The following is a 1,153,433-nucleotide window of genomic DNA, read 5'->3' on the forward strand; positions in this document are numbered from 1 at the left end:
CAGCTTTTTATGCCCAGGTCAGCTGTGGGGCAAGGAGGATAATAGGAAAGTAGAACCTCCCAGAAGGTGAAGCCTGGGATCAAGAAGGACCACGGACTGAAGGTTACTGTTAGAATCAGAACTGGTGCCTCATCAAGCAACATTTCCCACCCCAGAGTAGAGGACTGTGATATTTGCCTTGCAGAATTTCAGAATGGCTGTGGATAGTGACACAGTAAGTCTCCTTTTCAAATGGAGGTGGCCATTGTGCTTCCCTGGACTCTTTTCCATCATTTTATATTGGATGTGTTTGCTACACATAACTTGTATTTTTAATTCACAGGTCTCTGGATCAAGAGAGTCAGCGACTAGTTCTAATGAAGAGGCTGTCATGTAGTTTTGACCTCTGAGTACCGTGCTGTGATTGGGTGGGACTCTGGGGTTTTATCCCTTGAGTAGCATTGGTAGGGGCCACTGAATGTGAGTGGAATTGATACAGGCAACTTCCAAACAGAGGCTTTTAAGAATCATTGCATGGCCCTGCTGTTTTTCTCTTTTCTATTTACCATGAAAGCTGGCGGTGTCCCAGGATGAACAGGGGTGAGCTCTTAATGTAGGTCCTGGAATGAAGAAAATATAAAGCAGAGCTAAAGCTATCTCACAGTGGACATGTAAAATGAGCAAGAAACAATATAACTTCGGAGACTTCTCCCTCTCCTTCCTCCCTCCTCCTCCTCCTCCTCCTCCTCCTCCTCCTCCATTCTGCCCCAGCATCCTAAGCTAAATTGATAGAAATAATGATCACTTTAAACAAATAAAATAATTAAATACCACCACATCTGTAATTGAAAAGTTTAAAAGAATTGCTGAGTATTAGAAGATCTTTTCCTTTATAAAGGTCAGTTTTTAATAAGAGCTGATGAAATTGACCTCAGGCACATCTCCTGGCAAAGAATGTTTAATAGGAGAGACAGTCTCTGGGTTGTCTAGAATATAGGTTGGAAGAGATAAAATACTGTCTCAATAGGTCAGGAAGATGAAATTATCAAGAGAACCAGGCAGCAGTAGCTAGGGAGTGGAGTGCTTGAGTTTTATTACTGCAGAGCACTCTTCATAGATTCAAGTTTGACAGATTGCTGACCAACTAACCACACTTACCCATGGAGGATGGAATATTCCCAAAGTTGCAGTTCTATTATTAATGTTTAAATGGAATAATATAAAGATCTGAGGAAACTGCTATGAACCCAAAGAAGTGTCATTTTTTTCAAAGGAAAATAAAAAAAATAAAAACTATTAGTTTTTTCCTATAAAAGGATGCTGTCATGTCAGTGCAGTGAATGTGATTTTGCATGAAATAGGGTAAGCTAACGTCAGCACATAAAATAGCACAGCATTGGTGGATTGATGTCCATACTACCTACTAGGTTTGTGTAGGTTGGTTCTCAGAGTTAGACAAAATGCAAAGTTTAGGGACAGAGTCTACAAACCTTCTCTCACTTCTTATAAGCTGTAAGTTTAGAGGGTTTCCAAAACTGCTATTAGGTTAGACAATTTTTTAGAAGAAATCACAGAACTCATTGAAATTTATTGGACTTATGATTGAAAGTTTATTTAAAGGAAAGGACATCGATAATAATCAGCCAGAGGAAGAGATCCATAGGGCAGGTTCTGGGAGTTTCCAAATATGAAACTTTCACTGTACTCTCCTGTGGTGTTAGGAAGTGTTACTTTCTTGTCCTAGAAGTGACTATGCATTAAGTATTGATAGCAAGAAAAACTTTCTTGAGCTTTGCTCCAGAGTTTTTATTTGGATGTCATTATGCAGGCATGATTAATTGATTGATTGATTGCCCACATGTTTGAACTCAGTTTCCAGATCAGTTGATACTGCATGACCAGAGGCCATTCTTTACATGTTGGTGTTTCTGGCATGGCCAGTTCTTACCCTAAGACTATTAGGTGATCCTGGCCCCATCCTGAGATCCCATATGGCCAGCCCCTACCTCAACAAATACATTCCAGTCAGGTAAGACATAAATTATCTCCGAGAAGCCAAGGGCAAACACCAGTCCTCTCTTTGGGCACAGAAATATTTTTTTTCTACACACTTTCTCATTAGAAAAGACAGCATGTGCTGGGGAGAGAGAAAACAACATAAGTACCCGAGAGAAGGCAAGTTATGCACAGGAAGAACTTGCTTTAGTTCAGATCCATGACTTCAAGTCAGTAAACAGGAGACTGCTGTGTGTCTAGCTTACAACAGGGAGATACCTTGTAATCCTTTGCCTCACAGACACCATTTCTCAAACACCAGAACTCAATGTCTGGCCTAAGGCCTCATATTTCCTGTTTATGATACAAATGGATCCAAGAGTCTCTTTTTGTACTTGTTATTTGTTATCCAATACAGTACAGCTGTTATTCATTCAAGCTCCTTGTCTTACATTTATGAGGGTGCTTTCTAGTTTGTGTATAGATTCAACTTTGGAGAGAACAAGCCGAGAACATATTTGTGATACTGCATTAAAATTTATTTACATGCAAAGTTTGAGGATATGTGTTCATCCACTTTTTATTCCACCTTCTTTAAAATTATGACAGAATAAGAGTGAGATTAAGAAAAGTATTTGTTTGCAGGGACCATCAGGTCTGCTTCCATCCTATTACCCAATATTTATAGCCATGAGCATATGACCCTGAAATTTTTCATAATTCTTCTCTTGATGTAAAGAGGCTGGGACTGTGTTTTATGTTCCCTTAAGATTTTGGTAACAGCCAAAGGCATAAACAAAATACCTATATAATTTTACCCTGGCCCCATTTATTTTTGCATTAGTGAAATCATAAAATGGCTTTAAATAAATGTATCAAACTCACTTGGTTCTCAAAAGACTGCCTTAATTTGCACTATTTTAAAAAACTAGATATTCCTTAGAGATTTCCAAAGTTGAAAGATAACTGATGCATTTTAGTTTTTCTAATTTGCTATCAGAATAATAAAGAATGTTGACAAAAGGAAATTCCCAGTACAATCAAAGCAAAAGTCCCTTTAGAATTTTTAAAATATACCAAGGTTCATTATTATCTTTGTCCTAGAAAAGAACAACTGGTATTAATCACAAGGCCACATTAATACATGTATTAAGCTAGGTTATTTAGCTAGCGGTGTCTTGCCTATTTTTTTTTTTATCTGAGAACATTCAGAAGGCTTCTGTTACAGAAAAGCTTGTGAGGCCGTGGTAGTAATCACACTAATCACATTAGCAAACACTAGTGAGCATGATAAAATTCAGTGTTGCTAGGACTTTAGGCAGCACATTAAATACTGGTGGCACTGTTAGAGGACTTAGTCTTTCTATTGGTCAATCAGATATTCTCCAAAAGCATTAGAGATGGTCTTTGTCACTTGACCAAGAATTTACTCCAAAGGAAAAAGAAATCCAATATTAAATAATTCACGGAATCACAGGGTTTAAAAATAATAACACAAATCAAAAATAACCCAAATCTTACAGAGAACAGTTAAAATGTAACACATAAAAATCATGGGATTTTAAATGTTCGGAAAGTTGTTTTAGGGTAGCGTGTATTGCTTCCCAATCTGACTTCATCTCATGGTCACCATGAGAAATTTCTATTTCTTTGTCCAGTGCATTTTCTCCACCCAATGTGTGTTTATTGGAATTCATGACGTAGAGGTGGCAAATGGATGAGGAGTATGAGTGGAGCTGTTGATAATGTTTGCCCTTATGGTTTTGTGGGAAACTGGACCTAAGTGGTAATCATTGGTTTATGAACCTGCCCACTACACTCGAGAACACAATTACTCTCGAATAAATGCATGTCCCACTATGCTCTTTCAGAATGAGAACCTTTTCATTAAATTTTGTGGTTTGGTGGTGAGAGGGAAGTGGGTGCCTCCACAGAGCCAGAGTAGCGCACATCATGGCTATTCACAATAGATAGCTTTTTGTCCCCACTGCCCAGCTAGCTGGGTTAAGGTCACTTAGCCCAGAAGGTGAAAACATCATGTTCTTTTTCTTTATCTTCAAACGAGATAAAATAACAAAGGAAGAGGCACTAAGGGGCGCGTAGTTGAGTGCCTTGCAGAACAGGGACCACAGTGCTAGACAATTTTATTTCAGAGTCTCTTTAAGGAGCCATAACTACATGACAGAACTGTAGACATGGGCCCCCTTGATGTCTGTGGCTGATGGTAGCAATGCCGTCGATGATATCCTTTAGCTAGTACTATTTGGTCTTTGATTAATAGACTGCCTAGTTATAAGAAAGAGTTTGATTAGTTCTTTGCTGTCTGAACCTGTTTTCATATATCCATCCGTCTGTGCAAAATAAAGAACTAGAAAGTATCCCACTCGGGTAAATATGCCTGGGAGAATTCCTGGGCAGTAGTTTTATGGAAGGATTCTTATCACTTTCCTTGGACTACATTTGGTCACTTGCCACCAGAGGGCACTATTAGAATAGCTGTGGGAAGAGGCGGACTTGAGTAAAACCCCTGGCTATCAATGGTAACTGGGCAAAGGCCAGGGCAGAGGTGGGGAGTAAGTTTGGGTGGGATTGGGTGTGGGGAAAGGAGTTTGGCACTGAAAGGAGTTTGGCTCTGTGGTTAAGGAGCTCTGCAAGAGAAGAGGTGACACCATCTGTGTTGACTTCAGAAAAGCTGCAGTGTATACGGTTGCAGCACCCGTGTAAACTGGAGTTCTTGGAATCCAAAGCTTCCAGAGAAAAACAGCTGAAATTTACCTCTCAGGTGATGCATGAGGCTCCGGTGATGAGTGAACAGATGTCTGGACTAATCTGAGGTTTCACGATATGGGTCTTTTTAAGGGAGCAGGCAGGGAGGTCCTCAACAACTGGCCCGCTGTGAAAGCCAGGTAGGGCAGGCCTCCTTAGGGTGCAAAGGCAGTTCCCACCAATTTGTGAAGCACAAGAACTTGAATCAAAGTAAAGGGTCTACAAATATATGGTGAGACAAAAGGCTGTGGCAAGAGACTGAAGATAATCATCCTTCAGGCAAGAGTTTGAATGAAGAACTGGGGTTTTTATTTGCTTTTTTTTTTTTTTTTTTTGGCAGTACTGCAATGGTATCAGGTATCTTCTACCACTGAGCTACATCCACAGCCCTTCTTATTTTTTATTTAGAAACATGCTTTCACTACGTTTTCCAGGCTGCCCTCAAACTTGTACTCTTCCTATTTTAGCCTTCTGAACTGTTGAGATTATAGGCATGTGCCTTGGGCCTGGAAGAAGCTATTTTATTGCAGTGACTTCTAATTAAGACAATTTATACTCTTGGGGGAAAGAGGTCGAATAAAAGAGTTTTTCTTATTAGTACATTATAGTTTACATGCAATAGTGGGGTTTATTTTGTTATATTTATACGTGCATATAATATAATTTGCTCCATTTCAATCCCCAGTATTTCCTCTTTCCTTCCTTTCCTCCCTCTCTTCCCTGCCCACATCCCCTTCCATTCCCCTACTATCTATTAATTTATTGTTTTTTAATTGGTGCATTGTAGATAGACATACAAGTGGAATGCATTGTGATATATTCCTACATGCACATAGCATAGTTTGGTCAATTTCATTCTGCAATTCCTCCCCTTTCCCATCCATCCTCCTCCCCTTGATCTCCTTCCTCTACTCTACTATTCTCCCTTCTCTTTTCATGGGATCCCCCCACGAATCCTTCACCTATTTTTACAATTCCTATTTCTATCTAACTTCCACCTATGAGAGGAAACATTCAACCCTTGCCTTTCTGAGTCTGGCTTATTTCAGTTAGCATGATGTTCTCCAGTTCCATCTGCTCATCAGAAAATGCCATTACTTTATTCTTCTTTATGATTCAGTAAAACTCCATTGCATATATCCACCACATTTTCTTTATTCTTTCATCTGTTGACAGACATCTGGACTGACTCTATAACTTGGTTATTGTGAATTGTGCTGCTATAAAGATCGATGTGCATGTGTGACTATAGCATGCTGATTTTAGTTCTTTTGTATAAATACCAAGGAGTGGGATAGCTGAGTCATATGGTTGTTCCATTCCTGTTTTTTTGAGAAAGCTACACACTGCTTTCCAAAAGGGTTGTCCTAATTTGCTGTCCCACCAACAATGTACGAGTGTATCTTCTTCCCCACATCCTAGCCTGCATTTACTACTATTTGTATTTTTGATGATTGTGATTCTAATTGAAGTAAGTTGATATCTCAAAAAAGCTTTGGTTTGCATTTATTTCCCTGACTGCTAGGGATGTTGAACATTTTTTTTTTCATGTATTTTTTGGCATTTGTACTTCTTCTTTTAAATAATGTCTGTATAGTTCTTTTGCACATTTATCTATTGGGTTTTTTGTTTCATTTTCTTTTATTTTGTTTGAGTTCTTTATATGTTCTAGATATTAGTCCCCTGTTGGAAAAGTAGTTGGCAAAGATTTTTCTTCCATTCTGTAGGCTGTCTCTTCAAGTTCTTAGTTGTTTCCTTTGCAGTGCAGAGCTTTTTAATTTGAAGTTATCCTACTTATTGATTCTTGGTTTTATTTCTTGAACTTTGAGAACCTTATTAAGAAAGTTAGTGCCTGACATGCTAGGGTGCAAAGGCAGTTCACACCAATTTGTGAAGCACAAGAACTTGAATCTCACACTTTTAACAGAGTCTTGCCAACCCACTTGCAAAATGCCTAACAACATGTAAAGGTAAAACCCATCCTTTCAATACTTTGTGTTTTCTTACAACAGTTACAGTGTTTATGATCTAATTCCTAGATCTTTGATCACTTTGAGTTGACTTTTATTCAGGTTGAGAGATAGGGACAGGTTTCATTCTTTTACATATGGATCCCCAAGGCATATTTTCCCCCTATCTATCTATTTATTCATTTTTTAAAATTTTAATTTGTTATATATGATAGCATTGCAATTCATATTACACATATATAGCACAATTTTTCATTTCTCTGGTTGTATACAAAGTGGAATCACACCATTCATGCCTTCATACATGGATTAGAACATGATATTTTTTGTTTGCTAGAAAGAAAGGCATTTTTCAAGTTTATAATATTTCCATTTTTGCTAATGGTAAAGACTTAAATTTACCTCTGGTGCAGATTGTGCCTTTGTTTTGACAAAGTAGAAGTAAATTTTTGTTATGCAAAAGTAAGATGGAGACATACGGCAGTCCTGAAGACCTCTGAGGCATTGGGATTTGGTCTATGTGATTAACGTTATTAAATAGCTGTGGTGGCTGAAACCCGAGATAATTATGTGTTTTATAAATATGAATCTTGAATGAACTATGTATGAAACCTACTAAAGGAAGCATGAGTAGCAAGCTTGATGTGTACCTTGAGTAAGAGAAAAGAACAAGCCTGGGATTGTTATGTTAACATCTTGAAGAGCATGTGATTGAATTCAGCCTTTATTGATGTTGGATTGTTGGGTTCTAGTGAAGTTCAGGGTCACAGGGCTGAACCCTTTCCATGTGAGTCAGAATACCTTTGTGGTTACATTTTCTTTTGAATGGAATTCATTTGTACTGTCAAGCATTCTTGGAAGAGGTTGGCCCATGGGATAGGAAATGAGAAGAACCCAGTAAGGGTGGGATAGAATAAAGGTAATTTGCCCTCTTTGTATTGTGGAGATTATCAGATGGTCTTCGACAGAAGTTCTTGAGCATGAAACTGTCCAAACCTAAGGGTGGGAGTACTCTAAGAAGATATTTATCTAATCATGGTTTAAAATTACGCTGTATTGTATTACTTTTTCATTTCCTTCAAACTTACAGTAAAGTTTTATTCAAATTGCAGCAGTGCTGTTCATACTTGGGGAAAAGCAGTACAAGGGAGAGCTGTGCACACTAAGGGGAAATGTTAATCTCTGGTCTCAGGCAACAATCTGCACCCAGACATCACTTAGACATAGGTGAAGAAGAAAGGGCATATGTGAGGAATGTTTAATTGCCTTTGGTAATGATTGGGGAGGGCAACATATTAGGAGGAGACATCCTGCAGTTAAGATAGATGAGTGTTCTAAGTAATTACAATTGAAATAATTAAGCCCTTAATGGCCTCAAAATGGAGAGTTAAAATAATATTCCAAACATAGAAGATGTCTACAAGTCCCTCCCCACCTTCAGCCCAGGTAATTCCTTGTTTATAAGGTTCCCATTGCTCTGACTTCTCTCTGTTTCCTAATCAAGCCCATCTCTCTCTAGCTTTGGGGACTGAACCATGCTGTCACCTCTATATAAAAGACTCTTTCAGCAGCTCTAGTTCGTAAAACCTGGTTTCTTTTTCTCACATTTAAAATATCAGCTTAATTGTCAACTCCTTAAAGCAGTCTTTCTGCCACAGTATTTAAGTGCATTCTCTCTTCTTCCCTTCTTGCTTTTTTCTCTCACAGTACCCTGTTCATTTAATTCACAGCTCTTCACAATCACAATTATATATGTATTTTTTCATTTATTATCTGTATTCCCCTCCAGACTACAAAATCCACAAAGACAGGGGCTGTGACAATTTAAGCACTGCATAATGAGTTCCAAAAAGTAGATCTTCAATTGTAGTAGGTTTGTAATACAAAATCTTGATTCAATGAATATTGTGCTTATTAAGAAAACGCAACCTTATTTTAGTTGTCATATAGACATGGCCCAGGGACATAAAGTGACATAAAGGTCATCTCCCCAGGATTTTCTAAACCTCATAGTCACATACATTTCTCATGTCTGCAGAGATCTCACACTTTTAACAGAGTCTTGCCAACCCATTTGCAAAATGCCTAACAACATGTAAAGGTAAAACCCATCCTTTCAGTACTTTAAAAACAATTGACTGGGGGATCTTCTTCCTCTCTGTTTTCCTCTCCGTTCTTGTTTTGTTTCTTCCTGCTTGTAGTCTTGGGCTACATAGACTTTGAATCCACCTGTGACCCCAAGCTTTAGTGTTTGCTTTTGGTTTTCTCTTCTTCAACTTTGAGTGTCCTCTAAGGACTTTGGTTGTGGGCAACCTCAGCCTGTTTCTATTTCTGGCTCTCTCCGGTTTATTTATTACTCTGGCTTAGCTGTGGCTTGGGACCTGAGGTGCAGAGCATCTGATCCCTGTTTGATCCTTCACCATATTGATGGCCCAAGTGAGAAAGGCCAGACATGTTTCTCCTCAAGATCGGGAGGTCATCAGCGAGTAGACATCTATCATGATTGTGTCCTAGGGGTCTGTATGATGCCAGTGTCCCTGCGTTCCTCCTTGCCTTTTTATTCCCTTCTCTTTGGAGCCATGCTCCAGTCACACTACATAGTCTGTGCATCTTTGGACCTGGATAAAGCACCACACTGTGGGCAGAAGTTCTGGCTTCCTGAAACGTCTCAGGGGACTGAATGATGGAACCTGAGAATGCAATGGAGTTAGTTAGCTCTCCAAGGCAAGACCACTGTGAAAGGTCAGGCAGGAAGGAGCTAAGCCAAGTTCTCCTCCTTTCTTCATATCATGGGCTGTTCTAAGGCTCACTTCCTCCTTGCAGTCCTCTGGAGAAGTCCTGCCATTGAATGGACACATCCGAGTGATCTGCTTGGCCTTGTGCAGGTTATGGTGAAGCGAATGAGAGTGTGACAACATGTGCCATACCATCCGCCCTGGCCTTCCTTTGATCTCTTACCCAGGTCACCCTGTTCTTCCACCTTCCACAAAAGTATTAGCAACTTCATATTTTTCTCCACCAAGTTTAAATTGCATTGTATGTTCGGAATGGGTCAGTAGAGCAGAAATTCCTGCGAAAAATAACTACAAACATTATGTGAGGCTAAATGGAGGAGTACAAGACCTTGACGTATGATTTCAAGGTGAACAGTCTAGGTGAATTTCAAGTGGAAACTGTGTACACTTCCATCCATGCCAGTAGGAATTCCAGCAAAAGTATGTGACTCAGTGATTGACTTACAAAATAAGGAATATTTTAAATAAAAGAAAAGCATGTAAACAATATTCTAGGTAATAAAGAAAATTGTCCTATAACTTGTGTTAGCCAACAATTGATCTCTTCTTTTTGTTATACAGGATTTCCTTTAAATAAATCTGTCATGCAAATGGTAGTTGTTAATTGTCTATGTTTGGAGGCAGTGCATTGTTGTTGTTATGTTATTATTATTATTTGCAGGGTGAGTATTTAATTCTTAGGGCATGTAATTTAAGCTGCACAACTGCAACTTACTAATGGAAATATTTAGGTGTTTCTATTTTGTTTTTCATTATGTTGGAAAAGAATGATAAAAAATAATTTTGTGAAGGCCAAGTTGTATCTTTCAAATAGATGTCCCCTGAATATTAGTAGGTATAAGTCTACTTTTGGTTCAAGCAAAGATTGATTTCCATTATTCTACTTGGTGTGTCTAAAACACTTTATCTATAGAAGCATAATCAAAATAATTGCCCATGAATCTAGAGTCCTGTGAAAATTAGATAATGTCAGCAAAAGTGTTTTAGCTCCTATAGTGGTTTTATGACCTTTATTCTCCACTTAGAATTAGTCTGAAAATAGTTCCATGATAACCCCTTATTAAAGCTTTTGAGTCTGTTTCAAGTCAATGAATGGAAAGAGAAGAGTCATAGACCTATTAAATAACTAATAGGTAGAGTTTAGGGACAGGACAAGAAAAAGAGAACTGTGGAAGAAGCTTATTAAGCTTTTGACACAAAAGTAGGTTATGATAAAAGTGATCCTTCAAGTACTTAGAGTCTTTCTCCTCCCTTCTCCCTCCTTGCCCTCCCCAGGGAAGTTTGAGAGTTTTAGAAACAAGGAAGTACCTGAGACAAGTGAAGAAACTGCTAAGAAGAAACTTAAAATACAAAACAAAAAGATTATTCACATGTATCTATTTTAATGGGTACAAAAATTGAGGAAATAATTTGAACTATTTTGAAATTATTTTTGCATCTGAAAAACTATGATTTTTGAGCAATTGTGCTTTGTTCAAATTTTTTTTTCCTTTATGAAGCTAATGCTCTTACAATGAGTTAGGTTAGATGCCAGAGAAAGTAAAAATAGGAATAAGAAAGAGGAGCAGGCACATAATAATGAGGAGCATAAATTGTTAACGTTGCTAAATAGAGATAGTACAGGTTCCTTTGGTGGCAGTGAGGAAGAAGTTGTCATTTCTATAGGGAAGGGGACATTAAGAGACCATCACAGTCTAGTTTTAAAAGTAAAACACACAAAGCCCTTTTATCCTAAATGTCAAGGCAACACACACACACGCACACACACCACACACAGAGTCACACAAACAATTTAACAATCTTGATTATTGGGATTATTTTGTTCCACTTGCTACTTTAGGGATTCAGAAAGTACATATGAGGTTGATGTGTTTAAAGAAAGCGTTTTCTTTTAGAAAGCTTAGTTTTTCCAGTAGCTCACAGCATTACTATAGTATGAAAAGGTTTTAAAAATGAATCACCTGATCCTGACCACAGTCATTTCCTGTTGTAACACAGGGGAGGTGATCTGGGTAGATTTTATAGATTTTTCAGGTCCCTCAGTGGAGGTTGACTCAGAGGAGTCTGGGAATTCAGGTGTCCTTGTCAGGAGTATTGTAGAGGGTATACAATATCAGAGAGCATGTGGCATTCAGCAAGCACTTAGGTAAATTTCTATATCTTAATATTTATATTTTTGCACATATTTTTACATTCACTTAAAATTATATTTTCTTAAAAGTGATTTTTTTTCCTGGTTAAAAATGTACTTGCCACACAGTTTTTGGACAATGAAGCATAATTTTAAAAAGTCAATTATAATTCCTATACTAAGCCATCCCTCACTTTCTCCCTTCCTTTCCTTGTTCCCATATAAAAGTAGCTTAATTAGTATTAACAGCTGAAAGAATGCTAGGGTTCACAGTCTCCTTCATCCTCTTAGTACCACATGACTTAAGGCACATTAATTTAATGCCTCTCTGTTCCATTTTGCCCATTTCTGAAATACAGGTAACAATATCTGCCTTCTAGGTTTTCTTTACAGGGTTTGCTATGAGGTTTGCTTTACACATATTAATGAGTCAATATGTGTAAAGCATTTAGAATTATAACTGATCTCTTTTCCTGCTGTGGAAGTATTGGCTGATTCTTATTGGTTAAGAGCCCAGTGGCCTGAGTGTACGGCCCTGCCCCGTTGTATAATAGCAATGTGACTTCAATTTTTCAATGACATAGTTTCATCATATTTAAATTGGAAGTTGAACAGGACACAACTCCTGGGTTGTTGTGAAAATTAAATTAGTTAATGTAAGCAGGTCACTTTAAACAAAAACCTTTATGGTATTTATTTACATGTATTTTGAGTACTTACAAAGTACCAGAAGCTATGCTACATAAAAGATAGCTGCTCTTCTCATAATACATATCAAGCAATAAAAGTCAAACTTAAAACAAATAAACAATGTAATGAGAAATGTGAATGAGAAGAATGGAGAGTTATGTGATTATACATCAGAGGGACTTGGTGTAGTTGTCAGGGAGTATGTTTTTGAACATGTGATGATTTAACTCCAACTCCAAGTACAAGCAGCAATTGACAAACTGGGAGGCAGTATGTGTGTATATGTGTGTGTGGCTAGTGGAGAGGGCTGGGTTGGGGGATTATTCTGGGCAACGTGAGTGGCAAGTCATGGTGCATTTGGAGCACCATAGGGCATTAAAAACATTTCCATTGCTTAAATAATACACAGGATGATGTGAGATAGGACTGCTGATCTAAGCAGAGGGCTTATCAGACTTTTCCTAAGTGAAACAAGAAGTTTCTGAAGGGCTTATAAGGTTATATGATGGTACAGTGAAGTGACCAATGATTACATTTTAATGTTGATTATTCTAGTGTTAATTTTTATGGATATATAAAGCATAGTCACCCAACTATTTTGAATAAAACAAATTCACCATGCAAATAATGCCTTTAAATCATATTTTAATGACAAATATAACATCAGTTAAAATATTGTTAATGTAGGTTCACCAACTGTAACATACCAGTCTGGTGGGGCATTTTGATAATGGGAAAGGCTAGGTAAGAGTGGAGGCAGGGAGTATATAGGGAATCTCTACCTTCTTGATTTTGCTAAAAACTTAGAACTTCCCTAAAAAAATTAAAGTAGTTAAACATGTGCATGTAATTAGCATTTTTCCATTTTGCTAATAATTATTTTAGAATTATCTTTAATGACTGCATTGAATTACATTGTATAGAGGAACCATGATTATTTATTTTAAAAATATTCTGCTGGTAGACATTAGGCTGATTCTACTTTTGATATGAAGAATTTTTAAAAAAGGAAATAATTAATTCATAACCCCCATGCCAAGAGATGGCTCCCTTTCTCCATTCCTTTCTTTGTTTCCCTATAAAAGTAGCATAGCGTAGTATTAGTAACAAAGAATGCCAGGGCTCACAATTTGCTTCAGCTCCTTAATACCACATTAGTTAGGGCAAGTTACTTTAATTCCTCCCTGGTAGATTTTGCTCATCTGTAAAATGTATTTCTGCCAACTAGGGTGCTTCTCTATCTAGTTCTCATGCTTCACGCTAAACAGAGTATATAGAATCTTCTAGATTTTCCTTACCGAGCAACTCTTCGCTGTTAGAATTTTCCCTTCAAATTAATTGTAATTTGAAGAGCCTAATGCATGTAAGTGTACAGTATAGTTTTACTTTTTACTATGTGAGAACTTTCAGGAGACCTTTCCATTGGTCAGGCTCCAGACCAAGGTCAATCTGCTGTGTAGCCTCTTATTTTGAACAATCATCGCCTCAAGACAGACTATTGCTTTTCTCTTTGGGATAACTGCTACATAAAATATGGAACCTCCGATCACTCTTACTTTAAAATGCTATTTGCCACAGAAATTAAAAAAAAAAATAGTGTCCAAAAGCAATTGACCACTCTCTGTAATACAACATTGGCTTTATATGCAGGATATCAGGCAGCGCTTCTTCAAAGTTGGTGTCATTTAGATGGTACCCTTCTGCAATTCCAGTGCTTAACTATGGGTTTTCCTGTTCCATTTCATACTCATTTCAATGAAGATCTGAGAGAAAAGGTACACATAACCATCTGCCCTCCTGACTCTACCATGTTTCGATGTTGCTTATAGAGATTTTAGTGGCAACTATTAAAAAGTAAAGTCCTGCTGGCCACAGTGATGCACACCTGTAACCCCAGCAGCTAGGGAAGCTAAGGCAGGAGGATTGCAGGTTTGAAGCCAGCCTCAGAAACTTAGCAAGACCCTGACTCAAAATACAAAAATAAAAAGTGCTGGGTATGTAGCTCAGTGATTAAGCATCCTTGGGTTCAATCCCAGGCACCCAAATAAGTAAATAAGTAAAGTCCTTAGTTTTGACTTAAAGCCCTTAATTACTGTGATTGTTAGTCAACCATTTATAGGCTTATTGCTAAATGTAAAGTGCTGCATAACCTTGGGCAAATCTTGTTATTTTCTTTTTTTTTACAATTCAGATCTCTTATCAATTAAAGGATGGTAAGATCACTGAGGTCTAAGATAATCTAGAAAATGTACTCATTTCTTTTGCAAACATAACAGGTGAAAATCGCAGCAGCTCCTGGGTAGAGAGAATAATTGATTGCCCTTGAGGAGCTCTCAGAATGAAGGAAGAGGCATCCAGGTAATAAGACCCATTATAATTCAGCATGGAAAAATGTCATAACAAGGGAAACCAAATTGTAAAGGGACATTGTATTTTCTTGTCACTCAAAGATGAACAGTACAGATGAGATAATTGCACCTTGAAGTTCTCAGCTAAAAGACTGTATTTAAATAGACTTTGGAGGCAGACAGAAATGCATTTGAATCACTGGTCCATCATTAAACTGGTAAAATCAGTTTTACCAAGCCTCAGTTTCCTAATTTGGAAAATTTGAGGCACTTAACACTTAGCAGGGCTCTTGGGAGGATAATGTATCAGTGGGAATTGCTTAGCAGAGAGCTGGTAGATGGCCAAATAGAGAGATCTGATCCCTGTTTATCTTCTTACTCAACAGTTTGTTTTTTTGGTTGAGCATTGGTTGTTGCAAAAGGGAGAACAAGACACACAATATTCTTACTACAGAGCTTATGTTCTAACCTGAGAGTCAGATAATTCACAAATAAGCAAGTAAATAATACAAACAATTGCAAGCCGTGATAAGAGTCATGAAGTTAATAAAGAAGTTTACATGAGAGAAAGTATGGGTGGGCAGGGGCCAGCTGGCTCAAGGTGGCTTGGTCAGGAAAGGCTTCTCAGAGGGTGTGTGGAAGTTGAGCTAATCCCTGAAATGAGAAGAAGCAGTGCATAATAGGAATACACAGAAGGACATTCTGGGCACCAAATGGAAAGTTGCATTCCTACATTCTCTGCTTCCTCTCTTTCTTTTGTTCTTCTTTTCCATCTTCTGTAAAGAAGCAATTGCTGTTACTATTTGATGACTTCTCATTCTTGGATTGTTTTGCTATTTATATGTATAACATATTGTGCATTGTTATATATATATATATATGACTCATATGTTTTCAGTTTTTAAAACCAAAATGAATTGAGTATACAGGGTATTCTTCACCAGTCTATCATTGAGATCAATTTTTAAAAATTGTTTTATAGGGCTGTGGTTATGGCTCAGCGGTAGACTGCTCACTTAGCACATGTGAGACCCTGGGTTCGATCCTCAGCACCATATAAAAAAATAAGTAAATAAACAAAATATAGATATTAAAAAATAAAATGAAATAAAAATTGTTTTATAGATTATTATTATATTATTGTTATTCTGAGTAAAGTTGAAGTAAAAATAGAGTTTTCCAATCCTTTCTCTTCTTTACTTGTGCTTTATGAGACATTATGTATCCCAAAATTGTTTATTAAGCAATAATAGTGTTGTTTTCCTTTTTATTATCAGTAAAACCACCAATGCAATCATGGTTTCTGGCTTGATCTTAATTTTCCTCATTGAGGAAATTCAAATTGAAGAAAGGACTTCATTTTTTCTCTGTTTTATGGAGGATAACCACTTAGTTTCATATGATGTTTTGTTTCATAAAAAAAAATAGCTCAAGGACATTATCAGTATACCACACTAGCTCTACTACTTTTGAAGAAGTATAATTAGGATGTAGAATTAGATTAATCTAATTTTGCCTTTTAATCTTTTCTCATATGATTTTGGATGATTCTTTGAAAGCATTCTGCATGTTAATTATCTATACTAGCCATTCTAGTTGGGGTAAAGGGGGGTAGTTTGACCTTCGTTCTTTGGTTGGATCCTATATCCCACCATTTTACCTACTCATTTGAATTGCCTTCTCCCATCACTAGATTGTCAATCCTTGAGGGAACAGATTGTATCTATTTTCCTTATCACTACGTCCCAAACACACATAATAGGTAGTTCACATTTTTTGTGTTTCAAAATTTTGTTTTCCCCCTCCAGCCTTGATCCTTGGTGGGAGACTTGAGTTCATGCCAAGGTCTGTCTGGGACTCATCTTTTTAAAGTTTTCTTTCCAAAAGATTCTTTCAAGCAACTGGATGCAAAACAGGTCAAATTGCTTGCACTCTCTGACTCCATTTATCTTGATGTTCTTTATCGCTTTTAGTTCAGACGTCTAGCTTTCCTGACCTTCAGTGAAACATTTATTATGTGAGCATTTAAATATTTAATATTTAATATTTTAGCTTTTTAGTTTTTTATCCATTTGCTTTACATTTTATTGGAGTTTTACAGGGAAATGAAAAGGTCAAAACAAAGGAAGAGCCTGGTGGATAGCTAGTGCCCTAAATAAGAGGCTCTTTCTCCTTATCTGCTCCTTAGAAATCCTCTTAAGTTCTTAGCAGTAGACATCCTTCTCAAGTCACAGAGACCTACTTGATCAAATATGCTGCAATGTGGGAAAGGCAGGCAGATATCCTGGCTTTTAAGGCTTCTTAACTGACCACCACTAAGCCAAATTGCTAGGTTAACCCATCTTATCCATCCCATCTAAAGGTTGCCTTCATGGATCCCTTAGTAGTGGGCTAGTATATCCACTGCTCCTGTTCACACCAGTTGAGTTTGTTGCTGACGATTCAGTTGTGTTTGTTCATAAACCTGTATTTTCTAGTTATGTTTGTTATCGAAATTTTATAAGAACACTAATATGATATAAACTGGTGATATACAAATGCAAAAGGAATATTGTGGATTCTATTAAGTTCAAATTAAAAGGTTTGGAAATCTCTAAAAATTAAATGTGGGGAAAGTCATATAAAGATATAAAATTTTCACTTGGATTGTTTCAAAAATATCTTGAAATACTTCATTCACTTTCAAGAATGTAGAAATAGTCAATAATGCTGCTGCTTCTGCTTCTTCTTCTTCTTCTTCTTCTTCTTCTCCTTCTCCTTCTCCTTCTCCTTCTTTGGTGCAATTTAGGCAAAAAGCAATGGAAATTCATCATGGGACCAAACAGAAAAAACGAAAACAACTTTGGTTATATATAAAATATTATTCAGGATATATGAATATATGTAAAGTTTATGTTACGTTAAAAGTTTACAGAGCATTTTAAGATTATTTTAATTGACCATTGAATTAACAAAACCTGTCTGGATGGGATAAGAGTTCTGTACCCATTTTGTGGAATCCAGACAGCCTCGGATTTAAAAGACAATAATACCTTTAACTGGAGCTGGAGCTACAAAGACATCATCATTTCCTCATTTAGATTTAGCTAATTGTTTATAAAAATAGGACTCCTCTGCTGGATGCAGAGGCTCAGGCAAGTAATCCCAGCGACTCAGGAGGCTGAGGCAGAAAGATTGCAAGTCTCAGGCCAGCCTCAGCAACTTAGCGAGGCCCTAAGCAGTTTAGAGAGGATTTATCTCAAAATTTAAAAAAAAAAAAAGTACCCCTGGATTCAATCCCAGGTTAAAAAAAACAAAGACTTAGTTTATAGTATAGTGACTAAAGTACAATAATTATGGTCAGAAAATTTGCATGGAAATAAGGGTTTCTGACATGTACAATGACATGGTCTTGGCCCAGTTTCTTAACTGAAAAAAAAAACCTTCTTGTTCTTTTCAGCTACAAAAAGTAAATGATCATTAAACATCTCCCAGGACTATGGAGAAGATTAAACAAGATGACATATATGGAAGATGTTTCTGAAAGTGTGATCTATAATAAAAATTTATTAAAAATACACTTTCTATTTGGAAATAATATTGTTGAGTGCTTAGTTCTTAAAGTAGCTTAGATATAACTTATCTTCTCTTGGCTGTAAGAAAGAAATGAGAAGTTAGCTAAAGCAGGGAGGCTCACACCATGAAATCTTGCCATAAATTGAGCTCACAGATGGAGTAACTGAGGCCAACCTCATGATCCTGAATATATTTAAATAGCAATTCTCCCTTCCTTTACAACAGAAGCAAAACCAGAAGCCATCCTTTCCAGGGTAGTTCTGAATTGCATCTCCATCGTGGTGGATGGAATCATGCCCTCGCTAGGTCATTAATTGACTGCATTAGTTCATCAGAAAAAAACCCACACCTCCCAACCTATCTCTGACTAATTCTGTAGGGAACCACCTCAAAGTCAGAGTTTGGTGCCATGCTCAGGGCTCTGATGAGAACAACAGCAGCCTTTTAGTAAATTCCTTCTTAACTACCAAGAAACTATTGAAGACAATCACTTGAATCCTTTTTTCTTTCTCTAGAAAAAAATGGAAGTCTATTTGATATTTGAAGATTCTGTATCTAAGAAGCAATTTGTCTTATTCAAGTGATTTCTACATATTTATTCTTGGAATGTCAGATTTAAAGAAGAAAATGTGAAGTTTGTTTTCACTGTAATTTTAGGCATATGAGTTTTAGTAGAAGTGGCATGTGGTTTTGGTGCTCAGTTAATAAAATATGTGAGTATGTAGGATGCCCTTCAAATAAGAACCTTTTAAAATTCAGTGGTAGTTTGCCTCACCAGTCTGCATGTCAGGTACAAAAGCCTTTGGTCCCAGATAATAAAAGCACAATATTGTTGTAATCAAATCAGTAATCCTTTCAAGATTAAAATAGGCCTTCTGGCTGGATGAATATGAAAGGTAAATTCCCTTTCCCATTTATTGGAATTTTGAAAGCATTGCCAAGGAAATGTAATTGACACTACACGTCTGCTTGCTTCACAGGTGCCATCACTTTATTGTCGTAGAAGTGTGTTCCTACCCTGGCCATGCCACAGTAGTTTGTCTTCTACCTGGAGTCAGGCTAGGGGTGCATGTAGCATGGTTCTGGCCCTGGCCAATGGATAGCATTGATAATTCACATCAGGAAGCAAATTGTATTGTGATTAGTTTTTCAGCCTCAAATCAGTCTTGGGGTACGACAAGGGTGGAGTCATGGCACTCTATTAAGACTGAGATCCAGGTAAAAGTTCACTCTCTAAGCCTCCATGGAGGGAATGTGCCTGTGGATCTAGAGACATAGTCATTCTAAGAAGGGACTCAAGTCCCTCGCAAGCATGTGTCACATAGCCTAGAGCACACAGGTCCCTGTTCACCCTGCTTCTAACCTGTACATGAGTGGTGGGGGCCCCTTTGGTCCCCTGAAACCCAGGTGCAGCTTAGATGAGGAGCCCTACACCAGAATCTAGATTCTCTCAGTCACAAGACCCAAAATGAGGAATTTGCATCTTACAACGACTGAAATCCTTATTTTTTGATCTTAGGTCTTTGTTTCCTGGGGTGGTATTGGCAATATTTATTACCTCAAGAAAAACTCTTCCCCAGATGATAAGGAATAATCAGGACTTATGAACACTCCAAAGAACTTTCATAAAAGAAAACAGTGGTAACTATTAAAATATTTCCTAAGCTGGGCTCGGTCCCAGTGACTTGGGAGACTGAGGCAGAGTTCAAACCCAGCTCAGCAATTTAGTGAGGCCCTGAGCAACTCAGTAACACCCTGATTCTAATAAAATATAAAAAAGGATGGAGATGTGGCTCAATGGTTAAGTGCCCCTGAGTTCAATCCCTGCTATAAAAAAAGAAAGAAAGAATATTTCCCCAATTTTGAGTTATTTTAGATTACAACAGATCAGACTTTTTATTTTATTTTTTATGGTTCTTTCTTAAAGAAAGGAGAGAGGCAGAATCTAACAGTTTTTCCTGCAGAAATTTCAGGTCACTAATCCAGAATATCAGTGATTTAGCTAGCTTTTTGTCTTCTCTGACTAAAAGATCTGATAGAGCAATTTTAGGGGAAGAAAAGTTTATTTGGGGAGTTCAGAGTTTCAGAGGTCTCAATCCATAGACAGCAGCTCCTATACCATGGGGCTTGAGGTGATGCTGAATATTATGGCAGAAGAGTGTTGCAGAGGGAAGTGGCTCACATGATGATCAGAAGGTAGAGAGAAAGACTCTACTCTCCAAATACAAAATATACCCCAAAGAAACACCCACTTCCTTGCTACACCCTAACTGCCTTCAGCCAAATCCCATCACGTGATGAATTCACTGTGTTATGACTCTCATAACCCAAACATTTCTCCTCTAAACCATTTTGCACTGTCTCACACATGAGCTTTTGGGGTATACCTCACATTCAAATCATAACAGTGAGGAATTCACATTTCCACAACTACATTCAACTCTCTTCAGGCATGGCTCTAAATAGACACGACTATTTCTCTAAAGAGAGATCAATACAACTTGTGCCAAAGCCCAGGTGCTTGGAGAACCAGGCTGGCTTCAGAAGCCACAGAAAAGTTTACTAAAACTGATCCCTAGGTCTCATAGACAGGGAGTCTGTTTTAGGAGGCATTTAGCAGGGCTCAGGGGACTCACACACACACACACACACACACACACACACACACACACACACACGTAATACAGGTTGTTTTAAAGCCAGCCAACTTTGGGGAAAAATTAAGTTGATGACCTTTTACATTGTCATACAGAGTCAATTTCTCAAATACATCATTTCCAAAGACCTTCCTTGGGATTATCTTATTATAAATGATCAGGCTGCAACCAAATTAAATTCAAAGTTCCTTCTTCTGCAAAACAGAATATTTCTTAGTTTGAACTTAGAATTGATTTTGAGGATGGGTGACTTTACATTCCTTATCGAGTTTTAAAATTTTCTGAGACCTTGGCTCTACATTTCCTGTGCTTTTTATCTTCCCACTTTCAAGAAAGAAGTCTTCCTATCCCAAGGACTAAGAAAAGTAGCTCATTTCTGAGATGAAAGTAGTTCTTTCCACATCTTGAATCATGTTATTACATATATATTGTTATAAAAAATACCTGACTTAAGCATCAATGTAATGCCTATTTTATTTCTCCTATTGGTACCTTAAAATTCTATCAAACTTCAAGATTTTATGCAGGTTTTAACAAGCTACAATTAATGGAATTTGAAAGATAGAAACTACACATTTAACATCAAATACATGGAAAATAAATCCTTATTAAAATTAAATTAGGTAAATTCTATGCATTGTTAATAAGTTGAGAAATAGACTACTTCATTTTTAAGGCTATTTTTAGCTTTAAACAATATTATTATAATAATATATATAATATTATTATAAGACCTTTTGGCAAATAGTTAAATATGCAAGTATCTTCTTTATATCACCTCAATAAATAAATATAATCTACTTGTTCTCATAAATGATTTGGATTTTGGAATAAGAAATTGTATCTTCCTATCTTTGTTCTATCAAGGACATGTGTGATTTTCCTTAATTTTCTAAACAAACTTTTTTAATGATTACTGTGCATGGCAGGCCCTGTTCTGGACACATGAGACTTTTTTTTTTTCCATGTCTAAAATGTGGGGACATAATCAGCTGTATTCAAAGTCTCCTTCAGCTTTAAAACAATGAACCTAGGATAAAATTCACCCTTTCTTTTCATAAGGACTACAGAGGCAGCTTGGATTTTCTCTGGAGAGCTGAATTGCAATCAGATATTTGAGAAAAGATGTGGAAGAAAGTAATAACTCCCTTAGAATTGCTAAAGGTCCTCTGATGATTGTGATGGAAAATGAGTCAAATGGCATTTGGGAGAGGTTTAGAGAGGAAGGTGCACCCCAGGGCTCACTCCCACACAGAACAACAGCAAATTGCTAAGAGTTGTCACAGCAACAAGAATCCACAGGACCTGGAGAAGTGAGGCAGAATGAGGGAAACACACACACACACACACACACACACACACACACACACACACGAGTTCTGCAAACTGGGCAGGTCAGCCCAGCACCATCCTTCTCTTTGGATGAAGGGGATTCCTCCCCAAGTAGGGGTGTCCTCTTTGTCAGCAGCCATCACTCCCCCAGCTATTCTTTTCAGGACGTGATTGTCCCTTCAGTGTAGTCTGCCTTTTAGAACTATATATATGTGGCCCAAGAACATCTGAGGGTGTGCCCAAGGCCCTACTACTGTCAAGAAAAACCCTGTCCTTCTACTTGGAGCTGTGACATTCCAGAAGGCACAGAGTCTGCATTTTTTATTAGCACCTTGTCACATAATAATCAATTTGACCAAGGTTAATCCTTTGTTCTTTCTTGTCCCTAAGCAACAACTCTGGTGGCGGCTGCTGGACCAGTATTTGCAAAGATGCGGAGAAATCGTACCAAAATGGAAAGATTTAATGGTTGATCTTGGTCAGTGCAACAGATGTGCAGCTTATAAAGTGTGTATATTTAACCCCTGGGAGAGAGACCCACTTTAAACTAGCATTAGAATTCTAGTAAAAGGGACCTTACACATAAGATATTTAAAAAGGTGTAATTGTTATCATTTAAGCAGAGTCCAGAAAGATTCAAGGGCAATTAGTACAACATTTGAAGGAAGATTTTTCCAGGCATAGGGAGTGGTGAATGCAAAGGCCCTGAGACAGGAGGAAACTTGGATCATCAAGGATGAGAAGACAGCTAGTGTTGGATTATTAGTGACTGAGGAACAGCATGGAGCAGTGGGTATAGAGGTTGAATGGGTCTGTTAGCAATGGGGATAATAAATATAGAAAATATCAGTGGATTTATAAAAGTTGGTGAGGGAAAGAGAAAAGCAGGCTAGTACCTAACCTATTGGCTTGATCAACTATGAAGACAGTAGTAATATTTAATGGAATGAGGAAAAATTTTAAGAGAAAAACAGGTTAAGAAGACACACATTTAAAATGTAGAGAATACTTACAATTTAGTAATAAGGAGAAAAACTACTTGACTATTTAAAAAAAAAACGGGAACATTTAGAGACTCTTCACTTAAAATGACAAATAAAAGCAAAGGGGCTGGGAATCAAGGTTTTGTTTTAGAAAATTATTGCAAAATTATCAAATAAATCTGTAGAAGACACATAGTTATAATTATGAATGGGAAATTTAAAAATAATGAGTATGCAAATACAAAAATGTAGAAAGAGAATGACTTTGATGATAGAAAATAATGACATGATTGATTTTATCCTCAAGGGAGAAAAATAAGACAAAATCCTGTTATCAAGTTAACAGTTAATTATAGATGAAGTAACAAGGTAATAAATAGTGCTGGGACAACTAGCTACAGGTGTAGGAAAAGAAAACTTCCACCTTTACCACATTTCACATATCACAATTAACTGAAAACAGAGACTTAAATGTAAGACATAAACTATTCAATGTTTAGAAGAAAATGTAAGATAAAATCTTTGTGATGTGGGATTAGCAAAAGATTTCTGAAACATGACATAAAATCTCCCAATTTAAAAATGATAAAGTGTCTTCATCAAAATTAAAATCTTTGGCCGTTTGAAAGATACAGTTCAGTTCAGATAATGAAATAACCAGCCATGGATGATTGCAAGAAAATAACTGCAAGTCAGGTTTCTGTCAGAAGACACACATTTAAAATGTAGAGAATACTTACAATTTAGTAATAAGGAGAAAAACAACGACTTTTTTTTTGTTTTAAACAAGGGAACATTTAGAGACTCTTCACTTTAAATGACAAATAAAAAAGCAAAAGAAGAGATGCCTAACATCATGCCTAGTCATCATGTCAATTTAAATTGAAACCATAATGAAAGACAACTCCACACCACTTTTTAATTTTAAAATTAAAAAGCCTAGTGATACCAACTGCCCTGGACAATGTGGAACAATTGGAAATTCTGTTCCTTTGTGTTGGGAATGCAAAGTGGCACAGGCACTTTGAACGATAGTAATGCAATATGTTGTGAAGTTAAACATACACTATATACGATCTTCTAGACATTTACTCAAGAGATAAAAACACTACGTGCCATACAAATGTTCACAGAAGCAATTAAAATATTCATTACTGGTAGATGAATAATCAAGTTGCCGGTTATCTACACTATGGAATACTACTCAATAATAAAAGTGGATTGAATATTAATATGTGTGAACATATATATATATATATATATATATATATATATATATATATGTATGTGTGTATATTTCTCAAACACACAAATGAAAGAAGATAAATACAAAAGAACATATATACCCTGCAACTCCATTAGTATAAAATTTCAGGAAAGGCAAAACTATCATGACAGAAGAGAGACCAGTAGTTTCTAGTATCAAAGGTCAGGAGAGGTTGTCAATTGTGAAGTGATAGAAGAAGCCTTTTTGGAATGATTGATTGGCTTGATATCTTGGGTTTTGTGGGAGTCATATGACTGTACCAAATTCATCAAACTGAATTTAAATGAGTGAATTGTGTTAAATGTAAAAGTTACCCCAATAAAACAACAACAATAATGATAATAATAATAATAAACAATAAAATTATCAGTAGAAAATTTAGGAGAATGTATAATTTGAGAATGGGGGATGGATTCCAAAATAAATCAACAAAAGACAATGATATTTGACTACATAAAAGTTTTAAAACTATATCACAGTGTAAGTTTGATAAGCAATGGTAAACTATGGAGCAACATTTGAAATGTATTTGATTGTCAAAGGATAAATATATCTGGTGAGTAGTAAGGTCAGATAAATTATTGCACATGAAGAAGCGTATGGGCAAAACATAGCCAGATTGATTATACAAAGGCTGGAGAGAGAAGATAATGCCCAAAGGGCCAATAAATGTGTGGAAGAATTTCCAACCTTACTAGTAGTGAGGGAAATGAACATTAAAGAACAATGGGACCATTTCTGTCCATTAGACTAGCAAAAATTAAAAAGAGCAATTACAGTAGCACTGCTGCAAATGTGGGGAAATGGGCCATTTCATATCGCTGATAGTGGCAGTGTGAATCCTTGAAGCCTCTGGGGAAGTTCACCTGGAAATATTTGGTCAGGATTAAAATACACATATATTTCAGTCCCGCAATCTCACTTTTGGAACTCTAGCTTATAGAAATAAAGGCACCAACACATGAAGCTATGTGTACAGTGAAACATATTGAAGAATTGCTGGAAGGTGTAAAAAGAAAAAAAAAACAGAAAGTGAGGAAATAGTTGAATAAATTCTGGTATATTTATATGGTGGTTTACCACCAAAGTATGTAAAAATAAGCTGCAGATAATAAATCTAAAAAACCAAATAGGATAACATGATTGTATTTTTTAAAAATTTCTACAACCAAAAAAATCACCTAGGCCTATGCTCCTTGTTTGTAAAAGGATAGGAGCAGATTGTTAGAGTTGGTGACCTCAGGAGGTGGGCTTGAGGCTGGGAAGAGATTATGAACTTTCTCCTTATATGTCTTTGCATGTCTTGATCTTTGTAGTTACGTCACTGAATTCAATGAGGAAGTATGGCTTTTGTAAAAATCACAATTTTAAAATTAATAAAATGCTTTTACAAACGCTTTTATATTATTCAATTTTAAGATGATATACATTGTGAGATGACTATGGATTTGGATCAACTGTTGCAGAAGACTAGAGCACCACCACAGTACATATATGTCGATTATAAGGTGTATTCCTATTTAATGAACATTACAAATGCGAAAACTAAGTTTAGCTCAGTGTTCGGGGAACATTCTCTCTCTCTCTCTCTCTCTCTCTCTCTCTCTCTCTCTCTCTCTCACTCACTCACACACACACACGCAAATACGAATATTGGTTTTATTCTCTTTGCCCTACTTCACCTTATCTTTTATGAGAATGGATCTGTTCACCACCTTGTATTTCCTAAGCGCACACACACACACACACACACACACAACTGGTCCTCCGCTTATTGGTCTTTTGTATACTTGGAAACAATGTTCAATGTAGGTGTGGTGGTGCAAATTTGGAGAATCAAACACGAACATATTTCTCTAGATAATAAAGGGAAAGTAATAGAGGAGAAAGAATCATCAGGAAGGTGGGAACAGGAGCTGGAAAGGAGGAGGCTTGAGAGATAAAAGGAGATTTGGAAGCCAGAGATGTGTGTGTGTGTGTGTGTGTGTGTGTGTGTGTGTGTAATAGTCTCTATAAGAGATAGCCAGCAATGTTATTTACATTGAAGTAAAAATGCTATATTTTGACTCATGCATATCCCCACTCCCTTCTTCTATTTATTCTCTATTAAATCCTATTTAGTTTGCTAATTTGGGGAAGCAATTTGCTTTTCAGAAGTGAGCCTTGCTGTAGGATGAAACCAGAGACTGGCCATCGGGGTACAAGCACATTGAGGGTATAAGAGAATTCAAGGAATACAACCTTACTTTACTACATTATTTTTTCTTTTTGAGGTAAAGGACACTTACAGAGAAATCCTAGATCCTGAGTCTATAAATTTATACAAATTTAATGCACAAGTAATTATCATCTAAAGAATTATATGCAAACTTAAATTGTGGACTAAGGCAGCAGGTAGGAAGAATAAATGACAAACTTTAGAATATGGTAATCAATCTTGTCTTCCAAATTGAATTTCAAAGGATAAAAATGTCTGAGTAATTGGAGACATATCTATTCCCACTGATATTGCTTATTTTATGAGGCAAAAATCAGTTACTAAACAAATCCAATCTAATGCCAGTTAGACCATATTTCTCGTGACTCTGGCAATGAATGGTTAAAATAATGGCATTTGATTATTTTTGTTCATATTTTCAGTGACTTAAATTGATGATTAAACTATAGCTTTCAGTCTTACTTTTCAAATAATATTTTTTCTCTAATCATAAAAGCAGTGTACATCTATTGTACAAAATGGGAAAAAAAAATTTAATTCCATGTTACAAAAAGAAAATATCTTTGGTCTATTTTATTCTTATCTTTATTCTATGTATAATAATACAATCCATTTTCATTTAAAATTATTATAGTGAAAAATCCTGAGTATAGATTTTTATCAAATAAAATCATATTCATGGTACAAATATTAAGTGCTTACTACAGTACCAGAAAAATGGTGAAAATAATAGATAACTATTCAGATAAGGAGAATTATAGAAAAAAATTATCAATGTAGATTCCTTGTGTGAAAGGACAGTTATTCATACTTATCAATTACCCATGCATCTAGGAAGTATCAAAAACATTATTTCCATGTATATTTGATATTTCCTAGTATAGAAGTAAAAGTGCAAATGGAATATATTATAAAATGCTTAATGTTTAGATGCTGTTACTTTCAATTGATTTTATTTTGTGTATTTAATCCTCTACTTTTAAGTTGAGTGTTGAATCATTCAGCAAAAACAAAACAAACAAGGAAAATCTTGACATCTTTTTATCACATTTTATTATTTATTTATTTATTTATTTTTTGCCAATTGCCAAACAACTCAATTAACAACTTTATTTTTTTTTTTTACACATAAAGGCTGATAAAAAACCATTACAGGTCCTATTAAAGAAAATCCAACATTGCAATTGAGAAGAATAAGAACTATTTTTTATTCATTAAATACTATTTAAGTTTTCTAACACACAATTTGAAAACATCTAGCAGGCTTCTTTAATTTCAATACAATGGATTCAAGACCAAGTTTACATACAGTTACATGCATCAAAGCCAGATTACAAATTATCATAGTCATCATCATCATCATCTCATCATCGTCACGTTTTCTTTTCTATGCATTTGATGATTCATTGGCAGTATTTTGTGATGATATCATATTAGTGGTAATAAGAATGTTTTTGGACCCAATTAATGATGGATTAATTAGAACATTCTGAACTGCTGATGTTGCAGGAATTGAGGCTTTTACAGCAGGGGACTATGAAGTAGGCATCTGTACTGTATACCTTTGCCCTGTTAGAGACATTGGAGTCCCTACCTTAGTTGAAACAGACATGGTTTGTGGGGTTGGTGTGCCTAGTTAGGGAGTACTTGGTCTGCTAGTAACTGAACCAACACTTAACCGTTGTACTGTTATTCTTCCTGCAGAAGTAGATGCTTTCTTTTGTAAAGACTTGAGCCTATAGTTTGGTGCTGTTAGGCAATATCTAGCAGGGGGCAATCTAGGACCCAAATATGGCTTGATCAATGGCAAAGGGGTTTGATTTCTTTGCCTTGCAATATCTAATAAAAAAAATCTCTTGGGGGAGGAGAGGTAAAAGACTAGTCAGCTCCACATTGGATTGCCAATCGCACGTCATCTGCATCAAGAATAGCTTTCTTAGCATGGCTGGAATAAATTTTAGCATCATCTAGAATTGTGGTCACATATTGGAAGGCAAATTCCAACATCTGATTTATAACTCTTGGCTCATATTCTGTAATGCCCATATCCTTCAGGATCTGTGCCATCATCTGTGCATCTTTCAGCATGCTCTTGGGAGAAGCCATCTTGCCAGACTCCATGATATCCAGTGATCAAACTTCTTGAGCTAAATCACCCACACTAATGTATTTCAGTCCTGATCTTGACGCAAGTTCTTTGCCTAGTGTAGTTTTTCCAACCTCTGGAGTACCGGTGAGCGGAATGTTTGGTAACAACATAGTCCTCCACAGCGACCATACAAGCACTGAGGCTCAAGCACTCAGTGCACTAGGGAGAGCACATTTTATTTTTAAAGCCAGCAATATTTGTATGTTTAATTGTGCAAATGTATTTACAGATTGAGAAATAATTACGAAGCAAACACATATGTAATCAACTCTCAGATCAAGAAATATAATAACTGCCCCCCTCTTCCCATAGTCTCCATCTCCCACCTCTATGTGTACTCACTATACTGAGTTTAAAGTCATCTTTTATTTTGTTTGTTTTTCTTTTTCAGGTAGACATACCACCTGTTTAGCTGCTCTTAAATAAGAGAGCTAGTTTAGAACTTTACATTAATAGAAGAATATAGCAGTTATTTTGTTTCCTGTACATAGCCTAATACTGTATTCCTCAAGATTTGCTGAGAGCCATAGCTGAGTTGGAATGACGCCTGGCATTTTTGCCAGAAGGGAGTGGTTGAGAGGTGACACCAGCGAGCCATTGAGATGATGATGATTATGTTAAGCTGTGTATTCAATTGTATATTAGACCCCTGCTGTCTGCCTGTGTGGGGAGGAGCCTGCTACTTTGGAGTTCTGGGGGGGGGGGATGCCTGGGGAGTTCGCATTGGTTGGGGAAGTTCTGGAGGAGGGATTTCCGGTTGGTGGTTTTCCTGAAAGGGCCGCATGGGTGGCGTTTGAGGGAGTTCGGGCAATAAAGGAGTTCCTGTTTGAACCTACAACTGCCAGTTCGGTGGCTGCGGCATTTGGGTGGAACGGAAGAAAAACTGCTCACATCTAAGGAGAAACTATTTGTGTCTGAGGAACAGATAGGGAGAAAGGATGGATGGACATTTCAGGAGGATAGAAAGGCTGATATAATGAATTTTTGTTCCATTTTTGTTTCATTTTGTCTCGGTTTTGTTTTGCATTATCTTAGTGAGGGGTATCTTTGTCACGGAAATATGGAATTAAAAATTAATAAGAACCAAACTGAAAGGGCGTTAAGTAAAGTGCTAGAGGAAGGAGGAAGGAGGCATCTCAGTAAAATCAAGAACATTTAGGGCATACGTTAAGACGATACAAAGGTGTAGCCCATGGTTCATTAAAGAGGGGTTGTTAAATACATCACAATGGAACCATCATGGTGAAGATTTTAAAAAGATACAAAAGGAAAGCCCAGGAACTCTGCCAGTTGGCACATTACCATTATGGACATTGGTACAATCTTGTTTGCTTAGTCGAGGAGAAGACATTTTAAATGAAGTAAAAGAGGAAGTCTCTCGAGTTAGTCAGACAGGGAAAAAAAGTTTAGAGAAGGAGGGGCTATCCGGAGAGAAGTTACAACGGGAGGTTGCTACTAACACCTTTCTATCACCAGAGGGCATAAGTGTCCAACCAACAGCTCCACCTATGGAGACAACATATGCTGAGTGGCCCTCAACTCCCGTTTTTGATAGATGGGATCCTGAGACAGGACCTCAAAGATTAGCATGCCCTGTATTTGAGGCAGACAACAGGGGTCTAATATACAGTTGAATACACAGTTTAACATAACCATCATCATCTCAATGGCTCGCCTCTCAACCGCTCCCTTCTGGCAAAAATGCCATGTGTCATTCAGACTTGGCTGTGGCTCTCAGCAAAGATTTACCCAGGTAAGCAGCATGTGGAGATGTAGCATACTTATCTTTGCTATATAGAATTTCATTATATGGATACACAGTTTATTTATCCATTCTTTTTTAAATGGTCATAAGTTGTTTCCAGTTTCTAATAAAAAAAAAAGTATGAGAATTCTTGAGAGCACACCTGACTTTGTTTGTAAAAACATGTCTCTAATGTTAAGTATTGGAATTTCTAAGTTATGCTTATTGTCAATTTTGTTGGAAAATGCCACCATGCCACCCTGTTTTACAAAGTAAATACACTCATTTATGCTTCAACAGTACCATTGCACCACAAGAAATAAATTATGGTATGTACACTGATTTCCCTCTGTTCCATTTCCTTTACCTTGTATTCTTATTTCTGAAACAATAAAGCACAGCTACCCTTTAATACCAATTTATATACCAATATACTAAATATACTGTGTAATGAATAATATATCTAGAAACCCTGAAATCAGATTTCTGATTGTTCTAATCTTAACAACATTTAGTTTTATCAGATATTCTAATTCTTAGCCTTTCTGTGTAATACAGTCTAATTGTGATTTTAATATTCATTTCCCTGATTGACAGTGAGGCTGATTACTTTTAAAGATTTGGTTTTCATTTGGGTTTCCTTTTTGTTCCATGCTTAAATCTTTGATTCATTTTCTTATTGAATTGTCTGTGCTTTTCTTAATGATTTTTGTAATTAATCTTTTTAATTTTGAGATTATCACATATTCATATACATTTATAAGAAATATTATACAGACAACTCCCATTTGCCCTTTAATCAATATCCTCCATTGGCAAAATCTTGTGTTACTATTATATAATATCCCAGTCAATAAATTATCATTGACAAAATCTAATGATATTTGCCGCAGTCTGGCTGGGCACAAATCACGAGCCACTGAAGCAGGAACAAACTTTATTTTTGAACTCCACCAACAACTCCTCCCGAACGCCAAGCGGCTTGCCCAGGAACAAGTCACCGGAAATATCTCCCCCGGAAATCCCTCCTCCTGCACTTCCCCAACCAATGGGAACTCTAGGGGAATCCCTGGGAATCCCCAGGAGAACTCAAAAGTAGTGGCCGAGGCGGATAATAATGCCTCGCCTGTCAGCCAATACTGTTGGCAAAATGCCAGGGGCCATACTGACTCGGCTGTGGCTCTCAGCAGATATTATTCTAATTTCCCATCTTGTATATATTTCTGTTTATGTATATGTGTACATGTGTATGCTTAGTTCTGCATGGTTTTGCCACGTGTGAAACTTTGTGTGTCCATCAACATTTTCAAGATATTGACCAGTTCCATCACGACAAGGATCCTCCTCCCTTCTATAGCTGTACCAACCTTCCCATTCATTCTTCTCCCCAGAAAACCTCTGATCTGTTCTGTCTCTATAATTTTGTCATTTCGAGAATGTTAATAAATAAAACAAGACAGAAACTTTTTGGGGTTAACTTTTTTCTGCTTGACCTACTTCCCTGGAGTTTCATCAAGTGGTTACCTGATCATGTTTTTAAAAATGCAAATGTAAGGCTGAGATTGTGGCTCAGTTGTAGAGCACCCTGGGTTCTATCCTCAGCACCACGTAAAAATAAATAAGTGGTATAAAGGTGTATTAAGAATTATAATGCAATAATAATAATAATAGAAAAAATAAATAAATGAAATAGAGATATTGTGCCCAACTACAACTAAAAAATAAATATTAAAAAAAATACAAATGTAAAACTGAGGAGTGTGGAATTCTCTCTCAGTTTTCTCCATTGTGATTCACCGTTTTACCTTTCCCAGGACTATCATTAGGAATTCTTACCTGTTTATGCACACTTTCCCCCTTCCCCTGGGGACACTGTGAGTATGTATACCATTTTTGCCAGAGCCTCAACACTTGAGACTTTGCCACTTGTATGTATATCCCTTTCTCTGAGTCTTCTAGAAGATTTAAGATTCTCATGAAATATAGAAATATACTTTATATAATTTAAGGCATAGTCATTTCAGTGTTCTTTTGTAATTAAAATTTAGGGAAAAAATTGTGAAACCACTCACAGTTGGATAAAGTTACCTGAGTAAATAACCATTCTAAAATGTTTGTTTAAAACCTCTTGCTTCCTCAAATATACGATTCTTTAACTGAAGTTTAATTCATTGCCTTGTTTAAACATAGATTCCATGATTTTCATTTTCATTTCCTTCCTAAATTGCTATCTTGTTTCTTTAGAATATATATGGGTAAAATAGTGCTAAAAACAAACCAATAATAATGTAAACTTCTCTAATACTTAAGGTCTGCATGAAAGTCGGAAGTATTAAGTTTGTATTAACTTTACTCTGTAGCTCATTAAGACATCTCTAAATCATTTCCCAGGTTCTAAGATAAGCAGAAAGCTTGACATTCTATTAAAATTTGTTGATAGAGTGAATGAAATCTCTAGATTATTATTTTCTGTGTGTGTGTGTGTGTGTGTTGCTTAACTAGAAGCTAGAGTTGCAGAAACAAAAGGTGTATTGATTAATACAAATGCTAGTTGTTGTTATTTACATACTTTTCCATATTGCTAAAACCAAAGATTAGAAATTGAAATAGAACAAAAAGAGTCAACAGAAAATTCCCTACAGCAAACAAAGACACCTGCTTTTAAAAGTTCAAAAGAATGAAGGTACAAACCTCTGTATTAGCTTCCTAGTTTAAAAGTTCCCTTTTATTATATCCACACATTTACCCATAAGCACACAATTTGTCACAGGGCACTAGAAGGTATTTTGGAAGCTGGGTAAGGAATTGGGGACAGAATTCCTTTAGTGCTTTCTAATGAGCCAACAGCTGTGACACATAGATCATTGACTGCAGGAGATTGAAGGCACCTTGGGATCATCTTCTCAACTCCTTTAACTATAAAGTTAAGGAAAAATAAGGTGGAGGAAAGGTTGTTGATTTATCCAAAGATACCCTGCTGGTAGAGGCAGAGTCAAGATCAGATTTCAGATGGTTGAAGCCATGTCAGTGTTCCTACTTGACAAATCCAAGGAATATCACCTAGAAAATGCTTTGCTTAGTCATTCAGCAAGTTCATATTGGCCACCCATTGTATTAGGTAATGCACAGAACATTGTGCAGAGGTGGCGAAGGTAAGTCTTACTTGCCGTGAAACTTGCCAGTTTCTGGAGAGTTAGACAAGTAACAAGATGTATTACTGTAGACTACGTTAAGTGCCACTGCACAGATATGGACAAAGTGCTGAGAAATCACTGAGAGACTCAGCGAACAGTTTATTGCAGTTCATTTGTCATGTCTCCCCAAAACACTGAACATTACTTTCAAGGCAGCTGTGGTGAGAGGGGATATGTCACAAAACCTTCTTGACCAAAATGACCTTATCGTCCAGGGCATTTCTGATTCCATTGCAATATATAGACCTGTGGGGTGATGATTACTCTGGGTTTTATGGTTTAAGAAGCACTGAAATAATAATCCTCTAAAAATAAGCCGTGATGTATATCCACAGATGTAGAACTAATTTACATATTCAATATGTTTTACTTAGATCCTCAAAAAACAAAATCATTACAGAACAAAAATATTTTGTCTTCAGAGAATGGCAAGAAGAAGATGCCCATCTACATTTTGGAGTAATGTTTTGATCTGTTTCTCCAATAGGTATTGTCTCATATTTTTAACTTGTCCATGAAGCCTTTTTTTAAAAAATTATTTTTATTTATTTTTTAGTTGTTGATGGACCATTATTTTATTTATTTTATTTTATATGCAGTGCTGAGAATTGAACCCAGTGCCTCACACATGGTAGTCACAATCTCAGACCTGTCCATGAAGCTTATGCTAAAGCTTAGATCATATACAAGAAGTAAATCCTATGAGTAGCTTTTCCCTTGCCTCCTCTTCCTCTCCCCTAATAGAAGCAAATAGATAAAACCAGGCATGCGTCTCTTCAGTTTTCCTTTATCTGTCCTGAGATCACATTGCAAACATTCACTCCTGCATCCCATTGCCCTCTTATAATTTTCCACTGTGAACTTCTTTGGAGCCCCCTGTCAGATTGATTCAGCCCATCTCTGATTTCAGCCATACCTGTGATGGTCAGTTCAGTTCCCAAGTATCTTGATGGCATCCTGCCTCTAACTTCTGCTGTTTTTCTCTTCAAAGCCTGAAAGTTTTCATAGCTCATACGCGATCAGCTAAGTAAATGTTTCCAAGGATACCCTCCATCAGTGGAGGAGTTTGCTGTATCAGCTTCCTCCTTTTTGGTGAGAATATTGACTGAACACCAGGTCCCCCAAGCAATATTAGGAAGTACAATAACAGCCATGTTCTTGCTTTGTCTTTTTTCCACCTCTGATTCTCTCCCTAACTATGGGTGATCTCTGTCATCAACTCCCAAATAAAATACCTATACCCAAATCTCAGCTTTGCTGTGGGGGATCCAAGCTTAAGATGCTTCAAAATTCTGAACTTATTTTCTAAGCTTCAACTATACCCTTGACTAACACATGGTCATTATTGCTTCCAGAACAACCTCTGTTCTAGTACTAAGTCATTGGCATGTACTCTCTATAAAACCTTTTAAAATAGTTTCATGTCCCAAATTGGCTAATTTGAACATTGAAAATAATGGCACTACATCTGTTCGATGATGTACTAAATGCAAAAACCTAGCAGGACAAGTAGACCAAGAAGGGTATATAAGTTGAGCTGAAACTCTGTTCTCTGCACTAAATTTTGCTTCTCCAGAGGGCTATATTGCAGAGAGTAGGAGTGAGGCATGTTTGCATTAGGTCTGCTTGGATTACTGCTCAAACAGTTTATTGCTTCCAACTGTTTGTTTAGAAACTGTCTGTTTCAGCTGAAGAGTTTATTTTCTTTTGCTTTTTCACTTCTAGTTTTAAGAGTAATAAATGTTCATTATGGAAAATTAATAATTCTTAGAAAACCACAGAAGAAAGCAATAATCATGTTAAATTCCATATCCCAAAGTTAACTCCTATCAATGCTTTGCTAAATATTTTTCAAGTTTTGAGAAAACCTATAGAAGGAAATAATGAAAGTCAAGAAGGAGAAAGAGGGAACACTCTATATTTCCATTTTATTGTCTCCTTTTTTCTCATGTAACAGCATTTTATAATGCTATTAAGAAAACATTTTTATTGATATGCTTTTAAAAGCCCACAATTTATGCATAATATTAAATTTTCCAATATTCCTTATCACAACAACACTGGTACAAATATATTTTGTATGCTAATATGCACAGCTCTGATATTTCTTATATGGAGAGTCCTGGAAATAGGATAAATGGGTAAAAGAGTATGTGCATATATGGTCCTGCAGGTTCTTGACAGATTGCTCCATATCTTCAACAATTTACACTTCTCTGCAGGCCTGGCTTTGTGGTAATGTGACCTGTACTGTATATTTGCATAGGAACCCATGCTTAGCAAGGACCCTATTCTTGGTTTAATGCTCTTTAATGTTACCATCTTGAAATGCTTATTGATTTTTGAAAAGAAGGAACCTCATTTTCATTTTGCTATGGATCTCACAGATTATACACTGGGTCCTGTTTCCATATGAAAATCAGAAGAAGAAAATAATATCGTGTTTACAGTATTCGATTTCTCATTGAGTATTGTCTATGCAAATCTAATCATTTCTTTGGTCTCATATCTCATGGAGAAAATCAAACAGTTTTAGCTATGCAGTTTTACTCATGTGCTGCAGGCATTATAACTCTGACCAGATAAAATTCAGCCATTTCTTGCCTTGGCTGTTTTTGCACTTGGGTGGAGACCATGAGTAGCATAGGTTGTTTAAAATTTAGAAATTTTAAAATTTAACAGTTAGTTAACCTATATCCACAAATACCACTATATTTTTAAAAGTGATGTGGATAATGGCAAATTTAGGACTAAAAATGGGGAGGGCATTAATGAACAACATGATCAAAAAAACAAGCCCTTAAGAACAAATTGAGAAATATCTATATCTCTGCATTAATCTATAGACCCTTATATTTTTTCTAGCCACTTTTTTTAACAGATAAATAATTTAAAAATTGTTTTCATACATTTTATTGATCTTTACTTGTATTTTTTTGTCAGAAACACTGTATTTTCCTATTTTTTTTTTCTGGTTTGACTTTAGGCAGTTATCCCTGTGGATTATTGACAATGTTTTTGAATTGTAACAATTTATGTGAGGTCCAGATGAAATAGATTCTTACCAAACATTTTACTTTAATTGATTATTGGTTTTATTCAAATATTTCATATTCTTTTACCATCCCCTGCCGTTCATAATGGTGGTTACCTGGTTCCTTTTTTGATTGACATTTTATAATTTTTTTCTTTTATTTATCATTTTGCATTTGTATTTGTCAGACTTTCTATTGCAAGTTCTAAAACTCAAAAATTATAAGCCCAAACTAAAAGAGGGTAATGTACTGACTGATGAAAAGATTTATGCTTGGCTCTGGGGTCATATCTGCCAAATCTTGTGAGACTTATGATGTGTTTACGCATGGGTGACCCCACCAAGAAGGGGATGATAAAACAACCTGCCCACTCCACTGTGCAATCTAAGACCAGAATTATTTTCTTCCATGAATCTGCATTGAAGTTTTCTGTGTTTTTGACTGTGGACCCACAGCTTATCACATGAAAATATCAAATAGTGGTGCTATCCAATCTTGTAGTGGCAACAATTGTTTCATCTAAAAGGGTTTTAAATGTGAAGGTTATATAGAAAGTTTTTTAAAAAAATCACTTACAAAGGTGGTGCAATAGATGAAGTTAGCCTTGCTGTTTGAAAAAGAATGTGAAATTCATAACATTAAAATAACTTAGAAAATGACCTACATTTACCAACTGTTCAAAATCACCTTGGAACACATAAAATATTAACACTATTGACTGTGGCTGGTGTGTAACTCAATGGGAAAGGACTTGCCTAACATTTGTGAGGCTCTGTGTCCAATCCCTAGTATGGAAAAAGAATATTTAAAAAAATGCTTTGCTGCTGAGAAAACATCAACCACATTGTTTTAGGATAATTGACATATAAAATGTATATATATATATATATATATATATATATGTAAAAACTGCTAATCAAACAAAGAAAGTATAATTGGTTAAATATATTCTAATAATTTAGAAATTTTAAAAGAGATTGAACTGCTTCAAATTCTAAAAAAATTGGAGAAATGTTTAAAATTATGCAAGTCAGTGCATAATTGTCTCATGTTACTTTGAAAGTATAATTCTATAAAAACTAGTGATGGGGAAAATTTATTTTTAACCAACTCAACATTTTGACCAATTTTGTTTTAAACACTCCATTTGCAGTCATTGAACAGGAGCACAAGGCTTAAAATTAGAGAATGGTAGTGATAATGTACACTAAAAGTTTCCAGAGTATTAAAAAACTTAGCATTTGTCTACTTTAATGTGCTTCTATTGCTCTTTGCTGCAATAACACAATATCTCTCTATGACAAACTTTCCTTTAGCAACCCTATTTATACTTGATGTCATTGTGGTTGATTTGCTTCTCCCTTTCCTTTTTCTTTATTCTTGCAATTTTTATAGAAAGTTTACCTAGTGTATTATTTGGGTCACATTATTTGAGGTGGAACTAAAGTGCAAATGCAACCTTTTCATGGGTAGAAATATTCAACATGCTCCTTATCATTCTACCTTGATGTTTTCCACTATACCTTCTAGTTTTAGTATAGTCTTCAGAAAAATTTTAAAATACTGCATCAACATAAAGTTACCTTTATTTTGAAAGAATTACACATGTTTCAAATTTCTTATGCTTTTATTATTTTGGAAATACCTTCAAAATTCAGATTTGTGCTCTGGATAGATGTTATAGATGTTCTTTATTCTACTAAGTGTGACCAAAAAGTCTGGAGTGTATGTTTGTGTGTGTGTGTGTGTGTGTGTGTGTGTGTGTATTTCAAATAGGGAGTGAAGAAGATAAACTGGCTAGTAACATTGAGATCCAAAGAACAAAACAGTGGATAAGTTTTCTGGGCTTTCTTCCTCTACCCATGCTTATATATACCAGGTATCCCAAAGTGTATAGATGAAAGGCAAAAGCTCTAATAAAAGCCTGCTGTCTCTAATCAGATAATCAATTACTGCCTATCAAGACAGAAATCTTTTAGACAGTAGCCATTGTGCTCAATCTAAGATAAAAGCAAATTAACCAAAAAAAAAAGTTCAGAAAATATGTGGACTTTATCTCTAGAGCCTAGACTTATACGTTTGTGAAGCTATAATGAGGTACCCTAACATCTCTTGATAGAGTGGTGTCAGAGAAGACCAAAGAGGGAGTTGGGCTTTTATCCTGTCTAGCTGGAAAGAAGTCACCTCTCCCCTGTCATGTCAGTGTAGAAGTGTTGTTGTGATATCAGAGGAAGCCTTGTGGTTTGTCACAACTTTCAGATTTCCCAGCAGTAGTAAAGCCACCCTCATGGTAGTGCTATTAGAGATCACATGGGGGAGCTAGAACTCCTACCAGTGCCCAGCTACAATGAGAAGTGTCTACAGAAGCTGGGTAGGGAATTAGATTTCCACCTCCACTCAGCAGTAATAGGTCAGAGACCATTTCCTCTTCCAGTGCTTGATTGAGGTCTAAGAAAATCAACTAGAACAGAAGTTTCAATAAATACAGAGTCTCATGAATTTAAATGAAAATGTTCAGGATACAATCAAAAGTACTTATCCTACAAAGTACCAGAAGGATCTCAAAAAGAAAGGAATTAATAGATGCCAATGCTAGATTTTTATAGATGTTAGAATTATCTGCAAAGATTTTAAAGGATACAAATACTTCAATGAGCCATTATAAACATACTTGAAACAAATAAACAAAAATAAAAGACTTAGCAAAGAAATTTAACTTTTTAGAAGAACCAAATGGAAATTTTAGAACTGAAAAATACAAATATCAAAATAGAAAATTCAGTGGATGAGCTCAACAGAAAAACAGGAGAATGAAGAAATAACCAGTAAGATGGGGAATAAGACAAAAGAAGCTATTCATCCGAACAACAGAGAAAAAATCAACTGAAAAAGTTAACAGCAACTTTGATCTGTGGAACTAAACAAAAGTTATAATATTCATGTCATCAGAGCTCCTGCAGGAAAGGAGAAAGAAGGAGACTAGGTCTGAAAGATATGAATGAAAATTCCCCAAATTTGACAAAAGACATAAATCTACAGTATCCAGAAACTGAGCAATGATAGATAGGGTTAATCTGAAGAAAGCCATGCTAAGACACAGAATAAACTTCTGAAAACTAACAACAACAATGACAACAACAAAAACCCCCAAATTGTTTTCTTTATCCATTCATCTATTGAGGGACACCTAGGTTGGTTTCATAGTCTAGCTATAGTGAATTGAGCTATAAACATTGATGTGACTGGGACACTATAGTATGCTGATTTTAAGTTCTTTGGGTATAAACCAAGGAGTGGGATAGCTGGATCAAATAGTGGCTCAATTCCCAGTTTTCTGAGAAATCTCCATACTGTTTTCCATAGTGGTTGCATGAATTTGCAGTCCCACCAGCAATGTATGAGTGTACTTTTTTCACTACATCCTTGCCAACATTTATTGTTGCTTGTATTCTTTTTTCCTATTGATTTTTTTAAAAAATAATGACAGTGGGATGCATTACAAATCTTATTACACATATGGAGCACAACTTTTCATATCTCTGGTTGCATATAAAGTATATTCACACCAATTCATGTCTTCATACATGTACTTTGGATAATGATGTCCATCATATTTCACCATATGATGAAATACTCCCTCTCTTCCCCTCCTACCCTTCTGCCCTATTTCTCTCATGCTCACTTTCCTACCCCACTGTGAATCAGTCTCCTTATATCAGAGAAAAATTCAGCATTTGTTTTTTGGGGATTGGCTAACTTCACTTAGCATTATCTTCTCCAACTCCATCCATTTGCCTACAAATGCCATAATTTTATTTTCTTTTATTGCTTAATAATATTCCATTGTATATATATGTCACATTTTTTATCCATTCATCTACTGAAGGGCATCTAATTTGGTTCCACAATTTAGTTATTGTGAATTGTGCTGCTATAAACATTGATGTGGCTGTGTCCCTTTTTGATGATTGCTATTCTGACAGGAGATAAAATCTTAGTGTAGTTTTGACTTGCATTTCTCTAATTGCTAGAGATATTGAACACTTATTCATATATTTGTTGATCAATTGCATTTCTTCTTCTGTGAAGTGTCTGTTCAGTTCCTTAGCCTATTTATTGATTGGGTTTTTTTTTTTTTTTTGGTGTTAAGCTTTTTGAGTTCTTTATATGTCCTAGCAATTAATGCTTTAACAGAGGTGCATGTGGTAAAGATTTCCCCCCAATCTGTAGGCTCTCTCCTCCTGTCATTGTTTCCTTTGCAGGGAAAAGAAGAAGCTTTTAATTTGAATCCACCCCATTTATTGATTCTTGAATTTACTTCTTGCGCTTTAGGAGTCTTGTGAAGGAAGTCAGATCCTAGGCCAAAATGGTGAAGATCTGAGCCTTTTTTTTTTCTATTAGACACAGGGTCTCTGTTCTAGTATTTAAGTCTTTGATCCACTTTGAGTTGATTTTTGTGCAGGGTGAGAGATAGAAGTTTAATTTCATTTTGCTACATATGGATTTCCAGTTTTGCCAGCACCATTTATTTTCTCCAGTGAATGTTTTTGGCACCCTTGTCTAGTATGAGATAACTATGTTTATGTGGGTTTGTCTCTGTGTCCTCTATTCTGTACCATTTGTCTACAGGGATATTTTGGTGATAATACAATGCCTTTTTTGTTACTAAAGCTCTATAATATAGTCTAAGTTCTGGTATTATGATGGCTTCTGCTTCACTTTTCTTGCTAATGATTGCTTTAGCTATTTTGGGTCTCTTATTTTTCCAAATAAATTTCATGATTGCTTTTTCTATTTTTATGAAGAATGTCATTGGTATTTCAATAGGAGTTGCATTAAATCTGTATAATACTTTTTTTAGTATGGCCATTTTGACAATATTAATTCTGCCTATCCAGGAGCCTGGGATATCTTTCCATCTTCTGAGATTTTCTTCAATTTTTTTTCTTTAGTGTTCTGTAGTTTTCATTGTAGAGGTCTTTCATCTCTTCTGTAAGATTAATTCCCAGGTATTTTATTTTATTTTTTTTTGAGACTTTTGTAAATGGAGTAAGTTTTCCTTATTTCTCTTTCAGTGGATTCTCATCGCTGATATATAGGAATATTCAATGGAATATTACTCAGCTTTAAGAAAGATTGAAACTATGGCATTTCCCATAGATGGTTGGAGTTGGAGAATATCATGCTAAGTGAAATAAGCCAATCCCAAAAAATGAATATGCAGATGCTATTTGGTTTTTTGTGGGGTCACTAGGGAAGAATAGCCTTACCTTAGATTAGATTAGGTAGAGGAAAGTGATGGGAGGAGAGGGGAGAGGATGTGGAGATAGGAAAGATAGTAGAATGAAACAGACATTACTACTGTATGTATATATGTGACTACAAGACCAATATGATTCTACAACATGTACATTCAGAAAAATGAGAAGTTATAGCCCATGTATGTATAACTAATTTAAAAAAATTTTAAAAATTTAAAAAGTCAAGAAAATGCACACAAAATGAAAAGTTTAAAAGAGAGAAAGAAACTATAGAAAATGTCAATATTATGTTTAAGATGTGAGGTGTCCCTCAAAAGCTCATGTGTGAGATGATGCAAGAAGGTTTAGAGGTGAAATGATTGGATTATGAAAGCCTTAACCCAATTGGTGAATTAATCCCCTGATAGGTATTAACTGAGTGGTTACTGCAGGCTAGTAGGGTGTGGCTGGAAGAGGTGGGTTTCTGGGGGCATGCTTTTGGGGAATATATTTTGTTGTTGATGAGCAGAGTTCTCTCTGCTTTCTGGTGAGCTGCTTTCCTTCACCATAATGTCCTGCCTCACCTGAGTTCTGAGGAATGAAACCAGCCATCTATGGACTGAGACCTCTGAAACCAGGAACCCCAAATAAAATTTTCCTCCTCTGAAAAAAAAAAAGAAAGAGAGAAAGAAAGAAAAAGAAAACAAATTACTGGTTTTCAGGTATTTATATCTCTATGAAGACAAAAATTTGAAGGTTTGCTTCACAATCTTAGACAAAACTTTAAATAAAAAGATGTAGGATTTAAGAAACCATAATGCATAGAGTAATTAAATTGGATGAACCAAATATTATTTCTGATATTTTTATGAGTTTTAGTCATGTGGATCCCTTGCCTTCAGAGAACTACTGAAAGCACAGAGCAAGGCTAAAGGTAGCTGAACTTTTGCTTCAACATTTTGATTATGTCTTCATTAGGCAGTTTTTTCTGAGGTGACTATTTATTTTACCTATAAAGAATGACATGCTGTTCTTAGAAATATTCTTTGAGATGATGGACAATAGTATGATATGCTCACATTTATTTTTTCTTAGAGTAGCATTGACATTCCATTTTCTCATCTCTACTGATTTATTTGATAGTAACACTTTCACTAGACTATGAGTACCACAAAGACAGTAGCTTGCCCTTTGATTCCTAATGTGGAAGAGAATGTATGGATCTTAGTCATACTCAATTTATTTATATTATATTCGTGGAAGGTATATTTTATATATGAGTAAATACTGAAACAAGTGAAGGGGCTGCTCGTGTAAATAAATATATATTTTTTCCATGTGTTAGCTTTCTACTACTGTAACAAATTACTAGAGATAAGGTTTATTTTGATTCACAGTTTTAGAGGTTTCAGTTCATGATTGGTCATGTCTATTGCTTTTGGTTTCCTCATGGTTGAGGAAACTGCTCACCTCCTGAAAGTCAGTAAACAGAGAGATGGTAGCCCCACAATCCTCTGTGAGGGTGTACTCCAGAGACCTAAGACCTCCCACAAGGCCCCACCTCTTTCAGATTCTATCCCTTTCCAATATTGCTGAGTACCAAACCCTTAACATTTGAGCCTTTAGAGGACATTACATGTCCAAATTATAGCAGCTAGTCTGCAAAACAAACAAACAAACAAAAAACCTCATAAAATACAGTGTATTTTTTGTACTTAAAATTGAGAAATGGTATACATATTTCTACTGTTTTGCTTTTCTGCATAATTTTGCTTTTCTAGACAATTTGTGGCATTCTTCATAATTAATGACTAAACCTTCATTTAAGTAGGCTTGATAAGCTATGGAAGCATGTGAAAGTAAAAAGAATTTTATAATTTATCAAGCAGTGAGTATCAGCAACTTTATTTTAAGTTCTTAGATTGAAACTTTACTAGCATGTAACCACATGGACACTAGTTTAATGATGATATCTAGCCATCTAAAGTATGTAGCCTAATTAACCTTAACCAAACTATCTGTTAATTTTACCAATTATTTCATATAATTTTTTTTCCAGAATTGCTAAGGATCAACCCCAGGGCCTCATGCATGCCAGGCAAGTACTCTACACCAAGCCACACTCCCAAGACCTTATTTCCCCTTATTTTAGTATATGAATTATGGATTTTAGTACTTTTCATATGATAAACACATAGGTCCATTGATTTCAAAAGAGTTTTAATTCTTTAATTCTTTCAAAGTCTAGAATAAACAACTTGGATTAATGAATTTTGAAACTTTTTCTTAATGCATTGAAGTGTGTGTTGTGTGTCTGTCTCTGTGTGTTTTGGTACAGTAGCTTCACAGACATACAATTCACATATATAATTCATCCATTTGAGGTACATAATTCAATGATCTTTTGTGACTATTTTCTTTAAAATAGCATATTTTCAACACTCAATTGTGTTGTAGCCTGTAATCTCTATTTTTGAACTAAGCACCAAGAAACAATTATTTTAGCCCAACTAATTCAGTTACAAGATAAACCTTTCAAAGAAATATTCCCCTCAGCTGGATTCAGCATACCTCTGTGATTTGTGCATAAAACTTTGACCCATAGTCATTAGTCTACTTGCCAAATCAGTTTATCACCTCTATTATATTGCCTTCAATATTATGTCAAATTTCTACTTAAGTCTGTATCACTATCTCTATGACTATGTTATCTACACTACACTTGAGAGATAAGGTTGTCTCTTAAATGCTGAATGAATGAGTTTGGATGTGAAAAAGAAGTCAACTTTCTAAAGTTTCCCAGACTCAGTTGTTACTGGACTTCAAACTAGACAGAGATAGAAACCAATGATTTTTGTTGTTCTTGTTGGAATATGCTTTCAGTGGCAGAGTATACTAATGAGTCAAAAATACCATCTGGCTCAGCAGTAAAGTTCTCGCCTAGCACATGTGAGGCCCTGGGTTCGATCCTCAGCACCACATAAAATAAAATAAAGATATTGTGTCCATCTACAGCTAAGAAATAAATATAAAAAACACTATCAGCAAAATTAGGCAACTGAAGTTTTAACAAAATTAATTTATAGATTAGTAGTGGCTAAGGAATTATCCATATATTTTATTTCTATAATCATTCATGGCCAATGAATAGAACTGACAAAATTTGCCAAAGAAGCGTCCAAACAGATGAGAATATGGAAAATGACCAAAACATACTTGCAAATGTACTAATGTCTACTTTCAAGAATGACCTGCCAGAAAACCAATTTGTCTTGATGAATACTATGAGAAGAACCGAAATTTTCACAGTGAGGTTCCTGTACCTGGATGGCCATTACATTTTTCCATTTCACACTCTAAGGGAACATAGAGGGCAGAGCCAGCTGTGTGAAATCGTGGACCCACTGGGAGGTCAGTAAAATGCAATTCAGACAAAACGAACAACTTTCCAAATAGTGCCAAGGATCTTCTTAGGCTGATGTCTAATATAACGATAATGCTTTCAAGAGAGAATAAAGGCTGATGTATGTTTTTAAGGAACCAGAAGTCACTATAAAATGAAAGCCTAGAAGGAAACCCTGCTAGTTCCAACTATTCTGTGATTTTACCCAGATGTATTATTTGTATTCTTGATTTTCTGAGCAATGCTTACTGAAACGTCAGATGGGCTGGGTGTATTTCATGATAGCTTTGTGGATGATTTGACTTGCATTAGTTATTTGCTTGGGGAGCACCAGCAGAGTAGCAGTTAAGCTCAAAGGCAACACTAATTTGCATGTATAGTTGGTGATCTTTGTCCAAAGTGCTCTTCAAATCAAATTTACAAACTAAAAGTAGTAAAAAGAAGAGGAAGAGTGTGATATCACATAAATAGTATTTCCTTGGTAGAATGATAACTAGCTGGGAACTATTAATTGTCCTTCTTTTAAATAACCTAGATTTGAATAAGTCTATTTTGAGATTAGTTGCTTTAGAATTATCTAAAGTTTAGAGAACGTAAATCAAAAGGCTTCACATTATGAGTTTTTTCAAAATAGTAAATGCAAATCAACTCAAAATGTTAGAATCCTTATTGAAGTATTTAGGTTATAAATGGCTAGTTTTAAGCATAAGAATCTAATTGGAAAGTAAAAGTTGCAACTGGAAAAAGAGATCCTATAAATCTTTCTAAAACCATAAGATATTATCACACTTATTGTAAAAGAGTAAAAAGTGTGAATAAATTTCTCTCTTGATTCCATCATACCTCATATATTCCATCATAATATCACATAATTATTTTATAGTTCAAAGTATCTCATAATCATATCTCATAATCTCTTTCTATCTCATTATATCTATGAATATGAATAGTCATTTGAATGTCTCATAATTCCACGGAGGAATTATGTCATTTTAACGAATCCTAAATAGGATGTTAATTTTGTAGTTTATGTGTAATTCAATAGCATAAAATTATTGTTACCTTTCATATACTAGGCACTCTGCTAAATATGGTCATTTGCAAAATGACTAAGAGCCACTCTGTACTTGAAACATGCCTAGTCTAGCAAGGATGATAGACACTTTCATAAATGATTGTACTGTATGATAATTACAATGTAAATATATACAAGTAGCAGATATGTCCCAGAGAAAATGAGGCAATTAGCAATGCAAGTATGTAAGCCATGGGAATTTTTCTGGAGGAACTTAAATCTGAACTAAGGCTTAAAATGGTGACAACTAATTTGACAGACAGGTAAGGAGGGAAAGATAGAAGATATTCTAGGCAGTGGCCCTTTCGTATGCAAAAGCAAGAAACATGAAATACTGTGATATGTTCTGGGATCCAGGGAATTGCAGTCATTCCTTTCTGAGCTGCACCTTTTTTAAATAAAAACAAGAAAAGCTTCAAATACCACAGCCATTAGTTTGACACCTTTCAAAACAGTGCAGACTACCCTATTTTTACACATGCCACTAGGGTTATATCTTGCAAAACAACAACAACAACATAAACAAACAAAACAAAAAAAAACATAGATTTTTCCTCAAATGGATTTTTTTACTATGAACCAACATCTTTTTAATGAGATTTTAAACAATGCTATAATAGTGTATCTGATCTTATTTGTAAACTTACAGTTTAGAATGCAAGAAATGTTATGCTTTTCAAATCATAGTTTTATTCTTCAACAGCTGTGTGACCATGGGCAAGGCACCTACTTCTAAGCATCTGTGAACTAAAAATGTCAATCACAGGCTTGTTCTGACTGTACCCCATCTAATGGAAACTAGCCAGCCCAGGGTCCCTGTCATCTCGGCTGCCATCTTTTGGGTGGTACTATCTGATATTTCAACTTCATTCATTTACCACTTACCTTCTAATTAAATATCCCAAATATTCATGTGAAACATGGATGGTGAAGACAGTGTGTACCTACATGATGAACCTCATACAAAAATAGTAAAGAAGTAATTATACTATGTTTTCTTCATTTTGCAAGTAGGATCAAAACATTTTTGTTCTTCATTATAGAAAGTCTAGGCACTAGTTCTTAGAAGAATTGACTAATTGAACTCTATGGACACTGGGGCTTGAGAGATAAAAATTATACTATCTCCGTATTATTATCTACCTCTGTAATCTGGATGACTTCATTGCTGAGCCTCACTTTTTGAATCTGTGAAAGGAATGACAGTGCTGACCTGTTATGTTGGTCTCATTTGTAGAGCATTTTCCATGTTCAAGGCACTCTGATTGTTTATCATTATTTTCTTCGGTCATTTTTTGCTTTTTTATGTAAGGGATCTATGAGTGAATATGTATTCATGAGTAATGTATTTTACTACAAAAAAAATCATACAACAGCAAAAGGATTTTAATGGACCATGAAACTCATTTATATGATATTTTAAAAGTATGATTTCCCTTTTGGTCTCCAAAAATTGAGTTTAAATAAAGTCTTTAAAGATTTCAAAAATTAATTTTCTTTATGCCAAGTTTCTGATAAGCTGCTAGACTGATTTTCTAGAACATATTGGTGACTTCTCCATTATTCTCCCAGAGTACTTGACTGCTGCTCAGAGACACCCACAGACACAGGGAAGGCTAAGTCTCGTGGCTGCCAGATTCTCTGGGGGAGAAAAAAAGGTTTTCTACGTGAGATGCATTTAATATAAAATAGCTGTGAAAGAACAAGAAAAGAATGTGCTGCTTCACTGACAGTTTGACTTTTTAGACCCTAAGTTTCTGTAGTAACTAAAAAGTAATGAAATGTTAAAGCCTAGATACCTATGTGAATCAGCCATCTTTGTATTCCTTTTAAATATAAACAGAGCTATGTTCATGTAACAAAACAGCTTAGCCCTTTTTACCCTGTGAAGGACTGCTGTATTTCTCATTTGACTCAGATGTGCAGCCACACATTAAATAAAAGTCCCCATTTTTTTTTTTTTTTGGTTGCTTGTGGGAACAGGGTGTAATGTGACTTATAATAGAGAATGACTTTTCTTTGTTCTTCCATGGTCCATCAACTCCACGGTTTAGCTGTAACGAAGACAAAGGTTTGGACATAAAAATATATTTAAATATGCCATCAAAGCAGTTTTTCTCAAATAACAGGTTAGAAATCTCAGTTGCACAAGAATTATAAGGTGACTTTGGGTAATGTTTTTATGTAACTTTGACTATGTCTGGTAGCTAAATGAAATTAATTGGCTAAGCCAGTTTTATACTTTTTTATCTACCCCTCTGCAAAATCCTTTTCCAATAAGAGCAGATACTGTGAGATACTATATAATGAGATAAATTGAAGCTGTAGAAACTTATATTTTTGTTCCATGCAAACATTACCTATACTTACATTAAAAGTAAAATTTTCCTGCTTAACATCACTATAAGAAATAGAAAGAAAAACTTTATGGAAGACTTACGGTGTGTAGTGTGAAAGTTAAAGTCTGTCTTGTCTAAAGAAAACCTATCAACCCAGTTTTCTCCAAGAGGACTTCCTATATGTCCAGTGGTCTCCAGGGATGTACTAATATTTGCTTTCAACTCCAAGTATTTGTAGCACTGCCAGGACTGACCTGGGCATACACAGAGAGTCTTACCTATCTAGCAGTCATTTCAATAGTTAAAAAAGTCTTCTAATGACTCGGACTAAAAGCAAAAGTGCTGAGTTCGAAAAAAATTGCTTTATTTCTTAGAAACAAGTCACTAAATTAAAAGTGACAAGACCCTATGAGATCAAAGATTTTTTTTTCAGAACATTTCCCCTCTCATCATCATTTGTGCAAGATCTGAACATAAAGTTCTTCAATGAAAGAAAACATATTGGACATCCACCAGAAATCATGCTAGATTCTTTTCTAGTACAAAAGTTGGGTATGCTAAAGTTTGGATAAAGTTGTGGAAGTTTAAGGATTAGGTTTGGTATTTTCTTAGGAATGAAAAAGGAGCATAATAGCAACATCCATTTAGTTTTTACTGTGTGCCAGGCACTGGGCTAAGCCTAGAATTTGAATTGTTTCTCAGTGAGCAACACTATTGTAAAAGGTAGCATAAAATAGAGTTTCCTTACAGTATCTCATTTCATGTTTCCTCCAAACACATAGAGGTATGTATTTCAACTTAACCATGAAAGAATGAGCTTAAGAATTTAAAACTTGAACTCATGATTACACAATTAATTATGGTAGAGACAAGTTGTCAATTCTAGGGCCATTTTCTAAACAATTCTGCTATACCCTGATTAGGCATACCCTCAGAATACAGTGAGAATAGCTGTAGGTATAATTTTCTCAGAATGGATTCTTGGGTTTTCGCATAGTTCCTCTGATGGCATAGAGAATTACTGTCTTCTGCACACGAGTGTTGTCCCTTTTCCTCCATTCTTATCCAAGAGAGAGACATCTGTTAATATGTCTTGTGAAAGCCTGTCATTGATGAGAACAGGTTAGGTTATTGTAACCCTAGGAGCATAGAGCCCAGAGCATCACTCTTCATTTAAAACTTCAAAGCCAAGACAGTCAGTTTCCTGTCATTCTTACCCGAATTTCTTGTAAAAGAATTTATAAACCATCAGGAATACTGTTAAGGCCTATTTCCTTGCTTGTTCTCTGTAGGTGTTGAAAGGTAAGGATAGAAAGATCAAGAAGTCCTGATGAGATCCTGAGATCATGGCTTATGTTCTCAACTGACTTTTAGTGAATTTGTAATGTGAAAATCCTTGAACAGATGTTAGTTATTAATAAGTAGTAGTGAGCCAGGCACAGTGGCACATGCCTATAACCATAGTGGCTCCAGAGGCTGAGAGGAGGTGCTAAGCAATTCAGTGAGACCGTGTCTCTAAATAAAATACAAATTAGGGCTGGGGATGTGGCTCAGTGTTCTGAGCCCCCTGCCCCAGCGCTGGCCCTTGGCTCTCCATTCCCTGGCCTGGCTCCTCTCTTGAGCCTCTGGGGGCCCTTCTTGCTCCGTGCTTTCCTGGGCTTGGACTGTGGGCCCCTTGCTTGGGCCCCTTCCTTGTTCCCCTTGGCTTCCCTGCATCACAGAACCCTAGTGCCACCCACCTGCCTGGCCCCACCCTTTCCTGCTCTCCTCTGGCCTGGGCCCTCCTTTAGGTCCCTAGCCTGGGCTCCTTGCTGGGGTCCCTGTCCGCACCCCACCAACACCCTTCTTCTGGGTTCAAACCCTGGTACCAAAAAAAAAAAAAAAAAGTAGTAGTGTGATTCAAGTTCTCTTTGCTTTCCTGTGGAAAGGTCCCTTGGAACAGAGGTAGGAATGGCTTGGGTTGGCATCGAATTGGGATATCTCTGGATTCATGGCAATGATACTTTCAAAATGGTATACAGATTTCATGAAAAATGGCATTGACAAGTTGATTTCCTGGTATTTGGTGAAACATATTCCCCAAATTTGAAATTTGTCTTTTAAACTTTAAACTTTCATTTTTTTTCTGCCACAGAGAAATTTTACTGGGGATGATAGTGAAATTTGTGTCTTTTCCTGTTATTTCTGACTATGGTGTCATGTTAGGATAGGACTTTCTGATTGTAAAATTTAAAAATGTCCTTTTTATTTATTTATTTTAAAAAACATGACTGGTTGCTCTATATAGAATTCATTTTTGTATAGCATATGGTAGGGGTCTAATTTAATTGTTATCTTCCTCTCCACTCAATGTTTAGGCATTTATGTCAACATAACTAATTAATTTTACTGGTTTTGAAATTCCAAATTTAATGTCTATTATCTATCAATTTCTTATCTGCAACCTAATATAAGCAATATATATATTTTTTTTGCTTTAAAAATCATGTTTGTAGAAAAATGGCCAAAATATTCCTATACTCTTTTGTAAATACTAATGTCTGATGAATAATTGAGCATATTTATTCCTTCCCTACTGATTCTCAAGCTATGCATGCTTTCCATGGTCACACTGACTGCTCAAGCCTTTCTTAATTAGAAACATTTTAAGGAAAGGAATAAAGGAGCTTGCCTGTGAACTCAAGGAAGTGACACCCAATCTTGCCCTCAGAGGGCACAGATCAGCTCCCGTCTTAGGTTTTTTTTTTTTTTTTTTTTTTTTTTTTTTTGCAAAATGGTGACCTCTGTCCTACTGAATTTTAATAAGAGAAAAATGTCATTGATTCAGTGTGCCAGTGCTGGTTGGAACAATGGTAATAGTTCAAAATCACTCCTGTGTTTGATATATAAGCTAACCGTGGTCTGGTGAGGCAAAGATGCAGAGCCTAAAACACAGAAGAGCCATAATGATAAACAAAATAATGGCATCAACATTGATTTTAATGTCCTATAACATAGGCTCTATGTGAATCATCACTTAAATTCTTAAAATAACCACAATATTGTTTTTATTTTTTTTAGTGAGAAACCTGAGGTCCAGAGAACTCAAGTAACTTGCGTTGATGCAATCAGTCAGTCAGCATTGCTGGGAGCTGGATCAACAACCACATTGGTCCAATTAAAAATTGAGGCTAATGTCTCAGTTTGCCAATTTCCCCCTCTTTGCTTTTTCATCAATATTCAATAACAATGGGTAGCAAGCTGACTGTGGGCAATTGAAGAAATATCTTCTACCGAGAATATCTATATTCGGTAACTGCTAATTCTATCAATTAAGCTGTTTTCCAGCTACACTGCAGGAAAATCATCAAGAAAGGCTATTTACTAAGTAACTATTTCCGTTTAACAATGATGGATTTATGGATGAAAGATTTTTGCAACCCCTGTGAAGGCATTTTTATTCAAATATTTATACTTACCTGTAATTAGGGTTGCTTTGTTGATTTTACTAGATATTTTCAGTTTCTAAACTCTCCGTCAGAATAAGTTCATCTTCTACAAGGTGAACACTATATAATTTAATAAAGTGTAGAAAGATTTTACAGTAAGAACTTTATTTAAAGGAACAGTTTGAAATGGGCTGTGTATGGCTTGTGGGCTCACTTGATTTATGAGGTGACTATTTCAATTTTCTCTAGCTTGTGCCTTCATGGCATAACTAAATTAAATAAACTGCAACAATCGAGAAGAAGAAAGGGGGCTTAATTAGTGGACCAAAGAGGGAAAAAGCAGAATTAGCCAATTGCTCTTATTCTAATTTCCCCACGCAGGTTCCAAAGGTAAAGGCTACAGCTAGGGATGAAGATGAAGGTGATGTCACTGTTTCTTTTATACCTATGCTATTTTGGACTCTCCAACTTCGGTTTCTTGGTTTGATTTTATTGAGGAAGTTGAGAAGTATTGAGTTGGGTCTTGGTCATCATCTACCTAGGAAAGTCATTCTCTGAGACTACTTATTTCTCTGATCATGTTTCTCCTCCCAACTGCTGTCCATCAAAGTAGGTTTTGATCCTAACTGTGTTCTTCCTCAGACTGTCCCATTTGAAATGCCCAGGGGTGGAGTGGCTAGACGTTTGGTCTTACCAATGGATTTAATATTTGAAAATTTTACAAATTAAAATATGGCTTTGATGAGATATCAATGACTGGGAGAAAATTACATCTGATTAATTCATCAGTTTGGATTTAAATATGATTATTACTTAAGCTCTGAACAAAACCTTAGCTTACATTTCTATTTTTAAAAGAGGATAAATACCATTATTTAAATGTTATCAAAATAACAGAATATTGAAAATGTCTAGGACTTTGCTCTGCATTCTAATTTAGACTAAGCATTCACAGACACTGCTTTAAGAAACAATATCTAAAAAGTGAAAGGCATAGGTCTGTGTAGGGGAAAGTAATATCTTTTATTGGGAGGGATGAGCCTTTGGAAAACCAAGACAACCCAGTGAACTCCTCAGATAGTCATCAAGAAGGTGAAGTGACAGTACTTTTCTCTAGTAGTAGAAAAATTGAGATGAGAAATGTAAGTATCATTTGTTGCAAACTGTTCTCAATATTTGGCTTTTCAGATAAAGGAAAAATGCAGCCCAGAGCCAACACATTTCATCATTTGAGTTTCATTATAAAAATGACAAAAACTTACTGGCTTGGAAATATTAAAGGCAACATGATGGGATATAGGATTCTGTTAATAGTTGTCACATCTAGAGAAATTTCAAGCAAGGGAAGAGGGGAGTGTCAAATGGAAAATTTCTGAGCTTCTTAAAAATACAGCCCTCATAAAACTTTTTCCCATGTGGTTCTCTCAGGTTAAAACCTATTCTACATTTGGAAATTTTATCATTCACCTTGTGAGGTCCAGCAATTATTATACCATAAAACAGCCTTGCTGCACTAACAATGGCTGCTAGACAGACTCCAATTGCTAAAGAAAGGTTAGGACCCCCAATGACAATACTTATAAATCTACAGTTTGTTTCAAGAAAGGGATATACAATAGAAACATCATTAAAAAATATGTACATGACAGCCAAAGCCTGTCTCCCAGCAAATGGCCCAGAGAGGCCAGATGCAACCTCCAATTGTTTTCCTTCTGTAAGGACCATATTGGGAACACTTTTTCTCTCACACAGAAAATACTGTCAGGGGAACAGTACACCTTGGAATCAGAGAACCCAAAATGGACACCAGCCAGAGTTTCTTAAAGCCCATTGGTTGGGTGAAGATATCTATATCTATCTATCTATATATATCCATCTCTTATAATAAAAGACCACTGCACACCTGGTCAGGTGTAAATCACCAACTTCACTGTTATCAATAAAGAATGCTGACAAGATGATAGGAATGACCTAGAGATGCCTATGATTTATGTTGGAGAAAAAGAAAAACACAGTTAATTGGTTTGTTCACACTTTGGCCAAGATCAGTAACTCACAAGGACTTCAGTGGAAATAATCAGGTGAATTGCAGACCTGATGGAGTTAATTCTCACTGAACATTTAACTGTAGACTCACTGGCCCAAAGAAACTATTCAGAAAATGTTGATTTTTTTGCCAGATAATTGGGAACATTATTAGTGAAGTACATACATGCAGTAATAAAGCTTTAGCATTTCCAATATGCTCATTATATAAAATTATGTCTGTTTTAAGAATTGTGGTGTGAAAGAAACATCATTTTTGTCTTCTGCTTTAACCTAAATGTGAGCTAAATGCTATGGTTCTTCTAGAAAAATAACATCATTTTTATGGTGTGAAATGTATACATTACTATTCTCCTGGAGGCTCTTATTCTTATTCAGTGTGTGGTTGAATCTTGACATCTTAGGTGATGGTGAATGGATCACTAGTTTGTTCATTTGGGTATTGGTGTTTGAGATTGTACCAGTTATAAGTTTATTGCCTCTTGGTTCCAAATTTACCCTTCATTGCCCTGTTTACGATCCTGGAACTTTTATCATCTGCCACCTGGCACAATGCTAACCTAACGATGCCACAGGGACACTGAAGGGGAAGGAGGAAGGGTCTTCCCTGCCTAGGTTGGGTATGGATTGCCTCTTCCTGCTATAATGGGTCTAGGCTGGCATGTAGGACTCACAGTGGTGCCCGCTTCTGGTGGGTTAAGCATGAGGCTTTGTGAGTTTCAGTGGGTTACACCATACATGGCTTCCTAGAAGTGAGTTCAGGGCACCTTGGTTTCTGGTTGAAGTCTGTGGGCACCACAGATCTCTTCTACAATATGAACTCCAAGGGCACCCCGGCTCACTTCCTGGAGCTTTTCCACTGATGGCTTTTTGGTGAGTTTCCTGTCAGGGTTTTCCAGGTTAGGCCAGATGATGCCCCTTTTAGCTTCCCTCCAAACTTCAGCATTCTTAGCATACTACTTTCTGGAAAATTTTGTGGGCTCCCAGATGATGGTTCTGTGCTTTTACACTTGGCCTATTGACTTTGAACAAAGTCTGGTGCAGAATAACCCAGATATTTTCTTTATTATTCAATAAACTGCTACTTCACCCTTTTCAGTGAGATCTGAATCTCCACCCTAGGAAGGAACCACTCCATTTCCAAACTTGTCCTTTCTTAAGTATATATCCCCAGTTCTAGAATATTTGGGGGCTTCTTTTATTTCTTCTTAGGTAATTCATTTTTTCTTTTCTTTCTTTTTTTATGGTACTAGGTAATAAATCCAGGGGTGCTGTACCACTGAGCTACATCTCCAGTGCTTTTTTTAAAATTATTTTTTATTTTGAGTTAGGGTATCACTAATTTGCTGAGCTGGCCTTGAATTTTCAATCCTCTTGCCTCTGTCTCCCAAGTCACTGGGATTACAGGTGTATGCCACTGCACCTGGCTCTTCTTAAATTAATTCTTTATAAAATGTTAATAATTCTTTACATGAAACCTTTTCTGTTCAAATAATCAGGTGATTTATGGCACATGTATCCAATATAGTTGAGAAATACAAAAAAAAGACTAATATGATTGGTATGGAAGATTTTATTGTTCTATTGAGGTGACAAAGTACCATTCAAAATAGCAATGAGATACATATGTGGAGTCATCTTAAAGAGTTACATCTTGACCCCCAAATTATAAAATTAACAAGAAAAATCAACTCTTTAAAATGTTTCAAAGTCTTCCAATTTCATCCCTCCCCTTATAACGTAAAATATCAGATTGATAGGCTGTGGAGGCAGAATATCAACCAGAGGAATCTGATTCTCTCTCTCTCTCTCTCTCTCTCTCTGTGTGTGTGTGTGTAAAGTTGCACACACCTCAAACACACTTAAAAATTATTCCCTACATTATTCTCTTTGTGAAGGCTTAACAACATTTTAAACCTAAAGTCTCTCACATTTTTTCTCAGCATTTGACACCAAAGGAATATGTAGACTGAATTACCTTTTACTTTCAGAATCACTAGATCACACAAATACAAAAATCATAAAGATCTTTAACATAATCAAGAGGAAAGAATGAAAAAAAAACCCACAACTTTATGAGACAATAAACCAGATTATCACTCTTTGAAAAGTAAAGAGAGTTAGCTTGCTATAACATTGCTTATTATAAAATAGTAGAGATTGAAAACTTCCTTGAATAGCAATAGGAGATCAAATAAGATCAGTTCGACAGTTTTGATCCAATTGATTCACCACCTTTCAAAGAGACTGTACCATAATGAAAAGTAATAATGAGGAGGGAAGAACTTGAACACATAAATACTTGATCATTGTTCCAGACGGCCAGAAGAGAACAATGTCCTGAAACTCTAAGACTGGCTGATACTAATGGTTTCTCTGGTGAGAAGTGTCTGTCATTTCTGTATCAAAGTGATGTTCATTCTGTGGCAAGACACTTATTCTTCACTTAGAATTTCTCTGCTGTGTATACTACAGATCAGAACTGCTTTTCAGACTGCTGCCTCTGATACCAGAAAGGCAGGGTTCTCAGGCCAAAAACTATGCAGAAATAATTACTCCTAATTATTGGAACATTAAAGTGTACTTCTGATGCACCATTAGGGTTTTCCCAAGAGCCTAATTTCACTCACTTTTTTTTTTCCTCTAGAGAAAGAGCAATCAGGGAGTCAACCATTAGCAAACCATTAAGTACACATAGTCCCCAAAGAAATGTTAATCAGACTGGAGCAGAGGAAAAAAAAATCTTATTCTGTACTCCTCACAAAAGGAGACATCCATTGCCAGGGTATTTGGCTTCCCTTTTGCCATCCTATTTATTCTTTCCTTCTTGTCACCGACTGAGATATAGGTCCTCCTTGACTCAAACTCTGGGGGCCAGCAACTTGGATTTGATCATTGCCCGGTTCTGTAGATATTTATCTGGTGGCCCGGTTATCTATACTGCCTTCATTATTTTCATATTGACTAGTCTTTTATTTGTGTATTTGTCCTTGCATGGCCCCATTTTGTAGAAAAGAGTTTCTTCCACCTTTTATTTTCCATTGGCAGAACTTTCTAATGCTGAAGGCGCTCCATCAACTCTTTTCCTGTTCTCACTCTCAATTTTCTCCCTTCCTCAACCATTATCATATTGAAACTTCCCCTTTAGGATTCCTAAGGATATATTTATTACCAATTCTATGCCCACTGATTTATGATTACTTTTATTGGTGATTATAGTTATACATACTGGTGGGATTCCCTACACCACACTGGTACACGCATATAACATAATTTGCTTCTCTTTTTTTTTTTTTTTTTAAAGAGAGAGTGAGAGGGGGACAGAGGGAGAGAGAGAGAATATTAACATTTATTTATTTTTTCTTAGTTCTCGGCAGACACAACATCTTCGCTTGTATGTGGTGCTGAGGATCGAACCCGGGCCGCACGCATGCCAGGCGAGCGCTACCGCTTGAGCCACATCCCCAGCCCCTAATTTGCTTCTCTTTTGCCTTCTTATTTTACTCTCTTCTTCTTGCTCAATCTCCTTCTCCAGCATCTTCCCTTTCCCTGTCCTGATGCATTTACTTTACTCTATAGATCTCCTTTCTTTTATTATTATCTTAATTAATGAATTATAATGTTATATATAAGTGATATTTACTGTGGCATAGTCGTACATGGACATAGCATAATTTGGTAGATTTTTTTCCCAGTCCTTAAGCATGCCTCCCTTCTCTCTCCCACTCAGTCTTCCTCTACTCTATTTCATGCCATTTATTTATTTCCCACTTTCTTTGGACTTACCATCTGATCCAAGACAAAAAGGCAAAAATACCCCAAGTTATAAAGGAAACAAATGAAAACAATTGGATTCAAGAATAACAAGGTTCTAGAAACTGTGCTTCATATACAGTCATATGAACTAGCCTCTCTGTGTCCTTCCCTCTTTTCTCCTCTCCCCAGTATTTAATAAGCATTATTAGACTCAACTTCTATGTGATAAACTTTTAAAAATTCTGTTTGAGTGAGATCATACGGTATTTGTCTTTCTGTGTCTAGCTTATTTTCCTTAACATAATGACCTTTAGATGAGTTCAGGATTTTTTATGGTCAAACAGTGTTCCATTGTGTGAATATACCACTTTTTCTTCATCTATTTGTTTGTTGTTGGACATTTAGGCTGATTATAACTCTTGGACATTGTGAATAGGACTTCAGTAAATATGAGTATGAAGATATACTGATTTTGTTTCCTTTAGATACACGTCCAGAAGTGGGATTGCTGGATTCCATGGTTCTGTTCTTAGCTTTACCGGAAGATTCATACTGGTTTCCAAAATGTCTATACTAACCATGACCCTCAAACCAAAATATGTTCACTGTCAACTATAGTGAACAGAGTTATACGCTTTACCTCTACTATTTCATTAAATTTCCTCAACAATCTAATAGAACATATAGTATTTTGCCAGCTGTTACATATGAGCAAGTTGAGTCTCATAGAAGGTAAATGAATAAATCAAATCTTACTTCAAAGTCCTTTTGTTAATTTTTTATTTGTTGGTTTTTAGTCATTTATTTATTTGGAGTTGTAGTTGGACACAATACCATTATCTTATTTATTTATTTTTATGTGGTGCTGAGGATCAAAGCCAGTGCCTTGCACAAGCTAAGTGAGTGCTCTACAATAATTATAGAAAAGTTTGTGGTGTTTGTAATTTGACATTTCTAAACTTTTGAGGTAGTTACTATGTTTTCTTTCCATATCATTCTCTATGCAAGCGGATATATACATGCATATTCCCATATATTTAGGATATTAATGCTGAACTTGATAAAAATTTTGCTTGATAGTATTAGACAAATTACTCTGAATCTCACCTACCCAATTTAAAGGATATATCATGCATATCAATCCTAGTCAGTTATTTTAAGTCTTCTTCTATTTTTCAATAGTTGTACATTAGTCCCACAATGTGACCATGTCAAAATTCAACTCTATTGGATGAATTGTTTATGCTATTTAGATAAATCTCATCTAATTGTTAATTTATTTCTAGGTTTCTACCATAAGCTGCCTCGAATAGACATCTTTCTCAGTGTAGGTTTAGTATTATACTACTAAATTATGAACTCCTAAAATAAGGACAAAGAGGTGCCTTGCTACATTTCTTTAAAAAATAATATGTGACTATATATAATTTTGTTAGAAAAGTATTAGAATGTTCATTTCCCTGTGCTCTTGGTTACACTGGATGTTATCACTCTTTTGATTTTTGCCTAGCCAATGGGTAAAATTGGTATATCATATTGCTCTAATTTTCTTTTGGCTACATTTATGACATTGATGATTTTTATGTTTCTCTATTTGTCAGTATTGTTGGAGATTTATCAAATTTATTTATTTTTTAAGAACCAGTATTTATTTTTATTACTTGTCTCTGTTGTTTTCCTATTTTTAATTAATTTCTACTCTGATTTTTTTATTGGTTTTATTTTTTAAATACATGACAGTGGAATGCATCACAATTCTTATTAAACATATAGAACAATTTTTCATACCTCTGTATATAAAGTATGTTCACACCAATTCATATTTTTATACATGTAATTTGGATAATGATGTCTATCACATTCCACCATCCTTGCTAATCCCCTGCCCCCTCCCTTACCCTCCCACGTCTCTGCCCTATCTAGAATTCATCTATTCCTCCCGTGTTCCCCCTCCCTACCCCACTATGAGTCAGCCTCCTTATATCAGAGAAAACATTTGTCATTTGTTTTTTGGATTGGCTAACTTCACTTAGCATTATCTTCTCCAACGCCATCCATTTACCTGAAAATGCCATGATTTTATTCTTTTTTATTGCTGAGTAAAATTTCATTGTGTATATATGCCACATTTTTTTTTTTATTCATTCATCCACTGAAGGGCATCTAGATTGGCTCCACAGTTTAGCTGTCGTGAATTTTGCTGCTATAAACATTGATGTGGCTGTGTCCCTATAGTATGCTGTTTTTAAGTCCTTTGGTTATAAACCTGAGGAGAGAGGTAGCTGGGTCAAATGGTGGTTCCATTCCCAGATTTCTAAGGAGTCTCCATACTGCTTTCCATATTGGCTGTACCAATTTTCAGTCCCACCAGCAATGTATGAGTGTGCCTTTTTTTTTCCCACATCCCCACCAATACTTATTGTTATTTGTCTTCATAATAGCTGCCTGAAGTGAGATGCTATCTTAGCGTGGTTTTGATTTGCATTTCTCTAATTGCTAGAGATGTTGAACATTTTTTCATATATTTGTTGATTGATTGAATATCCTCTTCTGAGAAATGTCTGTTCATGTCCTAAGCCCATTTATTAATTGGGTTATTTGGGTTTTTTTTGGTGTTTAGTTTTTTGAGTTCTTTATATACCCTAGAGATTAGTGCTCTATCTGATGTGTGAGGGGTAAAAATCTGCTCCCAAGATGTAGGCTCCCTATTCACCTCACAGATTGTTTCTTTTGCTGAGAAGAAACTTTTTAGTTTGAGTCCATCCAATTTATTGATTCTTGATTTTAATTCTTGCGCTATAGGAGTCTTAATAAGGAAGTTGGGGACTAATCCCACATGATGGAGATTAGGGCCTACTTTTTCTTTTATTAGATGCAGGGTCTCTGGTTGTATTCCTAAGTCCTTGATCCATTTTGAGTTGAGTTTTGTCTATGGTGAGAGATAGGGATTTAATTTAATTTTGTTGCACATGGATTTCTAGTTTTCTCTGCACCATTTGTTGAAGAGTCTATGTTTTCTCCAATGCATGTTTTTGGCACCTTTGTCTAATACAAGATAATTGTAATTTTGTGGGTTAGTCTCTGTGTCCTCTATTCTGTACCATTGGTCTACCAGTCTGTTTTGGTGCCGATACCATGCTGTTATTGTTACTATTGCTCTGTAGTATAGTTTAAGGTCTGGTACAGCGATGCCACCTGCTTCTCTCTTCCTGATAAGGATTGCTTTAGATATTATGGGTCTCTTATTTTTCCAGATGAATTTCATGATTGCTTTTTCTATTTATATGAGGAATGCCATTGGGATTTTGATTGAAATTGCATTATATGGATTTCATATATGGAAGTATGGTCATTTTGATAATATTAATTCTGCCTGTCCAAGAGCAAAGTAGATCTTTCAATCTTCTAAGGTCTTCTTTGTTTTCTTTCTTTAGGGTTCTGTAGTTTTCATTGTATATATCTTTCACCTCTTTTATTAAGTTGATTCCCAAGGTTTTTTTTTTTTGAGGCTATTGTAAATGGGGTAGTTTTCCTCATTTCTGTCTCAGAGGATTTGTCACTGATATATAGAAATGCCTTTGATTTATGGGTGTTGATTTTATAACATGCTACTTTGCTGAATTCATTTACTAGTTCTAAAAGTTTTCTGGTGGAGCTTTTTGAGTCTTCTAGGTATAGAATCATATTGTCAGCAAGTAGTGCTAATTTAAGTTCTTCTTTTCCTATATGTATCCCTTTAATTTCTTTTGTCTATCGAATTGCTCTGGCCAGTGTTTCAAGGACTATGTTAAATAGAAGTGGTGAAAGAGGGCATCCCTGACTTGTTCCAGTTTTTAGAGGGAATGCCTTCAATTTTTCTCTATTTAGAATGATGTTGGCCTAGGGCTTAGCATAGATAGCCTTTACAGTGTTGAGATATGTTCCTGTTATCCCTAGTTTTTCTAGGGTTTTGAACATGAAGCGGTGCTGTGTTTTGTCAAATGCTTTTTCTATATCTATTGAGATGATCATATGATTCTTATTTTTGATTCTATTGATGTGATGAATTACATTTATTGATTTCCTTATGTTGAACCAACCTTGCATACCTGGGATAAATCCCACTTGATCATGGTACATGATCTTTTTGATATGTTTTTGTATTCGATTTGCCAGAATTTTATTGAGAAATTTTGCATCTATGGTCATTAGAGCTATTGGTCTAAAGTTTTCTTTCTTTGATGTGTCTTTGCCTGGTTTTAGAATCAGGTTGATATTCATCTCATAGAATGAGTTTGGAAGTGCTGCCTCTTTTTGTATTTCCTGAAATAAATTAAAGAGTATTGGTATTAGTTTTCTTTAAAGGTCTTGTAGAACACGGCTGTGTAACTGTCCTTTCCTTGGTTTTTCTTGGTTGGTAGGCTTTTGATGGTGTCTTCTATTTCATCACTTGATATTGTTCTGTTTAAATTGTGTATATCTTCCTGATTCAGTCTGGGCAAGTTGTATAACTTAAGAAATTTGTCCATGCCTTCACTATTCTTCTATTTTATTGGAGTATAAGTTTTCAAAATAATTTCTAATTATGCTCTGAATTTCTGTAGTGTCTGTTGTGATATTACCTTTTCCATCAAGTATGCTGGTAATTTGAGTTCTCTCTCTCCTTCTCTTCTTTAGCATGGCTAAGGGTCTGTCAATTTTACTTATTTTTTCAAAGAACCAACTTTTTGTTTTGTCAATTTTTCAAATTGTCTCTTTTGGTTCAATTTCACTGATTTCAGCTCTAATTTTAATTATTTCTTCCTTCTACTGTTTTTGCTGTTGATTTGTTCTTCTTTTTCTAGGGCTTTAAGATGTAAAGTGAGGTCATTTATTTGTTGGCTTTTTCTTCTTTTAAGGAATGAACTTCATGCAATTAATTTTCCTCTTAGAATTGTTTTCATAGTGTCCCAGAGATTTCAATATGTTGTATCTATGTTGTCATTTACCTCTAATAACTTTTTAATCTCCTTCTTGATGTCTTCTGCAACCTATTGTTCATTCAGTAGCATATTATTTATTCTTCAGGTGTTGGAGTGATCTTTAGTTTTTATTTTGTCATTGATTTCCAGTTTCATTCCATTATGATCTAATAAAATACATGGTAGTATCTCTACTTTTCTGTATTTGCTAAGAGTTGCTTTGTGGTATAGTATATGGGCTATTTTAGAGAAGGATCCATATGCTGCTGAGAAGAAAGTGTATCTGCTTGATGCAGGTTGAAATATTTTATATATGCCAGTTAAGTTAAAGTTATTGAATGTATTATTGAATTATATAGATTCTTTATTCAACTTTTGTTTCAAAGATTTATTTAGTGGTGAGAAAGGTGTGTTAAAATCACCCAAGCTTATTGTGTTGTGATCAATTTGACTCTTGAACTTGAGAAGAATTTGTTTTATGAACATAGCTGAATCATTGTTTGGGGCATATATATTTATAATTGTTATGTCTTGTTGGTGTATGGTTCCCTTGGGCAGTATGTAATGTCCATCTGTATCTCTTTTGATGAACTTTGGCTTGAAGGCTACTTTATTTGATACCTGGATGAAAACCCCTGCTTGCTTCCGCAGTTCATATGAGTAGTATGATTTGTCCCAATCTTTCATCATCAGTCTGTGTATGTCTTTACCTATCAGATGGGTCTCCTGGAGGCAGCATATTTTTGGGTCTTTTTTAAAATCCAATCTTCTAGTCTATGTCTTTTGATTGGTGAGTTTAAACCATTAACATTCAGGGTTACTATTGAGACATAGTTTGTATTCCCAGCCATATTTGTTTATTTTTGTTATTTAACTTGACTTGATTTTCTTCTTTGATTCGTTTTTCCTTTAGTGTACTACCTCCCTCTGCTGATTTTCATTGTTATTTTTTTGTTTCCTCTTTATGGAATATTTTTCCAGGGATGTTATGTAGTGTTGGTTTTCTAGTTATAAATTCTTTTAACTTTTGTTTATCATGGAACGTTTTTATTTTCTCTTCAAATCTAAAGCTTAATTTTGCTGGATACAAGATTCTTGGTTTGCACCCATTTTTTTTTCAGAGCTTGATATATGTTGTTCCAGGATCTATTCTAGCTTCCAGGATCTGTGTTGAACAATCTGCCATTATGCTAATAGGTTTACCCTTATACATATAATCTGATTCCTTTCTCTTGTGGCTTTTAAAATTCTCTCCTTATTCTGTATGTTGGGCATTTTCATTACAATATGCCTTGGTGTGGATCTGTTGTGATATTTTACACTCGGCGTTCTGTAGGCTTCTTGAATTTGGATTTTCAATTCATTCTTCATGTTTGAAAAGTTTTCTGGTATTATTTTATTGAATAGATTGTTCATTCCTTTGGTTTGAATCTCTATGCCTTTCTCTATCCCAATAACTTTTAAATTTGGTCTTTTTATGCTATCCCATATTTTTTGAATGTTCTGATCATGGTTTCTTACCATTATCACTGTGTGGTCTATATTCTTTTCAAGATTATATATATATTGTCTTCATTGTCTGATGTTCTGTCTTCCATGTGGTCTACTCTGTGATACTTTCATTTGAGCTTTTAATTTGGTTTATTATTTCTTTCATTTCAATGATTTCTATTTGTTTTTTTTTTTTTAGCACCTCTATCTCCCTGTTGAGGTGATCTTCTGCTTCTGGTATTTGTTTATGTAGCTCCTTGTTGAAGTGATCTTTCACTGCCTATATTTGCTTCTTTGAGTTCACAGAACATTTTAACCGTGTATATCCTAAACTCCTTCTCTGTCATTCCTCTTGCTGTGGCTGCCAATGATTCTAATGATGTGGTGTCTTCATTTGTTTGGGGTACTGTGTTCCATTGTCTTTTCATATTGCTTGTGTGTCTTCCTTTCCAGCTCTGTGGGTATAGATTGTTATTGTTTTTACCCTATAGGTTTGTAGTGCTCTTGTAGGGTTCCAAGACCTGTCCTTTGTGGGGAAGGACAATGTTAACAGATCCCAATATCAACAATAGACCACTAATGAACAATTTGTTGTGATGAAAGCGTTTACAGTTTAGTCTCGATGTACAGAAATGTTGGGTTCAATTATTTTCTAAAATATAATCAGTAGTTTTGTAAAAAAGTTTACAGTTTCTGACATGGACAATAAACTGGGGTGGAGCTTAGGACGATATGTTGAGGAGGTAGGATGTGAATATATAGAGTTAATATATCTTAGGAAGTATCAAGGATAAATCTGGTGAAGAGGGTTAGTAGCAAGAGAATAGACAGGAAGTAATTTAGGGTAGGCAATTATGTAGGATGGCAGTAGAGTACATAAAACAAACCCACATATGTATTTAGAAAAATACAGATGTTAAAAAAGTAAAATTTGGAGGGAGAAAGAAAAATGAAAGAATAAAAAGAAAATGGAAAAAAAAAAGGGCATATACAACACCTCTCTGTTATATTATTCAGATAATTCAGTCCTTAAAGCTCTATTTCATGCAAAGTTCTTGGTTTCACATATATTGGGGATGTGAAGGCTGGAGGATGGAGGGGTGTAAGAGAAAAAAAAAAACAACCAACCAACCAACAAACAAACAAAAAGAAGCCAGAGTTGTAGCAAGCTTTAGAGATCCTTATTTTTCCTGCTTCTCTTCTCATCCAGTAGGTGGTGTCGTCTGTTATAAGCTGGTGTCTCTGCCCTCCTAATGGTGGAGGTAACCACTGTGGGAAGACTGGTCCTGATGCAGGGTGCCTAGCTGACTCTTTGTTGTTCACTTCAGGTTTTATTCCATGATGAGCAGAAAACATACTCTGTGATTTCAAGTCTTTTAAATTTACTGAGATTTGTATGGCATAAGACATGATCATCTCCATCAATGCTCCATGAGTACTTGGATAAAAATGTTTTTGCTTTATTTTGCTCTTCTTTTTTAGTTTTTTCTTTTTTTAAAATAATGATGTATTTTATTTATTACAATTAGTTATACATGACAGCAGAATTCTCAATATGCCATTTTTCCTACCCCCTTACCCCCTCCCCTCCCCTCACTCACTGCTCTTGCTGGTCAGAGTGTTACCACCTTGTTTCAATCATCAAATAGGATTCAAAAGCTCCTGACATTCGAGATGTCAACCCCCTCCTCTAATCTGGTTTATTCTGTGCCTCCTTTATGGCGCTTGACTACTTGATGGGCCTTGTTTAATCTGAGAACATGGGATGGTGAAGCATAGTGGTGAGTAGCGTCATATCATAGTACCTCCTTACACTTTGTTTCTTCCTGGAGGTTGGTTGCACAGGAGGCTGCTGGACCCTGCTAACTTGGCAGGAAAATCAATTCACTGCCAACTTTAGATGAATGGAAAATGGATGATCTTATCCCTGTTCCAGCCACCAGTACTTCCCAGGCAGAGGAATCAGAGAGTTGTCTGCTTCCACCAAGAAGGGAATGGAAGATCAGCCCCCAGTTTGGTTTGTAGATACCACCCAGCTGGAGAATGGAAATATTGTCTGGTTCTTCCAGGTGAGGGAAGGAAAATTAACTCCCTGCTAAGAACTGGACTGGGGAATCAAACAGTCTGCATGCTTCTGTGGGGCAGGGAACAGAGTGGAAGACCAGTTTCCTGGTCACACCCCTGAAACTTATGGGAGCAGCAACTGAATTATTGGATCTTAAGTTTTCCTGTGACAGAGGCAAAGCCTCTCCTGGGAACTAGCAGTGCTAAGGCATCAATTTGAGACTGCTCAGTTACTATGGTGACACCCTGTTCAATAGGAAGTTCTCTGCCAGCCATGAACTATTGAGTTCTTGATCTTGAGATGCTTGCTGCTGGGGTTAGAAAGTTATGGGCACAAGCTGATAATCATAATCGAGCTACTCATACTCATGACCTTGGTTCTGCTTACTTTGAAGAAATTTCTCACAATAAATCCTTTGATGTTTATACCTATATAATAAATGTGCTGAGCTTGTTGTGTGTCCCTACTTCCCTAACAGGGTTGTTAATGATCCACCGTGCCCTGTCGTTTTCTCTATTTGTATGTCTGTTTGTCTTTTCTCCATTCCCTTACCACTGGGCCCAGGGACCTGAATTAAGGGCCTTGCAGGATGCAGTAGGAACAATGTTATTTTTTTTTTCCACTGGCATTTGACAGGTATTGGGCAAGTTGCCAAAAAAAAAAATGTTTTCTGTCACTAGGTCATCCTTTTCCAGGTCCTTTGGCTAAGAGGGCAGGCTTTTCTTAAAGCTTTATTATTATTGTTGTTGTTGTACTTATGGACAGTTCCATATTTGAGGCTTCCAAGGTGCTCTATGAAGGAGAAATGAAAAATACCAGGGAGACTCAGGGGCTTGGTGCCATTTGATTTTCTCAAGTCCTGAGATTCCCTAGGCAGTCTGTGGTCTTCTTCTACCTTTCAGAGACTTCCTATGTGTTTTGTTGTTGTTATGCCCAGGGGTTTTTAGTTGTAAGGAGGAAGAACTATGAGAAATGGACCTATTCCTATTCGTACTTTTTGGTGGTACTAGGGTGCTCTACTTCTGAGCTACATCTCTAATCCCTTTTTATTATATTTTGACCATCTCACCAGACTCATCTTGAACTTGCAATCCTCCTGCCTTAGCCTCCCAAGTTGCTGGGATTACAGGTGTGCACCACAACACCTGGCAGGACTACTCTATTTTTGCTAGAACCAGATGTGTCCCATCCACTTCATTTCTACAGAAGTTAGGATTTGTACATGTTCAGTTTTCCAGGGACACTCTAATTTTCTTCTATTTTCCTGACATAGATATTGAGTGCCTTCCTTTACTCTCAAAATATCCCCATTTGAAAACAAATTATACAGTCTCCCTAATGTACTGTTTTTCTCTATTTCTCCACTTTATGTGGGGGATCTGAACCTATTCTTTGCTTCAAAAATCTTCCCAGCAATAGGTCTTAAAATGACTTCTAAAAAAACCCTGCTGCTAAATTTTACCTTCCATATAAATGTTTCTAATCAGACGTTTCATTGTCCTGTAATACTTCAAATTTTTCCATTATGTGTTTTCTTTTTGACCTCCATTTTTCTATGAATCACTGTCTTATTCTTTTAGGATGACTGAAAATCATTTTAAAATCACTTTAATGATTCTCAATTGAAACTTGGGAGTAAATTTTGACTACTGTCTCCTCCAGCCCCCTTTCCAATCAGTCCACAAGTACTGTTGATTCATCCGGGGGAAACAGCTTACACATCATTGTGCTGATTTTCTCCTCTTAAGTCATTTTTACATACCATTATCAAATTATGTTATTAAACGATACTCATGTTTTGTTAAATTTTCAGATGATCCAAACTCTTCAGGACAATTTCTTCATACTTCTGTTTGCTGCCTGTCTTTCCAAGTTTCATTCCCTTTGTTCTCTAACACAAATCTTGTCTTCCAACCAGATCTATTATCTTCTGCTCCCTAGACTAACTTAATAGTAAGTTAATGAGAAAATTTCAGTAGCAAAACTCAGAATTCCAATGTAAAAATTTACTTTTTTTGGAAAATAGAAAATTTAATTGATCATCTAATGAAAAAAATCAACAGGATAGTTTTTCAAGCAGAGATGAATCCAGGCTTCAGGTTATGTCAAAAATAGATTCTCTAATCTTTTGGCTCTACTTTCTTCAATGCAGGCTTTATTTATAAGCCACTTGCCTCCTCCTGGAGGAAAATTGGCTGCCGAGCATTTACCTCTTCCAAGTGTAGCAGTTTCTACAGAGTGTTCTTTTAATAGTTTCAGCCACAGTCCCATGATTCCCTTATTGTGGAATGTCTCAGTCATGGTTATCTAAGGGGTTGGGGGTTAAAGGGGATCTATGTGGCCTGAATCACCTGATCTGCAGGCAACAGAGAGTAGACCCCTGAAAAAATCCTAGGTTCTGTTATGACAAAAGGCAGAAGGTGAAAAAGCAGATTTCCAACACATTGTGAATTCCTGGAGAGCATGGATATTGCCTTAAGGATTATTTCCCCTCTTCCCCTATCCCCATATAAAAGCTTTGCCTATTATTATACTTACTTCTTAGGACACCTCTTCTATGTCCTAACTCTGTTTTAGATCCACATTTGAGTCTTGCCTTCCTTGTATTACATTTTCTAACCACTTCAGCTATCACCAAATTTAACTCATTTTCTTTATTAATAGTCTTGTAATTTCATACCACATTTTGTCTTTATGTATTTGTCTCACATTAGTTTTTGCATGTATATGTCTATTCATGGTAATTAAATTTAAAGACTGTAAAGACAGAAAATTGACTTTATGCTTGAATGGTATTTTTTATGGCAATTAGTGTTTTATTCTTCAGTTTGAATGCAAATATGTGTTTGCCAACATGTAATCATGATTAGATGAAGTCATCAGAATGAAATTTATTGTACAGTGATAAAAGACTAAGAACTATTAAACTTCTACTAAATGACATAAATATTATAGTATCAAAATCACAAAGAAAATACATTTAAAATATAAAGAGAAGCAGAGAAATACAAAATTGCTATTAGGAGTTTGAACATTATCATTAAAGTTCCAAGTAAATTTGGGTATTGTAATAAGATTGATTAGTTGATACATTTCTAGTATTTCCTCTGCCTAGAATATATTATCTTTTCAATTCTTGTCAAATAGTGATTGCATATTTGACTCTAATGTATTTATCTGACATCTTCTGTAGAAACACATCTCTATGTCAGACCACCATGCTCTGCTTTCTATATGTTACTATTTTTGCCATAAATTTAAACAATTTTATTCTTAATGCAAAATAGATACACATTTTTATACCCTGAATACTACTATGTCCTCGGTAATTTAAAAAGTAGGTTCATTTTTTTCTTATTTACCCACCTCCCTCTCATTATGAATGTTAATGGAAACACATAAGCTGTATAGATACTATTCCTTCCACTGAATAAAGTAATGCTAAACCCATAATAAGACATTTAGTACAATATGCTTTTAAAATAGAAATTCTTAAACTATAATTTTGACTATATACATAAAAGTAGCATGATATAAAAAAATTAAGATTATTCAGTTTTTCCCCTCAAATCTTGGAGTTGCTTTCTTGGTTTATGAAGTTGTCATTATAAAAAATGCATACTAAATATTTAAATATGTATATATGAAAGTTGTATTCATATATTATTTCTATAGTCTACCTTAGTGCTTCATGCAGGGCAATCATGAATACAGATTGGGCTAGATAATTCAAACAAGTAGCATTTTCAACTGATAGCTAATGACTGAGAAAAAGGCATAGGTAAAATGAGTCATAAGGGGACTTTTAGGAGCTACTGTTCCTCCTTGTATATTGGGTATTTGCCTCTTACATACAATTGTTTGTTAGTTTGTGAGAAGTACAATGATTTTAATGAACCAAGTGTTTGAATATTCTTTTGCGATCTCATTAATCTTTAGAAACTTCAATCTGGGTGCTATAAAGAGTGCTGAATTGGGCTTATTTTTTTATGATGATGCTCACTTACCTTTTAATTAGCTGTGCTTCAAACCATGGCATGTTTTTATGTCCATGGGGAATCGACAAAATCCAGAATAATACTTTGTTCTTTCACTTTTCAAATTTTAATTAGAATGCTTCCATTGTTCACTTTTCTGAGGGAATATAGCATATAAAGTTGAAGTTGCAGACTATTAATAACCCATGTTTAGCTGTTATTCTCATACCACATATGCATACATTGGGAGAAAATGAGCTTTTTGGGCTTGAATATTTCCTTCTTAGTTTTCTCTTCATTGTATTGGTCTGTTTTAAAACTGCAAGTTGTCTCAACTTTTGCTCCATTGCTCAAACTCTGTCTTCAGTTCTTTAAGTTTATAGAGCCTCCTTGGCCTTGCAACTTTGAGCTGAGATGGTTCTATCACTAAGAGAGCTATCTTAATGCCTGCACTAACATTCTGTCTTGGTTCTGATATATTTTCTCCAGAGACCACTTTAAAAGTACTTTCTTAAAGTGAGATCTCAGAGGCTAACCCAAAGCACCCCTTGGGCAATGTAAAAAAAAAAAAAAGAAAAGAAAAAGAAGTGTCTAGAGAACAGATCATGAAATATTCAATTTTTATCACTGTTGTGGTTTAAACTGCTGCAATTAGATATCCACTTTCCATAGCTTCACTCAAAACAAACAGCCAACAGCTCTACTTTTAGGCTTTTAAATCTTAATAAGAAAATCAGAGCAAGATAATAATGTGTGGAATTGAAATCTTATCAAGGTTATTCATACATTTCCCAACATGCAAGCGAGCAGTTTTATTTTGGGATTTGCAGTGACAAATCTTATTATGTGTCTCATACATAAGACTGTGCTTAAGTTCCATCAGTAAGTTTTTTAATTGATGCATACTAAAGATAGAAAAAGCACCTTGCACAAATTGAGAAAGCACCATGAAGATTATATTATAATGAGAGATCTTTGATTTCCTTAGAACATTCTGTATTGGCTTACTTTGTGGGATAGTTTTCATTCTGCAAAAATATTGATTCATTGATTTCTAAGTGTTAAGTATCTATTATAGCAAGGAATAACATGAATGCCAGTACACACTACGGTTCTCATTTTCAATTACAGTAAATAATGTTTAATGATGGCAGGCTAAGAACTAATTTGGAGGATCAGTAGTTTGCCAGGATTCATTCAGGGAAATTTACTAGCAAAATGCTTGTTATTCATTGAACAATTAAGAAAGTAAAAACAATACAGTATGTTTAAAATAAAGTTTGTTGATTCAATTTGAGGAACCATCATTTATTATGAGATTATTTTTTACTTTTTGCATATCCTTTATTTCTTTTTTAAAAATTTTTTAAAATATTATTTATTATAATTTGTTATATATGACAGCAGAATGTAATTCAATTCATATTATACAAATAGAGTACAATTTTTCGTATCTCTGGTTATACACAAATTAGAGTCACACCATTTGTGTTTTCATACGTGTACTTAGAGTAATGATGTCCATCTCTTCCATCATCTTTTCAACCCCCATGCCTCTTCCTTAACCTCCCTCCCCTTTTTCCTATCTAAAATTTGCCTATTCCTCCCATGCTTGCCCCTCAATCCCCATTACAAATCAGCATCCTTATATCAGAGAAAACATTTGCCATCTGGTTTCTGGGATTGGCATACATCATTTAGCATTATGTTCTCCAACTCCATCCATTTACCTTCAAATGCCATGATTTTATTGTCTTTTAATGCTGAGTAATATTCCATTGTGTGTGTATGTGTATGTATGTGTATATTATATATTTATATCACATTATATATCACATTTTCTTTATCTATTCATCTACTGAAGGGTATCTAGGTTGGTTCCACAGTTTAGCTATTGTGAATTGTGCTGCTATAAACATTGATGTGGTTGTGTCCCTGTAGTATGCTATTTTTAAGTCCTTTAGGTATAGACCAAAGAGTGGGATAAGTGGGTCAAATGCTGGTTCCATTCTCAGTTTTCCAAGGAATCTCCATACTGCTTTCCATATTGGCTGCACCAATTTGCAATTCCACCAGAAATGAATGAGTGTGCCTTTTCCCCCATATCCTCACCAACACTCATTGTTGTTTGTATTTTTAATAACCACCATCCTTATTGGAGTAAGATGAAATCTCAGAGTAGTTTTGATTTGCATTTCTCTAATTGCTAGAGTTAATGAACATTTTTTTATTATGTTTGTTGACTGATTGTATATCATCTCCTGAGAAGTGTCTGTTCAGTTCTTTGGCCCATTTACTGAGGATTTTTTTTTTTTTGGTGTTAAGATTTTTTTATTTTTTAATATATCCTAGAGATTAGTGCTCTATCTGATGTGTATGTGCTAAAAATTTGCTTCATTTCTGTAGGCTCTCTATTCATTTCACTGATTGTTTCTTTTGTTGAGAAGAAGCTTTTTAGTTTGAATACATCCCATCTATTGATTCTTGATTTTATTTCTTGTGCTATAGGTGCCTTATTAAGGAACTTGGGGCCTAATCCAACATGATGAAGATTTGGGTCTATTTTTCATCTACTAGATACAGGTTTTTTTGGTTTAATTCTTAGGTCCTTGATCCACTTTGAGTTGAGTTTTGTGCATTGTGAGAGATAGGGGTTTAGATTCATTTTTGTTGCATATGGATTTCCATTTTTCCCAGCACCATTTGTTGAAGAGGCTATCTTTTCTCCAATATTGTTTTTGTCTAATAAAAGATGACTGTCTAATATAAGATGACTGTATTTATGTGGGTTTGTTTCTGTGTCCTCTATTCTGTACCAGTGGTTTACAAGTCCATTTTGTTTCCAATTGCATGCCATTTTTTTTTTTTACTATAGCTCTGTAATATAGTTTAAGGTCTGGTATAGTGATGCCATCTACTTCACTCTTCTTGCTAAGGATTGCTTTAGCAATCATTTTTCCAGATTATTTTCATAACTGCTTTTTCTATTTCTGTGAGGAATGTCATTGGGATTTTGATTGGAATTGCATTCAATCTGTACAGTGCTTTTGGTAGTATTTTCATTTTGACAATATTAATTCTGCCTATCCAAGAACAAGGGAGATTTTTCCATCTTCTAAGGTCTTCTTTAATTTCTTTCTATAGCTTTCTGTAGTTTTCATTGTACAGGTCTTTCACCTCTTTTGTTAAGTTGATTCCTAAGTATTTTATTTTTTTGAGGCTATTGTAAATGGGGATAGTTTTCCTTTCAGAGGATTTGTCACTGATATACAGAAATGCTTTTGATTTATGGATGTTGGTTTTATATTTTGATACTTTGCTGAATTCATTTATTAGTTCTAGTAGTTTTCTGGTGGAATTTTTTGGGTCTTCTATATGTAGAATCATATTGTCTGTGATACTGCTAATTTGAGTTCTTCTTTTCCTATCCATATCCCTTTAATTTTTTGCCCTCTGTCTAATTGCTCAGACTAGTGTTTGAAGAACTATGCTAAATAGAAGTGGTAAAATACAGCATCCCTGGCTTCTTCTAGTTTTTAGAGGGAATGCTTTTAGTTTATCTCCATTTGAAATGATATTGGCCTTGGGTTTAGCATAGATAGCTTTTTACAATATTGAGGTAAGTACCTGTTATCCTTAGTTTTCCTTGTGTTTTAAACATTAAGAGGTGCTGTATTTTGTCAAATTCTTTTTCTGAATCTATTGAGATGATCATATGATTCTTATCTTTAAGTGTATTGATGTGATGAATTACATTAATTGATTTCCGTATGTTGAACCAAGGTTGCATCCGTGGGATGAACCCCACTTGATGGGTGCACTGTCTTTTTGATATGTTTTGTATTCATTTTGCCAGAATTTTATTGAGAATTTTTTCATCTATGTTCATTAGACATATTGCTCTGAAGTTTTTTTTCTTTGATGTGTCTTTGCTTGGTTTTGGAATTAGGGTAATATTGGCCTCATAGAATGAGTTTGAAGTGTTCTTTTTTTTTCTTTTTCCTGAAATAAATTAAAGAGTATTGGTATTCTTCTTCAAAGGTCTTGTAGAACTCAGCTGTGTATCCATCAAGTCCTGAGCTTTTCTTGGTTGGTCGGCTTCTGATGGCATCTTCTATTTCACTGCTTGAATATGATCTGTTCAAATCATGTACATTATTCTGGTTGAGTTTGGGAAAATCATGTGACTCTAGAAATTTGTTGATGTCTTTGGTATTCCCTATTTTATTGGAGGATAAGTTTTCAAAATAATTTCTAATTATCTTCTATATTTGTGTAGTATCTGTTGTGATATTTTCTTTTTCATCCCAGATGTTAGAGTGTTCTCTCTCCTTTTTGTTAGCATGGCTATTTTATTTATTTTTTTAATGAACCAACTTTTCGTTTTGTCAATTTTTTTCAATTGTCTTTTCTTTTGTTTCAATTTCATTGATTTCAGCTCTAATTTTAATTATTTCCTCTCTTCTACTGATTTTGGTGTTGATTTGTTTTTCTTTTTCTAGGGCTTTGTGATATAATATTAGGTCCTTTATTTGTTGACATTTTCTTGTTTTAAGGAATGAATTCCATGCAATAAACTGTCCTGCCAAAGGGGCAGCTGAAATAGAAACATGCCAGGCATTCAGGGACCCTGTTGTGAAAGCAGTGTCATCTTACATAACTGAAGCCACTTAATTTTTTCAACATTTTGCTTGAAATTATCAGCTCTGAGATCCCTTTGAATAATGAACTTTGATGGTAAAGTAGGGCTCATACCCAGAGATTTTGATGTTTTATCAGTGTTTTCATTTACCTCTAAGAAGTTTTTAATCTCTTTTTTGATATTTTGTGACCCATTGTCCATTCAATAGCATGCTATTTAGTCTCCAGATGTTGGAATATCTTTTATTTTTTATTTTATCATTGATTTATAATTTTATTCCATCATGATCTGATAGAATGCAGGGTAGTGGCTCTATTTTTTTTTGTATTTGTTAAGAGTTGCTTTGTGGTATAGTATATGGTCTGTTTTAGAGAAAGATTCCTGTGCTTCTGAGAAAAAAGTATAGTAGCTTGTTCATGGATGAAATATTCTATATATGTCTGTTAAGTCCAAGTTATTGATTGTTGTATTGAGTTCTATAGTTTCTTTTTTCAGCTTTTGTTTGGAAGATCTATTCAGTGGTGAAAGAGGTGTGTTAAAACCACCCAAAATTATTGTGTTGTGGTCTATTTGACTCTTGAATTTGACAAGAGTTCGTTTGATGAACATAGATGCTCCATTGCTTATATGTTTATAATTGCTATGTATTATTCATGTATGGTTCCCTTGAGTAGTATGAAATGTCTTTCTTTATCCCTTTTGATTAACTTTGGTTTGAAATCTACTTTAATTGAAATGAGGATGGAAACCCCTGCTTTTTTCCACAGTCCATGAGAGTGTATGTTTTTTCCAAGCCTTTCACCTTCAGTCTGTGGATATCTTTTCCTATGAGATGAGTCTCTTGGACGCAGCATATTGTTGGTCTTTTTTTTTTTTAAATACAATCTGCCAATCTATGTATTTTGATTGGTGAGTCTAGGCCATTAACACTCAGGGTTATTATTGAGACATGATTTGTATTTCCCGCCATTCTTTTTTATTTTTGGTATTTACTGACTTGGTTTTTCCTTTCGTATAATACCTCCATCTGATGATTTTCATTGTTGTTTTTAGTTTCCTCCTCATGTAGTATTTTGCTGAGGATGTTCTGTAGTGTAGGTTTACTAGATGCAAATTCTTGTAACTTTTGTTTGTCATGGAAAGTTTTTATTTCATCATCAAATCTAAAACTTAATTTTGCTGGGTTTAAGATTCTTGGTTGACATCTATTTTCTTTCAGAGCTTGGTATTTGTTATTCCAGGATCTTCTAGCTTCTAGAGTCTGGGTTGAAAATTCTGCAGATATCCTAATTGTTTTCCTTCTATATGTAATCTTATTCCTTTCTCTTGTGGCTTTTAAGATTCTTTCCTTATTCTGTATGCTAGGCATTTTCATTATAATTTGCCTAGGTGTGGACCTGTTGTGATTTTGTACATTTGGCATACTGTAAGCCTCTTGTATTTGGTTTTCCAATTCATTCTTCATGTTTGGAAAATTTCTGATATTATTTCATTGAATAGATTGCTCATTTCTTCTGTTTGGAAGTCCATGCCTTCCTCTATCCCAATCCCAATAACTTTTATATTTGGTCTTTTTATGTTATCTCATATTTCTTGAATGTTTTTCTCATGATTGCTTACCATCTTCACTGTATGATCTACATTTTTTTTGAGTTACATATTTTGTCTTCATTGTCTGAGATCCTGTTTTCCAAGTGGTCTAATCTGTTGGTGATCCTTTCTATTGAGCTTTTAATTTGTTTTATTATTTCTTTCATTTCAAGGATTTCTGTTTTTTTTTTTCCCAGAACCTCATTTTCCTTATTAGAGTGATGTTTTGCTTCTTATATTTGCTTATGTAGCTCTTTATCAAAATGATCTTTTGCTGCGTGTATTTGGTCTCTTTTGTTCTCTTATATCATCCTTTTATTCACAGAACATTTTATTATGTACATTCTAAACTTCTTCTATGTCATTTCTTCTGTTGTGCTAGTCATGGATTCTAATAATGTAGTATCTTGATTTGTTTGGGGCACTTTTTCCCCTTGTTTTATCATGTTATTTGTGTGTTTTTCCTTGTAGCATTGTGGATCTGTGGTGTTACTGTTTTTTATGCTTTAGGCTTATATGCCACTACCAAGTTCTAATACCTCTCCTTTGTGTGGAAGAACAATGTTAACAGATCCCAATACAACCAATATACAGCCTTAAACCAAATAGTTGCTATTAAGTTGTTTATAATTTTGTCACAATACACAGAAATGGTGAGTTCAATTATTTTCTACAATATAAAGAGTAGGTTTGTAAAAGGATTTAGAGTTTCTGATGGTGGACAAAGAACTGGGGGTGAGGTATAAGATGAGATGCCGAGGAGATAGGAAGTGAGGATATAGAATTATTAGATCTTAGGAAGTGTAAAAAAAGAACTTAAAGAAGATTGTAGAAGCAGGGGAAGAGAGGGAGTGATTTGGGGGAGACAAGTAAGTGGAAAGACAATAGAGTATATGAAACAAACACACATAAATACTAAGAAAAATTAAAAATGTAAAAAATAGAAGATAAAATAATATACAACACAACTGTAATATACTATTCAGGCATCCCAGTCCTCAGTATCCTAATTCATGCAAAGAACTTGGTTTCACAAATGTTGGGGATGTGAGGGTGGGAGAATAGAGAAGGAGGAAAAATAAGTCTTGAAGCAAGAAACAAGGGTTGTTTTGGTTGGAGTTCAGTATCTTTCCTGCTTCCCTTCTCATCCAATAGGTGGTGTTTTCTGTTATTTCCTGACACCCTCTGGATGTTGAAGTTTAATAGGGTGGGAGGGTTGGTCTTGGGTGCAGGCACCTGGAAATGAAGTATGAGATCAACAAGTGGCTGATAAAATACTGCACCCCAAGGATCTACTTTGGGATATGCTCCTGTGATGTGGGTGCCTGGTCTTATCTCCTTATATTGCCTATAGACCTCACAGTTCCTGGCCTCTAATTTAGTCTCTAAATGGTATCTTGCTCACTCTCTCCCTCTCTACTTCCTAATGGGGACCTTCCTCTTTGGACGTCTTATGGGTTGTGCTCTAGGGGCTGCAAACCTGTCTTGGAGAGCTGTTTTGTATTGGGCAATCACTGTGAGGGGCTAGCAGCTGCCAGGGAGAGGAGGGAGTTGGGGACTATGGACACCTGCCCAACTGGTGTTCCAAGCTGGGAGTTGCCACAACTAAAGATGGCCATGAAGGTGTCCCAAGGTGGGGGGCAGCTTTCAGCAATGGAATATTGGGGAGTGGAATATTGGGGATGGCATTGGGCCATGTGTTCAAAGATGCATCTTGGACCTAGTGTGGGCTCTGCAGGTGTTGGCAGGACTGTCCTGGGCCTGCCTGTCTATCCTTTATTTATAAAATAATAATGATGGCATAAAATTGTTTTGTATTCATGCTTTTATTTGTAAAATAAAATATTGTCAAACTTAAGCTATTGTACTGGTTTATTTTAATATATTTATTGAGGTATAAATTTATCTAGCCATGGTGTGTGTGTGTGTGTGTGTGTGTGATAGTAGACCCTTTTTGACCCCAGCATCACAAAGATTCTTCTCCTATATTTTCTTCTACAGATTTTGTAGTTTGGGATTTTTTATGTAGGACTATGTTCTACTTCGTGTTCACTTTTGTATGATCTGAACTAAAGATTGAAGTTCATGTATTTCTATAAGAATCTTCAGCTGTACCAGCAAAATTTGTTGAAGAAGAAGAAGAAGAAGAAGAAGAAGAAGAAGAAGAAGAAGAAGAAGAAGAAGAAGAAGAAGGAAAGAAGAAGAAAAGAAGAAGAAGAATACTTTCTCTCTGAATTGCCTTTGACCCTTGCTGAAAATCAGGGTCTATATATGTTTGGGCATATTTCTGGACTCCATGTTCTCTTTCGTTGACCAGTGTATTTCTGTCGTGCTTTTATAATCAGACTTGAAGTCATGTGGTGTTAGTTCTCTAGCTTTGTTCTTTTCAAAATTATTTAATGTCCTCTAGGTCTTTGAATGATTATATGAATTTTAGCATAAGCTGGTAATTAAAAAATTCTCAGATTTTGATTTGGAATCTGTATATAGATTGGTGATTCTGTAGATAAATTTGGGATGAACTAATAGCTTAAATTTAAACATTCTGAGCCATGATACACAGTATATATGTCCATTTATTTAAGTCTTCAATTTTTCTCAACATTGTTTTGTGTTTTTTTAAGTATATAGGTATTTCACATATTTTGTCAGATTGATTCTAAATGATTTTATATTTTTAGTGAATAGAAATGCTTAGAAGTATCATTCCTGCTTCTTCCTAAAATTGGAGGGAAACACTTTTTCACAATTTGTTACCATGTTAGCTGTAAAAGTTTTTTTTTTTTTTTTTTTTTTTTTTTTTTTTTTTTTTATAGATGCCATTAATTAGGCTGAAAGCTGTCACTTCTATGCCTAGTTTTCTGAAAGTTTTTTTTTTTTTTTTGTAAAACAGGAACAGGTACTGGATGTTGTCAAGTGCTCTTTTTGCAACTATTGAAATGTTCACATTTTAACCCCTCTCCATTTAGACTGTTAATATAATGAATGTCATGGATTAATTTTGAATTATTAAGCCAACTTTACATTTCTGTTATGAAATTTACTTGTTATATTTAAAAAATATATTAGTTGGGTCAGTTGCTAAAATATGTTTAGGTTTAGCCTTTATGTTCATGAACAATATTGTTCTGAAGTTTTCTTTCTTTTGGGGGGGAATAGGGTACCAGGGATTGAACTCAGGGGCACTCAACCACTGAGTCACATCCCCAGCCCTACTTTGTATTTTATTTAGAGACAGGGTCTCACTGAGTTGCTTAGGGCCTCACTTTTGCTTAGGCTAGCTTTGAACTCCCCATCTTCCTTCCTCAGTCTCTTGAGCTGCTGGGATTTCAGGTGTGCACCACTGCCCTGATCTGAAGTTGTCTTTTAATTTCTTTCAGGTGTTAGTATCAGGTTCATACTGGCTTCATAGAATGTGTTGAGAAATATTCTCTCCATTTTTACTTTTTTGTAGGTTGTGTAGAATTGGTATTATTTCTTTCTTAAATGTTTTGTAGAACTTTTTAACAAAAGCTCTCTGGACCTGGAGGAGGAGATTTTTAAAAATAAATGAGATGTCTTTAATAAATGTAGGGCTATTTGGGTTTTATTCTTCTTGCATGAGTTTTGATAATTTTTTTTTCAACAAATTTGCCTTTTCATATAAGTTGTTGAGTTTATTGTCATAAAGTACTTCATAATATTTATTTATTTTTATTTCTGAATAATTTTTCTTATTCAGTTTTTTTTATTTGCATGCTTTCAGGTTATCAATTTATTGATTTTCTAAAAGAGCTATCATTTTAGCTCCCAATTTCTTCTCTCTTATTCTTCTATTTCCTATTTCATTTAAATTCAATCTGAACTTTATCATTTTCTTTTTTGCTTCTTTGAGTTTTGATTTGCTATTCATTAGCTTGAAGCTTAAGGTGGAAGCTGAGTTCATTGACTTGGAACCTTTCAATATTTTCTAACAGGAATGCAAGGGCTATGCTTTCCCTCTAGGTATTAGGTTCTCCTTGGATCTCTAGTTTGTTTGCATGACTTAGTTTTCAAATGTCTGGGGATTTCCTGAGATCTTTTCATCATAGATGTTTTATGTAACTCTGTTGTATTCAGAGGAAATAACTTCCATCACTTGAACAATCTTAACTTTATTGAGAGTTGTTTTATGGCTCTAAATATGTTCCATCTTGGTAAATGTCTCCAGTAAATTTGAAAAGATATATATCCTACTATTGTCGAATCATAGGCTTTGTAAATGTCAATTAGACCAATTTGTCTGATAGTTTTGTTCAAGGTCTTTATTCTTACTGATATTTGTGTATTTTTGAAATTATTGAGTAAGCTGTATTATGACATCATAATTATAGATATATCTGTTTTTCCTTCAGTTTTTATTTGTTGCTTCATGTATTTTGAATTTATGGTATACACAAATGTTTAAGATTGATGTTTCCTCTGATAAACTGACCTTTTTTTATGATAAAATAATTATTCTGAAACCTACTTTTTTCCCCCCTGCCACTTATGTAGCCTTTCCACCTTTCTTCTGATATTTGTTAACTGGTTTTATCTTTTTCTATCCTTTTAATTCTAAATCTTTTTAGTATTTAAAGTGTATTTCTTATGAGCATTATATTAGTTTTCTATTTTGGCATAAGAAATTACCACAGTCATTTAAGATAGAATGTACATGTTATCTCACAGTTCTGGTCTGTAAGGCAAAAAAGTCTAAGCCGGCTGAGCTGGATTCTTTGGGTAGAGTTTCCCAGTGTTGAGTTCAAGATTTTGACCAGGCTAGTTTCTACCTGCTGTTTTTAAGGAAGAAATTTTTTCACTAGTGTTGGAAGAATTTCATTCTTTGTGGCTGTAGTTATGAGATTCTGTTTCCTTATTGACGATCCGACCTGGGAGGTCTTTTTTTTCTTGCTGCCTATGATCTTTTTCATGTAGCTGTGTAGACCTTCAAACCAAAAACAACATGGCAGATGTTTTTCACAGTCTGAATCACTGTGAATTCTTCTTTTGCCTTCCTCTTCTGCCACACCTGAAAAAAAGATCACTAATTTTAAGCATTCATGTGATTAGATTGGGACCACCTAAATATTCTCTTTTTTCATTGTATACTGTGTCATATAACAACATTATCATGGGAATGGTATCTCATCATCTTCACAGGTTGTGGGAATTACAGGGTGATCACTTTGGAGACATTATTTTAAAAATTCGGCAGGTAGCACCTAGTTGAGTCTTTGTTTTTTCTTTTAATCAAACTTAATAATCTCTGCCTTCTATTTAGGTGATTAGACTTATTACATTTAATGTAATTATTGAGATGGTAAAGTTTAGACCAACTATCTTGTTTTGCTCAGGTGTTCTTTGTCTCTTCCTCCTCCTCCTGCTCCTCCTCCTCCTTCTTCTTCACTTTCTTTTGTATAATTCAATTTTATTTTCTATACTTGATGTTTAACTTATAACCTTTTTTTTACTATTTCAGTGACTGTTTCAGGTACTACCTTTAAGCCATATCATACAACTTCATTTTATAACAGCAGCATCTTGTAATAGTTTATTTACCTTTCTCCTCTTCTGAAATTTACAGCCTTTTTGTCATTCATACATTTCACTTTCACACATATTTCAAACTCCACTGTATGTTATTACTTCATTGATAAATAATATTTAGATAACTATTTAGATAAAGTCATTTATATAAAAATTAGAGATATTCAGCTAAAAATCACTTTTTTAACCTTATTACTGAAGCCAGAATTAGGCAGATAAGCAAGGGTGGATCCAGAGAATGGAGGAATTGAAATGCTAATTCCTTCAGAGCCCCTCCTCCACTCTTATCAAGATGACTTGCTTCTGCTCCAACCAGTTGTTAAGGTAACCTGTGCCAGGGATTTGCCCTCCTTCAGGGAGTTGTTAATCACTACTCTCTGGCCCCTCCAGCATTTCTTTTTCCCACCTTTTGGCCATTCCACAGAGCATTTCTTGGGCCTAATCACCTAGGAAGGAGAGAGATAAGGGGGAAGGGAGTAGGAGAACAAAGGAAGCCTAGGACATATAAAAAGAGCAAAACACCCTCACTACTTGGGATACCAGGAAAACAGCTATGGCCCTGGGAGAAGTTTGTTACCCCCTTTTAAATAAATAATGAACCCTGCTTTATATGCTTGTCTTGGGGTGCTTCTGTAATGTTATACTTCAATATGTGAGGGAGCAGAACTCCTTACTGGTAACAGGCAGTATCATTACCATCATATTGTTCTATGTATATTGATTCTTATTCATATTTCTATGATCCTTTTCTTTTTGTAGTGTTAACTCCTCTAAGATGGATTCTATCAGCATTTTTACATCTGAAAAAATCTTTTCATTTAAAAAAAAATATCTGCTGAGTAATCTTAAATTTCCTGTTTTGTTCTTTTTTCCCCCTAATACATTTTGTTGCTTTGTTATCTTCTACTTTGCACTGTTTTGTGATGATAAATCTGTTCTCTGCCTTATTCTTGTAATTTAAACATTTCTTGGAGGTTTTGAAGATTTTCTCTTTTTTTAAGCTATTTTGAACAAATTAATTACAGTGTTTCTGCAACTTCTTTAGTGTGTATTGAACTATGTATTAATGGAGATTTGAGGGTTCATGGATTTTTAGTTTTTATCAGATTTTGAAAAATTTCACCCATTATTTATGCAAATATTTTTCTGTTACCTCTTTACCTTCTTTGAGAGTTTCAATTACACATAAATTAAGCCTCTTAAGTTGTCCTGAAATATCCTGATTTTCTTTTAGTTTTAAAAATTCATTTTGTTCCTTTTGTCTCATTTAAGTTTTTTTCTATTTCTATGCATTCAAATTAATGAATCTTTTCTTTTGAAATGTCTGTTATCATTAGTGCCATTGAAGCCAGATTTAAAGTTAGGTAGTCAGTGTAGTTAGGTAAATCAGGTCTAACATGGAGAGAAATCTAAAATGGAGGCCATGCTGGAAATGACTCAGGGAAAACAGGACAATTCATGGAATGTTAATGAAGTTCCGAAAAGGCCCTAAGCCAAAGTCCACCTGGAAGAAGTATTAACCAACAGCCCCAACAGATTTGGAGATAGCCCATCCCAGAGAAGTGATAATCCCATCCCAAAAGGTGATAATTATGTCCACCTGTGTCCCACCCCTCGGCCCCTTCAACCTACATTCCATCACCAAACCTATAAAAGGGGAACACATTTGCCCGCTAACTGGATTCCACCTTCTGGGTCCCCTTCTTCCTCCGGGAGAAGTCTTTTCTGCTGTCCTTTAATAAACTTCTAATTTCTACTCTGACCTTGCCTCGGCGTGCTTCTTTGGTGTTATTCTTCAACATTGGGGAAGCAAGGACTCTCACCGGTCAACAGCAGTAACACCATGATATAATATATAATATATATGTAATCTCAAACACCTGTTTTTTGCATACCTGGTAATCTTTGTTTGGATGTTGGGCATTGTGACTTTTGCCAAGCTGCATGCTATTATTGTATTCCTATAAATATCCTTTAGTGTTTTCTTTTGGGGGGACAGCCAAGTTTTCAGACATAACTTTTTCTTTTGAAGGTTAGCTTTAAAATTTATCGAGGAGGAATAAAGATATATTTTGTATAGGCCTATTGAGGCCCTTTTCAATTTACTACAGGAATTAAGAGGTTATGCAATTTATTTGCTGAAAATAGGCACTATTCACACTGCTCTGTGGGTTTAGGGTATGATTCCTCTAATTTTTTGAGGGTTCTATCCTGATTTCTGATAATTTCTTTGAAGCAGGAGTTAATAAGTCTGCAGAATATTCAAGGTGACACCTCTGAAGATCTGAAATCTGTGTGTAATTCTCCTTTCCAGTTCTTTGTTATGTGTACTCTGTCTTGTTTTCCTGATTTCTCTCTTATCTCTGCAATTTGGGTAGACTACTAAGCTCTTCCTGGGTTCTGTTTTTGCACCATGACATGGAAAATACAGGAAGGCAGTAAGCAGAGACAATCCTAGGACTCATTCATTTTCTGTGTCCCTGGCTTTACTGTTGATTGTAGAATGAATGTGCTCCCCAAACTCAATGAGTTGGAAACTTGATCCTTAATGCCTCAGTGTTGGGAGATAAGGCCTAGTGAAAGACATCTGGGTTGGTTAGCATGACCTTTACAAATAGATTAATGCTGTAATCAAGGGAGTGGGTTTGTTATTGTGGGAACTGTTTCCTTTCCAAAGAATGAGTTTAATGTCCTCTGTATTCTCTCTCACTTGCCTTACTTTATCCTTCTGTCTTCTGATGTAACATGATGAGCAAGAAAGTCTTCACCAAATGGAAGCCTCTAGAACTATGAGAAATAAATTTCTATTGTATATAAATTGCCTAGTCTCTGGTATTCTGTTATAGCAGCACAGAAAGCACTTTCCTTTGTTGACTAACAGCCAATGTTCTGAAATTTGTTGTTTCATGTGTTGATTTGTTGTTGATGTTGTTGTTGTGTTTTTTGCACACTGAAGAATAAATGCAGTCACTGTTACCCCAGTGCTCTAGGGTGTTAAATGTGAGTCATTGTAAATTTGATTAGAAGTAAATACCAGTAGGTTGGGTATTAGCTTCCTGTCGTATTTAAATATCTTTTCTTTCCAACCCCTTACCTTCTCTAAGTCCTATAGCTTTTGAGTTTGGGCAGATATTGAAACTTCCATTTGCATAACTGTAAGTAATATCTTTTAAATAACCAATTTTGCTTTCCTTCCTTTCTGGTAAATACTTAATTGATATTTCACTCAACTGCTTTCTGGAAATATTTCTTTCATTTATCATAAAAATTATTTTCTGTTCATTTATTTGTCACATATTTATTGGGCAACAACTATATACCTGACATTGTGCTGATGTTATACTCATAGGGAAAAATAAATAAATAAAACCCTGATGTATCCAATAATTTAATAACAGAAAAAAAATGAAGTATTTACTATTATATGATAAAGGACAGTAATTATGTCATACTTAAATATATAGACATAGATATACTTGTCTGAAACTCAGAAAAAAAGTGAAAGTATTTTATTACTTCTTCTCTTTACCACTATTAATACATTTGAAAAAAATCTCTAATTGAATATGCATCTTTGTACTTAGTTTCTTCAGATACATACTCCCTTCCTGTCTTCAGGAAGACAATTTTTAAAAAGTAAGTAATGTTCCAGGAGCTCAGGTGGGAAGGATGAACACAAAAATGAATGTATATTTTCAGATTTTTGTCATAGAATTCAAGGTGTGTAGCAAAAGTATATGTAATCCAGGGCAAAGTGATATATACCAAATATGCTGTCAGGAGAGAGAGAGGAAGGAAGATTGGAGTTTTCATGAAGAAGATGGTAAATGTTCCTGTCTTAGGCAACAACAGGACATTAATAAATGGTTTTAAGGCAGAAAGTTGCTTGAAGCATGGGTGAAATAAACACAGCATTACAATAAAAATATTTATGGTCTTATTCTATTAATTAATAACTGTTTGATATTGTTCTTTACCTCTCTGAGTCATATTGTTCATATCTTTAAAAATTGGGAACATAATATTCATCTATCAGAATTGTTATGAAAAGTAATAATGAATGGTACTTGGCATATATATGTGTGTGTAACATATATATTTATATTTATATACATATTCCATAAAGATGAGCAATTTTACATGTGTGATGTCATAATTGTGCTCTAGTCAGCTTAATCTCTATGCAATAGAAAAGATTGCTTGGTAGTGGAAAGGCAGAAGAGGAGAGAGAGTATTACAAAGCCTGGAGGAAAAGATAATATGACAGAAATGTGTAACAAACCAAAAAGCAGTGGATATAGAGAGTTCCTACAGGCAGTGACAGCTTGCTAGGGTCCCACTGAGTTCCAGACAATCTTTGTACAGCAGTCTGGATCCAGTCAGAAGATGGAAGCCACATAGTACTTGAAACAGGGAAATTTTATATAAAAAATATTTACTATGATCAAAGAGCAATGTGGGATATATGAAAACTGGGCATGGTTCACCAAAGCTGAGGAAAAGTACTTAAGGAAGTAAAAACCTGGCAGATGTTCAGACTCGATGGGGAAGGTGTGATTCAGTCCATATTTGCCAAGAAGCTGGTTTTTCCAGGCTGGCTGGAGTTGCAGGGCAAGCAGTAGGCAACATGTGGGTGGTGGTGCAAATGGTCAGAAAGGTGTGATTTGTGTGTGGAAATCTGGGCACTAGCAGAGCCAAGAGGCCTTCATCACACAACCATGTAGAGGTGAGTGAGTGGGGTCAGGAGGCCCTGAGATTGCTTGGGAGCTCTGCTTTCTTGTGTCATTGCAAGGCAGAAGCTGGAAGGTTACAGAAGGACTGGGTTTGGGTCTATGGCTGCTGGCAGTGCTCTACTGATAACTTCACATCCACACTGCTGAACCCCAGTCCACCCTGGAATATGAAGGAGAACCTCTTCCTTGGGTTATGTTCCTCAAACACGCCGTATGTGATCTCAATGACATATTCACTTTAAAGAGATGATGCTTAAAGAAACTCCAAAGCTTACCACAGAGTATATATTGAAGAGTGCAATTGGAGCAGAGAGACAATAAACTGATAACTGCCACACTGCCTCATGGTTTTGTAATGTTGAATAAGAAAGGATTTTGCATTAGATTTTATGGTTGAGGAAAGTCCTAAGAAGGCTTTTGAGTAACCTGCCATCCATATGAGTTGTTGCATTTCGTAATGCTGTGAGGAAAAGACAAAGCAAATAATACCAATTTGGGGAGAAATTTCTTAGAAGGACATTTCTTAATTCTAGAAAAATCAGAAAGTTCTTGATGCTAAGATGTTTTTAAAAATACCTTTTTTTGCGGGGAGGGGGTGGTCCTCTTTAGATAATTTTCTAAATCATGATAAATTAACATTTTTTTATGCTGGGAGAAATAAATTAGTTCTTCCCACACTAAATTTCTATGTTACCAAAGGACATAATCCTGATTAGATTTTAATCAGGATAGGCCTATTTTCTCTCTGGGTAAATTTTGTACTTTACCCCACCCCCACATCATAAATCTAAGACTATATTTTAATCTTTAGGTTTTATGCTATTTCAAAATGTGCAAGTAAAAATAGTACTTTAAATCTGTGAAGAGACTTGCTTGTTTAGAGGAGTCTTTGTGCACAGGGCAATGGGCTTTAAGTATTTCTGAGAAAAAGCAGTTCAAGATTTATTAAACAAGTCATCCGCAGGCAGAATCAGACTTCAAGTCTGAACAGAGGCTTCCCTGTTTTTAGGGTCCTTCACTCCTTTTAAGAGGCAAGAATGGAAGCTGAGCAAAACATCATAGGAGGATCCCCAGCCACTCCACACAAAGGTGAGCCCCCCAAAGGCTAAATGGGCTCTCCCAATTTTGTTGCAAAAGTAAGGATATATTTTAGAGCATGTTAGGGGAACATCTGAGGTATAGATCTTAAACCTTGAGGGATGTGTTCTTTTCTCTGGCATATGTTATGAAGGATTTACAAATGTTAGGCATGGCATAACGGTGCCAACAGAGCAACTTTTAGGCTGTGGTTCATGTTTCTGCGTTCTCAGGATATTGTTCCCACAAAGAGATAAAGAGTATTATCTACTCCTGCCCCAAATAGTGCAGCTGATCAAGACAGCTGCAGGCCCACGCTCTAGCAAATTCCCAGAACTCATATTAGATTCAGTCTTGTTGATATAATATACTTGCCACTAAAATTGATATAGGAACAGTCATGACATATGGAACAGAAAGAGTCTGACCTTTCCAGTTCAAGTAGAAAGAAACATGGACCAGGGTTGTTTTTTTTTTTATTACTCATTTATGTTTGTATCCCAATCATTGTCTTGTGAATCCAAGAGAGTAGGAACAGAAAACCTGTACAGAACCTCAAGTGCACTTGCTCTTGCTATTTTCATTCTGAAGTGCAAGGTTGTAAACCTTCATTTTCTCATAAATTCAAATTGAAGTATTGTGAGGAAAGGACTCATGATGAAATGTTCTTTTAGCCCTGATCTTGTACTTCTTGACCTACTGACGTTCTGCTGATGATCAATTTATTCTAGTGGTTATACTATAGTTGTCTAAAATTCTTCCAGCTGGTCATAACCCCGCTTTCGGAGTCCATAGTTCAGTATCTTCTTTTATCAGCTTTCTTGATGCTGAGACTAAAGACCTGACCAGCATAGAGAATCTGGAAAGGTTTATTTGAGGGCTCAGAATTTCAGAGGTCTTAGTCCACAAAAGGCCAACTCCATTCCTTGGAACTTGAGGTGAGGCTGAACATTAGGGCAGAAGCATGTGGCAGAGGGAAACACCTCACAGGATGATTAGGAAGCAGAGAGAGAGACACACATATATACCCAAAAGCCATACCCCAATTCCCATCTCCTTCTCCACTCAGTTACCACTCAGTTAATTCCTATTAGGGGATTAGATCACTGATTGGGTTAAGGCTCTTACAACCCAATCATTTCTCCTCTGAACCTTCTAGCTTGCTGTCTCACATGCAAGCTTTTGGGGCCACCTCACATCCAAACCATAAGACTTCTATATTCCCAATTATCATCTGCAACTCTATTTTGGTCCTAGATTCAAGAGAAGAAATGGGAATACATATTTTTTTTTCTCACTGGCCCATTATCAAGGCATAAACTGCTGTTGCCCATTATTCAAACCTCAAGAGAAAAAAACAAAACAAAACTATCCTTTTCAAAAGAAAAAGAAAAAGGTAGATAATAGAGAGTACAGATAAAAGTAAATTCCTAACCTCAGGCTTCTGAGATTTGACCTCCTCTTCAACTGTTGCTTCAATAGCTAGCTACACAGTTAGAGCCATCTCTCCTAGAATATGAATCCTCTATTCAAGGACATGCTGTTCTTCTGTATCTAGCAAAGCACCAAGGACAGAATAGGCACTAGAGAAGGAAGGTGGCTATTTTCCTACATTCTGTTTGTCATTGTCTTGCTTTTTCACTTTATACATGCATGCATATATACACTCATACATATATATTATGTACTCACATGTATATGTATGATATATTTAGTTTTATATCTTATCTTCACAGAAAGACTATACTATGTATGGTCATCACTCTTTAGTCATGGGAAATTGGTTCTAGAAACCCCTACGGCTGCAAAAATCTCCAGGTGCTCAAATCCCTTATAAAAGATGGTGTAGTATTTGTATATGACCATTCATGTCATTCATACCTAAACCTTAACTATATTTCTTAAGATTAATACACTGAAAATATTTTGCAAATCATTGTTTTATGGTATTATTTAGAGACTAATGCCAAGAAAAAGTGTACAGTTTTCAATTTTTGCCTGTGGAGTTTGCTTAATATTTTGTTCAGCCACAATGTTTTTTTTTCCCCCAAATAAATTTGGTTCATTTTTAGTTAAATCCACAGATGTGGAACCCACAGATACAGAGTGGCGGCTGCACCCATCTTCTGAGATTTGCTTATATGCCGGAGATTCATCTAGGATATTGTGTGCAGTTACAGTTACTTTTGTTGCTGAGATCAAAATAGCTGACAGGAACAACTTAGAGGAGGAAAAATGTATTTTGCCCCATGGTTTTAGAGGTCTCAGTTCATGATCAGCATATCCATTGCTCTGGGCCTGAGATGAGTCACAGTATCATGGCAGAAGGGTGTGGTAGAAGAACATTGCAGTTCATGGCAGCCAGGAAGGAGAGAGAGAGAGAAAGACAGAGAGAGAGAGAGAGAGAGAGAGAGAGAGAGAGAGAGAGAGAGAGAGAGAGAGAGAGAGGAATGAGGGACAAGATATAGTCCCCAAGGGTATACCTTTACTAACCTACTTCCTCTAGGCATGCCTCACTAGCCTACAGTTACTTACCACTCAGTATTCTATTCCATTATCATTGGATTAATTCATCAAAAATATTCATTAAGTAATGAGGTCAGAGCCCTAATCATGACACCTCAATTCCCACCTCTGAATCTTGTTACATTATGGATTGTGTCTTCTACACACAAGCTTTCTTGGGGCCATTCAAGATCCAAACCACAAGAATCACTATATTCTGTCAATAACATTTGAGTTTCTTATTTTTTCCCCAATGATTACTATATACATTCTAATGTAGAATTTTTCTATGACATATTCCTATGAATGAAATTGCTAGGTTTTTATTAACTCTTCAGCCTACAACTATGCCTCCATCAAAACTGTTCATGTTAAGTTTGCCAAGAAGTTTCTAATTACTATATATAATAACACTTTTTTTGTATCTCATATTATTTACACTATTGACCATTTTTCTCCCTGATACTTTCTCCTTTCTTGGCATTGATATAATTTATTTTGGATTTTCTCTGGTGTTTCTCGCCTTATTTCAGATATCATAGGCTCTAAATTTACATGCTATTGAATTGGGTTGGCATCTATTCAGGTTATTTTCATATAAAAAAACAACTTCAAAAGCTTAAAAAATATGTACAGATACAGTTTTATGGGTAAAAAATTTTCAAGCAGTTCTTGGCTGGGCAATTTTTCTGCTATACATTGAGTAGAATTACTTGGTGGGATTCAGCTGTTGCCTTCTTGGGTAAGGACTGTCCAAGGATCCTTCACTTAAATGCCCTACATCTTGGTGGGAATAATGGAGGGCTGCTGGTTCCACTGTGATCTTCTCCTATGTGGCAGAGGGGAGGACTCTCTTGATGTCTCAGGGTTCTGAAAACTAAGGTTTAAGACTTTTAAGCCTAAGCTATAAGCTGCTATTCTCGTAAAGAACAGGCCAGAAGCTCAGTATTGCTTCTGCTGTACCCTATTGGTCTAAAATATCTAATGGCTAAAACATGTTTTGCCATTGTTTTAACTTGTATGTCATTCATTGACTATTATTGTGGTTGAATTTCCTTTAATATGCTTATTTTCCAATTACTTCTTCAGAGATTGCCTATTTGAACACTTTGTTCATTTTTTGATTGGGTGTTCCTTTATTAAAAAAAAAAACAACAATTTGTCAGAATCCATTAACCCTTTACCTATTACATAGTTTTACAAGTATTGTCTTCCTGTATATAATAATTTTAATTTGACTTATGATGTACTTTGTTATATGGAATATAAACATAGGTTATTCTAGTCCAACTGGTTTATTTTCCCTCTTTTATAGCTTTTAAGTTTCCTATCTTGCTTGGAAAGAATTATCTAAAGATTTGTAGCAATACAGCTTGCTAATAGCATTACAAAATAAACACACCTTCCATAATGTTCTTTAAAGTAAATAAAAGAATCATAAATGTGTCACCATATTGAATTCAGTTTGGAACAGCTCTATTATAATGATATATGGACACTAACTTGGAGGATTGATTAGTATTACAAGAAGCAGAAGCCTTTACATGAATGGAGCTTTGAAAGAGATGTTGTCATCCCTTGGGACCTTATTTAAACCAGACAATTCTTGGTTTAATTGGCAGCCCTGTGTCTTTTCCCCTGTGTTTAGGTGATATGCATCCAAAGGGGGAAACACCCTTCCCTCCATTCTCAGCTTATTTCATGTCAGCAGATCTCTGTCTCCAGTGCTTTGGGAGCTGCATAATCTGTGAAGGCGTGGGTTTCCCTCCATCTCTATCCTAATTTCACACTAGCTTTGGATATTGTTGATTTCACCTTTACTGCCATCTGTCCCTCTCATCTTGTTCTTTTTCAGGTCAGGAGCAGCAACCTTCTGTTCATCCCACTGCTGAGTTTGTGCCCTAGGCTGGAGTCTGTCCCTTTGCTTCTAGGCTGCAGTCTCTGTTGTTGGTTGCTGCTGGCAGCTCAAGGCTTTGATTTCTTTCAAGTACATACTGATACAGGGCCCTTTATCCAGGGGAGAATAAAAAATGAATAATAAAGACTAGTTTTGGATTATTGGCAAACTCAATTACCTACCCAAATGCAATTAATACTTTCTGTTAAGAAGCTAGGCTTGTTCTCAGGAGGCCAAAATGGAGACATTCACTGGGAAGTGACACTGGGTGGTTTTATTTCCCAAAACTCTACCTGGCCATGATGATCATCCATTTCCTGTAACTCCTCTCCCTGTCCTGTATGTATATTATGTATATTATTTTTCACTTTCACAAGGTTCCAATAAGGCCAGCGATAAAAAGCCATAATTATATGGTGGCTGGAATCAAGTGAACCAAGGACCCAGTCTCAGGCTTGCTTCTTATAAAGTTAGGTCACTTGGCCTATTTTATTGCCTGGGAAATATTAATGTAAATCTTATCTTGTAGGATTGTCATCAGGATTACTGACAATGCATGAAAATCATTCAGAATAATATTTGACCTATTGTCAAGTGTTCATCAGAATAGTAAATTTAATGTATTATATTTATTCAGGGTGTTTTAATCCATACATGGGGACTTGGCTATAAGAGACCTCTAGGATTTATCTGCCATTCCTGTATTCCTAGTGAAGAAATATGCAGAATAAGGTTCAAAGTGTATTCCAGGGCTAATTTAAATTTTATATTCTGTATCTCATCTTTTTTGGCTACATTACCAAAATAAATGCTTTAAATTGATGAAAAATTTTTTTCATATTCTACCATAGAACCTAAAAGTCTGCCTTAATCTAGAAATAAGGAAACAGAGTATCTTAGATTTTTGTTATCTTAGATTTCTTATTATTTTCAGCCTATATTTAGAATTAGGATTTTAGGAAGAAAAGAAGTAATACTTATATTTTAAGTTTAGGTCCTTAGTTTTCAATTCTAAAATTTAGTGGAAATTATCAAATTTTAATGTGTTTTCTTTGTCCAAACTAGTATTAGGCCAAATGTGTCCCTTTGTCCTAAAATTTGCTCTCATAAAAAGCTCAGAAACTATTTACACATATTCTTTCCCCCTCTTCTCTAAGCCCTTAACAGAAACATGCCTCTAGATCCTCTCTCTATTCTTCCCAGGAAATACCTTCTGAGTGTTCCATCCATGATACTCTGTCAGTTTTCTGTTATCCTTACACTTTGGCTTCTACATTTTTTTTTCATTGCTTGATCCTTAACTGTAATTAGTACTACCAGCTATGCCCTCTCCTGGGCTTTCTTGACACAGCCAAACCTGTACAAATACTAGAGATACTAGGAGTGATCATATTCTCTCATTCATATATATATATATATATATATATATATATATATATATATATATATTGCCCCTGCAATGATCAGTTGTTGCATATAAATATCCCGTTACACAGAAGGGGTAGGGAGAAGGAATACTTGAATATGGCTTGCTCTACTCTCTGTTGTTTCAGAATGCACATTTCTGGATTAAATGATCTGAAAAGTCTAATAGGCTCAATAAAGAATATGACCTGGGACTGATCTGTCTTGTTTTACATTTCCTACCATTTATGCATATTTGGTGTCATTATTTTCTCTTAATGTTGCATGAATGTTATATGTCCTCCCCAGTTCTTAAATTGCTTGAAGATGACTACATATATATATGCACTCGTACATATATGTGTATATATATATATATATATATATATATATATATACATAAACACACAAACACACACACATATACATATATGATAAGGGACCCAGTTTTCAGGTGATTTAATGGTTTACTACTGAAGGTATTCAAATAGGTTAACATGGATTTACAAAAATATTCTCTCATGTTTCTAAATTGTTTTGTGTTATTGCTCTTGGCATTCTCATTTCTAAGTTTATATTTTGTTTTTCCTTACTTCGATTTCCAAAGGTCTCTCTTGTCCTAATTATAACTTTTAACTAATCAGTTAAATATCAGTTCATTCTTTCTTGGCTTATAAGTAAGGTGTTGAAGGCAAGTTTCTCCTCTGAATATATGTATAAAAAAGTTTTGAGTTCTTGTTCATTCCCTTTGTTATTAGGATATATAATGCCTATTTTTGCTCATTTGGAACTTACTGAGGTTTTCCTTGTGGATTAACATATCATCATTTTAATAAAGGTCCAATTTACAATTGAAAAAAAGATACATTCTCTTCCTGAAGTTTGCATGTTTATTTTAAATTAATTATCTTCATCTCAATTATTTCTCCATTTAACTTATAAAGTATTAACATCCTAAGATAGTTATGTCTCTCTTCTAGTATAGCTAATTTTGCTTTATAACTTTGAAAATGATCCTTTTTCTGTGTACATCAGTGTGTATTTCCTAAGAACAAGAACATATTATTATATAATTTCAGCATACTCTTATAATCTGAAGACCACGGTTAAATTATGTCTGTGATCTCAGCAATGTCCTTCATAGCTACTTTTTCCTGATCAAGGATGCAGTCCAGGCTCACCCCTTGCATTTAGTTGTCATATCTCATTAGTCTTCTTTAGCCTGAAACAGTCTTTGACTTCCTGTCTTTGGTGACTGCCACATTTTGGGAGAATACAGGCTACTGAACTTGTGTATGTTTCCTCATGATTAAAATCAAGTTATATATTTTGAGTGGAGATATTAGAAATGATATTATATCCTTCTCAAGAAGTCATATCCAAGAGCCACATGATATTGAGTTGTTCTAACATTGATGATGTCAATTTTGTTCACTTGGTTAAGATGGTAACTGTCAGATTTTTCCATAGTTAAATTTTACTACACTACACTTTTTAGCTTATTAATAATTTATGGAGAGATTGAGGCTATGAAAATTACTGTTTCTCACTGACTTTTTGTACTACGTTTTCTAAATACAAAAAATTTTCTTCCATTGTTTTTTGATGTTCGTTATCTGGTTCTAATGTAAGAAATAACTTTTTCTTTCTTCATTAATTTATGCTCGGGCTGGGGATGTGGCTCAAGCGGTAGAGCGCTCGCCTGGCATGCGTGCGGCCCGGGTTCGATCCTCAGCACCACATACAAACAAAGATGTTGTGTCAGCCGATAACTGAAAAATAAATATTGAAAAAAAGTAATAATTTATGCTCTTTGTTTGATGCTTGATAATATTTGGTTGGTAGGAGCCACTAAGAGATAAAGGTGGCTCTTGTATGTTTTTGTTATATCCCCATCAATATTGAGCACTTTCTGCTTATCAAGATGTGACACTGTTCTAGTTTTTGATTCATAAATGTTCAAGAAAATGCCTCTTTCAGTATATAAAATATCCATTTTAATTTTAAAGCAGCTATATAATTTTAAAGCAGTACTAAGCTGGTGTAATAGGAGAGAACAAAAAGTTTTGGTAAAACAAGTTATTTTTGTTGTCAGTAATAGTACTAACCTTCCTGAAGTTGTGGTTTCTTTTGTTTCTAGAGTAATGTTATAAAGGCAAGCAGACTACCAGGAAATATTAACACTTTGTGTCACTATGGGAACTGGTTCTATTCAGTAGAGGAGATAGCTCAGTGAAGGAGATTTTCATAGGTATTTTAAAACTACAATCTTAGACATCATAAATCTGAAAAAAATCACCTAACAAGGGCAAAATAATCAATCATATTAATTGATTCAGCTGGTAATATAGTTTATTCAGAAAGACCATTTGTAAAGTAATAAGAGAATATAGATGTTAAAATAAAACAGATGTTGATTTGAGACTCAGTTCTGCCATTTACTAGCTAATAACTTTGAAGATACTGCTTAAAGTCTCTAAGCTTCAGCTTCCTCGTATGCATAAGGAGTACAACAATAGTACCAAACTCTTATGTTTGTTGTGATGATTAAATAAAATTATGTAAGTGCCTAAACCAACCCCTAACACATGTGGATATTCAATAAATATTAACTTCTATAGTCACTTCTGTTATTGATAATAAATTAAAAAGTGAAAAACAATCATTTTGTTTGCTTAGCATTGCTCTCATTCATCCATTTAGTAATCAAATTAAAAGTTGGTGAGTTTCTTTGTTCCAGCTGTGTGCTTAGTACTAGTGTAATAGGAGAGAACAAATGGACATAATTCCCATTCTCACAGAGTTCACATTGCAATATTGAGGACAAATAATTGTTTGACTTGTTTTTTCTTTGTTGAGTTTAACATTTTTTTAAATGAAATTAAAATAACATTCTTAGAATTACATAAGACATAATTATTATAACAATCCTCATGTAACTAGCTTCACAGTCAAGAAATAGCATATTTGCTGTGCTCATGATTCCTCCTCATTTTCCTCTCTAGTGGGCATGATGACCATCCTGAATTTTATGATTAAAATATATTTATTCTTTTTTTGTGTAATCACTTAACTATGCTTCCTTGAATAATAATGTCTATTTTGCTTGTGTTTGAATTTCACCTGAATGGAATCATAATGTTTGTGTTCTTTTCGTCTTGCTTTATGTATACATATTTAAATCTTCCCCTCCTTAAACATTATTTTGGGAAGAGTCATCCATATTGTTCCTTCTTGCTTGATTGCTGTAGTTGGTGGGTATTTACATTGTTGTGGGCTACTATAAACTATGCCTAAACATTCTGGTACGTATCTGGCACACTTATGCTTGTGTTCCTTTGGGAACACCTAGAAGTGGAATTGTTGGACTATAAGATAAACACATCTTCATATTTAGTAGATAGTGGCAAATATTTTTTAAACTAGTTGTAGCAAAATATATTCATGTCTTTGATTTGTAAAGGTTTATGGAAAATTTTAAAACCTGAAATGTACCAAATGAATCATTCAGGGAAACAAGTTGGACTTATTGTGGTTTATATTCATGCTTACTCTCTGCTTCTTTCCTCTTTCATGTGACCTAGAGATTTAATCTTCTTTTGTCCAGATTTAACATCCACACAAGCATATCAATATTGTGTATATTTCCTGAGGCTCTTTTCTTTTCTAGATTGGTGATGGCACAGGAAACCAGCTACAGAGTGCCCTGGTTTCCTGCTGTTCTGCTTGTTCAACTACTTCCATTCTTTGAAGAAAGTACAGAGAAGGGGAAAAAAAAAAAAGAGATGTTAAAAAGGAAGAAATTGGGGGGTGCTAGGAGGATAGACCAAGGACAGGATTTTTTTTTTTGTATTAAAGATTTTTATGCTGATCGTCACAGGTAGTAAGATGTAAGGGCTTGCAAAGTTTTAGATTTGATAGTCATCGTAATAAGACTGTGGAGTTTTCTCTTTCCACTACAGTCATTTGGAGCCCCACATGATTTTGATTTCTCCATATTATTCCTGAGAGTAATGCCAACTGCTGTAACACAACAACTACTACATTTTATTTGCCTCACTTAGGTGACTTTCATTTCTGAGGATCTGGAACAGGGTGACACTCATGGCACTATATTTTCACCCACTTGAGAATGGTTCTCCATGTCAATTTCTCATAGCTTTCTCTACTATTTAGGATTTTCCTTACATGTACACCCACGTTTGGAAAATTTTGAACTTCTAAACTGGAGGGCATATAGATTCTGTTGATTGTACTGTGCTCTATGCATACTGACTTCCTCCTATACTAATCAAAATATGATCGTGTAGCTCTTTTATATGTCTAACACCAAGTTTTAGTCATTTAGTGTACCGGCAGCAAATTGTTATAAGAGAGTCAATATCCTCTAATGGCTAGAAACTCCCACCCCAAACTATAGAAATTGAATTTTTTGTTTTAGAGAAATTATACAAACATTCAGGCAATAAAAGGTTAATCAAAGAAAAATGGAGAATCAAATTATTATATATATAACCGTAGTGTCATCATATTGCTAAAGCGACAGTGAAAGTAAACATACATAAATGTCAAAACCAGGATTGATTTTACCATTATAATTTAATTTATTTATCAGAGGCTGAACTTTGTTTTTCAATAAACTCAATATGTCCTTTACCCTTTAAGTCAGCAGATTCATAGTTTTGATTTAGGACACAGAATTTATGGAAGTAAAATGTGTGTTGTGTGTTGTGTGTGTGTGTGTGTGTGTGTGTGTGTGTATGTTGAGGGACAATGTGTGGATGTGCTTAAGCATGTGGATACCATGTGCATATGAATAGGCATATGCAGAGATTTTATTTCAAAGATTCTTTTAGATGTTGGCTCAAGCAAGGAGAATACAAAGGATCATGAAAAAACTTTTTATTACAATAGGACTGTGTCATAATTTAATGTTGTATCTCAGAACTAATTCTTTTCCTGGTAGAATAATTAACATTCAGCAATTATAAGACAAGGGAAATGAATTTTAAGAGTCTCAAAAAGTTTCACAAAAGTTATTATTTTCCATGAAAGGGTAAGAGGGGAAATTTTCACTTTTATAATTAAAGACTGTATGATAGCTATCTGGCACCAACTATGCTTTGTGCTTGTAGTTTTCATTGGCTACCAGTAGATGGCAGATTTATTTCCTTTATCATCAGGACAGCTGCATCCTAGTTGTATTCCAAGGAACAGAGAATATTACACGGTTTGATTCAAGTGGATTATGAACTCCCGCTTTTACCCCATATACAGATTGCAAACTGTGTAATATGATATATTAAGAACCATATAGTGTTATGAACGACCAATAAAAAAAAAAAAAGGAACAGAGAATAAAACAAAACTCTATCATGTTTAATGCTTTGTTGGAAAATTATAGCCTTATTTAGTTTATAAAGTTTACTTGTAGTGATTACCATAAATAGATACTTAGAATATGGTGCTTTGGCTCTGCTTGGGAAGTTGAACTAGATCATGTGGGCCTATATATTACCTGTAAGGGTATCACTGGTAGGGGTATTCTTGGAAGGTAGGTCAAGCTAGAAGGGAATGTTTTTTAACCAGGAATTAATTTGTATACATTTCTGGGCAAGAAAAGAAATGAAACTGAAATCAATCCAACAGTGAAAGACAAAGGCTGAGAAACACTGAATGAAGTGTCCAGAAGGAAGTCAGGCAATCAAGCTGTAAAGAGTTAAACAGATTATCCAAAGTCCAGAACATTATGACTGATACCCACTGAGGTCAAATATGGAGTCAAAATATTTAGACCTAAGTCCATGCACACTGTATTAGTGTCCTGTTGCTGCTGTAACAAATTACCACAAGTGTAGTCGCTTGAAACAATACACATTTATTATCTTGTAGTTTTGAAAAACAGAAGTCCAAAATGGGTCTCACTGAACTAAATCAACATGTCAGCAGGACTGAGTTTGTTTCTGGTGGCTCTAGGGGAGAACCCATTTATTTGTCTCTTTCCAGTTTTTAGAGGATGCCCTCTTACTTGGGATCATGACCCCCTTCCATCTTTAAAGTCAGCAATAATCTGTTGCATCTTTGTCAACTACATCATTCTGAGTCTTGGTTCCTGGTGTCCTTTCACCTGTAAGGACTTTGTGATTACCTTGAACACTCTTAGGTAACCCAGAATATTTCTCCCATCTCAGGCCAGCTGATTAGGAACCTTAATTACCTTAATTCCAACAGCAACCTTATTCCTTTTTGGCATGCAACAAAACATGTCCACAGGTTTCAGGGCTCAGGACATGGTCATCTGTGGGCTATTGTTCTGCATACTGTGGACACTGAGCATGTTTCTCACTCACATACTGGGCTGAGATAGAGAATATTTTCTTTAAAATAACAAAAGCAAACCAATACCAAATTAATCCACAAGTCTATGGCTACATCTTTTTATATAATCTGCTGACTGATTCCCCACAAAGTGAAAATAATTAGATGAAGAAGGACTGGTTTGGGCTACTACTTTGCAAGTTATTCAAGGAAAGTCATGAGGTTTGTGTAATTATCCTTCATTCTTTCAAGCACAAAGCATTTTTTTCATAGTTCTGATAATATTTCTTATTCCTGTGCTGTATCTGTTTCGCTTGAAAGTAGGCTGATTAAAAAATCACAGCCTTGCTCATAGTTTACTTAATATTATTTACTTATTACTTTGCTTACTTAATTTACTATTTTATATAATTATTAGTTTAGTTATTAATGGATTTGCTTACTATTGCATTTTAAATTTATGTTAGATAAGTAAAAGATCATTTGGTTGTTGACACAGTCTCAACTTGGATTTTGCTAATATATTCTATCAGATTTCTGTGACATCTATAAAGTTTCACTAGTTAAGGAATATTATCAAGTAATATTCCTGTAAATTACTCAACAGTCAAGTGAGAGTTAAGTGGTTGATGAGCATCTTCTAATTCACTGGTTCCCAGATCTACCGCTATGGTAGAATTATCTGGGGGAATTTTAAGAAATACTATACTTGGAGTCTACCACAAATCAATAAGTTAAAATTCCCTGGGGTGGGGGCTGAGCTTGAATATTATTTGAAAGCTCCCTGGATGTTTTGAATGTTTAGTCCCAGTTAAGAAGCATGATTTGCAGATTTTTTTCCCCTTATTTTTTATTCTTGTCTTGTCTGCCTTTCTTTCTACTCTGGGCTTGGCTGAAAGATTACATTTTCTGAGTAAGACAGAGTTAATTGGAAGCTTCTGTTTTTATTGAAGCTGCCGTGGTGTGTTTCCTGTGGAAAACCAAACTGTCTTGTATCTGACAGCAACTGCTTTACCTGTTTCTCCGAATCCACAGATAAATAAAGGTACAGACATATTCAAGCAGGTAACAATAGTGCCTTCTCTACAGGCACACGGTGATCTTCAGTTACTTAAGTGTTTTATATTTACTGATGATAATGTTTTTAACAGAGAGGTGCTGAGTTATGATTTCCATAAACCACCAACAAGTTTGCCATTTCCAGTTAAAAGTATGTGTGCAAAGTGAATCATTTGCATTTATCTCTTTATCACTAGGAACCATCCAGATTTAAGCTACTTAGAACTGACTTCATAATAGATTACTATTATGTACAAGGTTTGGACATGAATAATAAGGCACCATGAAGTGTCACAAAAATTAAGAGCTTCTTGTGTTATGGCGTCTCTGAATGCTATTTTATTTGCAGAGCTTTATGTTTCACAAATATCTGGTGGATACTGTGCAGAGGTGATATAATATTTTTTATAGACAATTCTGAATGAGCATAACATCATATCACAGATTTGGAGGAGAAGGAAGTTAATTTATTTTACATGTTGGAAACCAACAATATAATTTTGCCTTTTCATGCCAGTAGATTTTTGTGTGTCCCTCTTGGTATACTAAGGTATTTGGTGGTGAATATTTTTAAAAATATATTTTGAATATATAATTATATAAAATTAAAAATTATAAGTTTTCCTGCATTAAGGCTTACTGAATCTCCTGCTAACTGAGAGTTTCTCTCTACTTCTATGATAATGTTCCCAGAGTAGAAGCTTAAGGTGAATACATTTGATAAATTTGTTCATGTCTAGGTTTGTCATGATGCGCATTGTGCCAACTGAGAACAGACTTGAATATCAAACTACAAAGTTTTATTAAAAAGACACCTGAATGGAGTCCGAAAAGCCTGTGGCGTTCTAAGGCTAGCACATCAAAGTGACAGGGGGAGAACTGTCTCCTATTTGATGAAATACCCTCAAAGCAGAGGGGATGCATCCTGAGGAAAGGGAGTCTTAAAAAACTGTGTGTGTGCTCCTAGATGGAAGCACCATGTCAGATACATCCTGTAGCTAAGACAATGACACTGTCTTCCAGTCCCTATTTATTGAGGCAAATTTAAATAAGTAAGGAAGACTTTGTTCAAGACTGTTGTAATAGAGGATAGAGACTGAACTCATCTTCCCTGAAACAAAATGTGGGAGAGCCTTTAAGCACTGGAGTGAACTAGTGAAAAAGTACTGGTGAGCATGAGGCGACTGGTCGGTCAATGAGATGTTTTAAGTCCATTGAGTAATTCCTGAGTTTGCAAATACGCTCCTCTGTGAATAGGGCATTTGCATTTACTAGTTGGTACCCATCTAAGTAGGGTTCCCACTCTTTGGGAGAAACTGGGAAATAGGGATGCTTTTTCCATTACTATTTTCCTTTTAAAGTGATGATTCCCAGAATTTTGAGAAAAACATTTCCTTTATTGTAAAACTGGCAAGTAGCTGGGGAAAGATTTACACACATTCTGAGGGGAAAGAAAGAATTTACAATTGCAAGGTTTTTGTTGTTGTTGTTTTTTAAGAAAATGCTCTATGACAGAGGAGGTTGGGAGCCAATAGTCAGAGAGAATCCTGTCTATAATTTTGCAGAGCCAAGGGGAACTTTTAGGCTGCCTTCCGACTGGACTAGTGCTAAAGTCTCAAGGAGAGATAGCCTCAATAAAGAGTAATCCAGACAAAAAGCAATGCCATGAAATTTTCTGTAATAAAGCAGAGATCCAGGGAAGTACTGAGAGAGGAAGGGCATTTCTTGATACTAAGTCTACATAGTAATTGAAGCAGAAAGGAGCAAAGTCTCTGTCAGGACTGATGAAGAGCAAGGTCTGTGAAAGATCAGTAGGAAGTAATGGCAGAACTGAAAACAGGAAACATTCCTACACTAACACCTACCAGGAAGTTCAGTTGTCCATTTAGGCAATATGGCGACTGTAATGCCAAGCATGGGAAAATCACTAGGGACAATGGAAGATAGCAACTGCCCATGTGCACATCCATGGGCCACTGAAATCAAAGGGAGGTATTTGGGGAGTTGTTTTTGGTTTTAATGATGCTTTTAGGAGAGAAGTGGTCCTAAGAAGTTACCCCATATTTCTTCTGATTTTGTAGAACCACTCAGATTAATGTAATTTTATAAGCAGTCTATTTTACTGAAAAATAATGCAATATCTATATCTATTATTCAAATAGAAATACTAATTTTTGTTTGGTCACTTACTCACCTATGTGGTTTTGGGTAAAGTTACTTAAATTCCTAGTGTAGAATTATATTTTTTCTTCTGAAAAAAATATCTTACATGATTGGTATAAAAAGTAGAAATTCTACTGCCTGGGGCATGACAAGCCCCCTACAAATGTAAATTTCTTTCCTTCATTACATTGTTGTGAATGCACAGATAGGATAAAGTCTCAAAAATATCAAATTATACCAGTTTCCAAGATTAACTGATGCTGAACACTTGAATAACTTATTTACTTAGGTGGTCTCTATACACAGAAAATTTAGAAACTTGGAAATTCTTCAAATTATAAAGATGAATGAAATACCTTGGTATGAATTGTTTGAATAATTCAGCTTAAAATATGTCATATTTTCTTAGTGTAATTGTCTCAATTCTCTCATCCATTTTACATGTTTAGTCATACCTACTGAGCAAGGATTGTAGGAATGGCGGAAAAAGTTCCATAAACTCAACAAGCCAAAACAACTGTTTACCTGTCCAAGATTTTAAGAGAGAGAGCACAGACAGGGTGTTGATATTTATGGGCTCAATGCAGGATGAGGAGGAGCAAGGTGAGTGGGCTGTTACTTCTTCATTGGCCTAGAGTTCGAGCCCCTTCAGGGATTGGAGGTGCGCCATTCAAAGTTCACGCCATTCACAGGGATTGGAGGTGATGGGTCATGCACCATTCAGTGCGTCATGGACCTGAGCTCCTGGAAGAGAAGCGCTCCAGGTACATCTTTACTAACAAGGATAACTAGAAAAAAATGATTTTGGTTTGCAATTAGAATATTACTAATGTAGGTCCAGTAACACTTTTTGAAAAAGTAAGCTTTTACCATGTAATAAAATATTAAAGTATCTGTAAGAAATCTTTGGAACTTTTCTTTTACTTTATTAAATGTATAAGAATACTATGGCTTATACATTGAATACTACCTTTAATTTTATTTGTAGAAAGTAAGGGGCACTTGAAAATATATAATATAAATACATGATTTACAAAGATTTTATACATTAAATGTAATATTAATAATAAATTTTATGGAAGGCAAGGGGGCAAATTTTGTGTCTCTCTGTGAGTGTGTGTAGGTGAGGCTCTTGGATATACATTAAGTCAATTTTATTACCTTCTTGAATCCCCAGAGTTGGCATTTGAATGTTTTTCCTTCTCTTCCTAGCTTTGTATAGTACCTGTTTCAATGCAACTAATTTTGTGCATTTCTCCAGTAATTAGTTTCACATGATTATGCTTTCTCTGACATTTCTAGAAACATTTTAAATACTAATATCTCATATTTTATCACACAGATACGGGAAGATTGATGTTAAATTTTGTGTAGTTTCCTACTGTGCTGTGAGCATTCCTTCTTTCTTACACCTTATCTCTGAAAGATCAATTGCTTCATCTGTACTTATTGATACTCTATATGCTTGTATTGTAGGCAGAATATGGCTCCTAAGGATGTCCACTTCCTAATTCTTGGAAACTGTGGTCATGCTACCTTATGTGGCAAAAGGAACTTTGCAGATTTGATCAAGACTTTGGATTATCCTTGATTATCTAGATGGATTCCATCCAATCACATGCATCTTTAGCAGTGAAGAACTTTTCAGGCTGAGCTCAGAGAGAGGTGACCACTGAAGGAGAGTCAGGGAGATTTTAACATTGCTGGCTTACAAGACAGAGGAAGGAGATGTGGGAGATAGTCAAGGAATGGTGGCAGCTCTAGAAGTTACAAAACATAAGTTATAAATGTTTCTTTTCATCCTACAGAAAGAAATCTACAGACCTGCTGACATCTTGATGTCAGCCTAGTGAAACCAGGTTGTACTTCTGCCTTTGAGAATGACAAAATAAATTTGAATTGGTTTCAGCTATAGAAACAAGTGCACCTTGTATCTGCATATGTAAGCCTCGTGTAAACCAAATGATGGGAATGGGTTTGCTAATTTTCCCAGATCAGCCCACAAAACCTTCCATCATATAATAACTCCCACAAAGATGGGGAATAGTGTGTCTCTTTTTACTAGTTTTCTATATAAGCATGTATTTCTTATTTTCTTTCAGCCTATTTTTCTGTCTGTGATATGGATTTCTTTGTACTTCTACCCTCTCTCTTAGTTTACTTTTCCCAGTTTCTTTTTTCTTTCTTTTTTTTAAAATTTTTTTGCGGGGTTGGGGGAGGTACTGGGGATTGAGCTCAGAGACACTTGACCACTGAGCCACATCCCAGCCCTACTTAGAGACAGTGTTAACTGATTTGCTTAGGACCTCACTTTTGCTGAGGCTGGCTTTGAACTTGTGATCCCCCTGCCTCAGCCTCCTGAGATGCTGGGATTACAGGCATGCACCACCATGCCCAACTGACTTTCCCAGGTTCTATCACAAGAATATTTGGTTAAATGTTCACAATATAGAACTAAAGATGAATTCATGTTCATGTATATTTGGGCTTGTACACATCTGTGCCTATGTGTTCACTTAATATTAAGCTAGATAGAATTTACTACTGAAGCTCATACACATAAACACATATGCTAACACGAAAAGAAAGTACTTAAAATAAAATAATTAATCTTTGCTTTGAAGAAAATTATTTTTAATATTTATTTATTTAGTCTGGTACTAGAAATTAAACCCAGGAACACTTTACCACTGAGCTACATTCCCAGCCCTTTTAATTTTTCCATTTTGCAACAGCATCTCACTAAGTTGCCAAGGCTGGTCTCAAACTTGGGATCCTCCTGCTTCAACATCCTGACTAGCTGTGCTGGGCTATGCTTTTGATTAATCTTTTTCTGTGGCCTGCAGGTCTTAGTGGTAAATGAGTCTGTGAACTGCTATCATTCCGAAGGTCTTTTGTAACTGTGGTAGATGTCACCCCTTGCTCGTATTAGGTTTACATTGAGAATGATGACAAAAATCCTTTATATGATTGAAGGTTACTCTATCTCTGCCCATTAAATAACACACTGAACAAATATGTATGACCTGCAAATTAAATGTCACACATCATTTAAAGAGAATGTAGACACACATTTATTATCCTACTCAAAAATAGGTTAAAAATAGCATGATATAAAATTGAATCAATGTTATGCTTATAGTCAGGCTGATTTATCAAATCTCTTTGTTATTTAAAAAGAACCAGGCCTCCCTATTTTTTATCATGTCTCATTCATGTCTTAGCTCACCAGTATTCCTCCTTTACTACTTTGCTTACCCATATCCCAAAATAAAATATCCCCTATAGAAAAACTCAAAGATTATGTTTAGAACAAAGCCTAAATATCCTGGTAGCCATGGCAAGGCATGTACCCTATAGCATCTGTCCCCCACTTGGGAACTGGAAGATGACTTATAGTGTGCCTGAAGTAGGCTCATGCTTATAGATTATAGAAGTCACTCTGGGGATAAAACATGGACTATAATGAGAAATCTGGAGCAAGTAAAAAGAAATTAGAAGAAGCTATTGAACAGTGCAGATGGTGGTCCATGGGGTTTTGTGACTTTTACCATAAATAGTTCTGTGAGGCAAGCATCCAAGCCAACCAAGCTCAATTTCCTTTGAATTGCCCTCCAGGAACAGAAAAATATAGGAGTGATAATAATGTGTATTAGCTAGACACAATTCAGAAACAGCCATTCTCTCCCATTTTTTGTTGGTTAGAATATGAACACATAATAGGAGAAAACCATTAAAATCTCTTCATTATGGTACTTAGGTTTGTCTTTTTGTGTATTGTATTCTCATGGCACCAGATGTATTAAACTGCTTGCTATATAATCCAGCTAAATAAATTGAGTTTTCTTGAGTGGTAACTACTCATGGACATGTTCTGATGACTCTGGGGTGAATTTACCCACTTCAGTAAACACAGTAATAAGCTAGACACTCCATACTATCTTATATTGGAGCTAAGATACCAAGAGCAGGGCATTCCAAATCTTTGGAATTATCAAAATGCAATAACAAAATGCTATACTGTAGTTGAAATATAACCCCAAAATGAAAATTTATTTGGGTATCATTTCACACTCTCTCCCGCACACACACACAACCATTTTATATGTGTATGTAGACATATGTGTATATACAGTTATATATGTGCACACACCTGTTAAATATTTATCCACATATATTTGTATAAAACATTTATACACATGTTTTCATACATACATACAACTCACATATATACCTGTATATATATTCATACACACATACATGTGTATGTAAAGGTATACCATTTATCTTTTTAAAATGCCATATTTGCATACACACAAACCAAAATATTCATGTAGTTATGTGGCACTTATTCTATTTCTCTCTCTCTCTCCTACAATTTTTTCTATAAACTTTTTTATATTCTTTTACTGAGTTTTGAAAAATATTTTCTCAGGGAAGGAATAAAACTTCAGAAAGCAGAGGAAAATTAGATGCAAAAATCTTGGTCTCAGGGACTTGGATGTACTCAGGGCATAAGCCATGCATTTGGGAGACAATCTGAGAAATAAGTGAAAGGTTTCCAGTTTATCCCCTCACCATACATGAGACTAAAAAGTAGTTCTAGAGGATGAAGGAATACAGGGGAGAAAGGTGTAGGTATCTGGACCCTGTGAGCCCATATTTGAATTCTGTGGTCAGCCTAAGGGTACAGGGAGAAGAGAAACCTAGGTGGGTTGGGACTTTCTAATGCAGAGGCAATGTGTGCCCCTTACTCTGAAAAAGCACAAGAAATTAGCAAGACCTAGAATAAAACTAACTGTATGGTATCTCTAAGCAAATGGTCTAGATCAGTTACACTTTGCTCTCCTGAGTCTCAGCACTGAAGTGTATAATGAATTCCATGTTCTCAAGAGTGGAACAAATAGCTAAGTATGAGTTTTTTTTCCCCTAGTCAACTTTGGTCCAAAAATTAAAAAATGATCCTGTGTGCATAAAAGAATGTCTTCGTGCAAATGGTGACTGAAACCAAGACATAGAAGGTTATCTTAGGAGATTGAGTCAAGGGTCAATGATGACCTAGTGCAGATGACTCCCTCATCTTGTCTTTGTATATTACCAAGCCCCAGAATTTTGATGCAACCAGGAAAGTGGAGAAAACCTCAAATTGACTTATAGTTCAGCCTACACTGAATAAGTAAAGATCTCTATGGAAAGTGATTTATAACCAAAAACATATATTTCTTAGACATCAGAGTTTATAGAATTAAATTTATATCCTAAATGTATAGATTTCATGTTAAAATGCATAATTTATGTGGCAATGATAATGAGGGATTTCATTTGGATTAGGGTTGCCAGATAAAATCAGATGCCCAGTTATACTTTATTTTCAGATAAAAATGTTTTTAGTGTTTGTGTGACAAATGTTACATGTGACATAATTATACTAAAACCATTGTTTAACTTAAAGTTAAACTTAACCATAATCTTCTTTTTTATTTGGTAACCCAATTTTATTTTTGTTTGGGTAAGCTAACTTGGGTAAGTTGTCGAGACAGTGTGAACCCAAACTTTAATGGGCCCAAGATCTTCAAAAATAAATTAGAGCTTCTTGAGGCAAGTTTTTATGAAAAGTTTTATATACTTTTTTAAATTTGTAAAACATACTGCAAATAAACCCAGTTTGAATTTTTAGAGTCATAATTATGAAATTAGGATTGTATTATTCTTCAGTTCAGAAGGAGACATTTGTAGCTATGGAATTCTGAGTCACTATGCTCTTGCCTCTAGTTGTTATGCTATTTTTTTGTGTGTGTGTGTTTCAATTTATATTCCTTATAATTTATAAGGATCAATTATGTGTAAGAACTATATTGATTTATGTACAGTGCATGGCCCCTATTCTACAGGAAGTTATTCTTACACGTTTTCATCATTTCTAATTCCTTCAGTGTAAGGTCACTTCCAATGTCCGGTTCTCTAAAGGAAGAACCAAAAGTTCACTCATACCATCATCCTTTCATTTACTAAGTACATATTTACTGAGTAAATTATATGGTTGGCGTTGTGTTTGGCAATATGGATATTGGGACACAAAAAGTCTATGGCTCTTGAAAAATATAAAATCCATAAGCTAATAGAGAACAAGACAAAAATCACTTAAAATTATGTATATTTATTAAAATGTTAAAATATTCAGGGGGATTGTAGGTAAGCAAACAAGGCCACCTAACTCATCCTAAGAGACATTTTCCTTGAGAGTTAGAAAAAGTATTGTGAATCAAATTTTAAAGATGCCCAATTTGATAGCCAGGTAAAAGATTGAATGTGTCAGTCTTATTAGAGGGTAGAATATAAATATCATTAAAGTCATAGCACTGGGTAAATATCAAGACATTAAAGACCAACTGAACTTAATTCAGAATTGTTGCATGGTAAGATGTTAGGCAAAGGCTGGTGGGAGGTAAAGTTGGAGGAAAGGCCATAATATAGAGATTCCTAAACTCAATGATAAGGAAGTTAGATTTAATAAAAAGCCACTAAATAATTTTAAGCAGGAAAGTAACACCATTTTTAAAAAAGCATTATAGAAAATTGATGTTAGGGTAATAGGAATGAAAGTAAGATCAGATACCAGGCTGTTGATCTAACACATTAAGGAAACAAATAGGCACCTTAAACTAAGGAGAGACTATGAGGAATGAAGAAGAAAATTGCTCTTCCTCCCCATTCCTGATATACCCTCTGAAGTTCAGGCAAAAATAATAGTAGAAATAAAATTGGCAGGATATAGTTTCTAGTTAAATTTGAGAAATAAAAAAATAAAGTAAAAGATGACTCATAAGCTTTTATGTAATGTTATGTGATACAATAATGACTCAAAATAAGCTAAATTTGGGGGGAAGAGTAGCTCTGTGGGTAAGGTAATGCATTTATTTTTAGACATTTTGAGTTTGAAATGCCTGTAGCACATTAGAGAGAGGTATCAAGACTACAGTCCTATGGGAATTCTGAATTCAGGAAAACTCTAGCTAGCTAGTTAGCTAAATATATAGACATTTATTAGTCCTCAATGTTTATGTGGCAGTTCAAATTACAGTTTCATAGTACTGTGGTTTGGATAGGATGTGTCCCCAAAAGCTCATGTGTGAGACAATGAAAGAGTGTTTAGAGGTGAAATGATTCGATTATGGGGGGTGCAAACTAATCAGTAGATTAATCCTCCAATCTGCGCTAACTGGGTGGTAACTGTAGGCAGGTAGGGTCTGGCTGGAGGAAGTAGGTCACTGAGGGTGTGACTTTGGGATTTATATTTTGTCTCTGGTGAGTAAAACTCTCTGCTTCTTAGCTGCTGTGTCCTGAGCTGCTTCCCTCTACTATCCCTTCTGCCATGATGTTCTGCTTTACCTCATGTTATTGATGAGGAAGATGTTGATGAGCAAGTAAAAAATAAGTGATAATAGTCACCTCTGAGCACTAAGCTAGAAGTTGGGAACAATGGGTTTGTAATGTCACAAGTCTTTTATACCAGTGTATTTTTTCAGCTTTACTAATTATTACAGCTGAGGAATAAAGTCTTTAGAATTATTTCATTATTGATATTTTGCTAAGTGATGCATAAAAATAATGGGATATTCAGGGCTTCTAAAATATTTTTTAAATGGTTAAGCATCAAGTCTAGATTGACTTTAAAAGGTTACCCAGCCAGGCTCAGTGGTGCATGCCTGTAATGTCAGCAGCTCAGGAGGCTGAAGCAGGAATATTGCATGTTCAAAGACAGCATCAGCAACTTAGCAATGCCCTAAGCAACTTAGTGAGATCATATCTCAAAATTTAAAAAAAAAATATATGAGCTGGGGATGTGGCTCAGTGGCTAAGTGCCCCTGGGTTCAATTCCTGGTACAAAATGAAAACAAAAACAAAGAAACAAAAAACCCAAAATGGACATGACAGAGTAGTAGACAATTAGAAGAAAAAATGATTTAGAAATCTCAATTAGGTCAAAGTAAGATTAGTACTAAAAATACTAATAATATGGTAATTATTAGTAATATGGTAGATAAAGCACCAACATAGCAACAGGATAGCAATCATTATTGAAGTTCAATATTTCAAAGATGGAACTGTTTTAAATGATGACAGAGATGGATGACAAACTGAAGAACTCTATCTGAGGTCATTAGAGTTGAGGGCAAATAGTTTTAGAGATTTTGAAATCATTCAGATGGTGACAGAAGTAGAATAGATACATGGATTGAATCATAGTATATAAGCTTTTCAAAGTACATAAAGAAATGTTCAGGAGCTTTGTAAGTTTCAGAGGCAAGGACACACTGGTATCACATGACAAAATTCCAAAGAGTTGAAATTTGAATGAGGAGTAAAATCCTAAACATAGAAAACAGGTTTTGGAAAAGAGGAAATCCTATTTTACTTTTTAGTTTGTGGGTCAATGGAGAGTAAAAGAATTTTATTGGAGACATGTGTTGATTAAACTGTGCTTTTCAGGAAGAGTTGATTTTAGTTAAGGGCAACAAATAAATAAATAATTTAGAGATGAACAAGGATTTCACAGTATGGGGGAGAGAATAGGGAAGGGAGGCTTTTAATGGAAGGTTTGTCATTTGGGAGGTTATCAAAGTTGGTAGAAATGTTAGGGGACAGATAGATGAGAATGGTGGGAACAAAAGTTAAAGAGAATAATTCTATAAAATCAGACCACTGTGCTGACCCCGTATGCTTTTTTTTTTGCTAAAAAGCAATTCACCTGCAGCTCTGTCTGGCCTAAGAGGACAGGATATGTCATATTCCTCAGCAAACTGAGGCAGGGGCAAAGTTCAGTCAGTGTAGATAATGAATAATCTTCACTTTAGGCTTGTGCTGTTTAAGTTGCAAAGGTAGAAAATGTTCTTATCTTTTCCTTCTCAGAAGCTATACATGGGGGTTAACTAAAAAAATTGAAATAATGAAAATATCCTTCAGTGATCTGCATACATAAAGAGCCTGATTTGCTTGAACTATATTTTCTATTGAAGGAGCTGTTCTGGGTTTGTTTGTTTTGTTTTGGCTTTTGTGCGTAACCAAGGTTATCTAAAGTAGAATTAATATATACTGTAAAAAGTTTTGCTGCCCTATTCAAATGCAGACTGCCCTGCCCTGACATTTTTAGTGGGGCATGGTGATAATTGGTAGGTTGGTGTGGTGGCAGGTTTTCTCATCTGGTCACCTGCATAAAGAACAGCTTTCCTATTAGAGTTAATCCATCCATGAAGGACCTTTGTATGTGCTGTATCCAAAGGATGTGTGCTGGGCTGGTGCATTCTGCTCAAACCCAAATGAAGAAATGCCTGGTTTATTTTTGATTCAAAGCAAGCAATGGGATGATAAGCAACTGCCTTTACAATTGGAGCATATGCTCACTGAGTTCTTATTCTCATTTTGCTTTGGAACCAGATGCTATATTCTAATAATTCCCAAACCTGGCTGATCCTCAGAATCATCTAGAGAGTATTTAAAAATATCAGTATCTAAGTCTCACACTCAGAGATTTTGATTAATTATATCTTGACTAGGTTATAAAAATCTGCTTTTGAGATATGCTCCAGATAAATATTTTGGGATTGTATCTGCCTTATATACACTGATACACTGCCTTGTATCAGTGGTTCACAGCCTTGGTTTGGGATTGGGGTAGGAAGGAGAGCTTTCCTTTCAATTCAGGCATATCACCGTTGCACGTCCCCAAATCCCAAATAATAAGCATTACTCTGTACCCCTTATGAGACAGAGATATTTAGCAATGTGGGGAGGATTTTTTTAAAGATTGCATTACCTACAAAAGTGTTAAGGGTTAAATAGGAAAATATTTGACTTTGATATGATACAGAACAGGGACCACTCCTTTCCCTTTCACACACACACAACCCTGGGGATTACATCACTAAATGCTTTCTAAATTATTTGCTCTCAAATCACATGCAGCAGGCTTAAAATTCAGTACTCTTCATCAGGAAATTGCTACAAATAATTTAACAAAAATCAGTGCCTAATATTTTCCAAAGTAGAATGATACATAAAAAATCAGGATAGGCTACTTCACCAAGGAGGCTCTTTGTAAGGGCAATATTCAGATATGCAAGGTCTGGTGACTTGTAATATAACAGACAATGAAATGAGCTCAAGTGCATGCTGCATGAGGAGAGAGAACATGAGTTAGAGAAAGTGGATAAAAGACAGGTTTAAGATTCTGTAATGAACGTAAAGAATGAAGTGGCTGGGTATCAGACAATATTTGGTAGTAGATAGGCCAAGGGTGAGAGAAAGCCAGTAATAGGAAGATCAGAAATGAAACAGATTACCATGGAGTGAGAAGGTCATTCCAAGATCTAATTGTGCTTACATGTGTAGCAGAACTATTTTTAAACACTGTTATAGGGAATTTCTTGGACTAGGTCAAGGATCCATGAATTAATCATGACAGATGGAGAGAAATCTTGTCATGCAACCTAATTATAGATTTCACCACTCATTCTCTTGCCCATGAAATGGTCACATGGAGATATTGACTGTAGTCTACAGTGGATATCTGTTTTTTCTTGTCTAATATCGATCTCTCTTAGTTAGAAATGACACTCTGATTTTCTTTGAGGAATGCCCCTTGCCGAGTAGACACAGGAGTCAGTCTCATTTCATTAGGATATTTTATTTACAGAATCTTAAACCTTTTATCTACTTTCTCCAACTCGTGTTCTCTCTCCTCATGCAGTATGCACTTGAGCTCATCATCTGTTATAGTACATGTCACCAGACCTTGCATATCTGAATATTGCCCTTACAAAGAGCCTCCTTGGTGAAGTAGCATATCCTGATTTTTTATATACCCTTCTACTTTGGAAAATGGTAGGCACTGATTTTTGTTAAATTATTTGTAGCAATTTCCTGATGAAGAGGGCTGAACTTTAAGCCTGCTGCATGTGATTTGAGAGCAAATAAGTTAGAGAGCATTTAGGTTAAGATGATGGATATGTTATTAGTTAGAATAAATGAGACTTAATCCTGGGTCAGTTGTTGGACTATTTAAAAGGGAAACACATACTTTTCCACTGGAGCTCCTAGGAGAATTGAATTAAAATTTAGAGTACCTGGCAAATATTTTGCTATAAAGGAAAAAAAAGCTATGAACAAATTGAGCCATCACGAGGAAAAGAAAACCAATAATTTTTAACTCCTGGTTCTGCCATTCTTCAGACTGGTATAACCTATACCATCCAGAGATGTGAAGTGGTAATCTCTCTTTCCTTCTCTCTGCTCTTTTTAAATCCAGTCAATTTTAACTGGTTTTTCTAATGCCCTCAAACAAAAATGGTCATGATCAAAACTTTCTGAACTAGAAAGCTATTTATTTATTAAAAATTAGATTTGCTTATTGTGTAAATTTAGTGTGCAAGAAAAGTATACCTTTAGAAGAATGCTGAATATCTTGTTCAGAGTGCATCTAAGTAAAGACATTAGAATAGTTGTGAGAGATGCACCAAAATATTGTTTGAAATTTACAAGTAGTGAGGGAATAAAGAGGGAGGATAAATAGGATGAGAGAAAGACGAGAGGGCAAGCTGGAGAGTTTTACACTTGGAATTTCCTAAGAGAAAAAGTCAGACACACATGTAGGAAATTGAAGTCATGTGACCTAACGCTTGATTTATTCTTCTAAGAGTTAATGACTGTCAGTTTTTGCCTCTCAGATTTAAAGCAAAAGAGTCAGGAAAAGAGATAATATCCTCTCTAATTAGTAACTAGCTATTAGCTAAAATGAACAGGGAGATGAGAAAAACTGAGCCTGCTTTAGAGCTATTGGTAGGTAGAAGATTGTAAAAATTCACTTGAAATAGCATGAAAATTTTTATTATTAACTCAATTTGCTAATGGTTGTTTTAATTCTTCAGAGGCAGAGACAAGTTCCATTCAATCACAGGGGGTGAAAATTCTGGAGCTGCTCTGACTTTGAGAGGTGTTTGTGCACAAGGCCAAGATAATACAGTAGGAACGAAATTGACCAGGGGTGTTAAGAAAGGTGGTTTAGCTAGTTAGTTAATCCACTCCTCATGCTACTTGAGCTATCACTAAATTAATAACTTGTAGCAAAAGTCTCAGTTTGAGGCTATTCCATATATAGGCATACCCACACATATCTGAAGAATGGGTAAGAAGCCCAGAGGATGCTTAGTAATGTTTGAGATTATTGTCATTCAATTTACAATGTGCCTCAGTGATCTTAGTGGTTTTGGGGGTGGGAATTCTGAGTCAAACCTGGTGGGGTTACTGCATCTATCCTTCATTTTCTGAATGTGGTTATACACTAGAAGAACACAGGGGTACATACACAGGTGGGAGACCTACTACAGAGAAGAACTCAATTTGAAAATAAGTCAAGAGCAGCACAATTTTGGTGTCTTTCCCAAAAAGTGCAACATATAGGGGAGAGAGATACCACTTCACCTACAGAGAACCGTGCAGATTTCAGTGGTATAAGGAACACATCTGTGGCAGTAATGGTCTACAAAAACAACCATGGCACCAAGCAGAGGCATCTTGACATGGCAGAGACTGTAGTATTCAGTGCAGTAGCTACAGAAAGATTAGAATTACTGACTGGAGGAGACCTCTGTTCAGCCATAGTAGGAGACAAATCAGCATCAACCACAAGCACCCAAGCTGAAGAGGAGCATCAGGACCTGGCAGAGCTGGAGGTATTCCAGTGGATGGAGTGGAAACCAGCAAAAAAAAAAAAAAAAAAAAAAATAGTAATTTCTGCTCATGGTTTATGGGCAGAAACAGACAGACAGACAGACAGACACACACACACACACACACACACACACACATACACACATATTTAAGAGTTAATTTCTACTGTTTTTAACTTGCACTCCTATTGCAAAGTGGCTTTTAATTTCAATGGGAAATGGAAGGCAAAGTCCCTCCACCCACCCATTATAATTAAGTGCAGCTTTTTGTTTATTTATATATGACAGTGGAATGCATTACAATTCTTATTACACATATAGAGCACAGTTTTTCATATCTCTGGTTGTATACACAGTACATTCACACAGTTTTTAAAACCATTTAGACAGTTTCCAGCAGTATGGGTGTTAGGCTCCAGCAACAAGGGGGAAAAAAGCCATTCCTCTCATTCCCTATTTTCCTAGAGCAATGAATTCACATAATGCCATTTTGACATTGTAGAGACAAGTCTATTAAAATATGAATTATGGTTACTTTGTCTCTTATGTTGGTCCATTTAGCATAATAGTTGCAATTGACCTAAATAGCGGATAGTACATTTTATTCTAAGTGTTTGAAATTAAAATAGATTGAATGATTTTCTTGTATATATCATTGTTGAAGTTTTTGTTACACTCTGAATTAATACAAATAGCAGTAATAACACAACTGGCTGCACCTGGCATGTGTTATTGGATTTATCCCAGGCTGCTTTTTCATAATTGGGCATTTATATCCATGTAACTGAAACTCAATGTGGCTTTTAATGTTTTAAAATCAGAATGTTTAAAAAACCAAATTTGCAGAAATAAAATCAACACCCTTGTCAAGGCAAAAGGGTATTGCCACCAGTTAAAATAAGAATGTATCAACTTTCTAAAGAGTGTTCTGGTAATGTATACCAAAAGCCTATGTGTGTGTGTGTGTATATATATATATATATATATATATATATATATATATATATATATATGCTATATATATCCAAATATCTCAAACTTCTTAGAAAGAAGCCAGAGTATGGTGGAAAATTCGCTTTGGTCCATCAATTTCCCTTCTAGGTTTTATTCTAAAGACAATGTTAAGGATGCGCACAAAAATTTAGCTAAATTCTGTTCATTGCAACATATTTAGTAAAAAAGCACGAATAACTTAAATATCTAATAGTAGGGACTTGGCATTATAAAACACTTCCTAGCCATACAATCAAAGTTAGCTAAGTTCTAAAGGAAGAAAAATAAAGAAGAAAAAAGTGCGATTACATGAATGAGTACTTATGGCATGGAGTAAAGCTATTCTGACAGCATCATCATACATGAACATCCAAATATCTTAAACTTCCTAGAAAGAAGCCAGAGTATGGTGGAAAATTATATAAGTACCTTTGGTTATGATGAAGCTGTTATTGATGTTGGGGATGCATGTGAAAAGTTTGAATGAAAGTATTTCATGAACATGAATTTAAACATATATATTTCTGAATTAATACATTTCATAGATATGTAACTTCCAATAAGTATGTAAATAAAATATTAAGTAAAACCCTCTAATTCATATTTATTCAAGTTTATGTATTCAAATTGAGCAAAATAAATTTGACTTTTGTTATTGAAAAAATGAGTGTATGTGTAAGTTATCAGATATTATTTGTGGTTTGTGATCACTTATATTATTTATTTTTCCATATGGGTTAAAATCCTTCATGCATCTTATTTATCTTCCTCATCCTTATAACACCTAGTTACATAGTAAAGAATTCTGTAAAATAAGTTGTAATAAATAGCGAGTCAAGGTCTGTGTGAAAGCAGTCTTCTTTCATTTTGTCTGAGCAGTAAGCTTGATTTTGGTTTACATAAGAAAATCATTAAGTCACTGTTGCTTTTATTTATTAATTTCTTCCTATAATCCCTTGAGGAATATAGGACTAATAGCTTTACTGCCTTTGTTCTCATTTCAGATGGTTTTGAAATCACCTCCCTCACTATCACCTTCACTTTCCAGCTTCTGATGATATTTCTTGTTTAAATTTAGGTTTAACTCCTTAAAGTTATTTGAGAAATAGTTTCTATGGAAGCTGGTTATACAAAGAAAGTTGTTTTCTTTTGTATAGGGAAAGTTTTCATTTTTTTTACAATGGTCTTTAACTAGAACATTACAAAGTGCTTTTTAATTGTTTTTTTTTTTAATAGCACAATGCACTATTTGTTTGGAATCCAGGAGATTAATTTTTGGTGGGCTAATTTATTCTGCAGTACACTGAATTAAGTTTTATGCTCTCAAGTATATTCCCAAGATATTTATTATTCAAAATGAAACATAACAACAATGGTTTCTGTTAAAAACATCGGATATATAGTTTATTGGAGCAATTATAAGATGTTGTATGCAACAGACAGGATGACTTTAAAATCAATACAAGGATGTGAATTTTGCCTTTTAGGTAAAAGTTCTTCCTCATAGATGAAGAGACAGGTAGCAAAGATAGAAAACAGTGATAAATCGGTTCATATCTACACCTCATAGCTAATGCAAGTTAAAAACAAACTTGGTATGCAGATGTTTTGATATTACACAATTTAAGAAATAAGAGATGGTTGTACCATCCCAATAATATTAAAGCTCGAAAAATACATTAATGGTTTAGAGTCAATTAAGGATAAACTTAAGGAGACCATGAGAAAGCAATTAACAAATAGTGGGTGTAATGGAACTTTAGTTGTATGTAGCATTCTTGAGGTCACAGAATACAGAACCTAGGAGAATTTATTCCTGTTTTTCATGTAAGAAGTAAAGAAGTATCAAAACCCTTAAATATCTAAAAACTAGTTTTTAGTGACATCTATGTATCAAGTGCTATAGCCTCTGACCTAAAGCATCAGATTTTCTGGCTAAACTTGAAACCAAAAAACTGTATTCTCCTGATTTACTTAAAATGTTTATTTCCCTTGCTACACTTGAACTCAGAAAATATCTTTTCTCTGTATATTCTTACCATAGGCATATTCTTAATATAACATTTCCCTTGCTCCAGACATCCTGTTCTTATATTCTTGTTCCTTTTCCTCAGGACAGATTCAAGCACTTGTAATGTATAAATCCTCTTTTATCTTCAAGAATGAAAAAAAATGAATGGATCACAAACACAAAACCACAAAACTTCTAGGAAAAAACATAATAAATTTTATTTTTAAGTTACCATGTAATTAAATTGAATTTTATATACAATTTTATGACCATATATTACATGTGTATGTATAATATATGCTATTATATACATGTATATATATTATGTGATATTTATATTTCATATAATTGCCTCTTCAGCTAGGATATAGAACAGTTCCAGTATCCCAAAGAACTCTAATATTATGTCTTTTTGCTGGTACTAATGCAAATCAAGCATTCTCTTTCTCAGCTGACTATCTTATATTAGGAAGTTCATTATCTATAACCTACCTATCCATCAATTGCAATTCCATTATATATGCATCTAAAATAAAAATAAAAATATGAAAATGTGTCTAAATAAAATTCAACAGTAAGAAGACCTTTCATAATTTTGAATAATAGGCAAAAGACTTAGACACCTCATTAAAGAAGAATATATGGAAAACAACTAAGAACATGAAAATATTTTGTTATTGTCAGCCCTTCAGGAACACAAAATAACACAACACCATGATGAGAAATTATTGTGTATCTATCAAAATAGTGAAAATTTTAAAATACTGACAATACCAATTGTGAGCAAGTTTGTAAATGCAAAATATTACAACCACTCTGGAAACCATTTGGTATTTTTTATGAAATTAAATATATATTTACCATATGTCCTAGAAATCTTATTCCTAAGGAATTAACTCCAGAGAATTGGAAACTGTATTTCTACACAATTTGTATCTAAATGTTAACAAAAGCTTCATTAATAATTTCCCCAAATTGGGAAATAATATATAATTCAATAGGTGAATACATAAATAAACCTTGACATATCTATGTAATTGAATGCTAATCAGCAATAGACTGAAATATTGATACACATACCAACTTGTATGAATTTCAAAATCTTTAAGTGTGAAAGAAGCCAGTCTTGAAAAGTTATATGCTGCATGAGTCTATTTAGAAAACATTCTGAAAAAAAAGCAGTGTTATATTGGAAGTGGATTGGTGATTTTCAGAGATAATGAGTTAGTACCAGTACATAGATATGATATTAGAATCCTTTGGGCTGCTGGAACTATTCTATATCCTAGATGAAGAGGCAATTATATGAAATATAAATATTACATAATAGATATGTAATATATAATATCATATATTATATATGCATACATAATATATAGTCATACAACTGTATATAAAATTTAATTTAATTGCATCATAACTTAAAAATAAAATTTATTATGTTTTCTTCTAGACGTTTTGTGGTTTTGTGTTTGTGATCCATTCTTTGTTTTATTTTAATTGACAAATATAAATTATATATATTTATTCTATACAACATGATGTTTTGAAATATGCATACATTGTGCAATCACTCAATTAAACTAATTAACATATGCATTACCTCATATACCTATCATTCTTTTTTTGTCATGAGAAAACTTAAAATTACTCTCTTAGCAATTTTCAAAATATAGTGTATTGTTATTAGCTATGATCAATTTTAATTTAAATTTTATGAAAGTTGAAAGAAAGTCCTACATATAGAATCTAGATGACCTTGGATTTGGTGATGACATTTTAGATAAAAAACCAGAGGCATGATCCATGAAAAAATGTTTTATAAACTTGAATTCATTAAATTAAAAAAAATCTGCTCTGTGAAAAATACTGATGAAAATGAAAAAAGAAAAGTTACAGATTGGGAAAAACATTTTTAAAGACATCTGTTAAAGGAATTTTCCTTTTTCTTCCTTTTTGGTACTGGGGATTGAACTAAGGAGTGCTTTACCACTGAGCTTCATCTCTAGCTCATTTTACATTTTGAGACTGGGTCTTCCTAAGTTGCTAAGGCTGGCCTTAAACTTACAATCATCCTGTTTCAACCTCCTGAGTCACTGATGTAGGAGTGTACTACTTTTCCTGGCCTGGTAAAAATGATTTTTATCCAAAATATATAAAGAGCTCTTAAAAAGTCAACAATAGTAAGACCAGTAATCTGATTTAAAAAATAGGGCAAAGATCTTAACAGATGTCTCACCAAAATGCTATACAGATGGTAAGTAAGAATATAAAAACATGCTCCACAACGTATATCTTCAGGGAAATACTGAGAAATACAGTGAGATATTATGACATGAATATTGAATGTCAAGAATTCAGATCACTGACAATACTAAATATTAGCAAGAATGTGGAGCAACAGAAATGCTTATGCATTGCTGGTAGAAATTAAAAATTATGTCATAATTTTGGAAAATTTTGAATCTGCACAAAAGGAGTTGAAAACATATATTCATACAAACTCCTATACATGAATGTTTGTAACAGCTTTGTTACAAACTTGGAATTGACCAAGATGTCTTTCAGTTGGTAAATGAGTACACAGACAATGGAATAGTAGTCAACAGTAAAAAAATAATGAGTTATCAAGCTCTGAGAAGAAATGGAGCAAACTCATGTGTGTTACTAAGTGAAATAAGTCAATCTGAAAATGTTACATACTGTAGGATTTGAACTATGTGACCATTTGGCAAAAGTAAAACTGGGGAGATAGCAAAAAAAAAAAAAAAAAAAATCAACAGCTTCCAGGGGTTAGGAGAGAGAAAATCATGAACAAGTAACAGGCAGGGCAGTGAAACCAAAATAGTGGATACATGTATGGAACTAAAATCTTGTATACATATCATTGTAAGTTTGTCCAAACCCATACACTATACACCACCAAATGTGAAACCTAGTGTAAACAATGGACTTTGAGTGACAATGATCTGTCATTCAGTGTTAATCAATTGTAGCAAATTTACCTTTCTGGTGGAAGATGTTGATAAAGGGGAAGGCTGTGGCTATGGGAGAGGCAAGTAGTATGTGGGAAATCTCTGTACCTTCCTTCCACTTTTGCTGTGAACCTACAACTGCTCCCCAAAACTCTATTAACTTTTAAAAAGTAAATTAAATTGGACAAGTAATAAAAATGAACCTTTAGGTTCAGGATATTTTGGTGAACTGTATTCTATAAATTAGAGTGAAACTTCCTAAAATTGTTCTATAGTAATACACTTGAATGACTTTATAATGGAGAAAGATGGAGGTTGAGACTTTTGGTGATTATTGGATGTCAACTCAATGCAGTAAAACCTCTACAGACCAGAAGTTTTCTTTGGTTCACCAGTTATAGTAGAAGATGGATAGAGTTTTGTTTTCAGGGTGTCTCACAAAGTTGTGTGGGACCAAAAATCATACCATGTTCATTTGTCCATTTAAAGAATCTGTGTAATAATTTAATATACTTAGTAACTGCAGAAATCCTACATTGACTTCATAACTGATGGAGCAAGGAACATTTATTCCACAATGTCATCTTCACTGATCATTATTACATCATGAAGTAACAAACAGCAGTCTCTTGGTGATCCTCTGATTTCAGTTTTTATCTCCTTAGCCATATGAGACAGCTATAGTTGCTAGCTGTAGTCCTTGACTTTCTCTTTGGGCTCTAGGCATTGTGTCTGCTTGACATTCAACTTTATGAGAAGTATTGATAGAAGTCAGGGTCACTCTCATACTCCAGTGTGTTTCTTTTCTCTCTTTTTCTTCTTTCTTTCTTTCCTTTTAGAATTTTTTGGACCATCAAATTCTGAAGGTCATGATTGCTCTCCAATACTATAATTTCAAAGACCTTTGGTATTTTTTAAAATATAACTTTGATAACCATTCCTGGCAGGTTGGTTGAGGAATTTAAAAATGCCAATTAAGTTACTTTTGCTATAAAAGTAAGAAGCAGTGCATCTGTTCTTATTTGTTGACTAGCAGAAGTTGCTGTATGACTATCACACGGATGCCCTAAATCCTCTGAGCATTGGCTGAGTTGCCTCCCTATGCTGTGGCTGCCATCTCACTAACTCTGTAGGATCCTCTAGGTTTTGCCAGTATTTGTCTGCAAGCTGCTACTTTTGAGTTGGGCCAGGAAAAGAAAAGTCTTAAAGCCAGTCCAGACTGTAGTGCAAGCTGCCCTACCCCTTGGGTCCTTATGACTCAGCACACCTAAATTGAAAAGGTCTGTGGCCAGCAGAGATGTTGTATAGAGCTTCTCACAATCACTAATAAGGTCTCTAGAGTTTTGGAATAATTTGTGTCATGTTCTGCAGACAACAAAATCTTCATTTGAATGCAGCTGAATATTTGGAGCAGCTGAAAGACTGAACACATGATGACTGTACACCAAATAAGCATTTGAATTAAACTAATCATTATGAAATGTGCATTGCCAATTCATGAAATGTTACAATTGGATGTGCATTGTAGCGTTCCATTGTAAAATAGAAACACTGTATAGGAGTCAATGCCCAAGAAGTGTAACAGTTTCCAGGAAATGTCCTCTCTTTCAACTTAAATCTCATAAAGGATTCCCTATCATGTGTTGATGGTAAGGAAAAAAGCGGGAGATTACACATGGCTTTGTTGCTTTGTAGGTACCTTCTAGAAGTGGATGGTTGCTCTTTGTTACATACATGCTCACAAATGCCTCACTGAGCTGATTCCTGGTAGGCATATATCTGGGTGTCACATTTGGTTGTGGAGAGAATGATTGAGGTGTGCGTGACTCTGCGTCATTGGCTGTTGTTAATGGTTTAACTGTTAAGGAATTTATAAAGATCAAGATAGGAAATTGGGTGACAAGGAGGTCACAAAGAAAAGTATGTGGATGGACTTTGTTTTAAATTGTTTGCTATTGCTTTAACAAAATACCTGAGACCCTGCAATGTACAAAGAAAAGAAGTTTATTTGGATCACAGTGGATACGGGTGCCACCCTCTTTTTGGAATGTGGTGAGACCCTCTTGCTACTTTATAACATGGCACAGTATTATATGGTGAGTCAGAGATGACACTCTAGCTCAAGTCTCCTTATCTCTTCTTTTAAAGTCACTAATTTCACCATGTAGCCTCCACTTCATGACTTTATCTTATCCATGTTATTTCCTAAAGGTCTTACCTCAAAAAAACCATTAATATGTGAATTTGAGGTTTAATTTTCCTGCACATAAACTTTTAGGGACACATTCCAACCATAGTGGATCTCTCCAATTACATAAATGCCACCAGAGGTCATCTATTACAAGAAGACAATCTTAACTCGGTAAGCGTGTGATAAATGTCAGCATCCCACATCTCCAACCTTCTGATGCTTGCTCCAGGGGTATAGTGGTTATAGTGGCAGAGATTAAGTTTGAAGAAGTTGCTTCCTGTGCCTTTCCAGTACATCCTGAGCCCTACCTCTTCAGTATATTTAGTGACTTCAAAGCATACAGAGCACCAGCATCTGTGCCTAAGCATTTTTTTCATGATCTTTTTCCTATTTACACAAGTCAGACTAGAATCACCGGGGAAGGAATATCATCAGGGGCAGACATCAACCCATGAGTGGTGGGAGTTAATGTACCTTACGTCTCCCTAATGTTAAGATGGGTCATTTATGAGGCATGTATGAAACACTTTTTTTCCTCAGAGTTTCCCATTTCCCCACTGTAGTAGCTGGCTTGATAACTCAGCTCTCACTGGATGCTTTTCCCTTTACCATCCCACTGCTATTTTTCCCTGCACCTCCCACCCCATAGGACTCTTGCATTAAAATCACTTTATTAACGTCTGCTTTCAGTAGAACCAAAGTTGTTTTGGCTACTACTACTTCTGAGTGCCCCACTTTCCAATAGTAAAGGCCAATTTACTGTGGTTTCCAATGGGTGCAGACATGATGATGATCATATTAAATCTTGTCCGACATGAAGGAGAAGGCAAAATATATTCAGAGTGAAAAGATATTTGCTATCTGAAGATTTCCACCAGCACATATTTAGGGTTTTAAAGAACATGTTATACATTGACATGGTGTCTCCCCAGACAAGGGCTCATCAAGGGCTCAGTCTGATCAAGGGTTCACTCTGACAATGACACAACCATATAATTCCATAGTCTTATTCTGTGTTCTACTAATAAGAGGTTAGACTCGGTTGTTGAAGACTTAGTTAGGGCATAAACTGAGATAATACCAGAAATAATGATGCTCTCCTATAAAGTTCAGTATATATCTTATATCAGTGACCAGTTAACTCACAGCCAGAATTGGAAATGTATGACCCCTCTTAAATAAAATATTTTATAACCTACTTGAACATGTTGCTATCTGCTTCAATACATTGGGCATTTGTTGATTTGAAAGTCCTTATGTGTGAGAGAACACTTCTTTTTTTCCATAAAACACACAATCATGGTTTTACTTAATTAGAAGCTGAACATATTGGTTGTGCTTTTCTTCATTTTTCTGTACCAATGGTGAGAAAAGTAGGTGGGTGCTTGACAATGATTAGCAAGTGGGAATTTGGTCTAGGAGCAGGTTCCGTGTGTTATACGCTGACAACCAAGACTATTTCTACAACACATGGGATTTACTGAGATAATTTCTAGTGTTTTCTGGTCAAATCATACTGATCAGTGGATAATGAGAGCAAAGTAAGGGACAGATTAAGGATTACATGGAATGAGTAAGAGAAGTAGGTAGGCTTCATGATAAGGTACTGAAACACATTTGTTTCGCTTGTTTTATGTGTTCCTACCTCTTCCTACTTCTCCACATCATCATATGTAAATAGCATTACTGGAAGCCAATATTTTTTTTATTTCAGATATGAATCTGATCAAATTGAAATGATCTTGTGAGAATGCAGTAATTTGGGGGAATTTATTTGCCCTTTATTTTGAGGATATGAAGTTTTACTTGCAAAAGAACAGTAAATTAATCTTAGAGGCAGAAATATCTATGACACACTAGATATTATTTGCTAAACTATACTCACATTTGTAGTAAATTTTAAAAAATATTATAAGCTCAGTTTGTATTTCTCTCATGCATTTCCTGCTTGGATCTTGATAGATTCACTATTTGTCAAGAGAATACTAAAAGTTATCTCAGTGAATTACTTATATTGTAGAAATAGTCTTCACTGAATTCATAATTTCAGAGAAAGAATATGTGTGGATCATATAAAATACAAAACTTCCACTGAGATAAAGTCCAATGTATTGAGCTGGCTATTGTTCAAAATTTTTATTTTAAAAAATTATTATCACCATAGTTTTGTTCTCACTTTTCCTACAGAACATTCCTTGGCCCCAATTGCAGAGATCATTTTGTCTTGTATTTTTGACAGCTCATGTGTCTTTTTACTTCTGTTTAAGATAAACTAAGAGCAGGTTCTGTGTGTTATCATATGGATGTTCATGAAGTTTATTATCCAGTAATAAATACTTGGTAAGCACTTAATAAACACTTATGATATGCACTGCAATATCATTAAAACATAATAAGCAGAATGAAGTGTATTAGGAAGAAAAAAACTTTGGAATAAAGAGCTCAGCCATTTCTCCTGTTTTGGGTCTTGAAAAAAAGAGTTTGCTCAGGAACATCTCCACTTTTTAGCAACAAGAACATCACCAGTGCCACATCAGAGTGGACCATCTTTGTCAGAGCAACGTGAACATTCACAGTTTCTAGTAGTCATAAAGGAATGTGGGAGATGTTGAATGTATTTTACTAATAAAGTTTGTTTCAATATTCAGCAAAAATAAGTAAGTAAGTAAATAAATAAATAAATAAGGGTTTAGTACAGGAAGAACTCCACTTGGATGAGTTCCTCATCTTTATTTGGCCATTTCTTCTCCAGGCCAAGAGCATGATAAACACACCATAGCAAAAGGAATTGTCATTAGTCCTTTGGAGCTTGATTCCATGATATATAAATATATCTTTCTTACTTTCTGGAACAAAACCTGTATACTAAATTAGCATTATTAGCAACTTTTCTGTCCCAGATATAGAATTCCTCATTCTCCAAGGAATTTTTAAGTAGGAAATGGTGTTACTTGGACATTGATGCTTTCAGTATCTAATATATTAAATATTAAATATTATTTAGTTTGGAGGTCTATATATCTTAAAGATTATATATACATACACACTTTTACATACATGTATGTGATTGTTTACCTATTTCACATATGTTAGATCATTAATTCAAGCCAATATCTCCAATTCAAATCTAAGACAATATTTTCCTCCTCATCCTAGATTTCTTATTGATAACTTGCTTCTTCCTCAGGAAGAAGCCTGAATTCCCAACAATACCAATATATTTACATAGTAATTTCTATAAAGTTCATAAAAATAGCTTCACAATTACTATACCATATCCCTATTCACTATCCATAAATTAATTGCCAAGAACTATGAGAAATTATTATCCTTAGAATATATTTCATTTAGGTTGTATAGTCATAGTGCTCTGTTCTTTAGTTATCAATCTGATAACAGGTTGCTAAAAATTTGGGTTTGTTCATTTTCATCCTTTTGATTTGGTTTTTAGAGTTCGTGAACATTATGGTTTCAAAAATCAAAATTACATGCCTGTGTGTAGTTAGAGAAGTGTTTCCTTATTTCACACACCTCCTTCCTTTCTATTCATTCCCTACAGGCAATATTTCCCTCTTTATTCTCCTTTTTATGTATCCTTTGGTTAAAATAATCAAACAAGCTTTCACTTTCTTTCTTATACAAAAGGCAACATGCTATTTATTACTTTTGAAATCTGTGCTATGTTGTTTTTTAAATATTCTTTTTTATTTTTACTTTCTGTATGATGTTTCCTACTCTAGAAAATATCTTTTGACTTTGTTGATACAATTTATACTTGTTATTTTTTAAAGTCACTTGTGCCCTTCATGCAGAGAGTTGCTTGGCTTTTCTGCATCTACTGGGAAGAAAATTTCACTTTTTCTTAATCTTTCAGTTAATTGAAAACATACATACACATACACACACACACACACACACACACACAAAATTATATAAATTTCCCGGATTCTTAAAAAGAACATATTTGATCATGAGTGATTTTTAAAAAACAATTCTGAATTCTTGTTAATATTGTAAATGCTCAGAAATGTGATTCATCTATATTTTCTCTGAATTACTTTATTTGGTTATGAAATCCAAGAAACAGCCACTTAAATGAGTTTTGGTATGTTTTCTATATTCCCTGTGATTTTGAAATAATAAATCTGTCACCTGAAGGTTTGGTAAGATTTGCACTTTAGATGATGGAATGATTACTTAAGTGGGAAGATTTTTTTATAATTCTCTTTAATATATTTTAATCATTATAGGTTAATCTACATTTTTTGTTTCTTTCTACAGCAACTAAAATTTTATATAAAATTATATATTTTATGTGATTTCAAACTTACAGGATTTTGGTTCCAATACTATTGTTAATATAATAATTACCTACTATATAAATAGGCGCTCTCTCCCCCACCTCTCTCTCTCTCTCTCTCTCTCTCCCTCTCTCTCCCTCTCTCTCTCTTTCTCAATATCTCTATCTCTAACTCTCCTCTCTCATTGTGGCCTCCCGGCTTCTATTTAATCATTGTTGTTCAATTTTTTTCTATTTTATTTGACTTTTAAAAAACATTTTCTAATGTTTCTGTTTCATTAGTTTTACTATTATCTTTATTGTTTTCTATATACTTTTTCCTTGGGGGCTAACCTATTATTATTTTTCTAATTTTCTGAGTAAATAACTCTTTCTAATATTTGTTTGCAATACAGAAATATTAAACTATTGATTTACCTCAACTAGTAATTTTACTTGCATCCTCAAGTTATTATATGCATTGATTTTATTGTTATTTATTTCTAAGTATTATGTTTCCATTTTGATGTTTTTTCTGACATTTGAATTCCTTAGGGCTATGTGTGCGTGTGTAAATACATGTGTGTTTGTTTTCTTACAAATGCAACCTCTATTTTGCCCATAATTTTTGTTATTGATTTGTAATTTCATTGCATTGTGGTAAACATAAAGGTCTATATATCATCTCCCACTTTTTCATTCTTTTTGTTGACTTTTTACTCAGATATCTTCTTAAGTGTTGGCTTTGTGTTAACAATTAGTTGTATAATTTTTTTAATAAAAAATATATGTTGAGGAGACTGGCATGTTGCCAATAAATTCATCATGTCTCAATGACCCAACATTTTACGAAAGGGTGAAAATGAAAATTTTACATATTTGTTATACAGCTCAAGTTGGAAGTGAAGAATTTTTTTTCATATTGTTGATTATCTACTACAATTCAAATGTTCCACATGTATTACCTCATTAATTTCTATAAAAATATATAAAATATATTATTATTTTCAGAAATAATAAGAAAATGTTCCATGGTCAGATAGTTAGGAGACCTAGTAGTCAAATATTTACCTGCTAGTTATATAGAGCACTATCTACTATTTGTCAAAACACCACTTTGGTCCTCTGCCTCTTAGTCCAACATGATGAATTATTTTCTTTATTGATTTGTAAATAATTAAAAGCACATAGAAATGCAAATATAACCTGGAAAGGTAAAAATGATGAGGTTGTTGTATGGTTAAAAAGTCTTTTCTAATGAGTCGGTAAGAATAAAGGAATAGTTCTCAAAAAATAAATTCGAACTTGGGAGAAAAGAGGTAGTGCAAGATGATAAGAAATTAACTTCTTATAATATGTCTTAAAATGAATGTCTTAGAATTTCAAAGTAATAATTTATACAGTATTGAAAAATAATTGCCTCTATTACAATTTCACTGTCTATAGTAATGTAGAATTGTAGGTCAATAAGGCAATATCTTAAAATTATTTAAATTTCAGTTTTCACTGTGCTTTTATGTTGTACCAGCTTCATATATTTATAAAACTGGAAAGAGTTTTTTTAGATATAGCTAAAACTCTTCCAACTGGAAGTTGATTTTACCATCCATTTTTATCTTTGTCCAATCCTCTGTGCTCTGCTGAGGAAATAGGTTCCTTTTCCTAGATCTATGTCCATTTTTTAAGGACAGCTTTCATACCTATTACACAAAATGAATTTAGCTAAACAGCCTCAGGCATTGAGCAAGTCTATACAAATAGAAAACTGACATTTTAAAAAATTCCTTTATGATCATTTTTTCACAGTTCAGAGATTTAAGTAATGTTTAGGAATGCGTTTCTTGTTTTATACTCAGTTGTGTTTCAAGCAGTGAAAGTGCTGACCAGGACTAACTTCTGTCTGCATATAATGAAGACAGAATGTAGATGGCACCATGATGCCATCAAAGGTACTGTGATGCTGTCAGCAGGCACTGTGATGAGGTCTGTAAGTGAGGTTTGAGCTGGGACACTTGAGATCTGTTATGTGAGCATCTGAGATGGCTGCCCAAAATCTGGAGCAACCAACTAAACTAAGAAACGTCTCCCACCCTCAAGTTCCTCCACCTGCCTTGTGGGCTGTGTTGGTGATTTCATTGCCTCATAAACTATGTCTCATTACAAGGTTTTATATATGTATATATATATATTTTTTTCCTATGTCTCCCCTTCAAGAAATGTTGTTAACTATAGAACAGGTAGTGTTACAAACCAATACATTAAGAAAACTATCTTCTGAGTTTCTGACCAGTATGTATCATTGCTTACTTACAGCTTCACTTGTGTGGAGAAAAGTATCTCAAATTCAACATAAGCACACAGTCCACTCCAAACCATGAACAGTGTTATTCAAGCCAGAGGCATGTAAGTTTTGCTTCTCTCTTTCCACTATCCAATGCCTAGATTCTTTGTTAGAATTCAATGTTCATAAGGACAAAGGCTGTATCAGAAATGCTTAGTATGGCACGAAAATTTTCTGACCTTTGATTAGATTTTCTGAAAATAATTATAGAATAAATTATTAATAAAATTGACTTTATAGTCAGAACCTTGGTCAAATCCTGGCTCTGTGACTTATCAACAGAATTAATTAACATTTCCTACCATTTTCTGGTCTCCAAAGTGAGTCAAAATATTCCTATCTCTCAGGGTTCTGATAGTAATTAAATTAGACAATTCACATTAAATGATTAGCACTTGGTGAACATTCAGTAAGTGTTGGCTGTTACATGGAAAACTCACAAAACTTTGGGTACTCTCTGTAGTATGTGGTTTGTGTCTGTATTTTCACAATTTAAGGGCATAAACTATTAAAATACTTAAATTCCATTGATTTTTCACTGAAAGTCTGATGTATTAGTGCTATGAATTTTTTCTCATATGGAAAGAAGAATATCTATGCATTAACATGGAAAGTTGCTTATAAATAACTGAATTCTTTGTAAGTATTTAGCTTGACTCTGACATTTCATCTTGTAGAGTTATAGTCCTTCATTGGGAAAGAAAACACTATGTATTTTTCCAAGCAGTATAAAATAATATAGGTTATACATTTGAAAGCACAGTATTTGTTAATATTCTAAGATAAAAACTATTCAATATATGAAGAAAGCATTTCATATAAGTTAGAAAGTCTCTTTGATTGATGGGTTATACAATAAAATTTAAGATAATTTAAAAACATTACTCAGCCATATTTGTGTTAAGTTATGCCTAATCTTGCATCATATTTTAGACTGATATTAAGTTAAATTCTCTGTAATTATAATTTATTAAATGAGCTAAAAGTACTTTTTATTTCACTTTGCAGAAATTGAAATAAATGAAAATGGAAGCAGATAATTAGCATAGTGCGATTCTACAACACAGGACAGTATATAAATTATATAGATATACCTAACATATCCTGTACTATTAAGCCTATATTTAAAATTGAGAAAAACTGAAAAATTTTGAGGGAATTTTAAAGTAAAAGACTAAGTTTAGAAAATTAAAAATATGTTAGAAGACCTCCTCCTGTTAAAATTTATTTTTTCACTTTAGTATATATAGAGTCTTTCAAGAAATGTACTTATTTCAAATCCTTTTGTAAGAATATCAAATTAAAAAATACTACCATCAGATTTAGAAATGAAATTAAACTCTGAACTGTTAGACTAGTAAAATACAAAATCTATGAGTACTATGAGCCAGCTACTAACATTTTTAGATCCATGGAACTTTCAAGAAATAGTCCACTGGACCATCTAAAGGAACACAGTGTGTATACATTTTGACCATTCTTTTTCTGAGTTTCTTTACAATTATTAGAAAGGAATAAAATGATTCAGATTCACTAAAATAAATACTTGAAGAGATCAATAATCAATGGGTAGAAATATTTAAAACATACAGAAAGCGATCATTGACAAGTCAGGGGAGAGGAAGCCACAGCCTGAAGTTCTAATGAAGGAGACTGCAGCAAGAAGGATTTTGCAGTAGAGGAGTTACATTGGGCTTAATTATGAATACCGCATGAACAATTGGATATTCATATCCAAGAAGGAGAGTCAGGGTCAGTGGATGGAAAACTAAGAAGAAACATTAGGGTTAAGAAGAATTTACTGATTGGAGTTCTTACCAAGGAAAGTCCAGAATGAACAGAAGTTTCCTGAGGGATGATAAATAATGAGGGACCAGGTCAAATAAAGAGGGTGATCAGACATTGAGGGTGGGGAGTTATTACTGAACTAACTTATCAGGGTTCCCTGCTACAAATGAATTTTATAAAGAATGCACAGATGGGTCTAGGAGAAGATTCAGAAGCCTAACTAAAGTTTGTTCAAGCAGAGAATCTGTGTTAATAGTTAAATCCAAAACCTTAACTGAAATTAAGAGTATAAAAGTTTGGACTTATCATAGAATAGATTCAGATGGAAAAGAAAGGATTAGGGATATAGAACAGTGATTAGTAAAATGCAAATCAAACTGCATTGAGATTTCATCTCACTCCAGTCAGAATGGCAATTATCAAGAATATAAATGATAATAAGTGTTGGTGAGGATATGGGGGAAAATGCCGCAACCCGGCTGTGCACAGAAGCATGAGCCACTGCAACCCGGCTGGGCACAAAAACACAAACCGTTCAAGTGGGGAACAAAGCTTTATTTAAAAAAGCTGCCAGCGTCCTGTGTGCGTCCTGCTAGCAAGCCGGTCGACCCACGTGTGTCACCTGAACCGGGCGCCCGAACCTCCCCCGGAAGTTCCCTCCTACTATCCTTCCCCAACCAATGGGAACTCTCCCATTATATGAGTGACATGAGTAACCTGAGTCCCGTAACAGGCCGAGGTGAACAGCAGGAGTCCAATTACCATATGAATGTAAAGCTTAACATAATCATATCATCTCAATGGCTAGCTGGCAGTCACCTAAACCAAAGGTACCATGTATCAATACTTTTGCTGTGGCTGCTAGCAGGAAACGATACACTTATACATTGTTGGTGGGACTGCAAGTGAGTAGAACCCTTCTGGAAAGCTGTATGAAGATTTCTTAAAAAACTAGGATTGGAACCACCATGTGATCCAGTTACCTCACTCTTTGGTACATATCTAAATGATCTAAAATGAGCATACTATAGTGACCCAGACACATCCATACTTAGAGCAGCAAATTCACAACAGCCAAGCGATAGAACCAACCAAGATGGCTTCAACAGATGAATGGATAAATAAAATGTGGTATATATACACAATGAAATGGTACTCAGCCATAAAGAAGAATGAAATTATGGCCTTGCTGGTAAATGGATGGAACTGGAGTGAAATAAGCCAGACTTGGAAAAACAACAGTCAAGTGTTTTCTCTGCAGTGTGGAAACTAGTCCAAAATAAGGACAAAAAAAAAAAAAAGGAGGGGAGGGGAAAAAAAGGGTGGGAGGGGAAGGGAAACAGGGATGGGGAATTCCATCAAAATATAAGGAAAACCAGTAGGCTAGATGAGGAACACTGAGGAGGAGGAGGAAGAGACAGGATAACAGAAAAACAGAGGAATATATCTGACCCAACTTTCCTATGTACGTATATGAATATACCACACTGGATGTCACCATCATGTATATACACAAGACACAGACTAAAAATTAAAACAAAAATCTTAAAAGTCAATAGCAAAAAGATCAGAAGAGTAGAAAGAAGGGAATAGGAAGAGGGAGGAGGGGAGTAAAAAGAGAAATATTGAGGACTTAATTTGAGCAAATTCCATGCTTTTTTTCATTATGTCAAAATGAATCCTGATGTTTTGTATAACTAAAAAAAAAACAATAAAAAATAAGAAATAATGAGGAATGGAGAGAGAAAGAGATTCTAAAACAGGCAAAAAGTTACAGCTGGGCATTAACTTCAAGGGCAGAGGAAATGGATAACTGATTCCTCACCAGTACCATGGAAGCCAGAAGAAAATGCAATCACATTCTTAAAACTATGAAAAAACCTAACTGGCAGAAGTCTATTACCATAAAAAAATCCTTAAATAGTAAAGAAAAAATACAAATATCTCTAGAAGATAAAATAACTAAGAGAATTTATAGCCAGCAGAACTCCCCTAAAAGACATTTTACAGGCAAATGGAACGTGATCCTGAGCGGAACAGAGAAAGAAAGAATGGAGAGTACTAGGATACTTTTTTGGTAAGTCAAAATGAATATTGACTGTATGCAAGACGATGTTCATAGTTTCTTGAAAATTAAACTAATGGAGAATAAAACAGACAAGAAAAAAAATCAAAGAAGGCAGAAGGAGAGTAAATTGAAGAAACTGCGTTTTGTTTATTTTTTATTTTTCTGTTTTGCTTTTCCAAGGAGGTGGTAATGGTTCTCATATATGAGCTAGTCAAAGATCTATGTGGAAATATCTAGAGTATAGAAACAAAAAGAGTAACAGAAGATTTTATAACTCACAGTCTAATAGGAGGGAGGACAGATTAAGATATGTAATAAACAGGAAGAGAAATACATAAGAAGAAGTAACAGGAAAGATGAGACAAAGAATAAACTAAAGTTAGATAGCAGATAATATTCTAAGTATATTGGTAAAGTCTGATCAGCAAACTGAGTATATACTCATTTAAAAATCATGATTAAAATACTGCTCTATGTTGCTCATACTATGTGTTGCTCACAACAGACGTAGTGTATGAATAAACACCACATAAAGTTTGAAAAGAGAATTATAAAAAATATTCAAGTACAATACAAGAAAGTGAGACAGTTAGAGAGAGATAGGGGAGACTGAATTGAGGTCAAACAGAGGCCATGGGGGATGACTACCATCCACCATGGCTTTTGACTTATCTTTCTTCTTCCTTCTATCTTTTGCAAGTGAAGGAAGTAAACTTTGCTTTCTCATTTCTCCTGTATCATAATTTCCTACATTAGGAGAACCAACCTAATGACCAAGGCATCTTTACTACAGAAGAATCCCTTTTATCTCAGTTTCCCATGATTTTTTAACACAAATAAGTATACATGAAATTTAGAAGATTCTCTCAGACACTTCTGTGTGATGACAGAAGCTATTTACTATACATTTTTTTTCTCTGAATTTTTGCTGTATTAACTCATCCCTATTGGAAGAAAAGTAGTTGTCTTTCTCTGATCAAGAGGAGGATTATAAGCATGGAAATAGGAGAAAAATACATGATATTTTTGACGTTACAGTGTATGGTATTTTCTACCCTTTGTATAGGATATTGATGTTTAATGTTGTTTCATTTACTGCTCACGTTCTGAAGTCTTATGACAACAAGGATTTATATTTTTAAGAAGAATGCCATGTAATTATATAACTTCTCTCCTACTTTCAGATATCAAATAAAACTAAGGTATTCTTTTCAGTCTAGAAAAGATAGACTTCAACATAGATTTGAAGAGGTTGATTTGGCAGATTTTGACACATGGAAAAACTGGTTTATCACTATGATTCTGGGAACTGTGAACATTTAAATTCCTCTCATTTTTGTCAGAAAGATGTCTATTCTGAAAATGAAGTTGGCCTCTCAGTTTCTCTCTAGAGTTCTCATGTATACCTCATCCCCTGTCCTCACAAGGATCATTAACTTCAATTAAATGGGGTTGGGTGAAAGGACTCCTGAACTTGAAACTAGACCCAGGCAAGCCTCGCAGTTGAGTGTAAAGAGATAATGCCACTATTAAGTGGTATCCTCAGGCAAACATCACTCCACTCCTTGTGTAACCAACCATTCATATTGTGTGACCTTGGGCAAGACTGCAAAGCTGCCTAGCTCTAAATTGATTTATTTGAAAAAGTTTAGGATTATTATAACATTAACATTTTTGGAGCAACATGATACAGGCTGTGTTTATGAAAACAAAGTCTTAAGCTTTCTTACATTTATTATCAGTGTTGTGGTTATTTACATGATTGTGATAAATGAATTGGGTTTTTATTATAAATTACAATAAGAATCTTATAGTTTTTAATTTCCTTCTTCCTTAAACATTGCAACTACTTTATTTAAAAAACAAGTTAAATTCCCAGTCCCTCTCCAAAATACTTTTAACTATCCAAGCCGTGCAAACAGTGTACAGATAGACGGAAATGAGAGTATCTGACCAATACCTCTGTGCTCTGTTTAGTGTTAATTGTGTGGTATTCACAATGAAAGGCATTTTTCATGCATTATCTTACTCTGTCATAAAAAAAAATAAAAAGTGGGGTTCAGTATGTAATCCCTACTTATACTAAATTATGGCTCAAAATGTTAAAAAATGAACAATGGCCAGGAGTGGTGGCACATGCCTATAATCCCATCGGCTTGGAAGGCTGAGACAGGAGGACTACAAGTTCAAAGCTAGCCTCAGCAAAAGCAAGGCACTAAGAAACTCAATGAGACCCTGACTTTAAATAAAAAATACAAAATAGGGCTGGGGATATGGCTCAATTGTTGAGTGTCCCTGAGTTCAATCCTGGGTTCCCTCCATCAAAAAAATTAATAATATCATTGGACACACAGCTATTGATTACAGTACAGTCAACTTTAAAAGAAAGATTATCAACTACTTCTGACTTTCTTTATTCCCCCTGGCTAGAGAGTGGACATTATGCCTATGACTTAAACAATGACTGTATCCATGATGTAAATGCCACCTTGAACATGGTGGCGTACTCCTGGTGGTCAAAGAATCATCTTTACAGTTTTGGAATACTTACTGGATTTAAATGAGGGAAAATAAACCAACACATTATTTAGCCCACTCCCATTTCTGACATTCAATCACTTACATTCAACCCAATCCAAACTGTAGACCAGACTAATTCTGTTTTGTAAAACTATTATTTTACAGTAATACATTTATTTACAAATTCTTAATAGAAATACTGGGTATTGATGCTGTTTAATTTCTCGACACTGCACACTGAGAATGTAACACCTAGTACATATATTTCTTTAACCAAATCCCATTCCATACAAATAACTTTTGGAACTTAATAACAACCAAGTCTCAACCTTTCTGTGCTCCTTTTGTTGCATAATTAAGATGAAAATCATTATTGTTGATATATGACATGCCAAAATTTTATGCCTTACTTTATTTCAGAATGTTTACCTGATTTTAATTCAGCTGTGCTAAGAAGTGAAGACCAAAACAGTACATGTTTTAAGAATTTTAAGCGAGATTATATAGGCTACAGAAGTTATGTGAATTGGAAGTAAGCCAGAGCTGAAGCAGTAACATCTGGGCAAAATCCCAAAACAACAGGAGGGCTACCTCAAAGGAGGAAGGTCTTCCTTTGAAATGTAAGCTGAGAGGTACTGTCAGATACTTCCAGTCTTTGAAGATTATTACAGACAAATTCTAGGTTCTATTCATCTTCATAAGAATTGTTATTAAAATTTCTTGGGGAAAAATATACATTATTGAAAATGTAATATGATACTCGATATGGGAGAAAGAATATTTGTTTGGAATCAGAGAGATTTGAGTTTGAGTCAGCCTTCCTGATGGTTAACTCTGCAATACCATTCTACCTACAAAGAAATATCAAATTAACCTCTGAGATTTGTTGTAAGTATTAATTAATAAATTGATCATTGATTGTAGAGCTATTAATTGATCTATAAATTGCATTTATGAGATTATAACCTATATTTTTTGTTTTCAAAAAATATTAACGGTCTAAGTATATTAGTTTACTTACAGAAGTCCCTAAATCCTAGAGCACATAAAGATACATTTTGGTTTGGTTGCTTCAAAATAAGATCTTGAAATAGGCTTGGGGTGTAATTTATTTGGGAGGTGATCTCAGGAGGCAGAAAAGAAGGAGTGTGGAATCGAGGCAAGAAATAGGATAAAGATTAATTGTGATAATGAGATAACTGTAGTTACTGGAACTCAGTCCCCCTGGGGACCCACTGAGAAATTACGCAAAATATGTTTCCAAGTGATCCCTATGAAACATGGAACTCTGGGAATATCTCTCTTGACTCCCATCCCTCATGGGTGGCTACTTGCTTTTGGAGGCACTAACTCTTCCACATTCTGGCCAGCATCTACTTAATGACTGAAGGGCTTTGTATGACCTTAGAGAATGCTCCAAAGCAAATAAGCAGAGGAACAGCATGAAAGGCCCCTGAAATGAGAGGAGGGTAGGGTGTGTGCCTTCTTACCACAACTGCCTTGAAATTTGGTGAGACATGGGGAGAGAGCCATGGAACCTCAAAGACCACAGATAGTGATGTGTATGTAGTTGTTTGTGTATTGCTGTCAACAATTGAAAAGCCTGGATGTGATATGGTTCAGAGAAAATGGCAACCTGAGAAAAGCATCAGAATTTCATGTTTGACTGCTTTATACCACCATTGTGTTGAACAATGTTTTTTACTTTTCATTTGAAAGAAGTTCTAATCATTAGTAATGTCAAGAAATGTCTAACATAAGGGAAAGAAAGTAATAGCGTAATTTCTAAGTACAGAATTTTTTTTAAAATCATTGTTTTAATGCTGTACTCTAATAATTAATTTTTAAGGAGAATTGATTGATCTGACTTCTATAAAAGAAGACTTTTCCATAAATAAAATACATTGTGAGACTATCCCCTTTGTCTTTAATCATGGACTAGTAGTGAAAGCTAATATTTTTTTTTTCTCTTAAAAGGTAGTAAGAATTCAACATACTTGAGTTTATATAGCTCTAATAATACTCTACCCAAGCAGAGTATGGGTTTTATTTTGGCCACCTTTAGTAGGTAATATTGCTTTTAAAATTTTAAAAACATTTTGGTGTTAATAAAAACATAATTTGACAGCATTTAGGCCCTTCTATATATCTGCAGTTTCAATGAAACTATTTTTTAATTATTGCTGTTCATTATTCATTTGAAGAGTTGTTTTTCATTATTTATAGTCTACCCGATTTAGAAGGGAATTTCAACCCATTTACAAAACATGAGGACAGATACCTTTAAAAGAATAAACAAACTAAACAAACCTTACACCATCTGAAAGGTAATACAGAGGAGAAAGTGAGGAATACATGCGACAGGGTTGCTAGGTTAAAGGAAAGTAATTGACCTGGGATTCCTCATAATCAAGATGAAAAAGAAAACATTCAGATATAGACCACTTGATAAATAATTATGTCTCCTTTGTTTTACACTTATATTTTCTTGCCCAGCATATATTTAAATTGAGTAACTATAAAGCTGGGTTTCCTAACAAACTGGAATACATTCTTGAAATGGGCAAGAATTCTAACAGAACAATGTCTGACTTTTAAAATGTTATGAGTTTTATTTGGTTTTGATGATTTAGACTTGTTTTAAGATACATCAGACAACTGGAATCTCTTCAAAGGATGACAGCAACATGGGAAAAATGTTTTTGAAGAGGCAGAAGATAAGCGGACAGTGCTTTTATCGGCAATTTCACTGTAAGTCAACCAAGTGAAGATACAGCATTACATAATTGTGTACCAAATTCAGAGAGACAGCCAGAGGAGGGGCTGGCTGTGCGCTGATCTGGTTAGTCTCTGTTTGGATTGTATTATGTTGGCAGGTAAATGGACAAAATTGCAAGCTTTCAGAGATGAGTGATCAGGAAGAGAAGGGGAATGAAAGCCAATTTGAAGAAACTCCTCTCCCTGTCTCACATCCCACTATAAATCCATCAGCTAAATCGGCTGGCTCTACCTTCAACACATATGCATTATGTCTTATCTTCTCCAGGGTTGGTCATCCTGTTTCAAGCTACTGTCTCTTGCCTGAATTATTATAATAGCCTCCGGATCTGTCTCTGCTTTCATTTTTGTTCCCTTAAGGATTATTCTTTTTGTGTGCTTGTGGGTGTGAGGGCATGCGTGTGCACACGCCAGGGATTGACCTCAGGGCCTCTTAACCATTGAGCCGCATTCCCAGCATGTTTTTTATTTTTTATTTTGAGACAGGGTTTCTCCAAGTTTTTTTTTGTGTGTGTGTGTGGGGAGGGAGGGCTTGTGATGTTGCTGAGACCGGCTTTGAACCTGCGATTCCCCTGCCTCAACCTCTAAAGCTTCTGGGATTAAAGTCATGCACCACTGAGCAGAGTTTAAGGATTATTCTTAAACACAGCAGTCAGAAAAATTCTTTTAAAACTTACGTAGTGTCACTCCTCTTCATAAAAACCTCTAGTCGTTACCCATTTTAATTCTAGCAAAATTAAAATTCCTTAAAATGCACCGCAGATTTCCTGGTGTTTGGGAGCCTCTCTGACTTCCTCTTCTCCTTCACTAATCCTTTCTCAGTGGGCACCAGGCACATTGGGCTCATCACCAGGCAAAACCTTGCCCTAGGTAATTTGTCTGACTATTGCTTCTTTTAAAGCCTCTTTCAGATCCCACTTTCTCCATGGAGCGTGTGCTCAACAAGTTGTCTAAAATCACAGCCTGCCTTTTTCCCCTCTGTAAATCTTGTTGCCTCTGTCTCAACCATTTCTTTTTCAAACAGCTGTACTGAAGTACAATTGCAAAATAACCACATATATTTAGCATGTCTAACTTGTAAGTTCTGAAAAATTTATAACCTATGAAACTATCCTCATAATCAATAAAACGAGCATTATCACCAACAGCAGAAATTGCTTTGTACTTCCTCATGATCTTTACTCCTGCCCCACCCCCTCCTCCAGATCCACCACAGACAACCGTGAATCTGAATTCCTAACACTAAAAATACTTTTGCATTCTCTAGATTTGATATCAAGTATGACTTTTTTTGTGGTGGGGTTGGAGTCTGCTTTCTTTTTACCTGACATCTTTCACATCAGCCTCATTGAATGGATATACCACGATTTGCATGTTGACTTATATTTTGATAGAAACTTAAATTTTCTCCAGTTTGGGGCTATTACAAATAGAACTGCTTTGAACATTTGTGTGCAAGGCTTTTTGAGAACATATGGTTTCATTTCTCTTGGGAAAATACCTAAAATCAGGGTGGTTAGAACATATGGCAGTCTGTTTAACTTCTTAAGAAACCGCTGAACAGATTTTCAAAAACAGAGGTACCATTTTACATTTCTACTAGCAGTATATGAAAGTTCTAGTTTTGCCACATCCTCACAAACACTTGGCATGGCCAATTATTTTAATTTTAGCATCTTCAGATGTGCTTATTTGCCATCTGTGCATTTTCTTTAGTAAAGTATCTGATGAACTCTTCTGCCATATTTTGTAATTGGCTAGTTTGTTTTCTTAAGCTCTGAGGGCTCTTTACATGTTCTATGTAATCAAACTTTGTCAGTTAAGTGATCCCAAACACATTGTCCCCATCCATGGCTCATCTTTTTATTCTCGTATTTGTGTTTTTGTTTTTGTTTTTTTAAGCAGGAGTTTTTATTTTGATGAAGTGAAATTTATTACTTATCTTCCTTTAATGGATCACACTTCCTTTTCATATTTAAGAAATCTTTGTGTACCCCGCAACTCATACAGATTCTCCCATTTGTTTTCTTCTAGAAGTTTTATAGGTTTTACAATCTAGGTATATGATCCATTTTGAGTTACTTTTTGCACTTAATGTGAGAGATCATGGAAGTTCTCTTTTAACTTCTTTTGATATGGATACCCAGCATAGTTTGTTGAAAAAAAATACTTTTTCACTCAATTGCTTTGGCATCTGCATTTTAAAAGTCTACAAGTGAATATATCTCTGGATTGTATTCAATTTGATTAGCTATTTTTATTATTATTAATTTTGAGACTAGACATTGAACCCAAGGCTGTGTAACCACTCACTGGGTCACATCCTCAGCACTTTTTATTTTTATTTTTTAATTTTATTTATTTATTTATTTTAAAGAAAGAGGAGAGAGAGAGAGAGAGAGAGAGAGAGAGAGAGAGAGAGAGTTTTTTAAAATATTTATTTTTCAGTTCTCGGCAGACACAACATCTTTGTTTGTATGTGGTGCTGAGGATCAAACCTAGGCTAGGCGAGCGCGCTACCGCTTGAGCCACATCCCCAGCCCCACTTTTTATAGTTTTGTTTTTGAGACAAGGTTCTCATTAAGTTGTTTAGGGCCTTGCTAAATTGCTGAGGCTGACTTTGAACTAGTGATACTCCTGACTTAGCCTCCTGTGTCAATGGGATTATAGGTATGCATCACAATGCCTGGCTGACTGATCCATTTTATCTTGGTGACCAGACTACATTATCTTGATCACTGTAGATTTATAAAAAGCCCTGAAATTGGGCAGTGTTATTCTTCCCTGCCCCCACTCTGTATTTTGTTTTGACTGTCCTAAGTCCTTTAACTTTCCATGTAAATTTTAGAATTGGCTATTGAATTTTCAAAAATGTGTCTGCTGGGATTTTGGTTCGGATTTGATTTTTTAGATTAATTTGGAGAGAAGTCACATTTTAATATTGAATCTTTTGGCCCATAAAAATACTATTGTTTGGGTATCTTTTAATTTCTCTAGGCAATGTTTTGTAATTTCTAATATACAATTAATTCATGCATGCTTTAGATTTAATCCTTAGGATTTCAGAATTTGTGACCCTATTGTGAATAATATTTTTATTAATTTCGGTTTCTGATTGCTTGTTGATCATATTGACGGCGTAACCGATTTTAACATATTGATCTGGAATTTCACTGCCTTAATGAGCTCAGTAGCTTTGTTGTTGATCCCATCACAATTTTACAAAAGATGATCATGTCATCTGCCAATGAAGTCAGTATTACTTCTCCCATTCCAATATGACTGCTGTTGTTTAATTCAGTTTCCTTGTCTTACTGTACTGGCTAGACACTCCAGTGAAATATACAAAAGAAGTCATTGGAGTGGATATCCATGGCCTTGTTTTAAATCTTAGAGATGGAATTTTTCATGTTTAGTATAATGTTTTCTGTAGGTTTTTCTTAAAGTTCGTGGATTTCTATGTTTTTATTTTAATATATTTTTCTCCTTATTTCACCCTACTTTTATCTTAGCACTCACTGTTCACTACCATCCGTGTTCTAAATGCCACTGAACAGATCTATTTCTTTGGCCATCCATTTTCCTGCTTTGAATATATTATGAGTTAAGAACTAGCATTTGTAGGATAACTTCTATGAACCAAACATTGTGCTGGTTGCTTTTACATCTCATTTAATTGACATAACAAACTGTGTCAACTTACATTTTCATCATTTTACAGGTGAGGAAGCCTCATAGGAGCAATATGAAAAATGCAGTTACATGATGTATGGATGATATTCCGTCTATACTAGTAATACAGAGGATATACATATGTTATGCACTGCAAGAAATTCTGCATATACTGGATTCCTTCTCTTGACTGGTTCATGAGTGAATAAATCAATCTAAAGACATTCTTCTTTCTACTATGATTAAATGCTGCAAGACTTGTTTGGGAAACTAGATCACCATTCTTGTTGGAATGATAACAACAGGAGTAAAAAGTGTTGAATGAGGGCATGAGTAGTGATGATTTGAGGACAAAATACAAATTTCAGTACTTGGGAGTTTAACCAAGTTCACTTGCTTTGGGCTCTCTTTGCTTTGATCCTAGATCTCATTTGTGTCTCAAATGGGAAAATATATTTGATCACAGTCTTGAACTAAATAAGTTGTTGTGCTTGCTTTCTTGTTTTGTTTCCAAAAGAATTACTTATGGAATTATAGTAGAACTGTAAAAATAACATCCTTGGGGCAAACATTATCACAAGTGTAGGGATGCTCAGTTTTGACACTGCTAGATCATTCTCTACACTTGCCTTTCATTTTCATAATGTTGTTATTGTTCTTTCAATTTTAGAGAATGGACAAAAACTGTAGCCTTCTAGCAATTTCTATGGAATACATCTAGAAGCTGGACTTCTGTATCTCTCTCTTTTTTTTTTTTTGGAAATTCAGTTTGAAGGATTTTTTTAATTGTTATTCATTTGAATAGTTGTTCAATGAAATTAGTTCTCTATTTGAATGAAATTATAAGGCCTCAGAGGAAGTGGTTATGCTTCTTAAGTAGGGTTTAATACAAGATCAGGCAGCTGCCTCTCAGCAAACAGGAAATCTGCTCATTCTAATAATCAACTGATATAATAGTATCTGCTGTTGGAGTGAAGCCAAGCTGATTGTGGAAATTTGTGTAGCAAATTCTAACCATTATTTTTAACTTATATACTTCATTTACAGGAACTAACACAGTCTTGATAGTCTGAAACTTTCCCATTATTCTCTTTATCCAACTCTGTCTCTTCTCTGGGTTCTTCTATCTTGGCAAGATGTCAAAATTCAAAAAACGCAACCAAATATATAACTTAGCCAAGATAAATTCACTCCTCCTGTACCTCCACCGCCTCATCTGATTGGTCTCCAAACACTATTCTGAAACATTTTAAAATATGATTTTCAGGGTAGTTCTGCATGTATCACCACTGAATAATGAAATTATTTTCTAAGAATTTCAATGATTAATATTCATACCACCCTAGTAATCTAGACTGATATTCTGAGAAAAAAATTATTCAGTGGCATTCATTTGTCTATTTCAATTTAAAAATTTTAAATTTCTTGATTTTTAAAAATATCTCTTCCAATTTTGTGATCAAGTTTTCTACTTTAATTCTGCTTGTACTGAGTTCCAAAGTTCGGATGCCACTGAAGTCCATCAACTATAAATCATTCTTTATACACAATCTGGAAAGTCTATATCCTCCTTTACTACCTGGTAATCCCCTATCATCCTTTTAGACTAAATTAGAATGTCATATAATTTGTAAAGATCTTATTACTTACTTATCCCTCAAGGCAACTATTCAAGATTCATTATTTAGTATAGTGAATAAATCTGTATTTGGGAATTTGAAACATTCAAATTACACCAGGTCTGATTCATGTAATTTTTGACAAAGTATTTCATCTCTTTAAATTTACTTTAAAAAAACATTGACTATGAATGTGATGTATAGAATCTTGTTACTCAGATGTTTCCCAAGGAATAATTAGCAGGATTCGCATCATCTGGGAACTTGCTAGAAAAGCAGAATCTCAAAATCCACCCAAAAATGTTTTAAATCAGGGTGTGCATTCCAACACAATATCCAGGTAGTTTGTAGGCGCATCCATTAACTTAGAGAACTGCCAACATATATGGTAACTTATTAACATTGTCCTCTACAACTGGAATATTCATTCAGTAAATACTGATTTCTCTTCCCATTGAGTTGTTTATTGACAATACTCTGAACATTATATTCATTTATAGCAATTATTTGTTTACCTGTGTTTTACATCTCTCATATTGCCATCTTCTCAATAACAGAGACCTTTGTATCCCAAATAATTGACTTTGTGTTGGTATATAATAAGTACCCCATCAATGTTTATTGACAGGTGATTAATGTGCAACAGTTGCAGATATATGGTAAAGGTACAATGGTGTTTCTAAATGCTGAAATTCTAAATAACACACTGAAATTTCTGATTCATTAAGTTAGTGGTGACATGCAACCTTTGAATCATCTATATACAATTTTATTTGTTATTATCAAATAAAATTTGATAATAACAAATATTTATGGAAATTAAATTTTATTTATGAGTGTGTGAGTTTCACAATTGAATAGTGTTTTTGTTCTTTCACTTTTCATTACAGAGTTAATTTGTGTTGTACAAAGATAAATGTTATAAATAATTAAAGAGAGGCATGAAATTCAGGGGAAGAATTCTTGTCATATATATTAGAAGGTTACCATAACACTTATAAATCAGCTGAGACCCCGGCAACTCAGGCTGGTCTGATGAGGGCCTGGAGTACATACACCTTGAAGGATAATAAGATAGTACAGCTGAGCTCCCCAAAGGTCATAGCAATTCGAGATTCTAACTTCCGGAGAATTTAAGATGGGGGCTACCACTGAGGACATTGTCTGGCACATGATTGAAGTTGTAAAATAAATATTTGTTAAATAACTGTCATGGATTCATAAGGCAATTTAGCAGGAAGCATAATCATACAATTTTCTAATAACCAGTAAAGATTTTAGAAAATGTAGAACTGGATCAGAGTTTATTTTTATTATACCTTGGGATTATCTCAAATGTGTTCCTAGATAGTTTTGTCAGTTACCACTCACCTCATTGTAGTTTCAAGTTTCATTTGGCTGAATTCTGTCTGTCTGTAAGAACACTGGCCCTTTTATGGATGTGATTATTTTCTTCTCTTGGGCTATTCCACCCCTATCACACACTGGAGTTTCTTGGACAGCTTACACTGCTTCTAACAGTTGCCTTGAGATTCCTGTACCTCCTGGGATACTGGCTACAACTGTGATTGCTGCATGTTGTAATTCTTAAATCACATTGCCATTGTTTGGGTCTCTCTCTTTCCCCCTAGCTATTACATCTATCTTCCTTATACACTATTCCTATATTTTACTGAGGACAAAAGCCTTTTGCACTGGATTTAAGAGGATCTGTATCAGTTAGGGTTTTGGCAGGAAACAAATCTTCTGACTAAATTACATAATTTAAAGAGAGTTAAATAAAGACATGATTTATACAAGTGGGAGGAGGGAACAATGTCAGGAGAGCATGGGTGAGCTTGTAGAGCAGACACATGATAATTTGCATAGGTGCTAGAATGTAGGAGAGGCCACCTATAGATGACGGAGTGTGGGACAGTGCTTAGGCTATACTAACTATATTATTCTGTTATCAGAGCTTTTCAACTATAGCACAGTGTCTCCAGACATTGAGAAATGTTGAAAAGGGGTTAAATCTTGCCTAATTGAGAGCCATTTGTATTAGATGAATAATAGCAGAGTTGGAAATACTCATATTTAATTTGTTCAAAATTAACTAATTATTGATTATTCAATCCATTTCTTTACTCAGTGAATTTATGCACTGGAAGGATAAAAAAAAATAAGACATATTAATAGATCCTTACCTGAGTTTTGCCACACACACTTCTCAATGTTTGCTCTTTTTCCTATGATAATCATATTTTTAAATGTGCTTTTTCATGCAAATGGCCTTTAAGCCTAAACTAGTTCATTTGGTGACCAGCTAAAGCAGCAGTTTTTTCTAATGTTGGAGGAAGAAATGGGTATGTTGACCTTATTGAGTGATGGTGCTTCTTAAAGAAGTTTCCAAACTTTATTCAATTTTTATCTTTCCCACCTGTCCCCAACACAAGACTTCAGTCCACTGCAGTGATGAGGATGCTCTAGTGTCCTGGGAAATGTTTGGTTATGAAACTCTCAATTTCAATATGTGATCCTCTTCCATCAAAAAGTATTACAAGTTTTCCTTCCAAAAACTAAAGAATTCTACTGTGTCAATGAGTGCATAGTTTGGATTTTCACTGATGAATATCTCCAGAAAAAATCTTCTCTCTCCACTAAAATAGACTCCGATAATTCACTGCACCAGTTCAAATGTGTGGCTAAATTCTAGTGGTGGACATAATTTAGGCTCATGTTATATTAGCTGTATAGCTATTTCTTTGTTATGTTTTTTATATTCACAACCATTGATTCTTTGAGCAGAAAAAAGAAATTGTTTTGCTCTTGATGGCTCCAGAAAGGGAATCAAATCCAATAATGATGGACATATTATAGAATACAGAAGTGGAGGCATTTGCCCAAATTCATGCTGTGATGCACCATCCTGCCTTTGATTATTGGCATTGCATTCTATTACATACAAAAGTGACTCTATAAAGTGTAACCTTATCTTTGTTTTATGAGTTTCTACATCATCATTCCTTAAGACCTATATCCACCAAAGAAATGATTTTTGAAGTTCTAGTCATGTCTAGGAGAATCAATGATACTGTGTAGATCTGCATCTATAGTAAGAGTTACTGGGTGAAATGTTAAATTGATCTGAATTATTCAGGGTTTTTTTTTTGGTATAAGGGATTGAATTCAGGGGTACCAGACCACTGAACCATATCTCTAGTCCTATTTTGTATTTTACTTAGAGACAGGGTCTCACTGAGGTGCTTAGTGCCTCACTTTTGCTGAAGCTGGCTTTGAACTCGCAATCCTCCTGCCTCAGCCTCCCAAGCCACTGAGATTACAGGCATGTGCCATTGTGCCCAGCTCAGGTTCGTTTCATTAAATGAAATAATGTTCCCTTTAAAGCTCTTTCTAGGTCTTAATTTTATTATATCATTACAATTATAACCATTATTGATAAGCTAAAGGGCTGAGTACCTGCTAATGAAATGACTTATGAGTTTCAAATTAAACAGCAACTGTGACCTGAATTTCACTTAATTTTTACATCAAAAAGTTTCCGAAACTTAGACTTGTGACAATTCAGGCAGAAAGATATATGAACTCTCTCAGAAAACTTCCCCGTAAGATTGAATTCTATAAAGAGAAGAATAAGTTTGTTGCAAATCTGAATATGTTATGCAGTATGGATTTCCGAAGGTAATACAAACATGATTTTACTAAGATTAGCACAAAATCCTTTTTTTAATATATTCAAATCTCATAAGTTATATACCTACTTATGTTTGTTATCTCTTCAGGAAATATGAGCTTATTCTAATTTTGTAATTAAGGTAGTGGACAGATAGTATTGGAAAGACTTACCCAGTACACAACGCTAGTCAGAAACAAAACTAGAATGTAATCCTCCTAAATCCCAGAATAATGTGTTTTACAGGATAAGATCAGTGAAATGACAGAAGAACATAGCTAGATCACTCATTAATGCATGATTATGGAAAAGTATAGTTTGGTGCTCATATTAAAAATATTTTTGTTGGAATGTATCTATGTACAGATTTACTCTAAGATATTTAGAATAGTTATTGCCTTAAAGATGTAAGAGGACATGAAACTGTAAGAATACAGTAAACTCTCATTAGTGTGTCTACAGGGGTTTTAAAAATAGAGGAGTTGTCTTTAGCTGACTTCTGAATACCATACAGACACTTAATTCTGCAAGTGGTGACTCTCATTGAAATAGACACTGATATATTTTGCTTCTTACATGTTATCTATTCCTGTCTGTAATTCTACAGCTGACAAATTATAAAGGATTCCAAGTTTCACTGAAAATAATTAAAAATAATTTGGAAACTTAATTTTTGGATGATGCATGACACATTTCATTCTTAAAAGCTGTAAGCCTTTTTTTTTTAAAGTATTCAAATAGATACTGTTTTTGGTATATAGATACCCAAGTACAAGTTTTAGCCTTGTCACTTGACAATTCTGAAAATTCTGACAAACTACTTTAGCTCTTTGTGTCTTGTCTCCTTAAACTATAAAAATGATTGTTATGAGAATCAGATTCACCCAAAAACCATTTGTTAATTCCCATTTAGGTCATAGTCATGGTTCTCAATACTGGAGATCTAAAGATGAGTAACAAATCCCTTTTACCTGAAGGTATTCACATTCTATCACAGGTTGTAAAAGTCAAATAAAATAACTTACATAAAATATATTGCAATATAAATGACTTTTGGGGAAGAGAAATGTGTTAAACACGAGAGATGGTATGAGAAACCACAGCAAAACAGGGAAAGAACCGAGTGGGCAAGGTTTTACCTGATCTGCAATGAGGCAATATAGCCTAGAGTTTGCCCTGGGTAAAATTGTTTATAAAATAAATTAATATATAGGAACAATAGAAAAATCCTATTTGCCTTGACAAAACGATTGGAAAGCAGAGATTTATCAGAGAAGATTAGCTCATCAGGACACACAGATAAGCTTTTGCATTCATCTCTCAGGGAACCCGTGGACAATATTTCTCTGATAACAATCATAATTTTTCTCCCAGCATATCTTCATGGTCTATAAATACCTATCTTTTTGCCTTTACTCTGAGTAATTTCCACCAGAAGTTATCATTCTGAGGAGGGTACAAGTGATTTGATAAAATAAATAAATTTTTAAAAAATTAAATAGATTTATTTCCGCTGTGTGGGGATTCATTCTTCATTCTAAAAATATTTATTGTTGAGCAACTAAACAAGAACTGAACCAAAATCAAGGGATTAAAAATCAATGGTATCTGCCCTAAGTGTCATAAAATCTACCCAAATGCTCTTACCCTAGGAATCTGCTTGGCTCTTATCTCCAATCACATTTTTTCAGTAGTTAGTCAAATATCAGTTTCTGAAAAATAACTATTCTTGACCCCCTTGTATAAATTTTACTCCTAACTTCCTTTCTTGTTCTTTTCTTTCAGCAATGATTAACATCTACCCTACATTACTTGTTATTTTTCATTCTAGAATGTAGAAACCAAAAATAAGTCTTTTATTAATTTTCTAGTTCAGGCACTTAGTACAATAACTAACAAATACCAGTGATGAGTAAATAATTGGTGAAGATGAGAAGAACAACCACTGTAGTCTACACCAAATGACCCTTTCTTTTCTGGGCATGAGAATGTAATTCCCTCTTAGTTAACATTTATAGAAGGTCTTTTAAAATGTATCATTGTTTATTTAAAAACCTAGGGAAGAGAGTATGAACCATTTTAATCCTAATGTTTAATTCAGCATCCAAATGATGAAAATAAATGATAAAAGGAATGTGTGTATGGGGGATAAGTGACATCCTCCCTATTTTTTTTTTTTTTTCTGGAAGACTCTGTAGCTCAGTTGTTCTCACTTTTTGTGGAATAAGCATTATTAGTCTTCAAAAGTGCACAAATGTGCTAAGGAAACTACCTTTGGAAAATTACACCAATGAAATGCTATTATCTAAAAATTAGATAATGTCTGCTTTGTCAGGTTCCCTGTCTCTGTATGTCTTGAGTCATTTTTAATTGTTTTAGGCCAAAAACATTCCTACTTTCAATTGTTAGTCCCAATCTCTTTTCTTTATCTTTGAATTTCTCTCTTACTACCTAGCTGTGTAATTTATTGAATTCTGTTTGCCACTTTAAAGTCTTCCTTACAACCTTAACACAGTGTATTTGAAAATTTAGTTTAAACAAATGGGTTAGTGGTGGAATATGTATCCAAGAGGACCTCAAGAAAGAGTAAGTCTAAACAGATAAATATCAAATTTGAAAATTCTACCCCTTGAGAGTTCTAAGCTTAGACATTTTATGAGCATTGTGCTAGGCAGCTTTCAAGATGCCACCTTCAAATGTGTGGAGGGTCCTCAAAAAATTAAAAATAGAACAACAACATGATCCAGCAATCCTATTCACTGGGTATATTCAAAGGAATGTTATCAGTATGTTAATTTTGGAAATATAGTCATGGGTTCCCTGAAGGATGTCATTTGCAAGGTTACAGATGGAACTGGAGACCATTATGTTCCATAAAATAAGTCAGTACAGAAGAACAGGTACCACACGATCTTACTCCTAGGTGAAATATAAAATCTTGATCTCATGGAAGTTGAAAATACAATGGTGGTTACTAAAGGCTGGGGAGAACATTGAGGAGGAGGGATAGGGATGGCTACTAAATTGCAGTTAAATAGGAGTAAGAAGTTTTTGTGTGCTATTGCCAAATAAGGTAAGTATAGATAATGAAAATATATAAAATTGTTGTGTTCTTATGTATCAGTTAAAAAGATAAATTTATTGTAAAAAAGAGGCACCACCCCAACCCCAAGTTGATTCTTGCCTCTTGGAATTCATGCATTTGGATAGAATTCATTCCTGCTTTTGCTGAATAAGGATGACTTGTGTAACCATAAAATACTGTGGAAATGATGGCTTTTTTGTGACTTCCCTGACACTATGTCATAAAATATCTAAAATATATTGGACTTTTTTTTTTTCTTTGCCTTGGTCTTTCTTGATTGCTCTGTCTTAGGGAAGCCAGCTGCCATGTTGTGAGGACTGCTATTTTAGGATCTCTGGGCTGCTGTAACAATACCTAGGAGTAAGTGGCTCATAAACAACAGAAATTTATTTCTCACAGTTTGGAGAATGGGAAGCTTAAGATCAAGGAACGGCAGATTTGTGAGCCTCCTTGTAGACAGCTGTCTTCTCACCATAACTCACATGTCAGAAAAGGCAAGAGATTCCTCTCTCTTTTTTAAGGGTATAAAATCTATTTTAAAAGACTCTGCCATTACAATCTAATCACCCCAGAGGCCTCAACTCTTAATACCATCACCCTGGGGACCAGGGTTTCAGCATATGAATTTTGGAAGGATGCAAACACTAAGCCTATTGCAGTAGCTTGAACAGTTCATTAGAAAGGTCCATGTGGCAAACAACTGAGACTTCCTAACAAAAGTCAGCACAGAATTGCCATCCCTGTGAATTAGACATCTTGGACATGGATCCTTCTATCCCACTCAAAATGTCAGATGTCTCCAGCCACAGCCAACTTTACTGTGGTCATGTGAAACACTGCAATCCAGGATCACCTCTGAAAGCCATTTATAAATTCCTGACCCAGGGTTGCTATATAAAGTAATAAATGTTTACTGTTAGTTTTAAGCCAAAATGGTTTAAATATTTAAGAGTTAATGACATCAAAGCTGTTCTGTTTGTATCCACAAGAAGATAGATGACTTCTCCTATCCAACATGCTCTGATTATTCCCATTTTCCATTTGCCCAGTCATTTTCCTTAGCCACACTGCCATATTGGTAGTTTCATGTCTGGAACTGAGCAAAAGGAAAGAGAAAGGGGGAAAAAGTTCTATTTATTCATTATGCCTCCTACCACCATGTCCAGTTACCTTAGATTCTGACCTAAGAGTTCATCCACAAACACACAAAAACTCAAACAACTGTCATTAAGAGTTGTGCCTTGCTGAGAACCTGGGGAAGAGCATCCACAGCATTTATTCATATTGGTATAGACAGATTAGATAAAGTTCCTCCAAAATACACAGCCCATGAACATGGATCCATGAAGAATCTGTTAGCAACTCAGCTGGCTTCACAAGGAGTATGATGTGAGACTAAATTTAAAAAAAAATGAATGAAACAAAACTGAGAAAACGGAGGACACAAATATTACAGAAACACAGACCAAAACCAGTTAATTTTCACTCTTTCTCTAGGTGAGTAGATATGTTATTATAAGTAAGTATTATTTGTTGGTCTAAACACAGAGGATACCTGAACTGCTTGTTATCTATAGTTTCAATTGTTTAGATCCATCAATGAATTACTCTCAAATATGTTTATAAAAATCAATATTTATTTTTTAAGAATTAATTCATTTTTCTTCTTCAAGTTCATTCTAACTCAGAATCTAAATTCTAGATAAGAGCTGGTCCATTTTTACTGAAAAAAATATCAGATACGCAAAAGATATTTCCTTCATTATTTCCAAAACATTTTCCCTCTATGCAAGATCCACAATCTTATTTTCTAAGAAACCATCCACTCTTAGAACTTATGAATTTGGGTTCTATCTTACTTCTTAACAGATTGTACCATCACCACATGTTCCAAGCCAGCAATATCAACAGACACTCTTCTTGTGCTGTCACATTTCAAACTTTCAATCTACAGACAAATAAGAATAGCAATATCAATCATTCTGATGCAGGGAAGGCTGGCTCTAAGGAGAGGACACAGGGCTGGACTTAGGGAAGTCCATTTGCTGGCCTCTGCTCTTCCCTGCTTATCCTACTGTGGGCTTCCAGTCCCTTCCTTTATTGACTCCCGCAGCATTGCCCAACAATTCCTCTTGCTGGAATCAGGGTTAAGAACTTTCAACAACCATTACATAGCAAAAAACTGATAATCCAGAGACTAGGAACTTTTACTCTGAACTTGCCTAAATGGTTTTCTTGTTTTATTAAAAACCCGGATATGCAGAATGGGCTTTGCCTGGACAAGACTTACTAGCCCACAACTTGTTTCCAGAAATCAAGTGGTTTGAGTTAACCTTCACTGCATCCTCCTCTGCCCACATCCTTTTCTTATTTTTTTTTTCTCCTGACTTACTCAAGTGCCTAAAACACACACACAAAATAAAACAACCATAACATCAACCCTCTGTGGACTGCCAGAAGTCCTTTTAAAGGGACTCTCCTGCCACAAGCAAATAAAGTTTTCTCTCCTCACCTGTCACTGAGTTTTAGTCTAGGACCCATGAAACAGCTTTTCCTGCCAGAGCGGCAGGGCTCTGTTTTATGACTACTTCCTTTGTACTTCTCACACTCTCTCTCTTTTTTGTGTGTGTGCCCCCTGCCCGGTACTGCCCTTTGTCAGTGTAGTGCACGATGGCAGTGGAATTGAATGTGACATTGCCATGGATCACTTCCGTAGTCAATTTAACAGAAAGAATCCTGGTCTTCACGGGGGTTTAATTTACAAAGCTGCTGTTCTGCTTTTTGACTAAACTGCTTTTACCTCAGTCTCCATCTTCTCACTTTCCAGATAACATTGCAGGATCACAAAATGTGGTAAGGCAACATTTAATGCTCTCCCCTTTCTATCTGTTTCTGTTTAAAAGTAAGTTTAGAGATTTATTGAATATTTATTTTCTTCATCCTCTATGATAATATCTTGTGGTTATATACCTATCTTTCCCATCTTTCTTCTTGAAAGGATGAACTAAAATTTTTTGACTTCTACCAGCGATCAGCCTTTCCACCTGTGCACAGGCCAAACCCTTTTGATTTCTCAAAGCCTTTACCCTTGGAATGATCCCCTCTCTCTCTCCTCTGTGACCAATTTCTTCCTCTCAACTAGACTTTTCTTATTACAGCCAAAGAAGCTTTAATAATGTTTATCTTAATCTATAATAAATAACAAAAACATAAAAACTACAACCTAACAATATATCACCCACATTTCCCTCCCAATTACTACCTCATCTCTCTGCTGTACTTCCTACGAAAATAACTTGGAGGAAATATTTATAGCCACTGTCTCTACATCTGCAATTCTTTTTTCAACACGATTCAGAAAAGATTTGATCACTATTACACTGTTTTATGACTACTTCCTTTGTACTTCTCACAATCTCCTCTTGGGTTCTTTGTATTCCCTTTGCATGATATTGCTAAGGGTGCTCCACTGACCCACTGACCTCTTAATTTTTTTTATTTTGAGACAGGGTCTCACTAAGTTGCCCAAGTAGTCTTCCCACTCACAATCCTCCTGCCTTACTCTCCTGAGTTGTTGGAATCACAGGCATGCACCACCCTGCTTGGCTCCATTCCTTATTCTTAAAACATCTCTTCTCTTGGCATACATTGTACTTTCCTTTATAATGTTCCTCTTACATCCAAGGAGATTTGAGTGTTGAATGCTTTTTCTCTTCTAATATGCAAATCTGTTTAAAAAAAAAGTCAAGGCTTCATCTGAATCCTTTATTACTATTTCTCTTTTTTATCAAATAATCTACTTGGGAGATTTCTCCCACTCTAGTGGATTTGAAGGACTTCTATATTCAAATATTTCTGGTTCTGATAACTTTTTGGAGCCCTGAATTCCTGTATACAACTTCCTGCTTGATAATAAGCATCTCACAATGAATATGGTCAAAGCACAGTGCTTGGTAAAGCATTTTCCAGTTTGTTTATCCTCTGTTCTTTCCTCTTGCCCTGAATTCTACAAGCCTGTAGTCACTTGCTTCAGAAGAAAAATCTGTGTCTCCTTCTTCCCTCTAAATCTTATTACCGCTTCAGCTGTCTTATTGCCTTCATCTCCTGATCTTGCTCTAAAATTCATTCACTTCTTTCCAGTTCAGCTCTTAGGCTCTGGACCTGCTCTACAATCTCCACAAGACTACAGTAGCTTTCTAACTGGTATCTCTCTTCATTTTCAAACCAACCTTCACACAGCAAATAGATGATCCTTTGGAGAAGTAAATCTGTAAGTTGGTTTTTCAACATCTTTAAAATTCATTTCATTTTTTAAAAAATTCTGCTTCACAAAGCTCCTGCATTTTCTTGAAATCCCATTTCACATCATTCTACCCCTTATTCCAGGTGCTTTACAAACACCAGTCTTCTTTGTATATCTTAGCTTGTTTCTAATATGTACAAGGCTTTTGCCCTAAGTATTCTCTCTGCCTAGAGTATTCTTTTCTCTCATCTTTGAATGGTGTGGACATATTTCCTATTGCTAAAATGGCCCCTCTTCAGATAAAATAACCCAGTCCCTATCATGTGATTTTTATTCTCAGTATCTTCATTGCACTAATCCATATATGATATTTTCTTGTTAATTTGTTTATTGAATACATTGCTTGTATTTTCTTGAGATATACAGGGGTCTGGCCCATAGTGGATGATTAATAAGTGTCTGTTGAAGTAGTGTATTTTGAGTCTGGTTTTCTAAGTGATTCAGGTGAATAGCTAGACTAGATAAACAGACTGCATGCTGCTACTATATATCAAGACTTCTCCATGCCTTAATGAGCCTGAAGTTGCTGGAAGAGAAAACGTCTGAACAAGGGTCTGAAAAATGAAGGTGGCTCATTAAGGTTGAGTTCCACATTCATCTTCTTTCTGGTATGTGTGTGTTGGCATTTGAACACACATTCAGAGTTTGAAAAGTTAAATGTTAATATGAAAAGTACAATACTACTAAAAAATAATGTATTTTGAAGGCATGCTTTTCTGATTAAATCCACTTAATTTTTACATTTCAAGTAAAGAATCACATCTTTCAAAATAAAACAAAGCCACAAAATATATAAAACTCTCATGTATCTACAATATATTGATTTTTTCATTATACTGAATAGTTTTTTCATGAAGTGGCTTGAGTTTTAGGCTCTTTCTTTGTCTCTTATTAAGTCAGTAATGCTGCAAACAAATCCTGGATATTGTAAATTCAAATCTTAACATAAAAATTAAAATTTACGAAATTAAAACAAATGACACCTATTTACAACTGTTTTATTAGAATATGAGTTGGGGAGGTGAATGATACTGTTATAAATACTAAATTTCAATTTTAATGGCTTGTATGCTCAGGAAACCAGAGCTATGTCATGTATTTAAAGTGTAGAAGCATTTAATAAAAAGCATTATGTTCAGATGGGAATGGTAATGCATTAAGCAATTGGAAAAAGGAAAAAAAAGAAATACTTTCATTTGCTCTCTGCTAATGTGTGTTTTCAAAAATGTATGCATCTTTTTTCAAAGGAAATATCAATTTTGTAAGAGTGAAATAAAATTCAATACACTGATTTTTAAGTGAAGTCAAATTCAATCCCTGTTCAAAGCATGTGCTTATTTCAGGCAGATACAATATACACTAAAATTATAATGACATGAAATCCAGTAATAGGCTCAAACTAGAATACAGAGGACAAAATTAATTCCAAAACTTCTCAGTTCTGTGTAACACAACATAAAGTCTTTACATAGCTATCCAGATTTATAGATATCACCATTGCATCTTACCTATAAAGGAATTTTATTTTATAGTAAAACTGTAATGAAAAAAAGTAATTAAAAAAGGCAAATCTGTAAAAATCTTGAAAGATTAAAATTAGAAGTAAATGACCCTAAGGGTTAGTAAAATGTGAGAAGTCAGAGGAAACAATACAAGTTACCATGGATGCTTTATTGTTTTAAATAATTTTATTTTTGTAATTTGAAAAAAAATGTATTTCAATTGGGAGAAATATTCCTTCCCATGATGATGAGTTTCTTCCTCTGACATATTCAGTATTGTAATATGCATAAAATAAAGATTTTTAAAAAATTAATTAGTGCTCTATTAGGTCAAGAATTCTAAAATGCTCCAAAATTAGAAGAATGCAACTCCTTTAAATTCAGGGAGGAAAATGGGGGCGGGGGATTATATCTGAAAAACAGAATTCTGAGCCAATAAGTAATAAATAAATTCAGTTTTAAGTTATATTTATTCCTTTGTCAAAGTTGTTCTGAGCCATTTTATGGCTCAGAACATTTAAAAACAATGCAACTATAAAGCTTTTTGGACTCCACAGTTCACAGTGGGAGAAACCAACAACCTAGTTGTAGATGAACATTAATATATTCATAGTAAATTTAAAAGATATTAGTGAGACAATTATCACCTACATTATAAATATTTAAAATACATAACTAAGATAAAATTTGCCCAGAAGTAATGGTAACCCTTGGAGAAAGCCAGAATATAAAAATTTAAACAAGAAATATTTAGAAAGTAAGACAGTATCACACTTAAACTAGTAACTAGGCACTTAATTATTTTAAAACATTTTTAGACAAATAATTCTCTAATTATGGAAGTAGTTTTTTCAATGTAGAGAACTTTGAAAGTTTAACAGTGTAAATAAAAACATAAAGATCACCAATATCCCTTCCACTGAAATAGAAGCATTTAGCCAATGTATTTTCTCCCAGTTCTTTTTCAATAGACACACACAGCATTTAAGTTGAGAAAATACAAATTTGTATACTAAAATATTATTTGCATAATATTTCAATTTATATTATTTTTATGATTTTATAAATAATATATTTTCGTTGTTTGGAATGATAAAGCCACAAAATGGCATATAAAGGAAATTAAAAGCCATCCATAAACTTATTATGCAGAGAACCCATTGTTATTGTTAACATATTGGTAGGTCAGCTTATGTTCCTTTTTCTATTCCTTGTCTAGCTGTATCTACCATTTCTTATGTTCAATTTTAATTCTCTGTGCCTGTTTCTCAGCATTGTTCTTGGCTTAAGGTGTCTTTTCTGTTTGTAACAAAGCCTACTATTCTTTCCCTACTCTCCATGTATAATATTTCCCTGACTTATTTATTTAATATTTGGCTCAAAAATCCCTACTCTTCTTTCCCTGCTACTATGAAGTCTTTCTCAGTTTCTTTCCAGCTCTCAGTTGGGTAAGTAATCAGTCCTGTTGTTACCATCAGACTGAATATAAACATCTATCAATTAATTTATAAGAAGTGGCATTTACTCTGATTATGTATCAATATCCACCTCAGACCATAAGCCTTAAATCCCCAGTCCCTGTTATAATATGTAGTCTATATTAGATGCTCAAATATTGTTTGAGAAAATAGGGACATTATATAACGCAGTGTTATCTCTGTACTTTTCTTTCTTTCGAAAATTTCAGAACTTCCATCAGGTACTTATAAATGTATTCCTCTAGGAAAATATTCAATATCTTCTATTTGAGGGTGTGTGTGTGTGTGTGTATGTGTATTTATACACAAAATATGTGCATTTAGTGTATCAGTTTCCCAAGGCTGCCCTGATAAATGGCCACCAAGAGCATGGCTTAAAAACAGAAATTTATTCTTTTAATAGTTTTGGAGAAAAAAAGTCTGAAATCAAGGAGTTGGCAGGGCCATGTTCCCTCTTCAGGTTCTAGGAGAGAATTCTTCCTTGCCTTTTCCTATCTGATGGTGATTTCCAACAAGACTGTGCAGTCCTGGCTTATAGCTGTATCACTCGATCTCTGTCTTGATCACTTGGTTTTCTTCCCTCTATACTTCCTTTGTGTCTCCATATGCAAATCTCTCTTTCCTTTCTCATAAAAACACCAGTCATTGGGTTGAGTCCACCCTGACTTAGTATATAATCTTCTTAATTTTATTACCTCTATAAAGACTGTATTCTCAAATAAGTTCACTGTCACAAGTTCTAAGGATAATGAAAATATTCTATAATTTGATGATGATGACGATGATGATGTTATGTGATACCTTTATTTATGTGCTGCTGAGGATGGAACCTAGTGCCCCTCATGTGCTAGGCAAGTGCTTTACCACTGACGCATAACCTCTGGCCCTAATTTTTATTTTTGGTACTGGAGATTGAAACAGCAGCCCTTTACCATTGAACCACATCCCCAACTTTTTTATTTTATGTTTTGAAACAGAGTCTTACTAAGTTACTTTGGGCCTCACCAAGTTGCTGCGGTGGATCTTGAGGAATCATCCTCCAGAGTTGTTGGAATTTTAGATGTATGTCACTGTGCCAGGCTTATATTCTATAATTTAACCCACTATGGTAAATGATACCACAGATGACTTGTACTCTTACTTCAACATATTGACATCCTAGAATTCTTAGGGAAATCAGCATCAGCGACATTTTATTCAAAGTTAAGTAATTGGAAAAGAGTGTCTGCAGAAGAGAGTTGAGACATGCATCTGTATTTCTATTAGTTTGTAACTTTAACAATGGGCCTATTATTAAAGTCCATGGGCATGTCCTTGTAAATATAACAATATAAAGTTTTAAGATGTGAATAATTCTCCTCTTACCATTCTAATGGTTAGCAGAGTAACACTGGTTATAATGTTTCACTGGTTTTACTTTGTATATTTATTTCAATGACATTTTTCTAGAACATTGTTACTGTGATGTTAGTTTTTGTTTGGATTTTTTTTTGTCTCTAAAGAGCTTAGAGTGGTTATACATTTTGTTGTTGTTGTTGTTGTAGACAGACAGAATGGCCCTATTTTATTTGTACACGGTGCTAAGGATTGAACCCAGTGCCCAGCACATGCTAGGCAAAAGCTCTGGCATTGAGCAACAGCCCCAGCCTGGTTACACATTTAAATCAGTGAAATGAATTTTAGGAAAGTAACATGTAAATGGATTATTTATGCCATTTAAAAGATATAGAAACTAAGACCTGAAACTTGAATGGCTTTTCAAATACTATAAAGCTGTAACAGTTACAAACTCCACAACTTAGTTTAATGTGGTAAAGATAAAAATGCTAATGAATTAATTTTGTAATGGAATAAGTGAAATAAAACTAAATTAAAGAATACTATAATCAAATGATATAAATAAGTGCTGTAGAACATATAAAAAGAAGTAGATCTTTAGATCAATATATTATCACTTATGTTATAGGATTTTGAATTCAAGGACAGATCGTTTTTCAGGAAAAAAATCATCCTTTTGACACACATTTACCAAATATACTATATAGCAGGCTCAGAAATGGCTGTACCAGTTTTCTCTGGTGGATTTTGTACCTCTTTAGGGCAGGAACTGTGCTTATTTTTCTTTCAATAATGTAAGTACTGTAGTGATGGAGAGGGAATTATGTTTGCATTAGAGAATTTATACTCATGGATAATGACTAATAATCAGAAGTTTTCCTATTGATAGAATGCCTTATAATTTACATTTAAATTGTTACTTCAAACATTGAGTTCATCAACAAAAAGTGATTAGAGGGCACACCCTAATCATAAAAGGAAATATGAATTATTATCATTTTTAAAAATTATAACAGATTTTAATTTGTTTCAGAAGAACTATCTTGACCCAGTATTTTATTCCTGACTAGAAACTGCTCAGTTCCCATTTGAGAAGTTATTAAGTCCATACACAAAGTCATTCTATTTTCAGACTGACACTCCAGTGTCACTATGTACCAACCAAAATCAACCCAGAAAAACTGGCCATACCAGAGGGAAAAATTTGCACAATCCAGAGTTGTGTAAATTTTTAAATTGTCAGTCAATAGTGAGCCCTAATATTTAGCTGATCTCATACCAGTTGACATATATAAATTGCTCCCTGAAGCTATAGTGTTATTTTATTTGTTCTTTTTAGTAATACATGACATTATATTTTGACATATTTATAAACATGGAGTACATCTTATTCTCATTAGTTTCCAAGTGTTGTTATTGTACATGTTATGGAGATTTACTGTGGTGTATTTATATATGTACATAAAGCCAGATTCATTCCCCACCCTCTCCCTTTCATTCCCCTTTGTCAAATCTACTAAACTTCTATTCTTCCCCTTTCCACCTTGTTGTGTGTTAGTATCCACATCCTGGAGAGAATATTTGACTTTTGTTTTTTTTTTTTTTTTTTGCGATTGGCTTATTTCACTTATATAATAGTTTCCAGATCCATCTATTTTCCAGCAAATGTCATAAAGTCATTCTTCTTTATGCCTGAGTAATATTCCATTGTGTATACATACCACATTTTCTTTATCCATTAATCTGTTGTAGGGCACTGAGGTTGGATCCATAGCTTGGCTATTTTGAATTGAGTTGCTATGAAAACTGATGTGGCTACATCACTGAGGTATGCCACTTTAAGTCTTTTGGGTATATACTAAGGAGCAGGATAACTGAGTCAAATGTTGGTTTTATCCCAAGTTTTCTGAGAAATCTCCATAACTGCTTTCCAGAGTGGTTGCACTAATTTGCAGTCCCACCAGCAATGTATGAGCATACCTTTCCCCCTACCTATATCCTCGCCAACATTTATTTTTACTTATTTTCTTTTTTTAAATACATATTTTAGTTGTACGTGGACATAATAAATTTGTTTTATTTATTTATGTTTTATGTGGTGCTGAAGATCAAATCAAGTGCCTTACATGTGCTAGGTAAGCTCTCTAACACCAAACCACAACTCCAGCCCTGTTAGTTGTATTTTTGATTGTTGCCATTCTGACTGGAGTGAAATAGAATCTCAGTGTAATTTTAATCTGCATTTCTCTAATTGCTAAAAATGTTAAACATTTTATTACATTTGTTGACCATTGTATTTCTTCTGTGGAGTGTCTGTTTAGTTCATTTGTTCATTCATTGATTGGTGTGTGTGTGTGTGTGTGTGTGTGTGTGTGTGTGTGAAGTTTTTTTGAGTTCTTTATATATCTTGGAGATGAATGCTATATCTGAGGGATAAGTGGCAAAGATTTTCTTTCATTCTGTAGGCTCTCTCTTCACATTCTTGACTGTTTCCTTTGCTGGAAAGAAGCTTTTTATTTGGATATCATTTCATTTATTGATTCTTGATTTTATTTTTTGTGCTTTAGGAGTCTCGTTGCGGGAGTTGGTTCCTAAGCCAATATGGCAGAGTGTTGGGCCTCTATTTTCCTCTAGTAGATTTAAGGTTTCTAGTCTAATGTCTACATCTTTCATCCATTCTGAGTTGAGTTTTATGCAGGGTGAGAGATAGGATTTAATTTAATTTGCTGCATATGTATTTCTAGTTTTCTCAGCACTATTTGTTGAAGACACTATCTCCAATGTATGTTCATGGTGCCTTTATCTATTATGAGATAACTGTCTTTATGTAGGTTTGTCTTTATGCTTCATATTTTGTTACATTGTTCTTCCTGTCTGATTTTGTGCCAGTACAATACATTTTTTGTTACTCTTGCCCTCTAGTATAATTTAAGGTCTGGTATTGTGATGTCTCCTGCTTCACTTCCCACAGTAAAGATGCTTTGGCTATTTGGGGCCTCCTAGTTTTCCAAATAAATTTCATGATTGCTTTTTCTATTTCTATGAAATCATCATTGGGATTTTAATTGGAATTGCATTAAATCTATATAGTGCTTTTGGTAGTATGGCCATTTGGACAATATTAATTATGCCTATCCAAGACTAGGGGAATCTTTCCATCTTCTAAGATCTTTTTCAATTTCTTTATTCAGTGCACTTTAGTTTTCATTATAGAGGTCTTTTACCTCTTTTGTTAGATTTATCCCCAAATATTCTATTTTTGTGTGTGTGTGTGTGTGTGTGTTGTTGTGAATAGAATAATGTTATGGTTGGATGTGAGGTATCCCCCAAAAGCTCATATGTGAAACAATGCAAGAAGGTTTAGAGGAGAAATGATTGTGTTATGAATGTCTTTAACCAATCAGTTAATTAATTCCCTTGATGGGATTAATTGAGTGGAAATAAGGTGAGCAGGATGGAACAGGAGGAGGTGGGTTATTGGGAGTGTGCCTTTTAGGTATATATTTGATATCTGCCGGATGGAGTCTCTCTGCCTCCTGATCATTATAGGAGCTGCTTCCTTCCGCCTTAGTCTTCCACCATGATGTTCTGCCTTACCTCGAGTCTGGAGGAATGGAGCCAGACTCCAATGGACTGAGACCACTGAAACTGTGATCCCTCAAACATTTCCTCCTCTAAAATTGTTCTGGTTGAGTCTTTTAGTTAAAGTGAAAAAGCTGACTGAAACAGTTATATTTTTTCTAATTTATCTTTCAGCTGATTCACCATGGGCATATAGGAACACAACTGACTTATGTTAATTTTATACCCTGTTACTTTGCTGAATTTATGAGTTAGAAATTTTCTGATGGCATTTTCTGGGTCTTCTAAATATAGAATCATATCATTGGCAAATAAAGACAGTTTTGAGCTCTTCTTTTTCTATTTCTATTCCTTTAATATCTTTATTTTGGCTAGCTGTTCTAGCTAGAGTTTCAAGGACTATGTTGAATGGAGGTGGTAAAAGAGGACATCCCTGGCTAGTTCCAGTTTTTGAAGGGACCACTTGTAGTTTGTCTTCATTTTGAATGATGTTGGCCATGGGTTTAATGTATGTAACTTTTATAATCTTGAGTTATTTTCCTAGTTTTTCTAGTAATTTGAGTATGAATGAATGCTATATTTTATCAAATTTTTTTTGCAACTATTGAAATGATCGTGTGATTCTTGCCTTTAAGTCTATTGATGTGGTGAATTACATTTATTGATTTCCATGTGTTGAAGCAACCCTGTATTCCTGGAATGAAATCCGCTTGATCATGGTGCACCATCTTTTTAATGTGGTTTTGTATGCAATTTGCCAGTATTTTATAAAGAATTTTTGTATCTATGTTCATAAGGGATGTTTGAAATTTTCTTTCCTTCATATGTCTTTGTCTAGTTTTGGAATCAGGGTGATTTTAGCTTCATAAAAGAATTTGGAAGATTTCTCTCCTTTTCTATTTTATGGAATATTTTGAGAAGTATTGAGTTAGTTCTTCTTTGAAGGTCTGGTAGAACTTGGCTGAGAATCCATCTAGTCCTGAGCTTTTGTTTATCAGTAGGCATTTGATGGCATCTTCAATTTCATTACTTGAAACTGATCTGTTTAAATTTTATGTCCTCCATGTTCAATTTTGCTAGGTCATGTGTCTCTAGAAATTTGTCAATGTCTTCAATATTTTCTATTTTATTGGAGTACATATTTTCAAATTAGTTTCTGATTATCCTCTGTACTTCAGTGGTGTCTACAGTGATATTTTTTTTCATCATGAATTTTGCATATGAGTTTTTATCACCCCTCTTTCACTTTGTTAGCATGGCTAAGGGTTTACCAATTTTATTCATTTTTTTCAAAGAACCAGCTTTTTGTTTTGTTGATTTTTTTTGACCATTTTAAATTTCCATTGCATTGATTTCAGTTGTAATGTTATTTCCTGTCTTCTACTGCTTTTAGTGTTAATTTGTTCTTCTTTCTCCAGGGCCTTGAGATGTACTGTTAGTTTATTTATTTAGTTACTTTCTAGTCTTTCAATGAATAAGCTTATTGCACTGAACTTTCTGCTTAGTACTGCCTTCATAGTTTCCCAAAAATTTTGATATGTTTTGTTACTATTTTTATTTATATCTATGTATTTTTTATTTCATACCTCATTTCTTTGGTTATCTATTGATCATTCAGTAGCATATTATTTAGCCACCAGGTGTTAGAGTAGCTTCTGTTTTTTATTATATTGTTGATTCCAAATTTCATTCCATATGATCTGATAGAATGAAAGGTATTCTCTCTCTCTCTCTCTCTCTCTCTCTCTCTCTCTCTCTCTCTCTCTCTCGTATTTACTTTGTGTTGCTTTGTGGCCAAAGATGTGGTCTATTTTAGGAAGTGATCCATGTGCTGATGAGAACAAAGTATATTCAGTCATTGATGGATGAAATATTCTATATATGTCTGTTAAGGCTAATTTATTAATTATATTTTTTAGTTCTAATGCTTCTTTATTTAGTTTTTCTTTGAACTATCTATTCAGTGATCAGAGAGGTATATAAATAATAGTACATCCAGTATTATTATGTTGTGGTCTATAGCCTTCTTGAAATTGTGTAGGGTGTGTTTGATGTATGTCGTCACTATACTTTTAGGAGCATATACATTTATGATTGTTAGGTCTTGTTGATGAACAACTCTCTGAAGCAGTATGAAATGATTTTATTTCTCCCTTTGATTAATTTTGGCTTGAAGTTCACTTTATTTGATATGAAGATAGATTTAAATCCCTGGTTGTTTATAAGATCCATATGAATAATATGTTTTTTCTCATACTTTTTCCTTCTGTCTGTGGATGTATTTGCTTATGTGTGCCTCTTGGAGACAACATATTATTAGGTACTATTTTTAAATTCAATATTCCAGTCTATGTCTTTGATTGATGGGTTTAGGCCATTTAAATTCAATGTTATTATTGAGAAACAATTTTTATTCCCTGTCATTTTGATTTATTTCTTGGTTTTCATTTGAATTAGTTTTTCCTGTGATTGACTATTCTTCTAATGTAGTTTCTCCCTTTGCTGATTTTCAATTTTATTTTTTATTTCTACTTTATGAAATATTTCATTGAGTGTGTTTTGTATTATAGGCTTTCTAATTATATATTCTTTTGTTTTTCATGGAAGGTTTTTATTTCATCAACAAATCTAAAGGTTAATCTTGCTGGATATAGTATTCTTGGTTAGCATTCATTTTCTTTTAGGGCTTTGTATATATTATTTCAAGACCTCCTAATTTTTAGGGTCTGGGTTGAGAACTCAGCAGATATCTACATTAGTTTCCCTCTAAACGTGACCTATTGTTTTTCTCTATCAGCCTTTAAAATTTTATCCTTTTTTTACATGCTGAGTATTTTCATAATATTGTGCCTTTTATTGTCTATTGGAATATTTTATATTTGGAGTTTTAAACCTCCTGAATTAGATTTTCCATTTCATTCTTAAGGGTTGATGAAATTTTCTGATATTATTCTATTGATAATATTGTGCATTCCTTATTCTGTGCCTTCATATATCCCAGTAAACCTTTAATGTGGTATTTTCATGTTATCCCATATTTCTTGAAAGTTCTGATCATAGTTGCTTAACATCTTTTCTCCATGGTCATCTTTGTTTTCCAGATTATATACTTTGTCTTCATTGCATGAAACTCTGTCTTTCAAGTTATCTAGTCTATTGATGATGATTTCTATTGAGTTTGTAATTTGGTTTATTGATACCTTCATTTTGAGAATTTCTGATTGATTATTTTTTTAAATTTCTATCTCCTTTTTAAAGTAATGTTTTACTTTTTGGATTTTCTCTCTGATTTCACACCTTACATCATCTTTTACCTTGCAGATCAATTTAATTATGAACATTTCAAATTCCTTCTCTGATATTTCCTCCACTGTGACATCATTAGATTATGTTAATGAGATTTTTTAATGTTTTGGGTGGTTTGTCCTCTTGCTTTTTTATGCTGTTTATATATCTACCCATTTATAAGTAAGAATCTGAGTTTCCGGGCCTTCTACCCTATAAATTTGTAGTGTTCCTGAAAGTTTCTAGTACCTCATGGTTTGTGGGAAACATAACAACTACCAATGCAATCACTATTCAACATTAAACTAAATACTTGGTTCCTCTGTTGGCATCCACAGTGTTAACTGGCAATATAAACAGAAATATTAAGGCAAGCAATTGCCAATGGTAGAGATATAATGTTTACAAAAGGATTCACTAGTTCAAAAAGGTGAAGAGGGAGAATGCAGAGGAGATGTAAATTGTATTAATTGAGAGGGAGGATGAGAAAGGGTAGTAATAAAGCATTAAAGTAAGAGTGAAAGAGGAAACAATAGAACTTGGCTGTTAGCAAAAGGAAAGAGGAAGAGAATCAAGGGAAATAGAGAACAATATAAAACAAACAAATTATATAAAACAAAACCAAGGTATACTAATCAAAACCCCTAGTTCTCAAAAGACATAGTCAAGAAAATAACCTCTTTCAAGAAATGCTAGAAATGAGAAGAGTAAGATAAATATGTATACGTACAAATATCCATGAAAAATTTAGCACACAAAAATTTAAAAAGAAAAAGAAAATGTTCTTAATGGTAATTCAAGGAATTGTTTCTGTTGCAATGGTTAAAAAATTTTCTGTAATATTATATATTGGCATCAATTCCCAATTGCCTTTCTTTCCATTTTTTCTTGAAGTATCTATTGAATGCAAGAGTAGTAGTTAGGGACTGTCAATTCCTTCTTTTTGTGGAGCTGGTCAGGTTGCCTGGTCTCAGGTTTCCTTCTGGGCAGTATGAGGTGGTGCCGAAGTCTGGCTGGGCACAATTCAGGAGCCACTTGTCAAAAGAAACGAACTTTATTTTTAGAACCACACATGCCAAACAAAACAGCTCCTCAGGAAAAAACTTCAGAGCCCAACTGCCACCACCGGCTTCCCACAAGCCTCTCCACCTCCCCCACTCCTCCTGCTCTTGAGGTGGATAGGCTGGGTCGTGTGGGCGGAGCCAAAAAGTCCCCCAATGAGCATCTCCGTGGTATGAAAGGGCAGGGAAACAGCCCAATGAGCATCACTGCAGAGGAGCCAATCATTTGGCAGCTAGAAGTTGCTGGGGCCGCTGTGAGCCAATCATCAGCTGGCAGCTGGAAGTTTGCTGGGGCCCCTTCGGCTATGGCTCTCAACATCTCCCCCTCTCTGTTTAAACAACAAGCATGTGGCTTAGGGACCGTGTCTGCCTTAGGTTGTCCAATAGTACATATGGCTCTTACCCATTATCAGATGAGCTGACCTCAAGGCGTCAGGCTCCTGTCTTAGGTTGGTACCATTGCAATTGGATCTTACCTGTCACTGACTAGCGGTCCAGTATACAGCCACACCTGTGGATAGGTCTTTGTACCAGCAGGGGGGTGGGGTAAGGTTCTTTGCCTCACCTCTCTTGGCCCCTAAATTTTAGCTGAACGACCATGACAAGCAGAAGGGAGGAAGATACACCAAGCCAGTTGACAGCTCCTTTTGAAAAAATTGTACCACCGATGACATCATCAGCAAAAATACCCCAACACTACCACAAGTCAGTGCACCAACAGATAGTTCACAATGCATACAAGTGATACATAGTCCAGGCAAGTTCTGCAAGCAGTTCAGTGATGGCTATTGCAGAAGCTGTAGATTGGTTTTATCTTTGTCTTCACCAGCACTGGGATGAAGATAGGAATTCTGGCAATAATGGCTAAAGAAAAAATTATATAACATTCCAGAAGGCACTAAAAGAAAACAATTTTCTTAACAATGTACCTTATCTTGAACAGAATTATTAAATATAATGAAAATGAAAGGTGAAAGTAAACAAACAGATCTGTTAACCTCCTTTTTTGTTCATATATTAAAACAATCCTCAACAGCTATTTTACCCAATTTAAATTAAACCATTTAAATGACGTGAAAAAAATATATATTTGGATCCATTTTTTCATGAGTGCTCATCATATATGATATATGGACATACATACATTCAAACATATAACACAAAACACAAGTGTGCACACATAATATAATACATACAACACATAACATAATAGTAAAGGCCTTATAACTTTTTTTTTTAATCATTCAAAGTTTTATTTTGGTACATTTCCAATAATTTTTTTTGAGCATTTATTTTTTTTTATTGGTTGTTCACAACATTACAAAGCTCTTGACATATCATATTTCATAGATTAGATTGAAGTGGGTTATGAACTCCCAATTTGACCCCAAATGCAGATTGCAGAATCACGTCAGTTACACATCCACAATTTTACATAATGCCCTATTAGTAATTGTTGTATTCTGCTACCGGTGAAATCTCCATTGCAATGTTTAAAAACTCTATAGTCAAAAAAATAGAACTGATCAGCAAAACATTAACCTAGGTCTGTATGAGCTCAAAAACAAAATAGAACTTCATGATGTGGGAAAGTGTAATAATAAAATAGATATTGAAAAAAGCATCCTGGTTCTGTCGCAGATGTAAGAATAGCCAAACTGGAGTTTTGGATATCAGTTGTTATGGATTTGAGCCAAATCAATTTCTTTTTGGTCTGTCGAAATCGCTTTAGTTAATCTTTCTGGAATCCAAATTGGCTGCTGTTCTTCCTATGGAAACACACAAATAGACCCCCGACTCCCGACAATTACTGGGTCAGGACCTTTCCATTGTCCTGTTAGAATATCCTTCCAAAGTACCTTGGGCTTATGTACATTTTTTTGGACACATATGCCTTTCCGCAGCACTAAGCCCTGATGAATCCAAATTTTAAAAGTTTAGAGTAAAAAGGGTCATTTTAAGATTATCTTTGGGGAATATATACCCCTTCCCAATTCCCTCTTTTTGCTTTAATAAGTACATTTTAATAGTTTGATGAGCTCTTTCAACTATGCCTTGTCCCTGTGGATTGTATGGGATTCCTGTTATACGAGTAATGCCAAATGATGAGCAAAATTGTTTAAAAGAGGTAGAAGTATAACCAGGGGCATTATCTGTTTTTAACTGTTTTGGAATGCCCACAGTGGCAAAATTTTGTAAGCAATGAGCTATAATATCTTTAGTTTTTTCTCCACCATGAAGGGAGCCCATCAAAAATCCAGAAGAAGTATCAACTGTAACATGCAAATATTTTAATTTTCCAAATTCTGGCAAGTGTGTGACATCCATCTGCCAAATATGATTAGGTATCAATCCTCTAGGATTGACTCCAAGATTAATTTGTGGTAAAAAGGTCACACAATTTTGACATTGTTTTATTATTTGTCTAGCTTGTTCCTTAGTTATTTTAAAATGCTTTTGTAAAGTATTAGCATTGACATGGAACTTTTTATGAAAATCTGTAGCTTCTTATAGTGCAGAGAAAATATGTATGTCATGTGTAGTTTTATCTGCTAGATCATTGCCCAAACTAAGGGCTCCAGGCAATCCTGTATGTGCCCTGATATGTCCTATAAAGAATGGATCTTTTCTGTCCTAGATTAGACTTCGTATAGTGGAAAGCAAAGAGAAAATAGTAGAGGAAGGGGAAATCCTACCAGCATCTTCAAGGGATACTATAGCATTAACTATATACTGACTATCGGAAAATAAATTAAATACAGAATCTTTAAACATCACAAAATCTTGTAATACTGCATTAAGCTCTACCCTTTGAGCTGATTGTCTGGGTACTAAAAATGTAAAAGTTTGATCAGGTGTAACTATTGCTGCTGTACCATTGTTTGACCCATCAGTGAATATATTTGCAGCATTCATGATAGGTGTTTTTCTTGTCATTTTTGGAAAAATTATAGGATGCGATGACCAAAAAGACAATAAAGGATTAGATGGTAAGTAGTTATCAAATGAAATATTAGATTTGCACATGATTATTGCCCAAGTATTTAACTCATTAGCTAACTCATCAATTTGATTCATAGTATATGGAATAATAATTTTATTGGGAGAAATTCCAAACACTCCCTTTGTTGTTTTTATTCCTTTGAGTATTAATTGTCCTACAGCCTCAGGATACCTAGTAAGAATAGTGTTAGGAGAATAAGATAAATGTATCCATAATAATGGACCTTCTTGCCAAAATACTCCTGTAGTAATTTTTTTTGGTAGTACAATAAATAATAAAGGCAAGCTTATATCAATTCTATCTAAATGCATATTTTCCAATATGTTTCAATTGTTTTTAATGCTTCTTGCTTCAGGCGTTTGCATTCAGGGTGAATTTGGATCTGATGGACCTTTTAGGATATCAAATAAAGGTCCCAACTCTCCTGTTGGTATACCTAGATAAGGCCGTATCCAATTTATGTCTCCTAATAACTTTTGAAAGTCATTAAGTGATTTGAGTTGATCTACTCATATTTGAATTTTTGGTGGATGGACCATGGTTGAGGATAATAGAACTCCTAAATAATTAATTGGAAAATTTAATTGTACTTTATCTATTGTTATCTCTAGATTATAATTTTTTAATAAGTTTGTAAGTGTGGTATAACATTCTAGCAATATGTTTTTATCTTTTTGTGCTAATAATACATCATCCATATAGTGAAATATTTGTAGTTCAGGATTTTGATTTGTAAGTGGCTAGATTGCTTTGTTAACATAAATTTGACACATAGTTGGGCTGTGAGCCATCCCTTGAGGGAGTACTTTCCATTCATATCTCTGATCAGGACCTTCATGATTCAGTGCAGGGACAGTAAATGCAAAACATGGACTATACTCAGGATGAATTGGAATTGAAAAAAAAAAACAATCTTTAATATCTATAACTAAAATATACCAGGTTTTTGGCAAAGCAGATAATTGAGGAATCCCCGATTGAGCAGATCCCATAATAACCATCTCATTATTAATGGCTCTTAAATCTTGCAATAATCCCCATTTACCAGATTTCTTTTTGATGACAAAAATGGGAGTATTATGAGGAGATATAGAAGGTTGTATATGTCCTTCTGCTAATTGTTGTTTGACCAGGTCATGGGCTGCTTATATCTTTTCTTTAGTCAGGGGCAACTGAGAAACCCATACTGGTCTTTCTGATTTCCAAGTAATTTTTATTGTCTCAGTGGCCCTTTCTGAAAATCCAACCCATGTCTGTCCGTTCCTTGATCTATTTGTATTGGTGCTGCTAAACCTTGTTCTTGTTTTTCTAATCTTTTCCCTTTCCTAAAACCTTGTCTAGTCATAATAGTGGGTGCATTTTGGTTGATGTTATTTGTTAATGTCAAACCTAATTGATCTAGGACATCTCGTCCCCATAAATTTACGGGAAGATGATCCAATACATATGGCTGTATAGTTCCTTCACATCCTTCAGGATCCTTCCAATCTAATACCATTGCACTTCTATGGGGATTAGTCGCCACTCCTAGGCCTTGAAGCATTTGAGAGGCTTGTTGTAATGGCCAATGTTTTGGCCATTCTTGACAAGAGATGATGTTAAGGTCTGCACCTGTTTCCAGTAGCCAATTAAATTCATGTCCTTGAATATTTAGTTTTAGCATGGTGCGAGAATCTAAATTTAAAGAAAGCATAGCCCAATCTACACTTGTGGAGCCTAATCCCTTGAAACCTCTTTCTACAGTACGACTGTTTATCATGTAGGCTGGGTATTATTAGTAACTGTGCTATTCTATCTCCTGGTGAAATTACTGATATACCCTTTAGAGAACTGGCTATATTTTAATTTCACCTTCATAATCGGGATCAGTTACCCCAGGACTTATCATAAGTCCTTTTAGAGTAGAAGAGCTACATCCCAATAATAAGCCTACTGTTCCTTTGGGAAGAGGTCCTTTTACCCCTGTGGGAATGATTTGAACTCCCATCTCTGGAGTTAGTACTGCTCTGGAGGAGGTGCAGATGTCCAACCATGCACTCCCTCTGGTTTATCTGATGAGGGATCTAATGGACAATGTGTCCTGGGCACTACCCTGATGGGGTTGCTGGGTTCCTCCAGTGCTCCATATATTTGTGGTTTTGGGCCCCGGAGCATTGGGCCCCCCATGTCCATTTTTTGGCAACGGAGCCCGATGCCTTTCTCCACGATATCATGGATAAACACCTGGTCCTTGTTCGTTTTTTGATAACCTCTATGGTGGTTTGAGAATGGCATTCATTAGCCCAATGTCTCCCTCTATGGCATCGTGGGCAAATACCCGGTATTCTACTCCTTTGATACCTAGTTTTGTTAAACCCTCTTCCTATGGGGCAATTCCTTTTAAAATGTCCTGTTTGTTCACAATTGTATAATGTTCTTGGCCTGGCATCTAAAGCCTGTTTTACTGCAGCTGCCATGACTTGCTCTTGTTCATTAATGTCTCTACATACTTTAATATATGTGTTTAAATCTTCATGTTTCCATGGTCTAATGACTTCTCTGCACCAACGATTCGCTTGCTCATAAACCAGTTGTTTTAATAACGGCATTGCTTGTTATGTATTCCCAAAAACTCTGGTAGCTGTTTGAATAAGCCTATCTACAAATTCAGCATAAGTTTCATTAGCTCCTTTTATTACCTTAGATAATTGACCTTGTAAACCTCCATGTCCTTGTAAAGTCTTCCATGCCTTAACTGCATCTGCAGCAATTTGTGCGTATACACCAGGATCATATGCAATTTGTTGCTGCTGATCCTCATAAGGTCCCTTTCCTAACAACATATCTAGATTTCTCTGAGGATAACCAGCTGCTGCATTTCGCCTAGCTATCTCCTTGCAAAATTCCTCATTGGCAACCTTCCATAAAAGGTATTGACCTCCATTTAGCACAGCTTTACACATATTAGCCCAATCTGCTGGCGTCATGTTCAAGTTGTTAATGGATTCGACCATGCTTACAGTGAAGGGTGCTTGAGGACCATAGGTTGTTACAGCCTCTTTTAGCTGCTTCACTGTTTTGAAATTTAAAGCATGGTGAATTCGCTGCCCTCCTGCCTAAACTACAGGGCATATTAATACTTGAGATCCTGTCTCAGGATCCCAACTATCAACTGCGGGGGTTGGGAGCCTCCCAGCATATGGAGGTGGCGCTGTTGGTTGGACACTTAAGCCCTCTGGTGATAGAAAGGTGTTAGTAGCAGTCACCTGTTGTAACTTTTCCCCTGATGGCTTTGTCTGCTCTAAACTTCCTTCCTCTGACTAGCTAGAAAGACCTTCTCTTTTACTTGAATCTTTTCCTCTTTCTGACTAACTTGAGAGACCTTCTCTTTTACTTGAATCAATATGTCTTCTCCTTCCTCTACCTTTGTCTGAACTGAAGGCTTTGGACTAAGCAAACCAGATACGAACGTCCACAATGGCAATGTGCCAACTGGCAGAGTTCCTGGGCTTTTCTTTTCTATTCTTTTTAAATCTTCACCATGATGGTCCCACTGTGATATATTTAACAACTCCTCCTTAAAAAGCCATGGGCTACATTTTTGTATTGTATCAACGTATGCCCTGACTGCTCTTGATTTTACTGGGATGCCTCCTTCCTCTAACAATTTACTTAACACTCTTTCGGTTTGTTTTTTACTAATTTCTGATCCCATATTTCTACTATAATACAACCCAACAAGATGACGCCAAACAAAACCGAGACAGAATGAAATAAAAATGGAACCACACAAAGTCATTATATCAGCCTTTCTATCCTCCTGAAATGTCCATCCGTCCTTTCTCCCTATCTGTTCAGATGCAAATAGTTTTTCCTCAGATATGAATGGTTTTCTTCCATCTCACTCATCTCCAGGGACAGGCAACTTAAAACAAAAGTGAAACAAAACAAAAGAAGAATCTTAAAATGGCTACCCATCCTCTCGCCCTGCCCTCAGGGGCAAGCAGCTTACCTTATCACTTACCCTCAGTCGTTCCCAGTGCATGCCACCAAATGCCGCAGTCTGGCTGGGCACAATTCAGGAGCCACTTGTCAAAAGAAACGAACTTTATTTTTAGAACCACACACGCCAAACAAAACAGCTCCTCAGGAAAAACCTTCAGAGCCCAACTGCCACCACCGGCTTCCCACAAGCCTCTCAACCTCCCCCACTCCTCCTGCTCTTGAGGAGCAGGATTGGCTGGGTCGCGTGGGCGGAGCCATAAAGTCCCCCAATGAGCAGCTCCATGGTCTGAAAGGGCGGGGAAACAGCCCAATGAGCATCACTGCAGAGGAGCCAATCATTTGGCAGCTAGATGTTGCTGGGGCCACTGTGAGCCAATCATCAGCTGGCAGCTTGAAGGGCAGGGAAACAGCCCAATGAACATCACCGCAGAGGAGCCAATCAGCTAGATGTTGCTGGGGCCACTGTGAGCCAATCATCAGCTGGCAGCTCAAGTTTGCTGGCAGCTGGAAGTTTGCTGGGGCCCCTTCGGCTGTGGCTCTCAACAAGGTGGGTTGGGGTGGAGGGTGTTGTCTACTCCACTCACAGTGAGGGGGTCACTGTAGAGTTCTGTGAAAGGCGTTCCCACAGACAGAGCTCCAAGAGGTGGGATTTGAATCTAGCTAGACCCCCAGTGCTTTGTGGAACCATGTTTGGTAAGCCTTTTATATCTGCACACTTCCAGAACCTGGCTGCTTCCTGTCAGCTGGGTGTCTGTATCACTGGAATCTCCCCTGGGTTGCTCTCCAGCAGGGGAGGAGCCAGTCCTTTTTTCCCCCTGTCTCCCAGGCTTTTGTATCTTGGTCTCCTGGGATCATTCCCAAAGTGCACATTCACTCCCTCCCCCACCCCGCCCCATGCCTGATCAAATTTGTGGTGGAATCTGGCTGATCCTGTGAACCTTGAGACTCAAAAAGTCAGAGACACCCAGGATCTCTCAGGTCTGAGTGTCTGGTATTACCCTGGGTGTGACACTTTTCTGAATTTCACCTTGTCTTCTAGGCACACTCTGGGTCATATGGCAAGCCTCTGCCAGGTCAGATTGGAATTACACAGATCTGGGGGCTTGGGTTTGGACTTACACCTGCTGACCACCATAGTGCAGCAGGAAAAGATGGCACTGTCCAGGCTCTCTGCAGGCCACTGGGAGATGTGCTGCATTCCTCTCACACAAAAACAAAATGCAGCTCATCCACTGGATCAGCTCTACAATGTTCCTCTCTACTACAACATATGGCATGGTGACACCTGAAATGTGGGCTCCCTTTTAGACTTGCCCACAGTGGATCCACATCAGCAGCTGCCAATGCCAGAGACGGGTATTGATTGATTGATTGATTGATTGATTTTATTCTATCCAAACGTCTGAGTCCCTAGGTTATTCTGAAAGTCCAGTATTAAACCTCAGTAGGATTTCTTTTTTCATTTGCTTCAAAGAGAGATGCTGTTTGCCTGCTTTTCTGGTCTCTCAGCATGGGGCAGTTTGGAAAGTAACCTCTTCTACTCTGCCACCTTGCCCCCCCCCATAAATTGTAATGAATGTCGTGGGAAAATGTTAACCCTCAATATAATATAAATCCATGCATTTTTAAATAATCATTGAAGACTTCCTCTATCAAAAACAAATCTTTTCTTTTTTAAAAAATTCCAACTGGTGACTAGTTGAACACTCTAAAAATTATTAATATGGTTATCAATTAAAAAGCAAATTGGGCTGGGCACAGTGGAGCACCCTTGTCATCCCAGTGGCTGGGGAGGCAAAGGTAGGAGGGTCTCGAGTTCAAAGCCAGTCTCAGCAAAAGCAAGGCGCTAAGAAACTCAGTGAGACCCTTTCTCTAAATTAAAAAATACAAAATAGGGCTGAGCATGTAGCTCAGTTCTTGAGTGTCCCTGAGTTCAATCCCTGGTACCCACCTCTCCAAAAAAAAAAAAAAAAAAAAAGCAAATTTGCCATGCATACCAATAACATCCTTAATTCTATCCTAATATTATTATGATCATTACATATTGTATACACATATGAAACTGTCACACTATACCCCCACCAATATGTACACTTAAATAATAATAATTGTTTTTATAAATCATGGAAAACACAAACAGCAAATATTATGAATAATATATTTTTACCCATCTTTAGATACATATATTTTTTTGAGAATCTTATTAAAAAAGACATATTTTTAAAAAAACTGTCCAGTCACAGTACAATTTACATCAGATTTAGCATATTCATTTGTCCCTTGAAGCATAAATCTGGACCAATTCTCTTTTTCTTCTTTGTCTATTGCTATTTTCTGTGAGCTAGTTTGGAAGCAATGAAAAACTGAAAAAATAAAATTCTGAGAAATCAAGTAAGCATTTTATTAGAAATTATCTGCAATGATCATAGTCCATAGTTTCTTCCTCAGTTTTCTTGGGCAGTACCTTAACAAGGTTGTTCAGGCTTATGCTATTTCTTGTTCCTTTGGTTCCTGGAAAACTCACCTGTCTATTCAGATGGACACAGATAGATGTCAGATTGTGAAATTGAAATTCTTTCTAGCCCAGTGTCTCTGATTTTCTTCCCTATATTCCAATTCAAACAAAAACATGATATCGTTCAGTCATTATGCTGAGCAGGCTCTTCCTGTTCAAGAGACAGCTGCTCACTTCTCCTACATAACCTGATTCTGCCCTAATGATTCTACACTCTTTGTTCTTAACCATCTGAGAGAAAGTGACAGTTTTCCCTAGGCTGACATTGAATGACTCCCGAGGGCTCCCACTTCAACAAACCCTCCTTTAGCAGTTCTTACAAAATGGAGACAGGAGATAGAGTCATGGTCTCAGATCTAGTTTGACCATCTCTTAGCAAAGTCTCTAATGTATACAATTTAACTTCTTGACACCTGTGCCTAGAATATGGGAACAATTTTTTTTAACCTTCAGTTTTAGAGCTCTGTGATTCCAAAACAATATAAAAACAATATAAAACAAAAGTAAGCACCTTTTTTGTTATTTTTCTTTACAAATTTTATTTTTGGCCTTTTTAAGATTTTTAAATAATTCCCCAGAATAGTTTAGAGCTCTCAATCCTTTGCAGTAAAATGACCATGATTTTCCTGTGTAATCTAAGAAATCTCTTGGAGTGACTGATTTTCCCACACCTAGAAAGGATGTCCTCAGCCTTGTGGGAGTTCACTTCAAGGTTACAACTGATTGAATCAAGTGAATCAATCCATTAGGCTGAAACCATCAGATTGCTTTTCTCAATAATTTAAAAGAGAGAATAAAACCCAGCCAGTGATGTGTTGAGCACATGGATCAAAGCTCATGTAGAGTGGGAGCCACAGGTAATGCTAGAATTTTGGGGGGTAAAACATGTACAGAAAAGAGGATTTTATAATTTATTCAAGTTTATGCAAAAAAAAAAAAAAAATCAGAGCTGCCGTAGGAGATTTTAGTTCCTGGGAGACCCTGCATTTTTTTCTTTTGGTTTGTTCTTGTGAGATTCTTTATTTTCAAATATAGGAAAATCTCTCTTTGTACTCTCTTTAAAGTCTTCATGCCCCTTTTCAAAGAAATGAGGTCTAACAAAATACTTTTGTGAGTCAATTTTATTCATTCATTAATGTAGAAATTGTTTTTGGTATTATTCTTAAAAACACAACAAGCCAAGCAAAAAAATAGAAGATACCATAGCCAAATGTAGAGTAATTAATATTCTCCTGATTTTACCATGTCATTCAACTTCTATTTATGTTGTTGACACTGTCATCTCTTTTCCTGCCTGCCCAGTTGCTCCATATAAGGAATCCTCAGTTTCTGATCATTTGTGTCATATATATTTCAGTAGTGTTCTACCCTTGTTTACATTAGGATCGATTTGTTCTCCTACAGGCACTCGCTATTTCTGGTGGCACAGAAGTCATGCCTGGATACCACAAGACCCTTCTGGTAAATTTTGTTTTCAGAGGCATGGCTTATGTTAATAGCCTCTTTGGAAAATGTCCATGTTTATCCAATACAATGACCATATGTCTCAAAGTGGAATATTACCTATTAGGTTAGGTTCAACTCAAGATCCACTTCTAGCTTCTGCATCTTCCTATTCATACAAACTCTAAAACTGATGGTGGTCTTAGAATTGTCAGCAATTTCAAAAATACAATTTGTAGAAAGGAATCAAAATAGGAGTGGGGAGAAGATTTACATTTTATAATAGTATTTGCATATATTTATAACAATATTTATACATATTACAATGAGGGATGCACTTAAAGTTTGCTAAGTATGTAGCTGAATTATATAATTTTTATCTTTTCTTCAAAACTCATATAGAGTCTTCCTCCTTTCACATGAAGTTAAGTGTTTGAAATAGATAACAGTATCCTTATAATCTTTCTCAAAAATTATAAATATTTGTCTGATTTGCTTAAAGACAGTTCTCCATAGACAAAAAAAAAAAAATTGGGAGGGGAAGTAAGGCGATTTACACAATATTTAAGTCATTCCAAAAAGAAGGTGAGGACATGATGGAGGATCAGATAAAGTCCTGGGAGAGATTTGTAATTGAGCAAAGAATATAGCCTAAGGGAAGAGCGAGTTGGTTGTGACTAGTTTGTATCAAACTCTGGTTTGCTTTCAATTGAGCATGTCACTGTGCAGGAAGGTAATCAGAGTTAAAAATGTTCTGTGATCCATTCTCAGAATGACATATTAAAAACATTTTTATTATGAGACAGGTCATTGTAACCACTGGAATTGTGGTTCAGTTCAATAAATTCTTTTGAAGCACATTCTGCGTATAAGGTTGCTGTGTCAAGATTTGTATATATTAATATGAATAGGACACTAACACCTGCTGAAGACAGCTGAATAAATCATCTACTCTGAACAAGATAATGATAGAAAAATATACTAGATTATAGAATGATGGAACAGAAGGAAATTTGATGCTATCTGCAATTTGGCAAGTATGAAGAGGAGATGTATCAGGTTGGTTTTGTTGCTGTAACTAATTATCACAAAGTCAGAGACTGAAACAACAAAATACATTATCTTTGTCTGTAGGATTGCTATTTACTCTTTTGTAACTGTGACCAAAATACCTGACAAGAAAAAAATGAGAGAAAGAAAAGTTTATTTTGGCTCACAATTTGAGGGTTACAGTCCCTGGTTGGCTGATTCCATTGCTCAAGGCCTGAAGTGAGGCAAAACATCATGGCAGATGGTCATGGTGAGGAAAGCTGCTCAGCACATGATAGCCAGAAAGCCACTCCACTTTGTTTAAGCTTGTATTCCAAAAGCAGACTCCCGCTCACAGGTTCACCATTCGGCTAAGGGAAATCAGGACACCCTGAGGAGCGGTGCCCACTGACTGTAACGGAGGCAGTTATTCATTAAGGAATACTTAATACTTTGTTGCTGGAAACATGAAGTTAAGGATTCTAGGGAGGAAAGAATGAATATCTATAGAAGCCCCATAGAGTTAGGAGGCTTTGGCATGTGTAGAAGGAAATTGAAAAGCTGAGTTATCTAAAGCAGGGAAGAAAATAGGAATCTAAAGGAAAAGTTATATTCCTGCATAATGCTGGTACTATCTTCCCTCTTGTTTCTTGTAGGTGAGAATCTTGGGGAGTGACACCTACATAGTTGGAGAAAGAAATGACCAACAAAAGTTCAGAAAAAAACTATAGCAGCTTAAAAGTATGGGGAAAGCTTCCTTCACTAAGATGAAGTTGCAAAATGGGTTATCAGGCCACACAGAATATTTAAGATGCAAAAGGTATAAAATACATTCAGCCAGTGTTACTGAAATCGTCCTGGGAGAAAGGCATATTCACGTTCATTAGAAATACTGAACATGCACACATATGAAGTCTGAACAATTTTAATTTAGAACATCCTTTAAAATATAGGTAGTTTCTTCCCCTTTGATCTTTGTGCTGCTTGAACAATTATGAAACAGAACTGTGGAGTGCTCTTAAGGCTGTCCTAGCTAATGAGGTTCACAGTTTATTAAGATTGCTTAGTGCCAATGAAAGTGGGACCAACAACCTGAGACCTGACTTTTCAAAATCATTGCCCCGGTTATTTCTAATTCTACAGCAATTTCTAATTCTAAGTGCTAGACTGTTTATCTATTCTTTCCCTCCGATTAAGTGATCAGTCATTTGGAAAGAAGAGGATAGTTTTAAATTCATTGAAGCAAAATTGTCATAAGAGCCTTTGAGAGATCATATAATGGAAGACTATAAACTCTCCCTTCTTGATGCTGAATAATTTAGAAGCATACATGAGCAAAGCAATGAATGAGCATTTCATCTTGGTTGAATTCACTATAATTGAATCAAATTTTAAATGACAAACCTATCCAATTTTGTATAATGATATAAAATCCATACAGAAACGAAGTTGGGTATTGAGGTAAATTAGTCATTTTTGTCTTAAAAATTAGCCTAGTATTTTAGGAACCAAACGACTAAATTCATGTTAATGTACTTATAGGGAGTGGTGGTTTCATTGAATAAAATATATATTTTAAATAGCTCATTTAAAAAATTAGGTCAGCTCTGACATGTAAAGAGCTTGGAATCTACTACCTCATCTTTTTAATAAGAAAAGAGTTATATAGACTTAAAATTAATGACTCTCTTTGGAGAAAGAAAGAGAACTGAATTCATTTGGGAAAATATTATTGCCAAACATGAAGAGTTAGGTGAAAAAGGAAAATCACAGCTAGGACCTATTTAACCTGGAGCAGAAACCACTGAGGGATAACTAGTAAGAACACTTATTTATTAATTTTGATGAATTGCTGTCCACTGAGCAGGAACTGGCTTGAGTGTGAGAAAGTCTGGGAACTGGAGTCTCATTCTTAGATGAATCCTTGACTCTTCCCTTCACTCCCAGACTCCTGCCATATTCCAGATTCTCACAGTGAAGATGGAATGGTGTGTAGTATATGCAGAGAATCTCTAAAATAAAACAAATAACATTAGAAATAAAACACTGTAACATAACTAGGAAAGAATCAGTGAGCTGGAAACTAGAGCAAGAAAGAATCCTCCATCTGAAATGCACAGAACAAATAATGAAAAACAGCACAAAAAAGTAACACTTAAGGGTAATGAGGCAATATGAAAAAAAATTTACTAAACATGTAATTGGAATACATGAATTAGAAGAAAAATAGAACAAGGCAAGATAAATAAATGGATAATGCCTAAGAAATTTCCAAAATTAATAATGGCTAACATAGGTCCAGGAAGCTAGGAAAATGACAAAATAAACACACACACACACACACACACACACACTCACACACAATGAAAATCCCACAATCTAAGCATATTATATTCAAACACAAAGAGAAAATTTTTAAAAACTCAAAGGAAAAATAACCTTACCTATTAAGGAAAAAAAGGATAGATATTTTTAAAAATTCTCATTAAAATGAAAGTACAAACAGAATAAAGTAAACAAAATGTTGAAAGAAAAAAAATGTCGTGGATCTGAAATTCCCTAAGGAAGTTAGTTTTTACAAACAAAAGGGGCAATAAACCTTTTCTCTAACTAAAAATGAGATACTTCAAAAATATGTTAAAATTTCTTTAGTAAGAAGGAAAGTAATATAAGTCAGGAATTTATATCTACATAAAGAAGGAACTCAAGAGAAGAAATAAATGGAGGTGAAATGAAATCTTGATTTTTCTTACTATTAATTTATGTAAACATTTTGTTTCAGTAAATAACAGTAGCAACAAAGTAGGATATTTTAGCACTTGGATAAGGGAAATGAGTGACAACAATGTCACAAAACATGGAAATGAGCAAATGAGAACACAGTTATAATGTACCTGGACTACCCAAGAAGTGGTAAAGTGTTATTTGAAAGTGGGCATAAATTAGTTAAAAAATGTTTAATTTAGACTATTGTCAGAGTGGAGTTAAACAAAAGCAAAATAAGACCCCAAATATTTCTTTTAACAGTGCACGTTAAATGCAAAAGCCCAGAAAACTTAAAAATACAGAGATGAAGAAGATATATCACGCTAATACCAATCAATAGAAGTCTTGAGGGCCTAGTTAACTTTAGACAAAGCAGTTTTCAGAAGAATTAAAATTTTCAGGGATAAAGAAGAGCTTTACATAATGGTACAGAGATCATTTCTTAAAGACAATATCACAGTGTTAAACTTGTATGCATTTAACATCATTGTATGAAACTACATTAAACAAGCGGGAGAAAACTGAAAGAAGGAAAAAAATGTATCATATTTAAAAACTTCAACACCTTTCTGTCAGTAATTGATATGTGAAGCAGGCAAAAAAATTATAAAGGGTGTAGAGAAGTTGACCAGCCCAATCAATTAACTTATATCTAAATGACATTTATAAAATATTCTATCCAATGACAGCATAATGTGCAATCTTTTCAAGCTTCCATAGAAAATTCTCCAAGATATATCACACTCTCAGCAACCAAATGCATATTAGCACATTGAAAGAATAGAAATCATATAAACCATGTTCTCAGAATATAGTAGCCTCAATGTAGAAATCAATAACAAAGACATATAGGAAATTCTAAAATATTTTAAAATTATTCAACATATTTCTCAATAACTTTTAAGAGAAACTGTTTAATATTTAACCTGAAATGAAATAAAATAAAATAAGAATATAATATCAAAATTTGTAATATGTGCATGAAGCAGGGCTTAAGGGATATTTATGACATTAAATGCATACATTAGTAGAGAAGAAGGTAACACACATAACCTAAGTTTCCACTATAGAAAAGCAACAAAAGAAGAGAAAATTAAGATGAGGAAGATAGAAGAATTACTAAAAATTTAAGGGAAAACAAGCATTTTGTATAGCCATATTCTTCATTTAATAAAAATATCATATCAAGTCTCCATGATCTTTTCCAGATAACAGAAACAGAAAGAAATACATCTAATTTAATTAGTCCAGAAGTATCAAAATACCAAATATGGATAAATGCATTACTAGAAGAGAAGACTACAGACTAATATCTCTCATGAATATAGAACCAAAAATTCTTACCAAAATATCAATGAATCAAATTCAGCAATATATAAAAGGATAATATGCTATAATTAAGTGGAGTTTATTACAGAATTGCAAGCCTACTTGAAAAATCATAAATCAATATAATTCATTCCATTACCAGAATAAATAATAAAAACAATAAAATCGTACCAATAAATTAGGAAAAACACTCAGTAAAACTGAACACTGTTCATGATAAAATAAAACTAAACCAGGAGAACGAGACCTTACTTAGTAAAGGATATAACAAAAATCTACAGTTTACATTATTATTAATTGTGAAATAATGACAACCTAACCCCATGAGTGTGAGCAAGGTAAGGATATTCACTTCTACCATTCCTATTCACCATTTTACTGAAAGAATTAGACAGTTTAATAAGAAAAGCAATTACAGTCTATGTAGTAGAAATTATATATATTAGAAAGCTGTAAAAGCTACAGAAAAAATTCTGGAAATAATAAGGAAGTATAGTCATGTTGAAGGATACAATGTCAATATATGATGGCCAAGTGCTTTCCTAGAAAGAGGAATGATCCCTTAGAAACTGAAATGGGATATACAAACTGAAAAATGAATTACTTATAAAGAATTCTGAGTGTGTATAGGATATCTATGAAGAAAATGTCAAAAATTCTGAAAAAAAAATCATTATAAATGGAGAGACATTCCAAGATCAGAGGTTGAAAACATCAGTATTGTTTATATGATAATCCTTTCTAATTTGATCTATAAATTCAACACAATCTCAATCAAAATTTGAATAAGCTGTTTTGTAGACATGGACAGACTGATTCAAACATCTGGATGGGAAAACAAAGGACCCAGAATAATCAACATAGTCCTAAAAATGAACAAAGTTGGAGTACTGATAATATGTGATTTCAAGGCTTACTACAAAGCTATGGTAATTAAGATAATGTTGCAGATCAATGGAACAGAATATACGGCCTCAAAACAGAAAATCACATTAAAAATACATTTAATTTGATGAAAGTATCAATATAGTTTAATAGAGAAGTGATCGTCTCTAAACTATTCGTGTTGGAACAATTGGAGACCATATGCGTGAAAACGACCTGGTTGCATACCTTATATTTTACATAAAAATTGGCTCAAGCAGATCATGATCTTAATGTAGAATGCAAAAGTATAAAACTTCAAATGAAAAGTTAGGAGAAGATATAGAGAAATTAGATTTGATAATAAGTTTAGCTATAATACCAAAAGCATCATACATGAAAAAAGTTTTAAATTGGATGTTATTAAATTTAAAAACTTTTCATTGCAACCCTTTTTATTTACTGTTGAATTAGGAGTTTACAAATGAGCAGGGGAAAAATGCTGCGTGAGGTGGTTTATGTGATAATGGACTAGAAGTGGAAATATCACTTGTATTTAACTTAATATATATACACATATAGAAATATGTGTGCATATGAATGTATAAATACAAATATATCAAGGATATATATATATATCCTTGATATGTCAGCTGAGAGGGCCTAGGAGTATTGATGATCCAATAGCAACAAGAACATCTGGTTCCCAGTCTTTGTTTTTCATACCATTCTCCAGTCAAAGCAACAAAGGCTCTTTGGAAATGTGACTGATTCTAGAACTGGGGATATATAAAAGAAATCTGGAGATGCTTATTGTGGCTGTAAGAATAGCATGCTAAAAAGAAAAAGCAGAGCAATGGCATTGACGAAAACAACAAAACCTAACCCACACATCAATAGGGTATGTCAAAGAGACATAGGAAACTACTGGAGGAGATACCAATGACTGAAGCTGGAACAATTTGAAAGAAAAAGTAATATTAGGTTGTAATGATGATGGCATCCAAAGTATAAAATGAATATCAATGACCCCATACTTGTTGGGTTTGGATCTGGAATGTCCCCCAAAAGCTCATGTGTTGAGAACATGGTCCCCAATGCAGCAAGGTTCAGAGGTGGGGCTTTTAGGCAGTGATTGGAAAAAGAGGGCTTTGACCTCATCAGTGAATTAATCTGTTTGATGGATTAATCATTGATAGTTGAGTGGACTACTGAGAGAGAGGTCCTGTTTGGAGGAAGCAGATTACTGGAATGAATTTGATATCTCTATTTTCTAGATGCTAGGGGCTGAGCATATTTCCTCCATCACATCTTTCTACCATGATTATCTGCTGTGCCACAGGACCAGAGAAATGAAGCCAGCCAACCATAGACTGAAACCTTGGAAACCATAGTCAAAACAAACTTTTCCTCCTCTAAGTTGTTCTTGCCAGGTATTTTGGTCATAGTGACACAAAACTGACTAACAGAATACTTTTTCCTGGATATGACTGGGTATCATTTTCCTACTCTTTTGTCCTACTCACTTACTGAATCAACAACTTTTTAAAATGTGTCTCCCTTCATAACTGTCCATCCATACTGGATCATGCCAGGACCAGGTTCCAGCATCTGCTCACCTGCCTCAAACTTCTGTAAATAATAGATATGCCCTGCTGAAATTCGACACAAGATCACAAAGTTGACTTTTTGTTTGTTTGTTTTTTGTTTTGTGGTCTAGTTAAATTTTTTTTTCAGGGAAACATTGGCACAATTGAGTTGTTTTTATCCCAGTTTACAGATTTTGTGGAAATATAAATTCTGCACATGGACTAAATCCAAGTACTCATCTTCCCTGTCCAATTATAAAGTTAATCACTATGCTTTCAGGCAAATGAATTATGAAAAGCAGTTTCTCTTCTCTTGGCTTTGTTTTTCAGAGCTATCACAGAGGAAACATCACTTGACATTTTGTCTAGAGTGATGGAGATCTGCACATCAACACAGGAAGAATGTGGCTAGAAGAGGGAGAGATGAAGGATGTATAAAGGGTGTATTAAGTGTATGAAGACCATACACTTAATCAAGATATTAGTATTCACTCCTTATTAACAGGCAATATAATATATTTAAAGAGAAATAGTGACGATGGTGAGGGGAGATCAACATAGAGTTTTCTGTGTAGATACTTATTGTTCCATGAATGCTGTTTGTATAAGTCTTTCTGTTATTGTGAGTGTACCTGGGCTGAGACCCTTAAATTCCCATTTCCCAAGACTGTTTTTTGTCTGCTTGATTCTTTTTTCATTGTCATTTTTCCTTTCCCGAATGAGAAACATGCAGTCACTTACTTAGAACATCTTTTTCAATTCATCTTACTCAAGAACTAGAAAATAGTATATATGAACTTAATTAATTACATACTAGGTACTATATATTTTTACATATATTATAAATGTGTGTGCATATATATGTATATGTATATGTCAGTGTCTATTGTTTTAAAAATTCTACAAAAAGGGACCCATTTTTAATCTTATTATTTGTGGAATTGGATGAAAGCTATGTGAGCTATATATTTTTATGCTCCCCATTAGTGTTGTGTGATGAAGAACTGTGGTAGTTTGGATTATTATTCAGCAAATAATTATTTTCACCTCTCAACCTACATGGGAGTTGCATATTTCTGTACCCCATTAGTTTTGTACTTGGCAATATTTCTTTATTTGGCCAATGAAATATGAGAATTAAGACACCGCATGTCTTTTTACTTGTACCTCTGCGAACTTTTGACTTCAGTTATAAAAACAATGTGCTAAAAGTAATTGCTGCTCCTTCTGCGTGAGCCCTAGGAAAGATGTGCTCCTATGTAGCCCTAGACAAATTACAGAACCTCAGCCTGGAGTGGTACCTCTGTAGAAGGCTTGGAAACCCACACTAGCCAGAGCTACCTCACTTGATCTTAGGACTGTGTGTACAAGAATAAATGTTTTTGTTTGTACATCAATTGGTTTTAGGTGTCTTTATAGGCAGCATTATTATGATTACTATTTTGAAGCAAGGAGGATGGCTTTATTAGAGAAGGCATTGAGGACAGTTGACTAAAGTCTATCTTGCTCCTTGAGACCAACAATGAATATTTTCCTGAAGACCTTTCCTCTCTCTCCTTTCCTCCCTTCCCCATCTTCTTGCTCCATTCTACTGACCTCCTTCTTTATTATTTTATTGTTATTTAATTAGTGCATTATAACTCTCTCTCTCTCTCTCTCTCTCTCTCTCTATATATATATATATATATGCAGGATTTATTGTAGTATATTTGTTATTCATTCATAGATATATACATCATGATTATGGCAATATTTGAAATAGAAATTAGTACCCAAAATTGGGATACTAACAGAACAAAATTCTAAAATATTTGGCAATAGCTTGGAGACCATCTGGAAAGTAGGAGAAAAACTGCTCTAAGAGATGGAGAAATGGTAATCAATTTTTATAAAAAGCTAGTAAAGTAGAAAAATAATTAGTAAAATTGCCATTGGTAAATATCCTGGAAGAAAGAAAAAGATGTTTGCAATAAGCTTCATGGTGAGGGACTTTCAAGGGAAAACTAAAAATGTGAGCTGGTGCTGCAGGAGAGAGATGAGTCCAGGAACGAACTGGCTGAACAAGCAGAAAACAAAAGAAGAAGAAACAGGTAAAGGAAAGTCCCCCAAGTTCTTAAACTTTTAAGATTGGATAAAGAAATTCTCATCAAATTAAAGGTGTTCATTATAATCCATTTAGCTGGAATGGGGGAGACTCTGATAGCTTTGGGATGTGGCCCTATGGGAGAGTAAAAGGAAAAGCAATTGAGTACAGGGCAACAATCCATGGAAGGCAATGGACTGAAGAGAAAGAACATCCTTTTCCCAGTTCTGAGGTATCTGGAAGCCTGTGCTCAGAGGAAATAGAGTTTCTGTGAGTCCCAGATTGCTGTGTGCTGCTGCTTTTTTTTTTTTTTGAAAAGGAGGGTTTGTTGTCTTCTTTTTGTGTTGCACCAGTGTGCGTTGGCTGTACACTTGCAGGGCACTTGCCTTTTTAGTTTTTTGACCTCTTCATCAGGTTCTAGCTCCAGATCTCAGGTACATCACAAAATCCTGGACTATGAAGTTGATACCAAAATTGGGTAAAACTTCCAGGCACCTTAGGATGAGGGGCTATGTATTTTTTCATGAAGGAGAGAGATGAATAATTCTAACTAACAGAGAAAAAATCACTGACATTATTATTGGCTCTTTTCCATCCTTCTCTAGTAGTATTATGTAACCATTTCTGATTAGCCTTGGCCCTTTGACTTGACGTGTTCAATGTGATGTTAGCAGCCATGGTGGAAGTAGAGGCTTGGAACATGTTTGTGTGGTTGTATTTGTTCTCTTGTGTTTCTACTATTGCCACAAGAAGAATATGCCATCACTTGGTAGAAGAGAGAGAGACACATGATCAGACCTAAACCCAATGTATAAACTGACTGCATTTAAGACTGACCAATTAAGCCAATTAGCTTACTCACATAAGTCTGAGCAAGAAATAAATGCTCAGTATTGCATGCCAGAGTTGAAATGATTTGTTGTATGGCATCATCATGACTATAATGGACTGAGAAAAGGATACTGTGAAAATCTTGAAAAGTTTTTAACATCTAAATCACTATGGAAAGTTCTATGACAGTAATGGTAAGTTCCACAGTCTATTGATTTTTAAAATATATCAGTGAATGGAGTTATGAAATGAATATGAAGTCACATAAACCAGAGGACATTTATGTTATGCAAATATCAGAAGATTTAAAAAGAAGATAAAGTATATGTATGTATTTGTCTCATTTTGATCAAGAAAGAAGGACCAGTTTACTCATTCTGACCAAGAAAGAAGACCAAAATGAGCATTATATGACTTTGATATAGAAAAAATATGATAAAAATCAAGATTAATGATGTACATGGGGAAATAAATTATATCTCATTCTTTTCTAGGAAAAATATTTTTGATGCATTTAAAATAGTCTTATGAATGCTGCTGAGAATTTCACTATATTTCTCGAGAGATTTGGACAATTTCATTCCAGTTTGAGTATTGATCACTGAATTCATTAATTCATGTCTACCCATAACTACCAAATAAAGCAATGACTTCATTTCCTAACATAGTAACGTGGCTCATTTCTTTGGTTAGACCAGATAGAGGTTTTTAAAATTGAAATGAGTACATCTCTGCTATTGGATGCATGCAAGTAGTATTTAGATGAACTTGTATTGTAAATGATGTAGTATGATGTATGAATAGATTTCTGCATTATCATGTATGAATGTTTACAAATCCTCTCAAAACCTTACTTTTAAAAACATTTTTTTAGTTATACATGGACACAATATCTTTATTTTGTTTATTTATTTTTATGTGGTGCTGAGGATTGAACCCAGGATCTCACACATGCAAGGCAAGCGCTCTACCACTAAGCCACAACCCCAGCCCTCAAAACCTTACTTTTATTGAAAAAAATCAATTCAATGAATGAATGTTGGAAAAATTTATGAACTCACTTGAGTAGTAATATATTGAGTGACCTAAAGATCCATCATAAAATATCAGGGTTTTCTTCTTGAAATTTTATCAAGATACAAAATGCCTATAAATAATTTAGAAAAATTATTTGACATGCCTAATTGCAAAGCTACTTTATTTTTCATTTAGTATTCATTGGGAAATTAATATGAGTATGCAGGATACAAAATAAGTAATTCCTCTTCTACTTCAAAGATCTTTCAGTTTAGTGGGAAAAGACAAAAATAAATGAACAATCACTGGTGATCACTGGATAGCTGAGGTTATGTGCTTACTCATTTGTGCCTTTTGAATTATGAACTCTGTTTATTCATATTTTGGGTGGAAGAACACTTAATCAACAGAATAGAAATTGAATTTCCTCCTATACATACTTCTATAACAGACTGGCAATTTGACTTGGGATGTATTTTCTTTCTCAGATCTTATTCTTATTTGTTCTTTTTATGGATTTTTTCCCAACAGTTGGTTTTATGTACTTGGTTCTTATTTTCTATTACTTTATCTATTGGCTAGTGACTTTACTTCACAACTTATCTTCTGATTTCTTCTTTTTGTGTTGTATACCAACCCTGACTGAAGTGGATTCATGTCTACTCTGTGATGGACATACCTTCCATGTTACCTATTGACAAATTACACCTGAGTCCCCTTCTATAGTCCTTAGTCAAAGGGGGCTGCTTTTCCCAAGTCTTTTCTCTTTTCTGGAGTAGGAAATATCTTAAGCTTAATTAGTAGATGTTAACAAATCTTGTCCCTTGTGGCACAATTCAGGAGAATTCTCAAGGGTCATTCCAGACTGTGGAAATGGTTGATAACTTTATTGCAATTTCATCCCAATTAAAATTCTTTCTCTGCTCAATCCTGTTTTTTTTTTTTTTATTCTCCCATAGGAGTCATTTCCACCAGCACATCTCACTTAGCTTTCTACACATAAATCTATGTCTCAGCCCCTGATTCTTAAGGAACCTGAGCTATGACAATTGGTAACAAGAAGGGCTGAAGGTTGTTGATTTGCAATTAGGCTTTGGGAAGGGTTAAATGCCTGCTAGTTGTGCACAAATATGAAGGTAACTGGAGTTTGGATAGCACCTGGAATTTTAAAGTAAGTGCTAAAACTTTTACTAGAGTGGAAGTGGTAGGATATCAGTGTAAGAGACTACCTTATGCAGTACTGTCTTAGGTGTTTGTGCAGTTCAGGGGAAGTAGAAATCAAAGAATTTAATTTCTTTAATTGAAAACATTAAAGAAAGCATTAATAGACACATTAAAGAAAGCATTAATAGAAGCATTAAAGAAACTCTCATCTCCTGCAGCTGCGGGGCAAAGAAAGCTTTGGATTGGTCCAAAGACTTAATTATAAGAGTAGAAAAGCTTCAGAAAAATTTGATATGATAAATAATTCTCAGGCCAGCAAATCTTACAGTCAGAATCAAAGTCTTGAGTGGGAAAGAATGGGAAACTTGAGAACTGGAATAGAAAAAACTGGGTCAACACAATTCATTGAAATCAAGATTTTTCTGAGCTCTCTGGGTTTGCAAAACGTGTCCCACTCCTCTCTTTGAAAGGCTTGCATTATTCACTTGTGTACCAATATGTAGGGCTTTTGGACTTTGAGGGACCAAGGTCCCTTGCTCTAGGGTTTATTTTTATTTCCTCACCTGGCCACTAGATTAGTAAATATAGTATACCCTGGCTATCATAGTGCTAGATCTGCATAGAGAGAAGAGATGGCCAGTTCTGCTAATCTGTACCAGCAGAAGCACACAGACATGTACATAGGATAAAATCCTGAGGGTGCAGGGTCAGGGAATTGTGGGGGGAAGAGCAGCTTCTGATGATCTGGGGTTTGGCATGCTAATACAAACTCTAGAAAATTGTGTTAAATTCTGCTAGTGAATTTGATGAGTGAAAGCTTGGAAAAAGTGACATTTTGCAAAGTAGACACAATAACTCAGCTTTGGTAGATGGTTGGAAAAGGGAGCTAAAGGAAACATTTTAAAACAATATATGATGAAAAGCTGGAAGATCTATCAGCTACTTATACTCTGTGGGACGGACTAGAGGGCTTCAGCAACATTGAGAAATCCAGAATGCTTCCTGTGTAGTGTAAGTAAGTGACTTGAGTAATTGGCCAGGAATCTCTACAAAGTCTGGGGAAAAATCATGTGGATTCCTCTGTAGGAGAGGAAACAAAGCAGGAGAAATATTTTAAAACCCCCACTAGAGAGACACCATCACATAAGAAGCACTAAACAGCTCAGTAGAGAGAGAATCACTTGACTATCTGATGTCAGCTAGATTCTTCCATCAGCCAATCACTGTGCTGGTTCCATGGGTCCATATACTTGGAGGTTAGATGTAAGTAAAATAGCATAGTTACCAACTAATCAAATCTGTCATAGCTACTACTTGTGGTGTCTATCCACAGGGGCTGCTGTTATTAGAGAGACTAATGCCAAGCCCCACTATAGGGCCATTTTTTTTCCAGAAAGGATCAATCCCTTTGAGGCAGAATTCATTATACTGGATTTGCTCCATTCAGGAGCTAGCAGTAATTCAACCTGATGAAAATTAACACAAATTCTAGGTATTAATTTTCCTTTCCTGACTGCAAGTTCTCAGTCAATACAACCTTTCAAGTGCTGAGAGTATGATTCATCAATATGGTATCCCACCTGACTATGAAAGAGGTATGGTGGTCAGTATATTGATATGGTAATATAACTCCTGGAATTTCTTTTTAAAAATATATTAGTTCTAATCAGTTATACTTGACAGTAGAAAGCTCTTTGATTCACTGTACACAAATGGAGCAGAATTTTTCACTTCTCTGGTTGTGCATGAAGCAGAGTCACAACATTCATGTAATCAATCACACATGTGCCTAGGGTAATGAGGTCTGTCTCATTCCAACATCTTTCCTACCCTTATGTCTCTAACCCACCTCCCTTTGCCCCATCTGAAGTCCCTCCATTTATCCCATGCCCGCTGCTACACACACACACATATAGATTAGCATTCAAAAATATTTGGCCCCTGTTTTTTTGAGATTGGCTTATTTTGCTTAGCATGATATTCTCCAACTCCCTCCATTTACCTGCAAATGCCATAATTTTATTCTCTTTTAATGATGAGTAATATTACATTGTGTATCTGTCCCACAGTTTCTTTATCCATTCATCTATTGAACAGCATCTAGGTTGCTTCCACAGTTTAGCAATTGTGAATTGTGCTACTATAAACATTAAAGTGGCTGTGTTATATAGTATGTTATTTTTAAGTCTTTAGTGTATAGACCAAGGAGTGGGATAGCTGGGATAAATGGTGGTTCCATTCCATGTTTTCTAAGAAATCTCCATACTGCTTTCTATATTGGTTGCATCAATTTGCAGTCCCACCAGCAATGTATGTGTGTGCCTTTCCCCCCACATGCTCATCAACACTTACTGTTGCTTGTATTCTTTATAACTGCCATTCAAAAATCTTAGAGAAGTTTTGATTTGCATTTCTTTATACTAGAGATGTTGAACCTTCTTTCATATATTTGTTGGTAGTTTGTATTTTTTTCTTCTGAAAAGTTCAGCTCCTTGGCCCATTTATTGATTGGCTAATAGCATCTTCACCTCATTGACTGTTTCTTTTGCTGAGAAGAAAATTTTTAGTTTGAATACATCCCATTTATTCATTCTTGATTTTATTTCTTGTGCTTTAGGAGTCTTATTAAGGATGTTGGGGCCTACTCTGACATGATGAAGATTTGGGCTTACTTTTTCTTCTGTTAGGCATAGGGTCTCTTGTCTAATTCCTAGGTCCTTGCTCGACTTGGAGTTGAGTTTTGTACATGGTGAAAGATAGGGCTTTATTTTCATTTTGCTGCATATGGATTTCAAGTTTTTCTAACACCATGTGTTGAAGAAGCTATCTTTTCTGAAATATGCACTTTGAATGCCTTTGTCTAGTATGAGATAACTGTATTTATGTGAGTTTGTCTCTGTGTCTTCTATTCTGTACCATTGGTCACATGTCTATTTTGGTGCCAATACCATGCCTTTTTTTTATTACTATAGCTTTTTAGTATAGTTTAAATTCTGGTATTATGATGCCTCTTGCTTCACTCCTCTTGCTAAGGATTGTTTTGGCTATTCTGGGTCTCTTATCTTTCCAAATAAATTTTATGATTGCTTTTTCTATTTCTATAAGGAATGACATTGGAATTTTAATTGGAATCACATTGATTCTGTATAGTATTTTATATATTATGGCCATCTTGTCAATATTGATTCTGCCTATCCAAAAGAATGAGAGATTTTTTCATCTTCTAAGATATTCTTCAATTAGTTTCTTTAGTGTTCTATAGTTTTCTTTGTAGAAGTCTTTCACCTCTCTTGTTAGATTGATTCCAAAGTATTTTTTTTGAAGCTATTGTGAATGAAGTAGTTTTCCTAATTTCTCTTTCAGAGGATTCTTCACTAATGTATAGAAATGTGTTTGATTTATGGGTACTAATTTTATATCCTGCTATTTTGCTGAAATAATTTATTAATTCTAGAAGTTTTCTGGTGTAATTTTTTGGATCCTCTAAGTATAGAAAATAATGATTGTTTGAGTTCTTCTTTTCTTATCCATATCCATTTAATTTCTTTCTTCTCTCTGATTGCTCTGGCTAGAGTTTCAAGGACTATGTTGAGTAGATATGGTGAAAGAGGGCATCCCTGTCTTGTTCCTGTTTAGCGGGAATGCTTCCAATTTTTCTCCATTTAGAATGATGTTGGCCTTGGGTTTAGCATAGATAGCTTTTACAATGTTGAGGTATATTCCTAATAGTCCTAGTTTTTCTAATGTTTTGAACATGAAGCCTTGCTGTGATTTGTCAAATGCTTTTTCTGCAACAATTGATATAATCATGATTCTTATCTTTAAGTCTATTGATGTGATGGATTACATTTATTGATTTCTGTATGTTGAACCAACCTTGCATCCCTGGAATGAACCCCACTTGATCAGGGTGCACTATTTTTTAAAATATCTTTTTGTATGCAATTTGCCAAAATTTTAATGAGAATGGTTGCATCTATGTTTATCAGGACATTGGTCTGAAATTTTCTTTCTTTGGTGTGTCTCTGTCTGGTTTTGGTATCAGAGTAATATTAGCTTTGTAGAATGAGTTTGGAAGGGTTCCCTCATTTTCTGTTTCATGGAATAATTTGAGGAGTATCAGTATTCTTCTTTGTAGGTCTTAGAGAACTGCAGCTGAGAATCTGACTGGTCCTGGACTTTTCTTGGTTGGTAGGCTTTGAAGGCATCTTTTATTTCATTGCTTGAAATTGATCTGTTTAAGTAGTACGTGTCCTCCTGGTTCAGTTTGGGAAGGTCATATTCCTCTAGAAATTTGTTGATGTCTTTGAGGTTTTCTGTTTTAGTGGAGTATAGATTTTCAGAATAGTTTCTAATTATCTTCCGTATTTCAATAGTGTATGTTGTGATATTTTCTTTTTCATCACAAATTTTAGTAATATGAATTTTCTTTCTTCTTCTTTTTGTTAGGGTGGCTAAGTCTTTGTCAATATTATTTATTTTTTCAAAGAATCAGTTTTTTGCTTTGTTAGATTTTGAATTGTTTCAATTTCATTGATTTCAGCTCTAATTTTAATTATTTTCTATCTTCTACCTCTTTTGGTGTTGATTTGTTCCCCTTTTACTAGGGCTTTGAGATGTAATGCCAGGTCATTTTTGTATTGCCTTTTTCTTCTCTTAATGAATGAGCTTAATGCAATGAACTTTAGTACTTCCTTCATAATGTCCCATGTATTTTGATATGTTGTATTGGAGTTCTCATTTACCTTTAAGAAATTTTTTTATCTTCTTCCTGATGACTTCTGTCATCCATGTGTCATTCAATAGTATATTATTTAGTCTCCAGGTGTTAGAGTAGCTTCTCTTTTTTATTTTATAATTAATTTCTAATTTCATTCCATTATGGAAAGATAGAATGCATCAACTTTTTTTTTTTTTGTATTTGCTAAAACTTGCTTTGTGGCATGACATGTGCTGCTGAGAAAAAAAAGTGTATTCGCTTAATGATGGATGGGTTAGTCTATATATGTCTGTTAAGTCAAAATTATTGACTCTTTTATTGAATTTTATACTTTCTTTAGTTTTTTTTTTTTAGAGATCTATTCAGTGGTGAGAGAGGTGTGTTAAAGTCACCCAGTATTATTGTGTTATGGCCTATTTGATTCTTGAAGTTGAGAAGGGTTTGTTTGATATAATAGATGCCCCCTTGTTTGAGGCATAAATATTTAGGAGTGTTAGGTATTATTGACATATGATTCCCTTAAGTAGTATGAAATGACCTTCATTATCCCTTTTCACTAACTTCGGTTTGAAGTCCACTTTATCTGATATGAGAACAGAAAACCCTGCTCCTTTATGGGGTACATGTTATTGATATATATTTACCCATCCTTTCATCTTCAGTCAGTGGATGTCTTTTCCTGTGGTATGAGTCTATTGAAGGCAGCATGTAGTTGGGTCATTTTTTTAAAAAAAAAAAAAATCCATTCTTCCAGTCTATGTCTTTTAATTGATGAGTTTATGCCATTGACATTGAGGTTTATTATTGAGACATGGTTTGTATTCCCGGTCATTTTGGTTTATTTTTTATTTTTAACTTTACTTTGTTTCTCCTTTGATTCACCTTGCCTTTAGTATAGTTCCTCTGTTAGCAAATTTTCATTGTTGATTTTCATTTCTTTCTCATCGAATATTTTGCCAAGAATGTTCTGTAGTGCAGGCTTTCCTGCTGTAATTCTTTTAACTTTTGTTTTTCATGGAAGTTTTTTATTTCATCATCAAATCTGAAGCTTAATTTTGCAGGATATAAGATTCTTGGTTGGCATTCATTTTCTTTCAACCCTTGGTATGTGTTGTTTCAGGATGTCCTGGCTCTGAGGGTCTGGTTTGGAATCTGAGATTCCAAATTAGTCTTCCCCTATATGTAATCTGATTTCTCTCTCTTGTGGCCTTTAAAGTTCTATCCTTATTCTGTATGTTTTTTTTTTCTCATTACAATGTGTCTTGGTGTAAATCTGTTGTAATTTTGTACATTTGGTGTCCTATAAACTTCTTGTATTTTGATTTTCCAATTCATTCTTCATGTTTGGGGAATTTTCCGATATTATTTCATTGAAGAGACTGTGCATTCTTTGGTTTGAATCTCTGTGCCTTCCTCTATCTCAATAAATCTTAGATTTGGTATTTTGATGTTATACCATAATTCTTGGATGTTCAGTCCTTGGTTTCTTACCATCCTCACTGTATGGTCAACTTTATTTTTAAGATTGTATATTTTGTCTTCATTGTCTGAGTCTCTGTCTTCCAAGTGATCTAGTCTGTTGGTGATGCTTTCTATTGAGTTTTTTATTTGATTTGTTTATTTATTGTTTCTTTCATTTCAAGGATTTCTGGTTGTTTGTTTTTTAGAATCTCTATCTCTTTCTTGAAGTAATCTTTTGCTACCTGTATTTGCTTTATTATCTCTTTGTTGGTGTGATGTATGGTTGCCTTTATTTGCTCTCTTATATGTGGTAGTGATCAATTTTTGCCTGCATTTGCTCACTTAGGTCATTTTTAAATTCTCAGATAATTTTAATTGTGTGCATTATGAACTTCTTCTCTGACATTTCATCTACTGGGCTGCCAATGGATTCTATTGTTGTAGTATCTTGGTTTGTTTGAAGCACTTTCCTCACTTGTTTTTTTTTTCATATTGTCTAGGTGTCTTCCTCTCAGTGCAGATCTGAGGTATTGCAGCTTCTACCCTATAATCTTGTAGTGTCCCTGCAGGTTACCAATACCTCACCTTTAAGAGGAATATCAATGTTTATGGCACCCAATGCAACCTATATGCAGCCATAAATCAATTAGCTTCTATTTTGACATTTACAGTTTTGTAGCTATAAACAGAAATGATGACTTCAGTTATCTTCTACCATATAGCCAGTAGGTTTGCATAGGGGTTTACAGTTTCTAATTGTGTAGCGGGGTGGGTGTAGGCTGTGATGTTCATTAGGTAGGATGTGAGAATATAGAGGTCTTAGTGGAAGGGTAATCAAAGGAAGATGGCTGTTAGCAGGAGAAAAAATAGAGAGGAGACCTCATGCATGGCTCCCTGTTGCCTCTGCAACAGGATGGTGTCTGTTAGCACACCTAATAGAGAGACCTCTGGTACACCCAGACTCACAGGGACCTTGGTGATGATTTTCCATATTCTGGTTGGAAGCAGCCATGTCCCTAATTGGTTGCAGGAGTAGCATGAAACCTGTAGATAGCTTCATTTTGGGCATTCAGGCCCCAGTTAGTGTCCCATGGTGAAAGCTGTCCCAGCTAAAGATGGCAGAGGCAGCAGTGGAGATAGCCCAAGATGGCAGTGGAGGTGGCATGGGGGGGCACATGTGGTGGGTCGGCCTCTCCAGGGTGGTGGGCTGTGTGGTGGGTCGGACCTCTCTCTGGGTAATCACTTGGAATTTCTGATTTTAGATTTGAAATGACCTTTGTTTATTTATTTATTTAGTTTAGTTGTAGCTGGACACAATACTTTCACTTTATTTATTTCTATGTGGTACAGAGGATCGAACCCAGGGTCCTGCACACACTAGGTGAGCACTCTACCGCTGAGCCACAACCCCAGCCCTGAAATGACCTTTTGATAGAACATCAAATTCACTGTGTTGGACATAATGGTCTGTGAACCGATGCCTATTACGTGGTAAAATACATAAGGCTGATAACAAAGAGTAAGAGGAGAGACTCTGCTTAAGATCACATCATATTTGTAACTTACTGAATTAGTATGCTGCAGAGAAACAGAAACAATAGAATCTACAAATAATTAGTAGAGCATTTTTAAATTGGCTTACACAATCAGAAACAAAATAGTGCCACAGCAGCTGTCTGCAGGCTGGAGTTGGAGAATCCAGTAGTTGCTCAGCCCTAAAGCTGAAAACCTGAGAATAACAGGGACTGATGATGCTGTCCCAGTCCAAAGCTGGACTGGAAGCTCCCTAGAGAGTTTCTGGTGCAAGTCTGAGTTCAAAGACTGAAGAATCTGGAGTCTTATGTCTGCAGGCGATGGCAGTTTAGGAAGAGTCAAGAGTGTGCATGGGAGCGAGCGTCCCTCTTCTACTCCATGTTCTATAGCAGCCTCCAGACTTTGGGACAGTGCTGCCCACAATTAGCGTGGTTATTCCCTACTGATTGCTAATCTGCATGAGAATTGTCTTTGGAAACATGCTCACAGACATACCCAGAAGTATGCTTTGCTAGTTTTCTAGGCATCTCTAAATTCAGTCCAGTGGATAGCCAAGACCAATTGTTAGACTTACTTACACTAAACAGCAAGCATATATTTTCTGACATTCAAATTTAATTGAGATATTGCAGTTTCATTTTCTGTCAACACTACAGAACCTCTGTTATTTACAACAATGTCAACCTTCCCCTCTGCCCAGTCTTGCTTTATTCACTCACTCATAGGTGTTATAACCATGAACTCTCTATCCTAAATAGCCTTCCCACTACAAATATCATATAAGGTTTTCTTTTTTTTTTTTTAAAAAAAATCTAACCTAAACTACCAGCTTTTCCTATTTTTTTTTTTTTTCATTTTTCTGCCAAACTGTTTTTAACTCTCTGTGACCTTTTTCTTCAGGACATCAATGCATAGGCACCTTCTTCTGTCCCTTATAATCTTACCCCAAGAAGCAGCATTCCTTTTCTCTTATTATAAATATAGACAGAGCTTGAGCATAATCACTAATAAGTTTAAGTCAGACAGGATTAAAAGAAAATATTAGCTAGCTTGTACTTCAGTTTGCTCTGATATTGTATTATAATTCTAACCAGTGTAGATGACTGTACCCAAGACTATACACAGTGTCACACTTCAGGGCTAGGGAGGATCTCTGTCTTATTTTATGTAAAACTCTTATTTTGAATACTTTATGAAGGATTTTCTTGGCAATCTATTTGCAATAAAATGAAAATGCTTTTACTGAAAAGAAAGAAAAGTCTTATTTTGATCTTAAATAATAGCCCCAATGCAATAATCTTTAAACTAATTTGAAATTAAAAGTTTTTCTTTTTTGTTTGTTTGTTTGTTTTTAATTAAGACATTCTTAAACAGGTGAATAGTAAATGTAAGATGCTGTGGAAATAAGTGTTTCATAGTGAACCACAGGAGTATTGCAGCATCTATAATTACTGCCACATAAAGAACATTTGGGTATGACTCACATTTACAGTTTGCCTTAGATTTTCAAGCTTAACAAAAGAGCTCACTAACCTGCAGAGTTCACCTCCCCAGTGCATCTAAGGCATGTGAAAACAATGTGAAGAGTCAGATGGAAGGCCCTTATACTTCGAGGGCATGGGGTACTATACCTATGGCAAATACTTCCCAACATTAGTGGGTTGGGTTTATTGGATCTCTTTTAAGCACTGCACCTGTCGCCAACTTCAATGATGCTGTGTTTGGGTCTATTTGGAATAAAAGAAATGCTTTGCTCCCTACTTGATGTTCACATCTTTGGCTTTTGAATGGATCAGCCTTAACCACTTTATACCTTACATCTTCTTCCTCATGGGCTCTCCCTGTATCCTTTGCTTCTTTTCCCAGTCATTTCCTACACTTTTAATACACAAGTAAGCCTTTCTCATCTTCTGACTCTGAGTTCTTTCCCAAATCCTCTTTGAGTCTTCTTTATATTCATTTTTTCACAAATATCCCTCAGGGTAATAGTTTTCCTAACTCAAATTAATACTATTGGAAACATGAAGCTTTCTATGTTCAGGTCCTTTAAAAAACCTACCACCTTCTTCTTTGATTCTGCCCTCCTAGTGGAGGAAAAGGAAGTTCAAATTCCTGACAAGTAGTGGCAGAGTTAACTAAAAGTAGTACATTAAGTATCCATGTGAGTCCTTCAGTAATAATCTGTATGTTGAATAATTGTATGTGGACATAATGGATATTCTCTTCAATTTGAAATATAGTTTCAGCACAGACTAGAGTGTGTCAAGTATAATGTGACAAGGATAAAAGCAGAGTTAAAAAGGACTGGAATGGGAGAATAGGAGAGATACATCATACCAATCATATATAGCTTTTTCTATTTTTTTTATACTTCTGCCAAACTGGTTTTATCTCCCTGGGATCCCTCTGTGATATATATAGATATATATGAACATATCTGCTAGCCTGTCTCACACACACACACACACACACACACACACACACAAAGTGTATATGTAGGCTTTAATATTGCATATTAATGTTTTTACCTAATTTGTTAGCATTTCTGGCACTGGGACAGACTAGGTAAAAACCTAAATACTAAATTTGTAGTGGATATGATATGAAAACAACTCCTTAAATTTATATCTGAGCTAGAAAGATGACAAAAATCCACAGAGGTCAAAAACTACAAAGATGTATAACTTTGTGAAATTTACTAATTGCTGATGACAACACCTGCTCTGAGAGTATCTGCCAAAGGTCTGAAGGCTTTGGATTTTAATAGGCCTTCTGAGAGGTGGAGCAGGCAATGCCCAGAGCCTGTGCAACAAGAAAAGTCAGAAAAGGTTGCCTACAGAAAGCTGGGTGTCTGCAAGATAACAAATTTGGTGAAAAGGTGAACTAGGAAAAAAGCTTCCTCTGGTACAGAAAGTCACAGTAAGGAAATTTACCCATGACAGTCTTTGCTCTGCATAGAAAAAAAGTCTCCTAGGGAAGTACTTATGAAAAACTGTCACATACATAATTTTTTTTGCCTTGAATTTACTTACCTTTTTGCTTCAAAAATGCATTTAAAGTGGCCCAAGTTAGTTACGTACTAGATACTTGGGAGAAGCAAATGTGAAAATTTCTCTGCAAAGTACAATTTAAATATGTTTAAGGGGATTTCTATAAATAAGTTTCCAAAAATTATGAATTGACTTTAAATTGTACTTTTGGCCATTGTAAAATAATAGGTTCTGGGCCTATTCTTACACCCTAAACAATTAAAGTTGATGATTATTCTCAAAATTTTTATAATCAAGTGAATATAAAATAGGTTTCTTTGCAGAATGAAACTGGAACAAAGTGTATTACAATTTGTATATGGCTTAAAAATAGTATTATATAGTAGTATATTAATAACAATAGTGAAATAATTGGGTACTAAACAATTATTGAGAATCTAGTATCTAATATCCATTAGAATAAGAGCTTCATTACATATGTCAATGAAGTTTTTTTTTCAACAACTTCATCTTTAGAAGCTAGTACATGGTTTGATAAATAGAAGAACTCAATAATATTTGCCAAATGAATGAGTAAACATGATAGGTGTATTTTTAGGGAAAAACAAGAGTTGGCATGGTCTGAGGAAACATATTATCTCTAGATCTTAATGGCTTAAAAAATTTTAAAAAAATGAAATACTCTTGATGAGTTCAGGTAACTGAAAAACAACTGTCATCTATATATTAATTCAGAAATCCAGGTTTCATAGGGAATACAGATCCACCACTTCACTTATGGGATCTTCTCCCTGATTAATATTGCACAGGACATGAGAACTTAAGAGTTCTACTGTCATCTTTTTGCTGTCTTAGTGGAAACATATGAAACTTCATTTCACATATAATTGGTCCAAATTAGCTGGATGAGTCCCCTTAAACTGCAAGGGATAATAAGGAATATAGGAATAGAAACTGAATCCTTGGTCACCATCATTGTTTCTTTCTCCAGTCTTATTCAATGAAGGTTATTTGAATGAATAAATTAATGAATGAAAAAATGAAGATGGAATAGCTGAAACATGTTCAGAATAGCCCAGTGTCTGGCATTTGACATTACCAAAACTTCAGCTCACATATTTAATTAGACAAATGACTTGTTGTTTCCTCTTAAAGTTGGTTTCTAGGTTATTCAATCTTAGATTTTTCTTGTTGCAAAATATTCAGCTCCTTTTCACTTTACAAGTACATAATGACACTGACATCTTTCATCAATAGATAACTGTCTTTAAAGACCTTCTCTACATGAATCATCTGCTTTAATGATGTTCACTTTCATCCTTTTGCATTCAGAGTCCATTATGAAATGTAATAACAGGAACTAAACAGCATCTGGGCTTCTTTGATGACTGCATTTAGAAGGGAAAGTCTACTCTGTAATTGCATTCTTCAGGTTTCAGATCAGTTTAAAAGAAGACTTTGAAACTCAGCTTCTTAAAGTCTTTGGACATAAAACAATTTGCATTTCTAGACAGAAAGAACCTGAAACATTTAGTCTTTTAATAATTAATTCATTTAAAAATGAAATCAACCATGTTTCCTAAGGAGAAATAAAAGTAGTAGTAGAGAGAAGGCCAGGGAGCAGGTAAGAATCATATATGTTGTAAAATGAAAGAAATGCTAATTGGACTGCTAGAACTAAAGTGAAGTCAGAGTGCTCTGTTTAATTAAAAGGAAATTCAAACTTTCTTTTTTTTTGTTATGATTCTCATCATATTATGAAAGATTATCCAGTACGGTATTTCCAACTCTTTCTAATTTTCTTAAGGGTTATAATTTTTATTTTCCATATTTCAAAAGACTTGATGGGTACCTTTACTTTTTCTCTAAAATAAGACAAGTTAACGAATGAAATTATTTACTTTTGAATGTAGTTAGTGCTAATGTTTGGATATGGTTTGTCTCCTAAGGGCTCATAATTGGAGGTTTGGTCCTCAGCGTATCAATGTGAGAAGTGGTGGGATCTGATAGTGGGTCATTGGAGGCATTAAGTTAGGTTTCACAGGACCCTTATCTGACTCTGGCTTCTAATGTAGCCATGTGCTCTGTTCCCTTTTGTCCATGATCTTGTCCGTGTGACACCATCTGCTGTGAGTTCCCCACCAGAGCTGAACTCCTGCCATTACCATGCCTCTAAATTTTCAGAATTATGAGTTGAATAAATTCACTTATTTAAAAAAAGTAGCCAGTTTCAGACATTTTGTTATAATAAGGGAAAATGGCCAGATATTGCTACTCAGTGTAATGATATGGGCCAGCTGACACTGAAGGAAAACAATGGGATGAACCACATTGATTAGGTTATAAATTCTAGTTTAATTGTATATAATCTGGGGTACCTGGCATAATTAATTTTAATGATCATACATCACAGTTTAAGAGATTAGTGAGATGATATATATATATATATATATATATATATATATATATATATATATATATAAAGTGTGTAACATATCCTAAGTGTTGACCTAACTATAAACTTTGAATTGAAAAAAATAAAATCATAGCTAATGATTAAAAATATTAAAAAGTTCAAAAGTCTTTAAGTCTAACTTCTATAGGAACAAGTAGTTAGTGATTTTCTTGATTGTTTAGAAAAAGTGATAATTCAATTCCGGTAGAGCAAAAAGTAATTTACAGCATTTTCCAAACTGAAAGTGAAAATGTGGACATTTCAAAAGGCAGGACACAAGTATTGCAAAAACTATGGTCTGCAAGCAATGACCCTTTTAGAGAACATGAAAACAAACCAAAAAAAAAAGTCTAGATTTAGAAAAGCTGTTAGAAAAGCCAGTGTCTCCCAAGCTTTTCCAGTATCTACATACAGCATTATTAAATACAACAGTATTTACATGCATGTAGATATGAAAGTATCTACATACAAAATTATTAGAATAAATTTAACTTCCTAATATAACATTTTGCCTTGTTTGTCGTTGAATATTCAGATAGTCCTAGGCATATCACCTACAGGTATATGTGATGTTAAGACCTCTGAAATGAATTTCTTGTAGGAATAGCCTGGCATAAGCTCAGCAGGCATTAGTTTCTCAACAATTTACATAATAATTTCACAATTTATGGTGCTGCAGTTAATAAATGTATTTTATTTAATTAAAAATGTAAAAAAAAAAAAAGAAACAAAACACCTGAGAAAGCCCAGTTCATATCCACAGATGCTGATGGAGGATAAACCTCTGTTTTGGATCACCACCTCCTGGAGGTGGTGAAGAGCCTAGTGCTGGTGGAGGGCAGCCTGCATATTTCTTGGATTCCTGAAACAACGAGGCAGGGGAAGGAACTTCAAAGGCAAGTGTATTAATATCCTAGGCTACCATGATAGCCTACCTCAAACAGGGAGGTTAGGAAGATAGACGCTTGTTGTCCCACAGTTCCGGAGGTTAGAAGTCTACAGTTGGTGCTTGGCTGGGTCATGCTCCTTCTGAAGTTACCAGGGAGAAATCAGTGTCAGGACTTTCTCACTGCTGCAGAGCTATAGGTGTTCCTTGGCTTGTAGAAGTCCTTTTTCCCCCAGTGCCTCTTCCTATCATCTTCCCTCTTGTGCATGTCTGTCTCTTCACGTGACTTACATTTTTAAACTAAGAAAAGCGGTCATTAGACTAGGGGCCCACTCTGCCTCAGAACATATCATAGTAACTTTTTTTTTTTTTGACTTTTCTAATATTTGTAGGTGCCGCAGTCTGGCTAGGCACAAAATCACGAGCCACTCAAGCAGGAACAAACTTTTTTTAAAATTTTTTAAAACTGCTGCCAATGCCCTGGTTGCTCCTGGGAAGATTGAGGATGGAAGCACGAAACACATGATGTAACCCATTTGATATCCACAGAATAATTATATCTGCACCAATTCTATTTCCATATTAAGTCATGTTCTGAGGCACTGGAGGTTAGAATTTCAACATAAAAATTTTTAAAGGACACAATTCAGTCTATGATAGTGTATTTACAGTGAGAGAGTTAAAAAATATAGGCAATTATAAGAGAAATAAACGAATAACTATAGAAATTGCTTTTTAAACAGTAGCAAGTATACTCTCACTTTTGTTTTCTATTCAGAGGTCAGGAGTTTTAGGATTTCCTCTGATGGTAATCATACTTAGATTGTGTGTGTGTGTGTGTGTGTGTGTGTTGTATTTGCTAATGGGATTGAACCCAGGGGTGCTCTTCCACAGAGCTACATATCCAGCCCTTCTAATTTTTTATTTTGAGACAAGGTTTCACTAAGTTGCCCAGGCTGGACTTGAACTTGTAATTCTCCTGTCTCAACTTCTCAAATAGCCGGAATTACTGCACCATGGTGGCTAGATGTAATGTAAATTTTGGATTCATTGTTTCTTTCAAGATCATCTACCATGAATGCATAGCATTTATTTTTTTTTCCCCATTGATTGCTAAGCTGCTTTATTTTTCTAATGTTAAGGTCAAACACATTTTACTCTCATATTACCTATATCATTGTGTTTTATTGTTAGTCTTTAAAAAAAAAAAAAAAGTAACTTCAACCTCATTCTTTTTTCCTAGGGTGAATGACAGTGGAAAGTTATACTTCCAGGGTCAAGACTGAATAAATAGTTCATTTGACATAAGAAATCTTTTTCTTTGGCCTATTGTCATTTCCTTTAATCTATTATTATTGTTGATGCTATTATGTTTCTATCAGGTTATCCTTGGGCCTTGTTTTCAGACCCCATGAACACCTGACTAATAGGATATGGCAATACTTTCTTCATCTATGAAATGTACACACCTGTCAAATTTATTCATATTTGTCCTTTTTCCCCATCATGTGAGCTAAGCTTATTTCTACCATTTTTTTCTTTTATGAACATGATGTGCATGCTACTTTTCAAACATATTATAAATTACATGAGTAGAACTCTTGAGTTATATAATATGTAAATGTTCCGCTTTGCAAGAAAATGCCAACTTTTTTTCAAAATCTGTGAATTAATATACACTTCTACCCATAATGTACATGCTTTCCAACTCTTAAACTTGGCCTGTAAACTAGAAAGAAATGATTTCCCTTTGCCTGGTTTGCATTGACTTAATTGCTACTGAGGTTAAGCACCCCTTTAAGTATTTATTAACACTTGAGTATCCTGTTAGGATACATGTCTTTTCCTGTTTTTTTTTTTTTTTTTTTTGTGTGTGTGTGTGTTGTTCTTGTTGCTTTTATGATTATACTTATAGCATTCAAAATTTTAAAAAAATCATTTTGGCATGAAATACAAATAAATGATGAACATGATAATAAATTAAAAGATATACAGTTCAAATATACAGTTCAGGATGTTGATTACCTCTGGAGAGATTTCTTGTGGAAGATAGAGGAATTAAACAGGGGAAGGATATTTTTGTAGACACATTTGAGAATTACTATTCTTGTCATTGGATTGGATTGTGGGTTCATTGAGCGTTCACTATATTATTAAGCAAATGAATAATTTAAATAAGTAAATGAATGTGGTAAATCAAATAGGCCATTAAAAAGACAATAATGTTTCATGACACTAGACTAATAGATTAATCTAACCCCATATAACTAAGTTCAGTGGGAAAACATGGTTTAGTGCTACAATGTATATGGCATTTCAGATAAAATATGGGGGGGGGGAAGAAATTATCTACTTGTGCAACATAGAAGATTATTTAAATAAATTGGCATGCAATTGCTGGGGTCTTAGTAGCACTCTCAAATGGGGCAATTAAATAGAGATTTTAAAAGAGACTATTTTTAAAAATATGGGCCTGGTTAAAGAAATAACTTGGATGACTAAAGTTTCTTATGGTTAACAAAATGGAGAGGCTAGAACCCTTTATTACTCAAGGTTCAAAATGATGATCTTTATTCAAAATGATGATCTTTATTCAAAATGATGATCTTCTTTATTCCACTCCTCGCTGATGTTCCCCTTATACTCTGAGTTTTTATTTACAGTCTGAACTGTAAGTATTTGAGATGTTTGGAGTTCCCCAAATAATTTCTGCAGGATTTTAATCTATGGAGTCTCTGTCTTTAATGGATCTTCAGTGTTTTATTGATAACTATTATTGGACATACTGTACCAAGAGATATCTTAAAGAATTTTCTTGCTCAAAATGTAGTTCTCACTTGCCCCGTTGTGTGGCAGAAACAACTGTGGATTATTCTCTTCTTTGCCTATGGGTCAGGAGCAGGAGGACCCTGGTAGGCCTGGAAATACTCTTGGTTTCCAATTTATCAAAATAATGACCGTGTACTTTGGCAAATATATTTCATTTAGACAAAAGTCACAGGGAAGGAAGATCAAATTCCCTCCCATGGATTATTTGGTGTAACAGTGAGAAGTTATTCTTTCCATACCGTCATTCTTATTTCAGTTTAAGAGGCTGGCCAGGATAGAGCACTAAATGCAATCTGTGGTTCTGTTTTGCTCCTGGACAATACTCTGCAATGTCTCTCTGTGATTATAGGAGTTGAGTGACTTTTTCAAAGCTTCAGTGGAATTGTCCACATGCCTTCTCAGATGGTCATTAAAGACTTCACTTTCTCTCCCTTCCTCCCCTTTTCCCTTTCTCTCTCCAACCCTCCCTTTACCTTCTTCCCTTCCTGCTTTACTTCCCTCTTCCTCTTGCTTTCTTTCTCTCTTTACTGTATATAAGATCTAATGCCACCAGAGGTTACTGGATGACCCAACAAGCTTTATAATTACTATTATTACCATAGCAATTAAGTGGCATAGCCACTTGATCTGCTAGCACCTTGTTCTCCTCTTGTAATTTATCCCATGTTACCAGCAGTGATAAGTGGTAATTATGATGCTATTTAATGCCACAAATGATTAATATCTCCTTTCCCTTCAAAAAGGTGGACATTTTTAGAGTTTAACTTACGTTTTTCTAAGATTGCTTCTGGTACTAGTTATTGTATCATTCAGATTCCCAGCAAGAAACAAAGCATAAAGTATTGTTGGAGCAAATATTAAAAAAAGAATAATTAAAATGTCATAAGAATGTATTAGTTCACTTTTTATTACTATAACATAATACATGAAGCAAGATAACTTGATAAAAAAAGAGGTATATTTAGCTTACGGTTCTAAAGGTTCAAAGACATGACACAGGCACCAGCTCAGTTCTAATGAGGGTCTCAGGGTAAATGGCAGAATAGATCTATGAGGAAGCAATCACTTCTGAAAACAGAGCCTGAGAGCAATAGGGTTCCCACAGTCCCTTCTTGAATACATGCCCCCACTGACATAAGAACCTCCCAATTAGTCCCAACTCTTATAATTTTCATCACCTCTCACATTGCTACACAGGGATCAAGCCTCCTACACATTAACTTTTTTGGGAAAAACAACATCCAACCAATGATAGGCAAGTTAATGTTACCGCTGTTGACCCACGAGTCCTTGCTTCCCCAATGTTGAAGAATAACACCAGAGAAACACACCTAGGCAAGGTCAGAGTGGAAAGTAGAGGCTTTATTAAAGGACAGCAGAAAAGACTTCTCCCGGAGGAAGAAGGGGACCCAAGAGATGGAATCCGTGGAAGTGCGGTTGTTTCCCCTTTTTATAGTTCTTTCAGTGATGGAATGTAGGTGGGAAGGCCCGAGGGGTGGGGCACAGATGGGGCAAAGAAGTAATCTTCATTAACATTTCTTTGGGATGGGCTCTGGGCCTTGGGCTTTTCCCTGATTTCATTAACATTCCAAGAGTTGTTCTGCTTTTTCCCAGAATTCATTCTTAACATGGCCTCCATTTTGGATCTTACTCGATAGTTGACCCAATTTACCTAACTACACTGACTACCTAATTTTAAATCTGGCTTCATTAAGGTGAATCAAAAAGGAATGAAGAATCACTGTCTGGGTAGCAAAGAGTAAAGAACCATTAATATTCCTAAATTTGAATGGCCAAAGAGAGGAAGCAGTCACTGGAAGCCAAAGCAACTAAGGTACTGGGAAAAGGCCAAGCAATGTACCCTCTGGCTTTAGGCTGAGAGACTCAGTCAACACTGAGATCTAATGGAGAGAAGCAGGAATCAGATCCCACTCTACTGGGGACTTTGGTCCCAGTGGGCTGTCCCACTGGTTAAACTCAACTGAAATCCAGAAGGCAAGAGCCCAGTGAATGAAGTCCATATGATCAGATTCCACAGACTACAGCTGGATGCAGAATGGTTCAATATCCTCTGTAGAGGCAACTAGAAAAAAAAATTCCATCACACAAACTGAAAGAACTAATAGAACTTAATCACTAGGAATGATGCTGGAGATAAGGATACCCTCCTAGATATGGAACTATTTGCATGTAATATATTCATAATATACAAATGGTCTACAAAATGAAGATGAATATAGATAAGTGAACTAGAGAGACTTAGAGAACAAACAGTAATACTGGAGGGGAAGACAAATGTTTAGTTGTACCAAGCAGTGATTTTTTTTTTTTAATGCCATGTAGAGAGATTTGAGATGGATACAAAAAGGGTATCTTGAAAAAAACAAGAAAACAAAAATCTTTCTGACTGAGCCCATTTCTTGATATTCTAGGCTGTCCACTTAGAGCATTACACATATGTGTACACACACACACACACACACACACTCACAGAGGGAGAGAGACAAGCGGGGAGGTGGTGAGAAAAGGAGGGCAGGGAGAGCTAAATTACTTTCAGAATAGGCAAAGAAAGGAAGAGAGGTTTGCCAAGAATTCTCCTAAAAAAAACCCTTAATTCACTCTTTAGTATATGAAATACATAAAAGCACATCATGAATTAACTAAAGAGAGATTTCTAAGGAGTTGGGGAGAGTTTGCCAAGTCCTGAATGTATGTTAAATTTTGTATACTATCTTATCAGCTTTCTTTAACCATAACCTATTAAAAGCCATGTGCTATAACTAGGTATTGCCTTTATCTTTTCATAATGAATGGGTTTAAACTCCACGTCCAGCAAACAAATATATAAATAAAAAGCTGACTGCTAATTGATCTGTGTGAGGAAGGGGCCAAAAAAAGCGCACTTGAAGACTGCATTTCACTCTTCAAGGAGACTTGGAGATTTCAGAACAATAAGAGAAAAAACAGGGAACATCAGCTAATGAAGGAAAGGTAATCAGACCAAGACCTAGTCCATGAGATTGGTGGGAAGAAAGAATACAGAGAGGATTAGAACAAATGAATACCTTTTGGTTCACATTTTTGGTTCATAGTTTTCCCTTACAAATGTGTTATGGCAATCACTTAAATATTTTTTTTTTTAAGTTCAATTTTAGTTCTTGAATCCCTTTAGTGAAAGGCTGTTTCTTTTCCTTCTTTGAAGCTTGCTAATTCTTCGATTAAGAAGCTAGTCTCGTTTCACAGTACTTATTTTTTATTTTTAACTAGTTTATAAAATGCACATTCTTATTCATTCTCCCAGCAAAGTTTGCCCCTCTATTTCTTCATTCAGAAGAGAAGTTATATGTTAGTCATTTCATTATTTTTCTTCCTTTTGGCATTAAGCCTTAAGAAATGTTTTTGAATTAATCTGAAAGGGAAGCTTCACACTTCATTAAGTAACTACACATTAAAAATAAATTTTCATTTTCTACTGCTGAATATAGACCAACACAAATCCTCCATTAGAAGTGAGACTCTTTCCTTAATTCCCAAGAACATCTATAAAGCTCACTATATCCTGGCTTTTATATTAAACACAGAGGCATTTTCTTTTCAAAATAAGAATGGATTTCTTCGTATTTTCTGTTTACTTTCAAAACCAGGCAGACTTATCTCCTTGTTTATTTATTATAATCTGCTTGCTCACCCAGTTCCAAACACAGGCAGGTACTAAGAAAAAATGTTCCTGTACTTTATTCACTTTACCTGTGTGTGTGTGTGTGTGTGTGTGTGTGTGTGTGTTGCTTTTTATTGCTATTGTCTTATTATGTGTAACATATTGACAAAATGACAAAAGAAATGGGCATGGTTCCTATCCTTAAGAAGTTTATAATCTTTAAGTTGGCAATGTGATATCCCATAGTATTATTTTCCCAGCATAAATCTGTTTACTTTACAGCTTTTATCTTACATGATATCATTGCCTTCTTCCCCTGTGTTTAATCATAGGTCAGGCGAAGTAATTTTTTGATGGTCATAATACATTTGAGGTAGCTGCTTTAAACAGATTAATCTCACAAAGCTAAAGCCATGTGCAAAAGTATTAGTCTGAACCCATTCCCTGAAACATGCATTTCTCAGCCTTAATCTTACTCAGGACACTGGTTTATGCACTCTGGCAGGATATTATGTTCTGCTTTCTCAGCTCCATCTCCCTGTCAGAGGAATGGAATCCTGTCTTTGCAAATGTCACTATGCAAAAACAGTGCTGTCTGTTTTACTACTCACTTTGACTCAGTTTTTTTCTCTTTTCAGTTATAAAACCTCTTCTAATTGTTATTAATAAAGGGACTTCAGAACTTTCACTATTCAATTAAAAAAAGAAGAAAACATAAAACCCATTTTACATAAAACCCATTTTACCATTTAAAAGGAATACAAGGTGATAAGTCAGTCCCAGTTTATTGGGCTTTCCTGATTTTACCCTAGGAAGTTTCACATGTTGAAAAGCTCTTCAGACCCAGGCAAATGAAAATATTTGTCATGGTTTGGATAAGAGGCATCCCCCCAAAGCTCCTGTGTTAATGAAGAATGTCTAAAGGGAAATTATTATGAGAGCTGTAACCTAATTAGTGGATTAATCCAGTTGATTAGGTAAGAATTTGAAAGGACAACTCTACTCCATGGTAACTGTTGGTAGGTGGAGCACATGTCTGGAGGAAGTAGGTTATGGGTGGGGGTGTGCCTTTGAGATTTATATTTTGTTGCTGGTGCCTCCATCTCTCTCTCTCTCTCTCTCTCTCTCTCTCTCTCTCTCTCTCTCTCTCTCTCTGCTTTCTGGCTGCCCTGAGTTGAGGAGTTTCCTCCACTATGCCTAGTGCAATGGAGTCTGCTGACCATGGATGGAACCAATGAAACTTTGAGCCCCAAATAAGCTTTTTCTCCTCTAAGTTGTTCTTATCAGGTGTTTTAGTAACAGCATTGAAAAGCTGAATGACAGAGATGATCTTTCTGGTTATTCACTTGATATTTTGATAGCAACCAGTATAGGGAAATGGAGAGTTGAATGACACATTTTCCCTGACATTGGAGAACTCAAATAATGAGGACTTTACATACAAATTAGAGGCATAAATTATTCTAAGATAACCAGAACATTACAAATGTCTCTCTTCTTTCATTTTATAAATCAGAGAAAAATTGGCTAAGGGTGAACTCACTAAGGTTGACCAAAAGATCAATATGATTATTTTTAGATGACTTTCTCCCATCTGTATAAACCTTTTCCTTCCCTCATTCCCTCCTTCCCTCCCTCCCTCCCTCCTTCTCTCCCTTCCTTCCTTTCTTTTACAATACTGGGGATTGAACCCAGGACTTGTAGCATGCTAAGCAATTGGGCTACATCCTCAGCCCAAACATAAATCTTTATGAGACTCCTTGAATTTAGTTAATTTCTAGAAATAAAATGAGACCATTTTAAATCATTTTTTAATAATTTTAAATTATCATTTTAAATCATCTTTTTGCAGATTTCCAAATTAATATCCGACAACTATTTTTAATAGCCCATAGTACCACCATGAATATAACAAAAATATTTAATTTTTTTAGCCAACACTGAGTATTATATTGAAAATGCTTTTGCAACTATGTACAGATAAAATGATATTTTGGTGAAATTTACCTCAAGTTAAGTATTTGCATTTGTTATACATGTGTTTTCCATATTTTGGTATTTTTTTTTAAAGTCTGATTTGACAGATCTTTTCTCCAACAAATACATCAATTTTTCTGTATTATGTTTAACATGGTTTCCCCATCTTAAAATTTGCCTTTTTATATATTTATGTTACTAAATAACATGATTCTGATGCTTAAATATTCAAAAGATAATTATAAATAACCTTATTTACATTTTCCTGAATTTCAATTTTTAAAGCCAGGTTATGATTATAAAACCCATTTACCACCAAATATAAATTGTGTGTTCTTCAAGCATTTTTATAATTATTTATTTTTACACATAAATGTTTTACTTATCTGAGTAATATTATATATATCAAAAATAGACATAATTCTTTTCAAATAGCCAATTGCTTAACCAACTGTTTATTTTTTCCTTTCTCCTATTCATTGATTTAAAGTGTAACTAAATTTTCTAATATATTGGAAGCTTATATTTTCCTTTCCAGACTTTGTAACCTGTGTCATAGATATGTCTATGAAAGGCTAATGCTATATTACATTATTTTAATTATATGTCTTCAATATATACTATCTGCTACTATAAACCCACTTTGAACTTCTAAATCTATCATTACTTCAAACTTCTTTTTTCAAAATATCATAGGCTATATATTTTCTTTAATAGTTCTGGGTTGTATTTAACATAATTTCTTCAAATTAAAAAAATTTCTTATATTTACATGTTAATTTCTAAAGAAGATTATAATGTTGAGTTTTGTCATCTAGGAGCATTTTTGTCTGTACAGTTATTTAAGACTTACTTACAATCCTTCGGGATGATTTATAATTTTTTATTTTATATAAAAGCATCACATTGCTTAGTTTATTCCTAGTTCAATTTAATTTAATGTTATTTTGAATGAGAATCTTTTCATTCTATGTTTTCCCCTTTAGTTATTGTTGGTATATAAGGGAGTTATTAGTTTTTATAAGTATTTTCTAATTGAAAAATTACTGAGCACTCAATTGGTGTGTGTGTGTGTGTGAGTGTGTGTGTTTGTGAGTGTGTGTGTGTGTGTGTGTGTATACATATATATATGTATACACACACACACTAAGAGTGTCACTAGATTTTCCTGGATCTCAAGATAAAAAATAATATCATCTATCAAATAATGATTTTGTCTTTGTTTCAATGTTTATGGCTTTTTTGATAGCTATCTTAGTAAAGTACATAGAAACCATCATTGATCACAATGATGGTAGGGAGCAAATTTTTCTTGATCTGGCTTTAATGAGAATGAAATGAGTATTTCACTATTAAGTTTAATGTTTGCTGTTAGTTTGATATACACAAAGACATTTTAAAAGTTGCAATGGAACTCTGTTATATTTGCAAATTCATGTGAATATATAATTATTTCAAACTGAAAAGTAAAATTAAAACCAATAGCACTCACAATTTTTGTTTGTGCCTAGTCTTCTTTCTTCCTTTGTACTGATTTTACTTTGGATTCCCTCTTTCCTTTTTAAATATTATCTGAATGTGGCTGTTAAACAAGGTATTCTCCTTTTCATAGCCAGAGCAAGAGAAGTAAAAAAAACAAGTGAGATGAAGTTGAAGGGTGAGGAGACTTCAGCATCTTTGGAACCAGGAAGAGCATATTTTGGAACTAGGGAGAAAGGGTGACAGGGTTGAATATTCAGTTAGTTTAGAGACATGAAGCCTGCAAATAAGCTTTTATATTGGTAATCAGGACAGTGGTGACCAGAACAAGAATCATCTATGGAATTTGTTAGCCACTGAGTTCTTTTAAGGATTCTGAAATGGGAAAGATAGGTAGGGAACTCTACAATATGTATTTTTAGCAAATACTACTGACAATTGTGTTATATGTAGTATGCAGATTACATTTTTAAAAAATATCTGGTGGGTACTTCTTCACATGTAAGATGAGGACCATAAAATTGCATAAATCCAGATAAATTCAATGACCAAATAAAATTAACAGTCTGGTAAATGTGATCAAGTTTGCATAAAATATTCATTACCATTGCAAATTCTCCCAGGGGTGGGAGGAGGGCTATTCAATGAAAATTATTCTTTAATTGTTCATATATAGAACAAGCGAACACGATACATTTATTCTTTCATCTCTTTTTATAACTTCTGATCCCAGTTCTGTTGAAGAAAATTATGAAATTAAAATTGACAAAAAATTTGGAAAGTATTTACTGGCTTATAAAATTGGAACATCTAGAAAGAGGGAATTCTTCAGGATGATTCATATCCTGAGGCTCAGGGTTAAGTTCATTAAGTCCCTGGTTTCTTCTTGGGTATGTTGGGCTCCCTCTAGTGGTAGTAAAGAGACTGCCGCCACTTTTCATATTGTTTTTTCATTCATATCCAAGGAAAAGGAAGGTCAATTCTGGAACTCTTAATTAATACTTTCATCAAATTTTCCTAAGCTTCTTTTAAAAACTTATTTGCCCAAATTGTCCCTTTACTCTTTATGGAAACAATCACTCTGATCAGAGAATTGAATTACACTGATTGGTTTAGGCGTAGACACTGTTCCTGGTCCATCAGTACCCATTTTCAGAGCCAAAAGGAGACCAGATTCTTTCTTAGCACATGATCACCGTATAGAAGAAATCAGGATAGTTACTAGGAGAAAGACGCAGTACTTGGGAAACAATCTTTCCTTGCCTTTATCTCAAAAATGGAGACAATTTTATAACACACCTCAAATAAATGTGAGTTATTCCATAGGTTTGCTTATAATATGTCTAGTACACAGTAATTGCTACAGTTTTGTAAGGATATTATATTATTGAAGAGGAAACTATTATTTAAGTTAGGTAACTTGATAAACCCCATCAGGATAAACTACTGAGCATTTAAATTCTTTTTAAATGTAATTATGATAACATTTGAGAGTTTTTTAAAGATCCAACCCTATGAATTTTAACAGCCTATTGGTGCATGTAGCCAACAACTCAATAAAGACATAGAACAAGTCCCTTGTACTTCTATTAATGCAGATAGGCCTGAAACCTCTGATTTCTCTTCAGTTTTATCTCTGTTATATAATTGAGTCATATACTGTGCAATGATTGGGATGAACTTATTTCTCTCAGCACAATGCCTTTGAGATTTACCCATGTTGTTGTACGTATCAATAGTACATTCATCCTGGATATGGTGGTATACAACTATTATCCCACTGTCTCAGGCGGTTGAGGCAAGAGGATCTCAAGTTCAAAGCTAGCCTCAGCAATGTAATGAGACTCTGTCTCAAAATAAACAATAAGGTTTGGGAATATGGCTCACTGGTTAAGCACCCCTGGGTTCAAAACCCAGAACCAAATTTATATATATATTTGTAATTTGATTATTTTACACTCCAGTTCCTTCCTTGCCATTTTCTTTCTCATAATCACACACACACACACACACACACACACACACACACACACACATATATATATATGTAATGTTCATTCTTATTGTTGAATAAATATTGCAAGGATATAAGCTTGCTTATCCACTTGTCTACTGAAGAACACTGAAATTTTTTCTAGGTTTTGGCTGTGCATACATGCATATACTGTGAACACAACAACTGGTCATTTCTCTAGAGTAAACTTCTAGGAGTGGGTGACTGAATAATAGGGTATGTGTTTAATCAAAAAAGTGACAAACTACTTTCATAATGGTTATATAATTTTATATTTGTTGCCAGCAATGAATCAATATGTGTTGCTTTTTTGTCTTTTCTAACTGGTTTCTCTTTCCTTTTACAATCTTCACCATTCTAACAGGTATATAGTACTAAAAGCAGTTTGACTTGCATTTCTGTGAAAGTTGATGATGTTGCTATCTTCATATGCTTCTTTGCTATCCTATGTGTACCCTGGTGGAGTGTCTGCCCATTTTGGGGGCCAGAGTTGTTTGTTTACTTGTTGAGTTTTGAGGGTTCCTATATCTTGATCTAACACTTTGGTCACCTATGTGATTTATGAATATTTTCTTCTGGTCTAAAATTCATGGGACTATTTCTCAATGCTCTAGTCGGTTCCATTGATCTATGTGTCTGCCACTTTACCAGCATCACACTGTCTTTATTATTGTAGAGATCTCTAATTTTATTCTTCTTTCAAAACTGTTTCATATATTTATTTTCATTTCCTTTTCAAATACAATTTAAAATATATTTTTGTGTATCTACCAAAAGTCCTTGGAATTTTTAAACGAAATTCTGCTAATCTGTTGATTAATACCAGAGAATTGATACTTTATGATATTGAGTCTTTAACTCCATAGAAGTTAAATATCTTCATAATTGTTTTAGGTTTTTAAATTTCTCATTAGTATGTTTTGTAGCTTTGGCACATTCAACACATATTTTTATGGATTAATTATTCAATATTTCCTTCTTTTAGATCTTTGGTAAAGATGGATATATATAGTACATGTTGAAAGATGTTTCCAATTGCTACTTTGAAGTCTTTTCTCCTATTAATCCCAGTATCTTTCTCATCTTGATGTCTGTTGATTGCCTTTTTCCTTAAAAATTGTTTTTAATATTATTAGTTCTAGTTCATAATAGCAGTTTGCATACAGTTACTATTAAGATTTTTGGGGGCAAATATTCTCTTTTTCTCTTTGTCATGCTCCTTTTTCTCTTTCTCTGATGCCAAAAGATCTTTAGAGACAGGGCTGAGTTGCTCAGGATCTTAGAGACTGTATATTCTCATCTCCTGAGCAATGTTTTTTCTTTTTTTTGTTTTCCTTTTTGGCCTGATGATTGATGACCCTGACTATATTTTCCTCTGAATATAAAAGCTCAGTGTGAATCCCTTGGCTTCATGAAACAAGAGGGGTAGCCCTTAGTTGTTCTGACTGTACTTTTGCACTGGCTTGTGCATATTTGAGCCTGAGACATCGTCCATGTATCCTGTGTCCTGGCAGATTCCATGGTAGGCTTTGTAGCTCTCAGGTCAATGTTTATGCCTCTCAGCTAAATGAACCCACCTGATAAACATTTAATTCCAAAGCCTTCCTCTGCCTAATTTCAAGTATAGCATCAAGTTAATGTGGCCCTGCTGTAGGTCAGTGCAGAAGCAAAGTAAAAGATGATGTCATTACAAGATATTAAAGAGGGAAGTAGGGCAAGCCTCCCTGGTGTCCTCAGTAATACCTGTAGTATAAGGTATGGCTCCTTTTCTTATGTGAAAGGAAAAGTCAGACAGACAAGCCTGAATATTTTACTCTCCAGTTCCTTGCCATTTTTTTTCTCATAAATCTTTTGAAATGAGAATAAAGCTTGGTTCCCCCCCTTACTTATTTGGTCTCCATGTATATGAAATTCTGAGTCTCTCTCTTGATGTGTGTCCTAGTGATCTATTGTTGCATAACATTGCTATCACCTACTAAGAAAATTAAAACAACACACATTTATTATCTCATAATTCCTGTGCACCAGGATTTCAAGTATAGCTTTCCTGGTTCTCAGAAAGGCCTAGAGGTTATGGTCACATCTGAAAGTTGCCTGGGGAAGGAGTTACTCAAAACTCAATAGGTTGCTGGCATCATTGAGTTCACTCAGGGCTTTAGTTTCTTGCTGCCAGATGGTGCCTTCAGCATCAAGAGGCCACCCTCAATTTTTTTCCGCATCGTGTTCCCCAGCATGAATACCTTTTTACTCCAACGTGGTTAAGAAGAGGGTGACTCCAGCAACTTAGGCACTCTAGTCTCATATAATGTAATCACATAATATCACACACGTAATTATATAAAACCCACCACTTCCACTGTATACTGTTTTAAGATTCAAGTCACAGGTCATGCTCACACTTAAGTAAAGGATCTCACTTAAGTGTAGAATGGAAATGAGGTTAGGGCTATAGATGTCCACTTGAGAGTCTGTCCCTTTTGAAAAATAGCTTACACATCATTTTTTTTTAAAGAAAAAATCTGGGACAAGAGATTATTTTCTTGCTAGAAAACCCTATTTTTGAATGTCATAAACTCAATGTTATCAATAATATCTCAATATTATACCTCAATTCTCTCAATTGTTTACTGTAATTTTAAGTAGATATCCCAGAAAACCAAGCCAAAGATCACATATTCAAAACATTAAGATTGAGAAGCACTACTAAGAAAATACTGAAATTCATTTCTCATTTCACAAATTCACTCTAAAATCCCTAGACCTAACTGGATATGAGATGCTGCAGTTTCACCTTTTTCTCCATTCACAACACCTTTTCTATTGCCATGGGCTGGTGGAATCTCACACATCTTCAAAGGTCTTTGCAATGTGCCATTCCCAACTGGAATATACCTGAGCACTTCCAGGTACCATTGCTCACCTTGGGAGAATTAGCCCATCTTGAGTGTTCCACAGCATCTGTTTCCACTTTTAGTAAGACCCTTACCAATATACTGTACTAGATTCTGTATCTTGGCATTATACACTGGATACCGGAAAACTTGAACCATTGTTTTAAGTGATACTTTTATTCACTGAGCCCAAGACAGTGCATGGCATTAGTACAAATTTAATAAATATTAGAATGTTTTAATAAAGCATAATTTCTATATTTTTAAATTTTAAATTAGAAAATATTGCTGATGGCCCAATAGAATATTTACAATGTGCATTGAATAATAGTTCATTCTCTCCTGAGTAAACTAGAGAAATGAGCTCCAGATTTATAAATTAAAGATTTATATTTATACACCAAGTGTTTTTTTATTATTAATGTAATTTCTTCCTGTAGGGAAATTTTTCCTTAGAAGACTTGTTTTTATTACTTTATGAGTACATTTTTGGTATTATGTATCTCAGACCAATTTCATCTAGGTGGGGCCATGTGAATAGTTGAAATCAATGGAACATGGGCAGAAGCAATAGATGGCCACTTATATGCTTGAGGGTAAATAATCTTTCACATGTTCAGTCTATCCTATTTTCTTCTAACGATGATTGTATTAAAAGGTGAACATTACCTGGGTCCTCAATAACTGCATGGAGGAAAGCACTCCTGCCTTTATATTGTGCTATGCAAAGAATAGACCTCCATGGTGTTAAGCCCCTGAGATCTCGATATCGGTTGGTAAAATAGCCTACCCTCATGAATGCATAAGTAAAAACACTTATATCCTAAAGCTAGATAATCTAACAGTATTTCAGATGATAATTTTGATTAATGATGAGTGAAATTTTTTACTTAGTAGGTGAGATAATTATTATAGGAACTCCTATGATTTTATTAGTTTGTTTTTGGTACTGCAGTATTTTAAAGCAATAATTCTTTTCTGTTTAAATTCTTTGTTCCTAGGGCTAAATCAGCAGAATTTAAAAAAAATAAAATAAAATAAAAACTTCCATAAATGGCAAAAGAAAAATATTTTCACTGTTCCCTAGTTTTGAGAAGTAAAATGCAGAAGTATTTCTTCATGTTTACAAAGAGTAGTCGGGATGAATAGATATACGTAGGCGAGTGCACTGTGTTGCTCAGATGAATGCTTCAAGTCTCTTTTTCTTCGGGGTCCTAAAGAGGTAATAAAATTCAAAGTGGAACTTTTTTTCACGATTCCCATTTATATAGCCTATCAACAAGATCACACTACCATTAATTATCTAGAAGATACTGTTCCCATTATGTCCACGGGGACTTACTCAACAACATGATAGATTTCACTGTCACTGCATTATTTCTCCTGTAATAGACTATATTTCCTTTTCTTTAATTTCATCCTATTAGAACCAGCCTTTTTCACCTCCCCAGCTTCCTTTCCCCCTTGAACAAAGAAAGATAAAGATATCTTCCTTTTTTAAAGGAACTGGCAAAACTTAACTAGGACACACCATCAAATATTCCTCATCGTAAGTAAATACAATATATTCTAGATGTGGCTTTTGCGGATTTTATGAAGTAGAGGCATATGATTTATTAGTCAATTTTCTATATTACTATAGGATGCTATCCTGTATAGTTTAAGTCTGAGGACAAAAGGCAACATTTGAAAACTATCGAAAGCAGTGGTAGCTTTCTTAAGAGATAATGTACACTCGGAAACTTTCTTATCTGCTCTCTTTATTAAGATGAGGGCAGTGCAGCCCTCATTCTTATGGGGAAGGGGAGGAATATTTCCCAGAGAATGGAGACAGCCCTTGAGAGAACAATTCATAGAGACTGGAATCGCTCCTGGTACAGCAACTAGTAGGATCCACTTTAACTTCAGAATGGTGCCTTCAGTGCTGTATTGTGTCAGAGTGAAGTAGCATGAGAACTGTCAAGAGAAATTGAAAACTTGGCATATTTCCCAGAATTTGTCACCCATGTGGGGTTGTTCTTCACAGTATAACTTAGAAAGCAGAAGCCATGCTCAGTGATCCTCATATGGTAAGACAATTTGAAGGGAATAGAAGAAAATCAAGTTCCAGCTTTTGATGCTGCAAAGATATATATGCTTCACCTCCATAAAATGAACTGTGAGCCAGGCTATGTGCAACTGTGGTACACACCTGTAACCCAAGCTGCTCCAGAAGCTGAGGCAGGAGGATGGCAATTTCAAAGCCAGTCTCAGCAACTTCAAGAGGTCCTAAGTAACTTAACAAGTCTCTGTCTCAAATTAAAAAAGTGAAAAAAAAATAAGGGCTGGAGATATAACTCAGTCATTAAGCACCGAGGAATTTAATTCCTGGTAATAATTAAATAAATAAACAAACAAACTGTAGAATGAACAATGATAAATATTAACTTTTGTTATTAAACAGATTGGATGGAGAGTGACAGAAGTTTGTTAATTACTGAGTGCTTAAAATTCATTATACTCTTTTGCATACTTTGTATACATTTTAATTTTTACAGTAAAAGACTTTATACAACATGACACATGAGCTATGACGTGAGGAACTGAGTGTAAGGAGCTAAGCATGGCTCCATGAAGTCTAGTTGGCAATAAACATTAGATGGAAGACAATGGTAAATTGGTATGTGGGAATAGCAGAGGAGGTCATAGAAAATTGTTGGGGTTTAAGTGTGCAGAGTTTAGCTCTCTCAGCCTGACACTTTGCAAGAAGCTGTGGCTGTGATTTAGGTCAGCTGAAGGCATGCCTCAGCTAGGAGGAGGAAAAGTCCTCTTCCCCTTATCACAAGACACAAGCTTCTGCATGGTTTGGCCTAGAGGAAGAAGCTTTCTGCGTACTGGACCTGGGAACAGTACATTTGGGGATTAGATAATGTCTACAAAGAACTTTGGGAGGGTACTTATCAAAAAGAACAGGAACAACTTGAATTTAGCTCTGTGTACCCGCTGAGGCATGATATTTGGGCTATGTGGGTGAAGTGTTACTGAAGAATTGCTTGCTTTGTTAGAAGAATAATATAAAAGGAACATGCAAATAAACCTCAGCATGCAGTTGCAATTGCTGCCTTGGCTCTGCATCCCCTGTGTCCCGGTGATTTCGCGACCCTTACCCAGGGACTCCAACGCACTAGACGTTCACAGGAAATGAGTGGGATTGTGATGTATTTGGAAGTTGGAGCTTCAAAAGTGAAGTCTGTGGCATGTGAAATAAAGTAGTGATAACTTTACATATAAATATCTCTCAATGTCTGCTACTTAAAACTGACTTTATTGATCTAGCAATGTTTTCCTATTGTTTCAAAAATTAACATTTATTTATAAAATAGGTAGACCTAGCTTGATGATGGAGAATGTCATGAACGTTGAAGTTGCCTAATTTCAAAGGAGAAAAATGATCTTCAAATACAAGCTAGTTCTACCATTGTCGAAAGCATCAGTCATGTGTAGCCCTCGGATTATTGACATTAGGTGTTTACATCAATCCACTAATTGTTTCTAATGGTTTATGGGCATTTCAACGACTATTTTTTTTTTTTGTTCTATCTCAGGATAACAGGATTTCAGTTTCAAAAATCATAATTCAATGATCTCAGAGTAGTAACATTATGACCTTAACATCAAAAATTTAAGTAAAGATGGAGAAACCTGAAAACCTGCTGTGGCTCTTGTCCCCAGGATGAGCAGGCATAAGTTCAATGCTTCATATCTGAACGGGTCTTTTGAAGTCCAGTCTCACCTCAAGAGCTCAGGCCTATTGTTTAGGATCCAGCAGATATAGAGACATTGACCACTTATAGAATTAAGTTGAACTAGCTAATACCAATGGTTCTCATCTAAATATTGGAAAAGGAATCATGATCTACCAGTGACAAGAATTATCATAGATAGATAGTTTTCTGGGGAAAAACTACTGGCTATATCAACTTTAATGGCAAGAATCTAATTTATTTTTTTGAAATTGTTGGCTTGATCCTGAAAAACCAAAGTTTTAGTACAAAGTTAATTGCTTAATGAGGTCTTCATTGACTCCTTAATCAAAAATGTACCCCTGATCCACATCTCCCCATTGCCCCATCCTCAATTTCTGATAACCATCCTTGTACTCTGTATGAGTTTAAACTTTTGATTCCATATATAAATGAGAAAATGCAGTACTTTTCATTCTGTGCTTGTTTATTTCACCTAGACTAATGTCCTTTAGATTAATTCATGTTATCACAAGTGGCAGGATTTACTTTTTTTTAAACTTAATAACATTCCATTTTCTTTCTTCCTTCCTCCCTCCCTTCCTCCCTTCCTTTCTTAGCTAATTTATTCTTTTTTTGTTCATCCATTGTTGAACACTGAAGTTGTTTCCATATAACAGCTATTATGATTAATGCTACATTGAACATACTTGTACTCTCCACTTGTATTTCTCCTTTGGAGAAATGTCAGATCCTTTGCTCTTCTTTGAATTGGTGTGTGTGTGGCAGGGTGGGGGGAGGCTATTGATATATTTTGGGTATACAAGTTGTTTCAGATTACATAGCTTGCAAATAGAGTTCACTGTTTCATAGGTTGCCTTTTCATTTTGATGATTGTTCTCCTTGCTTAGTTTAATTAGTCTCACTTGCTTATTTGGGTCTTTGTTGTCTGTGTATTTGATATTATATCTATAAAAGTATTTGCACAATCCATGTCATGTCATAGAGATTTTCTCCTATATTTTCTTCTAGTTTTGTTTTTCTGGTCTTATGTTGAAGTCTTTAATTCACTTTGATTTTTGTGTGGTGTAAGATAAAAGCCAATTTCATATTTTTATATATGGAAATTCAATTCTCCTAACAATTTATGGAAGAATCTACATCTTACCTTTGTGTATTCTTTGTGCCTTTGTATATGATTATATATATGGATCTACTTCAGGGTTTTCTATTCTATTCCATTCTTCTATGTATCTTTATAGAAGTATCACAGCTTTGATTACTATATCTTTGTAATAAATCTTGAAATCCGAAAGTATGATATCTCCAGCTTTGTTCTTATTCAAGGTTGCTTTAACTATATGGGTTCTTTTGTCATTCTATATACATTTTTAGATTTTTTTCTTTATTTCTGTGAAAATCTAGGATTTTCATAAGGATCACATTGAAATGTAGATCACTTTGGGTAGCATGATAATTTTGACAATATTAACTCTTCTAATCTAGAAACACAAGATGGATGTCTTTCTATTTGTTATGTCTTCCATAGCTTCTTTAATCACTGTTTTATACTTTTGGTACAGAGAACTTTTACCTCCTGGGTTCAATTTATTCATAAATATTTTTAAGGCAATTGCAAATTGAATTGCCTTCTTAATTTCTGTTTTAGGCACTTTGATTTCAGTGAAGAAAATCAAATTTCATTGTTGTAGGATTGATTTTCCATCTGCAACTTTATGTACTTATTCATTCATTTCAATATTTTGGTGGAATATTTATGGATTTTTTAATAGGTACAATCATGCCATCTTTAAACTGAGAACATTTAAAAATCTTCTCTTCTGACTTCTTATTTAATTGTCCTGGCTAGGACTCATGATACTATGCTGATGAGAATTCACAGCGGGCATCCTTGTTTTTTCCTGGTTTTACAGGAGAAGCAGTGTTGAATATAAAATTAGTTGTAGGTTTTTCACAGTTGACCTTTTTAGGTTGTGATAAATTTCTTTTATACCAAATATTTAGAATATTTTCATCATGAAAAGATGTTGAATTTTGTTAAATGTTTTTTCTCCATCTTATTGAAATGATCATATGATTTTTATTCTGTTAATGTGGGGAATCACATTTATTGGTATTTATATGTCAAACTCGTATCTTAGGATAAATCTCATTGCAACACGGTGGATGTTCCTCTTAATGTGCTCTTGAATTTGGTTGCTACTATTTTGTTGAGGATCTTTGTATCTGTTAATCAGGGAAATTTACCTGTTGTTTTCTTTTCTTGTAGTAAAATCCTTGTCTGGCTTTTGCATCAGGACAAAATTGAGTCTTTTTCAATTTGGGAAGAAAGTTTGAGAAGGATTGGTATTAATTCTTTAATGTTAATAGAATTTACAAACAAAATCAGCAGTGCCTTTGTTTTCTTTGGTTGGAGATATTTTATTCTAATTCAATCTTATTATTTGTTATTGATCTGTTCAGATTTTCTATCGCTTCATGATTAATCTTTGTAGGTTGCATTTTTCCGATATTTATCCATTTCTCTAGGTTCTCTAATTTCTTATGATTCTTGTATATCTGTGGTATCAGTTGTTCCATTTCTTACATATCTGATTAAGCCTTCTTCCCTTTCTTTAATTAGCCAAATTAACAATTATTTTATTTTATTTATATTTTCAAAAAATTAATTCTTAGTTTTGTTGGTCTTTTCTCTTGTTTTCTATTTTGTTATATTTCATTTATTTATGCTATGTTCTCTAATATTCTGTTCTTTCTACTGACAGGGTGCTTATTTTGTTCTTCTTTTTCTAGTTTTTTGGAGAGTACAGTGAGTGTACACTTGAGGTCTTTCTTGTCACATAGGCGTTATTGTAGGACATTTCCCTTCAGAATACTCCTGCTACATTGTAAAGCTTTGCTCTAGCAAGCCTTCATTTCTACTTGTCTCAAGACATTTTTGACTTCTTTTTTGATTTCTACCTTGACCTATCGGGGTTGTTTGTACAGAAGCACATTGTTTAATTCCCTGGTGTTGTTAAGTTTCCTGGGTTTCCTTCTATTACTGTTTCTAGTTTCATACCATTCTTGTTGGAAGAAATGTTTAGTATAATTTCAGTATTCATACATTTATTCACACTTATTTTGAGGCCTTCTGTATATTTTTTCTTGGAAAATGTTCACTGTGTTCTTAAGGAGAAGGTGCATTCTTGAGTTAGGTGGGATGTTCTGTATGTTGGTTAAGTGCATTTGAGGTTAATGTGTATTTCAAGCCCAATGTTTCTGTATTGATTTTCTGCCTGAAAGACCTAGCCATTGTTGAAAATGGGATGTTAAATTTCCCTGCTATTATTGTAATATCATTTATATCTTCAGATCTTAACATTTGCTCTATTATTTAGGTGACTCAATTTTGGGTACATGGATATAGTATGTTATGTCTTTTTGATTATGTTATGATTATGTGTTATATATTTTTGATTAATTGATCCTTTTTAACATTATATAATGACATTTTTGTCTCTCTTTAGTTTTTGATTTAAAGTCTATCTTATATAATACAAAAATAGCTCCCTTGCTGTCTTTTAGTTTTCATTTTCGTGGAATACCCTTTTCTTCCATTCTGAGTCAGTCAATACATATCTTTAAAGCTGATGTGAGCCTTTGGAGGCACCACATTTTCTACAATGAGCACAATACTTTATACTTTAAAAAGCAGTTTATAAAAGTATGTAGAAATGTTGCATTAATATGCACATTATAAATTGAAGATGTTTTTACTCTTTTGTCTTAATCAAATAATGTTATCAAATAAATGAAGTATAGAGAAATACAGACTCATATTATCCTGATGATCACATCATACATGATTTTGTCTGGGTCACTAGCATGTATATGTGTCATAAAACTCAACTTTAAAACAGCTATTCTCATAGCTGTTCTTGTAATAACCATTTAGAGTGCTATAAATAGCATAAAATATGTTGACTTTGACATTTAAAAATGTGCTGTATTAGTAATCAAACAAAAGATCAATGAACAATACAAGCATGTGTGTATATGCAGCAAAATTAAGCCAAATGCATAAGTTCTCACGGAAACTTAACAGTTATAGAGAAGAGTAGAGGGAAAAGAAATACAAAAGATGAGACAGACATGATGTGGTCTAAATGAGTCTATTGTAATATGGTACATGAAAAACTGAGAAAGGAGAATCAAATGAAAACCAGAAATCAATATTAGACAAAAGAAGAAGAAAGAAAGAAGTGATAAACAACCATAGATTCTTAAACATGTGAGTTCAAATCCTTATGGCACTGCTAAAAAGTCCCCTGTGAATAGTTGATCCACCTTTTCTTGAATGACTCAGGATAAACACCTCATCATTCAGAAGTGGCCTTTTCCCTGAATGAATTGCTCTATTTCATGTGTTTTTTTATTTCATTTTCAGTGATATCAAACACATTGTAATCTCTACCAATAGACTCTTGTTCTTCACTATAATATTATTCAGAATATATCTATTTTATTTTCACCAGATAGTTCTCATTAATATTTCAATAAAGTCAGTATTTATCTTTTGATTTTTTGTTTTAAAATTTTTAAGTACAAGTAATCCTCATACATGCCTTTGAGGTGCCTACCACTCTGAGTTTTTTCGTTTATCAAAGTACTTCTGAAAACACAATCCCTTGCCTTGTGTTTATGCATGAACTAAGCATGATTTTAGCAACTTGAAGTTAAATAGAACTCTACATTCTTTTAATCCTGAAGCTACTTTAAACAACCCTAGGACATGGTTTACTTATGATATCCTTCCTGTCATCTAATATCTCTCAGTCTTTTTTCACTCTTGCAGCAGTTAATACTCTTTCTGGGTTTTACTTTTGTAAGGACCATAAACTTCCTGTTGATTAACTTGGTCTTCAGTTCTGCATGTGAGGTTCTTTGTGGCTTCTCATTCTGGTGTTTGTTTTAAGAGAGAGAGAGAGAGAGAGAGAGAGAGAGAGAGAGAGAGAGAGAGAGAGAGAATTTTTAATATTTCTTTTTTAGTTTTTGGTGGACACAACATCTTTGTTTGTATGTGGTGCTGAGGGTCGAACCAGGGCGCACGTATGCCGCCTGGGCCACATCCCCAGCCCTCATTCTGTTTTTTAAGCCAGTTGTTTCCTATCCATTCTAGCTTTTATGTCAGTTCCCCACTCGATAAGTTTGTGCTATGTTCAAATAAATAACATGTTTTGATAAAAGGAATAAAAGCAATGCTCTGTAACACTTATTACTTTGCTCCATCAATTAAGTGACTTTTGTTTTGTGTATATGATCCCAGAATCATCTGAGTTAATAAGTTTTATTCTTCATCTTATCTACAAAAATAATCTGAAATACTTTTTCAAATGACTTTCTGAAGTTAACTTGCTGAATTCACTGTTATGATTTATTATTCCAGTGTTCCTGTCAAAAAAGGAAATGAGGCTAGTTGTTATGACTTGTTTTGGTGAATTCATGCTGGTACCACTTATCTCCATTTTTCTCTAAAGCCTCCATTACCTATCGTTCCAAGTTGCATTTTATACATCTGTGACATTGGTACATTAAACTCACTTCCCTCTGCTTTTTAAGATACCATGATTACTTTGAATCCCATTATTTGAGCATTTTTCTTATTTTTTAAGTTTAATAATAGTGACAACTATTATTTATAAAATTTATAAAGTTAATTTAATTCTCATTCTTTGCATAGGCCATTATGCTTTTCCTCCTCCTTCATATTTCAGTCAATCATTGAGGAAATGAGCCCAGAAAATTAGCTTGGGAAAAGACATCTAGCAAATAATTAGGGCTCATCAAAATTTTTCTGGTTCTCTGATCACAGATTATGGGCATTGTTTCACCTTCAGGCGGCTCTTAGTGGTAATTGCATGTGACCTTATTGACAAATTCAAAGAATCTAGAAAGGCACCCATGATCTTTGAACCTACATTGGATTTTAGATATTTCATATGAAGCCCCATTTCCTTCAAAAGAAGAGAGATAAATATCAAAGTGAGCTATTCTGTTGTCAGTTTTCTTATTGTCACCACTGACCAACAATGAGTCACACATCTATCCTTTTGCAATCTGTGTCTCAAATAAAATTGTGCTTTTTTTATTTTACATAGTATTTTCTAAAAGGCTTCTGCCAACACATCTTAACTATTTGGTATATTTTGTAGAGATAGTTTTCTCTATGTATCTGTTGTGGGGTAATATACATAGTGTGTTTTCTCTTTGAACCAAAACTTTACCTTTTAGAATACATCCCAAGTAAATGTTTGCATATTGGTGTAAAACTGAGCATGGACTGTTACTGCAGTATTGTTCCTTTAACTGTTCATCAGCATAGGAGTGTAAAGATAGTATGCAGTCATTAAAAAGAATAAGGTTGAGCCAAATAGGCTTGGTTTTTACATGCTTACAATCCCAAGAACCTGAGGCAGGAAGGCTGTAAATTCAAGGTCAGCCTGGGCAACTTAGTGAGACACTATCTCAAAATAAAATTTAAAATGCCTGGGGATGTATTTCAGTGGTAGAATTTCCTGGGTTCAATTTTCAGTACTTCAAAAAATGTTTTCTATCTATCTGTATAACAATTTATTATAAGATTGATCTGTATGTGCAGATAGGAGAAAAGCTATAAAATAAATTAGTGAGAAAAGCATAATAATATTATGATAATAGCTAAACTTTGAGTGTATTTTTTTTTATTGCTTTGTGGCACTGTTCTGGTTACCTGAGATGATTTTACATATTTCATCTTAACAACTGCCCTAGGAAGTAGAGATTTTTATTAATATCTCTCTCTCTCTCTCTCTCTCTCTCTCTCTCTCTCTCTCTCTCTCCCCCTCCCTCCATATATATTTACAAATAAAGCAACTGAAGAAGCACCAAGAAGTTGCATAATTTTCCCTCACATGGCTAGCAAGAGGCAGAGTTTAGATTTCTATCCAAACCAAATATATCAGCTTGAGACAGTACTTATAATTATATGCCAATACTGATTACCATTCCCTACTGAACAATGCATTCAATGAGCTTTCACTCATGATAACATAAAGTATCAGATACTTACTTATATACAAATCTGTATATAAACACACATAGTTTTTTTTCTAATAGAAATTATTAAAACATGTTTCTAACAGTTACTTGTGGAGAGGAGGCTGGCAGTCTAGGAGAATAAAGAAAATTATTTTTCCTTTTTGAAAAAAAAAGTCTCACCTTAAAACTCTTTGAGTGTTTTAGTACGATCAAATCATGATACCAACAAAAGAGAATTCGCTGTTTAAATATCGTTTAAAATTTTCAGTATATCTTAAAAAAATCAAGAACTTTTTCTGATGAAACAGGGAGATCTACACAAACTTTTTGTATGAAGTCTTTGCTTAAGTTTGCTTAGGATGTTTATAATTTGTCTTCTCAGGTACACGAATGAATATCTCTACTTTTCTTACTTAATCCAATAAAAATTAAATTCCCACTTTCTCCAAAGCCTTCATTTATTGATTTTTCACCAATCGAAACAACTTTTTCCCCAAATTTAATCCTCAGTAAAATTTTTCTTATTTATTTAGTTATGTTTTAAGGTATCAAACTGGGAAACAGATAAGTGAAGAAATTAAGACAGTCTTCTTCAATAGAATACAACTTTTAAAAAATATTTAGAATTTTCACAAATTCTCATACTATATTAGTTTTATAACCATTGTGAAGAACACATCACACATTTACCCATTTTTTTCAGGTTTTTCTAAAGAATAAATATTAGGTGATATTGCTTTTGTTTTTCTCATCTTTCAGCTCCAGTCATATCCTCTAAAGAGGATTATTAGTTTCTTTCTTCTTATTTACTGTCATTCTCTCTCACTCTGAAGAACTCCATTGTCTTTGAATAAGACATTATTGTTATATTCTATTTTTCACCCATAAGTCTCATTTCATTAACTCATAGTGATAATAAAATTAAAACACACACACACACACACATACACACATACACATACATATTCACATATATAAGAGACAAATGAAAATTAGAGAAATAGGTATTATTTCAAGTGTTTGCAAAGGTGCAGAGAAACAGGTATACTTATATGATGATGGTGGTAAAGTAAATTGATGAAAATTTTGGACAGTGATTTATGTGAGGTAACCTGTCAGTAAATTAATTGTATCGTTCCTATATTGCTTGAGAGAAAATTCTGCTCCCAGTCTCAAGTCCATCATTCTGATATCTTAATGAATAGCTCATAAATCTGAATCATGTTTTTCCACACAGACCAATTTATCTATTTCTTTTTCCAAGTTTGTTGAGTTGGGAAACATATTAAAAAGAGTCATTGATCACCCAATTCTGCCTGTGTTAGTCAGCCTTCTGTTACTGTGACAAAATACCTGAGATAATCAATTTAAAAGGGGAAAAGGTTTATTTGGGTTCACTGTTTCAGATGTTTCAATCCATAATTGCTTGGAATAGTCACTTTGGTCTTGTGGGAGCATAGTACATCATGGTAGAAGTGTAAGACAAAGGAAGCTGCTCACCTCATAAAGGAAAGAAGGCAGAAACAGAGAGGAAGGGGTGAGGATTCCATATCCACTTCAAGGGCACATCCCTAATGACCCAGTTTCCTCCAACTGAGCCCCACCTCTTAAAGGTTTTACCATGTCACAGTAGCAACGTAGGCTGGAGACCAAACCTTCAACGCATGGGTCTTTTGGAGATGTTCAATATCTAAACTAGAGCACTCAGTTTTCTGGAAATATTTTTTTTATCACTTTATCTTCCATACACAGAGCAGAGCCCATAATCAGGAAATTTACATGAGTTTTCTGGGACTCTTGGCTTTATGATCAGAAGAAGAGGGACTTATTGTTGATTATACTATGCATTAAACAAACAGATATTACCAAGACAAACATAGACAGAACTTGAATTCCAGTTATAAAACAATGCCCAAGAAACTGAAAATTCACAGAACTGATAATTATAAATGGATATACTAAATTATCCATAATAACCAAAGTCATCATGTTGATGGACAGTATTAAAGACAAACCAGGAGAGAAAACAATCTTCCTAGTGCCAAGTCAATACATGCTCATTCACCTGGGTGGTTCCAGAGTATCTCTATGAATTCCTTAGAATAATCAGGTATATTTAAATATATCAATACATAAATGTTAATTCAGTATCTATTACTGTACACATAATTTTGCCAACTTCTAACTATAATATGTAAGTATGTAAGTATTGCTATGTTTATGTTTATGTCTCCACCATTTAGTGAATTCTGTCTAGTTTATTCCTGATTATTATTATTCTGTCTAGTTTATTCCTGATTTCCACTTCTGTTATCTTTACAAATTCCAGAATACCTTTCAAGCATTGTGATTGTTTAACCTTAAAACACATCAACATGAATATGATTGTTATTAAGTTGCAACACTATTATGACTGTTAAAATGATTCTCTAAGATGAATAGTTCTCTTTTGAAAAAATAATTCCTACTCTCCAAAAGGAAAAAGTACCTTGCACAGAGTCACAGGACATCAAGTATTACATATTACAGATGGTTTTAAGCTCAACTTCATCAGTTAGAGACATCCTACACAGTAGGAAGTCAGTTGGGAACAAACTCATGCCAGTCAAAAGATCTACACAGCTAAAACTGGTGGAAGTTTAGGGCATTTGCTTTTCAAAAATCTATCAGTCCTTGAATTCTTCCTATGTCCAATCCATCTCAAATCAGTACTTATAATTTTTGGAGGAAATTGCTTTGCAAATTCAATTCTCTCTTAGCAAGCAATAAATCCAGGCTGTCTTCATTTCAAATCTCCAAAGAAAGGTCCCTCCCTTTGATAGTTCCATTACGTATAAGGTCTCATTAAGGGCAGTATGAAATAAGGTAAACTTCAGACATTTAATTTAAGAAGAAAATATAAATATTAATTAATCAAATGTTTTCACTGGTATGTATTTATGGGACAAAAATACATAAATTAGAAAAAAATCTCTAGGACTAAAAAACAATAATACTAAAAACTTGCATAATCAGCTCAATAAGACATTAGGATTGATGAATATCCTTCAGAGAAGATGTTCAAAAAGGAGTTTCAAATTTAAGAGAATTCAGGAAAAGAGAAAAAAATGTGAATAATAAAATTAGAGATAGTAGAAAAATAATAAAAAGAAAAAAATATTAAAAATGAAAGCCAAGAAAAAATATAGAGCAGATAAGATTAAGAACACAGATAAGTGCTGGGGTTGTAGCTCAACGGTAGAGCACTTGCCTAGTATGTGTGAGGCACTGGGTTTGATTTTCAGCACCACATATAAATAAATAAAATAAATATCCATCAACAACTAAAAATATATTTAAAAATGAACAAATATGAAGTTTTAGACACATTGAACTGAAAAAGAAAATAATAAAACAACGAGTATTAATAATTAAAAGGTAGTCTTCACAAAGAAATCAAAAAGGACTGTGTTGGAAAACTGTTTGCTAACAAATTTAAAGTGTTGTTGATCTAAATTAAAATGGACACTAGGTTTGAAGGATTCTGAATGAAGTCAGCCAAACCCCATAAATTGATTTTAATCTTGGTTGCTTTGCAAACATAACTTGGGCTATTTCTTGGAAATGCCTATATTAAAAAAAAAAAAAAGCAAATTTAAGGCTATCAACCAGAAGCTATCAACTCTGTCAACTAACATAAGCAGGGTATTTATAGTAGAGTAGGTGAAATAAGACAACTTTATAATTTTAATCAATCTTTTTTTTTTTTTTTTTGCTTTTGCATTGGCCTTATAAAAGCTCTCTTGGTCTCCATTGGCAGAACTGTCATACCACTTCCATTTTGGAGCTGCCTCATAAATGAATCGCAATTTATTCAAAGAAACTCCTTAAAAATTCACTGTACTGTCAGGTGCAGTGGTAAACCTAGCAGCTTGGGAGACTGAGGCATGAGGATGGCAAGTTTTAAGCCAGCCATGTCAACTTAGTGAGATCCTAAGCAACTTAGCAAAACTCTGTCTCAGAAAACCAAAAAAAGGTTGGGGATATAGGGCTCAGTGGTTAAGTGTCCCTGGGTTCAATTCCTGGTGAAAAAACCAACCAACCAAACAAAAAAACAACAACAACAAACAAACAAACAAACAAACAAAAATTCATTGTGCCCTAGTTTACTATTAACAATGTAGATAAAAGATACATTTTATCTAATTGATTCAAGAAAAATGGAAAATCTTGAAAATCCTTAGTACAATTCAATAAACAGAATGTTTTAGATTTATATAAGCCTCCAACATATTATTTAAAATCTCACTTACATTGTTTTATAGGTTATATTTTATTTCATAAGCCTAATGAAAATTTGAAAAACAATTAGGTGAGTTAGTCAGCATTCTGTCATTATAAGCGATACCCAAGATAATCAACTTATAAAGAGAAAATATTTATTTGGACTCACAGTTGTAAAGCTTCCAGTCCATGATTGTTTGGCCCCTTTTGCTTTGTTTTTTTAACACATGGGCCTTTAGGGAACATGTAATGCAATTTACCACAAGTTTGATAAAACTTGGCATTGATTCTGAAATGAGAGTGGCTCCCTTATGTTAGAACAAAAAGATGACTGCCATCACTATTTCTATTAAAATTTATAGTAGTGGAACAAATTTTACCACTATAATGGAATAAAGATATTTTATTATTTACACTGAAATAACTACACTAAAGTTATTATATCATAGTAGTAATAAAATGGAAAAGATAGAAAATTCATTAGCTCTGAAATCAAGGACCCATTGTAATTATTTGCAGTCAAATGATACTGTGCTTTTAAATCCAAGGGACTTTGTAAACTATTAGGATTAATGAGAGTTATCAAGGTTCCTGAATGCAAGATCACTACTCCAAAATCAATAACATTCCCGTATTTCAAATATAAATTAGATACCAAAATGAAAATGTATCATCCATGAAAGCAAAAAATTATAATGTATGTAAGAATAAATCTATCAAAGTTGGGCAGAAGTTTTATAGAGAAAGCAATAATATTTACTGAAGGGCATAAAAAGACCTAAATAAATGGAGAAATATATCAGATTCATAAGAGAAAAATTTATGACTTGATGTAGCAAAAAAAAATTACATGTTATAAAGAAAAAGATTGATAACATTTGACTACATTGAAATTTTAAGAATATATGAAATAAATATATTTAGAAAATACTGAAGATATATATTTAAATTTTTTAGTTATAGATGGACACAAACACAATATCTTTATTTTGTTTATTTATTTTTATGTGGTGCTGAGGATTAAACCCAGTGCCTCACATGTATGAGGCATGCGCTCTGCCACTGAGTTACAACTGCAGCCACTGGATATTTTTAACACTTAAGATAAAAAAGCATAGTATTTAGAATGCTTTAAAATTCTCTACAGACCACTAGAAAGAAAAAGAAAAACTGAAGTGCACAAAGAGGCCATTTAAAAGGGGCATCACTCATCTAATGCTCATGAAGAAAAGCTATTATCCTTTATATCATCAGTAATCAAGGCTGTGTAGGTCGAAACAACCATGGGATTTTATTCAACTCTTTTAAAATTGGGGAATTTAAAAAGAGCTGTTAATATAAAATGTGATTGAAAATTTAGGAAAAATAGGGAAAGAGAAGAAGGAGGTTTATATGGAAACTAGTGGTTGAAACCATTTATCATGCAGAGCAGGGAGCATCTATAAATGCTACTCAGCATGGGGCAGAGACAGGAGGTCAGGAATTCAAAAAGGAAGTTGCCTTCAGTCACCTATTAAAATTCCCAGAGTGTGCTTGAACCAGAGGGACTGAAATAAGCACAAAGAAATTTTACCTGGATCACACAGGCTCTGGCATCGCATAAGAGTTATTGGCCCTATGGTGGCCACACAGGAGCATCTGAACTGTAGGGTAATTCATAGTTATAGTGGTGAAGGTGGCACCTGGGGAGGTTTAGACTCTACACCCTAAAAGTGGATTTTACCAGAGACCCTAGACCCTAATACATTCTTATTTTAACTTCTTAATTTTTTTCAAATATCATTTCATTGTATTCCATTATTCATTGTATTTTTTCCATTCTGCAATATCTTGTATGCAGTGTGTGTGTGTGTGTGTGTGTGTGTGTGTGTGTGTGTGTGAGAGAGAGAGAGAGAGAGAGAGAGAGAGAGAGAGAGAGAGAGAGAGAGATCTCATTGTATGGACGGGTTATTCCTTCTTCTTTACAGCCAACATCTGCTACCTATCTTATGCCTCTCGTATGTTTACTTTTTTAACTAATTCAAACTTAGTCCTTCATGCCCTATTTTTTTTCTTCATGTAAGAAAATGTAATTCCACTAAATAATAGATTTACATAGTTTATGTAATACTTATATTCATTTTATTGTGATTATTAATACAGTAGACGATGTGGTAGACACCTGTTGTCTAATGCCTAATCTAGTTCAGTTTTTTATTGTTGATACTATTGTTAAATGCTGACCCCACCAACCTGATGTGGGTGGCAATTAGTGTTATAGATGTCAAAGTAGTTGCTGGGCCTTTATCCTAAGACTGTACATTTGTTGCTAACGTTAGTGCTCTTCCTGTCTCCACCCTTCCTCTGAGAGTAGCTAGAAAGTAATGAGGACACTTCAAATTCACACAGTAGTGAACCTGCTGCAGAGCAATACTCACAACTCAGACAAGTAACAGTCAATCTCATTACATCCTACATCTAGCCCCACCTAACCTCAACATTACCTTATGACATAGAACTGGGGAAACAAAATCTCCAAACCAAGAACCAGGCCCCAAAGAGGAACAACTGATGGGTTCCTCATGACAAACCTTGGATATCTACTCATATACCAAAAGCAGAGTGAAGTCCCTAAACAAAAATATAACTACATGTAGAAGGACACAAAGATAGAGGGAAGACCAGTGGAGAAGAGAAAGGTTGAGAGGGACACAGGAGGACAGAAAGGGGAGGAAATAAAGAATCAGTTTGACAAAATCATGCTATGTGAATATATAAATATACCACAGATAATTTTATCTGTAATATATGTAGAAAATACCAATCAAAAATAAATAGATAAACTAGCAAATAGAAAATCAGTAGAGGAAGAAGAATAGAGGGAAGGAGGAGGGGAGGGAAGGAGACAAAAAACGGGGATTGAAATCAAATTCCATGAATGTATGATTTTGTCCAAATGAACCCAACTACTATGTATAGCTAAAATAATTTTTTTATTGGTTGTTCACAACATTACAAAGCTCTTGACATATCATATTTCATACATTAGATTGAAGTGGGTTATGAACTCCCAATTTTTACCACAAATGCAGATTGCAGAACCACGTCGGTTACACATCCACAATTTTACATAATGCCCTATTAGTAACTGTTGTATTCTGCTACCTTTCCTATCCCCTACTATCCCCCCTCCCCTCCCCTCCCCTCCCATCTTCTCTCTCTACCCCATCCACTGTAATTCATTTCTCTCCTTGTTTATTTTCCCATTCCCCTCACAACCTCTTATATGTAATTTTGTATAGCAATAAGGGTCTCCCTTCATTTCCATGCAATTTCCCTTTTCTCTCCCTTTCCCTCCCACCTCATGTCTCTGTTTAATGTTAATCTTTTCTTCCTGCTCTTCCTCCCTGCTCTGTTCATAGTTGCTCTCATTATATAAAAGAAGACATTTGGTATTTGTTTTTTAGGGATTGGCTAGCTTCACTAAGCATAATCTGCTCTAGTGCCATCCATTTCCCTGCAAATTCCATGATTTTATCATTTTTTAGTGCTGCGTAATATTCCATGGTGTATAAATGCCACATTTTTTTTTTTTATCCATTCATCTATTGAAGGGCATCTGGGTTGGTTCCACAGTCTAGCTATTGTGAATTGTGCTGCTATGAACATCTATGTGGCAGTATCCCTGTAGCATGCTCTTTTAAGGTCTACAGGGAATAGTCTGAGAAGGGCAATAGCAGGGTCAAATGGTGGTTCCATTCCCAGCTTTCCCAGGAATCTCCATACTGCTTTCCAAATTTGCCGCACCAATTTGCAGTCCCACCAGCCATGTACAAGTGTACCCTTTTCTCCACATCCTCGCCAGCACTTGTTGTTGTTTGACTTCATAATGGCTGCCAATCTTACTGGAGTGACATGGTATCTTAGGATGGTTTTGATTTGCATTTCTCTGACTGCTAGAGATGGTGAGCATTTTTTCATGTACTTGTTGATTGATTGTATATCCTCCTTTGAGAAGTGTCTGTTCAGGTCCTTGGCCCATTTGTTGATTGGGTTATTTGTTATCTTATTGTCTAATTTTTTGAGTTCTTTGTATACTCTGGATATTAGGGCTCTATCTGAAGTGTGAGGAGTAAAAATTTGTTCTCAGGATGTAGGCTCCCTATTTACCTCTCTTATTGATTCTCTTGCTGAGAAAAACTTTTTAGTTTAAGTAAGACCCATTTGTTGATTCTTGTTATTAACTCTTGTGCTATGGGTGTCCTATTAAGGAATTTGGAGCCCGACCCCACAATATGTAGATCGGAGCCAACTTTTTCTTCTATCAGACGCAGAGTCTCTGATATCAAGCTCCTTGATCCATTTTGAGTTAACTTTTGTGCATGGCGAGAGAAAGGGATTCAGTTTCATTTTGTTGCATATGGATTTCCAGTTTTCCCAACACCATTTGTTGAAGATGCTATCCTTCCTCTATTGCATGCTTTTAACCCCTTTATCAAATATAAGATAGTTGTAACTTTGTGGATTAGTCTCTGTGTCCTCTATTCTATACCATTGGTCCACCCACCTGTTTTGGTACCAGTACCATGCTGTTTTTGTCACTATTGCTCTGTAATATAGTTTGAAATCTAAAAAGAAAATATAGGCAAAACAGAAACCTCTTATATACTGGTGATGAAATGCAATTTGGTACCGCCACATACGAGAGAAGCTTGTCATTGTTATCTTCTAAGTTTGAAAATATGAATGCTTATAATCTGGTATTTACTTCCCTTTAGGCTGTTCTACACATTAAAAATCAGTGACAGATCTTTTGAAAACACAGTTTTGATCACATTACTCTCCTAGTTAAATCCTCAGTGGTTTTACTGAGGATTTGCTTCTCTGTATAATACAATTTGAAGCAGACTGTTCCAGTTGCTCCAGAAATGATAATGAGAGTCCAGTGATAAGCCTAAAAGAATGTTAAATACCATGTGTTCTAAAGGCGGTCATCATTAATGGGCATATTAGTGCTAGGAAGATATGGGTGAACCAATTTTGTCCAAGGCCGTAACACTCCGTTTCTAGTCTTCGTCACCAACTCTCCAGAGAAGGAAAGAGAGCTCATCGAAGTGACTTGTATACAGTGTTTTAGGCCAGAAATCTAAATAAAGGGTCTTGAGTCCTAATGTTCTTTATTGTTTTATATAATTAACTATTTAAAATCTTAAAATAAAAAATAAAACAAATACACTTTGATATATTTTCTATGAAATTTTAGTTGGCATTTTGTGCTTTGCTTCTATGGGCAGAAAAAGAATCACTTTGAACTTGCTTCATGTATTCAATTTTTGTCATTTGCATCTTCACAACTCATTAAAGTCTTCAGTTATTTCCTTCGAGAGAATTAAGAGGCATTGTATTTTCCCCTGAGAAGTTCTTTACTACAACAAGATCCAACACACATGAATCACAATGTCTTTGTCTTCTTTTCTTTCTTCTTCTTTTTTTCTTAATCTCAGCCTGAAACAAAATGGAATATTTAAAAAGACAATTAAGTCCCCTTCTGTATACTTAACTATGCTTTTCTATTTTTGATACATTATTTAGAGCAGGGCTTATTACTTTTTTTTTTAAAGGTGCTACATTTTTAGTAATGTTTCCTTGTGCAGAATTGATGCACATATTTAGAGTTTAAACCATTGTTTCTAGTCCTTCTTTCCTAGTAGAGTTCTGAGCATACATCTCATTACTTAGTAATTCACAGGAACATGGGATCTTCAGTCTTTCTTATTAATTTTAACAAAATAATCATATACTGGGTGAATAGCATATAAAATGTTTTGCAAAAACATTTGTCCTGTATATTATACTTAAAAAATATGATTCATTAGAACTAAAATAATTTCCCATTTGTAGCATGAACATTTTAAGAGTTGAAGTTTTTGTTTCTTATTCTTTAAATATTCATTCAACAGTAGTTATACACAATTGTAGTTACTAAGGAAAGCCATTAACAGCCCAGCCTGATAATTTATTATGGGATAAGCCAATATCTTTGCAAATTATTTCTACCAATATGAGAAGGAAATGAAGATATAAGACAATAATCATGGTGGTACTTTTCATTAGTGGAGTTCTCACCTGGGTCATTATTGAATTGTATGTACTATTTGTGTAAGAGTTTAAAGTGGGATATAGTACATTTATTTGTCTTGCATCAACTTCTTTTAGGTATTTCTAAATAAGGGAAATTCATAACATCTATTAGGCAAGAGTTTAAATTTTTTTCTTCATATAATCTCTCCAAAATATATGTAAAAAAACATGTGTTTTTTTGTATAAAAACGTATACATATATACATATACACATACAACTCTACATATGTATTATCTTCACAAAATTTGTCTATATAGTGTATTATTTGATATATATTTTCATATGTATGTGTATATGTACATATATAATGTATATATTTGCATTTGTGTTTAATTATTAGCGGTTGGGTTGCCTTCAACTGGCATATAATTAAATTTTTTTTTCACTCACATTTCTTGTTGCACTTCACTTAAACTTGTGTTTAAATTTACTTTTTAAAAATCTTCTATTCTTCATCTTTCTACTGTGCTTATGGCCTCCTAGCAGAAAAAAAATAAGATTCTTAAGTTCATGGAATCTTTATTACACAAAATGTTCATAATGTCATTCTTATCTGTTAATGACCTCCACAAGCATAAGAGGCAATGAAAGGAAATGAAAATGATTATTTATTCACCAGCTTGGCTGAGCATATCACTAATGAACCATGACCACAAATTGTCTGAGCAAATTTCCAGGGTCAGGCAGGGTCCTATCTTTTGATTTTCTTGGAAATATGCATAATAATTATTTGCTATTACATGCACAAGGATAACACATCACATTATCACTCTACACTTATTTTAGTCAATTAGAAATACACTAGGCATCGGAATAAAAAATGTATGATATTTAATAAGTGAAAATGCTATTTAAATCTCTCCTGATGTACTAGAGTATAATTCATTTTTTACTTGCTGTGCAACAGCTAATTTAGATTCTATTAAATTCTTCCATACTTCAGTTATGAATTGAAAAAGATACCCTTCACATAATTGGGATTCTTCAAACTTGTAAGTCAACAAATACTGGTTCAGTATGCATGAGATTGTGCCAGTTGCTGAGCATAGATATTCGTAAAATAATCAATAGCATCAAAGAATTCATTGTAGGAGAGAAAACATGTCAATCAACATGTAAGATTTTTTTAAAGAATATATCTCTGATTATTTTTTCTTTATTATAAGGCTTATCACCTAGCAACATATAGCAGCTCAAATTTCACTTACTCTAAATTTTTCTTTTATTATCACGTAATGAAATTTCCCAAATGGTAGTGTATTACTTCTGTGGTATGTGTGTGTGTGTGTGTGTGTAGATTAGCATAGATTATTACTTTTAGTCCCTGTGACAATTCTACAATCATATATATGTGTTTTCTCATGCAAAGTCCCATGAGGGATTCGTGTCTATACCATTGCACTTAACTATTGTTACTGTATATTTAGACTTCTACAGCACCTTACCTTAATAAAGGCTGTTTAATAAAGACTGTTTCCTTGATCAGGATTTTACTCTCAATTTGTGACTCTGCAACTATCTCTGTTAAAGCAAAAATGACCCATCCATCATTCCCAGTTATATCTTTCTTGATTTATAACAAACCTTTTCTTAAACTCTCCTCGACCTCACATTTCAACCCTACACCAATTCATAACCAGAGCCAAAGCTTTGTCACTATAACACTTCCATTTACTACTGATTCTCATTATTCCTCTTCAAAATGTTCAAACTTAGCCCTCATCAATCTATTGTTCCAACCAATTTTCAACTATTCAATTCTCATATTTTTATTTTTCTTCTTATAAAATTTGGCTCACAGTTTTTAATGCAAACATCCTCCTGCATTAATTCTCTCTCTCTCTCTCTCTCTCTCTCTCTCTCTCTCTCTCTCTCTCTCTCTCTCTCTTACTATATACTTTGTTTATCTGGAAAAGTTCTAATTTTGATTGTAATCTTACTAAAGATTTTGTTTTGTAGCTATCCTTTATTTGTTTTGAGATATTATTTCTCCATTCCTACTCAATTATTCCCATCACTCTATTGACATACCTTATTTAAAGCCAATAAAATACAAAATTTTCCAATTGATCCCTCCAGCCACATCCAACCCATATGCCACTTCTTGCTTGTTTTCACAAAACACTCTAACAATGAGCTATTTCTATTTCTTGTCTCCATTTCTTCACTTTTTATTTATCCTTTAGCCTACTGTATCTCAGTTTCACCTCTCCAGTGCTACAGTTGAGGTTGACAAGGATGTTCCATCATGCCAAACTCAACTACCATTTATCTATTTTCATCTTGCATGCTTTACCAGTACTATTGCAAACAACTGGTTACTTCTTCTAGAAATAACTCTTTGCAACTCTTTTGGTAGATAATGTAAATTGATTCCAGCATTGTTCTATTTTACCTCCCACAAGTATTTTCCCAGATATATTTTTGAGTTTATTTTACACACACACACACACACACACACACACACACACACACCTGTTTGAAGATATAAGGATTTAAGCAATGTCATTGGAATGTACTAGTGACTCCAGAATTTGAAATTTAACAAGGGGAGGCAGTATACAGCATGAGGCATTATTGTTGCTTATGTAGTAGTTATTATCTCTAAAACATTGCATATATTGAAAATTACTGATTATAGAGCCAGTTAGGCTGGTGGCATACAGACCTGGTAAAGGCAATAGGTCACATAGAGTGGTTTTACCTTCTTTCTCCTCTCCTTTTCTCTTCCCCTCCTGCTCCTGTTTTCTTTTGCTTCTCTTCCTCTTTTCTGTTTTTTCTCTTTCTCCCCCTGAACTTCCCTCTCTCCACTTCTATTATGTCTTTTACTTTGCAAATTAATATTTTTCTTCAAGTTAACACACACACACACACACACACACACACTCACAAGAAAATGTCAGGGTTGGAATCCTCCAAGAAATGGCTATGCATTGTTAATTGGTAGAACTTGTTTCCTTTCTCCATTGTCATTTTCAAAAGTATAGGAATGAGTAAAAATTTAGAGCACACCTTACCTACTCATTCATTCACTCATTTATTTACCCTGTTTCAAAATACTTTTCAAAGTATGATGTACTTGACTATATTTGACATAGAAAAAAAGTAAGCAATGTGAAGGTCCCGACTTTGAATATTAACTAGTTAGTGGATACACAGTTGTAAAAAGAAGTAGTGATAACATTAAGTGGTATTATTTAGCACAATGCCATGAACCTTGTATAGATTTAAAACATAAATCACACTATAAAGTAGGCATTATTCTTAGCTTATGAATGAGGAAACCGAGGCTTGAGAAAAATTTCTACCATCACATAAATATTGAATAGAAAATCCATCCTTATAGCCCAGTTTTTTCAGACCTCAAAACCTATACAGCTCTACCATACTATAATGTATATTCTGATAGTGATACAATACACTAAATGTTTGAGATATTATATTTAATTTTTAAAGGTGCAATAAGATTAGATATGAGCAAGTGAGTCAGATATGGTGGTGCACACCTGTAATCCCAGGTATTCTGGAGACTGAGGGAGAATTGCAAATTTGAGGCCAACCTGGACAACCTAGCAGGATGCAGTCGAAAATAAAATTTAGAAGAGCTGGGTCTATGGTAAATGATAACTTGCCTGGCATGAATGAGGCCCTAGGTTTTATCTCTAGTACTCCCTTTCCAATAAAAGTGCAAATGATTTTTGCCTGTAGGTATCATCGGGGTCTCATTGGTGTGAGTGTGTGGATGATGCATTCAGATAGAGCACATGGTGTTATATCTCTAAAACATCATACACCTTTAAAAGCATTGACTAATTACATGACTAACCTGAAAAATCAGTCTTTAAATTCAAACTTTTATTGTTACTATGTTTTGTAAGCACTATTTTAATGGTTAATACTTTTGTAACTTTGGACAGATAATTTAGCCAAGCACTGAGGACTAAACCATAGCTTATTAGTTACCCATGCCTGCTAAAGCAAATTACCACAAACTGGATAGTTTAAGACAGCAGAAATTTTCTGCCGTCTCTGTTCTGGAGGCCAGAAGTCTTACAGCATGGGGCTGTACGCCCTCTGTTTGCTCTGGGAAAAAGTGTATTCTTAGCTTTTTATTGTTGAGATCCCATGGTTTATGGCAACATCATTCCAATTTTCACTTCTCTATTTCTTTCTCTCCCCCTAATCCTCACTTGAACCCACTGCACGTCAATGCAAGCTCCCTCTACCTCTCATCACAGTACTTGGGATTGCACTTAGCCTTCACTAGATAATATCCCATCTTGAGACCTTTGATGACCCTCCTCCCCACCTCAGTCAAGGTAACATTTACAGATTCCAGGTATTAGAACCTAATATCTGTGGTCATTAGTAGTCCATTTCCCAGGAGGGAAATGCTTTCAGTCTAGCTGGGTAAAAATGAAATCCTGCCGGAGAAACCGAAAGATAAAATACAATGGAGAGAAGTAGAGAAGAACAGGGGCTCTCAGAACTTTCTGGAAAGGTCTCAAACACTGTCCTCACCTCATAAATTAAAGGTTGGCATATTTTATGCAGAAGAAAAAAAATCCTAGTAAAACTGGAGTGAGTTATGCCAACTGAGGTTTGCATTGACTGCTCCTGTTTGTCCTTCGTGGCTCAGCTATGGCTCAGCTCTACGTGTCCTCCACTCTGCACCAGGGCTGATGAAATAAGCTTCATGTGAATTTATACTGGTTGTCTTGGAAGGGGAAAAAGAGAGCATGACTTCTAAATTGGCTTTTAAAATTTATTCCAGAAATGGCAAATTGCTTTCACACATAATTTTAACCAGATTAGGAGTTTAATCCTTCAGAAAGAGGAATAAAATATTTGAGAATACTTTAAATAATAAGTTATTTATTAATGCATATTAGTTATGTGTATATTGTGAATATATGAATAAGTTACTCAGGTAACCAGTAGAGGGTGTGAAAATTTTTGTGCGTGTGTGTGTGTGTGTGTGTGTGTGTGTAAATATGTAGTCATGCACCACATTATTGACATTTTGGTCAATGATAGGCCATTTCACTGACATCGTAAGCATACTGGCTTGTGTAAATACACATTACTCTTCGTAAAGTGGCAAAATTGCCTAATGATGTGCTTCTCATGACGTATTCCCCTCATGTAGCAACATGTGTATGTGCGTGTGTGTTATGTGTGTGTGTTGTGTGTGTGTGTGTGTGTGTATTTTGACAAAGGGGATATAGAGAACTGAAGTATAAGCTAATCCTCATTTTTGTGAATAATAAATACCCAAGTATTTTAGCCAAATTTTCTATCCATAAATTTTAAAAATTAGATGAATGTTAATTTCTTAGTTTAGTTGCATATTTAAAATTATTGGTGTACATAATATACTGACAGATCTACTTTCCTTCACTCTAAACATTTATGATATATTTAAACTCTTGCACCTGTGACATCACTATCTTTGTCAGCACTAGATCCACTTTTCAAATCATCTAGCACAGGTTTTCAGAGTCCATCATTCTCATGTCTTCAATATTTAAAGTGCAGGCCCCTTTAAATTATATGTAATCCTGTTACTGGAAAAGTTAGTTTGAGTTCCAAATGTCATTTATGTAATATTATAAATATAATGTTTTTTTTTAAATCTTCAATCTAGAGAATTTTTTTTTCCTAGAAACAAAAATATACCAATTTTCCTACAGCTTTCAAAAATAACTTTTAAAGGACACTCACAAAGACATCAGACACTGTGAAGTATATAGGGTAGTGACTAAAAATCTTTGTCTCTTTGCTTCCTGCTTTTCTTGATAAACCAGACTTCCTTCAACATCTCAGACAATTGAGGTCCTAATTTCCTCCAAGTATTTTATTTTGGTTAAAACAAACTAATGGGGAAAATGTCCTATTAATATGGGATCAATTTTAGGACTCATGGAAGGTGAATGATTTTAGGAAAGAGTTTCCTCATATTGGTGCTTATATGGTTTGTGAAGGTGCAGGAGGATAGGAAGGAAGGGACAGTATAATAAACCTGAATTCTTATTTTTCCCAGGAGGGAAATAACACATAACTTGTAAAAGTTTCTCAACAAAAAACACAGTAAACACATATAAGTTAAAGAGAGAGAGAGAAATAACCGCTGCTAAACAGAAAACATAAACCATTCAATGCAGGTTCTGCCATTTAAAGCAAGGTATTTGAGTGTGAAGCAAAGTATCTTTTAATTAAAAGATCTTTCATTTTATTTTAAATTGTGTGCATTATTACTTTTTATAATTATAATAGGGTTAAAAGGAACAAACTTATTTAACCCATTAGGTCAAAATTGAAGACCTCCTAATTCATACCATATGAGCTAATTCTCTGTGAGCACATGATGAACCTTAGGTGGCTTGCACCAGTGGACTGTTTATGGATTACAGTCACTTCAGTTAGAAAATATGCCACGGGAACATGTGCCATCATATTGGTATTCCTCTGCATAAATAAATGTAAAATGTTGCTTTATGTTCCACTTGTTTCTTTTGGCGATACATTTTGGGAGTGCTTGGCTCTAGTGCTGATTAGAGATGGTTGTGTGTAGTGGCTAAAATTCATGATGCACCGTGTCCTATGGATCCCTTAGTTAAAAATGTTTTAATTACTCCATTGAAATGAAAGGAAACACTTTGCTGTATTGATTTGTTAGGAGTAAGACATTCCAAGCTCCAGTAATTCCTGGTTCTGGCTGTTAAAGAGCCATTGCTTCTTGGTTTGCAGCCTGGATTAATAACCTACATAAATAACTTCCTTGTGCCTGGTCCTTCTCCAAACTTGATGTGGTGCCACTATTCATTAATATCATGATGGTGAGCAGACCTGCTTGGAATATGCAACGGCTTTCTTCATCTAGAAATTGAAGCAACAATGACAGGGTTAAGCAACTATATACAGGTGAAATACATTACAGCCCCTGCCATCACCCAGAAACCATTTGCATAATAAAGCTATTTTAATGATTTGTTGGGTGACATATGTCTACCCTGTTCTTTTTGGCCCTTCATTTTAATAACATTACAGAATTTAAAACTTTCTAAAAAGAATTCTTTCCTGTTTTGTTTCAATACATGTGACAATTGTTATCTATGATATACAGGATTTAATTATGGGTTAATATTAGGTTGATGCATATGTATTTTTATTAAATCAAACATATTATATTTCATTACCTCATCACTTCTCACTGTGGGAATGACATGGAAATACAAAGAACCTGAAACTTCATGTGTTTTTTTTCCTGAGAAAGCTCTGATGTTTCATATTGTGTGCAGGATGGAAGCCAAATTTGTTCCTGGCTAAAACTTACTTGATGAATGTTCAGTGCAGGAGGTGAAGGCAACTACATCTAAGAAGTAACTATGATAAGAGGAAGTCCAAGCACTTCTCAGGTGACTCCATGCACAACTCTGATCTTTATGAGAACTCCATGCTGGATGGAAGCAAATTGCACTAATTGGAGTCTTTTGGTGATACATGTGTACTCCAGAAAAACACAAGGCAGACCGAGTGCTCTCAGTCCCTGAAAAAAATTTTGCAGAACTCAGTGTCATCTACCTTAAATATAGAAGCATATAATGATTCCTATGTTTAATAAAAAGTGTTTCCATGCAAATATTACTGTAATGAATTATTTTTAAAGATTTTTATCATTTCTCTGTGATAATTCCAATTATGTCTCAAAAGAATATCTGCAGTGAAATCATTCATCAAAAGGAAACAGTGGTTATAAAGATTTTAGGCATCAGTTGAAGAAAGAAGATAAAAGATAATACATTTTTTTTTGCCTTTAACTCTTCTAGATTTGAAGCATTCTTATACTATAAACATGTTTGCTAGTTACACAAAGCTATGATTCTATAGGTATTTGTTGACATTAAAATTTTAGCAGAAATATCTTCCTTATTTATGGTCACTAAATCATTTGAATAATAGGAAATAATTTGACTCCAAAAGTTTTAATATGTATAAGAATATACACATTCTAAATGTATAAGAATTATTTACTCATACAAAGTTTTTCACCCAAGCATATAATTGTAGAATGATGCATTGTTCCATGTAGAAATAAAGGATAACAAAGGAATAATAAAGTTATTTTTTGAAACAAGTAATGCATTTTATTATTATTTTAGGTTTAATAGAGTTTATGCAAACTTTTATTTTTGTAAGAACATTTTGCAAAATAAAATGAAACCCTCATAACCAAATCAGAAGTAAAAGCATTTTCACAATTCCTATAGTAGCAAGTTTTAGAAAGAGTGGAGAGTGACAGTCTCATCTTCAAGAATTTAATTTCTATGTAGATTCCTTAATTAAGATAGAAGTATCAGTTTAACCAATCTCCTTCATCTCTCATGAGCTCAGTTTCCTCCTAAACTTATATAAAAGGTCCATTTAATTAAATATTAAAATATCATCTTGTTCACATCCATCTTACTATAATTCAGACAAGAGTTCTATTGTCTAAAATAATTCTCCCCATTAATGTGAATATTTTTAACTCATTTTGCTTCAACCTCCTTCTTCACCATAACCATTCTTGTGTGTCTTTTAAAAATATTTATAATAAACTTTATATTTTACAACAGTTTTAGATTTAAGAAGTAGTACCAAAGACAATATAGAGAATTTCCACATATCACATGCTTTTTGACTTGTTACTGAAATCTTATGTCACAATAAATCTTACATTTATCATAAAAAATGAAATAATATTAACATATTTTTATGAACTGCAGTCCATAATGTTTTCAGATTTTCATATGTATTTTTATATGTTTTAATATGTATTTTTGAATCCATGATAAGATATTCAATAGTCATATTTCTTAGACACCTTTTGGCTGTGACAGTTTTCTCAGATTTTCTTGAGAAACTTTTTTGAAAAAAAATTTTGTATGACCTTGACAATTTTGAAGAGTTCTGGTCAGCTATTTGTAGACTGTTCTTCAATTGGGATTTGTCTGATATTTTTCTCATGATTAGACTGGAATTTATTGTTTTTCTGAAGAAGACCACAGAGGTAAAGTGTCATTCTCAATACATCATGTCTAGGGTACATACTGTCAACATGAATTATCACCATTGATGTTGACCCCAATCTCTTGGCTATGGTAGTATTTGTCATATTTCTCCATTTCAAAGTAATTATTTTACCCATATTTCCATAATATTTGGAAATATTTCACTATATTCAGCACAGACATCAGGTGTAAAGTATTAGGCCTCAAATCCTTGAAGGCAAAGAATCTTAAAGTAACCTTTTTTATCTTTGGCATGAAGAGATTTGTCAACCCTATTCCCCCTAATTATTAATCCCATTAAGCATATATTTATATAAGTATGGATTGATAAATACTTATTTTATACTTTAGATTATAATCCTATGCTACATTTTTTTGTTGCTCAAATTTTTCCATATTTTGTCATTGGGAACTCTGTCAGTTGGGTCCTATATCTTGCTCATATACTATATGTCAATAAATCTGTTTTGTTTGCTTTGTGTTTTTACCACATATTTTAACCTTCTGGCACTACAGGATGTGTCAGATATTTCAGTCCTAGAATTAGATATTCCTTAAAAGACTTAGCCTTGTTTGAGTGTAGAATGGTATTATAAAATAAGATCTGAGCTTTAAATGTTCTTTTCAGTCCTGGAAGGTCATTGCTTCTAGGCTCTAATTATCTAATATGTTTTTATTATCACTTTAATAAAAAAATTATCAATTAAAAGTAATAAATAATTTTTTGTGTATTCCCTCTCTAACAGACTTTCTTTATGTTGGTCAATGTTTCTTATTCAGCTGCTTTCAATATTCTTCTATTCTGCCACGCGACCAGCGCTAGCTTCATGAAAGAAGGTTCCGTTCATAAGTAATTGCTAGGGAGTTTCAAATTAAAGAGACAGACTCTCATTACCTTTAATACCAGCTCTGAGATGGCTTCTCCTAGCTCCAGCCTCCAGCCACCTAATGTGGTGGTGAGGTTTACAGACGAGACTAGTAAGAGAGGGAGATTATTTTGGAAAGCTTTTTTGCCACATTTTAATTTTTTATTACTAATTAAATTTTCTTTTTGGTTGATAAAAAGTATAAAATTGTACTTATCAATAAAGTAATGTGTTGTTTTGATGAGTATATATACATTGTGTACTGTTTAAATAGTTCAACTATTTCTTTTTCTTTATTCCCTCCTCCTTCTTCTTCTTCTGAGATTTTAGTTAAAATATGCCTTTTCTTTTTTCTTTTTTTTTTTTTTTACTGTTTCTTCATTTTTGGAAGTTAGTTTTGTTGTTTTAAATTCTTTTTTCTCTTTGTATTTCAGATTAAATCTCTATTTGCCAGTCTTCAAGACGTCTGAAACTTTCCTCAGCACTCAGAGTTTACTCCTAAACCTGTAGAAGGTATTCTTGGTTTTTGTTATAGTACATTTAATTTTTAGCATTTCCTTTCATTTTTTATAGACACACTCTGCATATATAACCATCTCTTCTTGCATGTCATGTAACTTTTTCTTAGCAACCTTAACATTATTAATCAGTTATTTTTATTATTATAAAATGTTCATAATTCTAATAATTTAAATATAACAACTGTATCATATCTGAGTCTGTTTCTGATGATTGCTTTGTGTCTCTATTTTCTTTTTCTCTTGTGTTTTGGCATGATTTGTAATTTTTTTGCTGAAAGCTGAACGTGTCTTATTGGATAAGATTTATGTTATTCTGATTAGCAACTGGACTGTTTTAAATTTTCACTGTAACTAGAGGCTTCAGAGACTTTAAAATCATCAAGTGTGTTGTCTCCTTATGACTTGGGCTTCCTTCAAGCACTCATCATCAGAGAAGGTCTGTGTCTTCCTGCTGTTTCACCTATTTGTACTGAATTCCTTTTATCACTGTGGTTAGGTGAGGTGGAGAATAAGGATTCTGCAATCTTCTGATGATACCTGTCTTCAGTGAGCCCACGTGTTAGGTCTGTGACTATCACATGACTCTCTTTTGGTGCAGTACCCCCTAACCATCACCACTTCGCCTTTCTCTGGTCACAGAATTCATTTGCAATCCCTTTTCTTGTACTCTTAATCACGGTTGACCAACTTTTCCCCACTGTATAATACAGGAAACTTCAGGGCTCATAGAATAGGTGAATTTCCTTACTGCAGCTGGGGTAAGGCTCTAGTAATATTTTTTGTCATGGAATGTAGGCCTTTGGTGTAGAGAAGTCTCTGAGTATACTTCACAACAATTATTCTTCCGCTCAACTGACCAGACATCATCCCCCAGAAATTCTTCACAATTACTATGGAAGTGTTCCTACCAGATTGTACTTCTGGAACTTTTGCCCCAGGAAGTCCCATCTCCCCAGTGTTTCTCTGGATGTGTCCTCCTTTCCAGGTTTCAGGAGGGTAGTTTGCCATGTAAACTCAATTATCCTAAGCTCCAACAAAATTTTTAATTTGTCCAGACTTTTCTTGCTTTAAGAATGGGAATGGCAACTCCCAAACTCACTGCATATTGAAGGTGGAATTAGAAGTTGATGAAGAATCAACTTGTATCTTCATGAAAAATCACTTATATGTTTTGTGTCTCCTGGCAAAAAGATTGGAAGGACATGGGATGCTTTTGTCATGAAAGAAGTTTAAATATTTTTTAAATCAAATTCAAAATTAGAATATGTTTTTGTGTGACCATGACATACATGGCAGTCACAGTGAAAATGGTAATTATTGTTTCTTTTTCTCAAGGAAAACTCTCCCTCCTTGACAAAATTCATAGAGTTGCACTTGACATCAGGTATCTTAGTCCAAATGATTTTTTCTGATTTTATCTGTTTTATTTCCATGTGAATGTTATTGAACAAGTCAGCAAAGACCAAAATTTTAATATTCCTTTTTTATGTCCAAGATTTAGGGGTAAATGTTAGCAGAAACCCAGAGATGGTTTCAAATATATGGGCAAATCAACCTCTGCCTGTTAAAAGATAGGGGCATAGGTCCTCTGGGTAAATGCTGACTTCTCCTATTGGCTCATCATATAATTACATATTCAGAGTTAATGAACCATGGAAAGCTCATTAAGGGAAAAAAGGGAAGGTACAGGGAAGTGAGACTGCAGTTTAAAATCAAGTTATAAATCTGGAATTCCTAATGCCTCATGAAATCTTAGCTAGACAATCATTAAAATTACATGGATATTTTCAAATGTTAATAGAAGTTAGCACAAATAAGTTTTTATTACATATGCAGTAAAATTCCAGTATCATAAATGCTTGAATCAGAAAACATATGCATATAGTTACTTGATCAGAAAATTGGCAGAATTCTATTTATTTTCGGTTTTGCCTCATCACACATAAACCAAGATTTTAGCAGTCATAAGATTCAAGAAAAATGTCATATAAAGAAAATGTTTTAATTGTTATAAATAAATAAATGCAATAATCTATTTTAAATCACACATTCTCTCTCTCTCTCTCTCTCTCTCTCTCTCTCTCTCTCTCTCTCTCACACACACACACACACACACACACACACACTGTTTTAAACTATGTGTGTTAAGTTAAAAAGTCCCAGGCTATAGTAACCAAGAGTGTGTGGTTTAATAGCATGGTGCAGTAAGTTATGGTAGATAATTTATTTCTGGGTAATGGAGCAAGATATTTTTTACGATAGTTCTCAAAATATGACAACATTCCAACAAAGTCCATAAACCATGTCCTCTCTATAGTCTCACACAGAAGCAATATGAATCTTTCCGCAAATATGGTCAACAAGGAAATTTGCAAAGCAGACATTCTCAAATGACTCTGCCCAAAAATCTAATATTTTCATGGACATATGGATATAAAATATTAATAAAGCAAAAGACAAAAACAAATAAACATAGATGGCAAAATTTAGGTAAACTCTGAGAAAATTGCACATAAAAACAAATTATGACTATCTATACTAAAAAAATTTCAGTAGTATAGCAGCCCTGAATGGAGATGGTGATAATAGTGATAAGTGATACAAAACAATACAACCCAAACTGGGATACATTAATAGATCAGAGGATGATATGGAACAACAGCATGTCAGGAAGGAAGATGGGAAAAATCATTCTAGTCTAGAATATAATGTGAAACTAGAAGTTTATATTATTTTTAACAAATTAAGTGACATATATATAAGTTTCAGTTTTACATGTGTGACCCATGCAAATAGATTGGGATGCACAAATTGTTCAGATTTTGTTTCAGACACTATTACTTAGTGGTAGTCTAATCATGGAGAATGACTCAATTTCCTCTTCATCTGAGATAATGAATAACACAGTGCCTCATAACCATTGGGTCATTCTGATCATTACATGATATAATAAACATTATGTGCTTAGAAGAGGGCCCTGAACTTAATAATCACTCAATAAATAATGGTTTATGTCACTGTATGTTACACAAATAACTTGTGGAATGGTGAACTTGGAAATACATTATGTATGATAAACTATGTATATATGTAGGAACTTCAGTAAAGTTGTGTTACTACAGAAATATATTAAACACACACAATAAATTTTATTTATTTTTTATTCAGCATTTTTGTACTTAGAATGGTGCATTCTAATTGGTAAAGTTAACTCTATACAATATATCATATTCAACTTATACTTTTAGCATTCTATTTATAAAATCATACATCAAAAGAAAAAAATAAATGTTTTATATGAAGTTTCCTGACTTTGGAAAATCAAAATTTGGAGAATAAAATTATTTCCTGAATGAGAAATATTCAACAGGTCAAATATTACTGATGTGATACACACTGGATCCATATACGAATTCTGTTTTAATCTACTTTTAGTGAAAGAATACTTATAAATTCAATTAATGGTAATTTTTATAGATAGACAACTAAATTTTGTCATAATCATTCAAGTTGATTATGCTTGCAATTCAAATTTACATAATTACCTACTTCTATATTATGTTTATTAACTATATTTCTTTTAAAATGGTATGCAACATTAAATCTATATGTGAACTGCCACAGCATCATGGCTTAATATGATTTAACAAACCACAAACTCACAGACACAAATATAAACATGCAGTACACACACACAAACACTCACATCTATATACTATTTTTAGCTTTAAGGTAGAAATAGTTCTAGCCTAGCAATGTGGAGTATAATTATACAATTAACTTCTAAACCAAAAAGTGAATGAAGGCTCTACTTGTAATTACCCAGGGATTGTGGGTAGAATGTGGAATGTCCTAGCAAACCAGAATGCATTGTCAACCAAAATAGATATGAGAAAGATGGCATAGCAGTGTTTATCAGCTTGCACTATAGCAAGCACACTTGATTTGATCTGAATTCAGCCAGTTATCTTTTCTAGTTGGCTGATCTAATTCATAATCTCCTTAATCATGGGTTTGCTCATTTGAACAATGTGCCTAATATTGCCTTTCATAGAGTTGTTATGATGGTCTGAATAAAGTAATGTGTGTCACATAATAAGCATATAAACTAACTTCTGTGTTACTACCAATAGGTTTAATGGTTAAATAATTTGTTTACTAGTGATAAACATCATACATTAGCATATATGTTGTGATGATAAATATGATGAATTTTAAAAAAGAATTATGTTTTAGCCTGTCCATTGAAAAGAAATGGGTCAGGTATTTACATTTGTATACTGTTTTTTTGTTTTGTTTTGTTAGTACTAGGAATTAAACCCACCGAGCCACATTTCCAACACTTTTTATTTTTTTATTTTGAGACAGAGTCTTGCTAAATCGCTGAGGCTGGCTTTGAACTTCTGATATACCTGCCTTAGCTTCCCATGCCACTGGGATTATAGGAGTGTGCCACCATGCTAGGCTTCTGTGTACCGTTTTTGTTCTTATCTATATTTGTTTCTATATATTCTTTGTTCTTAGTTTGCAATTTCCTGAAGATGGGGCCAGCCAATGTAAGTATATTTTTATTTAGCCTTCTTTAATATTGACCATTGTGCTTTTGACTTAAAAAACATTCATGATACAATAAAATAAAAAAAAAACTGTGAAAATTTGTAATACCAAACCTGGGCTCCATTTTTATATTCAAGCCCACCAGAATGGATTATGGTTTGTGAACCCAGGAGTTAGTACACGTTTTTTGTTTTATTCCCCAGAGTGGCTTGGATTAAAATGCATCCCTTACATCCCTGTTTTCTCTGCTCACCCCTTCCTTCCTTCCTTCCTTCCTTCCTTCCTTCCTTCCTTCCTTCCTTCCTTCCTTCCTTTCTTCATTCATTCCTCCTTTCCCTTTTCTTCTCTTCCTTCTTTCCCTTTTTCTTGCCTAAGGATCCTGGTCCATTTAATATTAATTTGTAGGTTCAAACTACGCTCTACTGCCCTCCTCTAATTACTGAAGTGTTAATAGAAGGTTGACTTGAATGTTAAAATTCTTCCAAATGGCATCAGTGCTCTTTAATTATAGTGTTTATCAACATCTTGACTGGCTTTATCATTTGAGGAAAAACACTTTTAAATCTTCAGAAATTTTCAAGATATTTCTAATATTTTGGAGAAAATATAGTTTTACCTACTCTTTACCAATTCTTCTACTGCAATAGATTAGACAACTCCTAAAACATCTTCAAATCTTTAAAACATGTATTTTTATGATTTCCAAAATAAATTTTATCTATTTATCTATCTATATATCATTGGACTTTTAATTGAAGATTCCATATGACTTCAAATTTATTCTGGAGCTATTATTCAATACCAAAATGCATAAAGCTTGTTTAAAAATATGTGCAAAGGTTCAATGTACAGAAAACTGTACTGTGCACTTAAAATTAGTTGAGGTGAGATGAAATATATATTTTACTACAATGAAAGTTAGAAACAAAATGAAATGCCAGATAATTTGCACTTTCTGTTAGGAACAAAATTTGTGAAGACACTGGCCACTCTTATTAAATGTGATATCCAGAAACTTCAATGTGCCTGAGGTAATAAATGATTCTCTTTATTAGTGAGATTGCAATGGAGCTACGAACAAATTTAATGTATTTAGTGCAACTAAACATTGTATAGTATTTCCTTGTATAGTATGTATAATTGTATAGTTTATATAATTGTCTACTACAGAGTCCTAGAGTTGTGGGGATCACTATCAATACTCCTCTTCTCTAGACATAAATTCGTTTAATGACAACATTTTGTTACATTATAAATCTCACATTATTGTTACATAATGTATAAGAAAATTCATATTCTAGTGCCTGTATCTTGTAACTATGGGGCTGGGTAAGTAGCTTAGTGGTAAAAAGCTGGTCTAGCATGCATGATTCTCTGAGTTGAAGCCAACACCACAAAACCAAACACACACACACACACACACACACACACACAAACATACCCACACACCAACTTGTAACCTTTGTCCTTTGGTTATATTTCTAGATTTTGTACTCTAATAGGTAAGTTTGTTCTCTCCTTTCTGTGATGTTCCTTCAAATATTGAAAGGAGCTACTAAGTCTCCATTATTAGTTATTTTTGTTGTTGTTGTTGTTGTTTTGAAATGAAATGATCTCAATTCTTTTTAATCGTCTTGGCAAAGTTTCTAAAATTTTACTCTCTGAAGTGATCACAGAATATGTGACCTAATGTGTACAAATTGCAGAGGGTTTGCTATATCATTTTTTACTTCATCTTATATTATAATTAATAAAGTTATTTTGCATACCTTTAGCTTATATTTGAATTTATTTTAAAGTGTATGAAAACAATGGTATAGATGTACTTTATGTGTAGTATATGTATCAAGTGTGTGCTCCACAGAAGACTGCATGATTGTTTACCAAAATTGTATTGCTTATTTTTGAAATGTAAATGGTTTGCTCATTATTCTGTTAGTCTGCTCTGTTCCTAGACATTATACTACTTGTCTTCTTATTCAATTACAGTTAAGTCATCAAACAAAACTCTCAGTCCTTCAAAAGGTGATGTTCAAGAGACAAAGCAAATGATAATCAGGAGATCTCTCTCTCTCTCTCTCTCTCTCTCTCTCTCTCTCTCTGTATATGTATATATATATATGTCTCTATATATCTATATCTATCTATATAGATATAGAATTACCAGGGAGGCATTTTTAGCATTAGGAGTATGAAAGATCCATGAATAACCAAAAGACTCATAAAACTCTCAAGCTGAAAATGTCAAAAGTGGTAAGAGAAGGGCTGGTTATTTATTGGATGGAATTATAAGGCAGTAAGAAAGTGGTTTGGGTACACATTTCAAATAGAAGGGGTTGACATAGCAGTATTCTTTGCCCAGAAGTACTGCATGGGGCTTTCTTGCCATCTTTGTAATTTATTTAAACACACTGTAAATTACATTGATTGGCAGACTGGTTTCTGTCATACATGGACAAGTATAAAATAAATATTTGATAAACGAATATCACATTTCATAGCAGATACTTCTCACTCACTCACCCAAGGAACACACTGATTTTAGGCAGTTAAATCTGCCCCTTTTGATGGATGAGCGTTGAAGTCTTCAACTCTTGTGGTGGGTTCAGCTGCATCTCATGACAGTTCCATCAGCATTTACTTCATGGCATGTGAGGTTCTGTGGTTAACTGCATACATTCCAATCTATTTTGAACTCTGCTCCATGGTATTGTTTATCCTTGATCCCTAAATTAGAACTCAGCAAAGTCCTATGACTTCTGGAAACAAGGGATTCCCTGAACTCTTCAAATCGTGAAACAGCCTTTGTGTCTTAAATGCACTGTTCAGTACATTTACAGTTACATTTTCCTCTCTTTACTATTCTTTTATTGCCTGCTGGAGACTTGTGCAGAGCGGGGAAGATAACTTTTCAAGAATGTGGGCTAGGTTACTGCTTCCTTCTTTTCCCACTTTTGCTTCTGCTTCATGTAGTTGGACATATATTTGTGACCTTTTTAGGAACACATGGGATCATCAAGAGGTCACAATGATTTATCCCTCTAAGAGCTTTTAAAGGGGCTTTAAAGAGCACATTAGTTATAAGTGAGGTCACTAGTGCAATGTAAATGGACTAAGCTTATATTACTGGTGTCCTTATAAGAAGAAGAAATTTGGATGCAAAAATAAAATAAAAAAACAACACCAGGGGCATGCACACATGGAGGAGAGCCCACATGGGAATAATTGAGAAAGAGGCCATCAGCCAGCTAAAGAAAGGGGCATGGGGGAAAACAATGGAAACCTTGATCATGACTTCCAGCCTTCAGAACCATAAGGAAATAAATTTCTGTGGTTTAAACCATTCAGTCAGGGGGGGGGGTTGGTTATGGTAACCCTAGAAAACCAATCTCCCTTCTGTCTCTGGGTGATGTCTTATCTTCAGTTTCCTTGACAGGTGGATGCATTTCCCTCCTGGCAGAGACTGCAACTTTCCTCATTCCCCAGGTGCCTGGGAACACTCCTTACTTTTTGAGGGGAAAACTCTAATATGACACCATATTAGAGTAAGTAAGTTCCATATCAGTGTCACAGAAAATACAGATTTTTTTTTTCAAACACAAACTTTAATTTTTGAACACTTTTACATTTACAGAATTGTTGCAAAGATAGTACAGAATGTCCCCATAGGCTCCAGTTTTCTCTATTTTTAACATTTTACATTAGTAAAATGTATGCTACATTTTTCACAATTAATGAACCAATACTGATAGATTATTTATATTTTTATTGATGCATTATAATCATTCATAAGAGTAGGATTCATTATGCCACATTTATACGTGCACTTAATTTGCTCAATCTCTTTCCGCAGTACCTTCCCTTTTTCTTTCTCCCTGTTGCTGATCCATCTGCCCATCTGCTCTACTCTACTGATCTCCCTTCTATAGTATTAAGCACTGGAGAATAATATCTTCCAGATTTTGCCATGTCCATGTACAAGTAAAAAACAGTGAATCGTGTGTGTGTGTGTGTGTATACATATATATTATTATATATTATATATCTATAATGATAATATACCAATTACAATGATGGTGATGATGTGTTACTGTGGAGGCCCAAATATACATTTGTGTGTGGAGGTGGGGAGGATACTGGGGATTAAACCCAGAGATGCTCTGCCACTGAAGTACATTCCCAGTCCTTTGCATTTCTTATTTTGAGACAGGTTTTTCTAACTTGTTCAGGCTGGCTTCCAACTTGTGATCCTCCTGTCTTATATGTTAGAACATCTACTGTACCCTCCTGCTTTTTTTTTTCATGTCACAGTCACACACTGGTTTACTGTGTCTCAAAAAATATAAGTTCATAAAAAGCTGAATTACTCAACTTGTTAGAGTTCTTTATCTAAAGCTTGATATGGGTTATGACACCACCATGACAATATGTCAAGGGCTCTCTACAAATGTCCTCTGGTAGTTCCCCACTTCCTACCCACTTGTGTCCTGACCTTGTTGGGGGGGTCTTCATTTTTACAAAATTAATTTTTATCTTTCTGTGAAATTTCTCCAAGGTATTTTCCTATTTTGTTTAAAAAAACCACAGTGTCTATTAATTATGTTCTTCAGCTGAGATTTTCCAATATCTTGAATATTACATTAGAACAATACAAATCTAAACCACAACATGATCAATACTTACCACAATGGCCAATATACAAAAGAGAAAATACTAAATGCTGGTAAATCTTACAGAGAAAGGCTATCATATACTGCTGTTGGCAGTATATATTAGTACATCCATTTTGGCCAGTTCAACAGTGTTTACAAAATTTGATCATTTTCTTGCCTTATGTTTTAGCTATTATATAAGCAAAAAATAATGTGTATATATGTGTTCACCAAACTGTACAATAATGTTTATAACAGCATTATTTAAAAGATATTCAAACTGCAAACTACCCAAATCTTAACAGTAGAATGAATAAATAATTAATGTTATATTTACAACATGCTATGACACAGAAGTGAAAATAAATGATCTTGAAAGTGCAGAACAATACCAATAAACACAGAATTGAATGAGAAAAGTTTGATGTAGAATTAAATGAGAAAAGTCTGACAGAAAAGAATGCACATTGCATTATTCAATTTACCTAAAGTAGAGAAGGAAAATAAAATAAACCAAAGCTACTAGAAATAAGGTTAGTGGCTCCATGAGGGTGGAGATAATGTCTGGAAAGGAGTGAGAAGGCTTCAGTGGCACTCAGTATTCTGTTTCTTAATCTCTATGCTGGTCCCATAGATATGTTCATTTTGTGAAAACACCCACCTATCTATTTTTGATATGGCATTTTCTCTATGTCCATTATAATATCAAAACAAATTTAAGCATAATAAAGGGGAAACAAGTCTATTGCAAATATATGATGTTGCAATCACTATTCTTCCAAGTTGCTTTGAGATAAATTTTTTTTTCTATGAAAGTGGCTGAAGTTCCCTTATTTTAAAAATTTTTATTGACATTAGAAACTTCCATTCCCTAGCAGTACCTTATATTGACTTTCTGTCAAATCCCCCAGTGAGCAGAAATTTTGATCCTTAATTCCTTGGTTCCCACTGTGCCTAACTCCTGTCAATATTCAGAAAAAGGTCAAAACTTACTGGGCTAACATACCCAGTCACTCAGATTCTCTCTTGTTATACAACACCAACAATTTATATCTCCATCAATCCTGTGTTATCATTCAGAACAATTCCACATCAGAACCTTTACTTTCTAATAATCTATAACCTATATTCAACATACTAATCAACAAAATAGTCTTTTTTTCTCTATTCTCTTCATCCAACAACATCAAAAACTCTTATCTCTTAAACAGGTCTGTCCTCCTCCATAACCCAATCTATCAACTTCTCCTGGTTATATAAATCCTATTTATTTTCACATATCACTTGAAATAGTTTCTATTATTACCTGCAATTGTTCCATGCTTTTTAAAGTTGAAATCTGTTGTAAATTTCTAAACCTGGGCTCTAGGAACACTATGGGCCAAATGGTATGTTTATTTTTGTGGCTATCACAATCATGGGTTCTATTAGTACAACTAGATCTTTGACATATGCACCAAGTCCTACTGCCCCAAGTAATGCTGCATAACAAACCACCCCAAAACATTATGACTGAAGACAATAGTTCATTTGTTCTCACAGATTTGTATGTCAGATGGGCAACTCTACTTAAGGTTTTTATACTTGTGGGTCTACATTTGTTCCACAGGTTCTCTCCTTTGTGGATGCATAGGATCGCTATAGAATTCTCCCAGCTATGGCAGAGAACCAAAGGAACAAGCCTAATACACATCTTTGCATGGCATCTAATATCCTTTAATCAAAGCAAATCATACTGCTGAACTCAAAGTCAAGAGTGAAGAGTAGTGTGCAAATTTAAAAAGCAAGAGAGGAAGTGTGAAAAATTGACACTCCTAACATGATCTACCACAATGTAAGTTAACAATCAATGCTAACACATGTCTCTGTTTGACTTCATTTATTATTGCTCTCAGTATATTAGTTCAAACTTGTATTTCTCACTGAAGTTTCACATTTGCTATATCTTTGACAGATCATTTACCTTTTATTTCATGGAGAAAAATATCTGTTAGGCATGGATGTTCACAGTTTCATGTTCTCAGCCCCACCCTTACTCTTACTTGTATTTCTTCATATGCTTCTCTACAGTCTTCTATTTTCAAAGTAGAAGAAAAAAATGTTGTTTGCTTTTAATATAATCTAAGCTGATTTTTTAAAACTGGGAAAAAAGAAAGGCTTGATTCTCAGAACCCCCTTATAATTAAGGATATTACCACAGCAGCAGCTAATTACCAAGGTCAGGGAATACCTCTTGGGACTTATCTTCTTTGACCATTTCAAAGCATTTCTACCTTGAACCTTTGTTCTTAGGCTCTGAGATGGATTTTTTATTCTCTTTCACCTGGGAGAATTTTTTTCTTCAGTATTGTATTTTTCTTCTTGTGTCTAGAATTTTTCTTTTAAGGTGATCTTGAATATCTGTGATGGAATCCATTATATTGAGGTTTATAACATAGCTCCCCATGGGAAAATTTATTTTTCTTAATTTGATTCCCTTGAGGACACCATATTGTTGAGCAGAAGCATTCAGTTCTATCCTGTTTGCTCTTCTTGGTTTCATATTGCCCTCTTCAGAATTATGTTCTTTTTCATGAATGCCTGTGGCATTTTACCTGGATAGAAATGTTTATATCATAGTAATGTTACAAAATGTGATTTATTTGGCTCCACATTCTCTAGGGGATTGTCCTACTACTGGGTTTTGGATTATTTTGAATTCTACTGTGAGTTATAATAACAATTTATCTGTGCAATAAGCCATCTCTCACCAGAAAAGATTGATAAAATTGAAAAACGTCTGCCTACAAAGAATAAAAAAGATATAGAAGCATTGAAAAATATATAAGAATTTCCTATTTACTTATTTAGAAATCCAAAATACCTTAGGGAGAGACAACTCAAATTTTAATTTCTTTTATTTTAAATTAAGCCCTGTAAATTCATTCATATCATTACTTAAACAGTGTGTGACTTATAAATTCATATGTATCACCTTGAGAAACTCTAAACCTTTAAAATGTTTTCTATGTATACATTGCTAATGCAAAGAACTTTGTATTTTCAATGATTACCTGCTGCAAAATTCTGATTTAATAACTATTTTCAAGGGTGTGGCTTCATTATAGAAATGTTTCTGGCTTGACTGTCTCTCTTCCCACTAATTTGCTTATGAACACTGATAACTTATGTAAAAGATAAAAAATAAAACATATAAAACAAAGGACATAAAAATGCAAATAATCATTCCAGATAGGGATAGGGATGCAGGGAGGGTAGGAGAAGGAGGAAGGATCTGTAAAAGGGGCAAAGTCTTTTTCTGTTCTAACTAAATATTCTCAGCTAGTTAGTATTGATGGAACACTTGATTCTGATTATCATCAGACACCAATTTTTTTCCTGATCCTTATCCAACATCTCTGCAAAGCTATGGAGGGAAAATTGAGCAGAACACTGCCATCCCTCTTTCACCTCAATTCAAACCTCCACTACCTCAATAGAATCTGTCTATCTACAGAGATAAATCAAAATGTTGAATACTTTCAGAAAAGCATTCCAGGGAGTGAAGAATAAAGGTTCACATTTTGGCTAATTTATACATCTTCCTCACTGCATTCCCCTATTACTTGGACCTAGAGAGTGTAGATAACTCCTTTAGGACTATATCTAAAAATTGAACTGGGTATTTTCATTTAAAAAAAAATTTTTCTAGTTGTAGATAGACACACAATGTATTTATTTTTAGGTTGTGTTGAAGATCGAACCCAGTCCCTCACACATGTGAAGCAAGCACTTTCCTACAGAGCTACAGCCCTAGCCAGAACTGGCAATTTTCCTTATGAAATTTCAGCATGCTTCTACCTGAGATGTAGGGCTAAATAAATATCCCTAAATAATCCCTAAATAATCCCTAAAATACATGAAAATAAATATCCCTAAAAAATGTGAAAATAAATAAAACAGTACAGGAAAGACTTAGTCTTTCTCTCCTAGTGGAACCTGGTTTTCCAGTATAACCTCCTCTCATGTATTAACCCAATTCCCTTTCTTAGGACAAATTATCCCTTTGATGAAAAATAAGCTTTTTGTTGTTGTTATTTGTTTTATTTATTTTTCCTATTTTCTAGTAAGCAAAGTGATTCTTTGGGTTATTTTCTGGATAGGCATTGATGTTTTCTTCTACAACTCACAAGTTGTTGAGAAAAGAGGTGAAAGCCCATGAAAGAGATTACAAAAAAATAAAAATAAAAATGGAGGCAGACCTCATGGACTAGCACTGCTTTATTCAGCACAGAAGGGGCATGTTCCTGAATAAAGTGGTGGGGGGTCATCGTGAGGGTTTGAGTTTTATAGGGTTCAGCAGAGCAAGGTCATGTGAGGATTTCCTTTTGGAGGGCCCTTTTGGCAGGCAGGGACAAATAATGAGAGGAGTTTAGGGTGGGACTGGAGGACAGGTAGGTAATCATATCCTTCAAGAGGGAACCAAGTTTTCTGGGCCCTGCTGTTGATCTGTAGCGCTATACTTAGAATTACAGGCTGATGTATTTCAACAGGATATAACTTACATAATAAGCATATCTTGAAAACTATTGGTAACTGTTACTGTGAGGCAATGAAGTCTAATTCTACATTTGAGGAAGATCATTTCTCCTACTGATCTCATACCTATATCTCAATTATTATCTTTAGGAGCATATCCCACCGAGGACCTCCACTCATCACTGAAAACCACTAGTTTTTTCTCCACTTGCATTACATTCTTTTAAATCTGGCCATGCTGTTATAGAAAGCAGGGTGAGGATTTAACCAGCTCATATACACAATTAACTATCTCTCTTCACTGATTGTCTTTTGCTGTGGACTGAATTAGGTCCCAGATTCACATGTTGAAGCCAGTAAGTCCCAGTGTGATGGTATTTGGAGATGAGGCCTTTGAAAGATAATGATGTTTAAACAACGTCATGAGAATGAGGTCCTCAATGAGGAAATTGGCTGCCTAATAGGCAATATTAGAGAGCTCCTCCTCACCTGTCATGTGAGAATATAACAAGAAGATTGCCATCAGCAAGTCAGGAAGAAAGAGTTCGCCCCAAATAGCCCTGCTGACATCCTGATTTCAGATTTTTTAGGCTTCAGAACTGCAAATAAATGAATAAATTTCTGTTGTTGAAATCACTCAGTCTAAAGTATTTTGTTAAGGCTGCCCTAGCAGACTAAGACATCTGTGTATTTAATGAAGTCATAGGTTATGCTGACTTCTTTATCTTTGTAACCCTGAGCATAGGCAGTGCCTGACAAGACTCAAGTACTAAATAAATAATTGCTGATTTAGTAAATATAGGTTTTAGGCCAGAGGTACAAAAATTACCTCTTGTCTCAAGTAGTCCAACCCAACTTATCATGACTCAGAAGTCTACACAGGGGATGGAAGCTAATACCCGTAGTAATAACCTGTATTGATTTGGAAGGAGAATACCCTTGACTTATTGATGAGCTCTGCTGTAGCAGTAGGAAGCTGACTAAGGATTAGGACCCTGGCCATATCCCAATCTCTCTTTATATCAGAAAGGGTACTAACACAACTGAAAGCCTGATAAACACAAGCCATCTTTAAAGACAAAAAAAAAATATATGTAAAAGGAAAGGAAGCAATTCGGTTGGCTATTATTGAATAGGTCGAATAATTTCTCTTTTTCTGAAAAAGTAAAGTTATAGGCTCCTATAAAAATCATGTGTACTTACGATCCAGCATCATAAGAAATATCACCTGATTCTTTCTATTACCTTAATTCCCAAACTTTTAACATTGGCTTCACGTATGTGGTTTCCTCCCTATTTCCTCACTTCTAATTTCTGCCTCACTGCTCAGAACTTTCAGATATTCAGTAGCAATTTATTTTTTTTTTAATCCAGGTTTTCCACTAGATGATAGTGGTTCTATGCTTTATGGCCCATGGACCAATCTCATTTCTTTTCCACATATCAGGTCCTTATTACCCTGGAGGGTGTTCAGAATTTATTACTGTTGTTCAGAATCCATTATGTAGAGTTGTGGTTTTTAGGGTTACTCACTTGGCTTTTCCTTGGAGCCATGGGTTGAAATGCAATTCAAACAAAGATGGAAAAACAAATCAAAATGAAAAGCCTTTAGAGCTAAAACTTTTTTTACTCATGTGCCAATTGTGCTACTAGAGTTGTTGCTTCTACCCGTGAAGCTCCTGAATAAAAACCTGACAGTGATGCAAATTTTTAGGAAATACTAAGATCTCCATTGTGGGAAAAACTATCTGTAGGTGGGAAAAGGGTATAGGGCTTGTTGACAATCTGTTTTTGTCTTTTTGGTTTTGTTTTATTTTTGTAAGAGTGGACTGAACTTTAGAGGGTCTGTCACCTTCCATAGGGCTGTTGTATGAAGGCACCCCAATCCTCCTGGCAGCAGCAAGAGGTAAGTATGAAGACCCAAGCCCCCCCAAAATGCCCACCATGCATTAACAGCAGTGATGCAATGATGATAGTATGCAAAGTTATGATGATGCAAATAGTTTTTTTTTTTTTTTGGCAAGAGAATGGGACATTGCAAAGAAGGAGACAACAGTATCCTGAGAATATATAGAATTAGGGGAGTTTAAAGAAAGTATGGGAAGTTTGAAGACATCAGTGAAGAAAATGACAGAAATGACCAATGACAGTCAAGGAAAGAAAGAATTTTCAGGAAGTAACATAAGATTTAGCTGAAGTAGTATGATCTTAATGCCATGATTTTAAAAAGATACATGTTCAAGCAACTTCATTTCTGTAGCAGTAAACGGAATTGTAAAGTAGATAGGTCCGTGGCTGGTATGCTCATTGGTTATATGTAGAGAATGTAGCAAGACATTTGAGGGTACCAAATGGATTGAAGTTGAGGGGATATACTGGGCCCTAAGGGACAGATGAGATAGAAAGAAAAGCAATAAGATTATGATCCTTTCTTTCCATACCTAACTTTTAGCCCCAAACTTAATGACAATTCTTCTGGATCAGATTTCTGCTTTTGTTATTATTATTATTTTCTGAAATGTAATGTCATCGATATTCCTGCAATATTTAGTGTATGCAACCACAGACATGAATTTGTAAACCTTAAAAAAATTACAGAAAGTACATCACTTTATTTCCATTAGTGTTGCAAATAGTTCATAAAATACACATCTAGAGTCAGTATACACAACAAGCAAACAAAGTATGACATTATGATGACCTTTAAAATAGTCAAAGGGAGCAGAAAAATTCACTTAAAAATTTTAATTTATGCTGCAGTAAAGAGGTAGTTAGTCGTTTCTGTATAATTTCTTCAAGGGAAGTGTTTTCATTTGTCTCTGTGGCAAAATATATAAATTAAAGTCTTCTTTGGTGTGTCATATAAGTAGGTGAATTTTAGTTTTTTTTATTCTTAATCCCCTAGACATATAGATTCTCTTCATATTCTTAGGATTTTACATACTTTTTTCTGGTTTTAAAACCTTAAACTTTTTTCCTTCTGAGGAAGATTGATTCTGTAAGTACAAAAACTTGAACTATGTTAGGGATGCAACTTTCTTCTGTTCATCAACAGAAAAGGACAATTTTCATTCTAAAGAGTAGGTCTAGACATGCAATTAACATCTCTATTAAAGAAAGTCATTAACTGGTAATAAAAGCTGCTGTGAATTCAAGCAATGTTTAGGGAATATAAACCTCATGTAAACAAATCACCATATATATAATATATATAATAATGAAACAATGGCTATATTGCTCTAGGAAAAAAAACAGAAATAACATTAAGAATTTCTTTTTTCTCTTTTGCTAGAATTGATATCAACTTAGAACTGGGTATACTAATGTATGCACCATGAAAATCAACCTTTAGAATTTTGTTCACGCCAGGTTCTCAAGTCAAATGATGTTTCCTGATAATTTTATGACTGTTAATAACAACCCATAGTTAGGCATACCATGATAAAACTGATTAATTTCCATGCTTTAGAGTAAAAATTGATTTGTCAAGGAAGAGGAAGAATTTATTTCCCATTAACCAAATTCAGTATCAGCATATTCACTTTTTCCAACTTCTGAGCATATAACTTTATTTGCACAGCCCTGAAACAGATCACCATAGATAATGAAAAAGGAAGCTGATTTGAAGTCTTTTCTCATCTTGATCTCTGAAAACAGAAAAGGTTGCACTCTACCTCTAACAATTGTTGCCATAAGCACTTTTGTAGATTTATTTAGACTTCTTAAGTCTCAGATTTTCCCACTTTTAAAACACACATACTAATGGTTAACTTAGTTATGTGGTTATTGCAGGGATTGGGTAAGATAAGAGAAATATAAGTATTTAGGACTGGGCCTGGCTCAAGGAACCATTCAATAAATGTTAGTAATAATTAGTGGCATTTTTGTAATTATTTTTGAAATGTACATCTATTCTTATCATGTCATACATATTGTTCTTGTCATTAGAAAGTAGCTACAAATCTAAAGATAATCAGCACTATTAAAACAATATATTCAAAACATCTTGCTTGCAGGGTTTTTTTAATTAATTATTTAGCTCACAGAAATTCAATTGCTCTTATTACCATTTTCCCATTTGTAGCAAATAAAATTATTTTTTATCCATCTGGAATGGTTTGATAGTTTGTCTTGCAATCTTTAATATTATACAATTTTGCCATTACTTTAATGAATACATATTTAAGGAATTGGACTCCATAACAAAGACTAATTAAAAAGCTAAATATTGAGTGCCTGCAAGCGAGGCGCACCTGCAAGCCACGGGCTGGCGGGTCAGGCCCAGCAACCAGCCAAGGGACTGCAGCTTCACGCGCCGGCGGGGAACTCGGACCGGACCCACTAGGACAGGTCCGGCGGCGGATGGCTGAGGGCTAGGCCCGTCCCCTCCCCCAGTGTCTGCAGGTAGGAGGGACTGAGAACAGCAGCAGAGCCGGCCCAAAGCCTGCTGAGGGGCGGAACCGGCCCCTCCCCCAGTGCCTGCAAGCGAGGCGCACCTGCAAGCCACGGGCGGGCGGGTCAGGCCCAGCAACCAGCCAAGGGACTGCAGCTACACGTGCCGGCGGGGAACGCGGACCGGACCCACTAGGACAGGTCCGGCGGCGGACGGCTGAGGGCTAGGCCCGTCCCCTCCCCCAGTGTCTGCAGGTAGGAGGGACTGAGAACAGCAGCAGAGCCAGCCCAAAGCCTGCTGAGGGGCGGAACCGGCCCCTCCCCCAGTGCCTGCAAGCGAGGCGCACCTGCAAGCCACGGGCGGGCGGGTCAGGCCCAGCAACCAGCCAAGGGACTGCAGCTACACGCGCCGGCGGGGAACGCGGACCGGACCCACTAGGACAGGTCCGGCGGCGGACGGCTGAGGGCTAGGCCCGTCCCCTCCCCCAGTGTCTGCAGGTAGGAGGGACTGAGAACAGCAGCAGAGCCAGCCCAAAGCCTGCTGAGGGGCGGAACCGGCCCCTCCCCCAGTGCCTGCAAGCGAGGCGCACCTGCAAGCCACGGGCGGGCGGGTCAGGCCCAGCAACCAGCCAAGGGACTGCAGCTACACGCGCCGGCGGGGAACGCGGACCGGACCCACTAGGACAGGTCCGGCGGCGGACGGCTGAGGGCTAGGCCCGTCCCCTCCCCCAGTGTCTGCAGGTAGGAGGGACTGAGAACAGCAGCAGAGCCAGCCCAAAGCCTGCTGAGGGGCGGAACCGGCCCCTCCCCCAGTGCCTGCAAGCGAGGCGCACCTGCAAGCCACGGGCTGGCGGGTCAGGCCCAGCAACCAGCCAAGGGACTGCAGCTTCACGCGCCGGCGGGGAACTCGGACCGGACCCACTAGGACAGGTCCGTCGGCGGACGGCTGAGGGCTAGGCCCGTCCCCTCCCCCAGTGTCTGCAGGTAGGAGGGACTGAGAACAGCAGCAGAGCCGGCCCAAAGCCTGCTGAGGGGCGGAACCGGCCCCTCCCCCAGTGCCTGCAAGCGAGGCGCACCTGCAAGCCACGGGCGGGCGGGTCAGGCCCAGCAACCAGCCAAGGGACTGCAGCTACACGTGCCGGCGGGGAACGCGGACCGGACCCACTAGGACAGGTCCGGCGGCGGACGGCTGAGGGCTAGGCCCGTCCCCTCCCCCAGTGTCTGCAGGTAGGCGGGACTGTGAACAGGAGCAGAGCCAGCCCAAAGCCTGCTGAGGGGCGGAACCGGCCTGTCCCCCAGTGCCTGCAAGCGAGGCGAACCTGCAACCCATCGGGAGGTTAGGCCCAGCAACCTATGGAGTGACACAGGTGCCCCTGGCGCCTGCTGGGTAGGTAGACCTTTGACCGACCAGCAAAGCAGATCTAGGGCCTGCCAGCATGGTAGACGGATCACACTAATTGGAGGAGGATCACAACCACTACCTGCCCTGCAAGGGTGATTTTTCAACTATACAAGAGCAATATAAATAAATAGAGGGGGAAAATATCAAAGACACAACAATTTCACCAAGCAGGAAGAAACGCCAGCAGTATGAAACGACAAGGAAAGAAAGGACCACAGGCAATGCAGGTCAACTCAACTTTAGAAGAGGTAATAGCTGCAACAGATGGAATGTCAGATAGAGAGCTCAGGACATACATGCTTCAGATGATCTGGAGTCTCAAGGAAGACATGAGACAGCAAAATCAGACAATGAAAGATCACATTGACAAACAAATCCAGGAAGTTAAAGATCAATTTCACAGGGAGATAGAGGTAATAAAAAACAAACAAATAGAAATACTAGGAATGCAGGAAACAATAAACCAACTTAAAAACTCAATTGAGAATACTACCAGCAGAGTGGATCACTTAGAAGATAGAACATCAGATAATGAAGACAGAGTATTTCAACTTGAAAAGAACATAGATAGCTCAGCAAGTCTACTAAGAAACCATGAGCAGAACATTCAAGAGCTATGGGATAATATCAAAAGACCTAACTTAAGAGTCATTGGGATACAGGAAGGCACAGAGCTCCAAACCAAAGGATTAAGCAATCTATTCAGTGAAATAATACAAGAAAACTTCCCAGACTTGAAGAATGAGACAGAATCCCAAATCCTAGAAGCCTACAGGACGCCGAATGTGCAAAATCATAAGAGATCCACACCAAGACACATTATAATGAAGATGTCCAACATACAGAACAAGGAGAGAATTTTAAAAGCTACAAGGGAAAGGAAGCAGATTACATTTAGGGGTAAACCAATCAGAATAACAGCTGATCTCTCAACACAGACTCTAAAAGCTAGAAGATCCTGGAATAACATATTTCAAACGCTTAAAGAAAATGGATTCCAACCAAGAATCTTGTATCCGGCGAAATTAAGCTTCAGGTTAGAAGATGAAATTAAAACCTTCCACGATAAACAAAAGTTAAAAGAATTCGCAGCTAGAAAACCATCTCTTCAAAAAATCCTTGGCAAAACATTACAGGAAGAGGAAATGGAAAATAACATTGATAACCAACAATGGGAGGTAGGACAGTAAAGGGGGGAAAGTAGTCAAAGAGGATAACAAATCAGGTTTAGTAACATCAATAAACAAATATGGATAGAAGAACAAACCATATCTCAATAATAACCCTAAATGTTAATGGCTTAAACTCACCAATTAAGAGACACAGGCTAGTAGAATGGATCACAAAACAAGACCCAACAATATGCTGTCTACAGGAGACGCATTTGATAGGAAAAGATGTACATAGACTGAAGGTGAAAGGTTGGGAAAAATCATATCACTCATATGGACCACGGAAACAAGCAGGAGTGTCCATACTCATATCTAATAAAATAGATTTCAAGCCAAAGCTAATCAAAAGGGATAAAGAAGGACACTTCATACTGCTCAAGGGAACCATACACCAACAAGACATAACAATCATAAATATATATGCCCCAAATAATGGAGCAGCCATGTTCATCAAGCAAACTCTTCTCAAGTTCAAGAGTCTAATAGACCACCATACAGTAATCATGGGAGACTTCAACACACCTCTCTCACCACTGGACAGATCTTCCAAACAAAAGTTAAATAAGGAAACTATAGAACTCAATAACACAATTAACAACCTAGACTTAATTGACATATATAGACTATACCACCCAACATCAAGTAGCTACACTTTTTTCTCAGCAGCACATGGAACCTTCTCAAAAATAGACCATATACTATGTCACAGGGCAACTCTTAGACAATACAAAGAGGTAGAGATAATACCATGCATCTTGTCTGATCATAATGGAATGAAACTGAAAATCAATGATAAAAGAAGAAAGGAAAAATCAAACATCACCTGGAGAATGAACAATAGGTTGCTGAGTGATCAATGGGTTTTAGAAGACATCAAGGAGGAAATTAAAAAATTCCTAGAGTTAAATGAAAACACAGACACAACATATCGGAATCTATGGGACACATTGAAAGCAGTTCTAAGAGGAAAATTCATTGCTTGGAGTTCATTCCTCAAAAAAAGAAAAAACCAACAAATAAATGATCTCATACTTCATCTCAAAATCCTAGAAAAAGAAGAGCAAAACAACAGCAAAAGAAGTAGAAGGCAAGAAATAATTAAAATCAGAGCTGAAATTAATGAAATTGAAACAAAAGAAACAATTGAAAAAATTGACAAAACTAAAAGCTGGTTCTTTGAAAAAATAAATAAAATTGACAGACCCTTAGCCATGCTAACGAAGAGAAGAAGAGAGAGAACCCAAATTACTAGCATACGGGATGAAAAAGGCAATATCACAACAGACACTTCAGAAATACAGAAGATAATCAGAAACTACTTTGAATCCTTATACTCCAATAAAATAGAAGATAGTGAAGGCATAGATAAATTCCTTGAGTCTTATGATCTGCCTAGATTGAGCCAGGAGGATATAGACAACCTAAACAGACCAATAACAATAGAGGAAATAGAAGAAACCATCAAAAGACTACCAACTAAGAAAAGCCCAGGACCGGATGGATATACAGCAGAGTTTTACAAAACCTTTAAAGAGGAACTAACACCAATACTTTTCAAGCTATTTCAGGAAATAGAAAAGGAGGGAGAACTTCCAAATTCGTTCTACGAGGCCAACATCACCCTGATTCCGAAACCAGACAAAGACACTTCAAAGAAAGAAAACTACAGACCAATATCTCTAATGAACCTTGATGCAAAAATCCTCAATAAAATTCTGGCGAATCGGATTCAAATACATATCAAAAAAATTATACACCATGATCAAGTAGGATTCATCCCTGGTATGCAAGGTTGGTTCAATATACGGAAAACAATAAATGTTATCCACCACATCAATAGACTTAAAAATAAGAACCATATGATCATATCGATAGATGCAGAAAAAGCTTTCGACAAAGTACAGCATCCCTTTATGTTCAAAACTCTAGAAAAATTAGGGATAACTGGAGCATACCTCAACATTGTAAAAGCAATCTATGATAAGCCACAGGCCAGCATCATTCTGAATGGAGAAAAATTGAAGGCATTCCCTCTAAGATCTGGTACAAGACAGGGATGCCCTCTCTCACCACTTCTGTTCAACATAGTCCTCGAAATACTGGCCAGAGCAATTAGGCAGACGAAAGAAATTAAAGGCATAAAAATAGGAAAAGAAGAACTTAAATTATCACTATTTGCAGATGATATGATTCTATACCTAGCAGACCCAAAAGGGTCTACAAAGAAGCTATTAGAGCTAATAAATGAATTCAGCAAAGTGGCAGGATATAAGATCAACACGCATAAATCAAAGGCATTCCTGTATATCAGCGACAGAGCCTCTGAAACGGAAATGAGGACAACTACTCCATTCACAATATCCCCCCAAAAAATAAAATACTTGGGAATCAACCTAACAAAAGAGGTGAAAGATTTATACAATGAAAATTACAGAACCCTAAAGAAAGACATAGAAGAAGACCTTAGAAGATGGAAAAATATACCCTGCTCATGGATAGGCAGAACTAACATCATCAAAATGGCGATATTACCAAAAGTCCTATATAAGTTCAATGCAATGCCAATCAAAATCCCAACAGCATATCTTGTAGAAATCGATAAAAGAATCATGAAATTCATATGGAACAATAAGAGACCCAGAATAGCAAAAACAATACTAAGCAGGAAGTGTGAATCAGGCGGTATAGCGATACCAGACTTCAAACTATACTACAGAGCAATAGTAACAAAAACAGCATGGTACTGGTACCAAAACAGGCGGGTGGACCAATGGTACAGAATAGAGGACACAGTAACCAATCCACAAAACTACAACTATCTTATTTTTGATAAAGGGGCTAAAAGCATGCAATGGAGGAAGGATAGCATCTTCAACAAATGGTGCTGGGAAAACTGGAAATCCATTTGTACCAAAATGAATCTGAATCCCTATCTCTCGCCGTGCACAAAAGTTAACTCAAAATGGATCAAGGAGCTTGATATTAAATCAGAGACATGGCATCTGATAGAAGAAAAAGTTGGTTATGATCTACACGCGGTGGGATCGGGCTCCAAATTCCTCAATAGGACACCCATAGCGCTAGAGTTAACAAATAGAATCAACAAATGGGACTTACTCAAACTAAAAAGTTTTTTCTCAGCAAAAGAAACAATAAGAGAGATAAACAGGGAGCCTACATCCTGGGAACAAATCTTTACTCCACACACTTCAGATAGAGCCCTAATAACCAGAATATACAAAGAACTCAAAAAATTAGACAATAAGATAACAAATAACCCAATCAATAAATGGGCCAAGGACCTGAACAGACACTTCTCAGAGGAGGACATACAATCAATCAACAAGTACATGAAAAAATGCTCACCATCGCTAGTAGTCAGAGAAATGCAAATCAAAACTACCCTAAGATACCATCTCACTCCAGTAAGACTGGCAGCCATTAGGAAGTCAAACAACAATAAGTGCTGGAAAGGATGCGGGGAAAAGGGCACTCTTGTTCATTGCTGGTGGGACTGCAAATTGGTGCAGCCAATTTGGAAAGCAGTATGGAGATTTCTTGGAAAGCTGGGAATGGAACCACCATTCGACCCAGCTATTCCCCTTCTCGGTCTATTCCCTAAAGCCCTAACAAGAGCATGCTACAGGGACACTGCTACATCGATGTTCATAGCAGCTCAATTCACGATAGCAAGACTGTGGAACCAGCCTAGATGCCCTTCAATAGATGAATGGATAAAAAAAATGTGGCATTTATATACTATGGAGTATTACTCTGCATTAAAAAATGACAAAATCATAGAATTTGGAGGGAAATGGATGGCATTAGAGCAGATTATGCTAAGTGAAGCTAGTCAATCTTTAAAAAACAAATTCCAAATGACTCCTTTGATATAAGGAGAGTGAACAAGGACAGGGTAGGGACGAAGAGCTTGAGAAGAAGATTTACATTAAACAGGGATGAGAGGTGGGAGGGAAAAGGAGTGAGAAGGGAAAGTGCATGGAAATGGAAGGCGATCCTCAGGGTTATAAAAAATGTCATATAAGAGGAAAGGAGGGGTAAGACAAGATAATACAAATGGAAGAAATGATTTACAGTAGAAGGGGTAGAGAGAGAAAAGGGGAGGGGAGGGGAGGCGAGGGGAGGGGAGGGGGGTTAGTAGAGAATAGGACAGACAGCAGAATACATCAGACACTAGAAAGGCAATATGTCAATCAATGGAAGGGAAACTGATGTGATACAGCAATTTGTATACGGGGTAAAAGCGGGAGTTCATAATCCATGTGAATCAACCATGTAATATGATGTATTAAGAACTATGTAATGTTATGAACGACCAATAAAAAAAAAAAAAAAAGAGAAAAAAAAAAAAAAAAGAATATGGAAGACAAGTATCAACAAAAAAAAAAAAAAAAAGAAAACCTAGGGTCAACACTCCATCGTATTGATGCAGGCACGAACTTCCTCAGAAAGATCCTTAAAGCTCAAGATACAAAATTAAGAATCAATAAATTGGATGCCATCAAATTAAAAAGCTTCTGCACACCAAAGAAAATTATTAAGAGTGTGAAGAAAGACAGGCTGGGGTTGTGGCTCAGAGGTAGCATGCTTGCCTGGCATGTGTGGAGTGTTGGGTTTGATCCTCAGCCCACGTAAAAATAAAACAAAGATATTGTGTCCACCTATTACTCAAAAATAAATATTTTTTAAAAAGGGAAAAAAAAAAAAAAAAAAAAAAAAAAAAAAAAAAGCTAAATATTAGATTAATTAAGTTATAGAACTTTTTTTTAATTTACTCATTGTAAGTTTAATAGAACTGAAATTATCCTAATTGTTTTGTTTGGTGATGATTTAAAAAAGCTATTTCCATTATAAAATGTAACTTATTTGAATATAATTTTAAAGATGTATATTGGTAAACATTCTATAAAATCTGAAACTATCAGTATTAATGATGTAACAGGATCCTTTATGGGCCACCCCTCAGCCTGCTACTCTAGGCTGAAAACTTGTCATTCTGCACATGTTACTTGGGCTCCAATGCTCAAGGTCCATCCTTGCTCTCAATCTTTAGCTTTTAGAAATACTAGTGAGCCAAAAGAAATCCACTACCCTCTGTTTTTTCTCCATCCTTGTCTGGCTCTTTTTATGTTCTCCATAAAGATTAATCTGTGGAAGTTAATCTTTCTATGAACAGCCTCTCTATCACTTATTCCAGGCAATTTAGAGATACCATCTGTGTGTTAATAATAAAGGAGGCTAACTTCTGCTAGAGTTTGTTTGTTTGTTTGTTGCTCTTTATATGTGTATCTCTCCCAGTGTTCCAAGATCTTGAAAGAAGGATTATACTTTACTTATTCTTGTACCCATCTCAGTACTTGGCACAGAATATAAACATAATGGATAAGGTTCCATGAACAAATGGTATTAAGAAGAAAAATAAAAATAAGAAGGTAAATGGTAAATAGTATTTTGTCTTCTGTATTACTTCAGATTGCAGTTGACCTTTGACTAGAGTAATACTGAATCCTTCAAATAGAGTAGATGTTCTTGTTTTCAAAAGAAATATCTCCTCTATAGATATAATTCACATTTAAATCTAAGGTTCTAATATGAGACTCTAAAGTTTAATATATCTTATTCACCAGAACCATTCTATTTTTGATGAAAAACTAAAAGCAATTTAAAGATACATTTTTATTATACAATCAACATCATAATATTTATGAAACCTTAAAAAACAGATAGAATTTTAAAAACAATCCATATCTCCAACAAATCAAAAAAGCAATAATTTTAGACTTTTTTTCCAGCTCTTATCCATCTAGAGATAAAAAATTTACATGGTTGTCATCATTTTGTAAAAGCAATTTTATTCTCTTTTATAAGATATAATTGTATATTTCATACAAATTCTTCATGTGTCTCTATAGTCACTTAACCTTTTAAAATATCTGTGAAATATTATTTTAGGGGGTATACCAACTTAGATATTTAGCTTGAATTTGTTTTTAATAATACAGATAAAACTTCAATGTGTATTTTTTGTGTTTCCCCTACTCTCTTGTGCCTCATTATTTCCCATTATTTTTATATTTTATATGTGCTTATTACATAACCCAATGATATTTCATCCTACATACCAATGGGTCCATCAAAAAGTTAAACATCTTTCTATTCTAACTTTCCTCTTCCAAGCCATTTTATTAACTTCAAGAGAAATAATCCAAATTATGCTTTTTAATAAATAGCAATAAAATAGAGAACTATGCCTACCTTCCACTATTACCAATGAATTCAATTAAAAAGTAGTAATGTTTATCTTTGCTTTGCAAACATTTTTCAGTAATTCAAAAAAATAACAAAATTGATAATAATACTCTACAGCAACTAGCATAATTAAACTGAGTAATGTAAAAAACACATCTGCAGCAAAGAAATCTCAACAAAGAGATATGAATAAAAATCCAATAGATAAAAATAAGAATCTAAGATTATATTAATAATGCAAAAGAAGCAAGAGTTTGAACAAAATAAAAATAAGAACAAACAAAAAATGAGATGATAAAAAACAACAGTGTCAATAAACGTACTAAATGTTAAAAGACCAAAAAATATTAGTGATTCTCCACTGAGAAGGTTGGAAGGTAAGACTATGTTTAAGGTAAACTACAGTGTGATCTTCAACCATTTTTTGTGAGAAAAATTCATTGATGAAGAACAGAATCTGGGGATGATTGCTCCCCACGCTTTGGAGAATTACTTCAACCCTAAGCAGGATCTACAATTTTGCTAATGGTCACAAGTGGAGTGGGAGCTCATCCCTGGGTATTTTGCATGTACCCTATCTTTGTGTAGTTCCTCTGCCATTAGCAGAGACAGAGGGCTCCTTCTCTGAGATAATGGGAGTATCAACTATGTATTTTATAAGATCTTTAGATTGCTTGCATGGCTGCTATGCTGAAGCAAGATTTCTAGTGGCAGGTAAGAAGTTCTCCTGTTTAAAAATAAACTGGAAACAAAAAGGTGATCTAGAAATATAATATACACCTTTAACAATTCTAATAAGAATTGACATTATACCATCTCATGCAAAATAGAGAAACCTTGTATAGATATATATAGTTAATAGACATATTCAATCCTGTCTTGTTTTACTTGTTGCATACACATTTATATACATTATAAATCCTACAAGACCTTGCTATCATTTTTCTTTAAAGAATTTTAAGCATTTAAAAGATATTAAGAGAAGGAGGGAGATGGTTTCTATATTTATGCACATATTTACCATTTCTAATGCACTGCCTCCATTCTTGAAAATTGGAATTGAAAAGCATATTTATTGGCAGCATTCTTACAAACATCAGGATAATTGCTGATAGAGATGTGGGACTTCATAGTGAAATATCTCAATTTACTTTTTATCTGGACACATTGTTTGGAGGAAAGAGGATACCCAAGTTATACTAGAATGTCACATAAGTTCTGGCTGGGAGTTATTAATATATTGTAATGTAAATCATGAGTTTCCAACAAAATGACTTACAAGTATGATAACACAAAGTTTAGTTACAAATTTGAGTTTTACAAATTTACACTGTAGTAAATAGTAGATATTGTTACATTTGATTAGTCTCCCATAAAAATGTGGGTTGGGGAAAGCAAGATTAAAGTCAGGCATTAAGAAATTTGCATTAAGAAAATCCATGATTCACAAAACCGAGACCTCAAAGAGTCTTATCAGGCAGGTAAGCATGAGGAGAATGGAATATGGGTTGTCCAACCTTCCCTAAGCCAAGGTAATTCATAATTCCTTACGGGAACTATTACTTAAAATAATAGGGAAACTTAACAAAAGAAGGCCAGCTTCAGGGAAATTGGGTTCTGATATGTCAGAACCTCCTCATCCATAGTTGATTGTTATCCCTTAAAGGAACTACTATTTCCAGACCATGTCTTCACTATCTCTGTGACCAGGCCACCATAATCCTCCTCTTTTACATAAACTATATAACAATCACCCTTTGGGAGGAAGATAACAAGACCCTCAAAGAGAAATGATGCTAAGCTCCCTCCAAAGGGTAATAAACTGATGAAGGAGGTATGAGAAATTAAGACAAGGACAAGGTGACTCAAAACCCTAAAACTCCCAACTTCCCAGGGCCTTATCAACTTCCCAGAGACGTCCATTCAGCCTGTTTGGAATGTCTGTGCCCTCCATCTTTCCTAATAAACTCCTGTTTTTACTCTGTGGGACTTGCTTGAAATTCTCTCAGCAAGATTGCAAGAAGTAGTTAGTGGCTAAGAACTCCCAGAGCCACTGTGGCTCTGAAGGAGGGTTTCCTCCTCTGTTATAGAGAGCTTCCATTTTTTTTTTCCCTCCAGGCTGACTCCCTCCTTTTCCTTGCCCTGGAGAGCTAATCTGTAGTATCAGCTTTCATTATAGCTGTTATTTGGGGTGGGCTAAGGAGCAGCCCATTGGAACTTGGAAAAAAAGAGAGTGAAGTTTCAGTACTTTGTCTTCTACTCTCTTCCTTTTGGGTTGCCATAGTCTGGCTGTCTCCTTCTGCTGTCTTTCTCTAAGACCATCCTAGGAATCTCCTCCCCATATCCTCTGAACCTAGGGGTGGTAGCAATCACGCAGTCCCCAACCCCAGCTCCACTGGAGGCTGATGTGTAACCTGTGCTTCCCTGCGTTTTTCTTATATCTTGGTAATTATTGCCTTCACTGAGCCCTTCTTGATATATCAGAGTCTAAGTGGGTGTCATCTAATGGAACCACAATTGACACAAACAAATTGGGCAGATTCTGTTTTCTTCTCCTGATAAAATATGTCCATATCAAACTTACACAGTCCACATACAAAATTATCAGCAAAACATTTATCTACATTTTTGTACTCCATCATGTATTATCTATCATCTATCTGTCTAGAATATCTTCCTAATATTTGTTTTAAGCTAACAGGAACCTTTTTTTTTCTCTTTAGACTTAAAAAATAACAAAAGATTCTTCAGTATCAGAAATTTTACCCCCAGAAACTATCAGAGTTCATATCATACTGTAAATATTTGTTCAGTATATAAATAAATAAATGTGAATGAATGAGTTCACAAATAGATGAATAGTCTTAATTACTTGTAATGGTTGTTCGCTGCCTTTTGTGTTTACAATATGTATTTATCTTTAGCTTTCTCATCCACTATTGTTAGTGAAAAACAAGCAAGAAACTTTAAATGAAACAATCCAAAAGCACTTATTGCCTTGTCTGTGGGAGAACCCTAGGATAATTAATCCTCTGAGTAGAAGTTTGGGGCCCATTAAACTGAGAGTCAATTAGACTGGAGATCACTGAGATATAAATTACTCACTGGAGACTTGGAAAAATTGAGTGGGATGTAGTCGAATCTCATTGTTCTATTCTAACACTTTGTTAGGCAAACATTCTGGGAAGAAATTCCAAGAACAACATCTTTGATAAACCTCATAGGAGAAAGAAAGATAACAGATGATGATGATTTCATAGTATCTTTTGGCCTATTATATGATTATTATATTAGTGATGTCATGAATTTTTTTGTGGGGGAGGGTACTAGGGATTGAATTCAGGAGCACTCTAACACTGAGTCACATTTTCAGCCCTTTTCTTTGTATTTTATTTAGAGACAGGTGAATTGCTTAGCACCTCCGTGTTGCTGAGGATGGCTTTGAACTAGTGATCCTCCTGCCTTAGCCTACTGAGCCCCTAGGATTGCAGGTGTGTGCCATTGCACCCAGCTGATTTTATGAATTTTAAATCACACATTCTTGGAATGGAAGTTATTTGGTCATTATGCATTATTATCTTATGATTCTTTGAAATTTAATTTTCTATTATGAATTTAAAAATTTTAAATAAATCTACCTTAGAGTTGTACGTGTGCATTCTCTCTTATTTAAGTTCTACTTTTTTTTTTGAGATTCCTTCTATAAGTTCTGATTTCAGAAGTATATATCTTTGTAAAATATTTATATTGTTTGGCCCTGGGTCACTGTCACCTCAAAGGTGTTATCTGTTCCACAATGCTTTGGAAGATATAAATATTTGCATCTTCCAATACATTTTTTTCTGCAGTAATTGTGGCAAGTATTTAATTACATATTGAAATGGAATACTATCGCCTGGGTTCCAGGTTTCTTTGAGTTAATGCTGCTAATTATTGATGAAATTAAAGATTTAGGAATTGTCTTTGAATTATTTATTTTCTTAATCCTACACATCTTATTCATCAAGTCCTATTGATTCTATTACCAAGACATTCTAAAATGCACTAAATTCTCTCCATCTTCAACAGCTCTATAAAAAAATAAGATTGTATATTGCATGGACTTCTTGTAATAATCTTTTAACTAGTTTCACTAACTGTGCTCCATTCCTTAATATATAAATAAGAGTGATTATGCAATTCACTTGCCTAAAGTACAGTATCATTGTTCTCAAATATTTGTTTCCTCTTCTCTGTGGTTAGAATATATTTTGGGTGTGTCCTTCCAGGATTCATGTGTTAGAAGCCTGTCCCCGACTATAGTGACTTAAAAAACTGATAGAAATTTGAAGAGATGGGATCTAGTGGGAGGTCACAAAACTGACCCTCCTTGCTCTCTCGAGCTTCCTGACTGACCATGTGGTCCTTCTCATGCTTATTCCCTATAAGAGGTGACTTGTCATCATGTGATACAGCCAAGGAGCCTCTCATTAGAACTGGGATGACACTGTTTGGTTTTTCTGCATCTAAAACCTTGAGCTATATGAGCCTCTTCTCTTTACAATTACTCAGCCTCAGATATTGTTATTTGTAACAGAAAGAGGATAATACACCCTCTGAGGTCAAAGTATACTTTATGCAACTAATTAAGCTGGGCACGTGACTTGATCTGGTCAATAAAATGTGGGCAAGAAAATACAAGTGGAAGGAATACATGCTTTTCTGGGGAAAACCTTAATAAGCAGCTCATGGACACCTCTCACTGTTCTCTATCCCAGCACAATATCACAGAAGTTCTTCTGTTTGCTGGAAGCTCAATCACATGTAAAGTACAAGAAAAGTAAGGAAGTGTAGAAAATGTAGTTTTAATTTCTAGCCTCTAAACCATGGAGGGAAACACTGCAAGAAGGGGTGGAAATGAGAAGGATAAACTATTCTGAGGGATAGGGTATACTCTACAATTATTGAAAGAAACCAAGTAATAAGGGAAATAATGATTTGTGAAGCTGCTCATACTTAAGCCGAAGTGAAATAAAATGAGAAAAAAAAATTTAAACCTAAATTCTACTTATGTATTTTCAGATTAATTTGTTCCTTCTATTTTCTCCAGTTATCTCCCAGTGTAAGAAAAAGAAGCAAACTGTACTTAAAAACATCTTCTCCAATCTCACTTATGTCTCACTAGCATGATTGATATATTTCCCCTAGCTTTATTTATGTCTTTTTTTAAGGGTCAAATAAGCACTGAAGATTGAAAATTCATTAAAAAACATTTGCCAGAGCAGAATAGCTGTTAAAGCTAGGAAGAATGGAACAAATTAGGCACTCTGGATGATTTGTGTGCTCTGAAGTGTTTTGGATCACACTTTTAGCTTGAAGGAATTCTGAGAAGGAACTATGCTACTATAAGAAATTGAGTATAAATGGCATTTCATTTTGTTTTGTTTTATTTTCAGGGCTGTAATACCGTAAGATTGTATTTTATAATGCTTTAGTTTTTCTATTGAAAGACTACTATACAAATACCTATTATTTATAGTGATTTTTAACTATAACAAACCTGTACTGGTAATCTTTTTTTTTTTTTTTTTAGAACCAGAAAAGAAAGACATTATGATTGGGCTCTTATGACAAATAATATCAGATGGGGAAAAACAAAACACACAAAGTAAGAACTAATTAACATTTCCCATTTTAATGGCATTCTGCTCCTAGAGAAAATGTTACATATATCATAACGAAAAGATATGGCTCAACTGCAAAATTGCATCTGCAGTTTCCTTTATAATATGTATAATAATTCTTGTACATGGTTTTTATTTTGTAACACACACTGGAGGCATGGGATGAATGGCTAGAGCTTTGGGTAATGCAAGAAATCATATTTTAAGTTAAAAAATGTACACAAATTATGCATTTTATGTTATGGAAAATGACAGTGATTTCAGGGTTTATTTAAGTCACCCCTAATCCATCCTGAATCTCATAAGAAATGCCTAGGATCAGTGATTTGTTTTTAACTTTTATTATCAACATAAAACAATACATTTACACATCATCTTTTGATTGTTTCAATCTGGTACAGTACTATTCAAATATTCATCATCTTTGACTTTGAGGGATAGAGAATATAACAGTGAGATCAAATGTGGCTGTAAAAGTTGCTTCTCCCAAGTTGGTGAAGGAAGAGAAGATTCCCTGGAGTTGCAGATCCATCACCTCTGCCTGCATCTTGTCTGAAACTACTAATGGAAAGATGAAAGAAAATTGGCAGTACTGCTTTAGGAAAATGGTCACAAATGTGAACCAAGTTTATTAGCAAAAGTATTTGTTACTTTAAGATAATATTATTTGTGTTATTATAAAAGACATAGACTATGACATATAATTTTAATGGCATTATAGAAAAATTAGGTATAGATTTTCCTATCAAATGTGGGTGAACGGAATGAAAGGCTTTCAGATAAATAGCAGTATACAACTTTATAATTTAAATACTGAAATATTAACATGCACACAAATATACTAATCTTCTCTAATGGGGAATATCACTTATATCCTGAAATCTTAGCTAAAGAACTAAATGGATATATTTATACCATGAATTCTCTTAGGAATTTATATGATTATTGGGGAATAGTAGAATAAAAAATTACATGTAAATCATTATAATTTAGAGGGGTAAAGGAAGGTATTGTATCAGACTGCAAGAATAGCACTGCCTTGTTTTTATAATCGAAATGTATAACATTTAAAAATGAGAACAATAGTACTAAAACAAACACACCAACAAATAAAAATATTTGAAATGTCCATGAATCCATGAACTAGTGAATTCGAATAATACCCAGCAAGACAAAAGTGCTGATACATAAAACAATGTGAGTGGTTTTCAGGATCATCTTGTTAAGTGGAAAAACCCAGACACAAGACTATTTGTTGTATGGTTTCATTTAAATTAAATTGCTAGAAAACTCAAGACTAGACCCAGAGATTGGATCAATGTTTGCTTCACGCTAGAGCTGATCTAGGGATTGACTGTTATACTGACATAGGGAACTTTTGGGGTGATGGAAAGAAATCTAAAATCAGGGTGATGATTGCACAGCTGTATAAATTTATTAAAACTGACTGAACTTCAAACTTTAGATGGATGATCTCAAAGTATGTAACCAATACCTCCTTATAACTTTTAAATAAATGTGAGTTGTCAGAGTGTATGCTGTAGTTAATCCAAGCAGTAAGTCAGCGGGACAGAAGGAGTTTATTCCTGATATGATGCATGTGAGCTCTGGGAAGGAAGATGGATCAATGACGATATGTTTCCTTTTCTAGACTAATCTATGCAGAACAGGGAATGTATAAACTGAGGTCCCAGATAAAAATTTACACACACAACAGTATTCACAACAGTGAATATAAAGTTCCCTGTAGAGATTGTTTGTAAACCTGGTTTTCTCATTTCTTCAGTAAAGAAGCTAAATAAGTAAACTGGTAGCTTCATTACATCAAATAGCTCTTAATATGGAGCTCTGGGCAAAAGATACTAATAACAACTGGAAAGGCACTGGTATGCACAATTTAAAAATAAGTCTAAGCCAGGCATAGTGATGCATGCCTGCAGTACATACTACTTGGGAGACTGAGGTAGGAGGATTCATTGAGCCCAGGAGTTCAAGATCAGCCTGGGTAACATCAAAATAATATCTAAAAAATTGATAAATATTAACTTTTTATGTAAACAAAAAAGCTTAGCATTTATAAATTCAAATAATACAAGAATCAATCAACAGAAAATAGTATACAAAAAGACTTTATAGAATAAAGAAGAGTAGGTTGTTGACCCACATTCCAATAGGAGGAAAATAACACTAATGTTTTAAAAACAAATCTATATGAAGTTGGAAACTGCTATCACACAGCAGAATATAGGTGCAAACTGAAGAGGAGTCTGTTATTCAAACTTGAAAATGCTACGAAGGAGTGTTGTGTTTGTGACTTTTTGGTAAAGGCAGTGCCTAATCAAGTGTAGCTCTGAGTTAGGAATGATCATGCATGCCCGTAATGCTAGCTACCAGGGAGGCTGAGGCAAGAAGACCACAAGTTTGAGGTCAGCCTGGGCAATTTAGCAAGACCCTGTCTCAAAATAATTTTTTTTTTTTTTAAGAAATAGGGGCTGGGGATGTTGCTTAATGGTAGAGTGCTTATATAGCATGCATGAGACCCGGGTGTTGGTTCCCAGTACTGTTAAAAAAAAAAAAAAAAAAGTACAATTCTTTTGGAAGAAAGCAATAGGCATACTGGTTTGAGACCAGAAGACAGAGTTGAACTAAATGAAGACAAAGCTAGAGATATTCTGGTAAGGGATAAATCACAGAAAAGATGAACCCCAATTTCTGTATCCAAAATTCACCCAAATGTGTGGTTGTCTGGCAATCCATAAACATTTGCAGGAACACAGGAGATCAGACAAAACATAGCAATTAGAAGTTGAAAAAAATGAATAAAATATTCAGCTTCAGCCTCACATATAGGAGATGATGATTAAATACCTTACAAGCCTGATTCAGTTAACTGCCTGATAGACTAAAATGAACTCTTCATTGGTACAGAACAGAATAGTCTGTATAAATATCTCTCAAAATATTCACCACTCAACCAATAATTGCTGCATATTCAAAGAAATAGAAAATTATGACTGATCTGTATTCATACACACAAAAAATATTTTCAGTTGAAATCAAAATGGAGGGTACACAGATTTTGCCATTAGCAGACAAAAACTTTAAAGCAGATTATATACTTAAGAAATTATATATGGATATATACATAACACAAATATATATATATATATATATATATATATATATATATATATATACCTAACAAAAAATAATTATCAGTAGGGAAATAGAGTAAAAAACAAATCATAATTCTGGTCATGAAATTTTAACAACTGAAATAAAAATGTGACATGATGTGCTATATAGTAATATATTACAAAAAGTGGAATAATAATACAAAAATGCTAACTTCTCACCAGAAACAATGAAGCCAGGAAGAAAAGAGAATACTAGATCATCATCTTTACTAAATTGCTGGAAAAAATATTTAAAGTGGTCAAATAAAAATTCTGTATGCAATGTACTATTCAGAATAAAGATAAAATGAGCATATTCTCAGTGAAACAGAAACAGAGTTTTTGTTACTTCAAATTTGAAAGAGATGCTGAAGAAAATGATTCAAGCAAAAAGGAAATACCACCCGATCTACAGGGAAGAATTAAGTTAGTAGTAAATGTTTTGGTAAGTACAATGCTTAAGAAAATAGATCTTTTTTTTTTTTATTCTTCAGTTTTCTGTGGACACAACATCTTCATTCTATTTTCTTTTTTTCTTAAGAGAGAGAGAGAGTTTTTTTAATATTTATTTTTTATTTTTCGGCGGACACAACATATTTGTATGTGGTGCTGAGGATCGAACCCGGGCCACACGCATGCCAGGTGAGCGCACCACCGCTTGAGCCACATCCCCAGCCCAAGAAAATAAATCTTTAAAAATTTATTTTATTCTTATATTTACACATTTATTATTTAAATTAATGGACATCACTGTGGCATTTAAATGCCTGCATATGCTGTGCTTTAATCCATCCACCCTCTTGTTTCAACCCCTTCCCTTGATTCCCTTTCCTTCCCTAGTGGTTCCTCTTCTGTTTCCAATTCACTTTTTAAATTTAATTTTCACATACAAGAGAAACATGAGATGCTTATCTTTCTCTGTGTGGCTGACTGTGCTGTCCTTCAGTTCCATCCATTTACCTGCAAATGACATGATTTCATTCTGCTTTGTGGTTGTGGAATATATACCATATTTCCTTTACTATTCATCTGTTGACAGGCATTTATAGTGATTCCATATCTTGGCTACAGTGAATAAACCCACAGTAAACATGAATATACAGGTTTCTCTTTTGAATGCTGACATCGTTTCATTCATGGGTCAAGAAAATGATGCTTATTTATTAGCTTTAGAAAAAAGTTTTGACATATATACATAGTATTATTTTTACATATAAAAATAATGAAAAATATTTTCCTGGAAAGCTGTTGTATCAATTCTAAGCATTTTTTCTGCAGTACCTTCATACAAATTGTACAAATCTACCTATATGTAACTGGTGCCCTATAGAGAGGTATACATATTTTGTGGTTGGGATCTTATACTAAAATCAATTATTCTTCAATGTTAAACAGGTTCCAACTTAATAACTCTTAAGGTTGACTTGTGCCCCCACCAAATTCATATGTTTGAGTTCTAATACCAAGTACCTCTGAATGTGGCTATAATTAAAGATAATGTCTCACTCCAGTTGGAATGATAATCATTGAGAATAGTAGTGACAACACATGCTGGTGAGAATGTGGGGGGAAAGGTACTCTCATATATTGGTGGTGAGACTGCAATTTAGCAAAACCACTTTGTAAAGCAATATGGAGATTCCTCAAAAGACTAATAATGGACCCACCATTTGACTCAACTATCCCACTCCTTGGTGTTTATTCAAAAGAACTAAAATCATTATACTATAGAGATGCATGCACACCAATATGAATACCAATGTTTATACTAGTGCACTTTACAATAGCCAAGATATAGAGCAAGCTCATTGGTCTTGGTCGACAAACAGATAAAAAAGTATGTTATAAAGGCTGGGGTTGTGGCTCAGTGGTTGAGTGGTTGCCAAACATGTGTGAGGCCCTGGGTTCTATCCTTAGCACCACATATTAAAAATGTGTTACATACCCTCCCACACACACACCCACACACCCACACTCAGCCAAAAAAAAAAAAAAAGAATGATATTATGTTATTGCTGGTGGACAGACGTAACTGGAGAAGATGAATTCTAAATGAAATAAACCAGACTTAGGAAGTCAAAAATCAAAGTTTATATATATATATATACACACACAGAAATACTAGAGAGAAATAAGAACATTTTTAAAGGGGGTAATTTCATAAAAAGTAGAAGAAAGAACAATGGGAAAGGGATCAAGGGGAAGAGAAGTGGGATGGGAAAAGTGGAGGAAATGTGGGATAAAATTGACCAAATTATGCTATGTGCACGTATGAACATATCACAGTGAATTCCACTTACATGTATAACTTACATAATGCACCAATTAAAAAAATAAATGAATGCAAGGAAGATCAACAGTGTAGAGAAAGGAGATCAAAAAGGAAGAATTAGAGGAAGTAAAGGGATAATGCTGAGGATTGAAATAAAGCAAATTATGCATTTATTACAATGTCAAAATTAGCCCCATGATTATGTAATATTGTAATGCACTAATAAAAACATAAATTTAAAAATAAGAAGTTGAGGTCTTTAAGGAGATAATAAGGTTAAATATAGAAGTAGCGTTTGGCCCTTTCCACTATGGCTGGTGTCCTTATAAGAAGAGGAGATTAAGATGCAGACACTTCCAGAGAATTATGTGAACAGGAAAGGAGAAAATAGCCATCTACTTGCCACAGAGAAAGACCTCATAAGAAAACAACCCTGCTGCTGCCTTCTTGATATTGGATTTCTAGTCTCCAGAGTTGTGAAAAATATATTTCTGTTGTTTAAACGTCACTGTCCATTGTACTTTGTTTTGGAAGTCCTAAAAAACTCATATAATGACTATTTAAATAAAGTTACTAATGTATTTCTATATTCTCATACTAGTATCTACTGTGGAGCCAGAGGTTAGAACAATTTAATAATTGAAAGACTGCAAAACATAGCTGTCTCTTGTTATAAAATAAAAGTGAAATTTTAGTATGTGATAAGAAACTTATAACACACAATTGTTCATTTATGGAACAAGTTAGGAGTCAGTATAACCTGTATCATAGATTTAGGAAGCAGTACAATTTGTTATTAAACTTTTTCACTTTCTACCTGTGTAAAGTTAGTCAAGTGACACTACTTTTCTGTGGCATGGTTTCCTAGCAATATTGATAAGAACTTACTGTATTAAAGAATAAAAAGGAAAATGTATGTCAAGCAACGAGGTGTCTATTATACAGTTTTGTTACCAACCAATCAGGGTTCTTTTACTCAATTCAAGAAAAAATCACTAAGGGGCCGTAATACCAACTGAATGAGGCTTTGTTGGTATCCCAGACTGGCTTCTGCACAAAGGTGAGCTCAAAGTCCGGTCCTCTCCTCTCGGATGGACTTGGATGGGTGTTGTGAGAGGTCCAGGACTTCCTCACACTTCGCATCTGCGTTGTGCTTTCTGCAATGATAACTGAGCCCAGCTCCTGATCTGCTCATGCGTGTTGGATCCCTTTGCACCAGGCAGGTAGAAAGATGGCGGCGGGCTTCACTATTACCACCTCAGGAAGGCCACGAAAAGGTTAGAATCCAGACTGCGCTTTTGTAGGGGGCGTGGGAAAGTCCTGATAGGAGAAAGAGAACTTTGTAGCCAGTATGGAAAGGGCTGGTGGCTGCGGATTGGCTGCAGGCAGGCGGGAAGGGAATTGACGAGGTCTGTAGGTCGGCAGGCAGATTCTGGCAGGAAGGTTGCCAGCCCTACCCTATCTCAGTAATTGCTCTAAAAATGTCAGTCATTTTGTCATTTATTCATTTTATGAGGGTAAGGACACTAGCAATCCTTAGGTGGTTACTTCACCAATAAAATTTGACCAAAACTATGATATAATATACATAGAAAGCCATTATCACTTTTACAAAATATATGTTAAGTTTTCAACACTAAAAACATGTTCCTATTATGCTCCTCTTCAAAGATGGATCATTAGTCTTTCTTTGTTTGCTTGCAATGTGAAGCTGATTAGGTTACTTTCAGATCCACTTCATGTGTTAATTATTATAATTCTAGGATACAGACCTCACTCACCTTTATCTTCAAAGTTACATTTAATCTCTCAGGCACATTTCCCTGAGACTAATGCTTCCAAGGAGTTTTTACTTAAGAAACCAATAGGAGAGACTAATACTACAGGAGTAGAAAGTAGAAAAGCAAATTGGAAGCGTGTTATTAGCATCAGATATCAAAATATTAAATATTAAGTTTTCCTCATATATTAAGCCAAATTTTGAGGAGTCTGCTGTCATAAATTTATGGATTTTAAATGCATTTGACTTAAAATATTATGCTACACACATTTTCTATTCAATTTATTTTTAAAAAATAAAAATTAATTTTTTGAAAAATTGAATTCTATGTTAGCTTTCATATTTATGAGACTAGTCAATGGGATGTTCTTGGAAGAATTTAGGATGTTATTGGAAGGTAGAAAACAATTATATCAAAAGAAGTTATATGTTCAGCAGTCACAAAATGGAAGTTCACTATGGAACTTCATGAGACCCCAATGTGTTACAAGTTACTGAAATCTTATTTATTTATTTATTTGTTATTTATTTATTTATTTATTTATTTTTGCTATGGCTTTTGGGTTGTTTTTTTAACTAACAGAAGTATGTTTTATGGATTGAAAGAAGAGAAAGAAGTTGGGCTTTGAACTTTCTGGAGCCAAAAAACTACTTTCTGGAATTTTGCCTTCAAAAGCAAAAAGCAAACTTAGAATACTTGTACAGCAGCAAGTTTAGGCTAAATTATCTTTTTTTTTTAACTACAAAAGGATGACCTATGCTGTGTATCTTTGATATGGTAAAAGAACACTCAAGTTGTTGCATTATAAAGTTAGTATAAAGTTTGATAAAGTTGCTTTCATACAAATGTAGACAAGAATAGTTTTGTGCCTGAAAATCTGCAAAAAGGAAAGGAGACAACACAGTATTATTTTAGACAGTAATTGATGGTAAGATAATAGCAGTATGTCATTAAATTGTCCTTAGGTAATTTAATTCCTGAAATGTTATACCTTATGTAATATCTCTTGCGTATTCATAATATGATTTTTGGAATATAAAATCTATCAAGTGCTTTAATCTCTGAAACTAAATTTTAACCTATTACTTGCCTTTCAGATTCAGCTCAGACATCATCTCCTCCCAAAAGTCTGATTATATACCTTCAGTCTGCATCAAAGGTACCTCATATATGATTCAAAATTATGCATATCATCATCATAGAATTTATCATTTAATTTTTGCTTATTTAGCTATATAATTTGTACATTTCAATGATCTCTTTCATTCTCCATTTTCAAGAAAAAGTATGTGTACTTTTCTCCTTTATAAATCTTTGTGATCATTAGAGTGATATAACAGATGGTGTTCAAGAAAGATCAATTTAATAAGTGAACAATTTTGTATAAACTGGCCCTATCTAGAAAGTAAATGTGTGCATTCCTGAGTTCCACTCACACATAATGGAAAATATTAGAATTCTAGGAACTAAAACAGAGAGAAAAATAACCCCTTCCCACTTGGAAAATCCTAAGAATAACACCATGAGAAAGCTGAGAAGTTTCCTCTTATGTGAATACTACTATCTGTTGTTAACTTTCATATTAATATGAAAGTCTATAAAATATTAGGCAGTTCCTGTATTTTGCTGCTCTGTTTCTTATTGAGGAGCTTATTGTAAGCACAGAGTTCCATCATAGTGGTCTGCTGGGAAGCATGAGCTTTATTTTTCAGTGGTCCTGTGTGTTGCATTCCTCTCTCTCTTGGGGTCCCTCTGGACCTACACTCTGAAGAGTCTCAGAGTACCGCTAAATATATGACTGAATATTTCACAGTTATCCTTTCTAAAGTAAAACAAGAAGAATTTTATAGAATCAAAAGGTTTACTAGAAATAGAAATGGTTTTTCATGTGAGAAAACGAATCACAAAAATAGCTGACACAAGCAAATGTGGCAGTTGCAAACTGAACCCGAAGGATATTTCATAGCAGGAGAGATTCTCCATAAGGTAGGCATCGCTGCAAACTAGAATATAATCAGTGAGAATTGAAAATGCAAACAAAACAACTCAAGGGACTGACACGATCCATGTTATATAATGCATAACAAAAATGCATCATAGTAAAAATTTGCACCCTGGCCTTTCAAATGAACCTTACATAAATGCCACTTGTAAGTCCTGATCTCACCTCCTCAGAAAGTTGATTTGCAGATTAAATAAAATGACAAAGGTTATGAATTCATTTTAAACTGGGAACAACTGTATGAATATAACATGTTGAGACTAATCAAATACAATAGTGGCTTATAGTTTTGGTCCTCTCTGAGGAAGGGAGAGAAAGTAAGGGCATAGTACAAGACTGAATAAGCCTGAAGAAAAAAGATCCTGTGTACTGGGGAAACTGTTACTACTGACATGAGTTCTTTCCACCCCTTCCAGTGATGACTGTCCCTTGCTTACTGATTTCAAATGCATTGGACCTCAGTAGATCATCATCAAACATGCCAAGGCTTTCCCTCCTGAAGTCTTTACCTCTAGCTTTTCCTTCTACTTTTATTGCTATTTTTCCTTTTCTTGACATGGTTTGCTTGTTCTCAGTCTCATGAAAACTCACCTTGTCAGAGAGACTTCCTCTGAACACCTGTAGAAATAAGTCCTTACTTTCTGCTTATCCCTAACTTTCTAAATCAGTACATGTTAGCTGCTGTTTTTCCTCTTCATTAGACTTGATTACAAATAGAGACATTTTTGTGAGTTTTTAATAGTTAATAACTTTATTTCTTGGAGGTATAGACACTTGGGTGCATAAATTTTAATATCTTGACCAAGTTGGCCTAGCAATATTTATGAGCAGTGCTTGGGGAAGCTCTCAACTGAATGGTAAGCTTTGTGGTGCTAAAATGCTCCTTGGTGCTCTGAAGAAGCCCTTACTAGGCACAGTCTGATCTAAAGAAGATGGTAATGTCTACAGGGACAGTACACATGAGAGCATTGGCAGTGCTTCTTCTTGGTCACAATTTATTTATGCCATCATTAAATGATTAGATGCATTTTTATTTCTTTAGGGAAATCTCTTAAAAGCATTTCAAATCAGTTGTCATCTTTAGGGAAATCTCTTAAAAGCATTTCAAATAAGATGTCATCTTTTTGGGTCCCATGGGAACCATACCTGCCTCAGAATATTAGAAACCACATTTGGTGATCACTAACTAGGCTAAAATTTCCAGGGTTTTCCTGGATACCCGTTTCCTCATGGTTTTTGACCAGGTGTGCTCCAGTTAATGAATAAACAGCTTCAGGTTTGAGCAGGAAGGATGAATTTTCATCATGGATTTTTTTTATGTGATAAAGACAGAACAATTCAGAGAACTTTGAAATTATTGATGGAATGGTTTACAATCCAGAGGGTGAACCATTTGCAGCACCATCATTGTAAGGGAGTAGCCAGAAGCCTGAGAATGGCTCAGTTTATTTCATGAAAAATTCACTAGAAGCTTTTTTAGATGTGGTTTCCTTAACTCTATCAGACTCTCAGTTTCAACAGCCCTCCTTCCATAAGCCACATGCTACCTAATCTCAAATCTCAATGTTTGCAGAGTGCTGAAAATAATTCTTTCATATAATCTCAAAAAGGCATAAGGTACTTGGCATATCCCTTAATAGGAGAATCAGTAGCCAACCAAATGTTTTTGTATAACTAACATTTATTGTCATAATTTCAATTTTAATAAATCCCTGTTAATACATTTTCTTTTACTTTTTTATTTTATTCATGTATTATAGTTGTACATAATAGTTAGGTTCATTGTGACATAATAATACATAGAATTTAATTTATTCTGTTTAAATCCCTGGCTTTCCAGCTTTTTCTCCCCCTTCCTTGCCCCTATTCCCCTTCCTCTACACTACTGGTCTAACATCCACTCTTCTATTTATTTCTAATTGGTGCTTTATAGACATACAAAAAGGTGGAATTCCCTGCTATATATTTAAACATACACAAAGTATAATTTTGTCAAATTCATTCTGTACTTCTCCCCTTTTCTGTTCCTACTCCTTCCCCCAGTTTCCTTCTTCTATTCCACTGATCTTCCCTCTATTCTTATGATATCCACCCCCACCCTTGGTTCTTTTATTATACTCTAGCTTATTCATATGAGAGAAAGCATTCGACTCTTGATTTTCTGTGTCTGGCTTATTTTACTTAGCATAACATTCTCCATTCTCATCCATTTACCAGCAAATGCCATTGTTTCATTCTTCATTATAGCTAAGTAAAACTCCATTTGTATATATATGTATATCGCCATTTTGCTAATTCATTTGCCCATTGATTGGCACCTAGACTGGTTCAATATTTTGGCTATTGTGAGTTGTTCTGCTATAAATATTGATGTGGTTGCAGCACTATAGTATGCTGATTTTAGTTCTTTTGGATAATTACTGAGGATTGGAATAGTGAGGAGTGGTATAGTGGGAGTGGTGGTTTCATTTCTAGTTTTTTAAGGAACCTATACAATGTGATACTATGTTCCAGAGTGTTTGTAATAAATAATAGTAAATCAACAACACTTGTGTACACCTTTTCCACCATGTCCTCACCAGCATTTACTGTTGTTCTTGTTCTCGAAAATTGACATTCTAACTGGAATGAAATAAAATCTCAGTTTAGCTTTGGTTTTATTTCCTGCTTGCTAGAGATGTTGAACACCATTTCATATATTTTTGGCTATTTATGTTTCTCCTTTTGAGAAACGTGTGTTTTATTGTTTTGCCCATTGATTGAGGTATTATTATTATTATTATTATTATTGGTGTTAAACTGTTTGAATTCTTTATATATTCTGGATATGAATCCCCCAGCAGAGGAGCACCTGGCAAAGATTTTCACCCATTCTGTAGGCTCTCTTTTCATTTCATTTGCTGTGCAGAAAGTTTTTAATTTGATTCCTTCCTATTTATTGATTGTTGGTTTTGATTCTTTAGCTTTCAGTGTCCTGTTAAGGAAGTTGGTGCCTGCACCTGTATGTTGGTGTCTTGACCCTATGTTTTATTCTAGTGGTTGCATTTTTCTGGTCTAACTGTTAAGACTTTGATCCACTTTGATTTGACCTTTGTGTAGGGTGAGAAGTTGAGATCTAGTTTCATTACTTTATATATAGAAATCCAGTTTTGCCAGCACTACGTGTTGAAAAGGCTATCTTTTCTTCAATATATATTGTTGGAACATTTATCAAGTGTCAGGTGACTATAATTATGTGGATTTGGCTCTGTGTTTTCTATTTCATACCATTGGTCTTCATGTCTATTTTGATGCCAATACCATGCTGTTTTGTTACTATTGCTATGTAGTATAAATTGAAGCACACTACAATTTATACTACATAGCAATAGTAACACTTGTTTAAGAGTGCTTTGCTATTCTGGGTGTTTCATTCTTCCAAATGAATCTTAGGACTTTCTTTATAGGTCTGTGAAGAATGCCATTTTTATTTTGATGGAGATTGCATTGAATCTGTGTATTGATTTTGGTAATATGGCTGTTTTCACAATGTTAATTCACCTATCCTAGAAAATGCAAAGTCTTATCATCTTCTAAGGTCTTCATTTTATTTCATTAATGTTAAATAGTTTTCTTTTCATCTCTTTGGTTATATTAATTCCCAAGTACTTATTTTTGGAAGTTATTATGAATGGATTACTTTTCTTGATTTCTTTCTCCCCAGAATCCCTATTAGAGTGTAGGAAAACTATTGATTTATGAGTGTTGATCTTGTATCCTGCTACTTTGTTGAATTCATTTATTAACTCTAGAAGTCTTCTGGCACAGTTTTTTGGGACTTCTAGTTATAGGATCATGTCATTGGCAAACTTAGATAACTGATTTCTTTTCCTGTTTGTATTCCTTTAATTTTCTTCTCTTGCCTGATTGCTCTGGCTAGTGTTTTAAGAACTATGTTGAACTGGAGTGGACAACCTTGTCTTGTTCCTCGTTGTGAAGGAAAGGCTTTTAGTTTTTCAACATTCAGTATGATGTTGACTTTGGGTTTCTAATATATAACCTTTATAATGTTGAGATAAGTTCCTTTCATCTCTTTTTAACATGAATGGGTGCTGGATTTAACCAAAGTCCTTTTGCACATCTATTGAGATTATCATATGATTTTTGTCCTTGATTTTATTTATGCAATGAATTATATTCATTAATTTGCATATGTTAAACCAACTTTGTATCCCTGGAATGAAACCCACTTGATAATATGGTGTACTATCTTCTTGATATAATTTTGAATGTGCATTACTAATATTTTATAATGAATTTTTGCATCTATTTTCATCAGGGATATTGGTCTGTGGTTTTCTTTCCTTGGTATGTTTTTGTCTGTTTATGATACCAGGGTTATACTGGCTTCATAGAATGTGTTTGGGAGTATTCCCTCCATTTCAATATCATGGAATATTTTGAGGATAAAGACTGGTGTTAGTTCTTCTTCAAAGATCTGGTGGACTCAGCTAAGAATTCATCTGGTCCTGGGCTTTTCTTTGTTCGTATTGTATTTGTCTAGAAATTTGTCAGTGTCTTCTATATTTTCCAATACATTGAATATAAATTTTCAATATAGTTTCCTATGATCCTGTATATTTCTGTAGGTCTAGTTGTTCCTATTTGGGGCCTGATTGTTGGTTGGGGTTTTTCTTTCCCCATGCTTTGTGTTGCAGTATTGTTGAGACTAAGTGGCATTTGTGCACGTGTGGAGTGAGGTGCACGGTTACGTGGCTGAATTTTGAGTTTTATTCAGTATCGGATCTCTATTGTATGAACTTGAAGTGTCCCAATCAATTCCCATTTTGTCTTAGAGAAAGAGGCACTAGGAATAGTAATAATGTTAGCAACTGATGTATAGCCTAAAAGTAATTGTTCAGTGTCTACTTTGACATCTATAACATGAATTACCACCTGTATAGGAATGGTGGGTCAGTATCTAACATCAGTGCCAACAATAAACAACCATGTACTAAATAAAACATTGAACAGCTAGTGGCTACTATATCATCCACTGTATTAATAATCATAACATATCATCAGCAAATAGTGCTAATTTGAGTTTTTCTTTTCCTATGTGTATCCATTTAATTTTTTTCATCTGTCTAATTGCTCTGGCCAGTGTTTCAAGAACTATGTTAAATAGAAGTGGTGAAAGAGGGCATCACTGTCTTGTTCCAGTTTTTAGAGGGAATGCTTCAAGTTTTCTCCATTTAAAATGATGTTGGCCTGAGGCTTAGCATAGGTAGCCTTTATGATGTTGAGATATGGTCCAGTTATCCCTAGTTTTTCTAGAGTTTAGAACATAAAGGGGTGCTGTATTTTGTCAAATGTTTTTCTGCATCTATTGAGATGATCATATGGTTCTTATCTTTAAGTCTGTGGATGTGATGAATTATATTTATTGATTTCCGTATGTTTAACCACCCTTGCATCCCTGGGATGAATCCTACTTTATCGTGGTGTGTTATCTTTTTGATATGTTTTTGTATTTGATTTGCCAAGATTTTATTGAGAATTTTTGCTTCTATATTCATTAGAGATATTGGTATGAAGTTTTCTTCATAACAACATGAATTGAGTAGGATTCCCATAAATTGTGTGATTCTTTCAGATAGTGGAATCATGGTTCTTTAAGTCAAGAAAAAATAGGGCTTGAAGGCAAGAGAGTTTGAAATATTTAAAAAGTAAATGGAAAAGATGCAGGAGATAGATAGCAGGTGATGGCTAAAAAGATGGAGGAGTGAAAATAAGTAAAAGTAATAAAATCAGGAAGGAGAGGAAGAGGGAACAGAAAAATATGGCTATTTGTAGGGGGGAAGGAGTGAAGAAGGGATAGTAAGAGGAATAAAATCCAAGATAAGAACAAACAAACAATTGTAAGATCAAAAAAAATCAAACTCACATAAAATTTTACCCCACCAAAGCCAACTAGTGCTAGGTAATGAATAGGTGAAGGAACAAAGCAATTTGAACTTATCAACATAGACCACAGAAACACACACAAACATGAATAATGAAAGGAAGAAAAAAATTAAAGATAAATAAAATTAATTAAAATAAAGTGTAAAATATAATAACAAAAATAATAATTAAATTGAAAATTAAATAAAAAGAGGAAAATGAAAAATAAACAAATTCTTAATGAGAAATAAATGTTTGTTTCCACTGAGGTGATCCAAACTGTTGGCAAGGATGGATATTCATTGCTATGCTCTAGAGCCATTCTTTGTATTTATTTTTGGTTTCTGTAACTTTTTGTTCAGTGACTGGGTGTTGTGAATTCTTTGTTTTTCTCACCATGTTGGTCAGGAGCTGAGGTAGGTTGCAGTAGTTCTCAGCTTCCTGTTTCCCAGTAATGCAATAGACTGGGGAATGCTCACAACTGGTGTACTCACATAGCAGTGCAGGTGCAAAGTTCTAAATTGGAAATTCCAGGAGGTGGAGTTTGTTTTGGTGGACCTTTGGAACTCTTAGGCAAGTTTTTGAGATTTGATCCACACCGTCCTGTTGTTGGGGAGATACTGATGACTGCTGGATGTTTGGAGTTTGGAGGAGTCTAAACATTTACAGGTCTCATATATTACACTGCTATGGATGTGAATTATTCAGGATCAGAACTGGAGTGCAGATGTGGTTTTCTGACAGGTTATTGACATCTTCCTAGTGCTTATATGGGACACCAGCACCAAGGATAGGTCTCTCTCCTAGGTATCTCCAGCCTATGCCACCCTTGGCACAGTCTTCTCTGTGATGTTTCAATCACACTGGTCCATGCACACTCAGGACCCTCCAGTAGGTGACTGCTGCATCAGGCTGATAATTTCCTTCTTGAGTTCCCATTTGACTTCTGCCTACTGCTATGTGGTCCTTCTATAATGATTCTTGCCACCACAACTCTGATTGCAGAACTCTTCCACCTCTTGGCTGAGTGATTTTAATCACTTTTCACTCAACAGCTTCCCCCTCCATCTCGGGATCCATTAAGACTAACCCCTTTATTCTACAGGTTCTCCCAAGCCAACTTTATTTGGTGCTCTTTCCTTTCTCTCCCTGTGCTCAACTCCTCCTCAATGGTGAACGGGTGGTGCAGAAACCAATGCCACCACATCCAGCCAAGCCAGCACCTCTCTAATATATTATTTGTCATATTATGATCAAAGTTTCTGACTTTCTATGTCTCCACAATTATTTTGCTGTTCAATGTTGAATTTCAGTGAATTCCCTTAATCACCAGCCTTTCAGAGGATTAGTCTTCCCTTTTGAAATCTTGAGCTAAGGAACTGCAGAGATTACACCTGTCTTCTAATCTACCATCTTCTCAACTCCTTAAGTGAATCTTAACTTGTTCATTTTAAGTTTTCCCTACTAGAATGTAAGCTTTATTATGAGTGTCTGCCTCATTCATCTTAAGTCTCTAGGAAAATGCAAAATGCCTCTCAAATAGTAAACACACCTTGATTTTCTTTGGTCAAATAAGTGAATAATATGGTTTCTGGGTGAATTTTTTGTCATTTTAAGTTGCCTAAAAATTTTAGCTATCTAAAAACTTAATGGTATAGAACTATTTCCATATTATTTTATGAAATCAAAGCTCTTAAATATATTGACTATGGTAAGAAATTCTGTATCTTTTTTTGTGTCTCAGACACTTATATTTGTCACTCAAATCACTCTGGTTAAGGAGAAATAAGATATTTTTAGAAAAACAAAGCTTGAAAAATTACTGGATATTCTTAAATGAGATTGCACAGTTGATTACTATGTTATGCTGCACAAATCATTTAACTCCTCTGTATTATGGCTTATTTGATTATAAAACATGAGTGTTAGATTAGGTAATTCCTTAAATTATTTTAAACCCAATTTTTTCTATCCCTAAAAATGTATTAGAAAACTAATAAAAATTATTAATTTTGAATTGAACATTTAGGGGTGTGTATTTGAAGGGGGTATGATACATGTGTATGTCTGTGTAAACACACTTATCTGTGAAGAATATACTTACACTTATAAACTACATATTCTTAATGCATTACATAAGTTGGAAATGGTGCTGTAAAAATAAAAATAAGCATGTAACATTAAAATAGCTAGTGACACACCAGAGAAAAATGTCAATAAAAATCACATTGTATGGAACACAAGTTAACACTACAAAAAGATTGATATTCTAAAAGGATAACAATTGTTTTATGTGCGCATTCTATTCTGTTCTCTTCTATTGGTCGGCTTGACAATTCTAAGGAAACACATTTAATGTGCTGATAGGAAATGGATTTTATTACTTCAGCACTCTGTAAGCATTCTCATGCATCATTAACATTATGCATCACAAAGAACTGCTTTCCTTAAATTGTAGATCTTTGGATGTAAATTCAAGACTGTGGTAAATAATGTCTGAATGGTGAATGAACACTTGTAGAGTGCACTGATGAGTTAGGTGAAGTGTATAATTAGGATACACAGTTTAGTATGGCTTATTAAATTATAAAACACAAAAGGGCCATTGGAATCTGAATGATTTTAAGGGGTGATATGATTTGATAGAGGTTACAATGACAGATAACATTTATGTTTGTTATTTCAAGTTTGAAATAATTATGCCTAGATTCATAATTTTGAATGTTCTATGTAAATGTGAGGTGATATCTAAAATAAGGAAAATAAAATAGAGTTTAACAAGTCCTAAACTTCTGGGTGATACACTTGTGTAATCCCAGCCAGCAACTCAGGACTTTGAGACAGGAGGATTGCAAGTTCAAGGCCAGCCTCAGCAACTTAGTGAGACTCCAAGTAACTTATGGAGACATTGTCTCAAAATAAAAAGTAATAATAATAATAATCAAAACAACACAGCTGGGCATGTGTCTCAGTTGTTAAGCACCCTTGGGTTCAATAACCCAATAACCTAATACTAAAAACAAGAAAAGTTCTAAACTATTGTGATAAATTTTAAGAAAGCAAAGTATGTGATTGACTACATTGAATGAGCATTTCCACTTTCTCTATATATATGGTGCAAGAGATTTAAAAAAGGAAATACGTACATCTGCTATGTGGTCCTTCCATAAATTTTAGGAAGGCTATATACCAAGGCTATATACCATTACCGTTTCCTTTTACTTAGTCCACCAATTCTCATTTGTTACCAGATCAGACTGATACTGTGTATAGAAAATGTGTCTGATCTGTTCCCTTTTTTTCCTGATTGCATTGCTACTTCCCTATTCTAAGCCATAAGTATATCCTACTTAGATTATTGTTGTACTGTTCTCACTGGTCATGTAGGTTTTATTCCTCCCTTCCTTCAGTTCATCATCTAATCAGCAGTCATAGATATTAAAACGCAACTTTGAAATGACAATTCGTGGTTTTGTTTGTGTAATGACTTGCAGTTGACTGATGCAATTTTATGAGCAACTTACAGAACATATATAGAACTCCCTTAGCTCCATAGTACATGGCTCTTAAGCATCAGCAGAATAAAATAAAATTAAATTATCTCACTTAATTTAATTTACATGAAGACACTGTGACATATCTATTATCAGGTCCATTGCATGGGTGAGAAAATTGAGATATGGGATTCTCATGAACAGTGTAACTGTAGTGTCAAAGCCTGGGACCCAAGTATAGAAGATTGCAACTGCAAAGCCTATTAACTATCCACTGTATGATTAAAATATGAAGTTCCAGTAAACTTGGTGACACCTTCCAGATTTAGGTGTCTCCTCCAACCACCAGTATTTACCCAATTTTCACCTCTGTTAGCTGATGTATGGTTTGCTAGGTAAGTAGATAGAAAAATCATAGGTAAAGTGTCAACTCCAAAACCGTAGCAAGTGAAGCTTTACTTTGTGTTCTTATCCCTGTTTCCGATCCTGTGATGACTGTCATTGTAACATAAGGTGTAAGACTTGTCATGACATTAATCATCTTATTACTGCCAGATTTTGATCAAAAGAATGAACATTGATTTGTATTTTCCATGTTCTGACATACATCATTGTCTCAGAATTACTACTGGGACAGGGTTGAGCTACAGAATTTTTATTACTCTTACCCTACTGTGGAATCTTGAGAACTCATGGTTCCAAAAGGCTACGTTACATCTTAAAAGGAATAGTGATGCTGGGTTGTGGCTCAGTCGTAGAATGCTTGCTTGGCACACGTGAGGCCCTGGGTTCAATTATCAACACTACATTGAATGAATGAATGAATGAATGAATGAATAGTATTGTGTCCATCTACAACTAAAAAAAAAAAAAGAAAAAAGAAAAAAGGAATAGTGAGTTGGCACTAAGACACATTCCTGATGTGTGTTTTAAATCTCAAATGCTGTAGGAATATTGACGTACTAGTAATGCAGTCTTTGGACCATTATAACTACAGAGGAATAGCCAAAATGTACTCAACTTCTCTTAAGCAAGAGTGCTATATTAAAAGAAAAATAAAACCATCTCTGCTCTCAAATAGGTGCCTATTGAAGACTAGCAAGTACATGGGATGCATATAATGCATGATTTGGCTTGTGTCCTGAATTGTTCTCTTTGTGATTTTCACAGCCAGTAAATGCTGGATCATCCTACTCTGGGTGGTCTTGCTCCTTCTTTGTTTTGATGAGGTCATTACTAAACTTTGCTTATGAGGCTCATCTTTCCCACTTGGTTTCCCAGGTCCAAGGTTAGGGACTTTTATGTTACACCAGTCATATCATAAAGATTTCTTCATATATCTTGTGGACTGAATTAGGGGAAATATATGCTTATAGGAAGAGTAACTATGAAAGCTCTAGGGAAGCATGAAGACCTGAGTTTTGGATGTTCTAGAAGAATTGCTTTTAGTTTGATCAAATGCTAATGTCCATGACAAAACTGCTACAAAGTTTTTGAAGGACTTGGGCTCCACAGTCCATGTCTGGATCATGAACTCTCTTCTAAGGACCCGTTCCCTGAAACTTATGGTCGATTTTACAGAGTAACATTTTCCAAGATATTAATATTTGGACTCTTAATGCTACCTGCCAAGTTGTTCCAGCTTTAAAGGTTCTCCATGACCCTCTATGATGTGCCAAGATGCCAAATTAAGTCCTCTTACCTTCACTCAGGGATGGAGTTTGGGAGAATACCAGACCTCTGTTAACTCTTGAGGAAGTTTTAATGTAATGCCAATAGCCTTAGCTTCCTGATTATTTGGATAATTTTAAGGCAATTGTCCACATCACACATTTCATGGATTCAGTAACTACATATTCTCACCATTCTACCATTTTTCTCCTGTAGAATATCCTCTCCTCTATCTATACTGGCACTTTTCACACACACACACACACACACACACACACACACACACACACACCCTTAGGACATAAATTCTGATTTTTCAGAGCATTTCCTTTTAACCAGCAATGCATAAGAGAGAAGAGGGGGCAACAATGAACTGGCTTGTGTCTAGACTATAGCCTTCACCATTAGTGCTTTCCTTGTCTCTTCCTCTTTTCTATTAAAATTGTTGAACTTTGAATTCAGGTTTTATAGTGAAGAAAAATAACTGGATCAAATTGCTCCCCTAGCTCAAAATCTTTCATAACTGCACTTCACACCTACTCTTAGCACTGTCCAGGAGGCCTTCCATGATCTGAATCCTGCCCACCTCTTACATTTGATTTTATTGAATTCATATACTCTCTCAGATTCAGAAAAATTGGCACTTTCAGATCCTTGATGTACCGCGCTATTTTCTGCTGAACTGATTTTTTATCTCCTGCTCTAGATCTTCCTTTTCAAAATCTCATGCCTGGAGGGACACTAAGGGAAGTGTTACCATTGTCCATTATCACCAGCACTTCTTGATTTTGCGCAGTGTGTTTACAAAATTTCCTTCTTTCCTGGCATTAAACTAGATTCCAGGGGGCAGGGGAGAGGGAGGGAATTCATTTAACAACTCTTTCACATTTTGAATTCTGAACACTAGTAGGTATATTTGCACCTGAAATCTCATAAACTAGAACTTTTGAATAGTCCTAATAATTTTTTTGGTCTTTATTCAAACCCAGTTTATGTGGAAGGAATGCAAGTATGCATTGCTTCCTATATAATTCTTTTTTTTTTCTCAGAGGAAGTAAACTTTCTCCTGAGTCTGGGTATAAAATAAAAGCTTATGGGCATATAAATGAAGTTCCACAGTTTTGGGGCATGAAATATGGAAATATATATGCTTATGAGCACCATTATTTCCCATTCCAAATTTTCCTGAATTTGATCATTTAAATAACATCCATACTCCTTTAAGAAGCCAACACTGGCAAACATAGAAATAGACTTCTGAGTTATGAATTATTCTTCTTTCATTACTATCTTATGTTTATATTACTGCAGCAGGAGACACGGGTGTGCTAGGTTGTATGCTTGTCAAAATCAACGTGCAGAGGAAGGCTTATTTATGTATAGTAGAGTTTTTGAAGTAAGTGAGCTTTGGGTATTTTCAAAGTTGATATTAATGACAATATTTGAATTTTCTTCTTTCTAGATTTTTACATTTCCCTAATACTAGTCTATTTTTCCTTGGTTATCCCAGGTTTTTTTTTTTTATCTTGAAGTTGCATGTTTTAACTTTTCCTTGATGAGTGTTAAAGCCTCATGTCGCACCTTATTGTTGCCTTATTTGATAGATGTTAACATTTTTCCAGTTCTCTTAGGAAGTAATTTAACTGCATCATTTTGGGTCTAATACCTCATATAGATGTTGCCTTAATGTGTGATAAAAACAGATGCACTAAAATCTAATACACAGGTTTGCTTAACTTTAAATAAAAAATATTAAAGTTATTTCTTATAATGCACTCAGGCTTATTAGCTCTAAGTACCCATATGTAGGCAAAGATTAATGAATTATTTTTGCTCTATGTTTGAATCTGCAAATTACAAAAAATTTTGAGCAATGTAGCTAGAACTATATTACAATGTCGACTGCTACTTCTGAATTGATGAATTTCAAGGTGTGGGTATTTATGAAATGTCACCCAACACATATTATTTCAAGATAAGAAATTTATGTAAAGTAAGGAAAGGGGGTAAGAACAGCAGTACTTAAATATTATGAAGAATTTGCTATGATGTCTATCATTTTGTGTTTTTAAATAGCTTTTTAGCTTTCTTATTAAGTTTTATGTAAAATCGTTAACTACAGAATGATTAAAATATGTGTATCTTAAGTTTGTAATTTTATACACTCAAAATTTCTATGAACTGTCAAAATTTTGTGATTTCTAAGCCTCAGTTTTATCAATCTTCATTGTTAATCCTTGTACAATGGTCAGTTAACATGCCTAAATCTTACTACAAAAGAGACAAACCCTGCAAAGAAGCTCTGTTAAATGTATTTTTAAAAAGTTAATGTGTTTTTAGCAGCCATCTTTAATGTGGATATGCAAAACAACTTGGAACAAGGAAAGATCTTTCATAGGAGAAATCAGTTCCTATTTAGGACGAAAAAAAGTATTGGTTTCACACTTTTGATTTAAAAAAACATGGTATATGTTTTCAATTTTTTAATTCATTCAAATAATCTTAATATTTTACAAAAATATTTGGTATATTTGTTCAAAAAGATCCTAAGTTACTCATCTAGAATTGACTCTTAGAGCTTTGATTTTTAAAAAATAATTTATGAGATATTCTAATAGATTATCCTTGGTATATAAAAAAGTTTTAAAAATTTTGAATCTTGTTTATTGATTTTTTAATGTGTTTTAATTAGTTACAAATGACAGTATAATGATCTTGACATATCACACATTTGAATCAGATGGGGTATTTTTCTGAGTGTACAGGTTGCAGAATCACATTGGTCATACAGTCATGTATATACATACAGCAATAATAATGCCTATTTTGAATCCTGTTTATTGAGTCCCACTGTAGTTTGAATAAAATGTACCTTTTGTGAGTGAAATGTTGGATAAGCTCACCAATAAAGGAATCACTTGTAGATCTCAGAGGAGGCTCTAGTCTTCAAAGTGTTTCACACTGTGTCCTCAAAACTCTTCCAGACTCCACTGTCTAGCTCTGCAGTTCAGCAAGACTGTGATTTACATATTTGTTGTCCTGGTATCTAGAAGGTGCCTCCAGGTATGAAGTCTGAAATCAAGGCTTATTCTGTTCCTTTCCTTTCTTAAAGATCATAGTCCTGCTGTTATACAATGTCTGAAAACAAATGGTGCACACATTTTTACCCATTTTTCTATTGTTTATGTTGGGAAAGTTAGTCTGGTACCAGTGCTTCTTATGACAACGTGAAAAGCCCATAAGACAGATAGTTTCCCCCCAGTCAGTGGGAAAAAAATCCAGTGCTAAGGATTGAACCCAGGGATGTTCTACCACTGAGTTACAGCCTCAGCCTTTTATTATTATTCTTATTATTATTTTTAATTTTGAAACTGGGTCTTGTTAAGTTGTTAAGTTCCCTATGCTGGCCTTGAATTTGTGATCTTCCTGTCTCAACCTTCTTATTATAAATGTGCCTGGCCCCATAAGCTATTAATATTGATGTATTTAATTTGTTTAAAACTATGTTACTAGATTTCCTTCTTACATCTAAAGAAAATGAATTATTTTTAATTGAATTAAATTGCTTTTCAAAGTAAATAATTGATATCCTAAAAATGATGATGTTACTTTTTTCCTTTAAGATTTAAAAATAAATACTTTAATAATATTACAGTGTTAATAGATTATTGAGTCATCCAAACTAATAATTAGTAATTTTATTTTGTTCTGTTTTTTCAAGTGAAGGGCTCTCATAATTTTGTTCTGACATTATTGCTGGCATGTCAGTTGGAAAGTAAAATTTGATTTCCTCAAGAAAACTATCAAAAGAAAAATTTTTAAATAACTTTTCAGCATCTACTTGTATACTTATTTGCTTTTTTCCAGCAAACAATTGCTTTATTGAATCATTCTTGTATTTCCAAAATAAATTTTACTTGATGAAAGTACTTTGCTTATTCTTTAATAACAATGGGCTAATATTTTATTTTAGATTGTTACATCTATACCCATAAATGAAATGAGCTCATATCTTTTTATGATAATACGTGGTTGAGAAAGAGCATTATATAGTTTTGTAACATATGTAGTAGAATTATCCATTTGTTCCTTCTATGCTTACATTAAAAACTTAATAATAGGACATTATTATTAATTATTAATAATAGGACAATTACCTATTATTTGAAAAGATGAAAGAACGATTTTTTAAATGTTCTAAAGAGCTATAAATGGCATACAATAAACCTCACACATAGATAGTATATAGTTTAGGAGTTTTGACATATAGATACATCACTAAAATTTTGATAATAATGATACTTCATCTTGCTCATATCCAATCCCATGCCACTTCTTGTTCTCACCTCTAAAGTAAACCATGGATCTGTGTTTTGCTACCATAGATTATGTAGTTTTCATTTTCTAGAGCTTTAAATAAATGAAATCAAGCATTTTAAATTGTTACCCAGGCACACATTTTTAAAAAAACATATTTAGTTATTTTGACATTCATCCAGCTTCTCAATATTTTATTGATTTATATTGCTGAATAGTGGTATTTTATTTTATGAATATACTATAATTTGTGCTAGTAGAGGAACTTTTTTTTAAGTTTTCAGCTGTTATAAATAAAACTTCTATGAATATTTGTTTGTAAGCTTTTGTGTGGACATATGCTTTCATTTCTTCCAGATGAGTACTGTTTTCACTTCATTAAATTTTATTTATTTATTTTGTTTCTTCATTTTAGTTATATATTGCAATAGAATCTATTTTGACATATTATACATACATGGAGTGTAACTTATTCTAATTAGGATGTCATTCTTGGGTTTGAACATGATGTGCAGTTACATTGCTCATTTATTCATGTATGAACATAGGAAAGTTATGTCTGATTCATATGTCTTTCCTATTTCCATCTCCCTGATGAATACTGGTGTGTGTGTATGGATTAGCATCTCAGTGCAGTGTTAATTTGAGTTGGACCAAATACTAATGAAGTCAAACGTTTTTTCCATGGACATATTGGCTACAGCTATTGTTAAATCACATATTTATTAAATTTTTCCAATTTTAGATTTTTTATTTTTTTAAATAATTAAGTTGAAGAGTGTGTGTGTATGTATATATATTTTAGATACAAGTCCTATTTTAGTACATATTTGGACATTTTTTTCCCAGCTTGTAGCTTACCTTTATCACTTTTGTATTTTTAACTTTTTTTTCCAGCTTGTAGATTACCTTTATCACTTTTGTATTTTTATTTTTATTTTTTTTAATTGTTGGTCGTTCAAAACATTACATCTTTCTTGATATATCATGTTTCACAATTTGATTCAGAAGGGTTATGAACTTCCATTTTTACCCCATATACAGATTGCCGAATCACATCGGTTACATCAGTTACATTTCCATTGATTTACACATTGCCATTCTAGTGTCTGATGAATTCTGCTCTCTATCCTATCCTCTACTATCCCCCCTCCCCTCCCCTCCCCTCCCCTCTTCTCTCTTGACCACCTCTACTGTAAAACATTTATTCCACTTGTATTCTTCTTCCCTTACCCCTCACTTCCTCTTGTATGTAATTTTATATAACCCTGAGGATCACCTTCCCTTTCCCTGCAATTTCCCTTCTCTCTCCCTTTCCCTCCCCCCTCTCATCCCTATTTAATGTTAATCTTCTTCTCCTGCTCTTCGTCCCTACTCTGTCCTTAGTTACTCCCCTTATATCAAAGAAGAAATTTGGCATTTATTTTTTAAGGATTGGCTGGCTTCACTTAGCATAATCTGCTCTAATGCCATCCATTTCCCTCCAAATTCTATGATTTTGTCGTTTCTTAATGCAGAGTAATACTCCATTGTGTATAAATGCCACATTTTTTTTATCCATTCGTCTATTGAAGGGCATCTAGGTTGCTTCCACAGTCTTGCTATTGTGAATTGTGCTGGGGATGTGGCTCAAGAGGTAGCACGCTCGCCTGGAATGCGTGTGGCCCAGGTTCCATCCTCAGCGCCACATACAAACTTTTGTATTTTTAACTTTTAAAGATCAAGTGTTGGTTGCTTTAAAAAATTCTTTTTTGATAAAGTCTAAATTATTTTATTTTCTTTTTTACAGTTTGTGGTTTGTGATTCATTTATGAATCCTTTGCCAAATTCATGGTCAGCAAGATTTTTTTTTCTTTTTTCTTCCAGAAGTTTTGTCATTTTATATTTTATATTTAAATCTATGATCCATATGAAGTTCATTCATTTTTATTATGATTTGTGAAGAATTGAACATCCTCTTTTTGCACCTATGTGTACTATGTAATTGTTCCAATTCCATCTGTTGAAATGACTGTTCTTACCCAGTTAACATCTCTGATGTCTGCTTTCTCCTGGCTTTTGGTAAGTTTTCTCAGCTTAACTGAAGACTCATGGGAAACTCTCCTCACTTTCTCTTTCTCTCACTCTCTCACTTTCACTCTCACTCTGTATTTCACTCTCTTCTTCCAACGAAGCTTTGTTCTTTGTGGTACTCTGCTCTGCAAATTGAGGATATTGGAGCCATACTAAATTTTAACATTTTTTTCCCTGCAACTTAGGCACACAGGCTTTCATTTGCCTTGCCTGCAGCTTGAAGTCACTCCAGGAAGTGAACTGAGACAGGGATGGGGTCTCTTCATTTGTTTCCTTCTCACAGAGATTATGCTTTTCCACTATCTTTTGTCCACTGTCTGGAAATTATTGTTCCTCAATTTTTATCCAGAATTTTTAGTTGTTTAATTGGGGAAAGACTTCTGTTAATACATTGTGGTTGAAAAAAAAAACAGTGACTCAAAAGAACCCAAATTATGATCACACATGATTTATACTTAGTTTAATTTTTTTATTTTAAAATTAATTCTAAAATAACAATTTGATACACCTTGAAATTCTTCCATGTTTATTTATCAGCTTTGTATTTTAACTTACGGGTTTGATTTAGTAATCAATTTCTTTTTCCAAAGAAAGTCTTTGAATATATTCATGTTGATTATCATGGAAGTGTTTATATTCTATTACTTTTAATTGCTTTCCAAATTTTTAGTAATATGACCACTTTCATTCCTAGTTGTGACTTTTTTCTATATCGTGTTTGATAGATTAAACAGTTTAGAAATTTGACCATGTTATTGCTTTTCTCAAAGATAAAACTCTAGCTAATTTATCTAATTAACTATTATTTAGTTTCTACTTTTAACTTTATTGTTTTTTCAACTAATTCCTTGCTTACTTTTTCATCCCCTTCATTATTTCTTAAAAAGTATGCTGAATTTCAGTTTATTAGCTCTTTCTCACTAGATAATAAAAGTACCTTCTATAGATATACCCTTCCTGCTTTGATATTTGATCTATTATTACTAGTTTCTAATAGTCTATAGGTACTTTTGAATATATATTTAATGGTATTTGTAGACTAAAAGGATACAATCAAACTAACTTTGATCTTACGCATCCTCGGTCACTGATTCATGTCATTCTTTGGATGACTATTTATACCCTCCCTCTTATGTGAAATATAGAGCAAGTGTCATGCTTTTTATTCCTCCTTTCAGGCAATAAGAAACACTTTTATTAATAAAAGTCTCAGTTCTGAAAAATACCCATTGCAGTGTGATTATGGTTTGGCTCTATGTCCTGAGAAGGTCATATTTTTAAAGCATGATCTCAATGCACCAAGGTTCAGAGATCCAGCTTTTAAAAGGCAATGATTAGTTCACATGTACTGTAACCTCATCAGTGGATTAATCCATTTGGTGCATTAAAAATTCAAATGGACTATGGTATAGTAACTGTAGGCATATGGGGCATGGCTGAAGGAGGTCTATCACTGGAGTCATGTCCTTGAACTTTATCTGTTCCTGCCCCCTTCCTGGCTCTCTCTGCTACCTAGCTGCCATGACCTGAGCAGCTTTCCTCTGTTACACTTATTTGCCATAATGCTCTTTCTCACCTCCGGAAAGAGCAATGGAGTTGGCCAACTATGGACTGAAACTCTGGAAAGTGAAGCCCAAATAAACTTTTTTTCTCTAAATTGTTTTTATCAGGTATTTTGGTCACAGAAATAAAAGACTCATTAACACAAATGCCATAATACAGATTTAAAATTCATTTGAAGTTTCCAGGCCTGCTTAAAATAGGAAGTGAAAAAGAGATATATTGTGGACTTTCATTCCGTGTCCTATATTCTCTAGTGTCTTTCTGTCTCTCTAAGGGTTGAAACTGGCCAAATAGGAGGAGGTACGGTAGATAGTGTCTTACTCTGTTAGTTCTGTTGAGGTGTTCTAGCACTGGTATATATATATATATATATATATATATATATATATATATATATATATATATATATTTAGGTGTTTTAAATTGAGTCCTCTGGTCTTCTTTATCCATCTCTCCTTCTGCCACGAGGTGTATTCATCTCTTCCCATTGATTGCCAGAGCAGATTTCTTGCCCTTCAGGCACTGGCTGTTCACCTCCAGCTTTTTTCTGCTGAGGCAGGCTCATCCCTCCTGAATGTAATACTGGACACAATGTAAAGCAACTTCAGGATAATTTTGTTTTTTCTTACACGGCCCATGTCTGACCCATGGGAAACACTCATGCATCCTTTGCCTCAATAAATTTTTGACTCAAAATTCCATCAATTCAGACATAAGCACTTCTTTTCTGTGTTAGAGTCCAAGTGAATGAAATTGGACTTATAAATAAAATCACAAATTAGTTCATGAAGATTTTTTACCTCTACCCCAAGCTCTAGGTTAAACATACCAAATACTTAGAGTAATTTCTTTGAACCTTTGTTGCTAAAAAGCATGCCCACACTATCCTATGCAAATTCTATGAACACTGAAAGTCCTTTAAAAATATTCCTCTCAGTTTCTCCATATATTTCATAAGGTCTGAGACTTACCAAATAAGTTTAGACTTATCAAATTAATTTTCAGAACTTTCATTATCAGGTTCTGCTTTGGTGATCATGCACATCACTTTGAAATTTTGAGTGCAGTTCATATACTTTTTTCTTGGTGATATCACTGAAACTGAGAATCACAATCCCATCCTACCAAATTAGTATTAGAAATACCTAAGTTGAAGAGACAACTATGTGGAAGATATGTTAAAACTATTTCTAACAGATTCACGGTAATTGACCATTATTACATTATGATTGCATTCTGTCTGCATTAGTACACAATATTTTAAAAGTGATTGTAAGACTTATCTTAACCTCAGAAGATCTCAAATGAGAAAATTTGCAGAGTTCAGGATTTAGAAAATATGGCCATTTCAATTTTTATTATATTACAGTTAGATAATACAGTTCAAACTATTACTCTTCTGGAATTTACTGAGGTATGTATTATTTCCCAGTAATTTTCACATTGTGACATATACAGTAAATTGCAATGATTGTATGCCACACCAAGATTCACAAAGATGAGACTGTTCACTTACTTGCTCAGAGGGCTGAGAAATCAATATTTGAGCACAATTGTTATCTATTTGAAATATTAGTTAGCAAGTTTTATTTTAATATGTGATTAATTTCTGGAATATATGACATGAGAAATATTCATAGTCTAATACACTTGTTTGACACTATATGTCTGTGTTTGTGTATGTGTATAATTGCCTGCATGCTCTCTATTTTAGCCTTCAAGAAGGAAATGTTACAGATTCCCATAGCTATTGAATGTCAGCCAACTTATTTTATGTGTACAAAAGGTATTTTGCTTTATGCTTTTCAAATAAATGCTGTTTCCTAATATAGATTCATGATTCTTACAATTTCCCAGTAAATTTTATCATTCCACTACAGATTATTGGACTCTAAGGGGTAACACTTGAAACTGATTAGGAGAAATTCACATAAACTAGAGTTCCTGAACTTGGATCTGATATGATAAATGGATGATATTTGAGTTTCCTACTTTGCAGAAGGCAGATTGAGTTTTGAGCTGCATTTTGGGAGCTGTTAGCATTAAGTTACTTGGAGTGATCATTTCAGAGTATCTAATAATTTTAAGCTACATTTGAATAGTCATTAGTTTTTTAAATTGGATCTTATATATGTCAAACATAAATTTAAAAATAAAATATCTATCAAACATTTGTGGAGGATAATTGACAATTTTTAGATAAAACTTTTTAGAATCAAATACTTCTATAAAACTGATAGCAATAAAAATAAAATAATAAAGACAGGTAGTTTCTTGTTCCTACTTATTTGAAGTTGTGCTTTTCAGAGACAAACTCTTTAAACTTTTAGATCTCTCATTCATTATTAACCTCTATGCCTTAATATAAAATTTGTGTCATTATTTCATGGTTTATTATAGACAGTTACTTTGGCTTCTTCATATGTGTAGTAAGGACTGGACTTTCACAATATACCCTGTTTTCAATAAATAATCATGTTAAAATAATGTTATCATAATTTTGGGTAAATCAATGTTCTGTATTTACATTATTACTACTTTCTGAGTCTCCTGGAGATGCAAAGATTTGTATTGTCCATGTGTGTTAGATTCTTTATTTTAATCAGTGATATTGTGAATTGTCATACTAAAAACCAGAGATGCTAGGGTTTATGGGTGGACTGACTGCCTAAAACAGGGAATTTCACTCAAGTGAAAACAGAAATAAAGATAAGGCTTGAAGTACAAGTTTTATGGGGAAAAAAAAAGTTGAATGTTTTCTGTAATATGGGAAGCTATCCCACAATAATGGGTCGAGGTGGTGAACAATAGAAGTTCAATGGATCAGACAAAGGGGAATGAAAGGAAGGAAGGGGGAATAGGAAAAGGAAAGATAGTGGAATGAATCTGATCTAACTTTCCTATGTAATTTTGTGAATACATCACAATGAATCTCACTGCTATGTATATTCACAAGAAATTAATTTAAAAAAAACTATGAAAGCCTACAGAATGGGAGTAATTTTTTTCCCCATGCACATCAGATAGAGCACTAATCTCTAGGGTATATAAAGAATTAAAAAATCTTAACACTAAAAAACAAATGACCCAATCAATAAGTGGGCCAAGGAATTGAACCAATACTTCTCAGAAGATGATATACAATCAGTCATCAAATATATGAAAAATATATGAAAAAAATGTTCAACATCTCTAGCAATCAGAAAACTGCAAATCAAAACTACTCTAAGATTTCATCTCACTCCAGGCAGATTGGCAGCTATTATTACATTCAGGGGTAAACCAGTTAGGTTAACAGCTGATTTTTCATCACAAACACTGAAAGCGAGAAGATCCTGGAACAACGTATTTCAAATGCTGAAAAATAATGGATTCCAACCAAGAATATTGTTTCCAGCAATATTAAGCTTCAGGTTTGACAATGAAATTAAAATCTTTCACGATAAACAAAAATTAAAAAGAATTCACAGCCAGAAAACCAGCACTGCAAAGCATTTTGGGCAAAACACTACAAGAAGAGGAAATGAAAAACAACATCAAAAACCAAGAGCGTGAAGTAACTCAGTAAAGGGGAGGAGGAATAATCAAAGAGGAAAAAGAAGCCAAATTAAAATAAAATAAATAAACATGTCTGGAAGTACAAACTATATATCAATAGTAACCCTAAATGTTAATGGCTTAAACTCACCAATTAAGCGACACAGGCTAGTAACCTGGATTAAAAAAACAGATCCAACAATATGCTGCCTTCAGGAGACTCAACTGATAGGAAAAGACATACACAGGCTGAAGGTGAAAGGTTGGGAAAAATCATACCACTCACATGGTCCTTGGAAGCAAGCAGGAGTGGCCATACTCATATTAAATAAAATTAACTTCAAACCTAAGTTAATCAAAAGAGATAAGAAGGACACTATATACTGTTAAAGGGAACCATTCACCAACAAGACATAACAATTATCAATATTTATGCACCAAACAATGGCGCAGCTATGTTCATAAAACAAACTCTCCTCAAGTTCAAGAGACAAATAGACCACAACACAATAGTTATGGGTGACTTCAACACATCTCTCTCACCATTGGACAGATCTTCCAAACAAAAGTTGAATAAAGAAATCATAGAACTCAATAACACAATCAATAACCTAGACTTAACCAACATATATAGAATATATCAACCATCATCAAGTGAATATACTTTTTTTCTCAGCAGCGCATGGATCCTTCTCAAAAATAGACCATATATTATGCCATAGGGCAACTCTTAGAAATTATAAAGGAGTGGAGATAATACCATGCAACCTATCCAACCATAATGGAATGAAATTGGAAATCAACGATAAAAGAAGTAAGGAAAAATCCTGCATCACTTGGAGAATTAACAATATGTTACTGAACGATCAATGGATTACAGAAGACATAAAGGAGGAAACAAAAAATTCTTAGAGATAAATGAAAACACAGACACAACATATCGGATTCTATGGGACACAATGAAAGCAGTTTTAAGAGGAAAATTTATTGCTTGGAGTTCATTCCACAAAAAAAGAAAAAGCCAACAAGTAAATGATCTTACACTTCATCTCAAAACCCTAGAAAAAGAAGAGCAAAACAACAGCAAATGTAGTAGAAGACAAGAAATAATTAAAATCAGAGCTGAAATCAATGAAATTGAAACAAAAGAAACAATTGAAAAAATTGACAAAACTAAAAGTTGGTTCTTTGAAAAAATAAATAAGATCGACAGACCCTTAGCCAGGCTAATGAAGAGAAGAAGAGAGAGAACTCAGATTACCAGCATACGTGATGAAAAAGGCAATATCACAACAGACACCACAGAAATACAGAAGATAATCAGAAATTATTTTGAAACCTTATATTCCAATAAAATAGAGGATAGTGAAGACATCGATAAATTTCTTAAGTCATATAATTTACCCAGATTGAGCCAAGAGGATACGCACAACTTAAAGAGACCAATATCAAAGGAGGAAATAGAAGAAGCCATCAATAAGACTACCAACCAAGAAAACCCCAGGACTAGATGGGTATACAGCAGAGTTTTACAAAACCTTTAAAGAAGAACTAATACCAATACTTTTCAAGCTATTCCAGGAAATAGAGAAAGAGGGAGAACTTCCAAATTCATTCTACGAGGCCAACATCACCCTGATTCCTAAACCAGACAAAGACACTTCAAAGAAAGAAAATTACAGACCAATATCTCTAATGAACATAGATGCAAAAATCCTCAATAAAATTCTGGCAAATCGGATACAAAAACATATCAAAAAGATTGTGCACCATGATCAAGTAGGATTCATACCTGGAATGCAAGGCTGGTTCAACATATGGAAATCAATAAATATTATCCACCACATCAATAGACTTAAAGATAAGAACCATATGATCATCTTCATAGAAGCAGAGAAAGCATTCAACAAAGTACAGCATCCAATTATGTTCAAAACACTAGAAAAATTAGGGATAATAGGAACTTATCTCAACATTGTAAAAGCTATCTATGCTAAGCCTCAGGCAAACATCATTCTAAACAGAGAAAAATTGAAGGCATTCCCTCTAAAATCTGGAACAAGACAGGGATGCCCTCTCTCACCACTTCTATTTAACATAGTTCCCGAAACACTAGACAGAGAAATTAGACAAAAGTAATTAAAGGCATAAAGATAGGAAAAGAGGAACTTAAATTAGCACTGTTTGTGGATCCTATACCTATCAGACCCAAAAGGTTCTACCCAGAAACTTTTAGAGCTAGTAAATGAATTCAGCAAAGTGGCAGGATATAAAATCAACACTCATAAATCAAATGCATTCCTGTATATCAGTGACAAATCCACTGAAATGGAAATGAAGGCAACCACCCCATTCACAATATCCTCAAAAAAAAATGAAATATTTGGGAATCAACCTAACAAAAGAGGCGAAGGACCTGTACAATGAAAACTAAACAACCCTAAAGAGAGAAATAGAAGAAGACCTTAGAAGATGGAAAGATATACCTTGTTCATGGATAGGCAGAACTAATATCATTAAAATGGCGATACTACCAAAAATACTCTACAGGTTTAATGCAATGCCAATCAAAATCCCAATGGTATTTCTTGCAGAAATAGAAAAAGCAATCATGAAATTCATCTGAAAAAATAGGAGACCCAGAATAGCAAAAACAATCCTAAGCAGGAAGAGTGAATCAGGCGGTATAGCGATACCAGATTTTAAAATATACTACAGAGTAATAGTAACAAAAACAGCATGGTACTGGTACCAAAACAGTCGGGAAGACCAATGGTACAGAATAGAGGACACAGAAACCAATCCACAAAATTACAACTACCTTATATTAGACAAAGGTGATAAAAGCATTCATTGGAGAAAGGATAGCATCTTCAACAAATGGTGCTGGGAGAACTGGAAAGCCATATGCAACAAAATGAAATTGAATCCCTATCTCTCACCAGGCACAAAAGTTAACTCAAAATGGATTAAGGAGCTAGGAATCAAACCAGAATCTCTGCATCTAATAGAAGAAAAAGTTGGCTAATCTCCACCTCATGGGGGCGGGCTCCAAATTCCTTAATAAAATCTAGAATCAACAAATGGTACTTACTCAAACTAAAAAGTTTTTTCTCAGCAAGAGAAACAATAGGAGAGGTAAATAGAGAGCCTACATCCTGGGAACAAATTTTTACCCCTCACACTTCAGATAGAGCCCTAATCTCCAGAGTATACAAAGAACTCAAAAAATTAAACAATAAGAAAACAAACATCCCAATCAACAAATGGGCCAAGGATTTGAACAGACACTTTTCAGAGGAGGATATACAATCAATCACCAAGTACATGAAAAAATGCTCACCATCTCTAGCAGTCAGAGAAATGCAAATTAAAACCACTCTAAGGTACCATCTCACCCCAGTAAGAAAGGCAGCAATTATGAAGTCAAACAACAACAAGTGCTGGCGAGGATGTGGGGAAAAGGGTACTCTTGTACATTGCTGGTGGGACTGCAAACTGGAGCAACCAATTTGGAAATCAGTATGGAGATTCCTCGGAAGGCTGGGAATGGAACCACCATTTGACCCAGCTTCTCTCACTATTCCCAAAGGACCTAAAAAAGAGCATAGTACAGTGATACAGCGTCTTCAATGTTCATAGCAGCACAATTCACAATAGCTAGACTGTGGAACCAACCTAGATGCCCTTCAATAGATGAATGGATTAAAAAATGTGGCACATATACACAATGGAATATTACTCAGCACTAAAAAAGAACAAAATCATGACATTTGCAGGGAAATGGATGGCATTAGAGCAGATTATGCTAAGTGAAGTCAGCCAATCCCTTAAAAACAAATCTGAATGTCTTCTTTGATATAAAGGGGGCGACTCAAAACAGAGCAGGGAGGAAGAGCATGAGAAGAAGATTACCATCAAATAGGGATGAGAGGTGGGAGGGAATAGGGGAGAGAGGGGGGATTGCCCAGAAGAGGGAAGGAGACTCGCATTGTTATACAAAAATACATATAAGAGGATGTGAGGCCAGAGAGAAATGAGTTATGGTAGATGGGGTAGAGGGCGGGGAGGGGAGGGGAGGGGAGGGAGGATAGGAAGGGGATAGGAGGGGCAGCAGAATACAACAGACACTTGTTTGGCAGTATGTATAAATGTGGCTGTATAATCAACGTGAACCTGCAATCTGTACACCAGGGAAAAATAAGAATTTATACCCCATTTGAAACAAATGTATGATATATGATATGTCAAAATCAATGTAATGCTTTGAGCAACCAATAAATTTCTGATGTTTTTTAAAAAAGAATACAAAACAACAATAAGTGTTGGTGAGGATGTGGGTGAAAAGACATACTTATACATTGCTGATGGGACTGCAAATTGGATGGAAAGCAGTATGGTGATTCCTTGGAAAACTGGGAATGGAACCACCATTTGATCCAGTTATCCCACTCCATGGTTTATACCCAAAGGACTTAAAAACAGCTTACTACAGGGATGCATCCACTCAATGTTTATAGCAGCACAATTCACAATTGCTAAATTGTGGAACCAACCTAGATGCCCTTCAGTAGATGAATGGATAAAGAAAATGTGATATATATACACAGTAGAATATTATTCAGCAATAAAAGAGTACAATTATGGCATTTGCAGGTAAATGGATGGAGTTGGAGAATATTATGCTGGTGAAGTAAGCCAATCCCCAAATGCCAAATGCCAAATGTTTTCTCTGATATGAGGGTGCTGATCCATAATGGGGATGGTAGGGAGTGGTGAGCATGGGAGGAATGGAGGAACTTTAGATAGGGCAAAGGGGAGGTGTAGAAGGAAGGGGGCAGCATGTATGAAAGATGGTGGAATGAGATGGATATCATTACCCTAAGTACATATATGAATATATGAATGGTGTGACTGTACTTTGTGTACAACTGGAGACATTAAACATTGTGTTCTATATGTATAATGTGAATCAAAATGTATTCTGCTGTCTTATATAACAAATGAGAATAAATAAAAATAAGAATGGGTAAATGGCAGAAAGATTAGTAGATGAAAGGGAACAGGGGTAAAGGAAGTGTTAATAGAGATAATGGGGTCAGAATCAGAATAAGATATATTCCGTGCTTGTATAATTATGTCAAAATAGATTCTACTGTCATGTATAACTAAAAAGAACCAATAAAATTATTGTGTTGTTTGTAGAATACAAATCTTGTATGTTTTACAATTTTATATTTTGTTATTTGAAATGAACATAAATAAACAATAAATAAATAAAAATAAGTTCTGTGAGGAAAAGAGATGATAGGAAAGCTCTTGATGCAAGAAACCAGGAAAAGAAAGAATGTGTCAGCTCTGATGAAAATCATACTATTTGAATGGGAAAGGATTGGACCTCTTGGATTAAGACTTTCTCCTTAGAATCAGCAGTAGAATTGATGAAAATGAAGAAATGATACAGTGCTTAACTTTAGCATTTTATATTGTTTCTAAAGAAATTATTAGAATAATAACTCTGCTACATGCCTTCCTAATGTGGGGATGTAATAAACACAAATATAACTATATACACATTAACATATGTTACGGATTAAATGATATTTTTTATTTGTAAAAGTATTGAGAGACCAATAGGGATTTCAACAAAATAGAAAATAGATTTTAAAAAAATATCGGGATGCTTTTTCTGATGGAACAAACTTTGGTGCGATAAAAAGAAATAATACTTTGGACAGAGGGCATATCTAATTCTCAAATATGGGGTTGCAGATCAAGATGGGTAGTAGAGAAAGCCATGTTGCTTTCTGTGATACATTGAGAAGGGTTTAAACTGTTGGAGGAAGGATGGAGACCTCAGAGAGAAAGGAGGAAGGAGGCATTGCATAGGATAAGCCAGTCATAGCCCTAAGAGGCAGAGAGCAGTGCTAAACAGTTGGAGAGAAAAACAGAGATGTAATTTTTAAAAATGTTTGTATAGGAAAATACTATCCTCTCACTCTCCTGGTTACTTCACAATATTTTTGGAAAAGGTACAATTTGAGGGTTTTATTCTGGGACTAAGGATAAATATTTGTGTTTGTTATGTGTGATGACTGGTTTCTCTATTGGATCAGTTTATTAGTCAGATGGTAATTAGACTCAGACTTCTTAAAATGACATTAATTTTATTCCCTCAATTTTTTTCTAAACTTTTGGGCATCTTCAGGCTTTTTTTCTAAACTTTTGGGCATCTTCAGGCTTTTTCAGAGAGCTAATAAAAAGGCAAAAAAAAAAAAAAATCACAGCTCCTTGGACATGGGGCTTTTTGGGCTACACCAAGCCTATTGTCTCTGAGACTGCAATGCTGCTCTGTTTCACAGCTTCTTTAGTTATTGAAGCTGCAGATTTTCAAGGATGTAATGGAGCTGAGGAGAGGAGGACAGCAATAGGATGAGTAAAAAATGCCACAAAACTGTTTTTTCTTACTGAGATTCTTATGTTTTTTTTTCTGATTAAATTGTTGGAAGCCTTTGGTGAATTTCCAGATTTAAAAAATATTATATTTTTAGCATTTTTCCCCAGCATTACTTTTTGTGGAGGAGTGAATTGTTGGAGGTCCCCACCCTACTATTTCCAAAGTGCTTGAAATAGTTACTTCTTGAATTAATTAATTAGAATGTTGAGGTTCAGTCTGATGAATTCAGCATTCCATGTGCATTTACATTTGTATTTTTGAGTGTTGGATAACAGGATTGTGAATTGACAAATGATAATTAAATATACCATGAGTGCATGTATAGCAAAAAATTACTTGGATATTTTAAAAGATATTTAATTTGCATGTTCCATATTAACTACAATAATAGGTATAAAAATTTATCCCCAAAATATTACTACTGAAGTATGTTTAAAATATTTTTAGAGATATAAAGACTACATTGTGATCAAGTATATTAAGTTAAATCATTGTTCATAAAAAGGCACAGTTCTAAATTTTTCTTTCTCCTCAGAGTCATTTACATATATACTTTAGGAACAGAGTAAACATTGATAAAAAGTAGTTGGAGTTCATCTATAGCATCATTTCCTGCCAAATTCATTTAAGTAAACCATCTGTTATCTATTCTGGCTATTCCAATCAATTCTGATTTAGGAAATTTTGTTTCAAATTGGAGGTTGGCCACATTTGATTTAAAAGAATATCTGATACTCATCCCCAAATCTTAGATGAGTACAAAATCTCTCCTGGACTTTCTGCAACTTTTGTAATAGCCCATGGGGTGGATCAGTTTGCAGTCAGCTAACTGGAACTCATACAACTCTGTACACTTGGCTTCTAAGATTGGTACCTGCTTGCTTTGAGCATGACAACTGATTAGACTTATAATGCCTGTCCTTTAGCATTCAAGCTCTGTAGTCCCTAAATCTCTATTATTCTGTAACAATCTGTTTTATATGCCCTACCACAGAGTTCTGTGTTAAGATCCCTAGGACTCTTTTCTGAAATAATTTTTAAAAAAATTTTCTTTCTATTCACAGAGATATTTACATGCAATGTCTCATCTATTTTATTTCACAAAAATCTTTCTCTTTGGGAGCTATTATACTAACCTTACAGATCATCATGCCTCGACTCAGAGAGACCACAGTGCCATATCTGAAGACATAAAATTGGATATTTTACCATTGGAAGACAAATCTGACTCAAAGTGTGTGTGTGTGTGTGTGTGTGTGTGTGTGTGTGTGTGTGTGTGTGTCTACATGTGACCTTCTGTAGCAGGGATTCTTGACCCATCTGGGTATGCAGCATTCTTTGAACACTAGAACATTAGCATCAAGAATGCATGGAATTTAAAAAAGAAGTTAAAGCAACACAAAACTAGTCAGGATAATTGCAAGAAGATAACAACCACAGTAAAACAGTGCTTCACATTGTCTTTAAAAGCATCTGCATTTACTTACTGCTCACTCTGTGGCCTTTCCATACCACATTACATTTGAGCGCAACTGCTAACTGCCCTTATATATTCACAAGACAGTGTTCTTACCTGCTATAAAAATACAACAGGCTTATCTTTTCAGCACACTCACAACTCTTAAATACCAGAAAATTATTCCCTGCTCTGCTTAGAGGGTAAGAGAATTACAAACTGTGCTCACATGCACGTGCGCACCCCCCCCCCCCAGTTTGTAATTCTCTTACCTTCTTGAATATTTTGTACATTAATAAAAATTTGGTAGTTTGCTTTTGAGAGGACTGCAAAATAACAGGGAAGTAGGAATACTAGTTGAAAGTCTTTATAGCAGGTCATGGTTCAATTAAATGTCCTATCAAAAAACAATCTGAATATTAGAATGGTTGATGTCTCTCATTAGGCAGATAAATCCTTAATATAGGTTTAATATAAAACCTACATGGAACATTATGGGAGAAAAATTAATGTCTTAGTTATGTCTTCAATAGCTGCAGAAACACAATTTCTGAAATTTTGTTTTCAGCCCAACTCCTAATGGATTTTTAGTTTAACAGAGTAGAAACTTTCCTTATAATAATTCTTCCCAAGCTACCATTGTTAACCATATTTCAGGTACTAGAAATTCTGCCATTTTGAAAATTCTTCCATATGTTAATTCTTAATATGCTTTCTTATGTTAAATAAAAGTAAAGCCATAATTGGAACTTTATTAAAAATGCTATGTAATGACATTTATTGAACAAGTTGTATTCCAGACAGTGTTTTAAATATTTGCATTTATTAGCTCCTTAAATACTTACAAACCCGTGAAGTGAGTATTTTTATTATGGCATTTGCAGATGGGGAGACTGAGGTATAGATGCATTATTTATTTCTGAGTGCTGGGAATTAGACTCAGGGCCTTGTGCATACTAGGCAAGTGCTCTACCACTGAACCAAATACCCAGCCCATGGATGTATTGTTCAATTGTTCAGTTGACATAAGAGTAACATAACCAGAATATGAATCATGGTGTTAAAAATCCAGAGCCTTTATATTTAGTCTTTATTTTAAAAATCTATTCAGAAATGGAAAGAGGGAGAAAAAGACAAATTATAAATTAAATAAATAGGAAAGAACTTGATTTCTAAACTATAGGATTATGATTCTGTTTTGTTCTCATTGATATTAGATTTGATTCTATTTCCCTTTCTTTATGAGGGATTGACTCAGAATGTCCATAGTTTTGGAATGTGAAGTTACTTTTTGATACAGAACCCAGAACATACGTAGAATGTCTCTAGGATTCCTCCAAGATTCAAAGTAAACTTCAAGTAGTAAAGCATATTTTCTTCCAGAATAACATGGTGAGAGTCCAGGATTTTGTTTCACAGGTGAGTCCCAATGTTTTCATGCTCAGAATGATAGCCAGCCTATTCCATTTATTATAAGAATGGGTCCTGACAGGGAAAAGTAAACATCACAGACATACAGTCCATTTTAAAATCAAAGTAAATCTATACAAGGCCAAATACTTACTAGTATAAATCTGTCATTTATTCTAAGAAGCACTGTGATTTAAGCTCATTACTGACATGTGCTAGAGCTTGATGAGCTAACTTAGATGAAGAACTTTTACAGTAAAGTTTTAATTCTGTAATTAAACAGCAAATAGCTTTCACAGTCATGCCAAGCTACCAAGTCTTATGTGAGCTGTTGAATCTCAGCCAGCAGTGTAGGAGGTAACACTAGTTGTAATTTTAATGGCTGTTAAAAGTTCATGTTTAATAGCTTTGAAAATACAAATGAGACTTGAAAAGTCTATGCAGACACCTGGATTGTGGATGGATTACTCTAGTATCAGGTAAAGTGATAATTATTAAAGGTAAAAAAGGCAAAAATCATTCATTGTAGCCAAGCATCATCTTTAAGGTATGAGTGATCGTGAAAAGCTGTCTACATTAATAAAATAAAGCCAAATATTTTGGTAGCTTGTACATCATTACTGTGAATTCTGTTGACAGAGTTATAATTGTTTTAACACCAAATAATCTTTGGATCAGTGGACCAGAAAAGGTTCTCTTTAATACTGTTATAATTTATGACTAGAATCTATCCATTCAAGCAGTTCTCACTTTAAGTAGTAGAACTGAAGTACACCTAGGAAATATTCAACTTATGTAACGATCATAATTTTTCCATTGGGATTCTTCCTTCTGTAGCCTACATATTGGGATGCTTTTAAAATGTCACACTATCTTCATGAGAAGTTAAGTAGCTGCATTTTTCACAGAAGCCATTTTTCATAGTTTAATCTCTCAGTTATTCCATTATGTTTTTTCTCAAGTTCCAGAACACATTTGTGTTTTAGGTTGCTTATTAAAAGCTTCATTTTCTTGGACAAATCATACTGTGTTTAAGTCCTTGGGTCAGTATAAATGGTCCCTGTGGGTCTAGAATATTTACTCCAAAAGATTGGTTAACATAAGCTCACACATGAAGACAGAGCTGTTCTCTTGAGAATTGTTGTAAAGTTGAATGGGCATTCTTTGCAAGGATAATATGTTTGAAATTATTCAGAAAAAATGTATAAAATAAGCATTTAGAGCTATATCTAGATGTAAAAAAAGAAATGAGTTTAGATTCTCCATACAACCAAATCATTTAGATGGACACATTAAAATCCATGTCACTTGTTTTTTAACAAAAGAATACTTTAAAATAACCCTAAAACAAAGACATCTCTGTGCATAAAGATCTTTATTGTAGGGTATCTAATTTCCATTTTATCATCATTATATATACCAAGAAAATAAAACAAACATAATAGGAAATATTTAAATAAAATACTGCATAGCCAATAAAATGTAAATATATTGAGATTTTATTAGAATATGGAATATATTAAAAGGAATACTACAAGAAGGACATCCTATAAAAAATTGCATTCACACTGCAATTATAACCAAAAGCTATGTGTTCATGTGGAAAATAGGAGAACACAACTAGATGGAAACATTTCGAATGGTAGCTAAATTATTTCTTTTTCTTCAAAGAGGTTTATTAATGTTGATCCAGTTTTCATTACCTTATTTTGACAAAAAACTTGTACAAATAATAGGATTCTTTGGAACGAACTATCTTCTTTTTCTTCTTGGTTGCCTGATATACATGATTTAATAAAGACTAAATAGATTACAAGAAAAACTCTGTTGAAATTATTAACTTGAAAACACATATACATTCAGAGTGAAAGAGAAAGGTGGAGGTGAAGGAAGAGAGAATTGGGAGGAAGTATAATGCAACACTTTCCAAATATCTTTAACTGCTTAAATTACATAATTTTCTTTTCCGTCGAATTTTATCATGAAACTATTATTATGTTTAAATAACTTGGAGAAAATATTGCTTCAATTCCATCCTTTTGTATTATTCTTCAGAAGTCATTTCTCATGAACCTAGGGATTTGAGGGGAACAGGTTTATTTCTAGTTGCAAAGCCTCTTAATTGGTTTGGTGAAGGCTGATGAGTTAAACAGGGATTAAACAAGGATACTACAAAGCTTAGAAAAAGCAAGAAATGTATTCCTACAGCCCACTCAAGAATATTTCTTCAATATATATTTATGGAAGAGTGTTGAAAACTTTTCTAGTCAAGACTCAATGTCATGGCTTTGATTTAATACTCTCAGCTCTGGCCAAAATTAAAGTTCATTAAACTAAGCATAGTGTGTTAAATGCAGATCTGCTCATTACTGAGCATCAACTCAATCATTGAGGACAGCTCTTTGAAAGGCCCATCATTATAACATTAAATGTCATTTTATTACCAGAAAGTAACTGCCTGATTGAAATCTTAAATGAGAGCAGGCATTGAGAAGCCATATTGAAAACATCATCCAGCTGACTATTAAAGTTTGCTATAAAGGGAAATATTAATGAGAGCAACTTCTTCCCTTCCTACAATGTTTTCATGAGTGAACTCGCCTTTCCATTTACACTGACATACCCCTATTTAAAGACCTAATTTTCCTTTTTTGATGATTGTGATAACTTTCTTAAAGCATGACAGCCCTTCTGCTATCATATCCCAAGTCCTTTCAAGTAGATGATAAATAAAATGACTACAGAAGCCTTTCTAAATTATAGGTTTTAGAACTGTTCATTCTTTGCTCAAGATGTTTTAATAAATTTGCAATGATAAGAAAAGAATATTCAGCTTATCTTAACATTCAAGGCATTCTTTCTTGTGGGTATTATTTATATTTATACCTTTTAATTCATGTAGCTTCTTTCCAGAAAATAATTATGTATGGCTATGATATATTATTTATGTTTTCTGTTAGGCTCTCTCTTATCAAACTACTCATATACTTTCTGCTGCTTAAAATATTCTTCTTTCTATTGATAAATAATTAGATCTCAATCATCTTTTGGGCAGGTATTTCACTGTTGAATTGTACCCTTTTCTCCTCTCTAGAATTAACCACTTCCACTATTTTTCCCCAAAGCATTTTGTTTTCATTTCTGTGATCATAATTGTTACAGTATAATTTTCTATTTTTTGAAATAAGCCTTTAAAATATATAATATCATGTAATGGTTTCATTTTAATTGTTAAGGACAGAGTATATGTGTTGTCCATTTTGTATCTTTCCAAACTCCTTGAAGCATGCCTATCAGTGGTGAGAGTTAAGGGAGATAATTTCTGGTTTATTTTGGGTTACCCTAGTACCACAAAAACTGCTTGTTAATGGACAATCACTGTGGTGTTATAAAGCCCTGGACATGGTTACAAAGCCACAAACATTGTAGATCAGCATTCAAATTTCAAGTGTATTTCTTACTTTTTCCAAGATTTTTGGTAAAATTATCTTTTGAGCTTCAAAACATAAATTTCATAGCTGTGAACATTCAATAAGATGACACATGTATATACATGTATATAAAATGTTTTCAACATTGAATGCAGTTAAAAGCTAGTTATTGTATTTCTTTTCCCCCCTTCACTTTAATGCAGAAACAGGTCATATTTTATGGCAAGATAAAATCCTCTTGGATGATGATGATGATGATGATGATGATGATGATTATTGGTACCAGGGATTGAATTCAGGAACACTCAACCACTGGGCCACATCCCCAGCCCTGATTTTTTTTTGTACTTGGTCACGGTACCTTTATTTTATTTATTTTTATGTGGTGCTGAGTATCAAACCCAGCACCTTGAATGTGCTAGGAGAGTGTTTTACCTGAGCTGCAATCTCAGTGCCCCCAGCCCTGTTTTGTATTTTATTTAGAAACAGGGTCTCACTGAGTTGCTTATAGCCTTGCTTTTGCTGAGGCTGGCTTTGAACTAGCGATCCTCCTACCTCAGCGTCTGGAGCTGCTGGAATTATACGCGTGTGCCACCACACTGAGCTCCTCTTGGATATTATAATTCATTGTTTTGTAGTCCATTGACATTTCTGTGAGCCATGGTATGTCATGACTTTTTAATAAAACCTATAATGTATCTCCTAAAATAAACATGATATTGTGATTTTAGTGATGCCCGCTTTGCTTTCTTATTTAAGACTATTCACAATCAACTGTGTAACCCTCAAGCCAAACTCTCCTTTCCCTCTTCTCTCTGGCACATAATTAGAGGTAAGCAAATTGATATAAAAATGATTAGCAAATATTTAAAATCAAAATTCAGTTCTTGATTATGAACAAAAACATGGAGAAAACATTTAGTGTTTATATCTCCTCTTTTGTAAAAGCAGCTCTTCCTACTTGTGGCTGTTTTTATCTATTTTTTTTCTCTACCTCCCTGCACCCTGCCTTCACCATGGAGATGCCAAAATTTCATTCTTCTAAGAGGATGCTTCTAACTATTGTCTCTTGGGTTATTCAAAGACAATTTTTACCAGAAAGTAAATGGAAAATAGCAGAATTTCTCTAATCAATCTCAAAACAGTTATTTTAAGAAAAGTTTCCCTTTTTGAGTGTGTTAAGTAGAGACCATTACTCAGTGGAGAAAGAAGCTGATATTTAAGGGAAAAAATGAGAAGGAGTCAACCATGGGGAGAGGAACTGTCAGGACCAGGAGTGAAGTGCCCAGGGGCGTAGTGGCACACCCCTGTAATCACTGTGACTCTGGAGGCAGAGGCAAGAGGATTGAAAGTTCCAGGCCAGCCTCAGCAACTTATGGAGGCCCTGAGAAACTTAGAAACCCTATCTCAAAAAAAAAAAAAAAAAGTAGGGATGTGGCTCAGTGGTAAAGAGTACTATGTTTAATCCCCAGTACCAAAAAAAAAAAAAAAATAGAAAAAGGAAGAAAGAAAGTGGCTAGGAGAGAAGGATGGCTGACTAAGTAGGAAACATATAAAGCTATTTCAATCCAGAGGCCCTGAAGGTTTAAGGTTATGTGATGAAACAATTCTTGGGAGGTTTGTGGAATATGTTCTCTGCCTTTGGTAGATTAAGCTAATATCCTTCCTCTCTATCCATTTAGTTTTCTGTTTTAAAACTAGCTGAACGCTGGCAGCTCATCGGTAATGGCAAGGTTCAGTCATGAGGTTCTATATATAAAGGCTCATGAAATAAGAGCACATTACCTTACCTCTAGTTGACTAGAGGCAACCTTCTATGTGAAGGGTTACAACAGCTACTAAAAGGCATGTATTTATAAGAATTATATGCATTATTGAGTAAGCAGTTATTTATTAAATATTACTAAGATCATCCATTCTACAACAAGAAATATTAGCAAATATGTTATTTGGATTTAATGTAATGCTTTGTGATGTTTAAATAATATGCATACCCTGGTACATACATTTACAACATCAACTTTGAACTTCCAGGATTTCTATTGAATCTTAAGGCAACATTAGAGTGTTTTCTTCTAAGAATTAATAGTCATTGAAAATTAGCATTAATTATTTATATGAGTAGAATGAGATTGCTTGTTTATATTACGATATATGAACATCAAATGAGTATAAGACATTAAATAATTGTGATTTTACTCATTTGAATTTTGTAGCACATATCCTTAGCCTTGTTTATTTTGGTTTATCCAGCTGTTGCGCATTAGGGTAGACATCACATCTTGAGAAGAATAATATGAGAAAAATTAGAAGAAAGAACTGTATAGCTTCCGATAGTTTTCTTTTTCTCCTATTATAACAAGGACTACATCACAGTTTTTCTATTAATATCCTTCTTTATACCAAACCATAGAATATTGTAAAGAAATTTAGGAGAAAGAGGAAGAGGAGGAAAAGGAGAAAGACAACAAGGAGGTGAAGAATGTCAACAGGAGGTTATATGTAACACCAACAGCAATTGTTTTTGTTTAAAATTTTTAATATTAACTCTTTTATTTTTAGTGCTCTTAGGAAACTGCTTTTAGTACTTTTATGTGTATTACTTTTTCAAAAACCTATACAGAAAAATAAGAATAGATAAAACAGTTAAGTGACTCACAAATAAAAATAAAATAGATAAAAACATAAAAAATATATATTCTTATTAAAGAAATTTAATTTCAATGTAATTACTGAATGGGAATATACAATATGTTAGTATGAAGAATAATATTCAGTCCTCTGCACAAAGATGTAGTATAAGTTGGTATAGCATTTCTAAAGATCAATTTGGAAATGTGTTTCAAAAGCCTTTTAGAAGTTTAGACACTTTCATCCAGAAAAGTCCTTCTTTAAATCGATTCTTAGAAAGTGGTAGAAATTTATTAAAAGAATATCAGTTTTAATGATTCTTTTACATAGCAACATGAATACCTGATAGTAGGAGACAGGTGTAGTAATAATACGTTTTATTAAAAAACATGCATTCATTCAAATATTGTATAAGAAAAATACAGGAGGTCTGAAAAGTGATATATTAAATAGATAATAAAATTTCTTGCTCTATGATATTTTCTGCACTTAAAGGTGATAAAAATTATAGAAAAACAAGCAACACATGAAAGGGATGAAACATCTGAATTGTAAGATATTGTTTTAGCTGGGAAGTAGTAAAAGTACTAATTCAAGCTAAAACTCAGCACGTCAGAGATACATACTGTAATACGAATGGAAATATGAACAAATTAATAGAAGAAGGAAAATTAGCAGAGTAATAGGAGAGAAATAGTCGTGCAATTAAAATTGGTCCCATATATAAATGTGAATTATCTGTGTTCTGAGAATTGAACTGGGGAGCATAGCATTGCAGTAGTTCCACTGTAGGATTCCATCTTTGCCAAGTTTCTTCCCTACTAATTTCTCTTGCTTCTTGTGAATATCATAGGCTCTTTGCAAGTATATTTCCTAATCATTGAGTTTGAAGTGATTCTTTCCTATTCCCACTCTTTATGCATCTTAACCATCCCAGTTTTCACATTTTCAGTTGTGTAACGTGATTTTCAGATCTAGTTTTTTTCCCTTACTATCACCCTCCTAAATTCTATCAGATTTTTCATTCTCACACTTTATTAATCTGTGCTCTATGTGTGGGGAAAAAAATGAAGTAAAAAAAACAAAAAAGGATCTTCAAAGTGGAGTGAATATAATATACTATAATTGCAATACAGAGGCAATATGACAAGTAGTTTACCTTGAAAAATTAAATGCTCACAAAAATGTGGAATGACACTTTGTTTTTAAGAAGGTAAAAGTTGAGAACAACATTTGTTTAATTGTAATATTATGCAGTAGTGATTGGTATGTGAAATTGCCTCTTTATTTTGGTAGTCTGGTTAATTCTGATTTACCAGTAGAATTAATATAACTTGGTTGATTTGTTTATTACTCAACCACTGCATAGAACTGATTGAATTGTCTTCTAAATAGCAGAGGGTCTCTGGCTAGTCTACATGTCTTCTTTAAGAGCCTGCTTCCATTTACCAATCATGTACTTCTCCTGATTTCCATTTTTACTGTGGCATATATGGATTACTTTAGTGATTGGCTGCATAGTCGAATGGTTCTGATTTGAGCTTTATCCCATAATATCTCTTATTGATGATAGTTTTCAGATCCACACCTTGCAGATGATTGGTGAGATAACTGCCCATACTCTTGGCCAACCTAGGATCATGGGGCATTCACACACACATGGTGCTTGTTTTTTAAATAACTTTCATCAATGTTATCCTAAATGTGTCTTCATTTACAATTGGTTGAATGAACAAATGAATAAACACACTGAGAGAACAAATTGTATCTTAGAAATATGAGTTTTTTTAATGTATCTCTGTTACTGTGTTGCACCACTTCCAAGGGAACTGCTCTGGTATATCTTTTAAGGATGCATCTTAACATAAACTATGTGCATAGTGCTATTGGGGCTTTGTAGTTTCTCAGCCTATATCTGTCAGTGTAAGTATATATGTCTTTTAAAATTTAACTAGCTTGATCTCACAAATATATGCTGAAACAGAGATATTGCTTATAGCCTGAAGCATTTGGTTAACCAATTTATAATTTGCACACATTTACTACAGTTTCAGGGAAACAGAATGTTTGCATAAATTAAATCATGTTTTTTAAGTTTTTCATTAAAATAATACCTGAGATAACTTATAAGAGAAAAGGTTTACTTGATTCATGGTTTTGGAGTGTCCAGTCCAAGATTGAAGGGAAGATCCTATGCTTTGGACCTCTGACAAGGTAGTACATCATGTCAAGGCAGAGAAAAACTGTCTACATCATGAACAAGGAAGGAAAGGGAAAGAGTAAGAAACCTAGGTCCCAAAATTCCCTTCTGTGGTATGCCTCCAATGAGTGTTGATACCCAAAAGATTCCACCTCCTTCAGGTTCTAGTACTCCCAGAAGGGTCACCTTGGGAACTGGACTTTTAACACAGGGACCTTTGGAAGATTCAATCCAACCATAGCACATCATATCCAAACCCCTAAGTTTGTGTAGATGTATGTAGAAGTGAAATATATTTTAAGAACGACTACCTTACTTTCTCTTTCTCTTTGATGATTTTCCTGTTAACTGAGCAACCATTCCCAGGGGGAAATTGCAGATGTACTTTGACAACATAGTGTTAATTGAAGCTAAATCTGTTTCTGGGCCAATTTATAGATACATGTAGACATCTCATCTCAGTAAGCATAGGGACCATGGAACTGGATGAAATTACCAAGAGAAAGGGTGAGTTCCAAACTTTAGTCAATTAACATTTTTACTTTTATATCTCTTTATTGCTGCCAATTTTTTTATATTTTTGAAGTGTGACATAAGTATAAGAAGTTGAGAAGCACTGATTTAAAAACATGATGTTACCATGTTCATTATCACACATTTCAAATATACAAAATAACAGTGTCTCACATAGAGAGTAGAGAGGAAGAAATAGCATGAAAGAGAATCTCTGCAAAGCTGGGAACTGTTATCTGCTGAATTTTGACAGTAATCTGTAAAATATATGAGTTTCCATTTTACACAAGAAGGGAGGTCACACAAGGAAATGATGATGCCGCAATTGGATCTCAGTTTCTATCTCTTTCTGAGGTCATAAGTATGCTACCAGGCTGCTCATAAGCACTTGTGTGGATTGAAGGAGTTCAGGACATGCCACCCGAAAATATGCTGCCTTGACATATTGATTATTTTGAGCTAAAGGCACTTGAAAAATAGCAAGTGCAAGAAGGACACTTTGACCTCTTCTTCTTTTCTGGAGAGTAGGAGACGAAGTTCTCACATGAAAGATGCCCTCCCTACACCAGGGGAACAGAATCATTCTTATTGTCACAGATGGGGAGTTGAGGCTGACAAAATCTGTATAAATAGATCTTGTTAAAACAACTCATCTTTTAACCTTCCCGTATATTACAGTTGGTTTTCCATAGTGGTTAACTTTTGCTTAGTCTACTGTATAAACATTTAGGTATAGTTGCTTCTTTGGGACCTCATTTTTCTTGTTCATGCAAAAATGACTAAATCAATTTGTATACTTTTCTTCTGATAATCTCTTATATAAATCCCAACCAGAAACCTTAATAGGATAGAGAATGGATTTTATCTTCCCTAGAAGATAATGTTGACATATATGGATAATTTGGAATGTGTGAACTATGAGATTGTATTCCTGCACCTTAGAAAAATGCTTTGTATGATTAAGTTGTAAAGACTGTGATTAACTTACTTAAATTATATTTTTAAAATCAAACCATGACCTGTTTTATGCTGTCTCAAGCTATAGTGTAAGAACAATCAATTCTGTAATTCATATTAACTTAATGGGCTTTGTCTAAATTCATGTGTTACCTGCCCATAAATTCAGGGAAAAATAACTTTTAAATGTAAACTGGCATTAGAAATAGAAAAATTGCTAATTGTATGTCTAGTTTAAAATTCTAGAAAAATGTGTTTCAATTAACAAGGTTATCTAAATTATGTCCTTACTTTCATCGTGGATTAAGTAATTCATTCTTAGTACAGTGATTCCTAGGAATAACTGCATTCTGTATCTCCCATCAATGAACAATTGGACCAGCAGTCTTAACAGTTGGGCTCCTCAGCTTAAGCAACAGTCATTTTCTCAGTAACCAGCAAACAAAGGTTGGATGAAATATGTTTGGCAGTGACATGGCTAACTTTGTTTGCAGACCATTGGAAACACCAAAAAGAAGTACACTCATACACTGCTGGTGATCTGCAAATTGGTACAGCCAATGAAAAATTGGGAATGGAACCACCATTTGACCCAGCTATCCCTCTCCTCGATCTATACACAAAGGACTTAAAAATCAGCATACTACAGGGACACAGCCACATCAATGATTATAGCAGCATAATTCACAATAGCTAAATTGTGGAACCAACCTAGATGCTCTTCAATAGATGAATGGTTAAAAAAAAATGTGGCATATATATACAGTGGAATATTACTCAGCAACAAAAGAGAATAAAATTATGGCATTTGCAGGTAAATGGATGGAGTTAGAGAAGATAATGCTAAGTGAAGTTAGCCAATCCCAAGAAACCAAATACCGAATGCTTTCTTTGATATAAGGAAGCTGATTCATAGTGGGATAGGGAGAGAAAGCATAGGAGGAATAGACAAACTCTAGATAGGGCAGAGGGGTGGGATGGAAAAGGAGGGGGCACAGGGTAATTAATGATGGCTGAATGTGATGAACATTATTATCCAAAGTACATGTATGAGGATACCAATTGGTGTGCGTATACTATGTATACAACCAGAGATATGAAAAATTGAGCTCTATATATGTAATAAGAATTGTAATGCATTCTGCTATTATATAAATAAAAAATAATTAAAAAAGAAGTACTTTCTCCCATAGCAAATACAAATAATAATTAAATAGTGTGTTTAATATTTATGAGGACCAGGGGAAATATTTCTATTTGATTACTTACAAAATCTGACACATAACTTATCTTTTAAAAGACTGAAAATGTCTTCCCCCAATACTTGTCTTTTACCCCAGTTTTTCTTACCCTAAAGGATAATGGTCATAGATTCCTTTGAGATAAATCTAATCTACATAACTTCCCCCAGAAAAATGCACATAGTAGAAAGCATTTTCAAATGGTTTGAGGTAATTTCTGAACACATTGGAAACCTTGGTTCCTGATTAATTAACTCTTTCTTAATCTTATAAAAATTTGAGGTTGCTTTTTTCTATATTTATTTCATTCAGAAATAGTCATTAAATCCTAACATTAGGAATTAAGGAAATTACCAAGACAAGGAAAATTGCATAATTTTGTAAAGCTTATAATTTAAATAAAATAAATAATTGTGGAAATAATTTCACCACAATTTAAAGAATTCTATAAAGGAGGAAATATGTTATTTAAGGTCACAGAAAAACAAGATAGTGCTTCGCCTTGGGGGAAAATCAAAGAGGAAGTGGCATTTAACCTGATTTCTGAAAAATGGATTAAACTCTAGAGGAGGAATAAATTCCTAAAGATGATATTATAAGCAAAGTTTGTTTGAGGCAATACTGTCAAGGGACGAGTTCTTTGATACAATAATCATTATTTGAAATATAGAAAAGATACATAATTTCAATATATAATTGTATGTATGCTCAATATTTAATTGTACATATGAAATTAATACAAAAACATATATACACCTAAACGTACAAATTGAATTTGATTATTTGATCATTACAGACCATTTGCTTTTCTTTGCTTACTTTTCAGAGAAAGAAAAAAGTTATTTTGGTTCATAGTTTCAGAGGTTTAGTCCTGGTTGGCTGGTTCCATTCCTCTGGATCCAAATGAGGAAGAACCTCATGGCATAAGGGTGTGGCAGAGGAAATCTACTCAGCTCATGGCAGCTGTGAAGCAGATAGAAAGAAAGGCAACAGGGCCCAAATATAAACCCCAAAGACATGCCCTCAGTGATGCACTTCATCTAGCCATGTCCCACCTGCCCACAGTTAATGGATTAAACCATTGATTAGCTTACAATTCTCACATTCTAATTGTTTCACCTCTGAACATTTCTATATTGTCTCACAAGGGAGCTATGGAGAGTCATCTCATATCCAAATCATAGCATTCTATCAGTGGCCACCCAAAGCTCATATCCATATCACAAGGCAAAATATATATAGTCCATCTTCAGGAGTCCCCAAAGTCTTAACAGTTCCTGCATTTCCCAAAAGTACAAGTCCTCTGAGATTCAAAGCAAACTCTTAGCTGTGAACCCCTATACAGATCAAAACCAAGGTATATGCATCCAATATATAATGGCAGCGAGTAAACATTTCCATTCCATAAGAGAGAAATAGGGACATAGAAAGAAGGGATGGGACCAAAGCAAGATAAAAACCCAGCCAAGCCAACATTACATCCTATAGCTCCATACCTAGAAACTGTGGCAAATTAGGTTTAGATGTGAGCTCCAAAGGGCTTGTGTGGCCCAGCCCTTATGGGCACCCCTACTAGTTGCTCTTTAAAGCTGACTCTGTTTTCATCCAGCAGCTTTCCTCAGCAGATGTTCCACATTACTGGCATCTCTCAATCTCTAGAGTCTTCACTGAAGTTTTAGCTTCCCTTTCATGAAAGATTCACTCATTACTCCCTCAGGGAGTAGAGAGAGAGATTCTGACCCTGCTAAAATTTAACTGACCTCCAAGGTCTTCCTTTGATTTCTTGATGGAAGCCTCCATGACCCCTTAACTAGCTGAACTGAAGAACTAGAACCACGTGGATGATGCCAAGTTTTGCCACCAATTCAAGCAGTAGCAAGGTCTTCATAGGCCATAGCTGCAGTGGCCTCTGAGCACCTGTGTGGCTGAGCATGTTAGCATGAATCTTGGAGAAATACCTTTTTAGGCATTCTTTGTTAGCAGGTTTCCCCTAAAGGTCTCTTAACTGAGTTTTCAGTTCTGACCCATTAATCCTGCAAGAGATGTGTTCTTACTGATTCCTGAGAGCCATTCAGAGCAACTTTTCTACTGTCTCTGTATAAAGTATTTTGCTTCTTTTTAGTGGCAGTAATATCTTCAGCAATCACAACTTTCTTAGCCTCCATATTACATTTGCTTTTTTCCTTGCCAAATTGCAAGCTTTTAAACCTTTCTTCTCTGTTTTATATTGCACATTCCCACAGTAACTCTGTGCACAAATTCAGTAACACCTATGTTATTGCCTGAAAGCTGAACTGCCTTGGATTTTTCTGTGCCATACCAATTAGTTCATCACCTTTCAATTCAGCCTCACAGAAAATTTCAGAATACGGGCAAAATGTAGACAATTTTTTTTCCAGAATATAACATGAATGGCTTCTAGTCCAATTTCCAATAGAATCCCCATTCCCATCTGAAACCCTGTAAGTACAGTCTTTACAGTCTGCATTCCTATTGGTCTTCTGAGTTCCTACTGGAATCACAGATTAAATTCAGTTTATAGCATTCTAAGCCTTCTTCAGCCTGAATCTTTCCAATTTTTCCAAACCCTTCCCACAAGTCAGTTACATATGTTTCTCATATGGGCAGGTGAGTCACAGCAATGGTCTCACTTTTTTGTATCAATTTATATATTAATCGGCTTTTCATCACTGTGACAAATTACCTGACCAAAACAACTTAGAAGAGGAAAAGCTTATTTTGGCTATGATTTCAGTGATGCAGTTTATGGATGCTGGTTCCATTGTTATTTGCCCAAGGTGAGGCAGAACATCATGGAAGAAGTGTGTAGTGGAGGAAAACTACTCGACTCATAGTGCCTGGGAAGCAGAGCCATTATAGACCATGTGAAGGTTACAAGCTTTGACCATATTTAATTGCCTTTGCAGAACTGCCTTTACTAAGTTGTATTTTAGTATTACTCACTACTCTTTAATCTGAAGTTATTTAAAAATGGATATGTATAGTATGTAACTATATTTGCTATAGAAATATTATTACAGATGTGTTTAATGTATTATTCCAGTTATAAAACTCCACATGAGAAACTTCACTTCTAATTTGATTCTTTAAACAGTTGTGTTTTAGACTAGGGTTGTGGCTCAGTGGTAGAGCACTTGGCTAGTAAGGGTGGGACACCACATAGAAATACATAAATAAATAAAATAAAGCTATTGTGTCCATTTCCAACTAAAAATATATATAAAAACAGTTGTTTTTTATTTTGTCATCTTTTATAGATTGTTTTTGTTTTTTCCTCTCAGAAACCTGAATCTAGTAATAAATTTTTTCATTTTCATTTTGTTACAAAGCTCATAGAAAATTTATAGCTTTCATGTTTCTGCTTATTCATATTTCAAGTACTTTGTGTTTGTCATTTGTGTTCATATTTTTTCATATATATTCTTTCTATGAGCTGTTGTGATCCTTTGAGGCAAAGGTTAGATAGAGTATAGCAGACTAAATGAAACAAATTGTATAAAAATATAACACAGTCCATGAGCTTCATGGTTTCAAATTTTTCTCCATTTCTAACCTTGTAAATCTTTTACAATTCTATCCTGTCCATGTGATTTAGAGCCAACATGCATTTTTCTAACACAAATGTTACTTTTTTAAAAAGTTAGTGTCTTTATGTTACTGTATCTCCAGAGTTGCTGTTTAAAACTCAGATTAATTTTAATATATATGTATCACTGGTTTATATTTATTTCTATTCAACATTTTATTTATCTTTTTTTATTTTTCATACTGAAGTTAAATACTGAAGAATCTACTGGCATGCATGAAGGCACTAAACCGAGAGGCTTACTAGTGTCGTCTCTGATGTCATTTTGCAAATAAGCTATTGTCTGCATATGAGATAAAAATACATACTTTTGTCTCTTCCAGTCAGAACAATAACTGAAAGAAAAATCACTTTTGAGGTTTGAGTTATTCAAAATGGCAAGTTTATTATTCAAAGTCTGCCTGGTTGATTAGGAGAACCAAACCCACACTGTGGTGTGTGTATTGTGTAACCCAGATTACAGAAGCAGAGACAGGAATTAAATTTGAAAAAAAAAGTGATGAGCTATCACTTATTAATGTGCCAGACCAAGGTATAAACAGGAAAGATAAATGCTTAGCTTTTAAAGAGAAATAGATATTTTTTTCTTTCACTTAGCTTCTGAGACCTGTTGTCAATTTGGGCAACCTACTCATCCCACTATATTTATCACTGTTAGTACAGCATTTTTCATGGAAACTGCTTATAGTTCAGTACCTGTGATAAACAGATGTGTTTCACAATTTTACTTTTGGAAAATCGAGGTTTTTCTTTTGAAAGTTCTCTGTAAATCATTTCTGCCAAAACTATGAAATTAACAAAATATCTTTGATTTCTCCTAAAGTTAGAGATTCCCATATGGCAGGAAAATGATTCACAAAATTCACAACTTACTATAGTGATGTGATAGATTCTGCTGTGGATAGCAATCACATCAATGTTTGCTAAACCTAAATGATCAAACATTACCATTATTTGTAATTTAACATTTGTCCTTTGGGAAGCTATCATCTGCTTCAGAAAAAGAATGGGCAGCTCCAGGGACCATCTGTTCATTTTCCCATTTTATTATGTTAATTTGCTGACATATGAAGACTCTAGGAGGGAAACTCACAATTTTGGGTTTATTCACCAGAAAATAAAACAGACTCTTGCTTTGTTCTCTGTCTTGGATTGTATTTATATTCTTAGTAAAATTGTATTGCTTTAACTGTCAGCCCTCTCATGCCTGTGATTTCCTGTCATCATCTTAAACATTCTCTTGCCACTATCCTATTGTTCTGTTCTTATTTCTGCTTAGTAAACTAAAATCCCAGGGCCAATCTAACTACTTACTATTATTATCATTATCTGATGGGTCTTCAGTGTTGCTAGTAAAAAATCACATCAATATAGAGATTGATACTATAAATTCTCTAACCTCATCATTCCCTAATAACTATTTTGCATTTCTTTTCTTTAGTCAACTCCCATTGAGTTATCTACAACAGAAGTTTATCAGAAGGACACTTCTTTACTATCATTCAAAAAGAAATACAAAATTATTTCTTCCTTTCTTCAAGTGATAGTGATTGAGGAATGCATCATTTTTATATAATTCTCCTAGATGTGGTTATGATCCCGTAACTTTCTATGCTTTTAGATATTTTGTTTTGTAAAATATTCCCTTAGTCTCTATACTTTTAATTTTTCCCTTACCAGCTGTTCTTTCCTCTCAGTCTCTGAATATGCTTAACTCTCATCTTAAAAATGAAATCATTTTATGTGAATTAGATCTCTTTCCAGAAGCTTTCCTATAACTTTCCTCTATGAAGCCAAAATTTTTACAATGAATCTGTACTTGTTGTTTCTACTTTGAATTTCACTCATCCTTAAATGATCTGCTTTCTAGTAATCCACTCACACAGTTCTCATAGGAATTCAACCTTTACATTGTTAGTGGATGGGACTACTGAGGCCTTATGATGATTTTGATGATTAACTTCGAGTTTGCTGCAATTTCTTGCAAAATTTGTACCCTAATATACTATAGTTACTGTGATGTCTTCAATTCTCACATTTTATTTACTACATTCACAATTTTAATATATGTGCTGAAAAGTGTTTGTTTGTGAATAAATAAACAATGTATGCAGAGTAAATATAACTTCAGACTGATAGATGGTAATGCAAAAAATTAAATTACATTTTCCATGAAAAAATAGAAAAATAAAAATGCATTTAAACACAAAAGACAAGTAATATAAGATTGATAAAATATAATACAAAATAGATATCAGGAAGCATGGACTAAGGAATTGAAGCACAATTAATGTAATGAATGTTTAAATATTTTATTAAGAAATTCTATTACTTAGTAACTATATAGATGTATAATTTACCTACAGTAAAATGCAGAGTTTTGAGTTTTGAAAAATGAATACACTCATATAACCAACACCACAATTAAGATGTAGAATATTTCCATCACTTGAGAACATTTCTTCATGCCCCATTAAAACAAATCCCCCTGAAGCAGAGGCAATTACTCTTCTGATTTTTATCACCCGAGATTAGTTTTGCCTGCTCTTGAACTTCTTAAAAATGGACTCAGGCAGCAAGCATACATTTTGTGTCTGACTTCTTTCATTCAACATTTTGTTTTCTTTCAAGATTCATCCATGTTATTGTGGTTCTCGGTACTTTATTTCTATTTCTTCCATTATATGACTATGCTACATACCTTTTTTATGGATATGTAGATTGTTTTTAACTTTGGGTGATTATGAAAGAAGGTTCTATGAATATTTTTACAGAACAGTCTTTTTTTATGTATGTTTTTATTTCCCTGATAAATATTCAAAGGTATTAAATATAAATATCCAAATATACAAATTATTATATCATATGCCAGGTACATGTATATTGCTGGGTTTCTGTTCTTGCAACTAAAAGGCTCAGGGGTCACTCTGGTTAAACTGGGCTAACTGGGCTGCACGAAATAACCACACAAGAGACACAAATACCTTTTTCTTTGGGGTTGCTGTGATGGCTCCTCTGACCTTAAGGGTCTGCAGAGAGAGAGAGAGAGGGAGAGAGAGAGGAGAGAGAGAGAGAGAGAGAGAGAGAGAGAGAGAGAGAGAGAGAGAGAGAGAGAGAGAGAGAGAACACGCCCTGACCCCTTTTATTGAGGAGAAGCTATTCAAATGAGGCAAGGGGTCAGGTTTCAGGGGGCTGAGTCTATCTTCATGATGTCCACTGTCAGCAGGTTGACTGACACCTGGGTAGGCCACACCCAAGGGCACAGTAAGAGAAGGGGACACACACAAGGCACTTTCATGGAAGATTCTATCCTAAACAGGGCAAGGGGTTATATACAAAGGAACAGGTGAGCATAGCTTCACCCATGGGGCTGTAGCAAGACGCACCCATTACTGTGACTGAGCGCCTCAGCACCCAACTGGGGAGTGTAACTCAGTCACCCATAAGGTTAGCCTCCCACAATATATATTGTGTGTGTATGTATGTGTGTGTGTATGTATGTGTTGTCATATACATATATATATAAAAGGATTACAAATATGTTTTGTCATTTCAGAATTTTATAAGTGATAGATGTCTATATTCCCACTAATACTTTACCAAAATTTGAAATTTTAGTCATTCTAGTGGATACAAAGTATATCCAATTCTGAATTTTATATTGTATAAATAAGAACCTTAGCTAGTAATTATTGAACAATGTAGCTCATTCTGTCTGTCTGAATGTCTATTTCATATCTTACTAAATTGTCTTTTTTAATTTCTATTTTTAATTGACAAATAAAAGTTTTATATATTACCTTGTTTTTCATAAATCTGGAGCTTTATCACATTGAGCCACCAGCAATTTCTTTTATGGTATGAATTGTCCCACTGATACTGGCTTCATTCTTGGGCTTCTGATGTGGGGTTTCTATTTCTGGAAAGCTGTGGTTCTTTGCAATGATTTTCAATAGGCTAAGATTTTTCTTGTTGTGAGGGTAAAAGTGACAACTTCTAAGTTTTTTACATGTGGTACTAGAAACTAGAAGTCTATGAATAATATTTTAAAATACTATATTTCAAATGATTTCACTAGCATTCAAAATGTACTGTTTTTTTATATATTGAACTTTTACCCTCAAACTATACTGAAAGCACTGATTTTTTTCTAATACTTACTTTGTATATATCTTAGCATTGTCTATGTACAACATATGAACAAAGGTAGATTTACATTTTCCTTTCCAGTATTTATATAATTTCTCCTGTTGTTTTGCTTTATTGTACTGACTTGAACTTCCAGCACAATATTGAAAAGAGTGGGAAGAACAAATATCTGTCTTATTCCTGATCTTATAGGGGACTACTGAAAGTTTCATTAAGTATGATGTTAGATATAGGGTTTTTTTCATGTATATCATTTATTAAATTGAGGAAGTTCCCTTCTTTTCCTAGCTTTCTAAGAATCTCTGCTGACTTTGGTATTTTAATCATGAATGGTATCAAATACTGTGGATTGTTTTTTTAAATCTTTTAAGATTCTGTAATTTTCTCGGTTAATATAGTAGATTGCAAGGATAGGTTATATGTGTATTGCTTAATAAAAAATGTTAGGTATGTACTTAATTTTATTGTTTCCTAATTTTATTTCATTGTGGTAAGAAAATTAACTCTACATAATTTAATGCTTAAAACTTATTTTTAAAATTCACAGTTCAGAATAGAGTACATCTTGGTGACTGCTCCATTTGTATGTGAAAAAAAGTTATGATGCTGTTGGTATAGAATTGTATAAATGCAAATTAAATCTAATTCAATAATAGAATTTCAAAAAGAATTTTTCCGTTTTAATTGTGCTTTGTGTAGTTTTTCAATAATCACTGAGATATAAGTATTAAACCCTCTAATCTGTGATTTTTAAATTAATTTCTTTAGATTTTAATATTATTTTATGAAATTATATGCGATACATTTAATGTGCTTATCTGTTTGTCTAAAATGATATTTTTACCATCAAAATTTTCTTCTTTATGGGAATTCTCCTTTTCTTGGAGACTTCTTTGTCTGCAATTAATACATTAATTCCACTTTCATATGCTTAATGAATGCATGACTTTATATAATTAAAGTGCATGCCCTGTAGACATCACATATACAGGACCTCCTTTGTAATTCAATCTGACAAACTGCCTGTAATTGGACCTTTTTAATCCCCTTATGTACAGTATAATTGCTGATGTGATTAAGTGTAAGTTTTGAGCTTTGCTTTTTTTTTTTTTTTGTCTCTTTTGTTCTCTCTCCTGGTCCCTTATTTCCTGTTTTCTTTCAGTCAGACCAAATATTTATTAGCATTATCATTTATTTTTTTCTATTTTTATTTTTAGCTATATCTGTTGAACACTCAACCCCTATAGTGGCTCTATTGAAAGGTGAAATAAGTTTAAAGATATGGGTCCTGGTGGAACCCCTTTACAATATTGGGGTGATTGTGCCTTTGAAGGTGATCATGAGACCTTGGCTTCTTCCTTTTGGTCACTTTGCTTCCTGAATGTAATGTTCCTCATGATGCTCTGCCTCACCACAGATCCAAAATAGTATTACCAATTGATTATGGACATTCACCTCCAAAATTGCGAGCTGAAATAAACCTTTTCTCTTTTAAGTTAATTATCTCGGGAATTTTGTTTTAATAACAGAAAGTGGAACCATTTATTCAGTAGTTGTTCGCACACTCCTTTACATTCTTTTGCTCCACTAACTTGTTTATTTAAACTTTACGATTGTCACCTTGATCACTTAAACATAATCTCTACTCAATTCTTATGTTTACCAGATACTTCTTGGTTTTCTGTAGGGAAATTTGTACTCAAATTTAACTTCATATTTTTAAATATTTTTTTAAATTTTAATTTTTTATAACGATGACATAATGCATTACAATTCCTATTACATATACACAATTTTTCATATTTCTGGTTGTACACAAAGTAGAATCACACCACTTGTGTCTTCATACATGTATTTAGGATAATGATGTCCATCTCATTCAACCGTCTTTCTTACCCCCATACCTCCTCCCTTCTCCTCCCTCCCCTTTGCTCTGTCTAGAGTTCATCTAATCCTCTCATGCTCCCCGACAACCCCATTATGAATCAGAATCCTTATATCAGAGAAAACATTCGGCATTTGTTTTTTTGGAATTGCCTAACTTCACTTAGCATTATATTCTCTAATTCCATTTACCTGCAAATGCCATGATTTTAATCTCTTTTAGTGATGAATAGTACTTACTCCATTGTGTATATTTACCACAGTTTCTTCATTAATCTACTGAAGGGCATCTAGGTTGGTCCCATAGTTTAGCTGTTTTGAATTGTGCTTCTATAAACATTGATGTGGCTGTGTCCCTGTTTATGAGTCCTTTTGATATAGACCAGGGAGTAGGATAGCTGGGTCAAATGTTTGTTCTATTCACAGTTTTCCAAGGAATCTCCATACTGCTTTCCATATTGGCTGCACCAATTTACAGTCCCACCAGCAATGTATGAGTGTACCTTTTCCCCCATATATTTGCCAACAATTATTGTTGTTTGTATTCTTAATAGCTGCCCTTCTGACTGGAGTGAGATGAAATTTTAGAGTAATTTTGATTTGCATTTTTCTAATTTCTAGAGATATTGAACATTTTTTCATATATTTGTTGATGGATTTGTATATCATCTTCTGCAAAGTGTCTGTTCAGTCCCTTAGTCCATTTATTCATTGGATTATTTGTTTTATTTGGTGTTAAGATTTTTTGAGTTCTTTATGAGATTAGTGCTCTATCTGACATGTGTATGGTAAGAATTTGTTTCTATTAACCTCACTGATTGTTTCTTTTGCTGAGAAGAAGCTTTTGTCCATCCCATTTACTGATTCTTGATATTAATTCTTGTGCTATAGGAGTCTTATTAAGGAAGTTGGGGCCTAATCTGGCATGATGGAGATTTGGGTCTACCTACTTTTTCTTCCATTAGGTGCAAGGTCTCTGGTTTAATTCCTAGGCTCTTGGTCCACTTTGAGTTGAGTTTTATGGATGGTGAGAGATAGGGATTTAATTTTATTTTGTTGTATATGGATCTCCAATTTTCCCAGCACCATTTGTTGCAGAGGCTATCTTTTCTTCAATGTACGTTTTTGGCACCTTTGTCAAATATAAGATAACTGTGATTACGTGGGTTTGTCTCTGTGTCCTCCATTCTGTACCCTTGGTCTACCATTCTATTTTGGTGCCAATACCATGCTATTTTTTCTACTATTGCTCTGTAGTATAGTTTAAGGTTTGGTATAGTGATGTCCCCTGCTTTAACGATTCTGGGTCTCTAATTTTTCCAGATGAATTTCATGACTGCTTTTTCTATTTCTATGAGGAATGTCATTGGATTTTGATTAGAATTGCATTAAATCTGTATAGTGCTTTTGGTAGTATGGTCATTTTGACAATATTAATTCTGCCTATCTAAGTGCGAGGTAGATATTTCTATTTTCTAAGGTCTTATTTAATTTCTTTCTTTAGGATTCTGTAGTTTTTGACGTAGAGGTCTTTCACCTCTTTCATTAAATTGATTCCCATGTATTTTTTTATGCTATTGTACATGGAGTAGTTTTCCTCATTTCCCTTCCAGAGGATTTGTCACTGAAATACAGAAATGCCTTTGATTTATAGGTGTTGATTTTGTATCTTGCTACTTTGCTGAATTCATATACTGGTTCTAGAAGTTTTCTGGTGGAATTTCTTGGGTCTTCTATGTATAGAATCATATCATCAGCAAATAGTACTAATTTGAGTTCTTCTTTACCTATCTTATCCCTTAATTTCTTTCATGTGTCTAATTGCTCTGGCCAGTGTTTCAAGAACTGTGTTAAATAAAAGTGGTGAAAGAGGACAACCCTGTCTTTTTATAGTTTTTAGAAGGAATGCCTTCACTATTTCTCCATTTAGAATGATGTTGGCCTGGGGCTTAGCATAGATAGGTTTTATGATGTTGAGGTAAGTACCTGTTATCCCTAGTTTTTCTAATGTAATGGACATGAAGGAGTGCTGTATTTTGTCAAATGCTTTTTCTGCACTATTGAGATAATCATATGGTTCTTATCTTTAAGTCTATTGATGTGATTAATTACATTTCCATATGTTGAACCATGCTTGCATCCCTGGAATGAACTCCACTTGATCGTGGTGTGCTATCTTTTTGTTATATTTTTGTATTTGATTTGCCAGAATTTTTTTTGAGAATTTTTGCATCTATGTGAATTAGAGATATTTGTCTGAAGTTTTCTTTTTTTGATGTGTCTTTGCCTGGTTTTGTAATCAGTGTGATATTGGCCTCATAGAAGAAATTTGGAAGTGCTGCCTCTTATTGTATTTCCTGAAATAAATTGAAAAGTATTGTTATTATTTCTTCTTTAAAGGTCTTGTAGAACTCAGCTCTGCATCCATCCAGTCCTGGGCTTTTCTTGGTTGGTATGCTTCTGATGGCGTCTTCTATTTTGCCACTTGAAATTGATCTGTTTAAATTGCGTATATCATCCTGGTTCAGTTTGGGCAAATCATGTGACTCTAGAAATTTGTCAATGCATTCAGTATTTTCTATTTTATTGGAGTAAAAATTTTCAAAATAATTTGTAATTATCTTCTTTATTCTTGAAGTGTTTGTCGTGATATTTTCTTTTCCATCACAGATGTTAGTATTTTGAGTTTTCTCTCTGCTTCTCTTCATTAACATGGCTAAAGGTCTGTCAATTTTACTTATTTTTTCAGAGAATCAACTTTTTGTTCTGTCAATTTTTTTCAGTTGTTTCTTTTTGTTTCAATTTTATTGATTTCAGCTCTGATTTTAATTATTTCCTGTCTTCTACTGCTTTTGGTGTTGATTTGTTCTTCTTTTTCTAGGGCATTGATATATAATGTTAAGTCATTTATTTGTTGATTTTTTTTTCTTCTTTTAAGGAATGAACTCCATGCAGTGAACTTTCCTCTTAGTACTGCTTTTGTAGTGTCCCAGAGATTTTGATATGTTGTATCTGTGTTCTCATTCACCTCTAAATTTTTTTTAAATCTCCTCCTTGATGTTTTCTGCAACCCATTGTTCATTCAGTAGCATATTATTTAGTCTCCAGGTGTTGGAGTAGCTTTTATTTCTTATTTTATCATAGATTTCTAATTTCATTTCATTATGATCTGACAGAATGCAGGGTAGTATCTCTACTTTTTCAATATGTGTTAAGAGTTGCTTTGTGGCATAATATATGGTCTGTTTTCAAGGCAGACCCATGTGCTGCTGAGAAGAAAGTGTATATGCTTGTTGAAGGATGAGATATTCTATATATGTGAGTTAAGACTAAGTTATTGATTGTAATACTGAATTGTATTATTTCTTTTTTCAGCTTTTGTTTGATAGATCTGTCCAGTGGTGAAAGAGGTGTGTTAACATCACCCAAAATTATTGTGTTGTGGTCTGTTTGACTCTTAAACTTGACAAGAGTTTGTTTGATGAACGTAAATGCTCCATTGTTTGGGGCTTATATATTTATAATTATTATGTCTTGTTGGTGTATGGTTCCCTTGAGCAGTATGTAGTGTCCTTCCTTACTCGTTTTGATTAACTTTAGTTTGAAGTCTACTTTATTTGATATGAAGATGGAAACACCTACTTTCTTCTGCAGTCCATGTGAGTGGTATGATTTTTCCTAACCTTTCACCTTCAGTCTGTTGATGTCTTTTCCTATGAGATGAGTCTCTTGGAAGAAGCATATTGTTGGGTCTTTTTTTATTTATTTAATCTGGTAGGCTATGTCTTTTGATTGGTGAGGTTAGGCCATTAATATTCAGAGCTATTATTGAGACATGATTTGTATTCTCAGCCATTTTTGTTTATTTTTGGCATTTAACTTGACTTGGTTTCTGCCCGGATTAGTTTTTCCTTTAGTGTACCCACTCCCTTTGCAGATTTTCATCATTGTTTTTCATTTCATCTTCATGGAATATTTTGCTGAGAATGTTCCTTAGTGCAGGCTTTTTAGTTGTACCTTCTTTTAACCTTTGTTTATCATGGAAGGTTTTTATTTCATCATCAAATCTAAGGCTTAGTTTTGCTGGATATAAGAGTCTTGGTTAGAATACATTTTCTTGCAGAGCATGGTATATGCTGTTGCATGATCTCCTGTCTTTGAGGGTCAGGGTTGAAAAATCTGCTGAGATATGAATTGGTCTCCCCCATGTGTGATCTGATTCCTCTATTGAATCTTTTAAGATTCTATCCCTATTCTGTATGCTAGATATTTTCATTATAATGTGCCTTATTGTAGATCTGTTGTAATTTTGTACATTTGGTGTCCTGTAAGCCTCTTGTGTTGGTTTTCCAATTCATTCTTCATGATTGGGAAATTTTCTGATATTATCTCATTGAAGAGATTATTCATTCCTTTGGTTTGAAACTCAGTGCCTTCCTCTATCCAAATTACTCTTAGATTTGGTCTTTTGATGCTGTCCCATAATTCTTGAATATTCTTTTCATGGTTTCTTACTATCTTCACCATGTGGTGGACTTTGTTTTCCAGATTGTATACTTTGTTTTCATTATCTGACATTCTTTATTCCAAATGATCCAATCTGTTGGTCATGATTTCTATTGAGTTTTTTATTTGGTTTATTGTTTCCTTCATTTCAAGGATTTCTGAGTGTGTGTGTGTGTGTGTGTGTATGTGTATGTGTGTGTTTGTTTCAGAGTCTCTCTCTCTCTTGAAGTAATCTTTTGCTACCCGTATTTGCTCTCTTATGTTTTTGTTGGACCTGTATTTGCTCATTTAGGTTATTCTTTAACTCACAGATCATTTTAATTATGAAAATTCTGAACCCCTTCTCTGACATTTCATCAACTGGGCTGTCCATGGGTTCTGTTATTGTAGTATCCTGGTTTGTTTTTGGCACTTTACTACTGTTAAGGTCTGTAAACAAGTCAAGATGGCACCTGGCATTTTGCCAGAGGGAGTGGTTTCTGAAGTAATGCCAGCAAGCCATTAAGTGTGGAGATTCCTTATTGGTTGACTGCTGTATCTAGTTTATGTTAATTAAGATAAGCTGTGTGTAATGTATATATACCCCTCCTACAATAAATGGCTCCTACTCCTGCTGTATCAATGTACACAAGTTGTTCGTCACCCCCAGGTTATTTTGCTGCAGCTGGACTGCGGCAACTACCTTGTTTTTTTTTTTTTCCTGTACACTATGTGTCTCCCTTTCTTGCAGTGTGGATCTGAGATATTACAGTTTCTACCCTATATTCTTATACTACCCATGCAGATTGTCTATACTTCACCTTGTGGGCTTCCAGACCCTGCTGGTGTCCTTAATGTATGCTACTGCACCTGAAGGTGGTGGCAGCAATAGCAGAGATAACTCGAGATAATAGTGGAGGTGCCCCAAGATGGATGCAATGTCTTACAGAGATGGGGCTTAAAAGATGGGCCTTACGCTATCTTTGAGATGCCTGCTCTGAGATGCAGCTGCTTTTAAGCCCTGTCTGTTGTCAAAAAGGTAGGGGCTACTGCATGGGGAAGGCAGTGGCAATGTCTGCAGTGTCCCTTAGACTGGGGCTCCCAGGTCCCATGTATGTCAGTGTGGATGGATCTGGGCTGAGCCTGAGCTCCTGTGGTGGTCTGCTAGTCAGAAGAGACTGTTCTGTGCTGGAGCCTAAGCTCTGGCGGGTGTGTTCCTATGGCAGGTTGGACCTGGGCCTTCTGTAAACCTGAATCCCATGCAGGTCAGTGTGGGCATATCCTTGACTTCATATCTTTATGGTCCCATTTTTTCCTCAACCCTTGTCCAATTTGCACACATTCTGACAGCCCCAGATTCTGATCTGAAACTTACAATCCTAGGAAAATTGCCATACTTGACTTGAGCCCTATTCCTAGTGTGGCATGGAGCTAAAGGAAACCATAAAGGAAAAATTAAGAAAAGTAAGGAGAATTATGTTTTATCTAATAGAGATATCAATAAAATGAGAGAAATTATCCAAAGCCTTAATCAAAAATCTGTCCTCTCTCAATATATGATGGCAGAACCAGCATGTTATATGATGCCTGATGCATGGCATGCTTTATGAACTCTAATTTCACTATGTCAGCCCCTTATCAGCCTACCCTTGCCTTATAGTGGAGAAATGGGCTCATGTTACTGAACAGATGGAAAAGGATAGTTCTTGATAGGAAGAAAAGTATTCTGTCACCCAAAGAAGGAAAAAGAGAGATAATTTTAAAATGTACATATATATAAACTGCCTAAAAATATACTTTTTCCCTTGTATGTATAAATATTATTCTCCCTAACATAGTGACTCTACCTTTGAGAACTAAGATCTTTTTCTTCCATAAAAGAAGAAAACTCACTCCCTTTGTCTCTGGGTGATATGCATTTTTCTTGCTCCATTCCAGTTCAGTGAATTTGTTTGTAGTTGTGTGGTTGTCAGACACTTGGCCTGACCCAGGTTCTGACATGAGGGGATATATCTCTTGTCCTCATTATCCTCAGGAAAGACCCTTTTGTCCTTGGTGGACATTAGCCGACCATTTTCAACTTGTGTGTTTGTGTGAATTTAAGCATTTCTGAAGAACCATTTAAATAGAACTCTTCAAGCTAGTACCAGATGGACAACTCCTTCTTAAAAGAAAATAGATGACAGACCAGCTCTGAAAAGTTGATGATCTTAAAGGTACTTCTGCCCTTAAGAAACAAACCATTACTCCTGACTTTTGTATCTGACCTAAAATTTTCCTGACTACTAGATAAGCTTTCTGGGATTTATGTTTGAGCTGGTTAATTATCCATAACTGGACAAGGAACAGATCCATGACTTGACCCATCTTCTCACTAAAAGAATACTTATAATCCCAGGAGGATATCGTCTCAGTCTGATGGTCAGAATTTTCCCATATTTACCTTAACTTTCTTATGTAATGACCCAGCAAAGTAGCCTAGCTTTCTTATGTAATGCCTCAACAAATCAAATGTATTGATTAATAATTCCTCTAAGAAACATCATAGCGTTTGCAATAAACTCATTTCTCCATTAAAGTCCAGCTTACTTTCAATTTAGCTTACTACCAAGTTCTCCTCAGCACTTCATACATTCATATGTCTTTTGTCTAGTCATCTTCAAGTTTCCTGATTTCAATATTTTTATATAATTTATAGTTTCATGACTTGCTTTTAATCTCTCCTAAGCTCTGAAATTTCAAAGCTTTTTTTTTTCTTGGCAGCTTATAATTTTTATATGGTTTTCACTTCAAGTTCCACAAAATCTGTTTCATATTTATAGGCTCCTAATGTTAGCTGAGGGGAAGCTGTTAATAACTGTTTCATCATTGCTGTTAGGTCTTGAAATATCATTTCATCACATAACTCTGAAGTCACTGTCTTTTCCCCCAGCATTGCATTGGTATCTGATTGGAACAGCTTTAATAATGATATAGGGTTACAGGTCGTTCATTAGGGTCAATAAAAAATATTTTGATAATTATTCAAATTCACCCCATCCTATTTCAGTCACAGCTCTTAAAGGATTACCATAGTTCTCATGTAATTTAAACTGGAATTTCTTCACATATGCTGACATATCCTCATTTCTATCTGGTTTTGGGTATACTGTACATCAATGGGTGTGCCTATCTTCTCTTCTCTTCCCAAATTTCAAGCAACTTTATCATAAACTATTGCTTTAATTGTAATAACCCCATTCACTCTCCCACACCAATCAGGCCCAAATTCCGTTATTTTCTTCAACGTGTTGTTCCATGGAAGAAGCAACTGATGCCAGGGAAAGAGCCCTGGGTGGGCGGGGTCGCCACTCCCCTCAAAGGCACCAAACCTCCTGCTCTGTCCTGTGGAGGGTTTTTGAGAGAAGGAGGGCAAGTCACTGGGACTCCTGCTGAGCGAAGGCTGGCTTCTCCTGCAGGCAGGGGTAGAGGTAGTTCCTTTAGCCCCAAGTGGTTGAAGAGCAGATCAGAAGCCCATTTCTGTCTTTAATTGCTGGTCCTTTCATATAATGCTAATGGCAATTTGGGGACAGATAGTTGTCTTTTCCAACTGCAGAAAGTACACAGTGATTTGACTCTTGACCTTTTGGACTGCTGACTCTAAGCAGACAGCAATTTTCAAATAAAGCTATATTGTCTTTCTTCTCATCTTTTACATGGCCAGCTTGAAGAAATCATAAGCTGCAAAGATTACTAATATCCATAACTTTTTCTATTTAGTTTTCTAAAGTCCCCACCTTAGTAGATAAACAGGCAGTGAAGATACAGCAGGAAACACTTTGTCCAGGATCTTTGCTATTCATAGGGTAGAATTCTCAATCCTGAATATGGAGAAATCCTTACTGTCTGGCACTTTTTTATTTTAACAATTTAGGATCTGTAGAATGCATACACTAATTTCCTTGTTTTTCAGGGCATTTTTTCACTTATTGTCAAGGCAGAAAGCAGATTTTGAATTACTTAAGCATGAGGAGAAATTTATTTGTTTGTTGTTTAGATAGTATCTGTGAAAATGATACTTTATTCTATATTAAAAGGGTAAGACACTTTGCAGTAGAAAATAAATAAGTGATGTGTAAATGACTCAAAGGGTTCAAAAATAGAGATCATTAATCACAGCTAGATAGGAATTGCAATAGTATGTAGCATGATGATCAGTAATCTAAAGTACTTTCCCTTACCCAAAAATTTCCTTCAGGACTTTGCCCTTACTGAATTACATTTGTCTGTATAGAAATGCAAAGGAATCTCATAAGGAAGTGCAACCAACAATTTGATGAAAGAAGGCAGTTCTGAGTGTATATGGGGAGCAGGTGAGTTGTAGATGGAAGGAAACTGTTGGGCAATCTTGTTGGAGAGTAACAGCAGTGGGTCAGGTTATCATGTTGAAAGCCAAATGCCAGAAATCAACATTGTCAGTGAAGAGTTTCTGAATGAATCTACTAGTGGTAATTGACTGAATTTTTCCATGTACTCTCTATCATCCACTAACTTTAGGGGAATCACAACAGAAGCTTTAGAGCTATCATTTTTTATATAATATAAAGGATTGTAAAGTTTTTAGGATTTCATTTAGCCCCGAACTTCAATTTACAGATGATTAAATAGACTAAGAGAAGAAACTGCCTTTCTTTCTTTCTATCCCTCTTTCTTTCTTCCTGTTTTAAGAGTTATCTGTTTTGTTAGATTAAACACACACGGATCTTCTTTGAGGACAAAGTAAAGAGTAATTTTACACAATGAATCTTAACAATGGCACTTGTAAAATTGCTCTGAGGTCCAATATTAATAATGTTATGTGTATTTTAGCCTCTAAGTCACCTTGAGATAAAAGAAAACAATCTTCTTATTCCTAGGAAAGTATAATTTCATCTTCAGAGCAGTATTTCTTAAGGGGAAAAAAAGCTGATTTCTAAATAAAGATTTGGTAATGATCTTTTTAAGCAATCAGATTAACAAAATTAAATTAACTAAGCTGAAATATATACAGATAGTAAATAAGTGGTTATACTTATACTGTATTGCATTTAAATGTACTTACTGCCCATGAAGCTTATAAGATATGCAAATTTGAAAATCACCTAGAATCAATGAAAAATTTTACCACCATTTTTCAGAGTTCTGCAATAAAGAAGTAATAAAATCAGAGTGTAAAGAAATGACTTCACTGCATTTATGAGAAATAAAGAATGTATTGGTATTAAGAATTGCAAAGAAAGACTACTTTAAAGCCTTAACTTTGGATAAAAAGTGGATTTATGTGAAAGATTCATGACCTTGACTTGATTAATTCAATATGTTTTATTGCCTTATACTTGCTTTAATTTAAGTTAAATTATCTGCTATTAAAAAAGTCTTACCCTCAGAGCATCTTCATCATCTAGAAGTCAATTTAGCATCAATTAAGTTCCTTTATCTATAGTTCCTCCTTTTTAACCTTTGCAGTTTCAGTTACAATATTTGTGTAACAAATATCCCTGGTTTCCATCCACATTTTCAATGATTGATTCTTATATTCTGATAAACATAATAATTTAATGATAATTATCAGCAACATTGAAAATATCCTAATCATCATTAATTAGCTAATACTGGCCAGTATTAATTAGTCTAATACCCATGACTTTATAATATCAGTTTCACAGGAAACACTGAGAATGTTATTAAAGTAAAAATTTTGAAGTTGCATCTCTTATTAGAAAAGTACTATGTGAAGTGAGAGTAACTTCAAGCATGTTTTTCATACTCCAAGATTTTCGTTAACTCAAAAGTTTAATGCTCATAATATCAAGTGACACAATTAGTATCTGAATCAAATTTTGTCATAAGATGATTGTTAAAAGTAGGTATTCTGGGATCAAACTGCATTCCATAAAATGCTGAATGATTCTTAATCTCTTTGACCTTACATAAATCATTCCATCTTGTAAAGTCCTCACAAATCTCATCTGAAAAATGGAAATAATCAAGTCTATTAAATTATACAAGACATTTGATAGAATGCCCCTCAAAAATGATGAATCTGTGTTCAATGTGACCCAACTACAAGAAAGAATTGTGTTAAAATAAATAAATTTAAAATAGTTTACATTTTAGAAGGGGGTAATATTGTACTTCTATGTGTTTGGGCACATTTTACATATATCCCCATAAAATAAAATGTACTAAATGATTAAGTTTAAAAACACAGTCAGAGGTCTAGAGGTACATGGAATGTAAGGAGAAGAAGCTTAAAATATCCTATAATTTTGAGATAACAAATTTTCAAAGGCAAGATGCTCTTGGAACTTTACCAGGTAAAATTAACTATTATAAGAGCTACTATCACATTATTTATACCTTCCCTGGTATGGGGCTTCTTCCATATATAGTAGTAATTTTATAAAAAGCCTCTGTAAATAACAAAATCCATGGACTTACTAGAAAATTTTTTAAAAATCAGATTTAATTCAATGTTTTATTTACTTCAGAAATATCATATTGGATTATATTCTTGGACCTCTTTCAAACACCTCCTAAACTCCTCCGTCTAAACCTTTTTTCCTATGGGTTCTTTAAGACTTCATACCTCCTATCCTGTTATGGAAAAATATTATTAATTACAATAATAAACAATTATAACACTGGAGCAGCAAATAAATTACTGAATGTTAATTTATATTTGTTTTACTTCTCTCTCTCTTTATTTCAATTAGACATCCATACCATGGGCTTCCTCTTTCATGAGGGTTTTATAGCAGAGTTTCAAAGCATTCTAGGGGCTAGTCTTGAGAGCTAGTTAATTTAATCTTATCTGATTCCCTCCTATTCCTAACAGAATCAAGCCCAGTAGTCTCAGTTTTCATTTCTGCAATTCTTTTATTTCCATGCTCTGCAAAATGTCTTATAGCAAGTCAGGTTCCTCCAAAAAGGCACTGTACACCAAAAATTTTAACCCTTTTAAACCTTCTTGTTAGTTCCTTTCAGAGATTTAAGGGGATTCACATAAATTTAGATATCAGGTCTGGATAATTCACTTAGTGTTAGGTTGAATCATAAGAAAATTGATGTTTTTCCTTAGGTAAAAGTGGTGGCTGTTGTTCATTTCATTTGGCCCAACATAAATTGAAAAGTGTTCTAGCCCTCTCCTTCCTCCATTATAAATGAGAGTGCTATAGTTTGGATCTGGAGTGTTCCCCGAGTCCCAGGTGTTAAAGGTTTGGTTCTCAGGGTAATACTATTGAAAGTGGTGGAACTTTTAAGAGTGAGAGGTATTTTAGGTCACTGGGGTTGTGCCCTTGGAGGGGACTGTGGAGCCCTGACTCCTTCTTTCTCTTTTGTTTCCTGGATGTGATGTAAATGCTTTTCTATACTGTGTGCTTTCTTAATGATGTGCTAACTTGCCATAGGCCTGAAAGCAATGAGGCAGGTAGATCATGGACTGGAACTTGTAAAATCTTGCACCAATATATACTTTTTCTCTTTAAAAGTTGATTATATCAAGAAGTTTTTATAATGCTGAAGAGTTGATTAATACTGAGAATAGATTTCTTATAGTAATTAAATTGAATAATGTATTTAAATATTTAGCATTTCATTTGGCATAAAAATATTTAATTTATACTAGCTATCTAGTTATTACTATATTACATTCTATGATGCCTGTATGAATAAATATTTGGAATTAAAGAATATTTTTAGAGGGAATTATAATTTACTCTTCATATATCAACCATCAGTCTTAAGGTGGAAATGGCTGCTTGATTGGTAAAGGTCCTGTGTTTCCCAATAATGAAATGGATTGTGATTTGACATCGGGAAACACATTTTTGGACACCCTTATGTATGAAATAAAGCCAGAGTATACTTAGTATAAGTCAAAGTTTGTTTCTCTTTCTTGTAATCCTACTCCAGGTAGATCTTCAACATTATATTGTTCTTTTATCTTATTTTTATTATTTGTAAGTTTACATATTTGTATGTAGGCTTAACGAACATTTTAATATAAAAATTGAGATGGGTTGCATTGAGGTTTTCTTATCACAACTGATTTAAAACCCAAGATACCAGAAGGATATTTTAAAATAAAGTTAATGAAGCAAGTGTTCTTTATGAGTATAAACATGAAAATCAAATCCACTCAACTCAATTACTTTATAATCTTGTAAGGATAAATGTACAACCAAAGAGATCTTTTGTTGATGGTTTCTCTAAGACTTCACTTGCTCTTACTTCTTCATGAGGCAGTTGATATTAAATTATGTTTCCTAAGGCAATTTCATATCATTTGTTTATTCCATATCACACATCTCTGGGTTAATAATTGACTTTTTAATTTTGAAAATGTATTATGTTAAATGTTCATTATTAAACAGATTTTTTAAAATTATTTGCTTTCTCTTACTTAAATACTTATAAACAGACACATTTCACAAAATCGAGTAGTAAAAGACTGACCTTGTTCTAGGATGTTCCAGAAATGTACATATCATTTGAGTGTTCAAGAACTATGGAGTACCAACCACTACACCATCATTGTTTAATATTTATGCAGGATAAAAAGATGTTCTTGAGCAGGCTGACGCACACTGCCTTCCCCAATCTGGATCATGGTATTGTATGACCTTTGAAAATTTAATGACTGATTAAGCTTAGCACAAAGAGTGACCCTGTCATCTAGTACCCAGAATCAGAATGCTTGAATAAAAAGCCATCCCCAAACTGAGTGGATTAGAATTTAAATTTATTTATTTATTATGATTTTTTTTGTTGTTGTTCTGTGGTATACCATTGAGGTTGAGCTTCACTAGGAGCATCTTATTTTGATTTCTGCTGGGTCCCCTATGGACTTCAGTAAGTGATAGTGGTTGGCTTTCCTATGTGGGGTCTCAGCTGGGGCAGCTAGGTTGATGTGACTCTGGTTTATGAGGTCTCTCCTCCTCTAATAGGTTACCTTGGGCATATTCACAGAATGGTCGCAGGTTCCAAGAGAGTCAGCAGAAGGGTGCAGTAGTTCTTGAGGCCTTTGAACTGGCACACCCCATCACTTCTCCATTTTCTTATGCAAAGCACATTGTTCTCCCTAGCACATATAAAAATATGAAACTTTTTTTTCAAAACTGTCACCAGGTTAGTATACACCAAACCAATTTTCAAATACAATGTTTAATATGCTTTAACTGGTGTGACTAATGCAAACTGAAAGATACAAATGACATTTCACTACTAATTTGAATCAGAGTTACTAAAAAGCATTGCTTCCAAATTGATGTTTAAGAAATTTAAGCACAATTAAATCAAAAGCAATACACATACAATACGTTTTTGAAAGAAATTAAAATCATCCTTGTTATTTCATTCTTTCTTTGTGCAAGATATAATAGTGATAAGAGGAGACTGGGAAGAACTTCTCTCAGGAGATACATGTGTCTCTCTAATCTTATAAAAAAAAATTTTGGCACAGTTTGGGTCATCACAATGAAGTATAAAATAGAGTTATTTCAGATGAAAGCAATCATATTTGATGAAAAGTTTGGGCAACAACCCTATGAGATAAAGCAAATGAAACTGTGCTCCTTTGACCTAAAGGTAGAAAAAATGATTTGGGATTTACTAGGAGACTAGAGTGTATGAAATGGTCCCACACAATAGATGAGACACAGGATTCTTTTTCTAGACACAAGAGTAAAAGGGCACTAATTAGATTATAAATCAGAGAGACAGTCTATCCTAGAGTAGTTATAAGATCCTGAAAAGATTATTATTTTAAGAATAAAAGTAGAGTCAACTTCTGGAGGAGAAAAGTCAATATTAATGGTATTTGAATAGCTCAGACTGAGAGATGACTTAGCTGACCTCTCTGTGAAGACCTTAGCACCATGACTTGGTAACAGCAGCTCTTAGCGCCATATTTCAAACACATATTTAAAATGGATCAAATATTTATGAATGGAAATAGAAGTTGAATAGCAGATTCTAAATCATTCTCTCCCAATTAATAACTAAATCATTTAAGACAATATGAAAAATAAACATGAAAGAGAAAAAATTCCAGCATTGTCTTCCAAATCACCAAAGGATCAAACTCTAATGTACAATAGTTTTAATGCTAGCATCCGTCTTATAATGACTCTTGAAGCTAAAGGGCATGGACTGTCAGCACTTTCTTGCATTTTGAGAAGTATAATCTGAACAATAATTTACTACATAGAGAGATAAAGTTCATCCAAGAAAATCGGGTGAGAATTCACAATAGGAATGATATTTCTTACTGTATTCAAAAGCATACAAACAATGTGGGGAGAGAATGAGCACCCGAAATTTAGAATTCTCTATTAGACTGCTTGTATAACCAGCCTCAAACTACCATATATATATATATATCTGATAAGAGGATTATGTTTTTGTGTGTGTGTGAAAAATAAATAGAATAAGTATTAATTCATAACTTTGCAGAGATGTAAGGTCCTTTAAGATACATGTGGGACAAAAACTTTTAATTATTTTAATCTGTGAGAAAACTCTATCTGGAAAAGTTTGAATTAGGTTTAGAAAAAAAAGGTGTATAGGTATTTTAGATAAGATTTTTGTCCTTATTTAGTGAAATATAATTGAAAAACAAAATTTTATATATTTTAATATGCAAAACAACAGTGCCTTAATATATGTGTGAGTGTATAATAAAATAATTGCCACAATATCCACCCTTCACAAAGTTACATTTTTCTTACCTTCTCTTTTCATCATTCCTCGTTTCTTTTATTCCTTTACTTCCTCTCTCTTTCTCCTTCCTTTCCTCTTTCCCTCCCTTAGTTTATTATCTCTTATGGTGAGAATACTTAAGATCTACAATTTTGGCAGACTGAAAGTGTACGATACAGTATTGGTGAATATATTCACATTGTTGTACAATCGGTCTCCAGAACTTTATTTTGTATTACTGAGAATTTTCCCATCCAGCCCCTAATCAGTACCTTTCTATTTTTGATGAGTTTGGTTATTTTAAATTCCACATATATTTGAGTTTATGCAGTATTTGTGAGTCTGGCTTATTTTATTTGGCATAATGTCCTTTGGGTTCATTCATGTTGTTACAAATGCCAAGACTTCCTTCTTTTTACAGATAAAATAACATACTACTTTCTTTATCTATTCATCTTTCAGTGGAAATTGAGGTTGTTTTCATATCTTGGGTTTAGTGACTAATCTTGCAATTTTGAATCTCTTCAACATGCATGATTTCATTTTATTTGAGCATATATCCAGAGTGAGATTTCTGCATTATTTGGTAGTATTTCTATTTTAATTTTTGAAGAGACTCCATATTGTATTCTATAATGTTTCTGTCAGTTTACATTTTCACCAAGAGGGCACAATGCTTCTCTTTGCTTCAAGTCTTCACTAATACTTGTTATTTTCTGTCTTCTTAATCAAAGTCATCCCAGCATGTCTGAAGTTACATCTCATTTTGGTTTTGATTTGCATTTCCATGATGGTTAATGGTGCCGAGCTCCTTTTTCATCACCTGTTGGCCATTTCCATGTCTTATTTGGAGAAATGTTTATTGATGTCCTTTGTCCAGTTTTTGAGCTTTTATTTATTCATTTTATTTTGCATTTGGGATACGTGAGGTCTTTATATGTTGAGGATTTTATCCCCTTTTCATGTTTGTAGTTTATAAATATTTTCTCCCAATTTGTAGATTTTTTTCCCCACTCAGTTTATTGTTTCGTTTGCTGTACTAAAGTTTTAAAATCTTGGTTCTATATGACTTCTCTCTTTTTTTTTTTGTGACCTGTGGTTATGGTGTCATCTAACAAAATCATTACTCAGACCAATGTCAAGAAACCTCTTTCCTATGTTTTCTTCTGTAAGTTTTATGGTTTCTGTTCTTAAGTTTAAATCTTTATCCATATTGTGTTGTTATTACATATAGTTTGAGAAGAGGTCCAATTTCATTCTTAGGCATGAGAACACTCAGTTTTCCCATTGCAGTTTATTAAAGAGGTATCCCTATTATGTGTTCTTAAAAACTTTGCTGAATGTCAGTTGACCACAAACACATCAATTGATTCATGAGCTCTCTAGTTTGTTCTATTGCTTTATATGTCTGTTTTGACTCTCATACCATACTGTTTTGATTACTGTATCTTTGCATCATGTTTTGAAGTCAGAAAGGGTGATGCATCAAACCTTGTACTTTTTGCACAAGATTGGTTTTATTACTTGGGTCTGTTATGGTTCTGAAGGAATTTCATGATTGTTCTTTCTGTTCAGAATACTTTCAGAATCTGTAGGTTTCTTTGCCTAGTAAAGACATTTTAGCAATATTATTTCTTCTAAGGACTGTACTGTTGTTCAAGCATAAAATAATAGGCATCCAGAGAATAGACACTTTATAGAGAGAACAATTACAGAAAACATTACCTCATTCGAGATTATATAAAACAACAGAACATATAGGGTATTTGTGAGATAAATAACTAGCAGTAAAGAGACCAGAAAAGAACAGATGGAAAAATATCAAAGGCATTTCATACTCCTGGATGGGGTAATACTACAAGAAGACTAAATTGTTTGGAATTTTAACTCCCCTACAAAAACATATTGTTTTCAGAAAGAAGGATCATAGTACATAAGCAAGACATAGGAACTTAAAATATAATCGAATTTTGAGATAAAAGAGAAATTAATGAGTTGATGACATTATAAGTTAAAAAAAGTAAAATAGCACAATCAAATCCACATTATAGATGAGTGCATTGGTTAAGTACATAAAAGCTAATTAGAAATAAATAATGGAAAAAACTTTTAAAATGCAAAAGACAGTAATAAATTATTTTTAATATTTTATTTTAAATGATAAAGTCATAAAACCATTAATGTAAATAATGAAATAATAGAGAACAAAAATTTAATATATGGTCTTATAGGCATGATAAGAAAAAATGTATAATGAAATAAAAGTATAAATTAAAATAGAAAGACAATAGTTTGTATATGTGGGAAAAAGAGATTGAAGTTAATTGCAACCTTCAGAAAAACTAGAGAAAAATGTTCCTCAAGTAAAATATTCTTGCTTTTTTTCCTTTTTCAAAAATGATAAATAAAGATGTGTATTTTTTATGCTTCAATAATAAAAACAAATAAAATTAGGAAGATACAGTCTTCTAGACAATGAACAAAACTTATACTAGTTTCAGACTCTTCTCAGAAATAACAGGAAATTCTTTTGTTAGCATTTTAAAGAAAACCTATAAATTTCACACATTTTACCCCTAATATAAATATATCTATGAAGTGTGATAGTGAATTTTTTTATATTTTCCTACATGCAAGGGTTCTGAAAATTCATGTGCCAGTACAAATTAAAAATATCTAAGAGCTGGGACTGTAGCTTAGTGGTAGAGAGTTTTCTTCACATGTGTGAGGCACTAGGTTCAATCCTTAGCACCACATAAAAATAAATAAAATGCAGGCATGCTTTCCATCTACAACTACAAAAAAATTTAAAAATATTTAAATATATATGTTAACCTAATATGAGAAAAAAGAACAACACAAGAATAGAGAGTCATGGTGATAAATATGTGGAAATAAGTGGAGAAAAACAGATATATATTTAAATTATTACTTCAGACATTCTTATGAAAATAGAAATTGATATAAAATAAACTTAAATAAACATAAAATGAAAATATGTGTCCAATATGTGTTTGCTAATAATATTTAACTATAGCCTTTCAATTGTTAAATCACCCATTAAATTAACAAAGTTGGAAATTACAATGTTTAAAAAAGGAAGAAAAATATGCTAATTTCTCTCAATTTGGTGGGGTGTGATTACTTAAAGTTAGTTTCCAGATACAGTATCTCAGAAGTAACTCACTGTTTTAACAATTTTTAAAAAAAATGTTTGTTAAAGCTGTTTTGAAGAACATAAAATGAAAAAGAAAAATCCAATAACCATATATAAAAAAGTTCATGTCCCTGAGGAAATGTGGTAAAGATTTATGATAAATTTTTAAATTAATCTTTTAATGTGAACCGAATCATAATTGGCTCGGGCAAGAGTCATAAATAAATGGTGAAATCCTGAGGAAAAGGACAGTTTCGAATAGGATATTCACATAGTCTCCTAGAGCCGTCTCAGTAAATGGTTATTAAACCATAGGAGAGAAAGGTTTCTTTACCTCAGAGAAATTGAGAGGATACCACCATAGCCCAGTAATTCAACTTACAACAAATTAGTTTGACCTGTAGTTTGATTTTCTATATTCTTTAGTAACTTACATACAGAAGTAGAAACATCACTATGTAGTTATCTGGAAAGAAAAATTGGATCATTCTAATCATCAGGAAACAATGAAACAAACCCAAATTGACAAAAATTCTGTAAGACAACTGGCCTGGCCTGTATACATAAAATATTAAAATATTCTCAGTGGCACAAAAGACAAAAGGGCTGGGGAACTGTGGAGTTTTATGTTTTGTTTTTTTCTTGTTACTTTTTCTTTGTTTTATTAAAGATGACTCAAGAGCCTTGACAACTGAATGAAGTGCATAGTCCTTAATTAGATCCTGCTGGATCAAAACAAATAAACCCAGAGTAATAAGGGGAACTATTGGAATAATAAGAAGAATTTCAGTATGGGCTGTAATTTAACTATCAGTATTGTACTGATATTAAATTACCTGTTTCTGTGTTTCTGAAGTATGCAGAGATAAAGTGCCACGTTGTCTGCCAGCTATATTTTATATACACAGACTCAGGCATACACATGTACATATATATGTACAAATATAAATGATAGATATGTGTATGGGAGAGAGAGTGAGGGAGAGAGGAGAGACTAAGTAGATGTGACAAGAACTGAGGGTGTAGCTCAGTGGTACACTTGCCTAGCACATGCAAGGTCCTAGGTTTGATCTGCAGCATGCAGAAAACCAAAGTACATGTAGCAAAATAATTATTGATGCATCTGGATATATATTGATGCTTCTTGTGGTATTCATTGAATTTTTCTATAAAGTTGAAATTTTAAAATTCAAATTTGGAGGACAATTCCTGCATTCTCAAATATTAGAAATCATTCTTTATTAAAGGTACAAAGATAAACTCAATTCCTACAAAGTAAAACTTAAAATCTTGAAATATTATAGTCATTAAATATTGTAAAGTAAAATATCATGACATTGAAGATTGTCATTTTCAAAGCACTATATATCCTGGAAGCGAATATAGAGATACTCACATGACAATGTAAGTTTGTACATATATATTGGTGGACATCTATCACAATAACAGTGATATTTATTGCAGGAGGATTGAAAATTATAAATATTATAAATTTTATTTAATGATTATTTCCTATATTTCCCAAGCATTGCCTCATGGGTAGATGTATTATTCTGATAATCCAGAAACAATATATAATTTCAAAATATACAATTTCAAAGTGCATGTGACATTTGTTTCTCTGAAAGTTAGTTATAAAACTTTTCCCATCTATAATGTTAATATACTCTACAAAGTAATTCATTTAACATGTTACTTGTCATCGAAAAGTCTTATTCATAGCTTTTTGGTTCCTCCCTTTTAAGTCAGGCCATTGTAAGTGCTGTCTGCCCTTTGAACATTTATATTGCTTATCTTGGAATTCTTTCCCATCTGTTTATGCATTTCCCTTAAAGGTTTCCACAAAGGAGAATAGAAAATGCTGCTTGACTGAATGTATTAAATTGCAAGTATCTGCAACATGGCAATTATGATGTTCATGAGGACTGACTGTCTAGGATTAGACAAACTTTTTTGAATTCCCTAACAATCCCTTATTAATTTTTGTATCCTGCCAGTTACTTAGCTCCTCAGACACCCTGTCTTATCAATAATTTTATTCCTCACTAAAAAAATTTAATGAGAAGTTTCATATAGCAAAGGACATATAGGATGTACTTAATAATTGTCAACCCTTTTCTTTTTTTTTCCTTCCTGGAACATGTCTATTAGTAACATAGGAGAGCTGCTGCTCAATTCATTTAACTATACTCAGTATTATTAGAAAAAGGACAAGACTCGTAATGCTTCTCTTAAAGATTTTAAAAAGTCACATTGAGAAAGATAACATATTATTGGTTTAGCTAAAATATTCATCATTGAAAATTATGTGAAAGAGAAAATTGCCAGAGATTAAGAATCATTATTTTATTAATAAATAAAACCCATTAGTTGTGGGGAATTGTGTTGTGGGGAACCCTAATTTATGGGAATATTTTTCCCCCTCAACATGAGATTAAATTTAGAAAACATTTTGTATAATTGGATAAAATTTTTGGAAGCATCTCTTTGGAACCATAAATCAAAACAATTAATACAGCGAATTTTCCTAGAAAATTCATCTTATTTCTCAATGATTCCAGCCTGGTATCTTTAACTTAATTCCTTCAGTGATTTTATTTTCCTGCTTTTTGTGGTACATGATTTTGCCAGATTGTGTGTTCCTTTAATTTTCTGTTTAATTTCTCTATTTTCTCTTATATTAACCCAAAGAGAATTGAGTATAATATTCTCTCATAATAATATTAATATTTTACTTGATTGTATTTTTTTGTTTGATTCTCTTAATTCAGATTTTAAATCTGGTTCTGTTGCATGATAGAATTATGGGACCAAAATGAGTACAGAAGGAGAGATATTGGTGGTGGAAAAGCCTATGAAACAACCTTTCTCCACATCATCAGATTTCTGAAAGTTTGAGAACTGACCACTCAGCTTTCTAGTTTGTTTATACACTTTGTTTCAGTTCTTTATCCTATGATACAATCCTGTTTTTAATTCCTAAAGTATCCTGACTTAAAAAAAATTAGTGGATACTCAAGTCCATCATGTAAAATACTGTATTATTTGCATATAAGCTGTTTATATTCTCTAATATGCTTTAAATAATCTCAGATTACTTATAACATCTAATACAGTGTAAATTCTGTATAAATCATTATTCTGTATTATTTATGAAATAATGACAAGAAGAAAGTATGACCACTTTCAGTACAGATAGAATTTTTGATTTTTGGATATTTTTGATTAGAAGTTGCTTGAAATCTATAGATATGAAATACACATATATGGAAGGATGACTTAATTGTGACAAAATTTGGATTCTGAATTCACAGAATGTCTTAGTAGGATGTTAAAGTTGTCATTTTATTTTATTTTTTTTGTTCCGATTACTTATACATGACAGCAGAATGCATTTTGATTCATTGTACATAAATGGAGCACAACTTTTAATTTCTCTGGTTGTATACAATGTAGAGTTGCACCATATGAGCAGTCATACACGTACCTAGGGTAATGATGTTCATCTCATTCCACCATCTTTCCTGCCCCCTTCCCCCTCCAATTCCCTCTCCTTTGCCCCAAGTTCCCTCCCCCATTATGGATCAGCATCTATTTATCAGAGAGAGCATTTGGCCTTTGGTTTTTTGGGATTGGCTTACTTCGCTTAGCATGATATTCTTGAACTCCATCCATTTACCTGCAAATGCCATATTTTATTCTCTTTCAATGCTGAGTAATATTCCATTGTGTATATGTGCCACAGTTTCTTTATCCATCCATCTGTTAAGGGGCATCTGAGTTGGTTCCACAGTTTAGCTCTTGTGAATTGAACTGCTATGAACCTATGAACATTGATGTGGCTGTATCACTATAGTATGCTGACTTTAAGTCCTTTGAGTATACACCAAGGAATGGGATAGCTGGGTCAAATTGGTGGTTTGTAAGGAAAATAAAAGGAGACACAGAGACAAGATGCAGAGGCAGGAAAGATGGCAGAATGGCCAACCTGCCAACTTTGCTTATATCAATAGGTTACATTAGGTCATTGGCATCAGTAATACTTTATTGTTTATTGTGTCATTAGGCAGGTTATAGAGTTAGCAACACTATGCAGCTTATTTCTCAATTACATACTATAGTTGCAATGTGCAATGTTAGGAGCTTTGTGTAGCTCTCAGGAAAGTCCATTGTCTGAAGTTAAGGTTAGGCGAGCAGGTCCAGGAGCACCAGGGCTTGGTGAAGCATTGTAGTTTTCTGGCAAGCAAGTTCCTTTATTCCCAGGAGCTGTGTGCCTGAGATCAAGGTCCAGGCTGATAAGATTCTAGCACAGAGACTCCTCATGCAGGGCATTGCCACAGCAGCTAGACATTGCATATGTATTAGTTATCTTACTAGTTCCTAGGAGAAACTGCAGAGCATCCTGAGCATTGGAAACAGGGTGCATGTTACCCCCCCCACCCCGGAGTTTAGTCACCAGAGGAACACTTTCCTGTATATTTCCACAGTCAGAAGCCCTGTAGTGGTTCCACTGCAAGTTTTCTAAGGAATCTCCATACTGCTTTTTATAATGGTTGCACCAATTTACAGTGCCACCAGCAATGTATGAGTGCATCTTTTTCTCTACATCCTCGCTAATACTTATTATTGCTTTTATTCTTGATAGTTTCCATTTTCTGACTGGGGTGAGATGAAATCTTATGGTAGTTTTGACTTGCATTTCTCTAATTACTAGAGATATTGAACATTTTTTCATAAATTTGTTGATCAGTTGTGTTTCTTCTTGTGAGAAGTATCTGTTCAGTTCTTTAGCCCATTGATTGACTGGATTATTTATTTATTTTGGTGTTTTTTTTTTTTAACTCTTTATATATCCTGGGATAAGTGCTCTATCTAATGTGAATGTAGTAAAGTTGTTCTCCCACTCTTCAGGCACTCTCTCCATGTTATTGATTATTTCCTTGGCTGAGAAGAAGCTTTTTTAGTTTGAATTCCTCCCATTTATTAATTCTTGATTTTATTCTTTGTGTTTTAGGAGTCTGATTAAAACAGTCAGGACCTAATCCAACATGATGGAGATTTGGGTCTACTTTTTCTTCTATTAGGTGCAGGATCTCTGGTCTAATTCTTAGGTCCTTGATATGCTTTGAGTTGAATTTTATGCATGGTGAGAGATAGGGCTTTAATTTCATTTTGCGACATATGGATTTCCAGTTTTCCCAGCATCATTTGTTGGAGAGACTATCTCTTTGCCAGTGTATATTTTTGGTGCCTTTGTCTTGTAGAAGATAACTGTATTTATGTGGGTTTGTCTCTGTGTCTTCTATTCTGTACCATTGTTCTCTATGTCTATTTTGGTGCCAATAGCATGCTGTTTTGTTAGTAGAGCTCTGTTGTACAGTTTAAGTTCTGGTATTGTGATGCCTCTTGCTTCACTTTTCTTGCTAAGGATTAAAGCTGTCATTTTAAAAATAAACTTTTTGGGTGAGAATAATTTTACATGCACAGAAATGGTATAAAGGTAGTATAGAGTATAGTATTAGTATAAATCCTTTACTTAGTTTCCCCTAATTTTAATATCTTACATAACCATGATACTGTCACTGCTAAGAAACCAGCACTTACACATTTCTACTCACTAAACAATAGACTTTATTCAGATTTCACAGACTTTACCATTAATGTGAAGAAAAACATATTTTTTTCTTTTAAGCAGTATCTTTAAAGATGGAAGCCATTATCTGTTAAATCTATAACCTGGTCTTCTATGAGTTAAATTAAAATCTTTTGAAAGCTGTATCCCTGAACTTGTACTCAGAACCTTAAAATTCTTCATAACACAACTCAGGCAAAAGGTCTAAGCATATATTCTTCTCTCTTAATTCACTTAAGAACTGATGGGGAGATGTCATCAGGTCCATCAGACTCCATCTTAGAGTTTGGTAGCCACCAAAAGACTAATAAAATTATCAGGGTTCTTTTCCCTAGACAAATGTAAATAGACACAAAATTTGCATAAATTTTTCTGACTTTGAGTCAGTAAGCAAAATTTGTCATGATAGGAGAATACTGTAAATAATGGTAAAATATCACAGACAATGTGGCTGGGATAGTGGCTCAGCATTAAAGCATTCATCTAGCATGTGCGAGACCCCAGTCTCGATCCTTAGCATCACATAAAAATAAATAAAATAAAGGAATGGCTTCCAACTACAACTAAAAAATCAACATTTAAAAAAATACCACAGACAATGGCTAACTCGTAGGAGTTATTTCATTCAGAGCTATAGATGATTAAGTTAGCTATTTGAAGCCCATAAAGTTCTTTCATACGCATAACATTATTAGCTTTTCATGACAGCACTCACAGTTTTATCATTATGGCTGTTATTGAGGACAGTTCAGATAAATCAAGTAACTTGTCTAAGATAAAACAGTGGTGATTTGACCTCAGATCTTTTCTATTTCCTAAGTCCTTGCACTTTCCGCTATACTATTGCCTGTTAAGAGAACATATTGTCTGGATGATATCTCACTCTCTTTTGGAAATGCAAATAGCCACTTCCGTTTTACAATGTTTTTGCTAGCTAAGTTCTACTCAATGTGCCAGAGTTTAGGTGCTTTGCCTTTTAGGAAGAGTCATATATTTTGTTTAAAGTTGGTTTGTACAAAATTCAGCAGCTTAAAGCATATTTTATCCCCCAGACCATTCTATCTATGAATTTCAAATTCCACTGATGAATTTCAGCTTCAACTCTTAGATATCACCATGACGTTTTTTTAAAGAACTTTTCTCTGAAGTTCCAAACCCTAGGCTGACCCACATTAACCGTTCAGACCTCTTGTGCGGTTGATGCGGTGTTACAAGTCTTCCTCTCCTTGTTGACAAACTTAGCAGTAATTCTTCTCAGTCTCTGGCTCTTGCCAGTTTAGAGAATTGGTCTTTCACACATCTCCACTCCTAACCCACACTATCATACCATATGTCAGTTATCAAGGGCAACTCTCATTTTGCTTATTTTTCAAAATGTTTCCCCTTTGTCCATTTGATGTGCTGCTCTTTATTTATGTCTTTCCTGACTATTCCATCTTCTTGGCTAAGGATCTTAATTCCCCATACATCTCTTAAGACTCCTGTCTTTGATAAATGTTGTTGTATGTTATTGTTAACCTTTTACCCTTTGAATTCTTTTCTATGGATACAATGTGGTAGACTTGCCAGAGGTTAAGGTTTTCTCCCTCAGTCCTGCTATACCAGCACAGCCAGTATAATCCCAATATAACCAGGCTGCAGGGACAGGGTATTAAATATCTCTTTCCCAAAGTTGACACTTAAATGTTTTCAGCAATGTTATTTGCTAAATAGATTTTATTAAAAATAAATATGATGAAACATCCAATAAAACTTGTTATTTTCAGTCAGAGAGAATGAACATTTTAAAGCTCTTGCTACATATTGTTTCCCAGAGGGTGCTAACAATGTTCACTGCTTCCAGTAGTTACGAGTGAATTCATTTTACTGCACCCAGACAGGCGATGTAAATTAATTTTTAAACATTTCTTTATGCCAACTGTGTTTTCCTCCTGATTCAAAAACAGTGATGATTGCTGATCCAGCTAGGAAGAGACCACAAAAGGCTGCCCAACATCAGATCTCCTTCTTACTCCTGTGGGATGACTCATCTCCTGGAGGGTCTCGGTGTTTGTTAGGATCTGCCTCTCTGTCAACACTTTTCTGATTACATTTACTGCACTGCCTGTCTGGGTTAGTGTTTTGGATCTTGCTCCCTGTGAGTTTGTTAGATAACTCTTTGTTCCTTGTGTTCCTCTGTGAAAATATCCCAATTGCTTCCTGTAGTTATCATATTGACTTGTAGACTGGGCACGGCAGTGGGGCAGGGACTCAGTCTTCTCTTCTGAAGTGGAATAAGTCACTTTTTGCCCTCACTACCTTTTCTCACCCTGCTCTGAGCATAGCAAAGCTAATATGCTTGCATTGATTTTTTTTTCAACTCTTTCCCCTTCATGCTTTGGGTTAGATGCAGACAAGATACTGAAGCACTATTTTGAAGAAGGAAAGACAGTAAAGATTAAAGTATTTACTCTTCTGGATCCCTCATTGTCAGCAGTGTGTAGGTTGGCAGCATCTCTTGATGTGGGTGGATAACTCTCTTCAGCTTTTCCTCTCCTTACAACTGTGTTTTTTTTTTTTGAGTTTTAATAACTTTTCCTCTTGAACATCAGACTTAGAAGTGATAATCACTTCCTACTGTCACCAGTCCCATGGTACAATATTACCTCTGGTCATTTTCCTTAACCCTGTTTACATCATTAATTCACCTCTTTATTAAATCTCTTCTCAAAATTATTTGCTACAGTATGTCCTATTTTTCTACCAGCATTCTCACACATAGAGGGAATTTTATGTGATGACAGAAGAATTATTTCATGGGCATACCAAGTATCTAGCAAACAGTTCATTTCAAAGTATGGTGTGGAGCTAAATCTAGTCTTATTCCTCCTAATTGACTGTCTTTCTCTCATGTATCTGACTAGGCCAGAACTATTAGTCCATTCTTTATTTCCATTTCTTATGCCAGGGAAACATTCAAGTTATTGTATAGTTATTGACAAACTGATTCTTAAATTTATATGGAAAGGGAAAAAGACTCAGAACGGCCAGTAAACTAACAAAACTAAGAAATTTGGATGACTCATGTACCTACTTTCAAAATGTTTTGAGTGCCTCCAGCTAACATGGGGTTCCAGTCCTACATCAGTTAACACCCTTGCCTTACCAGAAGTGAAAGGTTGCTGGATGTGAGTGTTTATGGTGTGCTTTTCATGGGATGCTTCAAGCTACCTGTGACTAGGGTATCTCTCACAAGGGAAAGTGTTCATACTGGCTCCTGTCTGACATGTGTTAGTTCATATCTGACTCAACAATTGCTCTTGCACTGGGAGCCTAACCTTGGCTTTCTCCGTCATTCTCAGAAAATACTGGCCAGGGGTAGTCCCTGATTATTCATATGTAAGCACACCTAATGCCTAGATCTTGGATACAAATTCAGTTCTCTAAGAAGAAAGCATTAAATTATAAAATAAAAACCACATTAAGTAAGTTTGGAGCATCTTCTACTGACATGATTTAATACGTTAAAGAAGCAAAACAAAAAACAATGATGGGGTATGTCATGGAGAAAACAATATAAAGTAGTATTGGATCATAACCCAAATGAAATAATAGCTTATGAATCAATACTAGTATAAATAAATATTTCAATGAATAAACAAATTAGGGAGAAGATACAAATCTCCTTATCAGAGGAATTACAAGTACCTCAGGTAAATACTTCTTCTGAGCAAGGTGGAACATATGTTTCCACTCCTTGAGCATGCATTTTGAGTAGTAACTTTCTTCTATGTTAGGGGTGAAGGGATGGAGAATAATCTAGTTTAGATATGAGGTGTCCCCACAAAAGCTCACATGTAGGCAAGACAGGAATGTTAGGAGGTGAAATGATTAAATAATTTGAGTCATAACTTCATCAGTGGATTAACCACTTGATGGATTAACAATTTGAATAGACTACTGGGTTGTAACTATAGGCAAATGGGGATGTACCTGGAGGGAGTAGGTCACTGTGGGACTTGTCCCTGTGTGCACTCTCTCTCTCTCTTTTCTCCCTGCTTCCAGTCTACCATGAGCTGAGCAGGTTTCCTTTGCCATGCTCTTCTGCCATGATGCCTCACTTGAAGCCCAGAGCAATGCAATTGGCAGACCATGAACCACGAGCCCAAAACAAACTTTTTCTCCTCTGAGTTGTGTTTATCAGGTATTTTGGTCATAGTGATGAAAAGCTGACTAACACAGAGAGTGACAGCCAGGTGATCAAGGTCTACATCAACATTGCTGAGTCATGTTAATATTATATGCTTTTGATTTCTTGTGATGAAAGTTACTGTTGTGATTTTCTTCCTCCAAACCCAGAACCTCAGTTTAATCATGAGAGAAATATTTGACACATTCCAGTATAAGATCATTCTCCAAAGTACCTAATATTCTTGAAGACTTTCAAGGTCACAAACTCAATAAAATTCTGAGATGCTATCCCTATGCAAGAGTAACCTAGGAAGACATTGTAAATAAATAGGATGCTTCTGGGTAAGATCCAAGAAATTAAAATGATTTGAATTAACAATAATTTAATAATAATTTAAAATATTTGTTTATCTATTTTAACAAATGTATCATATGATGTTAGTAATAGTGGAAATTGACAACCAGATTAAGGGGAATTTTATACTATATTTCCAATTTTTGTGTAAGTCTGAAACTGTTTCTCATTGGGTGTCTTAAAAATTATTGTAAAATATTTTATTTACATTCAGAAACAATATTTGATATGAAGATGAGACTGTAGAATAAGTTGAATAATATGACACTTTTTATATTTGAGCTTTTCCATTTGCAAAAGAGATGAGTCTTAATTTTTAAATTATACTTGGAAATATGCATGAAATTAGATGATGAGTAACAAGATATAACAGTGATTATCTCTAGGTAGTTGAGTTAAGAAAAAAATGGTGCATTAAAATGAATGCATAATCTTATAAAATGAGCATAAATTATCTACATATACTGTAAACAATAGACAGAAAATATTATAAGGAGGAGGGATAAAAGCATCTATCAGGATCAGTTTTTCCCTGACAATTATTTTCTGTCTAGCACTAACACAGTAGTTATTAAAATTGCCTTGATTCCTGCCTACTTTTGGCCAATCCAGATCTTTGCTGCAATCTATCATCTTTAGGGACAACCTTCCATTTCACGGACATTTCAGTTATACAGTAGCTTTGATAATTTTTCTGGAGATATATTGTCCCTGAAAACTGTATGCAGATTTTTTCCCATTCCTTCTAGGCATTCTAAGTCAATTTTATCTTCCCTTTCCTTCCTAAACACTCATACAGGTGTATGGAGGATGTGCATGTATGTACAGGCATACACACATAGATGCACACAAACTTGCAGTCACACATACATAGTTTTTATTTTCTGGTACTCATACAATATCAGAAATTTATCAATAATCTTTTTTAATGATTGTGATATGGTCCCATGGGAGGAAAATTATGATAATAGAAGAGAAGACATGGATCCTCTCCAAAGACTGAATGGCTAGCAGCAGCCTGCTGCAAGGCAGCAAACCTAAAAAATACAAGTCAGGGCCTGACAGTCCCAAGTGGAGCAACTGCCAGGAGCAATTCATCTTTAGGAAAAACATTTTCCTGGTAACAAACTGAATTCTCGGTTACTGGATAAGTCAGTGTTGCTGATTTATCCATTTCTTTATTTTCCTGACAGATATTGTATTTCACTGTTTTCCTGTTTTACAAGAGGGGGTCTTATTTCTAAAGCACACTTTAAAAAATTAAGTTTAATATATTCCACATAAATATTTTTTAATAGTCACATTATTTTAGACATATATTTCATATTCTTAAATGCTGAAAATCTGCTGAGTTCCTCATGGCATCTTCGGTAAATACCAGTTCACCTAATTTAAAATAGTCAACAGATAGAAATATTAACTTTATAAGCATCAATATCATTCTCAGTATTCAATACTTATTAATAATTATAAATTATTGTAATTTAATTATAAATAATTGTAAGAATCCTTCCATAAGTCCAATTAAAATAGTGGAGATAGATGTTGGGATTCATTGAGTAATTAATACCCCTCTAAATGCCAGGTATGATGTGCTTACTATAAAACAAACACTGTTACTGCATCTTTTATATGATCATGTCATTTTATAAGCAACCTATAAAATATTTATTTCATTTCACAAACAAGAAAACCATGGAAAGTAGAAGTTACATAATTTGACTCAAGTTATACATCGAACAAATGGAAGAGTCAGGAATTTGACTTGGGTAATATTTTAAACCACTTTATGGAGACATGATTGAGAAACAAAAGCTGTACATATTTAATGCCTACACCTTGAGGAGTTTAGAAATAAGTATATTAAATTGTCACCACAGTGTATATCATCAGTATTTCCATTAACTCAAATGCTCTCTCCTGCCCTCTGTATTTTTAGGTACTTCTCGTTTGTAGTAAGAACATTTAACAGAATTTTGTGTTTTTGACCAGTATCTACCTCTCATCCTAGTACCTCAGCCCTGGTAACTAACATTCTACACTGTACTTCTATTATATCATTTTTTTTCATTCTCAATATGAATGAGATCAAGTATCTGTTTTTCTATGCCTCTCTTTATTTCACTTAGCATAAGTCTTCCAGGTTCGTCCATATGGCCATAAATAACAGGATTTATTCATTTTATAGCTAAATGGTACTCCATTGGGTATATATACTATGCTTTCTTTATTCATCATCCACTGACAGACACTTGGGTTGATTCCATATCTTAGCTATGATGAATTTTATGATGAAAGGGTAGATTTTTTCCTTGACATAATGATTTTATTCTCTTTTTATATATACTCAATAGGGAAATTCCTGGGTTTTAAAGGAAAATTTCAAGAAATCTATTGTATAATGTTATAGCAATAGTTAATATATTGTATTCTTGAAAAATTCTATGAGAGTGAATATAAAGTATTCTCACCAAGAATTACAATTATATGAGGCAGTTCATATATTAATTAGCTATATTTAGTCATTCCACAATGTATATAACTTCAAAACATCATATTATACACAGTAAATAAATTTTCTCAGTTTAAAACAAGTAATAGTAAAAAGTCAACACTTATATAAGATCTACCCTCTTAGCACAATTTTAAGTATTGTTTGCTAAAGGCATTATGCTATAGGGTAGTTCTCTTTATCATTTCGCACAACTTTAACTTTATACCTGTTGACTAATATATTCCTATTTCTCCATTCTCCAACCTATAATAAATACCATTCTACTACTAGTTATTTAGAGCTTGACTATTTAACATTCCTTAGCTAATTATAATCACAGTCTTTGCCTTCTGTCTGGTTTATTTTGCTGAGCATAATGTCCTCAAGGTTTGTCCATGCCGACACAAATGATAAGAGCCTTTTAAATGAGATATTATATATGTGTATGTAAGTGTATGTCTGCATATAAATATTATGTATATATATTTATTGATAACCTTTAACAGAGTAGAGGTTTACAATTAATTAACTTATGTGGACATGTCATCAAAGTCCATAGTTTACAAGTTATGATTCACTCATTGCTGAACATCTAAGTATGGACATATTTATTACAAAAACAATGACTTGAATCTACTGTTATAAAAATCAGAGTAGTTTCACTGTCTTAAAAAATCCTCTGTACTCCACCTATCTGGCCTTCCCTTCATATGCAACTCCTGGCCACCAATGATCTTTTAAGTATCTTCATAGCTTTGTCCTTTCCAGGACTTCACATCTGTGGAATCATATAGTATGTAGTCTTTTCAGATCTGCTTCTTTTACTTAGTAATAACTATTTAAGTTATTTCTTTATGTCCCATGTCCTTTTATAACTTTTAGCTCATTTTTAAATGCATTGCATTATATTCCATTGTCTGGTTGTACCACAGTTTATTTATCCATCACCTATTGAGGGACATCTTGGTTGCTTCCAAGTTTTAGCAACTATGAATAAAGCTGCTATAGATATCTATGTGTATGTTTTTGTGTAGACCTAAGTTTTTCAATCCTTTAGGTAATTAATTGCCATGGAGCAGTATTTCTGATCATATGGTAAAAGCATGTTTAACCTTGAAAGAAATCATTAAACTTTTTTCCAAAGTGACTACCATTCTGCATTTCTACCAGCAATAAGTGACTGTTTCTGTTATTCCATAACCTCTGCAGCATTAGTGTTGTCAGTGTTCTGGATTTTGGCCATGATGCAAGATGTACAGTAGTATTTCATTGTTTTAATTTGCATGTCTCTGGTGACATAATATGTGGAGCTTATTTTCATATGCCTGTCTGCCATCTGTATATATCTGTGGTGATGTCTCACATTCTTTGGCACATTTAAGTAGAGTCTGTTTTATTATTGTCAAATTTATTTAAACTTTAATAGTTATGGATATCAGTCCTTTATCATGAGTATGTCTCACAAATATTTTCTCTCAATGTATGACTTGTCATTCTCTTAACAGTTTCTTTTGCAGAGCAGAAATTTAATGAAGCCCAGTTTATCAATTATTCCTTTCACAAACCATGCTTTTTTTGTAATATATAAAAAGTCAGTGCCAAGTCCAAAGTAATCTAGATTTCCTCCTATAGTGTTTACTACTGCTTTTATTTATTTATCTTGCCTTCTCACTCCAGTTGGGACTTCCAGTACCATATTAAACAGAAGTTGCAAGTATACACATTCTTGCCTTACTTCACATCTTAAAAGAAAAGTTTTCAATTTTTATTATTGTGTATGTTATATGTGGACTTTTTATGCATAACCTTTATTGTATTGACTTAAGTTTCTTGTATACTTGATTTGATGAATCTTTATCATGAAAGAATTTTTTTCTGCATCTATTAAGATAATCACATGATTTTAGTCTTCATTCTGTTTATATTTTGTATCATATTTTTTGAAAATTTAAGAAAGAATTGTATTAAACCTTCTTTAAGTGTTTGGTAGGATTCACTTATAATACTATGTGGTCTTGGGCTTTTCTGTTGTTCATTTGTTTGTAACTTTTTATTACTACTTCAGTTGGTAATTAGTGGTCAATCAGAGAAATAAATGGGTTTCCTAGCATGGGATGAATTACATTTTTATGTTTCTTTCAAAATTTTCTTTGTCTTTGGCTTTATGGTGTCTCAGTGGAGACCTCTTTAGAGTCAACCTATTTGGAGTATTTTAAATTCATGAAGCTGGAAGTCCTTTCACTTCTCCAAATTTGTGGAATTTCCAGCACGTTTCTTTTTAAAAACTTTTATTACCCTTTCTCTTTCTTTTCTTCTTTTGGGTCTTCCATTATGTGTACACTGGCTCACTTAGTGGTGTCCCATAGGTCGCATAGGCTCTCCTCATACTTTTTTATTCTATTTTTTATTTTGCTCTTCTGACTAGATAATTTCGAATGACCTGTGTTTGAGCTTGTTCTGATTATTTAGTGCTGTACGAGGTTGCTGTGGAAGCTCTGTTATTGAAGTTTTCATTTCAGTCATAGTATTTTTCAGCTTCAGAATTTTGGTTTTGTTCTTTGGTTATGGTTTCTTTGTTGCATTTCTGTTTTCAGTCATGCATCTCTTTTAGAATTTGTTTTGTTTTCTATATTCTCTTGTAGTCACATAGCTTCTTTTCTACATTAAAAAAAATTGTCAGACAGCCAATAAATTTCAGTTTCTTGAGAGCATTTTTTTTTTTTAATGGGGATCCTAAGCAGGCTGGTTGATGGGTCTGTGGGCATGCTACTTAGCAAAGTCTGCAAGTGAACCAGCAAGATAGATCCCTCAGTGGGCTTTCTATTGGGATTCACAGGTAGAAAGCCTGCTGCTGAAGCCTTTGTGTGGGCAAGTCTGCTGCTAGTGGTCATGGGAAAGCATGGTATAATAGGCTGTGGGCTGATGTTGAAATCTGTCTGCTGGTTTTTTAAACCCTCTTGTCCTTTTGTCTGTTCCTAGCTACCCCAAGCAACTTAACCATGCCAATTCCTTCTGAGTCTGGGTAAGACACAATAGAACTAAGCCTTTTAGGGTAGCACTTTGAAAATCTGGTGAAGTTAGATACTTGCTTGACTTTCTTTCCCCCATGGGAGAACTAATAGACTGGTGCTGGGCTATTCTAGCTTGTGGGAGGGTGATGTGGGTAAAGTGAAACTGTTTTTTTTTTTTTTTTTCACCCTTTAAATGCATTTCTTTGGTTTCTGTGAGGGTGATGCAACTTCTCATTGGGGTTTCAGAGATCTTAAAGGTCATCGTGGATGGTTGTTGAGTTGATGTTTCCAAGGGGTTAGGAGAGCTGAGAATTCTCTATTCAGCCAGCTTGCTGACGTCTTTTCTCTTAACCTGGGCACTTTTATTCCAGAAACTAAGAAAGAAGGCTTATAGAGTGTTGTCAGATATTTCATTTATTCAGCAAACTTTGAACAGTTACTCTTTTCTTGGCAAAGGTGATAAGATGCTAGGCATCTTGCCGGGCAATGGTGATACAGTGATAAATAGAATTTGATCTCTGCCTCCAGGGTAATGGCTTCCCCCAGTAGTGGATGACATGAAGACAAATTATGTTACTTGCTCTCTTTAGTACTTGAACAACAATAAGGATAAGATGTCATGAAAGATTTCTTGGGGAAGATCATCATGTGCTGTACAAAATGATGATTTGTATATGAATATACCACAGTGAATCTCACTATCATCTGTATCCATAAGACACTAATTTTTAAAAATTCTATATGTAAATAACAGGAAGGTCAGTAGAGAGAAAGGAAAAGGAGGAAGAAGGAGAGATGTAGAAGGAAAGGGGAAATACTGGGGACTGATATAGAGCAAATTGTATTCTTTGCTTTTATAATTATGTCAAAATAAATCCTAATGTACATATAACTAAAAAGAACCAATAAAAAATTGTTAAAACACTGATGGTGGAATAATTGGCTAGATATTTGAAAAGAGAATGTTGAACTGTATCTAAGAGTTTACATGAAATATTTAGATATATCAAAAGTTATAAAGACAATAGAGGTGAGTCTTCATCCCTTTTTTTAAATCTCTTTGTAGGAAAAGTGCTTTTTCATGTATGAAAACACTGAAAGAAACCATAAAAAGCATATGTATTTATCTTTATAATGTTAAAAATTCCATGTAAAAATATAAACAAAAATAAAACAAGAAAATGTCATTTCTCAAAAAAAAAGATAATTTCAAGACTAGAATATTGGTAGCAGAAAATATTTGCTTATAAAATAATGAATTCAAGCCAATTTGTTGGAATAAGTGTCTCTGAAATTTCAAAAGAATTAATTGTTGCTCAGCATAGAGAACAAAAGAAATCATATTCTAAGACTTTCATGAGTTTTTTATAAATACACTACATCATGATAATAATAGGAAAAACCTAAAAGCTTTATCAGTATCATCTCATTTAATTTCACAATGATCCTAGGAGGAATTTACATTTATTATGTATGTGTTATAGTTAAAGCAACTAAGAGTCTGTACATTTCTACAATTTTCCAAAGTCACAAACTAGTAAGTGCATTGACAGAAATTAAACTCTGGGTAGAGATAAAAACTTGTACCTTTAACAAATACATTGCATAGCAATGTTCAAAGTCTGTTTTTATTGAAGGGATAGAGGCTGTCTATTGTATTCGTACAGCTACATGATAATATTCTGTGTCTTTGTCTACTGAATAGCTACAGAGTTATAGAAAAATTTACAAATTATTACTTTAAAATACTACTGCTTGAATATTTTACTTTGGCATATGATGTAGTGAAACAGAGATCCATAATCAAAAATAATTAATTGTTTTTACTAGAAACCTTCACTGAGAGAGATGCCCTATTTCTGTGTGTAAATGTCAATAACAGAAAAAAAATCTTCAATTGAAACTGTATTTTAATTGCCAGTTGTTAAGCATTTAGAGCCTATTATATCAACATATAAAATAATATTTTCAAATTTAGCATGCATCTTTGATTTACTTATGTCAAATGTGTTCTGTTAATTTAGTTTATACTACTTATGACCATTTGGAGGGACCATTCATCAAAAAAAGAGTTAAGAGGGCTGGGGATGTGGCTCAAGTGGTAGCGCACTCGCCTGGCATGCGTGCTGCGCGTGTTCGATCCTCAGCACCATATACAAATAAAGATGTTGTGTCTGCTGAAATCTAAAAAATAAATATTAAAAAATTCTCTCTCTCTCTCTCTCTCTCTCTCTCTCTCTCTCTCTCTCTCAAAAAAAGAGTTAAGATTTTTGGTAATGGCAATTCTTTTGTTTTGAGAGAACATCTTGCTTTAATTAGTTAGATGGTAAAGGATTTAAGAATTAACTTTCTTGTAGGTACAGATAAATAAGGAGTTCTATTTAAATTTTAAAAAATTGTGCTACCTAAAATTGGTTTGCTGATAACTTACCTGATTGCTAAATCAAAAATCAGTGGACCATTCATATTTAATTCTTCATCCCACTCAGTAGAAATATTTCATTATCTGTTATTTACCTATTTTATTATCTATTTTCTATTGTACTTATTTGAGTGTATGTTGAAGGGTTAGTTCTATGAGCATTCTCTAGGGAAAGCTTAAGTACAGCAATTATTTTCCTATACTAGTTCTTAAAATACCTTTGGGCATATTTTATCATTCTTGTCCTTTCTTACATCAACACATCAAACTGAGGTTCAGGTATCATTAGGTCAAGGCACATAAGTACTATGATAATAGTTATGCTAATCCAAGAAGGATTTTTTATGTCTAATATTTCATTTATTCAGCAAACCTTGAACATTTACTCTCTGCTAGGAATCATGCCAAGCAGTGGTGGTATAATGATGGATACAATGTGATCTCTGCCTCCGGGGTAATGGCTTCCTAAGGTAATGGTGACATGAAGACAAATTATTTCACTTTATTTATCTCACTGACTCACATATGAAAATTCTCAATTTTCCCATGTCACTTGCATATCACGTCTTCTTTCCCATCAATCTCTCTTAATGATTAATCTTTCCTTTTGTTTTTATTTTAGTCCAGTTTATCAAAATATTTCATTTTCTTTTTTCATTTCTTATTTGCCTAATGCAAAATGATAATTCTGAAGATACCTAAAGGTACATTCTCTAAGCCTTCCAGAAGAAAGATAGGACTTTTACTTAATTGTAATAGTATAAATCCAACAACAATAAGAGCAAGAGGTCATGCAAGACTTCCTTGGAAAGGTCATCATGTGCTATCTAAATGATAAAAAGAAATAAGCCAATATTCCAAGGGGGAAAGTTGTGATAGAATTCATCAAATCTTCCTCACTCTTCTAGCTTAAAATTTTAGTTCACATGATGTGCTCGAAGAAAATTTGCAATTCCCCAATAATTTCTTAAAGTGAATCCACTGTAGAATTTTTTTCTCATTTAGGCATAAACATTGGGCCACAGATATATTTACTCATGATTAAACAAGAGGAGAGAATTTTTGTTTAGAACTTTTTGTTTAAAAGCTGGCCCCTAATTTTTAGCTTTGTTTTGGAGACCAGAATTTATGTCAGAGTGTGTAAGAATGCTCAAGAGGGTAATGTTCCAAATGAGGGCTATCAAGAACTCATGCACTCAAAAAATGTGATTCTTCTGTCATCCCTACCTTTCTTGAGAAAAACACATATGAGGTTTCAAGTAGTTCCTGGTAATAAAGAAAATTTTCTTCCTCCTTCTATACCTTTCAAGTTTAACTGTTACCAATATAACTTCAGACATTAAAAGACTGTAGAAAGTACAGACCCATTTTGATTTATCCAGATCATAAATGGAATTTTCCCATTTTTTTCTATGGGAACATTTTCCAAAAACAAGTCTTGGAATTATACAATTACAATTAAATAAAAGTCCTATCTTTCTTCTGGAAGGCTTAGAGAATATACCTCTGGGTATCTTCAGAATTATCATTTTGCATTAGGCAAATAAGACATGAAAACAGAAAATGAAATATTTTGATAAACTGGACTAAAATAAAAACAAGAGGAAAGATTAGTCATTAAGAGAGATTTATGGGAAAGAAGACATGTATTCATGTGACTTGGGAAGATTGAGAATTTTCATATGTGAGTCAGCATTCTCAATAACAGAACATGGATATTTCCTCTCCAATTCTGATTTTACCATGAGGAGTTGCTGTGGTGTCTACAGTGGCAAGGTATCAGGCTATTAGAAAATATGTCATATTTATATGGCATATATGTAGAATGATAAAGAAAACCAGATAAACGTTAAAAAAAACACTACCTACTCAAAACAATTCACTAATTAAATGATCACATCCCACCCAAAGACAAGGTGGCAGGTATTTTTTAAAAAAAACCTGGGGTTAACATTAATACATCTCTGAATATAGCTGAATGAATGAAAGAATGAGGAAACATTTATAGTTATTCTTAGGTTCATATAGAGCATTTGATTTAATTGATCATCTCTTCAAAATAAAAATTTTAATAAATATATAATAGAAGGTATCCACAAACTATGTTAATCTGGTTTCCTTAGAAACAATTAATTCACAGCAACATCTTAACCTGTTTTTGACTAAGCAGTGCAGCACAATAGCCTAGCCAAGTTGACCCATAAAATTTGTCATCATAGTGACACTTTAATTCTGAAAAAACATACATATATATGTGGCAAACCTGCAGCAAATCGTAATGCCACACTTGAGCATAAGTACTTAAAAAAATTACCTTCAAGAAAAATTAATTTATTCAACCTGTGCTAACTAATGATAATAGATTTAAGTGTTTAAGACAGCATATCAACTTTTCTTTTTCTAATGCATAATTCTTTTTTCTTCTGAATCCAAATGACATTTTCTCTCCTGTGCATAGTCTTATGAATGTGGTACCAGGATCATTGTAGAAATTATCAGAAGATATCTTGTCTGTCTTTTCGTCTCTGATACACCTGTCCTATTTTAGTCATTTCCAGTTTACCTAATGCACACATGTCTCCCTTTTAGTATATTTTTCTTATAATTGTCATCTGTTGTCCATCAGCATGCTTCCATAAGGAGGTGTGGTAGATTGGCAATGGTATGGATTTGACATATGCATGTGTATGTGATTTCTCTGGACATATTAAAACTAATTTGACCAGTAAGTGTCAAATTATTGCAGTAATTTTTGGCTGCATCTGGGAGTAGACATTGGTGAGGTATTTAGGTGATTTCCCTTTAATCTCATTATTTGTTTGCTTATTATAGTTAAAAATTGTTTTACAAAATCATATCAAAAATCAGTATATTTCTGTATCTTATTCAGGGTAGTACTCATTATTTCTTTAGATATTATTGCAGATCGTCTATAGAAAAGATTATTCTAAAATAGATTCAAGAATAGAATTTTAGATTAAGAAAAGGAACCTTCCATGGATTGAAGAGAGAGAATGAGAAAGGCCATCTGGAACTCCAGACCTAGGGGCTGCTCCAGGGCTTTGAGGCTATCATGCTAAGGTATCGGTTCCCATGTTGCAGCAAATAACTTATCTTGAATAACATTAACTTCATCTTAAATAATATTTAATGGTTATTATCTAAAATGATATTGGTAGTGCCTGCTCATCTTTTATTTTTAATTGTTGATTTCTGCTTTAGGTGTTTCAAGTGCAATCTAAATTCCACTATGATTGAGTAAAATATTATACAGTCATGTTTGACACTGCTGATATCATAATACTTTAAAGTATATTGCCACTGAAGTGATTTCTGACACCTGGTACAACATAATAACCTTGAATACATTTTGTTAATTAAAATAAGCCAATTATATAAGGATGAATATTATATAAGTCCCTTAGATAAAATACCTATTTATTGAGACAGAAACTAGAAAAGTGGCTACCAGGGACTGAGGAAAGTGAGAAAGGGAGAGTCAATGATTAATGGGTACAGAGTTGTTTCAGTTTGGCAATATGAAAAATTTCTGCAGTTGGACAGAAGGTATGCTTATAAAATAATGTGAATATGATTAAAGTCACAGAATTTTATACCTCAAGAATGATGAAAATAGTAAAGTTTATGTGGTAAATTTTTACCATGATAAAAAGAAATTACATTATTAGAAAATTATGCATATAATACAGTACAAACTAAAGCTGTGGTTCAATATAGCACAGTTCTTTTTTTGAAGTCTGAGAATTTTATTTAGTAAGGAAATTGTTCAACATTTCTGTGAATTTTTATTTCAATTTTCTCGATTTCTTTGAAATAATTTTGCCTTTAAAGTTTTTTGGAATGCCATGCCAAAATGAAAAATATCGCTGTAATTACATTGGCATAAATACCAAAATGGAAAATCAATAAAAACTGTGTGGTTAATGATTTTATTTTTATTAAAGGGCATATGTTTGGTATTATATTTTATCTCTTCCTGGGAAAGCTCTGAGAACTCACTGATTCCTGTTTGACAGTTTACTATTTGTTTTCACATTGCATCCAATACAAATGTGTCCATCACAAAATTTTGGGTACCTATAAAATGTGATAGATTCAGAACGTTTTTATGGAGCAAGACTGCTGGAAAAAAAAAAAAAAAAAGAATGAACACCTGGGACTGGGGTGGTAGCTAAGTGGTAGATCACTTGCCTTGCATGTGTTAGGCACTGGGTTTGAAATGCAGCACCCCATTAAAATAAATCAAAATATTGTTTCCCTCTACAATTAAAAAGAAATAATTTAAAATAAAAGAATTAACACCTAGAAAAAATACCCTTAGGGAAATAAAAATTATTTAGAAGCAAAAAAACAATAACTGAGTGATTATGAATTTATGCCATTATCACCATTTTTATTTTCATGTCATCCCTTGGACTAGATTATATAAAATAGCTTTCTTTCTAGTTTATTTCCATTGAGCCCTCAGATTTCTTTTTTTTTAAGAGAGAGAATGAGAGAGGAGAGAGAGAGAGAGAGAGAGAGAGAGAGAGAGAGAGAGAGAGAGAGAGAATTTTTAATATTTATTTTTTAGTTCTCGGCGGACACAACATCTTTGTTGGTATGTGGTGTTGAGGATCGAACCCAGGCCGCACGCATGCCAGGCGAGCGCGCTACCGCTTGAGCCACATCCCCAGCCCTCAGATTTCTTTTAAATACTCACTATATTATCATGTCATTTGTGGCTTCTTACAATTTGGTCCAAACATAGTTCCAAAAGTATGTCTTGTGACTTTGCAGCTGAGAACAACCGTTCAGTCCTCTGGTCTGTCTGCTCACTGGCCCTCCAGACATCTCTTGAGTTGGCCAAGTCATGGGAACCCCTTTGATCATCACCCATTTTGCTCTTGCCCTCCTCATCCACTCAGATCCTACCAGCATTTCTAGGCCTGCTCTATTCTTCAGAAAGACATTCAAAATTTATTCAACCTTTCCTCTCCCTTAAACCTGTCCCCTACTATTGGTACTCGTGTATTTTCATGCTAAATTTTTACTTTAATGGTATTGTTTTAAAAATGCTAAGTTAGAACACGTCCAATGTTCAGCTGAAAATGTCTCAGAATGAAAGGAAGTTCTTGTAGGTGGAAATATTAGCAGTCTTGCTCCACTGTACAGTTCTTACCAGGCACAACAGCTGATGCTTTCACCCCAGTGCATTGATGATCTGCTTTGTGTCAAAGATGCCATTCTAGGCTTCAGGAAAACTTATGACAGGCCAAAGTCTCAGGTAAGATGAAAAGAAGATGCTCAACTGAAAGCAACCAAGAGAAAAAGCTAGCCATGATCTTCATAATGGGCAATTTTCTGCAGCCCCTTCAGTGGTAAATGATGGTCTTTCACCTTCTACATGACAGTGCAGTTAGGTGACTACTCTTCTATAATTGGTCCTCCTAAAATTCTCCTGAATTCTCGATCCAACCTATTTCTCTTATGTATTTCCATTACGAAGTTGAGTAAGTCATATGTACGTCATAATGAACGAAGCAAATAAATGGAGGATTGGTTATGGTTAGTACTCTTGACAAACACAAAATTAGGGATCCACAAATCTATAAAGATGAGATATATGCTAGAGATCAAGTATTTGTGTGAAAAAAAGAAACAGGAGACAATCAACAGAATCGAAGTATATTCTGGTACATTGGTTCACATGGAGAAAATAAACACGATTTTAATGACAGATCATAAAAGGAATATTGGTGAAAGTTAGCATACTAATTGCAAAGTTCACTTCCAGACACCTGCTGGAAATAGCAATCCACGAAAAACTAAACATTATGTGGGTTTTGTCTGTTAATTTTTTTGTTTACTTGTTTAGTTTTTAACTTGCTTAATTAAATATTTTGTCCCCAGGAAGGGGAAGGGAACAATTAGGAAATTTCTTCTTGGAAACTAGTTCTTTTGAGAAGGAAGAAATTATTGATGGAATGTAAACAACTGGGTTCTTAGTTTCTAGAACTTACCATGTTTGCCCCAATCAGATTTTTTGTATGCACATTTTCCTCCTGATGTGTATGTTCTATTTGTTATCATCTATGTGAGTTTCTCTGAACTTCAGTTACAACTCCCCAATTGCCTACTTTCATCTTAACAAAGTTTTTGTGAAATTCATCGATTGAGTTACATGCTATGTAATATTGTATTGTCTGCAACATGGAAAGAACAATTATTATAAGGAGAAAAAGGTGTAATTAAAATACTTATTCTCGAGTAATTAATAGTGAAGAGGAAACTGTCATTCTTTCAAATATTTATACCACACCCATTTACTAAGCATCTACTTTGTCTAATATACTATTCTAGAATCTGGGGTGACGTGTTTTCTAGTTCTATTGAGTTTGAAATATAGTAGGAGTAGGAAAACATAAAAAATGGGTCAAGAGTAGCTTTGTAAAATGGTGATAATTTCTATGAAGAAAAATCAGGATAAAATGAAGAGAATTCTGGGTTGACATGATGGAAAGGAATTGATTTAAAGTCATACATTTTTGTGCTCTTATTCAACTTTTGCTTACCAAGATCTAACAAGGTGAACCTCCCAACTTTATGAATCCAATATTTCCTTTTTCACAGATTACATCCCTAATTGGTCATGTTGGAGAAAACATCCTTACAATGTTTTTAAAAGAAACATGCATGCATTTAAATGCATATTATATTCAAAGTAACTTTGTGTACCATAATCACATTAGTTTTTTTCTACATTTTGAAGAAACACATGGTAAAAGGATAAATTGTATGTGCATAAGTTTGTGTAAAGTCTTATGATTCTTGTATAATTCTTTATTTCTCAGGTTGTACTGGTCTGGAGGTAGAAAGGGGAGCAAAATAATAAAATAGTACCAATAAATACTCAGACTCATATTTGTGTAGGTATTGAGAACAGAAGTCATTTATAATCACACCACTTACTCTCTATATTCATGATATTTTACTATGTCAGGAAATTTTGGCTCAGGAAAATAAAAGATGTAAAAACTTCATCATTTCTTCCAGAAATTTCATAGAAAATACCATTTGAATAAATATTATACTGGTAAATTTTCCAATTGATGGTATCAAGCAGTTGATTTTCAAAGACTTTTCCAAATTTTTACCTTAACCTCTTGGGAATATGATTAGGAATTGATCAGGTAAAAAAGCCAAATTAGCATTTCCACAGAGAGAAAATAGTAAGCATGAATGTATAGAGGCATAAATGTACACACACACACACACACACACACAAAGGTGCATTCATGCCTTAATATAGAGTTTAGAGTGGCTAGTTAATAATGGCAGAAACAGAATGGATTAAGTTCATGAAATCATATTTTCATAAGTAAGAATTGATTTTACTTGGTTATAGGCAGTAGAGATCATGTTCTGCATTTACAGGAATTTTTATGGGATATGTAAAAAATGGTTTGTGAGTTGAGTTAAAGAAGTCAACAGACTTAAAGAAAAGATAATACTGAAGAGAAAGATAATGTTGAAATCTAGACTAAAAAGGAAGAAGTCTGTCTTAGATACTGAGAAAATATATGATACAGTTGAGCAATTATTAACTGGTTTTAGGTTATTTTGGATGTGTATTATGAGGAAAAGTGAAATTTCCAATTTCAGAATTTTTTGTACATTTTATAGTCTCATTAGTTAATATTGGAGGTGTTGAAAAAAAACTAATTTCATGAGGAGGTAATTTAATTTTGTCACATTATGTTTCAATTATTTGTAGAACATTTAGACAGAAACAGCTACATAGCAGGACCATCTGAGAGGAATGGCTACATATGCAGAGTAGAACATAATTAGTATACAGACATTTAAAATCATGGATTTGGATATATTTATCTAGGGAATACATAAAATGATAAGAAAAGATTAACAAATTAGTTCTCATGATGATAAGAAGCAGAGGAGTTTGGAAATGATCTAGAAAAAAAGAGGAAACAAAAAATCAGGAAAGATTATCATTTAAAAATATGTAGTGGTTATAATTGGTAACATTTTCAGGACCAGAAGTTAAAACATGTTAATATAGCATTTGTAATGATAGCTGTGATGTAATTTGATTATACATAATCTCTTAAAGAAGGATTATGAAGATCCAGGTTAAGCTGAAATTAATGTCAGATTTTTAATATTCTTGGACTTCCTTTTGTTTTAGCTTTGCTCAATCTCTAATTTCCTGGCTTCTCAATTTTTCTGGCATTGAATACAGTTTTTATCATCTCAATTTATAGCTAACTTCCTCACTTTTCAGTAAGATCAATAACCTAGGGTTTCATCTCTTTGATGTCCTCAAAAAAAAAACACCTCTTAGAAGCTGTATCCAGGGTCCACAACACACCGGTGATCTAGGATGACTGGTGCTGACATCTTACTTAACTCCCAAATATCTAGGTATGAGTGTACTTACTATGGCCAGCATGTAAACATAACCGTTAATAGTTTATTAGAAAAATCAGGCAACAAAGATTTAACTTTATACAAGGAAAGTACAGTTTGTGGGCGTGTGTGTTATTCACAACAAAATAAAACATAGGCTTGATAGGCAAGATTCCTGGTTAGTTTTAGAGGAAAAATAAGGTAACTCCTAGGATGGAAAAACAGGGCAGAAGTTTTTAATAGAACATCCAAAGAAATAGTGAATTATTTTAATCTTTACACACAGGCTTTTCAATGTTATTAGTTACTTTTTTATTTTTCATTTCGTTTTGTTTTGTTTTTCCTTTGTACTCTGATTAATTTTATCCTCCATATCTCTAATTATATCTTCCCAACAGTTTATTTTTTCTTATGCCCTCTAAAGTACTTTATCTTAACCTCTTGCATCTTAATTTAATTCTGTTGTCTTTTGATTTCAGTCAATTTGATACTCACAGCTTTCTTTCACTGGGAAAGTACAACTCTCCTGGAACTTAAATCTGCATTTTATATAATAGTTCATTTTGGGGAATGTCTTTACTATCTCTTTTTATTTGTTCTGATATTCTTTCCCCACAGTCCCTATAATGTTGTTTCTTGCTCTGTAGCTATTTTCAAATGAAATATCCAGATATTCATATTTGTGTATTATTTTTGGTCCTCTCATTGTTCATATGTTAAAATCTTATCATTAATTAAGGTATTTTTCTTAGATTAGCTGGTAGGAAACAGCTCAGTGCTTGTAGTTTCCAGAACAATTCTGATTTCTAATCCCAGAACTACTGCTACTTTCATCTCCATTTCTAATTCTCTAATACTCTCAGTAATGGAATTCACTTGAATCTATAATTGCCAAGATTTCCTGTTCAAATCCTCTTCCTGACTCTGCTTTCTCAAGCAGCACCAGGAAACCACTCTTTCTATGCAACAGTGTTTAATTGTCCATCTCTGTTTTTCTGCTAAATTTTAAAGGCATGAGGGTCCTATCAAATCCTGTCGTCTTTAGTTCTTAGAAGGCACTTCTACATAGAAAGTTCACAGGCTCCATTCCAAATACTAAGTTAACAACTAGTTTAATTTTTCCAATAAGCAGAGGCAGGAATCTATAAAAAGATTTTAGAAGTGGAGGGTTGTATGGAAGAATGTTTTTTCCTCTGTTAGCTCCAGGTAGATCTTGGAAATCACACTGACTTGACAAGCCCAGCTGAGCTTACTTTCTAGGGCCAAAACAAACATGCAGACAAACACATAAGCAAAAAATGAGATAGAAAAAGTAAAAGAAAAAGTGTGAGAATATAACTGTTTGTTTTGGACTTGAAAACAGAAAGGAGTTGCCTTTTTACTGGTTTTGAGACAGAATGGATTGCCTAGTTGTAAAATGTTATCTCCTGGAGTTGTGCACAATGAACAAAAACAGTCACTTTGAAAAAAAAAAAAAAACCTCTCTCTCTCTCTCTCTCTCTCTCTCTCTCTCTCTCTCTCTCTCTAACATTCTCTCTCCCTCTCTCTTTCACACACACACACACCCCTCTACCAGTACTTGAGAGAGAATTTAATTCCAAGCAGTAGTTCCCCAGAAACTTGAAGTTTGTATTGGGAAGGTGAGGAAAGTAGCCCTGAGTAATAGCCCTCTTCTCTACTTATATGGTTTGATTCTCTCTGAATTTAGAAAGATATCTACAGGAAAAATAATAATCCAAAAACTCCCAAGAGGAATAAATATTTTCATGAAGAGAAATTTGTCACATTTTCTAGGGTTTAGCAAGAAGAAGATATGGCAAGACTTCAATTTTTTTTTTCATGAAACACTGTTAGGGGAAGAAGAAAGTATAGATGATGGATGAGGTAAAATACTGATATCTTTCCTTTATTAATTTTAATTTTGTTGGTAGTTTGCTGAATAGCTGAGAAAGTCTCATCAAATGCTAGTCACATGCTTTATTATTACTTTATCTTATATATTTCTTTTTTCTTTTGTCTCTTTTTTTGATTTTACAGTACTAGGAATTGAACCCACAGACTCTTTACAACTGAGGTACGTCCATAGCCCTCTTCAGTTTATTTTGAGATAGGGTTTCACTAAGTTTATCAGACTGGCCTTAAACTTGTGATCCTCTTGCCTCAGCCTCTAAGGTTGATGGGGGTTGTAAACTTGTGCCTTGCACTCGCTTTCAAATTGCCTTTTAATTCTTTTAGCTTTTGTTTATCATGAAAGATTTTTATTGGCTTTAGTACATACAACCAGTTTTCCAAGGTGGTTGTACTAATTTACACTCCTACCAGTGATCTATGAGAGTTTACATTACTCTAAATTCTTGCCAACACTTAATATGTTTTCTCTTTTTGTTGTAGCTGTTTTGGTGTATATGTAGTCATTTTGGTTGTAATGTACATTATTTGGATGACTAAATAAACTGAGTACCTTTAAAAGTATTAAAATAATAGTCTTTTATGAAATGCTTTTTCATGCTATTTGCCCATTTTATTATCAGGCTGTCTTTTTTTGATTGATTTGTAGAAATTCTCTATTTTGGTTATTAGTCTTTATAATTTACATATTAGCATATCTTCCTTAATTCTATAACTTGCCTTTTGGTGACCAAAAATTATGTAATTGTTTAGTAGTCTCAAGTATCATATTTTTTTCCTTTATTTAATGGTTTTTAGTGTTGATTTTAAGAAACATCTTGTTCCTTAACAAATGATGCTAGGAACACTGGATATCTCTATGTAGAAGAATGAAATTAGATTCCTATCTCTCACCCTGCACAAAAATCAAATTAAAATAGATCACAAACTTAGGAATTAGAGCAGAAACTTTCAAATGCTAGAAGAAAACATAAGGTCAACACTCCATCATATAGGTGCAGGCATTGACTACCTCAATAAGACCCTCAAAACTAAAAAAATAAAACTAAGAATCAATATGTGGGGGTGGCAGAAAACTAAAAAGCTTCTGGTTAGGGTTGTAGCTCAGTGGTAGAGCACTTACTTAGCACATGTGAGGCACTGGCTTTAATCCTCAATACCACATAAAACACAAATTAATAAAATAAAGGTTAAATTCTTAGGGGGAAAAATGCTGCTGTATAGCAAAGGAAATGATTAAGAGCTTGAAGAGAGAGCCTATAGAATGGGGGAAAACCTTTGCTAGCTGATCCTTTCACAGTGGATTAATATCCAGAATATATAAAGAACTCAAAAAACTTAATGCCAGGGGCTGGGGTTGTGGCTCAGTGGTAGAGCGCTTGCCTAGCATGTGTGAGGTGCTGGGTTCAATCCTCAGAACCACATAAAAATAAATAAATAAATAAATAGATAAATAAATAAATAAAGGTATTGTGCCCAACAACAACAACAAAAAAAAACGCCTTTTAAAACTAGCAAAATATTTATGAAAAATCAAAACAGCTTCATAAAATCTTATTAATATTCTTTGCATTGCTACCAATAGAATTTCAAAAGAATTTGCTTTTAAAATTTTTTTCTACATATTTAGTGATTTAATGGAATATCAACAGCTTATCAAAGAAATGTGTATGCATGTGTATGCATGTTTGTATGTATGTATATATCCATGTGTGTAGGAATTAAATGTTTATGTGAAACAGGAATACAATTGCCTTTGTGTCATTATTTTATTAGTATATTTATACTACAGAAATAATTACTAATCAAATGGTATAAACCAAATGTCTATGAGCATGTATTTTTTGTTACAAGAGAAAGACTAGAACAGAAAGAACTCAGAAAATACTTGTTAAATGACAAATTAGGAATTTGTATATTGTCTGAAAAAAGAAAATATTGCATCTACTTCTATAGAAAGAAGATGACATATTAAAATAAAAAGCATAGTACCAGTAGGAAAAGAGAAGTTGAATTTTTATTTATCTCATGGTTGATTTCTTCTAGAACATCCCAACAAGTATTGTAATTAGCAGTTAAACTAGTGAAGCATTTGTAGGTGTGTCAAAAACATGTGTTCACTTAACAAAGAAAAGCAATCTTCAAATCTTTGGAAGAAGTTCCATGTACTTCTTCCCCTTTCCTCCTTCCTGGTCTAGTCAGAGCACATAGGATAAGCAAGTAACAAGTGAACTAGAAAGACTATTAGTATAGCGTTTAAAATAATAAGAATAGAAATAAAATCATATTCCTTGACCCAGAACAGTGTTGTAATTAAATTTACTGAGGCAGAAAATTTACTTTAGGGATTAATATTACCTTTTGGCTATTTAATGCATTTCAGTATAAAAACACCAATCCATATTATCTTTCCATCTGTTCTAATAACATGTTTACTCCAAGTGCCTTCTTAGGAACAGAAATCACTATGTGTAATTCTGAAGATGTGTCTATAATCAACTTTTTCTCAAAATTATTTTAACTTTAATTTCTCTCCAAAACTTTATTCCAAAAAGCTAAAGCAAAATTAATTTGTAACAGCACAATAAGAATAAAAAGGTCATGGAAGACGGAGCTTTCTTTATATGGCAAACTACTGAGATACATGTCAAGGAAAACCATTTATTTCCTCTGTTCTGTGCGGGGGATTGTAACTTATTTGACTTCTCTCTTCTACTGAAGGAGGAGGGGTAAAGTATCTCCTTGCTAATTGTGTAGTTCTACCTCTTCCCTTATCTGTGCCTTTGGACTCTCCCTGATCTACTCTTGATCTTGTTCACATTCAGTGGTCAAGTTCTATTCCCATGAGCAAGGTCTGTGGTTTTCTTTCAGGTCCTATTATGGTGGGTATCTGACATATTCTAATTTTATATCTTTTCTCTGTAATTAAGAAATTAATTATCCTTTCATTTTCTTCATTAGTCAAATAAAGGAGTATTCTAATTTTTCCAGATGCATACATTTCAAGTATTATGCCAAAATATAAAAGCAACTTCCTAAAAGAAAATGGTTTAGGCATGCATGGTCTATGTTTTTCTAGTGATGTAATAATTTTGTAATGTTGAATTGACTCACTGGCAGCTAGAATTTCTACATTGCAAGGTAGCATATGTTGTATTTTGTGTTATAGCAACCAATTTGTGTACATTATCTCACAGGACAGCAAAATTATACAGTAGCAAAATGGAAATCATATCTTAATGCCTTTACAAGAGATTCTTACCCTTTATAATTATAGTCATCAAATGGTTCTTTCTCTTTTGTATGACCTTGAAAAGCAAAATGCTTAATCTTCTAAGACTGTGGATTTAGCTTTGGTTTTATTTATTCATTTACTCAGAAATGTTAACTTTTCAGCTACTCTGCTCAAGGCAACTGCTTGGAAGGTATAAGTCAGGAACAGCCCACATAGTAGGAAGTAGAGTCTACTTCCCATATTTTGCAAAACAGGGATATAATGCTTACACTATTTTACAACTTTGTATTACCATGATACCACATGTTTAAAATGTTTATGCTGTAAATTGTTACTTTAAAATAGAATATTTATATAATATTTCCCTAATGCTCTAGGTTTGGATAAATCATACTATACTAAACCAATTTCTTATTTGAAAATTCAGATGTTCTCTATTTTCCAAAATTATAACAATGATATTTCAATGACAAATTATACATCATTTTTAATATATAATTGGATTTTTTAGATTAATTTTATTGTCAAATTTTTAATCTATTTAAACCATTTATAAATATAGCCAAGTACTTAAACACTTGGTTGTGAAACTCAATTATTATGCATATTTCTTGGTCGGTTTAGTGCAAGAAAGCTGTACATGTCAAATTTAGATATATGCAATGTGATAGTCAACTTGCAGTCATTGTGCAAAAATACCTGGGATAAACAACTTAAAATAGGAAATATTTCTTTGTCTCACAGTTTAAGAGATTTCAGTCCATGGTCACTTGGCTATATTAATTTGGGCCTATGGTGAGGCAGAACACCAGGGCAGAGATCATGTGGTAGAGGAATCTGCTCACCTCATGACACCTGGGAAGAAAAGCAAGAAGCAAGAGAGAGGAAAAGGAACATTCCCAGTGTAGCCTTCAAGGGCACATCCCCAGTGACCTACTTCCTTCAATAGGCCTGACCTCCTGAGGTTCCCACCAGTTCCTGACAGTGCCAGCAGCTGCAGACCAAGACCTCCACTCATTAGGCTTGAAGAGTCATTATAGATCCAAACTATAACATGCAATTTTAGTAATAAAATTGTAATTGGGGAGTAAAAAAAAATTTCATTAACATAATAATTTGTTGTTTCTAGATTGCAAGGTATTTTTCCTTTCCTAGCTGAAAAAAAAATTTAGATGAACCAACCTGATGTGTACATTAACATCTGTTATTAGTTTCTTGTATATGTCTATAGCCAGGTTGTTCTGAAGATATGATAGTCACTGAAGCACAGTAATTGATGTCAGCAATGGCCCAATTAAGTCATAAAATTATTATCAGTATATTTGGTAATAAATTATGGATTATTTTAAAGCTGATTACTTACATTAGAAGGCCATCACCTTTTTCTGAGGGTTTATAAAATATTATTGTCATTGAATAAAATGTATTTTCATCTCCTTAGTGTCTTACTGATTTGGAAAGCATATGGGTATTGAACCTAGCCTTTTTGCATCTATCTCATACAGATCAGTATCTTTGGAGTTTTAAGACAGCAAATGTGAAACAGTGTAAAAGTTAGAATGTACCTCAGATTTCTATGATGGTACCTAAAGTTATCGGACGTTAATAACTTTCATTGTTTAACTCTAATAATTCCTATCTGAATGACATTTCCACCTCAGGTCAGATCAATGGCAAATTTGAATGAAACATATTATATCTGTTTTTCTATTTGAATAAATTATTTAATGATTAATTTTTACTGATTCATAAAATTGAACATATTTATGGGGTAATATATGTTTTGATACATATGTCCTTTATGTAGTATCCAAATTAAGGTAAACATATCTATTTCTGCAAACATTTATTCTTTAGAGTGAAAATATTAAAATTCTCTCTTTTACTTTTTTTGAAACAAACAGTGCATTATCCTTATCTACAGTCACCCTACTGTACCTGTCAGTAATTCTTACTCCTATCTAGTCATAGCTTAGTGCCACCGATCAATCCTTTCTCATCCCACTCTCCCCTTTCTTCCCAGCCACAGCTAAACTAAATAGATTCTTATTGTCTAGAACTTTGAGTTGAATGCAATTTATAAATAATAAAAAAATCATAATGTCTTAGTTCTAAAGGTAATCTTTTAAAATGTTCTTTTTAGTAATTGAACATTCAAAGAGTTCACTAATGGTTGCTTCAAGCAAGGTAACTGTGAGTTTTTTCTTGCCTGAGTAATCATGCATTTATAAATGTAAGTAATATATTCTAAAATTAACAGAAGTAGGTGAATAATCTCAATCTTTAGGTGTGTATGCATATAATATTGCAATTATTACACTATTCAAATATATGAAATTCTTTTCATCAGAAAATTGCATTAACAAATTATTTAACTTTATTTATTGTTCATAGAGATTAACCCCACTATTAATTAGATTGTAATTATCCTTATATGTTAATATTGAATTCTTATAAAATGTATCTACCAATACACATTTCATTCTCTAAGGATAAGCTGCTATCTTGTTAATTAGATGGGTAATTGATTTAATGGATTTTTACACTAACAAAATTAAAAAAAAACTTTTGTGCTCTAAATTTATTTTAAAATAACACATAAACAAATCAGGAATTAGCACCCATGTATGAAAAATTCATAATTCTCAAATAGTAATTACAGTTGATTCTTGAGTGCTTATTATGTATCAGACACTATTTTAATTATATTAAGAGCATGAACTAGTACCTCTTCTTTAAAAAAGGTGCATATGTGTTTCCCATGTTATGAACAAGGGACTTGGACACTAATATGTTACATAATTTGTCTTCTTATAAATGGCAAATTCAGGATACAAGTCCAGATGTTGAGACTTGCAAATACATTACATTAAGCATAATGGTGTGTGGTATTTTGTCTAATATGTACCCAACAAGAAGAAGGATAGAAATAAAAGTTGGTGTAGTCTCTTCCTGAAATACTTAACCCAATTTTTGCCAATTATTTCTAAATTCATAGTTAGCAAAACTCTCTTAGAATCACATAAGATAGATGCAAGATAGCTCAATTTTTTATTAACCATTCTTTTGTCCACATAAAATAATATGCTTTGCTTGTTATGTGGAGCCAAATTTGATGTAGAGAGACCTTGCTATGATTTTGTCAGAAGTAGTGTGGGTCTGTTAATACACTATCAGTTCCTTTTATCTTCTGGTGCAGAATTTATTTGCTTTAATTCACAGTACTTTTCCCATTTTCAGATCAACATGTTCATATAATCTAATAACATTGAGATTAAATTCTGAACTTCAAATATGATTTTACTTTTAAATCTTTTTAATCTTTCAAATTTCACTTTTAAATTTTTAAGTGTCTTCATTATATGTTCTTACTTTTGTAAAATAGGCAACCAAAATTTAAACATTCAGAACATATCAGTGTTCAAAATGGCTGTGACAGCTATATATTTAATTATCAAAGTCCTTATGTTTTCCTACATCTTTGTTATAATAATATGTATTATATGATCGAACATTTTCAAAACAAGTATGATATCTAAAAACCTAATGAAAGTCTAATCCTCATACAAATATTATCTAGTACATATGCTGTATTTTTTATTTTTCTCCTTAAAATTTTTGTAAGGAATATTCACTATATTAGAATTTGATGCTCTCATTTTACGAGTGGTGGCCGAAACTCTCCTCAGCATCCACATGAGATCAGGGGCACTGAAAAACTTACCCAAGGAAATGGGAGAGCTCTGATTCAAGCCAGGCCTGCCCAAATACAGAGCCAAAGCTTTTCAAAGACTGTTTCAGGCAATAACTCAGCAGATTCCATTGCAATTTTCAGTCTGATCTTCAGCCAGTGACAGTAAAATCCCAAAGATTGCATTTAGCTTCTATTTAGTTTCTTCTTAAACTTTGCCCCATAAGCTTTTTATTCATGACAGAAAGGTTTCATATCCTCTCCCCCAACCCCCTGCTTCTTACCCTCTCTTCCTCTCTCTTTCTTATATTTCTAATAAATCATTTACAATGGAAGAAATTCTAAATTTTGCTAACATTATAATTTCATTATAATTAATAAAGGTTGATAAAATTTTAGAGAAAAGCACAATAAATGCTAAAGAGATGGTCTGAATAAGAGATATATAAGAAACTGTTGACAATCTCTAAAATATTTTGAGTAATAGACTTAGATTCAGCTCTAAAATTAGAGTTTTGCAACAGCTTATGGTGCAAAATTAATACTGATGAGCAGTGCTTTTCCTTCTGAAGGGAGAAATAAAATGGTTTGTGAAAGAGATATGATTGAGAAGAGGACAAAGGAGGGAGAATACTGAGAAGATGTAAATTGTAGTGCAAGTAATTGTAAGTTAATTTGAAAACTCCAACTGCTGGATGCTTGATCTAATTATATGCACTGTGTACCCCATGTTATTAAACATCAGCCAAACATGGTTAGCCTACCATGGCAGAATAGCTGGAGAAATAGGAAAATAATAAAATGAATTAAGAAAGTCATGTGAGGTGTATGACTTTCAGTTGTAACACATAACAACTAATTTGACAGTTATATAAATATTTAATCCTAAGGACTTTTTTCTTCTTTCTACAACATCATAAATCAGACTGATGTCTATACCTTTGATGCATCCAGGACTAAAAAGATCTCAGACATAAATTATACCTTGTTTAGCACTCATAATTTGAATGTAGCATCATATCATGGCATTAACAATTAACATTTTTTGGATTACTATTTGTTCAACTATCACATCTGCCAAGTGAAATGTTTGATGGAAGCTGAACCCTCAGGGGTCATTCTATAGCTTGACATTCTGAGGGAGTATTGAAATAGTATATTTTGTTCATTCACAGAGGAAATTTTGGGCAGGTGGGCAAAATTATCAGCCAGGTGAATACACACTTAAAATATAATAATTTTTTAAGTTAGTAGTCATGGAATATTTGGTAAAATATGCCTGCTTTATTATGTGACAGTGAAATATATCTATGTCAATATATTGCAAGAGAATAGCTAATACAATTATTTACAAAAATACAATATATTATTTTCATTAATAATTATTATATACAATAATAAAATAATTTACAAACCTATGTATTGCATAACAATGCATTACAAATGAATAGCTAGCAATTTAGATTGAATATTACTATGATGTTTAACATGGCATAATATGAACTCTATGTTAAGAACTGAAACCAAAACAAATTATCTTCTATAAAGATAAAATAACGTGGTCAAGTAATTTATATATATATATATATATATATATATATATATATATATATATATATATATATAAATTTCAGGATTTTTGTAATCTTAAAATTTCACTTTTGTATGATTGAGCAAAACTAATTGTTAACTTCATTATACTGATATTCACAGATCATAGTGTGTCGTAGTTTGGTGTCTTAGTTTTCAATATTAAAATGAGAAGACACTCCCATTTTTCACTTAATATTAAGGGAATGTAAACTCAGATCTTGTCCTAACAATCTGATTATATCAAGAAGATAAAGCTAGATTATTTTGTCCTAATGTATTGACCTAATAGGGGGCTGGAGTCACGGGGGCATCTCACTGTTTTAAAATATGAGGAAAGATAGATATTATCAAATAGAGAGGAAAGTGAGCTCTAGCTTACCTAAATAGAGTCCCAGAGGAAAACATGGCTTCCACACAAGCTAAAAAGAATAATTTAGCTAAAATGTATAACAAATTGCTAAAGGAAGAGTAGGAACAATTGTGAGTCTAGAACTTCTGGAAACTGCAGACACAGGACAGTTTGCATCCATTAGCAGGTTCCTGGGACCTCAAGAGTAAAGAGGGCAGACCAGATAAGGGAGAAAGCCTTGTCTGAGAAGGAGGGAGCATCCAGTGTTCAGGAAAGTGCAAAGTAGCCCAGGGATGAAGCTTCCCCACAGAAAAGAATTCATATATGGATACACCACAGTGCATCTCTACATCACGTCATTCAACCTCAAGACTTGGATCCTAATTACAAAAAGATGTATACCACGTTTGTATAAATAAGTCAAATTATACTATATTGTCATGTATAACTAAAAAGAACAATAAGACAAAAGAGAAGAAGATGGAGAAGACACAGGAGGATGAAGAGGAGGAGGAGGAAGAAGAAGAAGAATCATCATTATACAAAATTACATATAAGATGGTGTCAGGGGGAAAAGAGAGAGAAATGTGTCACAGTAGGTTGGGTAGAGAGAGGTGATGGGAGGGCAAGGGAGGGGAGAGGGGGATAGGAAGGGCAGCAGAATACAACAGACACTAGTATTGCTGTATGCATAAACGTGGCTGTATAATCAATGTGATCTTGCAATCTGTACACATGGAAAAATGAGAATTCATACCCCATTTGAATCAAATGTATGATATGTCAAGATCATTGTATTGTCTTGAGCAACTAATAAAAAAAAGAAAACATACACTGCTGGAGAAGGACAGAAAACTTTTATCATTGTAATCCACAGGAAACAACCTATTGAACCTGGGGTAAAGAATTGTAAAAAGTACTCTATCCCTTCAAGAAGGGAGCAGGATTTGTAATCATAGGAAGCCTCCTATTACCAAGGGAGGTAGTAGGAAGGACCACCCAGGGTGTGTAGTGAAGAGCTGGCTATAGAGAGACAGCAAGAGGGAAAGGCCAGGGGAGGGGAGGGGGAGGATAGAACCCTTCTGTAAGCTGATTGTGGTTGTGGCTACATGTTTGCTTGTGTTTGTCAAAACCCATAGAAAATATGAGAACATTGTGTGGATAAAATGGGTGAATTTTATTATGTGTAAATTATACTTCAGTTTTATTTTCCAAATAGCCACTAATGTTTCAAATTCATTTAAGTGTGGCTTTTATCCTAAAATATGTTTAAAAATATAGGCAGGTATAATAGTATTGTATAACTACAACACTGCAAAAAAGTCCTTCTGATTTCTTTCAAACTGAAAACAGATTACCATTGTACATGGGTAACAGAGAATATATAAATTAAATTTATTGGTGCAATTACACAGAATTTAAGAAAAAAAATAGTCTGACATACATTAATGATGCAGATAATAGCATGTGCACATAGTAATATCTTATAAATGGAAGATGAATCTCATAAAGTTTGTAATTGTATTTCCTTTATATGAACAAATCAGTTTTCTTTTCTATATATAGAGTTTCTGCCTATAAATTCATATACACATTGATAGGGTTTTCTGATATTATATGCAATTAAATCTTTATTTCTGTCCCTCCCCACATACATAATTACAAACAATTCATGTGCAACTAAATTGTAAAACAACAGATTTTACAAGGACAGAGTAGTAATCGTGAAAATATAAGATTTTTTGATATTAGAAAACTGAAATCAATGATAATACAAGCCTTCAGTGAATTAAAATTTTCACATATATGGAGTTCTTAGAATGTGTACAGAAGCTCTCAACTCTAGTGGTACATCAGATTTAGGATGCTGGCTGCTGAAACTTAAAAGGCATAAATTGGATCTTCAAGCAGAGGCACTCAAACTTTGAGTTGGAAGTAATGAAAGCTGTAAAATAACTCCTTAATTAATTGACCATGAGATTAAAAAAATGCACAGTGAAATCTGATAAAATGGTCCAGGTAGGTCCTAGGCACTAGAATTACTTAAAATTCTCCAGAGACTTATATTTCCAAGAAGATGAAATAAAACAATTTTTTCTATTTTTTCCTGCTGATTAAATCTGAATACTCTTAAAATCAAGTAAAATTTTTATAAGAAAATTCTATAAACTAGAAGGTAAAAAGAAGACCAGCTAGAGACAACTAGGAACAACACAGGCTGCATTTCCTGTTTTATTTTTTCCATTATTTTTATTTATTTTTCTTTTTGTTCATGCTTTAACTTTTGCCCTTTGATTTCTATATTTATTGCTGGAGAAACTAGAAACCCAGAAATACCATTGAATGTGAACAAAAAACTACAATAAAAGGCTGCTGTCTGGAACTAAGGGTAAAGATAATGGAGCGACTTAGAAGGACTAAAACTTCAGGCAATAACCACTCTACCACAGGAAAAAATGCTTCTACCCCTGTCCTTGTCTGTAAATGGAAATGGAAACCAAGACTTCCTCCTCAGCAGGCTGTAACTTGCTACCAGCCTTTTTCCTGAACTGTGTAGCTGTTATCAAAAAGAAGAAAGATAACAAGTATTGGTAAGGATGCAAAGAACAGGTAGCTCTTGTATACTAGTGATGGGATGTAAGTTAATACTTTTAGGGGAAACAGAATGGTGAGTCTTTAGAAAACAATAAAGAGAATTATCATGTGATCCAATTGTCTACATTCACACCACGTTTACTTCGGAACTTCACAATAACCAACATGTGAATGCAAAACTTGAGGTATTTATCACTGGATGAATGGATAAAGAAATAATGAACTAAATAATGAATAATGAATAATGAATACTGTGTGGTCTTTAAAAAGAAGGAAACTCTGTCATTTACAAAACATGGATGAATCTGGAGGAAAATATGCTAAGTGAAATAAAGCAGACACCAAAAGACAAATATGTCATGGTCTTACTTGTGTGGAATCTAAAAATGTTGATTTCATAGGAATAGAGAGTTGAATGCCGTTTAAAACAGGCTGCAGCAGAAGAATAGATAGGAAAAGAGGAGATATATGTCAAATGGTTGAACTTCTCAGTGAGAAGTAGGAATGCTTACTCTCTACTGACTTACTGCACAGAAAAGTGACTGTTTTAAAAAGTAATACATTGCATATTTCAAAATTACTAAAAGTAGATTATAAGTGTATTCATTACAAAAATTTACTAAATATTAGTTTGATGAAATCAGTCCAGAATGTAAACATAAAGCATCACAATATGTTCTATAAATATGATATATACAATTACTATTTGCCAGTTAAAATAAAATAGAAAATAATAAAATAAAAAAAGAAGACTGAATAGGAACATGGCATTTTAATTACACCGTGTAGTAATGAAGCCTACCCATCTGTGGTGTCAGGGGAGACCAATGGAAGAGCTGATTTTCTATTTCTCTGTGATAGTCAAGACTCTATTCTGACAGTGTATGATGTAGCTGTATTAGTATCAAATGATGTGGACTTCAGAGCAAAGGAAATTATCAGAGATAAAGAGGGATAATGCATAATGACAAAAGTATCCATCCACCAAGAAGAGTTGGCAATCCTAAATTCGCCAAATGACAGAGCTGCAAAATATGCAATAAAACTGATAGAATGGAAAGGAAAAAAATACACAAATCCATGATAATTGGAGACTTCAATGCTTCTCTCTTAAATATTGATAAAACAAATAGAGTATTAGCAACAATATATAAGTCAACACCATCAGCTAGCAGGATATAATCAACACTTACTGGGCACACCATCTAATGACAGAACACAGATTCTTTTCAAGTGAAATATATATCAAAATAAACCACAGCCAGGGCCATTAATAAAATGACTATTTGAGCATTAGAATAATTTTGCATGTGTTCTTGGACTTCAGTGTAATCAAATTAGAAGTCAATAATACAACATAACAGAAAAATTCCTAAACAATATATTTCTAATAGTTAATGAATCAAAAAGGACACACATTTCAAGGGAAGCCAAAATGTGCACTGAACTAAATAAGAAAAAAAAAAAAATACAAGATTCCAGAATCTCTAGGACATTGCTGAAGCAGCAAGGAGAAGGGAAACTTACAACATACATATTTGAAAAAGAAAATTATAAAATCTATTATTTAAGTTCCTATCTCAATAACTAAGAGAAGCAATAGTATTGAACACAAAGAAGGTATTAAAAACACAAAACAAAATTAATAAAATTGAAAACAGAAAGGCAATGGAGAAAAATCAATTGTAAAAAGCTGGTTCTTTGTAAAGATAAGTAAAATTCACCAATCTCTGGCAAGAATGATGAATGAGGAGAGAAAAGAGAGAAATTATTAGTATCAACGAGGAATCAGGTTGTATTACAACTGACCCTGCAGAGGTCAAAAGGAAAATAAAGGTATTCTGTGAAAACTTCAACAACTATACATTTGAAAAATTAGGTAAAATAGATCAATTCTTTAAAGTAAACAAATTATCTCAACTTACCTAATATGTAAAAGATCATTTAAATACTTTTATAGGTGTCATAAGGCCGGGAGCACTAGGAACAAATTAGCATTACCTTATATTAGGTAGAGGGAAGTGATTGGGGGCGGGGGGTAGGAAAGATAGTAGAATGAAACAGACATTATTACTGTGTCCACATGACCAATATGATTCTGCAACATGTACATTCAGAAAAATGAGAAATTATACTCCATCTATGTATGATATATCAAAGTGCATAAATGCATTCTATTGTCATGTATAACTAATCAAAACAAATTTAAAAAATAATCTCATAGTTGTCAAGAAAATTGAATTCATAGTTTTAACCACCTCCCCCTTTAAAAAAAAAATAGGAGAAATTACCAGGTCCAGATGGTTTCGCTAGAGAATTCTATCAAACTTTTCAAGGATTAACACTAATTCTGCACACATCTGTTCCAGAAAAGAGGAGAGGAAGGAACACTTCCCAAACCTCTTTATGAAGCCAGTGTTGTTCAGATGCCAAACTAGACAAAGATAGCATGAGCAAAAATAAATCTAGGAACCCTCTCCCTGATGAATTTCGCTGCAGAACTTCCGAGGTAATTCTGAGAAGCAGTTGTGGTTGAGTACCACTGAGAGTACCTGGATGAAGCCAGAGGGGGATATGAGCTGTCAATATCATGTGCAGTACTGCTTCTTCCTGTCTATCATTGTTCAAGTCACAATATCTTGGAGGCATAAATAGCAGAGCTAAGGAATTAATTTGTAATAGTTATCCCACTTTCTTAAAATTTTCCACCCAACCAAAGCAAGGAAGGAAAGGTGGAAAACAAGTTCAATGTGAAACTTGAACTTACAGAGTGCTAACCAAAGCTCAGGAAAGTTTGGAAATGTGGCTCCAGGATTGCTGATATTCAGTCGAGGATTTGAAACATCTGAATAATATTAATAATAACGGCAACAGCGGTAATGATATTTGCTACATATTTACCATATATTGGATATTTAAAATACATCTTGCAAAAACCCTATGATGAAGGATTGTGATCCTTGATTCATAGATGAGGAAAATGAAGGTCTGCTAAGTATAAACCAGTGCTTCAGGCTACACGGAGAAGGGGACCTGGGGTCTGTGTTGTCTGCACATTACACTGCCTTTAGAATTCTACTAACACATAAAAATTCTACTAATGCACAAAGGACCAATACATATCAGAATATGTAAAATACATATCAAAATTTGATTGTAAGGTTGGGAGTTGATGAAGGAAGGGAGAAAATGGAACAAGAATGAATGTAACTGAGTGACTTTCTTCTTAGAGCAAGATTTCAGATCCCTTTCCCTAAACTTTTTTTCTCTCGTGGGAGAAAAAATAATATTAATAATAATTGTGTGATTTTTGAAAAATATATTTTGAAGTTTATAAGAAAGGGGGAAATGATGAACAAAAAGCTGTCCAGAGGTTGTTGCAATTTCAGGCCTCAATGGTAGTGAAGGCATTTAAAATAAACCTCCATTTATGTGTAACAGGTACCATGCTGAACATTTCACAGATGATTTAGTTTTGTTATTAAAAGCAACATCTGGGGCTGAATATTCTCATCTTATAAGTAATATTGGTAAGTATATCAATCATTCATCAACCATAAGTCAAGAACAGAAACAGATATATGCTAAGAAACATATTATCAGTAATTGGGTTATGCCATTGTAGGTCCTCTGAAATTCAAATTTCAAGTCTGAAATTCATAGGGCAGACCAGCAGGAACAGGAGGCTACAATGCTTAGAAACAGGCTGAACTTCTGTTCACAGGCAGATTTTCTTCTCTATCAGGGAAACCTCAGCTCTGTTCTTAAGTCCTTCCTACTGTATGAAAAAGGCCATGGCAGGTGAGCTAGGACCATCTCTCTTATTTAGTCCAGTGGTTAATACATCTAAATAATACTTAATACATTGATTAGATTTGATTGAATAACTAGGGATAGTCTAGCTGAGAAGACACAACAAAAGACCATCACCAGTCTCTGAGAGGTGTCATAATTTATCTAAGCCTTCATAGTTGGTCTTAAATCTTTTGTTAAATCTTCTAGTAGAGCACTGTACAGCCATGACAGTGTAGGGGAAAATATTTTGAGGCACATACTGACCTGAGGGATTTCAGAGCTATAATACTGTTTTTTTTTCAAATATTTAGAAGAGAATGTACAACATTCTTATAGAATGGGACATAACCTCATATGAAAAAAAATGCATTTTTCTCTGTGCTTGCCTGGTTACTTTTATATGAAGTAGGCTAATGACAATGTTTTCCTTAACATTTTTCCCTGGGATGCTGCTCTTTCCATCTTTGGTTTACAAACAGAACTCAATTGTCAATATTTCAGTCTTAATTCTGTGTACATTCACATTTTGTGTCGAAGTTTAACTAGGATGCTAAACAGTGAACTAAAGTAAAAATAATGAAGCCTAAGCCACCTTTAACTTTTTTCCCCAGGGAATAAGATTTTATTTTACTTATAACCAACTAAACCTATGTTTTTAACCAAGTGTCCTTGTTTTAGGAAAGAGCTTAATGGAGACTCAAAAAGGTTTTATTATGTAATATATTTCGTTCATAGGCTACATAAGAAAACAAGGTGATGCATGTCAGGTATTTGTAGAGATGCTATGCTACTTAATCCTGACAATGGGCTAATAATGTAGATATTGTTATAATTTCTAGAGAGCAAAACTCTCCTCCAGGATCTCAAAACTGGAAAGTGTAAAACTGGGATTCCAACTTGTATTCATCAAAACTACAGCAAATTTTTACTTAGTGAGGGGATTATTATTAATAATGATAATAATTTTGTCCTATATGATTCTGCACTAATTATCTTGTTGTCTATAAGAGTCCAACTTATTTATTGCCTCAAACTTAGTTTAGAACCCCATTTCTGTTTGAAGACACAGAATTATAATTGTAAATATTACAAATAAAAATTTTTTTGTTAAAAAATGTGAACATGAAAATAGTTTGCTATCTTTACATGGCAGTTGAATAATTAAAAAAAAATAAAGGTTAGACAGCAGGAAGAAAGTGTTAGTTAGGAATCAAGCTCCAGTAGGCAGCATTTAAAGCTTACACTCTTAATATTTATATGATATTGCCTAGCCATTAAATTGGAATTATGTTATATGAAATGCTTTGTTTTCTCCTTTCCCAGCAAGTAATAAATTCTTGCATTCTTTTCTGTGTATTTCTGTCATTTACTTGATGATACTTATTAAGCATGTGTCATTTACTTGATGATACTTATTAAGCATGTAAGTTAGTCCTCCAAGAAGCAAACACTAAAGTCAAACTACATTTGTGTCAGGGAAGTGGGATAAGTTTCCAAAGGATCAAAGAAGATACCTGGGGAAGGAAGGATACATGTTTATTGAAAAGTGGTCACAGTAATGAAAAAATAACCAACTACATTAGCAAAACAATATCAACAACCAATAAGTGTACATTTGCAAACACATTAAGTGTAGTAAAATATATAACTATGAATATTACAATAACATTTGCGTTAAGCATTGGTGTAATACTGATCTCAGGGTAATTTTGTCTGAGGAAATAAAAGCTAGATGAAGATGGGAAGATGACTTTTTAAGCTGAAATGAATAACACTGGAAAGATCTATGGCAAAAGGGAGGAATGTTTATGTAAAAATTGACAGAAATCTATTTTTCACTCGAGCAAGAGTGAAGTGGAATAGAAAATAAGTGGTTTAGTAAGCTATATTAAGGGTCTTTAGAAAATTTTTTAGAAATCATATTACATCATAAGTATCTCCCCAAATGATTAGCCATTTCTTTACAAGGAAAGCTACAGCCTATTTATTTTCAGTATGTATAATGATGTAACTAACTCATTCAACTGTTGTTGGACAATTAAGTTGTATTTTGCTAACTTATTTAAATGGTGCCTCAGGGAATATCACTGTATTTTTATTGTATCATAAATTAAATCTATAAGATAAATACCTTAAAAAAATTACTCATCAAAGTATAACATATTTCTGGATTTGTGGCATATTTCACAGTCAAAGCCATACATGAGGACATTAACATAAAAGAAAAATCTATTTCTGTGTATTGCCTTTCAGTCATCTGAAGAAATAATGTGTTTTTTGTTTTTTTTTTTTTAAAAAAAAAACATGGACACTACTCCTTATTCTACATGAGTAGGTAGAGTCTTGCTTTTTCAATAGTGAGCTGTAGAATCATTGACCATGGATACCTCTACTAACCATGGTCACTGTTTATCTTGGAACACATTTCAGAGAGTTGCCCATGTGAGAAAATAAGTTTGATAGTAAATCAATATTTGAAATTCAAAGCATGTGTTCTTTTGATTTAATTTGTGCTCATTGTTGGAAGCACTATTTCTCTCTCAGTGGCCTTTAGCAGAGGGTTGGGCTGGCTGCACTTCAGGATGAGCTTCTTGGAAGAATGAATGCATATTTCTTTGAGGAGTTCTCTTTTGAGTGTGTCACATAGCCTTCATTATGTGGTAAACCATCTCAGAAACCTTCAATAAATTTTGGAAAGCCCAGCCAGCTATTTTTGAGGATTATAGCAACAGACACTGTACTGGGGATATATAATGTTTTACAAAAAATTTTACTGTGTATATTTAAGGTGTAAATGTTTTGATATGCATATAAATTAAATGATTACTACAATTAAGCAAATTTATGTATTCACCTCACATATTTTATTTTTAGTTTGACTTTGTGAGAATTTTCCTCATTGGATTAATTTTACATCATTAATAATTTAATCTATTGGCAATATCTCAATTAATGTATGCATCATTAACAGGCCTTTCTGAATATAAGTAATTCATAAAGCATAGAATTTGCTTCCCATTGATCATTCTTTTTTAAAATATATTTTTTAGTTATAGTTGGACTTTTATTTTATTTATTTATTTTTATGTAGTGCTGAGGATGGAACTCAGTGCCTCACATGTGCTAGGCAAGTGCTCCATTGCAGAGCCACAACCCCAGCCCCCCCATTGATGATCATTCTTAAAAATAATTTTTCAATAAATATCTTCTAATGGTTTGTTTTGGAAGGATTTGAAGTTTAGATATATATTTATAGTCTTGATACATTTTACTACATTTATTTTTGCCAATTATAAAGACCACTTCAGACATATCACAAAGTAACATAATAAAAGTATGAATTTCTTCCTTAAGAATGGGAGCATATCTCTTTGGTTAAAAAAGAGAGTGAAAAAATTTGTTTATGTAAAGTGGATTCCCACATATCTTTTTCAAATGAACTTGTTTTATATGAATACATTTTCATTGTAATATAACAAATATAAAAACTGAATTGATCTAATTAAAGTATATATGTCAAAGTGGAATTGAAGTCTATAGAGTATATTGTGGGACATTTTAAGATAATATAAATTTGTATTTTGGACATGCTCTGTCATTGGTTTTCAGCAGTTCACTATTTCTTTACACCTTATTATATGATGTCACTCTGCCCATGTTTTTTCATTTAGTTCTCTCTCTCTCTCTCTCTCTTTCTCTCTCTCTCCCTCTCTCTCTCTCTCTCTCTCTCTCTCTCTCTCTCTCTCTCTCTCTCTCTCTCTGTCTTTACATGACATGGTCTTTAAACAGAAAATGTTTCCATTTCATTTGAATGTTTTCCTATATTTTAAGGTAAAATTCTTCCAATTAACAGTTGTGTTTAGGTATGAGAGTTACTGGATTTTTCCGAAGAGCATCTTTCTTATTTCTACAATAAAGACTAACAGGAGTTCATAACACTACATATGCTAGATTCTTAACACTATGTAGGTATTAAAAATGTTAATTACTCTCACCTTTTAACTATTAATTGGACATTTAATAATCATCATATTTCTGTAGTGCTTTCTAGCTTACAACAATTAAACACATCATTCCACTTGATAACAATAATAATCCTGTGATTTTTCAGAACAGAAACAAATTAAAACCCACAATAGCTAATGAGGGAGCATTTTGTGACTCAAATTTATGTTGTTTCTCTTCAAATGCAGTATTCTTCCTTCTATATGATGTTGCTTCTTATGAATACATCTTAGCAAATTTCAAATTGTGTTTGTCCTGAATTAATTTCAAGTCTCTTTGGAATTCTTTTATATATAAAAACAAGTCACTGATCTCATTCTTAGAATGTTAAAGAGTTACAAGTGATTCTAGGGACCAACCATGTACTTCTCTTCCTTCTTCTAAAAATTGTGCTTAAAGTTAATATAAATTGTGCTTAAAGTTAGTATAAATGTAATAACAACAGCTATGATGTTTATATTCTCTAAGGGAACAAACTATTATCACACTTTTCTTTGGAATTTTGTGTTATAATTCTAAAAGGCCCATCAGCTATATGATGTCTGGCTATTTAAAAATGTCATAAATGCAATTCTGTCTGAAATCAATGATACAACTCATCTTATACGTATCTACATATATCATGAAGATGATGCCATATTTCATAAAGATTTTGATAACTACTTTTTAAAACATCACATAATCTTCAAAGATGAGGGATAGAAAAATACCATCCTTCAGGGTTGGGGTTGTGACTCAGTGGTAGAGTTCTTATCTAACACACATGATGCACCGGGTTCAATCCTCAGTACCACATAAAAACAAATAAATAAAATAAAGGTATTTTATCCATATGTTGCCCATGTCCTGCGGGGGTGACAGTGTCAGGGTCACTTGGCGTGAATTGGGCTGGCAACGAAAAGACCACACAAACACAAAATACCTTTTTCAGGGGTCAGGGACGGCTCTGGGACCTCAGGAGTCAGATCCACACTGGGCAGTTCTGGAGAAATTAAGAGAGCAAACACACTGGAAACCCCCCTATTTATTGGGGAGAAGACATTCCATAGAATATTCCACCCAAATAAGGCAAGGGGTAGGATTTTGAAGGATGGAGTCTTGTTTGATGATGTCTTGTGGTCAGCAGATTGATTGACATCTTGGCTAGTCACACCCATCTCAGGTGCTGTGTGGGATTACAGGCAGAGAGGGAGGAAAGGCACCCTTGTGTCACACAGCCCAATCAGTACAACGCCAGACCTGGCCCCTCATAAGCTCAAATGTGCATAGCTTACACACACAGCCCATGGATGGCTCGTGACATCTATCTACAACTAAAAAAAAATTAAATTTTTTTAAAAGAAAAATATTGTCGTTCTACTCCATTTATAACCTATTACAAGGTGGAGTGTTTGTTGTTGTTGTTGTTGTTTGTCTTTGTTCCCTTTTCTTTTTCATCTGGATGGAAATGTACTGTACTTTGAGACTTCATCAAAGGAGATTCTCTCCAAATTTCCCCACTAGTTATAAAATTGTTTTACTCTGGCTTTTCTTGAAGAGTAATATTTTAATACTGTTGTCAGAGAAGTCCTTCTTGAAATAAGGAAGACCCTCTTTTCCTTCCCTTCAGAAATTTTGCTGTGAAATTGTTGCCCTGGTTCTCCATGAGTAGGTCTGGTGGGTTTCCTCCCACACTATCTCACTGCCCATTTTGTTTATCCTAAGTGGACATGAATATGAAACTATAGTTCTAAGTTTATGCTTTATTTTCTTACTTTTAAAACATTCATTACAGTATTATTTTCATATTAGAAAACAGTATCAACTGCATTTGAAAATGCTTATGTAGTATTGTGAAATTTTTTATGTTTACAGTATCAATCAATTTCTGAAAATGTTACTTTTAGCACCTGGTATTTTTACCATTAAAATCTAGTGAAGCATGCGTATGTCCTCCAACACATGATTTGTTTAAAAACAGTGCAATTAACCATACACAACTATTACAATTACCTAAGAGATGGAATATTCATGTTTAAACTAATTATTCTCTTGGAGACTATCTAGAAACATTGACAAGGACATGCCTCCTAGGGAATTGTTTATGGTATCAAAATAGTTCAATTGCAAACATATAAACAATATTTTGTCTAAATGGTGTGTAAAGGATTAATTTAGAAAATTTATTCAAGGTAATCCCTATGAAGCAATTACTAGATTTCTTAAGGAAACTGGATTTTGTCTGTGCCTGGATATTACTGATTTATTTTATAATGTTGTTGTTACATTATATCAAGCCTAGTAGTTACACTGTGAGGAGCATAGTAACAGTGTAATGTACTTCATGTTTTGGATCAAAATTATTTTCCTTTCTTAACTCTTTCCACTTTCCTCTTATGATTTTGTGAGGTGAAATTCTTCCCATTTACATGTAGGTGAAAATCTTACTGCCCGTTCCTGTTTCTATCCCACATGGATAATTTTCTTGTTACTTGTTTTGTAGACTTCCCATTTACCAGAGTGGTTGGAGTGATATACAGGATTGATATATTCTGGCTTAAGTACAAACAGCATGGAGCAAGATCCTTTAGTATACAATTAACTAATATTTTACTTAAGGGATTTTTATGATCTTTAATACATATAGAAAGAACTAAGGCATAAAGAACCTGGAAATTTGAAAACAAACTGAAGGGGAGAAAGTTTTGAGGAAGGTATAATGAGCCTGAAGAACACTTTTGCTAGACTGAGAAGGAAAACTGAAAGGATTAGAAAGAGCATAAAATTGTTTTCATTAACAATTTACAAAAAAAATGGAATGTTTCTGGAAGATACCAAAGTACTGGTTGATTAGGGCAAGAATGATTAATTCAAATAAGGTGATCATTTATTGGAAGAATATAAATCTTGAGTCTACTTCATATTGGGTAGATTATGCACACAATTATGGAAGTCACCGGAAAAATGGTAAGAGAGGTGGAGAGGAAAATCATAAGAAGGTGCAGTCACCAATAAAAAATGGTGGGTGGTGGTGAGGAGAGTGTCCCAGAACTCAGGAGAGCAGTGATGAAGCAGATGGATTGGTGTTTAGCTTTATTATATGATGTTGATAGAAAAGGGGGAATGTTTATTAAGATTATACTGGTTTGGAGTAGGATAAGAGAGCTCTGAGAATACTAAAATCCTGATTTTTACTTCTGTATCCACCCTGGAATGTCCACAATGAGAGGCTTTGGTTATAGAGTATATGTGTTTATGCAATTTGATTCAGAGCCAAGATTATTTTCTTTCCGTATTTTGAACAACAAGTTAAGCACCTTATCAGCAGTGTGGGAAGGTAGAAGGCATGGGATTCTTGGGTGTATATTCAATCCCACAGGCCCATCATGGGGTGGTCAAGGTACTTGGTATTTCTCAGTAAAGTAGAAAGAGTGCAGAATCCTGCAAATGAGAAGCCAAGATTCAGTTATATCACTATCAGTAGTATACCATGGAAATTTTGAAGATGTAGTGGTTTAGAGGTGACAATGAAAAGTTTTGTAAAAGGATGGAAAGTTTCTCTCTCTCTCTCTCTCTCTCTCTCTCTCTCTCTCTCTCTCTCTCTCTCTCTCTTTCTTTTTTGGTAGTGCTGAGGATTAGAACCCAGGGCCTTGTGCATGCCAGGAAAGCATTCTACCAACTTAGCTATATCCCTGACCATGGATGGAAAGTTTTTCTAAGAGGAAAAGAAAAAGAGTAGTATCAGGGTGTATCACAGGGAGAAGAGAAGTAAAGACAAAAACATTTTATAATTATAGAAGATGTCTAGGTAATTAGGGGGTAATCAGGGAGTATAGAATTGTCTGATTTCAAATATTATTTATGCTAAGATTAATATTTTAAATGATACTTCATCCTGATTGTTTAGTCTAGAATATTCATTTCTGTGGCTGACCCTTTACTTTTTGGAAAATATATATTCATCCCATTGTATAGGAGAATGCAATTTCTTTCAATAGGAGAACTGCATTATAAGATAGTATGCTTTTATAACGAATTCTGTTGAAAGTATTATTAATACCAGGAATGATAAGAAAACCAAAGCAACCATCATTGTGTGGCATAATCACCAGATGCCTGTTTTGTTATACTCACTATAATATAGTGATTCTTTGAGATAATAAAAAATAATTTATAAAATTCTTTAAGATAATGTCCATGATAGGAAAATTATTCAAAATTGACACCAAGAAAATTTATGTGACATATCAAAGCCACACACTCAATAAAACTATTATTTTTATGTGTTGTTATCTCACCTTCCCTAAAATTTAATTTTCTGGGCCATTTTACTTTTCTTCCTAAGATATCCCATATATTTTTTGACGTGTGGATTTTAACATTTTACCTTTCATTACATATCTGTATGTCTTTGTCTTTGGGCACTGCTGTAACAAAATACCATAGACTGACTCATAAGCAACAGAAACTTATTTCTCATTTTTCTGGAGGCTGAGGGGTACATGATTGAAGCAGATATAGTGTCTGGTGAGATCCACTGTCTTACATCAATTCTCACTCTTATGTGTCAGGAATGCAGTGGGATATACCTCATGGGCCTTTTTAATAGACTACTGATATTATGCATGAGGTTTCTTCCCCCATCATCTATTTACCTTCCAAAAACACCACCACTATGTAATATTATTTAGGGGTGAGAATTTTAACACCCAAATTTTGTGAGGAGCATAAACATTGGGACCCTTGCATTCAGTTTGGAATGTACTTCTAACTGCCTCCTTGCCTGACCACTGAGTGTACCTGATCTAAGTCATACAAGGTGAAGGAGAAGCAATTAGGCAACATAATAGTCACGTTGAATAGGGGGAAATTACTTAGCTGCTGTCCCCCACAGAGCTGGCCTGACCAATCTAACCTTGGTATCACTTCTTTTTTTTTTTCTACATATTATTTCAACTATTTCAGTGGTAGAAATTAATTGTAACTGAACAAATCACACATATTGTTTTCATGGTCCTTGTGAAAATCAATACAGGAATATGAGCTGATGAAACTATTCTGAGGTTAAGGAAACTAAACAAAACCAAGGAAGATTAACCAAAGTTTATTAGAGCTATGGAAAAATATATTTGACAATTGTATTGTCCTCTTCTATAAACTTCTATTTGACAAAAATAAGTTTGTGACTTCAGTTATGGGTAAATAATGAAAAATTTTAATAACCTATATTATATTGGAACATACAAACTGTGTTAGTAAGCTTTTTGATGCTGGGACTGAAATACCTGGCAAAAACAATTTAGAAGGGGAAAAGTTTATTTTGGGCTGATGGTTTCAAGGTCTCAGTCCATGGCCAACCTACTTCACTGCTCTGGGACAGAAGTGAGGCAGAACATCATGGTAGAAGGATGCAAGTGGCAGAGGAAAGTTGCCCAGCTCATTATAGCCAGAAAGCAGAGAAAGGAGTCAGAGACTCCCCAAAGGCATGCCCCCAGGGACCTATATCCTCTAGCCACACCTTATCTGCCTGCACTTAAGACCCAGTGTTCATTATTAATCCAATGAATGGAATAACCTACTGACCTGATTACAGCTCTCCTGTTCCAATCTTTTCCCCTCTGGACATTCTTGAATTATCTATCACATGAGCTTTTGGAAGGATAGTCCTAGGTCTGAACCATAATGAAAACTTTCTTTGATTAAAAGAAATAATTGATAAGTGGTATTATTGATCCTTTATCTATCTCTGAAAGGAGAGAGAGAGATTTTGCTTCCTTGTTTTCCAAGCTTATAAAACTTTCAATATTTCATAAATATAAAAAAGGACATTTCTGAGTTTATTCACATCATATTGAGTATATTCATGTCAAATTTCCCATCACTTTAATCGATAGTTGTGTTTTCAGTTTTGAAAACACAAGTAGCTTAGGTAAGTTGACAAGTATTTTATATGTTTAATACCTCTTTTCAAATGTCATTTGTTATTGATCATTAGAATTATCTACTTTATACATACTTGTATACTGATTCAAATGAAATTTAAAAGTAAAAGCAAAGAGCCCAAAACTCAAATCATAAAGGAAAGACAAGGAGAAAATTCTGTTAAATAAAATAGCTTTGTAAATGGGGCATTCATATTCATTATTCCTAGAAGGAACTATTTCATGAATGACAGAACAGTAAGTAAAAATTGGCTAGGACAAAATGTCATGAAAGAGCTGCTTGGTATTGTCAGAAGCTGTTATTTTTATTGATGACCTGTCTGCAACGTCAATGCACTTGATTACATTTACATTGGTATAATGAATTACTGCCCTTAAACCTTGCTCTTTCTCACATAAGTTAAAAAGTGATGATAAAAATATTGTAACATGGATGTAACATTATAGTTATAAATATAAAGTCAACAGAGCACCAGAAACATATTAAATAATCGGAAAAATAATTAGAGGAAGTGAAATCATCATAGGATATTTTGAAGGCATGAATCATTGATTGCATTGTTAATTGTATAAGGTGAGAAATACATGTTTGAATGTTTGAAGTTTCTTAACACAATTTTTTTTCCCAAAATTAGAGCTGCAGATATCAACTCAGTTCAAGTTTTATTGGAATTTTTCAGAGAATATTGTGAATCAAAATGGACTTCCAAGCAAAAACAAAATTGCTAAAAGGTCTTAGGGATTAAAAAAGTGGCATAAAGGCCATAAATTAGTAATGCAAATAGATAAAATAACTATATTGTTTTAGCTATAGAATATTACATTTATTGGGGAAAGGAAAATCATCTGTTTTAAGAAAATCTTGCAAATGTGTGCAAAATTCCATTTTAACACATTTAAGCACTTAAAAACTGATGTTGACATGGTAATAGACAACCACTTAGCAGGTTAACATTGATCTATGCTGCAAAAGAGTTATTTTCTTTTTCTCTTAAAAATACTGAGTATGCCAGCATTCTATTTCTATTCTGAAAACAATGAAACTGCAGTTGTTGATAGGTTTATGTAGGGGTGAGAGTCAAGGTGATGGGAAGGGAAGAGAAGTGATTCATAAGAAACATTGTGTTATTTAATTATAAGATTAATTAAATCATTTGATTAATTAATAAGTTTATATTTTTAGTTTATTAAAAATTAATTTTTAATTATTTTATTTAATTAGTCAATAAGTTGTCTATGTTCTTATGGTTTAGATCTGGAATGTCCCCTCAAAGGCTCATGTGTTGAAGGCTTGATCTCAGTGCAACAGTATTCAGAGTTTGGACTTTTGGGAAAGAATCAGATGATGAGAGCTCTGATTCCATCAGTGAATTAATCCATTGATGGGATCATAAATGAATGGATTATTGAGGGGTGATAAAAACTGTAGGAAGTGAGGCCTCCTTGAAGGAAGTAGGTCACTGGGAACATGCTTTGAAAGGGTGTACATTGTCCTTGCCCTCACCCCCATCTCTGCTTCCTGGAAGGTATATGTTGAATAGCTTTGCTCTGCTGTACCCTGCACACCCGATGATGATCTGCCTCAGCACAAGCTCCCAGCAATGGGGCCAAGAAGTGATGGACTGACACTTCTAAAACTGTGAGCTGAAATAACTCTCTTCACCTTTAAATTGATTTTCTAAGATATTTTGTCACAGAAGCACAAATCTGATGAATGTATATATATTTGGGAAGCATAATTTGAATAATTTTTTTAACTTTAATATTTTTAATTTAAAATTTTAAGTGATATACAAAACCAAAAAAAATTTTAATGGAGTAAGAAGGGATGTTTTCATATATGTATATATTGTGAAATTCTTATTTCATTGACTTGATTGTCTCCCTTATACTCTTTGATCATAAAATAGTTGTCTTCCCCTGACAGACATTCTGTCTTAGTTTACAAAGACAGAGTAAGATGTGAAGGGAGAAAGGGAAAGGGAAAGGAGAAAAGGAAAGCCAATGATCATTTATGTAAATTGATGTAATTGATAACAAACCAGGGTTCACTGTTGGATGTATATAGAAGCCAATACTATGACACCAAATTTTTGTAGAAAGAAAGCATTTTTATTGAAATCTGAAATAACAAGATGATAGCAGGCACACTCAAATCTGTCTCCCCAGTAGATGAGTAGTAAAGGGATTTAAGAAGCCTAGGGGAAAAGGAGACAGGGCTGACTGGTTTTAACTGGGAGTTTTGGAATATTCTGTACCTGGTAACTGGTTCACATAGGATTTGTGGATAATTCTAATCTGTCCTGTTAACCACATCTATCATTTCTAGTTTTGTTATATGGCTAGTCAGCCCATAATGGGTGAGCAGGGAAAGGACAATGAAAGGTGACTAAAAACTGTAAGGAGACTTTATCTGACATATAAGAACCTGAAAGATGGGAATCTGGTGTGTCAAAATCTCCTCCAGTCACAATTATGTTCCCTTAAGAAAAGTTATTATTTCAACATCATGTTACACCCTGCCAGGTAGCCTGGATCCCCACTTAACACCTAAACTATCACAACCCCCAATCACCCTGGCAACTAAAACATCAAGATCGTCACAAGATAACTTGCTGAGGGCTATTTAAAGGGTAAATAAACTGATGAAAGGGGCAAGAAATTGAAGCAAAAACAGGAGACTCAATTTCCTTAAAATCTCTAATTCTGTGAGCAACACACCATCTCTTTGAGGTGGTGCATGCAGTTACTATGCTGTCCACTAAAAGGTAGACCTGGGAAGGACTCTGTGGAAACTACCCTTGAAACCCCAGTATAACTGGAGGGCAGGAAGGGCCATCCTTCTCCTCTCTGAGAGGACCCACTCACTCCACTGGGAGTGTTACTGTTTTGGTTTTCCTCTCCATTCTAATAAACTCATGCCTTTTTCTCTGAGCAACATGTCTGAAATCTTTCTCGTATGATCACATGAATTGGGGTGGAGAGGGTGCCTCCATGGCTGCCTCAGCTTTGTGATAGGTCTAGACCTATAAAAATCTAGGTCCAAGAGGCCCTGTATCCTTCCTCAGATCCTATTTATTGGAGACCTTTGCTTCTGCTGGACTCTCAAGGTTATTTTAGGTCAGGTCCTAGGATCCTGTGACCGTCTCCTGGAAAACACCTTGAACAGGAAGCTGAACTTTGATGGTTCAACCACACATATCATTTTGGATAATTTATAGTCTCTACTTATTCATGTTGTGTCATAAATAATGATGATGATGATGATGATGATGATGATGAAAACCAACATGGATTTTATAAGAACTCAAGTGATAACATGCACAATTTTGCAGTTAGTACTATGTAAGCATAATAAATTAAGAAATGAGAAGTGTTGTACATGGTTGAATCTTTTCTTAAATTATTTTTCTCTCCCTAAGAAATTAACAATGTGGTTCTCTCTATATATTTATTTCTCTTATTAATTATATTGAAAAAACCAGTGAAAATGAATTTTTCTTCAAAAGGTAGGTGGTGTTTTAAAAATTCTCTTGTGAAACATATGAGACATCATATGTGGATTATATTATCAGCTGTATAAAATTGATCCTTCTACAAAACAGCTATTTCTTAGTAACCATTTTATTTTTTCCCCATGATTCCCTCATTAGTGTGAGGTCATTAGTTCATAAATGCTCCAATTCACTAAATTGCTTTAAGCTAAAGTACAAAGCCAAAGTCAGAAGTTGAGCTATTCACTTCCATCTCAGAACTAAATTTGTCTTTAGTTTGATTGTAATTCTCAGAGAAAGAATATTAGCGAAAGCAGATTCAATTAAATGCAAGTTTAAATATTGATTAAACTAGCAGTTTCTGTCCTTACATAAGCCATTTTTTTTAACTTACACAGCATGGTGCATGGAGTCAAAATAGTAGTTATAGAGAACAATTTCAGAAACTTCTGAAGATTCAAGTATTCATTCCTCAGATGTCTGCTCTTCTCCAGTTGAAACTTTGTGATATGATAAAATAATGAAACTATATTTTGAAACATTGTGATAAACTATACCAGTTGCTTTTAAATTCTTGGGGGTGTCATGTAATTATTTCCTATTGTCATATAAAGAAGAAAGAAGAAGGAAACCTTAAATTCTAAATGACGTATAATGTCTAACTTCGAGTGTCAGGATACATTCATTATCTCTATAAAAATCACCATAGATCACATTTTAAAAAGTGAACTACATAAGACAGGTGAAAATATCCTGAACTAACCACAAACTTGACTGAATATTAATCAAAAGCAAAAAACACAAAATTAAAATAGCAGCATTACTATAATATAGAAAAATGTTTGGAAACTATGAATAGTAGCCAGAATCTAGCTTACCATTTATTTTTTATGGCCCATGAGTTAAGAATTCCTTTATTTTATTTTTAAATGTATGGAAATATTTTCAAAAATATTTCATGAACTATGAAAATTCTATTAAATTCAAATTTTACTGCCCATATTTAAAATTTATTGGAACTCATGTAGGCTCATTCATTTATAAAACATTATGATCACTTTAATGCTAAAACTGCAGAGTTTAGTTGAAGTTACAAAGGCTTTATGACTTGAAATAGTTTGACTATTTATTATCTATCCCCTTAATTAAAAGTTTTCTGACTTCTGTTGGAGAAGATATGTATGTGGACTTTGAATGTCTCAATTTAAATTCCCAAACACATTTTAACATTATAAAAAATCACAAAACCAGTCTGTCCTTTTGTTTTTCTTGTTTGTTTTGTTTTTCTTCTTAAGACACAGAAAACACAACACTTTCTGGGGGTGAAATCTATGTATCTATCTATCTATCTATTAATTATAGATTGTCTGAAGCGTATGCCAGTTTTGTGTCTATGCCTGAAAACCATGCAGAAATGCAAAAGACCTCTGAAGAATTGTTGCACAGCAATATCTACCCTTCCTTTCTACAGCATCTTGCAGTTTTCTCATTAGTATATCACTCCTTTAGCCACTTTAATTATACTGACTAACAGAGGCTGAAACTGAATACACTCACAATGTCTCATACAGTGTTTAATTAGGACTACTGTCAACAAAATTCCAAGCAACAGGATAAGGTCAACCTGTAGTAATGACCTTATCCTTACTTGCTGTGATCCTCCACCCCATTCCTGAATTCATCCAATTGAACAAATCTTCCTCCATCATCAAAAATAAATAGAGTATATTGTAGGAGAGAAAGATCTGCTTGCTTCTATCTTTGCTTTTATTTTGGCTCTTTGTCTGGATATCTAGAAAACTGGTTTACACAAGAACAGATTAATAACAAAACAACAGTTGTTCAATTAATTTTACGTGTATATAAAATCTTCACAAGATAATGTAATTCTAACAAATGAACAAAGCATCATATTTTATAGTTTTTGGACAAATGAGCAATACATTATGAAGGATAATGGGAAAAATGAATATCTGGTCATTACTACCATGGTAGTAAATTTTAGGGCTTTTCCTGAGAGATATATCAGTGGGTATGTTTATGTAGAACCTAGTAGAGAATAAGGATTACTTCATAGTTTGTTTATTCTTGTTTATTGTAGCCCCAGTTACCAGGTTCTGGTGATCAAGACTCTTTTCCAGCCTGAGTGGATGAAGGGCATCCTTTCTCAAAGTTAAGAAAAGACAGACCAATTGGCTCTTTCTGATGTCACGGTTCAGTGAGTGACTTTAGCTTTAAATATCCAAATATGCTATATCTTGAAATAACCCCTGTAATACCATATAATGTCAAAAGGCTTTCTCTTGAAGATTCTGCTCTGACCTTTCTCCTTGTCTTGAGGCACTAATCCGAGCAAATAGCCAGGCATCTTCAGAAATTGCACAGCCTCTGCTTCCACTCACACAAAGGAAATCAAGGGATAGTCTCTTTTTCAGACTAAATCTGGCCAGTGAGTTAGGGTTAACCTTGAATGACTTTCAGACCTATATAATATCTTGGAATATTTCAGCTCAAGTCAAGAACAAATTTAATACCAGCTTTCCTAGTTAGATGGCTTCCATTGTAAGTGGAACTGCCTACACAGTTTACATAAATAAATCAGTAATCCCACTGAAACACTCCAAGCACTGCTTCATTTGAGGAAATGTTCTCTGATTATCCAATGACTACAGATCTACTATTGGTACTTATCAAACATTTGAAAGTCTCTTGTGACCATACTGAAGGTACAATCATGATATTTTCAATGCTTTGTTCTCCACAGCATCCTGCAGTTTTCTCATTAGTATATGTGTGTGTATATAGTGTGTATATATAGTGTATATAGTGTGTGTATATAATAATCCTGGAAAGAAAGCATTCTTTTGACTTACCAGGACCCACAAATGAGGCCTAAGTGACTTGGAACATCACAGATTGGCAGTGATTCCAACATGGCTTCTTTAATGAGTGGTGGGTTTGAAGTGTGCTTCAGTACAGTTTGAATTCTTGAATCTATTTTTTGTTTCACTGAAGAGCAATCAATCCAATCTTCCTATTTTTATACTCTGCCAGTTGAGCAGCACTTGTCCCTCCCACTAAAATTTACTACAGATGTTGAGAAGTATTTAGAGTAAAAGATTCAGGAAGTAGGACCAAGTCTTGCAGTTGCAAAAAGACTCTTTAATATGACAAAGGGGAGTGACCCTAAATTCATAAGCAGAATTTTCTGGTGGAGGGTGGCAGACATGGTAGTCAGTGAGTGAAATGAGTTTTCAATGGTTTTGTAAAGACCCATTATCATGTTTTCTTTCACAAGGAAATCTCCAGGGGCTATTCTACAAGGTAAAGAAAATGGATATTCTTTGTTACTTTTATATTCCAGAATCTGAGGTTTGCTTTCCTTAAATTCTGGTGATATTACTCTTTCTCCACTAACCAATGTATTATGTCTCAGCCCCTAAGCTATATCTTCACTTTTTTTTTTCTTTTTCTGGCATTTGGCAATAATTGGGATGGAAATCAGTGATTCTCTACCACTGAACTATATCCCTAGGCCCCCTTTTTTTGAATTTTTTTATTTTGAGATGGGGTCTTGTTAAATTATCCAGGCTGGCTTCCAATTTAAAGCCCTCCAATCTCAGCCTCCCAAGTAGCTGGGATTATAGGCCTGGATAAATTTACTCTTTTTCAACCATTCCTACTTGCACTCAATTCTTTCATCCAGATGGATCAGGTGAAAGTGAGACAAGGTACAGAAGAGACTCACTAGATTTCCCCCCCTCCCCTTGGCTCACATTCACTTCTGGAAGGTGACTCAGAGGAACAGCCTACACATCCAAGTGGTCATGATCTTCAATATGAGAAACATGCTTGCCTGCCCATACACAATAAATGGACTAAGAGATGTGAAATACTGAGAAAGAGAGCCTTTTACTAATAGGTTTTGCAAATTCAGGTGTCTGGTGAGTAGGCACACCCAGAGCAGTTACAATCAGTCTTTTTTTAAAAATTTCCTAGTGCCAAATGTCTCTCGCCAGATTACTCATTGGCCAAATACTATCGGGTGTACATTATTCAGAATGCCACCTAAGTTTTACTGTCTCCTATTGGCTTATTTAAAGAAATATACCTTTAGTTGTCCCCACCTCTCTTTGTTCTCTTGTGCCAGGAAGCCCTTCTTGGGGTGAATGCATTTTGGCATGCATGCAGTTTATCTTTGTTGGTCAGAACAGCCCCTTCCCCCTCACCTCAAGGGGCTATAAATTGTCACACTCTGGTGTTAACTGCTTGTAACTTTTCACTCTGCTCTCCTCTAGAACTGCTTTACTTACATCCCAAGTAATTTTACATTTAAAATACTGTAGTCTGAAAATGGACCACTGGACTTTATTTCTCTCATTCAAGATCTAGAGCCATGTTGATCAAGCAAAAGAATCCAAGTGACTGGTAAAGACTTACATTTCAATACTTGAACACTTTTTTATCTGTGCTATACCTAGAGAATGTTCTAACCAGACAAGTTTGGGATTGTTAGTATGGGTAAGAAAAAAGTAATATGCTCAGGACTATGTCCAGGGTGGAATTCTAAATTTTTAAAATTTATCTAAAGAAAATTCACCCCTTTTATTCCTGATCATTATCCAAGAAGTGACCTAGTGAAAATAATCCTGCCTGGGATGCCCATAGTCAGTAACTATACTACTCCCTTGCCAAGGAATATTAACCAGAAGGAGAAGAATAATTTTTTGAGAAAATTTTGTGGTCTCCATTCCAATGCTAAGCAATACCAGATGTCTGTTAATAAGGAATGGGGAAGGTCCATTGAATAGCTTAACTACATTGTTGGCTTTTTCTCACCACCATCAGCATGCAAATGGTCTGGAAAGCCAAACAAAAGGCATAGAGAAGTTTCAAGCACCACAGGGTATGGTTATAATCAGTTGATCAAGCTGGAGTGTGCCACATCTTAACTTGAAAAAGTGTCCGCAGTTCTATCAACATAAAAATTACATTGGACAAATTTAAAGAGGAAAGAAATCTTTACTAAATACTACTGCAAGTATGCCCATTCTCAGTTCAGAACAACTTGCACTAGATTAAATTACAGAAGCCTAGTAAGGCCTTTGGGTTTCAGCTTAGTGAAATATCAGCAAAACCCTCCAGGCATTTAAAGAAACTTCTGTGAATTGAGAACCTGCTGAGCCACTGTTTCAGTGGTTGGAACAGAGTAATGCTAGTCCCAGAGTGAAAGTTGCTTTTTTCTTTTGTCTTTCTTTTCTTTTTTTCCTTCTCTTTTCTTTTCTTTTTTTCCTTTTCGTGTGTGTGTGTGTGTGTGTGTGTGTGTGTGTGTGTGTGTGTGTGTTTTAAATTGCAAAGCCAAGGTCTTGCTAGGGCCAGAATGGTTGCATTCTAATTTATAACCTAAAAATTGAATCTTTTAAATCATTTAATTCAGGTTGGCCCACATCATGGAATATAAGATTAGAGTCACATGTATTCATGGATCAGGTGTACAGATTCATCTACAGCTTAGTAGCAAGCAAATAGCTGTGTTCGGAAATGGGTTTAGCTGATAGTTGTGTCTGAGAAGCAAATAGTCTAAAATTCTAAGGGTCCACTGTGGGTGGAGATAGCCTCCTTTGCCAGAAACTCCATTTTATCAAATCAACCACAAGACAGGTAGTTCAAGGGAATTCTTGGTGTTGTAGGGCCCCAAGACTAGTGTTGGAGAGTAAGGCTATTCACAGAGCCAAAGCAACAGTGGAGATCCTGGGTCACCAGTTCTTTGTGATCATGCCAAAAGATTTCAGACTAGTCTCTCAAACTCACAGGCAAGAGTTTATGAGCATTGATAGAAAAAGGAGTAAAGGGAATACTACCAAGGGAGAAAGGGAGAGATTGGATCCTCCCAGAGAGAAGAGGCATGGCATGCTTCTCCTGTCCTCTTCTCTAATTGGAATTACAGGGAAGTTTCAGGTAGTTCCACCTAGGACCACGTCTTGATTTTTGACTGACAACAGAATTTCGTCAGACTTTCAAGTCCATGCTGTGCATGATCTTACCACATGAAGGAGAGATTTTACTATTATAATAATTTGCTAAAGACAACTCTGGGTTGCCTTGGCCTGAGCTGATTGGTTCTAATTGGTACTTGTTCTTACAAACCTAATGATTGGGGGACTTTGCTTGTAATTATACTGTCTCCTTGAGTCCTGGGATCTGGTTGGTGTAAAGATCACAAAAGTACTCCCCATTCCCCAAACTCTCCCACCCCACCCCAGTTAAAGTAACTTGTGTTTGTCTTATCAGCAGGGAGGAGCCTTTGGGGCTTGCATTTCTCTGCAGATAAAGGTTATTTGATGAGGAATGAAACATATCCTATTGACTTATGCCAAGAAGGGCCAGACAATTTGCTGTTCCAAAGAAAGCATGTAGGAGTTAGCACAGTAGGTCCAGTTCACAGAACCCTCCCCCAAATACATGTTCTACTACTCATGTCTGTCTGCCACCTATTGGCAGAGTGTGCCAAAGCTGACTAGGCAGCCTCTATGACAGCCTGTTAGCTTGTGCTGGGTAGAAAGAATGCTGGGTAGAAGTCTAGCTGGTAAAAAGAACCGAGCCTCCACGTGAGAACATGATGTCTCCAGGACCAAAAGAATCTAATAAAATGCTGGATCTACTTTTTAATGGTTATGACTGAAAGAATATGACTAAAAGGATAGCAGTTTTCCCTTGACTTCAGGAAATACAAATAGTGTTATGGATCAGACTACATGCTTCCATGAAATTATTTTTGGCTTTTTGTTGGGATTTACCACTCATTCCTGCTGTCAGATATTTGGTAATTCTTTTTCATGATTTGGAGACTCATACTTCTGCCTTGTCAGTCAAAAAGATACTATCCTCCTGATGAAAGTTCCTTGGAAAGGAAAAAAAGAAAAGAAAGACAAAAGAGGCACTTACACTAAAATTTTTGCCTATCCACTGATGACATCTTGGGGGAGTGTGTTACACTAACACTTCTCTACATTCAATTCTCTCTTATGAGAATCTCTTCCTTGTGGCATGGGGAAGTATAGGCACAAGGCACATTAATTCTTTGGCTGCATTTAGATGAGGAGGAATAACTCTAAGGATCTCCACCCATATAACTATTTTAGCTTATCTTTTCCACTGAAAATTACTCAAAACACATGATTGAAATTGGGAACTTCAATTTCCTGTGGTAAGGATAGTAACCGAGATGCTTATATAACAGAACCACAAAAATCTGACTCCTCTAAAAATCTCCCTGAAGTCACCTAGCATACTTGTATACGTGTCATGATCCTTGGTCCTTCCAAGGACAGGGAGACCACTTTCTCATCCCTAATCATCTTTTTGAGCTGACATCAGGAAAGAGGGTAAGGGAAACATTGGTGGGGGAAGGCAGGCTGGAAAGAGATGGGGACTCTGCACCTGCAAGGCACCTTTACTTTCAGTTACAGTAACTACTCACTTACCAATCACACTTCTAAGATTTTGGTCTACATGAAGCTTTCTATTGCATAGCAAAGTCCTCATTGCTGACCTCACTTATTTTAGAGAACTCTTTGGCCCATCAGTCATAATTGCATCATCTTTGACTCTAGCAATACTGCCTGCTGCCACATTGCCATACCAACAGCCCTTTTTCTACCTGCCCAGAGGAAAGTGAAGCAGCAACCCTGTCAACATTTTGGCAGTTTGCCTCAATCAGCCTCTCACTGCTTAGTCTGGATAGGCAGGTAAAACAGTGAGAGACCCTAACTCCCGTTTCTCCCAACCCAGCCTACCACTGAGTGAGTATATACCAGATGTCAGAGATGCCAGGGAGCCTCTACATAAACATGAATCCTTGCTTTTTCTCTTCCAGAAAGCCACATTTTTATTCATACCCTATCCTCATTGCTATAACTCTAAGATTTGTGAAGCATCTGAAATTTTACCCTATTCACAAACTGAGGGGTTATCCTTCCACCATTTCATGAATGCTGAAAGAAAACACAAGACTATAGGATAAGAGATAAAAGATTCACAATAGTGGTACAAATGAGCCTGAATGGATGCTTATACCTGTAATGGGTTGTGTTGCATAAGAGAAACTCTGATCTGTGGGCACCTGATATATTATACAGAACAGTAAACAGGTGTCAGCTTTTTTGATGCTGTGACTAAAAGACCTGTCAGGAACAATTTTAGAGGAGGCAAAGTTTTTCTGAGGCTCACATTTCAGAGGTCTCAGTCCATGGATAGCTGGCTCTATTCCTTGGGACTCAAAGTGAGGCTGAACATCATGGCGGAAGGGTATCCTGGAGTGAAGTAGGTCACATGATTACCAGGAAGCAGAGAGACTCCACTAAAGAAATATGAAATATATATAACCTCAAAACATGCCCCCAATGATCTACCTCTTTCAGCCACATCCTGTGTGCTTCCTGTTAGTACTCAGTGAATCCCTATGAGGGGATTGTGTTAAAGCTCTCATAACCCAATCATCTCACCTCTAAGCCTTCTTCATTGTCTCACAAATGAGCTTTTGGAGGACACCTCAAATACAAACCATAATACCTTTACTCAGGAAGAATACACTATTTCCATCTTCCAAGGATATTTACTACACGGATGTCCTTGAAAAAACAATCTGGAATAAAGGGCAGTTAGTACCTCTGCTTATAGGATGCAGAAATGCAGGAAGCTTACAGGATGGAGAAATGCAGAAAATATGTAGAGAATTGTTTCTCCCAAATATTATAATTTTTATAATGAAAATTATATGGGATTTCAAATTAACATTAAAAATAGGAGATATAAATTGTAATGATTGGCTTCCTTTGAGTCCTTATTTATAGGTTATAAAATACGTGACAACTTGTCCATTAGAAAACTGAGGATATACCTTTATTTTCTTATTATAGCTATTATCTTTATAATCTCAAAAATACACTAAAATGTCTTAATTTTAATATTCAATTAAATTTTAATATTTTATTCAAATTATAATTCTGAGTATTAGCATTTAGTATACATTAACACATATTTATTATACATTTACCCATATTTATTATAAATCAATGTAGCTTTATTTTCTTTTCTAGATTGGATGATGCTGTGTAATTTACCACATGAGTTTCATAATTATGCTCTGATGACTTTGCATTTCTTCATCTCCATTTTTTTTTATTTTAGGTAACTATTGTTTTTGTCTGAGTCTTTAGCTAGCTCTGATGAGTTTTTTTCTGTTTTCATTAATTTACAGGTTGAGGGTGGTGTGATGACAGCTTAAAAAGGAATAGCTATCTATATTTGAGACTTTGTTGTTATCAAGGTGTCTACACTGTCTATGATTGCTTCATGAAAGCCCAGGGAATAGTAACAACGTGCAATAATGTCAATTGTATTGGCCTCTGATTATTTTGCAAACAGTACTGCCTTAGGAAAGCAGGCACTTTGATAATTTTCCAGGCATGGAATGGATTCTTAGTGTAACTTGGTAAAATGCTGTGCTGTTGCAATCTGGATAGCTATCTGGATAATTATCTGGATAATTATCAAGGTGAGAGCTTCCCTTGATAATTATGAAATAGAGCGCAGCACAGAACAAAGCTAGTTTGGACTTCTTGAGGAACCAACCACAAAGCATTTTGAATGGGACAGAAGCCTTTTCTGTGATACGTGTCAGTGCCTTCCCAGTGAGAATTTATCATGTTAAAAGATACCTACAAGTTACATGAAAGCTGTGTCTTTCAGATAAGGAGTAAGGGTATGAAATGTGCTTTATTTGTAAAGTTGACCCAAATGCTTTTACAAGTTAACCTTATTCTCTTTGCCATTTTAGTATGTCCATCAATGCCTGGATTATAGGCACATAGACAATTAAAGTCATGAGATTCTGTTAGAAGGAAATAAGACAGTAGCTATTTAATAAAATGTGAATCCTATTATCAGGGGTACATGGAAGAACCTTGTGAACCCTAATAGCTTAACTAGACAGCAACAGCATATCAGTTAATATGCTAGTCACAATATATTACAAAAGCAATTTTGTATTGATTTATAATGTTTTCTGTGGTTGATGCTTAAAGATATTCTTTCAAAGATAAGGATAGATACCAGAAATTGAAATTGGACTGAAGATGTAGTTGAAGGAGCCAAATAATCAGAAAGATTAGAAAAGAAGATGGGCATCATGCAGACATAAAAATCATTAAGTGCCATTCCCAGAAGGATAGCTTTGGTTAGTATCCCTTAGAAGAATGAGAGATTTAATGAGTTTTAGGGAAAACCTGAATGAAGGAAAACCAAATGCATAATATGGGCTACTGTGAATCAGTAGGATCTAATTTTGTTCATCCTGACATAGATCAGAATTACTTTTTTTTTTTGTATCAAGGATTGAACCTACACAGGGGCACTTAACCACTGAGCCAATATCCCTAGCCATTTTTAATTTTTTCTTTTTTTTTGAGACGGAGTCTTGCTAAGTTGCTTAGGGCCTTGCTAAATTGCTGAGACATCCCAAACTTGTGATTCTCCTGCCTCAGCCTCCTGAGCCACCAAGATTGCAGATAGCCACCATTGCACCTGGCTACTGTAATTGCTTTTAATATTTCATTATTAAAGAAAAATACATGGTATGTTCCCTTACACATTTATAGTAAATTATTTTGGACTAAGATTTTTTTCTTGTAAATTTCATAATGAATTTTTTTGGCCTGGTCTGAAACTATCAAGACTCTTTAATCTAGAAAGACAGATTAAGCAAAATCAAAGAAATCATGAAAAATGTTGATTGTTGAAGGCGGATTCACCAAAAGGCTATTTATTATTTTAAGAAAGTAGAGATTTCTATTTTAGCCAATGTTTTTCCTGTACATGAGTATCATAACTCACTTGACCTCTTTTGTCATGTTGTTTTTAAAACATTTTCTTTACTGAAACTGCCAAACACAGCATTTTCTTTAGTTTTTAGTTATATCCTTTAGTAAGTGTTCTTTTTCAAATGTTTCTTGAATTGCAAATATTCAGTTTTGTCAAATTTAATTCATATAATGTTATCTTAGGGCCCATGAATTGATACCCATTGTTTTTAATTATTGTTACTATTGAACACAATAATAACTATTCATCAAATGTGTTTGCTATGTTAAGTTACTGTTTTAGGAATCTTCTTAGTATTAATTAATTTAATCCTCACTAACATTCTCTTATGTGAGTACTATTACAATCCTGTCTTAGTCTATTTGGACTGCTATAACAAAATACCAAAATTAAGTAGCTTCTAAACAGTAGAAATTTATTTTAGTTTTGGAGCCTGAAAAGTCTGAGATCAAGGTATTTACAGATTTATTATGTGATAGGACCCATTTGCGGGTTCATAGATAGTCTTCTAGTTGTGTCCTCATGTGGTAGAAGGGGCAAGGTAGCTAGCTCTCAGGGGGCTTTTTCAAGGGTGATAATCCAGTCTCCAATACTCTACTCTCATGACCTAGTCACCTTCCAAAGGTACCCCTTCCTGACTTTATCACCTTGGTTTTAATATATAAATTCCAGAAGGGATAGAGACAGTCAGATCATAATACATCATTAATAGGAGCAGAAAGTCAAAGTAAAAATTTAAAGTCACATGCTTAGCAAGTGGTAGCAGAAGTACTTAAGTCTAGCAATCTGGCTCCAAAACCTGGTGTCTTCCCTACTATGCTCCTGAGCAAATGCTAATCATTAGTTCAATTTTACAGATGAGGAAAAGAGCAAAAAATGGTTAACTTGATCACTATATATCTTTTAAATTGTGGCACTCTAAGTTTCAGTATAACTTTATAAAGTATGCACTCTGGATCACATATACACCCCCCCCACACACACACACAAAACATTGAAATCATTCTTTTTTAAGAAATAGAAGACTTTTCTCTCATTAGCAAAGAATCTCTATTTTGTTTCAAGTGCATATTGGAGAAGCAGGAAGACAAACTCTCTTACCAAAATCAGCACAGACAACTCTACATTTTTGTAGACCTCTTCAGAATAGGTCAGATTATTGAACAATATTTCATCTTTCTTCACTGTTGATGTACTGACTTTAATTAATTAATTACAATATTTCAATGAGAAATTAGTCTGAATTAGAGGTTGCTAATATTCTACCTCCAAAATTCTGTATTTTAAAGTAAATTAAAATGGATTTTCTTTGTCTAATTTCAAAATAGCTTTTTAGCAGCCTTTGAGAGTGTTTTTTCTGATGTCACAAAAAGAGGATTACATATCATTGTACTGGGATAAGATTCCACAAACATATGCCTTAGGTAAGCACAGTTAAGTTTCCAAATGAATGCAGGTTTCCATGGAAACAGCCTTAAGGTGTATAGACTCTATACTTTAAACATACATCAAGCCTATTCCCCATTTCTATGTTGACATCTGCTGGGGCAGAGTCACAGGATTTGTTCAAGGTCACTCCTTCTTAGCAATGGGGAAAGGGATTTGAAACTCTGGTCCCTAGTTCTCCAGCCTGCTGTTCTGTTTGCTGAGTTGCCCTGTCTTCCAGCTGTTCATCTGTTAGTGTGCCCTCCAAGAACAGTTAGTAGTTCCCCACGGTTCTTATACAGAACAATTAAAGAAAAATTATTTATGAAAGAGAGTGAATTCTCATTCCCTGGAGAATATTGTGTTGATGCCAATTCCTTAGGTCATAGAAGACTGTCTCAACTACAAAGCCTCCTGGTAGTGTTTGCTATTGAATAGAACTGTACATAGAATAACCATCATTGCCAGATTCAGACCATAAGGCTTGGCTTGAATTTAAATCTGCCATTTAGTGCTGCATGCCCTTAAAGAAATCTCTTGTTCCCTGAGCTCCAGCCTCCCTTTTCTATAAAACATAGTGAGAATGATCTGACATTATGCATGTATATTATAAAACTACAATTGATTCCGAAATACATTTTTGTTAAATTTCTGTATTTTATATTGTAACAATGATGAAGTCATTGATTATGTGTTCTTTAGTGTGATTACTTGATACAATGGCTGATAGCTTTTAGGCAATCAGTTTGCTTTTAGTGGCAAGAAAAAAAATAATTCAAAGTGGCTTAAAATTTCATAAATTTATATTATAAAACAAGACTTCAAGAAGGAAGGAAGCTCTATAGATGATTAATTTCATTCCTGAATGAAGTTGTCAAAATTTTGGGTTCTTCATACTTTTCCCTATGCCATCTCTTTGTGTATCTTTCCTATGGATGCAAGTTTGCTTTAGCAGTAACACCGTCACATTCACACCTGGTGCTATCCTGTTTATCTGTTATAGTTTTGAGGAAACCTAAATGTCTTACATTGATTTTTTTTCTCTCATCAATTTAGTTACAAGCATGTGCCTAAAATAATAATTGACAAAGGAAAGAACGACTGTGACAGAAATATCTATTGGCTGACTTCATCTATATATCCTCATTCCCCTCAAGGGTACAAGCAGTTTGGTGGACAACATGAAGAAGAGGGAAAATACCTGAACCAATCAGCATTCCTTTCTGAAGATGAATTGGGAGAGTCCAATATTGGAATATAATAGATAAGTTTTATTAAAGTTAAAAACAAGACAACAAAACTTCAGATGCAATTGATTAAAATAGGATGTGACTTATGGCATTTGTCCCAGAGAATTGAAGACTATTTATAGTTATTCATAAAACATTTTGAATAGCCTAAAACTAGAAACTTCCTAGCCAGGCCTATTTCAACAGGAAAATGGTAAAGCAAAATGTGGTACCTCCACACTTTAGACAGTATTCACTGATAAAATGAAGGAGCTATTGGTATATGCAAAAACTTGAATGAGTATCCATGTAACTATACTGATTGCAAAAAAATCCAAAAAGTTATATACTGTATGATTTTATCTGTGTAACATTCTTTACTGGCAAAATACTAAAACTGGAGAACAGTTTGGTGGTTGTTTGCTTTGAGGGGACTATAGATAGGGGAATTTATCTCAGGAATGTCACAAAGCCCAGTAGGAGATATTATAAGATATTGATGAGGTAGCTAATGAAAAGGAATTTATTAGACTTTGGTACTTTAAAATCTAAAACTGAGATCAATGATCTGTGAGATTAAAGAAAAGTCAATCAATTTAAGAAATTTTAGGAAGAAACATATCAGATATTTAGCCATATGTTCTAGCTAACCATAATTGGTGCTGTCTCTATCCATTTTTCTTTAGACAATCTGATGTGGAGAAGAGTGAAATCTTACCACACAGGAAAATTGAGACTAATTACTAGGGCATATTGTTTGTATTTGTATTAAATCTCCTAACAATAAAAGGTTGAGAGAAATGCTTCAGGAATACCTAACCAAGAAATTGCAAATTACCACCATTAAAAATTCAAGTATATAGGAATCAATAATGGAATAATCCCTGATAGGAAAATAGACCTGTCCTCCTTCCTCCTTCCCTTCCTTTCTTCCTCCCTTCCTTCCTGGCCCTCTTCTTTCACTTAACTTTATGTCTTTGACTTAACTTTATGTTTGTAACTAGACATTCATATCTCAAAGTTTACCTCAGCATCTATCTATTTATTGATCCACCTTTTTGTTTCATTGATATTTATTTGTGGTTGATTTATTTCCTACTTTTTCTGGATGAGTACCTTCATGGAAAAAAAACAACAGAAATTATCATCCATGTGTATATGTTTGTGTATCAAATGTGAAAAAGCGGGCAGTCACAAACAAAGAGAATACTGAGACTGAAGAGCCTTGCTAGTAATAGTGAATGAGAAGATGTTTACCACCATTTTTCTTTTTTTGAACCAGGGATTGAATCCAGGAGGGTTTAAACACTGATCAACATCTCCAGCTTTTTAAAAGTTTTATTTTGACAGAGGTTCTTGCTAAATGGCTTAGGGTCTCAATAAGTTGCTGAGGCTGGCTTTGAACTTGCAATGCCCCGCCCCAGTCTCCTGATTTGCTAGGATTAATGTTTATCTTTTTTAAAGCATAGTTGCACCATAACAATGAATATCAAAAACTAAATGTGGCTAAATATTATTTGTTCACTTCTAACTTGAAATAAAAAATAGGTATCATTTTTTACTCCAGAGGAAAGCCAAAAGAAGACAATATGCCTATGTATTTCTATTGTCAAATGTCTGTATACAGATTATTTATCAGTTCCAAAATCCATTTGATGGAGTCTTTAGGATTTTCTATTTATAGAATAATATTACTCTCTACATTTATTTCTTTCTCTTGCCTGATACCTCTGGCTAGAATTTCTACTAGAAATTTTACCTTATTGAATGACAGTAGTGAGAGTGGACACCAGTTTCTTGTTCTCAACTGTAGAGGAAAGGCTCTCAGTTTTCCCCCATTCAGTTATGTTGGCTGTTTTCATCATACAAAGCTCTGATGTTTATATATGATCTGTACCTAATTTATTCAGAAAATTTATCTTTAAGGAATGTTGAACTTTTTCAAAGGCATTTGTTGTATTACTGAGATGATACTGTGTATTCAGAATTGCTTTGACTATTGAGGGTCCTTCATGATTCCACATGGATTTTACTTCTTCAGTTCCATGAAGAATGTCATAGGTATTTTCATGGTGGCTGCATTAAATCTACAAATCAGTTTGGGGAGTATGATCATTTTAACAATATTATTTCTCCCAATCCATGAATTAGAAGGTAGAAGAACTTTCTACTTTTCTACCTTCTATTGTCTTCTTTAATTTCTTCTGTGTTCTGTAAATTTCATTACAAAGGTCTTTCACATCCTTAGTTTTGTTACTAGTTATCTTATTTTTTTGTATGGGATTGTGAATAAGATTGCTTTCCTGCTTTTTCTCAGTGAGTTCATTTTTCTTATATAAGAAAGGTTATGATTTTTTTTTGTTTTCTATCCTGTTACTTTGCACTTATTGATTTGCATATATTGAATCATTTTTACATCTCTGAAATGAAACCAACTTGATCATGGTGTATGATATTTTTCATACACTGCTGAATTTCATTTGCAAACATTTTGTTGAGGATTTTTGCATCTATGTTTGAAAGGAATATTGATCTGTAGTTTTCTTTTTGTCATTGTCGTTGTTTCTTTGGCAGGTTTTTTTTTTTTTATTAGAGTAATACTGGCTTTATGGAATGTTTGGAAGGGAAGTTCCTTCCCTTTCTATTTCATGGAATAGTTTGAGTAGCATGGTGTTGATTCTGTAAATGTCTGGTAAAATTGAGTAGTAAGTTTTCTCAGTCCAGATGTTTTTCAGTTTGGGTTTTTTTTGGGGGGAGGACTTTAATGCCATTACTTATTTGTATAAAAGGTATTTTATATCTTCTAGGTTCAGTTTTGGAAGATCACTTGATATAGAGTTTTTCAAAATATTTCTGAATGATCCTTTGAACTCCAGTGGTATGTGTTGTAATGTCTCTTCTTTCATCTCTTCTCGTTAATTTAGCTGAAGAAATAAAGAGGAAGAAGATAAAAATATAAGAAAGAAGAAAAATATCAAGTAAAATTAAAATTAAAATAAAAACAATAATGAAAAATTCAGAATAGATGGGGAAAATGAGTCAGAAATTCTTCCTAGCCAAGGTGCTGGGAAATTCACGAGTACTTGAAACTATGCATACCTGGTGTTGCTTCAAGACACAGAGGGTTGGTTCACCAAATGCTGATTCCAGAGGTCATTTCTCTTCACTCTCTTCCCTTTGTAGCCTGTCTCCCAAGCAGCATAAAACTCAGTGGGTGGGTGGCAGAACTGTCTCATGTGGCTATTGCACACTTGCTGAATCATTGTCTGCAGTGTCAGTGGGGACCCTCGGATATGATTATACTGGATTTTCTGATCCCCAGAGCAATATAATCTGAGACTATAGGACCCTTCTCAGGATGGCTCCTGGCTATAGTACTCTGAGAATTTGCTGAGAGATGCAGTGACTTTCTTCTCTAAATAGTTCTTTGTGCAAATTCAGATCACTTATTTGTTTAATTTGTTTGTCTGCTGGATGCATCCTTTTGGGCAAACTCTTTATCTTACCTTTAGCCACTCAGAGGGGAAAGTTTCTTTCCTTTGATATACTGGGCACCAGGTACTGGGGAATTCCTCTGCTCTTGTTTTGTTATTCTCCCTAGTCTCTGAACTTTACCATATTTCATTTTCTCTGCTGTCAATATCCACAGCCACTCATGTACACAGGCATTTACACACCTGTTGCTTTGGTCCTGTTCCATGTAGGAACAAACTAGTGATAAGTGCTTCATCTTGCAAACTTCTTATTTTATATTTTCTAATGAATATACAATTCTTAGATACTATGTAATATTCTAAATTTACTGTATATTTAAAATGTCTTCTTTATCATACTGTCATTCAAGTGCATTTTTTTCATATATATATTTCCCAGCTTCTTGGGTGTCCCTGGCATCCTCCTTATTGCTCTCTGAGCACCTGCCCATCACAGACAACAGACCTCTGAGACAACTTGTAGATTCTTGATTCTCAGAATTTACGTGAAATGAGAAATATCTATTTATTTAAGATGTTGGACTTGTGGGCAAATCGCTATGCAATGGTAGACATAAATACACCTCCCACTTGATTCTATAAATGTAGCACAACACTAAAATAAAAACGTAATAGACTTTTTAAAATGACTAAGCTCAATTAATTATGTAAATGGAAAATAATCTAATATTATACAAATATATTAAAAGCAAAATACAACATTGCCAAATAGAATAAACAAAGGGCCTTCATGATTACAGTTTACTAATGTTAATAATGTATTTGTTTTAAGAAAAGATTTTCTTGATCCAAATCAAAATTACATTGCTAAATATGATGAACGTGTGATTTCAGAGAGGTTTAGTATAACTTGGAGAAACTTTAATAAAATGTTATGTTTATTTCGAAGCAACATTTGCATCATATTTCCTCATAATTTAATGGATGCATTTCCACAAGAGTGAAGAAAAAGCAAAGAGCATCTTTATCATTATCATTTAAAAAAGTATCCCAGACATTCTGTTTAATGTAATGAAAATAAAATGTTACTTTAAAATGTATTTAATAAACCTCATATGAAAAATATTACTAGGTGCTGCATAGTCTTATAAGTACATTATAAATATTAATCAAGTTTAATTCTCATTACACACTTATGAAATAGGTACTTTTAGAAGCTAGAAATACAATTTTACAAATAAAAACCTTAGAGATAATTCTTCAACATCAGAGAGCTAACAGGTGGTGTAGCCTTCCTCCAGAGTATGTGTTTTCAATTATTATGACATAATCAATAATGGAAGTAAATTTAAAATAATTGAGCATAAGAGATTTTTTTTAAAATAAGAAAGATAATTTAGGAAAGAATGGACACAGGTCAGGAGAGCAATTGAAGAAAAAACTTACAATGCCAGCACTGTAATAAGCCAAAAGAGTAATCAGTTTGGATTGAAGCAAAGAATGAAAGGTTATCCCAGAGAGGTCATTAAGAATGAACTGATTGTACACAGAAGATGCTATGGATGAGAAGATAAGTATAACACATAAGTTATTACAAAACCATGCAATTATTTAACTTGGAAAAACAAAATATTAGAAATGTTAGGAAATTTTAAAAATTCTACAAAAAAATTGATGATAACATGTAGGCAATCAACACAGTATCATGGCTTTAAGGTGGTAAAATCATGACCCTGATGTTAAAACTTTCTGTTTCTGGTTTACCAGAGGTAGTTAACATATCACAATGTGGTAATTAACTTACCTCAATGCTTAGACAGTGTAGATGATCTACCTATGCCTCTGTAAAATGAAATAGACAAGGCTTGTTAGTTTTAATGGTAGCATGAAAGACATAAATATGTTTGTAAAATGAAAGATTAAAGAAATGTGTACAGGCCAACATCTTTGATAAATTTGTAACAGTAAGAATATAGCTGGCAGAAAATGGGAGATTAAAAAGGGAGTGGACATAGAGGAAAGCATGGAGTTGCTTATATTTTTATTTTACCTGGAGGGGAGTTGAGATATCAAATAAAGATAATGGAAAAATAAACAGAGGTAGAAAGGTTATTATTTAAAAGAACAAAGGTCAACAATGAAGGAAGAAAAAAATAATAGTATAACTATCATTTTTAAGAAAAGGAAAGAGGGTCAGTCACAGTGGTGCACACCTATAAGCCCAGCAATTTGGGAGGCTGAAGCAGGAAGAGAGAAAATTCAAAGCTAGCAGTATCACAAGTTCAGTCAGCCTCAGTAATTTAGTGAGGCCTTAAGCTTCTTTTTGAGACTCTGTCTCAAAAGTAAAATTGGGCTGGGGATGTGGCTTATTGGTTGAACACCCCTGGGTGCAATTCATGATTCAATCAATCAATCATTCAATAAAAGAAAAAAAAAGAGGAAGAAAACAATAATATGTGACTTAAACTGTTACCCAGCATGGTGGGACTGGTAGTTATTTCCTAAAGTCGATAAGTAAAGAAATAGAGGAGTTACTGGTTTACATAGAGCGAGAGTGGTACAATCAGAATCAAAATATATGAAAATATTGACAAGTGACCCTTCAGGGGGAATGTTTTTGATTCTTAGTTTCTATAGAATTATTTGACTTATTACTATCTGTGTGAATTAATTTGATAAAAATTAAATTGTAGTATAAATAAAAATACCATAAATAAAACTAGCATGCACATAATAAATTAGAATATAATATCTTCCTTATGAGAAAAAGCATTAATATTTTTAACATGTAAAAAAATTGTATTAACCAATAAGAAACATGAAAGGTCTACTTATGTAATTGTGAAAAATAAAATACAAATTACATGTGAATGTGAAAATGTTCAAACTCACATATAAACAAACATGGGAATTCTAAATAATAATATTTTACCCTAATAAAACATCAACATGAAAAGTTAAAAATAAGTTTTGCAGGTAATGGGGATAAATTAATACCCTTATTTTAAATTAAGAATTTAAATTGGTAAAAATCTTTTGGAAATCAATATGGAATATGAATCAAAAAGTTTAGTTGTGCATGCCCATAGATAGAGCTATCGAATATCTTTGGGTTGGTACTAATGATACAATTCCATACCTGAAAAAGTCCTACTTACAAGAATTTTTAGTTCATTTCATGAATTTGGCAATTCTGAATATCATGCAGTGAGAAACTTAATAAATAAATTAAGTTCATCCACAAAGTGAGAGTTAACTGTTAAGAAGTATATTATGAAAAACATTTATGCATCTAGAATATGTTTACAGTTTTATAATTGCAACACCAGGCTCTAAAATGATATGTACTTTATAATCATCCCATTTATTTTTGTTTTTTTTCTAAAATGTAGACAGAATAAATTACAAAGTATAAAAGTTAATTTTAGAGTAAAAGTTAAATTACAAAGTAAAAAATAACTATATCTGGAAGTTGTAAATGTGTTTTTCCCCCGTCTGAACTGTAAATGAACAAAAGAACAAATATGTTTAGCCAAAATTGAGAAATACCAAATGAAATTTTCTGAATAAGTTGATTTAAGAATCTCTTTTTAATAATGATGATGAAAAAAAAACACTCAAAGAAATTTCAGATAAAGTAACTTTTGGGATGCTGATATCTCCCTCAGTTATAAAATGAGAATGAAGTATGAGATCATTTATTTGTTGGTTTTTTCTTTTTTTGAGGAATGAACTCCAAGCAATGAATTTTCCTCTTAGAACTGCTTTCAATGTGTCCCAAAGATTCCGATATGTTGTGTCTGTGTTTTCATTTAACTCTAGGAATTTTTTAATTTCCTCCTTGATGTCTTCTAATACCCATTGATCACTCAGCAACCTATTGTTCATTCTCCAGGTGATGCTTGATTTTTCCTTTCTTCTTTTATCATTGATTTTCAGTTTCATTCCATTATGATCAGACAAGATGCATGGTATTATCTCTACCTCTTTGTATTGTCTAAGAGTTGCCCTGTGACATAGTATATGGTCTATTTTTGAGAAGGTTCCATGTGCTGCTGAGAAAAAAGTGTAGCAACTTGATGTTGGGTGGTATAGTCTATATATGTCAATTAAGTCTAGGTTGTTAATTGTGTTATTGAGTTCTATAGTTTCCTTATTTAACTTGTTTGGAAGATCTGTCCAGTGGTGAGAGAGGTGTGTTGAAGTCTCCCATGATTATTGTATGGTGGTCTATTAGACTCTTGAACTTGAGAAGAGTTTGCTTGATGAACACGGCTGCACCATTATTTGGGGCATATATATTTATGATTGTTATGTCTTGTTGGTGTATGGTTCCCTTGAGCAGTATGAAGTGTCCTTCTTTATCCCTTTTGATTAGCTTTGGCTTGAAATCTATTTTATTAGATATGAGTATGGACACTCCTGCTTGTTTCCGTGGTCCATATGAGTGATATGATTTTTCCCAACCTTTCACCTTCAGTCTATGTACATCTTTTCCTATCAAATGCGTCTCCTGTAGACAGCATATTGTTGGGTCTTGTTTTGTGATCCATTCTACTAGCCTGTGTCTCTTAATTGGTGAGTTTAAGCCATTAACATTTAAGGTTATTATTGAGATATGGTTTGTTCTTCTATCCATATTTGTTTATTGATGTTACTAAACCTGATTTGTTATCCTCTTTGACTACTTTCCCCCCTTTACTGTCCAACCTCCCATTGTTGGTTATCAATGTTATTTTCCATTTCCTCTTCCTGTAATGTTTTGCCAAGGATTTTTTGAAGAGATGGTTTTCTAGCTGCGAATTCTTTTAACTTTTGTTTATCATGGAAGGTTTTAATTTCATCTTCTAACCTGAAGCTTAATTTCGCCGGATACACGATTCTTGATCTCAAAATCCTAGAAAAAGAAGAGCAAAACAACAGCAAAAGAAGTAGAAGGCAAGAAATAATTAAAATCAGAGCTGAAATTAATGAAATTGAAACAAAAGAAACAATTGAAAAAATTGACAAAACTAAAAGCTGGTTCTTTGAAAAAATAAATAAAATTGACAGACCCTTAGCCATGCTAACGAAGAGAAGAAGAGAGAGAACCCAAATTACTAGCATACGGGATGAAAAAGGCAATATCACAACAGACACTACAGAAATACAGAAGATAATCAGAAATTACTTTGAATCCTTATACTCCAATAAAATAGAAGATAGTGAAGGCATAGATAAATTCCTTGAGTCTTATGATCTGCCCAGATTGAGCCAGGAGGATATAGACAACCTAAACAGACCAATAACAATAGAGGAAATAGAAGAAACCATCAAAAGACTACCAACTAAGAAAAGCCCAGGACCGGATGGGTATACAGCAGAGTTTTACAAAACCTTTAAAGAGGAACTAACACCAATACTTTTCAAGCTATTTCAGGAAATAGAAAAAGAGGGAGAACTTCCAAATTCATTCTACGAGGCCAACATCACCCTGATTCCGAAACCAGACAAAGACACTTCAAAGAAAGAAAACTACAGACCAATATCTCTAATGAACCTTGATGCAAAAATCCTCAATAAAATTCTGGCGAATCGGATTCAAATACATATCAAAAAAATTATACACCATGATCAAGTAGGATTCATCCCTGGTATGCAAGGTTGGTTCAATATACGGAAATCAATAAATGTTATCCACCACATCAATAGACTTAAAAATAAGAACCATATGATCATCTCGATAGATGCAGAAAAAGCTTTCGACAAAGTACAGCATCCCTTTATGTTCAAAACTCTAGAAATATTAGGGATAACTGGATCATACCTCAACATTGTAAAAGCAATCTATGATAAGCCACAGGCCAGCATCATTCTGAATGGAGAAAAATTGAAGGCATTCCCTCTAAGATCTGGTACAAGACAGGGATGCCCTCTCTCACCACTTCTGTTCAACATAGTCCTCGAAACACTGGCCAGAGCAATAAGGCAGACGAAAGAAATTAAAGGCATAAAAATAGGAAAAGAAGAACTTAAATTATCACTATTTGCAGACGATATGATTCTATACCTAGCAGACCCAAAAGGGTCTACAAAGAAGCTATTAGAGCTAATAAATGAATTCAGCAAAGTGGCAGGATATAAGATCAACATGCATAAATCAAAGGCATTCCTGTATATCAGCGACAAATCCTCCGAAACGGAAATGAGGACAACTACTCCATTCACAATATCCCCCCAAAAAATAAAATACTTGGGAATCAACCTAACAAAAGAGGTGAAAGATTTATACAATGAAAATTACAGAACCCTAAAGAAAGACATAGAAGAAGACCTTAGAAGATGGATAAATATACCCTGCTCATGGATAGGCAGAACTAACATCATCAAAATGGCGATATTACCAAAAGTCCTATATAAGTTCAATGCAATGCCAATCAAAATCCCAACAGCATATCTTGTAGAAATCGATAAAAGAATCATGAAATTCATATGGAATAATAAAAGACCCAGAATAGCAAAAACAATACTAAGCAGGAAGTGTGAATCAGGCGGTATAGCGATACCAGACTTCAAACTATACTACAGAGCAATAGTAACAAAAACAGCATGGTACTGGTACCAAAACAGGCGGGTGGACCAATGGTACAGAATTGAGGACACAGTAACCAATCCACAAAACTACAACTATCTTATTTTTGATAAAGGGGCTAAAAGCATGCAATGGAGGAAAGATAGCATCTTCAACAAATGGTGCTGGGAAAACTGGAAATCCATTTGCACCAAAATGAATCTGAATCCCTATCTCTCGCCGTGCACAAAAGTTAACTCAAAATGGATCAAGGAGCTTGATATTAAATCAGAGACATGGCATCTGATAGAAGAAAAAGTTGGCTACGACCTACATGCTGTGGGGTCGGGCTCCAAATTCCTCAATAGGACACCCATAGCGCTAGAGTTAACAAATAGAATCAACAAATGGGACTTACTCAAACTAAAAAGTTTTTTCTCAGCAAAAGAAACAATAAGAGAGATAAACAGGGAGCCTACATCCTGGGAACAAATCTTTACTCCACACACTTCAGATAGAGCCCTAATAACCAGAATATACAAAGAACTCAAAAAATTAGACAATAAGATAACAAATAACCCAATCAATAAATGGGCCAAGGACCTGAACAGACACTTCTCAGAGGAGGACATACAATCAATCAACAAGTACATGAAAAAATGCTCACCATCGCTAGCAGTCAGAGAAATGCAAATCAAAACTACCCTAAGATACCATCTCACTCCAGTAAGACTGGCAGCCATTAGGAAGTCAAACAACAATAAGTGCTGGAGAGGATGTGGGGAAAAGGGCACTCTTGTTCATTGCTGGTGGGACTGCAAATTGGTGCAGCCAATTTGGAAAGCAGTATGGAGATTTCTCGGAAAGCTGGGAATGGAACCACCATTCGACCCAGCTATTCCCCTTCTCGGTCTATTCCCTAAAGCCCTAACAAGAACATGCTACAGGGACACTGCTACATCGATGTTCATAGCAGCTCAATTCACGATAGCAAGACTGTGGAACCAGCCTAGATGCCCTTCAATAGATGAATGGATAAAAAAAATGTGGCATTTATATACTATGGAGTATTATTCTGCATTAAAAAATGACAAAATCATAGAATTTGGAGGAAAATGGATGGCATTAGAGCAGATTATGCTAAGTGAAGCTAGTCAATCTTTAAAAAACAAATACCAAATGACTCCTTTGATATAAGGGGAGTAAACAAGGACAGGGTAGGGACGAAGAGCTTTAGAAGAAGATTTACATTAAACAGGGATGAGAGGTGGGAGGGAAAGGGAGTGAGAAGGGAAATTGCATGGAAATGGAAGGCGATCCTCAGGGTTATACAAAATGTCATATAAGAGGAAAGGAGGGGCAAGACAAGATAATACAAATGGAAGAAATGATTTACAGTAGAAGGGGTAGAGAAAGAAAAGGGGAGGGGAGGGGAGGGGAGGGGAGGGGAGGGGGGATAGTAGAGAATAGGACAGACAGCAGAATACATCAGACACTAGAAAGGCAATATGTCAAGCAATGGAAGGGAAACTGATATGATACAGCAATTTGTATATGGGGTAAAAGGGGGAGTTCATAATCCACGTGAATCAAACTGTGTAATATGATGTATTAAGAACTATGTAATGTTATGAACGACCAATAAAAAATAAATAAATAAATAAATAAAATGAGAATGAATTTACCTTTCTCAGAAAATGGGGAAATTAATATGTTCACACGTAAGAGAAATGTGTATCAATCATGAAGCACATCTTAGCCTTTTTTTCAGGAAATTATTTGGGAAATTTGAAACTTAAAGACAAATATGTTTATTCTTCCTTCAATAAGATTATAACCCCAGCTGTGTATTAGATTAAAATGTATAGAAACGAATACATACAGGATAAAGCGTTAGATGCTGGAAAAATAAAGCACACCATTCTTGTTTGTTGGGAGAAAATACATCTTTTGTTTTTCAGTTCCTTTGAGTTTAATCTGTAATAAAAATTGAGCCTGCATCAGGCAAGATTCTGAAGTAAAATATATAACCACCTACGTGGCTTTAGCAGTTTTGGGTATAGAACTCTCCTTTACCTCTCTTATGTATGGAAGCATGTTAAACTACCATTTCCACTCACCACAATTTTGAAAGACCACTATCATTTGGCAGATAATATGTCACATGGAATGAATGAATCTAGTAATTATTGAGCATGATTCTGACAGGTAATTATGTCTTATATTTTTTAAAATATTTTCAAAATTTTGATTAAAACATAAATTCTCCTCTCACTAGGGGTATGTTGTTTACTTTGCAAGGGAAAGGAAATAATTTGTTGTGGGTGAAAGGAAAAAAAAATAAGTTAACTCTATTAAATGGGGAACAATTAGTAGAGGACACATTACTCCATGTTTACAGGAAGATCTTTGCTTCCCAAATATTTGCAAAGCAATTAGACCAGATCACATCTTAATATTCTTTTAGTGTCAGGAACACAAAATAATATGAATGAGAGTCAGATACTGCCATTTGTCTCATATGCTTGCTAGAAATCAGGAGGCTTTGGACTTGCTATTAATAGTTCAGAGCATTAAATTTGAACAAATTTGGTATTTCTAATTGCTTTTCTTGGCTGAGCCAGTTTTTTTCTATTTATTTGACAGATATTTGAGCTGAACTTGATTAAGTTTCTTATTTGGTGATCTCATTCTCTTTTTCTGGAGTTGCTGCTGTTGTTGCCAATATTTGTTTTAAATCCGTTTTCCGTGCCCAGAAAGCCTACATGACTCTCAGTGATTTTTTTCAATATCCTTTGTCACTTACAGATTAGAAATATCATTTCTTCCATTTTCAAAGCCATTATTTACACTGAAATGGAAGCCCATAGGCGCCTTCTGAGAAGGCATAGAACTTTCCATTTTACCTATTTAATAGAAAATTTTAAATTCTACTTTACGAAGGCAAACAGAGACTATCTAAATTTGTAAGAAAAGTTATCAGCTATACCAGAAAACCTTAGTAATTCATGTAGCACCCTCTGATAGAGTAATGTTTTGTGTTCGGTCAAGATTAATTATAAAGTGTAAAAGCAAATTATCCTAAACATAAATAGTTTAACTCAACACCTGTGTTTTGTATGAAATCTACATATTTGGGGATGAGGCTGAGTGGGAGTACAGTTGTCAGATTATAAGAAAAGAACTATAGTTAAGTTTCAATTTCAGATAAACCATAGATATACTTTTACTACAGATGTGTCCTAAATATTACAGGAACTTTCTCATACTATAACATTAGTTTGTTTATCCCAAACTCAAATATAACTTGGCGTTCTGTATTTTTGCTGAATGCCGTCACAGATGGGGTAGAAGGGGATAGAGGCTCCTTTTTGACTTAACCAAACACCAGAGATGTGTGGATTAATTAGAGTCAGTTAATTAATGTTGAATGAACAAAACAGTGTTTATTTAGGGTTATCAAACCATATTATACTGCTATCTATTAGTATGTTAAGTATTAACTATTAAAATAAATGAGCAAAATGAGCAATGAACATTTTTATATATCTATCTTTAAACTTTGCTAGAATTCCCTTAAAACAAATTCCCAGAGATAGGTTAAAGATAGGTACCTTTTAAATATTAAGAGAGAGAGAGAGAGTGAGAGAGAGAGCCAATTTCTTTCTAGAGTTTCTTCCCTTCATCTAAACAGAGCTTAATCACTCAAAGTCTAGTTTGATTAAAGTAGAGTTATGAATGGTGGAAAAGTCTTGGCTGATTTAATGTGAATGTTTTCTGATGTGAATTGATTTATAAAACTCCCTGGATTTGCTATCTGAGTAAGTTTGAAAATGCTCAGGGTTAGCTTGTCCAAACCATTTTTTAATGAAAGATGTTTCTCCTGTATCTCTGAAAGTTTTGAGTGGATTGAGGTAGTGAGAAAAGTCTCATTCCCTTTTCCTCCTCCTTTTTTGTAACTCTTGAGAAATAGAATGAAAAATTTAGGGCAAATTTACATAAATTACAAAACACTTGCATAAAATGCTAGTTTTTCTCGAGGAAATGAACATATAAAGTTGAAATGCTAAAATAAAATATGCAAAACCTCTATTACCTAGAGATTGGAAGTCTGATCATGGAAAAGAACTGAAGCCCACTTTGTTCTTATCCCACTCCAGGAATGTAAAAGAATCATCTAATCTTTTTTTTAACTTGAAGTAAAAAGTAGGCATTTGTTTGTTTGTTTGTTTATTTATTTTTAATTCCTGAAGTATGTGTGCTATTCTCTGCACTGAAGGGAATGCCTCTTGTTCTTTGGGCTCCCATTTAAAATACGTTTTGTGTATGACCAGGAGGCTGGGCAACAATCCAATAAGCAGTTACATTTCATAAAGGAATATTTAGATTCCTTCATGAGAGCATGTAATTCACAGTCTAGAAAGTCAATAGTAATGGAAAGATTCTGATCCTGACTGCATCATAAGTCAATTCCCAATCATCATGTGGAAGACCAGAAAGGCATCAGAAACCAATGACTGGTCACCACCATTGTCAAAACAATGATTCAGTGTCCTAACAGTATTCTGACAATGATATTTTGGCACTCTACGGAGGGCTGATGCACCCTAGGAAACATATGGTAAAGTTGAACTTTGGAACTTAAGTCTTCTGAGGGTTGGGAAGAAAAGCACTAGAGAAAGCAGCTTCCATCTGATTAACAGTGAGAAGTAAACTGTTGTGGTGGGCAATGCCACAGTTTGCTTAATCAGAAACAAAGAGATATAGTTAGTGATCTCTTTCAGCTGAGTATTCAGGTATTCAATGCATATAGGTATTTAGGGTAGAAATGTTACTTTTAATAGGACTAGAATAATTTTAATGGTATAATTTTGAAACACAAGAATATGTGTCATGTTGCTAACCTAAAGAAATTTGATATGCCAAGTTTTCTTTAGAATTTTGAAGCAGGCCACAGACACAGTATTTATTTTCCATTTTTCGGTGGGTATTGGGCATTCTAGTAGTTCCTATTTTGAGTATTTCAACTGAACCTTAGGTAAATACTGTATATTAAGAAAATATATAAAATGAAAAAAATTCAGAGAATAATCCTTAATATCACAACCTTAGAAACACCTCTGTGGGATCATCTTGGGTTGCACAATGAAGATGATATACAATAGAATCATGAGGGGACCAGAAAGGGCATATGATTTAATCAAGGCTTGAAATTTTACATTCAACCATGACAATTTAGGGAGTGTGATAGCTCACTGTGTACTCTAGCATATTCTAATTAACATAGGTTTGAATAACCCTTGAAATGGAGAACTCTGAAAACAGAAAATTGAGCCCTATGGATCCCATATTGATAGTAGAGTAATTGGCCAGTAAAGGCTTTAAAGTCCCTCGAGAAGGTTGATTAGAAAGCAAGAAAGAAAACCAGATATATATTTAGAGACATGTGCAAGCTATTTATTGATCCCAAAGGACTCAAAAATTAAATGGGGTGGCCTTCAGTGAGAGGAAATGGCCTCAGTCCATTACTCTTCAGTATAATGACATTTTACTTTCCCTGAGATTTCAGAACGGTCTTGTCAAATGTGTCATTATATTAAGTCTCCTAGAAGTCATTTGAGGGAAAGTTCTGTGTTTGTGACAAGTGATGTCATGATTGTAGCATGATATTCTTATGACTGTGGGAATAAGAGGGAGTGGTCTGGGCAGTGGTCTATGGACAAAGCAGGATGGCGTACAGTTAGATAAGACTAGGTTGAAAACCATTATGCAGACTTACATATTAGTTTAAATGAAACAAGAAACTCCTCTTCTTTACTTGCCTTGAAAACTTGTAATTGTTAATTGGTTCTCTTCCTCTTTGATATGTAAAACTTTTAAAATGCATAGGGATGAAAATTTTGTAAAGGGAGCTAAATTCTGTTGTGCTATAGGAGAAAGGAAGACCATAGATTTGAAGTTTAAATGATAATGAGACTTTACTACATCTATGATAATGTGTTCTGGTTGTAAGTTTGGTTACTGACATAATTGATATTGATTCCCTACCTCTCTGTGCTGAATTAAGAAAAGTATCTATTTTGACCAACATTATCCAGATTAGCTTTTGCTACTTTCACAAATTTATAGCCTCTCTCTTTTTATGCTTATGTTGATAAGGCCTAACAAAGTTTGATTTTATTCAAGTCTTTATACTTCAGTAAAAATGTGATGGCTAAAACATCTATCATTTTGTACTTTAGAAAAAGGCAAACTGCAAAACCTCTCTTCCCTCATACGACTCTATCATTCTTTGACATGTAACTCTGATAAGACTGCCTGCTCCCTCAGTTTCATAATTTCCCTACTTCTAACAGGTCCCAGGTTTCTTCCTTTTCCTTGAGGTGTTCTCCACTACTGAAGGTTCTCCCCATTGCAAGAACCTGAATAAAAATATCTTGTTAATTGTTTGTTTTTTACTTGCCTTTGACAGTCTTTTTACTTGCAAAATACAAATTATTTTTTAAAATGCTCAATCTCCCCAAAGTGATATTGATTCTTACCCATATCTAAAATTTATTCTGTCTAGGTGAGAGTATGGGAATTTTCCCAACTGGAGTCAGATTCTCAAGAAACATGTTTAAATTCTGCGTATTTTAAAATAATCATCAGTCATTTGAAAAAAATGTTAATGATGTGTTTACACAGTTGAACAGAAGAGAGCTGAATGTGCTCTGTAATTCAAAATGTACATACATTTACACAGATAGATGTATGCAATGTGTAAATTACACATACATAGAATGGTATATACTTAAATTAAAATAGTAATGAGTCCTTAATTTATATGTCCACAAGTTTCCTAACTTTATGCAAATGAGAAAAGGAATAAATTATATGAAAATGTATTTGAAAATGAGTTATCTGTACTATTATATTATGGGTCCATGTAAATTATTATACTTTCTTGTTCTTTATATATATATTGTATATTATTTCTATGCCTAATTGTTCAGTCATAGATAACACTTGAAAAAAAATTGATTCAAACTGTAATATTTCTGAGAATGACTAGGAAACAATTTCAATGAAATTGTGTGGCAAAATATATAATTTGAAGACACCAGATAATTATAAAGATTTGGAGTAAGACTGCATTATTTAAATAATTGATGAATCTAGACACTATGAAATCTTTCACATTCAATATCTACTTAACATTCACCATAATTCTAGTTTTTTTGTTTGTTTTTACAAATAATGATACTGAGGCTTTGAACAAAAACTACTATTTGATGTTGGAATTCTCATCAGAACTATTTGATTAATGAGTCTATACTCCTACTACATCATGCTTCTCATATTATATACTGTGGAGATGATCAAAATAATTATGTTAATAAAAGTTACCAGATTATCCATAGTCTATATTAAAAATTGATAAAACAGGATCTTTCATTTCTCCCTTTATTACCCTTCTATGATTTACATTTGAATACTAGAAAAATGTTTCTGATTATATGAAGCATTATGTCTTAGATGCTTCTCTGAGGCTTCTTTGTTCTAATTGTTCTCATGTAGATTAAGTGGTTTAATAATGTTGAACTAGTCTAAAGGGGATTCACTTTGAGCAATATGTATAGTGCTTAAATACAAATGTTTTAACTAGATGTCACATAATTGTATAACAATTAGCATAGAGGATATGTTGTAATGTACAACATTGGTTTATGTTGAACTTTATATTAAAAACATAGTGAACATCAGAAAAAAGTCAATTTTATTTTTTCATCTACTCTTCATTTCATTAGGGCAAAGAGTAGTTTTAAACAAGTACAGAGTCAATATCTGTTTATAGACCCTAATTTTCTTATAGAATAAATAAAACATATATACATAACAAAATCTTTATTATATATGTATAAATCTTTCTATTTTAGAGAATATTTGGGGTGAAGTTGGTTAAATCATTTGAAAACATTATTTTTCATTTTGATAATTAATTTTAAAAGTTAGAGCTTGACTAAAATTAATTTTGAAATAACTTGATAATCGTTAAGAGATAACTTTGAAAATGAAAACTACATCAGAAATATTGGTGAAGGCACCATGTTCTTTTTCAGGTTGGTTATGTTCAGAATGATGCTCGTAGATTTAATCAGTTAAACGTTAGTACCATGTATAATGTATAAATGGAGTCAATGAGGTGTGGACTGGTAAAAGCTCCATAGCAGTAATGTATGCACCATGCGATGTATATTAGGCTATCATTTCCTTTGACTGGATGTCTTTTCTTCAACTCCTAAAATGCAATTTCCTGGCCTTTCACATTTAAGACAAAATTGTCAGCACTTGAAAAGTAGGCAGAAGAAAATTCTGTTATTTGTCTGTGGCCAGATGAATTAGCCTAGCTGAGGATCATTTCTGGGTGCTAACTAGGTGATGGCTCATCTTCATTTGTCATTCTCTGACTATGTTGTGACCTATTCAAAGGCATCATGTAAACGTTATTTACTGCCTTGCTATAGATCATTCATGGGCCTAAGAGCTACATCAGGGGTTGTAAAACATGCCTGTGTCAGTGCCATCTGCTAATGGCATCATTTAACCCTAGCTTAACATTTGCACACCCCATCAATTGAGGGGAATGATTAAATAAATTCATTCAGATACAAAGAGATTACAAGTTCCTGGGCCAACAGCTCTCATTAATAAATAACCTCCTACCATTCCCCTCAGAATAAGTGAAGGAAAGTGAAGGCCAGGGACAGAAGTTACTTTGAAGGACATGTTTTTACATCATACAACTGGAACTATGGCTTGTTGGGGGATCTATTAATGTGGACTTGGATGAAAGGGCAAAAGAGAGGTTAGGACAGTATAACATGCTGCAAGGGAAAGTCCTCATGCTGCTTGCTGACTTGAATTTTGTTATTGACTGCTTTTCTCTTCTTTGGTGCTTTAGAATGGTAAGCTTTATTTGCATATCAAAGAGAAGAAGAAAATGTCTAGGAACTTTGCCTTTTTCCTATCCAACCTACCTAGTGCTCTTAACTGGGTGGAAAGTTGGGCTAGGGTGCCCTCTAATGTCTCTTCCACTTGTTACTAAATTGCCATCTAGCTTTTAACTCAAAGGTATGAAAAGGCTGCCTTCTGCATTGAAAAGATTTCCAACAAAATAATAAAGACTAAGCTGCAATTGCCAATATTTTATTTCTCCTTTCTAAAAAGAAAATTTTTGCATTTTCTATGGGGATAGCAAGCACTGGATAGAAGGAACACAGAAATAAAGATAGGGAAATCATATTGTCTTCTTGAATTTATAGGTGATGTCACTGTGCAGAGATAATGTGCATGTAGCTTTTGCATCTTGGTGCAGTGCTAAGTGAATTTCTCCTGGTAATTAATGAGAAACTGAGCCAGGCTTGCAGGGTTGAATTTAAGATTTTTCTTTGTCATATGGCTTTTCAGAGAAAAACAAACAAAAACAAATCAAAACAAAAGATCAGTGCCTCTATAGTCCTCTGATCTAAAATAAAAATCTATGGAAATTCAAGCTAGGCAATTTCACATTCCAACTCCTTTCCTTTCCTATTTTCTAAATTGATTTGAATTAAATTTCTCTTTCTTTATTGTTTTAGCCTTACTGATATTCTCTGCCTAGCATTCCAGTGTTGTTACACCATAACTTTATTTATTTAGGATGATCCAGGAACTAGACAAAAGATTTGAGAGGCTCAGATTTAAGGATGATAATTGTCTTGTCTCTATAGAACACACCCAGTTTCTTGAGGCATCAACTGAAGATCAAGAGAAAAAAATCACATGCAACATGAGGTAATCATATGGTTAAACCCTTTCATTTTTCTAGATGAGTGGTCTTAAGAGGAATGGAATGGGCAATGGGAGGTATCTCCATCTTGCAGAACTTTTAGCTCCAAGTAGCCTAATATACACTTAATATTCTTTGCAGGGGTGAAAGAAAGCTAATTTTTTAAAACCAGAGAGACAGTGTTTGAGTTCTAACTTGTCAGAATTATGTGAGATACAGGCTGTGAAACTCACTGTATACTGTATGTATTCATAAATTATAGGTTCTATTGCCATTTTTATTCCTTTTGATGTGGACATCTTCCACATTGTTTGCTCCCACATTGCAGATCAGTAGATTGAATAACAGTGTGATTACTCAAGCACATGTATGCATTTGAGTTTTTCTAATTCCCACAATCTTGAAACTACCAACTAGGAGTTCATTAACCCAAATACATTAAATGACTACATATTGTGTCATATGATATCAGCAGATTTATGAGGAAATACAACTCATAAATAACTTCTCTTTGAAATGCCCACTTTCATCATTCACGTCCATGAACAGATGGACAGAAGTTTGATTTTGCTACCTGTCTAAGGTTTTTCTTTTCTTTTTTTTTTTTTAAGAGAGAGAGTGAGAGAGAGGAGAGAGAGAGAAAGAAAGAATTTTAATATTTTATTTCTTAGTTTTCGGCAGACACAACATCTTTGTTGGTATGTGGTGCTGAGGATCAAACCCGGGCCGCACGCATGCCAGAGGGGCATGCTACTGCTTGAGCCACATCCCCAGCCCCTAAGGTTTTTCTTTATAGCTTATGTTCTCACTATCTGATGAAGGAAAGGTCATTCACTACAAAGTACTGTATTCTAGAATCAACACTGAGATTCAGTCTGAACTCTTAATCTGGAAGTTGGCATATCATCCATATAACAGCAATGGGTTCAAGCACTATTTTCTGCATCACTAAAATATATGTTTTTAAAGTTTTATTTTTTGTTTTCCTCCAACCAAATCCAAAGTCATACCCTAGAAAATCTTCATTTTTATAGGCTTTACTGAGATATCATTGATATATAAAAGAAAATCATCTCTTCTTATTCTCTTCCATTAATTAAAAACTAGATGAACAAAACCAAAAACCAAAAAACAAAAAACAAACAAACAAAAAAAACAAAACAAAACCCTCTGCTGTCATTATTAGAAGTTGATAGCAAGCTCTGTTTTCTAGAGTCATTAACAAAAATGTAAAGCATGATATATTACCCACATTTATTATGAATTCATTACCTTCATGTGAATGTTATATTGGACTGGAAGCTACTTCTTATTCTTATCTTTGTTCTATGATCATTTGTTTTTTCTTGTGCCATAGACACAAAAGAATGACTCATCTTAATTTCTTAAACTTGGACAAAAAGAACATATACAAGTAATGTATCTTTGGCATTCTAACTCACCATTCCTTCATGTCATCCTATATCACTGTCCTTCTTAACACAAATAGGTATTGTATTACACACTAGTTTTCATTGTCATATTATTTTTTCCTGGAGACTTAAAACTTTGATGAACCTAGTAACTTATATTCACAGATCCTTATTTCCATGGGAAAATTCATCCTTTTGTAACCTTAGGCATTGCTTTAATTTTTTATTCATTCAATATTTATTGTATCTGTTGTAATCTGAATCATGTTTAACTTCCTGCAGCAAATTCAATGTGTTTGGTAAATTAGGTCCTTAGGGGAATGTACAATAGTTTGGAAAATAAAGTTGACTAATGTGACCTTCTTTGAGCCTCCTAGGTCTCTGATTTTCAGCCTTATCAGACACAGTAACCCCTCTTTTAATATTTCACTTCTTGAAATGAAATCCATGCATAATACAACTCACTTGCCTTATAAGAAGTAAATATAACTCCTTACCTTTAATGCTGAAAAGAAAGAGGAGAAAATGAAGTTTTAATAAAATAATTTGTATTTCAACACATGCATACTAAGTGTTCCTATTCTAGAAAATTCTGTGAAGCAATTAGATGTTCACATATAAGCAGGTTCCCTAGGAATACACAATTACAAATGAAGGTTAATATTGGTGTGTTGTATTAAATTGGCAAGAGTAATGCCCAAGTAGCTATTTTCTAAGTACACAGATATACTTCCCATCAATAATATAATTTCTAAAAAGATGAACAACTCTTGAAAAGACCCTAAAGAGCATCGTCATGAATAATACAATAGACTTTTTGTTTAGCATTTGCTTTATTTGGAAAGCTCAGTAGATCAAAACTGTGCTACTGTGTTTATAGTGATTGAAAGGCTAGAGAATATTAAAAAAAATAGAAATGCTTCTGATCAGCCACCTCTAAGTCTCTAAAAACAAAAGTGTTTTCAACAGCCTTGCTGAAGTTCTAATGGTTCTGAGAGATGATCTTAAATAGAACCCATTCTGGAACTTTTAAACTGAATAATATTCACCAAAATATTATATTTCCTTTTTAAATACAGAAAACAGAATATTAGAAAAGAGATTTCAAGTGGTTGATTAACAAACATATTTGCTACATTCAAAATGAAAATTCAATATATATCATCACTTAAAATATTCAATCATATAATGTGTACTTTTGGGGTATCTATTTTAGACTGATGTGAAGTGCTTTCAGACAGCTGAGTCCTATAAATACATTTTTGGACCAAAAGTAGATATATCACAAGGGATACAAAATTAGTGGTTTCCTGGGAAGATAATGCAAATTTGCTTATTTTTCTGTTGATAACAGAATCTATTAAACATTGTATAGTATAGGTAATACCTTCAAGTCTTTCCTTTTAGCACCACAATTTAGTTTCATTATTTTAAGTTACCTACTTGTTGGTATTAAAATGCATTTAAATGACAAAGTCTTCATTTATGAGGCAATGGCCATAGGCACATACAGTTACAAAGCCACAGCATTTATGCCAAATGATTTGATAATGGAATGTAGCCTGAAAAGCTCCTATTAAATTCCTCTACCCATTCTCCTAATAGACTCAATACTATTATATGTAAAGGAACCTCTTGTAATATAAGTCCAAGGAAACATTTTTTAAATGTACATTTAAAAAAAATATTCAGCTTGCCAAGTTGCACTGGTTCTTTGTGTTATAAATAGAGATTTCTTTCAATGTACATTTGATAAACATTTTCAAGATTATTCATAATGAAATTGACAATCTTTTGTGAAATGGAGGTCAGCAGCTTTGCTGAACTTTACAGTCAAACTCCTCAAGAAAAAAGTTGACTACATAAATTAGGACTGCATACTTAATTACAGATTTATAATTACTAAAATTAATGATGATTAAAATAATGTTTGTTGTGCCACGTATGCTAGTACAGTCTTAGATTCCAGGAGGCCACATCTTGAAAGTCAATGTCATTCCTTTGATAATCCAGTCAGATTGCCACTCTCATTAGGCCCACTATGGAGACTGCTCTTCAATACTTCACAACTATTCACCAGGTTGCTGGCATTTACAAGCAACTCTGAGTCACAGGACCAGATTTACACATCTACTGTAGTTGACATATCAGCCTGATTTTCTCATAGCCCTATCCAAGAAGATTTGTTTCCACAAATGACTTTAGTATGCCCTCTCCTCGGCCATATGACCCCAAAGCATTCATTTGGTGATAGAAGCTATGAGAAGCCATTCTGGATGAGGACTTTTCTCTAAAGAGTTTGTTCCTTAAAACTTCAAGCAATAAACATTGAAAAATAAGTCAGGAGTTTGAATCCAGAAAGCACTTAAGGTTTTGAAGAGAAGTGTAAAATATGAGCAGTATTTGTAGAAATTGATAGGAGGAGAATAAATTGAAAGGAGAAGAATAAATGCACATGAAAATACAGGACATGTGCACATGAAATAACACAGCTAGCTGGCTGCTATATTTTGGAGGAGACTCAATTTGTAGAAATTGATAGGAGGAGAAAGTTGTGATAGGTCAAATTCCATAATTAGTTAATTGAAAATAGAAGGATGAACATCTGAGTCATGGAACCAAAAAGTGACAGAAAAATTTAGAGAAAAGCAATAAAGAAATTACTAATTTGGCAACAGTTCGTTAGAATATATTGTATTATGCCAGACTACTTTGTCAACACTAAAAATGCCCAAAACCCTGAATAGTTTTGGTAGAATGAGCAGGCATTTTTTATACAAAGTAAAAATCTGCCTTAGAGGTTTTCTTTTCTTTTGTTTTTGTTTTTACCACCTCCAAATAAAAGGTATTTGTAATCAGTTAAAGGTTTTAAAAACCTACCTCTAAGTCAATACATTGTTGACATTTTTGAGAGACATCTGGCATTATGTAGTATAATATGGGAGTCAATTTACCTTCATAAGTAAGAGAATGAAGTTGTCACCATTGTTTTGTATACTTCGAATACTTATTAAGAAGGGTGTAGAAAGGAACTGAATAGCCTGGGTAATATGTAATGGGGTAATAGAGAGGGAAAGTTTACCTTGAATCTATCAATAAATACTTACTGCAATCATTCATTTGTTTCTAACTCTGCTAAATTGTGTGTAAGAAGTATACATGCAACCTAGCAAGGGAGTTTAAAAGGTTCAGAAAGAAGTGAGCAAGAGTTATCATACCTAGCAAAGTAGATGAAAATACAGGACATGTGCACATGAAATAACATGGCTAGCTGGCTGCTATATTTTGGAGGAGACTCAAGTATTATGTGTTTATACTAAACTTCTCAAGTTCCTGTTAAACCTGAAAGTCTATAGATCCCTTCTGCCAAGATCAATATTTGTATTTTAATATACCATCGAAGTGTTGAATTTTCTTTGTCTAAGTAGTGACTTGTATCTAAAGATGGGTGAATGCAACTGAAAGTATCCATTTGTTTCCCTATTGCATCATGATGTTGGCCTAATTAGGATCTTGATCTAGTGGTAAGTGAGAAACCTTTACTCAATGGATTATAATTGTAATTAGATTAGTTTTGGTTAGTATTTGTCTCATAAGGCATAGGTAGCTTCTTCATAAACCCAATTGATGGTGCTGTTGGGGCAGTGGATTTAAGTACTGTATTGGTCTTTACACTAATGTACTCCAAAAAGGGAAACTTATGTGTGTTCAATAATGGACAGGAAAGCAAACTCCTACTCATCCATCATTTCCTGGTGAACAAGGTGATGCAGGTATTCTCACTGGAGTAGAGAAAAAGCAGTAGAGAAACATAGCAAATTCATAACAAAGGGAACTAAAAAGAATTAAAGACATAACACTGATTTTTCTCACTAAGAATTATATATCTGTTATCAAATTTTCAGACAAAGCATAGAATAGAAAATAAAATATCAATATATTTAAATAATTGACTTTTCTTAGCACACTATAGCAAATGACCAAAATTTGAATTATTCACAGAAGTTTACCAGGTTATACATGAATTTCTAGTTTTTTAACTAAAATTAATAGATAAATCCTTAAAATCACCATGTTATTATCTACACATATGTATGTTGCTTTCATACAATAACAGATATGTCATCATATACATTGATTTTTTTAAATTAAATACTTGCTATTCTATTACCCCTTTGAATCTCTTCATTCTCTCCTTTATTACCCTCTGGCATCAAAGAATAAATCAGAGAGAGAAAGATTATGAAGTATTGGCTTAAACAATCCTGGAGTGAAGGCTGAGAAGGCCCACAATGTCCTCTGCAAGCTGGGGAGCCAGGAAAGTCTGTGATGTAGTTCAAAGCCTCAGAACACTTATGACGCAGATTCCAGTAAGGGACTGAAGTCCTGAGATCAAAGATCAAAATGGGAAAGAGAAAGTTGATGTCCCAGCTCAGGCAGTCAGGACAGAGAGGGTAAAGTCTTTCTTTCTCCATCTTTTTTGTTATGTTCAGACCCTCAATAACTTGGATTATGCCTCCTTACATATTGGGAAGAGTAATGCAATTTTCTTAGTCTGTGATTGCAAAAGCTAATATCTTCCAGAAACATCTTTACAGACACATCCATACATAATGTTTGACCAGACATTTCAGCATCCCATTATCTAGTCAAATTGACACAAAAATTTGTGGACACAATTAATTAGTTGGGGGTAAATGTTGGTTTAGTACTGGGTGGTAGATCAAAAATTACTGAGTACCTTATACGTGGCAGATAAAGTCCCTTGTGATTTATGTATTTTATTTAAAATTCATCACAACAATTATCTCATTTAATATTCACATTTTTCAGGTTAAATGAGAAATTGTATCTATAAGCAACATGATCTAATGACACAGTTAATAAGTGTCATTAGGTTTGGGATTGGGTTTGGGATTTAAACTCAGGCCGAGGTAACATTTTCCTTTATACCATCCTGCCTTTTGGAGGAGAAGAAAGCCACTGCAAAAAAGTCCCAAAGATTAATCTTTCTGTGAGTAGAATATGAATCTCCAACCAAAGAAACTGATTGCTAAGGTACTCAAAGTTAACAGTATAACAGGACAGTATTTTCAACTGAATCAAAATCTACTTAATAACACTAAGATCAGATGTATAATAAAGTAAGATTTCTTAAATAGCACCATATATTTTCTTAAAAATAATAACAAAGTGAGAAAAAATGAATATTAAATTAGATACCTTTAAAGCAGCTACTTAAGTAAAACAGTAAATTTGGATGAGATTGATAAACAATAGTTAATTCTAAGCAAGCTTGAATGCAAATATTGGAATACTTTTGTCTGTGGTTCCTTCTTCCCTGAATATTCCATCTCAATTATCTACTGCTTTGTAAGCCTCTAATTCTTTCCTCTATCACATCATATTAATAATGTAGATACATTCTAATTGAATTCCAGCATCCCAAATCCCAGTGACATATAGACTGGAACATTCCCTAAGAGGAAAGTTATCAAATTGAAGGTCAGCAAATGTTGCTACTTTTTCCCCCGTTGAAACACCTGTGGCTTCTAGTTGTTTTTACTTCTCTCTTAAGTTTTTAAATATTTTATATAGATTGTATAATATATTTATCAGAAGGTTAGTCTAAGGTAGTGTGGTCTGCCAATATGTGAACAAGGTCTTCCTTGTATATTGTATTTTGCAATACTTGTCATCATAATCATAACAAATATGCCCCTTTTATCACCGTAAGATTATAGTTTACATTAAGGTTCATTCTTGGTACTTTATATTCCATGGGCTTGGACAGATGTGTGATCTACCATCATAGATTCATTCAGAGTAGTTTCACTCCCCTAAAACTCCTACATGCTCCACCTGTTCATTGTCCCTCAAGCTAACCTCCAGAAACCATTTTTTTTTTTAAGTCTCCACAGTCAAACTATATCCTAGACAGTATGTAGTCTTTACAGATTGGCTTCTTTCACTTATGAATATACATTAGTCCTTTGTGATTTATGTATTTTATTTAAGGTGCATCACAACCATTATCTCACTTAATATTAAGTTTCCTCCATTTCTTTTCACAACTTGATAACACATTTTCATTCAGCAGTAAATAATATTCCATTGTCCAAGTATTTCAGTTTATTATCCATTCATTTACAGAAAGAAATCTTGGTTACTTCCTAGTTTTGGAATTTATGAATAAAGGTGCTATAAATATGTGTGCACATTTTTATGTGGGCAGTGCCTTTTGGAAAATACTGAGAAGCACATAGTTGAATTGTGCAGAAAGAGTGTGTTTAGTTTTGTGAAAACTGACAAACTAGCTTCCAGTGTTGCTGTAGCATTTCATATTCCTACCACCAATGGATCAAAGTTCCTGTTTTTCCACACCCTTGCCAGCATTGGTGCTATCAGTCTTGTAGATTTTGCCTACTCTAATAGGTATATAATACTATCTCATTGTTTTAGTGTGTATTTCTAGGTGTACATTTTTCATGTTTGATATTGAGTTTCCTTTATGCCATGCACAGGAACAAAACATCATTTTGCCAGAGACAGTAAATAAATGCCTGGCATTTAGCATTATGGAAATGCAAGGAATTAATAACAAAAACTACCTTTTGAAATCCTGTGTTGACTTTCATTGTTATCCAGCAAAATGCCAATTTGTCCTGTGAAGTTCACCTCTCTCATATGAAGGCTATGTTAATTTTCAAAACTTTACATGATTATAATTGAGACCATTAAGAAATCTTTCATCATAATTGAAAATAGCTTCATGACATTTGGGGGGAAAAAAACCTTAAGCAATGAGGAATATAACTTTATTCAATCTAAAGACTGAATACATCTTGAAAAAGTACAAACTTTTGTACAGATTTCAACAAAAGTATAGTTTCCAACCTCACAGAAGAGAAATTCCAGTGAAATATATTGCACAGTGGGATTTACCCTCTAGTCATCATTCTCTCATTGATTCAATAATCATTCATGGGGCACATGCTGTGAAAAGCACCGTGCTAAATGGTGGGAATAGATAATTAAAAAGCTATGGTTCTTGCCCTCAAAGATCTCACAGTCTAGTAGACCATGCAAGCTACATGCAGCATAGTATGGAGAAGGCTATCGTAGACTTCTCCTTCGCACATAGATTGAACGTAAAGCAAATTTTCAGACGTGACCTAATAAATCAGAGGCTTTGAGGCTGGAGTCCTCCTTAGTTATTTCTTGCAGAAATACTGATAATGAAGGTACATTAAAATATGTAATTACAAGTATGCATTTTCAATAAAAGGGAAAGTGGACTCAAATTATATATATACGAAAAATTAGAGATTACAAATCATCTATTTAAAGCTTTATTTTATTGTGAGCTCTGTATGTTGCTTAAAATAAAAAGCCATGCTTACTGTAATGTTTTTCTTGTTTCTGTTGAATTCAAAACATTATCTATTCCAACTTTTTTCTCTGAGGATGAACATTAGAAAATAGCATTGTTCTATAAGGTGTGGTAAACTGAATATGCTTATTTCTACAAATAGATAAGCTGCTTTGTTTCACAAGCTTGGCAGTACACAAACACATCTGCAGAAAAAAGAAATTTTCCATAAAAATAAAACTGAAGAGGTATCTGCTTTCAGATATGTGAATACATGAATTATTTTCTGGAATAACCTAAAATTTATATTGTTAAAAGTTTTTTCCCAGGTTATTCTTCTTACTTATTTACTGTAGTTTTGAAACAACTAGCTTTTCTCTTTATATGACAATATGAAGTTTGATGAAATCAACATTGTTTAGTTTAATGAAGAACACATAGAAAAATTATGTAATTTATTAGAAAATCAGCTAAACAAGTTTTACAGGATTATTTTATTCTTTGATTATAAACGTAATACATATTCCTTGTATATAAGTACATAAATTAGCATAGAATAAAGGGAATAATATTTATATCACCTAAGCACTTAAAAATAATGAATTTATTTCATTTTTTCCTGTATGATTGTAATTAAATTTAAAAAGAAAGTATTATATTTTTAAATCAGCAAGTATTAGAATATTTAGCAACAAATATGAAGAGACTTGAATAAACTTAACAATCATAAACTACAGGTAGTATTGTGGTTCTCAAAAAACATTTTTGGAAAGGCATATAGAAATAGTAGTAAGTAAACAAATATTTATAACAATTATTTTCCTCTAAGAATTTAACATAAGGAAAGAGGTTGAATTGTTTTCCTATATTAACTTTGGAGAAACAAAACTGTGTCAATAGATATGAATATTTGTACATCACTACGACTAGTTAATAACTGTATATTGTATATAAGAAATCTGCTAAGAAAGTGGATTGTAAGTGTTATCACTCTCCTCAAATAATAAGTATGTGAAGTGATATGTATATGTTAAATACCTTTATTTAGCTGTTTCAAAACGTATTTATATATTACAACATCATGTTGTACAACATAAAAATATACAATTTTTACTTATCATTTGAAATAAATATATTTTAAAATATAGGAAAATAATTCAACTTAGGAAAAAAGTTACTTGCATGGATATTCATTTTAGAATTAAATATAAGAAACAGAACTTGATAATTCCAGTGTTAGTGAATATAATATGCTATGGATACAGGGAAGTGAAATCATGAAGGTGGTATCAAAGCACTTTTATAAAGTTCTAAATATAAAAAGTGAAAGCTATAAAATTAAAATTTCATAATTTTCAGCTTGAAAGTCCTTATATGCATATGTAAGCCCATTGAAGATGATGTTTTTAAATTAAAATTTTTAGTTATAATTCATATTAGAACTCTTCTGTTCTTTGGTAATATTATTAGATGTAGTAAGGATAGTGGGTATTCACCGGTGCGATCCCACTACTGATCAGCACAGGAGTTTTGACCTGCTCCATTTCTGACCAGGGCTGGTTCACCCCTCCTTAGATGTAGTAAGGATAGTAGCACCAATAATATATTTGTAGGAGACATATCAATCATTAATGTTCTTTGTATCAAATGTTCTTTATTTTGAATCAGCTAATAAGAAAGTTTAGGTGAGAAAAGTTGATATCATAGACTAGTTTTTGTACTGTTTGCATAGTGAATGGAAAAATATCCTTTGCCCTTTATTGATGAATGCACCTTCCCAGATCCTTATTAATTGTTCTAACACCTACATCAAGGCCATGGGAGCCCACTGTGGAAGGTTCTGAGATAAGGGTACTGCCTTCAATTGCATCCCCAGTCAATGGTTGTAGGGCATGATGTAACATGGGGCATGTTGCATCAGAAAAGAGGAAACTTGCTGGCTGCTACCCACTTCCCAGTGCTGGGGCCACAGGTGGCTAAGAGAGCATCTAGCAATTAGCCAGAAGGCATTGCCGTGGGTTGTGATGAAGAATCCGACTACCTCTAGGATAGGCTCAGAACTCTTCTGACCCTCGGACAGCTTGTGTCTCCCATTACTGCCTGTAGGATGGGTGTAGATGTAAATTCTCCCCACCCTGCTGACCTTTACCCTAATTGGTTCCTGTACATTATATTAGCTGTGTGTGTTTTCCTGCTTTGACTGTTCTCCCTGGCGCGTCTGATCATCCTCCTACAAGGGAGGGCTGGGTGTGGGTGGCTAGTCGACCTTTACCTTTCTTGGTTCCTCCTGGTCGGGGTGTGCTCCCCCAATCTCTCCTGCAACTCAGGAGGGAAAAGGGGCTAAAAACTCCCGACAAATGATGGCTTCTCTTCTAAGAGTTATACTTCAATTTTTTAAAATGAGTTCTTTCTAGATACACATGACAGTAGAGTATATTTTGAAGTATTATACATACATAGAATATGTATAAGTTGTTCCAATTAGAATCCCATTATTATGATTGTATATGATATGGAGTTACATTGGTTGTGTATTCATATACAAGGATAGGAAAGAAATGTCCGATTCACTCTACTGTCTTTTCTATTCCCATTCCTCTTCCCTTCTCTTTGTTGCACTTTGTCTAATACAATGAACTTCTAATCTTCCCTTCCTTTGTTGTGTGTTAGCATTCACATACCAGAGAGAACATTCTGGCTTTGATATTTTGGGACTGGCTTATTTCATTAGTATGATATTCTCCAGTTCCATCAATTTATGGGCAAATGCCATAATTTCATTCTTATTCAAGGCTGAGTAATATTCCATTGTGTATATATACCACATTTTCTTTATCCATTATTCTGTTTTAGGGTACTTACTTTGATTCCATAGCTTGGTTATTGTGAATTGAGCTGCTATAAACATTGAAGTGGTTGTGTCACTGTAGTATGCTGATTTTAACCCCTTTGGGTATACACCAAGAGGTGGGTTAACTGGATTAAAGTCATACCAACATCAGTAAAGTTATCTCATACTAGACAAGGGTGACTTAAACATATATTGGATAAAAGATAGCCTCTTCAAAAAATAGGGATGGAAAAGCTGGAAATCCATATGCAGTAGAATTAAATTGAAATTCTTTCTCCCCCTGTACAAAACTCAACTCCAAGTGGATCAAGGACCTAGGAATTAGACTAGAGACTCCATGCCTACTAGAAGGAAAAGAAGACCCAACTCTTCATTATGTCAACTTAGGAACCAACTTCTTTAATAAGACTCCTAAAGCACAAGAAGTAAAATCAAGTGCTGCAGGCTGCTCGGCCGGGCCGCGTGGGCTCTCCCGAGCTCCGCTCCTGCCACTGCTCTCACCGAGCAGCTGGGCTGTCAGTGCACGCCGGTTTGCAATCTTGCAAACCAGTTGGGCACAAAAACACAAGCCAGTCAAACTGAAACAAAGTTTTATTTTGTGAGAGGCCGTGTGCGTCCCCTAACAAGCTGGTCCACACACGTGTGTGTCTACCTGAGCCGGGGGCTCCACCTCCCCCGGAACACCCTCCTACCATCCTTCCCCAACCAATGGGAACTCTCCAGGAGTCCAGTAACTTGAGTTCCCAAACGGGCCAAGGTGAACAGCAGGAGTCCATTTACCATATGAATGTAATACTTTTGCAGTGGCTCCTAGCAATCAAGGATCAATAAATGGGATGGTATCAAACTCAAATGCTTCCTTACTGTAAAAGAAACAACTAAGAATGTGAACAGAGAACCTATATAATAGGAGAAAATCTTTACCACCAGCACCTCAGACAGAGCATTAATCTCCAAATATATAAAGAACTCAAAAAATTTAACATCAAAAAATTTTTTACTCCATGTTATGAAAAAGACACAAATAGATAGCTATTTTTTGCAAATGTATAGGTATAGGCTTGTCAATGAACACATGACAGAATTATTCACATAATAGCTTAAAATCAAGACAATTTAAATATTGATCAACAAGCGAATAGGCAGACAGTTGTAATGGATCTACACCTAGGCCCATTCTATTCAAACTACAATCTCAAAAACAAAGAAAAACATCTTGAAAGAAGGTAGAGAAATAAAACAGCTAACTATAGAGAAACACAGACAAGTATTAAATGGGACTTCCCTTTTGAACTGAATGAGCAAGAACAAGCAAGAAGAGAGTGTTGAATCAAAGAGAGAGAAAAAAACTCTAGATTTTAATATTAGCCAAATTATCTTTGGAAAATAAAGAACTAAATATTTCCCAGAAAAAAAAAAAATGACTTTGGGGGATATGTTGGTAGAACTGCTTTGAAAAAAAAGTTCCTTGGAAAAAGAGTAACTAGGTCAGACATTTGTATCTATGTAACGGAAGGAAAAGTGTTAGGAAAGGAATAAAAGGCAATATAAAAATTTTAATATATTTTACTTTTCAGCACTCTAACTGGCAAGAGTATTGAAAATTATAACTACAATAATAAATTTGGTGATTACAGTTTATGGATGAATGAAATCAGTGACAGTCATATGATAGGGATTGGAAGGAACAATTGGAAATACTTTGTCATCAGATCCTTGCAGTATGTATGAGGTAGTGCAAAATTATCAGTGAACGCACATCATTCATAAAATAATATTGCACATTTCAGAACAACCATGGGAAAAATACATATAATTAGCATTCTAAAAGAGAAACTGGAATCATATACAATACTCAGTTAAAATCAGACAAAGCGTCTGTCAGAAACCTGTCAGACAAAAGAAAAAAAAAGCAAAAATATAGCAAAAAGGCAATGAATGCAAGTCATTTACAAATATAATTGGGATTTATCTAACTTTATTAGTAAAGCTTTAAATGTGAATAGCATAATATATGAATTAAATTATAATATGTTATTGTAGATACAAACAGCAGAAATAAAAAAAGAAATGATAAATGTTTGAATAGATATGAACATTTGTTGATATTATTGAAATATCACACTGTGCCTCATAAATGTGAACAGATTTTTGTGTCAATTTAAAAATAAATAAATAAGTTTTAAAAATGTAAAGGAATAAACTTAAATTTATGTTATCAACATGAAATATATTAACTTTTAAGACTGGAATAGGATACATCTTGCTAAAAGTAATACAAAGGATCCTGGGTTACATTTATTAATTTCAGACAAAGTAGACTTCAGAACATGAAAATTATTAGGAACAAAGAAGTATATGATATGATAAAGAGGATAATTCTTCAAAAACACAAAACAATCTTAATATGTATCTATCTAAAAGCAGAACATCAATATGCTTGAGGAAATGATTGAAAGAACTGCAAGGAGGATTAGACAAATATAGAATTGTAGTTGGAAACTTCCATATTCTTCTATCAGTAGTTTTCAGATGCAGACATAAAACCCGGAAGGCTTAAACTATCCTTTTGATCAACTTGTTCTAATAAACAGATAGACTTCATCCAAGCCAGGCACAGTGGAGCAGGCCTATAATCCCAGTGGGTCAGGAGGCTGAGGTAGGAGGATCAACAATTCAAAGCTAACCTCAGCAATAGTGAGGCCCTGAGCAACTTAGCAAGACCCTGTCTCAACATTAAAAATAATAAATCAAAAAAGGGCGTGGATATTGTTCAATGGATAAGTGCCCCTGGGTTCAATCCCTGGTAGAAAAAAAAAAAAGGAAAAAAAGACTTCATTCAATAATATCAAAGTAGATCTTCTCAAGTACATTGGAATATTTGTAAAGATACCTAACCTTTTAAGTCTTAAACAGATCTCATTGTGATCCCAACAATATACCTTATATATATTGACAAAGTGATTCTCCAGTTTATATGAAAAGGTAAAAGAAAAGCCAGCAAAATATTAACAGATAAAGATGAATGATTGGCCCTACCCAACTTCAATTCTTAACATAATCTACAGTAATTTTGCCAGCATGGTATTGGTGAGAGAACAGGACAATAGTTTAATGAATCAGAATGAAGAGTCCAGAAATACATTCCACATAAATACGAGTAGTTTATCTTTGACAAAAGATTATTAATTTAGAAATCATGTGGAAAGGGAAAGAAAGAATACTGCAAAGACCATTGATGAAGTCGGCCAAATCTGAGAATCTCCTTGAGTTTCCTTTTCAGTGTCTTCCAGGAAGTTATGATATGTATATCTGGAACTGAAGCATTTGTTATCACTGTTTTCAAAATCACACATTTTGAAATTTACAAAGTGTTTCACTTAAGCTAGTGATGATATATACCATTTCTAAAAATCCAATAGGGAATATAGAGTAGGCTGTATGTTATAGAAAAACCCATGACAACAGTCTTTATTAGCTTGTCCCAAATGCAGGGTGTTTCAGGAGCAGAGCCACCTTCTGACTGTGCACATTCCTTCACACCTCATTGTGAAATCACACCTTTCTTTTAAAATTTTTCTTACTGAAAATTTACTTGAGTTCCTTGACCCCAGAATAATTTGCCTAAGTTTAGTGAAGAATATCTTAATATATATATAATGAACAAATTGTAGACCACTGGCACAGTGCTGGCTATTTTTACGTTTGCTCTGGATTCAATTATATGAAATAAATGGAATATAGGAATATTCTTTTGATGCTGCAAGAAATTGGTTTATATAGCACTGGTTAAAGTTGAGCATTGATACAGTACTTTCTGGACTAATGTAGTAAAAGGCAGCCAGCACACATTTCTAAGCCTCCTTGATCTGACCTAAGAAGGTATCAACATGAAAGGACTACAATGACCATCAAGTGTACAACTTAATTCCATGAGGAAAGAGACAGTGAGTAGCCAGCTATGTACACTCTCTTGTGTCTTTAAATATTCTTCACACTAACTTGTTTGTTTATTTGATAGTGAACCCATGATAAAGCAGCTTTGATTAGTCCAAATTCTCATGTTTACCAGTTTTTTAAAATGCTTGGTCATTTGGTATTGCTCAGTCAATTTTAATTCAAGTCAGAAATCACTAGTATTTTGTACAATTCCAATTTCAGAGCATCAATTCGACTAAATAGCTGTTCAGGTGAGATTGATTATGAATTGAAACGGCACTATTTGCATGTTTTCTGCAGTGAACCTAGGTACAAAAGGGAAGGGGAAGAAACTGTTTTTCCTTTGTGTTCATGACAGTAGGGAATGTCAATAACTAAATTGAAAACACTATTTGACCTCAAATTCTAGTTTGGGGAAATCTGATAATGAATATTTGTTGAAAACAGAAATTGAGCTGTTTGTCCAGATTCAAGATAAATATAAATTCTGGAATCTAAAGTGAAAATATTAACATTGTTTTAACTTTTTCTGAACAAAAACAGTAGCAAAAAAGGGATCCGTATTGATCTTGGAAAGATCAATGTAATAAGTGCATGATGTGATCCCCTTTATGTCTAAGTGGCATGCTCTGAACATTATTTTCTGTCTGTGTCTCTTAGAGGCTTAGGATATTCCTGCTCTGAATACTGATTTCTAATAAGTTGGAAATCTGAGACCTGTCAGTGCCTAATGCTCACAAAGTTTGAAAGTGTGCTCAGACATATATTCTGTTAATCATCTTAATTGAACCCATAAAAAGGAGAGAATAGATAAAACTCATCACCCTTGCTTTCTTGGCTCTAAAATAATAAAAAGTTCCCCAATCAGCTGCCATTATTGGAAAACCCATGTTTATGTAAAGAAAATTGAAGTTTTTATAATAAGCAATAACTCATGTGCTTACTATTGGTTAAAAGTCATAGTTGTATAAAAGTTTGATAAATATTTACACCATATTTTCTTCCAAAGAAGGCGAGTGATGTTGAATGATTTGCTCGAGTATTAAAGAATGGGAGTATTTTACTGCACCTGGATACAAATGGCAGATCTGGAAATTAGATGGGTAATCACAGGGGCAGGAGAGGTAAATTTGTTGCAATATTTCTTTTATTACATTTTCACCATTTTCCCAATCCTCTTGCTAGTCTCAGTCTATAATGCTTAATCACATCCTTTTGACAGATGGTTTGATTTTGTTGTTGCTGCTATTGTTTATGACAGTGATCCTCACAACTATTAAAAAGGAATTAACTGAATGTATGAATTTTAAACAGACACTCATTTATTCAATAGTTCATTAGTCTTAACCACGTACCAGGCAGAGAGCTTTGCAAAATGATACTTTATTAATGAAAGTAGGCACTTTCTTCAATGTATTTCTTCATAAATATATCAATACTTTTTGTTGTTTTTTTATAGAAAGATTTTAATTCTTAGAAGCTATGGGAGGAAATGAGGAAAGGGATTCATTTGTTCTTCCATCTGCAGAGGCAATAAATGGCATAATTCTAATCTTTGCTCTTTCAGTAACAGACAATGCAAATGTTGGGCAAATTATGTAATCAATCTTTGTCTCACTTTTCTCATATACAACACTGGTGTAAAACATAGAAATGGGATGGATATGTAGCTCAGCAGTAAAGTGCTTGCCTAATATGCATGAGGCCTGGGTTCAATACCCAGCACTGCAATAAAAACAAAAGTGATGTCTACACTTTTCTGTAAGGATTAAATTAGTTCATGCATATGAAGTGCATAGGTATGTATTGGGCATTTGGTTGTACCTGCAAATATACTTAGATGTTAATGTACATTATTTTACTTCATCCACAACATATGTGGAGCATTGTTATCCTCATTTAAAATTGGACAAGACATTTGAAATTTAATCAGTGAGCAAATATTCAAACCATGGTTATGTGATTTCAAAGTTCAGATTAAGATAAGGATATGCCCCACTGAATCTTAGTGAAATGTTAGTAAAAAGAATCATTCTTTTGCTGAGGATAATAGGAAAGTAAATTATTGTGCAGTACGATTCAAACCATAATAAAGCTATAAGCACAAGATATTTGGGGAGCACAGAACATGTAAGGATTAAGCATTCATTGGGATTTGGATGGTCCTTGACTTCAGGGATTGTATTTGAGCAGAGAATGCAAAATAATGTCAAATGAAGCATTAAATATAAGTAAATTATAATAAAGAATAAATAACATAGGGTCTCTGAATCAAGTATTCATAGTTAATATTTTTATATGATAAGGAGAAAAACTAATCTAATTAGTAGAGCAGTTGAGTTAATGCCACTTGAAAAATGCTGCAGAAAAGCCCAATCCTTTTCCTAAGTGTTGCACTTTCATATTCTAATGTCGCCTGGCCTCACTCTGACCCGTCATGCACATCCCTTCCACCAGCACTGCTCTCACCTTATGTCATCTCATACTTGAATTATTTTATCAACTTCCAAATTCTGCCTGTTGCAATTATTTCCCCCTTTTCAATTCACTGCAGCTGGGTTGATCTTTCTAAAATGTGAATAGGTTTATATTAGCTAATTAGTTAAGAATATGGTTTTCCCCTTGTCTCCAGAATGAATCTCAATGCAATACCAAGACTTTCAAAATTTATGAACCTTTTTCATTTCCTACATGTTCAAATTCACCTTTTCTCATTGTCGACATACACTCTTAGTCTCACCAATAACAAACTGAATTCAATTCCTGAAAAGTTTAACTTGTTGTCATTGCTGAGGACAGGGTAGGGCTTACAGTATCTGATAAATGACAGAAGAAATGGAGACACTAGGAAAAAAAGAATAAGACTTTAGGGTGAGCAATCTCAATCTCAGTCCATTGCAGAGCTCTGGAAGAACTCTGCCTCCTCTTCCATCTATCCCATGGAAGAGACAGTAAGGTATTCCCATCAAGAGTGTGCACTGAAACCAATAGCTGGGGGGGGGGGACTTACACTTACTTTTTAAAGTAGAGCATTATTTCTCCTTAACATAAAAAAAAAAAAACTTCTAAACAAGTTGAGGTTATTTTAAGGGCCTATCTTCTCATCTCTTGTTGCAAATGATGAGAGGAAAAAGTAGGTTGCTATGGACTAAGAAAATGACTGACCTCAAATGACTACAGAGAGCACAAACTTATGAAACAAATATTGAGTTTTTAAGAAGGGGTATATTTCTGAAGCCAACATATCTCAAACAGTGCAACCTCCTATAAATATTAGATAGATTGGATTTTCTTTTCTCTCACACTTTCATTCTGTTTATTGACCTTATCTGTATTTTACTAGAATATGATATAATATTAGTAGTATACTACAGCAGTATCTAAATCAGATTAGCTGGATTATAATGCTGCCCTATCATGTGCTGACAGTATATTCTCTAGAAATTAGCAACTGAATCCCAATTTACTCTTCTATTAAATTTGGACAAAAACTTTTATTCTTTATGATTTCCTGAAATAAAATTATTCATCATAATGAGTAAGATATTTATCTATCCCTTGCAGTTGTATAAAAGCTGGTGATTTGCACACCAAATTTTCTTGCTTATGAGGTTACATCTGTGGCCTTGCCTTCCAAGAATATGTTCTGCACTGGAATAAAAATAATCTACATGGCAGTGACCAACATAAGTGCCTCAGGTATTGTGTTAGATTTTCATTATGGTGACCAAAACTCCTGACAAGAACAGATTAGTACAGAAAACATTTATTTTGGCTCAGAGTTTCAGAAGTTTCACTCCATTGTTAGCTGGCACCATAGCAGAAACATCATGCCAGAAGGGTATAGCAGAGGATGGCTGTTGAGCTTCTAGCAGCAGGAAAACAGAGAGCCACAGGGAGGAGGAGTGGAGTAGAAAAACCTGTTAGGGCATGCCTCCAGTGATCCACTTCCTCCAACTAGGTCTCACTTCCTAATAGTCCACTCATCTAATATTGATGATGAGGCCAAGGCCCTCTTGATCCATTCATTGCCAGAAGCCCCATCTCTACATGTGATACTTTGGGGCATGTTCTAGGCCAAAACCATAATAGATGTATATATAAATAAAGACATTGGACACCCATGGAAAACAGGCAGTCTCAGGACAGCTCCACCAAGGCCTAAGGAGCCCTCACTGGGTCCTACCTACATATTTGAACACAGTGCCCAATGCCACTGCCTGAACACGCCCCCCCCCTCACACACACACACACACACACACACACACACACACTCGACCTGACACTCCATCACTGAAAGCAGCCTCCTCCATCTTGGGACACTCTAGTGGCCATCTTTAATTATGGTGACTTCCAGCTTGGAACACCAGCTGGGCAGGAGAGATATTGAAACCTTGCAGGGGCACTATAAGCCTGAAGTGTAAAAAGCAGTAATGCCGCAGATCCTCAGGGCTAGAAAAAAGCACACAAGAACAGCACAGAAAAAGAAGGGGTGGGGATGTGCCACAAACGAATCACAATACTACATTATTAGAATCCATGACTAGCACAACAGAAGAAATGACAGACAAGGAGTTCAGGATGTACATATTAAAATGTTCTGTGAATTAAAAGATGAAATAACAGAACAAATTCAGGCAGCAAAAGATCATTTCAATAAAGAACTACATGAGAAAATACAGGAGACAAAAGATTACTTCAATAAGGAGATGGAGGGTTTTTTAAAAAAAAACAAAACAGAACTCCTTCAAATGAAAGAAACAATAAACCAAATTAAAAGCTCAATTGAAAGCATCACCAACAGATTAGACCACTTGGAAGACAGGACTTCAAACAATGAAGACAAAATATATAGTCTTGAAAAGAATATACATCAGACAGTGAAGATGGTAAGAAACCATGAGCAGAACATTCAAGAAATATGGGATAACATAAAAAAGACCCAATTTAAGAGATATTGGGATAAAGGAAGGCATAAATTTCCAAACCAAAGGAATAAGCAATCTATTCAATGAAATAATATCAGAAAATTTTCCAAACATGAAGAATGAATTAAAAAACCAAATACAAGAGGCTTAAAGGATACCAAATGTACAAAATCACAACAGATCTACAAAGAGTTACATTATAATGAAAATGCCTATCATACATAATAAGGAGAGAATATTAAATGCAATGATAGAAAGGAATCAGATTACATATAGGGGAAAACAATTAGGATATCTGCAGATTTTTTGACCTAGATTCTGAAAGTTAGAAGATCCTGGAACAGCATATAACAAGCTCTGAAAGAAAATAGATGTCAACTAAAAACCTTATATCCATAAGAAATAAGCTTTAGATTTAATGATGAAATAAAAACCTTCCATGGTAAACAAAAGAATTTACAGCTAGAAAGTCAACACTACAGAACATCCTCAGCAAAATATTCCACAAGGAGGAAATGAAAAACAACAATAAAAATCAGCAGAGGGAGGTATTACACTCAAGGAAAGACTAATCAAAGGAGAAGCCAAGTCAGTTTAATATCAAAAATAAATAAGAATTGCTGGGAATGCAAATCATGTCTCAATAGTAACCCTGAATGTTAATGGTCTAACTTCACCAATAAAAAGACTTAGAATGGCATATTAGATTTAAAAAAAAAGAGCCAACAATATGCTTCCTCCAAGAGACTCATCTCATAGGAAAAGACATCCACAGACTGGAGAGGAAAGGTTGGGGAAAAACATACCACTCACATGGACTGCTGAGGCAAGCAGGGGTTTCCATTTTCATATCAAATAAAGGAGATTCAAGCCAAAGTTAAAAGTGATAAAGGGATAAAGTCAAAAGGGATAAAGAAGGATATTTTATACTGCTCAAGGGAACCATACATCAACAAGACATAACAATTATAAATATATATGTCCCAAACAATGGAGCATCTACCTTCATCAAACAAACTCTTCTCAAGATCAAGAGTCAAATAGACCACAACTCAAAATTACTGGGTGATGTTTACACACCTCTTTCACCACTGGATAGATCTTCCAAACAAAAGCTGAACAAAGAAACTACAGAACTCAATAATACAATCAATAGCTTTGACTTAACTGACATATATAGAATATTTCATCCTTCAATGAGCGAATATACTCTCTTTTCAGCAGCAAATGGGTTTGCCTCAAAAACAGACCATATATTATGCCACAAAGCAACTCTTAGCAAATATTAAAAAAGTAGAGATACTATCCTGCATTCTATCAGATCATAATGGAATGAAATTAGAAATCAACAATAAAGTAAGAAATAAAAGCTACTCCAACACCTGGAAACTAAATAATATGCTACTGAATGAACAGTGGGTTGCAAAAGACATCAAGGAGGAGATTAAAACATTTTTAGAGGTGAATGAGAACACAGATAAAAAATCAAAATCTCTGGAACACTATGAAGGAAATACTAAGAGGAAAGTTCATTGCATAGAGTTCATTCTTAAAAGAAGAAAAAAATCAACCAATAAATGACTTAATATTACATCTTAAAGCCCTAGAAATAGAAGAAAAATCAACACCAAAAGCAGTAGAAGACAGGAAATAATAAAATCAGAGCTGAAATCAATGAAATTAAAACAAAAATCAATTGAAAAAATTGATAAAACAAAGGTTAGTTTTTGAAAAGATAAATAAAGTTGATAAAACTTTAGCCATGCTAATGAAGAGAAGGACAGAAAAAAAACTGAAAATACTAACATCTGTGATGAAAAAGGAAATATAATGACAGACACTACAGGAATAGAGAAGATAATTAGAAATTATTTTGAAAATTTGTACTCCAATGAAGTAGTAAATACCAAATGCATTGACAAATTTCTAAAGTCACATGATTTTCCCAAACTGAACCAGGATGTTATACAAGATTTAAACAGAGCAATTTCAAGCAATGAAATAGAAGACACCATCATAAGCTTACCAACCAAAAAAAGTCCAGGACGAGATGGATACACAGCTGAATTCTACAAGACCTTTAAAGAATAACTAATATCAATGTTCCTCAAATTATTTCATGAAATAGAAAAAAGAAGGAACACTTTCAAACTCATTCTGAGGCCAATATCATCCTGATTCCAAAACCAGGCAAAGACACATCAAAGAAAGAAAACTTCAGACCAATATCTCCAATTAACATAGATGTAAAAATTCTCAATAAAATTCTGGCAAATCAAATACAAAAACCTATCAAAAAGAGTACACCATGATTAAGTGGGGTTCATCCAAGGAATACAAGTTTGATTTAACATACAGAAATCAATAAATATAATTCATCACATCAATAGACTTAAAGAATGATATGATCATCTCAATAGATGATGCAGAAACAGCATTCAACAAAATACAGCACCTCCTCATGTTCAAAACACTAGAAAAACTAGAGATAACAAGTACTTATCTCAACATTGTAAAAGCTATCTATGCTAATAAGCCCCAGGCCAACATTATTCTAAATGGAGAAAAATTGAAAGCATTCCATCTAAAAACTGGAACAAGACAGGGATGCCTTCTTTCACCAGTTCAATTTAACATAGTTCTTAAAACACTAACCAGAGCAATTATATGAAAGAAATTAAAAGTATACAGATATGAAAAGAAGAACTCAAATTATCATTATTTGCCAATGATATGATTTTATACTTGGAAGACCCAAAAATATTCCACCAGAAAACTTCTAGAACTAGTGAATGAATTTGGCAAGGTAGCAGGATATAAAATCAACACCCATAAATCAAATGCATTTCTGTATATCAGTGACAAATCCTCTGAAATACAAACAAGGAAAACTACCCCATTTATAATAGCCTCCAAAAAAATTAAAATACTTGGGAATCAACTTTATGAAAGAGGTGAAAGACCTCTACAACAAAAAATAGAGAATGCTAAAGAACGAAATTAAAGAAGACCTTAGAAGATGGAAAAATCTTCCTTGTTCTTGAATAGGCAGAATTAATATTGTCAAAATGACCATACTTCCAAAAGCAGTATACAGATTTAATGCAGTTTCAATAAAAATCCCAATGACATTCCTCATAGAAATAGAAAATCCAGTTATGAAATTCATCTGGAAAAATAAGAGACCCAGAATAGCTAAAGCAATCCTCAGCAAGAAGAGTGAAGCAGGTTGCATCACTATATCAGACCTTAAACTATACTACAGAGCTATAGTAACAAAAACAGCATGGTATTGGCACCAAAATAGACATGTAAACCAATGGTACATAATAGAGGATACAGAGACAAACCCACATAATTACAGTTTCCTTATAGTAGAAAAAGGAGCCAAAAACATACATTGGAGAAAAGATAGCCTCTTCAACAAGTTGTGCTTGGAGAACTGGAAATCCATATGCAGCAAAATGAAAGTGAACTCCTATCTCTTACCATGCACAAAACCCAAAGTGGATTAAGGATCTAGGAATTAAACCAGACACCCTGCACCTAAAAGAAGAAAAAGTATGCCCAAATCTTCATTATGTCAGAATAAGCCCCGACTTCCTTAATAAGACTCCTGTAGCGCAAAAATTAAAATCAAGAATCAATATGTGAGAAGAATTCAAGCTCAAAAGCTTCTTCTAAGCAAAAAAAAAAAAAAAAAAAAAACACAAAAAACAATAAATGAAGTGAATAGAAAGCCTACAGAAGTGGAACAAATTTTTACCACAGGTAAATCAGATAGAGAACTAATCTGTAGGATAAAGAACTCAAAAAACTTAACACCAAAAAGGCAAATAACCCAAAGACACTTCTCAGAAGATGATATGCAATCAATCAACAAATAAGTGAAAAAATATTCAACATCTCTAGCAGTTATAAAATGCAAATAAAAACTACTCTAAGATTTCATCTCGCTCCCCTCAGAATAGGAGTTATTAAGAATACAAACAATAGTAAGCATTGGCAAAGATGTGGGGAAAAGGGCACACTCTTACATTGCTGGTGGAACTGTAAATTGGTGCAACCAATCTGGAAAGCAGGATGGAGATTCTTTGGAAAATTGGGAATGGAACCACCATTTGACTCAGCTATCCCTCTCCTTGGCCTATACTCAAAGGACTTAAAAAGAGCATTCAATAAGGACACAGCCACATCAATGTTTATAGCAGCACCATTCACAATATCTAGATACCCTTCAGTAGATGAATGGATAAAGAAAACATGGTATATATACACAATAAAATCATGGCATTTTCAGGTAAATGGATGGAGTTGGAGAATATCATGCTAAGTGAAGTTAGCTAATCCCCCCCTCAAAAAGGGGGAATGTTTTCTCTGATGTAGGATGCTGATTCATAATCAGGATGGGCAGGGAGCATGGGAGGAACAGACTAACTTTAGACAGTGCAAAGGGGAGGGAGGGGAAGGGGGATATGGTAGTAGGAAAGATGAGTGAGATGGACATCGTGACCCTAAGTACATGTATGAAAACACAAATGGTGTGAGTCTATTTGTGTTCACAAAGAGACAGAAAAAAAATGTTTTCTATTTGTGTAATATGAATTAAATTGCATTCTCTGTCATACATAACTAATGAGAATAAATAAAATTTTAAAAATTTAAAAATAAAATTAAATAAATAAATACATTACTGGTCCCACAAAGGGTAATATAGTCTTAGTCTGGAAAAATCATGATTGGTACATTTACAATGAGTGATAGAATTCCACAATATAAAGAAGAACAGCATGCAGAGCCCACATGTGTAAGTAACTAAGTACCTGCATGAATCACTTAAGGATGGAGAGGGATACATTCTGAGAATTGCAGCTTTAGGTAGTGTTACCATTGTGTGAGTGTAACATTCTATGCATCCTTCCATAAACGAAGTTGGCTCCAGTGTCACTAGGTTATATAATCTTATGAAGACTCTGTTTCTGCATTCCATCATTGAGCAAAAATTTCTAGGAGGTGCAATTGTGTGTGTATATATATATAAAATATATAGTATGTTATGTTCTAAAACACATGATTACATATTATTCGTATCACACAAAGACACAAACATTAGAAATGTCAAGATATACCCCCCAAAACAGTGATCAAATTTGAACCAAGAAAAAAAGCAGGGACTCTTCAAGGCTTACTTAGAGCTTTTCCTATTTTCTAACTTATTTCTCTAAGAGAAATGTGATTAATATTACTTGTGTCATTTTTAAAGCATCTAATATATTGTGCTTGGCCTATAATTATGAATAATAGTAATAGTCCTTTTCTTTTTCAGAGTTACAGGGCATTTGATCTTTTTGGTTAAAAATTTCAGAAAGAAATACACTTAATGATGTAAATATATTGGCACCTCCTGGATATCTCCTATTTGCCTCTCAAGATTTGCTCTTTAAGTTTCTACTTCCTGCCTTGAGAGGCTCAAACTGATGGACTACATCAGGCTTTCCTTGTCCTTGCTTTTCTTGATGGATTCAGCCTCTGGGCACGAAGTGGGTGTGCTCAGAGATTTAATTTAAGACATTGATTACCCTAGCATCTTCCCTTTGGATCTGCTATAGTATGAAGAAAAATTTTGTCTTTTGTCAGATGACTCTCCTTGCAGCCATTTTTGTCTTTACAATGTAATAATGTGTCTTGTTTTAATTTGCCAAATACCTAGTATCCTTAGCTTCATCATTTCAGAACCAGAGGTATTAATGAAATCCTGCTGTTAGTGACTTTTGGGTACAAAAGTATCCAACATGATTTCTTTGTGATCAGATCTTTGTAAATAGCACTTTTATCAAATCTTCCAGAAATTATACTCTACTGTGTCCTCTGGGTATTATGGGAACATAAATAAAATATGTGTACCCATAGAAAAATAAAATTTCATGTGTATTGAGCGGAAAATTAGAATGAGAGCCATATAAAAGAAGGACAAGATTTTTAAAAATGTTTGTAGATATCTCTTTAGCTTCCTGAAATTACTTACATAGTTCAAGTTTCATTAGTATAAAATTGTATAGAAATATTACTATAAATAATTTATAATAAATTGTACTTAATATATAATCTGAATGGTTTTTTGAATCAAATGTTATTTATATTTTGTTTTGGGGATATAGTTCTGAAATACATCATGTCTCATTCTGTTTTCTTAAGGAAATTTGCTTTCCCTAAGGAAAGGTTTTAATCTTGAGTTTGGAATAATAGAAGAAAAAATCAGACGTGGTTTTAAAGTATAACTAGGCCATCAACTGTGCAGCACTCCTACTACCCAAAAGATAAGAGATTATAATTGATGCACTTCTAGAATAACTGAAGGTAAAGGGACATTATTGGAAATGAATTCTGTGTACTCAGACTGTTTTAGTCTATGGATTTTATGCAAGTTTTCTCTTTAAATATTTCTATGTGCTTAAAAATAGACACAGTGATTAATCTTAAGAATAATAATACAGGAAAAAATATTAGTCATTGAAATAAAGTGTTTTGCCCACTTTTTAGTGGTTCTGGAGATCATCTTTACACTCTCAAGAGTTGTAACACAAGAAGCACAATTCATTTTTGAAAAGTACCTAACTATCCTCTTTTCTCCTGTCTTGATGAACAAAGATCAAAGCATCTCCAAAGCAATTAAAGTCCAAACCTACTACTGTCAAAAGATTTAAATTTCACTCTATAAAAAGAGGGAATCCTCAACAATTTTTATTTCTAATGTTTTTAATTCTTTTTCTTCATCAAGGTAAAAGTATCTTGTTCCATTTAAAAACATTTCTTAGTGCATTATAGTTATACATATAGTGGAATTGACTTTGACATATTCATAAATGCACATAAAAGTATACTCCTGTAGCACTGATGTGTAAGATATTTAAATGGATTCCGTACATGCTGGCTATATCTTACTGTATGCTGGTAGCTAGGTGTCTGCAGACTGCTCATACAGAAAAACAGCAGTTTCTTCACTTTTATCTTGTCCAATGATAGGAGTGAATTCATATTTGTAGCTCCATTTGTCTTTACCAATTTTATCTCCTTTATTATGTCTTAAATCATTCTAGAAAAAAATAAAATTTTAAATAAATATGATAAAATATACTTGTCCTACTGAAGGAGGAGAAGGAAAAAGAGAAGGAAGATAAAAACCTTCATATCATCAAATAAAATATAGTAGAAATGTGAAGACCTTTTTTTTGAAGATACGTAATTTATTCTTGAACCTAGAAAAGCAAACTCACTTAAGTAATGTTTCCAATCTGTTTTCCCTAATTTTACTTCATGTAGATCCTTTTTTCATTTACAGTTATTCCATTTATATTTTCTCTTGACTCTATAAATACCCCAGCATCAGAAATCATTCTCTTGATGAAAAACAATTTATAAAACAGTATTTCAGGATAATTCAGAAATACATCCCAAATTTCTTTATCTAGTATTAAGTGAGATTGTTTTGTTTTTCTTAAATCAAACCTATGTTTCATCTGTATTATTTGTAATTCCTGCTCATAGAAGGAATTGAATATACAATTTGACACAATTTTAGCAGGTGTTGATGGACATAGGCTTGTTGTTATATTTGAGCTGTGTGGGAAATTAGAAATAATGACCTTTGTTCAGACTTCAAAGCATTCATATTAGTATCAACTCCTATTTTCCAGCCACCATAGATGTATATCATTCATCTCCAAGTTGGGATAATATGGACAAAAATATGAAGAGTGATAAAAAGTTGATATAAAAATCCTCGCCACTACTTAAGTTGAAAGATGATAATTTTTGGAATGAGTGTGTGGTGGTCTTGTTACTACAGAGTGGAGATTCCTTTCTCCTTTGCTCTTACAAGTAAAAGTACCTGAGTTTCTTTAAGTAGATAATTCTTCATATTTTGATTGAGTCAATTTGTATATATTAATTTATTTTTATTTGTGATAGATAATTATATGTTGTTTAATGGTGGGGATAAGGTCTGAGAATTGTGTTCTTAGATGATTTTGTCATTGTGTGGGTAGCATAGAGTGCATTTACACAAGCTAGGATGACTATGAGGTCACCACGCAGTATAATGGTACGTGATCACCCCTGTATCTGTGGCTTATGGAGTGGTGAATGAATTTGCATTACTATCAATCCCTTAATAGTGTTTTAGTTTTAAGTTAGAAATGTTGAAGACTACATTTCAAAGATGCCAAGTATAAGATTTAGTAAGTTTTGATAAACACCTGTATAATCAACACCCCATCGAGATTTGCAGCCTAGTCATCACCTGTACCAGTTCTTAGGCTCTCTTCCAGTAAATCCTCATGAGGCTGTAAACAACCATTATCCTAATTTCTATTATCATAGATGAATTTTGTCTGCCTTTGAGCATTGAATAAGGGGAATAATAAAATGTGTAACTGTTTGTGTATAGCTTGTTTCACATAACGTATTTATGAGAAACAGCCATGTTCTTATATCAGTAGTTCATTCCTTGAAGGTTGCTCAGAAGTATATCACTATATGAATATGAATAAATTTGTTTAATTATGCACCTAAAGATAGAGTTTTTGTGCTTTTTTTTTTACTAAGAATAAAGCTTCTATTAACAGTCTTGTATAGTGTGTTTGTATGCTTTCATTTTTCTTTTGGTAAAAACCTAGGGTTAGCATCAGTAAATTATAGAGTAGGTTTTTATTTAATATTGTAAGGGATTTTCAAGATCATTTTCCAAATTTGTATCATTGTACATTCCCAGTAGTAATGTATGAGAGTTCTAATTGCTCCTCATCCTGATTAATATTTGGTATTGCCTTTTTAAATTTAGCTATACTCAACAGTGTGTATTACTATTTTGATGTGGTTTTAATTAGCACTTCCTTATTGGCTAAAGACAGTTGACAACTATTCCTGAGCTTAATAGTCATCCATGTATCTTCTTTACGAAATATCTATATGATTAATGTGTCTGTTTTTATTGAATTGTTATTATTATTATTATTATTATTATTATTGATTTATAGGATTTCAACACAAAGAATAAAGAATTTAGGCATCAGAATGTGCTGTGTAACTCAGGAAGGACTGAACCTGTTGCAAGGTAAGAAGGGTTCTAGTGTAGGTGGAAGCCTCTTTGATGATGTGTAAAGAGGAAACTACTACACTGATCTAGGAACATTGGACATGCCAACATTGAAAATCTTATTTATTTATTTATTTATTTGGTACTGTGGATTGAACTCAGGGGCACTCAACAGCTTAGCCACATCCCCAGCCCTATTTTGGTATTTTATTTAGAAACAGAGTTTCACTGAGTTGCTTAGCACCTTGCCATTGCTGAGGCTGGTTTTGAACTCACAATCCTTCTGTCTCAGCCTCCCGGGCCACTGGGATTACAAGCATGTGCCACTATGCCTGGCAAAAATCTTATTTATTTGAATAATTGTAGGCTCTTCCAAAGCATAGATTTAGAAAGATATCCTCTTAATCTTATTGTTCTGATACATAAGAAATTCTAAAGCATTCTTTTCAAATTAAAAGCCCCATTCTTATTTAAAAGTATAAACAATTTGAGTGAACTAGTTATATTTGGAAGTGTAAAACCTAAATTTGAGGATTTTCTGTATAATATACAATCTACCATAGATGTGATATTAAGAAAACTGTTTAATTTAAAGTAGACAACTAAAATATAATTCCCAGAAAGATTTTAACACATTTAGGAAATACAGTCATCCCCTTGGTCTCTGTAGGGGTTTGGTTTCAGAATCTTTGGATGATCAAAGTCCCTTTTATAAAAGGCATAATATTTACATACCCACACCCTCTTGTGTACTTTAATCTATGTCTATATTAATTATAAATAGTCTTTGGAGAACATAATGTGGTTCATTAATGTAAAATAAAATTTAAAATAATTGCATGCATATTTAATGAGATAAATATCCATTGCCAAATAAAAACAAAAACAAATACCTAAGCATTAAATATCTAAGTCAATGAAAGATTTCATTAAAAACTGCATATATAAGCCTCTCCACAATAATAACAAAATTGTGTCCCATCAGATTCTAAGACACATTGTTGAAACTGTGTTTAAAGAAAATAAATAGTCCTAATTAATTCTATTATTAACAAAAGATGGAGGAAAATAAATTATTAAGAATTGACTAAATAATTTAAAAAATAAACTGAAATTAATACTTGCAGTTTCAACACACGTAGAACTTGGAAGTCATCACTCATGATCTTTAAAAAGAACAGAATAAAATGAAAAAGATGACTTTTCTTGTATCTTTCAGATAACTGAATACACATGACAAATAACCAGTCCAAAAAACTTAAGAGATGAGTGACCATGAGATTCACTGGCAAAAATCTGCTTCCCTCTAGTGGAAGCCACCAGAGACAGACAGAAACTGCTAAGAATACCTAAATGGGAATTAGTAAAACGCCAGGAGCTGAGTATGGACTAGCTCCAGAATTCAAAACTTCTGGCACCTGGATCTTAATGGGGTCCCCAAACCCCATGAGGGTTTTATCTCCAAGACTTTCACCAGGTTCTGAAGATCAAAGAAAAATTCACTCCTACTAGGGCAGAGGCAGAAGTGGAATAATAATACTGAATACACCCAGATTCTTCTCCAGTTTTCTGCAAGAAAGACCTGCATCCAGGGAAACTACTTTACAGTGCTGTACCTGACATGGGGGAAGGACAATTAGAGAACTTGATTTTCCTTTAGTTTTCAAGACTTCTGCCACAGTCTGGCTGGGCACAAATCATGAGCCACTCAAGCAGGAACAAACTTTATTTCTGAACTCCTGTGAACGCCACCCATGCGGCCTTCTCTGGGACACACCACACACCAACCGGAACTTCCTCCCCCAGGCTGAGCGCGCACTCACTCTTGGAACCCTGGGAGAACTCAAGGGGAACTCCAAAGTAGCGGGCGCCACAGACGGCAAGAGCCATCCTATTACCAGACGGTAAAGGTCTAATATACGATTGAATACATAATCTGTTTCAATCCAACATCATCATAATGGCTCGCCTCTCAACCATACTTCTGGTAAAATGCCAGGGGCCATTCTGACTCGGCTGTGGCTCTCAGCATCTCCCCACCATTATGTGTTTTTAACTGTTTTGGAACAACCACAGTGGCAAAATTTTGTAAGCAATGAGCTATAATATCTTTAGTTTTTTCTCTGGCATGAAGGGAGCCCATCAAAAATCCAGAAGAAGTATCAAATGTAACATGCAAATATTTTAATTTTCCAAATTCTGGCAAGTGTGTGATGTCCATCTGCCAAATGTGGTTAGGTATCAGTCCTCTAGGATTGACTCCAAGATTAATTTGTGGTAAAAAGGTCACACAATTTTGACATTGTTTTATTATTTGTCTAGCTTGTTCCTTAGTTATTTTAAAATGCGTTTGTAAAGTATTAGCATTGACATGGAACCTTTTATGAAAATTTGTAGCTTCTTCTAGTGTAAAAAAAAACTTGTATGTCATGTGTAGTTTTATCTGCTAAATCATTACCCAAACTAAGGGCTCCAGGCAATCCTGTATGTGCCCCGATATGTCCTATAAAGAATAGATCTTTTCTGTCCCAGATTAGACTTTGTATAGTGGAAAACAAAGAGAAAACAGTAGAGGAAGGGGAAATCCTACCAGCATCTTCAAGGGATACTATAGCATTAACTATATACTGACTATCAGAAAATAAATTAAATACAGAATCTTTAAACATCACAAAAGCTTGTAATATACTGCATTAAGCTCTACCTTTTGAGCTGATTGTTTGGGTACTAAAAATGTAAAAGTTTGATCAGGGGTAACTACTGCTGCTGTACTATTATTTGACCCATCAGTGAGTATATTTAGAGCATTCATGATAGGTGTTTTTCTTGTCATTTTTGGAAAAACTACAGGATGCGAAGGCCAAAAAGACAACAAAGGATTAGATGGTAAGTGATTATCAAATGAAACATTAGATTTACACATGATTATTGCCCAAGTATTTAACTCATTAGCTAACTCATCAATTTGATCTATAGTATATGGAGTAATAATTTTATTGGGAGAAATTCCAAACACTCCCTTTGTTGCTTTTATTCCTTTGAGTATTAATTGTCCTACAGCCTCAGGATACCTAGTAAGAATAGTGTTAGGAGAATAAGATAAATGTATCCACAATAATGGACCTTTTGCCAAAATACTACTCTAGGAATATTTTTTTGTTGGTATTACAATAAATAATAAAGGCAAACTTATATCAATTCTATCCAAATGCATATTTTCCATATATGTTTCAATAATTTTTAATGCCTTTCTTGCTTCACGCGTTAACATGTGGGGTGAATTTGGATCTGGTGGACCTTTTAGGATATCAAATAAAGGTCCCAACTGTCCTGTTGGTATGCCTAGATAAGGCCTTATCCAATTTATGATTCCTAATAACTTTTGAAAGTCGTTAAGTGATTTGAGTTGATCTACTCGTATTTGAATTTTTGGTGGACGGACCATGGTTGAGGATAATAGAACTCCTAAATAATTAATTGGAAAATTTAATTGTACTTTATCTATTGCTATCTCTAGATTATAATTTTTTAATAAATTTGTAAGTGTGGCATAACATTCTAGCAATGTGTTTTTATCTTTGTGTGCTAATAATACATCATCCATATAGTGAAATATTTGTAGTTCAGGATTTTGATATCTAAGTGGCTAGATTGCTTTGTTAACATAAATTTGACACATAGTTAGGCTGTTAACCATCCCTTGAGGGAGTACTTTCCATTCATATATCTGATCAGGACCTTCATGATTCAGCGCAGAGACAGTAAATGCAAAATGTGGACTATCCTCAGGATGAGTTGGAATTGAAAAAAAAAACAATCTTTAATATCTATAGCTAAAACATACCAGGTTTTTGAAAAGCAGACAATTGAGGAATCCCTGATTGAGCAGGTCCCGTAATAACCATCTCATTATTAATGGCTTTTAAATCTTGCAATAATCTCCATTTACCAGATTTATTTTTAATGACAGAAATGGGAGTATTATGGGGAGATACTGAAGGTTGTATATGTCCCTCAACTAATTGTTGTTTGACCAGGTCATGGGCTGCTTGTATCTTTTCTTTAGTCAGGGTCCACTGAGGAAACCCTACCGGTCTTTCTGATTTCCAAGTAATTTTTATTGTCTCAGTGACCCCTTCTGAAAACCCAGTCCATGTCTATTTATTCCTTGATCTATTTGAATTGGTGCTGCTATACCTTGTTCTTGTACTCCTAATGTTTTTTCTTTCCTAATACCTTGTCTAGCCCTAATAGTGGGCGCATTTGGATTGATGTTATTTGTTAATGTCAAACCTAATTGATCTAGGACATCTCATCTGAATAAATTTATAGGAAGATGATCCAATACATATGGTTGTATAGTTCCTTCACATCCTTCAGGATCCTTCCAATCTAATACCATTGCACATCTATGGGGATTAGTTGCCACTCCTAGGCCTCAAAGCGTTTGAGTGGCCTGTTGTAATGGCCAATGTTTCGGCCATTCTTGACAAGATATGATGCTAAGGTCTGCAACTGTGTCCTGTAGCCCATTAAATTCATATCCTTGAATATTTAGTTTTAGCATTGGGTGAAAATCTAAATTTAAAGACAGCATAGCCCATTCTACACCTGTGGAGCCTAATCCCCTGGAACCTCTTTCTATAGTACTACTGGAAAATTTATCATGCAGGCTGGGTAATATTAATAACTGTGCTATTCTATCTCCTGGTGAAATTACTGATATACCCTTTGGAGAACTAGCTATAATTTTTTATTTCACCTTCATAATCGGGATCAATTACCCCAGGACTTATCATAAGTCCTTTTAAAGTAGAAGAACTGCGTCCCAATAATAAGCCTACCGTTCCTTAGGGAAGAGGTCCTTTTACCCCTGTGGGAATGATTTGAACTCCCATCTCTGGAGTTAGTACTGCTCTGGCGGAGGCACAGATGTCCAATCCTGTTCTCCCTCTGATTTGTCTGATGAGGGATCCAGTGGATAATGTGTCCTGGGTACTACCCTGATGGTGTTGCTGGGTTCCTCCAGTGTCCCATATATTTGTGGTCGTGGGCCCCAGAGCATTGGGCCCCCCTGTCCGTTTTTTGGCAATGGAGCCCAATGCTTTTCTCCATAATATCATGGATAAACACCTGGTCTTTGTCCGTTTCTTGGTAACGGAGTACCCTCTATGGTGGTTTGAGAATGGCATTCATTAGCCCAATGTCTCCCTCTATGGCATCGTGGGCAAATACCCGGTATTCTACCCATTTGATACCTAGTTTTGTTAAACTCTCCTCCTGTGGGGCAATTCCTTTTGAAATGTCCTGTTTGTTCACAATTGTAGAATGTTTTTGGCCTGGCATGTAAAGCCTGTTGTACTGCAGCTGCCAAGACTTGCCCTTGTTCATTAATGTCTCTACATAATTTAATATATGTGTTTAAATCCTCATGTTTCCATGGTCTAATGACCTCCCTGCATCCTTTGTTTGCTTGATAAAAAGCTAGCTGTTTAATTAATGGCATTGCTTGTTCTGTAACCCCCAAAACTCTGGTAGCTGTTTGAATAAGCCTATCTACAAATTCAGCTTAAGGTTTCATTAGCTCCTTGTATTACCTTAGATAACTGACCCTGTAAATCTCCATGTCCTTGTAAAGTCTTCCATACCCTAACTGCATCTGCAGCAATTTGTGAGTATATAGCAAGATCATATGTAATTTGTTGCACTTGACCCTCATAAGATCATTTTCCTAACAACATATCTAGATTTGTCTGAGGATAACCAGCTGCTGCATATTGCCTAGCCGTCTCCATGCAAAATTCCCCATTGGCAACCTTTCATAACAAATATTGCCCTCCATTTAGCACAGCTTTACACATACTAGCACAATCTGCTGGTGTCATGTCCAAGTTGGTAATGGATTCGACCATGCTTACAGTGAAGGGTTTTTGGGGATCATAGGTTGTTACAGCCTCCTTTAACTGCTTCCCTGTTTTGAAATCTAAAGCACGGTGAATTCGCTGCCCTCCTGCCTGCTCAAGTACAGGGCATACCAATCTTTGAGGTCCTGTCTCAGGATCCCATCTATCAACTACGGGGGTTGGGGGCCCCATAGGTGGAGCTGTTGGTTTGACACTTACGCCCTCTGGTGATAGAAAGGTGTTAGTAGAAGCCTCCTGTTGTAACTTTTTCCCTGATAGTTCTTCCTCCTTTAAATTTTCTTCCTCTGTCTGACTAGTTCGACAGATCTTCTCTTTTACTTGATCTGAAATGTCTTTCTCCATGGTCTGAACCTCTAACAATTTACTTAACACTCTTTCGGCTTGTTTTTTAGTAATTTCTAATCTACTATAAAGATAATGCAACCTAACAAGATAACACAAAACAAAACCAAAACAGAATGAAACAAAAATGGAAAAAAAATCGTTGTATCAATTTTCCTATTTTCTTGAAATGTATTTTCGTGATCTCTCTTTATTTCTTCCTCAGGGCTGAACAACTTCAAACCTTGAGCCAACCATTTTTCCCAGTTTGCCTGAGAAATTTCTAGGGATAGGCAGCTTGAAACAAAAACAAAACAAATCAAAACAACAACACATTGTTTTTTGAAATGGTCACCCATTCTCTTGCCTTCCCTCAGGGGCTAACAATTTCACTTACGTCCAAGCTTCAGGTATTCCCCCGCACGGGCCACCAAATGCTGCAGTCTGGCTGGGCACAAATCAAGAGCTACTCAAGCAGGAACAAACTTTATTTCTAAACTTCCGCGAATGCCACCCACGCGGCCTTCTCCGGGACACCCCATACACCAACCGGAACTTCCCCAACCAACGTGAACTCCCTAGGCAATCCTCCGAGAACTCCAAAGTAGCGGGCACCCAAGGCAGATAGTAAAGGTGTAATATACAATGAATCAATACAGCATCATCTTAATGGCTTGCCTCTCAACCATTACTTCTGGCAAAATGCCAGGGGCCATTCCGACTCGGCTGTGGCTCTCAGCAGACTTCCTTTAAGGAGAAATAGAGAAGACCAAAATATATTTATGGAGGTCACAGCCAAGGGTGTTAAACCAACTAAAGAAACCCTGGAATTCATTCATAAGGTTTTAAATGCCTGGTCATATTATCAAAAGGGATTCAAATACTGACAGTGGGTTATAATGGATAAAGCAGAAGACATATACACTATTTTTGGAAAACCCAGAGATCCTTAGAAGGTCTGCTCTCAAGGGATACCTTACCAGAGTCTACTGTATTTTAGTAAAAATAACATCTAGGAGAAGATAAAACACCCAACTCCAAACTCCTCTATTGTTGCAGGTAAGAAAAATAAAGGCTTAGGAAAATCTGAGACTCATAACAGGGGATAATATGTAAAATGCATAATTTTTTTAGAAGAGAGAGAGAGAGAATTTTTTTAATATTTATTTTTTAGTTTTTGGTGGACACAACATCTTTGTTTGTATGTGGTGCTGAGGATTGAACCCGGGCCGCGCGCATGCCAGGCACGCGCGCTGGCACTTGAGCCACATTCCCAGCCCCCAAAATGCATAATTAACATCAGGAAAAGCAGAATAAAGAAACTACAATGAAAAATAAAAAAAAACAAGTGTAAAGAATATAAAACAGTTAAAATATGGCAGACATTAATTCAATAATATCAATAAACATGGTGATATGAATTTTCTAAAAGTACCAGTTAATATATAAGACTGTCAAAATCAACAAGAAACACAATATTAAAATAAAGACCAAGATTAAAGAAAATTGTTAGTAAAAACATACCATACTAAATCTAATCAAGAAAGTTAGAATAAGCTATATTAATTTCAGGCAAAATGGACCTAGAACATGAAAAGTTTGTTAGTGGTATCGTGAAACATTGCATAAAGATAAATGAGTCAGTTTTTCAAGAAGATATAAAAATTCTTAATATGCATATTCTTAACAACACAGGTGGTTCAATAGTATAATTCCATAATTTGATAGGAGGACAAATGTTCTGGTGTTCTATGGCACTACAGCACTACTATTAATTAACAATAATCTAAACTATATATAAACATAGTTAAAAGAGAGTACTTTGAATAAACTTGCCATAAAGAAATAATAAACTTTAAGGTAATGGATATCATAATTATTTTGAGTTGTCTAATACATAGGAATTATGTGTGTGTGTGTGTGTGTGTGTGTGTGTGTATAGATAGATAGATAGATGACTCAAAACATCACATTATTCCACAAAAACATGTACAAATTTTATGTCAATCAAAAAGTCAAAATTTATATAAAGACATAAGCAAAAATAAAGTTAAAGAGAAAAATGTCTGAAAGTGTACAAGTAAAATTTAAAGCATAAAAATGATAATTATTAAATAGATTCTAGATAACTTTCAAGAGAAGTGTGGCAGATGGAGAAAGTAATGAAACAATGTTTGCCTAGACTACTCAAACAAAAAAATGAAAATAATAATATATAACTCTGAAAATCTTCAATTAAATTGAGTAAAACCCACAGATGTACAGATGAATGCAAATACTTTCAGGAAGAAGTTGGTGAAATTAAGAAAAACACTTGTTTTTATAAATATCTTTTGTGGAAAATAGAGCAGATATAAAATAACCAAAAATGTAAACAAAATTGCACTGGAAACAAATTTAGTTTCTCAATATCAACACAAATAAAATGAAAAAAAAAGATTCAATGGCAGATGACTTTACAGATAAACATGTTTAAATCTTCAAAAACAGACAATTGAAATATAATTTACACCATTTAAGGGAACAAAATATTTCAGATCATTTTTACAAAATGATAATTAACTTAACCTCAAATTTAAAAAGATACTACAAAAATAAAAAGCTGTAAAAATTAATACACATTTCTGAAAATATACATGTAAAGATAACAGTAATACAAAACTGTCATAGAAGTACATTTTATATGGTTCAAAATAAACATATTTTGAATATAAATTTTAATGTTATAGGTTATATGAATAGGTCATCTGATAAAACAGAATTACATTTGATGCCAAAAATATTCTAATAAACTTCAGAATCTATTCTTGATTGCAAAAGTTCATATTGAATAAGTTCTTATGGTTTACCTTTAACATTCCTAATAAGGAATATGTGTTCAAAATAAAAAAATAACTGTGTTCATACCATATGAAGATCTCTTCTTTTTTTTTTAAATGAATGAATTTTACTGCTTATTTTTTTTTTAAAGAGAGAGTGAGAGAGAGAGAGAGGGACAGAGAGAGAGAGAATTTTTTAATATTTATTTATTTTTTCTTAGTTCTCGGCGGACACAACATCTTCGTTTGTATGTGGTGCTGAGGATCGAACCCGGGCCGCACGCACGCTAGGCAAGCGCGCTACCGCTTGAGCCACATCCCCATCCCCTGAAGATCTCTTCTAAAATTCAGATTCAATTGAAACCGGAATGGGGGTTACCAGAGGCTTAGGTACTTGGGAGGAAGGGTGTTTGGGAAGATGTTATACAGACATAAAATTTAAATTAGAAGAAATAAGCTCAAAAGATCTATTGTACAACCCAGTCATTCTATTTAACAATATACCATATTCCTGAAAAATACTGAGAGTGAATATACAGGGTCCTCATTATAAAAATGATAGCTATGTGACAGATACAATCTTGTCTGACACTTTAAGTAAATAAATTCAAAATAAGATGATGAAGAATTCTATAATCACTGTAATATTTTAATTCTGCCTTTTCCAAATGCATTAATGATTGCTTCTGTATAGTAGCTGGTGTGCTACTATACAGAATTCTAAGGAAGATTAATTGGAAAGAGAGAAAATGAGAGACTTGATGTAGCCAGTTATGTTGGTAGTGGTACCAAACCTCCAACAAAGAGCTATCTGATTGTCCACTTGGTAGCCTGAATTTTTTCAGGATTAGAATTGGGTTAACTTATGTAAGAAGTCATCATCTACCAGGTAGAGAAACTTTCTTTGGAAACAAACAATGATACTTTCTGGCAAGGCTCAGTTGCTCCATCTGTGAATAAGGAAACTATGCCAAAACAGCAAGCTCTGAGAAATCAGAGAACTGGAGTATCTCCTTGCAGTCTGCTCCTGTAACTCCTTCCAGACATCCTTTGGGAATAAATGATGCTACCCGGCAGATGCCTGGAATCTGGGAAAAGTCCTCCACATTGAAGCTGAGTCATGATGACACCTATCCTGGCAAGGAGTTCAGTTTTCTTGCTAAACATTCACTGGGAGAAGCTAGCTAGTTATCCACACATTTCTCCCCTCTATATCCATGAGTAAACTTCAGTAGAAATGAAGCAGAAGGCATCTTTTGAATCCACATAACAAAAGAATATTATATGAAGTATTTTTTTCTGCTTGTTTGTTATCCTCTGGCTCACTGCAGAAAGTTAAATTTGGCAAAAGAGACAAATATGAATTAGCAAGCTAGTTTGTTCATTGTTTATTAAGAAATTATAGAAGAGATTCATTTGAAAAGCTACAAGTAAATAGAAAGATCAGTTGAATAAAGTTAAATAGAATCACTATGGACTGAATTAGAGCAAATCACATTCCATAATTTTATAATAATGACAAAATTAATATTATGTATAACTAAAAAGAACTAACAAAAACTATAAGAAAAGAAGAAATTTTAAGGAATAAGTGCAGAGTTTATAATTAATGCAATATTAATAATTAAGTTAAGATCTACGATTTCACAGATGACCTCTTATATGAAGACCAATAAGAGTCCCAGCAGACACACACTTCAGGCCTGACTCAGCACCAGGCTGATCTCAGCTGCCTCAGATTCCTGGCTCAAGTACCAAACCTGGAGGCTTGCAGCAATACCAGGCTGGTAGTAGCATCTGATCCCAGGTTTATCTTGACCCTCTTGTAATCAGGCACCAAGCATCTTGTTGCTAGGGCAGCCCAATGATCTAGGTCAGTCCCTATGAACAAGGCTTAAGTGGATCCAGAATTTAGGTTCATTTCAGTCTGTTGATACCATGAACTCAGGAAACAGGCTCACTCATCAGCTGACCCTAGTACCGGACTGTCTGAGTAATCTAGCAGTAAGCCCACCTGCAGAGCATTCGAGGAAGCCTGTGCAGAATCTTTGGGTGGGTATCCATGTATAAAACAAGTATTAACAAAATTGAAGGGAAGATCAAATAGCAGTATATTGCAACAGAGTTCTCCAATATCCCATTTGCAGTAATGGAGTGGTCATCCAAACAAAATTAATAAGAAATGGTGAACTTGAGCAACACTATACACCAATGAATCAAATAGATACATACAGAACATTTTATTCAACAGCAGTGGAGCTACACATTCTTTCAAGGGTGAAATCAACAGTCTTTAGGAGAATCATGTTGTGCAGCAAAGGAAACAATCGACAGAGTAAAGAGGCAACTAACACCATGAGAGAAACTATTTACAAACCATATATTTGGTAAAAGGTTAATTTCTAAAATATATAAAGAACTCCCACTACTTAATGGCAAAAAAATCCAATGTCTGGATTAAAAAATAAGCAAAGGACCTGAATAGATATTTTATCAAAGAAAATATATAAATGGCCAACATGTGTATAAAAATGTGATCTTCACTAATCTCTGAAGAAATGCAAATCAAAACCATAATGACATATCATCTCCTTTCTATGAGGATAGCTATTTTTTTAAAAAAAGAAAAATAAAAATAGTGAGACAGTGTGGACAAGATTTATTAGATTTTGCAAACCTTGTATACTGTTGGGAATGTATGTGGTACAGTAGCTATGGAAACAGTATGGAGCTTCCCCCCAAAATTAATATTGGAATTATCATAATATCAGTAATTGCATTTCTCAGTAAATATTAAAAATAATTGAAATCAGAATCTCAAATGTATATCTGTACATCTCTGCTATTTGCAATATTATTCACAAGAAACAGATATGAAAACATCCCAGATGTCCATTGGCGAAGAAGATCATGCTGATCTCAAAACTTAAGGATCCTCTTGTCTCAGTCACTTGAATAGCTAAGATGATAGGCTTGCACCACTGAGTCTTACTTGGAGTATTTAACATTGTTAAAATATTTATAATACCCCAAACAATCTGAAGATTTATTACAATTTCATTTGTAACTTAATGGTATTTCTTGCAGAAATAGAAAAAGAAAATTATGAATTTTGGAATCACAAAGAATCCTGAATAGCCCCAACAATATTGGGAAAGGAAAACAAAGACAGAGGCCTCACTTGTTAGTTTCAAAACATATTATACATCTACACTAATCAAAGCAGTATGATGTTGGCATAAATAGTCTTGTATTTCAGTGGAATAGAAACAAAGCCTCTAACACATGGTGAAATGATCCTCAACAAGGTGCCAAGAATATATGATAGGGAAAGAATAGTTTCTTCAATAAAGGTATTGGAAAAATTTGATAAAAGAGTGAAATTGGACCTATGCCACATATAAAAATTAACTCAACATGGATTAAAATCCTACATATAAGACTTGAAACCATAAATTTCCAAGAAGGAAATATTCAAAGAAATACTCCTTTACATTGGATTTGGAAAATATTTCTTATAGATGTCCCCAAAAATGTAGAGCACAAGGCAAATAGTTTAGTAGGACTGAATCAACCTTAATATCTAATCATCAGGCACATTTCAATGAAAAACACAATGAGATATCATCTTACATCTGTTAGGATGGCTACTGTAAGAGTGAAAACAAAAACAAAAAATAACAATTGCTCATTTGGATATGAAGAACTTTAAACTCTGATGTACAGTTAGTAGGAACGTAAAATGGTATTGCTTCATGGAAAATAGTAAAAAAAAAATCTCCAAAAAATGAAATACCATAGAGCCTACAAATCCAACTTTGAGGCATACATTAAAAAGAACTGGAAATGGGATCTTGAAAACATCCAAGTGCATTATTCTCAATTAATAGCCAAAAGATGGAAAACCCTGTGTGTGTGTGTGTGTGTGTGTGTGTGTGTGTGTGTATGTTCGAGTGCATGTTTGAAATAGAATATTATTCAGCCTTAACAACAAAAGGAAACCCTGTCATATTCTATAACATGGAGAACATAATGCTAAATAAAATATGCTGGTCACAAAAAGACAGATATTACACTTATATGAACTAACTAAATTAGTGAAACAATTAGAAGCTAAAAGTAGGTAATGGATGTGATGGAGTCATGCAGGGAGAGAAGGGTAGCTTTTTTAAATAAGCATAAAATCCTAGTTTTTAAAGATCAAAAAAAAAGAAAATAAAATAAAAAAGAAGGTAACTGGGGATGTAGCTCAGTGGTTCAATCTCTAGAAGGAGAAGGAGGAAAGGAAGCTGGGAAGGAAGGAAGGAAGGAAAGAAGGAAGGAAGGAAGGAGGAAGGGAGGGAGGGAAAATTCAGAAAAGACACAGTGAGAATGGCTCCTCTCATCTCCACAATATCTGTAACACTTCATAGGGTTTCAGACTGGAACAAAGTAGCACTACTCATACCATCGTTTAAAACTGAGTTACAAAATAAAGAATCAGAATAATTGGATATGACATCTTAAATATAATGTAATTTCAAAAGGGAATCATTTCTTAGGGTCCTTAATTTTAGTAACATTCTAACATATCAATTGTAACCATCCAATAGCTGTTTAAATTAGCAGTTGCTATTTTTTCACAAATACCTTCCATCTCATAATCACTGTATCATTCTAAAAAATATACTAAGATTATGACTACACCTGTACATGAGCACACTGACTATAGGTCTTTGAAGCACATAAGTAAAAAAAAAAGTGACTTACTAAAAATATTATATTTTGACCAATTCTATTATGATATGTAGAAATAAAATATATAATGTTAATATTTTTATTTGTATAGGGGAGTAGATAAAATGGGTTTAAATTAATGCCTACCTCCTTGAGAAACCATTTTATTCCTGTCTTTTGATGGCATTTAACAATAAAAACTACTCTGTTCAGCTTAAATTTTTATTAAACAGGTTCTTGATTAGAGTTATTCAAGCAATGTGAATAAATTTAACATTAAGATACACTTAGGAATCCATCTATTTCTAAATATTTATGAAAGAAATTGTTTCTAAAACTTAACAGGAATTTTATTTTTAAACAAAAATCCAAATTATGACAAGATAGGTGAATATTCTAAATTTACTTATGAAATCAGGATACTTGAATTAAGATTTGGGACTAAATATAGCTCTTGAAAACTCACACTTGAATTTTTAAAAAAAAATGAATTTGAAAAACAGATTTTGTTGGTGATAATCTGTGTATACAACAGCATGATTATCAAGGCTTACAATGTCAAGTCTGTTCTATTACTTGGCAATAGGAGCAGGTTCTGCAAACTTTGTACAAGGGCAATATAGATATTTGAGCCAATGAACTATTAAAAATTAAAGCAGCATTCACAGACTTTTAAAAATATAGGTATTTAGTCACCCAAGAGATGAGCCTGTAGCTGAGAGCCTGTCTGATATGCCATGGTTATTAATGGTTCTAATAAAAGTGAAGCTAACCAGCTCTTCTGCAAAGAGGTTGATGAGGAATGCAACTAAGCATGGTCTTTCCTTTGATAAAGAGAAGGATTTACATATTTTACTCCTTTTCTGATTTCTGTGTGGAGAAGTGGCAATTGATTTTATTTTCTGCTGGCAGATGACTCATATTGTATCATAGAGATATGGCAGCACATAAAAAAGGGGAAGATTTGCTTCCAGAATATTTACTTTTTTAATAAGATAACTGTAGTTCAAAGAATATGTATCTTTGAAATAATATCAGTCCAAACCAGCCAAATGCACACACACACACACACACACACACACACAAATACAAATGAACTGAAGATGTGACATGATCTAGCTCTAAAAAAAAGTATGAATTCAAATTTTTCAGAAAGAATTAGCATTATTTTTTCTCTGTGGAGTTTCCTCTTTCCTTTAGGACAAAAAATATTTGTGGCTTTTATTCAATTAGTCAATATAGCATAAAAAGAAATTTATTCTTCAGATTTTGAAAATCTGCCATACCCAATAATGTTTTATGGAATTAACTGTAGAAATTTAGGTCATTTACTTAGCACTTGTGAGCCTTCATTTCTCTATTAGAGGACTGAGAATAGAATAAATGAGACTGGACACCTAGAACAACCCACTGAGAAGTATATGGATTACTGCCAGTGGTGGAAACTGTAGGCAGACAGAGCATGGTTAAAGGAAGCCATTCACTGTGTTGTGCCCTTGGGGACTACATCTTTTCCATGGCCCTTTCCTCTGTCTCTGCTTACTGGCTGTCATGAATTGAGTAGCTTTCTTCTGCCACACATTTCCACAATGATGTCTTTGCCTTCAAAACAGCTGATCACCTCTGAAACTAGGAATCACAATGAAAGCTTTCTCCTTTTACTTGTTTATTTCAGGTATTTTCATCGCTGCACTGAAAACACTGACTAATACCAATTTCTGTATTTATTGTAGCTATGGACATGGTTTTTGAGGCTGTTCTTTAAATTGTGAGACTGAACTAAACATGTCTTTCTGTTATAGATTTTAAGTAAAATAAAAGGACTTCTGGGCATGAGAGGAAGCAGAAATAAATACACAATGAACAACCTACACAATACTAACTTTACACCATCCATAAATATATGTGGCTACAGTGTAAATATTTTCTAGAGAAGGAAAATGCATTTGAGCAGCCATATCAAGGTAGCCTCAGACCTCCAGCAACACTTACACCTAAGTGGTAATTTTCAATTTAATTCCTCTATTGACAATAATTTCTGAACATAAAACTAGAACCAAAATCAATTATTTCTGAGGGGAAAAAAGTCTATCAACTCAGACTTTAAACAATCTTTTGTAAGTAGCCATGTATAAATTATGAATCTATGAAGAAATATGACTTTAGGTTCACATTACACAAAAGTTAGAAGGAAAATATGTGTTTTTTCCTGATTTTAATAATTTACACAAACTTCTAGTTCTCAGAAATCCATACATTTTTGGACATAAATAAACAAGCCATTTGTAACAATTACCTGTAGTCTATGGAAAAATTGTAAGGCATATTCTTTTCCTTCCGTTAGTTTAAATGTAGACCAAGAGGGTTGATGACATGAAGCTAAATAATGATTTTATTCAGTAACAATGGCATTCATTGGGAGTTTTCACTGGATAGGAATTATTTTTGTGTGTGTTTATTTTGAGTATTTTGGCATTTTAAAAATACATGGAATATAACTTATTCTAATTAGGATACCATTCTGGTGGTTCAACCTGATGTGGAGTTACACTGGTCATGTATTCATCTATGAAGATAGGAAAGTTATGTTGATTCATTCTACTGTCTTTGCTGTTCTCAACCCCCTCCCTTTCCTTGATTACCCTTTGTGTAATCCACTGAATTTCTATTCTTCCTCTCTCCATCCCTGGATAGGGATTCTTCTGTCTGAGTGTACTTCCACTTTCATAAAATATAGCACATATTTACAACTCAGTAGTTTTTCAGTCTGCTTCTTGCATGGATATCTGAAGTACTATAGGCCTGTTTATATGTCAAATCATCTTGGCATGTTTTGGTAAATGATTTGAGAATTCTTTTAAACACTTTGTTTTCTTCCTTTTGAATCACATGGTCCCTCCTTTACATCAGTTTTGTCCTTTTTATTACAAGTAGAAAAACATGTCAGTTGTAAACTTAGTGCATTTTTCCAGAATATAATTTTTCCAGATCTGAAAGTAGTAAGTTACCATGTTATTATCACGTTATTGCAGGCAGAAATTTTATTAAGAATTCTGCCATGAGTGAATTTTGTTCCAAACTCCAATTACATAATATGCATAATTTCTAACAGTGTAATTCACTTATATTTATTTCTTATTTAAGCAACATTATTTTAGGAATGATTTCACACACGTGACGGATTCTTTGGTAGAATTGTTGGAAGCCTGTTTTCACTTGATCTCCTTTCCTACTTAGTGTTGCCCAGGGTTAATAAATGTAATTTCTAGAATATGGTAGCAAAACTTATTGATTGGAAATTCAGGCCTCAAAGGAACCAATATAGAAATAGCCTGTCTTATGAAGGGCAAGTCTTATTTTTACCATAAAGTTTTGGTTAGAACAATTATACGCCAGCCCCAATCGAAGAGCAGGAGACATGGTATTAGCTTCAATGTGTTAGATATCAAAAAGAATTTGGGTCGTCTTTTGTCTTCCACTTGTCTTAATGATGGAACAGATAGGGAGATTTGAAATAAAGAAAAAAATATAAAGAGCAAAGTAATGCAAATTCTAAATATGAAGGGTACAGTAATTAAGATTAACCATCTTATTAGTTAAGCTTAAAACATGTTATAAATAGTGGACGAAATATCCAGTGTATAGGAAGACTGCTCAAAAATTCATTCAATCTAAAATAACAGGAAAGGAGAAGAGAAAAAAATGAACAGAGCCATAGTTACTTTGGGAAAATATTGAATTTTCCAAAATACCTGTAACTAGAATTATAGGAATAGAAGAGGAAGGTAAGTAGACAGAAAAAATATTAAAATATGTTATGTTTAACTATTTCCTAAATAAAATGAACAAACATTGACTTAATGGTTTAAGGCACTCAGTAAATCCTAAGCAAGATTTTATATATATATATATATACACACACACACACACATACATGCCACAGTCAGCCACATCATAGTCAAACGCTGAAAATGAAAAATAAAGGGAAACACTTGAAAATCATTATCTATTTTTTGTTTTGATTTCCTGTGCTTTGAGGTTCTGCTTAGAAATTCTTGCTCATAATAATATCCTGAAGCATTTTTCTGTTCTTTTCTTCCATTAGTTTCATAGTTTAAGGATTTAACATTGAAATTTGAATCCATTTGAGCTGATGTATGTTTAATTGTAAGTGATAGGGTTCAAGCTTCATTGTTCTGCATGAAGGGGTATCCCATTTGCCTAAGCTATTATTGAACGAACTTTTCCCCTCAATGTATGCTCTTAGCACCTTTGTTGAAAATCATTTGGCGATAGCTGCATGGGTTTACTTCTCATCTATCCATTCTGTTCCATTGGTTTATTTTTATGTCTTTATACCAACATCCTGCTGTTTTGGTTACTATAGCTTTGTAGCATGTTTTGAAGTCAGATTGTATAAAGTTTTCTTCTTTGTTCTTTGTGCTCAGGCTTTGACTAGTCAGGGTTTTTGTGGTTCTATAGAAGTTATAGATATATTTTTTTTCCTGTGAGGAAAGTCATTAGTATTTTGATGAGAATTACATTGAATTTATATATCACTTTGGGTAGTGTAGACATTTTAACAATTTTTATTCTTTCAGTCTATGAACATGGGATGTGTTATCTTCAATTTCTTTCAATATTTTATAATTTTCATCATAGAGATCTGTCACACTTTGCTCAAACTTTTTCCTAGGTATTTTATTCTTTGTAACTATTATAAAAGGGATTTCTTCCTTGATTCCTATTTCAGGGAATTTGCTATTGGCATACAGCAATGTTACTGATTTTGCCTTTGAATTTTATTTTCAGGAAACTTGATGAGTTCATTGGTTTTATTAGTTATTTTTGGTGGAGTTTTGAGGGGGTTCTGACAGATAAGATTATCTCATCTGCAAACAATGAAAATATAACTTTTTTCTGAATCAGATATCCTTTGTTTCTTTCTCTTGCTTAATTGCTTTCTTTGGAACTTCCAAAACTGTTGAATAAAACAGGTGAAAGTGGATATCTATATCTTGTTTCAGATTTTAAGCTTTCAGTGTAATGTTAGGTACCTAGAAGTTGTCAAGTGACTGTAGCTTTTTTTTTTTTTTTTCAATCCAAAATGCTATGCTTGTTGTCAGGGAAGTGAGTGAAGAAGGCTTTCACCATCCTGCCTGCATGTTTGCCTGTTTAAGCTCCGCTGGGCCACTGCTTGGATTGTTTCTTCTGTTTCTCCCTTTTCTTTAATCATATAAGAAATCTTGAAGTTCTGTTGATTCTTAAGACTTAAAATAGGCCCCAAATCTATGAATATGTACATGTATATGTACATACTACTTTTGGAAAAAAATATTTGAAAAAATTTTCTTCTTTATGACATGAAGAGGCTTTGTCAGTAAATTGGGAAAAATTGGGCAATTATTCTTTGCTTTGGATTTTAATTATGTGGTTACGTTCGGCAAATAAGGAATTGAAGAATTAATAGTCTTCATTCTGTTTACTTTATCCATCTTTAATTATAAAAACACAAAAGAACAAAAAACTGACTAGAAATGAACCCAGTAAATTTTTCCTTTAATCATTTATCAAATTATGTTAATTTGAAAGACATATGCTTCAATTGCTTTGATATTGTATAAAATCCAAAGTAGTAGTAACTTCCAAACACCGGTACCAGGGCCAGAGCAAAAACAATTCAAAATATAATACTTTCCCAAGATATAAATATATTTTGTTTTTTCTGCAAATAGATAAAGCATCTTCAGGAAGACGGCAGAACAGAGAGTTCACGTCCCTGGATTCTCCATGGCATGAAATCAAGAAAGGTAGACAGGCAGCTTCTCAGCAAGGTGGGTGAATGAATAAAAATTACAGGGAACTTTACTGGAATTTAATACCGGACACTAAAAATAGATCGGGGACTCAGGAGATAGAATATAATCAAATAAGGAAATTCCCAGTGCCACAACCATGGCAGAGACTGGAAACACGAGCCAGAACAGTGCCTCCATGAACCCAGTAAAGCAATAGGGAATTAAAGGAACCTGCGTTTTTGGGAGGACTGAGGTATGTCTGGGTACAGAGAATTTAGAAATCAAAGACACTTCCTGACTAAATGGTAAGGGCTGCTGCACAATATTTTTGTACAGGAGATAAACAACACCTCTCCCAGTGGAGGTGTGTGAGAGACAGAGGAAGGAACAGTTTTGTAGCCATGGCAAGGGGCCAACAGACAAGGGAACCCATTTCTGGCAGACCCAAGTCTGGCCAAAGAAACAAGACTGGGAAACCCATGCTGTATGACAGAGAGTGTGTCTAAGAGACCTGGAGAAAAATCGAGTGGAGAGAGGATTATTCAGAGGAATACTGGTTGTGGAAACCCACCCAACTACCTCCTACTGCTCTAATATAGCTGCTTGCAGGACTGGCTGAGAGAGAAGCACCTGATTGGGGATTCAAAAGGGCAGGGACAGCACAAATTGAGTTTTGAAACTCAATCTGAGACCAGGAACCATGGAGTCTGCAGGTGATGTAGTGGACTAAGAATTGGCACCCACTCCACATGAGTGGAACCCGAAAAAGATTCCCAGGGTAGAGTCTTCCAGCGTGGACCAGAAATTGCTGGGCCCTAGAGGTGTGCTAATTTAAAATCTCCAGATCAGTTATTATTCAGCAAAGAGCCTGGAGCATACCTAAGCCTAAACCCCAGCCACTTGCAGGAATTCTGCCTCCAGGATTAACCCACTCCAGACCCAAAACCATGGAGAAGGGAGGCTGAAAATCTTGATCTCCAACAGAAACAATTCTTCAACTTTTCATTGACTTTTTTTCCCTCTCTTACAATTCTATTGTTTTTGAAACAGACTATTTTTCTATATGCTAAACCCAAGGCCACCATCGTTCTAAAGGGATAAAAACTGAAAGTATTCCCTCTAAAAACTGGAACAAAACAAGAATACCCTCTTTTTCATGATTTTTACTCAGCATAATCCTTGAAACTCTAGCCAGAGCAATTGTACAGAAGAAAGAAATTAAATACATATGAATAGGAAAAGAAGAATTAAAATTATTCCCACTTGCCAATGATATCATTCTATATTTAGAAGACCCAAAAAAACTCCACCAGAAAAATTCTAGAGCTCATAAATGAATTCAGCAAAGCAGCAAGATATAAAATTAACACCCATAAAATAAATGCACTCTTATGCATCAGTGATGAAATACTGAAAGAGAAATTAGGAAAACTACACCATTCACAATAGCCTCAAAAAAAAGTACTTGAGAATCTATGTAACCAAAGAGATGAAAGATCTCTACAATGAAAACTACAGAACACTAAAAAAGAAATTGAAGAAGACATTAGAAGATGGAAAGATCTCCCATGCTCTTGGATAGGAAGGATAAACATTGTGAAAATGGCCATACTACCAAAAGCACTATACAGATTTAATGCAACTTCTATTAAAATCTCAACGATGTTCTTCATAGAATAGAAAAAACAGTCATGAAATTCATTTGAGAAAGCTTTTTCACAGTAAAGGAAACAACCAACAATATGAAGAGAGAGCCTACAGAATGGGAGAAAATCTTTACCTGAACCTCAGATTGATGATAAATCTCCAGAATATACAAATAACATTTAACACACACACACACACACAAAAAAAAAATAAATAAATAAAAATGACCCAATTAATAAATGGGCAAAGAACTGAAGAGTAAATATGATTGGTAAACAAATATATGAAATATGTTCAACATCTCTAGTAGTTAGATAAATGCAAATTAAGACTACACTGAGATTTCATCTCACTGCAGTCAGAATGGCAATTATCAAGAATACAAGTAACAATAAATGTTGGTGAGGATGTGGGGAAATAAGTACACTTACACATTGCTGGTGGGACTGAAAATTGGTGCAACAACTATGGAAAGCAATATGGAGATTCCTTAGAAAATTTGGAATGGAACCATCATATGACCCAGGTATCTCACTCCTCTGTTTATACTCAAAAGAATTAAAATCAGCATACTAGAGTGACACAGCCACATCAATATATATAGTAGCTAAATTCAAAATAGCTAAACTATGGAACCAGCCTAGGTGCCCTTCAACAGATGAATGAATAAGGAAAATGTGGTATATGTACACAATGGAGTACTACTCAGCCACAAAGAGAAATGGAATTATGGCATTTGCCACTGGGATTGGAACTGGAGAATATCATGCTATGTGAAATAAACCAATCCCCAAAACCAAAGGCCAAATATTCTCTCTGATATGCAGATGTTAACTCAAAATAAGCATGAGGGCTAGACAAGAATAGAAATACTTTTGATTAGAAAAAGGGGAATGGGCTGGGGATGTGGCTCAAGCGGTAGCATGTGTGCGGCCCGGGTTCGATCCTCAGCACCACATACAAACAAAATGTTGTGTCCGCCAAAAACTAAAAATAAAAAAAATATTTAAAAATTCTTTCTCTCTCTCTCTCTCTCTCTCTCTCTCTCTCTCTCTCTCTCTCTCTCTCTGTCTCCCCTCTCTCTTAAAAAAAAAAAAAAGAAAAAGGGGAATGAAAGGAAGTGAGAGGTAATGTGAATAGGAAAGATAATAGAATGAATCAGACTACTTTCCTATGTGCATGTATTAATACAAGACCAATGTTATTCCATATCATGTACAACCAGAAGAATGGGTAGTTATTCTCCTATATGACAATATGTTAAATACATTTTATTGTTATGCATATCTACCACTAATAGTTATTAGTAGGGCTGGGATTGTGGCTCAGTGGTAGAGCACTTGCCTAGCATGTGTGAGACACTGGGTTCGATTCTCAGCACCACATATAAATAAATTAATAAACAAAATAAAGGTTCATTGACAATTTTTTAAAAATTTTAAAAATGAAACTTGAAAAACAAAAAGAATTAGACTCATATGCCTTACTATTTATAATGATCTGGTGTAAAACGGTGTTGAGAGGGTTGTACCTAGGAGTGGGAAAGTGGACTGCCCCACCTGGAGCAAATTCTTCAACACTAGACACATCCCTGTTGAGACATTGACTAAAAGGAAAACTGCCTTCAGAGCAGCACAGCAGGCACACTATGCGATGCTCTGAGCACTCCTCAAAGGTGTTCTGTCTTTTGTTTGCAATAAATTACACTGTAGTCTTGCTTCTATTTTTATGATGTCTATCTTCCAAATTTATGTGTATAGGTTATACAAGTCTCATGTTAAAAGCACATTGTTTTCAGATATTCAAACAATAAAAATTTATACCAATTTATATAACATAAAATGTACAGTATATTTAAATCAAGTCTGATTTCTCTATATACAAATGACAGTTTTAAAACCTCTTGTATTATATACTTCATATAAATACAAACCCAATTTTACACAATTTGTGTGTGTGTAATGTTTAGTTTTTTCTTTGTTTTGTATTTTTTGTTTAATCTCTTTATGTTTTTCTTCCCTTAGCATTATGCTTTATTCATATCCAATTATTTTCCAGAGACATAATGTTAATGAGTAGCTACATAACATCCCACTCTGTGAATTTCTGTAATTGAATTATTGTATTCATGGACACTTGGGTATTTTAAAATGTCTGTGTTGTTATTTATATACTCACAAAAAAATCATTGTATGCTTAGTCCTCAGTGTTGTATGTGGCAAAGAATAATAAGCATATATCTCTTAATATTAAATTATTCTTTTCTCCTAGAGGAAAATCCTTAAAAAAAAAAACAGTGAGGTTCAGTTGTAGAATTCTCTCTTACTGAACATGTTATCTGACTCCCAAAATCCATTTTGTAAGGGGATTTTATTCTTTATTCCAGCATTGACCAAACACCTAAATTATTTAAAATCTATGGACCTTAGCTCTTAAGATGGTCTTTAAAATTAGACTACAATGCAGCAACTTAAATGGGGCCGAAAATACATGTAACTATAAGTGTGTAATTTAACTACAATGATTTTTTACTTTAGGATACTTGGGCCATGATGTTGAATTCACTATGACACACAAAACATTTAAAAAAAATAAATGATCCCTCTTCCCTTTAGTGTTGCAAAAAATGATTTGTCTTTCATGAGAATTTACAGTGAGGCAGGGCAGGATACATGCTTATCTTTTCACAACACTCCCCATACTCTAGATCTCTATTTATACTCATAATAAACTATGACTGTTAGGATTTCTTATTGGCCAGAGTTCCTACATAAACCCTACATTCATTAGAAGAAAAAGAATCTGTTCCACCTTTGAACTTAAAGGAATAGCTTTTTTTCAAGCTTAAGCCAACATGGTCAACTGTTTATTCAGTACATAGTTTTATTTAATTTATTAGTTTTTTATGTAGAAATATTTCTTGTTACACTAATACGAGACCTTTGTACTTTCTTATTTTATTCCCATTCTGAGGTTTTGGTGTAAAAACATGAGAATTATACTTCTTTTATATAGTAAGTTGGCAAGGTATACGGCATAAGTTTTGTCTTTTAGATCATATCAAATATCATATCATTTTGAAATTTATATAAAGTGATACATGTAAGTGTATTTTTGCTGCTAGCATGAAGCTCAGTATATTATTAAAAGTAGAAATTTATGTCTCACAGTTATGAAGGATGGAGAATGCAAGATTAGGGCGTGAGGAGATTCAGTGTCTGGGTGTCTAGGGAGGGCTGCTCTTCTAATACCCTCTTTTCTAGTACCTAGATCATATCCAATCTCAATAAATTTTGGTCAGGGTAGAATTACTTAGAAATAAAAACTCACTAACTACAAAATAAAATAAAGATGGTGTTTAATATAACTTATTCATATTTGTTTTTAAAATATACCATTATTATTCTATTGTTCTTTTAATAAATATTTTTATTAGTGTATTATAGTTATATGTAATAGTGGGGTTCATTTTGACACATTCATGTGTACATAGAACATAGTTTGTACATGGAACATTTCAATTTTCAGCACTTCTACTTTCCCTCCCCTCCTCCTTCATCCTGCTCTTCTTCTTCTACTCTACTGGACTTTCTTCTGTTTATTTATTATTATTCTTTTTAATTGATATGTAATAGATATTCATAAAAGTGGGATTTAGTGTGACATATTCATAATGCACATTGCATAATTCAATCAATTTCATTCCACAGCCCCTCCCGTTTTTCATTCCTCCTTCTTCTCCTTCATTCCCTTTCCTCTTTTCCACTGATCTCCTTCCTGTTTTTATGGGAGCCACCCCTCATTTTTAAAAATCCTTTATTTTTCTCTAGTTTCCACCTATGAAAGAAAACATTTGACCCTTGACTTTCTAAAGGCTTGATGTGTTTTACTTATTGTGCTGTTCTCCCTTTCCATCTACTTACCAAAAAATGCCATAATTGCATTCTTATGGATGAATAAAACCCCATTATGAATATATACCACATGTTTTAATCTGTTCCTTTATTTATTGGTACCTGGGCTGGTTCCATTATCTGGCTATTTTGAGTTGTGTTACTATCAACATAGATGAGCCTGTATCACTATACTATGGTGATTCTTTCTTTTGGATAAATACAAAGGAGTGGGACAGCTGGGTCATCTTGGTGGTTCCATTTCTTGTCTTTTGAGGAATCTCCATATGCTTTTCCAAATGGTTGTACTAATATGAAGTCTTATCAACAATGTAGAAGTGTACCTTTTCCTGACATCATTGCCAGCATTTATTATTTTATTATTTGTTATCTTCTTGATGATTGCCTTTTTAACTGGAGTGAGATGAATCTCAGTATAGTTTAACTTGAATTGCTCTGATTGCTCGGGATGTTGAGCATTTTTTTTTCATTTATATGTTGGCTGATCATGTTACTTCATTTAAGAAATTATTGATTAGCTCTTTTGCCCACTTATTGATTAGGTTATTTAGTTTTTTGATGCTATGGTTTTTGAGTTCTTTATATATTTTGGATATTAATCCCCAGTTGGAGGAGTAGCTTTCAAAGATTTTCTCCCATTCTATAGGCGCTGTCTCACACTCTTAATTGTTTCCTTTGCTCTGTAGAAGATTTTAAATTTGTTGCTATCCCATTTACAGATTTTTTAGGGGTTTGTTAAGGAAGTCAGTGCCTGTGCTAATATGTTGGAATGTTGACTCTATGTTTTTCTTTAGCTGTTGCAAAAGTTTTGGGCTAATTCAAAGGTCTTTTACTAAGAGTTAGCTTTTGTGAAGGGTAAAAGACAGGATATAATTTTATTCTTTTACCTCTCAACTTCCAGTTTTTCCAGCATTATTTGTTAAATAGGCTATCTTATCTCCAACATGTTTTTGGCACCTTCTTTGAATATCAGAATGACTGTGTCTATGTGAGCTTATCTTGGTGTCTTCTACTCTATTGATCTTCATATCTGTTATGCTGTTTGAGTTACTATGCCTCTGTACTATAATCTGAAATTAGGTGTTGTGATGTTTTCAGGAATCACTCTTTTTGCTCACTGTTACTTTCGGTATTCTGGATTTTTTTATTCTTCCAAATTAATTTTAGGACTGCTTTTTTTCTAGTTCTGTGAATAATGTGAATAATTGGTGTTTAAATGGGGATTCTGTTAAATCTATATAATGGTTTATTAATATGGCTATATAGATAGTATTAATTCTGCTCTTCCCAAGAACATTGGAGGTTTTCCCAATATAATTTCTTTCTTCATTATTCTGTAGATTTCATTGTTAAGGTATTCACCTCTTTTGTTAGATTTAGTCCTAAGGTGTTATTGCTGTATTAAGTTGTTATGAATGGGACAGATTTCCTGATTTATTTCTCAGAAGATCCGTTATTGAAGTATAGGAAAGCAATTGATTTATGTATGTTGATCCTGCTACATTTCTGAATTTGTGTATCTTCTCTAGAAGTCTTCTATCATGTCATCAACAAAATGATAATTCAATTTCTTGTTTTCCCATTTGTATCTCTTTAATTTTCTCCTTTTTCCTGATTGCTCTGACTAGAGTTTCAAAATATATATTGAACAGGGGAGGTGAAAGTGGGTATCTTTGTCATGCTCCTGATTTAAATTTTTTAAAACGAAAAAAATTATTGATTTCTTTTCCATATATTTATTGGTGCATTATAATTATACATCGTAGTGGGATTTGTTGGTAAATATTCATGCTTACACACAATATTACAATACAATTTGACCAATATTACTCCCCTGCATTAAGCCTTTTCCACTCTTTCTCCCTCCTCTTTGTCCCTTTCCTTTATGCCATCCATCTCCCTCTGATTTTCATGAGATCCACCCCACCCCTACCCAACACCGCCTTTCTTTTCCTTTTTACTCTATATTTTCCACACATGAGAGAAAAGCCTTAGCTTTTTGATTTTGGCTTACTTTGGTTAATACAATGTTTTCAACTTTCATCCATTTTCCTGCAAATACAAAATTTTATTCTCCTATATGGCTGAATAAAACTCAGTTGTACACATACCACATTTTCTTTATCCATTGATCCATTGGTGTGGCTTTATCCAATTTGGTTCCATGGTGTGGCTATTGTGAATTGTGCTGCTAGAAACATTGGTATGCATATATTGCTAACTTTAATTCTATAGGATAAATACTAAAGAGTAGAATATCTGGATCACATGGTGGTTCCATTCCTAGTCTTTTGAGGAAAATTCATACTGATTTTTGTAGTGGTCGTACTAACTTACAGTCTCATCAATAGTGTAAAACTTTTCTTTTTTTCTCCACTTCCTCTCCAGTATTTATTATTGTTTGTATACTTGATGGCTACCATTCTAATTGGAGTAGGATGGAGATTTGATATAGTTTTGATTTCCATTATTCTAGTTGCTAATGATGTTGAATATTTTTAAACCCTAGGGTCCATCTGAGTCTTTAATTTAAGTCGTCTCTTTTATGTTTTATGAGGTGAATCAAAATTTGGGACATAAATCTTTACTAGTATTATATTTTTTTGTTTCCTTTACCATTATGAAATGGCCTTTTTAGACACCTTTGATTCATTTTGACTTGAAGTCTGCTTTGTCAGATATAAGAGTAGCTACTTCTGATTGTTTTCAGTCTTCATTTATAAGGTGGCCAATTTCCATCCTTTCACTTTCAACCTATGGCTCTTTGTCTATAATGTTAGTCCCTTGCAAACAACATAGGTTTCAGTCCTTTTTTAAAAAAATCCATTCTGCCTGCCAGCCTGCCTATGTCTTTTAATTATAGAGTGAGACCATTTACATTCATTATTATTATAGAGATGTTTAATAATTCCATCTATTTTGAATTATTTATAACATTTAATTTGGTCCTATTTCTCATTTCCTTAGATATGCTTAGCTAGTCTTCAAATGAGAATTGATCATCTCTAGAATTTGGTTTTGCTTTCTTCTCTGTGTGGTATTTCCTTAAATGTTTTCTTTAGTGCCAGCTTAACAGTCATGGATTATTTTAGTTTGTGCTTGTGTTGGAAGATTTTTATTTCTGCCTCAGTATGAAGGAGAGCTTTGCTGGATTTAGCAATGTTGGTTGACAGTTGTTTTCTTTCAGGGCTTGGAACACATCATTCCAAGTCCTTCTGTATTTTAAAGCCTGTGCTGAAAAATCAAAATTAATTCCTCTTGGCTTACCTCCAAATATGACCTGATATTTTTCTCTTGGGACTTTAAAAATGTTGTACTTGTTCTGTACATTGGGTATTTTAATTATAATGTGTCATGGAATGGTTCTTTTTCATTTTGTCTACTTGGGATTCTGAATGCTTCTTGTATCTTAATGTCCATCTCATTTTTAAGGTTTGAAAAGTTTTTCTGTTATTTTCCTGAAGGGATTTTTCATACCAGTAGCCTGGATTTCACAACTCTCTTCAATTTTAATGATTCTTAAATTTGGAATTTTAATGTCCCAATGTTCTCCTGTACTTTGATCATCATCACTTATTTTTTTTTCCTTAAATATTGTATGAATATTCAAGGCCAGTTACTTTGTCTTCCAGTTCTGAAATTCTATCTTTAGCATGGTTTACTCTGTTACAGAAACTTTCAACTAAGTATTTTATTTGATTTATCATGTCTTTCATTTCCAAGGTTTGTGTTTGGTTATTTTTATATAGCTCTTTCTCCCTATTGAATTTCTCATTCAAATTCTGTACTGACTTCCTTAATTCATTCAGTTGTTTTCCAGTCTTTTCTTAGAATTTAATAATCATTATAATCATTCTTTTGAATTCTTTGACTGCTTCTTCATCAACTTTAATATCTTTGGAGTTATTTTTTGGTGAATTATGAACTTTACAAAATGTCATGTTACCTTTTTTTTAATATTTCCTTTCTTACAGTGTTGGGGTTTTATGGATTGGTTTAAATGGATTTCTCTTCCACTCTTATGTGTGGGCCTTTTTTTTTAAGGCAAAGCTTTCTTTTGGCAAAGTGCTATATTTAGATGGAGACTCTTATAGGTTTGAGATTCACAGGCTTTCTATTAATTCGTTTCTTTTTTTTTTTTACTGTAGGTGTATAGGAGTAGATGTTCATGTGTGGAAACTAAGGCATGCCCTCCCTCTACCTGCCAAGCCATTCTTACTTGGGGCTTAGTAATTTCTTTGGATTTGTTTTGGTCTATTCTATTCTTTGAATTAAAGTATTGCCAAAATTTCAGTGTGGTTAATTTATGTGTAGACCAAGGTTCGTTCTCTCTCTCTCTCTCTCTCTCTCTCTCTCTCTCTCTCTCTCTCTTTTTAAAGAGATAACTAGGTTTATTTCAGAATCGAAAACTCTACCCTGTACATTTGTAGTGTCCCCATAGACTCCTACACCTAACAAAAAAGGGGGGCAACAAACAATTACAACAAGTGAATCCAACAATATAGAGTATTAAAATAAATACCCAGTGCCTAGTATGATATCAACTACACTAATTACCATGAAAACAGAAATGGGCAAGTTCAGCAGTTGCCAGCAGCCAAAATAATAAATAGTCATGAACTAGATATTTAATTTCTGCAACAACATGATTGTTAGGTGCAGGAGTTATATAAACCAAATAGTGCTATAAGATGGTAAAATATGCTCATTAAGAGAAAAGAAGCTGCGTATAGTGGTACACGCCTATAATCCCAGGAGCTCAGGAGGATAAGGCAGGAGGATCCCAAGATGAAAGACAGTTTTGGCAACTTAGTGAGGCCCTACGCATTTTAACCAGACCCTGTCTCAAAAAATAAAATAAAATATGTTGTGGATGTGACCAAATTATTAAACACCCCAGGGTTCAATCTCCAGTATGAGAGAGAGAGAGAGAGAGAGAGAGAGAGAGAGAGAGAGAGAGAGAGAGAATATTATAGAAAGGTAAAAGAAAATATAGAATGTTGAAACTGAAAACAGAGAATGAAGAAAAGGGATAGCCAGCAATGGCTGTAATGAAGCAGGAGAATAAGAGGAAAAAATAAAGGCAGAAAGAAATAAAAAAAAAAAAAGATAATTTAGCTGTTGTTGGGAGAAGAAAGGAGAAAAAGCAAAGAAACAAAAACAAAGCAAAACAAAACAAAACAAAACAACCCACAAAACCTAACCCTCAAAAGATAGGAACAAGTTAAAGTATTGACACATGGCTAAAACTGAAAAGAATATTGAATGAAAGAAGCCAAAACACATAAGAATACATTACTCAGGTTTCTATTTATTTGATATTTTTACAACTAATATTTGAATTAAAAATTTAGGAAATCATTTGCTTCTTAGGGACATAGAGGTTTAGAATTTCTTTCTTCTTCTTTTTTTGTACAGGGGATTGAACCAAGGAGCATTTAATAACCACTGAGCCACATCCCTGGCCCTTTTTTATATATTTCATTTAGAGAAAGGGTCTCACTGAGTTGCATAGGGCCTCACTAAGTTGCTGAGGGTGGCTTTGAACTCACCGTCCTCCTGCCTTAGCCTCCCCAGCCGCTGAGATTACAGGAATGAGCCACCACACCTACCTGAGGCTTAGAACTTTTTTTTTAATATGAACATGATATGGTTTGGATATGATGATAAGATTATGAGAGGTGTAAATTCAGAAATGGATAAATCAATTTGATGGATTAATAATTTGTATGAACTACTGTGTGACTAGAGGAAGAAGGTCACTAAGGCATGGCCTTGATTTCTATTCTTGTTCCTGGCTCCTTATGCTTTCTCTCTACTTCCTGGCTGCCATTAGCTGAAGAGCTTTCCTCTGTCCTGTCCTTTCACAGAGATACTGTGCCTCACCTCTGACCCAGAACAATGGATTCAGTTGATCATGGACAGAGAACTTGAAGCCTTGAGCCCAAAATAATCTTGCCCTCCTCTAAGTTATTTTTGTCAGGTATTTTGTTCATGGCAATGAAAAGGTGACTAACACATAATACAAAGAACCTTTCTCCAGTAACATAACCATCATTTTTTCATTTATGGTGGTGATTAAAATGGATTGACTAAATACTTTAGATGTATATCGTTTAGAGGGTTTAATGTATATGAACTTTACAACCCAAAATGTCCATGCTGCACTATTTCTTAGAGTATCTGTACTTTTTTATTTTGAGAAAGCTGACATAAAAAAAATTATATAGGTTAATCTTAAAGTTATATCCAGAAAGGAATGTTCTTCTAAAAATGTTCTTTATTTTTTCTAAGCATTACATTTATAGGCAATGCTAATTTCGGAGAAGTTGATATATTTATGATAAGTTTTATATAATAGTATATTTACAATGAGTTTTCACATAATACATATTTTGATGTACTTTATTTATAAATATTGAAATATATTAAAAGTACTTTTATTCTTCCATCTAGACTTGCAGATCTACCTCTTTGATCTAAGAATTCTAAATGAGACTACAGTTAATATTCTATGTCACTGGGTCACTTGATAAAATATAACTACTGTTTGTTTTTTCATTCCCACCACTTGAAAGCATAGCAGTTATTATTATGTTGTTGAATACATATTTATAAATGCTTAGGACTATGCTGTGACATTAATTCTATCATTTCATGATTCTTGACTTTTAGAAAAGTCTCCTGTAATATACTAATAAACTTTATAGAATCTTTATTCCTCCTTTTTTTTCTGTTTTGTAAGTACCTCTCTGACTTAGGACAGTTTCTGGGGACCATTACACATATTTTAGGATAAGAAAGATTTATTAAGCACATACCAGGTGGTAAGCATCAAATAAATCACAAAGAATACCACTGTGTTTTCTTCATTTCTCCTAAGCTTTTAAGTCATTAGTCCTCAAATTACTGACATCTTCTGATATTCTATGCAAGAATGACCTTTTCTTCCCTTCTGTGCACACTTTATCAGTCCAATGACAGTTTCCATAAATATGCCTAGAAGTGTTCAGAAAAGCAAGCATAATAAGTATAAGTGTAGCTTTCTCCATGTGTATAGCACTCTGTTTTGTACATTGACACTTCACAAATGAAATAGTGTTATACATTGATTGACAGGTCAACACCTCTCTGGAAAAAAAATGCTCTAAATTTCATGGCTTTTTTGCTTTCATTTCTGATATAAGCAGTGAAACCACTTAACAAAAATTTTAGCTCTGATCAGAAATCATAATTAAATACTTTGTTTAAAGTCTCTTTGCTCATGATTCAGTGAGTTTTTAGAGAAAAAAATATTTAAAGCATTCTATGTAAGCTAATCTCTCTGAATCCTCTGATCTATCAAAACTTATTTGTAAGTAATTATGAAACTTTAGAAACTCGGTCAAGGCAGGTCATTGGATAAAAGTTTTCTATTTGTTTTCAGTAATTGCAACTTTACTCCTGAGAATATGAACTTTCAGCTGTCATATGTATGTGATTAATTGGATCCCTTTCCAGCCATTAAGGAAGCCCCACTATGTTTCTATGTTTTCTGGCAAAAATAGAAAAGTTAGCTTAACACAACATCTTGGCAAAGACTGCTGGCATATAACAGGAAAACACATGCAAATTGGCAAGAAAAATACCTTGTGTATGAAATCATTTCCAAAAACAGCAGGTGCAAAGCCAAATTCACCTTACCAGTTCCTGTAATATGCACAAACTTATGTATGAAAATTTAAATCCTTGTCAGACTTAATATTATTTTGGATCTAGGCTTAGGTTCTCCTGTTTTCACTTTCTAGGAGAGGAAAAACTCTTATAGAATTGGGATAAAAATTATTTCTATCTCTGCATACGTACATATATATTTATCAGAATATGTATTTGTGTGTGTATAAATATATATTTGCAAGACTTTATACTAATTATTTTTTCATTCTAGGCATAATGTTTAATTTTATGTTTCAACTTGACTGTACCACATGGTGCCCAGATATTTAATCAAATATCACTCTACTCATGTCTAATGAGGATGTTTGGGGATAAAATTAACATTTCAATCTGAGTAACATAACATTTCAGACTGAGAAAAGTGGATTGTTCTCCCTAGTGTGGGTGGCCCCTATGCAATCAGTTGAAGTCTTAAATAGACCAAAAGAGGCTGACCCTCTCTTAAGTAAGAGGAAACTTCTCCTGCCTGATTGGTATCGCTGATGTATATCAGTTCTTTCCTGGCTTCAGACTGAATCATGACTCTTCTTGGCTTCGAAAGTTGCTAGTTCATAGACTGGAACTTAGGTCACCAGTTATCCTGGTTCTCAGGCCTTTTGGTTTAGTCTAGAACTACATCATTGACTCTTCTATGTTTTCATCTGTATATCTGCAGATCTTAAGACTTCTCAGCTTCCATAATCACACTAACCAATGTCTTACATACGCGTGTGTGTGTGTGTGTGTGTGTATATATATATATATATATATATATATATATATATATTCACCCTATTTGTTCTTTTTCTTACTTTTTAGACATGTTAAGTCATGGGAAATAATGTAGTATACAGCAGTGGCTCAGGAGGCTGAGGCAGGAGGATCACAAGTTCATAAGTAGTCTTAATGTTCAAAATTTTTAAAAAAGGAAGCTCGGGATACAGCTGTGTGTTTAAGTACCCCTGGGTTCAATCCCCAGTTCCCAAAATAAAATTATATAATAATAATAATGTGGTAGTTGGATTTTCCTGTCATTCCAGTCTTAGTATTTACTATCAATCTCAAGATCATAAATATCAATGTGCTTCTCATCATCTATGATTTAATTGTTAAGCAAGTATAATTGATTCTGCCTCTTGGATATTGTTCATATCTTCTTCATAATTATTGCCTCAATTCAGACTTTAATAATGTTTCATAGAAATTGCATTTGTGTCTCAAGTAGTCTCTTTTCCTCTTTTTGTACATACTTTTAAAATGCTAGAATACATTTTCCAAAATTAAATCATGTGTATACCTTATTTGAAACAGTCCTCCATCAGCCACACAATTAAATTCAACCCACCCATTATGTCATAAAAACCTCTATGTTCTTACAACTTTCTATTTTAAAAAATTACATATTAAGTTAATGCCTTCACCTTACTACCACATACATCCAAAAAATAGCTTAAAGACAATACCAAACAGAAATATCATTTCTGAGAAAGTTAGTTGTTTTTATTTGGAATTCATTGGTTTGTTTAAATAAAAGAAGTTCTACTAATCGAAAAAGTAAAGGAAGGAGGACAGAAGGAAGGAAGGAAGGAAGGAAGGAAGGAAGGAAGGAAGGAAGGAAGGAAGGAAAAGAAAGGGAAGGGAAAAGAAGGGAAGGGAAGGGAAAGGAAAGCAAGTGAAAAGAAGGAAGGAAGAAAATTAGGTCTTTAATGATCCCCAATAATTTCTAGTGAGTGTTTAGAATCTTTTTTGCGGGTTATGTATACAGAGACTTTCATAGCCTCAATATGCATTTGTGTTCTTATAATTTCATCAAGTAATGTATAATCTGAGTACTTTTATATGTTTTGTTTTCTTTTTTTACATGTAGCTTCCAATATTAGGCCATAAATTGCTTAATAGAATAGCTTTCTCTTTGAATTCTCAGAGAATATTCATGGAATGCCTCCTTTCCTTTGGTTGAGTTTAGTATGCCTTTCTCATTCTAAAAGATCAGTCCATAGATTCTGACCATGGCTAACTTACTCCTGTCTAAAGTGAAAATAAAAGTATTTAGTTCAAAAGTATTGGCAAACTGTTTTCCATTACCTTATCAAAACCAAGCTTTCAACTTATGAACCTTTGGGGCACAAACCACATCTAAATCATAGCACAAACAACAATATAAAATTTCTACAAACATTATCTTTAAATAGTGCAATTTTTATACTAAAAATTATGAAAGATAATAAAATGATTATTGTTTTAGATGATTATTATTATTATTATTAATGCTAAAGATGAAACCCAGGGCCTTGCACAAGCTAGGCAAGCAGTCTACCACTAGGTTACCTTAAAGAACTAAATTTTGATTCCTTTGTTTTACAGTATTAGGTAACCAGTATACTAATCAGTATAACTGATAGTCAGGTAAATGACAATGGCTTCACTGGACAATCATTTAGCAATATTTATTAAAGCTGATCTCATGTGACCTATCACTTAATACTTCTATTCCTGAAAGTATGCCTAAAAGAAATGTGTCTACCTTTATTAAAGCATGCATTAAAATAGTAAAAAACTGGAAACAATTCAAATGTATAACAATGGAAGTGTGTTATATTCATAAAATAAACTGTCAAGTGGCAATGAAAATGGAAAATCTATAACCCCAAGCATCAACATGAATGAATGATGAAGGAAACAAGATAGAAGGCGGCCAGATATGCCATACTGTATGATTCCATTCAAAAGAAACAACAAAAAAATGAGAAGGAAATCCAAAAAACATGGAAAAGTAATACATAAAAATAAGTTTGTGGAGGACGTAGAACATAGAAATTGGGCATGGGCCAGAGAACACCTTGTAATATTCTGTTTTCATATAGGCATGTTAATTGTATAAAAATATGTGGGGCTGGGCACTAATGATTTGTGCACTTTCTATGTGTATTATATGGTCTTCTAAAAGGCTTAGAACAGGAGAGTATTCCTCATTTTCACTTAAAAAGATTCTAGTGCATAATTGCTTCTGTGTTTCCATAATTAAATGAACCCTGATAAGAAATACTTTGAGATGAGGAAAATTGAAAAACACTGGAAATATGATGTGTCCCAAATTAAAAAGTAATACTTAAAAAAAAAACAATGTATGAAGCAAGCAGGGTAATACAGACTGGATTATCAAGAATAAAAGCAACAATAAATATTGGCAAGCATGTGGGGGAAAAGGTACACTCATACATTGCTGGTGGGACTGAAAATTGGTACAACTACTATGGAAAGTAGTATGGAGATTCCTCAGAAAACTTGGAATGGATCCACCATTTGACCTATCTATCTCACTCCTTGGTTTATACCCAAAGGACTTAAAATCAGCATGCTAAGTGACACAGCCACATAAATGTTTACAGTAGCTCAATTCACATTAGTTAAACTATGGAACCAACCTAGGTGCCCTTCAATAGATGAGTAGATAAACAAAATGTAGCATATATACACAACGGAATATTACTCAGCCTTAAAGAATAATGAAATTATGGCATTTTCTGGTAAATTGAGGAAGTTGGAGACTATCATAGTAAAAGAAATAAGGCAATCCCCCCAAAACAAAGGCCTGATATTTTCGCTGATATGTGGACACTAATTCACAATAAGTGGGGAGGGGTTAGTGAAGAATAGAGGTACTTCGGATTAGGCAGAGGGGAGTGAAGGGGTATTGTGGGGGTAGGAAAGATAGTAAAATGAATCAGACATTAATACCCTACATGCATATATGACTACATGATTGGTATGATCCTACATCATGTACAACCTAAAGAATGAGAAGTTATACTCCACTTCTATATGGTGTGTCAAAATGCATTCTACTCTCATGTATATCTAATTAGAAGATATTTTAAAATTTCAAAAAATTCACACAAAACTAAAATGTTGAAGCAAAAATAAATGAGATACAATGTAATTAACTCCTTATATAATAGGATCACAGGGAAAAGATCAGAGCAGACAGAATGGAGACAATACTGAAAGACAGAATTTAATACAATTCAGAAAATTAATTGAATGGAAAGAAATTATCAACTATGGAAAATATTTAATAAAAGTCTATCTTTACTGTAAGAATTTTACAAACAATAAAATTCTCTTGTAAATAATACTGCTTTCTTCCAGGACTATACATCTGTACTTCCAAATATCAAAAGCAAAAGGACCTGTGGGAAAGAGACTAGAACTTGAGAATTTTAAGTCAAAATTGTCATTCTTGTGCTAATGAAGAAAGTATTCTCAAGTACTCAGAAATATGAAAATTGTACTTCCACAGTTGTCTCACTGAAAAAGAATTACTTTAAAAAAATGCTATTTCCAACCAAAACATAAGTCAATTTGAAGAAATACTGACTAGATAAACATTTACATGTATAAAAAATGAGCAATGAAATTACTTAGAGGCAATTACATTATAATAATTAATGTACTTATGAAATGTTGCAATTAAAAAATTAGACTAATAATTGGGTAGTTTTAGAAATTTTATCAGTTGGAGAAATTGAGCAAATTATACAACAAATTGAAACAAAGGAACCAAAATACTAGATTTATTGACAATATATTAGGCTATAGTCCATGTACAACAAATATTACTTTTATTTAATGTGTTTTAAAAAGCAGGTTCAAATATGTCTTACAGTTATTTATGATTATACCCTATTAAAAAACAATATAATTTTAAAATCAACATGCAGAAAAATATCACACATATAACATAGAATTAAGGGACTAATGGAATGAATTTATATAAACATAATAACCATAAATAGGAAACCAGGAATTTCAGGTACCGAAATAATAATAAAAGTAAGAAATATTTTTTGAACATTTATTTTTTTCTTGTAATATATCCTTTCTTACAATATCTTTGATAAAACTCAATTATGTAGGTGAAAGCACATCCACTTTGCAAACATGGATACCTACCAACCCTTAGAGCTTTATGTACAAAAAGAAGATTGAAACAGATATAAGTAATCACAAAGAGCAAAGAACAGTTGCTGTACCTTAGTGCTTTGAAGAACAAAATGATGGTGGCACATTAACAGTAGATTTGGCAAATACTTACCACATAGATGCCAGCAGATACAGGCGTACAAAATATCATAAGGTCTAAGTAACTATTATGCAAAATTGGAATAAATAGAAAATCAACACAAGGTTAATTTTGTACCGATAGAACATACTGCTCACTTTTCTGAGATAATACTATTAAATATCATTTGGAGGCAGCATATTAGTAGTAAGCCATGCTAAAAATGTGGATGCCAAAGAGAAGTTGACTAAAAGATGTTTTTATGGAACAAATCACTTTTAAAAAATTTTTTTAAAGACAGAGAGAGAGAGAGGAGAGAGAGAGACAGAATTTTTTAATATTTATTTTTTAGTTCTCAGCGGACACAACATCTTTGTTGGTATGTGGTGCTGAGGATCGAACCCCTGGTCCACACGCATGCCAGGTGAGCGCGCTACCGCTTGAGCCACATCCCCAGCCCCTGGAATGAATCACTTTTGCAGTAAAAACCTAGAGAATTAGCCACAATAAATATATTTATATAAAAACAAAATATTAAATGAATAATACACACACACATAGACACACAATTCCATGGTTGTTTTAGCATTTTCCTGTATGCTGCTTTCCTCCCTATTCAAATGCGCACTGGAAGACTATTGCTTGCAAACATATAAATGGAGGAAATTAAGTGATCAAAGATGATTCTAATTTTGTTTATCTTTTAATTCTGGTATGCCTTTCTTTGATACCAGAACTCACATTTTTTGCACCCCCCATAAAGGCAGCCTCCCCACCCTTTCCATCTTCTTTTGAATGAATTCACTCTGCATTGCCTGAGGAAATGATAATGACCTCACTTGAGATATCTGCTAAGTAAAGCATTGCAGATTCTGCCCCCAAAACTCTTTTCGTTTCTAAACCTATAACTAAATTCAAGTCCCAGTAGGCTCCCAAGTGTGAGGTTCAAAGTGTTACCAAGGAGAAACTGCCTTATAAAAGAACTACTTGAATTTTCTAATTCTAATTTCTGGTGTGGTAAGAGCCAAGTTGTAGCACTCAAGGAAGATGGGTGTTGATACCCTAATGGACAAAGCCAAAGCAGCAATCAGAAAAGTCTGACTTGTGCAAACCTATAGTGGTGGCTAGCTAATTGTGTTTTTCCTAAAACTGAAATAGATAGGAAGTCTATTAAATTCTATTTTTCTGTATTTGCAGAAAAGTTCCAGGTTAAGTGAACAAAATTCTAAATCAAAACACTCATAGTCACTCAATCAATTCCGAGACTTGGACCAATTAACAGATCCAGAATGTCTATAATGATGAGAAAGCTGTAAGGACCCTTGTGTCCAACCAAAGACTTACAATGTTAATTTTTTCCCATTCCCCCCCCCCCAGAGGGTCATATAAGCTTTCACCATGGTGGTTGTGCATTGGGGAAAATGAAATAATCAGTTCTTTAGGGGAACTACTGACCCTGGCTCTGAACTGACACTGATTCCAGGAGACTTAAAAATGTCACTGTGACCCTCCAGTCATGATATGGGCTCATAGTGGTCAGATCAATAAAGTTTTATCTCACATCTGCATCACAATGGGCCCCTGCACCCATCCTGTGGTTATTTCTACCATTCCAGAATGCATAATTAAATACATGCTTTGCAGCTGGTAGAATCCTGATATTAGGTACTTGATCTGTGGTCTGAAGACTATTAGGGTGGCAAAGGCCAAGTAGAAGTCATTAGAACTTTCTTTACCTAGGGAGATAATAAATCAAAAGCAATACTACATTTCTAAAAAGACTTGAATAAATTATGCCATCATCAAAGACTTGAAAGCCGGGAATGGTGATTCTCACTATATTCCCATTCAAGTCGCCTATCTGTTCTGTGCAGATGACAGATAAATCTTGAATAATGAGAGTGGATTATCTTAAGCTAAATCAAATGGGGACTCTAATTGTATCTGCTATACCAGATGTGGTTTCATTGCTTGAGCAAATTAGCACACTCCCAAATACTTGGTATAGGGCCATTTATCTGACAAATGCTTTTTTCCTCTATTCTTGCTCATAAGACCTACTAAAAGCAGTGTGCTCTCATCTGGACAGGCTGGGATTATACCTTCACTATCCTAGCCTAGGGTAGGTCAGTTCTGTGTCACAATTGAGTATGCAGGTTTTCTGATCACTTTTCATTGCCTTTACACAAGATATCACACTGTGCCTTTACAATGATGGCATTAAGCTGTGCAGACTTAGCAAGCAAGAAATAGTAACTATTCTAAACTTCTGGTAAGACATTTGTACGTCAAATGGTTAAATATGAATCCAATTAAAATTTAGGGACATTCTATCTTAGTAAAATTTGTGGGGGTCCAGAGGTGTTGAAGAAGTCAAGATATACATTTTAAGGTAGAGGATAAATTACTGTATCCCCTCTGTAACCAAGAAAGAGGCAATATACTTATTGGGCCTATTTGGAATTTAGAAGCAACATATTTCTCATTTGAGTGTTTTATCCTAGCCAATTTAAGTGACCCAAAAAGCTAGTAGTCTTGAGTGGGGCCTGGAATAAAAGAAGACTCTGCCACAGGTCCAGACTTCTGTGCAAGCAGGTTTTCCACTTGGGTCATTGATTGAGCACATCCAACACCAGTGGATTCTCATACATTTCACTTATCCAGTGGCATTTGAAGTATCAGAGGTAGAGAGGGAGGCTATTTGGAAATTTTGTCAGGCTCACATAGGTGAATTACAACACAGGGCTTTATGGTTTTGGAGCAAGGCCCTATCATTCACAGCTATTCTCTTTTTGAGAGATAGCTCTTGCCTCCTTCTGACCTTTATTAGGCACTGAATACTTGATCATGGACCATGAGTTACCATGCAAAATGATCTTTCCATCTTGAACTGGATGTTATTGGACCTACCATGCTATAAATTTGGATGTGCACAGCAATACCTTATAATCAGATGCAAGGTTCAGGTACATGCTTGTACCTGAACAGGCCCTGAAGACACAAAATTACACAAAAAAACATGGCTCATAAGCCCATGATCCCAAATCCTGGTATACTAAATTCTCTTTGCTAGCTGGCACCTGGAGTCTTGTGGGAAAATCCCCTATTTTACTGATATTTTGATTCTAGTATGATTCCACTGCTATCAGAATAATCACATTACTTTGTGATTGCATTATCCCTCTGCCACCCCTTTAGTTTATTTCCCAAACAGAGCTTCTGCTGGTAGCTAAAGATAGTATTTAAAATAATATTAAAGTTATTTTGGGTACTGTTCTTTTTCTAGTTTCTGCACATGATAATGTAATAGAGAATACACATTTTGTTTATTTTTTATGTCCCTATTATATAGATAAGGTGACACATGGCTGGTACAGTCAAATAAATCCAAAAAGCAATAGGGAGACATTTAAGGAAGAAAGGATAAACATAATCGGCAGAATATTCAATTTATTAAAATATCAATCCCCCTTGTGTTTTAATTTCCTCAGACACTACAATGTCCTTATTTATTTATTTATACTGGGGATTGAACCTATGGGTCTTAACCACTGAGCTTCATTCTGAGTCATTTTTTATCTTAATTTGAGATAGAGTTGTGCTAAATTGCTGAGGCTGGCTTTGAATTTGTGACCCTCCTGCCTCCGCCTCCCAAGCTGCTGGGATTACAGGCATGCACCATGGCGCCCAACTTAGTGTGTCCTAACTTTTAAATAAAATTTTGATAAATGAAAATATTTCTTTTTGACATACAGTAGAGTAAAAAGTAACAAAATACTTTTTTGGTGAATAAAATTTTTTTTCTGGAATCTATTCAACCTAAAAAAAAAAAATGTCTTCTTTTTCTGTTTTGTAGGGCAGTGTTTAATTGTAATATAAAATATTTACCAGTCTCTAAGAATCAGAACTGAGAATCGCATTCCATTTTTCAGTCTGTACATAATAAGCATTTTTTATTTATTTTGCTTTCTTGCTTAGTATAAAATAGTAACACAGCCTGTCTGTACATTCACATATTGTGTGACTAAATCAAGTGGCATCATATGACTAAGTGCACTTTCAGCACTGCTAAAAACTTTCAGGGCTCTTTAGGAGCACTTCATATGCATTTTACTACTTAGCCTTCAGAACCTTTTCTCTCTTCTTTAAATATAGGAAACAGGCCAAGATAGATAAGGTGATCTATAAAATGGCAAATCTGTAATTCAAATCCAGCTACTCTAACTATTATCTCACTGTTTGCCATCACATACTGACACTTTCAAGAAGCCCAAGTCACTGGTTCTAGTTGAATAAAATGGCACAATTTTGAAAGTTTCAGTTCCATGTGCAAAGAATTAAATCATGTTGCTTGAATCCAATTTAAACAATTACTGAAAAGACTGTTTTCAGTCTCAGGGGAAGGTCCAGAGAATTCTGGTCAACAAACTTTCTCTGATTTGGATTAACATTTGAAGTACTAGAAAAGATATTTTTGTATATATTTACACTCCCCAAATTGGAAATCAGTATTTAATCTACAGAAAATAGCAATGTACTAAATTATACAAAAGTCCAAAGTTTTATACTTAGGTAGCCAAAGAAGGTTCAGAAGAGAGAGGGTCAGTAAAAAGCTGCTTTTATTATACTGTACCAAATAGCCAGAGTTCCCATTGACATGAAGAATCAAATAATTTATTCATTTATTTATCAAATTTAGCGGTCCTTTTTATCTGCCAGACTCTATCCCAGGCACTGGAGATTCCATTGTATAAAGAGACAAGTATATTTGCATAGTAAAACAACATTAGATATTTAGATGACTTTTCTATTCAAGAAAACTTGTTTATCTCAGAAAATTCTTAACCAGGAGTGTTTCAAAAAAAGGATTTTCATTTTAAAATAAATTATTTACATAGTATAAAAAGTGAATTTCTTAAAAATATAAATACCTAAGTAAGATTAAATAGTTGTTATTTCAATACTAAGCATATTTTGAACAATTTTTTTTTTGTTGAGGGGAATGATTACTTGTTCTTTAACCTCATTTTTTTGTCCATTTATCAATAAAAAAGCATTATGGCTAGTGATAAAGAAACCATCCATATAACCTGTCACATTACATGTAAATCCTAGCCTTGTCACAGAGTTACTATATGACGTTGACCTGATTAGTTAACCCAGATACAGCTTAGTTATTTATTCATAAAATGAATCTAATACAACAGTTATTCCATTAGATTGTTGTGAAGATTTAATGAGACATTACATTTAAAATATGTGGGTCAAACTAAAACCAAAAATGCCACTATCATCATGATCTCAGTGTGAATACTGAGCTGCACATATACCTCAGTCTAGTGGAAAAGAGAATGGAGCTTGCTCTGTATCAGAAGCAAAAGGCGTATATGTTCACTAGGAACCCTAGTGCTTCACCTCAAGAATGTATAACTCAGCCTATCAGGGTAGTAACTCTGTTTGGCCCACGACACAGTTTTAAAGTTGACCAAGGGAAGTGTGTATAAATCATAGCACCTTTCCAGAAGTCCTAAGATCTGATGCACTGTAAGACAGACAGCTCCTTAATTATACTGGCATCTCTGATACAATGTTGAATTTCTTACCTCAAGGGTGCTATCCCAAGAGTATAGCATGATGCTGGACAGTAAAGAATAGAAAACCAATCTCAAGCTCATCTTACATAAGGCTTATTCCTGGTAGTGGACAAGTCCACATCAATTATGAATGGATATAGAATGAGTGCCTGAGAGTTTGGGGGAGAAGACAAGGAGAACATGCTGATACAAAAAGCACAATGAGGAATTTCTTGATAACTTCAACCTTATATCTAAAATACATTATTTCTATTATGGAATTGGAGAGTCTAGCAGAAACAAGGAGCAGAGAAGTCCCTTAGAGGACAAAGTACAACTATCTTTTTTTTTTCTTTTTTTGGACTACAGATTGCACTCTGATTGTACCACCAAGCTACATCCCCAGCCCTATTTTGTGTTATATTCACAGACAGGGTCTCACTGAGTTGCTTAGAGCCTTGCCATTATTGAGACTGGATTTGAATTTGCAGTCCTCCTGCCTCAGCTTTGGGAGCTGGTGGGATTACAGGCATGTGGCACCATGCTTGGCACAACTAGCCATTTTTAAAGAGGAATATAAATTAGAGGATAAAGTTTATTTTCAGGAATACTATTGGATAAATCACTCCTAGGAAAGTATCTGCATATCAAATGTTATACGAACATTTTATTTCTATTGAAAAATAGCTTTCAAGTTCACAAATGTCTTTTAAATAAAATTGTGATACACACACAACCCTGTTATAGATTGAGACTGCCGTATGTGCTGTCAGAGAGTTTTAAATAGTGAGTCTAGCTTGCTCACACAGTAAAGATGTTTTTTATGTTCTTTTAATTAGAGTACAGGTTTCTCCCTTGATACTTAATATTATAGATAATACTTGTACTTGAAAAGCTGTAATGAATTTCTCATGACAGTTAAAAGCATGGGATCTTGGGAGTAGTTGCTCTTATCAAGAAAGCCAAAATTGGATGTCTGTAAATAGATTAACATAATTTTATGTTTTTTTCATGGTATTATTACTTACCAGCAATAAAATCTTGTTAGTGATTCACAGTGTATGAAAATTTTAAAAAGATTTTATGATTCTCTATAACACAGTCACATTTATGGTTTATTTACTTTTGTATAAATACTTGCCAAGTATGCTTCATCTACACATTTTAATTATGGATGAAATATTATTTTGTCCTTAAAACACGTGACTTGTATTATTTTTGCTTAGAAACATTCTTGCAAAACTTGATAAGATTAAACTTGCTGACTATCCTTCAAATTTTATGTAATGATATCACATTGTTGATTCAATTAACGTTTTTATTATTAGTGATATGTAAGTTTTTGCTTATATTTTTAATAGCAATTTGCTTTTCTTTATATAGAAACACTTTCATTATCAATCTGGTGGTTGTACACTTGGTTATTTTCCTTTTAATTTGTAGAAATGCTATAAAAGAGTAAAATGGAAAAAAATGTGAAAAGATCATTTGTGTTCCCATAAATCAAAAAAGAAAATTTGTTACATTGAAGATTAAAAGACGTAAGAAATATTACTAAGGAAATAATGGTGAAATGAGTTCAACTTCTAACTTGTATAGTCTGAGTACAGTTTACTCTTTTTTCTTATTGTAATATAGCAAATATAATCATCATATGATTGATGTCATGCCTAAAACTCTAAGACTAGAAATGGGAAAACAATGCAATGAAAACAGATTTTTGGAAAACAGGGTGGCTTGCATCAGTCGTATGCAATTAAATCTGTCCTATAGTCAAAGTACAATAAACCCCTGGAGTGCAGCCCTGATTATCTGTAAGTTAGTGATGCATGAGATGGAAGAGTCAAGATGGTAATGTGAATTGTAACCCTTTGATAAAAGCCAGGATCCCTCACAATGAACTTCGAGTAATTCAAAGGTTAGCAGAATTTCACTATGGAAATCTAGTATAGTGAGCCATACAAGATAATTATTTTACTCAAATTCAAATATTAATATTGTATTAAATTCACATATTACCCACTATATACAAAGGAGTTTTTTCTATCTAAAAGCATACTTTGAAATAGCCATACTGGAGACTGTTTTGGTCAGGGACCTGTGTATTGTCATACAGATGCTTCACAAGGCTGCCCAACTGAGAAAGGAGTGAGTGCTGGAGTCCAGCCCAAGTTATTTGCCAAGCCTTCATCTTGGCACAGGGATGCATGAACTAAACAGGTGCCCTTCTATAACTGCACAAAATTAACACAAGCTAAGCCTGCCCTGATTTAGCTCTTCCCATCTGCAGTACATCATCGCTATCACCTTAGAGTGCTAATCAAGTATTAAAAGTCAATAGGACAGAGAAAAGATGCCTGTGAAAAATCTAGGTCACCAAAAGCAGTACTCTCAAGAACAGTTTCTCCTCTGAACATGCCATGCCACCCACCCTTCCAGGCTACATTCCCCACTCATTGATGGATAGATCAAACTTGACATTCCGTATAATCAAAATCACATTTCTTACCTATCTACTCTAAGCAGTTCCCTTTCTTGTTCTTTTATTTAAAGGACCACATTTTATATGAAATAGCTTAATAATCCATGAGCATTGATCACTCTTTCACATCTGTTTGCTACCAGATCACAATCATCCCTTAGTGTATCCTCCCTCTAATTTATTACACCATCTTACTGCAACTTACATATTCCAGAGATAGAGCTCTGGTTTTGGCATTTCAAATACCTTTAATAGCTCTTCTTTTTCATCATAATTTCATTCAAACTACTTTCTCTGATTTCAAAGTAATCCATCAACTGCCCCACTTTGCCATTTAAACCTTATTTTCCAGGATGTACCCTACAGTTGCTGTGTTTCCATAGATGACACATGTGGAAAATCCCCTAGTGAGAATATTGATTATAAATACACTATTCTAAATTCCCAGTGTCTTTTATGTACCTAGAAAAGGCTTATAGAGATAAAATTCATACATGATACAACTTCCCCATTTAAAGATTATAATTGATAAGTTTGGGGTATATCTGTAGTTAAAACTACCATCATAAATTTTGGAACATTCTTCCACACCAACATGAACACATTATCAGTCACTCTTCACTTTCTAATCAATATTTGATGAATCAATAATAATCTATTGAATAATGGATCTGTAAACATTTGAACAAGATGTAAAATTTCTAAACGTTTGAATTATAGAGTCAGTGAATAATACCTGATAAAGCTTGAATATGTTGTTCAAATGTATTATAAATAGAAGTAGGTGTTTATATAAATGTTAAAGTGCAGAAAACTTTAAACTAGTCATTGGATTAAGTACTCTAAATGTTGCATAAGAAAGAAGAATGGTTTAGACCAAATGATTTTAAACTGAGATATCTTGGACGCTTGTTCTCCTCTTCCAGGACTATTCAGTAAAATGGGGAAAGAGTAGAAATAAAGAATGAAATTGAAAAAAATTCTATATTAGATATGTTTAGGTATCTTATTAGCCCTTGAACAATGTTATTTATTTATTTATTTGAAGCATCTCCCTATTCAACACCTAACATTAGATGCCCACAGTCAATATTGCATCCAGGCTGAAGTCCACAATAATCGGACTCATGACAACTAGTGATATACACTTCGTGAAAGCCATTGGTTCTTTCTCATAGAATATGGGAACTGGGAATGGAAGACAGTAAGTTTCTGCTGATCATAAAATATGTGATCATCAAATATGTGATCTATAAATTTGAGTTCTGGAGTGAAAATGTGTTCCTGCTGATGGCTCAAATATACAATCTATAAATTCAGTTTCCTCAGTGAAAACTGTTATGTTACAAGCAAAGAATAGAGAAGACTTAGCTTTGAAATGGAAGAATGCATAGCAGAAAGTAAACAATAAGAGTGGCTGGGTCAATTATAAGGGTTTACTCATTTCTGGTCTTTGTTGATTCCCAAGAGAACCATCAATATTTTGGTTGCAAGATTTAATGAGACAACTATGTGTCCTCATATCAAGATAGCTCAAGTTAGTTTTTGGTTTTGATTTTTTTTTTAACCAGGGATTGAAAACAGGGTACTTAACCACTGAGCAATATCCCCAGCCCCTTATTTAAAAAATTATTTTGAGACAGGGTCTCAGCTAAGTTGCTTAGGCTTACTAAAGTTTTGAAGCTGGCTTTGAACTTGTAATCCTCCAGCTTCAGCCTCTTAAGCTTCTAGGATTATAAGCATGTACCACTATACCTGGCTGAACTTAGTTTTTGTTAGTCTTATAGACTGGAGCTCTAGATGAGAAACTTCCAAATCAATAATTTTAAGAAAACTGGTCCCTAAATTCTCCTAAAATGCCATGCTCAAATACATGGTGAGAGAAAGTAACAAGCATCAGGCTCTCTAAAAACAAGTCAAAGAAGTCAAAATTGCTTAGGATTCCAACACAAGCTTATTAAAACAAAACATACCATTCAAAAATTGTTGTCTCTCTGCTAAGCCATTCTTGAATCAACAGTTTTTAAAAAAGGTTCTATAATTAAGCTTAGATAAGAATGTTCCCTTTCAGAGACCTACTGTTTTTTCATTCTTTACATCTTTTGATTCTGAGTGATTAATAACAGTGTCACTATGTCCCATGGATGTAGACTGGCAACATTAACTGGAGGAAATCTGTGAAACACCCTGAACCAGCACATGCAGTAAATCATGTGTATTGCTTAGGCAGGAATAAAAATTCTCTGATTATGCTAGAGAGGTTGTTTTGCAGAGAGAAGGAAAAACTCAAGGAAAGTCTGAACTTCCCCCTGGGATGTAGCTGAAACCTTCCACTTGTTATTAATGGACATATTTTCTTTTAAATACACATTTCTCCATTTAAGCAAATTGCTACTCAGTGGTCAACAGGATATACTCAGAAGTACAGAATTAAAAGATATTATCATAGGAAAGGAACTTAAGACATAATTTAATCCATTACCTTCTTTCACAGATTAATGCAAAGATATTTCCCCAAGGTTACACACAAATTTAGTTACAAAGTTCAGATTTAAATACATTTCTGCTGAATCTTTTAATAGAGGCTTTATTTTTTAATACCTGGTGTAGCTTTTAATTTTAAATAATAACTGTTACTAAATAAATCACTTATTAATTTAATAACCTTATTAATTTACCATATTTCAAGGCAATTATGGGCCAACTCCTATCATAGTTTCTGAGGTTATCATGATGAATAGATATGGCCACAATCCTCAAGGACACAATAATAGATAGAGAGATAGGAGCTACACACACAAATACCTAATACATAGAGCAATATATAATGGGATAAGAAGCCTGGTGACAAGATGGAGAAATATATGACATGTGTTAGAACTTCAGAAGGAATCTTCATAGAAGTAACATTTAGCTGTTTTGCTATATATTTTGGACTTTATAAATCTGAGAAGGAAAATAATACTTCTTATTAATTGGTACCAAGATCTGAGCATCTCCTATGAAACTGGAAAGTCTTAAATATTTTATGCACATTATCTGTTTATTCTCCATATATCAGTCTGTGTATGCATGTATATATGTATTATCATTTATATTCTTACAATGATATCATAAAGGAAGGTCTGTTATTTGTTTCTTGCATATTATAAAGGATAGAATTGAGAGGGAAAGCCCACCAATTTTTTTTTGTAAACATAGCACAGTTAGAAAATGGAAGAAACATACCCAAACTCATGGTTTACTGATTCCAAATTCACTTTTTTGGAAATATTGTTCATGAAAATATATCTGTGCACATCAAAAATCACTTAATCCAGGGAAACACACACACACACACACACACACACACACACACAAGCAAAGAGGTGAAAGATAAAATATTTGCAAACTGGTTCTTATTTCTTGAAGAGTTGAAAAGAATATTATAATTTTTAAATGCTTTCTTAAGATTTTCTAATTTCCTCCTTTTCTCAGATTCATGTTACATGTGAAAAGTCAATCAATACAAAATATATGGGGTAAAATGAAAGTTAATAGAATCAGGTAATATTGTAGCCTCTTTATTTGTATACCAATGTTACCATAATGCTAATAGCCAGATTCCGGGATGAGTGGGTGGTGCCATATCTCTGTCCAGTGTAATGGTTGATACTGTTATCTGCAAGTTTGCACAAAATTTTATCCCTTGAAATGCAAATTTCTCTCTGGTGTTGTCAATATTTTGTAAAAAAGAAATTATGTATTCAAGTATTTCTCAGATTTTTCTCAAAAAAAGTAATTTCAATCCACATTTTAAATATTGACAATTCAAAACTGGTAAATCTAAGTGCGGGTTTTCTTCTGATGAAACAGATCTTCCACACCTCTTATCCATAGTGTCCATTTTTCATATTTTGGCATGAATCTTATCTAGGCATTTCAACAGTACACTTAGAAGCATGAATATGTTTCATTATGATTGGCATTTTCATAAAAATAAATGGCTTCTTGAGCTTAAAATAATGAGTCATGGGGTGGGGTAGTGGAGTATGTGCAGTGCTACATAAATAAATTTTATACATGTGAAAGTAAGCATCTCATTGGAATTAAAATGTATTTCTCAATTTCATGGCCTTTGATTTCCTGGAATTAAAACTTTCCACATTTTCTGGACTAAGGAGAACATGAAGTGTGCACACAAAGGGTCATTAAGAACCAAACACAGAAGTCTGAATTGAAGTCAGCCAGCCATTCATCTGAAGATATTAATTAATTCATTCACTGGTTTAACTTACTGAGACTCAGTCCCATCGGTACCTGATGAAATGCTTGTATGTCAATGAAAAAATGTGAACTAATATAATACAATTTACACTATGAATGATAAAATACATTATCTTTAAGAGCATTTTAATTCTCATTTTATATAACTTATTTTTGCTTTGGGGGCATGATGTGCTCTATTAGTATCAATAAACTCTTTAAATGGGAGAAAAAAGTACATTTTGGTTTGCTCCATATTTTGTTTCCTTTTCCTTTATATGAATAATTTTATTACACTTTAATCTCTCTTGCAATCTTAGCTTCAATATATATAATTACCAATATGAAACACATTGTTGAAGACATTTTACCTAATTGGAATTTATCTTGTCAATGAATAGCATGTTTTGTTCTTTTTCACTAAGCTAATTTTTCAACCTGTAATGTGTCATTGAAATTTAAGTAGCCTATGTGAACTTTTCCCTATGATTTATTTACATGAAATATTATCTAACCGGTCTGTGGCAAAGATTAAATAACTAAGTAAAAGGGAGGGAACATTCTTGCTGGTCTTTAAATAGCAGAAAATATTCATATGCTATAATAGCTACGCTTTCCACTAAACTCATAAAATATGAAATGTGTTGCCCTTGTGAAAATGATAAACAGGGCTTGTTTATATACTGCCATTCAAATATAATAAGTTATCATGAATATCAATATTATTATACTGAGAATTTGAATTACACTGAGTTAAATGAAACACAGACATTCAACTTCTTGTTTCCTGCCAATCCATTTCTCTATCATGCTGTGTATACACTCATCTGTCACAGACTATAGTTGATTGAAATGGATGGGAGACAAAACTGCAAAGTTACATTGCCCTGGATTCAAAAACAGTTATTGTTTGTGTGCTCTGTAGACTAAGCCCCTTTATTTTATTATTTTTTCCCTTTAGTGACTATCTACCTTTCATATTATTGCATTTTTATGACTGCTGACAAAAGTTTTTATGAAACTGACAGAATCACACAACTATGAAGTTTAGAAGTCCTTGCTCTGTCACTCATATTTAAAGGGTTCTGTGATGACTAACACTTAGGTTATTCATAGTGTACCTTTTTCACAAATAGTAATATTTACTTCTTACTGTCTATTAAGTGGTAGTATCTAGGAAGAATAAATATTAAATTATGGGACTTAAGTCTTATTCTTTATTTCTATTTAGTGGTATCACATTTTGCAACAAAATTAGAGTCTTGAATACAATATGTATTTAAAATTATAAATATATAATAAACATACTTTCTGCTTCTGAATAATTTATTTTTAGAGGAGATAAATCAGATGTTCATAAAAATTATCTAACAATAAAATGCATATCATGCCTATGCCAGATTTGTGATCCAGAAAATAGTCTTGGAAAACCCAGATTTCCCCAAAAGTAGTAGAAAGAGAAATGTCTTTATAAGAGGTAAAACTAAATCGCACTATAATATTTGTGAAGAACTAAACTTTTGAGAGAAAATTCATATTTGTGAATCTAATTTCTATTATTTGTTAAATGAAAGTACAGCATATAAATTACCCTAAAAAATCCCATTTTAAAAAAATACATGAACATGCTCTGCAGGTACTCAGAATAATGAAAATTAAAATGAACAGTAGTAATGAGAGTGGCCACTTCATAGAAAGGACTTAAATTGACTATTCACATTCAAATTCAAGTGAGAATTATTTTCTAGAAAATTGTGCTGCATAATTGAGTTTATTTTTATTATGCTTGCTATTTGCTTTCATGTATTTGTTACTGAAGATGTGCCAAGTTTTACATTAAATGACTTTACTTTTACCTAATAGCATTCTTTAACCACGCAATCACCATTTTAATAGTTAATTTTAAAACAGTATGCCTTCCATCTGTAAATTTCTTATGAACCATCTGAGTAGCTTATTCGTTTACTTGTTTTCCAATTATTTCAGTATAGCTTAAAGGTCTCTAAAAGGGATAATATGAAATATTATATAAGACTATCACATACAAGAAAGATGAGTTTTGTGAATAACAAAACTAAGACTCTCAAATGTGTCTTTGTCTTCCACTAATAGTATCAGATGTCAAAGCTCATTTAATAGTGTAATGGATTTTAGTTGCACATTGCAACTGCTCAGAATCTTTTACACAGCCTTTGTGTGTGAAGGAAATTTATCATATTGCTATCATGCCTCTAAAAGTAGGAGCCAACATGTGACCCTGACTAAACCAATCAGATGAGCCATCCCAAATCTTATTGTAGACTGAAAATTGAGGAAGGAGACCTTGTAGAATCCATGTAGTGGAAAAGGTTCTTAAATTGAACAAACATCTAACTTTCAAGGAAGCAGTACTAGTAATGAGAAAACAGGCTCTCTTTCCATATTGACAGCTGTGATATTGATGATAAGAAACAGTATTATCCATTCTACAAAGGGACTCTTAAAATCTGGAATTTGCTTTTGTCTACAAATCCCCAAATCTAATTTTTTCTCAATAAATTTTGAGCCTTTTAATATCTTAAAATTAATCCGTTTTATGTTGTGCAAATCAGAATAAATCTTGGTCCAAAGTTTATACTTACATATTTTGATTGATGTTTCTAGATAAAACAATTAAATTTTAGTTAAAATTTTAGATAAAACAATTAAAAAGTCCAGAAAAGATGATCATGTAAAATTTGCTTTCAATAAATGTTTGGAGGTGTAACCTAATGGTAAGATAATACCTCAAGCAGAGGTGTATGTCTCAACACTTAGAGACCCAAGGAAGTAATCACAGACATGATGAAATTAGTAATAATAATAACAATAATAATAAATGAATAGCATTATAAAGTACAGAAATATGCCACTGATATTTCTTTTAAGATATTTATTTTAGATAGTGTGCAACTGAGAAAGGCTCTGCTTAAACGTTATAAACTCAAAATTATAATTGATAGCATACACATATTGGTGACTAGAAAATAGAATCAGAAAATTCATTTAAACATTTTGTCAGAAATTTCATGTTTTAATTCTACAATTTAAAATAAGAGTAGACTTTACTTATCCCATAAATAGTTGGAAATAACACTTATCTATTTTTCTGCTGTACATAGAATTTATTTTAGGGATTGGCTAGCTTCACCAAGCATAATCTGCTCTAGTGCCATCCATTTCCCTGCAAATTCCATGATTTTGTCATTTTTTAGTGCCGCATAATACTCCATGGTGTATAAATGAGACATTTTTTTTTATCGATTCATCTATTGAAGGGCATCTGGGTTGGTTCCACAGTCTAGCTATTGTGAATTGTGCTGCTATGAACATCGATGTGGCAGTATCCCTGAAGTACACTCTTTTAAGGTCTTCAGGGAATAGTCCCAGAAGGGCAATAGCTGGGTCAAATGGTGGTTCCATTCCCAGCTTTCCCAGGAATCTCCATACTGCTTTCAAAACAAATGCCAAATGTCTTCTTTGATATAATGAGAGCAACTAAGAACAGAGCAGGGAGGAAGAGCAGGAGGAAAAGATTAACATTAAACAGAGACATGAGGTGGGAGGGAAAGGGAGAGAAAAGGGAAATTGCATGGAAATGGAAGGAGACCCTCATTGTTATACAAAATTACATATAAGAGGTTGTGAGGGGAATGGGAAAATAAACAAGGAGATAAATGAATTACAGTAGATGGGGTAGAGAGAGAAGATGGGAGGGGAGAAGAGGGGGGATAGTTGAGGATAGGAAAGGTAGCAGAATACAACAGTCACTAATATGGCATTATGTAAAAATGTGGATGTGTAACCGATGTGATTCTGTAATCTGTATTTGGGGTAAAAATGGGAGTTCATAACCCACTTGAATCTAATGTATGAAATATGATATGTCAAGAGCTTTGTAATGTTTTGAACAAACAATAAAAATAGAATTTATTTTAAAAAGTAAATAAAGGTATTTAAGTAATGCTTGGTGACCTTTTGTCTGTGTTAAAGAAAGAATTTGGCTTGATTGAGCCTGATTATGGCTGAATTCCTAAGTCTGATTATATGATTCATTGCACGTTGTTGTGAGCATAAAGCAAATCTGAAATGTGATTTCTCTAGCATCAATTTAAAACACTAAACTTTTATCAGAAAATAATATGAAAATATTTATAGTAGAAATATTTACATTTCATCAAAATATTGTTTAATTGTGAATTTCAATTGCATCAATTTTATGTTCACTAGTCTTATAGAGACATAAAACAAACATATATAAAAAATAATAAAAATAATATCGTTAGCCACAAATCAACATAATGTGTCCCTTATGTTGATATAAGGAAGAATAAAAGTACAGAACATACTTTGTATACAAACAGAGATATGAAAAATTGTGCTCTATATGTGTAAGAAGAATTGTAATGCATTCTGCTGTCGTATATTTAAAAAATAAAATCTATTAAAAAAATAAAAGCATAACTCACAATTTATAAAGTAGGATTTAGAGCCGGGCTCAGTGGCATGCACCTGTAATTCCAGCAGCTTGGGAGGCTGAGGCAAGAGGATCTTGAGTGCAAAGAAAAGCCCCTGAATAATTCAATGCCCAGTATCCTCTCCCACCAATAAAAGTAGGATTTCGAGTTCAAAAATACACCATCTATGACTTGTAGGCTTGGAGCCCCAAACCTACAAATCATGAGTATAAATCTATATCTATGTTATTTTTTGTTGATTTCAAATACAGACCAATAAGCATGTTTCTGTCTCCCATATTGAGAAATGAAAAGTGGAAGAAAAAAGGAAAATGGATGAACACTCTCTGCTCACACTTTATCTGAAGTACTTCACACTAATTCAGATTGTGCAACCCCAGCTCCTTGTATGGGTAATTCACCTGGCTCCTTTACAGGTCATCTCTTCAGTGATATTTGTTCTGACCCTTCTCTTTTGAGAATGTAATTTCTCTCCATCTTTGATCCCATGTATACTCCTCCATTCTACTTCAATAGCACTTAAAATTGGTAAAATGAATAATTTTTGGATTCTACCATGCATATAATTTACCTATTTATTCTTTTATGATTAAAAAGAATAGAGTTTTTACAATCTACTTTGTATCCTAAGTACTGAGAATAATTCCTGACATATAGTGGGAGTTTTGTGTATTTGTTTAAGATATGCAAATGATAATAAAAGATGTATTAAAGGATTCAAGTATGTACAGAAAATTATGCAATTTAAATTTGTTACGAAGTTATTAGTAATTTTAAATTATGCATAAATTATACATGTACAGTTATACAGAAAGATATTAACAATGTTAATATAAGTGTGATCATCTTGTAGGTGACATATTTGGTTGGGTCAGTTAGTATATTTACTTTTCTCTTACAATTAGTAGTATTTATTTAAAAACAAATGAAAGGAAGGAACAAAGGAAGAAAGGACAGAAATAATAACAAAGGAAGAGAGTTAAAGATATGGCATATACATCAACTCCCCTAAAATTAACAAAATGATTGAAAGATTACAGAAATCTTGGAAAAATGCACTAGTACTCAAAGCATTTTAGTCAAGAAATTTACTCTCCTGAGTGCATTTTTATTCTCTAAATGTTCTGCAAAAGTGCATCTGTCTGCCTTTAGCAATTTATTGTTCAAATCTTATTTTTTCTAAGCTCTGCAAATAAAATGCACAAAATTCATGCCAACATTTTTATTCAAGAAGTTCATATAAATTTAATATATGAGTGTAATTGAATATTATTTTCTTAGGTATTTATAATTATCTCTTAAAGACATCCCTCTTTGATAGCTGAATGTTTAAGCATTAATCAGTATTTTGTATTTATATATGCTAATTCTGTAATTCCATTCTTATCTTGCTATCTATGTTAATTCCCCTCATTTTTTAGGACACAGAGTCACGGATTCTAATCTAGGTGCTGACTGGAATTGATTCAAACATTGACATTTAATCTCTTTCAATCAAGCTGCAATAGAGTCACGAAATGGAAGTGATTAGAGGATTAGAGGACATTGCACAAATAAACGTTCCTCAAAATAAGTGCAGTAATGTTTTGAAAGAATTTCCACTGGTTCTGTTAAATAGTGAGGAAATATAATGGATTAAATATTCTTGAACAAAATTTATGTAAACTCATAGATACAACTTTACAAACAAAAGACATCATTATACTGAAAGAACATTTAAATTATATTTTGGTTTAGTGAACTTTATTGCTGCTGTGATCAAAAGACCTGACAAGAACAATTTTAAGGAAGAAAAGTTTATTTGGGACACATGGTTTCATAGCTCTCAATCCAGAGATGGCCAACTCCATTCCTCAGTCCCGAGATGAGGCAGAACGTCATGGCAGAGTGTGTGGTGGAGGAAAGCAGTTGGAAACATGGCACCATGAAGCAGAAATATAAACAATATGAACCCCAAAGGACTACCCTCAGTAACCCATCTCATCCAGCCACACCCTACCTCACTATAGTGACCCTCCAGTTAATCTCTACCAGGGGTTGAAGCATTGATTGGGTTAAGGTTCTTATAACCCAATCATTTCACTTCTAACCTTTTTGCTTTGTCTCAAACATGAATTTTTAGGGGACACTTAATATTTAAACCATAACATATTTCTTATTAAAATTACAAATAATGTTGGTATATAAAACAAAATTTTTCCAATGCAGGAAGCTTTTTAGTTGTACAACTTCTTGATGTTTGTCATTTCTCACTTGAATATAGATTTTTTTTTTATTTAGTCACCTTTCCTCAAATCTATCTTTTGTGATTTTGCAAAAATTATCTACTTTATATTTTAATCTTTCTGGTCATGAGGTCATTATTGACATAGAAAAGCTGAGAAACAATAAATAATGCTTTTAATAATAAAGTTTACAACTTACATGTTACAGAAGATTGTACTGAATTATCATACAAATTCATTAAAAGTGTATAATACTTGTCAGATCAAAATTAATAAAAAAAATTAGTGACAATTTTTGATCATGGATACTCATATTCTCAATTGTACCAAAATAAGTGACTGTTATTAGATTAACATTTAGAACATTTTAAATATTATGACATTATAATAAATATGTAAATACAGAATATGTTTCAGACAGTGAAAAATAAAAGACAAGTCATATGTGGTGACACACACCTGTAATCCCAACTACTCAGGGGGTTAAGGCAGGAGGATTGCCAGTTCCGGGTCAAATTGGGCAACTCAGCAAAACCCTATCACTGGATTAAAAACAATGGAAAAAAAGTGCGCTGGAGTTATAGCTCAGTGGTAGAGTATTTGCCTAATGCAGCATGTGTGAGGCCCTGGGTTCCACTCAAATACTTCAAAAAGATAGATACAGATGTATGTTTTTAACATTTGAGATATATATATATATATATATATATATATATATAATATTTTACTTTATTATATATTTAATTAGCAATAGTATTATTAATTTTAATGATTTGTGGCCTGAGAAAAAGTGGATAGATATGTCTAGTCTGATTTTAGTTCTAAATGTATTAAAACAAATCCAAAGTTAATATTTACTCCAAATGTTTATTTTTTTTTATTTTTTTTTTATTGTTGGTCGTTCAAAACATTACATAGTTCTTAATACATCATATTTCACAGTTTGATTCAAGTGGGTTATGAACTCCCAATTTTACCCCGTATACAGATTGCTGTATCACATCAGTTACCCTTCCATTGATTGACAAATTGCCATTCTAGTGTCTGATGTATTCTTCTGTCTGTCCTATTCTCTACTATCCCCGCTCCCCTCCCCTCCCCTCCCCTCCCCTCCCCTTTTTTCTCTCTACCCCTTCTACTGTAAATCATTTCTTCGATTTGTATTATCTTGTCTTACCCCTCCTTTCCTCTTATATGTCATTTTGTGTAACCCTGAGGATCGCCTTCCATTTCCATGCAATTTCCCTTCTCACTCCCTTTCCCTCCCACCTCTCATCCCTGTTTAATGTAAATCTTCTTCTCAAGCTCTTCATCCCTACCCTGTCCTTGTTTACTCCTCTTATATCAAAGGGGTCATTTGGTATTTGTTTTTTAAAGATTGACTAGCTTCACTTAGCATAATCTGCTCTAATGCCATCCATTTCCCTCCAAATTCTATGATTTTGTCATTTTTTAATGCAGAGTAATACTCCATTGTGTATAAATGCCACATTTTTTTATCCATTCATCTACTGAAGGGCATCTAGGCTGATTCCACAATCTTGCTATCGTGAATTGTGCTGCTATGAACATCGATGTAGCAGTGTCCCTGTAGCATGCTCTTATTAGGTCTTTAGGGAATAGACCGAGAAGGGGAATAGCTAGGTCAAATGGTGGTTCCATTCCCAGCTTTCCAAGAAATCTCCATACTGCTTTCCAAATTGGCTGCACCAATTTGCAGTCCCACCAGCAATGAACAAGAGTGCCCTTTTCCCCGCATCCTCTCCAGCACTTATTGTTGTTTGACTTCCTAATGGCTGCCAATCTTACTGGAGTGAGATGGTATCTTAGGGTAGTTTTGATTTGCATTTCTCTGACTGCTAGCAATGGTGAGCATTTTTTCATGTACTTATTGATTGATTGTATGTCCTCCTCTGAGAAGTGTCTGTTCAGTTCCTTGGCCCATTTATTGATTGGGTTATTTGTTATCTTATTGTCTAATTTTTTCATATGGAATAATAAAAGACCCAGAATAGCAAAAACAATGCTAAGCAGGAAGTGTGAATCAGGCGGTATATCGATACCAGACTTCAAACTATACTACAGAGCAATAGTAACAAAAACAGCATGGTACTGGTACCAAAACAGGCGGGTGGACCAATGATACAGAATAGAGGACACAGTAACCAATCCACAAAACTGCAACTATCTTATATTTGATAAAGGGGCTAAAAGCATGCAATGGAGGAAAGATAGCATCTTCAACAAATGGTGCTGGGAAAACTGGAAATCCATTTGCATCAAAATGAATCTGAATCCCTATCTCTCGCCATGCACAAAAGTTAACTCAAAATGGATCAAGGAGCTTGATATTAAATCAGAGACACGGCATCTGATAGAAGAAAAAGTTGGTTATGATCTACATACTGTGGGATCGGGCTCCAAATTCCTCAATAGGACACCCATAGCGCAAGAGTTAACAACTAGAATCAACAAATGGGACTTACTCAAACTAAAAAGTTTTTTCTCAGTAAAAGAAACAATAAGAGAGATAAACAGGGAGCCTACATCCTGGGAACAAATCTTTACTCCTCACACTTCAGATAGAGCCCTAATAACCAAATGTTTATTTTTATACTTACTCTTATTTTAGCCGGTGTCTTCCTAAACATTTTCTGTTTGTTTTAGACATAAGTTTATCTTCACTTACTCTACAAAGACTTGGAAGTATCTGCAGCCTGTGTTGAAGGCTCAACTCTTGTTCTTACAGATTGTCCTTATTATAATATCTGCCATATTCTATTTTAATTGTCTTTCTTCCTGCTTTTGCTTTCTATCATTCAGTTTTATGCTTCTGGAAAGAAATAATTGGCTTATACTTATCATAACATCATGAATGCTTGACATGATAGATACTGAATGAGAGTGTCTGTTGCATTGATACATTGCTTTATTAAAAAGTTGTTATTTCAAATAAAATATCCTGTTGTGGTAGGTGTGGAGATGCCATACTTGTATTTTCCTGTAAGAGGGACATAGTGATTAGCTAAGAAGAGTACAGTTAGCTGACTGGCTCTGCCCTCAGCCAAGAACTGGGCACGATGTGCTAACTATAGCAAATACTGTAGCCAGACATCCATCCAATGTACCCACTGGGTTATCCAATACCCTCTCAGGTCTCTGATCTGAAGCCCTGCGTGATTACCTTTGCTTTCATAGGTATCACAGTGGATGGAAGGTTTATCCTGCTCAACTCTGTTACCTAATCCTTTTACCTTTAGCTGAAGATATTTTTTCTTATGCTACTAATTTATCAGTCTTCTTTAAGGAGGAAAAACTGAGACATTACTGACTTAAAATAAAGCAAAGTAATCTGTAATTGCAAAAGAATATAAAATATCTTTAAGTCTGAAATGAATTCAGATGTCTGTTAAATGCTCAATTTTGAATTGACAACCACCTTTCATTTGGGAACCCTAAGTCAGCCTTTTCCTTAAAGGTCTGAATGCTTAGAGCTTTAATCTTGTTTATTTTTTAAATGTAGATTTTTCAAACAAATTCAATAGTTTTACTCACCCTTCTTTCTATTTTATCTAAAAACATTTTTATTACTTTAGCATGGATATATTATTTTGTTTTTATAATTTTAAATTAATTTTATAGCTTTTCCTGAAATATGTATCATGTCACATTAATACTTACATTTTAATTTCTCAGCAGCATTAACAGTTGCTTTATTATTACAGCTATAATTCTTGTGATCCTGTTCCGCAGAGGATTTCACTATACAGGTCAAAACTTTGTTCATAATTGTAGTCTCTATAATTGGATCCATTCTTATTGCAAACTACAAAATAAATGAGAACTCTGAAGTACACTTCTTTTAACCCTGTAAGAGATGGTGTTTATGGAGACAAAAACCAAAGCAAATAAAATTAACTATTACAAAGGTATTGCTCAGCATACTACCAAGGTCGTTTTGCACTCTAAAATGTAGTATTTCCTCTTTTACTTCCTCTTCCTTATCTCCTCTCTTTCTTTCCTTTCTTTTTGAAACTTGACTCCAATAACTATTAAGTTAGGCTTCCACATGAAAGATGGTGAAGTCTAGTGGCCCAGAATAGTAATATTAGAGCTTAAGCAAGATGAATAAGATTACCCTGTAGTGGGGGCTGTCATGTGATGCTGACCTGGTGGAAGGTGTCAGAACCTAACTCTGGAGAGAGGGCATGTGTATAGGGAAAGCCCATGGAAGAATGCTAACTTGAATGGCATGAAGCAAGTGTCCCTGTATGGTGGCTGTTCTTCATGGAGTGCCCAAACTCAAGTGTGTTAATGAGTGTATATGCTATGTATGTGGGGGGGAGTGGAGGGTAGGGGGGGGAATCTCATCTTTTTCTGTATTAGGGAAACAAGTTACAAATATGGAAAATGAAAATATAAAAATGAACTTTCTGTGATTAGATTTGTAATTGGAGAATTGGTGCGAATTTGCAGTATTGTATAGATGATAGTTACACAGATATAGACAAAAGATATAAATGCAAATACATATATGTATGTACACATACATACATACATACATACAGAAACACATGCAAACATACATATACATATGCCCTAGCCCTATTCAGTAAGAGACTCTTAGAGCTGTGACACTTCAGTAAGAACAAGTAATTCCTGCACCATGATTTTGGTTTCTAATAACCACTCTCCACCAGAGGAAACTGAAGCTCATTAGAGAAATGTTATTTTGGGGAACACTGATGTTAAAATACAAGATGAAGAATTTATGACTATTCTAGAAAACTAAGACGTACTCAAAAACAATGGAAACATGAAAAGGACACAGAAAATTACAGCTGGCACCAACAAGCACCTTATGCATTAATATAATGATAATATAAATGCATTTTAATAAAATATAAATACAGCCAGATGCAGTGATGCACACCTACAATCTCAGTTGCTCAAGAGGCTGAGGCAGGAGGATTGCAAGTTCAAAGCCAGCTTCAGCAACTTAGCAAGGTCCTAAGCAACTTAGCATAATGCTGTCTCAAAATTTTAAAAAAAGAAAAAAAAGAAGGAGGAGGAGGAGGAGGAGGAGGAGGAGGAGGAGGAGGAGAAAAAGAAAAGAAAATTTAAAAAGGGCCGGGGATGTGGCTTTGTGCTTGAGTGCCCCTGGGTCCAATCCCCAGTACCAAAATAAATAAATAAATAAGGAGCCATTCATATTTACATAAAAGGGTGAATGAATAATTCTTAATGTGTGAAAAAGAATATTTAAACAGTTTAAATTTTTTTCTATGAAATAATCATTAGTAAGAAAAGAGAAACCAAGTACCAATACAATAGAGAATTTAGTATATCATTTTTTAATCAAGTGGGCTATGTAAGAGACAAATCACTTAGGCAATTCTACAAAAAAATAGCATTTTGTAAATCTAAAATTCTGATATTTATTTCCAAACCAAAATAAACTTTATTCTTTTCTCAAAATTGTGTGGTATCATTTGCAAATTCATATAATAATGGTATCCTTGACTTTATCACCAAACCCTTAGGAGCCTAAGAAATCCAGAAATTAATGGAAATATGTTTGAAAGCAGACATTAAATATTAGTCACTTCTAACACTCCATTTTAAGAGAGTTGTATGAAAAGTGACTCTCTGGGGGCTTCATAGGTGCACAACTAACAAGATATTTACACACCTCAGAGCTTAAGAAGAAAGACTCTCTCACAATGACCTTACTTGAAGCCTTTGTTCATCCCACATTTAAAGTGAACTAGGGGAGGAATATTAGAAGGATAAAAGACAATAGGGAAATTTCACATAGAGAAGGAGAGTATTTTGACTAATATGTGTGATCATCAATCTGAGGTAAAGTGTGCAATGTTTACAGAATTTTACTCTAATTAAGAACATAACCAAGTTATAATATTGGCAGATTTACAGAAAGTAGTCCCTACTTGTGTCATAGAATACATTATAATCTGTAATAAGAGAATTATAGAAAAACATTAATAAGAAATGTATAGAAATGAAAATAATTGCCTTCCAAAACAGGGGAACTATGCTCAGGCTTACTGTATTTATTTATGGGTGCTTTTAGATTAAAGCTAATGGAATGTAATATGGTATATATTTCAACAGAAACTACATTCACTAAAATAACATTTTGTAGCTCTAAGAAACTGTGCATAGACCTGAGAATGAAGTGAAGACCCAAACAGCAATGAACAAACAAAAAATGATCACATATATATACACATTTACCTGTATTTGAACTGTTTTTTTTATGATGAGTCACACTTTCTACACCTTCTGAATATAAACACCATGTTTTCAGGATGAGTATCAGTGTCACTTGACAATGGAGGCACTGGGGCCACATCAGAATTATTTAGGTGAGGTTCCTATTTCTTGTCTTTGATTGCTAACACAGTATCTGGAGAGGGTATATACCCAACTCCTAGTTATTTGGGTATTTCCTTACGTGAAGGAAAGTGAGGTCAAGAGGAGGGAAAGGGAGATACTGGGGAATGATATTGGCCAAATTATATTGTTATGTTGTGTGCATGCATGAATACATTACAACACATACCACCATTATGTTCAAGTATGTTGTGTGAATAAAAATTATGGGAAAAATGGTATCTAAGATATTCACCAACCCATGCAGACCACACCTAATGTGGAAGGGAGGTCCTAAAAAGAAATGGATTTATGAAGGATACTACACAGCCAAAAGTGACAGGTATTCACCACAAGAAATTTTGTTTTTAATTCTTTAAGCCTTTAAGCTTATATACATATGCACTCATGCACATAATTGGGATGAAATACAGGTATATGTGTATAATTATTGAAAATATTCAGTCATAGTTAATTAAATTAATGCAAATAAACAACACAGCACAGGATTGGGGACAAGATTCCTGCTTCACCCAAATAACACTTCCACATACTATCTCTGACACAGCAGAAAGAAATAAAAGGAATTATACTACTCAATTACTTTCTACTTGTGGAAAAAATAAAGACTAAACTTTTAGCTCATACAATAATTTTGAAGCAACATTTATGAATATAGAACAACATTCTTCATCAAACAATCAAAATTTAGGAATTTATTTTTAGTTAATAATCAAGAATGTATACAAATATTTAAATAACACATGCTCATCTAAAACACAATTGATTTTGGTAGATTAAACTTAGAAAAATAATTTCAAGTATATTGATAAATAAAACATAACTATTAATATAATGTTATATATGTTCATGAAAAAATCCCAAATACTCATAGCAACTTCATTTGTAATAGCTCCAAACTGGAAACATCACAAATGGATTACAAATTGCAATATAGTTATATAGAGAAATACTACTCAACTATAAAATGAAATTAACATATCTGTAATAATATACTGAAAGTCTTAGATATTATTCTGAGTGAAAACAGTTTGGACCCAAAATCATAAACACAATTCTCTTTCCATAAACTTCTAAAATAGATAATTGTTACTTCTAGTGATAGAAATTACACCAGTGATTGCCTCAGAAGGAACCAATGAAGTGGTTGGAGAAAGTTATCTCTAAGTGGCAGAAGGCAATTTTCTGGGAAGATAGAAAATTCTTTATCTTTATTAGTGTGTTAGTTTATTAGTGTGTTAGTTATGTGTGAATACAAAGCCTATATTTGTTAAAAATGATAATAAAAGCAGGAAATAATTTTTGATGGTGATGAATATGCTTGTGGCTTTCAGAATGGTGATTTCATAGATAAATGCTTATTTCCAAATTCATCAAATTGTATTTTAATTATGCATAACTTTATATATGCCAATAATACCTCCATAAAGCCATTTTAAGAATGTCACAAGAATCTGAAATAATTTATTGTGAACTATGAAGTCTACTAATTATACTATAAAGAAAAATGCATTAGTGCTGACTTTATAGCTTGGAAAGTACTCTAAAAACACTAACTACACAAAGCATGTTTAAAAAATTATATAATATATGGAAAGTATGTGTGTATGTGTATGTGGTATATACGTGCATGCATATACAGAAAAATTTCCAGAAGTACATAGACACGCTGTTTGCCTTAGTTTATATTGATATTTTAAAGTTGTATTTATTCATTTGTTTTCTACTGTTAACAGTATTAAAAGTAAAATTACACACACAACAATTATCTTATAATAAAATATTCAGAAATGGGTCAGAAAATATATGTTTTTAGAGGTTAAACATATTTCCAAAGTGGTCTAAAAAATCCCAATAGAAAATGGAATATATTTCTTACTCCATTTCACTAAAGTAAAATTGGTGGCATACATTTTTTTACTTTTTGGGTCAGGGCTCTGTAATAGCAAGGAGTGCATTATTCCTGTTTCAAACAGTCATGTACATGTTTTGTTCTAATCATGATCATTACAAAATCAAACCTGTTTCCCTAAGCCCAAAGAAATATTTTGTTATTTAATAAAACTTAATCATTGTTAGGTTCTACAAATGAACCTTAAACAAACAAAACTGTCTCAGTGCCAACTAGTATCGAAGTAGATGGCAGATGAAAAATTTGATTCAATGTTACTTCCATTTAAACTTACTTCACTTGACCTTTTCCCATCTTAGTGATGAAATTTGTCTCCTGTAGAAAATATTTCCTGTTGGCAAAGGCTAAATATCTAATTCTCAGCTTTCTAATGCATATCTAAGGTGTATATTTAGAGAAAAATAGGGAGTTCAGTTGCCTTGTTTTCTATTGCAAAGTAGAGACCATCTCTAAATTCTGACAACAAAGCCAAAGTCTCTTTCCTTAACAAACTTAGAGTTAGTTATATGGTGTATTATCAGTTCTCAGGAAATGGTTTATCCATGAACTAGTAGACTATTAGTTGCTCTAACTGGATGGAAGGAAGGAAGGAAGGATGGTCGGACAGATGGATGGATTGGATGGGTAAGTGGTTAAATTAGAAACAGTGCAGGATATTGCTGTGTACTTGGATATACACATATCTTCACTGCAAACATGGACATGATTTCTGCAAATTCTTTTCTTTATCAGTCTCTCAACTCCTCCCAGTCTGAGATCTTATCATTTATTGTATTACATTTTAGTTTGCTGACCATTCATTTTTATTATTGTTAGTAGTATTACAATTTTTCATTTTCCTTGTGTTAACTCTGCACAAGGAGAAAACCACAGTTCTATTTATTTTCATTTCATGATGCATAGCAGAAAGTAAGAATTAAATTGCAATTATTATATGAATCAACCAATAATCTAGGTACAGAAATATATTGGTCAATGATGTCCATACCTCAAAATAAAAGACTTCTGTAGACTTTGGCCAAAGTAGACCAAAAATGATTAAGACAAAAATAAAGTTCTTTAGAGATTATTTTGATAATCCCCATCTTTGTTAAAATCCTAATTTAATGGTCAGGTCAAAGAATTTAGTGAGTTTCATTCCTTATTTCACAGTCTTTTCTAGAAATCTTTAGATTACCTTCGTGGGCATAGGTAGCTCAATGGTAGAGCACCTGTCTAACATGCTCAAGGCCCTGGGTTCAATTCCAAGCACTGGAGGGGGATAAAAACACAAGAAAACAAAAAAACATAGTATAACAAAACAAAAAAAGACACAAGGCATTTTATATTTATATTTAAATTTCCTTGTATCCTTTGATCACCACTACTGCTCCCTACTCTAAGAACTATACTATATTTCACATAGTTATTTAAATATATGTGTGGTCTTATAAAATAAATAGTGGATTTGGGGGATAAATGCTTTAATTTATATAAAGAGTTTTGTTATATAAATATCACTCCTTTTTTTACTCAAAATTATGTGTGCATTCTTATATGTCTTAGAAAACTTTCTCTGGGATATATATGGAGAAATGGAGCTGCTGATCCATGAAGCAAACACACTTACTTTCAATAAATAATGCCAGACCACTTTCCAGAATGGCTGTTGGAGTTTATGCTTCCGAGTACTGTGAGAGGTTTCCCTTTTCCTATATCCTTTCCACCCTTCATGTCATATTGCAGTATGGTACTTTGCTATTCTATCATATAATGTAGTATCTCTCTTGTAGCACAGGTAAAAAATAAATTATTAATATTTTAAGCCAAGGAGAATTTTGTTCATCATTAAGGCATAACATAGTCTAATGTATTCAATGCCTACTCAAGTGTTTACTTAATGTTTATAGCCACATCAATTGGCATCCCTGCAGTTGTTAAACTCAGGGGTCTACTTTAGCAATTTGGATATTGAAAGCAAATATTTTTTTGTTAGCATCTTACCAGCTACTTATGCCAGAAAGTGAAAAATATACTGGAGTGCAATGCCAGCCAATTGGGAGCATATAAAGTGTCTGTCATTCTATGTAATCCCTACAATCACTTATGATAAATCATGATTTTGGAGTTGTTAAGCCATGAGAGCTACTAATACACAGTATGTTTTTAGGTCTCCATTGAAGTAGTAATACAAAAAAAAATACAATCCTAATGATTGACATGTAATTTTCAATTCTTGAGTAGGTAATATCTGATATAGGAAGATAGAAAGTTTGATAAAAGAAGAGCAATAAAGTTACTGGTAAAAGGAGTAAAATAAACCATTATCTTTAGGTAGTACCAGAAATAGTTGCAATCTAATATACTCTGACATTTGGAATTAAATCAGGGAAGGGATAAGCTGTCACAATTTCAATTAATCAAGACTTTTAATTAAGCACAGCACTGGAAGAGCTACACTCTTAAAATAATTAGGATATATGCTAATAAGAGTGTTAGAAACAACACAGTGAAACAGATTTGCTGGCCTGAAAGAAGATCAAAATACACTCACCTGAAGTTGTATTTTGCAATATATTTTATTCTTTTACAGAAGAATTTATATAAAGTACAATACCATATGTAATGATAAATTTGGCAGAGGACAGATAAGTGTCAAGGATTCTTAAACAAGGATAAAATGCAATCAGAATTCTATCAGTTTGTCTCTGATTTGTCCATGCTCCTCTTTGCTAATTGAATTCCCCACCAAATTCTTTTTTCTTGAGGCTATAAACATAACCTTTAATACTTCTAAGTCTTATGTAGGAAATCAAACCCTTGGTTTCCCCTAATTACAATTCTAAAATTCCTTCACCACACCCTTAAGCACACTGGTTTGAATTACATAATCTTACCCTGGCAAAAGACTAGGCAAGATAAATTAACTAACAATTCTGATTAAAAATTTTTCCTTAACCAAAAGAATATGTACAAATAAATGGAGGAGGGGGGTGGTCAAAAAGAGGAATAAATATGTATGATTATTCTACATGCTTGTATGAATAAAAATATCATATTGTACCTCATAAATATACACAAATATTGTGTGTCAATGAAAAAGACTACATTTTTTAAAGTTGTGTATTAATGATGGTTTAAATTGTGCTATAAGTAACACATAACTCATCAACAATTACAAATCCCAACAATAAAATAATTGCTGACCCCTGAATGATCCCCCCAGAGAAATAAAACAACAACAACAGAAAGATTAAATACAAAATGTCTTTCAAAGTTATTGTCTTTCAAGATGTCTAATGGTTTTACAATTATCACAGGGAATTTGGTGAAAACGATAGACAATACTGCTTCAGAGGTGGAGAAAAACTTTGAAAATTTTTCAAAGAATAGTTAAAGAACACCTAGAAAGTATACAGTCATTAAAGATGGGTACAACTTGAGAAATGCATTGTTAGAAAATGTTGTCATAGGGTGTACTAACAGGATTCTCTATGATATAGGTCAATCAACATCTCCTCTTGTTGCAATCAAGAGACCAATAAAGATTTTTAGAGCAAGTCAGAGGTGGTGAGTAGAAGAAGCTGCATTCCAAGCTGCCCTGTGGTATGCCTTGGTGCTGAGAAACCTGAGGTCAAAAATGCTGCCTAACTTATCTGCCCCCAAAGGCATCACTCTGTAAGAGTCCTTGAGGAGCACACTTGGATGCTAAATATGTGTATACTGTATCTCAACTGGCTTCAGAGTCCTTGGGATGAGCCCGCCCCTACAGTATCTTCGGGACTTGGGAGATCAGAAACACACACAAATACACACACACACACACACACACACACACACACAATCCTGGCAGGTGCCTATCAAGAGACCTAGGCTGTGCTTGACCAAATATGAGAGAAACGGGCATGGGGTAGACTGGGAATTCAGGTCAGAAGGACCAAGGGGAGATTTGTGTCTGGAGCTCATGGGAATAACTGAAGCAGGCCAGGAGTCTGAGTGGCTGGGGGTGAATACACTTAGGAATTACTCCTAGGAAGACTGAATTCCTGGCAAAAGTGAATGCAGGATGAGCCCCATTGCCCATGATTGGATTTTTTGGGAAGCACCCGAGAACCAAACCCATCAATTTAATCTGCCAATCTACCCCTAGGGGCAGGTCAATCTAGTATCTCCAAAGAAGGCAGGACACAACACAGCTTGATTAGACCTGAGGCCTGACTAGATCTCAGCACCACTTGCTGTAACCCCCTCAAAGATCACTGTAGGAATGATACCCTGAAAGTGCACCAAACTGGTCCAAAGGGTCAAACAACAAATTGGGGATAGTTCTTAAATCTTAAATATTGGTAAGAAAGGAAATTGAGTTTTCTATCAAATAGCTTCAATCTTAGGTCACCCCAACTGGTTACTCAGAGAGCAACACTGGAAGGGATTAAAGTCCCACACCCCTTGTTCTATCAGTACTTCACTCAAAAAAAATTGGAATGAAAGACTATTGGACATAGACATGAAACACCCATTCTGGTCAAATATTTTGACCACTTCAGTGGAGAAGGTCCCTTCAGTCCTCACTAAGATTTTGGAATATATATATATATATATCTATATATATAGACACACACACACACATACATACACACACACATATATATATATATATATATATATAACACACATACATATATATGTATATGTATATATAAAATATATATATATCTGTACATATATATGTATGTATATATATATATATATATTTATTATTCCTTTACTTTGTGTGTGTGGGGGGGGGTTAGTGTGCAAATTATGGCTGTCCTAATTGATCCAGGTACATTATATACAAACACTTATCTGTTTTTCTTTCATATTAAGGATTTTTATTTTTTAATGTAATTATCTTTTTCTAACATTTTCTTGTGAGGGTTCAGGTTCATTGAATTGTATGTCTTAGTTTGATCTTGTATTATTCTCATGTGCTTATTCCTCTTATTTCTCTTTCAATCCTCTCCTGCTATCCTCCAAATTCTATTGTTCCCTTTCCTTCTCTCCCAATAGCTTGCTCTTCTGTTTTTCCCTCCATCTGTATAAAAATCACTGCTACCTCTCTTCTGCATTCTCTGTGTTCACTTTCTGAAATTGTAAAGTGTTTGCTAACTTCCCAACACATTTTCTTTTCCTCTAATTCACTGTGTTTTTACCATCATTTAGAATCGGTTTATATAACTCCTGCCTCCACCATTAAGGCTAAGACAATCATTATTGCTGTGGAAGAAATTGTTGACACCTGCTATTTATTTTAAAACCAAAGCTACTCAATGGTTATTATTTTCACTGATGATAGCAATTGCTGAATCCAACATTCCTCTTTATTTGTGGCAATTAATTTGGAGACGATCTAGTAGGATTTGGGTATTTAATACTGTTTACTATTTGTTCTGTTTATTGTGAGGTGAAGGGAACCTACAAGGACACTAAAAGTTCATGGGTTAGAGGTTCTCCTGCTGAAGAAAACATTCCCTGCATCACTCCAACTCAAAGAAGGGAGGAGAAAAAAGCCCCAAACCATTGATGAAGACCCAAGGAAGAACAACCAAAAAAGAACTCAAAATCAGAGATAAGCCCCAGAAAAAAAAAATAATTACACACAAAAGGACATGGATCAAAGGAAAAAAAGAGGAATCCATTTTCAATTGATGTGCATGACCAAGACCTCTAAAAACCTAAGAAAACAGGCAAACAAATCACCCCCCCCAAATTTTTAATTTCCCAATAAAGAAACCCACTGATATTAAGGTGCATGAAAACCCAGAGAAATATTCTAAAGAAATAATTTTCAAAATGTTCAATGAGGGACTGGGGTTGTATCTCAGAGGTAGAGTGTTCACCTAGCATGTGTGAGGTACTGGGTTAGATCCTCAGCATCACATGAAAGTAAATAAATAAAATAAAGGTATTATGCCCAACTACAACTAAGAAAAATATATTTTTTAAAATGTTCAATGAACTAAAAGAAGATCTAAGGAAGGATCTAAGAGAGCAATTATAGGAGACGAACGACCATTTTATAAAGAAATAAAAATAGTGTCTGAATACCAAGCAGAAATCCTAGAAATTAAAGACAAGATCAATCAAATACAAACTCACTTGAAGTCATCACTAACAAACTAGATGGTATAGAAAATAGAACTTCAGCCCTTGAAGACAGAACTAAAGGCATTGAAGACAGGGTATTTGATGTTGAGTATATGGAAGGTAGTAAAGGAAAAATATAGAGAACGGACCAGAACATACAAGAACTCTGGGGCCACTTTAAAAGACCAAACTTCATAAGCATTGGGATAGAAATGAACATGGAGATATAAACTAAAGGCAAAGAACATTTTATAATAAGGCAGTTGCAGAAAATTTTTCCATATTAGAAATGAGATAAACATCCACATACAGGAGATTTACATGATTCCAAATAGACCCAGCCAAATGAAAAACTCACTGAAATATATCATAAATCATAATGCTTAATGAAGAAAGCAAGGAAAGAATGTTAAAAGTGGCACAAGAGAAACCTCAAGTCACACTTACAGGCACACCTATAATTTACATTCCATAACAAGAATAAACTAAAAAAAATTATGAGCACCACATCAGCACATCAAAGAATACTCAAAGGTAAACTTCACACACAGTAACTTGAAAAAAAAAATTCCCAAAGCTCACAAACAGAGGAAATTCAAAAGAAGAATAATCCACTAAATGACAATTAAGACAGGATAAAATATATCATGAAAACAAAATGGCAGGAAACCACGAACACATATCCATACTAATGTTGAATGTTAATAGTCTGAACTCTCCAATGAAAAGACATAGATGAGCAGAATGGATCCAAAACAAAAATCTAAACACATGCTGTTTACATCAGACTCACAGGCAAAGACATCCAAAGGCTGAATTTAAAAGGATGGCAAAAAGTATCCCATTCATATGGTCTAAGAAAACAAGCAGAACTAGCTATTTTCACATCTGTCAGAGTGGATTTCAGCAAAAAAGTAATCAGAAGAGACAAAGAAGGCCACTACATCCTAATAAAGGGAATATATCTGGAATATGTAATCTTAGTATTTATGCACCTAATGGCAATGCACTCAATTACATGGAAAAATACTCCATGAAATTAAATTCCACATAGACTCCAACACAATAATACTGAGGGATTCAGTTCAACCTTATCACCAACAGACGGGTCATCAAAACAAAAAACTCAGTAAAGATATCTCCAACCTAAACAACACTTTAAGTCTAATAGATCTAACACATCTATAGACTATTCCACCCTAAAACAGCTGAATTTGCCTTCTTAGCTGCAAATGAAATTTTTTCCACAATGGATTATATTCTAGACCACAAAGGAAATCGCAGAAAATACAAAAAGTTTGATATAATCTCATGTATTCTATCAGATCATAATGGATTAAATTACAAATCAACAGCAAGAAAAATCAAAGAAACCACAAGCACATGGAGATTGAACAATACTCTAATTGAAGACTGGATCAAAGAAAAAATGAGAATAGAAATCAAGAATTTCTTTGAAATAAATGAGAACTAAGACAGAACATATCAAAATTGCTGGGACTTTTTGAAAGCAGTTCTAAGAGAAAATATTATAGCACTGACTGCCTGCATTAAAAAAAAAATTAGAGAGATCCTAAATAAATAAACAGATCCTTCCTCTCCAGGCCTTAGAAAAAGAACAAACTAACCCTGGAACCAGTAGAAGAAATAATTAAGATCAGAGTTCACATCAATGAAGTTGAGAATAAGAAAACAATATACAGGATCAATGACCTGAAAATTGGTTCTTTGAAAAATATAAAGAAAAGTAGCAAACCCTTAGCCAAACTAACCAAAAGAAAGAGTGAGAAAAATCAAATCAACGAGATCAGAAATGAAAAAGGAGATATCACCACAGATGCCTCTGAAATCCAAAGGATTGTCAAAACCTATTTTGAAAATTTATATTCCAATAAACTGGAAAATATGGAAGACATGGACAAATTTCTAGACACATATGACCTGTCCAAATTGAATCAGGAAGATATAGATATGCTAAACAGACCAACATCAAGTAATGATATTGAAAGAGCAATTAAAAGCCTTCCAAAAGTGGAAAGTCCTGGACATGATGCAGTCTCAACTCAGTTTTACCAGATCTTTACAGAATAGCTAACACTAATCTTTCTCAAATTATTCCACAGAATTGAAAGGGAGGAAACACTCCCTTTCACTTTTCATGAAGCTAGTATAACACTGATAACAAAACCAGACAAAGACATATCAAGGAAAGAAAACTACAGACCAATATCTCTCATGAACATAAATGCAACAATCATAAATAAAACATTAGCAGACTGCTTCAAAAATACATCAAAAAGATAATATACTATGATTGGGCTGGGTTGTAGTTCAGTGGTAGAATGCTTTCCTTGCATGGGTAAGGCACTGGGTTCAATCTTTACCACCACATAAAAATAAATAAATAATACACAATGATCAAGTGGGCTTCATTCTAGGGATGCAAGTTTGGTTCAACATACAAAAAAATTAATAAATTTGATTCATCACTTTAATAGAACTAAGGACAGAATCACATGATGGTCTCAATAGATGCACAAAAGGCCTTGGATAAAATCCAGCACCCATTCATCTTAAAAACACTGGAGAAGCTAGGGATCCAATACATTAGCCAGAACAGTCAGGCAAGAAAAGGAAATCAAAAGGATAAAATTGGAAAATAAGTCAAACTATCTTTCTTTGCCTATGACATGATCCTATATCTAGGAAAAACAAGCAAGCCAGCAAACAAACAAACAAAAACTCCAATGAAATCCAAATGATTGTCAAAACCTATTTTGAAAATTTATCTAGAGCTTATAATGAAATTAGCAAAGTAGTATCATACAAGATCAACACCCATAGATCATTAAACTTTCAGTACTCCAACATTGATTCAGCCAAGGAAAAAATCAGGAAAAACCATCTCATTTATAATAACCTAAATAAAACAAAATAAAATACTTTATAATTAACCTAACCAAGGAGGTAAAAGAGTTCTATGATAAAAATTATAAAACACTGAAGAAATTGAAGAAGACCCTTAGAAGATGAAAGACATCCCATATTCTTGGATAGGTACAATCATTCTTCAAAGAATTAGGAAAACAATTCTTAAATTTATTTGAAAGAATAAAAGGCCCGGAATAGCCAAACCAATACAAAGTAAGAAAAGTGAAGCAGAAGGCATCAAAATACCTGCTTTGAAATTATATTACAGAGCTGTAGTAACAAAAACAGCATGGTATTGTTTCACTCTGGAATCAGAAATACTCTTTCCATCTCCTTTCCTGTCCTTCTCTCTTTCCCTCCTCTCCTCCTTTCTTTTATTCCTCACTTTCTCCCCTCCTTCCTGTCTTATGATAAGGAGTAATTTATTCTACTAGAGAACAGATTGACTGGATTTATTTATTTGTTTAAAAATACCTTATGCTCCTTAGCAATGTTCAATGTAATCAAAAATTTGAAACACTAGGTAATCATAAGACATATAAAAATTATTATTATAATTATTATTTTCTGTTGTTTTTGTTGGTACCAGGAATGGAACTCAGGGGCAATAGACCACTAAGCCACATTCCCAGCCCTATTTTGTATTTTATTTAGAGACAGGGTCTCACTGAATTACTTAACACCTCCCTTTTCCTGAGGCTGGCTTAGAACTTGTGATCCTCCTGCCTCAGCCTCCTGAGCCCCTGGGATTACAGGTGTGTACCACTGAGCCCAGCAAACATGGGTCTTTTTGATAAAATAAAGATGCTTTAGAGACCACATGGCACTAGTATATAGAATTTCAGACAAAGAATGAACTTTTTGACTAATGAGGAATGCAAAAGCAAATAACTGAGTGTACATTGATGTGATTTTAATATTTATTATATATATACAAGTAACTTTACTTTCATATTTATATATTTATAAATACTTCTACATGAACTCAAAATGCAAAGTTTATTGCAGTTTTGTATGTTGTTTTCAGACACACACACACACACATATATATGTATATATCCATAAGAATTTATTATATTGTAATTTTTGCTATAAAGAAAATGCTATACAAATTATTAATTAAAATGGAAAGTTTCAAAGTTTTAAATATTAACACACATGCATGGAGATTTTATTTTCAAACGGTAATGTACCTTGGCAGACTTCAAGTGATATTATTTAATGTTGTCATTTTTTTGACAGGGTGGTGTTAGAGGGTTGTAGGTATTTATAACTTTGTCCCAAGACTTAGCAGAAGCTTAGCAACTTTGTAAGTAGAATCAAAATTACCATATATTGCTTGGTGTTTTTCTAAGTTATTTCACTAGATAATTTTAACTTGTATTCCAAGTTTTACATTTGCAACCCACTAACAGAAATTGTAAGTAGCCTCTTAAAACTATATATATGCCTGTCTACAATTTTTATATCAGAAAAGAATAATAATTGAGGTTTTAAGGGGGGAAAAGTGCTTTTAGTAGAAACTGTATTAAAACCAGGTGATATAATGCTTCCAAATTGAAATTTCAAAAATCACATTCTCTAATTGAATATACTCATTACATTATAAAATGATTCTGCCTTCTGAAATTCGATTTTTACCTGTTTTTTACCCCCACCCCAAGAGCTCATGTGTGAGACCATGCAAGAATGTTCAGAAGTGAAATGACTGGATCAGGAGAGTAGTAATCTAATCCGTCCATCCTGGTTTGAATGAACTGACTGGGTGGTAACCGTAGGCAGGTGGGACATGAATGAAGAAGGTGGGTCACTGGGGGCATGCCACAGAAGGAATGTTGTTTCTTCTCTCTCTCTCTCTCTCTCTCTCTCTCTCTCTCTCTCTCTCTCTCTCTCTCTCCTTCCTGATCTCACAATAATCTGAGTCGCTTTCTTTCACTGTGTCCTTCCCCCATGATATGCTCACTTTGGACCTAGAGCAATGGAGTCAGCCATGGACTGAAGCCTCTGAAGTCCCAAATAAACTTTTCCTTTTCTAAGTTGTTCTTATCAGGTATTTTGGTATCAGTGACAGAAAAGCTGACTAGAACAAACTGTTACATATTCCTTAGTGAATGAACTTTCTCTGTGATGGTTTAATTCTGTGTGGTTTCCTATTAAAGGTATATAGTTTTAAATTTTTATGAAGCACATCTAGGGATGTGATCATATGCTCTCCCTTTGAAGGAAAACAGTCACTTACTAATGAAGACAAGTAGTATGGAGACAACATGTTGCCTGCTGTAGTTTTTAAGAGCATGCACTTTGAGGCTGGGCATATCCCATGCAAATTCTCTTCTTCACTTTTATTAGCTAATGCTATTAATTTACTATAGTTTCCAGAAATTGTTGTTGTCCTTTTTTTGTCACAACCACATCAAAATCATGAAAACCTCTCTTTCTCATATTATCACCATTATCTGGGTGTGGTGGCACTTGCCTATAATTCCAGGGACTCAGAAGGCTTGATCCAGGAGGATTGCAAGTTTAAGGACAGCCTCCACAATTAAGTCAGACGCTGTCTCAAAATAAAAAAAATAAAAAAGACTGGGAATATAGCTCAATAGTAAATTGCCCCTGTGTGCAGTTCCCTCTATTGAAAAAAAAAAATTCAACCAAATAATAACTATTTGAAACATGTTACCCAACTATACAACTCACCCTGCCCTTAGCCTGACTGTTCTTATGAATCAGTACCATATAACAATTCTTCTTTATTTGAAGAAATATGCAACATCCATTTTCCTTCTCTTTATTTCCAATGGTACTTTCCACTCTCCATCTCAACCTGTTATTCTCATAGCCATACTCTGAATTAGCTATCACTTACTCTTAAATATTGATTTTAAATATCCTAGTCCTTAATTAGTTACATCTTTCTAGATAAGTTGCCAAGGCACCTCACTGTTAGAAGTCTTTGATCCTAGAAAGAACTTATTTCCATGACCATCCCCACTCTTCTTACTATCTACTGTCACCAGGTAGCTTTCTCCTGCCTAGTCATACTTTCTGACATATCATTATGATCATCTCTTTGTGCTTGCACTCAACTCATGTTTCAGTCTCCTTCTAATTTATTGGTGATGAATTTTTAATATTAGATGATTCCTTTCATCTGTCTTATTTATTTGTCAGGGTTTGTGAACATTGTTGAAGATAAAGAAATCACACAACTGGTTAGACTAGTTTACATTACTGATATCTAAAATATGCACTAAGATTGTGCAGCTATCTAACTACTATATTTCTCTAATCTCTCATACCAAGTTCAGTAAACTACAGTGGGTAGACCAAATCACCTTGGTACTGGTTTTTCTGAGGTCTTATTGGAATAGATACACACATTTTATTTTTATGATTGCTTTTTTGGTATATGTTAATAAAGTTTCTCCAGAATAATAGAACAACTACTTATTTATTTATCATAGGAATACGTTCATGCAATTATTTAGGTTGAGAAGTCCCATGATCTGCCATCTTCAAGCTAGAGAAGCAAGAAAGCTGTTGATATAATTAAATGCAAGAGCTGTGAAGAGCAGAAGGCATGGTTAAATTAACTCTTATTTACTCTATGTAACAACCAAGAGGAATGTAGTATTATAGTCATTTGGGGACACTATGGGGTTAATTTAGTTAACAATTGGTGATGCCAAAAGTTTGAACTCAAGTTTGTCTAACTCTGTATCCTGATATCTTAATATATTAAATGTTATTAAAAGAATGAGGAAGGAAATGAAGAGTTTACCAGTCAACACATTTACAAAATAAGAAATAAAAGAAAAAATAAAGGGAGAAATATAGGACTTTAAAAAGACTGTATCATCATTGTATTACTCTTAAAATCCAATCAAACTAAAAGAACAAAAAAGAAAAGATAGTTTAAAAGGACTAAACATATATATATATATATATATATATATATATATATATATATATATATATATAAAATCACTGGGGCAAGTTCGAACACTTCCTCACTCTCACTTCCCCTGATTACTCTTCCTGAATATAGTTCCAGGAAGTGGAGTGAACAGATAAACAGAAGTTTACAGAGAGAAGCCTAAATGTGATTTGTCATGATGGGAAAAGGAAACAGAAAGGAAAAAGGAGAAATACATTTAGGTTGTTGTTCCCATGGTAGCAATACCTATATTCAGGCACTCTGTTCTGGAGCTTCTTACATGTTTCTCTCTCTCTCTCTCTCTCTCTCTCTCTCTCTCTCTCTCTCTCTCTCTGTCTCTCTCCCTCCTTCTCTCTCATACACTTTCTCTCTCTCTCTCTCTCTCTCTCTCTCTCTCTCTCTCTCTCTCTCACACACACACACACACACACACACACACACACTGAACCACTCACCCACACACACTACAAAGAAACTCACCTATCATGTATCTATTTCATCTAGAGTTCAGGTGTGTGTGTGTGTGTGTGTGTGTGTGTGTGGTGTGTGTTTGGATTCTAAAATCTACCCATTATTCATGAAACATATGTATTACATAGGTACTGGGGATCAAAATAAAGTATAAGCCCCTTCAGATCAAACTTGAGTTACCTTTTATAAACATGCACAAATCCTTGGTTTACTTGTTGATTGGGTTATTTGATTTTTGGTGCTTAGCTTTTTGAGTTCTTTATATATCATAGAGATTAGTGCTCTATCTCACATGTGAGGGGTAAAAATTTGCTACCAGGATGTAGGGTCTCTGTTCACCTCACAGATTGTTTTTTGCTGAGAAGAAACTTTTTAGTTTGCTTCCATCCCATTTGTTGATTCTTGGTTTTAATTCTTGTGCTACAGGAGTCTTATTAAGGAAGTTGGGACCAAATCCCACATGATGAAGATTAGGGCTAATCTTTTTCTTCTATTAGACTCGAAGTCTCTGGTCTAATTCTTAGGTCCTTGATTCATTTTGAGCTAAGTTTTGTGCACGGTGAGAAATAGAGGTTTAATTTCTTTTTGTTGCATATGGATTTCACAGGATATACAGTCAATCAACAAAATAGATGAAAAAATGCTCATCATCTCTAGCAATTAGAGAAATGCAAATCAAAACTACTCTAAGATATCATCTCACTCCCATCAGAATGGCAGCTATTATGAAGACAACAACAATAACTGTTGGTGAGGATGTGGGGAAAAAGGCACACTCTGGTGGGACTGCAAATTGGTACAGCCAATATGAAAAGCGGTATGGAGATTCCTGGAAATCTGGGAATGGAACCACCATTTGACCCAGCTATCCTCCTCATACTATGCCCAAAGGACTTAAAAGCAGCATACTACAGGAACATAGTCACATCAATGTTTTTAGCAGCACAATTCACAATAGCTAAACTGTGAAGCCAACCTAATGCCCTTCAGTGGATGAATGGATAAAAAGAATGTGGCATTTATATACAATGGAATTTTACTCAGCATTAAAAGAGAATAAAATCATGGCATTTGTAGGTAAAGGGATGGCTGGCATTGGAGAAGATAATACTAAGTGAAGTTAGCCAATCCCCTCCCACACACAAAAAAAAAGGTGAATGTTTTCTGTGGTGTAAGGAGGCTGAGTCACAGTGGGGTAGGGAGGATGAACATGGGAGGAATAGATAAATTCTAGACAGGGAAGAGGGGTTGGGGGGGGGGAAGAGAGGGGGAAGGGGATTAGCAAGGATGGTAGAGTGTGATAAACATCATTATTCAAAGTACATGTAAGAAGACACAAATTGGGTATCAAAATACTTTGTATACAAACAGATATATGAAAAATATATATGTGTAGTAAGAATTGTAATGCATTATACTGTCATTTATTTTTAAAAAATCAATTAAAAAGAGATGCACAGATACACTAAAATAAGATGCTGACAGTGAGAAAATCATGGAACAGACCCGAGAGGAATGGAAGTGATAGGAGACAGGTGTCATGAGGAAAAATGAGATTATAAACTTAATTCTCACTTTTGGATTCCTGATTTCAATCTCTCAAGAGTCTAACTGGGTTTCTTGACTATTCTCTGTTCCATTTTTTACCCTGTATAATTAAGTTCCCTGTTGAGTATTTGCAATCAAGTGTTACATGGATGTACAATCATGACGCATGACTAACAATTCATGAAAGATTTCTCTCCCTCTGGGTAAACATGCAGACACATTGGAAAAAGAATATGCATGAAAGTTGTCTTGCATTACAGAGATCTTCCTTTTCTCTTAGTCCTTCCTCAGTAAACATGGGCTGCAGTTGAGTTATTATACTCTCCCTTCCTTTAGGACATTCTTCTCTTCATCACCACTACCACCCCTCCTATGCACCATAAACACTGCACTCAAAGGAGGTTTCTTGGGTTCTCATTCAAATGATTGATGTGTTAGTCAGCTTTTCATAGCTGTGACCAACAAGAACAACTTAGAGGAGAAAAATGTTTACTTTAGCTAATTTTTTAGAGGTCTCAGCCCATGGTTGGCTAAATCTGGACCCAAGGTAAGGCACAATGTTAAGGCAGAGGAAAGCTATAGAAAAAAGAGAGAGGGAAAGAGGTCAGGGAAAAGATAAAGCTTTCCAGGGCACTCCTCATTGACCTACTTCCTCCAACCAGTTCCACCTCCCAGTGATACATTCAGCTATCATTCAATGGATAAATCTGTTGATGAAGCCAAAACCTTATGATCCAATCACTGCCTAAAGGCTCCACCTCTAAACCTTGTTGCATTGGGGACCAGCTTTTGGAGGGGACTGGGAATTCCAGATCTGAACCATTAAAGATGGATTCATGGACTTAACCACCAGATTTTTAGGCATATTGAGATATTTCTGAATTATAAGATGACTACAGTTTATTATTTTTATAGGACTTTTTCAATAAAAGGTTAAAATTAAAAAGATTTAAATTTGCTTTCCAACCTGATATTACATACCTTTACCATATCTTGATTGAGGTTGAATGCAATGAATGAAAATTAGGAAAATACCCCAGTACAATAAATTGAAACAGGATGTCTCTAATACAATGACAGAAAAGGAGGAATAGAAAGAATTGAAATTTTTTTTCTCCATACTTGCTTAGCAAATTTTGGCTGCTCAACTGAACTTTAGAATGAAAAAAAAAAACTATAAAACTAAATACTAACTTTTAATACATAAGAAAAATAATTCACATTCAGCTCGAGATATATATATATATATATATATATATATATATATATATATATATTTATTTGCTTTCCAACCTGATATTACATGCCTTTTGATTCACACACACACACACACACATATATATATATATATATATATATATATATATAATATATATTTATTTAAAAAATAATTTTAAAAAAGAAAATAATTGTGAGACTAGGATTTCTGTTTTATCCCCCCTGAAATAGAAATTTTTGTGTGCCTGGCACATTATCATTATGACCATCACCACCACTAATACCATCATCATCATCATCATCATCTTCACACCATTCTCCTCATCTTCCTCTGCAGCACTAGTGGTCTAGTTTTTTTTTTTTTTTCTTTTTGGCATCAGGAATTAAACCCAGGGATACATAACCAGTGAGCCACATCCCCAGCCTCCTCCTGCCCTTTTCTTTTTGAAACAGGGTCTCACTAAGTTGCTTAGGAGCTCACTAAATTGCTGAGGCTGGCTTTTAATTGACAATCCTCCTGCCTCAGCCTCTGGAGCCACTGGGATTACAGGTGTGTGCCACCACATACTGGCCTACTAGCAGGTATTTTTGACTAAGAATAAGTTCTCATGAAGTAGTAGTAATGGCCAAAGAGAATGAATTTTTCAGAAAGCATATGAATTGATTAAAATAATTTCATTTCAATGCAATATTCTAGCGTATGGGGAGGCAGCCATCAGCTTGCTAGGGGGTCCTTCTTCCAGCCCAGAAGGGTGTAAGCCACAGAGAAAATAAGTCAGAAATAATAAGTGAAGAACAAAAGCCACTGAGTCAGAAAGATAGTTTTGAAGTAGATCACCTGATAGATCCAGCTCACAGAGAATCTGGGCTGAACAATTAAAAAATGCTCCTGTGGTATATTTAAGGGGGTACATCAAAGGTAGGGAAAAGGTTTCAGGGGTGGAGTCTTGCTTCCTGATGTCTTGCAGTCAGCAGGTTGATGGGCATCTTGGCAGAGATGGGTGTGCCCATCTCTAAGAGGCTATGTGACTATAGCAGGTCATCTCAACTCCCAGTGCTGTGTGGGACCAGGCAGAACTTGAATAGGGCTCACAATGTGTCTGGGCAGTCTTTGGGAGAGGAAATTTCCACTGGAAGTTCCCAGACATGAGATTCTCCTATTCAATAGTCTGTGATGCTACTGTAGACAACACATAGCCCACAGATGGCTCTCAACACCAGTGAACCTGTGAAAGTGAATTACTAACAACTTACTATGCATATGATGATCATGGACCCTTGAATATAAAACTATCTTGATTCCATAAAAACAATGAAACTATATTTTATTACATCTTACAAGTATACTTAACATTTTAACATGTATTTTAATTGATCTTTGAACAATGTTACTAGGATTGTTGATATTAGAAGCTCAACCTTGTAGGAAATATTTCCCCTTTATAGTAATAACAATTTAATAATAACTTATTTTAATATCACCTATATTTTATTGAACTCAAATATATCAGGAACAATCTTAGTAGGCATATTGTCCATATTAAGTTATTTGGTCCTCACAAAATTTTGTGAAACCAGATAGTTCTTTTTATACCCATTTTACAGATGAGGGAACTCAGAAAGATACAATTAGTAACTTGCTCAAAGTCACACACTTTGTAGAAGAAGAACCTTAGTTTTCCATAGACAATGATATAATGTAAAACCCAAATACCTGATGTTAAATGTACACAAGGATGCAGTAAATAATTTAAGCTTTATGTAACTTCAGTTTAAGTAAAACAATAATTCTCTTTAGAACACTTAGGTTGTATTTTCACTCTAATCACTTAATAATATCCTCATAATGTGTTTTTTTATGGGGCTGAGATAAATAGGCAATAGTATTCTTAACTGAATAAGTTAATATTTTACTTTTAGAAAGAAAAATGATTTAATGGATTCAAATGCTGGTTTTGAAATACATTAGTTGGGCTGGGGATGTGGCTCAAGCGGTAGTGCGCTCGCCTGGCATACATGTGGCTCGGGTTCAATCCTCAGCACCACATACAAACAAAGATGTTGTGTCCGCCGAAAACTAAAAAATAAATATTAAAAAAAATTCTCTCTCTGTCTCTCTCTCTCTGTCTCTCTCACTCTCTCTTTTAAAAAAGAAATACATTAGGTTTTTTTCTTTTGTATTCAATTAAAGATTTTAATTCCACTGATAATAGTGGAATCATGATAATATCTACATTTGAGGTTACTATAAATCTTAGATGAAGAGTGTGAAATACAGATGCCTAGTAATAATTGTTCAGTAGAATTAAGATATTTTCCTTTCAGCCTTAGTTAGATTTCAGTTATAATAGCTAGGTTTACAGTAAAACTTGGTAATAAACTTAATGCCATAAGATTTGTATAAATGATAAGTAAAATTGCAAAGTGCTGTGACCTGTAAAACAGTATTATTATTTGTATCATATTAAGCCTGGTTAAGGTCAGTAGCTCAATTTTTTAATATGCACAGTATATTTCTGGTGTTCTACTTTCAGAGACTGTTCACTGAGAATCACAGTAAATTGGAATCTCTTCTTGTTAACTCATATGTTACCTGAAAAAATTTGCTTGTCTTTGAACATCACCATTAATCCCTGACACTATTGTTTTGTCTAAGCTGAGAATCTTTCTTCTCACTAAACTCTCTCATCTGATGCTCTTCTTTTTTTTTTTTTCTAGTTATCATCTTGTGGCCTTGTCTATATTTAAGACTATGACAAAAATGTCCACTAAGTATTTTCAAATTATCTCAAATTAAATGAGGTTCAAAAATATTCTGAGAGTATACTAATAGATTCACTATTTAAACACAGAACAATGGACTTACAATAAAAATTAAGCATGTATTATGAGTACTTTTCCAATTTACTTTTAATTAAAATAATGCCTAACACTTCTAATATGGACAATCTGACAAAGTGTCACTTAAATCCCAGGTCTATCATCTCTGGTTTTATGAGCTTGGAGTCAGTTACCTAACTGGTCTTAAGCTTTGAGTTTTCCTCAGAGTCAAATTAGTAACAAGGGTTTATCCAAAAGAGTGTTGCTAATTATAGTAGAGTAAAATTAGGCAGAGATCCTTGACTTCTTCACAGCACAGAAAGGAGAACAGTTAAAGAACAGCTGACCAGAGAGTTGGGTGATAGAATAAATGCTCTAAGACCCAATATTAGACAGCCTCAGACCTGGAAAGACTTCAAGTTTAATTGGAGCAGAAAATAAGGGCAGATCTTATATCTATTCTTGTAGAAAAGAATAATATGCACTAAGTTAAAAAGAGGAAAAAGATTGATTGGGAGATTTGAGGCAGCAGTAGATAATGTAAGAGAGAAGAGGGAGTATAAGAAAAAGTGTAAGCTTACCCCAAGGGTAAGGGGAAGCAGAGAGAGAAAGAGGGGGAAGAAAAGCTCACTCCCTTCAGAGATAGAAAGAAAAGCAGATGGAATTTCAGTATGACAGTGGCAGCAGGTTCATTGAAGTACATCAAGCAGTTTAACCCAAAACCTGGACAGAAAGCCATGCTAGCCATGACAACAATTTAGTGGAGTCCATAGCAGGCCAGCTGCCCATGAAGTAATTCAATATACATGGCATCTCTCTACCTCCAGAGAGCATCAAATTAAACCAGAAGGAATACCTCTATAGTAGGACACCTCAATAATCTATCTAGAAAGGAACTTGTAGAGGGATCACTACTAGCTGAAAGGTGCTGAAACTCCACCCTCTCATTGCAAACAAGGGGGTTGGGCAGGATGTTGTCTCAGTACCAGTCAGTGGAGGAAATTATGCCCAAAGTTCATAACCTTGGGCAGTAGAAGATAGAATCCAGGTGAACTGGCCATCTCCCTACCTGGTAGTAGGGACAGTGTCCTGGAAATGTGTTGGTCAGGGGTATGCATCTGTACCACAGAGCACCCACAGAAAATCCACAACCACAGGTCCCACTTGCAGACAACCACTAGACTGTATAACACTTTGAAACAGACCTTGTGGAGGAGAACAGTGTACAGTGACTCATGGCAATCAGAGTTATAGCCCAGAACCCTACATCCTGAGATCCTGAACATAATATAAATGGCTAACAGACACAATACCCCTCACCCTCTAATCAGCTAACCTCAGGCCCCTGGGATGACTATAGGAAAGGAGAATTAGCTGTAGGGAGATCCATAGGAACTAGAGGAGTGAGTCCTCTGGAGAGATCCAAAACCAAGGAATAAGGAACATCTTCTACAGGTCCCAAATCTTGATGAAATTCAAACCAAGACCCAATAATTCAGTTCCTTTGGCATGGTTTACTACAAATCACTCTAACATCAAATATATCTATATCTATATAGATCTATATATTCTATATCTATCAATATATCACTCTTCATCTTGATTTGATAGTTGTTACCTTAGTAGCCAATATATGCCTTCAATCCATTTGATTTCATTTCTTCTAATGTTTTAAAGCATTAATTTGAATCATTTTATCTTTGCTTTTCTATCTCAAGCTTACACTTTTTCTTGTACTCCCTCTTCTCTCTTACATTACCTACTGCTGCCTCAATCTTTTTCTTCTTTTTAACTTAGTGCATATTATTCTTTTCTACAAGAATAGATACAAGATCAACATTTATTAAAAAAATCACTTTCCTATGCTCCAATAATGAATCTGCTAAAAAGAAATTAGAAAAATTCTCATTCATAATAATCTCAAAAAATACTAGGGCATTAATCTAACAAAGAAGATAAAGACCTTCACAATGAAAACTAAGAAATATTGAAGAAATTGATGAAGACATTAGAAAATGAAAAGATCTTCCATGTTCCTGGATAGGCAGAATGAATATTGTCAAATGATCATATTGTCAAAAGTGTTAAACAGAGTCAGTACCATTTCCATCAAAATACCAATGACATTCTTCATAGAACTAGAGAAAATGTTTGAAAATTCATTTGGAAAAATAAGAGACACATAATAACCAAAGCAATCCTGAGCAAAAAGAGTAACACTAAAACCATCACAATATGCTACTTTAAATTACACTAAAGAGCTATAGTAATAAAAGCAGCATGGTTTTGGCACTAAAACAGACAAGACAAATGCAATGTAATACAAGACACATAGAAAAACCCACATAAATATAATCATGTGATAGTTGACAAAGGTGCCAAAAACATGATGAAGAGCATGTCTGTAATTCTAGTGTCTTGGAAGGCTGAGAGGGGAGAATCAAATGTTCAAAGCCAGCCTTAGTAATTTGGGGACGCTTGAAGTGAGACTGTCTCAAAAAAAATGGACTGGGGACATGGCTCAGTGGTTAAATGCTCTTGGGTTAAATCCCTGGTCAAAAAAAAAAAAAAGAAAAGAAAAGAAAAGAAAAAAGAAAAAGAAAAGAAAAGAAAAAGAAAAAAGAAAGGAAAGAAAAGATAGTGATAGCCTTTTAAACAAATAGTGGTGAGAAAAATGGGTATTTAAATGTAGAAGAATGAAACTTGATCCCTGTCTGTCACCCTGCACAAAAGTCAACTCAAGTGGACCAAAGACCAAGGAATTAGACCAGAAACTCTTTAACTGCTAGAAGAAAATGTAGGCTCAATACTTCAACATATTGGCACAGGCATCAACCTTCCTAACAAGACTCCTCAAGTGAAAGAAATAAAACCAAGAAGCAGTAAATGTGACAGAATAAAATTTAAAAGTTTCTGAGCAGCAAAGGAAACAAGAGTCTGAGCAGCAAAGGAAAAGAGAGTCTACAGAAGAGAGAAGATCTTTGCCATTTGCTTCTCAGGCAATGAATACACAGAATATATGAAGAACTCAAAAACTTGAGGACAACAACAAAAATTAACCCCATTAATAAATGGATGAAAAATAGATGATTCTCAAAAAAGAAATAAAGATGCCCAATAAATATATGAATACTATTCAACATATCTAGCTCTCAAAAATACAAATCAAATCTATATTGAGATTTTATCTTACTCCATCTGGAATGACAATTATCAAGAATACTAATAAAGAATTTTTTGCAGATGTGGGGGAAAAGGTGCACTCATACATTTTTTTTTTGGTTGGGACTGCAAATAAATATAGCCATTCTGAAAAGCATTATGGAGATGCTTCAAAGACTAGACCCAGTAATTTCTCTCTTCAGTATATATCCAAGAGATCTAAAATCAGCACACTAGAAGGGCACATCCACATCAATATTTACAGCAACACTATTCACAATACCTAAGCAATGAAACCAACCTAGGTCCCTTTCAACATATGAATGGATAAAGAAAATGTAGCATGTATACACAATGGAGTAATATTCTGCCATAAAGAACAGTTATGGCATTTGCTGGTAAATGAATGAAATGGGAGACTCCCATGCTAAGTGAAATAAGTCAGACCCACAAAGTCAAGGGTCTAATATTTTCTCTGACGCATAGAAGTTAGATCAAAATACAGGAAAAAAATAAAAGAGAAAAATGGGGGAATTCCATAAAAATAAGAGAGAGATAAAAGTGGAGTAGAGGGAGGGAATTGAGGAGGAGGAAGAAGAGACACAAAAGGGAAAATAGTGGAATGAATTTGGCCAAAATTTACTATGTCCATATCACAGTAAATCTCACTTTTATGTATATCCACAAGTCATGAATTAAGAAAAGAATTATAAAGAGAATATGAACTATACATAAACTAAATAGAAGAATGAACAATAGAGTAGATAAGGAAAGGGAACAGAAGAAGGGAAGAGAGGAGGAAAATGGGAACTACTGGGACTGAACTGGAGCAAATTATGTTACATGCTTGTGTAATTATGTCTATATGAAGCCTAATATTATGTATAAGTTAAATGAATACATTTTAATAAGTATGGAATTAAGAATGAGAGCACAGGAAGAAAAAAGTCTGCACTAAATTAAAAAAGAAAAGAAGTTATGCATTGTATGGTTATTGTAAGGATTAAATGAGGCTAGATGAAAAAGAGCCTGTCTAATGTATCAAGCAATAGGCAATACTTAACTAACATTGCTTGTTCTTTTAAATAAGATAAAACTTTCATCTAATATTTATAAATCATATTCATCTATATTATCATGCATATGAAAATGCTTTTGTTAAATATCATAAATCCATTTTTATAGGCAAAATAACTTGAACCCATATTTTCTGTAAACTGATTATTTTTAAATAGGTAGCTATGTGACCTTGACTGTGTTTCCTGAAAAAGCAACACTTACTGTATATCTATATCAAGACAACTTATTGAGAGTAAGTTTCTTCCCGATCTTTGAATACAAATGCCCATGAGTATTCCTTTTCCATGGCTTTTCAATGTTGTCTTTGCAAGAGTTTCTTGTAACTCAAGAGTTTAGTATAAGGACAAAATAGTTAAGGTTAAGTTAAAAGTAATTTCACATGTTTTATTACTTATATCGAATTATGATATTGGAAAAGTTTGCAAAACTTTCTGAGAAAATATCATTAGATGCTAATGGCTAAAGAGAAAAAAAGAATTATGAGGAATTAATGCAAGAAGCAGACATTTAGTAAGAACCATTTTGAATACTTATGATCTGAAGTACATTCAATTGGAACCCAAGTTTAATTTGTTGAAGACATTATGAAGTTAGTAACATAATTTCTCTAACCAAACCTTTAGGAATGTTGTAATTTTAGACTCTATTTATATTAAATGCTCTTCTAAAAATGTGCCATCAGTATTTTCAATTTCATTTAAAAACAGAAAGTATCCATGATTAATGCAATTCTGGCCATGCAAGGTTTCAGGTATCTCTGAAACAGAAAGCATAAAACATTTTTTTTCAGCTGAATTAATTTTCATGAAACTATATAGCGGCTTTGCTGACCAAACAGGTTCTAACAATTTGTGCCTAGAAATTATTTTTTGTAAGTCTTCTTGTAGTGGCTCGCTATATAGTTGAGTAAATGCTTTACTGTAAGAAAAGTGAACTAAATTCTATTCTCAGTTAAGCATATAATTTATTAAAACACTGAGTATGCAGTTTATAAGCACATCCTATAATTCATGTTTGAGTTAAGAAATCAAATATTAATGAACTCTCAGGACACTCAGAAGACTATTCCTACAGCACATACAACTGTGCTTACATCAGATAGCCATCCATTTGCAGTCATCCAGTAGCTCACATTTCAAAGCAATATACATTTTTTGTTATAAAAAGTAAGTTAAGATTTGACACTTGGCACACAGAGGGAAAGGCAATGCTAAAATTCGTATTGTTGAAAAGAAGCTTGATTAATTATTAAAAGGAGGATATTTGAGCATAGCCATTTTCTCTCACTCTCATATATAACTAAATATGCTAACATGATTATTGAAAGTTTTTCTTAGTATCATAAAACTAAATGTTTGCAAGATATAGTCTCTCAAAATATGTAAAAAGTAATGTGATTGTATTGACATAGTTAAGGTTGTAGGGTATTTAATGTAATGTGCTATGTATGGTATAGTTTAAATTATTTTATATATTGTTTAATTATATAAATAAATATATTTATCATTTATTATGAATGTATATATTATTTTATTGTTGGTATGTGTATGCATTATTTAAGGCAAGTAAAGGTAACAGAAAAACATGAATAATAGTCCACCTGAAAAGAATAAATTACCCATCTGTCTATCCATTGCTGAGGAGGCAATGTGTGTTCTCCAAATGAAGAAGAATTGAAATTTAAACAGTCACATATCTATTCCATTTCCTTCAGAGACACAAAATAAAAACAGATGGCTCGAAAATATATACTGTGATCCTTAATGAGAAATTCCATAACATGCCAATTCTGTGCAAACTAATCTATAAGTAAATGTAAATCTAATGTAATGGTAAGTATATACTTTATAAAACTTGTAAATAATTTTATATTCAACAGGAAGAAAAATCCTTTGAAAATAATCATGTTTTGACAGGAAAAAGCAGAATTGACAAACTTCTTCCACAACAAAATAACATGTTAAAAATATAATAAATTGATTTGGTTCTGGTACTGAGATTAGTTGCCTAAGTAATAGGATAGATATGTGAATCCAGAAAGTTATTGTATGTAGAAAAATATTTTGTAATATTTGAATTTCAAATCAGCAGGGAGAGAAAGGACTGTTTGATAAATCATATTGCAATAATATAATCATCTGGGATAATAGAATGAACCTAGCATTCTTTGCATTCTTGAATGACTTTACACTGTTCACAGCACTGAAATATCAGCTTTGGTGTTTCTAATTTGGCTTGCACCTATTGGGCTCATATGACTTCTTAGTGATTAAAAAAGAGAACTGTTTGTCATGACAGCATTGTAAAAATAGGAAACGCTGTGGAACATTACCTATTTTTTTCCCTCCACCCCATAAGCAGGAGGTCTGTGGCTCAGTTTCACTCATTAATACAAGATGCCAAAGAATGCATAATAAAGAGAAGGAAGAGTCTCTTCCTTGACAGATCTTTGACTCACCTGAATGCTTAATATATTCTTATGTTATAAAGCATAAAGGTATTATTCACACTTTAGTCAACCACCCAGGGATGAGAATGCTATTAACAGAATAATGTTTTATTAGCCATTTTATTAGCGTACAGATATTAATATCCTGAAACTACTAAGATTTCTGATGTCCAAACTGTCAGTTGTCATTTGGACAGCACATTAATCTCTGTTAGATTGCTTAATGTTATAATTTACAAGTAAAAATATTAAGGTGGGGGAATATTGTACTTTTTATTTTTAGGCAGAAAGCTAGATATTTCGTTTTAACAACCTAATACACCATTGCCTATTTCAGAAGGGTTAAGTTTCATTTACTCATGTATTTAATAAATATTTTTTGAATGCCTACATTGAAGCCAGTGTTTTAGTTTCTTTCTTTCTTTCTTCCTTTCTTTCCTTCTTTCTTTCTTTATTCCTTTCTTTCTTTTTTTTTTTTTCCTCAGGGGTTACATTTACTTGAGAAAATAGACAATACACCAAGCAAACAATGACCTCTATTATGTGAAGAATGTACTGGAGCCAAGAAGCAAACTGAGGTCAAGTTCCTGAAACCACACCCTTCAACACTCTGTAACCACTCTGCAATGTGTCATCTCAGTCCAGACACAACAGGATTCAGCACTTCAAAACTTAGAACCCTTAAAGAAACATTTATTCTCAATGTTCATGAAGGAATAAAAATATTTCAGTGCAGTTGAGAAGGCATTGAGTTAAAAGTATCTTTGTCAATTGAAATTCTAAAAAATTCTAAAGCAAATGAAAAATGGCTAATTGTAATATTATCTAGAGGACAGAAAAGAATGAGAGAAAAAATAGCCCTGGGAAGCCCCTGTGAATAGAAGGTAGGGAAGCTACAGGAATAGCTATGTTCTTGCTTATTTCTTTCAACTCCAATTTTATATTCTTTTGATTCAACAAGCCAACAATTTTTAAATTTTATTTCTCTTTTTATTCGACTTATGATGTCATATCACAAGAATTAATAATAACAATGCTAATTTCTTTTTTTATTTGTTCTAATCAGTTATACATGACAGCAGAATGTTCTTCGATTCATTGTACACAAAGGAGCACAATTTTTCACTTCTCAGGTTGTACATGAAGTAGAGTCACATCATTTGTTCAATCATATATGTACCTAGGGTAATGATGTCTGCCTCATTTCACCATCTTTCCTACTCTCTTGCTCCCTTCCCTCTGCTCCCTCCCCCCTTTGTCCAATCCCAAAGTTCCTCCACTCATCACATGCCCCTCCCCCCATTATGGATTAGCATCCATATAACAGAGAAAACATTCCATCTTTGTGTTTTGGGGGATTGGCTTACTTATCTTACCATGACATTCTCCTTAAAGATAGCATGTAGTGACACAGCCACATCAATGTGTTTAGCAACACAATTCACAATAGCTAAACTGTGGAAAAAACCTAGATGTCCTTCAATAGGTGAATGAATAAAGAAACTTTGAGATATATATATATATATATATATATATATATATATATATATACACACACACACACACACACACACACACACACACAATGGAATGTTGTTGTTCAGCATTAAAAGAGAATAAAATTATGGCATTTCCAGGTAAATGGGTGGAGTTGGAGAATAACAATATTAATTTCTATAAATTAATATTTTTCTTATCATACAGGTGTTAAGTAGATACACTTTTTATGTTTGAAACACCCTTTTGCCTATTTGTCTTATATATTTTAAATCGATACATCCAAGGATGTTAACCTGCTTAATTTCATAGTACATTAATTTTTATATCTGCTGCATCACATGTATATTACTTATATATCTTAGTTATAAATAAGTTACATATATAACTAAACTGTATCACTAATGTATATTTCATATTTTAAACTTTATAGGAAATATGCATTTTGTATCTCCTTGTAAGGGATATTTGCATAACTCAAAAATTTCCAAAATGTGTCTAGCAATGTACTTGGCCTAACATAATTGGGATAACAGTTAAAATAAAACAATAGAAGTCTAGTTTCTTAATGAATATCATTGCCTGAATAACAAAATTTGCCTAACTTATCTCAAGTTCTCTATACAACGTATCTGTGCTTCCTGGGATCCAAAGAAGTTCTCCAATCTTTGATTCATTATCCTATTCTACTCTTCTGTTTCTGTTTTTCCTCTTTTTTGAATCATACAATTTTATAATTTCATTTTATAAGAATCTATGCTACAATGTCTATCTGACTTTTGAGTTAAGAGGAGGAGTAACTCGTTTCGCACAGCAATGCCGGGATAAGTCCACTATACTCTGAAAGCAAGTCCTGATCTCTGCAGACCCTATGCTTCCATTTCAGAGTGTAGTACTTAAGCTCCAAGTGTTTGAGCCCTGCTCACCAGCAGTGTCTTATCTGCTCACCAACTGAAATAGATGGCAGGGCAATTTCAAAACTGTAAGCCCCTCACTCTATTTGCACCACTCTTCATATTGCAGTTTTTCTGCTCTCTTTTTTCACCAAGGAGTCAAGATAAATTCAGATGCCTTTTGTAGCAAAACTCTAGTTCACACAAGTAAGAACCTTTGCCATCTACACATTTGCTCAATGTCTATACATGCTTAATCTCAAAGACATCTAGAGAGTTCTTATGCTCCTCTCCTTATTCCTTCTAAATAAGTAACTAAATAAATAAATAGAAAAGGAAAGGAAAAAGCCAAGAATTTCCTTCCCGTCAGAAAAATTCATAACATATGCTGCAAATCCCTTTGCCCTCGGGATCATACCTATGTCATATGTTTCAGTGTTTTTTGTTTCTATCATGTCAGAAAGACCCACCCCTAATGAATCCCCTTAGATGATCAATAATGAAAAACTATAAAGGCCAGTGTTGGACTTAGTGAGAAGATAGATTTTCTAAAACAGTATGTTAAGTAAAATAAGTCAGCATAGAAAGAGAAATGCTACATATCCACACTTATTTGTGCAAGCTAAATACACCGATTTCATATAAATAGAGTGTAAAATATGCAGTGGAGGAAGTTGAGAAGGATGGGGGTGGAGAAGAGGATGGTTATTGGATATAACAATGAAGTTGGGGAGGAGGAATAACTTCTAATGTTTTGTAGCACAGTAGGGTATCTGGTCGACAAAAAATAATTGTATGTTTCAAAATAGTAGAGAGGACTTTTAAAATTCCAAACACAACTAAGTAATAATAAATATTAAGGTGATAGATATGCTAATCACCTTTATCTGATCATTAGACTATATACATATATATATATATATATATATATATAGATAGAGAGAGAGAGAGAGAGAGAAATATTACCCTGTGTTCCATAAATATGTATAATTATCATGTGTCAATTAAACATAAAAGTACATATTTAAGAAACCTTATAAATTCAGAGAATTGTGTTGGAGTCTCATGCTGTGCATACCGGGAAATATACTGCCATACAATTATAAGGAACATAATAGTTGGAATTGCTTTTTTAACAACTCCCTTTCCACACATAGGAATTAAATTTCCCAATAAGCATTTCCTGTGGCAACTTGGGAACAACTCAGGGAGTAGCTTCAGGCTCCATTACCCTCAAGTCCTGAACCCCTTTTCTCTGGTAGAATGACCCTAAGTTCAACATTTTCCTTAATGCCACCAAATTTGAATGAATGACAGGTTTTTCCTTTTGTAAGTACCTTCTGCTCTTTACAACCTTGAAAATATATGTGCCCTATTTTCTCGATTTAACCCAAGCCAGTGGGTCCTTTTTATACTTACTTATACTTCCTTTATAAAAATTGATCTCTAATCTGACTCTTTGGAGCTACACATAGATTTGGAAGTCAACTAGAAGGTAACCTTCACAGGATAGAAATATTTACGTCGATGTATCCTAACATCTGGAACGATGGACAAGTGCATAGAAGTACTCATTGAATGAGTAGGTGGATGAAGAATCTGTGCTACAGAGAATCTTCTGAAGATTTCAGTTCATAGTAGAACAGGATGAATTAAACAAGAATGTGATTGCCATCCCAGCTTTTTCTAATATACTTCACTGTCTGTGGTTATCTTTATTCTTCTAATGAGAAAACCAAATAGAGTCAATAAAATATTTAATAAACCAACAAATCATATCAGGGGAATTTTAATAGACTTAGAGTTTAAGTATGAAATTATAATGACTGTTTTCCAAGATGATTCCCATAATCCCACCTTCCTGGTAGACTTGACATTGGTTGTAAGTTGGAATTATTGACTCACTATTAGAAGTTAGTCAAATGAATTGAATAAAGTATAAGTACCTCTTGAGAGATTGAGATGGAATAATATTCAGCTTTATGTAGCTATGCCACTGTCAGTTTTTTTGCTTTTCCATCCCAAGAATCTGAATGAGATAATATGTTTCTGAGTTGAAGTATGAAGTTATGAGGCAATTTGTTAAACAACAATAGATAATCAATGGCAACATACATGTAATACTTTTTTCCCCTTCTCCAACAGAGATTCAGGCTTGTAAACAATACACACACACACACACACACACACACATGCACATATATGTAGTGTGTATATATATACATATATATACATACATATGGAAATTAAATTTCCCAATAAGCATTTCCTGTGTTTGGTATATTAAATTTAACATAAATAACAAGATCTCCCATGTATCTTTTCTTTTTTATATAAATAGATTCCTTCCCCCGAAAAACTCCCATAGTCACGAAATTATGCAGGGCCAAAGAAAAATAATTCGCCTACTGTTCCTGTCCCAAATTCCCAGGTACTCCTACAGTGAATAGGATTTGATTTTTCAAAATTGCTGCTGAAGGGGTATCATCAGAATGATTCCAACTTGACTTGGGATTGTTGAATTATAAAATTCAACCTTTTTAATTTATAAAGAATCAACAACAAACAATCAATGAGGTGGTCAATTTTCAAACATTGGGGAACACAGAGCCACACTGAAACCACTTAGATTAAGAATGGCAGTTAACACATAAGGGGTTTCCACAACTCAAAATTGCATTCTCAAGTCACCATAAATGGAGGTTGCAATCTACAGTGCTTAGGGGTTTGTCTCATTTCTCTCTCCACAGAAAAGCTGCAATCCTTCTTTGACTAACATTTGCTGAAGGTTTACTGTATATGATAAATACTCCTAAGTAATCAGTGATAAAACTCTGGTTCAAAGTTGTTGCCAGAGTGGGAGAAACACCTTGAATGATCTGTTGTTCACCAGTGCCTGTCATTTTACACATTGAGTTTTGCCAAATTTGGATGGTTGCAAGAGAAAAGCACACCTCTGAAGGTCACCCTATATCCAGAGCCATTTGTCATATGTTGAGATACGATGGATGATGATGCCTGTAGCAAAATAGTTGACTTCTGTTTCTTTGCTATGAAACAGGTTGCTGATATTCTTCACCACATCCTCAGTTACAATCTTGGAAGAGAGCTCTCTGACTTTCATTTCAAGATATGGGTGATTTTCAAGAAAATGCTTGCAGACTTACCTGAAAGATTCTGAGTTGCTTCTAAAGTAAACACAAGGGCAATGTAGTCTAAATTCTCTTTTGTTTTACTATTCCAAGAACTTCCTTAACTGCCAATAAGAGCTCTTTAAATATGCATTTTTGCTCAGGGGAGAGAGCAGTACGATTAGACTAGAATTGGATGTTCACTGCCATTGTTTGTGTCTGGGGATTTTGTATTTATCTTATAACAAAGTTGGCAACATCAAACTTGTCAGATGGGATGAGAATCCTTGCTGAGTCACCACCTGGAGGAATCCAACAGTTACTTCCTAAGAGAGACACCAGTGCTCTAGAAGTCACAGTGTCCTATTAGAATATACTTTATTCAGGTTAGGGGTAAATATGTTCAGGCAGATGCCTCCTCCAGCACCACCCAGGAGCTCAGGGCATCCTTTGGAGCATTGGGAAGATGATCTGTGTGAGAGGCCTGAGCACAAAAAGTGAATCCTGGAAAATCAAGAAGAGGTATCAAACCCCTCCAGATGTCAACTCAAGCCAGCAGACTGTTGGGTATTAATAGGAAAGTTTTAATATCTAAGACAGTAAAATAATACTTTCTTGAGCTAATGTACAATTCAAGATTTCCTACTGAAGGAATCAATCTAACAAAAGTCAGTTGGGCCTAAACCAAAACCTAAAAATATGTAATTAATAAAGGAAAATTAGCACAATAAAAATAATAAAATATAGTTAAAGGAATTTCCCATCCTCACTCATCCTTCCAAGCTCTTCTATAATAGCCAAAAGAAATCATTAAATTGAAAAAAATTCAATTTAGTTGAAGTCTTCCCTGAGTAGCTAAATAGACAACTATTAAAAATTATTGTAACTTTTATATTTCCAGCTCCTTAAGTAATACACACTATAAACTTAAATGCTAAATGTCCTTTAACACAATGAAGGGAATTCATTGATTAAAAGAATGGGAGAGAGATTTCATATTAAAGAAATATATGCTAGTTTAGTTTAGAAAATCGGATCATTTCATGAAGGAACAAACAACTTTAAAGTCCTCTACAAATGAAATGCTTTTTTTTAGAAATCTCAGTTGAGAGTCTATGTTATTATTTTGTGTTGAGATAGTATACATCATCTCCCCACTTCACTGTGCCCACATTCCTCGAAAATGATGATCCCAGCAAGAAACCCCAAGTATTGTTCATGCCAGGGACTGAGCATGAAACATTATCAGTTGGAAGGATTGAGGGATCGTGTTCTATTCCATGATCAGGGAAGTAGTTGTCTGTGAAGAAAAAGGTATGGAGAGATGTCAGTCATCCAAAAAATAATTACTGTATGGAGGATTTTATTATATGCCTGACACTGTTAGTAAGGACTGGTAGTGAAAAGATCTACAAAAGATCCTTGTTTTGCCTGTTACTGATTTATATTAAACAAACAAACAAACAAAAAAAAACCTAGAAGCTAAGAAAGTGAATTTTTTTAAAATCGAGTAATTTGAGATTGTAAGTATACAAAGTGACTGAAATGTACTTAAATAAAAGGTCGAGAAGTCTTCTCAGAAGTTGGACCATGTTATTGGACCAAAATGAGAGAGGTAAGTGTCTACTATTTGGGGGGAAAGAATTCCAGATACAGATAAGAAAAGACTGCAAAAACCCCATAGTAAAACAAGCTAGACTGTGTACAGAACAGGAAGCTAGAAAAGATGGGTGCATCACAGCATGGCAGACCATGAAGAGAGAGAGAGAGAGAGAGTAGTTAGATTATTGTTATGGTTTGAATGTGAGGTGTCCCTCAGAAGTTCATGTGTAAGACAATGCAAGAATGTTCAAAGGAGAAATTATAGAGTTGAGAGTCTTAATCTAACCAGTGAATTAATCCCTTGATAGGGATTAACTGAGTGGTAATTGGCATGGTAGGGTATGGCTGGAGGAGATGGGTATTGGGGCTTGGCTTTGGGGTATATAATTGTATCTGACAAGTGGAGACCTCTCTTTCTGCTTTTTGATCATGATGTGAGCTGCTTCCCCCTGCCACGCTGTCTCACCATGATGTTCAGTTTCACCTCAAGCCCTAAGGAATGGAGCCAGTCTTCTCTGGACTAAGATCTCTGAAACTATGAGCCTTCAAATAAATCGTCCCTCCTTCACAGTTGGTCCAGTTGGGTCTTTTAGGCATAACATGGAATAACTCACTAAAACAATTATATAGTCCATGATAATGTATTTGGTGTTTTAGAAAAAACAATTGAAAAGTCCCTGGAGTGTAAGCTCAGGAAAGAAGATTGACGACTGGGGAATGGGCAGGAAATGGGGGGTTACTAAAATGGAATATGTTTTTAAGACCCTTCTTGTTATGTTGAAAATAAATGAAAAGGAGACCAATTAGAAAGCTTCAGTGATGGTCTTGGAGAGAAATCACTGTGGCTGTCAGTGGGGAAGTACAAGATGTGAAGGCAAAAATGGAGAGATTTAGAATATGTATATTAGGAAGTATCAATATAACTCACAGTGGGAGAAACACATCAATAAATTATGACTGCTAAACAAACTAGTAAATTCTTTGACTTAGAAAACTAAGTAAAGGGTCCTAGCATTCATGTACATAGGAAAAACTAGGAAAGGAAGTAGTCTTGGAGAAATAGAGAGTGAATTTATATTTCATTTATTAATTTAAGATCTCTATTAGATGTATAAGTAATGATATTTAGATGTGCAAATGAAGAAAGCTGAACATTATATAAATATTCACACATACAAATACATATATTTTTTATATATATGTGACATATAGATTGGTTATATATTGAATTGGGTATAGTAAAATTAATTTTTAAAGAAAATGATTTATTTTTATTTATTCATGAGATGTTCCAAAAAATAGAATGTAGGTTAAGTTTCAAATTTTACTTAATATTTTACTGAATTTCTCACAGCTAATTATTTTCTGATTATCCTTATTAAATTTGGAAGTTAAGAAAAAATGGAAAAGATTCCTCCCATTCACAGATTAATTATGAAATAATATCTATATTTTAAGGAAGAAAATATTAAAAATCAAACTATAAACGATTAAAAAGTAAGTGACTATGAGAATAGATAATACTAAAATTTATGGAATTTAGTCAATATTTTACCAGTGGAGGATGTATCTTCTTGAATTTATTGTGAGGGAAAAAAATTAAAGTACTACAAAAGATGCTTAAAAACAAAACAAACCTACACAAAATATGAAACTAATTTATAACAAAGACATTAATAAATTAGAAAACAATGAGCTTGATAAATATTTAAGTTCACTCCCTTGAAGCAGAGAATACATAAAAGTGTAAACAAAATGTAAACACCTAGTGAAGACTAATTAAGAAACACAAAATTTATGAAAACATTCACATTTCCGGAATGTGTTATAATTATATATACAGTTTGTGTGTCAGCATATATCTATAAACACATATGCTAATTAATTATGCTAATAATATGAAAAGTAGAGGGAAAATAATGCTAACAAAACATATTTTTTAAAAAGTAGTCTGTGGCATATAGAATAGAAACTAACAATCCCAGGCAGGGGAGCCCACCAGTTGCAATCATGAAAACTGTGCACATAATCATTGTTTATTCACATTTTTCATTCTTAAAGGCACATTGTTAAAATAATTCCAAAACCTTCCCCCTCTACTATCATATTTTATAACTCCTGTTCTATGCATTTCATAAAGTTAATAATTATTTCTCATAATGGTAAAATGGTTGCAAGTCAGTTTCAACAAGAATGAGATGGCCAAGATATACACAAAGTCAAAGCCTCTAAGATATTAAAAAATAATAAGGGGCTTGGGTTGTGACTCAGCAGTAGAGAGCTTGACTAGGCACTGGATTCGATCCTCAGCACCACATAAAAATAAAATAAAGGTATTGTGTCCACCTACAACTAAAAATAAATAATAATAATAATAATAATAATAATAATAAATAAAGGAGCCATATAGGTGAATGGTTACTAAAGAAAACAAATACAGGGAAGAAAAGCAGAGGCAAGCTTGGCCTGGAAAAGGAACATATTCAAACACAATAAAAATAGATATAAAGATAACAAGAAGACAAATCAAGGGCTGGGGATATAGCTCAGTGGTAGAGGACCCCTGGGTTCCATCCTCTCTCTCTCTCTCTCTCTCTCTCTCTCTCTCTCTCTCTCTCTCTCACACACACACACACACACACACACACACACACACAAAAAAAATATATATATATATATATAATTGGAAAGAATAGAATGTAAGCAGAATAATAGCACCCCCCCCCAAAAAAAAAAAATTCACATCCTGATGCCAGAAGCTTCCAACTATGTTCTTATATGGAAAAACGGACTTTGAATATATTATTAAAAATACTAATTTTTATGAGGAGTTTGCTCTGGATTATCAGGGTGGTCCCAGTGTAATTACATAGGTTCTTATCAGCAAAAGATGGAGATACTATAGTTAGAGTCAGACAGAAATGTGTGTGGCCTAGATATTGGAAGAGGCAGGAAAACAGATCTGACCTCACAGCCTCCAGAAGGAACCCAGCCCTGTAATACCATAATTTCAGTGTATTGAGATCTATTTTGAGGGCTGGATGTAATAGCTCAGTGTCCTGGTGATTGTTTAACATGCTCAAGGCCCTGGGTTCCATTTCTGGCAATGTAAAACAAACAAACAAAACAAAGCAAAACAAAAATCCTTTGTGCTAATGTTTCAGCACAGGTGAATAAAAGTAGAGTGTTATTCAAGATGCTTAAAAACAAAACTAACCTATAGAAAAAGCAAGACTAATTTATCATAGAGACATTAATGAATCAAAAAACCATGGGCCCAACAATAGGTGTATGCATGTTTGTGTGTGTGTGTTCAGCAAAAGACAAAGTAGAACTGAAAAGTACAGAAAAGAATAATACTTTTCAATCCAGTGTTGTCTTGGATCTATTGAAGAAATAAATCTGAACGGGTGATGTCAGGTGTCACATGCCAGATTTGAATATCCAGTTATATAAAATTAGGTTAATTGAATTGTCTAAGATAATCCAAGAATGGTGGCATAATATTTTATATGATTATACAAAACCCTTCATTACTAAATTTTCATGTTAATAAGCCCATAAATTCCAGTTCTTAAATAAAATCTCTTCAAAACCTATTTATTTTAAAGGTGATTTCAATGCACGCAAGCAAGTCTGTCTTTGCTGATAGATTAAAAATATAGCTTCCTGAACAGCTAGAAAACCTTTAGATGGTTCCCCACCTAAATCCATGCAACCCAAACCTTGTCTATCAGAATGCCTAAATGTCATTTAAATTGTTTCTCAAATACCAAGACAGAAACATAGTATAGGTGTCATGATGATAGGTTCTGGGCTTTCCATTAAAAGGTTTCTCTCATTCAATATTCTAGTAAGATATTTATCTAAATTCTACAGTTAGATCACCAGGGATCTCCTGCCTGTCAAATCCTGTGGTCTGTATCTTATCATCTGCATATGGGAATTCTGTGTCAGTTACAGTGAAGACCAAAATTATAAAGCTCTTTTCACAAAGCTTAAAGTGTGAACCCCACTACCTGTCAGTTTTCAACAATTCCTTCTAGACACTCCTCATTTCCAACTCTGCTAGGGAGTATTTCACCCTCTGGAGACCTCTGGATAAATCACTGCCATTCATTGCTCTAACATCATTTTGCAACAATATTTCTGATTATGATATTGATTTCCATAGCTTAAAATTTTTCAAAATCTAAGTTTGTTTTGAAAAAACAAAGATAATCATTCTCAAAAAAAATAAAATCTTGGAAATTGGAGAAGAGACAGATACTCAAAAAGACAAAGTAATAGAACTGATGAGGTTGAAAAACTGCCAAAATATAAGTTTAATGTATTTCTTGAGATCATGGGATTCAGATTGTAGTGTGTCAAATAGGGCTTTGTACCTGCTGAGCCCCAAGGTGAAATCATCTTATGGATTCAAAGATCCTCAAAGAAAATTTGTATTTTATACAATATAAAATAATTTGGCATATTATTGAATAATATTGCTTTTATATGTTGGAGGAAATTTTCACTAAAGAATGAATTACAATGAACCTAAAGGGGGCCAAGTTGTCAGGGTGAGGGTGAGGGATTTGGTGAGGTGAGGCAGACCCAAGGAAATGCAGGTGAGGGGAACAGCACATATCAAGAAATGAAGATTTAAAAGTAAGTAGTAGAAACTATATTTCTGGATTCACTGTAACCTGTGTGTTGGTCCAAACACACAGTCGGTCCAAAGCTGTTCATGTGAATAGCTTTATCCATTATGCAGTGTAGCATTACACAGGATAGCATTGAACCTCTACACATCCAGATAAGCATGACTAGGGAAAAAGAAAAAAAAATAACTCTTTCTCCTGCCAACAACATGAGTAAGTCTCATACATATCTAATAGCAAGAGGAAAATGTGCTCTGGATGGTAGGAATAACAACAACGACAATTAATAATAACAATACTACTGATAATAGGGTTGCCGATTCTTGTTATCATTCTTCATTTTTATGATTATTGAAACCTAGAACATTGGTTCCTAAGAAAAGTAGTAATGAAAAATAAATAATGATAAGTCTGCATGCCAAGAAGCCATTGATTAAGTTGTACATCAATGCAAACCTGCAAACTGACTAACCTACTATGAGGAAAGTGTAAGGAATAGAGATAAGAAAAAATATCTAAGTATGAACTCTGCTAGAGATCTTCAGTTTGATAACTTTATAGGTACCATGACATATAAGGTGAATGAAATTATCTTTTGGTTCTTGATGTGAAAAAATTTCATTCAGCTGAGGTGAATGAAATTATCTTTTGGTTCTTGATGTCAGAAAAAATATTTCTAATATGCACAATAGAGTTATAAAATTAGGGGATGTATGAGGCCTCTAGATAGGGGTTAAGTTCTAAGACTTAATATGTCTAAACAAAAAATAAGGATATCTTTGTGAATTAATTAGCAATTCTTGTCACACCTGTGTAATTGAAATTGGTCAAATAAAGCATATATTTAATGATTCTTATTCATATGATCACAAAATAAGCTTACAGAATTAAATCTATGTTTTGGGAACAGATACATGCAAATGAGGGATTGTGGAAACAAAACCATCACATTCTCCTGCCAATAGTAGGAATAAGTGTGAACATCATGTTCTTGGGTGGGAGGTGTGGAGAGAACTCTTTGCATCCTGAAACAAACCAAAAATTATTGCAATTTTTTTTTAGTTCCAAACTAAGCTAATTTCTGAGTATTCCCTGTAGGTTATTGTGTCCCCAAGGAAAGCAATTTTACCAATGGCTTTTAAAAATGCTGATATCTGAAGATATTTAATTTCCATTAGAAATAAGGAATTTTTCCCCCAAACCTGAATACGTCAACATAAGCTTAATAATCTTGATAACATTATGTTTTTCCTCTTAAATGTCTTTTGTGTTTTCTATTTCATTATTTCTTCCTTGTAAATCTGATGATCTTACCTTTCTGGTAAACAAATTTTAAAATTATTTTCTCTGTATGTCATTCATTTACATAGTGCTAATCAGATTTCTCTCCTGGGATTTTTTTTTTAAATGGAATGAATAGAAAAGAAGGTCTTTTACCCTGGAAATGAAGCCGAACATGTGTGAGCCAGGAAATAACTTGAATCCATAGTTTTTAGCCTCACAATTCTGACAGGATTGGAACAATTACATTCAATTCCAGACTCCATTGTATGTCCTTCAAAATGGTCATTTCTCCCTTTTGGCTTAAGATAGTTTGTTCATTTTTGTTCCTTAAAACAGTGAGGATACTAGCTAATAAACAGATTTTGCTCACAAGCTCTAAAGGAAATGTTCAGAGTGGAAAAAGCAACAGTGAGTGTGGGGTGGAGTATAAAGCTAGTTGGATCTTCCACCGTCAGAAGTAACAACAACGAAAGGACACAACCTGCTTTAAATCAAATCTCTTAAAGTTACCACTAGACTCACATATGCTTAGTATTGAAATAGAGGCTTTATGTTGGATGTAATGATCCTTCATTTTCTTTTCTAAGTTCAGTTTCATAACTGACAATCTGTTTTATCACTGGAGACCTATTAAAAAAGATACAGTTCTGAGCCAAATGATTGAGTTTTAGGGAGTTGGTGTTTTTTTTTTTTGTGTGTGTGTGTGTGTGTATGTGTGTGTGTGTGTGTGTGTGTGTGAGAGAGAGAGAGAGAGAGAGAGAGAGAGAGAGAGAGAGAGAGAGACCTGGGTAAAGAGATAGAAGCTTTTTGCCTGAGTGGGTTTTAGGTTCCATCTGATGGTGATTGATTTATGTTTTGGGAAGTCATGATTCATCTGCATTTCTATGTTCTGGGTCTAGTTTTCAATCTTCTCTTGACAACTGTTTCATATTGTACCTGGGAATCTCAGATTGATGTCCCCAGCATGTGTGCTAATTGCAACTTTTTTTTCCCCAACTCTTTTCTATAGTGATTTACTCTAAGGTTCATTAATCTCTGCTGCACTTTGACTCAGTCCTAAATTAGCTATTGGAAGCAGGTGATTGCCTTAACTTCTGTCACTATTGATTTGTCTGTCTTATTTTTACTAGATTGATATTCACTACTTTTAATTTGGCTAGATTTTTTTCCTTCTCATTAAATTGATTCTCCTGGTTATTTATTACAGTGAAGCATATTGGAAACATAATTTCAATTTACTTCCTTTACCTTAAACCCATGTTAGCCAAATGTTACCTGAGAAGGATTTCTAGATATTGTATCCTGCTGCTGGAAGTGGAGCTATTCAGCCAGCCATGGTGATACATGCTTTCAATTTCAGCTGCTCAGGAGGCTGAGGCAGGGTGATTGCAAGTTCAAGACCAGTCTGGGCAAGTTAGCAAGACTCTGCCTCAAAATAAGAAAAAAACAAAAACAAACAAACAATAACAACAACAACAACAACAAAAAGCAAGATTGGGAATGTAGTATTTCAATAAAAGCACTGTTTTAATATGTCACTGTTGCTATATTTAATGAAATATATCAATCATTGACTTGGGTAAAAAGAGAAGCTGTAATGCCTTTAAATTTGTTAAAAGGATAGTTTTTATTGTTTCTTGTCTCCATACTACTGAGGATAAAACCATGTCAGAGTAGAAATCCTAATGTAGTCCTCTATATTTTCCTGTCATGTGCCTCTTAATGGAACATTTCTAAATTTCCCAAATTGATTTATACTTCAAAATTTTATGGTTGAAAATTTGCTGACATGTTGTCTTTTAGAAATAACACAGAATTATATAAACCAGTTAATTGGCTAAGCAGTTAGCTTTCAAATCTTGTTAACAAGGTCCTTTCAAGAGAACATATGGACCTTCACTAATGAAAACTAAACTAAACTAATAAATGGAGACAATAGCTGTTTGTAACAATAATAGTGGTTTGTAGCAATGGAGACTAAACTCCAGGGTTTTGTGTGACTCCCTCCATCCACTGCTCAAGCTTAAAGAGAGAGATCGTGAGTTTAAGATGACAGTGAAAAGGTATTGAAATTGGGAGTCTCTGATTATGAGAGCTGATTATTAATTGTCTTGCCAATCGTATTGTTTCAACTACAACTCACAACTGTCTGTTTCAATCTGAATGCCTTGAGGGCATGTTGTCATTATGCACATCATTATATATAAGAGCATATGAGAGTGTTTGATACTGCTTTGCCATTGGGATTATTCAATTGCAATAGATTTCCCAAAGGAAAGGCAGGATAAATTCTTATTACCTTCCCTATATTTATTTTTTAATTAAATAGTAATATACTTGCCTATTTTTTAAAATAGTGATATCTCATTTTACTGGCTATGAGATTTTAGTACTATGAAAACTCAACAATTTCACACATAATTACATTCATGTCAATCCATTAAAATCATTATTATGCTTAATCTTCAATTTATCCAAAATTTTTTCTATTAGGATTTCATTAGTGAAGGTCCACATGTTCTCTTCAAAGGACCTTGTTAACTTTTGAGTTTGTTTTTTCTCTTGAAAAGCAATCCAGATCCATCTTGAGCCTTTCTATTCTAAGACTTAGTATCTCAAGGAAACCAGATTTCTTTTAGTGATGGATGTTATTCAAGTGTACCTTCTGTACACCTGTTGTAGCTGACATTTTTGTAGTTTCTGCCTAGTTAAACACGGCTATTTTCTCAATTGCTACAGACCACTATTATTGTTACAAACAGCTATTGTCTCCATTTATTAGAGAAATCATCAACACAGAATGACCCTTCAAACACTTTAAATGCTTTTTGTGGGTCCAATTCTACCTCAAATGATATAAATGTCATGATTTCTCTTTTCTATTGACTCTCATTAGTTTGATATATTTTGGCCTATCTTTTTAAATATATTATTTCTGAAACATCTTCCATTCACTGTGTCTCATATTCAGCATGGAGTTAAATTTTACTTTGTAAGCTAATAGAAAAGCATTTTTCAATTTACATTTCTTGATATAACTAAAGTTTGTTCTGACTTCTGATATATTATTATTTATCTTTTTTTTTTTTTTTCTGTGCTGGGGATCAATCTCAGGGCCTCATGCCTGCTAGGCAAGTGCTCTACTATACTACTGAGCTACATCCCCAGCCCATGTTTCATTATTATGGATGTATATATTCTCAGGTAACAAGAAAGCCCTAAAACAATGTATATTAATAAAACATAATTGAACTATGCAGTTATTTGTACTTTCAAATATAAGACCATTTATATTCTTGTTCTCCTAGTTATTAGTATCTTAATCTTATATAAATTGACCCTAATAATTAATATATAATATTATGTCCTAGGGTATATTTTTTCCTAATACTTTATATTGTATAACAAATTATTTCATATATCCCATAAACATATTTGTATACCCATCTATTATTATTTTACAGCACTCCTTGGTTCTCTGTTATGATTAACATCTCCTTGTCACTTGCTCCTCTTTCCCTATTTCTTTTTCTTTTCTCCGTCATTCCATTTAACAATTTGTGGCTCACTGTTTTCTTACATATTCTTAAGGCTCTACTTTGTATTCTGTTGGTTGAAAATGTTATATTTATGCTTACTTATTGCCTAAGAGACTCAGTGAATTTGTCTTATTTTTCATTTTCTCTCCTGAATTCTCTTTTCTTCTTTTTTTTATCTCCTCTCTCTCTACCTCCCCACCAATTCTCCATAAAATGTTTATACTCATTCAGTTGTTTGGGATATTTTTGTGTTTTATTGGTGGGAAGGTAATGGGGATAGACCTCAGGAGCACTCAATGACTGAGCCACATCCCCAACTCTATTTTGTACTTTTATTTAGAGACAGGGTCTCACTGAGTTGCTTAACACCTTGCTGTTGCTGAGACTGGCTTTGAACTCACAATCCTCCTGTCTCAGCCTGAGAATCAAACCGGAGCCACTAGGAATCAATGTGTGGACTACCACACCCAGCACTAATTTAATTTTAATTGTCTGACTGTAGATTATTTTAGCTTCCAGTATAAGCAGTCATGTTTTATGATAATATTGGTTGGCATTTTTCTTCCTTTTAAATCATTTTGCTTTCCATGTTTTTCTCTTTGATTTTAAGAACATCAGTGCAGTTTTGAAAACAGAAGGGGAGGGAATTATATTCATCATTTAGTTTATGATCTCATGGGAAAAACGTTTAATAAATTACTAATAAACATGATCTTTTTAAAAAATGCTTTAAAATTTTTTTAGATGTTGAAAGACCTTTATTTTATTCATTTATTTATAGGTAGTGTTATAAAACAAACCCAGTGCCTCACACATGCTAGGCAAGTGCTGTACCACTGAGCCACAACCCCAGCCTTAAACATGATCTTTTAACAAATATAATTTAAGTCACTAAAATGTTCAGTACTAAAAATTTTACTTGATGCTCCTTTTTATAATAGCTTTATTGAGATGTGATTCACATATCACACAATTATTCTTTCCTACTGTACACTTTCAAGGTTTATTCAATACATATGTATGAGCAATTCATCACCTTATTGGTAAATAACATTTCACTAGTTGAGTATACTATGTTAGACTTGTTTATCAGTTGAGGAACATTTAGAGTGTTTCCACTTTGGGGCTATTGTGAAGAATGCATTATGAAAATTTGTGTTCAAGTTTTTCTATAGATATATGTTTTAATACTCATGTATATATATTGAAGAGTGTAATTATAATTTTAACATCACGAAGAACAGCAAAACTCCTCAAAAACGGTTATATCATTTTATACTCCCATTAATAATATAAGATAGTTTAATATCTCCACTTTCATTGCAAAACTAGTATTTTTTCATTTTAGTTATCAAATTGGGTATGATATGAAATCAATGTGATTTTAATGTACATTTCTCTGATGACTGGAGTCAAACATCTTTCATGTATATATTGGCCATTTGTATATCTACTTTGAAAAATATTTCTATATGAATATTTTGCCCATTTCTAATTATATTATTAATTTTTCTTAACTGTTGTGTAGTGTATTTTATTTTCAGCACACAAATTATCATATATATTAACTGCAAATATTTTGACCATTTTTTAGATTTTATTTTTTTTTCTTTTTCTTTTTATTAGTTGCTCATGACAATACAATGATCTTGACATATTATAAATATGAATCAAATGGGATATAATTTCTCATTTTTCCAAGTGTACAGGTTGCAGAATCACATTGGTTATACAGCCACATATATACATACAGCAATACTGCTGCCCTTCCTATCCCCCCTTCCACCTCCCCTCCCCTCCCATCACCTCTCTCTACCCAATCTAATGTGACACTGCAGATATAATAACTGCAAATATTTTTGACTATTTATTAGATTTTCTATTCTTTAAAAATATACTTTTATTTCTAATAAAAGAAACTACAGTTCCCTCTTCTAGCCTTCAAATTACATATTGCCTTTGTGTGGCACACATTAGTTGAAAACAATGATCTAATATTGAAGCACCATTTATTCAATAAGTTTCTACCTTTATGTTTCACTCTATGTTGTATTTTTGCCTAATGCATTATTCCATGTTTTAAAATGTACCTGGGATTTCAGATTTATTTAGTTGTGGTGAGGGCAAGAGATCAGGAGATGATTGCCATTAAAAAGAGAGTTTATTACTCACAATTCCCAAGAGGAAGGCATACTATGCAAGGCTACAGGATAGATCACTAAGGTCAGTGAGAGGCAAAGACAGAGATGATGGAATATGCTGGAAGGTCTTTATTGTGCCATTTGTAGGAAGAGTTGAGTAAAATTGTGGGAACAGACAGACTATATTTAGGATTGGCTAGTTTAAATTATCTCAGCAGGCTCTATGTTATAGGGACTGTCTTGGTGTCCAATGTCTGAGTTGAATAGGAAAGGAAGTTTTGGCCACAAGTATGAGAGCCCAATAAATTTAGAGTAATTTAAATTTAGAGTAATTTAAATGGCAGGTGGAGAGTGAGTTCTAAATTTGCATGTGAAAGACAGGTTTCCACAAGAATCCCTTGCTATTTTGGGGAATTTGTTAACCCTGGGAGGGACAGTCCCTGTATATTCAGCCTGGCCCCAGAAACTAAAATATCAGTCAAAAACTCTAGAAAATATGGTTAATACTCACGTGTCTACAATTATAAAAGGATATAAATTCACTGACTCCTACTTATTCATCCCTGCCTCTCACCTCAACTTCTAGTATCCACTATTGTTTTTAGTATCTTTATAGTTTCTCCTTTTCAGAGTGCCTTATAGCTAGAATATAGTATGAAGCCTTTTCACATTGTTTTTTCCGATATAAAAATATGCATTTAAGGTTCCTTCATGTGTCTCTTCAGCAAGCACAACTTCCTTGGCCCCCATTTTACATATGCTCCTTTTGTGGCCAAACTAAAAGACATTCAAATCTTTCCTCTCTGTTTCTTGCTCTCAATTCTCATAGTAAACCAAGATTAAACCTGTCAGCATCACCCATGCCACTGCCTAAACACTGTGCACAGGTGAAATTTCTTCCACCAGAATAATTAGTTCATCATGTTTTAATTCAACCTCACAGAAAGTCTCAGGACATGGACAAAATGTAGACAACTTCTTTGACAGAATGTAAAATGAATAGCCTCTAATCCAATTTTCAGTGAAGCCCCCATTGCTCTCCAAAATATCGTGAGCACAGTTACTACTGTCCACATTCCTATCAATATTCTGGTCTTCTGACCTTTCACCACAATCCCCTATTAAGCTCTATTTGCAATATTCTAAAGCTTTTTTTTAACATCTCCCCAATTATTCAAACCCCTCCCATAGAGTAGTTAGAAAGACTTTTGAAATACATGGCCAGGTTATTTACAGCAATTGGTAGCAATTTCTTATGTTAGTCAGCTTTTCTTTACTATGACAAATATACCTGATGAGAATAACTTAGAGAAAGAAAAGTTTATTTTGGTTCATGGTTTTGGAGGTTCAGTACATTACTGTTTGATAACATTGCTTTGGATTAAGTAAGGTAGAACATTATAGCAGAAGAGCAAAGTAGAGGAAAGCTCCTTAGCTCATGGCAGCCAAGAAGCAGAAAGAGAGAGCAGGAAGAGCCATGGACAAAATATGTAATCCTATGGCATGCTCTCCATGACCTATTTCCTCTAGCTATTTCCCACCTTTCTACAGTTACTACACAGCATTCTATTCCAATGTTAATCTATCAAATGGATTGGCCCACTGATTAGATTATGGTTCTCATAATTTAATTATTTTACTTCATGTATTAACACAAGCACTTTTGGGGGACAGCTCATATTCAAACTATAACATGCATCTATTTAGATGCCTGATTCACTTTTAAAGTGAGTGAAAAGTCACATCTTTCCTGGGCATGCACACCACTTCACACAGGTGTGCAGCATTTTGCAATCTCAGGAATCCATTAAAACTTTACAAAGCTACCTATGGACATCTTACTTTTCAGCTCTTTCTTTTAAGTGCTTCATTTAGCATCATTAATGTTCTTAACATTTCAAATATATTCAATTTTAAACAATTACCATTGATTGCTTTTGAAAATTATTTCAAAGATAGCATTGCTTGCAAGAGCACATTTTTAAATCAGGTCAAATAAAGACAATTCCTGGGAATGAGCATTTCCAGAGAGCTGCCTATAGATCAAATACTGACAGTTATGTGGAGATAGTTCTTTTTAAGGAATTCTATACATATTCTGCTCCTCCAGTGGCTAGGAGACTACTGTTTTTCACAACTACCACTGTTCATTTTTAGGGATACTCTAGAATTAGAGACTAGGGAATAAGGTGAATTAAAACACCACAATGATTACTGTTCTTACCAGCATTCAGCCAATTTTCTTGAATACCTTCACTTTGGGCTACTGGAAATTTTATTTAATTCCAAGTTTTAAAGCCAATTTTTACCTATCATTTTTGCCTCTCTTCTCATCAATTTTATTGATGAGCAGATTTTAAAAGAGGATTTCCCTACCATTCCAGAAGTATTTATCCTTTAGGAGGAGAGAGGAAAGTACCAAGGGATTAAATCTACCAAATTATCTATGTCCATGTATAAATATACCACAGTGAATCATACTATGTATATAATTATAACATGCAAAGTTAAATCAATAATAATAATAGAAGGGAGATCTTGTTGAGCAAGTGGACAAGGTGGAGGCAGGAAGTGAGGGAAATAAAATGGATCAAATCTTGTTATGTTTTATGAATATATCATAATGAATCCCACTGTTTGAATGATGTACCATTGCATATACAAAATCATAGCATATCTAAATTATATTATCTTTCCTTAGAGATGCTTCATTAATTTCTGTTGTAGAAACATAAAGTTGTGTGAATTATTTTAATTCAATCAGAGACAAACTTAGCCAGTCTGACATTTTATCTCTTCTTTACTGTAATTCCCAAGACAAGGCCTCCACTCCTCCATTGACTTTGTTTCCCTATAGATTTTGAGCTCTAAATATTTGTGAGGCATAATAGAAATTTTCATTCTAGACATTCATCCTCATTTTTTTTGCCTCTGTCAGAAATTGAAGCATGTTCCCAGAAGCAAAATAGCCTCACAATTTTAGCTGACCTCTTGATGTTCTCATTGCTGCAAAACCTTTTCTCTAATTTCAACAGGTTTGTGCTACCTTAAAACAGACTTTTATTTTATAATTTACGAATTAAAAGTTCTTGTTATTTTTAGAAGCAGTGTATTTACCATCTTACAAGGAAGGTCAAGTGTGAATACTGCAGATTTTTTTCTTTTCTACTCATGTCAGAATGAGTTTGAGTTTCTGAAAGAATGTGTATGAAGACCCAACAGAGGAAAGAAGGTTTGTTGAAACTTTCAGGTCCCAGAGAGTAGGCTTTATGCTCAACTCTCTCTGTTCTTCATGGCTGCCTTCCCTTCTCTCCCTTTCATAAATAATGCAGAGAAATTCAATTCTTTCTCTTTCTTTGAAAGACCATCTTGTGGGTTCTGTGTATATTTGAAATCCTCATAAGTCACAGGGTTTTCCTGCTACCTGACAAAGATGTTTGTGCAAATTCGGATAGCTTCAGATTGTTGGACTTAGTTTGGTTCATTCTTCTGTCATGTTCTAAAGAAAACTGAAGGCCTCATTTAATTTCAGTCATACATATAACATGGCATCTATAACATACAAATACTATCTTATACACAATCTCAAAATCATTACAATATCTAAAAACTTAATATTTACTTTTGTGATTTTATAATTCCCAGCCCATATGAAATTTTCTCAGATGTATATGTGCTCATAACTTGAGTATTTTTAGTTATTATAAACCTTATCTTCAATCTATGTTGATGATATATTTTAGTGTTTTTCATTTATTCCCCTATTGTTTTATATTATTTTCAGATACAGATCTGATTTTAATCCACTGCAATACTCCTAATTACAACTATGCAATTTATTACCAATGTTTTATTTTGTTTTGTTTTGGTTTTTTTGTTTTGAGATGGGGTGTCATTAAGTTTCCCAGTTTAACCCTGAACTAATGATCCTCCCACCTTAGCCTTCCAAATAGCTGGAATTACAGGTGAAGGCAACATATCCACTTTACACAAATTATTCAATGTATTCTGAGGCACATTTTGTTGTTGTTGTTGTTTATTTTTGGGTACTGTAGATTGAACTCAGGGACACTGGAACTCAGGGCAACATTGCTGGGCCTATTTTGTATTTTATTTAGAAACAGGGTCTCACTGACTTGTTTAGTGCCTCATTTTTGTTGGGGCTGGCTTTGAACTCACAATCTTCCTGTGTCAGTTCTGAGCCACTGGGATTATAGCTGTCAGCCACCATGCCCCACAGACTGTGTTATTTTTAAAAGTCTATAAAAATTCAAGAGGCTGCAGGTTAAATAACTACTTAATTCAAATAGCTAGATCTAGGATATTAATTCAAAGTTTTTGGCAGTAAAACCATACACATTCCAACAAAATTAAGACTGACATAAAGTGATGTAAGAATGTTTTTGTTTGCAAAGTATAAGTGTGTGTGCATGTGTGTGTAGACACAAGCAAAACCTCTGCTGTCATAATTTTTTATATGAAGTATCATATTTCTTACTCATGCTTAGACTGGAAATTTAAATTCTTTATTTCCTGCTTTATTCCTTATTTCATTCATATTCCATATTGATGGATATTTCACATTTGTAAGCTTAATTAGAAAATTAAGGGATAGTTAATTTGCAATGATATCAAACTTATAATTAACAATTTGGTTGATTTTGTATGTGATATCACAGACATAAATATCATTGGTCTCTGTTTCTGGTGTCCTAAATTGACATATTTTTTATTATCTTGTTCAGATTCAAAGAATGATTTTTAAACACTAAAGGAACACTATGGAATTAGCTATGAACTAATTCTATGAACTTGTTGGTTAGGAAAAATTATTCTAATATATATATATAATTTACAGAAAAATTATAAAAATTTTAAATATCTTAAATATGCTTTAACTAGATTAATCAATTAAAAATTCCCCATTTGTTTTGTCATTATCATTCTTTTCCATTTTTTGTCTGTTGTTCTCTCCCTCCATCTCTTCCTTTTTTACTCTCCATGAACAAATGATTGTGTGTAATATGCTTATCTGATCTCACTATATCTATCTTTCTATTCATTAAAAAAAACATTTGAATGACAGAGAACTTGGATCTTGATCTCTTAGTATTTCAGGATGTATTTCCTTAAGAAGAGGACTTTCTATCATGTCACTGAAATAAAATTATCAAAATAACATAAGTGCAGTGCTATTATCCAACTTAGAGTGTGCATACAATTTTTTTTTCACTCAGCCCAATGTTATTTATTTTTGTTATTTTGTTTTCCTTGTCTAAAACAAGTCCAGAGTCACTCATTGCATTTACCTCTTGTCTTGGGCATTTATTTTATGAAACACTTTCGTATATCTTTGAATTTTTTAGATCTTTCACTTCATATTTTATTTTTTTGACTTTTATTATAAAGCATAATGTAATTGATAAGATCAATAAACTATGATGCATGACCTTGTAAAATCTAAAAGCTTTAATGTAGCTCTCTTTCTTATTTGTAGAATGATTTCTTTAGAACAACTACTGGCTTACCATATATATTAAAGATTCAGTGAAATAGTAGCTCAAAATAATACATAAAGTTGTTCCTATCAGATCTAAGGCTTATTATATATCTACATATACACAATATATAGATATACATCTGTGTAAAAATTTATGTATTTTCTACAATATATTTATATGACTATATATATACAACTTAATTAAGTATGTAATTAAATTTTTGAAATAAGATTTTATTTTTAAGAATAATATACCCCTTACATTATCACCCATACACAAAGTATGTTTCAAATTTTTATTTTATGACTGAACTGTAAATATAGTAACCACTTGGTTAACTAACAGCCTAACAAAATTTCAATTTACTCTGTCTTTTATTAAGTTTTCTTGAAATGTTTAGTTTATCTTTAAGCATAGGTTATTTCTTTGTCTTGCTTAAAATCTTAATTCCACTATTTTCTAGCTATATTAAGTTGGGCAAGTTGCTATTTCCTAGTTTTAACAATTACTTCTTTAAAATGAGATGAAATTTCTTTATCCAAAAGATAATGCATAGTAAATATTCAATAGTTACTCAAAATAGTTTCTTTAATAATTTATGAAAGACACTGTTAGCTGAAATTTAAAATTAGATACTGTGGATGCATAAATACAGTTAAGATCCTGGGTAATCAAGTTACTAACAGTCATCTGACAATCTTATTTATTCTCTTGAAATCTTAATTTCCTCAGTTATGAAACAGAAATAGTAATAGTACCTATCTTTTAGAGCTTTGGAGATATTTAACTGAAGTTATGCATTTAAAGTGATTACCACAGTGCCTCATGCATGAACAGCAATCAATCAAGGCTTCCTATAGGCATATATTTATAGTATTTTCCATGTGAGTTCCATAAGGATAAGTAGCTTGAAAGAACTCCTTTTTAAAAGAAGAAATTAGAGCAGTATGATTTTTGTTAGCATCACTTTTGAATATCCTCACACTGAAACCAACTGATAAGAACCTGTAAGATGCACTTAATTGTTCATTTCTAAAGTCAGGCTAAGTTACCTGTGGTCTTTTTCAGCTTTAAGATTTTGTGATGCTGTGATTTTCTGTCTGTTGTCTGAAGACTAGATAGACTTCATTGTCAGACCATTTTATTATTTGAAGTAAAATCAACAAATTTTTAATACCAATTAATACTAAGTTGTATAATACCTTAAAATATTCTCTAGGGATCTTTTGTTATTATTGTTTTTTATTGTTGAGACTTACTAGTCTAAAATGTGAGAGGCAAATGTTATGTGAGAACTCAAAACTCTTAAGATGGCTTTTACTCTAGTCAACTAAATATTTATTTCATTTTTTAGTAATCAATGTCTAAAATTGTGACAGAAATAATAATTATGATTATAATAAGCAAAATTTACTGAGCACATACTATTCGTCAAGGATTATGCTAAGTTCTTTAAACAATTATTTTACTTATCTTTATAACAAATTTATGACAACTTTAGGAATTTCATTATCACAATTTTATAAAATAGGATCATTAATTGTGTACAGACTCTCTTACTTGCCAAAATGAATTAGGAATGAATCAGAAAGGATTAAAACCCAGATCCTGTCTATACTAGATTTTCCATTTTTTTTTCGAACAATGATATTCCATTGCCAAAAAATCCTTGAATCCATTATGCTTTTACATCATAATGTTAAAATATTTTTGGCAGCAGTAAATACAACTCAAATAGATTTAAACTGAAGTAAATTTATTGTGGATCATCACTGAAAGTTCAAAGGAAGGATAGGTTTCAGGTTTCTAAAGAATTAGTTTTTGTTCCCTTCTTTATGATGCTATCCCTATTATCAGGCTTGTAGACATGGAAATTCTTCACATCTCTGAACAATTTTCAAATACAGACAAAAGAGATCCTAGAGATCTATCAGATCTTCCTAGAGATCTATGAGAATTTTTTAAAAACTACAAAAACTTTCAGAAACTTATCGAATCCCCCAAGGCACTCCTATGCATTCATTGACTTAGTTCTCTGACTCTGAAACTAGAGAGACACTATGAACTTGATAAGCTTTGGTTAGTAACAGCATATACTCTGGAAAGCTACTGGTAACTTAAAGGAAAGAGGTGGAATTGACTTTGCAAAATCATGACCTATGATTCCTAAAATACTTTTTGCAATTTATCACACATATTACTATAATAAAATTTCCAAGAACTCCTAAATTAAAGAAACCCACTTAATTTTAAACATTAAGATATCTAAATAAATTACATGGTTATGGTCCCTTGTTTCATAAAATAGATGCCAACATTGAAAGATGCATGAATGTCATTTCAAAACTTTGGGGATAATCTATTCCATCTTAATAACTATAAAACAATTTATAGGAAATAGCAGTTGCTTCCTAACACACAGATGGACACACATACATATACACTAGGAATATGCAGAGCTCTGCAAGGTCTGTTTCTAAAAGATTTAGACATTATTTAATCTTTTGGTTAGAGCACAGCATAAATTTTGTATAGTGACAGGAATATTGCTGAGTAATGATCCAACTGAAATTAGGTGAAACTGCAATTATTTAATAATAGTCAATTAGGAACTTGGGAACAAATCCTATAAATCTAATTAAAAACTATCTGTCATTAAATCTGTTAAACTTCACCAACTCAAAAATTTTTCCTTGATTTGTTTTATTCAATATATGTGCTTGCCATTGTACTAAAAGACTATTTTTTTTTGGGGGGGGGGCAAGGGTTTGCTTTTTGGTAGCAGGGATTGAACCCAGGGATGCTTAACCACTGAGCCATATCCCAGAACTTTTTAAAAGTGTCTTTTTTTTATACATAAAATTTGAGGTAGGATCTTACTAAGTTGCTTAGTGTCTTGCTAAGTTGCCGAGGTTGGCTTTGAATTTGTCATTCTCTTTTCAAGCCACTGGTAATATAAGTCTGCACCAACATGCCCAGCTACTAAAAGATTCTTATTTGGAAAATCTAGAAAAATATTTCTACTTAGCATGTGTTGTACCTGTTGTCTAAAATGTGTCCAGAAAATAAATTTAAGAATAAAAAGTATTTGAACTTGCAAGGACTTGAATGCAGAAAAACTGTCACTTCACACAGTGGTTTTGCGTATTGTTTGATGATACAGTAAAACCTTCTAAAATAGGTACCATCATCATTTTGCAGTTAAGTAATATTAAGCCACATTACTTCCACTTTCAAATGCAAAAGAAAAATTGGAAAAATAAAGCTAATGAAACTTATAGAAAAGCAGATCCCATAAGATGTTATAGATCTAGAACTAATATAATTCTGGGAATAAAACCCCAACATTTTTAATATCTGAACACAGTTGATCAATAACAACGTATCAATTTAGGACAAAACCTCTTTTTGAAATTAAGGACCTTAGCTTGTGTGATACCACTTAACTGAGATGTTGACAATCTATATATAGTATTGATATATAACAATGATAGTGATTTAAATACAAACATGCAATAACAATGACTATTGGTCACATATTGTATGCTAGATGCCTTATGAATCTTCTTTTCATAATAACCCCTCAAAGATGGCATACTTATCAATCCAATGATAACTGAGGCTCAGAGAATTTTGTAATTCATCTATATCCTTAGACTTAAAACTGAAGATATACAAAAATTTATGCTTAAAACATAAAGCCTTGTTCTAAAATAGTAATCAATCTTTCCAAAATTCATCAAGCAATCTGACCATAAATCAAATGTTTATTAATTTATGAATTGGTATAAGTTTTTAAAAAGTTAATCTAAAGAAAATTCCTTATTTTCTAACTTGATTTAACTATCCATAAGGTTATATATATCTAATCCAGTTTCTCAATCTCAATACTCTTGACATGTAGGACCATATCAATATTTTTTTTGAGATAAGAAAGGACAGATCTTTGTGTCCTTTGTATTTTGAAATATTACAAATTATCTTCAATCCCTACTTATTAGTTTCCAGTAGCATCCCTTCTTTTGAGAATATCTACTGATAGAAAAAAAAACATTTGGAAAATATAGCACAGACAGAAATCTGGGTTTGAATTCTTTCTGGGCAATCAATATGATATTACCAAATATCCTTTGAGGACTTAAATCATCTCTTTGATGACTACTGGGTAATATCTACTGTAGAAAGGAAAGAGTAAATTATACACTCTTGTTTAACAAAAAGGTGAGAGGGAAGAAGGAAGGAAAAGAAAAAAGATTAAGGAACACAAAATTTGATCAAAAATGAAATTATTTATACATAAGCAAGGATAAATGAGATGCAAATAATAGTATCATGTTCACGAATTTAAGTAGTCATCTGACTGTTGCAATAGAAGTCAAAGGTTTATAAAGGAGCTTTCAGATTTTGATTGCAGTTATATTACAAGTATAATTTATATCAAATCCAATCCATAGTGTCTCTAGTAGAAATTCTAGTTCAGTTTGCCATTTTACTAATGGCAGCAGAACCCCACATGGTTTGCTGTAGAGAAATAGGAATGCTGTGAAAGTCACTATTTGAATACTTAGTTTTTAGATATCAGCATTATCTCTAGTTAGTGGTACCCTGTAAATAAAATGATCCAGTTACAAATACTTAGAATGCCAACTATGGTATGTGGGTGAGGGCAGGTGGTACCTATAAAATCACGGATACAAATTTTATTTTAGAGATGAAAGAATTAGAGTAAATTTTGAGTTTGAATGCTCTAAGTTCCCCTTACTGAAACAGAGACTGCCCAAGGGAAGATAGAAAGATAATTTATTATTCTCCCATCTTACATGGCCTGACTATAGGACATGATACCCAAGTCTAACTAAAGCTGTCTAACTATCCTCCTGTGTCAACAGTACTGTTTTTAAGCAGGCAATACAGAAGGGCAAAGACATAATGGTTACGTACAATGACAGTCCTAGAATCCCATTATACCAGAGTTTAGAGTAGGAGGTATGATTGGGGGATGGACTAGAATATTGGAACTGAGTTCATTTTTATTTTGTGTAGGTAGAATATTATGTTTGTACATTCTCTTTATTTTATTGAACTGGTTAGAAAGAAGTCATGAAGATGATATTCCATGTGTAGATTTGAGTCCTCCAAAGACCTGATACCAATATGAAAATACACACACATGAGATTTTTGAGAAAACACCTGTGAATGACAAAGAGGATAAAGCAGGAATAAACAAGAAGAGCTTTTAGTCTTTGATGTATGTCTGGGAGCTGAGACAAAAAAAAAGGGAGAAAGAAAAAAAAATTAAAAGACCAGGAAGAGCCTCGGGCAAAAATGTGATTCTAAATGTTTTATCCAAGCCTATGGAGCACCCTCAACCCAAGTGACAGTTATAGCAGTCTTGCAAAATACAAGCAAAGGCCAGTCCTTGACAATAAATAGCCCAGGGGAAGCATAAACTCAGAGTCCTCAGAAGAAGTGGAGTATTTAGAGGGTGAAAATTGATGATCAGTCCACTATGCTCCTTGTAGTAGACTCCTTTGAAGGAGATCTCTCTGAGAAGCACCTTTCTGTGGCAACCAGGACACACACACACTCCTTTCTGTGGACACACTTTCTCTTACTGGGGAAGAAACCTGATATTCTGGTAACTTTGCATCCTTGATTAGTCAATCACTTATAATTTTATTTGACCTTTTAAATTTATTAATGTTTATTATTCTTGAGGCAGCTATTAAGCTTATAACAAACCTCTTTGTACTTTTTAAATGCTATGTTTTGCTCACATGTGTCAATAGCTTCACAGGTATGCTATGAGTTTTTCTATGTACAGATTTATTTAAGAAACTGTTTGCTTAATATTCAAAGCAGAATATATTTGATAGGTGTGGCTAGTATAAAGTAGGCATTGCTTTTCATTTTCTGTGTGGCTGCTTCAGAAGAACAACAAAAAGTTGATGGATACAAGTATACTGATGTATTTCCCTGTATTTTTCACATGAATTTTTAGGTTGTCTACTTGGTAAAATTTTTCTGGGATTATAACTTATTTTTTTAATAAAATAGGGTTAAGTTTCTTTGTGTGTTCAAACTGAGTATACAAACATAAGTATATATTTTAACTGGCTTACAATGGATTATATTTTGAAGATTGTGGTCATTTCCAGAATATGCAATGAAAGTAATTCCATGTAAGTATTAAAGTTTTAGAGAACTTTTGTATATATCATATTTTGAAAGCATTTATTTGCAAATATTCTGGCAATCCATAGGTACAGAATTGATATATCATTCTTTCTTAATTTAGTTAACAAAACAAAGTTAATGAACACTATCTCTCTTGGAGTTTTTGTTTTGTTTTTTGCTTTTCTGTTCATCATGAAAACATTTTAGTACCATTAGAAAATTTTACATTTTTTCTAATTTTTAAAACAACATTGGATATATATATGTTTGTTTTTAGTATAGCAGCTAAAAGGGGAGAGGAATTCTAGACTAATTACTACCCCCATTTATACTTTGAGATTATAAACCAGGCATGGCCAATCAAAAGTTGGTACCTGGATCTCTAAACATGGACTGAATGAAGAAGTAGTTAGAATTTACTCAGGATGATGACAACAGTGATGACAAGAGGTATCAACAGGTTCCTGAACTTGAAGCATCATAACTAGACCCAATTGGTAAACTTAATTGTTGTACTTTCTTTTTATTTTCATTCTGCTCATTTACTAAGACTAACACTCCAACCCCAAGGAAGCATTCAATATTCTTTCTAATAAATGTCTATTTTTCTTTATGTTGCTTCCCACATCAGTTTACATTCTACACAAGCAGGAACACAGACCAATAACCAAAAGTGCATTTAAAAAAAAATAAACCCCTAAAATATAAGCAGAATCTGAGTTTAGGTAATAAATCCAGCTGAGGAAGAAGTCATAAAAATCCTGAGGCAAGTTAAGAGAGTTGCATCTAAGATCTAAGATGGAAATGGAGCAGTCCATGGAAAAATGCTGCTGAAATGGCTAATTAAATCATCATCTGTGGTAACCTGGAAGCAAATGTTTTCAGAAGTCCCAGTTCTAAGGCACCATATTTATGCTGTAAAATATTAGGGTAAAGTTTATGGAAGATTCTTTGAACATATTTAAATATCACAGGATTTTATTTTTCAGCTATAAGAGGAAGATAGCCAAGAACATATCTTGAAATCTAATAGGGATATTGTCAAATTGTATTTCAGAAGAATAAAAATCCTTAGCTATTAACATAAGCAAAAGTAAGATTATGTTAGATAAAGAGAATCGGAATGAACATATATGATAGAATTTGGACAACTTAGGTTCCTGTTCAATACTTACCTTTCTATGTTCATTGAAGTCCTTCTCTTTTGTGCCTTGATATACTTCCTTCCCTGATTAAAAGAATTTATATCTCTGACTCAGGGAATTTTATTGTAAAAACAATGCAGTTCAATTTATGCTACTTTACCATCTTTAGACCAGTAAATGGGTGGGGAGGGGGGACTGAAAATAGGTAGGTTCAACTGTACCCTAAGAAGGAACAGAAGAATAAAACAAATAACAAATAAAAACAAGAAAATAAGTCTTTGCCATTGAAAAATAATTACAGTGCTCTAGATGCATGTAAGGCATGAGGATTCTCTCTCAGTATTAGAGTAATATTATTATATTTGCAATAGTTGTAGATCTCCCTGGGTGTTTTGTACATTATTTCTGATAGAATGTATGTAAACAGAGGGTTGTCTTAAAGGTGGCCCAAACAAAAAATAAGATGTCCTCAAATTTTCTTGCAATAGTGTAGAAAGAGAAATTTGAATATTTGGGTAGTTAAAAATACAGAATGAATTTAGCTTGTGTGTTAAGCTAATGCAATTCCTAATTAAAATGCATAAGAGGCACGAGAAATCACTCAGACTTGAGTGGACAATTAGCACCTTTGAAAATTATTTCAGTCATAATGTGAAATGCTATAGTTGAAATGAGTGAATGTTCTAATTTCATTGGGATCATTATAGACATAGAGTTGGGGAAAACCTGATAATTTGTTGTGGAGGCAATGTGAATAAAGTTATCACATGATAATAGGGATGCCATAAAACCATGACTTGATCTAGAAAGATCTTGAGTGGTGAAGATGCAATCATACACCTTTGTCCCCAGATCTTCAATTTGACTTTTTAAAAAAAATGGTTTGCACTCTTTTTATAACCCCAAACCTGTTGCTTCTGCTACTACTAAAGCATCTATGACAGTTAATCTTTGTCATACAATTTGCTGGTATACCTTAGAGATCATTACTTCCTAGCTGTTTGCTCTGGCACCTACAACTTTTGCTCTAGGCTTTTTCCTTTGGTGTGGGTATGCAGGACAACAAAGGGCCCTAACTAATCCAGATAGGAAGGAAGGAAGGAAGGAAGGAAGGAAGGAAGGAAGGAAGGAAGGAAGGAAGGAAGGAAGGAAGGAAGGAAGGAAGGAAGGAATTAAAGTTTCATTGGGCATTATTTGATCAGTGGGGAACTAAAATCAGTTGATAATTTTTTCTCTTCTTCCCCAGTGGACTGGTGTATGACTTCTTGAAAGACACTATGACATTAAATATTCATTTGGACAGCTCAGCTGTCAACTGTAACATAACTTTGTATTGGCACTTCTGCCTGTTTCACTTTATTTTCTTTGTCCTTTATCCCCACTCCTTACAATTACACTTTCTAATAAAATAATAGCATGCAAACCTTCAATGTCAGTCTTTGCTTTATGAGGCTAAGTTAGGAGAGTTCCAATTAAGATCAGAGTGATCTAAGAATGGTCTAAGAATGGCACTAAGGACCCCACTGCTGCTAAAAATAGTGATAATGACAGTTCAGGAAGTGGTATCAAGTTACTTATTAAGTTTGCCCCTTTGGTTAACTGTAACATGAGGAATTGGAATATAAAGTAGCTATCACATTAAATGTTCCATAGGAAATGATAATAATTGCATAATGGGGCTAGTTGTATTTCTTTAAAAATCCATTGATGACCTTGAAAACTATAATATGGACAGGAAAGTCAACCTCTAAGATAGGTCATAAAGAACCCTGCAAGAACCAACAAAAGGCTAAAAATGAGAACTAGTTTCAAACATTAACAGACAAAACAAACCACACCCACAATATCAAAATCTTCATGTCAAAAAGTTGTTTGAACCTCAGACACTGGATGAGGACATTTAGATGGATAAACCTGAGAACCTTGATCCTCAATATTTTCCTGTGAAAATTCCAGAATGGGAGAAGCTGCAACATTCCCTTTGTTCCTGAGGAGACCACCTCTGCTTTTCTGCAGACCAGGCATCTCACCATATCAAGCTGATGCTCTTTACCATCATCTCTTACCACCATCATAGCCTCTAGATTGACTATTAAGAACAGGCCTCTGCCTAGAATAGTTAAGTACCCAAGAAATTGTAGAAAGCAGTCAAACATGTATAAAAGTGGATTCTGAGGGTTTGATCTGTGTGGCAGAATATAAGATGGGTTACAGAACGCTCAGTGAGGACAGGAGAGTCTAGAAATTTGTGGCTTACGTATGTTCTCCATGAATTAAATAAAATTTCTGAATATATTAGTATAATATTGAGAAAAATATCACAGAGCATGGAAAGGTGGGAAAGTTGGAATATATTTACTTTATCACAGCTTAGAACACTCCACCTAGTTATGTCTTCCAGATGGCTCAGAGGACATTCATTTCATTAAAGTAATGAGGAATGCACTAGTGAAGGGGCATAAAACTTTGAAAATCTTGACAAGAGCTGAAACTGCCCTATAGCTGTGCTTGTTGGGCAGTGGTCTACTAGAGCTTTTGAGTCCAGCATATCTTGCCAACAATGCTAACATAACACTTCTGAGGAAGACAAAATCCAAATTGAAAGTATTTCCTTGATTTATTTGTGAAAGAGTTAGAGGTTGTTTTTCATACATATTATGGGGGATGGGGAATACCCAGACATTTTAAGGACTGTTAGATATGATATCTGAGATGACATTTGAGTCAAATAATGTGAAAACTCATCAAATTACCCTCATTACAATAAGGCATATGAAAGACAAGAGTGAAAAGAGAGGCTATACCTGTGATCCTGGTGACTCAGGATGCTGAGGTAAGAGGATCTAAAGTTTGAGGAAAGCTTCAGGAGCTTAGCGAGACCCTGGATCAAAATAAAAACTTAAAATGTGCTAGGGATATAACTCAGTGATAAATCACCTGTGGGGTTCAATTCTCAGTACCACAATAAATTTTTTTTAAATAGAAATAAATGATTTGGATTAGTTCAAAACTTCACCATTTTCTTTTTTTCTCAATAACTGAGCATATAAATAAAACAGATTTAACAGATGAAAGCATAAATTTATATTAAGTCTCTGTTTGAAATGGTTAGATTATTATAGGATGTTATTTACTCTTTCACCCATGATTAATTTTATGCATCATAATAACTATATTTTATATATCCTGGCATTTACTTATCAAGCAGAATACTAGGTAATATCTTTAATATTTCAACAAAATTTATTATTGATAGGGATATTATTTCCATTCTAGGAATGAGGAATTGAAGCTCAGAGAATTTAGGTAGCATCATTTAAAAACAACAACAACAACAAAAATTATACCACTGTAAGGCTTGGAGCCAAATTCAGTCTCTTTAATTCCAAACTGTTTACTTTTAGCATTGTTATTTTATTGTTATATTCTTACCCCCATTTCATGTTAAAATAACATTTAATAATAAAATAAATTAGAATAAAGAACATCAGAAGACAAAGTTCCTCTGTGGATTATAATGTACTGAATAATGCGTTATCCATGATACCGCTAGCAGTATAGGATCAAAAATATCATATAAAAGAGAAATAATATCAACAGTAATAACAAATTCACAGAGAAGTTCAAGAATTCCATCATAGCTATGTATTTATCATGGGTCAAAAGATTTTTTTCAGCTTAGAGCTGAGTATTCAATATACTCTCAAAGTCAAAGAAAATATAGCTAGCAATAGAAAAAAAAAGAAAATATAGCAATAGAAATGAAAGTACCAAACAATGGGTGCCAATTTTCTTTTTTAATCTCAATGTCACTGTGAAGGTTGAAAAAAGTTGTTAGGTTAGTAATTTGTGTGTCAGGTCAAGTGGCATGCTATCAACTAGAGAGTAGGTATTTTCTCCATCTGTGGCATACTTTCTGACCTTCTGAAAACATTGCTGAATGATAGCTACATGATAAAACTTCAACCTTAATTTCATTGATACATGATAATATGATATATTTCATTACAATGTGAGGTTAATTTGGGTGACTAATAATATGTTTCATCTCCACATCTATTTGTAAGTCTTCAAATGACTTGTGAAAATAAAGTAGGGATATTGTTAATATCTACCATATTTTCTAATCATAAAACATCTCATGCATTTCAAATAGTTTTGTCTTAGTGATATAAGTATTAATTAAAGTAATTAAAAATTCTGCTTGAATTAATTTAGTTAGAAAATCAACATAAAATATGGAAATTGAAAATTTTTTAACTCAAACCCATCATAAATACAGTTATAAATCACATTTTTTCCTATTATGCTAAAAACAAAATGGTGTTATACTAGGTTGTAAGAAAATAAATGTCTTATGAATACTAAAAATGATGTATGAAGGCTTATAAGAACTATATATAGCAAGTTTTTTAAAACAAAAATCAATGTATAATTTTTAGAAAAAATAACTTCAATTAAGTTACATATTTTTGTGCTGCTTAACATTTATTCCACATTATGCTATCAGTTATTAGTATTATTTTAACTGAACTCTTTTATATATTTTTTCATTTTTTTTTCTTTCTTTTTTCTCCCTAATTCCTTTATTTTCCTCTTTCAGTTATGGGGCTGTAAGGAAATAATTGCTCTTTAAAATTCAAACTCTGTCTTATTGATCTTTATCAAACAATTTCAATATATTGCTGTAATGAGTTTCCCCTTTCTTTAATTTATAGATTTGTTTTTTATAGATTAGATAGATATCCATGTTCATTCTTCAAACTTTTTTAAACAATATTTATATATTAATATGATGGTTTGGATATGTGATGGCCCCCAAAAGCTCTCTTTTGAGACAATACAAGAATGTTCAGAGGGAAATGATTACATTATGAGAGTTTAAACCTAATCAGTGGATTAATATCACTAGAATGGCTTAATTGAGTTGTAACTGTAAGTAGGTAGGGTGCAGTTTGATGATGTTATTCAAGAAGCTAAAAAATAAACATAAGCAAAAAATAAATTATTACTTTTTCAAAAATTAAAAACAAAACAAATATCATAAAAATAGACTTTAAAAATTATATCCTTGGATATTCAAGATAGCAGATTAAAGGAAGATGTCATTTTCATTTGCTCCATGACTTAGGATTCAAGCAGCAGAAGCACTGCTTCTCAGTGAGGTGGGTGAAAGAGAAAATTTATTGAAATTCAGTAGTGGCCAGATGCATTGAACAAAGAACAAGAAAGAGTACATTGGAGCCAAGCTGTTTGTGTCAATATCGGCAGCACTGGATTCTCCACATGGAGAAGGATAACACAATCAGAGATAAACACAATGGACTCTCTTGGCATGGTAAAACATGTAGAATATAAAAGCAGCCTGAGCTTGGCCGATCTAGGCTCAGCAGTGCACTTGTGTTTGAAAAGTAGTTGGTGATTCTCAACTGCCAAGCAGAGTTGAGGCAGGGAGCCATCCTGAAGAGGGTCCTGGTGTAGCTGCTGCTTCAGAAGGTGCAGAATGTGAGTGAAATAGGCACAGAGAAGATTGTACCCAGGGAGATTTAATTTAGAGATGAGTCAGGAAGTGCAACTCATTTTCTCTTTGAGTATTATGGCTCATGTGATCAGCTAAAGAGGGTTCAAAATCTCAAAATGCAGGCATGATTACTCTCAGAGATGAAACCTGGAAGGCTGTATTCAGAAGTAATAGAATCTGTGGGACCTTGTAGGATTTGCTCCTCTCCACCACAAGTAGAATTCTTAGAAGACTCTGGAGATCTACACTCCCAGAAGAGATCATCATTTTCTTTGAACTAGGGTATGTTAATCTAATCTCTCCAGAGTGGATACCACACAACAATTTCCTAAAATCTGATTAGAGCTAAGCCCCAGCTGAAGGAAATTCCCACTTAGAACTCTAAAGTAGAATCACCCTGGAATTTCGTAGATTTGCTTTCTTTGGGGGAAAAAATATGATAGTATTACTGGTGAGAAGAGAAGCTGAAAACTATTCAACCAGCTGTGGTTTTAGACCAGTCACTTAGCAACTTGAAGAGCAACAAAAAAATAGAAACGTGTAACAGTGCCAGGTCATATTCTCTCTTTTATTACATAAACCAAGGAGAAACAAAAAGGGCAGTTGGGCATAGACAGTGATCATCCTTCCTTACCAAAAGTTCTGACAATGTCAGTTGAGATAATTTTTCATCTTTCATAAAGAATCCTTTTCCCTTTTTTGTGTGTTCTGATTGTGCTGATTGGTTCCTGGCATTTAGACATATATTACATGTTTTTTCCCTCTTCTCCTTTTTAGCATCTTTTTATGATTGTTAATTTTCCTTGTACTTTTAAAGTTAGGATTTCTGTTTTATTTATTTGTTTATTTTATTTTTTCTTAGCATATTAATTCTCTTATTTGCTCTCTCATTCCTTACTTTTAAAAAGATTTATATATTTTTCTCCTTCTTTATACCCATCACTTGCTACATCTCTTCGGCTTTCTTGCTGTGGACATTCTGAACATTCTAAATTTATTCTACCATATCATTACACTTTTATTCTCTAATGAACTGTATTTTTACCACCTTTTATAACAATATGCTTTACATAACTCTACCTTATTAGCATTGATGTTGTTGATATTCATGTTATTAGTACTGTGAATGGCATATTTGACACTTGTTATTTACTTTAATGCTATACCTAGTTCATGGTTATTCATTGTTTTTGCTGTTGGCAACTGCTAAACTGAAAATTCCCATTTTTGTAGTAATTAGTGTTACAGATGTAATAGTAGTTCTGTGTATTAATTTTAATGCTGTATATTGTGTGCTTCTGTTGTCACTATTGTTTTCTTCCCACTTTTCTGTGAGGTGCTAGGAATCTACTGGGGCACTACAAGTTCACAAGGTGGAGACATTGCTTCTAGGCTAAATCTAGCCAAGAGAAACAGAACTTGCTTCACACAATAATTAACCATGCTCAAACATCAGCGATGCTTTAATACAAAGACTATAAGAGGCAAACCCCCCTAATTTACAACCAGATACCAAGCAGCAAAGATCTGGGTGCCCTCAGATCCCACTAAGGCATATCAACTCCTATAACAAAAACAGAGGGAATTAGCATAAATGATATAGATACCATGCCTACAAGTGCTATTAATCTAGATCACTTGGAACATTTTGGGAAGAGAAGGCTATGCCTGAAAAAGGTCTGCAAGTAAGAGTGGAAGATAAATTCATCCCAATAGATTTATAAAACCCAACACAGGTGTACAAGAAGTATAAAGCAACAAGGTACCATGATGTCTCCTAAAGTTCATAACTCACCAGCAACTGATTCCAAAGATATTGACCTGGATGAAACACAAGAAAAAGAATTCAAAACAATGATTGTAATAGCGATCAATGAATTCTGAGTGAGCACTGAAATATAACTGAATGAATTATGGAAGTCAGTACAGGATGTTAATGAGAAAGTGAATAAGGAGATAATAGTATTGAAAAAGTACAAAACACAAATCTTGGAAATGAAAGACAAAATAAATAAAATTTTCAGTTAAAATCTCAGAGCTGGAAGACAAGGTAGTCAGCCTTGAATATGTAGACAGTATTAAAGACATGAAAATAAGTTACCATGACCTGAATGTATATGAACTCTGGGACAACATTAAGAGATCAGATTTAAGAATCATTGGAATAAAGAGGGTTGTGAGATGCAGGTTAATAGAATAGATGATTTCTTTAGGGAAATAAGAGAAAAAAAAATTCCCAAACCTTAAGAATGAGATGGACATCCAGATACAGGAGGCATTCTGAACCCTAAATAGATAAGACCCAAAAAAGAACCTCTCTGTAACACATTATAATTAAAATGCCCAACCTACAGAACACGGATGGAATTTTGAAAGCCTATAGAGCAAAAACATCAGGTTATCTTTAGAGGTAAGACCATGAGAGTTATGATTTTTCAGCACCAGTCTACTCCAAGAATTCTTTGAATGATATGTTCTAGCCCTAAAAGAAAATAATTATCAACCAAAGTTGTTATATTCAGCAAAGCTGTCCTTCAGAATTGAAGAAGAAATAAAAACCTTCCAACATAAACGCAAACTAAAAGAATTCATGAGTACTAAGTGGTCTATAGAAAAACTTAAGGAAATTGTTGTTTTTTTTTGTTTTTTTTTTTATTGGTCGTTCATAACATTACATAGTTCTTAATACAACATATTACACGGTTTGATTCAAGTGGATTATGAACTCCCGCTTTTACCCCGTATACAAATTGCTGTATCACATCAGTTACCCTTCCATTGATGAGAGGTGGGAGGGAAAGGGAGTGAGAAGGGAAATTGCATGGAAACTTAAGGAAATTGTACACAGAGAAGATAAAAAAAAAAGCCCAGAGCACACAAATGGACAAGTCTCATTTAAAGAGTAGCTAAGCAAATGAGAAACAGGACCAAAAGAAACATTAGAAATAAATCAAAATGGAAATAATGAATAAACCTCTCTTTATAATAACATCGAATGTAAATGATGTCAACTCTCAAATTAAAAGACATAGGTGGAGGGCTGGGGATGTGGCTCAAGTGGTAGCACGCTCGCCTGGCATGCGTGCGGCCCGGGTTCGATCCTCAGCACCACATACCAACAAAGATGTTGTGTCCGCCAAAAACTAAAAAATAAATATTAAAAATTCTCTCTCTCTCTCCTCTCTCACTCTCACTTAAAAAAAAAAGACATAGGTGGAAAAATAGATTAAAAAACAAGGCCCCACACTATGTGGTTTGCAAGAGACTCATCTTATGGTCAAAACCAGCCATCGGCTGAAAGTGAAAGGATGGAAACTGATATACTGTGCAAATGAAGCCTGAAAACAAAACAAAACAAAAAGTAAATATTGTATATACAAAAAAGGAAACTTTAAGTCAAAATTAATCAGAAGAGACAAAGGTCACACTCCATACTGGTAAAGGTAGCAACATGAGAGAACATATAACAACAGTAAATATTTATGCCCCAAACATCAGTGAGAACAATTACATAAAACAGACATTACTTGTATTAATGACAAAGATAGACCCCAGTACAATAATACTGGGTGATATCAACACGTCTTTCACCAATAGCTAGGTAATACAGAAAGAAACTTATAAATACTCTTCAAACCTAAAAAATATTATAGATCAAATGGGGTTAACAGACTTCTATAGAATATTTATTCAACAACAGCCAAATGCAGTTTCTTCTTAGATGCTAATGAAACCTTCTTAAAAATAGATCATTTTTTTTGTCACAAAGCAACTCTTAGCAAATACAAAAAAAAAAAAAAACAAAAACAAAAGACACAATTCTTGTGGGGTTTTTTTCTGATTAAAATAGAAGAAAATTAGAATCAACATCTTAAAAACCCACAGAGACATCATAAACACGTAGAGATTAAAAAATACACTTTAGAATGATAAAGTAATGATAAAAGAAATTAGGGGAGAAATTTAATAATTTCTAGAATCAATGGAGAATAGTGATACCATCTACCAGAGCCTCTGGGACACTATGAAGACACTTGTAAGGGGAAAGTTTATAGTTATGAGTGCTTACAAAACAAATCTGGAACAACAACCTATACTTCCAAAAGATCCAAAATAACCAATACAGTGCATCTCAAGGATCTTCAAGAACAAGAATAAAACAAATTCAAAATCAGTAGAAGGAAGGAAATAATTAATATTAAAACTGAAATCAATGAAACAGAGGGAAAAATACAGTGGATCAATGAAATGAACAGTTTGTTCCTTGAAAAGATAAATGAGATGGATGAATCCATGCCAAAATAACAACAAAAAAGACAGAATATTCAAATTAATAAAATTAGAAAGGAAAATGAAAAAAAAAAACCACTACAGACATCACATAAATTCAGAGGATTATTAGGGACTATTTTAAAAACTTACAAATTATAATTATTATATTTAAGTGTAATAAGTTATTGGATAATAACATGATTATTAATTATAATAAATTGGAAAATGTAAAAGAAATGGACACATTTCTAAATATATATGACCTGCAAAAATTGAAACAAGAAGACATAGAAAACTTAAACATTTCAATAACTAGCCATAAGACGGAAGCAGTGATTAAAAATATTTTAACAAAGAAAAACCCAGTACCAGATGGGTTCTCAACTTCTACCAGAACTTTAAAGAAGGATAAATGTCAATGCTCCTCAAATTATTCCATGAAATAGAACAGAGAGGAATACTTTAGAACTCATTCTATGAAGCCAGAATCACCTTCATATCAAAACCAGATAAGGGTACATCAAGGAAAGAAAACTGCAGATCAATATCCCAATGAATTTAGATGCAAAAATTATTTTTAAAAATTTGCAAATAAAATTCAACAGCATATTAAGAATATTGAACACCATGACCAAGTTGGTTTTATTCCAAGTTTGTAAGGATGGTATAACACAAAATCAATAAATATAATTCAACACATAAATGGAATTTTTAAAATTCAGTCTTCTCAATAGTTGTAGAGAAAGCATTTAACAAAATTCATTGCCCATCCTAACAAAAAAAAAAGAAAACTGAAAAACATCTAAGGATAAGAGGAACTTACCTCAACATCAAAAAAGCTAGATATGAAAAACCTAAAGCCAACATCATAGTGAATGGAGAAAACTGAAAGCATTTCCTTCTCTGGAGCAAGTCAAGGATATCCATCTCACCACTCCTATTCAGTACGGTTCTAGAAGTTCTAGTCAGAGCAATTAGGCATGAGAAGGAAGTAAAAGGGATAAAATCAGGAAAGGAAGAAATAAAATTATATCACTGTTTGCAGATGATATGATCCTATACTTGCCTTATCTCCTTTTGGTCATCCTGTTACCAGATTATACACTTGAGTCAGACATTCATGCAATAAAGATTTAATAGCAGAACCTGCCATTCCTTTTTCTATACTTGATTCCTACATTCCAGAGGTACGTTTCTTGTTGTGTGTGTGTGTGTGTGTGTGTGTGTGTGTGTTTCCTACCATTTTGGCCCAGGAATGAGAATTACAATTTGCTGTTCCTCCTAAGTGGAAGAGGTGACAGTTTTATTTTCCCAGATGCTCTAAGTTCAGCAATCATCTTTTTTTTTTTTTTAAGAGAGAGAGAGAGAGAGAGAGAGAGAGAATATATTTATTTCTTTTTGTAGATGGACACAACACAATGCCTTTATTTTTACGTGGTGCTGAGAATCGAACCCGGGTCGCACCCATGCTAGGGGAGCGCTCTACCACTGAGCCACAATCCCAGCCCAGCAATTGTCTTTTAAATCTCCTTTACATTTTGTAGTAGTAGATTCTTATTTTGCAACTTGCTTACATCCTCAGCAAACATTTCTTATTTATGCTCCTGGCTATGATTTCTTCTAGTTTTATTTCTATATTAAACAAAAAATATATACTTCCTAATTTTTAGAAATACTTGAAAAAAAACTTTAGTCTTATCAGTTGACCTACAATTTTTTTTAAAATAATCCGTAGGAAAGAGAGTGTGTGTATATGGTAAGTGTACATCTGATTATGTTAATATATAAATTTATGTGTGCATTTATACACATTCCTCTACATATACATATTCATGCATAAACACAAATACATCTACATATATGTACATACAGACATGAATATGCATTGCATGCATACATATTTGCATGTGCCTCCAAATGTATATGCATACATATTATGTACAATTATTTATCAAGAATCCCATATATTTGTCTCCATAAATTTATACATTTATACATTTCTACCTAAATGCATATGCAAATGTATGCACAAATATGTACATTTTTCTTATGGTGGGAGAAGTAGATTGAAGCCAGTTGAATGAGGCATTTAGCTGTTAACTAAAGTCTTATGGGTTAAAACCCATCAATCTAGGAGGATAAAATGGTTAAATTAAGGACTTAGCAAATATGTAGGCTGTGGTTTGGATCTGGAATGTACCTCAAATGTACATATGTTAAAGGCTTAGTCCCCAGCTTGGCACTATTGGGAGGTGATGAAAACATTAAGAGGTAGTGCCCCATGGGAGACTTTAGGTCACTGAGGGAGTGACACATTTATACATAAGTACAAACATTTACACATTTATATGTATGTCACAACCATATTCACAATGAACTTGTGCCTGTGTACACATTCATAAATATAAGCTTGATAAAATGAAATTCCATTTATAATTTCATAATAGTTATTAGAAAATGTGAATGTTTCTGGGGCTTTAAATGTATTCTTTAATTTTATTTAAATGGTTTCATTATATGTTGTCTAATTATTTATATATTCAATTTTTAATTTTTTTCACATCTACCTTTTCTCTAATTTATACTTCAATATGTGATTCCATTAAAAGACTAGGCCCTGCAGTCACATCATATGTGGCAACAGTAACAATAATGGCTGTTGTTGTAATAAATTCTGAGGATTTAATGAGTAACAGAAGCAAAGCATACAAAGTGTCTTGTATCTTGCAATTATCCAGTGATTTCAGGCTATTTATACTATAAACTCTTGCTTGTGTCTATCTATCTATTATCGTTCCTTATAATTAATAGCTTCCCTGTATGTCTACAAGTAGAGTTTGAAACTCTGAAGCAATTTAAAATTTTGATAGATCCTCACAAATTCCAGAAATATTGTACCAATTTTAATTCTATTGGTTAATGTATTGAAATAGCTCTTCATTCATAAGTATCCTTATCATTTTTCTTTGCTTCCTCATCATTCTGTTTTCTCCTTAGGAAAAATAAAAAAAATTCTCTTTTTGTTTGAAATAATTTAATGACAGAGACATTTTCATTTTACCCAAAATGGAAAAAATATTCAATTGAGATTCTAGGAAGGCAATGGGCAAGCTGTTGTCTTTTATGGTAATCATGTAAGACAATGTAATCTATGTAGAGATGTTGTTTGTTTATTTTGTGTTAGTTTTCTTTGATATTATTTCCCTAAAATAAATGGTCAGAATATTTCATTCCTGAACGTCAGTGAATCAATTTCAATATTTCCCCCTAAATTATCCTACTCTCAGCATTCTCAAAGTCTCTGTGCAAGTAGCCCAAAGCTGATGAATGTGGTTGTTTTCCTTTGTGTCCTAGTAAGAATGGCAAAGATGTGTCTTTCTGCTACATTAGAACTCCCATGTATATAAAAAATAATCTATGGAAAGGTGCACACCTGTAATTCCAGAGGCTCAGGAGGCTAAGACAGGAGGATTGTGAGTTCAAAGCCAGCCTCAGCAATGGTGAGGCACTAAGCAACTCAGTGAGACCCTATCTCTAAATAAAATATATAAAATAGGTCTGGGAATGTGGCTTATTGGATGAGTGCCCCTGAGTTACAGCCCTGGTACCCTCCCCCCAAAAATTCTGAATAGTTGGGTGCAGTGGCACACACCTGTAATCCCAGCAGCTGGGAAGGCTGAGGCAGAAGGATCACAAGTTCCAAGCTATCTTCAGCAATTTAGCAATGCCCTATGCAACTCAATGAGATCCTGTCTCTAAATAAAATATATATTTTTTAAAAAGTGCTGGGGATGTGGCTCATTGCTTAAGCACCCCTGGGTTCAATCCCTCATGCCTCTCCCCCAAAATCTGAATAATTATGATCTTCCACAGAAGAGAAAGAAGAAAAGAAGCTGTGTTAGATTGCCATCATTGTAACGAATACCTGACATAATCAACTTACAAAGAGAAAAGATTTAATTTTGGCTCAATGTTTCGGAGATCTAAGTCCATGATAGGGTGGAGTTATGGCTTGTAGGTGGTGAGGCAGCACAAGGAGGAGGGAGTGCCTGGTGTAGCAAAACTGGTCACCTCCTGGATGGGATGCTGAAGAGCCAAGAAAAGGAAGATCCCATAATTCCCTTCAAGAGTACACCCTCAATGATCTAAAATCTTCCATGGGGCACTACCTTTTAATGTCTCTATCACGTACCAATAGTGCCAAGCTGGGGGTTAAGCCTTTAACATATGTACATTTGGGGTACATTTCACATCCAAACCATAGTGCTGGCCGTCTTCAGGGAAACAAACATGTTTGTATGCTATCCATGACTGTGTGGCAGAAAACATTAAAGAAGAATGAGATTGGTCTTAAGTTCTCAGGGAATAAAAAGAGTGTAGTACACTCAAGACCTTGGGAAATGTTTGCATTCTATTATGTATCAGAGACTTAAATGCTTGTCTTGAAACTATAAAAATTCTTTATGAAATTGTAGGGGAAATTCTTCTTATATTGTTCTTGGCTGTTATTTCTTGAATTTAACAACAAAATTACAGGTACCAAAAGCAAAAATAAGCAACAAACTATAAGTCCTCTGAACAGCGAAGGAAAAATCAAGGGGGTATAAAGATAACTGAAGGACTACGGGAAAATATTTGCAAGCTATTTGATAAGGGGTTAGTATTAAAAGATAAATAATAATCTAAAACTCAAAAGCAACAAACAACAACTAGCACCAAATAACCCAATTTTTAAAAAATGGGCAAATTGAAATTTCACGCCTGCAAGAATGGCTATTAACAACAACATAAAAAGAAAATGGAAATAGCAAAGGTAAAAGAAGGAGAAAGAAAGGGAAAGAAAAAGGCAAAAATGTTGAAGAGTATGTATCTACTCTGGGAACGTGGAATGGCAGGAATATAAAATGATTGTAGACAACCTGAAAGTTTCTCAAAAAATTAAAAATAGCACTAGCATGTGATGCAAGCAACCCATTTCTAGGTATATACTGAAAAGTAGTGAAATCAGAATTTCAAAGTGATACCTGCATCTTTTAGTTTATTGCAACATTATTCATAATAGCCAAGATATAGAATCAAATGAAGTATTCATCAATAAATCAATAGATAAATAAAAAATGTGGTATAGACACAAAATGGAATATTATCCAGCCTTCAAAGGGGAATCCTAACATTTACAACAACATTGATGAGCTTAGATGATGTTATGTTGAGTGAATAAGCCAGTTACAGATGAATACTGTTAATAAATACTGAATACAAATAAATACTGTTTGAGATACCTTAGTTAAACTAATAATATCAGAGAATGGAGGATGCTGATTTTCAGAGGCTAAAAGAAGAGGCAAAAAGGCAATTATTGTTCAATGGGTATAGTGTTTTATTCAGTAATACAAAATGAATATTCTATTCAATATAGCTCTAATAGTCATCAACATGGTATTAGCACTATAAAATATATTAAGAGAATGGTTCTGTTTTAAGTGTTCTTACCACCAAAAATAAAAAATACTCATTTATCCAACTACAAACACCTATAACATACAAGAATACTGTTAAAGTGGTGATATATTTATTCCCTTGATTATGGTTGTGTATCACACTGTATGCATATGTGCAAACTCATTAAATGCATATGGAATAAATGTGCACTTTTTCATTTATCATTTGTCTTAATAAAGCTCAAAAATCAAATGTCCATTTTTAACCTCTAAGTATCATAAAACTTCATTATAAGTATTCATTGAGCAAAAACTGCATTCAGCTTCCTGGAGTCAAACAACAAGATTTATAAAAAAAATAAACTTTTGAAAACTGTCAATTCATTTTAACATGCTAATTATTTTAATAATAGATTTTTCCATCTAAAAGATTTAGGGTTAACCTTGTAGATCAAAAATTTAAATGAAATAATCTCCATGAAAGGTCCAGCATAGAAGAAGAAATGATGTTTTCTTTGTACAGTCTATTTCTACTCAATTTTCTAAATAAAAAAGTAAAACCTTGAAAATTTATTATGGGAAAAATAAAGAATTGGAAATATTAGATGAATATGAGAATATCTAGTGTATCAATGTTGACCAAATGTTTTCTTGAAGGTGTCAACAATTTATTTATTTCTAGTATTGCTATTAAGATTGCACTGATTACAAATGAGTCAGGGCTATGATTAATGTCTTAATAAATTTCAGTTGTAGACTAGAATAAAGCATATACTACATTTGTAATCTTCTTTTATTGATTTTATTTTTTAAAATACACGACAGCGGAATGTATTACAATTCTTATTACACATATAGAGTATAATTTTTCATATCTTTGTATAAAGTATGTTCATGTCAGTTCATGTCTTTATACATGTACTTGTTTTTTTCTTACATTACAATTCTTATTACACATATACAGCATAGTTTTTCATATGTCTGTATATAAAATAGGTTGACACCAAATTTGTGTCTTCATACATGTACTTTGGAGAATGATGTGCATCATATTCCACCATCCTTGTTAATCCCTTGTCTCCTCTCTTTCCCTCCCTCCCCTCTTCCCTATCTAGAATTCATATATTCCTCCCATGTTCCCCCTCCCTATCCCCTCTTCATCTACATAAGAACTGTACTTGGTTTTTCACAATGCACAGCTCTCTCTGCTCATTGTTAACCTGGATCATTTCATATAATTTCACAAGAGACCTATGATGAATATATTTAGTTCTAATTATTTCCATTTCACAATGAAGATACCTGAATCATATAGAATTGATGTGGTATTCACAGGATTATGGAACAAATTAGAAGAATAACCCAGATTTAGTTGTGTGACTACAAGGCTCAAGTATCCTTCACAAAAGCATGCTCATATATGAACACTCAAGGCCTTTCAGGATCTATAACTTGTTAAACTCTATTTTCATCTCTAACAATTCAGAAAAGTTTCCTGATGTATACATCATATATTTTTCTTTGAGTTCTTCTTAGAAAAAGAACTGTGATTATAAGCCTCTTTCTATCTGAAATCAGCTGTGTAAAATTAATATTTTTTCAGTTTTTAATAATAGTATTGCAATATTTTGGATGTTGAATACCTCCAAAGGCCCATAGGTTTTAAAAGCTTGCCCCTAGGGAGTTACTAATGGGAGGTGGTAGAACCCTCAAGAGTGGGTGTACAGGGAGGTAGTTGGTGGTGTGCACTTGAAGAGGATATGGGCCCCCACCCCTTCCTCATTCTTTTCACTCCCCAGTTTGTTATAGGAGTGTGTTTGCTCCACTCTTGCTCCTGCCATGATGTACTACTTTGCCAGAGACCTAAAATTATGGTGTTCATCAGTCATCAACTGGAACGTCCAAAATCATAAGCCAAAATAAACCTGTCTGCTTATAAGTTAATTTTCTCAGATATTCTGTATACTGAAGGAATGGTAATGTAAGTAGTACTTGGATTTCCTTGTTGATATTTTAGAGAAAGTTGGTAGATTGGAGAAGCATCTTGATATATTTGACAATTTCTTTAAAGAGATAGAGTATTCTATTCACATGCAAGTGCAATGTTTCTTGGTACTGCTGGCATGGTATAGAAATGCATTTTGTTAACATTTGAAACTATTTAAAGGGAAAGGTAGAAGTTGAGGTAAGGTTTCCTGATGGTCCTGCTTTCATGTTGGATGTACAGAAGGGGTTTGTCAACAGAACACTGTAAATGTGAATAGTTACTTCTACTTTCAAATTTGAAAGGATGAAGAATTTTTCCGGAACTTCTTCGTGACATGAAGACTTACTTTTCTTATACTTATAGGAAATTTAAAATTTAAAAAAGAAAACAATATGTTTATAATTATTATGTCTGAAGATGTTACATTATGAAGGTCATAATATAAGGGTTTTGTTGTCAAATAATAGGATTTAACAATTCTTTCTGTCCTCTGTTACTTTGCAATTTAGAGGAATTTGTTGAGTCCAGGATTTTTTTCTTAACTTGTATATTCAAATGTAATATTTTAATTACTGAAATGTCAATGATAGATCTGGGGAAGTAGATATAAGTATTAGAAGGCTTACCTAGTTCATGTGAGAGCCTGGGTTCAATCCCTAGTACTGAAAAAAAAATCTCTCTCTCTCTCTCTCTCTCTCTCTCTCTCTCTCTCTCTCTCTCTCTCTCTCTCTCCTCCCTCCCTCCCTCTCTCTCTCTCATTAATGATAGTAAACACTAACATTTCATCTAGTAAATCTTAACATGCAGAGTTAAAACTAAGTGTGTTAACTGACTAGTGCTACCATAACAAAATACCATATTCTTGGTGTCTTAAAATTAGAAGTTTATTTCTCACAGCTCTGGAGGCATGTAGTCATGACCAAGGTGTTGGCAGGATCAATTTCTAATGACACCTCTTTCCTTAGAAGATTGAATTGATGTGAATATACTATGTATACAACCAGAGATATGAAAAATTGTTCTCTATATGTGTAATAAGAATTGTAATACATTCTGCTGTCATATATAAATAAATAAACAAACAAATAAATAAGATGCCCATTGAAAGTTTAGTGACGCTGAGGGACTATAAGGCTGTCTTGCTTAGTATTGCTGATATGGGTCTTAGAGATAAGAAACGGGTCCACTGAGCCAAGTATAGGAAACAAGTTTTATTTAAGAAAAATGATAGAGAAAGACTTCTCCAAAGAGAAGGGGACCCAGAGCTGGGTATCCATGGGAGAGGGGTGGGTCTTGCTCTTTTATAGACCCCAGAATTCCCCTTTTAATCATTGCCTTCTCTTTCTTCTCCATGTGTGCACCTAGGGTCAGGAAGGAGTAGGAGCTTGGGGTTAATCATTAGCAACCCATTGTCTTTTCTCTGTTAACCAGTCCTCGTTCTCTGGACCCCCTGTCCCCCACCATTCATTACCTACACTGACTGCCTGACCTTCACCCTTGCTTCATTGCTGAGAAGTGTGACACATCCTGTCTACTCAGGCCAGGCAGAGCTGCAGGAAGATTGCTTTTTGACAAAGAAAGCATGTGCGGGATCAGCATAGTGGGCTCATTTTATACAAAAATGAATACAAAAAAAGAATACAATTTTTTTATACAAAAAAAGAATACAAATAATTCTTTTATGCTCTTGTTCCCACCATTCGCAACTATCTGTCCCCTTACATTATTGACACATCCATTGATTCAGACGGGCAAACTGGGGCCAGCTCAGAGATCGAGCAATTGGTTAAGCTTTCATACCAATGAAGGGGTGAAGCCAGAATTTTAATGTAAATCATTTGATTATATACGTTGTTGCTCTTAACCCCCATTTCTTATAGTCTCTTTAAAAGCTGTATGTCTCAGACAATCCAGAAATCCTGAGGAAAAAACTTGTGTCCTTTCATATATGCAAAATTGTAAGATCTTTATAGCATATGAGATAATGAACCACTCCCTGTGCTGCACTTGAGATATCTCCTTTTTAAGAATGGAGACGTCAGACGACTGAGTACTAGGTGTATTGTAAGATAAGTGTTAGCCAAATATTCTGGAACAGCTCACAAATTGAGCAAACTGTGGACAAATGACTGGGTAAATGATGCCTATAATGAGAAAATGGGATTCATACTTGAGGTCACGATGTTTGTAGTTTATAATTTCCCTACAACTAGGATTTGAGGGTTGTTATGGTTTGGAAGTGAGGTATCCCCCAAAAGCTCACATGTGGGACACTGCAAGAAAGTTCAGAGGAGAAAGGATTGGGTTGTAAGAGTCTTAACCCAATCGGTGAATTAATTCCTTTATAATAGGGATTAACTGATAAGTAAAGTGGTGGGGTGTGGCTGGAGGAGGTGGGAATTAGGGGCATGGCTTGGGGGTATAGACTGTATCTGGAGAATGGAGTCTCTCTCTGTCTGCCTCCTGATCATCATGTGAGCCACTTCCCTTTGTCACAGTCTTCTGCCATGTTGTTCCTGCCTCACCTGGAGTCCTGACGGATGGACCTGGCCTTCTATGGATTAAGGCCTCTAAATCTATGGATAAACTTTTCCTCCTCTATAATTTTTCTGGTTAGGAAAAAATGTTTTTAGTTATAGCATTGAAAAAACTGAGTAAAACAAGAGTTGTAACGACTGAAGCATAGAGACACATACGTTACTGTTCAAAAATGAAACATTTTTGGTTTCTCTTATATGAATCCAAAGAAGCTGATCTCAAACTCCAAACTCTTTTTAAAAAAGGGTGTTTTTTTGTTTTGTTTTGTTTTAAGCTGCATTGTTTAGTTCTCAGGTCATCAGCTTGGCTGCTTGGAGTTTTTCTCATGAATTCATGGTTCAGGTTTCAGTGATATTTGGGCAGGTTTTTTTGTTTTTTGTTTTTTTTACAGTAATTTGGGTTTTCTCTCTTGGCTTTCTTTCTGTTTTCTGCCATTTCCCACTTCTGTATTCAATAGTTGTAGTTTCCTGAGCCCTATTCTCTGTATCTTCAAGACACCAAAATTTCAAATTTTTCCTTTGAGTTTCAGTTGCCTTCATGGAACAAGCAAGGGATTTTTTCTTAGTCTAATATCCAGGAAACCTCCCCCATGGGTTTTTCTTTGCTTTGTTTAGCTTTTTGTTTTTTTTAGTTACTGCTGTCATCTCTCCTCCAGTTTCTGCTTGCTTTTGTTCATTCTTCAGTGCTTCAAGCAAGTTTCCTCTTTTGTGCAGTTGTTGAGAATTTATAGTTATTGCCTGTAGGAGGCGTGACCCGAGAGGGTCATCTCAAGCACAAGTTCTGTGTACTGTCTAGGCTATTGCCTTGGTATTAAAAGTTCATTATTATACTTGGTAATACTTACACTTTTGTCATGTATCAATTGAAAAAAATGCATAAGTTTAAAGGTGGCAATCTTGCAAACTTAAAAAATATTTAGATGTCATTAATTACAAACACTTTTAAGATAGTGTGCATCCGGTATGTTACTTGATTTACAAATGAATTCAACACCTCCCAGTCATGTTTAGAACATAGTAATTCAACTAAAGTCATAAATCTCCTTTCATAATAAAACCCAGTGATCATTTGAACAGTGGCTTATTTTTATCTTCACTGTCTTTGTGATTTTTACAAATTTTAATGAGCAAAAGGGTAAAGGTGGCAGGAAAATGACCATTTTCTCAAGATGCAGTTTTAGCAGAACATAACTAGTATTTTGGGTGTCCCCAAAACAAACTTGAGGATCTTTTTTTCTTTATTTATTATTACTGATGTTTTTATATATACATATATATTTTTAGCCACAAAAAATAGGCAATGGTTTTTTCTTTAATCACATTTAATTGATAGTAAATTAACATTTTAAGTGACCATCAGCATTCAGTGATTCTGTTAATTTTTTCAGCCTTAATTTTCATTTCATGTGCTGAACAGTTAATGTTTTGGTAGTTTTAATAGAAAAAAAAATATATGGAGTCTTAGTTTGAACACATATCAACTTTTAGCCTGGATGGGTAATTGTAGATTTTTTTTTTAGCAGTCTTAGTCATAAAACAAGGTGAGATTAAATGTTTCTTTATATAATCTGGTCACTACATCTAGAGTCTTTGGGAGAAAATCTGTCCTGTTTTCTGAAGTGTTATAATATTTCCACAAAACCCATCTGCATAAAGAACAAAAATTATAAGCTTTGGACTCTGACAGATATAAGTTGGAAACATGGTTTTGCCATTGACTAGATTTTTACTTTCTGGAAATTATAAATCTCTCTGAAACTGGAAGGGGCTGGATCGAATACCTATTAATAATATTTCATTGTGTGCTAGTTGTTATGCCCATGTTTGATTATCAAACAAATGCATAACGTTTTTATTAGATATGCATATGTGTATTTAACTGAACATAAGAATGCTTAGAGATCTGTTTTTACTTAACAAGTATATGGAGAATATCAACTTTGAATTCATTTTTTTTCTTTCTAAATACACTGTTATATATGCCATATTGCTTCCCAAGCTTAAATTAAATTACTATGTGTATAAGTTGGATAAAGTAATTTCTGCTGCAGAAGATTACTATCAGAACTAAAATAAGTTTATAGTAAAATGGGACATTTATCAGTGATTTTAATGGTTATTAAATGTTTTTTAATGTCATTCCAGTTTATCCCATGTCATGACATAAAAAATAATTATATATCTTTAAATAAACATTGTGTGAAAAAGAAAAACATTTTAAAGAATAACACAATACTTTTCTATAGAATTAGTAACTTTCCTTTTTAAGTAAGTCTTAATTCAAATCACCAAGAATTTTTGGGCAAGTATATATTCTACTTGAAAGAATAAAATAGAAAATAATATATTTGATGATACTTTTGTATTCTATTATTGTTAATGAGGTGACAATAAAGCCTGGAATTGATTGAGATAAGGTGCTGAGGGTTGCTATTGATTGATTTAAGAAGTTTTTTTTTCTGATTCTAAGTATAAAAGTAGTAAACGAAGTATTATTGTCAACATTTTCGTAACTATCACTGCTATTGTTACATGTTCAGTGCTGTGGTTCAATGAGAAAAAATTTGCATAACAATTACTCCAAGGAGAAAGTGAGAGAGTAGAAACAATTTTAAGTTCACTTGTGTCCCATTCTCCCTATAGAAATTCTTATACCCAGCTTTGAAATGGTGGTTTTAAGTAGAATAGTAAGCAGAATCACATACAGTAAAAAGCACAAATCATAAAGGGTCAGCTCACCATATGTTTACAAGGAAACAGATTCATGTAACTTATATCCAAATGAGAAATAGAATATTAGGGACTCCACAAAAGCCTCCTACATACTGTTATCTACTTATTATCCCTACCTCTAAATTTAAGCATCTTTGTAATTCCATCAATGCAGGTTAATCTGAGCTTTTTTAAAATTTATGTAAAGTTGTGATATGTGTTCTATTGAATTAGGTTTGTTTCATCTAATATATGTTTAAAATTAATTCTATTACATGCAGCACTAGTACTTCATTTTGGGGTATTGTCCCTCTGAGTGAATATACCATGATTTCTTTATTCATTTTATTATTGGTGGACATCTGGTTTGTTATCTGTTCTTGTCTATTAGCATGGTGCTATAATTAACCTTTTCAGTCCTTTCGTTAGTTGAACATATGGGCATATTTTCATTGAAAATTCAATAGAAATAGCATTATTTTTAGTTATAGGATTTCTTTCTCTCCTTTTCTTTCTCATTTTTCTACCTAGAAGCCAATGGTGTCTGCAACTGCTAGTTCAGTTACCCTCCCACCATCACTGAAGGCATGTTCCAGTGCTTTCCAGCATTATCAACTCTTGTTATGCATGTTTTCAGTGGTTTGTAGGAACAAACATTTACTTATTTGCTTATAGGTCTGTGGTCAGTTGGTGAAACTTTGCTTCAAGTTGAAGTTCAGGCTTTAGTTCAGGCTTGCTTTTTACTTCCTCTCACATTCTGTTGTTAAAAGCAAGCCTTGAGAACAAACCAAATCTTAGTTTACTGATGTAGACAATGCTCCACACAGTCCAATGAAGTATGACAGTAATCTCATGACAAAGGCATGGATGTATGATTATAATGGTGTTGGGGTTTGGATATGAAGAGTCCCCTGAAAAACTCATTTGTTATCCAATGTGGCCATGTTCAGAGATGAAATGATTAAATTATGAGAGCTAGAAACTCATTAGCAGATTAATCCATTGGATGGATGAGTAATTTGAAAAAAACTACTGCATGGTAACCCTAGCAGATGGGGCCTGGTTGGAGGAAGAGGTCAATGAGGATGTGCTTTTGGTAATTATATTTTGGTCTTTTTTTTTTGCTCTCTTTGCTTCCTGGCCACCATGAGCTGAAAAACTTTCCTCCACAATGTACTTACACCATGATACTCTGCTACACCTTCAGTTCAGAACAATGGAATTGACCAATCATGGACTGAACTTCTGAAACTGTGAGCCCAGCATAATCTTTTCTCCCCAACATTGTTCTTGTCTGATATTTGGTCACAGTGATGAAAAGCAGACAAATACAAATGGAGAGCACTAAGAAATCAGGAAAAGTTTTTCATTTTTTTGTCATATATTTGAATATACTGATATCTCAGGGTTGATTTAAGTTGTGTTTTACTCATGAATATCAATGTAAATTTTCATGTCAAATGTTTAACATTCAGATATCTAGTTCTGAGAAGTGACTATTAAAATTTTTTTTCCATTTTGTGATTATTGTTATTTCCTATATTTTGCTCATTGGTTTATAAATATTATATTTTCTGAATATTATTTTCCATTATATATTCCATTATATATAATGGAAATATCAAAAATATTTATTTTTCATTATATATATATATATTCCCTATTAATGGCACATGTTGATGTTCTTAATTATAATATAACATACATTAAATTTTCTCATTTTTGAACTGTTTTATTTTTATTGAAAAGATAGTTCCTACATTCAGTCAAAAAAATGTACTTGTTGTTATATATTCACATGTAGATTGCCAAATGGATTGGAATTAGTTTTTGCTTATGTTGGTAGATATTCAGATGCATTATTTTTCAATATGAAATTCAAATTGTTCTAGAACAACTCATTAATGCATTCTTTTCCAATAAATTTTATTGAAAACTCTGTCAAAACTCAAGGATACATTTGTGTGTGTGTGTGTGTGTGTGTGTGTATGTATATATATATTTCTGAATTCTGTATTCTGTGTCATTGCTCCATTTGTCTATACTTGTATAAATATCACTCTGTATTAATTTTACTTGCTTGATAATAAATCTTGATATCTGTGGTACAAAAGCTATAGCTATTTTCCTTTATGGTTAGCTTCTTAGCTCTTCATAGCATTTTGTCTTTTTATAAAAAAATTTAGAATAATCTTGAAATATCCACCAGTTCATTGGAGCATAGTGACTACATCTATAAAGTTAACTTGGAAGAAATTTATATTTTAATATTATTAGATTTTCCAGCCAATAAATGAAAAACTTAAAGAATCTCTAAACTATGAAAATGCAGGTTAAAGATTATCACTGACACTAGATATAAAACCACAAATAAAAATCTATTGTATTTTCCTGCATCATAAAGTTAAATATACATATAGACACATTTATCTGAAGTATTTTATTCTAAAGCTAAGCTTCCTAAAGCTTTTTTAATTACTTTGTATTGTGTTAATTTTTATAAAAACAAATCATGCTATTTCTGTAATGTCTATGATAAAAGTCAACTAAATTATGAAGAGTGACATGGAACATTTTCTTAAAATTTTTGTTTTAAATTGTAATGATGATAGTTTAAAATTGTATGATTTTTTAAATTTCCAAAAGTTTCCTTTTAGTATATCACTCAGTATAAAATTGTTTTAACTATATTATTCAATGGATTTCTGTAAACATATTAACTTGTCTAAAGACATTTTCTGCTACAGTTTTCTTTTTGACATTTAATCATTATAGATTATTTTGCTGTTAATGTATGCATACACATAGGTACCAATACACAACTAAATGTATGCCTTACTCTATGGAATAAACACCATATTAATATACATCAGTGAGTTAGGAATTATACATGTCATATATACCATACATGTGATGCTTAAAGGTTAAAATCATCTCAATCATCTACTATCTATGAATCATTTCTATCATTGGGAATGATTACAGAGTCATGGTCAAGATTTTATCCCAGAAGCTAGTCCTAATTTTCAAATGTTTTAATATTTCAGTTTTTTTGCAATGGCATTGTATTAATTTGAGGAGCAGAAAATTAATGTTGGTAAATACTGAATATTCAAAAATGATATATGTTAAGCAAAATACAGTATAATTTTAGGACAGTGAATAATTTCAGTGACCCTGCCCTTACACTTGTTTTTTTTTTTTGACATTAGGATTGACATAAAATTCTAACAACTACCAATTATAATTAGAAACATGGTTTCTTGTAGTATGTATGTACAGAATTCAGTAGACTTTAGATTTTCAATATATTTAAATTTCATCAAATATTAGTCCATATTGAACTTGAAGTTTTAATTTGAAAAATTTGGCCAGCAAAGATATGGCTTGTGTAAACATTACAAAGTAAATGAAGATATATTATTATATATTTTATAACATATTTTATATCATATAATGCATTATTTATATTATTTATTGTACATGAATATGCTTATGATAATTGATTTAAATAATCAATAGTTTTTAAATTTTTGTCTCCTTTTTGTGATATAACCACTATTAATATTCTTTTTCTATATTATAGATTGTCAAACAGACATGAATAGTCATTAATAGCAAATATTACATAAGTGGAAATATATTTTGCACATTCTTCTAAACTTTCTCTTCTTTAATAATAGATTTATTTTATATCCGCAGAGTTTGTTCTTCTGTCATATGCACAATAATCCATTGAATGGGTATCATCGTGATTTATTTTAGCATTTATTAAAGAATTTACACATTGTTTACAGTGATTTGCTGTCATAAACTGAAGAAGTCTAAATATGTTCCACTTATTCATAAATTCAAACTTCATAGCAATGTGGTAGTATAGGAAAGTTGGGCCCCAGTGATGTGTTCGGTTCAGGAGGGCTTCACCTTGGTGAGTGGGATTAAGGCTCTTATAAGGAAAGGTTCACAAAGCTCCCAGCTACTTTCTGCCTTCTGCCAGGTAAGAATCTAACAACAAAGCACCATCTTAAAAGCAGAAGAGTAAACCTTCATCAGACACTATTGTTTTGTTACAGTAGTATGAATGGACTAAGATCAACAATGATAAAATAAACATTCTTTTGCAGGTAACATAGTTTTGCAGTGTTAAAATGGATCCCTCATACAATTTGAATCTTTAAAGACTTTTATAGACAAAAAATTTTAAAACTCTGACAAAATATTGAGTGCAAAGACAACAGATGAGAAAAAAACAAAAAAGAAAAGATAATGAATTAAAATTTTAAAAATTTGTTTCAGTATGTTTTGGTTTGGATGTGAGGTGTCCCCCAAAAGTTTACATGTGAGACAATGTAAGAAGGCTCAGAGGAGAATTTATTGGGTTGTGACAGTCTTAACCCAATCAGTGAATTAATCCCCTGTAGGGATTACCTGAGGGGTAATTGAAAAGGGGGTGTGGCTACAGGAGGTGGGTCATTAGTGGCATGGCAATGGGGTATACATTTTGTATTTGGAGTGTGAAATCTCTCTCTCTCTCTCTGCTTTCTGATCATCATGTGAACTTCTTCCCTCTGCCACACTCTTCTGCCATGATGTTCTACCTCACCTTGACCCCCAAGGAATGGATCCTGCTGTTCTTGCACTGAGACCTCTGAAACTGTGAGCACCGAAATAAACTTTTCCTCCTCTACAGTTGTTTTGGCTGGTTCATTTTAGTCACCGCAGTAAAAAGGCTGACTAAAACACAGTATTGAAAACTATACATGTACCTAATAAATATGAACACTGTAGAACCATTATATTATAAATAGCAATATGCAAATTAGTTAAGATATTCAAATTGTGTGTAAAAAAATCATACAAAAATTTAGTCTGTAATGATAAGCCTTACCTAAACAATTCAGATGGTGTCACATTAAATTTGTTCAAAGATATAACATAAACAAGTTATGGTGTGTGCATATATGAATAATAAAATATTATTCAACCTTAAAAAGGCAATCTTACCATTTGTGACAATATGGGTGAAACGTGGACATTTCTTAAGGGAATAGAATAGAAAAAAGAAATAATACTATATGATATCACTTATATGTGAAATCTTTATAAAAACTCTAATACATGGAATAAAGAGTACAGAAGAATGGTTTACCAGAATGAAGGGTGAAGGAAATGTGGAGGCATGGGTCAAAGGGTACAAGCAATGCAATTGTTTGAGTTCCAATACACAGCATGAATCATAATATTGTATATTGCAAATTTGCTAAGAAAATAATATTTTTTCCAATACGAAAAAGATTTTTAATATAACTAAAAATAGAAAAAGAAGAATGCTTGGTTGTTCAGTGTGACAACAAATCTGTAAAACAAGCAAACCAAAAATTTTCCAGGAAGAAAGCCTGGAAACAAAGTTCAGTACCTTATGAGTCATGCATTTCTCTATGTGGAAGGATGTGAGTATTGGAGGGATGAGGGAGGGGTGGGGCTCCTCACCTTTTCATTCTGCTTTTTTCAATTTTTTTTTCCCCAAGTTTTCTGTGATGATCATGTTAACACTGATTTACAATGGAGAATGTGAAATCACTGTCCTAATGGAATGGATCTGTGTTATTTTTAAACCTTTTTCAAAAAGGATTTGAAAGCAATAAACTTTTTAAAACAGGAAAAAAGCTGCGAAAGAGTTTTGAAACTTAAAATGCATCTGTCAATGTAGTAAACAAATTTTTTTCTCCCTTTTTTCTTTTTTTGCTTCACTTCAATGAATAGTAATTTTATAATATTAACTGCTGCATTTAGTTTTTAAAAGCCCTTAGAGAAATCATTTTTCGAAAGAACATTCCAGGTGCCAAATGTCATAATTTTTTGATGCATAAGTGTATGTTGGGTATATAATGGAAGCATCAGCATAGCTATGTTGTTTTTAATTCATTTTTATTGATGCATTATAGTTATATATAATCATAGGATTCATTGGGATATATTCATATACTTAAGTAACATAATTTGATCAATTTTGTCCCCATCTCTTCCTCTCCTTCCTCCACCTGGTCTCTTTTTTTTTTTTGGTTCTACTGATCTCCATTTTAATTTCTAGTTTCAGGAGATCCCTCAAGATTTTTTGTTTGGTTTTGATAAGTAAATTAATTCAAGGTATTCTTATCACAACTCAGAGAAAAGAAAAATCATTATGTAAGATAACAGGTATGACAATTTACTTGACTATAACAGTAATTTCACTATAGGTACATATACCAAAACACCATTTTGTATGCCTTAAGTCTATGCAATAAAAATAAAAATGAAATAAGTAGGGAAAATATTTGTAATATTAATAGATAATATAGTTTGATTCAAGAAAAGTCTTTACTTTTGAGTGAAGCATGATTATTTTACAACAAGGTGGTATCATGATAAAGGAGAATTCCTCACCACATTTAAGATAAATGGAAGTTCTTGGGAAGGGATTTCCATATAGAATATGCATTAATGATATTCATACTATGTTAAATGAAAAAAGAGTGCTAACAATAATGGATAATTTTAGTATTACTTTATATATAAAATATTACTTTATATATACTGAGTATGCATTCATAATAAGAATAAATTTTTACACATATTAAAGATATGTCCTCATAATCCTGAAGAAATTGCCATTAAAATTTAGGCAAAAAGTTACTACCCTATGTTTTATAATTTAACATTGATCGGTTAATAATTACTGAATTTATATATTTTAGATTCAATTTTTAGGCTTTGATGAAGTCTGAGATCATAAATAAAAATGACAAAATAACAAATTTTGCACAAAACATAATTTCTTAGAAAATTTAAGAAAATAATTTGTAGGCAGTATGTATAAACGTGGCTGTATAACCAATGTGATCCTGCAATCTGTACACGTGGGAAAAATAAGAATTCACACCCATTTGAATGAAATGTATGATATATGATATGTCAATATCAATGTAATGTTTTGAGCAACTAATAAATTTCTGATGAAAAAAAAGGAAGCCATTTAAAGCATGAGATCAGTAAAATGAGCAGCTAATGAATAAACATATATGAATTTTATGGTTTGCATTTTAAACTTCTCCCCAAAAGCTCATGTTTTATACAATCCAAGGATGTTTAGAGGTAAAATGATCAGAGTATAAAAGCAGTAAACTCATCAGTCTGTTAATCCATTTGAATAAACCATTGAGTGGTAACTGTAGATAGGTGGGTGTGACTGAAGGAAGTAGGTCACCAATAGTGTGCCCTTAGAATTTTTGTTGTTGTTCCTTGCTCTTCTCTCTCCCTGTGCTTCTCAGCTGCCGTGAGCTAAGGAGCTATTCTCTGCCTTGACCATCCACAATGCCTCCAATGGGACCCATAGCAATGGAGTTAGCTGACCAAGGACTGGACATCTACAACTGCAAGCCCCAAATAATCATTTTATTTCACAAGTTTGTCTTTTCAGATATTTTGCCACAGTGACTAAAGACTGATTAATACAAATGACATAAATATATGTTTGTAGTACCAAGTAAGAAATAGAAATAAAAAAGTAAATCATGGTTATAAGAGATAGCAAATAAGACATAGTTACAGGAAAAATAAAACACCTATGTATATATTTTGGTATTGATATTATTACCTTATTAAATTATAATGAAGAGAATAAAAATAATAGAGAAGGATAGCATATTCTTAAATAAAGAATAAATATTACAAAGTTACCAATTAAAATTATACATAAGCAATGTAATCCAAAAGGAATTTTAAAAATAAATTTGAAATTTTATATCAGAAAGAAAAAAATGTAAAATATTTCTAAAGATATTGAGTAGTAAGGTTCTTACTCTTTAGTTAAATAAAATTTGTAACTCTAAGAACTTAAAAAGTAAAACAAACTGTAAATGTAGAGATAGATTAATGAAACAGAAAAAATGTTTATGGGGATGTGCATCTGTGTGTTGGTGTGCATGCATGAGTGTGTATGTCTCCCAACTATTTCAAGTATGTATATATGTAGATCTTCTAGAAGATTGTGTTATGTATAGTAAATATGCAATTATGAAAAATATGTACAATATTTTTAGTTAATTGTGTTTGAATGAGTTATTAACTCATTGGAAAATAATGTTTGATCATATCTAACTGAATAAAATTTGAAAGAAGATATGATAATATGGTATTATAAGTGATATCTTTGCTCTGAAATTACTGAAAGATAATGGTCTTTAAAATAATCTATAAAATGAGGTTAAGTTCATTATGAACAAAAAGGAAGAATCATTTTTCTTAGATTTTCCTATCGGGATTCATACAAGTATGAATCCAGTTATTATTTTTAAGTGTATGTAATATGTTCTTTATCTTTTAAGTGAGTATAAGGTGTGATATATTTTCTTTTCACCTTCACATTGAAAGACAGGATCATTCACTATGCTAGTTTCAGTCTCAGTATTGACAATAGTGCTTGTTAGGCTTTGCTGTTTCTATAGCTGTCTATCACTTGTGTTAAGGGGAATGAGTTGCTTCCTTTGACATCCCATGGCACCAGGTGGTCAGGCAGTCTGATAATAGAACACCAGTAACTGACATTATCCATAACTCAATCTGATGACAAGGATTGGTTGATCAATAAGAAGCATCCTTTTTGACACAGATCACAATTTATTCTTCATCGATTGTCAAATGATGAGTAATATCCTACATCTAACACTCTTGCTTCAGATGCATTATTCTCTTTCCGTGTTTCTGTTGCTGGCTGCATCTTGATTCTGACTATAGGTATCCTGACTTATCCCAAGTGTGCCTTTTCCCAAGTGTGCCTTATTCTAACTGTTCCTGTAATGTTTAGGGCATTATCTCCAAGTATGCTGCAATTATTATCCTCATTGTTCTTTAGGATAACCAAGATTTATTTCAGGTGGGATCACAATATATATTTCATTTGCTTTGCCTTCCCTCTGAATTTTCTATATTGATTGCCTATGCAGGTATCCCTGGAAGCAGAGAAAGTAATTCTAAATGTGAATTACCTTGAGAACTTCTTTTTCTTCTCAAACCGATGTCTGTGTTTGGGTCAGTCTTCAGTGTGGTGGGTGAACTGTCTTACCTATTGACTTCTGCTGCTGCTACTAAATGACATACTCATAGACGCACAGGTATGGAAACTTTTCTGGACAATAACTCTCAGAGCTTTAAAAAAATATCTTCAATTTTTTTCTTGTAGACTGTTTTTCTTCTCAGGGAGTATGAATTTCTTGGTGAACAAACCTTAGTGACACATGGGACTTTGTTAGAATTACTTCTCTCTACAGAAGACTAAGGTTTTGCTACTGATCCATGTTTGTTTGTGTCAAATATATTTTTCACTTCTCTCCAAGGATGATCTAGTGAGCACATGTTGAAATAAACCCATAGGAGAATATTTATTCTGTCTATACTTGTTTTGTCTATATTTGCAATGGTTTTCATCAGAATTGGGACCCTGACTATAATTAAGTATATTCTTAAATTTTTGCCTTTTAACAGACAAATATATGTGTAGTTTTCATAGAAAAGTGAAACACTTAAAACAAGAATTAGAAAGGACAGGAAGGTCTGTGTCTGGGAAATAATTGTAACTGTGTCATTTAACATTTGATGAACAAATGCAAAACTATATAGTTCTATGTAGCAAGATAGGCATTATTTACACAGTGCTATAGGCTAAGAAACAAATGGAATCACATAGTTGTGTGATATTTTTCAGTTAATATTATGAGAACTATTACATGTCAAATATCCTTTATCCATACTATAAAAGTACTTTCACTGACAGTAACTATAATAATAATCATAGCTAACATTTGACACTCATGACATGCCAAACTGTATTCTCTTTACATATACTAGACTAATTCTTCATTTGCTGAAGCTTGCACATCCTATTGGCATTCCCATTTTAGAGATATAAAATTAAAATTTGGAACTTTCTGTTATTGCGCAATAATTCTTGGGTAGAAGAGTTTATTCTGGAAGAAAAAAAAGAAATGCTCAATCAAATACAAAGTTATCGGAAACAATAATTCAATCTTTAATTCAACTCAATACTTTCAAATGATAAATGTGTTTTTTTTCCAGAATGGTTGAATATGGGATTATAGTTATCCTTATAACAATAACAGAGAAGGATATATACATTACAACAGACATTTAGGGACACAAATTAAAATTAAATTTGGAGAAATTTTTCTTTAATATCATTGGTCAGGGATCCTATATTTCATACATATAAATGTATATTCTGTTACTCTTTATAAACTTGCTAAATGTCTAGCAGTTATCCAGTGGGATACCCAAATTATATTCTGTTCATATAATTGAATATTGCAAAACAATCCACAATTGTCACAGATATACTTGTTTGTATTGTTTGTATTGAAATATAGAAAATGTCCATTGATATTGATAGAAGAGGCAGGGTTAAAAAAGCTGAACTTGTTATTACTTATGGTTTTAAAATATATGTGTGTTTATACATATCAAGAACTGAAAAAATAGTCACTAAATTTTTTTTAAATGCCTATTGCTGTATTGTGAAACTTTCACATCATTCTATTCTTTAAAAAATTATTTGTATGTAATTTTAAATAAGAGAAAGATATATTAGTAAAGATAGGGGAAATATTTTTAATTTTTTATAAATGTCACTTCTGCTTCCAAAAAGTTCATATATCATGATCTCCAAAAGTTCTTATGTTTAAAAATTTTTAAATGATGTGGGAATTTTATTTAAAGGTTTGAAGTGTTTATTAGAAAATGTTCTATAAAAATAAAAAAATTATCCCCAAATCATTCATAGTTATTTCTTTCTTTATCATTTTTTAGTGATGAATGGTTTATCATATTATATATTTTATGGTCTCTTTCTGGGTTGTATGTTGTATTCTACTGAATTACCTGTCTATTACACTGCCTAAAGTTCTACAGTATTTTTCTTAATTCCTTGAATGACAATTTTAAGAGTTTTTTTAAGGTGGAAAAATGCCATGTTCCCTTATTCATTGTGAATTTTTTATTTCTCAATCTGATAATCATCTCCCAGGCTTTAACTACAAGAAATAATTACACTTTTCCAATAACTTGATATTTACAAAGAATATTTCTATACACTATCCTGCAAACATGGAAACACTGTCAATGAGGTGTTATTATTATTCTTTAGCAGATAACTAAACTGAGGTTCTGAGAGGTTATCACCACCTGAGGAAGTTATTACATTGTAAAGATGGGTTCATATATAATTTCTGCATTTCATTGAATTTAGATGTCATTACTGTAAGACCTACCTTTATTTTATGAATTAAAAATTTACAACATTGTTAATCAAACTATATTTATATTTTAATCTTATTGAAAAAGTACTCTGGATTATTTTGCACATTGATTTTTGTCAAATATACTGTTCTTATTCAGGTTTTTCTGTAGAGCAATTACTTTGTTAAATTCTGAATGTTTATAATGTTTATATTTTTCAAGATATTTCAAACAAAAATTTGTCTCATTCTATAAGTTGTATATATAATTGTATAAAGTAATGTATATAATTTAAACAATGACATTATAAACTGAGCTATTCGTGTCCTTGCACATTTATAAGGAATAAAAGAACAGCGTTTAGCTGATTGGCAAATTATGCATTCTATTTGGCTCAATTTGAAGGCCTATTCCTCTTTGGGATTATAAAATGTGAAAAAAATTGCACATCTTTTAATCAAAAACTGTTTTTATGTGATCTTCAACCCAAAGCCATTTACTATCTACATAGCATCAGCCAGTCCCTCATGAAAGAATTTTGAAAGGTTAAAAGACTTAGTAGAAAGAGATTCCTTTAGCACTTCCGATTTTCATTCTTTGCATAGCATTAAAAGATTTAAGTTTCTAATATTTGCCAAGACTGTACATTCCTATTTCTCTGAGTTTTTTTTTCCCTAAAAAGGCACTGACTGGCATTATGCCACACATTTTTTTTCAAAATTATTATACGAGTCCTAAAACCTACCTAAAAAAGGCCATATTTTAAATTTGACAACACTAATTTATATGATATTGTGTTATTGAATGTTTCCATTTAAATATCAAGCTATTTTTGGATCTTATTTATATGCTGCAGTTCATGCAATTCAGTTTCCCTGAGCGTGTCTGGCAGTATCTCACCTTTCAGCTATTTCCTTGATGGCTCTTCCTTCCTTGGGATGTCTTGGGCCCTCATTTCTCTTGCATATTTCTTTATCTATTATGAGGCCCATATTCTTCCTAGTTTTACATTTAGCTACCTCTCTGGAATAATGTCTCTGACATAAGTGTTCCTAACACATTCTGTCACTTGTATACATTTGTTATTTAGTGTACATTATTTGATGACCCTAGAATATTTAAAGGGCTGGGTTACAACTGGATCAAGGCTAAAGGATGGGAATTTCTATATAAGGTTCTATTTTCTACCAGGTATATCATTTTTTTATTGTTTAACACTTATTTAAATTATGTACAAACAAGTAATAAGATCTGTATTGGTTACTAAGTGTCTGTTGAATGGCATAAAAATCATATTTGTAAAGTGCTTTGATTGTTTTTATAACTTTAGTTATACAAAAACACATTGTTTCATATATTGTATTAGAAAAAACAGAATAAATTATGAGAATGTGGGTTGAGTATTAAACTAGACATTAACTGAAAATAAAATCCTGAAAAGAAAGTTGAAAATGGCCTTCTCACTTCTAGGAAGAGGAGTAGGAAACATCGATATAGAAGGTGAAACATAACAAAATATGTGAGTCTGGGTGTAGGTATAGACATGTAGCATAACTATTTGATTAATTTCCTTTTATTTAAATTATCAAAATTAAATTGTGTTAACAGTTGTCATTTCACATTTTATACATATCAAGAAAAGTTGTGAAACAGTGTTTTTTATGATAATATTTGGTATCTTATCTAGTTACACTTTCATAGTAATAATTCAGAAGTGATTTTACATAAAATGCAGCTACTTACATGGAACTGTTAATCCTAGAGGGACCTCTATAATATTCTTTTATGCTAGTGAGCTGATCTGAGGGTTCTAATCACAACAGAATGTTCATTTTTTGGTTTTTTTGTTTTTTAGATTTTTACTCAGTCTTCCAAATATATATCTGTATTACACATGAAACCCTCTTTTCTACTTGGCCCAATGAAGAAATTACTCCAAAGTAGAAAATGTCTCCCCAGATTAACAACTAGATAAACTACATGAGAGAAAACTCCTAACAAATCAGGGCGAGGATATACTTTAGTTATCTAAAGGAGGTTCTGTATATGAGAAAAATGAATTGTAATATGTTGTTGTATCAAAAGATATCTCTAAGATCAAGTGGTAAAACGTGGATAACATAAATGTTTCTTCAGCAGGTTGCTGTTATGGATCTTCTGTAGGTTAAAATTTATTTCCTTAAGCAAGTGAATACCAATACAAAAAGAGAACAAATGTTTTCATACAAGAATGAATGAACATGAATAGTCTGTTCAATATAAATGATTGATTATAGGTATTAACAAGAAAATAAGTGGGGTCATTTCATCAAGATTTGAAATGAAAGAATATAAAATAATTCAAGAAAAAGAATTAGTTTTATTGTATTTTGGTTATGTTAAGACTGCACATTTGCTGTGATGGATTACATTTTTCCAGCACAGAAAAATTTTACATTTTTATAGAGAGCATAATAGATCATTTTCCTAAAGAAACAAACTTGAGATTTAAAAAAATAGAAATAATATTATTTAGCAAATTGTGTTAATATTAAAATATCAAAATTATCTTAAAAATATATAATCGTAATTATATGAATTTTGCCTAGTCCTTAACAAATTATTTACCCAAAAGTTCATGATAAAAGTCGAAAAAAAATAATTATAGGCTATAAACCTATAAACTTTTGTGATGGAAATCAAACCAAGAGTCTCATGCATCCTAGTTATTCAATCTATCATGGAACTATACACTCAGCCCAAATATTACCCAAATTTTACATGAATATAATCATTTTACTTACCACATAATTAAATTTACCATAGTAATAAAATAATTAAATCAATAAAACAATTTAAAAAGCTCAATTGAAGGAATATTTTATATATTCTACTAAGTAGCCATTAAAACTCACTTTTACAGATTATTTTTTAATGTCTTTTGTTTACTTGCTTGTATTGCTTTGAAAGCAAACTCTTAGTTTGGATCATTTTTAATTTAGAGAAAGGTTTTTGAAGGGAGTGCAGAAGTTCACATTATGTCCCACACCCTGTTTCTCCTGTTAACCTTGTGAAATACACATGCCACAACTAATGAGCCAATGCTGACACATTAATTCAAGCTTGCAAACTAAAGTTCGTTTACTAAATAGTGTTGACTTTGAGTTTCTTAGTGTTTACTAATAGTCTTTGTCATATTTCAGAATTCCAACTGGGAAAGCATATTATATTTGATTGTCTTATTGCTGAAACCCTCTTAACTATTGCCCAGTCTTTCCTTGTTTTTTTTTTTCTTTTACAATTGGAAATTTTGAGAAACAGTGTTGAATTATATTGAATAATTTCCTTCAGTTAGAGTTTTTTTCTGTTGTTTTTTTTTTTTTTTGAATGATTAGAATGAGGTTATGGGTTTTGAGAATAAAACCACAAGGTAGAAGAAATCAACTTTTATCACATGGTTCAATGTCGTTATAAACATGACATTGTCAATGTTGACCTTGATCATCTATCAAAATTGTATTTCTTGTTGAAAACTGGTCATACTGCTTTGCTGGGTAAATTGAGGATTTATGATAACTGATGAGGCGTTCTTCTGTGTTTACTATTTGTTATAGTGTTAGGTACCAGGGTCTTCAGATACCTCCTATGCCTCTGTTTGTGTCTGTCTGCTTGATTTGGGCTTCCCTAAGTACTCCTGAGAGTGGAAAATTTTTGTCCTACAAATCTTTTAAGTGTAATCCACCTGTATTATACTGTACTCCTATAGCATTGGTAGTATTCTATGAGGGAGGGGACATTTTGTAATTCTCTAGTAGAATTGTCAGTCTTATAGTAGACTTGTGTCTTGGGGCTGTCCTTCTTCCCTGAGAAGTTCCCTTAACCCACCTACTGTGTCAGCCATGCTTTCCATTTCATTTCCCTGGCAACTGTGCTCCTGCTCTATTTTCTAGATGCGCTGCACTATAATTATTTTTGCACTCAGCTAAGACAAGAAGACTGGAGAGGACTAGAGTAAGGAAGAAATTCCTTTTCCCAAGTTACAATAAATTTTGAGAATTATGTTAAGGCAGAATTCTATCACTTGGAGACTCTGAGATCTTCCAGCCTTCTTTTCTACTCTATCTATTGGAACTGTAAATTTCTCTTTCTCCAATCTACATCATACAAATATGGTCAAATTCCTGACAGAAAAGGCTGCAAAAATATTCTCCAGCTCCCACACTAGCCACCTAGATCAGTTAACTGTTCCTGTCAATTATAGCTCCTGCACTTTCTCTTCCAGTTAAGTAGATCTACATTGCTATTTCTGATGAATGTGCCTACTTCTCCAGATTTTGGAGTTTGGCCTATGAATGCAGTGTCTGGAGCTGCCATATAGGAGCTGAGAATCCTCAGCCCTGTGGGTTGGAGATGTGGAGACTGGTTTCCTCTACTCTGAAAAAGGTGGATCCCACCTCTGCTTGGGAGGGGAGTGAGGCTCTGGGAGTGAGCGTTACCCAATGGGAGTGGGCTGCCTTCTTGTTCCTTTGTAATAATACTACTACCCTTTACCATTTGGGGATGGAATGTTCTATCTAATGGCTCTCTTCAATGAAAACCAGGATTCAGGATGTGCTCCCTCTCTCTTGCCAGCCTTCCATGTTTTTCTCTTGCCTCCCTTGTGGGAACCTAGAGCTGGAGGTGGAGGAGCCATCCTGAAACACCCCCCAAAAAAGGTATTTTCTGTGTCTGTGTGATTCCTTTGTGCCAGCCCGTTTCACTTGAGTGACCCTGACCCTGGTTTCATAGTCCATGGGGGACACGTGGGCTACATTGCAGTTCTCTGATGAGTCCAAGAAAATGTGGATTTTCATTTTGTCTAGCTTTTTTTCTTGTAATGATAGGAGTGGTTACTTCCAAACTTTTTACATGTGAGGCTAAAACCAGACGTCTCAGTGGTTTTTAATGACATTACCAAATATTTCTAATAAAATTTCTAATGAAACTAGAGCAAGATAAGAACTACCCATCAAAGATGGTATCATTTTCATTCCACTAAAAGTTACACAAATGAAAGAAACAACTTAAGAGTAAATAAAACAAAGTACTCATAGTGATAACATCCTGGCTTAACTTTTTGTTTTCATTTCCTGTGTATATATTTATAATTAACATGTATTAAATCAGAAGAAAAAGAACATGTTTCAGTATAATACTTTCAAGCAAAATGAGAGAACTAGAGTAAATCTTGCCATTAGAATGTGAGATAAAGCTTTCATTATATCGCATATTGAAAATGTATTTTCTTTTTACAAAATCTTGAAAGTGAGAACATAGATGATAACAAGGTTTCATAGTGTATCATTAAAACCCACCTCTAGTTGACACTGATTTGTCATGTACTTCCAGTGCAACTTATATGTTTACCACCTTCTGATATATTCATTTTTTGTGACTTCCTGCTGTCAGAGGACTTCACTTGTCCAAAGACCTCAGGTAACAGTGTTAAAACAGGTGCAATACAAGTTCTTACAAATCTGACTATGCCACTTGTCTTGTAAAGTTTAAGTGAATCCCTTTCTGGAGAATAGTATTGAGTTTCAGAAGACTGGCTTTCTTACATTAGTCTCTTCATTTCCTTCAATTTCACATCATGCTCCAATTCTTCTCCCCAAAATGGAAATATGTGCATTGCCATCTATACATCAGGATTTTTGTCTTTGTCTCTCATAAATGTTGAAATTTCTGATTGGAGTCCCTTTTTATCTTATTAAATATCACAATCAAATATAAATTATATTCCATTTTTTGGATATTTTCATGCATCAAAATGAATAGAAAATGCATATATTTTTCACTACCTAAACCAAATGCATAGTTTCCTGTTCTGGTCACCACAAACCAGCAGATCTACTACTAGATCGACTCTTTACATTGCTTGGTTATTATTGATTACTTGCGGCTGTCCCCTTGAGCTAGGAGTTTAGGGTTACAGAGAAAAGATTGATATTTGTCAAAAGACAAATGCCTGTGAACCTTTGGGAAGCAGGAAATGTCCATGAACCATTGCAATGCAAAACCAACAGCTCTCAATCAACCCTGCTCATACCCTTGCCCAAAGCTTTCCAACAGATGAAAAAGCAACAAAACCGCAACATAACCACAAGGCATCTAGAGGAACTACATAAAAGGATTAAAACAAACTAGGGCAACGTGAAGCCTGAGGGAAACTGGTGTGAAATTGTGTAAGCCCCACTATGGCTTGATTTCACTTCTAGCCTAGCCCCCAGCTACTCTATAAATGTTAGACTCCCAGATTAATTAAAACCCACTCTCTTGATCTGTGATCATCCCTACTCCCATTCCTGGTGTGTACTTTCCCTTCATAATAAATCTCTTGCTCTGTTACTGTAACTGCTCCATCCTTAAGTTCTTTTCTGCTAGGTGTTCAGAGCCTGGAAGATCTAAGTAGAGGTCTCTTCTGTCTATGGGGAGATCTGGAACCCCTGTGTGGTGACACCTCATTTCCTTCAGTTCTTATTCAAAGCATTATTTTTAGTAAAACTTTCCTTGAGAATCCCATTTAAATTTTACTTCATCATCCTGACACTCTGTCCCCATTCTCTTCTTTTACATCATTTATTTGTCCCTCATCTCCAATCTTATTGGAAAAATACATTAATCTTTTAGCATTAGGCAACATGTTTTCATTGGGTTCCTGTAGATGCTTTTTATTAGATTGTGGAATTTGTTTTCTATTTCTATTTTACTGAGAATTTGTTTTATTAATCCACGTTGAATTTGTCAAATATATTTTCTGTAGCAAATGATTTATGTTTTTTATTTATTAGGCTTTAAATCATAATGTCATTGTATACCAGTGGTCCACTTTATGCTTTGAATATAGCCCTTGCTGCTGCCACTGGGTCTTATTTTTAAAGAGGGCACCTTTCTTTCTCTTTCTTTTCCCCTCCTCCTTTCTAATCTCTCCCCCTCCTTGATCTTTCCCTCCCTAATCTGGAGAAAACAAGTTTACCTTTCTTCCCCATTCTAAGCAGAGTTATCTGTCCTTGAGTACACTTCTACCACTGGGACCAAGTAATTAAGATCTAAGAAATCACTCTCTCAAATTAACAACCCAATTACAAGTCTGGATAGAGAACACCTGGACTGTAACCTTTCAATATAACCAATAAAAATCCCACCGCCCCCGCCCTCCCTTCCCCACCCTATCAGACAGAATCACAGACTCTGGGACAGCAGTCCCCTATGTTTCTCCTTTGCTAGCAAAGCAATAAAACTTTTTCCTTTTCTGAAAACTTTGCCTTCATTATTGTATTGGCGAGGGGACAAAGATCCAGCTTTTGATAGCAATGAATATCTGAGCCTCGTTATGAATCAGTTTTATTTAGTTAATATTCAGTGAACACTACCCCAGACAACCTTAATGTCAACATTCATTTGGGGTAACATGTTATTTATATACCATGTTGTGCTGAAGAATAAGCCTCAGTTGTTATGAGATATCTGTGGTTCTTGTGAAAGCAGAAGCACTGCTATTGCTACCTCTTTTTCTTTTTCTGTTTATTTCAAGAATTATTTCAATTATTTCAAAAATGTTTATACAGTGAACTATCTTGGAAGATAGTGATAGAGACTCAGAAATAAAGGGCAAAGTTATTAGTGAGTATTACAAACATTGTGAGTTGCCTTTGTATCTGCTTGGAAGGCATGTCTGTGAGCTTATAAATGTCATTCCTGGGGGACTTGGAGCAAGAAGACTTGTGATATGATGCTCTACTGGGTGCTTTTTGTGCTGATGACAAATCAAGTCTTTTGTCTCTTACCCAGGAGTTGTGTGTCTTCTACCAGTAAGCATGGTGCTAAATTATTAACAATAATTATGGCATAACATAATCACATTTTTTTAAATTTTGGAAATGAGTATAGGATGGTGACAGATATGTCTTGGTGAAAGAAGAAGCATGGATAACTTGTGGATGATTGATAGGATTTCTGGTAAGTCCATAGACATAGAAACCATGTTGTCCAAATTGTGTAGTCAAGTGAGTAACAAGTGACAATTGACTTTTCTAGCTATTAATGAAAAATAACTGGGAGTTGGTTAAAGGCCAAAAGCTAGAAAGCATTTTTTTCAATGTCCTCTGTTTGCTGACTTCACAGGACAGGGGCTGTTAATGAGGTGATTCGAAAGTTATATTCCATATTTTCTCTGTCCTGAGTTGTAATTCACTTGTTAATTTGGGAGACCTGTCATTTCTGATATCTTCTGGTGCCATCCCCAAGTCTGAATTTTCCTGGAACAAACTCCCATTATAAACCACAGAAGAGACATTGATTAGAATTCATGTTGGCTTTAAAATGCTGATGAGGTGACCCACTGGAGAACAACAAACTGATTCAAACAAATTTTAATAAATGTAAAATCAACCTGCTTTCTTGTAAGACTCCTATGTCCCGTAGGTTAAAATTGAGTGAGAACTCTAGAGATGTTGTTGCTGAAAGCTTGGTCCTTGTCCTGGATGCCAATCTAGTTCATGGTTTGGAGAAAAACGACAAAGAAGGTTTATTGCCTTGCTAGTAAAGGAGAAACACAGGGGACTCCTGTCCCAAAAGCTGTGATTCTGCCCATCAGCAGGAACAGTGGGCTTTTAAAGAGGTGATTCAGAGAAAATGAGATTGGGGAGGAGAGATCAGGAGGGAAAAGATCATGGAGGAGAAGATCAGGAATAAGTAGTTTGGGAAAAAGAAAAAAAAATTAAGTTTCAAAGCCACAAGGGATCTAGCCAAAGCATCAAGTGAATCCCTGTTGCAATGTTATCATTACAATGGAGGACACAAGCTTCCAATTAAAGTAGGTTTCTTAAGAAATGTCACTACTGTGCAAGGCAAAACCTAGTTACCCAACAGGTAGAAACTCTGTAGCCCCAACAGAAAATAACAAGGTTGTGTCTGTAGAGTCCCAGGGTCCCTAAAGCTAAAATAGATGGAGTCAGCTATGTAGATCTGGGCACTGGATATTTAGCTTTGGGAAGATTGAAAGTATTAGAAGTACAGAGTAGTTTCTGAGCTTCTTTAGAATGAAAATGAGACTTTTTAAATGGTATAAGCTGATTTCTTCCTTTGTATACCCTGATTGTTTATTCCCTCTCTGCTATGTTAATGGAAAAACTATTAGAAGTAAGGCTGGATCTTCTCATCTTCAAGACAATATGTAACTATCCAAATTCTGGAGAATTTTAGATAAAGGAAAGATTCTACTTTTATTTTGTATCTAAGCCACCATCTTGCATGGAAGATGGACATCTGAATTTAGCTAGTATGGTTTGAAGGGAACATTCACTAAAGCTAAACTGACTTGTGGCAGTGTCACTGGAGGTTCAAGGAGTTCCCAGAGAGGCAACTTCCACTGAGGATAAATAAAGTTCTTGGCTTAGCTGAAAGAAAAGAATTTCAGCACATGCCAGTCAGAGACACAGACAAAGGTTTATTTAGGAAAGCATAAACATTCAAGGCAGAATGTGGGCTGTTTTAAGAGTAAGAAACTTTTGAGATAAAACAAAAGTACACATTCAAGGGAGAATACTGACCCCCTTCCAGACGGAGAGACAGCAACTCATTGGTATGGGGTGATAATATAGAGATTTAGAGAGGAATGGTTGCAAGGGGCTAGACTAGAGGTAGAGTTAGGGTGGAGATCCAGTTTTCCCTGTGCTTGTACATTGCTCTTATGTTTCTTTTTGCAGGTAAGGGTTTGGGTCAAGGGTATAAGCCAAGTGCCCAGGCTGAGGACACAGGCTGGCTTGCTCTGTAATGCTTATTTTGCATTTCACAAGTTCATGGGTGTTTCCTGCATTGCAATGGCTCTTGGGCCCTTCTTTTTAAGACTCAATCTGCTTTTGGTTTTCTATGTCTCCAAATTCCTAGCTCAGTGGAATACTTTGAACAAAGTCGATACAGTGTAATCATTTTCACTTCTGAGCATGTAGTAGGAATCAATGTGTTCTATCTCTATATATCCTTGTCCCATAAATACTGGGGGGTGGGGTGTAGGCCAAGTTGGAAGAAATGTGTAGAGAGAAATGTTGGTGGTATAAGGATAAGTAAAATCCCTGCCATTTGCTATCAGGGAGTACATCAGAATTTAGTATGAGTTCCTCTGTCTTCTGATGTGTAGGGTGTTTGCTTTATCAATGCTATCCTCTTGGCTGGCAAGCCAGAAGGCTGGGTCCCAATGGAACTAGCGGCAGTGTTATCATATCTATACCAGGAAGGATAGTTAACAAATCCCATAGAAATCCAGAGGACTGTTAGCCAGAAAAAAAATGTCTTTGTGTTCTGTGGGTAGATTCATAGATTTAATAATGTTCAATCTCTTCAAAAGTTTAAAAGACGAAAAAAAAAAGTACTATGTGTTTGCCTTTTTGGTAAAAGGAGAACCAGCATCTTACTTGACTCTGTACATTAGTGGAAATACATGTCTCTTTTGAGCATTCTATTTGGTCATTTGTATCTGTAATCTGCTAATTAGAATTCTTCAAGTCTACACCAACAGGCCATGTTGGGGATAGTCAGGCAAGCTATGGCAAACTTTACAACTTTGGGGTCTATAATAGTAGGAAACCTTTTAAATCACAATTGTTGCAATGGATGATTTTATGGATTGGGTCTTTTGGAAAAGGTAGGTAACCTTCCACTAGTGCACCCTTACCTAATTTAGGTGCTAACTCTTTATTAGTAGGTACAAACCCAGTACAGTGAGAGTTAAAGCCATAGAAGATGGACCATGACCAAACTGGTTATTGCTTTAACACAGACATACCCAAATATCTGACCATGTAAGATATATATCTTGTGCCCCATTTTAAGCCACAAGAGAAGGATAATTGATGGGTATTTACTTCCCATCTTCTCTCTTTTACTGGTTAAAATGTATTCCTCTTTGATTCTGAGTTATATTATCTGGTTCCTTAAGCTCTCCCTGTGAAAGCCAGATAACATGACCTGTGATGTGGTGCTTTCTGTAACTCTGCAAGTGAAAAGAAGAACAAACCACCATTCTAGTTATGACACAACCATGAGCAAAGTCAGGAGTCAGTCTCCACAGAGGGACTGAGGAGGCACAGGCAATCCAGTTGTGCTGGGAGATCAGAGGAAGCACATGAATGATAGCTGATGCATAGTCCATGGCTATTTTTGTATTATTTCCTTATATGAGTTGTAAGCATGAAAAAAGGAGTAAGAAATGCTACAAACAGATATTTAAAAGTCAGCATTCCTTCTAAGTCCCTTTCATCACTTAAGTTACAGTACACTGTGCATTATTACTTTGTTCATTTACTAAAGTGCCTTATAAGTTTCCTAAAGTGACATTTCCCAGTATAGCAAGGAAGTAGAAAAGGGAAATATAATCTTCCTTAGGAAAGGTAATCCTGTATGAAATAATTTCTTTCATTTTCCTAGGCATTGTGAATTATATTAGTAAAGATAACTAATTTTCTTAAATCTCAGAGGAAAGTTAGGCCAAATTTAAGTAGTGAGAGAGAATTTCTGCAGCTTATTTTTTTTCCTCTAGATATGACAAACAATTTGATAAACTGGTTGGACTTATGTTTGGATCAATTGATAGTATTTTACATACTATTATCATTACTTATAGACTAACCACTGTGGCATAATTCTCCTAAGAATGGCTACAATATGAAAAGGAATTATTCATTGACATCTAATTTAATGTGACAATTTTCTTTACCAAGTCTTAGCTGCTGTTACATATGTATTTATAACTTTTAGGATCACAGTTGGGAATATGTGTGGTGCAGAACAAAGAAAAGTTATTTCTGTTTCCCTGAAGAATTTGCATTTAGAGTATAATCTGAATGACACGAAGCATTATGAATTTATTTGTTTATCTCCTTGAGGAAGAAAAAGAAGTATGTCAAGCATTTGAAATGTCAAATTGTTTCTTTTCACAGTAAATATTCAATATTCAAATAATTACTAATATCTTTAGTAAAATGAACTCCTGGTCATGTACTTTGAAAAATCAAAATTGCTTCTTTAAAACCATCACTTTTAAAATGTTTATAACTGAATGTTTGAATTTGTGATAATGTTTTATTTAAAAATTTATAATAAAAATCAATGAAGAGTCAATTTTGTCTGTTTTAATGATCAATTTATATTAAAATATTTAGAGGAAATACTAACTGAAATTTTTTGCTATTCACTACTGTCACACTTTCCAGTTTCTCTTCCAGGTAAAACAATAGAATTGACCATAACCATTTTATCAAGAGCATTCCATACTTTGAGTGATCACTTTTTATCATCCACCTCTGTCAGTAATTTCAAGCCAACTACTGCACCCTTATGGAATCTCAACTCATGAGTACCAAATCAAATCCTACAAAAAGAATTGCTTTTTAGTCACTCCCAGAGAGTCAGCAGATTCTCAAAGTATCAAGATAGAGCCAGAATAGTGAAAATCATTTTCCTTTTACTTCTAATTGTGAACAATTGCCTTTTGAGTCAATTTAAATTTTCTTCTTTCAATATTTCAATGACTAGGTTTATACAATATAAATCAACAATTTCCTCCAATCTACCTTCCTCTCTTCCATTAAAGTCTCCCAGAAACTTATCTTTTAGTCTTAATGCCAATCATATCCTGGTGCAAGTACCTCATTAAATTCTGATACTACAATGCACTTGGTAGGGCATTTGGAGAGTTATTTCCAGGGAGACAGGTAGGAGAGAGGCCTCTCTTTTCTGTGAATGCATAAGCTTTGACAATACTTACTGTGACACACAAAATTCTTATGTAGCTCCTGTTTCTTTTTCTAGCTCCTATAAGCAGAATTAACCATCTTACTTTCTCCTAATTCCCCTATATGCATTTTCCTTACTTATAAGGTCAGATAGAATTTTTTAAAAACTAAAATAAACAACAAGAAAAGATCATATCTATACTCTATGGACAGATATATACTTAATGTAAGTGAGAGAACACTTACACTTTTACCATATTTTCAATTTATTGAACTCTTATCAGGTTCAGTCACTTCACTTTTATTGTTTTCAGTTCTGGTATTCATCTTGCTAGGAGCACATTTGTATGTTCTTTTATTACACAGTAGTGACTTACTTCTTATTGCTCTTAGACTACACATAATCATCCATCTATAGAGCTCAATCAAAGTAACAGAATTTTCCTACTTAGTGTCCTTTAGACTACGCACACCTAATGCTAAACAGATACTGTGGGTTGATGTTTTTGTTTTGCTTTGTTTTTAATAAAAAGAAAACAAAACAAAATTAGTTTCATATTTTAAAAAATAGTCAACAAATATTTCAAAATCATACTCTTGAATAGTGGATATAGTTTTAATTCTTAGTTCCATTCAAGATCTTGGTAAACAAAGTACTTCACCTGTGAGTTTAGCATTGAACTAAATATAATAACCATGCTGGGAGAACTTATGAGATTATCATGAACTCAAAGCAGATTTGTAGATTCTTAGTTTTTACTTATAATTTCATAAGGAAAAACATTTATTTTTTGTCATAGGAAATTTTTAAAAATTTTTAATATGCTTATATACTTATAATTCCAGAATACACAAAAAATTATTTTAGAATTTCTGTTGCATACCACTGACAAAATAAAAAACACTATTTAGAATTCATTCATTGCAAGTTTTCTTTATCTTTAAACTGAATGTATACAATCTTTAAGCAATTGTAGACTCTGATAAAATTCATTTGTTTATCTAAACCAAGAGGAGATTGTGTTTTCCCCAATGATTCCTGAATAATCAACAATTACTGCAACTAAGTATGTCTGGGAAATGAGGAATTAGTGATTCCTGTAGGTTGTCAAATTGTAAAGAAGATTGAAAACACGGAGGAGGAAAAAAAAGGAATATCACCTTTTTCTGTACTCTATTTGTTATCTGAATGTCTAAAACAAAAGTGTCAAAATGTTACATTTGTTAATTATCGGTTGTGGAACCACAGTTTTTTGTTTTAATTATCTCAATCTTTTTTTCTGCATTCTAAAACATTGAAAACAAAAAAGAAACCCATATACTACAATATAAACTTGCATATAGAATTGTACACGAGAATGCAGAACTAGAGAGGAAAGAAGAAAAGAAAAGTGGGAGTAGATCTCCTAAAATTCAAAAGGAGGAAAGAGACCAAAGGCTAGGAAGCAGGGAAGTTCTAGGGAGTGATATTGTCCAAATTATATTGTATGCATGTAAGAGTATGTAACAACAAATTCCATCATTTTATATAAGTAAAATGCATCAATTAAAATGTGGGGAAAATACAATATTCATATTATATACATTCAGTTTAAAGATAAAGAAACTGACAATGAATGAATTCTAAATAGTGTGATTTTGTCAGTGGTATACAACAGAAATTCTGAAATGATTTTTTTGTGTGTATTCTGGGATTATAAGTATGTAAGCATATTAAAGATTAAAAAAATGGATATGACAGAAAAATAAATGTTTCCCTGTGAAATTACAAGTTAAAACTAAAAATCTACAAATCCACTTTGAGTTCAATGGGATGAGGAAATAAATGCTTGGCTGAGTCTCCACGCAAATCTCTCAAATATTAGGTAATAAAATTAGATCACACTATAAAATTGGGCCACCACCAGAGACCCTGCTTCTTCACATCATAACCAGAAAGTTTTCTTTGGTTTCAGAAAAAGAAAAAGGGCTACTGTATGTGAAACACCAGAAGCTCTCCCTTCTCCAGTCCCACCAGTGTGATGGTGTCACCCTTCCCACTTGACTCTTTGCAAAACATATTTGTCAAATCATATTTAGAATTCTAGGAGTAAAAAAGTCTATAAAATAAAGTATTTAGTGTCCCAACCATGGAAATGGATTAAGGAATAGTAATAAGGTAACATTGAATGAGGCAATCAATAGCACTTATCCCAAGCATACCCTGACTCTCAAAATTTACTCATAGCCTTAGTCTTGATATACAGCAACTTATATCATCTTGATACTATTCTTTTAGCTGAATTATCTTAAGTACTTACTCATTTATAAATTATTAAATATGCCAGGTACATTATATTATTTAATTTTCATATCAACCAAAAACTAAATATGAGTATTGTTTTCTTTGATAGATGAAGATTTTGATGTTTAGAGAGGTTAAGTAAAGTTTTAAGAGTCACAGAACTAGTGGAAAATGTCTGTGACTGTCCAACTTCAGGATTTCCTATTTAATATGTTACACTGTATGAAATATTTTATGCTGCACATTTACTCATATAATTCATTTAAATAAAATACCTACTTTAAACATTATTATGTATTATTGTAAAATAGCATACTCAATATTATTATGCATTATTTTAAAATAGTGTATTTTAGATTTTTTGGCTAATGCAATAAGAATTTAAAATAATCAGAAAATCAAAAGGCATTTCTTACTATGAATGTAGAAGCTGTATTTTATAGAAAATATATTTATAGTGTAACAATTGTAATGTTATAAATAGAAATATAAAATACCTCATTAAGTAGATAAAAATCTTTATTGTATGTAAAAAGTTTTCACAGAAAAGAAGAGTACTTATGTAATTCATACAATGAGTTTTTATGGAAAGATGTCAAATGAAAGAAATGTTCTTTAAATGCTATTCTTGCCATCATAAAGAGTTTAAATTAATGAAACTAGTCAGATTTTGAAGGAGTTAAAGAACAATAACTAGAAAGAATGAATTTAATATTTCAGAGGAAGAAAACAGTTAAATAAAAGACAAAACTACATTGAAAAAGTAAAATTTAATATAACAATATATCTACAAATTACTCCACTCAAAATACAATGATACTGATATAATATAAACAAATTAGTTAGGATAATAGAAAATAAATAGAACTAGTTCTATGTATGTATAAGAAAATTTTCTATGAAAAATGTCATTATTATACTTCTGTTGAAAGAAAACAGAATTTGAATCATTGTTATTTATATTTTTATCTATATAAATCTGGAAGAAATGAAAGCTAGTGTACATTGTACTATATTAATGAATACCCTGACAAATAGAATATGGAATGATAAAAATAATAGAATGCGTATGACAAGAACCCAGAAGCCATTAAGAAAAATAAAGCATTATTGACTACCTAAAATACAGTAATAACTTTATTGTTATAATTAACAGACAAGTTGCACATATTTAAAGTGTAAAATTTTATCACCACAATCCAGATAAGGAATACATTCATTTTCCTTCATAATTCCATCTACATACCCCTCTCCTTGCCAGATAGTCGGAGCACTGCTTTCTCTCATTGTTTGTGTTTTCCACACTTGCATATAAATGAAATTATATATCAGTGATTCCTTTGTGTCTGACTTCTTATACTCAGGATAATTCTTCTGAGATTCAAACATACTGCTGTTCGTTCCTTTTTACTGTTTTGCTTTATTGTATGGATATATTACCTGTTGCTTATCCATAGGCCTATTGATGAGTATTTAGGTTGTTTCCAGCCTTATGTATTTTGAATAATTCTTGTCATGCAAGCTTTTGGCAAGTAAGGTAACTGTACTCTAGATATCACTTAATCAAAGAACATTGAGTTTCACTTGCAAATTTAACTGCCTAGTTAGTTTAGGTCTTGAATGTTGCCCAAAAGCCTATATGCTCAAGACTTGTGGCACTACTAGGAGATGGTATAATCTTTTGGAGGTATTCCATAGTAGAAGAAAATTAATTCATCGGGGTGATGCCTTTAGAAGGAAATTGAGACTCAGGGCTCTTCCTATCATTCTCTTCCAGTTTCCATGAAGTAAGCATTCTCTTCCACCATGTGCTCCCCTGTCATGATGCATATAGACACACAAAAAAGTGGAGCCAAGCAAGCATAGACTTAAGCCTAATATGAACCTAATTAAAACCTTTCTCCTTTTAAGTTATCTCAGGTATCATGTCACTGTAGCGAAAATGTGACTAACATAGTCAGATTGGCATATAGAATAATTAGGATTTCAAAATGGATTTATAGACCATATTAATACTTTTAATTTCAAAAGGGAAGCACTTGCTGTAGCCATATATAAGTTCATTTGTTGTCTATACATCTATTTTTAATTTCTTTTGATATTTTACAGTGCACTAAAAAGAATTTTTAAAAGATAATAAAAAACATCTGTGTTCCCATAACTAGTGATTAAGAAATATAATTTTTGAATGCTTTAGATATTTTAATAATAAAACAAAGAAAATATAGACTTAAATGACTCTAAAAATGACACTTAAAATGTCAAAATCAAGGCAAATTAATAGAAAATAGGTTGAAAAATGTATTAGTAAAACTTGAAATTAAAAACAAGGTTGAGATACATATGATAAGTAACAACAAAGGAAAAAATTATAATATTTTTTCAAATATTTTAGATTTTTAGTCTATATTACTGTTCTGTTAAGCAATTCTAAAATTCTTTTCCCTTTCAATTTCTCTTTTCTTCCCCTTCCTTTTTCTCTTTCTTTCCTTTTTCACCCTAATTTCCTTCCTGGTCAATCAAACTCTAAAGCTACTATGGGGAAGAGAGAGGGTGATGCTACTGAATATCTGCCATTCCTGCTTCCTCCTGCAACCACAGTTCAGGGAGGAATATGATAGTGTAAACTGGGTGCAAAGGTAATAAGGGGAAAGCCGAGCAACTGGGCTGTGACCCAAATGGGGTTAGAAGGACATTTATGTGGGAATGTGTGGCACCCCTTCATTTGGGTAGGGTCAGAGATGAATAGGATTAGGAGAAAGTGTACCCTGGAGAGGTGGGATAGGAAAAGTGCAAGAGAAGTTTGAACCTTCTTATTTTGCTTGAGAATGAGGAAATACTAAAAGAATAGTATGAATGTTTAGAAAGCACCCATATAGACTGAATGGGTTCTGACTGGACAATCTGGTGACATAATCCACTTACACGAAGAATACTAAGAAAATTCTATGAATGTATGTGTATGTGTGTATGCTTGTGTGCATATAAAATTGTATGATGAATAATATTTTTATTCAGCTTCAAAGTACATCTTTCTCTTAAATATTTAATAATCATAAAAATGAAAGAGTATCTTTTATACTGGGGATGTGGCTCAAGCGGTAGAGCGCTTGCCTGGCATGCATGCGGCCCAGGTTCGATCTGATCCTCAGCACCACATACAAACAAAGATGTTGTGTCCGCCGAGAACTAAAAAAATAAATATTAAAAAATTCTCTCTCTCTCTCTCTCTCTCTCTCTAAAAAAAAAAGGAAAAAGAAAAAAAGAAAGAGTATCTTTATAATTGGAAACCTGAAACATACCAACATTATCAAGTGAAGTGAATATCAGTAATGGAACAAATTGAAAGGGTATGATACCTGGTAAGACACAATTGAACATAAAGTTACTTTTATGATGTTCTTGCTAAAATTATATAACACGAATATAATTACAAAGGAACATCAACTAAACATATTACCAAATAATTGGTCTGTAATCTTCAAAATCAAAGAACAAATTAAGAATCCTTCAAGAATAGAGATTAAAAAGACATGGCATCTGAATGCAAGAAGGGATTTAGAACTGGATAATTTTGCTATAAAATATTATTGAACAATTCTATGAAATTGGAATTGTGTAAATGTCAATTTTTGATAATTGTATTATATAGGTCTCTTTTTTCTCTTTTTTCTTTCTTTTGAACATTCCAATGTTTGTATGAAAACATACTACAGTGTTTGGAGATGATGTAGCATCAGATCATCAATTTACCTCTAAACTGTTAAATAAAAAATATCCTTTATACCGTACTTCCAACTTTTCTTCAGGATTATTGTGGATTAACTATTTTAATTAAAAAGATATTTAAATAAAGACAAATGAAAACACTATAAAATTATGATGTAATAGGAAAACAAACAGAATTAGAGTTAAATACAACATTTTAAATTTTAATCAAAGGTAAACACTAAATAGTATCATTACCAATTACAGTTTTATAAATGAATTGTTGGGGCAATTTGATGATTTATAATTATGTACCTAAATGGCTCAAATAGCAATGTGCTTATATATGTTTACATTAATTACATAGCCAATGAATTTGTCTCGTATATATTGAATAATCCTTATTAATTTCTCCTGGATGAATAAAGGATGCCTAATTTAATTAAGCAAATACCTTAGCCATCCTAAATTAATTCAGACCTTGCACTTAATATTTATGCTGAATTCCATTTCAGAGAAAAATGCCTTGATTGATCAAAGGTGTTCTGGGCGAGAAAAATAATTTCAAAAGTTCTTATTTTTGCCATGTTGAAAACAAATACTTCCTTCATTCTATAGCACTGTGTCTACTCTATAGGAAACATCTGAATAAATCAATAATAAAGAACCAACATGTCAAGGGAACGTTAAGGATGTAGCATGCTTTTTCCTCAGTGATTTGAGACTTAAGCCCTCCTTAAGAGGGAGAACAGATTTGAATTAAAGTTGAGGGTATTGGGAAAATGGTCTCTGCCATTTTAATTTTTAACCTTATTCTAAGAGCATGAACATATTTAATATGTATCCTTTCTTCTCATGGTTTATTATACCTATTGTATTCTGATTTCTTTTTCTTTTTCCTAACATGTTAGAGGGAGTTTCTTCTGAAGATTTGGGGCATAAATATTGTCTATTACCTTGCGGGTAGTTTAATATTTGGACAGGAAAATTAAGACTAAGGGAAAAAAAGTATGATCCTAAGCTGGGGGAAGCTTTTGCTGATTGAAGACCTCATAAAAAGAAGATAAATCCTTTAACAGAGACCAACTTTTTCATACTGCAATTATTATAGAAGCATTCTGCTCCATGGAGCATCTGTCTGACTAGGCAGGGCCCCATCTGTCAGGGCCTCCTAACTGCCAAAGTAGCCCCAGGTTATAGGAGCTGTACTTCCTCTACGTTGTCAAGGAAACTTTAATAACATCCCATTTTGACTTATAACATGCTCTCAACAGGTGTTTTAGTGAAATCAGTGCTGGAATCATAGTTGAAATCAAACCACTGTGCAAAAACCAATAGTGGCTTAGGAACAGCTGCATGAACCCAGAAGCTGAAGGAGGTTATCAAGGTCAAAGAATGGTGAGATAAAGATGATGCTGGAAATCTCAAAACACTCAGCCAATGTGCAGTAACAGCTAGAACGCACCTAACAGAGTGAATAGTAATTCCCCAGACTTATGAATGTATACACTAATACATGAGATTCTGATAAAATATTGGACTTTTAATGACAAAATGGGTGCTTCGCTACATGTCTTGTGGAATATATAAAATTTCCAAAACTTGTGAAGACTAAAAAACTGCAAGCAATATTTTAAAAGGAGGAAATAATTCTAAATTTATATTAAAATCTGTGCATTCAGTGTCATGTGGATAAAAGCTCTGAAATTAAAATGTGTCACCTTCCAAAAAAGGGCAACACGATTTGATATAAGATTTTGGGCAAGAGACAATTAGATTTTGCATGGGAATTCATCTTCAGCCAGGACTTCACATGACTGACTTTGAATATTCTCCTAGTAAGTAAAATCACACTTATCTTCCACTGCTACCTTGTATAAGAAGAGACATCTGTAGAAGTGTTTCTCTGAGAACCCTGGAATTATCTCCAGTTGTATTGCAATCTTCCCAAATGTGGAATCAATAGACAAAATATCCTACCTTCATCATGAAAGACAGAATTCTATGTTATGAAACTTAAAATAAGGAAAATTTGGACATATTTAGTATAGTCCTAAAAATTCTATAAATGTTAGCTGAAATATATCTCTTTAAGACCATTCTTTGTGAAGAAAATTATTTTCACACAAGTCACACACTTAGAGACTTTTAAAAAATCTTGTTTATGGTAAAATGTCAGCTTCTTTTCTATAGGGCCATGACAAAAGTTTTCTGGAATTAAAAAAACAAAACAAAACAAAACAAAACACATTCCTTAGTTGCTTTAGCATAGTACAGAGTCAATTTCATGTTTCCTCATCCATCAGTAACCATAATAAAGAAGATCCAACTCACATTGTAGATTAGCTGTAGGTGAGTCAAGATTATTAGTAGTTATATTGATCCTCAGCCTTCCTTTTAGAAAGTGACAATGTGCTACCAGTGAATGAAGATGGCAGTGAAAAATCAGCAGTCGGAGTACAGGCTTACTGATTATATTACTATTTTGACATGGTCAATAAATACAGAAGGAACATTGATTTTGTTCCATAATTTCTCTTTTACCATCCAATCAGAAAAGTCATATCTCATGCACCATGTCACTCCCTAACCTGTTATGCTGTAATATCCATGAGTACAGATGTTATGTGCTATAGTGCAGCTAGTGTGCAGGGTTCTGGTCAGGTATCATAGGATGACATGAACACTATTATCATCAGCCTTTTAAACTCGGTTGTGGAAGCTGGTGAAAGACATACATCTCTGCTATGTTTATATTTGCCTTATGTACTGAAGCCTGAAAATATCTGGAGTAATCACTTAACTGTAGTTGTAAAAAATGGTGAATGTATGGTACCTGCTGATTCAAGGTTCTTCCAATTTTAAGTGATTTTCATGTGTAATCACAAATGAGGCAGGCAACAGCCAAATGTAGTGGCGCCCTCCTGTAATCCCAGCTACTTGGGAGGCTGAGATAGGAAGATCACAAATTCGAGAGCAGCCTCAGCAACGTAGACTCTCTCTCAAAATACAAAGGAAAAAGGGCTGGGGATATGGCTCATTGACAAGGCATCAAACATTGTTTGATCCCTAGTAACCCCAACCAAAATGCAGCTAATCAAGCAATAACACATCATTTGAACAGTTTCATCTGACATTTTTGCTGCCTTCAGAAGACAAAAAAAAAAAAAACAGAATTAAAATTTCAAATGCTGAAATTATCTTGTGCTGCCAGAGGCAAATACATGAAATTAATTTTGAGACCCAGAACTACCTGATGTTTGTTTGTGTGTGTGAGAGAGAGAAGGAGGAGATTGGGCTACTGAAACATTCTTTTTGAACACAGAGAAACAAAGTAAAATCCTATTCTAGAGAGGTAGATTTATAAACATTGACTAGCAAACTATTAAACTTGTTCTCAATGATGTAAAAGTTTGGATCCATAAGTCATTATCAAAGACAACAGATTTGGGGTCTGGGCTTATTTATTATTTTTTTCTTTCCTTTTCAGTACTGGGTATTGCTTTACCCCTGAGTTACATCTCAGACCTTTTGATTTTTTATTTTGAGACAAGTAACTTAGACTTGCCTCACACTTTTAATTCTTCTACCTCAGTCTCCCGAGTAGCCAGGATTACATGTGTGTGCTATCATGTCTGCAGATTTGGGTTTTCTTTAAGAGATCAATACAAGGTATTATGACCTTTGCAATATGTACGAGGTTACAAAAAAAAAAAGGCTTCTGTTTCAGAAGGAATATTTGTCCTAAGCATGAAAAACAACTGCAAGCTTAATGAACGAGTCAGTCCCAAGAAGTTCTTCAAGAATTATCATAGCAAATACACTTTGATTACATTATTATCAGATGTATAGTTTTTACATGTATTTACCTCCAAGTCTTAGTGAAATTTATTTAATAAACATATTATTGATTCCTTGTGAAAAATGTATAGGTGCCACCTTCTATATTTAGAAAAGCATGCTGGAAAGAAAAGCAGCAAGGGGAATAATAAGTTTTGACATGGCCAATGACGAGTGGCAGAAAAGTACCATGGAACAATAAAGGAACAACTAGCTAAAATATTGTGCTTAGACTTTCTTCAAGTTTTTTTTTTTTTCAAAGTATTCTGAACTTCTTTCTTTTGCACAAAAATGTGCTCAGAATATTGTTTATCTATTGAAAAGATGGCTCCACATGGTTTCCTCAGATTATTGATCCTCAGGGCAGGCAGAGAAGCTTGATGACATTCTCTTCATCTGTGCACTGTGGATATATCATTCCATCCATGGAAAAAGCATATATGGACTCTCCCTTAAAATAAATGCCATTTGTGACTGCTCATCACCACCTCCACAACAACCACTCAGGCCAAGCCGCTATCTCTTCTTGAACCATTACAATATTTTCCAAAAAGTTCTCCTTGTTTTCTCCTTTATTTCCCTTATGACCTTCTGTACCAAGTCACATTGGTAAATGGTAACTCGGATCACATAACTTACCCGACTCTAATAGCAATATTGCCTTTTACCATTAAAAAGTAATTAAAATCTTTCAACATTATTTACAAGGGTCTGACGTCTGCCTATGTCTGAAGACTTCCCATGATATTCTCTGCACTCCAGTAATTGAAAATGTCTCCTTATTCCTCCCTGAATTATCATTTCTCAAATCTTCCCATGGCTTCTTTCTTTGTGTGACTCAAGACACTACTCAATAGTTTTTCACTGAAATAGTTTGTTCATCATTCTCTTTACTTCTCAGTTTCTTTCTTTATCTTAGGGATTTTTAAAACCTTTCATAGCAGCTCTTTTCATATTAGTATAATTTCTAATGAAATTGTTGAAAGAGCGATTCAAGGAATCCCTATGTGTGTGCTATCAGGTCTGGCAGATTTGGGCTTGACTGTTCATTTGATTTTACTTTGTCATTCTCTTTCTGTAGATATATATCCAACTCTTACATCAGTCATCATTATACTCATCAGGGAAAACTAAAAAATATTAAAATTAGAAATTTAATGTTGACACCAATATTACCTGATCCATTATTTGTACTTAATAATGGAATTTTTCATAATAATCTCTATTGTTCAAACTCTTTCAGGGTATAATTCTGGATCATCCATTTGTTTGTTTGTCTTATCTCTTAAGTCTTTTTAAGACTGTACAGTTTGTGGATGGCTCCTTTGCGGTTGTTGTTGTTTATTACCAATCCCAGTGCTAGGAAGTGGAGAGAAGCAACAGAGCTAGATTTACAAGCATGTTCTCTGGAGTCTTGGCTTAGTCTTGCCACACATCAACTAGTAAATTATGGAAATGATGTAAATTTTCTGAGCTTCAATTTCTTTTTGGTAAAGGAAACATGAGAGTGTTCATTTTTTTTGGCTGGGTTATATGTTCTGTGAATAAATGTGCAGTATAAATAATTCTGGCATGGAGTAAGACTAGAAAATTATTTGTTGGATAAATAAGAAGGTTCAGTGACACATGTGATAATAGTATAGACTGCACAAGAATCTCAAGCTGTTTACAATGAATTTTTAAAAGTATGATCCTGATCACTGGTCTGGAGGAAGGGGGAAAACCATGCAAACATTGAATGATACAAAATGATAGACATTCTCTCATACATAGCTTTCAAGGTCACCCTAGGTATGAAAATGTCATCAGTATAGGGGGAAAAATGGTAAAAGATTCTGTGGAAGATACTTATAGGCTGAGACTATAAAAGGGACAAATAAATGTCATATATCTCACATTGGCCATAACTCTGTTATATACCATACTTAATCATAAAAAAGCATGATGATTATGGTCTTGCTATAAACCCAGAAGTAACAGAAAATTGTTTTGGTGAATGGCTATGTAGGCTTCATCACCACAATTTGATTTAAAAAATAAAAATTATAACTTACACTTAGGAATCATATCCCAGTGTGTAGAACTTTTATATGTATATAGAATATTTTAATTGCAACAATTAAAGTAGCAGATTCCTGTAAGTGACTATAAATTATTTTCTTTATAATGATAAATAGCAATGACTCAACCCTGAGTAATCAAGGGGAATGAAAAAGATGAGGCAGTAAGCAGTACTGGTAATATTTTTGGGAAACGGTGAGTGATTCAATGTGATTGAGTCACAGGATGAATGGAGGTCTTTGTGTCCCAAAATTTCTATGAATCTCCTCTTTAATTCTATATAGGCTTTAGATCTTCTTTGCCTTTTTATTTTTAATCAAAAATGCTCTTATGAAGTTTATGTTATAAGTTAAATGAAAAAAAATTAGATCTACTTACATAAGAACATAGCCAAAATAGAGCACAATTTTCATAATAATAATGAGTCCATTAGACTATATACAATATAATCACCATGAACTCTATATAATATAATGTATCCCCTGAAAGTATTAGGAGAAAAAAGCAACTTTTATTTAGTCTGGTTTAATGCAAATAGAACAGTTGCCCCTATGAGCATGTAACAGCTTAGTTTTCCAGTCACGATGTATAAGGAACAGCATTGCATTTAATGTAAAGACAGATGCAAGTGATATTATGAACTTCTAGTACTTGTATATAATTGAGGAAATAAATGGGCAAATATTGGAGATTGGATATTTAAAGAAGGAAATAGCCATTAACTTGTTCTCTTTGGTTCTTTAAAAAAATTAATCACTGAAAAATTCAAAATATGAAATCAAGAATCTTCCACCCCATTGACTTGGTTTGATCATGTTCTGTTAAAAATGATGATGACAATACAGTTAATGTGTGTTATAAACCTGAAAGAGACAACCAAGCCTGATCAATTTGTTGTGTTAAATCACAGGAAACACATAGGGAAACTATCTTCACACTTCAAAAATTCCTAGCATTCTTTCTGTTCAAGTTAGGCCTTCCCATTTTATAGATTAAAAGACTGTGGTGGCTATTGAAGATGATGTTGCTGGATACTCTTTTCTGAAGAGCCTTTCATTTTTTTTAATAATTAGAAATTATCTATAAGCAGGTGTTCTCTCCACTAAACTTGACTCTCTTGTTCACTCTGATAAGACTTATCTAGGCTATTAGTTGATTTGAGCTCAGATTTATTTCCTGAATGGTCCTCTTAGCCAGGTTGAAGTTTTTACCCCATGAGGCTAATGACATTTGTGAAATCACAGATAGAAGACTTCTTAACAAAGGAAAGTGCCAGAGGAACTCTTTGAGAAAAGGCAATCATTGAAAGAAGATGATAAAATTCTTTATGTGTAAAATGCCCCCTACTGCCTAGTTAATGGGGTCATGAGCCCATTTATCTATGCTAATTATATGCCTCTTTTCATTTTCTGCTCTCCAATACACAGTAATTGGTAACAATAGGACTCTTTTGTGGCCTTTATTACCTGTGGTTAAAAATAAATAAATTTTCCTTGTAATTGGAGTTAAAACAGGGAGATAAGTAATGTCATAATACAAATATTATATTATTAATTTCTACTTATCTATGAATGGATCAGATGCATTTAAATTTTCTTTAGTAAAATAAAATCTGGTTACTTCCCCTTGCTTGAAAATATTATTAATATGTTTTCCTTAAAATTCGTTTGTATGACTTTTGCAAAAATATTATGGAATTTCACATCAAAATAAGTCCTATGAATTCATAGTAACTTACAAATTAAAATTAAAGACAATCTAATCAAATTACATTTCTGATTCTTAAAGAAACACATTACACACCAAGATTCTCCTTGGTTGTCTCAGTTAACACCGTACTCACTAACTGCTGGCATCCTCATGCAGTCTGAGCATTTTTGCCTTTGTAAATTTTTACTTGGAAATTTCTTCACAGTAATTTTTATCATTCGTAATTTTTACTCAGAACTCAACTCCATCTGCTCCTCCTCATATTAGAGGAAAGTCTCAGCTCCAGGCTTCTTGGGTTTTAATGATGGCTGAATCTATAGGATAATTTTTTATCTTTTTGAGGCTTATTTCACTAATCAATAAAATAGTAACAGTAGGATCTCTCATATAGTTGTTATAAAATTAAGTAAAATATTTCTATTTTATTTCTATTTAATCCTCATGTTTCTATTTAGTACTTATTACATGCTGTACATTTGCTACAAATATTAACTAATTCAATCATAAAGTCATCTTGTTTTTATTACCTTTATTATGTGGGGAGACTGAGGCACAGAGATTGAGTACTTTAAGGTCTGACAGCTACTAAGCCTTTCCACCCAGGGAGCCTGTTTCCTTTCTCGTCCTTCTTAACCATATGTCATTCATTTGTTATCTGACCAAGGTGGCTTCTTTAGCTTGATTAAACTTTAGAAAACTTTCCTCTTGGAAAAAGACCACTCTCTGCCTTTTGAGTCTCCTTGATCTGTAAATCTTTTTCCAGTCTCTTATCAAGTTGTACAACCCAGGAAAATCTTTCTCAAAGACTAGAGAACCATCACTCTGAAATGTAACCACCAAGAAGTAAAGGGCATCTGTATCTTAGTCTTAAGAGGGTGTACTCTGGGCTAGGGTTGTGGCTCAGTAGTTGAGATCTTGCCTCATACGTGTGAGGCACTGGGTTTGATCCTCAGCAACACCTAAAAAAAATAAATACATAAAATGAAGATATTGTGTCCATCTACAACTAAAATAAAATGCTTTTTAAAAATGAGAGAGTACTAGCTAGTCTAACTTTGATAAGCACAAGTTTACAAACATAGAAATCCTAATCACATTGACCAAACGTGTCCTGTAAAGTTCTCAAATATTTTCCCATTAGCTCACACCTTGAACATTGTCCCTCCTTACAACTTAGTGGTGTTGAATTAAATTTCTCATTCTATTTGATTTGTACTGCACTAGTTTTGTGTGTCCGTGTCTTGAATTTATGTACAAGACTATTCATCATAATGTTATTTAGGATTACAAAAACTGGTAACAACTACAAAGGAAGTATATTTAAATATATATACACAGTAGAGTCTTTCAGCCATTAAAATATTTTCGAAGAAACTTTTAGCTATTAAAATATTCCCAATTCTACCTTGAACATGATCTGAATTTTGTAAATATATATGTATATATAAACTCACCATGTGATCATAAACTTAAGTTTCTCCCATTGCTAATAGTTTTCCATCTCATTAGTATTTATGATCAGCAGATCTAACCAGTTTCTTTCTGTCCATGTTTTCTAGATACATTTACTTTATCAAATTTGAATTCACCATAACCAGCTTGATTCAGTCCCTGTGCACCCAAAACTATAAATCAAAACATTTACTTTCTCCAGTCTTCTGGGGAAGACTGACTAGCAACTGGAATAACAGTGTAAACACATTATTGTCAACTTAACAGGATCCTTAACACTTGAAGAACATCTTACTATTTTTCTGTCTACTCCTCTCTTTCAGTTTCTGAGATGCCTCTCATTTCTTTCTCTCATTTTCAGTTTATATTCGTAAATCATGGGGGAAATATAGCATTTCCTATCAAAGATTATTTTCCCAAGTTCCCTTAAAATCGCATCCCTTTCTGGTTTCTTGCTCTGTCATCTGTTGCTTTTGTTTTCCTCATGAATCTTATAATTCTTCCTCTCCACTGAATGTTCTCCTATTGCAATTAGATTCCCTCATCCCTTTTCACTTTCCATCTCAACCCATTTCAATCATCTCCTGCCCAAAACCCAAAGTTTCCTACAAAACTAATCTTGATATCTTTGCCAATATTGCCTAGTGCAAACTCACTCATTATCTTTCTTGCCTCAACTATTCCCCCCATTTTGAAACACTTGCCTTGACTAAGATACTAAATTCTGTTAGCACTTTTTTCCTACCATGGTCACAATTCCTTTCATTCTCATTGACTTTCAGGTGTCTGCTACCTCTGAGCCTAAGCTGATGTCCTCTTTAAACCACTTTAACTCTTTCCTTATCTGATCTAGCTAACATCAATGGCTCTAAATGCCCCATCTATATGCTGACCACATCCAGGCTTCTTCAACATTCTTCCTTTCATGTTATGGATAGTACATTCATCTGCCTAGGGAATATCTCCACCTTTCTGGGCAGGAGTCTTGAATAAAATCATCCTTGCCCATTTAAATCCTTCAGGCACATATGTTCTTCTGTGACATAACTCATATAGAATATCATAGTAAATACTCCAAGCATGTTAATTACTGTTATTAGTTAATTCCACATTAGACTATTATTGTCTTTGCTTTTAAAATATTTTTCATGGACCATGATTTCAAGTAAAGAATACTCCCGTTGAATTTTTCTCCAATGTGTCAATGTCACTGAAAGTGAAGTGCTCATAACTGTAATACTAAAAATGCTATTCTAGGGAAGCAAAAGAGAGCTGAATCAGATCTGTGGCCCCAAGTCCTAAAGACTGGATTTCAATCAATACAGATCAGCTGCAATGTTATTTTTTAATATTGAGTCCATAGTCCAGAAAGTGGCTATTTTTATATCTGTAGCTGGATACTCAGCTATGGATTCCATACCTTATACACATTGTTACTGCAGCAAGCTGCATGCAGTCACAGGCATTATAGAATCAGTGCATACCTTCAACATATAAGACTCCTCCCTCAAAAACACATTGCAAAATTAAAGATGGCAAATGTTTTGTTTGTGGATGATATGAATAATTGAAATAAGACTAGATTTTATATTAAATAAATGGAAGAAAATATAGTCTTTAATGATTATTCTTTTCTTTTTTTTCTAAGAGAGAGAGAGAGAGATTTTTTAATATTTCTTTAGTTTTTTAGTTTTCGGCGGACACAACATCTTTGTTTGTATGTGGCACTGAGGATCGAACCCAGGCTGCACACATGCCAGGCGAGCGCGCTACCGCTTGAGCCACATCCCCAGCCCTGATTATTCTTTTCTAATACATCTGAAATCTTAGTGCAATTATATTTAATCTTACTTGGTGTGCTGTGCCTTAGAGGGTGCTTATATGCCATAGAAGCATACAAGGCACCATATTAAATAACTTACCTGAGATCCCCATAAGTCTCAAGTCTTTACCTGCTTGAATACAAATATTCTCAATTTTTAACGAAAGATAGTAATAACAGAATGGACACTTATGGTAATTAAATGAAAATTTATGTCATATGTATACTCTCAAAAAATGTACTTCCTTCTCATCAAATAAACCCTCTACCTATGATGTCACCAACAATGCCTCACTTCAAGTGTTGTGGTTTGATAGCTGTCCACTTTGAAATATAAATAAAATTGAAAATAAGAATTTATTTATGAAAGAAAAAAAATGTGATTCAATATAATATATGACTCTGTAAGGCTATAAATGATTGAATTATCAAGATCATACACTGATAGACGATGCAGACAAAAGCACGTGAAGATAACTAAGGTGGGATACTTCAATGAAATGCTGATTTCCATGCTTCTAATGTGAAGTTGGTGGCATTCTTAATTCTGTCTCTTTACATGTTTGAAATATTTTTCATGGACCATTATTACAAGAAAAGAATACTCCCTTTGAATTTTTCTCCAATGTTACATGTAGTGTGACCCCACCTCCGCAACTGACTACATTTAAGATTTTTAATGCTGTTGTTTTGTTGTGTTTACAACACAACCTCATTTGTGGCTTTCCACATTTTGATAATTTGACTTTGATAAACATTGGCATGGTGTAGATATGACTACAGTTCTATGGTTCATTGATCTTCTTGGATCTATGGGATTATTTATGTTTCATTGCATTTATCTATCTATCTATCTATCTATCTATCTATCTATTTATTTATTTAGCTGAACTGGGAATTGAACCCAACTGTGCTCTATCACTGAGCTACATTCCTAATCAAATTTTTTTTTTTTTTTGAGACAGAATCTCACTAGGTTGCCCAAGGTGACCTGGAACTTGCGATCCTAGCCTCAGGCTCCTGAGTAGTGTCTTTTATTATATTTTATCCTCAGTTATAGGTAGTTGTCTCATACGTACACACATCAGTCCTAGGCTGAGCTATCAAGGGAATTCTTCCACTGATAACACACTTTATTTCTCTTTCTCCCTGGCATTACCGTGCCTCTGGGAATTTGCTAAACAAATCTACCTGCATGTATCTCCTAAACTGCAATCAGTCACCCTATAAGAACTTGGGCCTTTTTTTGAGGATTCTTTTCTGTACTCCAATCTGCAGATGATCCCAAACAATAAGCTGGGAAATCTGGGCTGGGATTGTAGCTCAGTGGTAAAGTGCTCATCTAGAAGATGTGAGGCACTGGGTTCAATTCTCAGTACCACATATAAATAAGTAAAATAAAGGACTCCTTACAACTAAAAATAATCATAAAGATAATTTAAAAAAAAAGGAAAAAACTGAAATCACAGGACTCCATTAATTGCTATTCCATTTACCAAAAGCAGAATCCTGTGCCACCACCTGTAGTCCAATATTTAAAATTCTGATCCATGTTGTTCAGTTTTGAGTTGCTTAAAGGTTCATTCTGGTTCCTGTTATTCAGTCATGATCAGGTGAACTGGGCCTTAAGTCTGCCATTTATTGATTTATTTATTTTGAAGCTTTTGTATTAGGTACATATATATTTAGGGGTACATATATATTTAAGGGTACATATATACTCAGTGAGGGAATGTATTTATTATTGTGGAATGTTCCCTTTTACATGGGACATTGCTTTTTCTTCAGCTTGTTTTTTTGATACTGATATAATCATATAGCTTTCTCATGATTATTGTTTGCATAGAACATATCACTCTAACCTTTAACTTTTATCATAGATGTGGTTTTCAATATATTACCATATAAGTTTCTTATAGACTGCATAACTTGGCCAACTCTGTTTAGCCCATTAGAAAATTCTGATTATCAATATGTTTGGGTATAAATATATATACCTACTCCTTCAATAAATCTTGTTATTTGATTCCACTTTATGTTATAAGGTTTTTGATCTATTTTTCCGGTTTTAGATTAATTGAATATATTTATATTCTAAAATGTATTAGTTACTAGCCCTAGCTAATTCCTTTGTTTTAATTTTAGTAGCTTTTATAGAGATAGACATTTTAGTTTATCACAATTCACTCTGAAAAAAATAGTATACTATTTCTCATATAAAGATAAGAACCATTGGTTAGCATATTTTGATTTCTTCCTGAAATATTTTTGCAGTTGGTGCCATATGTTTAACTTGTGCACATTAGAAACAAGCCACAAACACATTACTAGTATTTGTACTTTGTTCTTTCAAATTTTTTGCATCATTTTAATTATAGGTTTTGTTTTTTAGAGCATTTATATTTTTATTTCAAAAATAAGTTAATTACAGAGTCCTGATGAATCCAAGACTCCCCACACCTTAGACACCTAAGTCGCTTACTACCAACATTCCACAAAAGAGTAAAATCTTTATTACAGTGAACTTATACTGACACATAATTCTCAAATTCCATCGTTTATGTAAGGGTTCACATTTAGTCTTTTTTTTTTTGCCAAAAGTGTTATGCCATCTATTCACCATTATAATATCATACAGAAGAGTTTTACTGTCCTAAGAAGCTTTGCATTTCACTTACTCATGCCTACTTCCCTTCTAACCCCTGGTGACTACTGATCTTTTACTGTCTCATAGTTTTGTCTTTTTTATAGTGATAATTTAGTTACAGTATGTAGCCTTTTAAGATTGACTTCTTCCACTTTCTTCCATGGATTATGTCTTTGTTATTATATCTTAAAAGTCATGGTCATACTCAAGGTCATCCAGATTTTCTGAGAGTTCTATAGCTTTGCATTTTACATTTAAGCTTATGATTGATTTTGATCTAAATTTAGTGAAGGTTGTAAGGTATTTTTTTCTAGTTTTTTTTAAATACATTCACTTATTGATGTCTTTCTCCTGAATGTGGCCAGCCTCTTCCCTTTGCCAGGGCCCTTCACACCCCACTAGTCTCTCCCACCCCCATAGGCCTCCACCAATGTGAACATCTGCATTGCCTAAATCAGGGCATAGGCAATCCACAGGAGACCACTCTTCCCTGATCTGATAAAATGGTGACACTTCAAAGGGGATTTTCCTGCTGTGTGAACATTCTGTTTGTCTCACCTAAACTCTGATACACCTTTTCTGCACCTACTCTTGAATATTTTCCTTGTTCTTTGAGATTTTGTATGAATTTGCTTTGTTTTTCTCTGTGGACACCTTCTTCAACATGTATAGTCTCTGTCATTCTTTCATTGTACCTTACTCTTTACATATATACCCTCCTGACCCTTCTCAGGATCTGAATCATTACCTTGACATCTCTCTTTGTGAAAGTGCTTTGGGCTCCTATACCCTGAGCCTCAGTACTACTGTACTGGAACATCTTGCTCACCATGTTTGGGGTTTGGCTGTTTGAATATGGTTTGTCCTTTCTAAAGCTCATGTTGAAGTTTGATTGTCATTGTGGCAATATAGGAACATGGGGCTTTTCAAAGGTAATGTGTCATAATATGGATTAATCTACTCATAAACTAATAACAGTAGGTTTACTACAGAAGTAACTGTCTTATAAAAGTCCCCTCTCTCTGGCATGCTTGCTCTGTTGCTCTGTCTTTGCATGTGTTGCTGTTTATCATGTTATGATGTAGCAAGAAGACTTACACCAAAGTTTAAGGTGAATGAAAAAGAAATACACAGACACTGTAAACAACAAATCACATTATTGGGAATCTCCTATAAGTACAAAATCACCAATAAAGAAAATGTAGGGCTGGGGGTATAACTCAGTGGTAAAGCACTGCTTAGCATGCACAAAACCCTGGATTTGATTCCACAAATATGATAAATTAAAATGCACTTATTAATTTTCAGTAGAAATAAATTACATATATCATATGTATTGCAATAGAGATAACTCACAGGTACATCATATTTAGAAGGATACTATGTTTCTCTATGGAAAGAGAGCCTATTGCCAATGTTTTCCTAGGGAGCAGTTGAGTATAGTTATTTGAACCATTCTATGCTTTTTTTTTTCCTTCTCTCAGAAGCAGTTATGAGATTTCTTCACTCTGTACTAGGGACATCCTTTGTCTCTGTTATAGCCCCTAAAAATTGAAGAGTTTTTTAAAGGGAAGACAGTAAATTTTCATTTGGTTTTAAGAAGTGATGGTTTTAGCCATAATTATAGAAACATTTACTTATTTCAGTTGAGTTCAGTACTGAATGTTCCTGGGTTAACAGTTTACATTGTATCGAAACTTACCCTGAAATGGTGTGATTTATATTCATTAGCTATAACTCAGTGGGTAAGGATAACAAAGTTATAATCAACTTTTGCTTCCACAAGCTTAGCTGTTTCACAGGGTGTCAAAGAACTCAGTGGTAGATCAAAACATGAAGTAAGTTTAGTGGACATTATCTTAGGAATCATACTTAAATTGTATTTTTAACAAGTTGGGAATGATTTATAACATATTTACTTTTCTCTTTCAGAAACTAAAATAATTTTAATTGAACTTAAAAGAGAATAAAATTAACATTTCACAGCATGTTGTATGTATCAGATATTGAATAAGACCTTCACATATATCATATATCTTTCCCCTTGAGTCACATACACAATCCATCTAAGTGGTCTAGGCAAAAGATGACAAATGACAGAGCTAAATGTGCAACCTAGATATTTCTGGCTTCAGAAATCTATTCTATTGCTTGAGGACCTGGGTTCAATCCCAAGCACTGAACAACAATGAAAGTAATTTTTAAAAGATCCCACATTTCTCTAAAAAATGTGTTTGTTTTCTAATAGACTAATATCTTCAATTTTAACTTACAATAGAATTTAAGGAAGCCAAAGTTTGTCAGAAATACTGTATTTTTAAAGGAATCATACTTGTTCAGCCTATTTCCTTCATAATTTTCAATATACATTCCATTTTAGCTAAGTCCAAATCTTCGTACTGATATTGTAACTCAGTGAATTCCTCAATATGAACAATGCAATGGTTGATTCATAAATATGCATCAATGTAGAGCCATGCCAGTATCATGTTTGGGCCACCTGGATGTTCAAATTGAGTAAGCAAGTCAAATTAGTTCCAATAGCACCAGGTAGATACTGCCTGGATTACTGTTAAATTTCTTTGAAATATTCATCTTTACTGTATACTGAATCAACACTTAAACACATATAGGCACTGGATGTTCATTATCTCAGGTAGCAGACATTTCTGGATCCCTCTGGCATAAAACCTTGCCCTTAAATACAAATCTGTGTTTGAAATACTTATCTGAAACAGACATTAATCCCTTCGCTCATGACAAGCTTTCAAATACTGAAGAGATATACCTAATTCCCCTGTGAAACCACTATTTGCTGTTTTAAAATGCCAAACCACCTTCCTTCATTTGTCTTGTGAAGTACTTTAAAGACCCTTCAATTCTTATATTCATTTTTATCTGAATTAATTCCACTTTTATATACCTGACATTGAACAAAACACTTAAGGAAATGTCATTTCCTTATTTCCCTCAGCCGGCAAATCATGTCATTTGTCATACATAATTATAAATCCTTTGATGGCCTTGTCATTTTGTTGTATCTAACAGAAGTAGTATTTTGTAGAATCTACTAAAATACATGTACTCATATTTTAAAAAACTAGAAAAATGCACATTTTAAAACATTATTAATTATGTTTTGTTGTAAGAAAATGAAAATATAGATGATGTAGATGAATAGTTAATAAATATTTGCTCTGGAAGTTATATGAGCCATGAATAAATGTGTTGGCTCATGTAAACATTGTTTCAAAGTTGACTTAGGTGAGTAAGTAATTTGTATGGTTTTTCTACTATATATTCATCTTAAAGTTTCAATATACTGTTCCACAATAATGATAAAATGGTTACATAGTTTGATACAGAACTCTTAAGGTCAAACCTCATATAATAAAGACACTCAAATTGTTCTTTTTAAGCTTCTTCTCCTTTTAAGATTTTTATTTGTGCTATGAGTTTTAAATCAAAAACCAATTAGAATAAAATAAAATCCAATTTTATGGGCCATGGAGACCATGCAATTTCATTTATCATTACATAGTCTTTGCAGCTTAGATCTCTTTAGTACATTTTATTTCTAGGGAATATCTTTTTTCCAACTGTATCAGCAAACTAAAGATGTAACATTGTTCATTTTTCTTGTGTGCACTTTGTTCTCACCTGACATCAGAAGTCAGTTGTCAATCTCTAGGATGCAATGAGAAGTGATTCTTGCTTTTCTCAATGTCTTGACACAGTTATTACAGTGCCAATGAAAGCTTTCTCTGGAGGACACTTTTGCTGAACACCTTGAAAATGGAATCTTTTAAAAATCATTTTTAAAAAATTCATATGAATTCTCATGTAAAGGATTCTTATGATAGTACTCATTTAAAAGAAAAATGCACATTTCTAAATTTACTATGAATTTAATATTAATGTGAGTATGAAGTCTTGTAGATATTTAAATGAAATATAAGTAATATATTTAAATCAACTTAGTGGTTTTTTTTTTCTGTACCAAAAGAAATAAAATTACATTATCATGTTAACCCTTTCACATTTGATACTAAATATGGTTCAGGGTCCAGATATAAAAATGAAAAAAAAACATACTATACAATCACATAAACTTTTGTGCCTTGAAGACTAAATAAATGCATTTTCTATCTTTTATATATTATCAGTATATTTCAAATAGAAACAATAAAATGGTTAAATAAAAACATGTACTTAGAAAATGCAATCTTTAGTGTCTTTAGCCATCCTTTCATCTTCGTTCCTCTCCCTAAAAAAAGCATTGTCTTCTTCTCAATTTCTTTTCAGAAAACTCTAACTTACAAAGTAAAACTCATAATTAAAAATCACAGAAAATGCACCTGTCTTAATTGCTACAGTACAGCTTGTGACTACTGTTACTGAATGTTTTGTGACAAAAATTGGCAACTGAAATGATAGTGAGAGATGGAATATGTGACAATCAATGTAATGAAAGAAATTAAATCTCTGGGGAGTGACAACCTATATAAAGGAAAAGAGGTCAGGATAGAGGGAAGTAAACATGGTGAGAGCATCTCATTCTGCCAAATATTACTACCGTGGGTATATGAGTAGCTTATAGGTAAACCACACTGATGTGTGTGTGTGTGTGTGTGTGTGTGTGTGTGTGTGTGTGTGTGTGTTCCAATTTAATTTTATCTCTTTGGACCATCTTTCCATTTCCTCATCTCTGAAGGAGCATTGTTTCTTGACTCTTGTCCTGCTGTTTATATTCTCATTGTTCTACTTCTTTTCTTATTATCAACTTCTCTCTTCAATTCTCTTGTTCTTTTGCTTCTTTCTCTGAATAATTCCAAAGTATGATACGGCCAAGTAAAACTATCTTTTTCCCTTAGTCTGCCAACAATATAATCAATCCAGTCAATCATTTAAAATTTATATACAAAATTCTAGAACATATAGAAGCAACGGATTCTTTCTCGTTTTTTAAGAATGTATTATGTCAGAATTAAAGACGCATTTAAATAACAGCAACTGAGAAAAAAATTGTTCAGAATATATTCTGTTGCAACATATTTTATATCAAGTTAATTACACTTTTAGGAACTTGAAATAGCTTGATGGTTACCACTGACAAGTAAAAAAGAGTAAAACAGATTATTTCAGGATTCTATGTTGAATAAAGGCCAGAATTTAAATGTGATTTGTAATTTAATCTGAACAAACCAATTAAACTCTGTACTGTATTTTTATGTAATATTAAATTAGCATGTTCATATCTCCATTATCTACATAATCATCTTGTTAAGGTGATTTGTAACATAAAATAAATAGTAACATAATAGGCTGTGATTTATAATCCAAAATTAAAAATAGAGCCAGCCATGCAATATTTTGGTAATAAAGTAAAATAAATTGCAATTGTTTTCTTCCAGAAATATCTCTTGCATATGATAAAATATATATTCAGGAGTCATATTTATATCTTCAAACATATGAGGGGCATTTACAAATTTTTTTCCAGTACTGGGGATTGAATCCAGGGATATCCTCACACTGAGCTACATTCCCAGGACTTTTTATTCTTATTTTGAAGTAGGGTCTCACTAAGTTGCCCAGGCTAACCTTGCTTGCAATGCTCCTGCCTCAGCCTTCCAAACTCCTGAAGTTAACAGGAGTGTGCCAATGCAGCCAGCCCATGAAGAACATTTTTAAATTAGGCCTGAATACTTCTTAAGTAACTCTTTTAGTACTGAAGCCTTCCTGTATTTTTCTGTCAAGGCACACTTGTTTTTCTTTAATAGCCATATGCCAAGATTTTATACTTGATTATTTCTGTCTTGCTTATTTGACTATAGACTACATGCAATGGAAAGTTTTGCACTTTAATTCTTTGCTGGAAAATGACACACACAAAAAAGGCATGAGTGGAAGCAAAAACAAATACATATAGCCTTATTGAATAATACCTATTACCAGGCATTGCAAAATCACTCACAATAAATATGAAATGTGAATGAAATTGCTAATGAGATATCATTTGCTATCAAATAGATTGCCAAAGCATAGAAACATTGATAGAGCTCGGAACTGCAATGCTGTATAGAAATTAATAATTTTGATTGCATTGTTTTCAGAGTGAATTGTAAATTAAACAATGCAAGTTTTTAAGTAGATATTATTAGGTTGCTGAGTGATAAATTTGCTTGCAAATGCCAACCAAAATATTCTTGAATATGAATTTGATCCTAGCAAAAAATAAGTGTAAAATACACAAAGACTTGCCACTCAGATATCAGCTAAGACCACTTTGTCCTTATCATCTAAATAAGGTTAAATAGAAGTTCATTTGAGGTTCTGTGAAGTGCTTTGGTCAAGATTTCTACATGTGATTTGCTATCAGATGGCCACCTGTGCCTCTATTTATTTTATATTATTCTCTTTCTCTGCTTCTGCTATTTTCTCTTTCATAACAATTTTAAATATTCATCAGTAGCTCTCCCTCGCCTTCAAAATTTCCAGTCTTTTTAACTAGATCAAGCAAACACAAATACCAATAAAAAAATTATCAAAATTTTAATGAACATTTGTCAGTGGTTAAAGAAAAGTCTTGTTGGTAAGCTATTACATATAATTTTCCAGATACCTCTTTTCCAAAAAGGTTTTCAGTTACTGGTTATATTGACCTTTGTCATTTGCTGGCTCATGTCTCCTAGACTCAACTTCCATTGAATATTTCCTGTCTGAATTTTCCAAATGTGTTCTCATTTTTAAATCTCTCATTATCTATTTCAGTTGTAGGCCTCTAATGCTACAAAATGTTCAGTTCAAATAAGCATAAGGAATCATGTTATTGTTTGCCAATAATGACAATTTTTTTCAATATCATTATCCATCTGGCATAGAAAATATAAATACTTTTAAAGTATTATCCCTTCTTTTAATAATTAAAATAATTTGTAGTGACAGAGAATTGTTTCTTCTATTCTAATCTCAGCTCTAACCATTTGTTTTGCTTGTTTCATTCGTTTTTGGCACTGGGGATTGAACTCAGGGGCACTCAACCACTGAGCCACATCCCCACCCTTATTTTCCTATTTTATTTAGAGACAGGGTCTCACTGAGCTGCTTAGCACCTCACCATTGCTGAAGTTTGCTTTGATCCCTTGTTCAGCCTCCTAAGCCACTGTGACTACAGTCAGTTCTAACCTTAATTAGGTATTTAGTTATAGGAAAGTTGTGGTAGGAAAAATAATGGATTCCTAAATATGCCCGTGTACTTATCATTGGACCTGTTAATCTGACAGTTTAAAGGAAAAAGAGATATGCAGGTATGTTTCAGGTAAATACCAGGAGATAGACATCTGGATTATTTGAGCAGACCCAACCAAATTACATGAGTCCTCAAAAGAATTGTCCTGATAAAATCAGAGTCAGAGGAATACCTGATGACAGAATGATATGAGAAATGTAATGTCACTCACTTTGAAGACAGAAAAGGTAGCCACCAGCCAAGAAAGATTGGTGGCCTCCAGAAGTTGGGGGGGAAATAAAAGGTAAATATCAAAACATATTCTCCCTTTAGAGTCTGCTAAAAGGAATATGGTGTGATTGATGCCCTGATTTCAGCCCAGTAAGACTATGACTGTACAAGATAGTACAATTGTTTTAAACTTGTATTAAATTTGTCATAATTTTCTACAATAGCAGTGAAAAAAGAATACTTGTTATTTCTTCTTCTTGTCATTTAAAGAGTTGATTAGACACAGGGTCTCTGGTCCTTGATCCATTTTGAGTTGAGTTTTGTGCAGGGTGAGAAATAGGGATTTAATTTCATTTTGCTACATATGGATTGGCAGTTTTCCCAGCACCATTTGTTGAATAAGCTATCTTTTTTCATTATGTGTTTTTGGCACCTTTGTCATTAGTACTAGATAACTGTATTTATGTGTGTTTTTCTCTGTGTCTTCTATTTTGTATCTTTGATCTACATGTCTGTTTTAGTGCCAATATCATGCTGTTTTTGTAACTATGGCTCTGTAGTATAACTTAAGGCCTGGCATTGTGCTTCACTTTTCTAGCTAAGGATTTCTTTGGCTATTCTGGGTCTCTTATTTTTCCATATGAATTTCATGACTGCTTTTTCTGGTTCTATGAAGAATGTGGTTGGGAATTTAATTGAAATTGCATTCAATCTGTAGAGCACTTTTGGTAGTATGGCCATTTTGACAGTATTAATTCTATCTATCAAAGAGCATGAGAGATCATTTAATCTTCTAAGGTCTTCTTCAAGTTCTTTCTTTATTGTTTTGTAGTTTTCATTGTAGAGGTCTTTCACCTAATTTGTTAGATTGATTTCCAATTTTTTTTTGAAGTTATTGTGAACAAGGTAGTTTTTCTAATTTCTCTTTCAGTGGATTCATTGCTGATGTATAGGAATGAACTTGATTTATGGGTGTTATTTTTGAATTCATTTATGACTTCTGCAAGTTTTCTGGTGGAATACTTTGGTCTTCTAAATATAGAATCATGTCATCGAAGTGTAGGGATAGTTTGAATTCTTCTTTTCTTATTCATTTACCTTTAATGTCTTTCTTCTGTCTAATTGCTCTGGCTAGAGTTTCAAAGATCATGGTGAATAAAAGTTGTGATGGAGGGCATCCTTGTCTTGTTCCAGTCTTTAGAGGGAATGCTTTCAGTTTTTCTCCATTTAGAATGATGTTGGACTTTGGTTTAGCATAGATTGCTTTTACAATGTTGAGGTATGTTCCTACTATCCCTAAGTTTTTCTCCTGATTTGAACATGAAGAGGTACTGTATTTTGTCAAATGCTTTTGCTGCATCTCTTGAGATGATCATATGATTCTTGTCTTCTAGTCTATTGGTGTGATAAATTACATTTATTGATTTCTGTATGTTGAACCAAACTTGCATCCCACTTGATTATGGTGCACTATCTTTCTGATATGATTTTGTATATGATTTGCCAGAATTTCATTGAGAATTTTTACAATTATATTCACCACGGATATTGGTCTGAAGTTTCCTTTCCTTGATGTGTCTTTGTCTGGTTTTGGTATCGGGGTGATATTAGCTTCATAGAATGAGTTTGAAAGGGTTCCCTTCTTTTCTATTTCATGAAATAATTTGAGGAGTATTGGTGTTACTTTTTCTTTGAAGGTCTTGTAGAACTCAGCTGAGAGTCCTTCTGGTTCCGGGCTTTTCTTGGTTGGTAGGCTTTTGATAATGTCTTCAATTTCCTTCCTTGAAATTGATCTGTTAAATTTTGTATGTCCTCCTTATTCAGTTTGGGTAGGTCATATGTCTCTAGATATTTGTAGATGTCTTCAAGAATTTTTACTTTATTAGAATATAAATTTTCAAAATAGTTTGATTATTATCTGTATTTAAGTAGTGTCCAATGTCATATTTCTTTTTTCATTGTGAATTTAATAAAAGTAGACCCAAATCTACATCAGAACAGCTTAGGACCTGACTTCTTTAGCAAGACTCCTAAAGCACAAGAAGTGAAATCATGAATCAACAAATGGGGTAGAATCAAAGAAAAAAGTTTCATCACAGCAAAGGAAACAATCAAGAGTGTAATGAGAGAGCCTACCACCTGCACCTCAGATAGATCACTAATCTCCCAGATATATAAAAAACTGAAAAAACTTAACAGCAAAAAACACATAACCCAATCAATAAATGTACAAAGGAACTGAATAGACACTTCACAGAAGAAATAAGATCAGCCAATACAAATATGAAAAAATGTTCAACATCTTTAAAAATTAGAGAAATGCAAATTAAAACTACATTGAGATTTCCTCTCACTCTGGTCAAAATGGCAATTATGAAGAATACAAGCAACAATAAATGTTGGTGAGGATGTGGGGGAAAATGTACACCTATCATTTGGAACTTTATTCAGGGGCTGCCATGGTCTGAATGTGTCTCCTGAAATTCATGAGATGAAACTTAAGTCATAAAGTAAAACTTCTGAAAGTCTAGACTTTTTGAGAGGTGCTTAGATCATAAGGGCTCTCCCTTTGTGAATAGATTCATATTGCTATAAAAGGGGCTGGCTGGAGTAAATTCCTTCTCTTCTTCTCTGTCTTATGAGGATACAGAATTTATACCCATCTTGTCCTTCTGCCTTCTGCCATGTCAAGAGTTTAGCAAGGAAACCCTTATCAGATGCTAGAAACTTACTCTTAGACTTCTCTGCCTCCAGAATAAATTTCTATTCTGCACAAATTTTCTAAGATGTAGTTTTTCTGTTATAACAGGGGGAAAAAGAGATGATGATGACAGAAGTGTGCTCTAAAATATACTGTACCCTAATACTTCCGGTAGTGGAATCACTGAACTTGGTGTACATCTGAAACAGTGCTTTCCAACTTCTGTGTAGAAAGGTTCTGTGACTACATGTGTGGGTGTGACCTTTTCAAGATTTCCTATTGAAAAATTGGAACCCAAACCACCTCACTCTTGCCTGAAAATTATGTAATCATTCTCTATGGATTACAATAGATTTTAGTATAAAAAAATATAGGGAATACATTTGCCAGTCATGCTTTATGTACTCAGGCTATTAGAAATATTTCACTGGGCCCAGATGTTCCATGTTGTAATAAATCTTCGTTATTGTTATCCCTTTTCTTTATTAGTATCAATTTGGAACCAAAAGAATTCTCTTTCTTCCATTTTCCAAGTATCTACTAGCCCTTTTGAGTTAACCCTTAAGTTATTTATAATGCATATCTCCCTTCCTTTTGTAGTTCTCTAGAGAAGAAGTTGATTTTCAAAAATCCTTTACCAACTATAAAAGAATGCATTTACAGCTTTTAAAGCCAAAAGTGTGGCCCCTTTGTCTCCTAGCCTGCTGCTGATAACACACATTTCAATACAGGAAATAAAAGTCAAATGCCTGTGTGCTTCAAAATGTAGTTTTCATGACAATAACATACCTAATGAGCATGCTAAGAATTTCTGCAAGTTAAAAAAAAAGTCAAGTTTTAAAGTAAGGTGAATAACAAAGTTTGTATTCTGCCTTTTAAAAACAGCTGCACTCAGCAACCTGGGCTTATTTCAGGTAAATCATAAAAATCGAACGAATGAGTATGCTTTCACATAATCTACCATAAGCATTTAGATTACAATGAGAGCTCAGATTTTACTAAAACTGGCAGACCATCCCCAGTTTAGACTTTTTTAGCCAATGATACTTAGTAACACATTTTCTCTTTCCATTAACTTTGTGTTAAGCACAAGAGACAGAACATAAATACAGCATAAAATAATAATATTGGTGTAAAATTTAGTTATTATAGCTTTGTTTTCCTATATCATCTTAGTCAATTTTCAGTGGGCATGACCTAGATACCTGAATGAGAAGTAGTAAATGTGGCTTGAAGCAACACTCACTCTCTGTTTTGAAGTGAATTCTCCTAAATTAAACCTATTTAGATACATTTAAGAGGAGCAATGGGATCCAGTAAACATGCTGAACACAATAAATAAAGCATTTGTTGATAAAGAACAATTTCCACGTCAAGTTGTGGCCTAGGGCTACTGCATAGAAACATAACCAAAACTTATTTTTGTTTATAAAATAGTTATTTTATCTATCCATTAATCAAAAATATATATACTAAGAATCTATGAATTGCTAGAGAGTGAAGCTGCAGGCTGTAATAACTTTCTCTCTCACTTTGCCCATGTTCAGGCTCTAAATTGCACTTACATTTTACCTGCAGCTTGGTAGTCTGGAATTGGGACACAGGAGAGTGATGCCTTTTCTTGGTCTGTCCCAGTTTCAACATTAGGGAACACTTGGGTCTGTAGGTCTCTGGGATTTTTTTTTTTCTCTTCTTTCTTTCTTTCTTTTTTTTTTTTTTCTAATCATGACAAATCCCATTGCCCAGGGGAAAAGAATTTGTTTAATTTGGATCAGGGATGATCCTACCTGTCCCCCATGGTTAGAAGTGGGTATTTACCCATTCCTTGAGAGTGACAAGGTTTGCGGTTCTTCCCTGAGAGAGCAATCCTCCTGCATTGAACCACACAGGAGGGACTCCTCTTGGCTCCTAACCCATACACAGTCTTTCCTGACAGCATCTAGTGCCATTGTAGGGTGAGAGCCTGAGCGAAGCCCCGTTGTTTCTGTGGCTCCCGATGTTTCAATACACTCATCCTAATTCACATTCCACCTTTAGAATCATGCTAAAAATTTTACCTGGAGTTTTCTTCCCACTCACTTTCTGTCAGATAAATGGAAATTGTGTCTCATCTTTCTGGGGCCAGCGGCTTTTATTCATTACAAGTGATTTGGCTGTCCTTTGATCTCAATTTTTCAAGGAAATTTTTCGATGAGTTTAAGAAACATTAGTTTATAGACCATCTTAGGTTTTCTAGTTGTTATAGTGGAATAAACACTCTTTTTAAGCTTTTCACATCTGAAAGAGATGGCACAAATCATCTCTATTTCTTTCTTACAGTACAAATTAATCTACAAATGCATATAAAATTGAATGCAATAGTGCATTAAAACCCAGTTTTCTCTGTTTAGAGCTGATAGAAAAAAAATCCCCAAAGTTTGATGTGCTTGATGAATTAAAAATATATAATAGTCTATATATTCTTTAATTCTCAGACCTAGCAAAACCACTTCTAGAAATATATGTGAAAGCATGCTTCCAAATTCCAAACAAGCTAAGATGAACATTATTTATTACAATACCAGTATCAATATACAATAGTAAATGTTGGGAATAGACCAAAGATAATCTGAATATGACATTGCTTTGCCAAATTTTTGTGTATGCACACCATAGAGTACTAAATAGTCATAGAAATTTTGAACAAGATCTTTACAAACAATACTAAGGGAAACATTAAAACATCTATTCTGATCTAATCCAGATCTTCTGTGATTTCTCTTTCTTATAACTTTCAATTTTATACCATGTATATACTTTTATTTTCCAAATATAAAATCAACTGAAAGAAGCAACACTGATATGCAAAATAAATGAATATATAAACTTATAGACAAATTCTTATAAAAACCTCATCCTAATAATCAAAATATAAGTAAAAAATAAAGAACGTACAAGTAAAATCAAGAGGCGAATAAGACTTGGGATATGCATACAGTAGAACACTATCTAACAATTCTTCTTTGATATAATGAGAGCAACTAAGAACAGAGCAGGGAGGAAGAGCAGGAGGAAAAGATTAACATTAAACAGAGACATGAGGTGGGAGGGAAAGGGAGAGAAAAGGGAAATTGCATGGAAATGGAAGGAGACCCTCATTGTTACACAAAATTACATATAAGAGGTTGTAAGGGGAATGGGAAAAAAAAACAAGGAGAGAAATGAATTATAGTAGATGGGGTAGAGAGAGAAGATGGGAGGAGAGGGGAGGGGGGATAGTAGAGGATAGGAAAGGTAGCAGAATACACAGTCACTAATATGGCATTATGTAAAAATGTGGATGTGTAACCAATGTGATTCTGCAATCTGTATTTGGGGTAAAAATGGGAGTTCATAATCCATTTGAATCTAATGTGTGAAATATGATATGTCAAGAGCCTTGTAATCTTTTGAACAACCAATAAAAATATATATTTAAAAAAGATTATAAAAAAACAATGAAAAAGATGAAGTTATGATGCATGAAATGTCACACATGACTCTCACAAATAATATGAAGAGAAAGGACCTAACACAAAAGAGTACATATATATGTACATTTTATATAAATGTATTATTCTATTTATATAAAAACTTAGCAGAAGTACAACCTATTGTGACAAAAAAGCAGATGTATGTTCTACTAATCTAGGATCAGTGCAATTGAATAAAAAATGGAATTACTATATTCTTTTACTTGTGTTGAAATATATTAATCTCAGTTCTGGTAATTCCATGGTAACAAAACTCACTAAACTGTACATTTAAAACTGGTGTGGTGTTTCATAGTATGCAACTTATACCTTGATTTGTTGATTTAAATAGAAAAGCTAAACGGAACGCAACAGTGAAATCACAGATTAAAATTTGCTTTCTTAGAGGAAAACAATTTTTTAAGATCTTAGATGCTTGTCATTTGGAGAATAAAGGAATGCTTCATGCAAAAGCTACAGTTAACATTTTTTTTTACTCTTCATACTACAGAAATTATTTTCTATGTGGACTATTAGCTTATAAATTTGAGATTATTTGTGGAATGTAATCAATATTTATGTGTTTATGGCTATTTCCAAAATAATATTACATGGTGACAATAAAAACAATTCTTTTGCTCCAAAAAAAGTAGAAGAGATGTTTACATTTTAATTTTATTTGTGACTTTGTATCATTTGTAACATTATCTTCTAATGTTTTTGAATCCACTTGGTTTCAAACTAAATTAGTTTGAACCAATATGCTTGGTTGTATAGTGTTTTTAGTAGCCATTTCACTAAGTAATATTATGAGACACCAACAAACCAAGTATGAAAAATCAAGAAAAGCATACTGATATAAATTTTTGCTATCTAGTACACAAAGCTTTGAATATGGATTGACAATTTTTAATATTTAAGATATAAAAATGAATCTAAAATCTTTCATAAGTCTGTGTCCTTCATTGCTATAAAAATCATCACTGAATAATACATAACTTTATTCATTATTTGTATTTTTCATCTGCCTTTGTTTTTCACTTAAATTTTTAGGACCTAAACTCAGTAACTCAGTTTTGTTGATTTTCACTTGCATTTCCAAAGTGCTTTGGAACTCTCTGAAAGAACAAGTATATTCTACCACATCAAAATTATCCTAGAAAAAAACACACACACACACACACACACACACACACACACGCTTTCTTCCTACATGGTGCTCATTGACTAAGGAGTGATTTTTTTTATACTGCCACATGTTCTTTTTTTCCTTTGTCTTTCAGGCTCTTGATGGTATATATGGAGACTAAATCAATGAATAACATTTTGTTTAAATTTTAACAGATGAGTATATGTGCAATTGCTTCTTTTGTAAAATCATCTTTTTATTCTAAAGTGACAAAAATGGATGAAAATATAAACTGTGATTACATTATATTGCTAATGTTAAGTATTTTGTTAATTTTTTGTACAAACTACTTACCTTTTTTTCTATTCACATTGTAATAATTGTACCAGAAATACTTCAAATATGATATTGGGATCCAATCCTCCCCTCCTTTTTTTTTCCTTCTAATTGTGGCATATCTTTTACCACATAAATGCTCAGTTCAGCCAGTATCCTCAGCCATTTCATCTCTCTACAGATAAAACACCCAGGTCCCACTCCTAAATACCCTGAACATTTGCCTGTTAAAATTTGGGTTGAAGCAAAGCTTTTATGTACCATTTAAACTAAAGTAAAAAGTAATTTCTTTTTACTACTTCTGAAATTTTGGGGTCAAGCTAGCTAATGGCTTACTTAATTAAAATTAATTCTAAAACAAAAATGATCCATGTAATTTCAACGTTATTACATATAAATCAGAATCATCACCATATCTACTAGCTGGAACAGAACTAGTTTGTTCTGAGGGGATGTACCTATACTGAACACATTAGGTATGATTACATGTGGTGAGAATAAAATGGACTTTGAGTCTTAAAAGACGTATTTACATCTAAACTTTGTGATTTTTAGTAGTGACCTCTAAAATTTAGTAATTAGATAAAAATTCATGTAAATGAGATAATGTTTACAATGTCCAAAGATCTTACCTCAGCTATAAACATTTCTTAAAACATTTTAATGTATATTCTAGTTCTCATTATGGTAGCTACCATATCCTTCCAAGAGCTTCTTATATATTGTTTTGATATCAAAGCGTTGCCTTCCTCAAGTCAACTTTTGCTTTAACTTGAATATTTAGTACTTGCTAAATGCTGACAGTCTTTCACCCAAATGGTGGACTGGTCTACCTGGATTCTTTAACTTGCTCATCATACATGACTAGAGATAGGTCAACCGTTCTTCGGATTTCCATTTGGAATGCTTGCTGAGCTTCTGTGGCAACTTTTTAACAATTAAAATGGAATATTTGTACTTATTTATGGGGTATAACATTGTAATTTGATACATGTATACAATATGTAATGATCATGTAGAAGTAATTGGCATTTACATCTCCTTATTCCTATGTACTGGGAACTTTCAAACTCTTCTATTATTCTTATTTTTAAATGTATACTTAATTGTAGACTATAATTTTTCTCTTGTGCTCTATAATATTAGGTCTAGTTCCTCCCCTCCATGTTTTGATATCTATCATGTATCAACTCCCTATCATTCCTCCTCCTCCCCTTTCAAGCCTCTTAGTGACCTCTTTTTATACTCTACTTCTATGTAATCAACTTTGACTTCCACAAATGAGTGAGATCACATGAAATTAATCTTTCTATGCTTGACTCATTTCACATAACATAATATTCACCAGTTCCACTCACGTTACCACAAATTATAAGATTTGTGCTTTTATATGTCTGAATATTTTATATCACAGACGCATACACACACACACACACACACACCATATTATTTTGATCCATTTACCCATTGATGAACATCTTTGGTGGATTCCAAGTCTAGGCTATCATCACTAATATCATAATAAAAATGGACATTTAGGAATGACTTTAATGTAATGATTACATTTCATTTTAATATATAACCAGTAGTAGGATTGCTGGGTCACATGGTAACTTTTTTTCATATTTTGAAGGAACTTCCATAACGGTTTTCCATATTGGCTGTAGTAATTTATGTTCCTACCAACAGCTTATTAATAGTTTTCCCTTTTTCATGTTGTCACCAAGATTTGCTAGTTTTTAATAATATTCTAAAAGATGTTAGATGCTATCACATTGCTTTTTTAATTTATATTTCCTTGATGATTAGAATGTTGAGAATTTTTTCACATACTTATTTTGAGAAATGACTGTTATTGGTTTGTTGTAAAATTGGATTATTCATTTTTCTGTTGTTGAGTTGTTTGGTTCCTTATATATTGTGGATATTAAGCTTTTGTCAGATGACTAGTTCACAAAGATACTCTTCAGGGTGTCTCTGGACTCTGTTTCCTTTGCTGTGAAGAATCTTACTAGTTTGATATAATCTCTCTTGTTTAGATTTCTTTTTTATTGCCTGTGCTTTTGCAGTCTCAAAAAAAATATCTTTGCCTCCCCAAATGCTTTCTTCCACTAGTTTTATAGTTGCAGGTCTTACATTTAGGTCATTGATCCATTTTGAATTGATTGATGTGCCTGGTGACACATATGAGTCTTATTCTTAAACTAATATATATCTAGTCTTCCAGCACCAGTTGTTGAACGCTGTCCTTTTTCCAACGTATGTTCTTGTCACATTTGTTAATAATCAGTTGGCTTTAAATACATGAATTGATTTCTGAAACTTTTAGTCTGTTCTCCTGATTTGTGTATCTTTTTATACCTTCACCAAGATGTTTTTATTACTGTTTCTCGGTAGGTAATGGGCTTTGAAGTCAGGTATTGTGATGTCTTCAATTGTGATTTATTTATTTATTTATTTATTTTGCTCTTTGGGGACTATTATAAAATTACACTAAATATTATATTAAAACTTAGAAATTAGAGTGAAACCTCAGGTAATTCTTTCAAAAAAAGCAATATAAGGACTGGGATAAATTTTACTTCATCCTTTTTAAAAAAATTCTTATTGAATTTGGTTTTCTAATTGTCAGTTGAAGATTTTCACATCAATTTTCATGAGAGATATTGGTCCATATTTTACTTTTCTTATAATATCTTTCATCAGATTTTGATTTGAGGGAAAAAATGCTGGCCTTATAAGCTGAGAAAACATTCCTTCTGTTTTTATTTTTTTATTCTGGAAAAGGATAAATAATGCTGGTATAATTTCTTAGTTGAATATTGGTAAAATTTATCAGCAAAATCATCTGAGTCTCATGTTTTCTCTTTGAAAAATTTATTGATTATTGATTCAATTTTTTTAATAGACATGGTTTTTTATTCAGATTTTCTACTCCTTCCTGTGTGAATTTTGGTCCTTCAAGTAACTGGTCCATTTTATCAAGATTATAGGATTTTTGACATACAGTTGCTCACAATATTATTGTATTACTTTTTTAATATCAGTGAGACATAGAAGGAAATCCCCTCTTTCACTTTTGATATTAGAAATTTCTTCTTTCTCTCCTTTATTTTCTTAGTTTTTCTGGCTAACAGATCATCTATTTTATTAATACAGCTTTACATTTCATTGATTTTCTCTACTGATTTTCCATTTTCAATTTCAGTGATTTTAGCTCTGACACTTTTTTTGGTCCTTTTTTATTTAATTTGTTCTTGTTACAGTTTTCTGAAATGAAAGTTTAAATTATTAATGTCCATACTTTCTTGTTTTCTAATATAGGCATTCAATGCTATAACATTTTCTCTAAGCACTGCTTTCCCATAAGACTGCATTTTCATTTAGTTTTAAATATATATTAATTTCTCTTGAGACATCTCTAAAAATAAGCATCTTCAAGTATTTTGGGTTTGCCTACAATCCTTCTGATATTGATTTGTAGTAAAATGATTGGATTAATATTTACGACATCTATTATAGTTTTTATTCATTGTTGTTCTTTGGTTTTATACTTATGCTCTATTATTTTTTGGATTTTTTTTACAGTCTTGAGCATTTTATATGACTCCAATTTTTCTCTATATTAAAGTTATGTAAGAGCTACAAATAATTTTTTTGCTAGAAGATACCTGTCATTTGCAGTATACATTTCAAACTAATGCAAGCCCACTCTTAAATAATACTTTACCATGTCATAGGTAACATAGTACCTCATATTAACAAAATATTCTTTTTTTCCCTTCAATCTCCAGCTTAATATATTCTAGTTACACATAAGCAAACATAAGCTTATCTGTAGCTATCTACCTAAGTATACAAAATCAAATACATTGCTAACATTATAATTTTGAACATATCAGATCAATTGAGAATAAAAATGTTTTTAATTTTGTTTATTCCTTCTTCAATGCTCTTCCTTTCTTTATGCAGGTCCAAGTTTCTGACATATAGAAATTTTTTTTTGTCTCCAAAGGACTTTTTTTTTTTAACATTTCTTACAAGGTAATTCTTCTAGCAACTGAGAATGTCTTTCTCCTTTACTTCTAAGGAATAATTTTGCATGGCATAGAAATCAAGGTCACTTTAATTCTTGTATCAATACCTTAAATATCTAACTCTATTCTCATCTTTGCATGATTTATGAGGTGAAGATAAATGTAACTCTTATTTTTACTCTATTGCAGGCAAGGTTCTCTCACCCACAGCTTCTTCTATGACTTTTTTTTTTCTCCATTCTTCTGCAGTTTGGATATGATCTGACTAAGTGGACTTGTTTGTTATTGATTTTTTAATTGATTGATCATGTCTTGGCATTTACCCTGCTTGGCATTCTCTGAGCTTCCAAGATTTTTGTTTTAGTGCCTTATAATAAATTTATTATGATTTGAGAAATGCTCAGTTATTCTTGCCTCAAATATATATATTTTTTTCATTTTGTTTCTGTTACCTACCACCTTTCCCTCTCCTTTCCTGACCTTCTGGCATTTCCATCCCACTGCTCATGGATATTCTATTCCTTTTTGTTGTCGTTTCAGTTTTTATTCCTTATTTTTTACTTCTGTAAAGTTCTAGTGACATATTCTCAGACTCTGAGATTCTTTCTTTGTGTCAATCTCACTAATGTGCTGAGATCTAGCACTTTTCTTTTACAGTTTTTTTTATCTCTAGTATTTCTTTTTGGTTCTTAGAATTTTCACTCTTTGCTTTTATTACCCATCTATTCATGCGTGCTGTCAAGTCTTCCCATTAGAGCTTTTAAGCACATTAATTATAGCAATTTAAAATTTTTGTTCCTATAATCCCTACATCATTTAATTTGAGTGTGGTTCTGATACTTGCTCTGCCTCTTCAATGTGTGATTTTACTTCTTATCATGCCTTTTAATTTTTGTTGAAAGCTGTTATCTGAGGTATTGAGTATGAGAAGCTCTGACCAGAGGCCTTTGTTGGTGTGGTGGTCTAGGTTGGAAGAGGAAGAATTATACAGTTTTATAGCAAGATTGCAGTTTTTTTTTTTTTTTTTTTTTTTTTTTTTTTTTTTTTTTTAGTAGATCTCTGTTCTCAGCTGTGAACTTCATATGCACTTGTTGGGTCACCTGCCCCTTTCAAGAGACAGGAGAACCACAGTGAACTTGATGTATTTCCATTGTTCCATGCCTATTAGGCTTTGATAAGTCCCACAAAAGTCATTCTCTGATCAAATAATTACCTTTCAGGGAAAACCTGGTTAAGAAAAGTAGGATGGTCTGGATCATATAGACATGGTAATTTTTGCCCTCTCCTTGCCAGAGGTTTCAGGGGGAGTTTTCTCTGATCAACAATGAGAGAACCTAGTATGTGGAGAGTGGTGACAGAGAATGGGATAGCAGTGCCTGAGATTGGGGTCTCTGATGACCTCATGACTATGAGAAGCTTGGTGCCTGGGAATGTTTCTGGGCAAGGGTGCAGGATGCCTAGCTGCTGTGGTAATGCACTGCATGAGGAGGCTCTGTGCAAGAGTTTTATGAGTCTCAACCTTGATCTCAAACACATAGCTCCTGGGAATAGAGGAACTCTTCTTCCAGAAAACCACAATGTTTTATCAGCTCTGCTACTCCGGAAGCTGCCCACTTAACAGTAACTTAAAACAATGGACTTTCATGAGCATTACACAATGTTATACCTTACATGGTAGACCAGAAACTGGAAATCAGTCTGCTCTATTAATTTTAATATGTAGTTTCCCTCATCTTTCATTTTCAACATTTTTTTTCATTGAAACATATATATGAATTTGAAAAAATTATTGTACCCTAGCCTTAAATATTAAAACTAGCCTGAAGTGCATTTTTCATAAGATTGTATAATATTTGTGAAGTGCTGGATACTCAAAATCAACCTTTTATAACAAAATCAACCTTGTCATAAGTAAGTAGTTTTTATTCTTATAAAGAAATCATTTGAAGATCTTGGTTCTTTCCTGTCTCATATTATTAATAATAACTAAGACATATTAAAGCAACTACAGGAAATTCATTCACTAATTCTGGACAGATTTAATTCTTGCCTTAGATTTTCTGTCAAGAATAAGAATAATTATTATTTTTATAATGTGTTATATCTAAAGATTAAGTAAGTTCTATATATGTTATACTAATAAAAAGCCTTTATTTCATAGAGACCGATAATGTATAACAAGAATTCAAAATATAAGAGGTAGATACCATATAGATATGCTTGTCTTAATCCTTGAATCCATGAATACTTCAGTTATATGTTAAAATGGACTTTTTGGAGAGAATTAAGTTGGAGATTTTAAGATGAGTTATTCTACAGAGGTAGGCCTAACCATCAAAGTCAAAGAAGTCTGAGAACAGAAGCTGAGGCCAGAGTGAGACAATTATTTACTTTGAATGTATGAGAGTCTAATGGGAAAATTCTGATCTCCAGAACTAAAAGATAATAAATTTAAACTGTTTTAAACCACTAAGTTGGTGGTAATACATTGTATCATCAATAAGACACTAAGACTGATTTCAGTCTTATTTCTTATACATGTTAGAATGTGAAAATCAGATTCCATAGGCTAAAGAGTAAGTTGTTTCCCCTTGTTTATATGTACCAGATTTCCTTTATGCATTCATCCATTGATGGACAATTTTATGTATAATTTTTATGTTTTTACATAACATAATTTAAATAAAAAATTGTCTTAAACCAGTAAGAGTCCTGAGTTTTGAAAACTTTTAATGAAGATGATTTAAAAAAAGGATATGTTGTCTCTTGAAAATGGAACTGTTGGGCTGGGGATGTGGCTCAAGTGGTAGCGCGCTCGCCTGGCATGCGTGCGGCCTGGGTTTGATCCTCAGCACCACATACAAACAAAGATGTTGCATTCGCCAAATACTAAAAAATAAATATTAAAAAAATTCTCTCTCTCTCTCATTCTCTCTCACTCTCTCTAAAAAAAAAAAAAAGAAAATGGAACTGTTTAGACTATACATAATGAAGAATCGTGTGGTGAAAAAAGATGACACTATGGTATAAAGATGCAGACATATCTAGTAGGGCAGTCATAGGACAGACACATCAGCAGTTACATATAATGTCTTTATCCATAGTTTGCATTCATAAATGATTCCCACTCTGAATCACACTCTTAAATGCACATTTCAACATCCCATTCCAGGCAGGTACTACTATTCTTTTTAATTAGTTTTTATAAAATGTGTCATCTAGAATCCTCCCAGAAAAAATAGAAATCACTCAAAAACAAGTAATTGATTATACAGATAATTATGGAGTTGAGAATAAAAAAGGAAAATTGAGGGGATCCCCCAAAGCAGAAAAACAGTAAAACTGTAAGTTGCTGAGACACATGGAGGACGGGGAGTCCAGAAGCAGGGATCACCTCTAGGAGTTGTAACTGTGACCTCTTGCTTGGGAGCTGGAGCCACTGCTGGAAAATGAAGGGAGAGAGAGGATGGATGGTGGTTCTCATTTACCATCCTATCATTTGTTGTCATTACAAACAAGATAAAAGCTACCTTGTGCCTTTTGCTTACTTTAAAAAGATGGAAGCCAGCGAATGCCTCTTATGCCTCTTATCAACTTCAAAGAAGATAGATCCTAGATAAAACTGTAGCCAAAGAAACCTAATCAGCAAGGGTCAGACCATCTGCTGGACCACTAAGAGTAGGGAGGGCAAGAAAGGGATCTGAGAGAAATTGGTTTTGGACTGGTGCAGCAGGTGAGGTTAAAAAGGGCTTTTAATTTTCTTTTTTAAATAAAAAAAGCCCTTAAATTAAAAAAAAATTGGCTTTGTCAATGAACCTTAAAAAGAACATTTTGAAACTAGGAATTCCATAAAATGAACACATTTTCCAAGATGTAATGAAGATCAAAACTGAAAACATGTTTAAGACTGAGATTTCTGCCTATGTAAGTCTCCTACCTAAATTGATTGTTTGAAAAACACCAGCTTAGTAAACTGCATGCACTGGGAAAATACTAAAAATTGCATTTACTCTCATGTGAACTCTCCAACTATAATTTAACTATTCTAACTCATAAAGTTAATTTACAAATTAGAAATGTCATACAGGTGCAATTTCCAAGTGATTTTTTTTATAAATGTGGGTTTTATGGAAATATTTGTTAAGGTATATTCTTAGAGATTGATATAAAACAACGGTGGACTATTTATTGGCTGAATATGGTCATAATTAAAACACCTTTTTATATTCCCACATTTCAGAGGATCAATTTAGATATTCATAAGGTAGACATGATTTTCAGAGTCTGAGTAATTTTGGAAGTATAGACTACGAAGCTCTTAGGTATGCTTTCTTTGTTGTTACATGTAATTATTTCAGGCTGAAATTGTGGATATTTTAAGTCAAAAGTGAAATAAAATGTATGCCAATTAGTGAGAGATAATAATTTTCCCCAAGCAGATTATAGTAAGTACCCAGTACACAGATGACTGACTTCACAAAAATAATCATTAAGGCATAATCTGTCTCTCAGCATTTATCAAGCTTTTCCCTCCCTGATCCATCAGAACTGTGACAGACTTAATGCCCATCTGTCATAATCAATTGAATCTTTTTCAGCTGACAGACTAAAGTACATGAGGGAATTCCTAGATGATATGATGGCCAGCTCTCCCTTCTGTCAGGAAATTGCAAGGTAGATTGAGTGAGAATCCATTTTACCTATGACAAGTGGCTGTATTTTGGCTCCTCAGAGCTGCAAAATGGAATTTTTCTGCTCGTGTCTATTGTTCTGTTGTGTTAAGGAATTTTCACCTTTTATTTGCAAATCTTATGGCTTTTTTTTGCTTTGGTTCTGCTACAGGTATCTGTCTATCATTTAAGGAGTATCTTTGTAACCTGGGCTCATCGGATCCTTTTGACTCAGTACTAGGAAGGTAAAATCCTCAGTTTTGTTTCCTCAGCTTAACAAGAATATGTTGAGCTTCTGTCATGCCTTAGTTTTTTTTTTTAAATTTTTTTGTTTTTTTTTAATATTAATGAGATCACAGTCTGATAGAGGTATAAATACATCAACAAAGTATTGCCATGCAGGGTATTACATGTGAAAATGGACCTAAGACCAACTTAACATTTCATAATCAGTAGTGGGCGATTAACTCTCTGAAGACTGAGATGGGTCTTCATGAAAAGCACAGCATAATTTTTGGAGGGAATTAGTTTCAATTTGAAACTAATTGAGTTTCCATCATGAGTGCGAATAATTTTTCCATCTAATTTATACAGCCACTGTAAAATTAGATCTGGAGTAAAACTTGGTTTTTCAATAGGAATGCTGAGGCATTTGACATAAGAAGTTAGTCACAATCTGCTTTTGCCTCGGCTGCAGCATTTGGTATCTCAATGAAAGGAATAGCTAACCCAACATTTTTTCTCTGCCATCTCTGAACTTCAGCCACTCTTTGCTCCACGACAGAGAGGAGGCTTCTTTTTTTGTATAAAATGAAATTAAGATGCAGAAAACCTGGGCATGGTGGTACATGCTTGTAATCCCAGTGGCTCAGGAGGCTGAGGCAGGAAGATCACAATTTCAAAGCCAGCCTCAATAACATGGCAAGACCCTTCGCAACTTAGCGAGACCCTGTCTCTAAATAAAAAAATACAAAAAAGGGCTGGGAATGTGGCTCAGTGGTTAAGTGCCTCTGGGTTCAATCCATGGTACCAGAAAAAAAAAAAGAAAAGAAAAAATTCAGATATAATATTGTTATCATAAAGCCAACTTATGCTTTGCTCCATTTCCAGTTCCAAAATCTAAGGACAAATAAGAGCTAATATTTAATTCTGTAAACAAACAAACAAACAAAAAGCATGCAAAGGGAGAATATTTATTTATTTATTTATTTTTTTTTTATTTAATTATTTATTTATTTATTTTTCATTCAATGAAATCTCACTATCTGCACTGATAAAATTTCTTAAGTTCCAGAGGTGAACCAATTTATGTAAGATGTGAAAGCATTTTACTAATCAGTATTGCCATCCATCTCACTCTATTCTAGTAATCTTGGTGAAAAATACATCTTGATTCTACCCATAAAGAATAAAATACCTATCTCCATGGTGGTGATCTCCTTTTTATAGTGGAAGCAAGCATCTGTTTAGTGTAGCAAAAGATGAAGCCTAGAGAATGCAGTAGCAGCAGCTTTTCAGCCGCTGTGCGGATAGAGAAGTTACTGTGAGGCACTGAATTTTAAAGCTTTGAAGATGTATCAAGGAACATTATATAATGGAAGTGCCCTTCTTCTTTTAATACTGTTTCTTCTTCACTCTTTTGTCCTCATGCTTTATCCTATAATAGTGACATTTTGCTTTTGTCTTAGTTTCAGGCAAATATTGATTTGGATACTTACACATATGACATTCAGGAAAGATTTTTTTTTCTTGGTTTCCCTCTAGTATTAAGAAAAATGTACAGGATGTCAGAAGCATACCTAAGGGGCCTGGACTTCATCTGAATTATTTGACCTGTGGCACAGATGGTGTTTCCCCACGCATTCTCAGTGTTTGTGACATTTTCAAAATGTTCTCCAACTTGCTAGGACAGTTGACTCTGTGGTGCTGTCTGTGGATCTAGCTAATAACACAGTTCCTTGCTTGAGAAGTGTTGCCACAAAGACCAAAAGTGTTTTTAATATATACTTTTAATAACATAAAATTCTCCCAAGAATTTTAGTTTATTTTATAAACTATTTTTAGTTATTTTTATATAATGAAGTTGTAATTATTGTTTCATCCATTTTTGGATTCTCCTTTTTCCCCCTATGACTAGCTTATCTGATTATCTATACCAATATCACATTGATTTGGAAATGCTAGTGAAAATATCTTAATATCTACCATGATAATTATATTTTGAATTTTCACTGATATTTACAATGTAATACAAAATCTGAGATACCAAAAGAAACCAAACATGCATTAGAACAATTTCAGCACTTCAGTTACAATGGCTTTAAGTATATACATTAATTTTGGTATAAGTGATATGATATTAAAACTTCCTGGTTCAAGAATATAATTACATATTTTAGCTATATTTGATGGCACCTTGTAGACATGGGTGTGAGATGTGGTGGGCTCTTAAGGTAGGAAATAATAGAATATGTCTTCAGTAGAGAATTTGAAAGCAAGAATAAAAGTAATTTAAAGTGAGGCTGCTTAAAATAACCATTGCATTGCAGAAGTTCTAAATCAATATCAGTGATTAACTAGCTATATTCACTGTGTGATTTCCTTTCTCTAGACACTTCACCCAGAGGTGTTCCATTTATTTATAATTTGCAATTTTCTCTTCTTTAATGTTTTTCTTTCACAACTGACAAGTAAAAAAAATGTATGTTTTTGGTATACAACATGTTTTGAATATGCATACACTGTGGAATGGTTAAATTCAACTACCTAATATGCATTATCTCACATATCATTTTTTTTATGGTGAGAATACCTAAAATCTAATCTCTTATAATTTGTTGTTGTTGTCATTTTGTGATGCTGGGGATGGAACCCATAGCCTTGTGCATGCAAGGCAAGTACTCTACCAACTGAGCTATATCCCCAGCCCCTCTTAGAAATCTTTAAGTATACAATATATTGTTATTAACTGTAACCACTATGATATACAATAAACCTTGAACTTACTTTTCTGATTTAACTGAAAGTTTTGTTCTTTGACAAATATTTTTCCCACTAATCCTACTGTACAACCTCTGATATCATTTTATTTTCTGTTTCTATGAGTGGGACTGTTTTTTATACTCCACATACAAGTGAGATCATGCATTAGTTGTCTTTCTGTACCTATTACACTCATTATAATGTTCTCCATGTTTGTCCATGCTGTCACACACAAATGACAAGATTTCACTTTTCTGAAAAGACTGAGTCATATTCCTTTCCGTGTGTGTGTCCCTTCTTTATTCTTTTCTTTGTTGCTGAAAACATAGATTGATTCCATATCTTCGTTATTGTGCATAATTTTACAATGAACATGTGAGTGCAGAAATCTTTTTTGGCATAGAGATTTCATTTCCTTAGATTATATATGCAGTGGTGGAACTGCTGGATTATATTATAGTTCAATGTTTAACTTTTTGAGGACCCCTCACTGTTTTTCATAGTAACTGTACTAATTTACATTCCCACCAACAGTATGCAAGGATCCCTTTTTCTCCACATCCTCAACATCTGTTGTCTGTTGCTAATAGCCACTTCAATAGATCAGAGGTACTATCTCATCATGGTTTTAATTAACATTTCCCTAATGATTAGTGATCTGGAGCATTTTTTTCAAATACCTATTGGCTATTTGTATGTCTTCCTTTGACAATTATCTATTCAGTTGTATTGCTTATGCTTTGGTTGTTTTCTAACTACTGAGTTGTTTGAGTTCTGTATGTAATTTGGATGTTAATCTTTTAAAATGTATGGTTTTCAAATATATTCTCCTAGTCAGTAGAATATTTTATAACTATGTTGATATTTTTTTTCCTTCCATGTGCAGAAGCTTCTTAGTATAATATCTGATTTATCTAATTTTGCTTTTGTTGCCTGTGCTTTTGGATTATAGCCCAAATCCCTTTGCCCATCATCATGGATCTATACATCTACATTTTTTTTTCTAATATTTTCACAGTTTCAGCACTTACATTTAAGTCTTTAATACATTTGAAGTTCATATATATATATATATATATAGTATAAAATAGAATTCTAAATTCATTATTTTTGTGTGCATGTGTGTATGTAGTATATATTTTTATATTTCCAATTTCCCAGCAGCAAACTGAAGAAACAATTATTCCCCATTTTTCTTGGCATATTTTAAAAATAATTTGGCTGTAAATGCATGGATGTATTTCTTGGACTTGCTATTTTTTTCACTTGGCTATGTGCTTATTTTATGATAATATCATGATTTTTTTATTGGTACAATTTTGTAGAATATTTTCAAATGAGATAGTGTGGGGTATTCACTGTAGCTCAATATTACTTTAGCTATTGAGGCTCTTTTGTGGTTCATTTACAAATTCTGGGATTATTTTTCTATTTCTGTCAAAAAAGTCATTGGAATTTTAATATTAATAATATTAAATCTATAATTTTCCTTGGGTAATATGGACATCTTAATGTTGATTTTTCTAATTCATGAACATGGGCTACCTTTCCATTTTTTTGTGTGCGTTTTCTGAAATTTGTTTTGTTGGTGCTTTATATTTTCATATAATTTTCTTTATACAGTTCTACTTATTAATTCAGTAAATTTTAGATTTTGAAATTCTGATTCTTCTTGTGAGGGTTTTCTTTATTTCTTTGTTTGGAACCTATTATTGTCAGTATTGAAAAAAGGTACAATCATATATTTCATTAATTTTAACATTGTACTGTACTGTTGTTCTAGTAGGTCACTATAATATAAGAAGAGGGGATTTTTTTTCTGTTTTGTTTTTAACCACTATTTATACTCATATTGTTGTTTCTTATAGGAAGATATTAATGTTGGAAAGTTTCATTATATTTCTTAAAACAAATGATTAATATTTCACATTTTAACTGAAGCTTTCAAATAGTCTTTTGTATACTATTTACAAGAGTCAAAATTTTCTGCTAAATTTATTTATCATAGTTTTTTCCTTATTAGTTTTAATTTATTACCTTGGCTGGATATTATTAAAATTTTAGCATCTTTTACGACATAAATTATTCTATCAAAATTTTCTGCTATCTAAATTATTAAATTTTCTAAGGGCGATGAGCAAATATTGTAAACTCAACATTATCTTGCTAAACATAAAAAATAGATCCCATTTTTCTTTGCATCTATTATCACAATTAAGTACTCAAATTTTAGTTTACTTTCTGTTAACTGTAACAAAATACCAAGGCAATTAGCTTATAAAGAGAAAAGGTTTATTTTGGCTCATGGTCCTTAGGTTCTAGTTTCAAAATACAGTAGTAGCCCTTTACTTTAGATAGCTGATGAGGGCAGTATGTCATGGTGGGAGCATAAAGCAGAGCAAACTGCTCATCTTCTGACCAGGAAATGGGGCAAAACAGGAAGAGAAAGATACTCAGGTCCCACAATTCCCCTTAAGGGCATGCCCCCCATGACCTAGGACATCCTATTTGGCCCCACTTCTAAAAGTTTCCACCACTTTCCAATAGTAGCACCCTGGTGACCAGGTCTTTGAGAAAAACTTTGGGGTCACTCATTCAAACTATAGCAGTAAGTTAATAGATTCCATTTTTCTTTGCATCTATAATCACAATTAAGTACTCAATTTTTTTCTTTACAGAATCAAATTCATCACACTGGTATTAAACACATTCTGATCAATACATTCTATTGAGAAAAATTTCATGATTTTTATGGTGTTGAATGTTTTGTTGTATTGCATTTATTTACTATTTAAAAATAGATAGAATTTAGCTGTGAAATCATCTTATTAATATGTTTCTTTAAAATAGAATTCTGCCAAGTGGTTGGTACACACCTGTAATCCCAGCAGTTCAGAAGGCAGAGGCAGGAGGACCACAAGTTCAAAGGCAGGCTCAAATATTTAACAAAGCCCTAAGCAACTTAGTGAGACCCCATCTCGAAACAAAAAAATAAAAAAATAAAGTTAGGGATGTGCCTCAGTGCCCCTGGGTTCAATCCCTCCTAGAAAAAAAAAAAGAATTTTAATCATGTTCAAAATTATTTCTGTGGTAATTGACTTATCAAATTCTTTGTACCAGATTAATGTTGATGGTTTAACTAGAGCTAAGCAATCATATCTCTTTCTTTCATATTGATTTTCTGCCATATAATTACAGATTGCATTCTTATAAAGTCTAAAACTTTGCTGTCTATATATAATATCCTTTCATTCTTAAAATTCATGCTTTATTGTCTTTATTCTTTCTAATATTTTCTTATTTTTCTATTGTACTCTACTTCTATGGTAGTTTTTACCATTGTGAACTTTATTTTTAAAAATTGTTATATACTTTCTTAAAATAACTATTAAGATTTTTTTCCTATTGGTGAGGGCATGTAATGGTACACATAACCCATTTCAACTTAAAATAATGAATTCACTCACACATATCATTAGAAAGAATCTCTCTCTCTCTCTCTCTCTCTCTCTCTCTCTCTCTCTCTCTGTCTCTCTCTCTCTCTCTCTCTCTTTATACCTTTATTTTATTTATTTATTTTTATGTGGTACTGAGGATTGAACCCAGGGCCTCACATATGCTAGGCAAGTGCTCTACCACTGAGCTATAACCCCAGCCCAAGAATCTCTCTTTTAATAAAATATGTTTTCCTATCACACAATAGATGTGCCACTGTCCCACTGTCTTATCTTGATGTCCTAACCCCTGTACCTGTGAATCTGTATTTGGAAATAAAGTAATTACAGATATAAAAAAAGTTCTGATGTCACTAGGGTAAATTTTAATCTAATATTAGGATTTTTATAAGATGAGAACACCAAGTGAAGACACACCCAAGAAAAATGATATATGATTACATAGGCAGAATTTGAAATGTAGTCACTGCAGACTTAGGAATGCTAAGAATTGCTGACAAGCCACCAAAAGCTAGGCTAAAACAAGGGGGGATTCACTCTTACTGGTTCCAGGTGGAGCATGGCCCTGACAACAGTTTATTTATGTGCCATCTAGCTTCCATAACTGTGAGATGATATATTTCTGTTGTTTTAAGACTTTCAATTTTGGCATTTTGCTACAACAGCCACTGGAAACTAATATACATACCAAAAGAAAACCTGTGCCTCATAAAAAATGTTCAAGTATTCTTTTCTGACCTAACAGTTATGCTATTGTCCATTCGGTATCAGTGCCAGAATTTCAGAAAGCATCGATTTATATTGATTTAAATAGGCTCCCTGAAGAAAGAGCCTTATCAAAAATGAGACACCTATTTTGGCTCTGTGAATTTGACAGTATACAAGAAAGATTTACCTGCCACTTTTTTTTTTTTTTTTGGCATTGTGAGTCACTCCACTCCTCCATGATTTTTTTCAAACTTTGCTATCTACAGTTCATTTATCAAATATCTTTAATATGTATGTTGGTTTAAGGCCATTACTTAATTTTCATAAAGATTAAAATTCCACCTTTAGACTTTTGTGTGGAAATTTCATACTGTGTTTATAATTTTCTGATTCCTCTTCTTTTTCCCCCAAATTAAAGCTAATTTGATAACTCATTTATATTTACAACTTTCAGGCATAAAAAGGTATTTGGAGCATTATAAAAATAAAATGAAAGTTAGTAAAAGAATGAATATTATTTATTCTTTCATTCCTTTAAAAATAAATTTGTTTAATAAGAAATAAATGAATAAAAAGCATTCATTTTGTAATTAAGATATGAATTTTAAGCAAAACTTCCCAAAGGTATGGCATATCTGACCATTCCATATATCCTTTCACTATATAAAAGTTATATAATATTTGAGAAAAAATACCCATTATTAAAAGAAAATGAATATTCTAGCACAAATAGGTTATTTTTAAAGGATACTAAATATTTGTAAAGAAGGTGTATATATTTTTAATGATTTTTTCATTACTTCTGAATTTTTACCTATCACATTTTGGAGCAATAGTATCTATATTACTACTGAGAAATAGAATATAGACTCTAAGTTTCATTTCTATTAATCTTGATACATTAGTGTTTTCCAGTTAATTAAACAGGCCAGTGACCATATTCACCCATGACTGATGTGAAGACAGAATTTGGTTTTCGAACTCTTGATGGATGAATGATAGCAATCTCTGAAACCCTCTGAGCATATATACAACATCAAAATCAATGAATTAAATTTCATTTCATCCATTACCCATCTAATAGCTAGAAAGTCCATTCTAATAACTAGGCATTAGGGACTTGCCTTGGAATAAAATAAAAACTACTCATTTAGACAAATAACATCTCCTTCTATTAATTATTTTCAATTTCTGTATCCCCCCACAAATTATTAAAAATCTAGATTCAATAACATTATTTTTAAAAAATGTTCTTAATTATATCTTATAAAAATCTTTGGCTACAAATTGGTGGGTACTTCTTGTCAAATTTTTACAAATGGAAAACATGAGAAAAAAGGCACATGTATCTTAGATTCTTCAAGGAGTATATGGAAAGCCAGAGCAAGAAAATGGTATGTGAACTATCAGTTACATCATTATAAGTTAAAACACTGCTTTTTTTTATGAAGTTGTGATTCTTCCCATATTTTTCTGACTGCCTGTTGAAGAATTTCTTCTTTTCATTTTTGATTTTTCTTTTGAAATTATTTATCCAGATATAAAGTTCTTCACTGGTTGGAAGATACTAATGTAATCTAGATTCTGCTGGGCAGGTGCTTTCATCTAGAAAATCTGAATCTGGAATCTAATGATGCCATAATGGAGTGGATTCATCTTGTCAAAATGTACTTTTGATACTGCTCAGAATCATGGATTTTGCCAGTTACCTTATTAAATTACTTTTTCTTTTTTTTCTTTGTTTTTTGTTTGCTTGTTTGTTTGTTTTGTACTAGGTATTGAACCCAGGGACCCTTTACTACTGAGCTGCATCCCTAGTCTTTTTATTTTTATTTTTATTGTTTTGAATAAGGGTCTCAGTAAAATGTTGAGATGATTTTTAACTTGCCTCCTGCCTCAGCCACCAGAGTCACTGGCATGATAGGTATATGCCACTACACCTGGCTCTTGAATTCTTTTTAATTTTTTTGTAATATATTATCATTGTTTTAACTAAAATGTGTTTTCTTATTATTTGGAATATCTTACTGATGCTTTATTTAAATAACTTTGTAATGAAATTATTCTCTGGTAAAATAGATTTTTCTTGAATGAAAACAAGGTTAAGAGCAGAATATTCTGGACATATATCTAGATGGCTACTTATCTCTTTCCCCAGAAAGGAGAAATTTCTGTAACCTTCACTGTGAGACTCCATTAATCCCTCTGACATTATAGAAATCTGGGCTTCACTAAGTTGAAGACCTCTGGAGTTTTTACCTCATACTATCCACACTAACCTTCCATTAACTCATCAATTGCACTTTGGGTCTTCTTATCCCACGTATTGATTGAGGTGCTACTTTTTTTTCCCTCATAGGCTTGTACTTAGTTATGTTCTGATATTCTATCTCTCTTCTCTTTAATTTTGGGGACAGTGGCTTATTCTGTAACCACAGATATCTAATAAATTTAAGAAGATCTATTGATTTTCTGTTTGTTCACCTTTTTTTTCTTGTTCTAAGGATAGGAGTAAAGACTCTAAAAGTCTTTCCATGCCCAAGTAAAACAAGAAAAATAAGAAAAAAGTTGAAAGAAAAAGAAAAAAAAGAAAAAAACAAGGAAAATAAATCAAAAACAGTAGTAAATGTGGTAGATATTAATCTGAATATGTCAATAATCATTTTAAATATCAAGAGTCTAAATACAACAATTAAAAATAAAACAGTGAGTGTCTGGTTTGGAAGAAGTCTGATCCAATGGTCTATTGTCTAAAATCAATGTACTATAAATATAAAGACACAGATAAATTGAATAAAAAATAGATAAACATACAGCATGCTAACAACAAAAGATAGCTGGATTAATTTCAGAAACAAACAAACTTTAGAATAAGGAACATCACTAGGGATAAGGATCATATGTGAAGATACAGGGGTCAATGATAAAGGATCAAAGAGAAGACATAGAAATTTTTAACATTTGTGTGACTAATAATAGAACATCTGATGTGAGTCCCCCCCTAAAAAATGATGGAAATGCAAAGAGAAACCAATGACTCCTCTGTTACAATTGGATATTTCAAAACCTTTCTATCGAGAATTGACATGCAGGAGGCAGAAAAGCAATAAGGGTGTAGTTGAACTGAAGAGCACCACTAATCACTAGGATTTAATTGACATTTATGTAATACGTCATACAACATCAGATTTCATGTTGTTCTCAAACTTGCTTGAAACATTCATCAAGATAGATCACATTTTGGGCCATGAAACATAACTTAATAAACTTAAAAGTATAGAAATCAGCCAAACCAGGCTCTCAGTTCACATTGAGAAACAAGACTCTACTAAGCTAATGATCTATTGTTATTATGATAGTTACTTCAGAAATAACATGAGAAATTATTATTTCTGTATACCTGCCTTATAAGTGGAATTGTTAAAAACTGTCTCTTGAAAACTAGAAAGAAATATTAAGCAATGGGGAAACTGGAAGAATAGTAGCAGAAATTTGTAAAATGTTCTTTAGAGGAAAAATGTATAGAACTTCCAGAAATAACTAATAAGTGAGTTAATATTTTCGTGGATATTTTAAAAATAAAAGTGATCATTCTATGTTACATGGAGAAAGTGTAGCACTATTAAATCTTAGCTCTGTATCAGGCATTTTCTAGCATCCTATGAACAAAGCCCTGGCCCCTGAAAATTAGCAGCTACGTGGAATTTTCTCGACTGTGCACCTTCTCACTGTGTTTTGCTGCTGTCTGAAGGGCAGCAAAAGAAAAAGATTTTATGGCTAATGTCTTTCTTCTACTACTTTTCCCCAACATACAATTTTCTAGATGAAGTTCTCAATTCCCTTCTTGTGACATTTTTAGATCCTCTTCAGACTTGAACCATAGTAATAATTCTTTATTACTTTGTACGTTATATTTTTGCTGTGCTGGTCACGGAACCCAGGGCTTTGTAGGCTAAGCTCCCTCTATTGCTGAGCTATACTCCCAACCTCACAGTAATTCTTTTTTTTTTTTTTTAAATTTGTTCTAGTTAGTGATACATAACAATAGAATGCTTTTTGACACATCTTACATGAATGGAGTATAACTTCTCATTCTTCTGATTGTACAAGATGTTGAATCACATGGGTTATGTGATCATATAAGCACATAGGGCCATATTATCTGATTTATTATTTATTATTATTACCTTCCTACCCCCCCTCACTTCCCTTCCCTTCACTTCCCTCTGTTTAATCCAAAGTACCTCTGTTCTTCACTAGCACCCCATTTATTGTGAAATAGCATCTGCTTATCAGAGAAAATATCCAGCTTTTGTTTTTTTGTGATAGGCTTATTTCACTTAGCATGATATTCTCTAGCTCTATCCATTTATTGGAAAATACCATAATTTCATTCTTCTTTAAGTTTGAGTAATATTCCATTGTGTATATATATCACATTTTCTTTATCCATTCATCTGTTGAAAGGCACGTAGGTTGGTTCCATAGTTTAGCTACTATGAATTGAGCTGTTATGAACATTTATATGGCTGTGTCACTGTAGTATGCTGATTTTAAGCCCTTTTGGTGTAAACCTACGAGTGGGATAGCTGGGTCAAATGGTGGGTCCATTCCAAGGTTTCTGAGGAATCTCCATACTACTTTCCATATTGATTGCACCAATTTGCAGTCCCACCAGCAATGTATGAGTGTGCCTTTCCCTTCATGTTCTTGCCAACATTAATTCTTGCTCATATTCTTGATAATTGCCATTCTGACTGGAGTTAGAGGAGATCTTAGAGAAGTTTCCATTTGCATTTCTCTAATTTCTAGAGATGTCGAACACTTTTTTTCATATATTTGTTGATTGACTGTATTTCTTCTTCTCACAGTAATTTTTGTTCATTGTTGTTATCTATCTTATTCCAGAAAAAGGTGTGACTAATCATAATGACAGGATTCCATGTTTCCTGCCACAATGCATGCTACACAAAAGTTAACCAATGAGAGTTTGATCAGTTAATAGGTCAACATGTAAAAAAAAAAATTTTAGTACAGTGAGAGATTATATTTCCTTTATCCCTACTTAAGTTTCTTATTCTAAAGGGTTCCATACTTTGGCTACATTTATTATATTTATATACACACAAACACATATGTGTCTGCCAGTTAGGACCTAAGAACTGATACTAAAGCCTCTAATTTCACATTAATAGATGTAAATATGTCTTGCAATAACGAGTCTAAACAAGTTATTTAATGTGATCCATTGTCATAAAGTGTTAATGACTGATCTACTACTAGAATGAATACAACCAAAAATGAGTAAAATAGAGTAGCAGAATCATGCTAGAACATCCATGCTGTCTGTAACAACACATGGTGTTATCAGTTTATTATTTACTATAACCTATAAAATTAAAGAAAGAGAAAAATAGTGATATTATGTTTAACACATCCATGATACAAAATTTGATGTGAAAAATTTAGGTAAAAGCAAAATTACTTTGAAAAATGGAGACTTGATGCATCAAATACATACAATGAAATTCTACATGCTTGAGAACTCATCCATGTGCCAGTGTAAATTCCTGTATTTGAATTAGACAGATATTGTTACAGCTAATTGACTACTGGGATGAATATGTCACAGTGCAATAATACTTACCAGGAAAAGTATAAGAATTTATGAATCATTAGGTAGTTTATAATCATCTATGTCTAAATCTTTATCTAGGAATATGTATGCATCATAGAATGGCTAAAGCAAGGTAATTGATACGTGTATTACCTCACATCATTTTTTATGTGTTGATAACACATAATACCTACTCTCTTAACAGCTTTCAAGAATATAATATTTGTTATTAAATATAGTCACCCTGTTACACAAGTGTCTCAAAATGATAAATATTTCAAAAACAAGTTGCACAAGAAAAAAGTGCATAATTTTTATTTGCCCACTAAAATTATATTAGAAAGCTTTATCCTGGTTAGATATATTAACAAATATCACTATTATTTTTCACATATGAATGGTATTTCATCAGCTTGTAGTTAAAAATAGAGTTCAACTGTAATTTGTAGATCATGTGATATTTGATCTCTATTACAAATAAAATGATCAAGGAGTATTAATAAATGAAGTTGAAATAGTTCTCATAGTTAGCATGAGATAAATTCAGAATATAGGCATTATTTTGCATTTGGTGAGAAAATTATTTTATTTACTTATAAAACATGTAATAAGTAACTTTCTCAATTTGTGCCTCATTTGATTCAGTTTTTCTTCAAAGTTTAGACTATTGTCTTGAGATTTTGAGTAATTTCATTAGATTCATTGTAGTTTCTTTGTTTTCTCCCTCTGCTGATTCTAGACTACTGGAATAGGAAAACTGAATGTTGTATCATGATATTGTGGTATATACTTTGCAATACATCTATCCAGGATTCAGGTAAAAACATTTTCAACTTGCCTCAAAATCCTACCAATCAAGTTACCTAAGTTTAATTCAGTTTTGTATCAAGGTATAAAATATGAAAATTGTAAAATTATATAAAATGGAGATATTTGCTGGAATGCATTCTGCTCTGTAATCTCTATTGTAAACATGAAAGAATAATTGCATATATATCAGAATAAACTTGGTTCCATTTCATCTTTAACAACATGAAAAAGATTTGCCCTTATTAGCACCAGTAATAAAATTGACACTAATATCAGGAAACACTACTATTTCCAAAGTTCCTCTAATAGATGAAAAATGAAAATAGGTGAAATATTTCAGAAATAGAAAGATAGAAAGATAACATTTTTCACATCATATTTCTAAGCCAGTTTAGGAAGCCACTGAATCAGCTTGAAAGAAATGATAAATAAGATACTTAGATGTTGAGATTCTCGGATATCCCCTCAATCAAAATTTAGCATTAATGTTTTATTAATAATTACTTATAATATAAACATAAATCCATAAAGAGTCATGAATTATAACCCAAAGCAAAAAATATATCCCAAAGTCCATTCTGATGTACATATATGGTTAAGTGAATAGAGAATACATGTATGACTGAGATCTAGAATACCCCCAAAAGGCTCATCAATTGAAGATTTGGTCTATAATGCAACCATACACAGAGGTAGAACTTTTGGGAAGTGATTGGTTCATGAGCGCTCTGTCCTCATCATTTTACTAATCCATTCACTCACTGGTTCATTGCTGATGGCATTATAGGGATATGGTAGACTCTTTAGGAGATGGGATCTAGTTGGAGGAAAAGGTCACTTGGGGCATACTCTGGGAGGGTATATCTTGTCTCTGGCCTCTCTCTCTTTCTGCTTCCTGGCCATCATGAGGGTGAGCATCTTTGTTTCACAGGCCCTTCTACCTTATCACAGACCCAGAAACAATGAACCCAACCAATATTGGACTGAAACTTCTAAAACTGCATTAAGTTGCTTCTTCAGATGCTTTGTCAAAGCAATGAAAAGCTGACTAACACAATTAAAGACAAAGTTTTCTTATAAAAGAATACAATTCATGTAGTTACTTGTTTTTTCTTTTAAGAGATGAGTTTGGACAACACTTAATTATATTTCCAAAGAATAGAGTATGTTAAAAAAGAAAATTTACTATGAAGGAAACTAGCAGCACAACACTGGTCAACTGAATAAGGTGAACATCTTTAGTGATGACTCATGTTGATAGCATGAGCTTTTGATATACCATGATTTAAAGGATACTTAACCTTTGTTCTTGCAAAAACCCATAACCATGGTGTAATCAAGAAGAATACCTAATAAAAACCCAAAATGAGGCACATTCTGTGCAATTACCTGACAAGTACTTCTCAAATCTGCCAAAGCTATGAAAAACAGGAAAACTGTACAGACCCAAAGACACCAAGGATACATGACAGCTACATGCAATGTAACGTCTTAGATATGATACATGTATATTACTGGAAAATAAGTGAGATTGGACTCTTATATAGAATTTAGTTAATTTGGGGAGATAGGTATGGTAACTCTGTACTTAAATAATGTGTTTTTGCTGCCATTAATAGCAGTTTTCTATAAATTTTAGTTAGGTTTAGTTGATTTGACATTCTTAGATATTTGTGTCCTAAATGGTTTTCTATTTGTTCTATTAATTACTGAAAGAGAATGTCTCAAACTATAATTGTAAAGCTATCTAGTTCTTGCATTATTTCTATCAGGTTTTACTTGATGACCTTTTGAAGCTCTATTTTTAAGTACTGTAAATATTTAAGCCTGCTATTCCTTCTTAGTGAATGCAGTCTTTTACCATTATGCAATATCCTTCCTCATCTCCTGTAATAGTCCTTGATCTGAAGTATGCTTTGTGTAATATTAACATAGCTTCTCCAGTTTCCTTGGGACTAAATTTCTCATGCTTTTCCCCCTATTGTTTTACTTATACTTTATTTACCTGTATATTTAACATGGGATTCTTGCAGAAAATAACTGACTCTTATTTTTATTATCTGACAATCACTGCCTTTTAAATAGGGTACTCAGATCTAGTACACTCAGTTCAATTATTAGCATATCACCTTACTAGTTTTTTTCCATTCATTCCATCTGTTCTTATGCTTCTTCTGAATTTTCTGCCTGACTTAGATATAAATGTGTACTTTTATTATTTTTTTAATTTTATTTTTAGCTTCTCTCTCTACTTTCTTTTGTGATTGCTTTTGATTTTCTAATATAGATCACTAACCTTATCACAGTGCACCTACAAATATCATACATGGTTATCTATATTTTATGAATATTACAACAACATAGTTCAATTCATCTCTCCCATCTTCAATATTCTTTGGTACATATGTCAAATTTACATGTTATAATATGCATAACTATTATTATTTTGCTTTAGGTCATTTTCTGTATAAATCATAAAAAGAAAATATAAATGCCTTTTATGTATATTTTGCTGCTGATAATTCCTGAGAATATTCATTTCTTATAAATCCAAGTTTTTCTGGAGTAACAATTTCTGTGTCATTTCTTTATTATTCCTTATAGGAAATACATGCAGGCAATAAATTCTCTTAATTTTTGTTGGCCTGAAAAGAGTTTTCAGGTCTTTTTTAGATGTGAAATATATTTATATTTGATACAAAATTATAATTTGGAAGAAATTTCCTTCCATACTTGAGAATTGCTCCATTATATTCTACATTTCAGCATATCTGATCAGAGATTTTCTGTCACTTATTTTCTGTATTTAATTTGTCCTTTGTATCTAACTATTTTCCATTTATTTATTTCATTTCTTTGTATTCAGCTATCTGAATATTACTTGTCTGAATGTGTTCCTATTTACATTTACAGATATGTATATATCTGTCTATCTTTGATTATATCTTACCTTTGCTTTTGGATTAATTGCTGGTTTCTTTCATTATATTTCGAAATTTCTCTGTAATTGTGAATTCAACTTTTTTTTTTCCTTCTTGTTTTCCTCCTTTTTGTAATTTTAATTTCATGTATCTTAAACCATTTGGCTATTTGCTTCTCCCTTTAAAAAAATGTTTAGACTGGTAATTTGTGGTGACCTATGTTTAATTTTCCTTATTCTTCTTTCACTCTGTGGAATCTAGCTATGAGCCTGTCAAAGGCATTCATCACTGTTATTGCTTTATTTTGGAAGCATTTATTCATACTATTTCTTCTAATTTCCTCCTCTTTTCTGAAATTCACTATATATTTGTGAATTTTTTTTGTCATTTCCCCTCAATTCCTCAGCATTTGAATAATTTCTCTAACTCATGACCATAATATCTCTCGTCTGGTTCTACAGATTGCTTGACGTGTTTTAATCTTTTTTCTTTAACACTGTCTCAAAAAAAATTAACCAGTTTCCAGAGCAGTTGATATCTGGTTCAGTGATGTTCACCCCTGGAAATCAGTAGTCTTTTTTTTTTTTTCAGTCAGTTAGCAAAGGAGATTGAATTGATCTAGTCAGGATTTGCCCAAGATTTGGGGTTTTGCTCCTCTGATTTTCCATGTACCACAGGTGGATTTTCCTTGGTATTAGAGCTCTCTGAGGGTTCAGCTTTTTCTATAAGCCTGCAATACAGGAGGGGTGTCTGACTCCAGGCTCCATTAATGGTGGTCCCTCCCTGCCTGTTACTTAGTGCTTGCAAGGATGCTGTCTGGTGTCTGTGTGGCGTAGACATGAGAGAACTAACATCCTTACAGGTAAGTGACCTTCCTGTTATTAGTTCTCAGGGATGTGGTTTTCTTAGCACCTACATCCCTTCTTCTCTGCCTTGTATCTGTTGTGAGTATTGTGGGCAAGTAAGTTTCCCACTTTCCCAGCATGACAGATCTTTAACACTGGCACAGGGGTGTACCCTCAGGCCTTTTTCCTACCTCTCCCCCAGAGGGAGCATAGTTTAAAAAAAATTTAACAATGATGAAATGATTTTCTGCCCCTCTTCCAGAAGCCTGAGACTTTGAGAAAACGTCCTGAGAAGACCTGCTAAAGTTTACTATGCAAGATTTTTCCTGTCCTCCCCAACACCTGTTACACTTTCTCTCTTCCTTCTACATTCCACATTTTTATTCCATATTTCTATGCAGAGCTTGGGCTTTTTAAAAGCACCTGACAGAGATCCTTGTTACTGAGCCTGTGAGTGCTCCTCTGTCTGCCTACAGAGGCTCTGTTCTATTTACCAGTTGAAACAATTTGGTTAGCTGGCTTCTTTTTATCTGTTTGTATTGTGGTTCTGATTTCTTCCTATGTTCTGTAACAGGCAAGGCAGTCCTTTCTGCATGGAAGGGTGCTATTTTTTCTTAGAGTTGGGAGTATTCACTACCTTGCAACCTTAGTTGTCTGAAGGGATTTAAAAATGTTTCTTTGGTTAATCAGAATTTTTTTAAAAAATTAAGAGAGTAGAATGGTCTTTCTTTCCATCTTTCTGAGTTCTTGGAGGAAGCAGATTAGATACATTTTAAATAGCTGATTTACCTATCTCCATACATACATATACATCCATGTGCATATATACGCACAATATGCATTAAGGTACTTTTAGAAGATTGCATAGGAATAAAAAGCATTTCATAAAAAATTTACTATCTATATTCACTGCAACCTAATTGTATATATTGTATCTTTTTTATATTATATTCTATCTAATGCTAGAGTGTTTTAATTTCAATCTGCACATGTTTACTTTTTGGTATTTTATCACATATATTTGCAGTAAAAGAACAGGTTTTAAACATTAATAAAATTTATGAAATGTATTCCCATAAAATATTTCCAAAAATTGTTATAACATATTGTATACAACATTCTTATACAACATGTCCAGTATTTATGTCTTCTATTTTAAGTAAATGTCTAATATTGTCCAAAAAAATCCAATTTATTTTGGATATATAACTAGAAGGTGAATTGCTGGATCATATGGTTGCTGTGTCCTTAATTTTGAAGAACATTCGTACTGTTTTCCATAAATAGCTGTCTTAATTTACATGCTTCCAATACTGTATAATTATTCCCTTTTTCCACATCCACAGATGCATTTGTAATTTTTTGTCTTTCTAATAATAGCCATTCTAATTGAGGTGAAGAAATAGCCCACTACAGTTTTCTTTTGCATTTCTCTGATGATTAATGATGTTGAGCATTTTTTCATAAACCTCTTGACCATCTATTTGTGTTTTTTTGAGAACTGTCTATTCAGGTCTTTTGGCAATTTATTAATTGGATCATTTTTTCTTTATTGTCCAGCCTAATTTCTTATTTATTCTTGATGTTAATCCCTTATCAAAAACTAATATGTTTTCCCATTCTTTATGTTTTCTCTTCACTCTATGGATTGTTTCCTTTGCCAAGTCAGTATGACAAAGAGCAATCTGCACTCTCATGTTTAGGGCAACACTATTTACAAAAGCCAAGATGTGGAACCAATCTAAATATCCATTAACAGATGAATGGATAAAGAAAGTGTTGCATGTATACATAATGTAGTACTATTCATCCACTTTAAAAAAATAAAGTTCTGTCCTTTGTGGCAACATAGGTGAACCTGGAAGAAATTGTTTTCAGTAACATAAGTCATACACAGAAAGATAAATACCTCATGATCTCACTTACATGTGAAATCTAAAAACATTAATCCATAAAGTAGAGTAGAGTAGTGGTTACTGAGGGCTAAGAAGGACGGGGCAGAGGAGAATGGGGAGAGAAAGTTGTCTGTCAAAAGCACAAAGTTATACTTAGGAGGAATAAATTCTTCTGTTCAATTGCACAGGAGTGTAACTTTAATCAGTGATATTTCATATTTCAAAATAACTTTAAGGGAGAGTTTTAAATGTTCTAACCACAAAGAACTGATAAATATTTGAGATGGTTTATGGTCTAAATACGCCAATTTAATCATTGCACAATCTACAAATGAAATATCACATTCTACTTCAAAAATATGAATAATTATTATGTGTCAATTAAAAATGAAATTTAAAAGATGATTTATATAAGTTGCATAAAAATAAGATATTTCGATATTTCTTACCAAAAAATGAAAAGAAAATTCCAACTCTGTTATTCAGTGGAATACAAGGTGCTTACTTCTTGTCACAAATCCTGTCGACATCTCAGCTTTGATAGGTTCCAGAGGCCAGCTATTCCTCAATATGTTTCTGTTAGTATCCTTTGGCCTAAAATACTCTTCAATTCAGGTCAGGCTCCAATTTCAGTTTCCATGACTTGTACTAATGTTCGAATCACATATCCCTCACATACCTCTTTTAACATCTGAAGTTGGATTCTTTCATTGTATTCATATTGATCAACCGTGCCCTTACATTGCAGAATCTTAAAATGATCTACATCTCTTACTACTACAGAGTTCATATATAAATTACGTTATTCTTAAATAAAAATTAAATTGTTTTTATTTACATATTATTATGACAAAAATTGAGTTTTATCCCAATAAGATATAGATAAGAAATAGTTGCATAATTAAAGAAGAAATGTTCTCCAGAACCACCATTATTTGTTTTTAGGACAACAAAAAAGTTGGAAAGTGTCAACAGGTTAGGAATAAACATTCAGGGATAGTAGTTAGATGCAATGTCACCCTGGGACTTTGTTTCATCCTAGTTTGGAAATTCATTGTTGCTAACTGTTAAATAATTGATAAATGTCTTAAATGTCTTTACCTCTAAAATAAAGTTTCAGCCCTCTATACCACCACTCTAAAAAAAATGTCCAACACTAAAAAGTTCTGATTTATGATACATTTATGGATACATTTTATCTGCTTTGATTGACAATCCCTTTTCCAAATACATCATTGAAGTACTGAGTCAGCCAGGTATGACCATGGAAGATTGACTGCCTCTGCAAAGGTTTTATGTGCAGCCTTGTTACTGCCCTATTTCTTTTACTCTTGACTGTAAAGTGTTTTATATTCATAGCAGTGTGTATTAGTTCCTTAAAAATATGTCCTAAAAATAAGGTGGCAGTCTTTTACAAATGCACATCATTTAGTAATTGGTTTTCTATCACTTTTCCTTGCGTTCATAAGCACTAATGCATACACTTATAAAACAAAATAGATGAATCTTTATTCCAAATCTTTTGAAAAGTCTTAATATGGTTTCCAAAAGAAAGCAATACTATTTTACATTTGAAATTGATTCATCAGTTTTTCCACAGCTGTTAACTGTAAATAACACTGATTTTTCCTTTCCCGTATTTCTTTCTTTATTCCTTCGTGCCATCCTTCTTCTTTCTTAGTTACAAATTGAAATACAAATACATGTCACATTGTTATTATTGTGTTTACTAATTTCAGGAAGGAAACACTGTATTTGTTCTCTAAAATTTAATAACTGACATATTTATTACCTAACATTACCTCCATTTGATTTCATTTTGGGGTAGTCATGACTCCAAACTCAGTGTTTGATGGTGACCTAGAGACAAGGACAAATGTTGAAAAGTTGGGAGAACTATTCTAATTGACTAGTTTTATTCTCATTTGTAAAACAGTGATAGTTACTAATTCAAAAAGTTATGGGAAGATGTGAATGTGTTAATTCATGAAGTACACTTGAAAAATATAGTGAGCATTAAGAAAGTATATGCTATCATTATCATAATCACATATTAAATAAAAAGTATTAGAACAGGAGAAGTGACATTTGCAGATATAGTGAGCAATTTTTTAATCTTGAGTATCTATCTCATTGTTCCCATCCACAGAATAAAGTCAAGTAATTCATTAAAAATTCTGAGGGATTTGATTTTTTTTTGTTCTTTTTCTTTATCAACAAACTTAAACCTTGTCTGACTACACTTTCCATTCATAGTTTTTCCACTTTTAGAATTCAGGGTCAATATGAGAGATAGAACTTTAGAGCAAGTCCAGCTACCTCTTCTCCACTTTTAAGAATGGTTGGTATATGACATCATCACAGTCAAATTGATTTTGTAATCCTATGAAACAAGTCTGATTTGCTGCATCAGTTTACCTCCCGGCCTCTCCTTTATATCTCCAATCCTATCACGTAACTGTTATTCTTAAAGTTTCTTTCTTGCTTTGTTTAGGTTACTCATCCTAAGTTTCTATTGGTGATGACTTTTTAAATAAGTTCATTAATTAGATATATCCCATCATTATTATTTAATTTTCTCTGCAAAAATTTAAGTTCTACCTTTGAATTTAAATATATGTCCTCCATAAGGATAAACTTCTATAAATGATTGAGTGATCTTTTCTTTAAGAATCCATATAACCCCAGACATTGTGCTAAAGTGAACATGGTATGTGGATTATGACATCTACCATTTTGCTGAATTCAAATGAGAGATTGCACTCGTGTTTATAGGTCACTTACTTTTGCTGACGAGTATCTGCTACCAAATAGGCGTGCCTCATCTCTCTATTAACAGTTTTTGTTCCCCAGATCATGACCCTTCCTTTTTTTTCCATCTTGATTTCCTCTGAGCAAACTTTGTGAGATTAACATTTGAATCTCAAGGTAGGCCACTTACAATTTTGAATGTCATTATTCTCTAATAGCTAAAGATAGTAATTTCTAATGAAAATAAGCCAGTTAAATTGATTCTACTTCTATTAATTTTTGACATTTGAATCTTACTTTCTAGTTGACATTATTTCTATCAATTCAATTTCTTTACATAATTCAGGTAAGCACTTTGTCTAATGTGTAATTTGTAAAGTATTCTCCCTATTTGGGGCTCATTTTATTCTCTTATGTTTTACTTTCACAGAAGAAATGCTCTTAATTTTTATGAGGTCCAATTAATTTTTAATTCTGACAGCTCATGTAAGAAGTCCTTGCTTAAATATACCCAGTGAAATGTTATTCTATGTTATACTTTATTTTGAATGAATCTATGAAACTTTTCTACATTATAACTTATTTTCACACACACACACACACACACACAAATGCTTGGTTTATACTTAGAGCTTCCTAGTTTTACATATGGATATACAGTTGTTTTAAAGATGACTATTGAAAAGATAAGGTATTGCTTTCATATCTTTTTCAAAATTAAGTTAAACATAATGGTGTGCATCTATTTCTAGATTTGTTCTTTAATGCTACTGATCCACATTCCTATCCTTTGAATGCATGTTTTGGCTACTGTTTTTAAGTATATCTTAATTTGAATTATATGAGTTCCCCAAGTTTGTCCTCTGCTGTAAGATAAATGAGTATTATTATAGTAAGCCATTTGGGATAAAAAAAAATATTTCATTATCGCATGTGAGAAAAAATATTATACTTGTTAATTTCAGCAGAATTTTATTATATTTTAAAACAATTATGTAATTCTTGGTTATTATGAGCTACCTTTAATGACCCACTTGTGAAATATTTCAAAATTTACTGCTAATATAAATTAATTTTTAACTTTCACTGTCTGTGTTCTCTCCATAGAAACTTAGAGCTGATTCTATATAATTAAAGATGTGTTCACTTGTACACATGTGCATTTATTAAATACTTCTTGGTTTCTGACTTTTTAACAATATTTTTATAGCAGCCAATTTTAATATTAGGAATATGAGTAATTTAGTATAAATTGACAAAAGATTTTTCATGAGGTCTTTTTTCAGTCAGTGCACATAAGATGTGACAACTGTAATGGTATTGGATGCATTCCAAGAACTCACATATTTGAACATTGCTTCATATATGATCTGAGACAAGATTCTTTGAATATCACTAGCGTATTTCATGGTGTCAGATTCTCACATTATAATGACATAAGCTTCATAGATGAATCCTGGGAAAGGTGATGGGTAAGGAGTTAAGTAACACTTTTATGGTATTGGGAGAACTACCCATGTATTTTTTTTTCCTTTCTGTAAGGTGAAATCTATTTGACATGATCATGTTTTGTGAGAAGGTTAAAAAGGGGAGACAGAGAATAATTTAGAAATATGTAGGAAGTAGAAACTTTTTAAAAACTACATAGAAACACATAGGAACAGAACTGGCAATAAAAATCAGGACATATCTCTAGTGGTTAATATTCATTCACCTAATGTCATTTTAAACACCTCTAATCCCACCTGTATAAACTGTATAGATATTCAGGTAACAAAATTATTATGAAGACACCCAAGTCTAATTGCTTAGAATTGTTTTGAGTTTAATGACTTGCATAGAGATTTGTCATACAAAATCATAGTGTTCACACCAACAACAGATTTCTATCCTTTGAAATTAGATTTGTGTCCCTTTACAGATAACAATTTGGTTTGAGACTTCCTTGGAACTAAATTCACATCTGTTTTACAGGTGTGAATTAACACACATTCTAACATGCTTAAATCAATTTGGACATATTACTAAAAGAGGGTACTTTTTCTTGATTTAAATATTTTTGGAACTCATCTACAAATAATACATTTAGACAATGATTAAAAACATGAATTTCTTCAAAATATTTTTCTAAATAATTTTCAACACAATGTAACTCTTGTTAATTGAAGTAATTCCTATTTTGTATACTGCTGTCTGCTTACAAAACATTTCATTTGGAATCAGATAATCCTCACATCTCACTTTAAGTTGTAGCGCTTCAAGTTCAATGTGGATTAAAAAAATTGAGATATAAATTGGTGGAATGGCATATCCAATTGGAAACAAGTCTCAATTAGCTAAACAAGAACTTAAACACACGGGGCTGGGGTTGGAGCTCAGCAGTAAAGCACTTGCCTAGCACATGCAAGTTGCTGGGTTTGAGCCTCAGCACCACATAAAAATAAATAAATAAAATAAAGATTTTTTTTTTTTTAAAAAGAACTTAAACACAGAACTCTGACTTTAAACCTTATTCCCTCTGCTCTTTACATTTCTTCTATAAAGAACTATCATTTGAAACTACAAATTTGTTTTCTAACTGTAACTGAATTACCTCATACAGAGCTCATTAACATGTTTAAAAGAGAGTGAAGTTTCAGTAATTAATAATGGCCACAAAAGATAGATGTCATATACAATCTGAAATATTACAATAGAGATTTAGAAAATTGAATAAAAGAGAATTAAAATACAAGAGTTTATACTTTAGATTGTTCATTCTAAATTTCTTTAATATAGAAGAACAAATTTGGTGACTTAAAAATGTTGAATTTTGGAACTTCTTGGTTCTCATTGGACATTTAATTCTAAGTATTTCCAGAAATTCACCAAAAAGTATATAGAAAAACAAGGTTATTAAATAAAAACATTTTGCAGCATAACTGGGAGCAGGAGACAATGAAAGGAAATGATGTTGAAAAGGATGAAATATTTTTGATGATTGTTTTTCTGACTGGAGTGAGGTGGAATCTCAATGTAGATTTGTTTGTTTGTTTGGGGGGTACCTGGGATTGAACACAGGGGCACTCAGCCACTGAGTCATATCCCCATCCCTGTTTAGTATTTTATTTAGAGACAAGGTCTCACTGAGTGCCTTGCTTTTGTGGAGGCTGGCTTTGAACTTGTGATCCTCCTGCCTCAGCCTCCCAAATCACTAGGATTACAGGTGTGCACCACTCTCAATGTAGTTTTTATTTGCATTTCCCTGATGGCTAAAGATGTTGAACACTATTTAATATTATTCTTGGGACTTTTTTCCTCTTCTTTTGAGAAGTATCTGTTTAGTTCATTTATCATATGTAAAATGCCTTTGGAGTTCTTTATTTATCCGGAATATTAATCCTCTATCAGAAGAGCAGCTGGCAAAGATTGACTCCCATTCTGTGGGGTCTCTCGTCACACTGTTAATTGATTCCTTTGCTATGAAATAGCTCTTTAGCTCTGTACCATCCCATTCCTTGATTTTTTTTTTTTGTATTATTTCTTAAGTCATAGGAATCCTATTACGGAAGTTGCTTCCAACTCTACGTATTGGAGTGTTTCCTTTTGTTTTCTTCTGGCATTTGCCAAGTTTCTGGGCTTGTTCCTCAGTCTTTGATACATATTGAGTTTACTTTACTACAGGGTGAGAAATAGGGTTCTAGTTTCACATTCTATATATGGATAACCCGTTTTCCCAGTACCATTTGTTAAAGAGGTTGTCATAAGTTTTTAGTAACTTGGTCAAGAATCTGATGATGCTAGTTATACAAATAACAGTAAGTGCTGGCGAGGATGTAGGGGTAGGGGAACCCTTACACACTATTTGTGTGAATCTAAAATTAGTATAGCCACTATTAAAATTAGTACGGAGACTCCTCAAAAAAACTAAAAAATAGAACTACTATATGATCCAGCTATACCACTCCTTGGTATCTATTCAAAAGAAGAATTAAGGACAGCATATTTTAGAGATACATGCACTACCATAATTATAACAGCATGATTCACAGTAACCAATTATCACAATAGCATAGGTGTCTGTCAATAGGTGAATGGGCAAAGAAAATGTGGTGTATATACACAATGGAGTTTTATTTAGCCACAAAGAAGAATGAAATTTTATCATTTTCAGGAAAATGAATGCAACTAAAGCAAAATAAACCAGACTCAGAAGGACTAGTGCCATATGTTTTCTCTCACATGTGAAAGCTGTAGAGACAAAAGTGGGGGAAGCATCTCATGAAAATAAAAATGACCCCAGTAGGGTAGAAGAAGGAGATCATGAAGAGGAGTAGGGGGACAAGAGGAGGTGCTAGGGAATGAAATTGGTCAAATTATCATATATGCATGTATGAATGTACTGCAATAAAACCAACTAGTCTGTGTAACTAATATGCTCCAATTAAAAATTATAAAAATTAAGTGATGATGGCAACCACCTTCTCCTAAGTACAACCAAATAAATATTTTACTGTAAGAGAGAAGATGGTTTCTTCTAACCAAAATCAACTAAAGCAAAGTACAAACAAAAGAAAAATCTAGATTTATATAAGACTTCTTGAGAAGAATCAAGATTCTTAAAACTAAGAAAAATGAATATAAATAATTGTTTTAATTTTATTAAAGTAACATTATTTTGTATTAATGATATTGTGTTATACAGAAATTATTATTTTGGCAGGAGACTCATGAAATGTTGAGTAATATGTAATAATATCTGCAACTTAGTTTCATATTGTTCAACAAAATGTTTCCTTTGTCATTGTGGGATATGTTTGTGTAAGAGAATGAAAGATAGTAGAATGGATCTGACATAACTTCCTATGTCCTTATGTGAATAGAGACCAGTGTAACTTCACATTATGTACAACCACAATGTGAAATGGGAAGTTATACTCCATGCATGTTTAATATATCAAAGCACATTTTACTGTCATGTATAACTATGTCATGTATAACTAAAAAGAACAAATAAGAAAAATTAAAAATTGACAAGCAAAGAAATTTACCATACAAATTGAAATATGCTGAAATTACAAGAGATAATCTGTGTTTCAAATGCTTAGGATAGAAAAATTAAGGTTAAACCAAACTTCATTATATTTTATATTCATGTTAAAATACTATTTTAAATATACTGGATTCAATAAAATTTAGTAACATTAAAAAAAGAAGGAGAATTAAAGAAATTTGGCAAAATATTAGCAATTTAATAATATTACTGAAAGACATGAATATTTTTGTATTTTATTTCAATTTTTATGCTGTTTTAATTTTTTTCATATAAATTGGATAAGAAACTCCAAAGATTCTCTTCAAAATTTGTAAAAAAGCTCTGTAGGAGGTAGCAAGGATATGGCATTTTTTTATTTCCATAAATATCTGGCATATAGTGTTTTTTAAATGCAGAATATATTATTATAAAAAATGGAACAATGTTTTTCCAATATGTAGTTATGTATAAATGTAAGTAAATACTGTTATATTGATGCCTAACATTCATTTTAAACATAATGAACTTGAGATTGAAATTGTACTTAGATAAAATATCTTAATAAAATCTTTATTATTTCTAACCCCACCGATTTTTCTTGAACGAATCCAGGAAATGAGAAAATTTTGCTCTTAAGATTTTACTCTATATGTAGCAATCTGCAACCAAATGAATTCCTGGAAGTATCCTTAAAATATTTGGTGAAAAATGTATTATAAATAACATCAAAGCTCTTTGAGTGATTCAGCTATTAGGACATCTCTAATTGGAATTCCTTTAGTTATTGTGATATGGCCAGAATGAGAAATTAATTTCAGCGGGCATGTTCATACCTTTGCTACAACAATACTTCGAATCAAACCATTGTATCTCGTGCTTCCTATCTTCTAAGAGCTATTCTTCAAATTAGAAACTAAGAATCACTCCACCACAACCCCATTCCTGCAATACAGGAGAATTTCTTTCTTCCTATTGATTAAGGTGATTAAAGTTCTCAATAAATTGGCAAATTCACAATGAATAAAAGGGTGAGATATTTTATATCTTGATATTCGAACTCAGTCTTACATATCTTTTAACATAAACTAGATAACACCGAAAATATACACAAATATAAGATGCTAAAACTTATGACCACAGCCTATCTCCATCCCTTAACCTGGTCCTCTATCTGTGTTTGGGAAATCTGGATGAGCAGAATTATTTAAACCTCTATGGGTAAATGAAAGAGATCAGCAATCCTTACTCACTCCCATAGACCTGAGACATTTCTCCTGGAAGTTCTTTACTGTTTTAAGCAAATTACTGGAACTTTTCTCTAGACTCCTGCAGTAGATTGGAACTTGTCCTATTGATCCACTTCATCAGTATCTGCATCTGTAGGAAGGTAGAGCAACCTATGTGGAAAATTAGTTTCCTAAATATCAGAATTGTCAAAACAAGTATTTCTGTAGCATAGGAGGTCAAATTGCTTTACTAATTAAGAGCTCTCCTTAGTTGCATGATAAATACTTACAACACACATGGCAAATTAATTTATTTGGAATATAGTATGGTTTTACTGCTCATTCTACCATTCCCACTATTTTAACTCATTGTTCTAGAGAAAATGAAGAATAATTGAATGGAGAAAGCATAAAATGAATTCAAATATGGGGAATGATATAAACTCTATAATGTATGCTAAGAAATAATATTTATATAGAACAAGATTAAGAGATGAAAAGATTACTCCTAACTTCCCTGAATCCTTCCCCTCTGATCTGCTATAGAACATAGTGTTGGGCAGTGAAATGGCCCTTTATTAGATGTCTTTGTTCAGAATGCTGTAATAAAAATGCCGTAGATTATATGGTTTATAAATAACAGACATTCATTTCTCATAGTCTGGAGACTGGGAACCCGAAGAACATAGCAATGGCAGATCTGGTTCACAGATGATTGTCTTATTGCTGTTCCCTGATGTGGTGGGAAAGCTAGGAGTGTCTGGTGATCCATTTAAAGAGCACAAATCCCATTTGGAGGGGAGGCTCATATGGCCTATCACCTCTAAAACGCCCTATTCCTAATACTATCACTTGGAGTAAGGATTTGAACATGAGTTTTGAGGTAGGGACACAAACATTTAAACCTTACCATTGAAAAAATTAATTGAATAAATTGTTTTAGGGCATGGCTGCTCACTTCCCGGTCTTGGGGCCGCACATGTGGCTGGGATGGCTCTTGGCAATCAGCCAGGAGGCAGTGCTGTGGGTGGTGACGGAAAAGGTGGACCACCTCCAGGATAGGTCCAAGACTCTGCCCTCCTGGACAGTTGGTGCCTTCCCTTACAGACTATGGGATGGGTGTACAAGTGAACTCGCTCCACGCCTCTGACCTTTATTCTGATTGGCTCCTGTGCAGTATATAAGCTGTGTGTACTTCCTCAATAAAGGAGATCCTGCTTCGACCCTTTTCCCTGGGGCTTCTGATTGTCCTCCCGCGAGGGAGGGATGGGTGCAGGCCGCCAGTCGACCTTTACCTCTTTTGGCTCCTCTTGGTCAGGGCATGCTTTCCCAGCTTCTCCCACTGGTCAGGAGGAGACGGAGGGCTAAAAATCCCGACAAATTGTAGATTAAATGAAGTGGGTTTTGAAATACCCCTGAATTTATCTTCATTTTTTTTCAAAGTCAACATGCCTGTCTTAAGGTGACAGATGAGTAAGGAAGAAAGCCAAGCAGATATCAGAAAAACATCATATGCCCGTGTGTGTGTGTGTGTGTGTGTGTGTGTGTGTGTGTGTGTATGTATGTATTTGTCTCTGTGTGTATATGTATGTGCATATGTTTTGGGGGTAAGGTGGTAGGGGAAACACTCTCATGGAAAACTTGTCTGTAGTTATCAAATGTGGAGTCAGTGACTCAATTGCACATGGTACTCAGTTTTACATGCAAATTTTGTGCCCATGCCTTTGGAAATGAAACAGTTATTTCAAGGAGTATGTGAACTTCACCAAATTATAACCAATGAGTGTGAAGATAAACAGATACCTATTCTGGTTTTGCCATTTTGTGGGATAAGTCAAAATTCTCATAGTGGGAACAATATTGAAAGAGGAAAATGTAGGAAAACATATAGCTCCTGACAACCACTTGTGAAAATGATTCTTTTAGAAAAAAGAAAACGTACATAATTTAATTGAAAACAAAATAAGCCAAACTTTTCAAAGAAGAAAATTCTACAAATAAAAATGTACCTTTACTAAATCATAATCATAAATACTAATGAAAAATGGTGTTTTTCAAAGATGAGTTTGTTTGTATTTACCCTGAATGAGCAGATGTTCGAATTCCTATAAGAAAAGATATTATAAAGATGAGTAGCCTTAGATCCCATGCTATTATTTTCATCATTCATAAGTGGTGTTTGCACTTGCTTTAGTACACATTTGCCTTGTTGATTTATTTTGCTATTTTCCCCTATGTGAGGGAATAAAACTGCTGCAAATGATTCCTCTCAGCCATTTCAACATTATTTTCTAACAGAATTTCAAACCCAAAACAAGGGCACTGCTGTCATAGAGTGCAATGCACCAGAGAAAATTAATAGCGCTCTGTATAAAGGGGTAGTGGAACTAGCAAAAAAAATGTGTTTCTTGGGTGTTAGGACCATCTTAGTCTCTGAAGTTATTAATACAATAATAAAAAAATTCTCTCAGCAATGCAGATATACATGGGAATCAAAGAATCTTTTTGGTATATTGGAAAACTGTTTTAAGAACTTACGGTGTATATGGGATAGGGAGCAGGGTGAAGGAGTGGGGACATTATTCTTGGTTAGTACCATGAGCACCACTGGAGTTATCTAGCCTGGTGTTACTATACAAATATCACAAAATACAGATTTTAAAGCAAATAAAAAGAACAGTTGAGGTTTAAATATAGGGTTAAGGAAGGGTTAAATGTTTAACCCAGAAAGAAGATAAAATCACCTTAAACTAATTTGCTGCTAATAACTTCATACCAAATAAGTAAAATGAACAAAATTATAAAATATAAAAACTCCAAATCATTATCACTTTTTTCTTTATTCTGCTTAAACTGACACACTGCCCTTTTGAAGAAAATTTAGCATATAAATTAATTTAACCTTTCTGTCTATGTGGCAATCCTTAGCTAAGCCTTTCTTGTTAGTACTACCAAGCCCTTCTAGCTCTTAGTAATTTTTCAGTGTTTCTGCATACTGAAACCATCCAATGTGGAGAAAAAGCAACACTTTCACATGGTTAGTAAGACTATAAATTTGTACAATCACTATGGAAATCAGTTTGGAGGCTCCTCAAAAGACTAGGCATGGAATCAACACATGACCCAGTTATACCACTTCTTTATACTTACCATGAAGATTTGAAGTCCTCATACTATAGTGGTACATGCATACCTGTATAGCAGCACAATCCACAGTAGCCAAACTATGGGACCAGTCTAGATGTCCATTAAAGGATAAATGGCTAAGTAAAATGTGGTGTATATACATAGTAGAGTTTTATTCAGCCATAAAGAAAAATGAAATTATGGGATTTTCAGGAACATGTATGGAACTAGAGACTATCATGTTAAGCAAAATAGATCACACTCAGAAGGTTAAGGGTACTATTTTCTCTCTCAAATGTGGAAGCTAGAGAGGAGAAAGGAACACAAAGTTGGGAGTAGATCTCCTAAACAACAAAAAGAGATTAGTAGGAATAGTAAAATCTGAGACAATAAATATGAGGTTAAATCCCCAGACATCTTTGCAAACCAATTCATGAGTGAGGAATTATTAAGTGTGTTTCCTGGTTTCTAGTATGAACAATTCAAATGTGCTACTGAGACTTAGTTTGGAGTTAAGCTAATTGTTGTCAGTAATGGTTCTTGATAATGATCATCTAGGTGGCATAATTTATTTCTGGACCAATCTGAAAAGGTTATGGTAAAATATAAAGATCATTAAATGAGTATTATTTCAGGACTCAATTACAATTTAAACTTGAATATAATGTTTTAAACAACTTATTGTCTTTCAGATGTTAAGACTTCCAAATGTTATGGCAAATCACCTGTCGTTCATTGAATGCTGCCGATTAGACATTGCAATCTACCATGGGCTGCAGACATAGTATGCTGTACATAAATTAAAGGATTAATTTGTCCCATACTGTGGTTAAAAATAATAGTTTAAGGAAACTTCTCTCAGCTTCCAAGACTTAGGCATAACCAATACCTGGTTTGATTCCTCACCTCCATCTGAATTCTTCTTCCTAGAGGTACTTCTCCAGCTATCCTCTCCCACACATCCAGTACCAGTGTAATGTTTAAGACTGGCTTTTCACATGCAATTGTCATTAAATTATCATTTAAGGGTTTTGCAAATAAAAATGTAGGACACATTGTTAAATTTAAATCCAGGAAACATTAGCTTGTTTAGTATAAATACATACAAAATATTGCAGTTATTCAATGCTCATGAGAAATTCAAACTTAAATGAGCGTTCTATATCTTATACTCCTAGGTTAAATAGCTTATATTTTATATTCTATGGAGCAACATTAAATTCATCTTACTGTTTCCAAATGGCTTCTCCTTAATCAACATAATTTGTCTAGAATTTATGAATGATTGATTGATTAAGTTTTTGTCCTTATTGAAATCTAGAGAAACTCCAAGGTATTCTATTCCATTGTCTTTTTTTCTTTCTTTCTTTCTTTCTCTTTCTTTCTTTCTTTCTTTCTTTCTTTCTTTCTTTCTTTCTTTCTTTCTTTCTGTACTAGGATGCAACCCAGGGCCTTGTGTATGCTAGGAAAGTGCTCTCCATTGAGGAATTTGGAGCCCGATCCCACAGCATGTAGATCATAACCAACTTTTTCTTCTATCAGATGCCATGTCTCTGATTTAATATCAAGCTCCTTGATCCATTTTGAGTTAACTTTTGTGCACGGCGAGAGATAGGGATTCAGATTCATTTTGATAGCGCTAGAGTTAACAACTAGAATCAACAAATGGGACTTACTCAAACTAAAAAGTTTTTTCTCAGCAAAAGAAACAATAAGAGAGATAAACAGGGAGCCTACATCCTGGGAACAAATCTTTACTCCACACACTTCAGATAGAGCCCTAATAACCAGAATATACAAAGAACTCAAAAAATTAGACAATAAGATAACAAATAACCCAATCAATAAATGGCCCAAGGACCTGAACAGACACTTCTCAGAGGAGGACATACAATCAATCAATAAGTACATGAAAAAATGCTCACCATCGCTAGCAGTCAGAGAAATGCAAATCAAAACTACCCTAAGATACCATCTCACTCCAGTAAGACTGGCAGCCATTAGGAAGTCAAACAACAATAAGTGCTGGAGAGGATGCGGGGAAAAGGGCACTCTTGTTCATTGCTGGTGGGACTGCAAATTGGTGCAGCCAATTTGGAAAGCAGTATGGAGATTTCTCGGAAAGCTGGGAATGGAACCACCATTCGACCCAGCTATTCCCCTTCTCGGTCTATTCCCTAAAGCCCTAACAAGAGCATGCTACAGGGACACTGCTACATCGATGTTCATAGCAGCTCAATTCACGATAGCAAGACTGTGGAACCAGCCTAGATGCCCTTCAATAGATGAATGGATAAAAAAAATGTGGCATTTATATACTATGGAGTATTATTCTGCATTAAAAAATGACAAAATCATAGAATTTGGAGGGAAATGGATGGCATTAGAGCAGATTATGCTAAGTGAAGCTAGTCAATCTTTAAAAAACAAATACCAAATGACTCCTTTGATATAAGGGGAGTAAACAAGGACAGGGTAGGGACGAAGAGCTTGAGAAGAAGATTTACATTAAACAGGGATGAGAGGTGGGAGGGAAAGGGAGTGAGAAGGGAAATTGCATGGAAATGGAAGGCGATCCTCAGGGATATACAAAATGTCATACAAGAGGAAAGGAGGGGTAAGACAAGATAATACAAATGGAAGAAATGATTTACAGTAGAAGGGGTAGAGAGAGAAAAGGGGAGGGGAGGGGAGGGGAGGGGAGGGGGGATAGTAGAGAATAGGACAGACATCAGAATACATCAGACACTAGAAAGGCAATATGTCAATCAATGGAAGGGAAACTGATGTGATACAGCAATTTGTATACGGGGTAAAAGGGGGAGTTCATAATCCACGTGAATCAAACCATGTAATATGATGTATTAAGAACTATGTAATGTTATGAACGACCAATAAAAAAAAAAAAAGTGCTCTCCAACTGAGCTAAACTCACAGAATTTGTTATTTTACTTTTAGATAGGGTCTCTCTAATTTGCATAGGCTAGCCTGGACCTTGAGAGATCCTTGGCCTCAGCCTCTGAAGTACTTGGTATTATAGGCATGCACTAGCATGCCTGGCTCTACTGGTTGCTTTTGAACTGGCAGTCTCAGCATTTTTTTCCACTATTCTTTCAAGTAAACAAAATTCTTTCTCTGAACTAATTGATTTTGCTTAATATCTGGTAATACCAATAGACTTTTGCAGAGTGCTGTCTGCTCCTGGGTTCAGTCTATAGTAAATGAATGTCGTGGCTATGCACTCAGCAAGTGCCTCACAAAGTAGGTATACTATCCTCCTTCCCTATACCTAGCATTACAGGGACTGCCTAATTTTTCATAAAGATATTTTTCTTTTACTTTTAAATACATTCTATGCATTATCATTTTTAATGTTGCTCCAGATGTACACACAATATGCAAAAAAAACCTCTTGGTTTAGTGCTCTCTTTTCACCCCATTCTGAACCCCTCATGGTCAATACTAAAAACTAGAAAAAAAATTACCTGACTGAATATTAGAATGCTCAGGCATTAATATGTAAGAGAATAAAAGAATTCTTATGATATAGGAGCAGAGAGTTAAGGGAGTATGGGAGAAATAAAAATTGATGGCTGAAGACAAAAATGATTATTATATTTCATAGTACTCTACAGAGTAACTCTGTATTAACCTCACACATTTCTCCCAGCCCTTCCAAATTTTATTATTTGGTACACGTTACTAGACATTCCACAATGTTCCATAAGCTTCTCACTGCTGCACACTGAATACCTGACCTCCCAGGGCAAAGGGAGAAGCTGAATAACTTTTTATTTTCAAAATTTTGAAGGTGTTTGTCACCAGGAATATTTCTGATCACAATTTAAAAAATCACTTTTTAGAACTGTAAAGCATTCACCTCTAAATGTCATTTACTATTTTCTCATTGAGGTTAGGATGAATGGTTTTATTGGTGTTTAACAAGTTTTAGGAACAGGATAATAAATATTATATGATAAAATGTCATAACCTATAATGTGAGATATGATTTCAGACTCATATGAACAAATCATTTTCTGGCAATTCTGAATTCACAGATGACACTTACCTAAGGTTTTTCCAAGGAGCTAAAAATCTGCCATAGAGTGGGTATTTATGGAAACTGTTTTAAATTCAAAGTTTCCTTTTTTACTTTAATTTTTGAGACTCAGTTATTATTTACTAGCATGCCATTGAGTGTAATAGTCACGAATGTTTCTACTACTCTAATCCTTTTTCCAAATTTCTCACTTAGGATATTGATATTTTATTTATTTTTATATAAAATAATTTTCTTCACAGGATCTTAATAATGCTAATAACGATAATATCATACAGTGATGATTTAGTACCTTTCTAAGATGACTATGTTAAATAATGATGTCATAAGTTCCTATGACAAAATGAAACAAAAGTTTTGATGGTAGTAATTTAGGTCAAAGTTGCATCTCACGATAACTGTAAGTAATGGTGAATATAATTTTACATTTCTATCCTTTAGATTCTTATTGATAAATCAGGTATAGTGATGTTTGTTATAAAGTGAAGGGTGTTACAGAACTTTAAAATAACAGAAAAAAATTGAAAACACTAAAATTGAGGGTGCTTAAAATTTGAAATATTCATACAAACATTGTAGTAAATAAGTTATCAGAAAAAAAATGTTGCCAAAATATTTGTTATCCTTCTGTCAGTTCATCTGCTTCCTAGAAACATGGAACTTTTTACAAACAACATTTGGGCATTTAGTTGTTACTGTTTGATCACTACAGTGTGACCCAGATCTCCAGCTGCTACTGAATATCTTATTTTGTCATAGCCAAGATGCACTTCTTCCTTCTGTCTGACACATGGTAATGTTAAACACTTTTGTTTGATTGCACAGAATCCCCTACCACACCCATAGCTAGACCACTGGAAAGCATTATTCCTCTGGAGACAAGATGTGGCCCTCAAGTACACTGTCTGAAGAGATATCTCACTAGATGAAAATTAGATCATTTTTTATTGCTGTTACCAACACAGTCAACAAAAGGAACACATGAACGGCTTTTCTAGGTTGTTCTGATTGAGTTCAAAGTGTGTGGACAGCTACACATGCTCCCACAATTGGAAAGTTCTTATTTCTTCTTTACTTATGACAGGAATCATTACATTTCTTTTTTTTTTTTTGTCAGTTTCCATCAGGAGCCTTTCAGATATCTCAGATTCTCTAAAGCATTTAAACAGGCTCCTATACCAAATAGATTCTATAATTTTTATATTCTTATTCCAGTTTAAAAAAAGACGTCTTATTTTGCTTTTGCTCACCCTATTTTTATTTCTACTGAAAATTTTCCAAATAAAATTGAACATTAAGTATTTCTTTTGAATTTTTCCTTTAATAACTTTAGGGTTTTACAAGATAGATATTATGTTACAAGTTTTTGCCCTTGATAAGCTTGTCAGAAGAATTTTTTAAGAACTGAGATTTAAATTTTTTTAATGGACACAATATATTTATTTATTTAGATTTTGATGTGCAAACAAAACAAACAAAAACCTGTCATCCTGCATAGATTAAGTTCTGTGTTACTTTATATCTGATAAATAGCTGTATCACAAACTAATGTCTTTCTTAATTTTTTTTTAATTTCACCCTTACAATGAGCTAAATTATATTTTATAGACTTGCCGTAAGATTTCATAACTATATATTTGTTTAGTGACCAGAAATTGAAAATACTTCATAAGTCATCATGATTGTGTTCTGTCATCAGAATTTTTTTCTTCTGCTTTTTCGTCCTCCTTCTTCCTCCTATTATACCTTCACAAAAAGGAATGAGCTATCAAACTCCTGCTAAGAGAGAAGTGAGGGAAAGATCAGAGAATAGATTTTGCTGCCTCAGGCTTCCTCGACAAAGGCTTACTTTATTATTAAGTCACTTACTTTAATTTTATATTCACAAAGACACACTGCCTCTCAACATATGTCTATTGGTGAGTTCAATATATTCATCTAAATTCAATTTCTGTTCTTTTGGCTTACAGATAATGAAGACAAATAGGTTTTATATGCTAAACTTTATCATTGCTTGGAAAAGGCTTCTAAAAAATCTATCACCCGTTGCCTAGATTCTTTATTTTTAAATATACAAAAACTTCTTAATCTATTAATTTGTGTAAATAAGAGAAAACAATAAATCTTTGCATTTTGATATAAACTAATTTGCCCCCATATCACATTTGCATATACTTTTAGAATTAATTTAAGTTGAAACTCTTTCTGTAGGATTTTAGCTTAGAGAGTTTTCTAAGTAGTCATGTTGGAAAAAGAGCAAACAATAACTTGTATACATTATTTTATACATAACTATTAGAGAAACATTGAATTTACATAATCAACTTATTTTCCCTATTAAGAGCAGGCCCCGGTCTGTCCCAGCACTGGCAGACACCCTTCGGAGCTCAGGCCCTGGCTCAGGACACCTCTGTCAACCTGCTAACAAGCCCAGACACAGGGTAGGCCCAAGTCTGCCTCTGCCCCCCTAGGAGCTCAAGCTTAACCCACTTTCATCTTGGGTCACTGCAACCATTGCCATAGCCCTCCGCATTCAGGAGCCTCTACCTTGGGACAACAGACAGGGCCTAGAAACAGCTGAATCTAGGAGCAAGCATCCCAAAGCCAGTGTAAGGGCCACCCTTTCTGCCCCCTCTGAAAGACTTTGTATCCATCTTGGGACACTTCCACTACTATCTTCAGTTAACTCTGCTATTGCAGCCACCACCTTTAGTTGAAGTAGCATTCACTGTGAGACACCAGCAGAGTCTGGAAGCCCAACACCAAGGTGAGGTACAGATAATCTGTACAGATACTACAAGATTATAGGGTAGAAACTGTAATACCTCAGATCCACACTGCACACCAGCAGAGTCTGGAAGCCCAACACCAAGGTGAGGTACAGATAATCTGTACAGATACTACAAGATTATAGGGTAGAAACTGTAATACCTCAGATCCACACTGCAAGAAAGAAAGACACATAGACAACATGAAAAATCAAGGGAGGAAAATGCCCCCTCCCCAGAACCAGGATACTACAATAACAGAACCTATGGACAGCACAGTTGATTAAATGTCAGAGAAAGAGTTCAGAATGTTCAGAATTAAAAATGATCTGTGAATTAAAGAATAATCTAAATGAGCAAATACAAGCAAAAATTGATCATTCTAACAAAGAAATAAGATAGCAAATACAGGCAACCATTGATGACACCAGTAAAGAGATAAGGGAGAAAATACAGATAGCAAAAGCTAACTTCAAGAAAGAGATAGAGATTCTGAAAAAAAAAAATCAGAAATCCTCAAAATGTAGGAAACAATAAACCAACTAAAAACTCAATAGAAAGCATCATCAACAGACTAGATCACTTGGAAGACAGACATAAGTTAATAAAGACAAAGTATACAATTTGCAAAATAAAGTTGATTACACAATGAAGATGATAAGAAACCATGAACAGAACATCCAAGAATTATGGGATAGCATCAAAAGGCCAAATTTAAGAGTTATTGGGATAGAGGAAGGCACAGAATTTCAAACCAAAGGAATGCACACTCTCTTCAGTGAGATAATATCAGGAAATTTACCAAACATGAAGAATGAATTGGAAAATCAAACACAAGACGATTATAGAACACCAATATACAAAATTATAACAGATCTATTACAAGGCAAATTATAATGAAAATGCCTAGCATACACAAATAAGGATAGAATCTTAAAGGCCTCATGAGAGAGAAATCAAATTACACATAGTGGGAGACAATTTGTATCTCAGAAGATTTTTCAACCCAAAGAGATCCTGGAAAAACATATTTCAAGCTCTGAAAGAAAATGGATGCCAATCAAGAATCTTATATCCAGCAAACTTAAGCTTTAGATTTGATGATAAAATAAAAACATCCCATGATAAACAAAAGTTAAAAGAATGTACAACTAGAAAGCCTTCAGTACAGAATATCCTCGGCAAAATATTCCATGAAGAGGAAATAAAAAACAATGAAAATCAGCAGAGGGAAGTATCAAACTAAAGGAAAAACTAATCAAAGGAGAAACCAAGCCAAGTTAAATACCAAAAATAAACAAAAATGGCTAGGAAATACAAATCATGTCTCAGTAATAACCCTGAATGTTAATGGCCTAAGCTCACCAATCAAAAGACACAGGCTGGCAGATTGGATTTTTTTTAAAAGTACCCAACAATATGCTACCTTCAAGAGATGTGTCTCATAGGAAAAACAAATCCACAGACTGAAGGTGAAAGGTTGGGAAAAATCATACCACTCATATGGACTGCTGAAGCAAGCAGAGGTTTCCATTCTCATATCAAGTAAAGTGGACTTCAGGCTAATGTTAATCAATAAGGATAAAGAAGGACAGTTCATACTGCTCAAGTGAACCTTAAACCAACAAGACATAACAATTATAAATATATATGTCCTAAACAATGAAGCATCTATGTTCATAAAAAAAATCTTCTCAAGTTCAAGAGTCAAATAGATCACAACACAATAATTCTGGGTGACTTTAGCACAACTCTTTCACCACTGGATAGATCTTCCAAACAAAAGCTGAACAAAGAAACTATAGAACTCAATAATACAACCAATAAATTGTACTTAACTGACAAATATAGAATATTTCATCTATCAGTGAGTGAATACACTTTCTTCTCTGGTTCACATGGATATTCTCTAAAATAGATCATATATTATGCCACGAAGCAACTCTTAGCAAATACAAAAAAGTAGAGATACAAACTTGTATTCTATCAGATCATAATGGAATAAAATTAGATATCAACAATAAAATAAAAGATAAAAGCTACTCCAGCACTTGGAGGTAAATAATATGCTACTGCATAAACAATGGGTTGCAGAAAACATCAAGGAGGAGATTAAGAATTTTTAGAGGTAAATGAGAACATGGATACAATGCATCAAAGTTTCTGGGACACTATTAAGGCAGTACTAAGAGGAAAGTTCCCTGCATGGAGTTCATTCCTTAAAAGAAGAAAAAGTCAACAAATAAATGACCTAACATTACATCTCAAAGCTCTAGAAAATGAAGAACAAATCAACACCAAAAGCAGTAGAAGACATAATAATTAAAATCAGAGCTTAACATCAATGAAAATGAAACAAAAAAATAATTGAATAATATTGACAAAACAAAAAGTTGGTTCTTGAAAAAATAAATAAAATTGACAAGCTCTTAGCCATGCTAACAAAGAGAAGGAGAGGAAAAACTCAAATTACTAACACACATAATGAAAAAATACAGAGCTACAGAAGATAATTAGAAATTATTTTGAAAATGTGTACCCCAATAAAAAAGAAAATATAAAAGGCATTGACAAATTTCTAAAGTCATATGATTTTCCCAAATTGAATCAGGATGATATACACAATTTAAACATACCAATATCAAGTGATGAAATAGAAGACACCAAGACCAGATGATTCCACAGCTGAGTTCTCCAAGACCTTTAAAGAAGAACTAATACTAATAATTTTCAATAGAAAAAGAGGGAGCACTTTCAAACTCATTCTATGAGGCCAATAACACCCTGATTCCAAAACCAGGCAAAGACACAAAAAAAAAAAAAAAAAAAAAAAAAAAAAACCTCAGACCAACATTTCTAATGAACATAGATGCAAAAATTCTCAATAAAATTCTGGCAAATTAAATACAAAAACATCAAAAAGAGAGTGCACCACAATCATGTGAGGTTCAACCAGGGATGCAAGGGTAGTTCAACATACAGAAATCAATAAATGTAATACATTACATCAATAAACTTAAAGATAAGAATCATGTGATCATCTCCATAGATGCAGAAAAAACATTTGGCAAAATACAGCACCCCTTCAGGTTCAAAACACTAGAAAAACTAGGGATAACAGGAACATATCTCAAGATCGTAAAAACTATCTATGCTAAGCCCCAGGCCAATATTGTTCTAAATGGAGAAAAATTGAAAGCATTCTTTCTAACAATTGGAACAAGACAGGGATGCCCTCTTTCTCCAATTCTATTTAACATAGTTCTTGAAAAACTGGCCAGAGCAATTAGAAAGACGGAAGAAATTAAAGGGATAGAGATAGGAAAAGAAGAACTCAAATTAGCACTATTTGCTGACAATATGATTCCATAACTAGAAGACCCCCAAAATTCCACCAGAAAACTTCTAGAACTAGAACTAGTAAATGAATTTAGCAAAGTAGCAGGATATAAAATCAACACTCATAAGCCAAAGGCATTTCTGTATATCAGTGACAAATCCCCTGAAAGGTATTTAAGAAAAACTATCCCATTTAGAATAGCATCCAAAAAAAAAAAACCTTGGGAATAAACTTAACAAAAGTGGTGAAAGACATCTACAATGAAAACTACAGAACATTAAAGGAAGAAATTAAAGAAGACCTTAGAAGATGAAAAGATCTCTTTTGTTCTTGCATAGGCAGAATTAATATTGTCAAAGTGACCATACTACCAAAAGCACTATACAGATTTCATGCAATTCCAATCAAAATTACAATGACATTCCTAATAGAAATAGAAAAAGCAGTCATGAAATTCATCTGGAAAAAATAAGAAATCCAGAATAACTAAAGCAATCCTTAGCAAGAATAGTGAAGCAGGTGGCATCACTATATCCAGACCTTAAACTATACTACAGAGCAATAGTAACAAAAAAAGCATGGTATTGGCACCAAAGTAGACTTGTAGACAAATGGGACAGAATAGAGGACACAGAGACAAAACCCCATAATTACAATGATCTTATATCAGAAAAAGGCACCCAAAACACACACTGGAGAAAAGATAGCCTCAACAAATGATGCTGGGAAAACTGGAAATCCATATGCAAAAAAAAATTAATTAAATTAAATTAAACCCCTATCTTCCCATGCACTAAACTGAATTCAAAGTGTATCAAGGACCTAGGAATTTAACCAAAGACCCTGCATCTAATAGAAGAAATCTCTATCATGTCAGATTAGGCCCCAACTTCCTTAATAAGACTCCTATAGAGGAAGAATTAAAATAAATAATTAATAAATGGGATGGATTCAAACTCAAAAGCTTCTGTTCAGCAAAAGAAACAATCTGAGAGGTAAATAGAGAGCCTACAGAATGGGAGAAAATTGTTACCACCTGCACATCAGATAGAGTACTAATCTCTAGGATATATAAAGAACTCAAAAATCTTTTTTTTAAATACCTTTATTTTATTTATTTTTATGTGGTGCTAAGGATTGCACCCTGGGCCTCACACATGCTAGGTGAACACTCTACCAGTGAGCCACGACCCCAGCCCAGAATTCAAAAATCTTGACATCAAAAGAGAAAAAAAAACAACCCAATCAAAAATGGCCCGAGGAACTGAACAGACACCTCTTATGAGAAGATATACTCAATCAACAAATATGAGAAAAAAATGTTCAACATCTAGTAATTAGAGAAATGCAAATTAAAAGTACTCTAATATTTCATCTCACTCCAGTCAGAATGACAGCTATTATGAAGACAAACAACAATAAATGTTGGTGAGAATGTGGGGAAAAAGGCACACTCATACATTGCTGGTGGAACTGCAAATTGGTGCAGCCAATATGGAAAACAGTATGGAGGTTCCTTGGAAATCTGGGAATGGACCCACCATTTGACCCAGCTATCCCTCTCCTCGGATTCTACCCAAAGGACTTTAAAACAGCATACTACAGGGACACAGCCACATCAATGTTTATAGCAGCACAATTCACAATAATTAAATGTGGAGCCAACCTAGATGACCTTCAGTGGATGAATGGATAAAAAAATGTGGCAAATATACATAATGGAATTTTACTCAGCAATAAAAGAGAATAAAATCATGCCATTTGCAGGTAAGTGGATGGAGTTGGAGAATATAATGCTAAGTGAAGTTAGCCAATCCCAAAAAAAACAAATGCCTAATGTTTCCTCTGATTTAAGGAGGCTGATTCATAATGGGGTTGAGCCTGGGGGGCATGGAAGGATTAGATGAACTCTAGGGCAAAGGGGAGGAAAGGGAAGAGAGAGGAAATGAGGGTAGGAAAGACAGTGGACATGACTGGACATGACTACACGGAGTACATGTATGAAGACACAAATGGTATGACTCTAGTTTGTGTACAACCAAAAATTTGAAAAATTGTGCTCTACTGGTGTAATATGAATTGTAATGCATTCTGTTCTCATGTATAACAAATTAAAACTCAAAAAAATGAAACGAGATAGAAAAAGAAATAAAAATGATTCAAAAATTAGAAAATTCAAGAAAAAAAGATGTTATATGGCATGGGGTTTTATTTTCAAGTTTATAATGATACCAAAAAAATATGTACTTTCAAAAGTCTCAGTGAAATTTTAGGATTTATATAGTTTGTTAATTTCTTTACTTGTAGCTCATGAATATTCTCATGAGTATCTCCAAGCCAGTGTAGAAAAAATTTTGTCAGCTCCTAAGCTGAACCGAGCAATCCTCTTGGACAAGCCTGCTCTGTCTCATTTCTTATTCTCTGTTACTTGACATATTTCTAAGGGATGCTAGCGCTCCCTGACTCACATTTACAACCTCAGTTATAGACCAATTCCCCCACCCTACCACAATTTACTATGTTGGAGCCTTAACATCCAGTATCTCAGAATGTGACCATGTTTGATAATAATGTCCTTAAAGAGGTAATTAATTTAAGATGTGATTATAAGGAGTTCTAATCCAATAAGAGTGCTACCCTTATAAGAAGATGAGGAGGTGCCAAAGTGTATGCACACAGAAAAATCTTTGTGAGGACACAGTGAGAAGGTAGCCAAGTGCTGAGGCCTCTCAGAAACCAAGTTTGTCAGCACATTGACCTTGAATTCAGCTCCCAGAACTGTGAGAAAATAAATTTTGATTGTTTAAGCCACCTGTACTGTGGTATTTGGTTCTGGTAGCCTTCACAAACCAATACACTGACTAATCCTAAATTTGAAGTGTGAATTCTGTGCTAGTTTCTTTCCACTTTCTCTCCTTTTTATTCTAGCAATCACTCCTGGCTCGTGCTATAAGAATTTTAATGAAGAATTCATTCCAGAATCATTAATTACTATCTAAAATGTTTTCTGAGGTACAGTTACTGCCATAAACAATTTAAAAAAAAAGAAAGAAGGCTATTGTTTAATGCCACTTCTAAGTCATGTTCAAGTGTACATTCCCCTTTTAACTTCAAAGGAAGTGGTTTCTTTCCATAACAGCCTGTGTGTCAAGCTTCATATTTGATATCAGGTTCACAAGGAAGATATTTGTGGTAGATAATGATATCAGTAAAAAAATTAAGTATAGTTTAGAAACTCTGAAGAAGAATATAATCACAAGTTACTAGGAATTATAGAGAAGGGAAAATTCACTCAAAGGAGGGTGATACCTAAGTCAAATATAGGTGAATGGTACTTAGCAGTTTGCCAGGTGGAAAACACAAGGAGATGATTGACATACTAAGAAAAGGAAAATCATGGAGAATTTTTTTTTTTAAATTTTCATCCCTTCTCTTTGACTAGACTCTAGCTTAGCTACTCTGAATGCACTCAAGGGCCTTTCGGATACAGGCCTCTTATCAGCCTAAATTTTGAAAGTTAATCTTTGATCCACAAATGCCATCACTTCCTTGGGTAGGAGTTGCTTGCTGAATTTCCTCTCTACCACCACTACTGAAAGGAATCTGTGTCCCATGGACACTGGAATTTACTGAGCCGACTTTGTCTCCTTCATCCTTACCCTGTAGAAGGCAGTCCTCTAGGATTAAGCTGCTGTCACTTCCTACTTCTCTCTCTCATGAATAAATTATATAAACTATATTTATATCTTGACCATAGACAAGAAATTTAAAATGGTGTCTTTTTTTTTCCCCAAACAAATTGGGCCAGTCCATAATGAAGCAAGAGTCTAAAGCTGGTCACTTTCATGTCACTTACTTCATTTTCTCTACCTGAACTGATCTCCCCACTTTGTCTACTTCTGCTTTTTTTATTCCAAGTTCTACTTGTGATATTAACAGGGGACATAAGTCATTTTCTCAGACAGACCAAAGGGAATCTTTATTCATCCTTTTCTAGTTCAACAATTTTATTAGTCAAGTCAAAAGTAATTACTAAGTTTACTCAATCATAAGAACAATTATAAGTGCTTAAGCAACTTACATGTCACTTGGAAAAATATAAAACAAAATAATGAAAGCTTTAAATTAGAAAGAGAAATGGCAAATTGTGTGATATAAATTAATTTGTATTTCCACCTCCAGTCAACCTCATACATGTCATTTTCTTTGGTTGCCTTACAGGCAAACTAATCAACTTTCAAAAATACAGATCAATTATGTTGTCCTTTCCAAATTACTGAAAAAAAAAAACAGTTTTTTTCAAGGTGTAATGTTCTGCTTTGTCAACCACTCTAGGAATTGTAGAGTTGTTTTAGTTAGCTTATTCTTTCCTGTTACAAAAATACGCAACAAGACCAACTTAGAGAAAGAAATGCTTATTTGGGGTTCATGGTTTCAGAGGTTCAGAGAAGACCATAGATAGAAGTTTGGCTCTATTGCTATGGGTCCAAGTTGAGGTAGTACATCATGGGGAAAGGGCCCAGAGGAGGAAAGTTGTGCAGCTGATGATGGAGTTGGAAATCAGAGACAGAGACAGACAGACAGACAGAGATATGCAGAGAAGAACCCATCCAGAGCACATCCCAGGTGACCCACCTCTTCCAGTCATGCCCCACCTGCCTACAGTTACCACCTAGTCAGTTCATTCAAACTAGGAAATACCAATTAAGTAACAGCTCTCATAATCCAATAATTTTAACTCTGATCATTTCTGCATTAGCAGTAAATTTTGGGGGAATACCTCATATCCAAAGTATAACAGGAGTCATCTTGGACTTGACCTTCACAATCTTTCACCTCTTTAACACAAGTGTGGGTGGTACAAGTGAATGAATTTCTTTACAAACATTTAAAATGAAATAGTAGAAGTTAAGAACTCATATTAAACATTGTTTTAATAATAATAAATTTCTATAAGCAAAAAAATCTAACATCTGCAAATCTCTTTTTCTATGATGAATGTTTGTCCCTGTTTTCTCTTTTGCCCTTGGCAAATCATATTACATACTGATATCTAAGTTGGTGTAAGCAAAGCCTAATCATGTCAACTTCTTAAAATGAATTCAGTTAATTTATAACTATATTACAGGTATTTCAATAAGAGTTAGAAAGACTGACATGACCAAAGGCATGAAGAAAAATGTACAATAGTGGGATATCAATTAACTTTCTTATTAAATTTAAGAGTCTTTTTATTTAACCCTGAAATTAGTATTCTGAACAAGTAATTTGCTGTATATTTTAAAAGTAGGGCTGCTTTGTTTTTGAAAAATGCTGGATTGGTTCCCTGGGCCTAGACGTTCATGAACCCCAACAAAGTGCCTTTTTAGTTAATATATGCATAATTGTTACCATGCAATGTACTGAGTGATGTGTGGCATGAGGATACATAACAGCTGAATTGGTTCAGAGGGAGGATAAATAGTTTATATCCTTAACCTTGCCCAGTTGCACAGTGGAATATCTAGGGGAAAGCCCTGTATTATCCTGGGAGATACTGATTTTATTGACTTGAGTGGCATCCTGGGCATTGAGGATGTTTTTGAGGTTTCCCATGTGATTCTGATGTGAAAACGATGCTGAAAATCAGTTATCTTAAGGGTTACTTTTTTTGTTTGTTTTTCATCAAACTATATTCTTAATTCTTACATAAGATTTACTTAGATGATGTTATAGTTTAAATATAAGGTGTCTCCCCAAAGCTCATGTGTGAGACAATTTGAGGAGGTTTAGAGGGGAAATGATTGGATTATTAGAGTTTTAATCCATTGAGTGAATTAATCCCCTGATAGGAATTAACTGAAATGAAGTGCGTTGGGTATGGCTACAGGAGATTAGTCCCTGGGGGAGTGCCTTTGGTGTATATATTTTGTATCTGATATGTGGAATCCTCTCTCTCTCTCTCTCTCTCTCTCTCTCTCTCTCTCTCTCTCTCTCTCTCCTTCCTGGTGCCATGTCCCAGATGCTTTCCTCCACCATACACTTCTGCCATGATGTTCTGCCTCTTTGCTTTTATGGAATTCATGCTCTAGTAGATTCTAGAATGATAAATCAAGGACAATTCTAGGAAGAGCCAGTTGAAGAATTTGGAAAGAAGCTTTTATAGAATATTGAGTGAATCAAGAAAAAATGTGAAGTGAGGAGAAAGAGAAGAAAAAGGATAAGGAGAGAAGGGCTAGAAAAGGGGAATAAGGAGAAGGAGAGAAAGCAAAAGATATATTGAGGAGAATGTAGTCATTGGGATATAATGCCAAATAGATCAAACAGAAAACAGCTGGATTGGTTCCCTGGGCCTAGAAGTTCATGAACCCCTACAAAGTGCCTTTTTAGTTAATATATGCATAATTGTTACCATGCAATGTACTGAGTGATGTGTGACATGAGGATACATAAAAGCGGAATTGGTTCAGAGGGAGGATAAATATGAGTGAGAAAACATGCCCACACTCCAGATGCAGAGATAAGAAACATGGTCTAAGAATGTGATATGACACAAGGCTAAAAGGACCAGGTTTCTTGTTAAATTGGCTTTGATTATAATTCCCCAAACCCTGGCACACAGAGTTATACAAGGCTAAACAGTATCCAAATTATTACAAGACTCAACATTGTATTAACTGCAATGTTAACAGGTACACAAGTATAGTACATATTTTATGATGCATCCCTCAAAGAACAGTGTGTTTCTTCTAAGGTAGTCACAGATAAGCAAGCATAAATATTTAGCATGATTTTTAGAAAGCAACTTGAGATGTAGAATATATAATATTCAAGCCACATAGTATATATTTGCTAGACTTTTGTTGCGAGACTGACAATCTCAACGAATTTGCCCTTCAAAATAAGAAGCATCTGAGAAACTACATTAGTGGTATCACAGCGAATCTAGTAAGCTTTCTGATCAGTTTGTTTTTTATATATAAAACAATCCATCTTGTATTGAGTGGTGTTAGCCTTATTACATAGCCAGTTTGACCCTGTAAGCAAAACGTGGTAGAGAGTTTCTTTCTCAGTGAACATGCATCCCAATGAGCCATTACTTTAGGAGAAATATTGTCTTTTCATGTATTTATATCTGTTTCAGCATATGACAGCATGAACGTATATTGCAAAGATTTACTATTTGATAGGGTGTTGTCCCATTTTCATTGCCCCATCTAGATTTTTTTTTCTTTTCTTTCCTACAGATAACATAAATCAAAATCTTAGTGCCATAAAACTTAATTGTACATCTTGCAGTTCTGCATCATTATAGAGTGTGCTACACATGAACGATTACTTGAATGATGCTTTACGTATTTCAGTGGTTTGTTCGCCTCTTTTGTAAGATAATACAAATGACAATCAGCATAGGAGCCTGCGCATGGCAGATTTTCATGGTACTATTATATCAGTTTAGGTGCTATCTATGAAACCTGATGAGCCTAGTAATAACTTTAGAAAGGAGGGTTATCAAAGGAGTGCCGATTTCAGCAGGAAAGAGAATCATCCACAACTGGCAATCTCTGTAGACTGCCAAATTACCCAAAATCCTATTCTGCAAAGCTGTAATCTTTAATGTTCCAATAAAAAGTAACTCTTTTTGGGATAGCTATTGTGCTTGTAATTGCACACTCAGAAAGCAATTTGCATAGTATTGCAAAGGACCACAGGAAACATGCTGATAAAAAAAAAAAAGTAATTCAAGATGTCGGGAAAGGCATTTATCTCTGTGCTGCTGTGTCCTGCTTTATTCTTCATTCAAATATCAAGAATGTACTATGTGCCTGAACACACAAGTTGTTGGAAATGAAGATTTATAAGAACTATTTCCATACCCAAGGGAATCCATATTTTAGTTCTAAGACTAGTGAATAGAGAGTGTTGGATATTATAGTAGGTAGAGATATTCATCAGGATATTTTGTGTGGTTTGAAGGAAGCAACTGAGATATGACATTGATGAGTTAGAAAATAAGATGGGTAACATGATGGAGAGGATAGTCTATGTCAAAGGAATTTCATATGAAATCTACCGAAAATGAGATAGCCAGGTATATTTTGGATGTAGAAAAACAATTTCAGTTGGTTAAGTATGGCAAAGAATGAGGAAAAACAGGAGAGTGCTAATTGGAAAATGAGAGGACCAGTGACTAAATTTGTGTGCCATCTTATATACTCTAGATTTAATGCTGATGGCAACTAGAAGCCACTGGAAAATTTATGCTAGGACATGTTCTGAACTGATTTGTATCTTAAAAGATCGCTGTGAACTATGTTGTACAGAGAGGCAAGAATCAAAACCTTTTAGGAGATGTTTGCAGTAATGGAAATAAGTGATGATGTCAAAGGAGTGAGAAGAAGGGAAGGCAATGAATTATGAGATATTGAGAAAGCAGAATTGACAAAACTTGGTGGAAGAAGAGGAAGGATAAAGTTTACCCTTTCGGAAAAAGAGATAACTTTTTTGTTTAGAATTCTAATCTTATCTGAAATATGCAATTTAACTCTACAAAGGATTATTCCACTGAAGTGATTTGACATGTATTTTATCTAAATAGTTTAAGTTTTTTAAACATCATTTTTAGTAAGACATATGTGGGATACCATATTTCCTCAGAGTTTTAATTTTTGTGATAAGGGAAACCAATATCTACAAAGTTCTCAGTTTGTTGTCTGGCAATACTTGTTTTTTTTTTTAATTAAGCTTTTATACATGTCTTTTTTGTTGTGCATATTTATGGGGTACAATGTGATCTTACTAGTTTTGAAAGGGAAAAAAGTGTGCATTAGAAATCACCTGGGAATGATCCACAGGCTACTTCGTAGCACATGTCTAAAACAGCTAAATCAAAACATAAACAGTTCTAAACTAAATCCTCACATTTAACTATCTGCTAAACTTTTTAAAAGTCCTGATATTTTTGTTGCTGTTGTTTGTGTTGGTGAAATTTAATATCTGTTAAATAGGAGCCCTGAATTGTTGATTTTTTTCTATATTTTCTGACTTTATGGACATTTTGAAATAACTATTTTTCATTATATAATTTACCTATGTTCAAACTGTTTTTATCAGATAAATTGTACTAAGTGAATCTAAGTTTCAGTTCTACATCAAAAGTCAAATGAACCTAAAAAATCCATGCTATAGTTGAAACATCTTAGAAGAGCAAAGAACATGAATTTGAAGTCAGTCCTGGGCTCAGTTACAGGTGAAAATTCTCTGGGAATGGCCTTTTATTGTCTTTCTTTAGATGTTGAATGGTAACACCCTCAGTTGACCTCTGTTGATCTCAGTCAGACCTTTGTGATCTCAGGATTTGAAGGAAAAATCATTACAGTTCTTACTGCTGCCTAATCACTCTGTTTTTAGTTTTCTTGTTGGTAGATTTGTTAATGTGTTTATTCATTTAATCAATAAATATATATTGAGTTCTACTACATGCCTAGTTCTTAATTAAGCATGAGAGACATTATCTGAAGAAGAGCGCACACATGCACGTACACATGCTAATTAACACAAGTGTTGTCTCTGTCCTCTGGAATATACTAAATTTAGTGCTTCTCAAACTCTCTTTGATGAAGTGGTTTATTCTTTATTTCAAATCTGTTTAGAACATATTTTTATCAACTGGGGTAAAAACGTGTTACTAGAAGAATAATTTAATGAGAAGACATTCAAAATATATGCACTGGTATTTTATTATTGTTAGATTTAAGTTATAAAATGAATTTCAATAAGTTGGGCGTATTATAATAAAATGAAAAAAATATATAAATTGTGTTCATTGAAGTATAATGATATAAGGAATGTTACATGAATATATTTTGATTGTTCTATAATCATAGCAAAATATAATTTGTAAGTAATGTATGTCTGTGAAATGTCTACAAAATGAAAAAGAAATTTTAAACTAATTTCTGTATGCTAAGATTTTCCTTTATTTTTTCTAAAATGAGGATAGTTATCTGTTTCAGAATTTTTACTTATCATCAAGTTAGCTTATTATAGCTAAATTTTAATTATTTCTTTTGTGAAAGAAATACATTCTGTATCCATGAATTTCTTTTACAATGCTGCTCATGTTGTGTCAATTCCATTAAATGTTTGGTGAAAACTTTTAGCAGATGGTCAATATTAAGTCATCATTTTTTCAAAATTGTTGTCAATTTGTTTAATAGCATATTTTTGTCATCAGCATATTTTTGTCATTATCTGTCACCCAAAAACTTACATTGCCAAGCTAGATAGGTATTGATATAATTCTTCATATTTGTGTAGATCTCAAGGTTGTTCTTTTTGTCAGCAAAAAAGCTCAAAAAAGAGAAAATTTTCTTCATATAATTATCGAATGATGCATTTCAAAAAATTGCAAGATATATTCTCAATATTTATCTATTCATCAAGTTCAATGAAAAATACATTTTTAATTTTGTTCTGTGAGTTTGTTGTTCAGTTATCCAGTTTCTCAATATATTCAATTATGCTGTCACAGATCCATTCAATATTTTCAACCAAAACATTTAATGTAGATTTTCCTTATTTTTTCCACAGTAGCATATGCATTTTTTTAATTAGCTTTAGCAACCTGAATTCTACTTTATAAGAAGTCTTTACATTATTAATGCTCTATAAAAAGTAATGAACTGCTTTTCTGCTTTTGTCAGAGTTTTAAGATAAGATTTTTTTTGGAAAAGTTTTTGGGTTTAAACTTATTTATTTATATTTTTGGTGAATGTTGATTTATGTTTTGATGGTTTCATTGTTTTAACATATACTACTATTTAAAAAGCACACTGTTTTTTTTTTAACATTTCATACTTCACCCTTGATTACAAAATCAAACTTAGTGAGGAATTGTACTTCTGTAAACTATTACAAATCCTTTTGATATTTATTGATTTAAAATTACTTCCATCGTCATTGTTTTGATATTACTGCCACATTCAGAAAAGGTACGGCTTTCCTTTCCCAAAATTTATAACTTCAGATAAAAATTAAGGTTCAAATAAATAATATAAATTATAGAAACTTAACATTTATAATTTAATTAATATTGTTAAATTATAATTGGTTTTTCTTTTAAATACTTTACTAAAATTAAATTGTAAAGACAAGCTATAAAAATGCTTTTGTTTTCTGAGTTTTTATTGCACCTTTAGGATACAAACAACAGATTAATCTTAAAATATTTCAGACTGGAAGATGATCCCACTAAGCATTTCTAAGCAGCTGACTTGATATGCAGTATACCAAAGAAGTTAAACAACAAACATCTAAACCCAATTTGGAGCTTGAATTTTATGGAAATGAAAATTTGTTACAAAAATTTCTAGGACTGGTGATATAGCTCAGTTGGTAGACTTCTTGCCTCACAAGCACAAGGTTCTGAGTTCAATCCCCAGCACCACCAACAAAAGAAAACAAACTTCTAAATGCTTACTTTAAATTTCCATAATGATATTACCTCAGACAAAAAAATAGTTGAGGAGCTATCACTGGTAACAAATAAATCTATAGGTCATACTTTAAGTTTATGGCATAATGCAATTTAGAAAATGCATAGAAGTCAGGTGCAGTGAGAGCATGCCTGTAATCCCAGTGACTCAGAAGGCTGAGGTAGGAGAATACAAAGCTCAAGGCCAGCCTCAGCAATTTAGTGAGCCTTTAAGCAACTTAGACACTATCTCAAACTAAAAAATAAAAAGGACTGGGGGTTTTGTGCATCACCCCAGGATTCAATCCTGTTACCAAAATAAAAAAAATAAATGCATAGAGTTGAAGTTGGTATATTTCATGAAAGGGAGATATAGGAGACTGTAATAAAATCCTAATCCAGCTTTGGAAGATATATTGGAATTGATCTTGTTCTGATCTAGAGATATAAATCAGTATTTATCAATATTAGAAAATAGTAGGGAAAGCTTACAGTTTGAGTGGTGTTTCTTATTCCTTATTCCAACTATTTTAGATCAATAATATTGGCACCCAGAAAACCCTAAGATGGATCTCTCCAAAAAGATTAAAGGGTCATTTTTCCATAGGGCAGACTTTTGAGTAAAACCTAGGGTTTCTAGGGAAATCTCACTGACTTCCTATCTGGGTATGGTAGGTGGCCTCAGGATCAAAATACCAACTAGTGAGTTCGTGGCAGTGGATTGAATCTTTAGGAGGGTTCAGGACACCTTTGCAGGAAGACAGAGTCCCTCAACATTGATCATCAATCACCTTTCTCTGGTGATTCTGCGTTGAGGCTTCCCTTGTTTTTAGGGATGATACAGAGAGCAGCAGTGAGCTTCTGAATCTCCCAGGTATTAGAGCCTGGGTTCCATGGTCATGATGTATAATTCTATATTATGGAGCACAAAGCAAATGTGGATCTGAATCACTCAGCTCTTCAGCAGACTTCCAATCAAAAAAATCAATTCAGGATCACATCCACTGGAATTTTTCAAAGAAAGAACAATAGAAAATATTTTACCTACTTTGAAAATGAGTGAAAAGGAAAGAAAATGAGCTTCCCTTAATCTAATGTAGAAAGTCATGTTATTTGTGAATAATGAATTTCTACATCATGCTTACAGACAGGAAAGTGAAATTACATCCAGTATTTCATTCCTTTCTTATTTTTCAATACTAAATCAAAAGTAAAGAGGAAGAAAGGTGGAACCTTAAGAGATAAGTATTTTAAAATGAGTTCTCCAAGGGTTAACTTTTATCTTTCAGTGAATTCCCATGTCCATAGTCGCTGAGGACTGCAGTTGTTAAATCGGACTTCTCAGAAAACAAAGCCTCATAGTGGATGCTGATAGGGAAGAAAGCAGTTTTCAGATTCTCTGTAGAGTTTATCCACAGGAATGAAAAAATGATGAGTTAAGCCATTCTGTCCTCCGGATGGTGTTATGAGGTAAGGTGTAAGGACTAAAGAATTTCTGGGCAGCTTTTCAGATTTTGCAGAAGTTACATAACTTCCCCAAGGCTCAGAATTCTCCTCTTCCCTCTTACAGTTGTTGTGAGGAGCACATGGGTTGGTGTATGTGAAGACAATTTGCAAATGATGAAACGACATGTATAAGGAAGCTTCATTGTCATTGACCTTTAACTTTGTACGGTAATTCTCAATGATATTGTAAATTTGTAAAATTTTCCCTAAAAGGTTCATTTTATTGGACCTTGTGCTCTACTCTGAAGAGCAAAGACCTGGGACTCTCAGGGCTCTGGTGACACCTTTATGAGAGAGAACAGAGCTGTAGGCTTTATAACAGGGAAGAAAATCCAAGCCAAATCAGAGAACTTCAAATTAAGTCTTGATTCTTTCATACAGGTAGTGGTTCCCTATTATATGTGATTCACTCACATTTTCACAATGATTAATTCATGCGCCTGACAGCATGTATATTTTACATTTTTTAAAATTATGTGTACTTTAAAAATATGTATATAGCAAATATATTGTATAATAATCATTATTTATGTTAATATAAATGTTTCATAAATAGCATTTAATGGCTGATGTTCTCTGAAGTGGATGTGCCATTTTAATTTGAACCTTTATTTTATACATGTGTTTTTCATTTTTTTTTTCAATTATAGGTCATACAAGTTTTCACAACACATATGTTGATCATAAATTATCTTATGCTCAGAAACATAAAAGAGTTCTTTTAAGATTATTTTCTAGTTTAATCATTTGTTCTTGGGTCCATAATCCCTTTAGGAGAATTAATCACTCATGGGTTAAAATGTGCTGCTGGAATATGAAATAAATGGTGGGCATAAGAGAAACAAAATTTCTTTTCTTCTCTTCCAGTCTTCCAGTGTTTCTCTATTTCCTCCTGCTGGCACAGCCTGACAAGAAACGAGAAGGAATATAGTTTAAAGAATTCTAGCCCCAGCATTTTAGTGCATAAAAGAATGAATTTGTACCTGAGATATTGCCTCACTAACAATAGGACATTTTCTGATATGATTTGATATTTATATTTCTTTTTGTATAAATTGTCTGACTCTATCAATTCCCAATTTTCCTAGTGTTGTCTTTTTTAATTTGTTGTCTTTAATAATTTGAAGATTTTTTTTTTTTACATTTTAAAAATTTTATTTCAAGGGTATGTATGTGTGTGTGTGTATCTGGGTTATCCCTCAGTATTTGTTCTCAACACCCTTGCCATTACCTGGTTGTTCAAGTCCTGTATATAAAATGATACAGTATTTGCATATAAGCTATGCACATTGTTTTATATTCTTTAACCATTTCTAGATTACTTATAATAAAAATGCAAAGTAATTGCTATGTAAAAATTATTATTTAGGAAGCAATTTAGGGAATAATGACAAGGAAAAAAGTTTGTACATGTTTAATTCAAACACAGAATTAAAGATTTTCTATCTTCAGTTGTTTTAATAGGTATATGAGGAATACACAAAGGACCAACTGTGATGTGTGTGTGCATGTGTGTGTGTGTGTGTGTGTGTGTGTGTTTGTATCTATCCACATATATACAGAGAAACAGACACAGGGAATATACTGTTCCCTTGAATTCTAGGATCCCACACTCATATTCCTTCTTCTTTTCCAGCTTTCTTTTCTGGGCTACATGTTCTGTTTCCTGCTCACCACACTGTCATCCAAATGGTATGGTACCTCAGGTTCCAGTGCTTGGACTTCTTTTCTCTTTTCTATTTAAACTCATGAACTGATGATTTAATTCAGTTTTGTGGTGTTAAAATCAATCTCCATGCTAGTGTCTCCCATATGTCTATTACACAACAGCCAGACATTTTTCCTGACTTTCAGAACCATATGCCCATCTGCGTACTTGACACTTGCCCTAATTCTTCAAAAAACTTCTCAAGTTTATGTTGTTCAAAACTGTGGTTTTTTTTTAAAAAAAAATATCTGCTTCTTTCTTTGTTTTTCTCCATTTCAGTTGATGGCAACTCCAGCTTTTCAGTATTTTAAACCAGAAACCGTATAGTCATTCTGGACTCCATTCTTTCTTTCTCCCACATCCTGTATTCAGTATAAATGCAGATGATGATTTATGCCACTAAGCATTCCCATCTAAGATCTCCATAAGGTCTGTATTTTGAAAATGAATATGGGCTGGGGATTTGGCTCAAGCGTAATGCGCTCGCCTGGCATGCGTGGGTCACTGGGTTCAATCCTCAGCACCACTTAAAAATAAAAATAAAAAAGATGTTGTGTCCACCAAAAAATAAATATTAAAAAGTTCTCTCTCTCTCTCTCTCTCTCTCTCTCTCTCTCTCTCTCTCTCTCTCTCTCTCTCTCTCTCTCTCTCTCTCTCTTTCTTTAAAAAAAAGAAAATGAGTAAATTAAATTACTGAATTATACTCAGATTTCTGTTAATGTCCTTAAATTATTAACTCTGCTTGAATAAGATTCATTAACTATTGAGATTTTTGCTGTCGAATTGGCTAAAATTTACATAAATAATTTTAAAAGATGCATATTGAGAGGGATCATAGACAAGAGAAGGAAAGTTCTTAATTGTTGTGGATATCTTGACTCACATATTATTTTAATTAGCTCTCTATTTAAATTGTACCTATTTTGAATCCATCTTAACTATATTCTTCTGTTCTCTTTAAGTTCTGATGTGCTTATGTCCATGGCACTCAAACATTTTCTGAATTAAGCATAATGAATTGTATCATATGGTTTCACAACCTTAATATATGTGACAATGAAATTTGCCCATATATATAATATGTTTCCAACATGGCTTTATTCAGAAACATGAATGGAGATTTTATTATGTTCTAGGTATGATAATAACAACCAGAAATTATGTATAATCTCTGAACAGAGCAAGTCCCATAACTTGAAAGAAAAACAGCAATTATTAAAATATTATGTGAAAATATTCTAATGAAATTATATGCACCTAGAATATAGCCTTGGACAACAGTAAGAGACATTGTCAAAAATATCCTGTCATGATTTTATATCTCATGGAATGACAAGGAAATACAGGTTGGTGGTTTTCCCTTCTTAATTCTTATAAAGACCCAAGCCCTTTGAGATTTTGTGTTGGCCTTATGTGATCTGGGCATCACCTCACCACTGCCCAACATCACCATCACATCTTGTCTCCTCCAACTCTTCTTCCATTACCACTAAACACGTACTCTTTACTATTTCTGGAACATACCATGCATATTCCCTTTCATGGACACTGCCTGGAACTCTATTCTGCAAGCTATTCACATTGATAATGTCATCAAATCTACTTAGTATTTGACCAAGTATCACCTTCCCAGGAAGAATTTCTCTATTTAAAATGTCAAGCTCCCATTCCTGAGGTGGAAGTATATGTGAAGTATTAGAAAGTAATACATGTGAAAAATGAAAATATACTTCTTTCCCATTTTTATTTTTGTTTTTTTCAGATGCATTACTTTCTAATACTTCATATATACTTCACTTACCTTGTTTACTCTCTGTTTGCCTACTAAAATCTAAGTTATATGGGTACATGAAATTTTTTATTGTTCTGCATATATGTGTGTGTGTGTGTATGTATAATGTAAATGCATACATTTGCTTCTGCCCCACCCACTTTCTTTTTTTCTATATCTGGATATACTGTATTTAAAGACAAATATTTGACAGTAGGAACTATAAAACATCATGATCTTTGGCCCCATGTTCAGTCAGGATGACCTCTGTGAGGTTTACATGCTTTCACTTTTATTTCCTTTCATGATAAATCATGCCACCTCAGTTTCATTTCCTTACTTCCCTTTTCACTATGGACCACAAGGGAGTCCATATAATTTTCCATTGTCATTTTGTTTTCCTTGGGTTCTGGTCTTTATTTCAGTTAAAAATCAAACAGTTTGGAAAACTGTCTCAGATCCAGAAACTGTCCAAATCATAACTCTAAATAAATGAACTGCCCTCAGCCTCCTGATCATCCATCTTGACTTGGTTAGATGATACAGATTGAGCAGTATTCTTATTCGTCGACCATCTGTTTCACCTCTAGGGAATTTACAGTCTAGTAACTATTTCTATAATTCTCTGAAAATCAGGTCTCCTTGGCTGCCAATTCATTCGACCTTGACATTTGTGATAATTGTGTCCACCTTGCTTCTGACAATTGTTTTCACTTTTATTGTTTTGAAACACATCCTAAATTCCACATTCCAGAAAATAGTCCCAATTCTGTAACAGCATGTCCTGCCATCATCATTCCTATATTACACAGGAGAGCCATCATGCAATTTCTTACTAAATAGTGTAGCCTTCTCACAAGCACACTTCTTGTTCCATAGCAAGTGTTGTCTCTTTCTGACAATTCTGAGAAATATAATTATCTGATGAGTTTTGTAGCCTTATGTAATATATCCACACACGTATGCAACTTCTTTCAGAGTTTGAGATAGTTTTACCAAGTTCTGACACATTCGCTTCATTTGTGCAGAACATCTCCCTCCCTCCCTCCCTCCTTCCCTTCCTTCCTTCCTTCCTTCCTTCCTTCCTTCCTTCCTTCCTTCCTTCCTTCCTTCCTTCCTTCCTTTCTTTTCTTTCTTTTTTTGTGGTGTTGCGGATTGAACCCAAAGCCTTACTCTACCAACTAAGCTATATCCCCAGTCCTCAGAACATCCCTTTTTCTATGCAACTAGAAACTCTTCTTTGCTTCATCATCTGAAGTTTCTGTCCAAGTACTAAATTCTGTACTTCAAACAAGTGTTCCTTTACTTAATAGACTCTCTCCTATTCAAATTGTTATTTTGTTTTTTTCTGGTCTAAACTCTGAGTATTTGGGTGCATGCATACATCTGCTGGTACAGTTAACTAAACCCTGCAGTTCCTTTGTGATGCAATTTTTTTTTTCCTTCATCAACAGTCCCAGCACATTATGATCATATTGTGACTTAGTCCTAGTAATTGACCAGTTATCAGGAAGCAGATCCTGGAGAGGAGGCACATGTATTACTGCAGGAGAAAGGTCTATGCCTTTTCTCTACACACTGAGAAAGAGTAATATACTTCCACGTGTTCAGGGGTCTTACCTGAATTTAGGGATTTAAAATTTCCAAGTGAATCAATTTAGATAGCTCCATGTATAGTGTCAAGCCCTATTCTTAACAAACAGTAAGAATGTATCTGGCCTTAATAGAGCTGACCTGCCCTTGTTAGTATTTGGGTGCTCTTGAACCTAGCTACTCTTATAAGTAAATCATGGGTATGAGCTTCGACTCTCTCTGCCTTCCTACTGGAAAGAAATCTGAGCTTATTTATATTGACTACCAAGTATGCCTTCTGGTTTTATATTTAGCATTTAATAGCTTCTCAGAGTATCAATTAACAATGTAAATTGAATTTTACTGTTCTTATAGTTGTCATTTACTGAATATCTCTTGAATACCTGATATGTCACACTCTAAATAATTTCTTTTCACAGTATAATATCCTAGTTTAGTCCCTGAGTATATTTTACCACTGTGCTGCCACCTTTTGTCAGAGACTTCCTGCTCTCTACCTATAACCTGTGAAGTAGTCTTCAATGACAGCCAAGGAGTGAGTTACCAAGCTCTGAATCCCAACACAGGGCTCGTTTTATCAATTCTCCCCTGGACCAAACTGTTGCATGTCAAATTCTCAGGGATGTAAACTCTGAGACCAAAATAAGAATGTAGGATGTTATTTTATTATAGAACGTCTTAAGAAACAATACCTATTAAAAAAGAAGTGAAAAACATTATTGAGAAAAAAAATGTTACACTTTGATGCATTCCAAACAAGGCATCAGCTGACCTATAGGGGCTTCTGAGATGAAATGGCCCTTTAGCGTTTTCTCTGGTTGGTAAAAGGGGGCTGGGGCATATACATTTTGATTGGTCACTGAATGTGGGATGTCCCTGGAAAGACATGCTACATTGAGTGAAGAGATTTTCAGCAGCCAAGACTGTCCCCAAACTGTCTTTCAGGAGCAGTTCCAGCAACTGAGAAAAATTCTTTATTCCTGAAGGGGTAGCAGGTTAAGGCACCATAATGTCAAACATCACTTTTAGCAAATGAATCTCGTTTCATTCCCAACATGTAAATTTTGGCAATTAACATTGTTTCCACTCTCCATCACTGCCCCAAGGCGTGTTTTTCTACATTTTACACTTACCACAATTTACTGAATAAATTCATTAGATGCCTGATTCTTTGTTGAAACTGTGAATAGATTTAAAGTGGGACTTCATTGTATTGTTCATGTTCTCTTGATGTAAACTATACCGAATTTTGAGAAACTCAAGTCACTGAGACAGAGCATTGTAAGAAGTATTGCTTTTTCTTTTTTCCAAAAACATGTTTTTCATTGGTTTATTCATCAAATGAATGTTAGCAAATTCCTATTCTGTTGCTGGTACTGTGCTTAGCAGCTGAGAAATTAGAAGTTTATAAAATAGATTATATATTTTTCTTAATGAAATGTGGGGGAAAGAATATATATCTGTGTATTCATTTGTGTATTTGAAATTTTTTTTCTTCAAAAGATCTGCTATGATTCACACCTGTTATCTATAGGTTCAGATGCTCCTGCAAAGAGCTATAAATCAGGAAACCTAAAAACTTAACCCTTTGCAAGATTTCCACTAGAGTTTATTCATATGCAAATCCATGTGTTCTGCTGAAAGCTAGTCAAAGAAGCACAGCAAAGAAAACCTTGAGGTGTTTGCCACTGAAAAGCTCAACAAAAATGTTCACAAAATCATAAGAATAGAAACTTAGAGATATCTTATGATTGTAAAGTGTTGGAATGACAGGGTGTTGAAGAATATTTGATCAGAATGAAAATCAGTGTTTGTAAAATTAGATTTGCAAGGCAGAGTGGTTTATTGTATCAAATTTAGGTCCAATTGTCAGAAAATGGACTTTTGTGCTTCCTTTTATGATAATAAAATTTATAATTTTAAATATCTTTATCTCTAATCAGCCATTTTCTTACAAAATTAAATTAATCACCCTTAAAACTCTGTTACTTATCACTGTGACTTTTGAGCACTTATTTCACAGTAAACATGTTACATCTCATCCATTATGTGCCCCAAATATGACCCTACTCCTTTCCCTTTAGGATACTAAAGAAATAGTACCCTTAGAGGCAAGGATATACTGTCACTTTTTTTTTTAATGGGTATTAGGCTTTAAGCAAAAATATCCAAAATGGTTTTGGCACCATAATGAAAGTACAAATAATCAGGACAGAATCAGATTTCATGGATCAACTATACCTTTTATTCAGCAGTGGAGTCCATCAGTCAGGCATTAGAGGGCTCACTTTCTGGGTAGGAAATGGCCCCAATTACAAGAGAGGTCTGGGTTTATATAAGATACACACTAGGAGGTGACTTAACCATTGAAGACTTTAATAGAACATTGCAGTTTGGGCATTTAGGAAACAGAATTTGAAATTCGTTTCTACTGGGCAAGGATGGAGGGTCCAGAGTTCAGCATTCAGTGCTTATCTCTTTCCCTCAGGGTCTATTGTATTGTCAGTGGGAAAGATTTATTTGGGGAGGAAACAATGTTTTGGCTTCTTCCCAGAGACTGACATTTTAGGTTTGATGGATATCTCCTTCCCAGGGATTGTCTTGTCACTGGATGATGCTTCCTCCCTTCCCAGGGATTGTCTTGTCACTAGGAAAGGATATATTGGGAAAGGCTCAATGTTGTTAATGTGTTGCCTTCTGCCTCCCTCCCTCTACCTCCCTCCGACACTATTTTGGGGGTTGTCATTTCAATATCCTTCACTGCCATTTTCATTTCACCATTTTTTAAAATTAATTTTAGATTCCATATATAAGATCGTATTTTTTTTCCTGTGTATAGTTTATTTCACTGAGCTTACTGTTTTCCAGGATCATCCATGTTGTGACAAATGGCAGCATTTTTTTCTTCTTAAGGTTAAATAATATTTGTGTGTGTGTGGGGGGGGTGGGTGTTCATGAATGTAGGTATATACATATGTATGTATGTATGTATGTATGTATGCATGCATGTATGTATTGGTTTCTTTACTCATTCACCTGTTGAAAGACACTCGGGTTGTTTCCACACCTTGGCTATTGTGAATAATGAGACAGTGAGCATGGGAGTGCAGATATCAGTACCCGGGAGGGGGCAGGGGGTTATTGTGTCTTTGGGTTTATTCCAGAAGATAGACAGCTGGGTCATAAGGTAGTTCTATTTTTGATTCCTTCCAGAACTTCCAGTAAAGTGGCTTAAACTTTAAATGTGTTATTTTGAATTATATTAATTATTCACTTTCATTTCTATTTCCTTGGATTATATTATGTGAATTTAATACTCATTGGAAACATAATTAATCCTTAAATGATTCTTTTACCTCTGCAGTGATCTAATTGTTCATTGTCTGTGGCAACATTTTCAATCTTGTCATCAATTGAAACTTACATTCTTCTCTACCTGGACTATATTCTTAATGACAAAAGTCATTTCCTACCTAGTAGAACAGGATTGGCAGTATGCATATGATCACCTCTACAATCATAATTGTTTTCAGTTTAACTAACATTTTTGATACAATATTATATAAGTGGTTTGCTAAGTTCTTGAATCTACCTTCCAATTTGTTCTCATTAGAATTATCAGAACGTTGTTTTGTCTGCAGTATAAAATTCATCATATTATTTACTATTCAATGGTCCTCTAGCAATAAGCTAGATCTTGAGCTGTGGTTGCTGCTATTCCTATTTTTTATTTATTTCAAAAAAAGAAACTTCTTGCTATGTTTTGGATATGAAGTGTTCCCTAAAGACTCATATCTGAGATAATGCAGGAATGTTCACAAGTGAAATGTTTAGATTGTGGGAGTTATATCTTTACTGTTGGATTAACCCACTTGATGAATAAAAATAATTTTAATATATTACCTTACATTAAATCTCACCAAGAGTAATAAGAATGTTACAAGTAACAAAATGCTAAGTATTTTTAAAATTAAAAAGACAAATTCAAAAAATATGCATCAATGTTCAAACCATAGAGTATATATTATTATTATTATTGTTATGCCTTTTATCTAAGAACACCCCTCCTATTGAACCAAAATGAGTTATTTTGTTCTGACTTTGTTACTACCAGTTGAATGGAGTTTATTGCTGTTGTTGTTGTTGTTCTTTTTTGGTCCCAGGGATTGAATCCAGAGGTGCTTAACCACTAAGCTACATCCCCAGTCCTTTTTATCTTTGACACAGGATCTTGCTAAGTTGCTTATGACCTCTTGCTAAATTGCTGAGGCTATCTTTGAATTTGTAATCTTCCTCCCTCAGATTTCCAAACTGCTGGGATTCCAGGCAAAAGATCTTGAGCTGTGGTTGCTGCTATTCCTATTTTTTTTTTATTTCAAAAAAAGAAACTTCTTGCTATGGTTTGGATATGAAGTGTTCCCTAAAGACTCATGTCTGAGATAATGCAGGAATGTTCACAAGTGAAATGTTTAGATTGTGGGAGTTATACCTTTGCTGTTGGATTAACCCACTTGATGAATTAATAATTTGACAGGACTCTATAGTATAAAGGTGGGATATTACTGGAGGCAGTAGCCACTGGGGGTGTGCCTTTGAGGTTTATATTTTTTTCCTGATACATTGCCTCTCTCCCTCCCTGTCTCCCCTTCTTCCCTGCTGCCATGAGTTGAGTAGCTTTCCTTGGCCATACCCTTCTCCCATCAGGTTCTGCATCCTCTGGGACCCAGAGCAATGGAGTCATCCAACCACAGACTGAACCTTTGAAACCACAAGCCAAAAAATGTCTCCTCCTCTAAGTCTTTCATTTCAAATATTGTGGGAGACCAACCTCGCACATAACTGAGTTAACTCCCCTGCTGGGCGATGTGGCACCAGGCACCCATGCTGCTAGACTGCCCTGTTCTTCTAAGGTTTGAGTGACTGTCTTCCTACAGCTCCAGGGGTGGAACTACACTCACCTGTTCCTTTCTAATATAACTGCTGGGAGCCATAGCCGAGTCCGAAGGATGCATGGCATTTTTGCCAGAACGGAGTGGTTGAGAGGTGGCAGCAAGCCATTGAGATGATAATGGTTATGTTAAGCTGTGTATATTAGACCCCTGCTATCCTTCTCAGCCTGCTACTTTGGAGTTCTCTCGGGGATTCCTGGAGAGTTCCCATTGGTTGGGGAAGTGCCAGAGGCAGGATTTCCGGTTGGTGTGGGTGTTTCTGGAGAGGAGCCGCATGGGTGGCGTTCGGGAGAATTCCTGGGGAGAGTGTGTGGAGTGTGCTGGTGGAGTTCAGAAATAAAGTTTGTTCCTGCTTCAGTGGCTCATGATTTGTGCCTAGCCAGACTGTGGCATATAACCTCTTCCCTGTTTAAAATAAAATGTTCCATGGAAGTGCCTTGTGTGTGTCCCCTTCTCGCACTGTGCCCTTGGGTGTGGCCTACCTAGATATCAGTCAACCCTACTAACAGTGGACATCATGAAGATAGACTCAGCCCCTTGAAACCTGACACCTTGCCTCATTTGAATAGCTTCTCCTCAATAAAAGGGGCCAGTGAGTTCTCTCTCTCTCTCTCTCTCTCTCTCTCTCTCTGCTTAAGGTCAGAGGAGCCATCACAGTGACCCCAAAGAAAAAGGTATTTGTGTCTCTTGTGTGATTATTTTGCACAGCCCAGTTAGCCCAGTTTACCTGGAGTAACCCCTGAGCCTTTTAGTTGAGAACAGAAACCTGGCCAAGTATGTTATTCATAGCAAAAAAAAAAAAGTGAACATTTTTTATTTATCAATAGGAAGGTCATTGATGGGATTCTGGGAGTATGGAAAAGGAATTAGGGTGATGGGAGCAAGTAAGGTATTTTTACTTGCTAACATGTTGCACAAAAACTAAAGCCCACATTGTCTGTAGAAGAGCTTTGTAGAATTCATGAAATTAAAAGTTCAGTAAACTCATAATTTGTTAATACTTTTTCTCCAGATTCAATCTTTCTGCACCATCCCACCCCTAATACATCCCTCTGAGTTTCTTCCTGCTGTTCTCCAGGAGCTTTCCCCTGACTTCTTTTCTCTCTACCTTTGCAAGCTTTTCCCCCAGAGGAGAGACAAAAGAAGCACATAGTCTTTGAAGCATCCAGTTTGTAGTTATTGATTTCATTTCTCTCTAAGTTGTACCTTCCCGCTGTTTGTCTCTGCTTAGCACCAAACTTTCACAGGTGTGAATAGATTAAAATGAACAAAATAAATATTGGCTTTCAAAAGAATTACAAAGAACAGAAAGTCAGATCCGGAAAGGCTTTTTACATTCCTCTACTCCAAGTTCATCCTTTTGTAGATAGATGAATCGAGGCCTGATAGGAAAGGGAACTTGCCTAAAGTCAAACATGTTGTGCAGATTTAATCAGATACAATATTTCAAATCTTTAACCCTGTTGGCTTTGTCATATCTCAGTGGGAAGTGCCCGCTGGAGCTATTTCTATCGCACAGGCCTGATTCTCCTGTGCCGCTCCTGGTGTAGACTAGTCCCAACCTCATATTCCCAAAGACATTCTGGTGTTAGGAGATTTTTAAGAAGCCCTGGTATAGAATTATCATGGTGTTTCTGCTGAGTCCCTATGCCCCAAATTCAGTAACAGCTTTCTGAATTATTTCCCCATAGACCTTGTTCTATCAACCTATATTATGATTCTGGGAGTTTGTGTCTTTATATATCTTTTTACTTTCTTTGTATTTTAAATCCTGCTGTGACATATTATTTTCATAAAGCATGTTCCTCACCCTCATTTTATCTACTGCCTTTAAATTTTTGTCTTACATAGTTTATCCATTCAGCTGTCTGAATAGCTTGCTTGCATCTTCTATGTAAATCATGTTTTCTTGAAATTCTTTCAGAATTGAAAGGAGGTACTATGTAAAATTGATATTTGTTCCATGAGGTGAGAATTTTTTTTCCCCTTGAAAGTCTCTCTTTTTTTTTTTCATCTAAGATGCTTATTTTCTTTCCGTTACAGATAGAATAACAATTTTGAATAAAATATATTCTAAAAATATGTATTGAAATAATGTATCTCAGTGTCAAAATAAAGATATTTCATGTGGTTATGGCATATTGTATTCTAAAAACTAAAAGTATTAAGTATTAAGCCTTATTTCTCTTTAAAATATCATTTTGATGTTTCTGATAATTTTCTGAATTATTTAAAACTTATTCTTAGTTTTACTTTTGGATATTATATTTAACATATTTAACTATATATGAAAATGAACTAAGTGACAAAAAGTTATACATGCTTGTTAAAAGGGTATTGCATTTCTAGATAGATATAACTGTTATTAAATGTTAAAATTATGATGTTTCAAGTGCCATCTTGATAACATATTTTCACACTTATCATCAACTTTTCCAAAAATCGTTTCAGAATTGAACACAAAATTGGTTGAGGAAGATGGCGGCTGGGAATGAGTGAGCCGCTCTGTGCTCCGCGCCACCGCCGCCGCAGCGTATGTTGCTGCTTCTTAAAAGAAGAAGTAAAGATCATCAAAGGACATCTTCGACAAGGATTCAGCACCGTGTCAAGAAAAGGGCCTAGATGGAGTGAATCCGCCACGACTTCAGCTTGAGCAGTAAGGCTGCAGCCCCCGAGCTGCCGGGCTCCCTGGGCCCCTTCTCACTCCCCTCTCCGCCTCTCCGCTTCGCTTCTCCCCCGCCATCTCTCCTCCCACGCTCACTCCCTAAATCTAGATCTCAATCTCTTTCCCCCACCCCACCCGCTCTCTCGCGTGCCCAGTACCCGGCCCTCGCGGGCCCCGAGGCGCTGCCTCCCCTCCCCCAGCCCGCACCCCCTCCACTGGGGTCCCGAAGGCCACAGCTTTGCCGCCACCACCGCTGCCGCTGTAGCCACCGCCGCTGCCGCCACCGCTTTCCGCGGAGCACCTTAGAACAGACTCTTAACCGAGTAAAATGGAACAGCTGATAAGATGAGTGACAATTTAAAATCTAAATGATCCAACATGGCGGCGGACGCGGAGAGATCAAGTCTCTAACCCCTTCAGCTGCACGGGCATAGGGAGAAGTAAACTGTCAAAATACTGTTCGCTCAGGACCACTAGGCACGGTTGAGCTGAAGTGGACCCCGGGCGAACGGTCTAGCCTTCTCAGAACACACCGAGCCCGAATTGGCTGCATTCTAGCTCAGGTTCGCCTGCTTCATGGACTCAACACTAATGATCCCACTGAAATAACTAGTCGGCCCGCCTGAACTCAAAGAGGTAAAAGCCAACTAAGCACCACAGCCAGACCCAGGGAATCAGGAGTGACGCAGGACTAGCGGCGCAGGACTCCCAGCTATTGCTATCACCAGTGCTGACAACAGGTCCCTTGCACCAGCTATCAGGGGAGTTGCTGCTACCTGAGGGCAAACAAATTCGCTGGGGGCCCTCAGCCCCAAGCCCTACAAACTTAGGGTCTGAGGGAGGCAAACAGAAAGGGTGTGCCCAGGCACCCATGAAAACAGGGCTCCCAGGAGCAGCAGACCTGGCGTGTAGTCAGTATTGTGGTGAGTGTCACAGGTGAGCGGGGCCTGGCTTGAGGAACCACAAGAGAAGGCCCTAGGCACTCAGGATTAGAGACCCACACAGTCTGGGAAGAAGAGCTGAGGCACAGTGATTGGTTCCCACCTATCAAGAAGAGAAGCCTGGCCCAGTGGGCATAGCTCCACCAACTGGATGAGAAGTTAATCGAGCTATATGACCGCATTTATTATTATTATTATTTTTTTTAATGATTATTATTAGTATTTTTTTTTTATTTTCACTTTTTGTTGTTGATGTAGTTGTTGTTCTTTAATGTTCCTATTAATGGTTTCAATTTTTTTAAATTCTTTTTATTTTATTAGTATTACTATTATTTTTTAAACTTTAATTTCCATTTTTTTACTATCATTATAAAATTTTTTCTTTTTTTCTTTTTTTTTTGTTGGTTTTAAATTTTTATTTTTTTTTCGTTTCTTCTTTCTTTCTTTTCACTTTTTTTTTCTTTTGTCTTCTCACTTCTTTCAATTTTCCTATTCCACCTTCCTTGAATTCTACCTGCCTACACTCATTCTCTTTAGTGACTTCTTCCCTCCCCTTCTAATATCTCTCCTCCCCAGTATCACACTAATTGGAGGAGGATCACAGCCACTACCTGCCCTGAAAGGGTGATTTTTCAACTATACAAGAGCAATATAATTAAATAGAGGGGGAAAATATCAAAGACACAACAATTTCACCAAGCAGAAAGAAACGCCAGCAGTATGAAACGACAAGGAAAGAAAGGACCACAGGCAATGCAGGTCAACTCAACTTTAGAAGAGGTAATAGCTGCAACAGATGGAATGTCAGATAGAGAGCACAGGACATACATGCTTCAGATGATCTGGAGTCTCAAGGAAGACATGAGACAGCAAAATCAGACAATGAAAGATCATATTGACAAGCAAATCCAGGAAATAAAAGATCAATTTCACAGGGAGATAGAGGTAATAAAAAACAAACAAATAGAAATACTAGAGATGCAGGAATCAATAAACCAACTTAAAAACTCAATTGAGAATACTACCAGCAGAGTTGATCACTTAGAAGATAGAACATCAGACAATGAAGACAGAATATTTCAACTTGAAAAGAACATAGATAGCTCAGCAAGTCTACTAAGAAACCATGAGCAGAACATTCAAGAGCTATGGGATAATATCAAAAGACCAAACTTAAGAGTCATTGGGATACAGGAAGGCACAGAGCTCCAATCCAAAGGATTAAGCAATCTATTCAGTGAAATAATACAAGAAAACTTCCCAGACTTGAAGAATGAGACAGAATCCCAAATCCTAGAAGCCTACAGGACGCCGAATGTGCAAAATCATAAGAGATCCACACCCAGACACATTATAATGAAGATGTCCAACATACAGAATAAGGAGAGAATTTTAAAAGCTACAAGGGAAAGGAAGCAGATTACATTTAGGGGTAAACCAATCAGGATAACAGCTGATCTCTCAACACAGACTCTAAAAGCTAGAAGATCCTGGAATAACATATTTCAAACGCTTAAAGAAAATGGATTCCAACCAAGAATCGTGTATCCGGCGAAATTAAGCTTCAGATTAGAAGATGAAATGAAAACCTTCCACGATAAACAAAAGTTAAAAGAATTCGCAGCTAGAAAACCATCTCTTCAAAAAATCCTTGGCAAAACATTACAGGAAGAGGAAATGGAAAATAACATTGATAACCAACAATGGGAGGTAGGACAGTAAAGGGGGGAAAGTAGTCAAAGAGGATAACAAATCAGGTATAGTAACATCAATAAACAAATATGGATAGAAGAACAAACCATATCTCAATAATAACCCTAAATGTTAATGGCTTAAACTCACCAATTAAGAGACACAGGCTAGTAGAATGGATCACAAAACAAGACCCAACAATATGCTGTCTACAGGAGACGCATTTGATAGGAAAAGATGTACATAGACTGAAGGTGAAAGGTTGGGAAAAATCATATCACTCATATGGACCACGGAAACAAGCAGGAGTGTCCATACTCATATCTAATAAAATAGATTTCAAGCCAAAGCTAATCAAAAGGGATAAAGAAGGACACTTCATACTGCTCAAGGGAACCATACACCAACAAGACATAACAATCATAAATATATATGCCCCAAATAATGGTGCAGCCGTGTTTATCAAGCAAACTCTTCTCAAGTTCAAGAGTCTAATAGACCACCATACAATAATCATGGGAGACTTCAACACACCTCTCTCACCACTGGACAGATCTTCCAAACAAAAGTTAAATAAGGAAACTATAGAACTCAATAACACAATTAACAACCTAGACTTAATTGACATATATAGACTATACCACCCAACATCAAGTTGCTACACTTTTTTCTCAGCAGCACATGGAACCTTCTCAAAAATAGACCATATACTATGTCACAGGGCAACTCTTAGACAATACAAAGAGGTAGAGATAATACCATGCATCTTGTCTGATCATAATGGAATGAAACTGAAAATCAATGATAAAAGAAGAAAGGAAAAATCAAGCATCACCTGGAGAATGAACAATAGGTTGCTGAGTGATCAATGGGTTTTAGAAGACATCAAGGAGGAAATTAAAAAATTCCTAGAGTTAAATGAAAACACAGACACAACATATCGGAATCTATGGGACACATTGAAAGCAGTTCTAAGAGGAAAATTCATTGCTTGGAGTTCATTCCTCAAAAAAAGAAAAAACCAACAAATAAATGATCTCATACTTCATCTCAAAATCCTAGAAAAAGAAGAGCAAAACAACAGCAAAAGAAGTAGAAGGCAAGAAATAATTAAAATCAGAGCTGAAATTAATGAAATTGAAACAAAAGAAACAATTGAAAAAATTGACAAAACTAAAAGCTGGTTCTTTGAAAAAATAAATAAAATTGACAGACCCTTAGCCATGCTAATGAAGAGAAGAAGAGAGAGAACCCAAATTACTAGCATACGGGATGAAAAAGGCAATATCACAACAGACACTTCAGAAATACAGAAGATAATAAGAAAGTACTTTGAATCCTTATACTCCAATAAAATAGAAGATAGTGAAGGCATAGATAAATTCCTTGAGTCTTATGATCTGCCCAGATTGAGCCAGGAGGATATAGACAACCTAAACAGACCAATAACAATAGAGGAAATAGAAGAAACCATCAAAAGACTACCAACTAAGAAAAGCCCAGGACCGGATGGGTATACAGCAGAGTTTTACAAAACCTTTAAAGAGGAACTAACACCAATACTTTTCAAGCTATTTCAGGAAATAGAAAAAGAGGGAGAACTTCCAAATTCATTCTACGAGGCCAACATCACCCTGATTCCGAAACCAGACAAAGACACTTCAAAGAAAGAAAACTACAGACCAATATCTCTAATGAACCTTGATGCAAAAATCCTCAATAAAATTCTGGCGAATCGGATTCAAATACATATCAAAAAAATTATACACCATGATCAAGTAGGATTCATCCCTGGTATGCAAGGTTGGTTCAATATACGGAAATCAATAAATGTTATCCACCACATCAATAGACTTAAAAACAAGAACCATATGATCATCTCGATAGATGCAGAAAAAGCTTTCGACAAAGTACAGCATCCCTTTATGTTCAAAACACTAGAAAAATTAGGGATAACTGGATCATACCTCAACATTGTAAAAGCAATCTATGATAAGCCACAGGCCAGCATCATTCTGAATGGAGAAAAATTGAAGGCATTCCCTCTAAGATCTGGTACAAGACAGGGATGCCCTCTCTCGCCACTTCTGTTCAACATAGTCCTCGAAACACTGGCCAGAGCAATTAGGCAGACGAAAGAAATTAAAGGGATAAAAATTGGAAAAGAAGAACTTAAATTATCACTATTTGCAGATGATATGATTCTATACCTAGCAGACCCAAAAGGGTCCACAAAGAAGCTATTAGAGCTAATAAATGAATTCAGCAAAGTGGCAGGATATAAGATCAACACGCATAAATCAAAGGCATTCCTGTATATGAGCGACAAATCCTCTGAAATGGAAATGAGGACAACTACTCCATTCACAATATCCCCCCAAAAAATAAAATACTTGGGAATCAACCTAACAAAAGAGGTGAAAGATTTATACAATGAAAATTACAGAACCCTAAAGAAAGACATAGAAGAAGACCTTAGAAGATGGAAAAATATACCCTGCTCATGGATAGGCAGAACTAACATCATCAAAATGGCGATATTACCAAAAGTCCTATATAAGTTCAATGCAATGCCAATCAAAATCCCAACAGCATATCTTATAGAAATCGATAAAAGAATCATGAAATTCATATGGAATAATAAAAGACCCAGAATAGCAAAAACAATACTAAGCAGGAAGTGTGAATCAGGCGGTATAGCGATACCCGACTTCAAACTATACTACAGAGCAATAGTAACAAAAACAGCATGGTACTGGTACCAAAACAGGCGGGTGGACCAATGGTACAGAATAGAGGACACAGTAACCAATCCACAAAACTACAACTATCTTATTTTTGATAAAGGGGCTAAAAGCATGCAATGGAGGAAGGATAGCATCTTCAACAAATGGTGCTGGGAAAACTGGAAATCCATTTGCACCAAAATGAATCTGAATCCCTATCTCTCGCCGTGCACAAAAGTTAACTCAAAATGGATCAAGGAGCTTGATATTAAATCAGAGACACGGCATCTGATAGAAGAAAAAGTTGGTTATGATCTACATGCTGTGGGATCGGGCTCCAAATTCCTCAATAGGACACCCATAGCGCTAGAGTTAACAACTAGAATCAACAAATGGGACTTACTCAAACTAAAAAGTTTTTTCTCAGCAAAAGAAACAATAAGAGAGATAAATAGGGAGCCTACATCCTGGGAACAAATCTTTACTCCACACACTTCAGATAGAGCCCTAATAACCAGAATATACAAAGAACTCAAAAAATTAGACAATAAGATAACAAATAACCCAATCAATAAATGGGCCAAGGACCTGAACAGACACTTCTCAGAGGAGGACATACAATCAATCAACAAGTACATGAAAAAATGCTCACCATCGCTAGCAGTCAGAGAAATGCAAATCAAAACTACTCTAAGATACCATCTCACTCCAGTAAGACTGGCAGCCATTAGGAAGTCAAACAACAATAAGTGCTGGAGAGGATGCGGGGAAAAGGGCACTCTTGTTCATTGCTGGTGGGACTGCAAATTGGTGCAGCCAATTTGGAAAGCAGTATGGAGATTTCTTGGAAAGCTGGGAATGGAACCACCATTTGACCCAGCTATTCCCCTTCTCGGTCTATTCCCTAAAGCCCTAACAAGAGCATGCTACAGGCACACTGCTACATCGATGTTCATAGCAGCACAATTCACGATAGCAAGATTGTGGAACCAGCCTAGATGCCCTTCAATAGATGAATGGATAAAAAAAATGTGGCATTTATATACTATGGAGTATTACTCTGCATTAAAAAATGACAAAATCATAGAATTTGGAGGGAAATGGATGGCATTAGAGCAGATTATGCTAAGTGAAGCTAGTCAATCTTTAAAAAACAAATACCAAATGACTCCTTTGATATAAGGGGAGTAAACAAGGACAGGGTAGGGACGAAGAGCTTGAGAAGAAGATTTACATTAAACAGGGATGAGAGGTGGGAGGGAAAGGGAGTGAGAAGGGAAATTGCATGGAAATGGAAGGCGATCCTCAGGGTTATACAAAATGTCATATAAGAGGAAAGGAGGGGCAAGACAAGATAATACAAATGGAAGAAATGATTTACAGTAGAAGGGGTAGAGAGAGAAAAGGGGAGGGGAGGGGAGGGGAGGGGGGATAGTAGAGAATAGGACAGACAGCAGAATACATCAGACACTAGAAAGGCAATATGTCAATCAATGGAAGGGAAACTGATGTGATACAGCAATTTGTATACGGGGTAAAAGGGGGAGTTCATAATCCACGTGAATCAAACCATGTAATATGATGTATTAAGAACTATGTAATGTTATGAACGACCAATAAAAAAAAAAAAGAATTGAACACAAAATTGACAAAACTGACAAACTTAAAGCCATCAGTGTGTGATGAAAAGTAAAGATATCCAAATATCCCTCAATTTTATTATGTATATCAGATTTATTCCTTCATAAGTCCATTTCATAAAATATTGAATGGATTTATAAAGGCACAATGAAATTAAATATTCAGTTTACCAATAATGTTACACATCTTAAAAACCACAAGTTTTAGAACATATCAAATTGATTATATTTGGAAATCTATGTATTAAGATTCAGCACATTATTCATATACGTTATAGATGTTTATAATATCTTCACAAAAAGAAATAAATATCTAATACTAATCTCTACTAAAATGTAAACAGAATAATTTCCCCAAGTAGTTAAAGTCAGGAAAGAACACTTTAGGTCACAAATGATGTAAAAACAAAACTATAAAATTTTGATACAATCTAGTCCAAACTTACATATAACAGACTATGAATTTAACTTCTCTGTGAATTCACAGATGCTCTTAAATAATTCCAAAAGCAAACTTCAGCAATAAATTATTTACAGAACAATACCTAAAAACAAATGACATAAAGGTTAAGAATAAATCGAGGGGCAAAATTCACACATAGAAAAGAAATCAAACATGTCAACATGAATTTTAGACAAAGTACAATATATAAGATTCAAGAAACTTAAATGAGAAATAACTACATTATACTGAAAAATGATATTATTTATGGCAGAATTTATTACTCCAACCGTAAATTTATTATAAACTATTTCAGAGAGTATTCACAGCAATTTCAATTTTTTAAAAAAGTTATACTACATCGATTATCTAAAGGAATTCAAAGTGCTCAAGTTTATGTAATACAGAATGGTGGAATAATCATTCAAGATTACTTATACATGTATAAAATATTATCATTTTATAAATTGCAAAGAGAATTACGTCAAATTCCAAAGTGTCTGTTGTTTTGTAATAACACATTATATTGTAAGAATACTTAAAGTAAGAGTTGGAAATACTGGTAGAATCAATTCAGCAATGGATAGTGAAACAGCTAGTTATTAAATACTAATGCAGATAATTCTTTAAGTGAAAAAAACAGTGGATTTTTCAACATACGAAAACTGTTTTGTGTTTTCATATAAAATTATATTACACTCTTAAGGTGTAAGGAGGAAATTGTAAATATAAATAAGTTTTCTAAAAATAAATGTTTAGTGAAATATTTGAAATTATAATACACATTGCTTAATGTATATTTTAATATTGTTTTTAATGGCAAACAACCCATTGGCAATGATTTCTGTTTCTATTTCATTTGTAAATAGGACACAATAACAGTGACCACAAAACCTCAATGTCATTCAATAATAAACATTTCTTTTTGCTCATTGTCTGTGGTCTCTTGGGTTCTTCTATTCACCTTAGCTGAACTCGATGAGGCTCATTCATCTATCTACGTTCAATTGGAAATGAGCTAGATGACTGTGTTCATTTAGTTTGTTTGTAACTATGACAAAATACATGGTAGAACAATAAGAAAGGAATAGGAAATATTTATTTAGCTTATAATTTCAATGGATTCTGTTCATGGTGGGCCCGGTCTAAGGTAGAACCATTATGGCAAAAGGGTATACTGAGGAAAGCTGTTCAGCTCACAGCAGCCAGAAAGCAGAGACAGAGAGAAATAGGAAGTGGCCAGGAACAGATGTAGTCCCCAAGGCCTTGCCCCAGCAACCTGCTTCCTCCAGCCATGCCCTACCTTCTAGAGTTACCACCTCATAGTCCACTATCAATGGATTAACCCAGTATTGAGATCAGAGTTCTGATTATCACTGCTTTGGGGATCATGCTTTTAATACACAAGCTTTTGGGGAAACAATGCAGATAAAAACTGTAACAATGACTTTGATGACCTTGTGTTCTCTCTCAAATTCAGTGCCTCACTGAGAAGCAATGGTTCTGTTTATAGTGGTCATTCATCTTACAGTAGGATGATCCAGACTATGTCACATGGGTACAGTCATGTTCTCATGATTGCCACAGAAAAAGGAAGAAAAAGAACAGCAGCATCAAGTCTTTGAAGGTACAGCCTTAAAAAGAGCATTGCATTATTTCCACCACATTCTATTGGATAAAGTCAGTCACAATATGAATTTGATCAGAGTTCACAAGTACTTCAAGTTATAGTGGAAAAAGAAATGACTTAACAATAGAACATTGAGAACACTGATACAATCATTATATCACACTTACTAAATATAATAGTTCATTCATGCATTCACTTCTATTTTCTACATGAACAATTATAGCTTATTAAAAATGATAGTTTTATTTCTTACTTTCCAATCCATATACCTCTTATTTACTTTTCTTGCCTAGTTATACTGACAAGAAATGGAGTATAATTTTCTCTGTTAGGTTTTTTATCATTTCGTCATTATCTATATTTGCTCCAAAATTTAGTTAGATCATTTGTATATAAGGTTTTTCAGTTGGTAGTTTTTGAATTCCAAGTTGAATTTTATCATACAATTTTATGTATCTGTGGAAAATACCATAAAGTTATTCTGCTTTCTTCTGGTAATTTAATGAATTGCAATGACAGTTTTTCTGAAGTCACATCTAACTTACTCATTTAGCAATAAGGTTTGCTTCAGCAGGTATAAGGTGTTCTAACCTTGAACGTTTTTAAGAAAGTGCTGGCCTTTGTTTGGCTTTTGGAATATCCTTCCTGATAAGATTGTTTTTGCTAATCTGAAGCTTTGGGCCATACCAGATTCTGGAGGCCCTTCAACTTTTAGGACCCTTTTGATCTCTCTAGAGTCTGGAGACGGAGTAATCAAAGTCAGTTATGTGCACTTTACATGCCTATGTGACTGAAATTCTAAAAAAAAAACCTGGTCTTCAAGGCCCTGTGTAGTTTGCCTGGTAGGCAATATTTTATACATATTATCTCACTGTGTCACTAGGAAATTGAACATTGCCTGAAGACTCCACTAGGGGACAACTACTGGCTATCTGTAAGTGGTTTCCTGGATTCTGCCCCAAGTACTTGTTTCTTATGTTGATTCCAATCTGTATCCTTTTGGCTGAAATAAACCACCACCCTGAGCATGACAACTTTCTAGGTACTGTGTGTCTCTTTACCAAGTCAAGGAAACTAAACACAATCTTGGGACATCTGACATATTCATGATTTATTAACATTTTCATATACTAGTGATTATGTTTTCTATTTATGTTTGTTATTTAGTTAGTTTCTACTTTAATTAGTTCCTGATAATTTGTGATTTTCTTTCGAGTTTAATTTTACTATTTATTTTCAATACATTGATACAACTGAATGACTAGTTTTTACCTTTTTTGTTTTTACAAATAAATGTTTTTAATCTTCAATTTCTTTAAGTATAAATTTTTTGATTCCTGGAGAAGCAGACATTTAGTATGATCAACTAATACCACAATTTATTTAAAATATAATTAAGTGGTGCTATTTAAATGAGTATTGTTTAACTTCAAAACTAAGAGAATTTTCTAGTTTTTCTTTCTTTATTTCTGGCTGAATTATACCATAGTGAGGGAGCAGCCGTAGTTGTAATGATTTGTTATTTTATCAAATTTAGTATTTGACATAGGATAAAATCAAATTTAAAAATTGTCAGCCAGAGGGTTGGGGATGTGGCTCAAGTGGTAGCGCGCTAGCCTGGCATGCGGGAGGCACTGGGTTCAATCCTCAGCACCACATAAAATAAATAAATAAATAAAGATTTTGTGTCCACCTAAAACAAAAACATAAATATTAAAAAAATATTATCAACTGGGCACTGTGGTGCACACATGTAACTCCGGAGGCTGAGGTAGGAGGATAGCAAGTTCAAAGTCAGCCTGAACAACTTAATGAGGCCCTAAGCAACTTAGCAGACCCTGTCTCAAAATAAAAAATAAAAAGGGGTGGTCATAGTGTTCAGTGGTTAAGCACCATAGGGTTTGATCTTCATGCAAAAAAAAAAAAAGAGAGAGAAAAAGAAAAAGGAAAGAAATGAAATAAACATAAATGAAAATTGTCTTTATTTTGCGATAAATCTTGGGAAATATTTTTTTCTTCGTATAGAAGTTTAAATTAAAAGTTATATTCTTCAAATTATCCTACTGAATTTTGCCTTTGATATGATTTGGGTATATCTGTAGGCCCTTGGTTAGTCACTAAAGAACTATGACAGAAGGCAAATTAAAGCAAAAGTTATTTGAAGGAATATGAGGGAATAGCATATGTGATACAGTCATCCTTTTAGTATTCTTTGTTATTATTGTTGTTTTGTATAGGCAATGCTGAATTTATGTCTACACCCAAATGCATTTCAAGTAAAATTGATGATTTGGATTTTATCTATCTAGGTCTTATGCTCATACAAAATTTAAGAAAAGGCAACGTTTCTATACTCCAACTTGTTTATTTATTTTTGTTTTATTTTTAAATGAAGTATTCTTTTCTCATAATTTTGGTATTTTCAAAACTCACTGATTACAATTTTTTAAAAAATTTTTGTCATATAATTTCAGTTTTCGTTTTTTAGTAAATATATCCAAATGCTCATGCACGCACACACACACATTTAATTTACAACTTAAAAGCTTATACATGTATTTATATTTTCACTGTGACTTTAAAATTCATACTTTAAAGGACAATTTCAATTTTACTCACAGACATACATAATTTCTCTATAAAGTTATATATATCCTAATGAACTTATCTTTGGGTGTTAATCAGTCAATGAATACTTTGTATCTTTAGATACATTTTCTTTTGTTCAAGCCAGTATTGGTACTGTTTATTAATTCAATTGGTTTGCTAAATTTTTTGAGCATATACCATTAGTTTCATTCTTAGTGTCCTAATTTATGCAAGAAAGACAACACCTGCAGCTTACCAGTTATCTTCCACTGCTGAAATGGATAATTAAGAAGTTGCAGCCGAAGGATATAAATGCTATGCTCTGGTAAATGCAAGATATAATATTGTGATCAGAAAGACATGCTATAGAGAAATTCCAAATCTTTGAGGATATTTTAAACAGAAAAATAGCATGTTATTAGTGCAAGAGAGAAAAAAAAGAAAATCAACTTGAAGAGTAAGTGTACAGAGCTGACTGAATTATACCAAATAGATAAAAACTGGAGGTAATATGCATTCTATTATATTGTTTGCACCTTGGATAATGAAAGCATTGAGTGACCCTCTTCTTCCCTGTAACTTACTGTTTTCAGTGGAAATTGAATTCTTAAACTTGTTTCTAATTTCTGTGCATTTTAGGAAGAGTTGATCAAAGAAAAAATGATTTCCTCTGATTGTACCTGAAACATGTGTTTGGAAGAAAATCTTTCATAGCAGATGTACTGTATAAAAAATATCAAGATGCATTGAAATCACTCATATCCTTCCTTTTATGATATGATTGCTCAGTTAATTATATACATCCTAAACATGTAAAGAAAAGAGAGCAGATGGTTAAAGACTTAGTTTAAAAAGAGGCAAATCTGTGAAAATAACCATATTCATCATAACTTGAATTTCCTTGCTTTAATTATTTTGTTCTATGGATCATAAAATGATGCTAGTATTGAAGATAAAAGGGACACTCAAGAGCATAATCCAGATATCAAAGTTATTGATGTATATAAAAAATAATAATGTCACATCAATGCTATTGCAACTGAAGATCAAACTGAAGGAAATATTTCTTAAATGTTCAAGGAAACAAAATTTGCTTGCGAGAAGATAGCAAACTTCCAGGTTAAGCAGATAGCTACTTGGGATTTTAGAATTCTTTGTAAATCACATATTATGGAAATGAACTGATAAAGCCAATAAATTATAAACCCACACTAAAATAGGCTCTGTGCTTAGAAGAATACACTTCTTTCTAAAAATTAATATATACATTCTATAAAAAATATTTAAACTCATCAAAGTATACTTGTATCTATCCATTTGTTCACATGAAAACCTCAAGTCATTTTATTATTTCTTCCTCACTACCTGGTCTGTGGATTCAATTTTCCCATCTAAGAACATTTTCCAAAAGTAGACCCTAATCAATGTCCTTAAGCTAATTTCCTCCAATTTACCATATAGTCTTTTCATAGCTTCTGGAAGAGCTTTTAAAAATCTGAATCAGGCTTTGCAACACCTATGATTGGAACGATTCAGTGGTTTGTCATTTCCTTTAGGAAAACTCCAAACTTAATTAATTCCTACATTCTTTAGCATCTGTTTTATTCTATGGCTACTCCTGGTATATTAGGCTCAGTTCATTTGCAAAAATAGAATAAAGTTAGTACAGAGAGTTTCTAGAAATAAAGCTTAGGAACTTCTAGGCCCAGTTACTTCATATGGTTAACCAGAATGATTAATAAAGACTGTTATATGGGCTGGGGATGTGGCTCAAACGGTAGTGTGCTCGCCTGGCATGCGTGCAGCCAGGATTCAATCCTTAGCACCACGTACAAACAAAGATGTTGTGTCCACCAAAAACTAAAAAAAAATAAATATTAAAATTCTCTCTCTCTCTCTTTAAAAAAAATAAATAAAGACTGTTATATAAGGTAGTATGGATTAAATGAATAGTCCCATCATGTTTTTTTTTCTGATAGAACATTTTAACTATGTGATCTATGAATTAGTTATCTTCAATGATAACACAATAATGCTTTTTGTAAATAAAAATTATCTCAATTATATATTTTCATAATCATTTAAATACATATGGGACAAGGACTAGGTTTTATACTTGCTGTGATTTTTAGATGTCTGACTCTGCTTAGCTTGTAATAGACAACCAAAACACTTGCCAAAGTGATTGAATGTGAGAGGTGGGGAGATCACATAGGTAAGCATAGAATGAGTCCTATGTCCTTATGTTCTTCTTGAACATATAAATGTAGAGAAAGGTAAACTTACTGGACTTGTAAAGAATTTTATTAAGGCAAGACTGTAGGGTAGGAAGCAGTTCAGGTCTCTGCAGCCTCCGGCAGAATGGGAAAGGGATCTTAAGGGCAGAGGGCAGCTATTCCTTACAAATAGTATTAGTTTTCTCACCTACTTTGAATTCGGGATCCTATAACCTTCAAAATTTATTTCCAAATTTTGCGAAATACAAAACTTCTTGAATGTTAGCCATTCTGTAAGATATTTCTGAGTCTGAGAACTTCAGGTCCGAATGTCAGTATGACTGTCACGTGAGGCTCAGATTCAACAGGGTCTGTAACTGACTTGTTTATGTATTGTCATGGGCTTTCCTGCTCCTCACCTTTTATTTTTACCTGTGTCTAAAGCTATGGAAAGCAACTTCTTTATACCCTTTCCAATAGTCCTTTTGGAAAGAATATGTGTGCTCTGACGCAGATTTGTCAGGGTCTTGTCTTGAAGGGCCTAAAGTTTCATTTCAGCTCACTCCTTACACATCATTCACATTCTTATAGAAAACATAAGTCACTTTAGACATCTAAATTGTTGAGTTCTATAGTACCCTTGCTTTGGGCAAGGTGGAATGGGTGGACTAGAACACTGAAAGCCTGAGATGTCTAAAAAGAAACATTTTGCATACTGGAATTGACTGCACAGTGAAATTGGAGCTGGTGGCGGAGGCATAGAGAGGGCTGTTGGTGGAGATGGAAGGTCAATCAGTCACTGGCATTTAAAGGATGGGCCCTGATAGGTGGGATAGTTATGTTCTGAGAAAAGGAGTAGTCATTTGAGGAGGAAGAGTCCAGAGCCATTGTGAGGTCAGATAGCAAGATGGGTGGACAATCTGATGGAAGATCGGAAAAGGCAAGTTATGGGGTGAAATTCCTTATAAACTCAATTCAGTAAAAAAAAGTGTTCTGCTTAAAGATGTGTACAGAAGTAAGGCTGGGAGTCAGGAAAGTGGCAGGGTGACTAAGCCAGAGACATAAAATGCTCAGGTGACAGAGGGAGGCCCAGTCTCTAGGAGTTAAGGATGAAAAAAGAGAAAAGTGGAAATCCAGTGTCTAATGGCTGAGCAGACTCTTGCAAAGGCAGAATAGCTAGCGGTGGGGCAATACTATGTAAGAAGTGAAAAGCACTACGCAGACAAGGGTACCCCTGAGGAAAAAGGGATCAAGTTCTTGATTTGAGAGTGAAAAATCGGCATGGGAATGTGGACACCCATGTCAGAGGGGCCTCAGTGATAGAGATAAGACCACCGATGGGGTAAAAGCAGAGGTGTATGGGTGAATACCTCTGTGTAATAAGGTTTCAATAGGAAACAGAGGGAAATGAGGAAAGAGCCAGTGTGGAGGGCAGTGAGGAACAATGGGGCTCGGTGGGCACCACCTGTAAGAGGGTGTCACACAGAATAGTATTAAATAGAGCTCCCAAGGAGGGGCAGCTCATTATTTCTCCATGGAAACAGGGAATGTTCAATGTCAATTTTTAGAAAGGTCCTGGGTTCATGGTCTGCTGATTGGTCTGGAGGTGGGCTGGAGACCAGTATGTGACATAAGAGTCATGGAGCTTCTTCAGGCAAAAGGGGGACACAGTGGAATCAGTAAGTGACACAAGGTCCTCCTACAGCCAAGGATCATATTGGGAATTGGATATGTGCATAATTCACAGAGGTGTTTTGACGATATCTGGCCCAGCATAGGAAGGAGGGGTAACATAAAGTAGAAACTGTAGCCAGATTTAGAGGAGGGGGGAGAAAGGACAGATAAACCTAGTAGGGGCAGGTGCCCCTGATGCTACTGTCCCAATGTATTCCTGCATCCTGGGCTTTCCAGAAGATATTTCTCCTTAACCCTTGGGATTTCTTAAACTTTCAACATTCTTTCCATATAGGTCCTTCTTTTGCCCACCCTAGATTGCTTTATAACCCTGGGAGTTATAGACTATTATAATATAGCATAGACTATTCCCAAAAAGAAAAGGATAAGAGGTGAATTACTTTTTCTAAAGAGTTGTCACCACAAGTTGTTCCTGGCAAGACCTCTAAGCATGGCAACTAGGTGACTGGGTTACATGTTTATACTATATGACTTTTTATACTATATGACTTTTGAGCTTTTATACTCTAAAAACTCCAAGATGAATGTACGATGTATAACTCTGAATGGGGATAATGGGGAGACATACACGTAGGCCATTTTATTATTTCTCAAAGGTTTTAAGCAATTTTTTTTTTCATTTGCACCTGACAAATACCCTGTGAATTAAGCAGAACAAATATTATTTCAACAGGGTTAGTACAATTAAATCAAGTAAACTATTAACTACTAATTATAGTTTAGCACAGAATTTCTGCCTCTGTAAACCAATTTTCACACCAAATCACATGCATGTCACATTTCTGGTTTCTTCATTCTTTCATTCCCAAGGATGGGAAGAGCCAAGATTTGGGAAGTGTCCCATGTCCTAATTACCCTCTTGTAATCCTTCCTTTCACTATTCCAGCCATCCCATCCTCCTTGAGAAAGTGAATTTCTTTTTGAATTTTTGCTTAATGGTGGATTCATGCCTGAAACTTCCTGCTCTCAGTTGTAGCTTACCTATATAATGTTCTTTTTTGACATTCTTCAACTTAGTTCAGAGTGTCTCAAAACCATCACTACTGAGATCCTGTGGTTGAGATTTTCAGGGGTCAGGTGTGTTGTTTCGTGGAGTATGGTGTGTTTAACACCATTGCTCACTTCTAACTAGTAGATTGCTGCATCATTTCCCTCTCCCTTTTTGTGAATACTAATAGGTCCCAAGATATTGCCAAATATTTCCTGAGGGATAAAACCACAATTGTTCAGAACCATCAACTTTGATATAGATATTTGCATATGCAATTCTCCCCAAAATTCTCAAAAAATTTAGAGGATTGTAGTTTTTCTGAAAATACTCTCATAGTGACTTTGTTTAATGATTGTTTTCACCTGGTGTAACTTGTCAGCCAGTGTTAATTGACTATCAGGGTATAAAATGCTCCCACTTAGAACTGCAGCCTTGAATTCTCCTGAAGCCAAGGTTATCACATAGATCTTAGTCGTTCTGTGAGGAGATGGAGTTTGTCTGTGAAATAAGAACATTGGGGATGTTTTCAAGTCAAGTCTTGTGAGTCCCTTCAAGTATACAAGCTTGTGTCATATTTGCTGCATTGGTTTGTTTGGGGGTTAATTTGATCCTTTACTGATTTCTTTCCCCTTCTTAATTTTGCTCTTCTTTAATGGTTTTAGCTTCTTAGGTAATCTTTGTAAGAGTGATTTCAGAGCTTTCTTATTTTTATTATAAGTCTCTGTACTATGAATTTCCCTCTGAGCACCATGTTAAGGGTGTCCCACAAATTTTGATAAGCTGTGCTCATTTAGCATTCAATTCAAAATATTTAAAACATTTTCTTGTGATTTCTTTTTTTGATCCATGAACAGTATAGAAATATGTTAGTTTATTTTTATTAACTATTAGGTGATTTTTCTGGTTATGTTTTCATCATTTGTTTCTAGCTTTATTGTGTTAAAGATATTTTTGTGAGATTTTACTTATTTCAAATTATGGACACTTGCATCAGGGCAAACATAAAGCATCTATATTTATTAATATTCTGTGTGTTCTTGAAAAATTTGCATATTATGTATTAGGTATAGAAAATGTGCTGATTTAATGGTTGAACTCTTGGCACATGAATTTTACATAATTTATTTCCAAAGTTTCTCAGTGATGGTTATTTGAGTATATTATGGAAAACATGAGCAGTCTCTGAACTGGGAAGAAATAAAGACAGTAGGCAATGGAGCCTTTTATGGATGGCATCACTATGGTTTGGTTAGCTGATAAAGTATATTTCTGCAATCTTCCAGAATGCATGATTTCTTAAGTAGCATTTAAAATATCATTAAGCCACACTCTTGGAAAGAAAACTACTAAAATTCTTTCTGATATAAAAAATTAATTATGCTTGCTATTAAAAATTTTATATGCAGGTTTTAAAAATTATTACTAATCAGAAAGAACCTAGATTTATGGTGCTGAGTCATTCCAAGAGATTTATATGGAATTGAAACCTATGTAGACAGATTAAAATTAACTCTCTTCTAAAATGTTTTGTTCTACCATCTTTTTTAGCTACAATATGAAATGATAAAATTTACTTTCAACTCTGAATTTTAGATTTATAGAAATGTCATCTTTAAATTGCCTCACTAACATTTATTAAAGCTCTTATATTCCATATGTTTTTCTGTATAGGCACTTTAATAGAACTAAATATCACATGATACAGTGATAGCTCTGGCAAATAAGCAAAGTATTTACTGTGAGGGTGTGAATGGAGCCTTTGTTAAAACTACATATATACAAAAGTATCACTTTACTTGGGAGAAGAATTTTGTTATTTCTATAAGTGCATCATTGATATGAGAAAAACTAAACCAAATATACTGAACTCCAACATACTTCTACCTAAAAGTCTGGAATTCTTTTTGATATTAAGATGGGACTTTTCATGGAGAGGTGACCCAGATAAAAGTTAGATATCAGGATATTAGTGCAATTAAAACCTCATCAATCTCTGACTCTATCACTGTTTTGGAAAGTACCTGGTAGTCAAATTCCAGGTACTTCTTTAGAGGTTTTGCAGTGCCCACATTATTCCATCATTGTAGTATGTTTTTTATATATTTTGCACTGTGATAGAGGTACCTCATTGTACAACATCTGATGATCTCTTCACCCCTGATTGATCCAAGAAGCCAAGCTTATGTACAAATAACTACCATACAGGACATCATGCATTATGCATGAGATTTGAATAATGTAGAGTAATGGCAGGAAAAAAAAATATGAATTCCATCCTAAACACCCAAAGGATTATAAGAAAAGATTCTGGGTGAATGTGTCATTTATGTCTTTCAAGATATGTAGCTAAGTAAGTACTCAGGCAGAAAGCAGAGAGTGAAGACCAGAAATAATAGCAAAATGTGTGCCTTCCCACACAAGGGCATTCAGTAAATATATTTTCAACAGACTCTACATATATTTAACTGTTCCAAATATCCCTAAGACATAGATGTAGGAATATCACTTCTGGGCCCATTTTAAGAAATTTAAATCCTTACCGAAAAAGGACTTGTGCCCTCTTGTGACACATCAGGGAAAAAGGCCCTGTTTTCCTTCTCTGGCCTTCAGTTTTCAGTGTCTTGCTTTTTCTGCTTCTTTGCACTTCTTCCCTTACTTACCACTTCAGGAAAACATAAATGAGATAATAAATAAATGTCACCAAAGGGACAAGCTATGTAAAATGCATATTTACCTTCAGATTTTCAAATTATTCTCTTTTACTTCGATGACAGCTGCATCCTAAGGGTTTTGGGCTGCCTCTTTTTGAGCATCATCTTTGTTTGCAGATTGATAGTTTCTCATTTCAAATGCAAGAGGAATGCAAGGCTCCTGCCCTGGATTTAACAATAAAAAGATTCTGTATAAGTTTTTCTACTTTTTTCTGTCACACAGAGGGCACATCCCCAAACTGTAACTATATTTTTTTTCCCTTGAAATTGGAATTGCTACCGTTTTAACTCCTTATAATTAAGTATTCTATTCATGATTCAGAAGGGAAGTTAAACTTGGTAAACTTTAAGGCTCTTTCCAACCCCAATATTATTTAATTCTATATGACTTCTTTTTTCTATAAAAATATACTTGGAGAGGAACGGAGCTTTTACATTTAATTCCCCATAATTTTCTCTGACTAGTGTCAAAAAATGATAGCCGAACTAATCTGCATCCTAGAGGAAGGAAAATAAAATAATGCTTTCACGCCTCATGTGAAAAATTGTGACCTAGTTTTTAGACAAATGTTAGAGAATATTGTGAAGATAAGTCCACCAGTGTTCTAAGTATCTTATTTCCATATACAGTTTTTAAGGATAGATTAATATTAACTTACTTAAACTCCTCCTTGAGTGCCATGTAAATATTTGTTACTAGGGGAGAATATAATAATTTATGTTTTAATCTGTTTTTAATATGAGAATGATGTTTTGGTATTGTTTTAAAGACTAAGATCTGAGGAAAACTGTTTCCTCCTACCAGGGACCATTTCCATTTCTTGATCTTTAAAAAAAATAGATAATAAATGAAAGTTGAATATCCTTCAAAAATATTTGAGGTTAGCAAGATAGATAGATAGATGTCTTTTCCTACTTCAAACATACACATACACTCCAAAAATTGTAGCTTTTGGAAAATTATAGAATTGCTTGAAAACATCAAAGAAAGAAGATGCATTAAATAAATTCTTAAGTCATTTGCATTTGAGAGAATTATTAGAAGCACTGTGTACTTCAGGATTTCTTAACAGGAGTCGTCCATGAATTCCCCTAGGCCTTGTTATTATCCTGTGGCTTTAAATACATTCACCATTTGAAATATATTAAGTATACTTTTGTACAACTGTTACTAGCATCCATTTCCAAAACTCTTTTCATTTTGCAAAACCAAATTCTGTACCAGTTGAACAATTCCCTATTCCCCTTTCCTTTCAGGCTTTGGAAACTACTATTCTGTTTTTGTCTCTGTGGATTTTCCTCCTCCAAGTATCTCAGTTCAGTGGGTCATACACTATATGTTCTTTGGTTAATGGCTTATTTCATTTGGTGTGACATCTTCAAGGCTCATTCATGTTGTAATGCGACAGAATTTCATTCCTTTTTAAGGCTAAATGATATCCTCTTGTGGTGACTCTGTGTGTGTGTGTGTGTGTGTGTGTGTGTGTGTGCGCGCGCGCATGTGAGCTCGCGCACATGTGTGTTTGTACATTTTATTCATCCATTCATTCACTGATAAATACTTAAGTTACTTCCATCATTTGACTCTTTTGAATAATACTGTTAAGAACACGGGTGCACAAATATCTCTTCAAGACCTTGTTTTTAATTTTTTTGAATATACACCTAGAAGTGGAATTATTGTACCATAATGCTAAATTGATTTGCTATCCACAATAATGGTGTCATTTTTCATTCTTGAGAACAGTATATATAGGTTCCAATTTTACCACATTCTTTCAATACTTGCTATTCTTTTATAGTAGTCAGTACGATAGGTACGAGAGTATTTCTTTGTAGCTTTGATTTGCACGTCTCTAAACATCAGTGGAAATGTGCATATTTTAAATTGGCATTTATATATTTGAGTTCATTTGCTGTTTGTGTATCTTTGGAGAAAAGTATATACATATATTTTGCCCATTTTTAAATTGGGCTAATTTGTTGATATTTTATAGGTATGCTGTAAGAATTCTTTATATTTTCTGAATATTAATCCCTTCTTAGATTTATGATTTACACATATTATTCCTCTTTCTGTGGGTAGTGTTTTCACTCTGTTGATAGTATCCAATTGATACACAGAATGTAATTGGAAAGTAATATGGTGATTTCTTAGAAAACTTGAAATAGAACCAATAAGGTGTTTTATTCTTTTTTATGTTATTGAAAATGGATTTTTTCTTCATTTCATTTTCATAATGTTTATTTTTTAAATGCAACTAGGGATTGGGGTTGTGGCTCAGCGGTAGAGCACTCGCCTAGCATATGGGAGGTGCTGGGTTTGATCCTCAGCACCACATAAAAATAAATAAATAAAATAAAGGTTTTGTGTCCAACTACAACTAAAAAAAATTTAAAAAAATGCAACTAATTTTTTTGTACTGATGAATTGATTTGGTATCCTGCAATTTTGTTGAATCCCTTTATTTAATTGTATGTGTTGAGGGGTTGTATCATGTTAGGTTATCCACATGTAAAATCATATCATCTGTGAACAAATACAATTTTATTTCTTCCTTGGAAACTTAAAATTTGGTTTTCTTGCCCAATTGCTCTGGTTAGGGCCTCAGTTCTATTTTGAGTAGAAGTGCAAAAATGGCCATCTTCGTTCGATCCCTGATCTTAGGTATTTTCCCATTATGTATGAGATTAGCTGTGTGCTTTTAATATATGACATTTATCCTGATGCTTGTTTTCTAGTTTGTTTAGATTTCTATCATAAAATCATGATGAATTTTGTCAAATGTTATTTTTGCATCAAATTAAATGTTCATTTTCCTTCATTCTATTAATGTATTGATTTTTATATGTTGAACAATGTTGCCTTTTAGAGTCTGATTTTATTTTTTTTAAATCAATTTTTATCTTGCCAAAGCTGTTTTTATTTTGTATTTTCAGTCATTCATAACCATTATTAGTCTTAATTGATACAAACACTGACAAAAAGAAGAATAATTGTAAGTAGATTGAGAAAATATTGGATCAAATCACAACTCTACTTTTTATTAGTTGAATAACACTATACTTAAACATAATATTCCAAGATATATTCATTTTAAATTGAGAAATGTCTACAGATCTTATTAACATACAACTATGTGTAATGCCTGTCTATGATATGTATCATAGATGTTATGAGAACTGAAGGATATGACCAATAGGCCCCAGAGGGAAATTTTCCTTACAGTTTTCTTACTTGCACTACTGCCTCACCCTAAAGTTAACTTCACCATCAAACTCCTCCCATGACCTGTCCTTGCTAAACCCTATGAAATCCAGACCCTATGGTGACCTGCCACCCCCTACCCCCGAAAATGTGTCCCTCTGATGCCTGATTGCTCAATTCTGCTGCTTAATGTAGGCATTGCTGATCTATCCAGGTCTGTCCCCATATCAGTTATTTATGCTTTCAAGAATTAAATTAGACAATTCATGTGCAGTGTCTAGGATTGCTTAGCATATTAAAGTGTGCAGGTGATATCTTACTCTCTGCTTCTGTGAAGATTGTCTGTAAATTAGAACATAACAAAACCATTTGTTTACTCATTTATTTCACTGCTTTTATGCTAAAATGTAGTTGATGCATAAGAACTTTAGCCCACAGGGCTTAAAATATTTATTATCAGTCCCTTTGCAGAAAATGTTTTCAGACTTCTGATTGAGAATGCAGAAACTGATAATTTTGTATGTATTTTCTTTAAATGAAGCCACTATAGTAAGATGCTATCTGTTCCTAAAGTGATTATATCATCAATCATATGTATGGTTGGTTTTGAATGACTGGTATAAAATCCAACTAATCCAATAGTGTTTATTGACCAAGAACCTTTGAAGCCTATGGTATCTATCTACCAAAGGCTAATATAGATTGCAGCTTCAGTGTGCAGCCTCGTAGCAGAGGATAATAGACTGATCAATACTAAATAAAACCCTTGATCCATTAATTACTATTTTGAGTTAAAAAGCCAGCAGACATATAAACTTTTTTCCAGGCAATGTAAACTTCTCATGGGATGCAATCCACTAACCTTCACATATTAGAAGGCTATCAGGCAAAATCAATCAATTTAAACCCTCTTGAACTTATCTACCTCAGGTCCTAGAAATCAATGATTCAAATGAAATAAGTATCCTGAAATAAGAAATGGAAATCTTAAAAATTTCAACACCCTTTTAGACATCTAACATATAGCATTTTATTAGAAGGATTGCTATTTACCTTTATTAGAATCTACCCTAGTGATTTTCATATTTCTTGCAGGTATGACTCCAGTCACAAAACTTTCCAGGTTGGTTAAGTAAATTCTGCAATCTATAATAATAATGATAATAAAAATAATTTTAAACTAGAAAGAAAATTTGTTTCCCCAAGAAGTATACCCTTTATGTATTTTTCAGTAAATTGTTTGGGAACCGAAGTTTTCATCTTGGCTCTTTAAATAACCTCTGTTCCCTCCCCAAATTGAAAGTACCTATTATATGTTTAAATTAATCATTTACCTCTCTATAGATGCAAAATTGTTAATGCCTTATTATAGTAATGAGATTTTTCAGTGTAGCATTTTGCACAGTCATTTCTTCTGTTTATAAGATTGAGAAACTGTTCAACTTAATTTAATTCAGTAAACACTTATTTTGTCCTACCGATGGCAAGGCACTTAGTCATTTTGAGATTTGATTTTTAAATTGCACACATTTCCTCTTCTCAGCTAAAACTACAGTGTGGTAGACACATGTATGCATATACACATAAAGATAATGATTTATAGTTGGGTATGGTGATGCACACCTGTAATCTCAGTGATTTGGGAAGCTGAGGCAGGAGGATTGCAAGTTTAAGTCAAGCCTCAGCAACTTAGTGAGACCTTGTCTCAAAAATGTAAAACAGAATGGGGATGTGGCTCAGTGGTAAAGCTCACCTGGGTTCAACCCTTAATACCAAACATAAAGAAAACAACAACAAAAAAACACATGAATAATGCTGAAGAATCTCAGTGTAGAGAAAACCTTAACCTAGAATCAATAGATTATATTCAAACATTTCCTTTTATAATTGTTTGTTGTATGATACTGAATAAGGCTTTTCTAGGCATCTACTTTATAATCTGTAAAAAAAACTAAAATTTTATACATTTTAAAGTCAGAATTACAGAATGCAGTACATAGATGATAGAAGTTTGGCATTTGGATGGTCTTTGGTTAACATTTACTCCTCTGCTATGAGTGCATATGGAAAAATGAAATAAAGAGGACTATTCCAAGGAAGAAAATATTACAAAAACTCAAATTTAAAACAGATATGATTTTACAGGCAGAATAGACCACACCTAGAAACCACATAGTTGGGAAATAAGGGTTTTTAAAATGCAGTATAGTCTCTTCAGCTTGGACATAATGCATGTGGAATGCTAAAGTAATATATATATATATATATATATATATATATATATATAGAGAGAGAGAGAGAGAGAGAGAGAGAGATGGCTGTTTTGTGAAAAAGGAATTGGAACAAGCTATAAGAAAAAAAGACCATTATTAAATATCATCTTATTGTGATTAGATAAACATAATCACATCTCAATAAATGTTTGTTAAATTGATGTTGGATTGACTTTGACACATGAATTTCTATCCTAATTCTATGTGTTAATTATGACTAGAGACAGCATGATTCTATTCTTTTAAAAATATTTATAAATTGATTCAAATAAGGTAGGAAAATAGCATAATATCAGTCTAATTAACTGTTATATAGGTTACTCAATTTTCTCAGGTAACTGATTTTACAATTTCAAATAAGAAACGATACTCAGAAAACACATATATTAATACACACACACCTGTACATACATAAGCACTCACTATGTAGTCATATCCTTAAAAGAAAAACATATTACACTGCCACTGTTATCTTCATGTCCTTTTCTGCCACTTTTTAAAATTTTAAATTTTTTATGTCCTAAGTAAGTAAATATCACCCAGGGTGGTATCAATGATTTTTTCTGACTGAATTCTGGAATAATTAACCAGGATTAATGAAGAGAGGTGTAGTTGGGAAGAAGGGGAATAGATGAGTAGAAATGAAAGAATATGACTCTTGTTTCGAAATTTCTCTTTACCATCTGGGTTAGTCAGATTTCTGTTTGTATATTTAAAAAATCTCTGATAATAAACTTAAAGGTGGAAAGACGTAACTTCATGGTCAGTCGTCCCCAATGCTTTGGGTGTGTGGTGAGATCACACATCATGGTGGGAGCTAATGACAAAGAAGCTGCCTATCTCATATAGTCCAGAAAGCAGAGCAAGAGGAAATTTATATTCCCTTTAAGAGAATTACCCAAGTGTCTAACTTCCTTCCACTCAGCCCTCCTAAATGCTTCACCCCCTCATTATAGAGCTGATGTGAGGACCAAGCCTTCAATACATGGATCTTTGGGAGGTGTTTAATATCCAAACGATAATTTCATCACAGGAAGAGCTTTGTCTCTAAATACACTCCTCATTTTTTATTTTCCTGTAGTGATGATCTATAAACTATTAAAAATAATATTATAAATGAAGAACCTGCCTGCTTGTTTTGAAAGAATCAGAGAAGGGAGAGAAGATTGGAATTTGTTAGCGACTCTATAACCAAGCTTAAAAGAAAAAAAAAATTTAAACTTTATAAAGGCATAAAATTTGATAGGACACAGATTAAACCAGCATTAGAAAACAACTTTTCTGAGAAAGTGATGTGGATTTGAGCAGTAAAGAGATAAATCTATGGATTTTCCATTGTGCCTTTTTAAAGCTAATTTTCAGCAATGTCACAATTTAGTAAAGATAGATAGTGATGCCACTGGAAGTTATGTCCTATTAGTTTTGAGGCAATCTGGGATTTGATTCAGTGCCACTTGATGCTCCAGCTTACCACATGACCTGAAATGACTCATTTAACATTTTCAAAAACTGTTCCTGAAATACTCTTTGATGCTAGGAAATGGATTGCTGGAATCCATAGAGACAAAACAAACAAATTCTCAATTAAGATGCAAACAAGATGCAACATTTAAAGACTTTGGAGTTTCAAAATAATTCCCATCTCTCTGTTAAAGAGACTAATGAACAGTGAAATGACCAATTGTGAGCAACAGATGGAAAACAGGAAGGGAGAAAAAAACAAGGAGAGACATCTGAAAAAGTCCATCACCCACATAATCAACCCCTGAATAATTTAGTGATGACTGCACGTCCTCTCTCTCATCGCCTGAATATTTAGCAAAACTCATTGGTGTTACTCCTATGACTCTCAAGAGGTGACTTTTATCAAAACAAATGTTCTTACTAATGGTCCAAAGCTAAGTGAGAAAAGAGCAACAAAGAAGGCCTTTCCTATTTGTCAGTGAGTGGTGGTTTTTGCATTCAACCAGGTTTCCCTGCCTCCTGTCTTCTGAATCTACCCCATCTTATCTGCTCCCACTTGGTTCCATACCATAGAACCTCTTCCTAGGTTTTCAGTCCAACCCCCTCCTTGATTCCTCAGACCCCAGTTTTCCTGAACGTGGAAAATGCTGACCACAAAGAAAAGTCTTCAAGAATTCAAACCTCTTTTAAAATGTCCAGTATCTCTCAATTGGACAAAATAATCCAGTTTGCATTATAACTTTAAGTCTCCCTTTGTCACTAATGAACATCTCTTCAATCCCACTTTTTAAAAATCCAATAATAAGGAACTACTCTAGCTTGCTCATACTCAAAGGTATTTTTAACATCTTACAGATATATAGAAATAGCCATTTTCTTTTAAGGTAAAACCAGGAAGAAAACACTGAAACAAAGACATAGTGTGATAATACTCTAGGGAAATTAATTGATTTGTCTAAACTTGAATTCCAAAGGTTGGGATATCTAAACAGATTGTTTTAAATAAATTTGAATTTTAGCCTGAAAGTAAAAAACAAAACAAAACAAAACAAAAAAAAAAAAAACAAAGAAATTGTACACTTACCTAAAAAATTGTCTTATTGAAATTTGAGCTATAAATGGAATATGGAAAAGAGACATGAAGATTTTCATGTCTGATTCTGATTTACCCAGAACTTTAAAATCTTATTTGATTTTCCTTATATTACTTGAGTTTCTTGAGTTTATAAGATGATTGGGTACACTTAAACATTTGAGGTCCAGTGACTTGTTTGCTTATATAAATTTTTCCTGTACTTTGATGACACAATAAATTGGGAGAAAACATTATATTAGCTTTCTATCCCAGATTATTCATTCTGAAGCTTTTTGCTATTTTATTTAAAACTGCTCAAATATTCCTATCTCCTTCAATAAAAGAAAAGATATTACTTTATTACATTTATAGATATGGATCTATACCTTCAAGACATTACATTCATTCTTCAAAAGAGAGAAGAGGTTTCCATGACATGGGAGTAAGCTGATAATATTTTGAATCTCTGAGGTGCCACTGACATTTCAATAAATGTAAACATAACAAAGCAATGCATAGCGAAACTTAAAGAGAAAAAGCAACAGCTTTTTTTTTTTTTTACTTCCTTCTTAAACTCATTTAGTTAATGGGTTAGCAATTTGTATTTATTATTACTGTCATTCTTCAAGTTTATTGTAATTAAACTTAATGAATTAATGACTAAGTCTGGGTCTTTTTGAATGTCATATACATAAGGTTGACATCAGTGCTTGGCACATAATTATTCTGTAAATTCTGAGTTTATGTAATGAACTTTGTATTTGTTTCCTAGTGAGGTCATCACAAATTACCACAAAGTTGTGTGATAGTAGAAGCAAATGGGACTCCATTTTGTTTCATGACTTCATCCTGTAAAGCAATCATGTCAAGTAGAAGGGCCATGACTGGGGCAAGATGTTCTTTTCCTTTTGCTATAGAAACCTTTAAGAACATGGAACTACCTAATGGGGCATTGTTTCTGAAACTAGGGTAAGGTGGGGGGGGGGCTCTGTTTCTGTAACTGGGGTGACTGGGCTAACTGTGATTGGTTAAGCTTCCTGTTGCTTGACTGCACTCTCCTGCTTCTGTAACCTGGCTTGCTTGCGTTGGCTAGACCCCAGAACATCCTTTTTGAGGTTTTCAGGCTTATAAGGAGAGCCCTTGCAATTGTTGGGGGCTGATCAGCTTTATGTTCTGGTCAGCCACCACTGGTGTGTCAATAAAGGCTTGATTCAATTATATGTGTGTGGTCTGGGAGTCAGTTTATGAAACCCCTGGGACGAAGCTTTAACTATAACAGTTGGTAGCTTGCAAAAGCAGATATGCATTCTCTCACAGTTCTGCAAACCAAATGTCTAAAATGAAGGTGTCAAAAGAGTTGGTTGCTTCCAAGGAAGAACTCTGAGAGAAAATTAGTTTTCCACACCTGTTAGTCAGCTTTTCATCACTGTGAGCAGATTATCTGAAAGAACAACTTAGAGGATAAAAAGTTTATTTTTGGACTCATGGTTTCAGAGACTTAGTCCATGGATGACTGATTCCATTGTTGTTTGCTCTAGGTGAGACAGAACATTATGGTAAAAGGACATGGTAGAAGAAAGCTTCTCATCTCACAGCAGCTCTGAATCAGAGAGGGAAAAAGGAACAAGGGATAAGAGATAGTCCAAGGTCGTGCACCCAGTGGCCTGCTTCTTTCAATTATGTGTCACCTGTCTACAATTACAAACCAGTAGCCCTTTCAAATTAATCCACTAAATGGATTAATTCACCATGAGATGACAGTTCTCACAGTCTAATCATTTAACCTCTAAATATCCCTGCAATGCTTAACTCATGAGTTTTTTGAGGGATATCTCATATCCAAAAATAATAACACTAGTTTCACTGACTTTCCAGCAAATGTTGACTTACCTTGTTTTGGAGACATATCACTCCAATATCTGCCACTATCTTCACATGATCTTCCTCCCCGTGTCTCTGCATATATTCTTCTGTCTCTTATAAGAATGTTCTCACTAGATTTATGGTCTGTTTTAATCCACCATGATCTCATCTTGATCCTTACCTTAATTACACTTGCAAAAGCATTATTTCAGAATGAGATGATGGCATACTGAGTTTGTGGATGGACAGGAGTTATTTTTTTTTGATGGGTGTACCATTCAACACAGTACAAATTCCATAATAAATTATTCTGGTGTAAATTAGATGAAATTTCTGTTTTAGTTTATCAGAGTTTTTTGCTGGGTCTAAGAATTAAACTGTCATACAAAAGGATTAAGAGGAAAAAATCAGATTTTATTTTGTGTTTTTTACATGCAAATGGGAGCCACATACAAAAATAAATAAATGAAGAGAAATGGTGAAGGCCTTAAGCTAATGTACTAAGTTGAATAAAAGAGTAGTAGATTATGAAAACATGAGAAGACCAAGGAGTTTGGGCTATTATAATTAATGGTGGAAAAGTGACTAGGAAGAAAATGATTAGTTTAAATAAGATATATTTGTGAAGATTTCCACTGGTCTCCAATCCCCATCTATGTTGATAAGAATATCCCTCACTCTGGGTATCAGAAGAGAACCTTTCACATGGCAGTTTTATCTCCTGCTTTCCAGAAGGAAAAGGAATTTTCCAGGGCCCTTTGGTTATAGTTTATATATGAGTTGTCCCACAGAAGCTTATGTGCCAGTCAATTCAAGCATGTCCAGAGGAGAAATTATTAATTATGAGAGTTGTGAACTGATCAATGGATCAATCCACTCACGGATTAACTGTGTGGTAACTATAGACAGGTTAAGTGTAGTTGGAGGAAGTAGGTCACTGAGGGTATGACTTGGGTTTTATATTTTGTCTCTGGTGAGCAGAGATCTCTTTGCTTTTTGGATGCCATGTCCTGGGCTGCTTTCCTTTGCCATGTCCTTCTTCCACCACGTTCTGTTTCACTTTGGGTCCAGAATTATACAGTTGGCCGGTGTGGACTGAACCTTTGAAAGTGTGAGCCAAAAGAATCTTTTCCTCCCCTACGTTGTTCTTGTTAGATATATTGGTTATAGTGATGCTACTTTCTTTCCTCTGTTGCATTTATAGTGCCTTTGATTTAAAACTCTCAATATGCCAAAGCAGCAAACATTAGGGTGGCATGGACACCATAATTGGCTAAGGTATTTCTAACATGTAGGCATTATTTTCATTACTTATTTCTAGGAAAACAAAGTGATTCACAGTATTAAAGTCTGAAAGATCTCAAGGTATAAAGAGAACTAAGCATAAGTTACACTAAATAATAAGGTAAAAAGGAAGTTTTTTGATGCCTCTAGCAAGAACAATCGAGTAGAATATGACATATATCAAGAGCCAGGAATAGAACTTAAAAACAAGAAATAAGGCCTTGTTAAAGATGCTTTTTCTTTTCATCTAAAGGGCACAGGGAAGGAGAGGGTAGTGATAACATTGTGTTAGAGGGTTCCATGGGAAAATTGAACCCTTAAATGGATCTTCCCTATTTAAATGAAAATGATAAAGAGTTCATTGACAGGAATTTTCTGAAAATATTTACTTTTAATTATTTGTAAAATTTTATGGGTTTAATATTAAAATGCATTTTTAAGCAAAAGAACCATCTAAGCATTTGTTATTGGTCATACGTAGCATACTGCAAAGTGGGATGTACTTCTTAGCAAATACTATTTAAATATGTATGCAATACCTTTTATTTGCCATAGTGGGTCTAGAATAACTTCTGATGAAGAAAAGCACAAAAGAAAAAAATATATGAGAATCCAGAGTTTAGGAAGACTCTTTTGAGAATTTGAATGATCTGGAAGTGTTTAACTGAATAGTTGGGCATGTTGCTATCACTGGGAAAGAAAGGCAGGCATTTAAGTCAGGGAAAATACATCTAACTATTTTCATCCCACTATTCAAAAAACTCCTCTGTGCTAAGTCTATAATTCATTGTGGATTGTGGATTGTGGAACAGGCAGATGTGATTTTATTAGCCTTATTACAAAACCAATCTTTAAAAAAAATTCCTAAATACTGTAATCCCATAGTTAATTCTAGCTTTCTAAAAGCTCTTGTGCACATATACTTACTCCAATGCAAGTGTGTAGTTTGATCCATTAATACTGATTTCCAAACATATTTATTTGTGGAAATATGTATTGTAAAACTCTGTGCTTTATTTTATCCATCAGAAATCAGTGCACAGGATAGTTTTCTGACTATCCATGTCCACCCCTGCAGGCCAATTGCACGGATGTATGGGAGATTAATAAGGGCTCAGCTCCCAGGATGCTTGAGGCAGAAGGAATTTTGGTTAAGGATAAAGCTCAGGTGGTGCCAAATTAGAATCATGAAGAAAGAGAGTAGTCAAAACGAGGCATGTAAAGTGAAAAGCCAAAGCCAAAATTGAAGAAAAAGTGTGTGTGCATATATTTGTGTGTAATTAAAAAGCAGATAGCTAAACAGGTCAGGATCAAGGCCTAGAGCAATTTCTGAGACAAAATGTTAACAAATAAATAAAGCAAAAATTAAGTTTCTATTGTTTCTTTATCTGGTTTATTTTATTTTTTTACAGATCTTATGGACACTAACATGAACCTGCTGCAGATAATTAAATAATAATTCTAGAGTAAATATTTTTATTCCTTGCAAAATTAAAGAGAATCTAAAAGCTCACAACTTTCAAGAAAGAAATTTACTAGCCACCATTGATTTTGTATTTTTTAAAACTATGTTGTTTAATCCATAGCCCAGTTCTGCCACGACAGTGGGGTAAGTGGCAGATAGTCCAAAGAAAGTGCCTGGAGACAGCATGGGAGACATAAGGTTTATTGGAAAGCTTGTAAGAGATCAGAGACTTTTCCCAGAAGAGTTCAGTGGTGACAGGCTGACAGATAGCACCTCTGTCCTTCACAATGCTTTGCTAAGCAGTGCCTCCTCTTCCTCATGCTGTTTTGTCCAGTGGTGGCCAACTGAATGATTGACATGTGTTCAGTGAACAGTGTCCTCAGTTCTGTGCCTGTCCTCATTCAGAGAGGGATATTGAAGACACTGCAGAAGCAGTGATATCATCAACAGTAGCTTGCTTTGTTTGCATGACCAGCATCTCAAAGAGAAACTGTCTGGGCATGCATACAAGAGAGTAGCTTTTTAGCACACAACAATTTGCCCTAGGTGCTAGTGTATATAAGAGAAAGCCAGTGTCATTCAAGATAATATGTCTGGATCTTTTGGCTTGGGATTGCTCCTATTGTTTTCTTAATTGGGCTAGCTTTTGGGGAACTGAAAGGGAGGATTCACAGACATGCTATTTTAATGTCCTTCTTGACTTTAGTGATAATACCTACATCTAGTTATTATTTGGCTTATCTTTTATAAACACAAAATCTAGTAAAATATGAAACCAATATTTATTATTTAATAGCCGGTAATAGGATAGACAATCACAATTAACAGGTTCCCATATTGAGTGTGTAGAGTTAACTTTTCATTGTTTTGACCATAATAATTGACAAAAACTTAGAGGAGGAAAGTTTATTTTGACTTGTGGTTCCAAGGATTCTGTCCATGGTCACCTGGCTCAAAGGCGGAATCATCATGGTGGCAGAAGAAAATTGCTCAGCACATGGCAATCAGGTAGAGAAAAAATGAGAGGGAGAGAAGTGGGGAGCAAGTGACACCAGGGCATAGTTTAATCCCAAAGGACATGCCCAGTTACCTGCCTAGACATTTTACTACCTCTCAGGAGTCCATTCAGCTATCAATGAACTAACCCACTGATGAGCTAACAGCCTGCAGAATCCAATCATTTCCTAAAAGCCCCATCTCTGAACCTTGCCCCATTGGGTATCGTGCTTTCAGCACATAAGCTTTGGGGCACTTTCCAGGTCTAAATCATAATGCTGACTACTAAATTTACTGAATCTATTTTCTTTTTCTTCACCTGGTTATTATACCTGTCAATAAATCACAGAATGAGGATTAATAGTGACTAAACTATCTTCCAACAGAAATCTTTGAGAAAAACAACAGTTTTAGGTTTGAACTTTCCCAACTATTTATCTACTTCTTTTAGTTTGCAAGTACAATTCCCCTCATAAAGGGTAATAAAAGCTGTTGTGATGGTTAATTTTATGCATAAAATTTCATAAGCCACTCAGATATTTAGTCAAACATTATTCTCGATATTTCTATAATGATATATCTTAGATGAGATTAGCATTTAAATGATTAGATTTTAATTAAAGTAGATCATCCTCTATAATTATAATGGCTAAGCCCCATTCTGTCAGTTAAAGCCCTTAATAAAAAAAGACTGACTTCTTCAACTTCAACTTTTCCAACCTGATAGTCTACCATGCAAATTGTAGAATCACCAGCCTCTACAATTGCTTGAACTAATTCTTTATAATCTCTGACTCTCTATTTCTCTGTTTCTTTCTCTCTCCAATATACTATATATATACATATTTATGACTCACACATATCCTATAAGTTTTGTTTCAGGAAAATCCTGAATAATACAATAATTTAATAATTAAAGATATAGATAATGGTTTTATAGTATAGATACTTTTAGGTATAAAATGTTTAAATAATTTTTGTAGTGAGCACTTGAAAGGAATATATCAATTTCCATTAAAATATCACTGTGCATGCCTGTAATGCCAGCAGTTTGGGAGACTCAGGCAGGAAGATCATGAGTTCAAAGCTACTCTCAGCAATTACCGAGGCTCTAATCAACTCAGTGAGTTGCTTAGCGTGTCTCTGAATAAAATATAAAAAAGAACTGGAGATGTGGCTCAATGGTTAAAGTCCCTGGGTTCAATCCCTGGTACAATATATACACACACACACACATATATATGTATGTATATATATATATACTCAAATATGTGATTAGAGTACAATAATAGCTAGTAACTTGAGAGCTTTCTATGGCTTTAGCACTGCTCTAAGTGTTTTATGTGAATTAAACCATCTAATCTCATAAGGACAACTGTGATGTAGGTATGAACATCACATCATTCCTCTTTGAGATAGTTTTTGTATGATGAAACTGAGGTAAAGTTGTTGCATGATTCATTCAAGGTTTTTTATTTGTTTGTTTGTTTTTGAGAGAGAGAATATATATATATATATATATATATATATATATATATATATATATATATTTATTTATTTATTTAATGTTCGTTGGACACAACATCTTTATTTTACTTTTTTAAGTGGTGCTGAGGATCAAACCCAGCGCCCCGCACATGCCAGGGAGTGCACTACCGCTTGAGCCACATCCCCAGCCCCTTATCCAAGGTTTTTAAACTAGTTATTAGCAGATCCAGATTATGAACTCAGAAATTCTGGCTCCTGACTGAGCCAATAAAATACTGTGCTATGGCACCTCTAAAGAGAAGGATTGCACTCAGTTGGGAGAATATAGAGTCTTCTACTCCTGGGTTACCAGATTACTGCTTTATTTAACACAACATAAGGATCTTAGATAACTAGAAAGAACAAAGAGATTTTGCAAAGAGAATGTAGAAATAGAACCTTTAGAGATGTCTTTCTTTGTTACCTGAAGTATTAGGAAGAAGTACTAAAGTCAAACACTCAAAAAAAGAAAATTATGAAAGAACCCAATGCTGTTGTTGAAAACATAACATCTTGGAAGGTGACCCTACCATGGTATTGATTTTTACTATACTAGTTTCAATAGTTGGCTCACAAGAGACATCATGGGTTTTAAAGAAAACAGCTGTTCTGGAGAAACTATATTTGAAATTACATAAATGTATTATAATGTAGTGAAGTGGGCTGAAGCTGTTCTCAATATTAGCAGGGTTTGGTTTCTATTGTGAGAACAAAATAGCCTAAAGACAGCTTTGAAGTTGTGCAACTTTGTGGGATAATTCATCAATTACAATATCTCTCATACAGAATGTTAAGGAAGGATTCTTGTGGTCATAAAAGGAAACTTCAGTAGCAGATTTGTGACCATCTAGCAACCACTAAAATTTAAGTTTCAATGCTTATTTTTACTTAGAGACTTAGGAAAAAGCAACTGCTTAGCATGTATCTGTTTAATGTATAAATAAACTTTATACTGTGACTAAAATCCTAGTGCCTCATGATGAAAGAAAATTAAATATGCTGAAATCACATGAAGCCAATATAGACAGCTGTTATCACAACTTTAAAATGTAAAAGATTTACTACACTGTGCCAGATGAGTTTAAGGTGAGACAGACAGTGACAACAGTGTGTCTACCCTGTTTTTCTAACTGTCCTGTGTTGATTTGGGTTTGTTGAAACAGTAGGAATAATATCTGGAGAGGACATTTTATTGATAGAAAGTCACATAGAAAATGATATAGTATTAAATATGGTATGATTGCTATCTCTAACTCTTATATGAAGGTGGTTTGGACAGGACTCATCTGTTATATGTAGCTAACACAGCCTTGTTCACGGATGAATGCCATGGTAGGGTCTCCTTTGAAGGTCTGTGTCTCAAAACATAAAAGCAGTGTATTCCTCTCCCTGCAAAGTTTAGAATTGAAGTCATGTTTGAACAATCTAATACTTTATATTCAAATGAATGTCAAAAGACACTGAAGCACATTGGACGAGGTTCAATTGCTCATCAGTATTCCCTGTAAGATGGCAACTGTAATATAAAATGCATGGACAGCGATGGGAATATAACTCAGTTGGTAGAGTGCTTGTCTTTCATGCACAAGGCCCTGGGTGCAATCCCCAGCACCAAAAAATAAAATAAAGTGCCTGGACATTTTTTGCTTTATTTAAAAAATTTTAATAACTATTAAAGTCAAAGAACTGGAACAATGAAAGAAAATGCCTACCTGTTGATGCTATGCATGATCATCTATTTCACATTTTTCAGGATGTACTTTCATTCATTTTAGAGGGCACCAACTGTGGAAGGAACAAGCTTTCCAAACAAAATTATGGCACAGATAAGTCAAAATAAGAAGGTTTTTAAATCCTGGTCAGAAAAGAATACATAAGTGGGAAATCTTTGCTTGAGATTCAATAAAGCCTTGCAAGGAGAACTAACTTTAGAAAGGGGGAAAAAAGGGTAAAAACACACTTCTCATAGATATAGTTGCAGTAAAAAGCTGACACTAAATTACTCAGCTAGCAAACCAACTTTATTAATGATTCAGAGGTCAATGGTAGAGAAACTTCATGACTATAACACACTACAAAGCATCTTTCTAATAAGGTATATGAATTAGATTAGAATCTGAGATTAGAATCAGAGAAATATCAATTAGTGACAAATTACATAGACAAAAATGACTTTTAGCAGAGTGGCCAAATTGAGGGGACACAATGACAATAGAGAAACCAAAAACTCAATGTTTATGTGTAGATTACAATTGATTATCAGTTGCGAACAATGAGGAGATGATTTCACTCATCAGAGTCAAATAATTCCTAGAAACTTTGAAGATAGAAATAATTTTTAAAAATATGAAGCAGATTTAATATTAAGATATGACATTGAAATCATGGGCAAGCAAGAGAGATAATTAAAGTGCCCATTAAGTTGATTAAAAAGAAAGGTTTCAGACTAGGTGTCCTGAAAAAAAAGGGTCCTTATATTAATAACCATGATAAAATTGTATTAAAATAATAAAAGGACAATAAATATTTATAAAATTATTTTATTAACTGATGGATGACATGTGATTTTATTTACTATTCTAAATCTATGCGTTAGTAATTATAGTTACATGAATTGAAATTTATCATAATAAATTATAAAAGCTATCTTGAAAAAAATTTTATATTTTCTCCTGCTAATTCTTTTCCCCCCAAAGAACTGGCATATGCAGAAATAAAGTGAGCATGAATTAAGGATACAGACAAAGTTTGGATCAAACATATTAAGTATTTTCAAATAGAATATTATAGAAAAACAGAGTAAATATTTCAAAGAATAAATAAAATAGTTACTCTAGTATTTTCTACCTCTTTTGGAAAAAATAAAGTTTTTAAGATGTTTCCTTATTTGTTAAAAAGTGAAGAAATATTTCTTATTATTTAAATAGTAAACATGAGAAATGAGATCACACAAGCCATAGTCCTACTCAGTTTCTAAAAGGAGATATTTAAATAGAAGAACAATTGTAATTTACCATTGGAAAGTATGTGGCTCTAGTTCATCAACTCCACTTTTAAAAAACCCTCTAATACAAACACTGTCATCCTTGTCTCCAGCTACAAATGTGAAAGTGTTTCCAAGAAGGCATGTCTAGGGGGTGAGTGTCTAGGCTAAAGGATCTGTTCTTTTCATACTCACTTCAATATTCGCTGAATATTGCCAAATTTCTCATGAAGTTATTGGGTTGATTGACCTGATATAAGTAACATCTTCCCCAAGGTGTATTAGCAGGTTTTAAAAATTACTTCTCTCACATTTGTTCTCAGTGGGGATTCTTATATGAATTAGAGATCACGAAGAATGAATTGAATCACTATCTTCTCAATTCCCCCAAGAATGGAACATACATAGTATCAGTATATATGAATTGGAGAGAAGATAATTCATTACGTGTCTTCAATACCTCAAGGGACAATGTTTTGAGACTCTCCAGAATGCTGGTTGAGAAAAGCTGCATCATGGATGGAAAATGATAACTCATTGAAGAATCAGTTTCTATTTTGCTGATTAGCAATGAGGTCCCCTCCCTTATTGTTAGTCTCCTCTATGAGTCCTAAATACTAATTATTTAAATTTCCAAACAATACCCCTTTACCACCAATCCCACCACACCTTAATCTGTTTTAGTCTTCATTTCTTTATAACTTCACCTTCCAAAGCACTGTGTAATTAACTTATTCATCCATCTAGTCCTGTTTACTTATTTCTTGCAGTAGACATAAGTAGATATTCACATCACAGGAATTCTCCATATGTCTACCAATATAACCTAGTTACAAGTATATGAAAAAGAGTAACAGACTTTTCTTGCCTAAGTTGGTTCTTCTAGTAACTTAAAACAGGTTAGAAAACACAAAAGTTTTCATTGTTTCTATAAGGAATGACATTAGGATTTTAAGTGGAATCTCATTGAATCTGTATAGTATTTTGGGTATAAGGAATCTCTATACTGCTTTCCAGAGTGGTTGCATCAATTCGAAGTCCTACCAGCAATGTATGAGTGTGCCTTTCCCCCCATATCCTCACCAACACTTATTGTTTGTATTTTTTTAAGAGAGAGAGAGAATTTTTTAATATTTATTTTTTAGTTATCAGTGGACACAACATCTTTGTTTGTATGTGGTGCTGAGGATTGAAACCCAGCCGCACACATGCCAGGTGAGCGTGCTACTGCTTGAGCCACATCCCCAGCCCTGTTTCTGTTCTTGATAACTACTATTCTGACTGGTGTGAGATGAAATCTTAAGAGTAGTTTTGATTTGCATTTCTCTAATTACTAAAGATGTTGGATAATTTTTTCATATATTTGTTGATCAATTGTATATCTTTTTTGGAGAAATGCCTGTTCAGCTCTTTAGGCTTTAGCCCATTTATTGATTGGATTATTATTTTTTTTTTTTGTTTAAGTTTTTTGAATTCTTTATATATCCCGGAGATTAGTACTCTATCTGAAGTACATGTGGCAAAAATTTACTCCCCAAACGTAGGCTCTTTCTTCACTTCATTGATTGTTTACTTTGCTGAGAAGAAGCTTTTTAGTTTGAATCCATCCCATTTATTAATCTTGATTTTATTTCTTGTGCTTTAGAAGTCTTGTTAAGGAAGTTGGGGCCTAATCCAACATAATTAAGATTTGGGCTGAATTTTTCCTCTACTAGGTTCAGAGTCTCTGTTTTAATTCCTAGGTCCTTGATCCACCTTGAGTTGAGTTTTGTGCATGGTGAGAGATAGGGATTTCATTTCATTTTGCTGCATATGGATTTCCATTTCTCAAAGCACCACTTGTTGAAGAGGTTACCTTTTCTCCAATCAATGTTTTTGGCTCCTTTGTGTAGTATGAGATAATTGTATTTATGTGGGTTTGTCTCTGTGTTCTATTCTGTACCATTGGTCTACATGTCTATTTGGGTACCAATACCATGCTCTTTTTGATACTATAGCTTTGTAGTATTGTTGAAGGTCTGGTACTGTGATGCCTCCTGCTTCACTCTTCTTGCTAAGGATTGCTTTGGCTATTCTAGGCCCATTATTTTTCCAAATGAATTTTGTGATTGCTGTCATATATACCTAATTAAAATTAGAAAAATAAATCTTAAAAAAACACATAAAAGCAATTTTCACAAATCGCTCTGTTCTCTTCCTTTGGAAGAAGCTGAAGGCAGAGTTTGCAAGAAGTGGAGGTATTTTCAAAACCATCACCAAACTGGGGCATGGTAGAGAAAGAGCCAATAAAATTATCACTCAAATTTCCTACCATTTTTAATATGCTTTTCTTGATCATGAACTTGTTAGTTGTAAACCTGTGACTTTTTCAAAGTTCTTGAAAATTGAGTCTGATATTGTTGCTTGAAGTTTTGAATTTTGGAGCTGTTGGAGCTGCTGGCTTTTCATATTCAAAATGTTATTCTTGGTTTATGTTTTTATTATTTTCCTATATTCTAAAGTTTTATTTGCTTCCATATGTAGGAATACTTTAAATTTCTTTAATTAGAATTCGACATTAAAACAGATCTTGTATATAACACAAACATTTTAAAAGCTCAGGAGCATAGACATTTAAAATTTAAATTATTGCTGTATTCCAACTATAAGTTTCATCTCCATAAAGAAGCAATATTTACAGTATTGTGAGTCCCTTCACTTGCTTTGACAAATATATGTTTATATATTTGGATGTATATGTGAGACTGGAGGTGTAATCTTCTTTTACAAAATGTTTTTCCTTTGCATAGAAAAGCATTAAACATTATGCCATTGTAACAGAAAACATTATAATAGCCTGCCACACTTGATTTTACTTAATAATATCTAAAACATATTACCTTGTATGTGTGCATATATATATATATATATATATATATGCACACACATATATGTACATGCACTTATATACATGTAATCCTCATAATTTTAATTTCAGTATATCGTATTGCATTATTTGGGTTACTATTACAAATCAAGCAGTTTTATTAAAAACTATTACTTTTCTACTAATACATAAGTGTTTCAGGCAATATATTTCAACATATTCATTTGCTCTTTTGCAAGTATACATTTAAAAATGAGTAACTAGACTGGGTGTGGTGGTGCATGCCTGTAATCCCAGCAGCTCAGGAGGCTGAGGCAGGAGGATTGCGAGTTCAAAGCCAGCCTCCGCAACTTAGTGAAGTTTTAAGCAACTTGTCTCTAAAAAATTAAAAAGGACTGGGGATGTGGCTCATTGGTTGAGTGCTCCTGGTTTCAATCTCCAGTACCAAGAAAGAAAGAAAGAAAGAAAGAAAGAGAGAGAGAGAGAGAGAGAGAGGGGGAGGGAGGGAGGAAGGAATAACTAGAATGAACAGTACTAGGTGTAGGTTAAAATCAGACGGATACTTTCAAATCACGTTAAAACTTTTTGCATCAAATTCAGAGCTTTAATGGTTTGTATGTTCCTACACCTTGACGACATAATGCACTGTAATCACTTGAACATCTGTCAGATGAAAGTTGGTTATGTCCTAACTATTTTAGTTTTCTGCGTTTTACTAATAAATAAGTTTGCACAGGTTCATGTTTGTGTTATTTACATTTTATCTCTTATTTGTGATTCTATACTTTTATCCATTTCTCTCATTTTAAATAATTATTTATAATGATGAATTAATCCTGTGTCAACAGATATGCTGCAAATTTCCCTAGGATTTATTTTTACACTTTGACTTTTGTTTTAAAAATGTGTATCTATCCACCTAGTAATGTGATGAGTTTACTGGAAGGCTTAGTAGATATCTTTTAATGTATATTATTTTTAAGTGTTATATTTATATTATTATTTTTAACATATTTAATATTTACATTTAAGTTAAAGGAATGTTTAACTTCTGTAACATCTGCTTATATATAAAAAACAAAATTTCCATTGCAAACATTATTTAATCATTCCTGCAAGCAATGCAATGAATCTGAATGCTGGACCCTTGCTCCTGGTGGTGAGCAACAGGTCTCATTTATTCTCTCTCCCTTTATCTCCATATGTATATTTACATATATGTAAATATGGCAATTCTGCTTTTTAAAAATTATATTCATTTTATATGTCATATATATATAAAATGATAAATGGTTATTTTAAGGTAATATTCAGATAACATACAATTAATCATTTTAAAACATACAATTCACTTTCATAAGCATTAGGACACTTACTATGCTGTAGAATAATCATCTCTATATAACTCCTCCAATTTCTCTTTATCCTAAAGGGAGATATTATAGCTATTAATTCATTATATCCCATTACCCCTTTTCATCATCACCTGAAAACTACTGAACTTCTTTCTGTATGTATGGATTTACATTTTAGAAATATTTGACATAATGTTAATCATATTGTATGTGAGATGTTATTTTTTGGGTTTTTACAGCTAGCATAATGTTTTCAGTTCTCCTCCCCATTATAGAATGCAGCAATATTTCATTTATTTCTATGAATGAATAGTTTTCCCCTTTATGAATGTTATATTATTTATCAACTGATGGCCACTTCGGTCATTTCCACTTTTTGGTAATTGTCAACAGTGCTTTTAAGAACACTTTTATAAATTTTTATTTTGTTTTTCTTTTTCTGTTTTGGTACTTGGGATTGAACCCAGGGATATTTTACCAATGAGCTACATCTCTAGTTCTTTAATTTAATTTTATTTATTTTGAGACTAGGTCTTAGTAAGTTGTTGCTGAAGCTGACCTCCTATTTGAGATCCTCCTGCCTCATCCTCCCGAGTTGCTGCTCATGCACTGCTGTTCTGGTGAATTTCTGAAATTTATGGGAATTCTATGCATCACCTTTGACGAACTGTCAGACTCAGTTCCACAGCAGCACCACCATATTGTACTCCCTCCATCAATGTATGAGAATTGGAGTTTCTTTACATCTCTTGTTAGTACTTACACTTTTCCACTTTTGTTTTTGCTTTAAAGTTATAGTCACCCAGTATGTGTTAAGTGCTATCATTGTGGTTTTTATTATATTTCCTCAATTTCTAATGATGTTGATCATCTTTTTATATGCTCATTGGCCATTTGTATTCCTTTTGGGAGAAATGTTTATGAGTCCTTTACAAATATTTTGATTGAGTTATTTGTCTTGTGGTAGATTTATGAAAGTTCTTTACATATTTTGGACACAAGACCCTTATCAGACATATGAAGTGCAGATATTCTTCTCAGTGTGCGGGGTGCTTTATCCCTTTCTTGTTAGGGTCCTTTAATGTACCAAATTTCTAATTTTCATAAATCCAATTTGTCTTTATTTTCTTTTGTTGCTTGTGCTCTTAATGTCACTGCCAAATCTAGCATCATGAAGTTTTTTTAAATTTACATTTTCTTTGAAGAGTTTTATCATTTAGCACTTGAAGTTGGTCTTTTATATATTTTGAGGTAATTTTTCAATGTTATGAGGAAGAATACCCAAGTTTAATCATATGCTTATGAATCTCCACCTGTCTTAGCACCATTTATTGAAGACACTATTCTTTTACTATTGAAACATTCTTGCACTCTGATCAAAATATTAATTTAATTTAAAAAAATTATTTTAATTGAGAAATAAGAATTTCATATACTCATGGTGTAGAGCATGATGGTTTAAAATGCATATACCTTTTGAAATGGCTAAATTAAGCTATTTAACTTATGCATTACCACATATATATTTTGGTGTTAAAAAACACTTAGAATATATTCTTTTAGCAATTTTCAAGTATATATTATTTGTTATCAGATACAGTCAGCAGGGTGCACAATACATCTCTTGAATTTATTCTTCCTAAATAAAATTTTGTGTCTCCCGATTTCCTCAGTCACCAATCTCTGCTAATCACCACTTTGTTTAGTGTTTCTATGAGTTTGACATTTTTAAAAGTTTCACACATAAATAAGACATTCCATGTTAATATGCTCGGCATATTAACTTAATACTTTTGTAGTTTATCCATGCTGTCACGAATAATAGTATTTTCTTCTTTTTGAAAGCTGAGTAAAATTACATTCTGCATATATACCACATTTTCTTTTTCATCTAGGCATAAACATTTAAGTTGAATCCATATCTGGATCATTGTAAATAATGCAACATCGAACATGGGAATGCAGATCTCTTTTCCAGATGGTGATTTATTTTACTTAAAAATATATACAACAGTGAGATTACTGGATCATGTTTTTTTTGTTTGTTTGTTTTGTTTTTGGTACTGGGGAATAAACCCAGGGGATCATAATCACTGAGCCACATCCAAGTCCTTTTTATTTTTTGTAAGACGGGGTCTCACTGAGCTACTTAGGGTCTTGCCAATTTGCTGAACTGACTTTGAATTTGTGATCCTCCTGCCTCAGCCTCCTGAACTGCTGAAATTACAGGCATGCACAACTGTGCCTGGCTTAATATGGCAATTCTACTTTTTAAAAATTATATTCTATACTGTTTTCCATAAAACCTATACCAATTTACATTCCCACCAATGATGTTCAAGGGTATTCTTTCTCCACATCATTACACTTGTCATAGCTTTTCAATTTGATAATAGGCATCCTGAAAGGTGTATGTTGTCCCATTGTGGTTTCAATATACATTTTCCTGATGACTAGTGATGTTCAGCATTTTTCATATATCTGATGACACTTTTCTTCTTTTGAAAAATGTCTATATTTTAGTTTTTAAATATATTTTGACCAGATATTTAATATATTCCTAAAAATTACTGTGTTTTATTTTAGATCTAGCTATTGTATTTGTTGAATCTGAAATAACTGCATAAATAGGGGAGGCATTTATCTGTCTACATTCATCCAGTGACAGAGTTAATTCCATTTTGGTTTCCAATATTGGTTTGCCTTAACAAATGTTTGCATGTGGAGAGTGTTGCCCAGAATCAATAGTAGTTAAGGTTCTGTTTTCCAATATTCATGGAATGGTATTAAGCAGCAGGTCTTTGATCCATTCCTTCTGTTTTCTATGAAGCTTCTTTCAGGACACTTCGACCAAAATTCTGGAAATGTGTCAATAAATTGTCATCCAGGAAAATAAGATTGTGTTTATATTAACATTTTCAGAATAGCCAAAAGATGACAACAACCCAAATATTCACCAACAGATGACTGAATGATAACAATGTAGCATATGCATACAATACAAATTGAAATTTTATTCAGCTTTAAAAAGAATGACATTCTGACACATGCTTAACATGTGTGAATCTGGGAGGCAGCATGCTAAGTAAAATATCATATAGTTAAAACTGCATGGGATACAAAGAGTAGGCAAATGTGTGTGGACGGAAAGTGGAGTGGATGGTTCTAGGTTAGGAAGCAAAGGGAAATGGGGAATTAGTGCATAATGGGTACACCGTCATTATTTAAGTAGTTGTTTAATGGGTATGGAAGATAGAAAGGTTTTGGAGATACTTTGTGATGGTTGTACAGTAATGTAAGTTCACTTAATGACAATTGAACTGTACATTTAAAAATGGTTAAAATAGTACATTTGGTGTTACTTATGTAAGAGGAACAAACACAAAGCATCCTCTTCCAGCATGAAAGCAGTACTTCTCTATTTTCCAGACACCTGACAAGATAGACAGAATGAGTCCTGCTCTAGTGTTTTTATGTATAACTTGTAACTGATCTGCTTCAATAGCTGGAGCAGATTGTGGCCTCACTGTGGATCTGTAAAATTATCAGATACAAAGGTTATTTCATTTCCCTTTGGATGACTTACACGTAGAGCCTGAAGTGAATCACAGTGAGCAGTCAGACTGGGTGAAGCAAGAACAGCCAGGGCTGCATTCAATGTAACCGTCAGAATGTGGAGCTTGTATTGCTTGAGCAAGAGAAATGTATAGAGCAGAGTGAACAGTATGCTTCTGGTTGGTGGTGTTAGATGTGCACCATGGTACCCACAGCTGATACATAAGAAGCTGTATGCCTTGCTACAGACAAGCCACACTCCACTGCCGCTTAGGTTGAGTCACTTTTGCTCACGGAATCCTCTTTGAACTAGCTCTTCCCAGAGTGAATGCTACTTTTGAGATTGTTTACAAACTTCATTCGCTCAAAAGGAGAAAATGGAAAATTTCTTTAAATTCAAGTTATTATAAGTACCATTATCAGCTGCTACTCAAAAACTGAAAAATAAAAACTAAAGAGAGTGAAATGTTATTTACTCTGATTTGATCATTACAGACTGCATTAAATTGTGAAACTGTACCCTGTAAGTTTTTACAATAAAAATAAAAATAATAATAAATAGTAAAATAATAAACAGATAAAATTTAAGTTATTAATATTTCAATGATTTAACTGTGTATGAGAGCAATTCTCTCTCTTAATTTTTTAGCCATCTTCCATAATTACTCTAGTATATTGTGATTTTAAATGTCATACTCTGAAATTATTTTTTTTGAATTTTAGAATTCAATAAAATATAGAATAATGAAAAATCTAGTTGATCATAGCTATTACTGGGTTTGCATGTTACAGACTGTTTACTTTCATAGCTTTTTTTTTTAATGTAATCTGTTAAGAAAACTCTCAGTGAATAAGATGAGGGTAGAAGATGCCAAAGAGTACACTTTCTCTGCTTTATGACCATAAATCAAATGGTTTATGGCTGAGATAGCTGTCTGGATATGCAATAGAGAAAATTGCCACTGCCTCCCGTTTGTCACAATTGAAACTGTTTTTCCACATATATTAAAAGTATATCAAATGTGAACTTGGATGAATTATATTTAAGAAAAATATAAATGGAAATAAGACAGACTTGAGGAAGGAAGATTTGAATATGATTTGGGTTGCTTTATATTACAAATAATTTCCTGCCTGAGGGTAACAGTATGTAAGATAACAATAAAATATTATAATTGCACAAAAATTGTTTTTAGGATTGATATAAAAATACTAGTTGATTTCATTTCTATTAAGCAACAACAATTGACAATATGGTAAGAATCAACACCTAACATTGTAATAAAAATGTGGAAAAATATTAACAAAATATGAGCCACAATGTAGAAATTTGGGGGAAAATATTTTATAATTTGTTAATAGGTCTAAAAATGAGAAGCAGCATTTCCATGGTTAAATTGAAAAATCATGACAGTAGTGGTGTCATGAAAAAAAAATTCAAATTCAAAGTTTTAACATAAATTATTAAGAAAATTGGTGAATACTAAAATTTAAACAGGAAGTCAAACACCTAAATAAATATCATTGGGAGAATACAAGAAAGAGGAAAGGCCTTTGTGGAGTCAGGATGCATTTTAATGTAAACTTCATCAAAACAATGTGAAAATTGATCAAAGATAAATTCATACAATCGGCAAAATTAGAAACTCAGAAACAAGTACACACAAATATTTATGAGCTAGCAGTTTCTGTAAGAAAGATTTTCTTCATATCTTTAAAAAATTAAGTCATTTTCAAACAACTTCACAACTGAGTTGAAAAGACTCCTATTAGTGAAAGATAAGACAATTTAAGAAGCCAAAAAATAATATGCAGTGTTTTGAAATGTATACACTATCCTTAAATCCTTGAGTTCATAATAATATTAAAAGAGCATGCTACAGGGATACTGCCACATCCATGTTCATAGCAGCACAATTCACAATAGCTAGACTGTGGAACCAACCCAGATGCCCTTCAATAGAAGAATGGATAAAAAAAAAAGTGGCATTTATACACCATGGAATATTACACGGCACTAAAAATGACAAAATCATGGAATTTGCAGGGAAATGGATGGCACTAGAGCAGATTATGCTTAGTGAAGCTAGCCAATCCCTAAAAAACAAATACCAAATGTCTTCTTTGATATAATGAGAGCAACTATGAACAGAGCAGGGAGGAAGAGCAGGAAGAAAAGATTAACATTAAACAGAGACATGAGATGGGAGGGAAATGGAGAGAAAAGGGAAATTGCATGGAAATGAAGGGAGACCTCATTGCTATACAAAATTACATATAAGAGGTTGTGAGGAGAATGGGAAAATAAACGAGGAGAGAAATGAATTACAGTAGATGGGTAGAGAGAGAAGATGTGAGGGAAGGGGAGGGGGTATAGTAGGGGATAGGAAAGGTAGCAGAATACAACAATTACTAATAGGGCATTATGTAAAATTGTGGATGTGTAACCGACGTGATTCTGCAATCTGCATTGGGGTAAAATTGGGAGTTCATAACCCACTTCAATCTAATGTATGAAATATGATATGTCAAGAGCTTTGTAATGTTGTGAACAACCAATAAAAAATAATATTAAAATAAATTCAGCATAATTTTTAGAGGTTGCTAGGAAACAAGTTTACACTTTTAAAAACTATTAATGATAACAATGAAATCATGGTTTACTCTTCCTTAAAATAAACTTTGTCTTAAGATATAAAAATAGTTAATGAGAGACAGTTTCTCATTATAGGTGTATGCCAGGTGATAAACAAGTGAGAAATGCTCTATTACCACCATTTTTCAAAATCAAGTGAAATAATGGATCTATTTAATGATCAAAAATAGCTGCTAGTATCACAGGAAGACTGCTCACTGGTTATCCTGTGCCTCCTTAAAAACAAAACAAAACAAAACAAAACAAAAACAAACCCAAATACCTCCAAAGAAATAGTCTTACCAGAAAACCAAAGGTCATTTTGAACAAACATCCATCCCATCAACAATTTTATTAAATACAGCTGATAGGAGAAAATGTAAAACAATTCTATAGCTAAATCTGCCAAATTAAACATATGGATAATATGGAATTTGTGGGTCCAGAATATGGAAGAGTCTATCAAAGAAACAAACACAATAAAAAGAACATTTGACAAATAAGTTGGAAATTCAAGAGAATTTTCAATAGAATGTGATCAATACATTTAAAAGACTCTTGAAAACTTACTAGATTAATGAAATATAGGTACTTTGTAATAAAGGTTATTTTGAAAATTTATGAGATAAATGGGTTAATCTGACTAAAGGATTGATCATATTAAGAAACATGTTGAATTTATTTAGGAATGATAATTTAATATCATTATGTTATTAAAAACAAACTAATATCCTTCTAAAGTTACCTAATGGAATATTTATGTATGAAATGTTAGCAAGTTTAGGGTTTGTTTCAAAATAACCCAGCATCTGTGAGAAACAGTGGAGTGGCTATGGATGGAAAAAACAGGCTGTGGATTGATAATTGTGGCACAATCACAATGATAGTTGTCTTATATTTCTGAGGTATCTGGGTAATAAATAAGAGGTTTTGATACTAATGTCCAATGCCTTTTATACTGCAGGCTTCTAGATGTCACTTTCCAATAGGATAGCCACTAGATACATGGGATAATTAAATTTACAGTTAAATTTAAAAATTCAGTAGGTCACTGTGGTGCATGCCTGTAACTTCATTGGCTTGGGAGATTGTGGCAGGAGGATTGCAAAATCAAGGCCAGCTTCAGCAACGTAGCTAGACCTTGCCAACTTAGCTACAGCCTGCCTCAAAATAAAAATAAAAAAGGCTGGGGATGTTGATCAGTGGTAGAGCACTCCTGGGCTCAATTCCTGGTACCAAGAAAAAACATTTTTTTTTTTAAATTTCTATGTTGTACTAGCCATATTTGAAGGGCTCAGAAGCCACATGTGGCTAGGGACTGTTGCATTGGATGCCATACATTTCAGTCAGCTTTTTCATTGCTGTGAAAGACCAGACAGGAGCAATTTGTAGAGTTTATTTTGGTTCATGGTTTCAGAGATCTGAGTCCATAACTCTAGGCCAGAGTTGAGACAGACATCATGGCAGAGGGATGTGGTGGAGGAAATCAGCTCAAGACGTGTCATCCAGGAAGCACATAGAGATCTACTCATTAGGGACAAAATCTATACTCCAAAGGCACACCACCATTGACCCACCTCCTCCAACCACACTCAACCTGTCTACAGTTATCACCCAGTTAATCCATGTCAGTGGATTAATCTATTGATTAGGTTAAGACTCTCGTGACTTAATCACTTCACTTCTGAATATTCTTGTGTTGTTTCACACTTGTGCTTTTGGAGAACACCTCATATTTAAACCCTAATGTCAGACATAAGCTATTTCTATCATTTCAAAAAGTTCTATTGGATATTACTAGTGTAACAAATTTCCCTCAATCATTGGTAATAATTGCTATTCATAAACTTTTGAGATTATAGTTGTTGTATGTAAATTTCACACTGATTTTAAGGCTCTTTATAATCTGTAAAGTCATCTTCTACCACCTTTTATTCTTCTTAAATCCCATTTATGACTTTATATACTAACTCTTCATCCATTATGTATTTTTAGAATGATATCACCCCATATTTTATGTTTTCTTGTGCAATAGACATGAGCTTTATAGAATTCAGTTAATTTTTTTACAATTCCCCAGCCAAAGGTGGTAGGTAATTTTGTCATCTCTTCTTTTTATTGTCATTATTCGTCAGGTCAAGATTGCTTTTCCTGTATAAAACATGTATAAATACTTTTTTCACAGTGTACATAATACAAAAATTATTGAATAAATGTTATCATGAGTATTATTATATTTTAGAAATATAACCCATAGGAACTGCTCAAGTAACTTTTAAATCAAGCAGTGGGTATATAAAATACATACTAACTTTTTAAATAAAATAAAACAATAAATATGTCAGCAGTTCTAAATAATATAACAAATAAGAAAAAAGATTCAGGTATGAAAGGAAGAATAATTTTTCTAAAATATATAACTAGGAATGTTTTCATGAGTCAAACAGATGGATCTGCTTAGTTTATAGATACTGGTAAGAGGTGAGTTTGCCATCAGCTCAATAAAAAAATTTTAATTGTTTATCTATACAAAGTAAAACTGATCAGATATTCACTTCTGTGAAATAGCTGTCATAACCTGTTGTATGTTGTTCTCCTTTCTTATCTCTTCAACAAAACTAAATCAACATATCATTTCACACAAAAGAAATTAAAATATTTTTTCCAAGGAATTGCTTTTTACAAATGAAGATTATTATTATGGAGAAGTCTTAGACACAGATATATGGAAGATAAATATCACATGTTCTTCCTTATATGTGGATGCTTAAAAAAGTCACAGAATAGCTGTAGAATAGTGATTATAAGAGACTGGTAGGACTCTGGGGAGGAGAATAAGTAGAATGGATAATGGATGCTAAAGCACATTTAGGCAGAAGAGAATGTGCTGGCATCCATGGCACAACTGGATGACTAGTTCACAATCATGAAGCATATTTTATAAAGATCTAGACAAGAGGAGCACCTATACGGAGATATCTTTTGAAATATCTTGCTTGCATATTTGGAAGTTGGTCTTTCACTGTAGTGAATCATGATTCTTATTTAATCTACTAATTCTGGTATATTGTCTACAAGATTGTATGATTTTTAAAATGTACGTGTTATTGTAAAATTAAAGATTTTCCCCCCTTCATATATGTGGTCAATGGCAAAGTCTGTTTTCCGTCCTTATAAATGTAATCCTACTTAAAATCATTTTCTTATTTAAAAATACTCAGCAATAAAAGAGAATAAAATCATGGCATTTGTAGGTAAATGGATGGAGTTAGAGAAGATAATGCTAACTAAAGTTAGCCAATCCTCCCCAAAACAAATGCCTAATATTTTCTTTGATATAAGGAGGCTGATTCATAGTGGGATAGGGAGTGGGAGCTTGGAAGGAATAAACAAACTCTAGATAGGGCAGAGGGGTTGGAGAGAAAGAGAGAGGATATGGGGTTATTAATGATGGTGGAATGTGATGATCATTATTATCCAGGTATCAAGACACAAATTGGTGTGAATACTGTGTGTACAACCAGAGATATGAAAAATTGTGATCTATATGTGTAATAAGAATTGTAATAAATTCTGCTGTTATATATAAATAAAAAATATGTTCTTAGAGCAAAAAGGTCCACAATGTAATTATGTGTGATAGAACAAAAATGATATTTAAGATGGTATAAGTAAAAAAAAAAAAACTATCTAAAATCTCATTCTTAATGTTGAAATTAAATGATTATGGAATATAAGTTAATGAAAAGTGCTATTCAAATGCATTATATATGCAAAGGAAGGCTAGACACATTTTATTCTTATCATCTGTCTACTTACCCACATCTGTCTTTACATATATACTTCTCCTTATTTCAAGATAAGTTTTGTTGTCTTTTGTTGGTTTGTCTGTTTACTTGTTTGCAGTTCACTAATTTACTTTGGTTACCTCCATATTCAGTCTTGATTCTCAGTGTATCAGCTTGTTTCTTGGGTATTGTTCTTATTTTGTTTTGTTTTATCCCTTTTAAAATTCATTTTCTAAAACCAAAAAGTACACTAATTTTAATGCCTGTTTCTCCTTTTTGGATCTTTGCAATGGAAATTATTTTCCTCCTCATTTATTTAACATGTCCATCTCCCCAAAGTTTGATTAGCCTCATTCTTATTACGGTTATTTCTCAAACCCATATCTCTTTAAAAATTTTCATTTAATTTTCAATGCTGTATGCTGAGAGCCACAGCCGAGTCTGTATGGCCCCTGGCATTTTGCCAACAGTATTGATTGACAGGCAAGGCGTTAATATCCGCCTCTGCCGCTACTTTTGAGTTCTAGCGCTATTTTTGAGTTCTCGTGCTATTTTTAGTTCTCACGGGGATTCCCCGGGAGTTCCCATTGGTTGGCGAAGTGCAGGAGGAGGGTTTTCCCGGGGAGATATTTCCGGCTGGGGGTTCCTGCAGGAGCCTCGTGGCTTTCGGGAGGATTCCCCAGGAGCGTGTGTGAGGTTTTTTTCTTGCAGTAAAAAAATAAAGTCTGTTCTTGCTTCAGTGGCTTGTGATTTGTGCCCAGCCAGACTGCGGCAGCTGTAAAATATTCAATTATTGCATAAAAAATCCTTCAAAATAGTAAGAACATTTAAAGCCCAAAGGAAATAAGTGAACAATTTCAAATGAGTGTAATTCATAAAGATATAAAATGTACTCAACTTAATAACTAATTACAGAAATTACAGACTAAAACACCAAGAACACATTATTATATACCCACTGGATTGACAAAAAAAAAATCTGTGATTAGAATGTATTAACCATGATGAAGAGCAATAGATGCTCAAATGCTCTTGATGCAAATACACTGGTTCCATCACTTGGAAAAATACATGATATTATTTAGTGACTCTTATAAAAATGAATAGGTAAATACCCCATGAGTGTTTGAAGACAGGCGAACTTTATGCTGGGTGTGACAGGCAGAATTCTAAAAATAGCACTCCAGGATTTTTCACCCCAAATGCTAGATATATGACTTTGATGAGAGACCATGCCTGTAAATAAATTACACACACATAGTTTCTTGCATCATTAAAAAAAAAGATTTTGTATCTTATGAAATAAAAACCATGCTTAATAGTTAGAAAAATTGTTTGCATGAAAGTATAATTCAAAGAGGTTATCTTCAAGTATTATTTTTAAAATTTGAACAAAGTTTTATCTCTCTCTCGTCTCTCTGTCTCTCTGCCTCTGTCTCTCTCTCTGTCTCTGTCTCTCTCTCCACACACGCACACATACACACAAACAGGAGAAGAACCCTCACCAGCCTAATTCCAGACTTCAAGACTCTAGAACTGTAAGGAATAGATCTCCATGGTCTTTAAGCCACACATTCTCTGGCAATGCATTATAGCATCCCAAACTGATCAAGACAGTCATTGGTTTAGGTTATGGAAAATTCTGAGATCTCATTTGTTTGAATTTTGGCTTTTTGATATTAGGGTATTCTTTCTTTCAAACGGATAGACATCTTTTTTTTCCCTTATACATATCTCTTTTATACAAATCTCTTTAGAATTTTCTTACTTTGTTGCTATTATTTTGGAGCCTCATTTTCCTATGAGAAATTCTCTGTTCTAATTCCCTTATTCTGAAGAGTTCTACTGAACTCTTCCCCAGATAGTACTAAACTTGTCTGCTTCCTCTTTCTGTTTATGCATGATTTTACTAAAGAAACACAAGATGTTCTCCCTCTTATCACCTCTATATTTCCTTTTTTCTTTTATCATATTTGATGGTCCCTTCAGAAACTTTAAATATTTTCAATTATCCATCCTCTATCTCCTCCTTCCCCATGTTCATCTATGTTCAGACCTTCCCTTTCCTCTCCATACCCTAAACTTCTTATAATTCTTGGCCGTTGGGTTCCTGTACTTGTCAGGGGCTCTCAAAAGAAAAAGGAACCTCAAAAGCAATCTCTGGAGCCTGAAAAGCATAATTGATCACAGGCTGGCCCTACCACAGAACAGTCTTCCAATCTGTGCATGTCGTAAAATAAAGCTGATGAATTAATTGATTAATTTTCTACAAAATAAAATGTAAGGCATAAGACAGTAGAAAATCCAAATGACATAAATTCTACTTAAACTAACTACGTAGTTGGTGGTGTTGTTTTAAGGGAGGCCATGAATAATACCAGCCACACTCTAAATGAATCACAGTAACTTCATCAGCCAATGCTACAGTGAAGAAAATATACATGGAGTCAGCAGTTAGTGGAGATAATGCAATCAAACTTACAAATAGTTAATCGTTGTAATTAAGTGAAGTGGCCTATTGATCCTTGCTTATCTCAATACTAAATAGTGAAAGAACAGGGCTTAACGTTCACCTATTAGTTTTAGACACTCAGTTGCTTGAAAGCGAAGGGGCAGAACTAAATGATTTATGAGGGTCTCTTATAGCTCTTTGAATAAAAGTTTTGCCCAGTTTCAATTAAATTAAATGCTTGGACAAGTTCTAATTTAAAATAAAATTGGTTTATTGGCAGCCTATATTTTCTCTTCTAATTTCTTTCTATATCTCTTAGGACATGGAGAACAATAAAAATAAAGAAAAAATACCTACAGAGACTTGATACCTGTAAGCAAAATGACAGAATGCCTAATTCCAGAATTTTGAAGAATTCTTACAAATAGGCAGATGAAACTGAATTGAGAAAAGGATGATCTAAGGTTTCTTTCATGACATCGACATGCTTCACTTCTCAAAAGAGAATTTGTGATAAAATGCAGAAAGAGATTCCAGGGCTCAAGGGAAAATTTCAGCCTTCCCTTGATTGTCAACTCCCACTGTTTGGAAACACACACATAAACCAACAAAAAATGTAAACCTAGGAATCTTTATTTCTATTGTTCAGTCATTATTTTTTGAAAGGTCAAACTCCCGTTTCTTCCTTTTTTTACTCACTGTTTTTCAGTATTCACCAGAGAAGGCAATTTCTTCAAGGAAGGCAAGTGGCAGATAATTATCCTACTTGAAGTGTGTGGACAGATAGGGAAGCAGTAGTAGGGCTGATTTCTGGTTCTGTGTTAATGCAAAGCATCTGAGAACATACCCTCAAGTCTTGGTAAAACTTGCCTTTTCAATATTTCACCGTCTTTTCTACTCCACTTTTCCCCTACACACAAACATTTGACCACAGCAGTAAATTCATAAAATCCCTGACTCCTTCCTTCTCTTAACCTTTCAATTTTTCATTCAAGGGGCTTTTGGAAATGCACATTTAACAGACAACTCCTATGTTTAAACCACTCAATGGCTTCCCACTGAAACTAGACATAATAAATAAATAAACGAGTGAATAAATGAACAAACAAACAAACAAACAAATAAACAGAGCCCATGATGATCTGAGGGGCATGGCCCCATGTATGTATTATTGGAGCTCATTTCATGCTCCTTTCCTTTTCCTCTTTCTCCCAACTCCACCACACATCCTGCTTTTCTTTCAGTCTCTAAACATGAAATCCTTTCATGCCCAATGTCACTGCATTTCCATTGCTTCTTCTGGGACTTTTTTTTTTTTTTTTTTTTGCTCTTCATCTTCTCTTTCATTTAAATCATTTGTTTTTACTTTACATCTCAGATCAAATATCACTCTTTTGGGAAGATTTTCTTGACCATCAATACACAATAGTTTCTTTTCCCCTTTTTAAAAAAATACTTAAACCTCCTATAACAAGTGCAATGATATATTTCTGTGATTGTTTGATTAATCACAAGCTCCAGGAGATCAGAAACTGTGTGTTTTCTACATCATAGTATATAAAAGTATTTGACTGATCTTCAATACATATACGTTGGATGAGTAAGTGAATAAACTAATAAGAAAAGCTTCATGTTTATTTAAGTAAATTTTTAGGTAAAGTCTTGCTAAGAAAATTAGAATATACATATTAAATTTACTTACAGATATAAATCAGAGAAAAATGATTATCATAACAGAAATGCCCAAATTGCAAGGACAATGGGAGATGAAACTTCATATCAAAGAATTCTGATTACATATAACCAATGAAAGGTCATTGTGATGCTCTAGAAAAGCTAACAAATAATTCTATACTAAAATGAGATAAATAGAGCAAATCAGTGACAGTTTTCCATCATAAGATCAAACCTAAACTTAAACTGAGTCAATATTTTAAGTAAGCTTCAATAGAATAAGATGAAAAATGGTAATGATGAGCAGAAAGCCTTATGAGTAGAATCAACTCAGTTGAAAATATGAAGGTTTGAGATATAAAGACAAGATGATAAACATGATAAATAAGCAAAGGAGGATTAGAACATAAATAAACACATGAGAACACATGTAGGGGAATACAGTAAAATACATTTCTATGTAGGGACAAGAAAATCCTGGACTGGAAACAATGGACTTGTTACTAATGTATCAACATGAATCAGGATCTCTATGCTTGTGTAAGTTTCTACTCCCCTCACCCAGATCCCACACAAGTGAGAGGTGGAGAGGCACATATAGGTGCTGCACCCAAAGTAAATTTGTCATAGCTGGAAGAACTGAAGCTGAGGAAACTCAGGTTTTTTAAAGGAGACTTCTGTGAAAACTTCCCAACTTGCTCCAGAAGAAAGACCATGTCTTTATTATCCTGGTTATGTTCCGAAAGGAGATGCTGTCTCTATATTACAAGGCTGTTTGCTACAGTAATCTTTTAAAAGTAAAATCTGTTTTTAAAAAACGCTGTAATGCCTTTACTCTGGAGATGTCTGGTGACCCAAGGTCTCTATGGATAATTTAATGATAAATTAATAAATTATGAATTATAAAATGTATATGCACATACAGGATAAGAAATAAATAAAGCAGAAATATGTTCTTGTTTTTAGATTGGAAGGCTCAATATTGTCAACCATCTATAGTTGATTATACATGTGTGTTTATGCGGTTCTATTAAGGAATAGAACCAATTTATCCTATTTATCATCTGCATATATAAAGAGAAGAATCTCCAGTAAGCCAAAAGAGAGTAAATATTTATTCAATCTTGGATTAAGGATGCCTTTCTAATTTCACTTGCAGATTTTTATATTTAAATAAATAGACTGATGGATTCAAGACCTCCACATGTCAAAAATAATTAACAAAATAAAAGAAAATAGGGTAAAGTGTTAATGTCCTTAAAACCTTAATATCCCTGTATTCGTATAAAATAATTAGAAAGATTAAATATCTTAATTTTCTAATATTGATAAGAAAATCAGCAAAAATATAATACAATGGCAAGTTAATTAATGAAGAAGGATTATAAATGGTGGAACAAAATAAAGCATATCCAATGTATCTAATAGTAAGAGAAATATAAATTATAATAAAGGCAGATACTATATTTTAGATTATAACTTTGGCAAAAATTTAAAGAACCAACAAAACTGGTATTAAGAAAAGTATATGTAAACATTTTGTGTTGGGATCAAATGTTGATTAATCAAAAGTTTGAGGAGGATATTTATACACACACACACACACACACACACACACGTGTGTGTGTGTGTGTGTGTGTGTGTGTGTGAGCATATGAGTGACTTGACTAGGCATTTCTGATTCAGGGTCTCCTATAAATATACAGTCCGATATCAGGGAAAACTGCAGGAATCTGATGGTTTATTTGGGGCTGAGGAATCTACTTCCTAGATTGCTTATTTGAATGGCTGACAATTTGGTGCTGAAAAATTGGTTATCCACTTGGTGTTTTCTGTAGGGCTACTTAAGGGTTTTCATGACTGATACGGCAGCTGCACTTTTCCAGACTGAGCCAGCAAGAGACCAGCATAGAAATCCCCATGTCTTTTACAATCAAGCCTTGAAAATTATATACCATCATTTTGGCAATATCTTCTTTGTTACCCTGGTCAGGCTGACTTACTATTGGAGAGTCTTACACAAAGGCATGAATACCACAAGGTGCAGATTACCAAGGACCATTTTGAAAGGTTGCCATCATAGTTTCTCTCTGGGCTTCAATAACTCACATGAGTTTCACATGTAAAACATGGTACACCTCCTATCTAACACTTAGAAATGTTTCAACCAATTACAGTGAAAATGCGAAGCTCAGGATTTTTTCATCTAATTAAATTCAAATGTGGATGAGAATTCTTTGGTGTCATTCCTCAATTATAATTTCTGATTAAGATAAATATCTTGCCTGAATAAATCCAGCACGTATGAGACAGGTATAGGACAACTGTTATAGGCACCCTTGTCCAAAACAGAAAAATATTGAAGTAGTAGAAATCACTGATTCACAGTATTTTTGAAAATCAGCAGGGAATATCTCAGATGTCTTTGGATTAAAACTCAAAGTTTCGAATGTTACTACTTTCTAAACCCTTGGTTTCACCTTCAGAGCAAGTTTTCTATATAGATAGACTCTTGTTATACCTTATTAGAATTTTGCACCTGAAATCTGCCTATGGAAGTTCAAGGGTCCAAAATTCTTTTTCACTTTGGACTTCTCTATGTCTTTTAGTTCAAACTACTGGAATATCTGATAGTATAGTTTCCTTAAAACTGGATCCTCTATGAATTTTTGTCCTTTGGGCAAAAGTCAGTCCAACAAATCCTTTCAAGATAAGTCCTGTCCATTTTGAGTTTTTTTTTTTTTTTTTTTTCTCTCTCTCTAAGTGTGCTAAGGAACAATGCCCCTAAGATCCTGAAAGGAATTGCTATTTGACTCAACAACTCTCTGAAGAATTCTGAGATCTTAAGTAAGGATTTAACTATTATTCTTTTGCATTTATTTTAGCCTCAGTTTTCTTGAAAGTATTTTGGATTTGATCTTTCCAGTAAGGCATTTCTTAGTTTTAGCATCATTTGCCACCCGAAGAGCTGAGAATTTTCAAACTAAGAAAATCCTGCCTTCTTTATATTTAATAGTTATTCTTTCGCTTCTTTTCTCCTTATGTAGATTGTTTTCTATAAGCAACAAAAAATGGGCATAACCTTCAGCATTCTGTCAGGAAATCTCCTTAGCTCAATCACTGGATTTATCAAGGATATTTTCTTCTTTCCCAACTCTCATAAAAAAACAATGTTGCTAAATCACATTTACATAAAAAGGATCCCATTTGCTTTAACTCCCAGTGGCATTTCCCTCACTTTTCTTTAAGTGTCCATTGAAAATCTCTTATGGAGACAGCTTCCACTTACAGTTTCTCCATGGTCCTTTGGAACTTTACTATCACTGATCCCATATCCTTGCATGTTAGGGTCTGTAAACAAGTCAAGATGGCGCCTGGCATTTTGCCAGAGGGAGTGGTTTGTGAAGTAATGCCAGTGAGCCATTAAGTGTGGAGATTTCTTATTGGTTGACTGCTGTATCTAGTTTATGTTAATTAGATAAGCTGTGTGGAATGTATATATACCCCTCCTGTCCTACAATAAATGGCTCCCACTCCTGCTGTATCAATGTACACAAGTTGCTCGTCACCCCCCTGTTATTTTGCTGCAGCCGGACTACAGCACTTGCAACTTCAACTTAATATCAAGCCTTATAGCCACTGCTATAAGGTTTTTCTAGGGCAGTGCCCCTCATCCAAATATCTATCTCTGCATCAGATATCTATGACTATGTAACAAACTACAATAAAATACAGTTGCTTAAAACAACAGCACATGTAATATCCCTTGCAGTTTCTGTGAGTCACAGAAGTGGGAGATGCCACTAAAGAGTGGCAGCCTGGACTTCAGGTTACTTAGGTTGTTTTTACATATCAACTAGGACAGAAGTCACCTGAAGTGTCCACTTACATAACTGGCAGGTCAGTGTTGATAATTTGGTTCCTTTCCATGTGCATCTCTCCAAAGTATGATGGAGTATTCTCATGGCATGTCAAATGACTACCACCAGAATGATGAAACTATGAAACCAAGTAGAAGATAAAACTTCTTTTATGATTTATTTATGGAAGTCTAAAACTGTCACTCTGCAGTAACTTACTGGTGACATAGGTCAGCCCCATTTATTATGGAATGAGGGTGTACAGCACCAGGACACAAATACCAGGAAGCAGAGCTCATTGAGGTAATGTTGAAGGTTTTTTGTTTGTTTGTTTGTTTGTTTTGTTTTGTTTTTACCACAAATATCAAAAGCCTTTTAAAAACTCATGATAGGATATGTGTGTGTGTATTATTTTTTAAAAAGTCACTGAAAGCAATAATATCTAATTATTTCAAAGTTGTTTTCTTCTAAATTCACATATCTCTTATCATTAATTTACATACATAAAGCCCATTTCTACATTACAAAACTTAATTTATCTCATAATTCTTGTGGCCTTATATTCTCTGTTTGTCTCTTATATCCAATTTATTTGTGTATTTATATTTCTCTGACTAGGATATGGGCCATGTTGTCTATCATTTTAACAATACATATTTTAGCATGCTAGGTCAATTCAAACAATTGAGTTGTCACCACTTTTGACCAGAAGCTGAAAGCATGCTAGCAGTTGCTTATCATAGAGTTGTGCTTGTGCTTAATACTTGTGTCTATGAATCTTTTTGCAAAATCAAACTCTTGAATTGAAATGAACCAAAATGCTGCTTCTTTTTCTTTTAAAAAGTAGGCATGACTACTTTTTAAGAAAGAATAAAAATAGAATTGTCAGAAGCAAGGTTTGCCTTCATGATGTTTGCTAGATTGTTGCTTCCAAAGAGCTTTCATTTTCTTTGCCTGATGAGAGATAAAACAGAACAAACAAAACAGTAACAGAAATCAGGCAAAATATATAAAAGAGGGAGCATGTAAATTGTGTTGTTTCATTTAAACACCTTAATGTCTTTTATACTTCAGATAGATTATCATTATGGTTGAGGGAACAGACACCCTAGAGACAGACTGCTTGGATTTGAACCCGACCCAGGTGAAATTCTTACTAATGTGGGAGCTGAGGTAAGGAATTAAATGCTGTTCTTTCTCTGTTTTCAAAGTATAGACCATTACATCCATTTTTGCAAGATTGTGACAGCATTAAATAACAACACACATGAAGTGCTTATAAAAGAAACTTACTGCAAGCACTCAATAAACAGTAGTGATTATTATTTTTGTTGAAGTAGCCACTTTTTTTCACTACAACAACTCTATTAATAACAACTATACAACTATGAGATATTTACTGAGTCATTTTCATTGAATATAAATTTTGCAATAAAAAACAAATACTTCTTTTTGTAGCAATTGCAACTTTTATTTATTTTACAGCTTAGCTTCTGACAGACTGTTTTTTGCTAAAGGGGTGGCTTTAAATCAATTCATTTGCATTTGATTTAACACTAATAACAGAAGAGTGTTTAAATGATTCATTTCAATTTCTTATTTTTCCCTCTAGTTTTTCACCACTTGAGCAAAGTAAATAAGTAAATATATGAATATGTTTTAAAATATATATGTATATATGAATTTATACATGTGTATATATATATATATATATATATATATATGTGCTTTATTAGTCAGAATACAAGATAGTCCTTTGAATTTGTGTCCCTTTATCCAAAGGTATTCAGCTACAAGAACAAGATTTGATTCTTCATTCTTCTGTAATATCCTTCCCATATGTACTAACACCTGACCTTATGGCTTCCATGTGTACCTGCTGAGAAACTGGGGCTCTTTGTCACAAAACTACAGACTTATTTAACACTATAGTGACAATCTGCTTCTCTGGGTCTAGGTTAGAGATACTGAGTATCTCAAATTGGCTCCTACCAATAGAAATTGCTTTTAGTGGTTGTGTCAAATTTAAAAAGCCTATCAAATGTAAAAATATTTGTAAATCATATACTTACATATTCAAGATACTTAAGAAACAAAATCAACAGCAGAAAAACAAATAATCTGATTTTAAATGAACAAAAGATCAATATAGACATCTCTCAGAAGATACATAAATGGCCAGAAGGTATATGAGAAAATATTCCCCACTAATCATCAAAAAATGCAAATCAAGACCACAATAAGATAAAACTTCATATCATTAGAATGGCTATTATAAAAAAAAAAACAAGAGGTAGAAAGTGTTGGTGTGGATATGAAGAAAAGGGAACCTAGGGACTATTAGTGATAATATAAATTAATTCCTCAACTGTGAAAAACAGTTTGGAGATCCCTCCAAAAATTAAAACTAGAGCTATAATATTATCCAGTAACCTCATGGATACATGCACAAAGGAAATAAAATGAGTATGTTGAAGAGATATCCATATTGTCACAATCATTGCAGTATTATCCACAATAGCCAAGATATGGGATCAGTACATGTTCATTCACAGATGAGTGAATAAAGGAAATTTCACACACACACACACACACACACAAATACTATTCAGCCTTTTAAAAAGTCATAAATCTTGTCATTTACAACAACACGGATGAACCTGAAATAAGTCAGGTACAGAAATACTAATATAGCACGATCTCAAGTGAAGAGCAGACTGGTGGCTGCCCAGGCCTGGCAAGGTTCAAGGATGCAGTAATGAAGGTGCAAAGTTAGTCAAAGGTACAAAGTTTCAGTTATAATGAATACATTCTGGAAATCTGTTGTACAGCACAGTGACAGTAGTTAATAGCAATGTATTGTATGTTTGATTGAAAATTGCTAAGACAGTAGATTTTAAATATTCTTACCACATAAAAGAAAAGTATGTAAACTAATGGGTATTTTAATTAGTTTGATTCAGTAATTTCACAGTGTATACACGTTAAAAAAGTTATACACCAAAAATATATACAATTTTTATTAGTCAATTATATGCTAATAAATTTTATTAAAAACTGATATTATATGGGATCAAAATTATTTTTTTAATTTTAAAGATATTTTAGATCATCAGTATAATTCTATGTGAAAATTAGGTTGATATATGCTATTAGAGAATTATTTAAAATAAAGGATTAATTTTGAAAGAAATTACAAATATAAAATTTTCGACAGAATATCACCAGAGAAATGATTTCTGAGTTTCTCGTACGATTGGTCAAGATCAGATCTTTGTATTAAAAATTGAAGATCTTTCCAATCTTTTCTTCCGTCTCTCTGAAACTTTTTCTGAAATGAAAAAGTAACTAATTAGCTTACACAAATAACACAATCAAAAGACTAATGTGCTTACCTGACAATGTCAGTCCTCTTTCTCTACAGGTAGAGTCACTTAGAAAGACATGCTATAAGAATGAGTCTTAATAGAGCCAGTGTCAGTGAAGGAATGATCCAGTTGTTGGATCACCTCACCACTGCCGTGGTAGCATACTTCTGGAAGGAGAGAAGTGCTGGAGTCCCTGGATCCATTGCCACCTCATGGAATGAAGCTTCTCTAAGCCAGTGGTTCTCAAAATGCAATACCAGGCGATATCCACATCTGTACCATTTGAAAACTTGTTAAAAATGAAAATTCTGTGGCCCCACCACAGACTATAGAATGTTGGAAACAGAGGACAACAATCTGTTTTCTTGAAAGTTCCCCTAGACGATCCAGATGAGCAGGAAAGTTAATATGTTCAACAGGTTTAGTATGCAAGAATTTAAGGTAAATTAATCTATCTGCTAATATGCTTTGTATGCATTAATTTCATTCTTGTAAATCTCAAATGATAACAATTGTCCTTAATACCATTAAATATCTTTTTTTTTCCATTATTTGACCATAGCAATTACTCCACATGAGGATTCATGTTATTATCACTAATAGTGTTTTGGTTGATTGATTCTTTTAAATTTTATATTGTTCTTACTGAAACGTGAACATTTATTTAATATAAAAATAGTTCAATTCTGTTTCACTCAGAACATGTTATTAGACAAGCTGAAAAGATTTTTAATATCTCTAAGAAATCTAAACAAAGAAACACAAAACAATTGTAGCCCCAACAAGCTTCTATCTTAGATTCAAAATGGAATTGGTTCTTGGTGAACTAAGGTCGTTATACAATTGTTAATAGTTGTAGACAGAGATACAGATGCATTTAGCTGTGTATATAGATGACCCCCATTGTTTTACTTAGAGTTTTTCATAATTCTAAAGGCATACTAATAATCAGTACCATTAATTAATGAGAGCCAAAGCTAGCTATATTTGCCCCTGAAGGAATACATGATTATTAATTCCTGAATCCTGAAATTCACAAACAGAAATGCATGCCTGTGTATATGTGTTTGCACATAATTGAGTATTTAGTGTGAGTCAGATGCTGACTTGACCTTCATAGAAGTGACTTCTCTTCTAGATAGAAAAATGATATTTGGAAAGAACCCACATTGAATGACTGTTCAAGCTCTACAGATACCTGGAGAAAGTCAGGGATGGCAGGAAACAGCTCAGGGCATGGAATCACATCAATTTGTATTATTCCTTATTTTTAAGAATTGACACCTAGAAAAGAAACTTAGTATCTGAAACTTAGTATGCCTGAATCCCAAACATGTGATGTGAATATCTGTTTTAATTATTGTTACACAAAACAAGCCAGAAACACAAAACTAATGTTGCATGATCTTAATCTATGTGCAGACTCTTAAAAAAAAAAAAAGTTGACATCCTAGAAAGAGAGAGTAGCATAGTGGTTCCCAGGGTCTCAGCAAGAATGGGGGATGTGTACACCAGTGAGCGAGAAAGAATCTAAATATTTTAAGCGGCAAGCATTGTGACTGAACATAGCAAGGATTTCAGTGTAACAATTCCATTGAATTTCATACATCCTGAATATTCTAAGCTGCTTTAGACTTTTGTGGTATCAAATATGCCTACTTTTCTTTCTCTTCCATTTACATCAATTTATTCAGCATCAATTTTTAACACTTTCTGAGAGGCCTAGACACTTTTGTAAGTACATGCCTTATAGGCATTTAGAGCAGAGCCTGGAACTGCTTGTACTTTCTATTCAGCACACCCAGTGCTAGAATATTTACAATTCATATCAGTAAGACATTTTGTATCTATTTATAGCTACTGGCATTTTATACAAAACATATTAGTCCTTGAAACCTATGCACAGTAGCAACATAGATATCTTCAGAACAAAACACATATTTTAAGTATCTGTCTATATATGAAACTCCCCCCTTGTGGCCTTATTTATTACAAAGATTTCCTTGAGTTATTTGACAAATGACTTTAATATATAATATATAGGCTAGACAAAGAGGAAGTAAAACACAATAAATGGCTCAGACCTCTTATAATGAGAATAGCACTAAGGAGCAAATGTACATGGTTAAAGCTAGTTGGATGTATTTAGCATCTATTTTGGTTTACATGTTGACTGTCCACCAAACGCCTACGTTCTAAAGTGTTGGTCCTCAGCTTGTTGCTACTGGAAGGTGTAGAAATTTTAAGAGGTGGATCCTAGAGGGAGTTTTTTCTTCTTTATTTTTAGTAGTAGATGGGCTCAATACCCTTGTTTTATGTATTTATTTTTATGTGGTGCAGGGGATCGAACCCAGGGCCTCACAAATTCTAGGCAAGCACCCTACCACTGAGCCACAACCCCAGCCCTCTAGCATGAGGTTTTAAAGCTGTTGGGATAGTGGAATCCTGGTCCTTTTTTTTTTTTTTTTTAATCTTTTTTTCTCTCCCTGGTCATAGACCATGAGGTGAGTGGTTTTCTCTGTTAGGGTCTCTTAGTAGGAACTCTTTAAGGATCCATGTGCATAAAGCAGTATATCCTTTCCTAGAAAACAGCTCATTCAATATTTAGAAGTAGTGGACAGGCTGAAACAATTAGCATAATTTGATTGTCAAAAGAATTAGTAAATTCTGATTATAGTGTTAAATCTCTCATTAAATTGTTCAAGTTTTTCATAGATTTTAAATCCGATTTAACGGCTTAAAATTTATATACCATAATGTTCACCCTGTTGAATAAAAGGTAATGTGTACAATTAAGTGGCTTTTAGTGTATGTAGCTTTGTGGAATAATAACCACATTTAATTTTAAAATTTTTATCATCCCCAAAAGAAATCCCATGCTTGAAAGAATTTATACCTCCATCTCCCTTGAAGAGTATTTAAGTACTTCTTTGCTATTATGAAATATGTTACTGTGAACATATTTTTTTTGTGTGTGTGTGTAAACATGTTTCCACTTTTGGGGTATGTACCTAGGAGAAGAATTGATAGGCTATATAGTAATTCTGAATTTAATATGAGGCCATAATAATCTGTTTTCCAAAATTTTATAACCCGACTGGTAAAATGAGGATTCCATTTTTTCATCATCCTTGCTAATATGTTCTATATTCTTTCTAATATGTTCTATATTCAATTATATCCAAACTAGTGGGTGTGAGGCGATAGCTCATTGTAGCTTTGATTTATCTTCCCCTGAAGACTAATGGTGCTAAGGATCACAAACTTATTGATCAAAGCAACACGTTGAAAATGTAAATCTTTTCTGATTGAATTGTGTTGACATTCTTGTGCAATATAGCATCTTAATTGTAAAAATGGGAGAAATCAATGTCTATGCTTAGTTTCTATAGTAATAATGATTTAAATGGCTCCAAGTATTTAAATATAAAAACTGTGTAGTTGGTGGAATATAAGACAGAAGGCATAATAAACAATCATCAAAAGGTAGACATGCCCCAAGTCACTAAAATAATAAATAAATCAATTATATTAGCAGTAAATAATCAAAACCATATGTTTCAAAGTTATCGGACATACTAAAAATGCTTTCCAGATACACAATATATGTCAAACCCTCTTAAAATATTAATGGTAAAAATTAGCACAAAATAGCAAAGAGAACATTTTTAGATACATAAAAGATATATACTCAATCTCATTACAAAATTCACTGCAATATATCCAAGGCACTATTTTAGCTTGTGGACTTTGAGTACTGGTTGATAGAATAATTTTAGGTAGACTGATTGATTGATTGATACATACTATATACAAAGAAAATAAGACCAGGCACAAAACTGTAGTTGGATAAGCACTAGTATATTTTCATTGTATGTATAGTTTGAGTGGAAAATATATAAAATATATGAAATTTAAACAAAAATTTGATTTAGAGGATAATTATATTGCATCCAACAACAAAGAAATATAATTATGCTGTTCTCAGAAAATATAGGGATATTTGCTTATATATGAGCAACTATAATACAACAAATAATTTAGTTGGGCCACATGCACTAACATCAAAACTTCACACTCAGAAACTGACACAATAAAACAACAAAAATTAAAAATAGGAAATTTGTAAACAAGTAACTCTATGGGGAAAAGTGAAGAAAAAATTTAAGAAAAATATGTTAAAAATAAAGAAAACATAAATCATTAATCCTTGGAGCAAACAGTCCAAAATTAAAGTAAATTAACATTTTCAAAATAGAATAATAAATGTAATCAATGCAGGATCCAGTAATATCAGTTTTGAAGGCTCATTTGTGCATATATAGCTGTGCTTTCTTGAGTTACAGGCAATGAAACAAATGGATAGGATATCAATTCATAAAACCCTGAGAAATAACATATAAGCCTATGTTCAGAAGAAGCAAATGATATATAATACAATAAAAAAAGAAATAAAATAAAAGATAGGCAAACATAAGGAGCAAATCAGAAGTTGATCATTTGAAAAACTCCATGAAAATGAACAGTTTGCTGTAAATCAAGATAAAGGAAAAGCACAAAATGCTTGAATGAAAATGGAGAAAAAATGGCTTAATAACCCTTAAAATTAGTTTGAAATGATGAGGAAGGTGTAAATATCCAGAATATTAGTACAGTTGAAGTTTACCTACAAATAAATTTTAAAACTCAAACTGAACTATAATTGTAAGGGAAAATCTGTAAAATTCAGAAAATAATTTACTTCAGAAAAAAAGTTGACATTCTTGTTTTATAGAGAAGCTCTTTGAATTCTTTAGAAACTTAGAACAAAGAAAAAGATGAAATATTTGAGTCTACTTGATTGAACCAGCAAATTCCTGACTTTAAAGCATAACTCAGAGACCAAATGCAGTTAAATCCTATTTGATATACTGTAAATTGATTTCAGCAATATATTAAAACTATGTACAGATATACAAAGAGAGGTTTTTTGAGGATCATGAATATTTTTATATAAGAAATATACAGTTAAATTGTGTTAATCAGTTTTTCATCCCTGTAACCAAAAATGCCTGACAAGAACAACTTAGAGAACAGAATTTTTTTTTTTTTTTTTTGCTCTGGGCCAAAATGAGGCAAAATATTATGGCAGAAATGCATAGTGGATGAGTGTGACTCCTTTCCTGGTGGTGAGGAGACAGAATGAGAGGGAGGAAACAGGGAGAAAACCAAGCAGACCCCAGCAACCTACAACATCCCATTGTACCCTTCTCGCTTACAGTTATCATTCAGTTAATCAGTGCAAACTAGGATGGATTGATCAGGTTACAATTCTCATAATCAAATCAATCCACTTTCAAACATTCCTGCATTAACACAGGAACTTTGGGAATTCACCTCCTATCCAAACCATAATATCATTAATCTTAACATAGACCAAAATGAGTTCTTACAAAATTCTCAATTTGAAGTCTCCAGCCCCAATGTAATTATATTTTGAAAAAAAAAAAAAAGGCCTTTATGGAGGAGACAATTAAGTTAAATGAGATCGTAAGAATGGAACTCTGATAATATAATAAAACTTCTCTTCTTATAAGAAAAGACACCAGAATTTACTCTCTATGTGACAGAACAGGCAGAAAGCAAATGGCTAAAATCCAAAAAAGTAGTCTTTACTAGATATGTAATTTAGACGTGAGCCCCCAGAACATGTTGAAAAGAGCATGTCTACTGTTTAAACTACTTGTTCTATAGTATTTTATTTGTGGCACCCTGAGCAGACCTATATACTTATAAATAATTGAACTTTATTTGATAAAGTGTCATATTCATTCATGGGTTTTTGAAAAAAAATCTAAATTGAAAATAATAGAAGTTTTCCTTATACTAAATAATAGAAACCATTAGTGTCAATATCAACTTGAGGATGACAACAACCAAAAACTATAGGATCATTGTTCTGAATGTTCTGGTAGAAAGTTAAAAGAAATTAAGAAAAAAAAATAATGAAATGTATTTTACAAAGACCAGTAAGGATTGACATAATTTTTATCTGGAAATAAAAAGGAAACATTTCTGGTAACAGTAATGAGATAGTTCAAAAATGCAGTTGGATAAAAATTATGTGTTGAGAAATTTAAAACCTTCTAAAAACAAATAAAAGACGGTTGGAAAATGTAAAGAAAAGTGTTCATAGATACAGCAAAAACTTTAAAATGCTTCAAAATAAAATTAACAAACCTACAGACCATTTAAGAAGTAACAGGTGTGGGGAGGAGGGGAAGTTCAAGATGGCAGAATTGAGCAGATCAATTTCCTGGTTGCTGTAGTGTGAAACCAAGAAAGCAGGCAGCTTCTCAGCAAGGTGAGTAAATGAAAAAAAAAAAAAATGGGGACTTACTGGAAATAATACTGGACTCTCAAAGCACATCAGGAGTTTGGATACAATAAAATAAGAAAGAAATCTCCATTACTACAGCTGCTGTGGCCAGAGGTACCAGCCAGAGTAGTCCCTTCAACCCACATTTTTAGGAGGACTGAGGCTTGTCTATGTACAGAGAATTCAGATCAAAGACATTATCTGATTGAACTGAAAGGAGCTATGCACAGTAGCCTAGTATGGGGAAGAAACTGCATCTCTCCTGGAGGTATGTGGAGTTCAGAGGAAGGAACCATTTTGCAATTGTAGTGCAGGGACTAGCAAGTGAGGGAGCTGAGCCCTGGCCAACCTGCGCCTGGCCCAAAATACAGGCCAGGCAAACCAACACTGAATGACATAGATTGTGCCTAAGTGACCAGAAGAAGATTAAACATGGAGAGAGGTGTACCCAGAGGGAAACTGGTCCAGGAAACAAACCCAGATCCTCTCTTCCCCCTTGCAGGATGTGCTGGGAGAGATGCCACTGGCTGGGAATTTGAAATGGCAGGGTGGAAGAGACTGAATTTGGATACTGAACCTGAGACCAGGAAACTCGGTGTCCACAGTTGATGTAGTGGAATAAGAATTGGCTCCTCAACCACCTGAGAGGAACCCAGGGGAGAACCTGGGGTGCAGTCTTCCAGCATGGACCTGCAATTGCTGGGCTCTAGAGGTGTGCTAATTTAGAATTTCCAGACCACTTGGCATCCAGTGAAAAGCCTAGAGCCTACATAAACCTAACCCTTCCCCCCACCACGAGTTCTACTTACTGGATTATCTCTCTCACCCTTACAACCCCACCCTGAGGGTGGAGAAAACATCATACTCCAGACAATCCATGTAACTGTTGAGAGGGGAAGCTGAGAATCTGCTGATCCCCAATAGAAATAAATTTTTAATTATTCATTGAGACTTTTTTCTTTGTTTCATTTCTCTGCTTAATTGTGATTTTAGTGGTTCATGGACATTATTAGATATTCATAGTTTTTTTTTCTTTTTTCATTTCTAGTATTTTTGAAACCAGTTATTTTTCATAGTTCATTTTTTGAAGAGTAGGAAGTTGATTAGTATATTTTAGTTTTGTTTTGTATTCTTTTATTTTTTGTTTTTAATTTTAAAAAATTTTACTTTATATATTTTTTCTCTTACTTATCTGTTTCCTTTGAATCTCTCTTTTCTTTTACTAATAACCAATCTCTATTGTTCTCTCTTTTACTCTTCTTTTAATGTTTTACTTCTATGCTTTCTCTTCCTCCCTCATAATCATCACATTCTACTACACTTTTGTTCTCTGTCACCATCTAAAATTGTAAACCACTTTGCAAAAACTTACTGATTTTATGGTTGGTAATAACTGATAATATCATTTCCGTTTATTGTGAAATTTTGTAGACATCATAGCAAGAACTATTTGGTTTAAAGCTATATATTGTTTGCATTGGTGGTGTTATTATTTTTCCCCCTAAACAAAAAGATACAACAAAAACTTTAAAATGCTTCAAAATAAAATTAACAAACCTACAGACCATTTAAGAAGTAACAGATGTGCGGGGGAGGGCTCAAGATGGCAGAATTGAGCACATCAATTTCCTGGTTGCTGAAGTGTTATTATTTCAATGAGGTACTGGAAAATGTCAGGGACACTATAAGTCCACAAGGTAGAAACTCTACTGTTTCACATCCATATTTTTAGATGGGTAGACACAAAAAACACATGAAAAAAACAAGGAAACAAATCACCCAAACAAACCAAGATACTTTAGTAATAGAATCCATCACCACCATAGTGAAAGAAATATCAGAGAAGGAGTTTAGAATGTACATAGTTAAACTAATCTGTGAAGTAAAAGATGATGTAAGGAGTAATATCAGAGAGAAAACATAGGAAGTGAAAGATCACTTCATTAAAGGGATAGAGATCAAAAAAATGTTAAGCATAAATTCTGAAATGAAAAAAATCAATAAACCAAATAAAAAATTTTATATAAAGTATTACCAACAGACTAGATCACTTGGAAGACAGGGTTTCAGATAATGAAGACAAAATATATAATCTTGAAAATAAAGTTGACAACAGAGAAAAGATGTTATGATACTGTGGACAGAACTTGCAAGAAATATTGGATAACCTAAAAAAAAGACCAAATTTAAGGTTTATTGGGAAAGATGAAGGTGAGGAGATATAAACCAAAGGAATGCATATCTTTTCAATGAAATTATACAAGAACATTTCTCAAACCTAAAGAATGAAATGGAAAAACAGATACAGGAGGCTTACATGACCCAAAATATACAAAATTACAACAGATCCACACCAAGTCACATTATTATGAAAATGCCTATCATACAGAACAAGGATAGAATTTTAAAAGCACCCCCCCAAAAAAAAATAAAAAGTCATGTTTAGAGGGAAACCAATCTGGATCTCAGATGATTTCTCAACCCATATTTTCAAAGCTAGGAGTTTTTGGAATAATATATTCCAAGCTCTGAAAGAAACTGGATGCCAGCTAAGATACTGTACCCAGCAAAATTAAGCTTCAGAATTGAGGATAAAATAAAGACCTTCCATTATAAACAAAATAAATCACAATGATAAGTCCTGCTGTACAAAACAGACTCTCAATAAAATATTTCATGAAGAAGAAATGAAAGATAAAAATGAAAACCAACACAGGGAGGAACTAGAGTAGAAGAGTAGTCAATCAAAGGAGAAAATGATTCAAATAAAAATATCAGAAATAAATCAAAATGACACAGAATAAATAAAAAATTACATGTCAATTTTAATATTTAATGTAAATGGCCTAAACTTATCAATCAAAAACCATAAAATGGCGTATTGAATTAAAAATCAAGACCCAAAGTATGCTGTCTTCAAGAGACTCACCTCATAGCAAAGACATCCACACACTGAAGGTAAAAGGGTGGGGCAAAAATGTATCATTCACATGGATTGTGTAAACAATGAGGGGTTTCTGTCTTCATATCAGATAAAGTGGATTTCAAGACAAAGTTAATCAGAAGGGACAAAGAAGGACATTTCATACTGCTTAAGGGAATTATACACCAACAAGACATAACAATTGTAAATATTTATGCCCTAAACAATGGAGCATCTACATACATCAAACAAACCCTTTTCAACATCAAGAATAAAATAGATCACAACACAATAATACTGGGTGACTTTAACAGATCTCTTTCACCAATGGATAGATCCTCCAAAGTAAAACTATAAAGAAGCTATATGACTAAAAATATGATTAATTATTTAGACTTAACAGACATATATAGAACATTTCATCCATCAAGGACTGAATACACTTTCTTCTCAGCAGTGCATGGATCCATCTCTAAAATAGACCATATCTTAAGCCACAAGGCAACTCTTAGCAAATTCAAAACAAACAGAGATGATAACTTGCATTCTATCAGATCACAGTTGACTGAAACTAGAAATCAATGATAAAAAAAAACTACTCACTTGGAGCCAGAATAATATGCTATTGAATGACCAATGGATAGCAGAAGAAATAAGGGATGAAATAAAAAAAAATACCTAGAGGTATATTAGAATCTCCATACAACATATCAAAATCTCTGGGACACTATAAAGGACACTGCACTGAGTTCATTCGCTAAAAGAATAGAAAGTCAACATATAAATAACCTAATATTATATCTCAAAGTCCTAAAAAAGAAGAACAAATCAACACCCAAAGCAGTAGAAGACAGTAAATAATGAAAATCACACTTGCAACCAATAAAATTGAAATAAAAGAAACAATCCTAGAAATTAATAAAACAAAAACTTGTTTTCTTGGAAAAATCAGTAAAATTGATAATCCCTTAGCCAAGCTCACAAAAACAAAGAGAGAGAAGACTCAAATTACTAAAGTTTATAAGGATAAAATACATTGGATTAGATGTAAGAAAAAATCAGAAATGCCTGTTTGATTTTTGATATCAGAAAGCCAATCTTCATATTATAATAATAGTATAATTTGTATGCTATCACAAATGAATTTGTTCCTTTATCAGTCATCTCAATCCATTCTGTTACATCCAACAGATATATAATATACATATTTTTATCACTTTTTTATTTTCATTTTTTAAAAGATTTTTTTAGTTGTAGTTGGACACAATACCTTTATCTATCTATCTATCTATCTATCTATCTATCTATCTATCTATTTATTTGTATGTGGTGCTGAGAATTGAACCCAGCATCTTGCACATGCTAGGTGAGCGCTCTACCACTGAGCCACAACCCCAGCCCTTATATTTTCATTTTTTAATTTACCATTTTAAAAGATTTTATATGAAAGTCTTTAGGACAGGACAACATATATTCTTTTTTATTCTGGAGAAAAAGCACATAATATGAAATTTATCATCCTAACCATTTTTAAGTGTACATCATAGTAAATTTAACTATATGTACATTGTTGTGCAACAGATCTCTAGAAATTTTTCCTCTTAAAAGGCAGTAACTCTATACCTAGTAAACAAAAATATACCTTAAAATTCTCATTTCCAACTCCTGTCAGCCACCATTCTATTTCATGTTTGTAAGAGTTGGACTACTCTACATACTTCATGTAAGTGGAATAATGCATTATTTGTCTTTGTGACTGGTTTATGTCACTTAGTCAAATGTCATCACATTCATCCATGTGGTCACATGTGACAGAATTTCTTACTTTGAAGGCTGATTAATATTTCAATGTATGTACATAGGTACTACATTTTCTTTATCCATATAGCCATTGATGGCATTTAAGTTCTTGCTACCTCTTAGGTATTGTGAATAATACAACTATGAATGTTGGCGTTCAAGTAGCTTTTTGAGGCACTATTTTCAGTTCCTCTGAATATAACCTTGTGGTGCAACTGCTGGGTCACATATGCTAATTCTATTTTTATGAACCTCCTCAAGGTTTCTCAGAGCTGTATTATATCATGTCCCCACTAACAGTATTTGAAGCTTCCAGTTATCCACATTCTTACCAACACAATACTATTATTGTTATTTTTTTATGTTTTTCTGTATTTTTAATTTGATGGATTTTTTGCTTTTATTGTACTGATTTACATTTCCCTGATGATTAAGGATGTTGAATGCATTTTCATATTTTTGGCTGAACATTTATATATGATGTTCTTTGCAAAAAGTCTGTGTCAAGAAATTTTCCCATTAAAAAATCTTTAATTTGGGTTTTTGTTGCTGTTGTCTTCTTCTTGATGTTCAGTTGTAAGCATTCTTAGTGCATTTTCTGATATGAAGCACTTATTGAATATGTGGTTTTAAAACATTTCATTCAATTATTTATGTTACCATCTCACTGTATCGATTGTTTCCTTTGCTGCATAGAGGCTTCTCAGTTTATGTAGTACCATTTGTGCTTCCCCTCACCCTTCATGGTCTGGGTGTTAAAGCCAAGAAATCATTGTCAACTAATGTCATGAAGTCTTTCCCCTATGTTTTCTTCTAGAAGGTTTATTAGTTTCAGGTCTTATGTTTAGGTCTCAAATCCACTTTGTGTTAAATTTTTATATATAGTTTAACATTAGTATCCAATGTTATGCTTTCTATGTGAATATTCCATTTGCTCAACACTATTTGTTAAAAACACAATCTTCTCCCACTTTGTAGCCCTGACACCCTTGTCCACAATCATTTGGCCATACACAAGTGCTCAATTCTAAACTTCATTCTGTTCCACTGATCCACATATCTGTCCTTACACCAGTACTATATCATTTTAACTATTATAGCTTCATAATATACTTCTCATTAGGGAGGATAACGCCTCCAGCTTTGTTTTTCTTTCTCATAACATTTGGTGCTCCAGGTTCTTTAAGATTCCATATGCATTTTTTGGAGTTACATATTCTTAATGTATTTAACTTTTAAACATATATTGAGGTTGATAGGATAAGAAGAAGCAAATTATATTTTGTGAAAATACCCTGCCTGTTTGATGTTACAATGATATGGTAAATTCTTCAAAACTCTGCCACTGCTACAAGAAAATGTGGACCCAAACTCCAACAAGAACTGACTTCCTTAACAAGATACCTAAAGCCCAAGAAATGAAATAAAAAAGACAATAAGTGGTATGGCATCAAAGTAAAAAGCTTCTGCACAGCAAAGTAAACAATTATAAGTGTGAAGAAGGAGCCTACAGAATTTGAGACAATCTGTACTACCTGACGTTCAGGAAATTAATATTCAGAGCATACAAAGAGCTCAAAAACTCAATACCAATAAAGTAAATAACCTCCAAAATAAACAGGCAAAATAACTAAAAAGACACCTCTAAAAAGAAGAAATATAAATTGTTGATAAGTACATGAAAAAATATTCCAAATATCTAGCAATTAGATAAATGCAAATTAAAACAACACTGATATTTCATCTCACCAGTCAGAATGGCAATTATTAAGAATACAAATATCAATAACTATTGGTGAGGATTTTGGGGAAAAGGTACTTATATATTACTGGTGGGACTGCAAATTAATGCAACCACTGTGGAAAGCAGTATGGAGATTCCTCAAAAAACTAGGAATGGAAACACCATGTGATCCTGATATCCCACTCCTTGGCACATATTCAAAAGTTTTGAAATCAGCACACCATAGTGACACAATTATATCAATGTTTATAGCAGCACAATTCATAATATCCAAGCTATGGAACCAACCTAGGTTCCCTTCAAAAGATGAGTGGATAAATAAAATGTGGTATATACACAATAGAATATTACTTAGCCATAAAGAATAATGACATTATGAATTTGTCAGTAAATGGATGAAACTAGGGAATGTCATACTAAGTGAAATAATCCACTCCCCAAAATTCAAAGGTCGAAAGTTTTCTCTGATGTAAAAAAGATAAATCAAAATAAGAAGGGAAGGATAAAAAAAATGAAAGAGAGAGTAAAAGTTAAAATCATTGATAGAGGGAATTTTATCAAATAGAGGAAAGGTTAGTGGAGTATACAAAGGAGACTGAGGAGGAAGAATAAGGGATGGGAAAAGCAAATAACAGTGGAAGGAGTCTGAACATTCATAGATATGGCATGGTGGGTCCCAATATGGGGAGTATCCACAGGACACTAATTAAAAACAAAAAAAAAGTAAACTGTAAATGGATTGAAGAGGGATCAGTGGAGTGGGGGTGAGGACTTCTGGGGATTGAATCAAAGCAGGTTCGGTTCCATGTTTTTGTGATTATGTCAAGGTGTAACCTAGTGTCGGATCATAGCTAAAAAGAATTTTTAAAAAGAAAGAAAAAAATAATAGTGTTGTTTGCTAATTTAATACAATAAAACATCCTAATGGACACACTTAGAATCCACATTGTTTTTTACTATTGTCAATTTTTCAAACGCATTTCGATTTTTCCTTACAATAAAAAGCAGTGGTAATACAATGCAAGCTGTGTTCTGTCTTCATTCAAAGCTACTAAAAGGAAGCTGCCTGGCCCTCTAGCTTTTACCCCATTCTGATGTAGGCCTAGAAATCTTTTTTTTTTTTTTTTTTGTCACTAACATATTCTTACCTATCTCAAACATTCTCTTATTCTTCTTTTATTTAATAACACATTCCTGTAACATTATAAACATATTAAAAAGAAGAATATATCTTATACTTACACTAATTGCTGTGAAATTGTAGGGCACATTTGCTCAATATTTTTTTTGTTAAGTAAATTAGAAGTTAGACGACAGTTAATGCCTCAATCTATTTATCAATGTTGTATCTCCTTACATAAAAATTGCTATTATACTGAAGGAAATGTAAATTCCCTAAATTTTAATAATTTTACTGTATATGTGTATGTATTGATATAATAAATAGCATTTATTGATTTCTTACTTGGGCCAGATACTTTGTGAAATGCATTAAATAAATGATCTCATTTGAATGTGATCTCTACCCTATGTAAGAGATTATATTCTCATTTTAAATATAAGGACTCTGATATACAGTGTCATTTTCCTTTAGTTTTAAAAGTATCACATAGAAAACACATTATTTTCCAACTTCTCTTTTTCCATTAAGTCCGTAGGTTATGATATTTGTACCTAGTCTAAGACAATGACCAGTTTACTTTAACTTGTGAATAAATCATAAATATTTGTTTCCTCACAGAGGAAAATACAACTATTTGAAAACTTGACTATGGAAAACAATGTGTTGCTAGTCTCATAGATAGCCTACTAGACACATTACTTGTTTCTGACCTAAGTGATCAGAAGTTTTGTTTTTTCCTACTTTTTGTTCAACTTTATTGAAGTATGATTGACAAAAACTGTGCACATTTAGGGTGTACAATATGATATTTTGATACATATACATTGTGAAATGATTATCCCATTCAAGCTAATTAACATGTACATTATCTCACATAGCTTTATGTAAAAAATTGTGAATATAAGTTTTTGAAAAATAATAGGATGCAATTTACATGCATTAAACTCTGACTTATTATTCATCAGCCTGCATTGGACACCTATAGTAGTGGATCACAGGTTTAGGGCAAACAAAACCAAGAGTCAAGGTAATAAAATTGATGGACAGATAAATAAACTTTTATGTATTTTGTGATCAATGTAATTAGATTTTCACAAATTGTCTAATATGAGTATAATTAAGAAGAAGTATTGGAGATGTAATCTTTAGTCAAACCCCAATTCTTAGCCTTATTTAACATAACTCAATATATATTATAACATCTGCAGTTTAATTTATATATAAAAGAATATCACTAAAAGTTTAGATGTTTTCTTTTCTGACATATAGTATCAATACAATATCACTAAAAATCACTCCCATTAAAAGACACCTATGGTTATATATAATTAATGCAATTAAAATAATTTTAGGTGTCATTCATATATAACTTTAAAAATAATTTTTGTATATTTTCTGAAGTTAGAAATCCCTCTAGTGAATCATTGACCTTAACTCTTATGGGGCATAGTTTTCAGTTACAGAATACAAAACACATTTAATACAAATGAAGTAGGAAGTGATTTATTACAGGATATTAAATGGCTTATGCACTGTTTGGATGAGCTAAAGAAACAGAATATCATTTGAATTTCCATGAATCCCTCTAATGCCACATTGCAGAACTGGGCCACCAAAAGTTCATGAGACCCTACCATTATTGAGATACCTTAGATTCCAGATCTTGTCAGAAAATTTTGAAAATGACTTTAAAGCTGCTTACTCCACCTTTCCATAATTTTTTTCTATGTTGTGAACAAAACAGAACCAAACACCCAATGTGATCCTTCTCTTCCCATATGAATGAATTTCAATGATCAGTTTCATACCATAGCATCCATCAGTGAAATATCCATCTAAATACAGAAACAGTGGCAGGAGAGATTCACTAATAAAGATCTTAGAAGATAGAAGAAAGTTGATATGAGCTTTTTATGTATTGAAACCTAAAAAAAAAGACTGTTTTGTCTATATCTATGCTGTGCATATGTTTAAAAGTCAAATCGGGGGGCTTGGGATGTAGCTCAGTGGTAGAGCGCTCACCTAGAACGTGCAAGGCCCTGGGTTCAATCCTCAGCACCAAATAAAAATAAATAAAATAAAGGTATTGTGTCCAACTACAACTAAAAAAAATAATATATTTTTAAAAAATAAAAGTTAAATTGGACTTAATATTAGTAATAATCCTGTGGTTATCTTTTTTCTTTTTTTTTTTTTGAATCTGCAGAGTCAAGGTGAATGTGGATTTCTGTGTCTTCCTTGTTACAGTGAAACATTCATCTTTGAGAATGACCTTGCATAAATCAGTGGTGAGGGCTGATAGTGCAGTCTGCTAGTGTCAAGGTAATTCTCACCCACTTTGGTTTTCATTCTGATACCTGTAAACTCCCTGTGTCCTGAGGTGCTAAAAGCAGCCATGTGCTGGGTCCCCAATGAGATGATAATGTTTTGCCACAGTATTTCTTGCCCCACAGGATCTAATAAAGCACCATATACATAATGTTAGTGTTAAGCCTATGTGTCACATGTGGCTGATTGTCACTTTGACCCTGCAGCAGTTGGTGCTGGTCGGGCCACTAAGTGCTGCTAATTTTTCTCCAGAGCTATCCTACCAATTATACTCAGAACACTAGGCATTATTAATTTTATTTCAGAAGCAGGGTATGAGATTTTACTAATTTTTTTTCTAGAACTATTCTATCATATTCTCCCCAAAGCAGGAGAAGCAACATTTTTTTACTATATCTTATTTTATAAGATTGTTTTGCACTTTGAAAATCTGACAGTATAAAATGTCACCTCATTTTGTATATTATTTGCATTTAACTAATTACAGTGAGATATGATTCTTCTCTCATGTCTCATATTTTACTGTCACTTGGGAGTTTTCTGGCATTGATCATCCATAAACTTTGCTCATTTTCCCATAGGGCTGGTTTTCTTTTTCTTACTGACTTTTAAGAATTCTATATGTATTTTTGGAACTTACTTTATCAAAGCAAACAAGCCACAAAGGTGAAACTGAGAGAAAGAGAGAGAGAGAAGAAAAAAGTCACATTTTTATAGGATAATATCAGAAGTGACATTTTGTCATTCTCGTTATATTCAATTAATTAAATTCAAGTTTCTAGTTCATCCCTATCTTTCTCTGTCTACACACACACACACACACACACACACACACACACACGAAGATTAAACGAGGTGTGAATATTAGGAAATAGATCATTCAAAGACATTGTTATACAAAATTACATATAAGAGGTTGTGAGGGGAATGGGAAATTAAACAAGGAGAGAAATGAATTACAGTAGATGGGGTAGAGAGAAGATGGGAGGGGAGGGGAGGGGGGATAGTAGAGGATAGGAAAGGTAGCAGAATACAACAGTTACTAATAGGGAATTATGTAAAAATGTGGATGTGTAACCGATGTGATTCTGCAATCTGTATTTGGGGTAAAAATGGGAGTTCATAACCCACTTGAATCTAATGTATGAAATATGATATGTCAAGAGCTTTGTAATGTTGTGAACAACCAATAAAAAAAGGAAAATAAATAAATAAAATTCTTAAATGTTAAAAAAAAGTAAAAGCTATAGGGATACCCCTCAAAAAAAAAAAAAAGACATTTTAGAAACTTTCATTTTAGAAACTTTCCATCACAACTTACTTGGATTCCCTTCTAACCAAAGTGATGATTGGACTCCTTGAAAATAGAAAGAAAAGGGGAGCAGGCAGATTGGCAATATTAGTAATGAACTCTGTCCTGAAGTTCTGATTCCTACTCTCCTAATCCTGAAGCCCTTCCATAGAGTAGTTATAATTGGGTGATGTGCAATAATATGAAATTCTTGTGTGGGTGGGTGAGTGTGGGTGTGTGTGTATGTATGTGTCTGTGTTACTAGGGACTGAACCCAGGGTATCCAACATTCTAGCCTAGTGTTCTACCTTTAAGATATAGCACCAGTTGAAATTTCTTACACTGTATTTTACACTCATGATGGTGTCATCCACAGAAACTCTGAGCTACTGTGGTATAGTTGGAATGTTTAGCTAAAAACCTACTATCCCTCTTTTGATCTGTGCTTTCTCAGAATATCTATCTCAATGCGATTCTATGGTGCTTTCTAATTAATCAAAGTCATTAGTAGTCCAGTATCTGGACCTTAATATTACTTTTCATTTTAACATGAAGTGGGGATATTCCCATTATGATCTGTTACAACCAGTGATGTATCCTACTATTATAGTTCATTGTTTCCCTTTTGGAAGATCTGGATTTTCCTCCTTGTTTTTTTTTTTTTTTTTTTTTTTTTTTTTTTTTTTTTTATTGGTCGTTCATAACATTACATAGTTCTTAATACATCATATTACACGGTTGATTCACGTGGATTATGAACTCCCGCTTTTACCCCGTATACAAATTGCTGTATCACATCAGTTTCCCTTCCATTGATTGACATATTGCCTTTCTAGTGTCTGATGTATTCTGCTGTCTGTCCTATTCTCTACTATCCCCCCTCCCCTCCCCTCCCCTTTTCTCTCTCTACCCCTTCTACTGTAAATCATTTCTTCCATTTGTATTATCTTGTCTTGCCCCTCCTTTCCTCTTATATGACATTTTGTATAACCCTGAGGATCGCCTTCCATTTCCATGCAATTTCCCTTCTCACTCCCTTTACCTCCCACCTCTCATCCCTGTTTAATGTAAATCTTCTTCTCAAGCTCTTCGTCCCTACCCTGTCCTTGTTTACTCCCCTTATATCAAAGGAGTCATTTGGTATTTGTTTTTTAAAGATTGACTAGCTTCACTTAGCATAATCTGCTCTAATGCCATCCATTTCCCTCCAAATTCTATGATTTTGTCATTTTTTAATGCAGAGTAATACTCCATAGTATATAAATGCCACATTTTTTTTATCCATTCATCTATTGAAGGGCATCTAGGCTGGTTCCACAGTCTTGCTATCGTGAATTGAGCTGCTATGAACATCGATGTAGCAGTGTCCCTGTAGCATGCTCTTGTTAGGGCTTTAGGGAATAGACCGAGAAGGGGAATAGCTGGGTCAAATGGTGGTTCCATTCCCAGCTTTCCAAGAAATCTCCATACTGCTTTCCAAATTGGCTGCACCAATTTGCAGTCCCACCAGCAATGAACAAGAGTGCCCTTTTTCCCCGCATCCTCTCCAGCACTTATTGTTGTTTGACTTCCTAATGGCTGCCAGTCTTACTGGAGTGAGATGGTATCTTAGGGTAGTTTTGATTTGCATTTCTCTGACTGCTAGCGATGGTGAGCATTTTTTCATGTACTTGTTGATTGATTGTATGTCCTCCTCTGAGAAGTGTCTGTTCAGGTCCTTGGCCCATTTATTGATTGGGTTATTTGTTATCTTATTGTCTAATTTTTTGAGTTCTTTGTATATTCTGGTTATTAGGGCCCTATCTGAAGTGTGTGGAGTAAAGATTTGTTCCCAGGATGTAGGCTCCCTGTTTATCTCTCTTATTGTTTCTTTTGCTGAGAAAAAACTTTTTAGTTTGAGTAAGTCCCATTTGTTGATTCTATTTGTTAACTCTAGCGCTATGGGTGTCCTATTGAGGAATTTGGAGCCCGATCCCACAGCGTGTAGATCATAACCAACTTTTTCTTCTATCAGATGCCATGTCTCTGATTTAATATCAAGCTCTTGATCCATTTTGAGTTAACTTTTGTGCACGGCGAGAGATAGGGACCTTGCAGGTTCCCCTCGCTTGCAGGCACTTTCCTCCTTGTTTTAAAAATTTGATTAAGAAACACTTTTAGACTCATTTTCATATTTTATGTTTCACATTTCTATTTTAGGAATTTTATAGGCAAATTTCTTGGGGGATACCAATTTTCTTTGTATGCTACCATAGTTCGGACATTAAAATATGAAAGGCCCATGTGTAGAGGCTTTGTCCTCCCAGTGTGTCACTGCTGGGAGGTGAGGGAGCCTTCTGGGAATGGGGCATAGTTGAAAATCTTTAGATCCTTGGAACATGCCCCAGCAGGGGATTATAGGACCCTGTTTTTTTTTTCTTTCTTTCTTTTTTATTTCTAGCCATGCTGTGAGAAGCTTTGCTCTGGCACATGCTTTCACAATGAGGTACAGCCTCACCACAACCCGAAAGAAAATAGGCAAATATATTATGGGCTGAAACCTCCAAAACTGTGAACGAGAATAAACCATTTGTCTTTATAAATATATTTATCTCAGGAATTTCTTATGGTGATAGAAAGTTCATCAACACACATGTCTACACTAGTTAGCTGTTGTAACTTTTATGTTGGTACAAAATTTAGAATTTTAAGAGGTTGACACCCATCAAAAGGGCTATTTTAGCTTGCCTTAAATTTCTTTTTGTCTAAATTATATCCAGAAACTCTCCTTTTTCATAACCACTACCTATGAAAGGACTTTTTTTTCTCTTTCTCTTTCTCTTTTTTTTTTTTTTTTTTTTTTTTTTGTTTGCTTCAAAGTCTTAAGAGGGAAAACTTTGTCTCTGCCTTAAGAATAGCAGATAGAAAGAAGTTCTTTCATTGTGAAGCTCTGAGGACATGACCTATTCTCTTTTTCTAAGGACCAAGGTGATTCAGTTCTCTCATTTATAGTCAAGATGACTGACAATGAAAACCAGATCTTTACTTATTATGGTAACTAAACTTTTAAAATTCTTTCTCTCTTTCTAGATATGTGTGTAAATGTAGTTTATGAAGTATTTATACATGTCTGTTTGTATATGTAAACAGTAATAAGAATGGATAATTTCTCAGGACAGAAATTAAAAACCTAAGAAAATATCAGGCAGACCACCTTATATTTTTCATTCTTCTCTTATTGTATTTTATACATTTTCTCTAGGAAAAGGGGAAGGCATAGACTTTACAGCATAATGCACTGTGAAGCTTATCAAACCATCTCCTTCTGAGGGTAACTTAAGTCTTGCAGAAAGATTTCTCAGGTTTTCGTAATATCAATCTGTTTCATGTTTATGCAATACAAGTATCTCATCTATCTTGAGAAAACAGATTTCATTTTGAACAAATCTAAACAGAAATAAATCTTTTTTTTTTTTTCACAAAGCCAACTTCTGTTTTCCTTAATCCACAGTTGAAGAAGGTCTTATCAACAAATCCATTCAAATGATGAGAAGTTTAGTTCCAGAATAAAGCAAGAAGGTTTAGGCAAGTTATTGTGGGATTGAGTCATTACATCTGCACTAAAGCATGATGTAAATATGATTACTGACCCTCTAAACAAACAGATTTTCCCCTTTCTCACACCGTGCACAGATCCTTAGTGAGCAATTGATCATTCATCCAGCATGCTGGCCCCTGATTCAGAATTCTAGAATGAGGACATCTATAATCTTTAACTAAGTCATATATTTCCTCTTTTCACCAATAATAGGTAGAAATAAAGGAAATATTTTCTACACATTTAAGTTCTATCACTCTAAACCTATAATTTCCTAGTACATTAGTGTACAAAACCTGTTTTCTACATTTTACCTATTTGGAGTACATAATAACTTCCTCTCATTTTAAAATTCTTAAAACTTTTAGTGCCTCATTTCAGGTATCCAAACAATGACCTTTCTATTCTCCAGGGAAAAGAAAATACTGATATTTGACATTCCTCCAATAAACCTATTTTGTATTTTTGCCCAAAAGGAGCAGAAGCTTGTCTCTCTCTACTCATTTGCTGGAGCAAAGAATGCAGTGGATTGCAGAGAACTGTCAAGACTGATTTGTGACAGGACTGAACTGCGGCTGTAGCTTGGAGGATGACACACAGGCACTCTGACTAGACCTTTCATTCATGTTGTCACTTCTGCTGATGCACTTCATGGACTATAGCTATCTGCATTTTGTCTATCGTTGCTCCACGTTTTCAAGTAGGAGATAATATATCCAAAATAACTGTTTTTGTGTATCTGCAATGCCTGCAAGAAGGGGAACTGGCATCTCTCCCACAACTGGACAATTCTAAATTATTAGATGTACCCAAGACATCCCCAAAACTAGGAAAAAGGGATTTTAGACAATTTGTTTGAAGAAACAAAGAGTGAAAAAACTAAGCAAACCAGCAAACAAAAATTACACAACAACAAAAAACCAACCAAAACCTAGAAACTATAGCCTATTAGTCCATATAATTCAATCAACTTTTAAAATAAGGGAATATTAAACTATATTGCCATTTTCTATTATATATTTTCTCTCATATATTCCTCCCAACATCACTAGACTGTAAGCTATGCAGTGTAAGGATAAAGGCAACTTCCTCTGAATTTCAAGGTACTGGCAAGAACTAGTACCTAAACCATGATCAATAAATGATGGCTGAATAAACCCATATATGCATGTAGAATTTCTTTTCTTTTGCTTCTATCTGCATCATACCAAAATGTTCTATGAAGCATGCTATTTTACTTTTTTGATAATTTTTATCATTTTCATTACTTTTTGTATTGATTCTTCAGTCATAACTTTCTAGCTTTGTGTTAAAGCTAAAAATTTTAAAGTAGATAACATTTTTAGTTATATTTTTAAGTTTTCCTCTTTAGAAAACCTGAGGAGTAAATTTTATTCTAAACTCGCCTTAACATTTTATTTCCAAATTACCAAACAAGAGAAATAAATCAGTAATCCTGTAATTTTTTTTGACCAAGAACTAAATTAGGTGCACTATTTATATAAAATTATATATTTAATTTTCACAGTCACGATATGTAGTAGATATAATTATTTAACAATTATGCAAAGTTATGATCATTGGTGTAAGAAACTTTTAAATTATATGCCTGTGCATAAATCACATGGACAAATACGTTCTTATATATGAACCTGTTATAAACAGATTTTATACTTCATATACTTTCACACATATATAAGCATAAACACAGATTCTACTGTAAACATCAGCACTTGGGTACATCATAAATCTAAATCTTATTCCCTTAGAATTCAGAAACAGAATAGCAACTGTGAAGATCTATATCTATATGTACTCCACCAAATGTCTACATTTTATTTTTAAGTAAATTACTTCACACTATAAAAAATGGTGCAGGGCTAGGGGTGTGGCTCAGTGGTAGAGTGCTTGCCTAGCATATGTGAGGACCTGGTTCGATCCTCAGCACCACATAAAAATAAATAAAAATAAAGGCATTGTGCCCAACTACAATATATTTTTAAAAATGGTGTAAAAGGAAAAGAAAGTCTTCCACTTTGTCAGGGACTACATAAGAAATCAAAGATAAATGTATTATGGCTAAATTAAGCAAATTGTTATCTTCTTAGAAGAAATAAACCAATACATGCAAATTACATATATATATATATATATATATATATATATATATATATATATATTTGAAAATTGAACAGCTTGTTTCTATCATTCAGAACTATTGCAAGAGAACGATTCATGATATTTGATGTTGTTATAAGATTTATGATTTATGTGACATCATAATTTAATTTTTCATATTTGTCATAATCTAATATATAGATTTTTATCATGAAGGAAAGTTGAATTTTGCCAAGAAATTTCCTGTATCTATTGAGATGATCTTATTTTTATGGCTTATCCCATTTATATATTTCATGGATTTCAACTTTCTTGAATCTATGTTCATCAAAAATGTCAACCAGTAATTTTCATACATCCTGCTTTATTTCTTTTGCTTTTTCCTTTCTTTCTTTTTTCTATGGTACCAGGGATTAAAATCAGGGGGCTTAACCACTGAGGCACATCCTCAGCCCTTTTTATATTTCATTTAGGTAAAGAGTCTTGCTGAGTTTTTTAGGGCCTCACTAAATTGCTGAGGATAACTTTTAACTCATGATCCTCCTTCCTCAGCCTGCGCGTCACATGCCTGGCTGATCTTTCTGTTTCTTTGTAGCCTTTGGTATTAGAATAATGCTTGTAAAGAGTCTGGAAGTATTTTTTCCTCTTTAACATTTGTTTGGAAGGAACTGAGAAGGTTTAGAATTGGTTCTTTAAACATTTGGTTGAGTTCACTACATGGATTTACTATTGGCTTCTTCAGATTTACTTTCTTCATAATTTAATCTTAGGAGTTTTAACATATCTAAGATTTACCTATTTCTTTTAAGTTATTCAATTTCTTGGCATAAAATTATTTATAGGAATCACTTATGATGCTTTATATTCCTATGATATCCATTGTAATTTCTCCTCTTTCATTTCTGTGTTTAGTTGTTCAGTTATTGTTTAGTTATGTTCATTTATTTCTCCTCTTTTGGGGGGTAGTTTTTTCTTTATTTATATAAGTTATTTGTTTTAAATTGACAAATGATGTTGTATGTTTTTATCATGTACAAGATCATGTTTTGAAGTATATATACATTGTGGAATAGTTAAATATAGCATATTAATGAATTATCACTTTTTGTGTGTGAGTGGAAAGAGCACATAACATTCACTCTCTTTATATTTTTTTCAAAAATATGATGTGTTGTCATTACCCATAGTCACATTTGTGTATAAGTTAGCATTGCTCATTGCTGACATTTTTATCTTCCTGGGGTCACCACGGCAACTTTGACTTCACTTCAATAGCACTAAGAGCTCTGAATTGCCTTCTTAGGGTCTGCTTGTGGGGTCTCTGACTCTGCAACACACTGTCTGAACTCCCAGTCCTTCCTTTGAAATCTCAGTGGAAACCTCCATGACCCCACAACTCATGATTTGTATAGACTTGCCAAACCAACATCCTGTGGACAATGTCAAGGTCTGTTAGCAAAAGCTGTATATGGGCTTATTTGAACCATAAATGCAGCAGCCTCTGAGTTTCTTCCCATTGGAAAAGATGGAGATAAATCCTGGGTAAATGATTCTGTGGTCTGGGGAAAGCCAGGTAGCTCAGGGAGTTTTTCTCCCATACAGTAGTGATGGATGGGGTGGTCTTGCAAATTCTGGAGGTGCCCTGGAGTCCTCTTTCCTACAGTCTCAGTGGAAAACACCTGGCTTCTTTTTACCAGCATTAATCATTATGACTTCCTTGTTTGATACTTTACAGATTTCCTCTTCTGACCAAGCAGCAGGTTTTCTAAATTTTTATGTTCTGCTCTTTGCTACTGATTTCCCTTGTATATTTGGAAAAAAGCAACCAGTTACACTTATCCTGCAGACTGAATACATTATTGCCTTGAAATTTTCTCCATGAAATAAACTAGTCCATCACCTTTAAATTCAATCTTCCCTGAAGTATTGGGGTGTGGACAAAATGCATACAATTTTTGTTTTTGTTTTGCCACAGTGCAAAAAGGGTAACCTTTAGTTCAATTCCCTAGAGTCCTCTTTTCTATCTGAAATGTCATCAGCATTGCCTTTACTGTTTGCAATTTTATCAGCATTCTGATCTCCTGAGCCCCTACCAGAATCATCTGTTAAGCTCTATAATAGTGTCAAAGGTCATCTTACTCTTGGTACCAATTTTCTGCCTCTGTCAGTTTTTCATTACTGCAACAAAATAACCAAGATAACAAACTTAGAAAGAGAAAAGGCTTGTTTAGGTTCATAGTTTTCGAGGTTCCAATTCATATTTGATTAACCTTTTGGGGAGGGATCTGCAATGAGATAGAATATCCTGTGGGAGCACATGGCGGAGCAAATACATGCTCAGGAAGCAAAAGAACAAGAGGAAGGGGCCAGGGTACCCACAGTCTCCTTTGGAGAACACTCTGATGATCCTTGATGCCCTCTGCTCAAAGGTTCAGATGCTTCCTACAGCACCCACCTGGGGATCAATCCCACAGCACATGACCTTCTGGGCAACAATGAATATCCAAACTACAACAAATATCTTGCTTCCTTCTAGCCATACTGATATCCTTTCTAAATGGTCGGATACTCAAGGCACACCCTTGGTTTTCTCTCCCAAATATGCTTGTCAGCTTTTTATATAGCAGGCTAAGAACTTTATAAATATCTGTATTCTCCTTTTCTTCTGATTATAAATTCCATCTTTAAATTATTTTTCATATTTGACTCTGCACATTAAGAGAAGCCATGCAGTCTCTTCAATATTTTGCCAGATACCATAGTTCATTGATTTTAAATTCTTTCTCACACAAAATCCTAGGTCTGAACATAATTCAACCAAATTATCTGACAACTTTATAGTGAGAATTGCCTTTTCTCCAATCTTTAGTATCTTGTTTCTCATTTGCATCTGAAAACTCATCAGAATGGCTTTTATTATCAATACTTCCACTAGCATTCTGATCATGACCACAAAGTAAGCTCTAAGTTTCAGTCTTTCACTACAGCTCACCTCTTCCTTTCAGCCCTCACCAGAATCACCCATAATGTTCAATCTATGAAATCTAGATTTTTCTAATCTCTTTTCCAAATCTGTCTGGCTTGTATCACAACATTCAGCTTTGGATCTTTCTACATTTTCAGGTACTTGCCATAGTAACACCTGACATCTCTGGTCATGATTCCTGATTCTCTTTTGTGCTGCTATTGCACAATATCTAGACAAGTTCACTAATAATGAACAGAAATGTATTGGCTCATGGTTCTGAAGGCTTGGAAGTCCAATATCAAGGTGCCAGCATCTGATAAGGATCTTACTGATGCATTATCATGACAGAAGTTGAGATGGAGAGAGAGAGAGAGCACATAAAGGGACTCATTTCACCTTTTTTATATTTAACTGTACCAATCCCAATCCCACACTCCTAGTCTAATCACTTCTGTGAGGTTCCCATTTTCTCTCTATATCTATCTCTAGCGCTCTCTCTCTCTCTCTCTCTCTCTCTCTCTCTCTCTCCTCTCTTTCACCCTCCTTTCTGGCTACCATGCCCTAAGCCCCTAAACTACGTCCCCCCCACACACCCTTTGCCATGATGTTCTGCCTCACCTGGGACACACAGCTATGAATTTGATTGATCAGGGACTGAACCATCAAAACCATGAGCTCACATTAACTCTTTCTCCTCTAAGTTTTTTGTTAAGCCTTTGGTCATAGCAATGAAAATTCATCTAAAACAACCCTCACAAAATGTGAATGAATCATTGGTATTTTGTAAAAATAAACAAGTATTATTTATATATCATCAGTCTACTTTTTTAATCTCTGAATTATTATGCTAAACATGAACTATGTAGAAGTTAAGTTTATAGTGCCCAATAGTTAGTCTGATCTGAAACCTAAATTAACTCAGATAGACAGAAAGATTTTGAGTGGTTACTTTCTTCACTTTCTTCTTAGACTATTTCAAGCCACAGAAGTTTAAATATATCAAAAGAACCTATGGCAAGACAAGGTTTAGAAGTCAAATTGTTACATCTTTGTTTAAAATCCTTCATGACTTGTGCTAATTTGTGGAAAGATTGCATAATAAATCTCTCCTTCTATATCTCTATTACACTTGTTTCTGTAATATGTCCATCACAAACAAATGTAATAAAAGCAGAAAATACCATTCAAACTTATTAATGATATTGATAGTATAGGAATTTAACCTATCTGCTGCTACATTGTGTGTGTGTGTGAAATATTAACATTCATTACTCATGTTTATTATCCTTTACATTCATCCAGATCTAAAGAGAAAAGCAAAACATCCGTGATTTTTTACCGCTGTGAAGAAATAGATCCAATAAAAATGGGTCTGAAAAGAAGGTCAAGCTTGCTTTCTTTTATCAGATGGGAACACCAAACCAAGACAGTGCCTGAGTGTGACTCAGTACACTGAGAGAGACACTAGATGAGAACCTTTAGCTCCTGACTTTTGTTGCAGCACATTGTTTCCATGTCACTATTTTTTCTTGTATGTTTTTGAACTGCTTCCTCCTATATCATCTCTTAAGATTTGCTTCTTGCTTACAGAACTATCCAAACTTCACTTATTTACATTTCTACCTTTTCTTTCAATACCCTTTCCTTTCTTTCAGTTATTTTACATCAAACTACCTTTGTTTTCCATTTTCTTCATGATTTTTGTGCCTTGATGGCTAAATATATGCTGCATTACCTCATTTTGTATTACTGTAACAAAGTACCTGAAGCTAGACACTTTGTAAGTAGATAGGTTTTACTTGAATTATGGTTTTGGTGACTGGAAGGTCCAAACATCATGGTGGCAATGTTCTGAAGAGAGTTATCTTGGCCGCCTCATAACATGGTGTCCAGAAAAGACCAAACACATGGGGTGGCTTCTTTTTAAGCAATCCACTATCAAAAGAACTAAGTCACTGCTATACGACTCAATCCAGTTTTAATCTCTTCATGGGGGTGGGCTCCACCTGTTAAAGGGTACACCCTCTCAGCACTGGCACCAAGGACCAATCTTCCAGCACAAGAACCTTTGGAATACAAATCATATCTGACCATAGCAGATGCAGACCAATCCATTCCTTATATACTTTTCATCACTTGAGAATCAAGTTAAGCCTTATCTTTATATAAAATCTACTCTCTGACTCCTGTGGGCAAAGTTGATTCTCTGTAATCACATAGTCCACTCAAACTTGCTTTTACAAGTAGTAAAATCATGTACTACTTGTACAGTGGCTAAGAAGGACAACTGTGTTTTCAGAGTGCCTAGTGAGAACGCCTTGATCTGTAATTTAATCAAAGATTGCCCTTCAGAAATGAAGATAATAGAGATAAGAAGAAGACGACTTCATGTTCTTAATTAGGAGATAAAATAAAAATCTTTGATGTTATTTTTGTTTTTATTGCCCTATTTTTCTCAAGCTGGATTAAAATAAGTTGATTTCATGTTCTCCATATTAATATTTTCAAAAAATTTTGCAACATGATTATAATGTGAGCATATCACAAATAGTACAATAGAAAAAAATTTAAAAGTTTGTTATATGACTGAATAAATGAACTGGACATTGTAATCCTCTAACAAATGATTTAGCCTAGAGTGGTTTTTACAAAATCTCATATTCAGAAATACAATGTTTTGACATTCATAGTAGAAAAAAACACTTGAATTTGACAGATATTTGTGCTTAGAGAATAATAATACTCAAACAAATAAAACAGATGTGTATTAATAACAGATTTGAAAGGAGCATTTGGAAAACATTTTCAGGCACTGGCAAAATCAGTTCCCCTCAAGGCAGTGCATTTTGTTCTCTCTATCCTTGCCATTTACAGCAGCTTTTTCCTGGATGTGGCTAAGCAGAATCTGAAAGGTTCCATGTTCTTCTACATTTTCTGAAAGTTTCTATTGTGAGCAGTTTAATTATTATTATTAAACTGCATGAGAGGTAGAAGATATTGAAGCTAATTCAATTTTGAACTAAGCACCGGGGAAAGAAAACAACCTTCAAGTACAAAAGTGTAGATAATCATCTGAACTAAATCATGGATAAATTATATAACTTACAAATACATGCCATCAACTATAAACTGCTTATCCAATATCCCTACAATCTTTATATTGTAACATAAATACAGTGTATCAAATATATTTAGGATAAACTAAAATTTTTATCTGTGTTTTATTCTCCTAGATTACTCCTTAGGAAATAGTATTCCACAGTGATGCGTGAATTTTGGAGGTGGATACTATTTTGATGCAGAATAAGGAAGCCTTAGTATTAGTTTTCTAAAAATCAAAATATGTGATTCATCCTTGTTGATTTCTGTTTACTGGTGGGGTTTGGGTAAGAGTTCCTCAAAGGTCCATGTGTTAAATATGTGGTCCTCAGGGTGGAACTCTTAGGAGGTAAGGCCTCAAAGGAAGTCCTAGGAGGTTGGGAGTATGTTTAAAGGTGATTGTGGGATTCCAAGTCTCTTTCTTTCTTTTGTTTCCGGGCTCATGCCATGAGCAATTTGCTCTGAACATGCTCCCCTATTGGCATTCAGCACCCCAATCAGTAGTTCAAAGCAATGATTCCATGAGACCTTGGACTGGAACCTTCACAGTCATGAACCAAAATAAACTTTTTTGCTTTATAAGTTAACTCTCTCTAGTATTTAGCTATAGTAAAATGAAGGTGACTAACACATTTACATACAGTGAAAATGACACCCCTATTGCAACAATCTCTTACACAAAGGTTAAATGGTTATTTAAAAATGTACAAAATTATACTAATATGATTAAAGCAATAGATTTTAAATGTGGTTATTTCACCAGAAGCATCTATTTCATTTGGGAACTTATTAGAAATGCAAATTCTCAAGCCCTATCCAAGACTCACTCATTCAATCAGAAGTGCTGGAATTAGTTTCCATCAATTGACACTTAACAAGTCCTTCAGAAGATTGTAATACATATTTAAAAATGATTCCCAAATAAAAATGTGCTATTAATGCAAAAATACCATAGATAATCCTGGATAGAGCAATGCTTAGTAGAACCATGAAAACAGGAATGTCTCAGGTACCCTAGATCCATAAATCTTGGGCAACAGACTCCAAGAAAGATGCAGGCAAGTGATTGATTCCAACCCAGGAGAGCTGCCACAGGAACTGTGATCAGCAAAGCCATGGAGTAGATCCATCTGAAGCTTTGGGGGCCTAATCCTCACCCCAGTGTGTCTGAGAGGCAGGACTTCCAGTCAAAGAAGATGACTTTGAAACCTCAAGATTTAATGTTTGCACTGTTGTGTTTGGATTTGGTTAGGGTCTGTTATCACCCTCTTATTCCCACTTTTATTCCTTCTCGGAATGGAAATATCTATTCTATGTCCATCACATCACTTTATTTTGCAAGAAAATAACTTGTTCGGTACAATTTCCAAGCTGGAAGAGAATTTTCTTCAGGATAATCGTAACAGGAGTTTCACTCATATCTTACTTAAATGATTTTTTTTTCCAAATTGTTTTCTTGTGGAAATGACCTCATGCATGCTAGGCAAACACTCCACCACTGAGCCACATCCCCAGCCCTAGATGATATTTTGATGATACTTTGTACTTAGACTTTAAAGGTGATGCAGGAACAAGTTAAGTCTTTTGTGGACAGTAGGAATGGGGTGAACATATATTGTATGTGAGAAGTAAAAGAATTTTAGCAGAAATTAGGTGGAATGCTATGATTTAAATATGTTTTCCCTCCAAAATTCATGTTAAAACTTAATTCACACTGTAGTTTAAATAATAGTTTGGGGCTTTGGGAAATATCATAATACTCTTCTTTATGAATGGGTTTAAAGAGATCATATATCTTTTTTGCTGTCTACTTCTTCCATGTGATTGTATAGCATCTTCACCCTCTGGAAAATGCAATGATAGGTCACAAATCTGGAAGCAGAGAAAGTAGAACTCATAAGACACAAAATCAGCTGGCTCCTTAGTCTTGGACTTCCCAGATTTCAGAACTGTCAGATATGAATTTTTATTATTAATAAATGACTAAATCTATGATATTTTGACATAGTAGCACCAAAAGATTAAGACCAGGTGAAAGATATATACACTGAGAGTACGAAACAAATATGATATAAATTAATGGAAAATAGTCTGTTCAAGAATTTTAGAAATTAATATTATAAAAGTGTCCAATATAAGCTAAAGTGAGCTACAATTTAATGAAGTCATAATCAAAATTGCCGTGACATTTTCAAAAAATAGAAAAAAATAAATAAAGTTACTACAAAACTACAAAATACCCTAAATATATAAAGCAATCTTGAGAAAGATGAACAAAACTGGAGGCATCCCACTTCTGAGTTTGAATAATATTACTAATAATATTACTAATATTACTTTACTATCATAAAGATATTGTTATGGTTTGGATATTAGTTATACCCTCAAAAGTCTTGTGTGACATAACACAGGAAAGTTTGGAGGTGAAATGGTTGGGTTATGAGAAGTTTAACCTAAACAGTGCATTAATCCCCTGATAGGGATTAACATAGGCAGGTAGGATGTGGCTGGAAGTGGTTCATTGCGATTGTAGCCTTTGGGGTTTATATTTTATTTCTGGGGAAAGAAGAATTCCTTCTCTGTTTCCTGGTGCCATGTTCTGAAACACTTTCCTTTGCCACACTCTCCCACCATGATGCTTCACCTCGGCCCCAAAGAATGGAGTCAGCTATATATGGACTATAAAGATCTCTGAAACTGTTAGCCCCCAAATAAATTTTTCCATCTCTAATTGCTCTTGTCAAGTTTTTGGTCACAGCAGTGAAAAAATTGACTAGAATAAGTTATTCTACTAGCATAAAAAGACACACAGAAGAGATAAGAGAGCCCCCAAAATAAAAAAAAGCATATATAATGAATTAATTTTCAGCCAAAGGAACAAGAACACTCATTGGAAAGAAGGAATTCTCTTCAATAAAAGGTGTAGGGAAAACTGGATATTCACATGCTAACTAATACAATTTGAACCTTATGTTATACAACATACAATATTCAATTTATAAGGACTTAAATATAAGAACTGAAATTGTAAAACACCTAAAAAAGCATGAGGCAAAATCTTCTTGACTTTGGTATTAGCAATGTTGTTTTTTTTTTATTTGACCCCTAAAACACTGGTAACAAAAACAAAAATCAAGAGTGACTTCATCAAACTAAAATGTTTCTGTACAACAAAGGATAAAACCAACTAAATCACAAGGAAACCTAGATAACAGGAATATTTGCAAGTCATATATTTGGTAATAGGTTAAAAAATATCCAAAATATATAAGGAATTCAAATAACTCAGTAGAAAAATAAATGAGATATTTAAAATTGGGATAAGGATCAGACTAGAAATTTTTCCAAAGAGGGCAAGTAAGTGGCCAACATATATATAAACAGGTATTCAACATTAGTTATCAGAGAAATGCAAATCAAAAGCACAAAGGAGTACTATATCACATCTGTTAAGAATGCTATTATCAAAAAGCCAAAAGATAACAGATGTTAGCTAGGACATGGGAAAAAATGGAACCCCATACACTGTGGAATGAAGAAAAATTGGTACAGCTACTTCCGAAAACAGTATAGATATTCTTCAAAAACACTAAAAATACAGTTACTGTATGATTTATCAATCCCACTTCTGGGTATATAGACTAAAGATTAAAACCTTAGTTTCTCAAAGAGATATTTGCACAATGTATTTATTGCAACATTAGTAATCAAGCTATATATCATAGTAATCAAGCTATTTCAGTAACCTAAGTGTTCATAGAGAGATGAATGCATAAAGAAAACACACACACACACACACACAAACACAAACACACACACAATGAATAACTGTTCAGCTTAAAAGAAAATCCTGTCTTTTGTTACAATAAGGTTAGATTTACAACCTAACCAACACAGAAAAACAAATATTTAATGATTTAATTTATGTGGAATATAAAAAAATAAAATTCATAGAAATGGAGAAGTAGGGCTACCAAGGTTGGGAGGTTCTGGGATTCTGGGAAAGAGGAGGATGTTTGCCAAAGGGTAAAAATTACAGTTATAATATTTTTAAGTTGTAGGCACGTAACATGCAACATGGTAAATATGATTAATAATAATACATTATATACTTGAAATATGAGAATAAATCTCAAATTTTATCATCACACCCACAATGTAACTAATTAATATATCACATAATTAATATAGCTATCATCTATATTGACATGATAGATATATTAATTATGATGATTGTGGCAATCATTTCACAATTTATGCATGTTCCAAAATGTCACATTTTAGACTACATATACACATAATTATTTTTTGTCTATTATTCTTCAATAAAGCTGAATAAACCCTTGATTATAGAAAGTATAAGCGCAGTATGATGTACACATATAATGCATACAATACCACAAAGAATAATATATCTATGCATATGTATATAGCATATGAATGATGAAAGAAATAAAAATATATACAACTACATAGATGAATATCAAGCAATGTATGCTGATAGAAGCCTGAGTAGTGTTATCATAAAGAATAGTGATCACCTGTGGGGAGGACAGAAGGGATAACAAAATGGTTAGATTAATGGGGCTCTGAGTCACTAGCAATTATTTATAACTCAGACTGTTGTTCAAAAGTGTTTCTTTTTAATTTTATTATATGCATTTTGCTGGTCACTTACAATTTTTCTGCGATTTTAAGACAATAAAAATAAAATTTCATAAAATATAAAAAAGTTAAAACATTTTAACATAAAATATTTATGTTTGAGGATGTGGTTACTAGGCTCAAGGCCCTTTAAAACAAACACCAAAAGTGCTTATGTGTGATAATAGTGTTGGATAGATATTGGTAAAATCTTGGGACACAAAAAGAATATCTATGATGCTGATGCATTTATTTTATTCCTCACATACTAAAGGAAGTCTTTAATCCAATTTTGACTTTGTGGTAGATTAATTTCTAAGAATAACTCCCAATGCTCCTTCCTCATGAGAATGGGTAGAACTGTGAATATGAAGACATGGCATTCCCATGGCATGATATGTTAGGAGGCCTGATCGCCCTTAAAATAGATAAGTTATGGAGGTGTGACTGATTTATTCATTTGAGTCCTTCAGGAGACAAAGGTTTTCCTCATTTGAGAGCATAACCAAGGAAGAAATAAAACCAACAAATACTTGAATTATAAGGAATGAATTATAAGGATTCTATGAAATGTTACTTTTTTGAAGATGTTGGGGGGTCTTGTGAAAAGGAGCATGGGCAGCTTCTGAATGTAAAAACAAGCAGCCCATAGCTAGTATCAAGGAAGAAAGCAGTTACAAATAAAAGCTCAAGAACAGAATTCTGCCAAACAGAATGTGCTTAGGAAGTCATTCTTCCTCAGTGCCTTTATATAAGAACCCAGTCCTGCTGATTATTTGATATTAGCCATATGAGACCCTGATCAGAGGACCCTGAGCTTCTGCCCTGCAGAATTATGAGACAATAAATGGATGTGGTTTTATGTGATTAAGTTTGTGGTAATTTGTTATGTAGCAATAGAAGACTACCATGTGCATTATAAAATGATCATTGATTCTCTAATGTCTTAATAAAACATACACATCTAGTAATAATGAAAACAAGAGATTAATTTGAGAGGTTCATGGTGAATTGGCGAGCTTTGCTGGATATCCTTTCATGTTCTGGATCTTACTACATGCTGATAAAAGAAATGCATTAGGTGTAAATATCTTCATAAGCCAGGTATAAACCATAAAATTCTAAACAAAATAGTTCAGAGTTAGAAATTATACTTGGTTATTAAATGACCACTTTTCAGGAGTGTGTCTGCACTAATACTGCTAAATCAACGCAGATGAAACAATCAAATTGTAAATATAAGAATTATGGTATCACTAAAAAAAACCCAATAAAACATTTTAAAAAATAATTTATGGCCCTCACACCAATGCTTGTAGAACTTAATATGGTCTGATACATGAGAAACTTTCCTTGAATCAAGCCACTTATTTTTATAGTGTATGCTTAATGGTAACTGAAGTTTAACTAAGAAAACTCTCCATTAAGGTGGGTGAAGATTGTTGAAATACTCTCCAAAGAGTTAAAAAGAGCAACACACTCAAATACCACTGTATATTATACTTTTAGTTGGTATATATACTATTTCGTATCCATCACTATGTTTGCAATTTTAATAAATACTTTGCCTTGTTGAAAACATTTTTGTATCTATGAATAAGTTATTTGGTTAAGAAGGATAAAAGAAACTTGAAGTTATACAAATGATTTGATGAAAGATACATGAATCTTAAGAGAAATGAGAGATTTCAACTTGTCTCTTTAATATACTAAATTAAAACTACAAGAAAAATCAAAGTAAGTATTTTAAGATGTAAAAGCATTGATTTTTAAATTTAGTTAAAAATAATGAGTAAAAGTAAACATTAATGTTATAAATCCAGAAAGCATAAAACATGAGTAGAAATTGCTTCTCTTGCTGTTTCCCCTTTAACTCCCAGGGCTCTTGGACTCTTTATGATGTCACCTCTGAACATCACCAACCTGAATGTACAATATTTAAATCCTGGCAAGTCATAGGTGGGAAAAATGTCTGTTCCAAGATTGTAAGTCCTTTTGTTGAATTTTCTAATTTGAAATAATTGGAATTTTCTAGCTAGGTTAACACTTATTCTCTGTGGTATTAAGTAATGTTTCCTATATTATTATTTATTATGTTCATAAATAAGAGAGAATGTGTTTAAGCAGAGACATACATTCTCAAGCAACATAACAGTCTATTTTGATGCAAGGTTTAGATAGTTCATTTCAGCAAAATAGATGTCTTGAGATAAGCCTATTTTTACTGGAGGTCTTACTTGATTTCTTGTTATATTGTATTTTGAGGAATATTGAATAAATAATTCATTGTTCTTAGGGGAATTATGACTCTCTAAGGAGGAAACTGGAAATTTGCGCAATAAGCATCACATATGTCACAGTGACAGAAGAGGGCTACTGAGCTTTAGAATGTTAAACCTTTAATTAAGTGGGGCCACCATGCAAAAGTGGACCAGTCAATGGTTAATTATATATCCCTGAGAAGCACTGTGTATGTGAAAGAATTCTGTAATATAAAGGATATTATCAAGACCAGGGAAGCAAGTTTGATGATAGTAGTTCCTAATTTATTTTCTGTTAAAATGGGTAGAAAAAGAATACCTTTCAATTATGTAAACCATTAACAGAAGCCATTGAAGAAAGGTGAAGGGATGAAATTTTGAAATATAAAAGAATAGTTGAGTTTTCTTTTAGCAGTACTGTTAAAGAGAAAAATGAACAATAAATCTTAAGAATAAATTAGGCTATCTAATGGCATTGGTGCGTACCTACTTCCTTATAACACAATCATTACTTTTGGGGGTAGGTATGGGGATTGAACTCAGGAATACTTGACCACTGAGCCACACCCCCAGCCCTATTTTGTTCTTTATTTAGAAACAAGGTCTCACTGAGTTTCTTAGCGCCTCACTATTGCTGAGGCTAGCTTTGAACTCTCAGGATCCTCCTGCCTCAGCCTCCTGAGCCACTGGGATTACAGGCATGCAGCACCATGCCAGCTCACAATCATTATTTTTTAAAAGAAATCTTTTGTGAAGGTTTAAATGTAATTGTCATGATTACTGTCAAGACCTAGGGATTTGATGACAATTCTAAAATTAACTATGTTTTGGCATTTTACATGCCAGAATAATGTTATATTTTAATGACTTAAAAACATTTAAGTTCCACATAATATCAATTGTATTAATTTTATCATGAGCATTGGATGACTTTCAGAGGACTTCGCCATGATTAAAACTCTACTTTTGGTTTTATGGCAATTTCTTTTTGGTGTATTGTAGTAAAATCCTAAAACTATAGAAAATGTGATAAAGTTCATAATCAGATGTTCTGATAAAGTACAATAAATCAGACACAAAAATTTTTAGCAATACCTCAACATATTTCTTTGGATTCACGTGAGAACTCCCAATTTATTTAATACAGAGAATTTGCAATGCACACACAAAGATTTCTTTTCTATTTGTCCTTTAATTCTAGGAACGGCCGAGCTTTAGTTCTGGAATAAATATTTCTGTGCCCATAACTACAAATTTTTGCAGATAAAGAAAATTTTCCTCTTTGAGTTCATTTTCCTCCTCCTTACTTATTCTTCTTACCAACCTTGCGTCTATCCAAACCTCAGATCTTCCACTTGATAGTTACACCTTTTCTTGCCTTGGCCTCTGACAAGTCAACTCAGTTCTTCCATTTATAATGTTGAATAAGACTATCTTTTATCTAGGAAGTGAGAGTTTCACAAAGATTTAGTCTCATATCTACTGTATATTTTATATTTTCCCTCCCTTGAGTTGCATTAATAAAAGCTTCTCTTACTGTCCTAGTCTGAAGATTCTCCTTGATCTAGAAAAGGGTTTATCGGTCTTGACACTAGTGACATTTTATGCCAGATAATTCTTTTGGAGTGTAGTACTGGGAGAGGGAGGGTGGCAGTTTCTTGAGCATTATAAGATGTTTAGCAGCATCCAGGGTCTCTACCCACTAGATGCCAGTATCATATTTCCCCAGCACACACAATTATGATAGACAAAATATCTTCAGATATTGCAACATGTCCCCTGGGTAAGGAGTTCAAAATAAATCCATTCTGAAAAACCATTCCAGAAAATGCTAGAGAAAGAAAATCTTACCACCCAAAGAGCCATTCTTCAGCAAGACAATAACTGTGAGGCATTGATATTGTGACCTCTCAAGCAAACACAAGAAGATTGAGAGATCACAGTGAGTCCCTAGAACACACTCTGCAACAATTTTATGACCCTATTTTCCCTGCTGGCAGGATATCTGGAGACATTCTTACAAACAGGTAGTCTATGGACAATTCACATTGTTGAAGCCTTTGACCTTTTAATTTATTATGTGCTTTTAAAATACATACAGGCAGAGGTATAGTAAAAGGCAAGAATAAAGGCAGGTGTATTTTGTGTTTAAATTAAAATTATCTTAGACTTAAAGAAAACAATAAGAAAAGTTAGTTTAAGTATATCCCTTAAAACATTTTTCTGGTAGTAATATAGAAATATATTTTTTTCTTAAAAAATAAACTTTGTCTTGTCTCCTACATTGGGACCTCAACTTTTATTTTGAAAAAAAAAATTTAAATTCCTTTTCTAAGTCAGAAACACATTATCTTTTCTGTGAAAATAATCTTTATGTCAAAAACTCACAAATATTGAGAATAATTTTAATTGAAGTAAAGGCAGATTTGTGACTTCTATATTCCATTTTATCTTGGCTAATGTGAGGAATTAATTGCTGAGTTTCCTTATAAATAGCTGGAAACGTTAAAAATCATTTCACCAAAATTTCCAATAGTTTTTCTTCATAGGATAAGTCATTAGAATTTTCTTGGTTTCATGAACTTAAAATCAATTTAAAATTATCAAAATATATTTACATTCACAAAAAATGTTTCAAAATAATAAAGTAGTAGAAGACATACTAATAGTTTATTATTTTTAGTAGATAATTTGATAAGAAATGTCAAAAATTGAATCCAAATGAATCTGATTTCAAAGAATGGCCCAAAGGTCCCAGAGAAGCAAGGCAAAGATCCTCCTACAAGCAGAACTACATTTTGGGGAGACAGTAGGAAAATATTTTCTCACATAAAAAATTTGATTGATTTAATTGCTTATGTCAATATAAATTTACATAATGACAGGGGCCTGGGTTATTTATTTTATTGTTATTTTGAGGTTCTATAAAATCTCCTAAGTAAAAATGCAAATGATCAAAATTTATTGAATAATAACTATACCCAAATTAACTCTAAGAAAACTACAGAAATTTTTTACCACAGCAGAAAGTGATTTTTGCCAGATTTCATTGTTTTCCAGATTCCATTGTGTTTTTTGTTTGTTGGTTATTTCTTCAGAAGTTATTTAACTTTTAAATATTTATGCATTTTCTAGGTGTTTTTATAATTGACTTCTAATTCAGTTGCTTGATAATCAAAGCATATTCTCTAGAGGTTTTATAAAACTTTAATAGATCATGCTTATTTACCATTTTAAAAATCTCATGTTTACAAGTATATTGTTTCATGAACCTGAAGCATTTTCTCTTTCAGAGCATTTGGAATGAAGCAATTCTCATTCATGGTTAAACATCAAAATTTCTTCAACAGAGTATAAAATATACATTGGCTAGATCCAAGCTTAGAGAGACAGACATAATGGCTCAAATAATTTTGGTGAATATATTCAGTTAAGAATACAGCAGCCTAGATAAGTGACAAGTAAACATATGCTAAATTTTATTCAATTAATTAATTCATACTTTTGTAGAGAAATAAAAATATGCTAGGTTTTAAGCTGAAAACTTCATTACTTAATGAAGGTATTAAGATATTGTGTAGGTTTTTGTACTAATATCTTATTTTTTATAGACCTTTAAAATAATTAAAACTCTCTGTGAGTTTAAGGCTCAAACTCGCTCAAGATCAGCAGCGGCTCTATAAATAATACACTGTAATATTTCAGCAACATATCTCACTGTTGGTTTCTATTAGAAATAAGTAAAAATTGAATTATAAAACTATGGGAGCAAAGATGTTTATAAGAAAAAAACAAGTGAAAACTTATAAATGGAAAATAGTTTACAACAAGTCTTATTCAACAGTTTCCTAGAGAACAAAAAAAATGAAATTCCATGTTAATCCTATAGTATGCATTGACATGCACATATTCACACATGCACCCACCCATACATATGCATACACATTTATCACTTAGTGAGGTGGAGTTGGTTAACTTCTGAAAATAATTTGAAAATTTGTTTTTGTTTAAATATAGGGGTTATAAAGTAATGTTTTGGCTCAAATTTAATAGGAAGGAAATTTGGTGCGTGAGGTAGGAAAAATAATTTGAGTATAGTTCTACAATTTACAAAAAATATCTACTTGTGTACATTGTAGATGTGGCAAGTTGGTTCATCACCATGGTTTAATTCTGTTGAAGTCCAAACACAAATTTGTACGTTTGTTCCTATCTACCATTTTGAGCTTATTTTACATAATAGTGGAGATCTGAGAATGCAAAAGTATTTATCAAGTTGCTGGTAGTATGTATTTATGTATAATAATGATCATTAAATGCAGTGGTTTTATAAAAATTAATTTAAAAAATTTCTCTTTTATTTTAATAGCCAAAAAATAAACTATGGGACATATGATAATTATATTCCAGGTAAGGAAGAATTCAATATTTATTGTAAAACACACATTATTAATTTTGGAAATAAATGATTATTATCTTTTATTCAAAAGGGTAAAGCAAAAAAAATATCAGGTAATTAATAATAAACACTTATTTCCCAAGGACTCTTTCTCTTGGGCTCATTGAATACCTTCTTAGCATATTACTGTTTAAATCCAAGTAAGATTAAGCAAATACTTTCAGCAACATAAAGGTGGACATATTTTCATGTTACAAATTATACAGTTATATAATCTTACAACTTCTCAGCCAATTTCTACTAACTTCCTGATAGGTATATCCAGTTTATAATTGGCCAAAATGTCATTTCTAGATAAGTCAAATTCATCTAATTTGAATTACTTTAATTATCAAATGGTTTTCCCTCATTTACTAAACTTAAATACACCTTCCCTTCAGTACAGTTTCCCTACTGATCCTGGTGCCATCTTTAGGAGACTTACAGGAGAAGTTTATCTTCTTTTATACGTAGTGATATATATATATATATATATATATATATATATATATATATATATATATATATATATATATATATATTTAATACAATGACAATATCTCTCACTGGCCTCAGTTTTTACTTAAATATCCCTAACCATTTATTTTATAGTTTTGGGGAAACTTCACCCTCTCAGTCATCATTCAGTAGGCATTTTGTCACTTGTTTATCATTAAGCATGTCGTTAATAGCAATGTGATTCTTGTGTGTTATAGCCTTTACTCTTGTGGCTTAAAAAATGATTAACTTAAAGGATTTAAACCTTAACCCTTAAGGTTCGATGATCTGTTTATTGAATATTTTATACCAGACATTGACTAAAGACTTCGGGAGAAACAGAAATAGTTAACACATTTTCTATCAACAGAATTGTATTCTAATCCCCAAAAACATGAAGCAAAACCAAGACTACAGAGATATTAAATTAATTAAGGATAGTAGTAATGTTTCTTTGAAGTTGTATTATAGATTGTATTAGTTTCACAATGACTGTTTTATATAGTTATCTATAAAACTGGTTGAAATAGAAAAATCAATTTTAATTTCCATACTGATCACACATAATTTTAAATATTGCCAAATAAATAAAGCCATAATTGGAATCATTTATTTATTCATTTACATGATATGTATTGCATCTACTACGATTTCAGTTCTGATGAAATCTAACCATTTAAAAAGTTTGTTTTATCTTTCTTCGTTTAGTCAGTGAATTAAGCAAAAAATCATGGAATCAGCAACACTTTTCCCTGGCATTTCCCAAACCACCGAGGCCAGGAACCAAAAGGAGATCAATACCTTCCCAGCTACGTGATAATACAACTCCTGTAAGTAAGGAAAAGATCATATACTTAGTAGTAGTAAGTAATTAGCTACTAGTAATAATCTTCTGAAATCATTTAGATTTATTATATGTTTTATGTATCAGAATTGAGCCACAAGATTTCTGTGATGAGGAAAACACTTTATATCTTTGCAGTTGAACATGGCTATTGAACACCTTGACATAAGACTAATATATGGATTAACTTTTTTTTATATTTAAATTGAAGTAAATTAAGATTATACATGGCTGTTATATGCCATATCAAATAGCACATCTAAAGATATTTCAAATTCTACTATTTGGAAATGTATAAATACACATTTTTACTTAAAATTCACTGTATCACTTATTTCATATTGACTCTTTGTTTAATAGCCCTACATTATATAAGATGTGTTCAAGAGACACAGGAATCTACAGACTCTAATTTATGGTTAGTATAAATATTCGGGAACTGTTAACCAGCTGAAGAAATTTACTATAAGTCATGGAATTACATTATGCCTGGATGGAGTTATAGTCTTTCCTCATTTCCTGCAATGCCAAATATAAGATTCTGAGCATTGGGAGATAAATATTTTCCAATGTTTCTAGAGTGATTATGTGTCATAAAAATATTTAAAGAAAAGTTTCACAAAGTAAATGTACCAACTCTTATATATCTGAACTTGAAACTATTAAACCCTGGAGATCAAATTGTTTATAAGTCCATGTAGAAATGAAGGGTGAGCAAGACATTCCAAGAATGCTCATGAACAGTTAAAAAAATATATAAATAAATATATATATATATATATATATATATATATATATATATATATATTTATCCTGATATTGAGGAGAATTTCTAAGATGTCATTAGTCCATGAAGGTCTCTTCCAATTTAATATAAAATCTTGAGGGAATTATGAAGATCCTAGATTGAAAGTAGACCCCAATGAAGCATAACTATCCATTAGTTTTAAAAATGATGAAATTCCAAAATCAGGATATACTATGAAATATATAAATTATCCACTTTTTTATCACAAAATCTGGAACTTTTTAATGTTTGGATTTAATCTATATTAATCTATATTTAGTGGTCTGTTAATAATAAAAGCTTGCATAACTCAAAATTTGTTCATCCTTATTCTAACGAATTCAGGTAGTTGATGAATCCCAATTGCAACAAAGAAGACCGCCACTATGGATGCACCGTTCTTTAATGAGAATTTCAGAGAGGCCATCTGTTTATTTAGCTGCCAGGAGGAGGCCTCCACCCAAACCCTCTAAACCACCCAAAGAATGTGAGGAGATGCATTCAGGTGAGAAAACTGAATCGGAATCAGACTTCAGAGAAAAGGCAGAGTCAACGAAGGGCAAGGATGAAGAAAAAGAATCTAAATCTGGCAAAAGGAGTAGAAGGGGTTCAAAAGAGAAGGATTCCGGTTCAGAAACTGGAAGTGAAAAGGGACGGAAGAAAGGTAAGAAAGGTAAGAAAGGTGGCAAGGGCAAGGAGTCAGGTGAAGAATCTGGGGATGAGAAAGGAAGCGGAAAGAAAAGTAAGAAAGGAAAGAAGAAGGGCAAGGGGTCAGGTGAAGAGTCGGAGGAGGAAAAAGAAGGCGAAAAGAAAGACAAGAAAAGTGGAAAGGGCAAAGACAAAGACGCAAAGTCAGAAGAAGCAGAGGGAGAAGAAGCGGCCCCGCCCATAGCAGAGACGGAATCTGAAGAGGAAAAGGCCCCCGCAGAAGGCGGAAAGAAAGACAAGAAAGACAAGAAAGGGGGAAAGAAGGGCAAAGACAAGGAGGGAGGAGGAGATACGGAAACGGAAGACGAAAAGGCAGGAGGCAAGAAAGGCAAGAAAGACAAGAAAGGGGGGAAGAAGGGCAAAGACAAGGACGGAGGAGGAGGAGATACAGAGACTGAAGACGACAAAGGAAGCGGAAAGAAAAGCAAGAAAGACAAGAAGTCTAGCAAGAAGGGCAAAGACAAGGACGGAGGAGGAGAAACAGAAACCGAGGACGACAAAGCCAGCAGCGGCAAGAAGGACAAAGAGTCCAAGAAAGAGGGAAAGAAGAAGGATAAAGGTAAGAAGGGAGAAGGTAAGAAAGGTAAATCCAAGAAGGGCAAGTAGGCCCTGGAAAAATCATTTCCACTGAAAGAGCCATTCAAAAATATTTGATGAAAACTTCTAGTTATCTGGAATTGAATTTATGAGTGGAAAAAAAAAAAGGCTGATGGCATAATTTTTAAAAAGGCGGCAAAGAACAACACAAGATGGACCCAGAAAATATTCATTAAATGTAAGAGATATTTTAAGAAAAAAAAAATCAAGGGAAGATTCTTTGAAGGACTTGAAAGATACTTATTATGCTCCATTAGGGGATAGGAAGGATTGAAAGATCTTCTAGCATGATTTGAAGAAGAATATTAAGGTAAGTATGTATAAGGTAAAGGTATGGAATAAGTGGATATAAAAATTTAAAAATCAATCTTCAATAAAGACTTAAAAATCTACAAAGGCAGATGCTGTTATCTGTAGATTAAAAAGTTATATCTCAAGCTTCATACCTAGGATTAAAGAACTATAAGTATCTGAAAAGAAATGAAAAAAAAATTAGAAAATCTACTTTGAGTAAATACAAACTGAATACAGCTTTCAAAAGAAGGATGAGAGGACAGAAGGAAGGAGCAAGAAAGAAAGAAAAGAAAAGAAAAAGAAATAGGGTTAATGCCCTATGAGCCTACACCACCATCTCTGAAGTCTAATCAACTGCAACCATGTTTATGGTGTTGGATATTCTACTTCCTAACCAAGATGAACATACTTGGTAAGTCAGTTTTATTTTAAGTCAAATAGAATCTAAAATAATTTAATCAATTGCAAAATTTAAATTTATGCTTACTGCTACTAGAGCAGCTCTATAATCTATTGATTAGAATTTTATAAAAATATATCACATTTAGGCTTTCTCATTGTAAGAAGTATTTGAACATGAAGAGATCACAAAGTAAATGAAGCATTTAAAGCTATTGATGAAAAGATTAAGAGAAGTAGAACTATTTATGGTGCAGGAAAAGAGACTACCTTATGATATCTATCATTTTAATGGTTAGCAAAAGTTATTTTTTAATAGAAAATAGTGGCCACCTTTCTCCACTTAAGGAAGTATGAAAATCAAAATTGTGAAAATGCCCAAGAACAAATGTAAATGAGGTGCATGAAAGAACTTATCAAGAAAGTGCTTAATAGATAAAACTCAACAACAATTTAACAAAATATTATCTATATAGTATTATTTAGATATGAAAACAATGAACTTTATAACTACATTAACTTCTTTTGCGATCCACAAGTCTGAGCTTCTCCAGCCAAAACCTACCTGCCTACAGTTACCACTCAGTTAATCACTACGAGAGGATTAATGCACCAGTTAGGTGAAGACTGTCGTAACCCAACCGTTTCACCACTAAACTTTCTTGTATTGTCTCACACATAAGCTTTTGGGGGACATCTCATATCTAAATCATAATAGGTTCCTATTCCCCATGCTCTAAGAACTAGCTTTCTATTAACAGTATTATTCATAGAAATAAGGTATAATTGCTTTGTCTGGACTCTGAATACTGGCTCCTGTCCTTCCTGCACCAATTGTTAAGGATGAATTACAATTACCAGGCGACCTTGCTGGAATGTCTGTAACAGCAAAAAAGGAACTTCATTGTTCTATCTCTATCATATTCTATGTTCAAACTATTAAACTTTTCTGGAATTGTTCTCTCTGAGGATTTGATGCTTCAGTTTGAATCTCCTTTTACCTCTTAAAAAAAGCCCCTTAAAATAATTTTCTCCCATGATACTCAAAATGAAGTTTTTAGATTCAAATTTCATGTATTGTGACAGAACAGTTGAGTTTTTGCCTTTGCCATTGGCCCACAACAGTGCACCAAAGGCACAAAGAAACTACATGGAGTCAAATCAAGTAGGGGAGTCTTTATTCTGTCACCTCTTCTGTTCCTCCTATATTATTTTTTCCATTATTTCATTCATACTCATATTTTATATGATTTTGGATAATTCTTATGATATTGAATCCTATATTTGATCCCAGTACTGATTTCTCCATTCAGGTAAAACTCATATATATATTCAAATATTTAATTAGGGGCATCTCTTGGATTGTCTTCAGGCATCTCAAAATTAATATATTCTGAAGGGAACTTTTTTCACGTTTGTTGTGTCATTTATTTTTTTTTTACCTTTTGATTTTTTAAAAATTAATTCATTTTAATTAGGTATGTATTTAATTAAGTAGGTATTATGACAGCAGAATGCATTTTGATTCATTATACACAATTGCAGCACAACTTTTCATTTCTCTGATTGTACACGATGTAGCATTGCACCATATGTGCAGTCATACATGTACCTAGGTAATACTGTCCCTCTAATTCCACCATCTTTCCTACCCCATATGCCCTCCCTTCATTTCCTTCCCCTTTGCCCAATCAAAACTCCACCATTTTTCCCATGTTTCCCCACTCCCCATTATGGATCAGCATCTACTAATCAGAGAGAACATTCAGCCTTTGGTTTTTGGGGATTTGCTTACTTCGCTTAGTATGATCTTTTCCAATGCCATCCATTTACCTGCAAATGCCATAATTTTATTATCGTTCAATGCTGAGAAATGTTTTATTGTGTCTATATAGCACAGTTTCTTTATCCATTCATATGTTGAAGGGCATCTAGGTTGCTTCCACAGTTTAGCTATTGTGAATTGAGCTGCTATAAACATTGATGTGGCTGCATCAATATAGTATGCTGATTTTAAGTCCTTTGGTTATCAACCAAGGAGTAGGATAGCTGGGTCAAATGGTGTTTCCATTCCAACTTTTCTAAAGACTTTCCATACTGCTTTTCATAGTGGTTGCATCAATTTTCAGTCCTACTAGCAATATATGAGTGTGCCTTTTCCCCCACATCCTTGCCAACACTTATTGTTGTATATATTCTTGGTAACTACTATTTTGACTGGTGTGAGATGAAATCTTAGATTTGATTTGCATTTTTCTAATTACTAGAGATGTTGAACATTTTTTTCATATATTTGTTGATCAAATGTATATCTTTTCTAAGAAATGACTGTTGAGCTCCTTAGCTCATTCATTGATTGGGGTATTTTTTTGGGGGGGGGGTGTTAAATATTTTGAGTTCTTTATATATCCTGGAGATTAGTGCTCTATCTGACGTGCATGTGGCAAAAATTTGTTCCCAAAATGAAGACTTTCTTTTCACCTGATTGTTTCTTCTGCTGAGAAGAAGCTTTTTAGTTTGAATCCATCTCATAAATCAAATGCATTTCTATACATCAGTGATAAATCCACTGAATGAGAAATTAGAAAAAGTACCCCATTCACAATACCCTTAAAATAAAAAATACTTGAGAATCAATGCAACCAAAGAGGTGAAACACCCCTACAATGAAAATTATAAAACACTGAAGAAAGAAATTGAAGAAGACCTTAGAAGATGGAAAGCTCTCCAATGCTCTTGGATGGGCAAAATTAATATTGTCAAAATGGCCATACTACCCTAAATGCTATATAGATTCAATGTGATTTCAATTAAAATCTCAACATCATTCCTTATAGAAATATAAAAAGCAGTCATGAAATTCATTTGGAAAAATAAGAGACCCAGATTAGCCAAAGCAATCCTTAGTAAGAAGAATGAAGTAGGAGGCATCACAATACCAGAACTTAAACTGTACTGCAAATTTAGAGTAACAAAATGCCATGGTCTTGGCACCAAAATAGACATGTAGACCAATGGTACAGATAGCAGACACAGAGACAAACCTATATAAATACAGTTAGTCTCATACCTGACAAAAGAGTGAGCCAAAAACATATATTGGAGAAAAGATAGCCTCTTCATCAAATGGTGCTGGGAAAACTGAAAATTCATATGCAGCAAAATGAAACTAAACCTCTATCTCTCACCATGCACAACACTCAACTCCAAGTGTATTAAGGCCCTAGGAATTAGACCAGAAACCCTATGTCTAACAGAGGAAAATATCTTTATCATGTCAGATTAGGCCCTAACTTAGTAATGCATATTACTTAGTTTTACTTAGTAATATGCATTTGGGTTTCCTAAAGCATAAGAAATAAGGGAAACTATTGATACTCCTCCACCAAAGCCTGTTTCTTCCCAGATCTCTGCCAATTCAGTAAACAAGGCTGATATACAATCTGTGGCTTAGTCCAAAATTGGTGGGTTATTCCTGTCTTTTTCTTCACCCTGACCTTTAGTATGCCCTGTCTCCAAAATCTGTGAATTTGTCTTTTTTACTACACTTCTACTGCTTGATCACAAGTACCTCAATCAGCCATTATATTTCATGTGGAAACCCTAAGCCCTCTACATGTAGGTGAAGCCACCTACCTTATCTCTCACCACCACCCCACTAGTCTCCACATACAAACTACCATATTCTTTGATCAGCTAAAGTTTTCTAATATATTGTCACATTTACAATGTATTTTTCTTTTGATCTGGCTTAGAGAGCCATTAATAGTCTTGCAGGGGATTGTTTCTCCATTCTCATGTGGCCTCATTATCCCTTTTGTCTTTCATGTTTTTATCCCATCGATTTTTTTTTATATTTAACCATACATAAACTTACACTAATAATCTGCACACTTATTCTGTCTAGAATGCAATTCACCTAGAACTTCATATTGCTGACTTATTCAAATTACTCATTCTCAGAATAAATTTGACATTTTCATTTATTTATAGACTAGTTTTTAGAGAAATTTTAGGTTCACAACAAAACTGAGCAGAAAGTATAGATGATTTCCTGTAGACTTTCTGTTTACTGGTAGACACAGACTCCCCTACTACCTCAGAGTGGTACATTTGCTAGAATTCATGAGCCTATATTGACATGATTGTAAACTAAAGTTCATAGTTTAAATTTTCCTTCATTCTAGACATTGCACCTTCTATGTGCTTGGCAGTATTTGTGATGGAATGTTTCCACCACCCCATAACAAGCACATGAAGTGGTTTCACAGTTATACATATCTTCTGAGCACCACCTAGTCTTCCTCCCCTCCCCACTAAGTTTTGGCAACCATTGATGAGTTTACTGTCTCTATTCACCTTTTCAAAAATGTCATAGAATTGCCAACATGTATTGCAGAGTTTTGACATATTGGCTTGTTTTACTTAGTAGTATACATCCTTTATGTTTTTTTCTTTATGCCTTGATAGCTCATTTCTACACTGACAAAAAAAGCCATTGTCTGAATGTTTCAGAGGTTTTTTTCAGTTTGTATTTTTTTGTCATTGTTTATCTGTTACTGAATAATATTTTGGTCGCTTTCAAATTTTGTCAATTATGAATAAAAAATGTAAACAACTGTGTGCATGTTTTTCTCTAGACATGTTTTCAAAATTTATTTGGTAAGTTTGAAGTAATATGCTTGTAATATTATTGAAGAATATGTATGTATACACACACACAGACACATACATATTTTAAATAAACACATGTATTTTAAAGAAACTATCAATTTTCCAAATGGACTTCCCCTAGCAATAAATGAGAGTTTCTGTTTTACCGTATCTTTCCCAGCATTTGATGCTATCAGTGTTTTGGATTTTGTTCAATCTATCAGGTATGAGGTTGTATCTCATTGCTTTAAAATACGTTTTTAAAACATATGGTTTGGAACGTTTTTCATGTACTTATTTGTCTTTTGCATGTAGTCTTTGGTGAGATGACTATTAATATGTTTATCCATTTTTAAATCAGGTTATTTGATTTCCTGTTGAGAATTAAGAGTTCTTTGTGTGTTTTGTATAAGATGCTTTTGTTTTTTAGCACATATTCCTTCCGCAAATATTTTTTTTTTCTATTTTGTGGTTTGCCTTTTGTTTTCTTTTTTTCACCAGGGATTGAACTGCAGGGTCCTTAACCACTAAGCAATATCCTTAGTCCTTTTTTTTTTTTTTTGCATTTTATTTTAAGACCAGTCTCACCAGTTGCTTAGGGTCTCACAAAATTGCTGACGCTGTCTTTGAACTCATGATCTTCCTGCCTCAGACTCCAGAGCTGCTGAATGTACTGGCATACACAATCTCACACTAGGCTTTTGTGTTTTCTTGACATTATCTTTTGCATAGCAAAATATTTTAGCATTAATTTACTGTATCTTATCAATGCTTTCTTTTTTGAAATCATACCTTTTGTGTTGTACTTAGGAAATCATTGCCAAAATCAAGGTCCTCTATATTTTCCCCTGATATTTTCTAAGAGTTTTATAGTTTTGTGGCAGTGACTAATTAATTAATTTGTTTTTAATTATAATAAATGTTTAATAAAAATTTAATAAATGTCATATATATTTATGGTGCACAATGTGAAGTCTTGATATATTTATACACAGTAAAATGGCTCAATCAAACTATGTAAAATATGTATTACCTTATATAGTTTGGGTGTTGACAAAATTTAAATCTACTCTCAGCAATTTTTAAATATATGTTGTTGTTAACTGCAGTCACTATATTATATAATAGATGTCCAAAATTTATTCTTCCTGAAATTTTATATCACTTGAACAACATCTCCCCACTAACCTTCTAGCTCCTGGTTACCATTATTTTACTCTCTGTTCCCATGAGTTCAAATATTTTTAGATTTTGTCTAGGTGTTGTGACACATGTCTGTAATCCCAGTGGCTCAGGAGGCTGAGGCCGGATGATGGCAAATTCAAATCCAGCGTTAGCAACTTAGGGAGGCCCTTAGGAACTTAGTGAGATGCCATCTCTAAATAAAATCTAAAAAAGGGCTGAGTTTGTGGCTCAGTGGTTAAGTGCCTCTCTTTAAAAAAAAAATAGTTGTAGATGGACACAATACCTCTTTTTTAAAAATTTATTTCTGTGTGTTGCTGAGGTTTTAACCCAGTGCCTCACACTTGCTAGGCAAGCACTCTATCAGTGAATTGCAACCCAGCCCCTCATTGTGTATTTTTCTATACCTGGTTTATTTCATTTAATGATGTCTTTCAAGTTCATTCATGTTGCCTCAATGTCAGAATTCCCTTCTTTTTAAGGCTGACTTGGACTCCATTTTGTGTATATAAAACATCATATTTATCCACTCATCCTTTGATAGACCCTTAGTCTACATCTCTGCAACTGTGAATACTTCTGCAATGAATATGGGAATTCAGATGTATCTTCAACATATGGATTTTATTTTCTTTGGATGTGTACCCAGAAGTGCCATAGCTAGATCATATGGAAACCCTGCCTTTAATTTTGTGGGAAACTCCATATAGTTCTCCATAATGACTGCATTAGTTTACATTCTCATCAGTGGTGTGCAGAGGTTCCATTTTCTCTGCCTCTTCTCCAAAACTTTTTTTCTCTTATCATTCTGATTATAGCCATCTTATGAAGTGTGAAGTGATGTTATGTCATGGTTTTAATATTTGCATTTTCATGATGATTAGTGATGTTAAACGTTTTTACATATGCCAGTTAGAAATGTGTTTATCTCATTTTAAGAGATGTATGTTCAGGAACTTTGCTTCTTTTTCAAATGCATTCTTTGCATGTATTGAATTCAGTTACTTCCTTATACATTTTAGGTGTTAACTCTGTACGACTCCATAGTTTACAGGTATAATTTTTCCTATCCTGATAAGTTATCTCTTTACTATGCTGATTGTTCTTTGCCATGCATAAGGTATTATTTTTTGTTTCTTTGTTTTGTTTTAGTTTGATACAATCTTATTTATCTGTTTTCTTTTTTCTTGCTCGTGTTTTGGAGCTAAATATGAAAATTATTTTTTTATTATTGATCAATGTCAAGAAGTTTTATTCTATGTTTTCTTCCATTAGTTTCACCACTTTGGGTCTTATATTTAATTCACTCATCCATTTTTAGTCAATACTTGAATATGGGGTGAGATAATTGCCTAGTTTCATCCAGGTGGATCTAAGATTGCCCAACGCTTTAAGAGATGGTTGTTTCCTCATAGTGCATTCATGACACATAAGTCATAAGTTAGTTGACTGTTTAAGTATGGGTTTTTTTTCTGTGTTAGCTATTCTCTTCTTTTGATCTGTATGTTTTTGTGTCAGCGTCATATTTAATGGTTCCTGTAGCATTTTGTATTTTGAGAACAGGTATCAGTGTTCCTCCTGATTTGTTTTTGCTCAATTTTGATTTGCTTCAAAGTCTTTTGTGGTTCCACAGAATATTTAGGATTTTATTTTCTATTTCTTTGAAAAATGTCATTGGAACTGTATTGGGAATTGAACTAAATATATGCATCACTTTGGATAGCATGAAAATTTTAACAATACTAATTCTTCCAATATCTTGAATATGAAATATCTTTCCAAGCATTTATATCTTCTTCAATTTTTCTCATACATAGTATAGTTTGCAGGATATGGGTCTTTCATTTCTTTGGTTAAATGTATCCTGAATATTTTTTTGATGATATTACAACTGATATGTTTCATTGCTTTCTTTTTTGGATGATTCATTATAAATGTGTAGAAATGTTACTAATTTTTAGGGTTTTTTTGCAACTTTCTTTGTTTTTAAACTTGTATGATTTTTTATTAATTTTTTAATTTATATAAGACAGTGGAATGCATTAAAATTCTTATTTCACATACAGCACAATTTTTCATATCTCTGGTTGTATACAAAGTATATTCACATCAATTTGTGTCTTTATACATGTACATTGGATAATAATGTCCATCACATTTCACCATCCATTTATAACCCCATGCTTCCCTCCCTTCCCTTCCCACACCTCTGCCCTATCTAGAGTTCCTCTATTCCTCCCATGATCCCCCTCTCTACCACACTATTAATCAATCTCCTTATATCAGATAAAACATTTGTCATTGTTTTTTTTTGGCGGTGATTGGCTAACTTCACTTAGCATTATCTTCTCTAACTGCTTTCATTTACCTGCAAATGCCATGATTTTATTCTCTTTTATTGGTGAGTAATATTCCATTGTGTATATATACCACATCTTTTTTTTAAAATCTATTGTTCTATTGAAGGGCATCTAGGTTGGTTCCACAAGTTTGGCTATTGTGAACTGTGGTGCTATAAAAATTGATGTGGCTATGTCCCTGTAGTACTGCTGTTTTTAAGTCCTTTGGGTATAGATCAAGGAGAGGGATAGCTCCATCAAATGGTGGTTCCATTCCCAATTTTCCAAGAAATCTCCATACTGCTTTCCATATTTGTCAAACCAATTTATTTATTGGTTTTAATAGATTTTTTTTCTTTCAATCATTATTATGTTTCTATCTATGAGATCATGTTCTTTGGAGAAATAACTACATTCTCCTTTATGATTGAGATGGCGTTTTGCTTTCTTGCTTGGTCTGGGTAGGATTTCTAGTACTATGTTGAACAGCAGTTGGCAAGAATGATCATTCTTGTTTTATTCAATAACTTATAATAAAATTGTTTTCTATACTTGTTAATGCTTTTAGCTTGGTTTCCTGTCTATTACATACTCATGTGCTTTTCTTGTTTTTCTATTGAGTAGAATGTGTCTATTTTTTATTTTTGGAGCCTGTATTTCCAATCTTACAATAAGAAAACCTTTTCCATGAGGAAATAGTCAATGGATTCTAAAATTAATGAATAAACAATGAAAATTGCTTTTCTATGCCTTAAATTAACAAGAATTCTTGTCAGGAGGACATTGCTTCTCCATGAATTTTTTATTACTTAATGTTATGTTAAAATAAATTAGTCATCAAAAGAGATTTCCTAACATCTATCCTACATTTTTTAATGAATTATTTTTATATGAGAAAAAATATCTGGAGAAAGAGAAATTTTGCTACTTCATAGCCTGAGTTTTAATTCTTATAGTAGCTTCTATTAGCCATATCCACTTAGACAAGATGAGTCTTGCTTTGTTATGTGTAAATGAGGACAGTAATAGTTTCTAACTCCCTATATTGCTTTAAATATTAAATTAGATCATGTATCTAAAATGCTCTTTTGAGCCTACAGTAAATATTAGAAATTAGCAGCTATGTTAGCTCTTACTATACTGAACAAACATGTACCTAACTTACTGATTTTATTTGGCTACATAGAAGGTATTTTCCTATAAATATTCCCTACACATGATGCTTGATATTTGTTACAGTTAATGTTATATTCACATAATGACCATAAAAATGCCAATCTACCTAATTAATTATAAATGAATGCAGATCTATAATTTTAAAATATTTCATTGGTTTCCCTTCCTGAATAATTTACTAACTATGTCTTTTATTTTCCTCCTAAAATATTGTTGAACTCATGTAAGAGTTTTGATGTTTATCTTTACCATGAATTCAAATACAATGTGACATCATATTCAATAGAAGGACTGATTAAAAGACTAATCTTACCTATATCCAGAGTAAATTATACTTTAAATGGATACATGCAGGTCAATTAACCAAGCTATCCAATAAAGAAAATTATTGTTTTCAGTATTTGGTCACAAAGTATATATAAAATGGACTTACAAAACTGGAAGAAATATTCCATGAGGAGCTACAAATGGAATAAAAAAGAAACTTTAATAATTGCCTTGTTTTTCAATTGTCAATGTAAGCATAAAATAGTTTTTCATGTCTTGCATAATTGTAAAAAGACAAAAGAATACTAATTATATGTTTATAATAAATCTACTGATTTATTGACTTGAAAAAACTGGAATCCATATTACACACAAAAAATTGATTAAATTATGCAAACTTGCAGGTTGTCCAGCTTCTGTAAATTAATAAAATAAGAATTCTAGAGACTTTCTTTCCCCCTATGTCTAGTAATTGTGAAAGCATTTCATGTGCTTATTGACTATTCATATTTTTTCAAAAATAACTATTTAATTCTTTGTCAATTTATTTAAATTGCTTAATAAATAAGTTATGTTAACTTATAAATAAACTTAATAAATAAGTTACAACATGTTGAGTTATAGAAAGTTCTTTTTTATTGGTACATTACTGTGACATGTGCTTTATTAAAGTTATCTACTTGCCTTATATAGAGGGGAGAGAAAAGGAAGGAGAGCAACAGGTTTCCCTGGCCATAACGTAAGGAAAGTTTTATCTTTAAAATCCCTTCATTGCTTGAATGTGTTATTGAACTGGGTACTGCAACACTGAATCTAGTGGACCTACAGTGCAAAAAGTGTGAAAAATATAAAAATGGGTACCCTTCTGATCTTCATTCATGTAGCATACTCTCCAATTGCTTCTTTACCGTCCCGAAGTAAGTGCTTTTTTTTTTTTTTTTTTTTTTTTTACATTGAAAATCTCACTGAGCTTAGTCTTATATATTGGCCATAGGATTCTGATACTGCAATTGGTGAGTTTGTTCACAATATAATTATACTTCATCCCAAGTGGTTAGCTCAACTTGAAAGTTATATAGCCTAGCTTCATATACCCTTCCTACTTATGGACTGCCATTATTAATAGAATTAGTTTATTTCCCTCTTTGAAGAGGAATTGAGAATGTTATTTCCTATAAAATCTGGAGAACAGTAAAGGTAACTTTTTACGGCTTTACTTTAAGCTCTGATTTTTCTCCAAAGATATTTGATTCTTCTGTAAGGACTACTGAACTACTAAATATGAGTTACTCTAAGTTTATGCCATTACCTATATAGCACAGGATCTTGAATTTTTTTCAAAAACTGTATTATATGACCTAAATATGAGTTATGAGTTTGGTTAGACATATATATGATTAAAGAAGAAAATTAAAATGAATCTTATGACATTTTATTGGAAATGACATATGGTCATTAAAATTGTTATTTCAGAATAAAATAACATACAAATTCTCCAAACAATAAGAATGATATCTTTAGGAGTGTGCAGTTTTCTAATTTTAACGATTTGCCATAGTTATAATATCCTTCTTATCATGTATAATAACCTGCAGTAGAGATGATTGGTTATAGATTCTCTCTGATCTTTTATTGCCTTTCTGAGTATAACAAACATTTCAAAGTCAAAAGTGGAGGTGAAATTGGACAGGAGATCAATTCAAGGGTGGAGGTCCACATAAAGGGCAATCTCCAACTCAATAATTCTGCCATATATATGAGAGTGTACATTTTAGGAGCTATCAATTTTCAATTTAGACTTTCCATCCTACCATTTGTACATGGAATATATGTTTCTCCTTTTACTCATTAACTTTCCCTTTAGTAAAACTGAGAGCTGTAAAAGTGAAATACAGGTGTGAAAGAATTGCTGCTTTTGTAGATTGCTGTTCAGTGAACATATGACTAAATCACTAAAAAGTTTTGTAGTAATGATTAAAGATTTTCAAATGTTATTAAAATCACAGAAGAAATATCACAAAACAGATACTTTCTTATCTTTAGACATTTATGTGTCCTGAAAGAAGTGCTTAAAACCTGTAGCTTCCTTATGTAGAAAACAAAAGTGGTCCATGAGATCTTTATTCAGTCTTCTCTGATATAAAATTTTATAAATACTCCCTACTCTTACTTTTCATCTACATTGATGTCATTTTTCCCAAGGTGTTGCGCTCTCTCTCTCTCTCTTTTTCTATCTCTCTCTCTCTCTCTCTCTCCCTCCTTCCCACCCTCCCTCCCTCTTTCTCTCTCTATTTTCTGCTGTTTGTTTAACATTATCAATATCACAAAACAAGTAGGAAAAAAATGTCAAAAGTTAGTACTATGAAAGATGAAAAAGAACTGAGTTCAATACTTTATAAAAATCCTGATTTTATGTAAGAGAGAACAAATACTTCATTATATGCAATATAAAATAAGCACGATTTTTGGAAATTATATTAACTAACCACTGGATGTTATTAATTTCACTTAATTCCAATAAAACTATCATCATTAAAAATTACAAAGCAGAAATCTTTAGCAACTACATCTTGACTCAACACAATAATTTCCACCTGTGTGTTTTATGGAGCTGAAAAATATCATTCTCTATTATATAGGTAGGAATAGTACAAGCCTTCTCTCAGACTTTTAGCATGATACTTATTGTACATTCTCATTACCTGTATTACAATCTACAGTATAGTGTGAAGATGAAAATCTGAAGATTAATATGACTTACCCATGTCATTGTTGATCTCCATTCACTAACTTATATTGATAGTCTATCTCCTTCATAAGGTCAAGCTTTACCCCACCATGTGACCCCTCAGTAGTTTTCACATTAGCATCTATACATTGGATAATAAAGGTTATTTTAAAAATGAATAGATGGCACCTGTGTTCTCCCATTCGGTATTTGGCTTTTCAGTCTGCTGATTGTTACATTTGCCATGCAGAAAACTTTTAGTTTGGTTTAGTTCCACCTATATTTCCTCTGATTGCTTGTCCTTTGGGTGGCATAGCCAAGAAAACACTGTGTAGACAAATATTGTTAAGTCTCATGTTTGCTTCTAGGTGTTTATTTCTTATATATTATATTTGATTTGATTTTTGTGTATGGTGTAAGACAAAGACTCAATTCTCTTTTTTTGCAAATGGATATTCAGTTTTTCCAATACTATTTTTGAAATTATCCTTCCCTCCTTTTATACTCTTGGTACTTTTGTTGAAGATCAGTGTATGCATGGGTTTTCTATTCTGTTTCTGGACATTCTAATCTGTTTCATTGCTCCCTATGTCTGAATTCTGTATTTGTGCTAGTACTGTGTTGTTTTAATTACTGTGTGTTTGTAATAATATATTGAAAAAAAAGGTGATGTTTAAACCCTTGTTCTTTCTGAGGACTGCTTTAAATATTTGGGGTACTTTATAATTACACACAAATTTTAGGGTTTGTTTTTATTTCTGTAAAGAGTGCCACTGGGATTTGAGGGAATTGGATTAATCCAATAGATCACGTTGGATATCATGACATGTAACAATAGTAAGGTTTCCAATCCATGAACAGAGGATATTTTTCAAATTTTATGTATTTTTTATGAAAGTTTTATATTTTTCAATGTGCAAACCTGTTTTCTCCTTGGTTAAATTTATATTTAAGTATTTTTTGGTTAATACTATTATAAATGATATTTCTTAAACTTCCCTTTGAACAGTTTGTTGTTAGTGTATAAAATTTAATTGATTATTGCACCTCGATTTTGTATTATGCAACTTTATTGAATTTGTACATTAGTTTTGACATTTTGTTCTTGTGGCTGCAAAAGAGGTGGAGAAATTGGGCATTCTTATCTTTTTTTCTGATTCCATGCCAATTTGAATCACTTGAGTGTGATGTAAGTCTCCATCGTTCATATATGATGTTCTTCATATATGAACTTTGCCCTGATAAGGTAAATTACTTCAATACTAATTTATTGGGATTTTTTCTATTAAAGAGTGTTGTATTTTGCCAGAGCTCTTTATACGTCTCTTAGGATCATATAACTTTTTTATTCTTCATTATGTTGACAAGGGTATATCATATTTAATGATTTGTGTATGTTGCACTATCCTTGAATCAGAGGGATAAATCTTCCTGATCATTGTGTTTAATCCTTTCAGAGTACTATTAAATTTGGTTTGCTAATACATTTGGTCCTCCATATCCATGGGTTCTATATCTGAGATTTCAAACAATCACAAATAGGAAATATTCCAGAAAAATAAAAGTGTCTATTCTGAATATATACAGATAATTTTTGTCATTATTCCGGAAATGATACAGTATAACAAGTTTTTATATACCATTTACACTACTTTAGGCATCATAATCTAGAAATCAAGGCTGAGGATGTGGCTCAAGCGATAGTGTGCTCACCTGGCATGCATGCGGCCCGGGTTCAATCCTCAGCACCACATACAAACAAAGATGTTGTGTCCACCGAAAACTACAAAATAAATATTAAAATTCTCTCTCTCTCTCTCTCTCTCTCTCTCTCTTTTTTAAAAAAATAATCTAGAAATCATTTAAAGTATCAATAATCTAAGTATTGTACTATAAAGTGTGCAGAAGTCATACATATGTAAATACTGAGCTATTTCATACAAAGAACTTGAGCATTTTCATATTTTGGTATTTTTTGTAGTTGTATGATCAGTACTCCATAAATATTCACAAAGAACTAACTATTGATGAGGATTTTTCTATTGGTATTCATCAAACATAGTGGCTCCTGATATTCTTTTCTTGTGATGGCTTCATTTAGTTCTGTTATCAGGGTAATGCTGGCTTTGGTATCATGATAATGTTTGGAAATATATTCTCTTCCTCAAGTTATTGTATGAGTTTAAGAAGGATTGATATTTGTTCTTCTTTGAATGTTTGGTAGAATTCATCTGTAAAGGCACTTGGTCTTCAGCATTTCTATGTTGGGAAGTTTTTGATTATTGAGTTGATCTCCTCCCTCCTCATTGGTTTGTTTAGATTTTCTATTTCTCCATGATTTAGTCTTGTCAGTCAGTATGTTTCAAGGCATTTTTCATTTCGTATATGTTATATAATTTGTACATGTTCTTTATTTTTGTGACATCAATTATGTATCTTCTTTTTTAACTTTTAATTTTATTTTAGTCTTCTTATTTTTCCACAGCCGAGAAGAAAATTTGCCAATTTTGTTTCAAAACACCAATTCTGTTTCACTGATTTTCTGTACTTCATTTTTTATGATCTAATTCTAATTATTTTATTTATCTTGCTAATTTTGAGTCAACTTATTATTGCTTTAATATTTCTTTGAAGTTTAAAGATACATTGTTTATATGAGATTTTTCTTCATTTTTAATGCCACTTATTTAATTGTTATTTATCACTATAACAAAGAGTTTTTGGTGCATCACATAATTGTAATGTTGTGATTTTTTTGTTTGTGACCTTTGCTAATTTGGTTTTTGATTTATTCTTTTATGCATTGGTTTTCAATGGTATACTGTTTAAAATCTACACATTCTAAATATTCTCATTCATATACAGTCAACTGATCTTCAATAAAGTACTCAAGAATATGTAAAGGGAAAAGGATGAACTCTGCAACAAATGTCAGAAAAACTTTATATTTCTTGAAAAGAACAAATCTGAACTTTATATTCCACATGCAGAAACCAATTCAAAATGTATTGAAAACTTAAACTTAGGAACAGAGTCCATAAAACTCATAGAAGACACAATAGGAAAATTTTATGACATCTGTATTAGCAGTGATTTCTTAGATATGAAAAAAAGGAAAAAGAGACAAATTGAATGCCATCAAACTATGAACTTCTGAACAACCAAGGAAACCATCATTGTGCAAAGTGAAAATTGAAAATCAAAGTGCATTTGAGTTTTGTTCAGGGTGAAAGATAGGGGTTGAATTTCATTCTACTACATTTAGATTTCTAGTTTTCCCAGCACCCATTTGTTGAAGAGGCTATTTTTTTCTCCAGTATTTATGGGTGCCTTCATCTAATATGAGATAAATGTATTTACATGAGTTTTTCTTTGTGTCTTTTATTCTATTTCATAGTCTTTATGTCTATATTTTGTGCCAATACCACGAAGTTTTTGTAGTATAATTTAAAGTCTGGTATTGTGATGCTTCCTGCTCCACTTTTCTTGCTAAGAATTGCTCTGGCTATTCTAGACCTCTTATTTTGTCAAATGAATTTTATGATTTTTTTTCTATTTCTGTGAAGAATTTCATTAGAATTTTAATAGGAATTACATCAAATCTGTATAGAACTTTTGGTAGTATGGTCATTAAATTTTTTTTTAGTTGGCAGTGGCTTTTTATTATTTTTTATGTGGTGCTGAGTATCAAAATCTGTGCCTCATACATACTAGGCAAGTTCTGTACCACTGAGCCACAACTCTAGCCCAGTATGGCCATTTTGACAATATTAATTTCACCTATCCAAGAATATGGGAGATTGTTCCCATCTTCTCATGTCTTCTTTCATTTCTTTCTTGAGTGTCCTGTAATTTTCATTGTACAGGTCTTTCAACTCTTTTGTTAGATTAATTGTGAAGTACTTTTTTTTTTGAAACTATTTTCAATAGTTTTCCTAAATTCTCTTTGAGTTGATTTGATTCACCATTGGTGTACAGAAATAAAATTTATTTATAGGTGTTAATTTTATATCCTGCTATTTTGCTGAATTTATCAATTCTAGAAGCTTTATGGTGAAGTTTTTTGGGTTGTCTAAATATAGAATGATGATGTCTGCAAATAGGGATAGTATGAGACTCTTTTTCCTATTTGTATCCCTTTAATTTTTAACTGTTGTCTAATTGTTCTGGCTAGGGTTTCCAGAACTATGTTAAATATATTTAGTGAAAGAGGGAATCCTTGTCCTTTTCCAGTTTTCTACCTGTACCTCAGATACTGCATTAATCTCCAAAATATACAAAGAACTCCAAAAACTCAACACCAAAGAAGCAAATAATCCAATAAATAAATGGGCAAAGAAACTGAACAGGCACTTCATGGAAGAAGAAATATGAGTGTTCCATAAATGCCTAAAAAAATGCTCAAAATCTCTAGCAGTTAGAGAAAAACAAATCCAAATTACCCTGTGATTCTAACTCACTCTAGTCAGAATGGGAATTACCAATAATACAAATAAAAATAACTGTTGGTGAGGATGTGGGGAAATAGGTACACTCATATATTGCAGGTGGGACTGCAATTGGTGCAACCAATATGGAGATTCCTTAGAATACTTGGAATGGAACCACCATTTAACTCAATTATCCCCTCTTTGGCATATTCTGAAAGGACTTAAATTCCACATACTACAGTGACACAGCAACATCAGTGTATATAGCAGCTTAATTCACAATAGCAAAGCTATAAAAACTAAGTGTCCTTCACCAGAAAAAAGGATAAAGAAAATGTGGCATACATACACAATGGAATATTACTCAGCCATAAAAATTGGAATTATGGCATTTGCTGGTTAATGGATAGAACTGGAGAATATCATGCTAAGTGAAATAAGCCTGTTCTCCAAAACCAAAAGCCAAATATTCCCCCTGATATGTGGATGCTAACACACAATAAAGGTGGGGGGCTGGAAGAATAGAAGATCATTGGATTAGACAAAGAGGAATGAAGGGAATGGAGCGGAGATGGGAATATAAATGACAGTAGAATGAATCAGAAATAACTTCCCTATGTTCATATATGAATACATAATAATGAAACTCTACATCAGTACACCACAAGAATGGGATCCTAATTGCAATCTTATTCTCCCTGTATGTAAAACATGTCAAAATATATTCTACTGTCATGTATATCTAAAAGGGAGCAATTAAAAAAACTTTAAAAAGGTGCAGAGTAAAAAGTCAAAGTGAAAAATTGGGGAAGTATTTGTAAAACATATATTTTTTAAGTAGTAAATATACAAACATACAAAGAACAGCTACAACTTGAGAGCAAAAAACAAATAAAAAAATACTAGCAAAAACCAAATTATATTCCAATTATAATATTGAATTGACTATTTCAAAAGACATACAAATGGCCAAAGATATATGAAAAAAATACCTCAATATCACTAATAATAATAAAAAATAGAATTGCAAATTAAACTCAATGAGATATTGCCTCACTCATGTAAGAATGGTTATTATATCAAAAAGACTAAAGTTAAGTGCTGGCAAGGATAAAGAGTAAATAAAACCCTTACACTCTTGGTGGGAATGTAAATTAGTACAATAACTAGGGAAAACAGTATGGTGGTTCCTTAAGAAATTAAAAACTGAACCACCATATGATCCAGCAGGTCCACTACTGGCCATATATCAAAAGTAAATGGAAATTTTAAAAAATTTCTACATTCCCATGTTAATTGCAACATTATTTGCAATAGCCATGAGTAGTTATGGTCTGGAGCTTTCACAATATTTAATGAATTGAGAATGAAATGCATATTAAATTTAGCATATATTAAGAATGGTATTCAAGGATGTGGTGAGAAACTTAAATATTTACTAAATTGTTTAGAGCATCAATAAAGCAACTTACAAAAGATATTTGATATCAGACTTAAAATTTATTCCAAAAAAATCTAGATGGATCAAAAAGTTAAATATAAATGATAAGAATCTAAAGCATGAGCATAAATGATGTGGGGAGAAATTGTATTTTATTGTGACAAAAACATCTGATAAGACATAAATGGAAATTTTCACTGACTAAAAATCAATAAACTTACTTGGTTAAAAAACGGAGAAAAATTAAAGTTGAAATTAAAATGATAAAGAATTGAATATAATAAGCATAAAAATGGACAAAGCAGCATAATTTTATACATATACAGATTTTTAAAGAAATTCAAAAATAATTTAATGAGACCAAAGAGTGAATGAAACACTCAAGAAAGAAATAGAAATATTGAAAGAAAACAATCAGAATTTTAGAAAATGAACAATTCAACCAGTGAAATTAAAAATTTACTTGAAAGCATCACAATGAGATTAGCTTGCATAGAATAAAGAACTTCATCACTTGAAGACAGAACTTCAGACCTTGAATACAGGATACATGGATTTGAGTATAGAGTATGCAATAAAGAAAAAAATGATAAAACATCATAAGAATACATAAAAATTCTGGCACAACTTCAAAAGATTAAATCTGAAAATCAGCGATTGAAAAGAAAATAGAAATAAAGCCTAAATGCATTAAATACATTTTTAATGAGATAGTAACAGATAACTCCCCATATCAAAAATGAAATGGACATCCACATACAGAATCATACAGGACCTCAAATAGACCATATCAGAAAAGAAGCTCTCCAAGACATCATAATCAGAATGTCTAACATAGAAAATAGATAAGAATACAAAAAGCTGTAAGAGAGAAACACCAGCTCATATTTAGAGACAAACCAATTAAGTTCACTTCCAACTTCTCAACTAAGACACTAATAAAAAAAACACAAAGAGTGTTTGGAATGAGATATTCCAGTCTCTAAATGGAAACAATTCCCAAACAAGATTTCTATAGCCAGCAAAGTTATTTTTCAAGTTTTATGCAGAAATAAAAAATTTCCATGACAAAGATAAACTGAAAGAGTGCATGAACACCAAATCAGCACTACAAAAAGTACTCAAAAGATAAATTGCATACAGAATAACCCCAAAACAAATTCCAAAGCCCTGAAATAGATCAAAAAATAGAGGGGCCAAATAAATAAGAATTAAGACAGAATTAAATATAACAAAAAATAAAAATGGTAGCAAACCATAAACATATATCCATAATAACACTGAATATAAATAGTCTCAACCTGCTAATTAAGAACATAGATAAGCAGAATGGATCACAACAAAAGACCCAAGTATATGCTGTTTGCAAGAGACTCATAGGTCAAGACACTCACAGGCTGGAGGTAAAAGGATGAGAAAAATACTTCATGCAAATGAAGTTACAAAGCAAGCAGCAATAGCTATTGTCATATCTGATAAAGCAGATATGAAGCAAAAAATAATCAGAATGGACAAAGAGGGTCACTACATCCTGGTAAATGGGAATAATTCAACAAGAAGATATATTAATGCTAAATATATATACCCCCAAAAAAATTTAAAAAATATTCCTTATTATTAAACCTCACATGGACCCCCCCAATACAATTATACAGGGTGATCAACACACACTTATCACCAGTATACAAGTCATCAAAGCATAAAATCAAGAGATTTCTAAACTAAATAACATAAATCAAATGAACCTAATAGACATCTAAAGATATTTCACCCCAAATCAGCTGAATTAACCTCCTTCTCAGCAGCTCATGGAATGTTTTCTAAAGTACATTTTCTAGGTCACACAATATATTTCTTAGTAAATTTTTTAAAAATGATATAATTCTCTGTCTCCTATCTGATCATAATAGGATGAAAGTAGAAATCAACAGCAAAGAGATAACAGAAATCTCATAAACACAGGAGACTGAACTATACTCTGTTTTTGTTTCTGTTGTTTTCTTGTGTGTGGTTCTGGGGATTGAACCCAGGGCCTTGTGCATGCAAGGCAAAGCATTCTACCAACTGGTAGCAAACCCTGAACTATAATCTGCAGCCCCTGAACTATCTCTTTTAAATAAATAAAAGATCAAAGAATGATAGAAGAAATTTTTTAAAAATTCTTAAAAATAAATAAGAAAATAAATATAGCATAAAATATATGGGAAAGTATGAAAGCAGTTCTAAGAGGAAAAATTATAACATTCAGGGACAACATTAAAACATTAGAGAAATTCCAAATGAATATGTTTACTTTCTACCTCTTGGACTTAGAAAAGGAAGAAATAAACTAATCTCAACTACTAAAATCATTAGAAGGCAGGAAATTATAAAGATCAGAGCCAAAGTTAATAAAATTCAGAATAAAATAACAATATACACAGGATCAAGTGCAACAAAGAGCTGGTTCCTTGAAAAGATAAATAAGACCAATAAGCCCTTAACCAAACTAACCAAAATAAAGAGAAAACCAAATAAACAAAATTAGAGGTGAAAAAGGAGAGATCACCACTGACACTTATGCAATGTAGAGGATAATTAGAAACTATTTTGAAAATTAATACTTCAAAAAGAAAATCTAGAAGACATCTATAAGCTTCTTGACAAATGTGGCCTGATCTAATTTGAGCATTTCTTAAATTATTTTATAAAATTGAAAAGGAAAGAACATTCCCAAATACATTCTAAGAAGCCATTATAATCCTGATATCAAAACCATACAAAGACACAGCAAACAAAGATATAAATTGTCCAATATTCCTGATGAACAGAGATGCCAAAATTCTAAATAAAAAATTATCAAACAATATTCAAAAGCACAATAAGAAGATAATACAGATAATACACCATGATCAAGTTGGCTTCATCCCGGGAATGAACATTTGGTTCAACATATGCAAATCAATAAATGTAATTTACCACTTAAATAAGTACAAGAATCACATCATCATCTCAATAGATGCAGAAAAGGACTTTGATAAAATATAGTACCCATTTATGTTAAAATCTTCAAAGAAACAAGCAATAGAAGGAACTTCAACATTATAAAGGTTAGATATCAGAATTGCAAAGCCCACATCATATTGAATGGGAAAAATTGGAGAGCATTTCCTCTAAAATCTGAATGAGACCATGATGTCCACTCTCAAAATGTGTATTCAATATAGCCTTTCTAGACATAATAGGCCAGAGAAGAAAATTAAAAGGATATAAATAGGAATAGAAAAAGTCAAAAGATCTCTGTTTGCTGATAACATGACCTTGAATCTAAATAGAACACCCTAAAAATTCCACCAGAAGACTTCTAGAGCTGATAAATAAGTTCAGTAAAGTAGCAGGATACAAGATAAGTACTCATAAATGAATAACTTTCCAATACTAAATAGCAGTTCAGTTGAGGAAGAAATCAGGGAAACCATCACAAAATTTTGAGAGAAAATGAAGATGTCCTAAAAAATGAAGAAATATACCACATTTATGTATTATATTGCAGTATTTTAAAGGTGTTACTTCTATAAGTAAAGTCAAAGCAAACTCATTCGGAACCCCATTTAGCATTTTGAGAGAATCATACATGTTCCTACAAAGTCTGCATCCAGACGTGGAAAGAAATGGCAATAACAGAGGGATACCTGGTACTTCTCAGTGTTGGTGAAATATTTTTCAAGATGGCTCTATTTATTATAACACATTATGACATTTCCTTATATTTTATGCATATAAATTTTAAAATTGGAAAAAAAGGTTACGAAGATATAAAAAGGAAAGTACAAAATATTCTAGAAAGAATAAATTCAAGTATATAACAATAATATTGAACTTAAGCCGAATTTTAAAATTTAAAGTAAAAAACTTTCAGATTGAATAAAAAGAAAAATTGGGCTGTGACTTTTTAAATTTCTTTTTTATTTGTAGATGGGCACAATGCCTTTACTTTGTTTATTTATTTTTATGTGGTATTGAGGATCGAACCTAGTGCCTCACACATGGTAGCCAAGAGCTCTGCCACTGAGCCCCATCCGAAGTCCCTGATTTATTTTTTTAATAGAATAAACAAACCTACAATGATAATAAAAACAGAAAATGTATAGAAAAGTTGAGGTTAAAAGATAAAAGAATATGTAAACAAAAAATCTAAATACTGGAAAACATAATTATCAGACAAAATAGTGTAAAGTCACGGAAACTGTTGCATTAGTTACAAAGAGGATCAAATAATGATAAAAAGAAAAAAATTCAGAAAGCCAAAAATTATAAACAAGTGTGCATCCAATACTAGTAGCTGATATTTATCCAAATAGAATCAATATTGTAAAATATCTACCTTATATTACACTGTAGCTTTTGGGTGGTGATAATATATTGATTTTTAGCACACTGATGCAGGAAAAAAAAACATAGAAAAAATAAAGAATTTTATCAAAGGAGTTAACAAATAGGTACTATCGACATATATTTAAAGTAATCCAACAATTAATAATGCACATATTTTCAAGCTCACATTACTTGAGCAATTACCAGGTTGTAAATAGTCTGAAAATGCAAGGTGACTAATTTTATTAAAGATTTATAAGCTCTACCATATTGGCAAATCAATTTTCAGTTTTGTGAGCAACCGACACACTAATTCTGTGGTGACTATCTTAATTTACATTCCCAGAAAGAGGTTTTCCTTTTCTCCTCGTCCTTGCTATCATCACTTGTTATATTTTATCATTTTGATAATAGTTATTCTTACAGGTAAAAAGTGATATCTCACTGTGGTTTTAATTTGCATTTCCCTAACAATTAGTGATGTTGAACATTATTTGATATATTAGTTGTCAATTCTACGTCTTCTTTTTTGAAAAGTTTATTCAGGTCCTTTATTCTTTAAAATGGGTTAATCCACTTCCTTGCTGTGGAACTGAGTTCCTTATACATTTTGAATATTAAACTGTCATTAGATATATGGATTGCAAATATTTTCTCTCTGTATATTGTGTCTTCACTGTGTTTTTTTCCCCAGCTATATAGAGGTTTGTTAGTTTTACGGAATTTTGTCTGTTTTTGATTTTGTTGTGTGAACATTTGGAATTAAAAAAAAATTTTGCCCAGACCAATGTCATATAGTTTTGCCCCTTCTTTTTCCTCTAATAGTTTTATAATTTCTGGTCTGTAAGATAACATATGATTGGCACAAGAGTTCAATTTCATTCTTCTGTATATGGATATCCAGTTTTCCCAATATCTTTTACTGGAAAGACTACCCTTTCTTGAAAACATTGTGTATTTTTAGCAATTCTGTCATAAATTGATCTATTACAATGTCAAAGGTTAATTTCTAAGCTCTCCATTCTTTTCCATGGTTGACGTGTCTATTTTTTATAAAAGTACCATGCTGTGTTAATTACTATAGATTAGTAATATAGTGTGAAATCTGGTAGTGGGATGTCTCTAGCTTTGTCCCTTTTACTGAAGATCACCTTTTTTTGGTCATTCCTTACCATATAACACAGCACTTCTACTGCGTGATATGGATATATATATATATATATATATATATATATATATATATATATAGGATTTAAAATCAGTATGTTGTGGTGATGTCTACACTCCCATCTTAATTGCAGCATTGTCAACAATAGCCATCTTATTATGGAAACACATAAGTGTCCATCAATGGATGAATGGGTAAAACCAACACAGTGTATATATTTAACGGAACACTATTTAGACACAAAAAAATAAGTAAATGTTTACTAAATATTCACCACTCATGGATATCTTAATACAAAGCCCTTAATTTAAAAATATACATGTAATATGTTTATTGGTCCATAATGTTGAATCATTGATTTTTACATATAGTTATTGCATTATACATATAACAATTTATAAAGTAGAATAATTATTGACATAAAATAGATTAATACTTAATGCTTTGAATTTCTAAGTCCTAAAATTAACAATTTCATTTTTTCTTTAAATTACATAATGCCTTTATTTTACAAACCCTGCTGTTAGACAAGACTAAGGAAGAGAGATCTAACAGTTAATAGCCCACGAACACCACATCAAGTTCTAATTTTGGAAATATAGCTGGAGTGCTGGAAATGTAAATTTGCCTTTCATTAACACTGGATCTGAGTTTATTCCTAGCCATAAACATTAATCATGTCTCCACACTGTTCTATCATTTAGAAAATGTCATAAGAAGATTCTAAACAGCATAGAGAACATTGAGATTGTGAGCATGGAAACAAAAAGAAAAGATCACTGAGAAAGGAAATTTATAAAGGTCATTCTGGAAGCACAACTGAATTTTGGCAATGAGGGCTGCATTGTTTCATTATTCAAGGTCTGTGGTATGTACTGAATTTCAATTTTGCTGAATTTCAATAATGTTCAATGGGAAGATAGTATGTGTTAATGCTTATCAGTTATACCTTATATGATTCTTGTTTTTTGTACATTCAAATCTCACCAAAATAGACTTCTTCCAATCTTTGTAAACTATGCATCACTTTTTGTGAAGAGAAATATCTTTAAATAATAATTCAGTTTTTTGATTTGGAAAGTGACTAACTTTTGGAACTACAGAAGCAAATTAATATAGTGAACTTATTTGCATGAAAAAATCAGGGATTAATGAAACCAGAGGTAGTAATGATATTATTTAATCTAAATTTTATTATTAAATATCTGAATTTGTCCCCCATTGATGAAAGAGAACTGATTCTTCTTTTTTTTCAGCCATTTTAATTGCTTATATAATTACATTTTCTAAAAGAAAAGAAATTCATGAGTTCTCTCAATTAAGCCAAGCACTAATTAAATGACTCAAGCTTTTCACTTGGAATTATATCAAACAGAGAAAAAATAAAAATAATATAGCCTATTATTATTCTATAATTTTATACTCCCACTTCTCATATTTTATACCATACACTATTATATTTTATGGTAAAATAATAAAATATTTCTTCTACATAGATTCAATATTAAAGTTAATATGAATTATTAAAAACTTAATACCATGACATATCAAAACCAACACTGCCTCACATCTGGAAGTACGAATAAACATGATATTGTAAATTAGTGTAAAAGCCTGTTTATTGCCAGGCTCATTCCTGTAATCCCCACAATTCTGGAATGCTGCAAACCTGAGGCAGGAGGATTTCAAGTTCGAGGTGAGCCTTAGCAGCTTAGCAAGAACCTTAGCACCTTAAAAAGACCTTTTCCCAAACAAAAATAAAAAGAACTGGGGGTGTAACTCAGTAGTAAACACCCTTAGATTCAATCCTCATTACCCCCCTAATTATAATTTTTTAATTTAAAAAGCCTGTTTGTTTCAATTGAATAATAGAAGGATATATGAACTCTGTTTTTAAACCTGTAATTCTGATTCCATATCAGAAACATGAACAATAATAAAATAAAGAAAATTACTAAATTAAAAAAACTAACAGATACACTTAAGATAAATACCATTGATTAAATATCATTAATTGATGTCAACTTATCCAATCTTTCATGAGGAATTAAGAACCATTGATGAAAACAACAAATAGCAATCACTGAAAATGGTTGGGAAATTTGGTAGTCATATGTCAAATTAGTCATGCATGCACCAAGTGAGGAGTCCTACACAAATTACTTTATAATCAGGAAAATATTTTTAAAGCAAAAACAAAATTCAAAAATATGTTAATATTATAATAATATTTCAAGTCATCTTCCAAAAAAGTCCTTAAAGTTGAAATAGCAGGCAGCAGCAAATCATCTATTATTCACTCACTGCTGTTTGGTAAATAGTCTCTTAGTATTGTCACTTAATCTTCACAAAAATATTAATACGTTATTTTCATTTAACTAAATATTAGAAAGGTTAAGTAACATGAACAAGTTTGAATCATCTAGTGTGAATCTAGAATCTGAGTCTAAATATGAATTTTTTTGCTGCCAACATTGGATTACAGGTTTGCAGCATTCCAGAATATTTTGAAAGTTTTCTGTAACGCTTAAGCCTGTTTCCTCACAGCCTGTGTTTATTTACCTGCAAACATACGCAGTCATGTTAAAATGAAATAGAATTGTATCACTTATATAAAGATCCTAATTCAGAATTGGTTAAAAAAAAAGGTAACTGCTGAACTCACCTCCAACATTCTCAAAGTCCTGCAAATATGATTCTCCCTCCCTGTAGCATTTACTGCATTGTGCTTCATGATTTATGTAGTTTGAATTTGTGCTAACGTGCTATACTGAACAACTATGGAAGCTGAATATATGCATTTGAATCCTCACTCAATCATTATGGAATCATGAAGGAGGGATGAGAAGTAAAACATAAAACCTTGAAGTCAAAGCAGTAAAGAGGAATACCATTTCATACCCAAATAGCACTGATTCTAGAACACTATACAAAACAGAAAGATCCATTTATATACCCAAGATATTATTAAAGAATTAGCTCTAGGTAATTCAATACCTTCTTGAATATCTCATGTTTCTTCTGTAACTTCATACATATGTATCTGCACATATGTGTGTATACATATACATACGTATATACATATAATCAAGAGGTGTTTGTGCTATTCCTACTTTTTCCCTTAGATTTTCCATTAATCAGTTTGCATTATTGTGCATTCTTCTAAGATCTGAATAGAACAACAAAGACATCTGATGGAATTTCATGTAAACCACATCATAGTGAATACAAATTTCATAAAGACCACTAGAAAATACTGCTTCATGTATGATTTCTGAAAGTTCAGTAGTGAATGTTAATAACAAGAAAATAGTTTCTACATTGTTTTACTATGGCATTTTATACTTTTAGAAATAGTCACACTAAAATCTACAAAAGCACAAAAAAAGATTTCAAAGAACAAAGAATTTTATGTCAAGTAGCATATAATTATAAATCCATGTAAAATCTTGCTTACTGATTGTTGAAATATTCTAAATGGGAGGAAATTATGGCTGCTAACTTGTAATTAGAGACTGAGATTTCAGTCTAAGACTTTTCTGGGCAGGAATTTAGTTATTACTAACTTACGGTTTTTCTTGGTAACATGAAAGTATTGGAATATATTCTAATATCCCCCAAAGTTAAACTGCATAATTTTAAAACTCAATAATAAACTGAAACAAATATTTTAAACAAAGGGCAAGTAATATAGAGCAAAATCAATCTTACATTGTGATGTGATATTTTAATCCATAGTAATATATAATACAAATGCCAGTTATACAAAATGATGACAGGTAAGAGACTTATTTTAATCCTTTATGATTGCCATGTTAAAAACTGCAAATTATGAAAAAGTATAAACACATTATTTCTGACAAAGAAAAAAATAAAGAAAAGTTTCAAATTGCCAGATATCTTATTAGCTTTCCTAGCACTTTAGAACTTGAAGACCCAAGATTCTGTATTTGCTAAACTTTAAATACCAACAAGTTGTCTCTATCTTTCTGTTTTATTTGAATCTAGTTGCTCTTATTTAAGAAAAGATAATGGAATTTAGCTTATTTTAAAACAGAGCATTTTGAAATCATTACAGGTCAAAATTGAACTGGGAGGACACAAAGATTGTCATATTCCAGTAAAAATGTAAGGAAATGTAGTTTTCTTCATATTATATTATCTGAAGACGTATTTACTATGATCACATGGTTTTAATCTTTTTAAATTAAATGTTTTTCACGAATTTTGATTGTTTTCCCAGATTAAATATCATGCATTTGAGGGCATTGGGAAGAACTTCAGAAGTCAAGATATTAAATTACAGGAAATAAATCTCAAAAAACAAATTTCCTGCAGTAAACCCTACCTATATATAATAACATGATTTAAAAAGCATTTGGTAATTTAGGTTAATCCACATAAAATATAAACTTTATGTGTACATGTGTGTATTTTAAAACTGCCATGTTAAAATTTTATGGGGCTTTCTTGGAAGCTTTGCTTGAGAAATAGAGTGATATGTAAAATATTGAGTGTCTTTAAATTGATTCCTAAACCTGGAGCAAAAACCTGACATTAGAAACTTTTCTAGATAAATTTCTAGTAGGCTAATAAACGCTTATGGAGCAGACAGCCACTTCTCTAAATTAAAATACACTATTCAGAATAACACCGTCTGCGTTTCAGTCCATTTACTTCCTTAGGTATTTCTGTGATGTGGCAAGTTGAATGGCAACATGTTTTTAAACATGGCTATTTTTCTTAAGACTCTTGGGTGTTAAGAGTATTTGGGGAAAGCTGTCAAACAGGGAAATCTGACAATCTTTAAATATACGTATCAAAGTCCTTTTGGTTGTTTATCCTATCTACCAAACTTAGGACCTAGGACTCCAAGAGATTGAGAAAGATACATCTGTATATCCATAGCACATTTTATTTTTCTCTACGGTTACTATTTGTAATTTTGATGTAAACAAATATTCTAAAAATAATAAAAAAGAGGTATATTTGTACATTATTTAGTGGAAATGTTACCCATTGGGCTAAACAATAAGTATCCTATATAACAATCTTCAATATCAAGGGAAACTGATGGTATAAAAAGAACAGATTTTAAACATTGTAGGGGAAGTCTGAAATTTTATTGGCATTGATATTAGATAATAAATCAAAAGAATCACTGTATTGGTTGGCTTTTCATCAATGTGACCAACTATCTGAAAAGAACAACTTAAAGGAGGAAAAGTTTATTTGAGGTTCAAAGTCTCAGAGGTTTAGTCCATGGCCAGTCAGCTCCATCACTTAGGGCCCTAGATGAGGCAAAACATCATGGTACAAAGGTGGTGGTGAAGGAAAGCTGCTCAGGTGGTGGGAAGCATGGGGAGTAAGGAGCAGGGGCCACTGGGAAGAGAACTCTTCCAGGGCATACACTCAGAGATCCACCTTTGAGGCACTACACACCCACCTTCAATTTACCACCCAGTTAGTGCATCGAACCAGGATGGACTGATTAGGTACAGCTCCCATCATCCAATCATTCCACCTCTGAACATTCCTACATAGGAGCTTTTGGGGCACACCTCATTTCCAAATTATAATAATAAATAAGTGGGAAAATAAAAGCTTTGAAATAAAAGAAGAATCACCACTAGTAATGTATGCTCTAATTTATCAGGAAAATATAATGATCACAATCTTAAATGTACATAATATTAGCATTTCAAAGCCCATGAAACAAAACAGACAGAATTCAAAGCAGGCATAAATCCATATTTTGGGGAGGTAGGGGAGTGATTTAATGCACCTCTCCCAGGAACTGATAGGTTTTTTTTTTACTTGTTCTTTTTAGTTATACATGACAGTAGAATGTATTTTGACATATCATACACACATGGAGTATAACTTCCCATTCTTGTAGTTAAACATGATGTGGGGTTACACTGGTCATGTATTTATAAATGAATATAGGAAAGTTATGTCCAATTCATTCCACTCTCTTTCCCAATCCCATCCCGACTACCCACTTACCCTCATCCCCACCCAAACCCCTATTCAATCCAATGAAACTCCACTCTTTCCCACCTATTGTGAGTCAGCATATGAATATCAGAGAGAACATTCAGCTTTTGTTTTTTGTGCATTAGCTTATTTCATTTAGCATGATATCCTCCAGTTCCATCCATTAACTGGCAAGTGCCATAATTTCATTCTTCTTTATGGCTGAGTAATATCCTATTGTGTATATGTACCACATTTGCTTTATCCATTGATCTATTGAAGGGCACTTAGGTTGCTTCCATAGCTTAGCTATTGTGAATTGAACTTCTATGAACATTGATGTGGCTGTGTCAGAATAGGATGCAAATTTTAAGTCCTTTGGATATATGCCGAGGAGTGGGATGACTGGGTCAAATAGTGTTTCCATTCCAAGTTTTTCAAGCAATTTCCATAGTGCTTTCCAGAGTGGTTGTACCAATTTGCAGTGCCACCAGCAATGTAAGAGTGTTAAATTTTTGCTAAATCCTTGCCAACATTTATTGTTACTTGTATTTTTCATAATTGCCATTCTGATTAGAGTAATATGAAATCTCAGTGTGGTTTTAATTTGCATTTCTTTAATTGGTTGAGTTTTGTGCAGGGTGAGAAATTGTCTTCTAATTTCATTTTATTACAGACGGATTTCCAGTTTTTTTCTGCTTCATTTGTTGAAGAGGCTATCTTTTCTCCAATGTACGTTAATGGCTTTTGTCAAGTATGAGATAACTATATTTATGTGTGCTTGTCTCTGTATCTTCTATCCTGTACCACTGGTCTTTATGTCTGTTTTGGTGCTAATACCATGCTGTTTATGTTACTATAGCTCTGTAGTATAATTCAAAATCTGGTATTGTGATGCTGCTTGCTTCACTTCTCTTGCTGAGGATTGCTTTGGCAATTCTGGGCATCCTATGTTTTCAAATGAATTTCAAGACTGCTTTTTCTATTTCTATGAAGAACATCATCAGATATTAATAGGAATTGCATCAAACCAGAATTGGTTTCTGTAGTATGGAGATTTTGACAATATTAATTCTACCTATCCACAAACATCGGAGATTGTTCCATCTTCTAAAGTCTTCTTCAATTTCTTTTTTTAGTTTTCTGTAGTTTTCACGTAGAGGCCTTTTACCTCTTTAGTTGGATTGATTCCCAAATATTTTGTTTTATATTATTTGAGGCTATTGTGATTGGAATAGTTTTTCTAATTTTTCTTTCAGCTTATTCATCATTGGTTTATAGGAATGCAATTGATTTATGTATGTTAATTTTATACCCCGCTAATTTGCTGAATTCATTTGTGAGTTCTAGAAGTTAGGAAATGATAGTTGTAAACATCAGTAAGACTTTTGAAAATTTAACATACTTAACGTATGGATATATTTGATAAATGTATAACTTTGTAAGAAAATGTATACCTACATTTCTTTCTTTCTTTTTTTTTGCAACATGCTAGGTCTTTACATGGAAATTGATCTCACACAGAATGTAAGGCAAATCCTAAATTTTTTTTAAAAACTGAAAAATATTTAGCCACAAATTAAATTAAAATATAATACATAATTTAGGGAGATTACAATTATTTGTTAAATAATAAATATTTGCATATAATCCAAATACTAAAGACATTTTAATTTTAAAATTGAAAAAAAATGAAACATAATAAAACTTGTAGGTCTAATTAAAATTGTATTTGAAAATTTTCTATAAAACAATTTAGAAAATTAGAAAAATCATATTAGAATGACATCAATATTAAAAAGACAAAAGGGAAATAAAAAAATAAGAAATAAACAGAAAATAGAATCAACAAAAGTGAGTTTCTGTGGGGAAAAATATTTTCCTAAACTTTTTAAAATTACAAGCTAAAAAATGACCAATAAAAATAAGAGAAGGAAAAAATATTCATTGTATGAAAACAAAAAATAAAAATAGAGGACACCAATATTTTAAATAACAGATGTAAATTGTAAAAACTTTATACAATAAGTTTGAAATCTTATGCCTTCTGAGAAGATATATTAGCACAACTTAATCCTAAATAATGTTTGAACCACTACAAAGAACATATATCTTTGCTACATATCATCTATCAAAAAGTCAGGCACAGCAGTTTTGCCTACTAGCTATGAAATAAAAAAAATAAAATTTAAAGTAAACTATTTGAAAGAATAAAAATGAAACATAGGCAGATAATTTTAACCAAATTCCCTTAATTTGTGACCAACTCTATTAAGAATAATATTAGAATGACAAATTTCGGGAAAATCTCACAACATAAACATTGGTGCACACTTCTTAATCCAAATATCTTCAAACTAAATCAAGAATGAATAAAGATAATATGTACTAAAATATAATTTTATCTCAGGATTTTAGTATTATAATTTTTTACGATTAGAAAATTACAAAATTAAAGCAATTAACTTATATATAAAATAAAGTTCATCAATCATCTCAATTATTGAAGATGATTAAAAACCACAATGTTTTTTATCTTCAAAACATCTTTGTAAAATATGCATAGATTTGAATGTTCCCAATCTGATTATTCTTTAACTATTGTAGAATTCAAGGGAGCACTACACTGAATTTGAAGCAAAGTGCTTCTATAGTGCTTCTTTCATGACCAGAAACAAGTAAAAGACATCCATACTTACTAGTGTTATTTCAGTTTGCTGAGATCACTGAGGAACATACATATAGATAAAACAATGGGTAAAGATAGGCCTGACAGACCCTTCAATTTTATAAATGATGCAGAAAAATTAAATCTATAAGTGTATTATTAAAATTATTGATAAAACATACCAAACTATGTGTATATAAAATTAATATTTGAAATTAATTTTTTTCATATTATAGCCATTAATGATTTTGAGTATCTAATTAAAGTGAAGTGTTTTGAATATCTAAAGTAAAATATATAACTTATCACAGCATCAAAAATTCTAATACAAGTAGAAAAAAAAAAGGAAATTGGGCAACATTTTTGCATAACAAAAATATATTTACATTTATAATATTAAAGTTTATAATTTGAATAGTTATATGTGTGACATATTTCTTACTCATAAAATTTACTGACATACATCAAAAAAGATATTAACAAATGAAATCATGAATTAGAAAACAATATCCTATGATGCCATATTTCTCAAAAGTGTAATATAAATTCAGTGTAATTCTTATCAAAATTCCAATAGATTCTGACAGAAATTGATAACCATATTAATGACCTTTGAGTGATGCAGTAAATAGACAAAAATAGTTAAGTAACTCCTAAAGAAGAAGATATATGTCTGCCACATGGTAATTAAGTATTATTTTTAAAGATGCCATGATATTGGCAGCATGATATGAGAGTTATAACAAATCAATGATGTTCTCACCATATGTGATACAAATTTTAGAATTGAGATTATATATAAAATTCCTATAAATCCACAACAAAAACAAAACAAACAGCTGGGCGCAGTGTCAAAAGCCTGTAATCCCAGAAGCTCCGAAGGCTGAGAAGGAGGATTGAGCATTCAAAGCCAGCCTCAGCAACAGGAGGTGCTAAGCAACTCAGTGAGACCTTGTCTCTAAATAAAATACAAAATAGGTTCAGGGATATGTGGTTCAGTGATTGAGTGCCCCTGAGTTCATTTGCTGGTACCCTCCCCCACAAATACAAACAACCAGAAGATAAATGGGTATATACTTAAAGAGGCATTTTTCAGAAGAGAGAATATGAAGGCCCAATAATTTGAAATAGATGCTTAATTTCACTAAGGTGGGAATGGCATGTATCATATAACCATGATACCAATTCATAAACACCAGAGTTGAAACATTAAAAGCCTGACAGTAAGAATTGACAAGGAAGGTAGATCAACTGTACCATTCACTGGTTAGACAGTCATTTGGTTCTATTCATTTGGAAAATAATTTAGCGTTATGTAGTTAAATGAAAAATATGCACATTTTGAGATCCTCCAATTTACAAGTAGGTACTTATGCTTGAGAAAACTTTGGACATAGTCATCATGAGATAAGTACAAGAATAATCTTACCAATGTTGCAGGAATAAAGCAGAGGAAGGAGACCCCAATGGCTTTTAATACTACAATGAAAAAGTAATGAAATATTGTGTGATGGAATATATCAGTGCACCCGTTAACAAGAAAAATACAGATAACTCAGAAAACACTAAGAAGCAAAAATTGGTTGAGTATCATGGATTAACATCCATGGTTTGGGTCTAAAGATGTCACCTGAAAAGTTCATGTGTTAGGTCATGCAGACGTGTTCAGAGGTGAAAAATATTGGTTTATGAGAGCTGTAACCACGTCATGAATTATTTCACTTGACAGTTTAATTATTTGAAAGGACTACTGGGTGGTGATTATAAGCAAATGGGGTGTGGCTTGAGGAAAGAGGTCACTGGGAGCATGCCATTGGAGACTACATCTTGTCTCTGGTTCTTTTCTCCTTTTCAGCCATGAGCTCTCCTCTGTCACACTCTTCCACCATCACGTCAGGTCCAGAACAATGGAATCAGCTAACCAGGGACTAAGACCTCTGAAACCATGAGCCCCAAACAAACCTTTCCTCCTGTAAAAGTTATTCTTGTCAGGCATTTTGTTCGTAGCAATAAAAAGCTAACAGAGAAATACATTGATATGATACCACTTACATAAATGTCAAAACCAAGAACTTTTAAAAGGAAATTTTAAAGAATTCACATATATGTAATGAAATTCTAAAATAACAAAGAAAGTGGCAAAATGTGAAAATGAAATTTAGAGTAGTGAAGTCTCCTGAGAAGAACAAGAGAGGCTGTGGTTAGAGCAAGGACACTTGGGACTGTATAGAGATCATAAATTTCTGTATTAAAAATAGTTGATGGGCATACAAATATTTATTTTTAATTCTCTGTGTCACACAATATGTTATATAGTTATTTTTATTATATCAAAAAAGTCATAAATTCAATAAGAATCCTGAATAAGTTATTTTAAAAGTTAAAAAGGAGAAAAGCAATATTATAAATTTCTTGACAGAATGAACATCTGTACTGATAATAAACATAAAAAACATAAAACTTTTGCCATGGATAAATAAATAAAATCTGATTGACATCAAACTTAGTATCTAATGGAATGGTAGAGGTTAATGCCTATATCCCAATCAGAACAGTAAAAACCTAGACTTAAGCAAAGCATCATACCTCTGAGGGTACAATAAAAACTATTTTTAAAATGTAATCATTTTACCAATAATGACCCTCTGAGAATGAAATATTATTAAATGACTTATTGAAAATGATGAGATAACCAACAACAGAAAATTATAAAATATAAGAAAAAATAAAAAAGAAAACCAGTACGACAGGTTAATTCTAACAATTATTGACCAACAACAAAATTCCACCAAACATGAGCCTATCTCTGACTTTGTAATGCTTTAACACTGGTAATCTTTGTTTAGCCTCTCTTTGTGACTTGTTACTTTTAATTTTGTTTCCTTACCCTTGAATGAAGCAAACTTTCCTAAGATCTGAGCATTTATCTTTAAAATACATAGGCTCATGGATTCTCAATTTTAAAAGTATTAAATATTTTAAAATCTAAAAATTAAATATCCAAAAATTTAAAAATCTTAGTTTTTTATTTTAAAAAATCTAAGATTGTCTTTAACCTCTGATTAATAAACATTAATGAGAATTTACCAATTTTTCCAGTTGTTCCTATGTAAGTATAATATGTTAGAACAATTTCTGAGTTGCAGTCATCAGAGAGATCATCTGATACAAGTTCATGGCAGAAAAACTGGCATTTAGACATTGATCTATAATTTTGATCAGACTTTTCATACAGAGACTGAAATTTCCAAAGTTGATCTTCCTTCCATGGTTCTGTTAAGTGATTCTCCTTTACTTCCTATTCTCTTGGAAATGAAAATCTAAATAATCACAAATAGTCCATGTCTGGTTACTGAATTTTATTTCAGGTCTGTTATATTCTTTTTTCATAGATTCTACTGAGTGGCTTGAAAGTTTGTGAATAAATAAGAAAGTTTATTCTTATTTAGAGAAGAGTTAGGCCCCCTTTAAGTCTGTGACATACATTTCAGTCTATGTATTTTTCACTACAGATTCTGCAGGAGAATCTTTCATTGATGACTTATTGATGGTTACTCAAATTAAACACATATATATGTTTATACACACATACAAATGTGTGCATATGTGTGTGTGTGCATGTGTGTATGCACATGCTATGCACTTTATAAATCCTGAAAGACAAAGAGCATAAGCACATAACAAAACCAAACCCTTAATTCAGAGATGTTGTGGCTAAGCATGCACACTACCTTCAATATTTGCTACCCTCCCCTTGCCCAGATTTAGTATACACAAGTGAACTACTGACATAGTTTTGACTATTGTTCCTGAGCCCAAGATCACAAAAAGGTTTAGAAGGTAAAGAAATTCATATGGGAATCAAAATGTGATTGATCAGCTAGAACCTCATGGGGCAAAGATCTTTTTATGGTACATAGATGACTTTCCTGAGATGAGGAGAGTCTCTGCCAGCCGAATTAGAATAAACAAGGGACTTGGTTTCTCCACATATTTCCAAGTTTTATTTGAAAACTCGAGGCCCTTTCTAGAACCAAGTAAGAACCTCAAATCCAACTTACCTCACACCGGCTTTGGCACTAAATGGTAGGTAAGGTTCAGTAAGTCTATTGTGCAAAATTTCTTTGGAAAAGTTAAATATCAATAAATGAAAATCTAAATTACTTTCCCAAATATTTTTCCTCTTTCTGATGAAATGCCTATTTAGGGCTATAATAGCCAAGAAAAGAATCAAATTATTTTGAAAACAGTGAAGTTTCACAAATTCCTAGTTTATGTAAAATCTGAACAACATAAAATTATGAGAAAGAGCATAAAGACATTGACTTATAATTTTGATCAGGGAATGTGCCATTGGTACTGAATCATACTGTAGAAAAAATATCTCCATTTTTTTAGTTTCTGCTTTACATATTACTGCATTGTATAAGAATAACGTTGCTGCTTTGTAACTATATGGGTGCTGAGGGTGAAGAAGTTCTATTTTAAGAGGACTCAGTATTTAGCTGTTATAAGAGGAGGCTGGAGGGTTAAGTTGACACAAAGTTCTGGGAAGGTGGGAATGGGAGGAAGCTACCAAATTTAAATCTGAAGCAAAAAGAAGAAAACTTCTCTTCTATCTTTACCATGTTCTCTATCTACATTTTCCCCAGAAAAATGGTCGTCAGCATCAACTAAAGTTGATTATTTGTATTCCATTATCTAGTTGCCCATTCATTTAATGCTTATGGGTCATAATCCTATAGAAGAGGAAGGGTTAGTAGTAGAATCCATTAGTTCCAAAAATATACCCTTAAAAAAAAGTCTTCCTCCACTCTATGACATTAGTATTACTTCTGATTCTTCCCACAAAGAAATCTGCTCTACCAAGCTCAATGCCATATCTCCCTGCTGTGTTCCAATTTAAAGATAGGAACTGTGTCATGAGTCCTAGTTTCTCATGGTGCTCCCCCAAGAAGACAGCTCCTCAAATTCTTTTTTTTTTTTTGGTACTCAGGAGCTCTTAACCACTGAACCACATCCGAGGACCATTTATTTATTTATTTATTTATTTAATTTTTGGGCAAAGGTCCCACTAAATTGCTTAGGACCTTGCTTAGTCATTGAGGTTGCCCTTGAAATTGCAATCTTCCTGCCTCAGCTTCCTGAGCCCCTGGGATTACTGGTATATGTCACCATACCAGACCTCAAATTCATTTTCTTGAAGCTGGGTTACTCATTTGACACTGACACCAATTTAAAAATTTTAAATGATACATTTTGGGTCTTGCTTCTTGACTTGGTGATGTTAGCAGAATTGTTTTTCCCTGGTAATACTGGAGGAAAAGGAAAAGAAGGGCAGAATGTGTCTGCAATTACTTTTTATCCTGACACATGTGCCCAGGGATGTCTCATACTCCCATTGCTGGAATTGCCAGTATATTTTATCCCTACATGAAGCTTTATAGAATATAAAATTCTGGTAAAGCATAAAATTCCTGCTTCCTCTAATCCAAGTGTTTTCCTCAAATGTGGCCTATTGCTCAGTACGACCAAGAGCCAGAACATCCATTCTCTTCAGGTAAAATTGCTTATTCCCGCTCTTCAGTTTATCCATTTATAGGATTTCAATAGGAAAACATGACTACATTTCTCAAGTGTAAATTTTATAATATTTTAATGCAGTCCATTAAATATTTTCCTTTAGAGATGTATTAAGAAAGTTTAATTTTTATCTTTGCCAGGAAATATTTTATAATGCACACACATAGTCAAAACTAACTTAGGTTGACAAATTTAGAGCTCGCTCTCAGAATTCTAGGAAAGAAATTTAGCTGGACTCAATGAGACTCTGGATCAGGAATTTGAATGCTGGGAACCTAGGCCGTGCATTAATCTGGAAAGCTACACAAACATTTACCACCAGTTTCTTTCTCACTCTCCTCTTTGGAGTAGATGGGTTTGGTTCTGTTTCTGAGGGAGTGCTGAAATGGCAGCGCTTCCCTAAGTTGGTTTTAAACGGTTTCTCTGTACAAGTACACAACATTTGAGTCTCTTAATTCACATATAGTTCCTGGGAAATAGAATTAGATTCCTGTGAGTCAATAGATCATTAGATCATGATATGAAGTGTGTGTGGATAAGTGCACACATGTACAGATTAGAATAATATGGATTTTACTATCCTTTCATGATTAGTTATAATAAAAATAGACTATTTTAGGATTATTATCACATTTATTAAAATACTATATAGCACTGAAAACTAATTGGCAGAAAGAATATTGGTAATTTCAATGTACTATCCTGTGCTTGACATTATCAATATTTTATACCTTCTATCTTATTATTTCATAATTTAACATGTATAACTTTAATTCTACTTGGAATTTGTTGTGGTAAAAAGAACCTAGGCAAATTTTTTAATTATACAATTGCTAAAATCAATCAGTCATGTAATAAAATAGATGAATAATATTATCAATAATACCAAAACAAAATGACAATGAAAATAACACATAATATATATTAATTGCTTTCTCAGAGCCAGTCTCTAAATATATTATGTATATCCTTTAATGTAATATTTATAATTACCCAATGAATACATTTTATTTATAATTATTCAATTTGATGAATGATGATTCTGAAATTTCATCTAAAGTTTTTCTGTATTTAACCAGAGCTCAGATGTTTAAAAACTCTGTCATACTCAAAACTTTATATTTTCTATTATTATTTATTCTACTTTCAGAAACAAATACAAACTTTATCATTTACACATTGTAAACAATATAAAATCTTATTATTTTTCATTAAATATTAATTTTGGAGGACTTTTCAATAAATCACCAACAGGAAGAATAAGTTTAAAATGGTTAGTTAGAGTAATATGCTTCAGGAAGAACTAAAATTATATGAATTCATTATCTGGACAAAACCAAAGAAATCTGCAAAACTGTTTGTCTAAATTATATGTTTTATGTAATACTCTACTTATTATGAAGAGAATTTATCTAAAACTATGTGTTGAAGTTTTAGGCCAGAGGCAATAAATAATGTCTTCTGCAAAACTATAGAAGTGATACCAAAGTAGAAAATATTTATAATCCTTCACAAATTTCAAAAGCAATTTAAAAGACAACATAAGTTAATTCAACCTCTAGTGTTCATTCAACATATATCTACAGGAAGCATTGAAAAAACCCGAAAAACAGGAATTCTGATATTCATTTGTTTTCTGGTACTATGAAATGCATAATGACATATATCTAAGGAATTACAAGTATGTATCCTGGAAACCTGTGAATAGTGTTATAGTGTTTTCAAATCCATGAAGAATAGTTCAGCTGCTAGTGAACCAGAAAATAATAGAGAACCAGGTGAGTTAGTCAGAGAGGTATCATATGGGATTGAAATAATAGAAATAAGACTATCAGATAATGATCAATAATGTCCTCTAACTCATCTTACATAAGGATCTCTTTGGTATACATGAATTTATATATTGGCAGTTAATACCACAATATCCACACATGCATACCCTCACCTACAAGTAACTGGATGGATTTAAAGTATTTCTTCTCACATATGTGCACCAGAAAAACAGTATGCATGGTTTTTTTTCCATTTATGTATATTGTGCATTGGAAAGATGTTTGGATTTTTCTTTTGTTTTGTTTGAACTTTCTGTACAACTTTGATAATGTAGGCTTGTGAAGTACAAGAAAAAAAAGAAATAGTTAAACTTCATCAAAAAATGTTTCACGCCTAACATGGTTAAGTCACATCCTTGAACTTTGGTACTTAAGGTTGGGGAATTTAAACTATTTTTGTTGGAAAAGTTACAGTCTTTCTGTTATAGTACTTGAAACCTGATGAAACCACATGAGTGAAAAAAAGAGGTCTAAGTGAATCGAACCAATTTTAAAAATGGGGTGAGGAAGGATGGCTAAGAACACAAAACACCATGAGTACCTTTCTAAGAAAAACTCAATTTCACAGGAGAGATTGAAAACCCAAAGCCAGTGCCCTGTAGGATTACATAGGAAAGCTTCCTAGTTTCTTCATCACATATACATAAAAGTTTTCCTCCAGAGAAAGAGGTATTTGCCTAAAGTTTATAGACATCCCAAACTTATATGCAGGTTTTGTAACTATTTACATTATATTTTTTCCCACAAAGTTGGTCCTCTGTTAAGTCAAGGAAACATAAGAAAGCAATTACTCAGATACTCTCACAATGTATGTTTTTGTCAAATCATGAAGCAACAACTTGCTAAAACCTGAATCATTTACTTTTAAAATGCTGATAAAGAATTGCTCTAAAGGAGGAGAATGTATGTACCCTTGGTCTTCTATAAATAATTTTCTTTCTTTTTTCTTTTTTTTTTTTTTTGCCATGCTTCTTCAGGTCATTTTGTTTTCTATTCGATCATAATTCACTAGCAAATACACCAGGTGGTTGAATCCTACCTAGTATTTTCAACATTGTTAAATATGGTTTCTGAAGAGACTTAATGTTTTCTATGGAAGCCCCAGCTTCCATTTCAAGCTACTAAAACTTGATACTTACCCTATGATAATTTTCCATTGTTTCTCTTTGTTAAATGATTTTAAAAGAACTTCTGCCTTCATCTTAAGATACATCCTAATCCATAACAAAATAAAATTGCCTGTGAAAAAAGGTTATAATATGTCCTAAATAAAGTACATTTTGGACAAGTGTCAGGTAGGAATATTTAGTGAATGACTCATTTTCTTGTGAAGCTGAAGAATTTGGGGAAAAAATTAACCTAAATCTTTAGGTACAAATCTGTTAAAAGAGTTAATTTTATAGTTCCCACCAAAATTATATAAGCCTAATACTTTTACATTTATTCAGTTGTTGCTTGTAAGAAGAAATAATTGCCATAGTCATCACATTTTTGATGGTCAGGAGTAAAAGTGTTGCATGGTGTGTAAAGAAAGGATAAATGAATAACAAATCAGGGTGCTGAAGCTTAGCTGAGAGGTAAAGGAAGTTAAATTAAAAATATATGTGAATACTGAAAATGAATTTTTGTTGGGAAAAAGATAAGGTTGTTACTTTATTCACAGCAAGATCAAGACTCTAATAATATATTTGAAAATTTGAAGATGCATATACACTAATAGAATTCTTAAGAAAAAATTTATATGAATCATCTCTGAACTATTTTTCTTACATGTTGTTTGGTACCTCTTCTTAGGTATGCCAAGTGATACAATCATTGTACCTTTCATAGCATCTCATTTCTTGTATTTGAGTAGTTTGATAAAATAAATGTCTTCCTTAAATCCTGTTATAAACTTGGCCTAAGGTTCTTCTACACGTTTAGTTTTATATTTTTGTTATTACCTCCCCAATACCAGTATCTTTTTATGCTCTAAATGCATGTGAAACCAGACAAGATTGAAAGATGGACAATAACCTCTACATCTGGTTCCCAGTCCAAGCTTTGATAGTGATAGAGATTGAGTTATTTGGATATCTGATAGATAATTTAGATAGATAGATATAGGTATGCAAATGGATATCAATTTGATCAATTTTGAATTCCACAATTATGTATCTTTATTGATACATGTTGTACTAGAACTTGCTGCGTGAGAGGAGAAACTTCAGCATCTTATTTGACTCTTGTTTTGTTATATTCTAGGAATACCACGAAGATGCATTGGACATTGCACCACACTGGAGGAGCACAATATTCCATTCAAATAGTGATCTTCCATTGTGGAAGTTGCCTCTCAGCTCCAATTTTGAGTTGAACACATTAAATACCTGGTGGGAATACCAGTGAAAAGCATCTGCTATCCATTGCTATGTGTTTCTATGTCTGTGTGGGCTATAACCTTGTGTGCGGTTTTTATTTTGGCAAACTACTAAGTAATCTTAGTTTAAAATCATCTATTTTTCCTATAGCTCTACCTTGCCTTTGCCTTCAGTTTTCGCTCCTCATGTTTAGGGTATCCCTTACCATAAAATTTCCTTGTCAGAGTAGTAGGTTCTATAATCATGAAGTCCGTCCGGTCAGGCGAAGAACACTTCACAGTCAGTTTTTGCTCAAAGTTTTCAATTATGTGTATGACATTATTCCCTAAGGTTGACAATGATTTTTTTTTTCATTTTCTGTTTGCCTGCTCTTAAAAGTGGTTTGCCTTTTAGGAGGATTTGAAATTTTGCTTCTCCTCTAAGTTGTTGTTCTGTGCAATTCCCCCTTTATGAGGTTTATTTCTACTTGGATGCTCTAAAGATTAATATTCAAGTCCATAACTTACTTTCTGTTACAATGTCACAATCTCTCTTGACACTTTGAAATTTAACTAATGCATTTTGTGAACATGTAAAGTTCTTTTAAGTTAATACAAAACCATCATGAGGCAATGCAATTTTTGTCAAGAAAATTAAAGCATGCATCAACCAATCAATCTCAGGCTATATCATCGTCCACTAATGGATCACTTTTGAGTTTTATTATTCTTCTAAGAATTCAAACCATATACAATCTAGCCCTACCTTATTGTTCAGTCTTTCCATTTATCCTTCACCTTTCTTCTTTAATCCCACAAAATATGTAAACATTCCTTTACTGAAACAGTTTTATTGAGGTGTAATTGACATTTTAAAAACTGCATGCTGCATGCATTTAATAAATATTATTTGATGAGTTTGGTGTATGAATACACCCTGAAGCCATCACCGTAATGAAGGTAACAAACATACCCATCATCTCCAAAGTCTTTTTGTGTCTCTTGTTTGTTGTTTTATTTTGCAGTAAGTACACTTATTAGGACATCTATCCTCCTAACAATTTTTTTTTGTCCTGAGAATTGAATCCAGGGGTACTCAACCATTGAGCCACATCCCCAGCCCTTCTTATTTTTTAATTTTGAGACAGAGTCCTAGTAAGTTGCTTAGGGCCTCACTAAATGGCTGAGGCTGTCTTTGAACTTGTGATCCTCCTGCCTGAGCCTCCTGAGCCTCTGGAATTACAGGCGTGTGCTACTATGCCTGGCTCAATTTTATTTTACTAAATCTGTCAATCATTTTTTTTATTCCCCTGTGTTCTAATTTCAACATCTTACTCACAAAAAGTTTCTAAGTGCTCTCCCATAATCTGTGCCATAGTCCTAAAATGAGCTCTTACTCCCTAGAAAAATATGTAGAGGTGTTTATTTTCATAAGCAAGAGTCAGGGAAGGTGTTTAAAACATTTTAATTTTTCTGAGAACCAGAATTTAAATTCTCTATAAATTTCTCTAATTAGGCTGGCCTCTTTGCAATATGAGCAGTGAAGCTGCATAGGGTCCAGGACTCAAATACCCCACAGCTGGGGTTTAACATTCTGTAGTAATTACTGAGAACTTTTGTTTTGTGGGCTGGAAATGGGTAGGATCAGATGTAACAGAGTTTCCTTCAGAATCTGGAGAACAGGTAGGGTGGTGACAACCATCCCTGACTTAAGTGGGCAGATCCATGATGCCTTCAAAGAAGATTTGTTCGGACCTCTTGCTTACTTAACCACCCATATACTGAGCTTATTCCTACATAGAATTTGCAATCCCTGGTGACTTCCTGGCTGCTAAGGTTTGGTGTGGTAAGTCTGGGGGAAAGGGAGACTGACTTTCTATCATTAGTTAAGAGTTTTTCATCCCATTTTACAGTGGACTCCTCAAATTTTGTAGCCGACTGTGCTTCCAAGAATCTCCTGGCAAAGATCATTTCTATTCCAATTTTGTAAGTTAATAGTTTTTGCTTTTCCCAGACACTAATGTAGTTTAAAACTTCAAATAAAACAATAATGACACAAAAGGTAAAAGACACTCCGCAGCCAATGAATATATTTATTTTTCTCTTGGATGGATTCAAGAAATATTGTTATTGAGTTAAATTGAATTCATTCACTTCAATAGGCAAGATTTATATGTATCTGAATAATTAGATAAAGCACATGTATATATAATATGAGAAAAAGAGAAGTTCTGGATTTCAAAATTGTAAAGGGCCATTTCAAAATATTGTGGTATATGGAGCATGTGTCTAGATTCTGGACCCCGTAGCTTCTAGTGGCGTATTTCTGAAATATTATTTGTTTCCCAAAACAACACACACTTTAACTTTTTTTATTTTTATTTTATTTAAACCAAAAATACCCCTGAAAACAAAATAGATGCTCAATAAATCTTAATACCTTCTCTCTCTAAAGCAATTATCTTCTGATATTAACTCAGAAAAACACATTAAGCTGCTAATTGGCTCCTAAAATATTTCCCATAGGACATGGCCTGGAATCAGAACACTGACACAAAAATAACAACATTCATCTTCACAATTGAGAAATTCAGAGTTTCCAGAAGGTTCTAAAAAAAACAGTAGATGAAGACTTTGAAGGAGGCTGGGGAAAAATAAAATGGAAAACAATTAGGAGAATGAGGTAATCATCATAAGGGTGGAATGAATTTTCATGTTACAAGTAAGAATGGCAGAAAGACTTTAAGAACATGGATGAAGTCTTTGGTATATAAAATGGCATGGAATAGTCCTTAATAAAATATTCCCCAGTTCTTAGATAAAAAATAACTTGTCACAGCTCTGCAGAGTGACAGATGTGGGTAGTCACTGAAGTGTTCCATGGTAGAGACAAAAGACAACAAGGAACACAGCAGAGCTCATTCAATGGATCGATTCATCAGGAGTAGAAACTCAGTCTGAATTTGTAAGCCACCTTTACTTCTTTGCTAAAGGAAATGGAGTAATAATAAACTATCACTAAAAATATTAGCAAACACTTAGTGCTAAATATGTAACAGACATAATTACGTATGACATAAAAACCACTCAGATTTTCTGATCAACATGCAAGAAAGGATCCTGGGCACAGAGATGATTTGCCTGCTATCACATAGATTGTGAGTGGCACAGCCAGGATCTGAATCATGATGCTTCATCTCCAGAGCATAAGCTCCTGAGTTTTCCATGTCATCTGATCTCTCTGAACTTATTCTTAGTTCCCTAAAATAAGTGAATATAATTTCAATCTTATCTCTATTTTCTACAGGTAACATCTACATTATACTAATGGGAATATCCCCCCTTTTTTTCTCAGTCAACAGTGGAAAATAAGTAGCCAGAAGTTTGAAACCATCACAGTGCATTTTTTTTTCACAATATATAAAGAGTTAAACCAACACTTTTATTTTTTTTTTTTTATTTTCTCCCAACTGCTTGGAATAGTGTAGTACATTTCTCATTCCAAAGCAGCAGTAAAGTAGTAGACGTTTAGTTTATATTACACCTATTTTATCTGTATTTTAGCCTGAGATTTTTATTTTTTGAGGTGATATGGGAGTGACATTATTGATATAGGATTGCTCAATACAAAATATTTTTAAATTAGATAATTGCTTAAGCTGCTACAGCAACCTAGATCCCATACATTTTTTTCATGCTATGTTGTCTTAAAAAGGGTAAAAATATCTAGATTAGACTTTTCAATTCCTATCATATCACCAAGCCTGCTGCTGAGGATTGACTGACTACCTGTACAACACACCTTGTGTGATACATGATTATTTGATAGATAGCATTACAAAAGGCAGAAAAAACAGTCTGAGACAGAGATGGCAAATGGTGTTTCACAGTGGAATTTAAGTTTATTCTCAGTGACTCTGGCAATTGAAATAACAGAAAGCTATTATCTCTGCTGAATTGTTTGTTCAAGTATTCATTCTATTTACCCTGGTGCTGAGGGGTTGGTGAGTATTCCTAGCCATAATAGGCCAAGACAAAGTTGTACAAGATGTAGGAAACTAGAAAATGCATGAACTAATTGTGTCTGTGTCTGGGAAGAAAGAAGAAAGCATAGATTTTCCTACAAGTATATGCTAAAAACAGCTAACATTTATTAAATATCTATTATAAGTGAGAAAATTAGAGGCTTCTCATGACCCTATTTCTCTGCTTAAATTGCTTGATATATTTTCCTGAACTACCTTTAAGATACTTTCTATAATTTTTCTATTTATTTTCTCTGTTCTGATTTTATTATCATAATAATCTTCTTTTACTTGGATTTATAGTTTTAGTTAAATATTGTTGTTAGTCACTTTTTCTTTATACTTCTTGAGTCAGACAGCCTTAAAGAATAGTTGATGGTCATGTACAACCACAAGAATGGATAGTGATATTCCATGTATGTATGATATGTCAAAATACATTCTACTGTCACATACAAATAAAAGAACCAAAAAAAAAAGAAGAGTTGATAAAGCATCCTCCTTCAGGTTCTGAATTCAATGAGGACAGTCTCTGTCTCTCTTTGAAGAGGGGCACTAAGAATTTAATACTGCAGTGGACGTGTACACTGTTAGATCATATGCAGATGACCTGCAGATTCTTCTGGTGGCTTTAGACAATGAACAGGGCATTTGCAATGCAAGATATTTAATTGTAGTCATATAACTTTACCTGGAATTACAGGAGATGCTGAAGCAGAATAAAGTCTTTATGCATTATTTATTGCATAAAAATTATTTATTGCATCTTTCTATAGCAAAGCTGTTGATTTGCCTGAATGCCACAGAGCAATTATGTGTCATCTTCTAACTTTAACTTGTTTGTGGCCCTAGATAGACAGGACAAGATAGGTTACCCCAAATTACATTTTGGATTAGGAATCAAGAAGGGAAAAAGGAAATATTCATATTATGTATATTTTGGTTGTCCCCAGACACAAAAATTAGGATCATATGCAGTCTCAAGTTCCTTCCAGGTATGAATTGTATCAGATTCAAATAGGAATTTTCCCATGAAAGGGTAGATCTTATTAAAATCAAAACAAACAAAAATAAATAAATAAATGGTGGTTCTTATTGTGGGGAAAATGTGACAATTTTTTAAATCCACTTAGTGAAAATACTCATGAAATTATTGTAAACCCGAAGGAGAAGAAAGCAATTTAAAGAGCTCAGGATTGGAGAACTGCCTCTGGAAATCAAGTTTACAAGTAAATCAAAATAGAACTAAAGTGAATTCTGCTTCACTGTCAGAATCAAAACGAAATAAAGAGAACAGATAATTAAGCTGAAAGTGGAGAGAGGTTTATTGAAGAGAGATGGGAAGATATTAAGGGCATATTGGATAAATATGAAGCAGAAAATGAGATACTAATGGCCAGGATAGATGAATTTAGGAGAGTATAGGCATATCCAGATCAACAGAACATAAAACAATGCATCTTAATTATTAATGTGTTCAGAATTAAGCATGCAGCTTACCCTCAGGTTAACTCTCATAAAAATGAGGTTCAAAATGGAAATGGAATGTAAGAGGTTTGATTATCCCAGATTTTTTTTCAATTTTTTAGAAGATAATTTTGCGTACATGAAATTTTCTTTTTTTCAGATAGTTGCAAGTACCATAATAAACATCAAGTATTTAAGCCAACTTAGTTTAAGTGCAAAGGTCATGGGTTCTAGAATATAGTATTATTTTAATGACAATAAATATTAGATTGTTTTTCTATTCATAACTTATCACTCAAACATCATTGAATCTCTGATATTAACCTCAATACCAATGAATTAATATTTTTAACACAAATTTTATTGAAGAAAGTTTTGGGAGATAGGGTTTGGCATATTTTAAAAATATTTGATGGTATGAAGCTACTGATATTATGATTTTACTTCACCTCAATTGGACTCTTAAAACAATATTTATGAGAGAATTGACATTGAAATGAAAGATCTTCTGATGTCATAAATAACTTAAACTGTATAGGAAAGGAATTAATATTGAAGCAGCCTCGTATGTCATTGCTACTTAGATTCTTCTCAAAAGTAATCTGTGTTAGGAAATATAAATCTTTGTTTGTTGAGCTAAAGCCACTCTCTTAAGTTTACAATGTACACCTTTGGGGATATTTTGGGCACTTGATGCCAATGTCAGAACTGCAGAGTTAAGCTAACATCAAATTCTTATATAGAAATTCTTATATAGAAATTGTGAGATGATAATGTTAACAGTTATTTAAACTTATAAAGAGCTGGTAAAACTTGTTACTTAACAAATGTACAATTATTATATAAAATTTATATAAAAATCTTTGGCTTGCTAGCTAAATATTCTTATTAGATGATCTAAGCTGGGTAATATTTTTAATTCATTTTACCTGCTCTTAAGTTCCGATATTCTAAAACAAAGCAGCCTGATGACATTAGCCAGAGGACAGAACAGGCAGGCATTTCCCCATTCAGATCCTTCTTCAACCATAACCTGGCAGTCATCCATCAACAATAGTGCCTTGGTGATAGTTTTGGGATCCAAGCAGCAACTTTCAAAATATCAACATTGCCCAAGACTGAGGAGGGCCATTTTGAGACCAGTTCTTGCAACAGTGCCAAGTTGGTCAATCATGGTCCTAGCTATATACCCAGAACCAGCCAATCTAGACTTAGGTGTTGTTACCAGGAACATCCATCCATTAAGGGACCAGAGAGGAGCCACATCTTCCCATGCCTTCCATAACAGGTCCATTGATCTAGGTCTTGTTTGTAGGCTTGGAAACAACCTTTTACCTGGTTCTAAACCTTCCCAGCCATTGTCTTGGAACAATCTGGCATATCCAAAGAGCTGGTGTGAAACATACACATTAGTGTCCCCCGAAAGCAGACCTGTCTGCCTTGGCCTGACTGAAAATCCAGAGAGGCAGATCTGTGGCCTGGCTCAATCGGGGGCAGGGGGGAAACCCACCTACCCACAAACACTTGTCCATCTGTACCTCCAGAATGAGGGTCTGAAGATCTAGTTCTAGATAAAAATCCTGATAGGATCCTATGACTCATTTCATTGTCTATAAGTTAAATGTAATCCCTGTTAAAACTCTAATGGTATTTTTCACAGAATTTTTTTAAAAAATCACAAAATTTCTTGGAACTGCAAAAGATCTTGAGTAACTAAAAGCAAACTTGAGAAAGATAAATAAAAGCTGTATGCATCACATTTCAAGTTTAAAACTATATGACAAAATTTTAGTACCTTAAAAGATGATGGTATGAGCATAAAAAGAGAAACAGACCAATGTAATAGAGTGGAGCCCCGAATAAAACCAAGAATATATAGTCATTTTAACAAAGTCACCAAGAACACACATGGGAAAGGACAACTTTACAATAAACATAACTGTAAAACCTGAATACCCACATTCAGAAGAATAAAATTGGACCCTTGTCTTATACTCTGCTTAAAAAATTTAAAATAACTCAAAATAGATTAAAGACTTAAATGTAAGATCTGAAACAAACAACTCATAAAACAAAGTGTAGGAAAAAAACCTTTATCATTGGTCTTGGCAGTGATATTCTGGACATGATGCCAAAAAACTCTAGCGAAAAGAGCAAGAATAAACAACTTTGACTATGTCAAACCAAAACGAACTAAAAATTCTTCATAGGACTGAAACATCAGAGTGAGAAGGCAACCTATTGAATTGGAGAAAATATTTACAAACCAGATATCTGATACACCATAAGGAATATATAAATGCATAAGGAATTCATTCAACTTAACATTAAAAATTTAAATAATTCAATTAAAAATGGGTAAAAGTATAAATGGACATTTTGCCCACCCCCCAACATGTGCAAACAGTTAACATATACATGAACATGTGCTCAACATCACTAGCGTGAAAATTCAAATTAGAACCACAAGAAATAATATCTTACAATTGAGCTGATGGCTGTTATCCGAAGGACAGGAGATAACAAGTGTTGGCAAGGAGGAAGAAAATGAGAAACTTTGTATATTGTTGGTAAGAAGGTAAATTGGTATAGCCATTATGCAAAACAGAATGGAACTTCCTCCAAAATGTCAAAACAGACCTATCATTTGACCCAACAATTCCAGGTCAGAGAATATATCCAAAAAAGAAATGAAATAAAAATATTGAAGAGATACCTGTGTACCCATGTTCATTGTAGCCTGATTCACAATAGCCAAGATACAGAAACAACCTAATAGTACAGAAATTCACACACAGGTACACACACAGAGGAATATTATTCAGACTTAAGAAAGAAGGAAATTGGGGGGATCAAACATGGCGGCCGTCGAGGAAGCAGCGATTCCAACGTCTCCACTTTAACGGGATAAGAAAGACCCACCTGGACAGCTGCAGCCTACATACGGAGGAACTCCTAGCATAATTCCCTTTAGAGGAGAGCAGCAGTGATCTGGTAGGTTTATAGGAAGTGACAGTTTGTCCCAGAGAAGTGGATCTTGGGCGGCCACTCGGGCACAGAGGTCTAGTCCGCAGACATTAGCCACTCCGGCAAGGGGCTCCCCAGGGAGGCCTAGCTCTCGCTTTGCCAGCAGCCACCCCACCTGTCCGGTTCCTAACCACGAGGCCACAGCTAACCCGCTCCACAGGTGGCACCGCGGCGGGTGCAGAAGTCAAGTCCCAGAGCCAGCAATCGCTTGTGCAAGCGGCAGTCACCCTGAGCGGCTTGGGCCGCCCCGCCCGAACCTGCAGTCGGCCTCCGCCATCCGGGCTCCCCCGGGAGGCATAGCGCTCGCTCTGGGAGCAGCTGCTTCTCCCTCCCGGTCCCTAACCACGCGGCCACAGCTAACCGGCTCCACAGGTGGCACCGCGGCGGGTGCAGAAGTCAAGTCCCGGAGCCAGCTATCGCTTTTGCAAGCGGCAGTCACCCTGAGCGGCTTGGGCCGCCCCGCCCGAACCTGCAGTCGGCCTCCGCCATCCGGGCTCCCCCGGGAGGCATAGCGCTCGCTCTGGGAGCAGCCGCCTCTCCTGCCTGGTTCCTAACCACGCGGCTGCAGCTATCCAGCTACCCGGCTCCACAGGTGGCCCCACGGCGGGTGCAAAAGTCAAGTCCCGGAGTCAGCTGCCGCTTTTGCAAGCGGCGGACACCCTGAGCGGCTTGGGCCGCCCAGCCGGAACCCGCAGTCGGCTTCCGCCATCTGGGCTCCCCCAGGAGGCCTAGCACTCACTCTGGGAACAGCCGCCTCTCCCGCCCGGTTCCTAACAACGCGGCCACAGCTACCCGGCTCCACAGGTGGCCCCGCGGCGGGTGCAGAAGTCAAGTCCTGAGGAGGGAAGATGGCAGCGAAGGGAGTGCATCACCCCAGTGCGCCGCGTCATTGAGCGGGAGAAAGATGCTGTGAATCGCCTGAAGGCTATCTTATAGGGAATTTCCAGCGAAATCGAGGGGCTCCAGAATCTAGTGGACAGATTTCCATCGTGCAAAGTTCGACTGCGGGAGCTCCTTTTCTCCGCACGGAGGGTCGCATAGCCTGATAGGCAATCGCCCTGCGGCTGGAGTCTGTGGCGCACACTGGGGAGCGGCAAGGTGCCGGAGCGGGGGGAGCAAAGATACCTGCGGCCCACTGGAAAGACAGGCCAGGGGGTAAATTTCAAAAACACAACAGTTGCACAAAGCAGAAAGAAACGCGAGCAGTATGAAAAGACAAGGAAAGAAAGGACTACAAGCAATGCAGGTCAACTAAACATTAGAAGAGGTAATAGCTGCAACTGATGGAATGTCAGATAAAGAGTTCAGGATATAGATGCTTCAGATTATCTGGAGTCTCAAGGAAGACATGAGACAGCAAAATCAGACAATGAAAGATCACATTGACAAACAAATCCAGGAAGTAAAAGATCAATTTCACAGGGAGATAGAGGTAATAAAAAACAAACAAATAGAAATCCTAGAAATGCAGGAAACAATAAACCAACTTAAAAACTCAATTGAGAATACTACCAGCAGAGTAGATCATCTAGAAGAGAGAACATCAGACAATGAAGACAAAGTATTTCAACTGGAAAAGAACATAGACAACTCAGCAAGTCTGCTAAGAAACCATGAGCAGAACATCCAAGAAATATGGGACAATATCAAAAGACAAAATTTAAGAGTCATTGGGATACAAGAAGGCACAGAGCTCCAAACCAAAGGAATAAACAGTCTATTCAGTGAAATAATAGGACAAAACTTCCCAGACTTGAAGAATGAGACAGAATCCCAAATCCTAGAAGCCTACACACGCCGAATATGCAAAATCATAAGAGATCCACACCTAGACACATTATAATGAAGATGTCCAACATACAGAATAAGGAGAGAATTTTAAAAGCTGCAAGAGAAAGAAAGCAGATTACATTTAGGGGTAAACCAATCAGGATAACAGCTGATCTCTCGACACAGACTCTGAAAGCTAGAAGATCCTGGAATAACATATTTCAAACACTGAAAGAAAATGGGTTCCAACCAAGAATCGTGTATCCGGCGAAATTAAGCTTCAGGATAGAAGATGAAATTAAAACCTTCCACGATAAACAAAAGTTAAAAGAATTCGCAGCTAGAAAACCATCTCTTCAAAAAATCCTTGGCAAAACATTACAGGAAGAGGAAATGGAAAATAACATTGAAAACCAACAATGGGAGGTAGGACAGTAAAGGGGGGAAAGTAGTCAAAGAGGATAACAAATCAGGTTTAGTAACATCAATAAATAAATATGGCTAGAAGAACAAACCATATCTCAATAATAACCCTAAATGTTAATGGCTTAAACTCACCAATCAAGAGACACAGGCTAGCAGAATGGATGACAAAACAAGACCCAACAATATGCTGCCTACAGGAGAGGCATCTGATAGGAAAAGATATTCATAGACTGAAGGTGAAAGGTTGGGAAAAATCATACCACTCATATGGACTGCGGAAACAAGCAGGAGTGGCCATAATCATATCTAATAAAATAGATTTCAAACCAAAGTTAATCAAAAGGGATAAAGAAGGACACGTCATACTGCTCAAGGGAACCATACACCAACAAGACATAACAATCATAAATATATATGCCCCAAATAATGGTGCAGCTGTGTTCATCAAGCAAAATCTTCTCAAGTTTAAGAGTCTAATAGACCACCATACAATAATCATGGGAGACTTCAACACACCTCTCTCACCACTGGACAGATCTTCCAAACAAAAGTTAAATAAGGAAACTATAGAACTCAATAACACAATTAACAATCTAGACTTAATTGACATATATAGACTATACCACCCAACATCAAGTAGTTACACTTTTTTCTCAGCAGCACATGGAACCTTCTCAAAGATAGACCATATACTATGTCACAGGGCAACTCTTAGACAATATAAAGGGGTAGAGATAACACCATGCATCTTATCTGATCACAATGGAATAAAACTGAAATTCAATGATAAAAGTAGGAAGGAAAAATCAAGCATCACCTGGAGAATGAACAATAGGTTGCTGAATGATCAATGGGTTTTAGAAGACATCAAGGAGGAAATTAAAAACTTCCTAGAGTTAAATGAAAACACAGACACAACATATCGGAACCTATGGGACACATTGAAAGCAGTTCTAAGAGGAAAATTCATTGCGTGGAGTTTATTCCTCAAAAAAAGAAAAAAACAACAAATAAATGATCTCATACTTCATCTCAAAATCCTAGAAAAAGAAGAGCAGAACAACAGCAAAAGAAGTAGAAGGCAAGAAATAATTAAAATCAGAGCTGAAATTAATGAAATTGAAACAAAAGAAACAATTGAAAAAATTGACAAAACTAAAAGTTGGTTCTTTGAAAAAATAAATAAAATTGACAGACCCTTAGCCATGCTAACGAAGAGAAGAGAGAGAACCCAAATTCCTAGCATACGGGATGAAAAAGGCAATATCACAACAGATTCTTCAGAAATACAGAAGATAATCAGAAATTATTTTGAATCCTTATACTCCAATAAAATAGAAGATAGTGAAGGCATAGATAAATTCCTTAAGTCTTATGATCTGCCCAGATTGAGTCAGGAGGATATAGACAACCTAAACAGACCAATAACAATAGAGGAAATAGAAGAAACCATCAAAAGATTACCAACTAAGAAAAGCCCAGGACCGGATGGGTATACAGCAGAGTTTTACAAAACCTTTAAAGAGGAACTAACACCAATACTTTTCAAGCTATTTCAGGAAATAGAAAAAGAGGGAGAACTTCCAAATTCATTCTACGAGGCCAACAACACCCTGATTCCGAAACCAGACAAAGACAACTCAAAGAAAGAAAACTACAGACCAATATCTCTAATGAACCTTGATGCAAAAATCCTCAATAAAATTCTGGCGAATTGGATTCAAATACATATCAAAAAAATTATACACCATGATCAAGTAGGATTCATCCCTGGTATGCAAGGTTGGTTCAATATACGGAAATCAATAAATGTTATCCACCACATCAATAGACTTAAAAATAAGAACCATATGATCATCTCGATAGATGCAGAAAAAGCATTGGACAAAGTACAGCATCCCTTTATGTTCAAAACTCTAGAAAAATTAGGGATAACTGGATCATACCTCAACATTGTAAAAGCAATCTATGATAAGCCACAGGCCAGCATCATTCTGAATGGAGAAAAATTGAAGGCATTCCCTCTAAGATCTGGTACAAGACAGGGATGCCCTCTCTCAACACTTCTGTTCAACATAGTCCTCGAAACACTGGCCAGAGCAATTAGGCAGACGAAAGAAATTAAAGGCATAAAAATAGGAAAAGAAGAACTTAAATCATCACTATTTGCAGATGATATGATTCTATACCTAGCAGACCCAAAAGGGTCTACAAAGATGCTATTAGAGCTAATAAATGAATTCAGCAAAGTGGCAGGATATAAGATCAACACGCATAAATCAAAGGCATTCCTGTATATCAGCGACAAATCCTCTGAAATGGAAATGAGGACAACTACTCCATTCACAATATCCCCCCAAAAAATAAAATACTTGGGAATCAACCTAACAAAAGAGGTGAAAGATTTATACAATGAAAATTACAGAACCCTAAAGAAAGACATAGAAGAAGACCTTAGAAGATGGAAAAATATACCCTGCTCATGGATAGGCAGAACTAACACCATCAAAATGGCGATATTACCAAAAGTTCTATATAAGTTCAATGCAATGCCAATCAAAATCCCAACAGCATATCTTGTAGAAATTGATAAAAGAATCATGAAATTCATATGGAATAATAAAAGACCCAGAATAGCAAAAACAATACTAAGCAGAAAGTGTGAATCAGGCGGTATAGCGATACCAGACTTCAAACTATACTACAGAGCAATAGTAACAAAAACAGCATGGTACTGGTACCAAAACAGGAGGGTGGACCAATGGTACAGAATAGAGGACACAGTAACCAATCCACAAAACTACAACTATCTTATTTTTGATAAAGGGGCTAAAAGCATGCAATGGAGGAAGGATAGCATCTTCAACAAATGGTGCTGGGAAAACTGGAAATCCATTTGCACCAAAATGAATCTGAATCCATATCTCTCGCCGTGCACAAAAGTTAACTCAAAATGGATCAAGGAGCTTGATATTAAATCAGAGACATGGCATCTGAGAGAAGAAAAAGTTGGTTATGATCTACATGCTGTGGGATCGGGCTCCAAATTCCTCAATAGGACACCCATAGAGCTAGAGTTAACAAATAGAATCAACAAATGGGACATACTCAAACTAAAAAGTTTTTTCTCAGCAAAAGAAACAATAATAGAGATAAACAGGGAGCCTACATCCTGGGAACAAATCTTTACTCCACACACCTCAGATAGAGCCCTAATAACCAGAATATACAAAGAACTCAAAAAATTAGACAATAAGATAACAAATAACCCAATCAATAAATGAGCCAAGGACCTGAACAGACACTTCTCAGAGGAGGACATACAATCAATCAACAAGTACATGAAAAAATGCTCACCATCGCTAGCAGTCAGAGAAATGCAAATCAAAACTACCCTAAGATACCATCTCACTCCAGTAAGACTGGCAGCCATTAGGAAGTCAAACAACAATAAGTGCTGGAGAGGATGCGGGGAAAAGGGCACTCTTGTTCATTGCTGGTGGGACTGCAAATTGGTGCAGCCAATCTGGAAAGCAGTATGGAGATTTCTCGGAAAGCTGGGAATGGAACCACCATTTGACTCAGCTATTCCCCTTCTCGGTCTATTCCCTAAAGCCCTAACAAGAGCATGCTACAGGGACACTGCTACATCGATGTTCATAGCAGCTCAATTCACGATAGCAAGACTGTGGAACCAGCCTAGATGCCCTTCAATAGATGAATGGATAAAAAAAAATGTGGCATTTATATACTATGGAGTATTATTCTGCATTAAAAATGACAAAATCATAGAATTTGGAGGGAAATGGATGGCATTAGAGCAGATTATGCTAAGTGAAGCTAGTCAATATTTAAAAAACAAATACCAAATGACTCCTTTGATATAAGGGGAGTAAACAAGGTCAGGGTAGGGACGAAGAGCTTGAGAAGAAGATTTACATTAAACAGGGATGAGAGGTGGGAGGGAAAGGGAGTGAGAAGGGAAATTGCATGGAAATGGAAGGCGATCCTCAGGGTTATACAAAATGTCATAGAAGAGGAAAGGAGGGGTAAGATAAGTTAATACAAATGGAAGAAATGATTTACAGTAGAAGGGGTAGAGAGAGAAAAGGGGACAGGAGGGGAGGGGAGGGGAGGGGAGGGGGGATAGTAGAGAATAGGACAGACAGCAGAATACATCAGACACTAGAAAGGCAATATGTCAATCAATGGAAGGGTAACTGATGTGATACAGCAATCTGTATACGGGGTAAAGGCGGGAGTTCATAATCCACTTGAATCAAACCGTGTAATATGATGTATTAAGAACTATGTAATGTTATGAACGACCAATAAAAAAAAAAGAAAGAAGGAAATTATGCCATTTGTGACAACATGGATAAACACAGATGATATACAATAAATGGAATAAGCCAGACACAATAAGACAAATACTGTATGATCTCACCTGTTTGTGGAATGTGAAGAAGTCAAAGTATAGGGGCAGAGTGTAGAATGGTGGTCACCAGGGGTGAGGGGGTAGGAAAAAGGGAGAAAGTTTGGTCAATGTGTACATAATTTCAGTCCTATTGTGAATTGAGTTTTAGGGATTTAAATTTTAGGACAATAACCCTAGTTAATAACATTGTATTGTATATATGTAATTTTCTAAATGTAGATCTTAGACCCTAAATGTTTCCCCATAAGAAAAAAAGTGAAACCAACGTGAGGTAATGGAAGTGTTAATTAGCTTTATTGCGGTAATCCTTTCAAAGTGTATCCATGTATCAAATCATCACATTGTGTAACTTAAAAATGTATAATTTTCATTGTCAATTATACTTCAATGTCTTCTCTGATGCTAACCCCTCATCTGAGTCTTCAGTCTTAAATTTTGTATAACTGTGAAGAGAGATAAGCTGAAAAGCAAAACAAAGCACTGCATACATCCCTGGAAAACTCTGGGCTTCAAACCTTGACCTAAAACAGCAAGGCTTTGAGTGTTTTCTAATCAGTACCAAAATCTATAAATTCCTTTCTGGGTGAGGAAATTCATTTCTAATGAGTGATGAGGAATAACACATTTTGTAAGTGAATCTAATATCTATGTAAAAATAAAGGATGATGATTATAATAAAAAGTCAAAACTATAAGGATAAATAAGTCAGTGGTTTCCAGAAGATAATGGATGGTGGAATGCTCAATTGCAAAGAGGGTCACACAGGGAAACTTTCAGGGTGATGAACTGATGAACTGTTCAGTATGGTACTGGGACACAAGATACATGACCCTAGGAACATATCCAAATCCATAAAACAGCACACCACTAGGAATGAGATTGAGTATATGCAAACTAAAACATACCCATACACACAGACACACACACACACACACACACACACACACACACATACACACACACACACATACACACACACACACATACACACACACACACACACACCGGCAGAATGCATTTGTGAGAAGTAAATCTAAATGCATTCCAGTTATGACACAACTGTATCTAATGGTTGCGGGGAAATAGGAGAGCTTATATAACAGTGGTATGTTGACTGGAAACTATAAAGCCAAAGACAAATGGAACGCTTCATAAACTCTGTACTCAAAATTTTGTTGGTAAATTTTTATTTTATGATAATACAGGTTAATAATTCTGATTTAGGTGGAGAAGGGGGTTGAACAAATAAATAAATAGTGAATGTTGGCAGCCAGGTTTCTCAATGTAGAGGGACTTTATTGGTTGGCAAGAAAGGAAGTTTTGTCTGATGAGTTTATTCCTGAATCACAGTCAGAGGCATCAGCATGAACTCAGACTTAACTATGTGTAGATAGATGAATAGATACTTGGATAGACAGATAGAATTATAGATTTTTGTATAGAGACAAATAAGTGTACATACATTAATTACCTGATTGTGTCCCGTAAATGAGACTGGATGCAATGATACCCCAGTAGCAATAATCACACCCATTCAGATCTTGATTTAAAGAACCAGATTTCTCGGTAAAGTGGTCCATTCTGGGGGACTATGCAAGGAAAATATAAGATGGTAACATCCTATAATATGAATAAGTAAGAAAGTGCTCAAAAAGTAAAGGATGAGGGTGTGTTAAAGTGACATGTTAACCAACCCTAAGGATTCTCCAGTGGGAGCATTTCCTTCCAGAACAATTTCAACAACAAATACAGAACTACATTACAGAGAAAAGAGTAAAATATATATTGATGAGTCCATTCTGATGAAACTATGCATTAATTAAGTAAATGTGAAAGAAGAGCTAAAGCTTTCATTCAAAAATTTCACAAATATCATGTCTAAACACTCCTCTGTAGGAGTGGTGGAATTTAAACTCTTACCCCTGAATGTGGCAGGACTTGTTGACTCAGTCTACATATCTGAGTTCAGTATGACTAAATATTTCATCTGTAGAAATTAAATCATCGGTCATAGTTCACTTTACAGTTTTGTTTAAAAAAATCACATTGCACTAGACCAATACTTACAATTATCATTTGTAAAAATATTTCAGAAAAAAAGCCCACACAGAAAAAAAAAAATCACTTGCCTATACTGTTTGTAAACTATTGTAAACTTATATAGAATAATCTGAATATTGTGAATTTAAACTATGCTGACATCTGAAGGGAATATTCCTTCTATAACCTTCCATTTTAAATTATACTAATATTGCACAAAAATCTTTTCAGAAGTATTATAGAATTACTTTAATTTTATGTAAATTTCTTTATGTTTTATAATAAGAAACCATAGATTGTATTTAATTTGGAGAGATTTGGTTGATTTAAAAATGCACAATTTCCTAAGTACCAAGTGCATGAGAAATCTCTCTACAGTGTATAGTCTTAAAAAAGCATAGCTCCTGAAAATTTTTCTTAAATCGTTTCATATTTTTTTTGCATTTTTCTCATTGCTGTGGGTAAGACATATTATTCCATAATACTTCTTAACTATCACTTTGCTACAAAAGAATTCTATGATATGCATTCATACATTTCACCACAAAACACTTAACTTAAGCATTTATTATTTCTAATACTTGTTCAGCTGATTCTCATATTAGTTTTCATGTTGATAATGTTATCACCTGCGGTGTGATTCTTTTTCAAAAAGCACTCTTCATTTCTAACACTTAATACCTAATGTAATTGTCCTATATAATGCATTGCCTAAAATTCAGACAACATAGCAACAACAACAGTAATATCGCCACCAGGTTGTAGTTTTATTGTGAACTTACATGTGAGCACCTTTAAAGCCATGTGGGTTCAAGGAATTGGTGGCTTACCAAATTTGTTTTTCTTCTGTCATCTATGGTTCAAGTAGATTCTCAAACAAGAATCCTAACTCCTCTCATTCTATAAGTGGATTTTGCAAGGTTTTGCTCTACCTTTAATAGGTGCTGGGCATGGAAGCATGCAATCCATGGGCCTCTCACAATGTCTCCAGTACAGAGTTCCTGACTCTTCCTCCTTCACCATTTCTTGCTCAGTCTGATGCTCATTTCTCTAGGCCAAAAGTGCATCAGTATGACATGATATCTGCTGTGGTTTTGAGTTTATTCTAAGTACATTAAAAGCACAACAAACCATTGGGAACATAGAAATTGTTGAATTTTTTTATTGCTAATTCTTGATTTTATTGGTATTTAACATGGGATACTAAAAACATAAATGAGATCTCATTCGGATAGTACACTGAAATATTTTACACAAAATAACTTTCAAGTCACTAGGTCCACTTGAAGCATTTAGTTCCTTCATTACTTGACTCAACAAGATTAAAGCTGAGCACAGCCTTCATCTAAGAGGCTTCTCACCCTTAATTACTATAAAGCAATAGTTTCATGCTGTGTATTGTGTACCATGTATGTATGTGCATTGGGACTATGCCAGTTATTTTTTTTTCTATTTTCATTGCTGCCTCCTTCTCCTTCAGCTTATCTTTAAATATAGAAATATTTCTCTTCCTCTTTAACCCTTCCCATTCTTTTCTATTCTCTCTCTGTGTGTACTCTCTCCACACATACACCACACACACACACACACACACACACACACACACACACACGATGCTATTCACTCCCATGGTTTGAACTTTTCTTAAATATCCAACTTAGGCTTTAAGCTCTTTTGAATTTATATCTGAATATTTAACTGGTTCCTCAGTTTACTACTTGATTTGTCACCTTGAAGGCATCTGAAACTAAAAATGTTCCAAACTAAATTTAGATTAGAATTTTCCAATTCCGATCTCCCTCCTTTTTTTATTATCAATTTTCAGAAATTATAGCTACTCTTTAACTGGTTGCTCATCATTCATATCTATTTCATGTTCATTTCCCAAATATGCCCCTCATATCTTCTATATTTATTTACTCCTTTATAGAGGATAGCCACCTCCTTAGTCTGTATACTGGTCACACATGGACTATCATTTTCCTGCTTCTACCCTAGTTCTCTTCCAGTATTTCTTCCCACTGTTGTGGTATTTTTAGTAAAAATCTATCTGTAATAGACCTGATTAAGTTACCTAATGGCTTTTAATTTTCATAGGAAGAAAAATCAATCTTTGAAGACTCTCAAATTCTTCCACCTACATTTCACCCACCTCTCATTTGATAAACTCTTCACTGATTAACTATAATTCATCTATGATGAACCATTGTTTTGTAAATGTAGCATTTTCTTTCTCCAGGTTAAGATATTTCCTCTTATAGCCTCCCATGACATTTTATGCTCACATAGTTTCCTGTGTCTTTATATTTATGACACTTGTTATATTTAGCTTTTAAATATCTATCTTTGCCACCAGTTAGATCTTATTTCACTACAGATTTAAGCATTTGATTTAAGTTCACTTTTACAACATTTCCAATTGTATTCCATTCTCGAAAAACACATTTCTAATTATTGTTTACACATGCACACACAGAAACACACACACTCCTATAGTTTCACGAACATTCTCATATTAAGCTTTTATTACAGTTGTTGATTGTTGGTCATTCCAATTTTTACAATAACCTGGGTCAAAATTAACAGCTGGTCTCTCACCATTATAAATAAAATGCTATCTTTAATGAGGTCAGCTTACAGTTCTCTGAGTTAACTTTTTTTTGCCTAAGGGAAGTTGTAAACTTCACAATGTGATTTTTCATTACCATTACTGTTATTCCTTCCCCCTGAATTTCATTTAATATGTATTTTGGGTGATTTTCTTGTCTTTAAATGTATTTTTTGTTGGAAGATCTATTAGTTGAATGATAATCACGTAGGTTTCATTATACATATTGGAATTAGGATAGTACAAAAACCTCAGACTCTACTTGCCTTGCCACTTACACCTTCAGATGCATGGGAATTGCATGTATCCATCACTATGCGAATGCTGATGTGCTAGAGAGCTCACATTTCAAAGGGTATAATCATTTTTTTAGAACATCTACTTAGAGTTCTAAAATACAAGCTATACTCTGCACTAAAGTTTAAGAAATTTGCCTCTCTTCTTGGTACACTAACATGGAGACAAAAGAGGAGTTCCTACATATCACAGATACCTCTTCAAGAAATAGTTCCTCCAGTATTGTATGTATATATAATAATTTGTCTACTCACAAACCATTTTCAAAGGATTGACAAAAAATCATCTAGAAAGATGAAACTTACACAGTGATACTAGGTAGTGTGATTTCCCTTGATTTGACATCTATGAAGCTGTTCAGAATTTGCAAATGTAGGCATTAAAATTTTCTAAAGTTTCTTCAGAGAGTTTGTAATAATCTGACAAAATTCAACACAAATCTACAGAATTCAGTGGGGGCACACCCAAATGTTTTCAAAACTGGAATACCAGAAAGAAGGCAAAGAAAACAGAAATTAAATATTTTATGTAGTTTGAAGTAATGATGGCTGAAGACTTTCTGAAGTTAAAAATGAAGACAAACCAGGAATATAGAAAAAATATAGAATAATAAAACACCACCACCCACCAGTTATTACCATGCTGAATACAAAGGACAAATAAAATCTTGGAAAAAGTAGGGATGGGGGTATTTGCATAGAAATGAGAATAATTGAGATGGAGTTCTTATCAGAAACTAAACAAAAACGATGAGAATGAGTAAAAATATTTGAAGTATTTGAAGGAGAAAACAATGGATCTAAAATTTCCTATCTAGGGAAATTATCCTTCAGAAAAAAAATGCAACTAAACGAAGCCATGACCTGATAGGTTAAATAATTTTCTTCAGGGAAAGTGATTTATGTCAGAAAATTGAAATGCATCAGGGAAGGAGTAAAACAAGATAAAATAAAAGAACGATTTTTCAACTAATAATCTAAAATATAAGTTTTTAACAGTAATGGTAACAATAAAAGCATAGGAAGAATAAATTGATTAAAAATTAATCAATGTAATATATCACATTTTATGAACACATCAATAGGCACAGTAAAAACATTTGACAAAACCCAATGTTCATTCATGAAAAAAAAAATAACCTCAGAAAATTATCCACAGGTAGTTACTTTGTCATTTTGAAAAAGAACACCTGAAAAGCAAATTACACTTATAATGCAAATTGAATAATTCTTTAAGTACAATGATCTTCTCTCACTACCTCAATTCCTTCCTTGTACAAAAAAGACAAGAAACAAACACATGAAGGGCAAATATTGGAAATGAAGAACTAAAAGTATTTCTGTTTTCAGATAGTTGTCTGCATAAAATACACTACCTAGAAAATTTATAAAATTATAATAAAAAATAACCTTCTGAAGTAATCAGCACCTGAAATATGAAAAGATGGAATGTTAATATTAAATCAGTTGTTTTCCTATGTAACTGCAATGAGTAAGAATTTGAAATTTTAAGAACTATATCTTGTAATAATATCTCTTTTAAAGATATATCTAGGTGAAAACATAAAAAGAAACATGTACAGGATCTCCATGTGGGAATCTGAAAGCAAACACAAAGATTGATGATAATAATAATAATAATAATAATAATAATAATAATAACAACAACAATGACATCTAAATAAATGGATATTCCTTGTTCATAGATCAGAAGATTTGATATTTATGACTGTTCTGATGTATGTTTAGTAACATTCCAATCAAAATACCTGTAAACATTTTTTGTTATATCAACAAATTGCCTAACAATTTTATGGAAAGAAAAGATCTATAGGGCTGGGGATGTGGCTCAAGAGGTAGAGCGCTTGCCTGGCATGCGTGAGGCCCATGTTCCATCCTCAGCACCACATACAAACAAAGATATTGTGTCCGCCGAAAACTAAAAAAAATAAAAATAAATATTAAAAAATTCTCTCTCTTTCTCTCTCTCTCTCTCTCTCTCTCTCTCTCTCTCTTTAAAAAGAAAAGAAAAGAAAAGATCTATAATACCCAATACAATACTTGAAAAAACAAATCAGGAGATCTCAAAGTACCTTTCTATAACACTACACATATCATACAGCTATACTAATGAAGGTGACCTTGGCAGAAGATGAGACAAGTAAAGTATAATGTTTCTAACAAATGGTGCTGGAACCATTAGATATCCTTATGCAGAGGGGAAAAACAATAAAGCAAAAACAGATAAACAGATCTTATACCAAACAATAGAATTAATTCTGAGTGGTTTATATACCTAACTGTAAATTCAAAACAAAACAAAACAAAACAAAACCCTTAAAGATTGAATTGCATAAATTCTATATGATGGTGGATTTCGTTATAAGTTCTCCAGTATAACACTAGCACAATCTATGAAAGAGAAAAAGACAAATTGGGATTTATTAAAATTAAAATTTCTGCTCTGTGAAAAATACACTTGAGAAAATGAAAAGCTACAGAATGGTAAAAATATTTTCAAATCATATATCTGGTAAAGGGCTTTTATCCAAAATAATTTTTAAAAACTCTTAAAATCAGAAGATTTCAATAGATAACTTCAAAACAGTTATACAGATGGCAAAAAAAAACATAGTAAAGACTGCTTAACATTGTTTGCTACTTTAGAATTTAAAATTAAAGCAGCAATGAATGTCTTACCATTACATAACTATTAGAAATCTATGATTAAAAAAAAGAAAATTTCCACTGCTGGCAATGATCTGGACCATGAGGGCTCTTATTTATTCATATATTTATTAATAATGTGAATGCAAAGTGGTACAGACATTTGGAAGACAGTTTGACAGCTTCTTATAAAATGGAACAGTCTTACATTGCCGTTCACCAATTGCATTTACAAATTATTTCAAAACTTATGTCTGTACAAAATCCTGCACACAAATGTTTATAACAGCTTTATTCATAATGTTAAAAATTGGAAACAACTACAACATCTTTTTAATAGGTGAATGGATTCACAAACTGACTTATATTCATGGACTATTATTCAGTAATAAAAATATGAGCTATCAAGCTGTAAAAAGACATGAAAGAATCTTTATCACATACTACTAAGGAAAAGAAGTGAGCCTCAAAAATTTGTGTCTTTATGAAAGAAATTACATGTCCTTATGTGGAAAAAAGGCAAAACTATGAAGATAGTAAAAAGATCACTGGTTGCAAAGGGTCAGGAGTTTGGGGGAAGTTTGAAAATGAGGCACAAATGTGAGGCACAGGAGACATTTTAGAGCATAAAACTACATTGTAGGATATAGTAACAATGAATAGAAAACATAGAATTTGTTTTAAAATCCATAAAATTTGCAGCACGAATAGTAAAATTTTTCATGTAAAATAATTTGAAAAATACTTAGATAAATTGAGTTCAGAGGATGGAATGCAAAAGGTGATAAATGAATCTTAGTTTATTACAAATTAACTGAAGAAACTTTCTGAGGGTAATAAGGTGCTGACCTGTGAAATTTTGAAATGAATACAGTGTGTTAAGACTAAAGACTAAAGGAGTGTTATATACTGTATATATTTACAACTCCACTGTTGTAAAATCGTTTCCCATGTGGGTATGAGCTAAGATTCTGATTATACTATATGTGCACAGTTAAGTAAATGACTGACTAAAATTTCACTGTTCAAGTGAGAAGTTATAGATAAGCAAAGGGAGAAGGCAGGGATAAGTTGGATAATAATAGATCAGTCAGACACATCACCATAAATGCATGTATACTTTATATAATAAATGCAGACAGCCACATGTAGAAATGTCTTTGTGAGTATACACACAGGTCAGTAGACCCACATTGCCTACAAGCAACAACATTGCAGTAGCAATGAGTACTCATCACATACAGATATCGTTTTCTAATCTTTCACCAACAAAAGGAAGCATGGTTCCTTGGAGAAATGATGGATTCTAGGATCAGAGCAGGAAGTATGCACAAATCAATGTATCTCAAACATATAGCTGTGTCAGAAAGTAAGAAGATGCTAAAAAACAAAATAAAGCAAAAGCCAATCAAGTATGTTAAAGAATATATAATTTAATCAAATAGTTTCCAACAGCTAAAATTTAACAATTTAGGCAACACAATATGTAACATAGTATGGGATATTATCCATAATATATATATATATATATATATATATATATATATATATATATATATGTGTGTGTGTGTGTGTGTGTGTGTGTGTGTAATTGAGAAAGATGTACATATGTATCTCCCCACTCTGGTTTAAAATTCAAGTAAATAAATTAGAGAGAGAAAAACCTCCCACAGAAGAATTCAAAATCATTTATGTAGGTATTTTACCTTCATTGAAAAAGTATAACTCCTCCTCTTTCAATGTGGGCTCCACATAGTGATGACTGTCTTTCAAAGGGTGCAGTATGGGAAGGGAGAATTTTAGAAGGGAAATCTTACTTTGAAGAAATCTGCAAAATACTACCTTATGTTAGCTGATCACATCAGCAATGACAAATCATATTAATAGTAAGCACCCTTAATGTGATGCAATGAGAATATCAATTTATGTCTGTTTTCTTCTTTCAAAAACATATTTCCCCAATCTAATTAACTACTAAATATAATTTTATGTCAAGGATGGGATTCTAAAATGCACATTAAGGAAAGTATTAGAAACTTTGAAAGTTTTTGAATTTCAGTTAATGACAAGGAAATAATTTACCAACATGAGTTCATTAATTGTGACAGGTGCTAATATAAAGAGTAATAGGGAAACTGGATGTGACATATGTGGGGACTCTACCATATTTACAAAAATTCTGGATTATATTTGCATTTCCAAAACTGTTCTAAAACCAAATATTTATTTAAAAACTATACCCAACTCCCCACCACAAAGAATGCCAAAGAAAAATATTCTGAGTAAGACGTTATTTATTAAATGAAGAAAGGTGGTATGACTAGAAAGCTGTACTCGGATTTTATATTAGAGGGTATAATCATTGTCAGGGAAGATTTAATTGTAGATTTTCTACCTCCCATTTGAGCCATGAGTAAGAATTATGTATTGCTCTTTGCATTCTGAATTAGCATTTCCTTTTAAGAACCTCTCATCATACTAAGAGTTTGAGCTGCAGGATAAACGTAGGGCACAGCTGGATTGATCCAAAAGCCAGGAGGCATTTTGCCCAGGAAAGTCTCTGTGGAGGAGGCTTTCTGAAGAAGATAGGGAAAGAGAAGGAGTCCTCTAATCGTATTTTTTTCAACAGCTACATTTACCATTCAGTTCATTTCTAATGCAGATTTAAACTCTTAATTAAGTTCATTAGATAAAATGTTTACTCAGCTGTGCAGGTTGATCCAAAGTTACAAATATGCCTTAGAGCGCAGCTTTTGATTTATAGAAAAAAATGTGTTGAAAGCATTTTTGATGAAATCAAATTGAAAGAGATGATATTTTGCAAATGCTCTGTACATTTCAGTTTGTAGAATTTAAGTCAATGAAGCCAATCATTATTGTTTAGGAGGGAAAAAAAGATTTCATATTATCTTGTTTCTGGATATCATAAATATAAATATATTTTAAATTTTAACAAAACTATAAGAATAGCCATTTTGTCTGAATTATTGAAAATAAAATGCTGTAACATCATTTGCATTCAAATTACAAAAATAATGTAAATATTATGAAAAACCCTTAATAATTTACCAATGGATTATAATCATTTTTAAAAATATGTTCATAGAGTAGCTACATTTTAACCCTTGATGAGTTTACCTGCTTTTATCACTAGCCAAAATTGAAATAACTCCTAGTTTGCATAAGATATCAAAAACATCAACATATTTTTATTACTATTTTTAGTGGTACCAAGGATCAAACCCTGGGCTTCATTGCATGCTAGGCAAGCAATACCACTGAGCTATATTCCCAGCACCACTTCAACATAAATTTATATAATAACCACCAACTTAGATAATAGGTCAGTTTTCAAAACACTTCAGGATATCATATACCATCAAATTTTTGCCCACTGCATCCCTTCACAATCACTTTAGGTAGCCTTGAATCCCTATGCATATTTCTGCTTATAAGCATGAGTTTGTGTAATTCTTTCCTTTTTTATAAGAGATAAGAGTTGATAAGAGAACTAAGTGTAATATTTTATGGAAGCACTTGTTACAAAAGGGGCCACACAGAGTCCTTCAGTAATATTAGGAGGTAGAGGGGGAATGAAATGAATTTAAGGAACACAGACTGGGCATCTATTTCATTCTAAGCAAAATAGAACCTGAAGACAGGCAAGATATATATTCTATTTTGCAAAATATCATAGTTCAATGGAGGAGAGAGAAAATGCAAACCAGTAATTACAGTAAAGCCTACCAGGTCTTATAGGAGACTTGAAGAAGACAATGCATCTATGCATGGGAATACAAAGAAAAGGCTAAAGACATTGGAGAGCTTCATGTATTTCTATTGATACCAAATTGAAGCCTCAATCTTCATTCAGTTTTTAGAACCATCTCTATTATAAGCAGAAATTCATAAAACTTACCTTAATACCCAACTTTCAGTAACAACTCATTTCTATCTATTTCTACTTCTTTGCCAGTCTGACCTCTTTAATTCACATTGCAAATGGACACTTGCTCCATAAATACTTGGAGATGACAGTTTAATGCACTGATTAGAATTCTAAGCATTATTTACCCCTGATTCTTTTGCAATTTTCCAAAACCATATACTAAAATTTCAATTCCTCACCTTGAGAAATAAGAAAAGGGATCATTTTTACATATTGTAGAAACTAAATGTATTACCAAATACTTTTGTGTATCTGGGAAGCAGCAACCCACACAAGACAAAATAGAAAATGAAACATTTGGTTGGAATATATATAAAAATATATAACAAGAATAGAGAACGTTTTTAGACTTTGCAGTAAATTAAGCAATCTAATTTTGGATTCTATGGCTACTTATAAATGTTCAAAATACTTGTTTTCTGATACCAAAAATGTATATAAAATATAATAATTTTGAAAAGTAGAAGAGTATTAAGACCTTAAAATTACACATAATTTGATCACCCATTAAAAATTCCATTAACATATTTTGCAGTAATTTTTAATTTTTCTGTGTTGTGTATCTAACCTATTTCTAACATAAAATTACAATTTTTTCCTTAAAATTGGAATATTTTTCTTAAATAAAACCTTATCAATTCATAAGATCTCATTGCACTGATAGAACTTAGCCACTTTTTAAGTTACTTTATAATGCTTGTAACCATAACTATGATAAATATAATTATCATAACTGGACATGGTAGTATACACCTGCAATCCAACCTACTCAGGACTCTGAGCTAGGAGGACTGTGAGCTTGTCCAAGCCAGCCTCAGCAATTTAGTAAGACCATGTCGCAAAATGAAAAGTAAAAAGTTTAGTAGTAGAGTGCCCTTGGGTTCAATCCACAGTACCACACACACACACACACACACACACACAAAATACATGTGTGTGTGGGTGTGTATAAATATATCATCACAATTTCAATTTTTTCCTAGTTCAGATTCCTTACAGTATAATAAATAAATAAATAAATAAAAACTTCATCAAATAATACAGTTATATTGAAAACCTCAATATAATTTAAAATCTGTCTAAAAATATAGGAAAATATCTATTTTCTGACATTTCATTTTATATCTTTTATTTTTTGAAATTTAGCTGTTTATAGTATAGTTATTGACAATTTTAGTTTCTTTTTGCAATAATCTGTACTCTCTATGTTCTTCATTGAACAGTGTGTTCTTACTGTGTATTAAGAATGCTAAAGCATTGAAGCTTTTTTTTTTTTAAATCCTCTCTTTTTTGTACCAAGGATTGAACCCAGGAGTGCTTAACCAGGAAGCCACATCCCAGGCCCATTTTATTTTTTTTTTTTTTTTTTTTTTATTGGTCGTTCATAACATTACATAGTTCTTAATACATCATATTACACGGTTTGATTCAAGTGGATTATGAACTCCCGCTTTTACCCCGTATACAAATTGCTGTATCACATCAGTTACCCTTCCATTGATTGACATATTGCCTTTCTAGTGTCTGATGTATTCTGCTGTCTGTCCTATTGTCTACTATCCCCCCTCCCCTCCCCTCCCCTCCCCTCCCCTCCCCTTTTCTCTCTCTACCCCTTCTACTGTAAATCATGTCTTCCATTTGTATTCTCTTGACTTACCCCTCCTTACCTCTTATATGACATTTTGTATAACCCTGAGGATCGCCTTCCATTTCCATGCAATTTCCCTTCTCACTCCCTTTCCCTCCCACCTCTCATCCCTGTTTACTGTAAATATTCTTCTCAAGCTCTTCGTCCCTACCCTGTCCTTGTTTACACCCCTTATATCAAAGGAGTCATTTGGTATTTGTTTTTTAAAGATTGACTAGCTTCACTTAGCATAATCTGCTCTAATGCCATCCATTTCCCTCCAAATTCTATAATTTTGTCATTTTTTAATGCAGAGTAATACTCCATAGTGTATAAATGCCACATTTTTTTTATCCATTCATCTATTGAAGGGCATCTAGGCTGGTTCCACAGTCTTGCTATCGTGAATTGAGCTGCTATGAACATCGATGTAGCAGTGTCCCTGTAGCATGCTCTTGTTAGGGCTTTAGGGAATAGACCGAGAAGGGGAATAGCTGGGTCAAATGGTGGTTCCATTCCCAGCTTTCCGAGAAATCTCCATACTGCTTTCCAAATTGGCTGCACCAATTTGCAGTCCCACCAGCAATGAACAAGAGTGCCCTTTTCCCCGCATCCTCTCCAGCACTTATTGTTGTTTGACTTCCTAATGGCTGCCAGTCTTACTGGAGTGAGATGGTATCTTAGGGTAGTTTTGATTTGCATTTCTCTGACTGCTAGTGATGGTGAGCATTTTTTCATGTACTTGTTGATTGATTGTATGTCCTCCTCTGAGAAGTGTCTGTTCAGGTCCTTGGCCCATTTATTGATTGGGTTATTTGTTATCTTATTGTCTAATTTTTTGAGTTCTTTGTATATTCTGGTTATTAGGGCTCTATCTGAAGTGTGTGGAGTAAAGATTTGTTCCCAGGATGTAGGCTCCCTATTTATCTCTCTTATTGTTTCTTTTGCTGAGAAAAAACTTTTTAGTTTGAGTAAGTCCCATTTGTTGATTCTATTTGTTAACTCTAGCGCTATGGGTGTCCTATTGAGGAATTTGGAGCCCGATCCCACAGCGTGTAGATCATAACCAACTTTTTCTTCTATCAGATGCCGTGTCTCTGATTTAATATCAAGCTCCTTGATCCATTTTGAGTTAACTTTTGTGCACGGCGAGAGATAGGGATTCAGATTCATTTTGGTGCAAATGGATTTCCAGTTTTCCCAGCACCATTTGTTGAAGATGCTATCCTTCCTCCATTGCATGCTTTTAGCCCCTTTATCAAAAATAAGATAGTTGTAGTTTTGTGGATTGGTTACTGTGTCCTCTATTCTGTACCATTGGTCCACCCGCCTGTTTTGGTACCAGTACCATGCTGTTTTTGTTACTATTGCTCTGTAGTATAGCTTGAAGTCTGGTATCGCTATACCGCCTGATTCACACTTCCTGCTTAGTATTGTTTTTGCTATTCTGGGTCTTTTATTATTCCATATGAATTTCATGATTCTTTTATCTATTTCTACAAGATATGCTGTTGGGATTTTGATTGGCATTGCATTGAACTTATAGAGAACTTTTGGTAATATCGCCATTTTGATGATGTTAGTTCTGCCTATCCATGAGCAGGGTATGTTTTTCCATCTTCTAAGGTCTTCTTCTATGTCTTTCTTTAGGGTTCTGTAATTTTCATTGTATAAATCTTTCACCTCTTTTGTTAGGTTGATTCCCAAGTATTTTATTTTTTGGGGGGATATTGTGAATGGAGTAGTTGTCCTCATTTCCGTTTCAGAGGATTTGTCGCTCATATACAGGAACACCTTTGATTTATGCGTGTTGATCTTATATCCTGCCACTTTGCTGAATTCATTTATTAGCTCTAATAGCTTCTTTGTAGACCCTTTTGGGTCTGCTAGGTATAGAATCATATCATCTGCAAATAGTGATAATTTAAGTTCTTCTTTTCCTATTTTTATGCCTTTAATTTCTTTTGACTGTCTAATTGCTCTGGCCAGTGTTTCGAGGACTATGTTGAACAGAAGTGGTGAGAGAGGGCATCCCTGTCTTGTACCAGATCTTAGAGGGAATGCCTTCAATTTTTCTCCATTCAGAATGATGCTGGCCTGTGGCTTATCATAGATTGCTTTTACAATGTTGAGGTATGATCCTGTTATCCCTAATTTTTCTAGCATTTTGAACATAAAGGGATGCTGTACTTTGTCGAATGCTTTTTCTGCATCTATTGAGATGATCATATGGTTCTTGTTTTTAAGTCTATTGATGTGGTGAATAACATTTATTGATTTCCGTATATTAAACCAGCCTTGCATACCAGGGATGAATCCTACTTGATCATGATGTATAATTTTTTTGATATGTATTTGAATCCGATTCGCCAGAATTTTATTGAGGATTTTTGCGTCAAGGTTCATTAGAGATATTGGTCTGTAGTTTTCCTTCTTTGATGTGTCTTTGTCTGGTTTCGGAATCAGGGTGATGTTGGCGTCGTAGAATGAATTTGGAAGTTCTCCTTCTTTTTCTATTTCCTGAAATAGCTTGAAAAGTATTGGTGTTAGTTCCTCTTTAAAGGTTTTGTAAAACTCTGCTGTATACCCATCCGGTCCTGGGCTTTTCTTAGTTGGTAGTCTTTTGATGGTTTCTTCTATTTCCTCTATTGTTATTGGTCTGTTTAGGTTGTCTATATCCTCCTGGCTCAATCTGGGCAGATCATAGGACTCAAGGAATTTATCTATGCCTTCACTATCTTCTATTTTATTGGAGTATAAGGATTCAAAGTACTTTCTTATTATCTTCTGTATTTCTGAAGTGTCTGTTGTGATATTGCCTTTTTCATCCCGTATGCTAGTAATTTGGGTTCTCTCTCTTCTTCTCTTCGTTAGCATGGCTAAGGGTCTGTCAATTTTATTTATTTTTTCAAAGAACCAGCTTTTAGTTTTGTCAATTTTTTCAATTGTTTCTTTTGTTTCAATTTCATTAATTTCAGCTCTGATTTTAATTATTTCTTGCCTTCTACTTCTTTTGCTGTTGTTTTGCTCTTCTTTTTCTAGGATTTTGAGATGAAGTATGAGATCATTTATTTGTTGGTTTTTTCTTTTTTTGAGGAATGAACTCCAAGCAATGAATTTTCCTCTTAGAACTGCTTTCAATGTGTCCCATAGATTCCGATATGTTGTGTCTGTGTTTTCATTTAACTCTAGGAATTTTTTAATTTCCTCCTTGATGTCTTCTAAAACCCATTGATCACTCAGCAACCTATTGTTCATTCTCCAGGTGATGCTTGCTTTTTCCTTTCTTCTTTTATCATTGATTTTCAGTTTCATTCCATTATGATCAGATAAGATGCATGGTATTATCTCTACCCCTTTGTATTGTCTAAGAGTTGCCCTGTGACATAGTATATGGTCTATTTTTGAGAAGGTTCCATGTGCTGCTGAGAAAAAAGTGTAGCTACTTGATGTTGGGTGGTATAGTCTATATATGTCAATTAAGTCTAGGTTGTTAATTGTGTTATTGAGTTCTATAGTTTCCTTATTTAACTTTTGTTTGGAAGATCTGTCCAGTGGTGAGAGAGGTGTGTTGAAGTCTCCCATGATTATTGTATGTTGGTCTATTAGTCTCTTGAACTTGAGAAGAGTTTGCTTGATGAATACAGCTGCACCATTATTTGGGGCATATATATTTATGATTGTTATGTCTTGTTGGTGTATGGTTCCCTTGAGCAGTATGAAGTGTCCTTCTATATCCCTTTTGATTAGCTTTGGCTTGAAATCTATTTTATTAGATATGAGTATGGACACTCCTGCTTGTTTCCGCGGTCCATATGAGTGATATGATTTTTCCCAACCTTTCACCTTCAGTCTATGTATATCTTTTCCTATCAAATGCGTCTCCTGTAGACAGCATATTGTTGGGTCTTGTTTTTTGATCCATTCTACTAGCCTGTGTCTCTTAATTGGTGAGTTTAAGCCATTAACATTTAGGGTTATTATTGAGATATGGTTTGTTCTTCTATCCATATTTGTTTATTGATGTTACTAAACCTGATTTGTTATCCTCTATGACTACTTTCCCCCCTTTACTGTCCTACCTCCCATTGTTGGTTTTCAATGTTGTTTTCCATTTCCTCTTCCTGTAATGTTTTGCCAAGGATTTTTTGAAGAGATGGTTTTCTAGCTGCGAATTCTTTTAACTTTTGTTTATTGTGGAAGGTTTTAATTTCATCTTCTAACCTGAAGCTTAATTTCGCCGGATACACGATTCTTGGTTGGAGCCCATTGTCTTTCAGTGTTTGAAATATGTTATTCCAGGATCTTCTAGCTTTCAGAGTCTGTGTTGAGAGATCAGCTGTTATCCTGATTGGTTTACCCCTAAATGTAATCTGCTTTCTTTCTCTTGCAGCTTTTAAAATTCTCTCCTTATTCTGTATGTTGGACATCTTCATTATAATGTGTCTAGGTGTGGATCTCTTATGATTTTGCACATTCGGCGTCCTGTAGGCTTCTAGGATTTGGGATTCTGTCTCAATCTTCAATTCTGGGAAGTTTTCTCGTATTATTTCACTGAATAGACTGTTTATTCCTTTGGAATGGAGCTCTGTGCCTTCCTGTATCCCAATGACTCTTAAATTTGGTCTTTTGATATTGTCCCATAATTCTTGGATGTTCTGCTCATGGTTTCTTAGCAGACTTGCTGAGCTGTCTATGTTCTTTTCCAGTTGAAATACTTTGTCTTCATTGTCTGATGTTCTCTCTTCTAAGTGATCTACTCTGCTGGTAGTATTCTCAATTGAGTTTTTAAGTTGGTTTATTGTTTCCTGCATTTCTAGAATTTCAATTTGTTTGTTTTTTATTACCTCTATCTCCCTGTGGAATTGATCTTTGACTTCCTGGATTTGTTTGTCAATGTGATCTTTCATTGTCTGATTTTGCTGTCTCATGTCTTCCTTGAGACTCCAGATCATCTGAACCATATATATCCTGAACTCTTTATCTGATATTCCATCTGTTGCAGCTATTACCTCTTCTAAAGTTGAGTTGACCTGCATTGCTTGTGGTCCTTTCTTTCCTTGTCTTTTCATACTGCCCGCGTTTCTTTCTGCTTGGTGCAACTGTTGTGTTTTGAAATTTACCCCCTATTTATTTATGTTGCTCTTGTATACTTGAAAAGTCTCCCTTGCAGGTGCGGGCGGCGGCTGTGCCCCTACTCCAATTGGGGTGACGTGTCTATCACGCTGGCGGCTCTCTGGGCCTGTTCCGGGAGTGGAAGGCGGCTCTGCTCTGTCCCTATTCCAATTGGGGTGTCGTGACTACAATGCTGGCAGATCGCTGGGCCTCTTCCGGGCGTGGGCGGTGGGATTGGCTGGCGGGATTCCACCTAATGGCAGTCCCTAACCTCCCTGCTTGCTAATTAATGGCTTCTCTGAGGCGCCACGCCTTCTGTAGCTGCGGGGCAGGCCGCGCGAATCAGTTGGCCTGGATCTCCGGGGTCCTGCTGCTGGCTGTTTTGATGTTACAAGCTGTTGGAGAGTGGTGGTGTATTCTTCAGCTTTCCCGGATGGTGGCCACTGACTGCCTGGATGGAGTGTCCGCTGTTTTGATGTTGCACTCTGAAGGAGAGTGGCGGTGTATCCTTCAGCTTTCCCGGATGGTGGCCGCTGACTGCCTCGGTGGAGTGTCCGCTGTGGGGGATGGGACTGTACCGCTTTCTTCCCCTTCTGAGAACCCGAGCTCGGCCCAAGGGTCCGTGTGGGCTTGGCTGGTGGGATTCCACCTAATGGCCTTCCCTAACCTCCCTGCTTGCCAATTAATGGCTTCACTGAGGCGCCACGCCTTCTGTAGCCGCAGGGCAGGCCACGCGAATCAGTTGGCCTGGCTCTCCGGGCCCTGCTGCAGGCTGCTGGGATCCCTGGCACTCTATCACTTTGATTTTTTCTGCTTGCCCCTCCCCCAGCGCTGGCTAGCCAGGTTTCCTTTTGGCTGCTACTGGGAGGAGGGGTTGGAGGTCAGGTGTCTCTGGTTTCCCCCTAGCCTGTATGGAGGCTCAGCTTGATACTCCCTCTCCCGGCAAGCCTAGGAGAGATTTTATGCGAATTCCCGCTGTCTGGGGGGTGAGCTGAATGACACCGACCTGTTTTGATGTCGCACTCTGAAGGAGAGTGGCGGTGTATCCTTCAGCTTTCCCGGATGTTGGCCGCTGACTGGCTCGGCGGAGTGTCCGCTGTGGGGGATGGGACTGTACCGCTTCCTTCCCCTTCTGAGAACCCGTGCTCGGCCCAAGGGTCTGTGTGGGCTTGGCTGGTGGGATTCCACCTAATGGCCTTCCCTAACCTCCCTGCTTGCCAATTAATGGCTTCACTGAGGCGCCACGCCTTCTGTAGCCGCAGGGCAGGCCACGCGAATCAGTTGGCCTGGCTCTCCGGGCCCTGCTGCAGGCTGCTGGGATCCCTGGCACTCTATCACTTTGATTTTTTCTGCTTGCCCCTCCCCCAGCGCTGGCTAGCCAGGTTTCCTTTTGGCTGCTACTGGGAGGAGGGGTTGGAGGTCAGGTGTCTCTGGTTTCCCCCTAGCCTGTATGGAGGCTCAGCTTGATACTCCCTCTCCCGGCAAGCCTAGGAGAGATTTTATGCGAATTCCCGCTGTCTGGGGGGTGAGCTGAATGACACCGACCTGTTTTGATGTCGCACTCTGAAGGAGAGTGGCGGTGTATCCTTCAGCTTTCCCGGATGGTGGCCGCTGACTGGCTCGGCGGAGTGTCCGCTGTGGGGGATGGGACTGTACCGCTTCCTTCCCCTTCTGAGAACCCGTGCTCGGCCCAAGGGTCCGTGTGGGCTTGGCTGGTGGGATTCCACCTAATGGCCTTCCCTAACCTCCCTGCTTGCCAATTAATGGCTTCACTGAGGCGCCACGCCTTCTGTAGCCGCAGGGCAGGCCACGCGAATCAGTTGGCCTGGCTCTCCGGGCCCTGCTGCAGGCTGCTGGGATCCCTGGCACTCTATCACTTTGATTTTTTCTGCTTGCCCCTCCCCCAGCGCTGGCTAGCCAGGTTTCCTTTTGGCTGCTACTGGGAGGAGGGGTTGGAGGTCAGGTGTCTCTGGTTTCCCCCTAGCCTGTATGGAGGCTCAGCTTGATACTCCCTCTCCCGGCAAGCCTAGGAGAGATTTTATGCGAATTCCCGCTGTCTGGGGGGTGAGCTGAATGACACCGACCTGTTTTGATGTCGCACTCTGAAGGAGAGTGGCGGTGTATCCTTCAGCTTTCCCGGATGTTGGCCGCTGACTGGCTCGGCGGAGTGTCCGCTGTGGGGGATGGGACTGTACCGCTTCCTTCCCCTTCTGAGAACCCGTGCTCGGCCCAAGGGTCTGTGTGGGCTTGGCTGGTGGGATTCCACCTAATGGCCTTCCCTAACCTCCCTGCTTGCCAATTAATGGCTTCACTGAGGCGCCACGCCTTCTGTAGCCGCAGGGCAGGCCACGCGAATCAGTTGGCCTGGCTCTCCGGGCCCTGCTGCAGGCTGCTGGGATCCCTGGCACTCTATCACTTTGATTTTTTCTGCTTGCCCCTCCCCCAGCGCTGGCTAGCCAGGTTTCCTTTTGGCTGCTACTGGGAGGAGGGGTTGGAGGTCAGGTGTCTCTGGTTTCCCCCTAGCCTGTATGGAGGCTCAGCTTGATACTCCCTCTCCCGGCAAGCCTAGGAGAGATTTTATGCGAATTCCCGCTGTCTGGGGGGTGAGCTGAATGACACCGACCTGTTTTGATGTCGCACTCTGAAGGAGAGTGGCGGTGTATCCTTCAGCTTTCCCGGATGGTGGCCGCTGACTGGCTCGGCGGAGTGTCCGCTGTGGGGGATGGGACTGTACCGCTTCCTTCCCCTTCTGAGAACCCGTGCTCGGCCCAAGGGTCCGTGTGGGCTTGGCTGGTGGGATTCCACCTAATGGCCTTCCCTAACCTCCCTGCTTGCCAATTAATGGCTTCACTGAGGCGCCACGCCTTCTGTAGCCGCAGGGCAGGCCACGCGAATCAGTTGGCCTGGCTCTCCGGGCCCTGCTGCAGGCTGCTGGGATCCCTGGCACTCTATCACTTTGATTTTTTCTGCTTGCCCCTCCCCCAGCGCTGGCTAGCCAGGTTTCCTTTTGGCTGCTACTGGGAGGAGGGGTTGGAGGTCAGGTGTCTCTGGTTTCCCCCTAGCCTGTATGGAGGCTCAGCTTGATACTCCCTCTCCCGGCAAGCCTAGGAGAGATTTTATGCGAATTCCCGCTGTCTGGGGGGTGAGCTGAATGACACCGACCTGTTTTGATGTCGCACTCTGAAGGAGAGTGGCGGTGTATCCTTCAGCTTTCCCGGATGTTGGCCGCTGACTGGCTCGGCGGAGTGTCCGCTGTGGGGGATGGGACTGTACCGCTTCCTTCCCCTTCTGAGAACCCGTGCTCGGCCCAAGGGTCTGTGTGGGCTTGGCTGGTGGGATTCCACCTAATGGCCTTCCCTAACCTCCCTGCTTGCCAATTAATGGCTTCACTGAGGCGCCACGCCTTCTGTAGCCGCAGGGCAGGCCACGCGAATCAGTTGGCCTGGCTCTCCGGGCCCTGCTGCAGGCTGCTGGGATCCCTGGCACTCTATCACTTTGATTTTTTCTGCTTGCCCCTCCCCCAGCGCTGGCTAGCCAGGTTTCCTTTTGGCTGCTACTGGGAGGAGGGGTTGGAGGTCAGGTGTCTCTGGTTTCCCCCTAGCCTGTATGGAGGCTCAGCTTGATACTCCCTCTCCCGGCAAGCCTAGGAGAGATTTTATGCGAATTCCCGCTGTCTGGGGGGTGAGCTGAATGACACCGACCTGTTTTGATGTCGCACTCTGAAGGAGAGTGGCGGTGTATCCTTCAGCTTTCCCGGATGGTGGCCGCTGACTGGCTCGGCGGAGTGTCCGCTGTGGGGGATGGGACTGTACTGCTTCCTTCCCCTTCTGAGAACCCGTGCTCGGCCCAAGGGTCCGTGTGGGCTTGGCTGGTGGGATTCCACCTAATGGCCTTCCCTAACCTCCCTGCTTGCCAATTAATGGCTTCACTGAGGCGCCACGCCTTCTGTAGCCGCAGGGCAGGCCACGCGAATCAGTTGGCCTGGCTCTCCGGGCCCTGTTGCAGGCTGCTGGGATCCCTGGCACTCTATCACTTTGATTTTTTCTGCTTGCCCCTCTTATTTTTTGTTTTGATACAGAGTCTCAAATTGCTGAGATTCGCCTTGAGCTTTGATCATCCTGCCTCAGCTTTTGGAGCACCTGGAATGAGCCACCAAACCTGGTGGCATTGAAGCTTTGCAATATTATGTATAAGTATTTTCCCAATTGTCTACTCTTTTATTTCTTTTGGTCTTTCTTTCTCTCTCTCTTTCTTTCTTTCTTTCTTTCTTTCTTTCTTTCTTTCTTTCTTTCTTTCTTTCTTTCTTTCTCTCTTTTTTTCTTTTGACCTTCCTTCCTTCCTTCCTTCCTTCCTTCCTTCCTTCCTTCCTTCCTTCCTGCCTTCCTTCCTTCGTTCCTTTCTTTCACTGGAAAAAGCTTTATTTCAAGGTATTTTGATCAATTGAACTTTTGATCTTTCGTTTTCCTTTCCTCTTTATTAGAAACCCTGTGGGAGGCCATCCTCACACGTGATTTGAGTTACCTCCCTGGCTGGGTGAGAGGTGCTTAGACACAGCTGTTTCAGAGCTTTCCCCACCTTCTCCAGGTCCAAGGGCTTGTCCTTCCAGAGGCGTGTGTGACCACTGCGCCAAAGACCCAATCGTCACCCCTGACCTTGGGATGCTGCTCCCCTTAATCTTCATTGGATGGGATTTTCCCCAGAAGTTTTTGTTCCCCAATAAAAGTGCACTCCCTGGCGTGTTCTCTCTCTTGCTGTCTCTTTCTCTCTCACTAGCCTCTTCAGTAAACCTCACTATGGCATTAGGTGGCTGGAGGCTGGAGCTAGGAGAAGCCATCCAGGAGCTGGTTTTAAAGGTAATTAGAGTCTTGTCTCTTTAATTTAAAACTCCCTAGCATTGTCTCAGGATTGGAAACTTCTTTCATGAAGCCAGCATGGGTCACTGGCCAGAAACCCCTTTTCAACATATTAAATATTCAACAGCATACATAAATATTTGTTGCAGATTTGAAATTAAGCCAATGTGATAAAATTGTGATTTAAACTAGAAGTAATCCCCTTGATTTTTCTTTTATCTTCTAAATGCTACTTGTTGTGCATTTTACAAAGTATTAAAATCTCAGATGGTTGTTTAAGGAAAGAAAAACTAATGAGGGCTGGCGTTAGAAAATTGTCTCCAAAAATTTTTTTCATCCTTCAGAGGCTGAATTTTGGCTTATCACTATAGCCTGTGTGTAGTTTGGTTCTACCTATATATTAAAAATAGGTTTGGATTTTATATTTAATTGAAACTACCTCTCAAATGTTTCAGAAAATATATCATAATTGTAGTCCAAGAATATATTTTGTTTATTACTGTCAAAATGAAGATAAGCAGAAATAGGGTCTATGCTTTAAAAAAAAAAAAACTATGGTAGAAAACAAATGAGATTTATCATTTTAACCACTTTTAAACATACAGTTTGGTTAAGTGTATTTGCATTGCTGTCAATCTTCAGAAGTTTTACATCTTGCAAAACTGAAATTCTATACAATATTTTCCCAGTTCCCCCTCCATTAGTATCTGGAAACCACCAGGGTATTTTGTATCAAGGATTGAACCCAGGAGTGGGGTTTCTAGCAATTTAGCTAGTACAGATAATTCATATAAGTATAATCACTTTTATAAATCTTCATTCTGTGACTTGCTTGTTTCACTTAGCATAATGTTCTCAGTGTTCATCCATATTATATCATATGTCAGAATTTCCTTCTTTATATATGGCTGAATATTATTCTCCATATTGTTAATAGCATTCCTCCATTATCCGTTGGGACTATTGTGAATAATGCTGTTATGAACACAGGTAAATACCTATCTCTTTGAGATACTGCTTCTTTCAATTCTTTCATATACATATACTCAGAATACAATGTACTGGGTCACATTGTATATCTATTTTTAAAGTGTTTTCGAGGAACAACCATAATGTTTTCCATAGCATCGTTATAATTTTATATTCTCACCAAAAATTAGACCCATACAATGAAATATCTTCTCTAATCTTTTGTTGAGAGTATTAGCTATTCCATTTTATTTTCTGTGTATCTTTATGAATACAGTAAAACTCCCGGATTAAGTTCCTAAATAGTGATACAAAGTGAGATTTTGTCTAGAGATTGCCCTACCCCATTCTCCAGATTGAAGCTTAAAGCTATTTTCTTTTCTTTCTTTTGTATTTTTCTTTTCAGGAGCTAAGAAATTAGGAAATTAGGAAAAATTGTTCCATTATTTCAGATTTTCTCAGATTGATGTTTGTTCAGGTGGGTTCAAGGGTATTTAATGTGAACTTTATGTAACTGTAACAAAGACTGCAAAATGTGTTTTTTTCACAAGCATGCAATAACCCTTCCACAAATTTCCATAAATTAAAATCTTATATGCATTTTCTGGCTGGGCACAAAATCATGAGCCACCACACACCTTGTAGATTCAAACAGCAATTCTTTATTCCCGAACTCTCACCGGCACTCTACACGCACGTTCTGGGGAAAAAATACACCTCCACCTGGCTCTGCAACCCAAAATACTCTCTGAATCCCGCAAGAACTCAAAGGGAACTCAAGGAGCGGGCAGGCGCCTGAGGCAGCAAGATACACCCAATTCCCAGCAGGATACACCCTAAACCTAGACCCACCCTAATCCAGCAGGATCCTGCCTAAACCCAGATCCACCCTGGTCCTTGAGCAGGGTCACCTTTCTCAAACATACATGCAATGTCACTGCAAATGACCTGGGTCCAAGGCAAGCCCATTTCCACAATGGAGAGTCCTCCCTCTAAGCAAAATGGGGTAGGCTGACAAGGAAATTGCCATGCGTCATTCTTACTTAGCTATGACTCTAAGCACATTTTAATTTTATACTTACAGCATCAGAGATACTCTTACACTTTTGTACTTTGGTTATAGGAACAGGTATATGTGGTAATGCAGCTATCATATTTAATCAGAAGTTTGAGACTGATTCATGGTATGCCAATTGCAAATTATACAATATTGGGGTTCTGCAACTCTTTTAGGTTTGTCCCTAATGTTTCTTGTAGAACAGGATTTATAGCAATGGCTTAACTGATTCTGAAAATGGTCCTTAATCTGAAATAGTGATATTTTTTGCTGGAAGCTAAATGGCATAAAGCCTTTTAGAATGGGTAGAAGGTTAAAACAACCTTAATCAGCATAATGTGTAGAAGGTTAAAACAACCTTAATAAGAATTAAGATTTGTTCTTAATTATACCGATTCAAGTAGAAAAATGCAGAACTAAAGCAACCTTTAGGACAGTAAAGCAATCACCAAGGCAGTACACATTTTCCTGTGGAAAACCCATAGACGAGAAACTTTTTAAGATAACATGTTTCAGAGTAAATACATGGGAAGCACTGAGAATTAGAAGAGGGAATCTCATCAGAAAATTGCATATCTGACTAAAAAATGAGAAGAACCTTGAAACAAGTGTTTACTCATCTTTTATGTGCTTAAAATTAAGATATTTTATTTGATTTTGAGTAAAAGATTATGATAAAAATTAACTATGTACGTGACTCCTATTGCAATGTTAGGAACCTGCCATGTTTTCAAAGCTCTCCACTAACAGCCAGAGTTTGAAAGTCTAATGGATGAATAATTATGCAGGCAACCAATAGGCTGGACTTTAGTGCTATAATATAAAAGAAATTTGTGTCAATTTATCCAATGATAATGATTATTAAATAAATTCTAAAGGGACTGATATTTATAACAAAAAGTACACATTTTTGTATTCTGTTACTTTATACTCTAAATGTTTGAACAAAATATCAGTTTCCTTTCTTAATATAATGTAATAGGTAACAAATAAAAGATCAATAGTCTTAATTTCATCACAAATCAACTCAAAATTCCTGAATCTAAGGAAATTTCAAAAGTAGAGCAGAGAAATTTCATTGTTATACAAAAAGAGAAAATATTTAGAGAAAGAAATAGATCTAGCCACATTAAATAGAGACATTCACAAACATTATAATAGCTCCAAATTTTGAATGAACTTTATCAAGCCCTAATATTGTTTTAATTTCCTAAATCCACTGTAGTGAAGCAGTTGAAGAAATCTCATAGGATTCGGATATGCTTCTGAACTATCTATGGTTTTAAAGAGTAAAGTCACACCTTGTCCTTAAATAATGAATATATCAGAATCAAAATAGTTTGTTCAACACTGAATGGAATTATTCAAATGAATGTTTATGTTATTCTTCAATCTAAGACATTATCAGGCATTTAATTCCTTATTTTTATTAATTTATTTTGGTTAATCTCCTTTAAGTGCTACTTTTAGTTTTTTCTTGGTAATGAAGCATTTAAATACATAAAATATTTGAAATAAATTTTACACTCTTACACCTAATTGACAGAAAATAGGTGTAATATTTTGTCATATTTGCTGCAGATATATTTCAAATAAGTAATGTTGATATTGCTAAAACATTAGTCTGCATTTTTTTACATTATTTTTGCAGAGATAACAAAAATATACTATAGTTGGCATATACCTCTCCTATAAATGCTTTTCTTCACATGCATGTATTCATAAATAATATATACTATTCTTTCACACAAAAGATATTTTACTATGCTGGAGAATTTCAACAGCACATAATATTTTTCAGGATTCAGAAAATGTTAAATACTGTGATAACCATAACATCTCTGCTTCTTATGCTTTAATTTTTTTTTCTCACAGTCAAAAGCAGAAATGTTCTTTGGTCAATACAGACATTCAGGTATATATATTTCATTCATCCTAAGGTTACATACTTCTCTATGTTGAAAAGGTTTTTTATATTCAACTGGTAAAAGAAAAGAAGAAAGGATTGTTATTATCAGATACAGAATCTATAGAGAACATATTGTTTAATGAGGGTTATTTGATACAATCTGAGAGATGACCTATTGATAGAGATGGAGAATAATTAGATGTACTTACCATAAAAAATTACAAGAAAATTTTAAAAAATGATTTTTTCCTGTAGAGAGACACAATAAATTTATTTTATTTATTTTTTTTCTGCTTCACTATGCTGATGGAAGATAATCAAATTTAAAGTAAACATGTTTTATTGATTTCAAGAGACAAAAATTATATATTATTCAGGGAAGGGCAAATTATACTGAGATAAAAAGCAACCATCAATATATTTGCAGCATAAAAAATAAGACCTTATAATCTTGATCATGATAAGGTAGTATTTTACTGCCTTCTCATGAAAAAATATATAAATAGAATAAAATAATAAAATAATAATTTGAAAGCATTGGAGCAATTTGAAAGCAACCAAAGTAAGTGGGATTAGGATGGATCCATTCCAGAGAAGAGATGAACATCCAGGGGCATCAACATTCATCGTGGATTTTTCACTTCAGAAAGCTTTGTCTTCTCTTTTTTTCTTTCCAATGTATTAAAGTTACAAAATATATAAATCATAAAAAGATTATTTTTATTGCATTTCATTAAAACTAAGTACTTATAGTAATTAAGACTCATCATGATGAAGTACAAAAGCAAGTGACACAGGGATACAACATTATTTGATATGTATTTCTGACAAAGGACTTATGCAGTATATGTTAAGAGCTCCTAAACATCAGTGGTGATGTGATAGACTTAGTTTGTGATCTGACTTATTCCTAACAAAAGACAAATAAACAGGCATATAAGTAAAATAATGAGAGCATAGGAGAAATGTTCAGAACTTGATTAGGTATTATGACAGAAAATAATGGATACTTGAAGACAGTTTACTTGGACTGAAGTTCATAAAAGCAGCATCTGTACAATAAACAAACGAACAGAGAGACTGGGGAGAAAAATTCATGAGAACAGGAAAGCCAGGATCCAGGAAAAGTAGCTATAGAAGAAACAAAAGTACAAACAAGCTGTTTATCAACACCAAACACATTATCCTTTGTCTTATTGTACTTTGGAAATAATAGACGAAGAAGCAAAATATTTTATTATATTCCTAAAATCCAGCAATTGATTATTTTATGACTACTCATATCTCTTTGTTTGAAAAGCTGATCCTTAATTTATTTTAACAGCAGTTCATTATTTCATGCATTTAAAAGACAGATGCCAAAATATTGCCAGATTATAAAGGTTTACTTTTCCTTTTTTCTTCAGGGAAAATGCTAGAATTATTTTAAGTATGTGTACATGTAGTCCTAAGTACAAATATTCTAAGAATAAAGACAATAGATTTTGCATTACGCATCTTTTAAGAATAGGCTTGGCAGATTTTCAAAACAAAATATAGCACAAAAGAAATCTTGTAAATAAATAAGATTATGAAAGAAAAAGTAAAGCAGCTTTGAGTTATAAAATTTATCAAGTTTCAGTTGTTGTACTACACAATTTGACAAGCATATGGGCTAACAATATGTCAGATATGTTACTGAGTTCTGTTGAATGATAGCCCAGTAAAGGAAATAATTTTATTTATAGGATAAATAAGAAACAAGAATATTGAAAAAACAATGTAACTAGCTGTACTGAGAGGAAACATTCAGTCCCGATTTAGCCTTCCATTTCTGAGAACATTATCTATACATTCAATCTTGTGACTGGAATCAAGAGAAAATTTTATGTATAAAATTAATAATATAATAAATACAGCCAGTTCTCACATTTAATCATACCTCCTAAGCATTTCTCAGGCAAGCTATATACAAAGAACAATGAAACTGATGACATTTGGAGTGTCTTATTTAAACAGCACAAAAGCCTGAATCCCCAATTAGTGTTTTCTAGGAAAGACTTATTTGGAAGAAGCAACCTTAGTTCCAAAGTTTAGGTGGAACTCCCAACTCTCTTAGATTCCTAATCTCAGGATGTTATTAGCCTCTAATTATCTACATTGTAAGAGAAAAAAGAAGTATGGGGTATAACTTTTACCTTTCAACAGAAAAGTTGATCCACAGAGAGACTAAGGGGATATTTGTAATACTAAAATATGAAGACTTTATGTTTCAGTGCTATAAAGCAAGTTTACTATTTCCAGAAAAAAAAAATATATGAGACTGCTCCTTGAGTTCACTGGATCTTACTTAAAAAATACACACACACACACACACACACACACACACACTCCATTTTTCATCATATCCCTAAGAATCAATAAAGTTTAGAGGTTGATACCCTGAATGCATAGTTGACAAGGTCAAAAACTTGCTTAGAAGCAAATTTAGAATTAGGCAGAATTACTCACCTATTAGTAGCTTCACAATATTCAAAGGATGTAACATTCCAGCCATGACAGAGGCACACTAAAGGGATGACTTCAACTATGGGTTTGAAGGCTTGCTTACATAAAATGGAAATAATGGATCATCAGTAAAGCCTAAATAATTCTTGGAGGTTGGGCATATACATACATTTTGAAAAGAAGTTAGTAGCAACTTAACTTCTAAATACATATTAAAAAGTCTCAAGAGTAAAATATAATGTCTACTTAAAAAGAAAATTGGTTCAATAGTAAGAAAAATAAACTTCTAAAGTAAAAAACACAAATAGCTTTGAATATGCTCAAATAAAATTGTCACTTAGAAGAATGACAAAGATTAGAACCAGAACAAAATTTTAATTTCTAATGATGGAATGCCTATGGAACTATGTGTATTTTTTATATTTGGCTGGTGTAACATTATAACTGCTCTGGTGCACAATGTGGAACTAAGGATATTTGTTTTATGGACTAATCTGACAACAATAAAAATGAAAATGTAGTTTTATTTATAGTCAGAAAAAATGTTTATATTCCTGTATTCATTATTATTTAAATATCTAGAGGGTTTGACAGATCATTCTCTATTCAAGAGGAAGTACTTATTTCATTCCTTTAAACCTTCTTCAATAATTGCACCCTGGATCTAGCATCTAGTGCTTACATTCTTAACAAAGTTCAACTACTTGTCATCTGAAACATTTTCCTTTTCTGTTCTATTACTTATATATTTACCTCATAGTTCTTATTACTAACTGAAAGCATTTCCTATTTATTGCTAATTTCATTGTTTATTCTTCTTGTTTCTACAACCAGAATGCAAACCCTTCTATCAAATTTTACTGCTAAAGTTAATTAGAATTTGTTTCTGCTCTTTGCAACTAAGAAAACTAATGGACTGGTTTATATAGGCATTCAAAGATATGTGTCACTAGATTTTAAATTGGCAATTATTGGTATCAAAATAAATAGTTCTACTATTGTGAAAAGAGAATTAAGTAGCTCCCCAAACCAAATAAATAGATCTAAAAAACTCACGTACTGGAGTTCTAGTGGAAAACAAAGAGGTGATACAAATTGAAGCTATTTGCATAGGACTAACATAAATGGAATAATCACATGTAAACACTTTCTTTCACTACCCAGAAACCCATAGACAACAAATACTTGTGTATGTGACTCTATATGCTAAATTTAGCTGTCACATTTATCTCAAACTGAACTTGAACACATGCCTGACTTCTTCAAGATTCAACATCTTTTTTAAAATGTTATTTTAATTAGGTGTGTATGACAGCAGAATGCATTTTGATTCATTGTACACAATTGCAGCAAAACTTTATATTTCTGTGATGGTACATGATGTAACATTACCCCATATGTGCAGTCATACATGTACTTAGGATAATGATGTCCATCTCATTCCATCATCTTTCCTACCACATGTCGTCTCCCTATGTCTCCCTCCCCTTTGCCTCATCAAAGTTTCTTCATTTTTCCCGTGTCTCCTTCATTATGGATCAGCATCCACTTATCAGAGAGAACATTTCACCTTTGTTTTGGGGGATTGGCTTACTTCACTTAGCATGATATTCTCCAACTCCATCCATTTTCCTACAAATGTCATAATTTTATTCTTTTTAATGCTGAGTAATATTCCAATTGTGTGTATATACCACAGTTTCTTTATTCATTCATCTATTGAAGGGCATCTAGGTTGCTTTCATAGTTTAACTATTGTGAGTTGAACTGCTGTAAACATTGATGTGGCTGCTTTACTATAGTATGCTGATTTTAAGTCCTTTGAGTATAGATGGAGGAGTGGGATAACTGGGTCAAATGGTGATTCCATTCCAAGTTTTCTAAGGATTCTCCATACTGCTTTCCAGATTGGTTGCACCAATTTGTAGTCCCACCAGTAATGAATGAGTGTGTCTTTTCCGCCACGTTCTTGCCAACACTTATTGTTGTATTCTTGATAACTGCCATTCTGACTTGCATGAGATGAAATCTTAGTTTTGATTTTTATTTCTCTAATTACTAGAGATGTTGAGCATTTTTTTCATATATTTGTGGATATATATCTTCTTCTGAGAAGTGTATGTTCGGCTCCTTAGCCCATTTATTGATTGGTTTGTTTGTTTTTTGGTATTAACTTTTTTGAGTTCTCTATATATCCTGGATATTAGTGCTCTACATGATGTGCATGTGGCAAAAATTTGTTACCAAAATGTTGGCTTTCTCTTCACCTTATTGACTATTTCTTTTTCTGAGAAGAAGACTTTTAGTTTGAGTCCATCCCATTTATTAATTCTTGATTTTATTTCTTATGCTTTAGGAGTCTTGTTAAGGAAGCCAGAGACTAATCCAACGTGATGAAGATTTGGGCCTACTTTTTCCTTTATTAGGCTCAGGGTCTCTGGTAAAATTTCTAGGTCATTGGTCCACATTAAGTTGAATTTTGTGCATGGTGATAGATAGGGGTTTACTTTCATTTTACTGCATATGGATTTTCAATTCTCCAAGCACCATTTATTGAAGAGGCCATATTTTGTCCAATGTATGTATTTGCCACCTTTGTCTAGTATGACATAACTGTATTTATGTGGGTTTGTCTCTTTATCTTCTATTCTGTGCCATTGGTTAAGCATCTATTTTTGTGCCAATACCATGCCATTTTGTTTTTATAACTTTATAGTATAATTTAAATTCTTGTATTATGATGCCTCCTGCCTCACTCTTCTACCTAAGGATTGCTTTGGCTATTCAGGGTCTTATTTTTCCAAATAAATTTCATGATTAATTTTTCTATTTCTATAAGAAATGTCAATGGGATTTTAATTGGAATCACATTGAATCTGCATATCACTTTAGGTAGTATACCTATTTTGACAATATTAATTTTGTCTATTCAAGAGCATTAGAGATCTTTCCATCTCTTAAAGTCTTATTCAATCTCTTTAGTGTTCTATAGTTTTCATTGTGGAGGTCTTTCACCTCTTTTGTTAAGTTGATTCCCATTTTTTTGGGGGGGTGGTATTGTGAATGAGGTACTTTTCCTATTTTCTCTTTCAGAGGATTCATCAATGACATATAGAAATACATTTGATTTATGGGTATTAATTTTTTATCCTGCTACTTTGCTAAATTTATTAATTAATTTCAGAAGTTTTCTGGTGGGGTTTTTTGAATCCTCTAAGTATAGAATCATGTCATCAGCAAATAATGATAGTTTCAGTTACTCTTTTCCTATTTGAATCCCTTGAATTTCTTTTCTCTAATTGTCTGACTATAGTTTCAAGGACTAGGTTGAATTAAAGTTGTCAAAGTGGGCATCCCTGTCTTGTTCCAGTATTTAGAGGGAATGCTTCCAATTTTTCTCCATTTAGAATGATGTTGGCCTGTGGTTTAGCATAAATAGCTTTTACAATGTTGAAGCATGTGCCTACTATCCCTAGTTTTTCCAGAGTGTTTTAAAATGAAAGGGTGCTGTATTTTGTCAAGTGCTTTCTCTGCATTAATAGATATAATCATATGATTCTTATTTTTAAGTCTATTGATGTGATGAATTTTATGTATTGATTTCTGTATGTTGAACCAATCTTGCATCCCTGGTGAACCCCACTTGATCGTGGTGCACTGTTTTTTAATATGTTTTTGTATGCAATTTGCTGGAATTTTATTGAGAATGTTTGCATCAATGTTCATCATGGATATTGGTCTGAAGTTTTCTTTCTTTGATGTGTCCCTGCTTTGTTTCGGTATAAAGAAGATACTAGCTTTGTAGAATGAGCTTGGAAGGGTTCCATCCTTTTCTATTTCATGGAGTAATTTGAGGAGTATTGGTATTAATTCTTCAGATAGAAACATATGATTAGTTAGTTGTACTTAAGTTACATTCTAACAATCTGTCAGAATATTAAAAAATGGTCTTTCTTTCTTTCTTTTTTTTCTTTTTGGTAGTGCTGGGGATCAAACCCAGGGCCTTGTGCCTGAGAGGTAAGCACTCTACCAACTGATATTCCCAGCCCTTTGCTTTTCTTTTAATAAATTTCACATTTGGCCCTGAGCAACTTAGCAAAACTTTGTCTCTAAGTAAAAATATACAAAGGGCTGGGGGGTGTGGCTCAGTGGTTAACCATATCTGGGTTTAGTCCTTACTATAAAAATAATGTTTTTGAATTATAAGAAAAATTTTAACTATTTAGAGTTACCAATTAAGGTGATAGCCTTCAAAAATCTTTATTTTTGGATCCTCTAAGTATAGAATCATGTCATCAGCAAATAATGACAGTTTCAGTTATTCTTTTCCTATTTGAATCCCTTTAATTTCTTTTGTCTGTCAGATAACCAGATAACTTCCTTCTGCTTGAAGAACTTAACTTTTTTTCTTTTTATTTTTTTGGTACTTTAAGTTTGTTGATGATAACAACTTTCAGCTTTCTAAACCCAAAAAAGTTTTCTGTTTCATTTTCATTCCTTAAATATGCTTTTCCACTGTGTTCTCACTTATATTGTTTATGATGAAAAATATGTTGTCATACAATTTGTTTCCTTTACATCTACTGAGTCACTTTCCTCTGGTTTCTTTTAAGACCAATTTAATTACAATGTGATTTTTTATTAGTTTGCTTTTCTTATACTTTGTGTTCATGAAATTTGATGTGCTCCTTAGATTTGAAGGTCTAACATTTATATGAAATTGGGAAAACATTTGATCATTATTTTTCACAAATATGTTTTTCTGTACCCAGCTTTGACCTGGACTCCAATTTCAAATATTTATGCTATTTAAGGACTTTTCATGCTCAGAAGAGTTTGTAATTTTTTTTTTAGTTCTTTTTGTCACTTTAAGTTTCTCTCTTTAACTTCAGCTTTTCTAGGTATAACTGAAAAATAAAATTGTTTATTTTTTGTGTAAAACATTATGTTTTGATAAATATATACAGTGTGAAATGATTAAATCAAATGAATTCACTTCTCATATTTGTGGTAACAACTTTTAGGACATGATCTCTTAGGAATTGTCAGTCATATAATATTATTAAATATAGTCACCATGACATATAATATATCACAAGAATACATCTTGCCTGAACTGTCATGCTGTGCAAAGAAAAATTGTGTGCCCTTTAACCAGCATCTCCCAATTCTTAAGCAATTTTTTCAGTGGTATTTTAAATGGGATTGTTTTCTTGATTTTTTTTTTTTGAGTAGTTTGTTGTTAGCATTTAGAAACACTACTACTTCTCAAGAATATTTTGGTGGGGTCTGTAGGGATTCTAAACATCTTTTCTAAACTTTATTGGGTTCTTTTGTGTGTGTGTGTGTTTAATTACAGGCATTCTAATGGATGTGAAGTGTTTTCCCACTCTAATGATAATGATGCTTAAACATTTGTGTCTTAATAGCCATTCATCTTACAAGAAATACCTATCTTTTAGATATTTCTTCAATTTTTGTACTGTCTTTTAAATGAATTGTCTCATAATGTTCAATTGTAGTATTTTCATATATTCATAGTATTAGTGTAGTATTAAATATAACTTAAGACTATTTTTACACTCTCTTTACACTATTATTTGAAGCAAAAAATGGTCTCAAACTTGGATAAAAGATATCTAATTCTTTTGTTTTTCTGCTTCTCAGGCTTTTGGTATAATTTCCAAGATTCTACTAGCAAAACAAGGTCATGAGGATTTAACCATATATTTCCTTTTGAAAATTTTATAATTTTATTTTCTATATTTTCATTTTTGATCCATTGTGATTTGAGTTCTACATATTACATAATAATGAAACTTCATTACATGGGACCTGCCTCATTTTCACCATTTCCCTTTGGCATTGTCTTAGAATGCTTGTTAAATGTTAGTTGGCCATAAACATGTTTTATTCTGGATTGTCAATTACATTTTTGATCAATCTATCTATCCAAATGCCCGTACCACACTGTCTTGATACCAGTGCTATAATGTCTGTGCCATTATATTAAGTTTTGAAAAACAGGAAGTTTGATTACTCTTGTATTTTCTTCTTTTTAAGATTTCTTTGGCTTTTTTGAGGCCTTTATTCATCTCTATGGATTTCAGAACCAACCTGTTGATATCCAGGGAGAAGTCACCTGACATTCAGATAAAAATAAAGTTGACTCTATGGATCAATTTGGGAAATCATTTACATCATAACAATATTTAGTCTTCAGATCATGAATGCAAAATTATTTTTTATTTATATTACTTCATATTTACTTAAAACTCTTTTAACAACGTTTTGTAGTTTTTAGTGTATGAGTGAGTATCATGCTTTGGTGAATTTGCTCATACTTACTTTATTTTGGGATGCTGTCGAAAATGCAATTGTTTCCTTAATTTGATTTTCATTGTAAACTGATAGAAATATAATTGATTTTTGTATATGTATTCTCTATGCTACAACCTCCTCAGAAATAATTTATAATCATAATAAACTGCTTTTCTTCTCATCTGTCCATCACTGGGTTTCATGTAATCAGACATTCCACAAACTTAGGGCAGAAATCCCTCTTTCACTAATGGAGGGAACAAGAGGTACTTAAAGCAACCTATAAATTAGTTCCCCACACTGATATAAATTAAAGGTAAACTGAAAGAACAACATGTATTTAATTGTACCCAGACAGTAATTCCTTCTAACTCAAAAAAAAAATTAGTATAATACTCAAAGATTTCTCTAATGTTAACCTCTGATATGTAGAAAATCACCTAAAACACTTTCCTGCCCTAAAAGAACTAAATAATTGATGAAATAAGATTCTTCAAGTTTTGTGGCAACAAATATGTGGAACAGGTATTTGTTCCCATGATTTTTAAATTCCCTTCCTTCATATACAATTAGTAGCAATTAACTCTCATAAGATCTTTGCCCTAGGCATCCTATACTTCCTTTTAGCAATATGACGATAAAACATAGAACATAGTTTTAAATGTTCTCAATCAGATATGGGAAAATAGAATTTTGTTTCATTTATTCTAAATTCAGAAAACTGATCTTTAATGAAAAACTTAAAGGGAATTATTACCAAACAACTCAATTGCCATGTTGCAGATACTGAGAGTTGTTATATACAGAAAAAATATAATGATAATAATAATACTTATGATAGGCTAAACACAGTTTTAATGATTAAAAAGTGTTTAATAAAATATTCAGGAAATAAATGGTATTAACATTCTCATTTCAGAGATGAAATGGTTCAGATGCAGAACATTTAAATGCATTGTCAAGTGACAGATCTGGCATGTAGTAGAGATAGGATTTACACACTTCAGGTAGTTACAGGACCTGTATTCTTATTAACTATACAATAGAATATAGATACACTAAGGGAAAAACATTATTTATAATTTTGTAACAATCCTACCATGTATTAATGTATCCTCTAATATCTTCTGACAATATTTGTCATGTAAAATCAAATTTCATAGGGTTTCACTTTGTTTTTATTCTTCTCAAGTAAATATCTCTCTGAAAGTTAAAGTTCCCCTCATGGACAATTACTGCAATATTCAATTTATTTTTTTCCATAATGGCTGTATTCTCAAAAGCAAAATTTTATATGAATTCAAAGTTTTATGCTATGGTAAATAAATATATTGTTCTTATGATAAAATTATTTGTACTTTGAACTTTTACACATCATCACATGCATGCATTTAAATATATAGAACTTTATGGGCAAACACCATTGTACTAGTAAAATTCCACTTAAAATAATATCATTAATAGAACTTCTGAAATCTTTCAGAACATAAAAAGTATACGATATGTTTTAATTTCAGCTGTTTTATTTTAAAAGTCTAATTTGTTGTTGTAATATGACAAAAACCAAAAATAACCATAATGATGGAATAATTTTAAATTTAAAAATATTTCATTTTTAACATTCTTGAAATCTTTCCACTTTATATTTTCAGAACTATGAGCCATACCATCTCATTCTTTTTTCTGTAAAGATTGTCTCACTAATAAGGGATTCAGCTCTTACCTAAAGTCTTTCTCATTTAGAAGCTAGGATACTTCTATGAATATATATATAGTCCCAATTCTCAGCAAATTATTTATAGAGAAGTACATTCAAAGTGAACAGGATTGCTTTTGGAATTAACTTTTGAGACTGAGATAAGAACAAAAAGCCCATTACTCTTTGCTAGTTATTGATTTAATTGAGTTATTATTTAAGCATCAAATTAACATGTGAATTTGTTGCTCTTCTGACTAGGAAAACTAGAGAATATGCAATCATAATTTATGTAACAAAGACATGACATCCAGTTGAAGGAGAGGTGTCAGAAAAATTGGTGACAGAACCAAAGAGTAAACTAGGCAGCATCATTCTCCTCTTACCATGGGTGACTTGAGAAATCAATAATCTCATCAGTGTTCTCTCTGGAAGTCTGGGGTAAGGGGTATTTTCTTTCTGCCTTTTAAATTCACATAGTGATACTCTTCCACTTCTAACCATTTTACTCTCCAGGTTTATTCTATACGAAAATCAATGACTGTGGTAAAATGTTCCATGTATAAATACGTTTGGCTCCATTGAAATTGTTTATCTTCCCACTACAGGATCCATCAAGAAATAGGCCTTTCCTTGATACTTTTTTGGAAATTCTACTTATAAGTATTTATTTTGGGGGCTTATAAGGAAAATGAAAAGAAGTAAAAGAATAATTATCTCAGTACCATAAAGCATAAGACTATTCAAAGGCAGAGAGCTATACTAATTTTTGAAAGGCATCTAGACAACTCTTTTCTGTAACTGGAAGCAGACTGCCAATAGTCATTGTCCATCCTGAAATTCAATTAGGATGATATTCAAAACACCTGTGGCATTAGTGAAGCTATGAACATACTCAAAAAATGTAACCTTATTTTTGCAGCACATTCCTTATTACTTCACAAGCACCTCTTTTCTACATTTTCTTCATACCTTCCTTGTGACACTTTAGATAAGTTTAAGCAAATTGAGGATTTCTTGATCACTTGCTTCCAATTTTTAAATCAACACCTGCTTTCTGCTATAACTGTTTTTTTTTTTTAAAAACTATTCTTGGATCTATAGTTTAGATTGTGAGCACCAATTCTTTGTATGTGAATTACTAGACAACTTTCTCCTTTTATTTCTTATTTTTCATTTTACTATTTAACTTTTGAGAAAAGGGTTGTATAAAGTATCCTGAGGAAAATTTCCCTTAATCATTCACTTACCCATTAAAGAAGTGAATTTCTAAAGAATTGCTTTGGAGTAGTAATTAAAACTAATTAATTCCAAATAAAGATAACTTTAAAGTCCTCCAAATTCTTTCAAGTCTAATGAATAATTCCACCTTCAGAGCTTTTGTATTTGCTATTGTGTCTGCTTCACATTCTGTTTTTCCAGGTCTTTCAAATGGTTAGCTTTTTCTTTTTATCAAATGTCATCTCTTCAGAGTTCAGTTCCCCAAATCACCTGTTCAGAAAGGTTTTCTTAGAACAACCTGTCTAAAGCAGTTATAGAATATCTATTATGGTCTGGATATGAGGTGTTTCTTTAAAGTTCTTTAAATTCAGGAATAGTCCGAGGTAAAATGATTAGATTATGAGAGCTGCAACTTCCATCCTAGTTTGAATGGACTGACTGGGTGGTCACTGTAGCCAGCTGGGGCATGACTGGAGGAGGTAGGTGGAGAGTGCCCTGGAAGTGTACATCTGCCCTGTGACCCCTTCCTCTACCCCTACTCTCACTTTCTGACCCCACCACAAGCTGAGCAGCTTTCCTATGCTGGGTCCTTCTCACATGATGGTCTGTTTCACCTTGGGCCCAGTGCAGTGGATTCAGCTGTCCATGGAATGAAATTGTAAACCCCAAATGAACTCTTTCCTCCTCTCATATTGTTTGTTTTGCTGTTGTTGTTGTTATTGTTGTTGTTGTTTTAGTCTGGTATTTGGTCAGAATGACACAAAAGCTGATTAAACTATTTTCCTCTTTGGTTTTTACAGGATTTGAAAATATCTTCAATTGTAACATATAATATTCGTTTGCATGCTTATCATCTGCCTCCCATTGCTAAGAATACAGAGCTCTTTGAGAACAGTGGTCTGCAGAATTAATACATCCCCAGCACCTATAGCAGTGCCTGGAAGAGTGGGAGCTTCAAATGTTTTCAGATGTGAATAATACAGATTAACTGTATGTAATCACATAAATTTATATAGTTTCTCGGCATTTTATTGGCCTTGATACTTATATTAAAAAATAAAGAATTTTCCTTTCCCTAAATAGCCATCAGTACAACGGAGAAAAGATATGAACTGATAACACTGACTGGATACAAGAGGGCCTGTTGGAGATGGTATAAAAACTGAAAAAGGCACATAGATAAGGCAGTAAATTGTTTTGGACTGTGAGTCAAAGCGGATGTATAGGAGGCAACCTTGTATTGAATCTTATAGGAGAAAAGAACATACAGGACGTTCAGTAGTCATTTGAACAAGCATTAAAGTAAAAGGTCATAGAGGAAGTAGAAACAAAAAGATGAAATCACATTATATATTTTGCATTGCTTCTTTAAAACATTCTTCTTCAGGACTGAGGTGGCTTTAGCACTGAAAGTCAATGATCCTGGCAGTGATATTAGCACTCTCTTTCCCTATGTTATCATGCTTTCATATGCTTTCTAATTTAATATAAAGTGATTGATTTTATGCTTCTTGTGGAGCTGAATGAACAGCCTCAGAATGAGTTTTATACCAAAAAAAAATGTTTATGACCCTAAATTTTTGAATTTAAGCTGTCATTTTCACTTGCTCTCTAGAAGGGCGTGTATATCAATTTAGAGCTTGAGCTGGTTTATTATGTCTTTCATTAACTTTAAAAATTTAATATGATGTAGATCAACATGAACTAACTTATGTATAAATATAAATACAAGAGATTTTGGCATGATAGTGTCATTTTGTAAATTTTATTCTAGTTTTCTTTCATATAATGAAGCTCATAGTTTGTTATATGCATTTTTAAATTTTTAACTCATTTTATGAAAAATATTTAAATAATTTATAAAGCTTTCAGTTTCTAATTTTAGGGTTTTATGCATTTTAAAATATTTTTTAAATTAGTTATACATGACAGTAGAACACATTTATGTACTTTGATATATCATATACATAGATGGGATATAATTTCTCATTTTTCTGTGTGTACATGTTGTAGAATCATGTTGTTCATGCAGTCACATATATACAAAAAGTAATATGTCTTTTTCATTCTACTATCTTTCCTTTCCTCACATCCTCTCCCCTCCCTTCCCTTCACTTCCGTCTACCTAATGTAAGGTAACACTATTCTTCTCTAGTGTCCTCTGCCTTATTGTGAATTAGTATCCACATATTAGAGAAAACATTCAGCCTTTGGTTTTTTAGGATTGGCTTATTTTGTTTAGCATGATATTCTCCAACTCCATTCATTTACTGGCAAATCCCATAATTGCATTCTTCTTTAAAGCTGAGTGATATTTTATTGAATATATGCATCACATTTTGTTACCCATTCATCTATTGAAGGACACCTAGGTTGATTCCATAGCTTAGCTATTGTGAGTTGAGCTGCTATAAATATTGATGTGGTGGCACCACTGTAGTATGAAGATTTTAAGTCCTTTGGGTATAAACCAAGGAATGGGGTAGCTGGGTCAAATGGTGGCTCCATTCCAAGTTTTCTGAGGAATCTCTATTCTGCTTTCAATAGTGGTTGTACCAATTTGCAGTTCCACCAGCAATGCATGAGTGTACCTTTTCCCTCACATCCTCACTAAAATTTATTCTTGCCTGTATTCTTTATGATTGCCATTCTGACAGGAAATAAAATCTTAGTGTAGTTTTGATTTGCATTTCTGTAATTGCTAGAGATATTGAACACTTTTTCACATCTTTGTTGATCAATTGTATTTCTTCTTTTGTCAAGTGTCTATTCAGTTCTTTAGCCCATTTATTGATTGGGTTGTTTTCTTGGTGTTAAGATTTTTGAGTTCTTTATATATCCTAGAAATTAATGCTTTATCAGAGGTGCATGTGGTAAAGATTTTCTCCCAATCTATAGGCTCTCTCCTGATATCATTGATTGTTTCCTTTGCTGAGAAGAAACTTTTTAATTTGACCATCCCATTTATTGATTCTTGATTTTACTTCTTGTACTTTAGGAGTCTTGATAAAAATGTCAGATCCTAGGCTGACATGGTGAAGATCTGGGCCTATTTTTTTGTATTAGGTGTATCTGTTCTAGTGCTGAAGTCTTTGATCAACTTTGAGGTGAGTTTTGTGCAGGGTGAGAGATAGATAGTTTTAATTTCATTTAGTTATATATGGATTTCCAATTTTGCCAGCACCATTTGTTGAATAGGTTATCTTTACTCCAGGGAATATTTTTGGCACCTTTGTTTAGTATGACATAACCATATTTATGTGAATTTGTCTCTGTTTCCTCTATTCTGTACCATTGGCTTATAAGTCTATTTTGGTCCCAATTCCATGCCGTTTCTGTTACTATAGCTCTGTAGTATAGTTTAAGGTCTGGTATTGTGATGCTTCCTGTTTCATTCTTCATGTTAAGAACTGCTTTAGCTATTATGGGTGTCTTTTTTAAAAAATAAATTTTATGACTGCTTTTTCTATTTCTATGAAGAATGTCATTGGGATTTTATTAGAAATTGCATTAAATCTGTATAATGCTTTTGGTAGTTTGGCCATTTTGACAATATTAATTTTGCGTATCCAGGAGTATGGGAGATCTTTACATATTCTGAGTTTTCTTCAATTTCTTTCTCTAGTGTTCTGTAGTTTTCATTGTAGAAGTCTTTCACCTCTTTTGTTAGATTGATTCCCAGTTTTTTGGAACTGGGAAATCAATCTAAGTTTTTTTCCCCCAGGTTTTTGAGGCTACTGTGAATGGGGGAGATTTACTAATTTCTCTTTCAGTGGATTAATTGCTGATGTATAGTAATGCATTTGATTAATGGCTGTTGATTTTATATCCTGCTACTTGGCTGAATTCACTTACTAGTTCTAGAAGTTTTCTGGATGAATTTTTTGGATCTTCTAGATATAAAATCATGTCATCAGCAAATAGTGATAGTTTGAGTTCTTCTTTACCTATTTGTATCCCTTTAATTTCTTTCTTTTGTCTAATTGTCTGGCTAGAGTTTCAAGGATGATATTGAATGTAAGTGGTGAAAGAGGACATCCTTGTCGTGCTCCAGTTTTTAGAGGGAATACTTTCAATTTTTCTCCATTTAGAATGATATTGGCTGTGGGTTTAGCATATATAGTTTTTACAATGTTGAGTATTATAATAGTAAAACTATTATCCCTAGTTTTTCTAGTGTTTTGAATGTGAAGGTGTGCCTTATTTTATTAAATACTTTTTCTGCTTCTATTGAGGTGATCATGATTCTCTTTTTTAAGTCTATCAATATGATGAATTACTTTTATTGATTTCAATATGTTGAACCAGCCCTGCATCCCTGGGATGAGCCCCACTTGATTGTGGCACAATATCTTTTCAATATGTTTTGTATGCAATTTGCCAGAATTTTTGCATCTATGTTCATTTGGGATATTGGCCTGAAGTTTTGTTTCCTTGATGGATCTTTGTATGTTTTGGTAACAGAGTGATATTAGCCTCATAGAAAGAGTTGGAAGGGTTCCCTTCTTTTCTATTTCATGGAATACTTTGAAGAGTATTGGTGTTAATTCTTCTTTCAGAGTCTTGTAGAACTCTGGTGAGAATTCATCCAGTCCTGAGCTTTTCTTGGTTGGTAGGCTTTTGATGGCGTTTCTATTTTATTACTTGAGATTCACCTGTTTAAATCATGTGTGACCTCCTCATTCAGTTTGGATAGGTCGTATGTTTCTAGAAATTTCTTAATATCTTCAATATTTTCTATTTTATTGGAATATGAATTTTCAAAATAGTTTCTAATTATCTTCTGTATTTCTGGCATGTTCATTGTGATATTTCCTTTTTCATCTTGTATTTTAGTAATTTCAGTTTTCTGTCTTTTTCTCTCCATGAGCATGGCCAGGGATTTATCTACTTTATTTATTTTTCAAAGAACCAACTTATTGTTTTTGTCAACTTTTTCAATTGTTTCTTCTCTTTCAATTTCATTGATTTCAGCTCTGATTTTAATTATTTTCTCTCTTCTACTGATTTTGGTGTCGATTTGTTCTTCTTTTTCTAGGGCTTGAGATGTAGTATTAGGTAATTTATTTGTTTACTTTTTATTCTTTTAATGAATGCACTCAGTGGAATAAACTTTCCTCTTAGTTCTGCCTTCACAGTGTCCCAGAGATTTTGATATGTTGTATCAGTGATCTCATTTACCTCTAAGAATATTTTTATTTCATCCTTGATTCCTTCAACTATCCATTTATCATTCAATAGTGTATTATTTAGTCTCCATTTGTCACAATATCCTGTGGTTTTTTATTTTATCATTGATTTCTAATTTCATTCCATTGTGGTCTGATAGAATGCAGGATGTTATCTCTATTTTTTGTTGTTGTTGTTGTTGCTGTTTTTTTTTTTACTAAGAAATAATTTGTGGCATAAGATACAGACTATTTAGAGAAGGAGTCATGTGCTTCTGAGAAGGAAGTATATTTTCTTGTTGATAGATAAAATACTCTATATATTTCTGTTAAATCTAAATTATTGATTGCATTATTTAGTTCTTTAGATATGTTTTCTTATTTAGTTTTTGTTTGGAAGTTCTGTTCAGTAGTGAGAGAGGTGTGTTAAAGTCACCCAGTATTATTGTATTGTGGTCTATTTGACTCTTGAAATTGAGAAGGGTTTGTTTGATGTACAGATGCTCCATTGTTTGGGGCATAAATATATATGAGCAGAACATACTTCCCTTTAGAAGTATGAAATGTCCTTCTTTGTCTCTTCTGATTAACTTTGGTTTGAAGTCTACTTTAGCTGAGATGGAAATTCCTGCTTGTTTATGCAATCCATATGAGTGATAAGTTATTTCCCATAATTTTACTTTCAGCCTACAGTTGTCTTTGCTCATGAAGTGAGTCTCTTGAAGACATCATATTGTTGGGTCTTGCTTTTTAATCCAATCTGCCAATCTATGTTTTGATTGATGAGTTTGGGCAATTAACATTGAAGGTTTTTATTGAGATATGATTTGTATTCCCTGTCATTTTGATTGATTTATTTATTTTTTTAAATTTGTCTTAGTTTCTCCTTTGGTTGACTATTCCTTTAGTATAGATCCTCCTTTTACTAGTCTTCACTTTTTTTTTTCCACTTCATACTCATGGAATATTTTGTTGAGAATGTTCTGTAGTGTAGGGTTTCTAGTAATGAATTATTTCAATTTTTGTTTATCATGGAAAATTGTAATTTCATCTTCAAATCTGAAACTTAATTTTGCTGAATATAAAATTTTTGGTTGGCATCTATTTTCTTTCAGAGCTTGAAATATATTATTCCAGGACCTCCTAGCTTTGAGAGTCTGTATTGAAAAATTAGTTGAGATCTGAATTGGTTTTCCCATATACATAATTTGATTTTTTTTCTCTCACAGACTTTAAGATTTTATCTTTATTCTCTGGTTAGTCTTTCTCATTATAATGTGTCTTGGTGTGAGTCTGCTGTAATTTTGTACATTTGGGGTCCTATAAGCCTCTTGTATTTGATTTTCCATCCCATTATTTAGATTTGGGATTTTTTCTGGTATTATATCATTGAAAATATTGTGCATTCCTTTGGTTTGTATTTCTGCTCCTTCATCTATTCTGATATCTCTTAAATTAGGTCTTTTCATGTTATCTCATTCTTTGATGTTTTTTTCATGGTGTCTTCCCAAAGACTCTGCATGGTCAACTCTACTTTCAAGGTTATGTATTTTATCTTCCTTGTCTGAGGTTCTATCTTCCAAGTGGTCTAGTCTGTTGGTGATGCTTTCTATTGAATTTATAATTTGGTTTACTGATTCCTTCATTTTGAGGATTTTTTTCCCACAAGCTCTCTTTATTGAAGTGATCTTTCACTTTCTGTATTTTTTCTTTAATTTCACTCCATATACAACCCTTTACATCACAGATCAACTTAACTATGTAAAATCTGAACTCCTTCTTGGACATTTCTTCTACTCTATTATCAGTAGCTTCTGTTGCTGAAGCATTTTGGTTTGTTTGGGGTGCTTTAATCCCTTGTCTTTTCATATTGTTAGTGTGTTTTCCCATCTAGAAGTATGGATCTAAGGCAGCACAAATTCTATCCTGTAGACAGACCTATAGTGTCCCTGAAGGTATCCTGTACCTTGCCTTTAATGGCGAGACCAATACCAACAGCACCCCGTGTAAATAATATATAGCCTTAAACCTAATAGCTCCCACTACAGTGTCTATCGCTTTCTTGCATTAAACCAAAATGATGAGTTCAACAAATATCTAAAGGATAAACAAAAAAATTTATTAAAATGGTTTACAATTTCAAATAGCATACAAGAGAACAGAGGTAGTGTAGTATGTGATGTTCTTGAGGGAGGAAGAGAGAAGCTAGAAGTAAAAATTCCCAGGAAGAGTGGAAAAGGACCCAACAGTGATTGGCTGTTGGCTGGAGAAAAGTTGAAAAGAAAATCCAAGAAAATAGACAAGAGAAAGGAAGAATACTAAGAAATAGTCAAGATTAAAGACATAAGAATACAACAAAAATGTAGAACACATGTATATATCATTCTCCTCCACACACTGAGGCATAAAAATCCTGTTCCAAATATGGTAGAGATATTAGCAAATCAAAAAATAAAATAAAATAAAATAAATCTCACTGGAAAGTCAAACTGTCTCTGTCAGTATTCAAAGGTTTCTTACCCCTGTCTCTGACATATCTTGGGATCACCAGACCCTGATCAGCCCTCGTAGACCCAGTCACTATCCCACCAATCTGAATTTCAGATACCTAGGCTTGGTCACACTGTAGTCTCAAAAATCTCCATGCTGCTCCTACTTGCCGAGAGACCATCAGGGATACATTCATGCAAAGGAGCAACCCCATGATGCAGCAGCAGGACAAGAGCCACCAGCACTCTAGTAGGAAGACCCCAGGCACCCCCAAATCTGCAGGCACCCCCACACTGACCCTTCAGGTTCTGGCAGGAGTCCCCAGACAGAGGCTCTTGTAGTGGTAAACCTACTGGCACTTTGGGCCCAGGCCCTGGCTGGTGTCCCAAAATGGGTACAGCCACGTGCAACCAAACCTGGAGTCTCCCCTGCAGTCTTCTTCTAGGTGATGGTAGCAGTGGTAATGACAGGGTTTTGGGGAGCTGAAGCCATGGCTGCAACTGCAGCTCTGGGGGCAGCACCACTAGGCAATCTCCAGAGACCAAAGAGGTAGTGTCAGAGGTAGCTGAGGCTGTGCCCAGAGAAGAGACCTCTTGGTATGGCAACAGCACTGTAGCAACAGCATCTGCTGATTTTATACATTATTACCACCAAAATATTAGTAATAAATAAGTCTATGTCCTAAACTTACATATAATAAAAGTTTTGACAATAAATACACTTAAAATTATCTGTAGATTATGTAATTAACCCTCTTAAAACAATAAAAATATTAAAACTGAGAAAACTATAAAATATATTAATTAGGAAAAACATTCTGCATTATATTTAAAGTTTAGGAAATATGAAACTATAATATTTCATTTTTGCTTCATTTGAAAGATAAACAAAATCATTCACTGTAACAACACAATAAAAGATCAGATTAATAAGTTTATCATTGAAAGTTTTATATTAATGTGTAACATTTTAAAAGATTATCAATTTTGGACTGACCTTTTGTTTTGGCGTAGGTACATGAAAAGACACTTAACTAATTTTAAATAAAGTTAGAAAGAATGTTTGACACCATAAAGGGAGAAAATAAAATATGACACTAAAAAATCTTCCTATGAAAATTTCTTTATATCATTTGAGGAATGACTACATGAACAGAGAGAGGCTGATAGAATTTACACGTTTTGTAACTTTTCCTCTTCTAATCATCATGATTTCTAACAAGCTTATACATTCCTGGGAAGGTTATCATGCTTACAGAGAAACTCAGGTTTATTATTTCATTCATTCTTCAACTAAGAAACACTTTAATAACTGCCTTTTGGGGATCTTTTGAAATTCAAACTTATCAAACCTGAACCCAAGGAAATTTCTTATGATGAATTTACTCTTATTTCTATTGATCCATCCTATATTTTCATTTTATATATTTTCATAAGGACCTTATTATATTTTAGAGATATAATAAGAATCATTTTATCAATAGCATTGCTACCTGCACATAAGCTGTCATTGCCAATATTAAGATATGATATGTTGCTTTATTCTAAATTCCCCAATAAGTTATTAAATCATTATTATAGATCTCAAATTTCACTCCAATAGAATTCAGTGTATTAAAATGCCTGTTATTACAATACGTATTTTCTCATGTGGAAAATATTGATCTTATAAATATTTTTCTATTAATGATATATGGTATATGAGAACATATCCATTCAAAATATTGAAAAAACCTTAAACTTTGATGTGTAGGAACTTTCTTTGTAATCTTTGTATTTGCTAAACACTAAAATACAGTTATTACTTCATATTTTCTAAATACTAAAATGCAGTGATTAAATAGATGTATTATTGTAGCAGAGTCCTTTTTCTCCTCAGAAGGTTGTGGAAGAACTTATTTAGCTTAATTTACACCCTCTGCGTCTACCTATTATTTAGAAAGAGCTGGCAATAACTAATTGCATGAATGCTCATTGTTATAATGGCATTCCTCAGTGACATTCATTTGAAAATGCATCCTTTTAGAGAGAAAAAAAGATTTTAGTGCAATTACATTGTATTTACATCGTTGGATAGATCTCTTGCACAGCTCTTATCAATCCAATGGAAAATTGATTACCTTTCTTTAAGTAATAGACAGATAATTACTAGCTTTACTGTTTTAAAGTTGAAGTGCAGACTTGATTTCTAGGTGGCTAATACCTTAAGTTGAGATGAAATGAGTCAAGAATTGGTAACGGCTGAACAAGTTCCATGAAGTAGACCTGCCAGAGGATTAAAACTTTGTAAAACAGGATGAGCTGGGATTTCTGACCTTAACATTGTGTATTATTATCTTATTTATGTGGTGTCTCTGATTGATATCTGATATAGTCTCATTTGACCTCAATCACATACAAAGTTGCTTGCCAAAATATCCCTCAGTGGGGGAAAAATTGGTAATATTGGGAAATATTTTAATTTAAAATTATGTAGTAACTAAAGTGCCATCAAGTACAGTATAAATTGGGTGTCTTATTTAATGTCTAAGAGGAATGATATTATATTTGGTAGTTTACTTTCCTACACAATATAGTTCCATGCCTAGATAAGGTGGCTGTTTTATAAATTAAGTGGGAAAATGTCACTCCTCTATCATCTGATTTTGAGCATTTCAAAGATAAAATGTATCTATTTAGAACATCTCTGTTGTAGTAAAAGGAGTATTCTTTATTTTATTTTTAAAAAATATCTATAATTCCAAACCTCAATATGCTTTTATTTTTAAATAAGACATTTTTAACAGGGCATTCAATTTAAAAATTTATGAATCCTCTGATATTTCTACTTTTTGAGGAATGGCCATGGTGCTTTCCACGGCAGCTTTACCATTTTAGTTGCACACAACAGTGTACTTACTGGATATTGAAAATGAAAAACCCCAAAATAGTGAAGCCTAGTAGAAAGAAACAGAAAAAGAAAGCCATACAATGATGACTTTCTTCTCTTCCAAGATAAATCCTTCCCGGACACTGACCACAGGCAGGGAGAAAGTATCTCAGGAAACCTAGAAGTGATAGTCTCTAGGAAACACTAACCTCTTTCAAGAAAACTCCTCCCCATGTGCTGGCCACTGACACACCCCCTCACCACCACCCCCAACTCAAGGACTCAAATTCCTCATTGCTCAGACTGACTTGCTCACCTAAACCATCTACAACCTGAATAAGCCTGTATTTGTTTAGTGGCTCATTTTCCACCAGGAAAGTGGGTCCATTCCTGTAGGTGTAGTCCCATTCCTGAATAAAAGGCTGAAATGATCTGTGAAGTTTACTTTTGGCTTGGTCTCTGTTCTAACAGTACTAAGATCCCAATTTATCTGCATCCTTGCTAATATATTTTATGTAGTTTTTTTTCCTTCATAATATCCATCCAAACAGCTCTGAGGTAACATCCCAGCATGGCATTGTTTTGGAATCCCCTATTAGTGATACTGCATTTCATAATTGTTGGCAGCATATATGTCTTTTATAAAGAAATATTTATTCACATTCTTAGCCCCTTTTTCATTCAGATTTCTTGGTTTTCTTACTATTGAACTACCATGTGATCTAGCAATCTGCCTTCTGTGTGTTTATATAAAACAATTGAAAGTGGGATCTCAAGGGTATGTTTGCACTTTCACATTCATTGCAGTGTCATTTACAATAGCCAAGATGTGGAAACAACTTAAATGTCCATTAAGAGATGAGTGGATAAAGGAAATGTGGCATATAGGTACAATGAAATATTATTACTCAGCCAAATAAAAAAGTGAGGGGGGATTCTTCCATCTGTGAAAATATGGATGAGTTGGAGGACATAATGTCAAGTGAAATAAGCCACTGAGATAAATGCAAATACCACAAGAATCTACATAAGATATCAAAAGTATCAAACTCAGTGAGTCAGGAAATGAAATGGTGATTGACTATCAAGGGGCTAATATGAGGAGCTGTTGAACTGATGTGTAAAGTTTCAGGTATAAAAGGTGAATAAGTTCTAAAATTTTTCTCTATAACATTGTGCCTGTAATTAACAACACTGTATTTTAAATTTTGATTTATTTGTAATAATAATAATAATAATAATCACAGATGTGGTATAAGACCACTGAGCCACATTCTCAGCTCTTTTCATTTCATTTTCAGTTTTTCTTTCTTCTCCTCCTCCTCCTCCTCCTCCTCCTCCTCCTCCTCCTCCTCCTCCTCCTCCTCCTCCTCCTCCTCCTTCTTCTTCTTCTTCTTCTTCTTCTTCTTCTTCTACTTCTTTTTCTTCTTCTTCTCCTTCTCCTTCTCCTTCTCCTCCTCCTTCTCCTCCCCCTTCTCCTCCTTCTCCTCCTTCTCCTCCTCCTCCTTCTTCTTCTTTGTACCAGAGATTGAACCTTGAACCCAGGGCCACTTTTTGTATTTCATTTAGAGAGAAGGACTCGCTAAATTGCTCAGGCTGGATTTAAACTTGCTATCCTCCTATCTCAGCCTCCCAAGCCTCTGGGATTACTGACCTGTGCCACCATGCCAGGCTATTTTTAGTTATTTTTGAGATTGGTTTCCACAAAGTTGCTTAAGACAGTTCTAAGTTGCTGAAGCTGGCCTCAAAATTGTGATCATTCTTCCTCAGCCTCCCAAGTCACTGGGATCACAGGCATGCACTACAAAACCTGGGTACACTTAATCTTTAAGTCTGGGCATGGTGAAGCATGCCCATAGTCCCAGGGGGTCAAGAGGTCCAGGTAAGAAAATTTCAAGTTTGAGACCAGACTCAGCAATTTCGCAAGGCCCTTATCAACTTAGTGAAACTCTGTCTCAAAATGAAAAATAAAAAGGATGAGAGTGTGGTCAGTGGTAAAGTAACTTTGGGTTCAATTCTTAGTAGGCAGATAACAATAATAAAAAAATTTTAAAGTCTGGATGGCATGTTAAGTGTTCTTTCAAAGAAAATATAATTTTACTTCATGTTTATTGTTTTCAGTGCTTTGATTTAGCTAATTTTAACAAACCATATTGTTTATTTAAATGTTCAGTTTATACCAACTTGGCTTTTGGAATGTCTTTTTATTGTTTTGTGTGTTGAGGGGGATTTCATAAATTGTGAGAAAATATTTGCAATTTTCTATCTGAAACAAAAAGAACAAGTCACTTTTTAAGAAACACTGGTCATTTTGAAAGGTAATTATTATTTAGAAATAAAAATACATATAGTGTTGATGTACAGCATATATGTACATTGAATAAACGTTGCTTTAAAGTCATCTTGATAACAAATATTGGAAAAAGTACAGACATTTAAAAGTACAGACAATTAAAAATTTTAATTACCTTAAAATTGAAAATTTTCCAGGTCATTCATTGTGGATATTATAATTTATTTCAACATTGTTTCATCAAATGCTTTGCCTAGTCTTTTGTTGTTGTTGTTGTTGTTACTGGGGATTGAACTCAGGGGCACCTGATCACTGAGCCATATCCCCAACCCTATTTTGTATTTTTTATTTAGATACAGGATTTCACTGAGTTGCTTAGCACTTTGCTTTTGCTGGAGCTGGCTTTGAACTTGCAATTCTCCTGCTTCAGCTTCCCAAGCCACTGGAATCACAGATGTGAGCCACCACACCCAGCTTCATGTATGCTTTTAATTATAAAGCCCTTACACAATAGTTTTTCCTTTGCTATTATTTCTGAATCACATGAGTATATTCATGATTAGCTTATCAGAAATGAAAGATATTGCTGATGTGAAATAAAGTATGAACAAACTTATTTAACATCACAATATTCTTTTTGACCATATTTTGAGTATGCTTAATTTATTCTAAATTTTAAATGAGTTTTGCAGATGTTGGCAGTTTACAAGATGTCATTTATATTTTTTGGTAATAGCTTTGTAGGTACTGTATTTAAAACACAATTTATGACCTTAGTACAAACTCAATTTAACTTTTATGAAATGCAAATAAAATAGTCATATTTGGTTACCAAGTAGTCTTCTTCTAATTGTGATACAAGTTTATAATACATGTTAAACAGAACACTGGTGTGTGTGATAAGGGGATTGAACTCAGAGCCTCCTGCATGTCAGGCATTTACTCTACCACAGAGTTGCCTTTCCAACACATTTCAAAATTTTATTTTGAGACAGTGTCTCTTTAATTTTCCAAGGCTGTCTTCAAACTTATGATCCTCCTGTCTCAGCCTCCAGAGTAGCTGGGGTTAGAGATAGGCTTATACTACCATGCCCAGCCTTTATTAATAGAATCACTAATAAAATCTAACTTAAAATTATCTTGATATGAAAATTTTCCATTTCATGTTTATTATATCTTTCTTTCCTATAATATATACCTATCTTTAATACATTTTATTATGTATATACATATATGGTTCATTGTAACATCATTCCAGTTATTAAAACATATTAAGAATAACTAAAATTGATGAAAAATTAAGATAATGTGAATATATAACTTATTTGCAATTAGGGTTTTTAAAAAATCTCAATATCGTTTATGTATAAATAATATGTGGCTGGCATTACAGACAAAGTTAGCCATTGTATCATCTTCTTCATTTATACTTTTATAAACTGCTTTGTTTGGAGTCCAAAGTATAGAACTTATTACTTTATTTTATACTAGTAAAATTCTTGTCATTTTAGAAACTTGAAAATGTGATCATGTGAATTTTGCAGTTATATAATTATTAACATTTATAATTAATTTAAGGAGATTGGTATTAGTTCTTATTTAAGGATCTGGTAGAATTTAATTGAAAATTCAATTTTTTCTTTGCTTAAAGGCTTCTTATTATTGCTTTTATCTTATTGCTAGTTACTGGTTGGTTTAGGTTCTATGTCCTCCTGATTCATTTTTGACTAGTCTTACATGTTTAGAAATGTGTCAGTTTCTTCTAGGTTTTCCAATTAGTTAGAGCATAAATTTTCAAAATAGTCTCTAATGGCCCTCTGGATTTCTGGGATATCTATAGATATTTATCCTTTTTCATCTCTAATTTATTAAATTGGAACTGCCCTCCTGCCCTCAAGCTCCATCATGCTGCCCCCTCCCAGTTTGTTTGGTTAAGTGCCTATCAATATTTTTATCTATGAAAAACAACAACTCATTGTTTCATTGATTTATTTTCTATTATCAATTTCATAGATTTGATCTCTGATCTTAATTACTTCCTTCCTTCTACTGATTTGAATCGTTTGTTCTTGTTGCTAAGGGGCCTTGAGGTGCATGATTCAGTTGTTTATTTGGGATTTTTCTTTTTTCTCAAGTAGGTATTCATAGCTACAAACTTTCTTCTTAGAATAGCCTTCGTAGTGCCCCAGGGGTTCTGGTATGTTGTATCACAGTTCTTATTTGAGTCTAAGAATTTTTTAATTACTTCCCTAACTTTTTCTATCACTCATTCATAATTCAAAAGTGTATTGTTCAATCTCCATGTATTTATATAGTTTTAGTAGAATATTTTTAGTGTTGATTTCTAACTGCATTTTATTATGATCAGATGAGATGAAAGAAATTACATCAGTATTTTTTATTTGATAGTAGTGACTTTGTGGCCTAAAATATAGTTTATTTTGGAGAACGTTCCATGAGCAACTGATAAGAAAGAATATTGGGCTCTTCTTGAATAAAATATTCTATAGATGCCCAATTTAATTTATATCATTTTTCAGGTCCAAATAATCTTTGTTTAATTTATGTCTAGATATGGCCTATCTATTGGTGAGAGATATTTATTTAAAACCACCATTATTATTGTACTGAGATTTATCTGAGTTTTTAATTTGAGTAGTGTCTGTTTTGTGTAATTAGGTATACCGATGTTTGGGCCATATAATATTTACTGTCACTACATATTCTTTTTGGAGTGCTCCCTTAACCATATAAAGTGACATTGGTTTTTTTTTTCCCCTCTTCTGATTAATTCTGGCTTGAAGTATGATTTGTGATATATAAGATTACTTATTTCTGCTGGTTTTCTAATTCCATCTGCATAGTATAACAGTTTCCATCCTTTCACTTTCAGCCTGTTGCTGCTTAGTCTGTAAGGTGAATATCTTGCAAACAACATATTGTTGAGTCTTGTTTTGCAACCCATTCTGTTTTTGAATTGGAGAGTTGAGACCATTCACCTTCAATGTGATTATAGAGATGTACTCATTAATTACTTGTATTTTGATTTATTTCTAATGTTTAATTTGGTCTTGAGTATCCTTTTCTTAGCTAATATTCAAATGAGATTTGTCTATTTGTGAATTCTGCAGTTTGCTTTATTTTTTTCTGTATGAGGTATTCAAAGATTTTATGTTACTAGCTAAATAATCATGATTTCTTTCAATTTCTGATTATCTTAGAAGTTCCTCCTTTCCTCCTCCTATTCTTCCTCCTTTCCCTTCTTTTTCTTCAATTCTGAAGTATAGCTTTGCCAGATAGCCATTTTTGTTGGCAGTTTTTTTTTTTTTTTTTTTTTTTTCAGAACTTGGAACACAACATCCTGGCCTTTAGAGTTTGTGCTAGGCAACTGGAAGTAAAAGAAATCAGAAGTGATTCTGGTTAACATGCTTCTCACTTTTCTTTTGAGGCTTTTAAAATTCTATGCTTGTTCTGTATGTTAAGCATTTTAATTATAATGTATTCTTTACTTGGGGTTCATGTGTGTGTGTGTGTGTGTGTGTGTGTGTGTGTTTTCACTTTTTTTCTTTTACATGTACATGATATTAAAGTGTATTTGGGCATATTTTACATACATGAAATATAACTTATTCTAATTAGGATTCCATTCTTGCCATTGTACATGATATGGAGTTAGGGTTCTGAATACCTCTTTTATCTTGGTGTCCATCATACTCTCAAGGTTTGGAAGGATTTCTTTTATTATTTCTGTGAAGACGTAGTCCATGCCAATACTCTGCATCTCTTCAGAGGGAGAATCTCAACAATTTTCTGTTCTATCAGAGAGACTTTCAATTGAATGTTTTACTTAATTTATTGTGTCTTTCATTTCCAAGATTTCTGTTTGGTTTGTTTTTATATATATCTTATTGAATTTCTCATTCATATCCTGTACTGACTTGTCAAATTTGTGCAGTTGTTCATCTGTGTTTTCTTGAAATTTACTGATCATTTTTATAATAATTCTTTTATATTTTGTATCCAATATTTCACCCACTTTAATATATTTGGAATGTGATGCTGGTGAATTATGAATTTTAGGTGCAGTTGTCTTACCTAGCAAAAGGTTCATCTCCAGATGTGTATGTGTATACATTTCTATTTTATATTTATGGAATTTGGAAGTAGGCAGAAGTCAGTCTGTGGTGTGTTTCACGATATAAACTGATTGCTGAAAGGGACTGGCTGTAGGATGCATGTGGAAACATTTAGGAAATGAAGAAAATCTTTTATATATTGATCATAATGATGATTACATTGGTGAATAAATTTGCCAAAATTCATTAACTTGAACTGTTAAAATGGGTGCATTATTGCAAGTAAACTAAATAGTTCTATGGCTGTTTATGTTAAGAATCAGCAAGTAAAATATAAACAATAAACTATAAACTATGTAAGAGGCCCAAGGTAATATTTTTTTTTCCAGAAAAAATCTCTAAGTATGAAAATAGGAGCTGAAATTCACTTTGGGGTCAAATTAATTTTGGTACACGTCAAGTACAAAGAATGTGTATATTTTTCCATAAAATTATGGAGTTTTAAAACAACCTAATATTTTGCACAAATATGAGTGTAATGTCTAACTCTAGCAAAGGACAGAGAAGAACAAAATTGAGGAATGCCACACAGGTAATTCCAATGATGCTAATCTGAGTAATCTAACATTTTTTAATGCAAAATCAAATTTAAAATGCTGTTTTTATCTATTTTTTCAATAATTGTGTTGTAAAATTAAATGTTTGAAGCATAAAATATTACAAGCTGACAAAATATTTATTCACCCTTCATTTATGAAAATTTATTTAGAATAGATTATATGCTTTGGTTACCATAATTCATAAAAAATCACTTGAAAGAAGTATATCACAGCTTTTTCAAACACATATTCAATGGTCTCTACAAGTTTCTTTCAGTGCATTCTATTAACTTCATTTAAAAATTATTCTATTTTTCATCAGATTTTAATTTTATTTTTCTAGAACTTTAAATTGTTTTCAGATAGTCATATCAAAGATGAATAAAGGAGAATTCTTCAAAGAGGACATTGCTTCCCTGAGAAAGGATATATTTAATTATTATGTAAAGATGCTGGAGAGATCATTTATGCTGAGAATTTCCATTTTTTAATTTGATGTTCCTATTCAAAAACTCATTATTAATGAAACTCAGAAAATGAATACCTGAATAATGAGCTGCCTTGAAGTATAAATAGCAAAAACATTAATATGAAAATGATTAGGATGAAATCTTCTCTCAGAACTCTCGCTCAACTTGAGTTATAAGGAAAATCTACTCTAGAATTTTAGAACACAGACATTATGAAAACTCATGTTTATTTCAAAGAAGAAACTAAATTTAAATATTTCCTGAAATACAATATGCATTACTTAATAAAATTCATGGCATATAACTAAAAGATTTTAAGAATAACATGCCAATGTTAATATTTTATATCAAAATAACCAAAAAAATCAAATGTAAAATGTTTCAATTAAAATTGCTTAATATTCCAAATAAAAATGTCACATGAATTAATTAAATCACTATTATTCAAATTTTTATGGAAGATCTAAGTAACAAAATCAGCTAACAAATTAAATCAGTGTATGTATTAGAAAATAGTGTAATTTTCTAATTTACATTAATAAAATGATCCTTAAATTTCTAAGTAATGCTAATAAGTAGCTTACTTGAATAGCTGCCTGAATATAGAATAATTTTTTATAATTATCTGAATATATTAATGATATTTAAGTAACTCATAAAAACAATTTAACATGAATAAATGAAAAAAAAAGCAAAAATAACATTAAATGCTTAGGGTTGCTTTTATCATGAGATTAAATGGAACTTATATGAAGAAACTGAAAATGTTGTTGATCTAATAAGACCTGAATGAATGACAAGTTTTGAAAAAATTTTGAGAACTTTAAAATACTATTCACATCATATTATAATTGATTGGTAAAGTATAACAAGCTCAAAAATAGTAGAAATTTTATATGGGAAGTTAATATGAAAAAGTAGGATTTGGGAAGAATCGCCAACAGCAGCAAGTATGATTTGATTTGAAGGGACACTATAAAATTAATATTTTGAGAAAATTCTACTACTTGCCTAAAAAAGGAAATGAATAGGAAGAATAGAAAGAAAATTGTAGGCTGCCATATATTTGCCCAACTATACAAATATAGAGAGTTATAAGAGCACAGATCCAACATGCATGTGAACAGGGAAATTAAGCCTGATACTGGTTTATTGCCAGAGTAGATAAGAGATGCACATTAGTTTTTTGTTTGATGTACACTAATCACCTTTATATGTTTATTTGTTTTGATTCTCCAATATTTTCTTAATTTATATGTTTATTTGTTTTGATTCTCCAATATTTTCTTAATTTTTTTGTTATTAGCAATTTTAAGGATTACAATCAACACATTAAACTTAAGACTTATATAACTTTTAAGAAGCCTGAATTAATACAAACTTAGCTTCAACATTTTAAACAAGTCACAACACATTTAAATCATTTCTCCCACCCTTACAAGTGTCACTTCTTCAGTGGTCAGAACCATGTGAGATCATTTTGTGTTATGGCTTAATTATACCTTACAACCTGCTAGAAGATGCATTTCATAGTGATTGAAAATGTACCTATTGGAAAGAAGCTAAGTGTGAAATCTTATTGTACTCCATGACTTTAGAAAAGTTTCTTAACATCTCTGTGAAATTGTGTTAATTATAAAACCAACAAAACAATTTGCATGGTTTATATGATTGGTTTATATAAGAGTAACTCAGATAACATAAAAACATGGTTAGTCAGGCATCTAGAATAAATAAGTATCCTAAAAAATAATATTTCTTTTCATGATTATCATTACTACAATTATTCCTATTATTAACATTTCCATTTTTCCTTAGGGCTCAATCATAGACCTCTCCAATTCTGGTGATCGATTTACAATTCACATAATTGTAACTAGATCCTCTCTACTTATTATAAATTCTAACATGTACATTCTCATATCTGTAAACTCCTGGCTTCTTGACACAATTTATTACTGCTATTGGACTTATTTATTTTTTGGCCTTGTTAGTCTGAGTTATCTTCTTGATGAAAGATTTTTGTCCCATTCATCAACTAGTCTTTAAAGCACAGTGTTGCTAGTAAGACACCTTATTTTGTAAGTCATGGAAATTTGGTGTTTACTGAATGCCTCAAAAGAAGAAAAAGAATAGTTTGCCCAAGTCTTTTTTAGATATTCTACCACCCTATGCAGTCAAGTAGCTGTACTAGGTAGAAGAGAGGCAAACATGTGGCTTAAAGCAAGGTGGAGGGTGAATGAGTGTGGTAAGGAAGAGCAGTTAGTAAGGAGCTAGCAGAGGAAAACCTACCAAAAAGTAGGAATAAAATGAGCTTTCCGTTGACCTTCAATCTGATTGGATTTTCCCAATATCATCATTTCTTCAATATTTCCTAAGGAGTATATGACTACACGTCCACAAAACGACAACATACAGACCTGAAAATGGAAACTTGAAATAAGAAATCATATCTTAAGAAAATGGTTTAAGACTGTCGGTGACCTGCACTGCCATTAATTCAGGTAACTAGACCCCAGGCTGAGAGAGGATGAAGAAAAGATAGACAAGCAAATAGAGAAAAATCTGGGACTCAGTGGTTCACTACCAATGCTGATAAGGAGATAGTGACTACAAACAAGCCCCGCACGTTTATTGTATGCGTTTTAACATCAAAAGGATTTATCGTGAGGTTTCTTAGAACCAAAGTTGAGAGTATAACAGCCCAATTAGAAGTATCACCTTGAGCCCATAATTTTCTATCTCTGGGGCAGCTGGCCTTTGAAGTCTAAGTCTTGAACTGATAATTCTGTGGCTGGCATGGAATCTTTTTTGACAGGGCATCGCCACAGCAGCACAGCAGTCTCAAATCCCTGCCTTTGCACTGAGAGTTCTCAGGAGGGGCATTTCTTCTGTCTCAGAACAGTTCAAGGACCATAATTCAGTTCCCAATCCCGACATAAAACCATGCATGACCTGGTGAAGAATCAATAATGAGAAAACAGGCTGTTCAGCTTCAATAAAACGTTGTCTAAAGCAGTCAAAAACACAGAAGTCTCCAAATGCTAAGAGGGATTTCTAAAAGACCCCTCTGATTCTGTATGAAGATAGCTTAACCCACGTCAAATAAAATTGTCTTGGGGAGGAGGATGAATATGAAGAATAAGCAAACAAAAATATCTAGTTTCTGAGATATGTGTTTTTCTTCTCCAAAACATATCAATGTTGGATGATGTTTATTACAGTGTTTTGTTTGTTTTGGTTTAACATCCCTAACCACATTCTCAGCTTCCTAATGGCAAAGAGTATGTCTCTGAGGTATTTTTGACTATGTGCAGTTCAGAAAAACAGTGAGCATTTCATTAAATGTTTTCCAAATATAAGTTTAAAACATTATTATATACTTACAAAATTTCATTTTGACATGTCCTAGTTACTTTCCCAAATAATCTTATTTTATTTGATTGATTAAAGATTATTTGCACAATAACACTATATTTTATATTTCCACAAGATGTCTTCTCATGGTTGCTATGTGGGTAAGACAGAAGTAATTAAAATGTGATTTACTGAAATATATATATATATATATATATATATATATATATATACACACACATACACATACATACACATACACACATACTCAAAACTAGATGGAGTTGGAGATAGAATAGCTGAGTTTGAATCATTTATTTGAACCTAATCTATCTCCATTTTAGCAAGTTATTTAACCTTTTTGAGTCTCATTTTTCTCTTCTCTAAGTTTACATGTTATAATGATACTTATCTCACAAAGTTACAGTGAGTATTAAATATTACGTACAAGAAAGTAATTTCTGAGCTGTAAAATTCCACTCAGATGTTATGATTTAAGCCATTGCATCTATGAAATTCTTTTTCTAAAATTAGTTTTCTGCATCTGCCAAATGACCTCAGCCAATGCCAGTTTTTAAAATATGAGCCTTTAAAATCAGTTCTTCTTTAAGGACAAAAATATACATCTCCCTTGGTGCCCACAAATAGGTCAGCTATTAACTAACTATTAGACAACTCATTAATTTCAAACTGCATCTACTTCTTCAGAGAAAATAAATAACCTGCAGTTGTTTCTAAAACTATAAGGCAAAATCCATTATGTTAAAAGGTAGATATTTTATTTATGTCATCATAATTCATGCCTGTTAAGACTTGGCCTTACAATGCAAAGGTAAATTAACCATGTGTCAAATCACGGCCACACAAGTATTTTTAAATAACCCTTCTTAGTGCCAGCATTTTAAAGTTCCATAAAGTGGTATATGCTCTTACTCTGTCATTCTTCTTATTTTATCAGACTCTATTAGTTCAATGTCATTTTAGGAGAGCTTTTAATTTATGATAAAGACCTATATTTAGAGAAGCATTATTTTAAAAAAAACAACTTTCAAATATTCATTAGTCTTATAAAATCCAGTGTCAAATTTCTTCTTTCATGTCTAGAAATAATAACTTTAAAATTCTTCCAAATTAAATGAATTATAGACTATGTAATGCTTTGTAAAGCATTACAATTCCTAAAATTTCAGAGTTATGTTATCAGACAATTAGGAGGAACATCAAATCAGATATCCAAATAAGCAAAAGTGCAGCCAGCAAATGCTACTAACATGGTGACTTGTTCTTGGAAATTATTTTGTAAACACAGTTCAATTTCTCTCTTCTTCATCATCTAAAACAGTTTATGGCACATTGTTTTAGTCCTGAGCAAATATCAAACTAAATAAAGATATCCTATCCAAAGTTATCTTAAGTAACTTTGTACTCCCACTTCCAAGGAGGAGAATTGTGGAGAGTGAAACATGTTCTTTAGGATGTTAAGAGAACAGAGAAGCACAGAAGATTAATGAAGGTTACTGACACACATTTGCTTAATCCTAGTAACTCAGTAAGGTAAATTAGGCAAGTGTCAAATAGGCCAATCCACCTCTCCTTCTGTCTCTTTCTTACTTATCTGTGATTCTTCCTTGCTGAAGAAGTTTTCTCATCTGCAGATCTCTAGAAAGCTTATCAGGAATTAGATAGAAAAAAAAGGTACCTAGAACAAAAGTGCTTATACCATCAATTGCATGCTCAGCTGCAGCTGCTGTTAATGGGATGGATAATGAATCCTGAGACCAGAGAAGGCTTGTCTAGCTTGTAGATCAACTCCATTTAGATAGCTGAAGTCTTACAAAGAGCAAGGCTAACCCCCTGCATTGGTAAATGATCTGTAGACAAAAATCATCTTGTTTGTTTTAGAATTTCTCAACGCAGGCTACCTAGAACAATCTAAGATTTCAGAAGCAACTGTACTTCTGATGGACAAAAATCCCACAAGTAGAAAGAGAAAAACTCTTGGATCTTGATCATTTTTTTCTATTTAGAGATTTCAGTGTTTGTATTTTTATTCCAAGAATTAGAAAAGGGGTTATTCCAAATAGCTGAAGTTTTTACTTCCAAACTTTCTTTTACTGATGTCAAACATGGGAGGTGAGAATGACTACTACCCAACTTCTATTATTATTGTTCTCTTTATTGGATTTCTCAACCATTTTAGTCCCCTAAAATGGTTCTCATTGAATTTCAGTGTAACAGGAAATAGGCAAATGAAATAATATTCTGCAACTACAAGATTAGGTAAATGCAAGAAAATACGAAAGTTTTTTTTCTCTTAAGTCAAAATATAAATAGAAACTTATTCCTACCCTTTGTTGTGGGTTTATTTCCTTATTTGCTTGTTTTAATTGTGGACACATTAATGGGAAAAAATCATGGATCTATCATTTGAGCTATGATGATGCTTTGGAGAGAGAAAACCCTAGAAGCACAATAAAGATGATGTAAAGTCTCCCTAATTCAGCTTTTACATTTGTGTTTTATCATTTTGCCATATTTTATTTAATAAGTACACATTTTGCAGAATGCCTTTAACTAAGGTATATATGGAGCACCCAAATTTTTGAATTATAAAAGGAAACTCCTCATTCTCATCCCTGTCTAATCTCATTACTAAACAGTAGTTACTGGTAATAATTTGGTAAATCCTTTCTTATATTTAAAATATACACAGTAATTTCATTCATTTTGGTACCACATTGACATAGATTATATGAGCAATTTTTACTCAAAATTACTGAATTTAGACCATTTTAATTGAATAAACTAGGCTATAGTTAAAACAAACAATTTGGAGTTTGGTATGACTTCAAGAAGACAATAACTAAGGTGATGCTCTATGTTTATAATACTAAGATATATGAGAAACAAAAGCCCAAAAGATCTAATCAAATCTGGTAGAATTACACTTAATTTTATTCTGGTTACGACACAATGACAAAGACCAATTCTTACTGTTCAACTGTTTTTAAAAGGTAGATAGCATTAAATAAAAATAATGCATGCATATTTTCTAAACCTTTAAACAGTTCAGTTCCCAAAGTCCCAAACTCAATTTACTTTTAATTTCACAGGTTATAAACTCGAGAAAACTAGTTAACAATTGACAGACATTTTGCTGAAATTATAAAACAAGAATTTTAACTTTTATCTTCTAGCTTCTATTTTCTGTATCATTTTCCCAAACATTATGAAGTCTTTTTAATCAAACGAGTTACTAATATAAATATGAAATGAAATTAGAGTACATATTGTCTTTTCTGGGCAATACTTTTATCTGGTAAATGACATTTTATGAGAAAACTGGCACTTATGTATAAGCAACTACATTAGTCACTTTAGATTTTAGATTTATGATTGTATGCTAAATTTTGTGGCAAAAGGTTGCTTTTTCTTTGGTAATACTATATGCTATATTGTTGTTCTTTAGAATTTCATTAGTAGCAATATTGAAAGAATGACAAAAATCCTATTGGAGAGCAATTACAGGTGCTGAAGAGAACTTTAAAGATCCAGGAATTGTACCATTTGGATTTTATTGTCATTGTTTTCTAAACCACATTATGTAACTCTACTGGAATTTATTCAAATGCCAAAATGGAGTATAATTAATAAAGATAATCAATTAGATCTGAATTCTCAGTCTGGGGCATAATGTGTCTTCACTGAATTAACACAAATTTTTAAATTACACTCACTCTGTGGGAAACACCAAAGTTCTTCCATCCAAGTTTTCAAAGGCTGAACAGTTTAGTCCAGTAATCTTAAGTGTAAGCAAATTCAGAATTATGGACTACAGCAAGACTCTAAATGACCTAGACAGAGATTCTAAAACTGTTTGCATATGCCCTTCTCTCCACGGAGAAAACAAGATGCTTAGTTGGTCATGGATTGGCTAAGTGCTTGGATAAAGATGAAAGAAAGCATCAGCAATAGAACCAGAAGGTAGTCAACAAAGACGAATCTCAAACTGGCCTCTTCTCCACAGCATACTACTCCCTGGAACTCAATGGCAAGTAGGTTTTTTGTTTGAAGTACTGGGGATTGAATCCAGTGTGCTTTATGAAAAACTGAACTACACCCCAGTTTTTTTATTTTTATTTTTATTTTGAGACAGGTTCTCACTATACTTGAGAGGTTGGCCTCAAACTTGTAATCATTGCCATCCCTCCACCCCACATCAGTACCTTAGATGACAGGCATGCACCACTGTGTGCCCAGCTGGAAAGGAGTTTTTGAAGACCTTAATATGTATATTTGTCAGAAAGTATATATGAAAAGATTTATTCTGATCAAGTGCATATCTGATTCACTTCTCCTACAAATCTGTTGAAATTAAAAGAAATGCGCACGTTCTCAGACAAAGTCCAGGCATTCTGTCTTGACCATCTCTCCTTTTTCAAAATTCTGCCATTTGCATTCCCTGGCGACGTTTTGTCCCACCAGTTCGGAAAAATCAGGTAGTCTCCCAAGAATTTGCTTTACCTGGAAAGTCCAATATCAATTAAAGGGCAAGAGAGGAAAAAAAATCTATTTTACTGAAACTCCTTTGCTTTATAACATTATTGCTTGTTAACCTCATTGTTTTAGGGAATCCCAAGACAGAGAAGACAGAGCATCAACATGAAGTTGGAGAAAGGATGTCAAGGAGTTATTTATTGCTGGTCATTTTGTTTCTGTGGTTGCCTTTAGAGTGGACATTGGTAGTCCATGCTGGTACCAGAGTTCATGAGGGATTGCATTAGACTTTGGAATTAAAATCTGAACATTGCAAAGTGGTCATTGGTCTGAACTTGATTTAGACACATATGCTTCCATGTAACATCAAGGATTGGTAGATTAGTAGCTGAATCGGGAAGCAGAATGTGAAGCTTTTTCAGGAGACTACATTTAAATAAACATTTAAATATAAATGTTAGAATTGAGACCTGGCACTAAAAATAGATTAGCCAAAGGTATATTAGAAGTTTTGTGAAATAATTTATGACAAAAACTTTTAAATATTAGGTAAGTCAAAATTAAAATAGATTTTTCACAATAAAAGAAAAATAAATGCAAACCAAAATGAAGCACATAATTAATATTAAATTATATTTTTTGATATAAAGTATCATTGAAGTATAAAGAACTTTTTTATTTCTACTTCTAGATATATTGTTCCATTATCCCAGACACTAATGAAGCAATCTTATTTATGGTGACTATTATGTCAGGTTCTTTTTTTATTTTCATTGTATTCAATTCTGAATTTATAATTATTTACCAACTCCAAAATAAAAAATCAAATAAAATAATATCCTTAGTAGGAATTTAAAGAAACAAACCCAAGTGGATTTGACCTAACATATTAGGGAGATATGGGTATATGTAAATTTAAAGCTCAAGTTATAGGGTTCACTCGAAATTTTGGCCCACTTAGGCAAAACTAAAAGCTAAGTGTTTTTTTTTCCCAAAAAACCATTTTACTATAAATTTTTGGCATAATTTTATAAGTTTGATTTCATAAAAATTATGTCTATCTAGCATAAATGTTTCTAAAGAAGTCTGTAAATTAAACACCAAATTCATGATATATTCTTTTTTTTTTCTTTATCCAATTTATATAGATTTATATAGATACTCTATCTGCTTTCTGATTATAGAATATTAAAAGTTGGGTAACTAGTAAAAATGGCTCAAAAACAATGCTAAATTTTCTTAGGGAATCTTACAAACTTGTTATAATTTTTGAAAATAATTTTTGAAGATGAGAGTCTACGTTTTGCAAAAGTATATCTTCTGTGATTACAGATAATGTGATTAAGAGAATGCAAATATAACAGTAAAAATACACACTCTCCTTTATGAGTGTTACTATGTATAGAAAATGACCAGCACTTGATGTGAAAAATACTGTAAAATAAAGATTCCAAGAGTGGTAAAATTAAGTGAATTTATCTGGTAATAAATGCACTAAGCCAGAAAATAAAAATAAAGTCATAAAAGTAGTAAAGATATGAGATTATCATTATTTGCTGATAATAGCATCATATACTTACAAAACCCAAAACAATCAAGAGAAACATGATAGAAATACGAAAATAGTCCATGCAATTGAACATTATCAGAAAAAAAATGGAAAACCAATAGTATCCTTATATGCCAGCAAAAACCAGATTCAATAGTATAATGAAAACACACTATTCCTTGAAAATAGTAGGGAAGGGTAATATAAATACACAGAGATTAACTTAATAAAAATCTGCTACATCTAGATGAATGTTTAAGTAATTTTCATGAAAGATACAAAAAAACAGACTATATTGAGCTTAAAATATATTTCGATACTAATCCCAAAATGGTTATTTTTCTAAAGTATTGGCTTACTGAGCACTAAGCAATATTCAGTGGCATATATTTTAGAATTTAAAGTATTACAAAGTCCAGATAACTCTAAAAACTGGACTACGTTTCACAATTGATAGAATGTTATAATTTACAATTTTTTTCCTTAGTTCTACATAAGGTAAAAAGTTGTGTTATCAAGGATAGTATATTACATACAATGATATATACAAGTATAGCTTTAAAAGCAAGTTAGAAAACATTTTCCAAAGGATAATTATTGAATTGCTATAGTGAGAGTATACTCACTATTTAGCAAAACTTACAAGGTGAAAGATCAAAACAAGTGTCAGTGTTATACTAGATAGAACACAAAACCAGAATACCTGGAGCATAAAAAATTTGAGTCAATAAATAAAGCATTACAAATTAACTGAAAAATAATAGTTGTTCCATAGGATGTATCGAGTAAGTGGCTCATTAGCTTGCAAATAATACAAATAAAATGTATCACAGGTGAATGATACAGTTATAACACTCATACAAAGTCTATCAAGTAAAGAAATGAAAATAGAAATAGTTTAAACTTCAATAATGGAAATAATTTTTTCCATCTTAAAGTTAAAAGAGGGGATTGCAAAAGAAGAATAAAATTTTGTCTGTATTTAGTTTTTTATGTGTTAATTTATTCTTGTCCATGATGAAACTTAAATTATTGAGTATGTACAATACATTTCCACAGTTTAAATAATAACAAAGAAAAAAAGTTTAACTTTCCCCAGCTTAATAACTAGTATGTTGCCAGGACCTCCGATTCCCTGGATTTTCTAGATCTCATAGCTGCCTAGAAGCAATGACTTCCCTGATGGTCTAAGAATCTATTCCTTGGTAGTTTTACATCTACAGTCGATTTTCATTGTTCATAGATTTCAGATCCGAAAATTAACTAGCTTGCTAGAATTTGTTTTTGCAAATCAAATCTCAAAAATTTTGAGGGGCATTAATAACAGACATGTGCAGAACATTGAAAATTTGAATTGTCTGACACTTTTTCCCTGGTGATGTTGAACAAGGTAATTGTTTACCTCCCTGTTTCAAGAAACAAGTGTCCTTCTCAAGCTCTCTTCAGCACCACCACTTTCACATTTGGGTTTTTGGTTTTTTGCTTGTTTTTTTTTGGGAGGTGGGGGGTGAGGTAGGGTGGTGTCAGTAGTGATGCTGGTTTCATCTTTGAAAATGGCTCAAGGAAAGAGCTTAAGTGACATTTAGTGTTCTTAAACATAAAGAGACTGTGATGTGCCTCACAGTGTGTGTGTTAGGTAAGCATTGTTCTGCTATGAGTTTTAGTGCTATTGCCCGGGAGTTCAATATTAATGAATATATGTTAAATAACATCTTGTTTAACATATATAAGACAAAATTATATATTGGTTGGTTGACAACATATAGGAAACAGTGTTCAACAGAATCCTAAGCCCTTACTTCCCTTACCAGCAATATTTCAGTAATTGTTAATTCATTGTTTGTGTGAACTTTAAAGGACATAGTTACTAAGAATAATAAAAATCAATTGTTCATATTCACCATAAGTTAACATACTGCTGATAGGACTGTTTCCTTATTTCTATATTTATCTCTTCATACTATATGTAGTCTATAAGTTACTTATTTTTGCTAAATATTATGTTTGTGACATTTGTCAGTATGGATAGATGAAACTTGTTATTCATTAATTACTTCTGTTTAGAACATTTTGATTTGATCTAATACATTATATGCATTATAGTACATCTGTTTCTATGCTTTTAGACTCTGGATTTTTTCCAAATTTCTGCAAATATGAAATGATATCACTATAAAAATTGTTGCATATGCTATAAAATTTTCCATTATTTATTTCTAGGAGAGGAACTGCAGAGTCAAATATTTTATCAGTAGTTGTTGCCAATTTACCAATAGTTTATCACTGTTAAAAAAAGGCAATTAAAATTAGGTCAATAAAATTGCAAAGCCAATGCTACTTTCTTTAATGTATTACTATATTGATGTGCCCTAAATCCTTGCTACTCAAAGTGTGATCTAGAGACCAAAAGCATCAAAGAGCTAATTAGAAATGAAGGCTATCAAGGTCACACTGTTGAATCAGAATGTGCATTCTGACACCATCCCCCTGTGATTCATATGCACATTAAATTTTGAGAAGCACCAATATGCATGACACTCCCATTTTTTTTTTAAAGTTTAGGAACTGAAGCAAAGTCTGTATAACTTAGGACTCATGCTGTATATAAAAAGTATGAAAATGTTCAATCTTCAGTAACTACTCCCATAAAAATATTTTTATATTAATATGCCATCATTGAAGGGAGACTGGTGTTGTTGCTATATTATAAGGTACATTTTATGCTTTAAAAATCATACTATATTTTTGTTGTTCTCTTAATAAATGTGCAAATACTCTTTGTTCATCAGTGTCTTTTTGTGTAATTCTGATGTGTGGACAATTTTTCCTACCCTACAGAATTAGGAACTAGTTAGACCTAGAATTAAATATTATTTTTTTGCCATTTACTAGTTTGTGACCTTAAGTGATTTACTTAACCTGGATGAATCACAACTTCAGTTTTGTAAAAATGTTAATAATGTCTACCTCTTGAGGTGGTTGTGTATGAAAAGAAAGATATTAAATGAAAATCATTTAGCATTAGTATAATATACATAGATAGATATAGATATAGATATGCTATTATAGATAGATAGATAGATAGATATGCTATTTTCCTTTGATTTAATGTACACAAAAGTCAGGAAGTTACCTTTTCTTGAAATTACACTAATGTATTACTAGAATTATACACTGTCGCGAATCTTCAGGCTCACCTGAGTTACATTTTCATAACAAATACATTTAATTAAAATTTTAAAAAGCAAAATAATAGTCTAAGTAAAAAGATTAAAAGATTAATTTCTTAATATTTTGTATTTAATTCTTTTTAAATGCCAAATTGTCTTCACAATAAAATCAGTTACAATTTTTGTGATAGCAAGAGAAAACTGATCAAAGTTTTGTTTGTTATGTGAACAGGCAAAGTGAAAATAAGTTTTGGGATAAAAATCCATTTAGGGAAGAATTTTCATTATGTTTCATAAGGAATTATAGAATAGTCAAATATTTTACAAATATCCTTTGACTCAAGTCCTGCCTCCTCATGCTTCTGTCAGTCTGGTGGCAAATGTCAATAAAATACTTTCACATATTGGTTTAGCATTGCCACTTCCTTCGAATGACAGAGCATAAAATAGACTGAACAGAATAATTAACATAATTAACATATCTATTATAACAGCATTTAAGAGAGTGGTAACTTCTTGTAATTTTCTCGTGTCCACACTGTAAATTTCTAATATCTGCAGCTAGCAACATCAAGTAAGCAAGGTGAGGTGGCACATTCCTGTATCCAAGGAACTCAGAAGGCTGAGGCAGGAGGATCACAAATTCCACGCCAGCCTGGGCAATATAGTGAGACTCTGTCTCAAAATGAAAACATTGCTTGAGACATACCTCAGTGGTAGAGTGCCCCTGCATTAGAACAACACACACACACACACACACACACACACACACACACACACACATACACACACACAGTAAAGCAATGCTCTTCTCAATCATTTGACCAGTGTGGTACCATTTTAGTAGAAGCACTATTGCTGATCTTGATATGGTTTTATAACTATAATATTAAACTATTCTCCAATTTAAAAAAAAATCAAAAACTCAAATTTGGCCCATATCTAACTGTATTTAATCCATCAAAGGAAAGTTCCGCCCATGCAGGCAGTGGAAATGGGACTCCCATTGGTGCAACGGGCTGGCTGAGAAATAAAAGCTAAGATAAATAGAAAACTGAAAAAAAAAAAAAAAAAACAGGACAAAGAAAGTAGTTTCAGAAGCAGGGGCAGGACCGGCAAGCCCATCAGACAGATCTAGCTTCTAGACTAATGGACATGGAGTCTAAGCCTGCTTTATTTATATCAGAAAACATCAAAGGCCTTCCATAAAATGTTCAAAAAAGGTTAAAGGTGGGCTGTCAGTTTCCAACAGGTTCTGCCCATCTCCAGAACTACTATGAGGTATCTTCCTAGCAGAGCGATGATAAAGGTCACGTGCGTTGGGCAACTTATTGCCACAGGAGAGCCACTGATAGTTCTCAATGCCAAACCTAAATCTCCTTGGCTACCATACCGAGAGAAGACCCTCATGTAATTCACGGATGGCTTCCTGTAGGAAAGTATCTGCCCATTCCATTGTTCTAGTGCAATGTTTCTAAAAGTGTGATTTTCTATCACTGAATAAGAAGCTATGATAAGCTTTGCTAAAAATGCTCTTTCCTGGAGATTGCCTAAGACTTTCTGAAATCAAAATGTTGAAGATTAACCCATGAAATATACACTTAAAATAAATTTAAAATACTTACCAGTGTGATAGTTTCTTAGCAACACAATATGGGATCTTTTGTTACAGTGCCCTGAGATGATTTGAGCAAGGCTGTACTGGTCCTCTGTTAAATAATCTGAATGGCTATGTGAAAATGCCTTTAATTGCATTGATTGAATTTGAATTAAAAGAAGATGCAGCATCTTCTCTGTGTGTTCTAATTATGTTGCTCTAAATAGTTATTCCAAATAGATTTCTTGTGATCCTTAGGGTTTATTCTTGAAACTCAAAGTTTTATTTTGTTTCAGAGTATAAGAATTGCAAAAAGGATGGGGGAAAAATATCATATTGGAGAATTTTCCATTGACAACCTCCATTGGAAGACAAGTGTTAAAAACTGGTGAATTTTGTATCCCAAGGTAGGAATATTTGGGTGGTTTTTCAAAGCTCCAGAATTGTAGGAAATGCAATTTAAGTCCTTAATTCTACTGGTTCTCTCCTAGAAAAACTGATATGTATACTAGGAAATAGGAGTGAACTTTCATATCCCTATTTTTGTCCTTCAACAGTCTCCAGAGGCAGAAGTTGTTTGTGTCTCATATTGGATTTTAAAGGTCACTTTTTATTTTATAGCTCGAGGTTGGTTTTTATTCCTAGATACTTTACATGACCCATGGTAAATTAGACTCTAACCTGTGCTGAAGGACAAACTGTAGCTGTGTCTAATATCCCAGAACTTCATTTTCCCACTATGGAGTGAATACTTTAAAACTGCCTTACTGTGGTACTGAAATACTGTGGTAATTCCTTTTGATTGACACTTCAGCAGTATATTATAGTTTTTAAAATTTTAGACACTAAGATACAACAAGCATGGGTTGGAATTTTAAGATACTTATTAGGTGTTTAAAATTGCTGAGCTTACTTAATCAATGGAAACCTGATGCATTTTCTGTAAAATGGAGAAAACATGTCCCTGTATTTTTGGATTATTGCAAGAATTGAGGTAGCACATTTAAGACATTTAGCTAAATGGTTGTTATATTAAAATTATCAATAAATATTTGTTATTTTATTGAGCCATATTTTATTTTGTCTTCAAAAATTTTAAACATAAACACACATATTGCTACAAAGTCAATAGAAGCATTTTGTTCATTATATAATCATGCAAATGATAAATTTCAGAATGTAAAAGTTTAATTAAATAATAAGGTTGAAAGGTAAAAAAAAAACTCTACATTTGTCTTTTAGAAAATAATTGAAATTAAACTTTATGATAAACATTTACCTACTATTTGAGTGCATTGCTAAAAATAAGTGCATAAAGACTAATACCTTATTGTTAAATGGATGCTATTTCCAGTGTTGTTTAAGTTGCCATGCTTTACTTTGTATATGTGAACAGTGAGAATATATACTATAATTTCCAATAGTTTATTCATATTTAACTTGGTGATGAAAATATGACTGTACTCACTAATTGTTATTTTTAATAATTAATGACTACATGAGAAAAATCATTTATCAACGTACAGGTAGGTGTACTGAGATCTTAATTTTGTGTGATCTTGACATCCATTTTGAATGCAAATGTAAATTTCTAATTCCAGAAGTAGGGCTCAGTCCACCTTCATAAATTTCTATACCACACTCAATTGACTGAATTTAGTTGCCAGAGATCAGAACTTAGAGGCAACTTTTCCATCTAGGAGACTAGGCTCCCCGATTCCCTTGCTTCCTTTAAATAAACCATTGAAAACTTGTCTTGGAACTTGAAGTGGCCAACATCCTGTTCTCTTAAGTATTTAAGTATTAAGTATTAGTTGACAGGTGTCCCCCATCCTGCCTCTATATTCCCTCTTGTTTGACCCATGAACTGAGGACTGCACTCCCAACTCATTACTTCCTCAAAGCCCAGGATCTGTGAGTAATAAATCTCTGATTCAATTTCATGCTATGATGGTACATTGATGTTGCATTTTCCAAGAATCAAGAACTAACAACCAAAGGATATCCCAGGCTGGTTTTTTTCCAGAATATGAGGAAATCATGGTTGGGCTCTCAGTATAAGAGGAAGGTTCAGGCAGGCACAGAGTGTATACAAACAGTCAGAGCCACGAGGCTTACATGTGAGGGAGTCCTTGCCCATGGGAAGGACAACTAGGCATGGAAAGAACAAATAGGCATTAGACCATACACCAAGTACATGAAGAATCCCGTGAAAGACTTACTATAAACAGATATACAGCTCCCTCACTTTTCCGCCAGGGCAGAATTGCTAGCTGCTGTACCTCTGGAATTCTCACTTAGCTGGGTTCTTGACATAACATGTGACTTTGGATAACTCTCTTAACCCAAAGATGGGACATATTTTTATCGCTCTGAGTTAAGTAACTTTAGAAATAAACCAGGAAACACTTTTTTTTAAAAGTTATGACTCAAAAATAAAACTAATTTTTTATAGCATAAAATATTGAAACTCATAAACTCATAATAATATAAAATCTCATTCAGTTTATTTGTTGTCTATTAAATCACTATAAGCCATATATTGATTCTTTAAAAGAGAAATGTGAATAACCTTGTGCCAACTGAGGCATTCAATTAGCTGGCAAACAAAACAAGTTTCTTACATTGAGTTTCTGCATTGTAATTGATATTAAAAATAATGTTTACCAAATATATCAAAAAGAAAAGAATATGAAAAGCATGAAAATTTTACTTAAAAGAACATAGACTTATGTTGATGATATTAATGTCTAATTGAAAATTAAATATTGACTAAATAGGCATTTCTTCAGATATCATTACAATATGATTAAAAAGTTGAGATGATAGTAAATTTATAATAAAATTAAATATTTTGATAAATGAAATGGTTTTTAGACTTTATTAAGTCACTTTATCAGGAATTTTTATTCTATTGCTCAGTAGTAAGTGCATACACACACTTATACAGAGAAATGATTGAAATTTGTAAAAAGGCTTACATATAATCAAAGACAAAGTACCTGGAAATAATTGCCAGCATATGTGAACATATCAAACACTAGGAATACTGTATTTAAAAAAGAGGAAGAGGAAAATCAACTTTGATTGCCAGAAATGAGGAGTTCTTTATACACATTTTAAACAAAACAAAGATAGCAAAGTTTTGAAATTTTCAAAGTCTATCCAGTATCACTATCTATCCTAACTGGCGATCTAATGCTGGGTTCACAAAATCTAACTATTCCTGTAACTTAAGAAAAAGGCAAAGAAAAAATGCAAATACACAATAGTGCCTTTTCAAAATCCAGGGACATCTCGTTAACCTTAGAGGTCTGTGGAAAGAGAGAGAGCCACTGGAATTCTTTATTCTTATATAGGAGACACAGAAGGAGAGTTTCCATGGAATATTCTATCCCCAAAAGGGCAAAAGGGTGGGTTACAAAGGAACAGGTGTGTAACTCAATCCCAGCGAGTGATGCCTACTCCTGGAGCCAAGCCTTCTTATCCGTGCTGGGGCTATGTCCAAGTTTCTGCGACCTGAAACTACGGTGCCAGACTGAAGGCAATAATTTTTCAGAATCCTAGCTCATCAGGACTTAAAGGCATCTGCATCCAGGGCAGCTCCCTACAATCCAGGAAAAGACTTTGGATCCCAAAAGTGGACTTTTGGATCCCAAACACACAATGGTGATTTTCCTGAGTTTTTATTTTATCTCCTATAGCCCAGACTTTGACCTGAAACACCAAAACATGGGACAAAGTAAAAGTCCCAGAGGGTAAGGGAAGGGACAATCTAACAAGAGAAAAAATTTAGATAACTTTGATACACTTGTCAAGCACCATGGAGAGATCCATAGCCCTACTCTATCAATGCCAGCAAAAGCCAGTGGCATCCCTAAATTCCCTCATGAAGATGTGATGTCACCTACTTCACTTCTGGGGCAGGAGCAGAGAGTCCTAACTGGAAAGCTCAGGTATTCATGCCCACTGGGTTATGACAATGCTGCATCAGTAGAAATCAGGGAACCTGGATTTCTATTTCCATCCAGCAGTAAGAGGCGCCCCTCCACTTTTAGGCTGGTTTGGTTTCACAGAAGACCTAGTGGAAAGTAAATACTATTCAACTATCAAGCAGTGATAAAGAAAATACCTTAGTGTCATTGAGGCCATGAAGGGAATAGCACCAAGGCATTCCTATCTTCCCATTCAAGGTGACATCCATGGAGGTCTAATGGGGAGCCAGGACTCTCACCTCTTCTGTTGAGAAGAGAGCTCTAAAATCAATAATCTATGCTTAGTTTTCCACTTTAGAAAACTAAAAAAGGAAGATCCAATTAAATCCAAAGTAGGAAGAAAAATAAATAATACAAGTTGGAGCAGAAAACAAGGAAAATGAAAACAGTAAATCAATAGAGAAACTCAATTAAGTCAAAATATAGGTCTCTGAAAGATTCAATATACTCAAAGGCCTAAGGGAAAAAAGACACAATTACTATATCAGAAGTGGAAAGTGGGTTGTCACTAAGAAACCATCTGTACTGCAGCCATACGCGTGGACACCACTGTGTGATTCACTATTTAAGAGACTACTCTTCAAAGGATTCTGAGAGGAAGTGAGAAGAGAGAAATAGAGAAAGAGAAGGAGGAGGAGAAGGAGGAAGGGAAGTAGGGAAGGAGCTGGCTGAGCTGGCAAAAGTCAACCAGTACAAATGCAAAACACAGGCAGTGCCACAACACTGGTAGAATATGTAGTGGAAACATGAATTTTAATAGCAAAAGTAAATGCTTAGGGAGATTTAAATACAACACTTTCTAGAGATAAATATATGAACTTACAGCTCTGTATTCTATAGATAAATGAAAGGAGACTGACTTGCCTAAAGATATAGCAACATAGGAAGCAAAAATATTTTTTAAAATCCTAAAGGAAAAGAACTTGGAGTCAAAATCCAAGAGGAACAAGACATAAATAATGCATATCAACAATAATTAAAACAATTGTTAAGGAGAATATGAATTAAAATTGAGACCTCAGTGTAAAAACTGAAAGAATTTGGAGAATTCCAGGCTGTTTTGATTTGAGAAAACATGCACATATAAACACAAACACACACACAAAATCACACACAGACACACAGGCACACACATAACCCACACATACATAGATTATATTATTTTAAAATCCCTTTATTTTTAGTATAAAGAAAAAGCTATGAACAAATTTGTGTTCAAAAACAGGAAAATTTAAGGAGCAGGAAATTCCTTTCATAGAATTGACCACATGAGACTTCTGGTAAATACAATGTAGTTTTTGCCAGTGAAGGCAATGAGAAATTGTCTCATTTGTTTCTATCAGTTCTTAAATAGTGATGAAATGAGAGAAATAGTCCTCAACAATTTCACAGCACTGTACTCAGATCTTCATTTTAATATCCTGAAACTCTATTAGAATAATCATTAGGTAGCTCTGACTGAATGTGCACCACAGCAACAAATACTTCTAATTATAGAATTTAAAATAGCATTGCATAGTTTATATGCTTAATTTTCAGTAATATTATAATGCTTTGGGAATATAAAAATGCAGCTTTTAATCAGGATTTTTGAAACATAAAGAAAGTTTTGCTAGAATTTATTCTCATGACTTAAGTGGAATCACTGAACTTTTGAACATTAGAAAAAATCTGTATTTTCAGAATTATAAAACATTTAAATGCATATGCATATTTGGGGACAAATATAACTTTTGCTCAATCCAGACATTCTCTCCTGAAAATTAATAGAGAAAGAAAACTCTTTTATATATTAAATAGTCATGGAACTAGAAGATACTATGTACCCTCGTCAATCTGGTAAAAAATTGGAAAAGCAAAATAAATTATATCCATTTTATATAGCTTAACAGGTACAATCCATTACATACATGCTTTTAAGATAAGCAATAACTAGTCCTCAGGTAAGAGGACTTGACAGCACCATTTGTCACAAGTAGTTTGTCCTAAATTTATGCAGCAATTGGGGTGATCGTCATTGTTAGCTAATTGGTTTCATCCAGAGAAGAAACAGACTTCTCAATGACAAGAGATTGTTCTGCACCATGAAGGGGCCTCCCACTTTAGAATCCTAGTCCCCCACAGAAACCTGGAGATAGGAGGGCTACTTCCTTGATATTTACATTTCGAGGAAATGGCCCGTGGGTCCTTGAGAATGACATTACCAAATCATAAAGCTAACTAAAGATATATTTAATTTCCCAGAGGGTTTACATACATATCAAAGAAAAGAGGAAGTATTTATAATTACAAGTTTTCTAAAGTAAGTGCTATAAGAATAAGGAAAAGGGGGAATCTCATTTTTACAGGGATAATTAAATCTTTGTCTTAAAGTATGAAAATGCACATCCACATACACACATATGTAGGCGTTCTTAGTCCTCCTCTTATCTTTATTTCTTGGGCCTATTAATTGGGACTGTATCCCACACCTGACTTCAATCAACATTTGCATTATCAACATCAATATCATCAACATTGCTACAGAATTTTATCCTTCTTTTTCTTTAAATGAAATATACCCCCTTAAGTGATTCAGCATTTTCAATTTTATATTAATGAAGTTGATAAATATGTCTGATGGAATTAAAAAATCCTAGTTACTTTTCTTTCTTTTTGTGTGCAATCTCTCTCTCTCTCTCTCTCTCTCTCTCTCTCTCTCTCTCTCTATATATATATATATATATATATATATATATATATATATATATATATATATATATATACCTGCCCAATAGATTTACCTATTCACCTGTTGAAAGACATCTGGGTTGTTTCTAGGGCTGGACCACTATGAATAACACTACTGTGAACACCTATGTTATAATATTGATGTGGACATAAAATTTTATTTCTCTTGGATAAATATCAGAGAAGAATTTCTAGATATCGTTTTTAAAACATTTCTCAATAAATACAATTCTATTGGCCTTAGTTCTCATACCATACATTAGATCTCTACTTTATTGAACCTTCTACTATTTTGTTTCCTTTGACTTACACCACTTTCATTACCACCGCCTTCCACCATGATATTCACTGCTTCATTCACTAATTCTGTGCATATTTTGTGTATGTGTGTGTATGTGTGTGTGTATATGTATGTGTGTGTGTATTTATGTATACATATGTTAATATATTCCACATATAATTTATTTATTTTTATTTTTTTAAATTTAAATTTGTTTTAATTACTTATACATGACAGTAGAATGCATTTTGATAATCAAATATAATGGAGTATAATTTCTCATTCTTCTACTTGTACATGATGTAGAATCACACTGATTGTAGAGGGTAATAATGTCTGATTCATTTTACTATCTTTCCTACCTCCATACCCCTTCCCCTCTCCACACCCCCCTACTGAATGTAAAGTAACTCTATTCTTCCCTAGGACCACCCCTACATTGTGAATTAGCATCAACATGTTAGAGAAAACATTCGGATTTTGGTTTTGGGGGATTGGCTTATATCACTTAACATGATATTCTCCAGCTCCATCCATTGAGAAATTTTTAACAATAATTTGATAGTTGATATTTTATTTTCAAGTGTCAAAGTCACCAAGAGAAAAATTAAGACTATTGATTTCCTTATACTACTCTCATAGTTTAATATTTGGAGTATGTGTAAATTACTTACATCCAAAAGGCATTGTTACCTTCTCAGAGCTTCTAAAGTTTTGTTAGAACTTTTCCATAGGGTTTTGCTTTAATAATAAGATCTTTGACTAAGTGAGCTCTTTCACTTACTGTCTCCTGATCATTGTACATGTAGCTTCATCTCAAAAAGTTTCCCAAATCCCATTTCCCAAATCCCACTGAAAATTTCTATTTTCCTCTTTGATTTCAGTTCTTCAATAATTGGGCTCAGAACTATGGATGTCTTTAGCAGACCCACATGTTTTTTTTTTTTTTATTGGTTGTTCAAAACATTACATAACTCATGACATATCATCTTTCATACATTTGATTCAAGTGGGTTATGAACTCCCATTTTTACCCCAAATACAAGTTGCAGAATCACATCGGTTACACATCCACATTTTTACATAATGCCATATTAGTGACTGTTGTATTCTGCTACCTTTCCTATCCTCTACTATCCCCCCTCCCCTCCCCTCCCATCTTCCCTCTCTACCCCATCAGCTGTTATTCAATTCTCTCCCTTGTTTTTTTTCCCCTTTCCCCTCACCATCTCTTATATGTAATTATGTGTAACAATGAGGGTCTCCTTCCATTTCCATACAGTTTCCCTTCTCTCTCCCTTTCCCTCCCACCACTCATCTCTGTTTAATGACACTTCTCAGAGGAGGACATACAATCAATCAATAAGTACATGAAAAAAATGCTCACCATCTCTAGCAGTAAGAGAAATGCAAATCAAAACCACCCTAAGATACCATCTCACTCCAGTAAGATTGGCAGCCATTATGAAGTCAAACAACAATAAGTGCTGGCGAGGATGTGGGGAAAAGGGTAGACTTGCACATTGCTAGTGGGACTGCAAGTTGGTGTGGCCAATATGGAAAGCAGTATGGAGATTCATGGGAAAGCTGGGAATGGAACCACCATTTGACCCAGCTATCGCCCTTCTCGGACTATTCCCTGAGGACCTTAAAAGAGCATATTATAGGGATACTGCCATATCAATGATCATAGCAGCACAATTCACAATAGATAGACTCTGGAATCAACATAGATGCCCTTTAATAGATGAATGGATAAAAAAATTGTGGCATTTATACACAATGGAGTATTACGCAGCACTAAAAATGACAAAATCATGGAATTTGCAGGGAAATGGATGGCATTAGAGCAGATTATGCTAAGTGAAGCTAGCCAATCCTTAAAAAAACAAATGCCAAATGTCTTCTTTGATATAAGGAGAGCAACTAAGAACAGAGCAGGGAGGAAGAGCATGAGGAAAAGACTAGCATTAAACAGATATAATTTAGATAGCACTTTCTTTTCTGTTTGAACTATTTCACTTTAAAATATGCCACTATTGCCATAACCTGAAATTCACACATGATCTTACTGGCTTCAGAGATCCCTGTTCATCTTATATGTTTCATTAGAAAAATATCCACATTTGGCAGTAACAGTGTCCAAGGGAGTCTTGGCTATTAATTATTGAGATTCAATTCACTTCCCACAAACTATTTTAAGCTTTTCAAACCCATTCCCCATCCCAGAGTAAGATCAGCAGAACAAGGGAGAAAACTGAAACTAGCACCAATTACCAAATTATTTTTAACTTTAGGAGATATCCATTCTCTGCTAGAGGTTTTATTCCTCGGTGCTTTTCAACTTTTTGTGGTTCTGTTGGTCAGAGACTATTTTTTCCCTAACAAACAGTCTAGGAGTTTAAACTATACAACACCATAGAATATAATGTGTTTCATATATTAATAGCAGGTAATATATTAATTTGTGAGTCAGTCTCAACAATAATTTAAGAATTTTAGTTTTAAAAATCTCAAATTAAATAATACTTGAGGGCTGAGTTTGTAGCTCAGTGGAAGAGCACTTGCCTAGCATATGTGAGGCACTGGGTTCAATTCTCAACACCACATATAAATAAATGAATAAAATAAAGGTTCATCAACATCTAAAAAAATATTTAAAAATATAAAATAATACTTGAGAAAAATAGAGTTTTTAATGTATTTTACCCTTTATTACCATGGTCCTAAAGCTTGATAACCATTCTATAAATATATTGACTGAAAGAGTGCATGATGATATTGCTGCAAATTCAAAATGTCATGAGAGGATATTGTTAGCTTCATAACATAAAACCTCCAGAATATTTTCGTCTCTTCAGTCTCCCAACAGTAACATTTGCATTCATGGACAGAGAATAAAAATTGAATCATTCATGTAAACTTTCTGGATTTCAAATAACCAAAATGTTTCCAGATGCCTAAGAAAATCCATAGTCTTTTTAAAAAGAAGTATACTATTTTTCAGGTACTAAGTATGAAATTACCTGCATGCCTAAAATTCCTCATATATTAAAAACAATTTAACACTAAGGACAATAAAGTTTTAGTTCAAGACTATGACTTATTTCTCATCCTTTTGCTTCTCCCTAGTAATCAAGTTCTCTAATGTCTGTCATTTAGCAGTTTATCAAGATGCTAAAAAAAGTGAAGTTATTCTTCTAAGGCAATTACTTCTGGTCCTGACTACCAGCCCCTCTGAGACTGTCAACTAGGCCTAACAGAGGGAGACTATTGAGCTAATTGAACTTCATCTCTAATGGCTGCTAATGACTTAATGTGCTCATCCTCCCAGATAATATATTTGCATTTTAACAGGAAAATGAAATGTTTTAGTTGAAGGAGTGAGTACTGGGATGATTTCAGATAGATTATAAATATTAATGCACTTTAAGTGAAGTTTCCTGGGAAAGATATGGTTGTTTATTGAAAAGGAAAATGTTAGTATTAATTATTTCAAAAATGTTTGGGGAAATTCATATGTTTGTGTAGTCAATTTAATCAAAACGTTGGTCCATTTGGGTGTGGTGGTTTCCAGGCTACTTGAGAGGCTAAGGTAGGAGATTTGCAACTTTTTAAGGCCAGCCTTGACACTGGAAGATATGGGGGCATTCTCTTCTTTATTGATTCCATTTCAAAAATGCTCCTCAGGACCTTGAGAAAGACACTGTGGGGTTGTGAGAATGTTTCCTCTTGTGAGAAAGGGATCCAGAGAGGACGTTTGCCAGGGCAGGACCTCAGTGTGGTCAGAGACCCTGGCAAGAGGCTTACTGAGCTGTTAAAAAGACTTACATGTATTTCAAAAAGAAGGCAAGAACTTAAAATTAGAAGTTTGCTAAAATGTTTTATGAAAGGGGAGAAGCTGGACTCTCTTCCTTTATTCTCAATAGGAAGAAACAAGTCTCTTATTTTAAGTTGATATTTGCTTTTACAACACTACCTGAAATTCTGCCTTACATTCTATAATATTTTGAGATAAGTGTATTGAAGTCTTAAAAAAATTCTGCATTTTCTCTTATTGCTACAGGTATATATAAGCTTAGTGATATGCGAATGCTTAGTTTTATGTCATTCTGATGAATTGACTTTTGTGCATGCAAAAGGATAACTGTGAGATGCTAGATATCTTATTCTGCTTCACTGAAATAAACATTTTACTATGTATACATATCCCATAATATCAGATAAACTTCAAATATACAATCAAATTTAACAAATGATAAATTAATGAGTAGATAAATAAAGGGCCACAAGGGGCAAAGGGGGCAGGGAAAGTTGGCTCTTAACATCACAAGTGATGTTGGTAATAATTTTTTTTCTCTGAAATATACTTTGTCTCTTCTTAATATCTGTATTCTAGAGTTCATTTGATTAATGTTATTATGATGACATTTTTCAACTTTACATTATTTATTTCTTTGTACTTAATATATATTTCTTATAGGCACCATTTACTTGAGATTTGTACTTTAATCTGAAAATTTGTTTTTAGGTGTGATGTTTAGTTAATTGTTAGTTAATTGACCTTTAATGTAATTGTTGTTATAATTGGTCTTAAAGGTTTTTTTAAAAATATTTTATTTATTTATGTATTTATTTACTTAACTTAGATGCTACTGGGAAGTCAAACCCAGGGCCTGGCACATGCTAGGTAAGAGCTCTACCAATGAGCTATACCCCCGTCCCTATAACTGGTTTTAGATTCCCCAAATTGCCATTTGTTCATCTATTTTTGTACTGCCATTGTTCCCTTCTTCTCCTTGATTTACTTCTTTTTAAATTAACTCTGTATTTAAAACATTTTATTTTAACTCATTTGCTAGTCTACTTCTCTCTTTTGGTTGTTTTCACTATCTAGTAGTTTATGGTTAGCATCATTAACTGATAGCAGAATACTTTTGAGTCGTGGGCTATCACTTAATCTGTATATTCGAAACTCAATATGTCACACCTCAACTCTTGCATTCTTGGCTGTTGTGCTATTGCTTTCATTCCATTTCTACAAAAAAACACATAAACTCCACAATGTGTGGCTGTTGATTTTTCTTTAAATACCTAATGATCTGTAAAAGATATTTTCAAGATAAGAAAAAAAGACATTTGCAGATATTTATCATTCACTGTTCTTCATTGATTTGTGCTACAACCAAATATCCCTCCACTCTCGAATGTTTTGCCATAAAAAACTATCATTTCTATAGGTGAGGAGCTGCTACTGATAAAATATTCTAACCTTTTTATGACTGAAGTAGTATTCTCATATTTAAAGGCACTTAACACAAACATCAATATTTCTTATTGTTGATGGTTGATAGAGTATTTGGCCTTTGTAAATCTATAGTTTTAAGGTTTTAATCAAATTCCAAAATTTTTCCATCATTTATTCCAATCATTGTTCTATCTTCCTTCCTCTCCTTTAGTAATTCCAATAACACTGATATTGAACAATGTGAAAATTTCCCATGACTCACTGATACTGAATTTTTTGTTGTTATTTCTGTTTTGTTTTTTCCCCCGTCCTTAAGGGTAATATTTTCCTGTATCTTTGCATCCTGTTATTTTTTTTATTACATGTCCAATATTATGAATTTTATGTTGTTGGATGCTGTATGTGTTCTATTTTATATTCTTAGACTTTATTTTGGAATTATATTATGTTCTTTGGAATTCATTTTTTTTAATATTCCTTAGATAACACCAGTAGATTTGGACTCATTTTTTTCTCACTACTGAGTCAAAGCCCTTCCAATTTGTATGCTCCATGAAAAATTGTTTTTCGCTTTTGCTGGTAGAAAGTTTTCATAACTCTATGCTCCTGAGGTTTTTCTCTGTTCCTCATTCTTTCTTCACCTCTCAGCCTTGAGAAGTTTTCTTGCTTATGCCCATTGATTCACACTCAGCAGAAAACTTTGATGAAGTCTTTGAAAGTCTCTGAAGTTCACTGTCTAAGAAACTTGGTCCTCTCATGTATTCTGTTTTATAATCTCCAACTAACATAGTTTCACTGCAAACTCAGCTTTGTTAATTCAGGGAGTCCACTGGATTCTGCAAGTTTTTCCTGTAGCTGTGATATAGTCTGGAAACCCCTTTCCACTAATAAGCCTGCAGAAAACTAGAGATACAAATGTATATTTTCTGATCAAAATACCATTGAGATACCAATTACACCCCAAAAAACACAGAAAGGAAACAAGTTTGAACTTATTAACAAAATCATTTCAGCATTATTTATTATCTCACTGTTTTCTCTATTAATAAATTGAACCAAATAATTGGAACATGTCATTTTATATTTGAAAGATTTATGGCATTATCTATTTAAAATTATACTTTAAAAGTATAAGTAGAATAAAGGACAAAAATTGCATGATCATCTCAATAAATGCAGAAAAAATCCTTGACAAACTCCAGCACCCATTTCATTTTAAAATACTGGAAAAATTAGGGGTATAAATAACTTACATCCACATCACAAAACTATATATGGAAAACTCAAAGCTATATATGATGAGCCCATACTGAATGGAGAAAAACTTAAAGCACTTCTCTAAAATCAGGAATAAGAAAAGGATGTCCCCTCTCACCACTCCTATTCAATGTAGCTCTTGAAACTCTAGCCAAAGCAATCATACAAAAGCAGAAAATTAAAAGGATAAAACTAGGAAAAGAAGAAGCCAAAGTATATCTGTAAACTGATGACATGATTTTATATGTAAAAAAAAACAAAACAAAAAACAAAATACTCCACCAAAAGACTTCTACAGCTGATAAATGAATTCAGCAAAGTAGCAGGACACATATCATCATACAAAAATCAGAGGTTTTCCTATTTTCCAATAATGAATCTGCAAAAAAATCAGGAAAATAATTCTATTCACAACAGTTTAAAAATTAAAGACTTTGGAATAAATCTAATATATGAGGTAAAATACATCTAGAGTGAAAATTATAGAATGAATAGATGATGGAAAGACTTACCATGCTATTAAATAGGCAGAATTAATATTGTCAAAATGGATATACTACCAAAAGCAATATACAAATTTCAGGCAATACACCTCAAAATACCAATGGCACTCTTCATGGATCCAGAAAAACACAATCCTAAAATTCATAGAAAAGAATAAAAGATTGAGAATAAGAAAAGCAACATTGAGCAATAAGATAATGATGGTGTCATTACAATATCTGATCTCAGGTTACACTCCAGAGTTATAACTTAAAAACAATACCATGATTGGTATTGGCACAATAACAGACAAAAAGACCAGTGGAATAAATTGAAGACATAGAGAAAAATCCACATTGGTACAATTATGTGATCTTTGACAATGATGCCAGAAAATGCATACATTGAAGAAAAAATAACATCTTTTAAGAAATGGTGCTAAAAATGAATATTAATATGTAGAAAAATGAGAGTAGCTTTCTATCTCTAACACAAAAATCAATGCAAAGTGGACGAGAGACCTAAGAATTAGATAAGAAATATTGTAACTGTTAGAAACAAACTCAGGGTCAACACTCTACTATATTGGCACTGACTTCCTTAATAAGACTTCTAAGAGTTTGAGAAATAAAACCAAGAATCAGTAAGTGGAATAGCTTCAAATTAAAAAACTTCTATAGAGGAAAGAAAATGATTAAGAACATGAAGAGAGAGTCTCCAGAATAAGAGAAAATCTCTGACAGTTAGAAGGGCAATCATCAATAATACAAATAAAAAAGGAGGAATGGACCCACCATATGACCCCGCTATTCTACTCCTTGGAATTTATCCCAAAGGACTCAGATCAGCATATTATAGTAATGCATGCATACCCATGTTTATAGCAGTACAATCTACAATAGCCAAGAATCAGCTCAGTTGCCCTTCAAAAGGTGAATGAATTAAGAAAATGTGGTATTTATATAAAGGGGAGTATTACTCAGTCATAAAAAAGAGTGAAGTTGTGGTATTCGCTGGCAAATGGATGGAACTGGAGAATATCATATTGAGAGAAATAAGACAAATGCAGAAAGTCAAGGGTCAAAATATTTTTTTGTTATATGTGCCAGAGAAAAATAAGGATTTAAAAAAGGGGGGATCTCATGAACATAAAAGGGACAATGGAGCAGTAGAGAAAGGATAGAAAATAAGAGGAACAGTAGAAAGAAAATAATCAGATTATGTCATGTGCATATATAAATATGTCACAATAAATTCCATTTTTATGTATAACTATAATACACTGCTTAAAAATAAATAAATAAAAGTATTATGTGTAACATTTCAGTAGTAGAATTTATTTGATATTTTAATATTTCTAATTTTACAATTATAAATTTATCACATCTATTTTGTGGATATGGCTTATTTATTTTTCTGCTTCAAAACTCTTTTTTTTTTTTTTTGGTAGTTTTAGCGATTGAGCCCACATCCTTGAACATGCTAGGCTAATGCTCTACCATTGAGCTATATCCCCAGCCCCTCATCTTTTAAAATTTTGAACAGGGTCTTGGTAAATTGTTAAGACTGTCCTTGAGCTTGCAATCCTCCTGCCTCAGCTTCCCAAGTATCTGGGATTATAGGCATGTGCCACCATGCCCAGCTTTATTGTTTTTTTTAATCTTATTTAATAAAAATTCAAAGTCCTTTTAATAAAAAAAGATAATTTTTAAGAGAACATGATTCAAATTGCTTTATTGAGGCCTTTATTCTGTGTACTCAAATTATTAACATTACTGAACACTTTTGTATAAGCTGATGGAGGCAATAATTTTGGCTATATGGATATTGAACTTTAGTATTTATTCATCCTGCTATAGGTCCTCTAAGATAAAGATTTTAAATGCATTTGAGTATTTTAATTCCAAATTTTTATTAATAATAGGTGATAACTAGAAGTTTAACCAAAGTCCAAGACTTCTGATTCAGTATGTTTGAAGTCAATAGTTTGGTGGGCTCTACCAGCATTGATTTACATGTTTCTGCTAAGGGCACTTTCTTAATGGTTTAATTTAAGATGATATAAAACCACCAATGGCATGTGTGGCATAAAGACTCATTTCAGAAGTTAAATATAAATAGTAAGTCCTGTTAAGTGGGATCCTATGCGTGTGTGTTTGAGTGTGTACATTAAAGATTTAGTAGAGAAAAGTTTCCCTAAATAAAAAGTAATACTTTACCTTTGCTTCCTAGTGGTAGGTCAGAAAAATCACAAGAGAAAAAAAATGATCTTCAGTGCCAATTAATTGCCTTCCATTTCACAGCCAGCACCCATTGATTTGAGATAATATGATTCTGAAGCTAATTTCCCTTTCACGATAACTTAAATTTGTTTTATTTATATTTCTATCAATATGTGTAGGTCTAATTAAAACTCTGTAATTGCAGTATTGTTATTTTGTTACTAGGTTGAAATCCAATTCAAATCAAGCAGAACTGACAATCTGTGCTTTTAATATAAACTTAAGAAATTGATATTTGAACTTTATCCAAATTTATAAATGAAAAGTATGACACTGGGTTTTACTTTAACATTAAGAAACAGATTTATCTATGAATTCATGAAGGTACAGTTAATTATATATCCTTTAGCTAACATTCATATAAGTTTATTAAAACAATTATTGATTATCAGTCAGATGTCAGGTTAAATACCAGCACCTGGAAATGAAAATATAAATATGGCATGGTATTGTTTTTGCCTTGATCACATTTCAGAAATGTTGCACAAAAGAAGTCCCACAGAATAAGAAAATATATGGGGAAGTCATTTTTTGGAAGCATTAGAGAATGGTTCAGAATTAAGCACATATTGGAGTTGGTCTATAAAATGATAGATTAACATTTCTGAAGTGAGGAAATGAATTTCAGACAGAAGAAAATTTCAGAAGTGTAATATTTACCCTGTTGTTAGGGGATAATTCCAGGTATTAGCTACATAAATTTTGTGGCAACACAAAGAATTAATAGGGTTTGATATATGGGAATTAGATTTGCAGCAATGATGCAAATTTTTGTTGGATATTATAATATTTGGGCTTTTTCCCATTGATTATTTTTAGAGTTGAAGAAAATAATTAAATCTGCAGGACTAATTGCAGAAATTGAAGCAGCTGAATTGATTTAGAGGATTTATAATAATCATGATAAAATTACAGTACCTAGAATTAAGATGGCCAGATAGATCAACAGACTTTCACAGGTGGAATTTTAGAATAAATTGGGAAAAAAAATTTCTGTAAGTTTGTTGATTGATACCAGGCCTCAATTTTCATCTTTTTTGTGAAGCATGCCTTCATTAAAGGTCAAATCTTTTTTCTCTTATCTTTTATTCATGCATTACAGTTGTACATAATGGTGCTATTTGTTGCTGCATATTTGTACACACACACAATATAACAATATAATATGGCTGATATCATTTGCCAGTATTTCTTCTTTTTACACTTTCTCTCTCCCCATTTCCTTTTTTATATTTTATTGATCTTTCTTTGATTTTCATGAGATCCCCACCACCACCTTTTTTTTTGTTTGTTTGTTTTTGTTCTCTAGTTTCCACAATATTCTGTGATTTAGTATTCAGATAGCAGAGGTATAGAAATAAAAGCTCACTTCTAACTATAATCACTATTTAGTGTTCTGATGAGCAGGATTCCTATGTCAAGAATTATTTCAACTTTTGAAGTTCAAAGATTCAAAATGCTTTTAATAGCTAAGATTATATACTTCGGTTATCTCTTTCCAATTCCAGTATAGCATCTAGTGGTAAAATTCAGAAAATTAAGAACCACATTTCCCTGATTCTCTCACAAATAATATTCTGCTTATTTCCCTAATGGAAGAATTCTTTTATGATTTATAAAGAAGTAATAAGGCAATGGCAATTATCCTGGATTTTTACAGTTTTCACTGGTAACAAAGATTACAGTAATGTATTCTAGTGTTTCTAAGTTTGATTGACAGAGATAGTAATAACATTACTCCCACATCAGAAGAGAACCAGCGGTAGCTACAAAATTAGTAGCTTCCCTAAATTTCAAGATCTATGTGTTCTTAAAAATCACATGAAATATCCAGAATGAAATTTGTTTCTATAATAACCAATTATTTTGAAAATAGTCTTTGAATTTTTATTTGTACCTCTTTTTGTTTAAAATAGCTACAATGTTGTTTATTGATTATCTTGTGATTGACAGGTTTATATTAGTAAAGAAGATTACTAAAACAGTTTAAACTTAGTATTATTATAAAATTTACCATGCTCTACCCCTTCAAAATTGGGTTTAAGTAAAAATACAAAAAAAAAATGAATTGGAATATAATTAACATTCAACCACATTTAACATTTCAATAAGTAAGGGTTTTTTTCTTGGTATATTTACAAGGTTATAACAATAATCACTAATAATCACTACTATTGGGCTGGGGGTATAGCTCAGTGGTTGAGTGCTTGCCTAGTATGCATGAGAACCTCAGTCCAATTCCCAATACGGAAAAAAATTTTAAAAAGTTTTAAAATCACCACTTATCTGGCAAGCATTAATAGACTTTTTGTCTATAAATTTACTCATTCTGAAGATCTCATATAGGTGGAATCACACAGGATGTGGCCTTTGTGTATGGCTTCTTTCCCTTAGCACAACAAATTCAAAGCTCATTCATGTTTAGCATGTGTTAGTTATATCTGAATAATATTCTACAATATGCACACAACATATTCTATTTATTCATTCTTCAGCCAATACACATTTTCATTGGTTGATTTCACTTTAAGGTAAGGCTGTTATGAATAATGCACAATGATCATGTTTTTGTGAAGCATATTTCATTTCTGTTGTGTATAATATAACCACTGGATAATATAACCACTTTTTGTTTAACTTCCAAAGAACTGCCAAACTGTTTTTTCAAAATAGATGTAACATTTTAAATTTCTACCTGAAATGTATGAGGTTTCCAATTTCTCTACAACTTTCCTTATCAAAGCTTATTATTCCTCACCTTATATGAAAATTTTATTAGTAGATATGAACTTTACTTCTGACAAGAGCTTTGCTATATAAATAGATGTGTATGTTGTTTTTTTAAAAGGTTGATGAAAATGATAATGATACTAAAAAAGATAATGATACTAAAAAAAACTCCAGAAAAGCCAAAGATTTAAAAAACTGGAAATTGTGGACTCTTAATAATATTCAATTAACTAATTACCATTACATTTCATTTGCCTGTCAGTTGGCGAGAATACTTTGTACAACCAAAGATATTATGAAAATAACAGATTTATTTTTACCAATGATTAGAAATTATAAAATTTATCAGAAATTTTAGATATATTTTAATGAGATTTGAAGTTCTTCTTTCAGGAATAACTATACACATATAAAAAATGAAAACCAGTTATACATTTTCCATGAGTTTTTCTATATTCATTAAATATCTACTCATTGTAGATTTTTCAGGGTTTCTTCTTTAAAGCATTTGTTTTTAATTGCTCTTAATAGCACAACCCAGAGGCAAGCATTATAATAATTTTAATTAATATTTTTAAGAACATGGACTTTGGAATCAAAGAGAGTTAAATCATAGTTCTGGCACTATAAAGCTATGACATGGGAGAGGTTAATTTAATTTATTTTAGTTAATAATCATTTATAAACAAGAGATACTATTATTATACACAAAGGATTATTTGAGAAAAAAATGAAATGTTGGATAACAAGGGCTTTGGAACAATAACTAGTGTTGCTGAAAGCTTGGTCCTCATCCCTGATGCCAATCCAATAACAAGGACACCATTTTGAGAAAAAAGAAAAAGAAGTTTTATTGTTTTGCTAGCAAAGAAGAAGCACAAGGGACTCCAGTCCCTGAGGCTGTGATCTGCCCATCAGCAGGAACAGGGGACTTTTAAAGAGGTGATTCAAAAGTATTATTTCATGTATTCTCTGAGAGGGTTGTAATTCACTTGTTAATTTGGGAGACAGCCAGTCATTTCTGAGGTCTTCTGGTACCATTTCCAAAGTCTGCATTACTTGATTCTTATGGTGGGTATGAACTCAAGAACAGATAAACCTGCTTAAAATGGGGAAGAAAAGTAATCCTGTTTCACTTGAGATTAGAAAGAGGGAGAGATTATGGAGAAGCAGGGAAAGAGGAAGAGAAAGAAACATGTCCATTTTAAAAATAAATTGCAGTGATAGAGCAACAAGAGTTATACTCAAAGCATAAAGTAGACCACTATTACACTAGTAGACATCAATTCCACATGATTATTCTTAAAAACTTCTCATTTATCTAGAATGCTCTCTTTCCTTTATTTATATCAAAAAGTCTAAAAGTCTATTTTGGCTTGATGTACGAAGGTTCATATAAAGTTCTTTATACATATTATACACTTAAGCATATACTTCTGGATCTAAATATGATTGAATGAGTAGACTTTAGTTTTAGGGCAATTTGAATTCATAGAAAAATTTAACAGACAATACAGAGATTGCCATGTACCTTCCCTCTCTCATACTCATTTCTGGTACTAAAAACTTCTTACAGGCAGAGTTTAGTGGTACAGTTCTTGCCTACTATGCACAAAGCTCTGGAATCAATCTCCAGAACCATAAACACACACACGCACATACACACACACAAATATTATATTAGTGCAATGAATTTGATGTAATATTGAATCAGTATTGATACTAATATTTTATAGTCTATATTAAATTTTATTGTCCTCTATAGTTCTAAGTGTTTTGCAAAATGTCATGTATCACCATCAGGGTATCATAGAGAACATTTTGGTGCCATAAAAGTCCCCTTTGCTCCATTCATACATCCCTTGTTCCTTCCAACTATACCCACTCCAAGCCACTATTTATCCTTCTACTTTCTCTACAACTCTGCCTTTTCCAGAATGTCATATCATTCATTAAATATGATAATAAAGATAGGATAATATAGTATACAGTTCTTTCAGATAGGTTTCTTGCTCTTAGAAATATGCATTTAACTTTTCCCATATATTTTTGTGGCTTGATAGTACATTTCATTTTATTTCTGAGTAATAATCCATTATTTGTATGTGCCACAGTTTATCCATTCATCTATTGAAGGACATTATGGATGCTTGTAGAGTTTTTGGCAACTATAAATCAAACTGTTGTCAACAGTTATCCGCAAGCATTTATGTGGACATAAATTTTCAATTCATTTGGGTAAACACTTAAGAGAGGGAACTATTTACCTAGGTCTGCCCAAACAAGCCACCACAACTAGATATTTAACAGGAATGTATCATCTCACAGTTACAGAAGCTAGAAGACTAAACTCATGTGTCAATAGGGTTGTTTCCTTGTGGAGACTCTTAGGGAGAATCTGTTCCATTCTTCTTCCCTTTCTTCTGTTTACTTTGGGCTTTCCTTGCATTATAGAAGGTACTTTCCATGTGTCTTCACATCTGTCTTTCATGTATGTGTCTCTGTGTTCAGTTTATCTATTTTTTTATAAGAATAATGGTCATATTAGACTTGGGCCTAATTAATGACTTCATTTTAACTTGAATATGCTGTAAAAACAAAATTTGTATTTGATTACTTATGTAGATAACTATTCTCAAATAAGGTCCCAGTCAGAGGTACTGAGGTACTTCAACATACCCTTTTCTGAAAAGACACAGTTAAGATCACAACTGTCAGCAAATGCTAGATTGTGTGGTAAGATTATGGTTAGCCATGTAAGATACTGTCCAATGGTTATTCAAAGTGGCTTTATCATTTTGCATATAAACAAATTACAGTTCCTGATGCTCTGAGTCCTCAAAAACATTTATTACTGTCAGGTTTTGTTTTGTTTCATTTCTACATGTTGTAGTAGGTATTGTGGTATCTCATTATTGTTTTAGTTTGCAGTTCTCTCAGAACATATGATGTTATGTTTTCAGGCCATCTATTATGTCTTCTTTGGTGAGGTATCTACTAAGAAATTTTGCTCATTTTTCCATTGGATTGTTTGGTTTTTTTATCATTGAGTTTTAAGACTTTTTTGTATTTTAGGTAAAAGTTCTTTTATCAGCTATTTATTTGGCAAATATTTTTCTGCCACTTTGACTTTTATCAACTCTTAGGAGATAAACTCTGAGACTTTGGAGTATTTTTGTTGATGAGTTGTTCTTGGTTTTGGGTTTTATTTATTTATTTATTTATTTATTTGGCATGTCTCAAGCCTCTGAAAAATGGTACTAGCTTGTCAAAATAAGTTTAATCCTCACAGATTTACAGGAGACAGATATTACTTCTCATTTAAAATATGTAAAATAAAGAATAAACTGGTTGTTCAAATAGTTATCCAATTAACTAAACACAAATCTATGATTGAAAACCATATTTTCTTGACCTGCCAATCACTGTATTTAATAGTTTCTCAGTCAAGTGTCTTTATTAAACAAGATTAATTTTAGCTGACTGACCATATACACACACTAAAATACTCTAAATAAGTTAAAAATTGACACTTCATTTAAAATTATACAAGTGATTCAGAGCTGAATTAATAGCAAATAAATGATATTTGGATATCTATTTTTATTTTTTTAATTTTGTAGTGATTTTTCTCAAGAATCTTTGAATTTATGATTTAAGATGACTGCTGTAACTTCAACTAAACTTTCCTCAGCCCAATCAATAGTGTAATAGCACATATATGTGTGTATATATGTGTGCATATACATATATACATGTGTATGTATATGTGCGCATGTATGAGTTTGACCTTGATTTCTGTCTTATAACTAGCTCCCCAAGGCAGGGCATAGAAACTGTAATCATCCCCTTTCTGAAGCAGGCCATTAATAAAGTTTCCAAATTACCTTGTCTGAAAGCACATCATAAGACCCTCCTCATTCCAGAGTAATTTTCTACCATATTCCAGAGAAAGGAATGTTGCACAAGAAGGCCAAAAAAATTCAAATAGAGAGGTTTGCTTGGTCTTCCCACCAAGTCTGTTAGCAATCATGCTATACAATGAATCCTCCATAAAATCCCAAAGGATTAGATTTGGAGAGCTTCCAAATAGCTGAACGTGTGAATGTTCTCAGAGGGGGCATCCCTGGAGAAGTCCTGGAAGCTCTGTATACTTCCCACATACCTCGCCCTATATATCTCTTGTATCTTTTATAATATTGTTTACAATTAACTGTGCTTCCCTGAATACACTTATCAAAATGTTTAAGCCCAAGAAGGGATTTTGTAACCTGTTGGTCAGAAGCACAGATAAAACAATCTGGATCCTGTGATTGACATATAAAGGGGAGAGAGAGTTAATCTTGGGGACCAAGCACTCAACCTGTGGGACCTAACAATGTCAGTAGATATGCCAGAAGTGAATTGGATTAGAGAACACTCAGCTGGCATCCAAATACAGAACTGATTGCTTACTTGCTGGTGGGAAGAAAATCTCTGAATTTTTTTGATCACAGAAGTCCTCTGGGTTGGTTGCTGAGGTATGAGGGCAAAGGAATAGCAGGCACTTTGTTTATCCTAAACACACAAGTAGGTAAGAGTGAAGGAAAGGGAAGATAGGAGGGTAATGCTTTTTGCTAATGGGATTTATACTACACATAACACTTCCATTTTTCTAAGGCCAAATCAAGAAAGCTGGGAAACAGTCTTTATTCTACATAACTAGCCTCCTAGGTAAAGGACATTCTGTTAGTATTAAAAGAAAAAAAAAAGGCAGAATTGAAAATGGGAAAGTGGTAGACCCTCACAATAGTTGTATTTTCTCTGCTTAATGACAGGCAGCTGAAAGTGTGAGCACAGCTTAAATTTACTGAGTGGCTTCAAGTGTGGGGCTTTACAGGTTCTGCCGTCTAGTCCTCACCATAGTTTAATGAAAAAGAATCTCAAACAATTTCTCTAAGTCCACACAGAAGGTAAATAGCAGACCCAGGGGGAAAAAAAATCAGCTTCAAGGTCATATCATTTTCATTAGAGTAGTAATTTTTAAACATTTAGAAGTTTTCCAGTTGACTTGAGAATCTAACAAAACTTGTAGTCCATAGAATTACATTTAAAATAACAAGATTTCTCTTGAAACATCTCAGAACACACCTTATGAAAACAAAATTAGATCATTACAGCAGTGATTTTCAATGAAGATGTGAAGGAAAAGGTGACCTACTCATAGAGTTTGAGCAAAACTTAGGCTCGATATGGGAGGGGTGTGTGTGTGTGTGTGTGTGTGTGTGTGTGTGTGTGTGTCTGTCTGTCTGTCTGTCTATGTGCACTCACATGTACTTGTATGGTCATGAATGGTCCCCAGGAACAAAACTTTAGGAGAACAGAGGTGTACTATGAACTCCCTATCAAGAAATTCTGAACTTTACCTAACTCCCAATGATTCTCTCAAATGCAAATGATTTTAAGACTATGTCATCTAATATTAATGGACCTATGTTTTTGATACTTTCAATTTCTAGATAGTCTAAAATATGCCATTTTAGGGATATACATGTGTATTTGGAGTATGCAAAGATGCCTATCTCTCTACATTTTGAACATAACTGAGTATCAACATTCCAATTCTTAATTATTTCTGGAAAGAACAAGGAATTGAGCAGCAGGGGCTGGAGATGTGGCTCAACGGTAGCGCGCTCGCCTGGCATGCGTGCGACCCGGGTTCGATCCTTAGCACCACATACCAACAAAGATGTGTCCGCCGAGAACTAAAAAATAAATGTTAAAAATTCTCTCTCTCTCTCTCTCTCCTCTCTCACTCTCTCTTAAAAAAAAAAAAAAAAAGGAATTGAGCAGTGTGTGGCTGAAAGGAAACAGCTTACCTCAGAATTACCTCAAGACATTGAACAAAGCTAAAACTGCAACCTGACAATGGTTTGCTTTTACATTAAAACCAGGTCAAATCCTACTTTCCCCAAAAGAGGAAATTAGGGAAAAGAAATATTTAGATTACATTCAAAACAGCATTTTTTAAAAGAAAAAAAGGCTGAATATGCAAAGAAGATATTTAGATAGAAACTTTGTAAATACTGTAATTATCCTGGTAACATTCCATTATATGCTTTTTAAAACTAGGTCATATTTTTTCACTGAGACATGAGAGCATTATTTTTCTTTATTTCTTCAAGGATAACACATTAGTTCAGTCATCATTTTTTGACATTGCACTTACCCAGAGAAAATTATGGGGAATTAAATATAAAAGCACCCCCCCACACACACTCACAACTTGAGTTCTGTTTTTCAGAGAAAAATTAAATAATTTTGGGTTGAAAGGACCCTTAAAGGTTACCTATTTAATCACCTTCTGAAGCAGTAGTTGGATTCTTGATTATAAATAATGACAATTGTGGCAAACATAATTTCAAGGGGAACAAAACAATCAAAGGACTAATAAAGGCCCTACGTGTAGCAAATAAACACAAAATATTTTTTTTCACAAAATACTTTTAATCTGTTAAGACTAAGACAGGACCATAAAATTCCTCTCACCTTGGAAACTAAAGATATTGGTACAAAAATAATGATGATAAAAAGAGGAAGACAGAAATCCTTGGGACACAACTGTCAGTCAAGGAAGAAGAAATAATTTGGAAGTCACAGAGGGGATGTGTGTGTTACATAGCATGTCCCCTGACTGACACTTTTGGTGTGGTGGTGGTAGAAGGGAAGAAAGTACCAGAATGAAAAAAAAATCATAGCACTGACAAGGCCAGAGGAGGTAAATGGGGACTTTTGTTCTGATAAATCAGTTGGAGGCAGTTTTGCTTTACTATGTGTGGAATTAAATCTTGTAATCGATTAAGAAATATATTTCCGATATATATTTGAGAAATAAGTCTATTTGGAGTGTGTGGAAAAAAAAAATATTTAGCAAAAGCTGCGGGAGTGCAGGCTTGCTTTTGTTCTTATCCTCCTTATTTGCTTTCTGCCTGGACTGTTGCTGTGCCTCCTGCACACAGTAAATAACACGTTCGTCACTCAGAAGAGTTGGAGGGCAATCTTTGCAGTCCCTAGCACACTAGTCACACTTTTTTTCCTGTTTTTATGTTACACTATTCAAATTTCTATTTTTCAGTAGTGTAACTTTTTAAAAATATACATTTATAAATATGTTTATGACACGTAGTAATTATATGTATTTACAGGGAGCAGCATGATATTTCATGTATCCAGTGTGTAAGACCGGATCAGGGTAACTGTCGTATCTATGATCTCTATCGTTTATCATTTATTGTGTTAGAAACATTCAACTTTCCCTCTACCATCTATTTTGAAATGTAAATTAATTATGGTTAACCATAGTTACCCTACTTGCTATCCTGAAGAACATTAGAAATTATTCTTCCTATACAATTGCCTCACTGTACCAGTTAATTATCTTCTGTCTATTCAATCTCCTTTCCCAACTTCTGGTAACCACTTTACTGCTCACTACTTCTATGAGATCATTTTTTCGTCTCAACATATGAGTGAGAAAATGCAATGTCTGTCTTTCTGTATCTCTCTTTTTTTTCTACAATGTAAATTATCATTGAACAAAGAGGGTGTAGTGGGAAAAAAAAAAACTTCTAAAAAATAGCTGATGTATGGCAATAAGATGCTTTCCGAACCAGAAACATACGAGAATTAACAAAAATTTAGTCTGAAATTTAGTTCTGAAAACAAACTTCCACTTAAGCCATGTCTCCTACTAGAAATTCCATGTTAATCCATCAAAATTTTTAAATTTTATAAAAAATTGCTAGAATCCAGTGTATTTATTATGTAGTCTATTATATATTTGTTCACACTTATAGGAACAATAAAAGTCCCAGATAGCTGAGTTATCCTCCAAACCTTGATTCATGCAGGTATCTACAAACTGAGTCTCTTCCCATTCTCAATAAAATCTGCCTGGTATTTGACTATGTTCATTTCTGCCTACTTTAACAAAATTTCAACCACTTTAAATGTTAGTTATTACCTCCATATAATAATGTTGTTGTAAATTCACTGAAGGTAAGATATTATTTTTCTTACCAAAAGCATTCACCTAGCCTCTGCTGCTACTGATAATGCCAGTCCTCCTTTTCCTCTTCCTCCTACTGCTATGACTACTAGCAATTTCTAAAATAAAATAAAATGAAAAACTGGGAGTAATCTTATTCTCTCTGCTTGAATATAGAATGTTATAATATAGTTTAGTTTTGCTTTTTTATTTTCTAAAAACATTTTCTTTGTATCTCTCTTTTCCAAAGACAACTACTGATTAATTTTAGTAAAGCTCCATCACCCTTATCTCTTTCTGCAATACCTTTAAGCTATATTTCTATAAATTGTGAAAATGGGTAGAAGTTAAGAGGATCTGCTTCTATAAAGCAAATCTGCTAAATTGGCAGCACTTATGGGAGAAAAACTATGAACATAAGAATAAAAGAAGCGAACAAAGAAATTAGAAGCACTGAAGGAATAATTGTTGGTATATTATTTAGATACTTGATGTAAATACAACTGATAAAGCAGTTTATTTTTTACATAGAATAAAATGATAAACAACCTTTGTTTTTTAGAATAGACCAATCTGGTAGACCAAGGTAGCACTAGGAAGGAGGAGAAACACACACAGATGGGCCACCTTGTGCTTGACATATAACCATAGATTCAGAGGAGATTAAAAAATAAGTGCAGTAAATTTGAGATAAATGAGCTTATGAGTGTTCAGCTGTACAAGAAAACAAATGATTTTTAAACAAATCCTCTAGTAAGACAATAATTTAATGCTTTTTCTTCTTTTTTATTAACTGTATTTTCCATTTTATTTTTCAGCCATTACTAAACATTATTTACATAAGAAAAATATTCTAAAGACACTAATTTAGCAAAATACCTTGATATTATCTTTATTAGTACACACCTAAGGGAACCACATCCATGCTTCCTCAGGGTAGAGGATATAGTTGTAAAGAGATAATTGGAATTGTAGAGACTAAGAGAAGATTATAGGGCTCCATTTCCAGCATGTATTAGCTTTAATAGATAATCTGTGGTTTGTTAAAACATAATAATGCTTTTGGTTCTTCTTCTCTGATAGGAACATTGCTAGTTTTGCATGCAAACAAAGACCAGAGTATTAAATATTCTGAATACCTCCCAAGTCAAATAAATAAAGATTTTCTTATCATAATATTTGACACTCACTTTGATAAAAATAAGCTGGAGTGAATTATAATACATTATACAAAAGATTAGCTCTGAGGTTATTAAAAATACATTTATAAATCAAAAGATGTTTCAGTGATAATTCATGTCTTGCCTTTTGGTTTTCAACATATTGAATTCATCAATACTTCTAGAAACATAGGTATTTATAGGTGGCTTTTAAAAGAACATATGCATTTCAAGTAAATATTTTTTAAATATATAAGGACATGGTTTTGGCTCAAATTTATATTGTATTTTCCATTAAAATTCTATATTTTACATCTAATTACTAAGGAAGAGGAGTCATTCCTGGTTATAACATTTATAACTTTTACACTGAGAAAAGTATTTTTCAAATAAGGATACAGAAATATTTATCTTCTGGTGTTTTCTTTTGTGTGTGCTTGGTTATCATTGTCTGTTGATTATGACCCTTGGGAAAAAATTGGGGTTTTGTCCTATGACATAGATTGAAGCAATCCTCTACCCCCAAAATTATTTACAATTGTAAAGTCATCTTTTTTATTTTAGGGATTTTACTTTATTAGGCCCACCCAGAATAACTTATTTTCTGTATAACTCCAAATCAACTTATTTGGGAACTTAATTACATTTGCAAAATTATTTCCCTTATGCTATATTCTGTGGGCTCAATGTAAGTCACAAGTCCTGCCCACACTCAAGGGGAGGTTAATATTCGAACTGTGACCAGAACTAAGTAAGGGGACATCATTCTAGCTTCCTCCTAAAGTCTGTGGGTTACACATGAAATAAAACATATTTAGGAAAACTCCCCAATATGGAAAAATGAAGAATATATTTCATTCTTGTTTTTTATTTGTTATTTTCTCTCTCTCATTATGTGTGTGTGCACACATGTGTGCATATGCACGTGTGTGTTTTAAGGTGGGGTGTCACCATGATTTCCAGGCTGATCTTGAACTCCTGGTTCAAGCCATCCTCCTGTGTCAGCCTCCCAAGTGCTCGGTCATGGGATTGCACCTATGGGTTATAATTTTATATAACATGTTGATCAAAAAGGAAATAATAATAGGAATTGGAAAAACACGTTGAATTGAATACTAATAAAGATACAACATCTGAATCTGTGGGTTACTCTTGAAGTAGTGCATTTGAAACAGGAAAATTCAATACGCTCTTTTTGTAAAATTCGAAAGATCTGAAATTGATCTTTTTGGAGTCACAATAGGAAGACAAAATGACTAGTAAAAGAAAAGGGAAGAAACAGAAGAAGGGAGAGGGAATTAAAACCAAAATAAACAAATGCAAAGATTTTCCAAGTTCAAATGTTTGAAAAGTACTCTCAAGACATTAAGAATCAGGCTCACATAACTCTTTAAACCAAAAGGATGTGGAATAGTGAAAGAAAGAGAATACAGGCAAGCATGGGGGCCTGAGAGTCATCCAGATGTAAACTCTAGATTGAGTCACCAAGAACTAAACAATAAATCTTTGCTGCAGGAGAGCTCAACGCAGAAGTGCTTTGTGTGTGTGTGTGTGTGTGTGTGTGTGTGTGTGTGTGTGTGTGTTAGTACCTCTGTGATCACTTAGTCAAGCCAGGCTGCCTAAACAGTTATGCCAAGTGAAAATCAACAATAAACAAAGCAGCCCCAGGAGTATCTCTCTTATGGGATTTTTAGAAAGAGCTACAATTCACACTGATTATTTTTGTATAAAATAAATTATTTTGGAGAATTGCATAGGGGATCAATTTCTTTATCTACAGTTGTGGCTTTGCTGCAGCATAATTTTGCCCACAGGGAACATTTGACAACACTCTGAGAGTCTGTTGTTTGTCACCCAGAGAAAGGGGGTACTATGATCATTTAGTGGGGATAAGACAAGCATGATGGTGAATATGCTACATTCACAAACTGGCCCAGCATCAAATAAGAGAATTTGGCCCAAAACATCATTAGTGACAATGTTAAGAGTCTGATCAAAGTTGAAGATACAAAAAGAAAACATTATGGAGGGAAGATAGAGTCAAGATTAGAGGAGGCTCCAGAGAGAAATTAATAGTTATAGCAAAAGTTTTTGGGAGAAATTTATATTTTCAAGAATTGTGAAATTAGGAATGAATAGAGTGGCTAGCAAATATTTCTATGCAAGATAAAATAAAAAAGGAAATTTTATCTGTGATATAAAGAAAAAGATTGATTTGGGAAAAAAAAAGGCATAGAGATACGAGGGAATCAGAGACTGGAGGGTGTGCTGTGAGTACAGGAAAATGACTGGCAGGCTAACAGAGAAAGGGTCACCTTCCTTTTTGCATCCCACCTCTAACCCTCAGGAATACTTTTCATTGTTCCAAAGACCTTGGTGTCTTCTGGCACCAAAGCTCTGATCTGCAGCATGCTTTTATAATGCCTCCTTGCATGAGGCAGCACTTCAGATAATGGAGGACTCTGTATCCTTTGTCTGAGAAACAATAGAACTTGGGCCTAAACTAAGCTGAAACTCAACAGAGCCTCTGTGTGTGTGTGTGGGGGGGGGGGGGTATGTATGTGTGTGTGTGTATTTGTGTGTGTGTGCATACTAGATCTCCTCCAGTTTATTCACTATCAGCACACAAATCAACGTTTAATGATATTGGTGAAACATTTGTACAAATGAGGTAAGGGATCCCTAGGACTTGTCTGTGCTAGCTGGGCCAACTCCCACCTCACTGGCTGAAATCCAATCATGTAGTCCCTCTTGGGTAAGAAAGGAAGGTAAAAGTAAAGGAAGATGATAGGTGACCATTTAGAAAATAAATTGACAACAGATTCATTGAGCACTGAGTACACCACAAGGGATATGGGAGGAGCCATCAAAAGTATTATCACCCACTTATAATATCTGCTCAAATATCAAGGGATTAGATTTAATATTATTATCTTGATTATTCTTTTCCTTTTGAACGTATGAGTTAAATTTTGTTCTTTATTTACTAGAAGGAAAACATTTCACAAAGATATTTTCATACTTTTAATCAGAAATTTAAAATGCTTTGAATAAATAATAAAGAAATAAATAAGTAAGTTTAATTTTAGCAAAATGAATTCCCAATTTTACTCAGCAAACCAGAAGGTTTCTCTGAGAAGTTCCTTTTTTTTTGCTACTACATAGACACAATTGTTCCGGTATCTTGCCTTCAAGTGCAACCAAGAAAGGTAAGATGACATTTATTTACCATCTCACACAAAAATTATAGCATTTTCACAAAATATCTATTGTATTTTTAATTGCTACAAATGTTAAGGTGATATCAAATCCACTGATTCAATAAATGAGCTCTAAACTAAAGATTAATACATGCAGAAACAAAGAAAATAGTCCTATAATTCTCTCCAATTGTTTGATGTGATGGATGGTATGTTCAAATAACTATGTAATGCACAAAGCAAGTTCAAGATGAACATGATAATTTTAATAATTCTCAAACAAGAGACAGTAGCTTTTATATATTTTTTCTTTATTCCTCAAGAATTGCTCCCAAAAGCTGACTTTGATATATACTTTTAAATTTTTCCTAAATGTTCACTGGCACTTCCAGACTTCAGACATTCTTGAAAATCATTGAAGCAGTATTAAAATGAAATTCATGGCTTATTCATGCATGCAAAATTCCCCATATAGTACACGAAGCAGAAACATCGTAAGAAAAAAATGACATCTGAAAGCTCTGTGAATTAAAAAGCAGAACATTACCAATGCTAATTATTGGTTTTACAGGAATACAGCCAATTTTTTAGAATATTCGTAAAATCTCAGCTGTGAGTTTTAGTTAAAGAGTGTAGATCAAGGATTTGCTTTAAATAGGACTTTGGCTCTTAAATGTCTATTCATTCATTTAGCTGATAAGCCCTGCCTACAATGCATCATGTTGCAAACCCGTAGTCAGATTGCTCTCATAAGTAAGATTTTGTTTAATTACGTAAAAATATGGTTAATGTTACCTACCTTCACAATAGAATGACTGTTAAACCTGTAATTATACCAGTGTAAAAGGGCAAACAAAATGAATACAAGATTCCTACTTCTCGTTCAACATGTGATCAAATATCCAAATCTTAGATTAGAAAGCAGCACACTGCTCTTATAATGAGCTAAGCATGGTAGTAAAGATTTCAACATAATTAGATTTCTTTTGTAAACTGAAGAGCAGTATAATTCTTAAAGAATGAAGGTCATAATTGTGGATTATGAAAAGTTATAAAAATGGTTAAATTATTCTCAATCCTTCTTTTATCCTCATGAACTATGAATTTTCCAAACATACAGAACTAAGAGTATTATTTCATGGAGATTTTTAGAGCATTAGCCATAGGCTGGATGAGAACAGCTATGTACCAGCAGTTCCCAGACACTGATGTCCAGCACTTCTAATCCCATACGGTAAATTTATATTGATAAATATGTTCACATTTTTTAACTAAGGAAATTCTTTTAGAACAACATAAATCATTCGAGATGAAAAAAGTGTCTGTTTATCTTTTTATTTTACAAAGTTTCCTTCCTACAAAGTAAGTATGACTACATGCTCCCTACAGACCATCTCTGTACACTATTGCTCCATCTGTATAAGTATATAAAAGACCTACATATATACTTGATTGAGACAGAGAGCTATCTCCCCTATATTTCACAACTATGATGGGCCACTTAATATTTCCTGGAATAAAGATATTTCCTAGAAGGTAATTTTTAAATTTAGCATTAAGAATAAAGATAAGAAAAACAATCCTAAATCACACATGATTCTACTACCAATAATTAACCGATTTTTAGGTATTGTCATGCTTGCTTCAAAACTACACACACCTACACATACCAGCAACAATTACAAGATGAAGATACAACTGAAGTATCATCTTTTCTGTTTTTCTTGCCTATGTTCATCTTTCCTCCAGAAAGATTTTTCCTTTTGTAATTTTTTGTAATTTTTCCATTAAATATGTATTCATAAAATTAAGATATCACTTTGAATGATATCAATGTATCAGTTTCCAATACGTTTTAGTCAGTTAATATTAGTTCATTTTAATTTTAATGTGGTGTTGCACTCACAAAAATTCTACAATATCTTCATTCAATTGACTGTTGATGACATTTAACTTATTTCTATAATGGTTGACATTCAGCTCAATTCTGCAGCAAATCCTGGTATACAAGAATTTAGCATTATTAAATGACTAATTATCATTAAGGTGAAGGATAATTCCTTTCACTGCATATATGCCATTCTTTTAAAAGAAAGCATTTTTTTAAAATAAAATGTATCAATTATAGATACCTACTAAAGGAATCAGTGATGGCAGGAGACATTGTGTTTATTAACAGAGTGGACCTAAGTGATGAGGAGCATCAATGACCTACAATGTAGCCAGGAATTAAAGAAAATACTCAGGTAATAATTACTGACTGATTCAATAGAGTAAGTTCTCTAGAATTTAAACTGGGAGCATAGATAGAAACTTCTGGTTGACAAAATGGCAAAGAGAAGCACAGATGGCTAAGTCATGTCAGTAGCAGAATACAAGACTCCAATAGCTGAAATGTGTAGTGTAAACTTTTGACTTTAGAGCCACTAATATTAATAATTCTGAATAAAATAATAAAACACCAGTTTCCTACACAGAAAAAAGAACATGATCAATAAATATAAGACAGTGCACTTTCATATGTTGTTTAGAATGTGCTTCTATAAAATCATACATAATGGGCTCAAACTTAGTCAAAGCTATAAAAGAGAAACAAAGTAGAAACTAAGGTAGACTTCCTAGATCATGGTGACTGTCCTTTGGTAAGATAATACAAAACTAGTCAAAAATGTTAAAGGAGTCTTGGCTTTCTGATTTATGGAAAATCTTGTAAGTAATCATGAACTCAGGGGTAGAATCAATTGTACTACTAAGGTATCAACAGTATGATTTTACCCTAATGTAAGATGGCCCAGAAACTTTGATCTCATTGTTAAAGAGCTCTTCCTTACTTTGGCATGACATATGTCTTCCTGTGACCATTTCTTTATCCTTTCCTCACGGAAGATTACTGAACCCTAATCAATTATTACTACATGCATATTAAGACCAGCTCTGTACATTCTGGGACAACCTTATAGGATATTGATTTATGCCTCTTATAGACCTAAGACTAAATAAAATGTTTATATACTTTAAAGAAAAACACATCTACTCAGCAAAAATAATAACAATAATAATAAAATTTGTATGAACAAATAAAGGTTAATTTTGAAGACATACAGAATTGTTTTCAAACAATTTGGGTTTCCAAGAGCCACTGAAACTATCATCAATTTTGTTGCATTGCAATAAATGTAAATAAATAAATATAAACTAATAAATTTGCCCCAGTCGGGAGGTGATGAATATCTCTTCCTTTTGTTATTTTTACAAAAGTCTGAGTAAAGTAGTATTTCTTAGCATAGTCAATATAAGATTAGAAGATGAAAACAATACTTTTCTGAATTTAGTGAATTTTTTATTAAATGGGGAGGAGGTTCTCATAGTATGTCATACATATGGATAGGGATATATCTTTCAGGGAATCAAAGATTCTAAATGGCATCTCAGGGAACACAGAAAAAAATAGTGATAGCTTCTTGCATATACCCGTATTTCCATTCTTAAAACTTACTTCACCCACGTCTGCCTTATTAGATCCAACTTCCTCTTCAAGAAGCCTTGTTCTGAGGTTAGGATGTCAACCCTCCACTTAGCTACAATGTCTTTGGTGACAGAGGCCAAACAAAGTAGCAGTAGACTGAAGTCAGAGGTGCTCATCAAGCCATGATTAGCAGGTTTCATTATTTGGGAAAGAATTGTGAAGTACACAGTTCCACTGTGCACCATCATCCTAGATTCAATCATCTTTGATTCAATCGGATTCTCTTGATGCATTTTCTGTTGCAATAGATCCAATAAAAAGAAAGAACATTTTATTTTCACTCAATAATTCCTTTCACTTTTCCAAGGTATTGCATCTCTCTGTTCAAATTTCAGTTTATATCATTTCTGTCTGATTGCTTCTTGGAGCAGGAAAACAACTTCCTTTGTAATTATAGACTGCCATCATTACTAAAAAGCACATTTCTTTAAATACAAATTAAAGCTTTTTTTCTATTGTATAAGTGGACTTTAAAATATTTACTTATGCTGAATATAATTGGATCTAAAATCTCTCAATTTTCATAACATAATTATATAGGCATCTCCCCCTGAGCTTGGACAGCACCTATCACTTGCTTCTAATGAATAGAATATGCTGAAGGTGACAGGATGTCATTTCCTTGATGAGATTGGGGTGTATAGCAAAAGTGAAGAAATGCAAACAAATCCTCTAATCCTTTGTAAATTAACCAAGAGTATATTGTCCTGGCTGAATTTGCCCTACTAAGAGAAGCCCTTTAAACACAGTACATAGAAGTGAAATAATGAGACACACTATTATCTTTCTGTTATCCAATAAGTAAGCAGCAGCACATTCTGAAGCTGCAAAGGAAATGGATTCACTCTGATATTTCAGAGTATTTGCTAGAGGATTCTTCTCTAGTCAGGTTTCCAGATGACTTTGCAGCCTGGTTAATGCCTTGGTTTCAGCTTCCTGATGGCCATGGTAGAGAATAAATATAAATTGTGCTCTGACTTGTAACCTACAGAAATCACAAGATAACAAATGTGTGTCATTTCAAGCTTCTAAGTTTTTGGTAATCTGTTACCTAGACAAAAATAATCAATGCACTCTGAGAAAAAGTAAAGATGAAAAAAAGGCAGGATTGATAAAGAAAGGAATTTTTATAATTATTAAGATAGGATTACAAAATTTGTATAAGTTTATAAATACAATTGGATGCCCTAAGTAAAAAATATGAAACTCTTGGTTTTGTGAATGCCATTGTTAAGCCCCTAAATTTTCTGTTAATAAAAGTCAGACCAAGAGAGGGAAATCTAACCCAGCTTTTGGATCACATCAGAGGAGCAGTAAGTGGGACAGTTGGATTCTCACCGAACTTAGTGCAGTAGACAAACCAATGGTAATATTTATGAATTCTTTAGTCTTGCTTTACACTGGGCATGGGAAGATAGTTTGATTCCACTTTTCAACATCCAGGTATTCAAACAATAAATACTCAAAGGATAGAGACTAGAATAATATAAAGACCCATTCTCTTTGGTGGATGGAAGGTGATGCTAGACAGTGAATGGGTACCACCATTCCTTTTAATTTGGGTTTCTATATGATGTTTCTACACATGATCTAGCATGGCCTTTTCAGTACCTCACCAGGGCTGTTTCCTTTTGTGAGAAGGTATGAGAATTAGGGAGAAAGAGGGAAAGGACTGAGGAAGAGGGAAGGGAAGAAGGGAAAGAGAATGGAGGGGAAGGGAGAACAATTATGCCAGGTGAAAAAAATACATGTTACATATATTTTAAAATGTAGATTTGTGAGTTGGTGACACACTCCCACAATCCTCCACTGTTGAGCACAGACACAAGCTCATGTGAAAGCAAAAAAAGACCCAGTCCATTGGTAGAGGACTGGGGAAGGACATGTGGGACCATAGCTATTTCTGCAGCCATTTTTAGAAAATACAATCTCTTATCTGTGAATTTCCTGTTCTAATTTATATTTAGATCCAGGATTTATTTGACAAAATAAGGGGTGAGGGAATATATTTTCTCATATATTACATAATTCATTAAAATGTTAATTTTAACTGGTCTGCATATTTTCAATTTAGTAAAAAACCTGCAAAAAAATATGTGTACCTTTAAAACACATACATTCATATTCTTATTAATTAAAAAAGCCCAGTCTGTTGCTTTTTTCATAAATGTGTCATTGCTTCCCCCTAAATTTCTTCTGCTCATCTATATTCATTTTTTAACCTCTCAAGAATCTCCCATATCTTATTTTGAAACCTGTTTCCTGATGAATAATTTGTATGCTTAAAAACTGAAATCTAGTCAAAAAACTATCTTTTTTTTTTTGTTGAGAATGTTCATAGCTTTTTTGCATCCAATTGCCTTTACAAGCTTGGACTTATCCAACTTTCTTACATTTGAAAAAGCTTCTAAACCCAATTCTCTGAATATAAGGCAAACTTGGCTGCTGCTACCTTATCTTTACATGTGCTAACATCCCTTAATGAAAAAAAAAAAAACTTACACTTTATCTTTGCTGTAGAGAATACTATTTATCATATTTTGGTCTCCATGTTATTTAGTATTTCTTATATAGTGTTCATTTCTCACTTACGTTGAAATAAGTTTATCCTTCTATTTCCAGTGCCTATTATTACATACATATAATATGACAATTAAAGTCCTAGATAAATTTGTTTGATTCTCTGACCACCAGAATTTAATAGCCTTATTTTCTTTGAAGTTCTGTGATTTGCTACAACAGCAGAATTACCTGGGTTTCACAACTATTTTTTCCTCAGTTGAATTTAATGGGATACAAATAACTTTTTAAATCATTCTCCATATTAAGGCATGTGTATATTCAAGCACGAAATTAGAAATACAAATGATGCTTAGATCTTTCCTTAGTCCTTTCAACATTATAATAATCGACAGCAATATACATTGGGAATTGGGTCCTGTAAAATATGAGCAGAATCTCTGTAGTTATTGGATTTTAGTGACTTATACAGGTACAGACACACAAAATCCATTCTTGCAGATGAAACATTATTTAAAAAATGACCAGGTTTGGGGCTGTATTCATGCATTCATTCTGAACTCAAGGTTGCAGAGACTCTGTTATGCTCAATGTTTGAATTACATTGAAATTGGAAAGATGAGAAAGACCATGGAAGGCTAATGAGGCGTTTTTGCTACTCTGGGAATGTAATTGGTGCTAATTACTAATGTATTAGTACTGATTATATTCCATTGGTCATAATTCAGTTACATGGAAATTCCCAACTGAGAGATGAAAAATGGCATTTATCCAATAACTACTGTTTGCAATAGAAAGGGTTGCATGTGTTTCTTTCGGTGATTTAGCTCTGCCAAGGACTCAATCAGGTATTTTTAGGTAATGGTTGGGCTGAATTGGACATGTGTTTTGCTTAGTTACTTTACTTTAAGATCTACCACTCTATATTTTAATTGAAGTGTTATATGCATCCTCTGTATTTCAATGCATATGAGGATGTGTAAAGATGAAAAAGCAAAGATATCTTCATGCTGTCTTCTATTATTCCTACTGTTACTATTCTAGTTCCTTCACACTTCAAGCTGACTTAACCCAGAGTAATTAACCCCACTTAATCCGTTTATATGCTATTTGCTTATACACACTAGTGTATTCTGAATTGTAAATAGTCTCTTCGAAAGTACTATTTTGAACATGTTTTTACTACAAATTAAGAAATTGATCACAAATTTAGTATGCACACAGTATATTTACTATATGATGTGCAGACTTTGCTTTGGTAGTAAGCCAGTGCTTTTATTATTTCAAATATATAAAAAATATATCTACAAAAAGTTGTTTTCAACCACATTTAAAATTTGCTTACCGCACAGATGATTTTATGGAATAGCTAACTGCCCTAGAACTATTTGTTTAGATAATTATCAGAGAACACATTAACATACAGTTACTAATATACCAATACTAATCATTCATTTTACCTGCTAAAATAGGCAATTATGTTAATGAGCAGTGCTAAACTCATTCACATGATAAACTAACCCTGCATAATGCAAGGTGTTGATTTGTTAATAAATTATTTCAGTATGTCTTTCTTGAAACAATGTAAGAAAAATGCTAGAAAAATTTCATCTACCATGTAATAAGAATGACAGACTGCCCCCATGAATCTTCTCACCTTGAGAAGAGGGTAAAAACAAATTGAAACACCAGATAATCTAATTTCAAGAAATTTTAGGTCATGTTCTCTTGTAATTCATGGCTTATTTTCCTTGTAAATCTAACACACTTAGACATTGCTACAAGTATTTTTTTAATTAAATGTACACATTAATTAATATGATCTAGAGATATAATGTTTTAAAACTCTAAATGATCTAAAACCTCAAATTATTCCTATGGAAAAAGTTTATACTGTAATATCGGAGACTACATATAAACAGCAATTTGTTTTGTTTTGTTTTCTTTCTCTTGTAGTTTTGTTGGTTTCAAAAAGAAGAGAAAAGAAAAGAAAAAGAAGCAAAACAAAGTATTCTATGATCTATTCCTTTCCAAATTCTATGTCTGCCATAGCAAGGATCTCTTCTGTGAGTCTCATTTATTCACATATTTTCACACACTTAGAGGCTAAAACAAAGCATGATTAAGACTGCCTGTTTAGTAATTTTACATTCCTATGGTGTACCACAATTTACTTAAACAATAACAGGATAATAGATGCAGAATTGGTTTGCTTTTTCATTTTGTTAATATGAGTAATTCTCTTGAAAATGACTACATAAAATCTTCCTGTATATGCTCTCTTGTGTTCTTTTAATTTTACATGTCATTATTCAGTGACTCTATACTGTAGATAATAATTCTAATTTTGGTCACCATTGCTCCAAAAATCAATCTTGTGGCAACAGCTGCAAAACCAGAGTGATTTACCTTGTTGTCACTATTTCTTCATTGAAAATCTAGGATTGGTAACACTGTTTGCTGAGGTCAAGGTCAAAGGGACTACCTGAACAGTCAAATGTTCTGAGAAAGCTTCCATTTTAGTTGGGTGAATTCTGCTTCCCACTAAGAATTTTAAGATAGGAATTCTATGTATCACATATTAATCAGACAAATTAATGGGTTTCACTAAGATAGTCCAGATATGTGTCCAAAAACTGAGAGTCCATATAAGCTATACTAACTTTTCTTGTTTGTAAATTAATGTTTTCATATTAATATGTTAATTATTTGAAAATAACTTTTAAATAGTTCTACTTGATTAAACTTATCATCAACATTTTTCCTATTCATTATTGCTTGACTTTACATTACAAGGTCTTCTCAGTTATTGAAAGAAATATTTACCAGAATTTCTCTTAAATATGGTTTATCATTTTTAGTCTATGTAAAGTATTTTGGTTTGTAAATATTTTTATGACAGTTCATCATGGCCTGATTCAAGTTGAAGTTCTGAATCTTTTAAAATCCTTATCTTGTTTGGAATAAGTTTTCAATATTGAAATAATATAGTATATGAAATGTTATATCTTGCTTCATCCTACCACTGAATGTCATATCAAATCACTATACAATTTCATTATAAATATGATATAAATTGAGCACAAAAACATGTTTATCATTTAACTTAATGCAAGAGCCCTAATTTAGTTAAAATTTCCTTATTGCTGCTCATTTAGAGTATTGCCATATTTTATCACTTGTTATATTTGAGGCACTCTGCCACATTTTTTATTTGCATGATAATGTTTAATTCTCACAATAATTTGTCTCTTACAGATGAAGAAATGAAGGTGTATGTAAGGTAAGTAGCATTTCTGGAATGAATGTTTTAGTCAGCTATTTTGCTGCTGAAACCAAAAAATCTGACAAGAACAATTTTAGAGCATGAAAAGCTTATTTGTCTGATGGCTTCAGAGATCACAGTCCATAGATGGCCAAGTCCATTGCTGTGAAACTGAGGTGAGGCAGAACATGGTGGTAGAACAGCATGGCAGAGGAAGGCAGCTCAGGATGGCAAAGGAAAGCAGCTCAGGACACAGCAACATGAGAGAGAGAGAGAGAGAGAGAGAGAGAGAGAGAGAGAGAGAGAGAGAGTGTTGTGCTCAACAAGGATAAAATATAAACCCCTTAGGCATGTCCCCAGAGACCCATGTCTTCCAGCCAGGCCTTACCTGCCTACAGTTACATTACCTTAATCCCTAGCAGGGGATTAATGTACTAATTAGGTTAAACCTTTTCTAACCCAATAATTTCATCTCTAAACTTTCTTGCATTGTCTCACACATGAGCTTTAGTGGGACATCTAATATTTAAACCATAACACTGAATAAAAATAGGTGGTCAATAAGGATTTCAATCTAGGCTTGCTCTGTATTTTCTATTTAAATCCTTGTTCTCTATTCAAATAATAATTTTTAATTTGCTGGTACAAGTGTTTTAGTCAGTTATTTCACTGCTCTGACTAAAGGATCTGACCAGCACAACTGTAGGGCAGGAAGAGTTTATTTGAGGGCTCACTGTTTTAGAGTTCTTAGTCCGGAAAAGGCCGGCTCCATTTCTCAGGGCTCAAGGTGAGGCTGAACATCATGGTGGGAGAGGGTTGCAGAGGAAAGCAGCTCACATCATGGTAATCAAGAATCAGAGACATAGACTCCAGCTCCAGATACAAAATATATACCCCATAGTGATGCCCCCAATTAACCACCTCCTCCAGCCACACCCTACCTGCCCCTAGCCATCACCCTGTTAATCCCATCAGGGATTAATTCACTGATTGGGTTAAGACTTGTACTCCTCTGCACCTTCTTACATTGTCTCACACATGAGCTTTTGGGGGACACCTCATATCTAAACCATAACATGCAAGCGGCCAAATTTTATCTTAAGAAGGTAGTGCTGTTTGTATTCACTAAAATGAAATTGCTCAATTCAATGACCTCATACTCTATAATCTGAAATACCAAATAAAATTTCTCTCCATTTTATTTTAACAACTTAAACATACACTGATTTTGACTTTGAATAATGACAATTTCATGTGCTTGACCTTATAAATGAGGTTGATTTTTTTATTTCTTTATATTTTAAATATTCTGCCTGTTTTCTATTAAAGTTCTTTTTCCTGACAATGCCTTTCATTTCCTGACATTCATATCTGTTTGAATGAGCTTTGCACATAGCAGGTATATTAACTCATTTGTGCTAATAAAAATTTTGATAGGTAGAAGCAAGCATAAAGTCAAAGCAGAGAAGAATCATGGTTCCAAAAGCTGAGGAGAGTAGGGAAGGGAGAGGAATGGAGAAAAGTTGGCTCACAGGTATAAGTAATAGACAGGAGAAATAAGCTGTGGCATTCTGTTGTAGAGCAGGGTTACTTTAGATAACAATAATGTACTGTATATTTTTTAAAAAGCTAGAAGGAAGGTGTTATGGAGATATAAGGTATCCCCTGAAAGCTCATGTGTGAGACAAAGCAAGAAAGTTTAGAGGTGAACTGACTGCATTAAGAAAGTTTTAATCTAATCAGGGCATTATTCACAAGTTAGGGATTAAATGGGTGGAAACTGTACTCAGGTAGGGTGTGGCTGGAGGAGGTGGGTCATTGGGGCATGCCTTCAGGATTTATATTTTGTCCATGAGGGGAAGCTTTTTCTCTCTCTGCTTCTTAGTTCTAGGACCTGAGCTGCTTCCCTCCATCACACTCTTCCACCACGATGTTCTGCTTCACCTCCAGCCCAGAGCTGTACAGTTGACCAACTATTGAGTGAGACCTCCAAAATGGTGAGCCCCAAATAAACTTTTCCTACTTAAAATTGTTCTTGTCATATCTTTTGGCTACATTGGAGAAAAACTTACTAAAACAGAAGGATTTTGAATGTTTTCACTACAGAGAAATGATGTTTAAGGAAATAGGCTCATTCTGATTTGTATACAATGTAACCATGTTAAAACATTACATGGTACCTCGAAAATGTTTACAATTTTTAAGTGTCAATTAGAAAACAAAAATTTTTAGAAAAGCAATAGACTCATTTGGGGATTATTTTCTGAAATGAAGATCACAGAAACACTCATATTACATTGTTAAGGTAAACAGAGATTATTGAAAATTTCTTTTTAAGTAATAGTATATCTCAAATTAAATGAAAACCCATGAATATGCCACACAAAACTGTACAGTTAAATGTACTGTTCTCTAACAATATCAGAAATTAAAAACACTCCATTGCTAAATGAAATAACTGATTTAACAATCTGTTTTATCATATCTATTCATATCTGAAAGTAACAACCAAGCTTCTATGGAGTGAGGAAGAGAAAAGAATGAAGGAAAGAGAAACTATTATTTGGTCTCCAATAAATATTCAGAATGGATATACATGATTTTAAACTTCAAGCTCATATGTAAAGAACTTGAGAATTAAATATTTTTAAATTTATATTTAAGTATTCACAAAGATTATACTAGAAATTTCACAAGGAATATACTAGAAATTTCATATTTAAAATGGATACTAGAAGTTTTCTTTCTCATTAATAATCAATAATTTTCATAGAGGTCTTTCTCAACTTTAATTTAAAAATATATTGATGTGAACATTCATTTCTAAAGTAATTAAAAGATTTTGAATGCTATGAGTTTTCTTGACTCTTATGAAAGATGCTGAATGAAATAGTTTTTGTCAACTATAGTTACAAGGAAAAGATTGCTAATAGTCTCAATTGTTCAAATATCTAAATATATTCTTTGACTATTTTGTAAATTTAATTCTTCATAACATGGTAGATCTATTAGTTCTCAATTTTGTATAAGTTACCAAAAGAAATCAAAGTTGTTAAAGGACAAATAGGTACTATGTGGTGACTGACATACATTTTCCAAAATTCCATTTCTTATATGTCCCTTTTAGTAGAGATTTTTATGGAAGTTAGGCTCATATTCACTGTCACATATCTGGTGAATTTCATTTTTGGCAAATGATAGTTGAATGGCTTTGCTCTGGTACTTCTTCTCTGACTCTGGATCCAAATATGCAGTGTTAGCTCCATGAAGATGCACTACCTTTTGTAGGATACCCATGGCATTGGGGTCAGAGTCAACAAGAAATTACATGGGACTCAGTTTATACTCCTTTGTCTTAGCTTTTGCTTTAGGGCTTCAAAGTGTTCAGATTCTGCTTTTCTGATTGAACTTGAATGATACATGTACAAACTGATTGAAGAATGAATTTCAATCTTTATGCCACTTGTGTTAGTCAACTCTTTGTTGCTGTGATCAATATACCTTACAAGAGCAACTTAGAAGAGAAAAAGTTTATTTTGACTCACAGTTTCATTGGTCCAGTCTGCAGTTAGCCTACACCATAGCTCTGGTCCCAAGATGAGGTAGATGGCAAATGCATATGGTGAAGGGAAGCTGCTCAGTTTATGATAGCCCAGAAGCAGACAAAGCCTAAGAGCAAGGAGCCAGGGTTAACATAATACCCAAGAGCAAACACTAGGGACCTACTCTTTTAGCCACACCCTACCTGCCAATAGTTATCATTCCTTAATCTATTAAAATTATTAATCCATCAAGTAGATTAATTCACTGACCATTTGCCTCTGAACATCCCTGCATTGTCTCACAAATGAGTTTTTTGGGAGACAACTCAAATCTAAACCACAGCACCACTGTCTGCACACTGATGCTTATCAGCTGAATATTAACTCAAGGTTGAGCCAATATTTGAATGTACTATTTCATAACAAAAGTTCTGCCTCTTTTCACTGTCAACATACTATGTGAAAATGATTTGAAAATTTGTGAAATATTGTAGAACTTTTGCTTTTTATTGCTATTAGTATCAAACTAGTAATTGTGTTGAATAGATACATCATGCTTTCAAATGTAAACTTTATTAGCATTATACATGTTCTAATATTAATAATAAAAGTTGATTACAAGTGATACATATTTTTATGTATGGGTTTTGAAAAATACTCTCAAAGGCATTAGTTGGGTTCTGCTTAATTCTTGATCAAAGAAACAGCTTTCATAGCCAAGAGAAGTCAATTGAACTCACTGGTTAAACATGGAATCCTCCATGTATTTAGTACAATTTACTGTTGACATCTGCTATCAGCTATCAGTTATTGCTTTCAGAAATTTCTGCCATAATTTATTACAATTAACATACATGAATACATATACACATATGTTCTCTTTTGCAATAAATTATTTGGTGTGCTACTGTTTGTTATTTAAATTCACACTGTTTGCTTTTAGTCTCTAACCATCTTTGCTCTTGCTAAAATAAAACTTACATAATATGATTTAATTAAAAGTGTAAATGAATTATATATATTTCAAATATATACTATCTCGGGATATTCTCTGGATTCTCTAAGGTATGCAGAGAGAGAAGGCAAATGGACTATTGTCTCAAAACTACCAAGAACCTACAGTGTTATAGTTATAAAGAGCAAGATTCACTTCTAAATTTTTCTAATTCAGGTCCATTTTAAGTAAAAGAGAAAATAAAGAATAAATAAGCATTATTCTTATTTGAATGCTTACTAGATGTCAAGGCCTTTATACATGACTATATTAGATGGAATAATGTCTCCCCAAAATGTGTTCATTGAAATATGTGAATATATGTTACATTGTATGGCAAAAGGGAGTCTGCAAATATGCTTAAGACTACCTTCAGATGGGGAAATTATTCTAGACTATTGAGTTGGACCCAATCTAATTACATAAGTACTTAAAAGTGGAGAAACTTCTAAACTGTGGTCATAGGAAGAGATACAATAATGAGAAAAAAAATGACAGCATAAGAAGGATTCAACCTGCTACTGACAATTTTGAAGTTGGAGAAAGTGTTCTACAAGTTAAGTAATGCAAGCAGCCTCTGCAACTATAAGAGACAAGAAAACAGACTGTCCCTTGGGCTGTCCAGATTGGATCCTGCCAGTTTAATTTTACTGCCTACCCAGCTCAATTTTAGCCTGTTGTGGCTCATGTTTGACTTCTGACCTAAAAAAAACTTTGTAAATTCATGTTGCTTTAAGCTACTAAATTTGTAGCATTTTTTTTTTACAGTAGATGATTTAAACAATGACTTATGCTATTTAGTTCTCAAAAAAAGGTATTATTATTATCCTTATTTCACAGAAAAGAAGATTCAGGTTCAGCAAGGTAAAGTAAGTTAAGTAGGGTTAGTGAGAAAGAAAGATGAAACTAAACTCCACATTTCTCTCTGAACAAAAGCAAAAGAAAATTTTTGAGACGTGGAATAAAGTTAACATACATATAATAAAATAAAGTTCTATACATAGGAAACTGGAAGAAACTTATAATTATGAAAAATAATGGCTGAGAAATTGCCAGAACTAAGAATATGTACCTGTCCTCAAATTGAAGCAACGTACAAATTTCTAAGCAGAATGAAGAAAAACAAATTCAATCAAACATATCATCATAAAATCCTATTTTAAAAAATATGAAAATTACTAGACAGAAAATTATAGACACTATAAATAGAGGCATGACATGTAAATAGATAATCTATTTTTCATCACAAACCACAAAAGGCAAGAAAGTATTAAATTTAATTGTCCAAAAGACTGAAGAGAGAAGATGATCCAAACCAAATTAAAAAAAAAAAAATCTCCAGGGGACTTAGAATTCTCAGTTCAGCAACATTATCATATAAGATTAAGATAAAATTAAAGATAATATAAGCAGTTGAGAATGGGAAAAAAGAAGTTAAATACTAAGTAATTTTGTGGTTGAAAATAAGTTAGTATTAAGAGAATATGAGATAAAAAGAGTTTTAAGAGTTAAAGTACCTAAGAGTTTGTAATCTACTGGAGGATACTACAGATGATGAGTAATTTTTGATATATAGTATAAAATATTATTTATCATATATCACATTATATATATATATATATATATAATATTATGTAAAATATATTTGCTTTGTAAATTAAAGCATCTCCTAAATAACAGAAACATCTTATGTAATTTCCAGATCAGGGAAATAAATTTTAAAAGGGTTGGAATAAGCAGAATTAAATAACAACTTTTTATCAACCCAGTAGAATTGAGAATACAATTAAACAAGAAAAGGATAAAAACACTAAATATACAAAATAATAATAATTTACTAGCCTTAAAATTATGGTAAGATACTGAAATAAGATTAACTAAAGCCTCTGTATTCAAGCACCTATAATAAATAAATAAAATTATAACTATTGTTAATGCAAATTTGCGATTAAAAGGAGTAATAAATACCACCCAGGCTTATAAAGCAAAATAAAACTGAAGATTAGAGCAAAAGGCATGGTTTTGTGCTGTGACAGCTACTGTTTTATGGTACTGAGAAGAGGATAACAGCTACTCCTTGCAACCTAAATGATAATATTATAAGGAGAGGAAAACAAGGTGTCTCTTTCAAAAAGCAACAAATGTAATAAATGCAAGCATGTTAAAGCTGCATATTAAATACAGACTGAAAATCAAACAAAACTCTTTGGCAAAAAAAGATGAGAAAAATTGTCTTACAGGAAAAAAAAACAAATTGTCCAGGGTCTGTGATTGAAACTGATTTGGGATTCAAATGTCAGAGCTTGAGGAAGAATAACCAAAATTTCCCCACCACCCCAGCTACATGGAACCCTGCAATTAAAGTACCACTATGAGCATGTTTTTTACATACTTCCTGTTCTCCTTCCTGAGAATAGGAGAATCTACCAATTTCCATCCCCCTTCTAATTAGGCAGAACAATTGTCCAGTTCTGCCAATTGGAATTAGACTATATCACATCTGGCCTGAGCCCATGAAAAATGCCCTTGCTCAAAATTTGCTAGTCTCTTCCCCAAAGAGCAAATCAGATCTAGGATGCTGCTAAATCACCACAAGAAGGAAAAACTGGCCTGGAAAGTAGACTGGGCTCCAAAGGACTTGCTTGAGCAAGAAAGTGAAGAATTATATGATGTGATAATAGGTAAAACTTTTCCAGACTTGATGAAAGATTGAAATTCTTCAAATCATAGGCAGAGAAAATAGACATACCCAACTTGACATATCATAACGTGTCATAATGGAAGTATGGTCTAGCAAACAAATAAAAACACAAAACAGGAAAAAAAAATCAACAGAGGAAATTATTCTAACAAGAAACTCTAAAAGGCTTAATAAGACTTAAAGGAGGGCTGGGATTGTGGCTCAGCTGCAGAGCACTCACCTAGCACTGGCAGGACCCAGGTTCCATCCTCAGCACAACATAAAAATAAAGGCATTGTGTTGTGTCCATCTACACGTAAAAAAAAAAAAAATAAGTATTTTATTAAAAAAAACACTTAATGGAGAATTTTTTTTCCAAAACTACCAAAGCATAGTCAAGAATTCCTCTGAGGAAAATATAATTAACAAGTCAATAAAATTTTTTAAAAAAATTATTTACCTTTGGTATAGGGGATTGAGCTCAGTGACACTCTACATCTGAACTATATCTGCAATCCTTTTATTTATTTATTTATTTTTTTGGTTACAGGATCTTACTAAGTTGCTGAGGCTGGCTTCCAACTTGTGTTATCTCCCTGACTCAACTTCCTGAGTCACTGTAGTTCCAGGTGTGCCACAATGTACTTAGTGAAAATTTTTTAAATACACAAGATGTTTCTCTTTCACAGACTTTCATTGTAAGTAATATGATATATTTCAGGAAGGGGCAAATGGATGATGAAAAAAAATGAGAAATAATAAACAAACAGATTGTTAAATATGATGATAAATCCAAGCCAGTGTTAATTTATAAATTTATAAAACAGCAATTATGGTAACCTCTCTGTAAGATATAAAATTCAGGTAGATTAAAATACCAAATTAAATTAAAGTATATGCTGGTTGGATATAGTGATCAGGGTGAAATCACTATAAAGCCCCAGTGATATCAGTGATTAATACAAATACACATTTACTTTGGATTTGATAAGTATGATGTTAAATTATTATATAAGTAATACTCACCAAACATACATACACATATATGGTATGTATATTATATAGATTTTACATGATTATATAATGTATCATATTATTTATATTATGTATAATACATAATATAACATATTCTACTTTTTGGATATTTATATAAAAGAAGAAAAATTATGGGTCCATGATCATAATCAAACTGAAGGAAAGTGTTTTAAACTTTGGAGGGTAGAAATAATATAGATATGTTACAAAATTTAACACTGATTTGGATTTATACCTACATACATACATGACAGATAGTTTTATCCTTCTTTTGGTTCCCTAAATTCCTAACATTATTGCTAGATATAGGACTTCTTAGAATAATAATCCACATTTTCCAGACTCCTTGCAGCTAGTTGTGGCAAGGTACCTACGTCCTAGTCAGTGGTGTGGAGCTGGTAAAAATTATCTACAACTTTGAATTCACATAACATTAGTTTTCTTTCCATTTTGTCCATTCTCTCTGGATGGAATTCAACATGGTGGATGTGAGCCTTGGGCCATCAAACTATACCTTAGGGATCATGGAGGGAAAAAAAAGAACTGTCTGTCACAATTCCAGGAGCAAACTGCTTGTGCCTGGAGTATTACAAGAAAAGGAAATAAACTGCTTGGTTGAATAAACTGTTTGTAGTAGCCATGAAAATGGACTATGTTTACTCTAACCAATAAAGGAATATGGAGTAGAATCGAGTACAATAAAAATAAATCAAAATATATTGGAAATCACAGTAAATATCAATAGACTATAGTTTCTTGGGAAATTAAAAAACTTGGTGTTTTAGATACTACTCAGTTTTAAAGATTAGTAAAAATAATTCTGAGATTAAATTCCAATAAATATCCAAGTAGAGGCGGTTGTGATAATGCATGCCTCTAATCCCTGGGGTTTGGGAACCTGAGGCAGGAGGATCAGAAGTTTGAGACCAGTGTCAGCAATTTAGCAAGGCCCTGTCTCAAAATAAAAAATTAAAAGGGCTAGGGTGTAGCTAGGTAGTTAGGTGCCCCTGTGTTCAATCAAAATACTTGAATAAATAGATGAATAAAGTATTTACAAACCAAATATCTAGTTACCTTAAAAATAAATGAAAAGAAAAATGAGATCAAAGATATGAGAGAAAAGGTAAAGAGATATGAAGAATTAGAGAAAACATACCTATGGATAAGTAACACTTAGAAAAATCACAAGGAAATATGCTGAAAAGCAAATACCTCTAATTTTGAAAAAGCAAAATGTAAAAATTCCTAAAAATATAAGTTATCACACACAGCTAACACTGATTGATCTATAAAATTAGAAAATTGGATAGTCTAATGTCACTCCATTGTCTTTATGCTCCCCAAATCTCCATCACACATGTATGGACTTATGTAAGCAGATGTTAAAATGTACCAAGGTAAATATTTATAAACTTTAATTATGCAGACTAAACTTAAACAAGAAAAAAAGAAACACTATGAAGTTTTCTAGAAAGTTTTTGAAACTTAAAATTACAAAAAAGGAATTATCACCTATAACAATATTGAATATATATTCAGTAATCTTCAATAAAATATCAACAAATGCATTTTGGTAATATACAGAAAAATTAACCTTTTTATGTAGACCACATCTCCAAAGTACAAAAGATGATAAAATATTAGAGCATGTACTAATTTTAGAATGTTTTTATTAGTGACACTTGATAATTTAATTTATCCAGTTATCTACATGATAATCTCAATAGATGAACAAAACTTTGATGGAGTTTACCATCAATTCATGGAATAAGAAAGGACTCCTGAAGGAAAATAAAGAAAGAAAATTTCTTAACTTAATTCACTCCAAATTTATAGTACATATTGTATCAGTTTTGCAGTGTCAGAAGGGTTCTCTGTTTATGAAAAAGAGACAGATACTATTATTATGCTATTATTATTATGTTTTAGTTGAGATTTGTTTTGAGAGTTTTGAATAGCAGAATAATTAATGAGGAAGTAAATGTGCATTAAAATTAGAAGTAAAATTCAAGGCAGATTTTACAGATCAATAAAATCAGAAATTGTTTAATAGGGTGACTGACATAAAATGAAGAATTCAAGTTAGAATATCTCTAAAGAATATGCAAAGAAATAATTAGAAAATATAATAAATAATCAAAAATTTTTTAGGAATAATAACATAATAATAAGATGGTTAAAAAGACAGTGGAAAAAATACAATAATATATAAAGTTACATATTGGCAATTTTGATAGTAATTTCTCTTTTTTTTGTTTAAGATAAAAGGCACTTTTGACATTTTACTTCTTATCACACTCAAATTTAAGCCAAAATGTGAATTTTGAAGGCTAGTTATTTATGTCTGGAGAGTTATTGATATTTCCATAGTGTTAAACTTTATTCTTTAGCCCATTTCCTAGTTCCCTAAACCACTGTCTCTTCAGATAGAGTTAGACTTACAAACCTAAAAGATAATAATTTTATAATGCAGACATTTACAAGATGGTTGGTTGGCTTATTTCCTTCCTATTTCACATTCAAGTCAAGAGCTTTTTAGTCTAAATTGTGTATAAATTGAGAATAATCTATTTAACTTTTAAGAAATACCAGCAATTCCTATTCTATTGGTAGGAACATGGCCCTTTTAAAAATATGCTTCAACTAGGTGGGAAGAGAATTAGATTTAAGTGTTACATTTCATGATTTTATTTTTATGCAAACTATATCTGCTTTGCTATTCCTTATAGGAATTCATTTGATTTTCTCTGATGTTGTATGGATATATCAGTATATTTAATAAAATGTATGTGACTCTATTTTAAACAATTTCTAATGTTTTTCCTTTTATCAGAGGCTATGAAGTAGGTGTGACTTGCAAATATATCAGTATATTTAATAAAATGTATGTGACTCTATTTTAAACAATTTCTAATGTTTTTCCTTTTATCAGAAGCTATGAAGTAGGTGTGACTTGCAAATACTTATCAGATCTCTTGAATTTATGCCAATTCATTTTCTAGTTCTAAACACAATTTTTTAGAACCTACTTTCTTATAAAGGCTTAATATTTTTTCTAGAAGAAAATTATACACATAATCATTTCTAGTTATATGTGTGTATACAAATGTCCCTCCCCTGAGGAAAATTCTATTGGGTTATACCCTAATATACTCATCATAGATTGAAAGTATCATAAATACAAAATGCATGTAATATACTGTGTTAGATTTTTGTATGACAAAATACCTTGAGATAATCGACTTATAATGTTGTATGTTCTGTAGTTTAGCTATTAGTATTTTACCAATGTAGTTAATAATATTTAACAATGTTAACAGTATTATATAAATCATCTTGGTTGTGATAATAGTATCACAATTAAGCAGATGGTTATCATTGGAATGACATACAAGAACTCTGTATTAACTCCTTTGTACATTTGAAATTATTTCTATAAAAAATAAAACCCAAAGGAAAGAAAACTTTTTTGAAGTATGACATTGTTAAAAAATGAAGACAGTATTAAAAAGAATAGTGTCAAAATAAGGCATTTGAGAACAACAGATGTATAACATAACACCAGGAATCACAGATATTACATAGTTCACAAAAGCATTTTTCCTAGGCTACTATCTCATATTCTCATTCATAGATCAAAGACAGTTACATATTTCACCCTTTGAAATTTGGTCTCAAGTTGATTTGACTTTAGGGCAGAATTGATATAAGGTTAAGAAAACATCACAAGATGTTACTTTTATTTAGAGGCATGAGGTGTTGATCTTTGAAGCTATACTTAATCTTGATTAAAAATAAGAGTAAATAAATTGCTTCTGAAAGTTACACAGGATCTGAGACTCACAAAAACTCTGCTGCTATACCAGGTTATACAATTAGCAATAGCAGTATAGCTTTCTTCTTCACCCAGGAAAAAGCTAATACTTTATACAGGGTTTTTCAAATATTAGAGCATGTTTAAACCATTAACATCATTAGATTTATGATATGGAGTCTTTAAATACCATTTATTTATAAACATCATCAATATATAAAATATAGTATGGTACATATATACTTATAGTATCTAATACTGTGCCTTTATTGAGGACCCATCTTTTTACTAAAATGATTTAAAGTAGGTATGCCTAATATACCCATTATGATGCATCAGAAAATTGATTTATAATTTCATGTGTCTTGGAAATCTTCCTAGATTGTTGAAAGCCACAGCCGAGTCAGGATGGCGCCTGGCATTTGGGAAGGGGTATATATCCCCCAAAGATAAACTTAAAATAACCCCTTTTTACTCTAAACTTTAAATTTGGATTCATCAGGGCTTCTTGCTGTGGAAAGGCACATGTGTCCAAAAAATGTACATAAGCCCAAGGTACTTTGGAAGGATATTCTAACAGGACAATGGAAAGTGATTGTCTGGAGTCGGGGGTCTGTTTGTGTGTTTCCACAGGGAGAAAAGCAGCTGATTTGGATTCCAGAGAGACTAACTAAAGCGATTTCTACAGACCAAAAAGAAGATGACTTGGCTGAAATCCATAACAGCTGATATCCTTACATACACAACAGTGGTTCTCCCACACCTGGAGGCTAATGAATAATGAACACCATTAAAGCCTATTTCAAATGTAAAAAAAAAAAAAACCTTGGGGCTTGCTTGTGGGAATACCTCAGACCCATATGCAAGTTTCAGGAAAAAGGATGGGATATCAAAAGAAGAGTCAAACCCAGATGGTAACCAGGATGCTTTTTTCAATATCTATTTTATTATTGCCCTTTCCCATATCATGAACTTGTATTTTGTTTTTTTGAGCTCATACAGACATAAGTTAATGTTTTTCTGATCAGTTCTATTTTTTGACTGTGGAGTTTTTAAACATTACAATGGAGATTTCACCTGGGAAAAGCTACAAGGCCTTTACTATTATGCAATGTGTTGTATGTTGTATTATGTGTGCACACTTGTGTTTTGTGTTGTATGTCTGTATGTGCATATGTCCATATATCATATATGAGGAGCACTCATGAAAAAATGGATCCAAATTTTTTTTATTATTCACGTGATTTAAATAGTTTATTTAAAATTGGTTAAACAGCTGTTGAGGATTGTTTTAATATATGAACAAAATGGAGGTTAACAGATCTGTTTGTTTACTTTCACCATTCCTTTTCATTATATTTAATAATTCTGTTCAGAATAATGTAAATTGTTCAGAAAATTGCTCTCTTTTAGTGCCTGCTGGAATGTTACATAATTTTTTTTAGCCATCATTGCCAGAATTCCTATCTTCATCCTGGTGCCAGAAAAGACAAAGATAAAACAAAACTACAGCTTCTGTGATAGCTATCACAACAAACTTTATAAACTGATACATCAAAGAATAATGTAACTCAACAAGTGATGCTCAATCAAGAAATCGATTTACTTTGGGAGGAAATGGACATATTAATAGATTCCTCTGCTTTGAACTGCTTGCAGAACTTGCCTGGACTATGTATCACTTGTACGCATTGTGAACTATCTGTTGGTACAGCGACTTGTGGTAGTGCCGGGGTATTTTTGCTGATGGTGTTATCAGTGGTACAATTTTTCCAAAAGGAGCCTTCAATTGGCTTGGTGTCGTGGCATTTTGTATCCTCCTCCCTTCTGCTTATGATGGTCATTCAGCTAAAATTTGGGGGCCAACAGAGGTGAGGCAAAGAACCTCACCCCCCCAATGGTGCAAAGGCCTATCCACAAGTATGGCTGTATGCTGGGCTGGTAGTCAATGATGGGTAAGATCCAATTGCAATGGTACCAACCTAAGACAGGAGGCTGACACCTTGAGGTCAGCTCATCCGATGACGGGTAAGAACCATATGTAGTATTGGACAACCTAAGACAGGCACGGTCCCTAAGCCACATGCTTGTTGTTTAATTAAACAGAAGGGGGAAGATGTTGAGAGCCACAGCCCAGTGGGGATGGTGCCTGGCATTTTGCCAGAAGGAGTGGTTGAGAGGTGACTCCAGCAGAGCCATTAAGATGATGTTAATTAAGTTAAGCTGTGTATAATTGCTGTGACTGGATGATGCTGGATTGAAACAGGCTGTGTATTCAGTTGTATATAGACCCCTGCTGTCTAGCAATAGGGCGGCTCCTGCTGCCTTGGGCACCCACTACTTTTGAGTTCTCAAGGAGCCCCATTGAGGGCTGAGAGAGTTCCCAGGGAGTGCGTGTGGAGTGCCAGTGGAGTTTGGACAATAAAGGAGTTCCTGTTTGAACTCACAAGTGCCTCATGGCTGCTCAGTTATTTTGTGCCCAGCCAGACTGTGGCACTAGATGAAGGAGAGATAAAATTGAGTTATCTGTAGAAGTATTACTGAATAACAATAAATTAGGCAAATTGAGCATGCATGAACAACTATAATGTAAATGTCATTTAAGTTCTACAAGAAATAAAAGTATCATTTTAGATTGGATGGTTTTGATTCCAATAATGATGATGTGCTAGTGTATATTAGAGCTCAAGTGAGCATAGTCAGACCAACCATTCACTCTTTAAATCCCAATCCAATAATAAATTCTCTATTAGAATCTCTAAGGTCATATATGTCCTCAGCTAATAAATGAATATTTATCACTAAAGAAAAAATCACTATTGAAACACTTAAAGATATGTTACAGTATGTCTGTTACATTATGAACATATCTGTCATTTTTCCTTTTTATTATTCTCTGTTCTTACACAATTCAACACCAAGCTATCCCCAATATTTGCAAAATGCTTTTTATTTTATAATTTAATTTGTTTTATTTCCTTTACTGGGATAGCTTCTTTTTTTCATTTTTTAATGTACACCTTTTCATTCTTTAGGGTCCAAATTCAAATAATACCTACTCTAATAAAATTTCCCCAATAATTAATTTTCCCCTTGTCTGTGTCATACATTGCACTCAGAGTTTCTAGCTATATTTATTATTTAATCTATCTATTAAATAAACATGTGTTAAACACTTACTTAATATGTTATTTTTAAGAACTGGATGGACATTGTTGGTAAAAGAAAGAGAAATGGTTCTTGGGTTGAAAACATAATAAAAACATGTGAATATGTGTTTGTATGTTTGGGGAACATATTACAGATAAAAACAATAAGCATTTATGATTAAATTATGATGTGTTAGTCTTTAGGACAGGCTGGTGACAGGAGTCATTAGTACTGACAATCTGTAAGCATCATGTAAAACATTAAAGCATATTTCATTTTTTTCTAAAACAACTGTCATCCTAGAAATTAGAAAAACACATGAACATGGAAGTAATTAGATAGAAAATGAAGACAACTTGTAAGAAATGCTTACAACTATCACAGAGCAAAACAAACAAAAAAAAAGCCCAATATTTCCCATTGGTTTTCTTAGCATCAGGCACTTTTGTTCTCCTGCACATTCAAAGCTTTGCTAATAGACTGATGCATATAATTAATGTGATATACCTAAAGAATCCAATTTTATCTCAAATTTTTGTACTGTAATTTTTAAGATAAAACAATAAGGTAGAATTTTAGGGTAATTGCATTGAAGCCTTTATTTGATGTGCTTAAAAACAAACATTAGTGCTTACTAGCTACTGGAAAATCAGCATCAAAAGAAAAAGGGGAAGCAATAATTACTGATGGTTAAGCGAAAATACACAGTGTGGAATTCTGATGTGAAGCTTTGCGTGTGTCCTTTCTTATGATATTGAAACATGATGATAAAGGAAGAGGCTGTCTCATCTCATATCTCTGTCCCCAGGGTTCACTATAGTGTCAGGAACATAGAAGCACTTCAAGTGTGTATTGAATTGACTTCAAGTGTTAAGGAAAAATGAAAACAAGATCACACAGCCATTAAGTAACAGAATTGCAGTTCTAATTAAGGTCTGACCAAGTCCAAGATATTTCCAGTATGGAGTTATTTCCTGAACTACGAAAAAAGGAAGGGAATTAAAGTCACTCTTTTAGCAAAAAAGTTTCATACACTTAAGCATTTCAAGTGATAAATTGAACATTTTTGTGGTTTGTTCCTTACCTAATAGAAACATTAGGTGACAACAATTTCTTATTTCTTGTAGGGTCACAATGTCTCAAAATCATAGAGAAAGTAGAAATCTTTTATCTATAGAGACAATTGTGGGAAAGTGTTTCTTTTAACAGAGACTCTTATGTAACTTTTACATTTAAAACAACAACAACAACAACAAAGAACTAAAGGACAAATCATTTTTCTCTTCTTTTCACAAAAGATTACCTTTGTAAAAGGATGACAATTTTCATATTTTGTTGTAAAATAAGAATAAAATTGGATAGTTTATATATATATATATATATATATATATATATATATTATAAATTCTATTAGTCATGGAAAGAATATTCTACACAATACATATGCAAAATTTTGCTTTCAGAGTTTTAGATTGTTAGTCAACATTTTAAAAGAAAAATAGAAAAATATCCATGATGGTGTGGTGAGTTGGTGAACAAAACAATCTATATTTTAATTGATGTGAATACATACTATTTTCAAATTTATACTAATTTCTTGAAAACTAACATATCAACAAATATTGTTGCATTTCTATTACTGATGTGAAAATAGCAACATCTTTGTTCAAAAGAATAAAACAGAATAGTTTCACAGCAGATATCCACCAATACTGTCACTCTAGGCAAGCTACTTAATTTCTCTGTGCTTTAACTTCCTTTTCTGAAAAATCAGGGTAAATAATATTTATCAGAAAGCACTTATCACAAAATGAACCATAGTAAACATTTTTATTCTTGTTTCAATACTTAAATTATATTTGAGCCTTTGTTAAATCTTGGACACATAGGACAGTTTATATTGACAAATAGCTAGACTGGCATTTCTCAAAGAATGAGCTGCAGCCTCTTGGGAGTCCTCAAGCCCAGGGCTTCATGTGGTTAAAACTATTTTCATAATAACATCAAAGCATTGTTTGCTGCTTCTACTTTTTCTCTCATGTGCACATAGCAGATGTTTCCAGAGATCACATGATATCATTGTTCTGAAAAATAATGGAATGTACTTGTAAAATTTTGTATATTTTTATAACTTAAATAGTTCTCTATTTTAACTTACAATATGGTAAATATAATAGATGTATTTGACACAAACCAAAGCTTTTGTGGTCTTCAACAGTTAGGGAGTACAACAATGATCTGAGACCAAATATTTGAGAACTGCTGGCCTAAAGATACTGGGAGTTTCATGTTATTATAGGCCCTAATATCCTTCAAAAGAAAAGTGTTACCTAATTTTATTCTCCCTTTTCTTAAAGTTTTAAAACAAATGCTTATACCAAACAAAGAGTGGCAGATTATTTAAATACCTTTCAGGATGACATTATCTTACCAAACTTCTGTGGTCTAAATCTGGTTCTCAGTTTTGCTTTTGTAGAAACTGGGGGCTTTTAGCAACTCTAGATATGAAAAATGCTGATCAAATGCTACCTGATATATTAATGTTCAAAACACAGAAGAATAAATCAAATGCCAATTTTTATGGGAACTATATGATCATCTCTATTAACTATGCTGCTTATACGAGGAAATCCTTATTCTACTTTTAGGGATCTAGAAAGATGATATAGTTGTTGAAACAAAAATGCACAGGGCTAAAGCAAATCTGGGATATATTATGATACACTTAATTCAAGCCATGATAAAAATTTTATAAATGTTCTGACCTATAGTGTCATGAACATAGAAGCACTTTATAAGGGCAAAATACTACCTTATAATTATTTTCAAGAATATTATAATATTCTTTAAATAAATATTCTTTAAATAAAACTTGTTTCTCTTCATGTAAAGCCAATTCTGTATAATTTAATCAGAAAACATTTTATTGAAAGGATCCCAGATACTTCATAACACCAATGGAATAATTGGAGTAATAGAATTGATAGAAACACGAAATCCAAGGGAGGGTATGAAGCCTGAAACAGTCAATACCACAGACACAGTCTTGTCAATAGATTGTTGCCCCAAGAGTGGCATCAACATAGAAGCACTTTATAAGGGCAAAATACTACCTTATAATTATTTTCAAGAATATTATAATATTCTTTAAATAAAACACTACCTTGGGCAGTGTTGTCTTCTCTACATTAAGCCCCCAAAGCCCCTGCTCCATTGTGTCACTTACTTCAAAGACAAAGTTCAAAACGGGAGCATCAGATTGATTATTCTTAGTTTGATACAACCTTTACATTTTTTTTCTTAGAAAAAGAATTCTAATTTTATTAAGAGAAGTAATGTGTTGAATTAAAATATTATATTTCTTTTTTTTCTCATACAGGTGTGATCATGTTGCTACATTCTGATTATTTAGATAACAATAAAAGTGTCATGAAAGACTTTAAGAAATCAGTGACAAGGGAGTTTTAGAGCTAATAGGAGGGTCATTTGATATTCCAGCTTGTTTCTGGGCATGAAGAGGTGATGGCTGGAGCTACAGTAATAATTCTGGACCTTGAATTGAATCTGAATATGAAATAAATGTTAATAAGATAATTACATAGAAAACAGAATAAAACTGATTTACTCATGAATATGAAGCTACTACGACAACCAACAGCCACAGACTGTGTATCTTAAAGTGTTTTCCATCACAGAAAATAACACATTACATATTTATAATCACAAATATTTCATTCTTCACTGTTTTATATTGTTTATAACAACAACTGATTTTAATTAATTTAGAGATTACTGATATTCACATAAGCACAGATAACCTTCTCTGATAGGCTGTCAAATATATATATAAACACATATTTTACAGTTTTTGGTAGGTCTATTTCTATACTTTGAAAACTTCACTGTCAATAATCTTCCATTTCTGTTCTTCTCATATCTCTGATCATCAGACCAATGTATTGCCCATTGTCCATAAATCCTTCAAGATTCTTTTTCAAGTTATCTCACTTCCTGGCAGAAGAAGAGTAATATTTATGGGTTAAAATATTTTTTAGAAATAAGAGGGCTTCCCTGTGGGTGTCCAGTATGCTTCTGAATGAAATTCTAATAGCACAGCACTGAACTTTTGGCTGTCACAATCAGTAAAATAAAAGTGATTTACATGTGAATCAGGCTCTTATTTTTCACCTCATTCAGTTATTCATAAGGCATTTTACATGAATCCCTAAGTGTGAACTAAGGACAGAGTAGAAGTAAAATCAAAGTGTTGATGTGAGACCCTTTATCTGTGAATAATTTGTGCTTCAGAACATCCTTGGGTAGTTCTCAAAGTGTATTCACTTGAAGTGTTGCAGGGCAGAACTACCTTTAAGGCTATAGATGGATATCATCCAATTGATGGACAACTTGCATAGGAAACATACTCACCTATTGTCCCAGGGTCAGATATTTAAACTTTAAAATGGCCTAGAAGCCCTTATATATTCTTTTCTTAAAAGAATCCAGGGCCTTTCCCTGTGATGCTTCTATTATGTCTTGCTGTAGTTTAAATAAAGTACTGTTTTCTACATAGATTCTGAGCCTCATTGGATCTACTGGTCAAAAGGCTGCATACAAATTGCTCCAACTGAAACTTAATTTCTAAGTAAAGAACTTAAATGCAAAAGACTTTAAGTAACTTTTAATAACAACTAAATGTATTGGAATAGCAAACTCATATAATTTGATCTACATGCAAATTTTTATTAAATTCTCTAGATGTCTTAACTTATTCTTAATAAAACTGATTCTAAGATAAATTCATTTGTCCCTTTGAATAAGATATCCCAATATGCTCAAAATCACTAGACTTATAGAAAATTTAATGAGGATAAAAATATTTCTATTTTCACGGACTACATCACACATTCTTGAATAAGAATTTTTCTTCTCAAATCCTTTAATGGTGGTATATTCTATCTTCTATTTTATGTTATTCAGAATATTTTAAAACTAGATGGTGACTTGAAATTGAATGTGCCTTGCTGAGCTGCTGTCCCTGCCAGGTGAAAGCAGAATTCTTTTTATGTTTGCTGCATATTGGTTTAGAGGGGAAAAAAAAGTTATATCTGGATCAATAATAGCATACCAGATGCCAGGGGCTGTATTGATTTGCTTCAATAAGAAAAACACATTTGGGATGGTGGTTGCAATTGGAAAACCACCTAATTAAGTTCATAATAAAGCTCTATAATTCTTTGGACAAATCCATCTCCTGTCTCAACCAAACTGGAGAGTTAAATGGGAATGTAGTAGGGATTATCATTTCTAAATTTTTTTCAGTTTTATGATGTGTGAATCCCAGAGCAATGCAGTGTTGTTTTTGATTCAATTTTGGTCCAGGGAAGTATTCTAGGAGCTTCCATCTGGATTTTCTTGTAATCATGAGATTTCTCCAAGGTAAGAATGCAGGTGTGGATATGTTCTTAGCTAAGAAGATGAATCTTTACTACTCCCCCATAAATGTTATTACTTTGCCTATCACAAGCTTCTTCCACATTTTCTGGTGGATTTCATTGATAACTTTATACCAAAAGAATCATAAATTATCTAAGAACAAGTGTATCACTCAGAGTTCAGTTTTTTTTTAAATATATACCACAGGCATATAGGAATAAAGGATTTAATATGGAATTGAAAACAAACTTGAACATGGTTTGTAACTGGGGGGTGTAAAGATGGCAATCTAAATGTCCAATGTTTCCTCAATTAATTATCATGTTTTCCTTACACTGCATACTGTTACCTGGGTAAAAATCATTTCAGTCTTTCATACTTTCTGATTTTAGAGTTGATGACTAGATGAGAATTTGTAACTCTCCTTTGATGGTTAGACTAAATAACCAGGCTTATTGGCACAGAAGTTTGTATTTTGGTTTTGTATTTTTTTCTGGTACCTTTTTTTTGTATTTGTTTTTTTGTATTTGTTTCTTTGGTTGTGCATTCCAGGTAGCACCTTTTTATGTCTGTGCATCTAATGTATTCCTAGGGCTATCATGAAGTGTTTGCATGAACAAAGACCTTCTAGGGCTAGACTGGTTTGTTTACTCATGTGGATTTATCCTTTAGTTTATTGAGATAAACCTTCATAGCTTGACCTTTAAGCTAGTAGAAGCTAAGCATCTCTAGTTGGTATCTGGCACCCTGAAATCTTCTCATGCTCATTTGAAGTCAGAGATTCTGTTTCAATTATAGAATATCACCTGAGATATTCTATATCTCATCCATTGAAACGTTTTTCAAGGATGCTGTTATTCTCTTAACAAATGTAGAGGAAAGAGAATGTAGCAAACCTGAGATTGATCCTTTTATAAAGAGCAGTTTGTAGGATTGACATTTGGCTGGCTGGTATCTAGGGATTTTGATTTGGGGGAAGTTTCCCATAGTTCACAACACTTATTTTTTAAAAATGCTTACTTTACCTCAGTGGTCTGTATAGACAATATGGCTTATCCTGAATACCTGCTTTACTTCTGGGAGTCTGAAATTCTTACAAGGTTGGCAGAGTGACTAACCTCAGAGAACAAGTGTATCACTCAGAGTTCAGTTTTTAAAAAATATATATACCACAGGCTTATAGGAATAAAGGATTTAATATGGAATTGAAAACAAACATGAACATGGTTTGTAAATGAGGGTGTAAAGATGGCAATCTAAATGTTCAGGAACTGAATGTCTAATGAATGTCTGATAGATTGTGTTTTACAAATGTGTTATCACAACTCATTGCTAGTAGAACTAAATCTGCCCTGCATGACTCTAATGGAAGATAACTAAGCTTCTTTCCATGCACATTTTCCTTTGTTAGTTTGCTTTGCATCCTTTTGCTGTAATCAACAATAGCCATGTGTCCAACCCCATGCTGAGTCACTGAATCTGGTGATGATCTTGAGGAGCCCCTCTGTGTATATATGTTATTCCACACCTTGGTGGAGGAATTGGTTATGGGGTCCTCTAGCAAGACCAGGAGAGTATATGAATCACATATTTAAAGTCCACTATATGACTTCTATTTTTACACATTATTGGTTTCATATTGTACACCAACCTAAGGAAATTTTGTTATCTCACCTTTATTTATTGCTGAGTCCAATTTTAGATCAAGTACACAAAAATTTGAACAGTGCAACACTGCTAGAGATTAAGAAAACTAATTTAGAAATTTTGGCATATGTACTTGCATTAATAAATTTGGTCCTATACAGAATTTTGTTTTTCTTTTATCAGTCAAACATCATCAGAATCTATCTCCATGCATATTCTCAGTATGTCTTTGCTATATAAATTATAGAAATATTTCCATTTTTATTTCACTTATTCCTTTGGGTTACATAATTGTTCCTGTGCTTCCAACAACATGTCTGGGATTTCTTCTACATATAATTCCAGATACAAAGAAGAAGAAGTATGAGGCTAAACAAGTAAATTATTTGCTTTATCTTCCTTTTAATTCCCTTTATTTAAAACATTGAAAGTTATTTAATAAAGTGAAATCAGCATCATTGGTTTTGGGAGTTAGAAGGTTTAATTAGTAAGAAATTTCAGTAAGATTTGAGAGATTTGTATATATAGTAAAGTCTCTACCATATGTAAAATTCTTGGATTTAACACTGTAAGAATCAATGCCGTAAATTTCACAAAAGAGTCCAAGCAATATTTAAAAATAAATAATATTTTAATTCAGTAATCTGTAGGATAAAACTTCACATTATGGTTAAATCTGCTTTCAATGTCAGAGCAGGGGGAGATGAACTTTGGATAAAAATAGAAAGTCTGTGAAGCATTCATGTGTTGCTTCATATTATGAGTTTTCTGAACTGATTATTTTGCTTTTTAATCTACCCAAATTCAGTCATAGTGACTATCCCACCCTGATATTCTTTCTGCTTTTACACTGTCCTATGGAATTAGTCATTTTGTCCTCAAGCACTTATTTTCACTGGCAATTATTTCCAGGGTGAGTATTTGGCTATTTTTTATTCTGTATTATAAATGATTTTTTATCCAAATCCTGATCATTAATGTTGTATTACCTCTAAGTCCAAATATGCCAGATAATAAACCCATCAAAATTCCCTACATCTAGATATTATTATCCCACATGGTAAAGTTTGAGGATGCAAATAATGTCAACCCATGTGACTAATGTAATTAGAAATGGAATTTATTACAGTGCTCTGGGAGGTAGCTTATAAAAACAAGGAAATAACAGAAAATTCATCTCAGAAAACTAACGAGAGTTAAGTGTATCCAGCAGCTGAATTTAGCGACAAAAACATGGTTCCGAACCAAGTTGATTAAGTGACCTTTGCTCTTACCGCTGGATACTACTTATGGCTCCTGTCCTGAAATAAATGTTACTATCACAAACAGAAGAATGACTTTGAAACTGTTTTAACTCCTGATTTCACAATGATTTATTAAAATCTTGCGGGCAGGGAGGAGGGGGTAATCAGATTAGTTAAATTTAGGTTACTTGCCTACAATCATAGCACATTTCGCTTTTTTACCTTTTCAGTGGGGTCTCCAAAATGGGTCTGTAAGAAGTTTCTCTGCCACCATATTCACCATGTTTACATGAAATTCTCATCTCACTGCAGGATAAAAATAATATTTCTAGCTGATCACAATGGTGCACACCTGTAATCCCAGCAACATGGGAGGCTGAGGCAGGAGGATGGTGAGTTCAAAGCTAGCCTCAGCAAAAGCGAAGCAATTCAGTGAGACCCTGTCTCTAAATAAAATACAAAATAGGGCTGGGGATATGGCTCAGTGGCTGAGTGTTCCTGAGTTCAATCCCCACCACCACCACCCCAAAATAATAACAACATTTCTAGATTATGATACTCAAAAAGACTATATTACTTCTGATGAGAATTAGACTAGATTTAAGAAAGATTTTGGTCCAAGTGTGTAGTTTTCTTTTCTTACAAAAAAATAAATAAAAGTTTTGTAGCCACTTTGCAATTCCTAGATAATATTATTTATTTATGTAAAATAATCTAATCACCAATAGTTGTTCAATAAATAAACCAGGCTTGGCTAGTTTTCTGGAGTTATTGCTTCTCCATCCCTTTCCCTCTTCCTCTAATCATCCACACATTAATGTGATCAGACATCTGTTTGAAAGTTACTGGGCTTTGATCAGACTCACACTACTAGTAAATTTTTTGTTTCTGCTACAGGAAATAGAAAATAAACTGTGACATAATCTTCAAATTTCCTCATATCAGTGTTGCCAAGTTCACTTAAATCCAATTTGTCAGTTTCCCCTTTTAAAGTAGGTGATCAGTACCAAGTCTGTTTATTCATTTATCCCTTTGTTTTTTCAATGGGTTTTTAATATGGCTTATGTTTTTTTTTTTTTTGAGATACCATGTAGTATTTTGGTCTATTTTAACAATTTTTCTTCTAAGTCCCATTTCATTCATTAATATATATTGTTCCTATTTAATCAGAATTAGGTTTAAGTTGATATTTTTGACAAATATTATTCAAGGACCTTTCTTGAACTATGGATTCTGATAAATTCTTGGTTCACATTGGTCATCAATAGAAAAGATATAATTATGGTTTTATAATATTCAAGTCACCCAGAAAGTTCAATGAAAATTAAATCGTAGAAAAATTTGGGGGTAACAGAGGGAGGGGATAGTTTCTGGATAGCACATAAAAGAGATTCAGTATAACTAAGGTTACACTGAATGAATGTGTTAAAGATGAGATTAAAAGAGAGGGTTCCCACATTCCTTCTATTATTTTTAATTAAATAATTTAACTTATATATAAAATATAAAATTTGTACATATTTGTGGGGTACCATGTAGTATTTCAATGCATATACACATGTGTAATATTTAAATTAGATTAAACATGTCTTTCTCAAATATTTTTCATTCCCTAGTGGTGAAAACATTCAAAATCCCATCTCAGATATTCCTTAAATATGCAGTACATCATCATTATCTATAGTCACCCTATTACACAATAATATGCTGAAATGTCTTACTCCTATTTAAGAGTAACTTAGTACCCATTGATAAGGTCTCCTCAAACTCCCTCCCATCTCCCCTCCCTTGCCCCTGATGGAGGGATAAGGAAAAGCAGATTTATTTACTAATTGCCTACCCATTGATCATTTTGAAAGCACTTCCTAGTCATTGAAACAAAATGATATCAGTGAAATTTTTAAAAAAGAGATGAAGTAATTGAATAAAATAGAAAACAGATCAAGCATGGGTTTGTAAGTTTGGAAGTCCTGGTAGGAAATGTTATTTCATACTGGGACAAATGCAGAATTTTGCAGAGCTGTCACATGATCGCATTTTTCTACAGTGTGGAGAATGCATTTGAAGAAGAAGCTGGAAAGTTAAACGAGTTAGGAGAAAATTGAATAATATGCAAAGAAGGAATTGCTTGATCTCAAGGAAATCAGTGTCTGGATGATTGTGAATAATTGGTTATTTTGAGATTTACTTAGAAGAAACTGATACTCTGTGATTCATTCTTCACAGGGTTTTGATGGAGGAAATGATGGTTTTGAGTATTCAGTGTATCAGCTCAACATTTCTCAAACATTTTTCATTCCCTAATGGTAAAAACATTCAAAATCCCATCTCAGATATTCCTTAAATATGCAGTACATCATAATTATCTATAGTCACCCTATTACACAATTCTTCATGAACATTCTTCATGGTGCGTGGTCCTTGGTGTTTTTTATGTTTCTTAACCAAATGACACATAGTTTAAAAGTGTACTTAGCTTGTTATGTTTGACTCTAGGTGAGAATGTTAACTTCCATCTGAAAAACAGAGCAAAGATAGAAAGAAGACAAAGAGAATTGGAGACAAGTCAGAGATACAAGATAAGGACAATCCCTTCCAAGAACATGCCTCATTCAATCTCGAAGAACCAGAGCACAGACAGCAGAGAATATTAGGATTTTCCCCCCCATGCATTATTTGCCATCAGGTTTGGAGGTTTGTTTCTTAATTTGAATTTTAAAAACTGACTTCCACAATACTGAATTTACTTTTTATTGGTAAATTCTACTGTTATTGCAATTAATAACTATTTTCTCCATTCTTTTGTGTTCATTCTTTTCTTAGTCTATATGAAGAGCTTTCTTAAGATTGTAATCAATCCTCTAATACCATCTATTACATGAAATTATATTAGTTTTGCAACTTTCCTTTTTTTCAACTTAATTTAAGCAGATATAGATGTTGTATATAAAGACAGATACATGTAATTAGGTAGGTAGGCAGATAGTTTCACTAGGAAGCAATTTGAGTTGCTATTGTGATAGTATGTTCCACATTATTAAAATTCTGTCAGGAAATGACAAAACAAAACACATAATCTTTTGGGACCAAGGAATTTTCCCCATTTTCTGCTTTAGATGTTCTATGGTACATTAAAGTAATGCAGAAGAAATTTGAGAGATAATTAATACTTAAGGCAAGATTTTGAAATTTTTTGATTTTCTGTATGGTTCATAGTCCAAACATTTCTGAGAAATGTGAAATTAAGTAAGTTTTTTTTGTTGAATTATCTTGTACTCTGTCTATAATGAAAGTAAATCTCAATATTAGTCCCCCAAAATATGAATGCTTAAAATATTCTTATTTGCTATTGCTTAGGTAGTCATTAGGAACATTTCCATTGAGAGAGAGAAGAGAGAGAGAGAGAGAGAGAGAGAGAGAGAGAGAGAGAGAGAGAGAGAGAGAGAGAGAGAGAATGTGATAATAAAGCCTAAGAATTGTTATTTGGTAGCTGAATGAGAATGAGAGAGCAAAGGCTGAAAAGCAATTAACTTCTTTAATAAACCTAATCATTAATTTTTAAATTTTTTGCAGTAAAGCAAATAAAAGAACCTGGGCATCATAAATCACTTTTACATTGAAAATAAAAATAAATTCTGAATAGGCACTCTCCTCCTGCTGAGATCTGCAATAATAGCACATAGTCAACTATGTCTAGTCATGATTTTAGGGCATGGTTGTGTCACAAGACAAATTATGTGTGTAGGAGGAGAAAGGGTTTATTTCATAATATACTCTAATTCATACTGGTACAAAACCTGTAAAATTTGATTCTGCTACAATCTTTATTGCTTACCAAATTCTTTCATCAATTTTTTTCATTAGACTTTACAACAAACCCCTGTTGCTGGTAAAGCAGTTATTATTGCTTCTCTGACCCTGGAATTTAGTATATTAAATAACAAAGTTAAAATGAATAAGAGAAAGCCACACATCTCATCCTCCTATTCAGAAACCATCATTCACTTTCTCTTATAATTTTCACAGCCTTTTTTTATGACCAGAACAAAAGCATTTAAAGAAAAAATACTAAGTAGAATATGTCTTCAATATATTTCAACATTGTGCTTTTTATTACAATTTGACTTTTTATATTTGCAGTTGCATATTGCCACCTAAGATTTTGGATGACATAGGTTCTAACCTGGTGGAATTGCAACTACAGGATGAAATTGGCGGTATTTTCAGAGAGAAAATTCCTTCCTAGGCAAACCTATTTAGCAATCTAAGAATGAAACTACGGCCTGATGTTCCAGAAATAGCACTGAAGGGATCCATTGAGCAAGTAAGTACCCCTTTACCATGCCCTCACAGTGCTAGGGAAAATGTCATTTGTGTAAACATGAGCAGCATTTGTATTCCAAAGGTTTGTCTCACTTCTGTGTCCACGCTCTTAAACATTGTGTAGTGCCGCATCTAGGAGGACAGAAAAGAATCAGTTTTGTATTCAGGATTGGAACATTGTGTGTTTGAATTGAAACTTGGTGATGCACGTGCAAGAACACATGATCAAGTATGAAGACACATGGCTAGATCCTTAATGTCTTCCATTGCTGCCTTTCTTAGTCTTTTCAAACTTGCTCTTCTTGCAAATTAGCTTTGGCTTTCATTTTTTATCACTGTAGGCTTTTTCCCAAGACAGGCTCCTTAGCTTTACCTTTGTAGCTATCTCCCCTCAAGATTGCAGGCTATTCTCAGTTTCAGGTCTAAACATATTGGGAAGAACTCCAACAGCCTGAATGGTCGTAAGGACCACATTGGAGTAACCACAGATGGATAGGGAGAAAAAACAGCATTATGAGTGGGTCTTCACAGGGTAACTGTCTATTTCAGGGATAACTGCTAGAAATAAAATATCAAGTGCCCTATAAACCAGATCTCTTTATATACTCATAAAGAAAAAAATATATTTTAGAGTAGCAGACTTAATTCCAGATTTGCTAAATTATTATGGGTATTCAATTTTATGTTTATTAAAATGAATAAAAATTTTAAATTTACAGAGAATATAAAATTAAGACTGTTTACAATAATTTTATAAGCTTTTTAATTACATGTGACCATTTTTAAAATATCAGTACTGAAGTTCATGAAAAGAAGATATTTTAAACATGAGATTCATAATTACATGTGTTATTATTTAACATAATATAATAATAATATATTAAATTATTTGCCAAAATATTTGTTAACATGGACTATTTCTAGATGCCATCTTCGCATTTATCAAAACTACTGAGAATGTCTGAAATATGTAACCAGTATTCTGAATCCAATTTATGCTGAACTTAGTCAACATGAAATATTATACCTGTAGTCTCTGTAAAATATGTTGAATAAATAGCCACAATTGTGTGTTTTTTCTCAACTCAAAAAATGTTTAAAACCTCACTTGCTTTCTCAACCTTACCAATGGAAGATTACGCATTTTCACTGTACTAGACCTGAGTACAACATTAATGAGTATTAAGGTTAGGGCGAAATAGATTTCTGATCTTCTATGTAATTGTTATCTCCTTCCTTTTGGGGGGAACGTGACAGTGCCATGGTGCCTAGATTCTTCTCCAGTTCTCTTTTGAGGATTCCAGGCCACCATTGGCTGATTTTGTTGATAGGGAGAGAACTTCTGTTCCTTTATTGGAAGTTGCTACAACTTTTCCTTAATTCTACTACAGAGTTTCTTCACTCTCTTCATTTTCTTTTATCATCACTTAGCCTGCTTTTCCAACACCAATGTAAATAACAGTGACATAAAAACAAGGACAGTAGATATTCAAAACTCCAAAACTAATATCTAACTGAAAGTATGAAGCTAAAGTTGGCAAAGGCAGCCTTTGTTTATTATCCCTTTTCTTCCCTTTCTTTCTTCCCTTCCACTTTTCTTCCTCCTTTCCTTCCTTCCTTCTTTTTGTGAAAAATTATTTTTTAAAAAATTAACTACCTTCACTTTGTAATATGAAATTAATATTCAGATAAAAGTCAAACTTTGACTTCCACTAGGAATGCATGTGATCCTTGCACTTTATTACTTAAAAAAAACTATGTCAGCATATATTTCTAGAAAAATAACAGATTCAAATGGTTTGCGGTACTAAGTCAATTCTTCTGTAGAAGAATTTTATTCAAATAATTGATAAATTAATCTGACTGTCAGAAATGTGATGAATGGCGATACGTTTTGATGAAAATGAAAGAAACGCTTTGGTAACTTTTCAGAGTATCTTAAATTTGCAGTGAAATAGAATTTGAATAAGGTCAACTGGGAGATAGGTAGAACACAGAATGTACAGTCTACCCTAGCCTTTCAGGAGACATCTTGTATTGTAAATATGATTAACATTTTGAAATATTTAAAAGAACAATAATTTCTAATAAATACGTTAAGTTTTATTAGTGACAGTAAAATAACAGGGAATTTTGGTGGTTGTTATTGTAAAAATCTATCAGTGAAGGAATATGGAATGGGAAATACCATAGTCCTCAGAATGTAGTTTGATTGGAAAATGTGGGTTAAGCTCAGGATGGAAGATGAAAGATGAGACTGGGGGAAAGTACAGGAGAGAGTTGAGGATAGCTATGATCAGTACCTAGATAGCATTGCAGAGGAAAGAGGTTTTCTTTTTCTTTTTTTCTTTTCATAAATTTATTTATATATAACAGTGGAATGCATTACAATTCTTATTACATATATAGAGCACAATTTTTCACATCTCTGGTTGTATACATAGTATATTCACACCAATTCGTGTCTTCATGCATGTACATTGGATAATAATGATCATCACATTCAACCATCATTAATTACCCCATGCCCTCTCCTTTCACCTATCAGCCTCCTTATATCAAAGAAAAGATTTGGCGTTTGATTTTTTGGGGATTGGCTAACTTCACTTAGAATTATCTTCTTTAATTTTAATCACAGAAAAATGGCTAAATCTCTTTGAGCATTAACTTCCTAGATTTTAAACTGAGAATGGAAGTACATGTATACACATTATATATCAATTTGGGTCTGCATTGGCCCTGAAATAGTCAAAGATGGTGTCCTGCCCATCAATTTCAACCACTGTGAGCATTTAGTGGCAGTTTCTTTACAAAATATGAAAAATCGATATAATAGAATGGTGAAGCTGGGAGGCTTGGAGTCAAACCAAGTTCAAATCTCAAGTCTAAAAATTACTTAAATTACATTTAAGTTCTCCAATTGTCTATGAGGTCAGCAATGAGAATTATTTTCTTTTTGCTTTTGGTGCAGTTGAGAAACCTGGGAATTACGTGCATAATAAATTATTCTCGGGCTGGGCATGTGGCTCAAGCGGTAGCACGCTCGCCTGGCACCTCAGCACATACAAACAAAGACGTTGTGTCTGCCAAGAACTAAAAAATAAATGTTAAAATTCTCTCTCTCTCTCCCTCTCTCTCTCTCTCTCCCTCTCTCTTAGAAAAAAATAAATTATTCTCATTACTGGATGTGGTAGAATTTGGTATCTAGCTAACGACCTTATTTCTATTAATATCCTTGGTGCCTGTGATTTAGTCAGAGATGGAATAAAGAAAGAAAACTGGTTCCACATACACCATTTTCATTTCAACTACAACTCCTGCTACTCATTGAATCTGAAGCCACATGGTATTTGTTATGGCAAACTAGGTTTGTTGAATGAGGATTTTCTAGAGTGCAACAATATTGCCATATGGTAGTGTATTCTTAAGTAGAATTCATAATGAATTGTAACAGATGCTGGAATAATATTTAAAGGTTAATTATTTTATATCTCTTGACATTATAAACTAGTTCATGCAAACAAAATACAGATAGATAGGAAGGAAACATCATGCACCCAATACCTGACTAATAAAGTCAATATTTAAGCTCACTTTGGACACTAAACATATTCCTCTTCTCAAATACTGACTGTATTGTGTTTTGTTTTTATGTTCTTGATAATTATAAAATGGAGCAGGGTGCAGTGGCACAGCCTTTAATCCCAGCGACTTGGGAGACTGAGGCAGGAGGATCAGGGGTTCAAGGCCAGCCTTAGCAACAGCGAGGTGCTAAGCACTTCACTGAGACCCTGTCTCTAAATAAAATACAAAATAGGGCTGCAGATGTGACTCAGTGGTCAAGTGACTCTGACTTCAATCCCTGGTACCCACAAAAATAAAATAAAATGGTATCATGCTGTATATTTTGCTTTAGAAATCTCTTATTTATAATTATTTTAAAATTATTTTATATTTGTATATATAACTATACTTATCCCATACATGTGTGTGTATGTATCACCATATTTATCCCTTTTTGTATTTGTGTAGTACTTCAATGTATGAATATATATATATATATATATATATATATATATATATATATATATTTTGCCATGAACTTCAGTATTCTTTCTGTTATTCTTTGTTATCAGCAGAGTCCTACATATATTATTGATTTTCTCTTGCTGAACATGTGCAGAAGGTTTTTTAGAATGTCTGGGGCTAATGAGTAGTAGAATTGCTGGTTCTCTAAATACACATACATACCTTCATACATACTAGGCCAAATTGTTTTCTAGAGTACATATCACACTACTCCTACCAGCAGTGACTATTTTTTAATGAATGATTTTGTATCTTTTTAAAAGAGGTTTATGAAAAATTAAAACTTTCTGATCAGTCCTTGAAAATTTATTTAAAATTTTGAATTAGATTAAAGGCATGCTAACATTTTAATTTTTGTTTTTACAATAAAGCTCTCAAAGGACATAAAACATTGATCTTATTCAAACAAGGATGTATTCCAATAGGTATAAGTGCCTATCATTTTTATTGTGTATGTGGACAATGAATTTCCATTAGGGCAATATAGAGATACAAATTTTGCTGAGGTGGCAGTATTGGTAATCTAAATACATACAGTGAATGCAGAAACTCATTTTATTCATTCATTCATTCATTGCCAAGCGTAGGTCACATGGAAATCTAAGACTGTGCCACAGTAAATGTATTGATCTTTGGACATCACTAGTGGTCATGAGTTTAAACTCAGAGCAAAGAAAACCTGGTTTCTCCAGAAAAGAGTGGGCTTTCTTTTCTTTTTAATTTTTTTGATTTATACCTATTACTTGTACATATTGTTGAGGCATGATATGATATTTTGATCCATGTATATTGGATAGTAATCAACTCAGGGTAATTATCATATCCATCACCATTTCAGAGCAATGGTAACATCTTAGAACTGGGGAGCTCAGATCACCTCTGTGCATTTGCTCCAAACTTAGAAGTTTCCAGGTATTGGTGTTCAGGCAGATAATACACCTGCTAGTTAAATGTGTATGAGGGATGGGGGAAATGGCATTCTGTAGAAAATTTGGAGGAACAGTTAAGGAAGCCAAAAAAGAGAAGTCTTGTATGGGAAAACAAGTTCTCTAGACTTGAATCACAGATGTATGGTCCTTACACTTCACCTGCATCATCCTGAGCACCTATCATGTGTATAAAGGGAAATTCAACACACCCATGCTTCCGCTTGCTGAAAGATTATTTTCAGAATACTCATTTCTGTTTTATGAGTCCACTATTTTATCTACCATATATCTCTTCTCTGTTCATTTTGTCTGTCTTTGCTCAATCAAAAAAAGTTTATCAATCAGAACATTTGTTCTACATCTCACTGATTGCCAAGGATAGGCATATACAAGTTGTTCAAGCCAACCTTCAGCTTTTCAAAACTCTGTTCTTGGCCTTGAACTAAAAATAAAGTGCATTTTCCTCTGGGTTGCTTTCTGTAGCATGGAGTTATGTAAAATACAAAAAGAAATTAGCCTTATGCTATTCCCTTAAACTCCTTAAAGTCTTAAGGAGTTCTTTCTTCCTTGGCAAATTAAGGGAATGGTGCCTATAAATACTATTTATTATAACTACATTTTAAATAAGTAATACATTCAAGTAATTAAAAAAATCAAAGAGCTGAAAAAAAACTGTAGTGAAAAGTCTTTTCTCACTTCCAGTCTAAGTTTCCCAGTTAAGAAGTTACTATTATTAGGTTTTCACGAATCCTGTTGAAAATGCTTTAATGTACATGTGACCAATTGAATGTTAGCTACTTCTCTCCTTTTTTCATGAATGAAAACTCCTCTTTTGCATGCTGTTGTGTACATTGATTTATTACTTACCTTACAATTCTTGAAAGGCTTTTCATATCAATCCAAATAGATCTCTCTGTGTGTGCATGTGTTCACATGCATTTCTTTCTTTACCAGTTTTATTACAGTCCATTTTATAGATACACTATGATTTAACTGGTTTTCAAATTTTTATATTTAGGCTTTCTCTCTAACAATACTGCAAAGAACATTTCTCATTTTGAATGTATTATATCTGTATATCACCAGGATAAATTCCCAGAAGTGGAACTGTGGGGCCAAAGGATATATGAATTTTAGTATTGGGAAATGATGATAAATTTACCTCTATAGGGAATGCATCAAATTGCACTCCCCCAAAGAATGCATAGCATCTTAGAATCAAATATTGGATGTATTTTTCAATGCAAGTGAAAAATAATATCTTGGCCAAGTTTTAACTGAACTTTCTGTTGTTATGAAACATTGATTCATAAGTTTTAGAACATTTTGAACTTACTTTTCTTTAAACTTTGTATTCCTATTTTTCATCCATTTTATAGGATTTTTTGGAAACTGTACATTAAAATTGTATGTATTTTCCAATTATATCAATTAAATTTTTACTTAAATTATCTTCCAGTAAGTATTATTTTATTTCCAAATTTCTTAATTTGTTTTTTCTTATACCTTTATAGATTTTGAATCATAGTTATAAAGGTCTTGTTTTGCAGAAGTTAGAAATGAATTATCTTTTCTTCAGTAATATTATAGTATAGTCATATATCAATGTACATACACACATATATACATGTATTGAAGTATTTGATTCATTTGAAACAATTTATTTTATTTGGCATAAAGTATGGCTCCAACCCAGCTATTATGTTTTTCCAATTTGTTCTTTAATTATTCAAAACTTATGAAATTAATCCACATCATTTTTTCCCAGTGATTTGAGAAATCACCTGCTGCAGTCTGGCTGGGCACAATTCAGGAGCCACTTGTCAAAAGAAATGAACTTTACTTTTAGAACCACACACGCCAAAAAAAACAGCTCCTCAGGAAAAACCTTCAGAGCCCAACATCCACCACCGGCTTCCCACAAGCCTCTCAACCTCCCCTACTCCTCTTGCTCTTGAGGCCGATTGGCTGGGTCATGTGGGCGGAGCCAAAAAAGTCCCCCAATGAGCAGCTCTGTGGTCTGAAAGGGCAGGGAAACAGCCCAATGAGCAACACCACAGAGGAGCCAATCAGTTGGCAGCTAGAAGTTACTGGGGCCACTGTGAGCCAAACATCAGCTGGCAGCTGGAAGTTTGCTGGCAGCTGGAAGATTGCTGGGGCCCCTTCAGCTGTGGCTCTCAACAATCACCTCTAAGATAAACAGAATATCCACAAAAGTTTCTAAAAATTGGCAACTTCATGCTAGTTTTGTTTTTAAAAAATAGCATGGTATGCTATTTATTATTTTAAGTTTTCTTGTTTCCTAATATTTAATTATTTAGTTATTTCATTCAGATATTGTACAGTTCTTTTTAAATTTAGGTCTTTGCACACACTTTCATTCCTAAGTATAGTACTTCTCTTGATAATGTAAGTGGAATCTTTTCCTCCATTGTATCTTCTGAGTAGGTGTTACTGAAATGCATGTGGAGAGAGAGAGAGAGAGAGAGAGAGAGAGAGAGAGAGAGAGAGAGAGATTGATTAAGATATATGCATATATGCCTGGCTATTTCAATGAATTATTATATTTTTGTACAATTTTTAGTTTTGTTTAATATACTGGGTAGAAAATAAGATTGTATGAGATCAATAATATTTTATTCACTCTTTCCCAGTCTAAATGTCTCTTTTTGTCTTATCTAATGGTGTTGTTTACTATTCCCAGTACAATATTAATAACTATGTTAATGAATATTTATTAATTTCCTATATATTTTATAAATGAAAGTACACATTTTATAAGTTAAGTAAACGTTACCTTTTATTTTATTAAACCATAAATATTAAACCCACCATTAATGAAAGCATATTTTATCAAAGTCCTATATTTATAAAGGGAATCTTACAAATATCTGTTAGATATATTAATACAATCTCATATATAGATATTATTCACGTTCATTATGTATTATTTACTATTCTTCAGGATTTATATGCTTATATTTACATTTCTGCCTTAGTTTTTATAAATGATATCTGTTTTTAATTTCACTCTTTTTAATTTATATTGGTACCTGTATTATGATTTCTTAAAATAAGAATATCAAAGTAGTTTTTCATCTCCAAACATTCTTAAGCTGTTTAAATAACATTAGAATTTTCTGACAGGATTTTATGGCAGAATTCTTCTAAAATTCCTAAGACAAATATCTTCTTATTTAAGACTAATCATTCAATTTAGATTTTCAGGTTTCCTGTGTATGCCCAGATTTTTCAAACGTATTTCAACAGATCTGAGTAAGATGGTTTCTTAAGAAAGTTAATTTAATTTTCTCTTTTATAGTTATTTTCTCTTAGTAGTATGAATTTTGCACATCCATTTTCTTTCAATTTTTTTTTCTACACTTAAAGGACTCAGCTATTATTTTGACTTTGCCAATGAACCTGCTTTTTTCATTTGTGGGGTCTGTTTTTTTTTTAATTATGTCCTGCATTAATCTTTTTTAATTTCTTTTCTTCTTATAAGAAAACATTTATTTTGCTGTTCATTTTCTAACTTTTTAACCAAGTGTTTGATTCATTTGATTTTCTTTTTGCTGTACATGCACATCATTAATTTTCCTCTGGGCCCTGGCAGAACTCTATGTCTATAGGCATTCTGACATATAATGTTTTCACTACTGTTTTATTCCAGTATTCTAGATAAACAACATTTTCATGTTTGACCTAATAACTGTTTGGAAGGAAAGGATGATTTTTTTGTTTGTTTTTTGTTTATTTGTTTGTTTATAATACCCAGTGTGTACAACATTTTTTTTCAGAATTCATTTTTAATTTACACATTTTTATCATTTTTATGTTTATATACTTTTGAATTTTATTTCAAAGTTATTTCTTGAGGGGTACTTTACTGACCTATGTCACCATGTTGATATCAAACAGAAAATCTATAATCACCTTTTATGAATTATTTTCCTTCTCTTAAATGGCAAGAACATCTTTAGCTTTCTAAAGTTTTGTTTTGTTTGGAATATCACTATTTCTCTTCCCACTCTTTCTACTGTGAAAGAGAAGAGGGATGCTGGCAGAAGTAGAGTGGGTATGATAAACAGAAATGATTACTCCTAAGTGATGTTTAAAGATGAAAAGGTGGAACTGACTTTAGCCCTAGGAAGGACTACAACAAAATAGACATATGTACCTGTGGATAGCAAGCAACTCCAGAAGCTTTGGTATGTCTATGCCCTAATTCTACCACACGGACCACTCTGTTAGTAGTGTCTGGCGCTGAATTAAAGACAAAGGGACCTACATTAGTTTGACCTTGCTCAAGGTACAGTATCCTGGATAGCAGAGGCCACTCTAACAGCTGTGCAGTGTTGTGCTAGCTTAGGGAGAATACAGAATTTTCTCAAGGGCATGCTTTGTCACAACCAGGGAAGCCTGTCTTAGCAGAATAGCCAAGGCTTTGAAGGCTCACAAGCTCCAGTTTTGTAAATTGTCATCACTTTCCTATGAATGACCTTAGTACTTTTACAAGGGCTTCCTGTTTTCTTTCTTTCTTTTTTTCCCTATTAATCACAGCTTTTCTTTTCATTAAGAATACATTCAGTTAAGTGCCTTACACTGATTTCTGCAAGGAAGGGCTTGATGAAAACTGAGATGAATTGAACATAACTTTATATTCTAACCAGATTTATTATACCCATATCTATTTTGTGTTGTGATGCCTTTTTAATGCCCAAGCAATTTTTGCTATATTTCTGGAGAGTTTAGATTTATCAAAAGATTCAGGCAGGATGAATGTATATTTAATTTTCTGCTTTTTTGCAAAGTTCTTTTGTCCCTTTTAGACAACGAATAGATTTTCCTTTACCAAGGTTCTTGGCTACAGTTCCATCTGTATGGTGTCTGCCTGACACATTAAGATTAACATCTCCACATGATCATAGTCCTTCAGGCACATCACATTTCTATAGATACAGCCTTAGCTTAGTCTTTCAATTAGTCATTTTTCCTTCCTTGTGTTCTCTTTTTGCTGGGCAAGATTTCAACATGTCAGAATAGAATATTTCTCATTATATTTGAGGCATGAGAAAAGGAAAACAAATACTGACTGTTTAGAATTAAGAGCAAGGACATGCCTAGCACCAAATCACTTCTCTGTCTGCAGTTTGTAAATGGCACAATAGTAAGTTATGTTCTTTGGCATTTGCAATTGTAGGACAGAACAGATGGTAAAGGCTTATTCAAAATTAAAAGAGAGGAAATATTTATTTAAAAGAATTGTAGTGCCAAGATGTGATTTATTCTGTGTAGGGGGAGGGCATGTGTTCAATGAAGCCTGGTCTTAACTAGAGTGAGATAATATTCTTCAAATTGATTGGTCCTCATTTAAGCGAATTTCCATTAAGAAATCCACATTGACAGAGAAAGATCCTCCACTAAATTTAGCCTGTGTCACACTGAAACGTTAAGCAAGCATTTTAAACTCAATTATTCTCTTTGGTTTTCAAGAAATAATCCATATAGGAGCCTGTTGACCAGAGAGATAATTATTAAATTATGTTTGAAAGAAAATACAATCTGATTTCAAGTGAAGGCTGCAGGAATATGATACTGAGCTTGACATTCTTTATTGAGAAAAACGGAGGAAAGGGAAAGTCCTAGAGAGTAAGTCAAGTGATTTGGCAAACAGATTAAGCTTCTTAGGCCATTAGGTACAGTATGGCTGTTTCTTAATTTTCTGTGACAAATCCATCTCTCCGACATTCCTACCTTGAATATTGGGTTAAACTGATGAACCACTATTCTGCTGTTAAGCAGCACCACAAATGAGAGAAACACACAAATTCAAATTCGGAAGCATCTTTTACAGTTGGATCTCTCTAGACCAGAGATCACAAAGCTAAATGCTACTGGGGTTAAAGAGAGCAATAACACAAAAGATGCACATTTCATAATAAAGTCTTCATTTACTATTAAAAAAATACTTATTTGCATAAGGAAATGTAGTCTTTCCTCTTCTTAAAAATTGACACAAAAATATTGTATATATGTACAAGATGTCATGATATCATGTAGTGTTTAATTTGGGTGGGCATATCTATCCCTTCAGACATCTGTCATTTCTTTGTTCTCTTCCTTTTTGAAACACTAACTCGTCTAGTTTTATTTTTTGCTTGCACACTTAGAGACACAGAAAACGGGGAAATATTTATTTTATTTAAAAAACATCCCAGGAATTTGATGAGGAATAATAACTGATACTCATATTCTCTCCTGAGAGAACTGAAAAGTACATACTGCCTGTATGGTACAACCAAAACTTAGCTCCAGTTAATGCTGGTCCAAATGTTGCCAAATCTTCCACCCACTTTCCCCTGCAAATGAAATCACATCTTTATTAGCAATGTCTATTTTTTTTAGGTGTTGCCATAATTTAGCAATTTTTGCTTTACATAAAAGAGAACATTTTAGACTGAACAATACTGAACTTCAGGCTATGATAAGCAATAATAAAAGCATTCCCAAACCTATTTATTTAAATAGAGCTTGATGGAATCATACTCCCTGAAAAGGCAAACAAATAAGAATTTGGTTCTTTTGTAGTAAAAGCTTGAAAATGCAAATCTAAACACAGTTCAACACTCAAACTATGAATTTAAGAATGACCAGGTATTATCTACATTTCCTAGCATATCAATAATCAAAAAATAAAATAAAATTAATCAGTGCAGCATATCTCTCTTGATTTTATATGTGGCTTTTGATAAATATGTCTTAACTATCTTGAGAATTCTGTTAGTGTGGTGTGATATAATTTGAAGAATTATCAAATTATCTTCCATACTCCATTTGCTTGACATTCTATTAGATTTTTATTATTTATGATTTGAAAGGGTTTTTTGTTTTTAAATATTGATTGTAGCTATCTAAAACTATTAATTGAGTAATAATAATTGGAAACTAAAAATCTTCACTGCATATTGGCTTTGGATGAATTATTTATCTTTCTGAAGCATCTATAAAATGAAGATAATATTCATACTAACCTCATAGGATTATAAGGATTCAGTGACATAATAAACAAAATCCTTAGATTGTGTTCTGGCATGGCAAGTACTCAATGTTAATTACTAATATAAATGTAAAATGTTATTAATAATTATGTTCTGATAGAGAATATGTGAATGAGGAAGAATTTCTGGTGCACTAGACACAATAGCTCCCTTAAGCTCCCATTTAAAAAAAAACATAAATAATTTTTAATGTTTATACTCAGCAATTAAAATCTCAAGCATTTAGAAATAAAAGGAAACAAATTGTATTAAGCAATGATCTAACATCAAACCAATCTGATAATTGTAAGGATAAAGTCAAAGGTAATTAACAACTTACTATTAGAATAAAAAACACAAAGTCAGGTAGATAGATATCTGAGTCATAAATGTAAACCGAGTTGTAGTGATCCAGATGTTGTAGTTCAGACAGCAGAGAAATACTAATGAAATACTGCCAGACTAAATCATTTCCATCCCTAACATTCTCATGGCAATGAATTAACTTCTAAAACAAAATTGTCTTTGTGGTTGATGTGGTTGTCCATGCAGGGATAATGAATAGTAGGGAAGTTATTATTTATTTTGCAGGAAGTTGTTACTAATTGAACAAACAAAAAAATTGGAGGACTGAGAAAATTACATAACTTGCCAAAGTTGCCAAGCTGCAAAACAATAGTAATAGGAACTGGAATGTGTACCTCTCAGACTCAAGAAATCATGCTTTTTATTGCTGTTTTATCAATTAGGGAGTAAGATATTTCTCACTTAATAGTCACTAAAAAACAGTAGATTCAACAAATAAATGAGCAGGTAGAGAACAAGAATTTTCACACAAGCACACTGTCCTAATTTACCAACTGGTATGGGACATTAGCCATTTGTTCAAGGGCATTATCCAGTTGTTGGGCTTCTTCATAACACATTTAAAAGTATACATAGATTTGGGAATAAAACAATCATTTTTTTCTATCTCAATATTATGCTGAAGTACTGATTTACTGAGAGATATTTTACTTTTAAATGTCCACAAGCATATAAAATCATATCAGTGGTATTTTTACTTTGATCATAAAGAATCAAATTTCTTTCATTAGCCTGGTTATTATATTCAGAATAATAATGTCAACCATAGAAGGAATATTCAAGTCTACTAAATTAACTTATCTTCACTGAACAATGATATGTGTAAATAAATAAAAAAAAGGCAGGCCTACTAAATGGATTTAGTAGTTTCCTCCACGGGTGACTAAAATGTAACAGCTTCAACAAACTCAGAAAATCGCATTGTGAGAACTGTTTGAGTCCATTTCTGTGTTGTAATTTCTTTGCTTGTCATAGATGGACATTTCAAAGCCTTTCCTACTGATTCAATATAAATACTGTGTATTCTTAAAACATCCTCCTTTCCAAACACTCTCTTATAACTCACTTGTAAGTGCTACATGAATAGCTTAGCAAAATAAGTGGCCAGTCCTTTAACTCAGTGCTCTGAATACCTGAATTCTATTTTGTAGAATGAGAAAAAAATAACTACCTCAACTCTCAATATTTTTCTATCATGATTTCTAAATTAGTCCATCTACTAACAGCCAATATAAATAACTATTAAAGTACAACCATTAATCTACTGAAAGTTTTCACTACTGTGTAACTTTCCTTGGTAAGAATAATGAAGTTTCCTTTGCATGTGTCTGTTTTCAGCTGAACACAAGATGCATTCTTATCAACAACAAAACTATGAAGAGCCCAAATTAAAAAATGGGCATAGGAATTGAGTATGCATTTCTCAAAAGATAATATCCAATTAACTAACAAGCACATAATAAGATGTTTCATATCATTAGTCAAAGGAAAATGAAATCAAAATCACAATTAGATACTACTTCGCACCTATTAGGATGACTCTTTAAAAAACAAATAATAGAAAATAGTGAGTCTTTCAGACAATATGAAGATGAGAATGTAAAATTGTGCAACTACTTTGGAATATTGTCAATTGCAAAAAAAAAGACCATAAAATTATCATATAACTGAGGAAATAATTCTGGTTAATTAACTCCTAGGAGATGTATTCTATCACTCTGCTACTATTTGAATATTCATTTCTTTTTTTAAAATCATTCATGTATTCTTACCATTGAACTTATCACTTTGTATTTTACATCAAATGCTTACGCAATATTTATGCAATAATACAGATTAACATCATAGGTTGAGAATGCATGGATATCTGAATTTGCTGAATGAAACTTAAAACCAATTCTTAAAAGTAGTCCTAGGGCCAGGCATGGTGGTATACACCTGTAATCCCTGAGGCTCAGGAGGCTGAAGTTGGAGGATCACAGGTTCAAAATCAGCTTTAACAACTTAGCCAGGCTATAAGCAACTTAGTGAGAACCTGTCTCTAAATTAAAGAAAGAAAGAAACAAACAAAAAAATATGGCTGGGGATATTGCTCAGTGATTAAACACCCCTGGGTTCAATCCCTGGTACCAAGAAAGAAAAAAAAAGATAGTCATAGGAAATATTTCTGTATAGTGGGAAAAAAGCTCTTATAATGTAGATGGGTTATTTGTATTTACAATAAAAATGTAAATGTAGAGTTTGCAATCAAAAATGTTTATAACTAGAAATACAGTCGTCAACAGGAGAGCTATATTTTTGAAAATCTAACTTATTGAAAAGTGGGGATAAAAAACAATAAAACATAAACCCAAACTGCACATAATACTTTAAAACATAGTTTTATGAAGGAAAAGGAAATTAGAGTAATACAGTGACGAATAACTGGTTCACAAGAAGGTGTTTTGTTTTAGATTTATAAGCTGGAGACTCTTGGAAGTGATGTCATTTTAATTGAGACTCAAAGGCTAAATCCCTTGTGGTGATCCAGGAGGGAAATTTTGTGCAGGATGATGGAATGGCAGGTGAAAGGCCCTGTGATAGGGCAGATTGGCATTTTAATGAAATACAACAGGAGCTAGTATGATTAGAAACTAGAAAATGAGGTTGAGGAGGTGCACATATGTTTAGTCAGACAAGATATTTTTAATTTTGATTTTATTATGCTATTAATAAGAGCAATGGGGAGACATCACAAGTTCTTAAACAGAGTAGTGATGAAATTTGAACTATTTTTAAAGGTTACTGTGAATAACATAAAGCATTATAAGGGGTTAGGCAGAGTTGTTCAATGGAAACAGAGGGAACAATCAGAGGTTTATTATTATTGGCTATTCAGACAATGAGAGAGGAAGCTAGGTTGGTAGCTGTGGCAATGGAGTCATGTTACATAATATCTGCCTGAGGTAGCTGGACGAATTGCTGATAGGTTCCATGTGGGGCTGAGTTCTAGAAATGAAGAACACTAGGTGCATTCTGAGTCACCTGCCCCATCATTAGATGGATGGAAATGGCATTTACTGACATAAGAACACAGGAGGGGTGCTGTAACCACTTTTTACATTTACTCATTTGATATGCCTAACATTACCCAGATGGGGACATCAGGTAGACACATATTATTATAATAGAATCTTAAATTTTAAAGTTTTGATGAGACAAAAATACTTCACACATACCAAATACAAAAGCCATTTATGAAACAGAACTTCTTGGTATGGTGAAAGAAAAAACAGAGGATTGTTTTGATTGCTTACCAACTCAGATTGTTGTGCCACCAAATTCAGTTATCTGTGCATTCTCAACCTATCTTAATCTTGTATTGTTTCATAAATATTGTCTAAGCTTTTGATGTACAATATAATGTGATAAGTTCAATCATAAAAACACATGAATGATATAAAAAGCAGGTGAATAAGTCAATGGTATCAGGCAGCACTATGTGAGTGTGTGAGCATGTGTCAGAGAAGGAATGGCAATCTTCAAGTACCAATAAAATATCCATTAAAGAAACAGGAATATTTAAACCACTGCTAACCTCAGACAAGGTGACAACATTGTGAACAATCTTAACAAAAACAAAACAAAACAAAACAAAACAAAAAAACCTCCTTAACTTTCCTGACCTCTCCTTCTCCATGTTCTTTAAGAGATGAAGGATAGAAATAATAAAACAATAAAGCAATGATGCAATTAGTAAAGGATCTAACCTGCAGTGGACTGTGCTAATAGAGAAGAGATGGATGTACAGAGTTTTTGTTATGTAAATGCATGTATTTTGATTGTTAATTTGTGATTGTGTAGGCAATTTATAATGACCATAAGACTTTCATATACAAGAATTACCAGAAAAATCCTGTGACCTCAGAAAGCTTTCACCAAGTTGGAAGAGAACCCTAAAAACAAGAATGGAGATAGAAATTGGAAATCAAACCAATGGAGTTGGCATTTGAAGAAATAAAAGCAGATGAGATAACTCATAGGGTCCAGGCTTCAAAAATGGAAATGCATGCTGTTCTTACCTCTGTGGTTCTGAGAAGCCACATGAGGTATCCTAGAAAAGAATCAAATAGTAAAGAATGATGTCATGGAGGACCACATTTTCAAATTACAGAAATGTCAACTATTCAGCAAATGTCTGACCCAGAGTATTTCTCATTAAAATCTCTTAACCTTTTTAGAAGAAAAAAAATTGTTTCAATAGAAATAGAATTACTTGATAATGATAAAAGGAATCATTTGCTACATTTAAAAATTACTAAACTAATCTAATTCAAAGTTCAACTTAATCCTAGGAAAGATATATAGTATCAAAGAAGGAGAAAACCAGATGCTAAACCTCTGGGATATAATAGGGGGAAAGCATAAATTGTACTCACAGAAATGTACTATTGAATGCACTCTTCAGCCATTTGAAAGTTGTGGAACTTAGAAAAACTCCTAAATGGCAAAATATATTGGCCTCATATAGTTATTGTACATATCCATGAAGCAACTCAGGCAAAGTATTTCAAGTAGAACTAAAAAAAAAAAAAGAATAGTTTTATTCCCTTGAATATTTTTTAAAGAACTTATTTTTCCAAACTTTCTAAATACAGAATTGCTAAACAGACAGAAACATACAAATCTAAAAATCATCCCCTTTATTTAAATTCCAACTAGAGCTTAGGCAGTACTTATAAAATGCTTACTTCAGTCATGAAGACATATTCACATTCTTTTGCTCAGATATTTCTTCAAATTATTAGTAGGCTTTGAAGACAGATTTCATTTCATTTAAGAGATTTGAGTCTCACAGGGTCTGCTGCTCACCCCCAGGGCATCTTCTCCCCGGAGCCGATTGATTCATTGCACAGTTGTTACAGTTCATTAAAAGAATGAGGGATGCTGATAATTCAGCAGATGCAATTCGTTGGCCTCTTTATGGGTCACCTACCACTGCTAGTTTTGTGCTGTGAAACAGCAGCAGAATCTAGGAGAGTAAAGAGAAATGGTGCTTGCTTTAAGTCTTTAGATTTGGTTTAGCACATCTTTTCTTTTCGTAAATCAAATCAATGAATATTCTTCCCTCCACCACATTTTAAGTTTTATTTTGTTTTTGTTATTTTTTATTGTAATTTTTTTCACTTATTTTCTTTATAGCAAAAAATACTCATTATGACCAAGCATGAGTTTTTTTTTTAATTGTTTTTAACTGGCAACACTGATCTCTATGGAGGTAGCAAAAATGGAATTTTATTACCAAGGAAAGACCTTATATAAAGTATTTGATGCAATATGGCAGTTGGGTATAGAGAAAATTGTCAGTTGACAGGTGATTAGTTAGTATGTACTTAACAGTGTAAGTGCTCAAAATTTAGCAGTAAATAAGATGGAAGTGGGACGTGAGGAAAGAAAGAAACCTTTGCAAAGTGGTGCATTAGAACTCTTGGTCCTGTTTAATGACTGGGAGCAAAGATAGAGTTGCTAGGAGGATGCACACATCACATACACAGGATCTGTCTGATTGAATTAGAAGTAGTAAGACTACTACTTTGGGAGGGGGATAAGAAGGAATTTCTTCCCACTCTCCTATTAGTCAAAATTCAACCTATGGGAAGAAGATTTCCATTCTATTCTGCTTCCATCATCTGGTCCATGTTGAGGACCTCATCTAAATCCAGCAAAGGCAAGAAAAGCCTGAATCTATGTCATTATTCGAGATGTGGTGCCCTTTTGGCAAGTAATTTTAGTTTCAATGCAGCCTGAGAAGAAAGGTCCACTGATAGAGTGAGAGTAATTAGGGATTCTTTCCAACAGAATGCCATAGACTTCATGCAATGCAAAACCTGTTAAAAAGTAATTGATAAGTTAATGTCTGATAATTAATGAGTGCACATGTGACTAAATTATGTAAAATATTTTGCAACACATAAAAATGATGGGAAAGTGGACATGAAAGAGAAAAATGTAAGTTTCAGAACATAAATTATCTTTTTATAAATGATGTTCTATTTTCAATTTTTTTGAAGGGCTGAATTTTGGAAAAGAATTCTTTCTTTAATACTAAGAAAAACTATATAAAGAAATCTAAAGACAAAAACTATGTTGTTCATTAAGATTCTAACAAAGAAAGCAATCAATTATTGATTAACTCAGCTAAAATAAAAGACAAATGGAATATTTGCATAGTATTCATTTTAATAAAGCATGTTTACATAATTTATCTCTCCTAATCCTTTTTCATTCTTAGCTATGAAATTTGTCTTTTCCAAACTATTTACTTGAAAATAAAAGTGCTGACTCCATGTTCTGAAAGTTTTAAGTCACTAGCAACTTCTCTCAGTCAAAAATATAGGAAAAATGATTTCAAGTAAAATATGCAATATTGAACTGTTATGATAGCTTAATTTAATTAAATAATTTTAGAATTATATGTTGGTATTCCCAAATAACAAAGGCTATCAGAAATATATTTTAAGACTCATTCCATTGTTATATGCTGTGTATCTTTATTCTTAAAAGTAAAGATTCATGGGCACCTAGGCTGGAAGAAGGACATGGATTTTGTAGAATTTGTTTCATGGATTGACTATGTGACAAAGCTTTACATATAAAGGGTTATAATCAAAGTCAGAATCACATTCTCTGGAAATATAATATATTCTTTTACTATCAGGGCCAGGTATTTTTTATTTGGTTCACAATTGTTTTTCCTTTTATAGAAAATATATTAACATATACTATATACCTTCTAATTTTCTCATCAGTAAAGTGAATCAGGTAGATAATAACAGATGGTTAACTTACAAGCATTTGCCATATACAATCCACTAAACACACAAATGATTGTATGATTTTATAATTCTGAAACTTTAGTATTTCCTAATGCCCATAGAATAAATGCAACCACTAAAATTATCTATTCAAAATTATCCAAACATAATCCATAGCTTTTGCAAAATGTAGAGATTTTAGGAAATATAGTTTCTGGATATTAGTATGCCATCTGGGTATGGGGATGCAATGATAGTTAAGGATGGCAAGAACATTTTAATGGAAAGGGCTTTTGTAATTGCTGTGGTTTGAATATGTCCCCTAAATGTGGTATGTTGGAAATGTAATCCCCAAAGCAATACTGTTGGGAGATAGTGCCTAATAATAGGTGGTCAGGTCATGCGGCAAATGTTATCATTTAATTCGGTTAGTTATTTCAAGAGGGATTCATTATTAAAGTGAGTCCAGCCCTCTCATGCCATCTTGCCCTCCCGTTCTTCTACCTTGTGATGATGCAGCACAAATATCATTGCCCAATATTATCCCCAGGCTCTTGGGATTCTCAGCCTCCTGAACCATAAACTTTCATTGTTTATAACTTACCCAGCCTCAAATATTTTTTTACAGTTTTTAAAAAAATGGACTGAGAGTTACTGTGATGAGTAGGTATATTATATATTAAAATAAAGCATCCATGCTGCTATAAAAACTGATATTTTTCCTAAATCTGTATACCGTACTCGTACATAGGATATTTCCATCTGTTTTCTCAGGCCACACTTTTCTGACTGTGCGTGGGCACACATATAGCTTCTCAAATCTCTAGTCATTCAATCACTGCCTGAAATTTCATGTTAGACTTGTCGCATTCTGAGCATCATGACTGGATTTGGTTTTGTGCTTGACTATAAAGCATAATGTTAGAGCAACTGATGACATAAAGTAATGTGTTATTATGCATAGAGTAATTTCTCTATGCAGTAGAGAGGAACAGCCTACAGGGCTTAGCATAATGTGTACCTTTTCCCCATTAGAAAACATAAAAGTATATTTTATCTTTTGATGAAAGAAACACCACATGGAGCAATCAGGTAATCTAACCACATTTATTATATATTTCTTATGAGCATATAGCTTCAGCAAAAGAACTATTTCAAAATCAATTGCAACTTTACAAAACTTGGATTTAACTTGCATCACTCCCCAGAGTCAAATTTTAATTTAAGTTTCCCAGTGAGATATATACTTGGGGCCTTTGCAGACTGCACTGTATACAGGGTGCATAAGAATTCATGAGACAACCTCAACATTCTCATTAGAAAAAGCATGTCCAAAATCATTACTATACCTGCAGGCTCCTTAGCTTGTAGATGGAAAAATTTAATGCAGACCTAGAAATATATTTTAATTGTCCTTGCTACTACATATACCTTCTCAAAAAGATGACCCATATATTTTGGTGAGGACAGATTATAACCCTGTTTCCCAAGTTATTTTTGTTTCTACTGAGCTTGAACCTGCAATGGTTTTGTTCAATCAACACATCAAAAGTAATGATGGTTTATGTGCAAGACATAAAAGCTTGAAACCAATTGCCTGAGGATTTCCTAACTGCTCTCCCAAGTCGACATGTCCATGTTCCATTATTTCTGCTTAAATTATAAGAAAAATGTGTCTGATACAAAAAAAAATGTATACTCACCAATTTCATTAATTTAAGATAAAAAATAAACATGACAAACATAGAATGTTAGAAGTCAGGTGAGTGGTTGCATTTACAGAGGAACAGTAATAACTGTGAGGAGGCAAGACAGTAGCTTATGAGATACTGGCATTGTATTTCTGTGAGCAAAATTTGCACATAAATTTTCATATTGGAGAGTTGAGATTTATGCACTTTTCTGAACAGGTGTTATCAGAAATAAAAATGTTTTTTAAGAATGGATCATCTATATGATACTCTATGAAGCTGAATTCATTTACCTGAGGATTTTCTGTTTTATTTCAGTCTTCTGTTTGTAAAACAAAACAACAACAACAACAACAACAAAACAAATGCAAACATGATCTAGCTTATTGGAGACATAGAATGAGCTCATGAGAGTACTAAGAGCTATGTCTTCGTTCCAAAAAGCTGAGTTTTACAAAATGTTGCAGTTATCCATTTTACCCTTATAATTCTAAAGAAGCTAATAACTGGAAAAATCTATGCAGATATCAATGGCATTGTTTGTAAACTCTCATCTATACATTCAACAACAATTGGATATACTACTTTATAGATCATAGGCTGCAATAAAAATACTTGTGTATTTGTGTTAGTTAATGCAGTAAAAATGGTTGGAAACTGACTGTGAAAAGAAAGCACAACGTGAGAAAAGAAATTGTCCAGGATTACGATTGTGAGAAGGACCAAGTCTTAAAGGGCAGAGAAGGTAATATAATCTGGAAATACTGAAGAGGAATAACTACCTGAGAAGGTGAACCACAGAAATGTGTTCTTAGAGTCTGGTGATGATGGTTCCAATCAGGAGGAAGATCAAAAGTCAAATGTTTTCTCTCATATGTGGAAGCTAGAGTAAAATAAAGGAAAGGACAGGATTTCATAAGAAACCAATCAAATACAAATTAATAGAACAGTGAAAGAAAGTCTCTTAGACCAGAAGAAGGAGAAGGGGAAGGGGGGATGGGAGGGAAAATGGGGATCATGAACTGAAATTCATCTCTATGCATATGTGAATATGTTGACATGAATCCAACTACTATGTATAATCATAAAGCTGTAATATTAAACAAAAAAATGCATGATATCCCCACATAATGGAGTTTCATTCAGTCCTAAAGAAAAATGAAATTATGTCTCTGGAGGAAAATGGATGGAACTTTGGTAAAATAAGCTAAACTAAGAAGGTCAAGGGTCATATGTTTTCTCTCATATGAGGAAGCTAGAGAGAAAAAAGGAAAAGTAAGGTGGAGGAGTAGGGAATCCATGAAAATCAAAGGTAAATCAATGGAGGAAAGAGACCAGGGAGTGGGAAGAGGGGAGAAAGGAGGGAAGTGGTGGGGAGGGATACTGGCAAAATTACATTGTCATACTGTGTGCATATATGAGTATGTAATAACTAATACAATCATTATGTACAACTATAATATCCCAATTTTAAAAAGGGAAAAAAGTATAAAAGGAGGCCCAAAGAGAGTCATCAGATAAAAGTGCTATCTCTGAGCATGTTTAAAAGATGAAAGGAAGGAGGTAGTAATGGAAAGTCTAAAATACATGTGAAATAATGTACAGATTGCTAAAAATCTATTCCTGAAAATATTTTTAAGTTTAAAATAGAGGAATTCCTACTTTAAAGTGACAGATAGTAAGAACACGAATATTGACATTATAAAAAAATCATAAAAATATTTGTTTTCTAATAAGAATAATAATAAAAAATAAAAAAGAATAATAATAGCTAAAAAATCATGGGAGCATGGAAATTCAGAACCTTGATATAAGTAATTTAATCAAAATTATGACTCATTTAAAAGTAGCTACTAAATTCCATATCATTGAGTCATACTGTCTGCTATGATTTTATCCAAATACTATGCAAATGATTTAATCCCTATTGAGTATATTGCTGTGCTAATCCATCATTTTCAGGATAACTAAAGTGACTTCTAGTGTTATTCGCATGCCTACATACCATCATTCCATGACACCTTACCTTCTATTAATCATAGGAGTTTTCCAGATATCTTTTAATTCTCAATTGATCTAAGGTTTAGGATAATATTTTATAATATTGTTCTTTTTTTCAATATCTTGGTAATGTTTCTGTTAAATATGTTTTAGCTGTGATAATTCTCCATTACATATCCCTCATAAAGGCAAGATAGGTGATAGATATGTATACATATGCAAATCAAATATTTTATTGAAATTTACATCAGAATATACTCCTGTGTATGTATTTTTATCATAAGTTATATAACAGTGATAAGTAAATGTAACCTCGTGCACAAAACAGATAACCATAGAGAATTATAGAAATCCTCCTACAAGGAAATTTTCTAAAGTTAAATGAATCCATTTGTCATGTTCCTGAAGATCAATTAATACAGTTGGTAAAAGAGAAAGGCAAATGTGCAGAGAAAAAAACTTTAATCCATATACCTCAAAATGGAATGAAACAGTAACTTTTAAAGAACTTTTTGTGTTTGTTAAATGACACAATTTATTTTTTCTAATAGATTTGGATTTTATCTAAAATATTATATTAAATAACTATGATTTAAAAATTTCTTGTCCTTCTTCATGTGAATCAATAGCTCTTTCTTTGCTTATCTCTAATTTGTAGGGCCTTTATTTTGAAGACTGTGAGCAGAATTCCATTTGTATGAACTGATTCAGAAAGTGCAGCCGCTAAAGAAATGCATTTAAAAGAAATGAAAGAGAAAGTGCAGAGGCGAATACAAACATACAGCATAATTGATTTTTAAAGAAAGGAATATGAAGCCTGTGATAGTTTCCTTTGTACTAATTCTGTCACTCTGTAATTTAAAATCATTTTATATCTCCCCTTGGTGAACATTCTTAGAATGTCAAACAGGTCTTCCATGGTTTGTCTTCTTAATGTTCAGTCCCATCTCTCATCATGTCCCCTTGGACTCTATGCTCAGGCCACACTGAACTATCTGCAGTTTTCCAAATGTCCCAGACCATTTGGAACCTCTATTAATTTGCATATTTAAAAGCCCCTACAAGCATTGCCTTCTCTCTGGACCTGAAATTCTTTCTCTCCTACTCTACTTAGTCATCATTCACCTCAAGCCTATTCATTAGAGCCCTTCCTGATGTCTCCCACCTTAAACAGAACTGTCTCCTACCTCTGATGTGGCCCAAGCACATATTGATATAGATTTCAAGCTCAGTTCCTCTTATATTCTATCACATTGATTCAAGTCCCCTGCCCCTAATACCTGGAGCACCTTGAAGACACCTTAGTATCTCTAGCACCTGGTGACATTCTGAAAAGCATCACAAATGGAATAATTTTTAAAAAGCCCCCAAATAAAAACAAAAACTATGTTCAAGTTATTTTAACAAAGATACAAAAGCAATTCAATAGAGGGAATATAGCCTGTTCAGTAATTGAAACTGGGGTGATAGTATACATAGAGGGGGGAAAAATAATTTTAATCTAAATTTCACAAATTAGATAAAATTACTCCATGCAACATAGAATTAAATGAAAGTTATAAATGCTGAAAGGGAAATGCAACATATAATTATACTAAAATGTCATCCTAGAATGTCTAAAATATCAGTAATTTAAAAGTGACACAACCATAGATTTGTAAGGATGCAGAGAAACAGAATCATTCACACATTGCTGGTGGGAATATCAAACATACAGCTACTTTGGCAAATGATTGAACAGTTCCTCATAAAAATAAACAAAAATACCTAATGACTCAGCAGTGGTGCTCTTCAACATTTTCCCTAAGGAAATAAAACATATGTTCACAAAAGCTCATTGTATTTTTTTCTCAGAATAACCCCAAACTGGAAGAAACCCAAATGTCCTTCAGTAGGTGAAGGAGAAAACCAATTGTAACACACAGATATCATGGAGTTCTTCCAAGAAATATGAAAAAATGTTCTATTAATACGTATAAAATTTGAATGAGCCTTCAGAGAATTATGCTGAGTGAGAATAAAGCTTATTGGGTAGGAGAACAGTGATACAATTGTACAGAGTACACACACACACACACACACACACACACATACAAACACACACACAAGAAATGTAAATCTCAATAGGAGCAGGGGATAGATATTATCAACATCAAAACTTTAGTGGTATCACAGTTTTGTAAAATTTTACCATTAAGGGAAACTGGGAAAGAGCACATGGTATCTCTGTATTTTTACAATATGTGTCTATTCGGATGCCCATAACATTTCAGTGAGATGTGTTAGTTGAATATATTTATTGCATTTTGTTTACAAAAATGGCCAATGTTTTAACAGGCATAGCAAGAGGCAAAGAGAAAGTATGCCTAATACAACTTCTTGGAATTGAAAGAATAGAAAAATTGACTTCTAACTCTTCTAAATGAAGAAATAATGCTGCTACCAAGAAACATCAGAAGCCATAAAATATATAGAGCTTAAAATGTCATATCAGATTTAACAAACAGTGTTGTTTGTTTGTTTGTTTTGCTATTGTATGTAAGAGAAGACAAGTATTCTTGACTATTTTGAAGAAAGAAGCTTGATTATCTAATCCAATTTAGTAGATAGTTTCTTAAAAAATATCAAAGGGGAAAAAGTAGCTGTGATTTTTTAAAATAAGTAAAAAATAGAATGTCACTTACAAAACTTTGTACATAATTTAATTGTAAAAGTTTTTGTAGAATGATTTGGAGTGACTAAATAATAGAAAAAAATAATATATATATTTTTTTTAAATGATGAGCTGTTTGTGGTGGCACATGCTTGTAATCTCAGTGGCTAAGGAGGCTAAGGCAGGAGGATCGTGAGTTCAAAGCCAGCCTTAGCATCTAGGGGAGGCCCTCAACAACTCAGCAAGACCCTGTCTCTAAATAAAATATAAAAATAAAAAGGGGAGTTGGGGATATTGCTCAGTGGTTAAGCCTCCTTGGTTTTAATCCCTGTAACCCCACCGCCCCAAAAAATTATAATGGGTAAATTTTCTTCTACACATTGCTATTAAACTTTGTCCAAGAAAGGTTACATGTAGCCCAACACAGAACAATATATTTTGATAATATATTGTTTTGTGTATTTGAAGAGCACAAATGCTCAGTGAGTATTATATTCAGATACTTGAGAATGAATTACTTTGGAAAAATGATTATCTATGGTGATTGTTTCAGGAGAGGAATTATATAGACTGTTTTTCTTTTCTTTCTTTTCTTCTTCTTCTTTTTTTTTTTTTTTTTTTTTTGGAGAGTGGGAGGTACCTGGGATTGAATTTAGGGGCACTCGACCACTGAGCCACATCCCTACCCCTATTTTGAATTTTATTTAGAGACAGGGTCTCACTGAGTTGCTCAGTGCTTCCCTTTTGCTGAGGCTGGCTTTGAACTCGAATCCTCCTGCCTCAGCCTTCTGAGCTGCTTGGATTACAAGTGTGGGCCACCACACCTGGCCTCGAATTATGTACACTATTAAGGAACAAAAGTTATAATAAATATTGTATGTATTTGCAAAGCACAGAAATATGTCAAAGCATTTTCACAAAACCCTATGGGGTACTGATATCAGAAAAGAAAGATTAAGTAATAATTCCATTTTACAGATGTTTAAGTACAAAACTTAAAAAAAATAGTGTTTTTCCCCCAAAGAGGATCCAAGTAGTTGTATCAAATAAAGTTCTCATTCAACTTAATAATTTAAATTAATTTCATGATAGATTTGACTTTAGCATTCAAAGTAAAAAAGAGAAGCTTTTGAAAATGTAGTTAAATGCTTTTGTTACTTTATTATATATTTTTGTTTTCTTATATATTTATTTTTATATATTTTATCTTAAAGCAAAGGATGACAATTTATCTCATTAAATTTCAATGTAATGCATATTTTATCTCCAAGGGAAGAAGGTTTTTTATTTCGGGACTCAAAGATTTTGGCTGTTCTTTAGTAGTGAAAAGTATGAAACACTCTCTATAAAAAGTGTGCTTGATATTTTTATTATGACATGCACAAGCATGACTAAAATCATAGTTGAGGGCTAGAAATGAAAGGAAATCAGAGAAAAACTTGTGGAATAAAGACCTAAAAACTTAAATCAGAATGCCCAAATCAGGAGCTGGCAAAAGAAAGTAGGTCTTAGCTTCATAAGAAAAGAACATCAAACACAATTCTTTCTTCCTAACAAGCAGCAAGCTGGTAGTCATTGTCCTTATAAATTCTACAGCCAACCTGTCCATTGTGTAGCCAGACACAAGCTACTTAAAGACTGAGAGGGACTAAGGATAGTCAATTTACCAGAACCCAACTTGTACTTTCTTCAATCTCAGGAACACCGGCCATTACTTTCCAAGAGCCTGAAATTCTAAGCCATAATACAAAGCCAGTTAAATTGTGTGTACTCAGAAGCCTAAAATGGGATTGAGAAGAAAAAAAACCCCAGGAAAAGTAACCATTAAAAGTGGCAAAATATTGGGGCTGGGGTTTTGGCTCAGGGGTAGAGCACTTGCCTTGCATGTGTGAGACTCTGGGTCCGATCCTTACATAAAACAAACAAACAAAATAAAGGTATTGTGTCCATTTGCAACTGAAAAAAAATTTCTTTTATAAAAAGTGGCAGAATATTAGAGTAAACACCATGATGCAAATGCTATACACCAAGATCAATAAGTACACAGATATGTACATGAATATTCTAAAGCATTGCTTCAAAAGTTAACTATATATGCTCAAAATCAAAGATAAAGAATGGGATGACCTTCTCTGTGTAAGCACAGGAGACTGTAAAACAACTAGACACTTGGTCAAGAACTATAAATTGTAAGATATGAAAAGAACTAATTTGAAATTATAGAAATAAAATACACCCCCATATGCAGCGGAATAGAAGTAAAAACTCCTGTAAGAACCACAATGAAGTAAAAGAAGTCACTAATAATTAGCAAACTGATGACCAGAAATGAAGTAATCACCCCAAAACAAAGAATAGGGTTAAATGAAGATTGTAAAATAGTATGCTTAGTAAGAAAGTTCAAATTAGTCAATTTCAGTATTCCATTTGTTTGGTAGGTGACTAATCATAGACTCATCTCCAACAGGCAATTCTAACACATTTGTCCAGAATCTCTGAAAGTTTGAGATCACACTCTTCTGACTAAAGCACTACAATTTCATCCAGATAAAAAAAGCAAAACTCTAATATTTCCTAATATCTGTAAGATTTAGTAACTTCTTCATCTTATGCTTCTCTCCAAATACTAACCAGATCAAACCACATGGGACTTCTGCTCTTGGATTATTCTTGCCCAACAGAGCTACATGGATCACTCATTCACTGTTTCAGGTCTTTCCTCAATTGTCATCCTCATGATTTCTCCACTAACCACACTTTAAAATTTCAAGCCACTTTATCTCCATGACTAATATGTTTTACCCTCTTACTCTGAGTTGCTTTTTGGAAGCATTTATAAACTTTGGTATCTTAGATTATCACTTAAATTTATCTAGTCCTTTCAACCTCCATGTAAGAGTATGCTTCCCTTCCCTTGACTTTGCCTGGGAATATGAGAATTATTTCACAATAGGAAGATATTTGGAGCTATATGATATACTTTGGTCAATAGATATTAGCAGGTGGAATCAAAGCAGAGGCTTTATGTTTTCATGCACCATGGAGCTTGTATTTGATGCTCTGAACTGTATCATAAACAGATGTCCCTGATAGTTTGCTGATCCAAGAACTATGAAAACTATGAATAGTGGTCCCAGACATGACTTACAGATGGAAGACAATCCTGGCTGAGCCTATTCCAAATCAGCTATCTCCCAGCTGACTCCCACACGAATAAACTCAGGTGAGGGCATGAGAGTCACACTATGAGTCTCAAAGACACCTGAAAAGTGAAGAGTCCCCTACTGGGTGAGATTTATGGTAGGGAATTAAACATAATTATTATGATATCAGGTAACCCATACACTGTCAGCATTCCATGTTGTTTACGATTACTATGTATTTACTAATTGTCTTATCTATCAGAATTCCAACTCTACAAAAGCAGGATTTTTGTTTTGGTTCCTTTTATTATAACTTGAGGATTCCAAGGACTTAGAACAATGGATGTATCATTGGCATTCTCAGAAAACATTTTTGAGAGCCTATGTATAAATATTTTGTAGAAACCTATATATAAATATTTTTCAATTGATACAAAACTTTTAGAGAATAGCCTGTGAGAAGGAATCATTAAAAAAAAAAAAAAAGTCTCCCAATGGCTGTCTTTGCCTGGACATTATGGCCCTCCTATGCCTCCACAGTAGCCAAAACCCCAGATTATAATTTGATATTTTCATTTTTTCTGTATCTGAATTTTTATGAATGGAATTATGTAATATGCAATCTTGCATCTGTTTTAATTTTACTAGCTATTTTTTTTAAAAATATTTATGTTGCAAAGTGTACCTGAAATCACATCACTGCTTTTACTGATGACCACTCTTGCTATCATCTACTCAGTATTATAGATAGATTAGAAAGATTATATATATAAAGCCTCTGCTTTGATTCCACCTGCTAATTTCTATTGGCCAAAGTATTGTATAATAATATGTAGTATATGATATTACATATGTAATAATTTGGTTTGGTGCTGATTTATAGGGATATAATATGCTTTGATCTTGGCTTTGTATAGAGTGAACTTGTTATATTTACTTATTTCAAATAAATAGTCCAAAATTCTCTTGTTTTTTTTTCATATTTATATACTTATTATGATAGTGTATAAATAAATGATAATTGTATGTAATTTATTTATAAATATTTACCTTCTGGTTTCTTACTTTCTCCCTTTATTATGCAGTCTAGAATCATCAGCATAATGCTGAACAAGAGTTGTATTATCAGGCATATTTTTAACTTTTCAGATATTAATGGGAAGGTTTCAATAATTCACCATTGGGCATAATGTTTGCTGTAAGTTCTTTGTGGATACTCCTCATCTGATTTATGTAGTTCCTTTATATTCATAATTGGCTTTACCAAATGCTTTCTTCAAAATATTTCTAATGTTATATCATACTTGCATTTCTGGAATGAAACTTTTCTGTCATAAGTCATTCATTTTTATTTCTATTCATGTACCCACAGACACTTTATATAATGAAATTTATTATTCACAGATACTAACTTTTTTCAGGCTTCTTCATCTATGTTGATGAGTGCTATTTTCTTGGAAATTGATTTTCTCATAATTTTGTTGATATTTGGGGTTCCAGATTATACTGTATTTATAAAACATTTTGGGGAGTATTTTTTCTATTATCCTTTTGAGAGGAAGTTTGTATAGTATTTTTTCTTAAATTTTAAATAATTTTATCATTGAAACATTTGGTCTACAGTTTTCTTTTCTGGGTTATTTATTCAAATCAACAGATTTATTGAGACATAGTTTACACATAGTAAAATGCACTATAATAGTTTTGGATTTTGATGGCTTTTGACACAAGTGTATACCTATTTATGTTCTAAACCACAAATTTCAGTTTAGAACATCCCCAGTAGTCCAAAATTGTTCCTCTATGTTTCTTTCCACATGATTAGCAGAAGAAATCAGATGCCAAACAATGCATATAGTATAAGACCATTTGTTTGAAATTCCAGGAAAGTCAAAACACAATCAAGTATGCCAAAAAGTCAATCAATGTTTTCCTGGGTCATAGCAGGGAAGTTAACTTTTACAATGTTTAATAATGTTTGAAAATTAGAACATATTCTCAACTATCCACTGATAAGCAAAAGAACACCAAATAAAATTTGATTATATTTCCAGTTAGTTACATTTTTGTCTATATTATAGATATTAGTTGGAGATGATTAAATAAATTATCAGATATCTGAGTATTCAATTCATTCCATGCAACATACTGCATACTTTCCTGCATTATCACTCTTAATTTTCAAAATTATCACATTAAAGTGATTCTATGGTTTTCCCAATAATGCATTTAATGAAACTGAGGGTCTTTGAAATAACATTTGAAAATCATTCACCTGTAAGTTAGAGGACAGTGACTTAAACTTATTCTGATGGCTAAGTCTCTGTTGCTAACTATAATGCCTTTGCATGTTTATGTAAAGTAACATATGGGTAGATATTAACTCAATTTTTAAAATATTTTTAGTTGTATATGGACACAATATCTTTATTTTATTTATTTATTTTTATGTAGTGCTAAGGATCAAACCCAGTGCCTAGTGCATGCGAGGCAAGTGCTCTACAACTGAGCCACAACCCCAGCCCCAGATATTAACTCTTGATAATTTCCATCAGCATCCTCCTTTGGTTGGGATCCATTTTCTCTAGAAATATAATTTGATTAGAGAATTCCATAGAGATTCTAAAATAAGAATCTGAGAGCCAGTGCTATATTACAAGAAGAGAAAAAGGAGTGGGTGTGAGGAATTGTGTGTGAGGGGGAAAAAAAGAAGAAGAAGAGAAGATGGAGGTAGAGGGATAATGCTAACCTATTCTGTGCAGGTTTGGAGAGATCACAGTAGAGAGAATGGGAATCTGGGAAGAGGAAAGTATTTTATCTTAGACCTGGCACAGAACTGGAACCCAGATGCAGGCAAAGATCTCTGAGTCAGCAGCATGGAATCCAAGACTGAACTCACATATTCTGTCTCTGGATGATTCCTCTCTGCCTTTTTATAGCAGGCATTCATTCACAACTTGATCTAGTGAGCAAAAGCATCTTCAGAAAGGAATTGTAGCAATTAGTGTAGAAACTCTTCTAACCTGACCCAGTCAGTGGCTCAAGGCAGGCACCCGGGAGAGGTCCCTGTCACACTGATAACTCAAAGCATATGCCTGACCTACAAACTGAATTCATTGGAATTTAATTACTTAACATGATTATATACTGACAGCAAACTCGTTATTGGAAGGATTGATTATTATTATGCAAACATTTCCATTATTCACTTATTGAAAACTTGGGCAGATTTCCCAGACTAGAATTTAATCCTCTACTTCTTTTCACTTCATTACCTTTTTAGTTGAATATGTTTAACTTTCCAAGGTGGTTATTTTGACTCATGTCATTCTTTAACATGATTAAGCCATTAAAATTCATTCAGGAAATGGATGTTTCTTCAGGGAAAAAAATGGAGCATTATGATGATAAAATACAGGACAGTTCTGTCAGTTCTGCTCCAGCAACTCAGCTCATAGTTGTTTGCTTGTTTGCTCACAGACCTTTATATGAATTGATCTGGTTCATATTTCATTTCTTAAAGAAGACTCGAAATGTAGTAATTTGGTATAATACATTAGCTGCTAAAATGTGAGTCACAGGACTTGCTATAAACATTTGTTGAGTGAATAAATGGGTGAAGGAAATGGACTCTATGTTGCTTTATTTATCTAATGTTTTGAACTTGAAATGACATTGGTGTTATTACTCATTTTCTAAAGAGAATTGTCTTTGCCTTCAGGCAAACATCAATAAGTACCATATTCAAACAAAATTCCATTAAACTCTCATGAACATTTCATATCATTTTATGTTTTCGTGAATATATAAAGAAAAAAATTCTTTTAATAATAAAATTCTTATTTCAACATTATTCCTTCCAAGCAGTGAGTTCACATTATGAGTTTCAGGTATGGTAGCTCAATAGTAAGGTGTTTTCAAATAAAATAAAGATTGCTTCTCCAGTATTCCATAGCTCAGATTCTTTTTTTTCCCCCAAACTTATGGATTCAGCATGATATTTGGAGGGCTAAATTGTTGAGATTTGAGTAATACTGCAGATTCAGGGATTGTTAAATCTGTTGTTATCTTGCCTCTACTCTGTATCATCAATTTTGAAGAATCTCCAATTTCTGGATCAGCCTTGATGGTGACTTGCCACTTGATTCTAAGAAATATTTTGAATTTCAAAGACTTTGGAGGCTGCTGTGATAAAGTAGGTCATGCCATTGTGCATGCTTACATTTTATGGAGAGTCAAGGGCTCCTTGTGTTCAAATCAGGATTTGAAAAACAAAATAAATAAACAAGCAACATATACATGTTGTAGAGGTGAAGGCTTGATATGCCTTTGATTCATAGAGGTCCCTCTGTGTTTATTTCAGGGAAAGCTGCAACTCTATGAAAGTTATTCAAACTAAATCCATAAAAATAGTTTCTACTCTGGCATACATAAAACATGCAGCTTCTCAGAATTCTAGCTTTTCCCACTACTGCTTCTAATCCTGATAGAGATGGAATATTACAAATAAGATATATTTCAACCATGAAATGATCGATCTATCTGGTAAATATAATTTAAATTTCAGCATTTCAGAGTTGAGATATGTCTTATTTTCCTAAGGCTGAAGGAAATAGACTTTGAGGGAATGGGGAGTGACTACAAGTAGGTGCAGAAATCTCCTTTTTAGAAAATATATTTTAAAATTAAATTGTCATAATGGCTCACAACTCCGTGAAGACATTAAAAACACTGCATTACACACTTCCAAATATTGAATTGTGTGATACTTCAAATGTATCTAGATAAATCTCTTTAAAATACTTTAATATAATAGCAGAAGTCGAATTCATTATAACTATTGAGGCTGTTGCCACAAACTGTCTGGTGTATCTCTACAAATACCCACAGAGCTATTTGTTTAGTAATGGTTAAATTTGGTAAAGTAGATCCACATGTTAAAACAGTTGCCAGGTACACAGCTACCACCAATATGTTTGCAGACATTTCCATTTGACACATTTCTGACATCTCTAAAGCCTCCATATTGCCTGTCAGAGTTTATATATGCCTGAAGGTGAATTGTTCAAAAAACAGGGATGCTGGAGCTGCAGTGATAAAAGCAACTAGTTCTGCTGACAATGATACAGGTCTTTGATGTTAAAGCAAAGCAATGAAGACAATTTATCTCACACAGAGAAAGCCATGCACTTTCTTATAACAAAATATAATGAGATAAAAATGAGGAAATTTGAAAATGACTGAGAAGAAGGAAGAAAACTAGACAGAAATACAGGGAGGTCAGCTTCCATTGACAGGACAGTGATATGTCACTATGTGGTAGGAGATGAAGGATAGGAAAGCACTCCCAACACCTATATTAAATTAAGGCCCTGCTAAGCAAGTTGAAATGTGAAACTACAAGGTCCTTGGAGCATTGCAAAGATGTTTATGGTGCATTAGCACCACGTTGTTTAGCACAGGTGTTCCAGTAATTGTGGAATACTGGGAAAATGCACAGTGCCCCATTTATCTTCATCATATCCCAAGGTGATACACCAATAGCAATTTAGCACCTGCTAGAGCAATTTGGCATCTGTGGTGTTTACCGAAGTGTTTGGTCTTAAAGGTTGGAAGTGTTATTTTGTACTTCCATATATGCTAGGGAATTTATCAAGAATTTGCCAAAACCAAAGGCATTGTAAAACCCTCTTAGTGAAAGTTGTAAAAGTAAACTTAATAAAAGCACAGTGAATACAAATTTTGTAAATGTGACAGATTAAATTATTTTCACACCTCTTCTTTTGATAAAAAATAAGCCTTTTCTCTGACCACTAGCAAGAAGAATTATTATGGTATTTGCTTTATAAGATAATTTAAACACTTAAAAAAAACAATTTGGGATGTAATTGTTTTACTATATTTTTCAATGAGTTTTCCAGTTTTGTGGCTGACCCTGTAGGGCATCCACATACATTAAGCTAACATATGCTGGATAAATAGTCTTTTCTCCTCTGTGTCTCAAGCTGATTTTGAAATATAATCAAATTGGCAATTTACCAAAAGATAAACAAGTTTCTCCCAACCAAAAAGAATAAAAAGACAGAGATAGATGATCATAAATAGATGAATGACTAGATGAGAAGGACATATTAGATTTTTGCTTTAAAATCCTACAAAATATGAGTACTATAGTTTTGAGAAGGAGACTCACTGAAGAATGAACAAGGAATGAAGGTTTCCACATTTTTTTTCACAAAATGAGGAAACACTAATAATCTAATATTTAGCATAAAGATTCTGGGGCTCAAAATACCTTTTGTGGTAATAGGTAGGAAGATAGAGAGAAAAATTTTAATAAATTTTTACAAGGAAGAATTACAGAAAAAAATACTAGGGAATACTGGTAATAAAAATAAAATGTGAATTAGGCATATTACAAATTTAACTGTTCCTATCAATACTTAAACAATTTTATAACAATTTATTTATGAGACCCCTCCACCTCAAAAGAACATTTTTGAGTACTGATTATGTGCCTCGTCCACAGATTGGCTGGCAATTAAACCCTCTACAAAATATAATAATATCAAAGGAAGGACTTAGCCTCATGATTATACTCAATTAGTATTTGGATGCTGTTTAAAAATATTTGTGGAAGAAAGCATGTTTCTTAAAAACTGTGGTAATATTGAAGTATAACAGGAACATTTGTTTTCATTCAGAAGGATGTGAAAATACATAAGCATCTTAAATCTGAATATGCTTAACAACATAGCAGCTAAATGTGAAGCAAAAATATGCCAAAATTTAAACACTTTATGATTAAAAAATCATCATAATAAAACATGTCAGGTTACCTTAATCACTGTCAATCAAATCTGGTAAATAAATGTAAGTCTTGATGATGGTCCTAAATATGAGATTAAGACACGCCAAACAAAAACAAAAAAATTGATTGTAAGGATTGAAGACAAAAAGTGTCACTTTTCATTGATATATGGCTGGATAAAAGGAAATATTTAAGAAATACTACAGCTAGATCAGGTAAATCAATACTCAGTTTAGCAGAATATATACATACACATATAATCAATATAGAATCCTTTTGCATTTATATATAACAGCACAATTTTAAATTATTTATAATAATTATAAATTATTATTTCATTTTGCAATAAGAAACATAAATATGCACATACATTTGTACACATTCTTATGAATATAGCAGCAAGAGTGTGTATTAAATTGTTGTTAATGATACTAAATTCTTGTTAATGTCTTTCAAAAGGAGAGATTAATTAAATTATGATATAATTTTGAACATGTAATTATGAATAAAGTATATTTTCTACTTATACCAGATGCTCTGGGGTTATTTGTAATTTCCATGAAGTTTTATTGTTACAGAGATTTAAGATATATAGAAAGGTGTATGTGATTTTATTTTGTAATACTAACTCTAACAAAATCATTCATGTATGGGTGGGTAGAAAAGTGTGCATGTTTTCTTTATAGATAAACGTGAAGAGATTTACAGCAGATATGAATGTAATAATATTCTGGTAAGTGATTAAAATGTAACTTTTATTTTGTGTATTTTATTTAGCATTAAGATTTTAATAGGTGAGAAAAGATAAACTTGATATATATGAATATGTATTTATATATTTTATGTGAACACAATTCCAGTAATACTCACTAACCATTAAAAATTGGTTTCAAGAAGTATTTAAATTTGAAAGTCATTTAGACAAGAAATATATTTGTTTTTACATGCATGTTGTATGCATATATATGTTTATGTAGAAATAAAAAAGCAGACATATAATAATATCTATACATTACTATACATTAGCATAAGACCATAAAAGTAAAAATGAAGAGTTAAATTGTGAAAAAGTTATAAGCTTTCATTGTCTTTAAATTTATTTGGCATTAAACACTTGTCTCTTATACATATATAGGAAAATATATAAGTATGAGTTTCACTAATTTTTTAATTATACAATATAATAAAAACATTAGAAACCTTGACAAATTGATCCATTTCTTTGTAAAAACTGGTTAGGAATAGTTTAAAGAGTGTTGGGCCCCTAACTCTTTAACTGAGATGAGCAGTGAGCATCTGATCTATGCCTTGTAACTTGTGATGTCCTTTTCTATTTGTAATATGTCTTTTTAAGAAGTAGTTGGACACAATACCTTTATTTTATTTATTTATTTTTATGTGGTGCTGAGGATCGAAGCCAGCGCCTTGCAAGTGCTAGTTGAGTGCTCTACCACTGAGCCACTAGCCCAGCATTGTGACGTCTTCTAAATCTCCAAACCAGTTTCCAATATTTTATTTTGGGTGATTTGAGTCTCACAAAAAATATTTCCAGAAACCTCTTTAATCTGAAGTCTTCTATTGACATCACATTTTTAGCCTCTTCATTTTTTTCCACACAAGCACTTTTTCATTTATTCCAGGTTTTCCTAGCAACTCATGTAGAGTCTCTAAAACAAGGGCAGTGTCAATATTCCTTCAGTCACTTATTTGTCTGTTAACTCCATCTTTGTTCTATTTCAGTTTCTCTTTGATGTTATCACTTTTTGTTTCTTTAATGCTCTTGCATCTTTTCTGGCCAGTTCCCTCTTTCTATGTGATTTGAATAGAAAGAAAATGGCAAACAATAATTGACAGACTTGAAGATGTTAGATGGTTAATCATTCCACTTATCTGCCATTTTACATGGCAACATCTAAAGAGAAGAGCTAGCAGCAATGTTTATACATATGCACAGTTAGTAGACCATGGTGACTAAACTTGTGCACATCAGAATTATGGAAAAAAAGTAACTCATTTATTTGTATATATATTTATAAATATACAATTTCATTCCATTATTTTCCTTATTACAACAAGCAAATAAGTGAATGCTTAACAAAAAAGATGCATATTATTTGTAAGCTTCAGAGATGGTAAGTATAACCTCACCTATGTTATCTCCTCATTCATGATGCTTCCTACAAATGTCTGGGGCTTTCTGCTAGCAGGACACTTTTTCTTCTTGTAGAAGCATACTAAACAGAGCAGGTAATCTGGAAGTAGAGGAATATTAAGTCACTGGAAGCAGCCCTTACTCAATGATGAAAGAAGATTTTATAGATACACACAAACTTTCTGCTTTCCACTTAGGATAACTTGAAGGCATGTTCTTCACTGATTTCCAAGTTATAAAGATAGATTCTCTTTAATTTTCTTACTCATAACTGGCTTAATGTTGACTTCCTTCCCAACCCTGTCTCATGCTCTCATGTATCTCTCTACCAGAGTTTCTTAGAACCAGAGAGTCACCTTGCACTCTCATCCTGTCTTGAGTAGCTAGAGAAACTAGAGACAAAGAGTATGAAATAAAATTTAATAAATTTCATCCTAACTCCAGGAAAAACTAAAACTATGCCAAAAAATCATATTGATTTCTGATCCCCCCCAAATTTTAAAAAATACAGTGATAAAAGACTGTTTATAAAAGACATTTGTAAGTGCACTTGTTCTTAGGTTGTTCCATTGGGGTTATTGTTTTTTTTTTTTTTTTTTTTTCTTGTTTTTGAAGCAGATCTTGCTATGTTCTCCAGGCTGGTCACAGCCTTTCTCCAGGCTTGTCACAACCTCGTGGGCTCAAATGATCCTCCTGCTTCTGCCTCCCAAGTGCTAGGGCTACAGGCTCAACACATAATTAGCTGTTGTTCTTAGCATATGGTGACCTGTGCTGGCATCAATCTTTTGTTGTTTATTGTGAATAGAACATCCTTACACTTGAAAGAAGCTTTTGTTCATTAGAGTATAAATTCCACAGTTGGAAGTTGACAAGTAGAGAAAGTTCCCTGAAGGTATGTGGATATTTAAAGCTACCAAGAAAGGGTAGAATGAAGAAGGTCGACTGATCTCAGCAAAAGGAAATTTTACACTGTTAGAGTAAAATCTGTTAGAGCGTCTTCCAGATACCATTGTGAATCAGTTAGACTCTAAGAACATTTGCTATTTGAATTCACAAGCTATGATGAATAAAACTTTTAATATTTCTCTCTGGATTAGGTCACCAGCATTCATTACTTACCTTATTACTTTATAAGATTTACTTAATTTCATAGCTTCAATGTTCTCTGAACAGCATTTCTAATGAATTATGGATGGGAAAAACACTTTCAATATATTTTTAGCACTTGGATGAATTATTCTGCTTCTTGTAAGCAATCTCCAGTAATTCTCTCTCATGGAATTTGTAACAAGCATGGAATTAAAGTGCTTCCATGAAAAACATCCTGCATTTGGTGTGTTGTTTCTTTGATTGGAGATATGCTAAATATCACTGTCCACAGAAATGGTCAATTTAATCATAGATTTCTCTGTGTGAAAAAGAGCTGAACTTTTGAATAATGAGGTAAAATGCATTTCCAAAGATTAAGTTTAAAATGTTCTTGAGGAAGATCAGTTCACAACTTTTAAAACCTATAATCTCATGTTTTTCCACCACCATCATATTGAAAAAGGATAGTGACATTGTGAAACTAATTTGGGGGATTTTTTTTATTCAGTGAACAATAGCATAAAGGTGTAAAGAAATAACATTCTATTATCTGTTATCAACAACAGTTAGAAAAGACAGACTCATTAGGCTTAATGAAACACTGAAATAAATATGTCATTGAAATTTCTCATTTTCCCCAAGGGCTTTGTGGTCAAATTCTTATTCTATTATACAGTAAATAACTGTGTGATACCCTAATATTTTGGTGTTCTTCTTCTGTTTAATATAAATCCTGCCTTGGCAAGATCATCCAGTAACAGAATTTTTCTATTTGTGAACTTTTTTCCTTTTTTATGAATCTGTTTCCTCTACCCTGAACTTCAAATCAATAACTTCAAATGACACAACTCTGCCAAAACACTTTTTTACTAAAATAGTTATTTTGGGACCACTATCATGACCTAGTCAGTTCACTTATTTCCTGATTCCTTTCTGGGTTAACGACAACTCTATTAAAACATTAATCAAGTTTTATTTTAAGCTATAAATATGAGAAAATTTTATATTTTACCATTTTAATCCAAAATTTTCAAATTCTTGTTGAGTTTACCACCTAAGAATCACTTGCTTCTTCCTTTCTTTTCCTTCTACATAACCATTTCTCTAAAGGAGGCCTCATGCCCTGTCCTAATCCACTACATCCTATAATTTACTCTCTGCAAGGCTGATACTGTGACTTTAAGACAATGCAAATGTGATAATTTCCTTGTTCTTATACTCTGCTTCTGCATTATCTGCCCAACAAACTGCACAGTGTGTGGTTCTTTTCCACTTACATATTTGCTGATATAGATTAATGCATACTTTGAAAAACTTTCTATGTGAATAAGACACAAAATCTTTGAAACAATATTTTAATGAAACCTTTTTATTAAAACCTGAGAGACCATCATCAATTTAGAGACACAGATTCATCGAGGTAAACAGTAGTAAAGATATAGCTGCTTTAGGAATATTTATCAGTCCCCCAGACCTGGTCCTTAACTTCTGTGTAATAAACAATAAACAAAAACTGGGAAACGAGCATAGAACTAAGCTCAGTTTGGTAACTCCCTCCTAAATTAAGCCAAGATTTAGAGATAATACAGATCCCTTTCCTTAGTAATGCTGTGAGGAAATTTCCAAGCTAACATACAAAAATGCCAGAAAATTGATCGATGAGAGACAGAAAGAGATGGAAACAGGAATGGATGAAGATAGGAGGCGGGTAGAGAAGAAGGAAGAAGGATAGGAAGGGGGAAAAAAAGTAATCTACACCTAGAAACAATGTCTAAAAAAAAAAAAAAAAAGAAAAACAACTGTAAATCAGCTAAGGGAAAAAAATCTAAATAAGACAAAATCCAGTTGATTTCTTAAAAGCTAATGCCAAAAAGTTGGAATCCCATCTTTAAGTTTTGGAGAAAAATATTCATGTAAAAATAAGTATAGAAAATCTCAGAGAACTTAACGCAAATGAAATCTCACTAAAGGTGTGATAGTTATTTATTGATTCCTAACAAATTGCTACAACTAACGTGTTTAAAACAAACCCCATTTGTTGTTTCAGTGTGGTTCAGGTCAGGGAACATACAGACTCATAGGGGGTTTCTCTGCCTAGGTTCTCATGAGCCTGAAATCAAGGTGTCAGCAGAGACTGACTCTTGGAAGAAATCACTTCAGCTCATTCTACAGAATGCAATCCTTGCCGTGCAGCACTGAAGTCTCCCTTTTCTGTTGGTGAGAGGCTGTTCTCAGCTCCAAGAAGCTGTTCTGGGTCCTGGCTCTCCAGCCTACTCTAGTTCAAAGTCGGCGGAGAATCTGTCTCACATCCCTCATATTAAATCTCTATCACATTTTGACTCTGAGTTTCAGTATCTACCACCACCACCCCCCAAAGAAATCTCTCTGCTTCTAAAGGGCTCAAGAAGGTATATCAGGCCAACCTCAATAATCTCCCCTTCCTAATCTTACCTGGCAACATAATGTAAGCATGGGAAACTATCTCATCAGATTCACCCACATCTCATAAGTTTCACCCATATTCAAAGTCAAGGACATAACCCACTTGAATCAAATGTTATGAAATATGATATGTCAAGAACTATGTAATGGTTTGAACAACTAATAATAAAAATTAAAAAACAAAGTCAAGGGAATTCTAAAATAAAAGGTTGTTGGGACTCATTTTAGAATTCCAGCTATCATAAACTGTTGTTTAAAATTATACTTAATGAACTAGGAAAATTAGTTGAAAAGTATAATCAAATATGCAAGATGGATTTTGAGTAAAAAATAGTAATTATTTGAGTAAATTAATTACATATTAGCTAAGTAAGTCAAGGATTATATTGCTTAACATGTGGAATTAGATAAATTTAAATAAAAAGTGCATATCTATAGAGAATTTGGGAGCTAAATCATTATTAATTCTTGTATTTTTTAGGAGTCAGACTGTTAAAATTAACTTTACATGTTTTTTAAAAATTTCTGTTAACATTTTCAAACACTCTACTAAAATATAAAGAAATTGCTTAACTAACAATAATAATAATGATGCAAAAAATGTAAAAAGAGTTAAGACTTACAATCAATGGAATAGTTCATTTTTTAAAAAACCCTATGTAATAGACATCAAAATTATAAGCAGGAATCCATATATTACAACGTGTATCACAAATGAAGCAGAGCGGTTATCTTCTAACTCTAACTAGCCTATAATAAGTACATGAGCTACAAACATTAATGAACTGAATAAAGGTCAAAAATTTCCAAATTAATATGAGGGATATTCTCATGCAAGTGAATAAACTACATTGTTTAGTTACCATGGGACACAGAAGGGTGTGACCAGTAGAGAGATGACAGATACCTCCTGATTAACCTGCCAGGCATAATTTAGGTCCTTCAAATATTTAGCAATACATAATGATCATAAAAGTCTTATGAAGAGCTGGGCTTGGTGGCTGATGCCTGTAATCCTCATGGCCCTGGAGGCTGGGGCAAGAGAATCATGAGTTCAAAGTCAGCCTCAGCAAAAGTGAGGTGCTGAGCAACTCAGTGAGACCCTGTCTCTAAATAAAATATAAAATAGGGTTGGGGATGCAGCTCAGGGGGTGAGTGAGTTCAATCCCTGGTACCCCCTCCAAAAAAAATCTTATGAAGAATAAGCATACGCAATTCATTGATAACCAAAATGAGTCACCGCCTAAATGCACACTGTTTTGTTTAAATTAATGCAATTTAAGATATTCACAACCATTAAGAGGTGATAAAAATGAAAATTTAGAAAGAAAGTTTAATTAACTGGGTCAAGGTCACAAAGGTAGTTTGCACATGGTGGGTATTTGAATGTAGTTAACTTCTGAACATGGGCACTTTTCCCAGAACCATATTTTTTACCTCCTTTCAATCTACTTGCTTAATGCTACTCAAGCTGCATTTTTATTCTGTGCACTGAAAAATCTTCTCCTCACACAGTTTTCCTATCCCATCCTTGAAATTTTGTGATGCTTTTTTCCTGTCATTATCATTTTCAAGATTTGCTGAATACTTCATTTGAGAGTTTATGCTTCTCAAACACATGGGACAAGGACAAGGCAACAATTTGTCTGAAAACAAGTTTGCAAAGATGCATTTTAATCCAAAAAAAAAAAGCCATCTAAGAATTTTCGCAACATTTTGAGAGCACAGGTGTAGCATTTTCTCAGGTTTATTTACAAAAGCTATGTAACCTTATAAAAATCCATATTCAGATGCAAAACAATGTGCCTACACAGCTGCTTCAAACCCCTCTTCAACTAATCAGCAAAGGATTGTGCTAAGGGCTTCAGAAGAGTACTTGTTGGTCTCGTTCAGGTATGGGCACTTTATAAAATGCAGGAACAGTGTAACATTCAGGGTTTCTTTAAGACAATTATATTCTGCTGCTAATGAAAGTGGAATATTAGTGATTTTCCTCTCCTAGCTCCACAGGTATAAGGCATGTGCCATGCATAAATGAGGAACATCTTCATCACCACTGGGTAACAGTTGCTGAGCATTTTTAAGGATGTAAACAATAATGTTTTTGGCAATGTTAATGTAGTCTTATGACTACATAAAAGAAACTTTTTGCTTTTCTGAGGATCTTTTCAATCACTAAAACAATTGTTAATTGTGTCTATGCACTTATTAAATAGTCAGTGAACAACTATTATGAGCCTTGAATGATAATGGATAATGGAAAGACACAGTCCTCACTTAAGTAGTTTATGATATTAGTAGACTTCATCCTCTTCACAGTTATAATAGAATGGCAATGAATTTTGCTTTAGGAGTTTTGCTTTGTTCTCCATACTGGGGATTGCACCTAGGATGCTTTACCACTGAGCCACATTCCCAGCCCTTTTATTTTTTATTTTGAGACAGGGTCTTCCTAAGTTGCTTAGGGCCTTTCTAAGTTGCAAAGGCTGGCTTTGAATTTGCAATTTTCCTACTTCAGCCTCCTAAATTACTAGGATTGCAAGTGTGCACTCCCATACCTGGCCATTAGCAATCTTAGTTATGTTAAATTTAGTTAATATTTAACAACTTCTTTTTGGTATTTATATCCAACTCATGGACAGTTCCATCTTTGTCATACTTTGGCAATTAATATTCACTTCTGGATAGTTATTCTATTCTTGGCCCACTTCTTCATCTAAAATTCACATTATTTCAAGAACATTTTTAATGTTTTCCTCCCATTAATTTCACCCTACCTGATTTTATCCTCATAAAGTTCATACTACAAAAAAAATGTTATCAAACTGTTTAACTGTTGAGCTTCCCTGGTATGTGTAAAAAAAAACAAAACAAAAAAAAAACTTTTCCCTCTTATTTCACTTTCAATAAACTTTTAAAATCACATATCTAGTGCAGAGAATTCTGTCACACACAGCAATGATATGGCACAAAGATGAACAAGATGTCCAAGGGTCTCCCTGTAACTATCTGGCAATATACCACACCATAGCTTTGATAAATAAGTTGGCACAACTTACTATGGAGATATTTTTCTCTTTAAAAGTTAAAATACATCAGGACTCACAACATTAACCAAAATGAATTGATTTTTTTTATATTTGGAAGTGAACAGTTTTTCTTTGTTGGAAAAAAATTGAGCTCTATCTTCAGTGTGACTGTTATACTGCATTTAGTAATAGAGATAAACACACATGATGAAGTTTCAAAGCACATGTAATGAAATTCTTGCCCAAAAAGGTTTCACCTTAAAAACCATGATTCATAGTATATTTTTTCTACCATTTAAGTAATTATCCTGGGTAGCAAGAATAAATTGTCTGAAATGAAAATGTTAAGGCACTAGGGTTTTATTATCTATTGGCATTAATTCAGATATGAGGCCATAGAGTGTAGAAATTAAATTACAAAGGATTAAAACTCACAATTCTACATGTTCATAACAACTTGCAATAACATATCATATTCCTTAATTCACAAGAAAAGGAAAGTTTGGCAGTCTTCATCAGTTAAAAAATAAATTATTTTTTATAGTTATAGTTATAAGCTCATAATCAAATACTCTTTTTAAATATAGCCTCAAAGGGCTTTCTGCAAGGGTTGGCCCAAAGCAGAAGATAACTGATGGTAAGACTAGAAAACATGATTGAAAAATGATTTCAAGGTTCTAGTGCAGATATTGAGGCTGTGATCTGAAGAGGAATAGAAGAAGCAGGTTTGTAGTATTAGAAATGATTCTCATAGCTTAAACATTATCTCTTAAACTTGACCTCTCCAGAACATATATTTTGTCTGTTACCTTTCAAAGAGCAGATGTGGAATTAAATTTTTGCAAGTGAGAGCTAAAGCCATACCTGAGCTAGCCCAGATATCAATGAATCCTGTCTCCTATATATTTTTTATTTTATATTTTTAGATTCTTTAAAAACTCAGTTTTGTAATATATTAAAGACATGAGTTTTTTTTAATTGTGGTGAGGGTAGAAAAAATAATCATAAGTATTACAAGATAAACTATTATCTTTGTTTAGCAGAAAGTTTCACATGTACTTAATGTATCCTGATAATGTTTCAGTATCAAGATTTATGAATTGAAAGTCTATCCTTAAAATATGATGAACTCAACTAGGTCTAAACCATTTGCTTTAAGGAGGTAGTTGACACCCATCGGGAAAATAATTCATATTTTAATAAGTGCTAGAAGGGAACTAATGACTCCCAAAGGCTTTTTTTTTACTTGGGGGTTTTCAAATAGTTAATATTTCCATATTTAATTGACCTTGGACTTGGGTGATTGGGAATAGGTTTCTTTCTTTGTACATGTCAATAGTTCAATACCACAATTATAGGGGAAGAATGAGCCAACATTTACATAAAGAAAAGCAGCCTGGTGTGGATTTTATTCTGATAGCAATTAGTTTTTCTTTCTGATGATTTACTGGTCACCAGAAACTGGCTATGTATTCATTTTCTATTAAGTATAAAAATATTTTTAAACAGGGTTAAGTTCCTTGAGTTCGTGTTATTCTGACAGCTAGAACTCCAGCAATTATTCACAGACTATATATACCCCCCAATCCTCAAAATTTAACTCCAAATCTATGATATCTGGTTACTTTATAACTTTTAAAAATTGTTTAAATTCCAAATCAGGAGACTAAAACATAATTAGACTTGACTCTACTGACTTCACTTAGAAAATGTGGTAAACAATAGATAAGAAAAAGTATGACTTAAACCTACTAGAGATTTTCAAAAGTTCTTTGTCCTCCAATCAAAACCAGAAGTTGCATAAGTCTAAGCAATTCATTTGTTTAAAAAGTATTCTAAAACTTCAAAAACAATGTTAGCTTTCTTTACAACTTTTGCAAAATTCTTACTATTATTTCTATACTGGAAGATATTAGTATTTCATTTCAGTTAATACTGAAGAAAATTAAATTCTATGTGATTTTGTAGTGCAATTATTTATTCATTAAATGTCAATAATTATCCCTTGGTATTGAAGACATCTTTTTCTCACAACCTCACAAGAGAGTTTTCAATCCTCTGAGTTTAAGTATATTTAGTAGTAGAAGAAAATGTACTCATAAAGATTCTCTCAGTTATGTTGAGCTAATAGAGACTTTGGCCCTTTGGTGAACTAGAAATGGATGACCCACTCCCTGACATGCTGGTGGGATCCCATTCCTTCTGATGGAGGCTCAGCCTGTGAAACACAGGCCACAAGCCTACTTAGGCTGAGTCTCCTGTATCCTGGTTGCTTGGGAATACTTCCCATAGCAGCGGTATGTTGCATCAAAGGCTAGCTGCCAGCACAGGACAGACAGCTGACAATGGTATCTATAAACATAAGAAATGCACAGCCCTTAAACAAGCAACCCTTTATATCTTCACAAACCTTTTCTAAGCTAACCATACTTAAAAATTTCCTATGTTCAACCAGAGATACACATAGTAAGTCAATGCCTTACAAGGGTAACAGAGTCTCCTAGAATACCTGATAGGTAATACCTTCTGATTTTTTTTTTTCCACAGCATCCTTGCATGCTTAAGCTAGACAACTTTTAGTTACCTGGTTTTCCCCTAGTTTGCAGAATAACATTTGCAATGTTCACACTTCAAACTGACCAGTTATTTATTTTAAATTATTATTATTTTTTCTTTTTGGAAAAAGTAATACAGCAAACTCTGTAAAACAAAAGTCATAAAATTCTCCCATAGACAGGATTTTGGCAAGATATTAGTCTGACTTCTCTGTCAATTCATGACTCAGTAACACTCAATTTTATTTCACTCCTAAAACCACCTGATTTAAAACCTAGCAATATCAGCAAACCAAGTCTCTGAAAAATTCTTGCAAGAATTCCTCTTCTCCTGTGCAACACATTTTCTGCATTCAGAAAGTTCTAATTGTAGGGTATATTTTTAAAATTGAAATGAAAATCTAATGACTTGATTTTATCAGTAATTTATGACCACATTCTATGCAAATTTAATTTGAGAATTTAGATTAAGTTCTCCATGTATAGTGTTAAAGACATAAAACTGTCACAAAGTAATAAATAGAACAACACTTTCCAGTATGTCAACCTATGATCTGAACAAAACTTAATTCTATACTTGTGTTTTGATATATCACATACACTGATAATGAAAATGCCCATTATAATCAAAGAGGGCAATCAGAAAAGATATATAACCGTTTGTATCAGTCAGTCATGCAGTGATAGAAACTGCAATGCAATAGGCAGGGACCATAAGGCAGATTGTAGTGAGGTATTAAACGCTCCTAATAAGAAGTAGTAGAATGAGAGTGGGCATAGTGGTGCATTCCTGTAGTCCCAGACATTTAGGAGGCTGAGGCAGGAGGATTGCATGTTCTAGGCCAGCCTCAGCAACTTAGTGATACCCTAAGCAACTAAGAGAGACTCTGTTTCAAAATAAAAAATAAAAAGGACTGGGACATGGCTCAGTGGTAGAGCACACTTGCATTCAATCCCCAGTACCAATAATGATAATAATAATAACAACAATAATAATAATATTAAGGAAAAGAAGAAGAGGAAAATTGTTAGATATGTGATTTACTATAGACATTGGAAAGAAAAGCAGAAGTAAGCAACTCCTTTGCTTAACATTGAAGCAACAAGATTGGCCAGAAAGATTTAAAAAGTTGTGTTTGTTTTTTAGCATAAGGTTAGACCACATTTCAAATAAAATTGTGAACTGCAGATTTAAAAGTAAATATCGGTTCAATGTTTGAGGGAAGCATGTGTGCATATATGCATGGGCACATGTAGATGTTAAATATATGTATTCATATATTTACACACACACACAAAAAAAAAAATAATAAAAACAGAATAATGACCATTTCTGAAATAAAAATAGTTTGGTTTAAGTCAAGTTCCAGTTATTCACCAATGAAAATGTCTAAATGTCTTGGGTAAGCATTTATGTTTTCAAATTAGAAATAGATCATAAATGTATTTTTCTCATTGAAAGACAGTTTCTTATATAAATCTTGTTGTTATAAAGTTCATGTTTAAGCACTTGAAACTTAAAGATCTTTTGCTCTGGATGAAAATCTCTGCTCCCCTGGTGGATACTCTGGAAGTTGAGGAAAACCATGGCAAACAGGTATTTTTCTTTTTCATTTTTTGTTTTTGGTGGGGGGTGGTAACCAGGGATTGAACTCAAGAGCACTCGCCCACTGAGCCACATCTCCAGCCCTATTTTGTATTTTATTTAGAGACAGAGTCTCACTGAGTTGCTTAGTACCACCTCACTATGTTGCTGAGGCTGGCTTTGAACTCACCTCCTGTCTCAGCCTCCAGAGCTGCTGGGATTACTGGTGTGTGCCACCTCACCTGGCTCTTTTTGAATAGGTATCTTTATGTTTTTAGGCTCTATTATGTGGAAAACCATTTAAAGCAGTTCATGAACTTGAAATAACCCAAAATGTAATAATTTTTAAATCAGTAATAAGACTAAGATCAACATAATGAAAATAGAAAAATGATATGGTACTAATAAGCAAATATACAAGAGAATACCATTTCCTAAATGGCACAATTTACCCAATATTTGGTTTGAAGATTTGTAGATATCACAAGGGAAAAGATAAAAATTTCAATGACAATGTTGTCAATTAAAAATTACTCAGAGGTGGGTGCACATGCCTGTAAACCCAGTGGCTCTGGAAGCCGGGACAGAAGGATTGGGAGTTTAAAGCCAGTCTCAGCAAAAGGGAAGCAGTAAGCAACTCAATGAGACCCTGTCTCTAACTAAAATACAAAATAGGGCTGGGAATGTGGCTCAGTGGGCAAGTGCCCCTGAATTCAATCCCCAGTACCCACCCCCCCACCACAAAAAAATTACTCAGAATATAACAATAATCTCCTTTATAGACACACGAGATATAAATTCCTCGGATTACAAAATAGAAAATATTTATTGTGTAATGGCAAAGGTAACATTTTTATTTTAAGCATAGTGATGTCTATTAAGCTGTTACTAAATGTGCCCATAAATACACATAAAGCTAAGCCAGCCAATTCCATGAAGGCCACTATGATATGGTTCAAATTTCACTCTGAAGAACAAAATTTAGATGCTAAAGCAATCACTCTTGAATTCTTTCTAGCAGTGGTCAAAGAAATATATTTCATCATGATCCAGTAAAAATATACATTGAAAAACCAGCCTCTACCTCAGAGCAAAGCCTGTCCAAGGAAAGGACATGACCTTTGTCCTCGGAAAGACCCACAGAGCACTCCTAGGCACATTCCCACCCTGCTAAATTGTTTATCTACACATAACAGGAGAGATCTGCTGTGGCCTGGTGTCCCTGACTCAGTCAGGCTAGGTGGGGACCCATAGCAATCCCCTAGTAGCCACCAATCAACATGAGACAGGGAAATACCTGAGATGCCGAATGACCCTCCCAGTAGTTTATGGTGGTTGATAACATGTTGGGAAACCATGTAGTTTAGCACAAACACCCCTCTTGGCTTAAACCAATCAGTTCAAATGAATCCCCCTCTTGTAGTAACCAATCACCCCTACCCAACTTGTTCCCGCCAGTGAATGTGCTAATCATGTTTTAGAGTTGTTGTTTGATTTTCCCTCGGTGTGTGATGATTTGCTAAGAGATGCTGTGATGTATGTGGGGGTCCCTGCCTTCTCCAAAGAATGTATAAAACTGCTGCAAACCCTGGGCTCAGGGCCTCTCAGCCTCACCAGTTGCTGTGTGTGCGCAGAGGACCAAGCTAGCTCGCAATAAACACCTCTTTGCTGCTTACATCAATCTTGGACTCTGGTGGTCTTTTGGGGGTCCCGAATTCGAGCATCACACATTGGGCTGGGGATGTAGCTCAAGTGGTAGCATGCTCACCTGGCACTGGGTTCAATCCTCAGCACCACATAAAATAAAGATGTTGTGTCCACCAAAAACTGAAAAATAAATATTAAAAAATTCTCTCCCTCTCTCTCTTTTAAAATATATATATATATTTTTTTCAATATATACATATTGAAGAGTTATGGAAAATAAAGTTCCTACAAAATAGCCCCCAAAGAAAAGTGGAGAAATCATGCAGCTCGGGATGGGGAGGAGAATCTAGACAAGCATTAACCTTCCAGTAAATCTTTTCCGGATAACAATGGGCCTGAAGGAAAGAAGCTTGGAATACTGAATGTTAGGCTCTGGACTTTGACCTTCCCCTACTGGAAATTAGTCCTGAAAGGACACACAGTAAATACTGAACATGGGGTCCTGAAGGAAGGAGGTGAATACTGAAACTCTGGGAGACAATAAATCCCAGAAAAAGAAATACCCACCCCTCACAGTCTGAACTCCTATCTTTCCAAGTAACAAAGAGTTTCAAACTTTTTCAGCTGCTCTCCTGAATTAAAAGTTTTAACCGATATAACTAACCCTGACTATCCGAATGGCACACCCACAAGTTCCAATGATGAAACCACCTAATTGTACCCTATAAAACCCAAATCCCCTCTGTAACCAATGGCCATTTTTGCATCCAGAAAATGAGTCCCCATGGTGCCAGAGTCTGCGTAGAACAATAAATTGCTTCCATGAATCTGCAGAAGTCTGCATTGGTCTTTTTGCACTTACACATATGCATTCCCCCATATCCACCCAATAGAAATTTTTTAAAAGATGGTTATGCTTACAGTATTTTAATGTATTCTCTTTTTATTAAAAGCATGGCATCTGTAAAGACAATTCAGTTGATTTCACGACCTATTAATGAGCCAATAACCAAGGCATGAATAATACTGTGCTAAGGAATAGATAAAAATGGATTAGGTAAAAGCCTCTATAAATAGTATCTTTGGCAGCTAAGCTATTAAAATGTCATAAGGTTGTACTAGGGTGCTTGAAGAAAACAGAACCAGTAGGATACTTATTTATTACAAGGCATTGGCTCACATGATCAGAGAGACTGAGAAGTCCCGCAATCTTTGTTCTGTAAACTGGAGACCCAGGAAAGCTGATGGTGTAATTTAGGACACTTGGCAAACAAGATAAAATATCTCAGCTCAAACACAGGTAGGGAGTAAATTGGGATAAATTGGTCCTTCATCCTTCCTTCCTCTGCCTTTTGTTTTTTTTCCAGTCCTCTGGAGACTGGGGAAGGTAAACTCCATACTTCACAGATGGAAAGGCTAATCTCATCCAGAAACACCCCCACAGACACATCCAGAATAATGTTTAATCTGCTGCACCCAATGACCCGCCAAGTTGACATAAAATCAAGCATCACAAACATCAAGACTGCAGTCATGGAATAATAAATACTCAAACCACCAATTTTTCGTGATCAGTTAAAGGCAAGGCTGCCCATGTTTTTGCTAATCTAGACAGCAAAGGATCCTGGGACATCATGCATGCGCTCTGCTACATCAAACCACTGCATCTTCCACCCTTGCTATGGTTTAGATATTGGGTGTTGATACTGGTCTTGGAAATCAGGATCAGGTCCTCATTCCCCCATGTTGAAGATGAAACACCTGAGAAATGCTAAGGCAAGCACAGAAAGCAAATTTCATTTAAGAAGGAGACAGAACAGAGATAGAAGACTTCTCCAAAGTTGGGGCCCAGAGCTGGGTGCCTGTAAGAGTGGGTGTGTTTTGCTTTTTTATAGGTCTCAGATTCCCTCTTCTCTGCTACACAAGTGCTCAAAGACAAGAAAGAGCAGCCCAGGGGGTAATCATTAGCAAATTCTTTTGTTGTAAGGAGCACTCCCCATTCCCTGGAGGTGTTAGCAACCTACTTTTTTTTCTTTCATAATTAGCACTCATCTTTCTGACCTGATCATTTATTATCCAGGCTGACTACTCGCCCTTTGCCCCAGTCTCAGTGTCCCCCAAAAGTTTGGGTGTGAAACAATGCCAGAAATTTTAGAAATGAAATGCTGGGGTTCTAAGGTTTAATTTAATCAATTCATTAATCCCCTGATAGGGATCAATTTTGTGGCAACTGTAGGAAGATAAGGTGGGGTCCTGTGGAGGCAGGCGCCTGGGGGTGTGCCATAGGAGTTTATATTTTGTCCTTGCCAAGTAGAGTGCTAGCTCTCTCTCCTTCTCTCCCTCCCTCACTCTGCTCCTTCCTAGTGCCAGTCCTGAGCTGCTTTCCTCCACCACATCTTTCTTCCATGATGTTCTGTCGCACCTAAAGCCCAGAGGAATGGAACCTGTTGTCTATGAACTGAGACTTCTGAAACCCTGAGCCCCCAAATAAACTTTTCCTCCTCTAATTGCTCTTGTCACATCTTTTGGTCACAGCAGGGAAAATGCTGACTAGAACAATCCCCTTGTTCCTTCTACTTGCAAGGAATTTCCAGCCCTTCTAGCATGGCAGGTTCTGGTATGCTTTCAGGTTTTCCTTCAACTGCTGCTTCTCAAAAACACTTCTTTTTTTTTTTTTTTTGATATCACTGATTAAGGCTGTTTGTTCATGCCCTCTACCCTGCTCCACATTAAGAAACTGATGTGACTCCATTTTTAAGGAACCAGCCTCTACCTCAGAGCAAAGCCTGTCCAAGGAAGGTGGTGTGGCCCTTGTCCTTAGAAAAACCCACAGAGCGCTCCCACACTGCCGAGTTGTTTGTCTGCAAATAACAGGAGAGATCTGTGGCGCCAGGTGTCCCTGATAGCAACCCCCTAGCAACCAGCAATCAGCATGAGACAGGGAAAATACTTGGGATGCTAGATGACCCTCCCAGTAGTTTATGGTGGTTGATAACATGTTAGGAAACCATGTAGGTCAGCATATACTCCTCTCTCCTGGCTTCAACCAATCAGTTCAAAGGAATCCTCCTATTGTACTAAGCAATCACCCCTACCCAACTTGTACCCACCAGTGAATGTGCTAATCAATGTTAACCCAGATGCAGTTTTTGCCTTTAAATATCCTAAAATGCTCAGGCTGGGGCTATTCCTTGTAGAGACAGTTATGGGTCCTGTGGGGAGCAGTCGCCAGCCAGCCAGCTAAATAAAGACTCTTCAATTTTGACAAAACTGGGACTTGGTGTGTTTTCTAAGCTACCTCCCCCACAACATAAAACATACACCTAAATTATTAGCTTTTCTTATCCCCAAAGTCCTAGTTAATATAGCAATGACTTTGTTGCATTCTTTAAATGTGATTTTCCACAATTAATAAACCATTATAGAGATATTTTGAGTCAGTAGACTTTATGAAGAACACTAAAGAGTTTATCTCTTCATATTCTAAACTTCATTTGGTATTGCATTTTTAAATGCATTTTCAAAACTAGAATTATTTAGGAAAAAACTATAATTTTCCATGGTTCTTGACATACACTGACATAATATCTCAAAATATTGTAGCAATGTTTCCTACTAGTAGTTCCCATCAGCTTCACCACAAACTTGAATATTATCAGCATTGATTTTGAATTTTACTAATTTACTAGGCAGAAAATGACAACTACTTGAAGGTCTAACAATTTACTTTTCTGAAATGGTGAAGTCTTCATAGTTTCATGACTTTTTTAATGTACTCAGTTCTTTTCTGAGTTTCCTATTGATGTTCTTTGCTCATTTTCAAACTGTTCATATTCACTTCTTGAGGATTAACTTCAAGGATATTTGCATTACTTGTGATTTTTGTGAATAATGGCCAATTTCTCATTCTTTGATTAGAGTGAATACCAAAGGAAAAAATTCATTTGATTCACACATTATGAAGATAGCTTATTTCTCCCTATTTGGCATCTAAAAGCTGTTTTAACAGAGAAGTTTTATGCATTTGGAACCAAAAATGTAATATACTAAAAGTTGTCATCATTAGAAAGAGCAGGGAAAAACTCTTTGTTCAGTTTAATTGTTGGTTTATATATAAATATATATAAACTTCACCAAAGCCACTGAAACACAATACATCAATACTTATTCATTCATAGCTATTATTTGTATGTTTGCCCTTTAGCTCATTAGGATTAATAATATGGAATAAGAAAGGAAAATCATCATTTTTGCAAGTATTTATTAAGCATCTGATATGTCAGGCATAGTTAGTTCTGGAAAAGCCACTAAGAAATAACATATAGTCCTTCCTGTCACTCAGTTTAGAATGAAAAACAAAAGTATAAATTTTAAATTGAGTCATATTGCAAGTACTGGGCCTAGCAGTATGTACATGATGTCATTATGACGAGGAGGAGGGCATGCTAGAGTCAGGACAGAAAAGGTGACCTGTGAACTAACTAAGTTTTAAGGGGGAAAGAATGAGAAAGAACTTAGGCAAATAAAGACAGAGGTCCAGTCAAGATGGGGGGAACATCAAAGGGGAAAAACTCACAGAAGCAGGCAAAAGAGACAGACTCAACAAATCACAAATACTTGCCATGTCTGGAGTTCAGTGTAGGTGGGGAAGTATTATGAATGAAGCAAAAAACATTTGGATGTTATTAGATCTTTTGTATTTTCATATACAAAGAATGGAATTAAATTCTATGGTGTGGGTTTTATGGAATCTTTTAAATTTTATAAGCAAGAAAAGAATTGACAGATTTTGATTTGGAAATACTAATTTAGGAGCAATGTATAGAAACATTCTGAGTAGGAATTATTGGAATTAGACAAGTAAAGATGACTTTGAACTACTCAAAGACTTCTCTCGCCTTTTAAAACATATTTGAGAAGTGCTAAAGTAGTCAATAGTCTATAAATACAGAGAACATATAATTTATTTTCCAAACTAAGATACTTTGGAGATTGAAAGGGTGTTATGAGTAATTGCATCAGATTGATATGTGCCCAAACATCTTTGGGCAAGTAAACATGTATATTGACTTATTCCAAATTCAATAGAAAAATTTTAGATACAGATTAGATGCAGATTTGGATATCTCTGCTCCCTATTTTTGAACAAAATACTCTATAACAAGGCACTGAAAAAACCTATATAGGGAAGGCTCAAGAAAATAGCCTTTGGATAGATTAATGTTGAGAGCCATCTGTGGGCTATGTGTGGACTACTTTGGCATCACTGCCTAGTGAATAGGAGAATCTGGTGTCTGGGAACTTCCGGTGGAAATTTCCTCTGGCCAAGACTGCAAACACATGTGACTGGTCAAGCTCTGCCTGGTCCCACACAGCACCAGAGATGGGGTGACCTGCTGCAGCCACACATCCTCTCTGAGATGGATGTGACCTTCCAGGATGCCAATCAACCTGTTGACAGCAAGATATCATGAAGCAAGAGTCCACCCCTGAAACCTTATCCCTGCCTTTAGTGTACCCCCTTAAATAAGCCACAGAAGCCATTTTCTAATTGTCTACCTCCAGCTCCTGTGCTCCATCCTTTAGAACTAGAATTCTTTTGTCCTTCTTTTGTCCTTCACTAATTATTTCTGACTTTAAATTCTTTGGAGGCTTATCCCTCCTAGCAGGCAAATTTCCCTGGTAAGGTTCTGGTCACCCCAGAATAGATTAATTTCCATGATGCTTTGGGGAGATTTCTAAGCATGTGGAACAAATCTGAAGCAGTAGGATGAGGAGGGACATTGCTTCAACTGCTCTGACGATGGCTGTGGAGCCTGCACATTCTGATGGATTTCTATGCGGCAGTCCTTCTCATTTCTGACGGAACTATCTGGGAAGGAAGCAATACTATTTATTTCTTACCTGAGCAGATGTTCTTTGTTCAAATAAATGGGTATATGTTATTTTCATTTGCAACAGCAGGAAATTAGACATATTGTTCCCTCAGGACCCAAACTTTTAAGAAACAGATCCAATTTAACAATTGCTGTGAGCCTGCCTTCCTAATTGAGCTATTGATCCCTATCTCTCCAATATCAAGTAAACTCTGGCAAAGAGGAAGTATTTACCTAATCTGCTCTCTCTTAGCGTCTTAATTCTGACAGCAGGGTATGATTTGTGTCCAATTTGGGTCCTTTGATAAATATAGTGATACCTAAAAGAGTTACCTTATTTTATAGAAATAGCACAATCTTTACTTGAAACTAACAAATCCACATTCTTTAGAGAATAATTATATACAGTGAATAAAAGGATTTCATACAATAAATAAAATGCATGAAAGTTACTAAAAAAAAGAAACTTGGGGAAAAACCTGCATCCATTTTCACAGAGTTGATGAAATATATAGTAATCTTGAACAGAAAAGTGGTGAAAAATGGTTGTAGACAGGTAGGTAGATAAATAGATGATAGAAGATATATATATATATATATATATATATATATATATATATATATATATATATACACACACACACACACACACACACACAAATGCACATTACAAATGTGTGTATGTATATACACATGCAAGAGTATAATTTTTAAATCCCATTTCCCTAAGGAACTGGCAAAAGATAGAGCAAAATGTGTTTAACTAAAACATCTATGACTGAATTTGTGTGTGTGTGTGTGTGTGTGTATGTGTGTGTATCCTTCTATTTTCTAGTCAGCACTGCATAATGGTACAAACAATGTACTCCTCTTTCATTTTTGTTTGAATTTTTTTCCTTCCATATATATGTATCTTATATCCCTAACTAGGAGAAATTTTGAGATATGTATTATTCAATTTCATATCACAACATGAATACAAGATGACATGCAGAGTAAATGACCAATTAAATTTTATAGTAATAATATGAGTTAAAGAATGTAGCAGTCAGGTTGTTCTATCCCATGTTCTTAAAGAATGTGAACTTCATTTTTTCATACATTTATTAAAAAGTTCATCTTCAAAAGAATTTTTTTATACATTTGAAAAATGAACAGTCATTTTATACTGGATCTACTTCCGGGATATTTCTTCTTCTTTCGTTTTTGTTTAAATGCATCATTAAATTCCTTTATCTTTTAACAAACATTTATTGAATAACCAATTATATTCTAGGGGCCAGGCAATGCACAGGAAATAAAAAGAGTGACATTCAGATGTCTTGGGGAAGCAGAAGAGAAAGACTATTTAAGGATGTAGTAATAGGAAACAAGTACCATATAGAAAACACCAAAGGCAATTACCATTCCTGAGGATCCACTATTTGCTTTACACTGCACACATCTCATTATAGTCAAAGAAGGTAAGTACAAAGCCTTCTGAGAGTAAAAAAGAGGAAGTGATTAATTCATCTGGTACAGTAAGGAAAGCTTCAGAGTGTAGCTTTTATCTTAACAGAATTTTTAAAAAATACTTGAAATTCAGCAAACAGAAAAAGAACAGAAGAATAACATGAGGAAAAAAACCAATATGTAAAGACTCTGATAGCCTGTGTGAGAGCTTACACAGTAATGCTTTTGATTTCAGAAACAGTAAGAACCTAGGCAAAAGAATGTTCTGTTTAGAAGAATATAATGTGGATTTATAAAGCAGCATTTATGAGCTTAGTGTTGATAATTATCAGTATTCTCTCTTTATAATCTGATAGATTTAGAGTTGTTTTTTCCTCCCAATTCAGAAATATATTTACAGGATATTCTATCCAATCACCTAAAATTAAACAAATTTAAAATGAAACATACAAACAGACCATTCTAACAAAATTCTACCAAGTGCCCTTATAGAAATTATTAGGTTCATAATCAATTTAAACAAACATATAATCTGTACATATGTTGGTTTGTATGTACATATATAAGTATCTTAGCGTAGAAAAAGCTAATAAATTAAGGAATGTTAACTCAAATGTCTCCTATACTCATATACGTATAGAAGAATAAATTAATTTTAAAAATAGGAAACACTGCACATACTATGCTACTTTTGGTGTTGATGAGTGTTATTAAGTATAATTGAATTTTACAGAGGAAAATAATACACATGGGCTGGGTATGTAGCTAATTGGTCTAGCACTTGCCTAGTATGACTTTTTTAATGTTTATTTTTAATTGTTCTTTTTAGTTATACATGACAATAGACTGTATTTTGACATATCATACATACAATGGAGTATAATTTTCCATTTTTGTGATTATACATGATGTGGAGTTACACTTGTCATGCATTCATATATAAACATAAGAAAGTTATGTCCAATTAATTCTACTGTCTTTCCCATTGCCATCTCCCCTCTCTTTCCCCCACTACATCCTCTGCAATTGTGAACCAACACTCTCCCACTTCTCCTAGCCACCTACTGCATATCAGAGAGAACATATGGCATATTTTTGTAATTGACTTATTTCACTTAGCATAATAGTATCCAGTGCCATCTATTTACAGGCAAATGCCATAATCTCATTCTTCTCTGTGGCTGGGTAATAGTCCATTGTATATATGTAGCACATTTTCTTTATCCATTCATCTGTTGAAGGGCACCTAGGTTGATTCCATAGATTAGCTATTGTGAATTGAGCTGATATGAACATTGATGTGGCTGCATCACTATAGTATACAGACTTTAAGTCCTTTGGGTATATGCCAAGGAGTGGGATAACTGAGTCAAATAGTAGTTCATTTTAAGTTTTTGAAGGAATTTCTATCCATACTGCTTTCCAGATTGGTTACACCAATTTGCAATTGGGAATTTCTTTCTTAATAGGCTTTTGATGATGTCTTCAATTTCATTGTGTGGAATTGATCTATTTAAATTTTTTATGTCCTCCAGATTCAATTTGGTTAGGACATATGTCTCTAGAAATTTGTCAATGGCTTCAAGATTTCCTATTTTATTAGAGTATAAATTTTCAAAAGAGTTTCTGATTATCATCTGTATTTCAGTAGTGTCTGTTGTGATACTTTCTTTTTCATCATGAATTTTGATAATCTAAAGTTTTTCTTTCTTTGTTAGCTTGGTTAAGCATTTATCAATTTGATAAAAATTGATTTTTTTTTTCAAAGAACCAACTTTTTGTTTTGTCAACTTTTTGGATTGTTTCTTTTGTTTCAAATTTGTTGATTTTAGCTCTCATTTTTTATTATTTCCTGTCCTCTACTGCTTTTGCTGTAGATTTGTTCTTCATTTTCTAGGGCTTTGAGATATAATGTTAAGTTGCTTATTGGTTAAATTATTTGTTGAACTGAAAACAATGAACTTTCCTCTTAGCATTGCTTTCATAGTGTTCCAGAGATTTTGATATGTTGAATGGGTATTCTAATTTACCTCTAAGTATGTTTTTTTTTTAATCTCTGACTTCTTCTGATATCCATACATCTCGAGGTGTTAGAGTAACTTCTATTTTTTAATTTACCATTGATTTCTAATTTCATTCCATTATGATTTGATAGGATCCAAGGTATTGTCTCTCTATTTTTTTTTGTATTTACTAAGAGTTTCTGTGTGGCCTAAGATGTGGTCTTTTTTAGAGAAGGATCCATATGCTGCTGAGAAGAAAGAAATTCAGTTATTGATGGATGAAATAGTTAGTCTTTTAAGTGTAAATTATCAATTGTGGCTTTTAGTTCTATAGCTTCTTTATATAGTTTTGATTTGGAGGAGAGAGGTATGTTAGTGTAACCCAGTATTTTTGTGATGTGGCCTATTTGCTTCTAGAAATTGAGAAGGATTTTTTGATATATATAAATGCTCCATTTTGGGGGGCATAGGTATTTACAATTGTTACGTATTGTTGATGTATAATTTCCTTAAGCAGTATGAAATGTCCTTCTTTGTCCCTCGTGATTAACTTTGGCTTGAAGTCCACCTTATCTAATAGAGGATAGAAACTCCTGCTTGTTATACAAGATCTATGTGAATAATATGTTTTTTTTTTCCCCATCCTTTTACCTTCACTCTGTGGATGGTTTTGCCTATGAAATGAGTCTCTTAGAGTCAATATATTGTTGGATCTTATTTTTTAATCCAATCTGCCAGTCTATGTCTTTTGATTGATGAGTTTAGGCCATTTACATTCAATTTTACTCTTGAGCTATGCTTTTTTTTTAATTCCCTGTCATTTTGATTTATTTCTAGTTTGTAATTTGAATTAGTTTCTCCTTTGATTCACTGTTTTTTTAGTGTAGTTCTTCCCTTTGCTGGTTTCACTTATATTTTTTATTTCTTCAAAATATTGAATATATTTTGTAGTGCAGGCTTTCTACCATGAATTCTTTTAACTTTTGTTTACCATGGAAGATTCTTATTTAGTCATCAATTCTGAAGCTTAATTTTGCTGGGTATAGTATTCTTGACTGGCATCCATTTTCTTTGAGAGATTAGTGTATAATATTCTAAGCCCTCACAACTTTAAGGATGTCCTTTGAGAAATCAGCTGAGATCTGGATTGATTTCCCGCTAAATGGTATTGGTAATTTTTCTCTGGCAGTCTTTAAAATTCTGTGCTTATTCTTTTATGTTAGGCATTTTCATAATAATGTGCCTTGGTGTGGGTCTATTGTAATTTTGTATAATAGGTGTGCTGTAAGCCTCCTGGATTTGATTTTTCATTTCATTCTTTGCAGAATAGTTCCTTCCTTTGTCCTCTGCATAACATCAGGAGTGATGGTGGCTTATTTCCTGTACAAGATTGTTGTGCAGGGCTCCTTTCAGTTTAGTTGGACAATATCCTTGATCGCTAAATGCTCTGAACCCAGGCAGACTTCAGACCTCCTAAAAATGTGGTTTCCCTTTAATTTCCTTCCCCCTGCACTTTGCTTGTGATGGGGCACTCTAGCTGGTGCTTCTACCCATCTGTGGCAGCATCTGTGCTGCTGGGGATTTCTTCCTTAATTTATTCTATCCAACCTCCTGAGTTTCTGATCTGCATTGAATATCCAGTTTTAAATTCCAGTAAAGTCCCCCCTGCCTTTTTTCTTTTTCTTTTTTTTTTTTTTTTTTTTACTTCACCAACCTTGCTGAAAAGTGGCCTGTCTTCTTTCTTAGTTACATGACACAGAGCAGCCAGGAAAGTGACCTTCTCTATTCCACAGACTTGAAAACTCTTCTCATTGATTTTTTTTTTCTTTAAAATTTTATGTAAACAAATAACATGTTAAGTCCTATTGTGAATTTCAGAATCTGGGGCTAATTAGAAACTAGTTTTTGTGATATTGTTTACTGATGAACATAATATTCTTCCTTCTTTCAGAGATATTTTAGTGGTTTGAATAAAGCTTTATATTTTTTCCATTAATAATTTAAGTCTATATTTTGTATATTTACTGGGAGACTTCATCTTCTTCTGCTGTTTTAGAGCATACACCTTTTAGTTTCTACTCTGTGAATTTTGCCTGAATTCTTAAAGCACTATGATCCAAAATTATTAAGTGTATTTGTCTCTTCCTGAAAAACTTAAACACCTTAAATCACTATTCAGAAGATAATTTCAGCAGGGTGTGGTGGTTCACTAGAATAACACCCTTTGCAACTTAGGGAGGCCCTAAGCAACTATGACCCTGTCTCAAAATAACAAATAAAAAGGACAGGGCATGTGGCTCAATGGTAAAGCCTCTTGGCTCAATCCTTAGTACAAAATAAAAATGACTTCAACCCAATTTTTACTTCTAGATATGCTTATTATTCACATCTATACTTCGAACGTCATCTTGACATCATTTGCATTGCATATGTATGGCTTTAGCATAATTTGGTGATTATTGCCTGGGTCCCTTATCTCACAGAAGGTTTCAGTATGGTTATTGAGTCAGTCAACTTTTGCTGCTTAACAAGCCACCCTAAAATTCAATGGCTTAAAACAATAACCATTTATTGTTATCATGAACATCCAGTTAGTTATATTGTTCTGTTGGGACAACAACTGATTTTAGAGGGGCTTGCTCTGTGTTTAAGCCCACCTGATAGATTAGGTGGAGCTGGCTGCTCTAAGATATCATCTTTCACTATCTAGCAGGATAGCCTGCATTTGTTCAACTAGAGACGTCAATATTCGAAAAGGGAAAAGTATATAAACTCAAGATTTAGGCTTAGAATTGTCAAAACATGCATCCCATTTTTTTTGTGTGTGTGGGTCAAAGCAAGTCACAAAGCTGAATTCAGAGATGGAGAACAGACTACCCATGTTGATGTGATAGTTCCTAAGGCACCACTGTAATGTCGCATGGTGCAGAATGTTTTGATGTTGTTGTTTTTGTGTTTTTTCCCACCACCATGGTTATCATTCTTATTCTGTCTTTTTTTTTTCTGAATTTATTATTTGGGATATTGCACTTATCAGTTTGTCATTATGTTGAAATGTAGATCATACCAATTGAAAGATGGGATGTTAGTTCAGTATGTGCACACATTTCATTTTTGTTTGGTTATTTTGGTATTTATAAATTTCAAACTTAATGTAGTGTAATGGAAATTTCACATGTTGACAATGACTTTGGAACCTTATAGATTCAGTTATTGTCAAATCCACTACTGATTTTAGAAGGGCTTGCTCTGTGTTTCGTTCATGTCAGGGTTTTCTCTTTCAAGGATACGTTTATATTGGAGATTTCCAATTTCCTACCCATCTCTCAGAGCCTATTTAGACATTTTGTGAGTTATTCTACAAATTCTTGAAGTAGTCTATCAGAAAGGATGACAGGCCTGCCCTTTTATCTACAACAAAAAATGATCATTCTCTTAACCAGAAAATGTATCTTATTTTTGCCATTTCTGATAATAATTTAAATAGACTATTTATGTAATTATGTGTGACCTGCAGTATTAGTTCTATAAATAAGAAGCAGCTATATTCCTACATTTTGCAGAATTTAAAAAGTTATTTATTTTGATATCCCATTGATTCTATAATGTAGCCTTTACAATAGAAAGAACTGAGGTAGAAAGAATGGAGAAGACCCAGTTTTGAGAGGAATCTTCAGTAGTGGACTTGATAATGACTGAGTCTAGGAAAAATTGTCCAAATCATTGTAAACATAGATATATAATATAAAATTCTTTACCAGCCATCTGTCTCAGGCCTAAATAAGCATAAGCCTGACTTTGTTTTGTAAAAAATGCAGTGTATCTATGTGTATATCTATATCTATGAACCAATTCTAATTTTTTTAATTTTAGTAACATTTTATTTAACATTTCAATAACATTTCATTTCACACAACATATTTTAGAATCAAGAATTAATCAATATAGAAAAAATATTTTTTGAAATTTTTAAATCACTTTTTCAGACTGTTTTTGAAATTAAGTATATATGTTAAGCCAACAGCATATCTTAATTTAAAACCATATTTTAGTGTCCCAATGTTGATAATACATCATTACCATCCTCTTTGAGTGTAAATTTTCAACAGATTTGAAGAAAAAATAAATCTAAAAAAAAAATGAAGTAGAGAAAAAAGCCCTCCCTCCCACAAATCCAAAATAATAAACACACACCCTACACTTTTTCTTCCAAAAGAACAACTGGACTTTTTTTTTTTTTTAAATAATCAGACCTGCTGCAAAACAATATCCTTTTTAGAAGAGGCCATGATTGGAGACAAATGGGACCTAATCTCTACCTAGAGGTTTAAGTGAACAGCTTCACACAGCTGGCTCTGCATAATTTCATGCTGTATCAAAAGAAAAATACATTGCTGGAACCAGGAATGCAGGCCAAAAGGTAGTGTTATCACAACAATTAGTTAACACAAACTCTTGTAAATTTCTCTGGTTGTATTAGTCAAGGACTATAGTAGTTATATATATAATATAATCCACAGTTTTTACTTATCTCCAGAATGAAGCTCAATACTACCATTTCCAAGTTTTCCCAATCATTGAATTGTTATCACTCGATAAAGCTGAATTCATTTTACTGAATAATTCGTCGTGGAAATTGATGCTAATTATTTTTCATTCAAAGGAAAAGATTTGATTATTGACTTGTAAATATTTGAAAGCATATTTGTCTATGCTTTGGTTACCATCATATGAAATGGTTTCCTAGAATGGATCATGGAAAATAGTAATGAAGTAAAGGTGCCACTCTATCACTGTAAACATTTTAGGTGCAATATCAAGGCTAAAGTCATATATTGTGTGTCCAATAAAATGTAACTTTTATTATGAAAGTCCAGGGCCTGCCTGTGGAATACTATAAATTCTTTAGTCCTGAATAGAACACATAGCCCAGTGATACATTTTAGAGAAGAATGCGAATTTGAGAATAGAGCTATGCATTATACAGGATAACTACCATACTATTGCAGAGTAAATAATCATATTTTGCAGTTCACTTTATAAAATAAGAATAACACATACGACATTCTTACACAGGATCTTTGATGGACTAAAATGCCTCTGTGATGGAAGGCCAAGAAAAAATAATACCCTTGATCTATCTTCTAGATATAAGAATATTATAATTAATTAAGTCTTCTGATGTCACTAGCAAAAAAAAGAGTGGAGCTGGGTCTCCAAACAGGATCAGTCTGACTCGGATGCCTAGGCACTTCTATTATGATTTAATGCATTTCCTTCTGTAATTAACTGACTGTACATTTTAGCTAAATACTGGAGAAAACTTGGAAAAGGAAGGCACTGTTCATGCTTCAAAATTGACAGTCACCAATGTGAAAGATAATAAATCAAGGATCCAACTGTTTCTCTCATTGGCAGTAATAGAACAGCCACTTTAGGGTCTGCATTTTTGGTTAATTAGCACACCTCTCAGGTGGTAAAATTGATAGTCTTCAGCTTGGTATGCTTTAATGCCACCCAAGGCATGCTGTTATCATTCAGAAATGTGCTGCCTGCCAAGTGCTACTGCTTAATCCACATAATTAGCTTAGCACTATAATAATTGGACTATTTTACAAATAACATATGGAAGGAAAAAAGGAGAAATTATATATATACAACATTTATGTATAAATATGAAACACATATTTACATATATATTCATATACACACATCTACACATACACACATATATATTTTTTGTTATATCTAGTTTTGGAGAGCCCATTGTTAGTTGTTACTGTAGAGATAATAGAATGTGCCAATCATCTGGCTAGTAAGAGTTATTAGAAATATAACAATATCAATAAAAAGATCAGGTAACAAAGATGTTCCAGTTACACTGACTCCATCTTTCATTTTTTTTGTTGTTGTTGTTATCAGTGATTGAACTCACTGAGCCACATCCCTAGCCCTATCTTGTATTTTATTTAGAGACAGTCTCACTTTGTTGAGGTTGGCTTGAACTTGCCATCCTCCTGCCTTAGTCTCCTGAGCAGCTGGGATTCCAGGTGTATACTACCACACCCAGTCTCTGACTCCATCTTTACATCAGCTACATGGTTTATTTTCTGCTTTGGTAACCATCATCTTTCCATTTTTACTGATGAATAAAATGAGATTAACAGTTAATTATAACTTGCTCCAAATCAAACAAATATTAAATGTTTGACTGACATTCGAGGCCGGATAGTCTCACTCTACATCTTGTACTTGTATAAATTGCATTTTAAAGTTATTTACAGTTCTAAAAATAAGAATTTCTCTACATATTTACCAATACAGTTTTTCATGATTCAAGGAAAATAATTGCAAGTATCATCTATTTTTATATTTTTGCAAAATATCATGTCACACCTTACAATATCCTTTTATGATAACAGGTGTCAATAAGTTTGATACAAAAGAAATGCAAAATAATGGGCATCTATGACAAAGACACATTATTAAACAAAATAATGGGCATCTATGACAAAGACACATCTAGCATATGTGCTATGGCATCAAGTTCAAGCAGTTTTTTAAATAATCAAGAACAAGGCAATAATGTCCATTCTTTCTACTTCTATTCAACATAATGGTAGGAAAAAACCTACCCAGAACAATTAGCTAAGAAAAATAAATGGAAGGCATTCCAATCAAAAAAGAAGTAAAATTGTTTGCTGATGGCATGATCTTCAGTGTGGAAAATGATAAGACTCCATTAAAAAAATTATTAGAAAAAAAAACAAATTCTCAAAAGTTGTAGCATTTGAAGTCAATGCTAAAAAATCAGTAGCATTTCTATGCACTGAAATGAACAATTTAAAAGAATTTAAATTTTTATTTACACTACTGTCAACAATGTAACCATACTTAGGAATAAATTTAAATGGGGAAAGATATGAACAGAAAATTATAGCATTATAAAAAATTTAAAGCAGACACAAATAAATGGAAAAATATCCTGTGCTTATAATATTTAGAGAACACTATTAAAATAAATGTTCATCTAGCCTAAGTGAGCTGCACAGATTTAATATATATATATTAAATATATATCTTATATATATATTTTTTTTTCTGTCATTTTGAAATTTCAATGGCATTTTTTATATTATTATAAAGAAAAATTCCCTAAGCCCATAAGGAACTAAAGGACTAAAGTAAAAACAAAAAATATAAATTTCAAATCATTATTTAAAAATGTGCAGTACTCAAAATAGTATGGTACCAGTTAGGGTGGCACACACCTGTAATCTCAATGACTTGGGAGACTGATGCAGGAAAATCATGTGTTCAAGGCCAGCCTCAGCAATTTAGTGAGATGCTCAGCAACTTAGCAAGATCTGTCTCAAAATAAAAGACACAGAAGGACTGGGGATGTAACACAGTGGTAAAGTGCTCCTTCTTGTTTTATTCCATGGTCTATGCTAACTCTTAATGTAAGTACGATACTATTTGTTTTTCTGTTTTTTTTTCTTTTTATTGTTGTTGCTCTTCAAAGTTTATTGCAATGCAATGAAACAACTGCAGAGGTTATGTAATCCTATTCAAAGAGGACTTTGTCCTTTTGATTATCAAAATGATAATGATATTCAATATTAGTTGTATGTTTATTCTGTGCCATACAACTCTTCTAATTAGAAACATAATATCACATCAAGTCACTATAAGGGCTATTTGAAGTAATTACCTATTTTACAGATTAGGAAAATGAGAAGTAGTTTAAGTAATTTAATTGAGGTCACATAGCTACTATATGTTGAAGCTGGAGTGTAAACACCATAAATTTGGTGCCAGAACTTAAACTCTTTAATATAGAAGTTCAAAGGAACATCATATGTGTGCCAGGAACACACCCTATTTTATATATATATATTTTTTTCCCAATATTTTGATGAATGAAACAAATGTTTTGTTATTTCATCATTAACAGATAAATTTGTCACGAATGAGATAAAAAATTAATATTCTTTCTGCTAGATTTGTTTCCTAAAGGCATTTTTTACCCTATAAATATATGTGGATTAGTTAAATAAAACTATACGTTAGCCTAGTTTAAATGCTGATAGTTACATCAATATAGAGTTTGTGCATTATTACAGAAATCAAGAAAGAATAAAAAATGTACATTGACAAACTAAAACAAGCCTCTATTTTCTTATTTAAAAGAAATAGAAATATGTCCCTGGAAAGACTGCATAAGAAAAAAAAATGTTAAAGATTTTCTGTGTTGTGACTCGTGTTGCTGAATGTCTACTATTAAAGTTTCTGTCTTCTGTCTTCACATCATCCTTCCTGCTGCCCCACTAATACACTCACCTGGGGGATCTCCACTACCATATACTGCAGTAGGCCTGGTTGACTGATAATTCCCTCTCTCTCTTTTCCTGTAATTTTCTTTTGCTTATGTCACCAGTTTTCAGGTTTGAAGATTTTGATTTCACATGTAAGGAAAAAATAAAATAATTGCCCATCCTTTTGCTATAGTGAGAATTAAGCTATTCTTATTGCTGTTGGCTTACTCTGCATCAATCTGGCCATCCGTGATGGCTTTCTTTGAATCAGAAGAGAGACATTCTAGTATTTAGTTCTTATTAGGTTTTTGCCTCCATTTCCTATATTTGTCTCATATTTGCCTAAATAGGAAATTTCCCTGTGGAAATCCATACAGTTTCTCCCACAATTATCTTCTTAAAGAATTTCTGCCAATCTTTTTTACACTAAACACTTTAAAGCACCATGATAATACTAATATCTATAAGGTACTATCTCATTAGTTCTTCCAAGCTAACTGTGAGTGAGACATTCTTATTCTGATTTTGCAGGTATAATAAGACAGAGAATTTAAGTAACATGCCCAAGGACATATAGACAAACATGACCAAGTTTCAACATTTACTCCAGAGCTTCATAGAAACACCAAAAATTGAGAATATATTCCCCAGAAGATCTCTGGATGATGAAGTTTTACTTTCTTTCAACTTACTTTTAGATCTTCTCTATATCTGTTGCAATTAAAATCCGTAGCAACATAAATAGCAAATTTAACATAAATAGCATTCTCATTGATCTGTAGACCTTACCCTTCTCATGCCTACTAAGACAAGTGCCATATGATGATACACAAGTAGCTGATTTCTCTATTTCACACTCCTGTACTATGCAAGGCATAGCTTACAACTGAGTTTCATCTGTACTTGGAATGAAAATTTGGACCTCCGTGTATTGTTGCTGGAATTATGATTTCCTAACTACTAACACCTCAATCCCAATTCATCTGTGGGCATTGATCTCTCTGTCTGCCTCTCTGTGTTTTCTTTTTTTCACCCTCTTGAGTTCTTGTTATGAGATATTTAGGTCTCTAAATCTATCTAAAATGATCATGGATAAATATTGTCTACCTGAAACTCTGATGTCATGGCTGCTTTGTTTATGTTGTTTGTTGAGGTTGTAATTTCATTCTTTCTTCTCGGTCTCTGATAAAATCAATCTTGATCTTACCTTACTCTGCTCTGTTTTCTTGCCCACATTCTTGAAGATCTACATCAAAGACCATGATTTCATTAAGTAGAAATAATCTGTCTCATTTTGTAGCCCTTGAAGACCTTTGTAGTATTCTTGCTGTCTGGGCATATAAGAGTATTGATTAGTTGATTGATGTCTTTATCCAAGTGTATTTGAAAGTCATAGCTACTTCCCCATCCTTGAGTTTTTTGTATAATGACAAGCAAAATTTATTCCTCTTTATACTTATTTATGTATTTGTCTTTATATTTTCCAAACATCAGTGCATTAATTTTGACAGGGCCCAATGATACAGTCTTCAATAACACTAGGCCCTAAGACAATACCTCAGAATAGTCCCTTTAGAGTGCAGCTACCTGAAACAATATCTGTTAATTTTTAACATGAATTCAGTGACAGATAAGACATTCTAGCTATTATTCAATTCATAGAATGCGGCCTTCTGAGTATAATTAAACAACTGAATACTTTTCTAAAAGGCAATTTAAATGACCCATCCCTGTGGATCCACAAGGCAAGTAACTTCATGTGCACCCAAAGTTTTCAGCAACTATTTCTACTATGAAAGGTTTAATGCATTTTAATTAATTATCTTAATGAGACTGACTGCAAATTTACTGAATAAGGTACATTGACAGAATTAAATGGGCTCTGGAAATGCATTTTTTTATTATCTGTCTACCTTTGTAGGTTCCCCAGATTCTAATCAAATCTCTACAGGTATTTTCAATTACTTTTTAATTTGTTTTACAGTGTATTTGCTATGTGTCTCTCATTTAACTAGAAGCCATTGATGTTATCTATCCAAATACTTCACATGAGCTTTTTTCTTTTCTTTTTCTTTTTTGGCTCAATTATCTGAAGTCTTTCAGCTCTGAAATCCTCAGCATATTCTATGAGATTGAAGAGGAAAAATGGTCTATGATGTGTCTCTCTCTTGAATTCTCATTTCTCCCTTTCAAAAGAACATTTATGATTGATAAGGGTATGGTGGTCATAATAATGGAAGGTCTTAGTAAATCATACTTGTGGGGAGGTATTTGAAACATGAGCTTGGTTAGCATGTAGATGAGAGAGTGCTGGACATGAAACTTAGGATATCATAATAGAGAACTTCATATTCTCAGGCTGCTTTATTATGAGAACATTGACTTGTTGTGTAAAAATTTAGAGGGAAATATGAAGATCAATTTGTATAAGATCCAGACATGTAGACTGAGTATAATTACCTTGAAGAATAAAATGAATAAAATAGGAAATGATTCACCATATCAAGAGGCTTTTAATCACTGTCTTTCAATTAAACAAAAATTTACCCAGTTCCAACAACACGCACTATGGCACCTTGTACAAGGAATTATATGAAGATTAATATAGCACAGTATTAAATCAGTTCAGATCTACCTATGTCACTATGGACTTAAAGTGCTCTCTGTTTTATCTGACGGACCTGACCATGCACCTTTTCATTCTCTCCTGCAGTTTGGGCAGTTAACACCTACTAGTGAAGCTCCTATTTCTTACCACAGTCATCAGTAAGAACGTTTGTCTATGTTTTGTCACTTTGACCCAAAGCAGATGCACATGCATGGCTTAATTTCCTTCTGTCTTTATGGGGCTAAGTCCTGATAATTTAATAGCAATTTACTAAAGGCTCAAGGATAATAAAAGGATAGTATTAAATGGATTATTCAAATAATTAAAATTAGCAGACAGATTTGTCAGAAATTAAAACCTGCAGCCCTGAAACATCCTGTATGGTTCTTTAGAGAAGGACTTATCACAAATAAATTTTCATTATAAATCATTTGAGGATCTTAATAAAAATGAAGATTCTGAGTGCGTCTGAAGAAAGGCACAATTTTCCAGGTGATGTTGCTTCTGCAATTGAGGCTCTGTTTCCCACATAGAGTAGTGAGGTTTTCCCAGATGTCTTTTTAATGAGCTAAAGGGCTTCCTCCCTTCCTGTCAGTCTTTCTGTATCAAAATTCAGACTCACCTCAGGGTGCCCTTAAGCACACAGGATCTGCTCTGAATCTGGTTCGCAGGGAAGGAGAACTTAGAGGAGAAGGAATATCCTCTAAGGCCAATTTATTTACCATTTCCCAGGACATACTTCCTATCCCCCCAAATGACAGAATGAATGTTTTTCTCCAGTGACTCAATTTCTAACTCAACCAAGAGATCCAAGAAAGAAATTATTCATAAACAGTACCAAAACAAAAGAAAAATTAACTAATCAAATAAATAAGCAATATTTAGGTTGATATTTTCTATTTTGAACTCTGTAAATTAAAGAATTGGAAGTTCCAGGAATATTTCCTATCCTTTAGAAGCTAATGTAGTGCCAATATCTGTTCACAAAAGTCCATATTAAGTCTGACCCATATACTTTAATCATCTCTCATTTAATTCTGGTGGAGAAAACCTGCACTGATTTCCTGGAGTGTTGTGAAAATGTTCAAAAGCGAAACAAAACAACACAAAGCATACATCTTTCCAAAAGAATAAATGTGTTCTTCCTTTCTTTTCTAGTTCACAGGCACATCTCAGTCTAAATCCATGCTGGGTGGGGGGAAAGGATTTTCTGAAGAAATATATATAGAATAGAAAGAATGGTGCCTGTTCACAATAAGTCAAGCCTTTTTTGTAATTATGCAAGTATTTTATCTCCTTGAAATTATATTTCTTATATTTCTTCATCCTCTTCTACTTTTAATTATGGTTTCTGGTTTACATTTGCAAAATTAAATGGCTCTTCCTTGTCCTCCTAATACCGAGAAACAGTCTCCTTCATAAGAATTCTAAAAGCTTTACCTTACCTTAAGTTGAACTTGGCTTACAGGTTTTTCTGATTCCATGGCTTGCTGAGATTTTATAGATGTTCTTCTCCTTTTTCTTCTTTAATTGTCACTCTAAACAATATATATATATATATATATATATATATATATATATATATATATATTTTGGGTTAATGTTCTTTAGTTGTAATTGATGATATAAATCATTAATTGTCATATTGTTTAGAGTGACAATTAATGATTTATATAATCAATTACAACTAAAGAACATTATATATATATATATATATATATATATTGTTTAGAGTGACAATTAATGATTTATATCATCAATTACAACTAAAGAACATTAACCCAAAAATTAATATATAAAAAAAGAAACGGAGACCTCCAGCTATCATAGATTAAAAAAAGCTGAAAGTTATTGGTAAACATATCGGCTGATTATATGGTGGTCCAAGAGGCTCAGAAAATAACCTTAGGAGCTAGATCCTGATATCCATTAGAAGACAGGAAATGTGGACTTTGGTTCATGCCACAGAATGTGCTGGAACTAAAGACTCTAAATCAAAACCCTTTAAAATAATTGACTTGTATTTGGAAAGGAATGATTTAAAACTCCACTGGCTTAGGTTATATCAGAAAAACTTGTCACAATTCAGAAATAAAAGCATTTTTAAAAAGAAATTGCTTCTATGAAGAATAGAAGCCCATGATGAAGCAAGAGACCCAAAGAAAATTGACTTCCAGATTACTCAGAAGACATTTAAATCTTTGGGGCTGTCATAGGAGAAGACATGTCTCTGAAGAAGGTCCGAAGAGTTCCCAGAGAGAAGGGGGAACTTGGCTCAGTGGGGTTCTTGGCTTATGTGACAGAAAAGAATTTCAGCTTGTGCCATTAAAAGACACAGACAGAGGATTATTTAGGAAAATAGATACAAAGTCAAGGGAGAATGGAGGCACTTTCAAGAGAGAATTACATTATCCGCTATTTTTTTTTGGCCCTTTTATTCCCTGATTTTTCTTTAAGACTCAGATTTGAATAACCACAAAGTCAGTTTTACCAGTCTCTTTTTAATAAATAGGGGTCAGTATTATAGTTTGTTTTGTCCTTGATGACTATCACCTTAAAATGTTTAGATTGTTCTGGTAAAAGCTATACTTCTTTAAAATGTTAGCAGGCCACAATTACAAAGTTTTAAAAGGAAAATATAAAAACCATAGGAGCAAAATAAATTCAGTTTGTACAATAGTTTTGAAAACATTAGACAATCTAAATAAATTTCCATTTAAATTTGGCTTGTTTATTGATGATGATGATGATGATGATGATAACGATGACGACAATGACGACTTTATGTTATTAATGCTCAATCTTTTAATCAACAGATCAGTATGGTTTGGAATTCCAAACATATTTACTTATTTTTGCTTAAAGTTGATAGTCACAATACATTTAGGAGCACATAAATATAAGCCTGAAAATGCTATTATTTCTAATAATTTTAGTTTTGAGGATAACAGTTTGGCAGTGTCTCTTTTTAAGTTTTTGTATTTCAGAAAGCACAAATATATTTACCATTAAAAATCCAGGAATATTAACATCACAATTACATAAATTTGTTTTATATATTAACTTAGTTTTTACCTTTTGACCAAATTTTAGAATTAATGGCTAAGTGAGATAACTATTACTATATTATTGACAAAATTAAAAGAATAGCTTTAGATCTCTTACAAATTTAGGAGACTGTCAATGACTACAAATAGATTTATTACCTGAAGTACATCTCATATATACAATAAAAAAAATTATTTGATTGAAGCAAACAGATGTGGAGCAAATACAAATGGCAAAAATGCTAAAACTTTGACCAGTTTACATGTTAAAAACTAGAAACAATGTAACTTTATAGAAGAGAGCACTCATTGGTTACCTTGCCTGTATTAAATATACCTAATTTTTAATTTTTATACACCTCTATATTATTTAGACAAAGCTTAGACAAACCTTAAGTCCTAAGCTATATATATATATATATATATATATATATATATATATGTGTGTGTGTGTGTGTGTGTGTATGTGTGTGTGTGTGTGTGTGTGTGTGTGTGTGTCTGGTCATGTGTATTTAGGCTAATAAATATAATAAACTAAATAGTTTTCTAATTAACCACAATTATAAATTATTTTATTTATTTATTTATTATTTTATTTTATTTTTTAGGCAGGGTTGCAAAATGTTAATTTAATATTTGAATAATCATATCTGTCAACACTTGGAATGTAAAACTGGAAATTGAAAGTAAAAACCAACATTTTTTATAATATATTTTAAATATGAAATGTTTAGGTTGTGTATGAAACAAGATCTTTACCCTCAAAGCCACAAAACAACAATGAAATTGACTATAAAAGGCTACAATAAATTAAAGATGCCCTATCTTCAAGGCTTAAAAGATACAGCATAGCAATTATTTCAGTACTTCAAAGGTTGATCTATAGATTTAATACAATTTCTATTAAAATTTCAGGACATTTGTAGACACAGACAAGCTGATTATACCAGTTACCTGCAAAGAAAAAAGAATTGGAATAGCCAAACCACCTCAGAAACAAAAGTAATGTTTAAGGAACTCTACTATTCCATATTGAGTTCTAATGTAAAGCTACTATAAGAGACTGTAACATTTTCAAGATGCTAGGTACATAAAGCAATCATTTAAAAGACTTTAAAACAGGTACTTAGATTTTTTATTTTTTTCAATATTTAGTTTACCTGAGTAATAAGACCTAATAGAGACAAGAAATTATTTTAATAAAAGCAGATCACTTTTAGTTGAGTTTTGTGCAGGATGGGAGATAGGGGTTCAATTTCATCCTACAACATATGGAGTTTTCAAGGATTTAGGCATTGAACCAGAGATCCTGCACCTCTAGAAGAAAATGTAGGTCCAACACTCCATCATGTCAATTTAAGAACCAACTTCTTCAAAAAGACTCCTAAAGTGCAAGAAGTAAAATCAAGAATCAAGAAAAGGGGTAATTAATGATGGTGGAATGTGATGATTATTATTATCCAAAATACATGTATGAAGACACGAATTGGTATGAGTACACTATGTATACAACCAGAGATATGAAAAATTGAGCTCTATATGTGTAATAAGAATTGTAATGCATTCTGCTGTCATATATAAATATAAATAAATAAATAAATAATAGAAAAGGGGATGGTATCAAACTAAAGAAGCTTCTTCACAGCAAAGGAAACAATCAAGAAAATGGAGAGCCTAAAGGATGGGAAAATCTTTGTCATCTGCACCTCAGATAGAGCATTAATATCTAGTATATGTAAGGAACTCAAAAAACTTAACATCAAAAATAAATAAATAAAAATAATCCATTCAACAATGGGCAAAGGAACTAAAGAGGCACTTCACAGAAGAAGAAATATGATTGGTCAACAAATACATGAAATAAATGTTCAACATCTCTAAAAATCAGAGAAATACAAATTCAAACTATAAGATACAAGTAACAATAAATGTTGGTTAGGATGTGGGGAAAAAGGTTCACTCCCACACTGTGGGTGAAACTACAAATTGGCGCAACCATTATGGAAAACAGTATGGAGAGTCCTCACAAACCTTGGAATGGAACCACCATTTAGCCAAGTTATCCCACTCCTGGGTGAATATCCAAAGGATTTAAAATCAGCATAGTACAGTGCAGCATCCACACCAATGTTTATAGCAGCTCAATTCACAATAATTAAGCTATGGAACCAACCTAGGAGTCCTTCAGTGATGAATGGATACAGAAAATGTGGTATATATACACAACAGAGTATTACTGAGCCATGAAGAAGAATGAAATCATGTCATTTGCTAGTAAATGGATAAAACTAGAGACTCTCATGCTAAGAGAAATAAGCTACTCCCCCACAAAAAATGGCCAAATATTCTCTCTTATCTGTGGATATTAACACACAATAAGGGGTGGGGGAAAGAAGAATAGAAGTTCATTGGAATAGACAAAGGGGAATGAAGGGAAGGGAGGGGAATGGGGACAGGAAAGACAGTAGAATGAATTGGACATAACTTTCCTATGTTTATATAAGAATACATGTTGTGTGTGTGTGTGTGTGTGTGTGTGTGTGTGTCTTTATCCTCATTTTTAGCATTTTTATCATAGTTATTTTTTCTTATATTGACTTTCAAGTATTAGAGATTTTTGTTTGCTTACTTTCATTTTGTTTTATTTTATTTGCTTGTTTTTCTTGTTTCTCTTTCCTTTTTTCTCCCACTAACAGTCAAATTTTCTCATGTTCTCCCTCTCCTTCTTTACTTTATTTTTCCTAATTTTCTCCTCTTCTTTATAACCATCACTTGCTATATCTCCTCTAATTTCTCTCCGTTAACATTTTGAATATTCTAAACTTTCTTCTACTTTCCTACCACACTTTCTATTCTCTTAATGAAGAACATTTTTACTAGCTATAAAATCTATTTGGTTTATCTAATTCCTGTGCCCACTAACTAGGATGTTGCAGCTGTTATTGCTGTGGATGGCATAGTTGACACCTACTGTTTACTTTGATACCAAATCTACTTCATGGCTATTTATTGTTTTGTTGTCTCCTCCCTCCTGTTTTTTGTAGTAATTAGTGTGTAATTATTGTAATGCTCTATATTGTTTGCTTTACTCATTGCCATAATTTGTTTTCTATTTTTTGTGAGGTGCTGGAAATCTACATGGGGATTATGAGATCACAGTGTAGAGACTCTGCTGTTAAAATAAACTCAGCCGAGAAAAAAGTCATGTTGATCTACACACAAATTATTCACACTCAAACTTTATGAAAACTTTAATTCAAACAATAGAAAGGATTAAAAACCCTAAACTTATGGGACTAGGTGGCTCAGTGGTAGAGTGCTTGCCTAGCATGTGTGGGGCACTGGGTTTGATCCTCAGTACCACATAAAAATAAAATAAAGGTATTGTGTCCACCTATAACTAAAAACACACACAAACACACACACAACAACAACAACAACAACAACAACAAACCCTAAACATATATCCAGGACTCAAATATAAATGGTTAGGGATAGGCCTCAGGTTACACTCATGGACATTTACTTGTGCAGCAAAAACAAAAAGAATCAACACAAGTCATATATATATACATCATGTATATCATGCCAAAAGGCGGTCTCAATTACTCTAGACCACTCTAGGACACCAAAAAAGCCCACACATGAGTGAAATAGAAATTCGTCTCAACAGACGTATAAAACCCAACACAGGAATAGTAGAAATATGAATAACCATGGTAATATGATACCTTTTAAAGTCCATTATTCACCAGCAACTGATCCCAAAGATATTGAAGTGGATAAAATACCAGAGAAATAATTCAAAATGAATGATTATAAAATGGTCAATGAATTCAAGAGAATGCAGAAAAATAACTGAATAAATTTTTAATAAGTCAGAACACAATATAATGAACAATTCAATAAGGAGATATTGAGAATAACCAAACAAATTCTGGAAATGAAGGACAAAATAAATAAAATGTTCAATTGAAAGTGTCTCTAATAGAATAGACCATGGATGAAGACAGAATCTCAGGGCTGGAAGACAAAGTGGCTACCCTTGAATATTCTGATGATACTAAAGAAAAGAAAATAAGTAACCATGAAAGGTGAACCATAGGAAGAAATTAAGAGACCAGATTTAAGAATCATTAGAATCATAAGGTTTTGAACAACCAATAAAAAAAAAAATAAAAAAAAAGTTTTGGGACATGGAAAAGATTTGTGGCATGGATGACTTCTTCAGAGAAATAATGAGACAATTTTACAAAACTTGAGAATGAAAATGAGATGCCTCCTCTGAATACAGGAGGCATTCAGAACCCCAAATAGGATAAAAAAAGAACCTATCCATGACACATTATAAATGCTTACCATAGAGAACAAGTTTAGAATTTTAAAAGCTTCAAGAGAAAAACAAGTCACATCCAGAGGAATGTCAGAATTATTTCTGATTTTTTAATGCAAATTCTAAAATCCAGGAGGACTTGGAATGATGTGTTCCAAATCCTGAAAGAAAATAACTGTATAACTGTCAGTGAAGATTGGTATATCCAGCAAAGCTATCTTTAAGAATTGAAGACAAAATTAAAACTGTCCAAGATAAAATAGAAGCTAAAAGAATTCATGACAACTAAGCTGGCACTACAGAAAATACTTAAAGAAATAATTTACACAGAAAAAGTTAAAAACAAACCCAGAACTCGCAAATAAGAAATGACTCACTTGAAGAATAAATAAACAAATGAGAAACAGAACCGACTGAACATTAGAAATAAATCAAACCCGAAGGAATGAAAACATAGCTCTCTATAATAACATGGAATGTAAATGTTTTCTGTTTTATATACATGGTAGAATGATTTTAAAAACAAGGTGAGTCTGTTGTTTGTAAGACTTTTGTACAAGTTTCTAACAAAGAGAGTCTCTTACAAGCAAGAGACAAAGACAAGTCACAGGCAAAGACAGTCACAGTTAAAAATGAAAGGATGGAAATGAAACCAGAAAGTAAGCACAAGTAACTACTCTCTTATCCTGCAAAGTAGACTTCAAACCAAAATTAATCAGAAATGACAAAGAAGGTCACTTCATACTGGTAAAGGGTACAATCTAAAAAGTAGACATAATAATGGTAAATATTTATGGCCCAAAGTAGGCGAGCCTAATTACATAAAACAGACATTACTCATATTGAAGATTCACATAATACCCCAGTATATTACTGGGTGATTTCAACACACCTCTCTCACACCAATAGATAAGTCATCCAGACATAAACTCAATAAAGACTCTTCTTTATAATTAAAATTGACTTAACAGAATATTTTATCCAAACAGCTGTATAAACTTTCTTCTGCTCAAAAAATTTCTCCAAAATAGGCCATAATTTAGGTCAAAACTCAACTCTTTAGAAAATATTAAAAAAGTTGATATAACTTTTTGCATCTTATTGGATCATATGGGTTGAAATTAAAAATCAACATATACATAAATTAATAAATAAAAAACCTGACAGAAACTATATAAACACATAGAGGTTAAATAATACACTTTTGAATGATGAACAGGCGTGTGTTAGTTTTACATTGTTGTAATCAAAATTCCTGATAGAAACAACAAAGAGAAGTGATAGTTTGCTTTGGCTCACAGTTTCAGAGGCTCAGTTCACAATCCACTGACTCCATAGTTCTGGGCCTGAAATGAGATAAAACATCATGGCAGAAGGTATAGCAAAAGAAACCAGCACAGCAAATGGCAATCAGGAAGTGGTAAGAGGATTCTCACCAAGGAAAAAATATAAATCATAAATGCACATCCCTAGCAACTTACTTTCTCCAGTTACCCCTGACCTGACTATAATTACCACCCAATTATTCCATATCAGTGGATTAATCCTGAGTAGGTTACACATCTAATAATCTAATTGTTTCACCTCTGAAAATCATTGCATTGTCTCACATATAAAATTTTGGGGGAAACCTCATATATAAACCACACAGAGTTATAAAAGTAATCAGGGGACAAACTTTTTAAAAATTCTTAGATAAAACAAGAATAGTGATACAGCATATGAGAAACTCTGGGCCACTGTGAAAGCAGATCTAAGAGGGGAAATACACCTGTTGAGTGCCAGATAAGTTTTAATCAGAATGATCCTACATGAAAAATCTATTGATGCATCTCAGTACCCTTGAAAACCAAGAACAAATCCATTGCAAAACCAGGAGAAGGAAATAAATAATTAAGAACTGAATTGAAATCAATGAAATTGAGAATAAAAAAAAATACAAAGGATTAGTGAAACAAAGATTTGGTTCTTTGAAAAGATAAACCTGATGGATAAACAGTTAGCCAAAATTAACCCAAAGAAAAAGAGAGAAGACACCAATTAATAAAATTGGAGATGAAAAAGGAAATCACCCGAGACAACACAGAAATTCAGAGGATCATTAGGGACTATTTTGAAAACTTATACTCCAATAAATTGAAGATTCTAGAAGAAATGTGTCACGTCTCTTCACAACATTTATTCAGTTTCCCCCAAAATCGGGCTGAAGAGGGGACTGGAAAACAAACAAACAAACACAGATATAGAGAAAAGTAGGACCTGATAGGAAAGGCAGCCCTGAGGAAGCTTGACTGACACCAAAGCAGGTTCAAACATTTATTATAGAGGTTTAAACATCCAAAGGATTTATTGTGAGAAAGCTTCTTCAAGATAAACAAAAGGAGGTTTGTGAGTGAAACAGCCCAATTAAAGTATCAGCTTGCCCTCATATCTCTACTGCCTCCTGGCAGCTGGCATCTGAAGGCTATTGAACACACCCATATCTCTTTCATCTCTGGGCAGCTAGCATTTGAGCTCAAAGCTATTGAACTAATAAATTAAGAATGTGAAAAGAGAACTTACACAATGAGAGAAGATCTTTGCAAGTTATTCTTCTCCCAATTTTGGTACTCATCTTCTAAAGGAGAAGAGGGCTTCTGACTGAGGAAAGGAGGAGGAACAGAGAGTAAAGGGAGATCACCCACTGAAGACCCACAGTGGATGGCAGTCCTTAGTTGGACTGATATTAGGCAGACAGCTGAGAAATTTATAGTGAACCTTCAATGAATGCAGGGTGAGACGTGAAGAAGCAAAGGATTTTAAAGACCATCACTGAGCTCTTTCATCATGATTTTAGAGTTCAAACACTCTTACCAGATCCATAGGGTGGTTTCAGTTGTCACCTTATTGCCATTCAGTTTGGGGATGACCTAGCCACAGAAGAAGCCATGGCAAGCAAGGCTGATACATGTTATGGCTTTCAGTCTTAGAAAGTGAAGGAAGTGGGGAGAGAGAAATCTTTAGTAGAGGAGCTAACAGAATAAGTCATAGTCAAAGCAAAAAAAAAAAAAATTGGATAAATTTAACAAAGTTGATGCCACTGAGGATCTCTGTAATAGCTACCGAGAGATGATATGAGAGAAGACTTGCCTCTTGAAGAAGAATCAGGGAATTCCCAGAGAGAAGGAGAAATTTTATTGAGGACCAGCAGGACTTTTGGCATATGAATTTCAGCATATGATGGTCAGAGGAATAGACTAATCAACATAGAAAATAGATACATATTCAAGGAAGAATGGGGGCCATCTCAAAAAAGGAAGGCCTTTGGGATAAAGCAAGAATTGTCCATTCATGGGAGAATGCAGGCTAACTCCAAAGGAGTTGGAGGATCCCCCTGGGTGGAGTGCTAATGTTTATAGAGGGAGGGTAGCTAGGGTCTGCACTAGAGGTGGAGCCAGTGTGGAGATACATACTTTCACAGCACTGTTTTCTGTGGGTGTGTTAAAAGGGAAATCTTATGTTAAAAGGGGATGGGTAAAGGGCGTAGGCCTAGATCATGTGTTGAGGAGTTGCAATTGTTCCTGGTGCTTTTTTTTTTTTTTTTTATTGGTCGTTCATAACATTACATAGTTCTTAATACATCATATTACACGGTTTGATTCACGTGGATTATGAACTCCCCCTTTTACCCCGTATACAAATTGCTGTATCACATCAGTTTCCCTTGCATCTCCATAGTTCAAGAGTTTCTTTGAGAATCGGTATCTCTCATTATTCCCAAATTCCTATTTCATTTCCACAATGAGAAATCACTATAGTAGAAAAAACACTCAGTGACCGCATTTCCCCCACTCATATAGGGGTGAAGAAAAGGAAAATGAAAGAACTGTGCCAAAGAGGAGATTCCAAATAACAGTTTTATTTCATAGAATATAAAGTTACAACATGAAATGCAATAAATGGAAAATAGGATACCATGTTCAAATCAAGAAGATTTAAAAAAGTAGAACACAAATTAGAAGTCATTATAATTTTTCAAAATCCTAAATGTAAAGCTCAATGAATTGATTAGATATGTATGAAAAATAATTAGTGAAAAGATATTAGGAACTTAGAATATTTTCGGAAAAAAATATCACATAGAGGTAAGGAAATCAATCTTGTTTTAGAAAGCTATAGAACATTGGATATAGAATAAAAAGGCTCAATATATACCTAACAGAATTTTTCAGGGTAAAGTGTGAGAAATAATTTCTAAAAAGCTATTGTTAACACTTTCTACATAAAATATACAAATAAAAATATAAAGAAATGCAATTTTCTCAGTTTAAATATATTAAACTTTATGAAAAATAAATAAGAACCAAGAAAAACAATTAACATTGAAAATTATAATTGGACTGATAACACATTTTAATGAGCCTAAAAGATACTATTAACGATGGATTATTATCTGTAAAAAGCTGAGGGAAAAAAAAAAACTGTGAACTTAATTGAAAACCCAGCTAAACTCTCTAACTAAAGGATGTAAATGAATAAAAGAAAATTTCAGGAAACTACTGTAATTATGAACTACAGTTCAAAGAATTATTGAACAAAATACATCAGGAAAGAAATAAATAAATTCACAAACAAAGGGAATACAAGAAGTGACATTGACAAAAGAATTTGGTAAATGTGTTGATTCTTTGTACTTATTGTGATTTTTGTTGGTGATTATGTCACTATTGTGCTTTCTTAAAATTCTGCATTATTTTATTTGCTTGTTTTGTAACTGTTTCCTTCCATAACCAAACAGTAATTACTCTAACATACTAGGTCACTCTTTTTCTAACAAAAAATTTTTTTTCTGTATCTTAAAACCAGAGAAATCCTTTGTTCAAATAAAATCTTTAAAAAGTGTGGGGGAAAAAAAACCCCCACAAACATTAAAATGAGAGCTGTTCTTTACAAAGAGGGAAGGTGAACAGCTATCCAACAAAGGGATCATCAGTAGAATAATGCCCAGACATAAAACAGTCGGTTGAGAGCATAGAAGCAGAAGAGTACACACAATCCCCAAATCTATTTAACCATCAGTTAGACCACATAGAGATGTCCTTAGGCACCAGGGCCATCTTTCCAGGAGAGTGAAGCTGCATACATGTGACAAGCCCAGAACATCACCTGACTATGGATCAATGGAAACCCTCTAGCTGGAGAAATAGTTTTGCAACAATGGAGTCTTCAGAGCCTGAAGACTGAAATCAGCTTGTTATGTAGCCACTCAACATTGCTGAGCCAGCTCTCTGCTAAAGCTCCAAAAGAGAGAAAATGAGCTTCCAGGGCCATGAATATTTTATCTGTTCAGCACACCTTTCCCTTTGTTTGTAAAGCCATATAAAGCAAAATTTAAAACAACCTGTTATACCTGAAAAGTTGCTTTTGCCACCCAGTGCAGCACAGTCACAGATTTTACAGCAGCCAATGAAGGTTGCAGTTGGGAGTGTGGGGGGAAGCAAAATATGTCTACGGCACTACCCAAAAATTAACCAAAAGAAAATTGGTGTACCTATGATAATATCAGGCAGAATGGACTTTACTAGGGAACAAAGCAGACATTTTATAGTGATAAAGGATTGGCTTAACGATCAGTACAACAATCATAACTTTCTTTCCAAAGTGGTGGGAACCATGAATCAACAGAGGGAAGACCATATGCCCCAAACCTTATAAATTAAAAATACATTCACTGTAGTTGTAATGAGACTATAGAAGATATCTGCTGTAGTTGTAATGAGATTATAGAAGATTTTTTTTGGGGCGAGGGAATCTTAAAACCAAACAAAGGAAAAGATAACTCAGACACAATCTAAAACAGTACACTATAAAACATCATTCATTGAAATAAGAAACAGTGAAATAATATCTTTAAAGTTCTACAATATCATGCTGATCATTCTATAATCAAAAAGACAGCAAAACAATTTTTTTAAAGTGGGAAACAAATATTATTCTTGATAAATGCCATTAGAATTA

General features: G+C 33.8%; 1 protein-coding gene and 2 pseudogenes across 1 annotated transcript; 1 reads left to right on the forward strand and 2 right to left on the reverse strand.

The window, feature by feature from the left end:
• Nucleotides 1-28,017: 28,017 nt before the first annotated feature.
• LOC113175596 (transcription initiation factor TFIID subunit 9-like) lies at nt 28,018-28,807 on the reverse strand (annotated as a pseudogene).
• Nucleotides 28,808-354,399: 325,592 nt separating this feature from the next.
• On the reverse strand, nt 354,400-362,529 carry LOC113175795 (YEATS domain-containing protein 4 pseudogene; annotated as a pseudogene).
• A 501,590-nt stretch (nt 362,530-864,119) lies between these two features.
• On the forward strand, nt 864,120-872,293 carry Cylc2 (cylicin 2). The gene is made up of 4 exons (XM_026380125.2): nt 864,120-864,136; nt 868,782-868,822; nt 870,057-870,182; nt 871,329-872,293. Exons 1-4 carry the CDS (start codon nt 864,120-864,122, stop codon nt 872,291-872,293), a joined length of 1,149 nt encoding a protein of 382 aa, XP_026235910.1.
• Nucleotides 872,294-1,153,433: the final 281,140 nt, after the last annotated feature.

Source organism: Urocitellus parryii, chromosome 4, assembly GCF_045843805.1.
Source record: "Urocitellus parryii isolate mUroPar1 chromosome 4, mUroPar1.hap1, whole genome shotgun sequence".
Classification (NCBI taxonomy): Eukaryota; Metazoa; Chordata; class Mammalia; order Rodentia; family Sciuridae; genus Urocitellus; species Urocitellus parryii.

Coding starts and splice junctions, on each gene's coding strand:
- Cylc2 (XM_026380125.2), top strand. Junction 868,823..870,056: donor ATATGATAATTATATTCCAG/GTAAGGAAGAAT, acceptor TTCTTCGTTTAG/TCAGTGAATTAAGCAAAAAA. Junction 870,183..871,328: donor TGATAATACAACTCCTGTAA/GTAAGGAAAAGA, acceptor GAATTCAGGTAG/TTGATGAATCCCAATTGCAA.